This window comes from Bombus vosnesenskii, unplaced genomic scaffold (genome assembly GCF_011952255.1).
Source record: "Bombus vosnesenskii isolate JDL3184/JDL3185 unplaced genomic scaffold, Bvos_JDL3184-5_v1.1 scf7180000013293, whole genome shotgun sequence".
NCBI lineage: Eukaryota > Metazoa > Arthropoda > Insecta > Hymenoptera > Apidae > Bombus > Bombus vosnesenskii.
In genome coordinates this window covers 1143145-2116662 of record NW_022882944.1, presented here as the reverse complement: position 1 = coordinate 2116662, position 973518 = coordinate 1143145, and the positions used below count along the sequence as shown (strand labels likewise).

Genomic DNA, 973518 nt, shown 5'->3' with positions numbered 1-973518 from the left:
TCAAATTACAAAGAAGATTCGATTTATAACAGTGTCAAGGCTCTTATCTAATCTGTATCGTTAAATAAACTCACTGTAGAGCTTTTTACGCAACAAATTACTTTCATCGATCCTCTCGCCTCCAAAAAACGTAACGTTCAACAAGTTCCACTCAGCGCGAGCCAATCAATTAACGAATGACACGAATGGTTGAGTAGCGTTCGAATCGATGAATCAGTAAGAATATTCCTCGAATCCTTTAACATCCAATAATAATTCGTGTGTAACCATAACTATTAGTTTCGCGTCTAAATGTACAAATCAAAGTTAAATAAAATAATATAGCGATGAATGGTAACCGTATTGTCCCGAAGTGATTCAGCTTTGATATCCAAATCTAGCCGCGACCACATTGAAACCCGTTCACGCGCATTGTGAATCGCATGGCCAGTGTAAATAGAGTCCACGGACCGCGATCGATTCGGCTGGCTATCGTGTTTCGAGCCTCGACAGCGTTTATCGTAGCGCGAGCATTATTGTTTACGCCACGATTCTTTCCTCCCTCGAATCTTGAAAATTTTGAAGCCAAAACGGGCATAGAGTTTGTTCGAAGACGACCAAAATTATTTCGATATCACTGGAGATTCTATCGCGGTTTTTATTCCGTGTCGAAAAATTCGCTGGAGATTTTATTCACAAATTTTTATTCAACCCTTTCACGCTACACAACATCGTACTTTAACGAGCTTTTAGCTAATAAAATGGTCAATGTATTTGTTGTATCTTCTTTATAAAAAAAAATTGCGGATATTAATAATCGATAGAACGTAACGTTTCCTTAAAAAAATTCGATCCTCTAAAGTTTAATTAATGCATGCTCGAGTTACTAGAAAACCATAAATATCTTTTTATTTTCTATTTGTATACGAGTTAATCTAATAAAATATGACCGTATATATATACCTAAGTAGCGAATTTTGATGTAATAAATTTACAATTTTCGTGAATCGTTCTTTCGATTTAGCAGACAGTCGTTCACGTTAACTCTTTGCGGTCCTATGTCGGACCCAACTCGAAATTGTATTCCGTTCGATGTTCAATTTCAATATATAAAATGTGAAATACCGCGCTGTTATATAGCTTGTCCAGGTTTCTCGTACTGTACTGTCAAATGCTTAATATACACTGTTAGCTGTCGAGTATCTGTCAAGCAAACAACCAAGAGCCACCTCTGAAGTAGCAAAGAACACACTGCACGGAACAATCCTTAATAAAAATCTCGTTTAATCCCATTGCATAAAGCAATCTGACTCTTAAACATTCTAATGGAACGACTTTTTGCTATCATTTTGTCTTGAAAAAAGTTTAAGATGCTTTCACCCGGACCGCTTCCGATTTTAATATATGCCATTCCACGCAAGAGAGAGAGAGAGAGAGAGAGAGAGAGAGAGACCGGTGAAATGGCCATGGGGAAGGTTTCACTCTGGATAATTGGTTTCTTGCGAAGATCTTGCGAGGGTTACGGCCGCTGCAGGAAAAGTGATTCCGAAAGGAAAAGTAACGCGAAAGAAGTTACCTCGTTTTCCGGGGGAGGCAAAGAAGCGGCAAGTTACGCGCGATACAAAGGCTCTTCCGTCTCGATCGATACTGCTTAACATCGGTTTCGATGGTTTTAAGACGCGCGGCCACCCGAGCACAGCCGTTCGAACAGTTGCAAAGTTCGCCGCGGGAGCAGCAACAAGCTGCACGGAACCGTATGCTGCTGCGTTAAGCCCTGTACACGCTTACGAAATTATTTTATTATACTAGGCATTCGTTTTAAGCCGAGAAAACCAGTTAACTCGTCACTTGGATAATAACCTCTTCATTTAGAGATCCTCTATCTGCTTACATCCTTGTTTAGCTGCTGCATTAAGCCCTGTACACGCTTACGAAATTATTTTATTATACTAGACATTCGTTTTAAGTAGAGAAAATCAGTTAACTCGTCACGCGGATAATAATCTCTTCATTTAGAGATCTTCTATCTGCTTACATTCTTGTTTAGCTGTTGCATTAAGCCTTGTACACACTTACGAAATTATTTTATTATACTACACGTTGGTTTTAAGCGTGACAGATGAGTTGGTTCCTCGTTTTAAGCACCGTTTCTTTTGAAAATATACGACCAATATTATTTGTACGTTGTAATCTGTATGTAAAATAATGAACATCGCAGTAGAATTCCATGTATTTGAACTGCATTTAGATATCCATCGGATGAAATTTTAGTCAGTGTGCAAAATAATGAACATTACAGTAGAATTTCATCTGAATGAACTCCATTTACATGGCTATTGGAATGAAATTTTAATTAGTGTGTGGCGCAATGAATTCTCGTCGATTGAATCCACTTGTTCGATCATCAACTTCTACCGCATGAATGAAAATTCATAGCTAGCGAAGAAAATCAATAAATACTATTACTATCTTAATTCTATTTACGTATATCAACTTGTTTCATTAAAAGTAATGATGAAAAGTGACGTACGAAAATATCTCTTTAAATTTACGTTCAAAAATTCACGTTTGCTTTCTATCCATAGCAGTAAGACATTTGTTTCTTGAAAATTTAATATCAATCACCTCGCCACTTGAATAACAGAATCGACAAATTTGTGGAAAGTGAAATTGTTGATACGTACTGTGGTCATATATTGAAGCTTTTCTCATGATCAATGCTGTTTTTTTCTGAATGAAAATATGAGCATTTAGAAAAGAAGTCTACTATATATAAGATTGCATTAAATATTTAACATGCGATATAGAGAACAATATATTAACGCTCATTGATTTCTAGAATATAGTAAAACGAACTTAGTTTACAAGTAAGTAATATGAACTGTTACCATAAACGTGACTATAACTTTAATTGATTCGTATTACAAGCGTGCGCGTGGTTTTACAATACTTATTTCTCCGAAATAACTTATCTTGTAAGGTCGTATGTACTGTAACTTGTTCTATAACTTCGTACGAACAAATATCTACATGTTTTACAAAGATATTCCGAAATGGTAATTACATGGTAATTACACGTATTTTGTAGCGTGTTCAAGGCTTTACTCATTACCAGACTCGCAGTTTACTACTCGAGGCTGGTTAATAGCTCCATTCACACATGACTCTATAATCCTAGCGCTGTCACGATGCGGATATATCAATACAGAAACACTTTCATTTTCATGCTCCTATTATTTTCTACTTTGCCTCTTTGTCCTCTATCTAACTCGTATACGTCGACTATAATTCGAAGCCCCGAGGCCAATACTTAAGTAGTTCCGACCAGTATTAATGACTCATCAATCGATAACTACGGACTGATTTTCTTACCACCGAATCCCCTAGGACCTTCGTGAAATCCATACTCTTACAATGTGACTACATAGAAGATCTCAAATATATATTCTCATTGACATTATATTCGTTATATATTCATTATAGATGCACACACGATATTGTAAAAATCTGGAAATTACTTACGAACACGCAATGCATACTATAGAGAGTGATATTACTTTGATATTTCACACGTCATAACATTCTGTGTATCTTCATAACTAAACTAAGCATTATATGCAAATTAAATTCTTCAAGTCCCGTATCAGCCACGTTTGTTAAATATCGGCATTTAAAATTTCCCATAAGTCGATGAACATTGCCAATCTACTCGTCAGCTGCTCAACTTCCACCCCTCTCGTTGCACCAAAATGTCCAGATTCTCAAAACCCCCAAGAGCCCCTTATTCACCAAAGGATCCAAGAAACTACACCAATTTATTCCTATCTCTCTAAAACAGTCACCCATCGCCTGATAAGTATCTAGAATTCGACGCTGGTAAGCGTTGGACGAGACAAAAGCTCGGCCAGGCCAGGGAACGCGTCCGACGGGCTGAAGCAAGAGCAAACTTCGCGTCCTGGAAGGAGCCGGAGAGTCCAGTCGGGGCGAGAGGGAGATGGATCCAGCTTCGAGGAGGAAAGCGCTTAAAGATAGGGGGGAAGAGAAAAAAAAGGGAAGGAACAGGGATAAGAGGACAAAGAGCGTGCATGTGACGGGGATGAAGAGAAGCTAACCAGACGAAAGAGAGAGAGGAGAGGAAGGGAGAGGAGAGGTGGTCATAATCGCGCAGACCGCGTCATAATCCGCGACGAAAAACATTTGACGAGCGCGCCTGGCTGGTAAACGGGCAGCGGGACGGGGCGTGGTCTGAACTGGCTCCGCCCGCCGCGAACAACAATCCCCACTATCGCGTTGTAGCGGGTCGCCAAGTGGGGGGTTCCCCGGTGTCGCGGAACGCGCGGAATCGCCGGAACCGAGGGGTGGGGGGTCCGCGAGACGAGGACGGAGACTGGCGCGGCATTCGTCCCGTGACCACGACCCGAGCAGGACGGAGAAACTCGGCCGCGCCGCTTCCTGCCTTTTCTTTCACGCGCTTCTTTTTTTTTACACTGTGCCTCCGAGCACGTACTCGCGTATATACGTAGCGAAGCGCGTCCGCGACCGCGCCACCGGGAATGGACACCTACGGCGGCCAAGTGTATCGATGTTCGAACGCCGTCTTTACGATCGACACTCGCCACGCTCTTGCCGCGTTCCAGATTCTGTCCGCTTCTTCCCCGGATTTTTATTTGTCATTATTTCGAATTAAGCAATGTGTTTCTTAATCAGAGATTTCTATAATTATAGAATTAGAGCTAGCGAAGGTATTATTAGTTCCAGTTAGGTCGACTTCAGTTCTTGCAGGTATAGATATAACGATCATAAGAGAAGAATACGACAGGGATGTTCGTTTTGATCTTGATGTCACTTTACGAGTAAGAAGGAATGTTTCGATGCAACATGGAAAGAAGTTGTTTTCGTTTACTTCCCAAGTAGATTGGACATATGTTTCTTCTAATGTCTCAGATCATTTGGTAATTATATCGAGGATGTTTTTGTCGATTCTCTGATTCCTTATAAGTAGGAAGGAACGTTTTAATGGAATATGCAATGAAGTCATTTTCCATTTACTTGTCGAGTCAGTTAGACATCATTTTGTTTCACACAGTGTCTCAGATTATATTCTTCTATCCTTTTATACGTACAAATGCACAGAATACACCTTCAAAAATATAGAAAATATTCAAAATGGAGTACCAGTCACAGCATTTAAAAATTTCCCACACAAATTTCCGTAATCTAGTTATAAGAAGTAATTTAATACAGTTATCCTGTCTAAGGTTCTTTTACAATAAGAAAATTTTGCAAAGTTAGAAAATCAAATAGAAACATAGTCTTCTCTTATCGACGAGTGATTTCCATCTTGGTTGACGAAGCTTATCAAATATCATCTAACGGACTAATTTCTCCTTTGCATAATCGTCAACCTGCCTCGACCAATCGCCATCAAAAGACGTATCGACTGACCAAAACCACAATTCCAGGATCTCGGTCCTACGACCGGTCCACCAACTGTTGTTATCAATTTTCTCCATCATATTTCCTGTGCATCGATCATCCTAACGCTGAAATTCCACGTACTCACTGTGCAACATCGAAACCGATAACCGATCTCTCGTCTGACTGTTGCACGCAAGAAAATTGACTCGCGGATGCAAAACCGTCGGTGATAGAAGATTATAGCAGACGCCTTTGAGAGGCGGCGAAGCGGATAAGAGATCGGCAGCTACGGCCTGTTCTGCTTTTATTAGGACGCTTAGCCTCGCTGTGAGCTCGGCCAGGAGATAGTCCGCGCCAGATATTCCGTATTTTCTTGTATAATACGGCCCGCTAAATAAGGAGTTTCCAGGCGACCGGATCCCAGCCGGCGGTTCAACCATCGGCCAATCACCGTGTACCGATCCGATCGGGAATTTAATGCCGGTAATGATCGCGAGCCACGGCTGGCCAAGCCTCCGCAAACCGGCCCGAGTAAGATCTAATGCGTAATTGCCGGTGCAACGGAGTTAGCCCCAGTCGTTAACACTTTGTTCGTTGCATCGTGTTTCCAGTGCCGTTTCCACTCATCACGTTGCGCGCGTTCTATGATTCCACCATGTGATAAATTCGTTGCAGAAAACGATTTCGTTATTGCCAGAGGATCGCAGGATGATTTTCCCACCGCGATTTCATCCACACATTTTTCCTCGGATTTTAATTGACTTTGAGAAAGGAAGAATCGATGGATGTTCCTTTGTTGGTTCCTTCTGCTTGGATTAATCTTGGTTGTTTCCGGTGTTGTTGTCCGACACAGTTATTCTGGTAGCCACAGAGATATGTATGTAATTTAATCGAAGATGGTTTATATCTTTACTCGCGAGGTTTTATAAAAGGAATGAAAATTCCTGACGCGAGAATTATATGGTCTCGTATATCGTCGAATTTCGTTGAATTTTTTCGTTGTTTCGTAGACTGTTGGAAAATACCTGTGATAACCTGAAATACGTAGTTTGATTGAAGATGGTTTATATCGTTAGTTGCGAGGCGTTACGTGGAGATTAAAATTATTGATGCGAGTTTCTTGGTTGTTTCATAGATCGTTGGAAAGTCTATGTGATAGCGTGATATATTGCGGATCATGAAAGTATTCGAACACTTAGCATAGGAAAATTTACTTTGTATCATATAAAACATTAGTGCCATATTCATTGATATATTTATATTTATGATCGTGGTATATCTCGTGATTATGGTTTCATTATAGCGCTATTAGAATTTCAAAATGTTTCGTACAACGTAATATACAGAAAATATGATCATAGCAAGACGTCTAGAAGTGTCTACGATACTTTCGTCAGCAACTGTATGTAGTTTAATTCGATACGTTGTTATACATAGTTGTGCGATTTTATAAAATCATATGGCGTTTCTGTATATTTCTGGTTCGTTTCTGGTAATATGATTTCATCAATTCAATCAAATTTGTTAATGAAAACATCATTGAGAAGATTTAATCGTATATTTACATACACTGGACGGGAGTAATTGTTATCTTGAAACTTATACTAATACAATGAAACATGTGTTACGTAGGGCGAGTATAATCATGTGTGTGATTCTTCAAATAGATTTAATCTATGTATTTTTATATATTGTGTAAACAAAGCTAATAATTTATCATTACATTATACCGTAATTGACGAGGGATCAAACTAAATTATACCAATTACATAGAAATACATTACAGCAGTTTTTACATTTTCATTTTATTCTAAATATCATATATTTTTCATATTAACCCTTTATGCCTCGAATAGCATTTTCTTTCTACCGCTACAAATATTTCACGCTGTTATTTGATAATTTGCTATATCTACCGAAATTTGTATATCGTTACAAACATGTATTAAGTAAATTTCACATGGAAGTTAGCCTCGCGTAAGAACATCCTCTTCGTCTTCTTTTTTTGTCGACCGCAACTATTGATTTATGAAGAAGTTTCTATAAGATAAAGAACGTATACTAAGTAATCATGCGATTTATGGAATAGTATCGTCTAATCGTTAATGATTTATTTCTAAAGTAGATCCAAGGAATAGTACATTATATAATTACCAAACAGTGCAATTATAATTACAATTACAGTTTTCTCAAATTCTATCGATTTCTGGCGAATTCCGAGGAACAGGATCTTCAAATAACTTGCTTTCTAACCCTCGGAATTTTCTAAAACGAATTTTAAACCTTCGCATCGCGCCAGGTGCATTTCTAATGCGTTGACAACGCTGTTCGAATAAAACATTGCACTTTGAAATAAAATACCATCGTGAGTACAAGCTTTCTCCAAATCTATCGATTTTTTGACGAAATTTCGTAATTTCGGATTTTCAGATAACTTTCCTCTTGATCCTAGCAATCCCGTGAAACACTTTGCACCACCGAGCGCGTCCGCAACGCGTTAACGATATCATTCGAATAAAAAATTGTACTTGATGGAATATGTCGAAAATATAGGATACGATTGAAGAAGGATTAATGACGAAATGAAAAGACAGGGACGGGGAAGAGTCGGTGAGACGACAGAACGATCTCGCAAGCGACTCGCGAAACGCGCATCGACCGGTCACCGAGCGGATATCGAACGTTTTGTTGGTCTCGCCGGTGCGATAAAAACGGGCCGCTCTATCATCCCCGTAAATCTCTGTCTGCTGGTGTGCATTTCCTTTGAAAGTGTTTCCTCCGTCGCTCGGTTCGCTGGCCTCCTCGGCTTCTTGCGCTCTTGCGACTTTATTTATCGCGATCCACCTGACGATTCGTCCGCCTCCAACCAAATGTTGCGCAACATTGCGTTGAATTTCGCGCGATATCGCGATCACTCGAACGATTACGACGCTTCTACGATTACTCTCGCTCGATTTTTAACTGCGAAAATATAAATCGAGTCGGACGAGCCTCGGTGTGAAATTGATTTTCCATTTAATTTATTTCTCGGCATCGTTGACTCGGTGAAGCTACGAAGCCGGTAGAATTAGAGTTCCTTGACAGTGGTGTTCGTGATCGTAAAATAACCGATACTCTTGCGTTACGTAAGACTTCTTAGCGATGATAGAAAACGAAAGAAAATTATACGAAACCGTTGGTTTCTCACGGCGAATTTTGTGTCGATCGTGGAAAAAGGGAAAACCGATTTAGTATTTAGCATCGACTTTGAAACTGTTCAAGTTGCAAATAAAGAGAGAATGAACATTGTTTTGCGTTATATAAATAAATTTTCGGATTAAATAGAAGAACATTGGGAATTCTTGATCGAGCAGTTACATTACGCAATTCTGGAATCGATGACAGCGTGTTCGTTGGCGAACGCGACAGAAACGTCGTTTACGATTACGTAAAAGAGGAGAAATATCGAAGCTTGCTACGCGAGCTCCTGTTCGCGAAATTAATAATTCCTGCAACCAATAAATATATTCTGCGGTTCTTGAGTTCCACGTTATTAAAGAAGGTAATAAAAGATGGCAGATTCTTGCGATATTAATTAGTCGCAAGGTGTATATGAAACCGTAAGAGAAGGATCGAGACTCGGCAGGGTAAAATTACTTTGATTTCGTGAGTAGTACGGATACGATAGGATAAGGCTTGATGTTGCTTTGAGCTGATCTTTGGAAGCAGTTTGCATTTGTGGTGCGCATTACCTGCGGTGTATTGAGAAACGAAGACAAGCAGCGAGCGAAACTAATTAGTTCCACCGTGAAAATATTTACCTGCTACTAGAAATTGATACAATTCCCTGAAATATTATACCGGTGAAAACACGATATTATATGAAATTCTGTCGCGTAAATAAAATTTTGTGTCGCTTGAAATTTTAGAATAAACTACACACGAGAATTAGTCAAATACACGTTGCTACGTGTACTTCTCAAGAACCAAGCTATCAACGCAATTTGGACACACGAAACTAGGACCACAGTGTGCATGATGGCGAAAGTGAATGGCAAATTCATCGATTGGAAAAAAATCACGTCGAGAATTTCAACTTTTCCTCTTTCGAAACTCGTCTGGCTTTTCTTGCTCGCGCAATCTCAACTTCGTGGACCATCTTGCGGATGCGCGTAGCAGTATGAGCGTCGAACTAAAATCCATGAATTTGTCATTCATCCAAATTGTTAATTAAACTTTCCTCCTTTCGTGGAAATTCATCGTAAATTTTTCCTCGTAAAATCTGAATCCTATCGGCCTACTTTACCAGTAAAAGTATTACACGCAAACGATCGATTTGTCATTCGTCGACTCGAAATGAGAAACAGTCGCGTCAAAAATCCAGACTTCCCTTCGTTTGAAACTCATATGGAATTTTTTCCACGCAAAGTCTGAACCCTGTGGACTACCTGTCGCGATTCCACGCCGCGGTTCAAACCTCCTTCCGCCACGGTCGTATTTCGAGAACCAAGATCTAACAAACCACGACGCATACCGGCCGCGTACATCGTCGCGCGGCCTATAAATCTCCTCGGCCCATAAACAAAGCTTTTGATGCAAAAGGTCGTTGCAGCATATGCGTGACGAGTTGGTCGGCTAGCAGCTCGCGATGCACACACGTACAACATACGGATGTACGCGCGTACACACAAAGACACGTATATGACGCGAGAGGGCGGGTGGATGCGTTGCCGGACGAGCCGAGGGAACAGAGTTGCTGACGCTGTTGCTGAACCCTGCTGAAAGCTCTCTGACGGCTGAATTTAACGCCAGCCCCGTCGACCCGCCGTGTAACTGGCAGCCTTTGCGCTCCAGGAACGTGGCCAGTTTCCACGATCGCCCTTTTGACTCTGCATCGAGAGACAAAGAGGGATGCTTGCCGCGGGTACATGGTGTTTCGTGGCGAACGTTGACGAGCTTAGCACGAACAATCGAACGTACAGCGGAGGTGATTTTTATAGTTTTTCGAGCGATTTTTCGAGGTAAAGCAAAGTGGAATTGGAATCTTCTCCGATGATTTTCGCACTCTATTTTTTTTTTTTTTGTTCTCTTTTGTTCGCGGATTTTTAGCGTTTATCGATCTGAAACGTACGTTTGAAAATTTCGGGATTTGCCGGTAGAAGAGGAAAGTTTCTCGAACGATTCTAGAGCTTTGTGAGTTACTTTTTAAAGGGGATATTGACGAAGTGGCGAGGTCGACGTGATCGACGTGAAACTATCGTTGGGCACGAAGCGGCATGATTTTTATAGTTATCGGTGGTTCGGAGATTTTCCGAGGTGGCGCGAAAGCTCAGTTGGAATTTTCTTCGGTTTAAGAATTTTGGTGTTCGCGAGCAGAGGAGAAAAGTTTCTCGAGTCATTCGTCGACTTTGTGGGCTACTTTTTAAAGGGGATATTGGCGAAGTAGAGAACGTTGACGAGATTGACGCGAAGCTATCGTTGGAGTAGGTTGATTTTTATAGTCTTCGGTGGTTTTTCAAATTTCTTCGGGACTTTCTTCGATGACTTTTTCACTCTTACGGGTTTCAGCGTTTATTGAGAAATATTTTCGAGACGTCGAACACGATTCCTCGAGAATTTTGAAATCTGTAAGAAAAGTGCAGATTGTTACATTATTTATGAGCTTCGAGGATTTTTTTTCATAGGAAATATTTGTGAAATGACGAAGATTGACGAGATAAAGTTGATTTCTATTATATTTTTCAATCCGTTTCAACATTTTTTAAGAAAGAATATCGACATTGAAAAAGTTGGTACAAAACAACTATTAAACACAGTAGGATGGTAATTTCGCAAGTTTCTGAGATCGTTTTGCAAACTTCGAACGCTTCTTCTATTTCTACATTTCAATCTCTTGCCATTCTACGCGGATAACATCAATATCGAGTAATACAAGTTGACAAAAGCTTATTATTAATGTGAAATATTCATCAAACGTAAGACAAAGGTTTGTTAAATTTGTTTCTTCGATTTGTGAATATTAAGAAGAATATTAAAATTGGTATTAATTTATTAATTTAATTCCATTCGTCGATTCTCAGTCGTTTTATCGGAAAACGTTACTACTGAACTGTACTATAAAAGTATAGGATTATCTTGTAACTGAAATGAAAGATGTGGAAGAAACTCAAAGAGATATCAATCGGCTGTACATATCTGTAATGGATGCGATTAGAAGGCGTTGACTGTTAGCAGAATAAGAGACTTGTTTTCGATGTGGAACCGTCCGCGACAGTAATGGGCGTTGCGTGATATAACTCGTCACAGGTGTGTTCACCACGATATCTCCATATGTTGTACGTCTCTTTCCAAAGGCACCTTACTTCCACCCATCCTACGCTGTTAAACATCAAAAAAATTTGTCTTACAAGCAAAACCTGCCATCGATTGGCATCTCTTCGCGGCAAATCTTCTTCGACGAATATGGACGGAAATTTTCTTCATTCCCACGTTACGTTATTTCCACGTCGACAATTTGCACGCTGTTACTCCATTTTATTTCTATTAACAGAGAATAGGGAAAAAGAAGATGGTTAGCGTAGATGAATATATTTATTGATATTTATAACATTCTTCTCTTCCCAAAACACTCAAGTTGAGGTAAGAAAATTCTCGAAATATTAGGTTGTTGGGAAAGTGTCAGACACGCCTTTTACAACGATGCATCTTTATGCAAACATGAAACTTAATCTGTCGAACGTTTTTGATAGAACAAAATGGATCATACGTAATTCGATAAAATAATATAAAACGGGAAATGTGCATTCATTACTTCCTTATAAAACGAAAGAAACTTTTCCGACCACCTAATACAAAGATGCCTTAACACTAAACTGTCAACTTGCAATACGCGTATACCTAAGCGTGTTATGCGTAATTAATCAAAATAAAATTAATATAACGAAATAGGCAAGTATATAAAATTGTTGAGAATTGTGGATCTCTGAAGTCGAAATAATGTTATAAGAACACTAAATTTATGTCGAGGATTAATATTAAAATAGTAATATATTTATTTCATGGACGATTTCTTATATATTCATCGATACACACTTGCACGCGTCTCAACACTTTCCTCTATACCCGACTGTTAACCGACTGACTAGTTCACGTTCATCTGTTTCGAGACACCGCGCTCACACATTCCTCCGCACACTGATATTCACATACAAGTATCTCTACTACGCATTTAACCCAGTTCAGCACACAAAATTATACATATCTCAGCAAAAATGAACGCTAATATCCTCAAAAACGCTTTAAAATTTTTTGGAAAATAAAAAACCTGATCTTCCATGCTTCTTCTACCGTTAACCCTGCTGCAAGCCTCCAGCTTTTACGTTCGAATCTCGCTCTTATTTCGACGATCGGAAAGACCGATGATTTACAAAATCTCTGGCGCGTTTGCTTCGTTTTCCTCTGCAATGGAGGAAGCTCGTCAGTGATAGAAAAATAAGGATCGACGATTGCTCGGTGTTTCCTCTCGAGCTTGAGAAATCTGTTAGTGACAGAGAAATACGATCGAGTGGAAGATAACCGAAATAACGCAACAGAGCTAAACCAATGCTCAGCCATTTGTAACTCGAAAATCGAATCTGAAAATCTTCTGCGCCGTCCTCTTCTTCTTTAACCCGTTCGAAAACCCGCAAGAAAACGAAAGAAAAGGTCGTTAATCACGGCCGCAGACCGGTGGCCGGATTTCGCTGGCGACAAACAGCCGTAATCATACACCAAGCGTATTACTTACCGCGAAACGTGGGTAATATGAACTGAATCACAGCCGTGGTGATTCCCACATTCCCGGAATAGCGTCACGCCGACGAGGCCGAGTTCCAACCCCATCCACAGGCCGCCTCCTTTCTCTCGGCAGTCTGTCGGATCGTCAGCGACCAAACCTAAAACCGCGACATCCACGACGAACCAATTAGCTTCTCGAACACAAAAATTACAATCTCTGGAAAGGATATTTCGTATTATCGTAGCTAGAGCGGCGGATAAACGGAAATTTGTAAAATAAAAAGCAGACACAATGGTGGAGTAAGTCAGAAGGAACAAGCAATGCGAGAAACACTAGAATTTTAGAAAAAAGTGTCGTAATTGACAAGGATAATCGAGATGACCTGTTATCGACAGATGTTTGGCTCGACGATATTAGCTTTTATTTTTTTTTTTTTTTTGTTAATGTTGTTTATACTAAATGTTAATTATTTTAACAGAAGTTATTATACACAAGTATGGATTTTCAACTTCCATTTGTCCGCCAAGGCGTAGAAAGACACCATAGGTTTACAAAATGGATTTACGTTTGATAAGAGCGACGAATAAATATATTGAGTTGGCAACTAAGTGATTGCGGATTTTGTCATTAGGTGGTACTGACATATACAGTGGCACAGTTTCAGTGCAAAAGTTAATAAAATTCACAGTGTATCGATTATAAAAAAAAAACGTCAAAATGTTTCTTACAATACACGCGATACGTGCGTACGTTATTTTTATGACAGCAATGATAGTTGGAAAATAATTTCCGAAATCGTTGTATGCTTATTACGTGTTTTGTGTTTTCTACGAGAAGAAGATTACGGTGGATGGAAAAGCGAAAAAGGGAAGGGCAGTCGAGTAGCTAACCGGCGAAACGGCCGGAACAAACAACCAAACGGCCGAAGAAAAAGCTGGATACGCCGTCTGCGCGGCGCCTCGCGATTTTCGAATTCTCCGCTCGCGCGTGTGCCTCGGTCCTCTTGATAAGCGTTCGTGCTTGATCGATCGCGGACTGTCGTGGCGGATGAGACGCGCGATTAAAGAGAATTCCACGGTCGAGTGTCTGATTCTTGGATGACAGTTTGGGGGGATGAAAGGTCGACGACTCGTCGGGTTTGCTTCCGATTTTCGAAGCAAAAATCCTAAAATTCAGTCACTGCTAGACTGCGAAATTCGAAGCATTTATAGGACGCTTAAAATTACTAAAACGCACGCAATATGAAAAAATATACGAAATATCCAGAGTACGACGCTTGTTATAACGTTCAACGAAGGAAATAAATTACTTAGCTTCCACTTGTTTAATCACGTTTCTAAAAATACGAAATTACATAAAAATCCGCGCTACAGTCATTTCTGACACTGAGACGTCTACCGAGAGACGACTGATGGATTTCCTCCAGCAGAATGGAATTTTCATAAGTTCTCGTAAACACGTGAAAGTCTCGTCTGAGTTTCGGTGTTAACGCAATTTCACGTCCTCGTGATATTTCCTTGAATCTAACGAGATTGCCGTAATTTTTGATTATTTAACATCACCAAGAAGTGTATCTTACGTGAAACCTATTCGATAGTTTATTTTCTAAATATTTTTCCAAAAGTGAAAGACGCCAGAGTTTTAGACAAATAGAACGACATTTCCAAAAAGAATGAAAATTCAATAAAAAATTAGCAAGATAGAAAATAACCAACTAAACTGGAGGAATTTCAAATAAAACAGGATTTTCGTAAAATTTCAAAGATAAAAATACGAAGAAATTGGGAAAGATTTAAACGAAAGAGAAGATAAAGATCAAGTTCGTTCGACGTATATGGATACTCGAGTTAATTCGGAAAAATCATGCGGAGGAATAGTTCGTCGGGGTAGTTTTCAACGCCATAACAACGCGAATCTGATCGACGGATAACGAGGCGAAAGTGGGAACGCCTAATTGTTGAACGATCTCGTGAAGGAACCCTCGACCGCGATATGTACAATTATCCGGCAACTACTCGGCCCGATTCGTAACAGTCTTGCCGTGTACAACGTGCAGGGACCTCGAATTGTATTTCCAGGAGCCGACTACCCGAGGTTAATTGAATTATCTCGTACGTATGCAGCCTGCCACCCATCCGCCACGGAATATCGCATTAGAATTCGAATATCGTCGACCAAGACCGATGCATTCGGTTCCCTCGTGAAATTTCTATGTGGAATGAAATTACTGATCGAAACATTATCATCTCTTTTATCTTGCAGCAGAGTAAAATTTTTCTTTTCGATATTCGATGAATAGCAGAGGGAGAAAAATTCGATAAAAAAGTAATTAACAAGATTTCCGGTTAAAATAATCTGCGTTTCGATTAGTACAACTTTGTTCATTTTCTAGCATCTTCATCCACGAATTTTCTTACAGAATACTTTTGTCAATAGCATCGCTTGCATTTTTTTTTTTTTTTTGAAAGTTCATATATGATAGCAAAATGTACGATAGCGATCTTGTAATGGCAACTGTAATACTTTCACATGGGTAGATATAACCTTGGGCTGAATTTAAGAAGCAACAAGTGAAGAATAATTTTTTAAATGAAGTACTTGCTTCTCAAGAAGGAATAACAAATATATAAAATAACTTGAAATTTCTATACATTCGTAAAAACAAAGATGACCTAAGAATCTTGTCGTAATATCGTAATACAAGAGGGTGGACGATAAAGATAAGACGACCAATATTGTACGATATAACTTGCCGCGAACTAATGCAATTTTCCTTTCTTTCTTCCTCCCTTTTTTTTTTTTATACAATATAAGACTTGCGTCGTACTATGAAACGTAAAAGTACAATAAAAAAGATAGTCGAACCATTGATAGCGCGCGATAAGTAAAAATTCATCGATAGATGTCGACAAGATGGAAATCAAGAGCAAAGTAGAATATTCGCGGCGAAGATCAGACAATTAATCGAACGCGAAATAGCAAATCGAAGAAGAAACCACCGCGGCTCGGCCCTTTTTCCTCTCTGTTTTCCCTTTCTTTCTCCCTCTGCAGCCCGTTTACCCAAACTATCAATTGATGTCGAGGCACAAACAGCGGCGGCACGGTTTACACACACGCAGCTGCACCCCCGAACAGCGTCGATCCAAACAGAGCGGATATATCTGCTCGTCCATCTGTCGTTGTGTAACGGAACACCGGCTAATAGTATTAGAAATATATATATATATATCTCTGACTAAACTACCCCGCTGTCAAACCACTCGATCGACGCACCCCTGCCCCTCCGTTGGATTACGTCTCTGTAAACGCCTCTCCATCCAGTTCTACCCCGAAAATCTGCTAAAACGACTCATTGTGCTCGTGCACGGCACTGTTGAGTCACCGTTACGCTTCATCTCGATGACTCCGTTACGTGTTTCCGGTTGATTCTTAGCGGTGGACACGATGTTCTTTCGAAAACGAAGATCGTTAATACGGTTGAGAATAGGGGTCGGTTTGGGGAATTGTGGCAGCTACAGTTAAATATTGCAAAGATCGTAGGAGATTCTGTGTAGAAATGTTCTTAATTAATTTCTTTTTCATTTGTTCGTAGGAAAGTTGTTGTCGGTTCTTTGAGAATCGAAAATCATCGATACGGGTGAAAGTAGGGGTAGGTTTGGGGAATTGTGGCAGCTACAGTTAAATATCGCAAAGACTGTAGGAGATTCTGTGTTGAACTGTTCTTAATTAATTTCTTTTTCATTTGTTCGTAGGAAAGTTGTTGTCGGTTCTTTGAGAATCGAAAATCATCGATACGGGTGAAAATAGGGGTAGGTTGGAAAAGTCGTGGGCGCGATTAAATACATATTGGAATAATCGTAGAACATTCTGTGTAGGGATTTTATTAATTTCTTCTTTGATTTGTTTGTGTGAAAGTTATCGACGATTTTTTTTAGAATAAAATCGAAGACTATTAATAGAGATAAAAATAGATGTGAGTTTGGAAAATTGTGAGTCTAATTGGATATTGGAATAGGCGTAGATGATTCTGTATGGAAGTATATTTAATCGGTATCTTCTTTGATTTGAGACGATATTAATTGCTTATTCTTTTTTTTTATTTTTTGTCAAACAACCGCACGAGAATTTTTGCAAAGTGTTACGTAAACTGTAGCTCGCCACTTTCTCGAGTCGCTTCGCTGTTTTACAACAGAAAACTGCTTGAGGAACTAAGAAGCTTCTCAAAGACACGTCAAAGAACCCTTCAATTAAAAGAAGCAGACACTCTGCTTGACAATGGCCCAATTAACCTTTCTTGAAACTTTTAGCAAGGAAGCTTCCAATACAATAACGAATCCGCGTGTACCGAAGAAAGTACAAAGATCAGGAAAATTGGAAAATTATTTCTAACTTTCCTTCGTTTCTAAGCAAAATCATTCCTCTCAGAAAGAATCTTCCTTCAAACAAAATTTCTAAATTGTCAAATCTAAACTTTAAACTCTTTAAACTTTTAAACTCCAACGACATTCCCTTGTAATTTTTATTCGCTTTTCCAAACAAACCTTTTTTTTTTTTAATATTCCTTCTAAAACAATTTCTTAATTTCTAAACCAAAAGAACTTCGTCCAGAAAATTTATTCCTACGATCTCTTTCATCTTTCCAAGCAGAGTAATTTATTCCCAGGAAATTTTTGAATGTGGAAGCAGAAAGAATCCCGTGCCTACGAAATCTTGGCAATAAAATTTCCACGCGATTTTCATTCACCCTTTCGACCAGAGTCACCTGTTTACCAGTTGTGGTTTAAACCGGAGGACTTCAGCGACTATAGTATCTTCTCTAGTATAGTATCTTCTCGACAGGCATGCAACGTTCACCTTCCGATTGTAAACGTGAACGCGACAAGGGTTAGCACGGGTCATGCAAAGCCACGTATTTCCGTCTGCCGTCACTCACCGCCGCCCTACATTGTTGCGTTTGCACCGATCTCTTCGAAAAACGCGCAACGAACGTCGTGACAAGTTGAATTTTCTACAAAAGCCCGGCAGTAAACCGGAGTCAAAGCAGATTCCTGCTCTTCGTTGCTCGTGTACTGGACGCGAGCCATTATTAATGTCTTGTGGCAGGAAATTTCAATTTTACTCGACGCGATATAGGGAAATTTTCTACTTGCTATTTACACGTATACTCTTCGATTCATCGGTTGTTTAACGACGACTAATTTACTAATTTAAAAATAATTTTCACGATGATTAATTTTGCGGTTGAATTAATTTTAACGACGAAGAGTTTTACTTATTCGATTTTTCTTCTCGTTGAAAATTTATGTGCACATAGATTTTCTACGAATATACTAGTTACATATAATCTTGCACCATTCTGTGCTTAATTTTTCAGCAAGTTAAATCGAGCTTGCCGTCAATGTTCAATTTTCTAGAAATCTACATTTGTTTTTCCAGCAATGTGAGATTCATCTTGCGGCAACTTGAATTTCATTTTTCAGTAAATCTACATTTAGCTTCTCAGCGTCTTATTTATCAGAAATCTGAGAGTAATTTCTCAGCGATCTAATACAGATATTCTAGGAAAAATAAAAATTCCTCGAGACACGTACTACGTTTTGATAAAAATATGTAACAGGCTCTAATGATCTATCAAAATTTACGTTTTCTATACTCTCAGAGTTACACGATTATTGTTTCAAAATTATCAGAAGGAAGTATTTCAGCTGGAAACAAGGTGAAGCGTTGTCTATTCGTAGTTCGACTTGAAATAGTGACGCGCTTAGGCTGTCAGAGAGTCTAAAAGCGACGTATCGATTAAGCAGCGACGTTCTTCGGGAGAGGGAACACTGTGGGCTGGCAAGTGAAATTGATCGTGAGCATTAACCTAACGCAAAAGACTACGCTGCTCGATGTTCGTCTCAACTTCGTTTTTTTTTTCTCAAAATCTACGAAGGAAAAGCTTCAAACCTATCTTAGTCCATCTACGATCGAACTTATGCTAATTACGTGTAAAACACGACTTACGTATCAAGAGGAAAAATTCAAGACATTTTAAGGAATCCAAAAAGATTTTCGGATTTATTTTTTACACTTTCCCTTCGTCTTCAAACTCGCGGAATGTGGTACACGATTAATTCGAATTCGAATTTTCTACTCTTCGATCCACAAGTATCTACGTTGACTGCCATTCGATGACTTCTGTGCGAAAAGGAAAAATTCAAGAAGCTTCTTTTTTCATTTTTCTTTCGTCTTTGAACTTCTGAAACATGTAATCGATTCGAGTTCGCGTTTCCTTGTCCTTCGAGCGAGATTACGTCGAACAGATCCAAAGATTTGATGACTTCTGTATAAAAAAGGAAAGTTCAAGAGAAGAAACGAACGAACCAGACATTTTAAGGGAAACGACAATTTGAAGGAATTTCTTTCCTAATCTTTAAGCTCGTGGAATGTTGTTGATTCCAGTCACTCTTCAACCGTGATTACGTCAACCATAACTACCACATAAAAGAGAAATATACTAAACTGTATTAAAAATCTGATATTTGATAAATCCTAACGACTACTCGATACAAAGGTATCTGACTCATACACACGTTTATTGCTTTTGCTCAACGTTCAACGCTTATAAAAACATCAATGAACGTCGATAAAGCTGGATGTTGCGTGGACGATAAAGCAAAGGAGAGTTTCGTACTGAAGCGCGATGCACGAAATTAATCTGTAAGCAGAGTGATAAATCGTGAAGCGTAGATGGCCAATGAGAGATACAAAACGCCCAATTACTCGAAGAAGCAGCGGTAATAATCGCGATGCCGAGGATCGAAGCGACGATCGTGCAACGTTTCTCTCCGCGAAACACGCGAACCACGTCATTATTTCATTGAATTATTAATTCTCGCCTCTTCGTTTCTATCTTTATCTATGGATATAAAATTATAATTTTCCGCCCCTTTCGTTGTCCCTTGTCTCTCCATTTATTTTCCCTTTGTTTCTTGTTTCGTTTTTACCCTGCACGTAGAAGCTCCGACGCGTCGACGACGCTCAAGCGACCAAGGGACAAGTTTTCCCTGGCTAAAACTATAGTTTTCTTGCCTTCTAGATAAAAGTCGCGGACATACGACGCGATTTTATTTTCCTTCCACGGTCTATGTCTCTATAAGAGCGCTAACGTCTCACGTTAACAGAGGAGTATGGTTTATCGCATATTGAAACAAGTTTCCGCGGTGACACGTGCCTTTCAACTGTTTAGTCCATCAAACTGACTTTTTAATGCAAATAATCCGACGACAGACTCGCGAATATCTCTGAACAGACAGAATTTCATAAGAGTCTGCTGCAGGTTATTTCCGAAAGCCATCGAAGAAATCTTCATTCGAACGTCCGTTTGCTCCAACGTTTTCGGATAGTTCACCGCGCGCATAAGGCTACATCGATAAAAATTAAGGTACACAACGAAGATACGAAGAGCGCAGTAGCATTTAATTAGACGAACTCAGGAGTTGCGTGCATTGATAATAATCAAAGGTTCGACTGGATCAACTTAAAATCTAATCGAAGCAAGATTATAAAATTGCGGAACCTCGTCAAACCCAACGTCATCCTCGCCTAAGGATACCCGTAATTCAACGAAACGTAAACTCACGCACATGCAGTTAAAACTTGTACGTCAAGTTCGCAGCTAGTACCTTCAACATTAGCAACTTCGCGGTAAATGTTTGAAATGCAATTCAGTTGCTCTCGTCTCGGCTTCGCGTTTACATATCCGTGCGTATCTTCCTTAAAAAAGTTGGTTCGCCAGGCAACTCGGAAACGGTAAGATTCAACGACGTTAAATCCCGAAACCAACAATTTCTCGATATCTCGACCGTATCCATTGGAATATAATTTTCATTTCGGGGTTAGCCTAACCCCAGAACGACAGAGTCGAACCACACTCTATTAATCTTCGAGTCTTATCCAAGTAGAATCACGAGAAGCCCAGGAACCTCGAAAAATCCGAAATTCTAAATGCCGAATGCCAACGTCAACGACGCGGATGATTCAATGGCGCGTGAACCGACATACCCGATGGGGGGGCTCGAATTTTCCAACGGTTAGAGAAGTTGCAGAGAGGGCTACGAGCGAGTCAGACCTCACCGCGGAGGGTAAGAAACGACGATGGTTAATTAATGGATCGGCACGCGAGGAGGGCCCGATGGGCAGGCTGCCGCGTCTCGGTCCCCCTGGTCCCCCGACCGGTGACGTGAAAACGCGCCTAGCTGCATCCTCTTCTTTCCAACGTGGGCCCGTTTCGGTTCTTCGTTCGCCCCTCCACAGCTGGCCACGAATCTCGCGGCGGAGCACCGAAAACCCCCCCTATTGTCGGGCTGTTTTGTCCCGTCAGTCCTGGCCGCGCAATGCGATATCTATGGGTTTCTTTTGGGGGCCTGTGCCGAAGCCGCCATTATACCGGCTCGCCAACCCTCCCCTCCGAGAACCCGGACTCGCCCTCTGCCCCCCTCCTTGTTGTACCCCTATTTAGCGATGGGCATTGAATCCTCTCGCTCTCGTTCTACGTGACACGCGTGCTTTCCAGAAATTTCACGCACCTCATGGCTAAGACTTTGGTTTGGACAAAAGTCAGATTCGAGACGGTCTTACGGCGCGGTACAGCGACTGAGAACAGTATCGGCGAGGTATCGTATTCGTCACAGCATTTACGAGCTTTCGGGCGCAAGCATATCGAGCTTCGTATCTTTTCTACGACTGCACGAATTTGATACGTAGCACTTGGACTGTATGGTATAGACTGCACCTACTGTACGTATTATATTGTACGTACTGTATGTAGTAAATGGAATGGATGGAATGGAAGAACCTGGTAAAAATACGCTTGGGTAGAAAATAAATAGCTAGGTATTTACATGGCAATACCGTTTGTAGCCGCTGTATAGGATTATGCTGTTATTAAGTTTATGATTATGGGCTTTACCGCGAACCTTGTTCTGGCTGAAGAGCAGCGTTTATACGGTGTTTGTGTGTTTTCCAAACTTTTGCTCGAGAATTTTCCTCCGCGACAAAGGTGATAGAGGCCGATAAAAGGACGACAGTCGTTATCGGAGGAAGAAAGGGTTGGATATAAAGATAAACGATCGGAATGGATTCCGAGGGTTCGTTTTTCGGATTTCTGTGGATCCTTAAATATTTAGACAATTAGGACGAAAGTATCCTACATTTTAACATTAAGCACCTATATTGAGTAGCAGAAAAAACGTGAAAATGAAACGTGTTCACGTTAAATAGAAATCTGTGAAATTTACCTGATCCCTTCTGTACTACCGAAACTCACAGAAACCGAAATGCCAAGCTAATCCTCGATCAGGGACCTACATACGTGGCGCAGGAAGAAGCGATTACATGCTCGAGGCCATCGCTAGCGCGAGCGCGGACACGGTTCACAAGGGACGTGACAGGCTGGCGGGACAAGTCGACTCCCTCTCTTTCTACCCTTTCACTGGGAAACGTGTGTGGAAGCCGCGGAGGACCGGTGCCCTCTCGGTACCTCTAGTTTCGCCTATTCACGGCGGCGCGCACGTCGAAAGGGATGAAAGGCCACGGGAACCGACACGACTACCGACCAGTCCGCCTCTGGACCCTTCTTCGAGGCGACAGAAAGAGCCGACGTTGCTGTGCGTCCTCCCTTCTCTTCTGCTCACTCCCCCTGCCTCCTTTGTCCTTCTCTCACGTCCATTTCTCTCACATTTCGTCCCCTTCTTCATCCGCCACTTCTTCTCCTTCTTCTTCTCTTTCTCCTGCTACGCTACGATCGCCTACTTCCACCCTTTCTAGCTCTTTAAGCAGCCTAATTATTGCCCTATCGACATAGATGTCTTGGATCGGATTACGCCGACAGAACCTCGGAACCCCTTGGACAACGATCCGAATTTTCGGAGCCTTTTTAAACCATCCAGCTTCGCCTCGTGATCCCCGTGATTACGTTGGTCGAGGTGAAGAAGGTGAGAGGAAGATGGAGAGAGAGAGAGAGAGGATTTCTTTCGAGGATTTTCCTTTGTCTCGATGAAGATTATAGTGTTTTTATAAGGATGATTTTTAGACCAGTCTGTGAAGAAAGTTTGTGAATATTTGGTCGCTTTTACTGTTCCATTTTATTCTCACCGTTTACTTTTTTCTCGATGAAGATCTTGGTGTTTCCAAATGTCCAAATTGGACAAATTGTGAATGTGAAATACTAAATAAAAAAAAAAAAGAACCCTGAGGAGACAATTCTGGGCACTTCGATCATTTTTGAGATTTCGTTTTATCCTTACGATTTTCGTTTCTGTCGATGGTGTGTTTATAATGTGATCTTTAGGTTACGCTATGAAGAGAGTTTCCGAATTTTTTCCATTTTTTTTTCTTTTTTTTTTTTTTTGGTTTGATTTTTATTCTCACGAAAATTTTTATCGTAATATTTTTGATTCCGTTCGTTACGATTCTACTTCACCTCGAGGGAGATTCTGCTGTTTCTGTAACGCGATATTTGGGTTAGTTTGTAAAGGAAGTTTGGAAATTTTGGTCTGGTTTTATCCTTAAAATTCTTCTTTGCTTCTTCGATTTTTAGGCGAATCCGTAGAGAAGGTGTGGACGTTTCTTACGAAGATTTTTATCGCAACATCTTTTATTTTACTCTTACGACGTTGCTTTGAATTAAGAAAAGAAAACGTAGAATCGTACGGTAACATAACTTTTAATTGATTTAGCTGCGTGGGAAGTTAGAAAGACTATATAGTGGAAATGTTAGAAACTTTCCATCTTCTTTTTTTTGATATTACTATTTTACGTCAACTGCACACGGGAATCTAGTTATAAAACAAGCTGAGTAACGTAACAAACATAGTGTAAGGAGCGAGCTTCGACGCAAGTTATTCTTTTTACCCGTAACCCACTTTACAGGTTGTTCTTCAAGGTAATTATTGTTGTAAGAATGCGTAAGTTGCACGAGTACGTATTGTTTGTTTTGTAGATACTTTCCTGTTACGCTTGGAATCTCCGGTATACGCTTCTTTGTTGTGACAGAATTTTACGACGAATACAACTAAATGAAACTGCAAGTTAAAATTGCAGTTTTTCTATGGCACTGTACCGTAGCACCATATAATCATGCGATAAATTCGTAATAGCATTCAGTCACAAGTTTCGATATTAACTTCCAGCACACACCGTAGACTGATCTAATAAATTATTCGCATCATACCTCTTCCTCCAACCTAATTTCATTTCTTCTCGGATGAATTTTTACTCTTGCTTAATTATAATCGTACATTTATCATTGTTGTACGAAATTTTCTTCGAAACTACGTTAATTTATTAAGAGGGTACCGTCGATTATAGACGAATTTAATCAACGAAACGAAACATCGTATAAGTGAAGCTAAATTGTGAAGTATAATTTTCAACACTCATCCAGCGGAGGTATTGCTACCACAGCCATGAAATATTTCACTTTATGAAACGAGCAGTCCATCAAGTCCACTTCTCACCTTTACGTAATAATTAAATTTACTAAAAAAAAAAAAAAAACAAATAAAATCACCGTTTAATCGAGTAACAGCGTTTAGACACGATCTAGCAAATAATAATTCACGACCGCCTTCGCCTGCAAGTATTAATTAAAATTTCCCTCGCGTAAATTTCCCACTCGTAATACCAATTAAGAGTTAACCTACGCGAACGATCGTTTAATTGCGACTATGCGACTGTGGTGTCTAATTATCCAACGAAAATGAACATTTCGGAGGGTTAAAGGCGCGTGATGGAGGAAGAAATTGTGAAGAAAATCTGCCCTGCCTCGTGCAGGGCGAAAAATATCACTCATCGGAAGTAAGGTTGTCGATGCAGCCAGCACATGAATATCCAAGCACACGGCGGCCATCGATAATTCAATATCGCACGTACAAGTCCCCTTTTGTCGTGGCATGTCACGCCATAATGACGCGTCTCGTTCCTCGTGAAAATTTCATTCCGCTTTGCAAGACCTTTTCCACCCCCTTGGTACCGATGAAATTCTGCTGCTGCCTGTCGTTCTACTCCTTGTCGTTCGCCTCTCCTGTGATCCCAGCACTTCCGTTTCCATCCACAGAAACGATATAATTAATATCGGCGAAGGTTCGCCTTATAGACGATTCGCCGGAGGAAATTGACTTTACGGGATACCGGTGAAAATTGTTTCTCGAATCGATTAGGAAGGGTCGTTCTGACGAAGGTAAATGGCAATTTGGCATCGTAGTATTGTGTTAGAATTTATTATACGTCTCTTTATCGAAGGGCTGTCTCGATAGACGCAAACGATAATTTCGAAGAATTGCGTGTTTCTCGAATTTCAATTTCGTAAAACTGAAATTAATATTCTTCCATCCTATATTCTCTCATTTAGAATTCCACGACTTTTAGTCCTGAATTTTAGTTTACTTTAGACTTTTTTAATTGCAGGGCTCCTATTAATAATAATAATAATATATATTAATAATAAAAGGGCTGTCTCGATAAAGGCATACGATAATTTCGAAGAATTGCGTGTTTTTCGAATTTCAATTTCGCAAAATTAAAATTAATATTCTTCCATCCCATATTCTCCCATTTAGAATTCCACGACTTTTAGTCCTGAATTTTAACTTACTCTAGACTTTCTTAATTACAGGGCTGCTATTAATAATAATCTTTGGTATAATAAAAATCCTCGAATTTTAGTTTCCTATGATTAACATCGATATTCTTTAGTTTATTTCGAATCTTACAAGTTTGATAAATATTAACCTAGTTTACATTTCTTTATCGCACTGTTATCTCCTCTCACGAGATAATTGGCGATCCGAGTTGTTCGAACGTTCGAAAATTTTAGAATCCAGCTGAATCTTTCAGACGATTTAAGTCAAGTTAGCGTACGTATATTTATCGCATCTTCGACTTTCATATCAAATGCATAAAAATCCTATTTCCTTACGAGATGTGAAGGCACGAAATTCCAGAAGAGGAAAGTGTTTCCCCCCCGGCGGTGGCCACAGGCTCGACTTACTCGGGGAATCGGGGAAAACAGAAGGAAACTCTTGTACAAGTCTATCTATAGACGCGTTCCAGTTCGCGTGGCGGAATTCACGGTGGGGGATGTCGAGGGATACGATGTCCAGAACTCCGGTTCCGCTTGCTTAGACCTGGCTGAAACTTGCTAGATAGGATCGATGAAAAGTTTCGGACTCGCCCCGCCTAAGCCGTCTTCCTTCGACCAACACCTGCGATCTATACGACTGCCAGCCTTTTACGTATTCATTTCCGAACGATCGAAAGCGCGCTGATTCGCCGGGGACGCTCGACTTTATCCACGTGGAAACTGGGTCTCTAATTCGTTGCCCCGCCGCTCGAGCTTCCATTCCGCGACTTTCACGTGGTTCTACTTGTTAAACGATCGCATTTCCCCGTGCTAAGACTCTTGTATATTTATTGAACTTGATTACTTTTTATACTTTTTCTCAAATATTCACGGTACGTTAAGATTCCTCGACCTACTATCCTTGGAACAACCACTTCGATGTGCTAACACACCTTCAAAACTCCGCTTCTCCAATTATGCGTCTCAAAATTGAAATAAATCAACGATCTTGTGTTCTTCATCCCGAAATTCTCATCACAGCGTGTTAATATTCCTTAACCTGCCACGTTAACGTTCCTCCAGTTGTCGAATTATGCATTTCAAAATTTAAATAAAATAATTTCTTGCTATACTAAATATATTCTCCACCCCTAAAGTACTTATGGCAGCGTGTCGATATCCCTCAACCTATCAGCCCCAAGATATTTACTTCGGCGTACCAACGATCCCCTATTCTCGAAGTCCATCCCAACGTTTACTCATCCTGCTCCAAATATCTTGATATTTTCTTTACAAAAAAAAAAACCCTATTCTCTAGACTGTCACCCTAACGCACAAAAGTTCACCCCGCCACTGAAAACGTCGCCGCACTGCAGCGTGTCACCGTGCAGCGGTTAAAATCGCTGGCCTAACCCAAAGGCACCCAACTGCCAGCTGGTACGATTCGATTCGCGCGAATAATCGTAGGGATAGCTTCTAATTAATTCAGAGGCGCGGAAGGTTGGCTTCGCGGCCTCGCATAGGCGAGTCGCGTGGGTGGAAAGGGTTGCAGGCAGCAGACCTGGACACCAATCGCGAAGTCCAGAGTAGTTCAGCCTTACACAAAACGTTTGGCTCGCGACACCAGTTACTTCCCGGCCACTTCTATGCGTCTGCGTTGCCTCTGGGTGGCGTGGGGGCGAATGGGATGGGTTTCTAGCCTCCTGGCGAACAAAATGGTGCCACCAGCTATCTACGATTTTAGACACCAACCCTGCGCGATTATCTAGAACCAACCTGAGGTAGTTTTTCTTCCATCAGTTCTGTCGGCCGAGGTTTTCAGCGAGGCGAATTATTTTCGTGTCAGCTCGAGGTTCACCTTGGAAAGCAAGAACAGGGGTGTAAGCTAGTGCGTAAAGAGACTGCGGGGTGTTTTGTGGTATTATTTGTGGTATTATTTGCGGTATTTCTATGGCACGATGAGTCACTATGAATTGCCATTCTCTAATATTATTCATTTATCGTCACCGTGACTGTAAGTGGACATTCTCATTGGTAGATAGGATACTGTTGGTTTAAAAGGGGTTGGAAAGTTCTTCGAAACATTTTTCAACGACAGTGGACGATTATGGTTATTCGCGTCGATACGTAATTTGTATCTGCATATTTAGTCGCTGCATAGGAAATTGAATCGCTCGCAAGCTTTTACTTCGCTGATAAATATCAGCCAAACCGAATCCCTTCGCAGTTTTTCATCGATTGATAAACATTATCCAGTGAATTTTGTTCTATCGTTAATCATACAACATCTCTAGTGGAAATATGAAAACTTCTTTATCGACTATTGTGAACATGCATTCGCGTGATTTTCTTGCATGGGATTCAGTTCGGAAAAGGCATCGTGAAATTGCCAAACGATCTAACTTTTTATATTTAGCCAATTTTATATTCAGCAAAAGTGAAAAACGATGCTTAATCGTCGGTTTTTGAATAGATAGTGTAACTGATAATTATTATCAGGGTTTACAATCTTCTACCAAAACTATCTTGGCGAGTAAACCAGTAGGTCATTGGAAAGGTGCATTGAATCCTGTACAAGTTACATTGAATTAAACACATGATATTTGAAGAAAACTAACGTTAACTGTGGTTGAAGTTTCGTTCGACAAAATGACAATTTCATACGCTTCAATTTCATAAGTTACCCATTGGGTTGTTCAGAAAGTTCGTGGCATTCTTAATCCCTTGCCCTACTATCCGCTGTAGAGGAAGCGAGTCTATTCGCGCTACATACTTAGACGTATCGTATAGCAATTTTATGCGGGTAATTACGATATCAACGTTGTCAACTGGAGGGTTGATAGGATATAATATCAGTAAAGGTACAGTATCCACGATCTTCTGAAAAATTTCGCGACGAATTTTCTAAATAATCTAAAGTGGATACAGTTCAATTATCCAACTACGGGAAAAGATAGCAGCTTGAAAAAAATGTACGACCAGCTTCTTTCTACAACTCTGCAGTTATGAATATTCTGCATTCGAGTTTGGCAAAATTACAGTAAAATGCAATATTCTGCTAAAAAAAGCTCGCTACCATGTTTGCTGCCTTTGAACGAAACGTTGCGCAACGAAACAAGAAAAGCAATAATTCTACTGTAAAATATCGTCGTCCGAAACGATTACTCAAATAAACTTGTACTTTACAAGTTGATGCTCGTAAACTGCGAAAATTCGAATCTTTACGATTGCAATTAATAAAATAGCTACGCGTGGATTTGTTTCGTTTGCTAAATATTTCAAAAATCCCCGTACCTTGCCATTCTGTTAATTTTCCACCAATTGATCCTTCAACGAACCTACTACCTTCGGACAAACGCACTAACCAAATAGAAGCTACGTCTCACTTACCGACTATTATCAGGTTGTCCAAAAAGTTTCTTTCGTTTTATGAGGAAATAATAGACGCGCAACGTTTTATGTTTCATATTATTTTGTTGAATTGCGTACGATCCATTTTGCTCTGTCGAGATAAACACCGTGACGTTTTACAGGCTTTGGTTTCGCGTTTGTACGAAGCTGCACACATTTGTAAAAAACACATTTGCGAAGGAAGACACTTCTCGGACAAGCTAATACAAAGATCCTCGCACTTGTCTATTAACTTGCCACCATTTGATCCGTCGACGAACCTACAAATCAAATACAAAGTCTATCGTCTTCAAATACAAAGCGATATTCGCAAACGAGAGAACCAAAGAGCTAAAAGACGACGAGAAATCGATGTCAATTTTCCAATTCTCCACCGAATACTTGGTCCTTCGACCATTCCGTATCTTTCGACACTACATACGTAATAAAACCGGCATTTTTCACCCCGGTGGAGAGCATCCTCTCTTGAAATCCAACGCGAAGTCGTAAGAACACCTCGTGGAAGGCATCCACGGTGGAGCACGGCTGTTCTCGGAATGCCGGGAAACGGGAATTCTTGGAACGAATTCCGCGTGTCTGTTCGCGAGGACTGCACGAACAGAAAAGAGAGAAACAAGGGCAGAAGGGAAGAACGGAAGGCGGTCAGAGGTTCAGGAAACACGATCCATCGGCGTTTGGCCGTGAAAACCGCTCGAAGATGGAGGAAACCCATGGAAAATTCCGGCCATTCTATACTCCACAATAGGAATGCTCGCGTGTGTTTCGGAAATTCTCGAATGTTACGCGGATTGGAGAGGGCAGGGTTGGGGGAGAGACGTTTCTATTATGGGCGACGCTTTTCTCCTCACTCGAGTCGAGGGTGCACAGGGCGTCGTGCATCAGCGCGAAACATTTTGTGCGCACGAGGGCTCCTTTCTTCGGCGTAGCTCCGGCTGTAAAAACAGACGTAGAGGTGAGCGCCAATAGAGAAACGCCCTTAGGGAACACCCTGGTCCGCCATAGTACCGCGAGAAACCCCCTTGCAAATCGCAATTTGCATAAATATTCGCATAATTAAAGCGTCCTCGGCGAGACTACTTTAAGTTGTACGAACAACGTTCTCAAACTCGATCTTCGATTTTCCAGAGAACGATCAGATTTGTATACTGGCTACAAATGGTATTTTCTGCTGCCCTTGTTTCTTCATTAAACGTATTTACTATTGTTTCACGTTGCGCGAATGATTTCAACCAATTTGATATATTTGGATTGAAATAACTGATATATGTAATTAGCGATTATGTTATAAGTAGAATGATGTGCTGATACTTTCTGCAATCATTTTATACTACAAGGCACCGATGGCTTTAGTATAATATCAAGGGAGCCTGCACTCAGCTAATTGGTAATTATAAATAAATACAATACGATTAAATAAATAAATTAATTAATGAATAAGAAATAAATTAATTAAATACAATTATAAATAGAATGGGAATATTTTTTGTAACCAATGTATGTTAGGATGCATCACTAGCTTTTTAAATAATGATGGAAGAAGAAGATATCGTGTAGTTTAGGTGGAAGAACAAATTCCAGAAATGGGAAAATTATTGGAATAATCTCGTGGTTTGAAGAAAGTTTGAGTTAGCGAGGTATCGGCTAAGAACTAATAAAATAACCAATGAAACAGCTTGACCAAACAATTAGTACTTGCGATATTTTACGTGCTATCGAATTACGATGATTACGATCGAGAATGTTAACATTAGCTGAACAAGCTTCTCGGCTTTCGACGAGTAGAAGTTACACCCTGATAGTTGTAGAAGTTGTGCTTCTCATTTTTATTACGCTTTCGTATTTTTACTGTACTTACTTCTCATGAATTACCCTCCTCGTTTGTCGTGAATTATTCTCAGTAGCTTTTTCCAGCTTTCCTTTTGCTTCGTTCTTCAACGGAATCTTACAAGCTGCGAATTTTCGCACTGGTTTCGACGTTTTTTCTCAGCTCCAAATGCTAAATTTGTGTTTCCCATCGACTGTTTCAACTTTTTTTGCAAGTTTGAAAACCAAACGTAAAATAAATTACAAACGTTAGTCGAATTCTTTTTGTTCCAAACGTAGATGTTCGCTCGTCTCGTTACGATCTCCATTAACGATAAATCGTGGATTTTTATACGTTTACGAGAAATGTAAAAGTGCAGAGATATAGAGAATATCCGAAGGCACGAACGTTACAGGAAAATATTAAGGTGGAGCTGTGAATCTGCTGCTTTCGGCGTAGCTGGCGTCTGTTAGAAACCGTCACTGAGGTGAGCGCCGATTGAAAAACGCCCTTAGGAAACACCCCGACCCGCCATCGTGGCGCGACAAAACCCCTTCGAGGTAAAACCCCGTTCCAGAACTGGAAATACTCGTCTCTTCATTTGACGAGGGGAGGGGAATTTCCTGGAATTTTCGTTTTTGAAAGAAGAGAGGGAGAGAGGGGTGGGTTTTTTTCCTTTGAAGAAGAAGCGAATAAAAGCTTGGAACAGATTGTTAAACAGGTCGTCGTTCCACTTCTTAACTGTTCTATTTCCACTAATTTGTAAACTGGGAAAACTTGAGTTTAAAACGATTATCACGTCTAATAGTATTTTGTGCAGGGGTTTAAAGCAACTGAATATTTGCTGCTTTCTCAGTAGAATCCTCATTGTTCATTTCGTATCATCGTGAATTTGTATTCTTTATATCAATGACGTGAACTGGTTGATTACATCTCTTTGGAAAATTGAGTTGGAAGAGTTACGAATTAGGGCGAGGAAATAACGAATCTTTCTTGTGAAGTTGTGCAGGAATGCAACTGTCGTGGAATATTGTAACACTTTCTCAACATATGTCTATCCTACCTGAAAAGAAATATGGTCAGGTTTTTAGCAAGTACGATGACTCGGGATTAGATCTAGTTTATTGTAATAAATTGACTATTTGCAAGCTTCCATCTGTTCCAAGCTTCGTTCAAGAGTCCACACCATCGAGCAAAAATGTTCCTCTTTAAGTGAATTTGTTATTCATGTTCCTTAAAAAACATTTATGAACATTTTCTCGTTGTCAAGGTTTTGAAAGTGAAGAAAGTCGATATCTTGAAGAGAGAATTCGCGTCGAATAGGTTTAAAAAAACCTCGCTACGACTTCAAACTCATATTTTTCTGACCAACTTTGTCCCAAAATCCAGTAATCGCTCCAAGAGATATTCGATTTCTTTTTGCTAATTAAAATGATTTTTCTGACCAGCTTTGTCCCAAAATCTAGTAATCGCTTCAAGAGATATTCGACTTCTTTTTTTTTTTTTTGCTAATTAAAATGATTTTTCTGGCCAACTTTGTCCCAAAATCTAGTAATAGCTCCAAGAAATATTCGATTTTTTTGCTAATTAAAATGATATAATTATTTGATAAATGTGTTTCGTATTTTCTTGTCCATTCTGCTTTATACGCGTATTTCAAATATTTTTATCTTCTTTTCACTTCTAACTCGCAGTTTCTTAACGGGATACACGCAACATGGTACACGAGAAATAAATAATACTCGCGATAGGTAGAATCGCCGATGGGTGGTAGGTTGGCGCGTTTTCCAGTGGAAACGGTAGGGGGGAGGGGGGGAATGGGGACTGTAGAGGTTGAACGCAGGCCGCAACGTGGAACACAATGCGGCTCGTTTCACGGCCGGCGAATGTCAGCTGACATTGATTGCGCATCAGACATTCAGTGGCTGCGATTCGCGCCGGCCGCGCGTATTATGCGCCTCCGGCTCGCTTCCGCGCCAGCTCTGTAATTTATAATTTCCAACTACGTATCCGCTCCAGCCTCGACAACTCCCCGCTGCGACACGTTATGCGTTTCGTTTTCACCAAGTTTCACCGATCATATTCCAAGTGAACGATGAATTTCGTCAACGCGGAACAATTTCAAAGATCGACGTTTGCCAACTTTAAATAAAGGAAAATAAATGCAGACGTTTTGTCACAGAAACGACGACGAATTTCATCGACGAAGAAGAATTACAAAAATTGATGTTTAGCATTTTTGAACGAAGAAGAACACACGGCTGCGACGATTTCTTGCCGAGGAAACATTTTGTACAAAGATAGAGGAATTTTTGAACCCTCGACTGGTACAATTGTTTCTGTGCAAATTGTAGGAAATGTTTGAAGATGCAAAAATCCATAGAGTGCGCGTAATGCACAAAGACAAAATGAAATATCCAAACGACGATACTCGTTACAATATTCGAGTGAATCAATCGCCCATCGCGTCTCCACTTTTCTAATTATACTCGCAGATACGAATTTGCAGAAATATCTATTGGATTGGCAACTAATTGATTGCGGATTTTGTCAATGCCACCTAATGACAAAATCCGCAATCACTTAGTTGCCGAGTCGACAATAACGCGTGAAACGAGCGAGGAAATCTCTGCTTAAATTCTATTTCTCTAACGAGCTTACGAAAATGAAAATTTCCATGAACATCCGCGGTCTCTGTCGACGACTGAAATTTCCTAACGCGAGACGTTATCAACGACGTATGTACCTTTCGTTACGCATTAAAGTGGAAGAAACGTATAAAAGGAGATGGAGTAGGAGCAAAGGAGAAGGATAGAATAGCTCGTGGGTCGGCATGAAGACATTAATCGCGATGCCGGCGACGAGAAAAAGCTCGAAACAGCCGAGGTGGGATGTTCGGCCAAGGCTTAACGATTGCCAGCAGCTGGACGGCCAGTTCGCAGAATTTATCATTATTCGATCATAACTCGTTAACCGTGCTTTCTTTATCGGTCGACGGATCCACGCGGATCCGGCTCGTTACAATCCTCTGCGCGAAATTTGCATGATTCCTGGCCACGAGTAATTCCGATACCCGGCTGTGATTTATCTTTTATCTCTGCCCCAACCACTCGCCGCTCGCTCTCCTTCTTCTTCCCTTTCATCTTACTTTGCTTTCGTTTTGTTTCGTGATTCGAGGAAAACGAGTTATTAAGCGGCAGTCGCGTTGCGAGGACGACTCGTTTTTCGAGCAGCGTTTGAGAGAAGATTGGAAAAAATGATCTTTCAAACGAAGAATTTTTATTGTATTCTTCGGGCTCGCGTGTCTTTAAATTTCCCAAAAATCCATCGACAGCTTATATTCAGCAACAAGTATAGGCAGCTACGCTGTTTTTATAATTAATCGATGTCGTCCGTTTGAAAATTCTCGAATTTCGAGCATTGGAGGGAAGGTTTGAATAAAATGATCTTTCAAATACGCGAATTTGCAGAAAATTATTTTTCAATTCTTCTCCCGAGTATTCAAACGTGGAAGATTGTGAAACGCAGAATATCGATGGATTTGAAAGGCAACACTTGGAAGTCTCAAATAGTCGTTTTAGTACTTGTACTTTGCTCGGGGCAAAACGATACTATTCTGCGTTTTCGACTTATTTTCTCACGTAGAACAACCTCCTATCTACTTGTCCATTAATCAAATACACGTACGTGTACTTGACCTTCGATCTAGTTTTTCAACTTCGATCTTCTCAAAAACCAAAACCTCCAACGCAATTTCGTTATTCTCTATTTTCGCCTTACTTTAACTCATAAAGTCTCTCTGACTTCGCTCGTACCACGAATTTAGGATCACCGTGTATTTAGTAGATGAAACCTGTTTGCGTTCCATTTCTTTACTTCCATTCGTGAAATTATCAAATTTGCACAAATTATCCACTTACATTATTAGCTATATTAACATGCATTGAGAAAAAGAATTAGTAAAATTTTAAAATATTCCACACGATACATCGGAATACGAACATAAATCTTTTCCATACCAAGAAATCAACCACCTTTCCGAGCCAGCGCGTATCAAGTTCGAAACTTTATCGTATTAAACATCGAATACGAGGAGTTTGGATTCTCAAACAAACTCAAAAAGAAAAAAGGAAAAAGCAAACGATCAATCACGGTGGTAAAAACGAATCCCACGTTCGAATTCGGGTTAAGGTCGCTCGTAGCCGATTTCACTAGCTTCTCTTCTCCCTTCTCTCTCTCTCTCTCTCTCTCTTTCTCTCTCGTGAATCAACCACGTTGATCGTACCGGTGTTCCGCCGGTTCTCTCAGTCCGTCTTCCTATTCTTTTTCCTTCTCTCTTTTCTCCTTTTTTTATTTCCCGCGGCGCGTGCATTCATAATGGAGGCACGTCACCGGGGCCAAAGCGGAATTAATGACAGACGTCGAAGAGCGGTCGTGGAAACGCGGCAGCCGCGGTTTCACAATGGCTGCGAGAGCCGCGGCGAATACCGGGCCGCGTGCGACCTGGTGGGAGTGCCTCGGATAATAAGGGGTTATTTTCAGTAACCGGGCGGGGCACGGGGTGACATGTCACCACGTTACACGACCCGTTCCACGTGAAATCGCGCGGCCAGCAGCTACCACGGTTCATTGTTCCGGTGTCTTCCATTTTCGGGCAGATTCTTCGTCGAGTTCCTTCGGGATCCTCAGCTTCGGCGCCACGTTGTCGGTGTTTATGGCTTGGCGATCCATGGAATATATGTATGTGTAAAAACGATGATAAAGACGTTGTTGAAGAGTGACATAAAACTGGTATGTTTGAGATGACACGCCTTTACCTTTTATCAACATTTCATATGTGTAAGAGAACATAAACGATAGGTCTTTCTAGTTGAGACGAGACAATTTTAGTTTTCATCAACATTTTACACATATGTGTAAGTAAACATCAATGGGAGACGCTACTCGTATGTTTGAGATGAGACGCCTTTAGTTTTCATCAACATTTTACATGTAGAGATGAACAGCAATGATAGATGCTACTCTTACAGTTGAGATAAGACGCCTTTACCTTTTATCAACATTTTATATGTGTAAGAGAATATCAACGATAGGTGATGTCTTTGTAGTTGAGAACAGACAATTTTAATTTTCATCAACATTTTACACATATGTGTAAGTGAACATCGATGGCAGACGCTACTGTAATGTTTGAGATGAGATGCCTTTAGTTTTCATCAACATTTTACATGTTCAGGTGAACATCAATGATAGATTCTACTCTTATAGTTGAGATGAGACGCCTTTAGCTTCCATCAACATTTTGCATGTTCAGGTGAACATCAATGATAGATGCTACTCTTATAGTTGAGATGAGACGCCTTTAGCTTTTATCAACATCTTACATGTTCAGGTGAACATCAATAATAGACGACATCTTGGTAGTTGAAACAAGATGCTTTTATCAACATTTTACGTGCGTAGATAGACATCATTGTCTTTGTATTTGAAATGAAATTTCTTTAGTCCTTGTCAACATTTTACATCTGTAAGTGGACATGAGTGATAGCCGATACCCTCGTAGTTCAGACGAGACACCCTTAGTTTCTATCAACATTTTACAAACTGACATCAATGATATTCGAAAAATCTATTATTTTCAAGTCACGTTAATCACAAATATACAAAATCCAACTAGTATTTTGCTCCAGTTTCTTACACTAAATACATCTTCAACGAATATCTTCTAACTCCTACGTACATTTCCAGGTTGGTTTCTAATCTTATCCATCGTAATCATGACGCTTATGTCTCGTCACAGTGCGAATGAAACTTCAAAATGTTTTCCACAACGTCAACAATATTTCATATATTCATATTCAACAATATTTCAGTCTGTGAATCTACCATCCCAATAAGTTATGCAATGTGCACGATGTTTCGCACGCTGTTACCACAAATCGCATCATCAACCCCGTGTACATCGACGGTAAATTTGATCAACCTTCAACGAACATCCTGTACCCAACGAAAATCCTGAAAAATCGTTCGTAGAAAAACCGACGACAGCAACAATGCCGTACAATTGGTCGATTCGAACAAAGCGTCGGTTGGTCCCGAATCTCGCAACGCCGCGAAACGTGACGCGGCAAAGGGACCATCGGTTTGCGTTTTCCGGTTGCGGCGGAAGGGGGAACGGGCGAGGTTTAAGCAGAAGCTTGCGTGGACAAGGCAGAAAATTAGCGACATCCGCATTCAGCGCTAAACCGTACTGCTGTCTCTCCGTCTCTCTCCTTTTTCTCTTTATCTCGCTCGGCCATTGTCGCCGGCTCCTCGACTGTGAAACTTTTGTTGAGGCCTCCGTTCCACGCTTTCCCTGGAAAGCCTTGGGTCCAGGCGAAATTCAACCACCCCCGAACCAGCGTCGCCAACTTCGAATCGATACCGAAGAGAGGACCGTTTCTCGTGCGGAATCGCGCGATTCAATCGCGCGGACGTTTATTTTCGCTCGCTACGAGCTTCGATCGTGTCTCGAGGACGCGACTCGGACTTTGCTCGCCGGATGCGATATCGTTTACAGCGGAGGTTGGGCCTCGTGCTCGATGGATTCCTGCAGACGAACGTATTTTTACGATTAATCGGTTTATCGGTAGCTGGTATTAATATTTCGAGATATAAAACGCTTTGCGGCCGGCGATCTTCTCCAACTTTCGTTTCGGTCGTAAAACCTACTTCGATATTTGAGTAGAGAACGAAGTCATGAAATATCAAATATGTCGATATCTTAGGTGCAAATTGATACAATAACGTCTCTATTGTATATTGTATTATATCGTAGTGGAACTAATAATTCGCTGACTGTGATTCGAGCTTTTCAGGAAACTATCGACTATCCTCGTGTTTGCTCTGATTGAAAACCATCTTAAACGAAGTAACCCATTCCAAACGGTGTCTTAAATAGAACAAACAATCCTAAAAATTATCTTAATCTATCAACGAGATAAGATAAAGTATCTCGTCGTGCCAAGTAAACGATCCTACAAAATATGACGACATCGTAATTGCTCAGCACGTACGGTCGTACGAAGATAATTACTCACACATTCCAAACATGTTTTAACACAGGAAGGCAAATATTGGCCGACTTAGCGTTTAGGCAAACTATGTTCCTGAAATTACTTGCAAAACCTTAGGCTTCAGAGGATCGAAAAATAGTCCACGTGAAAAATGTTAAAGGAAAAAACCAGTCTCGTGGTTGCTTCGAAACAACATACTCTAGAAAGTGGGCAAGACCGAACACGCTAAAAACATTCTGTTCCGTAGTTGCTAGAGACAACACTGGCTTGGCCTGGTTTGCTCCGGTTCTGTTATTTTTCTATTACTATTGCACCGCGGCGGTTGTCGGCGCGGAAGAAAGGCCACGGCCCTTTTTATTTCAGTATTTTCCCCTTTGTGCTGGACCAAGGCGGCCCCGAAGGGACGATGGAAGCGCAAGGAATCCTCGGCAAAGGGGTCGGAGAGGGGAGATTTGAAGGCAGAATTCGTAAAACCGGCATGAGAACCCGCGGAATGCTTTCGCATAAAGACGCGACCCCATAAGACTTCATCCCCCTTTTATACGGAACGGTTTTCGCCCCCAAAAAGCGCGTCCCAGCGAGCGTGGACCGTCGTACGCGTGTGTTTGTGCGAGCACGCGGGATCGATGTTTCCTCCTTCATCGGGGAGTGTAGCTCGTGCGTAAAAACCAACCCCCGACAGCCCACCCTTGCTACGCCGCTTCGTTTCTTTGCTCGCGAGCAGAGAAAAGCTGCGTGTTGATTATTCGATGGGACTTTCAATCAATGGAAGATACTAAAGGCGATTTGGTCAGGCTGTTAGTCGGAAAGACGAGTTTTGGGGTTGATAAATAATTTTTCTCTATATGCGTTTCATATTTTTTATCGTTGCCGACAGTCACCTGTTCCAGAGGATGTTCGCCGCTTTTATCCCATGCAATTCCGTTTTGAAGAATTACGATATCGTTTGTACGAATTATTCTTAAAACGAGAAAGAGCCTCTAAAATAAAAGAATTACAAGAGAACGAAGCAGAACCTACGTATCGAGCTTTCCACGTACAGAAAATCAAGGGACAACTGTCCCATTTTCTTTCGTTTTCAGTTAACCTTCAACTCTTCGAAACTCCATGATATTCTTTAGAATTATTGTACATGTTCCATGGAAGCATAGTTCTCTTAATCAGACATTCTCTTCAAAATATTTAATCTTGCTCGCTGCTTCTTAAATAAAATTGCTAAATCGCAGAATTCTTTTCCATGAAGAGTTAACAGACGCGTTTTCTAATAATCACTTGGATCTGACATTTCAAAATCACTGCACGGGATAACTCAATCGCACGGAACAGAGGAATTCGAAGGGTCGCGTGACGCTGCGAAAAACGTCCGAGACGACCGCACGCTTTATTAATTTCTATATAACAGTGATTAGGTATTCGGAGCCGATATCATTACGGGGCCACCTAGAGGTAGGCGCGTTTGGCAATCGGCTGACCACAGCCGACGAAGGCCGACTTTTGTTTGGCCGTTTTGCCAGCCCTGGCGCCACAACGGGATCACTTTAGCCTCCATCCCCCCCGGGAGCAAACGTCTCTCCAGCAACCCTGTGGAAAGACGACTGCAAGCTTCGTGGCCTCTGTCCTCTTCGTTATCCTTGGGTTACTGGGTCCAATCGATCGCCTCCTTCATCGACAAGCCGGTGTCTCTCATACTTTTCACGACACGGCATTTTTCCCGTAAGATACGTACGTTAGCGTACTTACACCCATGTCGCATAAAAATAGCGAAATAACTGAAAAGACGTAAATTTTAGAGGTTTTTTCAATTTTACAAAGAAACGTTCGCGAACTTGGGGGATTTTTCAACGACGTTACGAGGCTGACTGTAGGGAAGATTCTCGCGTAACAATAACAAAAGCAAGTGATTTTTATGAATTTCTTTTTTAGAGCAACCAGAATTTATTTTTTTAAGAATAGCTGTTTTTGGCATGTAAATACTTTTTCAACTGTCATCGTTTCGCAACTTTTTGAAGCGGCGTGCAGTAAACTGAAAAACTGTTTGATTAATCGATTTCCAACGAGGCTCAAGTTTTTATTCGTTCGTCTACTTGTAATATTTTTCGAACATCTTTTTTCTTGTAAAAATAATAATTTGGGCTACATTTCTTTTTACAAAAATAGTAATTTAGGCAACATTTCTTTCTACAAAAGTTTCGTTTTATGAGGAAATAATAGACGCGCAACCTCTTTTTGTTTTATATTATTTTGTCGATTTAATTATTTTACGATCGATCTTGTTCTTTTGAGATAAACACCGCGACATTTCACAGATTTGGTTTCACGTTTCTGTGAAGGTGCACTGTTGTAAAAAACACGTTTGCGAAAGAAAGACACTTTTCGGACGATCTAACACGAAAGACCTGGTTATACGAACCGCAGGTTAAACGCAGTTCTGTCGTGATTACAACGTTCTTTGGAAAAATGTACCGTCTAAAAGCAAAGGTACTCCAAACTTTGAAGCAAACTATAACGAAGAAGAATCGATCAAGTTAGACTTACGACCGACCGTGTCAGACTTTCCTGCGATCGAACTAGGAAAATAAATCAATTTGACGGAGAAGTTGGTCTAAAAGCAAACGGTGGAAATGGAGATTCGATGGAAGGAGGATGAAAATAAAAGTGGTAGACAATTCGCTCGATATTTTTCTCAGTTTGGCGTTATCTGCCGGTTATTAGTGTCATTGGTCACGAATCGATCTTAGGAAACTCGCTTTAGTGACAGCGACAACGAGCGTTCCTCCGGCCTTTGTCCGTTTCCCAAGTAGCCGCCCTTAGCCAGAGGGGTGGCTTTTATCTCTGGGCGGGGTGTACAGTGAGTCACGATAATATTCGCACTGTTCCCACTGCTTGCAACGATACGGTGCTTTCCAAGTGGCGTGGTAGAGGCGCCACTGACAGGACTAACTCTCCGCGTCTTTTAAGTGTACTGTCTCGCGTTAGTTTCAACAGAAGCGTGGAATTGCAGCTCGACGAAGAAATCGAGATCGCGATGATACGATGGAATTTGGCTTTGGAAGATGTCTGTGGCAGTCAATGGAGAAATCGAAAGTAAAAGTGCTCGCGTTGGTAAGAAACCGAGATGCTCTGTCGTCGTATCTTTAGAATATCGAAACATATTAAGATTAGAAAATCGAAAGATATTTCGATCTCTTTTTCGAGGTTTTCGATGTGCGTTAAGAAAGGAGAAATTAGGAGATTGAAACCTTCGGGTGTTCTTTAATTTTTAATTCGATCCACTTCTCCAGCGAAAAAGCACTTTTTGAAAAGGAAATATTTGCACCTTTTGGCGCTGTCCTAAAATACATCAGTGAAAAATTCTAATTTCTATTTACAGATTGGATATTATAATATACAGGGTAAACATTTTTCGTTCGAGGCTTTGTTCCCGAGAAAATCGACTTTGAATTTCAGCTCGGTACGTTATAACGGATCTCACTGTAGATCGTTGTCTCGATGGAAAAATTTAAAAGAAAAAAACAATTTTTATTCTACATTTTCGACTTCTTTTTTCGCGTAGAATCACCCCCTTTCCGCTTGTACCACCAGTTACAAACCACCCTATATATCGTCATATAACAATGTTATTCCCAAATTATTCAAACATCTGCCCATCAGTTTCTGCCTGTTATATCACAGATCGATGTTGATATTTAGCCTGTTCAGAAACAGGATCAGTTTTGTCAACAGTTTTACGAATAGTTTCTAACGAGAGTGAAATTTTCTATAAATCGTCGCACCACTACGTATCGAAACGAAAGTTAAACCACACGTTTCCGTGTGATATTTATCAACAATTATGCGAATGCTCTGACCGATCTTATCGTACTGACCCTCGTCCGCCAACAAATTGTTCTTAATCGGTTCGTTGGTCCGTGTTGCGAGTGCCGGGACAATTTCAACCACCCCGAAGAAACAACCACCGAGGAAACAGGACTCTCCCGAACTTCCTCTGCAAGTTTCCTCAAGCTCCAGCGGATGTCAGTCACAGCGTTCGCGTTATCCACTCGAAACCGGAGATCAATACCTTCCCCGACATTGGAGACCAGCGTTAAACAAACCTAACCCTGTTTGATCCTCTGCTTCCATCCAATGGTTAACGAAACGAAAGTTATCGATCGAATTCGATGGAGATCGCATGTTTTTCCAAGTTTTAATCTACGATGTCTCGATGATCTTTCGATTCAAGTGATTTTTAATACGAACGTCTGTCGTGCGCGTATTGTAGAAATATTTTTGGCGATTCCGAGACGCACGCAGCGAACATTTGTCAATTTCGATAGCTTTGTATTATTTTCTTTCGACGTACTGTTTCTCCTAATTGGTCAGATTACGAGACGTAGGCAGAGGAAGAATTGAGCTTCGTAATTAACGAAGGATCGCATCGACTACAGGCAAACGGAAAGTTTCCTTACAGGTTTCCTCGTTTTCTATCGTTTTCCTGCATCCACGCTCTTACGACGTACGAATGTCTGAGAAAAATATATTTGCAAACTCTGCGACACACGCTATGAATGTATTAAACATGAGACCTATCGTTAGAATGTTTGTGCATTCTCTGTGAAGAGAAGCAAAGAGATGGAACCTACATAGTAATTTTGTTTCGTCCGCTAAAGATTCTGACGAGTGCTCCACTTGGCATATTTACATCTTAACTTTCTTTCGTCTGCCAGCCTAACTCAACGACCGAGACTCAACCTGTAAGTAGGCGCACACAAGGCACGCGTTAAGTGACGATCGCGCGTTGACCCGTAAAATCCAGGCAAAATCGATTAAAAAAAAAAAAAAGAAAAAGAAATAAAACCTACGTAGTAAGAAAGAGATCTTTCGTCTACTAAAAATTATAGCGAGTACACTGCACGCTTTAACTTTCTTTTGCCTGCTACGATGACCCAAAAGCTCCGATCCACCACGTCCGCGGCCAACGTGTCAATCGACGATCGCGCGTCCATCCTTAAAAACCACCCCGAACAGCTCGAAAAAATTGGAATTACCCTTGGTTTTTCCGGATCATCGTGTTCCAGGTACTCACACCAGCGGTACAGTACGCGTCTGTTCTTCCTATCGAGGTCCGTCCTTTTTCTTCCAGCCTCATGGCTGTCAGGAGCGCTGTTGGCCATGGCGCCACCATACGCGGCGCGGCAACGCGACCAAAGAAAGAAAGAAAGAAAATGAGAGAGAGAGAGAGAAGGGGAGAAGAGAAAAAGAAGGACGAAGAAAAAGATAGAAAGAGCTGAGAGCCGGCGTTGCGTCGGGAGAACGAACGAACGAACGAACGAACGAACGAAAGTGCGCGCTTGCTGGTCGTTTTCTAAAAATAAAATGGCGGCCGCGCCGGAGCGACGTTCTGCCGAGGGGACGAAAGAAAAGGGTGAAGAAGGGGAACGAAGAGAGGGGTGGCAGACGGGGTGAAGGGGCAGGGGGAGGAGAGAGAGAGGACCACCGGAGAGCCGTTCTGCGATTAGACTTACAAAACAAACGGCCCGCCGGTTCGGACCACGCAGACCAATGGCGTAGCACACTGATCCCGACAAGGGACACGAGATAATTGGATCAAGAGCCGGCGAGAAAGAGAAATGGAAATCGCCCGGAGGAACGAGGAGAGAGGATTTCGCGAACCTGCAGCCACTCGTAATTTTCGATCGGAACCAAGGGCGACGACCTTGACTCACCACCAGCATCCACCTTTCCAACATGCTGAGAGTAGGGTTTGGCAAGAGTATGTTAGAGATAGCGCATTTGCTGGGATAAGACGTCGTCCGGCTGCGTCTCCAGAGTTTTCGGACTTTTGTCTTTCGAAGAGTCGCAGGGGTTGCAACGGTAGTCCGAATGATTTTGGAGGTTTGAAAGCGTTTCGTCATCGTTTGACGGGATGAGATGCTGCGAGGTTGTCCTCGATCGAGATCTAATTTCCTTCGATTCGACTGTTTCTTGGGAGTTCTCGGATTTTCTGGTCGCATTAGTGGTCCGAATGATTTTCAAAGGCTGGAAGCTTTTTGTTATTGTTTGACAGGATGAGATACGTACTATGAGATTGTTCTTCATTGAGATTTAGCTGCACTTTAATTTTCGTCCAACTGTTTTCTGCGAGTTCTCTGACTTTTGTGTTTCGAAGAGGTTCAAGGGCTGCATCGGTGATCCGAGTGATTTTGCAAATCTGCTAGTTTTTCGTTATTGTTCGTTGCAACGAGATGCTGCGAGATTTTCCTCAGTTCAGATCTAATTTCCCTTGATCCGGCTGTTTTCTGCGAGTTGTCGGATTTTGGTGTTCCTGCAGAGGTTTCAGACGTTCCAAGAAGTCTGCTGATACCTGAATCCGTATCGTGAAATCGCTCGTAGCATACATGCGGACAAATAACAAGAAATACTATAATAACATGAACATGAGAAGGGGAATTAGTTTTATTATATCAAACTTCCGAGATTTCACGGACAAAAGAAAGTTTAAAATTGATATTTGTACACATGAGTTTTATATGATGTTACTAGCTTCTCCACCAGACATTTCTACTACATCGACAACAGCCAACTATTGTACCTCGAACCATATGTACACTACGCCTATTCGTTGCTCATGCCAAATTAATTTCCCCTCATAAAGTCACAGTATCTTTACCACACTTCTTACAACATAAGTGACCGCTGTATCCAATTACAAATCTAACGTTTCAAATAACACAATAGTTGTCAAAGATTTCAATAATTTCCCAATGATCTTGCGAGTTCCCTTAATGCTTCACAACCATTTTAATACCTACGAACGAGGCTGTACATACGAAGAGCCTCGATACACGTGGCCCGATCGTATGACCCGGATCGCGGTCTCTCGCGCGATTAATCCCGGCAGAAAGAGGCGCAGGACACACGTTGGTCCGGGAATCGAACAGAAGGTGGCTCTCCACCTAGACGTTTCACATCGTGGTGCACACGCGGGGATGGCGTACAAGACAGAGACAGAGAAAGACAGAGAAGCAAAGAGAAGAAGAGAGAGAGAGAGAGAGCAAGGGTGTCCACCTCCTAGAAACGTGTAGTAGCCTCTAGCCTCTATTGATCGAACTGCCCTGGGCTCCACTGGAGTGGACTGGACACACCAGCAGCAGCAGCAGCAGCAGCAGCAGCAGCAGTAGCAGTAGCAGCAACCCCTAACCATCTCTTCGTAGGGCGGTGGACGTGTGTGGGTGCGCACGAACGCGAAACCCTGCCGGCCAAAAGACGGCGAAAACGGCTCGAGGCTACTGGTCATCCCCTGGGGGTGGCGGGATACTTGTGCTACGTGTGGCCTCCGCTCCTCTCTCAATCTTCTCCTAGTATGCGTGTGTTTGTGTGCGGTCACGTTGGTTGTGTTGGATAGAGTATATCGAACGCGTATGAGTGCGAGCGTGTGCGAGAAAGAGTGCAGGATACGTACGTAGGTGTGGGGTCGCTTTATTGGACACCGGGTATTGAGCGAAGGTGATCGTCTAGAAGGCGAACACACCGGCGAAATATGAAATTCCAGGGCATTCGAGAGGAGAGGCGAAACGAAGATCTTGTTTTTTGGAAGTTGGCAGATGAAGTTTGAAGATGTTTCGTGATAGACGCTTACCAACAAGAGTTTGCGGCAAGTGTGATCATGTACAGGGTTTGATTTAATTGATTCACGTGCTTCTCTACGAGGGTCGATTCCGCGAATTCGATTATGGCGTATATCCTAAAGTATTCGATGGGAAATTCCGAAGCATTGAAACTGAAGCAATGCGGTGAAAACGGCTTCAGGAAGTTTGGAGGGGTTTTAGAAGGAGCTCGAAGGAAGTGTGACTATGTATTCGACTCGTAATTAATTTAGGTGCTTCGCGGTGTGGCTCGATCCTACAAATTTCGTTATAAGGTAAATTTTAAGGTATTCGACGAGGAAATTGCCAAGCATCGAAGTCGAAGCAAAGAGGTGAAAACAAAGGTTTTCGCAAGTTTGAAGAGGTTTTTCGAGTTTGAAGGAAGCTTGGTCACGTATTGGCTTTGTAATTGATTCAAGTGCCTCTTGGCGAGGCTTGATTTTGGGAATTTGCCTCGAGATACTCAAAATGAAATTCCGATGCATTAAAAGTGATACAAAAAGGGGACGATATTGTTTTTTCGAACTCGACAACATTGCAAGATAACGTTCGTGAGAAATTAATTCTTAATTGGTCACTGTGAACGACTCGATTGATTTACAAGCTTCCAATCGAATTCATTTTTCAGACATTAATTATTTAAATCTTTTATACCGAAACGGTACAGTATACGGGGTTTCAGTTATTTTTATCGAATAAATTTGCAATTATTTGAGAATTATTAATGTCTTGCAATCTATTAGGTTGTCCGGAAAGTGTCTTTCTTTTACAGACACGTCTTTTACAACGATGCATCTTTACACAAACACGAAACCTAATCTGTCGAACGTTGTGGTCTTTAGTTTGATAGAACAAAATGGATCATAAGTAATTCGATAAAATAATATAAAACGGAAAATGTGCATCCATTATTTCCTTATAAAACGAAAGAAACATTTCCGACGACCTAATATTTCGAAGATAATTCTTTGAGTTAGTATCTTGTTTTTTAAAAATCTAAAATAACTTTATACGGAACAGAATTTTAAATTCGACAGAAGTTGTAGGTTTTCTGACGTCTATATGTCGTCCCAGAGAAGTTCTAAGTTGGTAGAACCTTCGAATCCCGAATTCAGTCGCTCGTAGGCGTTCTGACTTCTGCACTTGGACGTTAACTTCATCCTCGCCCACCTTGCTCGGAATAGTTTAACCTGCCGCATTAATACAATCACTTAACCATAATATATCTATCCTGTCATCGTCTAAATTCTTTAATCTCGTCACCTACAGTCTATTTCCACCTACAGGCTAACGTGCCTCGCAAATACCGTTCGTTTCATCGGACAAAATTAAACAAATAGCTTCGAATTCTTTCATCAAATTGTTTAAAGATATTTCTCATTCCACGCAGTAGAAAATGAAGAAAAAAACAAATAGCTTCTCCAGTTCTTCTAAATCATTGTACAACGTTCTTTAAAAATAAAACAAGTTAAAAATGTTCTTTCTTGGAGAACGTACTTTTCTATCTTCTCTCCTTTTAAACATTTTATATAATAATTTAACAAAATAATTCGGAAACCTATGTGTTTAATTTCTTCCATCTTTCTTTCTTCCTTTCTTCGTTGCTTGTATATATAATGATACGGAAAAAAGAAAGAAGAAATTGAAAATTCTTTTTTCGCAAATACACTCCTCTATCTTCTCTTTTCATCGAAATTTATCCGACGAGAATAGGCCAACGAAACGAATTTAAAGGACAAATAAATGAGCAGACTGTAGGTCACGCGAGAAGAAACGAATTTTTCTGTTCCATCCGACGATTTAACCGACTAATCGATTTCCCGGGGGTTGAAAATCCGGGCTTCAACGTGGTCGCGTGACAATTCCAGTTATAATGCGATATCGTTGACAGTTCCATTAACTATCGGCCCCGAGCCGCGTTATTACCACCTTGTTTGTCTTTTTCGTGCTCGATCGAGCGGCGCGTGCTATTGAAATTCACCGGGTTAACCAGCGTCGAACCAGCAAATCGTCAGCGATCATAATTTGTCCACGCTTCGACCCGATCCTATCGGTATTTATTATTCCGTACAACATGCCGTACCGTTCGTTTTACCATTTATCGTTACAATAGTTTGCATTACGCGGATTTTTTAAACGGCGAGGCAGATTTCTTGATTTGAAATTGCACACGTCGATACGTTTCTATTAATTTCGATTTTTCATCGCTTTTTACGAATTACGTATTACAAGTCCTTTACCTTTAATATCAAATTTATTTGTTTGTGGCTGCGTTGTTTATAACATAAAATACTATTACTATTGTGTAAAAAATTGTCTTAAAAATCTGTATTCGGATGAAAATTAAATTCGTTCTTTGATAATTTCTAGTAACGCGTAGCAAGATCGAAAGCTTGTAAGAGGTATAACGTTCGCCTTAATATAAATTTAAGGCCAGTCAAAAAATACAGAAGTACGAATTATAAATACAGAATATTCGAATTATACGACACTTACATTATTATTGCTTTATTTAACTTCTTCACGATTATAATGTTTCCGAATTATTCGAACGCACGATTGTCCATAATGTACAACTATAATCAATAGTAAATTTACCAAAAACAAATCGTACCCGATTACCCAATTACTTGACACGACGGATCGGATCCGCAGACTAAAAAGGCAATGTACTTTAGATTTAAGCATTAGATTCAACTAGAATCGAGCATACTATAAACTCTTATAATCCAAGTTACAGTGCCACGCCAAAATAATTTACTTATAACTCTCAATGAGAATTGATTGTAAAAAGTCTACCAAATAAAAAGCAAAAAAAAAAAAATCCAACAAAGTGACGGTTTAAAGTGTTACGACAGACTGGTCTCGAGCGCTTATTTGGGATGATTTTTATACTGACCTTTTAGTCTCTCTGGAGGGGTTGTCGTCCGGTGTATGTCAGAGACGACTATTTCGTTAATACTTGATTTAATAATATAATACTTGGTTAATATTCGGTTGGTAATATTTGTTTCGATAGCTGTGGCATGCAGGACGTTTAGCCTATCCTATTACTGTTTCTGAGCGTGTGACAAAAGCATAAAAATCCGCAGTCTGGAGATCATAGAAAACGAGTTAACGAGCCAGAGGGACGCCGTTATATCTGCCACATATTCGAAAGAAAAAAAAAAAAGAAGAAAAAATGCCGATTAGATTACAAAGGCCTGGTCCGGTTTGTTCGTTCTAACAAGCAGAAATCACGGTGATTTCGCGCGATAAAACTGGCCAGCCTGTTGTTCCAGGCTGCAGGCCTGCTATGAAACAATAACACGAGCAAACGACAGAGAAGGGGCAGAACACTCCGTTAATCTGTACGGACACGGTCGCGATCCCAAACGATTATCCTCGTCGTAAGATATCGCGAGGAAACCGGTATTCGCGGAGCAAACAGATCGCCTCCGGTGCGGCTACCATACAGCTGTCCATAATGAACTATTCTCGCGGTCGTGATTCGCGTGTCGTGACCACGGCCACGCTAATATTTAAATGGAAAGTCACCGGAATTCCTGTTGCTGTGTTCTCTGTACCGAACGTCAGATACACGGCTCGATTTATCGCTTATTATCAGACCGACGTTTATACGCTGATGGGAAATTAAAGCGTGGAAGAATGTTACAGAATACGTTTAACCCTTTGCACTCTTACGCCGAGTGTGACTCGACGTCAGTTTTTATCTCAGCAGCTGCTTTGTCGAGTCCCATTCGACGTTCTTTCATGTCCACCTCTGTTTTGTGAAACGTACGAAAGAAAAGCAGAATTGCATCTTGGACATTGTTTCAAGATATGTCATACAATTAGAAATTAGAAAATACAACAATATTGCGAATAAAAGTGGTATTTAAACGAATTTGTTTCTTCCTTTATTTATTTAAATTGTCTTCCTTTATTTATTTAAATGTCTTATATTTTAGTTGAAATAAATTTCGAATAAAATACTTAAAAGCATTGGGAGATGCTGATAACGAAACTGGTGGTACAAGCGAAAAAAGAAGTCGAAAATATAGAATAAAAATTCACTTTTTAATTTTTTTTTTTAATTTTTCCATCGAGACAAAGATCTACAGTGAAATCCGTTATAACGTACCGCACGCGTACCGAGCTAAAATTCAAAGTCGATTTTCTCGAAAACAGAGCCTCGAACAAAAAATTTTTATTCCATATTTTCGACTTCTTTTTTCACGTAGAATCACCCCCTTTCCGCTTGTACCACCAGTTACCAACCACCCTGTATAATATGCAAATTTCTACAACAGAATGTACGAACATGCATCTACGTAGGTATTTATCATGCGATTTTTCCATTCGGTGTGACTCAGTATTCATCAACGTCCTTATCCTCCTAACTGTATCTTTCGAAAGGAAAGGGTTACAAACCAAACAAGCTTAAAACTATGAATTACACGTGCAAATATTACAAACAAATATTCGTCGATGAATAGTATTCACATTGTTAGAATAATCGAGAACCTCTTTAGAACATCGACGAACGCAACATCAGTATCTGCCTTGGAAAAATTTGTATTTTTCCATTTTGTCAGTTCTGTACAAAAGTAAAACTTTTACCTTCAAGAAATTTTCTCTATCTGTTGTTATCGGAACTTATAATGTGAGAACGCTTTCCAGGAAAGTTCCACGGTCCATGTTTTAAATAGAACCTATTAAGAAGTTCCATAACTCTTACCATTTCTGCTTTTAAAGAGCCTAACTCTTTAAGGCTGTTGAAATCACACAAACGAACAGACAATCGTTTTCTACGTTCGCTCGTATTTCTGTAACGTGGGAAATACGTTGCAATTTCGTGTCATAGGGAACCTAAGGCGCGGAAAGTTCGAATTAAAGAAAAACGTTCGTATAGCAACATCGTAAACAGGCAATTTTTATTCATTCTTTTTGGATTAACTACTGGTTATAGGAAATTAGATCTTCTTTCGGGACACAGATGGTTAGTCTCCTAGTAGAAACGTAATTTTTCACTTCAATTCGTTTTATCGCTTATTGTATTATACGTTGTACGTGTCTCGCGATCATCTTTGACGGTGCAACCATCGTTGGCGTGCAGTGTAGCATTTGTCACAGTCATCAGAACGAGAAAGTTAAGGAATTTCATTAAAGTTAGATAGCGTACGCTGCGATTGAACGTACCTTTTAGGGAAGAACCACGAAAAACTGAGAAATTGTAGCATTTAGAAGAAAGATTTACTTTCTTCCACGGATAAATGCAGTTCGTACTGTTATAAATCGTATTACCGATAAATGACGAAACAAAAGTTTCAGGTTCGTTCCATAGAGAAATTTCCATACAGAAGCGAACGAGCCTCGTCCGAAATTGATCAATTAGTTTCTCTTTAAAAAGCCATTAACCGTGGCAGTTTAGGAAGTTAACGAACGACAAGAAGAACCGAAAGGGAAGAAATTGCGTTTGAACTCGAAGACTACATTTACAGTCCAGTCCCATATAACTAACAATTATAAAAATTAAAAAAAAAAAGTCTCGTAGAAATTGCTTGGTTTTATCGTCGTTACACGAAAGTCCCCACTCTTACAATTTTCGTCTTCGTACAAGGGAAACTCGAAGAAAAATTCGCGATCTCGTCGTCGAATCGTTCTGCTGCACTGCTGAATCAAAGCAACTCCTACTACCGCACCAAAACACTAGCGAAACTATTGCAAACTATTTTTAACAAAATCCTATTTCCGTGAACCGGGTCTGAAATCTGCTGCAACCATCGAACCATGCGAAATAGCAGTCTAACGTAGGATAATGAAGCTAGTATAAACCGTTGCACAATGTACAGATCGTCTGGTGTGGATTTTTTTAGCTCGTCGAAGAATCTCGAGCGTGAGCGAGTCGATGAGAGTCGTGCCGGATAGAGATATTTAGATTACCGATCGGGACCGATCGTAATGGAGCTACTTAGCTTACGACCGATCCCGTGAACTGGATCGACCTAACCGTTTGCCGATTTCCTTCCTACGAGAACATCGTTGGAGAACGTTCCATGCTGCACGATAGTTTCCAGCGCCCAGCGTTTTCGTCTCGCTTCGCTGAGATTCCAGATAAATCGCAGCACTTAGAGGTAGAAAAACACGGTGTTTCTGGGTTCCTAACTAGAGACGATGATTAGGTCTCTTTTCGGAATTAGGTCAGTAGAAGACATTGGAGCAACGTTCGTACACCAGCTTATTTATTATTGCCTCTTGTATCGAGAGATTAGAGCAGGTTAGAATTTCAAAAGAAGCCAGTTCCACGGAGCAACGAATATGTTTTATTTGTGATATTTATTTGTGATATGTTTTATTTGTTAATATCACAAATGACGATTACATTATCCATAAATAATCTTGTACAGGTGACTTTCAGCACGAATTTGATTGAAAAGGTTGATGCAAGATACGGTAAAAGGTAAAGTAAAAAGGTTGGAGTAAAAGGTAAATTTGTGTTGGTAGAAGGCGGCCGCGTCGCGACGCGTTACGTGACGACGCGGCCTCGCAGCCACCATTAAGTCGCACGCTTGATGAAAATACAACTCACGGCCGGCTTGTCGCTGGACTTTAACGTTCGCGTCGAAAATAAACAACGCCGGCCGACACAACGATTCGTGTCCCGGGCAGACGTGCAGTTTCGTAAAATTCCACGGGTCGTTTAATTACGCGCGAAACGACGCGCGACACGCGAACCCCAATCACGTTCACGTCGCGATTCTTCTCTCAAACGTGCTATGATTCATCAGGCATGAGACAGAGATTGTCGACAAATTCTTCGGAAAACCGATCGTACGATTATCGCGTAAATGGTAAAACGTCATCGTAAAAAAAGACGACATATAAACTGTGTAGTAAAGTTTTAGTTCTGCAAGCGCGCGTTGTTTCTCTAATTTTCCTAAATACTACGAAATTTCCTGTCCAGACTACTTGTAGAAAATTTCTACGAGAGATTGCTATCCAGTAGATGATGAAGAGTACGATCGTAAAAGAGATCGTAATACGTCGAAATTCTTCAAAAAAATTCTACGAACCTTTCTGACGACTCATGAAATAAAATGAAATTCTAATTCTTCTCGCGCCGACCCGTATAAAACATGCAGGAAAAATTACATGTACGATAAACGAAAGATTAAAATTTATTTAGAAATTTCCATCATTTTCCACGATCCAGTAATTAAGCGTCAAGTGATGTTTCCAATGTTTCGATCAACTTTGTCAAACCTTGACGAACGTTCTCGCGAACCATCGAATAACACGTTAGTTCGGGGAGGAGGGGGAGGAGTGGGAGGAGGTGGACGATAGAGGGACAGAAAATTGGGGGAATTTGTTCGGAAAAGTTTAGAGGGGGCGCGAATTCGAGCGGTTGGAAGCTTTTCGAAGGCGATCGGCCGAGCCATTATCGAAATCGCTTGGAGAGGATCGATCGGCCGCTAGGCTATTATCGAATTTGCGTGTTCTGGCCATGGTGCACGCGTACAAAGTGCATCGGTGACATGAAATAAACAAGGTTGCAACGCGTACGAAGTTAGCTGGGCGCATCACGGCACAGAGCCTCGGAAATTGAGGCAACTTGCCATTACGCCGGAAACACCATTGTCCCGTGGCCGACGTAGAGCTCGTTCAATCGAATTACGCGAGTACTCGATCCCCGTTTCACGGCAAATCACCGAAGCGACGTGTCGAGTGCTTGTTTTTTACGGAAAATTCATGGGAAATGTGAAACAAAATTGCCTATTTATTAATTCCGCACGAAGGTCCATTTTTCGAAGGATGTTGATTCATTTAGCGATGATTGTCATAGCGTCTATGGACCACGTGGATGAAAAGAGATTGTTCGTGAAATATGCCGAGAGTCGATCGATGCTTTCATAGGGAAAGAACTATATCATTATACGAAAAATTGACCTAATTCGCACGATTTCAAACTATAAGGCGGTTTGTATCAGTGGAAATTGCGAGCCAAGCAATCCAATCTTAAATAACTTTAACCAACAAGTCACCGATGGATACTTAACCACCTTTCGCTCTAAATAGCCCGACTCACCTGAAAGTTAAAATTCTATAAACGATAAATCAAAAAATTGGATTCAAGGAAATTTAATACCATCGATACGATACAACACACTCAGCGTTACCTTCTCGAACCGCTTCAGCTACGTTGTACAGAAAATCAGCATTATCGTAACTTCAACAGGGCGTAAAGGAACGAGGTCCCTAATTCCACGGGCCGATTTTCACGGTCCGCCAATAAAACCGAGTCTCTCTCCTCGTGGCAGCATCTTCAGGGACCGTCTATCCACCACGTGAACTGTCCTCCACGCTCTGATAACTGCCACCCCCGGTTGACTTACGACCCGCTGCCTCGACGATGCCGTCCTCCTTTTCCTCCTTCTACCCTTCCATCCCACCCTTTTCGTCCCTCTGTTGCTCGCGACATTAAAAGGAGGGGGTGATAGATGACGGGAAAGGCGCCTCGAAGGGACGCCTAGCATCTTCCATTCCTTTGCAAGGAACACGAACACCGAGGCCGTGCACCGGATACGCTTTCGCGGGGACGTAGACGCGCGTGCCGCACCCCCTCGCGTATTTCACCCGAGCAACGTCACTCTTCGTGCTAGGAATTGCCCTCGTGGACGTGGCTGGATCGGATGTGTTGGGGACCCGCTGATGCATTTTGTCCGCTGTAATGCGTTGTTCGCTGTAACGTGACTTGTTTCTTCTCTTTTTCCTCGCTTCTCTGCTTTTCTTGTTCTTTCTCTTGTTCGCATTTTCGTTCCAAAGACGGAAGTGATAGGCGAAGTTACGAGGTATCGGTACAGATTTTGGGGTATTCGTGCGACTTCGAGGTAGATGGCAGTTTACGATGGGAACGTAGTTGTTACAACGTAGGTTCAACGATCGCTTAATTATAAATGAAAATCTTGAAAATTGGATGCTTCAACGCACTGTTGTTCTCTCGTCGGGATGGTACGAAGCGCAACAGACGCAGATATCTCGACAGACGTTTTTAAATTATTCGTTTCGATGTTTGGTACAGTAGCAAAATTACAAAGCACGTTATATTATTTTTATGAACAAGGTGTTCCAAATACGCTGCTTTCTTTCGTCATGTTTCGTTTCGATTTTGGCTGGAAAGGCTCGAGACAGAACTGGCTTGATTGGAGTTACGGAAGACATTGACACAGATCTTGGGGCAATTCTAGTGACTTCGAACTGGTGGTGATAATTTTGCTGGAGGATCTTGCTCTAATTTAGATTCAGTGACCACACTTGGCTTAGTCATAGTTGGATATTTTATATAAACAGAAATAGATGTTCTAGTTTAATAAACATTCCTAAAATATTTCTTTGGATATTCAACATAGTTTCCCTATCTTTTACCTACATTTCATGTCCGAAGAGATACAAATGCGAAGAGCTGAGAACAAGAGTGTTATATTATTTTATTGAATTAAGTTTGATACATTTCATTCTATTACCACAAAATGGATCAAACGTAATTCGATAAAATAATATAATATAAAAGATGTTCTGCATCTACTACTTCCTTATAAAACAAAAGGAACTTTTCGGACAACCCAATACCATGGAAATGAAATTCTTAAATTAAGTTACATCGAATTAATCAACTTGACCGATCTAAACGCTACTTTAACGCGATTTATTCCGCCCGATAAATACGACGCACTCGAGTTTCCAGTGTTTCACCGTTGGATTGTAAAGTATGTGATTTGTTCAAGTTGATCTCGACTCGAAATAAAGAGAAAACGATTTGGGTTAGGTTGGCTTGGCGGAAATGAAAATTTCACGGGATGTTCCTCGGTCGTAGTCGACGTACGCGTATCTGGAGCGAAACCACTGGGGGTGACAGAAACATTCACGAGGGCTGTTTCCGCGGGGTTAGAGGCGAAGTCTTTCCCTGGCTAGTTTTGCTGATGACACCGCTCCCGTGGTGCTGGCAAACCGTTTGTAAACTCGAACGATCGCCATTCCAACACCAGCGTCCTGAGATTTTCATCGAATTGGGTACATCTTTGATTACGAAAGAAAGAAAGATACGCATGAATTTTACGTTCATAGTCTTTCAATTTTAAACTCGTGTTCGCTCGTGCGACGGATGCTTTCGAGACCAAATTCTGTTTAGAAGAAACGGTATCCAGACGAAGCTTCCTTCTTCTTCTTCTTCCTCTTCGTCCTCTTCTTCTTCTTCTTCTTCTTCTTCTTCTTCTTCTTCTTCTTCTTCTTTCATCGACTAGTACGAATTCTATTCCATCTTTCATCTTCAAACACGGGACATCGTCCATCAGTTTTGGGGCATTTCGAGCTTGAAATTTATCCAACGTCCAGCTGGACAAATTGTAAAATACAAATTAAATAAAAAGAAAAAACTTTGGGCTTGAAATTTACCCAACGTCCAGCTGGACAAATTGTAAAATACAAATTAAATTAAAAAAAAAACTTCAAACTTAAAATCCTAATTTAAGTTGTATAAAATGTTCCTCTCGAACCAGCCAACTAAACCTTCTATTATCGAACGTATAAGATATTTGCAATTTCATCCATAATTTTGCAAAATATCTTAGACACCTCAAGCACGAAATTCTGAAGGTTTGTATCATGCACAAGCCTCTTTTAATCGTCAAACATTTTTCCAAAGGAAGCTGATCTACACCAGAAGGTTTCCATACTGATAGCTAGACCGTGTGTGTGTGTGTGTGTGTGTATATATATGTTTATAAAGTATACTTATGTTTAAAAAGTTCAAAGATTCAGGAAGATATACAGAGCGATCGTAGCGTGTATCTACGTAAAGTAACGATTTATCAAACATTCGGCAAATGAAACAAATCTGCGCCCTGTTCGCAAAAACACCGTGGAAATTTGCATAAACGTCGTCGATCGTTATTAACAACCATGCATCGCCAGAGAAATCTCGTAGCCCGATAAACCGATACAACTCTCTCCTCTATCAATCGTCCCATCTCCAATAATCCATCAACAACCTCTGCTTCTCTACAAACCAAATCCTCGCTGCGCTCGGAGAATTACCGAAGAATTCCTCGAAGAACGTGCGGCAACCCCTCGGAAGATTGGCAAGATCCCTTTTCAGGGATCGGCTGACATAAAGAGGAACAAGAGCGAACAGAAGCAGCAAGTGAAACGCATGTCCCGGCGCTTTTTACGGGGTTTCGGTCCGACGACATGTTCCAGGGCCCGGAACGAATGGGCCAAAGTCCCGAATAAGAGAAAAAGAGACGATAGACAGGGTTTAGAGAGGAGGAGGGAGGAATAACAGGGAGGTGGGAGTTAACGCGACGAAGAAAAGGGACCGTGGAACACCCCGGAGATCCGAGATCGAGTTAAGATAATTGCTCGTTTGTTTAAACATTTGACCGACCGATGGGGCGGCTTTTTGCTCGCTTTCTCACCGCGTCCATTCTTTTTCATCCTTTTTACCAGCCTCTTCTTATTGCTCTTTACGGCCATTGGCTCGTGGTACAGCACACGTATTTCCCTAATCTTTAAAGGGTGAGTTTTATACGAGCTGAGGTTAAAGAACGCGATCATCAGGCTGCGAGTATTCACGCGATCTTATATCTTTGTGAATGGAACTGAAGAAATGGAATTTGAATAGAAATAAATGGTAAAATTATTAATTTACGAACGAATTATCAAATTATGAAAATTTTCATCCACGAGAATCTTCCTTCGTACTCGTGAAAAATGCGTAGAATTGTTTGAACATAGGTGGCGAAACGAAATGACCAAAGATTGTGGCATGTGAATTTAGTGCAGCGTTTTTTTTAATTATTATTATTTAATTTGTACTTTACAATTTGTCCAGCTGGACATTTGGTAAATTTTTCTAACTTAATTGCTAAATGTGGATGGCTATTCCCAGCGGAATACCATCTTTGAGTTTGACTATTTTATTTCTTCAGTAAGGTCAGTGGGGTGTTTTCTTCTTAGTCCCTTGATGCAGCATTTTTTTTTAAATTATTATTATTTAACTTGTACTTTACAATTTGTCCAGCTGGACATTTGGTAAATTTTTCTAACTTAATTGCTAAATGTGGATGGCTACCCCCAGCGGGATACCATCTTCGAGTTTGACTATTTTATTTCTTCAGTGAGGTCAGCGGGGTGTTTTCTTCTTAGTCTTTTGGTGCAACGTGATTCAAGAAATAGTTTTTCAGAGTTTAAAATGTTTCAAAAATAGTGCACGAAATTACAGATATTTTGCGTGTTCTAAGATGAACTTTCGACCAGGATAAAAGGACAGAGTGCAACAAAATGTTACAGTATCGTGCAATCCTAAAAGGATATGGTCTGTGTCTGCAAGTCTTGATTCTGTTATCTCGTGAGTTTAAGATGCTTAGTTTTTTAACTTGTTCCTTAATTCCAGATTCAGATTCCCAGCTTAGAAATTATTGTAAAAAATTTGAAGTTAAAACCGAGAGGATTGCGGACATCAACACAGAATTTGTAGTCCGCTATTTTTTTATAATTTCCGCACATGACATTGAAAAATTGTTTCCCATATGTTCTGAATTTTTATCTTGTACGACAACAATTCTGACCGATTAATTGGTGTTTCGACAATATTGATAAATTTTATATGACAACTGCAGATGTTTTAATCCTCGTGAACGAAGGCACGTAAATAAAACTGAAATTTATGGTCGATCAGACAACATGTGTTCTGACTCTGTATCTTGTATGAAGACATAAATACGTTCCATTAATTGTTTTCTCGACGATCTTGCTCAATTATTTTATAAGAACTACACGTATTTTAATTCTCATGAACGAAAACGCACAAATAAAACTGAAATTTATGGTTGATCAGACGTGTGTTCTGAATCTGTACTTCGTACGAATACGTAATTTTGATCGATTAATTGTTTTCCCAAATTGATCAATTTTTTATAACAACTGCAGGTATTTTAATTGTCACGAATGAAGGCGGATAAATAAAATTGTAATTTATGATCGATCAGACAACATGTGCTCTGAACCTGTATCTTGTACGAATACGTAATTTTCATGGATTAACGGTTGCCTCGACAATCTCGATCAATTTTGTATAACTGCAGATATTTTATTTCTCACGAATGCAGGTGTACGAATAAAACTGAAATTTCTAGTCGATCGGATAATATCCGCTCACTGCTTCGTCATATTTATAAAACACTTTTCAAAGGACAGCCAGCAGTAGACTATCGACTGATTTCAACGAGATCTCGATCGATACTAGATGATCCAAGTTGTAACAACAAAAATCACACGTACAATTTGTAGCAAAACACGTTCGAAAAATCACCTCTACGGCCACTTGTTCTGCACACAAAGAGGAATCATCTCTATTTACCCAGTACTCCACCCTAACAATAGTTGGGCGTTTATCTACCCCCGTTGACTCGTCACGGATCCATCTCATCCAACAAACAGCTCAATCAAGAACCCGTAAACACGTTCAACCGCCTCAACCCCTCTCCCACTAAAAAAAATCCTTCTCTCTCTCTCTCTCTCTCTCTCTCCCTCTGTTCAACCAAACCAAAAGAAACGTTCTATCGACGAAACCGAACGGTGGCATAAATTCGATAAATCCCTGGTTCCTGTATCTGCTATTCTCCTAAACGGGCCACAGATTCCTTCAATTTTTTGCTCTGATCCCATAGCGGAGACGAGGACACGGAATTAAAGGATAACAGTGACGAACAGATATAAGAATCCTTTTGCACGGATGGGGGATCCGCGGGCACGATGGGTCACGAGGTCTCCGAGGCACGCATGGTTGCACGTAATCAAACACAATGGCCCCAAGGATGCAGAGGCGCATCCAGTGGCAAAGAGACAGTCGTAGAAACCATTTCGCGGCCGGTTGATGACGACACAATGAACGAAAAATCCGGCGGAGCAGGCAGAATGGAAAGAAGCTTGTGGAAGAAGACGCCGCTAGACGAGGATGGATCTGTTTAACAGGATGATGCAGCCTGATGAAAAGGAAAGAAAAGAGCCTGGTGGAGTATTTCTGAGTCGATCGTTTTCCCCGTGGGCATTTCAGGCCTAATTTCCCGCGGACAAAGAACAAGAGCAAGGCCCTTCTCGCCGTCTCTGTTCCTGACCGATGCTTTTTGTCTAGGCCAACCAGTCTCTCGAGTCTTCCTGCTTCGAACCAGACGATCGGCTCCTATTTCTTTGATGTTTCATCAACGTCCTTCCATCGTTCTTTATCTTTCCAGCCGTTCGTCGTTTTGTTGCGAGATTCTTGTTCTTGCTCCTTTTCTTCGTGCTACTCTTGCTTCGCTTTTTTCCCTTTCTTCTTCCTCTTCTCGGCAATGGTCTATCGGTTTGCTGGTTTTTGCCACTAACTACGCGTAGCTTGGATGATTATGGTGATGTCTGTCCCCGGGATCCAGCTTCTTTATGGCTGATTGCCTTCGCTGGAGACGTGTATCGCGCGAAGGCTTAGATCGTGTCGCGATGAAACCCTTCGCAGGCCACCGTAGAGGAATGTGCATCGCAAGAGTTAGCCATCTCTGGCCGATTGGATGCCGCGCATCCACGATCCTTCGCCGTGATATTTTTTGTTCAAGTGGCAGTTAAATTATTACATGTTACATATATATACGTCACTTCGGATAACGACGAATAAACTTGGTAAATAATTCCTTGTTGAAATTCAACATGAACTATTTGGTATTACGTGCTACGTTTCGAATAATGACAAATTTAATTAATCGCCTTCTGCAATCTTTCTTTTTAAGCGTTTTGCAATTAAGCGTAAGTAGGTAGCTTCGTTGGAAAGAAGAAAAGAAAAAAAAAATCAGGCTATTTTAATAAATCTGTATCTCTATCTTAACAGGTGAAGGTTACTCGTAGATACATAAGACTTGCATCTACAATAGCAAGTTCTTCTCGCAACGAACAGCGCCGCCTAACGCATTCGACGAATACAGCCACTCATAAATCACGCGGAATCTCTTTCTTCAATTACGAATCCGCTTGTCACTCGAAATACCAAAACAGATTTGCAAACGCCACAAAGAAAGCGCACGCATCCTTCGATATTTCCAAAATTCGATCAGCTTTTCGTTTTATCTGCTAGGTTTGACCACAAAGAGAGTCCTCGAGTACGCTCGGTTACCGCGACAATGGCGCTCCATAGTTGAAGCAAAACGTTGTCGGTCTAGAAGGCCTAATTTTAAGCAAATTTAGGCCCCGTTCTACCATTTGGGCATCGGTTAAGCGTGTCGCCTGTCTACCTGGCCGAAAAGGAGAGGCCCGGCCCCGTCACGCTTATCCAATATTTCTCGACATTGTCACGCTCCCCGCCTCGAGCACTTGCCTCGTCATTGTCAAAGACCCAGGACTCTGAAGCACCGTGGCAATTGGATTAAACGTATCCATTACCATTGGATCTCGTCCTTTCCCCGGATCTTCTTTCGTTCTTCGAATTTTGCAAATCCGCACGGATACGTCCAAATAGATAAATAGAGAGAGAGAGAGGAATTAGAATTAGGAGGAAGTAAGGAAGAATGGGCTTTTCTTCGAGTTTGTGTTTTCCATCGTTTCCGGCTGGTTAGACAGAACATGGTCCAAGAGTTTGGAATGGTTCCAGGCAAGCGTTCTTTGGGGTTTTAATGTTTCTCGGGATTTTTAGGACTCGAAACGTTGGATTGTTAATTTTGGAGATTCGGCTTTCAGAGGTATTTACGTTTTATTCGTTGCCTCTAATTCCAGCAACTTCCAATTCACGAAACAATGTGAAATTTCTTTGTTTGTATTATATTATATTCGAATAAAAGCAAAGATATTTCGATCGATCTAATTCTGTGAACGAGTCAAACAATATCAGACTTGCAAAACTCGCGAGTCGCACGATACAGTAAGACGATCCAACGATATCAAACTTGTAAAATCCATACTTTCCATGTGGCGTACAAGTAAAGGAATAGGGACAAACTCTCAAAACTGGTGTCTCGCGAAACAGCCAAATAACATCGCCATAAGCGACAGACCAAGTGGATTTCCTATTCGGTTGCGAAATTCTTACTTGCCAAGTCAGAAACAAACGACAGGAGGCAAGCAAATTCCCGAAACTTCTGTCACAAGCAAACAACACACATTGCCACAAGCGACAGACCATGTGAATTTCTCCTATTCGGTTAGAAAATTTCTACTCGACTTATCACAAATAAATAACGAAACGAAAGCAAATTCGCAAAACTCTCGTCTCCCGTATCACAATCGAACGATATCGTCGGTAGCAACGAAACAACTTGAATCGATCAGTTTGTCACGACTCGTGTTTTCCATGGTCGATCGAACAAGCAAAGAACGCGAAACTCGGAAAACTCGGTTGTACCGCAACCAAGCAACATTAACCAGAAGCAAGAAAGCCAATGAGACCGAGTTCGAAAAGCTGGCGGACCAGGAGGAGGGCCGGTTCCCGATTACCGATCGCGACGATTTATTCCGTCAGAGCGACGAGCAGGCTGCCCTTTGTTCTCGGTGACTTACATCGATAATCCCGCTCGGTCCCGACACGGTGGCCCCTCCCGCGTCTCCCCTACGTGTCTCGTGGCGCAATATCTCGACGGCGAGGCTCGCACGCATAAAGGCAAACCAACGGCCCTGCTGGGTCCAGGCTGCGGTGAAACCGGCGCTTCAGCCTCCTCTCTTCTCTCTCCGATCCTCTGCCGTCTCTTTCCTTCTCCATCTTCCCTTTCGCTCCGCTTGTGTGTGTACGCTTGTTCAACGTTCACCGCCCCCTCGGCCTGGCCGTCCTCGTGGCTAACAAGAGGATTCACCATTCACCTGTCACCGGGTCCGAGGGCGGTTAGTTATAGTTTATTTATCGTTTCCACGTAGGCTGGTGTTTGAAATACGTTTACACCGCTCGTATGTTCACCCTTTCTTTCGGTGTGGGTATGGCGCCGGCGTGTGTGGTCCGGCGCATACCAGCGAACGCGGACGGACAACTATTGTCCGCGCGGCGTGCATCCGCGCGGACAGTTGCAAGCCGACCGCCTTGCACCCGGACCAGAGATGTCTTAAGCAGATTGCCCCGGACCGCGCATGCACCGGCCAACGAGCCGCCACGGAACGCCACTGTAACGCGGCAATTTCGACGACTCGCGATATTTTTTCACTTTCCATTTCACTGGCATACGCTGCTTCTTCGTGACAGCGTCGTTCCGCTTTGCTCTTGCAACTTTGTGCCAAGTTTTTCGACGCTCTTCGCTGTTTCCAGGTACGTAGGTACACGTGGTGATGCTGGTTTCTGAAACGTCGCGTGGAAAGGTTCTTTTTTTTCTGATATTTGCATTTTGTAGCGTTCGCGCAGCTCGAACGTGAGATACGCGGCGTGGATTTCCTTTATTTTTAGAATATATCGATTCTTCGGAGGGATTTTTCTAGCTCAATTACGTGGGTACGTGGCGTACTCTGGAGCCTCCGATTTCTGGGACGGAAATCTCCTTCGTTCGATGCGCGAAGCGACTGGAAACCTTCCGAAAACCCTCGAATCTTTCCCTCTGCTATTACATCCTTCAAAATGATAACTTTGTTGAAAGTTTCCCTGCGACGCTACAATCCTTTCCTTACCTTTTCCGTTTATCGCATAGGTTCAATATGAGAAGAGCTTCCTAAAAGTAGCGTTGGATCTGTACATGCGAAGCTTTTAGTAAATTAGGTATTTGTAAATAAAGATAGAAAGAGAATCGGTAACTTGGAACTACCCAGGCTACTACCCTGTCTCCACGACCATAGTCCCATAAATCTCAAAGAAGAAAGAAAAAATAGGAAAATTAATCTAACCAAAGCTAACTTAACGCCGCCTTTCCCCACAAATATACCTCATTTTCCATTTCCCTAAAATTTCATCGAAATATCTTCCGAGACGCGTAAGATTTCCCGATTTTAAAGACATCGCCACGTTGCACGAAACGCTCTCTCCTGGCCGCAAGAGCGGTAACTACTCCGTCATCGTTTACCAAAATAATTAACGTGGAGCAGAAAAAGGACGCAGACCTATGGAAGTGTATCCAAAGTATTAACGGGACGCAAACATTAACCTTATCCGATCGGCAGATCTCTCGACAAGGAAAAAGAGGAAGAACGACAGAGATAAAAAACAGATTCGATACTGCCGGAGACCCAAAACGTAAAGGGTAGTTCCTTGTTGGGTAAAGAAGGGGGGATAAAGAGCCTTCTTTTCTTTACCTGAATATCATAGGCGAACGTTTGACACGTGATGACAGCTCATGGCGCCACCAACCCCCTGGTGTTCCATGGCACAGCGGGGATTCCGCCTCGGGGCCCAGAGATTCTTTTGTTTCAGCCTCATTAACGTGTTGCCAAACCCTCGACGTTCCACCTTGGGGAGCGTCCTGGCTCCGTCAACGACCTACTCGAGAACCATGAGCCACCACTACGCTCCACTGCAACTTTCTAACGGTCGCACGAATCCCGCGGTATACGCGTCATCCTGTCTTCTGGACGTTGTACAACGACTTACAACGACTTCTTATTTCGTCGGAAAGCACGATTCTAATAGCAGGCAGATTCTAATCTTATTTCCGAAAATTGACAGACTACAGAGATCGGTGGATGATGATTTCTGATTAGACGGGGTGCATTGGTTTGTGTATAATATTTTTTGTGGCTATAAGGTTTTATTTATTGCGCCTTATGTAAATCTTAAACGTAGATGGTGTAGAAGGGCCTCCTCCTAGTGAGAATTTTCATAAAATTGCAGTGGAAGGTCAGAGTGTAATTTCCTAGGATTAGGAGATGGGACGAGTCTACAGATGTTGATATCTTGGGTAGTTTGGATGGGTCGATTCGTACAATATTTTTATTTTGTCAACGTAAGGAATGTTTTTATCCATAGTGGGTTGTGTAAATTTTGGATTAAGAATTTTTATAAGACTGTAGGTCTGTGTAAAAGGGCCTTTTAGATTGCATGAGAGAGATAAGAAAGATCGATGATAACATCTAAGCGATACAGCACGAGCTATTTAGTTTGAAGTCAGGGAATCTACGAAATAAGTTTCGACGTTGGAAATTGATGAACTAGAAGTCGTTAAGCGAAGAGATTGCTAGGCTAATGTCGGACAAGGTTTCGTCAAGCGTTGTCCTAGGTTTCAGCAAATCTCAGTCAATTTGTAAAACTCTGACTTTTCCTTTCGGGGACAGATAACTCATAATTTACGAGATTCCTCCAGACCTTGACAGAGATAGCGCAATAACTCTTTCCGACGCCTTTTGGACATCTCTGAGAATTCTCGCGACGTTTTTGGATTTTCAGTTTGGAATTTTTAAAAGCTCCAAAAATGATAGTACGTAGGACAGTACACGATATACGTGTGTGTCTAGAAAATTTTAGTGTGAATACCCATATCTTCGACATTTATGCAGAGGTACACAAATTGCTCTAGAAGAGTTCAGTTTTCTCCAATTAAAAATACTCTTCTCTGTAATGTCTAAATTAAATATTTAATTTTTCTATAATGTCTTTTCCTTATATTTAACTCCGCCACGATCCTTGTATTTTGTATATTTCAAGCTTACTCTTTACCCTTTAGATTTAAGCATTAGATTCAACTAGAATCGAACATACTATAAACTCTTATAATCCAAGTTACAGTATCACGCCAAAATAATTTATTTATAATTCTCAATGAGAATTGATTGTAAAAAGTCTACCAAGTAAAAAAACGTTCGACATAAAATTGTAACGAAAAATCACGTGCACCAACGATTAGACCGCTGACGCTTATGCAATTTTATATCTTTGCACGTGTGATTAAGGAAACGTTTATTAATTTACTCCAAATACTTTGCATTTTTTATATATAATTTGCAAATTACATGCCGTCTGTGGACTCGCGGAATCTCAAATTTCCCAAAACTGCGTTAACACCAGTTTATCGATAACAATTCTTTCGTGTAATATTTCGCTGAAACTCAAGGTGCTTTTGAATATTACGAAAAATACGACCGAGCCGATAATAACCGAAAGAACGCAGCGGGGTTATTTTCACGCTCGCTTATTTCGTGCTCGTTTCTTTGTCCTGGCGGGTTACAAGCGATCACGCGGAATTTTTTCGCGAAATCAGTCGTCAGCGATGCGTGGACGTATTGTTCGCGACCTAGGCACCGTGTTAATTCCTGTTTCGCGATGGTCGAAAGGATATACACGCGAAACTACTAACAAAACTAACAACGCTGGTCCTCTCGTGATGGAAAGACATCAAAAAATAAAAAAAAAGAAAACGAAAAATATATATATCTATACATATATTCAACGGCGTTGGTCGACTGTTTGTAATGCAAACAGTATCGATCGACGAGGGTGGCTGGGGGTTGAAAGTGGCGGAAGGTGTAACGGTTTGTGTTTCCTTGCTGATTAAATTACAGCGAGCGTGAAAATGCTTCGCTGAAACCACTAATTTCTAACGGAAATAAAAATACAGAAGAGCAGGTAGTTTGATAGAAATATTCGCCAGCAATTTTCAGCCCAACTTTCGTGACTGTACAAATAAAAAAAAAAAAAAAAAAAAGGAGAACCAGAAGCTATCGAATGGCGCGTGCGTGCGTGGTGTAAAGAGTAAATCGTTTCGGTTTGCAGATTTAACCGATTGCTTCACCTTCTGTGAACACAATGGCTCGCCAAAGTATTTTTGTAGAAACCTTTCGTAAATCGTACTAATCGCTCTGAAATTTTATTTATAGCAACGTTTACGATTTAGAAGCGTACGAAAAGAACCGTCCATGTTATTGAAGATCTGTGAAAATTTACAACGAATCAGGTAAAGAATCGTTTCTGGCGTGTTTCAGGAGACACGAACGTACGTGTTTAATTCCACGACCGATTAAAAAGACAGTTTGGTTAATACGGTGTTGATCATCGAGTTGACAAATTATTCGTCGTGTTTTGTGCCTGTGATCTTCGATCATGTTAATCATATTAAAGTTTGAAACGGCTAAATGACGGCATTGTCAGACTTTACCAAAATTTCTGTAACTTTCGCATACACATTTTCAAATTTTCGCAAGTTTTACCAATACGATCGCAACAATGGTGTCTCACCGCAGTGCTAATGGACGTTTAAAAGGTTTCATAAAATACGTACGTTAATGTTGTTTCAAACGATTAGGTTGAGAGCATAGTAAATGATCGGAAAGTGAAAGGTTTCGATCCTTTGGCCGATTAGGATCCTAACGTTGTTCGGTTTCGTGTACCTGCGACGAACACTTAACTGGAAGTGGTTAGCTTCCTGTGCAACTAGAATTGTTTTACATACCACAGTGTTTCTCTTGTGGTTCCTTGGACAATGACGTTTTTCGCAACAATTGTGATATTGGAAGTTTTCCATATTAAAGACCATTCATCGTTAACAATTCTAACGTTCAAAATCCAATTCGTCAAGTTGACACAACGAGACTCTTTTCTTTGGATATTTCACACGTGTATTTCTACACCTTAAAATTTGGCAATAAAATAAGCAACAGCTGAGCCTCGAAGAAAATTCTAAGAATCTACACGCTCTTGAAATCCCTTTAACGCTAGAACTACCACACCATTCAAATTGACTGGTTTTACCATTTTATTTTAAAATTCCTACTTCGTGTTATATTTTTTCCTCCACAATGATGTAATGACTGTCGCAACGATAACTAAAAGAATAATATAACGAATTTTATTTTGCTTTTTATGCATTCAAACTGAAAATAAATTTGTATCAAGGCTATCTATACCAATACCAGTCAAAATGACCGATACTTGTCAAGGTGTAAAAGGGTCGTGCAATTTGTTTATCGAACTTCAATTAACCAGTTTCCTCGTTTTGTACAATTTGCCACACGTTTTTCAAATTTTTACCGCGTATCATTCGATATGACGATATCAGTTATCGAGAAAATTCCGGATCGATCGCTGGATCGCTACATGCTAACGCTAAAAATATCACACCATCCGAAATGACTGGTTCTACAAATTTTACCGCGTATCATTCGATATGACGATATCAGTTATCGGGAAAATTCCGGATCGATCGCTGGATCGCTACATGCTAACGCTAAAAATATCACACCATCCGAAATGACTGGTTCTACAATTTTATAAATTTGTCAAGCCTCGTTTAGGGATAATGGTCCCAGATGGATCAATAATTCCGAAAATGTATTACATAACGTGGAATTGCTTCTTTAAGAAAGTAATAAATCAATAAATATAAAAATGTTCTATTATCGCGTATTTTTTAGAGACCAGACATTTTCACTGGTTTTGGTAGACATAGCTTCGTGTTAACTATCGATAGCGTTAAATACCAAAATCCAATGTACCAGTGTAACGTAACAAGCTCCTTCCTTTGGACTCCTCATATATTTCTTTGTATTATGACAGTAGAAAGGAAACGTAAGGTTTCTAATGTTCGTATCAGTGTCTTTCCTATTTGAGCCTTTTCGCCATCTTCTTAGCAGCCGCCTATTTTCTAACGAATATTACATTTATTGACTTGTCAAACGCAATTCTATTTTATAAAATTTATATTTCAACACTCTTTTATCCCCAACCGTACATTTCCGTGTCTATTACTCTTTAAGAATTCCCCATAAAATAAGAAACCATAACCTGTAGCGGCACGCGAGCTACAGGACAATTCGAACCATGTTGTTTTGCCTCGGAGTATGAACATCGTCAAGACATACATAATGTAATAATAAATAAACTCCGGGCCAAACAGTGTCGCCGCTACGTGCAACCGTCGAACAAAGACGGATTGAAATTTTCCGGTACTCCCCCGACACGATCGTAAGGCGACCAATTTTTCAATCTCAGTCTGCAGCGATTTTATTAACTTTATACACAGTGTTTAGCGAATCAGTTTGCACCGAGCGTCTTAGCGAACATTCTCTGTATTTATTAATTATTTTTAAATACATTTGACGCTTTCCATATCGAGTAATCTCGTCATTTAAACCACACGATCAACCATCCTCTACAAACGGAAAGAAAACTCGGGAAAACTGCACAGTCTCTAAAGACAATTTAACCCAGTCAAAGTGCAGCATGCAAACTAAGAGCAACGCCGAGACCGATCAAGACTAGCGAGCGCAAACTCTCGACACACGACCGATCGTGTCTTGAAACGATAGAATTCGGCGGGACGACGATTCCCGGTGGAAATAGCGAGGAGTAGATCGATGGGAGGCGGGTGCTCCGAGTCTGCACGGCACGACCGCAATTCCATCCTTTTCAGCGGCCGCTGGCCGCGACGATTCCCGGATGCCGGAGTCCCGCCGCCGAATACTGCGAATTCCACGGCGTCCCGGCGGCGGATTCGGTGATTTGCCGCCGCGACACGCCGGACACGAAGCGGCGCTTGTAACGCCGGCGTGTTCCGCCAGTGCCGATAAACACTTCAAACCCGCCTCGATGTCCCCGCTTGACAGTCCAAGTTACGCTGATGAGCCGCGAACGAGAATCAGAGAAGAGAACACCAGCACCGACTTTCTTCTTCTTCTTCTTCTTCTTCTTCTTCTTCTTCTTCTTCTTCTTCTTCTTCTTCTTCTTCTCTGTTTGAGAGGGGAAAGAACGAAGGTAGAACGGTGCTGATTTCTGAACGTGGCCTGCAAATTGTTCTCAGTCGACGATTCGATTGTTTTGGAAATACGAAGTAATAGGTTGTCCGGAAAGTTTCTTTTGTTATATAAGGAACTAACAGACGCACAAGGTTTTTTGTTTTATCTTGTTTTGTCGAATTGCGTACGATCCATTTTGTTCCGTTGAGATAAATACAGAGACATTTCACAGACTTGCTTTCGCCTCTGTATGAAGCTACACTGTTTTAAAAAACACGTTTGCGAAAGAAAGATATTTTTCGGACAACCTAACGGAACAGCGTTTGACAGACGCTGTTTTATTTTTAAGTTAAATTTAGGGTTAGGTTAATGGGGGTAGGTTTTATCGTCTTTCTTAAGGGTTTTCTCCGTGGCAAACAACAACTTTGCCGGAATTAAATGTTTAGAGATCTTCGTTCGTGTAACCTTGTTACGTAATCCTATGATTTCGATCCTGCGATAAACTCGTAGAAAATTACGCTGAATTTTTCATTTATCACGCGTTACAGACTATTCCTTCGGGATATCGAAGTAGAACCACGAAGAAGTTTGAAAGAAACGGTAATATCAATTGCACCGAGTATAACGAACACACGAGGATGCTGTTTCTAGACTCTCGGGTAAGTCGAAACAAACTTTAACGAAATAGAGTGGAAATTTCAACTCGCAGCTTGTTCAAACCCATTTTGTAACCTGCGCGATGACGTGGATCGTTAAAATGGCCACGGACAACGCAACCCGTCTCATCGCCTCATTTGTCAAATGCCCTAACGAACCTCGAGAAAGTCGAACAGTATCGACGGCTAAAATTTCAACTTACGATACAACGATTTCAATTGCAAATTCGATAGAGTGCAGATTCCGAGGGAAACGTTCAAGAAATACCAAGATCCTCTGAAACCCTTCCATCAGCTCGTAATATAAACAGAATCCCCTCGTCTAAAAAACGTGGTGAGGCTGCCGGAAGTCGCTCGATCAGCGCCAAGCAACACGAAATACTCGATTCCACCTTGTCTAACCAATCCGGCTTATCACTATGCATAAGACGAGAGAAGAGGTGGGTTGGTTCGATAGAAATCGGACAGGACATAAAGACCCGGATCGGTATACCATTAATACTCCTCTCTCATCTAGCCAATCCTCTTACTCGCAAGAACAGTATCCTCGCGCCTTGAGTCCCCTTTAATTAGTCAGCCTTGAAGAGAGGACAGACTGCGGCGTCTGTGCATAAGAATCGGACAGAGAATCGCGCCGATTCCCTCGCTTACTTAACGAGAAGAGGAATGCCTGGCTCGCCTTCGTTAGACAGAGAAAGATTATTAATTTCTCTGTTGAACCGCGTGCCTGAGAGAATTCGATCGACACGGTTGTAATATCGCAGCGAGACGAGGATGAAGAGATAGATACTTTCTCGGCGATTCGAAGATAACGACACGGCACTGAATTTCAGTGTAAATTATTTTGTCAAATTTCGAAGCAGAGGGGCGAGTTATTATTTCGTATTTTATAGCAACAAAGTATCTCCGGAGATCGGGGAATTTGCATCGAATTCGCCGATGTTTCCAATCGGCGATGTATTTCGATCACGCGACTAACGTTAAGTACGGAATTGGCGAAAACTTGCGAAATTTGAAGATGATCGAGGACTAAGATAGCGTAGTAGGTTGTTCGAAAAGTTTATTTCGCAGGTGCACGACGTTCTTTGTTTTATATTATGTTATCGAATCGCGTACGATGGATTTTGTTCCAATAGAATGAAACAGGGATATTTTCTGTTTTATATTATTTTATTGAATTACGCACGATTCGTTTTTCTTCCTATAGAGAAAAAAATGTGCATCCGTCGTTTACCTGTACAACGAGAGAAACTTCCGGGACAACCTAATAGTAAGAATTCTGGGAAATTGCGAAATTTCAAAGCCTACGTTTCCGGTGCACCGAGCCACGAAGAAGATCCAATAAGAACTGCTATTTGATCTCTGAAAAATTTCCAAATTTCCAGATTTAGGCTTCCCAGCGTAGATAGAGCTCTGGCAAGTTTCGGAATTTCCAACTTCGAGCTCTCTCTCTCTCTCTCTTATAAAGAAAACTCCAATGAATTACACGATGAAGTTCCAGAACTTCGATCTTCTAATGCAAATGAAATTATCACAAATTTCACTGATACACGTGCATACATACGTTCACGTATATGTACGTACCTGTAGCTAATTGTATAAATATAATACAAATAAAATAGCCGAAAAATAGCGAAGAGAAATGTCTGGCTTGCCTCCGTCAGAGGGAAAGATTATTAATTTCCGTTGAACCGCGTGCCCGAGAGAATTGGATCGACACGGTTATGTATGTGTGTGCGTTACGTATGCGAGAAAGAGATGCAGATAGTGGTCCTACGGTTGGAGGATAATGGCCCAGCACCGCGACCAACGCCGGACAAGGGAGCACGAAGGACGAGGAAAGACTTCTGGCGCCACTCCGGGCATACCACTCGCTTTCGTCCGGCATGGCCTCTCTTTTCCTTTGCTTTCTTTCTTCCTCCACTTCGTTCTTTCTTCTCTCTTCTTCGCCCTGTCTTCTGCAGTCTCTTCGCTTCGACTTGGCTCGGCTCGCTCGCGTACACGCTCGCGTCTTTCTCCGTTGTTCCAGCCTCGATCCCACACTGATATCAACCGGCACCGGAGCCTAACTTATTGTCTTATTATTGGACCACCTAGAGAAGCGGCCTGCTTTTCCATTCCCTGGGTTTGAGAAAGGGACGAGGAGATCGAGGAGAATCGTCGAGAGACTCGGCCAGAGTGTTGGATGATCGCACGCGGAGCTTTCGGTGGCTGCGAGCGTTGGGAGAAGAGCGCGGGATGACGAGGGTGGTGACGGAAGCGAGCTTCGGACGATTCCGACAAGCAACCGATCGATAGATCGCGGATTTTCTTCGTGCCAATTCCTATCTTCCTAAACGTAATTAAGCGAACGCAGTGCAAATAGGAATTTACTTTATTCGTCGTGCTCTGTGTATTTTGTACACCGTACACTTTGTACGCTGCTTTCTCATATCGCGGCTTTAGGCATTTTTGCGATCTTAAATTTCCCGTAGACGCGCAGAAATCCGCAGTCTACTAATTGGAAACGAGATTGATGGTAAAAGTTGAAGGAAGTTTGAAGTAGTTTGCTGTTTATTGTATTTCACAAATGGGTATTATGGTTGCCTTGGATTTCTCATATGTAATAATTATGCATATGTTATTGGGGCAGAGAGAATGGCTCCTAACGGCAACTAATAATAATTATTAGATAACTATATCTAGCAGTAATATTTCTTTCTTATGTAATCATCATTTTATGTATTATTACGTACTGCCATTTAATAATTAGACTGGAGATACTCTAAAATCGATACACCACAGACTTTAATAATTTTTCTCTATTAAAAATTATTTACCATATCGGTAACCGTGTTCCATACTGTAGCAGTTGCGATCATTTATTGCTCTTGTTATTATACAAATCCATTCTGCGAAATTATAACGTCTCTTCTACTTCTCCTCTTAGAAACTTTCCATTGCTCGACGTTATGTTCGAACGAGTTACGAATAGCGTGAATACACGCACGTACAAACAATTCAATATTCGCTAGAAATCCTTAAACAGAGATATATTACGGTAAGCGTGGATAATAACGATCGTAAAGGTAAAGCGTTGCGAAACCAACTGACAGTATCTTACATTAATAGATGATCGACGATCCACTCTTTATAACTTTTATATTAAACGATGCTCGATCTGCAACATTACCAATCGAAGCCAATAGATCAATGGCGAATTCTAAACTTTACCAGGCCTGGTCAAACGACCGGTTTCAAAATTTAATTCAAAGATGTACCTTCGCTGATACTTCTTTCGTTCGACTCTAACTTCACGTAAATTTTCCTATTAAATTAAATCGGAAAATTGATCGATCAGACGACCGAGAAATTTACGCGAAGTTAGACGAACGAAAGAAGTAACAACGAAGGTAGAGAATTGAAAATGAAATGTTGGAACCGGTCGTTTGACCGAGCCTGGTAAGGTAAGCGTTAGTGTTAAAAGCACCGTAAGAAATCGCAGCCCTCGTGCATACGCGAGAATGATAATGTTCGTTCTACTATAGTAGACAAGAAAGCGACAATGTCGCCAAATTGTCAATCGTACGTCGTATCGTCGTTCTCTGTGTGCATTAACATAATGGTAGAAGAAGTTCGAGTCGAAGAAGCGCCATTATCCGCAGTTACGAGTGAAATCGTTGCCATTACAGGGAATGCCTTATGAGCTCGGGCGGGTGCGTAAAAGTGCCACTAACTAACAGGTTCTATAGAACGCCATCGGAGGGTATAGTAAGCAATAAATTGCGCACAACAGCCGTCTAAGGACGGAAACCAAAGAGACACTTAAAATCCACTGTCTCTCTCGTGGAACTGCATAATTTAACTCGACTCCATTAAAACTTCGGATAAAACGGTAAAACGGAACCGTGGAATAATTACGATCGAGCAACTGCGTTCCCGCTGGGCTGAAATTCCCAGCTGAAATTTGAAAACCCTACAATCTTTCCGTAATTTTCCTGCTTAATGTACGAATGGCTGCCAGAAGTATTTATACTTCTCTACGTATATTTACTTTGCGATGAAACGTTTCTCTTATCAGTTTCTTTATCTCATCTCGATCATATTCAATTTTTGTCGTCGTACGAAAGCAATTAGTACTTTTACGCTACTTCGACTTCCTCAATTACAACGAATGCAAATACCCTTTACAGTGTGTTTTAACCAAACAAACAAACAGAGATTAGATTTATTTTTCTATTACGTAATTCTTAATTGTCACGTTCATTTCTACATTTAATTCAATTTTTGTCGTCGTACGAAGGCAATTAGTACTTTTACGCTACTTGGGCTTCCTCAATTACAACGAATGCAAATACACTTTACAGTGCGTTTTAACCAAACAAACAAACAGAGATTAGATTTATTTTTCTATTACGTAATTCTTAATTGTCACGTTCATTCCTAGATTTAATTCAATCTGCGTCCCGATCGAAGCAATGTAAATTCTAAAAGCCGCTGGAGCTACAACATTCTTCCACCGATCATTCCACCACTATTCTACCGATTCTAAATCTCGACGTTGGTTCCCTAAATTTCATTCCAATTTCCAAATTTAATTCTGTTTCCCTACTTCTCCCGATAGAAACCACGTAAACATGCCGAAGCTTCTCATCTCTAAAACTGTGGTATTTCTCTCAGATCGATCGTTCCACTATTTATCGCTTCACAAATCCTAGATTTTCGCTTTTTCCAATCTCGTTCCGTTCGAATCGCGAGCCCCGGAAACTTGTCGACGTCTCCCCTCCAAGAAAAACCAAGGATCCGCGTGACGCACCCTCTTGGCCCTGAGTCGTGTCGCGTCGTAAAGCAATTAACAGTTATGGTAATAATCGCTAACGATCCCCTAAACAAGGCAGGCCTAAACAAGGACAGGCCGAACTGAGGGGAAAAAAAACAGAGGAGAGAAGAAAAAAAAAGGGAGGAACGAGAGGCGCAGGGCAGTGGAAGGAGGCCGAAAAAGGAGTGGCCTGAGTGGCTTTGGTAGCAGGAGGCAGAAGAGGCGGCGGCCTAACGCGACGCAGAAGAAAGAAGAAGAGGATGACTATGACGATGAAGAAGAAAGGGAAGGTCGATCGAGCGAGGATTATACGACTGGACATTTCGGGCATTTTTACGAAAGGGACGCGCAGGAACGCGTGTTCTATTAGCTAAGACAAAAGAGCGGCGCCTAGGCGGGGGACGGGACCCCCGAAACTGTCCGACAGCGTTTATTTATGCGGCGAACCGCGGAAAAAGATGTAAGTCCCCAGGGTCCCTTCTACGGTGCATTCCGGCCCCGGCTCTACCACCGACCGACAGGGATATTATCTGCCGCAAGGATATAATCGACGTGTCCTCCGACTCGTGAGGACACATTTTTGCCGGCCACTCGTACGAGAACCAGCGTCGCTCGACACGCGTCCTTCACGCCGCTGTTTTTCGATGTTTCAGGAACCAAGCGGTAAAGAGCATCGTCGTTCTCGATCTGTGCTTCGCGAATGAAAAGCTTTCCGAGGGACGTTTCGTTTTTTGCGCTTTCAACGATGCCGATCCAACGATAATTGCAGGAAACGATTACTCGATACGCGAATCTTGCGTGCCGCTGTATTTTTCCTGTTTAGGAATCAAGCGATAGAAAATTAACATTTTTGAACTGTGTGTTTGCAAATGAGACGTTTGCGAGGGATATGCGATTATTCGAACTGCGACAATTTTTTAACGGTGCGACTGATCGATATGGAATTACGAGAAACGATTACAAGGTTCTTGGTACCCTGGTTCGGGAATGAACAATTTCTTAGCTTCTCACGTCCATCGAAACATATACAAGTTGTAGCTGGCGTTATTTCTCGATATTTTCTAACGTTCGAGTAATCATAAACGTACTCGCAACTCGTATATGAATCACGATAAATATAAAAGAACCTCGCAAATTTTTATTTCGCATAATATTCCCAAATTAAATTCAATTGGATTTAATGAAGGAACTTGCCTCGATCCAAAGCCTCGCCACTTCGCGTAAAATTCCGACTGATACGAAATTCTTAAATAAAACGAGCCAACTCGTGGAAAACATTCATCTAATAGACGATACGTGCACGTGTATGAAATCTATGAAAAATTGTCCAAGTACTTAGGAGTTTCGTTCGTGGACGAAGAACGAGCCATTTTTCACGACAGTCACACCTCGTAGATAGGATCGGACATTGTTGCAGCAACAACAGTCGGTGGACGCCTTTTTCGCTCGAGCAGGCTGGCGTTTCTTGTTGCGTTTTATTTTGCACAATGTCGCAAAGCAGAGAGAGAGTGGAGCCTGGCGCAATAAGCGATGCACTCTCGCGCAACTTTATCGTAATCGATGCAAATTTATTCCGCTCCTCTCAAAGGACTTTGTTCTGGCCTGATCCTCGATATTCCTCCTCCCTTCTGCCACCCCCTTACGACGTTCACTCCCTTGAAAGAAAGTAGATCTTGCAGTCGACTTTTCTTCTTTTTTCTTCCTTCTTCTCTTTAATTTTTTCCTCTCTCTTTTTTTTCCCTCTTTTTTAATGAATAAAACAAACTGCAACTCGTCGGTGCAAATTCGCTATTGCTTTTCGTTTTCCTGTCTTTCTTTTTGGCTCAAGTAGCGCAGTTCCATCGATAATCGTCGTCCGCAGGACGGAATTATCGACGAAGTGGTTGGTAATCGAATTGCGTTTCAGACGGCCAATGCAAGATGTTAGTTTCGGAATTGCAATGTTATATCACGAAGGTGGAAGCGAATAAGCGGAGGAATGGAGGTTCGCGAGCTTCGAGCTAATTTATCTTATTTCGACAAGTTTCGAAGGAATAAAAGAATTTTCCATTTCGTAGCGACAAAATCTTGAAGGCCGAAAGTCCGCGATATTTGCCAAAAAATCACAAATATTTTGAGTCTGAAAATTTTGTATTTCTCGCACGAGCAAAAGTCCGGAAGCTTGCATCACTTAAACACATGGAATTTCGAAATTTCGAACAAATCTGACCGTCGGAGAACAAACGTGAAATTTGTAGACATGCACGCGCTATAAATTTCTGTCACGCGGCACGCAGCAACGTGAAAATATCCTGGTAAATAAATACGCGTACGTTTCGAGATTCTCCACGATATTTCCATATACGAATTTTATTTCCCAGGCCTCGGACAATCTCGTGGAGCGGTTGTTGAGCGATTAATGAAGGCGTGCGCGGCGCACGAACTTCTACTGATATTCGCGTGCCGTTTCGTGAAAAGGACGATAATTATGGCTGGCGCGAAAGCACGTAACGTTCGTGTTACCGTAAATTGCCGGTCGAGCACGGCATTGTGCTCTTGAAATCGGTGATTAAAAAAAGAGAAAGCTGGCAATGGTTTCCTTTCTTCAACCGTTTCCACGAAATAAACAGACGTAGATGGAAGAAACGATGAAAATTCTTACGAATCTAATCTTTCGCAGTTCAGTAGGCTGTGTTCTTAACAACTATAGTCGTATATTTTCAAATCCATAATCTCCAATCGTTTAATTTAATCCAGAGGATCGACGCATTCTAAATAATTCAATTGTTGAGTTATATGCTCCAGCCTCGACAACTCCCCGCTGCGACACGTTATGCGTTTCGTTGTCACCAAGTTTCACCGATCATATTCCAAGTGAACGATGAATTTCGTCAACGCGGAACAATTTCAAAGATCGACGTTTGCCAACTTTGAATAAAGGAAAATAAATGCAGACGTTTTGTCACAGAAACGACGACGAATTTCATCGACGAGGAAGAATTACGAAAATTGATGTTTAGCATTTTTGAACGAAGAAGAACACACGGCTGCGACGATTTCTTGCCGAGGAAACTTTTTGTACAAAGATAGAGGAATTTTTGAACCATCGACTGGTACAATTGTTTCTGTGCAAATTGTAGGAAATGTTTGAAGATGCAAAAATCCATAGAGTGCGCGTAATGCACAAAAACAAAATGAAATATCCAAACGACGATACTCGTTACAATATTCGAGTGAAGCAATCGCTCATCGCGGTTCCACTTTTCTAATTATATTCGCAGATAGGAATTTGCAGAAATATCTATTGGGTTGGCAACTAAGTGATTGCGGATTTTGTCAATACCATCTAATGCCAAAATCCGCAATCACTTAGTTGCCAACACAAAAATTGAATTATTTCACGAAACTGAAAAGTACTTGGAATAAGAAGAAAAGGAGGTTCGTTCAACGAACACGATCATAAAATGCGAATATATTCTTTGAGCGATTCTTGGCAAACAAATTTCTATCAGATGACATCTTGGACGAATTATTCTGATAGATGAAATTCGAATAACTTTGGCCTGCAATTCCCGCTACGAAATAAGACGTAAAGGAAACAAGAAGATATAAGAGAAAAAGGGGCACGATCGGTGATCTTAAAGAAAGGAACACGAAGGAACGACACGATCACAATCAGAATCACCTCGGGCCCCATTTAACAACGACAAGCATAGAACACGACCGCAGATCAGTGGTCACCCCATTTGACCAGGGCCCTATCGTTGATCAGCGCTGGTGCGAATGACAAATGTCTGTAGGGTCATCGTCCACTTGTACATCCAAAATACCAACGACAAAACGTCTTCTTCCCACGAATCAGATCCTCCTACTATATACAGTGGCTACTACAAAAAGTAGTAGCAAATCATTGAATCTATTATATCTACACTTATATACCAATTAATTAGATCCGACTATAATAAATTTCATTATCGCAATAACGTTCCATAATGTGCCACGTAATAATTTTTATTACCATTTAGTAGTATCTTTATATTGGGTTGGCAACTACGAGAATTTGTTGCTACCAAAAAATGCTTCAACGTTGAAAAAGAAGGATTTATAGCAATACTGTCTTGTTAGCTATCGTAATTCGAGTAAGAGTAAGTCATTCGCGAAAGTTACCATATTTTAGGCGTTCAGCATGCGATGTTGGACTATGCAGATGGTGCATTTGGTATCTGAGAAAGATAGCTTATTGTTCCATGACATTTCGTATAGTGGCACTGTAAGTGACAAACGTCAAGTTTCTTGGAAGCGAGAAAGAACTTCTCTGATTGATCTGAAGCGAACAGTAATCGAAATAAGAAAATGTTCTATTGTTCGCACTGATGCGGTGAAAATTCGTCAGAGAAGGAATTATATTTGTAAAAAAGCCTGAACGTGCCATTCATCTAAACTTGCAAATACAGAAAGCACCAATTCTGTTCGTCCTTAAATGAATTGTATAAAAACGAAGAACATGTTCTTTTTACATTTATCACAGACGTATGTGTTTTATAACGTGAGACGATGTTGAACGATGTTGACATCACCTTCTAACGCTATTAATAATTAATTATACCGCGGATGTTTAAGCAATTTTATATTTTTATAAATACAATTCAAGAAATGGAATCCAAATAGAAATTTGTTTGCTCGAAATCGTAGCAAGCGCTTCGTTTTTTAATATTTTATATATTTTTGCATATTATACGCATCCGGTAGATTCTTGAAACGTTAAAATTCCTCAAAATGCATAAACATCCGCGGTCTATTAATTATTTACAAATGAAAATTGCTCTTAAATTCCGTATCACGATATTTCCACTGGCATATTGGACATTATTCGATAAAAAGAAAGATAACATCTTTTAATTTTTCCACTTGCAGTGTCGTCTGGCAGAACTCTTCGATTATTGAGCTGTCTACGGTGAAGCTCGTCGATATAGTTAAATCATTATGATAATCGTGCTGCCTTGTTGACAGCAGACCACTCGATAAACCAGAACCTAATAAAAAAACGCTTCAGCGGAAAGTAAGAGTATAAATACTCTTATTAGTATATATTCGTACTGCTAAAATACGACTCGTCAGTCGAGAATTTTCTATATTATTTTTATTTCGCGTGTCTTCGATAGACATCGTGCGAAGAACAACGAGTTGGGCCGGTTTATCTTGTCCCTGATTGATAAATTAATCGGCATTAGGAGACATAACACCGACACTGTTCGCCAGATCGAAATCGAAACGAACGTGGTTCGGGTTCTGAAGATTCCAGGCCTCAGCTCGTTTCACGACAGATCATCCAACCACCCTGACATCATCAATAACGTATCTGCTGATGTATCTAGACGTGTCTGAGGGTTGACACAAGACTTTCTTGCATCGTCGTTTTGTATAAGATTCTGTGAAAAGCTTCCTGCAAATATAACGAACGTTTTACGAAAGAGTACATCCTCCGAGAAAGGTAACATTCTTTGAAACTAAACTAAAAAAAAGAAAAAAAAAGAACAAAATGGAACGCAACCAAACTAAGGAACCTACCTACAAAACTATCCATAAACGATAAATCCGCTAAAAAGCAAAGGTCCACCACCTCGTAACAAGTATCCAACAAAGAGAGCTAAATAGGAGAGTTAAAAGTCAACTGTCCCATAAACGAAAAGCTGAAGGAGACTAAACAAGAAAGCCTACCTGCGAAACCGTATCCCATAGAAACGAAGAATAAGCCGCAAGCCTCACTGCAAAGCAAACTTCCACCGCCTCGACTAGCGAACTAAGAAAATTGCATACGTATAGAGGAGGGTGAAATTTTAACTGTCCCGTAAACGAAGCAAGGGAAGGTCCCGCGAGAGCCCATCGAAATACCTTTACGTCTCCATAACGCGGCAGTCTTTCTCTCTCCCCCTTCTACTCGACTTTATAACGCAAAATTAATAGAGCTTATCCCTGGCAATTTATCATGGGATTACGGTGCAAATACGTCAACGGAGGGACCAGTCGTCCACCCCTTCTCACCCCCTTTCGACTTCTCGTCTCTTCGTGGCCTCTTCCCGTGGTCCATGGCGCGCCATAGGCGCAGCAATCGCTTCCTGTGTCAATAAACACGGCTCACCCCGGCACCCTAATTCAAACCAGCACCCAGGGGGTGATCAACGAACCGGTGCCATCCCTTCTCCCTAATGTTCCTTCCTGAATTTTACAGTCTTTCCTTTTTCGACTCCGATACCAGAGGACAGAGACTTCGTTACCACGTAATCGAGGGTGAGCTGTCTAGTCGAGGGTGAGCTGGTTCACGATTGGACCGTGTCTGTTGCGTGGGGGAGGGTGGAACAGGTTGGTTAAGTGAAAAAGTAGCTAATGGAATCTTGTTCGTGATTTTTGCCCGCTTCTTTTTTCATGGTGTCGATTGGGTTTGGTTAAGTGGAAGGTATGGTGCGTGTACGTGTACAAGGTGTGCGCAGGGCCAGGGTGGTGGCTGATAACGCTGGGAAGATGCACGTCGAGTGACTTTTAATTAACAAGAGGCACTAGCGCAGGAGGCAGACTTTTTGTCTTTTTATTTGTACGTAAGTTACGTTTAGACCGCGGATCTTTCCGCGTTTATTGGAAGTTTCGAGGCGCGAAAATGCCCGAGTTCTATCTTTTTTCATATTCACGAAAATATGAAGTCGCGTTATCATCCGAATATCCAAAGTCCAGTTACGATCGAACGCTCAGAGGAGAGTCAGATGTAAATACTTGGCTGGTTGCTTGTTTTAGATATTGTGAATTTAAATGAAGATATTTTATGGCAAAGAGTATATCGTATTATCGGTATATTAGTACCATCATAATATTATTTAGTTGAATTTAGAAACAGAATTAAGAAAAATTCGATCATCTTCCGATGGTAAGTAGGAGAACAGTCGATATACTTAAGAAAAGAACGAGTTTGATGATTTTGTATGAACCATCGCCGCGTTTTGCTATTCTAAGAGGAAACTTATAAGACAATAAAATCATCCAGTGGAGAATAAAATATTGTACCATAAACGACAAATTGTGCGCACAACATAGTTACCTAAAGGCATCCAAAAGTTAACGATGTTGTTTCAGATTTGTTATCAAACTACAAGAGATTCTTCTATCATCCTTCTATCTATCAGTGCTAGATAATACAAAACATTTGAACAATTTCAAGCGAGAAACTTTGCAAGCTACTTATAATACTTATCAGAGAAATACAATGAAAAAATTGACACAGAAAAATCACAGTTATTAGTATTAGAAAATTAAAAGAAATTCCAAAGGTATGTACGATAAAACATTCACGTAGAATTCACATAAAAAATCAATAAGAACGTGGAAAATTTACACACGAGATTTCACTTTCACGAATTCGTTTCGTCTTCGAGGGTCACTGATTTTATCGCACTATAAGCAGGCAGGATTTGTAAAAAAATATTCGTTAACATAGTCGTGGCGTTGATCGTCACGAGCAGCCGAGCAATTTTTTGTGACAGTGGTCGAGGAAAGGGTGTCTCACGGGCGATTATGCGCGAAAGGATGAACACCGGCTCGATTTCGAGCATTGGGGTCGCAGACGAAGACACGACACCCCGTCGTATCGCTGTCTGCCCCCCGGTGGCTGCATTATTTGTTAGCAATTTTCCGAGCTGTCGGCCGGCCCCTTCTACCATCCGATCCGGCTCGATCGTTATTGCGGTCATTGTCATTGTAATCCGGCCGGGAATAATGCATAATACGAGAGAGTGTGCCGCGTGTGCGTAGCATCCAGTCACGCCGATGCAGCATCACGTCCGCGAATCGATCGGCTCACGGATCTCGACGTATCGTTGGATTAATCGTCTCTTACGAAAATACTAACGTCGCCTTCTCTGTCGTATTTGTTGAGGTTGACTGATAAAAGAGCGAGTGGATGAATTTGTAATAGGAAAATATATTTAAATAAATAAAGGTATAAATTTATGCTGATCCAGGTCCTCACTCTCATAGTGTTACAATACAATAGAATCGATAGGGAGTACGTTTATATGTTTATAACAAAAGGACATTACCGAAAAAGTTAACTAGCTTTAGCTAAAGGCTACAAGGAACATAAATAGAAATTTGTTTATTAGATCTTGTTCCTAGACCTTGTAACCCAAAACATAATGCACATTCAAATCTCTCCTTATTTAGAATATTTTTGTTTCACTAAATTCCATTTTCCGCGTAATAGAGGTCACGGGTATACATAAATAAAGATGTAGAGTTTTTCTTGAGGTAATTACTTCGACAGTATTGTAAATATATTTTCTAAAATTCTGACGTGTATTCTAAGTATATTTTCAGGTGGTAGGAAATAAGACGCTTTTTATTTTCGTCGTTATCGTTGGATTAATCACTTCTTTGAAGGATACTTAAATGTAAATGGTCTAAATATATTTTCAGGTAGAATAGTGAAAAAATTCTTTCTTATTCTTACTGTTATCGTTGGATCAGTCATTTTCTCTAAGAAAGCAAACATCGCCTTCTCTATTGTGCACTGAATATATTTGCCAGTATACTTTCTAGAGTTCTAAATATATTTTCAAGCGATTGTTAAACAGATACTTCCTTATTTCTGAAGCAAAAATTTTCTATGAATTTCCCGCAGCCGACCGAGCAACGTGGTTTACCACAACGTTATAAATATTAAATATATCAACTGTCTGCGAGATATAGTTGAGCGACTATGAGGATACGAGGGAAATGGAGAAGGAAGAGCTAATTGTGTGTTGCGAATAAGAGAAATGACGGAGAAGAAAGAAGAGAATCGAGCCAAAGTAGGAGAGTGCAGTGTGTGATAAATCGGGTGGTACAATTCAATGCAAACGTAGTTTATAGCTGCTTGGTTTAAGCAGAATTATCTTAAATAATACAATAAATAAATAAATACACCAATTTCTCCAAATTTCATATAATTATTATAAAATTATAAAATATAAACATAAAATACAATACAATATAATACAAGAAGAATACAATATAAATATACGAACTTCTGGAATTCTCCGTCACAGCCACAGTATTAAACCACAGAATTTGATAACATCGATCGATCGGAAAAATTGCGCGAAGGATTAATTGCGTCAACGCAACGTTTTTCCTTCTAATAAATCGAATAACACGAGTGGCAAAACCCGTATGTGCATTATATCGATGTAGAATCATCAGCTCGTAAATAGACGATGATAAAGCCGGCCACCCTTCACAGATGTACGAGGTATTAATAAAGCAAAGGTAAAAGGGGTGGTTACCTGGTTACAGGTTCTTACTGTCTTACTGTCCACGTGAACCGGTCGATGTCGAAATCCGATTACGCAATAAAGATTCGCAAGGGAGTAAATAGAAGACGGCGAGGCTGAGGCGGGTTTTGCGGTCCGTTTATCCCGCCACGAATCGTAATTTGTAATATACCGACGTCCCCGGGATGAAAAATAACGCGCTCGAACGGCGAATAACGCGTCGACGTGGCCGACCTGTCGAACGGTACGCCTCGATGAGCCAGGAAGACGTATACCGGGTGAGACAGCCGATGTTCGTTCATGGAACCAGTCGACTGATTGATGAGACCTCTTAAGTAACCCTGGATTTGCGTAATTTTCAATTTGCGAAACCGAGAGGGCGATGTTCGATGTTTGCAGCGAGGTGTTGCACCCACGTTGTCTATAAGCGAGTTCCACGTGATTTGGATAATTTTCCAATGACATTTTTATAGAAAATTAGTAGCTTTATGAGTACACAGAGATAATGCAATTTGAGTTTCAATAAAAAGACAGCTATCCATTAGTCAACCTATAGATCGACATCTCTGAGTTTGAGAAATTTGAAATCGAGATGGAGAAGACATCAAAGTTCGAATCTATTTACAATCTTTTTCCTCCGTACGGTGTCATCGATTAAATCAGCAACTAATTAAAATTTTATCCGAATAATCGATATAAATGAAGTGATAAGTAGCTGCTTTATTACCAATACGATAGAGTATAAATCTAGATCATTCTTATCTCGTGCACAAATTTCGTTACAAATTCTACTATTTAAAAAAGATTCATTCTTAGAATCTTGTCCGCTTCCAAACCGCATAATCGTTTCATCTTCTATCCTCTTGCCTCGCTATCCGGACTGAAGATATTTTCGTCAACAATTATAGAAAATTTCAGAATGCGAAAATACACAGAACTCGCGTAAACAGTGAAAAATGTAGAAAATATCGTAATAATTAATCAACAGAGTCAATCTCTAGCTGGCTTGTATCGTTTAAGTTAAGTTGACAAAAAATACAAATTTACATAAACATCCGCAGACTACCCGCTATTAATCAATTCTCCGTTGACCGGCAATTAATTTTCCGTTTCTAGTACCGCGTGACAGAATTCTATAACTGTGTCCAATTTACTGGATCATGCAGCTGACAGCGGCCACCCGGTAGATCGCGTGGATCGCAACGTAAAGCAGCGTGAAAAGAAACGAGTGCCGGCTGACACGTAGCCCTTTGAACCAGGACAGGTACATAAAGATATACAAGTGCAGGCGTCGCAATTCGGCCGGTTCCACGACGTGTAATCACGTATGCAAATGGCGACGGTACGCGCGCGCGCCAACGCCAGTGGAACGGGTCGCAAGTAATGCGTAACTGTCGATATCGCGGCCGTTTCGCACGCTGACAGGACAATGTGCACGCGCGACCGCCCGCGAGCTGGTAATTTGTACCAGGGGAACGTCCGGTTGCGCTCGCGCGAACCCGCCGCGGCTGTTTCGTCCCACCAGACGCGTTCTAACCACTCGTCTCTGTCATTCTAACGAAGCTTAGCGATTTAGAACGGTTCGACGATCGTTAACCTCTCGGTCTATGATTTTTAAGACACGATATTTAATTAACAAGTCGATTGGAATATTATACGCAGACTGCAGATTTTTGCGCAGCTCCATATTCTAACGAAAATAATTTGAAGAGTCGTAACGCACGTAGAAAATTGCGAACGCCACATGTTGACATAATTCGTTCGAATTTCTACTCCAACGTCAAAGGTGTCGTACGCGAAGCTGATAAAGTTACTCGGAAAATCGGGGGACTCTCACGTGTGCACGAAGAATCTATTTCCACCCCATAGGATCCATGGATGTTATGACAATGATCGCGATGAAACGACGAACGAGAAGCGATTCGACGCAATCACACGTGGACCTGACACGCGATCGTCGTCACTGGTTGCATCCGTGGAAAAATGCCACGTGAAGGGGAGGAAATGTCACCGAGCGGAACCCAAACTACAGCCGGAAGTCGGTGGTCACGTGGCCAGGGCGACGCGCGACATTGTGTACGGTATAATAAAGCGTAGCCTATGTCTGTCTTCGTGGAAACGTAATAGTTCTCTGTCTCTCTAGCACGCTGATTTATGGTAGGATACGTAGCGATCGCATTGGGACAGCCCCCTTTCTGTCCACGTTGGGGTTGCGTTAAGAGGTCGAGGGCATCGGGATCCGGCCAGAGCAATTGGGTTTACTGGTCCCGGGGATTGGTCGGGATTTGCTTTGGCTAGACTGATAGTATCCGTGGCGATTAGTAGATTACGTTCGTTTATGCAACATTATGTAAGACCTTGGCTCTTGAGAGTTGACTCCTAAACGATAATATAGTTGGACGTCAAATAGGCTATTTTTATGCAATTTCTGTATCTTCGTTGATACGATTAAGGCACATGGAACCTACGTATCGATTTATTTTACCAGTTAAAGATCGTAACAACTACTTGGAATATTCTTTCGGGTTAGGTTATCCCAAAAGCGTCTTTTGCTATCTGCACGCAGCCGCTTTATCCGGCAAGGTTTATATTTACAAACGTGAAACCTAATCTGTTCAAGTGTCGTGGTTTCTATAGCAATGGAACAAAATGGATCGTACATGATTCGGTAAAATAATATAAAAGAAAAAAAAATGTGGTGCATTATTTCTTTAGAAAACGGGACAATCCTTATGGTATATTGTACGCATTTTATACATCTTTGTTCTAACCAGAGTTTCAATAAACGTATGAACATCAGCGGTCCACTCACAGAGGACTATGATAATTTACGTTGAATTATTAAGATCGCGGACATTTAATTTTGTTTCGTATTTTAAACGCGGTTAGATAAAACGCAATCGCTTACATTCTTAACTCTAATAATCGAAATCCTAACAAGAGAAGATACTTTCGTAATACGTTTCGTCCCAACGTGATTTTTCGTAATCTCGCGGAATAGTTGCAGTATCAGTCTACATCCGTAGGTAGAAATTATTTGCAAATAAAATAGTAAAAGTTATTATCGACGATAACGTAATACGGTTTTTCAACGTTTTTACACAATTTCATCGAGCTTGATAACCAAATAGCCAGCCAAACCGAAAAGGAAAACGAGAATGTTCTTCATTTAACGAACGAGAAAATCTTCTACACCGAGACGACCACTAACCCAGCAAATCCACGCAAAACGTCCCTTCACTGACCCGACAAAAATCCATATCTCCCCGGCTGGACAAGCCAAAGAAGGGTTGTTAACGGAACATTAACTCCATCTCCTCGAAGCGTTTCACATAGAAAAGAAGCAATCTCTTAATTCTCCGACTCGGTGGGATCACAAATTTCCTAACTCATTCTCATTTCGAGCACGTACCCTCGGAAAAAAGGAAGAGAAGGGAAAAAAAGAGGAGAAAAAAACGGTCTGGATAGGTCGGCAGGGGCGGGGAAATCAGCGTAATAGAGAGATCGGAAGGGGAGAATGGTGAGTCGAAGCGATCGGTCACGGTGTTCTTATGTTAATACCGCGACGGTTCTGCTCTGCTCGTCTATTCGAGCGCGCCGCACCAGCGTGGCGAATCCTCGAGTTTATCGCGGGGGTGTGTAGCCACTGTAACCACTAAAACCATCGTCGAAGCGCGGGGAAGGTGGCGACCAGGGGGTCGCGACGACGACGACGCCGCAGAAATTCAACGTTACGCCTAGGTGGAAACGGGAAAATCGATAGAATGGGAACGACCGTGGCTTGTCTAAACAGATCGTAGTTGAATAAATATATCTGACGGCAAGATTACCAGATATACTTTCGATTTTATATCTTCTATTAACTTCTGATCGAATTAAAGACAAAGTCACTTTGAAGTAAGGTAAGCGGAGCGACAGATTTTGACCGACGAACAATCTCATAATCAATGAAATGAGAATTAAAGAGTCTTCCGGAAATTTCCTTCCAATTATCCTAATTACCTAAAATCTATAATTTCATGGAAATTGTTAGAAATCAGACCAAAGACCATTACGACTTCAGAGCAGCGAATGAAAAATAAAAGATCTTGTAACGAGCAAAAATTTCCTATCGAACACTTGAATTATCTAAAATCCACAATTTCGTAAAAACTCGCAAGGAGATCGTATCGAAAGTCAATACGATGTCAAAGTGTTCGATGAAAGATAAAGAGTCCTCTGAGAACCAAAAACTTCCTACCAGCTACTTTAATTCTGCCTAGAATCCCTAATTTCGCAACAACATCGTAATCTCAAAGTGTCTCGTCCAAAATGAAAAATCCTCCAAAAACAAATAACGTTTCGCCTACTCGTCAAAAAGTTCTCATCAGAATACTCAACTTCGTAAAATGTGGCCAAAAAGAAGATCACGCGAAACAAGATAGCCGCGTACATCAAACTACTCAATGAAAAGCGAACGATCTTTGTTGAAACGCGCGGTACCAAATTCATCGCGCGATTGATCAGAAGGAGCAGCCATTAACCTCACGTCGAAGAGTCAGTCGTGTTGATCGTGGAGCTCGCTGGCGAATTATTAATCGCGCGTTCAAGTCCGAATCAATCAGGCGAGTGACGCGACCGGCTGATAAGAGGTTCCAGGCGAGTAGATGGAGAGACCACCCTGGACGAAGTCGATCCGCAACAACCGAGAGACCAGGGGCCGATAGTTTCCGCGATTGTGAGAAACCATCGGTCCAGGGAAGCTGTGTGCCAGTGATGTAGAGGGCTCTCCTTGACCCGTAGGTAGAGGGAGGGCCTGGTGTTGTACCCCGCGGAGGTTGACTCCGGCACGGTGGTCCAGGTCAACAAATCATAATCGTGGCCGCGACCGGGTAACGAGAGGAGAGGCTGAATGCATCTTACCCGTGAGAGGTTCTTCTGTATACAGGGTGGCTTTCGTTTCACCGAAGACTCGGTCATGTTCGTATCGTCGAGTGATGGAAATATGGTTGTTGGATGGACGGTATGGCAGTATAACGGTTTTCAGAGTGTTTCGGGGGATTGGACGTGTTGAGAATGATAGTTTTCGTTTCCGACGAAAATTGTTCTGAGTCATCCTGTAGAGACGATCTATCGTTATACGGATCTTTACGAGTAAAGTTGATGTAAGTTCGATATGAATGATTTGCAGTGTTTTGACATTGGATGATACGCGAAGTGGGGATGTTGTAAATGGTGGTTTCTATTTAATTTTGGTAAAAGTTGTTCTGAATCATCCTGTAGACTCAATCGTTATACGGATAATTTATGGGTAAAGTTGATACTGGCTGGTTAATGCAAGTACCAAGATTTCGAGAGTTTTGTAATTACATGATTTGCGAATTGCGGATTCATGAATGGTTGGGTTTGTTTTCGTTATACACAGGATGGCTTTCGCTTCATGGAATTGATTCTGCATTGCTTGTTGATGTTGAATGGACGATGTACTACGAAAATTTTTTAAGCGTTTTCCTTGTTCTTGCTAAAATTTGTTTCCAATCTATGACTGTTCCACTGGTATTTCCATCGGTATTAGTCATCGCTGTATTCCAAATCTTCATCATAAATTCACCAGTAGCCAGAGAACGTTTGACCGAGAGGAATTTAATTTCCACTGCTTGGTCCAGGATGACCTGGCCGCTAAGCCACGGACACGGGCGACTAGGATCATAGTATTTAATTCGTGGTTCATAAATCGGGGGCATTCGTGCGGGCCCCACGTCCGCGAGTCGACCCATTGGGCTCCGGGACCACCTTGTCGCGGCGCGGCCGAGCGTGGGCCCCAGACGCTCCGTGCGCCACGTTACGACCTACCTGCTTCTCTTGTTCTTGCTCTTGTTCTCGCTCATGACCAGCCCCCCTTCCTCCTGCGCCATACTTTCTCCCTACGCTGGTTCCTCCACCTTTTCCGCGTGTACACTGGGTGACTGTTTCTTTTTCACTTCACACGATACCATCTCTATGAGATAGCGAGCATGAGCGAACACGAATTCGAGCTGAGAATCATTGTGATGTAAATCAAGATTTGGAGAATTCGAATCTAGACACGCGTGTTTCGATCCTTACAGATAATATCGCCTCTTTGGTTTCTTTGGTAGAACCTCGAAGAGAAGTTCGAAGAGGTTGGAATGAGTTTGAAGAAACTCGAAGACAGATTGGCGATGTTTAGGAGGTTGGAAAGGGAGGATTGGGGCTAAGGTTAATATGGATGATGATTGTAGAGATCTCGAGGAAGAGTCTGTGGTAAGGACACCTGGGATGCGTCCGTTTTGAGAAGCACTTAGGGGAAATTGGCCTGAAAGTTGCTTGATCGACGTAATTTTGGAGGTCTCTATTGGCCAGATGCTTCTGCTTCAAACAATAACAAATCAGTCTTTGCCTCTGGTAGGTCGGTATACGTAGAATCTTTTATAAGTCTATCGAATTGCCCATTTGTTTCTAAGCTAGTCGCTTCTAATCATCACAGGAAGTCTACCAAAATCGAAGGAATCTGCTATTCGTCGCCATAAGCTTACGTACAACGCTATCAAACCCAGCCAAACTCCCTCAAACATAGAAAAAACCTCGTGAAACCTCAGAAACCAGGGAAGAATCCTCCGTCTTCGGTACAAAACGGGTGCATCCCGAACAATATCAGCGATCAATTAACAAAAACCAAAGCCAATGAGAACGAAGAACATGATGGATGATGGTTGAATCGCGGCATCGAGAGAAACGAAGCTCTCTGGCTGGCTCATTACCGATGCACGCTCCTAAAACCAATTCTATGGATGGGCCGGTGGTGCGCGACGGCTAACGAGACGTCTATATTATTATGCCTTGGGAAGAGTGGCGCGACGTGGGCCCCGAAACGGGCAGGCTTGCGTCGGATATTAGCCGCGGGGCCCCCCTCTCGTCAAAGGGGCCCACGGATAGAGACGAGGAGAGCCATTCGGAGCCGGGGACCACCGTGAAAGAAGGGAGTACACTCTGGACCTCAACAGCTCCTCCTCGTTCCTCCTTCTCCAATTCCGTCTCTCGCTCTATCCCGCTACGCTACTCTCTCTTTCTTCAGCATCTCGCTCGCACTCCCTCAATCAGCATCGTTTCTCTCTCTCCTTCTTTCAAGATCAGTCTTTTTTGCCGCTTTCGCCTCACGGCCGGCCGTCCACTCGATTCTCAGCCGACGAAAGCGAGTTTCCTCGGCTTTACAGCCCAGCCTGCCAATAACCGCGAACACGTAATTTCCTACAGCGCCTACCATACGCATTACCCGTCGATTTTTTGCCCCACGGCCCGCCTAACCAGGTGGAATTTATTGCGGGGAAATGTCAGTTCGGCCGCCACCCCGCGCGAGCCGCGGCGATCGTTAGATCCAGGCCGGAGAAAATGGCCGGTACCGGCCCCCCGCGCTGCCAACAGGAAGCTCGGCGGTTTGAAGACGTTGGAGAACGTTTGGCCGAACAAGGATCATCGACGTTCGAGAACCACTCGTGTTAATGATCGCGATCCTGTTAACAGGTTAGAAGCTTGAAGATGCCGGACTGTAACAGAGGGTTTTTTGCAATAGTTTGTGAAGAGTGGGTGGACAGTGATATCGAATAAACGTGCTGTGCATTTGTTACGAAGATGTCTGGTAATTCTCTATGGAAATTTTAAAAGGTAGCTTCATTTTACAAACGTCGACGAATCAATTTCTGTTGTTGCATCTTCTTATTGAAAACGAACATACTGTTCGAAGCATTTGAAGGAAAATGTTGTATGAAACTCAAGTTTGCACTGTTTTTCTGTCACCTCTATAAGAGGAGAGATCTAAACGATTTAACGAGAAACCTCTCATTAAGCTTCTTGTCCCGAAACTCAAATAATTATATGTATATTCGAATTAATATTCGTGATACACGTCATCTCGAGTTCATTTCAACAAGTCCTGACAATTAAAACACTAATCGCTGATTAGACGTTTAATAATCCTCGCTTTCAGGGGCTGAATCAGTGGCGCACCTGCCAAGCAGGTGCAATCGCTATCCGACGCGTTCTATCAAACCAGTTTCTCTTCTGACAGAATCTTGATCGACCCCGGTTGAATCAAATTCACGGCTTTCAACCCTGGGTGAGCACACGACGTATCAAAGACGTTCATTTTACGTCCACTTTAAGTCTGAACCACCTAATCTCACCACTTAATATGCGTGTCCTAAAGATATCTGGTACAAGACATTTGCATAACACTATAGGTTATTACTTTGCAATTTCTCAGCAGACAATTATTTTCATAATATTGCAGTATAATTATCTCATCAAAAAGCTAGAATAGGTAAGAATTTTTACAGTAAGAGAAAAGTTTGTTGTAGAGAATATTGAAACGACCTGTAGTAGAAGGAAAAAGTGAGGAATCGTAAATTCATTTCCCTTGAGATAGAGAGAATGGCACAAAACCAGTTTAAAATTAATTTTCATAAACTACATGTGACAGTAACACCGACAGCGAAGACTTCCAAGTGTTAATTCTGCTACGCGTGTGTGCCACCTTGTACATGATGCTGTTTCCCTATAGCGTCACACTTTTTAGTGACATTCTCTTCGATCCTCCATTCGGCTTCGATTTTCTGGTGACACTGTCGCGACAGTTATTTCTTCTCGTGCAACCCGTATAGATTATTCGTACAGGTTTATTCAGATTATGCGCTATAGCTTACAAAGAAAGGAAAAGAAAATACATCCCGACATACTTCATTTCTTCAACGAATATCGAAAGCATCGTATCTATGGAATAAGGTAAACCCGCGTGTTAAAAAGTAACTAGATATCGTGGTATTAAATTGCGTGAACATAGCCGCACAAAAATGTGCAACCCTGCGCTGTTATACAGTGTCGCGTGAGAACGTACCTTAAATCCCCAGAATTTCCCCCTGACATTGAAACGTCCTATATGAGGAACAAGAGCTTGGAGATGTCACGCAACGGACTAAGAAGTTTCATACTTCGCCACAGCGACACAAATACTGTGTGAAATTATGTTTCGTAAGTTAGGATCAGAGAGAAGGATCAGCTTCACGAACTCAGGAAGTTCAACGACAGCCCAGATCCTCGAAAATATCTTCTCCGAAAATTGAAATAGCCTGTATGCAGCGCGATAAGCCGAACATCATACGCCTCCTCCGGCGGAGAGTGGGAAGCTCAGCTTCCAGTACGTGATCCCAGGAAACGTTGACGAGCGGTGAATAGGCGGGGGGTGGTAGCAAAAACAGCGAAAGGATCTTTATGTTCCCGTGGAGGGATGTGTCGGACGTGGTGCACAGCGGGCTCTGGGTAATTAAAAGACGCAATTGTCACGTCGCGGAATTAACGTCGGGCCGTGGTGACCGGCGACGTATTTATTAGCTAGCCTCGCGGATCGATGTGCCTCAGATGGCGCCACTGTGCCTTTCATCTGGGTGGTGGGGGAACGGCGGTGATTCGAAATGAAATTCCACAGGGCTCGGCTGTGACAACAGTTCCACCGCCATCGGTGGATCTTCTCTCCCGTGTCTTATGTTTTAATTGTTCTCCGCCGCCGCGTAAATCCTAATTAAGACTGAATTATTTGGCTTGGCCGCACGCGAGCCACCGGCCGAGCGTAAGAAAGCGGAGCCGCTCCGATCGCGAGAATTCCGCTCGGTTCCAAGGACGATCCGTTCGGTCGGCCCCCGTCCCTTCCTCTTAGCGTTCTCGTTCCTCTGTTACGGCCTGTTCCGCTTCCTTCTCGCAAGGAACTCGCGCGCTTTGTCCAACGATCTAACAACTGGGGATCGACGCTCTCGCCGATTTTCTTCCAACTTGACGTGAAATTAATTAAATACTGAGAGTTAGAGGAATAAGGGAATTCGACAGACTGTCTTCGAGAACATCGAATTAGACGAATTGACAATTAAAAACTATTTAACTTCTATTTTACCAATTAATGTTAGCCTGACCTAGATCTACGAAAGTAAAACCTATCGCAGCAAACTCTTGGATTTCCCGATTCTCCGCAAAATGATAAATATCAAGGACAAAATTAATTATCCGCGACTCTACATCTTCGTGACCCCATTCGTTTCGCTTGCCATGAAAAAAGCCAGCAAAAAGCGGTCCTCTAGTTCCGGCGCCAAAATAACCACCCTTACAACACTTGGAGTTTCTTGCGCGAGATGATGTATCATTGGAGGACACGAAGAAGGAGAGGAAAAAAAGAGGAGGGAGAAGTAGAAGGGTTGGTAGACGCGGCGAGGGGGTGAAATTTCACGCTGCGCATACGCAGGACCATTTAACGGCGTCTGCCACTGAAATTTGGTCGCGCGACGCCGAACCCGCCAAGCGGAAATCAAGAAAGGCGGTTTGGGAAGAGTAACGGCCACTAAAAGTTCCGGAGAAATTACCTGCAGCCGCCTAGTACTAATTTGTCAAATGGACTTCTCGTTTTTCTTCTTTTCTTCTACTCTTTTTTCCGGCAGCTCCGGAAGATAAGGCGAATATATTCCAAGTCGGAGAAACTGGGTTGATCTACGAAAATTCCGTCCTTTTCAAAGTCTCTGTGCTCGCCTTTATTCACTTTCGTTGCTGTTGCTTGCTTGCAGCTGTAAATCGATCGATAGTGCAACTGTAGTTGTACATTCATCGATTCTTCCTCGCAGTTGTAGATCTTTGGTTCCAGAGAATCGTTGGATTTGCTATTACGACAGGGCAGGTATATTTTCGTTTAATCTTCTTCCACTTCCTGAGCGCAAATTTCTGGCATTTTGGAGTTTCAGAATGTTCAATGTTTCCAAATAACTTCCCTCCTCAACTCTTCTAACATGATTTTTCCAACATCCACGATTCTCACTATTTTCAGAAGTCACCTGTTTAACACTCTGACATCCCTCAAAATACACCAGTGCAATTCCAAAAGACACTCAACCACCGTCTCCATAATTAAACGTTCAACGAGACGGGCAAACGTTTAACGTTTAGACTACCATAGCAATCGATAATGAAATCGGATCGAACAAGAGAAGAGGAAGCTAGCAGAAAGAGACAGAAAGATAGAGGAGAGGAAGAGGTCTCGGGAGGCGCCTCCGACAAGGACGTCGCTTAAAGCCCGGGATCGGTGGATGACTGTGCATTATCGCTGATTCCTAGGCCAGCCACGGGATTTCCATGTCCGGGGCTGGCAGAGAGAGGAGCCACCGCATCGCCATCAGCATCGCCCGACCCCACGACTCGACTTAGCATAGATTAAAGTCGCGCACACGCCGGCAATCTGCCGGATGTTTGTGCGAGCTCCGCCACGAGAAATCCAGCCGACCTATTCGAGGTGGGGATCCTGGTTTAGATAAAAATCGGCACGATCGTTCCTCCACCTTTACGAGGTAAGCGGCCAACCCGTTGCCGACTTGCAGTCAAATCGAAAATTTTGCTGAGAACGTAGGACAAAATCAGCGGTGCGACTCGATTCAGGTCGGACGAATTCGGCAAGTTCTCGCGACGAGTTATCGCGTCGCGATCGCGTTACGAAGTTTCTCTTTTCGGAGCTTTCAGATATTTCAATTTCATCTTTCATCTTTCGAGTGAACATGTTCCTCTGGTGTTTTGTGCGTTAAAAACAGCAATGTATATCGTGCGGTCGTAGAACAGATCTTCTAGAGTCTTTGGATATTTCAATTCGCTTGGTAATTTGACGATTTGATTCGCCTAATTCCCAACTTTCCCTGTTCGACAACGATATACTGGAAGATTTGTAATATTCTCTATTGAAAATTCCATTCCACGAAAAAGGAAAACGAAAGACACGCAGAAATCGACCTGCAAGAAATATCCGCAACATCATCTACTTGACAAATGTTCCGTTTATAGCCACAACGCTATAAACCGGCTAAGCTAAAAAGTTTCAACGACATCCATAGAAGTTGGTCGAACCTCGAATCGAATGAAATAAATGAATCACCTTGTAGATTTCGCGGAATGAACCGGTAGGTCCTGGTAGGTGGTAAGTTTATTAAGGCGGGTTTGAAGACTGTGTTTGAAAATTCACAGGCAATTCCCGAGCCCCTTCTACATTGTTGGCGGGTGGTGCGGCGTCGGCAATGATGTTACCGGTGAATTTTGGCTATGTGCCAGCGTGCTTCAGAGGATTTACGTCTGTTTAATTTTATGGTATTTCACGGTCCGGCTGGGGATGAAGCTGGACCAGTGTCTCTCAAAGACTCTCCCGCGAATTTCCTGGCAAAACCTAATTTTCGGATCTCACCGATGTTCGACCCATCGACTGCCCTCAACTCGGCAAACGCGCAGCAGCTTGCAAAATGTTCAATTCCACGTACGATGTTTCACATATTTAAAATATCTTCTACGCTATATCCCCTTTTCGACGATAATTTCAAGAGGATTTTAAAGCACAGCGCGCGACTTCACAACCAAAGTAAAGCCCTGTAAATAATATAGCAATATTTAGACTGCGCATGTTTCTACATTTTGTCTGAAAATTTAAGTCTGTGAAATACTGTGTAATATACTGTGATATGCTTAAAACAACCATTGCAGTCTGCTCGTTATAATAGTTAGCGGATGAAACAGATTTCTATTTAAGTTGCTCTGTACAAAATGAACGACTAACTGGTAACGCGTACCGCGAAAAGACACTGGGAACCTGGCGTGGCGATAAGGCTGGTCGGAAGGCAAAAAGGGCAGAACAGAGGCGATCCGGGTGAGCGATGCCGCAATTAGCCAGGATGTCTCCGTGGAAGCGGCGGTGGCTTGGGAGCAGAGCGTTGGCGTAACACCTGGTCGCCGTGTCCGCGTCGTGCTGCGGTTATTGCCGCTGAAAATTTATGGAAAACGACCAGCCAGCGTTGATTAATGCGCGCGTATTACGCGCGAGCTCGCGCTGCCACCGGCATCGGTCCACGGGGTTAATTGCCGCCGGATTATTGCGTCATGGTGTTGCGGGTCCAGCTGAGCTGCGCTCTACACGCGACCAATTTTTAACCGGTCAACATGTTGACGCGTGTTCAACACGAGTGCGACCACTTACGAACGATCTTTATGTTATACAAATCATTTTGCAATTTCATTGCCGCTGGAACGAGACGCGACAACTTATCGCGATTACGTTGATAGAATTTGTAGCGGGTCTGGAAATCTACGTGGAAGCTACAACGTATCGGGTACAGGTACATGCAGTGGCTACAAAATGTATCGATACACCGTTGTATTTATAGAATTTACATGCTTAATTGGATCTATTGGGTTGGCAACTAAGTGATTGCGGGTTTTGTCATTAGGTGGTAATGAGAAAATCCGCAATCACTTAGTTGCCAATCCAGTAGCTATATTAAATTTCGTATCGGTTGCAAGTATCTTCGCGTGGCTACGAATTTTCATGTTACGAAAATGAAGCGTAGAAACTGGTTAAAAGATCTGTTCATTGGCAAATACGTACATTTTGTAGCCACTGTGTTTAAAAAGAAAAGATCAGGAAAGTACTCGAGTGGTCAATAGTTCGTTCCATCAATGAGCTCCAGTATTTTCTCAATGAAGTCGTCCTTAAGGTTTTTCATATATTCCAGATGATTATTCAAATTGCACGCTAATCTTTTACTGGGTGTATGTTTGTAAAAAACGTGTTTCATCTTCTATGATACATTTTCGGAGTCGCTTGAAATTTCATCAACGTAGCTACGACACTCGCGCCTCGTTACGGTGCTAATGTAGTTTCAATACGTTTCGCATAACACACACGATATATGTATTTCAGTTAGTGAAAAGTAAGGGTAGTTTTTCTTACGCTGTAAGAGAGATATGACTTCCTTTAATATCGAAAGTTGTTCATCTTCCAGAATTCTCATCTAAATGTAGAGTGGCTCGAGATTCGTTAACTCGACGTAAAAGCAAAAATAGTGAAATCAAAATAAAAAGCCCTATACAAGTTTGCTAAATTACATTCCCACTTCCTACTTTTATATAACAATAATTTTTCTTAAATTGCTCATCGACTAATTTCGCGTTTCAAGAATCTTTTCTAGTCTCCGGCTCGATCGACGTTTTGAAAAATGTTCTCGCCTAACTCGCTGAACCTTGGCTTCCCGAAAGAAATAATATTCGCTGGAACGAAGAAGACAGACTCGTCGACTAATCCACTCGTAGCCACCCCCTCTAACGTCGGTGTTGCACGAACAAACAAAACAGCGTTCTCAATCAGCCACCCTCTTTCGTCACGAGTTAACCATGCCGGATCCTGGCCCCAGGTTTGACCCGTTAAATCTCCAGTCGAATTACACGGGGTAGGAGGGGGTGAAGAGAGGGCGAGTTTGGGAAAGGGTAAGGAAGTGGAAGAAGAAGGAGGCCACTAAATTTCGCCTGGTTCGTGCACACACCGAGGCATACGAGTAGGACGAAGCCAAGACGGATTTAAAATTTAAATTTTATTTGATTATATTTGAATTTAATTTCGTTACTTGTCCCCGGAGGGGTGGCTCCTCGATCTCGCCACTTTACGCTCGCGCGCACGCGTGTGCACGTCAAGAGTGTCGCTATTTTTGTGTCTGTGCGAGTGAATGTAACAGGGGTGCAGCTGGTATTAGAGAATGTTTAATGGTAATGACATAGGGTGGCTCTGTATGGGGGAGATATCGCGGTATTTCGTTAGCCGAGAAGTAAACAGAGGGAAGCGTAACAGGCTGGATGATTCCCTTGGAAACTTACACCGAATGTTCGTCTAACGATGCTATATTTGTCAAATTTTTCAATTTCATTATCATTACCATCGGCGTTAGATTCTCCAAAAACGGAACAACTACCCCGCTTCCAATTAATTAATTTGTTACAGCGGATAACGATTTTTAACTATCCCTTGGCGTCGTTTAGCTTATCAAAACACGCGTCAGATCTAACAAAATCTACTAAATTAAATCGATCCATTCGTCACGAAGAGCAGTTTAAATAATCTAGCGAAGTATCGTGAGTACTTTCCAATTCCAAAAGAAAGATTCGAGCAAAGCCTGTGATCTTTGCTACTCTACAACCCCGAAGCCTGGCAACTCCCAAAAACGCTTCTTCTCGCCATCTCGTCATAAGAAACCGCCGCTGTTTGCAAATCCCAAATACGATCTATTCGCGCAAGAAGTCTTGAAAAAATTCCAAAACGTCGTTCCAAAAATTCCAAGAATCCAAAAACGAGGGACACGAACGTGATCTGAAACCTCTTGAGTCTCTAAAATCTGAGGATCCATCAGCTTCCAAAAAGCCCCATCCCTTCTCCTCGCTCTCCAAAAAAGAACCGCCCTTAGATCCGATCCAATCGATTTACCCGCAAGAAGCCTTGAAAACACGTGCGACGCAACGTGCCAAAAAGAAGCCACTTTTATCCAAAAAGGAAAGTGCGAGGAGAGTCGGATTACCATCCGGAGGCAATGAAGGTTCGCGGTGGGGGAGTAGATTCCGGTAGGATTTTCCGTACGTGTTCGGCCCTGGCGGTGACGAGTATCTCGGCGGCGGGGTTGTTCGGGGGTGGGTGTCATTCTGTGTCAACCACAGTGCCCTCTGACGATGACATCGTGGAACGCGAAAGGGGATGAAACTGGCTGCGGCGTTCAACTCTGGCCTGGCCTCGCCAACCAAGCTGTCTCTCTCTCTCTCTCTCTCTCTGGCTTTGCTTTCCAACCCCCACACCCTAAAACCTTCCCTCTATTCGTTCCTCTGCACACCCCTTTATGTAAGTACAGGCCGCGCGCACACAGCCAGCGTTTGGCGTGGAGTCGTCGCTTCACACGGACGCGTCCAACGGCCGCGGGGGCGGTTTGCTGGAACGGGGGTTGGGCGGCGGTGGCGACGTAAACGCGAACATAGGTAGAAGCCTCCAGGGCGGCAGTCGTCGGGTTTAAGCGAGGGGGTTGGACTCTGCCTCTTATTTGAAGACAAAGTGGATCGGATTAGAGATACAGATTTCAATTTGTTCGCTTCCACTCCCCCGGACTCTCACATCCAACCCTCTCTCGTTTGCGAGCCGGTGAATATGCCCGAGTTCTTTCCCATTCTTCCATTTACCACGGTACATTCTTTGCGACTCGAACGCAACAACGTATGAATATTTTCCAAAATATGTTTTTTCAATTGCCACGTTTACGCGTCCGCACTTACAACGCTGCAATTATTAGGTTGGCAACTAAGTGATTACGGATTCTGTCATTCGATGATATTGACAAAATCCGCAATCACTTAGTTGCCAACCCAATATATACAGCGAACGTCTATGAAGACTTCCTCTACGTAGAAAAAAGAGGAGGAAGGTTGCGTTAGGTTAGGTCGAGTTGCTTCTTTACGAGGGACATTTAATTCGTAGAATTGCGTTATTCCGGAAAAGTACTTTTTTTTTCTTGTTGGATGCTTTAGTTCGAGAATAAATTTTGACGTTAGGTTCGAATAAAAATTCTTCCGTGGTTTGTGTACTTTGTACGTATTTTTGAGAAAACGTAGCGATTAAAATTATTTTCGGGGTGCCATAATACCAAGCATAGCCGAGCATAGCAGCGACAAAGCGGATTTCGGTTAAAAGTTTACGCGGAAGAATGAAATTTCCTTAGAAAATGTTAGGTTTCAAGAAAACAGAACGATTCGAATTATTTTCGAGAATTCGATAAGCAATGATAATTACACGTTATTATCTAAATGGAATAACAACCGGCCGTTAGTACCATGCACGAACATGTTATTATCACATATTACGATCACTATCTTCGATTAAACGTTACTTGCAAATACTAATAGCACCGCCATAAAAGTGTATACCATGAAATTATGTTCGTAAGAAAGTGGGGCGAAAAAATCCCACCGAACTCTTTCCTCTATGAATAAATGTAATCGTGAAAAGGCCACGTTTGATAAAATAGTTGCAATTCCAGTTTCGAGAGCAGACGACGTGAAAGTGTGAGTTGGAAGGATGGTGGTGGAAAGTAGCTGTAAAGAACACGGAATCGACAATCGCCGCAGGAAACGCAGAAACGTTTGCCGATCGTCGAACGTTTTTGTTATCAGTCGACGTTTAATCGAACGACGAAACACACTTGACCCGATCGCGAATTAGGAGACAGTCGTAGCGTTCTCCTTGCAACGAAAGCATCGGCTCGATCTCGCCATTTTTCTCAAACGATCTTCCAGTCCGTTGAAAACATTTTTAAAAGCTAATTTATTCATCGATATTCGATTTTCGTTCGTTCGAATAATAACAATCGTTGCTGTTATTTGATATCGTGAACGAAAGTAGATATTTGTTGAGTTCTACGTCGACCAATTTGCGATCGTGATAACGATAGAACCAAGTGCATCGTTTTATGTAAATAGTTACGTTTGTTTCGAATAAATATCGCGTTAACAAAATTGCTGGAATTATCGTAATATTTCGTGATAAAATAACGGCTATTCGATACGTGTTCTTGCACCGTTTGTCGTCGATGACTTAATTAGTGCGGTTACGTTTGCGTTCATCGTGGTAATGAATTCGACGCAAGATAAGGTACCTTGCGTTGTAAATTCTTCAGATTCCTAGTAAGTATGACACTAATTGTAAAAATATTTCTCCGCATTCTGTTTAACTTAAACCTTCGCCTGTACCAATTTACGACCTGATCGAAGCATCTGATTCTATGTAACACGCGAGACGTGATAGTATATTTCAACACCTTGCAAGAATCTTATTTTTCTTAGCAGCGAGATTAAAAGTCATTTTAAAAAGTCAATTCAAAACGTCTCTCGAAAATCTTGCAAAGAAAGTGGCATTGTACTAAGAGAACCCGCAATCTTTTCCAAAAACCAACATCAATTTCTCTCCGAACCTATTAAAAGAAACAAGAACAAGAAAAAAGAAAAAAAGCAAATGCAACGGGTTTGCAAAAACCACGAGACCTTCAAAGAAGAAAAAAGAGAAAGTAACGCAGAGAACGAAGAAAATCGAAAACTAGCAAAATCTGCAAAAGAAGACAGAAAACTGATGGAACATTGTACCAAGAAAAATCGCTTCGAAACTCCAATTCCACCATCTCTTCGAAACTTCCGAAAGAAGAAAGAAGCGAACACCGAACTTAGAAAAATCAACGCCTTCAAGAACCAACCTTGATATCTCTTCGACATCTCTCAAACAAAAATAAAAAAAAATAAAATAAAAATAAGAAAAGAAACAAAAACGAAGAAAACCTGAAACCAACAAATCCAAACGCCATCTTCGAAATCCAACCTATCTGTTCGCAACCTCCGGAAAAGAACGAAGAAAGAAAATGAACGTGAACGTCCAAGGGACGCCAGGAAACAGCTCGAAATACTTTCACCGGCGAACAAACGGTGCCCGTACCGTGACGAACAATGACCGAGACGAAGAAGAAGAGGGGGTGAGAGATCGCGTTCCGAGATCGCGTCGAAAGGGTTGAACTCGCGGCCTTACAAAGGAAACGCCGACGTTCTTCTCGCGATCGTGGCCAAGGATCTCGCCCATGGTTTCTCTCAACCGGTCGCACGTATATAGATCGAGTGACAGAGCGAAGAGGCAGAGGGGAGAGAAACAAGGGGGTAGGAACGAGGGGGTGTAGAAGAGATGGAAGGGGATTACACACACCGTCGACAGGTCGGAAGTCGGACCTCGGTAGTCTGCGCCACTTCCTTTGAACCCTCTCACTCTTTTTCTCTCCCGGTTTCTCTGTCCCTTTTTCTTCTTCCTACTCTTCTTTCTTTCTTTTTCTCTTCTTTTTTTTTTTTTTTGGAGGGAACGCAAAAGAGCTAATTAATTTCTCTCCTTCCTTCTATCTCGCCCCCCACCCAGGGACCAACCCTCCGTAGACGCGTCTCCTCCGCCGTTTATTTTCGCTGGCGGCGAGAGCCTCCAACGGAGGGATGGAGATTCGAGAACGAGGGTGAAGAACAGGGGCAGCATACGAAGGAAACGGCCTCGTTTCCACCGAAACTCACAGGATTACGCCGCTGTTCTTACGAAGTTCACGGATTTTTCTCTTTCTTCTTTTTTCTTCTTTTTTTCGGACGTTCTTCTTCGCAGAATTTTACGACTTTGTTGTTCGGTTGGTGTTTAAGGAATCGAGAGATGATCGAAGATTCGCGCACAGGGATTCGCGGTCAGGCTGATTTGTAGTAGTCTTTGGAGGATTAATTTTGAAGCTCGAGAATACTTTGCAAATTTTATACACGTTGTCCTCTATTAGTCGAATACTCTGTTATTGTATTGTGCTTTATCTACGGGTTACGACACTGCGATTCTACGTGATGGAGTAAATACAGCGCTCGAATAGTTAAGCGACAGGAGATGTTAGTTTCTAAAATGTCAGATAATCTCTTCCGCAGTCAGAAGTCGAGTAACTTTCCTCTCACTTACCCTCGGAATATTCGCAATGAGTGAATTTTCTGATTTCGCGATCTGCCATTTATGAAATCGACAAGTATTTAAAAATTCGTAAATACCTAAAATATCAGTTGTTGTCCGTGTAGGCTCTTCTTCGAAGAATATTCGTAAAGATGAATTTTCTTCGAAATCGTCGACAGACCGCCGATATTTATGCAAATTCCTACCTTCGTAAACTGGATTCGAGAAACAGAAATTGAACAGAGATTTGTTTCGGCTGCTGAAAATTACAACGAGTACTCTACTTTGACAATTATCGATCTTGCGCGTTCACGATTTTCGTTATCCGTGAAATCTCCAGATAGAACGAAGTTGGAACGGTAGGTTTGAATTGTACGGCGATGCAAGAAGGGAAAGGGACAAACACTGTCGCGAGAATGGAAAGATCGGCCGAAACGGGGCGAGGCTGGTGTCGGTAAATGGAAAAGCTACGACTCGTCTTTAATTAAGTCGCGAAAGCCGGGGCTAATGAAGTCGCTCTATAATTACTAATTAATGTAGAAAAAATTGCGAGATAACGAGAGGCACGGGGACGAGTTTTTCGAGGAGTTTGAAGCTGTTCGCGGCCCGCCGGCTGACACCGCCGCGTTGCCACGCTCGCATATTCAACGCGCTTTCAGAGCGCGTGCGCGTCGTTTTTCTTCTTACAAAAAAAAAAAAAAAAAAGGCAGAAAATGTGACTCACCGTATCTTTTGCTATAACCTTCGCACGTTATCGTCTTTACAATTAGAAAACCTCGTTCTAATTCTTTATTTGCCACGCGATGAGAATCGTGAAGTTACAATGCAAATTGTATTTGTTGTTTTATATCGTCGCGTGTTGGTCGTCTAAAATGATATTTACGTCCGAATCATTTTCAGGAAAGTCACCATGTTCGTAAACGCGAAGCAACACGGTGAAATTTATTTTTGACAGAGAAAGAAAAGATGCGACTCGTCGTATCTTCTCCTATGATCTTCACGCGTTATCAGCTTCGCTATTGCAATTGCAATTTTTTATCTGCAACACGAACGTAATGAGAATCGTAAAATTGCAACCCAGATTGTTATTCTATCCTGCTTTACGTTGATTGTCTAAAACGTCGTTTTAACTGAATCTCCGAGATGCTCGCGACATACTTCAACACCATCAAACTATACAACTAAAACATGTATAATACAAATAAACGCACAATGTAAAGCAACCACCGGATGATCGTTTTTCCCAAACTTTACTAAAATCGAAGCGTAAACGAACGTTCTTTCTCGGTCTCGATATTATTGGGTTGGCAGCTAAATGACTGCGGATTTTGTCGATACCACCTACTGACAAAATCCGCAATCATTTAGTTGCCAGCCCAATACGTTAGAAATAAAGAAGTATAAAAATTAGATGAAAGAAAGAAGTATATTAAAAATAAAAAATTCCCCTTTCATACCATACTACACAAGCAGCAAACCAAGTATATAGCCATTCATAAGAATAACAAGTAGCAATAGCTGAGAGTCTCAGACGAAAGTAATTATTTTAATTCGAAAGTAGAAATTTTGACCAACGACCCGAACTCGCGTTCCACCGAATTCACGACGACCAAACCGCAACATCTCTACTTGAAGATCAACCACATCGCGACACATTGTCGAATAAATCCACGAACAAGAAGCCCGACACATACAAACATTGCCTTTGGATTTCACGTAAGAAACGCTACCAACAGCCATTTCAACCTGACACACGGTCGTTCGATGGAAACGTAGCTTAACGCGCAGGTAACCGCCTGAAATCGTTGCTGAGAATACGAGAAGCATGTCCAAGTGCACGTCGAAGGAGGTAATCGCAGCTGAGAAGCATTCTACGCGGTAATTCCACGGCGAAGACCAAAGAGGGCTCGTTAACGAGCTGACTGACGACAAAGGCGAGGACGCTAAATAGCCAGCCGCTTATTAGTTTCCCCCCATTGTGCCGGTGCAGGGCGAGAAACGGGCGCGCGTGTTTCATCCGCGCAATCGCGGAGCGGCTCGCAATTATCGGCGCGAAACGCGAGCCGGATAATTGGGACGTTCGCTAATTAGAATATTGCGCGACCACCTGCACGCGTGCCCTTTGACGCGGAACGTCGTTCCGCCGAACAACCGACAAACCGGCTTTTAATCGGCCGACTCTCAGACCTGGAAAATCACATCGCGAGGCTGCAGTTGAGAAACCGAACGATCTTTTACGCTTCTTCGGAGATCTGATGTGTTTTAAGTTACGAGAGTTGCTTTACGCGACAAATTCTGTGGCTTTTCACATATCTGCGCGAGTTTACGATATTTAATCGGTTGAGAAACTACGGAGCTTTAAAAATTTTAAGCGGAAATGCTTCAGGTGGAAGCAACTTTTAAGTATTTTTGCCAACACGCCAGGTTTTTAGCAGATTTCTGGTAGAAACGGAGAGAATGTCGAAGATCGAGGGAAATTTCTACGTTGCAATATGATCAAAATAGACCTGAGAATATTTTCACCAATTTTATAGGTACAAAGGATGCAGATCTTTTTCGAGTACTGTCGGTGTACAACGTAAATATTTTCAAAGCAGTGGCAAGTGTCCTTTTTTCGTTGCGAAACGCGAAACGTATTTCCGACGTGCAGGGCACGTCGTTTCTCAGCAAACGCTTCAAAACTGAATCTACGATAATATTCTTGTTACGAGTTATTTTAGTTTTACGAGGTAGTTTGGTCTCGACGTTTTATATTTCGTGTCGTTTTTTTTTTTACTTCATTTGTCCGATAGTTTATTAGATATTGGATCGAGATTCGTATATGCTTATAGCGATTGCACTATATACAGTTATCATTTTCTCTGGCTCTCTCATAATACCGTTGTTGATAATAATCATGAAGATGATAATTTATGAGAATTTAACTCGGCTATCATAGTTTCGTAATGCAGATACCAGCGGTTAAGATCTCTAGGTTTCTACAATGTGCTTGGAATTAAATCGATCGAACGACTTCGATGAATGATTGCATTTAACGGATCTGTGGAATTACAAATTTCTAAACTGTTCGTAGTTAAGCAGAGCATGAAGAACACGTGCATCTGATTTCCATAAACAACACAGCCCATCGAATACTATTTACAAAGATTTACATATAAAATATAAAAATAAATGAAAGCGTGTGAGAAACATTTCGAAACTTGAAAAATTCCCTTCCAATCAGCACAAATCAACGTCTACTTGTTCAAAATATCAGCTTTTCTACGACTAAGATTAAACAGTTACGTTTCTAGATACTCTTCAGGAAGCTCCAAACCCCAAATGATCGCTTTCAAACCAACACAAATCAAGGTTCATCGGTTCTACACAACAAGCAAAGTCTGGAAGCTTCCCAAAACGCTTCAAACCTGAAAAGTCGTCTTCAAACCTACATAAATCAACCTCCGTCGCATCTTGTTCGCGAGCAACGTGGAGAAGCACCCAGAACAGCTTCAAAATCGTTCTCAAACCTACACGAATCACCGTCTATCGTTTCTGCTCAACAAGCAACGTCGGGAAGCTGGTCAAACGTTTTCAAACGCGCAGAAGTCATCCTCGAACCTGTACAAATCGACGTCTCTCGCCTCTATTTACCAAACAACGTGGAAAAACGTGTGAACGATGTTCGGATCTCGACTAATCGGTCTGGAATGAACACGAAGCAACTTCTATATCGCTTCAGCTCCGCGATCACCGTCGGAAAACTGTCAAACAACTTCAAACGGCGGAAAATCGCGTTCGAATCGACACGAATCAACGTCTGCTTCTGGCAAAACATCAGCTACTGCGTAACCAAGATCTCGAAAAGCGACGTTTCCGGAGCTGAATCGGCGGGAGATCGAGGGAGAGCCAGGGAGAGAGCGGTCGATTGACGACTGGTCGCGCCGCCAGAGGGCTCCAGCTCTCGCCGTCGGGGCACGAAAAAAATGCGAAAGGGGGCCGGGAACAGGACTACACGAGGGGGATGGCGGAGAGAAGGCGAGAGGGAGAGAAGAGGAAGAAACGGAGGCAGCTCGCAGAGGTGTGGCTAGCCGAGTGTTCCAGAGTGGTTCTTCTGGTTTCTGGTTGGCTCTACAGTCGACGGGAGGCTTAACCAGCGAGAACCGGACCCGGGCTTCCCTTCTTTCGCCGGTTTTTGCCCGCGTCCGTGTCTCATGGCCAGTCGTAGGTGTCAGAATGCGCTTCGCTCGGTCTGGCCCAGCCGATGCGATGCGGCGCGCGGCGTCGAGAGGCGAGGGACGGCCGCGCGCCGGAATTACTCGGCTATTGAGATCGGCAGATAGCCCCGAAGAAATCATAGTGGCCACCCACGAGACGGGGCATGCTCGACCGTGCCCCTTCGAAGACCATTCGCTCCGTTTGTCCGCGCGCTGGTCGACTCCGACCCACACAGATCGTACCAGCCTGTCACCCCGGCCAAGCTGACGCTGCGAGACCGCCGATTTTTCTTCCTATTACGATTTTTCTTTCCTCCCACTCTGACCTTCTTTCCTCGCCCCTTCCATTTTTAGAAGCATCGGTATTTTCACGAGTTTCGCAGCTATCGAGCTGCAGTTTCGGTTAAGGTCGATCGATGGGTCGATCGATGATTTTTGGAAATACGCTCAAACGTTCAGAGAGCATACTGGGACCTCGAAGGAAACGATTACTTGCTTATGTAAATAAATATTTTATTTACGATATGGTACATTTACAACTAGGAGCTTCATCGTGTATTTAGTTGTGATATATTTATTTGCGCTATGTACAATATGTTTTGTGGTATCGAAGATGTGGTTAATTATATTTAGATATGACACTTCTAATTATAATATGCTTGCTTCTCGGACAAACATCAGGAAACATCTGTTTCAACCGAGAAGCGAAGATTGTTTCGATCTTTGAAGTTCGTACGTGTGCGTGTTTGGTGATAGAGCCGTTGAATGAGTTACAAGTATACCACTTTATCACGATCTTTCCTCTTTCTTTGGCTTGCAGATCCTTGCAAGTTGAATTTTCAACTGGTCTCAAGTTTTCGCACGAAAATTGAAAGCTTCGTCAGATTCAAGAAGATTGAAACATTGCGGAGATTAGATCAAGATGCAGAACTTTTGCACATTATCACCCCAATTTTTCTCGCAATCTCTTTTTCCTTCGTCTTTCCACTCTAAGTCGCTCGAAGCTTTTCCATAAAACATAAAAAATTAGTATATCTTCGGTCATTAGAAGGCACGAAACATTGAATCTTTCCTTTATATTCATCTTCATCGTCAATTTCGTCGTTATATCACGAGATTCTCGTTCGATTCTCGTTCGACTCAGATTTGAAACGGCTTCTTATCCGACTCGTTGCAATTATATTTTTAAGAACGCGTTTTACGTCAATAAACTGTCAAGACCACCGATCGACGATATATTTCAGCGCGTTGAAGCCGCAACGATTGAAACAAATTTGGCTGTCGAGATAACGTGACCGTGTCGATAATTCCGCGAATCATCGCAAGAATCGCGCAGCGCGTTTAATAAGCGGTTAAAGAGCGGAAGCGTTGCCACGCTTATATTATACTCATCTCGCATCGCCAGGATGTGGAGTGCCCTCAGCACCGTCCCCGTGGAATGAGAGTTATTTATTATCCAACGGTGCCGACAGCGAATAACACCGTACACCTATGTTGTAAAACTGTCAAAACACGTTTGTCCACGCTGTTGGCGATTCGACGATTAAGACGAGCGAATCGTTGCCATGTCGAAACGTTTCGTTTTCTTGGAAACGCTGTCCAAACGATTTGCATTTAAATTACGAGCGTATATCACTGGCACGTTGTTCAGTCGCTTTTAGCGCAGGGGAAAAAAGCAGGAATTATAAGCGGAGCTTCGAAAGGTACGATGCAGTTTAAATAAAGAAATTGGCATGAGAATAGAGGTGTGAATATTCCTTTGGATCTTGAGAAGATCTCGGCTCATCTACGCGGTAATTTGCCTAGTATTACTTGGCACTGTATTTTCTTCTATTGCTACAAAATGAGTTAGACATAATTCGATAAAAAGTGTCGCGCGTCCTATCGTTTCCTTGTGAAACGAAAGAAACTTTTGAAACAACGTGATATTTAGCGAGTAGACTGTGTCGATCCTTGTACGTTTACGGGAAATTTGAAATTGCAAAAATACACAAAATCCACGTAACACGCGGAGGCGTAGAAAATATCGCAAATGTAGCTACTTGTTATATTATTATTTAATTTATACTTATTTTAATAATATATACTTATTATATATTTATTATAAAAGTACGAAATTCCTTAGAAATACGCAGTCTATTTAACGGTGAATGATATTAATAAATTGACAAGTTGCAGGTCGTAGATCGTAGACGTTCCTTTTTCTACAATTTTATAATCGTGCAACAAGATAGGTAATTTGTCAGTTGTATTTACTTGCGAAATTTTATTCCTTTCATTGCCACACCTTTCGATATATTAATTTCGTGGATGTATATTAATACTGGAGTCTTTTACAATTTCACTGATAATATTCGTACAATTGCGCAAGACAGCCTAAAGATGGTTGAGATTTGAGGATACAACGCTGCCATTTTATTAATCCTCGAGTAGTATCGTCGTAGGTAAACATGGTTTAGGCTAGCTTTAAATTATATTAAATAATTTTCAGGAACTTAATATAGCATAACAAAGCAACGCAATTATAGTAAACCAATTGTACAATAATTACGAGTTTGTTCGACAACGTGATATAACGTACAACGTGGCGACTTACAAGGAAACGATCTCTGCACGCACACTCCGACAGCTTCGATGAAACGATACCGCCAACTAAACTCCTTGAAACTTTCTTCAAATACATCTGAGAATTCGAAGAAATCTTTGCGAAAGCAACCACGCAATTGACAAAAAGTAAGTGACTAAGTGACTGCGGATTTTGTCATTAGGTGGCAATCGCTTAGTTGCCAACCCAACAGAAGATAATTAATTTTAACGTATCGTTAAATAAAGTCGTGACGTAAAATCGTAACGTATGGTAAAATAAAGAACCTGAAGAAGGAACGCGACACGAGTGGCGAAAGAAAGTCGATGTTATACGATCGAGAAGGGAACTGTCGGTGGAACATGACGAAAATTTGAAGAGGACGTGAATCGCGTCGCGGGACGAAGGAATTTCGAGAAGGAACGCGACGGAAGGATTCGCGTGGAAATAACAATCTGCCGGAGGTGATTACCTGCTTCGACGGGCTTGGGCTAAATCGTAAATTTCCGTGGGATCACTGTAATCTGGCTTATTGTTACATTCTCTCGACTACGTGGGTGTGCTACCGCCGTCAGGCTACTCCGGCTCGCTTCGTATTTTCCTCCGAGCGATAGTGTTTTCTTTCAATTTATAGAAAAATATCGATGGCACGGTCGATCGTAACGAAAGGAGCGTTCTTGCTTTTATAAAGCTTACTTCGAAGAAATCCTTGGTTTTTTTGTAAATATGTATATATATATGTCGAGTTAGCATTGGAGTTAGGGGCATTTACGAACCTTCATTTGGATTAGCCATTTTTTAGTATACGATATAGATGATAGTTAATGGTAGAAATATGATTATTACAGGATAAAGTTCGTTGGCAATAAGCAATTTCACTGCACAATAATTGTTGAGGTTATTGGATGTATGAACAGAGGAACGCGTGGATAGATTGTAAAGTAGAAAATATATTTTAATACAGAAGTGTAAGTGCAAGTGGGAATATAATTTGAACTGATCCAGATCCGCACGCTAGCAGTGTTACCCCATAACTGAAAGTCCCGAAGCCATCGTCGCCTGTCAACTGTCTATGGTCTGCCTTCGTCTGAATCTATTGTCTATAACGAAGAGGTGCTACCTTTTCGATTAACTCGGGACGCTCCATAGAAAAGTCATGGGCTCTGCTATAGACGAATATCGAAATAGTTGGACAAACTTCCAACGATTCGAGAAGCAAGCAATGTAAAAATCACGGGACGCCATTTATTAATATTCGTAAATATTCCTCGACAATTTAATTCGAATTTTCTTGATAACAGTTGCGTTGAGAGAAGGATTTGACAGACGAATTTTTAGTAAGCAAAAGATAGAATATTTCGCAGGTTCGGTGCATTAATTGAAACGTCCATGGAGCTCCAAGAGAAGCCAAAATACTCGAGATGTGGGCGATTAACGCGCGAGGCAAACAGAGAAACTCGGTCCGAAATATTTCGAGAATTCGGTCGGATCTCGTGTGCGAATAAATATCGACGACCAGACGTAGGTAGAAATATGCTAAATCCACGCATTATGCTAATATTAGTCCGCGTAGACGTTCGCGTGGCCACGCTTTCAGCGAATTCGCTGGCCAACTTGCCGCCTATCTGTCGTAATCGTCGATGAAATAACGCGTACGTGTTCCATCAATTAATTTCTCGCGCTCTTTGCTCACGCCTCTGCAAATAAATTGATCGAACCTATGGGAATCATCGGTGAACCCGATCGTGTGTACGTAGTCGACGTTTTTTCCACGCTCGAGGAATTCTAATCAGAGAAATCGATATTCATCCAGCTGTTATTATCGCCGCTATTTACACGAGTTTGAATTTTTACTGCTCTGGACTTTTGGACCACCTTGTATTTCATTTTATTATTTATATTTTTGTCCGCTTCAGCACAGATCATTCTGAAGAGAAATGTCTTCACAGTGATTCCAAATCATACTAATCGGTAGTTTATGGATTGTAATTTGGAAATCATCTAGTAGTATTATAGCTTCTTTTTTTTTCTCTTTAAACTGTTCATAAATTTCATTGATAAATAACGGCAGAGACTATGAGAGTGACTCGAGTCAAATATTTCTCACGCAAATATTCTTGTATATTATTGTAAGGTAGATTGGTATAGCAGACAATAAATTAGAAATTCAGCTTCTTTAAGTTTTATGCTTTTTTTACTTTTAGACACCATCTTCGCGATCATCGACACGATCAATCTCTAGAATGATGATTCTTCTCTTGAACTTCCATTTATAAATCTGCTTGTATAATCGGGATTTTTAGAGTGAATTTTTGCCCATAAATCAACTTATACAATCGTCCCTATTCTTCGACATTTACTCGTGAGTCACTTTATAGCGATAATTAGACTATGGATATTTATACAACTTCATATATCTATAAACAGTATAATTAAAAAAACAGAAACTAGGTAGACAGTGATTTAGTATATTTACTATAGCGAACACTCTATTCTGGACATTTTATATATTTTTGCACATCACGTCCACGTTTTGTAAATTTCTCAAAATTCTCATAAACGTGACAAAAATCCACGTTCCATATATATAATTTTCCAAATTACTTACTTAATATTCATATCAATTATAATAAAATTCCAATTTCCAGTTCAAATTCCTGCCTGCGAAACTCCCCACAAAACAACGGTTCAGCAAGCAAAAAACGCGCGTTACATCGTAGAATGGCGAACTCGAAAAATCTCGCAGTTTTGCGAGAAGCGGCGAGGAAAATCACAGGCAGAGCGCGAGGACGCGGTGGCCAGTCGCACGGCCGCGCAGCCCCGTGACAAGCGGTCACGCGAGTTCCTTTAGGCGCGCGGGTCTCGCGCTGCTGCCCTCAAATTGCCCGAAATTATTGGCTTCTTTTGTTTTCCCGTCATACGCCGCGTGCTTCGTCGTTCCATGTCATTTCTACCTGTCTCCGTGACGCGCCACTCTCCCACCGCCCTCGCGCCTGCCTTCCACTCCTCCGCCTCCTCTTCCATCGGCCTCAACGCTTGGTTCCCGCGCGGTTTTCCTCGTTCGCGCTTCGAGGATAACCAGAGTTCGATGAACCTGCTCTACTAAAGGTGCGAGCTCTGATAGCAGTGGACAACGAAGATTCGAATATTCGTGTGGGAAAATTGGTACGAAGATGTTTGAAGGAATGGTTTGATCGGGTTTGCAAATGTTTCAGGGTTTAACGATCAACGCCATGTTTCATTTTCGACACTTTTTCGTAGTTGAACAGTGAACGAATGCAACGGATAGTGGGAAATTCCTATTAAATGTTTGCTAATGTGGTTGCATTGGGTTTGAGAATGTTTAAGGACTTAACGATTAACGCCATGTTTCATTTTCGACGTTTTTTCGTAGTTGGACAGTGGACGAATGCAACGGATAATGGGAAATTCCTATTAAATGTTTGCTAGTGTGGCTGCATTGGGTTTGAGAATGTTTAAGGACTTAACGATTAACGCCATGTTTCATTTTCGACGTTTTTTCGTAGTTGGACAGTGGACGAATGCAGCGGATAGTGGGAAATTCCTATTAAATGTTTGCTAGAGTGGTTGCATTGGGTTTGAGAATGTTTAAGGGTTGGACAAACTTCTAACGACTGAAGAAGCAAGCAGTGTAAAAATCACGAGACGCCATCTGTCAATATTCGTAAATATTCTTCGACAGTTTAACGAATTCAAATTTTCTTGTTAACAGTTACATTGAGAGAAGCATTTGGTAGACCAATTTTTAGTAAACAGAAGATAAAATATTTCAGTTTTATCACTTTCCGTAGCTGGACGAACGTTCTTCGCGAGAATAATTGACCGGGTATGAAGATGGTTAGATGAAACGTTCCATGTTCGTAACCTTTCGCTGATCGAACTTCTCCTTCATTCTGATCGCTCTAATAACTAATTAGTAAAATACTGCGACCCTCCAAAAGATAAATTATATTTGATTCCATACACGTTATTGACAGCTATCGTTGTTTCGGTTATTGCCATCGTTTCAGTTAAGAGAAAAGAGGTTAATGCCCCGGACTAAATGATCAGGTGTCGCACGTACAAAAAAATCCTCGCTGCACACAGTGTAACAAGATAAAACTCAGCTTTTTAGATTAAATTCCACGTAAATCCTACTCCAAACTGCGTAAACTCCACGGAAGAGCATCTTCCCATTCATAAACCTGTCTTACTTGGCGTAACTGTTGCCGGTTTTGCAACCTCGTTTCAAAATCGATTGGAAAATTAGGCAAAGCATGCGATACTCTTCATCATCGAGGAATTCGAAGCGAAATGGCCGGAGTTCAAACGATCGGGCGGAAATTTGCGAACAAACATTATATGCTTCCTGATACACAGATTCACGAGTGGTGATCCGCAGGTCTGTAGGAACGAAAGGAACTGCGGAGGCGCAGGTAGGAGTTTCTTGGCCGGAGTCGCTCATTATTGCGTCCATTGTCGTCGTTAACGTGGTGGCATTGTGCCGCAAATGGCCTGTGAATATTACCGCGGTGTCCTTTACGAAACCGGCCCGACTCCATCGCCCCGCTACCAGTCCACCGACTTTACGAGGATCGCCGAAAATTCCGCGCGGCCGTCGCGAGTTTCCCGCGATTTACGCGTTTCCGACTTCCGGCGAGCGCGACGGATTTACGGGCCAGCCGGCTCGCGGCCAATCCAACCGCTTTGCATTCGCCCATTTTATACGCGCCACCGGAAAGATCCCGTGGATAAAGTGTAAATTTCTACGACAGAAGTTCACCACGTTCGTTTCATCTTCTAATGGGAATTTTAAGGATGAGTTAAAGAGTGTCGGAATTGCTTCGCACGTAGGATTTAAGTGAACACTTAATTAGACATCGGTATGCAAGTTTCTGAAAGAGACCTGAATTTTTATTTCTCGCATACTATTACCATTTGAAGGAGAATTTTTAGAAGCTTTTTTAGCGGTAGACTTTAGCATCTACCTATCGTCAATTGTAAGAATCACGTATATGTTTATATTATATCATTTAACGTAATAGTCGTATTGGATTTATGCGCTGTATGTAAGTTAAATCGCGTTAGAAATAATGGGGAATTTTAGAAGCTGCAGCATTTTAGTGCCTAGCTGTGATTAATCGTAAGGTTGTTCCAAAAGTTTCTTTCGTTTTATAAGGAAATAACAAACAACGTTTTTTGTTTTATACTATTTTATTGAATGACGTACGACCGATTTTGTTCTATTACTACAAAATCGATCATATTACTACATAATTCGATGAAACGATACAAAACAAAGAACGTCACAAATACATCAACTTCCTTAAATTTCACAAAATCCTACACTCTGGATAGAAGAGATAACGAGGGGAAGCTTATTAAACATTCATCCACAGCTACCACGTTGGAAAATAAAATTGGATACTGTAAAATGAGCGCAGAAACAACTGTAAACGAGAGGTTGCATTAACGTAACCTGGAAGCATGACAAACCGGCGAGTTTCACTTCTGCGTGACTCGAGTGGATTCGCACAAGCACCAGGTTATCGAGGCGAGGCCCAACGTATATCCACGACGCGGACACCTTTCTCCCGCCATTACACCGGTCGTTCGGAAGCCATTACACGAATAAAATTAGGCGACGGTCCGCGAGCGAGGCGGCCCAGAGAAAAAAGCGACTCTCGGGATAAATCTTAAGCAACGTAAGAAGCGGCCACGGCGAGTACGTTCCTCATTCTACGCGGGCCTCGATCAACAGCTGATTCGAGAACCGACTCGAGACTCTGCGTCCGCCTGGGCAAAAAAATTGATTTCTCGATTCCGAGTACCGGATCCGAGGCATTGCATCCCCGTTTCCGATCGCGTCGGGTTCGCGGAACGTCGAGGCAATCGAGCGAATTTACGATCAACCCTCCAGCCAACGAACAACAAAAGTCCGAGCACCGTGTTACCGTCTCTTTCTCGTTCGAGGATTCGTATTCGTAGCCACCCTTATGCCTAATACATCGCGAGCACTCGCGGCGAGCCGACGTTTTTACAAGAGCCGAGGCCGAGACCGCAGGAGATTTCGTCTCCTGGAAAGGTGATGCGACCGATCGAGGCCCGATATCTCGATCGGCCGGCAATTAATAACGTTGATACGAGAGCCGTGCAGTGACGCAAGTCCTACGGCGATCCTGCGCCGAGAGAACCATCCACCGATCACTCGCAAGATGAGAAGCGTTCGTGTAATACAGGATGACTTATAACCGACGTTGCCGCGGTTCAAAGAGGGTGATTCCGCGGGGAATAAGAAGTCCAGGACATAGAACGGATTCATTCTCAATGGAAGCTTCGTTTCCGAGAGACTCCGCTTTTGATGTTCGGTTTGCAGCGTGTGTGCTTCATTATTCGACTGCTACAAACGATAGATAAGACGATACACCAGCGTGATAGAAATAAAATGACAACTTTGGTAACGTCTTTTATATCGATGTTTAGGTCGGTTGAGATTCATGTCGAGTCCGGTGAAGATCAGGCAAACTTAAACCGGACTAGGTAAATTGTCCATAGTTTGGTACAGAGACGCGTACTCTGTTTGCTACTTGCGTGACGATCAAGAAAGGTAACTGACGTAGAAAGCAGACGAGATTATCACGTGACAGGCAGCGTGACCAATTTTCCGTAACAGCGTGCGCGTTGAAAATTATTTAGGAATCTTAGACAAGCAACGATTGATAGAAAATATATAAAATTTTGAACAAAGGATTAACCTACCCTATTTTGTCCTACCTTGTCCTCAGACCCAAAAATCGTACCATACGTTCCTCACGTGTTTCCCACGTAAAATCATCCCTAGTTACGCTACCAATGGAAACCATCCTAGTTGTAGTACCAATGCCAATTACGGAGCACCCTGAGCACAACGCAGAATCTGACGCGAGCTAAACGGAGAAGAAACGTTGAAAGAGCGGACGAAGGTGAAACAGAGACCACCGTAGGAGAAGTGGAAGAGAGAGCAGTGGATTACGTTGGAGTAGAGGCGGCAAAACGTCCGAACGAAGGAAGATTGACTCGGTGCGTGTGGGCCGCTCTCCCAGCATCAATTAGACGGCGCATGGAGGAGTGTGCACGCGTGCACGGGCACACGGATGGTTGCGTGAGTGTGCTGTATGCACCGGTGCACCGGCGTTGGATCGTCCATTGTGTTCCATCGGACCGGTGGGCTCGCAAAGATGGCCGTCTCCGCGGAGCGGAGCGGCGTGGCGCGGCGCGGCGCGGCGAGCCGAGCCTGGAAAACGGCAAAAACCGAGGCCGGCCGAGACCCGCCAAGTGTTTCGGGGCCGCGACAATTAACGACCGCCGGGCGAAAATCGTTTTATGTTTTCATCTTGGCCAGGCCGCGCGATCCTTTCTTTCGAACCTGCGAGCTGATCGACGCCGAAATACGCCCGCCCATTCGTCGCCTCGTTGCGAGAGGATAAATTGCGATTGATTTGTGCGGCTGGTGGATTCGTTGGATGGACGTCGACGATCTTCGCGGCGTTGCTTGCGTTTCTTACGAAACGCGTATCGAGTTTTTTTTCAGACTGAACGACGAATTTAAGAAGAACAAATATATCGACGATGCGATTGGTTTCAGATGCTGTTAACGGTGTCCGAAGCGAAGATTAAATTTGTTACGGTAGGTTGAGCTTCGAGGGTGAAAAGGCTGCTTGGAAGACACACGCAGGAAGGGGTGAACGATCGTAAAGTGTGAATCGTCGAAGATACGATTGCTTTCACGTGCTGTTAACGTTTCTCGAGGCTGGAGTGAATTTTTTTTATCGAGTTTAAGCTTCGAGGGTGGAGAGGTTGCTGGGAAGAAACACGAAAACGGGTGAATAAATATATCCGAAGATGATTGTTGTTAACAACATGCTTTGCATGCTGGAAGAGTTGGTTGAAAGAAGTCGAAGAAGAGATGCGAACGAGTATACCGAAGATGAGATTGGTTTTAAGAGACATCAGAATTTTTGAAGCGCGGATTAAGTTTCTTGTGGAATGTTAATTTTCGAGGGTGAAAAATTGGCTGCAAGGCATCCAAGAAGGGATGAATGAATATATCGAAGATGTAATTAATTTAGGAGCCACGTGACATTTTTAAAGCGTAGATTAAGTTTCTTACGAAATGATGAGTTTTGATAGCGGGACAGGTGATTAGGAGAAATCTAAAAAGGAATGTGAACAAACATACCGAAGATACGATTGGTTTCGGAGGATATTAACAATTTTAGCGTGTAAATTAAGCTTCTTATGAAGCTTTTATCTTCACTTTAATTAATATTAATTACGAAAAAATACAAAAATTAGTACATCGAAGACGTAAATTCTTTTTAGAAGCTATTAACATTTTTGTTAAATGTAAATCAAGTTTCTTAGGAAACGTTAAGTCCTGAAGGGGAAACGGTTCGTTAAAAGAAATTCCAAAAGGAATGTGAATGGATATATCGAACATATAATCGTTCTTAATTCTTTTTATTTGACACTTTTAGAATGTAAGCTACGTCTCCAACGTAATGTCAGGTTTTGACGAAAGAAGAGTTTGTTGGAAGAAATTCACAGAGGGATGCGAATGTATATATCGAACATTTATAATGTACATTACGTTTCTTATGGAATATTAAATTCCAAGGATAGAAAAATTGATTGAAATACAGTCAGCGTTCATTGGATCGAGACAGTAATCCGATATTACGAGTGTGATTCTACTATTAAAAATAAGTTAAAATACCATCGTAAACGTTACTTAAAGATGATCGAGATAATATTCTCGTGTGGAACGTTGCGAGGAAGATTGCCGAGCGCAAAATGTGATTCCCGATCGTCGAAGAGAAAGAAGACAAGTAATTAACGCCGTGGCGGACGGGCCAAGATGAAAACATAAAGCGACTTCCGTCCGGCAGCCATTAATTGTCGCTCGCATCGCGGCTGATACCCCGCGGAACCGATCAGTTCGCTTTTTATCGATTTCTCGTGCCGGGAATTTTTAATAGTGACACCACGCTTCACGTACTTATGAGACCTGGACCATTCGCTCCTAATTAAGCAGCACGCTCGACCGATCCTTAAAATCAAACTTCTCCATCGTTATTCATGATTCGGGGAATTTATTGCTTTGTATTTTCTGCTTTCGACTCGCTACATTTTAATTACTGCCGGCATTTCCAAGCGATATCAGGTTATCGGTTACAGGCATCGAGAAATCGGAATAGCGCGAGGAAATAATTTGTCCGTAATCTGTCTCGCCTAATGCGTACTGCAAAATAATCTCTTGGACAGAAAAGCAAGTAATCCATTGGCTTTTACATCATTTTAAATTAGATAATTATATTAGATAATTTCTAAACATCTGGAATTCGTGTCTTTTACTTAAGATTCCACATAGGAAAAGACGAAATAAATCCTTCCTTTAGTTGCAAACTAAATTAACATTCGTACAATGGTATCAACGTGTCGCAGTCTTTTAATAAATACAAATATATCTAGGAAATGTTCATTCGCGACAAGCAGATGAAAAGCCATCGAATATCAAAGTTCAAACGCTTCTAATACCTAGGAATCTGATTGCAAAGAAAATTGCAAGGACCAAGTACGCGATTCTATATAGCCTTAACTCTTCCTGCCACGATCGGATGGAAACTTAAAGAAATCCTTCGCAAAATCCTCGGCCACGATGTTACCGTACAAACAAATCTCATAAGACCAAGGATAAGTATGTATATTAAAAAGCAGGATTTACCTGTTTTATCAAGTCGGTCGATTTCCCCGAGAGGGATTCATCGCAGCAACTTACGGAGTGTTGCGTGAAAAGGTCATTACGCGATTAATAATCTCACTCCTTGCTTTTGTCACGTTTCCATCTTAGTTATAAACGAACTCACCGCGCAATGGAATAACGTTTTCATTTAGAGCGAGTTTCTTCAACCCGCCAACCCCTTTCTCGCCACCGCCGCCGCTGCCGCCGCCCTCCTCCATTTTTCCTCTGAAACACCCCCGGTCTTCGTTGAATTTTCATTCGCGGGTAAACCCGGCGCAGCCACCAGCCACGGGCAAAACGAATAAAGTAAAACAAGCGGACGACGTCGCGGAAGGAACTCGAGCAACCCTCTTGATATATGTATTTGCATTCATCTAGTACGAAAACGTGCACAGCCGCGATATGTACGTAGAGCGCGCCGGTGAAACCGCTTTTCTCCTCTTATTTTCATGGATTTACGCTCAACGAGAAGCACCCTGCATTATTATACCACGCTGGACGATATACGAGACACATCGCTAAATATCATTCCTTGTTTTTGTTCCGCTAATTTCGCAACGATTCCTCTGTTTTTCAAAGGAAACGAAATGTTGTTCATATGACTTCTCGTTTGATTTTCTCGTGTCTCGAAATCTCCGTACGATTGGACCTTTGGAGGATGAAACGTGCTCCGAAGGATGCGTATCGTTAAATATCCTTGCGAACTGTTGCTTCGTTAATTTCACCTATCGTCCCTTTTCGATCGTTGTTTGGTTTTTAAATTTACTCCCATTTCCCGAGTCTTCTTCGCCTCGACGAACAAGATACGCTGCAGTACGTAGAGTATCGTTAAATGTTGCTGCCAACTTTGCTCAGTCTTCTTTGTCTATCGTCTACGTAAATCGAAGCATTTGTACGTTAAGAACCGAGGAACGAATGCAGTGATTCCATTTTGGAAAATATCTAAATCGAAGAAAAGCCAAAGCTACGAAATCCGAATATAAATCAAGTTCCAAAATGGAGCATTGTAATTATACAATATACGCATATACTAGAAACTATATATACACGATACTCTATATTTGACTATATAAACAACATATCGTAAGGTTGTACGCTATAAACTGTACATACACCGATACGGTCAGCGTACGCATCCTAGAAACCATAGGATACACCGTACATTAACATTGCAAACTTACCAACGGAACGTCTTTCTACTTGAAACCCCGCGCCAATCCAACCAAGCTATGCAACCCCACCGAACAGCCGAGTAATCCAGCCAAGAAACCGCAAATCCTCCCGCAACGAAACCGAAGCTAACGCCGCGCCGCGCCACGCCGCCAACAAGAACAAAACGACGAGAAAAGAAAAAGAAAAAAGGGAAGTTCTACAAATCTCAGAGGGTTGACATTCGTCGTAGTCCGCGTTCCGTAGAACCGTCAGGCATCGTGGACAAAGAAAGAGCGCCGCGGTTCCCCCTGTCGAAATTATCCATCGCGGATGAATAATCCTTCATCGACGAGCCTTCAAAGGCAACGACAGCCGGCTCTCTGTCGGAAGCAATCAAAAAGATCCAACACTTGGCCTCGGCCGGGGCCCTGTGACTCTTCGTTCCTCTTCGTCGTATCGTCGTCCTCGTCCCCTCTGTCGCCGATAAATCTCGTCGTTTTGGATTTCGCCGTATTAAGAGGAGCAAAGAGGAGAGGCGAAGAGGGTCTTTTCTCTCACGGCCGAAAATAATACCGGGAACGGGGCCTTTGGCGGTGTTGGCCTCCGCATAGCGCCGGCGCCTACGTTTTTGCGACGCGTCCCGTCGCCCAAACGCCTGGCACATGCACCGGGAAGAATAAATCCCCGGGCATACGAGGATTACTTGGTTCGTAGTGGCGAGAGGCCGCAGCCACGCCGAGGGTTGAAGACCCCGTTTCCAGTAAATTCGCGCTCCGCTTCTCTTCGCCTCGCACGAACACGCGGATGCTGCTGGGTTTTCCCGTTTGCGAAAGAGGGCGGACCGCTTCCGACGAGGTTTCTCCAGAGTACGAGCGTATCTCTGCTTTCGGCTCGGTGGCTGATTCGGATACCTTCGAGCATCGTCCATGGTTTTCCAATCCAAGTTCAAGGATGGTAGACAAACGGACGTTAATCGGAGCTTCTGTGACTGCGATAGGATGCCTGTGGGAATTTTTAGAGGCTACAGGCACCAGGTTCTCGAGAGGATGATCGGTGGTTGATCTTGTCGCTTTGGAGTGCTATTAGTAGTTGGCGAAGATACACAGATGTTAGTTGGAAGGTTTCCTCGGAAAGTATACTACTTTTATATTTTCGAAGAATTATTTTCCATATCTTTAAATTATCTTCTTTGAATCATCAATTCTCAACTGGTATCGTCCAGTCGCTAACGAGCACGATAGCTTCGATCAAACTATTAAATCATCCATCTACTTCGTATTTTATACGTCCTATATATCGCATTTTGCATGATAATGACGCTCGATCGATGAAAAATACCAATTAAAATTAATAGGTCCGAAGTTAATAGGCTGCGAATTGAGAGTGTTTGAACGAGAATAAAAGATATCGTTTTTTAATATAATAGACGCACGGATGAGACTTCAAAGGATCATCGACGAAGAGACGCATCTCTCTCGACGAGTGGTGGTTCGATGAAATCCGTGAGAGTCGAAGTCCGCTCGGTCGGAATGGCCACGGAAAGAGAAACGGAATGAAGAATTAATATCCCCGAGCCCCCGTATAATCTGGCCTGTGACGGCTTGGCTTTCCCCGGATGCCGGAAAACGCGAACCTGTGAAATTAAAAATTCATCTGGCTCTGGTACCGGATGGGGGTGGTTGGGGGCGGCGGTAGAAGGCGTGGAGCTGTCTCTGGTGAAAAATTGGCAGGCATTTATTTCCTCGTTAACGGGACACTGCAGCGTGTCCTGCTCGTGTCCCCGTGACCCGATACTATTAATTTCCTTCTGTTTCCCTTTCGAAAATCAGCGGAACCCAGTGAAAAATTCTAGGGGCGGGACGTTTTTCCACAGTCAATTACAGGACCTTTTCTTCCGCAAATTCTTCGGCATCTTTCAGGATACTTTCCTTCTGAAATTTTGTACTTTGGAAATTCTCTTTCCAGTGGAATTCTCCTCTCTCTCTTAAAATCTTTTAATATTCTTCCGCCAAATTTCAGAAAATTTTTCTTTCGGAATTCTTCTCTTAGAGATCAGCATCCTTTCATTCTGAGATTCTTTGACATCCTTTTACCATCCTTTATCTTTATCTTTCTTCCGAAACTATCGAATATTTTTCGCACGATAAAAAGCTTTCTTTCTTAAATCGCAGAAATTTTCTTTGTGTCTGTGATAAACACCACCTGTAATCCGGAAATTATTATTCGTCGCCCAATATAATATCGTCTCGTTGCAGCTACAACTAGCGTTCGACAACAAGTAGATGCGTAGATCGTCTTCCGCCTTCGAACAAGCAGCCGCTTTCACCGAGAATGGGGAACGACAGGGTAGAACGTTAAAATATTTACGAAAGCAGAACGACACGCAGAAGACCCACTTTCACGACCAAGCACTTGCCAAAGACGTTTGTCCGTTCGGAGAACCTGACCTCCGCCTAATGAAACGGCCAAGCTGCACAGGGACACAATGAAACGCTCGAAGGTGTCTTTCAGAGGATGTTTAGCACTTATGATAATCGGCGGTTGGCCAGAGCGAAAAAAAGCAGCCCTCGCGACAGAAGAAGAACCAACGCAAATTACAGGGTAGACCGTCTCTTAAAAATCTACGCGACCCATAACAGGTGCCTGGAGAATCGACTGAAAAGCTAACCTGAACCGACGTCAGTCGAACGTTTCAACTCGGCTGCTGCTGGCCATTAATCGATTAGGCCTCTTTTGGTTAACTGAAACGATCAAACGCACTCCTCTGATTCGCCACGTCCAATTACTTTGACCAACTTCTGTCTAATTAATTTTTATAGGACACCCTGTATAAGGCTAACGAACGATTCCAGCTTCCGCTGGAATATAACCCTCATATATGACACAATGTTTTCACGTACGTGGTCTGGCCATAACGTTTAATTATGTACCCTGCTGTTATAAAGGGTTCGCATCAAAGAAACAGACTAATTAACATTTTGTGTATCGTGGTAAATATATTTTCATTATTATATTATATTTCATTATATGTATTTCAGAGGTAAATTGGGTCGATTCTATTTCAGTCTATTTTTTATACCGTTCCGCGTTCCCACAAAGTTCGACAAAATCCTGGGATGCTCGTCAATGCGTTTACAATTTTCCTTAACTGATAATTCGATGAAGCAAAGATAATAGAAGACAGAAATAGCAAAGAATTTAAAGAAGATTCAGCGATCTAAATTGCCTATCAAATTGCCTATCAAACAAGGCCGACAAACACCAAAAATAGCGTACATCTCGCTGAAAATAATTTCTAATAATTTTGCAAACTATCGCCTACGATAAATTTGAAAGAATAGTCTCTACGATATTTAACAAATCAATTAAAAAGTAGAAAAGTCCTATTTAAAAAACATATACATGTACAACAAGGTAAATAAAAAAACGCAGTCGGAAAACACCAAAGTTAAGTTTCAGTGGAAATAACTTGATAAACGTTCGTCCACGATAAATTCTAAAAACTATACTAGCCAGGATTTCGCTATTCAACGAAATATTCTCGATGAACCTTGACAGAAAATTCTACGAAGAAGTTTATTCGGCGTCGTTGCATCGTAACGTTTCTCGCGTCGATCAATTCGAAGCGAACCGTTCAATTCGAAAACCGCAGAGGCAAGTCAGCTCCTTTGAGGCTCACCTGCTGCCACTTCCTCCGTTCGACCGCAAGTCGTGGGCGAGTTCGCCGTCGAATATCTGCAAATGTTTCGCGACTACACGCGCGGAACGCGCGATACACGTACCGGAAATCCATCTGGGTTCGCAGAAGCGTGCGTGCACGAGTCGTGGATTCTACGCGAGGAAGAAACACACCGCAGTATCCTTCCGGCTCCGGAAGACTGGCTTTCATCGTCCACTGAGAACTCGAGCGGCGGCGTTGAACACCGGAAATACGCGCGCTTCCGAGTATAATGTCTGAATTACATGTTTATTGAAGCATGATCTTTCGTTCGCAGATCAGGGTAAAACTAGTTCTTGAAATTTTGGGAATTTTAGTGCCAAAGTGCTTGACCCGTGCGTGTTCGATATAATTTCATCGACTTCGATCAAAAAACAAAAATTGTATAAAAACGGAATATACGTGGATTTGATGACAAGTTCAGGATTCAAGTTTCTTGATAGCGCGATAAATATTGATAGTTATATTTACTCAGCGTAGGTGCTGGATATTGTATTTAATTGGATGTGATCTACGCGGAAAGCTTGGCGAATACGGTGTGTTCACCTCGCAAAAAGAATTGTTCTATAGAATTTTTCCAGGTTACGGCGAATATGTGTTAATTACATTTTCTCAGTGAATATTACGTTACATTAACGATGTTGTGTTTAATTACATGTAATTTGTATGGAAAAAATACATGTTCATTTTGTGAGAACTGTTTTATGGAATTTTTAGACGAGTTCAGGAAAAATAATGTTCAACTGTGAAATAAATACGCGAGTTTTTTTAATTAACGTCACGAATATTCCATCTAATTGCATATGAACTTACGTGTACGAAAAATGTTTCGATTAGATGTTGACCTGGTGCAAAGAGTTTTTTAAAATACTCTATTTTCTATCTCGGAAAAATATCACAAGCTTGATGTTTCGAACAGTAGAAGAATGCTACTCGAAGTACTCGGATTTATTTACATTTAAATTTCTTAACATCGGTACCAGCTGATAATTAAACGAATTCGCGAAATCTATACGCAGTTACACTTTTCTGGGAAATAAATGGAAACGCTCGTTAATTTCCTGAAAAGCGAACCTGCCGTTCAGGTTCATAAATCCACAGATGGGAATGTTTCGCGAACATTCATCATCGAGTGTCGTTATCTAAACAGCGGCAGTAAATCTGACGGGGGGAGCGCGTAATCGGAGATTCTAATTAAAAAGAGGGCCGATGTTGTTGCTATTGTCGAGCTCTTCCACGTTGAGGAACGCCTCGAACCGTGACTATCTGAAATCGCGGCGGTCGCGTGGTGCCATTTAGAGAATGACGCACGATGTAACCGCGGCATTAGAGCAATGTAAACGTTCAATTAACGCCCGTGCTATATCATTACGCTGTCCCGTTTTAAACAGACTTACTACGCCTCTTTTTTTCAGTCACTCCGTTACACATATTAATTTGTCGCTAAATTGCTCCATTTTCTTATCAAACGAACGCGTCAAGCTTAGACTCGAAGGATTTCGTTCAAATGTAATTTGTAGCTCGTATAACTTCAGATAAAATAAAATAATATACTAGACAACGATGGAATTACAGATTCGTATTTAATTGCCGATCTCTATTGCGATCAAGACTGATATAATCGAGCGATTTATGAGCGCACTAAATCATTTTAAAGAGAAATTCGTTAAGATCGTAAAATGATATATAATTGTTGCTCATTTTTCAAGTCTCACTTGTAGTTCATTGTATTTGTGAAACGTATACGTAGATATACGAGGTGAGTTGAACTGGAACTGAACTCGAGTTAAGGAAATGGTAAACAGTAGCTTGAATTTTTAATTTCCACGTAATTTTAATCGGAGAAGGATGAAGACGATTGTAAAAAATACAAAGATACTGCGTATCTATAGGCAAACACATACACTCCTAAGCGTTGCTTTTAGATGCGACAAATCTTTCTCATTTTTCTTTTTTTCTGACAAGAAAGAATATCATAAGTGCCATATCACTGAATCTAGTTAATCACAGTTTTAACGCTATACTAAATATGTTATATATATACAGTGTTGTATGTGTTACAGTGTTATACGTCATATATGTTAAATAAAAGTCAATTTTCTCGTAAACTGAGCCTTGAAAAAATCTTATCACATATTTTCTCCTTATTCGTTCATAAAGAATCACCTCGTGCCCGCTTGTACATGTCATTCGACCTCACCCTGTATATATAATACACGAATATAACATGGTAAAGTATCATATCATAAATAAAATATTTATTCACCAAAGGAACTCGTCGTTTCTTTCAAAACTCTCGCATGCTCTAAACGTTTGAGCCGCGTATTTTTAACCGTGTAATTAACCGCGAACATTTACCATTTCTTCGACTCGAACGCGCAGATACGCGTCGAGAAGTATCCATGAAAAGATTAAAAACAGAAGCTTCTTACCAGAGCCGAAGCCCCAAAAGCTAAAGTAAAGATCCTCGAGCAATTTAGTAAATGGCACAAGGCAAAAGAGAGAAGTTGACCGGATACGCACGCAATTCGGTACCATCTGCACTTCCTCGTTGATAGGAATGGCCACCGCAGCGCTTTGCTCGCGTGACGTAATATAGTAATAATGGTCCTAGTTTTTTTGTCGGGTAGACGACAGACGTTGGTACGGACAAAGGACCGGCATGACGGTTTCTGCGGTTTTGCGGACGAACGTTTTGCGGGCCCCCGAATTTTCGAACCTCACTGAACCCTTGTTTCCCTCGGGGACCTGGCCTTTCACACCGTTCCCGACTGACGGAAGCGACGGAAGGGACAATTGGACGCGTCCGCGGGGAAACTACTTCCTCCCACTTACGCTAATTGCGAGAGCAACCGATGCCTCGCTCGAGGACAACCGGTTGTCCAAGAATTCTTCGGAAAAAGTATAAAATTGACGTGCCCTTCAGAAAGAAGGAAAAAGGACATTTTTATTTTCTTTTTTCTTTTTTTTTCTTTTAAGGGAAAATTTCTAATAGCGCTTCCTTGAAAACAGATAGTAGAAGAACCGAGGAGTAATCGTTGGAATATACTCTTCGCAAGTTTGAAGGCTGCAGAAATCGCAGAAAGTTACCGAGGACTTGGAATACGTTGGGAATAGGGTCCCGAAGAATTGCGGAATTATTGAGAATTTTAGGGAACTCTGGGAACATTCGCAAGTCCGATGCAAAGGCTGGACGAGGATGAAAATTAACGTGGAATTTTAATGTCACGAGATTTTATAGGACGGAAGTTCGAGAATTGTTTTAAGAAATCTGAGAAAACGTACCAGTCGCTGCAAAGTATGGAAATTAACGGATCGAACTTGAGAAAATCTTTTTCGTGTCAAAGAATCGTAGAACACACGGTACGCGACTAATCGGAAAATTTTGCGAAATAAGAAATGGAATTCAGGGAAATTCGATACAGAACGCAACGGCGAAAATAAAATTCTAAAGTCGTTGATTGTCCGAAACGTATTTCTAACTTTATTCGGAGCAGTGTGTGATCAACGTTGGCTTTATTTTCGTCGAAACGAATGGAACCGATGCTAAAACGTCATAACGCACGGTATAACTGCTACGGCTTGTTTAATCCGATATTCAACGGGGGTGGAGTTGAGGAAAAAAAGGCAGCGCCAACGGTGGAGAACTTTTTTCTCGGTGTCCGCTAATGAATCGACAATTTACGAGAGTTTCACGGGTCGCTGCAGCCCCGTACATTTTGGCATGCTCGTAGCTGCTTCTCATTCATCCCTCTTTTTCTCCTCCAACCGGCCAGCGATTTTTTCTCCACACTGCTCCTAAAGAAAACAGCCGAGGATCTTGGAGGAAGATCGTGAACAGGCTGTGTCAGTGATCGATGACTCCAACATCGGAAGGGGTGGCTCTTCGTATGGAAAACGAGGGGAAAAAGCGGACCTGAGTCAGGGAAAAGCAAATTTCGCAAGCAACTATATACTTCTTCCCCATTTTTCCCTTTTCTTTCTTTTCAGAACGTTAGATTAACCAGAAACTTTACAGTAATTACATATTTCACGTTGAAATTGTTTAAATAAATACAAATTAGCAGATGCTGCGACAGGGACGCAGCAACATTTTTTAGAAATTTATGTTCAACCAAAAAGTCGAACTAAAAATCAAGTATTTTTCTCTTATAATAAATTTAAATACTAGAACTGCCTTGTTACTGCTATCCAAGTGATCGTTCGTAATAATCATTCTCTGACCTGTACCGATAATTTTGTACAGTGCAGCTTCGAACGAACGAATGAAGGAGAACAGTGAACGAACGAAATTTAGGTTCTAAAGCGTTCGTCTTTAGTCTCCGAATTGAATTGGATAGAAATAAGAACTTAACAGAGTGAAACTGCAATTTAAAGTTCTCGTCTATGGTAACCGCAGCAAGAAAAATCTTCCTGTCTATTATAAGCTCGTTTGTGGACACGCTAACGTGACCGTCACGCCTCCGCTTCCTGCGTTCCACTTGTAATCTATTCCATCACGGCACTGTGCCGTCGATAATTTCCAATAATAACAAGAAAACAAGACGAATCGCCTAACCTGACGTTTCTCCTTCAAAGTAGCTGATCCGACTTACGCACGCAGTTTATTCTGTTTAAAGATCCATCGCGTAATACATAGCATAACGTCAAGTGCGATAAATACCTTAGCAGGCTGATCGAAGATTAATTTCAAGTAATCGTCCAGCCAGCTGTTCCCCGGTGACTTCCGATGGCACATCCGGAATGGAAGCGCTCTCTAAGATCCGCTGCGGTCGACGTTCTTCAAGCATTTTAATATCCTTCAACAGTGACATTTCAGTGCTTTGACACCTCGAATATAGATATTTTTAATATTCTAACTTTGTAATTCTTGTTTTAGTAGCGAATATTTTTAACGGTATTTTAATATCTGTAATATCATATATTTGAATATTCTAATTTCAAATATCAGTATGTTTCCACGTTCTAATATTTTTTAATATTTCAATATTCTCGTATGTTCGATATTTTTAATATTTCCAATAATGCGATATACACGTGTACACCAGCTTTCGATCGTGCTACAAAAATACAGAAAAAAAGATTATTTTTGCCGTTAAAAGGCCATAATTACGTCCCGTCATTTCAGATCCGTACGAAACGTTCGAGTCTTAATATCCAGCCGTACGTGTATAATGGAAATGGAAAAACAGAGAGGAACGAGCCTGGACGAAAGAATGAACGAAGGGCGTTCATTAGGAATCGTACGGCCGGAATTTCACGGTGGCTAACTGGCAACGAGAGACTCCGCTCGGATCGGCCGCGCATACTTATTTTCACGACATCCGCGGCAAAAGAAGCGACTATTCGACACGGTCCGCTGCGCTGCCGATGATAGTACTTCGAGTGAAATTGGTCAGTGTGCTGGGCAACGGCTAAGGCCGTCGAATCGACCATAGTTTACGGTCAAGCAACCCCACGTAATTTCCATGGAACACCCTATGGCTACTTCCTTCTTGTATCTTACCGCTTGCTGCCACTTCTTTACGAAAAATTTGTTTTTCCTTTAAATTTCTTTTCAGAGGAAGAAAATAGATTATTTGGTAGATACGGTGGCTCGGGAAATTGTTTCGACACTTCGAGAAACCTTTTATGGTGCGAAGTTTACGTAGCACTTGCAGTGAATTTCGACGTGACCTGCGAGAGTTAAATAATTTTTTAACAACGATTTTTTAGCTTTTTGTAGATAGGTAGGTAAAAGTAATTGACGTATCTTGAGTTCGTGAGTATTGTGTTGGCAACTAAGCGATTGCGGATTTTGTCATTAGGTGATATTGACATAATCCGCAACCACTTAGTTGCCAACCCAATAATAAGGGATCTGTGTCAAGGTACAAATCAGGAGGCAAGTACTTGCGAGTTTGGAAAATGGTACCTGTGAGTTTGAAAGATTAAAAAATCAAATAGATGAGATATATCACGGTAATTTTAAACTGCTTACAATTTCTCGTTCATATAGCATTGTTAATTAAATCGGGTATTTCCTGCACGCGATTATCGTGATTGTATTGGCAAAATTTGTGCATCTAAAGATGTGTATACGACAGTTACGAGATATTTATTGGCAGCATACACTTCCAAAAATCATCAACGTATTGAATCGGTCAGTTATTGACTATGTTAATAAGCCACGATATTTAACGAGACCATAATATTAATTTAATTGTACGTTTAATTAATATTAGTTTAATCGTACATTTAAGACTAATATTCATATTGTATACTGTATTTTATAGTATTCTAAAATACTAATTTTGTACCGTAACTTCTATGTACATACTTTTTCATATGAATTTCATATTTTCCTAATGTAAACGGTGCCAAGGAAATATGAAAAAGCTTCGTATAACGGACATAATAAATTCGTAAAAGAAACTCTGTGCTGAATGTTTGAATATTTCCGCGAGTCGCCGTAGATTAAATACAATGAGCGATACTCGTGTCACGTTATGGTGTAAAGGAAATTTCAAAATGTTTCGTACAATGCAAATAACATATTCGTAAAGCAAATTCCGTGGCAAGCAAACCAATATTCTCGTGAGCCATTGTAGCTTAAAATGGCTTAAACAGGCGGAGTAAAAGAGCGAGAGAGAAAGAAAGGAAGTTGGAAAAAGCGATGCATCAGGTGGAGAGGACAAGGAACAGCGGAATATCGCGCGACCATTCTGATTCAAATTTTTCGACCACCGTCCGTTTCCACCCCCGTTTCACGGGACACCAGAGCGTACAACGTTTCCAACGGCGTTTACAAAACACCGTTTGCCCGGAACACCCGTTAATCGTCCCGGAAACGCGAGTTCCCTCTCGAAATTGTTTGTCGCCCGTTTTCCGGCCCCGAAATCCCAAAATACCTTGCGCAATTATAAACGTGCGCGGCGGACATGTTAAACGGAAACAGAGGCGGACGATGAAATTACTATGAAACTACCGAAAGAATGATACAAGAACGAAATCGTCTCGAACGCTGGATTTTATACGTTTTGCAATTTACGACGAAATTTCCGATTTGCGATATTAAATAAATTACGAAATTAAAGTAAAGATATGGAAAATCGTGTGAAACTTTTATGATCCAAAAAATCACGACGATCGATTAAAAAGATCTCGTGAGAATTGTCAATAAGAAATAATAAATATTTGTGCAACGTTGAACGAGAGAATTTTCTATCGAGATAATGTCAGAGTCAAGGTAATGTAAATTGACAGGTTTTCGCAGAAAGAACAATTAACTACGATTGCCATTTTGCTATACGAAGGAATGTTTACGAATAATTAACCGCTGGTAATTAACAGCGACATAGCGTATCGGTTTAATTAACGCGCGATCTCTTCGAGCGCTAAAAGATTCACCGTTTAATCGATCCTGTTGTTTGCAGGCTCCAGATTCGATTCGACACGAGGGAATGAAACTTCCACGAGCTTATTAGCATCGTACGAATTCGCGATTTGATATCTCGTAAATTAGCGATTGAACGAATTTCTCTTTTTTCCTTGTACGATCAAAGGCACGTTATACATTAAGACCTTTACGTATTTCCTGTAAAAATGACGTATAATAATGTTTTCGGTCTGAAGATTACATTTCCAAAAGTTGGAACTTTATTTCGCTGAATCAAATTTCAATAAATCCTCTGGAATACTCTTATAGTATTATCAGAACGATAACAGTAACAATATAAAAAACTGTATGTTCAAAGGCAGGAAACAAAAATGCAGATTTTATTTCAGCAAAACGAACTTAACCGAGTCTTGCAGGATATTTTTCAGTATTCCGTGTGTAAATTATTGCTGCGAGCAGTGGATCATGAAAAACAATAACAGCAGTATGAAAAGAAATAAATAAAAATTCCAATTTTAGTTTCCTAGACAGAGAGGATGAACTAAACAAGCTGTAGCAAACAAACGAAACTTTTCAAATAATTTCTCCCGTCGAAATTATCGCCAGAGGCAGCGGATCATGAAAACCAACAACAGTAGAAAAATTCCAGATAATAGCACCGTCTAAAGCTTACGCTATTTAATCGGCGGGACGCGCGAAACATCTCAACTCTATTTTACCAACGAAACAAAAATTTCTTAAATACAAAACATACGAACTAAAACGACTGACTAAGTAAAATTTCGCGGAATAATTTTTCCGCGCCAGAATACGTGCCACCAGACGCGATGCATCATCAACTTAAGACCCTTTCAGGCATCGCCGAGCATCTGGAAACCTTCAATTTTCCCCGCGATGCCGGCAAGACATCGATCCAGCCATAAGGCCGCTAAGAAACAAGCGCAACACCCCTCGAAACGGCCGTTAACGCGATGGAAGCTCGTTCCCAGGACAAGGCAACGATAATGGCCCTGTTTTGACAGCGAGACGGCCCCGTTCGTGAAAACAGAAGTACGCCTTCATTGTTGTCGGCGCGTGGAAGCAGAGCGTGCGGGGGTGGCGCGCGACAACCGAAGAAAAGTAAATCATGTCCGGCCGAATCATCCCCCGTCGAGCTGTGTTGACCAACAATGACCATTGTCCGGCCGATACGCAACCACTCGAAATGATCTCCGGTCACAAGTCATTAGCTTTCCATTTTAAACCACCCCCGCGTTGTACGCTCGCTCACTCTGGGGACAAGATCCTCTCTGGGGGTGAGTTCTAGGGATCACGCGAGATTCAAGCTCGTTGCTCGTTCGTTCATTGTTCGACGACCATGTATCTTGTCCAGGGAATTTGACACACTCAGGGGTGAGTTGTTTGAATTGTTCGAAACGAGAGATGGACGTTTAGATGCGAGGTTCGGGTTCGAGTTATTAAAATGTAATCTGGCGAGCAGAAGTAGCTCGACCCATATTAGCCACGTTAGCAGTTTCTTCCTTCGTGAAGTTATTATGATTCTCGTTATAATTTAACCGGGAAATGCGTTTAACGTGCGAGATGTGTATGTTGGTGTAAAAAAAGGATCCTCGATTTGGCTCAGAATTCAGCTTATGGAGTTTGTACGAATTTGTTTGAATGAACAGTCAACGAGTTGAATTATGGTGGACAAGAGAATTTAATTTAGGATTTTCTGTTGACTATCTCTATTATTCTGTGCTTCTTCGCAACAAGTGTAAAGATGATTAAGAGAAATAATTCTTTGCGACAGAATCCACACCGATCATGTACAAATTCTACACAAAATTCGAAAAGGATTCATTTCTAAGCTAAGCCTAACAATCGCGCGACAGATTATGAAAAAGATGAACATGAAAATCATTTGAGGAATATCTTACGAAAGTGTCAGAGAATCGTAAAAATCGCAACGAGACTCTACGATTCTGAAACTTTATCAATGAAACTCTGCTAAGTGGAATTCTAAGGAATTCTTCGACAGTTCCAGATTCCCGTACAAAAATTGGAAAACCACACAAGTGGCTGCGAGAATCTAAGATCGAGGAATCTTAAGAAGAGCAACCTGCGCGATATGAAAAAAGCAAGGACAACCGATCCCAAAACCGAGGAAAAAGGAGCAAAACGAGAGTCTCGGTTGTGGAATGATTTACGAGCGGCAGAGGGTTGGTGGAAAAGGGGCGAGGATGAGAATCCCTGACGTAGCAGAGACAAAAGGACCCCCCGATAACCAAGTACGGACGGACTGTCTGTCGTCGGGCTGTCAGTGATCGTCTACGAGCGTTTGGCCCGTTCGTAAGGTCCACGCGAGGAGGATGGAAAGAGTTTTGTGGAACCCGCGCTGCAGTCGGGCAGACAGAGGCGCCATCTTAGTCTGCATTCCATTGTTTTAGATGATTCATACGCGGCCCCAGACCCGGAGGGCCTCCTAATTTATTAGTTTGAATATCGAGCAGAGAGAGAAAAAGAGTTGGGAAGAAGAAGAGGAAGAGGAGGATGAGAAGGAGGAAGAAGAAGAGGAAGAGGAGAATCGACGAGACGGGCCAAAGAATGGCGAAGGGCGAGAGGAGCCGACTATCTGGGTGGCCGGGGACCGTCTCTTGTTTATACTCTCGTCTCCCGCCCTCTTCGGGCCCTTCTCCGCCACCCTTTCGCCTCGCCACGTCTTCTTTCCTCCTCTTCTCCTTCGTTCCACTTCGTTCTTGTCGCTCTTTGCGTTAGCTTGTCCCTTCTATTTCTTATTTTGCTTGACTATTTCGAATTTTGCTCATTTTTTTGCTAGGACCCAGCAGTTGGTCGTTTTCTGACGAGTATACTCGTCATGAAGAAATGGCAGTATTCTGTGCTACGACGAGTATACTCGTTGTGCGTAAAAGTAGTTAGAATTTGCCGCTTAAATTGCAAATTAGCAATCGCAGTAAATTGCAATAATAAAATTAAGACAGATTAATTCCATGTTGTATCGGTCACACGTACCATGTGTTTTACGAGTACACTCGTCGTCACACGAGTGCAAATTTGGAATATTGTGATGTGGTGAAACTGGGGTAGTTTGATTTAATAATACGTTAGTAACACGGTTTTTCAGAGTAGAAGTTTGAAGTATTTTGACGTGGTGAATTTGGAATAGTCTGATTTGGAGAAATATTGCAATAATATTTGGTTTGATTGTTTTAAAGCTTGGTCAGATTAAGCGGAAATTTGGAATAATTAGACGTGGTAAGTTGGTGAATTTGAGATGGTCCGATTTGGTCGAGTATTTGAACAATATTTGGAGATCATTTTAAATTTCGATTGATTTTGGGAGAATTCAAACTCTCTTAGTGATCTCTTTTCGTAAATGATAACTGTGGATGCCTCAGAGCGATGAGTTACTAGTATTCCCAATGAGAGAATGAGAATTTGATCTGAAGAGAAATTTGACGAGTTTTTATTATATTTAGACAACAATTAAAGAAAAAAAAGTCAAAGTGTTTAGTTCATTTTAGAAGAGTTGAGTTTGATTCTTAAAAAAGGCGAAATCGATGCATTGTCCTGTACGCAAACGAATACAAAGATGAAGATATTTTTTTTGGATGGAGGACACTCTATCGACGATCGTGGAAGCTAATAATAACCGACGAAAGCAGCGGGGCGGATTTTTTAAATGCGCTTCGCCGCGCTATGTAAATTCCGCTTCCCGGCATTTCTTTTCGTTCGCGCGATTCCCTCGCGAAATTCCGGGAATAAAATGCTATTCTACGGATCCGTGTGGCACACCTGCTGTACGTGATTCGCCTGTCTAACGTTGAAATCCTCGGGAAAAAGCTGCCGACTACCGAGAACCCGCACGATCAGGGGAAAAACGTCGCGTATTATTAGGAAGACATTACCATGACATGTTCATTGAGATATATAGACCCTAATTGATCTGTACGCTCCTAAAAATAAAATAGGAACGTACTTCCAAGTCTTCCTTTGGTTAGTTAATCTCTGCCTACCTGGTCAAAAATTTGGAATTAAGAAATACTCAGGTAACTTGTCTTTTCTCCCAGATGGACGTCCGTATGTCTGAGAGTATGAAACTTGCATCAAAAAATTGAAATGAAAAATACGAGGAAAGATACAAAATATGAGAGAGTAACCAGACTTTGGTCGTATAATATTTTACGAAATATTTCAATCGTCAGAGATACACCGTTGCAAATTTATACGATTATCCTTTATATCCACTAAGACGCGATAGTCCCGATAATCCAGAGTTCTCGTTTCAAGACTTCCTTTAATAAATCAATACATTTCTATCTGTTCAAAACCTTAGAATTAGGAAATACCTCCTCTTTTCATCCAGACTGACATCAGAGAGTGACTATCGGCGACTGGAGTATGAAACTTGCGTCAAAGAAACTGAAAGGAAAGGTGCATGACAAAATACACCGTGTTACCCTTGACTGGACACCACTGACCAAGTAGCAACATCTAACAAACACGAAGAAAATGAACAATTGGTCCAATTAGAGACCAAAGGATATCTACGAAATTTATACATTTTATCTGCGTAAATAAGAAAAGAAATTTAATTTTACCATCAGTGACATCCACATACTCTGACACGTATATCAGATACGAGATAACCCAACACTAATAGCATTATGATCAACTATCGCTCGGACCTCAACCGGGTTAAACCCAGTAGCCAGTGTTACCTTTGACTCGCCATCATTGACCACCTTCATTGTCGCTGAATTAGCGTCATCCTCTCGTCCCGTATCTCCGGTGGAGCTTACGCAGCCGTTTACGAGCGGCGGTTCCCATTATCCTGAGCCATGAGGCCCCATTCAGCTCTGCTTCTGCCACTATTCCCATCCCGTGGCTGGCGTGGCGTGGCATGGGCCTAGTTTTCATTCATCTCCAGTCCGCTGATGGCCCCGTTGACCTCGACCAGGACCCGGGATGAATATTACGTCGGTCCGTGCCGCGCTCGTAATACACTTCTCTCTCTTCCCCCTTGCCCCTCTTCTCTCGTCTTCCTGGTCTGTTTTAGCTCGCGTAGTCCGCCTGCTGGCACGTCCTTGTTCCACCTTGGTCAAGCAAGCCACCTTGCTCTTGCTTCGTAGCCTTTTTTTTCTACGTTTGGCCGCGACCCGGCCGAAACGTTCCCATAAGATGCGTATCTGGATACGTGCCGTGAGGCCGAATCGTTTGACGGAACTCGAGCCCTCTCTTTTTCCCATTCGACGCGTTCTCCACGACCAGGTTCTCTAGCACGAAGACGTGACCGCGTCTTGGATAAGTTTATCGCACGAGCAGAGGATGAGCTTCTGGCGGGGGAGGTGGTAATGGGAGGAAGTGGTGATCTTTGGCTTTGCTTCTTTTTGTTAGAGTCTGTCTGTCGGAGACGGTTTGGAGAGGTTTGTTGAGGTTTGCTTCGGTTGATGGGGATTCTAGAGTCGATTTCGGAGATGACGATGGCATAGATTTTTACATAGCCCACTTTGAATTACTATGAATTATTGATCTTTGAATTACGTAAGTGAATTTCTTTGAAGTTCGTCCGTTTTGACAGAGCGGTTTGCCGCGGTTTGCATCGACGGATGAGGATCTCGGGACTGATGATAGCGTAGATTTGCATGGTTTAACGATAGATTATATAGATTTCCCTATAATAGGATAACGTAACGATCTCTGAATTGAGTAAACGAATTCTTCAATTTTCATTCTTTTTCGCAGAGCCTGTTGGACACGGATTGGAACGGTTTGTCACAAGCTGCTTCGACGAATCGTCATTTTAAATGGAGATTTCGGAGATGATGATGGCGTGAATTTCTAGCTAGTTTAATGGTAGGTTACATGAATTACGGTGTAGTGGAACAGCGGAATGATCTCTGGATTTAGTAAGTAAACTCTTTGACTTTCGTTCTTTCTGGCAGAGTCTATTTGTTGGATCGGGAAGATTTGTCGCGGTTTGCTTTGATGGATGAGGATTTTAGAGTTGATTTCGCAGATGTTTATGGCATGGATCTAAATAGTTTAGTGATATAAATGATATAGATTATAATATACATGTCCCTGCATTAGGATAACGATGTTTGAGTGAAGTAAGTGAATTCTTTAACTTTGAATTCTTCTTAGCATGGAGTCTGTTTCTTGGAGGATTTTCAAGCTGATTTCTTGGACATGGAGGTAATAACGAGGTAAACCGATGGTTTCTAAGTTAGGTAACGAGCTAAATGATCTTTTAATTTGATGGTTCCTCAACGTTATTTGATAACGATCGAATAAGATGATTTAAACGTTGTTAATGATGTACTGTGACGTGTACACCAACCTCTGATGAAATGAATCCTGTATTTTCATCGGAGATATTATTCTGGGCAAAAAAAGTTTGTAACTTGAATCCACCGTACGTCGTGCATGACAAGACATTCGAGGTGGACGTTGATCGCGGAGACGAAATCGTAGAGACGCGAAATGATAGCACGGCCAGTCAAGGGGACACGCGAAACCGGTGAATGAAGCACGTCGGCCTCGAAAGTGTGGGAATCCTTCTTTTTCCTAGCGTATTTCAACGCGGTGTGCTCTGAATTCAAATAGACGCCGGACTGTGTACACGTCCGCGAATACGCGTTGCTCTTCCTTCGGCTGCAAAAAGTTCTCGTATCGCGGGACACGTACGATCCTCGTCCTTTCCCGTCCCGCGGGAAGGTGCACGAAACGCAAGAATTTTATAATTCTTGCTTTAAACGCAGAGGTTCTTCGTTTCGAGGCGAAATTTCATCTCACCGAAGCTTCGCCTTCGTTTCGTTAAATATAATCAATTCTAAGCTTCGTCTTCGTTTCTTTAAATATTTATCAAATCATTGCATAATTCGACGTCGTTTTCTCTTCGCTTGTTTCTTGTATCGTTTGAACGTTGAACGAACTCGTTTGTCGTCTTCTTTCAAGTTTTTAACGCTAGTTACGATTTATTTTCCTTCGTATTTTCCTTATGGCTTAGAAGTAACTGCTGAAGAATAATTTACGGTTTCATAATTTACATCCATCTGATATTTCTAGTGTCAAACTAGAATGTGGTTACGATTGAGCCACTCAAGGTTCAAATACTAAACGAAATTTACCCTGATACACTTGGAAGAGAAAAAAGATATATATTAATGACGTTATCCGACATGGTTGATCATTTTTGGTAATTTTTGTACAGTGGTCAACATATTTTCTTACATCCGTAGATATAATTTCTTGCCTTTATAATTGCAGAAAGATGGTTTCGGCTTTCGTTAACGATTCTCGCTTAAGAACGAGTTATATTTCTTTGCTGACGACGTTTTGAAAGATTGAATAATTGACTGTTGAAATTTGATTATATTTAAGAGGTAGTTTGATGGCGGACGAAATTACACAAAAAAGGGAGGGTTAAGGTAAATGAAAAATAACGAAGAACCGCTGCTACAAACGAACAGATGCGACAGTTTTTCTGATGCAAGTGGTATTTTTCGGGATAAACAGCAACCAGGATATTTATCGTCATTACCGCGGTGAATTCAACGAACTGCACAAAAACCACGACCCTCGTCTTTCCGAGAGAAACTTCTTTTCTCACTGCTGCGAGCTTCATGCTTCATGCTTCGAACATGTGCAACGAAGATGATGTGCGTTAAATGTCAACCGTCTTCAAAATTTTCTACACTTTAATATCCATAGCATATTACGGTAATTTAAATTGCTTTTAAATTCGGAAGGATCAAATTATTTTTAAATTATATCAGCCACAAGAGAATGCGTGCAACGTGTTATTAATACGATTATTCTACTAAAACAACTAAAATACATCAGAGATAAAAGAAAAGATCGCGTAATCACGTTATACTGGAACGATTAAATATTACAACGCGGGTTCTTCGTCAACGACACACGAAAAACACGAATTTCTCATAGCCCAAGAAAAAAACGAATTCGCTGTCGAAATAATTAAAAACTAAGAAAAGCTCTGTCATAGCCGAAAGAAGAATCCTTTCTGGAGATAATTAACAGCTAAAAAAAAGAAAAAAAAAAGAAAGGAAAAAAGAAAAAACTTGGAGAAAAGGAAGCGAAGAATCCGGTAAAAAGGCCGCTATACTCAAATTTTCTCGCCCGTCAGAAACACTCGCGCGCCAAAAAGACCTTAACAAAAATTACGAAGAAACACAGGAGAACGAAAAAGAACTACGTAGCCGCTGTTACTTGTCTCGACCATCCGCGAGATGAAAGGGGTGCCGATCGCGTGCTAATTAAAGGGGAATAAAAAAAGAACTATCTCGCGGCCGCGGTGAGAGTTTCGCTTGGCCATGTCAAAATCACAAAGAAAAAAAGGGGTTGCGATGGTTAGAAGACGTTAAAAGAAGAACGAAAGGAAGGAAGAAGGAAAGGAAGGAGAGGGAGGCAAGAGGAGGATTACACTCTTCCTCGGGAGGGTTCTATGAAAAAAAAAAAGGGGCGAAGCTGGTCGAAAGACGAGGCTCTCTGAGAGGGAGGGGAGGGAGAACAACCCCCTTCGTTAGGAAACGAGGCGAGTCCTGAGAGGTTCGCCAAAGAGTGATGCACTCGAGGCCTGCATCCCCTAAGTCGAGCGATGAAAAAACATGGCCGACGACGAGGACGAGGACGAGGACGACGAGTCGAAAGGTTCTGCCATCGAATTCATTATCGACTCTCCGCCTACCGAGTCTCGATCGACTCCATCGGACGTCCGCCAAGGAAATTTCTTCGTCTGTCGTTTTTCTTACCTCTTCATTTTTTCCTCTCCCTTTCTTCTTTTTTTTTTCTTTTTTAGTTTCTCCTCAGCGAGATTTTAATTGCAGATTGAAAATTCCGCGACGACGGTGGACGACGAGCAGTCCATGTGGACAATATGGTTTGCATTGGACAGTAATTCGATCGACTGTTTTTTAGTCGCAGGAATGAGATGGACGGGGTGTTTGACTTACTTGGAACGTAACTAAATAGGGAATGAGAGATTCGTTGTAGAAATTTCAGAGTACGAGATAGAAAGATGGGAAAGTAGAAGTTTTGCAATATAACAATCTTTAAAAATCTCTCGTCCTGAGCTATGGTTAAACGTCAAATCTTCTTGAGAATATTAGAACGTTACGTGTCGTAAGCGATACTTAATGATTTATACGAACGATAGACCTCTACAACTTCTTAAAACCCAAACGAAGCTAAATTTGTTCTAATCTTCCGTAAAATAAAAATTGAGAAATCCAAAATCACAGAATATAAAAATTCGTATTTTACTAAAGTCAAACACAATCAAATAAAAAAGTTATCACGATCTTAAAAGTAAAACTCCATCGAACTCCATTAGAATTATCCCTAAAACTTACAAAAATTCCACATATCGCAATCTCAAGGTAAAAACCTTTTCTACCAACCTATCCAAAACTTTCAAAGTCTTTTTAACTCTTAAAAAATTTTATGTTACGACGATTCGTAAAACTATTTAAAATGTTAAATAACAGAATTCCGATATTAAAGTTGAATTTAACCAAAACTGTTGAGAATTCTGGATCTTAATCGCCGAAATAAAAGTAAAGGAACACTAAGGTTACACTTAGAATTCATATTAAAATAGTTCTAGATTTATTTAATAAACGATTTCCAGGATCTTCGTCGATATACATTTGCACGCGTCTCAGCACCCCCTTTGTCTCGCCATCTTCCATACCACACTGCCAATGGAACAGTTACATTCATCTGTTTTTCGAGACGTCGAGCAACACGTACTTCCAAACTCTCATATTCACATACGTGTGTCACTACTACGCGGACAAACTAGCACACAAAATTATACGTATCTGAATAAAAACTTTCACGATCATTAACAGAATAAGAATTCGCAAGACTGTCGAAAGGGTTAGAAAGGGGAGTGGGGAACGTTCATCGACGTCGTAATCGGCCATTATTTCCACCGGTGCTGATTGAACGGTCCATCCAATCAAGTTGGTCGCATTTTCCTAATAAGTACCGACTATAAATCCATCGAATTATTTTTGCCCGTTCTCCAATGATTCATATTGCTTCTTTCGAGACCTCCTGCGAATCCAGACCGTGGAAACGTGCAACGAATGTTTACTTCCGACGCGACCACAAGGGGCTGACCCGATCAACCTTAATTCCAGCTACCATTCTGGCGAACGTAGATCGTTTACGGTCACTCGAGGTGCAAGTATTACCAGTTACCCTCCTATGCACGCGTCTCATATCGTAGAACGTTTAAGATTCACCGATTGTTTTTGGATTTTTAATTTTTCACGGGGGAACACTACGTAAATCATTCGCATTTTCTATTGTTCGTTCCGTATACGACAATTGTAAAAACATTCGTGAATATTCGAATAATTTGGTAATAGGAGATGAAAATCTTGAAACAGATAGGTTTTGAATATTTTCTGCTGATTTTTTTGATACATTTATCTTTCAGTCTTGTATGAAACAATTATGGAAGAAATAAATGAAGTTACAATGCATTGACTATGGATTCCTATACAGTCCCATAGTTGCATTAATATAATCAAAAAAGTATTACGCAAACATTTATTTCATCCATTCTATTTCATTAAATCTAATAACAAGTATAATTCACTTATAATATTTTTTATATTTTTCCACGTTATTTTTTTGCACATTTTTTGCATAAAAATCTGCAGTCTAATTGTACGACATCGATATTTCTCTCTGCTTAACGATCGATACAAATACGACAGAAGAATGCTACGCTTCAAAATACAAAATTCCACAATACGTGAATATTTGTACATAAAATAAAAAGAATTTCATATTACAACATGAATTGCTTTAGTCAGCAAACCGTCTGAAATATCTATCTGCTCCTTCGATTAACGGGAAGCTTCAAGACAGAAAATAATAGTCTTCGATGCATCGTGACCATTTTTTCCACGATACTCTGAACCGCCATTATCCCCTCAATTACCAATTCAAAATTCGACTCGCGAATGCTTAAACCAAATAAAAGCAACGAGCACTCGATCGAATTTTCATTCGCGACGACCCAGCGTCGTTCTACTCGGTGCACTGATGGCATCCCATGAATGGTACCTCGTCTATTCATGCGATCCGGCAAAGGCCGTCGACAGAAGCGTCTTCGAGCGGTTCGACTTGACTAATTGGCAATACTTGACCGTCGAACACGGCCATAAACGAGCACCGCTCGATCGGCCACGGAGAATTAAGCGCAAAGACGCGTCCCTTTTGCTAAAACGTGTCCTATCATTCCGATTCCAGGATCTAGCTGGTGCATTTATGATCGGCGCTCATCGATAGACCTTTGGGAATTCCGTATCTACACGTGAAACGCAACTGATCGCATCGACCCGCTAGTTATCCTTGTTACACACGGAAATGCTGCCGGCTTCCGGTCCGGTCTATAGCTCGAGTTCATTTAACGACCACTTTCGGCGATAGATCGTTTCAACTGTGTACTTGGATTGCATAATTGGCCTGTGTGTTCGATTTCAAATTCTTTTGATCGTTTTCCACACGATCTTTCTAACGTCAAAACGTATCATCGGTTTGAACAAAACATGAAGTGCCATAAAAAGCACACGGTTGACCGTATTTCTTAAACGACTTCACCTACGAGATAATTGGTACGATCGTACGATGACGCCTCTTATGTTTTATTCGCCTGATCGTGCATATAAAACTGTGCGATTTTGGTTAGTTAGCTGGAAAAAGATCGTACATTGAGGGATTAAAGAAGCAAACATTCGAACGAACATTATGGCACGAGTGACGAAACGGTCTCTTACATGGTATGCCCGGCGGTCACCGATCCTTCGGACCATCCCTGTCCCCAGGTTTCGCAATCAGGCAGCGTAGGCCGGTCAGTTTGTTCTAATCAGTGGTGACCGCGAGTGCCGAGGCTAACTCGATCAGCTAACGAAGCTAATTTTCCGCCGTCGAACCGGCCGCTGGTTCCGTTCACCTAACCAACGATCCCAAACCACCGCAAACACTTAACCCGTTGCTGCTCCCGCGGGAATCCACGGGGGTGCTGGAATCGGTATCGCGATCACGTGGACGAACGCTACGTAAAAGAATATATGCCCCCGGTGTCCGGTAAACTGACCGCGATTCCGCAGATTCGAACAAATATGTACTGAAACTGACGGGGAACGTGAACGAATGGGATTCTCTCTCTCTCTCTCTCTTTCTCTCTCTCTCTCTCTCTCTATCTCTCCCCCTCTGTGTGTGTTTTCGTAGTTGCTTCATGTACCAAGAGATCCCGCAGGGTCGTATGGACAGTGTAAATGCGGTTGATGGTGTTTGTGCAACGAGGAATCGGGTGCTGATGTTAGAGCAGTTTGAAGACAGCGATTTTGGTTTCCGACTTGGCTATTTGCAAACTTTCGAATCAATAAACGCGGCACGTCAGATTGGTTCTCGAGTAGAGAAGGATATATGGCGAATGGAATGGGTTTTATCGGACGATATGATATGGATGTTATCGTTGGTGCGCAAACATTGGTAGATGCGAAGAAAAATAGCTACACCGGGTGTGGTTTACTTATTTACAGAAGAACACGAGGTGATTCTTCTGACGAGGTAGCGGGATATTATTCCCAATTGAAAAAAGTTAGTATAACATGAATTTTGAAGGGTTCGTAAGAAAAACATTCGCTAGCTAAAAATGTCTGCTTCCATTGGAAACAAGAATCTTCAATTTCTATACTATAGCTATAAAAAAGAAGATAACTGATTTGTAAGAATTATTTTCTAATAACACACCGACGTCAAGCGCGATGATGGGCACCATAAAATTTGCAATCCACGTAATCCGTGGAATCGCTCGACTTCCTAAAGGAAGTTAGAAGATTCCATCGAAAATGTCCAATTTCTCTATTATAACTGTGGCAAAAGAGCATACTCGTGTAACGATTGTCGCTGAAAACGTTTTTCCGCCGACACATCTCTCTCGAATCCCTCGTACCCCTGCGCCCTATCGCTGCAGTGGCCCAATCCATGTAGAAAGTCTACCACCATCGTATGAATCGAAAATTTCCAGCTGGATATCAGACTCGAACAGCACGCTATTGCGTAATATCAGCCGATATCCTCCGGTTGTCGGCGTCATAGTAGAGGCGATTTGCATGCGTGGCAAACGAGCGGGGGCCTGGTCCTGCATAAATCCAAATTTGAGTACGCCGGGGGACAACAGTTCTGCCGGTCTGTCGGCGCCCTTTCATGTTGGATCATACTTCTGTTTGTCCCCCGAGGGCTTCTGTTGCTCGCGTCCTTTCGGACTTTGGCCGAGAGGAGAGTCCGCGGGACCCGCCACGACCCGGACGCGAAAAGACCAAGAATAGGAAGAGAAGGAAGGCCAGACACGAAGAGAGGGACGACCGAGGGAACCAAAAGAACCAGAAGGAGCAAAGGGAAAAAAGAAATTCACACACATACGCGCAGCCAGAGAGCGAGAGAGTGAGAAAGAGAGAAAAGAAAGGATTAAAAGGAGCCGCATTGTCCTGGCGGATCCGCAAGAATCGTCGGCCGCCGGATGTGCGGCCAGAGTACAAACGCGAAATCGTCTCTTTCTCTCGGTACCGGCCCCCTTTTCTTCCTTAAGCTACCCCCTTGATCAACCACCACCCCGTCGATCATCCTTCATGAATAGTTATGATACCGTTTCTCGGTGGAACTCGGCGATAACATCAGGACCACACATGGCGGCACCGCGTTGATTGGCGAGTACGGCTGTTGTAATTAGTCGGTGGACGGGTCTGGTAGCGTTTTGCTCCGGCCACGAGGCTCTTCGTCGCTTTTTGTCGTCAAGTCAATCTGGCTACGGATCGTACAATCTCGCTGTTTTTCTTCTTTTGCTGGAGACACTGTTACGCGGTTCGATCTCGTTTGATGGGGCATCGTTTGGCTGATTCTTTGCGCGGTTCACGCATAATCGATCGCACGATTCTTAGGAAATTGAGTGCTAATTGTTGTTTTATTGCTTGAAGCGGTGAAACTACTTTTTAGATTGTTGCAGAAGGTTTCAAGGGAGATTTATTAGAGGAACTTTCGCCTAGATGGAGCAACGTTCCTTCTTCAGGATCATTTGGAAGGATTGTCTGCGTGGCTCTTGCATAATCGATCACACGATTCGTAGAAAATTGGGTGCTAATTGTTGTTTCATTGCTTGAAGCGGTAAGAATATGTTTGTTAGATTGTTTGAAACGGTTTGAAGGAAGATTTATTAGAGAAACTTTAGCGTAGATGGAAGAACGTTCCTTCTTGATGATCATTTGGATGATTCTTTGCGTGACTCTTGCATAATAGATTGCATGATTCTTGGGAAATTGGATGCTAATTGTTGTTTCACTGCTTGAAGTGGTAAGGTTTTTTAGATTGTTCAGGAAGGCTCAGAGGAAGATTCATTAAAAATTTTATATAGTTCGAAAAATGTTCCTTCTTGAGAATCATTTGGATGAATGATTTTTAAGAAATCAAACGATACCCGTTAATTTACTATGGGAATATCGGACACCAAAGTAGTAGGAATTTGTATCGTTTGAATTAGTTTGTTTGAAAGAAGATCTATTCAAGAGAATTTTCTGTAATTAGAGGAATGTTACAAATCAAACGCTGATTATTATCTTGTTAGGGAATTTTGCGTTGAGTTAATATTTCATAATTCAAGATCGCAAGCAACACGATAATTTTGAAAAATTTCGATAATTTTTCGCGCTTACGTTACTATTTATACCAACTTTTTACATTTATCACGAACGAGGATTAAAATATCAATGAAACTGATTTCTAAATAGTCGAAAACGATTGTTGCATAAACGATGGCTTTTAAATTGGATTTAAGAGGCCCGAAGCTAATTCCACGTTGAATACGCACAGAAAAGGGCACTCAATTTGCCGAGTACTTTCACTGGCCAGCAATTTCTCACGCGGCGCTTACTCCAAGACGGTGGATCGACTTTTTCGGGTGGATTTCCAATTTCGTGCAAAATTCCAACGTTTCGCAGGTGCACGCCGCGTTAGCCGCAAGAAACTCCGCAATTCCCGATGCTGTCCGTTGGTTTTTCTCCTCCCGTTCGTTCCTGATCCGTCGTGCCATAAATCAGCCTCGTTTTCGTGATACGTATGTAAGTAACGTATCGTACGTGCGAGCTCCGTGAGAAACTAGAGCAGAACATGACCGTTTTCGCTTCTGAGTATCGATGTTTTCGCTCAATCATTACGATCTTCTCTCGTTTGTATTTTTCCAACGAAGAAATCCCTTTGTTAAATTGTTCCATTCTATCCTGAGATTACGAAACTTTGGAACTCGTAAGTTTGTAAAATAACACATAACCGGAACACATTTTTTCCATTATTACGCAATAATGCCGAATATATCGAGAACGATACAGATAGTAACAAACAAATATAATCCAATATTTCAATTTTGAAAATTTTTCAATGTAGAAATGTCCAATTGCGACCAATCTTCGATAGAGAAGCAAAAGGTATCTGTTGCCATACAGCGACACAAGATCTATCCTCTGATGTAGCAACAACCAATTAAGTCGCCATATTACTAAATACCATTAACTATTAAAAGCACGTAATTCGATACTAAAATGCACGACTAAAGGCATCCACAATTAACTCGATAAATTTTCTCGGTTCGAAAACGACTTCCAATTAAAGACCACCTAGCCTACCAACGTAACACCTTAACCTATCAATTAGCCATCGACAATAGTCCCTGAATCCTAATAGCATCGTCTTGAAAGGTCCATCCACTTGATATGGACACCCGGTCCTAGCGATCACTCATCGATTATAGCCGGCGTACAATTATACACGAGTCCCAAACGGCTCTTAACAACCTAAAATCAGCTCTCCCTTTTTCCCTGCGTTTCACTGCCTCTGGTATCCGCTTCTTCTAGTATTCTACGAGCGTGTTTGGTATCGTTTGGTATCGGTATCGACGCGAACGATCGCATTAGGGGCGGACGACGCACGAGTACACAGTGTGTCTGTTTCGTCATCGTCGCGTTTGGATGACGGTCACGATCGCGCGACATCTAGCATCGAGCTGGTTTCTCGTCACCTGGGCCCTCGTGGTCGATCGTGTTCGGTTAGAGAGGATCGTGGCAGGTATTCCTACAGCGACTCGTGGCGGATAGACGCGAGACCTTTCACCGAATTTCGCCGCGTAAAGGAGAAAACGAGCGTGGTTAATAGCGCGCCGTGGACGCACGTACCTACCCGCCGGCAAAGGATCAAAGGATCACGTCGCTCCTACGCACGTCGCATCGTCCGGCTGCGGCACGCTGATTCGTGATGGGCATCGCACCGATTGCATTATGAACACCGGCTTCCTCGGACGAACAACCGAGAGGAAGTGGAAGAGATCGTGCAACTCCCGAGCAGAATGATTCTGCTTCGTGCCTCTTTGGTATCAACCGGAGCAAGGATTATTCGTGCGATAAGGAAAGCGATGCTTCTATATTGCTCGCAATTGTGAGTTGCTATATGGCCTTATTCGTATATCAGCCTCTTTGTCAAATCGGTTGACTTCGCGAAATAAAAAGAAAAGAAAATTGACGATGTTGTACGAGATACTATTTCAAGTAGAATTTGATCCGTGTGCGGTTCATATGTGACGTTTTTGAAGACAGAACACGCTTGGCTTTAAAGCTGATATTCGTGTACGAACGTTGATAACTCTTCAACTATCTTGCGTATCTTCCTACGTTTCTGGATATCTGTTCGAGACAATACACGCGTCGATTCATTGTTCTTGTTATATACGAGTCCATGTTTAACAATCCAACTGTAATAATTGTTGATAAATTTCCTTTCGTCACTGTGTACGAAATTTCAACATATAATTTAAACCCGTCTTTTATCATCGATTTCTTACGCTTTAAACGTTCTATCTTGTATCTTCTCGAGAAAACACCTTCTACCATTAAAAAAGTCTTCTTGTTCCGTGCTCCATCTTCGAAGAGGTGTTGTACGAGTCTTTTAGCGGAGGATCGATGGCGGAATAGATTAGTGTGGTTGTGTAACCGGCTTGGGTCTCGCGATGCAACCGGTGGAGAGGTATTAGGTCAAGTAAGTAATCTTTTAGCGGTCACGGCAGCCAGTGAATCCCTTGGCCACCACGATGGATGTATATATCCTGATTGGTTTCCGTCCCTTCGATCGTCCCTCGGTTCTTCGTTCCACGGCCCATTTTCGATATTAACGCTAATCGTGCTTGTGCCTCGTTGTCCACCGGCTTCCACCACGCCAGGGACCTTTTGTGCCACGAACAAATTCGCTTCGACAGTTTCCACCATCGGGGGAGTTCTAGTCCCTCTTGGTTATAGTATAGAGCAGCCAGGGTTGCTACATATTCTGATAGACTTTGAATGTCGATCCAAAGTTCGTTTAGCGATGTCCGCGAGGTAAGTTGATTTCTTCGGAGAGGTTTTAGGTTGTTCGAAGATTTTTCAAGGACTCGTGAAATTAGCTTGAAACTATTTCGTTTAAACGACTTAATCCATCGTCGATTCTAATTCCTAACTTTTCTCGAATAATTGTTACGTATTATAATAATCGCTGTGAACGTTGAATTATTTACAATTCTACCAATTCTTTCACAATTTTCGTCAACGTCGATTCTCGTCATCGATCTCGGAAAGAAAGTTGGCGAAATAAATAGCACGATACGCAGCTGTTTTCAATATCATTGAACGTAATTAGCGAAACGAAGAAGTCGATGAAAGTCGAACCTTTCAGGTTCTAACTGAGCAACCAGAAGCATCGCGAGTCAGTGGATGGCTGGCAAAACCGTCGAGCAAGCTGCGCCACGTAGATCATCGTATCTTTCAGAGCGATCGGTAGACGACGGCGTCGTCGACGACGCAGAGAAGCTGCGCCGTGACGCGCTTGTAACTCGATGACTCGATGGACCAGGATAAAATGTCCCAGTAAGGGGATGGAGAAAGGGTGACGCGGTTTTATCTTATCAGATCGAGAGCGGCTCCCGTGGCGAGCTCAAAGTGCTAGGCCAAGCCAGACCGACACGACTACCAACCTCTAAAGATAGCGATGGCTACTGTTTCCAACTTCGTTTTCATGTAATTCTACCTATGACATTTTACATGTAAAATTCAAGAGAAATTACAGCAGCACGCCTTATACTAGCTTGTTACATATCGCTAGACTGCACATGTTTGTGTCAATGTTATTAATTTTATAATATTTTATGTATTTCTTTACATTATGCGCAGTCTTTATATTCCTGCACATCTCTATCCTTAAATTTGATAAAAATTTGTATTTCTCATTCTCAAATTTCTTATAAGTTTCTTCGATATTTTTTAAATTCCCCAAGTTTCTTATAAATTCATTAAGTTTCTTATAAGTATCCTAAATTTCTTATAGAAATCTTCACATTTCTCGTCAGTTCCTACTTCTTCTAAATTTCTTCAATTTCTTATAATCCCCTTGAACATCCTCGCTCTACGTATCGCTGTATTTCTACAAGCAACAAAAAATTGCTATACTCTTCTCTACCAAACACTGGTCAATCTCTACGAAACACTTTGCTCTGGTCTCAAAGCTATCGCTACAATGAAAGAGCTAGTGATTCCCTGCTGCCTCATTACCGTAATTAGAACCTGCAAGATGATCTCGAAGCAGCATCTCGTTTGGACGAACCAATGGCAGCTTACGAACATCCAAAGAGGAAGAGTAACCGTGCCTGTTTCAATCGAAAGTTTTTATAAATCCAATGATCGTCGAATGTAGAAGCTGGTCCCAAGTATGATCGACGCTAAACGATCGTGTTCCACAGAGGCTTACGATCGATCGCGGTTGAAAATGACTGGTCGAACCACGATCCATGATAATATCGTGCATCGTAACGAGAACGCCGCTCGTAATTAATAAATGTCGCGTCGATTCTAACATCGCAATTGCCCAGCGATCAATTGGATTCGCGATGCATCGAGATGGCCAGATGCGCCAATATCTTGATCGCGTCGCGTCCAGTTGTCAATTACATTTGTTTTAACGCGCTATTCGCTATTTTATTCGCCTTCGTAGGTAAACGAAAACGGGAATAGCGAAACAGAAACACGAAGCATTACTTCGATAATTTAATCGACGTACCGTGTGCGTCATTATCTCGATCAATGCGTCGAAGATATAAATCATAGACAACATAATCCTGATGATTACGACTATATATAGAAGTTTGAAGAAAAGTTCTAACTGTATTTTGACTGTATTTTCGCCAAAATTCGATCATCGATGCGACTATTAAGTTCAATCACAGGTCACTGTCGAGTTTCCCTTGCAACCTTTGAATCAAGTCAGAATCGTACCACCACCATCAAACTCGAAAAGATCTCCAACCAGTGTAAGATACCTGCATCCTCGATCATGAATTCAATTATTAAATTCAATCATAGATTGCAATCATCTTTTCCCTTTCGATTTCTCAAACATATTGGATTAACCATCGTCACGTTCTAAAGCATCTGCAACCAGTTTAAACAATTTAAAATCTCAATCATAAATTGAAGCATTAGATTCAATCATAGATTACAACCACCTTTTACCTTTCAACCAAATCAGAATCCAAAATGTTACCATCTTCGCATTCTAAATTAAAGCATCTGCGACTAGTCTAAAACATCTAAGATCTCGACCATGAATCGATCTCTTCAATTTGATCACAGATTGTAATCATCTTTTCTCTTTCGATTCTCCAAACATATTGGACCAACTATCTTCACATTTTAAGGCATCTGCAACCAGTCTAAAACATCTAAAATCTCAATCGTGAATTGAACTGTTAAAATCAATCATAGATCGCAACCATCTATTTCCCTTCGACTTTTCAGCCAAATCAGAATCATCCCACCATCGCCGTGCTCTAAAGCATCATCGACCCGTTTAAAACATCAACAAACATCAAACAGTTACCATTTGACCAAACAGTCAAGCATTTCCTCAAGCCTTCATTTCGTAGATTAATCTTTAAACACCGTCAAACAGAGTTCCTCGTTGTACTAGACGGCACAGGAGGCGTGTAACGCCGATGTCAAGAAGCTTCTTGTCCAACTTTTGCGTTCCGAAAGAAGCAACACAGTCTAAATGGCTCCGAACGAACCTCGTCTCAGCGTGCAAAACCAAACACAGAGGAAATTCTCAGTCGATTGCCTCGCAAGATCGCGAGTCTTACAGCCAGGCAAGAAGAAGCGGATCTCAAAGGATCTACAAGATGATCTGTGACGCGAGGAGGCGACAGCCGTCGACTCCTCGAATAGACGCCGTCCGGTCATCTCTATTTCTGTCATCGGCGAGGTTGCGTAACGTGCACAGAGGCAGTACACGTATTACGTACGTGGACCAAACGCGAGTATCGGCAGATGCAAATAACAAGGATGACGATTAGCGTCCGGCGACCTGACGACCTCTTGGCCGGTGGTCCAATTTGCGGCTGCTTTGTCCAATTACCAGTCATTAGCCATTACCATCGGCTGCCGCAACGACTCCTACGCCGCGCGTTTAGCTTCCTCCAGGCCCGGCCAGGAACCGTCTCGATCGCTTCCAACCAGATCTTAGCTCGGATTGTTTGACGTACGTAGATATGGGATATTTATCGATACGCTGATCATCGCGATGGTCATCGGTGACTTACGTTACTACGTTCTTTAAGACGATTCAAGTACCATAAGATATGTTTCATGGACTAAACAATCTTCGACGATACGTTGAAAATGTAATATTTTGCAAAAATTATACGTCGTGGCGTAGCATATTTCGATCTATCGCGACGTCGTGGGCAAAATTCGCGTGTCAGTCAACGCGTTAAGCTCCAAGAAACTTCTCCTAAAGAGAGTTGTACCATTTTATGCCATTTTATTTTCAAAATTAATTAAAAATAAATCAAATATTCATTGTGTTTCTTAACTCTTTACGAGAAGATATTAAGACTTTTAATACTCTCGATATATGAATCTTGGATCATCAGACGATATAATCCACGGGTTTGCGCTTACGTAGACAAAGTCTGCGAAGATTTAACAAATATTAAAAATTTGTTACACGTTATAAACTTAAAAATCAAGTAGAATGAGCTTCTTCGGAAATTTTTTAGTTCGGAATATAACACGATAGTTTAGAAACACAAATTTTGGCATTGTCTCGTGAACCGTAGGAACTCGAGGAAGCAAGAGGCAAACGGTCGATTTGTCGCGGCCATTCTTACGGCAGCTTCCAAATCGGCGATGGTAGGGAGCGCGAGTTGGCACGATAGCTGGAGCGATTTACATGCGTGAGACGCTGCTCGATCGTCGTAAATTGGGTAAACCAGCTAATCGGGTCGAATACGTGTTTTAACTCTCATTACAAAGAATAAAATAGCCACTTCTAATAAATTCTGACCCTGACAGTCTCTTCGAGATCTCACAATCAGACACAATCGCAAATTTTAGGAATACTCTGTGATCTATTTAACTGATAATCGCCATATTATGGATGAAACACGAGACTTTAGATTAGACAAATTATTTAATTTTAGATTTTATACTCCGATATCAAATAAAGATAAAAATGAAACACTAAATATGTAATGCTAAATGCTAAATCGTGATTGGAAAAAATACGATGGCTTTTTCAAAAATAGCAACGAATTGATTTATGTCACGATTCATGACGTACTATGATTCTCAACCCTCTGTTTAAGGGTGCGTATTATCCTGACACCAGTCACCTAGACATCTCAAGGCTCACGCGACACCATAAGAAGCTCATTTCCATGCCATAGATTTCATTAAACAAGTGCAACTTTAAGGTAGCTCGAGAAGAATATCGCGTATCTAACGCTATAATGAAACAAATACATAAACAGGATAGAGAAACGTGCCAGTGTCCAAACGTCCAATAAAACCACCCTCTACGTCATAACCAATCACAAGCTCGAAATGGCGAGACCCTAATAAATTCCTGCTCCGAGGATACCGTAATCTTTCCATTCACAAACCTCTTCTCAACGAACTACAACCAGAGCCATCCAAAAGGAGCCCCAAAAAGCACCCGAAATAAAACCAACGAAAAGACGAAGAGGAAGAAGAACAACAACATACAGCGAGAAAGAAAGAAAAAAAATAAAGGGAGGCAGGCAGAACCGGTGCCAGGTTAGCGCGGCAAATTATCAATGAACATCACTCGGATCCCTGAACTCCGTTAAAACAACAAGCTGCGCGACTCTAAAACTAGAGAAAAATGGACGCGCGGAGAGGCGTGCGTTGCGCGAGGGATGAACGAAAGTCGAAAACGAGGGACGATCCTCGCGCATACAGCGAGGATTCCCCGAAATTCGGGCAATTTTAACGGCGCAGGCGCCAGCTCTCCTACGAGAAGGGGCGCTGAATGAGCGGCTCAACATGGTCAGCGGGGCCCCAGAGGGCTAACAAGCCGGGCCCGCCTCGCGTAATGACGGGTTTCGCGCGCGCGGGGCCCCGCACTTATTGCCTTTTATTTATTTGGAATCGTCCAGAGCCACACAGACGGACCCAGGACGGACGTGGCACGGTCGAGAGGCCCACATCCGGGCCCCAGGGGCTGGCATGGACCCGTACCTCTCGCGATTCATTAGCTACACTAGGATTAACGGCCAATACCGAGAGACTGCGCACGATTTATGAGTCGTCAGATTCGAGATCTTCGCGACGCTCATAATTCTAACGGACAGATGACGTGGTTCGGGTTAATTGAGCAAGGTCGCGCGTTCATTCGGATTATACTTGGCGAGACACGGGGCCTGGTAGAGATTTTGGAGAACATGGCGTTATCGCAACGTGATCAAATATGAAAGAAAATTATTGTCGGCTGCAGAAAAATTTCCTCCAAAGGAACTCTCTTCTCACGATTCTTCAAATCTGTTAATGGGGTGGTACGTGTATGTAGTCAAAAATATGAAGGGAAATCACACTCTACCGACTGTAATAATTTTCCTTCAAAAGAACTGTCTTTCCAGAGTCGCCCAAGTCCACCAACAGGACAGTATCTTCTAATGTATCTAATGTGTGAATGTTTTTAAAAATGTCAAAGAAGATCGTTATCAACTATACAAATTTTCCTCCAAGAGAACTATGTTATCCGAATTCCTCGAGATCCACAAAAGTACGGAAAAGTTCGTGGCCCGTTCGCCACCTATGGGGCCGAGTCGAAAAGCCGGGATCCCAGCGCGAAGAGGGGCAAACGTCATCGCCGGCGTCGTTATCGTGGCCATAATCGTCATGGTGGCCGGTGACCGGCGTCATCCGGCTAATGGCAGAGCCTCGAACATCTCACCGTTTAACGACTCGCCGGATCAGCAGGTCGTGTGTTTTCTTAACGACACCACGGGCTCGAGGAACCGCGGCAACATATAATCAACACATTTTTATGTCCCGCAGCCAAACTCCACTCTTCTGAATGGCGAAGCGCACGCTCTCCCTCTCTCTCTCTCTCTCTCTCTCTCTGTCTCTTTCGTTTACTTTCTTTTTTTCTCCTCCTCTGGTTCTGGTTCACGTGGATGAAAAGGAAGAAGAAGAGTAAAAGAGATAGAAGAAAGCAAAATTACTCGACCACCTTGGGCGCCACGTCGCGCGCGCGCGCTGCCTTCTCTCGCAATTTGCCAATGGAAGACCTCGCGGATCCACGAGGAGATCGTTCATTTGCATTTTACGATTTTTCGAAGTGCAATTAACGCGGCGCCTTCCGCTCCTCGCGAGCCTTTCTCTTTCTGCTGTGTATCGTGACACCCGACCCAACACGGTCCAGAAAATTAAATCTTTTGTCCACCGTGGAAGCTCAGTCGTTTCGAGAAAAGTCTAAGAACGCGTGAAAGAATATTCAGTGACATAGAGGAATTTGTTTTAAATTATATATTGAAAAACCCAATTGAATAATTGAAAAACCCAATTGAATAATTGAAAAACCCAAATTATCGTCGATCAACCCTATGGATATTATCAAAATTCTTGTATTGCTTAAAATCACTTTTGAAATTAAGAACAGAGTAAGGGATTCTTGAGACAGTGAGATATTTGGGTCATATTACATGGTAAATTTTCTTTGCGGTTTGCTAAATTTAGTTATAAATCACCTTTTTCTGGGAACTATATTTGGAAATAGATTGTTTAATTCGTGTCCTCATTACTCTCTTAAATTCTAAACTAAATTAGATTTAGAATAAACTAAATAGCTTTACTCTAATAATTCTAATTTTAAGATATCTACATCCTTATAGCTACTCGATGAGATTTTACTGGGAAAACCAGCCATGAATGGAATTATCACGTCCTTCGCCTGTGGTCCTCGTGTAAGCAACAAACAAATAATCCATTATTAATTACCAAGATTTGCTTGCTCGTTACGTGTAATCTGATGACTAGACATTTCTGCAATAATAAACTATACGTATAACGTGAAACATCCTGTTGGGTGGTCTAACATATTGGAAAAGAGAATCTTCAACGTGTTCGATACGAATATGTACAAATACAGAGAACTCCAAGAATTTGGTCAGTTTTTAAAAGTATCTGTTCGATTTTATGGAGCACGAGAAACTGTGGGAATGAGACAGAATCAGTCACTCCAGAGGAACGTTTCTTTTTCTTCCTTCCTGTCCTTTTCGTTCTCTTTTTCCTTTTTCTTTTTTTTTTCTTTTTTTTACGGACAACGTTCTGTTGGAGCTGGTAGAATTACATCATCGGTTCAGAACGCGCGGTTGGGTCCGCCATTAAATCAAAATCTACATTCTCGAACGTGCGATCGTGCCTCCTAACCATAATACACCACCAAGCCCGGAATATTCATGAGAAACGAACATTACAATAGCCTTTGAAACATTCTAGTGACTCATAGGAAGGAAAGAAAATTCCAAGAAAAATCAATTGAATTTTTCAAGAAGAATAAGAAAATATGTGCAACAAATTTAGAATAATTGAGAAATAGACCCTCAGGGTTCTTGCACAATTGAACTAACATTATTAACGAAATGTTACAATTCATGAGTCATAAATTTATCGCTGTTAATAGATTTAATAATTGTAGTCGCTTGTGTCTATGAATTTTAATCGACGAATTAAGCTACATCTTCTTTCGAAGTTCTTTTATCAAATGATAATTCACTACCGATTATCTCACAAAACAAGAATCTATAGAAGATTTTATAATATCGTTCCAAAAGCTAGATGCGAAATGATGTAACTGATCATAGATGTAACTAAAAAATTGTCCGATTTTACCTCTCACCTAAGGCGACTCTTAACATTTTAATTAATCATTACCGCACCATTTCTAAGCATAAATTACACGCTCTAGAAATGTGACTCTACCCAAACTGAGAAACACGACATTTGGTATCTTACAGATATCTTAAAACACTTTAAAAAATGTACACAATCTGAGATATCTACGGAACAAAATTAATTACTTTTTATATAACAGCTAAACAACGATTAACATCGTCGTGTAAACTTGTTAGGAACCACGTTTAACAGACGTTTAAATGTCGCGAATTTGTCAAAGTAGAAAAGAGGACGAAGAAATAAAATGGTAGCAGACTGTTGGATGGCTGTTCCGCGAACGGCTCAGGAAGCAGTTTTACGAGGATCGGTCACCGTTCGGTCGTGGCAGCATGGCACTACGATTATCTCGTTTCCACGGAATAGCCGAGAAATGCTACCTTAGAAAACGAGGAGGTGGACCTGGACTCGAGCGAAGCCGCATAAAAATCGCGCGCAATTACCGGTTGCAGCCTGGTCCTCTCAGCCACGAATTCGTCGCTCGTGGTGCCTCGATTTCTCGTTCATTTTTTTCACACTGACCAACCGTGACCCACTTCTTCCACGCTTCATACGATGGAACTATCGGTGTCCTTTTTACGCTCGTATCTGTGAATTTTCCCTCCAGACTTGATGAATCTTGAATACAAATCTTTATATTCACGTCTAAAATATTAAAATTGTTTCTTTGTTATACTATTCGTCATTCGAGAAAATCCGAGAAAATATACTAATGACTGTTTGTAATTGCAAGAGGGAGGTAAACTAAACTGCCACATCTTGTTAATAAAATTATTTCTGGAATTATTTCTAATTTTATTCCAGTTGTATATAATCGAACTTCATGTTTGTTAAAAGACACTTTTATTTCATTTTATTTCTTTTATTTCTTTCAGATCTGTAATTTATCGAATATTGCGTTTTTGAAGTATTCGGAGGTTCAACGTTTGTTTCTATGGCCTTTAGAAAATCGGCAACGAAGAATATTTTTTTTTTTGGACAATTCGTCATTCTGAAGTTCAACACCTTACCACGATTAATTATTTTAACTCTCCAAAAAATTCATCATTCTAAAGTACAATATCACACCGCAATTAATACTTTCATATCGTTACATGTTATGTATTTTATATTGTTATATCAACATCGTTACATTACGCAATTTAATTTAAGACGTTCAACGTAGAAAATATTTTGTAAAATCTTTGAAGAAGGATTCGGCCACATTTTGACCGAAAATATTTCCGTTTACCTTTGGAAATGACCGAGCCAAGATTTAGACCATATTACACTTCGTAGAAATAAGAAGCATCTCCTCGAAATAGTACAAGTTTCAAGAGGCTGATGGAAAAAGCCACAGTCGTACAATTAGCCGCGGTAATTAGCGAAAATCGCGGTTCCTTTCGAGTGCGCGTAATCTTCGAAACGTATTGAGAAAGAGGGGAAACTTGGCCACTAAGAAGGGTAAGTTTGGCCATCATTCAGGGTACTAAAGGAGAGCAAGTTCGTTGCGAATTAATTAGCCAAAAAACGAGCCGTCAAACTTCTTATTCTACTAAAGCTATTCAATTATACTATTCAAGTTATAACACCTGCTGAAGCAATCGAAAATCGATATCTATGAAACTCTTTGAAAAGCCACCCCTAAGATACCCGAACCTGAAGAACATTGTTTACTTCAGAGAATATTGTCTATTATCTTTTAAGAAGAAATATGAGTATTTTAACATAATGAATTATGTTTGCTAAATTATATGGCAAAGATCATTTATAAGAATTTAATTTATTTTATAAATTTCATTTATAAGAATGTGCCTTATAAATTAAAAATAAGGAGAGCTAAACGAAATAGAATATTAAATATAGTTCAATGTAAGGAAGCAGAAGTTTAAGCACAGAATATATTGTACTATGTATAATATGTTTATATGATACATGTATATTGTGATACAATATTCTTATACTTCATAAAAAGATATCATATCGAAAGCAGTAACAAAATGATAAGAAATTCAGAATGGAGAATTTAGAAAATAATTGCCTATTTTTTCATCGTCAAGCTTCCAAGGAAATAATAATTGCGTTCTGCGTGATGACCTAAGATATAAATTTTATAATACCGTGATCCACGATTTTCTCTAAACTCTCTCTACACTATGATAGCGTGAAATTGTGTTTGGTAACAAACATCCCAAACTCATCGATCCCAAAAAAGAAAATTGTATATAATGTACTAAATAAAAAGAAAGATCATATTATATTGTTACACATATAAAATAATAACATTTCATTAATATACGATATTAATAAATTATCTAGAACGTGACGCTGATACGCAACCTCAAAAAACAAAAAGGAAGCAGAGTAAAAGATAGAATTCTCTCAGATTATCACCCCAAAAGGGAACTCTCACCGGAAGCTTGGAGGACAATTAGAAGATTCACCTGCGTTTTTCGCGATGATCCGACGATTATCCTCCCGTCGACACCGCTTCTTCGCCCCGGGGGTGACACGCCTCTTGATCCTTGGACCAAGCCACGAGTCACCGTCGTCATCCGCCATTGCCGCTCTCGCTGTTTCACCCCTTAACCATCCCTCCGTTCCCTCTGTTCCTTTGATTTCCAAGGCTTTTTTGTTCTCGTTCTCCCAACCCCCGGGGCTGGTTCGCGCGATTCCGCGCGCTAGTTAAGCCGTGCCGCCGACCACACCACCTTTTTCCTCTCTCTGCGTTAAAGTCGTTCAAGCGGGCAGAAGCGTACGCGCGCGCTCCACCAAAGATCGCGTGGGTAAAACGAGGCCCGCCGGGGGCGTGGCGGCTCCCTGGTGGTCCATCACTGGCCTGGCCTCCGGTTCCTTTGCGTGGGCAACGAGGAAACCCCCAGGGAACGCGTCTTACACAATACTTTCAGTATATTTCGATATCAGAGTTCATGTAAACAGGGTTGGTTTCATCGACGTTTTGGGGAGGTTTCAGGTTTGTTGAAATCTTAGAATAACATCTTTGATACGATCTTTGAAATATAGATAGTCTCTAGAACCCCGTACACGAGTAGATCGACGGCACACTTAACGATAACCCTAAGGTATATTAAACATTTTACGATTCAAAGTTCAACGTTTCTGACTCAACGATAAGTACTATGAATCTTCGAAAGAGATAAGTATCCCTAAACTTGCGTAAACGTCAAACTTACGTCGCGTGCCGTCTGCAACCGATAAACACTCACTTCAGCGGAAGTTGGAACGTTGAAAACTCAAGACGAAATTATGAGACATATGTCAAACATTCTACGATTGCAAGTTGAAAATTGTTAACCACCGATAATATTACAATCGTTTAAAGAAAAAGACAATGACAATTCGCTTCGCCGAGTCCCGGAAGTTGAAGAGTTCGAGCCATCCGAGACGTCCCGAGGAAGACGTTCCCAAGGCAACGCTTTCTTCGCCTTTCGATTCGCTGGATAACGGCGACTCCTCGCTTCCCTGTTCGCGAGGCCAGAAGCCTGAAACGTTTCTCGAAGACGCGTCGCGTCGGAGATCTCAATCTCGCCGGATCACGATCCGCTATTAATAACCACGAATGCGGCCGAGATGGCTAATTGACCGCGGCGCTGTCCATTAGGCCGTCCTTTCGGCCATTTCCCCGAGGCTTCCCGCGCGACTTCTACTCGATTCATCTGTCCGTCGTCGCTTACTCGTCTATCCTCTCTCGCAGACGTGCTCACAAGCGGATTCCACTGGTAGAACGACAACGAAAACGACGCGAGTCCGCGTCCCAGAAATCGTAAAAGGTAAGTTCTCGATGCCGATCGCGGAACCGAGCGAACAGACGGTTTTTATTTTACGTAATTAGGGGTTGTCGAGGAGAGGAAACGACGGCTACGAAGAAACCAACGACGAACGAAGCAAACGGGTATCGAAACGTCGAATCTGCGTTAAAAGTTTCCCTCGAGGATTACGGTGGAATCGGAATGTCGATTGGGCGACTGGCTAACAATTCGCTGCTTCGGCGTAGGAGTAAGTCTAAGGGTTGTTCATCCATCAAGGGCCAACAGTTACGTTGTTGCATCTTCTCATTTGCAATTTTTTTCATTCAATTTACATTACGCAAGATAGATTAAGGATTTTAGTACTGTCCTCTGTAAAGTGTTTTATGAATATGATTAGCAGACTGCAGGTTTTTATGCAAATTCATATTTTTGAGAAGCACTATACTTTGAATATTTTACATACTTTTCATGTTACGTGCATTCTGTGCAATTTTGCACCTTCGTATTTTTTATAAATTCATAGAAATCGTAGGATTTTTACGTAACATATAAAATCTAACGATAAGAAATGTAAAGTACTCTAGGTCTTTATATGTATAACGTGAAATTATGATAGACTATCGCTTGGCCCTTGATCGATTAAGGTCAGTTTCAAATGATCTGGAACGCCCGACGAGGGATTTAAGAATTAATCCTGTCGCATTTTTTCGGTCATTTGTGCGCAGTTGTATTATACTTTTCTAGTGTTATAATGAATATAGAAAAATCCAAGTGTCTTATTAGAGTTAACTAATTTCCTTGGTTATAGTTACTGACAATATAAGGAACATAAAAATAACATGAAAAGAATTAACGTAATTTCCTTTGGTAGTAGTTTCTAAAATTAATATAAAAAGCAAAAGTTTCTAAGATAAAGTAGAGAATTTTTCCTTGCGAATCCATCCAAAATGGATCTCCCATAAGAACTCGAAGCAATGAAACGCATACATATATGTATTTGTAAGAAACGAAATACAAAATATATTCTACTCACGTATACCGCAATGGTATCATCCAACGATTCATCATGAGACATCGAACGTTAACGATGGCTCTTCAGAGTTTTTCTTTCCCATTGATTCGAATGTTCTGGTGACCGCCACCCGTGTAAACTCGGTATCTCGCAGAAGCATCGCGTGGGCCGATGGCAGGTGGGAAGATCAAGGGGTGTGCACCAGGAAATATTCCTCTCGCGGACCTGCAATTAGAACGGACGCGACGTGGGTGAGTAAAGGTGGACAGTAAATCAGCCCGAGTTTAAACTACGACGGCCTCAGGATGAAAGCGAGCATCTGCAGTAATCGACGAGATAAGGATGCTGCATCAGGTGCCACGTTGCACAAATATGACTTTTCCTCAATTTCATCTTTTCGACAAATGTACGATATACGTAATAATTGAGTGTATTCGTTGAAATTTAGAAGATTTTAACAATTAAAAAGTTATAAAGAATTCAAACAAGATAGAGGCTTGAAGAAAAGTCTTGATCAAGTTATGGGAAAGCAGGTATAGAACGGAGTACTTTCCCTCTTTTCTAACATGTAACAGAAATTTATATAAAGAATATACAATGGATATTCTAATTTTTACTATAATATAATACTTTGAACAATCTTGCAAACTTCACCGTACACACAGAACACGCTTTAACGATTCAAGGCTAAAAACGATTCCCCATGCCGAACATCATAAATCTCTAGGTACCAGATCTAAGAATTTTCTACCATTCTGACCCTACTACAAACCTCGATCACCACCCCAAACCAATCTCCGATTTCCAAAATCCACGAAATCTCACGCATAACTCCGAACCCCAAACGTCAAAAAATTAATCACGCCGGTCCCAGCCCGGCGCCAATAACCACAAGGGCGTGACACTGAAAGGCATCAGGCCACCGGGCATAGATAATAAAACCAAGCAAATAACGACGCACAAATTCGTCACGGCCGCGATAAACGATGGAAGATCGAGACCGTCACCCTTAACAGACGTTCCCTGACAAATAGACGAGGCTTGGCTCGTACAGTTCGAGGGTGAGGAGACTCCTAGGCGAATTCATAGACGGCCAGGAATGCGCAATATTGTCGGCAGTCTGTCACACATTCGATCCGGCCAGCCTTCGAGATAAGGCAAACGCGCGCGCGGTCGTGCTCGTTTTATTACACGCGTCCAGCGGTGGCCCGCAGATGTATCAGACAATAAACTACGGCCTGTTTGGGATTTGTGGGCCGCGTATTAATCTTACTGTATTTATATGCCGGCCCTCCAGAGAAAAAGCGGCCTCTGGATCATCAAGAGACGGGGCAAGAGCGCGAGCGCGCGACGAAAGCATCGATTTCAGATAAAATCGAGGCTTACCCTTGAAAAAAAGGGATTCGTCCCGGTAAACGACAGCACTGGGGATTGTTTCGAGCGTGGGTTAGATCGGACACGCTTGTCCTCCTTAGCTGGACGATTTTTGTTTTCTACCTTCGTTGGTGGCCCTCCTTTGGCGCGGGGGTTGGATCGAAGAATTGGACAGTGTATTTCGTGGACGATTCAGTGGCAGAGGGATGCTATCTGATTATTATATTTTACGGTGATGCTTTTAGCTTCGGAGCAGGTGGTGTTTTTATTCGGTTCTCTGCGGAATAAAGAAGGAAAATTAATTGCAATCTTTTACAATGATTACTGAATCTATAAGAAGTTTGAATTCATCGATTCGCGTTGTTTCTTAACTTCTTCTTTTGGAAAATTGCGATACCCATAGATACTATATAGATTCATTGGATTCACGCGCAGTTCGTTTTATAGTAGGTAGCTATGTAATGTTAAGTATGTTTTACATATCGCTATATGTCTCTTTTTTAATTCTTTTACATATGCTGTCTTTTTCGCATCAATGTGATACAAGTATAGAATGTTAACGCATTTATAGAAAATTTAAGTGCGCGCAATACGCAATAAATTTCCTAAAGTAACGTATTATGATAATGTTACTACTCATAATCTTTAAGGGTAACAAAGCTCTGTTTAGTTTTCATTCTCTTAAGTATGTTAATAAAAAATGTGAATTTCTAGAAATATCCGCAGACTAGCTATAAATAATATTTCTACTTCTACATGTATGTTATAATTTAATAGAAGAATTTCATTACACTAATAATCCACTGTTTAAATATTAAGTTTGCAGAAATAATTATTAATAATTTTGCATTGTTCTCAATGAAAATCAAAGAGAAGAACGCAAAGATATATTCAATAAAAAGAAATAGTAGATTGACGTACTACTCGTCTTTCGATTTGCGTTTTTCGTCGAGCAGGTGCGTATCGACGTTATGTTAATGGGCATTCAGAAGATTTTGGTTAACCATATGCTATCCAACGAGGGTGGAGTGAGGCCAGAAATACTAATAGAAGCCGTTCGCAGAAGCAAGCTTGAATAAACGGTGCCCCGTCCAGCGAGGTCTAATCATTTCTGGGCGCCTAAGAAACGCTGGAACGGAAGCCAATTTGTAAATTGCCTCGATAAACCACCAAACCGATGCTGAATTTGTGGCTGAACGGCTCTCCACTCAGCTTCTAGCTGATGGTTATATCGAGAATCTCTTCTTATTGCATCGTTTTCCTGTAATTATAGGGTTTTTTGTATTCTAATTGCTGGTACTAAGACCTAATGTTGTCTTTTTACATATTTATTTCCTTCTTTTATTTCCTTCTCAATAATTTCAATACAAACAAATTCTTTTTCAACTAAACGTTTTTATAGAAAAAGTTCATTTTTATTAATTTTTTTTCTTCTCACAGTAAATGTAAGTCTTCCAGTTAATTATAGTAATCCTTGATAAGCACAATTCTGCAGTTTATTATGTTAATATTAACTTTTACCAAGTTACAAACTGACATAATGGAGAAAAATGAAACATCACTAGTTTCCAATTTTTATTATCTGTCTTAGACAGTTTCCAGGCTAAACTCAGCTTTTGCTAACTGTTTTCACGCTCAATGTTCAAATTTGATGCATTTCACAACGAATCTCAAGACGTGCTGTTCTGCGAATGCAGGCACGATCGGCCGATAAAAATCAAGTTATCTCGGTGTTCCGCGACGATCAGCCGCGTAACGCATGCGCTGACGCCATTAGAATATCGTGGCCACATACCGGGACCCAAAAACGAATGCCAGCCAAGGGAAAAGGGGTGACAGGGCCGACCGAAATGGAAGGGGTTAGCAGGATCGCCGGCGCCTTTGACCGGGAACCCCGTGGCGCGCGACATGCCTCGTCTGACCGCCATTTAGCGTGAACCTGTCTCCAGTGCAAACCACTCCGCTCTCGAAACTAGCCGTTTCGTTTTCAAAAACAAAATGTTTCATCCGGTGACAAATACTTTTCGTCATGGCAAACAAAATTGAAAATGTTATGTACTGAGAGAAAAAGAAAGGTTGATGTTTACAAGATGTTGTGAGTTTTTCAGATAATGAGTAAAGAAGATACTAGGAGAGACACTGATGATGATAACCTCGCGAAATATACACTTACTTACGTGTAAAATTGGAACATCATATTTTAAAAATTCTATGGAGAGTTAGGACAGCTGCTACAATAAGGAAGCAATTCCATTGTACAGTAATTTAATTAAACCAGCTCAAAATCGATCAAATTCAAATCACTTTTAAATATAATAACGATCTTATTTCTCTAAGATACAATCTAAATATTGGAACTACTTTCTTATGGCTGCAAGTCGTTTAATTGTAATCGATTGTTGTTAAAGAACCTTAGTATGTACTTACTGTTCGTACGAAAGTGCTGAATTATGGATGTTCAAAGGTAAAATAAAAGGATTCATGTTGCTGAGGTGTTATGGGTTCTTTAGATGGTAAACATATGTAGGAGACACTGGAAGAGTGAAAAGAAAAAGGTAATTATTTTTTATATATTTTATTAGCGTATTAAAATTAATTACCATTGAGAAAACTTACTATTTGCATAAGAGTATTAAATTATAGATGTTCAAAGATAAAGTAGAAGGACTGATATTGTTGAGAAATTATGAATTCTTTGGATAATAAACATAAGAAACACTGGGAAACATTGGCGATAATTATCGGAAGAAATACCTGTTTATATAACCATAAAATTAGACAATCGTTTTTTAAATACCCTATTAATTCACGTTGATTACTATTAAAAAAGAACTTACTCTTTGTATGAACGTTGCGTTGCAATTATTTATGATTACGAAAGAAAGTTGACGTTCTCGGAATGCCGTCAATTGTTTGGTTAGAATACGAGTCACTAGTAATAATTGCTCCATACAACATCTAATTACTAATCAATCAAATTACTAATCGATCAAACTATTTTATAATTATTCTATAAAAAATTAAAGTCAATCATTGCTTAAAAAAACGTATTACTTACTATTTTCATGATGTGATTAATTGCGACTGCACATGCTGCAAATATTACTTCATATAACGCTATCACAGATGGCGTTACAATGAACGCGCGAAGAGCATCCATAATTGAATAATTATATTAAATGCAATCGTGTTATTATTCCTTTGATCTTAAAAGATAAAGAAATAATTATGAGTCAGTGTTAGTTCGGGGCTTAAATAAATAAAAAAAGAAAGAAATACACATAACATAACATCATTTAACGTGATTCAATAAAAGATTAATTTTAATTTACTTACTTATAATATTATTTACTTTATCACTTTCATCGCGTCAAATATAAAACTGTGAAGAAAATAGAATAATGTAAAAATTAGTAGATATGCCAACGATACCACTTGAGAGTTAATGGCATTGATATTAAAATATTTATCCAAATAAATTACGCTTACAGAGTCATTTAAAATTTAACATTTATGTACCTAAACAATCTAACGAGTAAAACTATGCGACGTCTTCTTGGTTGGCAAAAGCGGTGCCAGGATGCTACTCCATTCCACCCACGCGAAGTCGTGGTCTGATCCCGTGGTCGAAATTTCTGTGTGTTTGTCGAGCGGCGGTAGTAGGTCCCGGAGTTATGTTACGGCTGGCCATAAACGAAATGAGAAAACTGTCCGGCCGCCGTTGAAAAATCTCCGCGGAATACAAATGCTTGATTTTTTCGGGCGGCGCTCGCTTTTGGTTGGCCGCGCCTACGATGCTTTTTTCGGCCCCCGGCAGAACGTTTCACCTTCGACAAATGGCATGCTGATCGTAATTCCAGAACACGATGATAATAATAATAATCGAAATTTTGTCGGTCATAGCTCAGATTCATGATTAATTCAATCTCATTAACAGATAATATTGTTGTTACCAATATTATCAACTCGATCAATTTGATCAAGTTTATCAATTTTATCAAATAATTCAAATTATACAAACGAAATAATCTACCATTAACACCAGAACTAGCAAAGTCGTTAAAATGACGGATCTCAAATTTTATATTACCAAAAGCGTGTAGAAATTTTTAGAAAAATTATCGAAATAGAAAAATGCTTATAAAGTTCTATATTTCGTTTCTATAGCATCAAATTTTTGTAGTGATACGAAAGTACTACGAAGTATTACGGAATTTAATATATTTAGGCCTAATTAAATTGTGCATGAATGCTATAATAAATACAATGATATGCCAATACCTCCTGTAACCACTGTATAATAGAATCACCGAACCAAATATATTGTATATTTCAATGCTTGTTGTAAATCAGTAGTTCTAGTGTCAAATCAGTACAACACAGAAATTCGCCCACTCAAATCGTCAAGAAACACCAAGTTGTCATCGTATACCTCGAGTGGCTCTCCATCAAATCTCTCCACGAAGTATGTCGAGCATTTCCAAATTAACCAATAAATTAACGAAAGTCGGAGAGACAGTCGGTCTTGACCAGTCGATCGGTGGCTTTTCTTTCGATTCATGGCTCGCAATTAATCTCGATCTTGTTCCCGTAGCATGCTGCCGTGGGCCTGCACGGTCGTTAATTCGGCGCTGACGAAGGCACCCGACGTGGTGGTGGGGCTGGACGGGTAACAGAGGAGGGAAGCTGGGGCCCGCTTTCGGGGCCCCGTTCCGCTTGTAAGAAGCGAACACGATGACATTCGTACCAGGGCCCGAGAAAACGAGTCGGGATACATGGAAGCCTACACGAGCGAACGGACGATTCGGAATCAGATGTTATCTTTGACGAGGGCTGCCGCTGGTGGGGGGAAGTCGGGGCCCTTTCTCGGTGCCCCGCGCCAAGATACGGATCTCCTTGGCGCCACCGTCTCCCGGGCCCTTCGCCACGGGGCCACGCAAGTAGCGATGGCCACCTCTGTTCTTCTATTTTTTGACCTCGCGAACTTTCGTGCGGTTTAATTGCGCCTCGGCTCGGTTACTTGCCTCCTGATTGTCTGCCGGTGCTGGTGATAAAGTAATCTTTCTAATTTTTGTTCCTTTTATCGTTTTTTATAATTTTGATGATATCGTTTGACTCTTGATTCAAATCTAATTTCGTTTTTCAATCCCTTTTCGCTGAAGTAGTATTTTTATGGAGAAAAATTTTAATGTTTGAATTGGTGATTGTTTCTATGATGCATCGAAAACATTGACGAGTATGTTAGAATTCTTTTAAATGTCTTAACAACCTAAAACAATGAAGAAGTGTGGCTTAAACATAAATGGTCCATTTTATTCATGGAACGTGAAAAGGTATGCTCGCCTATATTATGCTTACCTTATGATTAACCCTGCTACATTCTTTAGGTCCCTTTCGATCTAACTATGTTTCTTCATTCCTTAATAGTAATAATTTCTTCCAACGTTTCCTGTCCACCTTCCAACAATAAAGACAGTTTCACAAAGAATCATACATCCACACGATCTTCACCTCTCCGAAAGTTGGCACTTGCGTATTCCTTGTCTCCTTTCTTCACAGTCTCGTAGCATCCATAAACGAGCATTTCCCACATTCCACTAACGAACGGTGGAAAACAAAAAGAGAGTCTGGCCGATCACACCAGGTGATTCGTGGCCTCTTCAGTCCATCACTACGACAACGTGGGCTGCTGTCGGGGCCTCGAAATGCTGGCTTTCGAGGGCCCTAAACGCGGTTTAAACGTAACCGATACCCCAGCGGGGGTCCCAGCACCGGTCCTCTTTGCGTCCGCCATCGAAAATTCGTTTTGACGATTGACAACGGCACCGAACGAACGATGAGGAACGGCCGGTCAAACGAACGAAACCACCGGTTTTCCTTTACCCAGACCCTCGCGTTCATTATCGTGGGCACGCGTGTCTACTGTGCCTTGGATGATCCTCCTCGTATCGAGGGATCGATCGAAGCCGGATATGTCCGGTTGAATTTACCGAGGGGACACCGTGTTCCAACCGTTATCCTGAAGACGTTACTCCGCCTGGACCGTGAATTATCGTACTCCCGTGTCAAAGAAACGCAGTTAATTTATGGTCCACAAATGGTCTCTCTTGCACAATTCAGGTAGTATTAATAATGAAATTTTACAAATCACAAGTCACAAATTACAAATTACCGGTATTAACAAATACCTTTGCATTATAAAAAGAAAGGAAACTTCACAAGTAGATTTTATAAATTATAACTCCATTGATTATTCCATATTTCCCAAAAAATTATAAAATCGTAAAAGAGTAATCTATAAGCTATAACTTATAACTTGTCAGCTTATTGTCATTAATAGTTAGTCAAATATCGCGCAAAAGAGACCGGGGACGTTGTTTTTCGTGATGCTCAGCCAGATGGCGGTTCCTCCTTGACACGAAATCTACGGTGAAATAAAAATGAGAAATTGGTTTATTTGATTTTACAAATAAAGTGATTTTTATACTATCGTCTATTTATATTTATTATTATATTATATATCTTCGCTACATTTTCAACGTTACGATAGAAGAATGTTCCTCTTTTGTCTTGCCTCTTTACCTTACCCTTACCTTTTTTTGTAACTGGGCTGAAATTCTCTGCAATTTAAATTTAAGTTAAAATAAAAAATGTACCTGCGTTAATAAAGTTCCATATTTATCCCTAACGAATAGTTAACATTTTATAGAATCTATACGAACTTTTAGAACGTGACTAGAGACATATATCTCAATCGCTTTAATATCCTCACATTAGACAGACACAGTTAAAAATTGGGAAACATGAGAGAAGTTGAAAAGGCAAAGGACACTTCAGAAATCGAGCCCACAGTTGAAAGCTCGAGCAGACGAGATTTTAATAAACGCATCTAACGCTGCGTCATTTCGAACAATAGAAAATTGCACGTACGGTATGCATCGGCATGGTTGAGCAGATACAGCGTATAATTTAGTAACAGGGGCCGGGGGTTCCATGCAAATATCGAGAACAATGAAACGACGAGGCTCGCATTAATTAAGTCGTAAGCAGAATAGGAGACGTTCTTCGATTCGTTGATCGAGCGTCGTCGTCGCTCGACTACGACTCGCGAGGAGAGCCGAGTTAATTGGCTCTCTAACCAAATAATTGACAGTAAGTAGGAAATGAGAAGTTATTCCTCGTAGGAGTTGTTTGTCGTCTCCCACTTTTCTTTGCCCGTCGCTATCGCGAATCGACTTCGGCGAATTAACGAGCGAACGTCGTAATTAACCACTGTCAGGGAATCAGACCCCCCTCTTCTCCTTCGATGTTGAAACTTCTTAGAATTCATCGAGTTCAACCTCGATCGCAATAGTGTCGTTCAATGAATATTAGACGATTCTTAGATCTCCAACTATACTCAACTATGCTCCACTCTATGCCTTTCTTTACGAAGATTATCTTTCATCGAGATAAACCATTCATTCACACAAGAGAGACTTGACCTCGTGAAAAACGGGATTTACAGGGACCGATAATTGGTAAATAATCTCTTCAAACTTGTCCTATGCCAGAATGATCATCATCTACAACAGAAATTGTCGCAATAAGCTTATCGTTACCACAAAGGATTTTCCTAGTTCCCGGTAAATGGACTCTCTCTAGCATAGCAACATCCTTTAGTGTAATCCTGCTAAACTAGACTTACGATCAACGATCCCAAGTCCCTCAGATTTACTGAATCGCGCTCGATTGTCATAAAGCTGTTGTTCCAATGTGTACCTGAAATATTCTTTCTTTTAAAATGGATCCCACCCCAATACAAATGCAATTATGTATTAAACTAAAGGACATGACATATTTTTAAATAAAATCTTAGTTTGTTTTAAACATGACTCAATACACTTTTTGAATAACTATCTAAAGTTCACTATTTCAAATTTATAAGAATCGTCATTTCTAAATTAAAAAATTCCTATAATGTATCTAAGAACAGTATTGGCCCATCGAATTTAATCCTCGGAGGAGTAACATCTCATATGCACCACCTTAATCTGCGCATTTTTATGTTTTCTTAATAAATTATATATTTACAGGCTCTGAGATATAGAAATGGAAGGGTACCTATAATAATTGAGGAGAGAACAAGCGACGGTCGTAATGGTCATGGAAGGGAGAGGCTGGCGCCGTCGAAGATGACCAGGAAAACGCCCAGTCTAGGCAAGATGACGTTGTAAATATTTTCTGTCATCGGTCGGCTCTGTGTCAGCGCCCGGAGTCTTGTCTTCGCTTTAATAAAGGTACTGGCAGCATGGGTACCTCTTTGGAAAGTGCGTCACCTGAGCCTGGTATCGGACACTGATGGTGCGGATAGCGGCCCTTTGTGTCCTTCGTGTACCCCTCTCAGCCGAAAAGATCACCGCTCTCAAAAGACCTGCCCTCGCCATTCATCACTTCCGCCGCGCTTTCGGTCCCGAGAGCAGCGAAAAAGTCAATCTGCAGATTCTCCGTCTTGAACGTTGCTTGATTGTCAAAGAATGAATAAAAAAAGCTATGGAAATTGTAATCGAGGTCTTCGATGTACAGTGGCTCAAAAAAGTATTTGAACACTTACCTTAGTAAACGTTCATGTATATACTGTATGTCTTATACAAAATGTTTTGAAATTTCATTAGTGCTGTGTACAATCGTCCCGGGAAGTAAGTTAATGCTGCTGCTAAAAGTTTACCTCCCTTTAAAAGTCCGTACTTTATATAACGTGCATAATGTATTCATAAAATATTTCTACAAGTGTTAGGATACCTTTGTGAGTTAGTGCTCAGGAATTTTTCTTATCAACGCTAATAGGCTGCTCGTTGTTAGTGATGAAATCATGGCCATTCTTACAGACGATTCTCTGTAAAGAAGATTCTACTTTACTATGGATTCTATTATAAAAGCTCCGTAACATTCGAAGCTTTCAATTGCAAAACTTTTCCCAGTAACTATAGGGTATGGTTACCTTCGAGAGGAATTTCTTCGCCAATAGAACCTGCAAAGGTCTAGTAGCATACGGTTAACGCTTCTAATTGCAAAACACGGTGCTACTCTTCCTTAACATGCATCGAAAGTGAGAGTCGTAGCTCTTCGGGACGTAAATTCGCTCATTTGTACTTGCAACACTCGGCGCAAGATCGCTGGCGTAAAAGGCGCGCTCGCGCCATTCCGAATGTCCGGCGTCCTTTATATCGAGGCGGCAGAAAAGGTAATTTGCAGATTCCAGCGAACAGGTTTCAACCGAACACACAGTCGGGGTGCTAATTTGTCCCGACGCGGAGATAAGGATCTGGCAAAAAGGTTCAGCACAAAACGAAGCAATTAAAATGATAATGCGACCAGACGGGGACATCTTTTATTAGCGGCCTAGCGCAACTCTATGAAGACCATTCGCCAATTTCATGATGGAATCTAAATCATAAACCAAGTACCTAATCTAACAATTAAATTTATATCGTTGTTTGAACCAACGAGTCGATAAATCATCTTTGCGTTCCATAATCCATACGTCTTCTAAAATTCCTCATCGAATTCCTCACTGTAGTAACAGTGGCATATCTTTTAAAAGACGACTGTTAGTTCTTATCCATGTAAGAATTATCTTCCTCGATTTTTCGTTTCTGAACTTCCTCCAAACAATTCAAAAGCCCATTTACATATACAATCGATTCATTGCCAGGATTCTTCAGCTTTCCAGCGCCGATACGTCACGTCCCAGTTCCAGAAGGTTCGTCAGACATCCCCGGTCCTCGTCGGCCAAAGGAGGTAAGACAGAGAAACGTTTACCTGGCTGACGACGGCGGCGACGCCTTTGTCTCAGGGACCCCGGAGATAATTAAAAACCGAGTAAAGCGGACAGAACGCGCAGCAGTCGGTAAATCCACTTGGAAAGGGACACAGAAGGGAGAAGATCGTATCTTGAATTTACACCCATCAACCGCCACCTTGTTCCAGCCACCTTCATCCATCTACTTGTGTGTAACCAGTCGCCGGATCCTTGGTCCTCGATGATGGCCAACGATACGCCGTTGCTCGACGCTGTAAAACCCGATGTTCGACAGGAGTTCGGCCATCGGGCTACACGTAAATATCCGGCGTGGAACGTGGATCTACCGGTACATCATCCAGCCTCCTTTCTTTCCGCCTGATCGCTGGTATTTGACGGCAAACGCGTTTTTTCCTTCGTCGAGATCTTTCTCAGCGATTCCTTACTGCCGCGTTCCTTCTTGCCTCTGGATACTTTACGGAGTGTCGCGTGAAAATTGAAATTCGAGATATGGAAAGGCTCTCGATCTTAGCCCGTGCACCGGTGTGACGAGTTTATTAAAATGGTTGCTCGTTAAGACACCAGATGGAAGTTGGTACCAGGGACTTGTTCTTTCATCCAAGATCAACGTCTCCCAGGTTTTGTCCGATCAGTTTAACAGGTTGTTCGGGATTCTTCGAACTGGTAAACTGGAACAGGATGAAACAAAAGCAACCGAAGACGTACAATTTAAAATTATGGACCACTGTTACCACTGTACCTCTGAGGTTCTTATATCATTCCTAGTAGTCGTTGTTCAAGAGTCGTTTATATTCTTCGAAGTCATGAAAACGTATCGCGACAAAGAATAAAGTTGCAACTTAATTAATTATGAAACATTGGATGCTTTTAAAAGTTAAGATACATGACTAAATCCAGATTCTCAAAATCTTGACATACACAACTATGATTTTCAACTTATCATAAATAAATTACATTTCTCTAAGATAGCTTTTCGTGTCGTGGGTGACGTATAAACTAGAAGCAGATTGAAGTTACAAGTGAAACAAACGGTAGCAGATTAAAAGGGACGTAACACCGTAGAGTCGAAGGAAACGTCGAGGAAAGCCAACGTAACTTTTCCTCCGGAAGTTTCGACATGATGGTTTCGCTGCAGTGGCTTATGGTTGAGCCGATGTTATTTGTCATTAGAAGAGAACGGCGAGCTTCATTATCCGAATAATTAAAGCTTATTATATGATGTAGCGGCGCTCGTTATCTAACCGGTTTCGTTGATGCGCGTCACAGATAAACTTATCTGTCGTGTAGGAGCGCTTGTAACGAATCAATTATATTACTTATGTAAGCGAGCGCGCGGGTTTCGCGCGCTCCGCCACTTATCGCGGCGAAACTAGCGCTGAAACGTTTTATGCTGTCCTGATAAGCGACCGTTAGCATTATAATGCGCGGAAAAGGCGATCTACGGCGGTCGATCCTTGTCTGTTGGTGGTCTCGTGCCCTCCGTTCTGCTCGGTTGTCAGCACTGCTGGATGGAAATGAAGAATCTCCGTGATAAACCATTATCTGCATACGACATTAATAATACGAAGATAAATTGTATATATCTTGTGAAGAATTGGAATTTATCTTCCATAATTAAATTAAGATCTAAATTTCTCCAAATTAATGGCTAGAACCATTTAGACAGGGCTATTTGACTCGGAAGGATGTTTGAGTCGAACTAAATAATCCGCTATGTAATTCAGTAAAATCGGTTATGAACAATTTTTAAACTTGAAAATAGATTACATATTTAACTTCTAATTAATGGCTTGATAAAACAGTGAAGTATATTATATACATTGACAACTCTATAGCTATATATTTTCAGGATGTTGAAGCCCAGGTGACTCAAATAACTCTATTATGCTATATACTCCTAGATGTATTTACTCTAAAACGGTACATAAAAGGTAGGAAAGGAGAAGACATTCTGTATTCTCCATACACTGCGAACAGCAAAGTTGCTGAAGTAAGGTACACCGTGCTGAATAACAAAATCGTGTATATACAAACGATCTTCCGTCTATTTCGAGAGACACATCAGTCAGCATGCCGAAAGATGGTCTTCCAAGGATTAGCCTCGGTCGCGGGATTCGGCCCGAAAACCGCGAGCTGCAGTCTAGCAAAACTGTTGGACCGGTTTTTTCCTCCTCCGTCCCCGAGATGATCGTCTGGAGGTATTCAGCCAATTCCCATTTCGCGTCGCCATGCATTTATGCCTGAATACAAAGTGCGAGAGGAGGTTCCCTAAAAAAAAAAAAGAAGAAGTGAGACAGCGAAGAAAACGACGAGTCGGAAGAAGGAGGAAAAAGGATAGAAGGAAGGGAAAAGGGAAACCGTTGGATTCTCCGTAAATCTTCCATGCGTGTAACTCTTCTGACGAGGAAGCCACGGCGCTCTCGTTGCGCGGAGCGGCCGGAGTTGTTTATGCTTTCCTGTGCAGCGCTTTCTGAAATATGCAAATCGCGAATTCGCATAATGGCGTTATCGCAGTAGGATGCCGCCGTCGGCGACGACGTCGAGATAGCTGAATCCGAGCGGGTCGAGCTCTTTCTTGACATCAAACGGCCACCGCCGGCTCGCCAGCCCCATTGATTTGTCCCTGAGAAGAAACATCTCAGCGGGCTTTTCGTACAGCCGCGATAAATATATGATCTGCGAATCCGCCGAGTGATCGCTATGACTCACGACGATTCGACCACGAGGAATACCAAGTCGTTCGAACTGTGAGGTCGATCGCTCCAGCTCCGTTACTCGATGAAACGTTCGTGGATGGCTTTCTGTATTAGCCCTGCTACGTCCTTTGAGTCATTTATGATCCAATCACATTCTTTTATCATCAAAAAATTCGTAATTTTATAGATTTATAAATAGTGATGAGACTTAAATTTTTTAATAGATAAAAGTTTGTCTTCGTCTTGCACTCGGTATTTCTCCATAGACATATGTATCTATAATTTTTCGTTTGTCAATATAAATGATATATTCTACTGTTTATCATGCCTCTAATAACCTTTTCAAATGTAGATCCGTTAAAAATAGTTCATAATTGAATTTAGCGAATTAAGAAGGAAATTATTTAACTTAACTCAAGTATTCTTCTGACTTCCAATACATGTCATTTCTTGTTCCAACAGCATGTTAGTGTATTCCTCAACACATTCAGTATTCCCTTGTTGAAACGAGATTAAAATTAGTATGTAAAAAGAAAAGATTCTTCCGGTTTGACGACATCTCTTCTCCGACTATCTTTTAACTGATAAATCGGTATCATTTGTAATCGACTTATACAGAAGTAAACCCTAATGAATTACATTTAAGATAAGCTAGTAAGCTGATTGTATGTGTTTTGAACCTCTCGCAATATCGTCCTTTTTTTTTCATTTGCAAATTGCTCCATGGTGAACATTGCTGTTTCGTGGTGTTGTTAACCTTCTTTTTCCAAGTACCTGGAATCCACCTCTTCTCGCAACGATCTAAACTGCAGAAAATTATATCGATCCGTGTCACGCAAGCCTTAAAATGTCGCGTTTCACTCGCATGTAGTCAGTCTACCGGCGGCAGCCTCGGTGGTCTTGCATTTACAAAACAGCCAGACGAAATGAATGAATTATTCAGTTTCGTATAAATTAACTTAATCATCTTTTTACAAATAAACGATGATGGCGGCATATTAATACAAAGAAGATTTCGATAAGCAACCTAACAAAAACTGACAATTCATAGAAAAATAATCGATCACATTAAATACTCGTGAACTTCTAATGTATCACTATATTAAATAAATGAATGTTCTTTTTGTCCCCAATATTAAACAGAATATAAGGACTCAATTTTAGACGTAATACATCATCGCCATACACCTCTGACGATCCGTCTACAACATAGAGAAGAACCAAATATGTAGATGATGACAAGATGAATACATCGAATTTCCAGGCAAAAAATAATTGTCCAATTCTACCATAGAGAACAACTTTAAAAGCAAACAAGAAGAAAAAGAAAAAGAGACACAAACCTGTACTCATTATGCTCGTTCGATTCAAGTGGTTAGACCCGACTCATTTATTTCAGGCGACGCAGAAACAGGAAAGACCGAGGCAGAAAGAGAGACAGGCGAAGCATCAGGACGGAAGAAGGAGCGACGCGCGCTGAAACGTATCCGCGGTTTATTATTATTTTATTCGGATGTTCTTCGTCGCGTTATACCCCATAACCCACCCTCTTCCCTACACCTTTTCCTGTGGCACCGTCGCAACGCCACCCCCTTCCCTGCCACAGAACCACCACCATACTTCTCTGATTCTCCCCCACCGCGAAGAGAGAGGAGAGACCACCCCTCGGTGTTCCACGCTCGCTTCGTAGCAGTCAAGTCGTAATCCCCCTTCACAAGGTCCTTAACAGGCAGGGCAGGACCCGGCCGAGTACGCGACAGGGACGTTAAAATTTAAGGTTTCCGTCGACACGTTGCGACCCATAAATTTCCTCGCTCGAAGCCGTCGCTCTTTCCTTCGGCCACGCTTGACAAATTACACCAGCGGCATCCCCGCGAAAACTCTGCTGGAAATCACTTTGCCGCTTACTTTTATCGAGATCGATTGAAAAAATAAAACGCACGTGAGTGAATAATCGATTGAATGGATCATACACTACCATTTTACCTAAATTAGCTAAAGAAATTCTGAAGATAACTTCTTTTATATTGTACATGTTATATCATATTTAACATGTTTACAGGGTACAGTGTTATAGTAGTTCGTCTTTTAATCTCCTGACGAGGTTAACTGCAATGTTAGCGGAATGTTAGAAATGTTTTCTTAATAGACATGGCTCTCGTCCAGAAGCTTCAAACTTTGTTAAACGCGGCAGTGTTAAGTATAACACTGCACAGTGTAACAATGTCAAGTGTGATAACCCAGACTATGAAAATGATATGAATCTGGATACATCCTAAAACATAATAAAATCATTTTTACAATGTTACACTAAATGTTATGTCACCATAAAAAATAACTGATACAAGAGTTATATAATTATACATACCACTAAAGATTCTACAACCAACATTTTGCGATTAGTAACATTTTCTTAAAATCCTCAATAGTCCTGAGTAATCATCTTATCCTATTTCACAGGACAGTTAAAGATACATTTACAAAAACGATTCGCTTTATAATATATCTCATCTAATCAACATCTTCTGAGAATGAAAACTTTCAAATGAAGACAAATTCGAAGAAACGACTTTTGGTCAACTTCTGAATGAAAATCGATCACATGGATCGATTGAAATGTAATTGCATCGGTGGCGCTTTCTATGATCGATACAACCTTAATGTCAACTTTGTTAGGTTATGTGGTTCGAATGACAAAAAATGACATAGCAAGTGTTTTAGAATACTAAATGATCGTAATGGTTTAAAGAAGAGATTTAGAGAGATCTTCTTTCTGGTTCTTTCCCTTTTTTGATGTATATCGAGTTCGCGAATGTCTAGACGATGAATTTATATTCAGACAATGTCTCCTCTAGAACACAATCCATTTCAGAAAGTGACTTTAAGAAGATGCTTCATTTTTTTATATTTGAAACGTGTTTTTATGTTTCGTGTGATAGGAATTCGTTTAATACATGATGCATTCTACGATCAGAAAAATAATTCTACTTAAATTCTAAAATAATTCTACTGAACGAAACTTCATAGCCATTATATTTTTAATTTTCTTACAATTTGGACGTCTTTAATGTTTAATACAGAATAAGCCTTACCTGATTAACAGAATTATCATGAAAAACGTTTGAATATTGCTTTCATTTTTATAAAATGTGTCCAATAGTTTACTCGGAAATGTCATATTTCGCTAACAGCGCTACCATTGGTTGATTCAGGACCTGAACTCTATTATGAAAAATGATGAGTTTTGTTATTAAAAATCTTATTATAAGAAAAATTCGTAAAAAGTTTTAAAAACAAAATATGTACATTCCAATCGTCAACTACAATATTACAGTCTCTTTCAAATTCGAAATATTAAATTTTGAATTTTAAATGTCAATAGGTGGCGCCACTAGATGTTCATTTATTAACCGCCAAAATTGTATTTCCGGTTATAACAGTCGAGTCCATCGTCGTAATTTTCGTTAAATTACATTTTAATTGTGTCCATAATTACAACTTAAACGCGAATCAAGTGATAAACAAATTGTTTAATAAAAAAGTATTCATATTTAGAATAGTGTCACGTTTTTAACGATGTTTCGTTGCGTTATAACTAAAATAGAAATGAAGCACTTTGACATGATTTGAAAAGACTTTGTGTAACTCAGCAACATCAGAACATCAAATTAAAGGTATTTTAGATTCTATATTTATTATATATTTTTGTAACTTTCATATAATGATAAGATGTTTTTTATTATGTCACTTTTATATATTTTTATTGCATAAATATGTAACTTTATATATTTTATATATATGTATGAAATTTTGAAAAACTAAAGTAATTTGCAATCCTTTATACATGAAGCTTTTTAAGATTTCATAAAAGTTATATTTAATATAGCTTTATTTTTTATTTAAAAAATGCTAAAGCGGCAGGTGCTGCTACCTACTCCTCTATCGTTAAATAAAAAAGGTCACCTAACCATCTAATTACCGACAGTTGATAACTGACGCTCGTTTCAAAATTTAAAAAATTCTTGGTTTCAAATATTTAAATTTAAATAATCATTATATAAATTTTATATGTATAATTTTTTTATTTTGCAGTTTTGAATAAATAAACATTTATTGAATTACTACAAAGTTTCGTAACAAGAAAAACAACATAGCCATTTATTCTCAACCATTTATTTTTTCTTTTTTCTCTGTATTACTAGAATGTTAAACAAAACAGTCTGTTCCCTAGTTGCATAAATTTCAGCACGGAAAATAGTTCGAAAATGTTGCAACTAACAAATACCAAAGACTTATAAAAAACGGTTCGTTCACGACTTCTGTCGATCAAAGATTTTGAGCAATCATCGGGACGAATTTTTTATCGTGTCAAAATGTGACATATAGTATAATCAATATTGAAATGTGGTTTTACCACATGCAAAAATTATCGTTCGAATTTTAACAAATTGTGCAATATAAAGAACAAAGTGCGCGCTACCCATTCTTCTCTTTCAAATACATCCTTTTTTCGGCATTAATACATACATGTATTGCTCTCTTCATCTGTATGGACACAACTGTCTCCACATTTTGCAATTTTTGGGAAACAGATTCTCGAAAGAAATTCTCAAGTTGCATTGTACATTATGATTATAGATCCATGAAACGAAATATGTTAACACTATGTTGATCAATTACGTCATATAAATTAACATTAAAAATTCCAATTTTTACATAACTTCAAGGTTGTAACTTAAACATATAGTAGCTCGAAGGTATTCGAACATTTATAAAAACATTTTATGTTTTATAAGTGCTCAAATATTTTTGTATGCCACTGTGTATGACAGATATATAATCAACACAGCGTTTCCATTCAAAGATACAGAGAGATCTGACGAATCCAGTTAAAAAAATAGATGAGAGAGAATTTCTATTCCAGAATCTTGTTCCAGAAAACTATTCCCATCTAATGAAATCATTTCGTGCTTAACCTTTAATTTGTCATGAGGCCTCGCGAAGGTTTTGTTTGATTCATTTCTTCTTCCGTAACAAAGTAGTATACGAAATATGCTCTGATCCTATCGTGTACTCCATTACTGGTGTAAAGAAAAATAATTTGCAAGGGGTTAAGATTTGTGAATGCTCCTCGTGTTCCCCAAATATGTCGAACAGAAGGAGCATAACAATTTACAGAGACTATAAAAATAATGTGTCTACCATTCCAAAGTTCGTCTTCTTCTTCTTCTTCTTCCCCCTCTCCTTCTTCTTCTTCCCCCTCTCTATCGTGTTCCTTTTTTTTTTTTACAAAAGTTTACAGAGTCTTTCTTTGTGCCCTTCGCGTGTCTATAAAGTTTCCTACTTGTGTACTACGGTAGTCATAAGTAAGCAACGATAACGAGATTAATACTGTTTGCTGAAAATCATTCTACAACGAGTGTTACTCGCTGTTTTACATAATACACGCGATTACTCATACATGATTACTCGGTTGACCATTATTTGTTACGCTAATGTCTTTAAATATATTCGACATACGCAGATATTATTCGTAACTTTGAAACATTCGTTCTGTAACGACAACCATCTTTGATTCAAGTAGTTCGGAAGCTTGAAAATCTAAAAGATTGCAATTTTAACAATTAGATGGTTTCAAACGTTTTAAATGTCAAACAGAGAATTTAACTAAACAAAAATATCTCTATTTAAAACTTTATTATTTAAAAATTCACTCGAATGTTTCAACGATTTACATCAAATCTTTTGTTTAAACATTGTATACTTGTCTGCTGTTTAAACATTTAAATCGGACATCATTTTCTCTTACTTTTGTTCTAATCGGTTTTCGTACATATTCATTTTTTTGAATGATGATTACTCGTTTTCAAAATGTAAATTTTACAATATGGTATTATTTATTGCTCGTATTGTCCACTGAAATTAATATCTGGAATTAATATCTTTTCATTCTTTTTTTTTTGTCATTTTTATTTTCGTCAATACATTGTTAGTTTAGTACTGCGAGTAATTTTTCTTTCTTCTTATACATTAAAGAGTAAGAATTGGGGTTCCATTATTTTAGTAACGTTTTTTCAGTCTACTCCCACTTGAGATTTTTCAACTATAGACAGCTTCAAAACACCTTTTATCACAGATAATAAACATTTATTTGGTGTAACGAATCGAAGTGCTTTCAATAACAACAGTGTTCAAATAAATCAAAATTTTTCCCAATAGGAAGAAGACAATGTTAATGCATAGTCAATCGTTAATGAAAATCTGAACGAGAAAGAAACGTGGGTAACAAAGTGAACAAATTTTTATATGCAACACAAAGTGCGAAAACTTACTAATTAATTTGTATAAAAACTATTAATTGTATTTTTTATTCTTTTTTTTTTGTTTTAATAAGACTCAAAATTCAATTGTAAGTCATTTAAATCCTGTACTCTACCACTCACTCTATTTTGATTAAATTAGGGAACATTTTGTTTACGATTAGAATGTAATAGAATAGAAATACAACTTTTTTTTAATAGTATCAAAAGAAGTTTTGTCTCTACATTATCAATATAAAGCTTTTTACTGTTAAATATATGTTCTGTAAACAGTGTTTTGAACATGAGAAATGTTGGAATATGTATATACAAAACTATATTACATTCTTTTATATTATACACATCATACTACTTTTATCATCACTTATATCTTTGCTGACATGTGTATGCGTGCGTATGTGTAACGTGTGAATCATTTAAGTTAAATAAAAATATAGGATATATAATTTTGTAATTTTGAAATTAAACGTAGCATCGAGAACATAAGAAGTGGAAAGACGTAATATCAATCAAAGAAAATTATATTTCCTATGCGAATAACAAAGATATAACTGACGAGCTCAAATTTTATACATGTCGATAATAATCTGTACATGCACACCACCATCATATATGTGGATAATATTTTACAGTATGATGTACATATATATCCGGTAAAGAATATCATTTTTTTACACTCTATTCTACAAAACTGACTCTACAGTAATGCTTACAACTTCTTCGATATAATCCCGTATTTCCACAGAGAATAAAGAACTGGAACGATCCAGATTTCCTGTTTAGTGTCCCCGGGAACACGTTTTGAAAATTGTTGATCGCGGAACACGCGATCGGTGCGTTTACGAACACCATTTCTGAAAAGCACACGTTAGTTCTATCGATTCTGAATGCATCAGATAAGAATTCTGGATGGAATGCTTTCGTTAGTCTTATAATTACATAAATTCCCGCTTATGAGAACCACAAGGCAAGATCTTGCAGGAATGCGAACCTTTTAGGGCGAGTTCGTCTAGATGGCATCACTGTGCCGTTCACAATAGATTCCAAACTCATACAAACTGATCATTAGATTCATTAATACTGGACATCAAGTTGTTAATAATATTTTTTCACACGATGTCACGCAATATTACAACACAGTCGACAAAAGGAAAAGATTCTCTTCGTGTTGATCATATATGATTTTTAAGGTTATTGAAGTTAGAAAAATGAGAATGAGAACTACACAACTTAAATTACCAGATCTTCAATTAAGCGTAAGAGAATGAGATTAGTAAAGATTCGTTTCGTTACGAATGATAGATTACTTTGTTAGCGTGGAAACTTCACAAAGCTGTGCTCTCTATCGGCGACGCAGCCCGATTAGGAGTGCAACACCGTTCAGGAGTATGGCACAAATCCGGTGTATGCCTACCGTCTCGTAACTGAACGAAATCTAAATCTGCGAAAAAATTACTTCTCATGGTACCGACTGCGCTGTCGGAACCGAAACTATGCTGCCTGCATAGATCCACGTTTTTATAACATTCGGTGTACTCGGTTAAAGAGTTAGGTAATTTTCCATCATACATCGGCGCCGTTTCAATTACTGTCTTCTTAGAGTTACTCGACTCGAAATTCGTACAATTTTGGGTGGATGCGGTGCAGTCTTTTTTGTTATCTACATTAGTCTCATTTCGAGTATTGTACGAGAGAAAATTATCGTTCTTGGAAAGACTCGAATTCGAATAGAGACTATCTGTATAATGAAGCGCAGTATTATTCCTGAAACTGCTTTCTTTATGGAGATCCTCCTTCTGCAAGGTGTTAAAAGGCAAATAATCTTTATACATCTTATCTTTGTGTTTGGCTGTACAGTCTAATACTGTGAGACTTCCTTGCCTAGACAATATACTACCGATATCCGAAACATTACTTTCCTGCCTGGTTACCCTATCGTTGATAGGCTCATCTTCGGTAACTTCTCCCGCGCTTACACTTACTTTTGATTGTAACGAAGTACCAGCTTCGGATTGACTGTTCTTCTGCGGCGAAAATGCATTCTTTGGCGTCTCTTTTGTGGGAGAAATCTTTGTCCTTCTGAGATAAGAGCCGGCCGATGATTTTGAAGTCTCGCCTACAGTCTTCTTCGTATCGTTATTGTTCTTACCATCAACTTTACTTTCCTTCTCTACCACGTTCATTGATTTTCCAATTTGCCTCAAGTAGGAACTAACAGAATTCGTATCCGGCATTTTGAACTTGCCCTCCAACTTCGTTCTCGAGTGGCCGCCACTCATCGAATTATATTCACTGGATTTCTCCGCCGACTTGGAATTCAAATTATTATTCACTTTGTACGAGTACTTGTTATCGATAATGTATTCAAGAGTATCCGACAAAGAGCTCGGACTCGCTCTGCCCACATACCGTATTTTTTCGATAGTAGGTATCCGTTTCAAATTAGATTCCGTTTCATTTTTCACGTACGAATCCTGATTATCGTTAGAAAAGTGAGCAGGCGATTCGGTCGACTTGATAGTTTGCCTTGGAAAGCAGCCAGTGAATCCACTAGAGTCCGGAGAAATAACAATGTCTGGTTTATCGACGGAAGCTTCCTTAGACCTCGAGTTTTGCCTCGAGTAACGACCAGAGGTTCCAGATGATTCGTTCGTTTTACTATTTTGTCTCGTATACCTTCCTCGAGGAGTTATCACGTCAGGCACTTGAAGAATATTGCTACTAGGCACAGTTTCTTCGCGTTCCAGCGTGCTGTCGTCACAACCGCTGCATCGTTTCTTCTCCTGGTGTACTTGCCCTTCTTTAATAGGCTTCAATTGTGGCGTCAGTGTTTCTGGAGTCGTGGACTCGCTCGTACTCGTACTCGATCCTGTGTAGTTTCTAACATCGAATTCCAAATGCGATGGCAATTCTGCACCCACTGATAAATGCTTTGCTAACGCTTTCAACCATAACTGCATCACTTCGAAAGGTGGCCTCTTGTCGGGATTCAGGTCGCAGCAAAGAAAGGCGATCATATAAAACATTTCTGGGCAATTGGAGCAAAATTTCTCCTTGAATACGTTTTGGTTCAGGCCAAAATCTGAAGAGCGTGGTAAATAATCGGGATCGGCTTGAACCCGGCCAATGATTTCACAAACCACGATACCAAAGCTGAATATATCAACTTTTTCGTCATACTTGTTGCCCTTCATCATCTCAGGCGCCATCCAATATGGATTCCCGACTACTGTGTATCGTTTCTTTCGCTCTTTCTTTGATGTTTTCACCTCTCCGTCGGAATGTCTGCTGTATTTGCGACTGTGGGGGGAATTGCCATTCTGTATTATCCTGGCTAGGCCGAAATCGGCCACGACTACAGTCTTATCCTCGCGTACGAGACAATTGTGCGAGTTCAAATCTCGGTGAATGATATTCATGGAATGTAAGTAAGCCATGCCAGCGGCTATGTCTTTAGCAAACGACGTCCGTTGCTCCCATGGTAAGATTTCGTTCGTATCATGAAGCAGAGCTCTCAGAGTTCCACCCGCTATGTACTCAGTGACCAAATGAAGCTTTTTATCTTTGTACAGAACACCAATGAATCGGAGAACATTGTTATGATGTAACGAACGTAACACAGCAACCTGTTAAGGGCAATAACAAAGAATAAAATAATATACATAAATATAGGGATACATAAAGGATCCGGTGACGGTGAAACGCAAGCTTACCTCTTTTAAAAAATTCTTTTGAGCTTCTTCGTCTACTCTGTATAACTCTTTTAGCACCATCACTTCGTTGGTATCTCTATGTGTGACTTTGAACACTTGCCCGAAAAATCCAGTACCGAGCAGTTCACCCTTTACTAGATCACTGGCGCGAAATATTCTTTGATTCTTTGGTTCGACACGAAACGATCTAGTTCTGCTTAAGTCACATGTAGGATTTGTGGGCGAAGATCTATAAATATATTACAAATATATTACAGAACAAACTTTAAAATAAATATATATTCAGGCATCGATAGACATTATGAAAGCATTTCATTTGAAACTTGATCTGTACCCATCAAGCAGTCGCGACATGGAGCTACTGCGCTCTTTGTGCATAGGATCCCTGGTCCTCCGCAATTGTCTGCTTCGTGTCCCACTGATATATCCTTCATCCCGGCGTTTAAATAGACGTTCTTTATTTTCGGGACTTGTTCTAGGACTTGCAATCGATGTCAACATCGCTGCGGTCGGCGATGAATATGCGGGACGTCGAGACACTGCGTCCGGATCGTGCTCAATGGTTAACTGCAATGTTCAATGCATTTTGTTTTTATCATTAACTATTTCTTGGACAGATAGTAAAGACATAAACTGCCGTTGTAGGATAAAATTTACCTGTAAAACTGTGTCGGAATGTTGTATTAGATTTTCAATGCTCTCTATAGGCTGATCCTTAACCGGAGTGCCATTTATTTCGAGTATGCGGTCACCGATGTGCAAAGATATGAGATCACTGGACATATTCAGTCTGTAACACATTTCACATGACATTTCTAATATTCATAAATATATGATATATGTATATATTTTTTAAACAAAACATGCAAAACTGCGTGCATTTAATTCATATTTAATTTAGATATTAGAAGTGAAATTAAACAGTGGAACTAATTTCCATGTTTATTTGTGACCTAATACATTTTCCCTCTTTTTCTTTTTAATTATGAGATACACATAAAATACAGAGCACAAGAGATATAAAATACGAAAATGTGAAAGAAATGAGATATATTTGAATGTAAAATGTCATTAAAATAAATATAGAAGTATGACATTAGAATTGAAATCATATTAGTGAAATAACATGTAGCAATTGTCTGAAGTGCATGATTTAAACTTTCACGTCATCCTAAATATTACATGCTCACACATCTAAGCAGCACATATTATGCAGTAAACAAATAATATTACACACAAGGAAATTATTTTGCACAAGATATATATTTTGCGTGCAGTTAAATAGCAGATACTAAAAGATACACATTTAACTTATAACAAATACAATATCTAGTGCATATTATTTATTTGTTATGCTGTACCTATGATTAGAGAAGTGGCAGCATAGTCTAAATAGAACCTCCATCACAGAGGCCAGCAGCTTACTGATTTTTCCACGAACATTTCTCATTAACCTGCATTTTAGTTCAAAGTTATTAGAGGCTGCTCATCTATTTTGCTTTATTTATTTATTTTTAAATAACCACATTCATGCATAGTGTTAAATATTTATAAAAAAGCTACAACAATATAACTTTACAATGGCAGTACTAGTTTATTTTAGAAATGAATGCTTTCTATCATCTCTTGTTTTGCACGTTTGTTTTAAAACAATATAAAAAATTGTTGACATTATTTTATAGCCCTGTATCTTGTTTTTAGCTTCTAACCACTGAATGATAACAAATGTATATTCCTGTACATACTCAGATATGCGAAGTAAAGCACCACAATTTCGGGGATTTGGAGTTGGGTCTAATGTCAATTTAATTCCTCTTTGTTTCTCAGGATCAGAAGAATTTGGAGGTATCTCAACCAATCTGATGCTATGTGGTTTTCTTGAGAACGGACAATTAGCTGTCCTATTGATTGGTTGCATCTGTCTCTTGTAACAACTCCCACAATATAACTTGGATCTTTCAACTAGTGCATAACTCTCTCCATCTCCAATGAAGGCTCCACAGGAGTTGCAGGCAAAGCATTCTGGGTGAAATTTGTGATCTCCTGCCAACATGACAGGACCTGTAATGATTTGGCCACAACCTTGACAAGCTTCACCATAGGCAGCCCCATAATCATCCTTACAGAACAGTAAGCCATCTTTCTCAAAGTACCATGTGGATAGACCAACATCACATGCTGAACACCTAGAATATGATAGCTTCATGAATGACTTATTCCTATTCATATTACAACTGAATTTCAATGACAAAAAAAGTGTTAACACAAATTATTTTCCAATGAAATATCTTTAGTAGTATCAAATTTTTATAATCTTATGAAAGTACTACTAAATGATACAAAATTTAATATAATTGGACCTAATTAATTAATAAGTAAATGCTATAAGTGCAATGGTTTAAGAATACTTTTTGTAGCCAATATATCATTTTTTTTACTTATTTTTACCGAAAGCAATCGATATGCCATTCTTGATTTAGTGCCTGTATGAATTCATCTTCATCAATTGCATTGAGACATCCAGCACACGTTAATGTCCCACCACTTTCCCTACTTCCCAGGTCTAAAAAATATTAAAAGCAAATTTAAATAAAGAATTCACTTTTGGTTATAGTTTCAAATCATTTTTTATATTAAGACTATCAAACCCATCAAAATACAGTGATTTTGGGTTTCCTGTTTATGCAATTACTAAATAAGTAAGGCTACTTTTGGTACTTTATTATGTAATTAATATTAGTTTATGAGATAAAATCGTGATTATTTGTATAGTATAATCATTTATATATGATATATTACACATTAAAGATTAAAGACTTGGTAGTTCTAACGTTAAACGTTTCGTCTGTATCGAGTTATTTACATTAACAGCAGTACATACGTTTTTGCATGACTTTCATAGGAACGCGACGCGTACTAGCGATAGAAATTTTCCTAAGTATTAAATTCCGAATAATTGGAAGTTGTTGCAGCTATGAAAACAAACACGGCGCAGTCAAACGGAAAACAGAGCGCGTCAGGGACGTGTAGTAGGAAGGAAACGTGATTCACGGTTGACATTAGGTAAGCGTTGAGAAAGCAGTTATCAACCAGCTGACAATAAATCGACCAGTTCTAAGGCGATCGAAACTTGTCAATAAGAAAGGGACATCAGCGGAATTATGAAATGTTTCGAAGCATTGTTTTCCTTGTCAATACACGATTGAGATGATACAGTTGAAAAGAACGCATAAATAAAGTCTCTGGAAGAGCGTGGGCCAACAGACTTGGAAGACAGGACGCCCACGCGATCCTCGAAGGATCGAGCGTACACAAAATATCATCGATCGATTCATTTGTTGCGTACACTACTTAAAATGTTACGTATATCACACTATGATTTCGGCCGATTCGTCTAGAAATAACACTCTACTTTGCCGAAAAAGACGTACCGTTTGACGAAACTTCATCCATCACAGCATCTAGAACTGACACACTCCCACTCCGCGCTTCAGCCACTGAATATAGAGCGAGCAGATTCGAAATCCATTCTTCACGTTACAGACATTGCGCAGTAGCGCGAAATTTAAACATCACGCAGGAAAAATATACATCGGTTGGAAAGTATTTGAACACTTGCGATTGGGAATAAAAATAGATGAAAATAAATATCAAGTATGTTTCATTAAATACAGCTTATTTACACAAAAATATAAATATTAATTTTAATTAATTACTAAATAATAATCAATGTAGTATAAGGATACTATAGGTACAATAAGAATGTCCACTTATTTTTGTCCTCGACTGTATCATAGAAAACTTTCTAGTATATAATGTATATGTTACATAAAACATTTTGAAATTTCATTATCACCAGGATGAGACAGTCAGGTTACTCTCTTCTTGAATCATTTTATATTAAAATAAGAAGTCAATATAAAACAGCACTGATCAACATTTTCCAGAATTAATGTTTATTTAAAGATAGGAAAATTAGTTGATAAGGAGGTAGTCGTTTATTTTTCACAATACTTTTGGTCTTTGATTTAACAGAAATCAATACAGATGCAGTTTATTACATCTCAGATATATGTATACCTTAAACTAGTCTTTGATAATGTATCAAGATTTTTATCAAATTCCAAAGATAAATGTATGAAGAATCGTGCAAAATTAATACCATTTCTTTATTATAACATGCATATTCTCTGTGAGAATGTCTATTTTAGATTAAAATATATATAAGTAATGTAATATAAGCGACATTATCGCGTGCAAAGATTAAAAATGAGTATATTATGATATTGTACTTATTATAATGGAAAACTTAATTGGATATATGTTAATACATATTACTCCATCTCACATTCATTGATACAGCTTAATCTCGAAGATCCGGTCTATTCATAGATAAATTTCACATTAAAAAAATTTTTTCAATTGTGTTATCTATAGCTAGGCTGTGGATATTTATACAAATTCATGTCTTCATGGAAAAAAGTAAAGTTTCACTTACTAAATATTATAATATCTACACTACTTCGAATATTTTATCTTTTAATTTCGAATAAATGCATAAAAATCTGCAGTCCATCCATCACTTGAATTGTCAATTCCAAGTATGTACTATAAAACTATTAAATATTATGCGTGTTATACGATACACTGCGAATTTTTATGTATTTGTGCAAAATTTAAAGATACAAAAATGCACAGAATTTATGTTAGATACAAAAGTATATAAAATATCCAAAGTAGAGTATTTCTTATAATTTTTAATAGACAGGAGAAATCTCTATTTAAGCTCTATTTTTTTCAATTACGTTCATAAACGTATAAATTTGTATAAAAATCCGCAGTCTAATGATAATCTAAATACTTTCGTGAGCCATTGTACGAGTCTTTGAAACTGGCATAATCCAACTTTTCTTTCAGTTTGTCTCGAATTTGTTGATTTCACTGTACCTTTGGTCAACCGAAGGTCTTCAGGAAATAAAATGTCACTGAGATATTCTCAACATAACATCAATGTGACACGTTCAATCGATTGCACTCTTCCCCGGCTGACCTTCTCGAAATATTTACAAAATCCGGATAATCCTCGTCCAGCGACAACTTCCGGCACTCTCAATGCCTCATCGATTATTTGGGCACGAGTAGCCACAAATAACGGTCGGTTGCTTATAACATACCTCTACACGAGTAAAACTGTACAACATGCTTACGTCTGAATAATTTCGATCACAGTAAAGATTGTGCAGGGCCGTCGTCATTCTGTTCTCTCTGATGTCTTCGTTTTCTTTCTCGACCACTGCTCAAAATAATCAGTATTCTTTTTTTATAGTAAAATATTGTTAAAACAAAGCCAAAAGACGAAAATTTTCTGTTCAGGATGAAAAGGTATAAGAATTCTTTTCAATAGTTCATTGAACAATTTTTAAACCTTTGCTTGTCTTAAACAATTTTTGTTGATGAGATACTAAACAATTGTTTGTTTTCTTTTTTAGCAGAAATAAAGCTAATAAAAGAACGGAGAATCTCCAAATAAAGAAATTATTGTAGGAATGACGAGTTATCTCCTTGGTTAACAAGTTAAAAGAAGATTCGAGAGTTACGTGAAAGATAAAAGCGTCAAGGGCATTTCAGTGTCAACATGTTTTTCAAGTTCTAGGACGTAAGATATACAGCTAGACGAGAATATGAAATATTTAATGAGGCTCAGACATTGAACTCAACTTGTGTAGCATTCACAGCGAAAATAAGGAATAACGAATCTGTTTGATCAAGTGTCTTCCAGACTATTTTGAGCAGTGCGAATAAAACGAATCATAATCTTTTATGATTCTTGAATATTTAATCCGCATTGTTATCTCTGGTGCTAATTTTATCTTGCATCGGGTACACGAGCGGCCTTAAAAATGTCTTAAATGAGATAGAAATTCGTTGAATGCACAAGTTTCAAAGTCTAAGCTATCAAAGAGGATAGAAAAATCGTAAACATAGTGGAATTCATTGGTACGTTGTAAATCCATCAAGTTAATGTAGAACTAACATCGTCTGTTACTTCATAAAAGAATTTAATTCGATGCGTTATTACAGTACTGTTTAGAGATTTGTAATAAATTTTAATAAATTCCTTTCAACTTTCTCCGCATCAACTTGATGGATAATCCTAATCTAAGAAGGATCGTAGCCAATGCCGCGCGTCTTTATGCAATTGCATACATTTGCGTAACGGCAATGGCGACGAATGATATGCAAGAGACGCGAACTTTATTTCGGTACCATAGTTCTGGTAAAACCTTCCTTTATCGCATTCAATCGAGCAACTATTCAAGCAATTATTCAATAATCATACTGTATCTTATTTCTTCCTGTTGCTGAACTTTGCTTCAATTTAAATTTACCAAAAAACAAACTAAGTTCTCACTACTTTGTATGTTTGCGGTGAATAACTTTCTCTTGTTCTTTCTACGAAGGTTGATCGTCTAAACCGTCACTTTTAAAGTTAGGAACACGTTAAAAGAGTAATATTGAGCAGTAAAATTATGAATTATTTTGTCCGTAATATAAATTTGATTCAATTACTTATATGTGACGCCCTTGAAGTTTGCAGTCCTTTTTTTTCAAGTTTTGCTCCAATTTCTTTTCAAGGGCATTCGAAATATTGCACAATACCTTTTCTAGGCTTCATTTCAAGATTATGAAACGAAGGGCAAAATAAATTTTCGTAGCAACACACGACTAACCTCGCACGTGCTGCAACAAAATTGCAAGGACGACAGGTGTTAACATTTGCATAGCCGTTTCTCGCTTTCAGGCCGTTATGAACCTATCTGTTGTTACCCTCTAATTCATCTTGTTCTACTCAAGGATAACAGTAGTTTGTAGATTTTTATAGCTTCTAAATTCTCGAAGACTTTTAAAAGGAATGTTTAATTCTACAAGAGCTAAGAAACACCAAGTTCTTTTTCTTTTTCTTCCATTTGAGATAGAAAAGAAAATAGATATTCCCATATCTTTCTGTCAAGATTTTCCAAGAAATCTTTAATTCTATAAAATCTAAGAAATCTCGTCTTATTTCTCTTTTTCTTTTACTTGGAATAAGCCAGAAAAACGAAGAAAGAAGCTAATACCTTTTACATTCACCAGGAATTAAATCTTTAGATTTCAAGAGCAATCTCAGAGTCAGCGAGAAAAAATGGCATTCCAGGGGAAGCAGTGACCTGTAACAATGTAAATTCATGAATGACCAGGAAAGAAGATTCCCAGACAGGTCGGTTCTGCATGAAAGAAAGAAAAGGGGCTTGCGAGGTACGTGGCTGAGGCGCGTGCAATTATCCCGCTCATTAGAACTCTGTTAACTGGCACCACTTCAAAGGCTATCTGGTCCGTTCTTCTTGCGTTTCCGCAATAGCTAGTTCACGTTCAAGGGCATCAACGGCACGTACTTGTCGCTTGGTCGGAATTTGTACTGGGAGCACAACCGGTTCGACTCCTCTTCCGCGTAACCATTTCTGTAACAGACCAACCACGTAACAATTACATCGATTACGATCGATCATTTCATTGAAATGTTACCATTGACAGTGTTGTGAAATTTTAGATTATTACGATTAATACAATCTACATGATCTGAAAGTTTATCGAAATTAATTCTTTACGACAAGTGTGTTAGAAGCCATAAGAAAAACCCATAAACACCATCACCATGATCATAAATCATCACCAACTGATACCTTGTGGGAATTTTTAATAAAACTACATCTAATCGATGGTCATATGTAGTCATATACAGGTTGTTTCTTCTTGAGAATATCACGCATCACCTGGAGGACTGTTTTGAGGAGGAGGACCTTGTAGGTGTAAAAGTCCCGCGGCGAGTTAGGACACTCGTACCGTGTCGAATTCACCCAGATATGGGGACAACTGAGGAGAGTCGGTGACGTAATTATTAAGAGCGTATTTAGTCGTTGAACACTGCGGGAAGATAGTTTTCGCTTCTACTTTTTATACACATGTTTTATATATATGTGCGTGTTTTGGATTATCCAAACGATACTAAAAATTTCTTTCTTTTTTCAGGGAAGTATTAAACGAAGAAGGGCAGAAAATACCAAAAGCTTTTCTTCGAAGAAATATCAAATAGAACCAAAAAAATATAAAACAATTCTTTACACTGCTAAGAGGGTAAAAAATGTGACACTCTTTGGTATAATTTTCAAACATTTCCTTTTCTTAAAGAATTTTTACTGAAAGAAGACTAAGAAACTTTTTCTTCTTCCAGTAGAATATGCATGAAAAATTTCGAACAACTATTATTTGAACTCAGTATTTTACAATTTCTTTTCTGTATAACTTTTTAAACCATTCAAAGGTTTAAAAGAAAAAAAAGTTTAATTCTACACACGATCGAAAAAAGGAAAAAGATTTAATTGCTTAAACAAGTATTAAATTTAATTATTGATTAAGAAATTCATTAAAATAGTATTCGAATAAAAATCTTCTAAAATAGAATATTTTCACAAATTAAACAAACGAAACTCCCTAAACAAAGAAATTTCACACGAACATAAATTCTTCTAATGTCTTTGAAACCTACCTCTGCCATTGCGAGCACGGACGCCTCTCCTGAAAGCAAGTCACTTGTATCACGTTGAAGAAAAGGGCACCAAGGGTGTTCGCCACTTCGGAATTAATGTTCTGCAGGCATCTACGGAACTTGGCATCGCAGTCACAGTGGGACCGTGTGAACGGTGAATGGTTGCATATGCCATTAATGCACTCTTTAGGCGATATCGTGATCGGACAGTGGTCGTGTTCTCTGCAACAAGCGTCCTCGCTTGCGTGGTGACCAAGGTCGTCGTACGATTTTGCCAAAGTGCCTGGTCCACACCATTTTGTGCCTGGATAGATCAGTCCACTGCCTGGAGGTTGGTTCTGACGCAATACAGAATATATTATTTTTTTTACAATTTCCTAAATTCTGACTCCTCTTGCACAATAATGTATTAGCTAATAATATCAATGAATTTTGACAATTCTGAAAAGTGATAAGTATAAGTTGTACGCTTCTTGTGCATAAACAATTTTTTATAATTTTATTATATGTCTTTTTTTGATATGTTATATTTTTATTATATGTATACTTTCGTAATTATAAGTAATGTAATTTCTGAGATTTCATGAAGTATACACATTGTCTGTGTATAAAGTTCTAATCTATCTTAAATGAAAATTTAATTAACAAATATATGAAATATAAATACTTTGGTGTGTGGAAATTCTTTTAGTACATTATGAAAGTATGAATTTATTCAAAGAATAGTATGTTTAATCAACTGTTATTTAAAGTATTAATTCTTTGGGTAATACATTGTACAAGTGCGATTTTATCTAAACAATAATGATTAATTTTTATCATTAGTAATGTTACTAGAAAAAAAAGAATTCTACTTACTGCTGCGACTGTCTGTATAATCTACTTCTACCAAGCGAATCAAGCGTTCAATCAACTATGATTTTATTCGATTTCGTGATGAATCAACGTCTGAAGAGAACGATCGATACCTTTCCCTTTTCACGAGAAGCTTTACACGTTTCTTCCAAGTCTGCTACGAGGTTCGCCGACATTTGTCGGACCTTTTTCGGGTCAGCTCCAAGGATCATTTTCTGAATAACACCACGGTCGGTGTACAAGGAGCAGAAGGGTGCACTGGCTTGCAATTCAACCATTCTGGACATTGTGGTGTCTGCCACGAGAACATTAGCTTCGGTTTCATCTCCCCAAAGCGTAGGTATTAACAGCAGAAATACTGCAAGCATCTGTTTAAAAAAGCAAAAAGAAGAAAGAATCCAGATTAATTCACCAAATCCAAAATATCAAATAAAAGGAATTTTTCGGTCAATTCAAACTTACTATTATTATTCTCTTACATCAATTTATCTCACAAGGATCCTATATGTATTCATTTGATGTTGATAAATATTTATATTTTCTTATTGAATATCTTTAATAATTCTGGTAAAAGGCATCGCAAAGCTAAAATTGACAATTTATTAAAAGTGTTCTTGTCATCAGTGACATCATTAATCGAAAGCAAAACCTGCTTTCGCTGCTGATATTCTATTATTCTGTAAAACGATCACTATATCTGATTCTTAATGGAAATAAATTTTTGTTCATTAATTCGTTTTTTTAATCTTTGATTAGATGAGATTATACTCGTAGATGAATGTTCTCAACGGGGACAGTGGGTCGACAATCTGTAAACGTTTCTCAACTTTGCCGTGACTACATATGAAGTGTACAAATACTAATATTATTGTGTCTTAGCCGCATTTCGTCCTCAATTTCACTTAAGTACACAATATTAATGCTTGTGCAAAACCTGAATACTTTTTATACTCGTAGAATGTTATGATTAGATTATTTAATGTAGTAGAATAGAGTATCTTTTACATTTCTGTTGAAAAAGCTATATCCGAATTTTATATAATATTTATGTATTGTTTATGGTCCAAAGATTGAATGCTGAATGTTAATTAAGCTCTGTATTACAATTAGCCAATTCATAGAAAATGGATCCATCCAAGGATATATTGAGCAATATTAACAATATTAACAGTATTATCAAAATAGAAAAATTACAAAAATATTATAATACATTTAATACAGAATTAAAACATGCTGATATTGTAATATATATACGTACACACATATTTATAACTTTTTCTTAATAATTTTTTTTCATCACAATAGTAATATGAAACATTCGCACATATCTACAATAATTCTTCTTTTTCTATATATTTTTATTAAAAATATCAATTTCCATAACTGACAATAAATAATATCTTTATTTTCAGATTAACTTTAAAGTCTGCATGAACACTTGGATACCCATACGTTTCACCACAGATATGTTCCCATCGTAACACCTCATAATGATTTGGGGACTGGAGAATCCTCTAATTATGACGACGCGGATCTAATGGAAACTGATTGCGTTACGTGGACAGGACAACGTGACGTTTTTTTTTCTTAATCCAACATTAATCGTTGCTCGTTGAAGTAACCGTTCAAATAAATTGACCCGCAGGAATTCCGGTCGCTTTAACGAGCGAGTTAGGGGGTAGATCAATTAAACGTTATGAAACGATGCCGTTCCTTTGCCAGGCGTGTATCCGTCATGTCCATGACAAGGATTTACCTTGACATGCCAGACGTTCATGACCAACGCATTTTATTTCTTTTCTTCTCCTTGACATATTGATCAAACGTTCTACTTTGTTTGTTGCGTTGTAATTTATCCGGTAAGGATATAAGACTATCAACATTTAAATGTATCATCTTTAAACTGTCACTTAACTCCGATAACGCAAAATTAATTTCCATTCATGATTGCATTTTTATTTATACTAATTAAAACCGATTGTTACATTTATCAATATTTATTAACTGTATACAGTTGCCTGGGATAAGATTAGAAGCAAAAATTGGATTAAAGAACTTCGTTTAAAGTACCAAGACATACCCAAGTACTTACGCATTTATCAGTATGGAAGATTACAGTTCAGTTCAAGATGTTTATTGAGAGATAGAGAAATTATTTTTAGAATAGCAAGATACTACAAGATAAATGACAATTGAAGGTATTAATAAATATGACTACGTGCATTTGCATGTCCATCAACGATCATCTTCTTAAGCTGGCAAGGCAATCAGACCAGAGAAGGTCCATGAATCAATCCTTGTGTACATCAAATTGATCTAGTCCCCTTTGTATTTTTGTGTAATTTACTTTGTAACTTAAATAATGTAATATTCATATATGTCATAGCAAAATACATGAGTTTTTTTGCCACGTACTTCTTTTATATTTCTTTAATATCATCTACAGGCCAATGACGATTCTATCGACACTATCACCATCAAACCATTCACGCAATAGAATAATACTCATTGCAGCGAGACAATGCAAAAGCACTTACTGTCGATTTACAAAAATCGAAACGTCCAAATCAAAAGCGCCCACTAGACACTGTAGCGAAGATCTCAAGTTCTCCGGATCACATCTAGATCTATTCAAACCCCGTAAAAAATCGAAAATTTCTACATTATATAAAAATAAAAATTCAAACTTAACATGTACATAAAATTGCAAATTTCTCTATTAAAAAACGCACAATCTTCTTTTAGCCTCGAGAAGTAGAAGAAAATCTTGAATAGAGGATCGCGAGCAGAGGATCACTCGATATCTAAGGTTTGAAATCGAGGAAAGAACACCCGAAGTAGTGACTTGGAGGATCGCCGATCGACTAATGCTGCTTCACCTTTCTAGAGAATCGCTTTCAAAGATCGTTCCAAGGACGACAATCTTCGTAAGGTCGCTGGTAGATAAGGAACAAAGACCGAATCGTTTTGAAGGCTCCGCATCCACTGCCCTTCTCCCTGACGCGTCGAAATCGCGAAGGAGATCGAAAAATAAAAGCGGAGATGAGACGCTGGAAGACGAGGGCGATAAACGAACTTGCGAATCCCTGTTGCGAGTCATTAGAAACTTAATACTTAAATGATTTTAAATGGCTTTTAAGTAACCTTCGGAGATTGACGTGAATGTAAATTATCGTTTTCTGTGCCTACGTTCTTTATTTGTCTATGCAAAGAAGAATATGAAACGTGGAAAGACCTTTAGATACTTTGTATGTTGTTGTTTACAGAAATTAATTGTCAGATAGGCCAAAGACGATCGAATTAAATACGTGACGAACTTTCCGAACGACTTAATAATTGGATCGAAGTCAGTGATTTTTAGTGAAGTCATTCAATTGTATTCTATTTTATTATTGATTTTAAAAATTGTTCATCCTATCTTGTCAATTATATCGGTATAGGACCATTTTTTGCACTATATATAATATATGATTAAAACGGATCTTTATGTTGTATCATTCTAACTGCTAAATTCATTTCCAGATTAATTTGGAACATGACCAATGTCTCGTTACAATGCTGATGATATTTCAAAATATTTTATACGACACGTACGATATGCACATAAAAATTTTATACTGTAAGTGTGGAAATATCTTCATGAGCCACTGTAAGTAATAACGTCAAATGGATAAATCGACGAGGATTGGTATCATTCAACGACACAGTCCATTCGATCGACAGAAATTTAATCTAATTAGCGCGATTAGACCGTCCCAGTTCAGACAGTCGAGCGAAATCCTACGAGCCTCACGCGAGAATCATCAACCCTATATAGCGAAATTGAGCCGGAATCTGGGTCAGCCGGTCTCGTTGACGAACTTGTCTCTTGAACCTGCGCCAATTCACACCGAATAGCTCTATGATCAACTGGTAAATTAAGCGTGACTCAACTATACTGACCCACCTTCATCTCTTTACAAGGGTCACCCATCATAAGTCATCATTACACCTTGTTTTATCCGACACCATCAACTCCTCATAAAAAAAATGATGTAAATTTCTTTGTTTACTAATCTTATTATGGTTCATGACTTTCTTTTTTATGGAAAGCCTGTCTTGATTTTGGAAAAAATGTATACTATTACTTTAAGTATTAAGACACCCATTTATTGAAAAATTCTAACAAATTTTCCAATGAAATGACAGATTTGTAATATAGTAACTATAAAATATCAAAATACACTGAAAGCCATTGACTTTGTAATAAATATTGACAGGTGTCTTAATATTTGTGACTGCCAGCGTAAAAGAATTATGTTATTAAAAGTAATTTATTCTAAGGCATGAAGGAAAATTGTTTTATAATATCGAGTTACATGTATAACGTGTATAACGTGTATACCAACTGCAATTACTTATATCTGAATTTAATTTTAATCTTATCTTTTGTTTTAGGCTATAAACATTACTAAGGATTACAACAGAAATTGTGCATTTACAAAATTAAATGGAAAAAAAATCGTAACATAATAACCGTTCACTTATTAATTATAACCCAATTAGGTAGGCTAATAACCATTAGCATGGTATGACCATCAGTCACCAAATTACTTTTTAATGATTCCTATTATCCCTTTCCAGAAAGAAGACGTGCAAATAATTCTCCATCCACAAAAGCAAATATCAAGGAATTTACTCTATTGCTCAGAAGTATTTGGAGTGCATATTTTTGTCAAAATTGAAGTATTGCTTTTGTCCTTTAGTTTCTCATTAATTTATACATTTTATTAACATTTATGTACTGTTGCTATAAAAGTATCCAGCTACTTATGAGCAACAGTGTATTTAGGAAAACCTACCCTGCCTCCACTCTTACCTGTTTCATTACAAGCGGACTATCTCCAATGACGAGGAATATTCGTACAAAGCCAACAAGAACCAAAAATCAAATCACGATCCAATAAATTATATCACGCTAAGCTCATTCATAAAAAAAATGAAAAAGCGAGAATACAAAGCACGATGAAGTATCATAACGAAATGTCGCGACGAGTGGCCGAGGAATTAACAAATTAGCCAGGGTTTGACGTCAAGAACAATTTACGAGGAATCGTTGCTCGTTACGCGTACCACGCGCCGCTTAAATCGATCAATTACCCTGTGGAAAAGTGCGCGTGCAGTGGTGAGTATGTTTATCGCAATTTCACCCGGTCAGGATCGCAAAGGATAGGCAAATTCAGTCTCAGATGGGTCAAATCGTCCGTTCTGTCTTGTAGTTTTAGACGTTGCAAGTGGATCGGTTTAGTAGAAACGGATTTTATGAAATTGATTTGAAAGATCGAGTAATAAAAGTAATAGGAGACACGTTCGAGTCGAGGAAATAACGCGAAACTCACTGAAAGAAGAGACAAGGTGCGCAAGGGACTGCCAACCAACTCCCACCTCCGGCTGCGCACCCCGGAAACCGCAACGCGACTCGAGTTACTGCAGTGCGCAACAACCCCTCAACTTACCTTCACTGATTCTGTGAAATTCGTAGAGTTGGATTTTAAAGGTAACCAAGGTGCCATTGGCAAATATTTGGAGATTTAGTATTTGTTAATTTGAATGATTATTGTCGAATGAAACACTGGACATTTTATTTTAGACAAGTTGAAATGTCAATAGTTTAAGGGGTTTACATTCTCTAAATTCTTGGATTTTTAAACCTTCATATTTCTAGATTAAAAATTTTTAGATTTTTTGGCATTTAAATTCCTAAATCCCGAATTGACTATAATAATTGTCCAATTCTCTAAATATTACAAATACAGCTTTAATTTATTACCTTTTTAAATTTGGTATTTAAACGAAAATTTGGTATTAAATGAAAATAGCGCATAATTACAATTTCTGTCTTAATGGTTTAAATATTATTTTATTTTATCGAAATATTGTGGTAAATGAATCGTTATAAACAAATGTTGAACAATGGAACGATCGCTATTTTTATGTAATGAATACATTTCGAACATAGATATCTTAATGAATGTGTAATTTCACTAACAAGAACTACAAATTTCAAAGGTGAATACAATTTCACGCAAAGGTGTCTCCTTTCGCTCAATTTATCTGAAATTCAGTCCTAGTATGTACCGAGTGATTCCGCTTCCTACATAGACGATTATAAAAGATTCCTTTTGCGTAGTACTTAAATATTCACATTGTTTGAAAAGTAAATTTTTCGGGAATATCGTTTATCGATTCTTTGCGCGTATTCTTTTAGGAATTATATTCTGAATAATGTATGCGTCTGAAACGTACGCGTCTTGAATATAATTTTACACTTTTTCAATTTTATATCTTCCGCTGAAATTATAACTTATCGTTTCCAATTAAAGAATTATATAAAAGCAAAAAATGAATGTATCAACAATCAACGCATTTTTCATTTCTGCATTTTGGGACTTTTAGATTTTACAATTCCTATATTCCTAAATACTTAAATTTTGAAAACACTAAAAAAGCAAAAGACGAGAAAGCAAAAGAATAACAAATTAATGTACATACATTGAAGGATAACTCCGGATGGTTTTCACTCTGAATCGGTAATGGTAAACGGCAGTCAATTTATTGTCTCTACAGGATCACGATTCTCGAATGATCTCTTCGGCGGTTGCAGAGAACCGCGGACGTCAAAACAGGGTAGTTAATCGTAGGATGTCCTTCTTTCTGGATAAAGATCCGCTTTATGATCTCTCCAACGGCTGCTATCAAACTGATCGTTGAAACGGGTCGTCAGGATACTAATATTCCGTGGCATACATATACAAACCTACTGGTCCAGATTACACGGGGGAGATTCTGAATCACGTGATACGTCGCATGTTTGCAACCGTACAACATATAACTCTGTCTGTTGTAAATAGATCGGATTAATTTGTCCGCGGCGCAGGATATGCTGGCGACGTTCTTCCTTCCGTCAGAGATTTTGCAATCGTTTTACGCTTTTAATGCCCCTCAATGCAAACCAATTGAGACCAATGCGACTCTCTTTTCTTTAAACATCCGCGACAGGACTGCCTATTGTCGCGGATTGAAATAATTGAGAACGATTGGAAACTTGTTATGGACGCAGTAATTCTAGATTTCTGTACCTCTTTGTTATTCTCTTGTATTACTTGCAACGTTTGAGTTCAATAACGTCTCGCATCTCATAATTGTAAAACCATCCAGAAACCATCAATTTTTATATATTTTTATATTTTATGTCTTTATTATATATTTCTATATCTTTATGTATACAAAGAGTAGTTCTAGATCTTCATACTTTTTCTCGCACCTCATAACTAAGTTGTGGATGTTTATGTAAAATTATATTTTTATCAGAATGATTAAAAAAGATGAAACATGAATATAACGTGTGCTTAAAATCGAAATATTAAGCCAAACACTTAAGTACGAAAAAAGTATGGAAGATTTAAACTATAAAAATATTTCTTAAAGTATATAGTTAATTATACATTAAATATAATAGCTTTTTATGGAATACATACAAGAAAACTTTATTTATTCGCATTAGGACTTCATTTTATTTCAATCACGCTAAAAAAATAAAAATATCGTTTTGTTCGTTACATAGTCTTTCGTTCTCGACTCGCGTCTATTTCTAATTATAGCGTACGCTGTTGTGATCAATTATTCTCTCATAAAATTTCAGCAGAAAAAGTTAAAGCAAAAAATAGAAATATCCCTACGATAAAAGGTCGAGTATAGAAAGAAGGAGGAAAAACATTGATCCTCGTCGAGATTTATACATTTAGAATGAACTTAAATCTAGAATCTAAGGAATCCATTCGACTTCGTTCGTTTCGTAATTCCTCGTAATGGCTGCTCTGGTGTTCGCCTCAGGTTTGCTAGTACTTTTCTCTTCACTTCCGGACAATTTATGGTATACTTTGCTTCCTGCACTGGCCACCCATTGGACACCATCGCCGATTTTTTCTCCAGCTTTACGAACCACGTTTCCAAGGTTCTCAGCTGTAAAAGTATTCGGATCCACGTTGATGTCCAGACTATTGTTGCCGTGAGGACATCCAGATTGAGAGATGATGCTCAAATCAAAAGGATCCACACCGGACTGGGCCAAAAATTGGCGTATCTCGTCCACATAACTCTTGTCTAATTCTCGGTGCCTGGAGAGGATCGTCGCACTTTGACGATGAGCGAAAGTCAGCTTCTGGCATGTAAAGATACCAGCGTAGTTCACGTAATCTGTAGCGAATACTACGTGAGACGCACTTCCGGCTACACCTTTAAGTAAGTTAAATTGCTGGTTAGTGTGAGTAATTGGACAATTCGTTAGGGGGAAGTTGATAGCGGAGCCAAACACTGACGTGTTTGATGAAGTAATACTATAATATTTCATTTCACATATAGTATACAATGTTTTATTTACATATAGCTTTAGTGTAGTACCATGCCGCTATATACAAGGTGTTCCGGCAATTGTAGTACAAGTCTTGCTTTCAAGTAAACAGAATTCGAAGATCTTTTGTTGACAATTAGATTTAGTACACGCGCATGATAAATTTCCAAATTTACTTCCTTCGAGAACAAAGTCTCTTACGAAAAAATTGTATTCTACATTTTTTACTTATTTTCACGTATAGAACAACCTCTTGTCGGTTGTTTACTTTTGTTCAAGCCAGAATTAGTCAAATTCAAGTACTTCTTGAAAACGAAGCGTATGAAACAATTTTATTCTATATTTCTAACTTGTTTTTTCATGCAGAATCAGACTATTGTTGACACGATTGCCGCAATATCCTGTGTATTTAATTGTATATATCTTGTTATTCCACTATTTGTTTAAAAGAATGCTTGATCAACTCACGTAAGAATATATAAGAGAGTTTATCTCACACATTCCAATCCAAAAAAATTCAATAAAAATCTCAAACGATTTCAGACCAGTTAACACCGCATATCAAGTTACCAAAGGCTAAAACCATAAAATTGAACTCAGCCATGGCACTACTTTACCATGACTCAGATTCTCCTTAAATCCTTCTGGAACGACAAAGATATATATATTTCGTGGAACATGATCACGATACTTACTAAGAGGAAAACGAACTAGCATTCGTGCCGGCGTACTCGGCTCCGGAACGCTCAATTCACCGGTGTAATGATACTCGTGCTTCAATGGCGTAAGACCTGTACATAGAGACGTCGTTTCATTACGGATAATTCATCCCACTTGCCAGACAGTTATCCTATTGACATGCTTTTATGGGTCCTGATGGGATCCGGCGTTCACCTTCTTTATTAATTCAAAAGCTTTCAACAATATATACACACCCAACGCGTCATCTATAAGAGAAAATCTTGCCCTTTTCGAAAATTCGTCGTCGATTATTGTTACTATAGTTCATAATGCCAGATGCACCTTTACAATCTCTATTATCCTTTGTGTCTCTACGAATCTTGTTTCAGAATTTTCTCCTTTCATTGTTCCTCTTTGAATTTTAGATTTCTTCAAATTCTGAACACTTTTTCTATCGTTAACCACTTCGTTTTCATTCGACTGCGAATGTATATGCATTTATTGAAAATTTAAAGATGCAAAAGTACATAGAACGCAGGTAATGCCCAAGAATATCATAATATTATACTATTTAAATATGAAAAATATTTAGATTCAATGTCTTTAATTCTTCTTTAGTTCTTTAATTCTATTAATAATATATAATATTTACGTGAGAGGTCCTCAATTTATTGATCACCTGGATTTTCTTTTTCTTACCTAATATTGGGTGATTGGAATCCTGCGTTATGACGTATTCGCCCGGTTCTTCTCCACGAGTATAGTTGTAAGTGATGCAATTGCTAGCAGTCGATGTTTTCTGGATTACGTACCACACACCTAAAAACTAAATTTGCTAAATTATTATAAACATATGACAGAATGAAGTTAAGAAAATTTATTATAGACGAAAATATAATTAACATACTTTGTTCATTTGAAATCCCGGCATGGGTGGCACGATGGGGCAAGCCCCCATGTGATATGTGTGTGGCCTAGCCAGGATAAAGCACCCCAGTAGGAATGTTAAAAAGAATAGGGTCTTCATCTGTGAAAGAAAATTTTTATATTAGAAAAAGCGGAAATGACAATTATAGTAGTGACCTTCTTATTATTAAAAATTTTAATTTTTATCAAATAACACTTCTAATTATCAGCTATATTTCTACATATCAGGAAAATCCCCGAGAAACAAATTATAATCATCCTAATTTACAGAGTCAGTGATTTAGTAAAGATATATCAATTATCAATAAATTTATCTACATAGTTTACAAAGTCAATGATTTCCCTATAGCAATATAGTTCACTTAAATAAAATTATTTTTATCTTTATTTTAAGATAAATGTATACAGATATCTCATTTCGTAGAATAAGTCATAAATGATAGTTGTAACAGTAAACAAAGAAACTTAAGCTTAAATCGATTCATCGTATATAATTTAATAATACGACTCATTATCAGGACTCTTGAACCTGAAACAAAGAGCAAAAACCATAGCACGTCCGGTAACGCTTGAATTTTCTATAGTGACAAAAAAAATATCACTAAGAGCGAAGACTAAGATCAACCTTGATGACCTCAGGGCTCAGTTCCAGAAACTATTTATCACAAGAGAAAAGTCATGTTTCTTTTATTATTCACGGTTGAAAGGAGAACGATATATATACTTCGCGCCACTACAGCACTAATTAGCGTAAGACAAGATAGACAGGCATCAAGTCTTTGTTTGTAGAATTATAGATTTATATAACAAAGTAACAAGCCAAGAACCTCGATTCGCTTAATGCTATTCGTAGCACAAAGATATTTCTCCTTGAATGAAGAAAAGGAACTAAATTAATACCATTTTATCTTAAATACCTTACAAGATATTTAATAAAAATTAGCATTTTTAAAATGTATTTAATAAAATTTATCAATAAAAATTACTATAGCAAATACTATAATAGAGTATTCTGGAGCATATGAAAATATGAATCCTGTTTAAATATATCTACTCAAGTGGCGACTACCATTTATGGCGTATTTAAATTGCAAATGCAAAGATAAATGCAGGTACAACGTACCTACTGATGTAAAACGTAACGCGTTTAATATGTTAAATTAAACGAGCATACTCACTGTTAGGTGACGTTGTCAAGTTCTGAACTGGTACTGTAAACAGTAGCTTCAGTGGAGGATTTTATGAGACATTCCCCACTCTCAATCCAATTATGGGTCACGCATACTTTGAACGGATTAAACACGTTGTTTCTAAAGAATCTGTAGAAGTACATCGATTTCTTTTGTTGCCTTTCGTAAATCTTTCTTTTTTTTCTTTTCCATTATACTACAATGTTGAATTATTAACAGAATTAGTACAGAACACAATATAATTAAGCCATCTTTGAACATTCTGAATCATTATTTTATAACTACACGGTGTCATTTTTATAGAAAAATGAAAACAACAGAATCGATATCTTTTTTTTAAATGTAAAACATCATAAATATGCAATATCCTATGATGTTAAATTTATATTTATTTTAATAATAGGTTATTGTTTGATGATTTATTACATACAAAATATGAGATAAAATTTTCTAGATCTTATACGTATCTTTTCTCACAAAAACCAGTTTGTTTACGTCCATTAAAAAAAGCTGAAGACACGGGTGCCACATAATTTCGCTATACCGCTGCTCGCGATGAGTCATCCTTGTTCGTAACTAAATCACGTTAGTCGTTCTAGGAATTGCAAACATCACGTACAGTTTTATTCTTTTTATTTCTCTGTGTAATAACGTAACTTAATTTACATTATGAAATAAAAGAGAACTGAAAAATCACACTTACAATAAAATATAAATCCTGAAATTTCACGTTTAGATAAAATACATTTAAATAAAATGTAGTCATTTATTTCAGGATAAAAGTACAAATGATATATTTTCTTAATAAGCGTGTGAATTTCTCAGTGATACATATAATATGGCAACAGCGATATATTCTCAACTGAATTCCTAAGACCTAGTGTGCTATCTTCCTTAGAATACTTACAATGCTTACTCCGAATTGAGAAAAATAATTTTCTTATTCAATATATAATGCAATGATATTTAAGAACACTTGTGAAAGCACTTATTTTGGATGAAATGAATAAGTAATAAGTGAAGAAGAAAAATCTAAGGTAAATCCTAAAAATATACAATAATATCACCACACAGCTTCATCAATAACGTTACACAACTTTTATACAGCAAAAATGAATCATTCAAACATTAATCTCATACACAATATTTTTTGCTTGAGTATACAATGATTTATTATAACACCTATTAAAAATTTGTGATATTGTTCGAATATATTATAGCAAAACAAAAGTTCGTTACATAAATCTTCCATAATGTGAAATAATGAGTGAAGTCATAAAAAAAATTGTTAAATGCGTTCATACGTACGAATAAATTAACATTTCAATATACCCTGAGACATATTCTCTATGCAGTCATACAATTAAAACGTTACAGTATCTGTGTAGGATATATTCCATCCATTTGTATCAGTCTTCGGTATTATAGCGATGGTATTTTCGACATATCTAAATCGTTGAAGTAAGAGTGTTTCAGAATAGCACGTGCAGATATTCTATGCACAGGATCATAGATAAGCATCATTTGTAGCAGATCAAGCCCGTCTGCGTCTAATGTTTTAACTTGTGATTCCAAATTGTTTGTTATCCAATTTGGAAATGTAGCTTTATAATCTGACAATTGTGTTACGCCAGGCCATATCTCTTCGGTAGGTGTCCTCAGTATCCTGCAAAATATCTGTTATTAATTTATATTCTATTAAATAGCAAACTAACATACTACTAACATGCATACTCAACATACCGAAATATTCTAAACAACTGATCAATTTCACTATCTCCTTGAAATAATGGTTTTTTTGTTGCCATTTCAGCAAATATACAACCTATACTCCAGATATCAATGGCACATGAATATCTATTAGTACCAAGAAGGATTTCTGGTGCTCTGTACCATAAAGTGACTACTTCATGTGTATATACTCTGACTGGTATGCCAAAGGCTCTCCCAAGACCAAAATCTGCTACCTTAATCAATCCTGATTTGTCAATTAATAAGTTTTGTGGCTTTAAATCACGATGCAATATTCTGCGCTTGTGACAGAAAAGAATAGCACGTGTAATCTATAAAAACAAATTAGAAACTTATTTCAATTTCCACAAAAGTATTATATAACATTAAGTCAAATATGACTTGCCTTAAATCATGATATAGCCTGTGTAATGGAGATTTTATTTTATATATTAGGAATATATTAAATACCTGAAATAAATAGGATTTAACCATTTTTGGCTCCATTAACTTTCCACTACCCAAAGTATCCATATATTTCTTTAAATCCATAGTAAGATATTCGAAAATTAAATATAATCTGGTCTCTTCCATCAGAACATCCATTAGTCTGACAATATTGGGATGTGGCAATTCTTTAAGCAAAGAGATCTCACGAATCGCTGTGGATGGTATTCCTTCATCGTCGCTTTCTAAACGAATCTTTTTCATTGCTACAATCTCTCCAGTTTTCTTATGCTTTCCCTTGTACACTACTCCATATGTACCTAAAAAAATTTTGTTTGCTGTAATACTACTCTTTCATTTTCACATAAAACAACAAAAATCACAACTTACATTACAAAAACAAAATATAAAAAATATACTCATAAGCAATTACTTTACAACTCGATTAGATTTCTTAATAACTACAACTTTTAAAATACTTATCTTTATTAAAAGGTTATTAAACCTCGATATGAAACACGAGTCTAAAATTTGCAAACTCAATAATCAATTACAATATAAATTACATTAAAGACTAGTTGTCTACATTTTTACATAGAGTTAGACGAAATATTTTTGGATAACGAATAAAAAGAATTCTTAAGCAAAAAATTAGTTAAAGAAGCCCAATTTACAAAGTACTATTCAAACCATTTACCTTCACCGATCTTTTCAATTTTCACGAAATTCTCCATGATAGATGCTGGTTATTAAATAGGAAACTGACAGATATATTCTTTTAAACGTTAATATTTAATATGACTTGAATATGTATCAGAAAGTTTCCACGTATACCGTCACGTAACGATTAAATTCAAACGTCGGTACGCCATGATATATACGTTTGAATGTGCAATGTTCGGTGTGGTTCGTGACAAGTCGGCATTGCTCTGGCCAATCCTGGCATAGATACGTCACAAGTTGCAATAGTAACGCGCTCATGGAAGTAGAGCGGTTGCCAGCTGTTGCTTGTAAGCCCGCGTTTTTCCCCTATCCGAATAAAAATCGTAATTATTAGACTGCAGATCTTTAAGCAATTTCATATTTTTATTAACATAACTAAAGGAATGGAGATAATATTTCTTATATATATTTTTGCATATTATGTGCATTTTGTACATCTTTGCACATTTAAATTTCCCCATAAATGCATAAAAATCCACAATCTAGTAATTAGAATCACGAAACAGATTATATTTTAAATGAATGACTTAACAATATTGAGTTTTAATGAATTTACATAGCGACAGATGTTTTTGGATCTAAATATTGAAGCGATTCGAAGTTAAGATCCAATACTTACAATTTTAGAATCCTGAATCTTTCAAATTTGTATGACTCTTGAAAGTTTTGATAGACTAAATAATTTTTTAAATTAATAACTTCGTCACACGAATTTTATATATTTCAGCCTGGAAATCACGATATGTTGAAATATACTACAACATAGAATTTAAATTTTTACGAAATATTATATTATATTTGTGCATTTTCTTCCAAGTCAATCACATTGTCAAAAAGTTGTTACTCACACTACAAAAAATTTAGTAACGTGGGTCACCGACGATCCCCGTGGCGATCAACGTGTTAAAGGAAGATAAGAAGCTCGATTTTTATTCATAGTGTGTAACCTAATCTGCGTTAAATTGACTTCGGATCTAATTTATGACTTCAGTTATTAAAAAGAAAAGATTCTTAAAGTCATTTAAGAATGTTTATTTTAAGAAAAGAGAAAAAAAACATGATTTGTGTCAATATACCTCTCATGTATTTGTACATACAGCATACAATGGGAAATTATATAAATTGGTGTTGCAAGCGCATTCGTAGCATAACAGGACTGCAGTCTTTCCCACTTTTTTTTCATGAACAAAAAATAAAAAATAATCATCATCGTCATCAAGTACAGAGTACTTTTCTCATCCACATCCTTAACAAATTTATTTTTCTTTCTTCAATGTTTACAATATAATTACACAACTACAACAAGATTGCTCGGATGTTTTATCTTATAAGCTTTGCAATTATTTTCTATATTTTCTATTTAGAACGACTTCGAAATAAAAACTGTTTCATAATCAACCTGGTGGGATTGTCAAAATCAATGGGCAAAAAACTCGGTTGCACCTGTGCTGAGTGTTATCAATCCTATACTCAGTTTAAAAACGGTTCTCCATTCTATCGGGGGAATTGATAACCACCGGTTGCATAGCCAAGTCCAACACCACGCTGAGTGTGTGTTGTAGCACGTGCTACCTCATACTGTTGTTCCATATTATTAAACATTTCTTCCTGCTTTTTCAGTATATCTGGTTTAGCACCCGCTGCCGGAGTAGTCGGCAAATCATCTTTAATGCCCATCAATCGTTTAAACTTTGCCGTTACTTTCCCATCTTGGTCATGAGTGAACGTTGTTCCCACCCAGGTGTTTGCAGTAGAAGCTGCTGTAGATGTTTTACCTTCATCTTGTTTTGACTGCAAATAATAATATTTCATTAAATTAAAAAGATTATATTTCAATGTGATTATCACAACGGAAAAATATAAGTATATTGTTTGTTTACAAAACAAACTGTTTATAAAACAAAATAAAAAATATAAGTATATTGTTTATTGTTGTACTTGGTTGTATTAGTGTACTTTGAAAAGTGTACTTTGCTATAACATAGTTACAAACGAAACCTTCTATTCGATCCAAAGATAATATAAGGTTTTTTTAGCAACAGATGACAAATCCGTGAAAATTTATGAGAAAACTAATAACACGCTTAATATTTTCAATATTATCTGAAATCGATTTCAAGAGGACCCAATTTAACAAGAAAACAATTTTGATAATATACGATTGGTTGACAAAATACTGTATTTTAAAGTTGCTCTCATATGAAAACCAAAAAATATGATTTATCCTCCCTTTCCCCTGTGGTCTTCATATAACATCGATTTAAAAAATCATCAATGATTACCTTATTTGCCCATAACAGTTTCCTCTTCTGTATCTGTTCCGCATACTTTCCTTGCGTTGCCGTGGCTAAAGGATTATAATAGTTCTGTTCGTTTTGAACACCGGGCGTAGCAGTATCACCTTCCGGTGCTTTAAGTTCAATTCCTAATTTCTCTAATTGAGCTAATTTGTTTCTGCCTTTTTCTTCCCTATAGCTCATCGTCCTAAAGGGCGGCGGAGCCCGGTCTCTCGATCTAGATCTCGATCTCGTGCGATCTTTTTCCTTATGATAATTCCCGAATCGATCGTCCCGATACCGATCTTTCGATCTGTCGTCTCTAGAATGCCGGCGATCTCGATCTCGATCTCTGTCCCTGTCCCTGCGTCTATCTCTGTCGCTTCTATCCCGGTTTCGATCTCTTCGATCATCGCGATAGTGATGATCTTTATCACTCTTTTCCCTGTCGTCACTCTTCTCGTCCCTACTCGATCCCAAAGAACTCTTTTCCTTCTTTTTATCATCGTCACGAGATTTTCTATCATCGTCCCGACTTTTCTTTATGTCTCTGTCCCTGTGGCTGCTTTCTCGTTGTCTTCTATCATCGTACGACGGCCGACGCCCCTTATCGCTCATATGTCTATTACGGTCAGATTTATCTCCTCGTTTGTGCTCGTCTTTCGAATTTGCTGTGTGATTCTCATGATCAGATCGCCTGTAAAACGATTACGTTCTGCAGGGTATACCACACAGATTCGTATTATTATTCTGTATGTAAGGCAAACATTATGGTGGTAATGTATGTTGCAAGTTTGTTTGTTTTTTGTCTCTTATAAAGTTCAAAGAATTTCATTAATTTAAGTTTAGAGATGAGAATACGCATATAAACAAACCAGCTTACCTCTGGTCTGAGGGGGAAGGTAATGTTCGGGATGAGTCTGTTTTTGATTGTGCAGCTGGACTATGTGCCCTTTCACTACTAGATTCCCTGGACGAATTGTTGTTGTTGCTTTCCTAAAGAAATAAAAATTATCCACGTTACTATACACCTTTCACATATTCTATTAAGCGAAACATAAATCTCAATTTACATTGCAAGAACTATAAGTATAAATCAAACATTCTTTTAGTACCCTCACAGTTTGGCAAAAATCAATTTTTCGCTTACTGCAATTTTGTAGTATAACTTCTCTAGCTTTCTAAACTGTAAGTTTATTCCTTTAAATTGTAAAATTTACAAAAAATAATTCACAAAATTTCAGTGTATGTAAAAATTGAATTTTGCAACAGTTATAATTACCAGGTAAAAATTACTACATCCTAATACTTTTGGTATTTAAAAACAGAGAGCACTCTTAAAACATAACTTTCACGAAAATAACATAGAAATCTTTATTCACTGTAAACTTTTTCCAGTCAAATTTCTGGTAGATGAACAGAATAAAAGGAATATGAGGGCCCTTCATATTTATCTGCTTTAGCAGGTACTTATATTACCCGAATATGTTTGTACATGTGGTTTCTTTGATGGTTGATTTTTTATTAGTGTTACCTTCTTCCAGCTTCCTCTACTCACCTCTGTCTTCTGAATAGGACTTGGGGTAGTCTTGAAAGACCCTCACACAGCATAGACCTTGCCGAGGTGCGTAGATATTGTATCATGTATTACCAACAGAGCTACGTGTTAATATTTTCTCACGAAATGGCACCATTCCCATTTACTTATTATTTAAATTTTAAATATCTCAATCTCTACCCTCATTGTTTCTGCCACACGGTAAATCAGGCTTTAAGGTCATGTCTTAAACTTCTCAGAATTTTGTACATCATGAATTGTGTTTTGGTAATATTATTATAGCATATTAAAAGATGATGTAAAAATAATAAAGGGTAAGAGTACATTGCATCATAGTGATATAATGTAAACCATATTGATATTGATTTCACTATATTGATATTAAGTCCAAAAAAAACGTCATAGTAAAAAGATTATCATTACATTATATATATATATCGTCTTATATCCTTCATTAGTATTTTTATAAGAAATAATTAATCACAATTGTTTCAGTTCATACAAAACCACTATGAAACAATTTTTTTGCTAATTTTAATGCAAGGCTTTTCAATTTCCTTTGAATGTTTAATACAGAATACAGGTGCAATAGGAGTGCTATTGTGATATTGTATTTTATTTACATGGTTTTGACATGACCTCTAGAAACCAAGTATTGAACCATTTTTTTACATATATATCAGGCATGACCCTATACATATGTACAGCCCCCATAAAGATACCACATCTTCCTAGTAATTGTTGTAACATTTTGTACTTATTATCACAAACAAACATTTTCAAACATTCAATTCCACTGTACCTCACTCATGTCCATTTGTACTGGATCGTAGTTAGCGTCACTGGCCCTTTTATTGGTATCACCATGCATCCCATATGGTATCTTTAAAACACAATATTCAAGATAAACTGTCAAATAATTTACAAGGAACAAATATTTCATACATTGCAGACATTAATTAATATTAGACTAGTAATACTCCCATAATGAATATCTATAAGAACATCAACTGAAACTTTCATACTCTTAATTCATAAATTAATAACTCAAAATTAACAATATTCAATAAATTTGCAATTAGTTAGTTTGCAAAATAGTTAGTAAATATTTAAAGAAACATTTTATATAACAGCAATTTTAACAAATAGCTTTAATGATTTTTATAAATTGTCTTGGTGTAATCCACATAACAATATGCTATTTGCATTGATCTTTGAAGAATAGTACAAAACAATCCGTTCATCTCTAGTCGTTAAAGTAATTACTGAACGTTCTACTAATTCATACATTATCAAAATATAATATATTTGAATTACATAAAATATTTAGATCAAATAAGACATGATTAAACAGGGAGCCACTATACATATATTCTTCCCGCGGAAATCGTTTCATTACATCATTCAACATATCAATTAGATTTCTCATTTTACTGACTTGAATTTTTGCTGCAATTCATATTTTCTTACCATACATGTCTATGTTATATACGTATATCAGTGTAAAAATTTCTTAGAACGCAGAGACGGCCTGATAAAATAAATCACTATGCATCTGTTTACGTAGAAAATTTGGCTGAAATGAAAGACACTCGTGTGCCATCGCAGGATTAATGATTAACAAATTATACATTGACTTAAGAACCTATCCTAGAAGCCATGTCGTGTATGTATACGAAAAGTTTCTTAAGCGTCATGGATGCCTAGGTGAAAATACGCCATCAGTGAAATAATCGTAAAATAAACTAATATTTTATTAACAAGTACACACTCACCTTTGGATCTTCCGAATTGTTACTATTGTCTCCGTCACTAGCGTAATTCGCTAACGAATCCATAATGGCGTGAAAACGAGGCACGAACTTTCCGAAATTGTTACGACTATCGCGACGCGTCGATCCTAGGCTGCCTTGCGCAGGAACGCCATTGGTCGAGAGTCGAAAGAGAATGTTTAACAAGCGTGTATTTATGCTTTCATAGCGCCTCCATCGAATAAGGTTACCGAGACGGATATGGAAGAAGAGAGATACAGGAAATGCAAGACGAGCGGGGAAATTAGGCGCGAACCTAAAAATCTTCGCACAATTTTTTACCATTTAGTAGCCAATTGATTCAATATTGCGTCACTACATTTACATATATATATATATATATATAAACAGCAGTAGTTAAATGTAGCGCCATAGATACGGCAATATATATATATATATATATATGTATTGTATTATACATTATATATATATATATATATATATATATATATATATATATATATATGTATCTATGTATTATAATATTACATATGTCATAATGTAATACATTTCCATTGGATCAAAAATACATTCTATTATAACAATTACGAAAGATAAACAAAAATGACAGTTTTTATTTATGGTAAAAAATAAATTAGAATAAATATTTTTAGAATTGAAAATAATATTACAAACCTTTTATTAAAATGATCTTCAATTTCAATGCTGCATGCACCGCCCTATATAATTAAGTTAAACAGGTACGAGCTGTCCGTGAACCAGATGCTAATTAATTCTATAATAGTAATGATTCCTCTGTCACTCAATATAGTCGGTACACCTTAAAACAGTTATGCAGCATGCCAAATATATTCTGAGATTTTACAAACAATTCTTAAATCATTTTTAAAATATACTAGCTTTATACAATGGCTACAAAAAGTATTTCCACATATTTCTATTTTCCAATAAAATGATTTTGTACCAAGTATTATATTTCATTTTCATAACCATATATAGATATAGATTGTGGATTTTTATGCATTTATGGGAAATTTGAAAAATGCACACAATGTATATGATATGCAAAAATATACAAAATACATATTACATTTGGTAAATGAAATAAATTTCTATCTTTTTAGTTATTTTCATAAAAATATAAAAATACATAAAAATTTGCATTTTAATCGTACGTACATATAAAATATTACTATGCTATATTATGTAATACGGAATTTAATATTAATTAATGTGAAATGTAAATACTACAATAAATAAAGTAGTATACAAAACATTTCTTCTAATTTTCACCATATAAAAGCAATCAGATAATTAACCTCTTATAAAATACAAGTTTTTATTTAAATTTATATGTTTTTAAACAACCAATCTACCTTGCACATTAAAATTTTATCCACATGTTTTGTTAAATAAAACAATCTACACAAATCCATAGAAAATCTTCGTCGTACACAACAATACTATATTGACAACAAAGGAACTCTCCCCGCGAGGAACAGCAATAAAAACTTAACTCGCGGTGGTATCTTTATTTACAAACGAATTCCATCGCTTGACAGCATAACCAGGGATATGCCGAAGGTGCACGAAAGGTATTGCAAAGGTGGGCTGATGCTAGAGAGCACTCGCATTGACGTTTACGCGCGGAGAAGCGCGAGCCGGTGTGCAAGGGAGTCGTGGTCGTGGAACAAACCGGGACGCAACAGTCGCTCACCAGACTTCGTACTGGAACCATCGTGGAAGGTATCATTTCGCTCTTTCGTGACATTTCATGATTCAAGCCTGGGATACCTGTTACGAACCTCATCAAACGGAACGATATCTTGATAGAGTTAAGCTGTCCGGGGTGAGTGATTCCATTCACGTTTTCTTTCATTACGATCGCGGAAAACTCGGTAGCCCGGGCAACAACCCTTCGATACACCGATCGAAGTATCTCGGTACACGCGTACGGCGACCGTTGATTCTCTCGTTCCACTCGGATCTATGTGACCCCGTTTTCATCTTAAATCATAGTCAATTGTTTTTAACGGACGACATCCTCCGTGGCGAATTTTTCGCCCACTATCGTGGCCCTTAAACATAGGTTTTCTACGTGTTTTTACACGATCTTCTGCTAGTTATCCAATTGTGAACCCAGAACATGGTTTAACTAATAGAAGTGTGACGAGCGTATGATTTATGTGTACGTATTTCCTCGTTTCACACGTGTGATTGGTTTTAACCAGTTAATGACTGATTTCTGTCAAAAGAATGTGTAATTATGTTATTATCGATTTTGGTACACTTTAGTGATGTGCTTGATGGTATGTCATAACTGGAAGTACAAAAATTTATGCGTACATAGTATATTATAAATATGTATAATAATATTATGCAATTTATAGTGGAGGACAAAAGAATATATGAAAATCACCATAATTTTAGACAACAGAGCTATAATTGACGAGAACAATTAAATTGTGACGTATATCTGTGGAATAAATGACTATTACCAGCATGGTAAAAAATTTAGAACAAAGTTAGTATTAATGTACTGTGATTATTATACACAAGTGTGACTTTTTCTTTTGTCCGTCATTGTATACCATCGTACATACATATATAGTATCATATTTATGTATTTATTGCCCCACCATGATGAATTTTCATTCCTTCAGTAAAGAAGTGCATTGACTGTCTTCTTTTTTCGTTACTTAATCAATTTATCTAAAATACATAATAAAGAGAATATAATAATAATGATTATAAGCTTAAATCCTGGACTCAAGAATTATCTAATTATTTTACATTCAATTATCAACTTATATAATATATTGGGTAAGAAATACGATACATTTTTCTTTAGGTAACTTCAATTGTTTACGATTATGACAATTATCCCGCCTTCGGTTTCGGTACAATAATCATAATTTGTGCAAGTCCATTTCGAATCGACTCGCGATAATTCGATTGAAATTCTACATAGCATTTCATTACGTACTGGTGAAATCGTACGAGTGAGTTTGATTAGGTTACAAGGAGAACTGTACTAGCTTCCACGTACGGCATTCATATTGTTTATAATCACTTTTTTCTGTCACGAGTACACACGAGCATGCCTTTACTCATTTACGTACAAGTCATAGGAGTCACGAGTTGATGATTTCTTATCGATCGAAATTTCCATAATGCTTAATGGCAGAGATTGCTCGATAACCAGACTAAGGATATTTATGCAATTTCATAACAAGAGACAAAAGAATAAAAAATTACGATGATTTTGATTGCGAGTAATTTAATCGAGACTCTCTTGGATAGCTGGATATTTAATAAGAGTATGACTTGCCGAGTTACCAACGATACGAATAACAATGAGCCGACATTATGAATAACGTGTATCAAAATGTCCATGAAAATGATCCTGCAAATACATTTGTTCTGCACGTGTTATTCTTTTTTAAGCTATGATGAAGTCTCGCATTTATTTTCTCCTTTTATATATTCATGTTCTTTCTGAAACAGACATTTTATTGGAATTAATTTAAAAAATCAATAAGAATAAAGAAATTAGTAAGTACAAAGAACAGTAAATACTGAATTAGGTTATAAATACCTTACTTGTAAATAAGGTTAAGTTGGTATCTTTTTTAATTTATTTCTTCTTTTTATCTCATGGGTTATTTACGTCTTTCTGTGATCCTTAAATCGACTGATGCGTCAAAACTATTGTAATTATAGCGTGAAACGTATCAGTTAACAGAATTCGTAGAAACCAGTTCCATTCTTTTTATAAAGATGATATCGTGGTCGATATTTATTCGTTCTAATTGAATCTTTGCGCTATAACGATGCAAATAGCATGTCACATTGAATCACTTGGGATACATCTTTAGAAAATTGTATACATACAGTGTTATCGGCAATATGTAGAAGTAATATGTAGAAGTAATTAGTAACGTTACTATAATTACAGTTTCACATCGATAACAATCGATTCTATTTCTAAAACACGCGGACTTACAAAAGGAAACTTCATTCTACATTTTCAACGTATTTTCTCATGTAGACCAATCCCCTGCCGATTGTCTGCTTCTGCATAGTTAAGAGTAGACAAAGTCCACGTATACATGATACCTATAATTCACGCTCAATCTTTTAAATAATTTGACGTATTTGGTTATTCTTGATTTTCGACATATTTTGAGTCATAGAATCTCGAATATAGGACTACGGGGTTATGTCTCATGTGAAGGAGATTTGTTCGACAGAAGTTGAAATTCGATCGCGTCGTTAATAGTGGCGGAAGTTGAGAATTTCGAAACGAAATTTAAAAAAAGAGCCGCCACTAGTCTCGCTTCTTTGTTCTCTTGAAATTACGTTCTAACCTTTGTGATTTCGTATCGACCGCGGAGGGGAGTATATTCGGTTCCAACAGATGAAAAAGTCGCTTTAGGGACACGCTGGAGGACCATCAAGTTCCTCGTCACGGAAATCGTCAGAAATATCAAGGACAGAAAACACGAGCCGCCGCGACCAGCCGGAAATTAATTTAAAAAATGCGATTATCGTAGAAAAAATTATTCCGTTCCTCGAGACCGACGCCGGCAGCCACGTTCGACGGTTATTAATTAAATCTGGCTTACGCCATTGAACTTTTTGTCAATACCTTTCCCGTTAATTACGGGTCAGTTGTATCGAGCCGACTTTACTCTTACATTACGCCGTAACACCAAGTCGGATATCGTGAAATTTGTAAAAATACCGCTGTGAAACGTTCCAGTCTTGTTAGTAGGAATTATTAAATTCATGGAAATTTTATATCCGAGAACATCGAGTCGAAGAGGGTAACTGTGTTATCGTTACGCACGAATTTACAGTAGCTCGAGAGCAGACAATGGTTTTTGTGGAGAAATGAATAATACAGGGATTTACATTGAAAATCGTTCGATATAGTTAGAATATAATAACGAATTCTTGCAACGAATTTGAATAAAATAATAGCAAAGACTAATTGATTGCATTTAAAAATACGTACTAATAGCATCGATACCCAGAGGACTGTGTTATATTTTATTCATTGTCGAAGTGAGAGACAAAGATATTTGTAGTTGGAATATAGGAGTCAGAGGAGGAGTAAATATTCTCTATATTGTTAAATATATTTAAATATTTATTCTTTTGCATTTCAAATAAGATGTTATTATTTGTTATGAGGTGTACATATATAGTTGTTTAATATTTTATATTTTATTGATTGTTATACGTGTAGTGAATTGGGGGTTTTAAGATAAACCAAACAATTAAAGAATATAATATAATGTAAAACCGAAAATTCGTTCAAATTCCGAGAGAGAAGGACTAAGTAAAATAAATAAAATAAAGAATAACAAACATATTTAAATATATATAATGTGATACATATAATGGTAACATTTCGTCGAGACAGGAATATTTATACAATACCATTAATTAATGATATTAATTATAATAAGTATTATTCCGAACATTCTTCTTCAAATAACTGCATCCAATTTATCGTTAATTAAATTTTTAAGGAAATGTGGTTCTGCATCTTGTCAATCTGTTTCCAAAATTTTCTTAAGATCCTCTTTTAAATATCATATACTATTTGCGGATTAATCTCTGAAAATATTTCTGTTTTATTTCTGCAGTAAACCAATTGTACGAGTAGTATTGTCCCCTACTAATGAGAAATTTGTTTTGCTGTAGACTTAAATGAACATGGTTTCGAGCTTTTTGTATTTTTAATTTTCCCTAAACATGTAAATTTTATCACGCAGTTCGGAAGGTTTTCAACGCAAGAAAATGAAAAACTAAATAATTACGAACTTGCAACCGACACACTTGGATTAAAATCGTTCTCGTTTTATTTGAGCGCGCGTGTATACGATCTCTCGGAGGTAAGGATATAAAAAAAGAATATATTTTATCGAACGAGCGCGTAATAGGGAAACTTTTATTAAACTTTTTCTTTAAAATATTTGTGGAGCAACTTATTAAACTCTCTTTTCAAACTGGTGCAAGTCTGAAGAGTTGTTTATTCGAGACCATCCCGACTTTCAGGGAATTCTTAATTCACGTCTCTTATACTTGCTACTAAAAGTGTAGGTCCTATTGGCTGGACACTTTAAATGTTTCTTCTAGCCGCCTTTGTTCCTTTCTTCCGGTTGTTGCCCGTGCTACCGGAAGAAAAGGAGATCTTGAAGCTTCGTCTTATTTATCAATAACATTTTCTTTCAAGTGTGTAATTCAATTATTATAATTAGTTATTATCGTTCTTCTCGCATCTATACGACCCGAAATAAAAATTATATTTCGATGGAAATATTAAATATTATCAAAGTATAGATAATACTATATTAAATACTTGCTTTTCGTATTTAACACTTCATGGAAATGAAGAAAAATTCTATTCTTGTTTGATTCTTTCATCCCCTTTAAAATTTTCAGGATACCTAATCGTAATACTAAAATATTGAAGGCATTAAAAGTATCGACCGTCGTAAATAATTATACCTTCTGCATGTTTCTAGTCGTTTGCTTATAGATGACTGTAATAATTTACGTTAGATTACCAAAATTCCAGCTATTTAATTTTATTTTATACTTTGCTTCCTCCGTAATAGAAATCGTTAGTAAAGTTCAATTGCATTAAAAGTTCCAAAACTGAGTAGTCTAACCCTAAATTGTCATGATACCCAGTAGCTTAACGACACACCAGTCGAAAGACTTAAAATCACATAATGTAAGTTTAACAAGGTCCAGCCACTACAGGCGTTAATTATCTCTTATATACTCAGTGATAGGTCGAGTTGGCTGAGATCTAATTTCCGCTTAAACGGTCAGAGATATCGAATCCGTCGTAAGACGATGTACGTAATTTCTCAGATAGATGAAGACGAGCGTAGTCGCGTATCGACTACCGTTACCCATCAAAAACGCTCTACAAGAACAGTACGGTAAAATTCATTGTGCTCGAAGGCGTTGAGCGAACGTGATTTTACTTTTACCGTCGCGTGAGGGATGTAATCTTCGATCGAAGAAATTCTCTGTGAGTCCGGATTCGTTCGGATGACGATACACTATACGGGTTTCTTCCTCGTTTCTTTCCATCGTTGGTCGTCTTTCTCCTTATGCCTGTCCCGTTTTCTCGCTCGAACTCGCACGCGCAACGAGGAAGACTCGAGCATCGGCATGGTTCCGTTATCCGTGGTAAATACACGTCGAGCATCCTATACGTTTTGCCTCCGGTGAAAATAAACAATGTACGCGGCAGCGTACGTTACTGATCCGATCCATGCACACTATTGCACACACGGTGTGCGGTAAATCCAAGATTTCACCCGGAAATATAATAAGGTAGGATCGTTCGAGTCACTTAAGCTTCGTCATTTTAACATTTAATATCGAACTTTGCGAACAATGACGAAATTTGTAATTGTTTACGAAGGTATTCGAGCGCTTGTACCTTTCGCGAATACATTGTGCGTCCTATACGAAACATTTTGAAGTTTCATTAGCACTGTAACGAGACTCGACTGTTTTCGATTATATCAACGAAGTTTGAAATAAATGTGAAAATGTGTATATATGTATACTTGTAAAAGTTGCAAGATATTTATACGAAAAATGGTCTTATTAGGTTGTCCTAAAAATTTCTGTCATTTTGTAAGGAAATAACAGGTGCGCGTCATTTTTTGTTTTATATTATTTTATTGAATTACGTATGATCCATTTTGTTTTATTACTACAAAATACTGTGCATCTATTATTTTCTTATAAAACGAAAGAAATTTTTGGGACAATGTAATACATATTAATAAGCCACGATATTTAATAGGATTATCTTTAGCAATAATTGTATGTCTAAGACCATTTTTCGTATAAATATCTTGCAACTTCTACAAGTATACATATATATACATTTTCAGATTTGTTTCAAATTTTACCATAAAAGGAATGCGAATTGCATTCATGGATTCGAGAGTCCTTCTTGCACTAACTTCGAGTACTATTCATCTTCCTATGATTATACAAGAACGTTTTAATATACAAGATCATATGTTAGCAATTGTCAGAGAAGATATTGATTATTCCAACGTACTCTAACTATATTTTTCAACTATTTCTCGATGATAGACACGTAAGTATTTCGTAATGGAATCGATAAAATTCTAATTGAAGTCGTAAATCAGCGGCAACGATAACAGATTTGGGATCTATTCTCTCAAGGTCGTTTATTTATAGAAAAGCATAATAAAGGTGGCTGGAATATTTCAAGTTAGCTTGATTATATCGAGGAACTTGGTAAAATCAATCGAATAGCTAGCTATTGTGGGAAGCGCGTATAAGGAAAAGGACATAGTTTGATGCAGTTCGACAATAAACTTCATTCAAAAGCGGAAGTTCGTTTTCAAGTGGAACAATACCAGTAACCATATGTATCACTTTTATGCCAGCAAGTATCTGTAAACATACAACTTTTTAAATTAAATTACCTCACAGTGGCTGTGCGAAAGTACGACTATTTGAACACTTATCATAGAGAACTTTGACGAATATGCTTATTATACAAAACTTCTTGAAATTTCGTTACCACTGTAATGGAACACGTCTATCATGATCGTATTGATAAAATTTGAAATAGCTTGAAATTTTCACCGAGACATATAATTAAAAAGTTGAAGAGAACGCGAAGATAAAGAATTTGTTAAGCAACAAGATGCTTCTATAAGGTTTGACAATTACAAATTCCAGTTTCATTGTTGTATATCAATCTTAAAAAATCGATTTAATCGGTTTATAATATGCTATTATACGTAGCTGTGCTACAAAGGGTACAATCGTTGCAGTTTGATAGAAACTTCCATTTCAAATATTCTCCTCTACCACCCCAAGCGAATTTCCTGTCAAGCTACGAACGCAATATAATCTCACTGCTCTCGTAACGCACCCTTTACACCATGTATAGACGACTATGCATATACACGAATCCAAATTGCTTTGAGCAACAGTTACGATATTAGACCTCGAACGTAATAGCTTGGATCCTTCTCAGGAGCCACAGGATCCACGTTCATTAGCGGCAAGGAAGATGTAGAACAACGATACCAGACCTTAAAATCCTCGGCACAGACTAACACCATAAACACGATATTCGTCTCTCTATCCGGAATAACTGAACGACTGGTTTATCCTTGAGACCAGCGAAAGCTCTACTGAAACACGTAAACCGAGATCGAGCACGGTGGATCCGTTTGTCGAGCTCGGGAATCTATAGCGAGTGATGACGTTAGACGGAGGCGACGAGAGGTTGCTTTTCTTTTCGCTTCGTACACGGCTAGACGAACAAGAGTGAGAAAGAAGGAGCGAGAGAGAAAGAGAAGCGCTAGTCGAGACAGATTTTACGATCGATTCGAATTACTCATTCGTGCTGTTGCACGACTCAACGCCTAATTCAACCCTATCATCTCGCAACTCCTCACCCCTGGACCAGGGTTCCCTTTCTCTCTTCTCACCCCTCATCGGTGTTTCCCGCAACCCTTCGTCGATGCAAGAAACTACAGCCAGGGCTTTCGAGAGTATATTATGCAGATATGACAAGTACCGCTGCGACGTCTCCCTACATGGCGATTACACGTTTGATGCCCCTAGTTTTCAACGCAGCTGTTGCACGGCTGGCTTCCCGAGCATTGCCATAATCCTTCCGCGGATTTACATAGCAGCTCCAGCGAGTTCCTGATTACTGAGCTTTTAAGCGCGAGATGTGGTATTTGTCGATTGCCTGATTGTGTATGAAGACGATGGGATCGTTTAATTTTGATTATGAGTTCATTTCATTTGGAAAGTGTTTACAGATATTTGGATTCGATGGGGTAATTTAATTCGAAATGTTGAAGTCTTTACCGATATTTGGTGATACATATGTGTAAAGGTGTATAAAACGATTACCGCTGGTTCATTCGAAGGTAATGGAATTATCGGTAGTGTTACCGTATTTCAAAACGATGAATTACAGCTGTTTAGAAAAGTAGTCGAACGTTTAGTATAATCAAAAGGTACACGAATAGAGTTAATCGGATCGATCGTCACGATAAAAGTAAATTACAAAACTCGTTTAACGAATGTCTGACGAAATTATTCGTACACGCGATATAATATCGAAATTAAAAATCAGAGAACTTTAGAATTTCCGGTGGAAGCGAACTGCTTGCATCTCTCGTTATCTGGAAGATTTATGTAACGCTCGAAGTTCCGCCGACGTTGTAAATTCTTAATAGCGGGTTAATGAACAGTGGCGATTGTTTCTCCGGAGGTAACAAGCTTGAACAACATATAATTATCGTGTAACGTCTCGGCATATATTAATTAACACTTTCAATGCCATCAATACTTCAATGCCGGACTATGTTTAATATTTAGCTAAAACAACAACCATTAAACATGTCGTAAGTTTATTAATAAGAATTTCTCACAGTTTGAAGCTTTAAAAGTTCTAGAATAATAAAAATACATTCTCAGGTGTAAATTTTGTTTTATTAAAAAATGGCTTAGAATCGGTTACCTTTATCAGAGATGATAAATTATAAATATGTTACAAACTTATTAAAAATAATTCCTCGGTTTTCTAAACTTGAAAATCTCACGATTACAAGTCCTAAATTTTTAAATGTGAACCCTGTTCCGTTAAAAATAATTTTAACTGAATTGCTTCTGCTACAAACGCTCTGGACTATCATTGCTATTAATTAACCAGCAGTAAATTAAAGATTAGGGAATAAATATATGGTGGGACACACGTGGATAACACCTGCACGCAATGGTGACCCTTCTGTGAGAAATATCATGCGTGTCCTTCCGCCCACGCTTCGCCCTAACACGACAACTTCAAGCTTCGGAATTGGGTTAATGAAATCATGGAAGCGGAAGGCCCGACAGTTCAGCCTCGTGCAGTGCTGTTAACTCTAAAGACTTAACATCGAACAAATTACCGTTGTCAAGGCTCCCTTACAAAAATAGCGTCTGAAATAATTTCGATTTTATTTCATATTTTTGTTCCCAAGCTTGACAGTTACAACACGCATTGCAATCTAATTTACATACAGAGCGTTCCAGGTTGTTGCAGTCAAAACTCCTCGGTATATTTTATGAGTATAGATCAGAAAAGGATATATTGTGTAAATATACTATATTTTGAAATATTTCATTTGACATACGAAATTTAAAGTTTTAAATTAAACTTGCAACTTTGAAAATTTTACTAATAATATTAGTTGAAATGTACGGGAGCATACAAGAGCACAAGCTTTAAAAGATCTATTTTTATGTAACATTTTTTCCCGATATGTACCCGTAAAATATATTGAGAAGGTTTGACAAACCTGGGATCTTCACATTGTGTATGTAAATAAAAAAAAATATTTCCACGTATCGATCCATTAATGTGACTGAAAACGTGTATTTTATAAAAGTACAAATAAACGTGTTTTACGTAACTACAGAAATATGTAAAACATCAAAAAATGTACGTCTGGAATGGAACGTAATGAAAATTCGAAATTACGTTCGCATTGAACGACAGTCTGAACAATAGTCTGAGTGCTGATCTAACAGAGTTCCGGTAGAGCACCAGGAAACCCCGTTGAACGTAGCGATATTCAGATTCCGAGTGAAAAAGTCATTTTCCTGGCTGGTGTTCTTGCACTGGTAAGACGTGCCATTACGAGATTGGACAACCGACAGACAGGGACGAATATGAATATCTATTGCGTGCTCTCTTGCAAAGATAATGGGTCGAACGAAGAGCACGAGTAAACGGCGATTTCCTGTTCGAGACAGGAAGTCGCTTTCTTTTACGATCCTTGAAAATCGTCGATGAGGAATGCGACGACTCTTCGTAAATATTACTGTAATTATTCGATCAACTTCGATGGATGTTTAAAGTCTCCCTTTATAACTCATAACTTCTTCTTTCTCTTTAAATTTTCGAATAAAATATATGCGAAAGTTGGCACGGGAATATTATAAATTTTGTTTTATCGGCTTTGCAGTGATTCTCGGATTTTTATATCTCGGACTTGTCGATTTAAGAAACAAAGAGGATTTACCTTTTTTTTAAAAAAGGATAACGTTTTAAGAAGATTCGACATGAAATTGAAACAGAAAGTCAGGCATAACAATAAGAACTTTCTCACCTTTTATCGAGGTATGTGAGATATTTTTTGCTACTAGGGAAATACAATTAGGTCGTAAACGACCGTAGAGACGCAGCAGGGTTAATATTACAGAAGATTCTTATGCGTAGAATATGATATAATCTTGTTAAAGAGTTAGTGAAGTTTTTTTCCAACATGTATTTTACGAACAATGTTTTTCTTAATTATCCATGGTACGCAAGATTTATGTGAAAAAATTTAATTAATCCTGAATATTTAGTGCCACGGTGTATGCTCCGTACCTTTTTGTGCAAAGAAAATTTTAAGAGAATGCGTGAAACGTGGCGGCGCAATTAGGGAGACAATGTGAGAAATTTATCTGACAATAATGATAGCCCGCTGCGAGATTGTTAAAAAATTCACCCTCTTAAAAGCTCGAAGCTTCTAGCGTCTTGAAAACACGGCTTCTTTCGAAGTGTATAAAATTCTGGAGAAAGGAACGCAGCAAGGAAACATTCCACGACGAAGAATTTAGTTGCATCAATGGTATCCTATAAACAGAAATAAATTTTTTAAAAGCGTGTCTCGTATTTTTGATCGAAGTAAATGGCTCATTGTACATTAATGATATTTATCATACTACTTTTTGTATGACATTGGTAATACTATACTGTTACTATTTTAATCTCCGTGATGTAAAGAGACGAAAGTATTTATTACATTTATGTATTCGTAACGAGGTCCCGAGGGAATGAACGCGATAATTATAGTCGCATCAAACGTAAGGCTAGATTTCAAGGTGCACACAGCGAACGTTGACGTAATCGACAACCTGTTCCCGATGACGTAAGGAACTAGTCGTACGGAGGTCACGCAGATACCGTAACTCAAGAAAAATCTTCGTCTATGTATCCATTTCCGAAAAAAAATTTTATTCTCCCAGTTTCTTCATTTGGAGTGATTTCTAATTAGTTCGTCATTAATCTGTATACTTTGATAAAACTCATATACAGTTACTTCAAAGCAGTCAAAGTCACGATATTATAGAAATTACGAGCAAGAGGTTTTCTCGTAATATTTTATTTTTCATTTTCTTCTTTTTAATTAATCTGAATTACAGGAAGGATAGAAATATTATGATTAATGCCAACAATGTGATATTGTTCGAGCTGGAAATGGATAGTGGAGCTGTAACTGTAAAGTACGATATTCAATCACGCTATATTTGTTGTATACGCATAATCACGACCGTTTCCGTTCTCCGTAATGCGGACCAGCAAAGTATTAAACGAATCCCGACCGCTTAAAAGGCGACGTTCGCACGCAACTATTTATAGCCGGGATGTATATATTTGCATTATTTGCAATGGAAAAGAATGACCGGTGTAAATTACAGTGTGAACAGTTTACGCACGTGACGAGCTTGATGATCTGCGTGAAACTCCTTAAGTATCCTTAAGAAACATCATGCATCGCCAATTAGAATTATTTACACCATATTTGGCACACGTACCTCTCATCACTTGCACTACTTTCTCTTTCTATCCTATTAAGGATATAGACGCGATAGATCAGTACCAATCATTCAAGATATAAGCGTAAATTATAGACGTGACTTGCAAGTATCAGTCTAAACTTGTTGACAAAAAGTTGTCATTTTCTAATTATCTAATTCTTTATTACGCGGTGCTTATTCATGTAGAAACATGAATGCGCATCTCTGAATGCGTTTACTTACTGACATTGATAACTTTTTCACGCTAAAAGTTCCTGTATATACACTCTCGCTTAAAAGTTCAAAACGTGCTATGATTTCAAAAGAAGCAAAGAGGCGGAAGAGTCATCCTTAAACAAATATCTTGTTTACGATATTTTATAATATCGAAGCTGTAATTAATTACATTTAAAAATAATGCTCGTAATTATATTATTTTTATTTTTCAGAAAAATGTACGAAAGAACTTTCTTTCGCTTTAAAAGCAAAGGGTGCTGCAAACTTCGCCAAATGTATATACATACCACCATTCTGTTTCAATGGGAAAATTTTGTCCGATCGAATCATAACTACAAAAAGGAAATTTTCTATAAGTTACATATGTTAAACATTAAGAAGATTTTGATAGAAATGCGATAATTTTATTATTGATTATTTACTTCGGTATAGGTTCTCGTAAAAAGTTTTCCACTAAACTTTTCATTCTGCGGTGTTGTACGTAAGTGCGGCGAGCTTGTTACTCCGAAAAACTACTCCCTCGCAATAGGACGAGTGGAACGATCATTATGATCTTATCAGAAACGGCAAACGAGCCAGCGTACGAGCAATTTATACAGTTATCGCGAATCTGGACTAGACATCGACAGCCAACAAATTTCACGGTGCACTTTCTGCTCGGTGATGTTTCAGCCGCGGCCTTTGAAAACACACGAATATGTGTAGAAGCAGTTTGTAGCTAGAACGAAAACATTCGAAGCTTCCATGACCTGTTGTTAACCCAGTTAGACTTGCCATTCCAGTGCACGCACTCGTTACAGGCTCCGCCGCGTTTATTCCATATTCGAAAGCTGATTGCAAGATAATCGAAATACGGATCTACTGTCATAGAATCGTAATTGACACGAAGTGGAGCACTCGAAGGACAGGCTCTAGCTAGGAAGAGAGACGCTTGTCGTTGCAACTGGCGGAGACACTTCGAGAATGCCAGTCTCCGTCGCCAGTAAGCGTCGCGTCGCGTCGCGTCGGTGGAATTAAAGTCCAAGATTTCTTCGAATCGATTGGATAAACAAGTAAATTTGCTTAGCCGTTTCACTGTTTGCGTGGGTTTGGAAGCTAACAAGGAGATGGCAAAAAGCGCAAAATCTCCAATGATTTGGCTATGTGCATGCTTTTAGGCTGATGGTAAAAGAGCCCCTAAAGTATTTGAATACGTGACTCTTTGTTTTCAAGAAATTAATAAGCATTTTTTATACTTTATTTTGTATATTCCTTTAATATCAATATTATCTTTTTTTAATATTAAAGCCTTACAATCTATTTTGATAAATTTTTGATTATTTTTTTCATTTTAGTACCGATTTAGAGCTAATCTAGTTCTGATATTATTATAGTACTCCCGAGTGTTCTAATGAAAACGTTTAAAACGTAAGAAATTGCCGCGCCAAGAACATAATTTCTCGAAGGCGAAGCGCCATGCACTGAAATCCTGTTGGGGCTGTTTCACCATCAACCTGAAGTATCGAACGCACATACAGCCAACTCGTGCAAGATTTCTTAGTTCTCGCCATCTCCTTGTGGATATGAAACAAAGGGAGATTGGGGTTTAACGACTGTTTCAAGGCTGTAGGAAGAAATAGCTTTCTGTGTTTAAATATTTGTGGTTAACAACGTCGACGGCCACGGTGGTGGTCATCGGTGACGCACGTTACTAAATTTTTTAATATGCTTGAAACGATTAAAACGAGACAAATTTCACGGACCAAAGTGAAGACATTAGATCAGAAATTAGACAAAATTGGGAAAAGTTACCAAATTACATAATTATCAATTGGAAATGTGATTATAGATATTTGAAAGTTGAAATGTGAAAGTCATATTGTGTATTTTCCAGGTATTAGATTATATGCTTTGATGTAGATTTCTGTCGAACGCAACATTTGCGTACTTTATTTCATGAAACAAAAGCTCATTTGCGTGAGAGAAACACAATAGCGTTGTAACGCGCAAGAGGAAAAGGGGTAGAAAATAGCCTTTAGCTTCACACGGCTTAATAATAATCGAGCTGTCAGATGTAAAAGCGAATTCCGTCCGATAAAACTGTACGGCAGTCGCTCTACTTCGTGCAATAATTCACTCATGTCTTCTTTGCGAATTGTCGAATGACTTTCTCGATAATATACAAATGATTCATTTTCTTCGAATACGTGACTTCTCATTCTTCTTTGGAGAAGATATTTTTATGATTTTCTCCTTCTTCGTCGATGAATATTCCTTATTAATCTTCCAAGATTTTGTAATATAAATTTCTCGAATTTTTAAGTCTATTACGATAATACTTGTGAGTATAATTTCTTCTCTTTTATCGATGAATATTCCTCGTTATAGTTGTTTATTTGGATTTCAGCCTCACAGCCTATTACAAAGTAGCTCGTAGATATCCACTACATATATCGTACATTATAATATAAATATTTACATACATCGATACATGTTCAGACGTATACCCGACACACGCAGATACACGCTGTAATGTACTAATTTAATTTTTATTATGACTCGACTAGCATTAATTTTCTTATTTTCATGATCTTCCGTACAAAGTGGAATATGTTTCTTATTTCCTCCACGCTCCTAGTATTTAATAATTCTGAGAATTCTTTTTCCCTAACTGTTCGTGCACAACAAGTACTGACAGTACTGACAGCAATATTCCTCATTAAATTTTCCAAGATTTTACAATATAAATTTCTCTTGTACACGCATCATGGTGATATTTATTAGAATAATTTTAGTATCAATTTTCTATTGATATTTCCAACGTTAAAATAAACTTCACGGTCGTATATTCGTACGAACACAGATTCAGCTAGGTCCCAAAATACACCGGTATTATTGTCGATCGATGACCGCGTTATCTCATCCGCGAACGTTATATCAATTTATTGCTAAATAGTATTTATTTGTCCGATAGAGAAAGCATTGTACAGTGTATTCTAGTATCAATTTCGATCTATCGTTTTGTTAACACAGTCTTGCATTAAATCGCTGTAAAAATTTGTTGTGCCTGTATGAATGATTGTCTGTATGAAATCTACAGGAGGTTGGCATGATAAGCGATATTTCCTATTTTTTACGAGCAGCAACTTCAACATAGTATGCTATTAGTCAATTTTGTATTATCCACGTTATCCATATACAATTTAGTTTCGGACCTAAACATGTATTTGTTCATTCTTTTCAAAATTTCCAAAATACCGTACGTAATAACATTAAAATATTAGATATTAAAATATTGATCGTCTTAATAATTACTATATCCTTTGCTTCTACGAAATGTCGACTTATTAGTTATTTTTCAAAGAATTATATCTTTGAACCTAACAGATCGTTTAATTATAAAATAACATTAATGTCAAAAAGTGAGCAAAAATGTGCTTGATACATGTTTCTCTTGTGACTTTCAATATGTAAGGGTGTTAAACGTTTATCAACGTCCGATGCTGTTTTCATCGATTACTGTAAACTAATACGTTTGCTAATCGGTCTACGACTTCCTGATTTTCTGGGTCACATGAGGTGAGTCAGCTAATCTGCTGTTATGAATCAATATCCTAGAAACTAGACGTGACACCAGACACATTTTTTATGAAGAAAGAATTAGATGTCTTGGAAATCAATTTCTAAACAAGCAAGCTTGTTAAAGTGAAATTGATTGGGGATTTACTGTGTGACACAAGTGGGACGTGAGAAGGTGAATTAAGGTAAATTAGTCGAATTTTAAATTTGACGGAAAGGAGAAATAAATCGGAGAGAAAAGAAATTCGTTAATTTATATTTCTTTCCGTGTTTTGAATTTTTTCTTATAACGTAACGTTTTCTTACATCATTACGGTTATGTTAGTAACATTTAAAATCTATTTGAGTATCTGTATAGAAGCTGCAAGATATTTATTGTGAACATATATTTAGTCAAAGATTCGTATATAGTATAAATAGCCATCTTAAACGTAAATGTTAAAGACAGCCCCTCCACTGACGAGGAAAACATAAATAAACAAATCATAGATTTTTGCCTATCTCTATCAATGATAAAAAATATAACTTAAGGTGCAAAGAAAAATATATAAAAATACCTAGATAAAGAATCAATTGAATTACTTTTAAAATTACCTATTCAAGATGACAAATCTGCCTTGTTACCAAAAAGTAGACGGGCCAGAAATTGAAGGAAAGTGGGGACTGCATAATTGAAGCTATATAACTATCGCGGTAATTCTCGTTTCCTTCTCGAAGGCATTAAGACGGTCACTAACTGGTGGTAACATCCGCGAGGGAGGACAATGATTGAACGAAACGGACGGATGTTTAATTGTGAAGAGCCATGTAAGAGGACGAATGAAAGCGAGCTAGGTGACGAGGTATGCCGTCATCGTCTGATTTCTTCGTGATGATGACGTCTCCCTGTAATCGAAAGATCACTCCGATAATGCTAATTATATACGTGTCTCTTGCTGATCGTTCTTTCTCTCTTTCGCTCGAAAGCGAAAACCTTACTGAACAGGTTCGTGGAACAAGCAAACGGTGAAAGATTATGAATCTCATAGTACAGTGAATTCTACAATTATCAGATCGTTCTGGAATAGCGAAGAAGATACGATACAAGTTCTCATCCAACTTCTTCTCTTTTACGAATGCTTTTAAAAATATGAATTTACATTGAAGTTCGCGGTCTATTCATGAATTAGATTAAATTCGATGAAAATCTGTTGCGACCATATTGTATCTGTTCACCTAAATAATTCCACCCTGTCGTCACAGTATTCAATAGCATATCTCTAATAAATTCACGTACAGTTGCATGAAATATGGGTCTCGAGCGTGTTGCATCGGTCATTGTTGGCTACATGGCATTACATGGAATGGAAGATATGTAACTATTGATTATATATATATATAAAAAACTATCCATAACTATATAAGCGTGTGTGTGTGTGTGTGTGTGTGTGTGTCGCATGATACAATATGATAGTTCTATGCATCTTATCTAACAAGTTTTGAAACATGATATTCGAAACGTTTGAAAACTTTGGTTGTTACATTCGGAACGAATGGAAATCTTCAGGAGATATAGAGTTCTCAAAAGCAAGGAAATGCAATATGGAACGTGTAGTAATGCGATCAGAACGATGAGAACCTCCGTCGCGAGGGTCAGTTCTCGTAAACCCGACGAAAATAAGGAAGTTGCGGATTACGAGACGTTTGTACTGGCGAAAATTGAGAATTACGTGAGAACGTTGGTCTTGAGAAAAGTAGGTTACGCATAGAAATTTGCACCATCCTGCTAAAACTAAGTGTTCGTTTTTACTAGATATTTCACAGATAATCTAGAAGACTAATCTTTTGACAGAATGACAAAATTACGAGCAATTAAGAAATCCCACAAATTATTGAAAAAATTATTACGTTCAATGATAAACGTTATACTTGATGATTTAGAGGCACGCGGTATTTATAATTCCATTCTTGTTCGCAAGCAATAAATTGAATAAATCGTGTCTTCATAATTGTAAAACACAAACTTTTTTCCTTTAGTAAGTAATTAATAGTTTCTATTTATTGCAGATAATACTCTTTGTCTGTTTAATAAAATTACAATATATTCCATCAAACAGATTTCGGGTAATACACCATACAAACTTATAATACACAGATCACGTAATGAACCCTCTCATATACACACGGAAGATACAGATCAAGATAGTATCTCCTTTTATCAATAAAGGAAGCGGTTCCTCGATGAGACCAAAGAATTGATATCCTGGAAGTACAGTCGTCCTTTTCTTTATTTAGTCCTCGTTCATAACTCATAACTTATGAACGACGAGTTTCTATTGCGGCCTCTTTGATCGCCTTCGTGCTTCGTGTAGGAGAAGAGAAGAACTCTTGTGTATGGTCGTACAATCGAGCGGTCGGTTATTTGTATGTGAAACTTGTGTCACGATCGTCTGGCCCATGCCATCTTTGGAATGGAGTGTAATTTGCGAGTCCAGGAACGCATCCGGAAGAGTTCATAAGATCGAAGATGAATAACCGTTGTCGAAGCACTATTTAGGGGAGAGTCTGAATGGAATGGATGAAAACCATAATAAAACCATAAACAAAAATAATAATTACTATTAATTAAAAATAATCACTATTAATAATAATTTACTTATGTCAAATATTTAACTCGATTTATTCATTTATAATTTCTCTGATACTCTGATTCCAGCATCCGAGGTATTTATAAGGTAGAGCACCGGAAGTTGAGCGTTCTAACGGACGGCGTTCCGCCACATCTCGATGTAGTGAGTTCAGTTTGACTACTATCTCGTATACTAGATCCACGATGATCTGTGCGATTGCACATTTTCACTAGAGGAATTGAAAAATCAAAGAAACGAGTCGTAAAGCCGCTATTTCATTTCCGTTTAAAATGAATTGCTTATTGCTTCTTAAAAATAAATTGGTCTGTTCCGTTCAAAATAAATTGATCATTGCCCCATGGAATATTCGTACAATAGCGTATGGTTAAGGTTCTAGGTCTATAACTTTTCAACTTATGAAACAAAATGCGTAATTAAAATTGTATTTGCTAAATACCTTCATAATAAACAAAAGTTTCTCTTTTTGATTTAGACATACGTAAAAGTGGACTAATAAAAATGGAAATTAAAGGAGGGTCATCGGCATAATAGACGACCATAGGTCGTCAATCTTGAATCGTTTGTACCTGCTTTTAAGAGAAACTTTATAATATATATAAAATGTCGATCACGGCGTCCACGGAGAGAATGGACACAACCAAGGACCTGCCCAAGAAGAAGTTTATTAACATCAATCTTCTCTCGTTGAAGCTACTGTTATTCCTCTTTTTTGGAGGTACATATAGAATAAATATCATGATTGGAGAACTTTATGAGAAGCGGACCAAATAGTGCAATTATTATGGAATTTGTATTTATTTTGTAAATATAAAAGAAACAAAATTCTTTAAAAGAATTTAAGTAGAATGTATTAATTAATTTTCTGCATTTTGTTGACAAAAAAAGTAATTTATTATTCCATCTGTCCAAGAAAAATAATAATATAGTAGAGAATAAAAATAAAGTAAAGGAAATAATAAGATAGATATGATCAATGTTATCGAAGATTTCAGAACAGATACATATATTGCGATATTTATTCATATCTAATAAAGAAATATTGAAATATTTGCCACCAATATTGATGTCATAATTATCTTTTTAGGAATGGGATGTCTCTTCCCTTTTCTTCCTTTACACATGACTGAAATGGGATTGAGCATCGACCAGATCCGAATGATCTCAATAATCTCGCCAGCAGTCGCGATCTTAGGGCCTCTGTTTGCCGCTCCAATCGCAGATAAGTTAGCAGGTCATCAAGGAAGAGGCGACAAAACTTCAACTGGTCGTTACCTCAGGGTGATGATTGCCATTGCCTGCTTCCTCTCTGCCATTTTCTATGCTTTTCTTCTATTGATTCCTACAGCTGATCGCATTGAACCTCCAAGAGAAAGAAAACCTGATCTAAAGTTTAGCTGCGATCAAACAGGAGCGGTGGTGTTGCAAGAAAGATGCAAAGATGATATTTCTTGCCACAGATGGTCTGACGAAACCAGAGTTGGCCCATTGCTTCTGGAAGGATGCAATTATGCTTGTTACCCTATAGGATCAAAACGATGGGATTCCGACGATAACGATGGTTCCACTACTTCTGGAACGACCAATTCCGATGTTATTGTTCTAGATGGCAGTGGCGAAACAACGGTGATTCCTCTCGAGAGTGAAATATACGCCCAGCTAAATGTGCAGGTAAAAAGCTGAACCAAGTGCCAAGGAATAAAAGATAATTTTGGTAATATACGATTGATTGAGACGACATATTGAGTTTCAAAATTGCACACTTATAAAGAATAAAGAATGTGATTTATTGTGCCCATCCCCTGTAGTTCTCAACTGTATAAAGATAGAGTAATTTAAATATATGAAATATGTTGCAGGAACAAGAAGAAACGAAAAAAACGCGAAGATTCGCCATGCCTGAAAGCGAACCACCTCATTTATGTTTTAAAGAGGGTGATAGTGTTGTTTGTCATGTTTACACCAAATATTCAGGCAATTTAGCTATAAATGCTACTCTGAAACAAGCCTTGAACAATGAAAGTGATCGAAATTGGTGTGCATATCCTCTGGCTGAGTACTTTGCTTGTCGTATACCTCCTGAACTTGAAACCAGAATGGCAGAAGTTTATCAGAGTTGTTCCATTGAATGTAGCTTAGCTGATCCATATACTCTTCCAGGTAATACTACTATTTATTACACTATTAGTAGACTGAGGATATTTATATTTAAAGAGATGAAAGCTAAATTGAAACTTGTTTGACTCACTAATATTATAACAAGTTTGAATATAAAATATAAGTAATATATATTAATTCCAGATAGCGTCCTCATAGAGAGCCAATGCCAACAGACAGAAGATTGGACCCACCTAGTATTCTGGACATATTTAGCTATTCGATCAGCTGCAGACATTTTCCCAACAACGGCTGTAGCTCTGATCGATGCAGCAGTTGTAATAGCCACCAGAGAAACATCCTGTGGACGCGGAGACGTAGGACGACAGTTGGCCTTCGGTTCGCTTGGCTTTGCCATCTTCGGTCCTCTAACCGGCTATTTATGCACTCTTATAGAAAATTTGAACTCTTTCTATTATTTGCCAATCGGTATACACGTGGTTATGATGCTTTTGGCAGCCTTGGTAGCTCTTTGTGCGAACGGGATGCCTCTCAGTCCACCGGAATGGTGGTGGCATACTAGAAGTGGCATGTTAGCACTTCCCATGAGCGCCATCAAGAGATACGGTAGTGAAACTGTCGCTCTAGTAATTGTACTGATAATTATGGGGACTTTCTGGAGCGCCATGGATAGTTATCTACCTTTGTAAGAGTCATTGCGTAGTCGTTTCATGTTGTTGTTAGAGTACAGTTACAGTAAATGTATGTTCCGACGAACTGTCGTCATGATGAATACGTGAAACAATCAAATATATAGATAGGTTCTTATGAATATAGAAATTCGTGAAAGTATTCAAACAGTTGTAGATATCTTTTAAGGGATAGTTAAAATCATATAAGATGTTTTTAGATCATACTGACAGAATATTCTTTTTAGACATCTACAAAAGTTAGGAGCTGACGAACTTCCCATTAGTGTAGCTATGACAGTCGGAGCTGTTCCAGCGTTTCTATTTCTTTGGAAATCTGAACATTTAGTTGACTACTGTGGTCACAGTAACCTTCTCATCACTGCCTTCACTGTGTATATTATTAGGTAGGTAAGTTTTTTATATAATAAAATTTCTCTTGTAATTCACATATTTTAAAAAATTGAAAATATTAGGTTTACTGGTTTAAGCCTCGTAGCAGAACCTTGGTGGTCTCTAATTTTCGAGGCTCTTGAAGTATTCACGCTAGGTATCATGTGGGTTACTGCCATTCTTTACCTACGACATCTCGTCCCGCGTCACTTGACTGTGACTGCTCAAGCATTACCTGTGATTGCGCATTTCTGCGTTGGTATGCATTCTGAATGCAATTTTAAGATTATACTCGATGAATTCATACACGCAATTTAGTAATTTCAATATTCATCCATGTGTCATTGTATATTGTGGTAATGAACGTTTTTAATAATTCGTTTCAGGTCGATGCATCGGAGCCGTGGTTGGTGCTTACATCAGCGTCAACGAGTCTGACATCGTTGGCTCGTTAAGATTCGTTTACCGTTGTATGGCCGTCGCTGCTGCGGCTGTTGCCGGTTTATACTTCGTCCTATATCACGGCCTATTAAAACCGCGATGTCATGCACATACCATACAAGGCCCACGACAACCCCCCACTATCGTACAGGGTAAGTGGCGTTTTGATGATTTATATGTATAATTAACAATAATATTTAATTAATATTATGACTGATAATTTGAACTAACTATTCAATTTATCATGCAAGCTGCTATTAAGGAATATGAATTAAGTGAGTAGTTTTCCAATATTAATTTATTGATTCTATATTATCGTTACATTATATTACATTCCCAATGTTTGATGATTTTTTTATTAATATGTCTTATTAATATATCTTATTACTCTTTTTTTTATTGCTGTTTTTTTAGCGATGAATGGAAATGGAAATTACACACCACTCAGGGTTTATCACAACGGTATGGGTAGAAAAGGTCAATTCCGCTATTGAAGAGTTAAAGAATGAGGAAAAAGAGTGTTTAACGACACTATAAATGTCATGTTACGGTGCTAGTGATTAGACTGTCGTTGTTGTTGCAATTAAAAACAAAAGATTGTCATTGTTATACGACATATGTATGGAAAGTGCGTTTATCAGTGCTCAGCCTTTAACATTTCTTTACTTTCTATCCAAACTCTTACGACGAAATTGTCAACTCTTTGATACTATCATTAATTTTCTTTTATACAAGCAATTTCTAAGAATTAATTTGCTCAAGTGTACTTCAAAATGTCGAAGCGAGATTTTACATTTGTCAATACCAAAATGAGATTAGAGAATTAGAAGGTAGAAGTACTCAGATTATGAGTGAAGCATTTTGAAATCACTTTTTGCTTTAGTTATCTTCTTAATTTTTATACATTTATAATTGTACGATTACAATTTCTTTTGATAAAAAAAATAGAATTACTTTATATATTTTTTTTTTAATTAAAAGACTCATATTTTCATGCTTATTTTTTTAATGTAAAGAACAAATTTTAAAAAATTACCTACTTAATTTTTGAGTACTTGTATCTAAACTATCAATGAATAGTAATATTGCCGGATCATTACTACTCTAAGTGTAACATCTGTAATGCTTTTTCATCGTCTCAATCTTTGTATCCTTCATAGGTACACAAGTGATATATTAATATCGCGGAAAAGTTACGAATTCGTTTCGTAACTCTGTTGCGTTTCAATTCTTTGTATACTTGACTGCGATCACGTAGGTTTTACGTGTTCATAATGTATTTATAAGAAAAAATTTCTACAGACTTGTTGTATGTATCTACTGAAAAATATTTGCCTCCATGTGTAGGGTATAAGACTTTAACTGAAAGATAAAAGAAAGTAATATATTGATTTTTGGGGTCGAAATGTGTATACACACAGACGACAAAAAATAAATGAAATTAAGCAAAATCTAAGTTTTTAAATTCAAGATGCAATTGAAATCGAACAAAGAAAGAATACCAATTTTCCCAAAATTTTCTTCCTTCTGAATCTCCCCTCCCTCCCAACGAAAAACAACCAGAAGACACTTTGCTACAGAGTCTATGAAAAATAGCTATGCTTAACGGTTTGAAAGAAATTTATTCTTCAGATTCAGCTTTACTTAAAGTTAACAGATGAATTTGCCATTTACTATAGCTTGAATTATTTTAACATGATATTATACATATAATACGTTAGTATATATAAAACATGCTCAACATTTTCGTGGCCTTCTTTTCCGCCATTCTTGCTTATCTATTCGCTTATAATGATTGAACATTTAATATTTATGTAAATGTAACTATATCGTTAGATAACCATATGAAACATATCTATACTGACATTAAAAATATTCATACATCAAGTTCTCCATCTTATTCGATAATTCCGAAAATAATAAGTGTACAAAAATTATTATAAGCTGAATTTGTGCAAGAAATTTCCTGCTCTAACAATTATCAATTATGTAAAAAAAACATTATTAGGACTTTTTACATCATTCATTTTGTATAATATTTGTACAAAACAAAACTATGACAACTTTCTACTTATCTAAAAATAAACAATATTGTTGGTATTCTTATCCTATTAATTGGTATTACCTATAATTTTAATTAGTATATAGCTTAATAAATTAACAAAACAGTTTCCAAAAATTTCGTGAAAAATATATACCTATGTATCTTAAAGATATTGAGTGATCAATTAGGAATTTTTTAGTACAGTCAAATGTACGAGAATTGCTATGACAAATTCAAAATATCGTATCATCATGTAAAGATAAATAGAAATGATAAGGTGTTTTCTGTGATACTGATTTCTATACTTATAATTTTTCAAAGCAATACTCGCACAACTGATTAATCATAAATAATAAATAGAAAATAATTCGATTAAAGTACTAATGAAACTCACGAAAGATGTTAAATAACTATTTTTTAATTAATCATCAATAATAGTACAGTCATCTTCAGATTCTATAGTACTGGTTATGCTCAAATGTTGTCCTTTATTTTTTGTTACATTTACTATATCAACTTCACCTGTAATGGAAAAATGTCCTTTTTGTGTTTTAGCTTCTTTCCTCGAATTATTATCAATAAATTCATTCGCGGCAGTCTTTTTAACTAAATCGTCATTTATATTACTAACCATTTTCGAAACATCATCAACAACTCTGCAAGTAATTGAGTTTCCCTGTCGCGATTCATAGAACTTCAGATCGCTTTCCTTCTTAACAGAAATACTTGAAATATTGCTACTTGAAGCAGTTGACTTATCCATAGTTTCTAGCATTTCAGAAACGTATGGCGAATTAGCCTCTATTAGATCCTTTAATGATGTTTCGTTTGGATCGGGCAACTCTTCAGAATTTTCAGCTTGCTTGCTTTGAGAGTTCACACTCTGTTTTTGTAAGAACTGAATAAAATGATCTTCGTAACTGGCAGATTGCTTATTGCCCTTTTTTACAGACGATATCGAAACATTATCCTTTTTCCCCGATTGTTTATTACTTTTTGTCAACGCAAAATACAATATAGACCTATCATAATTTTCCAATTCCGCAGAATTTATTTGTACAGATTTATCTACCAATAGAACAGAATGGTTGCCTACAGCTCGTTCTATAGTGCTTCTCTTTTTGAAGAAATTTATTCCATCGACCACATTTGTATTACCAACCAGATCAGATGGGCCCATAATACCGTACTCTATTTCATCGTTAATATTGGAATCCTCGTCGGATTCATTTACGCAAATCATATCAAGAGGTATTTCTTCGCGCTTTCCGCGATAAGTCTTGCGAATATTATTCTTATCTATAGACTGAGTAAGTCCCATTTTTGTTGAATATTTTCTCCACCTATTATATTCACGTATTATTCTGTCATTAATGTACGCTAATTGAGTCACAGTATCGCGTATGTCAGAATGAAACTGTTTGATTAAAAGACGAGCGTCGGTCGGTTCATAGTTTTTAAATTCCTCTCGTTTAGCCGTATCGAACAAATCTTGGAATTTCATCTTTAAATGAAGTAGAATACTATTAATCTCTTTGCCATGAGGAAGTAACCTTTGGTTTAATGTTTTCGCGTTATGCCTTTTTTGTACATCTTGTTTCACTGTAATAGTATAATTATTCTTAGAAGATGAACTTAGAAGAGCAACAGGTACTGCTTTGTCATTACTATTGGAACTGCTATTGGAACTACTAGTAGGTCGTGGAACTCCTGACGGACCGACAACCGCTACGTCTTCTGAATCACTTTCGATCTCAATGATATTCAAGTTCGTGTTCGTACGCGGTGCCTGCGGCTTAGGCAAGAAGAAGCGTGGTCGATGTATTAAGTTAATGTTCTGATTAGGTATAGTAACCATTGACGTTGGCGTAGAATGTAGTGTCTGGTATAAATTCACTTGATTCGTCTGGTTTAGCGAAGTAGATACATGACGACGAGGTGCAATAGATGATGAAGATTGCAAAAAATTAGAATTTGCAACAACATTCATAACAGTCGTGTTATATATCGTTGGCTGTTGAGCAATGGGGAGATTCATTCTATGATGACCAGGGCTTACTTGAGATTGCGAGATAATAGTACCATCCGCTCCAATAGTGGTATTTTCGCATTCAACCATCGTTTGCTCGCATGAGAGTAAAGATGGTAATATTCTATTGTTATCCGTGCAAGTGTCGTCTGATATTCCGATATATTTATCAGACATAGATATACTATTACCGTTGGAAAATTTTGTTTTGCCACGACCCTTTTTTTTGCGTTTGGGAATAGCATTTGGTACTATTTGTTTGGGTATGTAAGTTTCATCCTCTTCTTCCGAATTCGAGCCATTTCGTCGACGCTTCCGTTTTCTTCTGCGTGGACAGCATTTCGATTCGTCAGTGTTCATTTTATCGTCTATTTCCTCTTGAGGCAACTTACAATTTTGATATATTCTGCAATCATTTAAAATACATGTAATTAAATTTAAGAGAAATTTTTTATTTTTTTATTTCTATTTTAGTAATTGTTTACCTATTTATCGTTTGAATATGCTGAAGCAAGGCCCAACAAGTTCCTCTAGCATTATACAAATCTGTGGGATCACAGACAAAGCATTTCCATCTCTCAACTGCTTCAATTTTTTTTCTCAATATGGGATCAAAGTTTCTTTTAATACATTTGTAACAGAAAGTGTTACTACAAAAGGAACAGCAGTATAAGTTACCACCATTTGCGCACCATCTACAAAACATATCTGTATCATCATCACCTGTAAAATATAATTAAGAAAACCCATCAAATTTTGTTGAGTTTTTAGATGTAGATACCAATAAAGTATATACCTTGCTCAAAAGTGCCATCGCCATAGAAATCTTTGCATTTTGCACACAGTAATGTATGTAATACAGGATGTTCAAACATGTTATGAGCATCTGCTGGTGCAGAGCCAATGTGTGCATCGCATGCGGTACAATGCAGTCTTTGGAACTGCACTACTGAGATATCTAAAACACATCAATTTAATAATTTTTTAAAAGTTTACTCTCCTATGACTTGTAAGTCTTATTATACATTAAGAACTTAAAAACTTAATTTATGAAATTATATTTGTTGCATTGAATACAACTTAGAAAACATACGTGTATCTCACTAGATCACTATTGTATGTTTTTTTCTATCAAAAATTCTGTAAAATAAAGAATTGTGGTATATGTATCTTAGAACATAACTTCTGTTATCACATTTGTGTTTTTTTTTAAATTCACGTGAACATTTTTACATCGTAAAAATATGCAAAAAAGAGCAGCATGTTTTATCAAATAATGTTAAAAACAAATATGTTGACAAAGAAGAAGTTAACAGACGATGAAAATGAATTGTGAATAAATATTATAAATTTACCATTGCCAAACATAAGCTTGTAATAATTATATTCCTCTTGAGAAATAGGTATTGGAACATTAGTGGTACTCGGAAGTAATTCCTTGGGAGTTACTGCAATATGAAGGTTAGACATTATATTTCACGATAATTCATAGAAAGTCATCTCGCGAGACTTCGCGACCTCACCGTTTTCTTTAATGTCTACCTCCTTCACTTCGTCCACTTGTACTTCAAGCATGTTTGAGATATCCATTCGTGTAAGCGATAACATACAACGTTACGTTTCAAAACACAGGTTATCGCACCGCCATTTTCCTGCAAGCGCACCGGTCTGCAATTTCGCCATGAGATCTTTCGAACGTTCAAAAAGATATGTTGTAAGGAAAATCCTCTATCTGAGCCTGTCTGAGTAATTGTAAAACTCTAAGGAGATAAACTTTTTAAAAGGCATACTTTTCTTAATTGTTAAACAACATTCTGAAGTCATTTAAGTTTGACACAATTTTTATCACATAAAGAATACTAAAAAAATTCATTGAGATATTTTCATACATATAATTAAGGATTGTAAAGTTATATATTCAAAAGAACGGTAAATAGTAATAATAATAATAATAATAATAATAATAATAATAATAATAGTTTCTTTCTTAGCTTCCCAGCCAAAAAAATGATAAAGTAAGTTTTATTACATGCAATTATTCTGTAATACAGTAACGTAAATCAGTATCTCACAAGAAAAATTGTATTTAATGATGTAAAATAAATAAGTTATATATATATATATATGTAAACCAGTACGAAACATTTTGCAGGAACAGGGACGATGATATAATGTAAATTACTATTTATTTATCAATATAAAAAACATTGCTGAGGTCATGACAGACTTAAGTGAGCTATTTCTAAAGTAAGTTTGAATGTTCGATCGCGCGGCCGACAACTCACCCCTTTGTTCATCACTGCGACTGCGGGAATAAATTTATTTACAAATGGCGATCATTTTTCAGATTTGATTATAAAACGATTCAGGCTGATTAAGAATTCTCTAAGTATACAGCTATGACTGAAAATGCGGAGAACTCTAAGAAAACATCATTACAAAGATCTGCGGAAAAATTAACGGAGGAAATTCAAAGTATGGCCAATTATAAAAGTCTTTATGCTGAAATTCAGGTACTCGCAAAGTACATAAATATAATCATTAGCCTCATTAATAACAAAAATTGATAACTTTCTCAAAACAAAGATTTGAATATTTAAGAAAGTTTATCTATTTAAAAAATAAGAAGGGTAATTCTAATTAAAGATAAGATTACAAAGAAATATAGAGCTGCTTTTAATGTGGAACCTGAAATGCAAAGTATTCGAAAAATCAAAAACGCTACAGACAATTTTAACCTCTTTTTAGAAACTTGTTGCTTCTACTGCAGTAAAGAGAGAAGACTTTAAAAATACATTACTGGAGGCGTTAAAAAGTAATGGTTTAGAAACAGAAATTAGAAATACTGTATTTCATTGGGTCAGATCACAGGTAGACATAATTTTTATTAATTTTTATCTATTCAGAATTTATTGTCTAAACGTGAACTTTCCTTTTAACTAAATATTTTTAGGGTTCTTTATCAACTGCAACAGAAATATCCATGGAAGAAGTAGATCTAACTTATTTGAAAAAAGCTCAAATTCAATGGGAACGTAGAATACAAAAGTCATTAAATTCAACCTGTAATGAATTAAATGTGCCGCTAGCACGCATAAGACCGAACGCAGATCGCGAAGAATTTGCTGAAAAATGGAATGAATTAAGCACTTATGATATCGGTGACTTTAATATTGATTCAGTGAATAAAAATTCTAGCAAAAGTACTGAAATGATTATCCTAATAAATTTAAATTTTCTTTTATTTAATATTTAGATCTGTCACAATATAGACCTCTTTATGCCCCAAAAGATTTTTTAGATGTACTGTTTTCTATACGAAATCCAGCTTTCAAAAAACATTCGTAAATATGCATTATTTTTTAAATAAAAATCACATTATTTTTCTCAATATTAATAAAAAATAACAATTTTCCAGGGACGAATTGAATTGGGAGTTCAGTCATATACAAATTCGTGTAAAAACACTCACGCAATTGGTATACCATTTTTTGTTATACTTTTTTTAAATAAATAGATATGTTCGAATTACAGATAATATGAATAGTGAATTATTATTATTATTTTTTTAATAGAGACGCGTGTATTTGGAGTTAGCAAAGGGTATGTCATTACTTGGTGTAAATCCAGACATGCCAAGTTCAGAAAATTTTGGAAATCTAGAAGAGGAGAGGATTTTCATCGGTGAGAAGGTATTGAAAACGAATCACGCTCCGATAGCGCAACAATTCTTAAAGCGTGGGGCTCCTCGAGCACTTCGTGGCAGTCTTTGGTCCCTTGTATTAGGATCCACAGTAAAACAAAATGTAAAAATGTTGTTAAATGTTGTTTCTTTTCTTAAGAAAAAAATTACAGTCTGAATATTTTTTAGGATATAGAATATTATGAAGAATTAAAAAATATGGTGTTACAGTACGATATCGTTATAGATAAATTGATAATCAAGGTAAATCTTAAGTTTTTTAAATAATTTTTAAATTTTTTTTCGTTCATTCTCCCAAATTATATTTCCAATTACTTTTATTTTAGGATGTGCAGTTAACAGCACGAAATGACGATCAGTATTTTGTGTTCGAAGACGTTTTATATAAAACAATGTTATGTTTTTCTCGTGATTCGGAAGTATTAGCACCAGTTACAACTGACAGAAGTGCTGGAGGCCAAGTCATACACGCTGTTTTACAAGGAAAGCCAGCCACTTTGGAAAACACCCTAGTCTTCCCACCAAGCGGTGTGATTCCATTTCATGGATTCACGATGTATGGTATAATATATTAAGCACTGTTTGAAATCAATATGAAGAAATCTATGACCATAAGAAATACTAGTCCATAAGAATATACAAAATTCAATGAAGATGTGATTTAAATATTATTAATATTATTAATATTATATATAATATATATATAATATTTTAGCTACGCCATTTTGTTACCTATACGATGACCCGTGCGCAATGTATTATACGTTTCGAGCTTTTTATTTACGATATTGGTTTCGATTGCACACCGTATCTAGCCACGAACAAGGTATTGTAGCACTGTGTTTGCTTTTTGAGAGGTTACTGCAGTGCCACGAACCATTGCTTTGGATTCACTTTAGAAACATTCACATACAACCGTAAGTTCAATTTATTTTGTACATTCATACCATCATTAAACGATATTTATTTTTAGGGTAAGAATTGTTTTTAAGTGGATCATGAGAGGCTTCAGTGGTCATTTACCGCCAGAACAGTTGCTTTGCCTCTGGGACTTAATTTTAGCATACGATTCGTTAGAAATTATCCCTTTACTCGCGGTCACTATTTTGAGCTTTCGAAAAGAAAATTTAATGCAAGTTAATAATCAACAAAGTGTTGAGGTAGGAATAGATTTTATATTAATTATTCATCTGCCAATTATTTATTTACTACTTCTTATTTATTTAAATTTATTTTGTTAATTACTTATTTCCAGGCTGTTTTGGCAGACTTGTCCTCTTTAAAGGTTGTTCCATTATTGCAATTGGCTTTGTTAAGAGAATAACAGTAAATGAGAAAAAGAAGATACATAAGAACTTGATTTAAATATACATTTCAAATTTAAGTAGGAATAATCTCTCCTCTTGCGTTTGCGCAGATTGATATACGTCTTTATCTCTCATCCATGATTTATGGATTGTTATTACAATAATTCAGATTATTCAGCAATTCGTTGGATGATCAAACATTTTAAACACTCCGATAATTGAATAATTTAAGAAACTCATAAATCCGTCGACATCATCAATTTCGTCAATGATAAAATTATCGCCATTACTTTCACATATGGCTGGAACGACGACCAATATTCTCTATACTAGCAGCTGATTTCCGAACGTAACTGGACATATATAGGGTGCCTTACAAATACAAATGTACGTGTGTTTAATAAAAATATATATTCTAAAAATGTAATAAACATTTTAATAGAATATAAGATTATTAAATTTTTTATTCAATAGTTGAACTTATCTTTTATAATTCAATTCAAATAATTATTAGTACAAGAACAATTTTATATAATAATTTGAAATATCACTTCTCTTCTTTATTTTACTATGAACTTACGTATATTGAGCTCTGGATAAATTATGCTTTTGGTTTTTAATTATTTACTATGTAATACATTTTATTCAGATTTAATAAGATATACAATATATTCCTTTAAGATTAAGTTTTTTAGAATATTTTATGATATTTTCTAAGTACTGAAAACAGTTATAGATAATTTGAATTTTTTACGTTCCTATTGATAAAAGTTTTTCTCGGCCTTCAACCCTTTTATTTCTTGTTTCTATATGACATTTTATTTCTTTGGGACACATTGTATGATGTTACTTGTGATCGACAAAGATAGAAAAGGTTTTTTGGTGGGGGGGACTTTCCTGTTTCCGCCTGTCAGCCGTGGAGATCAGAGACGCCTACCTGCCATCGTCGTTGTGTTTATAGTAGCTGGTTCTTTGTTAAATTGTATTCTGTGCAAATATCTCGTGAAACGCGTGCAAAGCCACGCCAATCAGCAGCTTGTGAGTAGGAGCATTGCTGAATTTCATTTTTCTCCGTTTCAGAAATTATATTTGATTGTCATTGTTATTACTTGCGGAGTTACGACACTTACGACAGATAAGGGTGGGGTGGTTCTCACCCCCAAATTATTAGTCATGCACAGCTTGTACCAGTGTCGAAACCCTCCGTTAGCGTTATCTTTTCTACACATCTAGATAACAACAATAAATCACTTAATCACAAAATTTAACAAAACTTTTATAATAAATAACGATATATTCATCCACATTTTTCTTATATTTTTTTACTAAAAACAGTTATTGAACACCGCTTTAATTAAAATAACTTGTTTACGTGTAACATTATCTTTATCAGATTACATGGTTTAAACAGAAGTTAGTCCAGAAAGTGTAAAGTTGAAAACGTCAAAATGGCTTGGCGTTTCAAAGCATCCAAATATAAAAATGCAGCTCCAATTGTTCCTAAACCGGAGGCCTGCATTAGAGACATCTCAGTTGGCTCATATCAAACTTACGGCAATAATATTGCAGCATCTGCTGCATTTATGGCATTTAATGTAGATCATAATGGTATATTTATATATTTTAATATAAATTATATATTCCATATTTTTTTGTTAAATTATATCTTTTTTTGTTTTTTTCAATCAGGATCTAATCTTGCTGTGTTACCACTGGAGGATTGTGGCAGAAAAAGTAAAACTATGCCTTTACTTCATGCTCATGCAGATACAGTAACAGATATGGATTTTTCTCCATTTCATGATGGTTTATTAGCCACTGGTTCACAAGATTGTCTTGTAAGTCATAATGTTTTTCACATAATTTTTTTATATATTGTTTTATAACTTTGTTTAGTATTTAATTAGATATCTTATAAATTATTATGTTATTTATTGTAGGTCAAGTTGTGGCACATTCCAGAAGCTGGCTTGGAAGAACCTCTATGTAATCCTGAATGTACATTCTCCCACCGTCAAAGAAGAGTAGAGGTGGTGTGTTGGCACCCTTCAGCTGAACACCTTTTAACAACAGTATCATATACGAACCTGTCTTTATGGGATGTGATTTCACAACAAGAACTATTTTGTAATTACAATATCATATTTCTTACTAGGTGAAACGTTTTCCAATAGTTTCCAATTTAGTTAATACTGCTTTATTATATTACAGCCAATAATGAACATACAGATGTAATTCAGTCTTTAAGTTGGAAGCAAGATGGTGTGATCTTAGCTACATCTTGCAAAGACAAACAACTGAGAATAATAGATGCTCGCGCTTCTACTTGCATTGTCAATTCTTGTTCCAGTCATCAAAGTATCAAAGATTCTAGATGTGTTTGGCTGAATAATAGTGACAGAATACTTACTACTGGATTTGATGCAGCTAGATTAAGACAGGTTTATATAAGAGATTTGAGGCATCTAAATGAACCAGTAAAAATGTTAGAATTGGATTGTAGCACAGGGTGAGAATTTATTAATGAATAATCTTATTAAATTGATTTTACCATAAACATAAAGTATATTCCATAGGATTTTAATGCCTCTGTTTGATCCCGATACAAACATGCTTTTCCTGGCTGGAAAAGGAGATACTACTATTATGTACATGGAAGTTATGGATAAAGATCCATTCCTAGTTGAAGGCATTCGTCACAGTGGAGAGCAAACGAAAGGAGTATGTTTGGTACCAAAACGAGCATTAAATGTGATGCAAGCCGAAGTTAATAGATTACTGCAACTTACGTCTAATATGGTGATACCTATTATGTATCAAGTTCCACGAAAAGTAAGTGCATTGTAGTATAAAAATGCAGTTTGTAACATATTTCAGAGAGATAAGAAATACCGAAATTTCTATTCTAGACGTACAGGGATTTCCATGCAGATATATACCCAGATACAGTAGGGTGTATTGCACAAAATAATGCAGCAGCCTGGATTAAAGGACACAATATGCCTGTTCCAAAAATATCCTTAGATCCTGCTAAAAGAAATAAAGGGGAGGAACCTATTGCTGTAAGTAAATATTTCTATAGATTTTTGGGTACTTTTAGGTTTAAAAGATGTATAAAACATAGTAGGATTTTTCATAGAGGACATAGAAAATTATAATAAAGTTTATCATTTTTTATGAATATGATTTTATTAAATTGCACGCTTATCATCATCATTTCATTTCATTTCATTACCCATTTTGCTATCCAGTTTGCTAGTTCTGAAACAAGTTTTTGAAAATGTCTTTTTGTAAACATTTTTTTAAATGTGTTGTGTGACATTCGATTGTATTTACAATTAATTTTTATTATACACTATAGTGCAAAATGAATAGTAGCGCAATGTATCAGATAATGTAATTAAGCAATGTAAAATTAATGAATACATCATGAAGATTAAAATTGCATTTTCTGATATTTTGCTATTTGTGTGATATACATATGCATATGAGAATAATATAGAAGTAGAACATGATCTAAATATTTTCATTATTTGTGCTGTAAGTTCATAATCTTTTATATGCATTTTATTTAAGAAAAAAGTTTTGGCTGATAATGTACGTTTTATTTTGCATCATTTGATTTTATTTTCTCATGTTCTGTGTATATTTTTTCACGTTTCAGATATCCAATGTATGTTTTATAGTTTATACATTAGCACCATTCAAAGTGTTATTCCTGGCACGTGTAATTTAAGTGGCAATTGATGTTCTGTAGCTTATTCTATCAGCGTAAGTAATTCTACGTATGCGCGAGACATAGTTATTCTTGTGTTCTTAGGCGAATGCTTCGATATACTCTTTCTTTTTGTACATACATTCTCAAACTTTTTGCTACGTTTAGGTGTAGAAAAAACAGGTTTCGAGATTGTTGTTTATTTGCATTGTTCCCTTATATTTTCTCCGCAATTACAAATGTGCAGATAATGCGTATGTACATGTGACAAGCTTGTAGAAATTACATATATCATTGACGTAGAAAGAAAATCTTGAAAATGGATGTTGGACTTTGCTAATTTCGTTCAAACAGTTTGCGTTATTAAGGAATTTACTCTCAGGTACATAAGGGAAACTTAGCGACGCTCAAAGAAAATGAACGAGAAATAAAAGTGGAGCAGAAGCAATCGACCAAACCTATCACCGTCACCACGCCGAAAACTTACGCAAAGACACAAGAGGTGATCGAGAAAGAGCCAATGCTCGAGAACGATATCGAAAAGTTAGAAGATATGAAGAAAATCGAGGTTGAAGATGACAAAAATAAAGTGCAGAACGGAGGGCAAGTGATTCCACCGAAGCCTCTGCCAAGGTCGTCAAGAACTAATAGCATTTCCGAGGATGAACCGAAGCCAGTTGCACGTCCTCGTACATCGCCAAGCGTGGGTTCAGTAGTTACATCCGTGAACCCTAATGCGATTGGGGGATATAAGGTTGTAATCTGGCTATAAGAGAAAATAATAGTGTTATGAAAAGAATTTCATTTTACAAAATGTTCTACTTCTGTATGCTTGATGATATCGTGTGCCCTTATATACCGTTTCATTTATTTCATTACAGTCATAATCACTATAAGTAGCTTATTACGAATAGATTTTTATTAGAAGAACAAGAAATAATTCTTATTATTTCTTTGTTTTTAGCCCCGACTTGGACCAAAACCATTTCAAGCAAAGTCTGGCAGTCAAGAATTTTCATTCGACAAGATATTTTCGGTCCCTGTTGCACCGAATAGTGATACTAATGGTTACCAAAATGACCTGAACAATCAAATAGAGAACAATACAGAATCAGAGAAATCGCCATCATTTAATAATGAGCGTATGAAAGAAGCGGAAAATGGAAAAAGCGATTCTAGTTCTTTGGAGGAGGATGCTAATTCAAGTGATTCTGGTTATAAACCGAAAACGCCAAGCACTGCGGAAAGACGTAAAGTATTTGAGATAAAAGTCAAAGATGACTCACCTGAAAGCGAGGATCTTGGAAATTTTGAACGGGGCAATGCAAATAGAAATTCTATAGCTGAGAGAAGAAGGCTTTATGAGAGTCGTTCTGTGTCTGTAACTGATGGAAACTTAGCCGAGAAAGCAATGGGGTCGCCAACGATGTTGAGGCGCAGAGATTCGTTTAAAACTAAAAGTGAAGTAATTAAAGAAGACGAAGTTAAGAAAGTTATCTCGATGTTGCGTCAACAGAGCATGGATCCCCGCTTGGAAAAAGTGGATAATTCTGTGACGCCAACGCCTAAGAGAACATCAACTGTGTTTGGTAAGAAAAGTATAAGAAATAAATACTTCTTTTATACAACAAATACATTATTAATGACTTACGTTTATTGTATATAGGTAGGGTATCGAAATTTCGACATCTGAAAGGTACACCTGGTCATAAATCTACGCATATTGAAAATATAAGAAACATCAGTCGTCAGATATCTGGAGAATGCGATGGTTTTCATGGTACTTTGCATTTTGTATAAAATGCTTCACTTCTTATACAAGAAATTTATCTTCAATAATTACTATATCATTACAGCCAACCCTGATCGTGTTGCGGTGCCACTTAGTGGACCAGGTGGTAAAATAGCAGTCCTTGAATTGAAGAAAACCGGAAGGCTACCAGATGGTGTAATGCCAGCGTTAGTACATGGTGCCACTGTAATGGATTTCCAATGGAATCCATTCGATAATCAGCGATTAGCTGTCGGTAAAGGAATCAATATTTTTTAATTATTGTAATATTTTGTAATGAAAAAATTTGTCAAATGATAGTGATATTATTGTTCCTTAATAGCATGTGATGATGGAATGATCCGATTATGGGAAATACCAGAATCCGGATTAGCAGAGCCAACAAACGAACCAAAACACACCATAAAGGCTCATACCGATAAAATATATTTAATCAAATTTCATCCATTGGCATCAGATATTTTGGCATCGGCATCTTACGATATGACCGTGAAAATTTGGGATCTGACACTTTTATCATCTTGTGAAACGGCTGTTGCGAAGATTACTCTAATGGGACATACAGATCAAATTTTCAGTTTAGCGTGGTCACCATGCGGTCAGTATCTCGCGAGTACGTGCAAAGATGGAAAGTTACGAGTTTACAAACCAAGATCTAGCGATGTGCCAGTTAAAACTGGCAAAGGACCTGTTGGTACCAGAGGCGCACGAGTTGTGTGGGCATTGAAAGGACAATTTCTCGTTGTACTGGGTTTTGACAAGTAAGGATTTATACGATTATTTGAATCATATACTGGGTCTCAAAAAATATGTGAGAGATATTTATAGAATCTATTCTAGACATCAAAACAATGAAGAAAGATTTCTATACAAAAATATTGATTCAAGCTTATTTTTCAGGTTACATAGCTTTATTTTAGTTTTTATATTTAAAATCGACTTTATGAATATTCTCCACATATTTTGTGACACCCTATATAGATTACAATAACTTGTTATTATTTATATTTTTTTCAGAGTTTCAGAAAGACAAATATATGTGTTTAAAACGGACAATCTTAATACTCCATTAACTACAGTTGGATTAGATGTTTCGCCTGCAATTTTGATGCCATATTACGACGAAGACAGTTCAACGCTCTTCTTGACAGGACGTGTAAGTGAATACCAAAAAGTTTAAATACTTTATAAGTGATAATAGAAGATAATAGAAGATAGAGATAATTTAGAAAATATGTTTCATATAAAATATATTTTTAGGGTGATTCTACAATATATGCTTTTGAAGTAACAGAAGAACCACCATATTGTTGTCCACTTAGCCATCATCGATGCAGCAGTTTGCATCAGGGTTTATCGTTTCTTCCTAAGAATAAATGCGATGTTGCTAGTGTAGAATTTGCATCGGCTTTAAGATTAACAAATAACACAATAGAACCTCTAAGTTTCACCGTTCCACGTATAAAGGTAGATTTAATATAACTCGAAAAAATGCAAGGACAATAAGCTAATTTTAATTGTTTCAGAGTGAACTTTTCCAAGATGATTTATTCCCACCAACAAAAGTTACATGGAAGCCAACTATGACTGCTACTGAGTGGTTTAATGGAGCTAACAAACAAGCGTATAGAATAAGTCTAAAACCACCTGGCATGGACAATTGTAAGCAATGACTAATATTTTTATTAAAAGTATTATAATAGTATTTGTATTAAAAATGTTATGAATATTTATGTTTTATATATAGTAACTGAAAATCAAGGCCAAGGTGTAGTTACCGCCCCAGTTGCGGCAAAACAACAATCAGCCACTCCATTTTCTGTATCTGCCCAACCTTTCAACAGACTGGGATGGAATCCCGACGTAAAAGCTAAACAAGAGGAAGTAAGTAAATATTTAAAAACAAATCAGTGAGTATCATCAAATGAGTATAGTATCGTGTCGTGAAATATAAAAATATAAAAATTCCTTATAGAGTGCAATCATTTTTAATTACTTTGGCATGCGTTCTTTTACATGTTTTAATTCTTTTTATAATTATTGCTGCAAATCCTTAAGACATTGCAAGGTATACCATTTCTGTATAAGCTGTATAGAACTTCTTAATATAAACTTAAAGGATTTACGGTTGTATTCCTTACTTGGTCTGAGGGTGTTGTTAATGTATGTGTGCTAGATCCAGAAAACTATGAGCAACTTTGTGGGCGATGTAATACAGTGCTCCTTGGAACAGGATCACATGGAAGGTGTAGAGGAGCACGAATGGGTAGGTATCATTTTTTGTAAGGTTGGAAACAAAATAATTTTTGCATTATAATATTAAAGAATTTCGATCATATTGATATGATCATATCTTTATACATCGAACTTTAATAATACATTTGCAATTTCGTTATTTTAATTACAGGATGAGTAAAGATTGTGCGACATCGGTAGGTCATTAAAATAAAACGGTAAGATAAAATAAATTTATATGTAGCTGTTCGAAACGTAATTTATTTATAAGTTAAAAATCACAGCATGAGGGAAAGTATTTCGATATTAGCATCGTACATGTTGAGAGATATTTATAATTGGAATGATATTTCCAACATAAATTTTTGTTTGGAAAAGTTAACGTGTGCGATTTTCTTCAATTGTGGTAACATTTTAATATAGGTATAATTACCTAGGTTATTGTACGAATTTTATTTAAAAGAAACGGAGGACTGGATATTAAAGTATTTCCAACTTCGCGTTAAAATTCTCGTAACATATTCTATATAGTTCAGTGAAGAAGTCCTTGTAAAAAAATGCCATTGCAGTCCTTGTTATAAATGATTTCTATTAACTGCCATTTGATTCATTTGATATTAAGGATGACTACATAGGATAATTAACAGTAAGAGCTGTACTAGAGATTTAGATTTACAGATATCTACCAGAATTTGACAATAGTTTCGATTATATGTTTATGATTTTGAGATCACGTACTATTTCAAAGTGTGTTTTTAGCACTGAGTGAAAACGAATCTACTGAATAATTTTGTTGTGTTATTTCTAAGATTTGAGAATGCTCTAAATTAAAAATATAGAAGACTTTTTAGTGTATTAATTAGAAATGGGCATTGCTTGAATGGACATCCTTGTAATTGCATTTAAATCGGAAATTAATTAACAATTTCTTTAAAAAATGATTAAATACTTTTTAAAACCAAACTTCGTCTGATCAATATATTATTTTTAAAAAATAATGTTTCTTTTTGTAAACAATTTGTTATTAATCAACAAGCACTGCTCCTTTCTATTGCTAAATAAAACAGTATGTAATGATCCATAAAATAATCAGTCTCAAAAGAATGACATATGATTTATATAATATTGTATACCTATTAGTGCCACGTACCTTTCTTTATTTAACATTATCAATGATACTCTCAGTGTATACATTACTGTAATCATAATCATCATACGTGTGATACTAGCGAACGATACTTTTTTCATGAATGAAGAATAGAAATTTCTACAATACATCACGCACATGAATGAAAAAGTTACATGTACTAAGTTATAAGTCGACAGTTATGTTATACGGCGAAGTATACACACAATAAGTAGTTGTACGTTCAGCGTTTTCCTGGATCTTAAGCGGTTAACAACCATGTCGAATATAATGAATAAACCAAATTTTATACTCTTTCAATTGCGCCAAAGTATTTGTAAAAAATATCGAAGATCCACCAAAATGTATCATAGCGCGAAATTATTCTTTCAATTCATTGTGCATTTATGATTAGAATGTCGAAGCGTGAATTCCATATTTATTGGTAGTCAGGAAATGAGAATGTTTTTAGATTGCAAGTAGTATAAAGATGCCTATTTTGTCTATGCAATATACACTGAATTCGTACTGTTTAATGGTCTAATAGAAATTAAGAATGATAGAATGATTTACCATTTCTATAAACTGTATTCATTTACAATTATATACAAGTGTATCCTATTCCATTTAGATAGACCATTTTTTATACAATATTAGGTTGTAACATAGGTAAATTCGGTTAAAGCCAGTATTTTTCTTTATTTGATTGAACTTACTTATATTACAACCCAATAAAATAGTCGAATCATATGTAACGATAGTTTCTTGTAACTGTTAAGAATGTAATGGCGTTCCTATTCCTGTGATTGAAAGCAGTTTTGTATAAACAAAGATCCCTCCATTTTAGTATATCAATTTTCAAATACGTCTACAAGCAAACATGGAATTTACGCTTCCATGCGAGAATCACGCACATTTTATACTTTTATATTTCAGCATCGGTAACTTAATAATCATATGTAAAAAAGAGATTAATCATGGGTGCTATGCCGTTTCGACAAACCTTAGCTTGTAGTCGCCAGAATAATGAAAGTACGACAAATCATACAATTTGTTTTTTTATGATTGCTTAATTTGCTCAACAATCCAAAATAACACATTCCAGTATTGTATTTTGACATAAAAAAGGCACGGGATCATCAATCGTAAGAAATTAAAAAGGTGCCAAAAGTTTCATGCAACAATTGAAAGAAGAAAAAGTTCATAAATTAAGTTTCTTATACAATGGATTGAACGTCTTAAAGCATTTAAGAAAATTGCATATATTTTTCTCTACATTTCTCACACACATTTTTATACCATTTGTTAGAAACATAAAAGTTCCCTTGATAAATCAAAGATAACAAAACTTTTGTAAGCATCAAAAGCAAGAAAAAAGTAGAACAGAGAGGAACAAAGTAATACTTCGCTATGAAAAGAAAAGAAGTATAACTCCCATTTGCATCGTCCGCGTTGTAGTTCACATTTGTATGTCTAAATAATTATCTGTCAGATATTCTAGAACTGAGAAACATCATTGTTGCATATTCTATTACCCTTACCTTTTTATATTATTGTATTTTTTAGTAGGTTTATATATAAGCAGATCAAAAGCCATATATATAAAAAGTATTATGTAAAAATGATATCTGAAAAAGTTATTATAAGTTGCACAATAATTCCTTTTTACCTCTATTTTTAAATTTTCTCCCATTATGCCCTTGAGTGAAACTATGGATTGTAACAGAATTAAAAGAATATAAATGGAAAAGATGATTATAAAACAGATAAAAATTGTTTCTAACTTATAATGCTTCTCAAGAATACTATCTCATGTGCAACTCTTTCATGCCGTGAATTTTCTTTTGTTATGAACAGTAGATTTATAATCACTCTCAGTAATTAATGCGATCTTTCGTAAGCCGCGATTTGAAAATCTTGTTCCGAAGAAATTATTTCGATTGCAACAAGAAGTTTCTTAGTACTCAATATTGCGCTATGACTGATCGCTAAGTAATTTTATCATGTAGTGACATACCTTTGTATCGACCTTATACCTCTTACATGTATTTCACTTATAAAATCTTTTTATCAAAAATATATATCTAATGTGTTCTCATAATTTTACCCTCATATTACTTATACTTCAACTTCAATAAAAATATGATGGAAAAAATTCGACTGAATAGTACAATTTATAAAACTTCAGGAATGTTTTATTTAAATTTATGTAAACAACAAATTTTATATGAAAAAGTAGTTCCTTTTTTACACTTATTGGTGAGAAGTGCAACAAAGAAATAATTTATATATAGATGTTTATTTTAAGAAGTAATTATCCAACTCTATCTCTTGGAATTAATCTAAGTTCAGATCCATGTTTAAGAAAAATGTTTCCTGAAATTAATCACATTATAAATATATTGCTTAAAAATTTTCTCATAAGCATTATTTTATAATATGACGGACTTACCTGCTGTTTGTTGTGGATTGATACCTATTCCATCATCTGTGATTATGGCAGACGTTGCTGGAGATACTTTAAATTCTTCAGCAGCAAATTTTAATACAGCAGTGAAAGGTGTATTATCTGGCACACTAAGTCTGCAATTATAATTATACAATATTTAATAATCATTAAAAATTTCTATTTAATTCACAAAATAAATTAGATGCTAACTTAAAATGATGAGAGCTTATACAAATCATTATTGAAACAAAGTAAATAATTAAAAAAGAAATAAATTTAATGAATTTTATATAAACCCTCATTTCCATTCAATGATTAAACAAGGATTATGCTATTACCATCCAATATCTTTTTCAATTTTATGCCATATTGTACCATTGGGATGTGTTTTTACTAATTTCATTCTGTTGTACATTATTTCTGAAATTTCTGTAGGACCATTTAATAATACTTCTATTACTTTGATAAGATGCTCATATTTGAATTCACAATTTGATATCCACTGATTTTCAACTTGTTTCATATGACGAGCAAAGTAAAATATGCTATCAAGGAAATTTGTGTAAAACTCTGAATATTTTTGCATCAACTTCCAAAGCAATTTTTGTTTTACCTTTGTAAGAGCTAAACAAACATTTGTATCATTGTGGACAAGTCTGTTTGACAATACCTGAACTATTAACGCCTTACTTTTGCTGTTGTTATGTAAATTAGCAGCAAAGTGAACTAATTTCGAATGAAAACCATCATTAATCATTTTATGAATATATTCCAAAACCTCATACTCATTACCATTACTAATTAAAGATTCCCAAGAAATGATTAAAGCTTCATCCTGCATGTCCAAAGCAGAGACACCTAACTTTTCTAAAGACTCTATAACTATATTTGTACAGATTCCGTTAACTAATATTCGTTTAAGAAAATCATTGAATCTCTCATTGCCACAATATTGAATGTACAATTTTAAAAATTCATCCACAATATCAGTTGATATGTTAGTGTCTTTCAAATAGACCTCTAGTAATTTATCACAAGCATTTTTCAATTCAGAACATTTATACAAATTTGATCTACTTTCCTTTAACCAATGGCTGTGAAGATTATTATCAAGGACATTTTCTTTGCCTATTTCATATGCTTTAGCAATTGTGACTTCAATAAACTGAGCACATTGAAAAGCTTTGATAACATTCTCAATACTTGTTTCTTGGCTAACTCTCGGATTTTCTATGAGTACAAGAAAAGTGTTAAACATTTTCAATACTTCAAGAAAATCAGCCTCTGACATATTTATGTTATTTTTATTTACACATAAAGAACATGAATCTTATGATTCAATAAAATGATGTCTCGCACCAGAGTAACTAAACTTACACTTTAAATGGGAGTTTCGGATCAGAGGTAAGAGTTATTTTAAAAGTAACTTTAGACCTGTAACAAATGAACATTCCTGTTATTAATTATTAAGTTAAATCATAAACATTAAGAAACCATATGTTTAACAGGACATATATTTTGAAGCTATGTGTTAGTTTATGTATGCATACACACGTAGTACTTCTTTCCGTTATTTTTTAAAAAATGTTATCGATCAGAATACGTACGCCATAATTATCTAATATTGTTTTGTGAAAAATGGACTTTTTATATGTACGATTCACTCCGAAAAGTACCTTAACCTCAATCGAATGTTACTCGCTTGATTCCTACGCAAACATCACGAATCATGAATATCGTAAAACCAGAATGGAACACTATCACCACGTAGCGGTGAAAAGATTGAACTAATCGCTATTGCTGTCTTTGTCGCATACTGTTGCACATTTGCCTGATACAATTACATATTCTTATCGCATAACATTGCGGCCTTTGTCGGAGAATAAGCCATGTGCTATCACCTATTGGATGCGAAAGAAAAACAATAACTTAGAAGATATAAGGATAGATGATAGCACACTTTGTCTATAGTCAAAGAAAGTAATAGTGTGCGATAAAGGCATATATATACACAATATGTGTATTACTCATCACAGAAGTGGTAGGAAATAGTAAGGATAGACATATGTACTCATATTAGACAAAGAGGACGATACTGTATGACAAAGACAGCAATAGTAATTAGTTCCGTCTTTCCACCGCTACGTGGTGATAGTGTTTCAGTATTAATCGTAATGAAAAAAAATCGAATAAATTTTCATTAATAAAAAGAAGACTAATTGAAAGAATTAATTTGTGAACTTTAGCGATTGCATCTTCCAAATTAAACTCGAAATCAATTGTTTCCCTGCATCTCTGTAAGCTCTCTAGCTTACAAAAAGCATATTTAAAAATTTACAAATTCTATTCAATAGATCGAAGCATTAACTGGAATAATATTTAATTTCTGACAAACTATGTTCGATAAGAGCAAAGATTTAGTATTTTAGAGATCGTTAAACAGATCGTTAACTAAACTAAACGGTTGATTAATTTCAATTGAACGTTTATTAAAGCCTTTGTATACTTAAGTTACAAAAGTCTTAAGATGTTACAATATATGTACTCCTTTTTCAGCGTTCTTTTATCGGGCTCTACATTTCATTTTCGTAGTATTAAATCTTTAGAGTTACTTGCAAGTACTGAAAAAAGATTAGATATTTAGTAAAATCGAACTTAATTAATCAGTATATAAATACTATAATAAATACAATGATGCGTAAATACTTTTTGTAACAATTCTACGTTACAATAAATTTGATTTTTAACAGTAAACAAATAAATAGAACGCATCTTTTAAAATGTTCACCAATAGCTCTTGTAAACTCAGAAACAAATAAATTTATATGTTACAATTAATTTTTTTTTACATTCTACGTTATTTAAATATACAAAGAAAACGTTGAACTTAAAAGACCAAACTGTGCCATTTAATAATCTACAGAAAACAGTATACCATTGAAGAGCTACAAATATTGTACTTCAGTACCTAATAACACAATATTTATTACAATTCTAATTAAAATATTAAAATATTTTTATAATTAAAAAAGTTCCTGTTTAATGTATTAAAATCATTACATTACCTCCAGCCTATCTAATTAAAAAATAAAATAAGTAGATACTTTTATTTCACTGCACTTGTTATTTTGAGGAAATGCTTATATATTTATATATTTATACATACATAAGAAGAATAGCAAATCATAGTGGTGTAAATTAGTATACTAATAATTTTTTAAAAATAGTGTCCTGCATTTATGGTCATAATATTTTTAAGCCATAAAAACATATTATAGCAGATAATAAAGTTATAACTTAATTAACTATAAAATGAAAGGGATGATACATTTAAGAACTAAAATATATTATTGAATTTATAAATTTTCGAAATCTTGGCTTGCACCATTATGATTTCAATCTGTCAAATATCTGAAAATTTCATGCATTTTAATTACTTTAATGATTATATACCATCTTAATGGTACAAGTTATATCTTTGTAAATTCAATTCAATATTATTAACGATACTAAATCCTTGCCTATGTTCACTATGGTAATATATAACTTTGTAATTAATGACGTGTATCGAATAATTTAATTTACATATGTATACATACATATGTATATAATCTTTTACTAATTACTTTTCGATTTATGTATTCGCTGCCCTTACTTTGCACTTATTAAGTTAATATACATACTATCCCTCCCAACCAACATGCCGCATACGCTATAACGAATATAACTTACATTTTTTTAAAATTCTGCTGTAACAGTTATCTCTAAAAGAAAATACAATTCATCAACCTTCACATTTATTATATTTTATTATTCCTATTGTGCATTTCATCAATTAAATAAAAAGTAACACGCGCGGTTAAAATTTGTGAAATCGCCACGTTACGGGCTTATCGCATCGTAAGAACTGTGATTGTGCCGTTAATGTTGCATTAGTGTGTTGCATACCATAGTTTCGGTGCGTTAATTTCTATATACGACACAATGCAATAGATAGTAGTGCGTAAAACGCATTCAGAGAAGTTGCACTTATCCGGAAAAAACTGGCGAAAGTTAAGCCTTTGTACTATTTCGATAATATTTGGACAATTACAAATACATACTTGTAAAGGTTAGATAGAATTCGGAAAGAACGAACTACACAGATCGCAAGGTTCAATGCAGCTCTGATAAAGTAGATCAGGTTTACACGCAGAGAACCCAGAGACGAAAATGGATAATAGTAAAGTGGATGAAGAAAATCAACGTAATATTAATGATGGGGACTGGATTTGTCCCGATTCTCAGTACGTAGCTTTCCTAGGGGCAACGTTGCTGTATGAAATCAGCTTTATGCTTTAATCGCGAATTTACAGTGGCCACAAAAAATATTTGCATATCACTGTATTTATCACATATTAATTAATCATGTCCATGTACATTAAATTTCGTATCATTTAATAGTGCTTTCATGCGACCATAAAAATGTGGATATCATGAAAATGAAATGTAGAACCTGATGAAAATACTTTTTGTATCCACTGTAGTTTCAACTTCGTTCAATACATATTATTTATACTATCGCTGTGTCCCTTTACAATGTTTATTTCAATTGGTAACACTGATTCTGTAATAAATCATGTGATATGTAATAATGTTATTTGCTTGAGAAAAATGTTAATTATTAAATGAGTAATTTAGTATATTGTTTTTTATACTTAAAGTTAATTACACTATTATGTATACTATGCTGAAGTTTGTTCGTAGTAATTTATTGTACTAAAGAAATTTTGTATTCACTAGAGTAAGTAAAACAATAAGATGTTTAAGACTAACTTAACATAAGTCTTTTGTATTTTAAAATATTAGTATGAACCTGTAAAATGTTGATATTTAAAGATATAAAATTGTCTATTTATACATACCTATTGTGTGAGATAGTGTCTTGATACTGTTTAATATTTCAGATGTGCCAATGTAAATTTTGCAAGAAGAAACTCTTGTAATCGATGTGGAAAAGGTATATAAAAGTCAATATGGTAATGTATAGTTTCTATATAATTTTCCTTATGATAATGTTTTGTTCCTTACAACTTTTTTAATGTGTTGCTTTATTAATATTACAATATATAATATTATATATAACAATTAACAAAAGATATTTTTATGCAGACAGAGGAGAGTGTCCTAAGAAAAAAAAATTGGGACAAGAAATTGGTAAAGCAGCTGCAGAGAAAAGTAGAGGATTATTCAGGTAAATAATAGGAACATATATAACAATATAACGCAGAAAGAAATTATTCTCTATTATATGAAATAAGTTTAGAATAAATATTCTAAAAAGTACAACATTCAGGGACAACATCATAATATAATTTGATCAGATTTATTTAAATGATTGGTATTTTCATTTCAATAATATACAGAGTTGTACAATATATCGTATATCTTTCTTTAACTTTCAATATACTTAGATTTTTTGTAAAATATTTACACAATGAGTAAATATTATACATACATGAATAACAGAGCAAATAAATGATTGTATGTTATGATATCTTTATATTTAGTGCTGATGATTGGCAGTGCAGTAAGTGTGGAAACGTAAATTGGGCCCGGCGACAGCAGTGTAACATGTGTAATGCGCCGAAATTCGGAGAGATTGAAGAACGTACAGGATATGGAGGAGGATATAATGATCGAGGAGTCGTTGAATATAAAGAAAGAAGAGATGATGATGACGAGTACGATGAGTTCGGGCGTCGTAAAAAGAAACGAAAGATTGAAAACCGCTCAGATGACGATTCCAAAGATTCTAGGTATAGCAGCCCGCCACGTAACAAGTCTAAGGACGAGGATGAAAGAGATGAAGTGGAGAATGAAGAAGATCAAAATGTAATGTAAATGTAATTGATGTTATTTTATCGATAATCAGAAATATCAAACACATTTGAAATTTCAGGATGAAGACGAAGAGGAAGAGGAAGATGATGAAGAAGATGGTGATTTATCGAAATACGATCTTAGTGAATGGGATGACTTTGCAATTAAGAAAAAGTAAATTTTCTCATGATTAACGTTTGTATAGTAGATGCAATACATGTTGTTAATTTTCAGTACAAATGGGAGCACTGCATCTTCAGAAGAACAACAATCAAGGTAATAATAACAATAAAAATGGAGGACCTATATAAGCAACTTTCTCTTACTTTCATTTAGCAATTTTCCTTTGTTATAAACAAGATCAATAATAATCTTATCATCATTAGAGAATTTGAGAAAATAATAATTATATCCATAAAAACAGGTAACAAACGTTTTATATATGGACGTAATATTTTTTTTACAGAGATAAAGATGACTGGCGCGATTCAGGGACATCCAGTCAATGAGAAGATGTGCAGAAGGAAAGGTTTGACTTGGGTTTCGGGTATAAAATTGATTGCGACAATGAATCGCGATATTAATGGATGAAATTGCTAAACGGCACATTTGTTTTAAACCTTTTAGAGATAGCATTATCGTATTCCTTATTAGTTAGATTCATAATGACATGGTTAAAAGGAAGATATAGATTTAACAAGCCTGATGGAGATCATAATACAATACTCGTTAAATAAATGATTTTTTACAGGTGAGAGGAAATCCCATGAGCGAAAAATTGCTCGAGTACTAAGAGATATAACACAACGCAACAAATTTAGTGATTTAGTAAGCACCTTTGGATAAAGTGATGGACGATATACAACTTATTGCAAAGGGAATCGATTAACAAATAAGCTTTACATTTCGTGACTGAACTCATAACTTCGTTTGACTCTATGGATGGAGAATAAAATGTAGGTTACTTATTTGCGCAATATTGATCTAAATATTGCATAGTAATGTGGAAATTCGTAAAATGCTTGACGCAGGTAGAATATTTCGCTAGTAAATGAAAACAAGAAAAAAAAAACAGAAAAACAGAATGACCTGTAATTCTGATATAATTTTATGGATGATGTGTTACACGACTCGTTGTAAAAGCTCTGAATTACGAACATAGATGAAATCTTATTTCTAACTCAAAATATAAAATCTTCGAGAAAGCTCTCTATCATGTCACACTTCTAAAAAAGTTTCTCTATGTACGTTATCACAAAATTCATGACATTCTCATAGTCACTTACTTCACTTTGATTCGCTTAAAATATTGCTCAAGCTGCTTCGAAAAAAATTTTTCTTTTATTTTATCTTTTATAATTTATCTGTTTGCCTCGCTCTTTCTCTCACGTTTTCGCTCACTTTTTCTTTTCTCCTTTTTTCATGCATAACATCTAATGATTAAATAAACATAATGTAGTATTAAAAAATCATTCCCTAATGAATATAGATATGTATTGATATCTTCAGAATGAAGAAAAAAAAAAAGATACATTTTCTTGTTTTGACTATCACAGATCCGAGTAAGTTGGAAGCAGCCCGTTTTTTTCAATCGAAAAAATATGATATGAGGTATGTCATCATGACACCTGGAAACCTCTAAAAACCTGTGTTCGGTTCTCGACGGGCAGAAAAAAATACATATAGAGTAGGAGTGTGCGGATACCCGAAATTACGGATCTCGGAGCCTCAGCTCGGGTCAAGATCCCGAAAGTTTATCAGCGCAAACATATTCGAATACCCGTTATTTGAAACGTGGTTTACGATTACGTGGTACTCGATTCCGAATATAATTTTTCACATGTCATATTGTGCAATATATTCCTTGGTTTAAAATTCTTACATATGATTACAACTGCAAAAGTATAAGTTGAAAGTTTAAGTACAATGTAATAGAAAAATTATGTTCTGAATTGAGCGTCGGATCCCGAATCGAAAATCGGGTTCTGAAGTAACGGGTACCCAATTATGTTTATGTGTCGACAAACCGAGATCCCGACACGAACACGAAAAAGATTCCCGACCCGATTCTAGGCCGCAATTTTGAATACCCGCACAACCCTAATAATGTTATCAAAAAATCTTTGTGACGCCCATTTTCTCGAATAGCTACGAAACTCATTATCGATCAATTCTGATACTGACTTCTTGTAAATATCTTTATTTTTCATTTATAATAAAAATCATTCATCAACAACATAATTGTTCTTAGTCAATTATTCTTTTTTCTTATAATTATTACACTACGTAGGGTCATGATTATGCACAGTGTTGGTCACAAGGAGGAATCGGTGAAGGGAATAAAAGGGACGGGCGATACTGTTTTAAGGAGTATGTTGCAACAGGGATACATATCGTATATATGTACAATTATGAATTTGAGCTTGCTTGACTGCGTTTTTTTTTAATTATTTAGTGATAAAAGGAAGGATGAATTGTTCACCGGCGTATCTTCATGTCGTTCCTTCGAATACTTCATTAATTCTCGCACAATTACTTTATCACGAGCAATTGTTCGAATAAAAAGGAAGAAGGGACGCATTCATATCCATCTTTGTTTTTATGTTCTTTCTTTCATTTCTCGTTCCTCCTGATCCACAAAAGTCTCTAGCAACGATCACCGTATATTCCGATCGACGAAATAACGATTACTACGAAGAAAAATCAGATTTTACATTAGTATTTACATAAATCACGTAACGCCACGTGACATTCGTAATATTTCCAATTTACAGAGAGAGAGAGAGAGAGAGAAAGAGAGAATTGTGATACGAAAACGATATCCTCTAAGACGATGGAACAGATTTTGGAGTCGCGAGAGACATTAAAATGGCTTTTTAATGTCGTGATTTAAGAATAAAACGCTTATCGATATAATAACACATACATAAACAACACCGTAAATAAAGAATTGGACGAGAAATCTCGTTACCGCCAGTCACGATAAACCATTCCGCGAAAAATGGTATTACTATTAATTATTCTCCATAATCACATCAACATTAGAACCTTAACAAATTCGACTTCTTTGTCCTTTACAAGATCGCGCGCAATAATTTTTATATAAAGTTTTACATTATCCGAAAAACTCGTGTTCGTTCGTTATGATCGGATTAATTGTCCTCGGATTAATAAACGCAATTGTCGAAAAGGACACAGAAAGGCCACCACAATCATAAATCATCGTCGTCGCGACGTCTATCTTCGATCAGACAGCTTACACGTTAGTTTTATTTCGGCATAAAGAACTGCTGATGCGAATGCGAGTTTGGCGGCGGATGTAAAGTAGGATGTGGTGGACCGCTACCCCTTGTCCCTGTAGCGTAAAGTTGTTGCTGGAAGTTATGGAATTGTTGAGCATAATTTGGATCCGACATGCTAGGTCCACTACCGACGAAAGGGCTGTTCTTGAAATTACTAGTAGCACCACCCATGCTCGGAGGTAATGGCTGTGTCGCATCCGGGGCAGGTCCTAATCCCATTGGGCTGCCTTTGCTGCCGGATACGTACATACCAGGATTCGGTTGACTGGGAACTTGCGATACCATGTCAGGTGGGAAGACTTTATCTGGATCCATTGAACCGCCTGGAAAGACGCCGCCACCAACCATGTGTTGCATTCGCATTAAATTAGGCTGAGGTCTCATATTGCCGACAGGTCTCATCGAAGGATGTACACCAACTGATGTGTTCATCGATTGTCCGTCCATCCTTGGAGAGCCTCCCATGCCAGGAAGTCCACCGCTCATGGTTGATGGCATACCAGTATGCGGGCCCATACTGTTCGGTACACAACCGTTTGGGAAGTACTGAAGATTTACAGACGGTGTGCCCATCTTTGATTCTAAATTAGACAAGGGATTCGTGAATCGTTGAAGGAAGTCCAAACTCGGTGGTCCTCTTGGCGTATGACCAACGTTGGGCCTTGCTGGTAGATATTGTATCGTGTTTGGAGCACTAGGTTTTACTTGAACATTCGCTCCGTTATAAGGACTAGGGCCAGTCACATGACCTGTCATTAATCTTGGCGGCGGTGCATGAGGATCGCCACCAGGATATGCTCCTGTCGCATTACCTGAATGGCTACTCATCATACCATGGCCCATGATAGGATGACCCATTTTACTAGGTACACCGGGACTTCCTGTGTGTGAAGTTGTCGGGCTATAACTCGTTGGTGGTCCTGCCAAACTCATACACATTCCTCCTACTTCGCCCTGTTCACTGGTCGGACCACCCATATGACAACTTCCATTCATTTCGCCACCCATTTGCATCATGTGCATACTGTGCGGATTCCCGAACTGCATCATCCCGGTGTTCCCGGAATGAATAGGTCCTTCGTTACCTAATGAATTGCTAGCTGCCGTATTAGTAAGTTGTTGACTCATCTGAGCTAAGGAAGTTATGGGATCAAAGTGATTTGTACTCATTGCGGTTAAACTGCCGAGTCGCCCTCCGATATTGTTGGGATTAAGAGGCACATTGTCTGAAGGTTGACTCACGTTCACAGATGGTCTACCGCAAGGGAAGGAGGCGCTTGGACCTCCCAGAGAAGGTACCACCGTTGCGTTTCCAGAATTACTTGGATTTGTAAGACTTGGATTTGTAGACTGTTGTTGTTGTTGTTGTTGTTGTTGTTGTTGTTGTGGAGGAGGTTGTTGTGGTTGTTGTTGCGATTGTTGCTGTGGTTGCTGTTGCTGCTGTTGCTGCTGTTGGGGCTGAGTTTGTTGTTGCTGAGTATCTTTTGTTGATGGCGGAGATGTGTCGGGTTTCGTAGTAGGTGACGCTGGTACTGTTCTTGGAGGACCCATACTATCTGGTATATTCGTGTTATGCGGTGCTGGACTACTCTGTGCACTTGCACTAGACTTATTTCCGGGTTTTCCAGGATCAACTGGAGTATGCGGAGCACCATTGCCTGGTGTGTGCGGAGTATGAGGAGTATGTGGACTGTGTAAAGAGCCTGTAAACCCACGATTCATGCTATCCATTTGAACTGGACTTGCACCTTCCGATCTAGCAGGAAACTGATTGCTGTTGTCCAAAGTTCCTGGCAGAATTCTGTTTGGTATCTCTGTATTGCTGGCCGTATTCCTGAAGACATAGAATAAGATAAAATTATAAACCTACGTTAGAAAGGGAATTATACATCTGTAAGGTATTGTTATACAAGTATACTTACGTAGATAAATTGCCATCCTTTAGACTCGTATTTGGCTGTTTCTGTATAGTCAGTTCCTGTCCCTCGAAGGTATTAAGATACTGAATTTGCTGAGGGCTTGGAACCGGCATCAGATTCGCTTCCTTAACACCCGCTGCGTTCACTGCCCCAGTGTGTTGCTGCTTTTGCTGGGCTAAGGATTGCAGCGTGCGGCAAAACATACCATCCACTATGTTGTAACATATAACACGATCAATTCACCGCGTAATGTTTTTAAGTAGTGAACTTTTAAAATATTTTACGTAATAATTATAATAATCGTGGTTACTTAGTTGTTGCATTAAGATCCTTCGAATGCGATTCAATGTCAAATATTATTTAACATATCAAACAATATTTTAAGAGATAATATGATCGACTATTACAATAAAGTAATTATTCTATTATTTGGTCTTACCATTTGGAGGCTGACTGGTGGAGAAATCTAAAGATGAATCTTTTTGAGCAGTTGTTCCACTAGGACTAAGCGTTGAGATGTGCGAATGAGAAACAGGCGTTCCCGGATTACTATGATTAAGTCTCGTTGTTGATACAGCCGTTGCATTTCCAACTGTCGGATTCGGAGAGTCTTGACTCGTCGGACTTTGTCCTGGTAGATGGTTGGTTCTCTGATTACCGATTTGAAATTGTCTATTGCAGTCTGCGGGTGAATTTAGAGCTGAACTTGCGCGAGGTGACGGTAGGGATAAATTGCTGGTTGGATTATTAGGTGAAGAAGGGTTTGGGCTTTGTATCGCAATTGGCACACTCGCAGATCGCGTTGTTTGATGATACGGCGGTGGTGGCCCTTGACTACGCGGGACCCCAACCATATTAGCACCTCGCAATGAGACTCCAGTTCCAGGACTTCCAACACTGGCCTACAATATAAATAAATATTATATTAAAACGTTATACTAACATTTTTTAAGTATACTTTTTGTTTCAATAAATAATGATAGTTACCCAATAGTCATTAATCTTTAATTATTTTTCAAATACAATCTTTAATCTTTTATATTATATTTTACCTTATTTTTTCCATCAAGAAACTGATGTTGCAATTTATGCCAATCCATAGTTGGAGGACATTGAGTTGGTACAACTGAAGGAACGTTCGTTGGAGGACACGTCGATACCGCTGTTCCTTGCGTCGTGTCTAGAGTATTAGCGGTTTCTTCCTTGTGCTCAGGAAATAACATCATTTGCATTTTCCTAATGGTTGCTAATTGAACTTCTCGATGTTGCCTTTGTTGCGGAGTTAAATTTTCGTCTGGAACTTTGACACCTTGCAGTGATGGCTGTAAACTGCCTGGGCCTGGGCTGGTTGTACCTCCTAATAAATTGGGACTATGGCCCATCGTAGTACTATTAGGAGGTTGTGGATTTGCTGTAATAAAAGGTATGCTTCTAATGGCATAAAGTGTACACAAAAAGGTACCCGTAAAAAAATTGGAAACATATTTGACTACAATACAAATATAACTACATATTACCTGAGTTACCAGGTGAATTTGGTACAAGACAAGGCACATCTATATTTGCATCGTCCAATGATGGTTCAGAATTACCAAGGGTATTTCCACCATTTAAGTTCCTAAGGTTAGGTTGTTCATTCCAGAATGGAGGAGCATTAGGATCAAGAGCCGGTAGATCAGGAGGTTGCTCATTTTGGAAAGTATTGTTTGTACCTCCTTGATGACCTTTTTGTTTCATCATTGCAAGGTTGTTTAACCATTGTGCAGGATTTTGACGAAATTGGTTTACTTTATTTGGATGTTTCTAAGGTGATAATAACATCATGTTAGTAAATATAAAAATAATGTAGATTTTTCTTTAGGAAACTTTACTAGATACCTCTAGATACTTCTTAGTGCCAGGTTGTGCACAATGATAAGCAATAATTGATGGATATTGTCCTTGCATCACTGCATCTGCACCTTTATTTGCTAATGTTGTAGAAAATACAAAAATTTGACTTTGCTGTTGCATATACTGAGCTTCACCGCTTCCTGTGCTAGTTCCCATCTGTTTTCCAAGAACATTACTAACTAATGGTTGAATACCATCTGCAGTAATCACATTACCACTACAATCTACAACAATGAATAAAACAAATAAAATAATTGCACACAATAATTAAACATCAAGAATATAAATAATTAACAAAAGCATAAGAATTAAATTTAGTCCTACCAGGTATATCATCTGTGGGATTGTTATGATCACCTTCTTGCTTCACTGAGTTTAGAATTGGTTGATTTGCACTATTATTTTGATTCTCTCCGGACAATGCACCTTCTCCATTGGAAGGATCCAAACAAGGATCCCTAGAGCACTCTGTAGTGTCTTCTCCTGTTGTATCATCATTGTTACCTCCGGTGCCTTCTTCTTTGATTTTAACTGGGTCTGCGTCAGGTTCCTCTTTGACAACAGTGGTTGGTACGCAACTTGGTTCGCTGGGCTTCTTTTCTGTTTTCATGTTTGAAGCTATACTGGATGAATTATCCTGTCAGACCTTGGTCAGGTGAGTAAAGATCAAACACATGGCCACTATCGTCCGCAATGTGCGGAGTAACAACGCATTCGAAACCAGTGGTAGAGGTTAACAACGAAAAATATCGTTGACCGGTACCCGTGCCGAACGTGTCCTTAAAAAACGGTGTGCAACAGCACTCCCGAGGAAGGCATGTCTCTGTGGATCTCTATTAATTTTCCCGATGATAATACTTCTGGTGATCGTCGATTCAGCTTGTTTTCAGTCATTTAAATTAGGTAACCGCGAAATCGGATTCCTACGCATGGAGGAATCACGGTTGTCAGCGGGCGACTGATACAGGAATACGAAAGTTAAGACCAATACCACGAAGGTATCGGGACGAAGAAAATATCCTAAATGTCAGCCTCGTATCCGCAGCGAGTGCATAGCGTACCTCCGGCTTCAATGTCGTATGTAACACCACGTTGTAATCGCGTAAGACGTATTCAAAACATAGAACGGGGGCCAATGCACGCTGCACTCAAATTTCCTTGCCATTCGCGAGCATTGTTCTCCAACTTTATTTGTCACTTCATGGTCGCTTTGATTATTTATTTCTTTTACGCACGGCTGCCAACTGCTCGTCGAAAGTTAGACATCGTTTTAACGCGCCTCGAGAAGGAAGCGTTCATACCTTTTCCCCGATAAATAGAAAAAGATGGAAAGAGGCCTACCACCAGGCGTACTTGACTCGTTCCTTACACTTGATCGCCTGCAGGGTTACTATTTTGGTCTTTCTTTCCTTGTATTTTTCACCATTCTTCCGCAGCTTTTAGACGTAAGTATGTATACATATCAGGATACGTGTACCTTCCTTTATTTCATTTGGTTAAGCGGGCGTTTTATTTCACGATATCTCCCTAGACAGAGGCTGCATTTATTTAACGCAGAATCAAAACTCTGTAAAATTAAATTTGGAATACGAGAGACCAGGGACGAATCGAGTGATACCGGTGCCTGGGTTCTTTAACTTCAGTTACTTTTTTACTTTATGTATATACATATAACGTACGGTCCCCATATATGGATATACTTTCCAGGCGGTATTTTTAAAATGTACAGTAACATTGGAAAAATATGATAAATTCTATTAAAATGCTAGGGTATATCTAAGCTTTTTCTATGAACGTTTAAGTTGAATAGAAACTGTAGATAACTGTGATACCTCATAGGTGTTGTTTGGAAGAAACCACGAGATAGAAATATTAAGTTCTCATGGTTTCTAATTATACGATCGATTTAGTACAAATGGAACACAAATGCTTTTTATGTACATTCAGGCGCGTAATATTTCATATTATTTATAGATTAAGTACATTAAGCACGTATATCACAATCAGCATTTTTAATATTGGTTGATTTATAAGAACTTTTTACAGGTAATAAATTTCGTTTAATCGCGATATATTAAAAAAATCAAACAATTGAATGCAATTGTAGGAATAATCAGTGAAATAAATATAACCTAGGCTTTTTTCTTTTTATATTTTTTCACTTATGTTCCAACTAATTGTGATTTAAATATTATACCATATGAATAAAAAATATTTAATCTGAAACACAAAAGAATTTACTATTTTTATATATTACTAAAATATTTTTTTATACAGTTATCATTTTTTATATTTTTCAGATTAAAATAATTCATATAAAAATGTCACAATTGGAGCTAGATCCTCAATTTACACAGGGTTTGCACCTTCTACATTCTACTAATAAAGATTCTGCGGAACAGCTGCGAGCACTTTTAGATGAAGCAATCAAACAAAAATATGGGCCATCAAAGATGTTATCGAATGTATTACACAAAAAGGTAATTAGATGATAATTAATTTAAGGACATTATGTTGAGGGTTATCCAGAATAGAATACTTCAATTAAGGTGGTTTATATTAATTAAGTTATTATAATTACAGAGTTAGTTCTGATATCAGGGCACTCGTGAAGCATAGGAGATTTCATTCACGTAAAAAGATATCTAGTATTTGATCCCTCTGATCTAATGTTGTCATTTATTTTTTGAACTTCTATCTCTTAGATTCTCTGTTTTTAGTATATGATGGAGGAACCGGTGCTGAGTGATCATAGTAGCAGCAGTAGTAGTAAAAAAAGCAAAAGCTCCTCTTCTTCTTCCTCCAAACATTCAAGTAAATCAAGCAAAAACAGCTCTCCTGTGAATTTACCAACTCGTGACACACCACCTGATATTATCCAGACTGATAATACTCTGGCATTAGAAATATTAGAGGATGATCTGACGTGTGTTATTTGCAAAGGAATGGATGTTGGAGCAAGAAACAGACTTGTTGAGTGTTCAGAGTGCCATTCCTTGTACCATCAGGAGTGTCATATTCCACATATTTTAGATTCTCAAATAGATGTTCCAGGACTGGTGTGGTATTGTTCAAACTGTTCCAAATCTCAGGTGTGTGTATTCACTCACATTATAATTTATTATATTTTTTGTACATGAAATATTTTGATAATTTTTAGCAAAAAATGTTAGAAAACATAAAAGTTATGAAGTAAGAAATCTCCTTTCTTAATTTATAGGTTTCAAAAGAAAGGAGCTCACCAAAAACAGTGATAGAAAATAAATCTAAAGAACAAAAAAAATCTAACTCAGGTAAGTTTCTTATATTTTATAAAAATAGATGTATTTTCTCTTTCAATTAAAAAAGCAGTCATTACCTTGTTTAATAGGTGGTGGAAACAAAGTAACACCAAATATTCATATTATAAGTGCAGATAGAAGATTAAAGGATATGATGAAAAAAGCTAAGCAAGATAAACGAAGCACAAATACTACTCAGAGTTCGAAGAATTCTCGGTCCAGTTCACCAGCAATGTCTTCAACGAAATCTCAGGAAAAATCATTACTGTACAAAATCAAGTCAGGTGTAGAATGAAACTCTCGCTCATACGAATATTGTGATAATATTGTATAATATAAAAAAGACCCAAACAAATTTTATAATTTCAACATTACAAGTTGATTAATTAATTAAAAGATAGTCATGATCGATACGTTAATATGTATATTCTGATAGCAAAATTAATATGTTTTGCCAAAGATAGTATAAATAATCTTTAAGTAGATAATATTAATTTTATATACCACAGCAATTCCCAATTTTATGCTGAGAAAACTAAGGCTTTTACTTTTTATATTATTATGTACTTTCGTTATATGATTTTCTTTGTTTTTAATATAATTCATTACGAGATATAAAGAATAGCAGCGCGATGTAATTTGATATTGTAACGTTTAACTATAAAAATATAATTTTTTGTACAAATGTACATTAATTTAAATATACAAACATAAATGTGTAATTGAATTTCTGTAAAACTTTAAAAACCTCAAATAAAAAATGAAAGAAGCGATTGCGGGTACTCCGAAATAAGCTTTATGAGTGTCGAGTTCATTTATAATATCAATATATTTTTGCAATTTTTCAAATGCTTATTTGTTTGTCCCTACGTCCCATTGAAAATTTGGCAAGAGTCATTTCGTTCTCGAGTGTTACTTAAAATCTACTTATATGCAAGATGGGGGGGTGAATTCTATTTACATTGGGCTTTTGGAGGGTTGCATCTACACGCGTACGTCGATAGATACACGCTCATACACACAGCATACACACAAGTAAAGCAGCATCGCATTCACACATTAATTACATTCATCGTTACATGCGCACATACTTTACGTAGAGGCTATACAACGAGAAAAGATACATTCAAAAATTCATAGGAATGAAAACGAGCCCGTTTTACATAACTTTTTTTTCATACACGGTTCCCGAAGTCGAATATATTTTAAGTTATTCTTGCAGGGAACAATCATCCCCCCATCCTTGTTTTCGAAGCTTAACAAAGAATAATCTTAAACTCGACATGACGTTTGGAATCGTCTATACTACGAAGCATGACATTACTAATCGACTCATAAACCGCTAAACATTTCCTCCGTTAATTACAATACAGTACATACGTTGAATGCGGAATTGACAAGCTTTTCAGATGGATGGAGTCAACTGTCGAGCGTACAAATTATCGAGAAATTCTGCTATACCACAAGCAATTCTGAATATTATACTTAAACGTCCCCATATCTTCGTAAAAATAAACATTCTGCAAAAAATTTGGAATTAGTACCAATGAACCATGTATTCATGGATCCTAAGGTTCTCTTAAAAAAACCGAATCTTTTTACGTTAGGAAATTCTTTAATCAAAAATCTATTGGGACAAAAAGACTTGCTATTGATATCTGCAGCATTAGTTAAAAATAATAAAAATATTAGTGATAGTGAACATCGAGCATTTAAATGTTCCAAATTCCAGAATTAGCATCTTCTTTTAAATAGTAAATAATATTCTTTTTATGTTTTGTTATAAATTTTTTATATTATAAGCTTTTTATATCATACTAATGTAATTATATTGCAAGTATTTAAATCTTGAGTTTTGAACAAATAGACAAATGATTCAAGTAGTAACCAATAGCACTTCTGATATGTTTGAAATTATTTAAATTTGTTTGAAGCTATTTTCTTCGAATATTTTCATTTTTTTCCTCCTACAAATATGCAAGCGCTTTATATATTATTTAGATACTTCTTAATGCTTTACGGAAACAGAATTTCATCGAGATTTTGCATGTGCACAATATACATTAAAAAGTGTAGCATGTTACACGACCTTCCATCGAATTGCGCTCGAACGTATAATGTACTTCACGTACCATATACGATATTTTACATGAACTTCTGAAAATGAGCATTCTAATCGTTCAAGATGTACCACGCACCTGCAGGGATCCTCTAACTTCAGACAATAGAGTCGAGACGTATGTATATACGAATATGTGTGCAAATATATTAGTGTACGTCAATCTGTGCAATGTGAAATAATATAAATTCAAAAGAGTTTCATATATTATAAAAATTATCGATCCTTATATTGTGGACGTTACATAATATTACTCGAATAACGAATAAACCTATATAAATATATAAAAAATGCAAGTCAATTTTACAATTCCAACAGTTTCATTAATATATACTGTTTTTTTTTTTCTATCTCTTCCATGCCTCGATGATATAAAAATATTGATATCGATAATAATAGTAATATAATTAACATTTTATGGAGTATATACAATTGGAACCGTACCATCCACAATTGAAGGATTTGCAATATGTTCGTTCAATTGTATCCATGCATATACGCTTAACAATTTGTAAGCTACAACACAAACTATCGCTCCTCATCACCAGACATCTTCGTTACATGTTTTGTATAACAATATATTAATTTAATGTAGAGCAACTAAAAAATTCCACTAATATTATGGAATAGTACTCATACAAGGAAAAATGTTTTCTTATATTTCTACATTATAACAATTTGTTCTATAATTTTCCATCACTTTATTTTAATCATTAAATTAACAAAATTTAACTAACGAAAGCGGTCTCTTTTTTCAAAAATGTTTAATAGAGAAAGAATTTTCAACTACTTCAGTAAATCTTTAATTAATAAACAGTGATTGTACGTACAATCAGAAAAGTCAATTGTAATTATACAATTCATTACTGTTAATGTATGAATATTTATATTTTTGTTTTCAAAATAACTCATAAAAATATTCAAAAACTAACAAGACTAAAATTCCTATTTAAATAATAAAAATAATAATTTTCTGTCTATCATTTTAATTTATTTCATAATAAATATTTCGTTGAATTAAAAATATTTTATAGACGATAAAGTGTAATAGTAACTTAATCGTAAAATTAATATTATTGAAATTGAGTCGAGCGAGCACGTATCTTTATTATGTATAATCTGTATATTTATAAGCTTAATATAAATACTACTGTCAACAGAATGATTTATAAAAATAAATCCATTACTCCAGTCAAAATTAAATAATTTCTTTCTGGAAGACTACATCTAATAGCTTCATATAAACAAAATAAAATACAAACACCATTCAGAAAAATGTTCTATTTCGCACGTTTATTTAAAAAAAGAAATCATTACCTCCACAAAACAAGTCTTTTCTAATTATTAGAAAGACATATATGTGTTTTGAATTTTTTTGTGTAATTAATTTTGTGTATTAAATTTTACATACAAAGTAGAGGAAGAAGATCTCATCCCCTAAGGTATTTTATAAATGTTACTATCATTTAATTTTGTCATTCCATCGATAGAACCTTCATAGAATCATTTGGACTAAAAATTTTGCTTCGCATTGTCTTTAACTTCAAAACAAAAATAATCATTATATTCACCACTATAAATTCATTGTACAAATAGAATATGTTCAACAAATAAAAATACTTGACAAAATAATCCTCCTAAACTTACAGTACGTGTTCCTCTTTTTAATTCAATATACAAGAAAGCTGACCTTAATTTCACAGGAGATAGTGATTTAAATACATATAAAATAACGCGACTAAAACATTACAAGAGATATGATAACAGAATGAATGTATAAATAATAAAAGCTCATTTAAATCCCATTCTCCATTCTGTTATCATTTGTTCATGTATGTGTGTTACATATTATATGTAAAATATCGTGTGAAATATACATTGAGAAAATATGATATACATGGAATTAAATTATTACAGAATTTCGATTCGCAACTACATCATTTCCAAATGTTGTATCGTCGTTTCACGTACACCAAAAGTTCAGTAAAACGACTTTATGTTTCAGAAAAATTACAGCACGTATGTTGACGTGTATCAAAGAAAAAGTAATACATTAAATCACATAGGACAGATTGACGTATCATTTTCTGTATAGATAATCCGGTCATCAGTATATAAATAAATACAATACATATAATAGAGAGATACACAGGTTGATGGTAATCGACAGGGAAGCTGAGGGCCTGTAGAGCAGATAAAATACACGAAAGTGTTAATTAAGTACAAGAGTGAGCTTGAACCTCAGCTTTCCCAAACCTACCATTCACAAAATTATCAAATAATTGGTTACGCGATTCAATCGAACGTTTAAGTAGGTCTGTTCCGGTGTAACAGTTCCTAAAAAAGCGCATGGAGAAAAATTGGCAGTGCGCAATGGGCAGTGAATCGAACTGTTATTAAATACCTATACACTGGAATAATGAATAGTATCAGGGACACTTAAATGCTTCCTTTAAAAAATGCAATTTTTCAAACTGAGGCAGTCTTAGGTAAAGTAAAATGGCGATGTAATCCCAAGAAAAATACTGTTCATCGTTGTGTCTTGTTAAACCTTCCTTTTTTTCCCGATACGTTTAACTGCGATATTATTGACCAACTGGCGAAAAATCCTGAAACTCTAATAACCGGCGAAAATACAACCAGACATGTATAAAATTTTCCCTTCTACTGTGTTTTCTTTTTTGTCATTTTTTTTCATTTTTTTTTTAATTCGCGTTCATTAAGAGTCTAGAAACTTCCTCGCCGGTATACAATATAAAAGATCTTTCTCGTTTTTTGCATCTATTATGTGCTTTCTTTACGCTTAACAATATACCATAATAACTATTGTTGAATGGGCAATTAGTCGATAATTATATCTATATAGATAATAATACAACTTAATGGTAGTAAGAGCAATAATAGATATAATATAGCTCCTATAGTGGTTGTAAAATCATTATATGATCCACATAGTGGCCTTCCAGATCGTAGCAACAGTCATATATATATAAATGTAATCGTATAAAGTAAATAAAAACAGACTGAAAAATGAACAGAAAATGTAATAGAAAAGAATTCTTTTTTTTACGTACTAAATATACGCAGATAGGCCTAGAGTAGTCTGAACTGCTCTCACAACTTTTAATTGAGAAGCCAATTCTTTTTCCTTTCATTTAACATTACTTTAATTGCCTTAATTTAGTGTCGTTCCTTGCTCTCTCACGCTCTCTTTCTCTCTCCCACTCACGTTTTTTCTCGTTCGTTCTCTCTTTTTTCTGAAAAAGGGTTCTTTACCCTCAACTTATAATACATATATAGACCCTCTCTAACTAGCTCACTACAATCCGTGGAGGTGTATGTTGCGTGACCTTTGCTTTATATATTTTTTATGTATATATATATAATATATAACATATTAATAATATATATATCGTAATGAAGATAGTAGGCATAGCCACTCGTGCTCGGATCACAGACTACTTGCTGCCGTACTCCCTTTGTACAGACAGTCTGGTGGACACTATGGCTTTTTCTCTTATTTAACGTTCCCATACGTTATTTTTCTTCATGTTATATATACTACGTATACACGTATAGACATTCGGCCAACAATGAAATCATTAATTTCCATTTGTTTTTTTTTTTACTTTTTTTTAATAAGTATTTTTTGCACGAATTTTGTATCTCAAATCCTTAAAACGCGTAGGCGGACCAATATTCAGCTACGTCACCGGAGATATAGTTTTTCGATCATAAGATAAATTATATCCCTTACTAACGAAGATTCCACCGATTGCATTGAGATTCCCTTCGTCGTTTTCTTATAATTTGTTACAAATATACTATATATATATATGTATAGTAAAATAAATGAAATATACAATATTAATAAAAACAGATCAGGTTTAAAGGTTAGAGTTCATCATTTTCTCTTTTGTTACCATTTTGCTAACATCTGTACGTGTGTACGAGCGTATTTCGATACGGCCATGACATATAGACGTAAATACTACAGCCAGGATTAATTTATCCTAAGAAAAACTATCGCCTGACTAGCCTTAACGAAATCGCACGTATTTTTTACGGCATTGTTATTCACATGGTGTGTAGATTTGTACATATGTAACGAGGTGTATCTGATGCATGAAATGGAGGCACTAGTCAGTGTTTCTGGAGAGATTGACGGGTCCTGGGATAGCAATGAGGAGGTTGTGTCAGCAGGCACTGGTTTCCTCTCCTTCGAGTGTGCACGCGACATTCTCTAGCCTGTGGGCTAGATGTAATTTACGACAGCCTGCGTCTGTCTCCAAGGCCTCTAGGATCTATGCAATATTCCATTAATTAAATTACCAATCAACAAACTAAACATTTTAATAAAAAAGAGTCAAGCTTTGCTTTCAAGATACTTACTTGTTCATAATACTTGCTGACATAGATGTAAAGTTCTTTTAGTGCTGCGATCACATCAAACTCATTCGCATGTGACGCACTCAGCTGTTGCATGGCACTAGACATTTCTTGATCAGTGATTTGTGGCAGTCTTTGTACATCTGTGTAAAAACGACCCACTTTCTCTCGGTAATGCGGTATGTCCTTGGCAAAGAGTAACTTATTCGACGGTGAATCTTTCCCCAGCCTGTGTTCCGTCATCGAACAAGAGTCCATAAATGTTTGCGCTATCACGGAGAGGCTCGAGTCAACCGTTGTGGACTTATTTATATCGAACATGAAGTCTGGATTCTTAATAAAATTCACCCAAAATCTAAGCGGCAAACTATTCGATTTCCATGCGTGTGGTACCTCCGGGTCAACGATCCCGTGTTGCTTCGCAGCATCGTCCAGGAGATCGAACAGCCATTTTACAGCACTGGGTAATGCTTCATTCGCTGTTAGAATCGTATTCAAAAAATCATCGACGAACTTTTGAACGGTACCCTTCGTCGATAGTAATCTCGTTAAAAATATTTCAGGGATGGCTTTGTGTGTTCGTTCTGGATGATGATGCTTGCTACCGGTGAAACCCATACCTGGCGGATAGTGACTTTCTTCTATAGGCCTTACCAAATGATATAATCGTTGATTACCTCCATGACCGCTTTCTACGTCGCCGTTTGCTGTTATGATCGGCGGTGAATGTTGAGATTCGAAGTATAAACCGCTAACGGGATGATTGTACATTACAGGACTAATTAGATTGTGATTAGGTGTGGATGGAAGATGTGTGGACGAACAGTGATTCGCGTGACGATGTAGGTGATGGTGATGTGCATGGTGGTGAATGGACTGCTGCTGATGATGATAGTGCGATGGTTTACAATTGTGACACGGTGGTTTACAGGCGACGGAAAAACCATCGTTCTGTCTAGGAATCAACGACATCACTGCTGACTCTTTCACACCATAATGCGCCAACGTGTTTATCTTTTTCCATTCGCCGCTGCACTTTGACGTGAGATCCTCATCCTGAAGAGTTAAATGTCCGCCTCTACCGTGTCTCCATTCCAAATCTACGTCATGAACGGACGGCCTCAGTGAGAAAGGAGTATTCTTGTAGAGAGCATCTAGGATCTTGGACTTCACTTGATTTATAGTATCACAATCTAACACCTTGCACTGGATTTTCTCATCGAGATCATCTTGGACGACATGCAGAGTGACCACGCTGTGCTCAATCTGCTCACGGAGTAGCCTTTCTTCAGATAACGAGTATCTAGCGTCGTACGTAATCACGTCCACAGGACCCTTTTCTATCTGGTGCTTTATTGCCTTGAACAATAAAAATAGAGAGGAACCTGCATAGTCTTTAAGGTAATTGTACATACAAAGAGCCATCCAGTTAGTTAGCATCTTTTCTACCACGGATTCGGTCCTTCTAAGCATCAACTGAGGATGCTTTGTGTTCACTGCCTTTTCAATAAGTCTTAGTAAAAGATTCATGAGAATATCAGTCGCATACTCCATCTTACCCATCAGGACGACCATAAGTAATGATGCAACATTCACTTTATCTCTAATATTAAAGTCTTTCTGAGCCTCTAAGGTTTCGATGAACGTTAATACAAAGTATTTATTATTGATCAGTTGCTCGAACTGGATCATGGCAGCATCGTAGTTTGTACGAGACACATTACTACGTGATCTAGGATCATTTAATATAGGATGATGCGTAACACCGGGAAAAAATACTTTCATAATGTAATTCTTGTGGTCTAAAGTCGGAATACCGGACGACTCCAGATCAGCGGTTAAATCAGTCATATCGGTTTGTAGTTCAGCAAATGCTTGCTTACATTCCATCCTAACATTGCTTTCCAGAGTATCCATCTGTATCTGTATCCTTTTATATTCTCTCTCTGCTTGTGTACTCTTCCTTCTATATATTATTAACACTAAAACAAACAGAAACACAAGACCAAAAGTGCCAGCAGCTATTCCAGCAATTGCCTCTGGTGGGATCGGATAAGATTTAATCACTTCGTAGCGCAGATAACCAATGGGGAACCTTAGGCTACGACCCACACGTACTACCACCAAGGGTAAACCATTTTCAGTTTTAATTCCAAGTTCATCTGTATCAGCTGGTTGTTGATCAGGAGGAATACAAACCAATTGAGTTAGAGCAAGCGAAGTCACGTTACATGGCATTGTACCGACAGTAACGTTCACATCAGACTCATCACTGGCAAAAATCAAATTTTCCCCCTCGATAACTAGCGTATCACCTTTATATAATTTAATGTTACGCGGAAAGGCAAGAAATTTCGGGTCTTCCACATAAAGTAAGCGATTTCTAAGACTCTTAAAATGCTTTTCCAAATCTCGTACACTTTCCACATTGTCCATAATAAATGCTATTTTCAAGGATAATTGAGATTCCTTTAACTTTAATGATTGAGGTGGTGTGCTTTGGCTATTAGCAGTAGCACGCCCGTTACGTCGAAGAGTCATGAACCGCTTAGCAACACTAGGACTTGGGCATTCCATCTGCGTCGGGTTTAATACTGTACAAACAGTCCTATTTACTGGCAGTAGTTCATTGTCGAAGTATACCTCCATTTCGGGCTTCTGGATAGTATCTAGATTGGTGCCGTGAACGGTGATCATACGGCCACCGGAAGCAAAACTTGTTAGTGGCTTAATCTCCATAATAGTAGGATCATGAGTGTAGTTATAGGGATTACCAATTAAAGTGCGATTCGCACCATCTATGCTAAGAGTCAGTCTGTCGATTCTTCTTACTCTATCGGATTTACTTGTTACACAAGTTAATCTGGTACTACTCGCTTGCGTGGCGTTAACATGACACGCTAACTCGTCTAGGTAGGCTGATATAGTACTACCAATATTTAAATACATTCCAGTAATGGCAAGTTGCGTACCACCACTTTGTGGACCAACTGATGGGTAAACACCAGACAATCGTATATCCTTGTAATTAAATAACACTGCGCTTTCAGTGTAACCAGCGTCATTACCAACCACTACAGAGGCAGTGTCCGTTGCTTCGTGTCTTCCTGTACGGCAAACGATGCGTACGGACACTTCATAGTCGACTAAAGTACATGGTGTGTTACCAATATGTATTTTTCCATCCACGTCGCTTTCTTTCAGCCCCAAATTACTACCTTCGATAGTGACCAATGTTCCACCTTCGATCGGTCCACTGAGAGGTTTAATCATGTCTATCCTCGGTTTCGGACACTCAGTAAATGGTGAGTGCAAGCAAGAATGCCGGTACACGCAACTATTACCGCACCAAGTACATTCAAAACGCGCATCTCTGGTCACGCAAAGGGAACAATCTGCGTGTTCGCGATGCGAACCCAACACTTCACACTTATAAAGGATGATAGTAGTTTTGTCCACGTGATGATTAATGTTCCAGACAACCGTTACCTCTGCTTCGTATTCACCAGTGACCGCCTCATACGAGTAAACTGTTTTATCACATACTATAAAACGGCTGCTATCGACACGAGCTTGTACTTTTAAATTAGCACCCTCGATCGAGACGATGCATTGAAAACCACTGTGTCCTACTTGAGGATGCGGTAAATTCTCAACCTCGAGCACTATCTCTTTGGGTACACTGTTAGGTAACATCAATGGTTCCTGCCGTTGAACAAACTTTGGACAGTATTGTGCTCCGTGCGCGGCTAAATTTGCTTGATTCTGTGAACAGAAAGTTATCTTTTTTATAACAATACTAAATTTTATCTAAACATTAATACACTTACGTTTTCTCCTGAAATGATACCCTGACAGCTTGTGTTATGTGTACATTTATTATCATAGACACACCAACTACAGGCCCATTGAGATTTTACACACTCTGTACACACGGTATGCCTAGAGCAATCGAAGAAAGCGAAATTTCGTGAGACAAAATCTTTATTTGTTTCACTAGAGCGCACAGATAAAGGTACCAGGACATGATCGGCCCCGTCTGGTATATTCGGTCTTTCAAGTACGGGTGGTGTAGGACAAGATAATCCAAATCCGGTCATTAGTGCATCTATAGGTTCAGCGTTACCAAAAACACATTTGTAATTTGCGCCTGCTGGTAATTCGGGTAAAGTTCTGATTGTTAAGTGAACGGTGGTCATTTGATTGATAGGCATACGATCTGGAAGAACTTGCTCGAAATCAATGCACTGTTGTCCTGTACCTAAAGATAACCATCGTGGACTACTATGACTTGCTTTCTGACAATCTCCTCTAACTGTGCATCTAGAAATATACATTAATATTATTAAACAAAAGAAATAATGAAGAAAAAAATTAGATATTCACCTTTTTTCTAATGAACACCATCCACAATAAGGATCTTTCGCGTCTAGACAACTGCTGCAATTAGTATAACTACTGCAATGTTCAACTTGCACCTTAGAAATTTTAGAAGTCGATAAAACGTAAATATGTTCTCCATCTGGAGAAATCAAAGTATCAGGCATCAATCTGTTTCCTTTATCGATTACAATATTTTCGTAGACGAATGCTTCGTTTCCAGAAAGTAAAACTTTTTTCAGAGAACCGTCGTTAGTACCTAAGAATGCAACGGTATGACTTTCTGTATTAGCTATTGTTACAGAGGTAATGAATTCGTCAGGAAAATGTAAAATTGCTTGTCCCACAATTGGTGACATTCCGGAGATTTTCAAACCCACTTCACAGAAGTGCAAAATGTTGCCCGCTGTCTGGATAGAAAAATAAAGACACAACTCAATAAAAATATGCAATATTTTCAAATGGTAATATTTCAGTTCTTTAAATTTTATACTTACTCCTGCCGCAGGACATTTTCCATCTTGTATAGGACCACTGACATATCCCATGTTTCTATATTTAGTACTACCATTGAGACACATATGGATATTTTCAGTAAATCTTGTTTCAATCTCTTGCAAACTGTACACGCAAAGTGCTGACCGAGACAGCGGTTCGTTCGTGATTCCTCTACTTGGAGAAAATACGGAGACAAAAATGGGATCACCAACGGAAATACCCAATTGCATGGCTATATCACTACCGGCTGGTGCCACTTTCGCGTCTTGCACTAAATTATAAGATTGTGATTTCCCATCTCCTAAATTAACAGTACACTGTAGCGTCACTTCTGTATAACTATCATAATTTGGGTCATTGATACAGCTTCGAGCCAATCTAGAGATGTAACCCTTTTCCTCTTCTTCAGGAAGATGAGACTGTTTTTGTACCAATACAAAATATGCATAGTTGTTGGCATTGAACCCATACACATATTTAACCAGAAAATGGTCTCGATATTTCACGTCGATGTATACGATAGACTGTTTATTGAACGTATACTCCGCGAATTCTAAATTGTGAAGATTTCTGCTAGAAATAGCAGGCACGTCATGCCTGTAATCTCCTCTATTAGTGAATGTAGTACCAACATAGAGTATATTCGTTTGTCCCCAAGCATTGTATTTTTCGGGCCCAATAAAAGCGTATGTAGAAGAGCTTTCATCGTTTGCTGCTACACTATGGGGAATGAATTCCGGCTTAATAGATATGTTTGACATTTTGTACTTTTCACAAGCACCTTGAAGAAGGGAACCGCATGCAATCAGTGTTTGTGATTCAAGATCAGCGATTAATAGTTTGTTTACATTGTCCATTAAAGATGTAGTTATGTCTCTGGAAGGACAGCCTGTTGCATGGCACTGGGGATTATCCAATCTTGGTCCTGAAAACAATAATGGATAACAATAATTTTTTTAGTAATGTTTCCATAGTACAAATATATATATATATATATATCTTTTATAAAATATACAATTCTCATAAAAAGAATGAATAGCTAACCTGTGGAAACATATTCCTCCAGTCTGAGATTAGAATCTAACTGTAAAAGTCTGTTGATGGCACCTGCATATAATCTTCCTGTTGCAGGATCTATAGTAAGGTGATTAAATCGAAGGGCACCTTCCCTCGTTGTATTTGGATCTAGAGGATAAAATCCATATCTTTGACCATCTCCCATAGGAAACTGTGTTACAATGTGTAACGATCTATTTTCTTGCACAGGTGGAGTAGTACTAGCAGGTGTATCTATGGCTGCAGTTACCAGTACCACCAGGAACCAGGTAGCAACAGACATGGATGAAAAGGATAATCGATGAAATGGTAGTAGCAGTTTAGGAGATAACACAGTAGGCGAAATGGGAAATGATACAAATCCCAAGAATCTCATGATGTGTAGGCAATAGTTGACAAAGCACATGCGCACACGCTATGCGTGTGCGTTTGTGCATGTACAAGTCTAGGGTAGGAAGCTTAGAAAATATAATAAGGGTATTTGTCCCACTGGTAGAAGGCCAGTATCAATATAGTACTACCAATTACACATGTATCCAGGCACCGACATGATGCACATTGCCTGGCACCTCTGGAACATTTCAAAACCACAATTACAATTAGTTATTTATTCTTAAAAAAATTTCACACATCACATACATTTTTCACCAATATCTACCAATTAACCAAATAAAAAATTGTTCATAAAATAACATTGACTATATATTAAATTTTAAGAAAAAGTCTAATTTACATGAAAAAAATTAAATAATTTTAGCAAAATAAAACATTATAAGAGACAAAACGAAAATGTCGAAGACACATCAAGATATATCATTAAGACATTTCGAACATTCATATTTTGTCAGGTTTACGTTACGTATCTAAATACACGAACATCCACGATCAAGCCATACAATGATTAAATATAATAATCGAGAAGTGAATTGTCAAAATGTAAATAATGTATCACTGACCGATTTCGATACTAAAACATTTCGACGACGATGTCAGGCTAGGGCAGATGGCTCCTCCACACTTTTTGAGTAACACCGATGCACGCACCGCCCTTCATTAGTACGAGCAGCATAGCTGCACTTGACAGTTAAGGCCAGTGTCTTTGCACAAAGGCAAGGATATTCTACTCCTTGTCAATAATCGTCTAACAAAACACAAACGTACTAAATTACTCAATACTCAACAATAAAATATTCTAGAAACTCATAAACATTCCCAGGAACACTCATAAAACACGAGAATATCCACGGGTAATTACTGAAAAAGAAAAAGGAATTACCTCCAGCATGAAAAAAGCTCGCAGCTTCGATTCGCTCGATCTGATATGATCATCAGTCAGCTCGTGTTAACTTTCCTTCTTTTTCTCTTGATTCACGAAAATTTCATATATACAACGAATTAAAATAAAAGGAAACAAGTTCGATTTATCACGTAGAGTCAACCCTTTTCATGAAAAAGCCAAAGTGTATAACACGACTACACGATGGAATGTTCGTACGCCAGAGTCGCTACGACACATCGCGGATATGCACTCACTATGTCCTTGATACAGGTCTCTGATATAGTATCCGAACGATGAAACAACGAAACGCACGGTTTAGACTTAATGGAACTCCTTATTATCTCTTGTAGTAACGCGTAAAGAGTATAAATACCGTTTCGTTACTTGATAATAACACTAAACAGAGAATCGGAATGAGCCGCCATTAAAATTCGACCGACAGCGACAGGCTGCACGAGTTTAGAGCAAGTTGGGGGCCGTGGCTACGGCATGCGCCGCCGCTTGTTCATTATCTTTCTCTCTCTGTTCCTCTCGTCAAGCTTTTCCCACGGTTCAGTGCCTTTCCTTGGCTAGTTCTATCACTCTCTTCTTCCCAACTTTCCTTTTCTTTCTTACGGTTGTGTGTGGGATACTCTATCGGACTTACAGATGCCGCGTCCTCCCGTGGCTGAAACCCTGTACTGTTTACTTTAATGGTAAAAGCTGGTAAAACTAGTGATATGCTTTCGAACCATCAACCTAGCGATGAACATTCGAATCTCAATCTCGAAACGATTCCAAGCTTTACGAGACTATGGAAATATGAATCATTTTTAACATCATTGGAACTCTTAAGTCTTCCACTACATCCAACTTTTATCTTGAGTCTTTAAAGATTTCGGCACGTCTTGAAAGTCTTGGCAGGTTTAAACACTAATTACTACTATTATATTACACTATACACCACTTATAATTTATAATAATGGTTTGAAAACATGAATTTGCTTAATTCTACCTAGACAGGAATAGACAAGGAGATAATTCTACATGCGAAAATAAGTCGAAAATGTAGAATAAGGTGTTTTTTTAAGGCCTCGTTTTTGAGACAATCAAATTTGAAAATTTGCCAACACTCTCAATATATACAAAAAGATAAATAACGTAAATGAACGTGTTTATGGCTTTCGTTAAAAACTTATGTCCATATACCGTTTAGACAAAAAAATATTTATATATTAAAACTGTTCGTAAAATATTAAATACTTACCAAGCCCTTAAAATTTACCAAAATTCTCAAAACTTTCAAACCTATTTTTCCGAGCATTCAACGTTTTCAAGACTTCTAAGCTCTAAAACGCATTAACAGAGATTCGAAACAATTCGAAGTGTTTCAAATCCCATCACTACATGGACTTGTGAATCAGTTCGAATATGTACATATTTAATAAAATTCAAATTACTTCAAACATGATTCGATATTTGAAGCATTTAGAAGTTTTGGAGAATCCTGAGTCCTTAAAGCTTCGATAATTTTTGGTAGTTTTAATGGATCCTGAAAGTTCTGATAAATTTCAGAATTGATAAGTATTCAATGTCTTATATTTTGTATTATATTTTACCTTCAGTGGCTTGTATGTATAATATATTAACAAGATAGTATCTTATAAAAGATGTATAATTATTATGATTATTATGTAAGATATTAATGGTCTCATTAATATATAATAGCTGTAAAAATAGCTTAAATTTTCAGTCAGTTTTGAAACCTTGAAATCTTCTAAATCATTCAATATTTATCGAAACTTGCAAGATTCAAGATTTATACAATATTTCAAATGTTTTAATTATCAAATCATATTCGAAGCAATTAGTACTGAAAAACTTCGAATCGTTTTGAAATTGAGATTGATTACTACATTCCCATTGTATTAGCTCAAGAAGGCGTCCAATTCAAGACGAACCGATAGTGTTTCCTAGGCGACATACGTAAAGAACGAGAAGAACAAGGTGCTTACAATGGAATTTGACTTATAACTTTATTGGGTGGGTATAGCACTTCTCGTATTTTCTCTCTTTCCTTCCCATAGCTTTTGGTGACACCCAATTTTCCATTATACCTTGTAGCGAAAATCTTCGATGTAAGATGTTTTTACGCATTTTTTTGTTTTTGTTTTTAATCTCCTTTGTACTCACATTCTTTACATACTGCACAAATAAAAACCCTTTGTAGAATATCTCTTCATAAGTCGACTGGTTTAAGTAGTCAAGTCTAAAGTGACTCATGTGTCACAATTTATTATTGTAAATATGTTATTTACACATATAACTAAGCTTCAAACAGCTTAATAACGCTCTTCTTACTTTTCTTTTCGCATTTATGGAGAGGGTTTGGATTTTTTGGCTGTGGTATTTCTTCATTTTACATGTAACAAATACAATAGATGATAACTAATATAGCAGGTCATAATTAAGAACATGATAATCGACGTATAACGTAACTATATAAGACTGGATTCATCCTATCTGTCCCTCTGAATGTATGTATCGACCATTTTCTTAAACTCGTTATACAATATATATGTAAAGCTGTGTATATCTGTATTTTATGTCTGTATGTGTCTCTCTAATATTTACTTAAATGTTAACTTCTTACAGACCGATTACATCTTTGAAAGGAAAAATCTCTATACTTCTATATAAGCCAAACTTAGTATATACCTAAATAGACACTTTTAATATCATAGATGTTTTCTTAGATACAAATACACACTTTTTTTTAAAGTCTCATATGTTTTATGCACGAAGGCTTCCTCAAACACCATATAAAAATTATAAAACAGAAAGAATGTTTAAAATTTACCGCCTAACAAGTTATTATACATGAGTTTATAAGAGTCGGTGCTATGGCCAGCCTCCTTAGGCCTTTTATATACGACAACGTCAAAATTAAAATCTAGGCTAAACTGTCTCACCTCCTGGCATACAGGTGGATTTTATTTTTATTTCTATTCGGAACTGTGTGTTTCACTCAGATTTAAGCAGCGTCGAACTACATTGTGTAAAATGTTTTTGATATTTATACTCCTGCTGGTCCGCTTAGTCTTTCAGCCATATTCTTTATCTAGTATTCAAGTTTTATAATTATTCAACAAGTCCATGAATATCCAGCCTCGTTCTTAATACCGCTCATCCGTAAACTAGAATTTAAGAACTAGTTACGGATGAACTGAGTTATTACAAGTACAAAAAAGGATCGTGATCTACATTGTTTCATATCATGCGACTTCTTATATGTATGTTTAATGTGCCAATATGTAAGAGCGCGTTCAAAGCGCTACGATTTATTTAGGTAAATTACGTATCTGCTTGCAAGGGTGTACTGTATTATGCATTAATAACCTTTTCACTGACGCAAAAATGTTGATAGTAATAGTTTTAGTATTAGTGGTAATTTTATCTGTGGTAGTAGTACTGATGCTGGTGATAATGGTGGGATATTGTATCGTAGACGACAAGTGAAACCACCTATCCCAATGAGGGGAAATCATTTTCATCATCTACTTTGGGTGCATTTTGACGTCCTCGAGGCGACCTCTGTTCGGATTGTGAAGCCTAGAAGTAAGAAATATATATAATTTGCATTACATCTACACACACTAAGTTTCAATCGAAAACGAAAACAAATACTTACAGGACCACGTGAATCTCCATCTCTAGGAGCTCCACGATTACCAAATCCACGACCATTTGCACGTTCTCCACGACCTCGTCCTCGACCACGTCCACCAGAACCACGTCGAGAATCACTGAATTGTATGTCAATGCCCAAAAGACGCTTTTGTCTCCCTACACGTTGTGGATATTCCGCAGCAGCATCATATTCTTCTTCTTCTTCTTCTTCCTCATCTACTCCCTCCTTCTTCCTTTCCAATGCATACATCTTCTTCCAGCGAGTCAAATCTTCACCTTCTCCAGCTTTACGTAAATTGTATTGAGGCTTCACTCTGTTATTACGTAAAGCTTTCCATTCATCCAAAGTTAATTCGCGCGATTCTTCCTCGACAGGCTTTTCTTCCACCGCGTCTGCAGTTATCTCTCCTTCTTTTGTTTCTGTGGTCGTTTGGTTGGCATCTCCATCAGGTTTTTCATTAGCCCAATCTTGATTATCTTGATTTAAACTTTCTCTGAAAATAGAATAAGGAACACAAATTATTAAAACGTGAATTTTTGTTAAATCAATTTTGTTAGAATCAATACTTACTCAATCTCATCATTATGGGTACCCCAGTTATGACTACCAGCACCATCCTTTTTGTCTACTGGTTTAACTCCACTGCTTAAACATGCAAACAATGGATTTATTAATGTTAAATACCTATCGGGATATAATTCAACAAGAATAAATGAAAAATTATGTATACGTTTTATCGGAACCAGATTGACGATCAAATTCACGTTTTCCACGATAATCATATCCTCCACGACCGCGTGGTCCACCACGTCCACGCACCATTCCGCGCATTCCACCACGACCCCTACGCTCCCCGTATTCACCACGTTGATTATCAGTGGAGTTTCGGAACTCTCGAGTTTCACGTCCCTCACTGAAGAATTAAAAAATAAAAGATTACAAAAAGAAATAAAAATATTGTCAATACTTCTTTCTTTTTCTATATTTGTATACTAACCCGGGAGGTCCTCGTCTTAGTTCTCCCTGACCACGAGGCGTTCTTTCACCATCCTCACGATTACGCCTATTGTTCCGTTCTTCTCTACTTTCTCCAGAGAATTTGACATTACGATTTCCACCACCAGTTCTTGATTGCGGTGGCTTTTTATCGCCAACTATATAAAAAAAATCATAATGTTAATAAGTAAAATGGAATTGTTACAAATAGTAAATTTATTAAAAATTAGTAATTTATATATATACTTCATATATCTACATAATAGCTTAATATAAAACAGAAGTACAACAAAATTTATATTTGTAAATAATGCATAATTACAGTTACTAGTGATTTAGAATACATAAAAACTTTTATATTATCAAAGTAATTTCTCATAATATTAATTTTATATTTTGACATATGAGCCTCTTGCTACATGCCAAACCAAACAACTCTTGTCCATCTCTCAATTTCATTATCTAAGTAAATAATTAATGTTTAATTCTTTAAAAAGAATATAGTATAAATAATAAGAAGATAGTATAAATAGTAATAAATTCCAGGGTAAATTTTAAAAAATAATATAGAATATATATATTATTAGTTTTCTCATTTATGGAATTGATCAATGTAGCTTCTGGATAACTTACACAGTCAAAGCAAAAACACATACATATACATATTAATATAATTTTAATATAGTATATCGATTATTTGCAGCAAAAATAATAAGAGCCTTTTATAAATCATCAAACAATAAAATATAATACAATCTCCAATCACCTAACGCAGAAATCATTTTTCATTAAATTATATTAATATCCTGCACATATTTAACGATTGTGTACAAATTTCGAGATAAATCACAGCAGTTTATCGTAATTATTTGTTAAATGACACGTGGGGTCACCATTGGTAAATTCTATTTTTACGATACAAGAACCTCACACTATGCGGTATAAAAAATTCTCAAAAAGTTACAAGAAACATGAACATTGGTACAATAAAATCCATACAAATTGTTCGAACTTAAAGAATAGCATTGATTGAAAGAATTAATAGAAAGAAATGATTAGCAACAGAACGAGAAAATCGTTAAGTGTGCGGCAAAATATCAAAAGCACATGGACCCACGAGGGACTAGGAGCGACGGCCATAATACCGCGCACGAGGCAAGAACGCAATGAAAAATGACTAACCTTGATCTTTCTTCAAATCTTGGACCTTGGAAGGTTGTTGTTGGGAATCCTTGATCACACGATTTTTTTGAGTTTTATTACCGGTTCCTTTCTGTGCGTCCGGCTGCTTACTCTTATTCTCCTTCTCCGAAAGCTTCTCCTTTTTCCTGGCTTCCTTCTTTAGTTCCTCTTCTCGGAGCTTTTCGTGCGGATCTTCGTCATCACCCAACGCTAACGAGAACTTGTTGGTAACGGCAATGCTGTACATATTTTCCATGATGTCTCTTATCCTCTATTCGTCGAGGATCACGCGAAAATTTCACGGCTACTCTTGAGCCCTTGTGTAACAGAGACATCCAATATTTCAATATGGCTGAGTCGGAGAATAGTTCACCACGAGGTCTGTGCTCAGGGAGGGACCGCATAATTGTCTTGCACCCAGCGCGCCACCTCCCCACCAATATTATTTATATCGTCAATTTTATATCGTTTCAGACAGTAAATCACCCTCTAAAATTAAATTTTTAATTTTAATCCTATTGTATTGTCAAAATAACTAATATTCATCGATAAAGCAAGATAGTTTTTCGTACTGCCGTTCTCAAAGAAACCGGCATTATTTCCATGAATTACTTAACGCCAACTGAATAGATTTTCTTATCTTTTATACTACTTTATCTTATTGTCGTACAATAATATTTATACACGCTATTTTTTATTGTATATCATATTTCATAGCGTTTAAATAAAAAATATCAACCAGTTGTATTGTTCGATACCTGATGGCTACGATTTATTTAATAATTGAAAATCTCGTATGACCGCATATTATGCAATGATATTGTTTAAAAGTTTCTCTCGAAGATCGTTTCCCCGGAGTTATTTTTCGTCCGCCGAATTACACCTTTTATGTTACCTGATTAAATTTTGTATTATTTATATACTTAACATATACGTACATATTTACGTTGTATGAGAGTCTATTATCTCTCTGCGATGTAAAAATAAACGTACTTTATTATATCTGAGGATATGTACCTTTTTGCAATTTGCTAATTAGATGAAGTATGTATATAGACATAATTATAAATACATATAGTAAATATAAAGTATATATAATGTTATTATTATTTATGTTTTGTCTTCTTTTTGTTTAAAACATATAGGATATGAATGTAATTGATAGAATTTCAACCTTAATTTAGGTGAAACATTATTATTTTGAGTATAAAATTTATTAAATCTGGAAAAACGTTAAATAAAAGAACACGATATTAAAACTATAGGTAAATCAATAGTAAGATAATTTACGATTTTCTACATGTAAGGTGGAAAATGGTATCAATAGTGTTAAGTATGTATTTCGTTTAACAACATATGACATGTTTTTTTCAATTTGCATTTCATATATAAGTACATCATAAAGTATAAACCATTTATGAAATCCTTATGCCGCATTCTTATGTAAAATAGAAGTTGTGAACATGAAAAAGTTTTAAAATCAAAGTTTCTTCAATTCAAAATACAATATTAATATATAATAATATTTTACAAATAAAAAAATTGTTTTCAATAATATTTTACTATACATAAATATATAATATATACATGTGTTCAACAAATCTTCATATAAGCAATATGTAACTATTATTTTATAACAATAAGTTTCAAATGTACAGGCGTTTAATTACAATAATATTCTTTACACACCGCCTAGAATATTATAATTTTTCTTTCATTTGTTAAATTAGCGTAAAATACTTTGTGAGATACATATTACATATTTTCTACTTCTGAAAACATTTACAATTTATTTATTTATACAAATATTTAGTACCCAAATATGTAATTCAAGTATATGTAAAAAAGAACAACAAATAATTTACCAAAATTAATCAATCCCTTATACAAGTAACAATAATAGGCTAACTTTGTATTACGCGTTTCTTCCTTCGCCACGCCTCTGATTGGTCGGCGCGTTGCTCGGAAAAGAATGCGCGCGCACGAGAATGAAGCCGCGTGTAGAAAACAGTCGGTAAGACGATGCCAACAATACAAGACGTAATAGAAATTGCTATCCTGTTTCCCGAGCTAATCGTCAGTTTAGAAAAAGAAATTTAATTGTCTAATCGATTATAAATTAACTTTATCTTATTATTATAAACCCACTTCATACATATTTACTTATACACATATACACAAGTCGAACCGGGTATATACTACATTTTGGCGGTTCACTAGTTGCACGCGGTATACGAAAGGGTGGCAGAAAGAAAGAGAGAGAAAGAGAGTAGGTGGTTGTACTAACACGAACTTTTTAAGGTGGCGGGCGAGAGTGAGGTGAAAAACGTGAAATGGAATTGCACACGCCGAAGCGTGAGACGCGTCTATTGACAGAAGCGTTGCCGTGCAGTCCGCCAATGTGCGATAGCATGCTTTATCCGTGGAACTGGGGCGACGAGGCGAGAAACGTGAATCTTAGTCCGGGTAGCTCGTGCTCGTCGCCGGAATACAGGGAGCATAGTGTGGTGGCCACGCGAAACGGGCCTCGGTCACGTTCAGGAGGCTCGGAAAGTCATCGTCGTGGTCGACCAAGAGCCGATGCTCTTTCCAATCTTATGATGCAAGGAAGCACCTCACCGAGCAGTATAAAATGTAGTTATTGTAACCGTGTATTCCCTAGAGAAAAAAGCCTCCAAGCACATTTGCGTACTCACACAGGTATCCATTATTTATTATTTTTAGCGTTAATCTGATCGTTTTTCCATGTTTTATAGAGAATAGAAGCGATTTCGATGGAAGTTTCTGTGAAAAAAAGTTATCACACGGCCCGTTAATAGATTGTACAGCCATATGATTTTAACGGTTTGGCCAACTCGGTGCGGTCACGCGTCCCGCCAATCGCCATCATACGTACTTTAAATAATTAAATGACTTATTTGTAGAAACAGCCTGGCGTGAATGAACCGATTTCGTTGAATATGAAATTTTTGTAGTATTTCTTGCATCGAACAATAAAAAATTATTTATAATAGAGGGGAAAAAAATATCTTTTTATAAATTTCGAAATATTCTTTGTTTAAAGGAAAGAAAAATGATTTGTGGCTTTCCTACCTAAATTGCTTTACTGCATGGAAAGTTATTTAAATTCTTTCTTTATTTATTTATTTAATTTATTTATTTTATAAAAATAGTTCGTTAGAGAGCATATGTATTTCTTTTAGGAACTTTAATTTTCACTTTTTTAATCAATCTTTTTATTAATCATTATTTATAAATTGTCATTAAAAAAGACGTTAATATTTTATATATTAAAAATTTAATTTAGTGATTTTTTTTATGTACCAACACATTTGTAGATATTCTTTTATTTTCGAGGATGAATTTTTGTTACAAATGAATAATTATTATTTTAGGGGAACGTCCATATCCATGTGATTATCCTGGATGTACAAAAGCCTTTACGCAATCAGGGCAATTAAAGACCCACCAACGACTGCATACAGGAGAGAAACCTTTTTTATGTACAGAACCTGGCTGTGAAATGAGATTTACGCATGCCAATAGGCATTGTCCAGATCATCCATATGCTACTCTCACACGATCTGATGATTTTGTATTAAAACCAGTATCAGAGAATACTGAATTACCTCATGATGTTACTAGATGGCTAGAACGTTACAAAATGTCCAGGGAAAGGGAGGATAGAACACCTACAGGAAAGAATGAACGTAAGAAAAAGACATGGAAGAGTAGTTCAGAAAATCACAAAAGGGTTAAGTCTAGAAAAGGTCTGATGATGGATGCAACAGGAGAGCAAGAAAATCTAGATTGCAAGCAATCTAATCAAAGATTGTATTGTGGAGAGAGTCAAGACAGTCAAGAAGAAAGTCAAGATGAAGATCCAGCAGTATTACAAACATCTGAAGATGAAGAAATATCAACAAAGTTAGCAATTACTCCCTTAAGAAGACCATTAGATAGACTGCAGCCAAAGAAAAGATGGTTACGTGAAGCTTGTTTGGAACAGCAACTAGCAAAACCTTTAAATTGGGACACTAAACCTATCAATGTACCTATAACTACTTCATTTAAAATTAATGGTAACCAAATGCAGTGGAGCTCACCTGTTGATAATTCATCTGCCTTGTTAGATAATTCATGTTTAAATGCATGTAAGGAAATTGAACTTGCAAAGTCAGAAGTAGATTCTCCTTATACATCTACACAAATATCTTGGGATAGAGCTACTGAAAATGAATCTCTAGAACCATCCGTAAAAGAAGAACCAAAATATGTATTTGAAACATCAAATACATTATCTCAAAACATTTGGAATTCTTCACAGCATCATATGAACAATTTTTCGAATAACACGAACCAAATGAAAACCAATATTAACCACTCTATTTCTAAGTTTGAACCTCCCAAAAGTCCGAATCATACGTATTGGGACAGTAATTTAAGAAACGAAACGACTGAATCTCCAATAAATCAGTCTAACGTGAAAATTCGGGATTTTGCTCAAAAAGATATTTCCAGACAAAATACGTTTATGAACTCTCATATTAGCGAAAATGTGACGAGACCAACTGTGTTAATGTTGGCTGGAAGTTTCAATAATAATAACAACAATAATAACAATAACAATAATAAAGATGCAATTTCAAAAGTACCACCAATTGAATCTGAAACAGGATTAAAAGTAGTTGTTCTTAAACAGGAGGATAATATTATCAAGTTACCAATTCCAGAAGATAGCCAGAAATGGCTAGGAGCTTTAGCTTTGATGGAATTAGCTAAAAATCAAGAAGAGATAGGGAGAGGTGTGAGTTTTAAACAGAACAGAAATGAATTCTCTGAGTTGAATTATACCCATTTATAGACTGTGATTATTGGCTATTGTAGTTTCATATTATTTTTGTATGGCAGAAAAAATAAAAATGCATTTATTGCCATAATGTTGCATTTTTGAACGTGTTAATAAGAAATTCTAATCTGTCTTTCTTGTTACACAATCAAGTAGCATCTTTTACAATTTTCTTTTGATATTTTTCTAATTACGTTATAATGTTACAGTTTATGTTGGCCATTTATTTGCATTTTACTTTAAAACTATATGTTATGACTTTGTCATTATTAATATTCCAAATAGTTAAAATATTTGAGGTTTTTCTCTTTCTGTTTTTCCCGTTTTCTTGAAAAAAATAAATTAATGTGTACAAAAAATATATTATGTTTGTAACTTTGTTAAGATTTAAATGTGTATTCACATGAAATTTAAAAATTTGCAACATATCTTTATTTTGAGGAAATAAAGCCATAACAGTTTTCTTTTATAAAGGTACTCATTATCAGTTTCATGTATCTGTATACACTGTTATAAAAGTAAACACTTTTTGCAAACGATTTTCTCGCAACATATGCAAGCAATGAGAGTATATTACTGTAACATTAAATTATATAAAAGTATTCTTTCTTTTAAAACTTTTGTTGCTCCAGTGAAAGAAAGAAACAAAATTGTTATATTTTGCGAAAAGTTAAACATACTGTGCATATGCAATGTAACTTATAAATTTTATCTGTGCTTTGTGATTATATAGTGATATGAATATATTCTTATATACTTTTGATTTCGAACGTATATGAAACAGAACATAAAAAGATTTGTAAATGAAAAAATTCATTAACTTAATTATTCACTCGATTTGACAAAAATTTTAAGTGTTATTTTCTTTTCATTGATTATACTTGCATATTCATTCCAAAAAATGTATGTAATAACTGTTAACTTTGCCGCTGTTTGATCGTTTTTATTCATACTTTATATCACTTAAAACAGTAATTCATGTGAATAGTTTTCAATGTTTGACTTATTATTTTATAAAATTATAAAATGTTACGTTTTCCTTTTAGGTAATAATGCAACAATTTATTTATTATTATCGGCCATACCATATAACGATACAAAAATTTGTGTGATACTTAGAATATTAAAAAAATTTGCAGAGGAAAATTTTTTGTCGAAAATATTGGATGAAGTTTGTAAAGTATTTAATTGGAATAAATATAATTATTATTTATAAGATGTTATAAAGGAAAAGTAATGGGTAGTGATAAGGTAAACAAATCTTTCATTTGTAATATCATTAAGTAATTTTAACTCCTACTATTTTTTACTAGATGTGTACATATGTGAAATATTTTAATAAATATTTTTAAAAATTTTACGAAATATATTTAATTACTTCATAACACCAGTACATAAAATACATATAATGTGATTAAGAAAAACTTTTTAATTATATCTGGTATTTTTTTCATTATAAATTAACTTTAATACTTAATAAAAAATACATACATAATACCAGTCTCTTAATGATTCAACTTTTTAATATTTAATATGCAATATTGGTAGTGTTGTATCAGATTATTATAATATCATCATTTTTCTTTTGATTTTTTAGTTCTTACATTATGTGATTCTTTATTCAGAACATTGTGTTCCATACATCTTCTTGTAATTTTTAATCTAGTATTTTCACTTCCACGTGTGGGTGTTTTTTTCAAATTATCTAAATTATTTTGGTCCAAGTTTTCTGTATTTTCTTCGTTACTTCTATTCTGTTTTTGATACAATAAAGTATCTCTTTTCATAAAAGATATAGATCCTTCATGAAATTCAGACGTTGCACTCTCTTTGTTCATTGGATTCAAATTATCTTCTGTTTTGTTGATAGAAAAATCCTTAAATAGTGCGATCACTTCATTAATCTTACTACAGTCATTCGAAGTTGCTTTCTTTGAATTTCGTGTTTTTCTAGAATTTTTTTGCAAAATTGTATTCGCTTTAAAGTTTTCAACTGTTTTAATTAATTTCTGAACATTTTCGCTTGTTGCAAGCTCGTCTACATTATCTATTGTTTCATTCAAATGTTCTGATATTTCTGGTGCTAATAGCTCGATCTTGTTAATTACATCTTTTATTGAAACGTTCGAATTGTGTTGCTTTGTGTCAATCAATTTCTGCAACGACAAACTCCTTTTGAATTGATTTGTTTCCTGTTCGGATTGATTAACAGTTTCAGAGTATTCTTCATCGAAAATTTTTCGTCTCGTTAATCTACTATGCGATCTTGTCTTTTTGTATCTGGATGGTGGTGAAGAAGTATCTTCATCGTCACTGAAGTTCATACTAACTTTGGTTAACTTTAAAAGAGGAGGAGTTCGATTACGCCGAAGAGTAATAGGTTTCTTCACTCGAGTATTATTAATAATTGGTGTTATACAAATACTTCCTTCAATGCTCGACTTTTGCACGTATTTACTTATGTCGATATCAGAAGCATCTGGAACTGTGAATTCTGTAAAAAATTAAATATAGTTTTATGTTTCAACTTACATTGTATTTATACATACATAAATACTTACTAGAGTAATCAGAAGGATTAAATATATTTTGAAAACGATAATCAAGCATCAGTTCTTCAACAATCATGTATATTGGATGTCCTTTCAATTTGCACACATTGCATATTCGAATCAGTAAAGAGATGATATTCATTATTTTCTCTTGTTTTGTATTCGAAAAATTTCTCAGGAAATAAGAGAAGTTTATTAATAATAATACATAATCTATACTGTAAAAACGTTCTTGCCAAGGAAGACATTCATTACTACATGATAATATGTATCTTTTTGTTTTTATCAAGTTTTCCTTTATTTTAAATGCACCATGGAAATGTTGTAACGAAGCTGTGGTATTTTTCTGTAATGCATATAATTGTGCTCTAATATGAGTACTTGTAAATACCAAATAATGATATGATGTATTTTGGCAAACATAACAATTACAATCTTTATGACACATAAATTCAGGTAAATCAAACACTTTATTTCGGAGAACTGGTGAGGTACTATTCTCAGGAAGATCTCTAATAGGATCTATAGTTCGAGTTGGCGTTATTAAAACATTTCCTCTATTCATTTTCGCAAGATTACTGTTCATGGATAATTTAAATGTTTCAATATCTAGAATATGTTCCAATCCTTGAAGTTTTACTTCACAATCGTTTAATTGTGTACGTGATAAGTCGATGTAACAGAGGGATTTTAAAATTTCCGCAACTCTTATGGTTGCCCCCAATATTTGTGCTGTTTTTAATCGCCTTACTAAATGAGCGCTAATTTCTTGGAAAGATAATAAACAGTTCATTCGTAAGGACAAATTAACAGTGGCAGAGAATAGTATGTCGAATCCAAACAGATACTTATGTTGAGGTTTCCCTAAAAAAAGTATTGGAATATAATATTACAAGTTACGAAGATAGAAAGTGCGTTTATACACAAAAATTTTACATTTTCTTTCAGAAAGTTCCTCGTTTAAGTTAACCAGAGAATACAAAGTTTCAACAATATATCGAGTGTACTCTTCGTGTTTGATATTTTCTTTGTATAAATAGCAATTGTATAAAATTCTATCGAGGCTGTATAAGTATACAGCTATATTTTTGAAGAAAGAAATCCCTGGTAGTTTTCTGGACTCATCAAGTAATTTTCTAGCTTCATCATGCTAAGAATAAAATATATGAAATAGTTATAATGTTTTTAATAATTCATAGATAATAAACTTACCATGTTACATTCAAAGTAAAAATCTGATAAGCTTATCCAAAAAATAGCGATCGCGTAAATTATATCTTCATCATTATTATCTTTCAATTTGATGACAAGCTCTTTAGCAGTATTAATCCATTCATAATTAATATACCTCAAAGATATGCAACGTCCAATAACTAAGAAGTTAATAATATTCTAATTAATATTATAATTTCCATATGTTTTAAAAAAAGAAAGTTTAATATTTATGTACCATAAATAATTGTAGAATTATCTTGTAATTCAAATGCTAATGCATATGCAAGTTTCCATATATTAATTTCACATTCTTCGTACCTGTATAAATGAGCATATTCACCTGCTATGACTAATGTACGTAAAGTTATCAATGGTTCGTATCCCTTTGCAACTTCCTTCTGTTAATATAAATATACATAAATATTTAAGAATTAATTTTAAGTAAAGATATAATGGAAGATGCAACGATAATCAAACTTACGAGATTTTGTTTTAAACATCTCTCCCACTTTTTTATTGGTACCTGTAAGTATGTCATAAGTCTAGAGTCTTCCTTGATATTTATCAAGCTATAAGCTGGTATTACGTTACGAGATTCATTTTCTCCAATTTCGTTTATTTTTGGAGCATACAATGTGAATTTCGTATTTTCGATTTCGATCTGAGTCCTTTTGCTCACAGCACGCAATTGTGTTACAAAGATGTAAAATTCTAAATTGGCTTGTAAACACAAAACAGAGTAATCCACCTGAATTTCTTTCAAGTTTGAGATAGCTTGCTTAATACATTCTAACATATCTTCATTGTCATCGAAATTTAATGAATGACATACTAACATTTGGACCATGTAAGCGTATTGTATTGGGTTTACTTTTAAAGTTTCCACTTCGCTAAGAACTTTCTGAATTGCAACAGATAGATTAACTTTTGCTTCTTGTAAACCTTTCACCTCCTTTAAACATAACTCTACAAGATCGTATTTTGATAATTCGACAGTTAATCCTAATTCTTCTATCTTTGATTTATCCTTCTTCAAGCAAGCTAGCATGGTCATTTCCATAATTTTCTTGGAAGTTACAGACTTAAGTTTTATATTTGTCCACATGCGAAATGCTTTTGAATCTGGATCATTGTAGTTCAATAGCGCATTTAATGCAGTTGCAGTCATTGCTTCTCTGTACATGCCATGATTGTAATGAAGACTACTTATTTTATGTAATATGAAAGCAATGGGCTTCTGAAGATTGATATGCCGTGATTTCGATTCAATTCCATCAAACCGTATAATAGAAGTAAATAACAAAGAAAATAAAAATATGCTTTCTTCATAAAAGCAACCAGATATTATGCCTAAGTTATAAATCAAGGCGCTAGAGATGGACCATAAATGTGTCCACAATTTGCATTTACATTCTTTCATTTCATAGATAAATGCTATATTTTGCTCCAAAAACCTTCTAGCTATTACACAAATATCTTTTGATAAATCGTTTGTAGAAAATTTGCTAATTAAATTGATACATCTGGTCTTTATAGCTACTGCATTATATATATCTTTTCTGACCATACAATTTTCACTTTGGCAAGATTTACATTTGTCTGATGTCTGTTTGATAAAACATATACTCATAGATCCAACTAGATTCATTATTTCCAATAATAAGTCATTTTTTATATACACTTTCTTCTCACTTTTTATACATGTTTCCCAATATATAAACAATGGTTCTAAAATATGGACAATATTGAATGTAGCCCATTTAATAGATCCTGTATATCCATAGCTTTTTGTAAGTCTTTCATAACTATTGCCCAACTTTTGAATCGTTTTAACATCATTTTCTATTAAATATTCAACTGGCTTTAAAAGTATAAGGCATATAGACTCAAACAATAGGAAACATTGGTAACATTCTTCATCCTCAACTAAAATTTTCTTAAAATAATTGCTCATAGTATTTAAAGTTTTGGTTGGTGACTTAAGGCACTTTTCATTAATATTTTCACATATAATTCTACTTGTTATATGAAGCATATGACGACATATGACATGCTTTTCTTCAATGTTAAATAGTAATTTCGTCTGGATTAAGTAATCAGTGGTAAATGTAGAGAAATCAGATAAACATCTATTTGTTTCTGAATTCATGACTATAATTTTATCCAAATATGAACTAATCTTTGAAAGTAATTGCTTTGTGGAATTTTGATATGCAATCTGTATCATTTCTAATTCATATTTTATAATATCTTTTAATTGTAGATTATCTTTGGAACCTGATGGATCTTTTTGTAGAATAAGAAATTTATTATTAACTGCATTATGCCACAAATAAGCTATTTTTACTAACATATCACTCACATTGTCGTTAGAACAATTAGAACATAACTTCTCTGCTTTTAAATAAACACATACATTGTATGCTTCATCAAACATATACATTGCTAACAAGCAACGAATGATATGAAATAAACTACAAACAAATTTATTATTATTTAATACATTGGTTAAAACTGAACACAGAGCACAAGTTAATTTATAGATCTCTTTTCCCATGGCATAATTTTCTCTATTGCATTTATCTGCAGTGTGCGAAAGATACAATAACAGTTTAAAAATATACCTGTTAATGTCTTCATTTTGTTTGGGTATGATTGTCTAAAAATATAAATATTAAATTTAATACGAAAATAGACGCAGAAAGGTACAATTATTATTTTATTTTATTATTATTTATTATTATTGTATATACTATATATAATTTATTATCATTACAAAAATTACAAACCTGAATATCTTCTATTATACCGTTTAATTCTCCCGTTTGAATTAACTCAATCCATCTTTTCATTTTTCCATCCATGTTATTTATTTTTGTAATAAATATCTGATATTTCAACGAATTGTATACTCTATATTTATAAACCGGTCATGAATTCACAAAGGTTGCAGATCATTTCACATTTACGCGGTGCAAATGTGACATGAAATAAATATGTATCAGTACATATAATCTACATTCAAATAGTGTATCAAGATTTCTAATGCATATTATGATCATGATTGCTATTTGATTTGTTTAGCTTTACATTTTCCCTCTGTCTCTACTAACTCGACTTGTTAGAGGACCATGATACATAGAATAAGTATAGTTCCGTATCTATGTTATGTTTGTTCTCTTATACTCTGCTTCTTCAAGCATAAGAGATACACTTTAACCTAACCTTAATTGATAGGAAAGTGTCTGAAAGCATATTGTTTAAAAGATTACGTTAGTATTAAATTTCAATTAAAAATGAATTCAAGAACTCAAACTAGAAGAATTCCCGAGGTAGAGCCTCGAATAGATTATGTGCAATGCGACGGGTTAGTAGTCATGAAAATGGTAAAGCATTGTCACGAAGAATCGATGAGTAACATGGATGTAGCTCAAGGTGCTCTGCTTGGTTTAGTTGTTCAAAATCGTCTCGAGATTACCAATTGTTTCCCTTTTCCCAAAAACGATGAGATTATGGACGAAGAAGAATATCAACTTGCTATGATGCGTCGTCTTCGATGGTAAATAATATTTATTACTAACGAGTTTATTAGTGTATAACAGTATAAATAAGCAAAAATCTCCTTTTTTTCAGGGTAAATGTTGATCATTTCCATGTTGGATGGTATCAGAGCGCAGACGTTGGCAATTTCTTAAACGTATCTCTATTAGAATCACAATATCATTATCAAACATCCATCGAAGAATCGGTGGTGCTTATATATGATACAGCCAAGTCAGCCAGAGGTTTTTTAACTTTAAAAGCATACAGGCTTACTCCCCAAGCTATACAAATGTACAAGGAAGGTGAATTTACACCAGAAGCATTACGTACTTTGAAGATTGGTTACGAAAATTTATTCATTGAGATCCCAGTTGTGATAAAGAACAGTAATTTGACTAATATAATGATGTCTGAACTAGAGGAAATGATTCCTGAGGAAGAAGGTACTAAGTATTTAGATCTCGGAACAGCCACAGTCTTGGAAAATCAGTTACGTTGTTTGATGGATCGTGTGGATGAATTAAATCAAGAAGCTATGAAGTTCAATAGATATCAGCAGCTAGTTGTTCGTCAACAGCAAGAGAAGAACAGACTTTTGGCTAAGAGAGCTCAAGAGAATGCTGCTAGAGCTGCTAAAGATGAGCCTCCATTACCAGATGATGATATCAACAAATTAATGAGACCTTTACCTGTTCCTCCTAGACTGAATCCAATGATCGTTGCTGGACAGATTAATACATATAGTGAACACATTTCTCAGTTCTGTGCTCAAAGTTTAGCAAAATTATACATTACTCAAAGTCTACAGAATGCCAAGGAATCGAAATCCTCCCATTAAGATAATATTAAATGTAACTACAAAATTTCGAACATTAAACATAAAGAAATAATATTCAAAATAATAAAATTTTCTAAGAAAGTGTATGCATTTATATTTTATTTTTGTTGTTCTATCTTTTTATTAATCATATGTATTTGAAAACTTATTTCAAAGTTCAAGGAAAGCAAAGGAGGAAAAAATTGGAAGAATTCATATTTTTATTCATATAATGATCATTTTAAACATTATTTTCATTGGCCATTTATTAGATATTTAATATATAAAAAACTCATATAAGAAATTGATAATTAAAATTTACGTTGATGTAAAAGAATTTTATTTTCTTTGTGCGTTACATAAGATGCGTAATTTCTCTTTTTAATTCTTCATTCGCAACTGTATAAATGGTTCGTTCAAGTGTACACACCCAGACAAAAGTTCAATAAGCGACATAAGAGTTACTTGTTACTTCATAGAGGCGGATCCGAAATCAGTAGCGGCTCGTAATTTTATACGCCCCGTGTTTCACGGTTTCTAACCTCTAATCACAAAATACTTTCTTCCGTTTTTTTTTCTATTCATCAAATTACATTTCATCGGCCTGTCTATTCCTATCATCTAGAATTTCCTTCCGATTTTCGATATGGATGTGATTTACATATAAGAAATACACCATTCTCCGAAGTCATGAAAGCGTATTATGTTTCGCGGACAGTAGTGGTGTACAGTCGTTTAAATTTTCCATTTATGTGGCACAGAATCGCACACACATTAAAGCACAAATACGTAAATGTCAGTCATACGGGTAAGCAGATCGGTGTAGGTATGTGACCGGGTGCAATCAAACAATTTGAAATAAGGAGACGAAAAGTTGCCGCACCAGTTGTTGCAATTCGAAATTACTATTAGTACATGTACTTACAATGGAGGGCCACCAGGTGTGTAAAACCTGTTAAGAATACAAAAGCGATTGATATATCACTATTTAGTGTTAGATCAGTTTTATGCATTATGACTCATTCTTTTATGCGAACTTTTCAAGATAACTTTCTTCACTTTCGAATGTATTTTCATTGTATTAACGTTAAATGTTTGTTTTTCCAGGTAAGGGCATTATATGACTTCACTGGAGAGCCAGGAACAGCAGAGTTGTCTATCACAGCAGGAGAAATGTTGACTGTTATGAGGGATAATGTGGGTGATGGATGGTGTGAAGGTTTTAATCAGAGTGGAAAGTCTGGATTGTTTCCAGCGGCATATGTTCAAATTGTTGACACTTCAGCATCTGCTCCAAGTATACTTAAATTGTTTCATTACATATGAACAAATTTTTAAAATTGCAGAAGTACTAATTTGAAAGATTGTTATATTCAAATTTTCTTGTGCATTAGATGCAATGACATCATCCCAACAAAGTTCAGGGGATTATTGGGATGATGAATGGGATGACGATTCAGAAGTTGGACAAACGCAAGCGTATGTTCCTCAGCAGCAACAACAACATATGATGCAATTGCAACAGCACAATAGTGTTGATTATGGAGATTCAGTTTCTATGCAAACTATTCATTCTGTGATACCTGAAAGGCCTATACCCAACATACCAAAGAAAAATAATAAATTTTCTACATTAATAAAGTCTGGAGAAGATAGTTATTTATTAGGGATGAGAGTAGCAAATGTTCCTGAAAATGAGAAAATATATATTGAGGAAATTGAAGGTGGACGTTTTAGGTGGAGTTCAAGAGGGGAATCCTACAACTGTGTAGTTACATCTCCTAAGAAAGAATCTAAACTGAAGGGTCTTAAAAGTTTCATAGTTTATCAACTTACACCAACGGTATTTAATTTTTGTATCCTTATATCCTTGTAACAATAAATCACAGAATTATCATTGATTCTTTGTTATAGTTCAACAATATTCAAGTTTCAAGAAGATACAAACACTTTGATTGGCTACACGAACGTTTGGAAGAAAAATATTGTTTTATTCCCATTCCACCATTGCCAGATAAACAAATATCAGGGAGATATGAAGAACAATTTATCGAACATCGACGCACACAATTACAAGAATTCGTTGATTACGTTTGTAGACATCCTGTACTAGCACGTAGTCGCGTATGGGAACATTTTATAACTTGTACAGATGAGAAAAGGTGGAAGGCCGGCAAGAGACAGGCTGAGAAAGATGAATTATTAGGCGTAAATTACTTTAATGCTGTGCAATGTCCTGAAACAACTTTGGATGTTATAAAAGTGGAAATTCAAACGGATGCTTTCAGTAGATTTATAAGCGGATTGGATCCGGTTGTTAAAAATTTTATGGCTATGGCTGTTGATCAAACAAAGAAAAGCCTTCTTTATAAGAGAGAATTTCAAAAAATTGGTCAAAGTTTTAGTGCATTAAGTCATGCTTTAGAAGGCGACGATAGTAGTCGAGGAAGATTGACCTACGCGTTAAAAATAACGGGAGATGCTTATAACGATATCGGCAAATTATACGAAGAACAGCCTAAGTTTGATTGGGAACCTTTGTCTGATAAATTTCATATTTATAGAGGAATCATCAGTAGTTTTCCAGATGTAATTAGCATACACAAGGTAACTGATAAGAAAGATTTTATTCTTTAAGGTATAGTCTTATGAAGAAATTTTGGTATTATTAATTTGCTTTATTCTTTTCCTTTAACTTGTTTAGACTGCTGTACAAAAACGTAAAGATTACGAAAGGTTAGTAAGTGAACATAAAATGGAGCCGCAACAATTGCGAGATTTATCTCATCGAACCGATGTAATAGCACGAGCTCTTCTCGCCGAAGAAACGCATTTTCAAACAGAACAAGAAATACATTTAACTCAAGCAATGAAAACGCATCTCACGGAGCAAATTAAGTTTTATCAAAAGATTGTAGATAAATTACGGGAAGCGTTAAATGCATACGAAGGCTAAAATATGTGTATTTAATATAATGTAAGGTTGCTTCGTTTATAATATCATTTGGTATAATACATAACATTAAAAGTGTTCATTTAGTTCAAAATGTATGAACTATTTGAAATTCCAAACACTTTATGTTGAATTATTGATAAGCGTTGATTACAGAAAAGTTATACAAATTACATATAAGGGGCCAACAGTTTATTTTCAGATGTTACTACCAAAAACTTAACGTATATAGGAATGTGCAAGTATATTTTCTATTTATAGTATTTTTTCACACTTATTTCAGTTGTATAACTAAGTTGATCGAAATAATCAATTAAACAGAAATCATATTAATCTATATTAAAGTAGAAATAAAATGCGATTTCCAGGAAGAAAGAAGCATCAACTAAACGGTATTATTAACGATGCCTAGTAATATATTGAATGTCAATATTAATGTTAATCTCTCGTGGCTGCTACTTCGGAAATTTATAGAATCATTCATTGTGTAATTTATTATTCTTTACGTATTTCAACTATGAATATTAATTTAATTTTCAATTTTTTTACTAAGTACAGTTATATAGCTATATATATATCATTTGTATGTTTCATTACATAGTATTAACAACTACTTGGAATTTAAGCCAAACTTTAAACATATTATATCGAAATCAATGTGTAGTAGGAACATCATAGTAAACTACAGTCTAACACAAAAGTTTACATTACATTTTATAATAAATGTAAAGTTTATTATTTTTTATCACCACAGTTAACAAATATTAATATTATTTGTTAATTATATAATTGTATATTACTGTATAATAAATAAACTTTACAAACACATTGCCATGAATTTAAGGAATAGTAAAGATTTATACTATTATAAATAAAAATTAAGTAAGATGTAAGTAGTTGTAAAAAGATCAATTTATATGGTGTAATGTAAACTTCTTTTGTTAAGTTATTGAATGCATTTATTTATTACACTATTCTTGTACTCGAACTAATTAATTTTTTCATATTCCATAAAAAAAAACATCGTTTTACATGATTCATGGATTATCAGTCCACAACTTTGTATTTCATGAAGGCAGCCACTGTATGTCGATATATCATTAATATAAAATGTAATAATCATGTAAATTTCTTATTTTGTCTATATAATATGCAAACTGAAACTGCTACACATTTATCAGTTAACAAATTATAAAATAAAGCATATCATTGTTAATGTATTTAAAATAATTTGTATAAAAAAATAGCCTAATTTTAAACACAAACACACGCAATTCTGTAAATGTTATTATATGGTTATTATTATTGTTATCATTTGCATCGTCCATATTTTTATTATATTTGCATTCGTTTTCATATCCGAAAGGAAAACTTTTATTAAATGTGCATTAAATTAAAGTGCGATTAATTTACTTATTTTGTAGTTTATAAGCGTTCCGATATTTCTGTTTTATTTTTAATTAACAATCTTACAACTCAGGATGACTATAGAAAAGAATGATTACATTAATGCGATACTCAAACAAACTAAGACAGCTAAATATATATATATATATATATATATATATATATCAGTATGTGTATATATATACATATTTTTTTATTCATCAACATTCCATGAAATAGTAGTATCGAACATCCGTTTTGTAGCACCACAATTAAGATCTTATTAATTTCGAAATACTTGTTATCCGCTTTCTATAGTCCTCGTACTTATAAACCAGTTTTTTCTATTTTTGAACGAAAAAAATTAGTCTGTCTGATGAAGCAATATATTATTAAAAATTTAATCGATCTTATTTTCGAAAATATCGGCTATTCGAATATAATATGTAATTTACAAAAATTTGATATTTTACATGCCTCAAAAAATTAGCGATTTCAACAGCTCTTTTTGTATGTGTGGAATACATTGGCACTGTAAATTAGTTTAATAGATTCTGATTTGCTAAAATTTTCTGCGTAGAGTTGATAAATTTGTATCATTAAATTTTTTTCTAACGGCTCTGATCCTCTGTATCAAGTACAATTAACAATGAAACGTCTGATAATAATCATTCTCACATGCACAAATTGTAAGCATAACAATTGCAAGGCTTGTGCAATGAGAAAAAGTTACAATAGGAAGAAGTTATTCTTGTAATCGGTCGGTACATATAGGAGCTCAATTACGCTTAATTTATAGGCAACAGTTAAAACATTTTAGACAACATTTCTCCCTCCCTCTCGCTCTCTTTCTTTCTTTCACTCTCTTCCTCGTTCGCTCCATACACACTCTTATCAGTCTGACGTTATTTTTTTTCTCATCGAATAAAACTGCAGTAACAAGTTGTTGTTTTCATTGCTATTTAAAATCAGCTTATTTTTATAATCACATTTTGCAATATTCCTGCCGATATGTTTATTCATGTGGCACGGTTTTATCGTTTTCTTCTCTTTTTTTATAATTCGTTTCTAAATACAAGCTAAGCTCCTTTTCTTTTATTTCCTTCTAGAATTTTTAAGTTACAAGCTCATATGCACAATATATTTAGCATAAAAAAATGTTTATTAACGAACCTTTCTTATTAGATGACACGATGCTGGTTATAAAAAAATTACAATAAAATTACGTAATTTTATTAAATATCTGAATTCAAATATTTTTTTGTGAGATATTATAAAGCAAATAAATATTTAGATTAGGATATAGAAATAGAAATCTATTTTCTAAATAAAAGATAAATGATATCTGATTCTAATCATCGAGTAACATATTTTTGAATTTATTTATCTGACATTCCATCATCGTGTCATCCAAGGCACTTTAGAATGGTGCGTTATTTTTTGCGCAATGAAAGACCTGTTTATCAATTGAAATTTTTGATACTACAATGTTTCGACAAGAAACAAAATGATGATCATTGTATGTATCTTAACTTCCATCATATACGTCGTGTTCTAAATCAATTTATATGTAGTTTGTTTAATTTTATTAGAACAATGTCTATCTTATAATTAATATAATTATTATCGATTTCAAAATTATTATGTAGCGTTAACACGAATCCCTTTTTTATATAGTTATGAATTACACGAATAGTGCCCGGTACACGGACGGATGTCTAATATGAGAGTTCAGAGTGATTATTATATTTATTGTTTAAAGATAAAGAGATAGCAATTTATGACAAAAGGAGTGCCCGCTCGATAAACAGCAATAATTTTCTCTATCATAGTATGTATGTAATATATATATGATCCTTCTAGATTTCATTGAGTACAATTTAGATTTATTTCAAAAGGACACTGAAAAAACATAGAATTTTGTCGATACAATTTTCCGCATATTAATACATAATGTATTTTTCCCATCTATATAATAAAACGTGGAATTTGATCATCATCATCGTGAAAAATTAAAATTTGATACATTTCCAATTGAGAGAAATTTTATATCCTATTTCAATGAAAATTTTCAATATTTATTAGTATTAATATCTTTATATCGATATACCATTGAGTAAGAGACCACAGTAACATCATTATCACAAGATTACGATATATACGGTATTGCACTTATCTGCAATTATTTGTAAAAAAATAAAGAAATACCACCAAATACTAAAAGTATTTCCGAACATTTCGTTGAAGTACCTGTTGTAATTCAAATACTGAGTACTGTATATGATTCACTGATTCTTCACATTATAAAAAGATACAAATATAAATAGCTAGATTATATTTCAATTCTTTCTTTTGGAACTTATGCAATGATATATAATCGCTGTAATCTACAACAAAATATTAAATACAAAAATATTTGTATTGAACTATTCATAGCACATTGAAAGTACTTACACATTTACATCAAGGAACGTAACATATAAAAATAATATGTACATTCTTTTATAACACAGCAAAATATATAAATCGTCAGCTCTTATCTAATTAGATTTGTGCTTTCTACTTTCTCCGAAGATGAGCCAATTTGATTCTATGCATTATTTGAAGGACAATAACGATTAATGCTTTTTTAATAGAATAAAAATACAATAAAAACAATTAGATCAGAAGAAATTGCAAAGCGTATAAAAATATAATTGTCTTTAAAAAATATTATAAAAAAGTGAAAAATTCGACATTATATAATATGCTTTTTATATTTGCATCTTGCAAAGAGATAATTGGGGAATCGTGTATGAATTATGTACATTTTCCATTAAATTTCAGTGCAACATATCGATAAAAATATCAGTAGAGCAATATACACGTATGTATATACATATTAAATCTAATTAGTAGATCTCTGTTTTGCAGTTCTTAAAATGTACTAATATCACTATGTAACAGAACAAGTATCTGTGTACACAATGTACATATCTTGCAATACAGTGTACTGTACATGACTCGTATATAAATGTTTGCATTTGTCATAAAATAAAACATGTATAGTAATCATTGAGGGAAATATAAAAACAAATATTGATAAAAATCAGATCTCATACAGTCTCACAACACGATTCCATATGGCAAGAATTCTTTTCTTCTCCTCATTCGGAGTGATCTGTCTTACAAAAAACTTACTTAATTTGTCTTTTGTTTCGTGCTTCTTGAAAAAACGCTGTTTCAAAAGATATATTCGGCCATATCATTCATTCGAATAAGTACCGGGTAAAAAGCTGCGTATCGGTTTTTATGGAATTTAAAACATATTTAGCCAGAATATAGTAAGATGTTCACATAGCAAAAAATCATCTAAACAACTACTATTCATTACACCAAACCTTATAAAAGATAAAAACTTGTCGTTGTACTGTTCACATAGTTTCTTTTTTTTTTCTTTCTTTATACATTTAGCAGATTTGATCGAGCAAGATCTTTCTTGCGTTACAAGATTTCACAATTAGCATTAAGTTTATCTAAATACATTAACTACATCTTTACTTGATCAAATCAATGCCGTTGACATATCGTCATTTAAAATCACTATTGATGGCTACTGGATTTAATTCTACTGTGAAATATATACTAACAAAGTGAGAAGATCTATTTAGAAATTGTCGAAACAAAGCCAACAAAACTGAGAGGGACGATAAAACGAGAAACATTCGGAAAATCGCCTTATATCGCGCGGGCTGTTTATACGTGCATTTAAGTGTGTGTATGTGCGCGCACTCGCGAGCGTGTGTAATTTTGTAATATACACGATCGGTGGCAACCATGTCACAGGAGACCACAATAAAGCGAATTAGCTGGAATCTATACAAACTCTTACCAGTATTTAAATAATAACTCGGTAAGAGAATAAACGGCCACCTGACGGCTTTGATATTTTTCATTAGAAGAATCTTAGCATGACTCAGCTTTTCTTATACTTTCTTTGCTTTCTAAGATACGATACATTCGTTTGAAATAGAGTAGACAGAGCAGTGCGTGTGCTACCCCACAGCTTGAAGCGTTTGTTGCGTAAGTATAATGGTGAATTTGGAGTGATCGGAATGGGAATAGGACTCGAGACCACCAAGCTTGACACCGGCAATGGTGACTCGCGTATTTCCTTCAATTGAGGTTGGTCGGAGGCTCCACTGATCTGGGTTGGTAACTGGGGTTGGATTGCGATTGATCGGGGTATGGCGTGGGGTTGCCGCTGGAGGGGCCTGTTGATCCTGGGCCCTGCTGCTGTTGGCCGCTGTTGAGTGCCAGCCGTTGCATTTGACGTATGACCGTGGCTGCGTGGTAGGCTTGCTGCAACCATGAGAGAAGAGGAAGACATTCCTACGGAGCCTGGCGAGCAAACACATACAATCAGCAACATAATAATCATCTAATTATACTAACCTTCCACCTTGATTTGGCGAAATTCTTTTTAAGTTGTTCAGATACAGTACCATGGATATTTTTATTGCTAGCAGCATTGCCGGATATCCTGAAAAAAATTAATTGCACGATACTGCATTACATATAAAACATGACTGATTAAACAAATATATTTATTAATATAAAATATATTTGTTAAAAATGATATGTTAAGCAAAATATATATTGACTGATTTGTTAAAATATGTTAAGATATTTGTTTATGAGAATTACTGAAAATTTTGATATGTGGGTACATATACATTTCATATTTTAATTTAAAATGAGTTATCAACTATTACACACATTGGGAAGTTTATACACATACTTCAATAATTAATCTTGTAGGATTAATTAATGTATAACGAAATTAATGTAATCCTTCTACTTACTTAATCCATATTTATCTTATTATTAAGAACAATTCAGTTCCTGTAATATTTTTATTGCTTGAATCTTAAAACACGACTCTTCAAAAATTACAAACATCAAATCTAGAAGACGTTCAAAATATTGCGAATTGCGAATTTTTTAATATGACTTCATTACTGAATATAAATTTATGCAAAAATATAATAATTTCAAATAACATAAATTATATACAATATCTAAATGCAATAATGATCTTACCAAGGATGTGCAAGGGCTTGTTTGCAACTAAAGCGCTCCTCGACATTGACGCACATCAATTTGTGAATGAAATCCTTTGCAGACTCACTGATATCGTCCCAGTACGGCGAATCAAATTCAAATTCACCTATAACAGTCTGGTTAGCTTCTTGCTATAGAGTAGACGATTTTATTATGACTTATTTAATTTTTAAATCAATTATTTTATTTGGAAGAAGTACTGTTAGATTCTCACACTGTATGACATAAATTTGTTTCTTATACTTCACTATAAAAAATCCCATTTAATCATCTCTTTTACTCAGACAATACGGATATTGTAATAGAATTTTTAATGTTATTTTTGGACATTAACAACAATAACTTTCATAAAAAACGCGAACACACACAAAAGATCATTTACTTACTACACTAGCATGTATATAGCAGCATACAAAAACTAGAATAATACCTTAAAAATTAAAATTTCAAGTTAATGTGCAGCTGCATGTGTTTGTGAATCCTAAAAGTAGTACCTAAATTGAAGTGATAGTATAGTCCTCCCAAATACTAAAAAAAATTTGTATCCCAAAATAGTTTTATTACCTTTTAAAATTTGTGCAAACAGGTTCGCATCGTTTTCGTCATAAAATGGAGGATAACCACATAATAAGATGTAAGAAATGACTCCTATACTCCACACATCTACAGCTTTTCCATACGGCTTTTGTGCTAAGACTTCTGGAGCTGTAAATAAAAAAAGATGTTAAAATATTGTAAAAAAATAAATCATATATACATATATCCAACTAAATGACAATGAGTCATACCAACATATCCTGGAGTACCACAAGCAGTTGCCATAATACCAGAGTCTTCCATTTTTGACAGTCCAAAGTCACTAATCATGATCTTGCTATCTTCATCTGGATTATAATATAAAAGGTTTTCAGGTTTAAGGTCCCTATGCACAACACCTTGATCATGCATATAATCCACAGCTTCTAAAACTTGTCTTATTAAACCTGATGCATCTTTCTCTGTATAGGAACCTTTTTCGACAATTCTATCAAATAGTTCTCCACCGGTAACCCTAATATAAAAAGAAAAACAGAAATCAAATATAAGCTTATAATATGTATACTAATTTATAGACAAATGAAAACACTCACAATTCCATAACTAAATAAACTTTGTGTTTATCCTCAAATGTTTCCAGTAATTGAACAATATTTGGATGTGTTAACCTGGAAAAATACAATATAAGTTACAATACAATAAGTACAATACAATATAATTAAACACTTAAGAGAAATTCAAATAAATTTATTTACAGAAGCTAAATATTACCTTCGCAACACTCTAATTTCATTTTCTAAAGAATCCTCTTTTCCTTTCAATGCTTTTTTATCAATGATTTTCACAGCAAACATTTGACCAGGCTTTTCTTTACTTTCTGCCAAACGTACTTCAGAGAAAGCACCCCTACACAAATAAATATAAAATAAATAAATATAATAATGGAAATCATAAAAATTGGCATATTACATTACAATACATTAAAAAAGTGCATGAATGTAACATGACTTATGCACTTATATTCAGTTACTAATTATTGCGCCAGAACATTTGATACCCAGACTACTGATATAATAATAGACTGTATGCAATTAACATTGACATATTTAATACAAGTGTTCTAATATGACAATAGAATTTTTAATTATATGCTATAGTACTACATATTGATCATTGTTCTAAACGAAAAAGTACTTGAGGTAATTTGAATAGCAATATAACTACCAAGTGTGTCAAAAAATTATGATAGTTATACAACATTTATTGCTAATGGGAAGTACTTTCTCTTTCCCAATCTGTTACAAAATATCTTGCAACATTACTAATGGAACTTAATATAGTTAAATTAAATATTGTTCACAAATATAAAAACAAAATCTTTTTGTAAATGTAAATAAATTTATAGTATCTATTTTATTTAATAACAATTTATTTTCTTTCTATAAGTTCCATAGTTTATTTGACATAATTTTCATTTGTGTTTAATTGAATAAATAGCAAACATAACCGTCAACTAAAAGATTCGAAAGCGCCACTTTATCATACGTAATACAAATTCTAATTTGAACATTTTAATAAACAGATAAACTAAATGTAAAACTAAAATATCTACATGTAAATAGTTAAATTTGTGCCAATAAGTGGTAGTAATCTTTAAATACTACAAAACGAAAGTAAATTTTATGAAAGATAAGACATTAAAGATGAACCGCTTAGAAATATTTTATATACATACATCGATAATATTAATTTTTTCATAAATCATCACATGATTTGTTAACTTTAAAAATTAATATTTTTAACTTTTCGTTCCTATAAACATTATATGATGAAAAATTTCTTAAAGTATATGATGTCTTTTTGTTTGTTTCAACAAGAACGAAATTAAGACATAAAAATTCAAAGATCGTAACAGGGTTAAGGAAAGTGACTTTGACAATCATTCACGTAAATTTCGATCATAAGTAATAATAATGTTTAGCATCAAATTCATGACTAGAATCAATCATTTTATTAACTCTTTAAGAACATATCCCAAGTTAATACTATTTCGATTATATGCAAATCTTCCTTTTTTTCTTATTTATAGATATTCTTATGAACACTACTAAATATTATGAATATAATACAGTACAATATTTTAAATACTATAAATGTTATACTATATCCTTATAAATATTGTACTATATTCTAAGTATTTTATGTGGATTCTATGCATTTCTGCATCATCAAATTTCCCATAAATGCATTGAAATCCGCAGTCTAGGTAATTCTTAAGTGGTTAATCGAGCAATATCAAATTAATGACAATATGAAAGACACGAATACAAAATTTTTGTACAATTGGTTCTATTACTTTCCGATATATAGTCCGTAGCGATGTATAGTACATACGTTCCAAGCAACTCCTTTAGGATGTATTTGTCCTCGACAGACGGCGATTTATCGTCTTTCCCATCTTTCTTGATCTTTTTATTCGAATCCTTTTTACCGAAGAGCGGCATCTTCGGATCGTGTTATCACTATACAATGATCACTCTCCGATTCACAAAATTCTCTTTTTCAAAGAAATCTTTCTGAACGATGTAACGTAGAAACGTTCGATCTTAACAGGTTATAACACTGGTCAACGAGATATCCACTTAAGAGGCGAGAGAGCAGGGAGAAAAAATTCGTCGTTTTGCCTACTAATAGTTTTTGATCGTTCAGGCAGTGATAAATAAAAAAAAAAAAATGATCGTCGTCAAACGACGAGTCGAATCATCGTTTCGAGTCACTGAATGATCATGAACTCTCGACCTTTTCGCGAGCAAATGATAGCAGATAGCACCGCGTACGCTACGATGCTCCACTTTGCGCTTATCCGTGGACCGATGTTTGACACGTATTCGTTGCGCGCACTATTCCGCTATCGAAACGTCCTATTCCGCGTATCGGGCTCAGGGTCGCGGCCTCGCGCCCTGGCGATACAACTTGTACTATGCAGCAGAGATAGCTCTCAATGTCTATGTACTAGATCGCCTCCACACTCTTTTCTAGTCCCTCTTCCTCACTTTAGCGCACGGCGATATTTCCTGTTGTCGTTTCTTCCGATATTAGAAAATTAATACATATTCGAATGAATCATGATGCTCACTTGAGTCAACACATCTCTCACTCGATGCTTTTCTCTCATGATACTGTAGCGCTCAAACTCAAACTGACCGTATACTCGTTGCACCCATCGATGATAATACAGTAAAGTTGCGGCAGTAACAGTGATTCTCACAATCAAGTATTTTAACGTTACTGGTATGCTTTGCTAGCTGACCGTACATCGAGCCTTATCGTGATTGGTTATCGAGGCAGGTGTATTTCTAGAAAATTCCTAAAGTAGTTCTACTTCATTGAATGTAAGATATAAATATCTGAAACATTTGTTTTTGTATAGCTATATATCTGTATAAATTTATTTAAAATTTCTATGTTAGGAATAATATATTTATGCATCACAATTATAAAGTAAAGCAGTAAGAAACAATATCCATTGATATAGCCGCACTAGGGACTGTATTTGTTTTGGGCTGCAAAATTTATTTGTAGATTGATATCCTGCTTACAATTTTTCATTAGAAGTACATAGTATTAAGCCTCTTCTATTTCTTGTTTAATAATAATTGCCATATTATGAAGAATTAATCTGTATTTGTGAAATATAAGAATAAGAAAAGATTGACTGCGTAGGTACCAATCTGAAAGAAGTTTGAATCATTTCGAATATACATACGTATGCAAGGGCGAATTTGAATGCAAATATGATTCAGTACTTAAAACTTAAAAGTTTTTATAAATTTTTAGTTGTGAATCTTAATCTATCGCTTACGTGAATCTTAATATAGGCTTTACGTATTTAAGGTTTCATATCTACATTCTTTCATATTATACCCTATCTTCAATATCTTATATAAGATATCAAGACTTATTGAAGCTTTAAAAATTCAAGAATTATCAAGATTTTCCAAAGTTGTAGTACTGAATCATATTCGAAGTGATTCGAATTTTCATAGTATGAAAAACTTAGGAATCCCTTCAAAATTGAAATTCAAACACTTTTCATTAGGTTCGACATACTTGTTTTCTCAAAGATGTATCGAATTTCAAGTTATACTAGCCTAAAGCGTTCCTTAATACGTTCACTTAATATAAAAAAGAAGGCTTAGTCTACAAAATCACTTTTAAGATTCGGTAGGGATAATGATGGTCAGTTAATAAAACAGAATCTCGATCAATTAACGTAGCACTTGTGTAGTATAAAACAATGAAATTTATTGTTTCAACTATGTATAATTCTGTTGTCTGATCTTTTATATAATAGAATAGATGTTTGGTAGATGGAAGAAATTTATAAAAATTATTTGTTATGCTTCTTAATTACTTTATCATTGTGTTTCTCCTGAAAGGATTTACGTTTCTTTAATGTAACTTGAGAAACACTGTGAGATATGTTTCAAAACTATTTGTAAATTTTATTGGTTATATTTTATATACATATTTCCTCATTAGTTGCTCAGTTTTTTTAAGGTGTGAAATGTAGTATTTTGGATATTACCAACGAAAAAGGATATTACGAAATTGCATAAATAAAAAACTTCTTTATATAATATCATTATATAAAAATTTATCTTTTCCATTTATATACATAATTGCGGGTTGTGTTGCATAGTTTTGTATATATATGTGTATTTATTTAATTAGTCAAAACATTTTATAGAAGTTACACTCACTAATTCAGAAATAATTTCTGATTCACTTATAAAACTTTAGTATTTTGACATTACAGATTGATAACATTAATAATCTGAAATAAAAACATAATACTTGTGTCTGTTACAGAAATAAAACATGGCTTATAGCAACAAGCACAAAATAGTTCTACAAGCAATTGTACATGAAGGTCTTTTAATTGAAAATAAAATACAGGACTTAATTATTAAATTATTTGGTAAGTAAATTCTTATGTAATGTCAAATCCAATTCATATTTTTATGTACCTATTTTATTGTATCTGTATAAATAAAACTGTATATTTTAGGTGATAATAGAGTATCAGTAATAATAAATCAAATAAATGAACAATTGCAGCCCTTAAACATGTTAATCAAAAAAGCACAGTGTGAAATTACAGGCAAATTATATTGGGTTCTAATAAGTACTACACTTAATGAAGTAACCAGGTATATGTTTTAGTAATTGTTAATATATCAAAATTCAGTTTTGCATAATTATTTTATGAATATTTATAATCATTTAGAATGTTTAACTTATTATTTTTCTTAAATTGGCCTATATACTGTTAAGTCAAATTGAATGGATTTACAAATAAATTATGATGTCTTTATTTTACTTTCATAATTTGTTAAGTAACAGTATCTGTAGAAATTTTGTATGAAGTTTATTGATATTCATGATATCTTCTAGGTACCAAACTGAATTTTCAAAAGAGCAATTGGCCCTGTTAAGGACTATGTTTTCTGAAATTATAACATCACGCAATGGATGCATACAAAGTACAATATGTTTAAATTTATGCTCTTCATTAGATATAAAAATGTCAAAGGCAGGTGCTGAAAAATTTCTGGAGGATATAGTTAATAGAAAATGGTTGATTTATAAGGTATTGATAAAAATTCAAAATACATTACAGTAATATTTGATTAATTTTATATTTTTATGACATTTACAGAATGGTTATTACTATATGGGTGTAAGAAGTATAACAGAATTAATGCCATACTTTAGAGCTACATATGAAAGCAATTTAAATACCTGTTGCCTTTGCAAACAAGTTATTTTTCATGTATGCTATTCCTATCTAATATGCTTTTTTCATGTGAGAAATTTCAACCTAATATTAATAATTTTTATTAATTAGGGCGAAAAGTGTACTAACTGTGACACCTTCTTTCATTTATATTGTTTGAAGAAATTCACCATGGTCCATACTCATGTGAACTGTCCCAATTGCAGCACAGTTGTTTCAGACATTGATCTATCTGGTAATATTATTTTCTTTTTTACCACTTATAAAAATGAAATTAACGAAAATAAAAATGAAATTAATGAATATGTAGGTATACAAGATGACTTAGCAGTACCAGAAGAAGGATATGAGTGAAATAAAAATACAATAGGAAGGTTTAAAAAACAAAAACTAGAAAATGTGAAACGTTATTTTTGTAAATAAATTTTTTATCACAAATATTCTTAGTATTCTATACAATACACGTGTATATACAATACATTATATTTACAAGTATGTATAGTAAAATAGTATAAATCAGTTTGTAAATGCTTTAAGCGTTCTGACTTTTTTCAAATTTTTCTCTCAAGTATTTGAGACCAGCTGCTATACTCGCTTCATCTATACTCCTATTTTGTTTCATCTGATTTTGCACTGTATTACTAGAGTTGTATTGTTTAGAATCAACTGACTGAACACAATTACTCTGATTTATTGTTTCAGTCAAATTATTATGCTCAGTATTGTAATCATTTGTATTTAAGCTAGGGGGGAGTGGTATATCATAAGAATCTATATTTATTTCATTACTGTTTTCTGTATCATTCATTTCATATGAATGAGATTTGTCATTATTATGAATACTTGAAACTGTATCAGCATTTTGAGGATTCAAATAACCAGCACTTCTAAAATTTTCATATACTGGTCCAAATTCAGTGACTCTTATTTTCCTACATTTATGAACCCATTCTTCCTGAGACATCTCATACCAATGAGTTCTCTTGCCTAGAAGTTCTCCTAAAGCTTTTATTTTATTTTCTTTTTCTATTTCTTTATCTCTTTCTATAATCTGGCTTTCACTATTTTCTTTTTCTTCAGTTTCGATTAAATTCTCTTCTGTATTATGTACATTTCCTGATTCATTTTCATTAGATACATTATCATTCTTTTCTCTAAACTCCTCTTCTACTACATCTATAGGTAATCCTGCTCTAATACGTTGTCTAATTTTAGCCGCTTTCAATCTGTTATGTTCCATTTTCTCCCTCAATTCTTTCAATTCTTTTATCTCCCTCTGTTTCTTCTCTGTTTCCTTTCTTAAATTGAACAAATTCTCCTGTTGCTTGATTCTTTCTTCTTCATCTTGTGAAAATGCATAGTAACCAACACCATGAGTTCTAGCTTCATCAAATAAAATATCTTGGTAGTGTATGTTTACTTTATCTGCTAGTTTCTGTGTTTGTTCCTCCCACTTTCTTCTCATAATTTCTATTTCAGGTTCTTTCTCTCCCTCAACATAGTTTTGGTCAATAATATCATTGGTTTTTGGATCAATTCCTTTTTTGGTTATAATTTGTTGTTTGATCAATTGATCCTTTTCCTGCATCAAGGACAAATCTTCGCGTAAACATTTTCTCGTACGTCCAAAACAATCCTCATATTCTACCCAGTCATCCTCATTTTCTAATATTGGGTCAGTTTCATCTTTTGGCAATGGTTCTTCCTCAGATTCATCTGATTTATTTGTAAAGTCAACAAGGAAATTCTCATTAGTAGTTCTGGATTTTTTTAGTCGGTCATATAATCTTGTTTTTGCCTCCAACATTAATTTCGATTTTTTATGAGTATCAACATCCTCAATGTACTCCGGCATTTTTGAATTTTCTTTCCTAGACTCTTTTTCAATTTTCTTGGATTTTTTCTTTTGTAACTTTGATACTGTGTGATCTATTTCTGATTTCAATTTTGCCTCATTTACTTCATGTTGCTTTTTTAAAAGTTCCGCTTTTAAACCCACGAGGGATGAAAAATTTACATTAATCTTTTTCGTGTTATTCATCATGAAATAATTTTGTTGAAATAGTTCGCGATGATTTTAAGTATTTCGGTAACTTGATATAAGTTTTCTCTGATTTGTGACTTTATTTCAGAGCACCTAGTGAAATAAATTAAATATTTTATTATGAATTGTTTTATCAAACGTCAAAGTGAAACAACAATTATAGGTTATGATATTACTAACATTACCTTTGGGGTGTACTTAAATTATAAATTTTAATTTGTATAATTTAAAAAAGATATATATATATAAAATAAGAAAATTTAATCTTATTTTAAAGAATCTCAATTTCAAGTAACATATTCAATAGTTCCTAAATTTTGTTGATATGAAAACTAACACGAATGACTCTTCCGAAGATCTTCATGCCAATATGTGAAATCGGTAACTACTGTTAGGAATACTACATATGTATATCATTGTTAGAATAAAAGAAATCGTAATTTGTATTAAGAATACTATAAAAAATAATTAACATTAAGTAATTATTATTAAAAAGAATATTTACATACAATGTAGGCACATATAAATATTTAATATTATTTTAAGAATTCAAAAAATAAAAACACAAAAATAGAGCAATAAGGATTATTTCTCCTGGTTAAGAAAGTATAAACAAAAATAACTACGTATAACTAATGTTAATGCTTGTAACTTTATATAAACAAAAAAAATAATGTAAATTCTCAAGTTATATATCAATAAATTTTGTATATTTAAAATATGTATTACATGTAATTTTATAATGTAAATTCTTCTGTTCAATATTCTTTTAATCTTCTATTCTCATGAATATTTAATATGGCAAAGTAATAAACATAAAATATATTTTGGAAAATATTCTAATGAAAATTGTTTTTAAAAATTACCAAAATCATCTTTCTCGATGTTTTATCTCATTGAAAATTCCATTAAAATATAATTGCATTTTACAGGCATAAATTTTCATTCTATTAAATTTCATCTTAGTAACATTATTTGTTAAATACGATATGAATATACATACTCGTTATGTTTAGATTAATCTCTTTTACTATTAACAAGAATTTTGATAATTAAATATTTTACTTTACTAAAAAAATGTAAATAACAGAGTAGCATTAAACGAGATTAAGGATGACTCCGCGATATACTCATTCCCTTATATATTACTTAAAATTCGGATCATTTTATGATACAATTTCATAGAATACAATTTTATTAGAATAAACCCTAAACAGTAACAAATTAAATGCTTACGCCATAAATATAAAATTAATGAAAAATTTAAAATAACAGTAAATAAAAAATAAATTGGAAATCCTTTTTTGTAACACTCTAAGACATCAAGTGGTTATCTCAATGTATTAATGAATCATATAAAAACAGTCCTCAAAAGTTACGATATTTATAGGTATAAAGAAAAGCTTAAAATTATTATAATTTAATAAAGGATTAGGTAAATGTTAAATGAATGAATATTAAGATAAAATTATTTGGAGGGGTGCAAAACATTGGGCCTTAGGCTCCATTCTTAAGAGCTGTAAATATTTCATAAAAAAGTTGGTTTACTTGGTTGCAAAGTAAGCGTAGCATGTTGCTGCGTGTATTTAGGGGAATTACGGTTGTTAGAAGGATTTGATCCGTTGATATCTTGTCGCCACTCGTCAATCCGAAAATCGATTGTCGATTATCAAACTCATTCGAAACCTGAAGCTGCCGATCTGCTACTATGTTAGTTTAGTCGTGTAACTTGCAGACTTGCGGACACCAGTTAATGCAACGAACACGTTATTGCACGTTGGGCACCGGTAAGTGGTAAGTAATCACGCGGCGTTCTGTAGTATTTAGTTATTTATGTTTAACGAGTGGTTTGTAGTATTTAGTCATATATATATATCACTTTTTATATGTAAAATATAACAATAATAGTATAAAAATTAGTTTCTAAATATATCTTAGATACTCGTGAGACGAAATGGCACCCCGTAAGCCTGCGAAACATTCGGAGGCAGAGGTTGTAGAGAGAGCTGCAGAAGCCGGCGATGTGTCGCCCCCGAAAAAGAAAAAAACTGTAGCGAAGGCTGCGAGTAAAAGTGACGAGGAAAAGCAAATTAGGTTTCCGAGAGCTGCAAAATCAACTAAAATCGAGCAGACAGAAGGTACAGAAACGGCCACGGCGGTAACTAGGAACGCGAAAATAAAACCCAAGACATCAGCTAAAACCGCCTCAGTGACTGAAAAACCAAACTCTAAAATCAAGTCCGCGCCGAAGAGGAACAAAGAGGCTGCGGAAAAAGCTGATATGAATCCAGTCAACGAGAAGGTGAAAAATGCCGAGGAAACTGAAACGAAAAAGACACGCGCTAAAGCCACAGCGAAAAAGGCGGGAATCAATGTAGACGAAGAATGTACGTATCCGAAATCTTTCTATAAGTTTGTAATATCATTGTTAATATGTGTTCTTTGAATGAGAATTTTCATATACGAAAAACTTGTTTGTTAATTTTTGCTGCTTATTTGATTTATAAGGTAACGTGGTGGTTACGCGGTAATTTTCGGACGCGCATTGGGAATGTGTACAATCACGAGGAAAGATATTAAAGCTTTTTAGTTTAAAATATATACAGTGGCTACGAAAAATATTTATACGCCATATTTATTATAGCATTTATATATTAATTAATTAGATCCAAGTATGTTAAATTTTATGTCTTATAGTAGTGTTTCCACATGACTAAAAAAATTGATATTGTGAAAATGAAATATAGAACCTGTTAAAAAATATTTCATTAGGAAATAAGTGAATCTACAAGTATTTTGTACAGCCACTATAATTTTAGGATAAATATTCTTAGCATGGAATTTTATGAATGTTTTAATAATTCATTGGGAATGTTCATTTAGTGGTTTATACATACGTAAAAACATTAAACATTGTATATGAAGACTGCAGCAGAAAGATGATAAATCAGATTGTTTTGTTTATATGGGATATGTGATACACACATATCACCAAAACTGTCTTTTTATTTAATTTAATTATGTGGTTTTTTCAAAAACATTTACATTAAAAGTAATGGTTATCATATTTTAGGTATTAGCTACATCATTAGTTTTTTTTTATGTAACCTTATGGATTTATCATTTAGAAGGCTTATATCAATTAGTTGTTTCTCTATTTAATTCTTTGTGGAATGGGGTATCTGACTTTTGGGTGTACGAGATGAGAGGTTTTGGAATATTCTATAAGTGAAAGATACATGCCTCAAGGTCACATTTTAAAAGTTATAAACTTTATTTTATGTTCATGAAATTTGTATTTCATTATAAGGAAAGGTTATGTAGGCAACTTAAAGATAAAAATATAACTTAATTTCTTTAGAACACAAATTGTTTGTTTGAGACATACAGCGAAAGTCTAATATTGTGAGACAGAAATGTGATATGGGGAGGACTAAGATCTAACATTTACGGAAGTTAATTCTAACAAGAAATAAGATTTATACAATGAAAATAGTTCAGTTTATTTCGAAAAAGTGCTATAGGAATCATATAGCAAGTCGCTATGTGTCTATAAGTACTAACATACCTCAGAGATTCAGGCGACTGTATGCCTAAACGTGTCTGTAAGGTAAAAGGACTTTGGGTGGCTATTTAACATCAGTCTGCAAAGGATTTACTGTGCTGTACTAAAATACATCCTTTTAATCACTAAATAACATCAAAATCAGGAAATCAACAGGATTGTACTTATTACTGTACATATCTAAAATTTATTATACATGTATTAACATGATGATCATATATTCATTTCAGCTAAGGGAAAGTCAAAGGGAAAAGCCAAAAGAGAACCTGTTAATGAAAATGCTGAAAATTTAGAAGCACCAGCTACAAAAAAGAGAAAGCAAATAAATGCTGAGCCAACATCAAAGGAAAGTAAACCAAAGGCAAAAACAACAAAAAAGAAGGTCGATGTACACGATGATACAAAAAATAAAATTTCTAGTAGAGCTAACAATAAAACTAAAGCAACTAGCAACAATGAGACTGAAAACGATGTTAAAACAGAAGATGATAAATCCAGAAAAGTAACAGCATCAAGGAAAGCAAGGGGTCGTAAAAATGAACCTAATTCAGATGATATTACAAAAGATGATGAGGAAGTGAAAGCAACAGAAAAATTTCCTTCAGACTCGATACCTGTTACCTTCAGAACAGATACTAATAATGAAAGTGAAACTACTGAAAATAATGAGTCAGAATCAGCTCAAACTGCTAAAAAAGGACGGAATGTAAAGAAAAAAGAAACACCACAGAAGAAACCTACGAAAATGCGTGGTAAAGCTGCTTTTAGTGAAGATGATATTGATGCAACGAAAATAGTGAAAGAAACACAAAAGAAAACAAATAAAGAATCAGTAGCTACTACAAAAAGAGGACGGGGGAAGAATGCGGATAATACAACTGCAGAGGAGAAGAAAATATTGAATTCGTCAGAAACTTTAAATAGTAATAATATGCAGAACTCAACAGAGGATAACGGTAAAAAAGAAGATTCAGAAAAAGAAGAGGCAAAATACACCAAAATGTTGGGGTCGCCCAAAAAACTAGATGAAGTACATATAAAGGATGAAATGGGTGAAAATAATGTAATAAGTACATCAGTACACGAAGAAGAAAATTAACAATATATGTTCTATTTTTACTTGATACGTTTCTTCAAAAAAAATATATCATTAATATTTTAATATATTTGATGAAGATACAAATGCTATGAGTATTTCTATGTTTGGAAATTCTAAAGAAATACATACATTGTAAAATTTGAATAATACATTTTGGTTATACATTGTTTCAAAAATGGTTATTTGTACTTTCTATAAAATATTTTACATATTATAGTTCCAGGAACTTCTTGTTAATATAATATTTTACGATTAAGAAAATGTTATTATAAAAAGTACATATAAACACTTCTTAGTATATTTAATAGTTCTACAATATTTAAAGCAGTTAATTTGTTTTTAATAGCAGAATTACTAATGTAGAATGGAGAACAACATTGAACATTCCATCAGTACTTTAATAATTAGTCATTTGTAACACTAGAATGCCAGTGTTATCTAATGATATGTTAAATAACGTTTCTTAATTTTTTTACATTTCATTTAAAGATGAAAAAAGGAAGAAAGCGTGTTTCTTGTTACAAACCATTTACATATAAGAAAATATATTTTGTAATACTTTATAATATTCTATGGTGTATTAAACAAACACACATTGTCATTCTAAAAAATACAATAGTGTTCCTTTTATAGTTTTATTATGTTTTATAATTATTAAGTAAGTACTTTCTGAAATGCATTGAAGAATGACAAACAAAAAAATGTGAGCAACCCATTTTACATTGCATTATTTTGAGTTCAATAAATATTTACATTTAGATTAATATGATTTGATTATATATTGTTTGTAACATTGACTTGTTTATATCTTTGCATTTCCTTCTTTTATGGTAAAGTTATTCTTAATGTTTGACAAAAATATATCATTACTGATACAATATATTTTGTTTATATGCATTTTTTTGCAAATATGAATATAACTTATTAAAAAAATTTTTGAAATTTTCAATCATAAAGATCACGTGTATATGTGTTTATATATGCGGAGATTATGGACAAAGTAATGTGAATATATTCATAAAATAATTATCAATTATCATTATCGAGAAATAATGTGAAATATTTCTACTTTAATAATGAATAGTTAAGAGTTCCTACGATAAATGAGAATTTACCATTTACTATATTTTCACTTTCTATTTTAGTCAAATAAAGATTATTTTGCATTACTTTTAAGACTCAGTAATTATTGTAACTGTAACTGCGTAGATTAACGTAACCTATAATAATGTGTTTCGAATAATAATTTGCACGTGAATACTTCCCCAATTACAATTTTATTTCTTGCTTTTTATTCTTTTTTGTTTTGACAAATGTAAATATGAAAATAGACGTGAATATATACCGAAATATATATGTATGTTTATCTTTATTATTAATATTTGTATTAATAAACTTTTTAATAAGCATAGCAATATGCAAAACTTTGTAATAATGTACATTTCAAAAAATAAAAAGGGTATAAAAGGTTATCAATTTGTCAAATTCGGGCTTAATTCTAAACTAAAAAAGATTGAGCTCTAAAATTATTTCAATGTTCGCGCCGAAGTGTTAATTTCAGTTTTATTCCATGTTCCTAGTAAAGTTACTATAATTTATTTACTGGAAAACTGATCGATTCATTATAAATATGTATTGTTCCTCAATTCCCAGATTTTTTTAAAAAGAGCTTGATTTAGTTTATTGTTTTTCTTTTGATAGCAAACTTTTACAATGATTTTTGTAATGAAAAGCAGAGATTTCAGAAGCCATTTTGCTTCTATTTCGTCATGCAGTTCTTAATGTTTGTCTCGCGCCAAATTCAAATTGTAGATTGCTACATTGCATGTTCTCATTGCATTCTTTTCGCACAACGCCTTCGACACGCTTTTCCTCTTTCTTTTACTTACTACTTTACATACATATCCCAACATAAAAGTATGAAATTACAAAACTCAATTTAATCACAAAAAGAAAATACAATTATAGAAAATTAAAAACTGCCATAATGTCTATCAAGAAGTTAGTGATTTTACCTAATACTTCTTATATTTTTCCACCATCCATGTTCACTGAAACATCATCGATTTTACATAAAAAATAATGTATTTTTTATTAATGAAGAAGAAAAGAATTGGCAATTTTACCTTTAAAAAATAAGTAGCTTTGTGGATGCTCCTTAGTGATAAATTCTCGGAAAGATGGCGCTCGATTAATGGAATGCTCGCGCGTAAAGATGACGTAGTGCTATCTATAAGATTGTAGTAACTTAAAACGCTCTCCGTTGTGGATCAAGGAAGCAGTGAGAAACAACGGCGGAAGTGGGGATCGTGCGCCATTTTCTATTTTTGTATAGCAGTGAACTAGTGTTGTATGTGTACATTTTGTGTGATAAATCGATGGATTATTAAATAATTGACGGAGGACGTGCCGATGTAATGAAATGATATTCAGTAACACGTGCTTCGAATCTCACGCGATCAATTATTATTTTGCGTTCATCTTCTGCATAACCCGTGCGTAAAACCGTAGCCCTCGTTCAGCACGTAAACACTTTTTCTTCATTTCTCTTTTGAACGAAGTGAGAGTGGCCACCGAGAGCCATCGATATTAGAACTGTTACCTGGTTGAGTCTACGTTTAAAACTGTATCGTTTGACCCCCCCCCCCCCAATCGCGGAATCCTTTCCTCGCTTTTAAAGATAAAACTCGAGGCATAGAAGGAAAAACCAGTCTGTGATACTAAACAGTACTAAGGTATATAGCTAGAATATAAACTCAACAATTAGATATATACGTATGTATGGCGTATGAGACGTAGATAGATCTCACATAAAAGATCTAGAAAAAATAAAGTCTGTATAGTGTGTGCTGTGAATTTTACCTTACTCGAAGGATAAACGTGGTAAAAAGCAGAATGTCTCAGGAATCTGTGACAAATGACAAGCAACTGCCAACTCCTAAAGATAAAGGTATGAGATCGTTTAGTTTACATTCTACTACGTTAATTATATGTTTTTATATGTATATGTGTATGTATGTGTATATATTGTAAGTATACATCCATATATATGTATACATGTACATACATATATACATATGTATATTTCATTATTATTGTATCACTTTATATGTATTGCATCCATTTTAGTATTATATTTATGTATATCTATTTATTCATATGTATATATTTTTATTATTATTGTATCATTTTGTGTGCGTGTGCGTGCGTGTGTGCGCGTGTGTGTGTGTGTGTGCGCGCGCGCGCGCGCGCGCGCATTACACACACATACAAATGATCTATAAGAATTATTTCTTTTTTAGGTATATGTTCAAATTATGATTGTAATTTGCTGAATTTTATATATTAAAATAACTTTTGATGTCTATTTTGTTACTACCATTGTAAGATTTGCCATCGTAACATAGATGTTAGTGTGCAATGTTTTTTTGTTTTTAATGAAAAGTGAGATATAATAATGTAATATTTAAGTTATGGTAAAGATAGGTATATTTTAATATTTGTACTTACAAATTTTTATTATCTCCCTTTTAAAATCAATTGTACGTATTTATTTATCACATGATGTAGTTATAAAACATATTCTCTTTTACTGTAATCTTTTATTAAAGCAGAAATTATACCTAAATTTTGATGAAACTTTTAATATGAAAATTTATTTGGGAGGTGAGAATAGTAATACATATTTGATTTTCTTTGAAATATGTTTGAAAGGTTCACTCTTAAAGATATTCATATATATTTATATATATATATAAATTATTGGAATTAATGTTCTCTGTTTTGTGTATAGAAATATCTGTGAATAGCATGCAATGAAAGAAAGAGATTGTTTTCTTATTAGTAATATTATAATTTCAGAAAAGAATATTTAAATTTTGGTTATTTGATTACATATTGCTTGTTCATATGTTTAAGAATAAAAAGTCATATAGTGAAAAATATAGTAAATATAGTAAAATGTGATATTATAATAAGAAATTTAGATAGTTTTATTTATCGCACAGCTTTTTTAAAATTTGTATAGATAAATACTGATGTAGTATCTATAACATGAATGTATAATAATGTATGTATATTATCAAAGAAGACAAAATATTTGTTAAAGATATTAATATTCGTTTCAAGGTATTGAAAATTAAGTTATTTATATATTTTAAATTAGTTAATAAACATGATTTGTGTATCTAACATACAATCATAAATAATATTAAAATGTTATGTAAATGATATAAATAATAACATAATGTGGTAGGTATATATGCAAAAAGTTCATAGTTACAAAATAAACAGGATATTTTATGATGTACAATATTTTTTTTTTAATTCATTCAGTACATTATTATTTTTAAGTATTAACTATATTAGTATTCATTTTCTAACTTTTATTTTAAATATTATTGGTAATGACAAATATGATAATAATTACTGTGCCAAAAAGATCTATTTAAAATTAAATAAATATATGTAGAAATATCTAAATATTTATTTGTCCAGAAAATATCAGTTACAAATTACGTTCAAACGTATCTACAAATAAAACCAGTAAGACATAGGTTGACAATAACGTTCTCAGGGACATACTTGATTGGATTGTAAACTCTGTCCGCCTAAAAACCAGCTGCCGGTTTAGTCAGTTTGTATCGTGCTGTACGACGTGTAGTATCTATGAAAATTTAAGAGTTTCGTTTCTTAGGCGTGTTACATGAACGTAAACGCAATCAGAAAAATTCGACAAATTAGAAGAGATTAAAAACAATAAGCTTCATTCAATAGTGAAAAAATCATATGAATCGATCAAAGTTATACATTACCGACATATAATTTTACATTTCTTTATTTTTCACCGTTTCCGTGTTAAGTTGGTTTGAAACGGTAGTTCTTCGTCCGTCTCGTCCTTCGTTGATAAATATTTGTTCGACTACTTGATACGATTTCAACCAACGAACCAGCAGTATCAATAAAAGTATAAACGAAATAAATTCGAGGAAATTAAAATGAAACTAGACAACATACGCGGTGTTACTGTTATTTCGAATTGGTATCGACGACCAAGAAAACGTCCGCTGGTAGGACCAACAGGATCGCCTCTGTTAGATGTGACTCTAGCTATGCAAACAAGGCCTTTTCGGTGGTCACGCAAAAATAAATCTGCTAACATTACAAAACGGGTTACTTTTCGTAAGTACTTCTGCAGTGAATAGCCAATATCTCATTTTGGAATTAAAGGTTGGAAAGAATTTATCACATCACGCATTCAAATCTTCGCTAAGTCTAACACCAATGGCGGAACTTAAAGTTCGTTATTCTATATCATTTGTACACAAATTCAAGTGGTTCGATAGCTTTTAATGGCTATTAAGTAATTCGAAAGTTATTATATACTATAAATTTTATAAACTTATATTTGAAATATCTTTTTAGCTAATTAAATACAAGTTATATTTATAGATACCTTAATACTTACAATGGTTATCGTAAAAGATATTGGCACATACCGTTATTTTTCAAAGAACCATTTTTTAGTAGATTCTACATTCCATTTTCATAATATCAAATTTTTATAGTTATGTGAAAATACATATTAATTACATGAAATTTAATATATTTAATTAATATGTTAAATGCTATAATAAATACAATGATATGCAAATGTGTAGTCGCTATATATAGTAGTTTAATTTTGTTTTTAATACAGAATGAAAAAACAGATAAATTGACATATATGTAATAAAAATATATAACTCAATTAAAAAAAAATACAGATGACCTTGAAATCTTTGAAACGCCTCTACTTCCGATGCAACCATATGTACCACGTGATGCATCATATATAGAATTCATTTAATTTTGTATAATGAAATTTTCTTCTGCCTCATATAATTTTAACGTTATAACTTATGTATCATATCATGTCAGATTATATTTTAAATAAAGAAAAATTTTAGATTTTTCATAAGATCAACAACTGCTTGTACTTAATAATAATTTTGCCTGTGCATATATATATGATGCAAACTATATACAACAGAATACTATTAATGTTTTATTTTTAACATTCTAAAGGAGGAAATGTGTGTATAAATAGATAATACATAAATTTATATTCCTTATTTTAACCATTTTTCAGGAGATGAAGCAATTATATCTATGTCGGTGGCTGGGGAGGTAACCGACACTTCAATTATGGAAGTAGGCCGTTCAAGACCTCAATTCCAATATTCCCGGGTACGATGTGTACTTTTATTATTAACCTACGAAATATTCTATCGAAATGTCATTTACGATTAACTTCTTAAGCGGATACACCGGATATATCCACCACAGCAAGTCGCTTGGGCCTAGTGGATACACATACATTCTCGTTTATATATTGTATTAGGACACCTGCTAGTTCCATATAAAACGTGTCAATTAATAGGTACCAAGAATTAATCGATTAGAATTTTATATTCATGCGACATTACATATGTAAAAAGCAATGTTTGTATTTGTATAAACTGCGCGTAAAAATAACAATAATATACTAAATTATGATAATTATGTATTGACCTTCATAGTTTTCTAATTTAAATTCTATTGAAAAATTTTAAGACGATCTGTAATCATCTATAACATGCGCGGAGTTAAAGTTCCTAATATTTATGAACGGGGATGTACATCTATCGCAGCAGGATAATTATATGATACGTTAATGTTAAGGAAAGCTATCCGCTTGTGTCAGTCAAATGTAGAAAGTTTAGTGGTTCAATTTAAACATTTATGTTTACATTTTGTATCTTTTTACAGCGTGTGTTATTATTATTCAGAAATATTGGCACCAATGCTTTGTTCAATGACTCGATTACGAAAGCTGATCTCATCTTTTCGTATCATTGATTTTGAAACATCCATATAAAAGATTAATCTATAATATTAAAAATTTAGAATTTAATTTAAAATTATAAATTATTGAATAATTTTCTAATATCTCATATACTACTGTACCATAACATGAACCAGTCAGAAGTCAAACTAATTAACTTTATCAAGGTCAGTCATTTAGTTCCTAAAGAATTAAGTATATATATATATAAAAGTTGTATTGAGTTGCTCATTCAACTGCAAATATCACTGCAAATTGCAAATATTCTTCCCCACTTAAGAGGTTAAACATGTATCTTAGATTAGATTTTTTGATTTGATGAAATAATAATTCATGGACTAATCTACAGGAGGAATTGATGCTGATAAAGAGTTTGCCATTATCTAAGAGGAGGCCTGACTTCTTAGATACTTCATATAATAAGTATGTTTATAATACTACATAAATTCTATTTAATACTGCATAATATCTATTTATATTATTTCTATTGTTTTAACATTTTTGTTTAATTTTATAGTTATTTCTTATGAATTATGTTCGCTTATTATTTCTATCCTTTTTTTATTAAGTTCGCGTGGTGTATGGGATCCTGAACGTTGGCATTCGGATAGGAAGCGAAGTGATACACCACCGAAAGACGAAAGAACTGGACGTGGTGATCAAGTTACTGAAAATCATAATAAACGTCGCAACGGAGATCCAAGAGAACGAATTCGTAAAGAACAAGACGGCATAGTATTGAGTCCTCAGCGTAGAAGTTTTAATTCAGGTTGTTTTGTCAACGTAAATCAACCTTCGAATCGACGTCCTGAGAGTCCAATAGGAAAAACAGAGGTTGTGGTAATTTATTTAAAAAACAACTATTATAGAGAGATATTAAAGTTACTAGAATTATAATAAAATGCATGACAAAATATTACTTACAGGTTAGTCATAGGGAACCTGTTCGTCGAATTGGGAGCGGCAGGATTTTAACTCGCGATATATGGGACTTCAGACCTGAGAATGAGAAACTGGAACCTGCTTTTCGGTCTGGAGCAAGTGGTAGTACTTCTATGCGTGATCGTGACAACAGGGATACTCGCGATGGAAAGGATCGGGAAAATGCAAGGGAAAGAGATCGTGATCGTGATAATTTGCGTGAACGGGACGAGAGGAACGAACGGTTTGAGCGAAGATCATTTGGTCGTGACTATGGTGATAGGGATAGGGAACGCGATCGAGATAGAGCAGCTGAACGGAATGATCGTAATCATCAATCAGAACGTGATAAGGATCGTGGACGCGAACGAAGATTCAGTAATGATCGCAGGCGAACATATAGCGAAAATCGTTGCGATGCAGATGAACCAGAATGGTTTAGTTCTGGACCGACATCCCAGCATGATACCATTGAGTTAAGAGGTTTTGAAGACATACCTGAAGAAAAAGCGGTGAATAATAGCAATAGCAATACTAAGAACAAAAAACAAACTCCGGTACAGAAGAAGCGCGGGAAAAAAAGTTCGTTGGAGAAAGATGGAAAGCAAACTGAAAATTCAGCAGGTCCGAAAGGACGAAGTACACCGACCGCGATGGATCAACCTATAAACGTTGTACCTGCTCCTCATTCGCCAATCTCAGAACAAAACGAGTCGACGTCTCTCGCGCAAAAACCGAATCACGATTCCAACGAAAGCGCTGTGACCGAACAAAGTTGCGAAACGACAGATAATTCTAGCACCGCTAATCAGAATCAAGAAAATAGTCATCCTGATTTTAATCTAGATGAATTCTTGAAATCTGACACATTCCCTGGCGTACCTGGACTTTTAACCGTAAGTCTGTCTCATTTTGTATTTATGTAAAACGATATAGTATTTAATAATTTAAATAAAACGATGGATATTAATAAAATTACATTTTATTTATACAGAATGGAGTTGGCTCAAACGGAGGTTCTTGTTCCCGATTTAGTCAGTGGTTTAAGAGGGAGAGTCCTGTTCAACAAGTAGATAGTCGTAGAACTTCTATACAAGATGATATATTGAACAATCTCCTTAATGATATTACTGAACCAAATATCCAGATTCCATCAGTGACTGAATCTAATACATACTTTGCTCCCATTTCTCCTGCTAATACAACGGCAACAAACAATACTACATCCACTACTGGTGTAAAGCTTCTGGAAATGCTACAACGTGGTAACAAACCAAGTCAAAATGGACAAGGGGATGCAGCTAGCACTGTCATACCGATGATGAAAAGTTCATCTATTAAAGATATGGGTGAGAATTCCTACTATTAATTTTTTTATTATTATAACAAATAGAACACTATATGCTTGACTGAAAATTTTTTGCAGAAGTTGGTGGAAAAGTTGTGCACAGTCTCGAAGAGTTGGAAGCACGCATGCGAGGTGGCGCTCCTCCACCTACGTCTTCGACTGATCAACCTCGTGTAAATAAGACTGAAGAAGATCTTTCTGCGTTTAAAAAATTGGTAATATTATGTGTATTATATATACAATAAATTACGTTACAATTTTATCCTATTTTTTTTATATATAATTTATTTATAATTTAGCTTGCTCAAGTGACTGGGGGACAGGCTATACCAGCGGCGAACGGTCCTATTTCTCAAAAACAACCTGTAACATTAATACAAGTAAGATAATCTTTTTATTTGACATCAAAATTGCACAATGTTCTGTTACATTCGAGATAATGTGTAATTTTCTGTAGTTGCTTAACTCACAACTGAAAACACAAGCAATTGCCCCTCAACAATCGGTCCCAGAACCAATGCATGCTACAACATTTAATCACGCTGGTTCTGTTGGACCAACTCAGCACCCACATCAGGCACAAATGCAGCACGAAAATCTAATGAAAGTATTACAGATTCAACAGGTTAGTAAGAAATGTTATTTCTAATTTAAAGAAAGAAAAAGGAGAAAGGTAACAATATTCTTCAACATTGACTATTTTTATAACAGCAACAAAAACAACAACAGCAACAGCAGCAGCATTCAGACATGTTGTCTATGATGATGGGTGGTCAACGAATGTTAGGTATGAGTCCAGTTCCGCCAGAAATGCAAATGATGTTGAGTAACGCTCCAACAAGTCAGGAACTCCTCCAAAGACCAGAAGCTCAAGCAATTATTCAAGGTCTTCAACAAGGAGAAATAACTAGACAACATCTCATACAGCAACTACAGGTTTGCTTGTTTAACTAGAAAATAAATTTATGTTTGAATTTGTTTTTAATATGTTAATCTACAATAATGATAATAATAATATGTGAAATAGAATCCAGCCATGCAACATCGTCATAGAGAAGTTCTAGTAAACATTTTGAAAATGTATGGTGGTACTACGCCCCGTACAATAAGTCCGCATCCTAGTGCACCCACTCCTCAAGATCATATCTTGCAACAGATGTTGTACCAACAGCAGCAACAAAGGATTCCATCCCCTATGAACAATGGTAAGTTATATCTATTGTTTATTTGAATAGAATTTGTAGTAAAAGGGTTTATGTTGATTACTTTTATACGTTTTTTACACTCGATAGGATTCACTTGTTCATTTTATTTCAAACTAAAATGTTTTTTAAATCAACCTTTTTTTATAATTATTTCTGATACACAAATTTTTCATTACTATACAATTAATATGAAAATTGTGCGATCATTATTTTTATTATTAAATACATTTTTCATAAAGTATATTGTAATATTATAGTATAAATATGTATGTTACTGTTTGGGATGCAGCTTATTGTCCACCTTCAATAATATCTCCAAATTTGACTGCTAGCCCCAGTACATTAACAGTACAGCATCCAGGTAGAACATAAAAAATAATAACTTTTTTTTATTTTGCTCTTCTCTTGCTTTGTGGTAGTAATAATAAGTAAACCGTATACAAGAAGGAAGAAGTGATCAAGTACTTGATATATATTATTTTAAAGAAATTGTAATTTTGTTCTTCACAACAATTCTTTAAACTTATTAGGACAGTGATCTGTCTATCTGTGTAGTGTTGTCCATTTAAAGCATGCTTGATATTTTATTATTTTTAACAGTGATGCAACATAGGGTTCCTTCACCGCGGGAGATTGTCATGCATGCTCAATCTATAATGCAAAGTGCTTTAATTAAGAAAAAGTTGGAGGAACAACGTGAAAACTTCCGGAAGCGACAGGATCAACAGCAACAACAACAACAAGCTCAACAAAGAGCGTCGAGCCCCGTTAATTCGCCAGCAAAGCAGACCATGAGCCCAACGCCACTTGCTTTTACCCCGACGTCAGTGTTACGTAAAATGACTGCCGATAAGGAACCCGAGGGTGCGAATCAGTCTAATCATCAATTAGAATCGAAATGCTTATTTCCATCTACAGCTAATGAGAATCGTAACAACACATTTAATACCAAAAAAAATATTTACACACAACAATCTGCTTCTTATGATAATACAATTGAACTTACTAATCATACAAAGCATGGTAGTATGTCTGGGACTGAAGCTTCGAGAAATTTGCAGGAGATCGATAATGATGGCAACAATAACGTAGACATAGAAGAATCCGCGTTAAAAGACAAATATACTTCTTCTTTGCTACAACAAAAAGATAGGAGTAATAATTCGAACCTAAATAAGACTGAGGAGAATAGGCTTACTTATGAAAGATCATTGAAAGAAAATACCGATAAAGAATCGACCCTAAATGATGCTAATAATAATAGCCCTCTTATTCTTGACAAACTGTTAACAAAGCAATTCGAGATTGAAACGATAATAGTTGATAATAATAATATATTAAGAAACGCAGAGGAAAACAAGATATCAATTTTACAGAATGATGAAGTTGTTACTTAAACCACTCGGTATTTCGCGAATTTCATACATAAAAAGAATTCATAAGTTTGTGACTATTATCCGATGTGTAACATTATTTTTTTTTATTTTTGTATTAAAATGAGGAATGATAATTTTGTTTTCTTTTCTTTCTTTTTGCTTGACACCTTTAATGTGTTTGAGATTTAATTTGTCTGCATTTTGCTGCATGTTATACACGAAAATGAGTCTTTTAATTTCGAATATAAATATTAATCCTACTTTAAAAAAAAATGCAAAAAAAATCAACTAGTAATATAAATTACATTTTCCTTCATAGACTAATATATGAACATATTACAAAAGAAAAATATGTTGAAATAGTTTTATAATAAAACACTTTATAAATATATTTCATGCTTTTAACTTTTTCTTTACATTTTCATTCTTCCTTTAATGGAATGCTTTGAGATAATTTTGTATTTTAATGCATGCACTTGAGATCTTGTAACTTTCATCACTTGATATGGTTAAAAGAATTGCATGTATTTAAAAACGATATTTATGTAAAAGTTAAAACAAATTAGGCAAAGTATAAATATTTCTTTTCATTTTCATACACAATTTGAATGAAATTAAGCATATTAACAATTCGTATTTTTCTTTAATCCTTGTTTATCGTTTTATTTTATTTGTTAATGAATTCAAAAATAAAAAGACTTATGATCTTAGCTTGACAAAATATGTTTTTAATCATATATTTCATTGTGTATTGAAATGTGTCATACATATGCAATACTAATGAAAAACAGTTCTTTTTATCAGGTTTTATATGTAGATTGTACAATATTCGTATATATAGTAAAGAAGTGAGAAATTAAGTTCCTAATTTGTCTAATTTATTTTTTTAATTTTATATAGGAAATAGTAGCGATCCATCAAAATTGACGGCTCAATCACAGACATCACAAATGCAACAAATGCAGTCTGCAGTTCAATTACTAACACAAGGAGTTCTATGTCGACATAATACCTTACGACCACAGTCTGTCCAGTCTACATGGTCAAATCCGACTATTAAGCAACACCCAGGTATGTGAAACGTTATAAAAATGTTTTGTACCTTGTAACATCTATTTTAAACTTGTTAGAGTCAATATTTAATATCTATATTTCTCTTGACTATCATAGGTCGACCAATAGTAAAAGGTGGTAGTGGTGGTAGCAATGGAAGTAATCAATTCCAATACAGTGCAAATTCAGATTTTCAACAGCAGCAACAGCAACAACAACAGCAGCATAGAACGGTTTCAAGCGTGTACGGTAATCCTGCACGCTCCAAACATACCATGACTAGTTCTATCCCACATCATAATGTTCCACAATACAATGTTGCTCAGAATTCAATGATAAATCAGAGGTCAAATAGTATGAATAATCAAATGAAGGTGCAGCAAGCCCCTTCACATTTAGCTAACATGCAACATCAACCGCCGCAACAACAACAGCGGATTCTTAACTCACAAATGCAAATGGTTTTAAATCAAAACTACAACTCCAATCGTGCAGGTAATTATAATTTGTGCACAAATTGATATAAGTAAAAATAGAAATTTTACAATTAATAAATATTTTATAGTTTACTAATAAAAGTTTTTCGTTTTTGCTACACATAGAGTATTTCTTCATTTTGAAACAATCGAATTAATTTTGTTATTCTAAAATATTTTCAGGTGTTTACCTCTTCTCTAATCAAATTGCATGCAATGGTGTTCAGAAATTGGAATAATTAGATCTCACATTTTAGCTGTTCCTCTTATTTAAACCAATCTAGACAGCATTTATCTTTGGATCGAACTTAAAGTAATTAATTAATGCTTATTTTAGGCTGTCTTTTATTTTAACTAAACTACTCTATGCTTTTTCCTGATATTAAATACCAAATTAATATTTCTATTTCAAAAAGAGATACGAAGCAAACTTAGACATTATATTTTTCAACACATAGATTGAATGTGTACCAAAATAAATGGTACAAATAACACTGACATATATCTTTTACAGATGGGCGAGTAATGCGGTCGCAGCAATTAAACATGCCCGTAGGTCGACAAGCGTCACCGGGTTTAGGATATGTGGGTAGCAATGGTGGAGACCTGTCACCGACTTCGAATCAGTTGGCACGATGGTTTAGTCCAGAACTTCTTGCTCAAGCTCGGGCTGGTAAGCTACCAGAGCTTGTCCAGACAAATGTTTTATCGTTGGAAGAATTAGAAAGACTTCAACATGCATCAACTACAGTGCATAATTAGATTTATATTATACCTCCTCATCTGTTTAATTGCAAGCACAGGAACCCATCGGCGCAGTCGTCGCTCTAACAACTTATATCTTTTAAATTAGATGGCTTTTCATATTAAACAGTCAGTATGAAGATTCACTCCGATTAAAAAGAAATCCACTTCAGTAAAATATTAAAAAATGTCCTGCTTGCATATGCAAAGTCATTTAGGTAATAAACCTTAATGGAAATAAGGTTTAGTGAAATAAATACCCACTTTGGAAAGAGACATTTTTGAATATGATACAGATTAGTTGAGCAGTATTTTCTTTCTATGAAAATGTCTTTTTCTTTTCAATTATATCTTATGACTTATTTGTAATAAACTTTACATACAGCATTACTTAGGAAGCTACAAATGTACAGAGGAATATGGAATAATGATATAGAATTGAGGATGATTAAAAGAAGATAAGCCATTTAAAAACAAATCTAATTGAACATCTTTCTATGAAAACAGATTTATTGCTTATAAGACTGAAAAAAAAAATATAAAAATTCTTACTATTGACTATGAGAAAAAAAAATAATATTTCATTATATATAGTTTCTAAATGGCAATAAAGCAAAAGTTATTTGCCTAAGTATGGACAGCAAGTCCTTATTTATAAATTACAGCGTAGCTATGGCTCGATTTCAAGAATTATTTATTATTGTGAAACCCTTATTATATGTATAACTTGTTACCGAGCTGCTGTATTATTAATTTAACCATTTTTTTCGACCATTTATTTCTTACCGTGATGAAGCTTGCAGAGTCCTTTAGGTAAATAATTATGGTCGAAATCTTAAGAAAGTGGTAAATTGCAACACCCACGAATACAGTTATATATACAGAGAAAAGTGTCATATATTATATTCTACTTATATTATTACGAACAGTGTGGTCGTATGAACAGAATGAACATGCGTTAATAAAACAAGAGCAAGTACTCAACAGATCTTGCATATATTAAGGAAATAAATATATAATATATACTTTGTAGAAGCGTGAGGATACAGTGTTATTATCATGTTCGAAAGCGAAAGTTAGAACAAACCAATTTCAAATGCAACAACCTTGGCAGGTAGATAGAAAAAGCGTTTGCAAAATTTATTAAAAGAAAAGGGAATGCGAGAGAAAGGAATAGAAAGGAATAGAAAGAAAGAGAGAGAGAGAGTGAGAGTCAGAGTGAGAGAGTGAGAACATTCCAACGGTTATAAAGGGACAAAATAAACGAAATACATTTACAAATTGAGATGATTTAATGTCGATATTGCTGCCAATATGTGTTTGCTTTATAATTAACTTGTTATTTTTTGTGATTACATTTTTCGTACAATCATATTTATATTTGACCGATAGCATCAATAATAATAATACAGAAACTTGTTCTTTTTTTTAACTTTTTTTAATCTAATTTGTTATTTGGTTGATAATTAATCAATACTATACTCTCATATCAGTTATATGAAATTGCATTTTCCCCTAATTTAATAATGAATGATTCTTTTATACTTCATTTTCGAACCTAGTAAGGACATTAAAAGGATCCGACATGATGTTAATGAATGAAAATATTTTTCTAAATTTCGTTTTGTGTTCACATATATGAACTGACAATTAAATAATTTCATTGAATTACAGAATTCATGAACTTCTGTTACATATACCCCCTGTTTTACAATGCTCTATTTAATAAAAATTGATTTTCCTATTTGAATGTGCTCATTCCGTCTTTTTACTTATTTTTTCGAAATTTTTTAATTAAAATAATATCTTTATCACATGAGTGCAACTTCATAAATCAGGAATGTCTTGCAATAATCATGAGTATATTTATGAAAATATTTATGAAAATTTTTGGTTCAATCACGTAATTGTACACTAAATGTTGATTACAAAAATACTTGGCAAGAAACGGATATTTTCTGAGTTTATTACAAAACATCGTAAATGACAAATTTCGAAGCGTAAAACAAGAATTTCGTAAATTATATTGCAGATGTGCTGCAAATGATTATATAGGCTACGAGAAATGCAACAAATCTTTTCAGCGCCTTGTATACATATAATTTTCATTTCATTAAATCAAAAAATTTGATGAAATATATGTAATATGTTGTTTTATCTAGTATAATTGAAGATCAAATTTTTAATATTCCTATCGTTCGAATGCTTTTCTATGTGACGAAGGTGTGCATAATGTTCAAATTTATTTTTTTCGATCAATCTCTGTTCTTGTTTAGACTTATACGTATAATGCGTCCATAACTCTGCAAAACTATGCTGTATAAAAGATAAAAAAAGCCATTGGAAATTATTTATGGGGAGTGTAATTACAACAAGTACTGCCAACAACAAATGTATTAGTGTTATTAAGTACCAAAAAAAAGGAATAGACGGTGACATTTATCCTTAAATATCACCTACAGACAACAATGTTGCCTTAAGAGAGGCTATTACAATTGAAATCTATAAAAGAACGCGCGTGTGTGTGCGTGCGTGCGCGCGCGTGTGTGTGTGTGCGTGTACACATAGAACGAGAACGATATAAAACGAGATGTCATTCACGAAATTGCATTTACGTTAGATTCATTTATAAGAATAGTAACGCTTGACGAATTTTCGGTAGAAAATCGTTTCTTATAAAATTGTAAAGAGGACTTTTAATTCAACTTTTTTAACGAGTAAAAAAAAGAGTAATAGTGTTTTGCGCTTTATTGATTGAATATCGCAAAATATTTGTCCCGTGAACTCGCGAATTCGAAATATTGTTTCGTAATTCGAAAATTTTTGTAAATAAATCAAATCCTAGACAAAAACTAAAGTTTATTGGCCATGTGTTGGGCTGATAATTTGTAAATAAAGTTACTAAATATTACATTATGTGAAATCTAAGAAAACGTCACAAATAAATACAAACTGTAATTGTAATTTTAGTCATTTCATTTATTTACTGAAATAAATTGAAACTAATATAGTAATAATTAAAATTCAACATTTCTTCTTGGCTTTATTAAGTGAAACCTTAATACTCTAAATATGACCATGTAATATAATCTTTACATCCTTAATTTAAATATCAGATTTATGTATGAGGAGCGAATGGATTTTTTACCACTTCTTTTATTATTTTCTATTTGTTTCAATATCATTTTCATCGTAAAAGATAGATATTTACAATTCTACATAAATACAAATATTTTTTACAATATATTTTTTTAGTGAACTTATATTATATTCTTTTGTGAAAGTAATATTTCCTTGTATTTTTATTTATTAGGATGTTTCCAGTTCTATTAATAGTCATGTATCACTTAATCGAACAAATGGTGAAACCTGGGATAGAAACTTCGGCTATTTCCGGCTAAACTCGTTTCTTGTCACCGAGAGTTCTCGAACTTACTAAGTGGATATAGAAGCTAGAATCGCACGAGTCGTAAATGGCGGACCTCCATAGGCGAAGGTGTGTTTCTCTCGTCCTTCAAAATATACTAATATCGGATACCTAAATCATCAGAACACCCAAAACTTGGATCAAGTAATCGGCAATTAATTTTGGATTATCGAGTTTCGGTGGAAACTTCAACAATTATTAGAGGAATAATTAAAACACATATACCAGATTTTCTATTTGCATTTACTCCACAACTCCTGTTTTAAAGACGATTTTCACGCAATAACTGCATATTTGATTTTTGGTATTTATTTTGTTATTTAGATAATGATAGTTATCAATATATAGAAGTGTACTGTTGAGGAAATGAACAAAATTATATTACATTTTGTGCAACGTATATTTATTTTTAGAATCTTGAAATATATATTTTAGGACTCGAAATTATTGATTATTCGAAAAACATGTATATTGTATTGTGTCGCACACAGAGATTAATTCGAGAAAACAATAAAATTCGTTGTTCGATCGAAACTAATCAGATGTATCGTTCCATTAACGTAAGTAATACCCTTACAAGAAAGAGCAAGATATATCAGGTTTAAATTGTAAGTATGCGGATGTGATAAAAGGTGAGTAACATATGGCAGAAAAAATATTGACGAAGAACCACGTGAAATCGTTTAGCCTAGCTGCCATTAATGGCAGCCATTGTACATTGTGCGCCCTTCAGGGTTGCCATTTTGCTTCTTTCTTCATAGGTAGTGCGATTGTAATTATAAAGGAATGTCTTGCGAAGAGAAATGATCGATTTTCCACTATATTGAAGAGATTATTTTCACGACATATCTCGCAGGAATTTAATTTCCCTCTAACGGTCGCGGCTCGTTCATTTGTGATACGTAGGAAAATAGTTTCGTGTTCATACATGTTTGTCATCTTTACTTATGTGTATGTATATTCAGAAATGAATGATGAACCACCACGACGAATTATTGTGAACCGAAAAGCAGCGCTCGACCCGATGTCTCGTACAGTGAGACCTCGAAGTGCATCAAGACTTTCGGGGAACGTGTACCGGTGCTAGCTGAAAACTGTTCGATATAATAATACATGTAATAAAATGAGTCTCGTATATATCGAATCGTAAACGCGGTTTGATACGGAATTGTTGAATTCGTTTGAAGAACCATAGTCGTGATAGCGAGTTAGACAAAGATATTTGTAGAAATCCGCGAGAGTGTGGACGCTTTAGACTTTTACCTGATATGCAATTCCGAGAGGTGACATCGGGTTACACTTTATCGGGATTTTGTCCGAAAGGTGGTTATATGTACGGAATATTTTGTGTCTTTGTGCGTGCATTCTATAAGAAGTGATGTTCCATCGGATAATTAAACTGGTATGCCAAATTGGTACTTTTGATGCTTAAATATTCATCGCGATAGTCTAGTTCCTCTAGCTCGTGATGCAGAATTATAGAGCGCGCTGCAGAACTTGAAAAAAAGTGTCAGTTCCACCGTAACTGCGACATTGTGAGAGAGTTAAAGCTATTCCATGCAGTGTGTGCACATAGACGTGCATTAACGACTTCGGGATACTCGGGATTTCGCACTTTTGTCTCGGGTCCGGTTCAGCTGTGCTAAGATTTTTTCAATACGCAGGATTCGAAAGGCGAGAGAAGATCAATGCAGAAGGCGGTATTCTGCTGTGTAATGTTTTATCAGGTGTGTCGTCGTAGATAAAATATCTATTCTTTGGTAAGGAGTAGGATACAAATCCGTTAACTACATCTTAAGAAAATGCGTAAATCTTTATCGTTGTGGAATAGAAAAATTACTTATCGGGGAAATACAACATATTTTTTAGAAAGTGATATGGTGATTAAACGTAGTGGGATATTTTCTTTTATATAATGTTATACGAAATATTCAAAGCAATTTGTGAGATTTAATTATTTTGAGGTAAAAAATAGTTATATAAAAAGAAGATCGTAGTCGAAAGTCGTACGTTGAATGGCTCGAATGTCATAATCGACGAAAAGTGAAAGAGAATAAGAAAAATGAAGACAGATTGAGAAGCAATTGAAAAGAGAAAGGTCATGACAACTCGGGAATGCGAATTATAATGCATCTTTTGCATATGACAGGATCGAAATTCGAAGCATATAGATCCTTATAAAAGTATAAAAATATATATAAAATACAATTCTCATACAAATGTATAAAAATATAATTCCATTTTATTTATATTTTTTAATTTTCTCGCTCCATTAATTTTTTACGGGCAATTTTTATGATGTATTTTAGAAGTTTATTATATTTTTCTTATATCCTCCATTGTACTTAATACTATTCAGTTGATAACTATGAAGTATTACATTATTTAAGTTCATCGAATCCAATTGAATATCAAAAGAGTTAACGCATATGTACCTCATTACATATTCTTTTTACTGAGACGTAAATATGCAGTTATAATTATTGTTAGTATTCTGTACTAACAAGAACACTATTAGTGCCCTTCCAAATAGGAGCATTTAGTATCATTCGTAATTCAATACGTGATTTTTATTTATTAACAATGAAATTTAATTTTATATTAATGTTATATAACATTAACCGTGATTAAATACTACAATCTAAGCAGAGAGATTTTTATCCGGAATGTTCTTCTGGAACCCATTTTCAGAAATGCCATCTTAAGATACGTTCCAATAAGTTACCACTGCAATGAAGTACTTTGCAGTATCATCGACCCACGATCATTATATGAAACCTACCTACCAAATATCATTCTGATTACTTGATAGTAATAAAAAATTATGACAGATGTGAATAATTTATGTCGGAAAGTCTTAAGCGAGGCAGAATAATGCCGAACAATGTCGTATAATGTCATTCGGCCACCATATTTGCTACTGCGCTGCTATCTACCGATAATTTCAAATCTTCTTGATCGTGCTTCCATCTACTTCCTCTCTCTTTCAAGATGATGATGAAACTACGCATGTTGGAAAAAATGTAACAAGAGAAATGTCTCTCAGGGATGTTTCTTACCCACTACTTTGAATACGTCACATGTCCAAGTTTACGATAGAGTACGGACACGAAACAGGGTACGTACAGGACAATATTAACAGTTTGAAAATAAGCTCTGTACGGCCGTAGTCGTTAGCTAAAAAGTGATCTATTCAAAGCAAATTGATTAAGTCTTGCAGTTTTAGTGTGCTTTATTGCCCATTGAATGGGATGCACATATCTGCTTTTCTTGGATACCCGGAAAATCCAGTGAAATTCTGACCTGGCACGTAATTGCAATGCATCTAACCATCGGCTATGTTTTCGATTGTGATTCTCGTGTCTAAGTTTTGAAATATTTTTCAATCAGTGTGTACAAGTGCGTTATTCCTTGAATAATTCGACTAAAGTTATTAGTTTGGCATTCCGCGAAAAATTGGTATATAAAGAAATGGTAAAGATCTCGAAGTCCTTCCTTTTTATACCAAACGAATACAATGTGACTAGAGTTATAAATTTGACAACGAATGCTTAGCACGCATGTGCGGTGCAATTACTGAGCATAAACATCGTGGAATTTACAACCAATGCTGCTTAATTATATTTTCCAGTAAATACCGACAAATTGATTTTTGTCTTTTTCTAACGGTTCGAATGAATTTCGATATGAAAAGTGATCACGTGGTTCTTTGTCGTAAATAGTGTTGCGAATTACGTGTGGAGTACTTTCGAGGAAGAATTACAGAAGTGGATTGCATCAATGTGATATTAAATAGTTTCCTGGTCGTATATTGCACGAAGGTATACCATATTTCAAATTACTATGTTCCCAGCATACTTAAATCGTCAATAGAGCGACGTAGTTAATTGAACGTGACAGTTTAAGTTCGGTGATCGATTGATTAATATAAATTGAAATTGTATATTTTATATACTATAATATTTGTATAAGTAAGATTATTCATAGTGTACGAGAATAAACTAGTACATACGGATCGCTATATTTTTTTGTTATACACATGCATTATATGTCGTTCATAATTCCCGTTATTGATTACCTGTGAGAGTGACCATGGATAGTAACAAGCTAAAATAATCTCAGAACAAAATCCTGGAGAAATGAAGATCATAACTCGTTTGTAAAAATGTAAAATGAAATTTCAATTTAAGTCTAAATAGTATGAGATTTAGTAACAGAGCAGTATGATTGGCAGGTGTCATATTCTTACTTAGAACGAAATATTAGTACTTACATAACTAAAAAGGATTATGTTTCATGGTGGATTGTATTACAGTGTTGGAAGAGTGTAGAGAAAATGACAAACTGAAGACAGATGAAGTTACGCAGTCGAAAAATAATGAAAATTTCTTTTTATTAATTGGATGAGTTGTATTTTTATCACGCTATATCTAAAGTGTCATTCCAATAATTTATTAGTTATATAAATTATTAGCATTAATTATTTATTATTAATTAATTACTTTTATTAGTTATTTATTATTTATTTATTTATTATTTGTTTTAATTATTTATTTATTAAACATAAAGAAGTTCGAATTACATAAGCGACTTAGTAGCCGCCAAATTTACAGTTAAATTTGGCGGCTAACTCCAGTGCAGTGTTAAATTATCACATAAATTTTGGAATTATTAGTGAACAAGTAATGCTTCTTATCTTTTTGAAATAGTTAAATTCCAAATTTGAACAATTTTTATTGTTCGTTTAACAATGAAATCGAAATCAAATAAAAAAAAGCAATACAATACGAAGGCAGTGTTACCAATATTAATGAAGAAAATTCACTAACGCGTAATTATAATATAAAGGTACAAGTGATCACAAACAGAATAAATTTCTATTATTTGTGAATATGGTAAAATAAATAAAGAAATAGATTGGATATTTATGCTGGACATATTGTAAGCAGATATTAAGTGATAAATTATAATATGTTAACGAATGAAGTATAGACTTCTGTAAGGCATAAACAAGTTTCATTTGAATAAGTAAATGAATAAAAGTCGGAAAAAAGCGAATGATGTAACTAGTAATAGTCGAGAAATATTTGTAAGCATAAAGATTTTCTTCTCCCGGTACAGGTGAGCGATACACATCAAACAAAATGGACGAGTATGATAAGAAATTTGCTGAGATGCAAAAGTACATTCCGTTTTTGGAAGCGATGATAGAGCGACTGCAAAACGTTAAGGACAAATCGCGAGAAGTACAACTGCAGAAAATGCAAAGTCTACATGGAATCCTATCGAACAGCAAGAGGAAGTATGTTTCGCAGTTACGAAATAAAACATTCGCTTTTAATCAACGCAACGTTTTGGTGACATTCAGTGTCTATGCGCTGAAACTTAAAATTTTAAATACAAAACCGATATCGGACAGAATTCTTTTAATTTACACTTTTAAGCTTTCGAACTTCTTAATTTTGTGGTATCGAATTTTCAAACTTTTAAGTTCTGAATTTTTGAACGTTCAGATTTTTTAATTTTCTTATTTCTACAATTTTTATTTATTTTCATAGAGAACGAAATTTCCATCTGCTTACATCTTTTATTACGCGTATTTTACAACAATATTATTATTGCAAAAACTACGAAGTATACAATATTGTCATAAATCTAGAGTTACATTTTAAACCGGAAAGGCGTAAAATCCAAAATACAATTAATCATACTGTTATCGATAAAATAGGCTGAAGATTGAGACGTTGCAGCGATGCGAAGACGTTCTGCAGAAGTTACACAACAAAGTGGAAAAGGTAGATATATTAATCATCGTATTACAAACTTGTCTTACATTTTTGGTGCACTGAATTATTTATTTAAAAATCTTAATTTCTAAAAGAATTTTAGCTCTATCTTTTAGCTTTAGAATTAAAGAATTTTAGCCAAATCAAATTACTATTCAATTTACAGATTCAGTGAATCAAAAACTAGCACTTGGCTTTATGCTCTGTATGATACTAGTTTGCACTATATTCACAGAAGAAAGATATAAACGAGAATGTTTGTAAGTTCTTCCGTTAGTTCGAATACTATATGTATATGTATAATATATGAATGATAACTATACATATGCGCATTAAGATTTCTATTTATACAATATTTAAATGGACGTATCAATATTTTAAAAACTGAAACAATAATGAAGAAATAATAATATTTCTTTAACAAACGGCTCTTTTATATTATTTCATATGCCGCATTTCAAATGCCGCGGGTATTGTCACCGTGCTTTGATAGAGCAAATTATAACTGTTGCATCGTTCTCCTTATCTTTTATATTTTATCAGTAGAAACTGGGTGTTCACATTTTTACGAAATGTTTTGTATTGCATTCTGTACACCGCTTTTTTGCAATGGCATTTCTATGATTTCATTATGTAAAAAATGTTAAAAATTAGTACTATAAAAAATTTATGGAATTTATTATGAAAATTTATGGAAATTATTTATAACTGTAATATGATGTAAAATATAAAAAATATTATACATTATTAGTTGATGTTTGTAGAAAAATGGTCAATGTACAATCATTACTTTCTCTTTGGTTCCTCCTCTTTGAACAAACGTAGTTGCTTCGGATGATCCCTTTTTATTTTCTGTTCTTTATACTTCTGGATGTTTTCAGGCTTCCGTAGTGCATGTATTTTTTTTTGTTATTTTAATCATTCTAATCTGACACGAGTTTCAGGGAAATACGCCCGGATTGCATTTTCCGCACAAGAAAAATGAATCTAGCTCAGCACAATGTTCAAAGTAAGTATCATATCACTCACACAATTTGTACAAAAATTCATTTAACAACTGTTCATATATAACTTTAAGTTCATCATTATGTATTGTACACAATATATCGATGTATTATTAAAATTAAAAGTAAACCAAAACCTATATTCAATTTTGTAAAACAGTGATGTTCACTGTTCGTAATTTGAACATCATTGTTAAGCAGAAATTTCATTGTACTATTATTATTATATAACAGATAATATATATTGTTGTAAAATGAAATATTACTAAGATAAGATATTGTAAAACGTCGATCGAATCCCTTTCAGTATACTTGAAGATGTAAAGCCTCATACAGAAGATGTTATGGAGGACCGAGAGATCCACGAGACGCCGGCCAGTCCAACTCCTCCGGTTAGCCCAGACTCGGGTTCTCAAGTGGCGCCGATAATAATTCCTACTGAACGCAGTCTAGATTTCGATGACAAATCTGACAGCAAACCAGCCTCTCCCGACCCCATAGAAACTTTACCGACCAAAGCTCCCATCATCATACCTACAGAGAGGACGAGTAACGATGTACCTCCCTCGTCACAGTGTTTGTGTAAAAACGGGGATAATATGTCGTTCGCCGAATGGGATATGCTCGAGGAGAACGAAAATCACATCTCGAGGAACAAAAATTGGCAGACGATCATTACTTCTAGCCACGATGGTGTTACTGTGTCCAAAATGGTTGAAAGTAATCTGTCTCCAAAGGTGAACGATGGCAGATCTCACATGCCTATATCGATTCACCCGTCTCGACAAATACAAACCGTGCCAGTCCCCTCTCTGGGCGGTTCCAGAAGATTGTCGTCGATATTAGAAAAAAATCGAATGATGGGAATAAACACGGATCAGGTTTCGTTAGAATCTAGCCCTAAATCACCTGTTAATATGCCTGATGCACAGTTGAAGTCACCAGATTTGGAGATTTTGTTCCCAAAACTTTGTAAGAACACTCCACTTCGGTCAAAGGAAATTTCGAGGCCTGGTTCCAAACCATCAGCACCATTGTTGCTCTCACCACCTCCCGTTTCTACAGGACCGCCATTGTCCATGGAAGATCTGGCTGAGTTGTTGAACGAAGAAGATGATAGCAAGATGGAAAAGAAGGGTGATAGGTTAAGAGAGGATTCAGGTAAATTCAAGAAGGATAAACAGGAATTAGGTGGGAATGTTAAGGATCCAAAGACATCTAAATCATTTCTGCTAACACAAGAGGATATTGATAGCGAGAGTGAGAGACGTTGGGAAGAGATAGACAAGCATATAGTTAAGTTAACCAGTAGGAAATGTCTACCCAGTGGCTCAAAAGTCGACCCTCTCAAGTCTGGTGAAACTAAGGCATCACCTCAACGTAGTTTAGGTCATGCTTCTAGTTCGTTTATGGCTACTATGTCTGTTGACAACAGAAATGTACCATCTTCACCTAGTTCCAAGACAGAGCCTCGTTTTGCGGATAACTACGAGCGCCATCCTCGCCAGTTGCGTGACAACCAGGGCCATGATATGGACAAATCTAACATGCACAACATACACTGTCGACCCGATGACGATATGTCCAATCAGATACATCATGGCGGTTCGGTCAAGCCGGATGACAGAAACACTGTGTTGTATCAGAGACGTCAGGGGAACATTGGACCTGAGATGGTGCCACCTAGGATAGACACTGAGTTCAGAATAGAAGGACCCGAGTACTTCAATAGACAAGTAACAAACCAAGGCCACTGGCCTTCCATGCACCCGCCCGTGAATACGAATGATTATTGCAACAACCAGTGGCCATCGTCTTCCAATTTTAGCGGTATGCCTAGTTCTCCTGCCCAAACGTATCCACATCCGATAGGTATGCCACACCAAGAGATGTGGAACGTAGGTGCCAATAGAGAGACCATTCATATGGATCCTCATCAAATGAACGAGGGTCAGATAAGGCCTAACCAGTTCCCTCCAAACATGAATGTTGGTATTAGACCTCTAATGAGTCCCAATACGAGATCTCAGGATATGAATCATATTCCACGATCAGACGATATATCCAATATGGACGTACCTAATGTACCTACCATACAGCCTTTAATATCACCTACGAGGTTTCCTGTTGGGTCACAGTACAGGAACTTTCAGGGAGAGAATAGGTCTTATGAGCCGCCTTTTGATAGAGGAATGGAATATCCTCACCAGAGGCAGCCATGGGATTCTCCGATTAACCGACCAAATGATGTACCATATAGACCAGAGAACGAAGTTCCTTGTGGTGTAATGGGGCCCACAGAAGGTCCTTCAGGGCCGTATCCGAGGCCCAGCACTCCCTGTCCATGGAACAGAGACAGGGACCGCAATGGTAGAGGGCGTAACACGTATTACAATGAAAGGAATAGAGGAGAATCTAGGAATAATTTCAATCGTGACACTCGTAGGCCTGGTCCTAGGGACAATCATGGTGAGCGGGACAACTGTAATAGGTTCGGTAGGGATGCTAGAAACATATCTGACCGTGATCCCAGAGTACGCATGGAACACAATGTAAATAATCAAGGCTCCAACCAGTCGAGGGATAATGGTACCTCGGTGAGAGATCCTCGGTTGGCTAAGGATAAACATTTCCCATCTCACAAAGGTAAAGATAGTAGTTTCAATGAGAGAGATCCCAGAAAACGTTCGACGGGACCACCGACTGCAACATCGACGTTCAGGAAGATCAAGGAAAAACCGAAATCTCCTCCAAAGCCAGTTGATAGCCATAAACGTGTGGACACGGAAAATAGTACTAAACATACACAAGAGAAGACAACTAAAGACAAGATGCAGTCACCTTTGGAGAGTTTGTACGGAGTTATCGACACGAAGGCAAAGTCTGCACAAGGCTATTGTTTACAAAATTTTAAGATTCCTAAAATAAAACGTAACGAGTCATCAGAGTCGCCCATGTCGAGTCACATTTCTGAGGAAATAAAAGAGTGTCCTTTGGAAAAGCAGGATAAAGCAAGTAAAGCTGTTAAAAAAGACAAGGAAGACGCAACTGCAGAAGTGAGCAGTAGCAGCGATAAGAATGTTCCGCTTGAAAATTGGAATGAAAGTAATATAGTCACTGATAAAAAAGAGGAATTGAAAGAAGATAACAGTTTTAGGGAGACTCCTGTAGAAGAGAATAGTGATGTTAATATTTCTGAATTAGATTTTATCAGTACTACCTCCTCCAAATTACCTGATAATATTGAGAAATCTAAGAAAGAAGAAATAGAGGGATCCAAGTCAAAAGGCGAAATGACTCAGGAATGGATAGAAGCTCTAATTAGAAAATCGTTTGAATTTGGCGAGGGAAAGAAATTCGTCGAACACGCGAAATTCATGCAGAAGCTGGGAGAAGTATTGCAGGCGAAGAAGTTGAAGAAGATCAAGAGGATCATTGAATCAGAATCAGAGAGTAGCAGTTCGGATAAAGATGATACTCCTGAGACGAAGAAAGTTCAGACGAGGAAGAAGCGACGAGTAATTTTTTCGGATAGTTCCGATGAAGAGTCTCTTGCTGAAAGGCTTGGTATTCTAAAAACAGCGAACAAAGAATTGATTACAGGTACATCAATGGATAACCAGGAAGAAAAGACAAATACAAATATTGTGAAAGTAATTCCTAATATTGAATCTTCAGATCTTTCAAAAAATGGACCAGATCCTGAAAATGCTACCACTAAAGAAGAGATTGCACGTGTAGAAACGCAAAACGTTGCTGAAGAGAAGAAGGAGTCAAATGAAGATGAAATAAATATAAACAAGGAGGAAAGTGTTCCAGAAACACCTAAAGAGATCACCAAGGATGAATTGGCTGAAGATAAAGAGGTTGTTTCAAAGATACCAAAAGCCAAAGCAAAGAGGAGGAACTCCCTGGAGATGTTGCAAGAAGATATTAGGGAAATGTTCATCAGTGATGATGTTGTGGCAGCAACTGGTTATCGATTATGTAGAGCACAAAAAGAAAATCAAAATAATGCAGGTACGAGTACTTCCAATCAAAGTACTACGAGCATAAAGAAGGACGAATCGAATAAACGTGATTTGGATGTAGATTCTGATGTAGAAGACACTGTGGTTTCGTCCAAGCAAAAAAAATTTACAAAATCACGTGTTTCTGACGAATCAAGTAAGTCTAGAGGTAAATCAAAGAAAGAGGTGCAAAGAATCACTAGACAACATTCAAAACAATATAATCAAAGTTCAGATAGTGAAGAGGATCAACCATTGGCTCTGAGAACAGAGCTAATTCAAAATTCTAGTTCATTGTCTAATCAAGAAACATCTAATGAAGATTTTGAGGTACTAAGGCGAAGCAAACGTATTAATAAGGAATCAATAAAAGAACCACGAGTAGTAGTTGAGAAGACAAACATTTCTAAGTTGGAATGTTCTAAAGTGATGTTCGATAGCTCATCTGATGAGAGTTTTGGGATAGATGTGTCTGAACTGGCTGCAGCTGTGGACATCTCAATTCATCCTGATAAGCAGTCTGAATCTGAGGCAGTAGAACAAACAGAGAAGAAGAAGGATGTTCAAACATCTTCTAGAAAGTCTACAAGGAAGAAAGGAAACGAACTGCTGAATGAAAGTAAAGATGATGTTCAATTTACTGATGAAGAAAGTATTACATCTGATATTTCTATGTCGAGTAGCGTAACTTCTAGCAAAAAGACAGGCGTTATTTCAACTACAATGGATACTAGTGGTAATGAGAAGTTATTGAGTAACATATTAGTGGGATTAGTACCAGTAAAGAATGATGCAGATAAGGACTCATCAATAGCGGACAAAGGAAGCGACGCAGACGTCGATGATGATGTTAACGATCAATTACCGGCTGAATCAAGTACGAAGAAGTCTTCAGCGAAGAAGAAGAAGAAAAAGTATAATTGGCAGATGGGTATTTTGTACAAAAAAAGAAGGAAGAAGACTCTTACAGCTTCATCTTCCAAGGGTGACTGTGAGCTTAATGCTAGCTCTGAAATAGATATTTCTAACAAAGGAGATACTATTTCAGAAAATACAACAAGCAAAAACAGTAGTTCACCCAATAATACAAAGCAAAATATTTCCAAGAAGCTTAAGAATGATGTTAAAGATACTAATTCTAGTGAGATTCTTCAAGATAATTCGAAAGACAAAAAAGAAGAGGTATCCATAATAACATCTGATCCTACAGAGAAGAAAAAATCTTCTTTAAGTAAAGTTTGTTCTAATGAACAGTTATTGGAAAAAGATAACGAACAAACCAACCGCAATGCTGAAAAGAACGTCGTTAAAAATAAAATTGATCTGGATAGATCTTTTTCTGAGTTAGATGTAAAAAAATTAATTGATTATGCTTGGACGGGCCAAGAAAAGTACAATTGTCTGCTTTGTTTGTTCATTGGTAAAAATATTGTTCACCATTACAAATTAAACCATCCTGGAAAGGAAATTCTGATTTCCAGATTGAAACAGTCAGATGCTCTATTAGCCATTCAAAATGCGAATGACAATAATGTAGAAAGTCCATCAATGGAACCTCTTGCAGAAAAAATCTGTAAATTTCGTTGCAGATTTTGCTTTTTGTTCAGTGAAGGAGCTGCCAAGATTGCAATGGAAGCATTTTATGAACATTGTACTACTCACACAGGAGAATACAGGTTTCGATGCAATAGTTGTCCTTATCAAACTGTAGCCAAGTCCTCCATGAGAACTCATTATTATAAAGTATGTCGCAAATTTAAAGATACTTTTGTTGAAGCCATAACTGAAGATGAAATACCTGCTGAAAATCGCATTTATGGTTATTTATGCTCATGTTGTAATTTCGTTCAATTAAAGAAGTCCAATGTGGAGGAACATGTTAATCTATGGCATAAGGACGATTTGAGTGTTAAGATTGTTAAGATAAACATGTCCTTAGATGCAGTTGAAGAAGAATTTGATGAACAAGTTGATGTACCAGAGAAAAAGATAAAGCTAGAAGTAACCCAGTCAAATTCAAAGAAAGGATCAGTAAATGAAGTAGTAAAACTGATTGAACAGAATGACGACGATATCACTGAAATAGAAGTGATAAAGAAGGATAAAATGTCTGATGACGAGGATAAGAAAATAAAAGATGTACCTGAAGTTAAACATCAAGAAGAGAATCATTCTGAACCACAAGTTACTACTGATGATGAAAACAAGAAACCACCACAAATGGATATGGATTCCAATTTACCATCAGGAAATCTGAATGTATTCGTTTGTCCACCAGAGTTGGAAAAGAAAGAAGTAGAAATTCAGCTCGAACGTAAGAAAAAAATGCAAGAAATTATTCAAAACATTGGCATTAAATTGCAAAGGGACGCATCTAAAAAAGGTTTGTCCATTATAGATAAATTGAAGGATAAAATGAAGACTGATTTAACAGCAGCAAATAACGAAACTGATTCAAATGTAGTATCAAATTCTTCAGATAAAAGTCCAATTAATATCACGACTTCACCGACTCCATCAATGCCACCTCAAAGTAATACCAATGAATTGCCTTGTAACTCTGAAATTCCTTCATTGGTAGATTCAGAGAAAAATCTATCATTGGCTGAAGGAACTTCAAATGATAAACAACTTGAGGATAGTACTTCGCAAAACCAATCATTTAGCACAAAATGTAATTCAAAGTCTACATCTGAAACAAATCTAACAAATTCAATGACCAAGGTTCCATTGGCAATATTGGATACAAAAAAGAATGAAGAAAGCGATGCAGAAACTAGTGATAATGAGAATATGAGGCATAGTGCTCCTATTTATGACTCTGATTCTAGTAGCGAACAGTCAGATAGTGAACTGCCTACTGATGTTAACATGATCTTGAAGGAAACTTCAAGTATGAATGCATCTTGTAAAGATCCAATGTTTACCACTATACAGAGACTTGCTGCTCAACTTCAAGCTACAAAACAAGATGAAACTTCTTTTAAACCTGAAGACTCTAAAAGATCGTTTCCTTTTGGTTCTATTCCCAAACCACCAGATGTTGTTCCTATATCTAGTATTAAAAAATTTTTCGGGAAAAAGGAAAGTAAATTCCACGAGATATCGCATGGTTCGCACGACGATAGTAATCCACCTAAGAACTTGATCCGTTTGAGACGTCTAAGTGGAGATATGTTGTCGGTACCCATGCAGTTTTTAGACGCCCAAGAAGATCTATCTCTAATAAAGAACGGTATGTATAAATATATAAATACTAAAATGATATGTGAATCATTGTTTGACATTTACGAAAGTATTTCATATATTAGATGCGAGTCAATCCAGTACTTCAGATACAATGGATTCCATGTTAAAATCAGATATTGAAGAAGAGTGTTCATTCTTGAAAATCGAAAATGTAGTTAGTCTTGCACCAAGAGCTGATGGCGCCGAAAGTCCCATTGTAAGTCATTACATACGATATTTACTCGAAATTTTTTCACTTGTTTCAAACTATGCATGTACAACTTTCCTTTTATTATCATTACAGATAAATGATATAAGAAAAGCAGTTGAAATTGTCCCCAAAGATACTCCTATAAAAAGCAAGGGGGTATCTTTACTGAAAAAGTCTAATTCGCCTCTAATTTTAAAGAGATTTAATGCTGTATCTATTACGCAGACATTAACGAGGAATATACAGACAGTGCAATCCACACCAGAAAAAGTAAAACTAATTCCAGTGAAGAGTCTATCCCCTTCTCCAGTTGTAACCACCACACAGCTTACCACCAATTTCATTCCAATTGCTCCAAAATCAACAATTATTCAAATAGATAGTAAATTGCCTTTAGTGACTCCGTCGCAATCGTCGCAGAATTTGAATTACAAAATCGTCAAACTTGTTCGAACGCCAGCTCTAATAAAACCAAAAGAATCTTTAGCCACAGTCTCGGCAGTTAAATTAAAATCCGCGGATGCATACAAAGCGATGTTGAAGGCTACTAAATTGATTCATTTGTACAAGTGCATGGCACGTGATTGTCGCTTCAGCAGTGATGTATTGTCTATATATCATCAGCACTATCTTCAACACGTAAATCAAACTGAAAATACGACAAAGCCACCGCCATTTGATTACCAGAAATGTGCCTATTGTTACATGATATTGGAGGATTGGAATCAAATGAAAACGCATATCGATGAAAAACACGCGCATTGCCGTTACCAGTGCATGTACTGTTTTTATAGAGCTATTGTACCTTCTTACGTGCAAATACATCAGGTATGACGATACATTTTGTAGTATTGTAACTTTTGGGGCAATTAATTTTTATGTTTGACACACATTTGATTTTTATTTACAGATAATGATTCACCCTAGAAATCGTGGTCTTCTACTTGGTAATCCCGTGAAAGAGATACCATCAAAAGAAGAAGTCAATCGACACGACACCATATATCCTTACGTGTGTCAACATGGTACGATTTATATTTACATTATTTGTCTTCTTTGAACGAAGATTACGCTATTTATCATCTCTGAATGAAAAATTAAACTCATGAAAATACATTTACAGATTGCGGAAAGTTTTTCTTTGTTCCCGAATCTTTTATAGCGCACTTGAAAAATAAACATGGAACGCTTCTTTCTGGCTATAAGTGTCACGTGTGTCGTACTACTTGCATGAAAATCGATCAATTAATGACGGTAATATTCTTAAGTTATTTGATTAACGGTTACTAAATTTTTATAATCATTCTTATGAAATTAAATCTTATAGCACTATAGAACGCATGGGTTTTACAAGTTTCAATGTCTGTATTGTTTGAATGGTTCGGACCACTTGAGCGAACTGCATAATCATTTGAGCACGTTTCATTGCAATCGATTACCACAGGTTCTTGAGCGAACTCTTCCTCTTCAGGTAAAATAAATAAATGTCAATGAATTAAATTATAAATAAACCAATATTTTATGAGTGTCATTTTAAATGTTACATTTCAGCCAATACGAAACAAAGACGTAATAGAACAATTAATTATAAGAACATTGGATGACACTTTGAAAATCACAGAAGAAGTGATTGACCTGGAGAACGAAGGCGAGCACAATAAAGAAACTGATACAGACATTGTTAACACGTCTTCGTCTCACGCTATAGTTTTTCCTCAATTATCTAATGATGTAAATTTGTTGAACAAGGACGAAAACGAGGCGTTAAATAAATCCTTTTCGAGACTATTTGGAAATGCCAATAATTCAAATAGCTCTCTCAATGCTAAAACCTCACAACATGAAAAATCATTAAATGAGAGTTCCAACGATAGTGCAGTGAGCAAGATATTCGAAAGTTGTTTAATGAATGACTCGGACGTTTTGGCAACGCAGGTTTCGGATGGAGAATCCGCAGACAAAAGTTTATTAGATAAATCTAAAAAGACCAATATTCTCACTGACAAAAGCTCTGTGGAGCCAACAGAAGCTTCCAAAGGAACTTTTGATTGCAGCGACGAATTTATAAATATCAATTTACTGGACAACCCTGATTTCCTGAAAAAAGTCAATCATTCTATTAATATAACTCGCATGAATACTTCATCAGCTACGGAATGTAAAATGGAAGATAGCGACATTGAAATTGTAGATATTGACGATATGGAAGTTAGTCCAATAAAAAATATAAAATCCGAATCAAACAAAAAGGATAGCATTGACGTAAGTGAGATACAAAATATAAATCTAGAAAAGGATGTAAAAGAACAATCTTCCAGTGATGTCAGAGATTCAATCGCATCTTGCGATGCTAAGGAAGATTCCACCATGAAAACAGATAAACCTTTAACTCTAGATGATATTAAAGACACTGGCTTCTCAGGGACACAGTTATACAAGTGCGGTTATGAAACATGCGATTATAGCTCACAAACTGCTCTTCAGTTAAAGACGCATGTAAAAGAATGTTCTTTGAGGGGTGAGAATAAAAACTTAACCTGTGCTCATTGTAGCAAACGTTTCTTGAAAATTGGATTTTTATTAGAGCATTTAAAATCACATGGATTAAAGCGATTTGGTTGTTCATTGTGCAAAATGAGATGTACAGTGGGTTACCAAGCAATGGCGCATATGAAGATGAAACATAAATGTGCATATAGTAAATTAGTTCCGGCTGATCCAAAAAATCCATCCGTTGATGGGTTGTTCATCGTACAACCTATTGTAAGTACATTTTATACAGTGTGTCGCAAAAGCACAAAATTATATGTTTATAAATATTTTGTTTATTTTTGTACAGCGTTACAATGGAGATCGTAAAGGAAAGAAGCGTAGAAGTAATACAAAGTCAAGTGAAAAAGGCACTGAGAAGGCTACAACAGACTCTGAGAAATTCAGCTTCAGTCCTGATGAAATAGATTCTTTGCCACTTCAAGCGATCTACAACCGTGTAGTGCAATGTGCAGTGTGTCCATACACGACGAAAGTGCGTACGAACATCATCAGACACTTGCGATTGCATGCAAAAGACGAAAGCGTGCCAGAAAGTGGTCCCGTTAATCCTGTGCCGTGCTTGGATAAGAAGGAACGAATGTTTGATAAAATGGTCAACTTAGCAAGTAGTTCTCATCAAAATGGTCGGATGGGAGGGAAATCTAAGGAGACTAACAAAAATAACGAAGATGAGTTCATCCCGAAATTTGTACCGGAGCATAAGAGGTAGGTATACTTTTTAAAACTGGATGTTATAACAATATGGATGTTCTTGCAAGAATGAGAGTAATTCTTGTCACACGCAAAAGTGTTCAATATTTTTTCACTTAATTTGATGAGTTTTGAGTAGAATCGAAGGAAGTGAATCGAAGGATGAAAATTGGCAATGTTTTCCTATAATAGATACGTGTGTGGTGTAGCTGAATGCAATTATTTAACAGTCGATGAGGCGATGTTACGATGTCATTTAAAGGCTTTGCATTCCGAGGAACAATATTTCCGGTGCCCTCATTGTCCACAACCATCACCAGGTCAAGAAGGATTAAATATAGCAATTGATAAAATGGCCGTTCATTTAAAAATGCACGATACCAGACTTTATAAATGTTCTCACTGCAACCATCATCATTATCATAGGTACACAATGATGTTTATGCCTCACATTTGGTTAATAATGCACCGTTTGGGTCACAGATTATAAGCACGATGTATTTAAAAATTAGATGGAATAATATATTTTTGAAACATTTGACAAGAATGCAAAGTGAACGTTAATAAAATATACGTTGCATGTGCCTGTCAAATGTTTAAAAAGGCTTATTCTCTTTGGTTCATTTTCTATGCTTCCTAATAGTAACAAAATATTGCCTAGGCACGTTGTGGAGAGACATCTTTCTGACAAACATCCCGAAAAAAGACCTTTTGTGAAAGTAATTAGAGAGTTGGAAAACACAGAGAGCAGTCAACAATCCATACAAGAAGAAGTCAAAGAGGAAGTACCAGATCCGGATGGAAATCATTGGAAATGTAACTTCTGCGACTATAAGTGTGTGTATAAAGCGGAAATGGCTAATCATACGTCTGTGACACATGATGAGAAGAGCCAATACAAATGTAACTCGTGTTCCTTTAAAACAAATGGGAAAATTATGTTAGAACAACATATTAATAGTAAGCACCCTAACGATTTAAATGTTGACTATATTTTAATGTATCAACGAATAAAAGGGGTGAATAAGAAAAGTACAGATAATGTAGAGCAGACTGGACAAGAAGAACCTTTTGATACTACTCCGCTTTGGAGAAGAGACATGCCTCGAATTAGACATATTCGCGGAATCCTTCTTGAAGAAGAAGACGAAATGTCCACTGAATCTTCTTTAAAGTTAGGAAAACGGAAGAGTGACACAGACTTAGTCACTAAACCGGCTAAAATAAAGCCGGGGAAATCCAATTCATTAGATGACACCAAGCAGACGAAAGAAAAATCTAAACGGTCGTTGTCTTGTGACAAGGTATCGACAGAAGTGGAACCTGCGACTAGTACGTCGAATACGACAGAGAAAGCTAAGGAAACTAGATCTAAATCAATTGAAGACAACGATCTCAGTGAACCGGATATCGGAAGATTTGGTCCTTATGGGAAAGCAGATGGTAATATGTATGTCTGTACTTTGTGCACGCAGTTCAAGACAAAATATAAGCATGATATGAGGGATCATCTTTACAGAGAATTGAATTACGCAAGGTAAATACTTTTATAGTTTCGTTGTTATTTCGAAGTTATATTTTTTCTTTATTTAACCGTTTGAGTATCAACGGCTGTTTAGATTTTGTGTCGAGAAGTCCCAGTACATTTGAACGCTACGGACGATTGGCGGAATTTTGTATTTCATTGTTATCTTCTCAATCATTTTTATTGAACAAAACTTGAAATATTTATAAACTAATAGTGCGCATATATAATAATATAGATGTATTTCATAAAAATAACAAATATGATGAGCGCTATTGCGCCGCTTGTTTCTCTTCGCAATCGATTAAGACAAGCACTATCGCGCTGTTCGGAATTTTTCGACCCTTTTTTTTTTTTCAAAGACCTCTGGGATTCAAATGGTTAATATGAAAATATTTCAGATGGCACTGTAAGGAATGTGGATATTTGTCTGTAAACCGTAATGCCTTGTTGAAGCATTTTAATAAACACCATAATGGGGAACGTCATAATCACGAACCATTATCTCCAGACGATGATATCGAAGAATGGGTAAGTTAGTCGCTTGACAAAAATTATATTATTAAAAATTGATGAAATTATACAATAATTTTAAATATATTTTTTTATTGATTATTTTAATGTGTAGGTTGGCACATTATTGAAGAGACAAACACTGATGATGAAAGGACTATTAGCCAAGGAACATGCAAGTGACGCAGAATGTTCTGCAACTACAAGTATAGCTGGAAATAATTCAAAACCATCTTCTGCTAAAACTACCCAGAATACCGTAACCAAAATTCCTAAAACTGGAAATACTGTTAGCAAGCCTGATAATAAGCAAGGCAACAAAGAACAAACTCCAGAAAACACCATAAAAGTGCAAGCTGAGGATAACAAGGATGATGCAGCTCCCATTACCAATGTAAGGACTGAGAGTGGATCCCCAAAGAAGAAACCTGGGAAAATTACTGATATAGAGAAAGGTAAATGTCTTCAAATAAAAAGAAACTCTTATGTGATCAAATTTTGTTTGCGTTTTACTACCTCGCTTTGTTGGACAGACTATATATAAAATTAATTACAACTTTTTATATAGGCAAGCCAGATGAAGAGGAAGAGAAGCCATTCACCTGCAAACATTGCAATATGACATTCTTCCGACGGCGTGGCTTCAAACTGCATGTACAATTGACACACTTAAAACGACTTGGATTTATCTGTCCTTACTGCGATCGTAGCACGAACTCAGAGAGTTTAATGCGACAACACATTCGTTCAAAGCATCCCGGTTGTCCCGAGAAAATAGTTGAAAATCCGGCAGCTGGCGGACCAGAATTGCCGGAAGAATTTTGGCGACAGGAATACGGAATCGTGTTTCCAAAGAGGAAAAGAAAACGAAAGACACAGATGAGTGGAGGAGAAGTCACGGAAAAAGCTGATGATTTCAATATTGAACCGCAAGAAAAGTGCAACTTGTGCAACTTTACCGCTATGAATACGACTGGCCTCAAAATACACATGAGGATACACATGACTAAACATATACTGAAATGTTTTTATTGTAGTTTCACTGCAGCAACAAAGTCGGAAATTTGGGAACATTGGGAGGTCAATCATCCGTTTTCACCATTTAAAGTCGAAGACATATCACCATCTGAATCGTCTAGTGAATCTACAGAGATGGAGCTTGATAATAAGACTATCACTGAGGATTACAGCAATGATATAGAGGAGGAACAGATTTCTGACGCGAGAGAGGATGATTCGATTTACTATTGCCATTATTGTTCCTTCCGTAGTAAATATTTGAGCACGGTACAGAATCATTGGAACATAATGCATAATGAATCAACATCGCAGACCGATGCTCTTAAAACGAAGTCGAAACCGTTTAAATATAACGAGATAAGAGTTTCAGCAAAATCGTTGGCGAAGGCTCAATGCTCGAAAACACAAGTGGGAAGTCCTTACGAATTATATTTACAACAATCGCATAGTGATGTGCAAGGGGTGGAGAGTTCTGGATCGAAACAAGAGGGTTGGATTTGTCAGTGGTGTAACGAGTTATGTGACTCTGAGGTCAAAATGAAGACGCATCATAGTATGTTCCATTCGCATTTGCCATTAAATTTCAGGAAACAAGAAAAGACTGAAATGTCTCGAGGATACGTTTGTCCTGATTGTCCGTTCACCACAATGTTTCTTAATGTAATGAAGAACCACGTGTCCAAACATATAAACCTATTTAAATGTAAGTACTGTGACAAGTCTTTCAGCTGTCCTTCGGAAGTCTCCACGCACAATAGCGAAGAACATCCTGGAATGGAACTAAAAATAGAAAGTATTCCGAATTATGAGTCTTTGCTAGAGGAAATGATGATTCAAGTGAAATGGCAGAAGTTTGAGCCGATTTCCGACAAAAACGAAAATTCAAACCCGTCAAGATCGGAATTACCGCGGAAAAACAATGCAGTTGCAAAAAAATCTACGACTAAAAGTGCATTTCGTCATAATGCAATACCATGCAGAATAAAGGCGGTAGCTAGAAAATCGACTAATCCACATTCGAGATATCTTATCAGTAACAGAATACAAGACAAGCAACAAGAGGCGAAAAGCAAACAGTTTTCCTATTACGGCGCTCCCAGAAGTCCCGTTAATTTAGCTAAGTTAAACACGTACATGGTAGTTGGGGGGCATCGAATGAAAGTAAACTGTACCACTCTTGCGCAGTTAATCAACATCAATCCGGAGATAATATTAGAAGATGTTAAGAGTGATATCAAAAATATCCCAGCACTTAAAAAATTGAAATAACAAATGGAAATATAGAAGGAAACTTATCGTTTTCCACATTATCGACGTTGTTTAATGTAATATAATGAATGGTATATAAATATTTATTGCGTGACTATTATTGGTACAATGATCAATAGTAACCAAAGTGACTCACGGTATTATACATGCTTTTCTGTGACGTTATACTTAAAAGATACTATAATAATCGATGAATTTTTATAAAATTCATTGATTCTCTCGTCGTATTGTGATGAATAATTGTAGATAATATCCTCACATTTGATCGTTTCATAGTTACATATTTTGTGCTTATATTCGTCATAAGTGTATATTTAAAAATTTTGAGAAATATGAAAAGAATGAATATTTGTACTTCCTGCAAGATTACGTTGCTCTTTTATAAGTTATCTTATTGCAGAATTGGAATTACATAAAAAGAAAAGGTTTTCATATGTACAAGAATTATATTTAATTATATTCAATGTAACAGCAATTTGCCATCTGGACTTTATCGATATTGTATATAGATATACTTTGCACATATATTACTAAGTAAACACAATATAAAAATTTGTGAAATAGGGAGACAAATCATGCCATGCTATAAGCTGGTAAAAATTATTCTGAAAATCAAAACGCAAAATTTTAACATGGAAACTGTAAATAAAAATGTATCAATATTTGTCTAATTGATGAATATTGAATTTATTTATTTTGGAATATGTAAAATCTCTTAGTATAGATATCTTGATTTTTTACAAATAATGATATCGTAATAATGTTATTTTTAAGTACTTACACTTAATGTTGAGCAGTTCTGTCGTGTTTTATTAACTCGAAACGTTTGTTAAACAATTTTCAGGAAATATTACACATGCATATATCAACTCAGGAGTAATTAAACATGGTGAAATTAAATCTGAATCAAGAAGAACAATTTTTAAATGATAAATTAATTTTAAAAAAAATTAATTAAGATTTGACACGTAAGATTTAACGTTTATCGATGCTGAAAAATCGTTATCGGTGGTAATAATAATAATAATAATAAAGTATTTACTTATTAACTTATTTTGATAAAACTTAGTTCTTGCTTTAGAAAAGTATCGGTAAATAAGAATTTTACGTGTTAATAAAATATGTAAGGCTTTTGTTGCACTGAGTTCTGTGCTCGAATTTTAAAATTAATCATTTAACATCGAATGTAAGATGAAAATACAAGACTGAGTGTCCTGTAAGTAGTTTAATTTACAAGAAAAATTGTAAATATCGTGAGATTGTAAATATAGAACTACACATAAATATTTTTGATTTTTATAATAACAGTGGTCATCATTTCTATTTTACATTCTTCACAACGTAGTAATCAAAGTCTAAATATACGTCACCGTGAAAATGATATTTATACAAAGGATTATTTCATTCTTTTTTATTTAAATCATTAATTGTACAAAGTTGTATTCGAAACTACCATTTTGCAATTCGAGATCATATATATCTCTATCAGTGATGGAAATTTCACAAATAATAAACGTTTTTATCATTTCCGAATTTTTTAATTTAAAAGTAGCATTTTTATTTATTACGCTGTGCAATTCTTTTGTTATTTAAAAGCATATAAAAACATAGAAATTATGCAGAAGGTTCAATAGAGATCGTGCAAATACAATATTTAAATTAGATGAAAGAACCATAAAGTTATGAAGCGTTCGATCCGTGTGATTTAACCTTTCAGAGACGATAATCCTGCCCTCATAATTTCATCAACCAGAAGGAGATTACTGGCAATAATTGTGCTATAAATAAAAGTTAATACGTATTTGAAAAAAGATATGATACTGTCAAATTTCAATCTAAACAAGATTTTATAAATATATTTACCATGAATTAATAATTTGTTTCTTCACATTGTAATTATCATAAATACCAGCATCCGTGGGTTTCAATGCTTCACCTGAAGAAATATCTAATCCTACCGCTTCACCTAATGTAGACCTTTCTTCTAATAACTTAACAATTGTATCCTGTGCATCAAATCCACTATTTACAGCTAGATGGATAAAAAAATAAATATTAAGACATATGAAACGAAATAATTTTTGAAAGACAATTACTAGTTTGAAATATCTTATTTACCAAGAGTTTTTGGAATGACGAGTAAAGCTTCTGCATAAGCTTGTACACCCAAGCGTTGTTTTCCTTTCACTTTTTCTTTATACTGATGGAGTACTTGACTAGCAGCTACTTCGAAAGCACCAGCACCAGGAATAACCGCGCGATCATCAATAGCATTTTTAATAGCTCTTAGACCATCTCTTACAGCGTCTTTCAATTGCTCTAAAGTGTATTTATTTGGGCCCTACAAATTATCAAGTTGATTGAAGTTATTGAAAATTAAAAAAGATCATACAAATTTAGGAAATTAAATTTATTATCCTACCTTTAGCAGGATTGTTACGGAATTCGGTTTCTTGCATTCTTCAATAAATGTATATTTTGTCTCTCCCTATAAAAAAGATAAAAGAGTATGTTTTTCATTTTGTGTAAAATGTAATGATCTAGATATTGCATTACTTAAAAATTACTTACCAATACATGTTCGTATACAAGTCCGGCCCATCCTAAGTGTTCTTCTGTTAAGTCATCAAAGGAATTCATAGCTGTTCCACCACAGGCCAGTGCTAAACGTTCCATATTTCTACGTTTTGCTCTGCGCAAAGCCAAAATATTTTCCCGGGCAAGCATATCCAAGGATGGTGGATCAATGCCTTTCTGATTTATGACGACGAACGACTTGTCCGTTCCGTCACATAATTTCTTTTTTAGTTCGATTATTTTTCTTACCCGATTATCGATGAATTCACGTTCTGCAGCTACCAATTTCTCGCGCTCTTCAGCAGTTTTGTAAAAGAACCCACTATTCACCTTCATAATAAATACAATTTCATTATTTAAAGGAGGGAAATATTTATATTTTACAGAAATGATTGATTCTTTTCCTAAATCACTTCATTTACCTCACTCTTTTCATATTCCAGACTAACATTGCAAGTTAGTATGTAAGCATTCTCTACTCTCTTAGGCATATCTGGATGTCTAGATCCATGGTCAGTTACAATACCACGAACTAAGTTAGTATCTGCTGCAGTTCTATGCTGCATTTCCATTAATTCAACCATATGGAGATCGATTTCTTGATCTTTCTGTCTAATAGTCAAAATTGCATCCACACAGACTTCTGTTAGTTTGTCAGCTACAGTAGGGTGGACTTTAGTTCTAAGCGATGTTCTAGCAATGCTCATTAGATTTTCCTTTGTGGGCTCAATCAGAATCTTCAAGGAGTCTAATACTTCCAAAGTTTTTACTCTAGCTAGTTCAAAACCTTCTGTGAGCATTCTAGGATGAAGACCCTCGGATATATAAATATCAGCTTGTTTTAGAAGCTCTCCAATGACTAATACTGTGCTAGTTGTGCCATCCCCAGTAATATCGTCTTGAGCAGTGGATGCTCTAGCAATCAGAGATGCTGTTGGATGTTGGATTTGCATTTCATGCAATAATACATTTCCATCTTTTGTGATTTTAATATCACCTGCTCCAGACACCAACCTTGAAAAATTTTGTATTATTGAATTTCAAAAAATGATTTGGTGATCAATTGTATATACAAAGAATTGAGTTATTAATTTCCATAATTGAGTTTTCAGATTGTTATTTCTCTGGTAAGATAACAAAATAGTATAAGTCAGAATTATTAGTTTTGCAGAAAAGCACATATAATATTCAAAATGCAATGTAAAATTAGGTATTAGATTTTGGATATACTATTAGCAACTTAGTTAGAAGAACGGGAAAGAAGTGAAATTGATTTATGCTATTAGAACCATAAACAAAAACAGTAATATAGAAAATGTAGAAAATATTAGATCATTCTGTCAATTATAGTTTGATTTATACTCCTTTCCTTGTCCACCAGAGATTTCACGGACATATCGATCTTACCTAATAAGGATAATATACTTAACTGCAATGTTTTAATGTAACAAGCAAACAGTAGTGGAAAGTATGAAATACAAAATAATTTTCGTAATTTTATACTCATAATTTTAATACTTCACTTTAATTTATTAGGTAAATGATAAATTGTTAAATTAGCACGTGAGAATAAGTATACATACATCTTCATGGTGCCTTTCGGCCCAAGATTCGTTCTCATCACATCTTGAATTCCTTTTGCGGCCGATATATTGACAGCCAAAGCCTGAGCAGCTCTAGCAAACTCAGCTTTGGGATTTAACAAACTAATCGCTGCCATTTCACTAGATAATAATCAAAATTCGCGAAATAATAAACGTATCGTCTCAGCATGCAAGCTTCTATCAATGGCTTCAACTGTCTGAATAATACAGTATGTCAAGTAGCCGATGTTCAGATTCAATAATATAGGGATTTTCATTTCATAACTTTCGAAAAAAATATAAATTTTTTCCATAAATTTTTTAATTCTCTTTGAAAATTGCAAGTTCATTTAAAAATCAATTAAAAAATGCTCAAAGCTATTAAATTTAAGAATATATCTAATTCATTGATATTTAAATACCGTTCTTTATTTAATGTTAAGTTGGTCTAGAACAATCTAAGAATGACTCAAAAATTTACTTAAATTCATATATTTATATAAGGATTTTCCTTTTTTCCAAGCGATTGTCTTTTTTAAATGTTTAGCTCTATTTTAAAGTTTTATTTCATTGTTGGAATGATATTTTTGACTGATTTTTTGAAGATTGTTTTAGTTATAGCATGTGACGTTTTTGGTAATCATTTTGATATGAAAAGATTACATCACAGGCGAAAATACTATGATGAGATAAAAAAGTAACCTTAAATAAAATTGTACAATATTCTCATATTTTTAACATAACTGTTATAAACATAAAAGATGTTTAAAATAAATGTTATATGTGTAAAGTCATGTAAGACTGTTAATACAATAGGAATATTATTATGTGAGTTTTTTTCTTGTTCCAATATTTGTATTTATTTAGAATGTTATTATTGTATTATATTATTATGATATTTATTTATAGTATTCATTGATTTTTATCAATATATAATATGAATTATTATTATTAAAGATAGATCATATACATCAGATTTTGCATTTGTCCCGAAATGTGGACCTGTGAAAGACAGAGATTTGTTGATGTTAAAGGGTTTTATCAATAGTCACAGTAATATGTGCATATTAACAGGAGCAGGAGTATCCACAGAGAGTGGTATTCCTGATTATAGATCCGAAGGTGTTGGCCTTTATGCAAGAAGCAATCGCAGACCAGTTCTTTACAAAGACTTTTGTAACAGCGCTGAGATTAGAAGGCGATATTGGGCTCGAAATTATATAGGTTGGCCTAGGTTGTAATTTTTCTTGATTAGAACTACAATTATAAAATGATATGCAAAAGTTTGTAATAATTTTAAAACATTCATTTCATAGATTTTCTTCTGTTAAAGCAAATATTGTGCATGAAATACTAAAAAAATTAGAGGATCATAACAAAATAAGATGTATCGTTACACAAAATGTTGACAACTTGCACACAAAAGCAGGCAGCAAAAAAGTGATAGAGTTACATGGGACAGCATTTAAAGTAATGTGTCTCAACTGTAATGAAAGAATATGTAGATATCAATTGCAAGAAATCTTAGATAGAATGAATCCAAACATGGCAGGGACTAGTGAAATGATAAGACCCGATGGAGATGTGGATATATCGCAAGTAAATGTTATAAATAATTTAAGAAGTTCAGGGATAACCTAAGAAATTTTGATTTAAATGATTCATTTTAATTCAGGAGCAAGTAGAAAGATTTAAAATTCCACCATGTGGAAATTGTGGTGGTGTTCTTAAGCCAGACATGATCTTCTTTGGGGACAATGTCCCACGTCAAATTGTAGAAAGTGTCAGATATAATGTTGAGCATTCAGATTCTCTACTAATTTTGGGTACAACACTTACTACGTTTTCTGGCTATCGAATCGCGTTGCAAGCTAGCCATGCTAGAAAGCCAATAGCTATAGTGAATATTGGAAAAACCAGAGCAGACGATCTCGCGGAAATCAAAGTGGAAGGTAGATGTGGCGATATTTTATCGAGAATTTACTCAATGATTGATCAACATGAGGAATATATGGAATGTTAATTAATAGACTGCGGATTTTTATGCATTTTTAAAAAATTTAAAATTACAAAAACGCACATAATGTGCAAAAATATACAAAATAATTAAAGTATAATATGTATTATTTTTATTATTTATAAAAATACCAATTTGCATAAAAATTCGCAATTCATTGATTAAGTAGAAGTAATGTGAATAGTTCTTTTCATATTGTTTTACATCTTGGCTGTGATTACTCTAGATTAATCTATGTATAACGTACAAATAAAACATCTTTTTCCAACAAAAAATTTTTTGTACAATACTTTATATAATATGCTACTTCCTTTATAGAAGGTTTGATTCTAGTATTGTTGAGATTTTAGAAATGAAGATATTTGTCTTCATCGAAAGAATATAATTATTTTTTGTCTTAAGTCTTGTTTGTCTTTACCATCTATCCATAATTTTTTAAATTGTTGTTACTTCCGTATCTAGTAGATAGCAGCACACGACTTGTCCATAAACAAGGATAGCAATAGCGTGCGACAAAAATATAAACATATACTCGATACGGACAAGGGAGCACAATAGATGCGACTAATAGTGTATACATAGATGTGTATACAAGCATAGCAATAACGATTAGTTCCACCTTTTCACCGCTACGTGGTGATAGTGTTTCAGCGTCCACAAGAAAGATAACTAAAAGGATTAATTTGTGAACTTTTGTGATTATGTCTTCCGAATTAGACAACTTTCTTATTAAATTCCTTTTAATCTACGAAATACATGTATAAAGATTTACAGATTTTATTCAACGAATCGAAGCATTAGCTGAAAGAGTATATATTTACATATCGATGTACCTACTAGATTGCAACGCTTTGTGATTAGTATATCAGTTATAGGTGGGATTATTACATTTTGTTATTAACAAAATGTCGTTAGCAAGGTTAGATTTTGATAATTATTCTATAATTATTTTCTTATTACGTGTAGAATACCGAATTATATCATTTTTGTATTATACGGTGCAGTATAATATAGAATTTTCTGAGTCATGTATTTTGATATATTTTGCGTATTTTGATATAACCTGACGCGTACTTGTTAAACAAAGCAAATGACGCAACTGTATCTGAATTTGTGTGATTATTGTAGTTATTCGCTGTTTGCAAATGTTTTTTATATTTTTGCGTGTATTACTTATATTTATTTGTATTTTAATTCATAAGAATATTTATAAAGTGTTTCTGTTATAGCTTATTACCTACACCATCTCAGGTCGTGTGGGATAGAGAAGATGAAGCAAGGGAACAGAAATTACGACAGAGACCTGTATCTGCTCTTGTCAAAGCTGTTGTTACTGCTCCACCATATGGCCAACGTAAAGGATTTGTACCAAGAAATCCAGAAGTAAGTGATTTTATAACTAACTAAGTATAATCCTCTATTTATCTATAATAAATATAGTGTATTTGTATATAATAATATGATATGCAATAATATCCAGTGCTGGATGTGTACAATAAATGAATGTTTTTGTATTTTTCATTTCGAATTGTTTATATAAGTCTCTAAAGATTCATATTAACTGTGCAGGATTTTGGAGATGGTGGAGCATTCCCAGAGATTCATGTAGCCCAATATCCACTTGGGATGGGAATGAAGGGAAAAGAAACCACTAGTAATGCTTTAGCAGTACAGCTTGATGCTCAAGGAAAAGTGAAATATGATGTTGTTGCTAGACAAGGCCACTCTAAGGATAAGGTAATTTAATTTACATCAATAATACTATTTAATTGCGTAAACATTTGCATTTGGTTTATTTTTGCTTATATTATGTTCTCTTATAGATCGTGTACAGCAAACTGAGTGACTTATTACCTTCAGAAATTACAAGTGAGGAAGATCCTAGTTTGCAACGTCCACCCAATGAAGAAATTGATGAACTCACAGAAAAAACTAAGAAGGCTTTAGAGAAGATAACAAGATCAAAGATAGCTGCAGCAATGCCAGTAAGATGCGCGGAGAAACAAGCTCCTGCGCAATACATTCGATATACACCTTCCCAACAAGGACAATCATTTAATTCTGGGGCTAAACAAAGGGTTATTAGAATGGTGGAGGCTCAGATAGATCCTTTAGAACCACCAAAATTCAAGTGAGTTTCAACATTATGAATTTTCTTGGGACTAAGCACCAAATAAATTATATTTTAAATATAAGTTATGTTAACTATGTTGTGAATAATATAGTATCTTTTAATTGTAGAATTAATAAAAAAATACCACGAGGTCCTCCATCACCGCCAGCGCCTGTGATGCACTCGCCTACGCGGAAAGTAACAGTAAAAGAACAGAAGGAGTGGAAAATACCGCCCTGTATTAGTAACTGGAAAAATGCGAAAGTAAATAGGTTTTTTTAGTTCGTAATTGATTGATATTTTACTAATGAAGATTTTTTCAGGGATACACGATCCCGCTCGATAAACGACTAGCTGCAGACGGTCGTGGGTTGCAACAGGTTCACATAAATGAGAACTTTGCTAAGCTGGCTGAGGCTCTTTATATAGCAGATAGGAAAGCTCGAGAGGCGGTAGAAATGCGAGCACAGCTTGAGAAGAAACTTGCCCAGAAGGAAAAAGAGAAAAAAGAGGACCATCTGAGACAACTAGCGCAGAAAGCTAGGGAAGAACGTGCTGGTTTAAAATCAGCAGCAATGGGTTCGTATATGCATTCTGTGCACTTACATAATCATACAAAATCATCTATAATCTTGACTATTTTTAAGTATTTAGAATACATTTAATATCGTGTTATATCGTAATACAGTGTTTAATAGTGTCGTGTTTTTTGATATTACATAGAAAAATCGGAGGAGTCGCGGGAAAGAGATCAACTCAGGCAAGAACGACACAAGGACCGTGCTCGAGAGCGGAATTTGGCGCGTGCTGCACCTGATAAGCGTTCTAGATTGCAACGTGAACGAGAACGCGACATCAGTGAACAGATTGCACTCGGTTTACCAGCAAAGAGTATTCCTAATACTGGAGAAGCACAGTTTGACCAAAGATTGTTCAACACTAGCAAAGGAATGGATAGTGGTTACGGGCATGATGACGAATATAATGTTTATGATAAGCCCTGGAAAGATTCTAACTCTATCGGCTCTCATATATACCGTCCTAGTAAAAATATTGATAAAGATACTTACGGAGATGATTTGGAAAAGCTTGTTAAAACGAACAGGTATTTGTTTGATTATTTTAATACAATTATATCAATGTATTGTGTTTCAATTAATTAACTTGACAAGAATTTTTAAAGATGTTTAAGAAGTTATAGAGAAGAAAAATGTTTTTGGAATAAGTGTTCTTATATCAACATGTTTCTATTGTAATTTTAGATTTGTTCCGGATAAGGAATTCAGCGGAACTGATAGATCAACGACACGCTCAGGACCAGTACAGTTCGAGAAGGATGAGGAAGATCCTTTTGGTTTGGATCAGTTCTTGAAGCAAGCCAAGCGTGCGAGCAGTTCTACTACCACAACAACAAAACGCAAAGACGAGCGGGAACAACGGAGAGACGATCGCGACAAACGAAGGAAACATTAACTTTCTTTGTTGTTTATCTGTTCTTATTATTTTAGAATAATTTTCCTTTTTTTAATGTTATATAAGTTAGCTCTAGATTCAAATAAATGAAGCTTAAAATTAGTCGTTTCGATCACTTTGATAATCTAATCAGTGATTGGTTTTACAAATACGATACAGATACAAAACATCCAAACAAGTATAAAATGCCTTACAATTTTTAAAAACGGTATTCATTTTTAATTATTCACACTGTGCTGAGAAAGAAGTGAACTTTTACAAAAAAAATGAAAGAATGTATACAAACTGATTGAAATTGCTAAATATATCGATTACTTAGTATAATAAACAACAAGAAATGTTATATTCTATTTTCTCCCCGATGGTTATTTATGTTATGTTTCATTTTATAAGAGTGAAGTTGGTTAGAGTTACGTTTCAGACTCATAGTTCTTTATTAACACAATGTGCATACAGCGTTCGTTAGATTAACAAAGGAGGCGATACTTTCGCACGGGGAGCGATTGTTATTTCTAAATTAATAACGTAGTTACTTACTTTCTCATCAAATATTTTTTTTTCATCAAATGCGTTTATCGACACCGTTTTTTTTTGCATGTCGTCATTTTTCGAAGATCGCGTCAAATTTGATTAAATCTAGTCACCGTAAATTCGTGAATAATTCATGGTAATGATGTTACACAATGTTGTATTGCTTTAATGTTGCATGATCATTGTTTACTACTTATTCTCATCATCGCCAAACTGCTTTTTTTCTTTCTTTATTTTCTGTATCTAAGTAAATCATCCTAATGAAACTTTATACTGTCATAGTGTCTACTTTGGTACCCACTAGTTTTATTAAGAGCCAGGCTGAAATTTATATCTTTCGCTTATTATATAAATATAATGTATATGTATGAGATCGTGCAAGAAAACTTCCATATAATCCAGTTAAATTGCTTAATGATGTCGTAAGATGTAGGATGATTGTACATAAGGGACAGAATTTGAAAAACAGTATGACTACAAACAATCAAAAAATCTAATGTTCTCCTCGTCTCCGTCCAAAAAACGGATGTTGATGTCCGTCTTCGTCGTTTCTAAATAAAAATGACTACGCATACGATTTATAGGAATCAATCATTTATAGGATCATTCGTGAGAGCTTTTATGATGCTTATTTCATCTTTCTTTTTTAGTTTTTCATGAATTTTCTTGTAGATACGGCGACTTAGAAGATGGTCTTTCTAATCAGTCTTTTCTTATTTTTTTTTTCATTCGTAAGAAGTTTATCACAGAAGAATTTCCGTATATTGATCATCTTTCTTTTCATTTTTTAAATTTCGGGAATCTGAACGAGCATTTGTTTCATCGTTCACGCAAATTGACGCGATCCTTTGTTATATTAGACTGACCTCACACTTTTTATTGTAAACCACATTCTTAAGAACTACATCAAAGTTTTTCTGACAAAGTTTTATGGAATTATTTTCTCTCTCTCTCTTTCGCTCTCTCCCTCGCAAACATTACAGCGTAACCGGAGAACTCTCCTGATGAGAAAGACTAGAATTAATAACGCTGAAGACTACGGACTTGTTACGGATCCATGGGAGCCTATGTACAATTAGGATGAACACTTTGCCAACTATTCATAGTTACGTTCGAGTTCTCTCGGTTTTTGTTTCCTTCAGCTGTAAACGACGCATATATACTTGGCGGAAGAGATATAGCGAGGTTATAAATTTAATTATCAATTAGCGACATCGATTGATGTAATTGCGTCCAACGTTGTACGCATTTTATAGAAGTACCTCGAATCTCAGGCCGTGAAAGTCATTAATAGATTACGGATTTTTATGTTTTATATTTTTATGAACACAATTATAGAAATGGAATCTAAGCAAAGATTTGTTTCACTCGAGTACTTTACTTTAGATATTTTGTATATTTTTGCATGTTACATCCATTTTGTACATTCCTTCATTTTCAGAATTTCCATAAATACATAAAAATTCGTAGTTTAGTCATTAGTGATGTATAAAATTTTTTTATATATGCATTATGTGAAAAATAGCAAACTGCATATGTTTAGAATTTACCTTTCAAATTTTATGCTATACACAATTTTTCATAAATGTTCTATAAAAGGAGAACAGTTCCATATTATTCTATGATATATTGAATGAGGCTTTTAATTCCTTCTCTTTCTCCATATGTCTCAAATTATTGTTTAGTTTCTTGAAAATTTTTTATCTTATTTATTTTATTTATTTTTTATTTTTTTAGATTTTATAATCTCGCTATATCTTTTCCTATAACAATACACGTCTTTGTAAGACCTATATTCTCATCTCGACAACGTGAATAGCTATTTTCCAGTTTTATAATTAGTTAGAACCTATGCGATCATTACAGCCTCTTTCTCTGTTTACTTTGGAGAACAATAGACATTTAGATTGAGAAACTTGTGATAGCAGTCAGAGTTTATGTATAGTGTAAGAGTATTCAAACACTTGTAGATGCCTTTTATGGTCATATTACATCTGTATATGAAATATTTTGAAATTTTATTGGTGCTGTAATGAGACCAGACTATCACGATTATATTGAGCAAATGTGAAACAAATACATAATACATATATATGTTAAAGTTTTCTATGGTAAATGTTCAAATACTCTCACAAATCACTATAAGAGATAAAATGTAGCAAAACTTTTAGTCCTTAGTAAATCTATTACTTTTAATCTGAAATATGTGAGTGTATCTCCTTATGAAATTGTATGCTCAGAAAAATAAGCTGCTTCTCTAAAGAAGATCTATTTCTGTGACAGCTGAAGGATTCAAATTACACGATTAAGGAAATATAATTTGGAAACAGACGTTAGAGTGCTTATCGATCAGAAGTGCAAAAAGTGTTAGAATCACTTGAATCTCAAGGTTATTATTAAAGAGAACTACGAAAATAAATTTCAATGTTTATACAAAAACTGGTAATGCGTGCGTACATTACATCATGACGTTAATTACAATGAAACTCCCAAAGTTCGAAACGTATTATAATAATGTACAGTGTATCAAATTTCACTGATTAATCACTTCGAATCGAAATTAATCGGACAATCCATTTTTTTAATTGCTATTAATTGGTATTGTGATCGCTGGTAATATATATATGTACAAGTTATTTTACTTTTCCAAATGTAATTCTGCAGCCCTTTAAAAAGGTTGTCTATCTCTTTAATAATTGATAAGATTATTAGTCAGTTTCTCATCTCTTGATGATAAGTTGTGGCAGTTGTTACATAAGGCATACAAGTTGTCCTCTTCCATTCATTGATCCTTATAGCATTCGTTTAAGATGACGCTGAGAGTTAGCTACACGTGCTACGAGACGAGAAACCAACTAATTTGGTTAATTGAATTTTCTCATTAGTACGCTGTTTCGGAGAAAAAAACTGCTCGATTCTGAACACACAAGCAGAACTACGATTTGCAGAAGATTATGAGAATGTACCTCAACAACGAAAAAACGCTTCTCTGTAACTTCTTCTTCTTCTTCCTTTTTTTTAAAATGTTAATACTTACAAAGATTGCTACGATCCAAACGATTTATTACTTTTTTTTTCATTGATGAGATATTAAAAATTTGTTAGACATCGACATGCACCTAATATCAAGAAGGGGATTGCTTATCGGTTTCCTTAGGCTACGGTTCATGTTTTTTGTTACAGAATTATCATCATCATCATTGTAATCATACAATTGCCGTTATATATCTATCATATACCTATTATGTACAACTGTTCAAGTATAGCTACGTCGATACTTGCAAAAAAAAAAAACACGATATTACACTAGAGCCATTCTCTTCCCATAAACCGATCATATCTTTTTCTTTTCGAGGTGATAAGATTTTTTTTGTTGAGTCACGTGACTTTTAGTTGAAAAACCGGTTTATGGGGTCTATGCGATCAACGGAACGATTATCTACATGCGTTGAGAGGATCGCATCGCTCTCCATTGGAAATTATTATAAATATCATAAGAAAAAGTGAATCGACGTGTTATTTTTTTTTTCATTTTTGGATGAATAAATACTATACATGCGCTCCTATAGAGACTACTTCAACGCGCCATCTTGCCAAATTTGTTTCCTTTGTCTCGAGTGATCGCGATTGGATCCTGCCCAATCCAATAAATTTACATCGCCTATTCAATTGTCTCTTCTTATTCTCTTCTTTTTACTTTTTCTTTTTTCATCTTCATTGTGTCACTTCCCAAAGTGCATTTTCAGATCCCAATTAGTTATGGGATAACTTGTCTTCTCACCTTTATCTTCAAGATGCATTGGCCTCTTTAATCACGCATAAAGTTGGCGTCCATTTTGCTTCCTTAAAAGCCAAGGGGAAGTGAAAGAGTTCACGCGCTCCATCTGACAAAGAGACTGCACGATATTTGAATCATCCATTTGATTCACATTTTGGCAATATAAAACATATAGGACATGCTGTTCAAACTTTCACAAGGAAATGAGGCTCGAATATTCGGCATCCTCCATATTGTCAACATAATCCATAAATAATATTATAACTATAATAGCGTTATAATGGAAGCTATAACATTATATACAGGTTTGTGTGTATTATGTATATGAGGGATACATAATTTCGAAGAACATTTTCTCACGGAAGTTTGAATAGTATATACTACGTGTTTAATATATTACTATATAGGACGTGTCCCCTTGTGGAACTTCCACTTTGGCCTGTTATCTCTTAGGTAGCACCGGAAGGATATATTACACTTCCGTGGTGCGACTGTACGGGCCGGATTCCTCCGATTGTGAAAGTTTTCGTTCCCGTTTGGCGAATAGACCCCCTAAAAAAGATGGCTGCTGAGCCAGTCCCTTAGCACCACCAGGGATCGTAGCCCCTGGATGTATAGGATGAACTTGTCCAGGATGTTTAATGCCTTGGCTCATTGAGCTGGCAGATGTAGATTGAAAAGAAATCGACATACCGCTATCGAGTGAGCCCACGCTTCCACGTCGCTGTGGTTTTTCACCAGCAACTGTGAAAAGTAAAGATACAAAAGACATTAAAATTTCAAATATTATTTTTCATCAAAAAATATTGTTTGCCTTTTTAAAATAATAAAAACTAGAATACGACAGATACATTAGCAGAATTACATAAATAATTTAATTAATATAACATGTATGCAAATGTGTTAATACAGAAAATGTAAAATATAGAATAATTCTATTTACATTGTTCATGTATGTCCAGAAGGGAATTACTAAGGGCAGAACGTTTTAATTGGGTATCTATGTCGGTAGTTTCCGATCTTTCGGAGTAGGGCCCCGGGCAAGGACATATCTCGACATCTGCCACTCCAGAGTCTCTATTTTCAGCGCCGCCCCTCGCACTTCTGCTGCTCTTCTGTCGTTCTAGTTCCGTCTCAATCCGTAAGGTTTCCATCTCGTCCATTTCGCTGATGGATTCTCTGAGATCCTCCACAAACTTGCACCTGTCGTGCGCGTTCCTCGCGTTAAACGTAACCAACACCTTTCCATCCACGCGCTGGGAGAGTCTAATTCCATACGGATAATCTGAAAAATAAAAATCTTAGTTAGAATAAAAACTAGTTATGCCTTAATGTTTAGATGATAAAAACTAATAATTCTTAATTACAACAAACGTAAAGAAAGTACATTTCTTCTCACCAATTCAGTCTTTAATTTATAGGTTAATGAAAAGAGATGTTAAAATATTTTCCAACTGTAAAGAGTCAAAACAATTTGAACGTGAAACTCACGAGGAACTTCAAACAGCGTGGCTACCATTCCGCACAGTGGAAAGCTTTGTCTGAACGTATAAGTAACGCTGTTCTTTTTCTTGCTCAGGATCTTTGTTACAACGAGGAGATCGTTGAAGAGAAATACTTCTCGTTGATGTACACCTGGTCTCTCTTTCTTGTGGATGTCTGGGATCTCATACAGTCTACAATAGCAAACTAATCTTCTATGAGGCAAGGCCATGTTAGGTTTCTTGCCTACTATTGTTGCTTGGACCTTCATCACTTGAGAAACATGATCTGAGCCAGGTTTGAATTCGTTTTCCTTTACTCTTTCATAAATTCCAACCAATATATCTCTGTCAATATCTCCACAATCGTCTATGCCTCTGAGGTTTTTGACAAAGTCATCCAGCCTCATTCTGCGTTCTGGTTTCAGGTTTGGTGTGTGCAGATCAGTGTTCAGCATGATTATTGCGAATGCTAATACAAAGACAGTGTCTGCTGAGCGTAGCCTGGATACTACATCGGGATTGCAGTGGCAATAACGTTGGCTGAACACCTCCATTAGTCGTTCTATTTTTTGAGCTTCACCTGGCATCCGGAAGTATGCTTGAAACTTTCTCAAAGCGACGTCTACCTGCATTCCTGATAGGTCCAGCTCGTGGGAGAAGCATCTGGAAGATACAAAAATGTTTTACTTCATTACTTTTTTATACTTTTATTCATGTTCTTCCGGGAATATACGTATAATTATTTATTTGTGGTTCTGACACTATAATAGAGGCTAATCTATTCATATTTTTGTCAGTTTCATTGATGATGATTCCATATACATTATAATGTATCTGGTACATGTTAAACTTGACTTCTGACTGATTTTCGATCTTGCTATTCGGTAATCCACACTCTTAATCATCCTAAACTCAATATTTATTCTAAAGTATTTTGTTCGCTAACACGTGTTCCTTTTTCTGTTCGCCGTGTGGTCCAGTTGCGGTGGCTCATGTTACACGTTTGTCACACTAACTGAGGCTAAAGAGGGTCCATTAGAATTCAAATTTAGTTTTGTTTCATGATGGACCTCCCACTGTATCTTACAACTTTTAAAATAGCACTTTCATAGACTTACAAATCAAGACTTTGAGAATAACATTAGTTAATATCTCTATTCAACATTATTTTAATTGTTTAACTTAGTATTCTAATAAAAGAAATATTTCTCATATTTTTCTTAAGTCTTATATGAATATCTTGAACGTTGATATTTGTACAATAACCGCGAGTAATGTTATATGCTACCAATCCTCCTTGACCTAAATTTTTTTCGAAATCGCGAAACTAACGACTGGCAAATAGATCAATGCCATTTCTAGTATTTCTTTCACAGTGGTTCACAGAATTACCCTTTGCGCCACTGACAAAGAATCAAACGCAACTACTGAAACGAAACAATTGCGTTCTTAAAAAGCGACAAGAGAGAAAACGACTTTCTATAATAAATAACGAGCAACGAACCCAAACTGCGTGTTTCCGCTACGTCGATCACCGATCACTGTGATAAACAAACAGATTAACTTTCTCTGACTGCGCTATTATCCTCCATATTCACTTTTTTCTCTTTACAGTAAAATAAAGAAAAAACATAAAAATGTATAGCAGGATACTTACTCAAGCACAGCCATGTTGAAGGGGTTTTGAAGGTTTCCAAGATATTCTCCTATCATCTGCTTGGACAGTCCTTTTCTACTGATCAAAAATCTTGCTACACCCTGAGGGCTATTCTCCAAGAATCCTCTTCTGATCAAGTAACTGATTCCTCTTTCTGGTTTCTTGTTGAACAGATTTAGGCCCACTCGATACTGACGTTTTCTTACTATTTCAGAAACTTTATAGCTCGTCTGCGGTATACTTTCTGGATGATCCATGAGAGGAAGCTGGTAGCCGGAACTGGCATGAGAGTGGCCAAGATCTTTCACACTGCTTATCATGGTAGTTGAGTCTGTTGTGTGATTGGCGCATTCTTGGTGTTCTGGTGAACTTGACTGTACAACAGAAGATAAAAATTAGATTAAAAGAGTTGTGAAATATGGTCTAGATCTATTATGGTATCACAATTCGTGAAAATTAATAGAAGATGAAAAGAAAATACTTAAAGGTTAACAGGTAAACGGCAGAAAAAGAAATTTAAACTGAAATTGTAAGCAGAAATATATATGTATCTTATAAAACATATATTATACATCTATTTGTACTGTTAGATATATTATACTACAAAAAAGTTTAATCACTTTCATTAATAAATAGAAGAAAAGTGGATTAAGGGACTAAAGATTAAATTCGTCGCAAGAGAGGAATTAGAAACAAACCAAATCAGACTTCTCCTTGAATATCGTCTAGCCCAAAGTGTCTAGAAGCTCGAAGAAACAAAAGAAAGAGTTGATATAAAAGTAAAAACACAAACACAGAGGTAGAATGGAAACTCACGATTCCTTTATGCTTCCACACAGGCGATCCTCTTTGAGCGTCTCCCTCGGAGCTCTCGCAATTAGTGGAATCACTGCCAGAACTCTGAACCGAGCTTAGGCTACCGTTCTCGACACTTTTGCTAAGGCCATTGTGACGTGGTTCCATAGATCTGGACGTAATGGAAGACGTTCTTTTTGGCACTTCCGGTGGCACCTTTTTCGCGGATCCTCTCGTTCTACCGGCGGAACCAAGGTGACCGGCACTACTCCAGTTCTGAACCACCTGTGTCTGAAGATTGTGAGGCGTCGATGGTGACGTGCATGGTGTCCGCAGCAGATCTCTTGGTGGCGTATCTTGTCTGATGCTGCACAACGTGTCCTGGAATAATAACAATGATTTTCTTTACAGTCACTTGTCTAAATTGCTTGAAATAAGAACCATTATGCGAGTCAGAAGGTAGCATGGAATAAGTGTCTTTAGTGAGAATTTTCTTTTGGAAAATAGAAATTTTCTATTAAAAATTGATATAGATGTGTTTGGAAGGTAACTTTGAAGATAGCATAACTAGGTATTTTTAGTAGGAATTTTTATCAGAAGAGAAGATATCTCGTAAATAAAATAATAATAAAATCCTGTTTCCCTCAATTATTTTTCTATTAAAATAGTCTTTCTTTTCACTTTTTATCTATAAACTATATAAACTAAGCACTATATATCAATCAATTTAAAGTATAAATATTGTACAAATCTGAATCAAATTAAACTACATTTTAACTTGCCTTTCTTTTTCTAGTGTTCAACTATTAGAAGTCTGTTAGATCTATTTATTAGATAGTCTTTTTTTTATCTTCTATCTACGCCAATAAATTACACGTGATAATGATCAATTTAAAATGTACAACAGTGAGCATATAAATGGGAAAAATGCTTGCTTGTAAATTCAACTAATTTAATCGTATTATGAAAGGTTCCATTACTATCTTTCTTTGTATAATATAGGATTTAAAAAGATATCTTGTGTACTTTAAAGCACTACACTCAAATTTCTATTTCCATTTTTATTAGTAAATTAAATTGAATTTGGTACTTTCCAAGGACTTTGGAATGCAGTTATCCAGTATGATCTCAAAATTCAATTTTTCTCAGCAAAGTATAATTAACCATTTGTATTAAGTCATAAAAGACTTATACCAAGCTATAGAGCTTTTAGTCACCTGTGGATTGTAATAATGCATGCTAGATCCGCTTTCCTGAGAGCTCGACTCCCAGCACGGACTTGGTGGTAACTGTTGGTGTCTGTTGCAAGGACTCGGCGCCAGAGAGGGCGTATGTCTGCCACTTTGATGTATGTTATGGTTCGCGTGCTGATGACCAGCGACCTGGACCTCGCACCTGCCGCTCTGGCTCCTCGGTATCGGAGACTGTGAGTTCTCCACGTGCCTCCTTTCCCTCAGAGACATGCTCCTGATGGGCATTGGTCTGTTCGCCGTCTGTGGCTGTTGTATGTAAATTTGACTGTGATATACCATCCTCTCATGTTCATTCACGCCCGTGGCTCTCTCTGTAGTTTCCTGAAGCTTTCTGCTGAGACGTTTTTCAGCCTTGGCCATGGCGGTGATGGCTGCGAATTTCTTCAGCAGAGTGTATCTTCTGAATGCTCGTTGAATAGTCAGTGCGGCGTTTCTTGCCTTCACACCGCCGTATTTTCTTTCTAACATCTCTATCTGCTTATCCAATAGGTCTTGGGATAACTCGTACCTGTTTTGGAGGCAGAAAGTGGTGAGTATTGTGATGGGAGGCTTTGGATTTTTGGTTTTTAAGAAAAGTTTGTTAACCCATGAAGAACTTGATCTTTATTTAACTTTTATAGGTCTATAGGATACTATTATAATGATAGAGAAATATGTAAGAACGTGATACAAGAGACTTTAAGAAGAATTAATGAATCCTTCGAAGAATACAAAATTACCATTTTTTCACTGTTACCTTCGCAAACATCTGAGTTTTTAAGTAGAGCTTAGAGTGAAAAATGGGTTAACGTGAAGAATAAAAAGGTGAAGCTCGACTGGATCTGAACTGGCAACGAAGACGTGCGCTCTGGGAAAGCTCGGACTTTTTGTCAGCCGCGAACAACGTAGAGATCACTTGTGCATCGATTCTTTCGAAAACGGCAAAGAAAAATTTAGGCCGTGAAAGCTTGCAGACTGTCCCATAAGAAGCTTCCGTAATTGATGCCCGGAAATTTGGAAATTTTAAAGAACTTTCAAATTCCGTCGGAAACCCGAAATTATAAATCTCTAAGAAACTCCGCAGAAATCCCGACTTCCAAAGAAACCACAAGTTTCGAATTAAAAAAAGATCTCGCAAAAATGCCAAACTCCAAGGAAATTCCAAATTTCGCGTATCTCAAGACAATTTCGAGTCTCAAATTTCAGAAAGGAGCCAATTTAAAAAATCCAAATTTCAGGGAAATCCCAAATTCTGACGTCAATTCCACGCATTTCAGAGGAAATTTCGAATTTTGAAGGCCGAACGAATTCGAGGACCAGCAATTTGACGCCGAACAAAGCGAAAAAAAAAACAATAAAAAAAGATTGAAAGAGCGAGTAAATCAATGTTGATCTTACGCAGTCTGCAGTCGGCATCTCTTCAGCACGTCTCCGTTACGTACAGGTCCTTTTTTAAGATGGTTTTGTTGATACCCTGCGGCCTGTGGCTGACCACCATAGCCCTGCACCATGGTACCATAACTTTGGGGCTGATTGTAGCCGGCGTGAGTGTATACTCTCACGTTCGACGTGGAATTGTATGGGCCGTGTGCGTAGTTCTGGTTCTGAACGTACGACTGGCCCGTGATGTAGGACGTCGTCAGGGAGGGTTGACTGCCTGACGAGTATATGCCGTGCATGCCGCTCCCGTGCACCTGGTTCACGTTCGCCGCATGCTGCGATGGCCTCTCCATCTTCTGCGGGAAACTGTAACAGGAGTTCGATGGTTTAGTTACAGATGAGCGAGTATTGCGGGATCTTTTGATTTTGGTAAGTTTGGTGTATGGCGGATACAGTTGGATGCAAATTTGTGAGCTGTAGAAATCTGTAACTTTGAATTCTACAATTATAGAACTCCAAAATTATACAACTTGTTCAGAACTCAGGAACCTCGGAACTCAGGGGACCTTAGAACCCTGTAACTTCAGAACCCTGGAACTTCAGAATGGTAGAACTGTAAGATTCCAGAAATTTAAGGCTCTAGAGCTCTGGAATTCTAGAACTTTAGAGAACTTAGAGATTTTAGAACCTTGGGACTCCAGAACCCTGGAACACCGGAACACTGGGAACTGTAAAACTTCAGGACCTAAAGGCTGAGTAATTTTGAAAGCGATTCTGGAAATCTGAAAGTTTAGACTCTTAGAACCCTAGAGTTCTAGAACTTTAGGGCCCTGGATCTGTAGAAGCCTTGAGGTTGCGAATTTTAGGAACTTTAGAACTTCACAAGTTGACAAATTTAGAATTTTACAATTATGCAATGTAAATGAACTTTGGGCAATATTCTGATTGCGGATGATTGGTGGACCATTCAGATGGGACGAGAGAATCGTAATAAATGTATAACAGCTCTAGCTGTTTCATTTAAATGCGAATCTTTCGATTGAAATGAATGCGTAAAATTTTTAATCGGAGAAATAAAAGTGGCGTATTCGCGAAAGCGGAACGCTTTCATCGCCGGATTCAGTGTCCCACGGAAAAGAAGGAAACCGGCGTAACTGTGAAATGTCGAACGGAAAGGTGATCATCCAGAAGCGACAACGTTAAACTTTGACTTTCTTTTTCACCAAAGACTCGTTTTCGTAATTATCGTATCTCGTTAATGCGAAGCTCGCATCCCTCGAACAGACGAATCCATGGAACGTGGATGTATAGCTGTCATCGTGTAACATATAATCGAGAGAAATTGATACGAGTCGTGTTTGGTGGAATTTGGCTCGATTCGCAGGTGTTATGGGCAAATTGGATGCAGGTAGAACAGTGTACGATTAGGTGCAACCAGTCGTTACGAGGATTCCAGTGATTTATCGTGCCAGTAAGACGTTTATGGTTGTGTATATCCGTATTTCTACGTGTCAGATGGTTCTATAATGCTATTATAATGCCAAACGTACTACTATCTGGCGCAATATACATTAACAAAATTTAATCGTGCAAAAGTGTATTTCGAATTTAACGTCACATCGTGTAAATTGTAAAAATGTACATAGCGTGAAATTCTCGGCGGAAATTTTCAGTTTAGTAATACACAATTAATTAAGACATCTTTTAATATTCGTATTGATGGAACACGTTCACAAAGAGACAACCTTGCGTTATAATGCGTTAAACAACATTATATCGTTTCATCCACAATGAAAATAATTATCGACGATTCATTATGACGATTCAGATTGATAGTGATCGAAAGTCTCAGAGTACAAACGACATGTAATTTTATCCGAGAAGTCTGTGACTAGTCATTAGTTGTAATAGAAAAATCTACGTAAAAATACACGTAATGGAATAATAAAATTCTCGTTACGCACGTATAATAAAATTCTCTAGATAAACGCGAATCTTAACGCTTTTCAGCATAAAAAACACGTGTATAATATTTGAGGTTTACGGGGAATTCTCCCTGGGTCAACGACAATACCGATAAGAATGTATAATTCGTCATATTTTGATATTACGCAAATTGATAAGCGTGTTAAACTTTGAGTTTCAGAAATATCGTAACAATAAGTAGAAATCGCGAAAGGAAAACACGTGGTCGATGACGATGGAACACCAAGTCGTAACGAGGTTATCGCCAGCAATTTGCAAGTTAATCTAGCAGACTCATCTTGTTCTTAATCGCGTATATGTCAATGTGCGAGCATTGGTTTATTCAATATCCGCTCGCCATGTGATTGCCAAACGTGATTTCCGGAGTTCCCGGTCGTCCGGACAGACAGACCTACGATTTCCACTGAAATGCGTTTCTAACGTTCATGCAGCAATCGTTTATTGCAATATTCGTATAATCCTTTTTAATAAACGGAACTCCTTGCGATTCTACTTTTCGTTAGAAAGTTTTTCCTAATTTATCATTTGATTTCTACGAACGATAACTGTTAAGTTGCATTTGACGATTAACACGCACGACTGCCACGCCGAAATCGCATGTTTCACTCAGGACACACCACGGCGGTATTTGTGTTATTCGAAGCAGATGATGGCAAAATAATAATAAATTGACGATGTAAGACGACATTTTCCTCCAATGGATCGTTTATCTTATCGGTGGTCACCGGTGACCACCGTGGCGCTTTGCTAACAGTTGATAGCGACATATTATAACAAGGGTTCGTTTATTTCGACAAACCATTCGCATTCGTTGTTTCGTCGTAAGCAAAACGTGCAGAATATATCGTTGAAACGTGTACAAGATATTAGTAAACGGTATTTGCTCATTGTATATATAATAGTATGGTATGTGCATACTTGTAACTTCAATTATGTGATTATAAAGCAGCATTTACGATTATTTTCTAAGCTGTGTTTATAATAACACTCGTAGATTACCTCTCAAAGGTATGGATGCAAACACAGTGCACCGTTAGATGCAAGATTTGTTCTCATCTTCCTTTTTTTTTTTTATCGATGTTCTAATAAAAATGTTTAATCGTTCAATGGGGCACTTTTTGTTTCAAAGTATCTTCTATTTATCGGTTATATTCAAAATGCCCTAACTGTCAATCTTCATAGAATTTTTACGATTGTAAGAAGTTGAAGAGCTCCGGTCACCAATGACCACCGTGGCGTCACAGGAGAAACCGTGGTGGGTCATATATGACCTAGGTGGCAGTCAAAGTGTTAAACGAAGAATACGAGCTAAATAACGAGTGCTTTTACAATTTAGAATCGTTAAATGTTCGATTATGGTTCGAAGTAGCGTACATATCGATACAGATCGAGGGAAATGTTCATTTTTATTAATCTTCGATCATTAAAAATGATCGTTCGTCGTCGTTTTCACAGATACTCGATTTTCCTTTCACTTTTCATCTACAACCATTTAACAGGAATATTTGTTATTTTCCCAGCAACGAAGAACCACAGGAATCACATTTTCAAATCGCGTTCTCGACGGTTGCACAGAAAAATTCTTTCCCCTTTTACCGGAGTTTTCCAATTTCTCTTTCCTACAAACGATCCCAACAAACTAAATTACATTTCACTCGACAAATATCCGAAATTCAAAGGCTTCACCGTAGACTGTAAATACAAATTGAAATTTGTCGTTTCTCTCTTTTCTTTTCTCTCCTTTTTCTCCGCCGTTCGAACAACTTGACAAAATAGATGCGAATCCACCGAAGATAACTAGAATTTTTCAGCTGCAAATGAGATCTCTGCGAGTGGAGAATTTACCAGAAATAAGCCTGCCAACCGCAACTCTGACGAAACATCGCTCGGCGAATGCTCGGAAACTCACGACGAAAAACGCCACTTCTGTGCCGACAGCTGCCGGCAATTACCATTCAAGGGACCGTTTCGCGCTCGTGAATCACACGCGGTGAATCATCCCTCGAAATTCACCCCCGTACGATTGTTGGATAACCACCTACCCCGTGAGAAATCCTGCCACGCAGACCACCATCTTGATCCTTCCTTTTACCACGCTGCGTTGGTTCCACGATTTCCCTTAAATTTACCCAGTCAGAACAAGGTGTTTCTTGTACACCGGCACATTTGTAACTTCAACAATTAATTACTCTATTAATTACTGTATCTTTCGATCTTTGATTCTTCTGTATTTTTTTATTTATTTATTTATTTAATCTTTAAACACTTTGCTACAGGAAGAAGATGGAAAATTTAAGCTTTTGGAAGGTTGGTAATATCCTCGAGGGATGAAATTGATGGGACTGTGCGTTTGATCTGTTCTTACTTGATGGAAGAACGAGCGCGTTAGGATTTTCCAGGTTTTCGGTTTATAGAAATGTGGCAATCGTTCGAAGGTAAAAGCGCGACGGTTTGAAAGGTTTTCGTTTGGATCAGATGTATCAGTTTCTTGGAACGTGTCGAGGATCGAGTTTTAGCGGCTGCTGAGTTATAGCTTGGACTGGGTCCGTGAAACTTTTCAAAATTCCTAACGGTCCTACATCTCGACGCAATTTTACATTTCTTGCAAATCTTCCAACCGAGAAGAGCGTGATTTTTCAGCGTGATTCTTCCAATCTAGATTAGATTATGTTGCTTTCCATTGGATGATGTTCGCGTCAAATCTCACATAAATTTCGAATAAATCCATTGAAAAACACTTAAAATTTTTTAAAACATCTATTTTTCGTATTAGCCTTAGCTTTCTTTTTCAGGTTCAACGTTCACTCCACGGAACAAACGATTTTCTTCGAACTTCTTAACACGCAATTTCCACTGGACTACAGGATCACTTCGCCAATTGTTTGAGGCGATTGGATGCGGAAGAAGGAACACGGTTCGACGCAAACTGCACCAAGGATCGTGATAGTCTGACGATCGTAAGGTGGACTGAGGTGATGGAGGATCGCGAGCAGCTGGCAGCCAGGGGCATTCTTCGTCCACGAGAATCGGAAATCAGTGACACTGGAGGGACAAGAGGGTAAAAGAACACGTGCACACCGGCCTCCACAGTGGTGTGCAACCTTCTGTTCCTTAATCGATCTTCCCCTTCTTTTTATTCAACTATCCTTTGAACACAGTGCAGAGATTGCTCGAAGGAATTTTATTTCTCCAAAATATTATTCAGAGAAACAGTTGTTTATAAAAGGGAGAAGATTCTCCGTGGTTAGATAAATTTTCTTGCACTCTTCCTCTTTCTTAAATATCTGTATAATATAATTGGCTCAGCGATATTCGTATTACCTTCGCTTCTTCCTGTCAGAATTTTTCTTTCAATACTCTAAGTACGTACTAATAGGTGTATTATACCGACAACGATTATTTAGATTAATATTATGTATTATACATTTGACACAGATCTATCAGATCTATTTCATGTGTTTGTTTCGTGTATTATTAAGATACCAGGATTTGTTTCATTATATAGATATCAGTATATTTTCCAGGATACACGCACAACGATGAGCAAAGAATATTACAACCATTTACAGTTACAGTAAATAAAATAAATCGATCGAAATAGATCCATGGAGAAACACTTTAAACTTCTTAAAAGATTTTTCGTATTCATTATATAGACATCCAGGATACACAGTTTTTCAGGATACACAAAGAATATTACAATCATTAACAATTACAATAAATAAAATAGATCGATCTGTTCCATCGTATATTAATTTTTTATCCACATTATTTATCAAAGGTTGGATTATTATTATCGAGGATTGGACGAGGTTTGTAAAGTAAAAAATTGACTCGATCTTGTTGGTTCTAAAGTTTCGATTAAAAGGAGGAAAGAAATTCTCGTTTTGCAAATTAATTACTCGAGCAAAGGAATAGAGAGGCACGTAACATCGAGGAATCGAAATTAGTTGGACCGTGAAATGGGTTAAGAGACACTCTGAGATAAATGGCGTGTATACTCTGGTGAAGCTTCGTTATTCCGCGAGAAGTGCAGAGAGGAGTAAAGGGATATATGTTTTCAAGCAGCCCTCGAAAATACGTATCGGCTTTCACATGTGTGTCAGCAGGTACACGAGAGAAAGGAAATCGATAATGATGATGACGATGATGACCGTGACACTCAACCTTCCACACCTTATGCAATGAGCGTTCAATTAAGCGACTTACGTAAGGGTCCAAGATGTGGAAGGATAAGCATGCGTGATTATGGTTTGTACGTTAGGCTACGCGAAGTCTGAGAAGTTTCCTCCTTGATTGGATTTTGCGAGGGACTGGCTGAGTCATCGATAATCGGACGACCTACGTTTTCTTGCTTTTGTTTTATTGGAAAAGAAATTGGAGAACGCGGAATTTTGAATCTGAATATCCCCTAACAGGACGTGTTTATTTTAATTAATTTTAACGTGTAAGAATATTTTTTCAAGAGGAAGAAAATTTAGATAGAGAATGCGTTTAGAAGTGGAAAGATGAGATTTCTTTTGCTATTTCTGCGATCCCTCTTCTTCTCAATTTTTTCTGTTTTTTTCTCTTTTTTTGATGTCCTGCTCCTTTATTTGTCGATTCTGTCATTCATAATTCTCTTATTTTCTAAGCTTTCAATCTGTCCGCTTTCCGATTTTCTTATTTCATTATTCTAAAATCTCTGCATATCGCAATTTCTTATATCTCTATATTTCTACTTCTATGTTTCTTATTTCTCAATCCTTCAACTTTCGAATCTCAAATTTTCCAAAAATTCTACCTTTGGGCTTTACAATTCCCCGATCCTGTATTTTTCGAGATCCCAGCTTTCTAATCTCTTTGTGTATTAAATCTCTAATCTTCCACTTTTCTTATTTCTGCAACCCTTAATCTTCTAATTTCCCTAGCGTCTCCAATTTCCAAATGCCTTGACCTTGAACTTTTCAAATTCGTAAACCTCGTATCTTCTATCTCTTCTATCTGGCTAATTTTCAAGTTTCCTTCAAGTGTCTAGTTTTATCTTCCTTTTCTCTAAACTTCTTCCTATCGTTCGTCAGTTTCTTATTTCGCAATTTTTCCCATTACTCAGTTCCTTGAGTTTCCATTCTTTTCTTATTTTTCCTCGCTATCCACGTTCTTCGGTTTCCCTCTTATTTCTTATCTTTCGATTTTTCCAAACACAACTGTCTACACTATTTCTCGTCAAATTCCAAGGGAGGAGAATTCATTTCCCCGCGAACAAAGAGACGTCACCGCGTCACTTTCACACTATTCTTTCCCGCCAAAGGGAACTACATTTTTCTCTCCTCCCCAGCCGTTCCACTTGTGGTTGTCTTATATGAAACGTAATTGCAGGAAAAGCTGCCCAAGGAATTGTATTTAAAACGTGCACACTCACGATCACGTGTACTTGGAGCGGCACGCACATCCTGAGAATGCAACGTCTTTCAAATTCAACGGTTAATTTATTGTCTGATCGCTGACGTATTTTGAAGTTCAAGAAGAAATTGTATAAAATTCTCAGCATTGCGCGGTTTTAATACAGTAGAGCACAGCGAAGAACAAAGAAAATTTTCTAGTTCATGAAATTAAACAACAGACTCTCTAAGAATACATTTTTGATCGAGCTTGCAAAAATATTCGATACAATTTTACAACCTTCAGTCTTTTTGACCTAAATTTACGAATTTATCAGATTTGACACGGAGACGTTTAGAGAAAACGAATTTCAAAAAACTCTATACAGTTCTTTTTACATCTTAGCTATGGAACTTAATTAATTACAAACTAATCAATTACACGTAGAGAAGTTTCAATGTCCACTGATAACTGTGATTTATCCCAGTGAAAGATCGAACATTCCTAAAAATCCTTAATATAATTTTTCAACTTTTTGTTATGTCAATCTAACAGTGCAGATAGGAAAATTCCAATGTAGATGTCTTAGACAACTTAAAATCTATTCTAATGGAATGGATCTCTATATATGAACGAATTAGATCCAATTTGACATGGTCACATCTCGACATTCCCAAATATCAAAAACCTCAAATGGCTTATCGTAACGTGAACGGTCAACCGGTGCATTTGTCCGCGAATTATAATTTTTTATAATTATAATTTGTCAATCTTCCCTTACCGTATTTCTACATAAAAGAAAAACTCATTTACCTAGTTCTACGAATGAATGAATTAGGTACAATTAGACATATAGAAATCATACAATTAGACGATGAAAGATCTGCAGTGGCTCATCAAAGCGTTTAAAACCGGTAGGATCAGCCGGTGTATCTCCTCGCGAATTATCTGTAATTTCTCAGTCTTCCATTACTCTATCTAATCTAATCCTACAAATGAACGAAGCAGACGCAATTAGACATAGTCGCATCCCTCAACGTCGCCAAACAATCAAAGTTCTGAGATGGATCGTCGTAACCGGAAGGGCCACTCGGTGTATTTCACCGGGAATTAACCGGAGTTACTTAACGCGTTTCGTGGCGCATTCATCGATGATAAAAGGACGAGCAACGGGCCACGTAAACGCTTCGCGTACGTATTCCCATAAAGTGCCCCATTGAAGAGGAGGAACAAGAGCGGCTGAAAACCCGGGGAGAGGATACGTGTTTGACTGGCGCAGCTACTTTGCTTAAAAAACACGAAGCCAGGTGCACGTTTCGTGCCACTTTGTTGTGTACGTGCACACACGTTACACGCGTGCACCGTGTGGCACGAGCTGTGCAACAGCCGACAGGCAGATGTTTCGACTCTTGCGAGGCTTTAATACCATCCTGCCTTCAATTTATTTCTCTACCAGCGAACGATAGACCGCCCTCTAAGGTACGATCGTTTCCAGAGAGGATTCGTTTGTTTCGTACCGGGTCTCGTTGAATTTCTACTTCAGTTACCACTGCTTTGCATTTTTAAGATCCGATACTATGGCGACTAAGCGTGAAATTCGAGTGTCTTTTGAACTTGCAGGCGCTGGAGAATCACAGGTTAGGTTTGCACGTAATAAAATCGCGTGGTTGTTTGGTCTATAGCAATGGCTCTCAACCTGGTATAGGCGGAAAATATCGTTCTCGATGTCGTTGTAGACAAGTTGTTGTTCAGCGAGTTCAGCGAAGTATATCTTACATCCTATGTCTTGTACATAACGTACAATACTCCATTTTCTGCAATTTTTTCTCAATGTTCCATGTCTAATGTCTGAAAAGTTACCGATTAAACCCTCTATTGTACTTTGCACATGATCCCAAGCTCTACAGTACACATTTCCATAGTCTACGTTTCATATTTCATATACCTCATATGCTATATCCCATAACTAGTATTCCTAACCTATATCTTTCGCCTTACTTTCTAGATTTCGTGTCTCCATTGCATATTCCATATTTTAATGTTCTCATATTCGAAATCCCATATCTCTATCCCATATGCAGATCCTATATCTCTAAGAAATATTTGTTATCCTTACTTTTGCAGCACGCATTCGTCCTGCATCTAACATTCCTTACATCCCATATTTCCTATCTTTTCCCCTATATTTCATATCCAGTATATCCCTAGCCCATATCTCGATAGCTGTCTTATAATAATAAGATAAGATAATAATAAGATAGAATAATACATCTTCAAAATCTGAGTCTCTTTGAACATACGCAAACAGCTCCAAACAATCTCTAGTGACAAATTGCAGCAGCTTAATTCCCTAGCAACGGTACACGTATGATCTATTCAGTAATTTCCCAAAAATCATTTCTCCACGTTCCATCGTCGCGTGAAAGGCGAGAATAGCCACGACACAATGGGAAATGTTGCATTCACGAGCGTGAAAATTGTCTCGATGGAAAATGAATACGTCGGGCAAAACAAACGCTCTTTCACCGAGGTTGCTCGCAGTTTGCTCCCTCGATAAATCCTCGGAGGCGACTTCTCTATTGTTTTAGAGCGTCGGTTGACTTCGACGCTGGTCTAGCGTCTAGATAGCGGAGCTGGGGGAGGGGGAGGTGAGAGGTGGACAATGTAGACAAAGAGTAGGGTTGAAGAAGATAGTTTAGCACGGGGCCACTCGTGCGTTTATACGAAGACAAAACCCTCAGACGCGTAGGCTTCAGGTGAAGTGCATCAGCTGCCACTTGGACACGCGCCATAGAAGCCTCTACTGTGTTTTCTCCTGCATTTTTTTCCCCCTTCGTTCGCTTTCTTCCTTCCTTTTTTTCGTTCTAGTCGACGTCTCTTGCTTGGAACAGACACTTCGTCTAGTTCAATTTAGGAGCAGGGTGTAGTGGTTAGTTTCGAAGTTTCAAAGTTTCAGAAACCTCAACCTCAACCCTCTTTCTTCTTTCCTTTGTTTTAGAGACTTGTTGGATTCTTGGAAGATCCTGATCTTAATACGAGTTATGAAGAAAACTTGATTCCGCTCTTTTCTCCAAGTTTTATTTCTCTTATTATTCGTCGTTTATTTGAACATGGAAACACATTACATGCTACAGTGCCTATCTTCGCATGGTTTTTTGATTTCCAAATTTAAGTCACGAATGATGGAAATCCCACATGATGGTCAATAATTAATCGTCGAATGTTATGTCGAGTAGAAATTGCTGAAAATCGTTTAAACAAATAATTTCAAAGGTTTTCGATCGAGTAACTTTTACGAGCAACTTTTATCACAATTTCTAAAGCACAATGCACGACATAAAACGAACAAATCTATTTTCCCATCACTCTAATATTTCTATTTTTTCGTTGTCTAATTTCCGTATCTTTCGAACTTTCTATTTTCCAGTTCTCTAATACTTCCAATCTCTCCCTTTCACAATCTCAAATTTTGTGTATACTATTTGGCCGTGTTCAATATGCCAAGGGACGATTTAAAAGATATTTGAAGAACCGGCGCGCATTGAAAGCTGGTGGAAAAGCCGCTAGAGAAGCCAGCAATTTTTCGCGAAATCGCGCGGCTCGTTACGCGCATCGCGAGATTAACGTCAAGTAATTAAACGGCGCCGTGCAGGTCGTGCAGAGTGCATTCGCGTGTGCGCTCGTCGTGCTCACGAGAATTCTCCTCTCTTTCGTTCCATTCCCTTTGCGTGTTTCTCTGGGAAAATCTAACGCAAAATTAAAAAATGGAAAGAGGAAAAAAAAAAGAGAGGAAGAGGCGCCCGTGAGAGTTTCGAAGAGAAAACAAGCGTTTCAGTTAAGAGAAGCAAGATGTTGAAAAGTAAAGTTGTATTCTTTCTTATGGAATGTTTTGAAATGGTAAAAGTAAAGAAATTACCTTTGTATTTATGTCCAAAGTGTTATTTCATAGTTGTTTGTCAATGGAACTTTGGATGCTTCGTATTTATAGTTTCATAGACGTTGCAGACGCGTAATCAATAATCAGATGTACGCTAATCATGGACGAAGGACGATTTGTTTTCATATGAACACATATTCTCGACTGACTTTTCTATTTGCGGAAGAAATCGATGTTTCATTCATATTTACGAGAGATCGTGTTTTTAGCTGGGATAAATTTGGAATCTCTGGATGTCTCCGGAATTAGATCGAAAAACTCCCTAGTTTTAACAAGTTTTACGAATGCGATAAGATCCAAAATCATTTCGTGACGCAAAGGCTCTATGGAGGTGGGGAAAATATGAAAAAATATCTCAATGAAACTTTTATTTGTTTTATCGTAAAATCCACGTTTTCAGAGCGATGAATTAAAATCGCTGGAATTTCATGGAATTTTATAAACTCCGATGCGATAGAATTCGAAATCAGCTCATAACGAAAAATATGTTGAAAAGTATTCGCATGAAATTTATACGGTAAAAATTGAGAGATTTAGTAGCGCACATCTCCAGTGTGGTAAATTAAAAAATTCCCTAGTCCCACAAAGTTTCCTTAGCTCTAATGAAATTCGAAATATTTACGCTATACAAGCTTTTTAACGATACAGAGAATGTATTTAAAAATATTTTTCTACGAAATATTGAACGAAAGTTTTCCAGGATTTCCCCCGTTTTTCCCTCAGTTTTGCTCGAGAGAGCAGCAGCAGCAGTAGCTCGCGTGCTACGGGAGGAAATTATTTCATGCATACGAGGGATCGTTCGAATCTAACACGCGCTTGCACCGTTAATGGCAATCAACGGTTGTTAATTGCTCGATGATAATTAGTCGAGATGGAGAAGCGGGCTTGCAGTAATGGAGAGCACGCCTTAATAATTCCTTTAATGAATTCGAGACACCGTGCGTGGCTTCTTCCGCGTGATAGAAGCCAACGAACCACCGTTTCTTCCTCCGATATTTAAGCTTTCTCAAATTCATAGATAAACGAGTCTCTTTCGTGCTTCGTCAGATTTTTCATCCGTCGATTTTGATAAGCCGATCTCGTGATTTGTTTGATAAATAATTCTAAACTTCAGAATAAGCAAAAGGAAATTCAGAGATCTATTCTATAAATAGGGAATTCTAGGGAATTTAGATATATGGGGAAACGAACTGAACTCATAACGTGAAACTTAAGACATAGGGGAAAAGAAAGAAATATCCTAGAGAATTTAAGAAATTCGATATTCAAGGAAAGAAAATCTTCGAGATATTAACTTTGAACGTCGAATTTGAAAAATATGTAAAATACATATAGAACTATTTTTATTTAGCTTATTTTTCTGCTTGTCTGGATGGGATTAGAATATCTGGCGAAATTAGGAAGCTGAAAAGTGAAAAATAAAAATATAAATGAACAAAATTTGATTTCTATTCAAAAATGTAGTAAAAGGAAGAAATTCATTTTCTTAATTAGGTATCGCTAAGTAACTGAATGTAACAATAATATACAGGTTTCCCTGTATATGTTGAGCACACGCGATAATCATATAATGGGGTATAACTCGATTGTTGATCTCATATTACTAAAAATAGAAACTTGGTGGCCTCGTTGTGTTAACCTTGAGATGTATCCTCCATTCGGCCAATATCTCTTCTGTCCTCTTCAATGAACTGTTTGGACGGAGAAATTTCTAATGAAGGCAATTTTCTAACGATTACGAGGTAGAAATGGAAGAATACTTGCCTCGGATTATGAATGCGAGATTTATCTGATCAAATAGAGAGTCTTTGAAAGTGTACACGTTTTGAAAACATCGCAACTAATCCAATACGGTCCAGTCAGATTTCTATTTTTGGTAATAGATTGAGCGGCACATTCCCTGTGCATTGTTATTACATTCGATTACTCAATAATGATTCCTGATTGAGAAAATGATTTTTTTCTCTTCGGTGGTACACTTTAAAATAAAGACCATTGTTTAAGGATTGTTTTTCAATCTCTATATTTTACTTTAAATTACAGAATACCAAAATATAGAATTTATAAATGAGGAATATCGAATCTCTTGATAAGTTTATACTTGAAGGAATCATGATGAAACTTAACGTAATTGAATTTATTCGCGATACCGGTGCCTGTCGCTCGAACACACATTCTGCTAACCGCAGAAATAGTCGGCCGACAACGACCTTCCTCTCTCACCAGAGAGTAGACCCTGCTTCATCGTAGGTAGCTCGTAGGAGATAAAATTTCTCGGAATATTTCATCGTGTTTCGAGAGAAGATTTACGCTGGTAGAACGCCGCGTGGGAACACGATCCAAGCTAGACAGATATTCTGTTCCCTTTTATGCATATAATTAACGCGAATAAGTCGTAACGCGGAGCTCGGTCTAGTAAGGGTTCTCCAGATGAAAAATTTCCATAAAATAGCCGGAAACTGTTTGCGTAACGCGAGCGGTGTACGGCGGGCTCGGAACGAGCCATCGTCCGGAAGTGAACCATGAATTAAAATACGCTTCTACCACCCAGGAACAGTAATTAGAAATTATAAAATCTATTTATGGTTGTCCAACATATTGCTCGATTACCAGACTACGTCTTTTTCGATATAATTTCACCGAGAAGAATACACGGGATTCCCTGTTGGATCGTTCTGTTATAGTTACTTCTTAGTTACTTTCTGCTGGGTGGTCTAGTGATTTTTTTAGGGGGCAAGATCAAGCGCGAGAAATGATAGACAATTTACGCGTCCCGTTATCGTAAAATTGTGTTCAGACTTGAGAAAATTTGCCAATCTTTCGCCCGTCGTATTTCATTTTTATCATCCAAAGAATTTAACCCAGAAATAACAACAGCAATAACAATAAAAATAAAAATAGTAATAACGTTACCATTATAATTACAATAGCGATAATAATAGCCTGAAATTATAATAATAGATAGCGACAACAATAATAATAGTCACCATCAATACCTTGTATAATATATTTAAATCAAGATATATGATAAGTACCGGTTGATGAAGTTGGTAGGCGTGGAATAGCCCAACTGTAGCCGCGATCTAATCACCTTCTCCTGAACAGTGACCATTCTCGAGCTTCTGGAACTCTGGTGCACCCTTGTGGTCCTGATCACTTGGTAACAGTGATGTTTTGTCTGGGTGTTGGCCACCCTGTCGCCCCTCGGTTCGATCATCGTAAACATGATTGCTTTCACTGATCACCAATCACTTGAATCACAGGACCACGTGGTCTAGCTATTTTCACTCCCGGTCTCATCTTTCTCCTCTATCCTTCTCAAATATTCCACTGTTTTTTTAATTACTGACTATCACAAAGCTCTTTGGTTTGTCTCGCGAATGTCGGAAGCGTCTTACTTATCCGAGATACATTTCGGTATCCAATAGACCTGCACCCGTTGGAAAAACATAAAGAAATACTTTGAAACTGCGTAGGTAAACAATTCTTCGAAATTTTCGAACTTTCATATAAAAAATTTCGAAATTTCTGCGATAAATGGGTCTTGGAGTCTTTTACATAAAAAATTGTTGAAATTTTGACACTTTGCAAATAGAAAATTTCGAAGCTTTTCTGAGCAGAGAATTTCGAAACTTTTTAAGTAGAATATTCTTGAGATTTTTGTACATAAAAAATTCGTGGAATCTTTAGAACAAACAATTCTCTAAATTCACTGAATTCGAAAGGAATTTGTATTTCGTCTTGAATTCCGAGGAAATTCTTTAAATGGCAATTTCTCAAGTTTATCGTTTCAAAGAATTAAGAAAAATCATTTTCCAAGGAAAGGGAGCATGAAAGCAACGAAATGTCTGGCAACTTTGAAATAAATGCTCAAGAAGGAACGATGAATCCGTCGTGATTAAAGTTGGCAAGGCTTCCAGCCCGATCTAGGGAAGTCCGAAGTTTGACTCAGACTATCTTGAGTAGCAGCGACTAGCTCGAAATTTTAATCGTGGTAAGTATCTTAGTAGTTGGTTCGCAGCTACGAGGTGATTTGATTAATTGCGTGCCTAGGGATTTCCTAGTTGTAGAATTTCGTTAAATCGGAGCTAGATGGATTGACGAAAACCTTAAACCATATGAACCTAGAACTGACTAGCACGAAAATTGTCCTGCTTGTTAGTATTCTGGATATATCATGGCTAATAAGGCTCGAATCTTTTGCTCGTTAATCTATATTTTCCAATTGTTTGCCAATGATAGTGAAATCAGAGAAACCTGATTACAATTTGCCCCAATCGAGAAGATACTCGTGAAGAAATCCTTCAGTATAGTCGAGAAAGAAAATTACGAGAAGTATTTTTACAAACAAGATTATTCATGGATCGAAATTCACCGACAAAAATTCATACGAAAATTATGATACTTGTTATGACAAAATTATGATGGTGATATTAATATATCACCAAAATCTGGAGTAATTTTATGCGCCTAGTTTTCCCTATATAGTAGAATTGTATTTTTCTGGGCTAGTCTAGGGACAAACAGTTTGCATAACAAGAGTTCACTTATTCTTTCTAATATAAATGTAACTATATTTTTATACAATATTCATAGACCAAAGCTTCCATTAATACAAATATAAATAATTATATTTCTATATAATATTCATGGGAAGATGAAACTTTCCATTTCTAAGAATGAAAATCTTCCATTTTTATAAATACAAGTAATTATACCTCTATATAACATTTATAGGCAAAAGACGCCACACTTTTTCCACACCGCCTAATTCACATTAATCATAACGATTCCTAATCAAAGCGTGGACAACGAAAAACTACCAGAATAACAAAATTCCCTATTACCATGATTGATGAGTATCGTCATAGAAGCAACACATTACATTTATAAAAGCATAGTGTTGTTTCTCTATTGAGGGGAACGTGTTTTACTATTTTAATGGAACTACGACACCGATGCGATTCATAATAAAACACGGGGACCATAGAATGATAACCATCTTAGATTTATCCGTTTGTTTAAGGCTTAATCGAGAAAAGTCCATATGAGAGTGTCGAGCAAAAGAAAGTTAATGGAATCAGAGGTATAAAAAGACATCATTTACATTTACGTTTAATAAGAGCGATAAACAAATACAATTAGACCGCGAATTTTATGCAGATTCATATTTTCAGGAATATCATAAGAAAGAAATACGAACTCGGCAGAAAACTGGTTTACCTACCAAGTATTGTAAAAGGCGCATACAATATTTTTGTATTACGTGCACTGTGTGCAATTTTGTATTCTCAAATTCCCTATAAATCCACAAAAACCCGCGGTCTAGTAATGTTATATCTATTACTATAAAATGTACGGTCGAATGCTTGGAATGGGGGAAAAGAGGGAAGTAACAGAATAACAAACGAGCCGAGAAGAGATACAGAAATCATAAATTTTGGTAGCCAAAGTGAATTTAGAAAATATATAGTAGCTTTAAGATCCTCCACGTTAGGGAAACGTTCTTTTCTTATTTCTTATCATTTTATATACTTTTTTATGCACTCGTCTTAGTCGGAGTTATATTGAATTATGTATCCCGAGCAGGGAAGTAAATATTATCATTAAACAGAAAGGAAGAAAAGATAGAAGATATACTAAAACGTACGATGATTATGTGTTATATATGTATTTCTCACGATTCTCCAACTGTTCCATACGACTGGCTATTTCCTTCCTCTTAACTTTGTTTTTTCTTCTCTCTCTCTCTCTCTCTTTCTCAAGAGAACTGGTTAATATGAATAAGCGATGCTCGATCGTTTTCACTGGCCTCTCTTTCCGGTTAATTGATAACCAATAGCGACTTTCTAACGGCGATCGCGATTAATATGTACAGACACGAAACACGGGCCGGATGGCGGAGAAAATGAAATTCTTTCTTTTTTTTTTGTTTCGCAATCGATTTTCGTGATCCTGTTTCGAATATGGTTGAAGACTTTCGAGCGAGCACGGGCTTTAACGATTATTTAATGGCTTCCAGAGAGTGGCTGATATCTTTTTATGAATATCGAGAGTTTTTCTTCGTTTTATCAAGAGACGTCGCTTTAATGCGATTCTCGTATACGAAGATTTATTTATGAAATATCACGCTTCCTTTTGAATCTTATGGTTGAGCATTACTGTTAATGACCCTGAATTACTTTCATAAGTAAATCTCCTATTCTGCATACAATTTACCATTACGATTTTCCTAGGCAACGTGACAAATAATTTTGTAATATATTTCTAACGAATGAGTTGGCGTTTTAATGGGCGTTACCGGTTCTTCTTAATTATTATAGTTGAATATTATTGTCAAATTGTCGGGACTTTTGTCCCGAATAAATTTTACTGTCACGATCATTTTTAAAAAAAGCGCTATTAATATTTTTAGTCTGTTTTCTTGAAATCATTAACCTTCCGATAAATGTCAGGGTTCTTTCCAATTGTTACAATGGAATATCATTGGCAACGATTTCTCTTGCAAGTAAATTTTACTCCCACAATTTCCTACAAAATGTTACAAATATTTGTGATATATCTTCGATGATAAAATGTTATTTGCGTGATGTGTTAAATGTTATTTCGAAAGAAATAGCTCGAAGCTTCTTCGTGATAATTATACTATAATTAAAAAGAATCTCGAACGAACGTTCCGATTTTTACAATCGAAATGCCGGAGAGATGAAAAGGAAAAAAAAACAAATAATTGCACGCGAAACAATGCAAATATTTATCGTTACACGAGGAATTTTACCGTGTAATATAATAACAGTAATAGTTGAAATTTCGATTTCATTATTTTGCCATTGTGCTCGATTCAACGACCGGCTATTAATTTATACGAAAACAATTTTCCGTCACTGCGCCATTCCCTGTAATTAATCGCATTTTGTGAGCCGACGCAACGCTCGAATTAAATCTCTGTAATATCTGGCGAACACGCTTACACGTGGCAGCAACACACTGTGAAAACATCAACTCTTGTAATTAGTGTGCCGGTTATGATACTTAATCGTATTCGATAATTACGATCTCTTTATTGTATTCGTCGTTTTCTGACGCCGTAATTACCCTTTTATATTTTATTTAATCGTTGAACAGTTACACACTCCTCTATTATATTTCCCTCTTTCATCAGGTTCGAAGAAAAACACGATAAAAAGAAGAAACAGGAAACGTTAAGACAGTTCAACATCCTAGAAATCGTCATCGTTAATGAAAAATTGACGAATGTTGTTATTTCGTAATTATTATAATCAAGTATAATCGTTTACGAATTTTCTTCCTTTACAAAATATAACGTTCTTCCATGATCAGCTTTGAAGAAGAGAAGAAAACAAAAAAATCGGCGAGAGAAGAAAAAACAATTTAATTAATATTCTAGAGACGTGAGGAAAAAATCGATGAAAGTTATTATTCCACGTTAATATATTTCAGCATAGTTATTGCTAACAAGTATAATTATCTGCCAACTTTTAATTTCAGGGGAAGATATTTCTCCCTCTGATCAGATTTGAAGAAAAAACAAACGGTGAGAAAAGAAAGAACAATTTTAATATTCTACAAGCATAAGGTTAGTAAAAAATTGGTGAAAGTTATTGTATCGTAATAACTATAATTAAACATAATTATTACTAACCAGCATAATTATTTGAAATTTTTTCCTTTCGAAGGCAAACGTCTTCCTCTTTGATCAGATTTACGAAGAAGGAGGACAAAAAAGAGGGGAAGGCAATTTAACGTTCTAAAAACCTAATGGAAATTTGATAAAAGTTATTATTTAATAATAATATAATTAAGTGTAATTATTTGTAATTTTGTTCCTTTAAAGGAACTTTGGTGTCCTCTTATCTTTCATTTAGAATAATAAATTGATACTCGTTGCTATTTCTAAAATATAACCAGAGAACACACTTAGGAGAGCTACAAGGAAAGTAGAAACTCTAATATTCCTAGCGTTTTAAATATCCTGCGATTTAAGAAACCGAAAGAAGGCTTCGCCGGGTAACAAGCAACTACCTAAATTCTTTTCGCAGAGTGACGAAGTGAAGCAAGAAATTAAGGTTTTGACACGATTCGCTGTTCTTTCATAAAGTCATTATTACACAGAGTGGAAGGCAAGAAGATGAAACGAAATTAAGGCTTCTGAAGTTTCCTCTCTGCAACTTGCAACTGCAACTTGCGTATCGCATAGTATCTTGCTGCCTTTTCTAGTTTCTAAAATTACTTAAAAAATGAATTAATTATCTCCGAATTTTCTAACATTTCATACAACCACCATCGGTGTTTTTGCAAATGGGGAAATTGTGTTTTAATTAGCGGGGAAGCCCGAAGACAACGAACCAAAAGGGGCAGCAGAAAAGAAGAGAAACTGGGTCATACAACCAGCTACGGTGCAAACTACAGCAAATCGGATATGGAAATACCAACTCGTTACAGGAGGAAGCAGAAGACAGCAACGTACAGCGAATTATAATAATAGAAGATATGTGGAAGAAGCTATAGGAAGACGATAAGACCTGCTCGTACCTTGAGAAGTACGAAAGAACTGGCAGAATATAAGGATGTGACAACGATAGAAGCAACAAGAATTACCTGACCTTAAATATACCTCTGTCGATAAAAATAATTATTGCACAGGTAAGATTAGCTGGCTAACTAGGCTGTGGACAACGACGATAGGACAAGGACTGAAATATAAAATAGAAGAGAACTCGTCACGTCAACTATGCAGCGAAAATAGGAAATATAGGCATCTGAATGCGTTTTATTTCTCTATTTGTATTTAGGTAGACAGAGAATCAAGATTTAGTTTTAAGCTTTTCAGCTTAGAAACAAAACGTATCAAGCGATACAACATAATGATGTTAATTAAGAGAAATATTATATACATTTCCTTTTCTTTTTTTTTGTTTTCTTCATATACATAGCTGAGAGTTAAAAGACAGAGGAAGCTTCTTTTACCAATGTTAATACACGGTGGTTCATTGCTATTCCGACGCATTTTTCGTACGTGAGGCCTCGATCTAGTCGCGCTAAAGAGGAACAAACGGTATCCACTGACACGTTCTAGTTACACGAGCATAAACTAATTGCATGCGAATGATTTTTTATAACCGTGTCAACGACGACGTGAAACAGAGGCCCGGTATATTTTTAATTCTTAGAAAGAACTGCTGTTCGTCCCCTGAAACGCACGAATTCCTACTATTGGGTTGACAACTAAGTGATCGCGAATTTTGTCATTACCATCTAGTAGTTAGTTTTCGACGCAATATTTTCATTGTAATTATTTCTAATCTTCTGTCGAATAATTTCGTTTTCGTTCGTGTCGTCGTCGTTCGCGATGATAAGAAAACCGATAGAGGCAACATGACCAATATTTCTAAGTATTTTTAAGCATTTTTAAATATCCACAATTTTATTATCTTATCTTCAATATGATATTATTGAAAATTTGATTAAATATCCATTCCAATATTTAGGCAAGATTTTTGTACCAATTCGAATGGAATTGGAATTCCAATTTCAATCGTTTCCAATTGTTTCGAAACTAATGTCCAATTATTCCAAAATCGTTCATTTCACGTCGCTGTTCCCCTAGAAAATTTGAACGGAACCTGCATTCCAATCTGAATTCACTTTTAATTCTTTCGATATTAGTAGTTGCTCCTTTGACAGCTTTCTTCTCTTACTCGCGCGCTCGTATCAGAGCGTCTTAATAACAATCATCGACTATTTTTCAAAAAGTAGAAACTCGAATAAAAATAGAATTTTCATGATCGTAAAACAAATTGTATTATTCGACAATTTTTCGACTATTCGACAATCTCCATAGATGTTGAAATTAATTATTCTTTTTGAACAGCTTTCGATCGTGCCACGATGAACTTTTTCGCGATGCTTCTACGGTGCACAGTGGTCACAGAATGTGATTGGAGAAATAAAAAAGGGCAACGGAGCAGCAATTTTCGACACCTAATCTTGGAAAAGAGCAGCTGAACTCGTACAAGACCCTGAGTAAATAAGGATTTCGTCGACGTGGCTTTAGAGTTAGCTACAAAGTATTGCGCTACAAATGTCGGGTAATACGGGTAAGAGGAATATACAGGGTGCTCGAAAGTACGTGGAATAAGCCCTGTGGAAGTTATCTGCAGAGTTGTGCAGTCGGAGCAAAATACGCTGACTCTGGCTCCGTGTAAATAAATATTACGAAAAGCACAAATCGAGAATCGCAACAAAACTCTACTTATGCATCAAAGACACTGTATTTGTATCGAAGTGTAAGCGTACGAAATATCGCCACCTCTGTCAAACATCGTGAAAGTTTATGAGATTTTCTTTGCCTACGGAATATTCAATGGCCCATTCATTCACCGGCCTCAAATTGTCGAGCGTTTGGAATCGAACGTTTCAGCGAAAATTCTGCGATATTACGGGCTTCGTTTTCGAGAAAAATAGGTTTACTAATACTTTACGTGTACTAATTCTAAATTTCGAGGTATCCGACTTCTCTTTTTCCTTGTGTTGATAATAATTTAATTGGACGAGCAGAGCTACGTGTTACGCATCCACGTGCTTTACATTTTAAATCCTCGTTGAGTTAGAAAAATGATTTTGAAAAGATAACAGTTTTAGCCTCATTTATGAAACTATTCCAAACGCGGATAGTATGGAAATAAGATAACAGTAATAACCGGAAGCAGATCGTGACATTATATCAACACGAACAGAAAGAGAAATCGAATACTTTGAAAACTTACGATTAGCAGGCGCTTAGCCGACGGTTCCTTAAAACTTATTTTTCTCGAAAACCAACTGCCAAACGAAAAAATCTTATTCTTCTTTTTCGACTTATTTTTGGACGTAGAATCGTCATCCGATCGCTTGTACCATCATTTTGGGGACACCCTATATATATAGTGGATATCTACCGCAAACTCTTTTGTAATAGACTGTGAGCCTGAAATAGGTCTAAACAACCATAATATACTATATTACACCGTACTATTTATATTATAATTAAATCGATTCTTTCTCTTTTCAATGGAAATTTTTAAATTCACGAGAATTTATTTATTCATTACTATTTTTATTTATGTTCTATTTCATTTTCAGTACGCACTTGTATATCGAATTAATATTTCCAATTTACAAAATATTTCATAGCGAGTCAGGGAGCAGCTAATTAATTAATAGAATACGATTAGGTAACTCTCGACTATTCTGTCGCATGATTGTTTTTTTTTTTTTTTTTTTTGGAATTTATTACCCATGTCCCTTACTTTCACCCATTTTAATTTCCAGATGAAAAAACGCGAATAATTTTTAGCGAAACGATCGTGGAATGAAACGTCTCCAATTTCTTCTGTTATCTGCCATTTAAATGTTATCTAAATTCGCTGGGCGTTCAGCAATACGTCCCACCGGAAGTCCATTAGCGGCGACAGCCGACATTTTTTCATTTAAATCTGACGACCTAGACTGAAAAACGATACTTTCGACAGATCCATCGTCGCTATTGATACGTTGTCCGCTTAAAAGAAGAGAGAAAAAAAAAAGTAGAATCTTTCGATTTCTATCAGAAAATAAATATCCCGAAAACCATAGAGCTCTACGTTGCAGGAAAAAATCATACAAAATTCTTACCTATTATTATATCAATATTCCAGGGAATGTACGTGAAATTTTACATTCGATTGTTTAACTTTGAAAATTAGAGTCGGAGAAGGGACGAAAGTTACGAAACTTAAGGAACTACGTATCCAGAGAAACGAAATTAACCTGTATAACCTATAAAAATTAGGAGCTAGGGGAAAACGAGAAATCTAGGGAATTCGTAATTCGAAGAAATTAAACTTTGAAACTTAGAAGTTTGCTAATTTGCTAAACTTCGGCAAACGAAGAGAAGTTGCACAACTTAATATCAGACTTAGTTGCACGGAAAGGAAGGAAATAAAATTGAACGAGAAACTGCAATTTAAAGGATGGAAGACGTGCTTTCGAAAAATCTGTCGTCGCCATTAATACTTTGTTTAAAGGGAACAGAGCAAGACGATTCGATTCTTATCGTGGAATCGCGCGTATTTTTCCCTCAATGAAATCTTTTCCGCGAAACCAGTCAACCAGATTTCCGAGTAGAACGACACAGACGATGATCAAGAAATTAAAATTCATAGAAACTGTACCAGAGATTATTACGTTTATGTTACGAATTAATTAACAGAGTCCTCTGTTCATTGTCGAGCAAGTTTCGAAATGGATCGTTTTAATTGGTCAAACTCTAAATTTTATTAAACCATTAGGGACAGGGTAGTGAAAATGATGGAAAATTAATGGGAAACGCAAATAGACGCGTATTAACTTGCTGTAATTTTAATGTTTCCTCGTGGTATAGAGAATTCATTAAAATAATGGCAAAACCCATTATAAAAAATCAGAGATGCGAAAGAAATTTTCATAATTTAGGCCTTAATTGCTATTGTGTAGTTCTGGTATCCTGAATATTACAAATATTACCATAATTTCATTCTTAAATGAAATATCATGCTAAGTATCTCGGCGCAGAACCCTCAATTAGAACGTGCTTTACATAACACGAGCCACGTAAGTTTGGATTTAAATATTTTTTTAACGGGGGAACATCTATCAAATTTCTGTGAAAAATTACGAATTGCTTACTTTGACTCTGATAATTCTAATGTTAACGATCGCCATTAGTATTAAATGATATTTCATTTGCAATTTTTCTATCCGAATTCATTTACCTTATTAAATTCTTTCTCTTTTTGTCTTTTTTCCCGACTGAGACGAGAAGAGAATTTCCAAGATTTACCCATAGAGAGAAAACTAGAGATTTATATACATTTGAAAGAAAATTTGAAAGTGTAAAATTCCATGTAATATAAAATATCTAAATAATTATAGCGCTTTCAATTGTTTTCCATAATACATGGTAGGTGAAACGATTTTCTACCAAATTTCTACTTTTTTCTTTTTTTTTTTTCTTAAGATATTCTTCGAAATATAAATGTTAAATTGTGATAAAAATTTGCGATATATTTGTGTAATATTTCTTTTTCGTCGCTATTTATTCTTCCATGTAGACATGAACAGATTAATAGAACGATCAAACGATTTTTCCTAGCTACCGATGTCTAAGGAGAGAATCAGGCTGCGTCTAAATTTAGAGGATCAGTTGAATAATTAAAACCCTTTAACGGTGCGCGAGTGGCTCGTTTCTGAATTCCGTAAAAGGCGAGCTGAATATCATGGCGCGTTCTCGTTTCCCGGTCGCGCAAGAATTAATCGGCCTCCAAGCTAAATACAGTTGGAAATTGCCAGCATCTTCTTTATCCTTTACGTATTCCTTGTTCTTTAAATTGTTTCTTCGAGTTTCCACGAGCCGAGGATTAGACTCTACGGGGAAGAAAATTAAATACTATGGAATTGTCGTTAGATCAATCGTTGGCTCGCGTCTAACAGATTTACCGTATCAGCTGATTTAACGTCGAAAGAATCGTCCGTAAAAGCCACGCTTCACGAACATTCTGATCGTAAAATTGCACTTTGACTCTGGCAATTCTAATATTAACGATCGCCATTAGTGTTAAATAATATTTCGTTTGCAATTTTCTTTCAATTCCTTTTCTTTTTGCCTTTTTTTCCTTATATATTCCTATACTTTACACGATGGTATATATTTGATAAAAAAAAGAAAATATTTTTAAGAACACGTTCTTCTTAAAACTGTTACATTTTGGAGGACCGAGAACGAGCAATTTATTGGTTTCATTTTCTTGCCTCGATACGAAAATTAATATGAAAATAACCGCACGGTAATTTGAAGTTTCCAACGAAATATAGGAATCCTGTGCTTCTTTTTTCAAATTACAAGAATGATCGCGGTATTCTTCGCTAAAATCGTCAAAACCACGAGTAATTTTACACTCTGTTCGTTTATTACAAAGACCAACGATCTGTTTAAAAAAAAAAAAAACTCCAATTTCTCTGGAAACTATGTTTAGAATTCTCAAAAGTCCTCTCCATTGTCCGATATTGACATCAGCCCTCGTCCAACGATTACAGCTTTTTATTAAGTTATTAATTTAGAGGAAAGCCGAAGGTGGAAAATTGAGAATAAGCGAAACACGAGAAGGACATAAATTGCTACGAAATATCCAAAGTACTTGGTATCCTAGTGAAACAACAATTTTCTCTTCATTTTATTCGGAAGAATACGAATTTGTATAAAAGTTCACGGCCAGTACCAACGAACTAATAAAACCATCAAACTAACGATGAACTGTCGACGATCGCGACACTCGTCAGCCCTACAGACAACAATCCTAACGAAAATTTCTAGCAAGAGATACAACGGCGAATACAGCGTCGTTTAACTCGTTAGCCGAAGCTCGACACTTTTTAGAAAGAATACATAGCGAGACGACAGGTGAAGCGTATATCGCGAGTACTACACTCGTTAGTTCGATAACGTTTATCGAGGCCGATCCTGATCGCGGTGACAAGGCAACGACGATGGAAATACCTCGACATATCGGCGCGCACGTTGATTCACTAACGTCAAGTACGGTACTGTTTGCCGTTAGCTTCGATACCATAATGGAACTGTCAAAGTCAAATGAAAGGTGGAGCGCGGTGCGCCTCCCACCGGTGATTTCAACGCGTGTATGCCGTCACGGCGAGCAACGTCGTTCCGGAATATGGAGGTCGATTTACGCCGACGAATTCTTGCGTTCGCTGTGGGAAAGAAAGAAAAAAAAAAGAAAAGAAAAATCTCGAAGAAATATTTTCGTATTTTTCTTACTTTTCTTCGTTTCTATAGTCGTTAAATGGAGGATGTTCGTCGAAATTTCTATTCTTCACGGTGGACAAAAATTCGAAGACGTTCTAATGTGCCTGTAATGCGGAAATTTATCAAGTTAGATATACGTGGAATGTCGACACGAAATTGAATATTCGAACTATATGCGTATTTCATTAACGAAACGTTTTAACATGTCTGCGGAAGGAATGGAACCGAGAAATGAAAATTCTTTGTTCTCTTACGTGTCCATTCTGCTACTTTTCTCCTCGTTTCGAAGGATAAATTTATTCGAAAATAAAAAATACTTTGTTGTCGAAACTCCTGGAATACACGAAACGCGGGAATATTTGAATATGTGGAATAATATCGCGAAATTATACAGGGTGGTTGGTAACTGGTGGTACAAGCGGAAAGGGGGTGATTCTAGGCGAAAAAAGAGGTCGGAAATATAGAATAAAAATTTTTTTTTTTAATTTTTCCATCGAGACAACGATCTACAGTGAGATCCGTTATAACGAGACGCGTTAAAGTGCACGCGTACCGAGCGAAAATTCAAAGTCGATTTTCTCGAAAACGAAGCCTCGAACGAAACATTTTTATTCTATATTTTCGACTTCTTTTTTCGCCTAGAATCACCCCCTTTCCGCTTGTACCACCAGTTACCGACCACCCTGTACATCTTCTTTCTTTTTCTGAATCTTTTTACAGCTACGTTCCAAACTAAGAACGCGAATATTTTTCACCGTGGTAAAAATGGTAAAAACTTTCGTATTTTCCTCGTTTCTCTTAATCTCTGCAGTTATCTCTGTGCAATGGATATTTCTGGAAATTCAGAAGTTCAGAGTTTCTCTCGATGTAATTCTATTGGGGTTGGCAACTAAGTGATTGCGGGTTTTGTCATTAGGTGGTAATGACAAAATCCGCAATCACTTAGTTGCCAAGCCAATAATTCTACAAACGAACGAGTATGAAACAATTCGAACGAGTATCCGAAAGATCAGCATGAACATACGCTACGATGAAATCGCTACAAGCTATCGGTACAAACCCTTGAAATCGCTAGCGACGACTGATAAAAATCAGGATGGTTGTAAAAACTGATGAAAGTCAAAATCACTAGGAACTTGTAAAAGTTAAAGTAATTTCTCCGGATTTCCGAGGATTTCAATTTTATGCACTCTCACTCGAATAAACTGCGAATCTCAATCTTTCATTGCACTGTAACAATTTAACTCGCAACACGACCGCCGCAGGGGAACAAATCGCCACTTATATATCTCAACTGGATGTCACATGTGGCCTTGTCGTCACGATAAATCACTAGCTATGTCCTAGTGAATTTATGTATTACACACCAAGTTTATCAAAGCGAGTGCACACTCCCGGGAGACAGCAGTCGTCGTGTCGCCTGGTCGGTCGCGACTCAACTGCAGCTAGAAAAATTATCGTGTTCCAGTAACCGGCGTTGCACTTTCACGCATATTTAATGCGCCCAGATAAGAATATTTTCGCAATTCGCGAGAAATAAATGTTGTTTCTTCAAATAATAAATCAATACGACGAGGAGGATTCGCGCGATCCACTCTGTTATCAACGCGTACGGTTGGCTCGTGAAGATATTCACCGAGCGAATATTTTCAAATAAAATATCGCTTCTAGTGCAAATATCGTGGAGAATTTTGATGAAACTATCGCGTGCATTAGGCGAAACTTTTTCCAATTTTGTTACCGCTGCAATACGACACGGCTATCGCGATTACGATATATCGCGGATTCTAGGATATCCAACTCTCGTTTAACCGTAAAGCTTCGTATTATCCGAATTTTACCATAGCCGCGTTTTTCGAAATTTTAATTTTAACGCGAATAGTACGGAAGTATAGATAATATTAAGCTTTTAACAGGTCAAATAGTTAATTATAGAGAGATATACGTGTACAACGTTACGTTATATTAAAATTATTAGATTTTTGTGATTTTATCGTACGACTTACGAACACTGATAGACCATTTCCTGTTCTGTCCGAGTTTTCCATTCTTCGAAATAAATTTTCGTATTAAATTGCTTCGAAAGTAATTAGAAAATGTACATAGAAGATACAGGACGTTTATCGCAAGCATAGGCTCAGTGCAAAATTCCTATAGAATACGAATAATAGTCTTCAATATAGAGCATGGTCTCGTTAAATATTCTGATTTACTCATACGATTGAATAATTAATTAAGTGTTGAAATATATTAGCGATAAATTACGAAGTGTATTCTTCGAATAAATATCCTATATACATTTTCAGATCCGTTTCAAATTTGACCAACATAATCACGATAGTCTTGTCCCGTTACAGTTAACGAGGTTTCAAAATGTTTCGTATAATACGTACGTAAAAGCTTTCCACGAATGTCCTAATACTAATTGTACTTTTAACATTACCGTTGATCTACAACAATTATATATTAGTATCTACTATATAACAGCATCTACAATGCTCTATACTAACTTTTTGCAAAGTGTATATTCCCAATAAATATCTTGCAACTTTTCTATATATTAGGTTGTCCGAAATGTTTCTTTCGTTTTATAAGCAAATAATAGATGCACGATGTTTTTTGTTTTGTATTAGTTTATCGAATCACGCACGAATACAATAATGAAAATAGAACGAAATACATCACATCTAATTCGATAAAATAATATAAAACAGAAATTGTCGTTTATCTATTATCGCCTTATTAAACGAAAGAAACTTTTCAGACAACCTAATATTTTTAGATTCGTTCTAAATTTGTCCAACGTAATAATAACGACAGAGGTGTCACGTTACGATGCTAACGAAATTGCAAAATGTGTTGCCGCATAATGTGTACATAAAAAGTTTGCAAGAATATTCTAATTCCAATTCTACGTCCAGGATTATTATTCATACTCGATGGCAATTTTTTTACTAAGAGCGTGTCTGCGATAAATATTCTGAGACTTCCATATACATTTCAAGTCTCGTTACAGCGCTAACGAAATTGCAAAATATCTTGCATAATACGCGAGTAAAATGTTTCACACCAAGTTCATACTTTGTGCTAATTTCTTGCTAAGCGTACGTTTGCAATAAATGTCTCGTAATTTCTATATAGAATTTTCAGACGCGTTCCAAATTTTACCGATGCAATTAAGACGATCGTGCCTCGTCACTGTTAATGAGATTTCAAAGTGTTTTGTACGTGTTTTGTACGTCAAATACTTTTATGACACGCTGTTAAATATTTTTGTTAGGAGTTTCTCAATTGCCTGTTTCGTCTCTCGTCACCGTTCAGATTTCGACGAGAAAAGAGACCAGCTGCTGCTCGTTTTCTCGGTTTCCAGCACGCTTTCCGTTATCGAACGAAGAAGATCGAAGATTTCGCCACGAATTTCCGTTTCGTCATCGCCACGACGCGATTTCGCAGCTAAGAAAGACCGGCTAATCCGCAACTCGAGATCCTATCGACCAAAGAAGCGATGATTTTTATTGCTTTCTCGCAACAGCTTCGTTATTACGTCCCGGTTTCCTTCATCGTCAAGATGGTTCGTCGTGTTTTTAATACGTTAATTGCTTTTTCTATTCTCCCCTCGAGCCTTTGTGCGCTGTTCTGCAGAATTTAATTGGCTTCTGATTAATTCAACGAACGTGTCTTTCCAAAATATCAAATCTATATATTGCGTCGGCAACTAAGCGATCGCGAAGTTTGTCATTATCACCTAATGACGAAATCCGCAATCACTTAGTTGTTAACTCAATATATGATATATATATATATAGCGATGACTAAAAAGAAGATGAAGAAATAAACGAGAAAAAAGCATACGATAATTTTGCAAAATAAAATTCCAACATTGTCAAAGTTTCTTATTTTCCCCTAATTTTGGAAAATTTCCAATCCAACGGAAAATGTCCGGATCTTCGCTTTGAAAAATGTTCGTATCTTTCCTGTTTCTCTTCATTTTCGGACGTTAACTTTGTCTCAGTCTGAAATATCTGACCATGTACTTTAAATTTGTCTTCGTTTAAAGAAGGTTTCGTGTCTCTAGAAATTTTCCACTATTTTGAAATAGTTTCCACGCTACGTACTAATTTCCTTCGGTTTTGTTCTCACGCAGAAGATCGTTTCCTTCGATTCTAGCTTCACCTTGATTTCCCGCTTTTCCCTGCCTAACAACAATGATGATACAGCTCGTTGACGATAACTATACGTTACAGAAACGCTAACGCACAGGTCACGTTTACGTTGGTTGCTGATCCACGCGACGATCTTCGATACGCCTGTGGCAAAAGTAAAAGTCAGCCATCACGGAGAAAGCCTCGGTTGTCTCCGAGGTCTAGACAGCCTAGTAGAGAGAAGATGCCACCGGTTCGCCAAAGGTTAACCCATTTCCAGTTACACCTGCGGCGTTCTGGCGCTTCCTCGAAGCGCAATTAGGCCGTGCAAATGTCTAGCTAACTCGAAACGAATTTACCAGAGGCGGAGAAGCTTGGAAGAATTTTTGATTTTATCGTTCGATGATGTCACAGTGGAACTACCTCTCGGTAGTTCTGGTCGATTTTTCGCATTCGCAGACTCACAGGCGACAGTTGATTTGTGTAATTATTAGGTCGTCCGAGAAGTTTCTTTCGTTTTGTAAGGAAATAATAGACGCACAATGTGTTTTCTTTTATATTAGTTTATTGAATTATGCAGGAACATAATAATAGAAATATAACGAAATGAATCATACCTAATTCAATAAAATAATATAAAACAGAAATTGTTGTTCATCCATTATCACCTTACGAAAGGAAAGAAACTTTTCGGACAACCTAATACTTGGGAAGAAATTGTACGGTACATGGTGTTATTTGTATTTGTTAGTCTTATTCGTCGTATTTCTAGCGAAATCACCGCGCTGGCAATTCCAAAGCTTAATCGGAAATTCATATGTAATTATTCGTATGTAATTAAACATTCTGTGTTCGGTAGAACAGAACAGCATCCAAAGCAACTGCACAGACCAAACACCGAACACAAACAAGCTAACAAACCAACAGCTAGAGCTTAGGGTATGATACACGTGTATTAAAGAAACACGTGTACACACGTCCGTAGTCCAATCTGTGTACCTTTCAGCAGGCGAGTGCGTTGTTCCACGTTCACTTAAATGCGTGGGCATCTAACTTTTGCAATTAATTATTTTAGTCATTTATTTGGTAATTGTAAATTTGTAATTTGGCAATGTGGAAACTATAATATAGCAATAAAATAATAATATAATATAATAGGAATATAGAGACAGAAAAGATCAGTCGAATGTATTAACGTGTTCGTATTTTGATTCGTTTTATTTGTTCTCTGTTATTCTAGTAAATATAGTGAAATACACTAGATCGTTCGTTAACTTCGTAATGTTTCGGACTTCTCGGATGTCCGTATATTGACCAGTTGTTAGCTATCGCGGCCTTTTTGAAAACTTTGAAAAGCGTGTGACTAAAATGGGTGGCAAACGGTAAGCAATGACGAGTATACTCGTCAAATACGGAATATGCGTGGTTGTTGTAACATAGAATTAAGTTGCAACAAAACGACCTGTTTCATTTTTTAATTTCTTTACCGATGGTACTCGTCGTAATGCAAAATATCGCCAGTTTTTCGTGACGAGTATACTCGTCGAACACGGAGTATGCGTGGCTGTTGTAACATAGAATTAAATTGTAACGAACCTATTCCATTTTTTAATTTCTTTACCGATGGGACACGTCGTAATGCAAAATGTCGCCAGTTCTTCGTGACGAGTATACTCGTCAAATACGGAATATGCGTGGCTGTTGTAACATAGAATTAAGTTGCAACGAAACAATCTGTTTCGTTTTTTAATTTCTTTACCGACGGGGTTCGCCCTAACGCAAAATATCGCCAGTTTTTCGTGACGAGTATACTCGTCGAACACGGAGTATACGTGGCTGTTGTAACATAGAATTAAATTGTAACGATCCTGTTTCATTTTTTAATTTCTTTACCGACGGTACTCGTCGTAATGCAAAATATCGCCAGTTGTTCGTGACGAGTATACTCGTCGAGAACAGCTAACTGGTTAAAGGTCATACGAATTAAAACACGGATAACACGGTTAGTACACGCGATACGGTGCACGAATAGCCGTGTACTGAAAGATACACAGGTCGACGTACGAATACGTTAAATACACGTGTACACGTGAGCTCCATCCGCAAGTTTATTTTCATTCACATCGCCTGCATGTTAAGTCGTTTAAAACCACGTAGTTCCCCCCCCCCCTCCGATCTTTGCGCTTTAAAAAAATCTCCAAAAACATTTTATGGTTCTTCCAAGTTTCTAAAGTATCGTCCGATGGTTCTAATTGCTGCTACACGTCACATAGGTTTGTTCGAGCAGAGCGATATTTAAACAGAGATATGGGAAAAGCGAAAAGTGACTTTTAAAATTATTAGTCGGAAATGACAAACACACGCGTGAAATAGGAATCTCTACCAACAACCGAGATTCTCCTCGTCATCGACTGATTTCAGCCTCGTCATCAACTGGTTTCTGAACTTCGTCATCGGGTCAACCTACGCTGCCTCCACCTCCCAAAAATTTCCAAAGTTAAAGAATGCTTAGTACGTACAAGAATGACTAAAATTCCTACTGTATCAATTTGAAACTTTCTTTCATCCTGCTTTGAATTGAATGACATTGCAGAGGAACGAAGTCCCTAGACACGATAAACCTAACCTAAAAGAGATCGAGAGCGTTCTAGGTATTTAATAACGCGTTCTGATCTGGTACAATGTTGTCGATCGTCACGGAGGCAAGTAGAGTGGCGATTCCCATCGAGATATTTCGACGGTCATCCCAATTAACCTTCTCGACATGGTTCGATCGCGTTCACCGATTCGCACCGCGGATAATTCATATACTATGCTAGTGGAATCCACATTAATTTGATTGGTATTGCTATTTCCTCATTAGCAGCGGACATATATTAACGCAAATGTAATCTCGTAACCGCTAACAAGCATTTCGCGGCGTAATTCCAGTCCCTTGATGCGCGCGCCACTATGATAATATCGTTTTCCCTAGAATTCCCTAGGCGCGTTATACATTGGCAATCGCATTACTCCTACGGGTTCTACGAATAGTTTTAACGAAAAGCAAGCTTGCAGAGCTTTTAAACAGTTAGCGAGCTCTTTGAAAACTTTGAAAAGCGTGTACATAAAATGCGCGGCGAAAAGTAAGCGTCGACGAGTATGCTCGTCAAACATAGAGTGTTATAGCAAACATGTTATAACATAGAGTTAAGTTGTAACGAAATGACTGTTTCATTTTTCCATTTTATTACCGGCAGAGCTTGTCATAACGCAAAATATTGCCATTTTTTCATGACGAGTATACTCGTCGAAAATAATTAACTGATTAATATGGTTAATTACTACGATTGATGGTGAGAGGGTACAAGGTAGGAACCGAACGTAAAAATCGATATGTAAAAACCAAACGTACAAACAGAAAATAAAAATTATTTCAAATGTTGCAATATTAATTGTTAATTGCACGATGTTGACTTTAAAATATAACGATCAGAAGATCTTCCAAAGGAAGATAATCTTCCTTAGTCTAATAGTATTCAATTAGATTCCATATCGTGTCTAAATTATCGTGGATAGTCTACGAGTAACATTAATCGTAAGATCTTCATTCACAACATTGACATTGATAAAGACACCGAAGGAATCTTCAACGAAGGAAATCTTTCGAAATACCCGCCACTTTGTCAAAATCGAACTCGACTTACATCTAATCTAAGCTGAACTTGGACGAAGAATATAATTTTGGCAATACTAATCGAGGATTAAATTGACAAAACCTACATTAAAAAAATAGTAGAAAATAACAACACCGAAGAGGTCTCTAATATCCGAAGAAAATCTATCAAAGGACTTTCCATCAAATCGATTTTTCGCTTACATCGAACCTTAAGTCGTTACGTATAATTTTGACGAAGAGTGTAATTTATAAACTGCGAATTTCTATTGCAAATTTTTAAGTATGAAAATATATAAAATACCCGAGATACAACGTGTGTCATAATACTTCATAGGTGAAACAGATTTCAACTTAGGTTCTACCTTTTTAATTATTTCCATAAAAATACCAACTAGCATGCAAATCCGCAGTCTATCTAGCAATTTAACGACGCTGATCAAGGATTGAATTTATAAAATGCTCATCAGCAAAAAAAAAAAAAAAACCCCCAGAAAATAGAAATATCAAAGAGAAGCAATTCAAAAAAGAAAATCCATCGAAAGACTTTCCAATCCATCGATATGAAATTAGATCCGTGAAATCGGATTTAAAGCGAACGACTTGTTTTCTTCGTTCACCAGGATGAATCGTCGTCGTTCAAGTTCACTTGGACGATACGTCACACTCTAATAAGAAGTCGAAGCCGCGCCGGTTGCTTCGATGTAGGCTAATAAGAGAGCAGCACGCGATCCAAGAAAGCCCAGAGGCACAACGCCCTCCTCTACCGGGGCTTTTGCTCCTTTTAACCATCGGCTCGATCGTAATGAGCAACGACACCACCCACCGGACAAGCCTTTCCAACCGGAATATGCTGGCGTTAAGCCTGTTTCAAACTGGCGATCACGGTGCGGTCAGATCGCATCAAGCGAAGCACCGTTTCCATGAAAATCGTTTACACGTAATCCGACGAGAGCATTCACATTAGGCGATAAGGTTAAGCGAAACGAAAATCTGATGGCCGTGGAGTTGGTTTGCTAGCGATGAAGAACACGGTCGACGGTGGAGAAGGAACACGGAGGACGAGCGTTTGATTAAATTTGCACGAAATTGCAGCGAACTGGTCGATCTCGGTCGGATAATATAGCGTGACACGTCTGGCGTAACGAGATTGTGGGTCGAAACGGAGAAAAATAACCCGCCAACTACAGCCACGCAGTTACTTCCATTTAGCGCTTACAAAAATCGCGTTCGTCATCTTATGTATGCTGATGCAAAATTAACGTGATTTTTATTACAGTATAGTCGGAGGACGACTGGCTGGGGTAGAGTTCGATTGTCTCTGATCGTCTGGCGCGAATGCCTCGATAAAATCCTAAATTTTCATCGATCGTAATCTGACCGTACCTTTCATCGCTAGTGTGGATCAGGCTTAAGCGATTTCGACCGATGTCTGACTCGATCTAATCGCGATCGTATAAACTGGAGATCTCGACGCTCGTATACCGAAGACCAGGGAAAATCGTTTGAAAGTTGGGCTGTGATTGGTCGTGAAAAATCAACATGGAAGACGAGAAGGTTCTCGTTCTTCGCACGCCTGACACGATAGGAATGCTTTAGACAGAGGCGGAAACATTCTACTCGTATCTGCCTCTCTCGCAAGAACGCGGATTTTGTTGACCTTTCATGTTCGTAGATCGTGGATCGTGGATCTGATCGTATCGTTATCGCTAGTGTGAAACTGGCTTTAGTCTCAGGAACCACACTGCCAACCTAACGAGTCGTGGTAATGCGATCCGGTTGCCAGAGAATTTCGATTATAATCGCGTTGACGTTTCATCGGCGTGGAAATTAATGGTATTGGCCAGAGTGCTTGTTTAAGGGAATTTTAACACCTTCAAATCGAGTATTGATTATCGTTGATGTGTCGTTTGAATTTCTACGGCGTACACGCGTGTTCGATCTATTCTAGGGAATTTTAACACGAGCATAGAGAAGATAGCGATTTGCGTTGATAATATTTTACAATTGTCGAATACCAGAATAGACAGAGTGTATTTTAGAATATTTAGTTTATTTTAGAAATGGGTTTTGTAAAGTTGAGAATTCTACAATTCGAAACTCTAAAATTCGACGCTACGATGCTGAGATTTTTAAAACTTGAAACTTCAAAACTGAGAGAACTCCAGAATTCGGGAGTCTAGAACCGAGAGAACTCTAGAAGTCCGAACTGCAGAACCGAAAGAACTCTAGAACTCGAAACTCTAGAACCGAGAGAATTCCAGAACTCAGGACTCTAGAACCGAGAGAACTCTAGAACTCGGGACTCGAGAACCGAGAGAACTCTAGAACCGAGAGAACTCTAGAACTAGAGACTCGAGAACCGAGAGAACTCTAGAACTCGGGACTCGAAACTCAAGAGAACGCTGAGAGAACTCAGCGCTCTAACATTAGGATTGTAGTTTGATATTCTAAAAAAAGGAAGGTTTCGATACTAAGAACTCTAAAATCAAGAACTCTTCAATTAAGAACTTCATAATCGAGAGTCCTAAGTTTGAGAACTCTGAATTCGAGAACTGTAAAGCTGGGAGTTTCAAAGTCAGGGTTCTTGGAAATCAATACTCCAATAACGAAGGCACTGCCAACTGAGAACTCTAAAATGTAGTACTTGTAAAAGTTAAAACTTTAAAATTCATTATTTTGAAAGTTTGAAATTTATAATTTTTACGTTACCTAGATTAGTTGTATGTAGTAGCTTAAGCTTTCAAATGGAAAATTTCCGAGGAAAAAATGTTGGAAACGCGAATGATCGATGAGTCGTGATTGGCGTTTTCTAAGATGTTATTTTTATATTTCCTTCCTTTGGAAGAAAAATGGAAATCGCCAAGATTAAGATCTCTATTCTCCGTAATACGTGGGTTTCTGATATCCTACGCACTGAAATCTTTGAGCAAACAATTTTTATATTTCCATAACGAAACTTTTTAGGAAATGTCAATCACCGATGACTCACGCTTAGGACTCTTTAATGCAAAATTTCTTCATCTTTGCGAAGATAAAATGAGCAATTTAACACTTGCTAGAACACTGTATATGTGCGTGGTAATACGCGTCTTTCTAAAAACAAATGTAGTGTAATAAAATACATTTAGGGTTTTAAGGTAAAGTCTTTATATTTTCCTTTTTTTTTTTTTTTTTTGTAACAATTGAGTCACCGGTGTCTCGTCCATTAAAATTCTCAAGATTTTATCTTTCTGAAAAATTGTAAAAAGAAGACGAGAAGAAACTACGAAGAACGGTACTTGCAAGGCAAAGCGTTTTTATTCCGAAGGAAAATCTACGAGACACGAGTTATCGATCGAATGAGAAATACGAAAAAGCAACAACCATAAAGAAACTTTACTTCCGTAAAACGAAATGTTCAAAATTAGATATAAGTAGAGAATGAAATAGCAAGTTCGCTATAAGTTATTTGCAACTTTGCAGCAACGAGAAATATCTTTATTAACCGAAGGAGAAATACAGGGAACAATAATTATAAACCGTCTCTTTATTTACGTAACGCGCTATATCCAAACTTAATTTCCATATTCGCTTCTACAACTTCCAACAACGCCCTTCTACTAGAATCCTTAATTCAAACGATCTAACTTTATCGCGATCCTCTGAATATTAAAATATTCTAATTGAAACGTCATCTGGAACGACAGAGCCGGAATACTCTTCGTCGAGACTCACTCTCACGCGTTGCAAGAAGAAAGAAGTTCGTTTTGCGGAAACTGGGTCTTCTGCACGCGTTCAAAAAGATTTGTAACTCTACACGGTTACCTATATCGAAAGAATTACGCCCGACAGAATTGTCTTTCAACAGGCGAAAAGATACAGAAGCCATAAATATTTCAAGAATCTGTCGTAATTACTCGTAATCTGTATTCGAACGAATGAAATTACATATCAGAAAACCGATCCTTCTGTTATTCGGAAATTCCATTATCCCAACAGTTTTGTCTTCGTATCGTTTCGGATAAACCAGGCCCTAACCGTATTTAGTTACATTCGATACGTTCGAAGACGCGGACTTCCGAACGATAAATACGGAGACGCGAACATCATTTTTCATTGTCTTAGCGTCTTAGCGGGATGAAGATGAATTTGGGTCGGAGTAACCTGATCTTTGACCATGATCCTAAGTTATTAACCCTCGTATGCTTCGTTCCTTCGCTCTCCACTCTCGTGTAGCCTAGCAGTTACGCTGGATAGCAAATTGTTTGTATTAAATAAAGCATAGAGATCATAGACAATGTTGTGGTAAGTATATCGCGAGTTGGCGATAGGCTGAAAAGACAAGTTGAAAATATAAACTGAAAATCTTCTCTATGCTTCATCGAGTATTTTCTATATACTTCGTTCGCGAGAAAATCAAGTTTCAAGATTTATTAAATATTATGGCACAATATTAAATATTATGTGAAAGATTGTCGGCGACAAAAAGCCGATTAATCGGCTATCAGTCGGTAAAGTGTTAAACAGAGTTATGCATCGGCCAAAGAATTTCTATCGAAACACATAAAATTCTATTATCCGATTAATCGATTTCTCAATTCTTGTCAATATAAAAATTTGCACAGAGTTAGACGAACGAACGAAACAACAACGAATATACAATTTGAAATAAAATTTTGGAACCGGTCTTGGCTTGGTCTGGTTAGATTAGCGTTGACCTAACAGAGTACAGCGGCCCAGTGTGTGATGGCAACTAAGTGATTGCGGATCTTGTCAATACCATCTAATGGCAAAATCCGCGATCACTTAGTTGCCAAGCCAATAATTTGACAGAAATTTTTCCCTATTTTCTACATCGAAAAATTCCGACGATCCGTATGATTTTAGCCGTACGACGCAGTAGAAGTGTATTCGGGACGAAACTATAGAATTTAAGGAACAGAACCGACGCGTAACAGAGATTCGATGGAAGAAGGCTTTTGTATTCGCACGGTTTAATCACCAAATGCCATTTCTCCGTACGTACAGTTTTCACGTCGCCGTCAGGCTAAACTTGTCTTTTCCATCAGTTTTCCAACAACGATGCCTTGCGAAAGTCTGAGTGAGTCATCGACTCATTTGTTTAAACGCTTCTGCAACTCGGCTCTGAAATGACTGCACGCTTTGAAATACCCACCACCGCTCGTTATTTTTACCTTGCGGTTAGCCTTTTCTATCTCATATCATTCTTTCCTATTTTTTAAGTCTTTTTAAAGTCCAGTCTCGTTTTTATAATAGCAACGTGGCTTTCTTTCAATTTTCCCCTCTACCTTCTATCAAGTCGTTTGACAGGATGCTGCCACGCAACTTCTCTTGTTGAAATGAGATATTTTAATATCGCGCAGGTTCTCTTAACGCTTTACCGACCGCTAGCGGTTCAACAGCATACGCACGTCCGACCGGCAGCTCAGGCGCGGATTTTCCCTGGCGCCGGCTCTGTTTCGGTTTAGACTCTCCAATACCATTCTTTTCGTTCATCGCGAACGCTAAGTTTTTCAAATTGGTATAAAACTGTGGGAGCTTACGAAGCAACGCAACTGACGCAACTGAGCAAAGTACCTTAGTACTAAATAACAAATTACTGCTCGAATAATGAGAAAGATTGTGGGCAACGAAAAGCCGATTAACAGGCCATCGATCGGTAAGCGTCGGCGACGAAAAACCGATTAATCGGCTATCGGTCGGTAAAGTGTAAATTATTCAGTGACGTGGCGAGAGAGAAATTGTAAACTATAGTGCTATAAATTTCATAAAAATATTAGAAGATTCTATACGGGAATATATTTGGTAAGAACAATTATTTACTTTTATAGTAACGATAGCTTACTTTTTGGCCCGCCGCTTATAAAAAGGAACTCGATTATAAAACAATCGTTGATCTTATTTGCTCTTCGCTATCTACCATAGTGCACATCGCTGTGTTCATATTTCGTGTTCGAATTGTAAAGCTTCTTGGTAGAAGAGGAAAGGAAGTGCTTATACTTGTATTTGTTTTAGAATATTTTCATATTTAAAGTATCGCTTCCTCTGTGCAGAAGTTCGAACAATATCGCAACACCTATTTTTTATAAAAAGTTGGAAATATATTTTTCGATCTGTCTGTTTTTCGTGTCTGATAGGAGGAATGCGAGAAATCTCGACGACAAAGGAATAATTATTTCCAACGTGGATTTCTCCCGATCTCTGCGTCGTTTCATCGCAGCACAGAAGAATTAATCTACTTTTTATAATTTAAAATTTTCACTCATTTCTTCGTACCACGTATCTCGAATAATTACATTTTTCATTAAAACGAAGGTGCATCGTTCAAAAATTAATTTCTAAAAAGATGGACTTCTCACTAAAAAAAAAAAAAAAAAAGGCGATTAAAGTTTGGGTTTCGTTAAGATTCCCACGAGAAAATCAGAGCAGCAGGAAGTATAGGGGATAAACGATCGTGAGCAACAACGTTTAAAACGAAAGCAACGGTCCCGATTGTTGCATTGTATCCGAGGCTGTTCTCAAGGAAAACCGAGCAGATCGCGTCATCGATGCTCGCTGCACAGTCGTATGCGTAATTTCTTGGCCATTGTATCGCCTTTTTCACAAATGGTGCGTCATCTTTCTCTGAGATTCACCTTCGTCCTTCCAACGTTTCAATAATTTACATAAAATTTCCATTTGCGGAATTGCAAGCTTTGTACGTTTAAATTGCAATGTAATGTAATGTTTAAATTGCAATGTAATGTAATGTTTAAATTGCAACATACGTGCATCTGATTCAAACCAAACTGCAACTTCCTTCAGTACAATTTATTTAAACCTTGACCTAGGTAACTTGAAACTCGCGTAAGCCTGATATTCGTAATATTTGACTCAGTAACTTTGTGACGTTTAATTTAAGAGAACAATCCGAGAGTTAGCTCGCGGCAAAGCAAAGTCTCAGCTTGATCTTTTAACGTCTGATTCGAAGGTTTGCATCTAACGCAAGTTTAACTTGAATTCGCCAAAGTTTCCCAAAGCCCTAACCGAAACTTAAATCGAGTTTAATCCGCACTTTGTAACATTCAATTGGACGAGTATCGACTTGATAAAATTCGTGCTTCGGATTATAAATTTCGATGACGTAAATAAAATATCGATGACAAGTGGTGCTACGGAATAATTAAAAATAATTCAAGATCAGCAGCTACAAATGCTATTGATTTATATTTAGTTGCTGTTCGAATTCTCCATCTAACGACAAATATTTTACGATTACCTTAAAACGAATTTATTAGGAGTTTAATCGTACGTATCAGTTAATAAACGAGACATTATCACTTAGTATTTTAATCACCGTTATATCGTTTTCGGTTGAATATTTTGCTGTGACAAAGCTAGCTAATTATCTAAAGCAATTGTTCGACGTACCAATAAATAAGCTATCTCGACCGTACTTCGATCCTTATCGGCAATAAATCTACCACGGTTAATCCGGTTGAAACTGCTGCCGCTTAAAATCCTCCTCGGTGGAACCTTCCAGAAAATTAATCAAGATCGTAGCGAATCTCCTTTCATTAATTAGAATATTACTTTACTTCATCGCGTACAAACGTACGTTAATACGTTATCTTATCGCTAATAATACGTTGATTGAAAACGGCAGGCTGTCGTAAAATATTCCATTTCTTCGAAATCATAACGAGTATCCCGATATTAATTCGGTAAGATAAATAATTATTCGTTTCGTTTCGTTTGATCTGAGTGTAGGCAACGAAGATAGGAAAAGCTTCGCAATTCTACTTTCGCGATTAAATTCCGCACATAATACCGCAATTCCGGCACAACTCAATTCTATACGCAGTAAACACAGGCAAATTATAGCGCAATTCCAACTACTTTAAGTTCTAAGCACCGAGACCCTAACGTTGTTGAATTATGTGCCCGGCAATTCCAAAAAGATCCAATTCTTTATGCAGCAATTGCAACGCAATTCTTTATGCAGGAATTTCAACGTAAGCCAATTCCGAACTCCACCGTGGTCGGATCGCGTTTCTCGCATTTCCAACGCGGTATAATTCTGCGCTCGACAATTCCAGCACAGAGCAATTGCATGCCCCGCAATTTCAGTGCAAACCGATCCTATGTATCACAAATACAGTGCAGTACGACTCTTTGTACAATAATTCTAACGCGACTCCATTCTATGTAGCTCAATTCCAATCAACGACCAAAATCCGAATATACGAAATTTCCTATTGCGATTCCACGCAAATGGACATAATATACGTAATACGTAAATTCAAGGTTGCGATATCTGAATTTTTCGCATAAACTTCGACACGGAAATATGCAAAAGGAAAAAGGAGAGTGCCCATATAATCGCAAATGAATGCATAGAAATGATCAGACTGACGTTAGGTTTGTGTAAACGAATTGTCAAGCGAACAGAAATGGAATCGACAGAATGGACAGAATCGACGAAGGATTGTCAACTTTCACTACGTCATCGATCGTTGCGTTGGCTAGCCACTAGTAGCTAGCCTGTCGAGCGAATTTCATCGTGGAAAGACATGGTTGACACGAATCTGGACGCATCGACACCTATCTCATGAACGGAACTGTACCCGGAGTGCGCGTTAACGGTACCACAAATGCTATCTATACTGCTACGCTCGCTTCGTTTACTCGCCACGTGTTCAATGCGTGTGTAGACCGGCTGTTAACATAGTTATCGCATTCGGTTATCGATAACGCTTCCTCGTTGTCGTCGTTGTTATTGTTCATACTGTAGCCTGTTGTTTGTTCTGTATAGATGATAGACAGGCGGTTGGTCAACGATATTGACAAAAATACACGCGTTCGATGTATTACAGGGAATTTGAACACGAGCGTAGAAAAGTCGGTGATCTAGGTGGAACATCTTGAAATTGTAAAAATCGAGGAAAGAGGCACTGAAAGTGCCAGAACAGAAATATGTGGGAACTGAGAAATTTGGAAATGGTAATTCCGAAACTGCGAGTTCTACAACTGGAAACTGTGAAATAGAGAATTTTTTAATTGGTAGCTTCGATGCCGAGAATCCTGCGATTTGCAATTCTGAAATTGAGACTTCCAAATGGAAAGTCTTTGAACTCTGAACTCTGAAATTAGGATGTTTATAATCCCGTACTTTAAAATTGGAAAGTTTTGAACTTTGAGTTTAAACAATCTGAAACTAAGGATTGTAAAGTGAGGATGTTTGAGGATTAAGAATTCTAAAAACTCGAAAATCCTGCAAGTTGAAAACTCCAGATCTGGAACTCGAAAACCGAGATCCAAATAATTCTATAAGCGTCCCTCAATTTGGAATTTAAAAACCGAAAATTTTAGAACCAAGATTTTTCTACGATTAGCGGCGTTACAATTTGAAACTCTGAAATTAAATCATGTTCAGAATTCCAGGATTGCCGAAATTTCCAAGTCAGACAGCTGCTACCTTCGCAAGATCATAATCGCCAGTTTTACGATTTTTTTACCTGATTCATACGACATTGAACGAGTTACATCATCCAGGGAAACTGTTTTGCAATTCGACTCGATGCAATTTGACAACAGTACGGCCAGCTTTGTATCGCAAAGAAACAGGTCAATGAATGTAGAACAGATGGTAGCCTCAAGATTTCAACGAGTCTGCCACGTACGCCATTCATGTTTTACGTGACAATTAATCAAAAGCTTCATTTCTTGAATTTAATAAACAGAGATATTTTTCGTTTCAACCATACGTTTCTCACACCTCCATAAACATAAATTCGCGAGCGCAATTAACGAAACAGAGTTTCACCGAAGATTTATTTCATTCATTAAATATTAATAATATGCGAGCGATAATGAATTAGATTGAATATTTGTAAAATGGCGGAACCGAGAACTCTGAAACAGGAATTGTCGAATCGAGAACTCTACAATTGGGAACTTTGAAATCGAGAATTCTAAAATTGGTACCTTCGATGTTGAGAATTCGAAAGCCCGGAATTCCACTATCGAGAACTCTAGAACTCGGAACTCTAAAACTGAGAACTCTAGAATTTGGAACTAAAAAATCGAGAGAACTCTGAAATTGAGAACTTCCAAGTAGAAAATTTGTTAACCTCGGCACTCTAACATTGCGATTACACAGTTTGGCACTCTAAAACGGCAAGGTTTTAATACTGAAAATTTGAAAATCAAGAACTCACAACTTCATAATCGAGAACCCTGAAACTGGCAATTCTGTGTTCAACAAGCGCAAAACAGGGAACTCTGTAGTTGGGATCTTTGGAAACGAATACTCCTAAGTCGAGAGTTCCGTAGACAATGGGGAACTCCGAAACGGAGAATCGTAAAATTTGAAACTGTAGGATTCATCATCGAAGAATTCTACAACTTTCAAGCTTTAGACCTAATATAATATTATATCATTATGATACAAATATTACACAGATGATGTAATATCAAAGAATGCTGTAGCACTTTGAATATTTTATACGTTCTCGCGCGTCATATATGTTGGCTTTTGCGCTTTCAAATCTCCAATTTGTTAAGTATTTGTAGACTATCAGATTCACAGTATTTACGTAGTAAATCAAGCAATTATCGTCGAGAGATTTATTTCCAATTAAAAAGCGAGCAACGAAGAAGCAGGAGAACAGGAATTCATTCGCGACGATTGATTAAGGTTAATGGAAAAAAATGTCCGGCCGCTTTCTAATCCTAAAATACAACGGTCGGTTGAAAAACAGGAACGAGGAATGGATTATCAAGTGTGAAACGCACGGAACTTCTATTAACCCGACTGGGAAGAACAAGTTCGACACTGTTTCTTGCGTTTCTACGTTTCACAGTCAGTTTTCGCGTGACTAATTCCACATAAACGTTATACATAACTCGAGACCACCGTGAAAAGAAAAATACGTTTCTGCTATTCCTATCTCTTCAGAAAAAAAAAAAGAAAAGAGAAGCGAAAGAAAGAAAGAAAGAAAAATAAATTTCGTACGTGATACGACTATTGGAACGAGATTTCCTAACCTAACGGACCGCCATTTCCATTGATCGCGCAGCCAGCATTTTTATAACTGCATTAAAGTTAATTAGAAAGCGTGATTTTCATATCACGCGAGGATACGTTCTTGTCCACGAATTTTCATTTAAGTACGAGATTCTCTTACGAGGTTAGGTTGCTTCTTGTCGGATCGTAACGTATACATATTAGGTTAGGTACATATGATACTCCTTTTTTCGTAAAATAAAATTCTAACCTCGCGCAATTTCTCTGAAGCATCGTATAAGTTAAGCGAGGCAATTTTCACACGATTCACGCCACTTTCTTATCGATTAACTATATTCCTACTTATTAACTATATACTTTCATTTTTCCCAGATTCGTAAGATTTATTAGTTCTAGAATTCAGAGATCCTTGAAACACGTATGATGTTATAGTTTCTCTTCGAGTGATTTATACTGTAAAAAAAAAAAAAAGAAAAATAATAAAATGACTTATAATACATTCAATAATGATCTTATAAAGAGGGGATAAAGAATCCCTTAACCTCGTTCCCTAACTTTACCCCTACTTTAACTTTAACTTTAACCCTAACTTTCAGATACTACGTTCATATTTCTAGTAACTTCTAGGGTATAATTTTTCGCGGATATTTATGCAAGTCGGTATTTTCATGAAAGTAATTACCAGACGTAGTGAAACGATCGATTTGGAAATTTAATTTCGAATTCTACATTCGTTGTTATTTCGTTCGTCTAACTTTACGTGAATTCTTACATTAAGAAAAATTGAGAAATTGATTATATTCAGATAATAGATGAATTCATACAAAATTAAACGAACGTACAATGTTAAATTAAATTTTGAAAGCGGTCGTTTCACCAGGCCTCGTGAGTTTGATATTAAAGACACGAAACCTGGGTAGGTTTCCATATAACGTTCGTTTTATGCATTTTTTCACCTTCAAATTTCCTATAAATTGTATAACATTATATCAATAATGAAAGATAAATAAATACGATATTAAATTCAAACTTGGAAGAGCCTAATATTTTTTTTTCTTTTTTGTGAACCAGACAAATTCGAGAATTTGTATCTTTCTGGATCTGAATCTTTTACCGAACTCGAATATTTGTATTTTCCAGTGAAACGAATTCGATACGAAAATAGTTTATTTTCTGTCGTGTCGCGATGCAATTAAACGATGACCAAGCGAAATGTCAAACTGACGTTTGCGTAATAACGAAAAAGGCGGTGTGTTCCATTCGTGTCTGTCTGCGAAATCCTCGTGAAACGACACAGGTGAGCAAGAAGAGGCAAGAGAGGTGGAAGACAAAAGAATCATCCAGCTGTGAGACCTTCGAGCGTCGATTCTGATATGCAACTGAATCTCGTTGATCGATCGCGTTCATTTGCGTAAGCTTTATTAATATTTCAATGTAGTATCCGATATTTCCAATCGAGTCTACCCTCCAACTCTTTGTTCTAATACACAAGATATTTCTGACTATATTCTTAATCCAGATATGCTTATCATTCTTCTAGAAAAACAGTCGCAAGATAATCTGATTTTGAAGCTTTCGATAGCTTTATTTACGTTACGTAGAATTATATAATGAAAAATTAACGTTCAAGCAAAAGATACAATTTAATATCGATAAATTAATAGTAATAAGATAATATGTAAATATGAGCAATCCATTCGATTTATGGCTCTAAAAATCTATCTGGTCGAACCAAAGGTTTCAACAATTTTGAAAACGACCGTAAAAGAATTCGGATATATTTGGTCGTGAGTCGATGTGATTGTATTTATAATTCGAGCATGCTGTATTCATCGCTGTATTTAGCATCCGACTGCAATCTGAATTTCTAACGATATTTGCCCAAGTTTTTAATTTGCTCGATCAATTATCGGGCTGCGAGGTGAAGCGGATTAGCCGAGGCACATCAAGGCTACGACAGTTCTATGGTTTCAAGAACAAATGGAGGAGAAAAATAGCCAAATCGTAAGGTTTAAACGAGTTCTGTACATCGTGGAAAATTATGTGAAATTGCAATCGAAATCGATTAAAAGTGTTAGCAGAAATCACGATTAAAATCGACTAAAAGCGTCACCAAAAATCACAGTCTCGTACGTGGAAACTTACGGGACGCATCAGTAGCGTCGTAATTCTCTACGACATTCAATAAATCACGCGATATTTCAATTTCACTCGTCCTGCTCGCCAACGCGTGGTACTTTTACTTTGTACCTTGCAACATTTCCGAAAAAATTAATAAAAAAAAAAAAAAAAGAAAACATGGACCAAGTAGCCCAAAGATCGCCAAAGATTTGGAAAAGTCGCCAGACATTTCCACGCTTTCCTTCCAAGAAACTCTGGATATACCTGGTATCTTCAAACGATGCGTTTGCAAACACAAAGGCAGCATAAAACTGTGAAACACCACGGCGTACTAACGATACACTGCACTAAACTGTCGATAGTCGTGAGAAGAACGAAGGCGAAGAAGAGAAACGACGTTCGTCGCAGCGGTCGCCTTCTTCCACACAATTTCGCGTATGCGCTCGAGGCGCATTACGGCCAGCGGCTTGTTAAATAATTAGATTTAGCCGCGTCGGACAGTCTCTAAATTGATGTCACCGTCGTCGCCGACAGTCGAAACCTTATGACGCACGAATCGCGAATATAATGCGCATCATTATCGCGTAGTTATGGCCGTCAGAACCAATAAACGCGCGCTGCGCCCAATTTTCCTCCATCGACCATCGTATTATCGACTTCTTATCGTATAGCCGTTTATTTTCTGTTTCCACCTTCCTCCATGATCTTCGATATTTTGTCGTCGTTCGAGGTACTTTTTTTTATTCGAATGTAATCGATACGTACGACGATTCCAACATTCTCGCGAAGCTGAATTTCGTACGTCGGAATTTCCTAACAACTGAATCCTGCACGCGCGCAATTCCAACCTCGGGGCGTCGCAATTCTGATCTCGGGGTGTCGCAATTCCAATCTCGGGGAGTCGAAATTCCGACAATTCCTGGCTCGGCGTGTCGCAATTCCCACTCGAGCAATTTCTGCGCGGGGCAACTCCGATACAACGACCGTTTCTATCTATGTTGCGCTATTTCGGCGCGGGTCGATTCTCAGAGTGGCAATTCCGGGCAATTCCGACCAATTCCGACCAATTCCGACCAATTCCGCGTGAGGTGATTTCAGCGCGTCGCGATTCCACCGTAGTCGAACTTGTTGTATTCACAGTTGCAACGCGATTCGATTCTACGCGCGACAATTCCAGCGCACCTCGGTTCTACGTGCAGCGATTCTAACGCGGCACAATTTTATTCGCCGCGTTTCCAGCGAATTCCAATCCGTCATGTGTCGCAATTCCAAGAAATACAGCTCCTATAATTGATTTTTTTGTCGTCTTATTTGGTAGTTCTGAGCAATTAACCAAATTCTCGCAACTTTAAGAAATCTAGTTATTATTTAGTTGCAAACTAAACTGGTTTTTGGGTCTGCGAATTTTGCTCCATCGCAAAATTGATTTTGCCTTTTTATCTTTTTCTTCTCTTCCCCAAGAGAGCTCCGGGTATTAATTGGTAATCGATTTATCCGTCGTTGCTGCGGAAGATTCGATTAAAGGCGGGAGACTGGCGAAGTTCACGAGGAAGCGACGTCGGTTCGAGGACCGATAACTCGACCAACTTCGAACTGTTTAAAACTTGCTACTTAATCTTTCCACTCTCTCTCTCTCTCTCTCTCTCTCTCTCTCTTATTGAGAAGACCGACTTTGGTAGAAGCAGAATATCACCCGACTTTGGCCTAAGCTTTTATCTCTGAAGAATCTTGTCGAATAAAAAACACACTCTTCCGTTCCACGTTCTTTTCGACCAACTTCAACTTTGACTCGTACTTTCTTCCATATTTCACCTCGTACTTCGGTTGATACTTATATCCTTGTTATTTATCGTTATCGCTTGTATATCTCAGCTGTCAACGTTTATATTCCATCAAGTGTCCACTGCAAAGTTCACAACCTTCGTCAACGATCGCTTTCTCGAGATCGGGAGCGCGCAACGGACGATCGCCAAAAACCACGCGACGATTTCACTGAAAAAATGTTCCGCACCCGACCAGCCGTATTTGTTCGCACGAACCGAGCAAATTCTTCGTCAGATACATTACGTTGTTATGTAAAGACGAACGAACGGACGATGCAACCGATCCCAATGTCGTATCCGAGAACCAAATCGTCTCTACTTCTCGCGATTTATTCTCCTTTCGATTCGCATCGTGACACAAGGTTCGCGACACACCGATCTCCGATATAGCTGTGGTCGAGTTTTTCCAGCGATACTCGGGCAACGGATCGCGATTTTCGTAACGCGATCCAGAAGAAACAGAGTCGACGTGAAAGTCTGTCGGCGTACACACCACGTCCTTCCCTTCTCACCTTCTCCTTCCCTCGCTCCTTCCTTTTCTCTCCGTCCGTTTGACTTTCCACGGGCGTAACGCGAGAGCAAAACGCTCGATAGACGCCGCTATACTTTGAACTTCGACCGATCGTGCTTTCGCTGCATCTTCGATTTCACCGACTGGCCGCCATAGTTGCCCCTTTCCCGATCTTACAACGTTTTATCGCAACTCCACTCCGCTCGTTTTCCGTCCGATTCGACGCTCGGCACCTCCGCGCGAACTTGCGACAACCGACCGTTTCGCCTTGAGATTGTCGGTCCTTTTGGCTGGGATTTTAGCGCGGCATTTCGGTCACGATGCGATTTCCTTGACTCGAGCCTTAAGCCGAGCTCGAGTCGCGCATTCGAGAGGCTGCTTCAGTTTGAGGTCGAGCGCAAGGTTGCTGGCAATTCTCTGGATTTTGCTGCGTCGTCGAGATTGATACGTTGGAACACACTTGGCACCGTAATTTCGTGGCACGGAAGAATCAACGAAATGGAATTGTTCGGAAGATGGGTCGGTTGGAACGATGACAGTTGCTTTGTAATTCAATACCTGTTTACTTCAACGGCAGGCAATTCCTTCTAGGTGGAATTGTGGCGCCGCGATTCCAACGAGAGTAATTGCCGTGTCACTCGATTTGCCCGCGATGCAATTGCAACGAGCATTCCGATACAATTGCAGCACCTTTCCAAGGCAATCGCAAAGTCGACAGATTCCATGCGCGGCAATCCCCGTTACACTAACTTCTCGAACGTTTCAACTCTCACTAATCAATATTCCTGTTTTCACAACTCGAAGCACCGTTGTTCCGAGTAAAAATCCTCCTTATCAATCCACCCGGTTAAACCACTTATCCTACATCTAGAGCCGTATAATTAAAAGATATCGTGAACTAGTTACACGCACGCGTGGCCGTATTTCGACCGTGTGACAGATATTCGCGCGGCAAAACCCGATTCAAGATCCGCGCGCCGTAAACTCGCCGACGCCCGCGGCGGAATCGCGATGTTTATTTTAAAGTTGCGGGGCCTGGCGCCATCGAGAGCGCACGGAGCAACGACGAGGCACACGCTGTCGCGGCTGTTCGCGGTTTCAGGTTGACTGGTTGGTTCGCTCGCTCACTCGCCGCGACTCGCTCGGATGTTCGCCGCGAAACCGTCGAACGGCTGCACCCCACCTCGATGGACACGACGCCGCGACGTGACGCGAGTCTCACCGTGCCCCGCTGCTCTACCCGGCTCTAGTCGTGCACCTCTGTCATTTTTTCTTCTTCCTTTTACCGGGCACACATGCGTGCAATGCACGAATCTATGACTAATCGCCGCTATTGGGAGCGTTCGATGTCCACACGAGACGAGAATCCAAGTCGCGGAAGAAGCGTCGATCATCTCGCGAACCGAGTCCGCTACGTTCGAGTCCCGGGCAACGCGATCGCTTCACACGTATTTATAGTTGGATTCTAAACATCGTGATTTCCGCATCTTGGAATTCTGTTCGTCGGAATTTCAACGACTCTTAATCTCGGTATGCTGCGATTTCAAGACGACATTCGCCATACTACTTTCCGATACTGTCGCATCTAGCAATTCCAAGGAATCCTACTTTCTTCGTTGCGATTTCGATAAAGGTTATAATCTCAATTCGCTATAATCGATCTCATTGTTCTCCGTTTCGATGCGTCGCAATTCCTGCACATCCAAATCGAGTTGTAATTTCATACATACGAATTCGGAGTACCGCGATTCCGGTATCTCCAATTCGACGCATAGCAATTCCAATATCGCACCCAACGCTCTTCTCCATCACGGATGCTATTCCAAGACGACGCGATTCCAAAATTTGCCGACTCGTGATTCTAATGATTTTACATCCGGCGTCCGACGATCCCGCAATTCCATCGTTCGAAAATCCAGCGCGTCTCAGTTTCTCGGATTTTATCGCTGATCGATACAAATTTATTTATTTCTTTGTTTATCAACGTCAGACGGGATCTTATCTTTGCCTTGCAAACGTACAGATAGAAGTTGCGCGACGAATAACACGAGCAAGATAGACAGAAGCAAATAATATATCGTAATAAATGATCGTAATTGCAACCATTTCGCGAAATTCTCAATTCCCGTAGTGGAATTCACGTAGTGGAATTCACAGTATCGCGTAGTTTCGCTGTGACGCAGCTCCCGTAAAACCATCGAAAGACCTATGCGTCCCGATTGCATCGTAATCGAATTGCGCTCGGTCGCAGTTGCTCGGTGCGTGCGCCAAGTTCATCAAAGCGGCCAACTAATCGAATAACTCATTTCATTATAATAACGGTACCGCCTTGTACACCGAGACGAGATTCCGGTAAATTCGTAGCCGGTGCTTACCGGCGTGGAAATGATCGATGTACCCTCGGCTCCTCTTGCGAAACGCTCTTTTCCACGCACGATTGTCGGTAACAGCCGTTGAATCGAGATCGAACGAGATGTCCACGCGGTGAATTCGAGCGTGAAGCAGCTTTAACAATGAGTGAAAGTTCCGACCGGCGAAAGCAAATGGGAAACAAGCGACGTGTCGCCGTATACCTGTCCGCGCATGGAAATGCCAAACGTTTTGCTCTTATCCGCGATCGCATTTTCCCCGTATCACGCGCCAACTTCCGTTTAGTGCCTCTGTGACAGCCGTCATTCTCCAGCCACGAAATACCAAGTCTCTTGGTATTTTTTTCCTTACAATCTGTCTATTTGTTTCGTAGCGACCGAAGCATTTTATAAGCGCGATCACGATAACGTCGATGGATGTAGAAGGAATTATTCGCTGTTTTAGTGGCCATGAGATACGCAACGATTTGGAAAGCTTGCTAGGAAATTGATGAAAATCGACTGCAGGAAATTGCTATTTATATTTTGAATTAGATTCGAGATAGATTTTATCAAGATTTCTAGAACACGTCTCGGATACGAGTTCCGATACGAACAACGACAGAGATGTATTTGATAGAAATAGGAAATGTTTTCAAAGTACACGCGTACGATGTGTGGGTAACAAATAGTTTGGACGTTTCCTAGAATGGCAAGCTTTAGGTCAATATATATAGATCATGAAACGTTCGTCAAAATGAACCACCGTAATTTTATAAAATCAAAATTATTTCCATAAAACATTTCTCATAGCTTCGTGTACAGTACGTAAGGAACAGTAATTTGCAGGTGTCCAAGGTTGACAAGCTTCAGGTAAACGCATGTAGATGGTAAAAATTCATCAAAAAGAAAAAAAAAAGCCATTGTAATTTTATCAAATTTCCACAAGATATTTCCGATAGCTTCGTGTACGATACACGAAGAACCCTAATTTGCAGGTTTCCAAGCGTGACGAGTTTTAGCTGAACACGCGTAGATGACAAAAAGCTTGGTGAAAATAAATCGCTGTAATTCTACGAAAACTCTATAGAATATTTCTCGCGGGTCTAATGTCAGCAACGATTGAAATACATTTAATACAATGTGAGAAATGTTTTCAATGTACGTAGAATACATAAGGAACGATAGTTCGTAGCACCTAGAAGGTTCCTCGAGGTTGACAAGTTTTCGCTAAACATATGTAGACCACGTACTGTTAAGGCGAGTTTCCATCAGCGTTGCAGAATGTGCCCAAAGGCCGATTCGTTACAAAGTTTACTCGTGTCGGATCGCGAGTGGAAAATCAAGCATGTCGGCGGCCGTCTCCGCGTGTCTTTACGTAACTAGTTCTGATTAGCTCGTACCAGGCGGAGACGGTCCGCCGTAGCAAAAGAAATGCCAACGAGCGTTTTGCGAACTGCACGAGAGGCTGGCAAGATCGAGGGTCACGCGTGTGAATTACTACGAGGATGCATTATCGTAACTCGCATAATACTGTCGATCGCGAAATTTTTCCTACATTCCATGGAAACACTAATTTTTCGTTTCTTTCTTTTCTTCTTAATTTTTCCTACATTCCATGGAAACACTAATTTTTCGTTTCTTTTTTTTTCTTCTTAATTTTTCCTACATTCCATGGAAATACTAATTTTTCGTTTTTTTCTTGTTTTCTTCTTAATTTTTCCTACATTCCATGGAAACACTAATTTTTCGTTTCTTTTTTTTTCTTCTTAATTTTTCCTACATTCCATGGAAACACTGATTTTTCGTTTCTTCTTTCTTTTTTTCTTCTTCACTTTTCCTACATTCCATGGAAACACTGATTTTTCGTTTCTTCTTCTTTCTTTTCTTCTTAATTTTTTCTACATTCCATGGAAACACTGATTTTTCGTTTCTTCTTCTTTCTTTTCTCTTAATTTTTCCTACATTCCATGGAAACACTAATTTTTCGTTTCTTCTTCTTTCTTTTCTTCTTAATTTTTTTTACATTCCATGGAAACACTAATTTTTCGTTTCTTCTTTCTTTTTTTCTTCTTAATTTTTCCTACATTCCATGGAAACACTAATTTTTCGTTTCTTTTTTCATTTCTTTCTCTTTTTTTCTTCTTAATTTTCTGTATTTCAGAATTGTTCGGAGTTGTTCTCATTTGTAAGACGATTATTCTTTATTTTGTCTCGTCTCGCACATTTCGCAGGTAAATTTTTATTCTTTCGGAAAAAGGTAATCTTTCGTTAATTTTTATTTTCTCGATTTGTTATGACCGCTTTCTCACATGAAACGACTATTTCTAGCTTCGTTTTTATTTCGTACATTTCGCAGCTGAATTTCCTTGCTTTAGCGAGCAGGCTGTTTTTTATTTATTTTTATTTCTTTTATTTAATACGTCTCGCAGCTGGATTTGTTTCTTTCTGTTATACGTTTTTGCTAATTTTCATGTGTTGACGACTTTTTCTATATTGTTGTTTTTTTTCTTTTTACGAGACCGAGGATTCTCGTTGAAATTGGTATTTTTATGATTCTTACAATTAAACAAATTTAACTACAGGTTTTTTTCTTCTATCTACTGTACTTTGTACCGTACTTTGAATATTTTATGTATTTTTGCTACTTTACATTCCCCATAAACGTAGAAAAGTGTGCAGGCTATTATTATCTGTTTTCTATTTTTTTTGGTTACCATCAAAGTCCTTTGTGGATCTTGGCAGACCATCTTCGCTTTCTTCTAGAATATGTACCACACATGTTGCACATTGACGCTTCTTTTTTGTACGAAAACCTCGTGCGCTTTGCTTTAGATCGTATACAATACAACGTATCAGATCGTATACAATAATGACAAAATCAGCAATCACTCAGTTGCCTAATACCAACGGTCAAAATTCTACCAAATGTCCAAACTGGACAAATTGTGAAAGTAAACAACTAAATAAAAAAAAAAACCTAGTTGCCAACCCAATATTACCGTGTTATACACTTTGCTGCGGGCTATTTTTATTCAAATAAAATGATAAAAAATGTCTAGCGTTAAAGAATCGACGTGTTATATTATGTAAATTCCTGCACGATGGCCAAGACTCGTTTTATTACTTCTTTATGCTGTAACGAGCTATAAATACGTAAACGGTAAGTCGTAAATGCGATTCATTATCTTACAGAAAGTTTCCTTTCTATATTTCCTTCTGTAACATAGATTTAACCCGTTAACTGTTACAAATATAACGACATCTTTATCTATGAATTTCCCATGTTACAATGCGTTTCTCCGTTTCTGTTGAAAATAAATTACATCTACGTTCGGAGCAATTAAAATAATTACAATTGTCCAGAACGATTTGTAATCGTTATATTTATACGTTGTCGAGTCCACAAGTAAACATTGTGATTTATTACAACGTAGGAAATAAAAGAAAAAGGAAATATGTGTTGTTTTAAGACGCAATGTACAATGTGCTTTATTCAAATTAATATGTACGACGTCGTTCCTAGAACGCGTACAAAGAGTTTTCTGTGCAATTGTAGAATAGCAAGGACACGTTATAATGCCAAGGTCTAAAGTTTCGAGTATACGAGTACGTACTTATTTTCCATGGATCCTAATTTTGAGTAACTTTAGAAGCACGAAAGTTTCAAAGCAAAACGTTTCCAAGGACTTTCGTTTGAATTTACAGAGTCTTTATTAAGCTCGAGTTATGAAGCTTGGAAGCAGCGCAAGCAAATATTTTACTAGGAATTTATTTTCATTCACTTTGCTACGCAACATCTAAGTACATAATAATTTCACGAAATTACATATATCTTTCTTATCCTTCGTTATTATAGTCGGTTATTATCGACGAATAAAATAAGATTGACGTCCAGATGGAAATTATTGTCTCGCGTGTATTGAACAAGCATTTTCATGAATATTGTTCAATATTTTAATATTATCAATATTCTAATAGGAATTTCCTCTGGCTCAAATTTTTACTTGCGTCTCAAACAATAGTTTTCTCGAATTTCTTTTAATCTTGTCCCGCGTTGATTATTCTTGAGGAATTTTACAATTTCGAATATCTTGATGGGAATTCTTCTTGCTCAATTTTTTAAACTTGCGTCTCAAACAACAATTTTCACGAATTTTTTTTAATCTTGTCCCTCGTTAATTATACTTGATGAATTTTATAATTTCGAATATCTTAATGGGAACTTCTTCTTGCTCAAATTTTTAAACTTGCGTCTCAAACAACAATTTTCACGAATTTTTTTAAATCTTGTCCCTCGTTAATTATACTTGATGAATTTTATAATTTCGAATATCTTAATGGGAACTTCTTCTTGCTCAAATTTTTAAACTTGCGTCTCAAACAACAATTTTCACGAATTTTTTTAAATCTTGTCCCTCGTTAATTATACTTGATGAATTTTATAATTTCGAATATCTTAATGGGAACTTCTTCTTGCTCAAATTTTTAAACTTGCGTCTCAAACAACAATTTTCATGAATTTTTTTTAATCTTGTTCCTCGTTAACTATACTTGATGAATTTTATAATTTCGAATATCTTGATGGGAATTCTTCTTGCTCAATTTTTTAAACTTGCGTCTCAAACAACAATTTTCACGAATTTTTTTTAATCTTGTTCCTCGTTAATTATACTTGATGAATTTTATAATTTCGAATATCTTGATGGGAATTCTTCTTGTTCGATTTTTTAAACTTGCGTCTCAAACAATAATTTTCACGAATTTTTTTAAATCTTGTTCCTCGTTAATTATTCTTGGGGAATTTTATAATTTCGAATATCTTGATGGGAATTTCCTCTTGCTCAAATTTTTACTTGCGAGTCAAACTACAATGTCACGAATTTCTTCCTTTCCTTATGAACTTTGTGCCTTACCGATCATTATCGATAAGTAGAACAAGAGCGACTGCTCATTCTAATTGTTGGAAATTATCTTTTTATTGCGTCGTTATAGGTAATTATACAAATTGAAGGCAGTGACAATTTAAAAAAAAAAAAAAAGAAAAAAAAGAAAAAAGTCACACATGATAAAATCAATCCGTGTCGCAGACCTCAACACAGTCGACTTTCGCCTCGGATTAGAATGTCTGGAATAGCGAGAGAGCTTGGCCTTTGCTCGCCGACCATTTGCATTCGTGGAGGTTAATGGATCGCGGCAGAAAAAGGAACTCGATTCTATCCTTTCGATCCGCACACGAGAACGGCTATAAAACATCGGCACAAGACACTCTCTATTTATCATTCGATGCTTAACGCGACATTTTACTTTCTTCCTTTTCCCTTTTTCTAAATAAAACACCAAATTTTTACTTTTTCATCCATCCTCTGACAACTTTCTTCTTTCTATCATTTTTCTACCATGATATATTTATACGTTAAATAAAATTGTAAATAAATAAATAGTACAATTAAAAATAACGAAGTAAAATGTGTATTTCGAAAATTTTTTTTTTCCTCTACTCTTTTTTTTTTTTTTAATTCGTTTAACCGGTTAGCTGATGCGACCTCTTTGAGAAGACGAAGAAGCTGTTGCGCGCAGGATGTGTGGCAAAGAGTAGACGATGACGAGTATACTCGTCAAACGTAGCTAACTGTGTTAAAATATACATTTGTTTAAAAACGATAACAATCTACTATAAAATTTATGCTATTTCCTTTTTATAATTATCTTCCCTTGTATTTTTATCATTTTCGTTACTACCACAGACCCGATCAAACCACCGGTTTCCAAATTTCATTTCAAATTCGTTGCCTTTTCTTTCTCGTTCGTCGAACTTTACGTGAATTCTTCCATTAGATTGGCAACTAAGTGATTGCGGATTTTGCCAATACTACCTAATGACAAAGTCCGCAATCACTTAGTTGCCAAGCCAATATCATCCGATCGATGGAATTCTCAATTTTTGCTAATATAAGAATTCCATAGGAATTAATGTAAAAACTACGTAAAGTTAGACGAAGGAAAGAAAGAACGACGAATGTTGAATTTTCAATCGAACGTTGAAGCAATTTGCTAAGATCGGTGTTAAGTACGTTTTAATTTACAAATAACATTTTTCTAATCGATCACACGACTATATAACGATTCGAGTTGATGGATTTTCTTACGTCTACGTCGTATACGATCAATGACGATGAGTTGAAAGTAGAGCGATCTCGATCCAACTGGTGGCGCCGCCTCAAAATCAAACACAGTGTCTCTGTAGCAATTTCAGCGAATAAAACAGCCTCTCCTTAATTGATCTCATTGAGCGTGTTCAAGAAACCGAGTTAATTTAATTTCTCGGCCGTATTAGGCCCGCGATACTTCGTTGCGTTTCGACGTTGGAAAAATCTCGCAGTTGAATATTCCCTTAATAAATCCACTTAGGCGATCTTTCCACGAAATCTCAAAATTTCAACTAAGCAAAGGAGAAATTAATATGCCGCTGTAGTAGCAGACTTCGAGCTTTTAAGAATTTTTATGACAAAAATTTTCAACTTTTTTTTTTTTTTTTTTTTGCTTCAAACATTTTACACGCCGAGTACTTTACACGTTTTAACGTGCGTGTCGCTTGTTGCTATTTTTGACGGTTTCGCGAAGTACACGCGTTGGATAGATACGATTGACGCTGTCGCATAATTCTTCGAGTTGTTGGAATTTTTCAATTGCGTTGAGTTTTGTAAAAATGAACGAGGAAAATTCTGTTCAACGTGGGTAACACACGTTAAAAATTATATTTCGAAAGAACGAGATTGTCAAGGTACGTGAATCAATTTTATTTTCTATGTATAATGTTTAATTTTCTGTACGTGATAAAGTATATACGGATCGTAATATCATCTTTTTATTTGTCCACATCGTTCGTTATTCTGACTTTTCATACATCTTTTCCTTATCTCCTGCGTTTACCTCTCACAGTCTTTGTTCGCCTTCCTTTATCTACGCTTTCATTCACACACTATATACTCTACAGTCTATGGTCTATAGACTATTCTAATTTCAAGTATATATTATAATAATAATTGCCAGGAATGTTTGTTATCCTGAAAAATCATTAATCTTCCAAGAGTGTTGTATGTTAAAAACGATCGTTTTTTCATAAATTTTTGTATCTAAAAAATTATTATTCTTCGACACTGTTCGTATAGTGGAAATGATTACTCTTTCAACACTCTTGTGTGCTAGAAATGATTATTTTTCAAAAATTGCTGCATCCTAGAAACGAGTGCTATCTTGAAAATCTTCGTATCTCAAAGTAATGAAATAATTCAAATTATTGCAAAATTCACCATTACTTTGAATCTTCAACGTTAGTATATTCCCAACACTACTTTAGAAATCAACAATTTCTTACATCAAAAATTATTATTTTTCAAAAATTGCTGCATCCTAGAAACGAGTGCTATCTTGAAAATCCCTGTACACCCAAGGTAATGAAATAATTCAAATTATTGCAAAATTCATCATTACTTTGAATCTTCAACCTTATTATATTCCCAACAGTACTTTAGAAATCAACAATTTCTTACGTCAAAAATTATTACTTTTCAAAAATTGCTGCATCCTAGAAACGAGTGCTATCTTGAAAATCCCTGTACACCCAAGGTAATGAAATAATTCAAATTATTGCAAAATTCATCATTACTTTGAATCTTCAACGTTAGTATATTCCCAACACTAATTTAGAAATCAACAATTTCTTACGTCAAAAATGATTATTTTTCAAAAATTGCTGCATCCTAGAAACGATTGCTATTTGGAAAATCCTCGTATCCCAAATTAATGAAATAATTCAAATTATTGCAAAATTCACCATTACTTTGAATCTTCAACGTTACTATATTCCCAACACTACTTTAGAAATCAACAATTTCTTACGTCAAAAATGATTATTTTTCAAAAATTGCTGTATCTTAAAAAATGTCACTTTCGTTTCCAGAAAAAGGCTCTTTTTCCACGTGGAGAAGACAGAAACGAGGAAGTTGGTTCGTTCGGGTGTAATGAAATCGAGGTCGTGATACACGAGCTGTGAAACGAGCTTCAAGGCGCATTCGCAACGACCGTGTCGTCGTCTGTTCGGCCGTGATAATTGAGAAACTGTTGGTATGGAGGGGTATACGAGGGTGTAGCCACTCGTCGAATGAATGCAATATCGCAGACACGCGAGAAGAGGCTGAAGGTATCGAGGGGATAAATCGAACACGGTTTCAGACGATTCCTCGCGACGCGCTTCTGAGAACGTCGGTCTCGTTCAAAAAAAAAGAAAAAAGAAAAAAAAAAGAAAGATGAGAAAAGAAACGAATGAACCGATGAATGAAATCCCCCACGGAGATATTCACGCCAACTTCTTTCCGCAATTAACGCCCCACTGAACGATAGACGCCAGTCTCGTTTCAACAATGCCGATCGAATCACGCGAGATCGATTGTAATTTGTTTGAGCGATTGGATTTTTCCCATGTGCCGTTTGAAATTACTTTATAGCAATATATTTGCAGTTGCAGGCGTTTATTCAATCGTACGAGTAATTAAAGCAGATTCAAATTAATTTTGGCAACGAATGGATCGGTAGAATGGTGCGTAGAATTGCTAACTTTAAATACGCGTGTGGCTCAAAATTGTCTGGACGCAAAATATTTGACATTTCGAATGTTTTCTCAGATTGATCGACAAAGTGTTTGAAATTTGAGAAATCATTCGAGAAGTTTCTCAATTGCGAGAAGGCCGAGCAAGGTGCTGAGAATCGGCTCAAATTAATTTTCAGCCTCCGTGCTTTTTCCTTTCTTAGAAAAACATTTGCGAAACATGATCTAAACCGAGGGCGTAAACTAAGGCGAACAAGCAACGAGGACAAAAGAGCCGCAATCTCCAGCGTACAAATGAAACGTTTCGCAGTTATCGTAGCACGGTAGCTGCAACAGCGGAGAGGCGTTGGCTAATTTTCGAGATTGCACGAACAACACACGAAGAAGATTCGACGAAATGTTGCGTTGAACGGGGCCAATGAAGTTTAGAACGTCGATATTCTTTCCTTTTTTTGGCGTACGCGTGCGTGCTGGGAGAAGAATCTATCGCTAACGAGCAAGTGGCACGCTCGCGTCTCAGTCTCAAGCCTCGTGTTTGTTGCGACGTCACGTGCCCGCGGTGAAAGTTACACAAACGTAGAAATCTTTAATGACAATAATGGTACGCAATTTCCGGGCTTCCTACGATCGCCTGTGTTTTCCCAATGAAACTCTCGCCGGCGAAACGCCCATCACGATTAATAAATCCTCGGTTTCTCAGCGATACAGCGCCATCGACTCTGCCTTTCACCGATTCGCCATTCGTCCACGACGTACTAACGCGCGAAAGTATCTCGGATACTTTTATCTAGCTACTTATTTTCGGCAAGATGTGTCGCGATTATAGAACTACGAATAAGGGGGAATTCCGATGATTTTATTGCGTACGACAGTGTGTCGTTTTCAAAGAGCAGTAGACGGTGGTATTGGGTTGGCAACTAAGCGATTGCGGATTTTGCCATTACCACCTAATACCACCAAAATATAATGAGACTGGTGTTCGCGATTGTCACACTTTTTGGGGTCATTTCGTTGCTTGGCACGTTTTTCATCCTTCAATTACTGGATTAGAACCGGATCAGCAAACGAGAACGTAGATACATGGAAATCACGAGGTATTTGTTGCTAGAGTATTTTAATAATATTAATAATTAGATATTAATAAACGTAGAAATGTATTTAGCAGAAGATTAGTTTAAGATTAGGTTTAGTCTTATTTTTCGTCTGCAATTATCAACTAAAACGCGATAAGCCATTTGCCGTAGAACGAATCGTGAACGCTGAAATAAATTTGATCAAAATTAATAGCAGAATAACTTTAGAATAACGCACACGAAAGCATCAATTATCCCGAAGAAGATCCTAAAAGTACAACTTTGCCTTTTGATTCAAATTTTCCGCTATCTCGGGCTTCCTACTGATTTTTTCACCAACAAAAGTTTAATTAAAAGTTGTCAAACGAAAGAGAAACGAAATAGTCTGAAACCATAGATATGGATGTATATATATATATATGAAAGAAGAGTACCAAATATTGCCGAATTTTATTCAAATTTTCCAATAGCTGGAGCATCGTTCCACGAAGAGGTTTTCCGAGCAACGACCAGATATTCCGTAAAGTTGGCGCGAAGTCAACTTTCGACAATTTTAGCCGTCGCTCCAGCCACGGTTCTCTTCCCTTATTCTCTTTTCATATGAAAATAGAGAGCCAGCCACGCCGCTGGTCAACAATGATCGTTCGATCGTGAATCCGATTCGCATCATGCGAACGATACTAATCGCCGTCTGGCAATTCTCGACTTTCTTTATCCGACAATCTCCTCAGCCGATAAATATGATCGACTCTCGTGTGTGTAAATCCGCGAAAAGGTGAAAGAAAAAGAAGAAGAAAAAAAAAAGAGAGAGAGAAACGGGGATAAAATGAAGGGAAAAAAACATATAGAAAACACGGTTAACGTTGAAAGAAGGAATCGCAACGAAGTAGAGCTTCGTGTTATGCATAATACATTTGTTTACTGGACCCTTTGTAGGCCGCTCTTTCTATCCAGCGGCTATTGGAAAACGAAATTCATGTTACATTAACTTTTTAGAACGAAGCGTAATCCTTTTGTTACTATTAACATTGTTTCTGAGAAGCGATCGAGATTGTTCAGATCAGGCGAGCGTGTTTTCATTTTATTCTTCTCTTTGGTGAAATTAAAGATACACAGCGAAGGATCAAAGAAATGCATAAAATTGATACATTAGGAATTTTAGTAATTTTTGTATTGGTAACTTTTTACTATATTGGTAGAGGTATTTTGCAATTATTTTTTGCACCCACTGTACGAAAGGAAGTTCGGAATTGGTGCGCTATGAATTTTAGTAATTTTCATATTAGTGATATTTTTGCCATATTAGTGGGGAGATTTTTGCAAATATTTTTTGCAGCCACTGTACAAAGGGAAGCTCGGAATTGGTGCATTTTTAATTTTAGTAATTTTTGTATTGGTAGTTTTTTTTCATTCTGGTAGAAGTATTTTACAAATATTTTTTGCAGCCACTGTACAAAAGGAAGTTCAAAATTGATGCGCTATGAATTTTAGTAATTTTTTCCATTTTAGTAGAAGTATTTTGCAATTATTTTTTGCAGCCACTGTACAAAGGGAAGTTCGGAATTGACGCACTATGAATTTTAATAATTTTTCCACTGGTACTTTTTTATCATATTGGTGTGTAAGTATTTACGCAAATATTTTTGTATCCAGTGCACAGTGACGTGTAAAAGTTTCCAGTTAGATACATTTTTCACTTTACAACCCAAATGCGATATTTTAAAAAAAATTTTAAATAACACATTATACAACTCTACAACAATATTTACGTCTTATATTATTTTCTTTTACTTATCTCCTACTCGATATTATTTAAAATTCTCTTATACATCAATCTACGAACATAAAATGACAAATGTACATAGGCAGAAACTTTTTCATGCCACTGTCTATTAAAGTACTATGTAAAAAATATTGCAAAATATCTGTATTAATCATTCGAGTAAACGTTCGAAGGCCAATCAATTGTTTCGTAATGCGAATTAAACATACATGCTCAGGTGCCTTAGTGGATTTAGTGAAACGTAACAGTGTAAAAGCACTTTCACTTCCTGTTCCACATAATGATAAAAGCTGCCATTGGCAACAATTCTTTTTTCTTTTTTTTTTTTCTTCTTTTGTCGTTGGCTCTTTCATATCATACGAGTGTTTAAGGACACGAGTTTTAGTTTCGCGAAGAAGATATTACGAGTTTGAGTTCGCGAAGTTGATATTACGTGTAAATGCGTGACGTAAATCGACGAAGGTAGCGAAGAAGCGTAATGAAAGCGTAATTGATTACACGGCCTTGAATCAATCCGGAAGTGCTATTAACTACGTCAATCTTCGCATGGCGTTAATTTCATTTTTTTTTTTTTTTTTTAACCTATAATAATCACCGCGACGTTGATAGAGGCCAATGATAATTGTAATTTGTTATGTTAATAAATATTCTAAGAGAAAAATATCAGTTCCCGAGTGTTATAATAAAAAATTGTGTATCTTTCTTCTTATCTTTTATGTTAATGTGTCAGCGTGAAAAACGCCAGCGAAAACATAAATCATTTTTAGGTATTCCAATTTTCCTTTCTTTTTAACGTAAACAACAAGAGTAATCAATTGACGAACATTCTAATGAAAATAAAATTCTTAAATATTCCAGTAAGAAAACTATAGAACTATTATTATAGAAATAATGTTAAATAGTAACGATTGAATATTTTACTAAAAAATTAGACGTATAAATATTTTCATTGAAAATTTGTATAAATACAATGCCAGTAAAAAAAAAAGAAGATAAAAATAAGTTTCATTTAAAAAGAATAACGAAATCCTCTACGCTTTACAGCATCGAAATGCAATGAAAATTTACACCTGCCAGTTGCGCATCTTCTCATAATTCTATAGTCGAAGGCTTTTAGCTTCATAACTGAGAGCTCTATAATTGTACAGTCTTTTTACGGCTAACTATTATGCAACGATGACGTCATTATACGAAAGCGGCAAAAGCTTTCAACGACGCTATCTGCGTGAGTATCGGTGATAAAACTTTTCTAAAAATTTAGATTAAATCTCATAAATCGATACCAAGAATAGCCTCGAAGAATAGTTAAACGATAGGAAAATTCAGGTAGACGATACGAATGGAAAAGAAAAGGCAGAAGAAAGAAAATAAAAGGGTTGTTAAGATAAAAGGTTTATCGACGTCGAGTAAAGCTTGAGAAATAACGCTGAAGACGACTATGTATAGAATTTGATGCATTCGAAATACATTTTGTTATTTGAACCAACCTACAGTAAAAAGAAATATAGAAACGGGTGGCAACTAAGTGGTTGCGGATTTTGTCAATATCGCCTAATGACAAAATCCGCGGTCACTTAGTTGCCAAACCAACAGAGTCGAGTAGAATTTTGAAAATTAAAAACATAGGAGAAAATTTGCACAGAATTTTTGTGCGCTCGAAACAATTAAAAGAAACATAAAATGATGGTACAACGGTGTTAGCGTTAAAATTTCAAAGATAAGAAAACTGTATAGAATTTGACACGCTCGAAACTAGTTTGAAAAATAGTTGGCAGCGATATAAAAATCGGTTGCCAGTAGACCGCGCATTTTTATGCAATTTCATATTTCCGAGAATATTATTCAGAGAACAAAACGTCGATAGAAAACTATCGACGTACACTGTACAGTTATAGAGTTTTGCCTATCAAAGATTATAGCAAGCGCTATACCTTGTGCACGTTTTGTATGTCTTTCCGTATCACACGCATTCTGTGCAAGTTTTCTGGCAAACGCGTAAAAATTTGCAGTGTAGCCAATACCAGTGCAGCGACATCTTAAACAAAATTACGCAAAAGCGCGCGAAAATTAAATGAAATTTTGTACTTGTAGAACGAATCGAGAACTAAGCAAACAAACGACGCTAATTCTACTAATTTCACGATGCAGCAACTGTGTTTAATAAAACACTGCCATTGAAGCCATAACTCGATAAGTGCGCGATCGACTATAGTCCCACGAGTATAATGAAACGCTAACGAGCCTCGATTCACTTTGCCCTAGCTTGGCGCAAGTTGCAGACAATCGCAATTCGTGCCACGGGTTTCCGGGATCCAATAAAACGGCCGTACCGACGATTTTCGCAGTAACTCGATCGCAGATGGCAAACTTCGCCAACCAACGTAACAGCAATATCGTTTCAAACTCGATTCCCTGTCGATCTTCCGCTAGGCTGTCCTACCGGAAGAAGCTTGGATAGCTACTTTCTAGCGAAACACGGGCATCGATAATTGTGTATCCTCGATCCGAGCTGACACACGCGTCGAATAAATTTACAAGTAGATCGTAGCGGATATTCGTGCCAATTTATTATACGTTTATGGAGATGTAATTAAAAATGCGTGGAGAGCAACAGATAGGAAATTGTTTCGTGATGTAAATAATTATTTATCGTTATTACATTCGCAGCTATTATTTTATTAGTATTCTAGATTGGTATTTTCGTTTGTTTTTAGAAAGAATCTGAAATTTGTAATCTAAATTGATCGCAGAAATCGGAGAAATTCGATATTTTGGAAACCGAACGATAAGAACTGAAAGGTTCTAGTTACGAGAAACGAGCGCGACTCGAACGCCGTAGTATTATGAGAATTAAAGAAGTGTCAAATTTCAGCGATCAGATAAGATTTCAAGGTCTCGTCGATCGTTACCAACCGAAGAATTCGAACGATTCTAACGTTCTACGAGAATCGAAGGAATTTTCTATTCTAGGAATGCGAAATTGAATAAAACGGAATACGATCTAGCAAACCGAAATTCGACGAAAATATTTCGATATTGCGATAGTCGGAGGAATTGAAAATTGCAGCGATCGAATTTCCTAACCCCATTGTATTTCCTCCGTTTGCTTCATAAAAACGTGAATTTGCACGAACATTCGCAGTATAACCAAGTTAATAAATATTTTCAACGACGCTGTTACCAAAAGATTGCTATTTGGCTAAAGAACCTACAATGATACAATGATACACAATAGCAAACAGTCGTCGGACGGATCGTTGAACGTCCATCTTTGGCCATGGGAACCTGCCATTCCATAAAACTTTCACGTCCCTCCTAAAGCCATCTAACACGAGCGTAATGCGTCACTCCATCTCTGTCACGCTTGTTACAAACTATTACGAACATCACTTTTTTTATCTATTTGTCACATCTTTTCCAACAATCTCGTAAAATATCGCATAAATACCGGCCACCGATCGAATCGCGGACGAACGAACGATACGTTTCAACCGGACGATACGCTACGAGCGATCGTTTCACGAAGATTGCAGGCGTGTTGCTGCCGTTTAAGCAACAGAATTGTCTCGCTTTCTTCTTTATTATCCGCTTCCTAAGCGGCTTGCCGATACAACGACGAACCGCGTGTAAAACAACGATTCTCACAAACGTTTACACGCTACTGGAATTCACCGGCCTCTCGTCCCGTCGTCCTAACTATACGTCGCTTTATACGCCGCCAGATGATCAGATCGCACATGTTACATTTACGAGAAATTAATGTACGCATTAGCCAGGAATTTCACTATTTCCATACGAAGCATTTCCTCGTACTTTGCGTAATATCTTCCGATTCACACGCGCAATTTCTCGTTTAACTTCCATTCTCCCAGAGTCCGTCAGTCTAGTCTCCGTTTTCGTCTTTGAGTTTACTGTTACTTTCTTTATTGTTCTTTCTATCTTTTTCTTTTCTTAATCTTCATTTATTTGTCGTTTTCGTCCCATAGCCTGCTAAGGTATCGATGACTACTATTTATCACAAATACAGTGACCGACCCCGATAATTTCAACATCAAGGAAAAACGTAGTATCTTCGAGTCATAGAGGTTTTCTTTTATTGTTTTAATTAATCGTAGTTAACATTTTTATAGGATACCGCATGAGGTATTATGAAACGCGGATTCGCGTCTGCAGTCCGCAAACGTTAATTAAATATGCACGCGCGCACGCGTTGTGTGTGTGTGTGTGTGATCAATTCTGATTATATATATTTGTAATATTTACAACGCAGCTAGGTATATCTGTTCTGTTGTCGTGAAAGCCACAGTCGAGTTTAATCAGCGTACGTTCCTTCTGCATTCACGTAAGATGGTGTTTTGCCATTTTGCCACGAGTTCTCCCATTCTCGTCTTATCGTTCTTCTTACCAGGCGTTTCTCTTTCAAGTCTTTATTAGTAAGTTAGTTAGTCGTTAGAGTTGCGTAGCGTTGCTCTCATTTAGATAATCGCGTGGTTTTTCGAACTACTTAGTAAAAAAGGAAGAAACAGAGAAACTCGAAGGATGATTAGTTTGCAGATGATGAATTTTGTTTCGCCGTCTTTTTGACGACTTTTGAAATTTCAGATTTACCATGATAACGTCCGATGATAACGTGTCTCTTTCTTTACAATTGTTCCTTGTACTTCTTTCTTTTTTTATATGGATTTTAAAATTTGTTACATCGTTATATTTCTTACTTGGAATGTTTCTTAATAAAAGAAGATGCAGACCGCTGTTGCTTTCGAAATAAGACGGATCGACATCACGAAACGGATTTGTCCGGATCATTTTAAAATCTACCCACGGAGTCTTTTCAATTTTTTCAACGCGGTATTACATCGAGTACGTGGACTGGGACATCTTTTTCTTCCACCAAGATGTTTTCTTAGTTCCGACCCACTCAGATCAACATCTGGTTACCGATAATAGGCTTTGCAACGCTATGTTCTATTAAAAAAAAAAAAAAAAAAAAAAGAGGAAAAGGAAATAAGAAAAAACGAAACTGACCATTATAAGACGAATCGAGAAGTTAAATACAATCTCAGAGTAAACTTTCTTCTCGAAACGTCCCGCCACTTTATCCAAAAATTAACCCATTTCTATTTGATCCTAATAGTTGCAAGCTAACGATAAAAACACATGGTTGAATTACAGATTGCCCAAAGAATGCAGCAGAGTTAAAATAAATCTTCGTTGAATTCCTTCTAACTCCGATCTTCTTGTAATCGAAACGAAAATTCCCTATCTCTTCGCTCTTCTTCCACGGAATCGTCTTAAAAAGCTTCGTAATGGTGCGTTTACATCGAGCGAACAAACCTTCATTTTGATAAAAATATGCCTTGACGACGAGCGAAACGGCCGTTTAAGACGAAACGACGAGCGAAACTGTCGTTTAAAATGACCAAACGCGTGGAAGGCATCCGCATATTCTTTTGCATGGTTGCCAACTTCGTGTCTTTATTTAAGCCAAAAACTATCTTAAAAAGGCCAGACGTATTTAAATATATTTTTCGCAATCAAATTACGAGGAAAGATCGAAATCTAGGTTTTCTTCTCCTCGTTGACATTACATTCGTACATTTTTTTTCATCGCTGAAGTCTTCAAGCGTTCGTTTGCACGGTAAATACACACGTCGATACAGTAGAAACTTTATTCCGCCCTAATTCTTCTAATAGCATCGACAAGCTTCGATCGTATTCCGTTTCTTGCTTTTGATCTAACGCAGGATACGAGAGAAAAGATTTTTCTCAACAGCATCGCTTACCAAGGTTATTAGGCGAGTTTAAGGCAAATGTAGTTAGTTTATACTTGCATCATTGTTGTTTTATATTAAAACGAGTTTGCAGTAACATTGGCTATAGTTCGAGACTATAAGAAGAAAAATATTTAAACTAAGTTGGAAAAAAGTCACATTTTCGGGATTCGGCGTATAAGAAACCACGTTGGTAAGCCTGCCAGTCAGTGGACAAATGCTCGTCTACGTTTCCGCCATATTAATTTTACTAGAACGTTAGGGGGAAGAAGATTGTCACTCGCTCGGTCTGAAGTAGCGAAACGTGGCATGACAATTTGCGCATTTATTAGGAGCAAACTGCTTGAACAAATCCAATCAACTGTTCCCATCGACGTTCAATTCGTCCAACTCGACACTCGTTCGGCCCTTCTTTATTATCGTCGAGGACAGGGAGGCCCGACGAAATTCCCTAGAAAGCCGATCTCACGAATTCTCGAAGCGGCCAGGATTCATGGAAATTCGAGCACGCTCGAGGAATCGAGTTTCGATTGCATCGACGAAATCGTGTTACGTCGGCGGATCGATCGTGGCAACGTGGTCACGTTGTGACACGAATAAACTATCGCTGCCGTTTCCAGGGAATCCACCGCTTTCTAGGACAGCGCCTTTGCGGGCGTTACTCGCGAGCAAAACGCATACTTTTTCCACTTGCTTTCATTTCCTTCTGCTTTAACGTCTTTACGTCGTTTTAGAATAGAAGATGCTTGTGTTTTCGTTTATGCTGTTGTTCGACAATTTGCAGGGCAAAAACAGAAATTTTCAGGAACAATTTTTTCGCAATCGATGTTTATTAATTAATGGGCGTAATTTCGAATCCGCAGCTCCAATATCGAGAACAAGGCAATTCGTAGATGAACAACTAAGAAAGACAACTACGCAACGAAACTGATAGTAAACTTTCTTCCAATTCGATTGAAATACACAGAACGTATATATACGTCGTCTGGATTCTCAATAATAGAAGAAACATTTTTTCCACAATCCAAAGAAGAAAAGAAAAGAAACCATGTGATCGAAATACCCAAAGGAGTTCCAAATTTTGTACGAACGAATTTCTGAACGAGAACGTAAGAAGGTGGAAGAAGGTGAAAAGCCGCGGGCAGCGGACACGAGGCCCAAGCTTCTTGTAATTAAATTTCTCTCTGCTTCACCTCGCCACCCTTAAAGTCTAAACTAAGTCCGTCCGTCTTTTCCCACGGGATTATAACACGTAACGCGACGTGCCAGTGGTTCATTGTGTTCCATCCACGTACGGTGGAATCGTAACGCGGACACGAGAACCTAGTTAAATTGTAATTTTCCCTCTGCTCGTTCCCCCAGCGATTCGCAATTTCGAGCTAAATACGCTCCGCCGTCTAATTTCATTGGTTAAAATAGCTCTGATGTCTTTTATGCGAATTAAAAGAGTAGTATACACTAGCGGGGTTAATGAACCGTCAGATGAACTCCCTCTCTCTCTCTTTCTTTCTCTCTGTCTTGCGAGTAAAGCGTGGATATCTATGCAAGCAAGCTCATTCATATTTTTATGAATATAATTCGAAACTCATAGACAGAAATAGAAATAGGTTTTTACCTGACGCTATAAACTATATTTATAGATCGATTATGGATATTTCGCGATATATGTATCGCTTGGTGTAGATGAGATGAATATGTCGTCGTGTCCGTGGTGATTGTGGCTGGAGGCTGTAGATGTCACTGCTGGGGGTGGTACTGCTATATTTTCTTCCTATTTTAGAATCCTATTTCAGAATGGAAGAAAAATTGGACTTCGGTCGCCGGGATTCGATCCCGCGTTCCGAACGTTCGTAATCTAATGCGCTAACCACTAGCTACCGTCGTCCGTTAGTTGTTTGTATCGAGTGGCGGTATTTGTGCTGTCGAGTGCCGCCACATAGATATTTATTTGTTTCAATGGGGTAACCTAGAAATTGGACTTGTATCTTACGTGAATTAAACACGTAAGTCATAACTAAGACACAAAGAGGTGGAACATAAAATTGCAAATGGCCGCAATAGCGTAGAAATATGCCAACTTTGTCTCGCGATATATTTAAACGTAATAAACTTCGAATCATAAATATCTCATTGTCTAATAGAATATAACGGTAAGAACTATATATAACGATTACTATATTTCAATTCCATAGCAAATACTACGCTTTGGATATTTCACACATTATTATGTGTATGCACGTTCTGTGCATTTCTGTACCTTCGAGTTTCTCACAAACGCGTGAAAATTCGCGAACTAGTTGGAACGTAAAGCTTTTGCGACTACTAATGTGACAAAAATTAATATACAGAATGATTTTCCAAAATTCGTCAAAAATCATTGTGCTATGATAAGATAAATTAATACAATGATTGGTATGCGGTACAATATGTAGGATATATAGTTAGGCGAACGTTTTAGCTAGTTTCGAGTTAGAGAGAAAGAGAGAGAATCGAGATATCGATTGCAAGAGAAGTATTATACTCTTGGAAACTACGGAGAAAATTCGACACCCATAATGCGTGACTTTTGCCATCCCTCGGTCTTGATAGGGTGACTATAGGGTAACTATAGCCACCCCTATTGTATAGTGTAGGTTATACTATATAGAGAAGTTTTAAATTAGAGACACTGCTTAGAGAAGCTTTAAATTAAAAAAAAAAACCTTGTTCAGAGAACTTTTCGATTAAACGCATTGTTACGCTGGTAGCGAATTAAAAATCTAGAAAATTTATCAAAAATCTGCAAGGTCCACAAAAGACACCAACGATATTTTCCTTATCATATTCTTATCCTCGTTACGATACTCGATCGCGTTTTTCGATTGAAATAATGCTATTTCACCGAAAGATAATTCTAAATTAATTTAATATTCTAACTTTTATTTTTTGTAAGCACTATTTTACATTTCGTATTACTCTTGTATCGTCTTCTTATCCGAAATTTCTTTTTCAATAATAATTTCCGAATTTAAAATTATCTCTAATTAAAATACACTTCGGTAAGTTCTGAATTAATTATAAATTAATTCTAAACTCGAAAAATATTGTTCAGCGTTAGGTTAGGATCGATCAAACGTTTCCCAAAGTGTATTTTAACTAAAGATAATTCTAGAAATTATCATTCGAAAAGAAGAAGAAAACGATACGATAACAATGCAAAATCAAAATAATGTTTAAAAAAAAAAAGAAAAAAGAGATAAATCACTACGATCCTTGTATACTGTCAAGTTCTTCTATGTATACGTTAATAAATTATTTGGAATTGAAAATTGCATCATTTTTGTACCACTCTGTAGACCTAAGATATTTGATTACAGAAACTGAACGCTATAGCCTGTACGAAATCAATGTCTCCCTCGAGGTTAGTGGGAAACGACCCCCCACCACTTCGACCAATGTCTTTCATGGGAATACTCACTCTCCATACTAAATCTTCGACAGCCATGACTGAACCTTGAACTGAATCTTTTATCGAACTCGGGCTTACCTGTAACAAAAAAAAAGAAAAACAATTGCTTGAATAATCGTTGCGTAACTAATAATAAGTCAACTAACTGACTATGAAATATCTACGGGATGAGCCACGTTTTATTGGAATTGCAATGATGCATGTGCAATCATTTTGTGGCAATATGTTTCTTAAATGGAAGTACACATTTTTTTTGCATCGAGATACAATGCCGGCAAGAACGATTAGTTAGCCGAGATATTTCGACTTTAATCTTCTAGAATTGGTCACGTGCAGGACACAGAAGACGTAAATACAAGAGTATCGAGTTACGTCTTTCCCTGTTTGTCATGCGATACTCCACCAATGAGATCGAAGTTAAAATATCTCCTAAACTAACCAGTTTCTTTTTTCGTGGAATAACGAGAAGAACCTATCTGTGTAAAAAAGAAAGTAGGCGTTTCTGCATCTATGTAAGTCACGCAATGGTTGATCGCGCATGCGCCATTGCGGTTCTTAAAAACGCACGATGCTACGAACGTAGTACCCTTCGAACAATTCGTCCTTCTCCTTCGACATTTTCTCCAACTACGTTGACAACGGCGCTATGACACCAAGGAATCGCGCGAACCTCTCGGTACACAAGTATATAACATAATATAAATATAGAAATCCGTACGTAATATAAAAATATTCTTCCCAATGTACACGTTACAACGTATCGATATCGGCACAACTGGAAGAATCTTCTGAAAATTTGCTCCTATCGACCAGAAGGTTTGCTCTCCCTCGCGCAAAACGTATTTACAATTGCACGAGTTTCGCGTCACACAACGAAATTATCAGCTGTGCCGCTATCAACCAGGTCTTAGTTTTACAACGGCGTTGACTCAGGCAGCTCGCTATCCTTTGAAACGTACACCTGTCGAGTCGCGTTGCCACTATCGATTCCAAGCGACATCTCGATTCCGAGCTTGGTCGACCGTGCGCTCGATCTTACGACTATGAACGCGTAACGCAACGGTCGATTCTAATCGCCGCGAGGTATTAGCTCGAAGGCGCTATTTTTCTCGCTGTTATCTTCCGCGCGATTTACAATGGTGTTAGATAAACCCATAAAAGCTAATGCCGATTAGTAGGCGAATCGGCCATAGCCCCGCGCCACTATCCGAGTCTGTTGCGACTAAGTGCAACGAGATATCGCGATTTTCGCGAACGTTATCGAAGAAGGAAGAAGAAGCAACAACCGTTGTGGCTCGCTGTACTCGTTACCTGTAGTTGTTGCATTTCCGTTGGAACACGTCCCATTGGAAGCACATGGTAGCGAAAAAGTGACCGACACCCGGAAATCCGTCGATCGAAGGGAAACACGACATGCAAACGACCGAACAGATAAAGGAGAGAGGCGATATCGAAGATGGCGGAGAGAGGGAGAGAGAGAGAGAGAAAAAGAGAAAAGGAGAGGGAGAAGGAGGAAGAGAGAAAGGGAGACGACGAAGCGCGCACCACGACTCTGATCGCGAGAATCTTTCTTAGCTGTTGAGAGCGTGGCGTGCTTCAGAGGAAAAGAAAAAAATAACACGGTGGGGAAAATAAGAAATGCTCCGCCGCATTATCTTATCTGCATTATCATACACACTGCGATATGTTGGCCTCGCGAGAGCAACTTTGCCGAGAAAACCGACACTGGCGTTCAGTTCCGCGTTTGATGTGACCAACGTTTCCATGATCCTGAGAATCGATTACTATTAATAGTATTATTGTTAGTAGTATCGTTATCGTTTTGGTGAGCAGTTCGCAGATTTTTATTTCGTTTCTTCTTCTGCGTATACATGGAAAGTTTAAGAACTCGAAAATACGTGGAATACACGTAACGTGCAAAAATGTATTATATAAAGGTACGTGAAGTATAGTGTTTGGTATAATACTCGGTAGATACATAGCGTTCGGTATGTGTTTAGTGTGCCACTAAATGTGATATCGACGATCGATTATCATCGGCCAGTGGACTACGCTTTTTCGCGGATTTTATGGCGAATGTAAAAATTCAGAGGTTCGTGGAATACGCGCAACGTGAAAATATACGAGCCGCTGCATATGCAAAAGCGGTGTAAGTCAAAGAAAAGTTGATTATTACCGAGTAATGAGAGGTAAAATGAGAATTCTGTAAAGCGTGGAGCGGACGATTCTCAGCGAGAAACTAACCAACATTTACCTACGCTTGCTTTTACTTCTGCGCGAAACAGGATGAAGGTCACGCTCTCGTGATGCGGTGTTAAATCAAATGCGCGAAAAATTGATTTACACCGCGTTTACGTTACGCGGCTCGTATCGTAAGGTGCCTGCCTAAAGTACGGTACTGCAATATTAGGTCATCCCATAAGTTCGTGCCGAGTTTTGTGTATACATTTCATGCGTCGATTTCTAAACATACGGCGATAAGGGACCAATGCACTTGAGCTTAGCTGATCGAGAACAGATTTTCCTGGATATAAGGTCGTAATATAGCGAACACAGTGACTTGTAACAGTAAAAAATGATGAGTGAAATGCGTATCCATTTTCGACATCTCGTGTTATATGAATCTCGGAAAGGATGTTCAGCAACAATTGCCACGAAAAACATATGTGCTGTTTACGGCGAAAATGCGCTTTCATCTCGCACCTGTAGCAAGTGGTTGCAACGTTTTAGAGCTGAGAATTTCTGTTTAGAAGACGAGGAACGCTCCGGGCGTCCTCCTCACACAGACGAACATAAAATTCGCGATCTCGTTGAAAAATCACGAAGTTTCACAGTTCAAGAGATGTGAAATGTTCTGAAAATACCCGAGACAACGATTCATAGGCGTTTAAAAAAAATAACATACATAACCGCTCGAAAAACGGCACGAACTTATGGGATGACCTAATATTTATGGACGTACGAAGGTTTCGGCGACGTCGATGATCCACGATTAGCTGGCAGCAGGAAAATTACAAATTTACTATAACGATGCAGATATTTCGAGCCAGCTGTAAATGCAACGAGACACATTGGTTCGTTTGCGATGGCGAAACGAAAGGAGACAGAAAGAGAGGAAAGATATAATATACGATAGAATTATGGAGGTCAGATTGAAGAAAGAAAAATGAGGGCCAGTGAGCACTTCTGAGAATTCTTCATCTTCTCCTCGCGAAATCGTCTTTTCGATAAATCCAAAGCGTGCGGTGAGTGATTTGTCGTCTTATTGGATTACAATGTTGCGTTTAATACGTTGTGTCGTGATCGATAGGCGCCGAATCACGCCCCTAATTGATCCTCCTCCCACAGCTGATATAAATCATTTAATCAATAAATAACGATTCCTGGAAATTTCGTTGTATTTTTAATTGAGGTTTTTATTCTTAGCCTTCTTCTTATAATATACGTAGCTGCTTTTACTTTTTTCTTTTTTATTATTGTCGGAATTTTATATTTTATAGTAGCTCGATTTTTACGTTAGAAAAAAGAAAACTATGTGTATTGACCTAGTTTATCACCGAGATCTTGAAAAATCTGTCGTTTCCTAACAACAAATTTTCCAATTTACCATTCTCTCTCTCTCTCTCTCTCTCTTATCGTCTAAGAAAAATCATAGTGATCATCCGAAGCCATAAAAAAGCTCAAAGCATCTTTATCGTTCCTCATGTTTCACCATTCCTCTTACTTTCTCCCCAAAAGTATATCATCGAGATTGGATCCGTACGTGCAACGCTTTCGTTAAAACTTGCTATCGTAATCTACAACGATTGGAAAATTTCGAACAATCGATTACTTGAGTTCAGAATTAAAGGCATGGAACAATTGGTATAAATGGAATTGGTAGACGAAAAATTTGTCTATTGTTTCCTACAGAAAATTTGCCAATTACAATTCTCAAGAATCACAGTGATCACCGGAAACCCATGAATAACGCAAAACTATCTATCTTCATATTTCTCTTAGCTTCTCCGCGAAAGTATTATCTTCAAAATTTCACCTATGCATACGACGATTTTATTCAAACTCAGCGTCGTTCGTCACGTACTTTGCGGTATTTCAAAAATTGAGAATAATAAATTTAAAAGGGCGCTTGAGTGTAAAATTAAAAACGTTAAAAAAATTCCTCTGCTAACTTATTCATCATCCTTCCTCCGCTTCCTCCCCCCTCCCCCGAAAAAAAATTTTTTTTGCCAATTACCACTACGAAGAATTACAACGATCGTGCGAAATCGAATAGAAATCGCCAAACCGTGTCCTCCTAGTTTCTTCTCCGAAAGGACTGTCGTCGAAATTATAGCAATAGGATGACGGAACATGAAGGGCTGCCGGTGGATGGAAACAAAACCGTAATGGCGGTGAATAATTGCCGAGCAGGCATGTACGACGCGGACCTCGGATAAGTTTGTGCGTTTGACAGGAAACGCGTTATATGGCAGTCTCATGAAAATTATATGTTGCGCCCCAACGGCGCTAGGGTGGTACGCACGTTATAAAGTCCACCCTCCCTCGTCGATCAATATATACGCCACCCATGGTGTGTTCCTCCGTCTGTCGATTTGTTTCCCATGAGCCTCGTACGGCTGCTGCCAGTTCTCTTTTTTTTTTTTTTTCTTTCGCCCCTCGACCCGTATAAAACGTGAAATCACCGTGTGCGTTTCGTCGTAGCACGCGCCTGAATTATCGTAAAGCGACGTTCACGGGGTATCCTTGATTCGTTTAGCGGGCGATTATTTTCCTGTGAATTTAGAGAAATCGTTGGAGTACATTTTCGGAGAGTTTTCTATGTTCCGCTTCTTCCTAGGGGAATTATTCTTAGTGCCTCTAGGGGAATCACCGGGACCGATCGCCGGTGAATTGTTCCTAGTTACATTGGCCAGTTGCCTAGGGAAATTCGGTGACTCGACTGCACATACTCTTTCTATCGAGTTTTTTGGGCCGATAAGCGCCAGCCGGGCGTTATTATTAGATGCAAATTCGTACTTTCATCGAGATGAGTGTAAAAAAAGGAGAAGGAAGTTCAGATGGAAAATTTGTTTATCCATGAAATATTACAGCAAGTACGATATTTTAAGTATTTTCTATATCTCTGCGCGTTAGCCGCGTCTTGTGCATCTTAGCATCTTCTTGTGCATCTCGAGATTTTACGTAAATATATGGAAAATGGTTGCATTATAAAGGACGAGGCGCCTAAAAACAGGCCAACTAAATTTGCGCCTTTCCATTCGCCGATAACAGCTGAGACGTTCAGGTGGCCTGTTTCAGGCGCCTCGCCCTGTATCTTTCAGAATTATAATATTTACCCAGAGATAGAATGGATATTAACCTTTTCAGATTGTCAAGGTTAATAACGAGCGAAATTTATTGCCGTGATAAGAACGATTCTTTCGTTGGATCGTATCGTACGTAGATCGTGAGTTGTAGAAACGGCAAGAATTTTTGAAACAGGCAATGAGAAAATGGATCCACTCGGTCACTACCAGCAGAACTGGTTTCTTCGTCAATTTAGAAATAATAACGAAAATATCTCAAGAATACAAAACGTCTATCTCGTTTGAATCTTGTTCTTACGTTCCATATTTAAAGATAAGATTGAAACTTGTCGTACAATGATACAAAAAGATCTATTTGAATAATCTACACACACACACACACACACACTATAATCGTTTGAAAATATGTATTAGTATCGTACTGGGTATTTTCTTTCGTCATTTTATACGTTCGCGAAACGTAGAAAATTATCTCGCCAGTTCACCTCCAACGATACAACGAGTACCTCCAGTTTCAACAACGAAATTTATATTTTTTTCGTGTTGGCGTTTGCAATTAAATCAGAGTTGTTCGGACGCGTATCGAAGAGGGACAGACGTAGTTATAAAATAATTTCCGATATTTTCGTTTGGTAGCATCGTAGCTGGCGGCGTTAGCCGGGCCCGAAATTGAAATTTCGTCGGCAACCCTGGCGTCCATTTCGCGTTTCCCTTTTTCCACCGAAACAATCGAATCCTGCGCTAATTGGACCTAGCGGAACTTTGCGTAACGTCTATCTTAATATTACGCTACGAATTTCACCGATCGGAGCTTCCAATCGTACGATACGTCACGTAAAACCTACCTATGTAATTAAATTTCGAAAAGATTCGAGTTACTTAATTCTGTACGTGTGTGTGTGTGTGTGTGTATGTGTGTGTGTGATCGAGATATAGGTCGATTATTATCGGCGATGATTTTAGTTGAATATTCGGTACATCGTAGAAACTGTATTTAAAAAGAAGAAAAAAGAGAGACCAGAATTTACTTAAAATTAATAACTTTCTATAGTTACCATACATGTAATAATTATTAGCATAGAATGTTTAATTTGAGAGGTTCAAAGGAGAAATAGCAAAAAACCGTGGGTAAAATTTCAGACAGGAAAAAGATAATCCGATTTCCAAATTTGCAAGTTTAACATTTATGTTACATAATTATATTATACAGGGTGGTTGGTAATTGGTGGTACAAGCGGAAAGGGGGTGATTCTACGCGAAAAAAGAAGTCGAAAATATAGAATAAAAATTTTTCGTTCGAGGCTTCGTTTTCGAGAAAATCGACTTTGAATTTTCGCTCGGTACGCGTGCACTTTATCGCGTCTCGTTGTAACGGATCTCACCGTAGATCGTTGTCTCGATTGACGTTATTTCTTTAATTTTTTAAATTCTTATTCTATATTTTCGACTTCTTTTTTCGCTTGTACCACCAGTTACCAACCACCCTGTATATATTATATATAAACATATTATATTACGCTAACACGTTGTTGTTTGGTCACAAATACTATTTACGATATTTACCATATTTACATCGTATCAGTAGGCGGATTTGTATCCATTTAGCTGAATGTCCGCTGCTTCTCACGCACAATTATTCCAATTTATGTTTACAACCCTCTGTTTGGACACCCTGTTGGAGTTAAATTTCGAAAAACACTCAAACACGTGTTTGTTTGTTTTCAACGAGAAGTTCACGGTGTCTAAGTTTAACGAACATACAAATACGATTATTTCTTGGAAGAAGAAAAAACGTACTCTTTCTCACCCCCCATAAGGATTGGATTTCGAAAAGCGGTCAAACACGTGTTTGTTTATTTCTAACGAGGCGTGCACGTGCCGAATTTCACGTACCTAATTTCGGTCGGTACAAAGGTATGGTTATCTTCTGAAAGAGAGAAACCTCCCCTTTTTCTCCCCCCCCCCCCCCCTAAGAGTCGAATTTCGAGAAACGTTCGAACACTTGTTTGTTTATTTTTAACGAGCAGTTCATATGCCGAGTCTGCAACTTCAGTGAATATAAAAATACGATTAAACTGTTTTAAAAAAATGTTACCCTCTTCTCGTTATCCGTTTGGGGTCCAAACATCCTTTCTACGTCATAAAACAAGCATATTGTCCACATTTCAAATCTCTGACTGCAGTTAGCAGTTTGGGCTGGGCGTTGACGAGCTGGGCGTCAGTCGCTTTTGCAATATAAAACGCAATTTTTTTTATTCTTGATTTCTATTTTATTTCATCCCTTAAATTTCCTGGTGTATACAAATAGATTCTATTATCCGATTAATTAATTTCTCAATTTTTGTCGATATGAGAATCTACAGAGAATTAGACGATCGAAAGCAATAACCACGAACGAACGATTGATATGAAATTTGGAATTTCTATTTAAATTCAATGAAAATTGACTGAGCTAAAATCGATCGGTAAAAAGAATTTCTTCCTTCTTATTTAGTTTCGAGATTGCTCGCAACGTTGTGTTTTCGCCTTTCGTTTTCAACTTCTTATCCACTCAATTAACTAAACGTTTCACAGTGACTTTCTGCGTTGCGAACGTTGCCGCTTCCTCGGTTCCTCTTTCGTGATTAGGTGAACACGGATGAAGTTTGTGTGACCTACTCCTAGCCTTGCAAGTATCGACCGATGCTTCCTACTCTCTCAATCTCCACAGCTTTTTTCTCCCGAAAATATCATCTCGCACGTTTATCACTGTTATTATAAATTTTGTATCGTTACTATTGACACATGTGTAATTTTGTGTGCTATGCTAGATTAGCCGCGTAGTAGTGACACATATATATGAGTATGAGTGTGTGGAGTATGTGCGTGCACAGCGTCTCGTAAAACAGATTTTTTTATTTATTTATTTAAATTTTACAATTTGTCCAGTAGGACATTTGGTAAAATATTATAGCTTAGTGGTATAATAATATAACATGTGGGTGGCTACCCCCAACGGGGACCATCTTCGTGTTTGTTAGGTTATATCCTTTGTGAAAACAGATGAATGCAACTGTTCCGTTGGTAATGTGGTAAAGAAGATGGCGGGACAAAGAGAGTGCTGAGACGCGTGCGAATGTATATCCACGAATATCTTGTAAATCACGTATTAAATAAATCTGAAACTATTTTGATATCAATTCTAAGTGTAATCTAATTGTTCCTATACGTTTATTTCGGCGATTAAGATCCATAATTCTCGACAGTTACACGGTGAGTTCCACGGTGATAGAATTTTACTTTCAACGATCCAAGTGCCCGTGACTATTGCACGTCAAATCGACTGCAACATAATAGCGTTCTCAGTTACCGTGTCTCTGTAGGTTCTCGTTTCTTATCGCCGTATAATATTTCCACTGAGATGTCCACGTTGTTCTTCGTTTCCGACAGAGTATACAACATTCGATCGCGTTAAGGTCGCTGGTTAGATCGATCCTTGCCACGTGTACAAGCAATTCGTCATTAGCTGATTCGTCCAACGCGAAGTACACGAAACGCGTAGTATCTAAAATGTCTTATTTTCTTCTCGTCGTACAGCTAAGCTTCGAGAATACGAAACGCGCGATACAACAAAATTAGGAAAAACAATCGATGAAATTTACAAGAAAAATACCTTCGATAATGTTAGGTTAGCAACTAAGTGTTTGCGGGTTTTGTCAATACCATCTAATGACAAAATCCGCAATCACTTAGTTGCCAACCCGATAATATTTCCGACGCAGCAAGAGCCTAAGGAGAAAATAATGGCCGGGCAGAACGAAAACCGGGCAGCAACGAATTCGTCTTTTTAACGAAATTTGTCAACGTGCGACGTTACAGCGAGCGCAATTAGAAGGCGGGCGGTTGTTTCTTTCCAAGCCACTTATTTCGCTGGCAGTCGGCAAACGTGACGAGAGAACGCACAGCGGAATAAAATGCACGTATCAAGGGGGTGTGCAGTGGAAGCAATGGCGAATAATTCGAGGGGACAGAATCGCAGACGGATAGGGTCGAAAAAGGAGCAGCCAAAAATCAATAGTACCATTCCTGCGACTTGTCCGCGCGTTTCCTGCCATTCCGATGACGAAACAGCCCGGCGGTTCAGTTCCATTTCGAATAATCGTTCCGCCGGAACGAAATTAGAACGCGATACGAACCGGTAAACGCGGAAAATGGAACGTTTATATTCGACCCGTGATCCCTTTGCATTCGCATTTTCTCAAAGGCTCGTACCCACTGCGATTCTTTCGTTTCGCAGTGCAGACTGAATTTATTATTTCTGTTGATTTGCACAGCGGTAGGAAGATTTTCAAGAAAAAAAGGGCTGATAGATGTTTCGATAAAAAAGGACGCTTTTTTTCCGGCGGTTGAAAATCCAGAGCCTAAAAACGATCGAAAGTGTGAACAAGAGAATTAGCGTGTTAAAAATAAATCGGTGTAATAAGTCAGACGAGTATGTAAATAATTTTTTATTTCTCGCGTAGTAACAGTTTCGTTGGGATTTTGTTGGTTATTTTCTGGCTGGCTGCAGGAGGCAAGGAATATTCGATTTTTTAGCGAAACAGGTGGTTTCGTTAGCGATGTTCGTATAAACGTTTGAAATGAAAGAAACGATCAATTCAGTATGAAATAAAAGAGATTCTCGTCATTCAGATCTTTTACTATTTTAAATCTGCGATCGCTCGCATTTACTTTATTCGTCTGGCTACCATTGTTTCGTTTGCTGTTTTAGCGTGAATTCATTACTTTTTGCCAATTTAAACGTCGATACGATGATTCTTAAGAAAATGTGTGACAAATGTTGCGACCAAGATCATCCAAAAACTATGATAAAAATAACCAAAAGTTTGAACAAAGGAATTATCACGTAAAGGATGAGAAACAAGTGGATATAATAAATCAAATGAATTGTTGTTTGATTAAAAAACAATTTTGTATTCTTCGTATAGTGTGCAATTGTTTAATCGAGATTTTTGTTTATTTTTATGGTATCTTTCGGACGGTCCAACAAAGGTTTGGTTCTTAGCGAACCAATTTCATTAGTAATTTTCTTAAGTATCTTTGCGTAAACTTTGTGTAAATCTTTCAACTAAAAAGATAAAATAAATTCACACTGGAATACCAATGAAAACCTCCAACGTATAATTCTTCTATTATTTCAGCTCTGGCACGGTTCTCCAATTTTGATATCCCCATCTTCTTTCAACGACCAAGAAGACTCGTAAATAATATTAAAAATGGCTTTATCGCTAAACTGCGGATTTTCACGTACGTGTACCACGTATTTATAGAAAATTTGAAGGTGTAACGTTCCACGAAATGCGCACACGATATCCAATAAGGTACAGCGCTTTCTACACTGCTCGGTAGGTAAAACAGTTATCCGCCGAGGTTTTACCTTCTTAGTTTACGCTCTCAAAAATATTACATACACATTGTCGCAATGATTGTCACAAGATCGAACCCCTAAATTCACGCGTGTCAGGAAGAAGAACCGTTCCTTTCTTTCTTTCTTTCTTTCTTTCTTTTTTCTTCTGTTTTAAAGTTAAACATTTCGATAACATGAAACTATTAGAAAAAGACAGCGACTGTTAAGCGTCTGTTATTAATTTTAATTATTCCTTTAATAATTCCAAGCATCTAGAACCACGGCATTCTATTTTCACTGTTTCCACAGGTGAACCGCAACGAGGCACAAAGACAGTTCGATTGTCTCTGAGAGTTTTTATTCGCGTCGAGGGAGTTGCAAAACTCGTGGAACGCGGCTGAATGAGCCCACGCGCATTCCCTGACTGTCGTACGCGGTCCAAGATATTGACATTGGCCCTTTTCCACCAGATCTGATCGTTTTATTATGCAGCCAGCGGAACTCGGTTTCGAGGATTGGCACAGTTTCAAGTGCACCAAGCTACTCAGACGTTTCACGACCCAGTGCTAGCCTCCGTCGGTTTATACACGTCCTAAAACATTTATATCACGGTCGATATTTCACGGTAAATTGGAAGAAACGATCTCGAATAACGTTATATCCAAGCAGACGAAAAATCCAGTGGCCATTCGTTTCAGAAAACAGTCGATATTAGATCGTCGAGATTATGCGAGTATTCGATCAAAATAATGAAATTATCTTTACTTTGGATCGTATTTGAATAATTCCAGTGTTCGATAAAAATAATGGAGAAATTTTTCATGCACGTCCGCGACGAGAAACATCGTTTTACGATATGTTTCTAAGAAGAAAACGTTTCTGTAGGACATTTGCTGCTATACATCGATACACCTTCAGGTTTCTCGTCAAAAAATCGAACTTCAGAAAACGTTCTTTTCGACGTTACACGCGGCTCTTAAAACAATAGAACTGCGTATCGAGAAGATTTTCGTTGAACAATGAACGAGGCAGATACTCGACTAATTTCATTTAGCCGAAGCATCCTGTACATTCTACAGAAATTTGCATACACGCGACCTATAATCTATAATCCATAAGCTAACGTGAATTAAATTACCTACATACAGGGTGTTCGCGTTCAGAAGCGAAGAAAAACGTAACGCGATATTCTCGTATTTGTGTCTCGCTTGTCTTAAACCTAAGAAATTCTACGAAATTAAAGTTGCCATATCTTTGAGTCTTTCACGCTCCGCTACCTTCGTTCGAGAGGAATACAAAGAGATTGCCGTATGGCGATCGTATGGCAGAAAATTGCAAGCTGAAAACATTTTTCGAAAATGTGTATCTCTTTGCAGCTTCGCCCTCGAAATGTAAATCGAAAAAGCAAATAAAAAAAAAAAAAGTGAAAAATACGCAGAAGGTGGAACTGTTCGATTTTCGAGCCCAAGCGTCACCCTAATGCGGCAACTAAGTGATTGCGGATTTTGTCATTACCACCTAATGACAAAATCCGCAATCGCTTAGTTGCCAGCCCAATATGAAAAGGATGCGAAACAAGGCAGTCAGATGCCAATTTGTAGGGCGAGGCGCTGGAGCGTAGCAGAGGCAAATACATTTTGGATGGCGGAGAAACAGAGTAGGTGTATCTTTGTATGCGAAGAACAATCGGAAACGCTGAAACGTTTGTTAGAGGACTGTGGAGGAATAGAGAATAGAAGCACGCGTTAGAGAAAACTGTACGAGATCGAGATGGAAAAAAGACAGAATGATAGAATGGTTGAGGAAATGAGAAAGAAGCGAGTGTGTATGAGGAAGGATAGGGGAAAAGGAAGAGCAGACGTGGGAACGCCAAAGAGAGAATGTGCGACTAACATGTGAGATTCAATTTAAGTAATTAACCGAGAGTAAATAGAATGTAACTGAGAGTAAGTTCAAGCATTAAATTGTACCAAAAGTTTCTTCGTTCTTGTCCCGGTAGGACAAGATGGATCACACGTAATTCGATAAAAAAATATAAAACAAAAAACGTTATGCGTCCATTGTTTCCTTATAAAACGAAGGAAATTTTTGGGACAACTTAATATTATATTAACAATAATCTAGCGTGTATCGAGGTTGAAAGAGCGTGTGAATAAGAAATCTACGTGAATCTGGTTTTGCAGCCAGAAGGCAAAAATAAATAGATAGATATATAAAGGGTGGTTGGTAACTGGTGGTACAAGCGGAAAGGGGGTGATTCTACGCGAAAAAAGAAGTCGAAAATATAGAATAAGAATTTAAAAAATTAAAGAAATAACGTCAATCGAGACAACGATCTACAGTGAGATCCGTTACAACGAGACGCGATAAAGTGCACGCGTACCGACCGAAAATTCAAAGTCGATTTTCTCGAAAACGAAGCCTCGAACGACAAATTTTTATTCTATATTTTCGACTTCTTTTTACGCGTAGAATCGGCCCTTTCCCGCTTGTACCACCAGTTACCAACCACCCTGTATATATATATAGATTTGTATAATAATAATTATTATGTATATACATGTAGGTAATTATTATTATATTATTATATATATAATTAATATTGTATATGGCATCAAAAAACGACGAAAACACACCTTTCTCTCGAGTCACCCGTTACACACACGTCTTAGAAGACCAGCTCGCATAAAACGAAGCTCTGGCGTGTAGGTGTTTATCGATGCCCACGCGAGCGTTTATCAATCGTCTGGTATCCTGATATTTCACCTTCAACTATTATTCTTCATCGCCATTCAAACGATCATGCCTCATCATCGTCGTTATCTTCATCAATCGCAAACTCACGTGTACAGCGGCTCACGAAATTATACAGACACCGGCAAGAAACTTTTTCATCGATACATTACACGCGTCACATAAAACATTTTGATATTTCGTTCACGATATAACAAGATTTCCACGTTATGATTATAACAACACACCGTGAAACGTGAAATTAATTCGAGGATTTACGTACAAGTTATCGTTGCCGTTTATCGCTGGCATACGCTTCGCGGAAATTTCCGACTTAGCAAATTAGTAAATTAGTAAATTATTATTATTATTATTATTATTATTATTATTATTATTATTATTATTATATAGAATCGGTTTTTGTACGTTGAACAAGGTGCACAAAAACGTATACTTAGTTTCACGAATCAATTTAGAAGGCAGTTTTGGCTACGAGCAATTGATTATTGAATTTTTCAGCTGTTTATTATTAGACCGCGGATTTTTACGCGTTTATGGGAAATTTAAAGGTACAAGCACTGTACGTGAAAGTATACGGAATATCAAAAATAGCGTGTTCGTTGTAACGTTTTCTCGATGACACAGATCTGCGTCTAAAAGAGAAAATTTAAAATTCGTATCTATCTCCAACAACATAATTAATTAATTAATTTATCCGATAGCTATAACCACTTCCAATTTTAAATTAACAGCGACTCTAGAACGTGGAACACGTTTTTATATCTAGCCATAATTTAATTATCCTTGTAAAAGTGTAACTCGTCGCTGGGAAATCGTGGCGTCTCGGTAATCTAATTGTTCTTGTCAACTAGCACTCAACCTCCTGAAATTACAGCGTTTCGATAATTTAATTTTATTACGGAATCGTTTTCGAAAATTGCAACGTTGCGATAGTTTAATTGGCCGCGTCAATTATCACACATTTTCGAAAATTACGGCGTTCCAACGATATAATTGTTCTCGTCAGCTACATCTCTCTACCTTCTTCTGTAATTGCAACGTCTCGATAATTTAACCGTTCTTGTCAATTACAACTCATCTTCTAAGATTACAGCGTTTCGGTAATTTAATTCTCGTCCACTACAGCCAGTTCTTCTACAATCGCAGCGTTCCAGCAATCTCGTTATCTCTGTCAATTGCAGCTCGTCTTTCTAAAATTCTACTCTTTTTCCGTCTCGTTATCCTTTCAACTTCCTTCCGTCTTCCACTGTACCTTCGTGAAACTACGAGAGACGTATGGAAACCAACGATCCCAATATTTGTTACCTAACTCGACCTGAAACTGTCGTCCGTGTATCGAAAGATTCGCGATACGCGCACACGCGCAAAGATCCACGCGAGTACGCGTGAGTTGAATGAAAAGCCACGCGAAAGGTGTGTTCCGATTGTATCCGAGGAACGACCTTGAGCAACGATACTACGCGGAGGAGCATTCCTTTTTAACTAAGGGCAACGTGTAGCCTGTCCGTGATCGCACGTGCGACCGCTATCGATTACGCGAGAGGCCGCCCCGAGAGCTTCGGGGGTTGGGTCGGGGGTGAGTTTTATCGGTAGCCCTCGTCAACCCTCTTTTCTCGGACTTGCCACCACGAAAATAGCACGGTGCACGCCATGAAAATAGTAACATGGGAAAATACCGATTCCAGCGTCGTCAGTGACGGAGCACAACCCTTCGGCTTCGTTTCCCTTTCAACCCTTTGCTGGGTGGCGAAAGCACGGAAGAAATATGAAATTTACCAATTGTACGAAATCGGAAAACTTTTCTTCTTTCTATGCCGCGTTTACTTTTTCTCTTGTGGTACAGGAATTTGGTTTGCCTTGGTTCGGTTACATTGAAGTTTTAAGTTCATATTTGTTTGTAACGGCTACGCTATATCGATAGTAGCGAATATTTTTTAATTACATTGATGACAGTATATCTGGCTATTTATTCATTTTTATCAGTTATAACTCATTCTCTAAAATTGTAACAGGTCAATAATTTAAAAGCGCTCTTGTCAATTACAATTTATTTTTTATTAAATTTCAGTGCTTCTTGTTGCATCATCGACTGCTCATCCTTTGAGCATCCTTTTGTCTTCCATTGTACATCTGGTGTATGTAATTGTCCGGTGTATGTGTGTATAAAAGCGCGTATGTCATTTTTGTCCAGAACCATAATTTTTCCAGAACCACCTTCCTTCTTCTAATTTTATTTCTCTTACTGCTTTATGCGAGGTTTCCTTGCAGCGTTCAGGAGTCGCGAATGTCCATTTACAAATTTCTCTCAATTTGATTATTCACAAAAAGGGAGCCACCTCAATTTCGATGATCTATCGATATGTTCTCGATGTCATCAGCCTGAGTAGTATCGCGAAGGCTTTATATACGTGAGTATCTCGTTAACAAAAATAGTTTACGCGAAAGCGCATAATCCGCCGGATATTTACATTTAATAGAGTGTAAGTAACGCGGATCTTTTTTCTTTCTTTTGACGTAACCCAGGTAACCCAGATCTAATCCAATCGCATTTTTGATTAACTTAAAATTAGATCTGGATTAGGTCAGATTAGATCTGAGTTGTCGGGCGATTGCCTGCTCGTACCCCCACTACCACTCTACCCCTCTACGCTGCTTCTGTCACGTGGCATGAATTTCGTTTTACGTCGCGACCACAGCGGCAACGTTATTTGCCCCCTCCACCTCCATTTGTCTACAGCGTAGACGACGCGATGAGGACAGCAGAGTGGTAGTGGGGGTAATGCGACGTCGCGGATTCTCTACACCTGGCAGCGCTAGCTTCAATTTTTCTGGGGATAGAGGCGCAGGAGAGTCGTCGCGCCCACGCTTTTACTTATCGATACCACTGTATCAAAATGAAAAATAATTTTACTGTTTTTACTTAAATTTACTACTTTTTGTAGTAATTTTCAAATAAACGATAACCCTTCTTGTGAATACTTATCTTTCTTTATTTTGCTTTCCGTCCGTGTTCGATTGGTTTCTTTGGCGCGGAAGAATTTTAAGAATTGAAAGAGTTGCGAATGTCTCTTTGGCTAACTGGTCTTTCAAACTGCAGTGTAACTTTAGGGTTTCTATACTTTTCGAGCTTCGGATTTTCTGCGAGCTTCGTAAACTAAATAATTTTACGAAGGTATTTCGCCCAATTATTTAGTTTCTCCGTACGAGATTGCAATTTCTAGATTTCTTTCTTCTACATTTTTATTCTGTGGTTCCTGATCGTAATATTTAGGAAATTCTCATAGCGAAAACGCGAGAGAATGTCACATTTCTGCGGAACAGCAATCTGCACTTTGTCATAGAGAAGATCGGGCGATCGTGTCGACGCAGCTCGACGAAAGACGATGACCATCCTCCGCTTGCCTCTCGACCTTCCAAATTTCGATACTGCTGCGACTAAAATAAATCGAAACATGGCGAGAGATCGTTGTGCCACAACATAGAACAAGTTCGTAAGAATCGATTGAACGAACCCACGTAAATGTCCAAGGATTTCTCGGTTCCTTAACCTATCACATATATCTTGCATCCTACACGTGGTAAATAGAAGCAGCGTGGCATTAAATGACTTTGCTTAAATCGCAATTAACATCTCATTAGAACGAACTTCGTATTATACGATGAGACGAGGAGTTTCGTAATCAAGTTCATTTTATGTAGCCAGATCGTACGTATGCACGTTCCTGCACGCAGAAACGATAAATTTGAAGAAATATCTATACAGTTTCACACTTCGATATGACGAAATTCTCACATTTCCTGTGTACGATATTCTACGACAGATCCTAATTTTCCTAATTTCCTAACGAATTTACGCTGACTACAAAAAGTATCTGTACGCTCGATGTTGCATTTACGTGTTAGTTAAATCGATCCAACTATAATGAATAACGCAGAAAATGCATTTGAGTCCATAACTGAAGACTTTTTGCAGCTAAGTGCTGTAGATGTGAAAATGAAAAAATTTTCTTTTATTTGTCGTCCAATGTCCCACGTGCCAATAACAATACCGTGGCACGGTATTTAAGAACAACTTGCATCTGTAATTACCGATAATGTTTAAAGTTGATATATCACCGATACGTCCAATATGGTCTTTGTACCTAACGACGTACCATAAGCGCCATAACGCGATAGACGTGCTCGAATAGATGGACGCTAAATATCACTAATTTCATAATTTCATAATTATAAAATTATAATTTGGATTGGTTTCATTGATGCGAGAAAATGTTAAGAATTGAAAGAGTTGCGAATGTCTCTTTGGCTAACCGGTCCTTTAAACTGCAGTGTAACTTTAGGGTTTCTATACCTTTCGAGCTTCGGATTTTCTGCGACCTTTGTAATTTTCTAACAATTACTTGTAATATACTTTCGTAACAAAGATAAGAGGAACATCTTGAAAAAAATATATTCTTCGCTTTTATACAAGTTATTTAGGGAGAAACAGGGTTGGTCTTGTAACTTGCAGCGCTCGCAAATTTAAATGTACGGCGCATTCGGTTTTCTCTGTGACTATGAAGTGACACGTACAGACCTTATTTTCTACAAATACGTTCCTTTCTCTGACGAATTTCGACTATACTAATGTAAACAAGTAGAAGACACCGTGATGCATTTGAAGTATTCTAATGAAAGTACAATAATATCAAAAAAAAAAATATATATATATATAAAGGTATAATAATATATACATACGAATAAAAATTCGAAATGAAATTTCCAAAGTAATTTTCAAGCAGAAAAGTTCTTTCTGTCTACCAAGAAAACGTAACGTTCGTCACGTACAGCGTTACACGCGAGAAGTCCCCACTCGTTCGCAGCGCTGTATTTGGAATATGGAAAATTTGCATACGGAATTTGTATACGGAAAATCAGTACACAATTATCGTCCATTGCTACGTCACCCCAAAAATGTGATATTTTTGGCCAATTTATCTACTTTTTCGTTCCCTTGGCAGATCGATACGCCATGACACCGTTGTTTCTGCTTTTCTCTTTGACATAGCGCGTCACCGCTCATCAGATGATACAAAAAAAAAAAAAAAAAAAAAAAAAAAGGAAAGATAGTCGTGGAGCATCGTTCACGTTCGAAGCAGCCACTGCCATTTCTACCATACGATCCCGTTTATTTTTTCCGCCGATTGTACTTGCGCGCGGCAGTGTACACATCGAAAAACAATTTTCCCAATTGCAGGGGCACATCCGCCGACAGGTGCGCGACATTCTAGTTAAATCGAGTCAGAGAAACGTGGAAGGAAAAGTTATTTCGCCGAAGAGGCGGACGTGTTCGTTCGAGCGAAATGGTGGGTGATGTGGGCCAACCCACGTAAAGTCGCCTTGTTCGGTGATTCCGTGGCCGCAAGGCTGCGCCACGCCACACGCGTGTTCTCTAAACACGCGTGTGGTAGCCGACCATGTAAAAACAGGCTCCACTGTTGCCCGTTATTTCTGCCGCTTTGTAAAGCCAGCGCGGTGAGAGCTCTGTCGACCAACTGTGGCTTTTCTATCTTTTATTGTTGTTATTATGTCAGATGACGGTACGAGGATTATGGTTTGCGAGTGTGAAGCTCTTGGATACGGATTCAGCGTGTGAAAAAGACAATAGAAGAGACGATTCTTTATCTATAGGTGGCAAATCGTTGACACACACACACACACACACACACAAAGCATTGCAAATCGATCGGGAACTTTTTAATGCAACATTTTGTATAATATACAGGGTGTCAGAGAATTGTCAAGTTCCGTAAATAATAGCTGATACTATCGCTGGTGCTATATACAGCGAGGAACGTAACTTTTGCCACGTGGGCTTGAGGATAGAAGAAGTTTTTAAAAGTTGGATCAAACGAATTGAATTTTGCTTTTTTTTTTTGTAAGTTAGAAGTATTTAGTTTAGCAGACGACGTATTGGAAACAACGTTGGGAAAATTGCAGTTGGTCGGAGCGGCGAGGAAATATCGACAAAGTTTACTTTTTGCGCATTTTTTGTGTGGATTTTTATAACGAAAATTTAAGAAGTACACTTTGTAGATTTATTCGATGAAATTTTCGATGAAAATCGAGTTTATTTTGGGAATAAATTCAATTATATGCAATAACAGTGAATAACAAATCTACTGCAAATTTGATCTGGAAAATAGAGAATCGATTTTCTGAGTAGTAAATTACCGTTCCACTCTCGTGATCTAATCTACTCAGTAAAATAGCTGCCGGTAAAATAAAGCAAAAGTAAAAGTGTCGATTGGTGGGTAGTTTGAATTCTATAGAATTTACGTGTGTGTGTGTATATATATATATCCCAACAGAACAAATACAACAAATGTAACAAATACAACAAATACAACAGATACAACAGAGACAACAAATACAACAAATACAACAAATACAACAAATACAACAAATACAACAAATACAACAAATACAACAAATACAACAAATACAACAAATACAACAAATACAAAAAACACAACAAATTCAACAAATACAACAGATACAACAGATACAACAAACACAACAAATACAACAAACGCAAGAAATACAACACATACAAAAAACACAACAAATTCAACAAACGAACCATACATGATTAAATAAAATAGCACGAAATAAGAAATGTCGTGCATTTATCGTTTGCTCATAAAACGAACGAAACTTTTGGCACGACCTAATGGAACAAAATTTGTTCATACGACGTTTTCCGAACATTTTTGAGAAGGTCGAGTCCGACAATTTGTCAAATATACTTGAACTTGGCTAGCTTACAGGCTAGCTATGAGTAATGCGATATAACGAGCAATGTTGAGTCCAAATCGTCGTTTTCTCCCATTTTGACGTTCAATAAATTTGTTTATACACACGATTAATTCGAAAGTTATACGACAACTACGTATAATTCTATAACGCGCAATACGTATTCCAAGCTATTAATATTTCGACTGTGAATTTTAGCAAGGCAGGGAAAAAGGAAAGAAAATCCAGCGACGTGATAACTTTTCAGCGACAGAGACTGAATATCGATGAGGTAACGCGATGGACAGTTCACAGCTATGCCTATGGTTCCTATAGCAACCTTTTCAACCCTGTCTGCAAGGCCTTTCAATTTTTCATCGCCGTATAGAAAAAGTATCGATCAATTACCTTCTACCTGGCTTCCATCTCGACTCACGAACCAGAGACTAACCAACCAAGCAACTAATTTACACCCCCAATTTCACTTACCAATCATCGATGAAATTTCAAATCGTCAACTCCTTTCCACGAAGCTGGAAAATATTCTGCGTTTCGACAGGCGACTATTAAAAATATTGGCGTTGGCAACTAAGTGATCGCGGCTTTTGTCATTAGGCGGTATTGACAAAATCCGCAATCACTTAGTTGCCAAGCCAATAAACAATATCCACTTAATTGTAGAAGCAAAATAATTTTTACTAATTTCCATTGCCGTTTCATAGCGACAAATGAGATATTCTTTATTACTTCCATCGAATGATAATAATTTAACTGCACCCTGGTGATGTTGTTCAACGTTTATGTTCCTGCACGTTGCTGTTACGTGCGAGATCGTTGTTACGTGACCGAACTTGCATTAAACGCTGTTACACAGTTGTAGACTATGGTATTACACGTAACATTACATTTTTTACAAACGCTGCTTTTGAAATATAAAGTAGAAAATCTGTGGCCGAAAACATTTGCACGCTACCGTGTACAAAATTCTCATAGAAATCTGACTCGCCCATTAAATATCACAAACAGTACTTTCGCTATTTTACGAGTTTTTCCATGTCGCACGCGGTTTTGTATCTTCGAATTTCTCACGATAACGTAGAGATCTACGGTCTAATTATTGGGCCGGCAACTAAGTGATTGCGGATTTTGTCAATACAACCTAATGACAAAATCCGCAATCACTTAGTTGCCAACTCGATATATTGGAATGTACCGAATGTAGATATAACAGAGCCAAGGTATTTAATACGCGTTTCAACATGGACATTCCGCTTTCGAACGTATGGCAGCGGTGTTTAACGCAAATTGGGCCGCGCCCGTTTATTATTCGCAGAAAAAGCGCGGACAATGGCCGATCGATAGGACTGCTCGGAGACAGGATGCAGGAAATGAAGCAAACAATCATCGAGAACAATCACGGTATTCCACAGTGTCCCGTGGAAGAAAGACATGGATGAAAATACCTTCGACAATGGGATAAAGAAAGAACAGAAGGAAAACAAAAGTCAAAAGGAAAATATCTTTAGTCGATTGATTTAATATCTCCCATATGCGTCTCATTTTCGTACAGTCAAATTGTAATCAGGTCGTACGAAATTTAAATCTACTTGCATTAATAATTAATTTAACACGTACTTTCGCACGCTGATTTTTATTAATATCGAACCACCTGAAGAATAAAAAATTTGCCGAGATTTATTGAAAAATTAATTTTAAATCGCAACAATAGAAATTCCCAGAAAATCTTCGCTCCAGATCACTGCACTTTCCGATTTATGAAGTTTCCTACTGTTTCGACCCGATATTTCCAAATAAACAACAATGGGCGTTCGCGAACTGTTTTATGTCAACTAATTAATTAATATATTATGTATCGTCTAAACGTATGGCGTTTATTATATAAATCTATATCAACTAACGAATAAATAAATAAACGTGCGTGCTTATCGCGTTTGATATTAACACGACCACGTCTATCGGGTTGGCAACTAAGTGATTGCGGATTTTGTCATTTGGTGGTAATGGCAAAATCCGCAATCACTTAGTTGCCAACCCAATAATTCGACTACGTCGAACACTATAATCTATATTCAATATAAAATACCTTTTTACGTCCATGGAATTTTTAAAATAAAAAACACTATACACGTGTGCAACGAAGAAGCAAACAAACAAATATTTCTATCGACCACGTCTAGTTTTTCGAAATTTCGGAAAATGAAAGATAATACGCGCGTCAAGATAACCAGTCGACCGATACGATCTCTTCGAAAAACGTGTACCGAAACTGTGTGGCAAAAAGTAAGCGACGACGAGTATACTCGTCGGACTGAGAGTACGCGTGGCTGTTATGACACAGGATCAAGTTGCAACGAAATAACGGTTTTTGAAGCTCGCCAACTCGGACTTCGAGGGAAGTAGCGAGAGATCTTCGACTTCCAGAGGTTTCGATCCATCGACATTTCCAAGCAGAAGAGATTCGACGAACGAAAATTCGACGTACAGAAGCTTCGTACCAAAGTTCGATTACACTGAGCTTGTCAGAAAGCGTCGAAATCAGTCAACTGACTGAGAAGAATTTATCCGACAAACCTGGACTATCGAATGCCGAGGTAAAACCTGTCTCAAGATTCGTCCTGTCACCATCGTAACGAACGTTTGTTCGACTAACAAATAATACTCGTAATGGCAACGTTTCACGTTGGTCTCGTGTTCTTTGGATTTCCGCGAGTGGAAACACAGCGAGATCCTTTTACTCGGAATAACCACGGCCCACGGCCGGATTAAATGGCAACTCGTGTAATCACACGACTAAACCAGTTCCCCGTGGCGTAGCCTCGTTGTTCCACGCTGTGTGCTGGATAGCGGCTAATGCGTGCGTTATCAGGATCAGAGGATCGTGCGGAACGAAATTTCATTTGCAACAGTGGGTTGCTGCGTTTCAGCGTAGCACGGTTTACCGATGTTAAATCGTCTGACGATCATTGTCGACGCGATGAATTCCTAGCATTGCTGACAAGATTGAGATCGCGTGGATCGTAGATGGCACACTAGAGTGTTAGAGATATAATTAGAGATATACGTAATTAGGTCAGTTCCATAAGCAACGTCGTGTTTATATAGAGACCGGTTCATTGCCATCGATCGGCGCAATTATTTCGGAAATTCTACGCTATTCGAAAAAGTATTGGGTTGACAACTAAGTGATTGCGGATTTTGTCAATACCAACTAATAAAAGTTGCCAACCCAATAAAATACGTATTTTCATGAACTTTGCCAAGTGCATGATAAATTGGTTCCTAAACAGATATTCCTCTCGTCTAGCAAATACTCGACGTATTACGAATCTTTACGTATCTTCGTACGTCTTTGTGTATTGTATGTTCATCTTATCGGTTTGGCAACTAAGGAATGCGGATTTTGTCATTAGTTGGTATTGACAAAATCTGGATACCCTCAGTTGGCAACCCAATAAAATACGTATTTTCGTGAACTTTGCCAAATGGATGATAAATTGGTTCCTAAACAGATATTCCTCCCGTCTAGCAAATACTCGACGTATTACGAATCTTTATGTATCTTCGTACGTCTTTGTGTATTGTATGTTCATTTTATCGGTTTGGCGACTAAGGAATGCGGATTTTGTCATTAGTTGGTATTGACAAAATCTGGATACCCTCAGTTGGCAACCCAATAAAATACGTATTTTCGTGAACTTTGCCAAGTGGATGATAAATTGGTTCCTAAACAGATATTCCTCCCGTCTAGCAAATACTCGACGTATTACGAATCTTTACGTATCTTCGTACGTCTTTAAGTATTTTATATACATTTTATATCTTTACGCATCGCGTGCACGTTTTGTGCATTTCTGCGCCGGTAAATCTCCTAATACAAATGCACGAATATCCGCAGCCCAGTCGCAAATTTCAGACTGCCGCGGTGTTATCGACGTACATAGGACATACATCGCGCTTTAACGATAATCTGCACTTTTCACTGTGTTGGAAAAATATACAGAGCCCGTAAAGCAGCATTAACGAAGACACAATACGAAATGAAAGGTAGAGCGGAAATAACGAGTCGGAAGGATGCAAAGGGAGTTGGTCGATCGATTCGCCGCCTCGGGGAGAGGCGTATAAGCATCGTGAAAGTAGCGGGAAAACGGTGCGTCACGGTTAAGCCGCGTAAAATGGAAAAGACAACGCGGCGTGGACCCTGAGTTTCCACCGATGGACGGCATAATAATTTCATAAGCCACGCCAAGTTTTCCCCTCTGCCGGTAAATACCCGTAATTTCAACACCGCCAATTGTTTCGCTCATCTACATTTCCCTCGACCCTGATTTTCCGCGCTTCGCTCTAAACGACGTTATTTTAAAAATAATCACACGGCAAACTTTCAGCCTTCTTTCAACGTTCGTTGGCGCAACGTTCGTTCGTCTGGAAATTGTTTCGTCCAACGTTTCTTTTATATTGGCCATGTTTTATCCTTCCTTTTCGTATCATTTTTATGAGCATATTGATTTTCTTTCCCCCTTCGTTTCTTTTCCTTTCTTTTCTTTCCTTCGTTCGTTAACGAGAATTTAATGGAACTTTCGGATTATGGAAACTGTCGAGTCCTTGCGTTTCGATGCATCGGATCTGCCGCGTCGGAATATTCTCTCGCAGATTCGGATCATTCGGCAAAAAGTTTCTACGACTCTTTTCCTCAGACATAACTTTCATATACGATTTAGTACTATTTTTAATACGGTAATTTCCACGTTATCGCGACATTCCAGGCTTTGAGAATTATTTCAAGTAAAAAAGCGCCAACGATATTAACGCTTTACCGACCGCTAGCGGTTTAAACAGCATGCGCACGTCCGACCGGCAGCTCAGGCGCGGATTCTCCCTGGCGCCGACTCTGTTTCGGTTTAGACTCTCCAATACCATTCTTTTCGTTCATCGCGAACGCTAAGTTTTTCAAATTGGTATAAAACTGTGGGAGCTTACGAAGCAACGCAACTGACGCAACTGAGCAAAGTACCTTAGTACTAAATAACAAATTACTGCTCGAATAATGAGAAAGATTGTGGGCAACGAAAAGCCGATTAACAGGCCATCGATCGGTAAGCGTCGGCGACGAAAAACCGATTAATCGGCTATCGATCGGTAAAGTGTTAACAACCGCTACGTCAGCTTACCTTCGACTCTGCGAGTCACCGAATCTGCGAATTCAATTATTAAACTAATTACTGGTAAGTAATATGAAATTCCACTGAACGAACGAGTCACTCGGATCTTGTTTGGGTGTGTCGCATCTCGTATAAAAATTGAATAAAACGAGATAGAGAGAGAGAGAGAGAGAGAGGGAGAGAGAAAGAGGGAGCGCTGACAGAATGGCAAGTGATGCAGCAAATTCAGTAAGTGGTAATCCAAGTATATCGGCCTACCATAAAGAGGCCCTAAAGTCACTCGAAAAAGCTCTTGAGCGTCATTGAAATTATTCGTGCGAGTTCGTTTGCGTTCTACGTTATACAAGGTGTCCTCGTTTTAAATGGTCAAACGTTATACGCGAACATGGGTCTACAAACGATTTGTAGAAAGAATTATGGCAAAAATATACCTACAGACGAACGTTATCGTGGCTGATGTATCGATACGTGAAATTCTCGAGTATCGTTCAAGTAATTCGTAGAAATTCGTCGTACGTTATACGGGTTATCTCAATTTTAAACGATCGAACTCGAATTCTCAAGTATCGTTCAAGTAATTCATAGAACTTCATCTACGTTATACGGGTTATCTCAATTTTAAACGATCGAAGTTTATTCTGCGAAAAGAAATTAAAAAAAAAAAAACACGCAAACGCCGGTTTGTAAAGATGCAAACGCTTTATAAAAAAGTTGCGACAAAAATACACGTATAGACGAACGTTACGACGAAACATGTGTATCGATATCGTCGTCACATTGTTCGACCCGCAACATCGCCGCGTCGTACACTTTCGTCCGCGTGCAACGATAAACGCGATAGCGCGTCGCACGATCGAGAAATTCGAGACAAGAACCGGCAAAAAAAGATTCACGTTGAGTTCGATGATTTTGTGAGAAAAACGAGCATGAAATTCGCAGAAACTCGATCTTTCAACCATACGTTCGAAAGCAGGAGACATTTCGAACAAACAAAAAGTTGTTTCGTAAACAAAAAGTCTCAACTCGAATCCACCAGTTTTCATACTTTTTTCGCTAGAATCGCTGCGTTTTATTTTTTTACGTCTACGATAATACTACCATCAGCTAAGCACAAACGCAGAGAATTCTGCAACGTGGAAGATTCGTCGAACACGAAATTGCGAAACTCTTTTCTTTGCGCGAGAAACTCTTTCGATAAACAGAGTGCTTTCTCCGTGTTTATTTTAGAGACGCTCGAAGATGAGCGTTTTTTAAGAAATATTTCCTATAAAACGACTTTAGTATCCGCTGTGCTGGTACAGTGCTGGTGAATTGACGCGAAAGTTTTCGCGCCGCTAGAGAGGCCAAGTATTTTCCGGATAATTTCGACGATTCCAATTTCTCCATCGATTCCGGCCGCGACATATTTTTCAGCGAGGAAAATATCTGCGTTATCGTTATCAGAAAGAAATTACTTTTACGACGGTGTTATCGTTTCTTTTCCAGCTTCCAGCAATTTCAAGCTCTTTCGTATTTACTGCAAATATCCGCTATCACGAATCAATACTCTTCTCCGCCTGTTCTTCCGATAAAAAATCGCAATAAAAATATCCCGCAACTTCTCCCTCCACGCGATTATCGTTCAGCTACGAATACTTATGCAAATTCGTATTTCTAGAGGCACTCGTAAGCAAATACAACTCGAATAAGAATATGACTCTTTATTCGTGCTCGTTCGTCGTCGACGTCTTATTTATCTCTTGCATTTTATTTCCTCGCGTACGTACGCTACCCTCCGCGAATATCTTTCCGTACTTTTTGCGCTTTATTTGCGCTCGTTTGCGCACGCTCTCGTAGCGAATGGAAAAAATCCGCGACCTAATCGAGACGCGGTCCAGCGTAGAGAAACAGCTATGCCACGATAGCAACAAGCGTTCTGGATATTAAGATTTTCAGGATCGTACGTTAACATACGACAAGCATATAGCCAGGAGATGGTCGAAAGGTCGGAAATTTCGTTTCGATTTACATTTCCATACGATACATATTTGTCGAATTATACAGGGTGGTTGATAACTGGTGGCACAAGCGGAAAGGGGGTGATTCTACGCGAAAAAAGAAATCGAAAATATAGAATAAAAATTAAAAACGTTACAAAAATAACGTCAATCGATACAACGATCTACGGTGAGATCCGTTATAACGAGACGCGCTAAAGTGCACGCGTACCGACCGAAAATTCAAAGTCGATTTTCTCGAAAACAAAGCGTCGAACGAAAAATTTTTATTCTATATTTTCCACTTCTTTTTTCGCGTAGAATCCACCAGTTACCAACCAGCCTGTACAGATGCCATTTCGTTCCACAGGCTTTCTCCATCTTTCACGCAACTCCGAGATATTCCATGCTTGCGGAACCTCTCGGATTTTTCGGCCAGAAACTTCGTATGATTTTTTACATCGACCAAGGAGTTAGAAATCGGAACGAACTGTCCGATAGCAGCATCTAACGAGTGCGACATCTTTAATCAAAATCAACGAGCATACTCAAAGATACTCGCAAGTGACGTTGTGTTTGGCGTTGTTTACGCTTGAGAACAATTTCCCCGATGGAGAGGTACCAAGAACATTTATTATTTTGTTAAATTCCTTAAAAATAGAAAGCAACTTTACCAGCGACCAATATCGTATCTAATGTTAGATTGGCAACTGAGTGATTGCGGATTTTGTGATTAGGTGGTATTGATAAAATCAGCAATCACTTAGTTGCCAACCCATATCGACAGTAAAAACCGACAGTCCACCGTAAAAACAGATTCACATTTTGTTGATAGCATCCGTTGCTTTTTCTCCCGTTTTATTGAACGGTAGCTGACTATGATTTTTACGCCAATTGTATCAATAATCATAGCGATAATTGCGTTGATTTTTACATTACGAACGATGGATTAGCCAGCAGAATTTTTTACTCTTCGCAGAGTGAAATTCTAACCGAGAGATAACTAAAATAACAAATAAAATTCCGAGCGACTGATAACAAAGTTCGAATCGGCGATTTAATTTCCAATTAAAGGATCGATTAATCAACCAAGTTAAGACGGTCGATTAATCACCAGCGAATAAGAATGTAATCGATCTTGGCTACGATTTACGATTGCCTGCAGGCGAAAAAAGCCAAAGAAGCATAGAAGAGAGGAGAAAAAGTTGTAAGAAGAGCAGAGTAAAACTCGTCACAGAGAACTGCCCTTGTCCAAGTGAAACTCGTTAGGTATTCTCCATGACGCGTCGTTCGACTTTTCTGCACACCTCGTTAAGCCGGCAATTGGCCAACGACAATCGCATGTTTCTTCTTTATCCCCTAATTTAGCGTTATCTGGCCGACAGAGGTCGTAATTCAGCGAAATCGTTGCTCTCGTTTTGCAAACAGACCGTATTTGTACCGACCAGCGACAAGTGTTTGCAAAGTATCTGCACTCGGAGCGCTGATTTATATTGGGTTGGCAACTAAGTGATTGCAGATTTCGTCACTTGGTGGTATTGACAAAGTCCGCGATCGCTTAGTTGCCAACTCGATATAAACCAATAGCATGGAATCAAGTTCTGACGAAATGGCTGTCTTATTTTTCAATTTTATTAGCGACGGAGTTCGTCGTAACGCAAAATATCGCCGTTTCTTCTTGACGAGTATACTCGTGAGAAACAGCGAACCGGTTAAAGAAGATACCGACAGTCGGAAGAACATTTACTTGCGAAATGTTTGAAAATCGCATAATAATAAAGATAATGACGAATAATCCAGAGCGTTCAACGAAGCGTATCAACGTTCGTTTAATTTGAAATTAATCTACGTTTGCCTAAGTTTAAACATCTCGAACAGTTGCCCGAAACATTCGTCTCTGTCCAAACTTAAACAGAAATCTAATCTCACAATCTGCTTTTACGGCCAATTAATCTCACGCGATAACGTTCCCTTATCGCAGATACTGCTTGCCCAAAAGTACAATTCTCTGCCAAATCGCTTTAGGATCTCCCTTCGCGTTCTCCACCTCTCGACGCCATCTCCAAAATCTCCGATCTTGTCCACACTCGGTCTCGCCATTAGCCTAATCGAGCTCGTTCCACTGCAATTTCTGCGTGTATAACGTATACGCAATAAGTAACGCATTAATCGTGCGTAATAATATCCATTTCCTGTACACATAATCCAATATACAGTGCAACAATAGCAAACAATGACAAACAACATCGATTTAACGGACAATTAACACGTTCACTGCCACGAGAATTTTACATTTATTTTACATGGAAACATATCGCATTACGAGTTCACCGTGGATTTTTTAAGCTAATTTATGTTTTTCAGAATGCAATTAAAAATGCAAAATCTTGGTAGAAAATTATTCTACCTGTTACGTATCATAGAAAGCACTATGCTTTGAACGTTTCGCATACTTTTTCATATTATGTGCAGTTCCTGCAATTTTGCACTTTCAAGCTTCCCACTTGTAAGTAGATCGCGAATTCGTATTTTGCATAATGTAATTAAAAATGCAAGATTTTGACAGAAGATTGTTTTACATATACTTTGAACGTTTCGCATACTTTTTCATATTATATGCAGTTCCTGCAATTTTGCACTTTCGAGCTTCCCACTTGTAAGTAGATCGTGGATTCTTATGCGAATTCATACTTTTCAGAGTATAATTAAAAACGCAAAATCTTGGTAGAAAATTATTCTACCTGTTACGTATCATAGAAAGCACTATGCTTTGAACGTTACGCATACTTTTTCATATTATGTGCAGTTCCTGCAATTTTGCACTTTCAAGCTCCCCACTTGTAAGTAGATCGCGGATTCTGATGCGAATTCATATTTTGCATAATGTAATTAAAAATGCAAGATTTTGACAGAAGATTGTCCTACATATAACGTGTTGTAAAAAGTAGTATACTTTGAACGTTTCTCATACTTTTTCATATTATGTGCAGTTCCTGCAATTCTGTACTTTCAAGCTTCCCACTTGTAAGCAGATCGCGGATTCTGATGCGAATTCATATTTTTCAGAATGTAATTAAAAACATCAAATCTTGACAGATTCTATCCTCGAATCGTTCAAATTTCACCGGAAGTATGTTAGCGATCAAATCTTTCGAGCAAGAAAAGTAACTTCAGCCACAAGCAATTTTCCAGCCAACGAATATCATTGTGTGAGAAATTGTGGCACTCGCGTGACGTGACGTTTGTTCGTCTCGTCTGCGTCGACTTTATCATAAACCGAAATCGTATACACGTAGACACAACAACAGCGACACAAAGTGACGATCTTACCGGGCAGCGATGTAGAGAGGATCGTTGGAAGAGCACGCCTACGCTTGTCCGCACGTGCACGCGCGTGTAAGAGGCACGCAGGTGTGCCTCATGTGTGCACAGGTGTTAGAAGCTGTGTACGAGATGGCGTGCGCGTATGCGTTCAGACGCAAAGAGACAGAGGAGCCAGACCGAAAACCAGACTCTACAGGGTGTCCCACGTAACTAGGACAAACTGTACGTAACTGTGAAACGGTACAAGACGGAAAGAAACGTCACTGATCGATATTATACAGGCTCCGTGCGAATAACGCGTACAGACGAGATCGTGTTTTTTTATTCCTTGCGAGATAACCAGAGGAAAATATTCGGTTGGCGATCAAGTGATTGCGGATTTTCTCAGTGCCACCTAATGACAAATTCCGCGATCACTTGGTCGCCGACCGCGTTATAAAGAACACGCGCTCTTTTCACTCGGTCCTAGAGAGAATGATCGACCTTGAAAATTTACCGAGTATACTTCCGCTGTTCTATCTTTGTAAACGCAAGCGGATACGAATAAATTATCTTTACAAAATAGAAATTATTCTACGTACGAAAACAAGTAGGAGACGTGGAGCGGAAGACGTAAAAGAAAATGACGTTTCGCTTGAGAATTCACTTTCGAGAGAACGAAGTTCGAACGTCGTTTCCGAGTTGGTTAAGTACACGCGTACGACAAATATTCGAATTTGTTTTTCTCGTAGACGAAGCGTGTTGCGAGCAAAATTAGTTACGTTCGCGACGTATCTTCGCGCGTACAAAGGTCCTCTGTCAATTATCGATTCGCGCCCGGTATTTCAGACTTAGCTGTCTTCGCTTCGCGAGAATCTCCATTTAATGATTTTCTCAAAAAGAAGAAGAAAGAAAGAAGAGCATAAAAAGGAAACGTCGTAGGAGAAAATTTGATTCCGTAGCTCTCGCTATCATTCCGTGAGAGATCATTCTCGTTTGTACATGTTACACGATCCGGACCCTGTATACGTCTTAATCAATATCGAAATATACATCGCGCCAATCAGTGAATATCCAGGATTGTCGATATTATGGTTATCAGTCGACTATTTAAATATTTTTTCTCTGTGAAATATAACTTTCTACTTGCGGTAAATATCTTGATCAATATCAAGATATATATATATATGTATATACAGGGTGGTTTGTAACTGGTGGTATAAGCGGAGAGGGGGTGATTTTACGCGAAAAAAGAAGTCGAAAATGTAGAATAAAAAAATTTTTTTTTTCTTAATTTTTCCATCGAGACAACGATCTACAGTGAGATCCGTTATAACGTGCCGCACGCGTACCCAGCGAAAATTCAAAGTCGATTTTCTCGAAAACAAAGCCTCGAACGAAAAATTTTTATTCTACATTTTCCACTTCTTTTTTCGCGTAGAATCACCCCCTTTCCGCTTGTACCACCAGTTACCAACCACCCTGTATAATATATTATACGAAAGAGGTAGAAATTATTATTAAAGAGACGAGATATCCTTTCGTAAGAAAACATCTTCAAGTGCAACGAAATTATTTCGAAACGAGGAATTACGTACACGAGTTACGCCACTTTCATAACAACCGTCACATACGTGTGTACATATATACGTATACTTGTATACGTGTGCGTATCTGAGAGATGGAAACAGAGGAGAGAAAAAAGATCGAGACGAGTATTTCGCGGTGAATGGCGAAAGCACGACTCGTGAATCGTTAGAGCGGCACTGGCGAGGGGACGAGGAAGCGTCGCGACGCCCATACTCCGAGCCTGCGCCGTCCAGACGCGTCCCTTTTGTCCCCCACGAATTTCTCTTTCTCCTTTCTCTCGTGTCCATGGACACGTCCAACACACGCGTACGTATTGCCAACTTCGTGTCACATCGTCTATCGTCGCCTCACCCAAAAATTCACCTAAGAATATCAGACAGTCTGATATTTATTAGCCTGAACCGGTTAACCGCGTTCCACGCGTATACTCGTCGTGTCAAATAAGAAACTATCATTTGCTACCAACACTGAACATTTTTCTTTTATTTTACAGGAAACGGTTTATTCGATTTATTTATATTATATTATATTCGATATTTTCATAAATCGAGCCGATTATTTTCCTCGATGCATCCTCATTTGTATACTTTACGTAATTACATCGCGTATATCGACTATTCCACCGAATTGTCTCGCGTAGCATATTATTTTCTGGTAATATTTAAATTCTTAATAACAGTCGTTGAAAGTTCATGACGAGTATACTCGTCAAAAGCAAAAAGACCGCTGTTTAATCGATTAGTTCTTCGACTATCGTGCGCGTTAGTTTATTGTAAGTTACAAGTAACGTGATAGTTTAAAAAGTTAATAAATCGCAAGAGTCAAAGTCGTAAAAAATATTACACTCGTACCTCAACGTTATATTTACGTGTCAAGGAGATCTAGTCCCGTACGACCGGTAATTAGTCCAGAAGAAATTCATAAAAATCACTTGTTTTTATCGCTGTTACTCGAAGATCCCGATACCGATCATCGAGGAACACGACTGGTGAGTGACGAGGATACAACAACGTATACGTTGAAAGTTGAAACTCGTAACATTGTGCCGATTATGATTGCTGAAACCCTGACCAGATTAGGATCTAGCGTGTACGAGTAGGTGACTGATGAGACGTTAATACACTATGATGAAACACTGAATAGCGTTTAGCGCGGTACTAAGAAATCCAATCTCTATCGTTATTAGTCATCGTCGCGTCTGTAGGAGTCAAAGTCTTCCAGAGAATTGCAATAAGCTTCTTGCGATAATTAACCAGTTAGCTGTTGCGACCTCTTTGGGAAGCGTAAACGTAAAATGTGTGGTAAAAAGTAAAATCGACGACGAGTATACTCGTCAAGCGCGGTGTACACGTGGCTGTTACAATATACACAGAATTAAGTCGTAGCGACATGACTGTTTTATTTTTCAAACTTCTTATGGCGATTTACTGCGATAACTAAATACACGGCAAATTCTAACTATCTTTTACGCGCGACGAGTATACTCGTCCTGATGCGGAATATCGCCATTTCTTCATGACGAGTATACTCGTCAGTACGATCGACTCGTCGCGCGTAAAAAGTTAGAAAAAGTTAGAATTTGTAGATCGTACTGACGAGTATACTCGTCGATCATGCCGACGAATATACTCGTCAAAAACAGCTAACTGGTTGATAAGCGTAAGAATCAGGTACAATGGATGATCGTAAAATTAACGAACAACAGAGAAATTATAATATAAATATAATTCTTAGTATTTAGCCGGGTAAAAAGATTTTGCGATCTGGTCAAAGGCTGAAGAAACGGACCTTCAATTTTCTACAGTGAAAATTACAAGTTCGTATCGGAGAGGCAGGCAAATTTTGCGGGCCATCGGAACAAGATTCTAAAATGAAAATGGCAGTAATTTCTAAAACTAACGTTCTCACGTTCTGCAACAAGAATTCCTGTTCCAAGTAATAGAAATTAATAATACACGTTACTTTCGTAACACTCCAGAAACATGTTCCAAAAGTGATACTTTAACAAATTTCCATCGCAATTATCCAATCAACTATATCAAACTATTTATCCTGTCCTTTCGCTTGCCGCAATTTTTATCCGTTAAAGTTACTTCAAAATATCGGTTAAAATTCTTCTCGATACAGAAAGTGAAAAATCTCTTCGGAACTCGATCTACGCAAACCGTAAAGAGAGAGTTCTAGGCGGAAGCAAAGTTGGCAATAATCTCTAAAACGGACGCCTTTTCGCGACAATAATCCTTGTAACCCAGAGCCAGCGACTGTTGTGCAATTTCATCTAACCCAATAAAATGTCGATTCTATCGCGCTGTATATTCCACGCAAACGATTATCGTAGTGGCATTGTATAACAGATTGTATGGCGTTGTATAGTCAGTTGGCTGCGGAGAACGTGTGTCATCCACATCGCCGTAGGATACACGGAAAAGGAGAAACGAGAGAGTGTGGAAGCGAAGCGATCGTCGAGATACAACGCCGGATGCGAAACGGCTCTTCTCTCTTCGCCGGGCAATTCCCGCGGGAGCAATCGCGCAAATATTTACAACGCCTACTCGTGTACACGTTGGCTTTAACCCTTTTATTCGAGTGCAGCCGAAAGGGTTCGACCTCCACTACCATTGGCCATCCTGCTCGCTTATCTCTCTTTATCTCGAGTGTCAGGCTTGCGCACAAAATCGAAGTTCAGTCGTCTGCCGAGAGGCAGGAAAAGCAAGCTGATCGATGCGTCGAGAAATAGATTTTCGATCAGCAAACGTTGCAATTTTTCCCCTCTTTCTTTTCTTTCGCCAGTTGCACGCTTGACAAATTCCGACTATAGTCGCCATAAGGAAACGTTTCAACGCGTGAACGAAAATATTATAAATAATATCAAACAAAAACTGTTGTTCGTCTATTATTTCCTTCTGAAACGAAAGAAGCTTTTCAGACAAACTTAATTACGTTTAGTAGCCAGTCTATCTATTAATTAAACGCTCGTGTTTTATTCTACGATTATATTCGGTGGCAACTAAGCGAGTGCGGATTTTGTCAATACCACCCAATGACAAAATCCGCGATCACTTAGTTGCCAACCCAATAACCACGATCCTAAGATACAGTTCGAGTTTCAGCGACTACGATAGTTCTGAGAGCATTAAGACGACGATCGAATATAACCGTGATTGACCGTAGCTATGATGTAACTTCGAAACATTCTCTAAAACCGATGGCAGCGAAAGGATTAGGCTCGCAGAAGCAAGCGTAAGAGCTACTGGGAATCCAAGAGGAAAGTTGTTGGTCCGCGAATAGTGGAAAATCGTAGTCGGTTGGTTACTTAGAAAATAGAGTTCGAAGAAGCAGGAAGCTAACGTGCTTCGTCGTTTCCCTGTGGATTTTTCATGGAAAACAGGGAAAGAGAGTTTGGTAAGGCGTTCCTTTCGGAAGTCGTCCCGTAAAGATTCAAAAGCTGGCTAGCACGGGCAAATAGATTAACAGTTGGAAGTTGAAATTGGTTTGAACTTCAGCGTGAATTCTGATCAAACATTTTTGCGAAAGTATGTCAACGTAGTTCTATTTGTCCGATGAATAGGATGGCTCTATTTGCTTGAAAACTTTCTTTACAACTCGACGTTTACGTTGTTTTCGTTCCACGGAAGAACGAGTTTTAAATAGATACGTATCCGAGTATCGTAATTTAATTTTGTAATAGCAGCAATTTTGTAATTAATTGGAATTACAACAACGTGATGCAAATAAATAAGTGATAATGGTGATAGTAGTATTAGTAGTAGTAGTAGTAGTAGTAGTAGTATAGTTTATTTTCAGCCTCCTGTCTATAAAAATTACTCTGTTCACAATTATTTTTTCTATTGCCATACATCCTCGTTTACTCATCTACACACACAGAATCTTGTTTTTCCCTTATTTTTTCTGTACTACATATTCTACTACATATTTACTATTCCACATGTGTATCTACTATCTATCTAACTATTTATTAACTTTTATGTATATCTGTTATCAGTTATCTACTGAATAAATAAGTATAAAAGATAAAGCAAAGGTAAACGTTAATATTCTTAAACGCTTTCACGTTTTTAATAATCACGAAAAAACAAAAATCTGATATCAGTTACATACTTTGATTAGTTTGTAGGCTGCAGCGTTGAACAGCGCTTTGAAACGTTTATACTTTGTTAAACATTTCCTATCTGCTCGATAAAGGGCAACATATTCATTCGTTGAAGTTCTGCCAGATTTTCAATTTCGTTCAAACTTCACCCTTCCTCGGCAATAATTCAGGAACGAATATGATAAAGGTAATGAATATTTGTTGGTCAATTTTGTCATAATATTTTGCTGTGGAATATCTGCAAGTATCTTTGAAGAAAGCCTCAGCGATTCTTCTTAAAGAACAGAATCTAATTTAGTTTGGTCTTCGACTTTGCTGCACGCGTCTTCGAAAGCGCTTAAAAAATCCTGCCGCTACTGAAAAAGAGTTCGTTCACCAACCTGTTGCCCCACGCACAACTCCAACATTCCATTCTCCACTTCGCCCACCCTGCACGAATTAAACTGAAAATCCAGCAACGTCATTCTCGTCCCTTGCACACGATCTTCCACCGTCGCAGCGCGATACGATACAAAATACAAAATACAAAACTCGTAATTACGTACACAGAGTGTTTCGAATAGAAGAAAGAAACGTAACTTCGTATAAACATCCGCTGGCACGGTAAGTGGACTCGTGCAAGTGAACATTTCTGTCTTATGTATATCAAAACGTTATTTGCGTTAGGGTAGACCGAGGCGAATCCAGTCGAATCGACCACTTAAAACGATCGCGATATAACGACAATACGTTTGATTGCGGGTTTTGTCAATACCACCTAATGACAAAACCCGCAATCATTTAGTTGCCAACCCAATATTCTGCTTATTTTGATGCGATTCGTTTCGTCTCGGTGTAACCTGTTTGTAAAACTAATTGAAGAAATCTACGAACGCCAGAGTCGGTCAGTTTGGCTTCCGGAAGGTCTGTGATATTTTGTCTTTAAATTCGAAAGTTACGCTTTACGAAAGAACCGAGTAACGTTAGGTAACAGATAACCTTAGATAACAGTGGAACCTTCGTAACTCGGAAACCCCTGCAAGTGGAAATAAAACTTGCTTTAGCAGAAACCTCACGAGGCTCGGTCAAACGAGCCGTTTCAAAATTTCATTTAAAACTGTACGTTCGTCTAACTCTCTGTAAATTCTTATATCAACAAAAATTGAGAAACTGATTAATCGGGCGATAGAATCAGCGTGCAGATGGAAGGTTAACGTTATGAAAATTGAAAAAGAAGAGAAATGTAGATAAAAGAACCTGATAAAAAAGCACATCATTGCAAATGTCTTTTGCAACTATCGTATATACAGGGTGGTTGGTAACTGGTGGTACAAGCTGAAAGGGGGTGATTCTACGCGAAAAAAGAAGTCGAAAATACAGAATAAAAATTTTTCGTTCGAGGCTTTGTTTTCGAGAAAATCGACTTTGAATGTTCGGTCGGTACGCGTGCACTTCATCGCGTCTCGTTGTAACGGATCTCACTGTAGATCGTTGTCCCGATTGACGTTATTTTTTTCATTTCTTAAATTTGTATTCTATATTTTCGACTTTTTTTCGCGTAGAATCACCCCCTTTCCGCTTGTACCACCAATTACCAACCACCCTGTATATATTTATATGAATTATTTTTCTCATTACGTTTCGACACACAGATGCTCCACGATAAATTTCTATATCTCTGGCCGACGTTTCTGGAACGTCCTGTGCAGCTGAAGGCGACCACCTAATCAGATTAACAGGCAAAACGCTTTTTAATCCAAGTGATTCATTCACCAACTGACCCGAAACGGACGTGTGCGATAGAAGAAGGAACAGAGTTCCGGGGGACAAAGGATCGGTGCTGAGCGTTGTTCGCCATAGCGTTTCAATAAACGAAAGAGAAAAGGAGCGGAAAGCGAAGGAGAAACGGAGAAAAGCCGGCATGGAGAGGGAAAGCATTGGGAAAAAAGGTCGGCGACCTCGTGGACTCGCGTGGCCAAAGGCATTTAAGTGCGCGCGTAATTACGCGCAGCGACAAAGGGTGCGCTTCGCTTTTTCTCACGAACCTCCCCCCGCCCTTTGGCACACCAGGCACCCCTCAACACCCATCGAGTCCAAAAGCTGAGTGCGCCACGTTTTTCGTTCGATTCGATCGCACGTTTACACACAGGGTGACCTGTGCGATTTTATAATGCGAATTTTATAACAGATTCTCCTCGGGGAGAAGATCGTAGCTTCACAGGACGCTTTATAGGACGATTCCTATTATTTTCTGGCGAAGGATTAGGTTTAGAATTGCATTACAATTCTGTAACGCCGTAATACAATAGTTCCTTTAGGAGCTATTCTCGGGAGGAACGTTTTATTGTTGTCGAATAAAGAATTTTTTAGAGGGAAAATTCTGTTTTCTCTTTGGATGCATAAAAAGATTTTTTTTTGTTTTTTAAGGGAAGAATTAAGCTTAGAATTGGATCGCAATTTATTTACGATACTGTACCGTAATAGTTTCTTTACGAGCGAGAGATTTTATTGTCGTAGAATATAGAATATTTTTAGGGAAAATTCTATTTTTTATTTTCAGACGAATTAAATTATTTCTATGTTTCTTCTTCCTTTTTTTCTATTTTTTAACAAACAACTAGGTTTAGGATTAGACTGCAATGTATAATACTGTAATGTAATAGTTTTATGAGAACACGCTAACAAGCGGAATTGTACAGGAAGCGCGTAAAATTAGTAAAAGATATGAAAATCAAATTTTCGCGAAATTAGCATAACGAGGGGCAGAATACTAGCAACGAAGAGGACGTAAATATAAAAAAGGCTTGTATAGGGTTGCTTTTAATTCATATGGACAAAATATATTTAATTGCACTGCTTGTTACGGATCTAGACAAGTTTGTAAAATAAAAATAAATTTTATATAAGGGTGGTTTTATATAACTGATGGTACAAGCGGAAAGGGGGTGATTCTACGCGAAAAAAGAAGTCGAAAATATAGAATAAAAATTTTTCGTTCGAGGCTTTGTTTTCGAGAAAATCGACTTTGAATGTTCGGTCGGTACGCGTGCACTTCATCGCGTCTCGTTGTAACGGATCTCACTGTAGATCGTTGTCTCGATTGACGTTATTTCTTTAACTTTTTAAATTTTTATTCTATATTTTCGACTTCTTTTTTCGCGTGGAATTACCCCCTTTCCGCTTGTACCACCAGTTACCAACCACCCTGTATATTCACAAACACGAGTAGTGGAACCGACGATGAAATAAATACACATATAATAGCGTTCATAGGTGAATAGTTATATTTTCGTGGAATCGACAGGATCGTTTCCTTTTACAGGAAACTTGATCGCAGCTATTCGACTCTACTAAAATACCTCGAATTTCTCTACAACAGTTTTCAAGGAAAAAATTCTATTCTTGTCGTATGTATAATTTCTACCTTTCTAAAGAAAAGCTAGGTTTACAATCAACTTGCAATTTATAATACTGTAATGTAACATTTCTCCCAAGCTGAAGATTCCTTTCTTTCTATTTCTTTGTCGAAACGATAGGATAATTCGTTTTTCAAAAACAGATACACGTCTCGTTAAAAAGTACCTCCAACTTCTTATGCACGAATACGAATACATGAAGAAGCACAACGAAGAAAAAAAAGGACAAAAGAAACGAACGAGATTGTTGAACGAAGCTAAACAGTGAAACTGTTGCATCAAAAAGATAATAGAAAAATAAAGAACAGAAAGAAATTTCTCCAACAGGATAAGCATGGAAATTGTTCTACGAAATTTCAGTACACCCTGTGCATCGCTACGAGCATGAGAAGCGACTTACGTAACTGGTATCGCAACCCTTTGCCAACTTCTTTCTTCCAAAGGTTCCAGAGCTCGACCCTTTCCAGTGTTTCGTACGAGGATAATTCCTCTAACCGAATGTTGAATGGGGTGAGAGATGCTTATTTGCAACGATTCGTTCGTCGAGTGTTGTATCGGGGATGTTGCGGTGGGTTTGGCTCGAGTATACAGCGTTTTCATTTCGAAGATTGTATGGCGTGCTTGAGAAAGTGTGCACGAAGACGTTTAAATATGTATGTAGGAACGTACGTGTAGAAATAAAAGTTGCAGAAGCTGTAGGCCACTGAAGGGAAGAGCGAACTGGTTGTTGCACGTTTGTAACAGATATGCGTATGGTTCTGGTTTCTTTTTGCCTGTTACTCCTTGTTGTTGTTGTATTTTTGAACGATCTGTGCGTGGCTAATGGAATGGTCGTAAAAATTGCTACGATCTGAATAATTTTAATATTAACAGATCGGAACAAATAATCGAAGAAATCGTTAAGGATCGTGGGAATTAATCGAGCAAGTTAAACAAGAATTGAGCGAGATGCTGGCTAACGTTCTGAAACGACGTGTGACTTGAAATCTTCTTTTCTATTTTTATTTTATTTCTAACGAATTTTATCTTCCAATGAAGCGTTTCTTTTCCTCGTCGAATCTCGCATTTTATTTTCTATGAAATTTCAAAGTGCATACTGCTAAATGATGGAATGTCTAATATACTTAATTAATAATAAAAGGAATTTTGTATTAGGAAATTCTTTGGTAGATAGTTTTGTCGAGGTAAAGAATTCGAATTGTAAAATATCAAAATGTGATAAAATTAACAGCTGATTGAATATATCCATGTATATATATATATATAACTTAACTTAATTAATTGGTACGTAAATACGCGCTAAAGTGAAGGATACAATGGTGTGCAGATACTTTTCTCTAGCCACTGTGCGCACATTTTTTAATTCTTCTTTCGCTTGTTTCCCACTGTACTGTTACGCTACGTTCACCAAACTATCTACAGCGGTTATCATTTATACGTAACGTTTATAGCAATTACCAGTTTCCAGTGTTTAAATTAGATACAATGAGCGAATGATAAGTTGAACAACGAATATATATATATATATATGTCGGGTTATCATTAGGATTTTTTAAGTCGCGTAATGTTTCTTCATTTGAATTAGCCATTGTTTTACAAAACAGAGAATATATTTACACGAATAAACAAGATTTTACAAAATTTTATGAATAATGAATTTTATAATTGATATGATTAATTAACATATGATAAGTTAAATTATTAATTTAATTAAAGAATAATAAGTTTATCGAACAATAAGAGGAACGGACAATATATCTTACGAATAATAAATTTAACGAATAATAAAATTAACGATTGATAAACTTTACAAATAATGAATTTAATTTACGCTATTAACAATGATCCGGGGTTCAAACGAATCCACGGTCAACGGAATAACTTTTAATAATTTTATAACACAAAATACGTTTGCTGAATCACTCGATAAATTACTTGATGTATCACTTTCCAAGGCGTTCACATGAATGAATATCTGATTAAAATCTTTTTCGTTATACGACTGCATTTGTTTGTTATATTCTCGCTGGAAACATCGAGAAGGTTCCAATCGTTGTTGCCAGGCAATATCTGTCAAAAGTTTGTTGTATACTCTTTGGAAACATCGAGAAAGATCCAAACGCCGATACTAGGCAATTTCTGTCTTCATCAAGCAAAACGTTTATCCCGTGACCGTGGCTACGTTCAGCGACCAGTTGTCACCTCGAACTCACTTTCGCTTTTCACAAATGTCAAACAATTACAGATGACAATTACTTAATTACAGTTATGATAAAATCTAGGCTAAAGCATTAGAAGGCTTCCTCAAAATTGCATACGGAAGGCTCCGGTTTTCATTTCATCTCCGACATATATATATTATAATATATATATATATATATATATATTCCATCTTAGAAGATGCTCAACCTCTTAAACATCGAACACACTGTTCCAGATGTATCCACTTACAGATTAAACCGAGACTCCCTTCAGCCTATACGTCAGTCAAAAGAAATGGAACGTCTGAAGACACTAGGGAATAAACCAGACCGAAGTTGCGAATGACTCACTCTTTTTTTTTTCCAATTTAATCGGGTCTACTTCGTGGAAATCGGGTCATTTCATACATTTCACAGATCATTAAGAACGCATTAGAGTACATTAACTTGTTGGTAAAAATGGCTCGTCTGAAATGATTATATTAATAAGATTAATCCTAAGATCCAATTTACCTAATTTCACTCATCGTCGTGACTACAATATTCGGTTTTTTGCTGTACCATTAACGTGATTGCATATATAAATATACGCGTATATTCAATCAGCTGTTAATTTTATCACATTTTGACATTTCACAATTCGAATTCTTTACCTCGACAAAACTATCTACCAAAGAATTTCCTAATACAATATTTCTTTTATTATTAATTAGTAGCAACTAGGTATACTACCATAATTTCATTACTGTATTTCACTGAATATTTTTACTGTATTAGAATTTATTGCTATAGATTTATCTATTTATTTATTTTCCTATATTTTGTTACACTGCATTCAGCGATATACGTACGAGTGTATAGAAGCTCGTTCCATTTTCCTACAAGGAAAACAATAAATATATATTTTAAATACGATGAATATTTTAATTTAATTTCATTTAGTTTAATTTAATATTTTTAAATACAATTCCTAATAGTAATATATATTTATTTATTTAGGTTCTATGAGACACTTAACGATTCAAACTTTTGCTGGACAGTGCAGGTGCAGTACAAAATCGTAGGGTTAAGAACCTGTCGCGGTTTAATTTCGCCAAAAACAATATTGTCTTTGTCCCCTGCCAAGCAGAAATAATTCCACCGCGTTCAAAAGACGAAAAAATATTCTTCGACGAACCACAGCTATACTTGGGTCAATAAAAGAACTGGGTGGTATAATGCAGCCCTTAACATCTTCTTTCTCCTCGTCTAATCTTTCGTCTAACTTTAGAAACGGACAAGTGGGCCACCTCCGAACTAAACCTCTTGGTAATCGAACGTTTTCCACGAATTATCCTGCTTGTCCTGTTCGAAGGAACGCAACAGGGTTCGCTCTAATAATTTTGCGCTTTCAAAGGATTCTAGATGACGTCACTGTGATGGTCCGTGTTCGTCTTCTCTTTTCTTTTTTGTTTTCTTTTCTCTTTTTCTTTATTTTTACTTTCTCTTCGTGGAACACGCTGTTGAATAATAATCGATAAGAGCAGCCACGTACGCAGCACCCAATTTCTATCGGACATCTAAAAGCTACTATCAGGTAAAAACACTCTTTATCAGACTGTTATCGACGCTTTCGACAAACTCGAGACTATTTTAGTAGTCAACAGAGTCATAAACGATAGATAGAGAATCTAAGAGAACCTAAGCAAGAATAATAATAAAAAAGAAACCTAATCGAGAACCTTAAGTCAGACGATCTCGCAAGAATATAAAATCTAAAGACACCTAACCTTAAAATCTTAGGAAATTTGAAGATACCTAACCTTAAAATCTCGACAAATCTAAAGATACCTTAGAACAAGCGCGAGACCGTAGCAAATCTAAAAAAAAAAAAAAAACTTAACCACGAGATCTGAAAAGAACGCAAAGAAGCGTAAAAGAAAATGCGGAAAGTGTAAAAACGAAAAACGGGTAAAAACCGTGAAACGATGAGGCACGGAGCATCGCTGAATCCGAAAACAACGCAGCGAGAGCGAAGCCGTCGGTGGCGAGGGTGCGTCTAAAATTAAGCTTGCGCTTCGATGGCTAAGCACTCCACCACTCGGTCGTGCTTTGATCGAATATTTCTCCTTTTCTCTTTTCTCTTTTTCCGCCCCTCTCTGCTTCGTGGCGACGACGAGATTTCCGCGTAAATAGGTCGATAGCTGACGTAATCTACGCGAGACCTGCTTATTCCTGAACGGTTTATCCGATTTCAGGATTAATCGAACGTCTTGGCGACTTTCACAGGTGAAAAAACCAGCGAGAGGCACTCGTGGAACACGAGTCGCGGTGCACTCGTCAAGAAGCTCGGCGTAATCGTTTGAAAAAGCCTGTAGCCGGAGTGAACGAAAGCGTAATGACGCGGCTGAGATCATCGATGATCGATATTCGTCGCTGGAAAATTGCCACTTTGCCGGTCAATGGGTCGCGATTTTCCAGTACTTCTCTACGTGCCTATTCGCATCGATTCCCCATCGTGTAAATTTAATACGATAGCACCAATATCTCCATTATGCTAATATCTTCTATCGCACAGACTGTAACAGAACTGTACGCCTAAAAACAGTAAAAAATGTGTGGTACAAACGTGTCTGCTATCTGTTTTCGTTCGTTCGTGAGATGTAACGAATTTTCCGTTTTCGTTACGCGTTATCCGATCCCCCATTGTCTTTACCGAAGATGCTGGAAATGTGCAGCTTGCGTTTCGACGAAAGCCCGCAACCGTTTCGTCATGGATCCGATTACGCTTCGAATGGTTGCCGGTGTTTCCAGAATTTGTCGAAATGCTCGTTCTATTCTAGACCTTGGTATTTCAACATTTCCCGTAGCTGTTATATATTTTTTTATTATTATTATTATTATTATTTAATTTGTACTTTACAATTTGTCCAGCTGGACATTCGGTAAATTTTTTTAGCTTTATATGCTATGTATATTCAAATGTACAAAACACATACGTAAAACGCTTGAAACAAAGTTCTTTAATCTAATTTCTGTCTCTGATAAATAAGCTTTGGCAACCATATAACGGTCAGTAGGTGTTGATAGCAACAACAGTTTATGTTAATCGACATAAGTAAAAATATAGTAATCGAAGGAGGATATATTTTCAAGCAGGATATATTTGCAAAAGTTTCTGTATAATTTACGTAATGTCAGCTATTTGTCAGAGGCGTCAAAGAGGAAATAGCAAAATATAGCGACAGATATAGCAAAAGAGTGAACAAACACCGAAACCCCCTAATCACTGGAGTACTTGATACGACGGACCAGATTCGCAGGCTGAAGAGGCACTACCCGCTAAACCTAAACGCTAGATTCAATTAGTTATCTAAATTAAGTAATATTTACTTATTTATAATACTTATAAATTATACTTATCTATAATAAGTATTAACTTATTATAAATAATCAGCCGTGTCACTGCGCCACGCCAGAAAAATTACTGAAAATTCTCAACGCGAGAACTGATCGTAATTTTAATAAATAAATAAAAAAAAAATATGTCAGAGACAAATAGGAAACCCTATACGGGTAGGTATATTCCTTGTCTCACTTTCAATTCGGCAATTCGATGCCACTTCGAGTTATTATTAGGCAAAAAGTAAAGAACCAACAGTTGAGAATCAACGTTCTAGCATCGTAATCTTCGGAACGTAACAAAAAAATCCATCTTCGGATTCGGTCGCGCCAAACCTTCTAAACTAATGCACTGTTGTGCACATGTGTGAATCTGTGATATACGTAATACGATACGCGTAGAAATGAGCCAAACTGAACACGCAGCGAGGCGGAAGGTTCGTTCAAGCAGAGGTTTAAAACGATAGTTGTGAAACAGAATAATTTCTTTTTTTTAAATTCGACCAAACGACCTGGTATTTGTTGAGAAGCTGCGAGCATCACCGGACACCAGACGCGTAGAAAAAAGCTCGCACGAAGGAAAAGGTAAGAGCTACTCTTTTACGACTCTTCTATCCGAGGCCGTAGCGACAATTCCAACGACGCGTTTCGAGGATCTGCGTGGGTTACACGAATTCGCAAAATTTTTTACCAATCGGCAATCTAAATTGAAGTTCGACGATGCAGAAATGATCAGAAAATCTGGCTTTTCATTCCCCTTCGTCCTCGTCGTTTTTCCTCGATATCGCGTTTCTATTAAAAACAAACGACGGAAAAAAAGAAAGAAAAAAAGGAATGAAAGAATTAAAAAAGAAAAATACGAACAGCAGTCGGAACAACCCCGTTTGGTGTCCGGGATGGAAGGACGTTGGAAAAATGAAAAATTCATGAAGCGGAGGCTTTTAAAACGCGAGACAGCTAGAGCAGGCAGATGGAGGGGGAATAAAAAACAGCGAAGACGATGGCAGAGAGGAAGAAACGGAAGAAGCACTCCGGGCTTTGAAAAAATCCAAAGTTCCCTTTGCAGTGGTCCACCGGAGAAACCAACTATTTTTATCTTTGCTTCGAAAGCACTGGGTAACCAGGGCCTTTTTCTCCAGCGGCCACAGAGAACGAGCGAGAAGAAAGAAGCAAGGAGAGACGACGGGTTAACCAGCGTCGTTGCCAACGAAAATTACGTCCGACGTCGTTTCTAATTAATTTCGAAACGGTCCGCCGGGCTCGGCCGTGCTTCGAGTCAGCCTGCTACGTACGCTACGAATTGCTCGAGGAAGGATCAAGGTGAAGAAAGAAGAAAATCGCTCGTTGCTGGTTTCGGAAGAATGTTCGGAGTTGAGAACGATTAACAGAGTACACGTGAATTTCTATGCGATTTTCTATTTCTATCAGCGTAATCGAAGAAATTCAATCTGACTAGAAATTTATTTTATCTGATAAATATCAGGATAGTAATATTTACTTAATTAGAATACTTACTTATAAATTATACTTATCTATAATAAGTATTAACTTATTATAAATAATCCAGCCATGTCACTGCGCCACGCCAGAAAAATTACTGAAAATTCTCAATGCGAGAATTGAACGTAATTTTAATAAATAAATAAAAAATAAAAAAATATCAGGATAAGCGGTGTACGTTGAATATTTTATATGCGTAGATTTTTTTAATATTCTTCTTCTTCTATATTTTACGTATCGTATTTGGTCTGAGTTAGATTTTGTTGAACGTTACGTATGATAGATTTGGAAGCTTTAGAATTAAGAGAAGAAATTCCGATTTGAAGGAAAGAAGAAGAGGAGAAAACAGAAAACCAAAGGGGAAAGAGTTCTATCACTAAGATCACGTGAAGTCCAATAGTCAAATTTCCAGAAACGATGCAATGAAAAATTATAAACAGGAACAGGTTCCACTTATCAAAACATAAGATTATCTTCGATTATCTAGCCTTAAAATGCTACTGTTATTACAAAGAAAGATTCCAATGTTATAAGAAGTGTAGCTTTTACAAACGAAGAATCAAGAACCAATAGACGCTACTTATCAAAAAATAATTTAATTATCTTCATCCCTTAGAGCATTACTTTCGTTCCAAATATTCCAAGTCCTATTTCAAGTGGAAAACGAGTTCCAACACACAGATAAACGAAACCTTTCAAATTAAAAAATAAGAAACCTATCGTTTGTCGAAGGTTACTCTAATTATCTTCATCCTCCTGAGCGCTATTTTTATTTCAATAAATTTTATTTTAAATATTCCAAATCCCACATATATGTAAAAAAAGAAGAGCACAAGATATTTCAAAAGAGGAAGGAAAAATGTCACAGGAACAGAGATATTGTATCCGAAAGCCAATGAATCCGAATTCTACTTTGGCCTGGAGGAAACTGTCGGCTCGTTCAGCGTGATAGGGACAAGAACACATCTGTTGGACGCGTGTAGGTTGTCGACCGTGCGAAACGGCAATTACTCTGGCCATTCCGCGGAGACAAATCTTTCGACCCATCGAAGACGCAACGACACGTTCCCTCCAGATGGAAGCTGGGCTACACTTGTGGAAACTTATGTAGGACACCTCGTGTATACGACTCTCTTACGTTTCCAAGAAGCGTAAATCTTTCTTTGGTCACGTGGAACACGAACACACACGTGTCGTAGTCCTTTGTTTCGGACTGCAGTCTCTCGCTTTTCTCGTTTCTGTCTCCTCTTTTCTTTTCAGCATCCATTTTCACTTTTTCAACGGTGGTCTATAGTCTACGGACGATTATATTTCACTGCGCGTGTCGTTTAACCCTCCTGCGTCCTGTGACTCATTTTTTATCGTATTTTTCCATAGTTGGAAAATTTCTGGACACAGTTAGAATAATCATACTTGTCTATAATAAGTATTAACTTATTAGAAATAATTAGCCTTGTCACTGCGCCACGCCAGAAAAATTACTGAGAATTCTCAATGCGAGAATTGATTGTAAATTTTAATAAATATAAAAAAAAACAGTTAGAATAAGCTTTGGCTTATAATTCTAAATAACACGGTAACGTATGAAACCGTAAAAAAATAAAAGATACGCGTAGCACACCCCAATTTCCCATAACCAGGCATCGTAAAACTCGGGGAATTTTTATTCAAATTAATACGACACAGCTAGCGATAAAGCGCACATACGAAAAATCCTTCAACTTCAAAATTCGTCAAAATTGATATTCCCTCTTTCTCCCCTCTACCCTTCGTTTTAGTCCGAGTTGCGAAATTTTACAAGCAGTTCCGCGAGCAAATATTATATGTGTAATAATATTTGTCATAAATTGTGTAATAATTTTATAACAAGCATAGATATATCTTCGGGAGAAAAGATTCAGACGATGGAAGAGCGAACGTTTCGCTTTAGAGAAGAACAGGGGCGGTTTCACGCGTGGCCTTACGCCGTTCACCACCCAACGATCAATGTGGCACAGTTCCAAAAACGTTAGATCGTGTGCAGTTGCGTCTTTATTGGGCAGGGAAGGTCATAAAAGCGAGACCTACTGCAAAACTGGGCTACGCACGCGTCTGATTAGTATTTCTGGTGCAGTTTCCTGTTTCCTGGCAACTTCTTCCTCTTCTTCCTACCGTTTATTTTGCTGCGACACAATTTGGCGAGGAAAAGAAGGTTGCTCCAGATTCCACCCAACTTTTATTCAGTTTCATTCGATTATTCCTTCCAAACGCCTTCTCTCTCCCTTTCTCTTATCTTCAATCATGAAAGATCGTCGAAATCGTAAAACCTAGATTCTTTGATACAGCAAGGCGTACGAGCCATCAAAATTAGGCGAAAAATGAAACGCGACTGTGTTGTTTGAAGATGCAAATTTGTCAGTGTCCTTGATTATTTAGTTAATTTATTTCAATTTATTCCAGTCTACTCGTTTCCACTCCATCACGTTTAACCGGTTAGCTGCTGTGCCTTTGAAAAGCGTACGCCGAAAACGTGTAGCGTAAAGTAAGCGACGACGAGTATACTCGTCGAACATGCAGTCTGTGTAGCTGTTATAATACAGAATTAAGTTACAGTGAAATCCTGAAATACTGTTTTATTTCCTTTTTCTTTTTACGCATGACGAGTATACTCGTCGTAACGCAAAATATTGCCACCTCTTCGTGACGAGTATACTCGTCAAAAACAGCTAACCGGTTAAAACAGCACAAAGCGAGAAATCGACATTCTCTTATGCAATGAAGTATATATATATGTGTGTGTGTGTATATGTACATATATGTAAATGAGGATTTCTAAAGAAGAATTGATATAGAGAGTCAAAATGTTAGAGATCCAAGTATTTTTACATTAACATAGAGGATGTAAGACAACACGTGCAACCCACTTTGGCAGCTGATTATACACCTAAAAACAATGAACAAAGTTCACGTAAACACGTACTCTATCTTGGTTTATGCGATATACAGCGAAATTTTGTAAACAGAGCAAAGTCTATCGAAAATGTTGAAATACCAAGGTTCAGAATAGAACAAGCTTTTCAACAAATTCGGCGCAAGGCAGGAACATTGTTCAGGGTGTAACCGGATCCGCGACAACGCGTCTGCCAGGCTTCCCTTGAAATGTAAGCTTGTCATTTTCAGCGTCTCCCGTAGAGGCAATCGGACACGAGAAAATGAGAACAGAACATTGCCTTTGTTTCTTCTAATTCCAAATTCCATATCTCGCAAACGAAGTGAACGAAGATAGACGGGAACGCTACGTTTACACGAATCGTCTTCCTTGTTTTTAGCTGGACCATCGGTTTCCAAAGTGGATGGCACGCATTACACCCTGTAGAACGTTTCGTTCGTACGATAAATTGTGCAATACAAAATATACAAAGTATACAAAATATACAAATATAGAAAAATATATACAAAAAAAAATATAATCTATCGGGTGAATTCAATTGTTGCGTGAAAATTCGACAGATTACGGTATCGACATCACTCTCGGTGAAAAACAATCTCAATTGTTCAAACAATACAAATTAAATAATAAAAAAAAAATATCTAACACGAAAAACCGTGACACGGAACCGTACGCGAGATGAGAAACGTTGCGCGCTATATTAACAACGATCGTAGTACAATATTCTTTGTTTCTTCGTTCAAAAAATTGTCCTTACCAGAATAAAATATACCAAATAGATTTTCGTCTTTAATTATCTTGAAATATTCTGAACGTTCGACGATACTCGAAACTCTCGTGTCTCTCGTTTTGCTCTTCTCGTCGATAGATGGAAGCATCTACATCCGATTATGTAACGTACGTGTACACATGGAAAGGACACATCAATACGGATGATAAATTGAGACGTCTTGGATATATGAAAAGAGCGTATTTCGTACGCGATTCGATGCATCGAGATTCAACTATATTTGGACGTAGAATAGAGTTACATTGAAATACAAAGAGGGATCAATTTATATCCGATATTTCTTCCATCTCGAAGAACATACGTTTAACAGATAGATCTATCGCTTCGTTTTACCATGAACTATATACATTTGTATTTTTGCCATTACCACAGTATCTTGGTTATGTAATAATTCTATTCGCGCGTTGACAGTGACGTGTCCGAGTTTCCAGACAGATTTTCTTCTTGTTATATTGGCTTGGCAACTAAGTGGTTGCGGATTTTGTCAATACCACCTAATGACAAAATCCGCAATCACTTAGTTGCCAAGGCAATATTAGCTAGAGTGATATTTTCAAGAATTTTTAACAACACTCTACGACTAATATAACGGTATCTGCGTGCCACACTACTTTTTTTGAATTATCATACTGTAGCAGGTCGATATTTCTTAAGGTTCATTTGAATATTTCCAGTATGAAACTAAAAATGTACTGTGACCGAGAATTCTTGCACGTCGCTGTGTCCGGTTAATCTGCTAGGAGAATTAATTTAATGCGATTATTTTGCCGAAAATTTTACTCGGACCGTGAAAATAAAAATTCAAATGAATTATACGGACGAGATAAAAATTCACGCTTTGACAGAAGAAGTCTTTGATTAAATCTATCGCGCTACGTTATACGTTGAACAAATTTCGTCGACCAAAGTGGAATTTAAGTTTCTTTTTAAATGAAAGTTAAATTGAAATTTCTTTTAACTTCCGACCTCTACAGTTTCTATTACAGGCGAATGGCCGAATTAATTCGATATTCCTAACCATGTCTCACTTAATTATTCTTAATATTTTACATATTTTCGAACGATCGATAACGTAGAAGAAATATCTTCCTATACGTAACGCGGCGAAAAATTCCAACTTCAAATTCGAGTATTAAAAAAAGAAAAGAAAGGGAGAGCAGAAAGATGAAAAGAGAGAATATCGAAAGTTTCCTTACAAATACAGTTATTTAGAAGATCGCGTTCCTGTTCTTTATACAACTTTGCGTGTCTTGATACTTGGCTGCTCTTAATTAACTTCCAACTTTCCAAGAATTAATAAACAGCCTGCCACAAGCCAATAACCGTAACAGCTGGTCGATCGTTCTCAACGATGTATCGAACGTTATCGTGATCAAACGCAGTTTGAGCTGAGCTACTTGTTTGCGCAGCTGTGGTTACGTACCGCGAACAAAATCAACGTAAAATTCCGCGTTTTAGAATTTTAGAGATTAGCAAATTGCCGACAATTATTCCACGTAAAATTAATTTCCACGAACAATTATCGTTAGCATTTATCGATGCTTAACATCATGAACATTGCAATTTGTAAACGTAGGAATGGAAACTATACGGCGACAAACTTGTCAACTGTGACAACTTGTAAAAAAAATAGAGAGAGAAGAATTTGTGAGGAAAAGCGAGTTTAAAGGTAAACGCGTGACGTTTGGAAAAACTTTGGTAAATCGATTGCTTAAAAAAGGGCGAATTGAATCGGGACGAAAGTGGGAAACCGTGCAAACAGCGTTCCACAAGAATCTGTTTTTTTTTTTTAATTTAATTTACATTCATAATTTGTCCGATTTGGACATTTGGTAGAATTAACACAAGAATCTGTGAACTGAATTCTCAGAGATCGAATGGAACTAAAGCAAACGCGTCACAATTCTATAATATAATAAATTTACAGTAAATTTTCCTTCGAAAATTCGGGCGACAGTTCCTTTTTTTCATCGATCGAATCTGTCGCGTAAATCCGACTGGACGAAAACTAGAAAAATTGAAAAAACAAGAAAAAAAAAAAGAATTTCTATTCGCGTCGCGATAGTTGTTCAGCGTGCATGGGATTCCCAAACAAAGTCCTAACGCGATCAAAACTGGCGGAAAATCGAGCGGACCAGTTAAATGAATATAAAAACGTAGAAATTCGATGCAAAAAAAAATAGGCAAGTCGAACGAACGTGTCTCGACGAAAGGTAAACAAATTGGGAAAATCCCATTTACAGAAGCGACGCGCGTGGTTTCGCCGCGAACTAAATCTCCGAGCAAAAAAAAAACCTAATCTAATTAACGACCACCGAGATAAATACAGAATATCATGCGAAATGAAGGCCGGGATAGATGAAAGACGGAGCGAGATATCGCGCGAATCCAGAAAAGAAGGATGAACAGACTCGTCGAATAGGGTATCGATTTTAGTGGCGACAGACTCACACGTGGAAAGAATTGCACACGCTTTCGGTTGCAATATTGTGCAAGTACGCCGACCGGTTAACCGGTCACGCCAAATATATCCACACCTGGTAATTGGTCTGCCACGATTGGAAACTCGGAGAAATTTGACACACATTCGCCACACTTGTTTGTACACATTTATTTTTTTTACACTCCAGTTTTCTCACATGTCCAATGTCAGCCAATACCCTCGTACTATCCATTTTATTAGCCCTTCGATTCTACTTTCAATTAGCCCTGAAACGAACACACACAACGACGAGCATACACGCTATGACTGGAAGACAACAGTCCCATGGACACAGTCGAACACCACTTCGATCCATCTTCGTTTGAAAACGTCTCTCATTGTCGCGAAGAATATACGCGAGGTTCGTGGAATTTTCGTTCATTTGTTCGAAAAAGTTTGTTTGTACGCGCGTGCATACGTTCTTCTAAATGGAAATTGTCACGTTCGAAGCAATTTCCATTGGATAGAAAATAGGTTTTCGTCGATGTTTCTCTCGTCATGCTGAAAGCGTCTTTCGCAATGCCACGCATCTATGGCGCGCTCTAGCTCTCGCTCGGTGATTTTCGGTTTCTATCTTCGATAGTTTTCGGAACGTTGTTCTCTCGTCATCTTTTTTCATCCTTCAGGCCGATACAGAACAGTCGCTGGAAGCCATATTGGGTGAATGGCGGTTGCGGTATCGATACCGCGCTATTTTTGCAGACAAAGTTTTTCAAAGCGATCGGTCTAAACGTTGCTTTCCCAACGAAAACCTCTTTCGTCGATTAATCGTTACGATCGACGACGCTGCAAAGCTGTCCACTGCGATCTCGCACCGTGTCCCTCGTTCCACTTAGAACACTCAACGACCCGAGATGCTCGTGCACGCATATAAATTAGTTAGAAACATTTACCAAATATCCAGCTGACAAATTGTAAAGTACGAATTAAATAAAAAAAAAAACAAATTAAGACATGCTCCGTATACGGACAATACCATTTGTTCGATACTCGGAGAAGGAAATTAGTTTAACGACTCGTACAACTCAAACAGCAGCTACTCCTGAATGCGACTGTCTTACTCGCCAAGCTAAACGTACGTTGCACGAACAAACGCGCGCTGTCGTTTCTCCAAGACTGCGCAATGTTGAAGTATAAATTTTCTTTTTTTATATTTTAATTTGTGCTTTAAAATTTGCCCAGTAAAGTAGTCCACATTTGGTAAATTTTTCTAACTTTGTTGAATGGCATAACACGCGAATGGCTACCCCCAGATAGATACCATCTTCGAGTTTGTCTACTTTATTTCTTTGAGTTCTCAAGTTGAGAGATCGATCGTGAATCGTAAGCTGCACGAACACCGCACGCGTTTTCTCTTTTTTTATTTTTTATTTTAATTTTTCCTTTACAATTTGTCCAGTATGACATTTGGTAAATTTTTCAAATTGAACATCGCACGCGTGAACATTTTTTTATCGAGTCTGCCTATCGCGAGAAGACGAACAATTGCAGGAAACTTGCCCTACGAAATTTTCACGTCTCGTACGAATCGATCGCCAACTAACGATGCGTCTGATGCTTCACGCGGTATATAACAGTGCGAGGAAAAAAAAGGATTTTACAAGCACGAGTTTTAACTACGTTTCTTTCGTACTCGAGTTAATTTCAGTTAATTCTATCGATAAATTGTTAGACACCCGCGCGGGGCTCGATACATTGAATTCTCAGCAATTCGAATATTCAAAATCGCTCGGCCACACGAGAAACGTGAATTTAGCCGATGGTGGCCTGCGCTTCCTAAATAAGGCATGTTCACGGTTGTGCGCGTACGAGGGCGCGCACCGAGCGATTTCTCACAAAGGCTCGGGTGTGGATGTGTGAATTCGCAAGGTTAAGCGTGCTTCGAGCCTCGTATCGTCCATCTGAACGAGAAAAATGGCAAGAAGAGAATCGTTCCCACAGGTTGAGTCAGACGGATGCGACTGCGATTCGTGTCCCTAGTTGCGCTTCGCTATTACGAACCTAATTAATCATCGATCTCGACGTGGAATAATCGCTAGACCGCGGTTTTTATGCATTTGCGAGAAATTCGAAGACGCGACGAAAGCGTCAAATTACACGTAACGCAAGAAAATATATCGCACAAATGTTCAAAGTAACGCAATGTAAAAAATGTAGCGAGACAAAAAGTCTTTTCGATCATATTGATAAGAGAAATAAAGCACGTTGCTAACACACGATCTCTTTAGGTGTGAGGTGTATGGTTAGGACAAATACTTAGGTAGTCCGATTATCAATACTTCTTTTTTTAGAAAAATTTTAACATAGTATATTGATATTATCAAATTGATATTATTAAAAATTTTTATTTATTACAGTATATAGTAGGTAATTTTTTTTTTTGTATTAAATTATAGGCAGCAATTTAGAACACGGAATAACCTCTTCTCGGAATAATTATTTCTTTATTTAGTTTATATTCGAGGCACCGTCTGCACTTCAGGCTAAACTTTTAGAAACTAATAAAAACAGAAGAAAAGAACATCGACGTCCATTCGTAGCAAACAAATGGTCGCCTTGTGATTCTTCCAATTTATATTACGGTCCATGTACAAAGATAATTTATTTGCGTACTGGACGCACGCACTTCTTTCTTATAACAATCCAAGGCAAACGATAAAGCAATAGAACAATTGATCGTTTCGAACCAGATATTTTTATCTTTGTACAGAGATACCAACAGATCGAACATCCTCTCAACTACTCAGCTGATGCGCTTCCAGTTAACGATATTTCCAGCTTTTGAAAAAGGAAAGAAAGGCTCACAGCTTATTATTAAGATTATTAAGATTAAGAATATTATTTAAGATTATGGTAATTCCTATTAATTGTACCGCGTACAATGGTTTGTAACTTAGAAATCGACTAAAGTAAATAGCACAGAATATTCCCAGCTATTGAAAATACGCCGGTAAAAATTGCTAAGATAAGGTGTATCTATGTATATCCACGGAGCATGTCAGCCCTGAACGTGTATTCGCAACAGCTGCGAGTATCGTTAGCTCAAAAGCGTACCGGCGTACCTGCTACCTGAAAATATCGATTCGTTGGTATTTCTGTAGGAAAACAAAGATACCCCATTTCAAATAATTAATCGTCGTTTTATTATTTATAAAAAAAAAATTTTTTTTCTATTACCCGAAGCATTATAAACGCGCGAGTGATATGACTATGACTAGAGTACTCAGGTACAACGTACCGAGAGTATCCGGGTACCCGACGTCGACAGGTCGGGTAGTAACAGCTCTAATCTCAACTATCTGGCGTAGCCGAGTATCTGATACATAAGTAACAGCTGTAAGTACTAAGACCTTTGTTGGCGATTATACAAAATTCTAGCTCAGGATTGATCGCGTCGAATGTTCAGAGATTCCAGAATTTCGCAATTTACGATGCATCCAGACAATCGATAACATCGTCGCATAATCGTCAAATTAACCTAAAAGAATGCAAATCTGAAAAGAATTACTTTTACCCTTCTAGAATGTTAAAATTACCCTATTCCATCTATAAAAAAAAAAAAAAAAAAAGAAAAAACACAAATAATTACATGAATTTGTATTATTATATTTTAAACTAACCTAATCTGACCTAACCTAACCTAACTTAACCAACGAGGTATCACGTGCAAGAAGGATGAAACACGATAGTTTCCTAGAACCTGAAGACGATACGTATCAACGTATCTCGCCTGAAAAATCTTCGCACGCATATGAAATCGATCGGCCAGAGAGAATCGCGAAATGTACAGTTAGTTTTTCCGAAGCGTATTACGGGCCATCGATTGTTCGACGAGCAAAAGCACGATTTTAGATAACGCGGAGCGATTTAATGATCGACCCAATTTCACTACGAATAACAATGCAGCATGTGAGAGGTTTCCTGTGTTCTCCTCGTGTCGCAATAATCAATAGGAACAGCCCGGCTGCATCAAGGTTAATTGTCCGTCTATTAGTCACTGTTATCCGTAAAAAAAGAGCCTGCTATTCTATTAGCTTATTCAATTTTATCGCCACTCAGATAATTCTGCTGGTTATCAAGCAACTATCTATAAGAAATAAAAATGTTTTACTAAGAGAATTTCGACATTTTTGTATCTTACTATCGGGCTATCTGTAATTTTGTAATTTCCCGATATTGCGTATATCGCATTTATCGTATTGAATAAATAATGCATACGTCGTGCAAATGTTATTAGCTGGAAAATGTATGAAATTGGGAATATTGAATTTCTACTGCATATAATTGTACTTCTCTCTCTTATTTTCCTCTTGGATATTTTATATTTTTATATTTTTCTTCGTACCGTCTACTCTTATTCCTCCAATTCTTCTAATGTTTCAGCATCTTTCCTTTTAATATTCCTTCATCCGTATCGTAGATCATTAATCGAACAATTTACGATATTTATTTTGATATTATTTGATACAATTACGATTGTAATTTTCTTCGCGCAATTTTTACGCTTTCGTTACTTTCTTTTTCTCGAGAATTACTAATTGAAGGATTTATAACGTGGAGGGTGTGAAACGGAAATTAAGAGTACGAAGAACTTGAAATTTTGAAACAACACCGAAAGCTAATTATTATCGTTGCTTGGCACCGTGCATATTACACGTCGTTAAAGTGTTTATACATATGTATTGTATGTATAACGCATGTATAATGTATAAACTTGGAAAACATACGGACAACGTTGATCTGTTAAATGCTTAATTACATAATCCGCTACGACTGCCACGAAATAACGGAGAAAATCGATGCATAACATTCCACGGGCAGAAATTTTCAATGATGCAACTTTTACTAATTAGATTATGCGATGAAAATCGCACGAAACCGGTGAACCAACGAACGAAATAAATCGCTTCCTCGAAAATTTCTGTTGTCCGAGTTTTAATAAATTAATAGGAAAACACGTGTAACGACTTATATAGAAAAACGTTCCTTCGCGTTATGCTACTTTACGTTCTTTCGTTATCGTAAAATTAAATTGGTTCCTGATATCGTATAATGTTTCGCGAGACACGCAACGTTATTCAAAACCGATGAACAACTTTAGCGATTATGAAATTTCCACTCGATCAGAAGTTTCGCTGGAAAATTCCATACGCCGCGTGTATACTCATCCCCGATCACCAAACCGATCCGCATCGTTTATTTCATCGCGAGAATACCAGACGCAGTTAATTAAAAAGACTATCATAAAAGATTTCGCCGAGAAAGAAGAATAATGTTTTAAATTTACATATTAAGAGATGGAAATTCTTTAGCCTTCTATTATTTATCGTTGAGGTTATCGCGGTATATTCACACACACACATATATATATGTGTGTGTGTGAATAACAAATTAGTAGTATCGATAAATAGACACAATCGTACGAAATTTCGTTTAAAAATACTCGACGACTGTAGTGCCACCGAGTTTGATAATATCGGTTACGATTTACGATATACGATCATAAACGGTTCTGATTGCACTAAGAAATAATCGTAAATCAAAATGCTTGTTCATTTGAAAGAATTAAAAATATGTTACTTCATTTTCAGTTACTAAATATAGTAATAATATATATATATATTATATACATGATTTTTAAACCATATATATATATAAAGTATTTTACTAAATGATTTAAAAATCATGTAATGTTACATTGTGCTATAGAGCAATAAAAATAAAGTTTAGATCTAATCTCCCTCGATAAACTCTTAAGAAGACCTAATATTTCGCTAAACAATAAAAATGATTCGAAAATGTTGTATTACATTAAAATGTAAGTATGAAATAATAATTTAAAGATGATTAAGGAGAAAGAAGTTCTTAATTTACAGTATCTTCTATGTAGCCCGTTTATTAATGATGGTCGGTAATAACAAAATGGCGTATAATTTTATGACGAAACAAACTATGTACTTAGATCAGTTTAATATCTCCGCATCAGTGAGCAACGTTCGCGAAAGGCGTTAATTTAAAGTGTCGATAAGTATCGCGTGAAAGATACCAGAAGCAAAGAGCCGCTGATCCATTATTTATACGCCACTGCATTTCCACGCTGATATACGGACGCTTTGCTGAATTATAACCACGAAACCTTCACCTATGCTTGTGTAACATAATCGCGACAACACAACCGGCGTGACGCGTCAACAATTTCTTCGCTATAAGGACTACGTGTCATTGTACCGATCCGAATTGTAGTAAACACCGTGCTCTTTCCATGAATTCGAATAATATTACATTAGAATTTCACATTTCCAATTACGAATTAATATTTCACACGTATACGTATGTATAATTATAGTATATGTGTGTATAATTTTATAAGAACTTATATAGTAGAATATAATATATAAGGTGACGAATAAAGGAAATAGGTATTGACGAAGTTATGTTAGACAAAGATGTAAATATCAATTTCAGTTATTCACATGGTATACAAATACTATCGCAATTCTTTCGTATTATACGAATCATGCAAGGTTCCACTATATTTCTACTGATAATATAAATAGAAAGAAATCTGTCAGTTAGGAAACGAGTATCTTTTTATTTCCGAAAAAATTTGTCGAAAATAATCTATTAAATATATCTATACATATTTACAACGCGTCGTATCTATTCATTCTACCGGTATTGTATATGTATATAACCTTTTTCGCTTTATACACTGGATAATGGATGGGACACTGCATAAATCGCATACCATATATTCTAACGAACACAATAAATCACGAAAGTATTCAAACACTTACCACAGAATGTTTTTATCAATAAATATATCAAATATGTATCGTATATAAAAGAGGTTAATCCGCAAATGCTATATAATATTAAGAGAATATCTCGAGAAAGTTTTGAAGAAAGATTGCCAAAAAGAAAGAACTAGATTTCGTTAAAAATTTAATTAACGATATGCATGCAATTATTTTATGAAAAAGGAATGGCTACAAAATATGAACTACAACGTGATATTAATTAATAATACCGTATGAATATTTTTGTCTCAACGAGATGTTACCATTGTGTGAATCTCGTTTCATTATAAGTTACCAAAGAGTTTAATTAAAATATGTTTCTGTAAATTTAATATTGCGAGTCCCTGTTCATAACACACAATTACATATAATTTGAATATCTTTAATCATATAAAAAATATTTCTCTCTTTATTTCCACGTTCCAATTGTCTACATGCTTTTGTCTCTCACTGTACATAATATGTTTCTGGGAGTGTTGAAATACTTTCGTCAACCACTGTAAATACAATAAACTTGAAAGAAAATACCTGTCATCCAATAGACGCGTAAGATCAGTCATCTCGCGCTCGAACTTAAATTTTGACACCTCGCACAGAAGGGCGTCACGTTCTCCGATGACTTCTGAAAGTTCACGTTGCAGCCTCTCGATCTCTGCATATTGCCGGCTGATCAGTTGATTCTTCTCCTCGAGGATGCTCTCGACGTCGGGGTCCAGAAGACCGGCCGGGTCACCGACACTTCCCAATACCGCGCTCATACCGTTTGTTTACTTTCACTGAGCCGCACCACACACGTTTTCGTCCCGTACTCGTTCGGCACTGGTACTCCGCCAACGTTTTCCACCGATTAGATAAAAAAAATCAACGACGATCACGAATGGCACGCGCGTCCACTATCAGCACGCGCCACGCGAACGAACGCCCCCGTCCCCATAACCAATACGAATATCACGCAGGATAGACGCTCTGCCCGTGAAAAAATCAACAAAGAATCATCCACGGCGCGGTACACCGTTTCAGCGCGTACTCGCCATCTTACATCTATTGCCACCTCTCGGCCGAATGCCAGTCCTGATTCACGATCGTTCCCGTGTTCCAATTCCGCCGGATCGTTTGTCCAGGGATACTTTCACACATGCGCATGCGCGCACCGCTGGAATGGTCTCGTTCCATTCCTAGCAAGGACCAACGAGAATTTCTAGCACCTGACATCTGGTAGCGGAACCGAGAATTTGAAAATTTAAATTGACTTCAATAGAATTATTGTTGATATTTTTACTTATTTTTAAGAATGATTTTTAGATTTAAGGAAAAGGGTATTGTTATTTGTATTTTCTCGTGTTCTGAATGGTTTAACATCGAAGAGATTTGATGGTATTTTGAAGAGAATTATTTTTATATATATTGAAGAATGAGTTTGTTGTAATTCGTAGAGGTAACGCTTAGGGCTTCGAAGACACACTGACCGATTCTAGAAATTGAAAGTTAAGGAAAGTGGTTGTTGAACTGCGAACGTTTATGCAAATTATATTTTCATGAATAAAGAAATATAAGCTAAACAAAAGTTTCTTTCACTTATTATATAATCCTGCACATTTTTACGCTTAAATGTCGTAGAAATACATAAATATTCTATTAATTATCTTACTAATTATTTTTCAAATTTTCTTTCTACCATAAATATCTATTTGTCAGAAATAAACAGGTGGAAGAGTAATTTATCCAATAAAGAAGTTCTATTGGGTAGAAACGATAAACATGGTTGATATGTTTACCGTTTCAGAGGCTTACATGCCTTAGATTGGTAAAGCACTGTACCATTTCAAACTGAAACTGTTTGTTACTAAATGTTTGTTAATAAACAGAATACTTAAATTCAAATTGTATGATTTTTATTTCATTTTCTTTTAATAATAACAATTTGTCGATTATCTATCATTTATAATAACTATTTGATAAACATTTTTAGAGCGTTGTTTCTTTAAGAAAATGTTACTGTCTAAAAACTTTAATATTAGCAAAAGCGTCAATTAGAAAGAATTTTCGGTTACGTTTTTATGTAGATTTACATATCTTCTCTTGTACGATAAGACACACTATTTACATCTTCGTAATATTACGAACTCATATAGCGATGTCTCAAATTCAAAATTAAAATGATTATAAAATTCTGTTTTATAGATTTAAACACAATTATCAAGGATTTTCTAGAACATTGATGTTTTTTTACATTTTTTAAATCACCAAATGTAAAGACTTAAGAATTTTGTAAAAAAATTTTGCTTTGCAATCTCGCTTTGACAGCAATGTATAAGACTCATTGCTGCTACAGTTTGAATAGATGTAAAACTCGGAGGATTTCTTGGAATTATTTGCATAAATGAATATAAAACTAATGAATTCTTTGTGTAAATCAGCAACTCTTAAAATGTAACGTATCATTTAAATAATTTTAAAAAATATGAATATGTGAAAAATCCATAATGATAATATTCAAATGTATATGATACCGTATAATATGCGAATTTATTAATCCTCAAATATAAATTTTGTAAATTTCAACTAACAACTGTTCTATTTAATAGAAATACAAGTAAAACTATATATATTATAGTACATTTCGTACTATTTTACATTTATGAAATAAAATTTATTAAAAGTATAGAAATTTTACTAGATTTAGAAGATTAATTTTTACATTTTAGGCATTCAATGTATTTTGAAGCTATGGAATTCTTTCTAAATGTAATAACTAGAAATGTATGAGATTTATACTGTAAATTTTGAAACATTGACCCAAACAAATTCCAGGTCGAATATAATATAAACGTAATTAATTAGTCTAATTTATGATCCCATTATCTCTAATATTTAAAGATGATAGCTTTTAAGAACTAGAACTACAGCATCAAGAATATAAAATTGGCTATACCACCGGAGCAAAAGCACGCGTTCTCCACATTGCAAAAATAGGTTATCTTTCTACGCTGCGTTTCACTTCGTACTTTCGTCCTGCCAGACGAGTAGTTTTCTCATCGCTGATGTATCGTACGATAAAAACGAAAGATACGGTTGTTACATACAAATTAAGATCATTTTTCCGTTGTTCATTGTCGCGTGGGTGAAAGAACAAATAATCAAGGTCGACGTACTGTATTGTGATAGCCAGAGATCGACAGGCGAAGAAGAAGAGAGACACGCTCTCTTGTCCTTTTAAATAACTATAATCTTTAAATGCGACACGTGAACGGTGATAAGAAGATAACAGATTTTTCGGTGTACAACCGAGGAAAAGTAACGAACAAGGCGAAAAAGGATGACAGTGTATTCGGGACAGATTCGAATTGATGCGTGTAACGTGAAACAGATTTTCTCGGGTGTGATGTTTAGGTTATCTCGTCGGATCGAGATTGGAACACGATGAGATACCATGGATATTCGCCGTGACGAACTTTTCGTTTTCACGTTCGAACTACCGTTTCATGCGCATTTTTTAATGAATTTCATAAGGCAATATTAATTGTGTGCCCACTACGATGAAAGCAGCGTGCATGACTTGAAGGTTAAGTCTTTCCAACGAAAGCGTTCTTGAACCATTGTTACGATGATTATTGTTGCTCAAATTCCTGCTTAAATACTTTTGTAAACGGAACACAAAGTTCTCCGTTTGACTTCTGTTGTGTCGATAAATAAAAAAAAATTATTTTTGCGGCACGAAGTCCAGTTCGAAATTCAAATTTTATGATTTAATATAAAAGAAAAAATAATAACAAAAGGAAAGGATACTTACGATTTAAATAATAGAGTGAAGCTATTAAGTGTAAATTTGTCGAACTAACGGAAATAAATGAGATATAATACATGATATTCGAACTCCGATGATCAAGACGTTACCGCATTGTTTCATCGCTATAATTTGTACATGAAAGAAGAAGCTTGTTAAACGATAATTTATAAATTTAAGATTACTTTATTTATTATAATACGTCGACGCGTATGAAAGAGAAATATATATATATGTATATTTCCGTTAAATAAGCGATCGAAGAATCGTAGATTTTATTCTTTAAAAGAGTAATAGTGCTATTAATACAATGTGCAACTGTGTAATGTTTGTTTAATAATATTTTACGATGATCGTTTATATTTATTTGAAAATAATTGTACAAACATTAAAACGTTTTTTGAGGTGAAAATTCATGCTTTCTTCTATAACTTTAATTATCAATACTTTTTATTTTTCTGACAATCAGCATGAGTTTATTTTATAAACATTCTGTTAATAAAATCACCATCATATTCTAGAATTAAAGCATTCATGTATTCTCTAACTAATATGATGCTCTCATAGACCTTAGAATCTTATTATGTTTACATTTAAGGCAATGTCCTTTACGCTTAATAAGAAATCATGACAAGTAGAAAAAAAAGCTTTAAATTGTGATGTGGTATATTTTAAATACAGTATTTGTGCCATTTCTCTCATGCACAAGACATTGGCTACAATTAATGATTCATGAGCATCCTTATGAAAATTATAGAAACTTAGGACCACTTTAGAAAAGAAACCAAAAATTGTCCCTTAGTTTGAAAGTTTGGATACCACATACTTGAAAAACCTGCTTCAATCATGACAGAAATTAACATCCAAGATTTACAGGACCTTCTTGTACACTTCTCGAAAAATACCTATAGAGCCAAGGATGCAGACAACAAGGTAACTTTTCTTATTTATAAATTAACAAACTTATGAATTAATCTTTCTGCTTTATGATATCACACAATAATTTTTTTTTTGTTTCTAGAGTCAAGCAATCATGCAAAGATGTCTGCTGCTCACTGATTTAGATTATACTCATTCTATCATAAACAATAATGGAGGTGATCTCAGTGCACACTATCCCAGCCATCTTATCATTTTAGAATATGAGAAGTGTAGGAATCCAAATTTGTGTGATACGCCGCCACCACTGCCACGCACATCAGAAACTATATACGAAAATATGTATGATCCTAATAAATTGAAGGAATTGATAAAAAGTGCTAGATTCGCCAGGTGTCGTTCAAGATTTCCACTGCCGGTAATATTGTATAAAGGTAGACATGTATGCAGATCGGCTACTTTGTCTGGTGGACCAGAAATTTATGGTAGATCTGGGCTAGATTATTTATTTGCTGGTAGTGAAGGAACAGTTTCTATTGAACAACAAGTAGATGAACCTCGCGCGAGTGACTCTGTACTTAGTGACTGGCAATTGTTTGATAAAGTTAGGCACCAAGACATCAAGCTTTTGAAAACTCTTAACGTAGGAATTATTATTGATTTTATGGTCGAGAAGAAGAAAGTCAAGTTTGGAATGAAGTAAGTAATCAATTTTTACGGCAATATTTGTTGCATGCATTAATTGTGAAAATAATGTCTTTCAGATAATACCTTCTCCCATTCTTTGATTTAACATTGTTTGCAATATTAGTAAAATAAAATTAATTGCTTGAAATAGCATAAAATAAATCGTAGAATAATATTCTTAATCTTAATTGTAAATTAGTTTTTTGTTATTAATAGCTAGCTTGTATATTAAAATATTTTTAAATATTGTTTGAATATAGTACAATAGATTTTCATTAATGCTCTTGTGATCAAAGAATTGCTTGGACACAAAGAGATTTAGAAATAAAAAACAAGCAGAGTTATGTAGGAATGCAGTCTTTCAGTTTTTCAGAGTCAACAAAGTTTCATAGTAGTTAATAACACGATCAGTATTTTTTATCTTACGAATCCACTTTTAGAGAAACTTAAACAGAGCTCTTTTGTTCGGTACCCAGCGTGACATCCTCAGAGAAAGTAGACAAAGAGAAGAGGTACTCTGACTTCACCCTAATTTCACTGCCATATCCTGGATGTGAATTCTTCAGGGAGTTTAGAGAAAATGATTACTTGGCCCAAGGCTTGGTATTTGATTGGTCTCAGACCCATGTAGACGCGCAGATTGGTGTGCCAGCAGATTCAATTTCTACTCAGTTACAAATCCATTGGGATCAATATCAAGTCTGGGATCTAGTAAAATTAACTCAAAATTATTTAAAACTGATATTAAGATATTTGAGCGACAGTAGCAGTGGAATATTAATTCATTGTATCTCAGGTATGCATTTCTCCTAACAAATAACGATTTTTTAATTTAATTAATAACGAATAATTACGTAACATAATCAGAATTAAACTCTGTTTATAGGATGGGATCGCACACCTTTATTTACTTCATTATTGAGGATCAGTTTGTGGGCTGATGGTGTAATTCACACATCACTGAACGCGCATCAGATTCTTTACTATACCATAGCATACGATTGGATGCTGTTTGGCCATGATTTAGAGGATCGACTAAGCAAAGGAGAGGAAATATTCTTCTTTTGCTTTTATTTTTTAAAGCACATTCATGAGGAAGAGTTTAGTATTCATCTGCGTCATGGCAGATCTAGGCACTTGGTTTTACGCAACGACAGTGACTCACAGTCAGACAACGCTATGTTCGATAACGAATCGGTAGTGACATTGAGTTCAGTTAGTTCCAACTTAAGTCTGAATAGTTGGTGTAGTTCTGTTAGTCAAAATAGCAGAGATAGCCAAGATAACAATCCACCAGCTGTGTTTCATTGTTCTTCCGGAGAAAGTCAAGACGACTATCCTACTAATGGGTACATACACTTTCTTTCTTATCGTATTTAGTATACATTTCTCTCCAATTAATTTAATTGCTCATTTTATAGGAGCGTGGTACCATGGTCAATTCATACTTCTCCAAATAAAGAAGGAATTGCTCATGGATCACGGTCACCTTTGCCACCTAATCGGACTTCTCCCGTCGCAGTTCCCGTACCTGGACGTCTTCGACAACGAAACGAATCCTCTTCGTCTGGTGGTTCATGGCAGATGATATCCGGAACCGGAAGTTTACGTGGTTCTACAACTGCTAATGCTCCGATTATAGACGCAATGGCATGTAGTTCACTTACGAAACACTTCGGTGAAAATTATACCGTACATACGTCCCAAGAATCAAGCACGACAATTATCGAGGATGAAGTATTTGCGTCGTTGGCACAGTAAGTACCATAAAGATTTTTAATTACCATAAAGTGTTTTTTATTCAATAAAACGAATTACGATTTCTACGTTTAACGTTTCTATTCTAGATCCCGCAAAGAAAAGTTACAGTGTTTAAGAAGAATATTTTACAACGCTTATAGTCAAACTGTTGGGTTCCGAATGAAGGATAATTCCGAATCTGTTGGCTTTGGTCAGCTACTAGGAAACTTTGCTGAGAAAGTTGGAATTCTTTCCGTTCAACGCACATCCTTGTGACTATAACATCATTAACTTCTCATACCCTCTCTTCCCATCAGCGCAATTATAAGTTTACTGTTATCAATTGTTTGACTCAATTTAGAATTTTATAAGAACGCTATACAATGAAAATAAAACAATTGTACATTGTCGTTTATGCGAATAATGCGTTGTTATACAAAAAAGAAAGAATAGCGTGTAATCGCGTGACATGAATAAAAACTTGATATTTTTGTATATATATATAATATTTATATGTATATATATGTATATATCTATATATGTATATATATATATGTAAATGCGTGCGAGTGTCTACTAGTTTTGCTTTATAATTTACTGACGATACATGTATGTGTATTTGCGACTGCCATCTGTATAAAAACGTTATTTGCACAGATGGTAATTAATGTTCAAAACAAAACAAAATTATAAGAATGTTAAAACGTACAAAATAGTGCTAGTGTGGATCATTTATCCCTAACTTAGTAATTAGTGTAAAAAAGAAACATCTGCATGTTGTTTTTTATTAATTTCTCTTTATAAGTAGTTAAAAATATTTACAAATTCATTACATGCACTATTCTAGTAGGTACAACATGTTCTCTACAGAGTGGACACTGTGGTTTAGTATTCAACCAATCAGTAAGGCAAAACCAACAAAACAAATGACCACAGGGTGTGGTAGTTGTTGGCACTTTTTCAAGGCACAACTGGCACATCAGCTTACTATGTTTCTCAGTGACTGTCAAGTATTTATTAAAAGGGCTTTCACTGTCCTTGCTTTGCCAGATCTTTAGTGCACACTGTGCAAGCGTAGCAATTCCTAATAATTTTAATCCCCAACTGATAGTATCAGTAGGCCGATGACCATATACCTTTAAATTTAAAAGAAACTAGTAGAGAATATCTCAACCACCATCATAATAATATTATTGTGTAAAAATTACCTTTGCATAATCTACTCGTGCTATTCTTTTGCCCAAACTGTAATAGTGACCAAACATATAAAATAGTCCCTTGTGCACTAATATGAAAATAGGTATCATAGTATACATTTTTGTTATGAAAGAATTTAAAAATATTGCAGCTGCAGGAGTTAATTTACTATGAGGATGATTGACTGATAATTCTAATCTTTTTAGTAATCTTATCAATGCTTTCTCTCCAAGGCATTCTAAAATTACTGCCAGTACCCTTGCCTGAATAATAAGTTAAATATTGCATGTTAATAGAGCTTAGTGCATTGTGTTTGGAATACTTTTAAAGTATTTTAACATACATATATAGATGGAACTTTTTGAGCATCTAAGTTGGCCTGCACAATTCCAGTGTATTCTTCTCCTAACGTCTGGTTCCCCAATCCCGAGGTAAAAAAGAAATAAATTAACTTGAATGGAATGTCTGAGTGTATCAGGGGTAGCAAGCCAATTCGCCTTTCAAGAATTTGTAGAACATCCGCGATCTTTTCTCGTAGATATTTAACAAAGTCATCGTCCCTCTGATGTGATCGTAGAATTTCGGCTTGACTCGCAATTTTTAACTTTCGAATTCTTTTCTTTACTTCCATTTTTGGTGAACAACTTGTTAAACTTTCTTTGTACGAAAAATTATGAAATACGATCGCTTTGTTGAATTAAACACGAAGAAACCACCAATATTAAAAATAACACTCATTGAATTAATGAATAATGACAAGTAAAATTATTCGAAATAATATACATATATAACCTCAAACATTTAAAAGAATCTTATCACTTTGTTTCTTATTGACCTCTAACGTGACAATTAGAATAAAAATATGTATTTGTTATCTACTAAATGTTAGAGAAAAGTAATAAAAAACCATGTAAATACATGTTTCATAAAAATTAAAGAATATCGTCAAAATTATATCACGCAGTTGCGCGACGAACGTCAATCATAGAGTGCACAATCAACGTGAAACAAATTTTTTGCAAGTTCAAATTATTTTTATCTGACAATTTCCATTTTCAATACAGTATAATACTATCTTAATTTTCAAAAAATTAATTTTTTAAACATTTTATTTATAATAAGAAATACACATACACGTATACAATTTAAGTATATGTGTTCCATATATGTATAGACACACATTTATAATACTAAGAACATAAAATATCTAATATACGTAAACCAAACAAATATATCCTATTTTAATTCATAAATAAAGAATTATAGACTTCTTTGCATATTTGACACACCATATAGTGATAATGAAATTTAAAAAATGGAAAAACTCACCAGTGTTGTAATATTTCGTTATTTCAAGTAATTAAGTGATTGAAAGGAAATGCACTGCTCTTTAAACTATTTAACAACTAATAACACCAATTATTTACTTCTAACGTCATTATAAATTAATAATAAGATAAAAAACGAAGCATAAAAACGATTTGAAAAGCAAGAAACAAATGTCTGCTGTAAAGAATTTGAATACGATTACGTGCATTTCCCTAGACAAGAAACGTAACTAGTTGGTTACTTATAAACGCCCGAAAATTGTTGCAACTTTTTTCATTTTAAAACACTGCTGCCATTTTTAATTAATTCTATAACATAAGCACGTTATATGCATTCTAATAATCAATTTATTACTAATATATAAATTCTAATCCACACAAATGACTAATATTTCAATAACTTAATTCATAATGAATTAATATTGCCGGTAAAATCGTTGATTGTGAGAACTTTAGACTTGCAACTTTATTGCCCCATTTAGTTCTTTTATTGTTAAATTAAATTTTTTTCTTATTCACTAAATGAATAAGAATAATATTTTATGTATACTTCAAACTAAGCTTTGGAAATTTCTTGTTTTATACCAATAACGATAAAATTTAACAAGAGTTTTCATATTACATCATAATTTGAATTTTGGGAATTAAGGGAATTGCATTATAATTTGGATTATGGAAACTCAGAATGGGGTAGCTTAAAGGTAAATATGTCTTATAAATTTTTCTAGGTAACTTTTCTCTTTCAAGGTTCTGGGGCAAATGCTGAACTGTTCGACTCAATTCTCTTGCCAGAAGTTACATCGTCTTCTTCAGTTTGTGACCAAATCCTTCTAAGACATTCTTATCACCCTACATGCACTGTAGGACACCCTGTTATCAGGCCGGAACACATGTGTGCGCATTTCTGAGAATTAATTAGGAAAATATTGGGTTGCCACTCATCACCCAAAACTATAACATAACATACGCGCATCTTAACTACCTGTCATCACCATGCCTATGCTTATGGATATTGGTAGCCCGATCGTTCTTCTGAGACCTTGACACGTGCCGTCGCCTCCATAAAGGACACGATGCTAACATTACAATACCTTCGTGTAAGCTCGACATCTTGTTATATCTATTTGACAGGATTTAAAACGTTCAAACTCGTTTCCCTTAAAATTGTAATTTTCAAGTTGTTGCAGCAAATGAGCGATCTGTATAGAAAATTTCAAACTTCGCTCCCAATTTACATATCGATACCGCCAAATCTAAAAAGAAAGCTAAATTCACACGACAGCGGAAACCGTATTTCAATTGTTATCGACGCAGCACTGACCGCCATAAGTCGGTAAGGCAGACGCGTGCCGCGTATGTGCCACTGAGCACGGCCATCTTCGCAGTCTACGTAGCTGCATAGTCTGAGACGGAGGGCAAAGCGGCGAGCAGCAGAGAGGCATCGCCCTAGATAACGGTAGAATCGTGGGCTGGTGTCGTGCTGCTTTTCGCGAAAGTGCTTTGGAAAACCGAGAGGAACCGTATCGAGGCCGTTCGACCGTATCTAGTAAAATCATTATCCAAACTGAGGTTGTTATCCGGTGGTGTGTGGAAGACCCGCCTCGAGCCAGTGATTATCGGCTCATCGAGGCGATCGTATAGAGGACCGTGCCCTAAGGAGCTTTGGTGCACCCGCGGCGCGCGAGATTTTCGACCGAGTGCGGAATTTTCTCAGCCACCGGTGGAGCACGTTTCGTTTCGTTCGTAGCGACTATATCTGGTTCGTGGCGACCGTATTAGTCGGCACCAGTCCACGGATTCTCCCCGCGGTCGCTTTCGATGTGTTCACTACGCGTACGGGACGACGAACCGACCAGCACAGGAGTAGGAAGCGAGTAATCGCCGGAGAATCTCTGTAGATTGGGATATAGTGGGCCGTGGACAAGGACGGAGAACGTACGATAGAGAGGGAGGGAGACGAAGAGAGTGTAACGAAGGAGTGCGCGAGGAAGAAAGAGAGGGACGAATACGAGAGTGCGATAGAGGGCCATTAGATCCGAGGGGTACACGGGTGTACGAGTCGAGTACGCCAAACAGATTCAACGAATATTTTCGAAGGTGCAAGGTAAGGGAAAAAAACCAATGTGTCTCTATAGGGATAATATAGTTTTCTAAAAAAAGAACAGCGTCCATACCCCCCTGCGAGGTCGTCGTGGCGTGGCACGCCAGGCAAACGCCGCCGGAAATCATGCACGGTGGCCGCCCGCGCGTTTTCTCAGGCGGTGCCCGATTCTTTGCTAGATTTCTAAGATTAGAATCACATCTCTCTATCTATTATCGTATTTATATATATTCTCGTTTGCAACTTGTTCTTACGTGGATTGGTTATTAACACATTGACTGCCATGGTGGTCATGTGGGGTGACTCATATTTTACTAAATTTTTTGGAGCGATTAAAATAAGATCAATTTCGTGGACTACCGAATTTCGAATAATGTGATTTGGATAATATTGTCAGAAAAAAATGTTCAAATACAATATAATATTTGATAAAAATGAAATGTTATGGTGATGTATATTTATTACGACTCTCAAATATATAAAATTCGCATGGCAGTCAATTTGTTAATTGCATATATAGCGATCGTTTTCATGTGACGATATTTCGTTCGCGTACACGCCGGTTTTCCTGTGTCAAATGATGTCGTCTGGGTGGCTGGAAAGGGATCAGGTTTCCTTATAGGTTAGGTTCGTCTATCGGATCGTTTCGTTTCGAGTTTTCGAATTTACGATAAACGTAGTGATTCGTGCGAAAAGTTGCTAGTTTTGAACATATTTTGGCAAAGATGAATAGCGCATGGAGACTCTTTCGAGAATACTTTCGCCTGTTCGTTTTTCTTCTTCTTCTTTTTGACTGTTCGGTGATTCACGTGAGTCACTGGCAGCGCAGGAAGTGACTCGAGAAGAAAGAAACCCGGCAACATGCAACGACGACGCTTTGTGCCTCGGATATTTATTTCTTGTATTTATAAGTATATTTATATAGTTGCACTCGTGTATATGATAGTATAGTGTGAGTGTGTGTACAGTTATTTAGATCGAATTTTATTCGTCTTGCACTCGTGTATCAAACATTCTTATAAAAATCTTTTTTTTTTTTGTATAAGTTTAATATCGCACCAAATGTTCATAGGTATTAGCGACGTTTTTCGTATTTTAGATTTCAGATTTTGTTTACTAAATTTGCTTACTTGAACATTCTATTTTCTTTTTTTATATTGTTTAGAATGGCTCACAGTTCTAATGCCGTTAACAAACTTCATTTCTGTGTTACCTACTAATATTCTTTTTCGATTTCTGTATATAGTTTTTCGAAGTTTACAGTATATGTGATGGAAAACAGTAGCGTTTATTTGTTTACTATGTTTAGAAATTCACTTGTATTTCTTTGTATTGGAGCCGGATTTTTTTATTGCGTATTCTACGCATATATTTAAAGAACTTCTCAAGTTTCTTTGATTCACAGCCATAATATTTTAAAACGTGCGATAGTGTATCATCGTCAATCGATTCGTTATACGTGATTGAACTATTGACTCGAGCGGTGTATGGAATCGTGTATCAATTCTAATGAATTTCCTTCGTGTGAAAATAACGTGTTGTGTTAGTCGCGATAAAAAATTATGGCGTATAATCGACTTTTCTAACCTTACAATGGCACACTTGGTCTTTTATGTTCCCATAAAAATTGTCTATATAAATATATAATATATATATGTATATGGTCGCCTCTACTCTCTAAAATATTTTCGCACTGACACGTATAACTTGAGTAAGTGTGTTAGGAAAAGACGAGCTCGATTTTGAACAATAGAAAGTTTAAGTTAGTACACCCTAGTTTTTGGAAGTGCAAATGTATTTGGCACGACAAAAGAGGTAAGAAAATCATTTTCGTGGACAGTATATTTCTATGTTTAGTGATTCGATTTTTAATTCGAATATTTTGTATAATTTAATGTTTGGCACAATGAACGAATGAATAGGAGACAATTTTTTAAATGTTTGTTAATAGTATTTGGAAATAGTAACACTAAAAATAAATAATTGATTGTTCTGTACGATCTTAAATCGTATCATTAAATATAGTTTTTTTTTATGCAAAATATAAACATCGAGTTTCATAACCTCAAACTGTATGCATAAGATCTGAATCTACATCAATGCATATAAGTAATAATGTACGTATGTATATGGTAGTGTATATAATGTACGTTAATAAAATTATCTAGAATATTTTACATGATTTAAAAGTGTGAAAGTCTCGCCTAACCTAAAAGACTCTAGTGTACAATTTGATAGTCCAAAGTCCACAGACACAGGGTGCCATTACAAGGTTAATTCAACGCACGGAATTTTTGTGATTTTGTGGTTATGTTCCGCGGAGACGTTCTTTGTCGATCAAATCTGGTGCAGATAAGTTGCCATTCGGATTTATTGTTGACACGGATAGACGACAGAGGTGGAAGCTAATTATTAGCGCTGTTTCGACGAAGAATGCAACGCGCTGTCATGTGACCCGTAAATTCTGTTTCTATGGCAGTCGGGAGCGTTCGTTTTCGTGAAAACAGGTTATAACAGCGTATCGTTGCCACGGTTGGAATCACATTTGTGGTAAATAATTATTCTAATAAATGAACTCGTTGCTAGTTATTTGTATTCGTATTATTTAATTTAATTGAACGCGCGTCGAGTTTTATTCTGTTCTTATTAATGGTAGTTTGGTATTAAAAATTCCACGGTTTAATATTTATCAAGTGAATTAATGAATAAACGCGGTAAAATAACGAAACTCGCAGCAACTCGCTGGAAACGAGAATGGTGAAGGTGGCAAGTTATCAGGAGCGAAGTAGATAACGAGTTTGAAAGCCACCGCGTGGCTAATTTAACGCGAGTTATTTTTAGTCATCTTTTTGAAATTCGATACGTCAATTTATTTATCCGCAGAATTCCGTGTTTAACTGGCAGACGAAAGAACGGACCGTGCAAATTGAAGTCGTTTGCTCTTGAATAACATCAACAGTAAGCCTGTTATTTAATTATTTCGTTCTTCCTTACATTCATAAAATCTGATTAATAAAATGAAAGGCCAGAGACAAGTTATAGGATAATTTTTCACCTTTTTTGTTTTAAGTTAAATAGAATTCCGGAGATATATCGATATTTATTTATTTTTCTCTTTAACGGTAAATCATTTGATAGCTCGTTACATGAAATTCATAAAAACAGAAAAATATTTTATAGGAATTTTTTGATATTTCTGACAGGATGTACAATTTTTTACGCTCTTTCGAAGTTAAATGTAATTCCGGAGATTAACCGGTATTTAGCCATTTATTCTTTCGTTACTTAATTTCACAGAGAAAAATATAAAAGTTGAATGCTACCAACGAAATTAAACAAATCGAATATATTTCGGCGACGGAATTTTATTTTTCATAACGAAATAAAAACAGTATGTAAACAGAATTTCCTCTAATTCTTTTTAATGCTATAAATCAATCTCTCGTGGAAAACCGTATACGTATACAAACGAACTCTTTTATTATCTTCAATAGAGGAGATAAATAAAAAAAGACATAGACACATACATATACATACATACATACATACATACATACATACATACATACATACATACATATATATATATATATTTCATCACGTTCAATTTAATTTATAACATGAATAAAGATGATTTGCCGAACGATATTGGGAACCGTTTTTCCCCTACTCCTTTACCCTTTCTCTCTTTTGCTTGCTCTGCTCGCCGATAAAAAACGAATTCCAATCGTCGAACGAACTAACTTACAAAGTCCTGGAAATTTCGCGCATATTTTCAGGCGTGACGCAATATCCGAGATACGAGATAACGAGAAGGTGCCGGATATATACGAGGGAAAAAAATCGGATCGGAAAAGAACACGATATGGTTTCGTTTCTCGAGATAAGTTCTAGGGGAAATGTTGCGTGTATCGAGAAAAAAAGTTCGAACGGTGCAGCAATGACGAACGATAAACAATGGAGCTCAACGTGACGAATGTCAGCCGGACGAACGTTTTCAGTATTTTGTTTGGCTATGTTGGTGATACTGGTGAAGAGAATGGGGAAAAAGTTTTCTGACTGAAATACATATTTAGTAATTTTTGTTCGTGACACTTTGTACGTATGTGATATTGTTACACTTTTTTGTTGGGAATATTCCCCTCGGGATTTTTGTTTGTAACATGTTCATTAGGATGCTTTTTTTGGTTAGACATAGTCTTCTTAGGATATAAATCTTTGATATTTTTAGTGGAATCGTTTTAAAAGAATCGTAATATATTTTTGAATGTTTATATTTAGTTTTAGTTTCGTTTGTTAATGCATTAATTTCTAAGTTCCTAGGGAATTATTGTAAGTAGATAGGTTATTTGCAAATTTCACTAGGAAACTTTGTAAGAGCAAAAGTAAAAATGCGGAGTTAAAGTAACAAAATATTTGGGTAGAAAATTTATATGGGAAACGAGGGCAGCAGAGTTTTGTCAGGTTATTTTTTTTTCTTTTTGTTCAGTATACGTTTCATTATATTGTGCGTTTCAAGCAAGTCAGCAGGTCGGTGAGTAAGTTTCGCAAGGACAATAAAAATGTTTAGCTGTCGTCGAGTTTCACGATGGCGTCGTACGTCACCGAGGAATAGAGCTAGCGATGATTTCATTACCTATTATTTGGATGCACGCTGATTCAGATAAATATCGACCTTAGCCTCCATAAATAAATAGATGATACAATACACAATCTCATAGTTTCACGACTAATTTCCTCTTTTATCTCGTCTCTCGAATTCTTCGTATTCTCATTTTTTTTTTTTTTTCGAATTGGAAGATTCAACAAGCTTCCAAATTCCCAAGCTTGCTTGGATTTTGACAAATCGGGCAATTTTTTCATCCGAAAAATAAAGATTTCTTTTCTCTAGGGAATCTAGCGGATCTAGGGAACTTTGTTTCAAAATCTGGAAACTTGGAGATTTCCCTTCTTAAGATTTAGAAATTTAAGGATCTTTTTCCCTCGGATTGGAACGTTTGGCAATGCTCTTTTGCAATATTCGGACTTTCATATTCCAAATTTTATAATTCACAAAAAATTGTACATCATCTCCCATACGTATCTCCAAAAATTTTACTCCAAATTCCCATAGACACGTAATCGTAAAAATATCGACTTTTATAAAAACGATAAAACACTGTTTGTTTAACGCTTGATATTTAATAACAAATAAAGAGAAATATCTACTTTAATCCAGATAAGTAAAGTATATAGCAATACGTTACTCAGTGCTTAAAATAAAAATTGTACGCATATCGCTAAATATACATGGCAGATCGTATCGTTCTAATTATACGTATCACATTTTAAGGTGGAGCATACTTCGCCAGTGTCTATGGAGCAGAGTTCCGTGCAAAATTACTATTACGTTCGCTTGGCGAGGCGAGAGTGACTCATGAACTAATGCAATCATTTGTAACGCTCGCTACGCGAGAAATGACGTAACGAAAGTGTATCGCGTCATATCCGCGTTATTCTCAACCATACTTTTCCACATTTTATCGCGTCACTGTGTCGCTCGCGTCGATTCGATCTCCTCTGCTCTACATTCTATCGTTCTCTATTTCATAGCTCGTTCTCTCTACGTACCAGTCTCCTACCTATTATATATATCGAACTACTTAGAAAGTTTCCATTTTTTTTTATGGCTATACAGCGGTCAAATTTGAAACCAATCTGAAAACGTATAACATTCTACAAAGATATTATACGCACATATTATACAGAAAAATATTATACAAAGATTATCGAAAGATATTTAACCAGTTAGCTGTTGCGACCTCTTTGAAATGTGTGTAGCTAAAATGTATCGCGTTGTTCACACTGTACACTGTTTCTTCTATGTAATAACTATTTATATCTTTTTAATTATTTTAATATATTTTCATTTTCGTTGAAATCGCAATTTAAACGTCAGCTTGTAACTAGATTTTACGCCTGACGAGTATACTCGTCGCAACACGAAATATTGCCATTCCTTCGCGACGAGTATACTCGTCGAAAGCAGGTAACCTGCTGAAGGAAACGTACGGTCAATTTATACAATACCATCGCCCTTTCCGCTACGATTCAGCCTCAGCGATCCACACCGAAAAATATAATTCCATCCGACCAGTGAATCTTCTTCGATCTCGTTTCCTTTAATTAGAATTTTTCTCGATTTTTGTTATCGAACGTTTTCGAGAAAAGCGTGATAAATGGACTGTACTTTCACGATTTTACAATTCGCATCGGACAGATTAATCGGATATACACTGTCTATAGCGACGATAAAATCGCAATTGTTTGTCGTAGCGAACGTTGCTGCGACGTAGCTAGCACGCGAAATGTTATGGATACGCATAATCTTTCGATGAAAGTATCCAACAAAACGACATCTCATACGCATCGCAGAGAAAGGACATTTTGAGGTGAACCGCGTGCGCGTCCATGTATTACGCGTTCGATTACGTATACTTTGAACTTCGATAATGTTAAAATGCCATAAGATTTCTTCAGTTTTCATTCCAAGTTTCTAACTTGCCATTTATTTTTGCAGAACATACATGTTCACCCTTTCCGTAGAGAGACTTCCCTCGAATTTATCTACCCTTGATAACTGCACGCTTATTTATAAGTTATTGGTTCTTTATTTATAGTGTAAACTTTGCTTAGTAGACTTTGACGAATAAATGCTTATCGATACTTATCGCTTGATCCGGCGGAATGCGGTTTCTCAGTCTGCTCGCACTCTTTTTTTAAGAAACTTCTATTCTACAGGGAGAATTTAACGCTTAACATCTGTTGCTCGTACGTTCTATTGTCTAAGACCTATGATTTACGTTCTGTCGAACGAGACTCGCTATTTTTGCACCTATTTTCTATTTAGAGGCAAACTTTCTTTTTTTCTTCTTTTTTTTTTTTTAAGAAACCAAGAACCTATCTTTCAGATAGGAAATCTAAGATTTACGACCAGCTTTACGAAGAAGGTTTTTGGTATCAAAGAATGAATTTTTCAGTGGCAAACTCCGTCATATTGTAATTTTCTTCTTAAAGAGAGAGAGAGAGAGAGAGAGAGAGAGAGAGAGAGAAAAGAACCTAACTGCGAGACACTTGGAGTGAAACGTATTTGGTTTGATTCTGAAGTCTGATATTTACAAGGATTCATAAAATACATCTAAAATCGCACTTTAAAAAGGGAGTTTCTATTTTTCACGAGTTCATTTTTAACAAATTTGATTAGAAAACATAGGTTTTTGATTCGAAGGAACACTCCTGAACTCAATATTGTTTTGAACATTTTAGGATCTCGAAATAGATAATGACTACCTTAAATAAATAAATAAATATCTTGCTTATGTCGCTATCTTATAGTACCACTACTGTGATCAATTGTAATTAACCGTAATATTTACAACATAACGCTTAAAATTATTATTAAGATCGCGGGTGTTTATGCAAAGTCGTATTTTTGTCAATATAATTTTCAAGCATCAGACGGAAAGATGTTTTATCTATTAAACTCTAAATTTCCCCCCAAAATTCATAAAAATCCGCGATTTAATTGTATAGTTATTTCATTCAAAAAAAAAAAAAAGAAAAAAGTTGTTTCACCTGAAAAGCAAGAAAAAAAAAAGAAAGTAAAATCTAAAATGCTGATTTTTATGAAACGACTTAGAAGCGAATATTCCAATCTTCCATGAGATATTAAAAATCAGACCTTAAGGTAGCGAGGTTAAGAACGAAGAAACAGACTGATTGTAAAACACGTTATCGAGGTAAAAAGAAGGACAGAAAAGTAGAAGGCAGCTCGAAAGAGGATAGTAAATTAGCAATGGTCGTTTAAACGGTTACGGAAGCGGCGATATATCCTCGGTGGCACTTCTGGCTATGTACTATATTTGAAAGGGCGATACATCGCCGCTTGCCACTAAAAGGGTTGATATAGATGCACGCGTTATGCCTCTGTAATCGATAGTTTCGGACTAGCGTCGACTACGTACTCGATTACCATAGCGCGATTATGCTGTTAGCTCGAATTCTGAAGGCAAATCTATTTACTGTTATCAAAGAATTTTCTACATCGTCAAAAAACGAAATTTCCTGCTTTGGTAGAGAACATGTAAATATTTTGGTCAAAATTTCGAAGATTCTGCGATTTTTCCGACTATAAAAATCGTCTAGCGATATTTTTACACGAAAATCTGCTATCTGGGAAATTTCAAAGATTCTACGTACATTACGAAACTATATACAGGGTGGTTGGTAACTGGTGGTACAAGCGGAAAGAGAGGGTGATTCTAGGCGAAAAAAGAAGTCGAAAATATAGAATAAAAATTTTTAAAATGAAAACAATAACGTCAATCGAGACAACGATCTACAGTGAGATCCGTTATAACGAGACGCGATAAAGTGCGAGCGCGCGCGTACCGAGCCAAAATTCAAAGTCGATTTTCTCGAGAACAAAGCCTCGAACGAAAAATGTTTATTCTATATTTTCGACTTCTTTTTTCGCGTAGAATCACCCCCTTTCCGCTTGTACCACCAGTTACCAACCACCCTGTATATTCAATGTTGTACGGAAAAATCTGCTACCCACAACGGTCGCACGATTTTTCTATTTTGAAGCTTGGTACGATCTACGTTTGCGAGATTTTGTTAATTTCGATCGATTAAAATCTGCTACCCGCGACGGATGAGAAATTTGTTTATTTCGAAAGCCGGTACCTATGTGTGCAAGTTTCTTGCAAATTACGAAATTGTACAATTTCGTACGTCGAAATCCGGTACCTACGATGATCGGCAGATTTTTTACCGTAAAGCTTTTGTACGATCTACACTGGGAGGATTTTATAATAAAAGTTTGTACGCTGAAATTGTCGTCTCGCGCGGCATACCGAAGCCGCATATTTCTAACGCACTTTGTGGAATTTTATAATCGAGCTAATCTTTCTTATCAGCCTGTTTCCTGTTACGAGAACACGCGAGTACTGTGTTCGAAGGATGTTGATTACGGGAAAAAAATCTTCCTACTTAAATAGCTAATGTTCGTAGACATTCTAATTCTTTTTAGTTTTACTCGCTGGAAAATTCTATCCAACACACACACACACACAGAGTACGCCCTTAAAGCTTCATTTCCTTTTGCAATGTACGAATTAACTGTGCCACGGTTCGTAAATCATTTCCAACCCAATAGTATTTTTATATTATCAACAAATTCTAGTAAATCTGGCGCGTAAACGTCTTCAACGACGATAGCTATAAAAGGTCGAATGAATTAGGGAAATGAGTAAATAAATGTCGCGTTAAAAAAGCGGTTCTCCTGCGTAAAAACCAACGAATATAATTGACAATGGATTGATACGATGGAACGTTCGGTAACTGGAATAAAAGTCAGGTGAAAGCGGGCGAACAGAATTTAACGCGTTATATGCTATCGTTTTCTTTCTCTCCTCTCCGCTGGAAGGAAAACTCGGCAAAGAGAAATTTACACGAGTCGAAGTCGTATTAAAAAAGAATCGGATCGAGCGGAATTATTCATTCGGCCGGAGACTCGTTTGCAAACCATTTCCATATTCAACGAGCTCGTTCACCAATACCCTTCTTAATAGCTGCAACGAACGAATTAACATGGCGTATTAAACGCGATAATATCGATGGAATTCGACCAATAGATCACAGCTAATAACTAACATCCCCTCCCCGAAATTGTCACGTTTTCGTGTCATAATCGTGACAATCTCAGGGCTAACGGGTGCAACAGAGTCGTCAATTAAAATATCCGATCAACCTGTTCGCCGTTCGAAAGGTCAACGGACGTAGGTTGATGCGTCGAAGAAACTTGTTCGATAGGATTCGTCGTTCGAGAACTTTGGCAGCGGAGTAGAAAAAGCGGAGTATCGCGCGAACGCTTGAATTTGATTTGCAAAGCGTTAGATTTGGAATACAAAACCTGTACGCTAAAATACGAAAAATATTCAAGGTATAACAGTCGTCGTAATATTCGATCGACGAACTAAATTTTTACTCGGATTCCATTTGCTCGATCGAGTTTGTACGAATTTGCGTAAAAATCATCAGCGCTTTAGCGACCACGTCGATTCTCTGTAGTTTCGCGCGTCTACCAACATCGGTAATATTACGATCTAGCACCGGGTTCGGACATGCATTTTCTACTATCGAGGGAACCTTCGACTCCATCGTCACGGGGAAACCTCTAGCAATTAAATTCCATTATCACTTTTCCACCACCAAACCGATTCTCATTTTCTCGTCTCGATCACGACGAGAAAAAAAGCTCGTAGCAATTAAATCGAGCGACGATCGACGAGTACACGACGATATCGGATTTCCTCGGGCGAGACAAATCGATAGTCTGCGACGTATCATCAGCAAGAAATCGTATAGATTTTAAACCTGCAGTCTGTGGTATCGAATTCGAAGTCGTGCGCGGGGTATCGTTTTCAAAATTGAATCACTGTGACCGCTTACAACAGCGTCGCTGGTTCGACATTGCATCCCGTCGCCACTATTATTTTATCTTTTCGGTTTACTTTTACTTTATATCGTACGTTGTTGTATTTATTTATTTATTTCAGTTTGATAGCCCAGGAATTGTATTTGTCTTTGCGATAGTTTATAGACGCGAAACAAAGCGGAAACCAAACTCTACGGATAACAACAACGACGTGAAATTATATATCAATTCTTTGGTCACTTCTTTTCTCTTTTTTCTGTAAATGTTTCATTTCATTTTTATTTTATTTTATTTTCATTTTATGCATAATCCTTGGCTTGCGGCTTCGGATGACTTCCGGTTTGTAATATACTCGTCTCGTTGTTACGATTATACGCTTATATATTCCGTAGCTTTGTATACTAGTATACTATATTTATTGCATAATATCACGTCTTTATTGCCCCTTTGTTCGGTCTAATGGAACCTTAATTACTAATTCTTTCTTATCTCCTCGTAAATTGTTTCTTTCTTTCGCCGGCGTCTTCTAATTTTTCTGAAATTTTTCTCAGAGATCCATTCGCTTCTTTGTGGAAGCAAAGAGGTATCGCGCAGCATCGTGTTTTACAAATTTTCGTTCTTAATATCACGATCGATCACGAAGGTTTCTATCTTTCTGTTGGTCCAAAGATCGGAACTAAAACACGCTAGGTACTTACATCGAAGAGCTATCTTCAAAATCGCTAACATTGTCGTTCCGACAGTCGAGCAAGGGTATCCGCGCAGAATTCGCAAAAAATTTCATCTTTGCTGAAAGATTCATTTTTGAAGATTTGAAGGTCAAGAAAAAGGTCCAATGTGATGAAAGGCGGAAAATAAATATCGTACAATCACAGATTCTATAACGAGCAGTTTTTCTCTTTATCGACTCCAGGTTCTGTAGGCAACTTACGGTACAATTTACAGACGTAGGCAGTGCACAAACTGCGTGTAGGCGTAGAAAAATATGAAATAACCAAGATACGGTAATCGTTGATAATATTTAGTGGACGAAACAGATCGCTATTTGCGTTTCGTTTATTTAATGGCCAGAAAAATATAAAGTCGTACGAATATTCGTGGTCTAAGTACGGCCGATACATTGAATCGAAGCAAGGAATGAAAATTGAAATAAAACGACGCCGAAAGGTTGTACAACGATTGTAAAGAAGCAGATAGGAGATACATTGAAAGGGGGAAATTTAAGGGAACCCATTAACTCGCCATAAGGTCCACGAACCTATGAGTCATTTTGCGTCACGCAATGACACGAAACATGTAAGCCCTACAATTTTCTTGGCTGACCGTGTAACGCATCGCTGGTGCTTCCAAGAACCGTCACGATATCGTTCGGTCTTTGCGGAGCCTCTGTTTTCTCCTCCTTTCTTTCCATATTTTTCCACTCGAAGCTTTTCGACTCGCGATTACGATAACCTCAAGGATCATCTTCGCTGCTCTTTCACGCTTTTTATTAATATTCTTACGATTGTTGTTGTTGTTGTCGTTGTAGTAATATATTAACCGACCATTGATAGATAAGTTCGCTTTCTTCTTTGTAAGGTTAGGTTAGGTTAGGTTAACGATCGAGATTTTTGAGGTTAGAAAAAGTTTTGGAGATAATTTTAAATTTTTAGCTTATGGTATTCGTATTCGTTATCGTGTTTGTTACGTTTGACTGTTATCCTTATATGTCTTATGTTTGATAATGTATTAATACAGCGGTGGAACGATGGTTTTTCTGATGTCTTTTGACGTTAAGGTTGGCGGGAAAAATATTTTCATGTAAAACATAACCGATTAGATGTACAAACATCGGATTAGTTTCTCTATCTAACGTATAATTCTGTTATCATATTCTATATGTTTATTATCAAATATACAGTATGAGAATTTCAACGGATGCTCATTTTTCAAATGAATTTATATTCATTATCGTATTTACATTATATCTCTTATATTTTATATTTCATTAACATGGCTGACGAACGATGCTAGGGAAATTCGGATCATATGGTGTTTTTTAATGTCAAGGTTGGCACACGAAAGCTCTAGGATCAGCGTTTTAATTTCAATCATAGTTACAATCGCTTAAATGTGAAAGCACCGAATTAATTTTTACATCTGACGCATAATTCCGTCATTATGTTCTATATATTTATTATTGAGCGTACAATATAGGAATTTCAATAACGAATGTTCATTTTTCAAATGTCAAAGCGTTACGAGAATTTTTTCTCGGGCATCCGCGCATTCAAAATTCATTTTCAAATTCATTGGATATACGTAGTAGGATATAAGTACGTACAGAGTAACTTTTGCCGGTCATCATTTATTCAGATCATTCATATAGTCGATTTTATCCATTCACAGGAATATCTGATTCGAAGGTGAACGTACCGAAACTCTAGTTTCTACAGCAAAGTATTCGCACAGTATCTTTCATCTATCGTTCGCGGAGGCGAAAATTCCCTGATTACAGTTTTACGAACCATCGTTCATTTTATCAAGCTGCTAAAAATCAAAGAGTAGTTGCTCATAATGGCACCGCTCATCAAAGATAAACGTTATCGTTTAATTATCTTTTTTACTCCGCAGCTCTTCGTCTTCCAAGTCTTTGCAATCTTTTCCCCACCGCGAAAATATTCCGAATAAACGTAATTATCCATTGAGCTTTTGTAATCAGATTCTTCATAATTCCACTACATTAACCTGCGCGATGGCTGTCTATTTTTTCTCGCATATTGTAATATCGAGAAGAAGAAGAAAAATCTTCCATAAAAGCTTCTGCATCTCGGATTACCGATACTTGATCCGTATCTCGAATCGTCAATGTTTACCCTCTTTCAGTAGAGCGAAACTTCTCAAACTCTGCAGCGATCTGTACGAACGTTGCCAAATTTTTATTCATCTCTTGTAACTGACGAAATTTGTCACCAAACTGTATCGGTGTTCAAAGATTTTCGTATTTCTCTTCGATCCATTAAAATAACAGAAACGGAAAAAGAATTCTGCGTAATCGTCTTGTTAAAAAGAAAAAGAGACGAACTTATTTAAAAGTATAGAAGTGGAATCTAAATATTATAACAAGCAGATACTTCGGTTCGTGTATTTTCGCATATTTCCGCACGTTTAAGCTTCCCGCAAATAGATCGGAGATGATCCAAGTCTGATAAAATCATTTTCGAATTCCCAGACAGAATATGCCGACTTTTAGGAGCGCCACGAATGTTGATATCAGTGAAATATGGCCAAGCGAGTTATTTTCGTGAAATGGTAACGAAATCTCGCGAGAACGATGGTCGTTAAGCGGGGAAATCTTATTTGAAAAATTTTATTTGAACATTTACTTTCAAACTGCTTCCGACGAACGTCTCTTTCTAAGTGTTCAATTTTAATCAGAAAAGTTGCAGACACCCGGTATGTTGTCCAGTGATGGCTCGATGACTATGCTGTGACAATATTAAGCGAAGTACAGGGACGGTAATTTTGATAATGCAAAGCTTAATGCGGTTAGTAGTGGGCCTCATCGATTTTGTATCGCAGAAGCTATTCGCTTAGAGTAATCACCTGCCAGGCCACGATTAATTAATCTAATTATCTCATCTCTATTTTTCTCCTTAAGTTCGATTACTTGTAAATATTTCTTTGCCGTCGAAAATATTTGAAATTCCCTGTATTCGATTAGCGCCGTTGCGCTTGTGGCAAATTCCGAGATGCAGAAATATATAGCATGCTCGAAGCATAGTACTCGTTCGAATATCTAACGGGTCAGACAAATTTTTCAATAAATCTCAATTTTGTAATTTTGTTTATAGAAATGTAGATTCGCAGGAATGTTCGCAGCTCAGATATTATTGATAAATACAAAATATCGATATGGGGAAAAATAATATAATACGACATAAAACGAAATCATTTGTCCCATCCATTGAATGTTATAGTACTATAATACGATACTTCGAATACTTGACGTATTTTCGAACACCGTACACGTTCTGCGTATTTTGCCACTTTTAACGACGTTGTTCCCCATTTTTAACTATTTGGTCGTCCCATAATTACGTAACGCCGTTTCTTATCTTACTTTGGACAAACGCGCGTATCATGTTTCGCTGATGTGTTTACAGTACGCGATTCCTCCCTTTGTTTCGTAAAAAGTATCCTCACGGCAGTTTGTAGCGCGCGTTCGAGGCAATTGGATCGGCACTTTTTTCACGTTAAAAAAAGTTGTGAAATGAGCGTCGACGATATAACCGTCTGCGACATTGTACGGCAGAGGAATTCAAAAAAAGCAGTACCGCTAAAGGATGCTGTTGCAAAAAAAACATGCTCCAAGTACGTATACGGTGAGTACGTGTCATAAACGTGGGAGAAACCGCGAAAGAAACGGTTTTTAAGCGGTAAAAAAATCAGCGCCCAGCGACATTTCGTAATTCGAAACCTGCAACGTTTTTTCGGTAATGTGAACGAAAAATAGGCGAAATAGGTGGCGGACAGCGACTATTAAAAAATGGACGCGAGTATTAATTTTCTCTCCGCGAAGCTAAAGTCAAAGGACGATATTACTTACGGGATACGATGCAATATTTTTAACGCGTTTCTTGTCCCAGTTACGCGAAACGTGCCGATTATAAACATAAAGATAGAAATTAATTGGAAAGATAAAAATTACAGAGATGGAAATTATCAAGGCGAAGATCGTAGAGATCAAAATGAATAATTAGAATGTTAAAAATTACGTCGGTGCGAGGTAAACATTTCCAACGAGATGAGGTTATCAATGGTGGTCGTGGTGATATTTCTCGCGGAATTGTTCGACGTATAATCGATGGGAGAGAGTGTCCCTGCTCGTCGTGTGGAAGGAAAACTCGCGCTATTATTGCAGGGCTCGATATAAGTGACGTTTTATGTAACAAAATATTGAGGTTCGTGCGAGATACCTGTTACGTTGTAGCTCATTTGTTACGAAATGAAATGTAAGAGAAGAGAGGAGGAGGTCGCTGCTGGTTGCGTTCCGAGGATGTGGAAAATGGCGGACAGAGGAAGGAGGACGTTGTGCCGGCAATTACCATCGAACGGATCTTTCTTATTCTCTCGAAAATTGTGAAATCACAACGACGAGAATCGAGAGGAAATTTTCGAAATGAATCTTTAAGAGAGTCGTTCTTCCAGCGTCTTTTTACTTCGGCAACTTAAACGAAGGAGAGGAAAAATGGATTATTCGCGACGAAAGTTACAATGAGGAAGACGAGAGAGAACATTTTTGGTAAAATATACAGGTGGACGGTATAGAACGTCGTTAAAAAAATAGAGCAACCGTTACTTGTAGCATCTTCTTTTAATCGATCTGTCTTCTCTTTTCGAATTTCATCGACGTTCGCTTGTACTTAATATTTTATAGTTAGCTTTTGCTTAATATTACAGCGGAATTTTATTACACAGGATATTAACAAGAGAGAGAGAGAGAGAGAGAGAGAATTCTCGTCTGTAATATTCTGTAATTTGTCTTTTCCCCGAGCTTTGTTGATACAAGTTTTCGTTTAATTTCAAGTTGAAGAAACAAAGGAGGGGGGGGGGGGCGAGGCAATGCAAAAGGAGAAGCAAAGAGAAAATGTGATTAATAAAACGGAGGAATTTGGAACGGGAATAGATCAAATTATTCAGAAAATTCTTCCGCATACAGTATTTTAGCTCGTTTAATATTTTCCGTTTCTTTGAATTTTATTTAATATTAATTCCATTTAGTCCGAGGCAAAGAGCGAAGTTACCGGGTCAGAATTGTAATTAACATATTGACTTTTTATTTCGCAGCTGGTTGTTCGAATTTTATAGAAATTTATTACTTTTAACCTGGGAATTTTCAACGGGCCGTTAATTGAGAAATAAATCAAACGAGAAGACCGGAGCGTTGGAACGTTCGCTGCGAATAGTTTAGATCCGCCATGGTGCATCAGCCTTTATTGGCTGAATTAGAAATTATTAGAGGTTAAACTCTGTATCGGTAAAAAAAAACCTCGATGGAACACGATGGAACGTGTCCTCCTATTGCTACGACCCTTTTATAAATAATTCTCGTATCTCTGGACGCTGGAATTCCAACAAAACGCTACCTGAGAATCTTCTCGCTAAAATTCACTTTTCCCTCCCATTAGTTTCCCATACTTTGTTAAATTTCAAGGACTAACTTCTTCATAGATATGCTCTTCACCACGCACAAAGTTCAATTGTCCGAGCATGCAGCTCGCAATTTTTCAGTTTCCAACTTCGACTCGATGTTTCGACCACAGTTTCCATCTATCGAGTTTTTCTCTATCTATCCGTGATAATGATGTCCAAGTTGAGCATCGAGGGAAAATCTAATCGACGAATATCATGGCCGAACGTGTTACAACTCGATTATAATTATCAACAACTCGCCGATTTGTCAGATAAAACGAGATACGAATGGAAATTTGATTTTTCCTATTCGTCGATTCGCGCGAATCGAAAGTTTGATGCGTTAATGCAACCTTAATGGACGAATATTCCGTGCAACTCCCTTTGTTTACTATCCTCGAGCACGATTATTAATTGTTATCGAGTTTCCAGCGAATTACATGTATTACGGTGTTACGTTTCGATGACGTGTACAATACGAGCACAGGGATTTGGAAATCGTAATTAAGGTTACTTGGGGCCGTTTAGCAGCGGCCAATTACGCTGCGATGTTAATTAGTCGTTTGTTCTTGGCCACGAAACGTCGTACGATGCGGAGTTTGAACGAGGATTCGAACAGAGGTCAAATAATTCGTATAACGTGCAGTCTTCGTTAAACTCGCTGTTAGAAAGGTTCGACGCGAGTAAAAGTTCTTTTTCTATTCTTCTTTTTTATCGCATCTCTGTTGATATTTCTCCTACTTTTTGCCTCGGTACAAATATCTCGAATATTCGTTTCTTCGTCTAACCACACACGGCGACGTTTAACACTTCGCGTCTTTCGTCTCGTTTTTCAACCGTTGGCCAGAGGACGCGCGGATTCGCGTCTTACACGCGTCGCTCGGTATCTTATGAAAATGTTAAATGCTGTTAAATAAAACAGGGGAAAAGCAGCGGGTGCTATAGAGAAAATGTTACGACGATATGTTCGATATTGGTCGTTGGGGAAGTTCGTTCGGATTTTTAAGGAATTTAACAACATAATACATTTTCAAGCGTATCACGTTACAAAACGTTACGAATGTTCCACGTTTCAAATATAACGAACGCTATTTGACAAAAATTGGCAAAGAAGAACGTACGACGAACGAGCGAACTAATCTTCAAGTAATCGGATCGTCGCGTGCAGACGATTTTTTATCGACGCTCCATCGATTCTGTCGAGGAATTGGCGTTCGTCTCCGCGTTATGCTGCAGCGTGACGATATTATCGATCGATAAGATGGGAATCGAACGAACGATTGTTTCGATTTCTGCGCGTTTGCACGCAGCGCTGTGCGTGGCGGCGGCCGAAGCAGAAATAACGCGGCACGTCACGCTGAAAAATCTCGTGTATCTTCAATCTACGACAATGAGGCTTCTTGCTAATTAGCCTTGCTTCCCTCCTGTTCTCTGTCTGCTTCTCGTGTTTTACTTTCTTCCTTTTTTTTCTCTTGTCTTTTTCCTTTTTTTTTTCACTCTTCTCCTTCCTGACTTTTTAGCGGATAATTTTGCGTCGGGTTTTGGCCAGACTTAAAATATTAAAAAATACCCACATGCTTTTAGTTTTTCGGGCGGAGAAAATTTTTAGCGTTACTGTTGTGTAAAATTTTTTTTTTTACGAAAAACGTCATTGAGAGAAGGTTGATACGCGTTAAATTTTCTAGGCATTTTCCCGCTCCTTAATCAACACGATTTTTACTTTCTTAAACAACGTGTTCAGAGACTGGTTGCAGTCTTGTAGACTTTCGACGCCGCCATCAGAATTGCGGCAAAGCGAAAGAAACGTAAGAAAATTTTCGAGAAACTGAAACCCGCGGTCGAAGATAATCTTCTAATTAAGGTAACGTTAAATTGTACCGCGAGATGATACGATTTTATAGACACAGCATCGGAATGTAATCCAAGCTTCTCATTTGCAATTACGGAATTAATTCTGATAATCGTGTTCCTTTAATTTTAATTAGCCATGTACAAAGCATTCGTGTATTAAAAGTCGCTAATTGTGGCCTTAGTATCAACGAAAAATCAGTTCGGACGTATCAAATGATTTTTCCACCGGAGACCCTTCAAATATTGGGTTGGCAACTAAGTGGTTGCGGATTTTGTCATTACCACCTAATGGTAAAATCCGCGATCACTTAGTTGCCAACCCAATAATTACGAAATCGATTGAAACGCTGGTGAAAGGTGGTTCCTCGGCCGCTCGATATTTCATGAATATTTCACAAATATTTCATTCTGAATTTCGTGCCTCTTAATTACACACCGCTCTTCGCTCTTTATTCGATTGATCGCACGATAGAAATGGTGGAAAAGTATTCGCATTACGTTGGTCGTTCGATGCGAATGTTTCTCGAAGGATGTGCCGTCACGTCGTTCGATCGACCAGTGTTTGAACGCAGGCGAAGAAAACGTAGCATTCGCAGACAGGCGTTTCCACGCACTTTCGAATCATCGTTCATGAGGATGACGCGTAATGAGCGTGCCCTAGATATAGACAGGCCGGCCATACGGTGGCGCGACTCGCTTCCTGTGCAATCAGGTCCGATCAATTAATGGTCGAGTGCCTTCTTGCTCGACGGTATAATGAACGTCGATCGACGATTAACAAGTCTTTCGAAAGTGTGTTGGAGAATGATCGACTCGTCGATCGAAGAAAGAGAAACGTAGGCGCGGTTCACGCTGACCTTACCAGACCCGGTCAAACGACCGGTTTCAAATTCTACGTGTTCGTCGTTATTTCTTTTGTTCGTCTAATTTTATGTAAATTCTTGCGTTGACAAAAATTGACAAACCGATCAATCAGAGATCGATGTAGGCATTCGGACGAAAGTGAAGTTAAACGAACAAAAGAAATAGAATTTTAAATACAATTTTGAAACAGGTTGTTTGTTTGACCGGGTCTGGCGAAGTTGGCGTTAAAGCAACAGAAATCGAAAGATGTCCGTGTGTCGGTGCACGAAGCGTCGGTGTCGAATTTCCTCTGCAACGCAGAAACAGAGAATCAACAAGCTCATTCCGTTTGTAGTTCTCACGTTGACTTTGCTATTTCTCGCGCGAGGTTTATCTCACGAAAAATCGTTACATTACCATGTGTACAGATACTACGGGAAGTTGCTTCTACATGGAATTTGAAATTTTTTCGTTTTTATCAGAGGAATGTGGTTGTCTTACTAGTTGTGTATTATCGTTTGCAAACTTGTTATCGGGTTTGACTCATTTTTGCAAAAATACCACGTCGGCGCAGTTCTTGCGCGAAGCCACAAATACGCAGCCTTATGGTGTCGAAATATATATAGGGTGCGGCCAAACAACACGTACGAGCGGATATGACGCGGCTGCTGGTGAAAAAGTAAGAACAAAAAAAAAAAAAAAAGAAAAAAAATAGCATCAAACTTTTTGGCGCGACGCTTCGTTTTTGAGAAAATTGAGTCGGAAAATTTATCAAGCGTACTTGAACACACGACTAATTGCCAACTGTGCGTGAATAAACAATAATCCGGAAATTATTCTACGTGCGAATACAAGTAAAAAAATGAGGAATAAAATAAAATCTGAACGTGTTTAGCTGATAGTTGACCCGGTGCACGCGTACGATAAACGTCGAAATTTATTTCTCTCGGAAGCAAATTATCTTGTCGTGACAAAATTTCTTCAACATTTCCAATTTCATTTTTACGTGTAGAATAACGCCCAGTCCGCGATCAGCCACGTTCGAGTGTACTTTAAATTAGAAATTTTCAAACTGGAAATTTTCTCGAGAACCAAGCGTCGTACGAGGAAAATTTAATTCTGCGTTCTCTTATCTTTTGCGCAAGGATTCACTTGGTGCGAGCTTGTACGAGTTGCGTATGTTTGAGAATGTAGTATTACGTACGAAGAAATTAGAATAATGGGCCTGGAATACGAATAAATTTATTGTTATTTTTACGTTATATACAGAGTGAGCCGCGAAATTCTAAATAGAAAATATCTGTTATATTGGGTTGGCAACTAAGTGATTGCGGATTTTGCCAATACCACCTAATGACAAAATCCGCAATCACTTAGTTGCCAACCGTAAAAGTGTTACCTGGACGAATTTCGTCAACAGTGAGACACAAATCGTAAAAGTCCAACGATTTATCTTCACTTTCACCTATGTCGAGAAAAAAGATGTAAAAAGGTAAAAATAGATCGGCGATTTTTAATGGGTTTGTAAGAAATTTGGGAGTGCAAAATTCCAGGGAATAATTACGGAAAGATATATAAAATATCCAAAGTGCAATACTTTTTATAATAATTGGTAGGTAAAAGAATTTTCTACCGAGATGCTGCATTTTTAATTGCATTCTGAGAAATTTGAGTTTGCATAAAAATCCGCTGTCTCGTTATAAAGCGTAACGTTACGAAAATTACATACACCTGTTATATTTACGCGAGACCATAAAAATAGTAGGCTCAACATTATATTAATATCTCGTAGGTCTGCTTGCCCTACGCGAGCGTCCACAACGTTCTGTTATCTCGTTGAAAAGATTCAACATTTTGTTTCCGTTGTAACTTTATCCCCAGATTTTTGCCAGTTCGATTCTTTAATTTTTTCTACTCCTCCTTGAAATACACAAATAATAACCGTATCGTTGTGTACGCGTAAATAATTTTGTTGCAAAGTGCGTTTTTAGTTTCTTTTGCGACTCATTTCTTTCTGTCTTTGCATATGCATTTTTTTTTTACATTACATTCTACGCATTATTGCGTATAAGTATGAATTAGGTTGGTCCATATGAAACGTCGTTTCTCCTTTTTTTTTCTTTTTTTTTCAAATGAAACGTTAAACACACATATACAGTGGATGACGAAAGTACGTGAAAACTCATAGAAAACATCGATATAACTGCACGAAAATCTCACCAATAACACCAATTTGTTAATGTTATCAATTAGCAAATTATCGTGCAAAAGGGCTGGCAAACAATTATCTTAGCTTGTTCGGAAGGTTCGCAGCGAAAATTAGGAAGATTCAATTAGAACGAGACTTTTCGCTATCTGTTACTTGCCGAGTCTTGGCAAATGGTCCGGCCTTTTCAACAGCGAATCGCTCGAAATAGACTCTTACAAGGCAAAAAAATAAAAAAAAAAATAAAAAAAAAGAACAGAATAAAATTAACTCTATTCAGAAAAAATAGTAATTTCCATATTCATCGGCGATCTGTTCACGATTTTTCACAAAATCTCACTCTACTCGATTACAAAGATTCTTCTACTAAAATCGATCTCGAAGAAACACGGTCCTTCCAAAGTAATAAAAATTCAATCCAAGTCTCTTACGAGTTTGATTCATCCGTTCGAAAAGTGACGACCCTTCTATGAAAATATCTTGAAAAATGTGCCACGCAGAATATAAAGCACGAAGCTAGTATAAGAAAACTAGCAGCGCCATAAAGCAGAAAAATAGTGGAATATCGAGGATCTCTGCAACCGCGTCGAAACTGTGACGATGGCCAAAAACGCAAAATTCATTCTGTCGTCGGAAATGGAGTAGAAGCAGCGGCGATAAATTAAACCGGCTGGCTGCCAGCGAAATGTCGAAGAAACGGTATCAGCCAGTGCGTTTCGTTCGGATTTAGATATTCGAGAGAGACAACTGGGTCAATCCGCGTCCTAGAAGCGGTTAGGCGAGCGGCGTGACGCTAGAATACCGGAAACTGGCTGGCTGGGGCCGGAAACCGACGCTGCAACGTAAGATTATCCGCGCTCGCACATAATCGACCGCTTCCATCTGTCTTTGCTTTACCAATGTTTGTTCTAACGAAACAAAAAAAAAAAAAAAAAAAAAAAAAAGAAAGAAAAAAGAAGAAAGAAGAAGAAACATGAGAATTCTTTGTTCTCGCGTGTTTTCTTTCGCCATGTTCTTCCTCGTTCTCGAACATAGAAATATTGGAACAGTTTTTTGTTGCAGTATTTAGAGTGCACGAAAGGTAGCAAAAAGTTAGATATACGTGGAATGTCGACACGAAATTGAATATTCGAACTATATGCGTATTTTATTAACGAAACGTTTTAACATGTCTGCGAAAGGAATGGAACCGAGAAATGACAATTCTTTGTTCCCTTATGTTTCCATTCTGCTACTTTTCTCCTCGTTTCGAAGGATACATTTATTTGAAAATAAAAATACCTTGTTGTCGAAACTCCTGGAATACACGAAGCGCGGGAATATTTGAATATGTCGAATAATATCGCCAAATTATACAGGGTGGTTGGTAATTGGTGGTACAAGCGGAAAGGGGATGATTCTACGCGAAAAAAGCTGTATATCTAAGCTACCCACGCGTATTTTATTAATTAGGAATTTTTATTTTCTTCTTCTTTTTATGGGCGTAAGAGACTGAAAAATAAATATTCTTTGGTTTCTTCGTCGTTTCGTTTCATACTTGCCGTATTCTCTCTCATTTTGAACCACAAGTTTTGAGATACCTCGTTCTTGGAAATTCCAAGATACACAAAAGATGGTGAAATTGAAATGTGCCGTATTATTGCGAGTCTAGATATTCGAACTATTTTTAGTATTTTGTCAATTGGATATTTTCATAGCTTTATGAACATACCTAACGTTGTTGACAAATGGCATGAAGCGTATGACAAATACATTTTTCTCTGTTTTAAATTCTACGACAAATTGAATGCTAATGAAGATGCTTATAGAGTTAGGCTAATGCGAACACGATAATACTGCAAAGCGATGAAAAATGAAGAAATACGAGTATTAACAGCAAAAGTAAAGCGTTTTGATCTTCGAGAAATCCAATATACCGTTGAAAGCGGTCAGTTTGTTATTTATTTTTCTTCTCGCTTCGAATTTTCTGTTTGAAGTTCTTTATGCTCTTTTTATTTCTCAACGTTTTATGATATTTTACTCGATCGCAAACGACCGACTAGAAACAGTCGATGACGATTCGCACTGAAAATAAAAGTGAGCGCACACGTGTGCGACGTGTAGGTCGTCTCGCAACGTGTATTTTTCCCATCTACCCACGTTTCCCACTGTTCTATATATCTGCTTTCGTTCTTCTTATTGATTTCGTGACTTTCTATGAAGATTAAGCTTTCTGTAAGAATCGTCCGATCGTCAGTTGCACGTTCGTTTTCCCGTTTCTTCCTAAACGAAATTCCTGCGTTAGCGTTTTTGGAAAATTTTAACACACCGAATTACAGAACTCGTTGTATCTTTTCTTGCCTATAGTTTCACATTTTCAACTTACAGACTCGCGTTTCAGATGAAATTTATATTGCGCATCGTTCAGCGAGAAGACACTGGTATCTTTGATTTCTTAAAAAGTTCGACGTTTTATCTAAAACGACGAGCCTCCGATGTGAAGATGGAACACCTGCTAATCCTTCGCGCTTCGAATTTTATTTCGATTTCGTTGGCAAGCAGCTCCCAACGCTTTTAAGTGCTCCATTTGAAATTTACTTGAACCAAAAAATAAGACAATTTAAATAAATAAAGGAGGAAATAAACGAACTTAAATACCAATTTTATTCACACTATTGTTGTATTTTCTAATTTTTAAGTGTACCATATATCTTGAAGCAATTTCCAGGATGCAATCACAAAAAAAGCTCGACCTGAAGGAATGTTAAGTGGAACTGAACAAAGGTGCTTGTGAAATAAAAACTGATGTTGAGTCATAGGAGTGGAAAAGGTTAAAGAATGGTAGAAACACGTACGAAATAATAAAAAATAAGTTGATTGCTTAAATTCGAAATGAATAATAATTATAATAATAATAATGAAGAGAAAAAATATTCGCAGGGAATGCGATGGTTGGTATTTGTTTGATCGTTTGGAACATGTCTGACAATCGTTTACCGAATTTGTCAGCGGCAAGATTAATTATGATCTTGGTAATAGCACGTTCCAGCACACGAAATTAATCGTGGAGACAGTTCGTTAGACCCATCTGACGCGATCTAATCCGCCGTTCTCAAAATATCCGGGCAGAATCAGGTCAGAATATACATTTGTTTCTGTAAAATATGATATAAGAATCGTTGCCCGTCAGCAAGATTTAAGCTACGTATTCGAATCGAAGTATGTAAATTGCAACGTGATTTGAAATAAAACTTTGATATATCGTCGCGTACAGTTCTCCGGCGAATATAAAACAAACTCCAATGTACTGTCTTTTACCAGGATTTAGTGTGGCGTATTCAAGTATCATAGATCATTGTATGCCACAGAATCAAAATTCAAAATACAAAGTTTGTATATATACAGGGTGGTTGGTAACTGATGGCACAAGCGGAAAGGGGGTGATTCTAGGCGAAAAAAGAAATGGAAAATATAGAATAAAAATTTTTCGTTCGAGGCTTTGTTTTCGAGAAAATCGACTTTGAATTTTCGCTGGGTACGCGTGCACTTTATCGCGTCTTGTTATAACGGATCTCACTGTAGATCTTTGTCTCGATTGACGTTACTTCTTAATTTTAAAAATTTTTAAATTTTCAAATTTTCAAATTTTCAAATTTTCAAATTTTCAAATTTTCAAATTTTCAAATTTTCAAATATTTTCAAATTTTCAATTTTTCAAATTTTTAAATTTTTAAATTTTTAAATTTTCAAATTTCCAAATTTTCAAATTTTTAAATTTTTATTCTATATTTTCGACTTCTTTTTTCGCGTAGAATCACCCCCTTTCCGTTTGTACCACCAATTACCAACCACCCTGTATATATTTCAAATTACTTAAAGTAGAAGAATTAAATTAGTGATAAATTTAAATTCGATAAATAAATTGTTATATAGGACGGATAACATAAATAATTAAGATCGCCATATCTTTGCACGTATTTCCTTTTTCTTCTTTTTCTTTTTTGGCACCTCGTTTCCTCCGATAATCCACTGTACAGCGTGTAAATGGTCAGAGACAGAGGAGTCGCCGTGTCGTGGTTGTTAAAAGTCTTTCGAGCAGGCTACGAAACTTACCGCTTAAGCATCGTCAAAGAGCTTCATAATGCTTTAATGGATCACTGACAGCGTTCTTAATTGCCGACTGGACGAAAAAGTCAATAATAGTAACTCAACGTAAAAATGATGGACCACGAAAGGTCAGCTTGATCTATCCTGCTTTGTGTCGTATTTTTCAGTCAGAAAGAAAAAACTAAAGCTACGTTACAACACGTTAAAAACGACTGAAAGCAACTCTGAAACATTCGTAGAAGACACGTCCATCGAAGAAGCATAGCCATGAAATTTGCCAGCTTATTTTTATCGATTATTCCATTTTCATGGGAAATTTCGTCTCGAGATTCTCGATGTTCCGTCTACGGACCCGTAAAATTAGGCGTTGCTTTATTTTATCGAATATTTCACCTTTTCAACAGCTATCGTCAAAGGGAAGGTTAACACCATCATGGAGAAAATTTCACTGAAATTCCGTCTTATTTGAAAAATCAATAAAGCCAAACGAATGTAATGAACGCAAACGGAATCTTTATCGGCTGTAGAAATTTCCTGTTACCAGATCGTGTTCCGATATTAATCCATCTTCTACGATCACAGATATCAGCGTTACAATTGCTACAACAGAATTTGCTGAATTGCTAGGACAAACCGATCTACTCGAAAGGTCCGATCGGTTTGCAAGATGAAGGTTGAAATTCGCGACATTCCCGTCAGCTGGTTAATCGAATTTACAACTAGATTTAAAATAAAAAATCAATGTTAGAATGGGAACTTTAAGCTGTTCGAATTTCATCGACGGAATTTCATTTCACTTTGTCGATTTAGTAGTTTTAATCTCACCTTCGCACCATATCGAGCAATTCTTCCTCTTTGCCTCTGTGATGGAAAAACAAAGTAAAAACAGGTGAATTAAATCGACGTTTCGCGCTCGATTAATTCAACGTTCAAAGTTAATTCGTCGTTCGAACGTTCGCGCTTTACCCGTCACGTTGCACTTCAGTTTCTTCGAAGAAACGTAATATTACGCCGGTGTACGGCGAGTTGCAAAGCTTTTGGTAGCAACTGTGCCGTAGCTAATAACCGGAAATCGAGGAGAGAAACGCGTCGCGACAAAGAACGATGACGTGACGCGAGCGAAACCTATTAATCCTTCGAACTCGCACGATCGAAGGATAATTGCTCGCGAGTTGGAATCGAGACGAGCCAACAGGCAGAGCGTGCGCTGACGTGAAAATCCGCTGCTCCTTCTCTTTTTTGTTCTTCCTTTTTCAACCCCTTTGCGCGCTTACAGTGGCGAACAAAACGAGCTTTTAAAGTTGATACGCGCGATTGGATCGATCGTATCGAATATCGTTGTTTAATGGACCAGATTGGGACGAAGAATTTTTATTTACAGTCCAATGTTGACCTCTGTCAGGATCGAGTCGGAAGATCGAGTCGTTTGGTAGGTAGAGTGGAAAAGGTGGAGTAACGAGGATTGATAATTTAACAGTTTAGAAGATTATCAAGAATCACGGTGAATTTCTGCTGAGTTTTACGCCACTAGTGACAATGGAAACTCGAACGATCGGAAGAAAAACCTGCAGATTTCCCGTGAGACTTCTTAAACCTACCTGCTGTTCCTGTTCCAAGGTCACGCCTTTCACATCGTCTACATGTGTCTGACAATGTATTTTCTTCGATAACCTAGGCAATGATAGATAGATCGAGCGTAATTCTTGGCGTTTGAAGCAAAAATTATTGTTTTCGTCGTAGACCGACAATTTGGATCGACTCTATTGGGTTGGAAACTAAGTGATTGCGGATTTTGTCATTGGGTAGTATCGACGAAATCCGCAACTACTTAGTTGCCAACAAAGTAGCAACGAAAGATGACGATATATTGGTATTTCGATTAGCGTGAAATTATCATGCGCTTGGTATCTCTGCAACGACGTTTTTTATACCTAATAGTTTCTAGTTGTGAGCTAATTACCTCGTAGATTGCTTTATCTTCCGTGTAGAGATATCGCGTTTGAAGGAAATAACTGAATGCGTTGTTGAGTTCCGATAGAAGATAGAGGAAAACCAGCTATGGCAAAATCTTAACATGGCATATCTGAGCGTAAAAGGAATCTACAGCTTGTTCAGCAATGATTACACGCCAAGAGAATCAGCTTACTCCTGACATCGCGTCATGCTACGGAGAATATAACGTGTTCCTTAGATATACCGTAATTCTTGAGTAACGTTCAACCTGCCACAAATAGCTTCTATACCTACGTATTAGTTGTTTCCCAATTTTGCGTTTACAAAACGATCGCTCACAAAACAGTCGCTCATCGAAGTATGTTCGCGAAGTATGTTAGGGAACATTTTTTGTTATCAGGTCATTATCGCGTGCTATACGCAACTTTTTGAAATTTTGTCATCGGCGAAAATTTAGACGCGATCGTCGTTATCGCAATGGTAAGATTTGGAATCAACACGAAAATTTATATGGAAGTTGCAAAACATGTTTACTGTGAAAATATACGCTTCGAGCAAAATTAATACACAGCATGAATAGTGGGCTTAAACGTACAATTACAGCTAAAAATAGTCTCTCTAAATAAGCACGTTATCGCATATTATTGCCATTATATGGATTTTTTGAATTGAACTATATTTAACATGAACCAAAAGTCTCCTGTTTGTTCATGGACTTTGATCATCATAAAACTCTGTAGCGCTTGAGCGTTCAGAAAATATACATTTTTGTATATTGTGTTATTGCTACTGTGTGCTTCAATCTTTTAATTTGATCATATTTAACGCGAAATAAAGAACTTTTATATTAACTCATATAAGTAAATCATAATAAAATTTCATAGCGTCTGAGCTTTCCAAAAATGTATGCTGTTATACCATGTTGCATGTTATCATACGTTATTGCTACTATGTATTTGAATCTCTTAGTTAAACCATATTTAGCATTAAATGTAGATCTTCTACTTGCTCACATACGTAAGCATAATAAAATTCCATGAGATTCGAACGTTTGAAAAAATGTATGCTATCATACCGTGTTGCACATTATCATACATTATTGCTACTATGTGTTTGAATCTCTTGGTTAAACCATATTTAGCATTAAATGTAGATCTTCTACTTGCTCACATACGTAAGCATAATAAAATTCCATGAGATTCGAACGTTTGAAAAAATGCATGCTATCATACCGTGTTGCATGTTATCATATATCACTGGTATCGTGTCTGAATGTTTTAGCCGAGACATATTTAACGCGAAAGAAAAATCTTCCATCTACCCACGCAAATGTAGATCACAATGAAATTCCATAGCATTTGAAAATTTCTTATTATTTTTAATAATAAAATTTATTATTAATACCTACACGTATAAGACTAATCTTTATTCGCGAGATTTTATTCTACGATATTGTGTATCTCCCCGTTGATTTCATAAGAGAACCAGATGATAGTAATCGATACCTTTTTTTTTTGTCAGATTTCTTTTTTTCTTCAATGATATATCGAGAGAAGATATTTCTCTTGTCTGGAAGATGTCTCTTTCCACGCAGTGAAATTTAATTCGTCGATCTCGAAGCTGAATCAAGGTTCACTAGGTCGTGCACCGTTTTAAGATACAGCGGCTGTAATTCTTCGTGTTTTTTTCGTGTCGCTGCAATAAAGCGAGAAACGCTCGGATTTCCATGGATGCGATGCACCCGAGCTACTGAACCGTGGTAAATCCGGTTGGCGCATTTGGAATGTCCAATGGAAACACGGAATACGGTGGAAAAATTACTTTCGGTTCGAAGCACGCTCCTTAGGAAAATCTTTCCACGGAAAATGGCGACTGTAATCTACCTGACCATCCGATTCTCCGGTTATTTTCCTGTATTCTCTTCCTGTCGATATTTTACGATTTCATTGGTATTTCCGATTTCCTGCAAACTTGGATATATCGAATGGCGTTATTTGAATAAGCAAAATGCCAGAAAAAGGTATCGCAAACTATTATAAGTACTTTTGATTCTATTTTAAAACTACCTAAACCTAACCTCAACCTAGTACAAAGTATCATATTTCGCCATTTTTATTTCGCCACTCGTCCGTCAGAGGCGAAACCTAATCCTAATCCGAACAGCGTGTAAAATTCTTTAAACGTTGTTCGTCGTATGCCTCGTAATCTTTTTTTGTTGTACGGCCACTCTATCGATACAGGTTAATTTAAATTGCTCTTTTAACTGTTTACTTCTGTCGCTTAATTTGCTTAATTTGCACTTAATTTTTTATTTGTAGAAAATAAAAATATATAATTATACAGTTTGTTTTAGGTTAGTTTTAGTTTCGATATGGCGTTAAGAGTACGTAGAATTGTTTGCGACGCTCCACTTTTTAAACGATATTTTATCTTTTTAGATAACTATTTCCGATATATTCCAAGTTTAAAGAAAAAACCAGAGTGAAATTGTAAAATATTGTCCACGTTCTTCTTTTACAGAAATTTTAGACTTTAATAGATTCTATTCCTGTTTTATAGATCTTATTTTATAGATTTTTACGTAAATACCTTGTGTAAATATATATAAATAAATTTCAGCCGCTGTTTAGTGTCACTTGACTGACGCGAGTAAAAACGATCGTGTAATAATACGTGTTAGGCTATGTGCGTAACAGCGACAATTTGTTGTGCTCGCTTCTATCAATCAAAAGTTCAATTTATTCTTGTTCTAACGAGAAAACTGTTGTCGTGCAGCCGCGTCGTCAAACGCGCGCACGTTCGTATAAAGTAATACGAGCAAACGCCATTTTCGTAAGCGACAAATTGTCGCCGGTGTGCACGAAGCCTTATTGTCGACTTTAGTCCACGCTCGTACGCAAGAGATTAACGCTAGAACTATCACACAAAGGAATAATATAATGAATTTTATTTTTTTTTTTGTTATTTATTCAAAATTAAAACAATTTTGTATCGTGGCTACTTATTCCAATACCAGTCAAAATAACTGGTTCTTATCAAAGCGTAAAAGGTTTAGCGAACTCGAATTAATCAGTTTCCTCGTTTTGTGTAACTTTCCACACGTTTTTAGAATTTTTACCGCCTATCGTTCGATACGATGGTGTCGATTATCAGGAAAATTCCAGATCGATCACGATGCTGACACTAGAACTACCACGCCAGTCGAAACAACTGGTTTTACAACTTTTTATAAACGTGCCAACTCTCGTTCAGGGATCATATTCCCAGATCAGTTAATAATACCAAAAATATACTACGTGACATGAAATTCCTTTTGTAAGAAAGCTACGATGAAAAAAATATTACGTATTTTTTATAGATGAATAATTTTGGCTGATTTTATACCGGTCGATAGTTCTAGCGTTAAAATGCACTTCATTTGAAATATCCTTTGGCTTAGACATCTTTACAATCTTGGTGTCTTTCAACGTGACTATCCATTTTTCAGCTTTATCTCGCTTTTCAGAGCATTTAACAAGGAAAGGGTTCTTAAACGCCAGATTTCCTCATGTGCTTCTATTGTTCTCGTTTCAGAGAAGTGGCGTTGCGTGAATTAGCAAGAAGGGGGTGCAAGGTTGAGCGGCGGTACTCGACTCGAATATTCTTGTAGTGGCTCATCGATTGCGTTTCCCTGGATTTTCTGACGGTGAGTCCTCCAGCGATTTTTTTCCACCCACTTGTCCCACCCCAAAATTAGCAACGTGTATTCCACTCTTGCTCTGTCGTATACAAACATAATCTTTACATAAGATCTTGACTAAATATGAAATATTAGTATATTATATTGTACATATACAGTGTGGTGAATAATTTTATAATTATTCAACCCTGTTTTTAGATCTTTCACGATACTAAAGTAAATGTTGAGAAAATCGTTTCGTATAATTTTATATTATAATCTATAAAAAGAAGGAAACCGAAGATACGATAAACACAAATTTCTTTCTCTCAAAGTCTGGACAAAATTAAATTACTTTTTAAATTATGCACCTCGTTGTTTGTGAAAAACTATAAATCCAGTGTTAATATCGTTACGTCTTTATCCAATATTCAGTGAAATTTGTCTCCATTTCTAATTACCTCTATCAATCTGTTGGCCACGCTATCCACTGAACTTGTTTAAAGTTTCGTTTCGAATATCCGCTCACGTGGATTTTATTCTTTCTCCAAGTTCGACGATATGTTTTACAGGTGGCCTGATCGTAAACTTTCCTTGTTAGAATTCACCCACAGTTCGGCATCCGATACAGGCCACGGTAATAATTCTATTCCGAAATCTTTACTGTGGCAATTGTCTCGTTGAAGAATCGTCCCTTCACCTCAATTCCAGTTATTAAACGTAATATCTCCTAATGTTCTATAGCATTTGTAAAAAGAAAAAAAGAAAAAAAGGTTTCGCTTAGAACATCCAGGCATGATCAATGGTACGTGGGAAATATCGAGGAAATAACGCGGAAAGTATGTTCGAAACTATAATTATTCGTAATGCTGTGTATCGTACAAATTTTTTGAACGAACATTAATTGGTTAGTTATTAGGAAACTCGTAATACAGCAGAACTTGGTTCATGTGAAACCGACGGGAGACAAGTTAGTTCGTATAATAGGAGTCCATCTATTTCTCCCTATGACCTATTTCCACCTGTGATTTTTTGCTGGGTTAATAGGAGTTCGTATTCGTACGAGACATAAGAGGATTCCACGAAACATTTCCTCCCAAATAACGTTTAATAACATTGCAAACTTTTAGCAACTGCGAATTGTGTCATACGACGCGTGGTCAGCTTTTTGTGATAAACGTTCGTACGCATCTGCGACTGTTTTTACAGGGTTGATGTGGTAAAAAGTGTAAAAAAGTCGTGAAACGATTAGTTTGCAACAGAGTACGAAACTCGTGTTAAATCAAAGCAAACAATAGAAGAAGCAATTCAACCAGTTAGCTGTTTTTGACGAGTAGACTCGTCAGTGTGATCGACGGATATACTCGTCAGTATGATCGACGGATATACTCGTCAGTATGATCGACGGATATACTCGTCAGTATGATCGACGAGTATACTCGTCATGAAGAAATGGCAACATTCTGCGTTACGACGAGTATACTCGTCGCGCGTAAAAAGTAATCGCAATTTGCCGTTTAAATTGCAATTTAGTAATGGCAGTAAATTGCAGTAATAAAATTGAAAAACAAAAGAGTCACTCGGTTACGACTTAATTCCATATTATAACAGTCACACATACTCTGTGTTTGACGAGTATACTCGTCGTCGCTTACTTTTTGCCACGCATCTTAGGTACGCGCAACAACCAACTGGTTAAAACATAGAGGCGCGTTCGATGACGAAGTTCTATTCAATAAACGCACGAAGGAGAAGGTAACGCGTTAAGGGAAATGGGAAAAATACTTTTCCCAAAGATCAACATTTTGGTCATCGTCACTTTCCATATTATTATTATTGTACGAGCACGTATTACAAGCTTTCCGATTAGCGGCGAAGAGGTCACTTTCGTCGTTCGAAGTATCGTTTACGTCCGATCTGACCGGTTTGTATCAGTCGCGTCGACGTACGTTCTTTCCTTTGATAATTCTGCGTAACAAGCCATACGAGTTTCTAAATCCCTTTGAAATCGCGTTAAACGTTCGAGATTGGTATCGTTTACGGTGGAACGATGAAACGCGTGAAAAAAGAAAAACAAGCGGGACGTGTAAGAGTTAATAACATAATCAATAACATAAGAGTTAAAAAGAACGTGTAGAAGTGAATAAACCGTTTAAAATAAAAAAGCCGTGTTAAAGTGAATGGCGTAGAGGAAGAAAGGTGCCGTGTAAAAAGAGTCCCACAGGTGTACGTAATATGGTGGATTGACGCTGAGCGGCAGTTCAGGTGATAGAAGCTCGGCTAATGTTCAGGTAATCAGCCGCCGCTAAAATTTCGTTCGTGTAAACCGACTTCCATTATGTATTTTCGAACGTATCGAATGTTAGATAGGGTGAACGAATAATACGTCAAACGGGGTTCTAGATAGATGGAGCAGATAGATGTTCGGAATTAATGGGACGCTATCGTGTTTCTAGGAATAGATAATATTTGAAATTACATAGTTAGCACTTCGACGAATTCTGTACTTTGATATACCAGCCGTAAGATTTCGAATAATGTATTTATGTTTCGTACGATATATACATTGATCTCGGAAGACGATAGTAGCGAATATTAACCTAACCTAACCTTACCAGGCTTCGAACTTTCATTCGAAATTGTATTGTACGTTCGTTGTCGCTTCTTTCGCTCGTCCAACTTTACGTAAATAATTGAGAAACTGATTAATAGGGTAATAGAAGAATTTACGTAAAGTTAGACGAACGAAAGAAATAAGAACGAAGATACAATTTTAAATTAAATTTTAAAACCGGTCATTTGACCGGGTCTGGTAAGGTTAGTGTTAACTAAATGATTAACCATACTTATATTACTAACTATAGCCAATAATTTGGTTAACTGTATTTATTAATTCAATTATACTATTAACTAAATATTACGATCATACCTTCGATATTATACATATTTCTTTGTATCATATTTCGAAGCATCAAACTTGTCACAAATGCAGAAAAATCCGCAGTCCACTGGTCGCCAAGTAAAGCCAACCCCGAGCCAACTAAATCACCCTCTTACTACTCACGCTTTACGATCCCATTTCGAGCAACCATAATCTGTCCATAAAATCCACTGTGCGTCAATATTTGCGAGGAGGCTGGCGGGTGGCCGGCACAATGAACTCGCTGTAAACCGTCGTTGGCCGAGTATTTATGTTAATTAGAAGCGAGGTCGTCCTTAAAGCAGGGTGAAACACGAGCCTCGAGACGCTCGAAGATGCAATTGGTTGCACTGTAGCGCACTTCTCTGCAAAATAGAATTAATTCCAGTGTCTTTCTCTCTCTCTCTCTCTCTCTCTCTCGCTCATTCTACGATTCTCTTCAATCTAGCACGCGTGAAGTATTCTCGAAGCGCTAACGAAGCGGAATTAATGGCAGAACTATCGGTTTTCGCAACTTTCGCGTATCCTTTTACCTAGGGGCAGGAGCTAGTAAACCCTTGCAGCCAAGGTAGTAGCTACGAGTCGATGCCTCGTCCTTCTGATAAGATTAATCGAGTTGCGTCGGTTACACGAGTTTCCACCGCACTTTTTACGTGTTCTGGGGATGTTGCACGCGGTGGAGAATCGGCAGGGTGGATTTTTTGTCGATCGAAGACAGCGGAAGGAACGTGTATACGTCGTACGTCTAGTTAATTTTTGCCTGTTGGATATAAAAAGGAGATTGTTGCTTTACATAAATTTCTCATTCCTCTTCTCGTTCGATCTCGATGTACGCTGGAGGAGGAAGAAATATAGAGATATCTATTAAATGACAGATTTTAAATTATAAATTATTGTTCTTAAATAGGAAATTGTTTAGGTATCTTCGTCGTCCCATAAGTTCGTTCCGTCTCTGTAGCGCGCTACTTGCAGCAAAATTTGAAACGTATCTTGTTAAATGTTAAGGAGGTACGTAATCTCTCGTTCGCAACCTCTTGCCACCATTTTCCACAAAGACGTTACGCCGTCGCTGTGAAACTCGACACGTGAAAAACTATCAAGAACCCAGACGTTTGCACGGCGTGAGTCGGTTTTTCTAGCGGACGTCGATCGCATCCAAAAGACCGGTGCAACGCCAGCGAACGTCGAAGCTGTTCCGGGAACTGACGGAGCACGGTAACAGTCGGCGAAATTTGCTCTAAACTCGATACGTTACTTCGTGGAAGTATGGCTTTTCCTCCGTGGGAGAGAGAGCCAGAGTTCCACAAAATCGCGACCATTTAAAGAGACGTTAGGAAGACGACGTTTCAACAGCGACGAACAAGTGGAACAACTCGCGTGCAATTAGCTTCCGACCTGACCCTCCGCTTTCACCGAAGCTGCGGCGTAAACATTGTGGCAACCCGATGGCGAGGCAACAACAACCGAATTCTACCTTTCTGAAACGTCTTATCGAAATACAAAGTTACGAACCAAAGAAGTTCTACGTCATTTGATCCTCGTACTACGTGTAACGCTACGTGTAATATACGTCTCCTTGTTGATACGGTAGAACCTCGTTTGTACAAAAAATTCAGACCCAACCTCACACATACGAACTCCTAAGCGAGCCTCTATTACCTAACACGAGGATCACCGATGTATCTTGTTCTTACGTATATATATATTGCATTTCACGAAGTCCTGCGTGTGGCTGAGGAGAAGCACCAACGAGCACACTCTGTGGCGTAAACAAAGCGTGAACCGCGAGTTTTTTTCTCACCTCATATCTGCAGCGTTTATATATTTGTATTCGCATATATATATACACACACATACACACAAATTTATCGCACGACATATTGTTGAGTAAACCGATACGTGCCGTTTCCATAGTTACCATCACGAAACCAAAGATCGTGTAATCGTGAAAACGAATTAGACAAACTCGGTCATCCGAACGGCAGTCTCTCGTATCCGAACTTATAATATAACGGGTGGGGATAGCCGGTGAGCCTCTCTTATCCGAACTTTCGGATAAACGAGTTTCTACCTGTTGTAGTTGGCTGTTCTCGCGTCAGTCTCACAGTATTTCAGTCGAGTTTTTCTCTTTTCGTTCTGTTCTCTCTGGTCCTCGGAGCAAAATGCTGTGTCAATTTCGCGTTTGTGTTTGCAAAACTTGCCAGTTGGCATTTTCTTCGTATCTTCGGTTTTTATCGTTATCAGTTTCGTCCATTCCATCATTTCTCGATGTGGTCGACCTTATTAACGCGAATAACCGTAGCTCGGCGTTCTGGAAATGCGAAGAGCAAGCGGATAAGACGAACAGAATGGAATACGTGCGTTGTTTCTCTATACTTTTGTATGTAAGAAGGTTTTCATTTTCATGGCCTCTCTTTGCCTACCCGATGCGAACACGTGCACGCGTACGTCGGATGTATCGGAGGATTCTCGCGTTTCATAACGCGCTTTTCAATGCCGTGGAAATTCACCGAGCAAGACGAACGATAAACGAGAAATCGCTGCTCGAGAAAATCCTTCCTCGTACGGTACTTAGCCCGTGACCTTTTCTAAGATAAATCCGTTTCTGTATACGATTCTACCGTATATCGTCGTTTTATTCAAACTGCGTTCTTCGATATTCCCTATTCACAGATTCGAATAATTTCTTTCACAGTAATTTCCCTGTAAATGGTATTTGAACGAAAATTTTGTCCCACCAGAAGATTCTCTTATCACAACGTTATACGGTATCAACGTGTCGTATCGATTAATTCAAAAAATTCATCTCCAATTCTGAGAAGGTTAAAAATTAAGATCTGTGTAATTTAAATATTCTTTTCTTCTTGAAATAATCTCCGAATAAATAAACTTCGTCCCATAGCGATATTTATTGTTGCTTTACAAAGTTTCTCGGATATTCGTCGGAAATTTAGGGTACTCGAATCAATTTGTTCGTTTTCTTTTTACCATTCTCCATTCGTACGTGTCTCTGGATTTACTTATATAAATCTTATACTTTGGTCGATTTAAATCGATGTGTTTCGCGACCATTCGGTCCATAGGTCAATCGTGCTCGTTCAATTTTACAAATATAAAAATCGACGTGCTTGGAAATTTCGAAATAGAGAGAAAATGACTTTATGTATATGTATACACTATATTTGAAAATGGCTTGTAAAAGGAAATGTAAGAAATAATTCATCTCCGCAACTAATATGTTTTTGAATATGCAAATATTTCGCGATAAAATCGTTGGTACAGGGACGATGAAAAATTGGCATGGACAGGGCAGAGGAAAATCCGGCGAGATCACATAATTCTCGAAGTAATTTCTATTACGCGACGGAAATTGAATTACTATTCGCATTACAGGCGGTTCGACTTATTCGCTTAGCCCCGGCCACCTGACATTTTCTTCTTTCTCGCCTTCTTTTTCTTCTACATTTTTATCCTCTCGTGTCGCGGAAATAAATTGCACTTACTAAGTGCTGCAGGAAGTAATTTTTCCGCTAATATATCGTACAGTTATCGTGATATATTCGCCAGATAAGTTACAACCGTGATAAGAGGAGGTTTAGAGGGGGCGAAAATGTGGAAACGAAATGTTCTTGATTCATAATGAATAAGGATAGGATGTCAGAAATCTCGAATGAAAAATGTTGACTTTATTATCGGGGAATTTTATAATTTGCTTAATGATCGGTTAAACGTAGATTAAGGCATTCTTGATTCACGACGAAGCGCCGGATATAATGGGAGAAATCTCGAATAAAAAAATATTTATTCCACGATTGGGGAGTTTTACAATTTGTTTTAACGATGGGTCAAACTGATTAAGAGATTCTTAATTCATAGCAAATTGCGTACGTGAGATAAGAAGGTTATAATGTGGGAAATTTTGGGTAAAAAAACGCAGTCAATTATTTCTGATAGAATTGAAACGAGATTTTGATAATTTGTTCGACGATGAGTTACGACGTACGCAAGATAAGAAGACTATGAAATAGGAAATTTTGGGTAAAAAAACGCAGTCAATTATTTCTGATAGAATTGAAACGAGATTTTGATAATTCGTTCGACGATGAGTTAGAACGTACGTAAAATAAGAAGACTATGAAATAGGAAATTTTGGGTAAAAAAACGCAGTCAATTATTTCTGATAGAATTGAAACGAGATTTTGATAATTCGTTCGACGATGAGTTAGAACGTACGTAAAATAAGAAGACTATGAAATAGGAAATTTTGGGTAAAAAAACGCAGTCAATTATTTCTGATAGAATTGAAACGAGATTTTGATAATTCGTTCGACGATGAGTTAGGACGTACGCAAGATAAGAAGACTATGAAATAGGAAATTTTGGGTAAAAAAACGCAGTCAATTATTTCTGATAGAATTGAAACGAGATTTTGATAATTCGTTCGACGATGAGTTAGAACGTACGTAAAATAAGAAGACTATGAAATAGGAAATTTTGGGTAAAAAAACGCAGTCAATTATTTCTGATAGAATTGAAACGAGATTTTGATAATTCGTTCGACGATGAGTTAGAACGTACGTAGAATAAGAAGACTATAACGTGGGAAATTTTGGGTAAAAAACGTGCGAAATGTGCGTACGTGTAAGATATCTTGAAAGAGAAATCAGTCATTGCATAATTTCATAATTTGTTTAACGACTTATTAAACAGATCGAGGAATCATGTAGTTCTTGAAGAGTAAACTTCCAGTTTATCAGTTTTTCTTCTTCTTAAAGTCGCAGACAGAAGGTATCGGAACTTTGGCAATTGAAACGTTGATTCAATTATCGAAGAGTTCGATAATTTGCTAATAGTCAATGAAACAAATTAAGAAGTTGCCCGATTTTTCTCCCGATTCTCGGACTTTGAAGTTTGTAAGTTTCTTCGTAAAGTACTTACGATCGTTTAGTACCTTTTTCTTCTTCTTTTCGAATTAGTATGAGTTACTTAGTAGATTTCTTTAGTCTTCAGAAATCTGAAGAAATTACATAGTTGAACCTCCGGTTCCAAGAAACAATTCGATTTCTGTTTTCGTTCTCAGCTTTAAAGTTCTTGATAATCTTTCATTTGCTTGCTTTTCTTTTCTTTTTCTTTTTTTTTCTTACAAGATCATTATGCGTTTTTTTTAACAAAAATTCATCGTAGAAAATCCGAACAGATCTTGCGACAAAAAATTTCTTTGTTTGTTTATAAACATAATATTATATAACATGCACGAATACTTTCTATCTACTTCTCAAAAACTCGTCAAAAATTAAAAAAAAACCCTCGTCCCTCGAGTTTCAAAAAAATCGTCAACTTTCCTCCTTTTTTCCATGTATTTTACTAGGAAATTGTTTTATCGATTAATTGTTCGTCAACAGGCCTCGAATCCATGATATTAATAAAAAAAAAAAGAAAAAATGGAGAAGAATTAGATAATATCGATTTGACCCAGTGTAATCGGAGGTTTATATTAGAATAGGGGTTTGAGGTACCGTTCAAGGTCTCGTTTTCATGAAACTTTAGTGACACAGTTCGATGGTTCGGTGTGGTCTTTATGAGCTCTAATTTCGGATGCAGTGCGATTCGATGCCCATTGTGATTTTTCTCAGCCACTTTGGTAAGTTTATACGACCAAACTTTTTCCTTTCCTGTTAAAATCCAATGACGGAGAACTTTTGACTTAAAAGCAAGCGGAAAATTTAGCATATTATTAGAACGTTTGATTTTACGTACCTGAACGTACATTGATCTTGGATATTTAAATTTATCACATCGTAGAGACATACGAATCGTTCAAATCGAATCAACTATTCGCAACACTATAATATTTAATATCAATATTCTGATCGGTTCATTTTTTTTTTTTTCATTTTTTTTCATATGCTTCTCATTTCGTAGAAACGCAGCTGTTTCGGTTAGTTTCTTGAATTTTCGACTTTGTACGCTTGATATACTTGTATACGTGTGTATGGTTGCGCGCGTGTGTAGGTATCGCATTTCTCCGTATGAATCGCGAGTGTTCGATCCTCGAAAGCTACAGTCAAAATATGCTTTCATCTCCGGTTTCCAATTCATCAGGTTAAAAAACCAAACATCACCGGGGAAAAAACACACGAGAGCGAAAGAGGACAAAATCAGGTTGACAAACCAATAACGAGTATCAGCAGGCCATATATAAAATGAAAAATATAGAGAACCATCGAAAAAGAAAAAAAAAAGATTTTTGCTATTTCTTATAGCAAAATATGTCGTGGCTTCTTTATTAATTAAAATACTTTAGAAAACTTGTGCATAGTTCTACACGTATGTGTACTTTATAGCAAAATACCAACTGAAATAGTCTGAAGCTGGAGTCAGACCTTCATTCTAAATTCGAAAAGCGTTTCTGGCCAAGAAGTGACTTTGATTTTCATTTTTTACTCCCTTTTTCTCTTCAACTAAATATAAAATAATAAATAGTATAGGTAGAGTGAGACGAAGTTGCGAAGAAAACCTACGAATAATATCACAAAAACGAGCGTCTAATGATTTCTTCACAGGCAGAATCTTTTCTCCAGATACTCAAATTTAACCGCCATTGGAAACCCTGTAACGTACGTACACGTGAAAAGTCACATTCTTCCATAGGATACTGTATAGCGTACACCGTATGGCGGACGAAATAGAACTTCTTTGTCCGAGATTTAGGAAACAGGCGGTAAGAATGAAAGACTCCATGGAGAATTCCAAGAAACACCATCGTCTTACGTATGATACACATATACCACGTAGAATAACTATCATCGATAATACATATGTAATAACGTAAATGCTTGGTGTAAATCAGACGATCGATTCTGGAAAATCGAGTTTATTTCGGGAATAAATTAAATGATATACAATAACAATTAATAACAAGTCTACTACAAATTTGACCTCGGCCCAAATTTGTCCCAAAATCAATTCTCGATTTTCCAAAGTCCTAAATCACCGTTCCTCTCTCGTGATCTAACCTATTCGGTAAAATGGCTGCTGGTAAAACAAAGCAAAAATAAAAATATCGTTTGGCGGGTAGTTTGAATTCTATAGAATTCACCACATATATTACAAATCGCTAGATTCGATTAGTTATCTAAATTAAGTAATACCTACTTATTTATAATACTTACATATAAATTATACTTATCTATAATAAGTATTAACTTATTATAAATAATCAGCCATGTCACCGCGCCACGCCAGAAAAATTACTGAAAATTCTCAACGCGAGAATTGATTGTAATTTTAATAAATAAATAAAAAAAAATATATTACAAATAACAAATAACGGTTACCGTTAATGTAAAAATGCGGCGAACCATTGCGAATCCGCGAGACTCTGAGTTTTCACGAGGCCGCGCACATCTCTCCCCCTGGCCGCGCTTCCCCTCTCTCCCCCCTATCCAGAAGCAGAGTTTCGCGCACCAGCGATAACGCCGCAGAAATCATTTGTAGATGGAAAAATGGACGGCGAGAGGCGGCTCTTCACTTTGCGCACTTGCCTTACGGACGCCCGAGCCCAGTCCCTGTGACACAGTTTCGCACAATAGAGCAGTCCGCCGCTTTCACCCCCCGCGATCCACGCCCACCCTCTCGTTCTTTCTCGGCTTCTTAGAGGCCCACGCGGCCCCGGCGTTCATTTTTAATCGTCCTTGCCTCTGCAGCCTAGCGATTTTCGCCGATATTAAACATTGCCACAAGAGAGAAACAACGGGACAATGGAGGGGCAGCGGCAGGAATCGAGACGTCTAATTGGATAACGACGACGTCCCACAAAAGGGATGGATGGGGTAGGTAGGTGGGTGAGGATGACTTCGGGGTTGTTTCGAAGGCCGAGCTTCTCGTCCGTGGATCAGGGACGATGAGGAGGAGTTTTAAAGAGAAGTTTGGTCAACGGTGGATGAAACGGATACCGGCGATTTTTGAACAGTTTTATTACGGCAGCAAGTTTTCGAGGCAGTGAACAAAGAGTTTTTTTTTCTACTGTGGAAGAAGAAGTTGACGGTTTGTTTGGGTGTTCGGTTACGGTGGATGCCGTAGCCGTTTCGCTTCTGTGTACGTAGGAATACGAACGTACGAATTACGCGGATGGTTTTTTGTTGCCGAGTGTCGGTCATCTTTCTCGGAAACAGCGGAGTCGATTACATCGATAAACGAAGTGGCTGTTGGGGTGATTAAAGAAAGAACTTCTCCTCTTTCTTTTTTCCTCTTTTTTTTGTGTAAGAACGATTTTTTGGAGCATTTTGTCGTGCTGGATGATGTAGCTGTTTCACGAAGTACCATGAATTACGGATGGATGGTTTTATTAGAGGGACGTTGTTCGATGTTTGTTTCTCAGGGAGAGGCGGAGTTGATGACATTAGTAAATCGAACTTACTGTCGTAGTAAGTTGTCGGGGTAGTCAAGAAAGAATTTCTCTCCTTTTACTTTCTTCTTTTCTTTTTTTTTCTTTATGGAAAGAGGAGTTGGCAATTCCTTCGAGTATTTTATTCTAGTGGACGATTGTACTAGAGAGTATTGAGTTAGATGTACGAAGATTTTGAGACAGTTTTAGTTTTATAATAAGGAGAGTAGCGGTGATTTTTAGCTAGTCATTCAAAGAATTCCTTTCTTTTTTTATGAAAAAAAATGTTGACGATTTCTCTAGGTATTTTATTATGGCGGATAGCATACTTGTTTCGCTGGTACACGTGGTAAATTACGGTGGATAATTTTGCTACGAGATGCTGAGTTAGGTACAAAGATACGTCGAGATGCCTTTTATCACAGTACAGTGTTCTTTTGACGTAGCAAAGAAAATATCTTTTTCTCCTCGTGGAAATAGAAATTGACAACTCTGTTTCGACCACTCGCGGAGAGACGCGATCGCGAGGATGCACGCCAACGGGAGTCGTAAATTCCCGTCACGATTAGATAATCGACGCCACGAAATGATCGATCCCCTATTTCGATTAGGATAATAGAGGTGGTTAATTGAATATGACACTGATGTAACGAGTTGTAAATGACAGTTTATTCCAACAACTTTGCGAAGAACATAGTTACGCTGGTACGTATGCATAAGATAAGTGAGTGACTGATCTTCGGATGTAAACCCGGTCGAAGGATGTTGAACGTTTGAAGGATGAAGGATCAGTGATGTTCGGTGACGATGCTGTAGCGGAGGAAAGCTAAGGATGGGTGTGTCTAGCGCACGAGACCATCGGATTTGTTGGTGACGATTTTGGCTAGGAGAGTGAGGGAAATAGGATTCGTTGTTAATTGGTTAAACGAAGGTTGGTGAACTAGAAAGGGTCTTAGCTGCCCTCGATAGAAAGTTGCTATTGGGAAGCATCGTACGTGGGAAAACCCAACTTTCCCTTGTCCAGCCGTGGTAGACAATAGTCCTTAGAAAGTGATTTAGAAAAAAATATTTGTTCGGTCTGAAGGACCTTAGCAAGCAAATTATTGGGATTTATGACGGGTCCTTAAGGCTATTGAGGGTACGCCGTAAGGATCAGCGGACATCTGGTGTCCGTCTGGCCCGCGGTGTATGACCTGGTCCAGGTAGAGTGTTGCCCGACGCAACAAACTCCTTTGGCTATTTTATTATGGTGCACGATTTTATTAGGAAACGTCCAGTTAAACGTATCGAGATTATGATTTCCAATTGTTTATAAAAATTTATTTTTTTAAAACATGATTCTTTTGCTTGTTTTATTATGCTGAATGGTATACTTGTTTTGGTAATACGATACCATGCTATAATTATTTTTTTGTTTTTTTTTATTTATTTATTTACATTTTACAATTTGTCCAGTAGGACATTTGGTAAAATATTATAACTTAGTGATATAGTATTATAACATGTGGATGGCTACCCCCAGTGGGATACTATCTTCGAATTTGATTGATAATTTTATTAACTGATGTTGACAGACGTACAAAGAAATTGCGATGGTTTTATTTAGCAGAAAAAAAAGTGCAGTCGATGTTAAGGTAATTCCCTTTCTTTGAATAATTTTTACAAGCATTACATTACATTTTTATCTTCTAGATACACGCACGTCAAGTATAGTCGCTTGGAACGATATAACAACGACCTTGAGCAATTCCATTAGAAAACCACTTTATATAGACTTCTCCTTTTTTTTATTCTCATTCAACAATACCCAACAACTACGGATAATTTCCTCTTTCGCAATCCTCTACACGCATCCCCCGTAACGTTACACAAGCATTTATCCTGCTTTAAACATGACGTTTAATTTACCCAGCAATTTATAATACACTGTTAAGCTGATTTCTATTTCGATGGATTTTTTCAGCCGCGTTTCCCAATACTTGATTCGCCGACCAGTCAATTAACGTTTCAACTATAATTTCGCTGCAGAATCCGTTGCATTCTATTTTTCGTGTTCGTGCACGTTGCCCGTGTCGTTTCCATTAGCCATTCCCTGACTAAAAGTCCAGGAAGAAAAAAGTCCGATGATGTTATGTCAGGTCAGGTCAGGTCAGGTCGCTGTTCTATTACACGTTTAACTGTTAAAAAAAAAGAGAGAGAGAGAGAGAGAGGGATTGCATATTGCTCGATAGAAGAAAAGGAGGGGGAGAGTACATTGAAAGCTGCGATCGCAGAGTAAAGAAAAAATGGGAAAACTCGGGCTTGCAATGTTGATTAAGACGTCGTTAGGAATATTTTCTGTGCCCTTTTTAATTATCGACGTATCGATCTTTCGTAAATTACGTATTTTTGTCTTGTATCGCAGACAAATTTTTCGAGATTAGTATTTTCGATTGGAATTAACATTGTCCGCAATTCCTTTGTTTTTTAATATGATTCGTACTTTGTAAGAAAGTGTTGTGCTCTGCTTTATGAGAACAAGAAAACGTCAGAGTGTTACTAATAACAAGATAATTAATAAAATTCTTCGTGGATTACAATGGAATAGAAAAGAATTGAAAACTGGCAATGTTTTTGATCAAGAAATTAATCCGAATTCTCCTTAACGAAATTTTCTTGAAGCTTTTCGTAAGAAAGTTTTCCTCTGATTTACGAAAATAAGCAACAACGGTAGTTTTATCGATAAAACGAAGATTCTTTGTGGTCACGGGTTACGATAGAAGGAAAAAAGAATTTTCTTCGCAGAGTAATGTTTCTAATTCGAAATTTAATCCGAATTCTTTCTCCTAAGAAAGTTTCGCTTTGCTTCGATAATAAATGGCCGAGCAATGGGACGTTAACGTCTCGTGTTTACAAATTAAAAAGAAGAAACGGAATTGGTCGAGGCGAAAGAAACACGGAGTTTCTACGATTTCACAAAGAGACGGATGTCGCGGAGAAGGGACGTCGAGCAAAAAATAGCGACGAAAGTGTCGAGCGAACGATAAAATTAGCCAAACTTCGGTTCCCTTCGAAAGCACAGCCGCGCAGTTTAACGTTGGCTCCTCTGAACTTCGCATCGTCAATTATTCGAAATAATTACGAATATCTGGAACGATATTTCAATCGTACGAGACCGATATTCGCTCGTGAAAGATAAAATGTACGATTGATTAAAATCCCTTGATGATTGAACGAGAATTTTGTTTTTCCACAGCTGGAAATCGAAAAAGACGAGTTACAGTAATTCCCTTTCATCGTTGTAAATACGAACAACAGTAATTCCCTTTCGTCGTTGTAAATACGAATGTAACGATACATTTGTTAAGTATTATCTATTGATTACATTTGTTGATTAATAACCCCGATGTATCAATGACATATTTTTAAAACGAATTAAATGTCTCTTGCAAATATTACGAATCAATTATGAATATTGTACAGTGGCGGATAGAGGGAAATTAATAAAATAAAAAGCATCGAAGGCACAGCGTAATTTTGCAAAGGGCAACGAATAAAACATACCACAGAATAGACGACTATGATGTAGCTTTTACTTCGAAAGTTACTAAAGTTACAGGTGTATCGATTTGAGGCTACTCGACAGTGTAACTCGACAATAATCATAAACTGTAAACAAATTAAAATATCTATATAATAGGTTAGAGCCTCGTTTAATATAGGCCAGTTCAAGAAGGTCTAAAAATATAAGCGATTCTAAGATTAACGAAGCGTCAAATTCTCCGTGCCGAAGAAAGGAAAAGGAAGAAGAAAAAAAAAATATAAGAAAGCAGCTAAGGAACAGGCGAAATAGAATTTGTTCATAAATCGTAAATAAAATTTCACGTGTGATTTTTATCGTGGGATTTTTTGAAATTCCCGCCAAAGTACGATAGATCGAAACATCGCTTAAAGTTCCAAGAAAAATCTGAAAATGCGAAAGGTTTCGAATTGAACGAAGCGTCAGATGTTCCGTGCAAGATAAAAAAAAAAGTAGCCCAAAAAAAGAAACAAAGCGAAGCAAAATTTGTTCATAAATCATAAATTTCCACCGTAGAATTTTTGACGCGTGTGTCAGAGTATAATAGATTAGAGCCGCGTTCAAAATAAGCCGATCTAAAAAAAAAAAAAAAAAAAAACTAAACATCGTCCGCGTTAAAGAAAGAGGAAAACAGCTAAAAACAGAGGTGAAAACTCGTAAATAAAATTTCACGCGTGATTTTCATCGGCAAACTTTCGACGCGCGTGCCGGTGTCGCGCGATATTTTCCATCGCGCTTCAGCGTCGAAAAACAATAGTTGGCCGCGCAATTAGCGTTGCGTCGCTTTTCCTTCGCGTTATTCTCGAAACCAATTAACGGTCCGTTGATTCGACAACCGCGTATTATGAGCTCGAAAAGGCCGATGAAGCGGCCCCGATACTTTCGACCACGCGAGAATTGCTGGCCAACTCCCACCCCATAGACCGACCATTATCGCAGCAAAAAGTGGAATACTTAGAATGAAAGACGTATTAGGTTACCCCAAAAGTTTGGAATATTTCTTTTACAAACAATGCGTCTCTTCTCGGAATGCGTCTTCTTAGAAAGCTGAAACCTAATCCGTCGAACTTTGCGATCCTTATCTCAATAGGACAAAATGGATCATACGTAATTCAATGGAATAATATTTTTTTTTACTGTCACAAAAGCAATCAAGAATGAGTTTTTTCATCATAATGGGTGGAATAATATAGAAGAAAAATTGTTGCTCATCCATCGCATTTCCTTGTAAAACGAAAGATACTTTTGGGACAACCTGGCGATTGAAAAAATATCGGCCCAACAATATTTCAGCGAGGGAACGCTCGATTATACCGACACGATGTTATTACTGGCGGAAAACAGTGGTTGTCGAGGAATTCAGTTAATTGAATCGATTTCCTAATTTGCACGGGGCACACGAGGTCCCACGATGCGACCGTTCGTCGCGAGTTCAAGAATGAAATTTAATTTTAATATTTGGAATTTTGGCGAGCTGTCGAGGCTTGGACAGTGTATGTATCGCCAGTCGATGTGTGGAAATTGATAATAACGTTTAATTCAGCGGAGGAGATGTTCGAGGGAAATACGAGCGCAGTTGATTTTGCAGCTCGATAATAGAACGTGGAGTTTTGATTTGCCATTTAGTTGGAACATTCGAAGGTCGAGGGGAAAATACCTATTTATCGGGAGTTAAAATTGGAATTTAATAATAAAATTTATTTATGCGTTTCTACGTAAACTGATATGGAAATTTTCCGAGCTCGAACAAAATATCGTAAGTGGCGGTGGTTAGGGTCTTTCTCTAGCGAAGAAGCGAATTTATTTTCAACTCGTAGTCCGGCCAGAGTTTTAGGGCACGAGCGAAATGTTGAAAGTCAAAGTGGCAGTTTAATAACAAGCAACATGTAAATTTAATTTGTAATTTATAATTTATAATATCAAGGATATTTGAGATTCAAAGGGAACGTCACGAGTCAATATTCGTGCTCCGTAACAATATTTAATTCGAATTTTTTATTTAACGAACATTTGGCATTCGAGTAAAACACGTAGTTAACATCAGTGATTAATAATAAAGTCTGGTTTTAATGTACGTAATGTGACGAAAGTTTGAAATTCGCGTATAATATCAGAAGTGAGTGTACATTTGGAAATAAAATCTAATTACAATTTGCAATTTGGTGAGCATCACTCAACCAAGGTATATATTGCAAACTGAAGTGGAGATTCAGTAGGAAAATTGAATTTTACTTTGTAATTTAACAACGATATTTATGAACATATTTATATCAGCCAGTGTATCGTGAACGTCATTAATGAAGTTGAAATAATAAAATTGAATTTTCTTGGCTCGAATGTGGCTTCCATGTTGAGATTTACCACTGCAACGTGGTTATAATTCGAGTGGCCATCGTAGTATTTATAGTATCGAAGCTTCGAAATTGTAAGGTAGCAGAAATTGGTGTTGTGATTCGCTATTGTAATTTAACGTTGTAACATGATATTGTACACTGGTGTATGGTTTCAACGTAGATCAATGTTGTGAGTCAGTGGTGTAATTTGATATTAAGTGACGAGGTTCGAGTTAGGTTAGTCAGAACCTAGTGTTGTAAACTTGACATTGAAATGCTCTTTCGAATTTCGCTCTATTGGGACCTGATGTTGCAATCTCTAGTTTAATTGTAACATAGACTCAACTCAATTGACACATGTTCTTATTAAAAGTCTAACGATGAACTATCCTCGTTAACAGTTATTGCTCAACTTCGCCTCATTGTGTCGTAATCCACACTTCTAACTTAACATTGTGAGCCAAGATCGCGACTCACGTTACAACTCTGTTTCTACGTTGAGCACTCGATTAACTCGATGTTAGGTCTCAACGAGTTAACTCAAGAATCCTCAAGGACCAGTGGCAGAACTTCACGTTGCAACTGGGTGTAATTAAATAAAAAATAAAACAGTGTAACCAACGTTGAAATTTTCTTTTTATTTCTTTGAATTTTCATGTCTCATCTTGGCACTGCAATTTTGGTTTTGAAGTTTCAAAATGTTTTTATTGTATTTATAACCTCAATATGTAATGCAAAGATGTACAAGCGGATTACATCTTTTTATATATGCGTGATTTAACCAACTTATAAACTCGATATTAACAAACATTGTCATTAAAAATTTAGTAATAAAATTCTCGCCTTATTGCTTATTACCAGACTACAAAATCATGTTGTTACGAATATAATGGAAAGAGTGGAGTGTGCGAAACAAAATTATTTTGTGTAACAGATAATGGTAGGAGTATCACATTTAGGACATTTCGTGCAATTTACTCCGCTAACTTAACATTGTGACCCGAGATTGTGACTCAAATTACGACCTTGCCACGATGTTGAACAACAACGACTTAACTGAACGTTACATGTTGACGCGTTGACTCAAGAATCCTCGTATCTTTCTTTTTTCGCCTGACCTTTTTATCTGACTTTCCACACCTTGTTATCGCACGACAACACCACTTTCTCCACTCAATTAGCGTCCATGGGGCATCGTTTCGACCTAACTCACGCGACATCCTGATCACGTTAACTCGTGAAAATTAAACGCCTCTGCGGCGCGATCGATCTTTCAATTTTCACTCGGGGAAAATACCTCGGTTTTCCATTGAACATAGTATGACTCTCCACTCAACCAGAGTTCCATGATATAGCGAGGTCTCGCAAATTGAAAAATCAAGTAACAGGGCATCTATTGACGCAATTGACATCCCGTCTGCAGTATTCCACCTTTTTTAACTCTCAACTGCGGCGGCATTGTCGTGTAATAGATGACCCGAACGGTGTCGGATAAATTCCAACTATTTAGCTTACGTAATTGTATTATTTAACTTTACGTTGTATCGAATTTTTTATTTGACTTTCATTTTAGAATATTTCAAAGTATAGTATCTTTCATAATACTTCGCAATTAAAATAATCTTCCACTACGAGATGCTAGTTTTTTTTTTTAATTATTGGCTTGGCAACTAAGTGATTGCCAATTTTGTCAGTATCATCTAATGACAAAATCCGCAATTACTTAGTTGCCAAGCCAATATATTCTGGAAAATAGAAATTCACGTGAAAATTCGCGATTTATTTTGTTACAGACACAATGCTTGTGTGTGTGTGTGTGTATCATATAATCAATTAGCTGTAGAAAATTACCAATTATCGCGGATATCGAAATTTCCTTTCCTTTTTCGTTCGCCGGAAACGGATGCTCGATCGAACGTTTCTAGAACGTCCAGTCGACAGCGTCATTTTCGTCACTCGACTCTGATGAACCTTGATCAACCTTCATCGCTTTTAATTGAACGCATCAGTGTCAAGATGTGTCCACTGGAGACAATTGCGGCCTTTAAATGCGCTCACACGCGACGTATAGTTCTCTTCTATTTATAAAAATGAGGGAAAAGAGGAAAGAAGAGAATTTCACGTGTCACGTCACGTGCGAAATTTATCACCAACGATAACGTCGTTGTAAATTCGTGTTTTGCACGTTTTATTGGCAACGTTGGCAACTAAGTGATTACGGATTTTCTCATTAGGCGATATTGACAATATCCGCAACCACTTAGTTGCCAACCCAATGCAAGTTCCTGCGCATAGTTCACGCTAACTACGTACAACCTAAGCGCAGATTTGTCCGATTCGACTTAAATATTATACTTCCGATTGTTATATCGTACTTGTCATATTTTACACGTTTTTCTATTAGGTGCAATTCTCGCGGTTTTGCGTCTGTAAATTTAATTTTCAAACACATACAAATCCATAAAATCTGATCATAATGGAGCTGTGTATTTTTATACGTTTGCGATAAAGTTAAAGGCAGACAAATCAACGGATTGCGTGTAGTAATCCGAAAATACAATAAAATATTCGAAATAACAGCGACAAATGGCAATGTTCACGATACAATGTACAATATTTACAATGATACAATATACAGGGTGGTTGGTAACTGGTGGTACAAGCGGAAAGGGGGTGATTCTACGCGAAAAAAGAAGTGGAAAATGTAGAATAAAAATTTTTCGTTCGAGGCTTTGTTTTCGAGAAAATCGACTTTGAATCTTCGGTCGGTACGCGTGTACTTTATCGCGTCTCGTTGTAACGGACCTCACTGTAGATCGTTGTCTCGATTGACGTTATTTTTTTAATTTTTTACATTTTTATTCTATATTTTCGACTTATTTTTTCGCGTAGAATCACCCCCTTTTCCGCTTGTACCACCAGTTACCAGCCACCCTGTATATACGATAGTAGTAATACGATATACGAGATACAACAATAACAGTAATATTCATGGCAACGTAAAATATTCATCTGTTCGCAGATGAAATTTTTTACCTAGGTTTCTCATTAATTTCATTCCGTTGGTAAAACTATGAAATTGCTTGGAAATCCTCGATCTAATAACCAGTTACGAGATATAATTCGTAGCAACAAATACAACTCGGTGACAATAAGTCCGACAATGATACAAAAACGAAATATTTTACGTTTAAAAAGCTACAAATTCTATAAATGTCGTATATTTTGTTATAAATTTCATCGAGAATGATTGTCGTTGGATCGAAACGAAATATTGAAAAATATATCGAGTTGGATGAATTTATCACGTGCGGTTGTATATGAATTGTGGTGTATCGTTGTTGAAGACGATGATGGCAAGGGGATGGTATTGTATAAATTGATTATCTGCCATCTTTTAATTAACTTTTCTCTTCAGGCTGCGCGTTAAATTTTAATAGGCCGGGTATTAGTTTAATTAATTCCTTTGTTTCCCGTTTATCGAGCAAATTTTCTGCAACCCTTTCATTAGCCAGGTTTGTTTATCGCAAGGCAGCAGCTTCTCGATGCGATTTTATGAATTTTCCTATCTGCAGCTTCCATCGAGGCGAATCAAAGTGGACATGTAATTAATTACTAATTTGCAACGTTATTAACGATCATCTTGTTAACGAGAGATATTGCATCATACGTTATATTCGTTCTCTGTTCGTATTTTAATTGCTTTATGATGCTCCTCGATAGCTAAAAACCTGTGAAACATTGCGGAGAATTTTTTTATCTTTCCTCTTTGGTCTCGCCGATTAATCTTTGAGATTCACATTTAAAAACCAGCTCTCATCATCTGGTATTTCAGATGCCACACACGCTTTTCCGCGGTCTATCGAACTTTCGTGTTTCTAAATTTTTAATTAACGTCAAACTTGCCTCGAGTTTTCCTTTTAATATGATGCAGTTTGCTGCGAAATAGGAGGAGTCAATTCTCCCTCCTTAGTATGAAATCAGTTTCCGAGAAACCTTAAATGGCAAATACGATTCGCCAACTTGGATTTATACTGAATAGAATTTAAAGTATCGAAAATTTGTGAATCGATCTTTCACTCTATTCTATTCTATTTCCCTTTGTTTTGAAAATTCCGCCAGCAATTTTCTCCTATATCGAATCTCAAGTAAATTTCAAGTTTTACCTCAACGTACCACCCACTCCTCTCAAAATACGCTGTAAATAAATTTTGTACAATATACAGTAATAATAATAATAATAATAATACTAAAATATCTAGAATATCTGTAATAAATATAATATTTAGCAAAATAAATAGTACGGATAAATATAATAATATAAATAAAAAATATTCACATATAAATATTAATAAAAATAAAATATTTGTATGTAATACAAATAGAAAATAAATGTAGCCTACGACTCAGATCACAAACTCGGGATGCAACGAATTTTTCACATTTATTTTCCGGCAGATTGGTTTCGCGTTGGCGAAAATTTATTCGTCGAAAAGGAGCGCAAAGGACGCGACGGATGAAAAATCAGAGAAAAAGAGCGGATTGAAAATCAGAAATAGCGTGATCAAAGCGATCGGTTCGCTAATTGGATGAGAGTGGCGTATCAGCAACAAGTCGACGAGGATCGAGCCACCCCTTTGGCCAACGTCCAAAAAACTCTCCCCCTGCCTGCCCTCTTTACCGGGAAAAATATATCGGTAGCCGCATACACGTCCGCAGAGGACGTTCGACCTGCGACCTAATTTACAATCCACCCCCGCGACCGAATTTCCAACCGAGACAATTAAAACGTCAACTTTGACGTTTCAACCTTCTTTGTTATTGGTCGAACCGTTTCGAGGATTAGATTTTCCGAGATTCATTTCGCAGCCTATGCGAGTGGAAATTGATTCCTTCCAATGGATGTTGCAGAAATTAGGGTGTTTTAGGGCGAGTTAGAGCGAAGTTTGATGCGAGAATTATTGAGGGAAATAAAACATTCATCGAGGATAAACGCACGAGCGAATTTTGGAAACTGGGAATGAAGGAAGATTGTTGGTGTAATTTTAGCGATAACGTGACTTAAGAGAGTAATTACACTTTGAGCGTTTAATGGATTTTATAGAAACTGGAGGCGCTGTACGACAAGTTAAAACAAAGTTGGATAAAAGAATTTGGGAAAATAGAAAGTCTCAGAATGAAGGAAGGTTGTTGGTGTAATTTCAGCGATAAATGTGACTTAAGAGGACAATTACGCTTTGAGTGTTTAATGGATTTTATAGAAACTGGGAAGTGTTCTAGGACAAGTTAGAGCAAAGTTGGATAGAAGAATTTGGGAAAGTAGAAAGTCTCAGACACACCAGTCAAGTTTCGAAACTGGGAATGAAGGAAGGTTGTTGGTGTAATTTTAGCGACAATGTGACTTAAAAGAGTAATTACACTTTGAACGTTTAATGGATTTTATAGAAACTAACGTGCTCTACGACAAGTTAGAGCGAGGTTTGATGAAAAAATTTAAGAAAATAGAAGATAGAAGAGTGAATTTTGGAAATTTAAGGTGACAGTAGACCTACCAAGGACATTTTTCTACAATCGAAGAATGTTTTAGTTTTGATTTTGGCGAGATTTCTGATTCTCAGTTTGTTTAGATCCTTTTTGCGAAGAAACAAACTATAGGATGTCCTTTCTTGTAACTAAAAGGATTTTCATTTATGGTATTAGAGATTTTTCGCTTGGGAAAATGTAATGCATCTTTGCTGTGATATACAAAGTTTTAAGTTACATTGGATTAATTTTCTTTTAGGGAGATTTAAGGTATATTTGTGATAGAGGATCATTTATTATAGTTTCTATTTCAGCTAAGTATAAAATTGAATTTTGTTGGTCTTTCGTTTTAGGAAAATTCAAGGTGTCCTTGTTGTGATAAGGAAACTTTCAGCTTAGACTTGGATCAGGTTAGGTTGTATTTCTTTTGGAAAACTCTAAAGTGTGTTCTTGTTGTGATAAGGAAACTTTCAGTCGGGATTTCCTTAATATAGGATGTTCTCTTTGTCATATAGGAAAGCAGACTACATTTGTAATTTAGATTTTGTATAATGATACAAATTTACAAATCCTCTAATTATTCGGCAAATCCCATTTTCCACCACTCGAAACTTTCACTATTCCTAAATATATATATATATATATATATATATATATATATATATATATATATATATATATATATTTTCTTTTCTAAAACATAGAAAATTCACAAATTCTTCAGTGTCTCTACAATTTCAGCTTTATACCTCTTGAAACCCTAATTATTAATTTTTCCAAAAGAAAATCTCTAAAATTCACCCCAGCAAACAAAACCTTCTCAAATTGTTCAGTTTGATCAACGCGTAGCACCAACTTTCTATAAATATCAACTTAAACTCTAGAATCCACATTTTTCCCAACAAACAGAAGCTTCTCAGATCGTTCAGTTTCCCTGTGTATGAGCCCAACCTCCTATTTATAACTTAAAACCAAAAAGTTACCTAAAATTTCAACAGAATCAACAAAATTTATATTTTTGCAAAAAAGTACGAACTTTTTCAATTTCTCTGTATAAATTCGGCTTTCTATCTCGTTTTGAATTAAAAAAAAAAAAAAAAAAAGGCGGAGCTCTCGCGTCCAAGCAACTTTGTCATTCATGAGATAGAAAAGGGACCATTGCTTGGACGACACCTTCCTTTTTTCAGTAGAAACACGTGTCTTTATATCGCGCATCCTGTGCATTAATTCCGAACCGAAACAGGGTTAATTGCAGTCCACGAGCCATCAAGTATACAGTCATGAAATTCTTGACCTGCATGCATAAAATCGCTTTGATCAGGAATTCGAAGAAGCTGGACATCCCAGTCACTGTGCTACGAGTCTCCGGTTGCTTGCGTCTCTTGCTTCCCTTGCTTCCTCCGTTTCTCTTTCTCCGAAATTCAGAATTATTCATTGAATATCTGGATCGTTCAGCTATCGCTCGAGTATCCTTGCTATCTCACGGATGAACATGGAATCTTTAGACAACATTGCGTAGTTTCTAATTTCATTGTCAGTCTTGTGCATGATCTTATCGAAAATTGAATTATTCAAATTGTGGTTCTTGCATTGTATCGTGATTCGAGTATCTCTTTTTTGAATTGATAATTTCAGTATTATTTTCAGTAATATTTAAGGAATTTCAGGAACGTCTGCAGAGTATTTAAATATCATGGTGTGCTGCAAATTTCATTGTCAGTCTGGTACATGATCTTATCGAAAATTGAATTATTCAAGTTGTGGTTCTTGCATTGTGTCGTAACTCTAGTATCTCTTTTTTGAATTGATCGTTTCAGAATATTTTTCAGTAATATTCAAGGAATTCCAGGAACGTCTGTAGAGTATTTAAATACCATGGTGTGTTTTTAAAGTTTATTGTCATTCTTGTATATAATTTTATTTCAAATTGAACTATACAAATTGTGGTTCTTGCATTGTATCGTGATTCGAGTATCTTTGTTTTTTGAATTGATCGTCTCAAAATATTTTTCAGTAATATGTAAGGAATTTCAAGAACGAGCACGGAATTTTCAAGATTCATCGCTTGATCTCTAGTTCTGTTCGAATGATTTTATCGTATTGAGATTATTCGAGGATTTCCATTCAGTTGGTCATCATCGATTACGTTAGAATTTCTACTGCAATGTATTTCGATTTTTTTTTTTTTTTACTATCGTCTTAACTAACTTACTAAAGCTCAAGTACTTAAATATTTAGAATCTATTAAATACGAATATTTCACAAATTTCACTGTCTCTGTATTTCGAGTTATTATTTTCTGTATTCAGCCATCCATCCTCTTATTATTATTTCGACTCTATATCGCCATACGAATATCAAATATTCCACTTCCATTGGATCCGCAATATTTTACTACTCCGCCACAACCACATTCCAACTGTATTTCAATTCTATATCAATTCCAATATTTCATTCCAGCCAACCCCATTCCTACACACTTCACTTGCACAACAACCGAAATCCCCCATTAGTAGCCTAACTTTCCCCCTATTTCCTCGTACATCCTCGTGTCCCTGCACACCTTCACACGCCATCATTCTCAATACAACCACCTAAAATTACCTAGGAAACCGTTTCGAATATTAAATTACTCTACCAGTCTCCTCCCGTTTCCATCATTTCCATCGCCCTTCCATTTCGCTTTAAAACCATCGAACTAAAGCAGAAGAATCGAAAATATTCAAGCGAACGCTCTATACATCGGCTGGCAAAAAGCGAGCTTTATTCTACGCTAATCATCGAACATTTTTATTTTCATATCGCGCGCGTTACACGTACACGGTGGACTTCTGTGCGTTCGCGGGAAATTTAAAAATTCAGAGATGCGTATAGAGCACGCGTAATACACAAGAACATAGAGAATACGTAAAGAGCAGCGTTTGGTACAAGTAAACGGTATTATAAGTATTTGTTGTTATTTCTGTATTTAGAGGTTAGGATCATAATAGCTATTATTTTATTCTTTGGATAAATCTATCACATAGTTCTGAGCCGAAAAACCTTTATTGCACTTTCTTACATGGACTAGGGATAAAAACAAAAGAACATCTTAAACCTATCGATCAAATCTATCGATTGTATCTGGAATTATCTTCTAGTTATTATTTATCGTAACTAGCGTATCTGCATACAGATGGCGAGCGCGAACTCACGTTGTCATTTTCAACAGTATTTAAATATATAATGGTATAATGGTATATAGCGAGTAGATAGCAAGTAGAAGCTTGGATTGCTTTTCTTCCAGTTCTATTGATAAGATTATGAATTTGCGTGAACTGTGGCTAAGTTACGCGAAACACACTTTGCTAAGTTGCATTATAGTTGCATATTTAGTCGAAATGTAATTTCTTTTTTTTTTTTTATCGAAGTACTTCGATGGATGTGAAAAAACGAATAAATATGTGAGCATATTTCAGCTGTTTTAGTCTCCGAGGAAGAAAATGATGAAAGAAAACAGCTTTGTTACTCTTTTTAAAAAATAACAAAAAATAATTGCTTCTATCATTTTTTAAAAATGTTTCGAAATTTTTATTCGTTCTTAATATATATACATCATATACTATACCGATAGTATAATACGTGATTCTAATTGTGAATTGTGAATTAGCCTCACCACGAACAGAAATTTTGCCTGTAAAAAAAGCATAAAAAATAGCACGGGAAGCACCTTCTCGCAGCTCAACCCCCTTTTTTTTTTAGTAAACTACGTTACATATGTCACGAAATAAATTACTCTTACCGATATGGCAACAAACTTCTGGTATTATAATAACAATGATAACGATAGTAATAATAATAAGAAGAAGAAGAACAACAATAATAATATTTTATTACTTAATCCATACATAAAATATGTGTTTGGAAACAATATCACTAATCGCAAACTTTCCTTAACCTCTACATGGCCGATTGGCTATCGCGTTCAAGTTAACCTAAGCCATACTCTTCGCCTAACCTTTAAAACGAACAATCTCAACTTGTAACCTATAACTTAAAACTGGAAATCGTATTAACAAACTTTCGGCATAAAATTCATAGTGTGTCAATTTAATAGAAAAGTTATGCTAAAATTCATACCGTACCGATCCCATACGAAGGTTATCGAGGTTTACAGTCTATCAATTTTAAATCTTCTCTCATCCGCCTCTGTATGTATCGAAGCAAATATTTGAAAACTTAGCGTACCACGCTACGGCTTGTATCATCTTAGATTACAACTTTTACAAATAAAATCGTTCACCTCGTGGAGGCTCCCTGCTTCGATGGAAACGGCGCAACTGCCGACACTTGGCGCCCAAACCCCCTAGATTCTAGTGTCTGGAAGTAACCAAGCAAACGCTTAATCCCACTGCTGGGGTCGTCGGCGTTTTCGTGGAGGGTCGGATTTAACTGGAAACACGGTTGCATTTTCTCATAGGCACTCGAGTCTCGTTATACCCGGTGAAAATATATATATTAGCGCTCGTTAGCGCGCAAACACGGGGTGAAATGCAGTTGGAGGGGAAATTATGGATCGTACGGGGGGTTAGTTTAATGACGACTGGTGCTTCGATGTGTGACGAATTTATTCGACCGAACTTTCTGCCATTCTGACCGATGCGGATGGGTAATGTTTGCGGAACTTGTTCTTTCTCTCTCTTTTGTTTTTCCTTTTTTGTTTATCTAATTTGATGATGTGTATCGTACGTTCTGAAGCGTGGAACGTCGTTAGTTGCTTGTACAGAGTCTGGATAGCTTGGAGGATTTTAAAAACGAACATCGATGAATTTGTTGGCTATTCTATCGGGGGAAGTCGTACGGCGCGTTTTTTAATTGGACGGCCTTTGCTTGATTGCGAGTCTGTTGAAATGTATCCGACGAAGTTATTATTTACTGTTTTCACTGCTCGTTTGCTTTCATCGGTCTATCGTTTAGCCCCCTTCGATTTCTATATTCTAACCTCACTTTTGTCTCGACCAAGAGATAGCCTGCTAGGGACTTTTGCGGAAGTAACTCCTTCAATGTATCTAGCAAGATTTTTATTGTTTAAGAAAACTTCAAATTAGTAGACTGTAGTTTACAAATGTACATTACAGAACTGGTTTAATTCCATTTTTCTAGAGATCTGAATGATACTTTGCTAGATTATACCAACGTGAGAGCAAATGTTTCTTCTCGTTGCATCGTAAATCTTGTGCCATTCCTTTTTGCGCTTTAATTATTCTTCGATACAAGAATTTGTTCCTTTTATACGTAGCTTGCTACAATAATATAGTTTGCTACATTGTACACTTTGCAGTGTCTGTTGAGTAGAACGTGAGAATCGATGGAACGTCTGACGTAAGATTCTGTGGAAGCCGAGATGTTGCTGGCAAATCTCGTAGTATGTACATATCTTGAAAGAAACGCGGGTAGCGTAAGCGTGTCCCATTCATAAACCTAAAATCAATGACGGATTGGTAGAAAGAAATTCGTGGCCTGTGATTGGACGCGTACAGTCGCCATGATGGCATCGTTGGCCAATCCTCGCGCTCACCTCGTTTTCCACAGCTCGTGCACTCGTGGCCGACTCACTTTTTCTCTCTTTATTTCCCTTTTTCCCGGCTTCTTTGTCTCTCTTCTCTGCCTTTGTTCTCCTATCTCCTTGACTCCCTTCTCTCGCTGCCGTTTAGTTTTTTACGAGTTCTTTTTTCACCCCGAAGCGTGTATTTTCCTTAATTCCTTCTCTTTACGATTTCCCCTACATTCTATCCAATATCCCTCCAGATTTGTCCTCGATTCCTCCGCCTTATCTTTGACCTTCCTTTTGCTCCATTTTCATTTACTTCGGTTGGCTTTCATAGCATCGTCTGTTTTGGATTCTTTCTGCGGTTCCGTTTGCTTTGAAAAGCTCGTACGGTCTCCATTTAATTCCGGTTACATTTTGGCATCTTTGGTAACTGCTATCGTTGCCATCGACTTTATCCTATGACCGTTTTGCACTGAAATATAACCGTTTATAGTCTTATCTACTAGGAAGAAAAAGTTAATGGAAATTGGTCCAAGCCTGGCTTAAGCTCCGCTCAAATCTAACGTGAAAGTAATTTAAAAAGTATTCGATGTCTGATGCAAAGTTGATCTCAAGCCTGATTCAAACCTAACCTAAGCCTATCCAATCCCATTCTAAAACTAATTAAGAATTAATTAGTATTCGATCTAAACTTAATCCAGTTTTAATACAGATTAATCCACGCCTGATCGAAATCTAATCGAGCCTTAATCCAAATTAATTTAAGGCGTCCGATCCAAAGCTAACCTAAGTCGGTTCAGAGCTAAGCTAAAACTACTTTCAACTTAACCTATTCTTAGTCGAAATTAATGTAAGCCTAATATTTAACCTGACTCGATGGAAAATTATCCCAACTTTATCTGATCGCAATGTAAATTAATAAAAGTCTGATCCTAAGCTGAGCGAATCCAAAGCTACCTTATAGCAGCGACTATAATTCACGAGTTGCGCGAGAAATTCGTTCAGCGAAAAAAATTCTCGTTTCTGAGACAGCGTATGAAACGCGTTCCAATTCTCATTACGACGAGCCCTTAATGCTGCAATCCGGCGAGTTTGTCTAGTTTTTAAGACAAATGGCGCATTGCGTGCATCAGGCAGGCGCAGTGCGCTAGTTAAACAACCAGCCGACGAAACTTTCAAAGCCTACAGCCTCGACACGTGAATTCCACCCGCGAATCTCTTCGATCGAATCGCGTTAAACGCTTCAAACCACGTGATTCGCCAACTGCGCTCCGTAATCCCTACCAGCTGTTCTTTTTTTAGGTTGACGCATCATTCTTTGGTCATTTTAAAACGATCGACCGACTGATTCAAGACGGCTCGACGATTACTTGATTGCGAGTGAAATTAATCGCCATTTGAAACGTTCACAGGCGAAAGTAGTTAACTCCACTTTGCGCGATCTTCTCATATTTAGTATATCTACTTTTTATGTCTACCATATATTACTATATTTAGTAACGAAACACTCTTGATCGATCGATTTATCTTATATGATTTTTTACAGTTTGGTATAGGGCGGATTTCACTTGGATAAGATCGCCTGGAAGGGTCGAGAAGCAGAGAGTTCAATTTCCAAAATGATTTTTGTCTCATCGATCTTGCATGAATTTTAGCAACGGTACGGGCATTTGAAGATCCAGCAAACGTTAAGATAGTTTAGTCCAGCTTTTCAAAGCAAGTGTTCCACTGTGCGTTGAAGGGAATTTAAGGTCGGAGACCAAGTTAACGTTGGGAATGGTAAATGTTGGGGGATGGTTAACGCTGGACGAGATAAACGGAGGGTGGTGATGAACGTTGGGGGTGGTTAAGGTTTGAGAGAGATAAACGTTGCGAGTGATGAACATTGGGGGACGTTAACGTTGCAGGAGATAAATGTGGGGTGTTGCTAGTAAACGTAGGCATACGATGAACGTTGGCGATGGTCAAGGTTTGCAAGAGGTAAATGTTGACAGTGATAAAAAATTAGGAGAAATTAACGTTGCAGGAGGTAAATGTAGGTTTACGGTAAACGTTGGCAGTGGTAAATATTGGGCGAGGTTAACGTAGGGTGCTGGTAAACGCTGGAAATGATTAAGGTTTGCAGGTTTGGAAGAGACAAATGTTGAGAGTAATAAACACTAGGCGATGTTAACGTTGCTGGAGGTAAATGTAGGTTACGGTAAACGTTGGCAGTGGTAAATATTGGGCGAGATTAGCGTAGGATGCTGATAAACGCTGGAAATGCAGTTTTGGAAGAGGTAGACGTTGAGAATGATAAACATTAGAAAATGTTAACGTTGCAGGAGGTAAATGTAGGTTACGGTAAACGTTGGCAGTGGTAAATATTGGGCGAGGTTAACGTAGGATGCTGATAAACCTTGGAAATGGTTAAGGTTTGCAGGTTTGGAAGAGACAAATGTTGAGAGTAATAAACACTAGGCGATGTTAACGTTGCTGGAGGTAAATGTAGGTTACGGTAAACGTTGGCAGTGGTAAATATTGGGCGAGATTAGCGTAGGATGCTGATAAACGCTGGAAATGCAGTTTTGGAAGAGGTAGACGTTGAGAATGATAAACATTAGAAAATGTTAACGTTGCAGGAGGTAAATGTAGGTTACGGTAAACGTTGGCAGTGGTAAATATTGGGCGAGGTTAACGTAGGATGCTGATAAACCTTGGAAATGGTTAAGGTTTGCAGGTTTGGAAGAGACAAATGTTGAGAGTAATAAACACTAGGCGATGTTAACGTTGCTGGAGGTAAATGCAGGTTACGGTAAACGTTGGCAGTGGTAAATATTGGGCGAGGTTAACGTAGGATGCTGGTAAACGCTGGAAATGGTTAAGGTTTGCAAGTTTGGAAAAGACAAACGTTGAGAGTAATAAACACTAGGCGATGTTAACGTTGCTGGAGGTAAATGCAGGTTACGGTAAACATTGGCAGTGGTATATTGGGCGAGGTTAACGTAGGATGCTGATAAACGCTGGAAATGCAGGTTTGGAAGAGGTAGACGTTGAGAATGATAAACATTAGAAAATGTTAACGTTGCAGAAGGTAAATGTAGGTTTATGGTAAACTCAGTTAACGCAAGTTAACGCAGGGTGAGGTATACGTTGAGAATGCTTAAGATTTAGTACAGGTAAACGTCGAGGCTGATAAAAATTGAAACCAGTTAACGGTCGAGGAGCCAAACGTCGCTGGTGGTAAATATGAGCAGAGGTTAACGTACGGCGCGGTAAACGTTGAGAATGATTAGGATTTGGGAGGGGTTATCGAAAGAGATAATCGCAAAAGTGGTGGTAAATTTTTGAGCTGCCGGGCATTGGTGAGAGATTTACGTTGTAGGAAAGTAACGTTGTGAGAACGTTAACGTTGCAGAAGGTACAGTTAAGGAGATGTAAGTAATAGCAATTACACGCCTAATTAATTAACACCTTCTCAAATGGTCAACCGTGAAAAAATTGCTCTGTATGTGTTTACGCAGTTTTTATAAATCACAGAGTTAGGAGAAGAGCACAGTCGAAGACCAAAAACCAGAAGAATTAAAACCCAAAGGTTTGCGCGATATTTCTCACGTTTGTGTTCCACGTTTGAACAAACATGTGCCGTTTCCAAACAACGAAAAGGGAGGGACAATCGTAACTCGTGTTAATGTCGCGAAAGGGAGGAGAAAGCGAGAGAGGGAAAAAAGAAAGGGCGAGAATTAATTCAGCAGTGATTTACAACAACTATTACCATGCAGTGTAGAAAGGGGAAAGCGGACATTCGACGTTATATTGTTCCGTGGCTCTAGGAGAAAAGTGGGTAAACCCTGCGGCCAGGCCATCCTTCATTTACAAACAAAAGTGTAGGAAAAAGTTTTCCGAAGCGAAAACAATGGGATCACGGAAAAAGCACGCGAGATTCTCCATCCTTCTTTGCACCCCTTTTCCTCTTTTCCTTCCCTGCTCGTGATCCGTCTCTGTCCCTCTCTTTTTTCCATCATCCGTCACGAACGAAATTTCCTAACTGCATCCCTGCAAAACCTTACGTTTCGTGCAGAAATTCAAAAAGTTTCACGGATCTAGTCGACCGTTTTTTGATGTTAGAAATTGAATGTCACATTGCGTTCAGATTTTGAAGGAAGTTTTCAGAAAGAGAGAGAGAGAGGTTTTTCAACAGCTGACAGTTTAGGATAGATTTATGAATTGTTTAGGTTACTTGATCCTTATTTTAGGTATTTTGTATGTTGCATTCTTAAATTCGTATTGTCGGCTCCGTGGCTGACCTGAATGGAACGTAGATCAGAGTTTCGCAGTTTTGTAAGTTTCACGAGCTCGACAATGCTCGAGTAAACTTTCAAGTATCTAAGAAACTAAGAAGATTATAAACAATTTTTAATTCCGCGTTAAAGGAACAATGAACGAAGCAAATCTCGGTTTCAGGCAGAAATATTAGAAATTTTCTTCTTTCTGAAAGGCACGGTGTTGTGTAACGAAATTTAATGCCCGTGGTATTGCCAGTCCTCGGTGTCTACATCGTCGTCGTCATTTAATAACGCACGTGCAGTTGACGCGATGTTAAAACCTTAGGAAAAAAGAAAAAAAAACTTTTTCACATTCGAAAATTTATATCTTTAAAAAGATATTAAACTTAAAAAGTGTAAGGAAAAAAGCAAATTTTAATAGAGAATTTATATTCTCTAGATATTATATTATAGATTACATTAGATTAGAATTAGATATTATATTATATAGATATTATATAGAGAATTATATATATTTATATATAATTTATATATATATTATATTTTAAAAACGGAAGAAAGAGCGAAACTTTATCGAAGAATTCGTGTTTCAGAAAGATATTACAATTTTTTTTTTTTTTTAAGAGAACGGAGAAATTTTATTGAAAAATTGCTATGAAAAAAAATACCAAGTTTAAGAAATAAAAGAAAAAAGATGCTAAGAAATAAAAGTGTGCTTTTGTCACCAGCAGGTCTGATCTAACTGAAAGCAAAGAGGAGCAAAACGTGGCGGATTCGGTGACCCCTCGGCTGTGACCAGAGGCGCACAGAGAATTAGGGCAAGGAAATGCGTGAATATAAAATAGTGGTGTTGGGCAGTGGAGGTGTAGGCAAGTCCGCCCTCACTGTCCAGTTCGTACAAGGAATCTTCGTGGAGAAGTACGATCCGACGATCGAGGACAGCTACCGCAAACAGGTCGAGGTCGACGGTCAACAATGTATGTTAGAAATCCTAGACACAGCTGGAACGGTGAGTTTTTCTTTTTTCCCTTTGATATACGCATTATATCTTTTCTTCTTTGCTTTATTATTTCAACTCTTTATTCTATTCACTGTTCTAGCAGTAAAATGTAGAACAGACGTTACGTTATTTAGGATGATTTTTTATTAACTTTTTTATATTTGATGTTGTGTATATTCTGGTCATAAAGAAACGCACAAAAGAATAGCGTTTTTAAAGATCATTTTTAAGGTTTTTTTTTTTTTTTTTTTTAGTAATTCTTTTATATTTGATATTAAGTTTCGTATACACAACATTGTACTGTGGCAAATTATTATATTACACTTAATTACAATTATATTACATTTAATTAATCATTACATTTATATTACATTGAATTCATAGACTTGAAGTAAATGTTTATTGATAATAATAAGAACAATGATAGAAAAATATGTTTGCCATAGTCTGAGAAGAGTTGTAAACGAAATTTAAGTTTCATAATTTGTCTATCATTATAATAATGTCATAAGTAGGTATAATAAATAGTAATATCATAATATAATACACAGAATCAAAGCAAGTAAAATGTGTATCTCTCTCAAAAGGAATGTTGCAATGGTACCATATGTATCGTATAACTTGCTACTAGGCCCATAAGAAATGCTAACGCCAAGTGAATTTCCCTGGAAAATTTTATGTTTCAATATTTGTCGATTTTATTATTCAATATATATTATACAATATATATATATGTTTTTTATATCTCTGTTTTCGTCGTTGAAATTTTTCCCATCTGTAAAACCGTTTCCGAGTTACCTTTTAAGGTAACCAATTTCTGAAGGGTGACTTTTACCCCTAAACTCGAGTCACCGCAACTAAAAAGAGATACTCCAACCAAATCGAAGCCAGACGTTTCCTCGTGGGACAAAGGAGCCATAAATTGACAGAGTTCTCTTCTTTCGACAGGAACAATTCACAGCCATGAGGGACCTTTACATGAAAAACGGCCAAGGATTCGTGTTAGTGTACTCGATAACGGCACAGTCGACGTTCAACGACCTGCAGGACCTCAGGGAGCAAATCCTGCGGGTGAAGGACACAGATGACGTGCCGATGGTGCTGGTGGGCAACAAGTGTGACTTGGAGGACGAAAGGGTAGTGGGCAAAGACCAGGGCGTCAACCTTGCCCGACAATTTAACTGCGCGTTCATGGAGACCTCTGCCAAAGCCAAAATTAATGTTAACGATGTGAGTAGTAGGTTTTGCAGAGGCCATCCTCTGCACACCAGCCTCTTTTCCCAGCCTCTTGTAAGCCATAGATAGGTGTTATCTATCTGTGGATTTTTATCCATTTTTATGAGAAATGTAGAGGTCGAGAAATGCACACAATGCGTATGATATGTATAAATATGAATTTGCATAGATATCCGCCTTTTTAGTTGTTAGCTTTGGTTCTCCCAGTGTCCATTGGTTCTTGAGAGAAAGAGGATTGGATGAGAGTAGCATGAAGATTATGTAGGAGGAATAATCGCTTGTAATTTCCTGAGGTACTTTGCCCAGAGAAGTGCAACTATCAGTAGTCTAATGAGTCTTTGATATCTGTTTCTGTTATTGCCATGGATATTTAGAAGCTTCCAATTTCAACACTATTCCAATTTTGCTTGCCCAGCCTTGTAACAAGAGAGAGACTATGGTTGCAGGTAAAATTGGACTTCGATGCAAATGTGAACTGGCTTTCCTTTTTATTTTTATATCTTCCCTTAATCCATGCTGTAAATATGAAATTGGATATTGTAAGGCAAGGGATTAGATCCGATTTCTAGTAAACAAAATTAGACTAAAAATATTCAGTTAGAGAAGAATTTATGAGAAACTTGAAAGATTCAGTCCTTATTCATATCAAATATATTTCACCCATATGGCATGAAACTTGATAGTAGATGAAACTTGCAGATTCGAATGAACTATAGCTAAGAGGATCACGATATGGAATGATCTATAGAGAGTGCGTGTGCAAGCTGTGCAAAGTTGTAGCTGGAGGAAAGCGAATAAGGAACGTTGTTACGAAATAACAGTAGCGTTGCCATCGAGAACAGGCTATTGTTGGTTTTTAATTAATACCACCAGTGTGGGAGTTCAAGACCGTTACGAAGGCTGAGATATTCTAATTGAACGTGGGAACGTAATCTCCTAGGTGTGGGAGTATGATTCGCACGTCGCTGTTCACCACAATTTGTATGGTGTGACTTGCAGTTCACGATCATCCTTCGAATAGACCAGAAGAAGAATAAAGATAGCAGGAATCGTTCGAACATCTTGATGTTTCCATCATCCTAATTCATCCCATTATAGACCAAGCAGTGAAATAATAGGCAAATGGTGCTTTAACGATATTCTGAGGAGCGTGAACGATAGAGCGAAGCCATAAGATTAATCAAGTCTGAAATACTGATAAGGCATTGGAGACTTGCCAAAACTGTCGTCAGTTCAGAGCTGTTCTTCCTTTGCAGCTGTAGATTAATTTTTTAAGTAATTAATTGAATGCAATAATTATTATGGGATGGTAAATAAAATATATATAATTAGATATTATAATGTAATTTTAACGAATGGAAATTTAAGAAGTTCCCGTTTTAAGTCTTCCTCAGACTGGTAATCCTAATTGTGATTGTATAAATTAATCGATATGATCAACGTCTTAATTTATGATTTCACCGAATCGCTTCTAACAGTAGGAGAATATATCAGAATAGTAATAGCCTCTTATATTTATTAATATAAAAGTCACGCACAGATCAGAAAGAAAAATGATTTTCACAACTTGAAAAGAATAAATGAAAGAAGAAGTAGCGGTAAAACGGATACTAAACAAATCCCCTTGGAATATCCTTTCACAGCCACAACGCCAAACAGATGGAATTTATTAATATAAACTATAGGAAGAAAATTGCAAACTTGCGTTAACGCGATATTGGATCCTCAATTGTAGTTTCATCTTCAAGAAATATAATCTAATTTCATCTTTAAGAAATCACACTTTCCCTCTGTGTGAAAACTCTTAAAAGCGTTTTACTGAAATTTTACTCTACTGCATCCTGTGCGCTTGTTTGAAAATTATTTTACAATGTGAAACGCAGATATTTAGCGATAACAATGATTATTTTTCTCGACCGATATGTCTCTCCATTCGTCTCCCCTTGAAAACACTGTTGAGACAGATTTCTAAAGATTTCACGATGAACTGTACTTCAGTTCACTTCTGAATAACTTCTCCTCCCCTGAGAATTCATCTCTTTTGCTGCGTTTGATTACTTTCGTTATTTCGTTGGTCGGGAACTGCAATTCACTTGTATAATTGAAGGTACGGCGCTTTTAATTCTTTTCCGAATACAGACTGTATTATGCGTGTAGTGTGTATGGTTCTATTTATTATCTAAAAGCGTAAAAGCGTGATCAGATGATAAGGAGAAAATGAAACTGAAGATGCGAAAGATCGTAGACAAGGGATTAATTAAATTTTTATAGATTAGTTTAAATAAATTTTTATTTACATCTATCTGTATCAACTTGGATAGAGAATTCCATTTTTCGCCAAACTTCCACACGTAGACACGCCTGAAGTATTTTCATTTTACACTTCTGTCAGCAATATTAGGCTTACTAATTTTGGCTCGATAGGAATAAAATTGTTTTTTCGTCGAAACAGCTAATTGTTTGTACTATCACAGCTAAAGTGGAGATAAGTTCTATCTCATTAGTAGATAGCAACTTTGCGAACTGTAAAGCAGCAATACAAATACTTTCTGTGAAATAATTGCTTTGGAGAAATCTCATTCATACATGCCCACATGCCAGTTCCTATTCTTTTCCTCTGAGACTTATGAAACCTAACTTTATCGAGTTGTTGCAAGGATATTTTTTGTTCCTTCAAATTGCCTCCTTTCCTACAATAAATTAAATAGAAATATTTCAATTTCGATTTGTAATTAGGAGCTCTTCTCCTTTTAGCAGAACGAGCAAACAGATTTCAATCTTAACTTGTAGCATTGAATTATTCTTAATTTTAGAATTTTACCGTTATTGTTGGAAATTTTGAAATTCCATTCCTGTGGTGACTCAAAATCTCTCACAATGAGACTCATCGACTAACTGAATCCTATTTTTGTTGCAGATCTTCTATGACTTGGTGCGACAAATCAATAAAAAGTCACCAGAGAAGAAGATGAAGCAAAAAAAGAAATCGCTGTGCCTACTTCTGTAAGGTAGATCTAGCAGAAGCCCATACTCTCCTGCATGAAACAAATTCACAGAAAAACTAAAGGGACAAAAAATCAACCAGCAACAACCAGCAACAAATCCGGACACAACCAGCGGATGATACAGGGGTTCAGGCGATCACTGAATAAAACTAAAGCTAGTTGACAAGGAGTGGGCTGACGGAATCACAATAAATAGAAGAAAAAAGGGACAAGAAACGGGGAACACACAAGAAGGAGACGTAGAACACCAAGAGGAAGAGGAAGAAAAAAATAAATGAAGGAGGTGACAATGAGAGACAGGGGCAGGAAAGAAAGTGCGGAAGATGAAGAGCGTGGAGAAGGAAGTTGAAGAGAATAAAACAGAAATAGCGGGGAAATATAAGCAGGGAGGAAAAATAACAAAAAAAGAAACTAATAATGTTGTACATACGTTGGTCCCGGGGTGGTTCGTGTGCACGCGCAAACAAAGAGGCGCACAAAGAGTTTTTTAGTGTTAACGAGACCCCGTGACGTCGGTTATCATTATAGTAGGAGTTTTGCATTAATGAATAAACAAGAAGAAAAAGTAAGGAAGAGAGAAGACAGAAAAACACAAGTGGGGATGAATAAAAGAAATATGATTAATTAATGATAGTATATAAATATATATATATATATATATATATATTTAGGAGAAAAGGATGAAAAGAAAAAGAAAAATGTTTGGATGTGCGCGAGCGCAGGCCATTGGCCCTCATGCATCGCTCGCTGCGCACTTCTCTTATATATATATGTATATATATATAATATAATAATTATACATAGACAGTACACATACACACAATAAAGAGAAAAAGAACACAGACAGACAGAGACACACACACGAATGATTATTATTACTATTATTATTATTATTAATTATTATCGAAGCATCAAAATATTCATAAGTTATATCAACCGTTTGTTTCTCGAACAATATATGTTTTTTCTATATCTCTCCGTATTAAAGCAAATAATAAAAAATCTCTCAGTGAATGTTAAGAAAAAGATAAAAAACGAAAACAAAGAAAATAAGCCCAGGCTCTCTGGTTCTCCTCCTCATTGCTACAACCTAGACACCTGATCTGTTTTTCCCTTCTTTTTTATATATATATATATTTAATTATATTTTATATATATATATTTAATCCGTTTAAAATTTGATTTTGTTTCGTAATAAATATTGTTCGAAGCGTACAAATCGTTAGACTGGACAACTTTCTGCGAACATGCACCACTTTGCCTTCTCAACCTTTCTTTAATGTCCTAAGCGTTTTCGTTATCCTTACGACCAAACTAAATTTATTACGCCTTTACGTAAAATGCTAAACGATGCTCGTGATGCATCGGCGTTTCGCATTTAGGTCTGTTTTTATGCAGCCATCGCGTGCGTTATGAAAACACAAGCCATAATGCGGCCGATCGAGCGCAAAATGGAATTAATTGAACGAAGAACAGACTATATTACACGATTCATCTATCAAGAAGATAACACAAACCAGGACGCCCTAAACTCATCAACGTTTGTATAGAAGAGGCTCCATCGTACGCATGCAAAGGAAACCTAAATAATTCATCGACTACAATTCCAAGCACCAGAACATCGTGACAACAGCGAATCCACTTAGAACAACCCCATAAGAAGCTTTCCTCCACGCGGTGGAGTGACTGGTCATGTTGCAACAATTATTCATCGTCTCTTTAAGAATCATCGGATAATATTCGTTCCAGAAAGCCAGCGCTTTGTAATCAATAACATTGGAATCGCTCATATCGAGGTTCCTATCGATGATTAAGATTCCAGGATCTTCTTCGGTGTACGATTCCCATTTAACAATTCCTGGATTGCCATTCTTGGCGAAATTACCCAGCATCCCCATTACTACCTCGGCCATTTTCTTGTCGGCGAAATTCCATTGAACAGGGCTGTTAGTCATTTGGGGAAGTCCCCAGAAAAATGGAAGCTCAAACATGTGTGGAACCCCGGCCCATTCAGGCACATCCTTGATGACAGACTGAGTCTTGGACCTGTAGTCAAACCTGTAAACATACGCCAGCTTTTCCTTGGACACCTTACCAGCCAACAGAGTGAGCCCAGCTGCGTATTTCTTCTCCGTTTGCAGATCCAAGTACCTGTCCCGAAGGTTACCTTGATCCTTGCTCGGCGGATGAGGCTTGTAAAAGAACAGCACCGCCTCGGCGACCATTTCTGGTTTCAGTTCGCAGGTACTGTTATCTTCCTGGACCAATGATACAAACTCGTCAGTGATCATCATCTCGAAATTTCTATAAGAAAGCTTTCCATCCAAGTCCCCCTTGTCTAGGGACTCTATATACGCCAACGCCTGTTCATTATTGGTGTAACCGACGATTAAAGGAACGGAGTTCAAAGTGCCACTGTCTAATATGTCTTTTGGATGCATAGGTAGAAACGGTTCCGTGGAGTTGTTTGTCTCGTAGTCAACGATGGGACCCCAGGTTTCGATAGAGGAAGTTAGATCGACCAAGGCGGTCACGTTTACTCGACGAAGACACTCCATCAGCGCTGACGTTGGTCGTCGATAACAACCAAACGTATCGGTGACGATGTCGACCACTGGTAATTCATTTTGAGGCGAGCCAACCGAGCTCACCGCGTCTCCGCTCATGGCGATGGCTTTGGAGAATTTACCTCTGCTCAGAGGACTCACCAGGTGTAAGCCCACACTTATAGCACCGGAGCTGTGGCCGTAGATCACCACGTTGTATGGAGAACCTCCGAAATGCTGGATCTTCTTCTGGATCCAATCCAGAGACGCTATCTGATCGAACATCCCGTAATTCCCTGGAGCCTCCGAATCCATGGTCGTGAAGAAGCCCAGGATATTGAGACGATACGCCACAGTGACCACCATAATCTGAGGAGAAGATGATCGATTAAATCAGTTAGCGTGTTAGAACTAGAGATTCTAAAGAGTTTTTTCTTTGAGAAATTGAGAGCGAGAGGCAATATTGTTAAACGGATAGGCTAAGAGTTTTCGAAGTTACATGTTCCTTCTTAGAGGGGTTAGGATCGTTTAACTGCGAGAGATTGCAGTCTGTATTTTCTGAACCAGTGTTTTCCCCGTTTTTTTTTCTGTTTGTTCAACTTTCTGTAGATCAGATTTTCGAAGAAAAGAAAAGGAGCTTCGAAAGAGAGAGAAAGAGAGAGTGAGAGTGAGAGAAAGAGAGAGAGAGGTTAGGAATGTGTGGACGTTACGTTACGAATTAACCTATACGATTCATTCTGCTTTGAACAGTATGTTAGATAGGGAAATGTTTATAAGGTAGACTATTAATATTGTCTATATAAGATTTTCTATTATAACGTCGTTTTTACATTGCTTTGTAAGACTATAAATGAATTAGTAGTGGTTAGAAGTTCTTAACGATATAGTTAGATCACACGAGGTCCCTTGTATTACTGTATAATACATCGTTGTACGTTTCTATAACAATTTTTAAGAATCGTTAAACGTGTTCCCTCGATAACGAATTCCCGCGTTAAAATAACATTTTCTGTGGCCGTTGTTTCTGGATTAGCATTTACAGCGTAACCTAACATATGCATCATGGATGAACCCGTTGGCCGGTGCGATTCCAAAGGTCGAATTTACCTTTGTATATCTAAAGCGCACGAAGAAACACCCCTAATTTCCTTCGATTTTCTGTCGACTTTTAACATTCACTCGGATTAATTCGCAATCTGCGATTCTTTTCTACAATATGTACAGGATATAAGGTCAGAGCATCGCTTGCCAATCACAAAACGTCCTTCCAATGTAAAAATAATAAAACCTAGGCTTGTTAAAAAATAATATCTGAAAAAAAATTGTAAAAAAGAACACACACACACACATTTAAATTTTCGTCCCATTTACAACTTAGTTTTCTATCCTTTATTGTTAGATAATTGAAACACCCTGTACATGTAATTTCATAATAATTGTTACATATGTTTATATGGTCATTTTTGAAATCCAGGTTATGTAGTGGATGAAATATTGTAATTTTGGAATTTTTAGAATCTAATATATTTGTTGAGTAACTCACTTTCTGTCTGCTGACGAAAATTGAGGCATTCCATATGGCTGGGGTGCCAGTGTTGAAATCACCACCATGAAACCACACCATCACTGGCCATCCATCGCTTGGTTTGTTCCCTACGAAAATTTAATTCCATATACATAGTATAGCATATTTACACCGTGATATGATTTAATTATTTAAATGATAACGATCAACGATAATGATTCGTATTTTGAAACTTCTGTATAATTTCAAATTAAAAGAACTTAATACGTTTCCCATTCAATTATTTTTTTATCATAGACCATAGTTATTTTTATTGTTTGCTATTTTTTAAGGCAGAATTAAAGTAGGGAGTAGAGGAAGCAACAAATGTTAAAAATTTGATTAGTCATTTTTTGGCTGGAATTCGAGGAGTTACTGAGGCTGCATTCGTAAATTCTCGCAAGTATGCATCCGGTCAAACCGGTGAATCGATCGCGACAAAATTTGCATACCATCATTCTTCGCCGCTGATGAGTACTGAACGCCTCGGAATAACCAAATTCCCAAAAATGAAAAACACTGATATTATTATTACTATTATCGTCATCAGCACCATCATTGTAAATTCAAAACTTAAAAAAATCTTAGTAAAAGTATAAATGTTTGGAGATGCAAGGAATTCAATGATTAGACAATAAATTGAACAATAAATTTACGTAAAATACATATGTATACGGTAATAATGTTAGGGGTATGATTGAACATATTAAAAGTCTCCTTACTGAATTAATTAATAAAGATTTGATGGATATTGAAATACCCTACGTAATGCTTAAAGAACAAATCATTGAACAAATTTATATCTTATAGATAATTTTGCTCTTCTAATTGAGAATTATGATAAATTTCCTAAATCAATACACCTTAGACTCTAAACAAACGATCCAGAAATTCCAGAAGAGTTCCTGTATTATTTAATACCAATATCCATAATGCATTCAATAATTATAAAATTAAATTATATTGCTTAAATTAATTAAAGGTATATAAAAAGATTAACTATAATAACTATAAAAATAAATTATAATAGATCTCCTATATCAATATATTCCATATCAAAGAATTATCTGTCTATATATCGATAACTTCCAAATATCCAGGGAAAATAGCCACAATTCACGAATAACTACGAAGTCCATTTAAATGTTATTCAGCGGAAAAGTTACAAAAACCTGCATGAAAAGGTTGGATCAAAAGCACGAAGACCATCTGGTCTGGGTTACCGTTTGAATAATTAATTTCGGTGATTTCTTTCGAGGAGCTATGTAACGTGTAGCGTGTGGCCGGTTTTTGAAGCGTGCCAAGGTCGAGGAAAATTCAGGCCATTGCTCGGCAGGATGCTTTAGATGGCGCGATAAGCGTAAGCAGACGATAGAAGCATATAGGTTCGGTAACCGGAAGTTCGGCCTGGTCTTCGTTATCGGTACCTTCTGTCATGGCGTCTGAACCATCCAAAAATAACCATTCACGGGGATACGGAAGTGCCACAACGATTCATTAAACGACTATCGTGATTGCACACGGCACGAATCTTTTCCAAGTTCGTATGTGGTTGATTAGTTCAAATAGAAGAATTGATTTCTGGTTTTTGACGCGTTTGAAACAGGTCAGGATAAGAGGGATGCTTCGTAAAGCTGCATCTGGAACCAGTTTAGTTGATCATCAAATTTTCACGTATGAAATGTTAGAGATGAGGTGAGTATAATAAAGTTTGAAGATACTAAAAACACTTGTGTACTTTCATTAAGTTTGGGATATTTTATGAATCTACATCTGAAACTAGTTTGTTTACTAGAGGTTAGGTGCACTAATAGTAAGATTTGTAAATATTGTTAGACTGTAAACATTGTAAGACTGTATTGTAAAACATTTGCATACATTAAGTTTGGATTTGATTAAAAATGTATTAGTTGATTTAAGAAAATTTGTTCATTAAACTTTGATGTACTAAATGTCAGAGACTATGTGAAGTAATAAAAAATGCAGCAAGGTTTGAAGATATGATATTACAAATATTTTTATAAGTACATCAAATTTGTTAAAAGGTTAAGCATAAAGGGTGACAAATGGGGTGAAAGAAGAAATAAAATCTATGATCAAACTAGAGGTATTGAACTGTGAACTGTCTTTATTGAATGAAAAAATGCAATATAAGAAATTAAAATGTTCAATTTATCGAATTACGACTATATAGTTGTCTTTAAGCTTAAGGAGAACCTAGGAGATTCAATAAGTTCATTATATAAGTCAGGTTTAAAAATAAAGACAAGTTATATCATAGATACTTGTTACAAACCTTTTTATCTATGAAGTTTAATCAAGTAGTTAAACATACTAGGGACCTTCAAGTGCTATCTAATCATACATAAAACCAAACCTACCCTTAATATAATGTTTCATCTAAAAAGTTCGTTAAAAGGTCTCAGTAGAGAGGAACTAATAAATAAAATTTAACCAACGTTATACTTAAAAAGTTGGCTACAGTTCTTTAATGTATAAAAAGCTTTATTTTCCTAAGATACCTGAGACAAACTTTCTTCAAGAAAATGCTTAAAAATCTTAATGAAAATCAAGCAAAGAATGACAATTGGGGAGATTCGAGGATGGTGGTGGGGCAAGGGGTAGCCAGGACGGAGGTGGTTTCGTGACCGGCCTCAGCAGTATCTTAACATCTCGACTAACCCTAAAAGATCGCGTGCCACGACGTGCACCAGTTACTGTTACTCTTGCTCCTTGCTGTTTCTATATCGACCGGGGTTGACTTTGCGGGATCGACACGATTTCCCGATTCGCCGGCTGTCCCCTATCCTATTTTTTCCCTTTCCGAGTCGACCACCGTGACACGCGTACCTTGCACGCGTTCATTTCTTTTTAAACTTTCTACAAGGTGATTCGAAACTTTTACGATATCCCTGCTATTTCCGGTCTATATGATAGTCGAAGTGGATGTTATATTTCAATAGAGATTTTTTCTTCGCGGGATTTTTTATGCAAATTGATACGTTTATAAATCTAATAAAACAAATGGAATCTAAAAGGGAGATCTATTTCGTCCTACTTTGGATATTTTCTATATTTCTCCATACTATGTGTATTTTGCGCATTTTTAAATTTTCTATAAATGCATGAAAATCCAAATATAATATTATTACCTCTTGTGTATAAAATATTTGAAAAGAAATATACCTAAAAAGAAATAAATGCTCTATTCGACTGCATTCCTTGAAATTAAGGATGAAGGGTTGTATCATCCCGTTGCTTAAAACCATTTTTGTCCATGTGGTCCCAATTTATTTTTGGTTAGGAGATGCAATCGTTTTAGGTTATAATCACGTGGTTCCATAATGTTTTCTTGAGACGATCGCCATATTGAATACTACAATCACCTCTGAATCCACAAGTTAATATTTAATTATTTAGATATATATACTATGCGATTGTAGATTTTAGTATTTTATAAAAGCTCCCAGGAGAACGAAATATTTTAGGAAATTTCAGAACTTAATAAGCAAATATTCATTGAGATCGTTCGACTCGTCCTGTATAGTATCATGTAACCCGGAACTGACTCTAAGACAGATCTTCAGATAGATGGCAATTTCTTCTGTTGCAAGAAAACGGTTGTGAATTTCATTCTATTAATCTGAATTCACCTTTTCATGGAGCCATGAATTTTCCACGTTTTTCACAATAATTCACACTGCTACGAACCTGAAATTGTTTTCTAACATTATCTTTGCCCATCTCAGAATTTTCAAAGTAATCAGCCCTAGAGATCTAGACAGGATTTAATACGTTTCTAACCTCTCCATCTCGTCCATAGAAAGAATGAAATATTTTGCAAATTGGCAATAATTGCTATCATAAACCTGTCCTGTATGATTGATCGGTTTCATTTATCGTTTCACATACGTGTTTCTCTTCCATTAACTATCTTGCATACCAATCTCCGAATCCTTGTTTCCTCTACTACGTTATATAATCTTGTCCTTATCTTTTCGATATTGTGACTATTTTCATTTTTTTATTTTTTTTAATGCTTCATGAAAATTTCATGGCGCAACTATGTAAGCTAGAAAGAGGCCACAAGCAACGTCCTCGACCTATATCGAACATTTATAAAATTGGCGACATGGTAATCAATCTCATGACTAGAGGTTTATCAAGGGTTTTCCTCAACTAAAATTATAGCGTTCACGTTTTCCATCCTAATAGCCGCTTGTTCTACCAGTGTATTAGGCTAATCTCGATAATCGTTGCGCAAGAAGTGTGTAATTTGTCATCTAGACTGTAATCTATACCAAGTAGGTATCATTGAAATCAGAAACATAACCTCCATCTGTATCGCGCTTAATCCTCTATACTTGTTGAAATCTTAAGTCTTGAAAAAGAAATTACACAAGTTTTCCAACTGGTTAAACGGAGAAGTCTGGCAATTCGCGACTTTTCTCAATTTTCAGTATTCTGGACTCTAACCTCTTTTTACGGAACAAGGAAAAAATTTAAAAAATTTCATTTCCTTTCACTTTAGTCCGCTTAACGTTCGAAATTTATCAAAAGGGTTAGATTAGATCTTGTTCAAGTTTAAGGTTAGTTCGGTGTGCTTCTTTTCAGGGTTACATTGGGCTTAGGTCTGGTAACCTTTCTAACGATGAAAGTAATTTAACGTTCGATCGTTCGGACAGAAATTGACTTATTTCCAATTTTTATTTATAATTGATTAATTTTCTATCTCACGTGACAAAGATGACTGACAATTTTTACAATACTACTACTAATACTAGTTTAAAGGAAAAATCCCTTCCTATGCGTATTGGCATAGCGTCTCTTGATCGACGCTAAAAGGAGAGGTTAGGTTACAGGATAAACCTTGGGAAATCTTTTCTTCCTTTCGCGATTTACGAGCGCTATGATGCACGAGACATCCGAAATTAGCTGAAAATGATGCTCGTAATGCCGCTATTATCCTAGTCCTTAACCGACATCCTGAAACTACCAAATTTACGTACCATTGACACGCAGCTGCCCGCATTTATTGTCAATCGAGAAATTGCTCGATAAGTCAGAGCCTATGTTCTACGTAAAAATATATAGACTGTTTTACATAAAATATATAAGCAAAAATTGCAGCAATTATTCGATCAATATATTGTGAATTATGAGTAGACACGTATATATTTTCTGAACGAGTAGTAGACCTATATTGGTGAATAGATAGAGTTAGGAATGGGGGTAATGGTGACCTTGAATATTGACAAGCTGATTTTCAGCAGGTCATACATGAACTATAAAACATTTATAAAGACTCCACACGAAGTTTTCGATATCTTCGCTCTGCTTTCTTTAATTAAAAACATTCGCACTTTAAAACTTGGAAACTCTTCCTGGTAATCGTAAACTGATTTTTTCAACATTTTATAAATTAAATAGAAAGTAAATATTAGATTTTTTAGTCTCCAAATAACGTTCGACGGTTTTCGTAATTTGTGAACAAATATTTCTTCAGCTTGCTAATAGAGAAATTACTCTTTGCAGAGAGTCTATACACTATAGTATACGCGGTGGAGGAAAATTAAGTCGTCAAAGTGCAACTCCGCAATTGAAGCATTTTGAAAAACATCGCAGAAAGCTATTTGCCAATCAGCATCTAACTTCAAAGCACATAAGCTCGAACAAGTAGGTAGTTTACACGAGTCTAATTTCCTTACTGTACAACTGAAACTGTAGAACGGCTCTTTAAACGAAACTATCGGCGTGCATACAGCGTTATTAATCGTTCACGCGTTGCTTAAAGAAGAAACAAAACGAGGAAAAAGAAGCTAAACCTCGTCGATACACGACGACGTTCTAATCGTGGGTTTTTTTTTTTCATGACGAGATAACCATCGAGTCACACCACCTCGTTACACGATATGTCGTCAAAGACGAAGAAACGAGCCACTGATCATCGTCGTTCGCGTGTTAGCAAAAAAGTTCACCTTTTGTTCATACGAGAGGAAACGATTCACGTGTCGAGTATCGAAAGTTTCATCAGTTCCAACTGGAATTACCGATTACGTTATTTGTGTTTAGTAACGGGATCTCAGATATTTCGAATCTGCGTCGCTTTTGAACAGCTTTTGCTTTTTTTCTCGAGAGAAACAGAAATATCGTAATTAAAAATGCCACTGCTGGATATAATTCGTTACAGTTTCGATATGATGAATAGAATATTCATTTATCGAGTCGTTGCTACTTTCGAGCGGGCGCGTATGTATGACAAAAAATTTGGAGCTTAAAACTCTCGATAGATCTTGAGAGAGTCTCGTACGAGTGTTCCTAAATTTAGACGTTTTCCCATTTTAATTCGTTTTTGTCTCGCTTTCTAATTTTAACTTTCCATGTCCTTGGAAGAAAAGGAACTGGAAAGCAGGAAAAAGATTCAATTTATTTTTATATCTTACTCACTAACATCTTTAAAATTGTCTTCACACGTTTTAATTCATTTTTATGCTGCCTTTTTGTTAATTTTCCTGTCATTAAAAAATGTAATTACAAAGTGCAGAAAACGTGTCTTCCACGTTTCATATGTTTTTATATATCTGTCTTCTCTCGTATTAACTTTTCTCTACCTTTAAAGGAATTAATTGCGAACTGCAGACAAATCTGTCTCCCACGTTTCGTTTCATTTTCTAGCTGTTCGTCTCGTATTCATTTTTCTATCCTCGAGAAGATTAAAAAAAAAAAAAACGGATAAATGAAAAACAAATTGTCGCATTACCGATCCGGTCATAATTTTACTTACCGTCTGGGGAAAAGATGTTCAAGTACAAACAATCCTCGCTAACTCCAGGATCGGGTTGCTCAACCGGTAGCAATCTTTTGTAGTGTTGTTCGTGAAGTTTCGGCTTGTCGGTCATTTGTTGACAGGACGGTGCAAATTTTGTTGCGTTTCGCACGCCGCTCCACGATGGTAGGGGGTCGGTAACAGGCGCAGCAAAACGTAATTTTCCCAACGGTGGCTGGGCATAAGGAATTCCCAGATATTCTACCACCTTTATCGAATTTACAGTGACCTGTAAAGAAGAAAGACGATCGTCCTATAATTGTTTGCTCACAGATAAAAGTGAATACTCGAAAGGTCTTAAGAATTATCTAGCTCATTGTTATTTTATGTTTGCAGGTTAAATATTGGAAAATTCGCAAAGTAAATTTGCAAAGCTAGAAAGATCATGGAGACCAGGGAAATAAAAACGAAATTATGAAAATTGAAAACTTAAGATACTACTATGTCTCGTTGCTGGAGCTGGAATGGTGAAATTTGTCGAAGATTAAAAGAAGATTAAAAAAAAGGTGGAAGGATCGCAAAAATGTAGACATCAGGAAAATTAGGAAAATTATGGTATCATAGTGTTGAACGCTTCTGCCTTAAATTTCATCTTGTTACGCATATTACAAAATTTAATACAAAATTTAAGCGCAACGTAGAAATTGAAAAAATAAAAAAAGAAAAAAGAATAGAAAGATACGAGAATTGGAAACTGGACAAATTAAAATGTACCGCTACGTAGAATCCTCGCTTCGATCGATATTTTCTGACAAAAGGAATATTCCAGATATTACACTCTCAATGTCAAATAATTTTATCGTAAATGTGGACGGAATTTCGTGTTATTCACTGGCATTACGATTTCTGAGGAAAACGTCTAATCGACGGCGTCATTTCTCGATGAAACACGAATTTACGTGTGACAAATTACTCTTCCACGTACAGCCAGGCATAATAATCAAAAATTGGCTGGGCCCGAATCATAGTTTCGAAACTCATGAGGTTTCATTATTAGCATTAGGTTCCAGTACAACGTAACGCTGGTACATTTTTTTTTCATGGACAATTAAAGTTACATTACTCATATTTCACCTAACTTCTCGTGATTTTCATCTAACTACGCTGCCACATTTTATCGCGTGAAGAAAAATGGCAGGGAACGGAACTTTTTAAAGAGAATCCTTTCCTCGCTTTAATCTCGATGTTTCGCTTGTAAAAATACCAACGTAATTCCACTTACTATGCCATAGCTTCTCCTATTATAACTTTTTCTACGCAAAATACTTTCTTTTGCATATAGAAATTGTTTTACGTTTCAAATTAATAAATGGCGAGTTTAGAAATTGAAATTGAGCGTTGCCAGAATGTCGGACATAGTCAAAGATAAATGAAAGATATTCGAAAAGCGATGCTTTTTACGCTACTCGATGGATAAAACAGTTTTCCACGTTTTTAAATCAAAATTCATAAAAATGTAAACTCGCGTAAATATCCGCGGTCTAATAATAATTTTTACATTTAGTTCGATCGAATACAACAAACAATTTCGCCTGATCTTTCGCAATTGTAAATTTGATGGTAAATTTCGCTTTTAGATTAACAAAGAAAAATGTGGGACACTAATTGGAATATCCGATTACCGGAAACAACTACCAGTTTCCAAGAAGAACATGAAAAAACATGATTATGCATGAGAGCCAGGTACGTGCGGTAAGTTCTTTGAACTTTTTGTTAAAATTCCGTGGTTGCAAGAATTTCGCGAGAACGAAGAGAAAAAGGAGAGAGAAAAAAAGAGAAAAAATGCTAGCGGTATAGTATTAAAATTCATAAATGTTGGCCCAGTTTATACATTCATCGCGCATATTATCTGCATATACTTAACTGTAACAATTGAAAGTTACAGTGCTTGCATGTTATTGTTCGTCACACGTTTAAAATGTCAAATATTTATTCAGAGGCAGCTTTGAGGTTAGTTTCAACGTTTACATACGGGACAGTGATATATTCGTTTCTGCCACTGTATTTCTTCCCGCTTATGCAAGAAAACGATATTACTAGAGAAAAATGTAACGATAGTACGAGAACAAGCAAACGAGGATCATCCGAACGTGTACCCAGATAACGTTGCACCACTTTGCCATTCTGTAATTTTATGTAACAAAAGAAGTACGAACACAGAGTGAAGATCTCGCTTGAAGTTGCCTCTAAAGATCTTGATCATTTGTCAAATACTCGTAGGCGAAAAAAAAAGTTAAATTTACTATTTTTTAGGCCTAATTTTTCCAGGATTCCAGGATTGTTCTTCTTGTATCAATTCTACGTTTTCTTCAATTCTATGTGTATAATTTTACATGTATTCTACACTTGTCTATATGTACAATTCCGTGTCACTGTTTTATAAAATTATAAAATGAAAGAGAAAGTGAAAGGAAGATGAGAAATCAAAATAGCATTAAAATTAATAACAGCAAAGACAAATAAATTTCAATCAGGACATTTTCAATGTTTGAAAATACCAGCAATGACGTAACTTACTTGTTACGAAACTGAGACTAAAAAGCAAAAGGATAGGAGATCTGGAAATAAAAGAATTATTTTGTTCGAACGACGAGTTGAGAAATTCGAATGTGAAAGGGCCAAAGGGGCGACAAATCGCCTCTATGCGATCTAACAGGTTAAACTTCCGCATCGCAAAGAGCGAATGCCCGAAAACCGCCTCACAATAAAACTTTCCGTTTGATTGCCTAGCAACCTGCGAAACACGTCGACTCGATTCATTCGCATTATATATATTTTTCGTCTAAATTGTGTGTCTATGTGTAGAACTAAGTTAAGAAACGACGATAAAAATGTTGAATTTTCTCTTACAATTAATTTAAAGCTACCACTTTATACGTTGATACCGAGAAGATTTTGAAGAAAATAGCCCAAGGTATTTTTAAAGCGTACAAATATTTGGTACATTTATAATGTATCAAATATGTTGTAATAATAAATTGTAATAATAAAATTCCATCAAACATACTTCTCTATTATATATTATATATATTTGTCTTCTTTATTCTATTGGATAAACGACACATTCTAGACACACTTTTGCTACCATTTTACAAAATTGATCAACTCACCTACCTGTCTCTACCTTCTCCATTTTCTTAGATCAAAAACCCTAGACGTACAATGGCTCACGAAAATATTCGAATATTCCTAGAAACTTCTTAGGTATACGTTATACGAAGCATTTTGTATATATATAGCTATATTTTGTATATATAATAGTATATATATATATCTATAACTACGAGCAACGACTATTGTGATTATATCGGTGAAACTTGAGACGGATCTGAAAACGTATCTAGAAGTCACGAGACGTTCGTTGCAAACATACACCTCGCAAAGGTCGCCAAAGGATCTGAACGGTCAATTATTCGCTATACTAATAGCCGTGATATTTAGCGAGCCCACTCGTGCCTCTAATTGCTTGCTTAAGACGAGGTATTATCTCGTACCAATGTTTCATTAAACGTATCTTTCCAATAAATAACTTGCTGTAACTTGTCTGAGTGAAAGACATTTTAAGAAACGCATTAAGAAAGACATTTTAAGATCCATTTCCAATTTCCAATTTCAAAAATGCCCCGGTAACGCGCGTAATACGCCTTAAAGTCGCCCCTTAAGATGTCGTAACGTTCGTCGAAATTTTCCATGGTTAACGTTCGAATTATCGGGTTGGCAACTAAATGATTGCGGACTTTGTCATTAGGTGGTATTGACAAAAGCCGCAACCACTTAATTACCAATCCAATACCTTGAAGAGCCGGTGTACGGTAACGTTGCTAGCGAGTACGTTAAATTATCTGTATGAGCGTACATCGATGGCCAGAAGAAAATTGAAAGAGCGATAAAACGAGGCTGAAACGCTGTAATTTTGCAAAGGTTGAATTACGATTGACAAGAAAATTTCAAACGCGCAACATGATCCCGTGCCTGGGAACAGACGAGTGTTTGGTATACGCGAAAAACGTCTCGCGCGGATTTTTCTATTTTCCATGCCAGAAATATACAAAAAACGTAAGAAACAAGTATCAACTTGAAACTTTCTTTCGACCATCGCTACTATGTCTAAATGACGATAAAATCGTGTCGCACCTCCTTGCCAGCCACCGATCCTTGGCCTGAGATCCTGACGATTGGCTGCTCTCGACCTAGACCCTGTCTAACCGGGATCCTCTGGCCCACGATTTGGCAATTGGCGACCGGTAAGACGGCGAAGAGTCGCGGCAACAACGCGAAAAGCAACCACGCGGAACACTTCATTCTGCAGACTGATTTGCCACGGAAAGAATCAGTGGCTCGACTCTGGGGTCTCGGTTCAACCCTCGCGTGACTTCAATCGGCCACCCTCGACCAGTTTCTCCTCCTAAGGCTGTTTCGAGACCTGCGCGCTTTCACCTGCGGCTTTCTTGCGTCGTTCAAAGTCTCCTGGTAGCCATGGTGTGCGACCTTTATGGTCAACGTGTTTGGTGTTTCACGTTCGAGTCGTCGAAGGACAACGTCGCTTCGATTTTGCTTATAGGAATTTTTCTCTATCTCTCGCCTCTGTTGTCTGTTGCTGGATGTCCTATCTCTATGTGACGGACATGTGACGACCACGTAACGGCGTCAAAATTTACAGATAGAATTGGTGTTTTAATTCTACGAAATATCGCTTAGCTTTCGTTGTATAATTGAACGATTTACGAGGTTTATTATTCTATGTAGCGACAGGTTTCACGATTGGGGGCAAAATGTAATAAAGTCTGTGTAACGATAAACGCAGACATTCGACGAGCAACAGCAGTAAACTGACTGCCACCGCTCTCATTCTCCGTCGTCTATATTTTTCTATTTCTATTTCCGTCCAGTTTCTGTTATAGTTCGTGTTCGGAAAAAATCGAGAAGAAAAAGGGAACCTGCTTTTGTCGGTTTGTCCTTAGCATCGTGGAGAAGATCCTCTACGATGGGACCGGGGATTTTGTCAAATTTATGGGAAATGCGAAGCCACGAAAATAAATAAAATATTCGAAGCAGGCTGCTCGTAATAATTGTCAACGAACCTCTGTCTAAATTTTATTTCTTCACTCGCGTCCACCGAGGCATACATTTGCATAAAAATCCGCGGTATACTCGTTATAACGGTCGCAAGACTTCGATTCGTATCGCGTAATTTCTTATCGTTCCTCTCGTATTGATCGTTTATCGTTCGATATCGTTCATTTGATTTCAATCCGTTTTATCGCACGTACGAACGGACATTTCCAATATCCTTCAATCTCCTTAAGTGAAACCTCAACCGGTTGCGATCGAACGTTATTTACAGAACGAGGATTCACCGGCGATAAAAAGGGGCGAACAGAGACAGAGAATGTGGAAAGAAACGGCGGTTGGAGGAGCGATGGAAAAGGGCGGCGGTTAGCGTGACCGCAAAAATCGCAGAAACGAAGAGATAACGAGCGGGGCATTAGACAATATGCGCGTCCGACGTAGGTGAAAGGTGATATTGTAGTTTACGGGCTGATGACGGCCAATTCGACCGACGAATTCAGGCTTGAAACGAGTCAAAGCCACGGGAAGAACAGACAGACCGTCGTACGTGACCCAAAATTTTGTCGTTAACCTTTTATAACGTCGTGTGATTTTTCTTTCTCTCTCTTTTTTTTTTTTATTTTTTTTTTATTGAGCTTTCGTTCAGACTGTTACTGCAGCAGGCTCTGTGCAGAGTTAGCTGAACGTAGTATTGCATTACGTAGCTCGTACAAGTACGTTCGTTTGAAACTTGGATATTAGATTTTTCATAAAAATTCACGTACGTGCTCTGAGACTCTTATATCGGGAGAATAATAATATATTGAGCGAGAAAAGGTTTTACGTTGAACGAGGGAAAACCTTGCTATATGATTTTGCTCGTTACGCGTATTATCGTGCATTCTGGCGTCTGTGTCCGTGACTCGATGCAAGAAGTAGCATTGTCGGTACTTACGAAGCTGTGATAGTAGCTCGCTTGAAGATACGTTGGAAAATTCATGTGCAAATAATTCCTGACACCGAAGTTTCTGCTGTCTCGAATTTCTTTTCTGGTACAGTACGACGGAGATTCACAGCTTACGCTATTTGTTTCTTTTATGTTTTGGCTTTGGTATCTTTTCCAAAAAAGTTATTTTATGCAAAATTTTGACACTCGCACGTGCAAATGCCATTATAATCGTTTCTAGATAGAGTTTCTAGTTAGAAGCTCAGTACCGGATTTAACTTATTTTGGCATAAATATGACGTTGGCACAGTTGTTGCACCACAGACTTTTCTTAGGGTCTCCTTTTGTTCCTTTAGAACTGTGTTATAGTATTATGTGTATTTTAGTAGCGTGTTATCCTGACGGCAACAGATAATTCATCCGTAATGCGATTATTGGGTTTGATATTCAAATGAAGGTGGAATAACGTAATTGGAATTTTGTGCAGTATAGGTAGGTAATAATGAGAGTACATGCATAAAGAACATGTACAATTAGGTGTTAGTCTAAGGAAAATATTATACATTACTAATATACAGGTAGTGTTTTGTTGTTGTTACTGATTATTGCTATATTTCCTCAAAATAAAATAATATTTAAATCGGTTATATAGGAAGATTAATAATAAAATTACATGTATGTAGAATATTTTATTATCATATATTATAGTATCATATACCTCGTTAATTACTGAATTTCCTCAATCTCAGTGATTTTTATGTATAGAATAATTGTTCTCATTATTTCCTATGTTATTCGTTGTTGGTAACAGAATGATAATAACCTTCTTGCTGTTGATTTTTACGATATTTACTAGAATATATCGTAGATAAAATAGTTGCACATATAGGTGCGTGTAAAAGGTAAGCAGGTCTTTCAATCTCTTTCGAAGCACATTGCGTACGAAAGAAAGAAAAAATTGCAAAATTAATTAGGAAAATATTCAAAATTTGCTGTGTGCCGCAAGCAATTGTTCTACATTATGTAAATGCGATCTAATTATGCGGTTATTTCTGAATTATTCAATGCCTCGTTATCTGAAAATGCAGAAACAAATCAGAAATTTGAAATGTTACGCATTATACATATATTACGCAGAAAAAAAAGTTACTTCGTCAACTTAGGCGAAATAAATCGACCAATATACATGCGCGGATAGTAATTTCGTGGATATACTGGACAAGTGTCCTTGAAAATCGATATCGAGGGTCTTTCGCCCCTGTGGCATGGCAGCACGCTTTCATTAGAATACGATCTTCGTGCTAACGTCCTCAGCTATCGTGACCTTGAACTTCAAATCCATTAAAAAAATCTTCATGAGTATTAAAAAAGTTCTTTCTTTGATTTGCAGTTTAAAACTTGTAAAAAGTTTACGATATCTTTTTCTAATAAATCCATGGATATGACACTTGAAGATCTATGGGCGATTATCGCGTCGATTCTGAGTCATAAAAAGCTTTTACACCTGTACTTTTAATACTATGATATCGATAATGTTGGAGGAATTCAGGTATTTTAAGTTTAGACACAGTATTAGTCCATTGTTAAAGACTTTAAATTAGCTTCTTGTCTTTTCGCTGCATTTAGTAAAGTTGGAGTTTTCATTTTGACTTTGAGACTTCGACGTTGTCGTGCGTTGACCTTGGAATATAAAGGACACGAACCTCTGATCTTGGAAGGTTAAAATTTGTGACCTGAGTTAAAAAATTCAAGATCGATACTGCTTGTATTCGAAAACTACCCGTGGAAACTGAAAGTCAATATCCTTCGAAGTATTTTTGGAAGTTCAAGATTCGAGAATTTCGACGATTGTCTAATTTGAATATAGAACGGCTCCTTTACTTGGAAGTAAATAGCTTACGCTTTATATATAATTTATTTTATTTAAAAAAATTAAATAGAGGAAATTATCTTCCTCTAGCTTCAAATCAAATTTCACGCGAGAAAGGGGAAGAAATGTTCTATTTAAAAAGGTGTGATTTAATTCGGTGCTTGAGATCGTTGCGCCACATGTTGTCTCGCGGAAGTTTTTGTAAAGTCCCTTATGGTAAAAGGATTTCTGTACAATCGGTAACGAAGGTACACTTGTGCAAAAGTAAATACGCGCATGCATATGTATATATACATATATACATATAATCATATATATATACATACATATATATATATATACATATATAGTATATAGAGTATACATACATATATACATGTAATCACGCAACATATTAAAATGAAAACACTAAAAAGGTTACCATTCACATACATTCGTATAATAATACTATACCGCAGAATTTTATGCATTCGTGGGAAATTTAAAGGTGCAGAAATGCATAGAACGAATGTAATATGCAAAAATATGTAAAATCTCCAAAGTAGAACACTCGGCATAATTTTTAATAGGTTAAACGAATCTCTATTTAAATTTTACTTCTGTACATGTATTCATAAAAATAGAAATTTGCATAAAAATCCGCAGCCTAATCATAACATACGATGGAATTTTTATATCCTAAAAATAGTACCCAATATGTTAATTGATGTTCTAATTCATTAATAAAGAAAGTATTTAGTCAATATCATGAGATATAGAATTATATGTGGACATATATTTATAATATTTTTAAATTACGAGCGTCGCGTTAACATTTTATAATTATTCCTCGCGCGCATGCGTATTTGACGAAAACAGAGAGTAGGGGAATAGAATTTAAGGTAAGTGGGGGGAATGCCCATATACTGTTAGTCCATATACGTCTGTTATTCGAATGTTTCGTACCGCGGTCGAGTTTATTCGCGATCCAGCATAACTACTTACTTAACCGAAAATAATGCAGATTACAGGTAACAGTTCTTAAGCAATTATATATGTATACTATATGGATGTTTGCAGTATGTTTGATAGCTTCTATGTTTATAAATTAATTCATTTTATATAATCAAGAAAAGTCTTCGAAGACTCCATAAGGATATTAGATGAAAGATATTTATTACCAATGAAACTTTTCAAAATACTAATCACATAGCTACATTATGCAACGATTAAACATTTAGACGTTAGATTATCTCTATAATTTCGTTTGTTTTAATAAATTATTCAAAAAATCATTGGTAACCAAAATTTAAGCGATTAGGCCGCCATATTGTTCATAGGATTTGGCGGTTTTTCTTCCATTTCCAACACTGCGATGAAAGATATCCTAATTTGATATAGGTTATGACAAAAATTCATAAAACATAACGAATAAATATAATCGTTTTATTCAAATGTTTAGTTAAATTTGATAGTATACAGATTTGAATTTACAACGGATAACAAAAACGATATTTGGATAAAATCATAATTGTTATAAAAGTAATTCAGCTACAGGGAAGCCAAATTTCATTGAAATTAATTGTTCAGTTATTGAGAAATTAAATATAAAATTCTATACAACCTAACTTATACTAATTTTATTAGTTTTATAGTTAATAATAATTCTACAAGTCAAATTACACGTTATTGGTATTAATAGATTCTGATGCTTACTGGTAACAAGTCTGTTAATAACATTTGTTATTTCTAGATTATAAGATTCACTTGTACGATTTCACAGTTTTTTATCAAGTAGAATAATCAGATGATTCACACTATGTAAACACAAGAAACCCCTAGTGACCAAAATTCAGAAATTAAGAGGTTAAGAAAATAGAGTTGGCCAATTCGTCTTCAACGATAGCTCAATCGAGTCATCGTTGAAGGCTTTACTTCCCGTTCGAACCACACAATTCCAAATAAACATGAAACTGTTTCCCAATATTTCCAGTTACGTACCATCCTAAAAGTCACACACAAACGGCGCGGGAACGCCGGAAAAAGGCGCAACAAGAAGCAGCACCAGCGATGCCAAGGCAGGCGGACGGCGGCGCAGCGTGAAGGGTTAAAAATACATATTCGATGCTCCTAATTCAATGACCGGCCGACGTACGGCGATTTACAGCAGTGCCTCGTTAACTGACCACGAGTTACCACTTTATCTGGCCAGTAATCGAGGGAGGTATGTGTATTTCTTAGAAATCTCAAGTATCTATTATTTCTCTTCTTCAATGAATGCAAGTCAGATATGCATATTTATCACGCATTACTGGTCTATTGAAACAAAAAACAGTTATTTATTAGGATGTACACTACACAAATATTAAAGTGGGAGTATATTATAAAAAATTAAAGCAATCTCGGTTTCCAAGAAAACAAATTTTCTATAAAACTCTACTAAAAAGGAAAAAAAGATTCCTGTAGCTAGGTTGTAGATCCTTATGTATTTATGGGAGATCTGAAGGTGCAAAAGTGCACAAAATTCATATAATTACAAAATACCTTATATTATATTATATCCAATACCAGAAGCTAATTCTATGAATTCATTTGCAGCATCCAGCGGGGATAACAGCGGCCAGGAACGGAGACGAAATCGTGGCCAGTAAACTCGGCACTAGCGTATACATGAACGGCGTTCGCCTCCGTCGAGAGGACAGTCGTTGCATTGAGCGACTCGCTGGCGAGCAGAGCGGAGGAACGCTTGAGCAGAGAGCGAACGAACGGTTTAGTGTATGGGTTGGTGGCGGCTGTTTGCCGATTCGTTGACTTGCCGGCACGGTCGGTCGGCTCGGGTCGAAGGCTGCCGCTCTCTCAGTCCGTCTCGCGACCGCGTGCTAAAGGGATGTCGTTTTACTTCTTCTTTCCGTCATTTCAATTAACTCGTCTCAAATAATCGATCCATGTACTTGCCCTTCCTCGCCGTTGCATTGCCCTTTTGATGAATTTCCAACGCGCCAAATAAATCGGTGGCGCGCACATGAGATATGTGACGTGTGTTAGACGATTCGATATTAAGAGCAACGTCGGTGACGGCAGTAAAGACCATTCTGTGGTTGTGCAAAATTTCATGGACCAGTGACAACGAGAAAGAATCGTCGGTTGTGCGACTGTTTGCGGGAAAAATCGTAGGATTTGATGCGACGAGATGGACAGCGAGGCGGACGCGGAGACCACGGCTGCCAACGCCGTGGATTCGGATGGATCCGTTAGCTGGGAGGACTTTTTCGGTGAGTTTATTTTCTTTGATGTGTCTATTCCTTTGTATGTTCTCTGGTGATCATGAAACTCGTCTAAGTTAGAAGTTTGAAAGAATTGAATTTATCTTTTAGATCGTTTCATGTGGTCCTATAGTAATAGGACAGTATTTTTGCAGAATAGATATAGCGCAGTTTATACTAATTTTGATAAGGATCCAGGTTATCTTTCCCTGGTAAATTTATGATTTGTTAAATAGGAAGTAATTATTATTCTGGTATGTGTTATCAGGTAATAGTTCAGAGAAAGAAGAATATTAAAATGATTCACGAAGATTTGTTGCATTCAACTGCAATTATAAAATGAATAATGAATATGGTTCTTCCCAATTCATTTTCGTAAATAAAATTCTTTTGATTCTGTTTTTGTAAGTCACGTGTAAGATACATCATTGATTTTGAAAATAGTCTGAGATATTTGAGATTTCTTACAAGTTACTTACAAAATTTATATTCACGGGAAAGATTCAAAATACAAAGATCAGTATTTTATAAAATATTTTGTTCCATAACAAAAAGATACATTTTATATTTAAACGTAAAAGTTAAACATTTCCAACAATATATAGACTAGACTACATTCATAATCACCAGCGCACATGTTTCAGAGCTATATATATTATACAAATGTATATATAGGTACATAATCTGTGTATACGCGTGTGTACTGTGTTTTATCTGTGTTTGATGTGTGATGATGTCTGATATCTGACTATAGTGACGCCAATATATGTACTTTGATAGATTGTAGAGATATATACGTTTTAAGTTGACATAAAACAATAGAGAATATGGATGATCGTGTTCTTTTAATTCTATGGCTTCGATATCGTTCCTTAAGTTTGTCGATGAGTAACAGTTTTCAGGTTTCTACAATGTAGTTTGAAGTTTGACGTTAGCTGCGCGCCGGTTCTTTATCGCTGGCATGTGCGTGGTTATTTGCTTGTACGTGGACGTTGTTACGAAACGATAAACAATGCAAGTAAAACGTGGGCTTTACTAAGAGGAAAATAGCATTTTAACCCTCCGTGTGCAAGCTTTTCTTTTTGCTAACACCATGTGCAACATGGAACGTTTAGGATTCAGATCGTGTTTCTAACCTATCTCAGGCTTTAAAAAAAATCCAAGAAAATTCACAGCTACTTATTAATATTTCTATTACAATATCTAATAGGTTTCCACGTGAAATATTTGAAATATTTGTTTACGAAAGACTGAAATTTAAATAAAATTATTTGTCCTACATTGGATATAGAGGGTTTAGGTTAAATTTGGTATAAAGTAAGGCGCGAAATGATATTGCGTTTCGTGTCAGTAATAATTCACGAACGGTAGCAAAAAGAAACCGCCAATCATGACCGCTTGTAAACGATCGTCGCGTGTTTATTGTCTCTAATGCAATCGCGCGTCCTCTTTCGAGTGGATAATTCGCCTCGTTGGTTGTCTTGACGAGGGTAACGCGATACCAGACGAACTGTTGAAAACAGAAAAAAGAAATGATGGTTTAAATCGTTATGTTCGACGAATCGAATTTAAGAACATTAAAATATGAGGAATCATAGATAAGACGGTGCTTATTTCATATATCAACATAAAAATAAACAACAAGTCAAAAACTGTGGATATAAAAATGGAGATAGAAATAATTTTTAACTAACTTCTGACCTAACCTAGACAAGTTTAAAGTAAATTTAACGTGATTTATTGATGTAAGAAAGAGAGTAACCTACGTTGATATATCAAACTAACTTATGTCCATATATCAAACTAACCTATTGATATATCAAACTAACCTGTTGACATATCAAATACTAGTCGGTAGAACTTTATGACTTTAATTACTAAATCAACTTTGCAATGTTGAGGTCGGAATATTTTTTTTATTTTTATGTGAGATTTTTATATAAGATTTCAGGAATATTAAATACGAAGAACAGCAATCGAAATTGAGTCTATGCTTTTATTTGGACCAAATGGATTTGTGTAATCAGTCAGTTTGACAATATAGAGGTTAGGTTAGAATATTTTTATTATTGTCAGATAGGGATTATAGCAGGCTCTTTATTTCATTTTAAGTCCTTCTCCCTCCGCCATTTTTCTAGTTTCAGATTATTTTCTCCTTTGTTAGGTCGATAGTCCCAAGCCTCAAAGACTTTAATCAGTCAATGATTACAGCATAAAAATTTCGAACAGGATAATTAAAAAGATTATCTTTGTAATTGAGGTTTAAGAGCAGTAGAGTAACAGATAACATGAGATATGAAATAATTTTTCAGGAAAAAGTAACAATATGGTAGATACACAAGTATTCTACGTTATCATTTATTGGAATCATAGCATACGCGTGTATTTAATTATATGCTTTTCAAATTATTTTTTATCTTAGCATACGTTGTTGGTGAGGCAAAAATTGCTTACTTCTCGGAATTTCGAACTCTTTCGTTGCAGTTTTCAGTACTGTGGACAGATTGGAATTTGCTTCTCTATTTTCTGTGTCAGCATAATGCTTCAAATTAGCGATACCTATGGATGAATTAATTCGCACGATTAGTATACAATTAGTGCAAACTACGTTTTTTCCAACGTGTATCAAATTTAATATTTCATTTTTTCTCGCACCAATTGAAAAGTGCAATCCATCCTTGTCTACGGTCTTTGTAAATTTGTATAAAAAATCGCGAAGAAAAATGTAAACAGAGAATTGTATTCCTGGAACTGTAAAATCAAAGAAGTGTACGCGAGATTGATAACAGCTATTGCGAACATCGATACTATCAATCACAACGAGTACATTGGCAAGTATTGGTTCGATAAAATTATCAATGGTTCTCAACCGCGCGTGTGCTCTCAAGATGACGGCGTTCTCATTAACACGAACAAGATAAAAATTACAATATCACATCCATTTTATTGCGCAAGAGAACTAGTTCAGCGAGAAAATATCATTTTCAATGTTGATCGATTTAAACATCAATTTCTAATGAAATTATGGTTTCCGTAAGTTAAAAATAAAAGAAGGTATACCTTTGAATTGAAAACCCAGAGACATCAAGGCACATATTTCTCATCGCACACATTATGAAATATTTTAGTTTGCATTCTGAAATTTCCTAAGAAATATTACAATGGTCATCGATATCGTATCGCAAAGATAACAGGTTTCTGTTGTAATTTTTTTCTCGGTTGGATCGAAGGAAGCGTCGAAATAGAAAGTTTTTAAAATAGAAAATGATTCACATCTTATTTTCATGTAAGATTTCGAAACACTAGGAATAGCAAATGTGAAAAATCACGGTTAAAATTATCTAAAATCTATAATTTTATTTAGCGTAGTCGATTGACGTGACAATGTTGGGACTACGTTAAAGTAATTCTATGTAGTCAATTAGACCAGGAAATTCTTACAATCGATTCTTTTGTAATCTTCGCAAGATTATAAATTATACGTATATCGTTAAAATAATCAGGGAACGCTAAGAAATAGAAGTTGGTGCGAGACGTTGGAACGAAGATGGTAAACGATATTGTGCACTTTTTATGATTGTATTGGAAAATACAATATCCCATAAATGGAAATTTAGATTCAAATTACATTTTTGTAAATTTAACTTCTGTTCCGATTCTGCTTCTGTTTCGTCTTCTTCGTTTCGCCTGTTTTTCACTGTGTTGATAAAATCGCGTGCCAATAGCGTGTATGTTATTGCGCGAGTTACATCGCTAGCCGGATAAGAGAGAAACTATTGGGAAAAAGGTATATCGATACCAATTAAGGATTTCCCTAAAAGAAACAGAGCGATAATCAACTTTGCTTACTTTCTACTTGTAAAAACCGACAATAAATATCGCTTTGCTCCTTCTCTTTCCCTCCTTCATTTTCTTCCACACTGCTCAACTAACATTTCATTTTATTTAATATTCCAGTTTCCGCAAAAGTAACAAAAGTCTTCAAGGTAAAAAACACATAGGAAAAGGATAGACAGATCTCTTCAAACCTTGTTGGGCTAACAACATCGAATTAAATCAAATAAACGAAATTATCGAATCCAGTTGCAATTAACATTTACGATTTTGCATAAACAGACCGAATTTCACGCAATTTTATTCCTACCTATGATATTTCCATTATCAATTCGCTTATTTCTTCTTCCAAATTGTACGTCATCTAATAGCCATACCGAGAGTTTAAAATCCAAGAGGTTGCTCAGACGTTCACTGTATATTGACGGTATTTCCAGATCTTCAACGTTCATCGTGAAAATCTTCCGCAGCGAATTTCGTAGGCGAAAATGTATCTCTTCTTATAAGCCACTGCCTTCACTTTATTCTGTCCTCCCTTGGTTTCTTCATTCACAATGCTGAAATAACAGTAACACGAGTTTTCTGTTCGAGCGAACGCTAACTCGAAACCGAACGTATCGTCAACGAACGTTAAACTATTAACGTTAAATTATGAGAAACATGCGGTTCGTTGATGTGTTTCCATATTATTTATTCGTTAATATTTATCGACAAGCCGCAGTGACGCTGAAAACTTTCAGACGTTGACAGTATCTGCTGCTTCTTTCGACTATTCCGTAAATCGTAGACGATCTCACGATCACTGGTAGAGGGGCGGCGCAAGATGAGAGTAGCTCGTCGACTCTGTGATCTATCAGCGCGCGGAAATTTCTGATTTTCAGTTGCACGCTACGGCGAAGCGCGCCTCGTTGTTGCGCTGACCTGCGCGCGCGCGCGCGCGCTTCCACGTTCGCCGCGCGCCATAGTCACGAAGAGGACGCTGCTACTAGCGAAACAAGTGTGGCGAACTTAAGGATGCGACGCGGTGCACAAAAAACTGCTGCTCTGCCGGATGTAGCTTAGAGAGCGTCGTCGCTTTCCTCGATTCGCTTACGTGTACACTGACGCTCATAAGTAGATTGCGGATTTTTCTGCAAATTCCTATTTTTCGGCATATAACGAGAAAAAGTAGAACGTCTGGAGGAAACTGTATTATCTGGCAGGTATCGCAGAGAGACCGCTGTAGTTTGGATATTCCGCGAACGTCTCGTACTACGCGGATTCTGTGCAGCTTGCGAATTTCCTATAAATCCAAATTATCCAAATCCGCGTTACTTGTTCGCGAATATAGCGCGTGTAATTTCATCGATTTTTATTAACAACATAACGAAGCTTTTAACTTTCTTACTAAGCGCGTATGAATGAGCCGTTTGAAAAGCCCTACGTCGAGTCACGCCCGATTGTTTTAAATTGTCGGGTTTAAACGTGTATTATGTTTCGCGATACTTCTTTTCACTTTTTGCTTTTCTAGATGAGCGATATTATTCATTTGATATAATTGGCGCAAAAATTGTTTAATTTAATTGGGATCCATTGACTGTCTTTTGTAGTACGTTTCAAGTGAAATAATGGGGGTTATTTAAAAAAAATAGTCAAGGAAGAATTAGGAGTTTACCGATCAAATGCGATATGTATTTACTTGTTACATGTACTGAGATTAGTATCTTCTCGTTCTATGAAATTTTTCTTTTTTTTTTTTGTTGGTTCGTTTATCTTTTTTTTCTAAATCGTTTATTTGCATTAAATATATGTTCCGTCGACGTATGAAACGGTTTTAAATATCGTCGCTATTATCGATCAGGATGGTTTCTCAGTCAATTTGGAATATCCTTCCTTATCTTATCTGAAGCTTGACAATCAGGCGAGCCGCGTATAATGAGCTCCTTAAAGCAAAAAGAACAGCTCCGTAGTGTTTGACGCTTATAAATGTCTCGAGCATTTTATTGCATATTAACTTTCAAAAACAAATTTTATCACGTCGTAATATTCTACGATAGCCTTAATAAAGGATAAAACCGTGCCGAGTCTTCCTGCCTGTAATTTTCCAACTATATTACCTTATATTATATAACTATCGTAATTATATACCTTTATATTTGGATGAAAGTTAGTAAGTGGCTGTATATTTTTGAGCGGCAGTGTATACTAGCGTCTGTATCCGCGCTCGTACACAAAATGTGTGCGCCTGTGTCACATGTATTCCCGTTCTTGTGCACGCCCAAAAATCGAGCAACCGACTCTCTGGTTCCGTCTGGATTTTTATAGGACCAGACTAGCTCCGGAACTGCTTAAAATTCGACCGAATAAACGAAGCATCGTCGCTTGGCATCGTTAAAGCGGTTTCCATAATATTTATTTTACTTGTTTCTGTCGTATTAACGGATAGAGTAAATTTGTCCTATTTCTTTTCTTTTTTTATTTTTATTTTTTAAAGGGTACAATAGTTGATTTTTCATCCTACGTGTAAATGTTATACTGTTTTCTGAGTTTCGCGTTTTCAGTAAATCTGCTTCCTTTATTTTGATTTCTCTTCTCTATCTTCTGTCCGAGCCAGCTATTTTCACGTAATCTGCAGTTTCCACTACGTTTTACCTACTTTTCATTTTCTTAATATGTAAATATACATTTGACAATACTATTCACGCGGTATATTAATTTTTCATTAAGGCAATGTTTCCAACGAATGTCTCCTAACCTCTACGTATGTGTATACATTTCTTGGAAATTTTACTACATCGTGTACATACTACAAATATCCCTACTACTACTATTACTACTACTACTACTACTACTATTACTATTACTACTACTACTACTACTACTATTACTACTACTACTACTACTACTACTTACACCACAATCGTATCTCGATCCAATTTTGTTATTAAATCACGAAACTCGTGTATCGTGTTCTTTTCTACTTCTTTTCTTCTTCACCGTTACTTTTGACATGGTTTTGTTAGCGTTTTACGGAATTGGCGAACTCAGGCTTATTCTTTCCTTCATTTTCTTACGTTCGAATGCCACGGGTATGTACGTTGCGTTGTATTAATCGCGTACGTGTTCATAATAACAATAATAACAATAAGCGTAAATAAAACTATCCTTTTAACACAGATCATGATCCACTATGAAAATAGGCATTTTCTCGATCCGTTAACATTCCTGGTGGATCGTCCCGTTGACAAATAACATTCCACCATGTGACACCTGGGTCACAATACCTACGGCCCTGTCCTCGTGTGGGCTTAGTAAAGCGTGGGCGTGTCATGCTCCTCCGGCTGCATTTGTAACGCAAAGTGCCTGCGCCGCGAATATATAGACTCATAGGTGCATCTACAGGCTGATTCACATCGCCTCCATTAATCCTGCGTTTCGAAGCAGATGAAGATAAGAGGGAATATTATCTCTAATGCTTATTGCGGGCTCATTTGTAACCGCGGCTTAAGCAATACGATTTATCCTTCCTTTATTGTATACAGGCTGATTCACATTGTATTTCAGATAATGCGTGTATTGCGTATCTTTTATGCTGCACAAATTTTAACTAAGATTCTGTTATTGTTGAATTTAGTGATTTCGTTAATCGTACGTCGACTACAGCGGGCTCAATTTTGATGGTCCATCTTTGGGTTATCGTTAACGTTGCAATAATTTTGAATAACGTTTGGCTGCTTTTGTCGATTGTATTAATTTTTTTTATCAACTACGGTGTATTCAACGGTGATTTTCCCAATCGTTCGTCGACTATAGCGAGCTGAATCTTGATGATTCTGGTTCACTTCTGGATGATCGTTAACGCTAAAACAATTTAGAGTAACATCTTGTTACTTTCATTAATCTTATTAATCTTGTATAAGCTGGTATATGCTAGTGGTGATATTATTAATCGTCTGTTGACTACAACGAGTTTAATTTTCATCGTTAACGTTGATATATTTTTAGAACTATATCTTGTTGCTTTTCTACATCCTATTGATTTTTTATAAATTACAGTATACTCAGTGGTGATTTTGTTAATTATATATCGACAATAGCGAGTTCAATTTCATTGATTCTACGTTATTGCATTACGATTAACGTTAGAAAAATTCTCCACGATATTTTATCACTTTTACATTGCTGCGGTGCATTCAATTTTGGTGACCCACAATATTTCAAGGACGAAACTAAACATATAACTTTGCGGCATATTTTCAACCATTACAGTCACACTATCTCTGCATCTTAAAAATTTCTATCTTTCTGCTCTATTATCTCCGCGTAAAAATTCGAATTTAATCTCGCTTTTACGTACATAGGTTTCATCCATACTTGTAAAATGAGTCACCTGGATACGCAGCTTAGGAATTACGCCTTTACTGCATCGTGTTTAGAAAGAGCTCTTTCATAGATCTTGTCACACGCGCGGGATTAAGTGTACCTATTTCTCGTCATAGTTTGTATAGCACCGTGTGTACAGTTTCGTTGGACAAATTCGGTTAGCCTTGCTGCGCTCCTCTTAATCTAAATTCCCTATGTTTTAATCTCGTCTCTGTATCCATTCAACAACGGGGTTATACAACCGGAGAACATTTTTAGAATAAAGCTGAAACGAGAAACCAATAACGATCGTTTCTTAGGTCTTCGAGTCTCGCGACTAGATTGTGGATTCTTGGACAAAAATGATGTATTTTCATGAATAGTATTTTTTATTATTTCTAATATTCATATTTTCCACATTTCTCGATATTAATTTTTAATTAAATGCTGCAGATTTTTTATGAACGCATAAAAATTCACTTCTGTTTATTACGGGACTAACAAAATTTCGATGTCCTTGCTACAGTACGTATAGTGCATTTTCATAATTTTATAGTTGTGAAAATTGGCTATAGGATTCTCCTGAAAAATATTCGCAACAAGGTTAAACAGAGAGATCTGCTGGATAGAGCTCACACGGAACAGACAACCTGTATCGCGCGATGTGGGAACAAGTGGGCGACACATAGAGCGGAGGACGATGGGTATTTGTGTGGCAATAAGGTTATGGTGGAAGGAAGCTGACGTGACAGTCTCGTTTGTCCGTCTTCCTGACGGATATCTACATAAAACGAATGTTACAGCAGCAGTTTGGACATAGGGAATTTTTCTTGATTGATCGATATCGAGTTGGTCACTTGATAGATTTTTCAGATTTGTGACTAGACTGGGGATGTTTATGATGGTTGGTAGAATGGTTATGCACTTACATAGGGAATTTAAAATTGTACAAACGCACATAGAACGAACATAATATTTGAAAGTATATATAACATTCGAAATATCTAAAGTATCGTACTCTCTATGGTGTTGGTAATAGTATTATATTTATCATAATTGTTACACCTTTTAATAATTTCTATAATAGCGTCTGAGATAAATGCCTCGTTAGTTTCATTACTTTAATTGGTCTCGTAGAAATATAAATTTGCACAAGTCTATCTGACGTTCGATCGTAACACGTATAGAAAAATTTTCTAGTAACTTTATCGTCTTCAACGTGGACAACACGATGTTCGTTGTACCACTGTTTCAGTAAGCCTCTATATTTTCAATTTTTCCTAATGGTCTACAATTTAGTAATCTTTGTAGTAACATGCTTCTCTCCAATTTAGTCATTTTTGTAATAACATGCTTCTCTCCAATTTAGTTACTTTTGTAACAACATTCCCCTGTTCAATTCTGTAACTTTTTGCAGTAACGTTCCTCTCTTCGATTTTCCAATTTCTATAGTAATCTTCTTTCTGCGATGTGCGACCAGCGATGAGGTTTTCCCACCGCGTCTTGTTAGGGAATTGAGAATTAAGTTCGGTATGCTGATAATTGGATCTCGTTACGCGCGGCGTACTACAACACAAGCACGTGTTAAAGTTCGGAAGCCTTACATATGAATATTCCATGGAAGGAGACGCGAGGTTTACCCTCTATCAGCAAAGGGTTATTCGAACCCTTAATGAGGCACCTGTATTGCGTTTCTATGGGATGCTTCTATATACAGGGTGTCTCGCCTAACACTCGCTGCTCAAATTTAGAATATCTCTTTGGTAAATAATCAATCAACGTTTCAAATCGATCAAACATCGTTATTGAACAGTAACGATCGACACGACAATAATCGATTATTGATCCTTCAATACAAGACCAGTTTTCATTATGCCTAGCTACAAATATACAAGACCAGTTTTCATTGCGCCTAGTCATAAATATAAAACCAGTTTCCATTGCTCGAACTAACCTTAAAATAAAGGACGGTTAAGCGGAAATAACTATTTTTCGCGATACTGCTTGTGCATTCGACAGTTGGTCCTTGAACTTAAGGCTACCTTTTATGAGATATACGCTAAAACCATTAAAATAGTAAGAAACTTGAGGATAATTTGCTTTAAGAGTGTGCGTTGTTACAGATACAAGAGATTTGATCAAATTAACCTCCAGTGGAACAGTGGCAGAAAACTGTCATTTCTGCGATATTATTACAAATTCTATAATTGTATACTTTACAAAATACCAAGTGTCAGTGTTTCCATGGAAAGTGTGCTTCAAAGTTGTGGACATGAGATGAAACAGGGAGAAAGTGAAAACTCATTTTCTCCAATGCTATCGCATTTGAAAAGGATTCTACGAATCTAAAGCCTAGTTTTTCTTATATTCCCGTAGCGTTTCAAAGTATAGAAAAAAACTCTTCGATGATGAGGGATTCGAACTCGTGACAGAGTAATTCCAGTGAACCTACCACTCTACCACCTTCGCTATCGTAACGTTATTCGTAATAACGTTCAATCGAACGTACATCTTTCGAAATAGCAGCTACGAACTTTGCATTCGCAGTGTCTCAATGTACAAGAAACGTGGCTCTGAATTTCATATTACGAAACAACAAAAAGGTAAAACTTTTCATAGTACAATTACCATCTTATGTCGAACTTGCAAATAAAATATATGAAATAAAACAAACATCTCTTTATCTATACTGCTATTTATATCATACTATATCATATTCTCTCGGTTGCGTTTAATTTTCGATCCGCTACTCGATTAAACAGTAAGAAACGGACCGAGTCCTGTTGAACTTTGAGTCCCTCGGAATAGATGCGTCGCCGCGTTCACGAAAACGTGCTCGTATGCGGACTGGGGATCGGTGCGCGTCCGAGACGCCATTGAACTTGATTTCCCGACACCAGGTCTCCGTGGTTGCACGTGCAGAAACTGCAAAGGAGAACGGCGTTGCCCTCGACGCTGTCTCACGTATCGCCAGGCCTGGGATTGCATATGGATCTTGAGAACGGGTCGACTGTCTTAGGGCGGCTACAGGCGGGTCGACCGGCGAGAAATTTTAGTGAGCTGCTTCGCGCAGGGAAAGTCGCGCAGTACCGACCGCTGCTAGTATTTTTCTCATATCTCGTGCTACAGTCGGTAAAAATCAGAATTGAGAAACATGAATTTTCGTTTTCTGAAATTTGATAATAAGAATCTATAAGAATGTCATAGTTTGTAATGGAAAGGGAAAATTATCCGGTACCGACTGATTATCCGATTAGTAGATTTTCTGGTTTAAGTGATCGATAACGTTAGAAAAAAAGATATTTCAATATTTCGACGCTGGAATTCACGTTTTCCTTCAAATTGTATTTCTATTTCTGTTATTTCAGCGGTAACGTAGTCGATATTCTCTCAGTCTGTGCGTTGGTCTCGATCGTGCGGCCAGCCTTCACGTTCGTCGTTTTCGGAATATTGGGAACCTCGGACCGGCCTGTCTCTGAATCATTTTATTTTACAGTAGCAGTTTCAAAGCTGCATTCTTCTCCTGTTTCCGAATTTCAGACATCGTACCGCGGGAAAGGATAGCAGAAAGATCAGACGATCGTCTAAATCCAATTTCCAATCCACTGTAGTTGCCAACAAATCGAACTTACAGATAGAAAATATTTGGTCTGTACTGGGCGAGAGTTGGACAGTCGATACTGGACGACAAAAAAAAAGAACGTTTTACGTTATAAAGTATGCAATGTAGAAAGAAAAAAATTGCATAGGCGCCCTTACGGATTTTCAAACGTTCGTTCTCTCGAGTTTCGTTGTTGTTGAAGTGGTTACCACTTCTAAGAAAACTCTACATGTGGTCTTTTTAGTTTTCTCAAACACTGAAGCCATCGACAGCGCATAGACAAAAGACTGCGACGAAGTCTGACCATAAACAGTAGACAGGCGACGTTGGCTTCGGTTTTCAGTTATTGGGTAACACAGCTAGGATTTGGACCAGCTCACATTGTATTCTTACTTGTAATTACGCTTCTATTTAAATATATTTTCTGGCTTACAATTTATCCACGAGTTTTCTCTATTTACACATCGAATAACCTCAACAGTTGTGTTTTTCCTGTTTTTTTTTTCTTTTTTTTCTGCTTTTCTTCTTACGCGAACCCGCCATTAATCGTCGAATCTTGGAATAGCAAACTTTCACTGCGATCAGCCAATTCACTCGTGGAAATGTTGCGTGGGTATATACCTGTTTGAGATTGGCATCGATTGAGTTGTAATTGTTTCTTGGCAGACAGACGTTTAATTGGTAATTTAATTGGCGATTTTCGAGACGGGTAATCCATAGATTTTCGTTTTTCCAGTAATTCGTGATTTACTGGTTTGGTCGTTATTTATTTAGCTATTGTCATTTATTAGTAAATTGTGTGTTAGAAATTGGATTAAATCAGCTTAGTATCTAATTAGATGTTTTTTTAATTCAAATCGGATTGAATTCTTGAAGCATTTTGATTAGCTGGTATAATAATAATTTGGATAATTAGTAATTCTATGCTCGTAGTAGTTGATAATTGTGATTTTCTTAAAAGTAATTTCGCAAATTTTGTCTCATTACCCAAGTTGGGAGATAGAGATTGTTAAATAATTCTGAAACATTTGTATTATAATTATCATCAAAATAATTATTGCAGCCCTATTTTGTTACAAGTTATCTTAAGAGATAATTATTAAAATATTTGTTATTGGCTGACGATTAGCAATTGGGACTTTTCTTAAATAAATCCACAAATTCTGTTCTCCCTTACAACTTTGTTACTTGGATTAGTTGCAGCGATATTTATACCACGAGCATTACGATATTTACCGACAATTGAAATTTTCTTTTAATTATTCTGAAACTCTGCTTCGCTTTCATTATCATTGTCCATGTTAATAAACGTAATAAAAAAAAAGGAACGCGAGTTCTAAACTACGATACAAATTGCTACAGCTTCGTGTAGATTATACCAACTATAATTATCAAATAGAGAAAAATGTGAATTGTGAATTTAATGGAAGCTTGCCAAGTATTACGAATAAATTTCTTCCAAAGCAGAGAAACAAATTTTTAAGTGATCCGAAGATTATTCTAATTTTTTCCAAATACAGTCGCTCGATTAAATTACAGAAAGGGATAACTGCTTTTGGATCACATTATAGCGCCGACAGTTCCACACAGTCTATTTATTATAATCAACGTATTGGATTTCAGTATAGAAATCTTGGTTACATAAAATAATGCACACGCGAGAGCTATAAGCGAGCGCGGAACAACACAAGCAACGAAGAACAAAGTTCCCGTGCGATCGATAAGACCCCCTTAAACCCTTTAACACTTTGATTGCCACGTTGGTCATATATGACCCACCACGGTTCTCCTGTGACGCCACGGTGGTCATTGGTGACGGGAGCGCTTCAACTTTTTACAATTGTAAAAATTGTATGAAAATTGATAGTTAGGGCATTGAATATAACCGATAAATAGAAGATACTTTGAAATAAAAAATGGCTCATTGAACAATTGAACATTTTTATTAGAATATGAATAAAAAAAAAATGACAACAAATCTTGCATCTGTGGCGGTACTCGACGACAGAACCTTCAGACGGCTTCGTTGATTGTTGACTGTTGATTGTTGATTGTTGATTGCTGACTGTTGACTGTTGACTGTTGACTGTTGACTGTTGACTGTTGACTGTTAACTGTTAACTGTTAACTGTTGATTGTTGATTGTTGACCGTTGACCGTTGACCGTTGACCGTTGACCGTTGACCGTTGACCGTTGACCGTTGACCGTTGACCATTGACCGTTGACCGTTGTCCGCTGACCGCTGACCGTTGACCGTTGTTGACCGTTGACCGTTGTTGACCGTTGACCGTTGTTGACCGTTGACCGTTGTTGACCGCTGACCGTTGTTGACCGTTGACCGTTGACCGTTGACCGTTGACCATTGACCGTTGACCATTGACCGTTGATCGTTGACTGTTGTTGACCGCTGACCGTTGTTGACCGCTGACCGTTGTTGACCGCTGACCGTTGTTGACCGTTGACCGTTGACCGTTGACCGTTGACCGTTGTTGACCGTTGACCGTTGTTGACCGTTGACCGTTGTTGACCGTTGACCGTTGTTGACCGTTGACCGTTGTTGACCGTTGACCGTTGTTGACCGCTGACCGTTGTTGACCGCTGACCGTTGTTGACCGTTGACCGTTGTTGACCGCTGACCGTTGTTGACCGTTGACCGTTGTTGACCGCTGACCGTTGTTGACCGCTGACCGTTGTTGACCGCTGACCGTTGTTGACCGTTGACCGTTGACCGTTGACCGTTGACCGTTGTTGACCGTTGACCGTTGTTGACCGTTGACCGTTGACCGTTGACCGTTGTTGACCGTTGACCGTTGTTGACCGTTGACCGTTGTTGACCGCTGACCGTTGTTGACCGCTGACCGTTGTTGACCGTTGACCGTTGTTGACCGCTGACCGTTGTTGACCGTTGACCGTTGTTGACCGCTGACCGTTGTTGACCGCTGACCGTTGTTGACCGCTGACCGTTGTTGACCGTTGACCGTTGACCGTTGACCGTTGACCGTTGTTGACCGCTGACCGTTGTTGACCGTTGACCGTTGACCGTTGACCGTTGACCGTTGTTGACCGCTGACCGTTGTTGACCGCTGACCGTTGTTGACCGCTGACCGTTGTTGACCGCTGACCGTTGTTGACCGCTGACCGTTGTTGACCGCTGACCGTTGTTGACCGTTGACCGTTGACCGTTGACCGTTGACCGCTGACCGTTGACCGTTGACCGTTGACCGTTGACCGTTGACCGTTGTTGACCGTTGACCATTGACCGTTGACCGTTGACCGTTGACCGTTGACCGTTGACCGTTGACCGTTGACCGTTGTTGACCGTTGACCATTGACCGTTGTTGACCACTGACCGTTGACCGTTGACCGTTGTTGACCGTTATTGACCGTTGACCGTTGACCGTTGACCGTTGACCGTTGACCGTTGACCGTTGACCGTTGACCGTTGACCATTGACCGTTGACCGTTGACCGTTGTTGACCGCTGACCGTTGTTGACCACTGACCGTTGACCGTTGACCGTTGTTGACCGTTGACCGTTGTTGACCGTTGACCGTTGTTGACCGTTATTGACCGTTGACCGTTGACCGTTGACCGTTGACCGTTGATCGTTGTTGACCGTTGACCGTTGACCATTGTTATAAAACCTTGTTATAATATGTCGCTATCAACTGTTAGCACGGCGTCACGGAGGTCAGCCGTGACCACCAATAAGATAAACATTGCATTGGGGAAGAACATTGTCTTATATCGTCAATTTATTATTATTTTGCCATTATATGCTTTGAATAATGAAAATACTCCCGTGACGTTCTGAACGAAACATGTGATTTCGGTGTGGCAGTCAATGTTAAACGATCAACAACTGCCGCGTAAAGTGATTTCTCTGCACTATAATTACGAAGTTGATCGTTTTCCATCCCTCGCCGCGTTTTTAATTGAATTCGATAGGAATCTCGATTGGATATCACGCGGAATATCCTAGCATCCTGTTTGTTTCAAAATTAACTTTATTTAGCGCATGAAAAACCCGTGCTTATTTCACGATACTCGGCGATAACGATTTTAAATGAATACTTTGTAACAAAGAAGAGAAAAAGAGTGGTTATGTATATATAATATATATATTACAACAGAAAATTTGTATAAATGGTCAGTGTTATCTAAACTGTAAGATGAGTAATTATAGGTAAGCAAAGGCGAGTAATATATTTGAACATCCTCTTATTTATAAGTAATTTTTATAAAAGTTACACGAAAGTTACATGAAATGATAAAACAGAAAAAAAATTCTTTAGAATTTCTATTTTTTTTAATTCTTCGCTGTTTCTATCCTTTTCATTTTGGATACAATTTTTCAATTCTTCCAATTTACATCAAATTTCTGTTTCTTTCTTTTCTGTGTATTTTAAATTAAACCTTCCTGTCTTTCCATTTTCCATTTTCCTATTTTTCTCCACTCGCCTCAAATCCTCCTCTTCACCCACCCGATTTATATAAATAATTGCTATCACGATTAAATTAATTACACGTGCTCGTGCTGAATAATCTACTTTTTCATCCTCGTCTGCCAAATAGTCACGGGCGAACGATTTTGCAAAATAGAGAACGCTAGAAATGATAATTAACGATAATTACTATCTAAACGGAATCAGGACACATCCTTTTCCTCGTCTGTAATAAACAGCAGCGAGAGAGCACGTTGCTCGCAGGATGTTTACGAGTTTAATGCGTTCACGCGACTGCCTATCTAAACGTATCTTACCGGCTTTTTTAATCCCATTCGCCCACGTGTTGAATCATACGCCACAGCGATATTGTTTTCGCGCGAAAATTCCTCCATTCCGCTGTGCACGAAACGTCGCTTTATAGACGCGTATTGGGCGCGTTGACGACGACGACGACGATAAGTACGCTGCCACGCAGCGATCGTCGTACGGTAATACGCACCTGTCCACGAAACACCTTGATATCGAGTCTCGGGAAAACTGCGCGTTAAACGCGTTTGTCGATGTTCGTCGCGAAACCTCGTGCCGCACCGTTTAACGCGTTACAAAGCTGCGAATCTGGTGTGCGAACGTAGCCAGCGAATTCTCACCTTTTTCGTGGCAAATTTCCCCGGTCCCATGTCCTCTCTGAGATACGCCGTGTCAGGTGTCGAAACTCGAGCCTCGATATTAATGGGAAGCTGCGCGCCAAGACACGCACGAGACAGCAATCAGCGGAAAGGTGAGCGACCTCGCGAATCAGCCTAATTGCACATCGCGATCGACCACGTTGGATGATTTTTCCTTCGTTAACGGCATCGTCGAGCGGATCGTTGGAAGAAACGCAACGCGGTTAAACGGGTCTTCTCGTGGTGGCTCGACCACCACTTTAGTGTAAACGAAGTTTTATCTCAATCCCTGGCGCGTTACATATAAGGGAATCGTAACGAGTAACGACATTAGGCATCGAGTTTGCCGCGTACATGGCAGCAGTCAGCTTAACCCCTCGCGCGGAGATCCGGTTTTATCAGCCATATTGGATGCACGCGCAGTCAATTGTGGACTTAAGAAGCGTGGGTCGACCGACCCTGCCGGGATCGCCACAGACGACACCGGCCCGCTTTTTCTTCTACCTTACCTTGTCCATCTTCTCTCCCTTCGTTGCACCGTGATTCGGTCTAACTGTTGTACGGAATGCCGATCCACGCGGCATCGTCCGAGAAACCGGGCAATTGGACGGGTAGCGCGTTCGCGTCAACGGAAAACGCGCAGGAAGATGCACCTGGGGGGAGGTTGAAGGAAGATTTCTTTGGCAGTACGGCCACGAGTCGTAGCTGTTGAAGCATCCGTCGGTTACGTTTACCGAAGAACTCTAACAGGTCTTATTTTAGATCTGAAACTTTCACGACGGTAGCGTGTCACGATGTCGGTCCGCTTGGTTCCCTGCGTGTCCCAAGGGAGCGGACTGCCTAGCAAGTAGAACGTCTGGCGCATTGTTTCAGGGAGCGCGAATCGCGCGCCTCTAGTCGCCAAATGGAAAAATAGGATTCACTCGTTCGTAAGTTTATTAACGCAGAGTAGAGTAGTTGGATGATGAGTTGCAGCGTTCGAAGAGCTGGGATTTTCGACTCGCCTGTCCACCTCAAACGCACGCTACGGTGGCGATGTTACAAATGTAAATGTATAAAGACAAATACGAATGTTTAAAAATTTGACACGACTTATGGCAAGGTATGTAGGAAGCTAGGCGATGTTGTATTGTATCAGGTTGTCCGAAATGTTTCTTTCCTTTTATAAGGTAATGATAGACGCGCAATGTTTTTTCTTTTATATTAGTTTATATATAATAGAATATAATAATAGAAATAGAACGAAATGCATCACACCTAATTCGATAAAATAACATAAAACAGAAATTGTCGTTCATCTATTATCACCTTATGAAACGAAATAGATGCACATTTTTTATTTTATATTATTTTATGGATTTATGTACGTTCCATTTTGTAGTAATAGAATAAAATGCATCAAACGTGATTCGATAAAACAATATAGAACAACAAATGTTGTGCATCTACCACTTCCTTATAAAACGAAAGGAACTTTTCGGACAACCTAATACGAGTATTAGTCAATCGTTTCTTATGGCTTGCATAGGTAAGCGGGTAACAGTTTCTGGACGAGCCTCGTATATCGAGAGAAATATTTCTAGAAGGCATTCGAACAGGATTTGTCGTTCCTCATCGGTTTCGTTATCTTTGTAGCTGCGCTCGTACAACTCGACAGTACAAATGCATGACTAACGCGTGGAATATGTAGAACAGTGCTCGTTATACAATGTACGCGTCGCCTTTAACTGGCTCTGTTCCTTTTGCAATTTGTTAGCGCCCCGCGTGCAAGCGTCACGTCGGGCCGCGCGCATTTTTCGCCGTCACCGCAAACTTTGCGTGACGCTATTCAAAATACCACGTTACCGCACCGACTGCAATCGTGCGTTGCATCATCCGCTTGATTTTTCGACGATGACGTTGTATTTTTTCTTTTTTTTTTTATTTTTACTTGAAACGGTAATAAAGCTTCCCAAGTTGACACGTCGTATAAATAATCCAGGTTCGCTCGTGTTACGTCGAAATTATTTCTTTCTTATTACGACGTATATTCGTTTCTTCACCAACGAGCGTATTGAAGCTGCGGATAAATAATTGCTTCTTCTTCTTCGCTGATGAACGATGTATTACGGTTTTACTGTTCAGGAAGATTGCTTGTATTTTCTATAACAACGATTCCTTGTATTTTTAGTTCTTTCGAATCGTATTCGAATTGAACAGCGATTAAACGTGCAGTCGTTTACGTATCTTGCGATAGATTAAACAAGAACCGTAGGATTTTCTTCTTCGTAAGCGTAGGACGTTCTTTCATCCGGTAATTTTCGTTTCAACTTATCTTCTTTCGATAATTTTTCAAAATCATCTTTATCAACCGAGCAAAGTTGATGCAAGACGAGTGGTGCTTGTACATATGTACCTATCTGTCGCATCGAGTCAATTGTATAGTAGGTTGAGCAAATGTATCAGGTTTTACGATACAGTTTAAACCTTTCTGTTTACGTTCTATATCTTTTCGCATCGTACGTTATCGTATTTCAAGCAATAAGCGAACCAACGTTTTCAAAACAATATACAAGTAGAGGAGATACGCGATACCGAGAACAGTTGCATTTATATGTGCAGAGTGCGGTCTCTTGGCTTTCACCAATACCACGTGAAAGAAGATTACGCTAAAGACGGTCAAAGAATATAAAAATGATACGTTTCGTTAATATTCTTCGTTTTTTTTCCAGCAAATTTTAGATAAGAATAAATAGTAATGCCAATTAAAAAAAATATGCTTAATTAAAAGAAATATGTTTAAAAAATCATCGTCAGCCGCGATCTTGCAATTAAACGACAACTTCACTGTAGTTCGACTACCGCAAATACGGGCAAGTCGTTAGGTACATCTTGGCAACCGCGTGTCTATGGTTGGCAACTAAGTGATTGCGGATTTGGACATTAGGTGGTAATGGTACAAGCCGCAATTACTTAGTTGCCAAGGCAATATTTTCGTAAAACGTATATTTCTCTAAAATTTGTAGTCGAACGTGAATCGTACATCGGCACGTGCGATGATATTTCATGTGTGAAACAATGCTTGAAATCAGACTCATGGAAATACGAATTCGTATAAAAATCCACCATCTAACGACAATGTACGAACCGTTTGAAACCGGGTTTCTCAGTCAGATGAAAAAGTGGCATTACTTTTGCAGCGAAGCCAGATGGCGGTGGTGGCGTACCTAATATGCAAGCAGAGTGTGAACGAACTCGTAAATCGCCAGCGTCGAGACACTTTTGTCTGGTGGCGCATTAGACGCGCACGCGTCGACGCGTCGCGACTACGCGTTTTAATCAGCCACCGAGCGCGGCAACGTCCCGACGAATTTTATTAACGTTTTTCACCGAGAAGAATGGCTCGTAACTCAGTCGGAATGAGAAAACAAGGCTGAGAAAAGGGAAGAAAGCAAATGAAACGAACGTGTCCGTGGTGTGTTTGATATACACTACCGTGTACGTAAATTTCGATATTTCGAAATTATTGCCAACACGTACACGTTGCGTATATTACGAACGAAACTTTTCAATTTTATTTTCTGATCGTTTGCTTCCGATCTTCTCTCAGGCAACTATTTGCAGTTTGTAGATAATTGTATTACGTTATGTATCGTATTGGAAGAGAAGAAACGTGGAATTAATTAATACACATTAGCACGTATAAGCACTTGGGCGTTTCTAAATTATTGCAAATACGTAAAGTATAGCCGGAACGAAACTTTTTCACTCGATTTTAGTTTCTCTTTTTATCTAGGGCAACTATGTGCAGATATTACCGTATTACCATATACGGAATCATTTACCATTAGCATATCATTTGCGGATAATTATATCACATTATGTTAGAAGGAAGTAAGTGAAATTAAATATACGCGTTGCACGTCTTTGTATACACCATCGTGTGTAAGCAATTAAACGTCTCTAAATTGTTGCAAACGCGTAAGGTATGCTTCGAATGAAACTCTAATTTAATTTTAGTTTCTGATTTTATCTCGTGCAACCATATATAGTTAGTAGATAATTAAGGAAAAAAAGGTATTTAATATTAATTAGTACAAATAGCAGAGCGATAATTGAAAACGGATGAAAGTTGCTTCTGTAGATGTACGTGTGCTTCAGTTAAGCGACTTTAAAGCTTTCATTTCATTTCAAATTGGTAATCGTCCTAATAGACGAGAGGAATCTTCCTATTTGATATTCGAATTGGCAATGGTCTTAATAAACTAAAGGGATATTCTAATTCAATATTCTAATCATTAATCGTTGTAGTATATTAAAGAAATTTTTCAACACAATATTCAAATTATTGATCGTCCTAACAGACTAGAGGAATCTTCCAATTTGATATTCGAATTGGCAATGGTCTTAATAAACTAAAGATATTTCCTACTTCAATATTCAAATTATCCATCGTCCTAATAGACGAGAGGAATCTTCCTATTTGATATTCGAATTGGCAATGGTCTTAATAAACTAAAGGGATATTCTAATTCAATATTCTAATAATTAATCGTTGTAGTATATTAAAGAAATTTTTCAACACAATATTCAAATTATTGATCCTCCTAATAGACGAGAGGAATCTTCCAATTTGATATTCGAATTGGTAATCGTCTTAATAAGCTAAAGGGGTATTCCAATTCAATATTCTAATTATTAATCGTCCTAATAAATCAAAGAAACGTTCCAATTCGATATTCGAATTAGTAATAGCTTTAATGAACTGGTAGACCTCTCCAATATAATATTCGTATTAGAAATTGTGTCTTAATAAACTAAAGAATTTTTCCACTTCAATATTTAAATTATTAATCGTCCTAATAGACAAAAGGAATCTTCCAATTTGATATTCGAATTGGCAATGGTCTTATTAAACTAAAGGGATATTCTAATTCAATATTCTAATTATTAATCGTTGTAGTATATTAAAGAAATTTTTCAACACAATATTCAAATTATTGATCGTCCTAATAGACGAGAGGAATCTTCCAATTTGATATTCGAATTGGCAATGGTCTTAATAAGCTAAGGGGATATTCCAATTCAATATTCTAATTATTAATCGTCCTAATAAATCAAAGAAACGTTCCAATTCGATATTCCGATTAGCGGTAGTTTTAATAAACTGAAAGACTTTTCCAATATAATATTCGTATTATAAATCGTGTCTTAATGAACTAAAGAATTTTTTCACTTCAGTATTTAAATTATTAATCGTCGTAATAAATCATGTATCGGTATAAAATCTATAAAACATCGAACGCCAGAGCGTGTCTCGTGGAAAGGCTGTGGATCGGAGCAAAAAGCGTGCACGTTGTCGAGTAATTGTGTTACGTGCAGAAATCTGCAATGAATCGCGAACAATTAACTGTCGAGGGTCTCGGTAATAATTCGAAGCGTCCATTTTCTCCGTTAATTGTACGGCATCGCGATAATTGAATACCATGGCCCGTGGTAAATAAATTGAACAATCGGCAGAAACCGAGCAGCCGGATCAAGTATGCGATTATACCCGCGCCAATGATTTAGAACGCAATCGTATTACGACCCCGGGCGAATTTACCTGTCGATAGGATCGATGCGTCGAGTTAATAAATGCGACCGTGTAAACGCGCGGAGACCACTCGATAATTAATCGATCGCGTCTTTAAAAGTTAATACAGTCATTGGAATGGAAATTAGATCGCTTCATCGATGGATATCGATGATGACTGGCTAAAATGTATTTTACGTTAATTTTATTAGTATCATTGTGCTATCAGATCGTGGATACTGATATCAAGCTTACGACGATCCTTGAATCTTTACGTACCGTACGTTATTTGAATCTTGATCGTATTTTTCTCATGTTGATCGTTCTAATTGATTCTTTAATCTTGGATCTAAAATATGGATCTAGAAGAGTAAAATATTAAATGTGTTTCGGTGTTAGAAAAATACAAATCGAATGGAAACGAGCGAAAGAATCCAACAAGAATTAATAAATAAAATTAATGTAAAATAATGTCAAGTTTCGTGTTCGTCTTGAATAATACATTTCATAAATCAACGTAGGTTTTTCGAATGTAGCTGAAAACACGTATTTCAATCGCTCTGAGATACCAACGTCGAACAGACAAAATTTGATATTTCTTCCTTTTTCTTTCTTTCTCTCTCTCTTTTTTTTTGTACAAAAAAATGAACGGGATTCCCTAACTTTCTAAATCGTACACGTTTTCTGGGATAGTATGTTAACGACATGAGTCAGAGAGCGGAATAAGTTGCATTTTCAAGCTTGTAATCCAAATAATGTATAGCTGTACTGAATGTGAGGTGCGCGTGCGGTCGATATTTAAAATGCAAATCAACCCGTTTTACTGTTTCATGGTGTCGTAGAGAAACATAAGCAGCTTACGCTTACACGCATTAGTTACCACGCTTCCCACGCGTTCTACTACATTGAATAATGATAATTAGCGATCATCATGATAGCAAACGGTGCTTGTGGACAGCCGAACAAAGAAATGCTCATTGAAACTTGTCATACGAGTGATGCACATTTTTTCACCAGCTCAATGACAGCTGGTACTTTTTACATTCCATTGTGAAACATAGTGATCGAGATTGTTTCTTTAGGACGAATGAATTTTGTAAAATGAATCAAATGAAAGCGCATGAAAAATTCTCCTTGCTTCGAAAATTCCAATTATTATTATTCTTGTTGGATCCAAATGTATACGCTTCACCGTGTACCTTCAGTGTAGGAAAAAGAAAAGTTGAAAAAGCAAGCGACACAGAAAACACCATAGTTTCAGAAAAAATCGTTATAACTGATCAAGAATAATTACATCGTAGATAAAAAAAAATGTTCAGTATAATAAAGTTACTATTGAGGTAATACAGTTATTGTTATTGCACAGAAGTATGGACTTAAGATTTCTTTTTTGTTTGCCAATGTATATACACCTAAGGACACGTTTACATCGAAATAGCGATAAACGATAAGAGCTGAGAACGATGAGAGCGAAGCGAAGAAAGCAACAGATACGTGAAATTATTTTACAATTGTGTTATACAACACATACTCCTACTATAAAACAATTACACGTATTTGCTTCTACGTTTCGCTCTCCACATTTCCCTCGTCACGAAAGAAAATAAGAAATCCATACTTGCTTATAATAACAATAACAATACCTACTATATCGATAATAACAAATATCAAATATAAATATATAGTACGTAGTAAAATAATAATAACAACAATGTTACACAACACATACTGCTATTATAAAACAATTACACGTATCTTCATCTATGCTTCGCTTTCATCGCTGCGCTCTTATCGTTTATCTCAGCTCTGCAATGTAAACGTTGGCCTTAGGTGTAGATACACCGGCGAACAAGAGAAAATTTCAAATCCATACTTCTGTATAATAACAATGACTAAATATACTATATCGATACTAACTTTGTCGTACCGAACATTTAACTGAAATCCTTTTATAATTCTGTTATATAACACTATGAAACGATTACACTCCTGCCACGTTTGCTCTCATCGTTTCTCTCGTGACAAAAGAAAATTTCTGTATAATAAGAATAACTTTTGTATAATACTATATCGATAGAAAGATTATCGTAGCTTCTAACGTTTTACATTTTACAAAGTAAAATAATTAATAACATTAATAACATTTTTAATCGAAACCGTTTTGTAATTCTGTTATACAACACATACTTCTATTATAAAACAATCGCACGAATGATTATCCACGCGTCGCTCTCATCGCCGCGCTCTTATCGTTTATCGCAGCTCCATTGTAAACGCGCCCAAAGCACGTGTCACGCGCCGAATTCGTAATTCCGCGAAAGCGCGCTGACTCGGTCAAAGCTTGGTCTGGCAGCAGACCACGCCACACCGTGCCTTGCCGCGCCACGCCGCGTATGTGCATCGAAACGATTTCGCGCCAGACTCTTTTGTCCCGTTCCGCGCGGTCTGTCTTTTGTGGCCGGCCTGAAATCGTTTCGAATGCGTTCGCGTGGGCGTACACGGGTGCGTTGTCCCGCGTGAAACGTTTCTAGTTTGTCACCAGTGCTACGAACCATTTTTCCCTTACATACTTTCCATATACTCTACACACACACACATATATATATATCTACATATGAACTTTGTTCCGGAACGTTGCACTACCTTGGAATGCTTTAAACCAGCGGTTCTTAATCTCTTTCGTTTGTCACGGACTTGTTTTAAATAATTTTTCGTTCTTCCAATTTTTCGGTAGCCCAAAATACAAATAAAAATTGAAATCTAATCGAAAATTTGATCGCACCAAATTATTAAATTATTTAGTATAATTTTAAAACCACTTGTCAGCTACTTGCGAACACAATCTTTTCTGAGGGCACAGCTAAATATTTATATATTTTTTATTCGAATAATATCGTTATACAATGCGATAATAATTTGCGTGTGTGAGGAGTTTGTGGCGTCTTGGAGGACCTCGGATTAAGGTCTGCTGCTTTTGAACTTCAAAGCTTCGAGTTTTCATCGTTTCAGTTCGTTAGTAGAAATATCTTATCTTTATCGATCTATGTTCCCGCAAGCTTTAACGCGTCTTTATATTTCGCAACTTTTAATGCTAAGGTGTTTCCGTATGCTGGTTGGAAGATTACTCGTTCTTATCAATGTTTGCTTTTTCACGTGGAACATTTTTATTTACTTGTACGGGTGCTTGCGCTTTGTTACTTGCAACTAATTCCTCTTTACGGCAAATGAAAGATCGTATTTTCTCTCATGAAATAGGATACGTAGCGAAAAATCTGCAAAAAGGTTGGAACTGCCTTCTTCTTCCTACGAACCCTTCCATTATGAGAACGAGCCTAAACGTTTCGACTTTTGTACAGGTACACTGATGCAAGGCGCAACGAAAAAAAATTTCATTGAAAAAGTGCAACGTCGAACAGCGAAGCTTACAACAGGCGTCGTTATCGCAATTTCATTTTATCGTTTCCTGGCTTAAATTCTAAATTACGGTGGTTCCATGATCGCGAAACAAACATAAACTAATCTTCCGCCGTTTATCTTCTTGTCTGATATAGATCGTTTGATGTTGTTTGGGATCGTTTGGCTCGATTATTTGAGACCGTTTGAGACTGTTTGAGATCGTTTGGCTCGATTATTTGAGATCGTTTGAGACTGAGATCGTTTGAGACTGAGATCGTTTGAGACTGTTTCAGACCGTTTGACTCGATTGTTTGAGATCGTTTGAGATCGTTTGAGACTGTTTGAGATCGTTTGAGACTGTTTGAGATTGTCTGATTCGATTGTTTGAGATTGTTTGACACGATTTAGTGCGCGTATAATTTATCTCTGTTTAGACGTTGAAAAGGATTAACTAGTCCTGCAATGTTGCGTGACGTTACGGTGATTCTGACGCGATGTTTCCAGGTTTGTCATTGTAGAAGGTGGTTTAGGCCGGCTATTTATAATTTTCGGAACATACTAAATAATAGGATGGCGTATAATTTTGACGATGAGATCATAATGACGGTGATGAGGAAGTCGGTTGTTGTATGTAAAATAAGGGTGTGTTTCGAGTAAGCTTGTTCTGGCGTGGAGTTTGAATTCTGATTAGAGGGGGTTTCCGGTTCTTCAATGTCTAGCGTTAGGTGTTGCCTACGTTTAGTATATTTGACACGTAAAATTCCTCTTCTCTTTTCTTTTTTTTCTTTTCCTTGATTTTTACAGGATGTGTCAAAGCGCGCGGAAGTAATAATTCAGAGATTCGATTCTGGTAAAATTTTCGCGATATTGTCTTAAAAATAATTCAAACAAACATCTGTTACGTTTCCCCAAACGGATACGTATTTATTCTAATTTTCTCAGCCTTTTGTTATATCCCAGAAACCAAAAGAGCGATCCAAAAAGTAGCCTGTTTTTGTCGCACGATTTTCCAACCGACGATTTTGCGAGACGAAATCCTCGTAAATCGCGGCCAATTTCGTAACATTGCCGCGGGACGAAGCAATCGAAAAGCGGATGCCGGATTCGGTTTTGGGAAAAAATGTTATTTAATAGCGCGTGGGCAACGATATGGTGCGCCGTATAGCGCGTTGCGTTTATCTCGAGGATTATATGGCTGGAAAGTGGGCACAACGAGAAAAACTGTCATTTGACGGCTGGTCAATGGGCTTGGCAAAGCAATACACGATGTGTTATATTCGCAAAGTTGACGAAGTAAGCTCAAATAGAACTGCTTTCTTGGTGTCTCTAATTCCGACACGCTTGTAAATAACGTTTCTCGTTTGAAAATTGCTCGCATTTCGTTTAATGCTCGATTATGCAAAGTGAAAATGAAACTTATTTGCCACGTCAAGCATAAAATTTCCAATGTTATATTAAGAGTAGGGATTTTTTTTTTAATTCAGATATGAGTACAGGAATTGTGACGATTAATAGTAATTGAGATAATTGAACCACGTATGCTTATGGAAATTCATAAAGTAACGAAATGGATTTTCAATAGAAACTTTCATCCTCCGAGTATCACTACTTCGTCTTATCACAGATATTTCGTAGAGGAAAGTAGGGAAATACGGCGTATCCCATCTATTTTTCGAACGTCATTCTTAGAAAATCAATCGCGATAAGAAAAGATTCTTACGAGTATGCCATCATAAATTTACGCGTTATTTAAGACTTTTAGTCTTTTGACATTAAAAAAGAGAAAAAATACACAAGTCGTAACTAATATGCAACAGATACTGAAACGTGAAACACTGAACTGGGTACTATGTTTTCGTAGAAAACAAACAGAAAATAGTACTTCCTATTTGGCAATGAAAACACATTTAAAAAGAATTATATTTTAAAAACTAATAGCTTACTACATTTTAAGGCATCGTGGAAAATTTCCGACCAACAGGAAAATAAAACGATCCTATCATGACGTTAACGTTTGCTCGACTAACGAACCGCGCAACGTGTACTGTACCAAAGTGAACGACACAGTCCGTAGCTGTGTTTGAGCGACGTTAATTTCTCAGATTTCTAAAAATTCCATATCGCTTATAATGTAATATAATATTCCGTATTCGGTTGCTTTCCTCTGTATCCTCACGTATTACGATACATCTTGTACGTTTCTGCATACATTATGTTGTTCGTAATATTGTTCATAATATCACCGGAGTTGCATCGATCGATCCTCTCAACATCTCCAACGAAATCTTAGCTAACGTAGACGGTTCATACTATTAATAGTTGTGGAATATATGTCGGAGCTTGTAGCGGCCTAGTTAATCCGCGAATGGCGCCCCGTGCAAAGCGCAACAATAGAATATTACATTTTATTAGGGGTTCGCGTGTCTCTCTGTATCCTTCCCGCTCTTTGTTCCCTTTGTTTCGGCCGGTGCTGTGCACGGACGGAGAATAGAGTCGACGTCACGCTGCGACGGTGCAATTAGCGTCGTATTAGCGATAGCGATGGGATCAACACCGATACGTACTTTACAGTGTCTCGTAAAAAGTATTTCGATGCTTTCAAACTATAGAAAAATTCTGTGTACGGTGGTTGGAAAAAGTATTGGCACGTTGTATTAATTAATTGGATTTAAATGTATTAAAAGTTTTATAAACAAATATCTTTCAGGGAAATGTCTTTAGGAATGATATCAATTTCTTGTATTCTTTCTAATAACTGTTTTAACCTAACAGTAATACCAGCAAGAAAAGAAGGAAATTACAAAATTTAATATAATCTAATAATTCCCCCAATCTAACGGTATGCAATACCAACAAGAAAAATGTTGAAATTACAAACTTAATATAATCTGATTAATCTAACTTGATACAATCCATTAACTGTTTTGAGCTGATAGTAATACCAACAAGAATAAACAAAGTTACAAAATCTAATATAATCTAGTAACAGCCTCAATCTAGTAGTACGTAATACCAATAGAAAGAAGAAAACAAAATTACAAAATTTAATATAATCTATATAATCTAACTTGATATAATGCAGTAACTGCTTTAACCAAACAGTAATACCAACAAGAACAAACAAAGTTACAAAACCTAATATAATCCAATAATTCCCTCAATCTAACAGTATGCAATATCAACAAGAAAAATGTTGAAATTAGAAATTCAATATATTCTATCTAATCTAATTCGATATAATCCAATAACTGCTTTAACCAAACAGTAATACCAACAAGAACAAACAAAGTTACAAAATCTAATATAATCTAGTAAATCCCTCAATCTAGTAAACAAAAAGAAAAAGACAAAATTACAAAATTTAATATAATCTATCTAATCTAACTTGATATAATCCACTAACTGCTTTGACCTAACAGTAACACTAACAACAACAATGAGAAAATAAATTGCAGAATTCGCAATAACCTGTCTAGGTAAAGAAAAAAAAAAAAAGAAAAAAAAGTTCCATAAACAGGACGTTTTACGTAACGCTGGTTTCCTAGGCGAGCAAAGTGGCACAGCATGTAAGGGTTGAACAGCGTTTCCTGTGCGCCGGAGAAATCAATCCGCGAACACGATGTACGTCCGGGTGAATTATTTTTTTCCCGTGGCCTGCACGGTTTTTCCAGGAAACCGCATACGAGCCGCACGATTTCCCTTCGCGACGATGAGCATAAGAAGCATGAGAAGTTGCGTTCCACGTGATCTTGGTAGCACTCACGTACTCCGAGAGCAACCGAGCAGCAGATTTAGTAGCCGTCTAACGGTTTCGCGAGGTTCTCGTCGTGTTCTTCGGTTTACCAGCAAACACACACGATGCAATACAATCGGCCAAAGTGGCAGTCCCACACTGCTGCCTTTTCCTGTTTGTTCCTAGGGTTCTTCGATACCCGGTACCCGATTCTCTCTTTGTTCTTCTTTGTTCAGCCGAGTCGATAGTCTCGTAAGGATGCGAGTGCACTGACCTATGGAGGATGCTTGGCTTTTTAAAAGAGGCGTTCGATTTTCTGAAGGACGTGGCAGCAGATCCACCATCTTAAGCTCGATGCGATCTTTTCTCTCGGTATCGAACCTGATGTGCTGAAAATTATCTGCAATTTGAAAAAGTAGGCACGATCCTCCATCAATTTACTCGAATAAACTCGGCGAATAGCCGATGCATTGGGAAAAATAATCAGCTCAATTTATGAAAAGCAGTACATTGTACAGAGCATAATCGATCAAGCTTCTTTTTTTATAAAATACACGATAAAGCAAACGTACCGCTAAATGTCATCTATGACACTTTTTACTAAAATTTTGAGCTTTTATAGTAAATGGCAATTTTTTATTTCACACGTCGAACGCAGCTAACTGGCGAGAAGAGACATTCGATTTTTCGAAGGAAATTGGTAGGTTTTAAGCTTGCTGTCTTCTTTTGTTCCTTATCGATCCCATTACAGAATTTCTCTGATGTTAAAAAAACTAGTTTAAGTTTGATGAAAAATATGAAAGAACCGTCGTTCGAATGCGTATAAAAGCCATGATCCTTCAAGGATCGTAGCTGGGCCGAGAGGTTCCTCAGAGGCTAACTTCTCGGCAGATTTTGATTTTTTCCGTAAAACGATAGTCGAAGTATTTCGACCGTGATTATCACCGAGAATATGTTGATACTTTAGCGGAAACTCTCGAAAGAATTTTTCTTCCAATGGAAGTGCAACGATATACGAAGGACGATTGGATCTTTTAAAAGACGAAAGACTCTTCAGAGAGTAAAGCTTTGGATCTGGTTTGCTCGGTGTATTGATCACTTTCGCGCCAATATCGATACTATCAACTGTATTTTTTATTTTCTACGAATTGTACAAATATATATTATTTGATAAATATTTAAATTAAAAAAAGCTTACGATACCAATAAAATCTCACTTCCACCCAATATCTTAATTCCTATTTTAAGTCTGAAAGAATCTAATTTCCATCTAATAATCCACGGAAGACACGCGCGTATTTCTAATTTTCTCTTAGAATTCCTCCGACTGGCCAAATCTTCCCAATTTCACTGAATCGTATGCGCAACACGTAAATCATCCATAATGCATGCACGGCCGATAATCACGGAGAGAATGCGAGCAATTTCCTGTAAATTGCGCACGATCGTTATCGGTACAAACGGCACTAATAAAATCGTTAGCAAATGCGAGATTAGTCGATCGAGCTTCTACCGGAAATAGGTCAACGGTATTCCACCGCTAACTACACCGTCCGGAAGGGATTTGCGGCTTCTCGTGTCGCTTGCTTTAGCCATAAACGTATTTCCTGCGTACCTGCTCACGAACATGTTTCGTTCTTGCGCATAATATTCGCTTGGCAACTAAGTGGTTGCGGGTTTTGTCATTAGGTGGTAATGACAAAATCCGCAGTCACTTAGTTGCCAAGCCAATAAAATAAAAAGTTCTCATTTTCGGCTTGGTCTTCGAGCAAATCGAGCTTGAAAATTTATTTCACTTTGAAAATTAAACTTAAGTATGCTCGAACATGGTCGATGCACATATGGGGGCTTTTATGTACAGCTCAGCGATATCGTCGAACAGTAAGATCGAAATGGAGCAACGATTATTTCGATTTTCGTCGTTCGATACACGAAGCGCGCGATGTGATGTACATTTTGTCCCATCGTTAAAACATCGAGTTAAAATGCGAGACGATTTCATCCCGTTGGGTTGGCAACTAAGCGATTGCTGGTTTTGTCATTAGGTGGTAACGAGAAAGTCCGCAATCACTTAGTTGCCCCTATAGCAATAATGGTTTACAATCGATAAGCAACAAACTGTGCGTGTATTCATTGAAACAAGAAATCGTACAAACTACGTCGAAGCGTTTGTCAAGACATCGGTGTTATCATTATTATTCGTTGAAATAATGTCTTCGTATAATACGAACGAGCTAAACATGTATTGATTACTAGCCTTCAGAGAAGAAGGTAAGGAAGAAACCGATAGAAACTACGTTTATTCATAATTGTACACTCGAAATATCTGCAAGATAGAATCGTTACTTTCCTACTGATATATTTTTAACTCAAGCTTGTTAACTAAGCTCGTAACGAGCGAAATCCTGGCGCTTGTAATAATAATAATTACAATAATAAATAATATCTTCGAATCGGGGTTACGCAGGAATAAAATACACCAGACCTAAGGCAATGGATTTTATATCCTAATTTTGCGATTTTATCTCTTTTCTAGCTCTTGCGCGAAGTTTTATCGTCGGTAGAAAACTGTTGTACCAAATATCGTGGAAACCATTATGTTTTCTGTTTTTTTAAATTTACGTATCTTCTCGTATCACGCGTGTCCCCTTTGTACTTCCAAATTTCCTGTCCATCGAAAAACGCATACTGCTCGAGACTACATGAAAATCCGCGGTATAGTAGCTACATTTTTTTTTTTTTTTTTACTATTTTTCTTGTTGAGATATGTATAATTTTCTGGACTGGGTTAAATGCGTAGTAGAGATACTTGTATGCGAATATCAATGTGTGGAAGTACGTGTGTGTGCGCAGCATTCTCGAAAACAAAGGAACGTAAACTGTTCAGTCGGTTAACAGTCGGGTATAGAAGAAAGTGGTGAGACGCGTGCAAGTGTGTATCGATGAATATATAAGAAATCGTCGATGAAATAAATATATTATTATTTTAATATCAATCCTCGGTATAAATTTAGCGTTCCTATAACATTATTTCGGTTTCAAAGATCCACAATTTTCTATTTTTCGTAACATTTCTATTTTTCTTTTTCTTGTAAAATAGAGTCAGCAGACAAACACGTGGCAAATATAAAGGAAAAATAAAGGAATGATCTCTCGATCGCGTTGCGTCTGCAAATTCTAAATTCGCAATCAATGCGCCTTCGCGTAATTTCGCGAACACGAGGGAAACGAATCGGATCGATTTGTCACGGAATCCGCACGCGCATCGTGACTTACAGCGCGGCTCGACGATTTCTCCGCTCAAGATCGGCATTTCGAGCGGTTCGCGCGGCACGTGGGAGGCGAAACGGTCTACTCGATGCTAAGCGAACGCAGTGGCGTAACCGGTAAACAAACTCGGAAAAGAAGGACACCCTGGGACGAGATCGAATAAACCTGTTCGGTTAACTCGTTATCGGGGAAACGCGAAACGGGTTATTAAAAGCGATCGGTTTTATGGTCGGGGATGCGCGGGGCAACTTAATGTATTGACTTGGACGTGTTTCAGTTCTTACAAGAAGCTTGTATGGTTACTCTGTTCCGTTTCTTTCTGAATTTCCTGCATACTATAGATTATAGTATCGCGGCAGAATCTTGATAATCGCGATGGAGGTTCAGATGAAAATAGACGAGGCCATTAAAATTCCGCGATGAACCGTAGCGTCGAAAATCGGAGTAACGCGAGGCAAAGAGAAATTGCTGCGCGAAATTCCAATCGAAACCGAATTAAACACCACGTCACAGAGTTTCTTCGTTGCATCGTATATTACGATACGTGTTACATCGTATCGAGTTTATCGTAACTTTCAGGGTTGGGTGGAGCTACCCAAGCTGAAGCAGAAAACTCGTATCGGAAAAATTAAAATGCGAGATACGGGGCAGAGTTCGTAATTGCAATAAAAAACACGTGTCAGAGTTTGCTCGTATCTTACGAAAAATCATTCGAATCTGTAAAAATGCAGCAAAAATTGCAAAGATACACTGGGTATGCGTGAGATTTCTATGAAAAATTAGGCGTCGATCGTTTCGTGCATTATAGTAGTTTTGGTGTGAAAGCAACGAGAGATCTCGTCTAGCAAAAAATATTTAAAAAATTGCTAATAATTCCAACCAAAATTGAACGTAATCCCAAATACGAGAAAATCTTCAAGGAAACCATCAAAAGATCTCAATCGACAAAAGTACTAAGAAAAATGGTGAAAAAATCCCAACCGATCGTAAACTACGAAATCCTTAAACGAAAGGATAAAATCATTTCGATAAAATATATTCTCTTTATCACGGTAATACCAAAATCGAAGAAAGCCTCGAAAGAAACGAATAAAAGATCTGCGTCAAGAAGGATACTATTGGGTCGTCCGGAAAGTGTCTTTCTTTCGCAAACGCGTTATTTACAACCTCCGTACGAAACCAAGTCTGTGAAATATCGCGGTGTTTATCTGAACGAAACAAAATGGATCGTGCGTAATTTCGACAAAATAATATAAAACGAGAAACGTTGTGCGTCTATTATATTCTCACAGAACGAAAGAAACTTTTCGGACAACCTGGTACAATATAGCGGCACATGAGCTAGAGGACAATTCGAATCATGTTGCTGTAATGTAATAAATTGTTATAACGTAACAATACAATAATAAATAAACTCTGGGCAAAACAAAGTCTCCGCTACGTGCAACCGTAAAACAAAGTCAAATTTCAATTTTCCGCCACTCCCCCGACCAATATAAATAAACGAACGCGATCGTAAGGTGATCAGTTTTTCAGTCTCAGTCTCGAGCGATTTTAATAGCGATCAATACACAATGTTTAGCGAATCAGTTAGTACCTAGCGTCTTAGCGAACATCCCCTGTACTTATAAATTATTTCAAAATATATTTGACGATTTCAACATCGAGTTATCTCGTCATTTGAACCAACTATTCTCTGCAACGATAAAAGACGCGCAGAAATTGCAAGCAAAACCGAACGAAAGTGAAAAATCGGCTCGATCTTGATCGCTCGTTAACGCAAGAGTAGATCACGTAGCTGCCACCGACGAAGCAGCTGATCCTTCGGAGTCGCCAGTCGTGTTATCCGACCGAGCATAGAAAGAGGAAGAAGGACTTGTTGGTTCGATCGACGGCGACGACGCGTGGACTCTCGTCCGCTCGTTCGTTTCGTTCGTGAGACCGGTTTTCTGGTCTATGCTTGAGACAGAAAAGTGCCGTGGCGAAACGAGACCGCACCCCGTGGCTCCGCGGTGGTATTCCTGTCCCACGTGAACCTTATGCGATACAGAAACGGTGTGCACTGGCAACCAGAAGTCTCCCGCACTGGTGGCATCCTCAGTGTTTACCGTGCTGTCTCGACGACAACGACGACGACGGCTACGACGACGACGACAACGACGACGACGCGACGTCTTGTGTCTCGACGCGTCGTCTCCTTTGCCCTGCGCGCTCTTCCAGTCGGACGTTGTTAATCGCGAGCTCGTACGCAAGTGGAAGACGAAGAGAATCGATGTTCGATAGAAAATAAGAAATTGTGGGTGTTTTTTTCTTGCTTTTTTCGTATTTTTATTTTTATCGTCGTTCGGTTTGGTTATATAATAAAAGTGGATCGAAAGTGGAAAGTCTGGGCATTTTCATCGATCGAGATGATTTAAAGTATCGCCAACACCGATCATATCAATCGATAGGATCGAAGGTTGAACCGTACGAACGCTTTATTTAGCGATAGAAAATCCTGTCTGTTTTTCGTGTTCTTATTGCAATCGCAAATATGCACGTTCCATCAGATATAATTTACAGACATTACGGTTTGCAGATTTGCTTCGTACAGACGTTTTTAAAATATCGAAAGTCATAATGAATGCTAACGACATGCAGTATTCGTCTAATTACCGAGAATAGGAAATCGTGGGTGTGTGTTTCCTTAGCTTCGTCGTTTATTCGGTTTGATCGGAGTAAGAGCGCATGGAAAGTTGGAGATTTCGTTAATAGGGACGATTTGAAACATTGTGAATATCGATAGAAACTGATAACGATACGAAGATTCTCTTTAGCGATAGAGTTTGTGATTTGTAATTGGAAATCCGGAGATTCAGTGCGATATAAATTAAAAGATTTGCAGTTTCATAGAAACTTGATAGGAGGGACATTGATAAAATCTAAATATATAAAATTATCTACGGTGAATATAATCGTTTGAAGGTACAAGATTACGAAATACAGTTCTACGTGAAAATGAAAATCTTCCTTTACAGAATAAGAATCATTTTGATGTGTACATACTCGCGAATCTTCGTATTAATTCATCCGTTGGTATTTTTTCTTATTTCAGCGACACTTTGAACGACTTCATATTCACAAAAAAAAGAAAAAAAAAAGAAAAATGCAAAATACTATTTCTCAAGAATATTATCAGCATAATTATCGACGATGAAATCATGTTCTCGAAATAACCGCGACGAGACCTCGTTTGGAAACAAAGATCGTTATACAACAATCTAATGCACATGTTGAGATTAGTAAAGTTGATCGGAAAGGACAATTCGATTTTTAAAAGTCCATTTCCTCGGCAACTTCGTCAGAATCCTGTGCAACGCTGCTAACATCCAACATAGAAGACCCAACATACCTAGAAGAAGATGGTATCGCGAGGATGACGCAGAGAATCGATTCGGTAAGTGTATCCTTGCCGAACGACAAATTTTCAAGAACAAACTTCCACATTATCCTCCAGGCATTGTGCAAATTAGTCAATAGGTCGGTTCGTTTGAAAAACACAAGATGGAATCGTGTGAATCGCTTGGATCGATGTATTGGGTTGGCAACTAAGTGATCGCGGATTTGTCCATATCGGTTAATGAGAAAATCCGCGATCACTTAGTTGCCAAGCCAATAATTCGCGGATGAATCGGACAAAGATCGTCCGAAGGATCGTGGGCGATCCGCCAAGGTATCGTCGACTGCCAGGACTTATTTCCCCCTTGTTTACGATCCTTATTTCACTGTCACGTTATTATTATTATCATGATCGCGTCCTCGATGAATATTCATAGCTAGCGGGGTTTAACTGAAGCCGATGATGATAAACATCGGGCCTAATGTTTCATTCATAGCGGTCCCGCGTTGCCGGACATAATGAGCCGGTGGAATGAGAAATTAGCTGCGTGCATACGATTTTAATATCCCGTTCATTGTTAAGCGCGCGATCCGATCCTCGGTAAGCAATTTTCCTGGTATTAATTGTTTTTCGTTCGTCGTTGCGCAGGATATTATTGGGTATTTTGTTATTAAAATTGTGGCTACAGGATTCTGCGGTTCTTTGTTGGTTCAACGTAGCGTATAGCTGGCACAGTATTTTAACAGTGGAAGATACTCTTTGCTTTTGCGTATATTTTAGATATATTGGATTGGCAACTAAGTGATCAATACAATCTAATGACAAAATCCGCGATCACTTAGTTTTATATCTTCCTAGTTCTATATTTTTCTAGTTCTAATATCTTCCACCTCCACAAGCATATAAATCACTTGGTTCTATATCTTCCTAGTTCTATATCTTCCTAGTTCTATATGTTCCTAGTTCTATATGTTCCTAGTTCTATATCTTCCTAGTTCTATATCTTCCTAGTTCTATATGTTCCTAGTTCTATATGTTCCTAGTTCTATATCTTCCTAGTTCTATATCTTCCTAGTTCTATATGTTTCTAGTTCTATATCTTCCTAGTTCTATATCTTCCTAGTTCTATATTTTCCTAGTTCTATATCTTCCTAATTCTATATCTTCCTAGTTCTAATATCTTCCACCTCCACGAGCATATAAATCACTTAGTTCTATATCTTCCTAGTTGTAATATCTTCCACCTTCACGAACATATAAATTAAAATACAAGATATTGGGTTGGCAACTATGTGATTGCGGATTTTGTCATTAGGTGGTACTGACAAAATCCGCAGTCACTTAGTTACCAACCTAATATTTAGATATATGTCGAATTTTAATTTATATGCTCGTGGAGGTCGAAGATATTAAAACTAGGAAGATATATTTTATCATAGTAGAAATTCAATGTTCGTAGTGCGATGTGATTGATAGCGTAGGCTAAATTATTTAATATAGCAAAATTCGCTATTTAATATATTAAAACTTCACCACTCGATGTAACAGAATTTCACCATTCAATATGATACAAAATTCGCTAGATTGGAAAATAGGGAAAATCATATCTTTGATTTACGAGTAGAGTAATCAATTTAGATTTCGATTTTCGCTTTATAAGTATAGCGTAGCAGGGTTTCTGAAGACGCGAACGTTCCTCCATTAGAAGTCAATGTTACGTTAGATTTCAAAGATTTTGTCGTTCGCAGCAATAGCAAATGGTTGGAACAACGCAGAAGAAACGTAAAATGGAAGATTCGATTTAAAAGTGTCGACATTCAATTAATAAGATGAAAGTGGCTGACATCAAACGCGATGGCACTTTCACAAAAAAGGCTGAAAAACTTTAATGACGAATTTGGTGGAACGAATTCGTTGGAAAAATGAAAAAGTCGAGCGGCCTTAGAGAATAGCGACGGCAGAAATGGAGAAAGTGGTTTTGACGCGGTGAAAATTCGCGCGATTGTTTGCAAATTAATACAATCCGTTCCGCGATACACTCGGCGTCGATATCGATCGCAGCCGACTTTCGATGAAAAATCGTCATTCTAAAGACGAATAGCTTTTACTCTTTCCAACAGTGAATGTTAACTTTTACGACTGTCGAGTTCGATAAACTTTAAGCTTTCTATGAAATTCTTTTTATATTTCGTTCGCAAAGAAGATCGCCAAGAATGTAGCGCGAATATTCTACGTAGAGGTCGTCGCAATTATAGTCTGCGTCGAATATTTCGGCTCCTCAAGGCAACGCTCCACTGTTTTCCCCTCTTGGGAGCCCAAGTTCCCCCACCATGAAAAAGATACTACTCTATATGAGGAAATCGTAGTTTCAAATTGTGAAAATTCGAAATCATACAAATTAGTAAATAAAAATTATTCTATTTCGTAATCCTCTTCCACTGAAAATTCCATTAATATTTGATAATTGTTATCTTTTGAAATGCATTGACGAGGGAGGGTTTGAAACTGAATATCGTGTGACTAACATCAACAACAAGTAAACAACAAGGCATTTGATTTTCTCTTCCATTGAAATACAACATTTACACGTACGAATGGTGAATCAACGTACGTATGTTAATTGTCCAATACATTTGCGTAATGTTCCATTTAAAATTTTGATCGGCGCGTTTATCCTTGAAATTCGATATATTATTTATTATTGAACATAAAGTTCCATCCACGATATATTTCACGATACGAAAGAGAAAGTAAATTAGACCGATAATATTTCTCGTTATAACTAAGTTTCCCAAAAATATTCTCAGTTTTGATAAAGATATTGATTTCGTAAATAACATGCATCGATAGGGGATGAAACATTAAAAACCGAAGATCGAGGGGCTAATTCGAGGACTGAGGCTTCGTGTTAACGTAAAATGTAACAATTTAAGTTAACGACAAGGGAAATATACAACAGCTAAAAATCACTACGAAACGAACAGCGTTGATACTTAGGCATCGACGTGAGATTTCACGAAACATTTCAAGCCAGATTTAGTAACGAAAATAATCCTGACTAAGAGGAAAGTTCAGCATGGGGTGTACCCTGGTGGCTACGTACGTACGCGGAAGGCAACGTGTTAAAGTCTTGTTCTAGACTCTGCTTTTTAAACATCCCGTATAGTAAAAGTCAAAAGTTCTGTCTGAAGATGACAAAAATAAATATCCTCTGGAGCTTTGTTAGCTCCGATTGCAGTCTCCGTTGGAAAAGCTTGGAAAAGCGTGGAACTAATATTTCCCATTTTCCATGGTAACTTGCAACGATCTACGGCACGCAGCTTCAATTTTCTGCCACTCTATCGTTTATTTTTCTCAATTTTATTTATGTATTATCGATAGAATTATTTATAAAGTCGGAATTAATTATTTTACAAAATTGATATGTTGGCTTGGCAACTAAGCGATTGCGGTTTTTGTCATTAGATGATATTCACAAAATCCGCAATCACTTAGTTGCCAAGCAAATATTGCGATAAGAGTGTTGCACGTTATTCGCAAATGTTAAATGGAAAAAACAAATGGTGGAAGATGCAGCAAACGAAGAATATAAATCGATGGTAACTCGAAACAAGTATCGGCAACATACTTCTGCTTTCACGTTATTCTAATAATCTGGGCAAACAATATTTCGTAAGTTTACGAGTCCGAGTTCGGTGAGCAACACGTACGGTCGACCAGTTTTCCCTTAGCCTTTGCTCGTTTCGAAAAAACGTTTCTCCTTTTTCTGTTACAACTTGAAGAAGCTTCGAACTTTTCATTTGACCGAAATAAATTGGTTTGGTTGATCCTCTTAGGAAAATTGATCTTCGGTGAATGGAAAAATTAAGCTTCTCCATCAAAAGTTTCTAATAATCAGATTATCAATAAAATTAGTTCGTCTTCGATAAAAAAAAGTCAGCTCTGTTAAATTACCTGGTTAATTTACGTAATTTTTATCAGTTTGACTACCCTGAAATTAATCTATTTCAATATGGCTGTATGATAAATTAAAATCAGCTTCAGTTCAGTAGAAAAATTAGTTTCCTTAGAATTAGCTAGTCTTCATAATTGTATTACATTTATTAAAATTAGCTTAAACATCGCAAAATTGAACTTAAAATTTAATTTCATTAAAACTGTACTAAGATTAAAATCAACGTAACTTTTGTATTAAAATCTTCTGTATTCATTTTTTCTATCAATTTTTCTACGTCAAAATTAAAATTAGTCCAATTTCGATACAAACGTTAGTTTTGTTAGAATCGGCTAGTTTTCATAATTTGCCTAATTTTATTTGAATTAGCTCAATTATCCTACGGCTAACCCACCGTAACAAATCTAACACACGATCAAAATTAATTCGACTTCAACAAAACTGATGTTTTCCGATCGCTTAGCTAGTTTTACGTCTCTTTCAATTTTTCCACGCACAGATCGCGCGTATTTAGTTACTGTGTTACTATTCGAACGCAAGAATCCTCGCCATTGCCAACTGGCTGGTGTATCGAATGGCCGTACACGGTGTTCGATGTCGTTCGACGGATCTCTCGTTCAAATTTAATGCCGACCTAGTATTAGGTCATTATTAAACGCGTCTGACTTTTTTCCCTTCGTGACACCGCGTCGATGTCGGACTTGGACTCTACGACGACCACTTTCACGCGCGCATATATTACAGCAGTCGGAAAGCGTCGTAAACAGAACGTAGTTTCGCAATGGACGCGCTGCAATTGGATATAAAATAGCGTGTGCCCTGTCACGGACAGGTTATTCAGAATTTTCGACGGCGATCCGCAGGAATTTGTCTCACTTCATCGAGTTTCCCAGAGAAATTTCTAGTTTGTAGAACGTTACGCGAGAGGCACGGCGATGAGGAAATATGTTAAGCGTGGGCGGCAATGGACACGTGAAAGTATTTTTTGTTTTCTTTTTTTTTTTTACATTCGTGAAGAATGTAAAATACATAGAAATACGTATTGTTCGATTTCATTTTATTTGGAATTTTTCTGATTTTACCAGTGATGAGAAAATATGTTAAGCGTGGGCAATGGACACGTGAAGTATTTTTTTTTTTACATTCGTGGAGCAAAAATGGTACACGATCGTTTATAGTAGCATAGAAATACGTATTGTTCGATTTAATTTTATTTGGAATTTTTCTGATTTTACCAATGACGAGAAAACATGTTAAGCGTGGGCAATGGACACGTGAAGTATTTTTTTTTTACATTCGTGGAGCAAAAATGGTACACGATCGTTTATAGTAGCATAGAAATACGTATTGTTCGATTTAATTTTATTTGGAATTTTTCTGATTTTACCAGTGATGAGAAAATATGTTAAGCGCGGCCAATGGACACGTGAAAGTATTTTTCTGTTCTTTTTTTATATTCGTGGGGCAAAAATGGTACACGATCGTTTATAATAGCATAGAAATACGTATTGTTCGATTTAATTTTATTTGGAATTTTTCTAACTTTATCAAACATTCGTATTTGATCAGAGTTTTATCTTCTCATCAAAGTTTAAAAATAACATGGAACTCGATCGATTTTTATTCGTCTAGATTTCATCAAGATCGAAAAACTACAGTTCCGATACACTTTCCTATGAGGATTCAGGAATAGCGTTTGCTATGTTGCTGGATATTTTGGCCAGCTACAAAATTTCAGAGAAACCGAAAAAACATTATTCAAGTTTTCTATCCATCCGCCTAGAGAATTTGATTAAAATTCATTAAAATTTAGAAGCGACGATATTGCAATATTTTTCGATATTCCGTCGATTTGCGATACCTTCAGAATTTCCCCCAAAATTCGAACAATTACACTTCCTTTAAAATGATTTCTAATAAAAATAATGAATTTCTAATAAAAATGTTTCAAAATAAAATTTCTCTTTCGCTTCCGTGAAATTTCACCTTCCGTATGGCAGCTCTGAATATCAAAGCCGAGGGCACACGCTATTTCAACCTTCCGACTGTGGCATCGAAGAGGTAGGTAGCCACGGTGGTTCAAAGCTAATGCAGCCAGCGTAAGATGGAATGGAATGTCCTTTGTGAACCGGCTGTTTCACCTCCATATATGTACGTAGCCGTTCGCTTAGCTAATATCTCTGTGGAAGCCGACGAAAAGCCACTGGTACCGCGTTCGAGGCCACAAACACCACGACCTTCGTTACACCGATCGGTTTCTACGTTACAAAAGAACACAGTTCACTGTACCTACGTTTCGTCGATAAAGAAGAAAAAGAAGAAGAAAAGAAAAGTACTGAAATAAATTCTAAATAGCAAACAGAAGACTCGAATCATTCATTGTCTCTGCAAACGCTATTTGTATGTCTTTGCAAATTTATTATTGCATCCATATATCAGTTAATATACGAATGGTATATGGTCTTTATTCAGACAGAAGAATTTTGTGAAAATCGAAAAATTACCATGTCAGTGTAATTCTGTTTTCTATGCTACTCAGCAAGTGTGGAATAATAATAATAAATGCTAATACATAAGAATATAGAAAATATAGCGCCACTCGTGCTAGTTAGTAAATAAAACGATGGTCTTTAGTTTTTTAACCCTTTGCACTCTGAATTTTATTTCAATTTCGTTGGGAAGTAGCTCCCAACTCTTTTAAGTCTTTTATTTGAAATTTACTTTAAGTAAAAGATAAGACAATTTAAATAAATAAAGGAAGAAACAAATTCACTTAAATACCACTTTTATTCACATTATTATTGTATTTTCTAATTTTTAAGTGTACGATATATCTTGAAACAATTTCCAATCCTCGTTTTCTTTCGCACGTTTCACAAAAAAAGGCGGGGCTGAAACAAAGGAGCTCCTGAGATAAAAACTGATGTCGCGTCACATTCGACATAGCAGTGTAAAGGGTTAAGTCATATTCGTAAACCTACGACTGTGCAATCTACTGATAAAAAAAGAACGCAGCCTGCTAATAAAAAAGAGCAGCGCTGATAAAAAAGACGCCGCCTACTAATAAAAAAATCCGCTCCATCGTGTACAAACGCTGTCTGCAACCTTCGGCTTGCCAGATCGGACGAATCGAATCATCGAATCGTGGATTGCCGTATAATATGGTAATTTACCATGTTCATTGTGGTTGGAATTACTCAGTGGAGATTAGACGAAGCAATTCGATGCTCTAATTCAGTCAATACACACTCGATGCTCGTTTAGCCGAGACATATTCGACGCTCGTTTAGCCAATGAATATCCAACAGCTTCCAACAGCCTCCAACAGCTTCCAACAGCCTCCAACAGCCTCCAACAGCCTCCAACAACCTCCAACAGCCTCCGACAACCTCCAACAGCTTCCAACAGTCTCCAACAGCTTTAAACAGCTTTCAACAGCTTCCAACAACTTCCAACAGTCTCCAACAGTCTCCAACACCTTCTAACAGCTCCCAACAGCTTTCAACAGCTTTCAACAGCTTTCAACAGCTTCCAACAACTTCCAACAACTTCCAATAGTCTCCAACACCTTCCAACAGCTTTCAACAACCTCCAATAGCTTCCAACAACTTCCAACAGCCTCCAGTAGCTTCCAACAGCTTCCAACAGCCTCCAGCAGCCCCAAACAGCTCCCAACAGCCTCCAACAGCTTTCAACAGCTTCTAACAACTTCCAACATGTTCAAGGGCTGGAAAAATTGAGGAAGGAATGAGAAATTACGGACAAGGCTATGAGATGGTTCGCTGTAGGAAGAGCTAGCCACTCTTTATGAGAATTTTGAGGACGAAACGCGGCGAATTGTATTATGCGTGCAGTAATATGCACGGGCGAACAGCTGCGTTTGATTCGTACTGTAAACCCGCCGTTCTAATTACGTCAATTGGCCGTCATTGTTCTTAGGCACGTACGTAAGACTGGGAGAACGATTAACGCGATGGCGACCAGTGACTACTTGGAAACTGTGGCCCTACGGTGACTGCCGAGGCAAATGTTTTCGAACCGCACGTGAAATTAAGGTCGATCGTTAATAATAGAAACGAGACGAGGATATCGGGCTGGTTATTATTCGCGTGTGTCTTCGTGAAATCTGCATCGCGCTCGAGATATCGTATAATACGATGTGACTGTTTGAAAAACGAAAACGGTTCGTCGTTTGGGATATTCCGTGTGCAATGGTTCAGGGGAGTACTCGAACGCCTTTACGCACTTTTTATGCGATGTTTGAGAACCTGTAATAACGTTGGTTACTTATTGTCTTTATGGAAAAAGAAGGAAACATTTGGAATAGAATTTATCGTATTCGATGGGTCATTTACCGTGTTACTGTTTCGTATTAATTACATAAGGTTAATTTGGAAACTAATTGCATTTAGACATTTATGGTAGGAACTTCTTTATTTCTTGGTAAAATGTAAGAGAAAATTTGATTCCTTATACGAAAGATTCTGAAATCTCATTAGTAGCATTATTTATTCCAATTTATCTGCAAATATTCGGAACATCTTCAAATTTAAGAAATATACTTTATTTTTCACTGAAATTCCTGTTTAAACGACGAACTCTAACTACATTTCACGCCCGACGAGTATACTCGTCGTAGCACGAAATATCGTCATTTCTTCGTAACGAGTATACTCGTCAGAAATCGGCAACCGGTTAAGCTTACCTATTCATGGCTGTACACTAACTTTTATACGCCATGTAACTTTCAAGCTAACTTACAAACACGGTAAACATTTTTAAACTTCCACGTTGGTTCTCAAATCACTTTTATACATTTTACTACTATAATATCATGCGAGGTGTCTCGTACATAAATACACGATATATTTCTAAAGATAATTCCATGGTATATAGATATTTTTAGTAACATGGCCCGCAACTGTAGCTATTGGTTTGGCAACTAAGTGATCGCGGATCTTGTCATTACCACCTAATGAGAAGATCCGCAATCACTTAGTTGCCAACCTAATATCTTTGCTCAAAACGAAAAAGGTAAAGGGGATTAGGCGCCATGTTGTGTGTTCATTCACGTTAAATACGAGGATTAAGCTCATAACCGCAGTTGCATCGGTGATACTCGACGGATTAATGCGGTGGAACGACGGGCTGTGGTGCACGTAATTAGAAAGCACACGCGCGCATTTACGCGGAATCGCCGCGTTTGTTTTGTAATTAGCGAGTTGCCTCAGCCTCGAACAATTGAATTGCAACGTTCGCCCATCCCTGGCTTTTTCTTCTAGTTCAACGGGATAACTAGCTACGATAACGAAGGATAATCGTCGGGCTCTCAGAGTCAACTTTATTCGCAGCCATTGTCGTCACGATTTATCGTCGTTGTTTAGAAACCACTTTGGAGAAACAATGATCATTATCACCGGTATATACGATCAATGCAATAATTTTATATTAGAGTTTGAATCGTCGTCCTAGATGGAATATGCGGGTGGTTTCTCTTTTTTTTTTTGTTGATAGAGTGGGATATTTCGAGGTTCGTTACGAATTAGAAACATTTTTCACAGTTTCAACGTTCGTTGTTTCGATGTTTGACGAAGTTTGAGAGTTACGCGTTTGGGTTATCGGCTGTTGGAAAGTTGTGTAACGTTTGGCTTGGGATATTTTCGCGTTTGCGATGTTACGACGTAAATATTTGCAAGTTTCAAGTATTCCGACTATTTTAGCTTAGAATATTTCCATACTTGCGACGACAGAAACATTAAAATTTGCAAGCGTTCAAAGTTAACATTGCAATATTTTGAAAATGGATATATTGTAATCAGAATGTTTGGACATTTGAATGTTTCACTTTCCAAAGTTATTGCCCTGATATCCTCGAACTTAAACCGTTGCAATTTTTCGATATCTTAGTCACCAATTTTTTAAATGCACACTTACGTAAACGAAGATTGTACTAGACTTGTAGTCTCGCTAATAATAATAGAAATAGAACGAATTGACTCATACCTAATTCAATAAAATAATACAAAACAGAAATTGTTGTTCATCTATTATCATCTTATGAAACGAAAGAAACTTTTCGGACAACCTAATATTTTCGTATCCGGAACGCTACAATCCAAGTATTTGGGAAACGTATTAGTTGAACATTTGCCAACGTTTATAAACACAAAATTTTGAATATCTTCGAAGATACGAAACGCTTAAAGCTCCTCGAGTGCGCCAAAATTCCAACACCTAGAATCAAATATTTAGCAAAGTGTACACGTTACTACTACGAAATGACTGTTTGAATATTCATTAAAATTCGAACATACTACGCAATAGTAATTAACAATACTTCAAACAATTAACCTCCTCGACTTCAACCGTGAAACTAACGATGTAAATGCCGCTGCATTACGTAATTTTCGTTGAAATAAAATCACCGAAGAAAGTGTTTCAGCGATCGGTTGCTTCTTTTAATTAACAAAGCCGATCGTGTGCATAGCGATCGATCTTTCCCACAGAGCGGCGATATGCAAAATTCGACATTAGCCGAAGCGTGATCTATCGACGTTCTTAATTAGCGGCTTGCCACATTTATCTCTCGGGTATTAGCAATCCTAATCGTCGCTCTTCCGGTGGCCACGGTATCTTTAACGATAGTTTGATTCTATCCGCGAAAAAAGCTCACCTTCTACGAGTAAATTCACACATGCTACAGCTACGTAAACTATTATGTAATTTATACTGTGTTTTTATACTTTTTCTTCCCTACCGATTGAAAGTTAAATGATAATAAGACGATTTGTTAAATAACAAATTGTAAATTATAAATATTTCTCGTTTGAGGTTAGGATTTCGCGTTTAACATTTCACGTGTTTAGTATCCCGTGATTTCCTATTTACAAATTTGTCAGATCTCTTAAAAATTGCTTAAAAATGTTTTTTACACAAATTGCCAATTACAAGCATCCTTTTTTAGAGGTTAGGATCTCGTATTTAACATTTCACGTGTTTAGTATTTCATGATTTCCTATTTACAAATTTGCCAGATCTCTTAAAAATTGCCTAAAAATATTATTTACACAAATTGCCAATTACAAGCATCTTTTTTTAGAGGTTAGGATCTCGTATTTAACATTTCACGTGTTTAGTATTTCATGATTTCCTGTTTCAAAGTTTCCAGAGATTTTTTTGCAAAATATTTCTCCTCTAATGTAAGATATTGTACCACTTGAGGATTTCAAGGATTTTTCTAAATATCTTTTTACAGTTGAAGATTTTCCGACATGTTGGATCTAATAATTTCTCTCTTCTCCTTTTGAATTGAATTTATATTTTAACTATCTGTGTACAAATACATTTCCATATATGTACATTATCGAAGAGACTATACAAATATGCATAAGCCCCGATACAACGAAAGAATATAACCACGATAATATTTACGTATGTAGATTATTTGACGATGTTAGTAAGAATTTCAAATTTCCCGCCAATTTACCAACAACTTGTTTCGACCCTCTGTTTCTCTGATTTTTTCCGAAAGAATACGATGGAGCAGGCGCTAGTGTTTGAAGAAGGTAATAGCACGGGTATTTTTAGTGTTTATGGGGTAACGGAGGGGTCTGGCGCGATATCGTGTTCGGTGTGAGGAAATCGCGAATAGTCTGGCTGAACTCTGCTGAATGGCCCTTTCAGCGCCTTCGACGGGAGGTTCAATAAATACGACAATTAGAAACGTCGCGTTCGTTCGAATGTAATTTTTATTACTTACCAGCCAGCCGGCTCGTAGCAGGAATATTTAATAAATACTCGGAACGTGCCCCTAATAAATCCCCTCGTTTCCCTTTCGAGCTATTGCCCTTCCTGCCAGCTGCTTTCTAAGAATTGTTATAACATAATATATATGTATATTTTTATTATTACACTGTGTCGCGTTTAATTTCTATTTCATTTTCGATACATTAAAAAATATCTATATTTTTATGTACCATATTTAATTTTACTCTTAATTTATATTCATCTTATTTATCGTATTCCTAATCGACTTGTATCAAAACATGTGACAAATTATTTTCTCATCACTTTAATCCAATACTTTTTCTGTATATTCTTGTATCTATATATATATATATATATATATATATATATATGCGATATAATGTGTACGATTATTATTATGCTATAACATATTCGTCTAATATGTCAACCTTTTAAAAATATTTCAACACGTTAGAAAGTTAGAGTCGTTGATTTCTATAAATTCTCTCGGATCGGATCTAATTTGCTTGGAGCGAGAGATTTTCTATTTTTGGAATAGAAAATACTGGCTCGACGTGCGGAGCCGTGGGAAATAGAAAATCGATCGCCGATAAAATTGGCCGAAGCACAGCTTCCGACTCTGAGTAACTCGATCGCCTCGTTACGTGAAGGTTCACGTCCTCCCGGAGACACTCTCACTTCTTTCTTTCTCTACTTTTTTATTTCCTTCTTCTAATTCCTTGCGAGGGAGGTAGCGATGAAAGTGATCTCCTCTTGCTCGATGTCGGATATTTGACCTTAAACAAATTTGTTATTCTGAATCTTGTTCGTGATCAACGAACCGAGACCTCCAAATTCGATCACCGCCTACAAAATTGGCGCGAAATTTGAAGTTTGAAGAATTCTAATTGAATCCGAAGAACAGGTCTTTTTCCTGAATCTTGCGCATAATTAACAAACCGAGGAAACTAGTTTTAATTACTCCCTTCGAGATTGGCGCGAAATTCAAAGTCCAGAGAACGTCCATCTACCCCAGAGAAACACGTTTTTCCCCTAAAAAGTCGTATCGTCCGCAAGCAACGAATCGACGCGCCCGGTTCTAATCGGCCCTTTTAAAATTGGCGCGAAATTCAAAAGCGGTAGGATTCTCTGCGCATCTTGTACAGAGACCTCATTTAGAAAGCACGTTTTCATAATCAGCGAGTTGACGTAACCGATTCTAATGATATATTTCCTTCAAAATTGACGCGAAATTTAAAGTTCAGAAAACGTCCATCTACCCCAGAGAAACACGTTTTTCCCCCCTAAAAAGTCGTATCGTTCTCAAACAACGAATCGACGCGCCCGGTTCTAATCGGCCCTTTTAAAATTGGCGCGAAATTCAAAAGCGGTAAGATACTCCAGGCGTCCTGTACACAGATTTCATTTGAAAGAACGTCAAGCCTTTTCGATCCGGGTGCACCTGCGGGCAGGACGATCCACTTGCTGGACGAGTATTCAGGTGGAAAGAGTTGACCGGCTTTTAAAATTGTAGGTTAACGACGTGTGCGCGCACAAGAGCACCTTTGTGTCCTTTTTTGGAAACCCGCTGAGCCTCCGCTGAAAAATCGATCTGAGTTATTTTCGTGACCAGCCACTGCCGATGTTCCTCCCCTTTTTTTGGGAGGAAGAGAGGGCCGTCGCGTTGCTGGCTCCTCGCGTTCGTGGTTGAATTACTCCCGACAGCGGAGAAAGTGACGCGCCCTTTCCCTTGACAAATGTCGCCCGGCCGATTGGTTCCATTTAATGGTAAAACGCTCCCGTGATCGCCTGGGCCCAGCCCCTGATCGTTCCGCGCGATTCGCTCGATGATTTTCTGCAAATTTTCTATCCAAAGCAAATTCCTTGTTGATCTATGAATGGACAGATTTTCATGTGTGACGTTTGGGGTTAGGTTGGGGTTAGGTTTCTCTCTCCCTCTTTTTCTTCTATTTTTCTTTTTGGTTCTTTTTTTCCTAATAGATGGATTTTAGGGATTAGGGGATACTGTCTTTATAAGTGGACATTTCTATTGGAGATAAATTGAGATCAGGTTATTGGTGAGTAGATTAAAGATACATAGTAGATTGTTAAGATGTAATATGTATATGGTTATTAGTAGCGTTACAGGTGCCGTAAATTTCAAAAATTGTTACATATTAATAGCGTTTCCATGTTAATATAATTATTTAGGTAACTTGGTATTATACAATATGTATCTTCAAGGTCTGGTCGTGAATGTTATTTTTACGAGCCATTCGCAGGCTGAAATGGTTAGCTACGCTTTTTGAAATTTGTGGTGCCCAACCAATTCGTCGATGCTTGTCTTGGGTACATAATTTCATCGATTTTCCCTACTTTTACTTGCGTGACTTTCTCCTGGATTTATGCAATAGCAAGATGTAACAGATTCCAAATAGTGATTCTCAAATTTGGAAGTGTACACATACTGAGAAGAATACACATACATGTACACAATTAATGGTGAAATTTCGTTATTAATTTCTTCAAAAAAGAAAAAGAAATAATTCTCATTTCTGTTGCAACATTGTTTAATATACTTTGAGATTTTTCCGAAATTCTGAAACGGTAAAAAGTATTGGCTTATCTATGACGATTCAAATTTAGAAAATTATTGAAAGCAAGAAACTTTAAACGTTGTTATTTCTCCTAAAGCTGAAGTTGAACGGTGATTAGGTTATTTTTTTAGAAGAGCAGCCATTAAATTTCGAAACCATCTGAAGGATGGCACCACGACGACGCGACGGTCCGGCAAGAATTAAATTGGGTTCAATGAAGATAAGATAAATTCGTGGGACTTCCTTCGTGGCCAAAGATATTTACGAAAATTGTTCCAAGAATAGCCTTCCCTAATCAAAGTCAAGTTCAGTCGATGGAAAGATAGCGAGAAATTGAGACAATCGTTACACGACTCACCAAACCGTGATGTAATTTCCCAACGAGAAATTTGCCTCCCTTTGCGTAAGCCTAATAATCATTAAACCTCTCCTCACTTTCGATACTTTGCCCGTTGCCAGGTGAAAACAGCATCGGTCGACCGTAAAACGTAATAAATTTTTCATAAAAAGTCACAATCAAATTCCGTCTATTAATTTCTAATTAAATGGAAAAATACTTAAATTGGTAACAGACTGTCCAATAAAGAAAAGAACATCGTGTAACACCTTTTTTTTTTTTAGACTTAATATTTATAGTTTGCCTTACTAGGCATAATACAATTGGCATAGTAATCACAAAATAACGATAAAAGTATCAACTTTCATGTACAAAACAGCATTTGAATTTTCGAATTTCATCGAAATCGTTTGTTACGAAGTTATGATTAGTCGAAGTTAACGATTTCCAATGTTTCGCTCTGTTGGCTTTATATTTCGATTGTTCTCTTTTGGAACTTTCCGGTAAAAAATTATGTTTTATAATTCCTTGGAATCTATAAAACGACACAGAAATTGGCTATTTTTTACCATCCTCCTTTGGGCTGAACTTCGCTTTGGGGGACCAAAGTTATTCGCTTTTTTATTCGCAACCTCGTAGATTTCGACGTGTAGAATCTGAAAATGTAAGTTTTAAGACGCGGAACACACTGGTTCGAAAGTTACATGTCTATATAAAGCTGAGGTACATTTTCAGATTACTTTAGGTTAGGTTCCAGGTTAGATTTTAGGTTAGACCTTGCACCGACGCCATATTGGTTTTTATCCATGATTATCCAATGGGCAGAGCCGCTGTAAAGAAATCCCCGTGGATGACTGCCATTTTGTGGCGGCATTTTGAATCGTGAATACCGAATTCGGTTTGAACTATTCTTTATCCTTCGATTAGGCTAGTCAAACTAATTTCCGACAAAGTTCAGTTTAATGCTTATTCCTGTGGATCAATCGGATGATGGATAAAAGGCAATCAGGCGTACCGTGTAAGTACCGTGTAAAATATCCGAAAAATGCTGAGTTTCACACAATCGCAACCTCCGTACCGGTGAATTGCGCGCCTTAAAATTTGAATTTACAGATTCTACGATCCAAGAACCATAAGAAGGCGAATAAAAAGATGGACAATTTTTCGACCCGTAAAGTAAAATTTAACCTAAATTTCTAATCTACTATACGGATATGATAGAAAAATGTTCAGCACATCGATTACTAAAATTCAAAGCGTATCAATTTCAACTTTTTCTTTACACGCCATTACATCTATCACAGAAGATCGAGAAAATAGAAAGACGCAAGGACTATATAGAAGAAGCTACTTAACCAGGATGAAAAAGCCGAAGAATAGAATGCAAATGAGAATGGGGAAGGGTTAACTGGGAAAAACGGAGAAAAATGGGGGGAGTAGCAAAAAAGGCGACAAACGGATCAAGACGAAAAAGAGTGAAAAATGAAAAGTGGAGAGACGGAGTGAAACAGGGTGGACGACAGCGGTTGTTGGAAAGGCGGGAGAGGGAAGGGCAGGAAAAAGAAAGCAAGTTGTCTCGGATGTCTGCTCGCCAGATCGTTTTTCTCGGAGTGGCGGCGCCTCCGCATGGGATTGCTCGTTCTGATCATTCTCCGCGGTGTTGTCGGCCTCGAAAAAACGCCGACGAGCTGTTTTCATCGAATCCTCTCCGTACGGTAGCTGTCGAACGAATCGACGAGAAATCACTCGAATCGTTCTGAACACCAGATACGAATTATAGTAGTAATAATAATAATAATAATAATGATAATCATGCCACACATATATATGTGATATATATATATATATATATATGTGATATAAATTACAAGATAATTTAGTGCATAATAACATACAGTGGTGGGCAAGAGAAAGTTCATAAAATAAGGAGCGTAAAAAAAGGACATAGTAATTTAACAAAATGGATTTACATTTAATAAGAGCAACGGATATAATATATGGCACGAAACAGATTGCTATAGCAGACAATATGGTAGAAAATTGCTAGCAGAAAAATTACTATTCTTAGTGTATCAATTTTGAATTTTTTGTTTTGTTTTTTATTCTCTTTTACACGCGGAGAAAATATATAAAATGATTTAGTATAGCTACATATCAACTTACATCAGGCATTTTTTAGAAGATAAATCTCTAGACCTAACAAGGTATTCCATCATCAGATTGCAGATTTCTATGGATTTACAGGAAACTCGAAAGCGACAAATCGCACAGAACGTGCATAATAGGAAAATGTTCAGAAAATGTGCAAAAGTACACGGTGCTTTTCTACGTAACTTGGCATTGATAATGGCACAACTCGAACAATTTCAAGTTTGCTCTAAATCGAGCGGATTTTGTCCATACCACCTAATGACAAAATCCGCAATCACTTAGTTGCCAACCCAACACTACTTCGCGTCAGTTCCTCGTTTCGTATAATACATTTTTCCGGAACCTAATTACCGCGTTATACCTAACTATCGTCGGATACCCGTATTTAAAAATGATCGATATTTTAATAATATTCATCGAAATGTGACATCAGTTCCGGGTCATCGTAGAGCCGACGAGGACAGCGGAATGAATTATATGATGGGGAAAAAAAATATGAAATTTGCATAAAAATGTATTTAAACGATCTTTTATTGATGATAAAGTAACATTGAAACTATAAGATGAAGAAAAATCACAAGTGTTGGAATACTTTCGTGCGCAACTCTATTGCTCTTTCATGATACATGCCTCTCTCTTAACCCTTCCTTTGGAGCCTTAGTCCCCACTTCTTCGTTCACAGTCGTCTGTGCGAGACGCGCGGCGTCGTTCAAGGAGGAAGAGGAGCGAGGGGCAACGCGTACTGGCGCCGTCCTGCTGCACGCATTATTCCACGCGCATTTTTCCGCGTCGATCTGTGCCGCGGCACGAGGCATAGCCCGCTTTCTGGGAGAGGATACCCGGCCCGGCACGTGACCGCTACGTAGACACGTTACACCGCGTACCGTACACCGGAGATGCTCGTGCGAACCTCGACAGGTTCGGCTAACAGGTTAGAAAGACAAAGATTCTAGCGTTATTGTCGGAGTTTGTGCTACATAGAAATTTTGTAGCGGTAGAGCTACGTATTAGCTTGTTTGTTGTACGTAGATGGCGGGTTGGAATTGAGAGAGGCAGGGCAAATGGTCCGTTACGCGTGGAAATTATAAAATTTACAGATGTTGCGGGTTTGAGAAGTTGAGAGGAACGTTGGAAATTTGGGAATTATCAGATATTTGAAGATTTATGGTATCGGAGGCTTGAAGGTTTGTGGAGGTTTGTAAAGGTTTGTAAAGGTTTGTGAAGGTTTGTAAAGGTTTGAACGTTCGAAGACTTGGAGGTTTGACAATTTGCACATTTCAAAATTTCAAGTCTTGAAGGATTGATGTATGAAGGTATACAGGTTTGAAGGTTTGAAGGTTTATAAATGTTTGAACATTCCAAGATTTGGAGGTTTGAGAAATTGTACATTTCAAGATTTGAAGGTTTGAAGGTTTGTAAAGGTTTGAATATTCGAAGACTTGGAGGTTTGACAATTTGCACATTTCAAAATTTCAAGTCTTGAAGGATTGATGTATGAAGGTATACAGGTTTGAAGGTTTGAAGGTTTATAAATGTTTGAGCATTCCAAGATTTGGAGGTTTAAGAATCTGTACATTTCAAGATTCGAAGGTTTGAAGGTTTGTAAAGGTTTGAATATTCGAAGACTTGGAGGTTTGACAATTTGCACATTTCGAAATTTCAAATCTTGAAGGATTGATATATAAAGTATACAAGTTTGAAGGTTTGAAGGTTTATAAATGTTTGAGCATTCCAAGATTTGGAGGTTTGAGAATTTGTACATTTCAAGATTTGAAGACTCGAAGGTTTGAAAATTTGTACATTTGAAAACTGGGTTCAAGTTATGAAATTTAAAGGTTCGGAGGCTTCAAAATTGATATGTTGTTCGAAGATCTGAACGTTTAAATTTTTGATAATATCGAACATGTGAGGCAAGTTTTGAACTTTTTCAAGAAATTTGTAATACCTGAAAATTTCAGATCAGGTTTTAAGGTTGCAAAATTTCCGAAATCCTAAAGTTAAGATCCGAAATTTGAGAATCTTGAAGTTCTCGAGGATCTGAAAATTCGAAGATCCCTTTTCCTGAAATTCTACGAATCTCGACAATCTGAAGATTCAAAGTTTCGTAGACTTCTATTTTCATCTGACGACACAAACAGCCAAAGTTTTATCCATTCGAAAGTTAAAAAGTACAAAAATCCTATTCTCTACAAAAACCATCGCAGCACAAATACACTGAAAAACGGATTTACTTTACAACGATGCTTTCCAACCGCGCGAGTTCTTTCGCCGCTAGCAAGTTTCCGTTCTAGCAGCTAACCTACTAGCTACTAGTTCAACAACTGTCCCAATCAATCTGTACAAATCTACTCGCGTAGCTGTCAATTACCAATTACTGCAAAAACACTCAGTTTCTCACACAGTATTTTACTTTCGTGCAATTCCATGATTTACCTCGACGATCTTCCCAATTGCTTCTCATCGACGAGTAATCCTCTCAAATAACATTACTTTTTTAATTAAGAAAGTCCGATCTCTACGTAAATACCGATATGTTGAAAAATAAATTTCATCTGTGTAACTTGTTGGAACCTTAAAAATTCGAACACATTGTACATTTTGTCGTCTTTCTGATGGCCGTCTGTTCAGCGTTTGCGATTAATTACGATCGATGTAAGAATTAATAATTACGACGAAATATATTCTCCGCGACCTTCTTTTGCCGGTTTGGTTGCCACTTTGAAGCCTCTGAATCGGAAAACTGCGATTATCTAACATCGATTCGACCCGATTGCCTTCCACACCGTACGCTCGCCACGAGTCAGTGATCGAGCAGTTTGATGGAAGAAGAAACACGACGATAGAAAGATGGTTCAGCTGTTGGGAGTTTCCATACGGTTATCTTTACGGGCGTAGCCGAAGAAATGGAAATTTTTATTTCTACCAAATATCCCTAATGGACGCTTATACAGGGTGGTTGGTAACTGATGGTATAAGCGGAAAGGGGGTGATTCTACGCGAAAAAAGAAGTCGAAAATATGGAATAAAAATTTTTCGTTCGAGGCTTTGTTTTCGAAAAAATCGATTTTGAATTTTCGGTCGGTACGCGTGCACTTTATCGCGTCTCGTTAGAACGGATCTCACTGCAGATCGTTGTCTCGATTGACGTTATTTCTTTAATTTTTTAAATTTTTATTCCATATTTTCGACTTCTTTTTTCGCGTAGAATCACCCCCTTTCCGCTTGTACCAGCAGTTACCAATCACCCTATATAATTCGTAATATAAATACACAACGATGAAAAAATGAATCGAGTTTAATTATTCCGTGGATTATTAAATGTTGTTATTTCTGTATTTAGAGGTTAGGATCGCAATAGCTATTATTTTATCCGTTGGATAAATCTATTACACCGTTCTGAGCCGAAAAACCTTTATTGCATTTTCTTACATGGGCTAGGGATAAAAACAAAGGAATATCTTAAACCTATCGATTATATCTAGAACTATCTTCTAGTTACTTTTTATCGTAACTAGCGCATCTGCGTATGGTTAGCGAGCGCGAACTCGCGTTGTCATTTTCAACATTGAAATTTGAAATTACAGAAAGTAAAACACTCTATGTTGGATATTTTGCAGATTTGCGCGCCTTTGAATTTCCCACGAATGAAAATAAAAATTTGCCATCACCAAAGATCAACGTTGAATCGAGATTTCCATATCGAAACGTAGGAAACTGTTAATGGAAATATGGCAATAAGGAAACAGAGTCGAACGTTTCACCTGAAACAGAGCTCGACGATCGTTTGATCGAGTCGATCGTACATTGCACAGCTAAGAATCGTACGATTCTTTTCCCGTTTTACGCTTGGCGCCAGGCCGAAGTAGGCCGTCGTGCCAGAGCGCGCCCAATGACTGTCGATGTTCATTAAATTCGTTGCATGGAAATTTCGCCTGTTCCATGAGAACCGTACAACTTCATTTTCATTCGATAATATCGCGATAAATTCCCCATTATACGGAATTAATTCGAACAGTATGACAGCATAGACTATAAGTATGTAAATAAAATGTCGAATCTTCAAATTTTTTGATCCTCCAACTGTGCATGCGTATTCAACGACATGATGAGTACTTATTGGGTTGCCAACTATCTAATGACAAAACTGCCTAATGTCAATACTACCTAATGACAAAATTCGCAATCACTTAGTCGCCAACCCAAATTAGTATTTTAAAGATTATCGCGATACAATGTCGTCGATGACTATCGAGATGTTCGTTGCGACGAACAGAGATGCGAAGATCTGAAAGTTACAAATTTTGGAGATACGAAGCTATTAAAGTTTCGAAGATCCCTGTCAAATTTCAATTTTTATCCCACCCATGCAAATAAATATCTGTTTGTTTATCTCCAAGATATATTGCAAGTCAAACTTCTAACTGTTGCAACTCGTATCGTACCTATGTAGCTTTTCTATTGGGTTGGCAACTAAGTGATTGCGGATTTTGTCAATACCACCAATTGACATGGAACAACTGGCCTCTCACGTCTCACGACGCATAGAAAAGCTAAAAGGTTAGCAACTAAGTGATTGCGGATTTTGTCAATACCACCTATTTTGTCAATACCATCTATTGACAAAATTCGTAATCGCTTAGTTGCCAACCTTTTAGCTTCTCTATGCGTCGCGAGACGTGAGAGGGGCCAGTCGTTCCATGTCGCCGCCTTTCTTCCAGCTTTCGTTAGGACTGGCCACGAGGAACACGAAAGGACAAGTGGAAACCTCTGTGACTCGAAAGCTCTTAGCTTCTTCTATTCTACTTTGTACTACGTTGTTTTTATTTCCGAAAGAAATAGTATCTTGAGCTGCTTAAAGCGCTGTAGATGTCACTGCTGAGTAGGCCGCTCTTCCAATTTTTTGTATCGTGGAAGAAAAATCGGACTCCGGTCGTCGGGATTCGAACCCGGGTTCCGAACGTTCGCAACCTAAGGCGCTAACCACTGCGCTACCGTCGTCCGACGCTAGTTAGTGTCGAGCGGTGGTATTTGCTATCGAGTACCACCACAGGCCTTTTTCCACCGATACTACATAAATAATATTGGATTGGCAACTAAGTGACTGCGAATTTTGTCAATACCACCTAATGACAAAATTTGCAGTCACATAGTTGCCAATCCAATATTTGTATCATTTTTATGCCATGGGCATCTATGCGAACAAATGAAGCTTTATACTATTTATACATAAAACAAATGAAGCTTCTCAAGTTCCTTGTGCGAAATGAAGTCTCCTTTATATTATCGTTCAATCTTACAAGTCAATTTTAGAAACCATAAATCACGCTTGAAAATGGACTTACCATTTAACTGCCTGTTAACTCTTTCAGGCACAGGATCTGCAACCACTTAGTTGCCAACCCAATAATAAAGCAATCGATCGTATATTTTCATTTTTATACGCGATATAAGGGAGGGACGATAGTCCAACTGATCATCCTCATTTTCAATTCCTTCGTTTTCAAACTTGGAATTTCGTTCGTCTCAACACTCCTCGCTTGTATTCTCTGTATATTTCCCGCTAATCTTCTCACTGAATATTTGACATATTCGGCGTTAAAACAAACTACAAGTCCGATATACCGAATATTATGAGATTCGTTCGCTCTCTGTCGTATTTGGTTTCTCGTAGGCTTCCGTCTGCACTCTGTGGCCCTCGAGACGATACTCCATTTAAATACCCTCAATTTATAAAAAATATCATTGCGAAGGAAATTTATTCTTGAAAAGTATTCCTTCAAAGTATCCGATAAGACTGCGTTGTGTTTATGCGTTACCTGACACGGGCTCTGTCGGATTGTTCGAGTGCTTACGACGAAGCAAACGCATACCACATTCAGATGCATGCAACTATAGTTCGTCACATCTTAGCCGAGTTCAGAAGAGTCAACGTGCCAGTCGGAGAACCTTAGAAAAAGATGCAAATTTATCGACCGGTTAAACGACCTGTCGCGTTAAAAAACAAGCAAAAAATAAGAAAAGGGAAGGAAGAAATGGATCGGTCAGACAATATATAAGAATTTACATAAAGTTGGACGAACAAAAGAAATAACGATGAACGTGTACGATCTCAGATTGAATTTCAAATTCGGTCGTTCGACCGGGCCTAGTAAAGTTAGCGTTAAGCTTCGTTGCTACCCAGGTTCGGTATCATCCTACGTATTATCGCTATCGTGCGTTAAGCCTGTGTTAATTCCATACGTTCATCTGCACTCTGCCCTTCGAAAGCACACGCGCGTCGTCCGCTTTCAAGATTCGACGAGTGTCGAGGGTCGGCTACGATCTCCAGCGTGCAACAGTGTCCAGAGCGTTGATAAATATAGAGATTGTTCGGTGATTTTTTCGACGCGCAGCGGAATCGAGGCGCGGAACACGCCTCCGCGTCGCGTAATTACAGCTTCGCGGCCCATTCTGCCGCTGAATAATGCTCGTAAATAACTGGAAATCCGCGACGACCAGATACTTGGTTGGTTCGCGGCGGCGTGAAAACTACCGTGCGAGCGTTACAACGTGTAATGTCAGGCAATTTTTCAGCGATCTGACTGCTATCAGAGGCGAAGTTGAACCTTTAGGAGGCCACTCGGTTATCGAATAAATTATGCGCCTAACGGAGTTGCTTTTATGGTTTATCTGTATTGAGATACGTGTAATTTTGTGTGCTAGACTAGATTAGCCGCGTAGTGGTGACACGTATATATGAGTACGAGTGTGTGGAAGTATGTGCGCGCACAGCGTCTCGTAAAACAGATAAATCCAACTGTTCGTCGAGTAGTGTGGTATAGGAAATGGTGAGACAAAGAGAGAGTGCTGAGGCGCGTGCAAATTTATATCCGCGAATATCTTGTCAATCACATATTAGATAAATCTGAAACTATTTTGATATCAATTCTAAGTATAATCTAAGTGTTCCCTTACATTTATTTTGGCGATTAAGATCCACGATTCTCAACAATCTGGTTACGATTGTTGATTATAGTTTAATCCTTTGTACGATAGGAAATAAAATAATACGAATATGAAAAGTACACGAGAGAAATCCGACTGGTTGGTTTTCGTTGACCCGCCGATTTCTACGTGGCGCCAGTTGATAACAGAATTTGAAGTTACAAGTTCTGAACAAGCGTTTCTGTTGCTCGTTTCAGCGATGATAGAAATTGGAAGAACAATCGTCGTAACGATAATTTGAGAAACAACGTAGATTCGTTCGTCAATCGAGACAACTTGTCTTTAACAAAGCATACAAAGTGCAGATGCTTCGTTAGAGTGGGAAACTTTAACGTTTCGTGCGAAGCATTGTCATCAACTATAGCAATGACTAATTCCATACGACTGTAACAATGTCCACGCGTAATAGCGATTAAAATTGAACCATTAGAATAGACAAGACCGTAGTAAATTATAATTAGATTATTTGTCTAATGTCTTATCAATGTCTTGTCAATGTGTCTTATCAGCAAAGAATTATTTCATCTGCCACGTATTACAAGTATACTTTGCGTATTTTATATATTGGGTTGGCAACTAAGTGGTTGCGGGTTTTATCATTAGGTGGTAATGACGAAACCCGCAACCACTTAGTTGCCAACCCAATATATTTGATATTTCGCATATTTCATAAATTTTCCAACGTTACGAGCGCTATGCTGGTTATTATCTTTCGAGCGATAAAAAATATGGTTGCAAAATATGGTTAACACGGCAAGATGTTGTTAAGCGTGCGAGACGAGCTGGCGGGTTGTCTTTGTTCTAGCGTTGACCGCAGGATCGCTAACCTTGACAGTGCCTCATCTTTGATTTGTGACGTCGTGACTGTTCTGCGAGGATTTTAGTGCATCGACGTCACATAGTTGGCGCTGTTCGACCAGCAATCGAGTCATATGCGTTTCGTAATTGGACGAAATGATTCACTAGAACTAGTCCCTTGTTACGGGCTAACTATCGACTGCGCGTTATGGTTGTACGTCCATTTCGAACGTGAATTTCATTTCACTGTCGTAATTTATACGCTGAATTTCCACAAGTTTTCAAAATCTCGCCTGTCTCGATAAAAAGGAGAATGCAATCGGTCAGTCGATCTCAAGGATTTTTGAGATAAAGAAGAAAGTGTTGGATAAACGAAAGGAGAATTATCGTCGTTAGCTGACTAGGAATTTATAGTAGAAATTTATAGTTTCAATAGGCGATTTGATTTCGATTAATTTTTGTTGTTTCGTTCAAATTATTGGAAAGTAATCTGCTTAAGAGAACACAGTCTCTTCTCAGAACAGTCGATTCTCAAAAATGTTGGGTATTTCGATTTCGAAAAAAATAAAAGGGACGATAAGAAAAAACTGTTAAAGTTGTGAAGGAACGAAGAATATTGACACGTATAGTAAAAAGAAAGAAGTTAATCGAAAATCTTGATCACTGGCTACGTCGAATTAATTTGAATTAAAATTCCCTGAGTTGTACAGTAGCTAGAAATTGAGCTGTACTTTTACAACTTTCTACAATGTACTTTTCATTCTTTTACAGTTAAATTTGTTAGCGATATATTACGTAACGTTATAGTAAAAGTTGAATACAATGCGGAATAAGACGAAGAAGAAAATGTTTCATTTTGATATGTAATATTTAAATTATTTACAAGTTTCGATATCATATGTTGAAAAATGTATTTTCATCTTACGAAACATGCTAATACTTGACACTATTTCCCGTGGATCCATCAAATGTTTCTGTGTACTGTGCCTTAGGTTAATGGAACGTGCTTTCGAGAGCAATTCGTAGAAGCCTTTCATAGACGTAATAACCAGCAAGTCTTTTGTTCAATCACCTAATTACTTCGTTGAACATTGCATAGGTTGCATAGGACGCGTCTTACGTGTGTTCTCACGAGCGCCGATCATCCGACCGTTCCATGATGAGAAAGTCCTACGCCAACTATAATATGGAGCAAAGTTTCTATCTGTGAATTTGAAAATGTTTAGAGAAAGAAGGCAGGGGAAATTCAATTAGAAAATTATCATGCATTTAACGGATCACGTCTATTTAATTTATTCGACTCAATTTAACCTGACCATAGTAGACCTAATTTATGTGAACGTGACTTATAACTCGTATTAATTCAATTCCAATTAATTTAACATAATTATATTACATTAAATATTCCACTGTGCAATGTACTACATACAGTGGACCAAAGGAAGTTTAATATTCGTGTTTATATACACATTTGTGAACAATAGTAGCTTAAATAAAATATTCTGAACCGTCTCCCATCCGTCATAGTTATAATTGCGTAATTTGCTCCGCATGTACGATCAAAGTAACAAAATTACAGAAACCGAAGTTCCAAACTCAGATCATCGTAGCTTCGATCCCAAATAAAATAGAAAAGAGGCGTGACTTTCGAGAAAGACGAGGATCGGATTGATTTTCTCCTTTCCCGCGACATTACTCGGCCGCGTTCGGCTTTAAATATAATTTTCTTATCGAACCCGGTGAAAGGTATGAATAAAACATAAGCGCCGAGTGCATCGACTCTCGCATCAATCTCTCACGCCAGGCCGTGGAACTTCCGTGCGGAGAATAATTGGCACGGTATGCGCGGCTCGAGAGAGCGACCGGTTCGAAAAAATAAAAAAAGATACCGAGAGATACTTAAGGAGCTGGCTCACGTGGATTCCGATTTTTCACGGTTCTCTCGCCGATATGAATTCTGGCGATGCGCCGCGAAACGAACGTCTGGTAGCCCTGATACATAGAAATTGGTCACTGATGCGAGGTTAGGTTGACTCTTTGAAGGTTAGATGTATACATATGTATCGTAGATTTGATGTTATGTCAGAATTGCGAATTTCATCGGGTATGGAGTGTTTTTTTAAGTAGATCTAGAATGTTTTATAATAACCTAGCTAAAGGTTAAGAGACGAGAGTGGAATCATAATTTCAGTTCTAGGTTAGGTTTCGCTTTGGTAGACTAGAATTTTAGTTTTAGGTTAGATTTACGTTTGCTAGAGTAGAATTCTAATTTTAGGCTAGGTTTGGCTTCGGCAGAATAAGATTTTAATTTTAGATTCTTCAGGTTAGGTTTGGATTCGGTCGGTGCCGAAAAATACTCTGTACCCAGATCGGGGAAGTCCTAGTCGGTGGTGGCTAAGATAAAAAGAAGCTTTGAATTTAGTATAGAATTTTAGTTTTAGGTTCGATTCGGAAACAGTGCAATAGAAGATTAATCTTAGTTCTAGATTAGGTTGCAAATACATTGTAAATAGGTCGAGAAACGTCCACTTAGCGATGGGTACGGCTAAACAAAAAGAAGCATTTTAATTCTAGGTTAGGTTTGGATTTAATAAGATAGAATTTTAATTCGTGATTGGGTTTGGAAAGACACGCGTAGTAAATTGCCAAGAGTGGGCATTACTGATAACATTCCTGGTGGGGGAATCATTGTTGCATAACCAATAACCAATGTTTCGACTCTGCCGATAGCCTCCTACCTGTAAAATTTTTTAACCACGTAATTTCAAATTTCCCGAACTAAACAGATGCTGTAATGTCTTCACGTCGTAGAAACAATTATTTTATGAAACTTATTCATTAACATCATAGAAAATAAAAATGAGCTTCGCTAAGCAATTAAACAACTACTGTACTATAACAAGGCAATTACTACGCACGCTTTACGACTACTACAGCACAGCTTGTTAAACAAGTAAAATAAGAAATTGTCCTTACCGAAAGCGAAAATCCTCAATTAGTACTAATTTCCCATTTCCATTTCGAAATTCAGTTATACAACCCCAGGAACAAAGAGTTAGCAGGGAGCCATTAAGAGCACTAGAAATCCCGTTAGGTTGGCAGTCGCGACGAACGAAAGTCCTCTTGTTCTCCGACTGTACTGTGTGTCCCCTCGCCGAAGCATTTTGCCCGCGTACACAGATGATTCATAAGCGGCCGCTTCTGTTAGCGTTCCTTGAGCGCCTCTCTTTCTGCTCCCCGGGGCTCTCTCGAATTCCTCCGGCACGAGGAGGGCAAAGAAAAAGACTTTTATCGAGCTGCAGCGGCTAGAGCAGCGTAGTGAGTCACTCTCGGTGACTGGCTCGTTGTAATTCATTGCGATGATTGAACCCCCACCACCAGTTCTTTGCGTCGAGTACGGGTCCATTCACAACGGACGAACCCAGTGACCCTGGGACCAGCTGTTTTTCTCGCCTGCACTTTCGATTGATCGAATCACTCCCTGGTAATGCAGGAATTCTCGTTTTTTTTTTGCTTAGTATGGCTGCAGTTAGGGTGGCGAATACGTACTCTACGCGTTATGTGTATTCACACTCGAGTTTTATCTTTCTTCTCCTTAGCGTAGATGCAATTAAGGTGACGGATATGCATTTTATACATTATATGCTTTAATCCTGAAATTTTCTTTTTTCTTTTTATATATAGGCACATTTATAAATATTTGTCAATTAGATGTTTACGAGTAGTGAAATATGATTGGAACGAGGAGGTGTTCTGCAACAAATTTGTATATTACAATGCAGATGTTGCACAAATGTATAAAACGCAACAATATTGGCATGGTCGATAAGAAATTTAGTTGTTCGGTATTCTAATGCGATAATCGATAGAGATCTATTATGGAAAATTGTCATTGTACGTTATGGAATATTTATTCCACTAGTATTTTTGTGATTAGTATATTTATTGATGCAGTATGGAAATAGACGTGCGTATGATTGTGATTGGGTCGATTGAGATGTTCAGTATGTTTTATGCATTATAACATGTAGCATTGTAACATATGGAGATATCTGCGGAATGATATATGGAGAACTGTGTTTGTATAATACATATTATCTAGTATTGCGGGTTATGAGGGAATGCCACGATTATATTTGCTGATATACACGAGATACAAAGGTAATACACAATTTATAGCGCATCCAGTATCATGATACATCGTGATATATGTAGAAATGATATCGACGTTTATTATAATAATATACAAAGTATTCTATTAGATGCGTATTTATTAAAAGGAGTGAGATAATGTTTCTTTGCTTTTCTATGTTATCTCTATTATTGTAGTATATGGCACATAGCACAGAAATATTAACATGCATATAGTCTACATATTTATCGTACCATATTAGTGTTTGGAAATCTGATCAATGTGATAACATACAAAACAATGTTCTCCTTAGTATATTGACTAATTTAATACATTGTGCATTGTATTTACGTGTAACATAAATATTATTACAGCATGTGAAAACATATTCTGCAATACTATCTTATATTTACTCATTACTATGTATGAAGAAGTATAATGTTCTAACAATGGTGCGTTGCCTACAATATGTCTAGCATTCTAAAGTGTGAAGATGCATCCCATACACCGTATCTTCCTTTTTAATGTATGCAAATAAGGTCTGTACAGTGAGTCTGCTATTATGCAGCCCCTCCACTATTACAGTATAATGAAGTCCGAAGGTGGTTTGATGAATTCTAATGAAAATTCAACCAGAGTTCCTCATGGTAGAGCCAGCACCTCCTGTGTAGGAGTCAGCTGAAGGATCTTGTGCAAATCTTCCACTGTTTTGCGACATTTCCCTCATTCTCTGTGTCGAATCTTTAATTCAGCGAAACTTATCTGATAGATAAATTAAAGTGCTGTGAATCTGCAATTTGAAGACGATGGACGGACATGATAATGAACAGAATTTCACATCCATCTTATAATCTAAATTCTAATAAACCTAGCTTTCGGCAACCGTCTGTCTGAAACAGACGAAGAGACTGATGAAGCTTCCTTCGATTAACTCTGAGATAATGCCGCGCTAGATTTTGAGATGCTCGAGTTCAATGGAAAGTAAATCCTACGAAACCAGTCACGTATGCGAGCTCTTTAATCGAATCTCTGGCTGACCTGCTATGTTTCTACTACCTGTACGAATAAATCTACTTTTTATCGCGATTATGAAATCCTCGTGAAATCTGGGGAACGATTATTATACTCTGCTTGCATGACGCTGTTGATGAAACTGCATAAGAAATAAAAGGTATCTAAAATTTTCTATTCTAAAAACTTTTGCTCTTGCAATGTTCGAATAGCAAAAGATTCCATAGTAAATTGGCTTTGGTATTAGGCATCTTTCTCAAAATAAAATATGATGGATTAAACGTGAAATTAGAGCGAGTTTAATTTTGCTAGTTTCTGATTTGTTTAAGAGATACGGAATCTTGAATTTTCTAATTTCTGTCTATTATGAGAACGCGCTGTACTTGTAGATTTTTATTTCGCAAGTTATTCGTCGCATCCGCATATTTTTCTATTTTTACTTTAATTTAGGATGTTCAAAGTATTCTAATAATATTTGTTCACATTGAAAAATTGATTTCTTAGTCTGGAGAGTTACAAGCATATTCTTTGCAAATTTTTCTCCGAAAATTGAGTGTTTTTAAATTACAAAATATTTATCATTCGCTATAGGTTAATTTCTATATATTCAAAATCATTTTGAGGCTTAGTTCATAACCTCATTTGAATTTTCCTTGTCAAAGGAATACCCTCCAAAACAAAAAAAATTCGCTTTTAAAAAAAATGTAAAATACAGATTAAATTCTATATATCACAAATAAAGGAATATCACGTCGAGAGAAAATTTACATATATCTATATATATATATATTCAATAATTCACTTTGAAACGGTACCTACAATGATGTATGCGAGTTGCATTATTGCTGAAAGAGACGTAAAGAACGTCAGACACGAGTCTCGAGACAGATTGTGTGATAATCGTAACACGAGTCGATCTGATAGATGACATCCTTAGCCGTACAATTTGTTAACCTTCTCGTTACGTACAATTGCGCGATACGTTCTTTCTATTTCATGCAACCATGTTACACTCGTTGAATGATTAATAAGGCCGATAAGAGAGGCTGCATTACAGTGTACTTATGGCGGTGTGACTGGGTAGATAACTTCCAGTCTTCTCTTCCCCATAATCGTTTTGTAAATGCATATGGCTTTTTCATGAAACAATTCTCGTGGAAGGTTTCGTTTCCTTCACGCATATAGTTTCGTTTCGATGAATTTGAATAATAACGCTATGAAAGACTCGTACATCTGGACACCGTCACCTGCGAAAACAAACTTCTATTAGTTATGTGAAAATGTTTCAAGCTCACAGTTCAAAATCAAATGATACGCGTTGCAGCTTCCTCTGGATGACACGATCGAATCTCTGAACGCTATTTCAATTCGTAAATTTCATCTGCAAAAATAAGCTTCTACCAATCATAGAAAACTGTAGGAAACTCATAGGTTATAATAAACGATGCACCACAAATAACGCTATAAGAAATGCATAAATCCCGACACCATCATCTGCAAAAACAAGCTTCAATTAATTATACAAGAACGTTTCAAGCTCATAATTTACAAACGAACAGTACACACCCTCTTTGGATGACAAAGGACTAAATTCCATAATGCCATCCAAATAGCGCTATCTGCGATCTAAACAGCACAGAACCATTCGTCACCGCATTGTGAGTGTTCCTTTACGTCCAGTCCCGCTCGTCGTCGGCATTCGGATCCGTCTATCCGAGTGGCACACTCGCTCCATTCCCATCTTCGCCTCTCTCCACAGTATCTACCTGTTGCTCGAGCAGCGAAGGCTGCGCAGTACCTGCTCGTTTGTGCTCTATTCACACGATCTGCGCACCTGATTCCTAACCGCAACTTTATATTTCAAAGTATTCATTGGTGTTTGTGAAAATATTATTCTATAACTTGAGAAAAGGATTCGAAGAAAGGATCATTGTGTCTTTTATTGCTTGTTGCATCAGTTTCTCCTGGACGAAACAGTGAATCGTTTAACTCGTGATCGATATCGTTCTTCGGCGAACAGTGCGTGATTCTTTTCCTTGAAACGACGATCAGTCGCAGTGACACGCATGCGCGTGCACGCGTGTTTCTTCTTGCCGCTGGAATCAATTACTTCCTGAGCCATTGCGAGGGCTTCGATTAGGATGCCATCGACTGTACTACTTCGTGCCTGATTTTATTCCAAGACTATTTTGGTGAGTGAAAAAGTATCCATATAATGTTATAGGAATAACAAGTTACTAAGCTTTTTAGAATAAGACAAATTTCAGTTGCAATTTTTCAAATATACATGAATTTCATAGACTAAGAAACTGCTCGACTATGCGATTGATTTAGATGATATTGTCAGAGGAAAAGTGTGCAACTACAATATGCACAAGTTAAATGTTATGGCGGAGTATATTTCTTTTAATCTTTCGAGGATTCCAGGGTAAAGTATGTACGAGACAGCCCACGTGTCAATCCTGTTACGTTCTTCCGGTCAATTTCGAGCCGTTCGTACTTTTCGTAACGTTAGAAAATATCTTGAATCTGAAGAAAATATGAAACAATCCTTATTGGCGTGTATGATTCGTCGATTAAATTTTGTATTAAATTTGTTTAAAATACCAAAAATTCTTTTTATTTAACGAGAGCAAGCTTGAAAAACGTAGAAGTTTGAGGGCTGCAGTAGGGTTATATCGTAATGTGGAAATTGCGCGGCAATTTTGAATTGATGCAAGCTGTTGCACAAACCGATATCAACACTCAGAAACATCTTTCTTTTACAGAATAATTTATTGCATAAGCGTTAATAAATAATTTATTGAATTGAACCGATCATTCACGTTTATGTCTAGAGTATAATTATAATTATAATATTCGGCACGCATTTTAACATTATTATTGTTCAATTATAGTAGCAATATAAGATTCCAATAAACTCGTCGATATTAGAATGTGATTTTTAAGAATTTTTATCGTACGTTACATTAAAGAGGAAATTTAAAGTGTATAATCTTCGAAATTACACGAATTAACCGCTATAATCGATATTTAAAAATATTTCTAAAAGTGACGGTAGTCCGGTTATTGACACTGATAATCTAAACGATGGTAAAGATAGCGTTTTCATGAAAATATTAATAGAAATTGTTATTCCAACCCGACGAATGGAACTTTGTACCCGTTTGGAGTTCTGTTATGAGATAAAGTGATTCATGGAACACTCACAGTCTAATGGTTGTCTCGTGGGAAGTCTGTCAGCGACATATCTATTTCCGGTTTATGAAATTACTAACGTTCAAGGATATACGAGCTTCTCTAAATAATTGCGCAATATAAAATATCAAGCTAATTAGAAGAACGAATAAATTAGTGGAAGAAGCTTGTTTAGGGAAATTTTATTCTAATTTGTCAATACAACAGTCCATCATTTTTTCTTTCTTCTTACAAGTTGAAATTGTCCGAACAAAAGTAAAAAAGGTTCTAATACTTTATTAATAAATTAATAATAATATTATTGTAAAATTTGTTTCGGAGTAATACGATATTTCATTTGCAAAATAAAAGAAAGATTATTTGTTTTAACAAGAATTCACGGAAATCGTTTGAACGAGACTTAAGAATACACAGTAATGGAAAAAGCAAATTTAAAACAATAATTCTATTAGAAAGAAAAAATAATAAATTCATTCATCATAAAATTTCATTGCAAACATATATATATTCATTCTCTAACAATTTTCAAATAAGAATAGAGAAAACGTTCGGTTTAAACGTAAATAGTCCTAGATAAAGCGCATAGGAGTCACAATTCCACGACGATTATCTTCATAGAAGATAACAGTTATCGCACGGTCGATCAATTATTTGATCTTCCAAGCGGCAATGGGAATCGGGTTATCGTCGTTCAAACACAGTGTTCCGATAGCGTTTGCGTGCAATTTCCTTTATCGATCCTAGATGTACTCGATTACGCAAGAATGGGAGAGTAGAACATTAACATGCATACAAATCTGATAAAAATATCGTAGACTATTAGTATTATCGTATCTCTGTGATTCATTTTTAAAAGGATTAATGTATTTACAGAAGACTTATTATTATGTGTAATTATGTAGATTGTAAAGGAAAGAACAATTTGTTTCTTCTTACTTAATACAAATAGAGATAGAGATAACTGTGTGTAGAAGAAATGAATCAATTTAGAATTGTCTATCTTGTGTACTTCCATCAGCATGATTGTAAAGCAATTTTATTTCATAATTTTTAAACAAATTTACAATGAGAATTAATAACATTTTTTAGAATATGTGCTATAATCGTTATTTGTATCTTTTAGTTTGCAAAGTACTTTGAATTTAATCCCAAAGTCTTCTACTTCGATTTTTGTATCTGGACGTTTTGCGTTTATATTTGCGTTGCGATTTCCTTTGCTCCATATTACGTCGAGGGTTAAAAGTGCAAGACATCGTTCGAGGGTTAAAAAGCGAGCAAACATTCCCAAAGTATTCAAAGAATCTCTTAAGCGATTTCCCAGCCTGCATAAACCTATTATTATTTAGGCGAACCTGTTATTATCTTCCACGAATATTCTCCAACCTTTTGGGATCCTCCCCCTTCGAACACCTCATTCCCATTATTTTTCCTTTCTTTTTTCTTTTCTCTTCTTTTTTTTTTTTTTTCTTTTCGCCAAACAAAAAGAATTATCCTTATCCCATTGGCCAACGTCCAAAATTCACGTGCCTTCGAGTTCGAAGGTGCACACAGAAGCTAATGGCTGCGCGGATCCTCCGGTCACGTAGAACACGATCAGGCTCTCTGTTCAGGGTGCAGGGAATGCTGGAAAAGACAGAAAAGTCGCGAGGACGATGCAGGGCAGAGAAAAGGAGGAGAGAGATCGTATTCGCGTCACGTAGAGAACCGCGCGAGGATCACGTTTAAACCAACGTGGGACTCCTTTGCTCCGGAATTCCAGGCCTGCCTTTTGTAACCCCTTATCTGTTCCCGGAGATGCACCCGGAAGCCGTGCATTCCGCAGGATAATGCAACGTGACCGCGTCAAAACTGTCCGCTTTTAGTCGGCTCTTACAGTCGGTCAAGATGTTTCAGAGAGTTTGAATAATTTTTGTTTTTCTTTATCCTTCATATCCATCCGATGCTGTTCGATATTAATTTACAATAATAGTAATTAGAGTTCAGTGTACGTGAATTTAAAAAAAAATATTGTAAAAGCAAGTCCATTTCCTGTGAAGCTAAAATTAAATAGAATAAATAACAACAGTTTATTTTTCAGCCTTCTGGCCACGTAAAGGGACGCGTATTTACAATTGTTTTTTCCATTTACCGTACACTCTCCACTATAAATCTGTTTGTTTATCCGATACATTTATTTACACACGCCTGAAATCTGGCTATTTAATCATTTATCTAGCCGTTGCCTATTTGTCCAATTATAATATTCCTATATAGTCTATATAGTCATATATAGTCTATTAAAAAAAAGAAAAAAAATACCATAACCTATTTCCAGAAAATGTTGCAAAAATTATTTAAAATAATCTATTTGGAAAGGATTGTCCAGTTCAATTCTGTAACTTAAAGCCATCTAGTAGACGAATTCCATGGCGAAAAAATGTTGTGCCTTTAGACGAGATCCAATCGTTAGAACAAAGTATACCTGGGAGTTTTGACGATTCGGAAGTATTCGTTACATTGTGTTGGCAACTAAGTGATTGCGGGTTTTGTCAATACCACCTAATGACAAAATCCGCAATCACTTAGTTGCCAACCCAATATTTGTATCACTTTTATACCATGGGCATCTATGCAACAAATGAAGCTTTATACTATTTATACATAAAACAAATGAAGCTGCCCAGGGCCCTTGCGTGAAATGAAGTTTCCTTTACATTATTGTTCAATCTTACAAGTCAATTTTTAGTTGGCAACTAAGTGATTGCGGATTTTGTCATTAGATGGTATTGACAAAACCCGCAACCACTTAGTTGCCAACGCAATATTTGTATCACTTTTATGCCATGAGCATCTATGCAAACAAATGAAGCTTCCCAAGTTGCTTGTGTGAAACGAAGTTTTCTTTATATTATTGTGCAATCTTACAACTCAATTTTAGTAACCATAAATCACGCTTGAAAATGGACTTGCCATTTAACTGCCTGTTAACTCTTTCAGGCACAGGATCTTAAGAGAGAAAAGGACTCTAATTGCACAGGAATTTTATTGGAGATTAAATTATGAACTTCAATACGAGTCAATTACGAACATGTTCCGGTTAAATTAGTACACGTTCTTCGTGACATAGTTCTAATTAATCGCGATGATTAATCATCGATTTCTGTTACGTAACAGGTTAAAATTCGTCTGTCTGCAAATATCTATGAGAACTTTGCTCAACTTTGAAACTTAGCCGAATAAAATTGCAATCTCTTGAATACGGAAATGCAGCTGCGATAAACTACAATTTGATAAACTGTGAAGTCTACGCAACTCGGAATTTTGTCAAATTGAAGCTCAATATCGTTTCAATATTAATACAAATATTACCATTATATTAACGAATATTTACTCGAATACATACGTTCGATGAAATATTTGTGATAAATTATATGCGACTCAGGAGCCAATGATTTCTTAGAATCTACGAAAAAGAAGAAGAAGAAGAAGAAGATATTAAACGATAGGTGTAACGTTGGGTTCAAGGTAAATTCGACGAGTTTCCGTCACGGTTCTTTGACAGAGATTAATAAACACGTGGATGATGGAATGCGCGGGACGACCGCGAAAGAAGAATGCGCTGGAATGCGAATGACTCATGGAAAAGGACCGAACGCCGAAGAAAAAGCTACATCGTGAAGATCGGCTGCTGCCGAACGAAGATTGTTCGATAAAGAAAAGTAAACAGCTTATTTAGGGAAATAAAATCTGTATGACGATGCTGAATTAAAAAACAAATTTGGAAAGATACATAATAAAAAGGAATTATGATCTATCTGTGTAGCCATTTGAAACGATATCAGATTCAAATTCAATTCGAAGTTCGTGAACGAAAAGTTGACAACTATTGATTGTCTTTTGTTACTTTTTTTTATTATTTATTAAAATATGGAAATATTTTATTAGAAGTATTTTTATTTATTAAAATATATAGTATTTTATATATAGGGTAAAGTTAAAGAAATTGCAATGACAATTCAGTAGGTTTTTTTTTATGATTGGAAAGATGGCTTAAAACGTTAGTTAGTTTATTTTTTATTCGTTATCTTGGGAAAAAAGTATTTTAATAAAATAAGAGTACGTTTTAAAGGAGAATCTTTCTATTTCGATATTTCACGTGGTCGTATTATTAGAAAGATTGTAATAACAATTAAGTTTGTTATCCCTGTTTGAGTTACTCAATTGGATCGATTCCAAGCAAATAGAAACCGCAACGTCATCTAAAACGTGATTTATGAAAGTAACGAGCGAAAGTGGCAGCTGAAAGCGTTTAACGTTTATACTGCGAATTATATCGCCGACAGTAAACGCCGCCTTTTAATCGGCTTGCAATTCAACAGTACAAAACGTTCTACTATCTTTATTCAGTTCCTAGATTACCAGGAAAAAAAACTTACATAATATCTTCGAAAGTTACACTATTTATTCCATTCAAATTTCTCAGGAATAGATAATACTTAAATATTATTATATCTAACTCATACTCATGGTTAAAAACATAGACGTATAAAAATTTAATGAACAGATAAAATAGATAAAAGATTATATAAGTATACTTACTGTGATGTACTGTAAACAGCCTTCCTTGAAACATTTTTCATTATTATCTGCACAAGAATGTCAGATGATATCGTATCGTGCGATTCTTCCTTTCATTTAATTTCATTTTTTATGACTTCATGCCTCATACGCTTTCTTTTTGGTAACTGTATGAACATAATTTTTATCTCTGACGAATTCTAGTACCAGAGTGGTCAGGATGATCAATTTTTGAGTTTTCATAGTAACGTTGTAGATTCACAGTGGTGGATTTGCAGAATTTTGAATTATACAGGGTGGTTGGTAACTGGTGGTACAAGCGGAAAGGGGGTGATTCTACGCGAAAAAAGAAGTCGAAAATATAGAATAAAAATTTTTCGTTCGAGGCTTTGTTTTCGAGAAAATCGACTTTGAATTTTCGCTGGGTACGCGCGCGGTACGTTATAACGGTTTCGCTGGGTACGCGTGCGGTACGTTATAACGGATCTCACTGTAGATCGTTGTCTCGATGGAAAAATTAAAAAAAAAATATTTTTCGACTTCTTTTTTCGCGTAGAATCACCCCCTTTCCGCTTGTACCACTAGTTACCAGCCACCCTGTATATTATGAAATATTGTATAATATTTCTTCTTTATATTGGGTTGGCAACTAAGTGATTGCGGATTTTGTCAATATCACCTAATGGCAAAACCCGCAATCACTTAGTTGCCAACCCAATATAATAATAGGTTTGTCCATTTGCTTTGAATTATCTGTCTTTTCGTATATCTGCAATTTTTACTTCAAATCAACATTTCTTTGCCATTATATGGTAATATTTATATAAATTTGATACAAGTATAGAGAGGATACACAGTCCATAGATAAGTAACTGAGTCTCCTAGAATCTCATTGTGAAGACAAATGTTTGCCTTCAATTTGTCAAGATTATACTAAGTACACCAGTATCTTCTTAAATGGAACTGTAGAATTCTACACAAAAGAGTAGCAAGGTACTTGAAAAGTGATTAGTTTCGAAAGATTTAACTTCAATCGTAATTTCTAAAGATTATCCATAATCTCGTAAAGCTTATCGTATGAAAAACAAGAAAAACATAAAGAGTGCTTGTTGTTGTCTTTCCTCAACTTCCATGCGACGAGCGTTACAACGTCCGAGTTAAAATATCTTTTAGACTAATCGTTTCTCCAGCAAAATATCTTAAAAGAAAAACAGTACAGTATCATCGAAACAGTTGGCGGTTTTTGACGAGTATATTCGTCACGAACAGATAGCAGTATCTCGCGTTACGACGAGTATCGTCATCTACGGTCGAGATATATCGGAAATAAACAAACCCAACAGCGTGATATTTGCAAAGAAATCGGAACCAGAATATTTATAAATTTCTCAATTAGACAGAATTTCTCAATGATCGTTTATTATCGTCTACAGTCGACTGCATCGAAATATATCGCGTTGAAATAATAATCAAAGTGAAAGAAGATGGCGGCGCAGCGTGTGGCGTCGGGGTGAGGCGATAAAAATAGCGAGTGGGTGGTGAAGAAAGGGGGAAACGTCGGTTCATTGACGAAAAGCAATAGAAACGAGAGGCTCGTCTCGAGTGGCCGACGTTTCTGTATGCCCACCACGTTGCTCTGACTCACGAGAACGCCACAGCTACGTGGTAGATCGTCGCCGTAGTCGCAACTTAAAGCTGCGTTTACATTGGTCCGCTAGACACCGTTCCAGTCCAGCGATTTCGGTCCAGCACTGGATCGAAACTAAAATAACGTAAACAGTGTTTTCATTGCTACTGCGTGCCGTCGTTCCAGTCCGAAAATCAAGCTTTCGTTCCAGTGTTTGCTTACATCTCATCATACATACATTACATCAACGTTTGTTACTGGAATCGCGTAGACGGCTCAATGTCCAGCACTGGCTGAAGCGTGCACGTTGCTATTGTTTTATTCGTCTTTCTTTCTCTTTTTTTTTTTTTTTTTTTTTTTTTGTTGAATTCATCGCCGTTGTAGTCTACTACTTTCAAAGGATCAAAAACGGATGGAACAATGTAGGACATGGTTTGCTTTCCAAGCCAAACCGCTGGAATGTAGTAGTTGGTTATCGCTTCTTAGAGGAGGTAGTCTAAATATAGGCTGACGCTTTTGCTTCACCACTTATTGCCAAACCTGTTGAAGATTTTCAGGATGTAATACTTCGATGTACTTGTGTATATTATTAATATACATAATTATATATATAATTATAGAAATATATAGAAATATACGTAAAACATGTTTGTTTTATGATATGCAGTTCTACTGTTCCATGTTATAGATCGTAACCTGTATTTGAATGTCCTTTACCGACGAAGTTTATTAAAGTTATGGAGTTAAAATAAGCCGAAGAGAAGTCACGCCTCTTTCAAATTGTACATTCAAAGTGAAAGGAAAAATATGCATTTTTAAAAATTCAACCGTTCCATATTATAAACTCTAGCGTGTATTTGAATGTCCTTTGCCAACGAAGTTTCAAAAAGCTTCGTATAATGCACGTGATATAGTGGTAAAAATTCTGTGGCAAGCGTACCGATACTTGTTGAAAGCGAGGTAATATGTAGCGCTGTAGAAATCGCTGGGTTTCACGAGGTAATACCCGCTACTGTCGAATCATTTCCATGTCAGTCCCTTCGCTGGTTAAATCGTCCGACACAGTCCAACGGTGGAATTCGACAATTCCACGCCTAGTCTATGATCAATAGCACGCCTCGTCTGCGATCAATCCCTTTGTCAAACGTCGAACGTAAATCGTGCCGCAATCGTGGATTACACGTCGCGCGATTGCGGGTCCGCCTTAATGGCCACGTTGCATGCCGCACAGTCCGGCATTTGAGCGAGGATTCGGGACAAAAATCAAAATTCGCTGGCCACGTTCGCACGTTCACGGAATAGTTTCGCGCGTTTGCAGGCCACGTTTTAGCGTTTAGATTTCACGTTTAGATTTCACGTTTAGATTTCACGTTCTACGTTGCGGCAGTTGAACGAGGGTTCGGGACAAAGGTAAACAAAAAAGTAGCCTGTGACGTGCAGTTTTTTGACTGAAACTTGACACCAGGCGATCCGACGCGATATCGAATCTTTGTTGGTGATTCGTCTGCCACTTGGCTCGCTCGAAATATCTCGAATATTTATTTCTTTGTCTAACTACACACGGTTTAATACAACCTTAGCAGGCCCGGTCAACCGACCGATTTCAAAATTTAATTTAAAACTGTGCATTGGTCGTTGCTTCTTTTCTTCGTCTAACTTTATATACATTTTTATATGATCCGATTAATATAAACGAGTTTCTCGATTTTTCTTAATCGAATAAAAAGTTCGTCGATTTTTTGGCCAATTGTCGCTTACGTTTCTAACGCTTACACGCTGATAATATCATCGAATAATAAGATCAAAAAATCGAGCGATGATCATTTCAATTTTTTGTCCACCATGTGCCGCACTGCGCCGGAACGATCCATTTTCCTGACAAAAGTTCGCCAGGTAACCGGATTCCACGTTAATCCGGGGCCAGGTTTCGTTGGCATATGAAAATGGTCGCGCGTCGGAGGGTCACAAGCAGAGAGGCTACAAAAGGCAATTAAGTAACCGTCGCAACGTCGTTTATCACCAGCAATTTATGGCGTTACACGGTAGTTACGAAACGATTATCCGCACGCTGTGGCACGAGCTACGAAAGTAAAAGAAAAATAAAAAAAAAGGAAGAGATTTTACGAGCAATCTTATTATACCAAATTGAAAGAGCATTTCTGTAGAAACAAACGCCTGCGGCCGGCTATTTTCTATGTGTACTAGCGCTGAAAAATCTTACAACTTAGGACAATCGTTATATATAAAATAGATTCATGATAAAATATCACAGTTTTATTTATTTATTTTATTTAATAGAATAGACTCTTATATAAACTTTTATATCTTAAATAAACTCTTAAGAGTTTTCAGTGGTAGAGCTAAACAGTTGCTTTTACATTTGTTGCTTCGTGTAAGAGGAGACGATTTACGTCTCTTACGTGTTGTTTGCTCTAGCAGCGTGTTAACCATTTATCGTAGCTCGAAAACACGTAAACAACTGCTTCCTAATACTAAGGTTTAATCGTGGCAGGGATTTTTATCAAAAAATGATGTCATCTTTGTTTCTTGAACTAGATAGTCTTACTTATGTCTTCTAACAATATCTGCTGTAATTAGTAGTAATTATTGTGCAATTTCCCGATAACTTTGACCCTTTTTTCTATGATAAATTACAAGTTTTTTTCTTTTTAATCAAAACCAGTATTTTGCTCTTTTTCCGGTATGTTAGATAAATAGTTATCTAGAAAAGGGTACTCTTATCCTCGTTAGGAGCCTTTCTTTTCTTTTTTTTTTTTCATTTTTTCATTTTTCTGACAAATAAATCTCCGATTAATTGATTTTGTCTGCGATGTTAAATTGGAATTTGATGTTCGACAATATGCTCACAATTGGAATTCCTGTTCTTCCGATGAAGAAGACAAGTTTCTCGAGGAAAAAGGAACTTGTATGTCCTTCAAAGTACAACATCTCGCTTCTTCATCGGGTTTCTTGAATCGTCTCGTCTACCCTTAGCGTCGAGTCGTCGGTTTATTCGCCGTTTCGTAAAGGAAGCAAAATTAATCTGTAAGCAAAGACGAGAAACAGGGTCGTTCTGGACAGATCTCGAGGTGAATAACCGAGAGGAAAGCGTCTGACTGAGCAAGATGGAGCATAAAAGTGGATCGCAGTAAATCTAAACCTTGCGAGGAGAGTATCATCGACTTTATACACCCATCAAACGTCAAACTAATCTTTTTCCCGGCTTTCGGTTTATTTTAATCCAACAATAAATTGTCCGTGAAACCGCATTGAGAAACCGAGCAATGTTTCAGTTCCTTCCAAAGGAATCGAAGCAGAGATCCGAATGAAAAATGGAAAAAATGTTTCAGTTCCTTCCAAAGGAATCGAAACAATAAAAAATGGAAAAAATATTGATTTATATTACGTTTTTTAATTATTCCGATTAGGAGGACTATGAAATTGAAATTTTTCAAACAAATTGACATACAAAGCAAAGAAAACGATGGATCAGGAAATTGTTTCTAATTATTTTTAGAAACTATTAGAAATACTATTGGTTGGTTGTCATTGGAAAAATGTTTAAACAGCAGTTGGAATAAAAAGTATAATGAATAGTGTGGCCTAAGGAATTATTTCTAATTGCCATGATTAGGAAAATTCTGAAATAGAAACTAAAATAAACGATACGAGGAAACAGTGGCCACGGGAAATATAATTTTTAATTATAACGATTAGACAAATTCTTGAATGTTGAAATTGAAACGAAAGATTGGAAGAATAGCGGTACGCGGGTTTATCTTTAGAAAAAGTATTGTGGCTGTGGATTTTTAGGTCACCCAGTAGAGCGGAGTACAGTGGGCCCCGTTCACGATAAAAAGCATATAAATGTCAACGTGTGGCCGTTCTTCACGATGCCAGTGAAGTTCAATGTACTTGAACTGGCTGGTGATTTCCAAGTTTTCCCACGATGCCTCATTGAAGACCGGCCAACCGGTATACTTTTCGAAGATGCATAAATGCGTCATCATACATGGGTAAATCATATGGTTGAGCTTGGAGAGAGATGTTGCTCCGGTCGAGAAAGTATAATGAAGATGTTCTTAAAGTTTCACTCGCCAATTCGCGCTTTAAAATTTCTCTAAACGAGAATTACGCCAGACTGCAAGTATTTGAAGGTACAATGAAAGAGAAGAAAATTTGTTTCGTAATAATTACAGTCTTTGATATCAGAGTCAAATGCTTTTGAAAAAGAATTATTCTATGTAGCTTGAAGATTTATACGACTACGAACATCGTATTCTAACATAATTAATATAATGTTATTATTATTAATGTAATAATATATTTAATGTAATATATATATATATATACATAATTACACAATTATCATACAAAGATTTACTAAATCCTCTAGCTATGATTAAAATAAGATCTCCATAGTATAGTACAAATCTTCAAACTACGTATAATAATACATACATATAATTCTTTCAAAAATAATTTTTCTCACGCGCATTTGATTCTAACATGTATTCTATATATATGTACATAATTGGAATACAATTAAACACCTATTGTCTATTTTAATTTGTGAAATTATCCTCTAGTGATTTCTGGTAATTTTCTTGAACACTGCAACAAGCAATCCCTGATGTGTATTTGAATATACTATATACATAAATATAAATAACTAAGTAATCGTGCAGTCATCTTATCCTAACCTAATCAACATCGGGTTAGTTTCAAACGAATGAGATGAATTTAAAGTTGTAATGAAATATGTGTACAACGTTCATTTTTATCGACATTTAAACATGATTAACGTGTGCTTATTTATTTATACCATTTTAAGCGCAATTATCTTTATATATAGTATATTAAAATACTCACTAGGGATTGGTTATTCCAGTGTTCAAAAAAATTACCAGAAATCATTAGAGAATAAAGAAGATATACAGATATGGTATATCAAACGTGGTTCTATTTCTAAGAAAAAATCAGTTCCAACACTCTATTCCCAATATATACCTCGAAAGCACTCGATCCCAGACAAAATTCCACAAAGTCCATCCGAAACATTCTGCTGCGTCTATCATCCGATTCGGATTACTTCATCGGCCCGCTGGATCGCTTCTCACGAATCGGAGAACGGGGTCACGCCACGGAGCATCTTTAAATCCCAACAAATCCACCCTTCGCCATTTGTCTTCTCGCACCGGAAGTCAGTAATTTCTACTCACCTGTCGCGATAAACCAGTATTTTAATCCTGAAAGAATGCCAACTACAGAGAGAAGCTAAACTCTTTAACGCTAGGCTTACCAGGCCTGGTGAAACGACCGGTTTCAAAATTTAATCTGAAATTGCACCTTCCTTCTTACAATATTTCTTTCGTTCGTCTAATTTCACGCAACTCCTTGTATCGTCCAATTAATCAGTTTCTCAATTTTCGTTAACGCAAGAATTTACATGAAGTTGAACGAACAAAAGAAACGACTGTCCACGGTGGTCATCGACAGACCCGCGTTACTAAATCCTCTAGAAGGATTAAAATAAGATCTTCGTGGTCGTATAAATTTGCGAAATACGTGTAATAGACCTTCAGAAATGTCCAATCTTAAAAAGCAACCTTTGCAAGAGCCTAACCTTCACCTTTGTCTTTGCCAATCCGACCAATTTGCGACTTTTTCGCAACTCTCTTTTTGTACGTCATTTGGGACGACTAATTCCTCCGACTTGTCGAAAGCACTCGAGTCGTTCGGCTCGATTTTGAAAGAGTTACTCGGCTCTAAGTCGTCCGTATGTTAATGCCAGTAATTGTACAACTATAACGCTGCAGTAACGAATAATAGAAGCGTTAATTCGGGTGCGAGGTGAGACGGCGAAGCGTGTCATCGGTCTCGAGCGTGACAGCCGCGAGGAAGCTGGTGCACGCGAGGCCGAGACGAAAGTTGGTCCCGTTCTATTATTAGCCGAGTTCCAGCCAAGTGCAACATCGCGATCGGCGCAGGCAACGCATATGGCCAGCAACGAGCGAAGCGGAGCAAAGCGGAAAGAAGCGGAGCGAGGGAGATACCGTGTCGGCCTGATCTGCCTCTCCACGTTACTAGATTCTCTGTTTAGTTATTTTTTGTTTGTTCCTCCCCCTCTTCCTCATCTCCTCATCTCTTCCTCTTGCTCCTCTTGCTCTGGACCTCGATACGCTGCTGGAGATGGATGAACTGATTGTGTCGAGATTTCAGGATTTATCGACCAGCGTTCTCAGGATGGAATATTTAGATTAGCGAAGAAAGTTTGAGAATCGGACAAATGTCTTTGCGAATGAAACATTCTAACATATTCCGATGGTTTTGGATCGTAATTGAGTAACTTTTGCGAATTCGGGGAATCCTGGAAATTAATAAGGTCGTAGGGCAAGCGTTAAAGCAATTGGTCGAGACGTAGTTTAAAAATGGAACGTGTTCCATATGAAATATTAAAAAATACAATGTTTCAAGATCGACTAAATCACTTTGAAGATACGATACTGGGGATTTCCAGGATTTTGGCATTTGTTAGCGCAGTGAGAAAACACTGCAAGCGTTAATAAGATCAACTGATCGAGATAGGTATATTTTTAGGGTCGAGTATTTCAGATTCAAGCATCGACTATGTATATTCGAGATTGCTATACGAGTGTCTTGGATTATAGTTTAGGGACTTTTGCTGATATTGGCAATTGTTAGTGTCGTTAGAAGTATCAATAAATTGATCGACAAGTATCTTCACGGTGGAATATTTACATCAGCGAAGAAATTTTTAAAGATCGACTAAACGTCTCTGAGGATGAGATATCTTAAACGTTTTGCATTATGGCATGGGAATTTTGGTAATTATCAGTGTTATAGGGAATATTGGAAATATTAATAATTGAGATCGAGCGATATCTTCAGGACGGAGTAATTAGATCGGCGAGCAAAGTTTGAAGAAATTCGAAATCTCAAACTTCCGTTCGAAGAAAGCGTAGAGATGAAAGGATTTCGAGTTTTCATGAAGACGAAGTAAATGTATCTGACAATAATTTAAAAGTTCTTAGATATTTTAGGAATTTTATGTCTTATAGAGAACATTGAATAAAAATATCGATGATCGGTGGTGAAATATCTTCAGGCTGGAATATTGTACGAATAGAAAATAATTGAGAATTTTTATTAAAGTTATAATCGAGGAAAAGGAATGTCCCGCTGCAATAAGTTAGCGAAAGATTTTACGAGAGAAAAGGTAAGTTGGGAATATTTGCAACAAATGTTTTACTTTCTTGTTTGGACGCAAATGTCCGGCAAGCAAATTGGCCCATCGATAAATCCCACGGTGGAAAAATACGGTTTGCTTTCTTTGCACGTTCTTTACGAGCCGTGTTTGCATTTATGCTCGACACAGCTGCAAATTCTGAAAGAATAACTTCCTCTGCACCGGCTCTTGCACCGAGGGCTCCGTATATCTTGCTCGGATCATTACCGTTGCAACTTTTTCCTACATAAACGTGGAAACTGAGTTAATTATCCCCAAGCTGAGAAAGCTGAGCTAAGCTAATTAAAATAAAAATATTCGCTAATAGCGGTGGCATAAAAAGAAGCACATTAATTGTTACGTTACAAGAGATGTTTGCCAATCATCGTGTCGTAAAGAAACGTTCGTTAAACGACGAATCGCAGGAAAAAAACTATTTAGTGAATTATAGAAAAAGAAGAAATTTGTCGAAATAGTGCTTCGATGAAGAAACCATAAAAGAAGTATAAGAACGATGTTTACTAATTATGAAATTTAAAAAAGAAGAAAAACAGGAAAGAGATTAATAATCTCTAAATTGTAAAAAATATATTCAGTGATGTAAACATTTTCCTCAATTTATTAAGCTAGCAATCAATGAAACAATCTCAAATCTTAATTAAATAAAAAATAGATAAAAATAAACATTAGATACACTCGTGTGCGCGCAATTATCTTTTTAATTTGCCTCAGTTTCCTGTATGAAAGAGGAAAAAGAATCCGAGATTGTTTTCAATTCGTTAAACCAGCGATCGATGAAAAAATCTCGAATCTCTGTTAAATAATAATAATTTAAAAAAAAGAAACAGAATTTTTTTAAATTGTAACTCAGTTTTTTGCGCGGAAGAAGAAGGAAAGATCCGATATTACTGTTAAAGAAAACTTAAAAAATCGGCTGCGACTTTCGCCTAAGAACTTTCTCCTTGGATCACCCTATAGAATTTCAGCGCGCGCGAAATGCAAAAACCGCGCGCGATACAAGTTCATCGGACCACGTTGATTCACGTCAGACTCGTGGGGAATTGGAAACCATCAGGGCTGCACGTTTGTTTATGCGATATTGTTATGCTTCGCTCGAAGTAAAAGCACGATCTTTCTGCCTTGCCAGACACACCATATTCGCAATAAACGAAATTCCCCGTTACACGTGCGAAATCGGACCGTCTGGATGCGATAAAGCGCCTAGCTAAAGTCGATTCTCTAGCTTTCTTCCGATCTTATCGCGCCTCAAGTGGAAGATAGCCGAAACGAAACTGTTTTCTAACCTGAATGATCGAGTGCAGATATTGGTAACAAGATTTCGATGCCTTAGGTGGAGGTTAGGATAGTATATCTAGGGATTTTCTAGGGTAAATCATATTTTGAAATGATAATAACAATATTTAGTTGGTAATAATATTTGGCAATATCGATAAACATCGAAGTATCTTCTGAAACTCTCTCTATATTTTGGGCGGGAATGTATGTCGAAATTAGGTGTAATTCTTCAATTTAAATTTTATGCGAGTGTAAGAACAAAAATTGATGAAATATTAATAGGAAAATCAAAAATTGTATTGGCAAAGATTTTTTAAGGAAAGAGCGTTCGATGTTTCTTTTCGATCCTCTTGCGGTGTTACACTCTCTGTAATCTTAGCGAGTACTGATTTTAATGAAACTCTAGGGCATCCTATTCATCTAGGGAACCCTAGAAAATTAAATACACATATTTCTACGAATAAACATTGGAGTCACGCAGAAGCTAAGTTGATCAATTCCGCCAAGTTTAATTGCACAATTTATGAAGAATTAAGTAATAAATAACGCATTCTGATGGCAAAATTAAACAATTAATAACTAAACTTCAAATTCTCGTAAAACAGAGTCGATCAATTTACCTACCGAGTGTTTGCTTTTATCCTTTGAGCAGAAATTTGTAATCTTCGCGTAATCGTGCACCATTGAGACGAAAATTAAAGAGCGAATGGATCGTCGAATGAAAAGATTAAAAAATGCCATACCATCGAAGATACGCGAACACGATGATTGAGAATCGCTGCTTCGGAGAATTAAGTAATCTTCCAATCTCGGACAGAATCTTACAGAACTGTTACCTACTTTCGACTTTCTGCTTACTCAATTCCACAAGTTACCTAAAATTACATTCGTATCATATATCACATATAAGAAATATTCCACGATTTCTACGATGATCAGCTTGCCTAACTTACATCTCTTCATGTTCCAGGAACAAGTACGGATCTGGTGCCCCAGCTGTTGGGGATGTTTGACGAGTTAGCTCGCCGGGGCAATGGCTACACCGACCACGTGGTACTTCCGCCTGCCTGCAACATACCAGCGGCACTACAGAAACGTTTGAGCCTGGTATCCCATCGAGGCTCCATATTCGGCCAGTTCCATCCTGAATTATCCAAACCCCAACCGGATGACGCTATGGCCGAGCATCCAACGTCAGAGAACACCGTGGTGGACATAGTCGCTGATGACGTTACGCCTGAGAAAGAGAACGACGCGTTACAAACCCTGGAGAACAGCCAACAAGAGAATAGAAGCGAGTGTACGATAGAGAAGAAATCATATAGACGCGAAAGCAACGGTCTCACGCCACTTAGGTACAACAGACGATGCAGAAACGCTGCAAGACCGCTTTCTGGAAGCTCCGTTGCGTCCTCTGGAAGCTCGAGTACCTCCTCCAGTGGGTGCAGTAACCAGGGCAACCAGTGCACCATCAATCCTTATTTGGCGTCAGTCGAATCGCTGGCAGACACTTGCGCCAGTTCTCAAGGTGAGGGTTCAGAGGGCTTTCGCGAAGTTGGTGAAAGTAGAAGAAGGTTTGAAAAGGATTGCTGGTGTTGAATGATCCGTTTGGAGAGTTCTAGCGAGTTTCTTTGAGGAGATAGAAGAAGTATTTCCTTTACGTTTAGACCTAAAAACAACAGTTGATGATTAGAAGGACAGTCATAATTCTTGTACCAGACAACCAATTTGAGATTATTTGAAGCACTAAAACCAGTTGATAACATTTAATGTTCCTCGTCAGTCAGGGATATTCTTATCTTCACCGATGACACCTTTTCCATCATAAAATAATTTCCAATATAATCCTAGATCATATACCTTCTTTTTACCTCCTTCTTACACCTTTCCTCCAAGTATACAATGTCAACAGTATTGCTGTAATTCTTCCTGAGAAAGATACCAAAAGCCAAACAAAATTATCATCATCAAGCAACAGCGCGTCAATCGATGTATCTCTATAGATCATTTTAGATTTTCTTTCGACACTCCTTTCTTTGCGCCTTGATTTATTAGAAGAGAATGGCTTTGTAAAGTTGTACAACGCACGATAATAAATTAACGTATAGCGTCGAGGTTTAAAAAGTTTGAAAAATACCTTAGAAATCCGTTTCTAGATGTATTGGTCGAAAGAGATTTCAAGGCCTTCGACTTTCTCCACGGCTGTAGCGTAATCAACGGCAATGACAGTAATGATAGCGGCAGTGGCAATAAACTTCTCTCTCGGCATTCCGTGGTCATCGTTAAGGGAAACCGTTGCCACGGCCTGGAATCGCAAGGAAGCGTGTGCGTTTCGACGATCAAACAACCATCTGATAACATGTTACGCGTTAAAAAATGTTCTTTCGAGCACACGGTTTTTTCACTTTCGTTTTAATGGAAGTCGTTTGACACTTAGAACCAGTTTGGAAGAAAGGAATGTTTCTGTCGTAGCGAGGATAAGCACTTGCATTAGCTTTGATCTTGATAGAGAACTTAATGAAGTCTGATGAAGTAGTTTCTTGGTTATTTAGATCAAAATTAATCTGGAGAATTTAGGATCCTTTAGATAGATAGCAATCTTTATAGATCTGTTAGTGTGTAAGACGATTCAATTAAACTGCAATCTATATAGAATTTGTTAGGAGTTTCAATAAATCTATTTAATGAATGATAAAATCTTGGGAACAGGCTCTGGGGATAGTGGAGTGGTGACAGTTTCGGAGGCCAACTGTCGAATAGGAGATGATGGAAGTGATCAAAGAAGAAATAGCGGAGAGGAGGATCCTTTCAATCCCCTGTGCCACAGGCCGCGTTATTGCGACCCCCATCGGAATCCTATGGAAAGGGTACTTCTTGAGATAGTCGACACCGAGGCGATATACGTGGAACATCTGCGACAGGTCATTCAGGTAAATATTTAGATGCAGCTGTATTATCTCTCATCGATATCATCTATCAAATTATGAAACTTATTTCGTTATTTTTTGTTATTTTAAGGGTTACCTTATATTTTGGAGAAACGATTCGGCATCGTTTGTGGATCAAATGCAGCTGAGTAACTTATTTAGTAATATTGAGGATATCTTCGAGTTCAACAGGTAAAGTAATTTCTTATGTATATCATAAAAAGATTGGAATTATCTATAACATAATTTGATTTCAGAGAGTTCCTGAAAGAGATAGAGGAATGTGGTCTGGATCCAGTCTGTGTGGCAAACACATTCATAAAGCACAAGTCAGGATTTAAAGTGTATACAGAATATTGTACCAATTATCCAAGGTAAGAGATATAGCAAGATAATCTGGTGGAAATAAATGCTACTTGATACTTGCTATATTCTTATATCTCTTAATTGTAGTTTGGTATTAATACAGTTCATTTTAGCACAGTTTCCGTTCTGACCGACCTCATGAGTCAAGAAAAGACTGCACACGCGTTCCGAGAAAGACAAGCAGCCCTAGGTCATGCATTACCTCTTGGATCCTTTCTTTTGAAACCTGTTCAAAGGATCCTCAAGTACCACTTACTTCTGGAGGTAAATTGTATCTTCAATTTTATCACTATATAAAAGAAAAACAATAGTCTTATGATCTATTATTTACAGAATTTGTCAAAAGAGTATGCAGCAGACTGCGAGGTAAGAGAAAATGAGACTGAAGGTAGCAAGGCAATCGAGGCGGCATTGGCTGCTATGACTGACATTGCAAAGCACATAAATGCAATGAAACGAAGGCACGAGCACGCAGTGCGTGTTCAAGAGATCCAGTCCCTTTTATACGGCTGGCCTGGTCCAGATTTAACGACTAGTGGGGAACTGGTAGCAGAAGGAAGATTCAGAATGTGGAGGGCCAAAGCTCCTAGGCATGCTTTCTTATTTGACCGCATGCTTTTACTCACTAAGAAAAAGGAGGATGGGCTTCTAGTCTACAAAGCTCACATTATGGTATCTATTCTGCTATTTCCCTTTCTGTACAATGAAACTTATTTACTAATGCCTTACTATTTTGTATTGGCAGTGTTCGAATTTAATGCTCATTGAGAGTATACCAGGCGAACCACTTAGTTTCCACGTGATTCCTTTCGATAATCCCAGATTACAGTATACTCTTCAGGTAATATAACCATTTGTATATTGATAACTATAATCTTTACATTAAATTCAATATTAATTTAATATTACACTGGTATATTTCATATATAATATTTATTATAATTAGGCACGAAACTTGGAACAGAAAAGAGAATGGACTTTACAGATAAAAAGGGTAATTTTGGAGAATTATAACGCGGTTATACCTTCGCATGCGAGACAATTGGTTTTGCAACTTGGCCAGATGCAACCAGAGGGTAGGACTATACATTAAATTGCGAATACTTTTCTCATACTGAACTGAACGATAATTGTATAACAATAATAAAACTGTTATGCAGACGACGCTTTGGCAGATAGAGGATCGGCGAAGAAGCAGCATTCTGCACCTCCAGAGTATCTAGAGAAACGAAAACAGGAGAAAGAAAGACGGAGATCTGAGACAGGACTTAGACAGAAATTCAAGAAAGGTGGCAGAAGGTCTGAGACTACAACTGAGGTACATACGGCTTCAGATGTTCTCTGTACAATATTCTCCAACTTTATCTCTTCCAATTATACTTAACTTAATTAGTTTTCTAATATTCTAATAGGATTCTCCAGCATCGCCACGGAAAAATCAAAACGAGGATTCTAGTGAACAAGGATTTAAAACTTCAGACGGACGCGGATCAAAAGTTAAGGTACTTAAAAATATAAATAATTTTCTTTAATTTAGGGGTTATATTCAGAACTTTAAAAAATCATCATTGTGCTTTTGTATCAAATTATGACTGATTATATGGCACGTGAAAAATATTTACTATTGCGTTTAGGATCGCTTTACCGGTTGGAGGAGGAAATCAGAGCCAGGTTTTCAATCTTATGTGTGCCTTAACCAGTCTGACGAAGAACAAAAAGAAGATACGGGTGATACGGGGTCTGCCACCGTTGAGACCGAGTGCGCGATTATCGAGAACGACAAGCATACGAACTCTCCACCACCTGAAACCAAAGAGAACAATGAACAGCAGACTCAAGCGCAAACAGTCGAAGAAATAGTTGGTCATATTCTCATGCAAAACCAGGAATTCCAGAAGCTCCTAGAGAAGCAGCGGACGAACAGCATAATCAACGTCAGACAGCAGCAACGTTTCAATAAACGTATATCTGCTGACACGTCTGATGACAGTGACTCAGAAAATACGAACTATATTGCAGACAATTCGGTTAACAACAGGATATCGCGTATTAGGTCAGGTCATCGAGAGCGGTTCGTTAAAACGAATAATACTTGGAACTCGTTATCTTCTCCCCGTGACCATCAACCTACGCTACAATTGCTGTATGATAATTTAAACAAAACTGAAAATAATAAATCGGTGGACAGTAATTCGAAAAACAAGATTAACCTTGTACAAGAGAAGAAAGCGTTGTTTGAAGCGTTCAAGAAACAGAGTATTGTGACAGAGAGTAAGGTTATCAAGACTGCGCTTAGGATAAGAGAAAATTCAGCATCGAGAAACGAAGAAGCAACTCAACCACAAGCTGCGAAGGAAAATGAAATTCAAATTGTAGAAAGCGACAAAGGAACGACTGAAAATGGCGAATGTACAACTGAAGTTAACCAAGAGGTTACCGAGTCTAACAAAGGTTTTGGAAACTATGATAACCTACAACACGTGTGGGAAGGTCTGCAAGAAGAGAAAAGCTTGGATGGAAATGACAGTCCGACTCGTCCGGCAGTCTGGTTAACCAAACTATGCGAAGGATTGCCAACATCGCCCCAAAAGTGTGGTTCTCTTCCACGTAGCTTCCAAATTCACCCTAATTCTAATCAGAACGTAACAAAGTCACGGTTCTTGCAGAGGGATGGCAAACCTATGAGCGAGAGACCATTTACCATAGCTTCAGACAAGCCAGCAGAGATTAACTTGGAGGACATGGAAAGGTACGCCTCTACATGTCAGCCAGAAGGAAGAATTGCCAAATTTCCGACTTCCGTTTCAACATCCACATCAACATTCTTTTGTTCATTGGACGATACATTGACAGACGCTTATTCAGAGATTCATATATCATCCACCACCACGAACATACATCCTGATCATAAAATCTATAGGGCAAACACAAGTGGGAGCACCATATTCAAGAACGTCCTTTCTAAAGCTGGCAATCGTCTTCAAGGTCTGAGGAACACCATGAGCACAGAGACTCTAGAGTGTAGCGAAGAATTGGAGAGGACCAAGTACTTCCGTTCTTTGAGTACAGGTAAGTTAAAGAAGAAGAGCAAAATGAAGCATTCGAGGGAATCCTCTTCGGATGTGGAAGAGCTCGTAGGATGCACAGCGAGGGGGGTTTCGGATCTGAGAATCCCTTCGGTTTATTACAAACAGGGAAGCTCAAGTTTAGGTGCTCGGATCGCTCAGTCTGACTATGCGGATCCAAGTGTACTATTTTTCGAAAGCAAACGATTTCAGCAGGCAAATAATCAGTCACAGACCAAGGAAGAGAAGAAAGATGATGAAGAAAGTATAGAGAACCGAGAAAGTGAAACGGATAGTTTCTATGAAAGATCATTCGAGACGATTGAGAACTACGTAGATGCGGATGTTGACGACGCGTTCCGGGATAGTGCAATATTTAGCGATATCGAAGAGGTTCTGGTGGCCAGGCCACAATCGAGTCAGCCTCCCGAAGATTGCCCGCCATTTAAGAGCAAAGTGGCGCCACCGGTACCAGCGAAGAAGAAAACAGAGTCTATCACAGCGGTAAATCCCTCAGGACACAACGTTGCGACGACGAAATGCAAACCTAACGTGGCTCAGAAACCCGATTATTTGAAGGTTAAGTCGGTTTTCTTAAAGGGACAGCAAGAATTGGACTGTAAAATTCCGGTGAGAGCTCCTGTGTCTGAAAGTGGAACGTATCATTGTTCTAAGAACAGTTTGCAAAGCAATTGCTCGTCAAACAGTGGTGAAGAGAACGACGATGTGTCGGCGGGACAGAGCCAAGCAGGTTGGGTAAGGAAGATAGTGGGTCAGTTGCAGGGTCACATTGAAACGTAATTTATGCCAATGAAAGTGTACAAATCTCGTAGCCTTAAACACAGGAATTTCACGTTTGCCGATATTCTTAATCCTTTTGAGATTAGCTCATTTTAATTTATATATTGGAATATTCTTTTTTTTGTCTTCGCATACTTGATAAAAAAAATGTAATAATTATACTGTGGATGCTTATGCGTTTATGAAAAATTTCTATTTTTAACATAGTACGCAAACTGATACAAAATGTCCAAAATATAGTCCATTTTCTAAATTATATTCATAAAAATATGAATTTGCATGAATATCCGCAGTCTAATTTAAATATTTCAAGAAGTATTATATATCTTGAAAGGATTAAGTAGTTATTATCTAGAAATCAATAATACTCGTTTGGATGATGAAGAGTCAGTTTATTTTTCAGTGATCTATTAAGTACAATTATCTTTGAGATTATATTTTATTAGTACAATAGAAGGGAGGAAGAAAGATTGAAAATAAAGTGGAAGTAGAATAAATAAAGAGTAATATTGGTCTAGATAAAACTCAGATACTTCAATGAAAGACATAGTATGTACATAATGAATTACTGTGGACACATTTTGTTTCATTAGTTTTTACTATTAACATTTATGTCCGATCAAGATTTTAAAAAAATATTATTATTATGTACATGTTACGTTTATGTTTATTCTATTCGTGCTTTATGTAAACTATTTCCCGCGCAAACATGAAGTTCTAGTGTTGAAGTGTATTGTACAACATTGAAACAAATACTGCCGAACAAGTTGTCGTATCGTGTAAACTAGCGGTAAAAAGAACAAAACGTAATTAAGTGATACTTTTTCAAAATATCGTATGTCATATTTAATCCGTGTCATATATAAATTTAAATGTTATGTTAATAATACAGGGTAATCAGAGAAAATTATTTTTGAAAAGCCTTTTCATGGAGGAAGCTGTTATATCCTTTGGTAATTTAAATATTTTAATAAAATGTATTTTCTAGTGAAACATCGATCACCATGTAAGTAAATTGATACGATAAAGAGTTGAATATTGACAATTGTATAGTCACCCTGTATTGTTATATAAATTTTTACAAGGACAAATTTTTTCATATTTTAATGTCGTTAGTCAGACTATTGTAAATCGTTATACATGTCGACTGAATGTTTTAAGCGTCGATGTACTTGCAAATTAACTCGTTAGGATTCAGAAATGATTATTTTATTTTTCAACAATAAAAGTGTTCGTTTGAACAAAGAGGGAAGTCGCTTCTTATTTTTTATTTATTCGCAGAACCTAACGGGTTAAGTTTAATTACAATTAAAAGAAGAAAATTGGAGAAACCCGAAATATATTTCTCTGATGGATAGATAAAAGAGTATAAGTCAAAATTTGGGCAAAACAAGATATTCTAATATATTCTCTATTGCTATTTTTTTGCTTATAGTCCCAATAACACCTATTATTCTTTCATATTACGAGTATTTTGTGTAATTTTGCACTTTCAAATTTTCTATAAATGCATAAAAATTCGCAGTCTAATTATAAATGCTTCTCTGCAAAACCAATAATTTTGGATTTATACCCATTTGCCCGCCCATCAGAGATTTAAGATTAGACAATAATGAACTCACGATGCAAATGAGATTATGATTTATTTGCAATCGCATTATGCGAATGATCTAGTATCTTTGCAATAAATCAACTTGATTATTGTCAGTTTTCGTTTCCATTATTCAAGATCATTGTCATACTTTCACATTGAAATACTTCGTAAGAAGGATCCGAAGGTGAATTCGAAGATCAGGTCCTGATTACTTCAGGTAGGTTTTATTACGAGAAATGTCTATTTACAAGAAGTTTCGGCTAGTCATGTTTACAGATACGAGAGTAAATAATACATAATGTTCATAAATTAGCTTTGCAATACTGCACGTGTATAAAAAATACAGGAAGAAGAAAAAGAAGAAAGAAAAATTACTAAAAGATAGAAAGCTCAATGAACTAAAAGAGAAAAACAAACGATCGTTCATTATACACATTATATACAACTGTAGTAACTATATAATACATTTAATTGTTTAGTATTATCTCGAATGAGAGTTCTCTCTATTTAGAAGAATTTTCTTCTTTCAAATCTCCGTTAGTGTTGAGGTTACGAATATAAATATAAAGAATAAATTAAGATTCGTTATTTCGTTTACCTAACAAGAAAGCATCTTGTATAACGATACAAGGGAAAGTAGTGCGTTAAATACGATCTTTTCGACATAAAAATCGTCTCGAGTCATCCATTTCCGTTTAATTACAGGATTATCGTATGCTAATTACTGAAATCAATGTTGTCCAATGTTAAGCTTCACAGATTAAGGGACTTTCCCCATCTTGTCTCTATTATGCTACTGGAGTGCCATCTACTGACGTCTACTTTGAATATTCCCGCGCAATTTTTGTTCGTTAATCTCTTTATTTCTTTCAAGCGATACTCCAGCAAAGACAAAACAATACAAGAAGCTTTGTTCGAGGACAACACTGATTTGGATAATGGAGACCGATCGTGCAACTTTCTGCTGCATCAAAAGGGTGAAGACATCAGTGTTTTCCAATTAGAACTTTTTAGGAACTCCTTTAATGTATAATTTATTTATATAATATAAAAAATAATAAAAACACCAATCATAGGTTTTATATAAAATTTAGGAGTTCCGTGAAACACGAATACGACGTCATTATTAGGCTGAGGATGTTTACGCAAATTCAAATTTTTGTGGTCACAACTGAAAAAATGGAACCTAAAAAGATATTTATTATGTGTGTTCTGAGCATTTTTACATTATCGAATATCCTATAATTGCATAAAAATCCGCAGTCTAATTGTTATGAAAAGTCTTCTTCGTAAGAAGCATTGGAAAACGCTGTTGCAAACGAACGAAAGAAATTTAACGAGATCGTTATCTCTTTTTCTTTTGCTTTTTTATACAGCACCTCATGGAGATGCTACTTAAATCTACAAAAATTCATTTATGCGACAACGACACATTCTCTTCCTACGATTTCGTTTGCAAGAATATTCTCATTAAATCATCGTCTCTATTCGCAGCTAAAGCTTTGGTTAATAATGCGCTATTGACAGTATTGACAATTCTTATAGTTTCCCCCATTCCTTTTCTCCCACGAAACAGCGCAAACTAACGAAATCCCGATGACATCGTTATTCACGCTAATCCTTATACTTCTTTGAACTTACATTTCTTCTCCGAAGAGCATTTTTATTAAATATATATATTCATATATTTATATTTATATATATCTCTCTTTTTCTTTTGTCTCATTCTCCCTAAGTCGTATCGTCATTCTTACAACACCAACTTGCCTCTTAAAATATTCTTTTTTTATGCTTACACTCATTGTTAATAGAAAACATAATACATAGCTGAACAAAGAACCAAATCAATTTTGATAGCATAACTTAATGATATCGTGGGAGAGCACCTGTAAAAATCCATGATCTATGAATCCCAAGAGTGATTTTGCAATTTCTCCTAATTAATCCAGCATTATTTATATATAAAGGGTAATAAAGACAATAGAAATAATTTTTCAAGCTCAAGAACATTCCTTTGTTACATTAAGAAATAAATTATAAAATAACTAAATGATTGCAATTTTATTCATGTCACTCTCAGGATTAATTGTAATATTATTGTTATTAGAAAATAATAGAAATTGTATAGAATATAAGATCTGAGAGATTACAAGACATACAACAAATGTTTGCTTTTTGTACAGTTGTAAATATAATCTTGTAATTTTTTCAGATAATTTTATATTCCTCATTCGTAAATAGAGGCAAAGCCATTCTGGTCAATATGGACAGGTACATGTTATCGCTGTACTATTTGTCCTACTGCTATAGAAATCTACATTGTGTGTGAATTGAACAGCAGAAATATTGGTGATTCCATAAAAAATATTAATATAGAAGATACAAATCTTTTTCATGAAATCAAATGTTGCAATTTCATAATGCTCAATTTACACACAGCATACATATACACGAAGATTCAATAAAAATTAAATATTTTCAGCTATGCACTACATTCAACAGAAACACTCCTGAAGAATCTAAAATTTTGTGGTCATAAGGAGAACATGGATATGTAAAATCTGCATGTGTAACATGTTTCTGAATTCTTATGTTTTCTTCTTGATCCTAAATTTTTGTTTCCTAATAGTTGGTCTGCCATGAAGTATTTATAATTATTTTTCTCTTTTTTTCCTAATACTCTTTTTCACTGTTTAGTTAGTGTAAATGTTGTTGCATTTAGTCAGTGTTCTTGTATATGCGTTTCGCGCTACATATTTGATGCCATGAATGAAATTATTGTCTTTACAATAATATAAAAGTTTGCCAGGTAACATTGCAGTGTCATTATTTACGACATTATTGAAATAAAAATTCAATCTTTTCCTTATGTGGAATCTGTACGCAATAATGTTTACACATCAATGAAATCAAAAGAACATACGTGTATAAAAAATTAGTAGTGTATTGGGTTAGCAACTAAGTGATTGCGCATTTTATCATTAGGTGGTAATAACAAAATTTGCTATCACTTAGTTGCCAACCCAATATCTTTATACATGTAATGTACATACATTCTTGAATGCCTAGAAAGCATATAGATTTTTTATCTTTCATTGGTTCTAGTAATCTATATCACACCATTATACATTTGCCCCAAAATTATCTTTAAAACGTGAGAAAATACTAATTACATGAACAGAATATGTACTGTACAATTTAAAAGATATACTGAAACAATTTTTTTAACAAGAAGCATTCGAACGCTTACAAATCTATATAAAAGAATGTTATGAACATTTAGCTATTGAATAACAAAGATGAAAAATGATTAATAATTTGAATGAAACAACGAGCATAATTGAAATGTTAGATAATGTACAAAAATTTCATTTAAATGCCAACATTGCAAGCACTCAATATCTCCTAATGGTACATGCTTAATAGCAAATACAAGGAAGACATTGCTTTATATACCTTTCCTTTACAAGTCCTACCAATTTACATGAATAACACCCTACTAGACTTTTCCATCATGTTGTTATACGATTTGATTAAACAATTTCACATTTGATTGCTCAAGCACTGATTGTAATTGCATACTAAACTGCTGACACAAATGTGTAAATATACTGACGCATTTACCTGCTTAATCTTATTCCCTGAAAAAACATCTCTCTTGTCTTTAAAGCTATGTCTATATATATTCTCTTAAAAAACTTATTAATATTGCAGATATTTTAAGAATCATCTTCAATTCAGCATTCAAATGTGACACTATATTTAACAATAAGACTTAAAAAGTAATTAATTATCACTTTGTGCACTATGTGCATGCATACAAGAGCTTTATGATGAACGAATAAATTCTATCTCATAGACTTTATTATATTTGGAATGGAACATTTGAATAAATATGTAGAAATTGATATCTAAAGGTAATATGCAAGACAAGAGTGATATTTAAAATGGTAAAGTTTACTATCCTGGACATACTTTGAACACATGATCGTTTCAATTCTTTCCATTTAATAGACTGTCAGCATAAAATGTTTCAAGCACAATTTTGCTGCATCTTGGGATAAATCAGTATTAAATCAGTGTTCAATCTTGTCTTAACATAAGTGGTACAAATGTTGGTACTTTACAACCATATGATCTACATGTTTTGTCTTTTTTAAATTATAATAAAACACTGTAAGAAGAAATTTAATAGCTGAAAGAATATTTCTCAAATAAGAAAATTAAATTTCTGATAAAAATTTAATTACACCACTTATGCTGTTAGTAATAGATACAACATTCATATAACATAATTATTTACCACAAACAATAAGCAGTCACATATTATTTACTATAATGACACTATTATAGTAAATTTTTCATAGCATAATACTTTCTTTAGTAATCCTACTTTCTATTTACACAGTGAATCTTCATATAAAATACCAAAATATTTCAACATTTCCAAGATAATTTTACTCTGTCAATCCTTCCTAGCTCAATTTACATTTCATTCTTGCCACTGCAAATCAATTACTTTGGTTTGCAAGCTATCGACATGGATGGAAAAGTGCCAGATACTCGCAAAATCTACTAAATGGCATTTAAAAGACATTGTTGAATTTAAGTATTTTTAAAATATTTCATCGATCAATCGATTCTTAATGGCCTCATTACATTATTTTATTAGCATACCTGGCCAAATTATATGCAATATAAATAGTATTATATTCTGTGATAATAATACTAAAATACTAAAATATAAATCACTATCCTAATAAAATTTAAACTATGTAAAAAATATTCATAATTTTTTTCAATACTTTAATTTTATTTAACTACTTAAATTTGCAATAAGCAATAGTAATTACTAAAATCTTTATTATGAAATATTTTATTTGTTTAAATATTACTAATAACTGACCATCTTTTTTTATGAGCTTTTTCATAAAAACTATAAGTTTTAAAATAACGCTGAAGTGAGATCTATTATTCTCTGCAACATGCAAATTGCAGTTTTTAAATTGATTTTCTTTTCTGTTTTCTTATTTAATATTTAACGTGCAATACTAAGAAACTTAAATTTTGGAAAGAACAAGAATAAATTTTTTAATTCTAATTTGTCTTTTATTTAATATTATTTATTACGTGCAAAGATGTAAAATTTTCTACTCGTAAAAAGATGCATTTAAATTGGTCGTTTAAACATTTATTTTATACTACCATATGCCGAAAAAAGAACTAATTGAATATCATTAAAAATAATCTCGAATGCAAATAAAATGTCTACTAATCTATAAATAAATAATAATTATATTGTTCTGAATATTTTAAGTAATTGATCATTACAAATACAAACTACGTTATTCATCTCTGTATTTATTGTACAAAGACACCATAGAAATATCACATGGTATCAACTGATACTAATATTAATTAAATCACTGATGCAAATCAAATTTTACATATTTGTAAAATATTATGTTGTATATATCAGATGATATAAAAAAACCTCAAATGTTAAACGAAAATTAATTTTAAGAAGCGGAAATAAATACTCAGCGTTTAACATTTGCATTGATCCTTAAGCTCTATTTCATCCAGCACTCTTCCTCCTGGATACACAGTTCACGTGTTAAGAAAGTCTTTCGCAAATGAGAAATCGCGTTTCTCCCAGTCTTAATACCCATCACACAAAATGCACTTAATGTCCATTATCTTGAAGAAGTAAGACGTTAATTGAAATTTATATATAATATATATAGACACACCGTGCTCCTAAACTTTGAATTCATGTACAATACGAAGAAATTGTTTCGAATATTTATAATATATATCCACTAAAGTCATATTTCAGAAGAAAATTATGGAGCAGGAATTTCGACCTTAATTCCTTTTTTAAACCGCTAATTATCAATATTAGAGCTTGACAATTAATTATACAACATAAAGCATTCCATGATGCATACATTTTAAATCGTTTATGATACCTACTAAAAATGATTGTTTCAGATGAATTAATCATTAAGACCATTTTCATATATACTTCTTAAAATAAATAATTTATGATTGCCCCATCATAAACTATTTGCAATTTCTACTGTATATTCATAGTACAATCATCCAAAATTAGAGACACTGATGAACGCAATGTCTTATTAAAATAACTTTGATGCAAAGGCCCGATGCCTACCAAAGTAAAACTTATACAAAAGAACAGGACATTATATTGTATTGAATATATGGGTTTCAATTTTATATTTTGTCCTTTTTTTCTTTTTTCCTCTATTCATGCAAGAAAAATATATATTTGGGACTGACGTTTAATAGATATACTTTTATACACGATAATTAATTTGTATTTAAATCGTTGTCTTTGTTGCTTTCTGTTTTACTTGATCGAATATATTAATCTACTTAAACTACCTTTGGCAAATATCTTCTATGGCTCGTACAAAGTTTAGACGAGATGTTTACAATTATACAATTAATTTATTTCCAATATTGTGAAGATCTTTTATATTATCTAAAAATTATTCTAAAAATATAAGTATCCGTGTATCTACAAGTAAATATCGTTATATATGCGCGGTTCGCATTGTTCAAGATCCATGAATGTAAGAAGATGAATTAAAAAAATGGAAAAAATTGCTTAAAATCAAGTTTCGCGTCTATCATTTACTAGACATTTACTATAATAACGAATGTCGAGAAAAGTCGATCGCGAATATTCAACTTCGCGATCGCACACATGTTTCTTGGGAGAAGTTCCGATTGGTATAAGCTTTATTTTGCCAGGCATAAGGGCAAATTTACATATTACTTTAAATATATCGTGCTTCTTTCTAATAATCTGTTCCACCGTGATCTTCATTCAGACCTCGAAGACCACTAATTCTAAATACGTCTTCGTTAAAAAGTTTCTTTTTTTCTCTCGGCAAATAACCAGTCTATGCAGCAATGACTATATGGACAACAGTGACGAATGACGTGTTTGCATGTGTGTACATTAATGTACATTGATCTTATCCATATGCACTTTAAAACAGGATAATTAACAATTCTCTTACCAACATCGACCACTGCCTCTGAGTCACATTTTACTTTACACGCAGTCAGTGGGAATCACAAGTCACTTGCGATACATTATATGTCTGCACATTTATAGTTGGAAGATAATTTAGTAACTGGCTTCGTGTCCAGCAAGTATATACAAATCCGCGCCTTCGGATTCAGTCAGTGTACCTGATTGAACCAAATGGCTCTCCAGCATCACAACTCTATCGAAAAAAAAAAATTAAAATTTATTACTTCATTCCAAACGTTTAAATCTTACATTTTTAAACCTTCATATTTTTAAAATTTTAAAACATTTAAGTTTAAAATGTATAAAAATTTATTACTGTACAACAAGCACATACTTATCCGACCCAAGTAGTCTGTACGTCCTACTCGGATCACTGATTTCTTGAGTAACTTCGCCATTCTTGAAACTTCTACCTTGCATGCCATGTTTGTGGAATGCTAATACACTATCAGGTAAGCAAACTGAAAGCAACAAAATGATTATGAAAAAACTTATTATAAATATAGCAAAGTAAAAACGTTACTAATAAAAGACATAGAAACTTACTAATGGATTCAATTTGAAAGTTAAAGTGTAACTCTGACATATGCTTCCTGCTCGACCTAGGTTTTCCTTGTAGCGTTACCACTTTCACTACATCTATAAAACGGAAGTGTAAATAAATTATAGATCTTCAAACAATATTATACAAGGATCCATTTTTACTTACTATCATAACAGACTAATATTGCGTTTTTCTCTAACTGTGTAACATTAATAACATGAAGGTTTTCCCTTCTTGGTATCACAGTGGCTGTAAAAATGGAAGAAAATAATAACAAGTATACTTTTTAAACTTAATTAGTACGGAATAACAAAGAGAAATATACCAGAACCATCCATATCTTCCAATTCATCACTGTGAAACCAACTTGCCCCCGAGTTCATATTAATTAAATCCAACTTCAATTTATTTTGCTGATATGGTTGTTTCACAGACACGCACACCATCGGGTATTCCATTTCGGGTGTAATTATAATTTCAAATACGTTTAACGGTGTCGGTAGTGTACACTCGAAATGTTTTAACAGCATAAACTTATTAAGAGGATCGTACCATTGCATTAAAAATATTCCGGTCGGCATTGCACCACATAAATATTTATACCTGTGTTAAATATTTTATTGATTAATGCATTACATAAAAGAAAAAATATAATATTTATTTACTTACCCGTTATATGGATTTCTTCCTACACAACACTTGGTACAGCCTTTTGTGTCTGGTACCTTAGTAGTTAGGGCAAACTTCCTAGGTACTAATCTCTCAGATATTTTGTTCATATGCAATGAAAACCTGTGAGTCTGCTTGCTTTGCATCGCTAATAAATCGTGTCTATACAATTGTGGAGTTTTTCCTACAATTTAAGATCAGTACTGTGTATATAATAATTACAAAATGATACCTTATATTATTAATATCTTACCCGATAAAGACATGAGAACATCTTTAATGACATACATCCAAATCGTACGTCTGGGATACAATTGATCTATTGCAGTTTCATGAAGTTCATTTAAATTTAAATTATAAATCCCTTCCTCTGCCGCGATTAATAAATGCTGATCTCTCGTATCCGGATGAATCCAGCTTGCGGTACAATGTATTCTTAACGGACATCCATTAAATACCTATACAAAGATTCCAATATTTTTCCAGATACAAATTAGATTATTACTTTTTATGATTAATTGGAATGAGATAAAGATAGATAGACTAAACTAACTTTCGAGAAACATGCACCCATATGAACCTTGGGTGTTGGTGGCAGTCCATTGCTGATCGGTCTAGGAGGTGTATGGCGTTTTCTGTCCCTTCTTCTTGGAGGAACAGGAGGAGTATCAGATAATAAATCTGGGCTCATACTTTCTCTGTCTCCTTCATCTGGCATCTCATTTTGACCTACAAAAAATTGGTTTAGTGATTAAACGAACTATTTTTAATGTACTGAAATTGATAATATAATTATTTTAGAAAAAGAAAAACGAATTTTAGAAGCATGCTAGTAGTGGGGGTAGAATTATAGAAATTCACATTAAGGAGTCCTCTTAGGAAAAAAATTGTAACCTATAGTTTTAAATTAAGAATTAGGGTGCTTTTCTACCATTTGATTGGAGAGATTCTTCTCTAGGACCACTGTCAGAAAGGGATCGTTGACGTTGCCCATTGACAGCAGCTAAGGACTGAGCACTGTTCACCAGACCATACAACTCATCCACAGAGCTGTGGCGCCTGGGACTTGCTTGCGATCCTAAGCAACGAATCTACTTTTTATACTATTGTCTTGATACTTTTCAACTTTCAGTATTTCCAGATCACTTAATACTACCAAACTACTTTGATGTGTAACTTGAAACTAATATACTTTTGCCATTTTAATTCAATTGGTCTTGAGTTTTACAGATTTATAAGAAATAATTAGCAAAGATTAATATGCATCTCTCATGCAGTATTTTATATTAATAAAATGGCTGCATAATTTAGTAGAAAATAGTTATAAGAATATGTGCTTACCTGACATATTATAATATGGACAATGTACTTCACAATCATTTGATGACTCTCCAAGAGGAAGGGTAGCTCTGGAAAATAAATAGACCAGCAATTGTTAAGAAATATTATATATCAATGAAGACAAGTGTATTAGAAATTTTCTTTTTTAAAAACTAATGCTACTTTGTTGTTAGTAAATTATAAATTATAAAATATAAATAATCTTTAAATAATAATTGAGAAATATGTATTAATAATAATAATTAGTCAAGAATTTAAAAGAAACATAGCATTGTTTATGAAATCGAGAAAATGCAATGAAAAAATGTTAGAAGGTAAAATCAACATATACAAAATCATGGAGTATTAAAGCATTTGTTATCATATTTAGTGATTGTTAGTAATTATTTAATAAGCACTGGTAGGTGTTTTTGGAAGAATATAGTGTGTCTTATAAGAATTGGTGCTTAGAAAAAATGATATGTTTAAGCAAATGTACAACTGAATTTATTAATACAATGATTATCAATGAATAAATCAATCATTAGGGAAAAGACTTTAAAATAATACTATTTCAAAATTATATATGGGTTCTCTTTAAAATATCTGACTTCCCATGAATTTTATGTACATTTAATTTTGTAGCATCCTATGTAATTGCTACAAATAAAATGTATCAATGAATTATTTAAAACTAAACTTAAACAATTATCATAAACAATTTGTACTAAGTAAAAGGCAATTATTACTTTCAGCTAAAACTAACAAAAACAACCGAACTGTATGTACAACAAATAGATGAAACAGCCTACTATTACATTTTATCGTTTACTTACTGCAGGGAATATAGCTGGTCGCAATGCCCACCAACCATCGACATTGCATTCCCCCTGCACACATGAAACTATAATCATATACTATAAAACGATTACACATTCTTTTTGTTATTAATCCTGTAGAACTCTTTGTCTATGTATTCATATAATTACTTTTTTATACATAAAGTGATTCACTTATATTTTATGGGGAATATATGGGTAATGGTTCTCAGACAAAATAATATACATGACTATGTTTAATCATAAATAAGGCATATCATGTAGTAACACTTATTAGCACAACCAATTAATTAGATACCATTTCATTTGCTTTTATCACAGCTGATTCCTTATCATCACTAAATTACAAAAATATAGTTGAAACATATGTTCAAAATCTTAATCTCTCTGTAACAGATATATAAACTTCCACCACCAATATGGTTAACAGTTGTAAAAATTAATTCTAAAAAAAAAAAAAAGGAAAGAAAGAAGTTGCATGCAATAAACAACATTAAAAACATCTATTGCTAAAGAGCCTTTCAAAGTATAGACTAGTATACTTTCAAAGTATAGACTCCAAAGTTACCATATTTACATACATGTATTGAGTTATATTTATATCTATAGGAAGTTGTACAGGGAATATAAATAAAAGGTGACTAATAGGAAGAATCAAAGAAATGCATAATGCAAAATAGCTTTAATCAATTTTGATGCATTAAATAAAATGCAAAAGAAAAGATATTAAACAAAAAATCGTTAAGTAAATCTTAATAAGTTAGTAAGAAGCTGCTGAAAAACTAGATGATTTTAATACAAGGCATTAGGAAATATATGTGCCAGGTGCAAGGTGCAAGGGAAAAGGGTTACCTGCCAATACCTTAGCAACAACTCCTCATCAATGTACTGCAATAGACTCCTGTTGGGAGAAATTATTAAAATTACAAACTGATCAGAGAAATTAAAGCTATGAGAATTAAAATGAGCCGAGAAATTCGGATAAGGATCAGACGTAATATAAGGATAATGTAACAATAATTTCAAGATACTATACTAATTCAAGATTAGGATTTATAATAATAACAATTAGATTATAAATTTCAAATTTGAATAAAATATATGTATATAAACATGCCAAATTTTATTGTGTCTCATTAAATCATATTATTTTCTATTCATCATTCATCAATTATTGAATGCATAGAATATTATGGAAACATATACAAAATATCAGTCTTTAAAATGATGTTTTTTATGAAAGATATGGAAATAAATTTAACAAGACAAAAAGATCTTTATATAAAAATAAAATACACAAGTGTGATAATAATACTTACGTAACAGTACTAGTGAATACATCAAGACTCTTTTGAACTTTCATTTCAATCATGCACTACTTAAACTAATTTATACACCAGTCATCACATGCATACTTTGTATGTAGTATGTACTATTTAAAAAAATCAATCATTTGTAGAATATAAATAAACAAAAATATTAATTATTTATAAACTATAGTATCTACGAAAAAAAATATATATATAAAGAAAAAATCTATAATCACTAGCTCCATGCCTTAGATTTTTAGTCACTTTCTATATCAATAATTAAAATGGCATGCAAGTCTACTTTAAAAATCATAATATATATACTTTAAATTAAATAAAAAAATGTCATTCCATCTTGCTTGTAGTTTTAACATATTTATATATCTGGAATAATATTAATGTCAAATTTTCTTAGGTAGCAATTCAAAACTGTATCATATCTTCACACCAAACTACCTGTATTTCATTACCTTAAACTCATATGAAATATCTCTGTGTCTGTATTGCCTTGATGCGATTCTTTACTATCTGTTGTATCTGTTGTAACGTTAGCGGCAACAGTACTGATACAAAGATAAACTATATCATGTCTAGGAAGACTACAGAATCATTAATATAAGGCAATCAAAACATCATAAATTGTTTCCATTAATTTTTTACATGACACAAGGAATAAGAATTATGCAAATAATTGCAATAAGCTAAAAAAAAGATCTGAAGTATCTTTCAAAAATAATATTGGGTTGTTAGATCTTTGGAAGCGTTAAATTTACAAATTTACTTTTCGCTCGTCACCATTAATGGTCGATGCGCTGTATACAAAGCGGAAGCAAACGTGCCATATGCATCTCGACCTTTGTTAGATCAAAATTGCTGTTTTGCTTTAAACAGTTCTTAACTATGTAACGAGATTAAAATTTATATAAAATCTTAATTAATTAGATAGTAATCGTTAATTATTATCCTGTTTAAAAGACAGGAAATCAAAACAGCAATTACCATATTAGTGGAAGGATCTTAAAGCATCCCCTCCCTGAATTTTCCAGGACCACATATCGATTTACATAATTAAATAGATTTATTTTAAATATGCTTACTTTTCCTGTACGTCTTCAAACGCTGACCCAATACCACAATCTGGATGAACATCACAGTTATGAACAGACTAAATAGTTAAACATAGAAATATTATTTTAAATATCTTATTATATAATATAGGAAATAATATAAAAAATATTTTTTATAAAGTGTGAAATCACCTTGACGTTATTCATAATATCCATGATATCCCAAGATGGGGTAGCATCCACAGAAGGAGAAATCGCGTCTCTTTGTAACGTTCCATCAAGATTAATTTGGTCTATAACACGTATGTAATTTGTATTTGCAAAAAAAGGTAGAATATATACTTGAATATACTTGTGTTTACCATCAGTGTCTAATTGTGGTATAGGACTTTTTGGTCTAGGTCTCGCGGTGTGACGCGATGCTATCCTCTGCGGAACATTAGGTACAGCTCCATCTTCATCTGCTTCTAAATCAGTGAACATATGACTAGGATTCGATACTTTCTGCAACAATTCTAGAGCTAAACGTTTACTCATTTCTCCTTGAAAAAATGCGTGCTGAAACGAAAGTTTCTATTCAAAATATTTTCTATAAAATTTGGGGACGATTTCAATGTATATTATACATATTCTAAAGAAGAAAATAACCTGCAGTAATTTTTCGGCGGTCGGTCGTTTTTTGGGATTTTTAGTTAGAGCAACTTTCACGAAATTATGGAATGTTGGACTCCATTTGTCACGATCCTTTAACGTAGGTGGTTTAAAGCCAGATTTGGACATGAGAAAAAGAGCTCTCATTGGATGTAAATCAAACATAGGTGGTTGCAATTCAGCTAATTCTATTGCAGTAATACCACAAGCCCAAATATCACAAAGTTGATTATAACCACCCTTCCTTTCTACAGCTGCAACCTACAGAAGTTTAAAGTGTAAACTTCTAAAAGGTCTCTATAAAAGTATTTGAGAGCATCAAGGTACCTCAGGTGCCATCCAGTAGGGAGTGCCAATAAAGCTTTTTCTTTTGTTAATAGTTGCGGTAATCTGTGCTGACACACCAAAGTCAGCTAGTTTGACATCACCAGCTTCAGTCAGTAATATATTTGCACCTTTAATATCACGATGCATTTTTCCCATGCTATGCAAATAAGCCAATCCCAAAAGGGTTTCTCGACACATGTATGCTATTTGTATTTCTGATAATGGTCCAGTAACTATAATATTAAAATACCTTTTAATACTTCAACATATCCCAGGAATGTGCTTTCAACATAAATACTTCCTTTTTACATGTTAATTAGAAATTAAAACATTACAGAAGGATAATAATAAAATACCTACTGTGATATATATCCTGCAAGGAACCACCTCCACAATATTCCATACAAATCCATAATTTATCCCTTCTCAAGTAACTTCCATAATAGGCAATAATGTTAGGATGTCTGCAATCTTTCATCATTAAAATTTCTTGTTGAATTATTGCAAAATCATCCCCTAAAACATTTAAATAATATGTATATTATATCACATAAATTTTTATTCATTCTTTGCAGTCTTGTTATATTTATCAATAAAAACATTCAATACACTACTGTGTGTATAAAATTAGATACCTTAAAAATATGATACGAAGTTTAAATGGTACATTAAAGGAACATCACATTAATAACATTAAATTAAATATTAACGTTAAATTAAAATCATCGAACATTAAATTAAAATGTATTTTATTTGTGTATAGATATAAAATAAATAATCATGAATAAATTAACAAATACAATTTACAAATACAATCAATGAGAAAAGATATGTTAATATATATTCATGAGCTTTTTATATATTGTTATAAAAAAAATAAAGATATAAGCTTGCAAGCTTTTACTCAAATATATATTTTTTACTGAAAAGTTAAAAATACACAAAAAGGAAAGTTGAAAAGAATGGTGCAAGATGTAGATCAATCATTGTTTGACTAATAGTAACTTGATTACAAAAAGCAATATAAAGAAGCAGTCTGAAATCTCAGTTAATCAACTTTTACTTAATCATAGAAATAGATCAAGAATGCAATTGATCACTCATATCAATGTTAATTCTGGAAAATCTTTAGTGAATTAAAACTTAAGTGGTTAGAAAAAACAGTTTAAAAAACTGGAAGGACATACCTGGTTCCAACTTGATAACCTTAATTGCAGCTAGGTCATTCATGGAAAGTCTTTTGGCCTGCGATAAAAAATTGAATAGTATGTAAACATAACGTGTACAATGGCGAATATAAAAAATGTATGAGCGTATGAACCTTGTAAACATCTCCGTACGTTCCGCTGCCTATCCTCTGAATGAGCTCGTACTCATCCTGTGGATTTCTTCGGCTTATGTCACTGGACAACGCGTTTGCGTTCAAAGCCATTCTAAAACACGTATCCCCGCCGGTTTACCAGCTAACGAGCGTAATTAATATCTACAAAAGAAGATTAACGTTAAAGTGTAAAAACACATTTGTTCGTCAGAATGTCACTTTCGTCGAAACGTCGCCATTGTTCACAACAGCTCTGAGGTTAGTCACGACTGGGTAAGCGGTTTCTGCGATACATCGATCAATCGATCTTGTATCTCGTAATGAAACACGTTGTACTCCTTTTTTCTGATTCATAGTTTTGCATTTTTTCTTTCTCGAAATCCTTAGTATAGTACAATTTTTAGAGTTTTTGAAAATTTTATGAGTTTACTAATAATTATAATTTAAAATTCTCCACGTATAGATATTTTTATATACCTGAAAATGAAATATATTAGAACTCGTTTCCTTCTTATTCATATTTTTATGTCCTTTTCTTTTTCAAAATATTTATTATAATATATAATTTTTAGAGTCTTTGGGAATTTTATGAATGTATTGATAATTATAATTTATAAAACTATATACAGGTGAGTTAATATACCTCAACTTGATTTGCATTTCTCAAAATTACACAGATCGTTCGAAAATTGCATGAATATTTCACTTCTAATTAAACTAAGTAATGTTGTAATCGTTGAATTATATAAGTTTCCAGAAAATGATAAGTGACTCCAGAGATATTATTCAGACCAAGATTGGTGATATAATATTGGGAACATAGGTCAGAGATAAACGTTATCATGAATAGTTTTAGATAGCGATAGATAGCAGCTACCTAAAGAATGCTTTCTTTTCTAATATAAGGTTTAAAGATTACTAAATGGATTAATATATCATTTAAAGCAAGATTGGAAATATGCTATTGGGATATTCATCAGAGACAAATGTTATCACAAGTAGATAATCAACATTCTTTAAGCGTGCGTATGATGACTATATACGTATATATAGGAGCGTCCGACATCAACTTTACTTTTGAATAAGTCTAACAAAGGATAAATTGAATTATTCTTTTTTAAAATATCAATAAATAGCTCAATTATAACTCAAACATACTCTAGACTAATAAATAATGCAGAACTACGTCAAACGTAGGGTGTACTTTGTTGTAAGGATACGTGCACGTAGTTCCATTCATAGCCATGAAAAGCACTTCCTTCAGAAACGCAGGGAGTGTATTTTCCCATAGGGGAAATCTCATTTTCCCAAGAATACAAAAACAACCTTGAATAGTCACGATTAATGCAACAGCTCAGACTAATTCTTACGATATTTCTAAATTCTACTTATTGCCATAAGCTCGTTATATCGATAAAATGGATAAGCAATTGATTAGATCTATTAACAGCTCATTAACGCAGTTATTAATTCGTGCGTCTATGAACAGGCGATTCATCGGTTTCCCGCAAAACTGCTTTTACTCTGTATTAAACTATCGATTTATCAGTCACGGTATTTATTGCTACATAGTTTACCTTGTTAGTAGTAATTATAAATTATCTCGCGAGCGAAAATCCCGCGCAATATGATTCCCTTTACTGAGTTTCGACGGTCGCATTGGGAATAGAAACGCGCGTCTCCGTCGGTAATTTATCATAATTCATAGAACACATTAATAGGAACATAGCTATTTTTTTCCATCTTAATTTAGGATATATGAACTTAAAATGTAATAATGCATTAAAATACGTGCATTTCCTCTTCCTTAAAACTTATCAAATTGTTTGCCAGCCCTCCTTGCATAATCAAATTAATGTTATTAATAAAGGTTTACAAGTTACAAATTAATAGGCTCTCTTGTAGTAACAAGTTTGGTAATAAAGCTAATGAAATAAACAAATATCAATATCTAATTATCCTATTTGATGTAAAATTGTAAAATTTCGAAAAAGAAGTCTATAACCCACAACTTACAACTTTCCAACGTACTAATATTATTGATTGATAAATTATTGTGCAAAAGGGTCTCGGTAGTTAAATTACGTTTAGTATAGACTTGTAATGATCTGTAAGGAGCTTTCTCTTGAAACTTCGTGGAGACAAGTTTGGGGGTTGGGTTGGAAATTGGAGGGGGCTCGGTAATGGTGTTTCTCCCTGGCTAAGCACAAAAATAAAAAGTATATAGAACAAATGGGCGGCTAAACTCGCCGTAGCATGGCATAATGATAACACGCTCGAATAATAAGGATAGCCAACAGAGGAGACAGGGTTGGATACGCACGCGTGGGCCTGCGTTTGGGGCCCGTCTTCCGCTTCCACTCCGATGAACGTTCTGGCTTTAACTCCGGCTCAGTTCCACTACGTGCTTCCAGCATTGTACTCCAACGTCCTAGATACACTCGATTTTACGTCCAGCGGGCTGTTTTCTTTTCTTCCTTCTCAACCATCGCTGCTTCCTGTATGTAATACGTCTATTCTCCTCAAATTATAATACTTAACAACTAATACCTAGCTTCAATAACATTTGGAAAAAAATTGCGTGTTGTGAAAGTTTAATCGTGTCTAGCGAAGAACTTTGTTATGTGAAGTTGTTGGTTCAAAATTTCGATGGTGGTTTATACAATAATCCCTATTTAAAAAAAAACAAAACATTTAAAATAATGATATACAAATCTAAAATATGAAAAAAGATTATATCGACAGTAAAATCCTTAAGTTTGTAAAACTTACTTACGATGATATGCAGCTGATTGTTATTGTTGAGCATAAGATGCAGTGGAATTCAATTTTCCGCTACAAATGATAACGAAAGTGATCAAATTATTATAACGTATCAAAGTTTTAATTAGATAAAACATGACTTTGTTTGATCGAGACTACTGTATCTAGGAGAGATCAAAGAAGATTAATTTACTTGAATAAGTTTTGAATTGATACTTATATTGGTGTTTTGTGGTAGTAAAAAACAGTGTAAAAAATTTAAATTTCATAAGGGATGTGAAAATGTTTTGGTCAACTACCGACGATGGCGCTGCAGGATCTTCGCTGTCACGGAGTTTCCTTCGAATTTCACAACAGCTCACTTCGTCTTATGTTCTTCGATAGAAAGAATCTCGATGTTGATTGTAGACCATTGGATTAACTACGAACATCAACGCCACCTCTAAAACTATAATTTCAAATCTATTTGTTAATTTAAATTAAATGTGACAAGGTTTTAATTTTTTGCAAGCGTCGAATATTTGTGTTTTAAATTCCATCGAACTGAAACGTACAGTGTTTGTAGTGAAACTATTTTATTAAAGAAAGGAAAAGATATCCTAATTTTTTGTTATAAATAATTTTTTTTAATTCAATATGTACAGCTAATTGTGAATACGGAAGAAATAACAAAGTGACGTGATTTTACGAACTTTCGAAACAGCTCTCTCATTGTGATTCATTTGCCGCTAATTTCCTATAACTATCAATAATCGATCTAACAATCGATTATTTCGAAATAACATCGATTACATCAACGAACTAAAAACTGTAGTTATTTTGTGATACAATTAACAACGAACTTATGTCCACAAAATAAAACAATACAAGTGAACAATTAAAAGAACAATTAATAATTCATCTGAAATTAAAATCGCTAACAGGAACAAGACTAAAGCGTTGTTGATAATAAATATCCAAATAATCAATGCAACTTTATAGAATGAAATACACTTTATAAAAAATACACAAGTAAAATAAATAATTTTAATAAACATAATAAATACACAAGAAGTATCTCAACGAAGAAGAATTTTCAAGAAATATTCATTTAATTACAAATTAAATTACTACCTTCCAAGATGAAATTCACTTATCTCCAAAGCATCATTGTGATCATATTTCTGATAGCTGTTCGAATTACTGGCGAGCAAAGATTCGCGGAAACTCCAGCCCTGTATCAAGAAGTTTCCTCCGGTGACGATGTACAATTAAGGTGCAGGGTACAGGACAAACGGGGTCAATGTATATGGCAGAAGGACCGGAAACCAGTAGGTATGCATCCGGATAAGTACGAATGGGCCAGCGGACGCGGCAGCGATTGCACCCTTCTTATCAGGAGAGCCTCCCTCGACTTCGATGACGGCTACTGGGAGTGTCAAGTCACCTCTGGTGACTTCACGCGACAGGACGCCTTAACTTCTTTACCATCTCGTCTTTTAGTTAGGGGTAAGATTTGGTTGAAAAATTTTTAATAATTTTTCTATATAAATTGGCGGGGTTTGATAGTTTGATTAATCGTCGCTAGAGGGATAATACTTCATTCTTATTCTCGCAAGCTTTTAATGATTGAATTTTCTATACAGGGTACCCTGAATGAACCTATTATAAGATATTTTCTCAGAAATTAATGAAGTTTGAAGCGAGTTTTAGGGGGTAAAAAAGAGAGGTTAGAATTGTATTTCAATGGAGAATTTCTTCTAAATTGTATTTCAGTGGAAGGTGATATCAATCTCTTTATTATTTGGATAGGTCTTAGCAAACTGAGTAACATCTACCATTTTTCATTACATATAGTTATATCAATTGTTTTTTCTAGTCATTTCTACGGGAGAACTTCTTTTGTATGGTTTATAAGCTTCATTATATTTTATAATAATTCTTATTTTGTTTTCTTGGATTTTATTATTTACTGTAGTTTTTTACTATTACTTTCTTGTAACTTTAAAATTTTTTTTAACCTTTTGTATCTATTTCATATATATTTCTAGATACAGTTTTTACGCTTTGTTTAAATAAAACATTCCATAAATTGAAGTCTGTATTAAGTTGAACATACTGTTTTTGTTTATTTGTTTTTATTATAACTTTCCATTTATCTTTTTTTGTCTATTTCTTGTGTGAAGCGCCATTTGTTACTTAAGAAAATTGATCTCTAAAATCTCACTGAACATTCTTTTTTTTCTATATTCACTGAACTCTAATCCCACATAAATAGCGGCACGTTTTACGCTTCCAAAAACCTTCCACTTCACTCTACCGCCATCGTCAACCAAATTTCCATGACCTGCACCAGACCAAGAATTTTTTCATCCACTCGAGAGCCGATCTTCGATACCAGCCTGCATCTGTACTATATCACCATCTTAAGATATCTAGAAAAAAAATATGGAAACAGGTTGCTCAGTTTTTCTAACGAAAATTCATCTCTAAGAAAACACTTAAAAATCTTGAAATTTATCAACCCAGTAATCCAATTTCCACTGAAACACGGTCAGGATTACAGCTTTAGATGGATTGCATATTAATGTACATATGTAATATGTTTAAATTAAGAAATCAACAGAGGCTACTTAACGATCTGCACACAACATTCCACGAAACGTTAAATCGTTAAATAAGTGTGTACACTTAGTTTTAACGGAACGTTGGCTTTTTACGTCACCCTGACAGGTATCGCTTTCCACAAGCGTGAATGATCCTCGACGAATCGTACAAGTGGCTAATCAGATTCTGACGCCTCCTCGAATGGAACGATGCAGATTTGGCGGTGCAATTTAAAATTCGCTAAACGCGGGCAACGGTGTGATGCAACGTGAACCAGTCGTTCCGTTCTACTTTCCTCTTAGCAGCTTGGATTTTTGCAACAACCGCTTTAACGAAAATTTTCTGTATAATAGAATAACTCGACTTGCATAGGATATTTTGATAATCATAGTATAGTCGACAAGGGGGTGAATCTATGTGAAAGAATAAATATATAATAAATGTATAATAAATTGTTTTCATATGAGGGTTTGTGACTTTTCAAATTTGCCTAGCATATGTGAAGCAGGAATTAAAATAAGTCAAAAGTGCAGAATAAAATCTTTCCGTTTAAGGGTTGGTATTCAAGAAAGTAATGTTTGGAATATGTTCAAATTTTCTTGGGAAATTTCGCTTACTCGCACAACAGTAGAATATTTAATAGATAACATAAATTTCTATTCAAGTTCTATTTCTTTAGTTATATTAATAAAACTATAAATTTGCATAAACATGTATAGTGTACTTACTGTGAGTCATAAAGAATATTCTTTCATTTGATATAAATGTGCTAGGGAAAGTAAAATGAAAGTGGATAATTTGGTTTAATTGCAATTATGAATGAAAATAAAAAAATTGAAAGTTTCTCTCTTATTTCCGTTATTATTAAATGTCAATGTATTTCAGTAAAACCCCGCAAACCACGGTTGGAATATGGAGGGACGATTTTGAACTCCGCCCTAACTCTAAGGGAAGGCCAGGAAGTTACCATTTCCTGCGTATCAAGATATGGAAACCCACCGGCGCTTATCAAATGGTGAGTTCAGTTAATTACTCCACTATAAGGGTAAACTTAGCCCAAACCTGCATAATCGTTAGTAGAGTATACATGTTTCCTACATTCGCATTTTATATCTCTTATTTCATTTGACAAATCTTAAATTCTCTATCCCATATCTAATATAGGTACACAATCCTGTCTTTCTGCAAACAACATTTTGCTATCCTACAAGATGAGATTCGTCTGCCACAAATTTTCCATAAAAAAATCCATCATTATATATTACAGTAAAAAGATTCTTGTGATATCACTAAAAAAATCGCCTTTTAATTACTAAGTAAAATTACTAAAATTAATAATTTGATTAAAAAATGGTACAAGACTGTATTCTTTTCAATTCACTTCTGGTTCTCTGGTTACATTCATTCCAATTGTACACAGCAACAAAACACTTGTGCAACGGTACTGGCTATATTCCTATCGTTTTTGCAACGACTTTCGTTTCAAGGTATGCTAACTGTAGGCGAAATTACGTTGTTACTTTTTAAATCTAAATGAAATGTTAAGCACAAATCTAATAACAGAAATCAATACTTCATAAAAAGCAAAAATGAGGTCATGCCGCGTCAAATTGGTCAGTTTTTTTTGTCAGTGTCATGGACCTTACTTAAAATGAAATATGATGTAATTTATATAAAATTAGGAAGAGTTTATGTCATCACTCTGCTGATGTCGAATTTTTTAAAGAAATACACTTAGGAATTTTTATCTCAAAAATTATTTGTCGAACCGAGTTGCTTCTTTTTTAGTTTCAATGTAAAAAGTCCGACATATTCAAATCAATTATCTTTTACAATGAAATATTAATTTTACAATATTGAAAATTATAAAAAATATCTTAGTTCATAAATTTCTTCTTGAGAATCAGGGGTCTAAAACTTAAAAAGAAATGCAACCACGTTCCTGGAAGATTCAGCTATAAAACAAATCCCTTTTTAAAATGGAATTATCTAATGTAATTCTATGTTATTTATTGGGAATACTCCAATTGGCATTGACGAAAAGAATTCCCTAAAAAGTTTCCTCGTTTATACAACTAGACACTGACGTATACTTTGTATTTGCAGATTTTCTGGTTTCATGAAAACAGTGTTTCGCTAAGAGATAAAAAGTGCGGTTCACAAAGGCTATAGACGAGGCAAGAACCCATAACGCGGTGTTTACGCAGCGGAGAGGTTTGCTAGCAGCTTCTTTTTTCGTGTCATGGTCTAGTGATCAGCTAGCCACACCTCATCTAAATTCTTATAACATAAAACTCACTTCTGTACCGATCATCATGTTCGCATGAGCGGCGTTACAATTTCCACGATCGCCTGGCAGCCGTGAATGCACGTGTTACGCCATGTAAACACATCCACGGAACGTTTTAATCTGATCTTCAAGCGATATATAATCCTAATTGCGAATTTAAGTCGCTACTTTCATTTTGTGCCTTTGGTATAGCCGTTAAAGTTATAAATGAGATTAATATGTATTGTTCAATTTAGTCCACATTTGATAAATTTACGACTTAATTTACTAGGTTATGTCAAAAGTTCCTTTCGTTTCATAAGGAAATAATAGATACACAATGAATTTTTTGTTATATATTATTTTACTGAATTATGTACGATTCTTTTTTTCTATTGGAACAATGAATCATACATAATAATATTTGTAATTTACAGTGGCGGACAAAAGAGTGGTTATAAAAAGTTTGTTAAATATAGCATGTTTTTAGATTTTTGTTTCAGATCTTTTAAATTTATTTTTTGGTCATTTATAATGAAAGAATTCATAACGAACAATGAATAAATATACTGTATACTATGGAATTAGATGACTATCGATAATGTGGTAAAAATATTTAGTACGAAAGTAAGATACTAAAATTTATAGCGTATCAATTTTAAACTTTCTTCCATCCGTAACTACATATTACTTCCGGTGCACTGAATTTTATAGCATGATTATTTCCTGCGTGAAATTAGAAATCTGTTGGCTCTTTCGAATTGAGAAACAGATTAATTAATTGTATTTAGGTATTTGAGAAGTTTATTCTTTTTTGTCTATAAAAATAAAAAGGATATTTTGTGGCCGAAAATTTCATCGCTATAGATCGTTAATCGCTTAGTTAGAAAGCGCAAACGATTTAAGTTAGACGAGGAAGTGGTACGAGTGGGGGACAAGTTTCACTGGTAATTGTCCGTGAATCGGATTCGATCCGTTTCATTTTTCACGGAATTCTATCTCTCAAACGATTAACGTTTATTTCAAGAATTGAAAAGAATGATTTCTCTCTTCGCTGGAAGTCATTCCATAAAATAAAAAAAGCAAGTAAAAAGAATTCTGCTTCTAAGCTAGCGGCAAATTAAATTACTAATAAATTATACTAAAATAGAACATTCACTGTACAGATTTTTTGTTCAAGTAGAAGGATTTAAGAACAAAAATTAAGTAGAAGATTTCTATCACATTTCAAGATGTAATACTTCATGGGACAATAATATGAAAAAATATATAAATATATCTAAACTAAAAGTAAAGTATTGTAATATTTAATAGATAAAACAAATCTCTATTTAGGTTTCACTTCCTCCATTCGTTTAATCATTTTGGTAAAAATATGAATTTCCATATACATCCGCAGTATGAATAGTAAGTTTTCACTCGAATCGATTCATAGTCTGCGCATTTCACTATTCTATGTATTTTTTATGTCTTCGGTGTCATCAGTGCTTGTAAAAGAGCAACTCACAGGAAAGAGACTCGGAACAGTGAATTTCACTTACGTATACCGGTGTATTCTTTTCCCATTCGTTGGAAACGAATCGAATGTGGAACGAAGAGAGCCAGAACAGTTCCTAATTTCACACTTGGTCTTGCGTTCGTAGAAATGATGCCGGCCGTTGCAACGGGGCGAGGTAGCAGCGACTCTTTTTACAGCCTTTAATAGGCACGCTGTCTAAATAATTCGTTGTTTCTCATATTTTTTCCTTTTACTCTTTGTCTCTTCCTCTTTGCTCCATTTCGCTGAAGATGCAGCGGCAAGCGTAATTATGCAGATTGTAGCCATAGAAGCGGAGAAACTGGCCGCGGGCATAGTCTCCCCGTGAATCACTCTAGAAAGGGTATAAACCTTGAATATCGGTATTCGTGGGAAATTGCTAAACCGCTTTCCGGAAACTTGGGCGTAACGGCTGTTGCGATTAGGATGGAGCAGTGACGACATTTTCTGCCTGCAATTGTAGAAATTTTGTTAGAATATATCAAAAGTTTTGTGGATAATTGGGTTCGAAAATGTTTAGTCGATTGGTAAGATTATAAATTATTTTTTTTTTGTTTATGGTTGCGGAAGTTCTTCCAAGTATTTTGTATGGAAGAATAAGTATATTGAAGAATTAATTTGAAGTTATTCAGAAGAGTATTATTTGTTTGTTTAGCATTCAATTAGGAGCTTGGGTCAATGAAATAGTTTTGATGTTACTCTTAGAGTTTCATGTTAATAATTGATCATCATATTAAAATATTGTAAATCTTTAATGATGAACTCTAGTTAATGTTTGTTTGTAACACCAATTACTCTGTGATACATTTTCATTCATGCCAAATATAAAGTAGCTAAATCCAACGTAAGAACAAACTTCAAATATATTAAAAATATTTAAATAATAAGATATTAAACATACTTATGGAACCAACAATAAGCTGATAGATAGGCATTAAACATACGACTGGAACCAAGCATTAGCTTGATAGTTAGCTCTAGTAAACAGCAGAAGGATTAAAAAAACAAGCTAATGAACAATATTGGAGTTCTAGTTATACTACGGTAGATATGCAGTATGAATACATCATTCATTCTCCATAAGTATATGAGAACATCCTTGACTTACTTTCAGTACATGTGAATCTTAGCAAATATAACAATTCACCCTATCTATTTTAGAATTAACATGTATAAAACATGTATGTATACTATCGAAAAGTTTAAAATCACTACATACTTCACATAATTTAAGAATTTAAGAAAAAAAGGTCGACTTAGAATTGGAATTCTGTTACCATAGGAAATCCTCTAGCCAAAAATTTATCAAGATGAAGAATAATTTTCAATTAATAGTAAAATTAAATTTGACTATTTCCTAACATAAAAAGTAAACCTTGATTTACATTAATTTTAATATTAATAAAAATGTAATGTTAGAATTGTCAGAAAATTGAGAAATATGTAGCTGCGTCTAAAAAAATGGTTTCAAACTTTTTACCCTTAGTGTATATTTATTATAAAAAAAAACTTTCCAATATCAATTGTTTGTTCTTTACACAGGTACATAGGAGGGGATGAAGTAGAGCCATTAAGGGAGCAGACAAACGCGACAGAAGTAGATAGTCCAAAAACCTGGGCAGCCCACAGCCTCCTCCGTGTCCGTGGACAAAGGGAAAACCATGGTCTACCGATTCGGTGCATCACGATGCATCCATCCAGCGTCGTTCCAACATCTGCGGAAACACGACTGGATGTGCATTGTATGTATATTCCACGTACTTTTGTACAACTGATATTAGACAAGTTTCTATCGATGCAGAATAGAAACAATCGTAGTATTTGCAATTCACGCTACACTTCACTTTTGACCACTCCAGTGAATACACATCAGAACCCTATGGCAAATGATAATCTTTCCTTTCATAAAGTAGAAATCTAATATTAGATCTGAATTTCTAATGATTGGAGTTAGGTAGATGATTTGACCAGTTTCTATTTGTAAGAGCACCCTGTTTAGAAAGTAGCAATGTTTTGGCGTAAGATATTAGAAAAATGGTCATTTGTGTAACTTATGAGTTGGGATTTTTCCTCTAATTTTTTTATCCAAAAGTCCTTAAACATTGATTATATTAATTGTGCTCCATTAAAGGAAAAACAATGTTCAACCATTACTAAATTATATGTATATCAAATTTCAGACTCCCCAGATGTAAGAATAGAAACGAAGCCCCGACTCCTGGTGGCGGCACTGGAGGATTCGGCCAGCTTTATGAGCCTGAAATGCTTCGCGGATGGCAATCCCAGCGGAACGATCAAGTGGTTCAAGGATTCAACTCCCATCGCGGTAACAAGCAACGTGGTGGCGTTGATGCTAAACAGAACGCAGCAGAACGGCACGATGACCGGCTCCGAGTTGAGATTCGAGCCGGTCAAGAGAAACGATGCCGGTCTCTATTCTTGCAAGGCGGTCAACGTTATCGGTGAAAGCACCGCGGCTAACTATAGACTGGACGTACAATGTTAGTCCGACTTTTACCATGATACCTATTTCTTTTTCCTTCTTTTTCTTTTACGAACAACCACCATCGTGATCAACAACGAGAACACGTCAATTTGGCCACTTTCCTCGTCTAACTATGCTGCACTTTTGTTCTAAGCGCTTTTCAGACAGAGGAACAGTTGGATAAAATAACGGCAATTGTGTGCTCATTGACATGAACGTCCATTTGTCATTTATTAGTGGTAGCGTTACGGTTTGCTTTAAATAATAGTTATTGGGTTTTTCCCTGTGATGAAACGTGGCTTCTTTTTTAGACCACTGTAGTCTCCTTTCATTCAGAATAATTATTTCTTTAATCCTTCCGACACTAGTTCGACGATATTATCTGTTGCTGGATATTTTTCTGATACCACTGAGATCTATGACATACAATATCATGACAAATGGAAGTACATTTTCTATTTAAAAAAAAAAATTATGAGTAATATTTGAGTTTTGCAAATTTGAGGAATCTTATTATATTACTGTAATTATTCTTGATTGATAGTGATCACCATCAATCATCTTCACATCTTATTTAAGTCTTCTATTTTCAGATAGTCCCAGATTAAAATCAGAAGATCCTACTTACAACGACACCGCGCAAAAATTCGAAGAAACAACTCTGCTTGGTACAAGCTTGGAACCCTTCGAGTGTATAGATTTTGAAGCAAATCCTCCACCTCAATATCGATGGGTGCATCTTCGTGGTGGCATGACGGAGACCATTGAGAATCCGCTGCAAACCAAAGACGGTGGTAAACGTTTACATTTGAAGAACGTGATGTGGTCCGACGAAGGGGAATATCGATGCGTGGCATTCAATGTGATCAACGGAGTGAGGAGAGAAATGCCCAGCGAGGCTCGTTACGTGCTCCACGTAACCGGACCGCCTGAGATACAGGCGAGGCCGTCTTCCGGTGGAAAGGGCATTTACGAGTCACTAGGATGGGCCGGAGAACCGGAACACACTTTAAAGTCTCGCTTTTGTTCGAGACCTCCGCCTAGACTCGTTGCTTGGCAATGGGGAAGCTCGCATATCAGAGCTGGCGAGTATCAAAATATGTTTGTTAATGGTGGAGCTTTCTAAAAAAAAAGGTTTATAGCTGCAGCATATGTTTTTTAGCCAAATAGACAATTTCTTCTTTTTCTAGGCGAGAGTATTCATCCAAAATACGAAGCACTATCATTAGAGCATATCAAGGAAAACGATATGCCAACTAATTGCTACTGGGCCAAGCTAATGATCAAGGATCTCCAAATAGAGGACGCTAGAATATACACCCTCTTAGTAGAAAGCGAAAAGGGTAGAGATTCCACTAATATCAAACTAACTATTCGTGACCCAACGGAGATGAGAGTAATTGCAGCAGCAGCTGCAGTAGGGCTATTGTTTTTTCTTCTTCTAGTATTCATTGCTGTATATTCAGTGTTAAGGTTGAAGAATAGAAGATATCGTCGAGAAGAAGATGGTAGCATTGCTGCAGATGCATTATATAGCAATACACCTACAGCAGATAGACAGAAGAATGTGAACTCATCTCAAAATAAAGCGTATGTGAGAAAGACGAACACGGAGGGTGGATTGGCTGTTACGTATGATTATGACCAGATCACGAAGCAGGTGCGCGCCATGAGCCCAGAAGCACTGAAAGTCAGGCGAGCACCAGCTGTTCTTCAACCACCAACCATTGTATAACTGTTGATATGCTCATTGCCATGACAATCGTCGATGACTGACGGTGAACTGTTCTATTGTGACTTATCTGTTACTGACCATATTGTGTAGATCCGTCTTCACTAAAAACAGGTCATATTTTGTATTACTTGTGATTGAAAATTGAAATAGTAGAATTCATAGACCCTCTATGGTAATGCTACAGAATCAACATTTATTTTTTCCTTAAAGATGAAGTTTATGTAAAATTTGGCAATATTATTGGTATATTGCCACAAATAAAATTCAATAGATGTGATAATTTCATTACAAATGATATTGACTGTGAGTACTTGACTGATTGATTTGGAGGAATTTTCTATTTTATTAATTGGAAATTGAATTATTTGTTGTTGCTACTATTGTTACATTTTAAACTGATTTTAAGCTTTATTAATGTAATTTTGTAGTAAGTAGATACTAGATTTGTAATATTGTTTAAGCAACATAAATGCATTTTTATATCAATGTACTGGAATTGTATTTTTAGTATTTGCGTGACTGATCTCGTTGTTGAACATCGTTTCCCTTGTTACATACTCAGAGTCTTACATCGATACTTATTTTTGCGCCGATATATTTGTGTAAAAAAAGAATGCCAAATAATAAATATATGTACATATTAGATAATTACGTAAAGAAAATGCTACTTAGTGCTATAGGAAATACTTAGCTAATTTTAATAGTACTGTATATGATGAATCTTGCACTATAAAGTAACATTGTGTTCAGTGCAATAATGCAGCATTGCATCACATTAATTTAGTATAATGTATTGTTAATTCCAAAGCGTAATATTAAAAGATATTACAGTAAATTTTATAGAAATAGATTTTGGGATTTTAAATATATCATCTATTAATTTAAATTTCTCCTTTATTTATTTAATATCTTTTAAACTTTCGATCATTGACATCTTGACGCAAAATAAGATGTCCTACGTAACTATGAAATAGCATTAATGAACCTACATAATACATAATCAATCTTTATGTAGTATTAAATACATTTTACACATTGTAATATTTCATCATAAAAAAGAAAAGATATTTATAATCGGTAATCTTCGAGAACGCATAATTTTTCCGCTTTTCTAAAAAAAAATATGATATGTATACATATCTCTGGTATTTTAATTACATTATAAATTCATTGGTCCCGAACAGGCGTTTCGAAATATATAAGTATTTGCAATGCATATATTACTGACATCTATAAAACTTAAACCTTACATTATTCGCGCAACTGCATATTCCTCTTCCATACACTTCAACTTTCCTCTTAAAGTCAGGTACACTTTAAATAAATTCAGTAACATTCATTGCGTGTAAGGTGTAATTCTAACATATTTCTTTTCTTTGTAGCTTTACGGTGCATCTAAAGAAATCAACGAAACAATTGAACGATCGTAATAACTATAATAAATTTCCATAAAGTCCACATGGTGCATAGTAGATTTTTCAAAAATGAAGGATCAATCTTTGTATAACAATGATTCTTTAAAAATTATTTGTCTAACAGTCGCTTTTCCTTCTCTTTTTAATATCTTTTTTAATCCCTGACATATCAGACATATTTGCACATTTCAACGCAAGTAAAAAAGAAAAATAATAGAAAAATGCAAGTTCTCCATATATATATATATATTTCATACATTCTATATTGACTTTAACATTTGAGTTGAACATGCCACAGAACTTCTTAGAAGTTATCGTTGTAATGTATACTTCTTTAATATCAGGGACTCATTCAGATATATTGCTCTCAAAATTAGGTCAAATTGTATACTATTAGAGTCAAATATTCTCTTCATTCGTGTTATGGTTTCTATATAGCTTTCTTTTTATACATGATCAACTCAATGTATTATTAAATAACGTGAACGATAAAGTTTAATTTGTATAGTACACAAAAATATATATAATTTACAGGAATCCTCTCATGTATCATGCTACAAAAATAGCACGTACACGTGTCTTTTCTGACTCGAAGGAGCTTAATCTCGGTTTTGTTCCATGAAAACTTGTACGCTCGTTACGGAGATGTTCTGTATGCGTAAATATTGTCATCAATAAGATTACGATTGAGGTTTCTTGCGTCTGCCAAATAGATTACTTAAAACAGAGCTTCGTTTGTAATCGCGGTCCTTGCGATTATTACCCACGCTATGTTCACTTTCTGATCCACTTTCGCTAGTTCTTCTACTTTCCACGTTCGTGAGGGGTTGAGAATTTTGTGGAACTGCTGGAGGAGGTACATATGATGGCGGTAGAGAAACTGGTCTACCTGTGAAGGTTGAGTTATTCTGTTGCACACCCTATAACAGATAAAAATATGTTTTAAGATCTAAATTCTGAATTTGGTATTTTAAATTTTTCTTTATTCCTAACTTTATCTCCTTTTCTTCTTTTATTCTTATAGTCCTATCAACTGAATAAAGAAGGTAAATGAACAGTAATGGACCAATAGCTGCTTTGTAAGGATCTAATTAATTTTAATTGGTAAACACGTTTGAGTTTTGTATAAGATACTTTATGAATGTTCTTATCAAGAAACCAATAATTTAGTTATAAAAGAATTTATAATACTGGTTTCATGTTGGTTTCATGTTGGCTTTTCAATCTATTTAAATATATAATTACCTCTCTGGATCTTGTGATTCCATAAGAAACATTTCCATAAGCTGTAATAGAAAATAATATTTATTATTTTTTCCGTTAAGATGACTCTGTTAATCTTATGCAATTATTAACGCAGAAAACTTTTATCTTAAATAGATATTATTAGGAAGACAATTTAGGATAGATAAAAACACACAAAATTGGAAGGTTGAACAAAACATGCAAGAATGATTCACTGACAAACAATTAACAACGACTAACCAGGATCATGAGGAACACTCCACTGAGCTATTCTGGTTGGTGGAGGGGCACTTGATGGCAAGGGAGGTGCTAATTCTACAAAATAACGACATACAATGAAAACAAGGGATCTCCTACGCATACGTAAATGTAATTATGAGGATTTCCTAAGTACCTTGTGAAGTATTAAGATCCGCACTACTTTGTCTATGCCAGGTTGTAGTCGATGAATACTGACTGGAACCGTTATGATTCAAGGTTGCGCTACGTTGTTGATAAAAACTGGATCTTCCTTGTTCTATGTCTGCAAAATCACAAGAATATCATATCCCAATTACTATTTCATATTTTTCTAATCAACTCATTCAAAGAAAGTGTATTAAATTAATATACCATCGCGTCTGTATTGAGGAATAGCTTCTGAACTAGGCGATCGCATTGGAATAGGAGGTGGTGCTCCTCTTGGAGGAATAGGTGGTTTATCTCCAGAATTTGATTGATACTGGTCCCTCTGACTTGCTAGTTGCTCTTGTTGTATCATTTGTTGCTGCTGTGCAAGCAATTGTAGTTGTCTGTGCATTTGCAAGAACTGTGTTTGGGTCTGAGGTGATTCGTTTCTTTGCGAAGCTATGAACTCAGCACTACTCTGTGATTCACGTTTCTGTTGATTTTGCCTATGCATCTGGAGAAATTCAATCTGCACGTTGCTTGCAGAGTGTTGATTCGGTACATCGCGTCTAATTACAGAATTCTTTCGTTCCAGTTCAGGAGTCGAAGCGTGACTGCTACTAGTTGAGACATTATCGTCAGTATGTTCTATAGACACATTCTGCAACCTCTCTAAACTTTCCTTTTGTGATTCGTCGTAACTTAACAATTGCATACTGGGAGGTAACTTGGCGTGGAATGATATCTTGTTCACCCAGTCCTCCATTTCTTGTTGACTTGGTGCCAAGAACAAAAATTCTGATCCATCTGTACATTTCAACCTGAATACGTTTTTCTTCTTGGTATAGTCATCCGCTTTCTCGCATATGGCATTGAAGATGGTGATAGGAGCAGTGGCTGCCTTGCTCAGTGAGAAATCTTCCATATCTTTGAAGAAACACAGAAGTTGTCCACATAATACAGTATAGTATTGTTTCCAGGAACGCACTGCTGCCTTCTTGCCAGCACTTTGAAGCTCATGTTTCCTCTCTAACAAACCTTGAATCTCTACTGGTGGAAGGGCGTCCATATTCTCCATCCTTTGAAGTTTCCTGAAGCTCTGAGTCCTTCTTCTGGTCGTGAAACTGGGCGTTCTCTTCGGTTTTTTTGTATCTACCTTCATGCTCTCTGCTCTTTTAATGTCAGGAGTCGTTCTTCTCAATTTTTCACCAAATACATGTGATAGCCCATGTGATTTTTGAGGCGTTGTGTCTAGGCCTTCAGTTGCAGTAGAAGTTTTCAATGGCGATAACTTGTTAATAGACTCGTGTTCATCGGTCGTTCCATTGATTTCATCGTGCACAGTACGGTGTGGACTATCTAGTAGTCTTCTTCGTTCTTCCTCACGTTTCCTTTCTTCCGTTATTCTTTGTACCTCCTTCCGTTTTCGTTCTTCTAGACGAGCACGTTCTATTCTTTCTTTCTCTGCCTGTCTGGCTGCCATCTCTGCTTCTTGTTGCTTCTGGAACGCCTCTTCCAACATAGTTATGCGTCTAAGTGCATTAAACCTCTCTTCTTGAGCTTCGATAGTTTTCTCAAAGTCTTCATGCTTTCTTATGAATTCCTCCACTTGTGAAATACTTTCTCCCAGTTTCCCATCATTCAACATTGGTTCCCTACTCACTATCCAGTTCTCCAGTGTCTCTGCATCTCGTTTGAACATCTGGGTATCTAGATTTTGTTCATAGATGTGTCTTCTTTGCTCCCAAGTGTCTTTCAAGAGCTGTTGTCTGTGTTGTAGGACAGATATCTTGTCTTCTATTTCCTTTGCCAAGAAATGACCTTCTTCTATCAATTCCTGACCCGTTTTGTAAAATTTCTCAAAGGCTTCATTGCGTGTTTCAATTTCTGCTTTGTACTCGTTGTGCCTCAATATCAGTGCTTCTGCACCTGGCACGTCACGAGCCAATTCAGGGGCGGTTACTTTGGCTACCATTTCATTTATCCAGGATATCAGGTCTCTGTATTCACCCAAGTATGTCTGCAGTTGTTCCGCTTGGGATAACTTGCTCCTCCTTTGAGCTGCTTTCTCTAGTAATTCATTCCAGGTTGCTTCAGCTTCTTGGTGCTTCACTTCTATGTGCGAACGAGCATCTGGGAATAATTCAATTAATCTCGAAGCCTCGTCCATTAGCAGTTCGACCTAAAAACAACATTGTTTCAATTAATATATGATAAATTATAATTTATTTCATAAAGAACATATATTTATAATATACCTGTTCTTTAACAGCACCCAAATCCGTTTCGAATCCTTGATGTTTCCTTACCAAAGCTTGAATTGTTTCTAAATCATGACCATAACCATCGGAACTGAGAGTAGTCTCTTTTTCTTGAATCCACGAAATAGTTTCATCCGCAGTTCTGTCGAACATGTGCACCTGTTTTGCTCCAGCTAGTGCATCTTGTCGTGCATGCGCTAATTCCTTCAGATCTTCCCATTGTTGTTTAGTCTCGTCTATTTTCATCAATATTTTAGATTTCTCTGGATTATTTTCCTGTATTAATTTTTGTCCTTCATCCAGTACTGCTGATACTCGACCTTCGCTCGTTGTTAAACCGGCTAAAAAGTTATCAAATATCTGAATAAGAAGCTCAACGTGTTCTACGTCACAACCGTAATCTTCTGAGGCTGCAACCTATAGAATAAATTAATTTTATTTACTTTAATATCAATAGAATTAATCCTAGCTTAAGTTAGACTATCCTAGATGCATAATATGTGCAGGTTTTTCGATAAGAAACTTACAGTTGTCTGATCTCCAATCCATTCAATTACTTCATCTGCTTGCCTAATGAACTTAAAGAACTTCTCGCTCTCACGCAATCTCTGAGATCGATACTCTTTCAATTTCTGCAATTCTTTGAACTTCTGTTCGATCTCTGATTGTTTTTGTGTAATGTTCTTGCTATCAAAATGATGTCTATCTATCAATCCGTGTGAAAGTTTCTTTAAGTTCCCAATAGTGTTTTCAAAGCCAATTAAGTCTCGTTCTATCTCTTCTAGTTTCTTCAACAGAGACTGAACAGAATCTTCGTCTTTTCCATAGTCTGTGGCAGTTAGTTGTGGATGTTTCTCTTTTATCCATTGCTCTGCTTCTGCTGCTTCAGCATAGAACTAAAAGGACAAAAACACTATAAACTTCTGTATAGTAAATTTAATTAATTCAAGTTATTCAAATAATTCTTACCATCTGTGACTCAACAGCATCAAGTAGACGCAGTTTTCTAACGCTAGCTAAATCTTTGAGATGCGATAATTTATCTTGCAATTCTTGTGACAATTTTTCAATCTTTTCTGAAGCAAAATGGCCACTTCTCACCATAATCGTAGCTCTGCTTACCAAAGATGCAACTACAGGTTCTCTGGAAATTAATTCCGCCTCTAAAGCATGATGTTTCTTCTGTAACCGCTGCACGGTGGTTAGAGAACTTCCTAGATCACTGCTTGCAGCCAGAGGTTCTTTTTCAGACAACCAATGCATCTCATCTTCAACATCCCTTGAAAATTGATGTAGTAATTTAGCGTCTTCCAAATTGTCCCTTCTTATCTGTATTGGTTCTTGCAAACTATGGTATCTATTTATTATAACCATCGCCCTTTCTTGTATCTCGTCACACATGAAATGATTTGACTTCTGAAAACTCGTTGCTGTCTCTTTAATTGATTCACAAGCTTCATTGTGACCCAGAACATCATTTTCCAAATTCGTATGTCTCTTTAATAAGTTGGCTACACTGGATAAGTCTTTCCCATGGTCTTCTGACTGCAATTGAGTTTCCACTTCATCCATCCATGCTTCAAATTCGTCCAAACTTCGCCTGAAGAGCAAAGCTTGGTAAGCATCGTTTAATCTGTTCTTCTTTAGTTCACTGGTTTCTTGGAGTAAACGCCATTCTGCTTCTAACTCATCTAAACGTTCTTGAATGCTCTTCGATGCGTAATGCTTCTCCTCAATTAGTGATTCACCTGATAGAAAAATTAGTAAAAATTATTAAACAAGATAGTTGTAGCTGCAATTTTAAAAATACAGTGTGACCTAAAAAATAAATTCAATTTACCTTCATTGACCACTGCAGCTACTCTTCCTTTATTTGCCATGAGTTCACTTTCAAAAGCAGCATGCTTTTGTATCTTGCTTTGCAAATTGGATGAGTCTCTGTAGTTTTCATCACTAGCCACCTGTTGTTTCTGATGAAGCCAACCCTCAACTTCATATATATTTCTAAGGAACTGATGCAAGTGATGGCTTTCCAATAATTTCTTCCTTCTTGCCCTTGCACTATTTTGCAATTTATCTCTTCTAGCACAGACAGATGCTAATCGATGCTTAATAACGTTAGCATCTGCATGTTCCTCAGACAAAATCTCATTCGCAAATTTCTCCAATTCGTCAATACGACCCAATTGAGAGACAAGCATTTTCTCGAACTCCTCATGTTTACGTAACAGTGTTTCTACACCAGATAAAGATTCACCAAGATCGTCATTGTTCAGGAACGCTTCTTTCGTCGCTAGCCAACTGTCTGCTTGATCAGCCTGTTCCTTGAACAATTGCAATTGATGTGCCTGTGTTAATTTTTGCCTCCTAGTTTCCCACGCATTGACCAATCCTTGTCGGAGCTCTTCCAAATGTTCCAAGTTATCTTTGATATCTTCATTAATAGCTAGAAGTTTCTGTCCATGTTCTTTCAAAGCTTTAAACGTATCTTGTCTGCCATCAATCTCTGCTTTCCTCTCTTGATGAAGTTCTAATAAAGCTTCCGCTTCAGATATTGTTGTTGGTGGCTCAGACTCATCCATACGTTTAATTGTATCAGCTACCCAAAGTTCTAACTCGAGTAAATCGGCCTGGAATTTGTGCAGAGTATAAGCTTGATTTAAGGCTTCACGACGATGTTGAGTAAATCGTTGCAAATCGTCCCAATTGGACTGTAATTCTGATAGTATTCCCATTATCTGTGGAGCCTTGTCTGGGTACTTTGATGACAAATCTCTGGCCTCTGCTTTGTGTTCTTTTAATTTTCCTTCTATGGCAGTCATATCTCGCTCCATTGCTTCTTGCTTTCTCTGCAGTTGTTCAACAGCAGGTAGATCCTTACCGACATCAGTGGTGTTCATAGCGACTGCTTTTTCAATGACTCTTTGACTAGTATCATCTATGTCTCTGTTAAACAAATGAATCTCCAAAGCTCCAGCTAGCATTTCCCTGTAAGCACTCAGTGCTCCTTGTAAGCCTTTCCATTTGCTGTTGAAGTTATCACGACGTTGTTGAATAGCTTTCGATTCATTGTCCCTGCCCTGTTTGATCAACTTATCAGCCAGAGCATTGATAGCCTTTATTCTAGAGTCGTCTACTCTCATGTCACTGTCTACATCATCAAGTTTCCTCTGCAGACTTAAACAATGTTCGTAATCCTTTCCGGTGTCTCCAGCCTGGACCATCATCTCTTTGTCTCTTATCCAAGCCTCAATTTTTTCCACTTGGTTGTTGAATTCCAGAATATCCTGAGCTTCTTCCAAACCTCTACCACGGTTTCCAGACTCGAATAACAGTTTTCTCCAAGAAGCATTAAGATGTTCCAGTTGTTGTCGAATTTCAGCACTTGCTGGATGCTTCTGTTGAAGCAGTCTCTCTCCTTTAGCCTTGATCTCTTCGATTCTGCTCTGATTCGCCGCCAATTCAGCTTGGAACGCTTGGTGTTTCTTCAATTTCTTAATTTTGTCCTCCAAACTGGACACTTCGCCTTTCGATGCCTCGGCTTCCAGTTTCTTCTGCTTTTCGCCGATCCAGGATTCAGCTTCTGCAACATCTCTAACAAACTGAGCGTGTAACAAACCAGCTTCTAACTTCCTCCGTCGCGTCTCACAAAGATTTCGAATTTTTGCACGTCTCTGTACAACTTCACTTAATCGTTTGGCAATTGTAGGTGAGTCAAAGTGATTCTGAGCTAGAAGTTTGTCTCCGTGCTCTTGCAGAGCAGTTAGTTTTTCTTCTTGTGTAACTAATAGCTTTTCAAATTCGTTCTGTTTCTTTACTTGAGCATCTACTTCTTCAACGGAATCACCAAAATTATCACCACTTAATGCAGCTTCTTGGGTAGTTGACAAGTTGTCTAGTTGTTTAGCGTCTCGTAAGAAGAAGTGTAAGTCTATCAATTGGTCCAAATGTACCTTTTTCTGTTGCCAGGCAGTATGTAACTTTTGCCTCTCATCTAACAACTGATTGCATTTTTCCTCGACCTCTAAGGCAGCATAATGGCCAGTTTGAACCATAGCCTCACCCAAATCAAGAACTGAGCTAAAGCTATCTTCTCTTGCTTCGATTTCTCCTTTCAAAGCTTCATGTTCTGCCTTTAAGATCTGTGCACTCGCCGCATCCCTAACTTTGTCTTCAGTTGACATTGCAGCACGAAGTCCAGCTGCCCAGTTCATCAAATCTCTAACTTGAGTCAAAAATCGTTGCAGGTCACAACTTGCTTGCAACTGATCTCTTCTGTGAGCAGATCTATCTTTCAACTCTTCCCACTGAGCAAGAACAATCTGTTGCTGTTGATCAATATGTACTGCATTATTTCCTGGATAATGTGCTTGCAATCTGGATGCATCTTCAACCAGAACTTGGAGTTGTGCTTCCAAGGCGACTAGATCGTTTTCGAAACCTTCATGGCGTCTAATTAACGCAAGCACAGAATTTAAATCGCGTCCTAGGTCTTCTGGTAAAGCTGCTTCTTTCTCCTGTATACGAGATAATGCTTCAGCTACATCCCGATGGAATCTGTGAATTTCTCCAGCTGCTTGTAACCTCTGTTCACGGTTTCGAATGAGACCAAGAAGATGTTGCCAAGATTCCCTAATAAGTTACGGAGAATATTCTAATTTTATCATTCAGGTGATTTTTGCTGTTTAATCTTCTTTCATAAAGACTACAAAACATGCTATAATATTTACACTTTATGCTACAAAATCCACCAACTTACATCATAAGAGCATGCTGCCTCTGCACTTGCGTTACAGGGTCATCATCGTCTTGTCTGCATTAAATATATGTACAAAAACAGTTAGTAACCCAACACCGATATAATCATATCCTTTATTCTATATTACCCTTTTGCAATCATATTAAAAACTATATTAACTATACATTACCAGAAATAGTGCATTATTAATTTCGAAAGAGTAAACATGCATTTGGTGAAATAAAAGATTCCATGTAACTTACACCAAAATTCTAAGTCCATATTATATACATCATTGAAATTACGAGGTCGAATCTTACCCTAATTGTTCTTGTCGTTTCTCGATATCTTGAATATAAGGACTCTCATTAGCGATTAACTTTCTGGCTAATTCTTCACATTGGTTAAATCTTTCAGAACCAGCCTCTATCCTATGTTTAAAGTCGTTGAATTTGGCTTGCAGTATTAGTAAATGTTCATAGTCTTGACCATAGTCTTCAGAAGCTGCTGCCTGTTCCTGTTCCTTGATCCACTGTTCTAATTCTCTGCTTTCTAGGAAATATTCATGTCGATACATGCTCTCCATCAAGCGTTGTTGTCTTACTGTAGCCAATCTCTGTAATGCTCGCATTTGTTGGACGATTGCTTGTTGCTTATTTGCTATTGCTTTGCTGTCAGGATGTTTCGCATTGATCATAGTAGCTGCAGTGTGTCCCATCTCTGTTACAATGCCATTGTAAGTGTCTAACTCTAGTTCAACCGCCTGAAAAATTATATAACATTGTATAAAATATAGAATTTTCTTATATTAATAAATTATATTTTATAAATATTATTTTTTTATAAATTAAAGACGTGGAGGTCAACCTTGTGTTTTGTTAATAATTTTGTAGCAGCATCACGATCTCTGCCATAATCAGTTGAACTGAGAACATCGTTCTTTTCATTCAACCAACTTTCAACTTCCCCTGCTTCGAAGAAGAATTCCTGTGCTTTTAAAGATAAATCTAGAGCTTTGCTTCGTTCTCCGGCCTTCTCTTGCAGGTCTTTCCATGCTTCATCAAGCACATCGCATAATTCTCGTATCTATAAAGGAATTAAATATGTTAGTATAATTTTAACATGATTGTATAAGCAATAACATAAAAGTATAGATCAGGAAACATATTTTACACATAATTTTTTTATCAACATATAAAACTAAATAAAACAAAATTTTGTTAACATTTAAAAATATAAAATAGCTTAAAGCACAATGTAATAAAAAATAATATATTGTGTAACAAAATATATTTCAACGTTAAAATAAATCACGTAAGACAAGCACATGCATGCAATAAAAACTTCCCTATTTCTTATTTATGATATATATCTAAAATTTTTAACTTTTTTCACCGGAAAATTTTTTTAAAAAATCCTGATTAATTAGATTAATTTTTTTTATTTTTACAGCTATTTATCAAATGATATTGTTACTTTTCAAACAAAACAATGATATTCATGCATCTGTGCCGACCTTACCTCTGCAGACCCAATATTCTTGTAACAGTCCCAACTGTACAAAAATTATAAACTTTTATTTCAAATTAATCAAGTATCTATCAAAGAACAATAACAGAGAAAATATACGCATCTGGTTTTCCCTAGAAACCTTTCAAACAATATTTTTACTATATATATTATTACCTTCTTTTTCTCTGGATGTGCCTGATCGATCAAAGCCTGTCCAGAAGCGGCAGTTTTGTCTATCATTGGTTGATGGCCAGCAATTTCTGCTTCTAGTTTCTTGTGTTTCTTATGCAATGTCTGAGCTTGATGCAAATTTTGTCCCAATGTCGTCGAGGATGCCTGAGGAAGATGATCTTTTATCCATTGTAATTCAGCATCCAGTTCAAAGCCAAATTTGTGGAATCGTAAGCTTTCTTCTAACGCGTCTCGTCTTCTCTTGGCTGGTTCTTTCAAGCTATGAAACCTATCAAACAATAAAAATTAAATTTTAAGTATTTAATCATTTTTATCATTACTTTTATGTTATACAGAGTATTTACGCACTTTCTTTGCGTGGCTTGACTGGTTTTCAATATATTCGCAGCATCAAAGTGACCTTCATGAGCCATCTCTTCGCCCATGGCAACTAGATCATCCACTTTCTGTTCCCATTGGCACATATCACTCTCAAGTGTCTGATGTTTCTTCAACAGCTCCTTACAGCTCCTAAGATCCATTCCCACTTGTTTACTTTGCAAAGAATTCTCTATTTCTTCCAGTTTCAACCTGGCATCTTCCATCGTTCTATTGTAACCATGTTGAGAAGCAGCTTGCCTCAACCTGCGACCTTTTTCCAAAGATAAGGCCACCAATTGTTCCCATTGATCATTTAATTCTTTCAGTGTTTTTCCTACATCATCTGATCTATAGTTCTCCTCAGATATCAAAGCTTTCCCAGCTTTGTTCACCGCTCTTAATTGTCCCTCATTAGCTCTTAATTCTCTTTCAAACGCTTCGTGCTTTTGAAGCTTTCGTTCAAGATTATTTAAATCTCTATAACTTTCATCAGATGCCGTCTTCATTTTATCACCCAACCAGTCTCGTAGGTCATCTACTTCTGCAGAAAATTGTTGATAGTGCTCTGAGGCTTTTAAGGCTGCATGACGACGCTGAGCAGCATCCTTGACTTGATTTCTTCGAGCTAAGACTTGATTTCTTCTGTCATTAATATAGTCTTTCTCATAATGATTTTGAGCGATCAATTTGTCCGCAGTATCACTAAACGCTTTCAATCTATCATCCTGAGCGTGGAGAGTGTTTTCAAACTTTTCATGCTGCTTCAATAAGGCTTCAACGTCATCGAGGGATTCCCCTAAGTCAGTAAATTCTAAGAACGCTTCATGAGAACTAGTAGTAGCTTCGATCTGATCAGCCTCGCGATTAAACTGCTGTAGCTCTAAGCACTGTTGCAACCAGGCTTCTTTTGCCATCCAATCTGATGTTACAGCCTGATATAAGCCATGCAATTTATCTAAGCGTTCGCTGACATCCAACAGGGCTGGATTACGATGTAGTAATTGGTTTCCAAGTTCTTCAACCTCCCGAAATCTGAACAAATAAAAAATTATTTATATCATTGTTTCAATTAATTAAAGAAATACGAAATATTTAAATACTTACTCGTCTTCTCGGGTTCGTATGTCTTCTCCAAGTTCCATGTGATGTTTCCTAAGTTGCTCAGCTGTAGCAACATCCCTAACAGGTTCCTCAACCTTCATTGTCTCTTGCATATCGGCAGCCCAATTAATTAAATTCTTTGAGCTGTTCATGAAAATCTGTTGACCTACTGCATCTTCCAATCTGGATCTGCGTTCCTTAGCCTTTGTTTGAACTTGATTCCAAAGTTCTTTGATTTCATTTTGTCTGGCATTCACATTGTTCAATTCGTGTGGATAGGAGCTCTTCACGCTATTTGCTAATAAGTTCACTTTTCGTACTTTTTCCTCGACTGGTGCCAACTCCCTCTCCAAGTGTTGATGTCTTCTTTGCAGAGCCTGTACTGTCTTTAAGTCTGGTCCAAGTTCTGCAGTGTCCAACTGAGTAATTTTTTCTAACATCCAATCATGAGCTTCGTCACAAGTTCTGTTAAATAATTCCACACTGGAAGCTCCTTCTAGGCTCTTTTCTTTCTGTGCCTTTAACCTGTTCAAATGGTCCCAAAGTTGATGGATATGCCTCTGCCTAGCCTTGACCTTATCCAACTGACTATGTCCTTGTCTAACGAACTCATCGACTGCAGCATCTATAGCTTCTACTCGTTTGCCTGATGCTGAAAGATCTGTTAGGAACTTTTCGTACTTTCTTCTGGCAGTTTCAACATTATCTCGTGTGTCATCAGCTCTCAACATCTTTTCTTTATCCTTGATCCATTTCTCAAAGTCATCACATTCGCGATAGAAACCATAAAGTCTTATAGCATCCTCTAACAAAGCATGTCGTTTCAATGCCAATTCTTGAAGTTCGCTATAGGTATCATTGATCTTCTTCAGTCGTTTCTCCACGCTATCTCCATCAGATGCCGTTTTTCTTTTAATTGGTTTCACCGTTGACTTTATGGACTTCACTCTTCTGACTGGAACTAATTGCTTAACCATTTTCGTTTTTTTCACTCTCTGTGTAACTCTAACCTTCTCTGGTCTTCTAACCTGAACTTGTATCACTTTAGGTTCCAGTTCACGAACATAATTCGCTGGTACGAATCCATCGGTGCCATCTGCTTTTCGTACGCTCCACCAGTCAGGATTTGTTTTATTTAATAAAAACATTACTTCACCCTTTATCATTTGCATACCTTGGCCACTGAATGGATACAAACTCTTTACTTGGGGTACCAATCTATCTTCAAAAACCGTTCTAGGTTCTAGTCTTTCTACAACTTCATCCACCCATTCATCTTGAGGAACTAGTCTAATTTCTTTACCTAAAAAAAGAAAGAAACATTTTTGAAATCTATTTCATGGAAGAAGTATTAAAGGAATTTTTACTAAAAACCAAAACTTACTCCATTCTTCTTGTTCCAGTTCTGCAACGGGTTCTGGGTCAGCGGATAATTCAAGAGTAGAAATTCCAGACTTGACAAGCTTCTCAGCCTGCATGTTTAGTGATTGTACATCACCTTTGTATGCATTCAGTTCTCCTTCCAAGTCCTTGTGTCTTTGTAGAAGCGCTTGAGCGCTAGGTTCGTCAACGCCATAGTCTTCGGAGGCCACAAGGGCCATCTTCTCATTCATCCAGGAATCCGCCTCATTTGCATCCGCGTAAAATTGAAAAGCTTCCGCTGCATCATCTAACTGTTTCTTCCTCAGAGCAGCTAACTCTTCTAAGACCTTCCAATGCTCTTGCAACGAATCAATGCGATTTTGAATTTCCAAAGCTGAAGGATGACTGTCAGCTATCAGTTTTCTACCAGCATCACATAATTGTTCAGATTTAGGTCTTCGTACTTTCATTTCATCCTGAAGGGCTTTATGCTTCTGTTGCAACGAAATTACAGCACGCAAATCCTTGGCTGATATTCCAGCTTTGCAAATACGTTGCTTTTCAATCAACCAGGATTCCTCATCCTCATGATCTTGGAGGAAGTGGAAGAAATTCCTAGCGTCTTCCAAACGAGCCTTGCGTTCCTTACTGTATTCTACTAGATCATCATAAGCTCGGTTCAACATTTCTAACTTTTGTTGTAACAAAGGTACCTCTTTGCTCTGAGGTTGTGCCAAATGCTGAGCTGCTTGCCTACCAAGTCTTCTCTGAGTCTCTCCAAGAGCAGTTACTTGCAACTCTTGCAAGCTATGCTTCTGTAACAAATTTTCGACTCCTAAAAGATGTGGACCAACATCTGTACTTTGAAAGTTCAATTGCAGTTCTTGTATGGAGGCCAAAGTTGTATCAATCTCTCGCATGAGACTCATGAGAGAACTCAGGGCAACTAGATTAGATTTGTGATGATCTAGGAGTGCTAGAAGCTCCTTCCATCTCTGGAGGACTTCCTGTTCCCTGACTTGCACTCTTTCTAACCCATGGTAATTTTCTCTCACTAGTTCCTCTGACATATTAGTCAAATCATGAAAGCGTTCTTCGCGAGCTAAAATATCTGCACTAATAGCTTCGTGTTTCTTCACTGTGGCGTCTACTTGAGCCAAATTGCTACCATATCGTGGATCGGTCAAAACTTGAATCATTTCTTTCAAGTAACCTTCTCTTAGAACGCTTTTCCTTTCAAATTTGTAATTTAATTGCTCTAGTCTTTCTTGTCTAAGGAGTTCAATCCTGAGGGCAACTTCTCGGCGATGCTCAGCTCGCTCTAGTTCCACCCAATTTCTTTCAATATCGTGTATTAACTGACCTTCTTGAGGCGTAAAAGCAGGCTGGTTCAAGGATTTCAATTGGGTATTAATGTGAAAATACAGAACTTCTATTTCAGATCGTTCCTTGTACTTTGGTGGTTTCTCTACTGTTCTGTATTGCTTGAAAGCTAACAATTCTTTCTGAATGCCTTCCAAGGAATTAGGGAAGTTTCTGTTTTCTAATACTTCTATCTTCATCTTGATCCATTCCAACAAGTCTGTTGTAAGCTTTTCATAGTGAATCTTCATTTTGTCAGCGTCCATCATTTGTCCCACAATCTAAGGAGAATAATATTGATTTTTAAGATTATTTAATAATTAAATCAATGAACTTTAAAAAGCAGATGTATAATATAAAAATTCACTTACATTGGCAATTCTTTTGCCGCTCTTGATCTCGTTTTTCATCCTGGCGAAGGTGTGATAGTAAGAAGCAACGTACGTGATGATGGATTTTTCATCAGGCCGAGCAGTGTCAACATCCTCCGCGTCCAACAATCGCGGAATTCCAAGTTCCGAGTTGGCCACATCGAAAGCATAATTAAGATTGTCGATATTTTTATTTTGCTGTAATTCTGACCAATTAACTAGGTCTGGTCTGTGAGCATGGATAAGCGCATTGAACCCAAGACCGCTTCTCCATGAACCTATAATCAACCATACATTTATGTATACATATGTACAAATTGTAAGTTAATTTCGTAATTAATACAAAATGCAAAATAATTGAAGCTGCTGCATTTACCAGTGAAATCTTGAATATTAACACCAGGATATCCATTAGTCTTCCTCTGACACCAGAGTAGTAGAGCATCTTTGGCCGATTTCTTTTCACTACTGTCATTTTCTTCGTCTACGTCAATCTCAATTTCTTGAATTTGGAATCTCAAGATAATAGTCCAGATTAAACCCAGTATCAACCTTGGATTTCCATCCACTATATCTTCTGCTCCTATACTCTCCAGACGAACCTATAAACCACAAAAAGTTAAGGTAGACTATGGGTTTTATGATAAATTTAAAGACACAAGAACATACAGAATGTATAATATGTAAAAATATCTAAAATATCCGAAGCATAATCGCGTTACAATATTTACTAAATGAGACAAATCTTCATTTTGATTTCATTCCTTCATTTGACAAAAAGCTCATACAATAAAAAAAATCCCAACTATTTTGTATTAAAATCTCCAAAGATTAGGAGATTAAAGTACCCAGAGGCTTTTCCAGAAATTAATTCATCAGCTTCCATTAAGTAGTCCATCAAAATTAAGTCTAATACAAGAGTTAAATATGTATAATCTAATAATCATTCCCCCAATCCTTTCTATAATTTTATTTAGGCTTCCCCTTTTCTAAACTTTATTAAAGCTTCCAATTCTCTGTTCAGGTGAATGCAAACGTATAATATACTCATAGAGAATTTATGAGGAGGGATCGGTAGACTGCTAGCACAATGATAATTCGCATTCCAATGTGCACGTGTGCATAAACTATGTGTACTCTTGCGCGCGCGTACACGAGTAAGTAAAAGAGCGGAATGCACGCTGGCTATTGGCATCGTGCGTATTGCGTAAACAGTGGGTCTTAATAGACGCCTGTGCACGAGCATCTTGCTATGATAAAACGGGCATGCATTCACATTGCGTCATGTGAAAAGTAACAACTGCTGGACGGCCTTGGATACAGCACATTGTGATAATGCACTTATTGAAAATAAAGGAGCTAGATATACAAGGTAGTGGGTCATCCACTTCTGGTTGTCATAAACGTTCGAAAGTAGACATGAATAGACGTTAGATTGAATAATCACTGTCACTTTTAGCTTTGACAGTTGAAGAATATTTCTCCTGAAAGCTAACGAGGAAATCGAGTGACATATGCGCCACTTTCCTGGTAAGATAAATATGGAAGAATGTTTAATCTACGTGGCGTTATTTTTACAGATTGAAGTATCCGCAGGCTTATTGGAGTGCAGAGCACATCGATAATATCGACAGAAGTGTCATGGATACTAATAACCTAACCTAGACAAACTTGTCTAGCTATCTAACATCGAAAATCGATCTCGTTGTATCAGGTTATAGATACAATTATATTTGACACCTATTATTTACTTAAAGGAGGCTATGGATTTGTAGGAAAGTACAAAGATCTATAGAATGCACTTAATAAGCAACAGCATATGGAATATTCAAAGAATTGTACTCGTTATAATTAGACTCTGGATGTTTATGCAAAGAATGCATATAATATAAAGAAATATATGAAATATTAAAAACATAGTACTTGTGAAACGAATTTGTACATAGGTTCCATTTTCCTACTTGTGCTGATAAAAATATAAATTTGCACAAGCATTCGCAGTCCAATTATAAACATATATAGGATCTTAGTCGCATTCATAACAATATGGGTTTGCGCAAACATCCGCGGTTTACTAATCGTTATTATAAAATAGGTAGGTAGCCATTATAAAATGGTATAATTTATTTTATAATATAATTTCTAATTTATTTTATAGGTTTAATAATCACGTAGATAGTGCACCGTATACAACGTTCGTTTATTTGAATTGTAATCATACAAGTGCATAACAAATATATTGTGCTACCAGGTTGATCTTGTAGAATGAAGTTGTATCGGTGTTTCAACATCGACTTATGACTTCATTGATTCCTCCGATACGTTCGACGGAACGTTATGAACGACGATCCCGAAGAAACGCTCGTGGGCCAACAAACAGCTCGACTACGTTATTATACTTAATCGCGGTGTGCGCCCGAAGCGCGACGTTCTCGCGATTGCTGGAATGCCGTCCGATCACTTGTACCGGGTCTATCAAGGCCGTTGGGAAATGAAAATCGTTTCTTTCTGGTCGACTTATGGAATCCAAAACATGTGGGACATTAAGAATTTACGTGGACAGGAGAAAAGGCATCGATGGTAGGTAAAGACGGGTCGGTATAAAAATAGAGTGCATCCTGAAGATGCAACCTGGTTCCACTACGATATAACAGTTAGCGATAAAATCAAATTGTACAAACGTGCACTAAATCGTACTTGTCGGTGAATTGGGTCGTTCACTTATAGATCGGTCGGTAATTTACCTACGTTCCATAACTGCATAAGCAGTTATTAAATATTTTATTAAATATTGGAAAATTCGCTACTATGCTATTGAATTCCGGATTGTAGAGAACGAGTACAACATGTTATAATCGTTTGAAAACTTTTTTCAATAAAATGCGATAAAGTCGCATCTTCGTACCTTGAGAGTTTCGGACAAAAATAATCATATTCTACTGTTTTCGCAAATATATAGAGGGTGATCCGTAATTCATGGGAAGAGAGATTCTATGACTTAAAATAAGAGGAAAATCAAGAATAACACAATTACGCTGGTTTTGTTTCTGAGAAAATCGATGACTTCATTTGTACCATGAATACAATACCTGAAGCAGAGTGACTATCCTGTATATGGTTGAAAAATAGTTGGGACAATGGTGTGAAAAATACCGTAAGTGGGAGGAACTAGGACAAAGGTACAGACTTTGAGTGATTAAATTTATGGTTTTGATAATTCGTCGTAGTGAATTACCGTTTATATAAATATAGAAATGAATGTCGCTGTTGATGGCATGCTGATGATATCATTGCAGATTGTCTCAACAAGCTGGCAATACTTTTTAGTACTTATACTTTATACTGTTTACAGTATACTACTCCAACAATACTCTTTGGTATTTTTCTTATTAATACTTACTATGATTATTTCCATATTTCCCATTGCATCTCATTTCAAAGGAAGTTACCAAATGAGAATTTCGATATAAAGGATAAAATATCACGACTGTCTTTGCTAATGCGAAGGTCTTTAAAGGAGAGATTAAGTAAAAGAGCTAAATGGTACCAGAAGACGATTTACCTTCATGACCACTCTCATTTACATACGGAAGTAATCTATTTCTCTAAGCGCGAGCACCGAACCATTACGTTCCATTTAATTAACAATGTGGCAGACAAGCTTCCACCTCGAAGCGCCTCGTAGATCGATGTTAACCACACGTTAGAATCAATCATCGCGCGTTCACCGGTGAAACGATTAGCTTACGATGAGTAAACAAATGTTTGAACGATGCGCATTACACGGCAGAGCAAATACGCTGCTTCCTGTCGCGTAATTTGTAGTCGTGACGCTCGCTTCGTATATGTAACGATCGACGCGATCACTCGATAATAACAGATTCAAGAATATTTGCATAATACCTACCGGTATACACAGTATACGTTAACCACTTCGTTGTACCTTCTATCAATTTTGCCATCTAATATATTATGAGAACGTCATTGCTACAAACTGGTGCGAATGTTCTACAGGATAGATCAGTTTGATAGAAGAGTAACTATTGTAGATGATGTACCATTATCAGTCATGGTAACGATCTCGTCACGTGAAGCGCACAACGTAACAACAACACAACAATTTTGTAATTTTGTATATTTTCTTTTAGATCTACGATCAAAACTTGCATGATGCTTATTTACCACAGATTTGTGGCAAACTGAAAAAGAGGAAGGCTAAATCTAAAGGTTTGAGTTCTCAAGAAATCAAGATAGCTGTGATTCACTCTTTTAAAAGTAACTAACTTAGAAGTTATTAATAATTCATTTTCAAATAACGCTCTGCTTTCAGGCTTTTTATATTTTTCTACGTTAAACATGGCCAACTCCAGCCACCGTTTCACGTCACGACGTTAGGATACAGTTACCCTTGCTGGCGATACAGATCATTTCACTTAACGCATTTCAACCACTCCTCGAGCGTGCCGCAGCTAGCGATGGGATCTGAAACACTTCAAATCGTATCGCGTCTGTATATTCAAATCACTTCAAACATGATTCGAGGCTTGAAACTCTTGATCGTGTAGAAGGTCTTGAATCTTTAAAATCTTGGCAGTCTTAGAAGTCTTGATCATCATGGAAACCTGAATCGTCTAGGAAGTGTTGAAAATTGTGATCATTTTAAAAGCCTCGATCGTATTAGAAGTCTCGATCATCTTGTGAAATAAATGTATGTATGATAATTTGATCTTTCCAGGCGTTTTATAAACACTTGTTGCAGCATTGAAAAACTGAATCTAACAGTTTCAAAACGATCAAGACTTTCGAGACTTTTAAGACTCAAACTTATCAAGATTTACAAAAGAACTGTAAACTTCGAATCATGTTCGAAGCGATCCGAATTTGTCGCCTCATACACAATACAAATTCGAAGCGATTCGAAGTGTTTCCAAGTCCCATCACTAGCCGCAATTCGTGCCTAATAACTAGGCGAACACGACAACAAATTGAAGGAGCCAACATCCAAACGCACAGCATGATTTTTCGACGACTATTATCTTCGTGCCTGTATTTCGCTACAATTTCATCGACACGTCCGTTAACCCAGGTACACACATTGACTGTCGAATTTCCAACCAGCCAAATTGCATACGATCACGTTATAAGCGTCCAGAGTATCAGCGTATGGTGTATGAATAATGAATGAGCCTCGGACTGCATAGTAAGACTGAGAATACGGTCTTATACGGTACTGTTACATCCAGCGAAAAGGTGGGGTTGCACAGTTAAAACTCGTGCAACGAGACAGCCGGCCAATAAGCAGGCATAAAGACGACGGCGTTAAATAACCGGTACTCGTCCTATCGGCCGATTGCTTTTTGTTGTACGCCATGGCACGTCAGCTCGAGGCTCGAGCACCACTCTGTCGACCAGTGAAACGGCTAATGTTCTTGTTTTTTTTTTCTTGCCTTCTTTCTGTTTTCATTCTTCTTCTCCTTCGCGTTCTTCTTCTTCTCCTTGTTCCTTTTTGCCTGATTCTTTTATTCTTTGCCGAGTTCGATCGAATCGAGAAAGATCGAAAGGACGCGTTCGATGAAAACAATTTTTTAACAAAGGACTCGATCGTGTCGCGTTCGTCTTATGCAGCATAAACGTGAAATATATTTAGGGAATCGTAAGAAAAGTATGTTTTGTAATAAGATGAAATTGTGATGTCTAATTTAGACATACTGTATATTGTACAATATCTATGTTTTAGGTCAGCTTTCTGTATAAGAAGAAAATAGAGTTACCAGTCATTAAGGAGAATGTACCACATACCTGCCTCACCAAGTAGCTACATATTCTGAGATAACACAAGCAATTTGTATCATACTGAAGCTAAGAATTTTTGGTGCCATCTTGTAACCAAATGACGAAGAACATACACATTACCAACTTCAATAGTCTATAGAATTATTTAATTTAATCCGAACAGATGCATTTATTAATCTATACACAGCATAAAATAGAGTTCCCGGTAAGTGCCTGTATGTTCAGGGCTAATTTCGAGGACGATTTGAAAAATTTCGATGCGGTGTTCTCGAGGAGGATTTAGATGTATGAAACGTTAACCTACGACAAAAGGGAGCACGCATAGAACATTAAGAATATGAACCAGAGACAGTACACGAATATTCGCAACAAAACAGCGATCTTCTTCAACGCGAGCATGTTTAGAATCATGTTTAGTATCGCTGCCACAATATAGCGAGACGATATGATCCCCCCTTCGAGCAATGTCTTTCTCTTCTTGGTGCGCGGCATGTCAGAAGCTTCACGACTTCGTTGTGTGACAACGGGTGTTGTTTCACGGACTGCGGAACACTTACCGAGCCAATAAAGATTCACGAGATTGTCAGCCATATTATTAAAAAAGATTATATACGCATAATACATATTATAGTATATCATAATTAGAAATATTCAACTTGCAAATAGGAGAACATTTATTACAATTCTATTCGCACTGAAATTTTTTCATCGGCGTATACAGCTAACACAACGTCATTTAAAAGGACATAAACGCCTCCACGGAGTACGTTTAACCCAAGTCAATAAATTCATGCTCAAGATCGATATCGTGTGCATTTAACATCTCCCATAAACTATCTTACACGGTGAACTAGTTCCGTTGGCCAGGTAACGAGCATTGATCGATTAATTTCATCAGCATTGCTTCGCAGCAACTTTACGCATCATTTTCTTGTTAGACAGGTTGCCTCGGATATACGTAAAGTCGACGTCCTTAAATGCATCATGCGTCTCGTAATACTCATCCGATTATCCGTTCATTCATTTCGCTTAATTGCCCACACCGTTATCAGGCGGGCTGAACGTCTGAGGAACGCTGTATCCTCGGTTGTTTTATAAAAAGACAAGTTTATTCATATACGGATCACGTTATGATAATGTGCGATTAAATTCATATATAGGTAACTATGCTTGCAGAGGCAAGTGAGACTAGTTATGGAATGTATGAGAGAGGATGTTGAATCACAGGCTGAAGCTATAATTACGTACAAGGATTATGGAGAAAATAGTAAAAAGAATAAATTATAGTAAATACACCATACTAGATCTTTGGAATTAATAAACTGTGTTATCTACACTTCATTTTCCTGAAAACATACAGTGTAATACGCGTATGTATATTCCATTGATCTCATATTTTTTTAATTTCGTTAACCGTAGTACATTAACATCAATTACTAAAAAGAAGTTTCCATGTAGAAATTAATGAACAATGTTATTTTCCTCTCAATTTCCTGAAACGATACAAAGCAAAGAAACGAAATTAATCACACCAGTGTGATAAACATACTACAGTAAACAACAGGGTTCAGGCAGACTGTGCGAAGCCAATGGAATGGTACTAGGCATTCTTAATGCATTTAACGTGGAATGCAACTCCTACGTTCCCTGCATCGACCGACACCGTGCTACAACCCGCCTGTGAACTCGCTCGTTTCGTCCGACGTTTACTGGCTAAAATGTGACCGCTACAATATAGCGTGCAAAAACATGCACCGTAACCAGCGATACGATCGTTATTCAATAATTTACAGCTGGGTGGTCTACGTATAAGTCGCGCAAGTCAAGATGAAAATCGATTACCGCTTTTGTAAGAAGCTCATGTCCGATGAAAAGGGTAGTAGGTAGATTGGGGCAGCAAGAATCACTGACTGCTTATGAAGAAACAAATTGGAATCTCATTGTGTATGCTTGTTCGCGTGTTGACTTTGACGGAAGTGATCGCAACATGCTTTGAAAGCGTTGCATTATAATCTGACTTTAATCAAGATGATCAGAAATCTATTGTGACTACTAGATCACAATGTAAGATTATGGGCCTGATTACGATGGCTTGCTAATGGCACTCTTCAAAAGCGTGCTTTTGGATAGATTAATCATTCGTGTCACAATAAAATGCAACGAAACCTCGGAGCAACTTGTTATCGAAGATATTGAACAGCGATGATAATTTGAGGCCTCGACTCCACCGAAGCAAACGACAAGCAACCTTCTTCTGTTCTCTTCTTTTGTTGCTGCGTATTCCAAAGCATTTCCAACATGCAGCAACTTACAGAAACATTTTGCCCACATCGAAGTAATTGTGATTTTTTCAAGAAACATGGAACAACAACAAAAAGATTCACAATGTTGGTTTAACGATATCGATCTATGATTCTAAATCTACAGTATGACAAAAGACGTATGTAAATAATTACATCCATTCTAAAAACACTATAACTAGTTGAATTCCAAATTCTCGTGCGACATTAAAAAGTTGCAAAGAAGATTTAAAGGTGATGTAAAATATTAAAGGAGGATACACGTATCAGGACTTACTATTCTCAAAAACACTCGAAAGTTACGAAGAAGACCTAAGAAGTATGTAAAATGATGCTAGGATATCTAGAGTACAAGTAGAAAAAGACATAAAGAAGAAGATAGGAAAAATGGTCCAGGAAGCCTAATGGCGACAACCGGAGCTCGAATTACGCGGAACGTCCAGTGGTACAGGTTTAACGGTAAAAGCGGATAAGCGACTCATCCGTGGTGCTTGTACGATTCCTTAAACGATGACGAAACATCGAGAATCATTCGTGTTGCACCGCGTGCGCTGCACGGTCACGATCAGGAATGTCCTTTCGCGAGCTGACGTTCGCGTGCCTTCGATCCACATTCCGCAGCCCTGCCAAGAATGCGCATCGCCAGTTGTAAACGATGCCGTAGAAAAACCGCTACATGGCCCGACTTAAACAAGGGGGGAAAGAGAGAGGATAGGGAAAAGTCTAGTGGATGAAAATTACTAGCGAATTTGAAACATGTTTGCCCCTTTGATCTCTACACTCTCTACACTAGCGTTGCCCGATCATGATTATTTTCACTTGATTGACGCTAATTCAGTAAGTTTATTTGATTTCTCTTGGAATGTGAAGTTAGGATTCATGATTATAGAGAGATAGTAGAGAGAGAGTTCTTATGCATGTAATTTTGAGAATAATTCATCCATTTCTGTGGGAAAGGATTTCAGACGAAATATTATTTAGTATTCTTATATTTTTTCTACGTAGTAGCAATTACCTCGAAGAAGTTAGAATTATAATTTGGCGAATTGAAGAAGTAAGAAGAGAAGATTGAGGTACTTCGTTAAAAAAGATTTACAGAGATTCACCTAGAAATCGTTGTCGTTCGTGAAGATACGAGATCCCGTGTAAATAAAGATATTCGTATTATGCTTGATAAAATACGTTCCAAGAAACGTGCGTTTCTTCCTTATCAATTTTAACGACACATACCGCTATAATACTTGAATATGTAGTAAGACCCATGTCACTTTTATATCACAGCATCGAAGCGTCAGTAAATGGATTTTATTACACGAGGCAGCGCGTGAATACGAAAAATTCGCAATTCCTCCGAGTCGTCAACCCATTAAACGTGAAACTTATCTCCCGAGGAACATAATTAACTCACTTCTTTTCCCCCTTTCTTTGCGGTAAAGATGCAATTTTTGCCATAAAAATATTATATAGATATATATCGTCTGCTTATTTTCATGCAAATGGCTTCATTTTCTAAAGATTTAATTTATCGCTTGATCTTTCTTAAGTAATTGGTATGGCAAAATTAATTATCAATCTTTGGTAACTTAACTGACTGAGTAATAGAGATATGAATTATAAAGTACACAAGTAATTATTGAGTTAATTTCCACAATTTCTTCCTTTTGCGTCGCTTATACAATTAACTCAACAATTATCTACAGTGATCTTTTTGTCCTTCACTTTTTGCACATTCCAATTAACATAAAAAAATAACAAACCACAGGTGCAAACCACGAATGTTATGCGATGTTTTAACCAGAAGTACCTTGTACGGTTATAGAGCACAAGGTTGATCGAGAAACCTTCAACAATACCCAGAGAATACATCACTACGAAACAAATAAATCAGCTTTCGTAATGATGAACCGACCGAGGAACGCTGTTCCAGTCTCTGACCAGCAATTCCGCAATATTTCGTTCCTGGCCAATGGCAATGCAACCAACTGCAGACGATGCTATCATGGCAAACCTAAGACGATGAAGTTCTTTCTTCCTGAAGAATTCAATACTCTGTTCACGTTAACCACAAGTTTGCAGATTATCATTAAATCACAAACTATACAATATTAAATCTTTTTCTAATCTATGTTCTATTCCTTCGATAAATCTCACGCACATAAAATAAAATTGTAACAAAAAGGAAAGATAGTAACTGAAAAAAAAATGTACAACGCTCTTTAGAATAGTTTAAGATCGTTTAGCGTTATGTACCTTGCAATAAGCTGAAATTTATCAAGTTACAGAACAGTTCAAAAAATTCAAATTGCCGGAGTGTTTTAGAGGTTATGTGCAAGAAACGTAATTCCATTTGCAACGGGATATGAAACAGTATCGAACAACGCGTTGAACAGCTGGCCAACGAGAACCAACCGCGAAGATCAGCAAAGAGGTGGATATCTGTTAGAAGGAGGTTGGGGCCGCGTCCTTTCGGTTTTACGACCGTTTCGCGATGTTGATGGCCCACTGGTCGTTTCTACGAGGCAACTATTCCGACAGAATCGTAAATACAGGGAAACTGCCATATCGAGGGCGAAATGGGAGTGTACAGTTCGTACAGGTCGTTCTAGAACAGTGACAGTTTATATAAATATTTTGTGATCTCATATATTATGTATTATTGGTTCTTTGTATCGTTTAATTGAAACACCCTGTACAATTGTTTATATAGATACGTACTCTCTAATCAATTTCCAAGATAATCTGTATATCCCGATCATTTATATCAATGTCTCTTTAATTTTGACCATTCCATTTAAATTTATAGTATACTATATGAAACGCTCTATAGAAATTAAAATTGAATTATCTCCTATATAGACAACCAAAATGCAGAGGTTATCTAACAAGAGTATAAATAAGAATCTGTAGTTTTGATATTTAAAATTTTTATATAAATTCAAACGTGAAAGTATCCAAAGAATGAAAAACGGTTATCTAATGTTTGCATTAGAAAATAAAAAATTGTTCAAGAAAACATAGGAATGATTGCCCATACTATGACCACACATTCAGTTTCAGGCTTTTCTATAAATTTCTATAGCTAAATAAGATAATCTGTGAAACACCAAAACAGTTTGTAAATCACTTCACACATGACATTCGAAAGACTGTATAACTCTAACCAAATCTAATCTAAACTTAATTCCAACAGCAGCCAAACCAGTCTAACTATTTACGTGTTATGTATATGACATCACGTATGATACTCGGAATGTCCTATATAACTGGAAGCATCTCAAGAAACTATCATTTCAAAGCATTTATACAAAATCTGAGCACTTCAATTAATTCTATATATCTACATTTCTGTATCACCTTATATATAAGTTTTCATTCGAACACGCGTGGCCAAAATTTTGAAGCGTCCTGTACTGCTTTCTCTGACGGGTGCTAAAAAGAGAAACTTGGGAAATGCATACGAGGTCACCGGCATAAAATCATGGTTAACTTAAAAACCGAATATTTATGAACCTCGTCGGCCATTAATATCGATTGTTTATAGGGCAATACGTACACACGGAAGAACCGTAAGCCATCCACAATTTATCGAACTGTTGATCAACCTAACCTCTATCTTAATTTTTAACGACCACTTAAACACATTTTATTATACATCTTACATTTGCAAGTCAATTTCCATTGTTAAAGGAAATAAATCGTGCAATATTTCAGAAGTGTAGTGTGCACCGGATATAGGACAGAATACCGGAAGAGGACGAGTTCCGATGATAATTGTTCCACCACAAAATCGATCGTGACTCACGACGACATTAAGTCAGGCATCCTACGTAAATCCTGCGTTTCATTATACAATTGTCGGTGACATCACTAATTTATCTTTAAAAAGCACGAATCTTTCTTTCAAGACCATGCTGTAAATCAGCATTTGACGTAATCGTAAATCATCATTATATATAAAAGACAAGATATTCACACTAATAGTATCATGTCATTCCATAAATAATGTACTTTACATTTTGAATTTCTATGAAAAAACATTAACTGGCGAAGTAATTTAAAAATTCACAATTATTATAGAAATATGACAAATGATTTTTCCCTGGTAACCATGTTGTCCTCGTGTACCACAAACGATTCTGGTTGTCTCGACGGCTATTTCTCTACGGTGAAAATATTGAAGCACACAACGGCGAACTTGTGCCTTGTCAGCGTTCATTATTAAGTTTGCGAAATATGAATTTATTTATCCAACCATAAACTGTTGTATTTCTCTTGATATATAGAATTACTAATCTCACTAACGAAAAAGAAATTTGGACAAATTTCCAAGATCACCACTCAATTTTTAGCGTTATCTGGACCTGACAACGAGAACTTTAGAGAATAGGCGAATGTGTAACGGAGTAACGAATAAAAATCCTCAAAAAGATAAAAGCCGATTATCCTTTGTAACATAATGTCACAGCAGATTGTGATTTTTACAAAATGCAATTCAAGTTGATGAACAACTCTTTTCAATGCCGCAAAATCCGATATTCTGTTTATTAACTGTATTTTAACACATTCAGAAGTAATCGCAAAAATTCTCTTGATCTTCGCACTATGTGCCTGTTCCAATTACTGCCGCAGCATTAAATCAGCTAATAACTGATAACACCAGATCGTTCCAATTAATTGTTTACCGAATTCCTACGTCTATCGTGGTCTCAAAACAAGGTTTATCACACGGTTATTCCATATCTTTACGCTGTTAAATATACAAGGTGTTCAAAAAAAAAAAACATTCAACATTTGTACAGTACATAAGACACGCCATACTGAGCCAAAAAGATTGTTAGTAAACACAGGTCAAAAGCTCGACCGTTTTCGAGATATATACATTTTTTTATGTTTGCATCATGATTGACTTACTGGCTTCTACGTGTCGCATACGACGTTTACCTCAGTGTTTATGAACCACGTTCTCAATATCCTTCATTGGACCTTTTATTATGGACGTAACTATTTGAAAAGCAAAGTGCATTCTTCGCTGATAAGTGACCAAAGAATTACGTAACCGAATCTGGCATGCTTGTTGAATAATTCGTCAGAGATCTGGAATTTTCAAGAGAAATCGCGACTTTGTAAGATAAAGATGCCAAGCGTGCATGGAAATGGAAGGAGGACGTGTGGAACAGCTTCTGTAAATATCGAGAACTCAATAAGTAGCGAAACAATCATGATACTAATATATAAGAATATTTATATGTCAGAAATGGTTGAGCTTCCGACCTATATGTACTAAGGTTTCTTTACTCAGTACCGTGTATCCTATGTACTACATAAATAATGGATGGTCTCTTTTTAACACTTTGTATAATCTGCGACAAGTCACTCTGATTCCTTGCTCCTTTCACGATAATTGCTAAGAAATGCAAGTCACACGTTCCCCTGGCTGCACTTTCACCGAAACTTTTTACTCGGTCCTTTCAATGAGTCCGCTTTTAATCACGCGTACATGGAAAAATATAAATAAATTCCTCCACTCATCGGTTTCTTGTTGGTTAAATGATGTAACACGTGTGAATCTTGGTAGTTCTTTTGCAAGATGGCGCAACTAATGCGAAATTATGAATAGGCTATGTTACAATATGAAGTAAGGTTAGGAACTTAATTGTACAGGGTGATTCAGTTAAGATTTATACCGTACATTCGTATGTTTCCAGACTTGTGATTCTGATTCGATGAATCAATTAGATGTTTATGTACTTACGCATTTATAGAAAAGATATGTGGAAAAATCTATAAAATATCCATGTTTTATATGTTTGCTTGTTTTTAGATTCGAAAGTCTCGGGCGCCAGGAAAATAATAATTTATTTAAATAGCTTACGATTACGATATGAATTTATTTTTATTCGACCAATACCAATCCAATCCAGTTGCTGCATAATCTTTAGGCTGATTTAAATTGGTACGATTTCACCGATCCTAATCATTCATATTGAAAGAAAATAATTTAATTTTCTGAAAAGATATTTTTACCTCCTCACAAGATGGACATTCCTCATTAAAAAAAAAAAACTAAAACAAAAATAATCATTTCGAATCTCACGAGTTCCCAGTTTCAAGAGTTCCGAAACACAAAGCTTGGGTTTGAGTTTCGCGAATATTCCAAAATCTAAAAATCACATCTCGATCTATCTGTGGTTAAAACGCTATTCCTGATCGACATCATTGAATTACACTTTCTGTGAGTGAAACATCAGGGAAGAAGTGTCATTGAGTGTCCACAGACAGCCAGAAGCGTCGGCTGAATGTGTGGACAGGCTCGTAAGAGCGGTTCTTCGTGGCGGAACAGCGTCTAACGCGAAATGATCAGCACACGAGCAACGTATGTGCCGTCTGGTTTCATTTCACATCTGCGGGACTCACGGTCTAGCAAGTTTCGCCTCGGTCGCTGACCCTTACTTCTCTCTTTCTCTCCGTGTCTCCCTGTTTCGCTCCTTTGATCCTGCCTCCAGTTCTGTCCTCCTTCCAGAGATCTCCTCCTCTCTCTGTCTTTAATTGTACCCTTCGATTTCGATCCCTTTCGTTTATCCGTCGCGAGATCCTTCTATTCGGATCTCGAATCAATCCTTAACTCTCTAATTTAAAGGGTCTGTTGCAATCAAGATACAGACTCACCTTCGAGTAATTTGAGTAAGCCAACAAAAACCAACTGAACATCGATCAAAATGAAATCACTTTTCGTACGTGTTATTGATTCGTAATGAACTAATGCTCGTAGTAAACTCCTAATTGGAGAAGATACGAGACGAAGCGCAAACAAAAATTACACCAACGCTCCATTTATCCGAACTCGAGGAGCTCGTCGATTCTCCTCGCTACCAATTATTTTTCGTTTACATAATAGGAGCTCGCATTTATTAGATAAGAGAATTCAACCAACAAAAGTTCTGTTAATCGCTCATTAATTAAAATTACCAACAAATGAAGTTCCTACTGTATTCCTAACTGAATACTAAACTGCAGATAAAGACTAATTAAAAGAGAAACGTCTAGAATTGGCTTACGTTTTTCAACAATATAATTAGGCCTCATACGTGTATCAACGACGAGCATGCAAGCGTAATATCTCTAAAATACCAATGCTTGAATATTCCAAAATACATTCTAGTGCTTCAAAAACTTAATACTCCTAGACGAAAAGGCTTTGGTACTCTAACATTACAATATTCTAATACTCGAATGCCTTAATAATTCAAAATTCAAGTCAGAAGCTCAAGTATTTCAGCTAGAACCAAACATACGATAATCATTTATTATTCACGTTATAGTACCACGTCAGAATAATTTACTTATAATTCTCAATGATAATTGATGATAGACTACTTGCAAATAAATAAAAAAGTAGAACCTCAAGTATCCCAAAAACCAAAAGAATCCAACACTCTGATATCTCGATATTCCAATAATCCACTAAATCAATATTCCAGCATTGTAAACTCAGCCTAAGTAATCTATCTGTAACGCGTTGCACAATAGATTTTACAACCATTTTAAAAGAAAAATTATTAGCACTAAAAATCCTAAAATTCCTCCTTTTTCTCAGACCGTACCTACGTTACTCCTCCCTTATCCTTGAGATTAGACATTGAGAAATATTACCCTTGTACGTATGGTTATTTCAAGCTGCAAGGGGACTATGGTTTCTCCGAATGGCCCGAGGCTACCTCCCTAATTACTGTCGGCTCCGATTCTTTCGGTCATGGGAACAGCCCCTAGAGCGAGAGCCATCCACGTTTTAGACGCAGTTATCTTGTCAGAGCCTTGGATACATAGTTACAGAATGCTCCACGAACACTATCCTGCAATCCTGCAGCATAATGTTCTCTACATCCTCCTTATCATCATTTGCATTCTTTCGAAGTTCCAAATTCCGTGTCTTTGTTTCTCTTTCTACGATACAATGAAAATGTGTTTTCACAGTATGACTCTTCTACATTGTTCAGCTTCTATATTTCCTCTGAGTTTTCCTCAACTATTCGGTACAAACTACATATCGTTGAAAGGCTCTTGAATTTTCATTTCATTTTTGTATCTTTAAAAAATTGTTCGAGTTTAAGAGAAGCATATAAAAATCATCGTTCAAAAAAAAAAAAAAAAAAAAGAAAAGAATGACGCTCCTCTGGCTTATTGAGCAAGATGTTAAAATCCAAGAATTCGAAAACTATAGTAGTCAAAACAAATTCATCATAGTTAAAAATAATAATCACGACGTGTTCATGAATTAGCAATAAATAACGCTTGTACTTTGTATTCCAAAGGAGAATCTTACAGATTTACGTAGGTGATATGCTGTTGCAGGAATTATATATTTGTGGAAATATTTATTATTAGATAAAGAGTTACAAACAATTTTCATATATATTTCTATTCGCTTATCTTATCACAATACTATTACTGGAGCTACGATAATACAGAGTTTTTAAGGAACAAAGCAACAGTATGGAAAATAAGAGAATTTAACCATAAGGTAGATGTATTCTATGCAGCAATGTACAGCATGTAAACCGAAAGCTCCAACGTTGATTACGAACAGGTACATAAATTTAATGCTCGCCTAAGATCACGTCCGCATATTTTACACTTTTTATACGCGATTAGCAAGATGCTTTACGTAACGAGGTTGCCGCGAATCGCGTAACATGAGCGGTAATAAACACGCGCGAAACATGTCCTTTCTACGAATAACTTTCCATCCGCGAATTACCCGCTTGATAGATTCGTCATTTGATAATAAGAACAAAAGAGATTATCAACATTTCTGGATTAACGATTCAGATGAAATTTTTCTTTTATGATATTTCTTCTTTCGGAGGATTAAGAATTTTTCCTAATTAATACAATTTTTCATATTTTTTAAATTCCTTCTGATTCTGGGCAATTATTTTTTAAATATCACAAAAATGTCATTTCTTTGTAAGAAGATGCGTTCCCTAACAGAAATATTCTTCTTTGCTGAATCCAACTTCTCCTTTGATGTATAATAATCTTATCCAGCTAAACCGCTTACCATAATTCTATTTAACTAAGCTAATTACAAATTTATTAATCTACACCTAATTATTATTTATTAATAAACCCAAACACTAAAACTGAAAATCTGTAATCACTAGTTTAAATTAATTTTAATTTAAAAATGTCCCTAACATTTCTCCAAGGGACTAAAAAACCACTAGTGTTTCCTATTTCTCCTTCTAGATTTAATATACAATATTTTCATCTCGTAAAAAATAGCTATAATGTGTCAACTTATCAATCAGACGCCCTAAAGTGTATTCGATAAACGATCACGATTGGTTCAACAATGACATATTCGAGTAACAAGAATGATAATTTGAAACGATATGTGCAGGGGAATGACAAATGTCGAAATCTGGGGACAACCACACCCAATCGAATTTGGTACGCGAATCAATCACCATAGTCTGTATATATAGTCGCTTGGTTCACCGAGTGATGACGGGCGATATCTCCCACCAGGATCATTGGAAAGGACACGGCTATTTCTGGAAGGTGATCCTCGGCTAATGCAAACACATTCCATAAACGTCCCAACGATTTTTCATCCGGTTTAGAAAGCGAGGGAAAATCGGCTAACGCGACGAATTTCAAACCTGCAAATCGCGAAAGTATTTGACGAAAGTTCCGCATTTGGCAAAACTGACACGTGCAATGTATGCGGAAATGCGGATTTTCTTTTCTTCCAATCGATTCTCTGCTTTTATAAGAAACCATTTCTGATTGAATTTCATTTCAATCTAAATGTAATATTGCCAGCAAATTAGATTACGTTTCCATTAATGACTAGAAAAATTATGAGTATTAAAAAATAATAACTGTTACCTCTTATAGATGACGATAGAGAATGACAATCTTTCTTAAATTTTCTTCTTACATTTGGACTATAGGGATCCCTAGAATCCTAGGGAGAATCTAGATTCCCTAGATATAATATTACCTTAATCCTAAAGTATGTGAGAAAACAATTAATTTAAAGAACGCTTAAAATATTATATGATTCTTTATGAATCGTTTAAGCATCTAAAATGTTATATTTAATGTTGTTTTTATGATATTTTTCATAAAGATAAAGTGATAACAGATTTCCATTAACTAAAAAGTTCTGTTTAAAAAGTACAAAATATATTGCATAACAATTTTAACATGGTAATTAATTATTATTCTTATCATCGAAATTGCATAATAATGTTAGTCATGTATAATGTATAGTGTTTGGGTGTACTTCTCATAGTCGATAGACCATACGCCATAGAAGTTTGAAAAGACATCCTACGTGAACGCGGAACTTGCGACGAAGCCCTACAAGTGCAAAGTCCTCGCGAATGGCCTCTATGCTTCGTAGCTTATGACATAATAGTTTTATGTATGCTGCATATGGCGCGACGTAATGTAGTTACGGGATCGTGGGCGCAAGATGCGTCTGAAAGACGTTGCTTCTAAGTATTGTGACTTTTATAATTTATTCTTGTCGTATGACTTGGTAAACCAAAGGAAACCGTTGCAAACTGTTTTGTCTCTCCAGAATTATACATAGAATATTCTACACTTTCGTGATCTCCGTGCTACTTTTAAAGATTCAAAGCCCTAGGTTGTAAATTTCCCTAGATCTTACACTGCTCAAGGAAATCTTATTTATTAAGGAAACCTAAAATCATATTATACTTCGAAGTTTTCTAGTTCTTAATCTTCGATCTTCAAAGATGTTGGATTTTTCCAACAGGTACAAATTTCTATATTCCCAAGATCTCGAATTATTCTTTCGAAGGAAGAAACTCGAAGGTTTTTATACTTTATATTATAAACTAAAATCCTATATTTTACGTTCTTCACTTCTCTAGAGACATCGAACGCTACACGTGTGCATAGCATTTATGATTTTGCCCAAGAAAGATGATCACGATCAGAGTCTCCCATTACCGGAAGTAGCAGCCACGCGTCGCTTATCTCATCTTTTCTCTTACGGTTTCACGTGTTCATTCTTCTGATTTTGTAGCGCTCTTAAAATTCGCGAAACTAAATCACTTTTAATTTTCATGTCTGGCATCATTTACACTTAACCGTAATTAGTCAGTTACTTGAATAAAACGGCTGATAGCTCAAGTGTAACGAAACGATCGAGCAAACACGAGTCGGATGCCAGATAATACATATAGCCATTTATTAATGTTCACGGCGAGGAAAAGCCTCGCCGGTAGAAAATTTCAATTTTCACTTACGTAACAGCGCCGCCCCTTACATAATCTCATAATCGAATGTAACGCTGTCGCGAAATAGAGAAGACAATCGTGAAAGCGTGAGAATTATTTCCTACGTCCTCTCTAACGAACAATTAGATACATCGATGTAGTGAACAAAGCTACTAGGATCTATACCTCCGGGAGAAATTTTCTAATCTTACCTAGGAAGATGTCGAATATGATAATTTGTTCATTTATGAAGATATCTTAAGATTTCAAGAAAAATTAACTGTCAAGTCGTTTTTGCTTGATTATGCCAGGAACTGTAAACTTTTAGTGTAAATATAACCGTTGCAAATATTGAAAGGTTGATGCAAAAGCTATCAAAGATTAGTAGTGATGACTGTCATTGAAAACGCTCGATTCTATAACGTTAATTTTAAAGTATAATTTTATGTTCTTCTAGAAAATATGAAACTTTGTATTTCGAGTTTCCCTAGATACTATTTTTTAGATTTACCTAAATTCTTCTAGAATCATTTCCTGAAATTAGAAATATATAGGGATCCCTAGAATCATAGGTATCCCTAGAATCATAGATTTCCCTAGATATAATATTTTTTAAATTCTCATGTGACTATTTGTGGAATAGAAACAAAACGTATATGTATTTGAAATACACCTTTGAAATCCATAGAAAGATGAAGTTCATTTGAATAATATGTGGGAAAACGATTAATTAATTCTACCTTTGTATGAAGAAACGCCAGAGATTTGTTCACGTTCTCGATTTTGTGCACCCGCATACGACCATTGTTAGGTTTAGCCAATCGTTCACCGGAGATGATCTCTAGCAGTTTTAATAATTTCTTGCCGTCCGCTAGATCCGTGAATAAATCCTCCACTTCCATACGTGCCTGCGAAGTGAAAGTAATCGATTCAACAAGTCTCCGGATTCCTTCCTATATAGATATTCTAGCGACTCTAATATGACGTGTGTCATTCTTATAAATATCTTAGGTATTTGTATAAATATCGTATCATCTACATTTTCTAATTACTTTTTTACCATTTTTTTTCAAATTATTTTAATGTCTTTTACAAGCAATTGAAAAACGTTGTATTCGCAGAAAAGTAGGCCATTTTTACAAATATCTTTAGTATTGTTATATTTTAATTTTAATTATTTTAATTATTTTTAATTACTTTTCATAATTTTTAAAAAATTATTTACAATTTTTTCCAGGCGGTAGAAAGACAACGTATTCGAGAAATTAAAAGATATACTCTCTTAAGAATTACTGTCTCTTTTATAATATCGGAAGTTGTATAAAAAACAAAATGTACCTTCAACAGAAACGAGTTGATCCATTTGGTGAATGTCTTCTTCTGTATATGCAGACGTTCCTCCTGCAGGGCCTTAATACGGCCCTGCTCAAACCTCAGTGTATCTTCCCTCTGAGTCATTCTCTTCTGTATATCAGTACCACCCCTGAATTTGTCGACTCTGGACGGTGGATAGTTTGGCGTGTAGTCGAAGATGTAACTCCTTGTTTGGGGTGCGGCGCCAAGCCCAACACCGGGCACATACTGCGCCCCTGAAACCAAACATTTCACCAAAATTAGACACGCTTTGAACACAGCACCTTATTTGGAAAGGAAACACTACTAACGGAAATGGAAATTTCTGTTTTCTTTCAAATGCGATATTTCGTAGGAAAGCTAGGAGAATTTCTAAACAGTTCTATTTTAGTTGTAATATTGGTAAAATATAAAGCTTTTCTATAAGTAGAGCACTGAAAATCATAACGGTGTAAAGAGTAAGTCATAAAAGTAATATATTTATTATTATACAAATTTCGCTAAATTTTTCAAATCATAAAACTAGAAATAGAATATTCACAAACATGAGGTTGTAATTTAGTTAGTTATGGAACTTGTATAATACTCGATAGAATGGTTCTATCAAGAATTGAAATATGTGACTAAATTCAAGTTCTCATAATTTCGCTTATATTACGCTATAATTCTCAGTGCACAAGAAAGTACGATACTATTTCTTTCATAAGTAAATGAGAATTTCAATTTTTAATATCACGCATTATAATAATATTTAACTTAAAAATAGGAAATTATCTTTTTAATTCAAATGTTACACATAAAATATTTGTGTTCCAGATGCTTAACTTCGCACTAACTCTAGAATTAAGGATCAAGAAGAACAACGAGTTCCCTTCCTTCACCTCATTGCACAGTAGAAAGGAAGCAGAGCCCTATTAAATCCCAGTTTTCCATATACACACTAAATAAGCAATTCAAGTTCGCGTACACATTTATTCGGTTGTTGTTCGGTCCTTATAAGGCGAGAAAAAATTTATGACACATGCCGACGATAGCAACGATAAACCGGGGACAATAATCTCGTCGAGTCACGAACACTGGTAAAAAACAAAACGGTTCTCTCAGGTAAACGTCGTTCGCGCTTACTCTTTATTTACCTTGCACACGTTTCGCCACAATGCTGCCCCCTTTTTTCCCCTAGTAACCACGCTCGTCCGCCATTGTCCGTGAACGACGCATTAATTTTACCGGTAGTTTAATTCATGAAAGTCAGTGAACAAGATTTCTTTTGCAAAGGTAAGATTTAAACCAGAAAATTGAGCGTAAAATCAATCATGACTTTTAATTAACGATTCTGACAAGATTTTCAAAGATGTTTGAGATTAGTTTGATTAAAAAAATATTATATGCTAAATAAAATCGGAAATTTATGTTGAATAGGTGTCAACACTTGTTTTAGGGATCACAAATTCGTTTTTATACTTTTCGATAAAGTTGGGTGGAATTCTTTATTTCGATCGTTAATTTATACGAAAACATGATCGCAAGACGCAAGGATTATTTCAAGTTTTTAAATTCTTTAGTAGTTTTATGATCTTTTGATCTTTTGATCTTTTGATCTCTTTAGACAATTACGTATCATATAATCCTCGATAACGATTCATACGATAATTTATCAAAGATAAAAGATCATCACACAATAAAACATCGTAAAAATTTAGTAGCAAAATTACCTTAGTAAATATGTTATACAAGATAATCCAAAAATAGATGATATAGTTCAAGGATTTTTTCTAAAAACAGGTATAAGAAGAGTTCTAGAATTCTCCTTTAATTTCGTCATATTTACATTTTTTATCTTCGTTATTCTTTACCCTTAAGCATTTTTCTCTACACTGCTCGTTATATCATTTGTACTTTTCTCTTTATTTCTCATATGTATGTGCATGTGTTACAGATTATTAAAGAGAGATAGAACTATAAGTTAGCAAAAGATCCGCACATTTTCAAAAACAGATACTGTTAACTTGCCAATGTAATCAGTAAGTACATTAAAAAACTGACGATAGTTGTCTGAATGGTACGAAATGGGGCGAATAATAAACTCGTAACTCGCCAAAAAGGATGGATAAAACGAAAGTTTTTTAAAACACACGAATTATACTTATTAGAGTTTAAGGTGTTCAAACTCCAACAGTGTGTTTTATCGTATTGATGTATATCCAATAATCAACTCGTATCGCAGAATTATCGTTTAAGAGATCTTTTTAATCTTTTTAAGTATTTTATATTTTTTCCAAGACGACAAAAAGCATTATTACACAGAAGAATTCAATAAAATAACCCCGATGACTTTCATTAATAATGGATAATTTTCTATTTCTACGACGATGGAAATGATTCTTTCACTCTCAGGGAAGATACCTTATCGGAACCTGGCGATAGCTCGTGATTGAAATAGTCGAGCACACTGTGGCACAATTCTCCTTTTACTTCGTGTAATTTTATGTCGAATGAATTTTATATAATTTTAATGTAACCCTTGATATTGTTACGAGCTTATACAGCTATATATTTTGATATTTAATAAGATTGTTCAAACACTTTTTTAACGAACTTTTTAAATATTTTTTCTAATCTTTCTGTAGTATATTTTTAACACTAAAGTAAGGTACGTAAAAACATTCTTTTTAAGTGAGTTAGAGATAAAGCAATGGAAATTTATGGATAATAAAACGACGGAATCCAATTTAAAGACGTAGTTCTCCGGCTACTAAAACTTCCATTTATTACTCTATGTGCTACTTCAATTAATAAGTATACTGATCTTCTGTTCTAGATACATATTTATTTGGGCTTTACAATTATCATCTAAAAATTATATAAACTTCCACTACAGCTTATTATCGATAATACTCTAATTTAAAATTATCTCCAATTCGAAAACACAAATTATTCAACCGACAACTTATACGAACAAAATTCTAATTTTATTAATTCATTAAATAAATTTTTCTATCTAAACGATTGGGGGAAATAAGAATTGCAAAAGGATGACAAATCGTTACCACGAACAATTTATTCCGATTAGTTCACCGAACGACGCTTATTTGAATAGTATTTATATCCTTCATTATTGACGCTATGTATCTAAGCAGTGACTGGAGGCATTACAATTAATTGAGCTCATAACTAAATACGTTCGTGCTGTGATCGTTAATGTCTACATACACAACGCGTGTTGTCGTTGAAAAACATATTCGATAAGAGTGTTCATTATGTTAATGCAATGCTATCTTGGAATTGATGTCTGACAAAAGAAGTTAGTTTTCATTGCAAAACGACTCCGCTAATTAACACGAATTCGTCGGTGAAGATATGTTGTTTGTAGACATGTCGCACCTGAGAATTCTTGCACTCCTTTTAGATAACGACAATCGAGAAGTTTAAAGTTAAATATTGGGAAAACGATATTTACACGATACATCATCGGAATATATTGTTTTAAAGATAGCAAGGGCAATATAAAATATAAATGATACACATTATGTTTATCATATGATATACAGTATATATTCATCATAACTTCACTAGTATGAGTCACTAATAAAATTTAACCTCTTAACTTCCATACATCCTGTTAAACAAGCATACACATAATCCTTGAAATGTAAACCAAATTTAATCTACTTTGCAACACTTGCAACCTAACCTAAAATATCTATGAAATTAATTAACATCAATGTTATCATTGAAAAATATTTTTGTTTCACAGGATATATAGTTAAAGAAACTTTTTATCTCTCTCTCTAAATAAAATCTCTACTTAATTATAGTTGAACAACGTCGATATGAAAGATATTCTTCCTTCAAAAAAATCTATTAAAGACGAACTTTTTGTTTAGATGTAAATCAAGTTTAACTTGCTTTCTTTCGTTGAAACTTAACCTAAAGTATCTACTAATTTAAACTTAAATAATATCTATGTTTGTTTTGAAAAAGTATTTTTCCCGCAAGAACCTAATTGTAAGGAACTTTTTACTATTCTAAACAACAAGAGAAAACAACAAAAGGTGTAGATATTCAAGAGAAGAAAAATGCGAATTATATACGCCAATGAGGAGAAACGGCAACCTCAGTGGTTAGCTCGCGTTCGCACTGAAAAGCGTGCCAATAGATGGCTACGTGCAAACCAAGAGGGCAATGACAAGCAGGTAACATCGTAGATTTGATTAAAATGCTTAAACTCTGTCTCTGTCTGAAGCTGTTCGTCGCTGTTCTAAGCCGTTGGAAACCATGTAACGCGATTGTAACGCACGCGCGTGTATACGCTTGCGGATTCTTCGAGCGTAACGTCTGCAAACACAACTACTTGCACACGTTCGTGTAGTTTTCAGCAAACCTTACTTCTGAACTTGTCCGAACTAAAATACGTATAATGCATGATGTTATGATTTTTCTAGGAAATTAGATTGTTCAGTACTTATACAATAAGAACTTCAGTAACGATGAGAGACTAAACTAGAATGACTATGGAAGAACTTAAAGTAGTTTGTATAGAATCTAGGGATAGACTATAGAATTTTATGTGTTCCGTAATGTAAGGTTAAAAAGCAGCCATGATGGATTTCACTGTAATAGAATTGTACAGAACAAATGTATGTATTTAGAGTTGAAATAGAATGTAACTGGTACATTTGAATACATTAAGGCTACTTTTTTAAAAAAAAACTTTTAATTTCTAATTATAATTTTAAAAATATTTAACCTTTTCCAGCATGATTTACCTCTAATTCAAACTATAACCAGATCAATTATTAAACCCTATAAATACCCTCAAATTATATCAAAAAAATCAAACTTCTCTATTTAAAAATAAGCTTAAAAGTTGTTTAAACACAAAAAGACAGTAAATCCCGATAGAAAACACGGATCGATTAAATCGTACGAGCTTAGCCGACGAACATCTAAATAGTAAACGACACTCATGGAGCTCTAATTACATGGAATGCGCGGCAGGATTTCGATAGATAATCTATCTGTTAAGATAAACTTGCGTAGATACGGCAGTTTCCAAATCGCTCTTCTACCATGAAAAGACTACCACACCCATAATCCCTTTCGATAAAAAGATACAGAGATCTTAACCTATCAACGCCTAATCCTATTCAATGGCCTCTAATCAAAAACTTCGTTAGAAACTCAACTCAAATGCGATCCTTTATCCACGTTTTACGATCTATTGATTCGCAAATTAAATTACAACTGGCTTAATTCAACGTACCATGATAATAATTGCCTGACACGGTTGTCCCTTTCATTTTTCAATGGCCGTTGATCCACTGGTCTGCTTTCATGACTTCTTTCACCAAAGTCAATATCATGAAAAATTGACGAAAATCACGACTCGATATCGAAACGAGGAGACGACGAACGAAGAACGATTGGACGTCTACGAATGGCGACACCGAACTGATTCAGCTGTTAACTCAAGACCACTTTAACTGCCAGGACTCTTATCGCGTATCGCGAACATTTTGTGTCCGTTCTTTTATATAATAACGTTAACAATAAGTATATGAGTATAGAGCACAATTCTTTTTCACGAATGTATACGACATGACCGACTGCCAATAACAATACATAAATTTTTATCGTTACTTGTTTCGCAATTGTAAAGTTTCGTGATATATTATCTGTCAAAAGCAAGTGGCCAGATATTATACGTACATATGTTCTTCCGAGCGGGAATGTACCTACCAATGGCGTAGCAATTAAGTTATTGATTGTAATCGGGTATATGTAAATTTACATATAAACTAAAGTTTATGTTAATAATAATAGCACCTTTTTTAAATTTGGAAATTGTTAAGTAAAGGTAATTTAGAATTCGGCTGATTGAATGGTAATGATGGGTGAAATACGAGGACAGAAGACGAGGACAGAAAAATTGTATCATTATGGTAACTTCCGTAGAAAATAAGATTAAAATAGCAAGTAAACTAGAAATAATGTCGATAATAATAGAGCAATACAATAATAAAATATGAATAAAATATGTTTACAAATTCAAATAAATCATAATTTACTCGTAGCATGATTAAGCATGCATCGTTTTCAAGTTGATTAGATGATCGTTTGTACATAAACTGCGATGCAATTATGCAGTGGAGCACGAACCGTGACGTTTTCATAGGGACGCGGGCTATGTAATGTGTACGTTAGAATGAATTTACATAAATTAAACGTGCGTTGTATGACCGTGATAGAAGAGACGATAATTTTTTAAGAAAGTATTAGCGGCTGTAATTCATAACTTTTTAATTCAAACTTTCGTGTGTGAGTTACTCTTTGGTTTCGGCCGCGAAACAAATTTTTAATAGTTTAAAAATGATTTAAGATTTTAATTTTCCCCCAAATTTAAACAAATGGTTATTCTCTGTGCGATAGAAAAGTATGATTCGATCGAAAACGAGTTACAAAATTGTTTAAAAAATGTGTAGCTTTTATAGAGCAAACATCTGCCAAATTAAACTTAATGCTTGCTGTACAGCCATTTAAGTCTAGTCGAAGGTCTGATGTCACGAGGTAGAAACACGTACGATAATGAATTTTTATGGCATTAGCATATCGTCATCTAGTGATGTAACGTCTTCAAACATAAAGAATTATTGAAATGTTCTTCACTGTGACAAGAAATGAGAGATCGTTTCTAAAACTAGATAAATACACTGAACAGAACGAATTGTTTGATTGTCCAGTTTCAATCGTGTGGAATAGCAGTGACTTTGAAATATTATCATGAATTTGGTGCTTTTACTTGTTAAATTTTTAATATTATTAGGGAATCTGTCAACGTCTACCAACAATGTCAACATACATTTACGTCTTCGATATCTGTCAACAGCTTTAACGTTGGTCAACATTTAGGCTTGTTAACATCTTTCAACATCATCAGCTTTTAAACATTTGTCCACACGTATTACTAGTAAGTCAACATTTATAGATATCCTCAACTTTTGTCGAGTCCAATCAATATATAATACATACTTTACGGCTATCGACATTTAATAGTATTTTCAACATTCATTCTATGGAATAAATAATATAAAATATAGCTTGTATGAAGTAAAATTCATACGTTGAAATAAGTCATTTCATAAAATAACTTTTCAAACATCCAATATCATTATTACATGGCAAACGCCTTGCCTTGTGTGACTTGTTCTGGCGATTATCTGATAGAAGTGACGATGACGTTATGACTTATAAATCCATGTCACTACTACGCCTTTCTTTTTTTGATAACGCCGATACTCAACATATTTGATAGAGAAAAAAAGAAATACACAGGCATACAAAAATATTTGCAACTTCGTTGATACTATGAAGACTGATGACGCGACACTAGCGCCATATGGCCGTTAACTATTTATTGGCGCGCGCCATTTATTCATCCAATCTTGAATTTCATTAATTATTCATTGATTCTATCTTTTTATGTTTCAAATATTCAAACTTATTGAATTTTTCCATAAACATAACAAAAATCGTTATTTCGTGACGTGAACGTTACGCCCGATGCTAGTACATATGATATTTATAGTATATTATTTCATGGAATCATTTATTCGCTTAGTTTCCATTTACTTTCGATTAACCTTCCACACGAGGCGTAATAGAAAGTAAAACGAAATCCAAGACGAACCACCCACTAATTTCCCATACATCGCCAGGATTAATTGTACTTACAAATTCTAGAAGGAAATCTATAAAAAGCTACTAGATTGATCTAGGAGCTTAATTACTTCCTTCTTGATGTTTACAACGTCAATTTTCATTTGCTTTAGATTTCATCGTTCAGTTTCGACTGAAATAGCCAGCGTATAAGCTCGTTTATTCGGACAGCAAATAGGAAGTTCGAGATTCGCCCGGAAGCACGCTACATGCACCTCGACACAGCTACAGAAACACCTCAATGATTTGCAGCAACGTCTATAGATAAGAATCAATGATTTTTCGACATTGGTTCCAGATATAAGATGTATCAAAAAGCAATTTTTTTATCTCAAAACTGAAAAAGATAATCGGTTACATATTTTTTATATTACGAGGATTATTTGTACTTCTTCATACGCAATAATTCATTCATTCTTATAATTTTTACATTATACCGATCTTGTCTATTTGTCAGTTAAGGAAACATAGACTATCTAGACCAAGAATAATCGAAAACTTTTAAAAGGGCTTTTTAAATAAGTAATTAAACTTTGAATTATTGACATAACCTTTCAAGCTTCCTTTGATATTTTTATTTATACAAATTTCCCAATTTAACGACTAAAGATAGATCATCGAAGATGAAACGTTCGACGAACTTGGAAGATGGTCGATCGTTGCCAGGAAGTACGAAATTGCCCCGGAAATGCGTCGTACGCAACGACGGGGCAGGGAAGACCGTGGCAAAGAAGACCAGGTGAAATCTGAACCGTATTATTATCGAAACTCGTCCTGACTCACCTCGAAAACAGATACCAACACACTATTGACACTGATAACTTAAACCTAGACAAATATTCATCTGCTGTATTACACACGCGCTCGCAACCAAAGGAGACGAAATATAGAATGTGGCAAGCTGTACCAAGTTCAAACGATATGACGACATGTCTATATTTGGCCACCCACTGACATTACCAACGACAACGATCCGCTCCTGCAACCCTATACTTTTCAATGGCATTTGTTGCTAGCCGTCTACCATTTTGACCGTGAATTTAGTAGTTGAGGATCAGTTATGTAGGTTATCTGATGGAATATTCCAGCATTCAATCTTTTTCTAACCTATTTGTAGTGGTATGAATAGAACATGTAAGTTGTTTCCACATTTGAGGTTAGTTGTTTTGAAAAATAAAATCCCTAGACATTGTATATCTACATCATGTTAGATTGAGAAGTTGTAGGATAATTTTTGTTAACTTATTCGTAGTAGTATGAGTGCCATCTATATGTTGTTTTCACTTGAAATCAGTTGTTTCAAATAATATCTCTGGGTGATCGAATCAGTGTATGTTTATCTTATGCTAGATTGAAGAGTTGTGTGATAAAATGAGTAATACGAGTATTATTGGAGTTTATAGCCAACTCAATGTCATTTCCAGGGATTTAAATACAGTATGAAGCTAGTAATAGCTAGGAATGCAGCATTTTTTCTTCCTTGTGGAGGCATACGATTACAAATATAATTTTTCAAATATTCTATGCTAAATTAAGTATAAGTATAAGAATTATATGTATGTAATTCTTCTTTTACTATACAGTAATATCTTCTGAAAGAATCGGAGTTCCGTAGAGAAAAAATTTAACGAGCAGGAAGTAATATAATCTTTACGATATACCATAAGCAAGCCCTTCATTCACTTGTTCCGTATAACAGTTCCTTACCGGAAGTGTTTCTTCATTAAAGGAAGTAGAACAATGACGTTACTATGTGAATGAACGTAAGACACCAAATACACAATACGTACGAAAACTACAGAGTATTGCTAAAAAATTGCTGTTCTCAGAAGAAACGAATCTCATAATCTCTAACTAAATTCAATGTTTTATCTAATAGGTTAATAATTTTTTGAACTGAATGTTGACAGTGTTTTGTAAGTTTCTTTCCGCTCACGTAAGAGACAAACGCGTTGTTTGACGTAATTCGATTTTAATTTAAATATGATATCACTTCTTGAAATAACTTTTATGGTCCCAATCTCGTTATATGTTACTACAACTGAGTCATATTTACTGATAAACCAACAGTTGGGATAAAATGCAATTTGATTACTCTAGTTTGCATAACTGTTTTGAAATTATGTGGCTGGAACTTATTTTCATCGTTTACATCATGGCTAATTAGCGAGATCACTAATCTTGATTATAAGACGATTAGTTCTATCCCTATCATTTTTATTTCAGCCAGTTAAAATACAATTATTTCCCAGCTTGCGTTCGAAATACTGACAATTTTCCGCGTAGATTAGAGCAAGCAATAAGACTGCAGCTAATATTTACATAATTGCGAAATGTTCCATCGCGAACGAGCTGTAATTTATTTAGCCGCTTGGCAGTTCGTTAATCCAGATGACATCACTGGTTTCTCAGAAGTTTACACATGTTGCCGACATTTAATTTCAATTTCACGGCGTCATTACACGCCGCAAGCTCAATAGGAATGCCATCACGATGTCTGACCAAGTGCAATGGAAGATTCTTTCCGGTTTAATTCGTCCCTCTTGCTTGAATCATCGCCAATTGTAATACGTTCACCGTACACAATTTTGAAAATCCTTGGGAATCCAAAAATTAGAAAATTTAAGTAGCCAAATATTTGATTATTCAGGGATCTGAAAATTCTAAAATTTCAATATTTGAAAATTTGAAAATTCCAACATTTGAATATGTAGAAACTCGAGAATCTCAAAATTTGGATTCCAAAATTCGGATAATCAAAAATTTGGAAATTTAACAATTTTTTAGTTTAAAAATGTCAGTAGTTAAAATTTGAAAATTCTATAACTCGAGTACGTAAAAATTATAAAATTCGTCGATTCGAAGCTGAAATGAACCGCGCTGTATTTTTGAAACATTTGAGGCCCTTTTCATGAAAAATTGCACCTCACAGTACAGAGTCATAACGTTTACACAATGACCCATTTGTAACAAACTGTTCGAGTCCCTGCTCGGTTAAGAAACAACTACCTCGCTGTTAGCCACAGGAAAATACTTATTACGATAATTATGGAAAGAGAATAATAATTTTACATGATCTTCCACACAATGTCATTGACATTTACAATCAAATAAAAGAAAGAGCCATATTATATTTTCAATTCCATAGGTTGAATCAATAACATCTTATCTTTCGAAAAGTTTGTTCATGGAGCACCCTTAATTGCAAGACGTTAGTGAGTCATTCGGCTTCCTGCGGACGTTAATTGTTAAATTATAACTTTCACGGAACAGATTGGGCAACTTGTTACATTACGTAATTATCTGTGTTCTCGATCTCGAGAGATGAGGAAGGAGATAAATCAATGTTTCACAAATGTTTGTTCGCGCGAATTCTTCACTGACTGTCTTTAGGATCAAAAGATTGACGAACTCTATCACGAAACTCCATATCCATTAACTAAGACGATTGAATATGTTACTTTAACTCGTTTCAGTTTAACGGGCCATATTATTTCACCTAACCTAACCTAAATTTCAAAGAAACATTTTAGACAATGTATAACAATTTTCGCTTCACCCGCTATACTAAAATACATATTTTAGCATCTCTGGAGATTTTCCACTTATCCGCTATGTTTCCTACATCCCACGCTGTATACGGTATATTACAACTTGCAGATCGGTCTACCTGTGTATTATCGAGAATGTGGCCGAACGGAACGTGTTATTTCATAGAAAATGGGCATACGTGTATCATTTAGTCGAGAACATCACTGTGACTCGCGTTTCTGATCTACGCAACAACGTGGCTTGCGGTCCCTTTTGTAACTATCGCGTAAACTCCCACGTGCCACATTAGGCCACCTTTCATTCTCCAGTTAGAGGCACGAATTCACCGAAGAATTTACGTCGCCGGTATACGAATACAATGGACTGGAATTATCCAGACGCGTTTTGATATGAATATCGATGAGCCGCCTTATCGAACAGAAGCTGTCGACGCTCAGATATAGCGGATATATATATATATATAATGTCTTCCTATCTTATTGATGAAAAGCGACTTAAAGTAGAGTTACCATTTATGTGCGAAGTCTTTTATGTGCGAAGTCTTTTATGTGCAATATCTTTAATATTTTTATTGAGGAATAAAAGACGTTGCGAATGAAATGTTTGTAAGTAAATCATGGTATCTTGAATAAAGAGAGATAGAAGGATAGAAGGAGAGATAGAAGAAAGAGGAGAAAAGTGTATTTCATAAGAATCTGCTAAGGCCAGAGGACTCATCAGTTACGCTAACTTAGAAAGCATGTACTCGTGCCATAGACACCCTGATAAGAAAGTTGAGAAGTGATACGTATTTACAATTACTGATAAATAGAAGAGAAAGTACTAGCATGAAAGTGTTGTACGTCGGCGTAGTACGAAAGTGTAGGTAGCCATCTGGTGGTAGAGTTGAGAGTGTCTCTACATGTTCTTTCCCTTCCAGTTGGTTAAATAACGTTTAGAGTGGGAATTCAAATATAACAGTGTTGTAAAAATAATTAAATTTCGTTAAAGTGAAAGTTGTTCAAGTATTAGAAAAGAAAGAGAGAACAGAAAGTGAGTTAAAGTTTTAAAATAACTACTTCATTTGCTTTGATTTTCATTGACACATTCAAGTAGTTGGAACGAGGTTAGATGACATAACCTATATGTTAGCGGTTTATTAATTAATAAAATAATACAGTCAACATTTATAGACAATTGTAAGAATTTATATATAGAAAAATATATCGTCCAATTGTTTAAATATTTGGAACGAATTTATTCCATTTTTTGTTACTCATATAATTTGTTTACTTTTTCATTAATTATTTTAAAACCACGAATACTCTTTAGTGGAAATCACTTGCTAACAAAAATTGTTAGATTTACTAATTTCAATTATAAATCCTTCTTGAAATATAAATTAAAAGCTCATTTCTTCTAATTAATTGTATTCATAGTTGATCCAACAGAGTGATTCTTCAATATATCATAAATATCACACTGCTAGTGTGATTAATCAATATGCTGCAAATAGGAATGCTACAAGTAGGTCAATGGTATTTAAACTTAACAACTGTTTTTATCTTAATTGTGTTGTGTTTCTTTGATATTTGACATTTACAGACATGTCAGGTAAAAGGAAAAAAGTGACTGTAACCATAGCAAAGAAGTTGAAAGCTTTGTACAGGATTGATAAAGGTGAGTCATTGAGAAGTATTGCTATTGATTTAGGAGTAGGAATATCTACTGTTTCTGATTGGAAAAAAAACAGAAAGGAGATTGAAGATTTTTGTGCCAAGATGGTTTCTAGAGATAGCTTAGGCAACAGAGGAACGATTAAAAAAGCAAAGAATGTAACACTAGATGATGCACTGTATATGTGGTATATTCAAGAACTTGAAAATGGTATTCCTATGTCAGGACCTATCCTTAGAAAAAAAGCTCTGAGTCTTAATAAAAAGTTAGGTGGTGATCCTACTTTCACAGCAAGTGTAGGATGGTTAGGAAGATGGAAAGCCCGACATGGTATAAAACTGACCCTCTGTAGTCAAAGTTTACTGGAGGATGCTGTCACTAATAACAACTCAGATCGATTATTATTAGAAGATGATATTGTGAGTGCGCGTTTATCCACTCAAGATGGAGATGACATCCAAGACTCTTTTATTGATAGATATCATCAAGGAGAAACAGATGTCAACCACCTAGAAGCAACAACAATGCTAGAAAAGTTGATAACTTATTTTGAACAGCAAAATGACACTTTAGAGAATGATTTAATGATTCTAAAACATTTACACAATCGTGTATCAAAAAAATATTTGCTGACTCTAAAACAGGAAACTACTGTTTTGTAAAATAATACTCCCAGTGTATAATTATTGTATATGTCTTTCTATTATACAATTTTTTAGTGTAAATAAATTTTGCAAATATATATTTTTTTACTCTTGACCTACTGAGAATTATACATTGAATATTAGTTCTCATGAATGTATTTAGTTCACTCTTCTCTGACAAGTTTATAGATGTTTACTATAAAAGTAATCACTACCTTATCGAATTTTATATTTATTTTAAAATATGTAGAAAGGATATTTTTATAGCAGGTGTCATAATATATATAGTAAGTATAGTAAGCGTATGGTAAGTGTCATTTCTTAAACCTTCAATTTAAGGAATTCAGACGCTATCATGTCAATTTTTATGAAAAAATATAAAGAGATTGTATTAAATGATAAAAAGTAAAATAATTTAAATGGAAGCTAAGTAACAAAGATTTATATTTTTCCCTAAACCAGTAGCGCTCTCTCAATCATAAAATGGCACGTCAATTAACCCACTTTTTCTCTACTACATTCTTCGTCTGTACTAATAATAAGTAATTGAAAAGAAAGCATAATTAAATAGTTATTAACTATATCCTGTGCTCAGCGAACTTAATCACTTTTCGGATAATCCAGCCATTTTCAATCAACCAATTGATTTACCTCACCTAGTCCAATTACTTTTTCAATGACTATCTAATCGGCACGATAACTTAAAACAAGACGTTAGGGGTGAATATCCTCCTGAATATTTTTTTATCACGCATTCCATCGTATCGTCCAGACTCTAGATCGAACGTTGAAACCCGAGAATCTCGATGGAATCGCGGCGATTCCAGTTTCTGCTCCGTCGCTCTGATTCGCTCGGCGAATTTCCAAGAAGTCTGCCTATGCCTCTCTAACGGGCCATTGAATTTCAGCAAAATTGCGTTGCGCATACTTCGCGCTGGTGGAAAAGCCCACGATCGACAGAATTCACCGTTAGATTATGAAGATGTTGCAGATTTTTTTACCCTCTTGAGCGGAAACCGAAACGGACCATTACATCACTGCTATGCGAGAAAAATTTCCGTTGTATAAATTGCTTCCTGTAAGAATTTGTGTACCTTTTCCTGTCAATATTCTTTGATACTTCTTCTTTGATCTTCTTCTTTTTCTTTTTTTAATGGAGGTGTCCTATAATATGTACTGAATCAAGTGCCTACTCAAGGTCATTGGAAAATGACCTTTACTTTTTCCCTTGCACTGCATACTTTAATAATGAAACTACTGAAACCTTAATATAGGTATTGTGACTATTGATATATCTATATAAATGAATATATTAATAATCTAATAATAATCTAGGCAATTTTGCAGATTACCGAGTTTTCCCGTCGTAAAAAGAAGCTACAGTCAAAATAGGGAAAAATGATGAGATTGTGTAATTATCATAATCTATTGTATAATCTATTCAGTTGATAATTTAAAAGATAGAAGATTCATAAAAAATGGTTGCCCTGAGAGACCCTGCAGATGTTGGAATGTTCTCACCATGCGACACTTGTACTTAAAAGAGGGCTATATACATGCTTATATATTGATAGCATGAAGTGGAGTTTTTTCAGTACACTGTGAACGAGCTGTTAAATACAGCGTGAAGACACCATTAAATGGGAGCAGGAATGAAATGCTCGTAAAGTGAAATGATCGGTGAAAAGTGAAATGAGACCGTATCAGTGTAATTTTTCTGTTCGATCATAGGAGAAGACGCATCGAATGATAATGAACCGTTTCACCGAGTTGAGTGGTGAAATTCGAATGAGGTCGATGACCAAAATGATACGCTTTTTACCTTGTCTAATGAAAGATAACGAGACTCAATTCAAATCCAAGATAGACATTTTAGAAAATAGAAAATGAAATGCAACGATATGAAAATGTGATAGGAAAGTCGGAAAAATTTATGGCTGTATCATATAATAGTATTTTCATCGTTCCTTTTGCATTCTTTCGAATTTACGGTCGAGAATAGGCATTGAATAATGATTTCACGCTACCAGGTCAGAGATAGCGTTGCAGCAAGCCAATTGAAAACAATTTATTCCTTTATCTTATCGTCATTCCTGCATTAATTACACGGGATGTTAAACGGTACAGATTTCTATTCACAGACGCCTATTCACTTGTTCATATTTCCCTTTCAATCTCCTTTTATTATTATTTTCATATTTATTTCCATAGTAATGATATTGCACTATTTGCTTGATAACTCTTCATTAATCTTCTTCACATACCAATACAGTAATGTTTGATTCGATTGAAATAAAAATTTTGCCAAAGATGAAGAGCCAGTGTTTCTTAAAGTGGCTATAACTCGAATTACGTACATCTCTAGTCAGCTGATTTTAAATGTTAATGTATTCGGTCGTTTGTTTATAGGAACACAGTCTTAGTAGTGGAATTCGTTTTACCATCAGAATTATGACCAATGACTAGGATATAAAGTTTCTAAAGATATACAATGCAAAGAGAAAAACAACTCATTACCTATAGAGAACAACTATTATCCATATACATATATATTTTGCAAAATAGACATCCAAATCCCTCAAAATACACGGCTATAATTTATAAAATTTTTACAGAAAACTACAAATTGATCATTTTAATTATTCTGGTAATTTTTATGCAAAACTTTGCTATACACGTGTTTTCTTTTTTTCTTTTTTTTTTTTTTTTTTGGTAAATGTGATAATCTGCAAAAATTTGGTCGTTAATTTTTTAAACGCTCTCTATTGCATTCGACAATGATTCCCGTAGTGACGTCAGAGGCGTGTAGAAAGTTGACAAGAAAAATCTACATTCCTGCATGCGTTCTGGCAGTTTTACATTCACCGTCGCGACGTGGCCGTCTACTAGAAGAATCCGACCGCGTGTACGCGCCAGATAAAACTCCGTTCCTTCATATCGTATTCTGTCGACGCGTCTCGACGGGTCACGTATGGGGGACTTACAACTAATTACGCCAATGAGAGATGTCGTTCAAGATGTACGGCCAAAATCTGCCTTTTGTCACTCGTGTCTCCGTTATCCGTATTTTGTAGCAGTCAAAACAACTGAGTGAGAAATGGCAACTTGAAGAAAACTATATGAATTGTACACCAAATTTGAAAGAAACTGTATATACATATGTTCACTGTCAACTGTACATACATGTATATACATTTATTTCATGCATTTTCGTCACGAGCAATTTCTGTTTAAAAATGTACGAAAAATGTACGATACTTGATAATTAATTAATTTCTATGTATAAGAAGCTTCAAGAGTTATCTAAAATACAACTTATCCTTTCATCCTGGGACAAAAATCGTAACACTGTATTTATTCTACGTTTGTATCAAAAAATTTAGCTGAAAAATTCAGAAATTAATTGAATTCCATTTGTAAGAAGATTCAAAAGCAAGTCAACGTATAATTTATGTTTTCGTTTTAGAGCAAGAAGCAGGAGCCATCACTGTCCTACATTTCTCCATTCATGCATCCTAAATTCCTAGTTTCCCCTAGTTGCGTGGTAAAGCATAAAGACGCCCCCACCATCGCGTAGTTTGAAACAGGTTGACGGTAATGGCGATACTCGAGTCGGCACAATAACATTGCACGCGGGAATTTTTTTCCCGTGGTCGTTCGTAAATCCACGATTGACGGAACGCGGGAGTACGCGTTAAGCCTTGAAGTCTGTAACCGGAGTCTTGGTCTGTTCGCTTGCGTCTTGAGTTCCAGGACTCGCCAAGGATCTTTCTCTTCGTCTCTTTCTTTCTTCCTTCTTCTATCCTCCTCGTTTGCTACGAGCGGGCTCAACGAAGAAATGGAGGGAGAAAAGGGGGACTTTGAGAGCGGTCCAGCAACTCCCCCAGAAAACGTGTATGTGCGCGCGCGCACGCATGAGAGACGTATATACGTTTCGTTGTTAATACTCTAACTAACGTTGGATAGCGATGGGAATGATTATCGTATTTTACTCATTGCTTGGCATTCACAGATTCGTTATATGTATATAAATTTGAAAATTAATTATATAATCTACATTATTAGTACTGCATGAAAATGATGAAGTGTCAATATATAATTTATTATGTATTTGACTTGGAAACTTGTAAGCAAATTCTGCATAACACTGTGTATAGATATATATATATATGGGATTTATATGCGATGGTCATATTTTATGGCCTTTCGAATATTCTCCATATTGATAGCTTTTATGGTAAATGTTTACAAGTTATGTTTGACGAAACGTAAGTATTTAACAGGGACGACCTTGAAACGACTTTGAACGGAAGAATCCTTGACAAGTGTGCTCACCGGACGATACTGAATCTGTAACGCGTGTTTACATTTGCATATTAATGAGCTTCGAAACCGGATATTTTTAGGTTCTACTTTAATTATATCGGCTGGTGTCACGCGAACATCATGTTTTGGAAGCAATGTTTCTTTCAATCTGATAATTCCTCTCGGCGTTATCTTATGAATTACGCATCTCTATTTAAAAATTTACATCACTCCATAATCTCTATTATACAGCGTTTTTTTCTCATCAAACATGTCACAACATTTCTATTATAATTATAACAAACAATATTTATGTATTAATATCTTATCGAGCCAGTAAGATCCCCACGGTTACATAATCTAACATAATACATTTTGTCAGTCGGCAAGTCTATCAGTTCTACAGCGTGTGACATAGTTTGCATATTTGTAAAAAGTTAACGTCGAATAAACTCAACAAATTACCAGGCTTCGATTAAAATAAACAATCCTGAATAAACCAATTTTCGCGTTACATTTTAAACACAACCGAAGAACGGTTACACCCATCGCTGGTTTCACGCACACGACTTTCGCCCATCGGACGAGCATCGAAAGGGACCGCTGGTGGAGGGAACGCGAAAAGTACGATTGGTGGGGGGAAGAAAAACGACTCCCAAGAAAAGGACGCAACGATAGGGAGGAAGTGAGAAAGACAGAAAAAAACGACATCCATTGAGAATTACGGTATTCGTCGAGTAGTGAGTAGAGGAACGGACAGAGTGTTGGAGGGGCTCATTAGAAACTCAAGGCACTACGGCGTGGCGGCGCGCGCGTAATATTATTTCCTCGTGGAACGCAGGGGCTAAGGCTGATCAAATGCCGGGTACCGTTCGGGAAAGGATCGAAGTCCGCTCCAATTTCACGTGCAACGACGCCAGCGCCCCGTTATGATCGCTTCGCTCAACAGAGAGAAACTTGTTCCGACCGCGGGGGGAAAAGGAAAATCTCCACCGGTCTTTACGCTCCCTTATGCATACATACGTACGCAAGCGCGCGCGCGCGCGGTTTTCCAGCTGTCCGTCGAGCGACCTTTGCAAACGACCAGTTCTCCTCCGCGAGGAATTCTGACCTCGTAACGGAATGACTCTACGCACAAGCTATTAGACACGGGAATACGGGGACGTAAGATATCGTCACAAGGGGAAAGCTATTGCGGAACGGGTATCAAAGTGGACTCTACTGTGGGATGCAAGAATGGAGTTAGGGCAATCAGATCTTTTTTATATAAAATGCACGAATTGTTTATTATTTTATATTATATCATAGTGGAGGATAACAGAAAGTTTAAAGAATACAAAAGACAGAACAATTTTAGAAAAAAGATTTATAATTGATCGAAACAATAAAATTATGGACAGATATAGATAATATAGATGACTGTTATGAAATATTTAGTACAGAAAAGTTATTATACACAAATATGAACTTTTAAACTTTCTTTTATTTGACACTAATGTATTTGTTTCAGATTGTATTACTATACTTCTAAAGTTGATCACGCTGTGGTAAATTTTGTGAATCGTAGCCATTAACGCATAATTTAATATTTGTCAAACACTTGGCTAGGTGTGATGTCAACAAGATTAACTGTGAACAATAAAGGTATCAAATGATACAGTATATTCATATCAAAATATCTCCTTACTAATTCACTTTATAAATCTTAACTCTACTAGTATTTTAGACATCGATATTAATTTGTTAATGATATGGAGCATGTGTAGAAATGCTATTAACCAAAATATGCAATTGATATCATCCTAACCTCTGAATTCATTCCCATCTATAATCTGTAGGTTCTTAAGACGCAGATGCAGATGTGATAACGTCTTCCAGTGGTTGGAATAGCGATGGTGATAGTTGAAATTTGATATTTGTGAAACGAAAGTGCGCGAGATTTGAAAATACCGCCATTATTTTCTATTGCAGAATTCATGTTTAAAGTAACAAAATGGAACAGAAAGATATTTGATGTAGTCGTAGTTGTCAATAAATCAATATCTGATATTGTTAAGCTGATAATACTTATACCAATAGAGTAATAAATGAAGTAATATAGAAGAAAATTATGTACTTTTAAAATTATTAATCAGTTACTAATCAAACAAAATGATATACACGTATAATGCGTCATCACTTAGGGATTACAAAAAAAAAATTCTTAAGAAATGAGGCTCAATGCGAATGGAATGATGATGATGAATGGTAAAAAATTTAAATTTCTTTCGCACGATTTCCTGGTATCGAATAAGGCCCTTTGTTCCGTTTTTAAGCAGTCCTCACGCGATCCTCCTAGTTTCCTTAACCTTGCGTTCTTCGAATTTCTATGTACATATAGTTATATTCAACATATATTAAAATCTCGCTCTCGTTTCAAAAAAGAAGAAGAGTTTAGATATTGGTAGAGATATTCTAACATAAAATTGAAATAACATAAATAATAAAATAATAAATAATAAAAAACAAATAATAAAAAATGGCAATACAGAGAGAAAGCACATATTCGAAAAAAAAAGAAAACGAATTCAAATTAATGCGAGACTCGAAAAGGCTAATCTCGAAAAGATCAAGGATATCCTTTCGATCAATGCGACGAGTTCGCAAAGATCTCGGTGTTATGACGAAAGAAAGTCTTAAAAGAGCAAGAACTTTCGTACACGACTTTTTGCTACTGTTGAAGCGGATCACTGGATCCTCTATATTTTACACGAAATGTCCCACGTGACCCGTCGACCTTTGCGCGCGTAAATTTTCTGTTTGCCGACCAAGCAGTTCGAGGATGATAAACAAACTCGAAATCCTAATCTAACCAGACAGTATGCAGACTGTTTAGTATTTTTCTTCTCTTTCATTCGTACGAAATCTGGAAAATTTCGTTCTAATATACATACAGTAGTTACAAAAAGTACGTGCACATACCATTATTTTGCAAAGAACCATCTTTTTATCAAGTTAAAGGTTCCACATTTCATTTCCGTAGTATTAAATTTTTGTAGTCATACTATTGGATGATATGACACTTAATATACTTGAATTTAGTTAATTAGTATACAAATGCTATAATAAATACAGTGGTGTATAAGCACTTTTCGTAGTTACTATATGTACCAATGTAAATCGAATGTACATCGGACTAGATCGTTCGATAAGACACACGGTACGATCGATCGTTTCGTGGAAAGGTGACAGGTCCCTTAACTGTAGACATACCTTTTCAACGTGTGTACGAAGCTTATCCAAAACGCAAAAGCACCTGTGTGCTGAATCCGTGAGAACACTCTGTTAAATACACTTCCTAAGCACACTGTATTCACTAAAATGTGCACACTTAGGTCCGTGAAGTTGTTACAAGAGATCTGATAAACACACGCGCACACGATACAAACTGAGAAACGCACGCTTCAACTTTGTACTAGCGGTAGCGTGTCGCGCGAACCGTACCGACGTCTGCGCCAATGCGTTTGCGGCTTCGAACTCCAAGCGGTTCTTCGACAATTCCCGCCGCCCTTCCCCTGAAGTTAGTTTCCACTGGAGTTTCTTTTGGAACGCCTCACCTCCCGTTTCGGTGGGTCCAGCAGTGTTTCAAGAAGATTGTCGAGTAAACCTCGCCATCTATGAACTCACAATGACGCTAGATTTATTCTCTGATGATAAGGTTGGGCTCGCGCGGAAATTTGACCGATGCAAAGTACACTTTTGCACTTGTAATTAAAAAATAATTCGCATACGTACAACGAAAGTCAAAGAAATTGACATTTTTGAATTTTTTAAAATTCCAATTCCTTCGTTTTCAATTTCACCAATGTTATAGCAGAAGTATACTTTCCGCCAGTCCATTTAAAATGTCATCATTCTTGATACATTCAATTCTGACAGAATCTGAATTATATTTTTGAGAATATCTTTAAATTTCTTACTTACTTAAAAAATTGCTTGAAATTATGTGTTAATATTGACCCGGTGGTCAATGCATGAACTGAAAACACGATAGATGTGATATTAAATATGTATGTACTAAATAGGATTAGGATTGAGACTTTGCGTGTCACGTTCTGAAATACCGATCTCAAAAAAGACCAAAGTGTTTCTTACGCCCTCTATAATTTATAATATCGCGTTAATTGCAAGCACAAGTGATTGTAATTAGTTCGTTCAAAAGCCGTTCGTTTATCTAGACAAAACTTTAGCTATTTCTCGATTAAATAAACTTCTGGTCAATGAATTCATCTATCCGAACGTCAACTATTATTATATGAACGAAAAATCATAAATGGCAAAGAGAATCAGAATAATCTTCATTTATAAAAGCATAATCGCGAATGCAGCCAATTAGCTCACATTACTTGCTGTATAACTCATAATTGTATCATATAATATGATACAATTAGTAATTATATGTCAAATAATAATGAGTTCCAGGTCTCACCGCGAGGAGGTTGCTGCATGTGGAGACCCACCCTGAAAACAAATTTCAATTAAATCTTGAATTAATCATACAACGCGATATGAGACGCTACTTTGTATTTGCATAAATATTTAACAATCTTCTAACTAATCTAATAACTAATTAACTAATCTTGAATTGATGACGTAACATGTAGCACAAAAAATGGTGCCCTATGGTGCCCTTTAAAATATGAGGCACGATAAAGGATTACATGTCAGGTCTATTTTGTTCAAATCTGGCATGAATATTTAAAATTGTATTATTTTAGACATTAAATCCACTATTTTCTATAGAAGTTAGTATTGATTTGTATCATGTTATAAATTGAATTCGTCCGGAAATAACAAGATTCTATATAAAGTGAAAAACGTTATAGGTATCAATTTAAAAATATTAATTCTTAATCTTATCATTTTTGTGGAAATACTAACATTTTAAAAATCTGTTCATGTTATCATATAACGTACAAGAAATGATTCATCTTTGTTCCTTCTCTATTTATCTCACAAATCTGATATTTATAAAAAAAGCTTTGCGTATATCGAGAACATCCAATACATATACTACTATAATATAGACGAGAATTACTACTATATAGTACCGCGTAGTTTTCCCTATTAATCAATTCATTGTGAAATTTGTTATATAACCCACCTATATAAAAAAAAACTTATAAAAAACAGTAAAAAATGTTAAACTCCCATTTTTAATCGATACAACAATAATACAGTATCATTTCATACATATTTAATAAAATACGTCATAGACAATAATAATTGAGCAATAACATAGTAATTTTAATCAACTCATCAGAAGCGGTCGTTCGCATCGGTAACACAATCTATCCTCTATTATCAAACGTCTAAATCAATGGTTAGAAAAAGACGAGACGCTATCAATATAATAACACGAAAGTCCCTACATTTGCTAACGTTATAACCAGCAAGCAGTTACGCTGGTCGGTGGTGGAAATTACGGTATTTGGTTGTATGTTAAGTTAAGTACAACGATGAATCGCAAAAGATAGTCGGTATTGGCGAAAAAAAATACGCGACGTATGTGTTGCGAATGATACCGCGTTCCGTCCTATGATATAATCTTCGCCAGAAACTCGAGAAAAATCTTGTGGCGCTGTATTTCAACAGCTGATCTAACTGGTACAATTCTCCAGACAAAATTCTCGTTTCTAGTCAGCTAGGTGATCCGCGATAAATGATGGCCGGATATGTATTGAAAGTTAAAACGAAATCGGGTCAAAAGGTCGTGAATGGATTGCTCCCGCAGGATAAGTTAGGCAAATTACGATCAAAATTAGTTGAGATAACAGGAATACCGGCTGAAGCGCTTCACGTTCTTTGTGGTTTTCCACCGAGGCCAATTAATCTGAACGACGAGACGGGCTCTCTCGAAGCTTGTGGCATCATTTCTGGGGACACCTTGATCGTCGAAGAGAAACCACCACTTTACAATGGGAAACAGAACTCTGAAGATATCGGTCGATCTCATATCGTCGATGAAAAGGGTTTCGCGAATACGCCTGGTGTACTAATGAAAAAGGTCGTACCAGCAGATAATTCCTGCTTATTTACCAGCGTTGGTTATGTTCTCAATGGTACACAATATAAATTGTATTAATATATTTGTGCTATATATAAATATATATATACTGAAAGTATATTTTCAGGCAAAGTTGATCCTAGCTGCGCAGGCTTTATGAGGGAGATCATAGCGAATGCTGTAGCATCAGATCCTGTGGAGTATTCGGAAGCTTTCTTGGGCAGACCAAATCCTGAATATTGTAAATGGATCTTAAAACCAGAATCATGGGGTGGAGCCATTGAATTGTCAATATTATCCAAATTTTATGGATTAGAAATAGCAGTAATAGATAGTATTAATGCTATAATTAATAGATTTGGAGAAGATCAACATTATGCTCAAAGAGTTTTTTTGATATTCGATGGAATCCATTATGATCCTTTATATTTGGAACCACTCGATGTAAGCGTAAACAATTATATACATATACATGTTATTATTAGTTTTGTTCCTCTGGTTTTGACTTTTTAATTTCTATCTGCACGTACAGGGAGGCAGCATTCAAACAATCTTTCCCACAGAGGATGAAAAGATATTATTCGAAGCAGCTGAACTCGCGAAAGAAGTAAAATCTAGTCGTCAATTCACAGACATTCAAAAGTTTATGTTAATATGTAATGATTGTAAGGTCAAACTAAATGGTCAAACGGAGGCTCGGCAACACGCCAAGGAGACAGGTCACATGAATTTCGGCGAGGTAGCCGTGTAGCGAATTAAATTGATCCCTTTACAATTGACGATCACTTTTAAGCGGACTGCCGTTTGAAAATCCTACTAAATTCAAGTCTCAAGCAGAATTTTCTACTTAGGCGAGGCTTGTAAGCGGACTAGCAATTTAATATTGATACTTTGTTAATTTAAGATATATGCAGTGCACTATGAGGATTGTTTAGACATGTAATATACACAGATTTTTAATTTTGACTAAAGATCCAAATGTCTAATTAAACGCCAAAATTTATGTAATTACCTTTATTGCAGTTCAAAGAACTGTCATTGAACATAGCCAAGTATATTCTATCTACATTGAGTACATTTTTATTTGTAGTTTATTTATTAGATTGAAATTTATTTATACATTTGAATTTCAAATTGATACAAAATTCTGTTTATTTTATTTCAACTAGTATATACTTGAGATAATTGTGATTATACAAGAAAAAATTAATAATTATTTAGTTATCTAATACTAATAATCATCTAATTATATAATTTTAATAATTACTTAATTATCTAATTTTACGTTATTTTTATTTAAGATAAATTTGTTGATAGTAATAATATGTTAAAGACTATATTCTTTGGCGAGATTAAGAATCTGTGATACTTGGTTAAATTTGCCTAAACGGAATTCATAGCCTTACTGGCAGTAAATGTGTTCCACATATATATATATATATAAATAAATATATAAAAGGAAGTAATAATATTAAATAAATCATAAAGTTGATTATAAAGCGAAATGGAGTTTCACTTAGTTTCGCTTCTAATGGCAGATCAATTTAGCACCGTTAATAGCGAATTTTATAAGAATAAATTGCAGCTCCTAAGAGGGAAAAACGAAAAAATCTAATGGATCACTGTTAAACACTAAATAACATCACACCTCTATTAATAAAGAAATGTTGCTTGATAAAAAACCACAAAATGTTATCTTAACAAATTTGATCTCTATTGCGATAGTTTAATTTACAGTCTAAATATGCATATAATATAACAAAAAGATAAAAATGTATAGTTGTATAACAATCCACCAAGCTTATATACATACATGATATATATAATTATATATGTAACATGTATATAAGTATATATAATTATGTATATAACATATATGTATTTATATAATTAGGATATTATAATTATTTTTGTTATTGCGATTTTTAAATGATTAAGCATGTACTGCAAAAAATACAAGTTCCAATCGTAAAAGAAAAAAATGAAATTTAATTTTTGTAATAACTATGTACGGTATTTATTAGTCAGCTCCAGCACAGAATTTTTCTTTTTTATATTAATAATATAGTTTACTATGTTAATGTTATATCATTAAATAATACACATATATTATGAATGAATTTAATTCAAATTAAAAAATAAGGAAATTCATAACTATTCATCACTCAGGAAAAATATTCATGATAGATTTACAGGTTTATATTTATACAGTACATATTTTGTAAGTCCTACCGTTTTGGAGAAGTAAAATAAATCAGCTATTTACATTTCACAACATTTCCAATGATTTTTTCTGCATTTCAAATAACGAAAAGGCATGTTCAAAATGGCCGTCATTTAAAGCTTCCTTACGCTTCCTTACGCCCGAAATAAAGTCACTCATAATTTTTCACGAACGATTTGCTACTTTCAAATAACAAGAACAGTAATAGTCGTTTAAAATGACTGTTAATTAAAACCGTTATTGACAAGCAATTTGAATAAGTATCTTCTAGTTACAAATAAAATTACTCACCAAATTTTACAGTCTAAAGATGAATTAACGTAAAATTATCACAATCAACGTTGAATTTATAATTAAAGATGTAATTAATCTTGTAATAATAAGTTTTGAAGCAAACTTGGTAAAAGAACATCCGAAATCTTACGCGCGGCATGTTAATACTAGAACTATTACGCTAGTCAAATTCAATATCTTCCGAAGTTCATAATAAATTTACAACAGTACAATTTTTACAAATTTGAATGATTTCTTATAAAGTAAATTTTTATAAGTATGTTGTAATAAAAATTGTATTACTTTAATACAAGCTTGCTTTAATATAAGTTTATATTTACTACTTTAAGGACCATGCATAATATTGCACACAAAATGCAATGTTTAAAGTTGCACAAACACAACATTATTACAAAACGTAAATAAAGTAAGTTATCGTTTTGTCAAGCTATAGAAAATGTACTAAAATAGAAATCTACGAAAAAGATAATTTGAGAAAATTAAAGTACTTTATATCTCCACCATAAAAAATAGTTTTTGATAGAAACATAAAATATTCTAATTTCTACAAATAATTTTGTTTTATAATTATAGAAATTTTGTGTGTCTTTGATTCGTACAGTAATTCTGTAGATTATCTATAGGTATCTATTATTCAAATACATCTTTTGTATCTTAATAAAGTAATCTATAAGAATACACGTTTTTCATTGTATGTAATTAGTTAACTTTTATATAATATTTCACTGTTCCGTTTTTAATAACAGACTTGTCAATAGGTTAATGTCAATCGTCGGTAAAAAATTTGAATCTGATCTGCAAAATAAAACTAGGAACGGTGGAACTAGAAAACGGTCGGTAAGTATCATTGTTGCGTATAACACGCGAGGACGGCTGAAGCACATGTATATATAGATGTCAGGTTACGATTGAAGCAGAAACGACGCATCGTATTTAGTAGGCTGCCAGCCATAGGCCAGGATTGGTGTTGTGCCTTTTGATACCAGATAGGAAATGTGATCTATTTCATAAAGAGATGGCAACGATAGCTTTCTGCCTTTAATTCGTGAAAGAGCAGAAGCTTTTGCCTTAAGACAGGAGTACGTTCTATGTCAGTCGTGAAAATCTGGGCATGGTGTGTTACACGAGAAGATTATCGATATAAGAAAATGTCGCTGCTGCTGCTGACAACAGTACGTCCAGCCAAAAGAAATTCACTGACAAATAGGTGAAAATGGAAGATGAAGCGGATATTAGAGAACAGCTATTTCATAATACAGTACGGGAGAATATTGTAAGTAAAAATCATAGATGTTTTTAGCCATATTAAGCCCCTTGTTTATTGACCTCCCATCAAAATGGAGGGTTCTTGAAGTTTCTTGGGACGTTCCTGCAAATAGGAAATCGCCACGTTCCCCGCGATTAAATTCAATATTTCTTTCGATAACCAATATTTTAACGTACGAAAGTAAAATTAGAAGTGATATAATAAATCCTAACCTTTCGTCTTCCCATCTGAATAAAACTCTCTTTTTATATTTTATAATTGTACATCCTGTAAAGCATAAAAAGAGAAAAAGAAAGTCAGGATAAATACAATGTAATATTAATATTAAAATTCATTTTTTGTTTAGTTTGAGAAAAGAAATAGAAATTGAATATATATATATATTGGTATTAATGTGATTTTATCAAATAATTCTAAGAATAAAGTAATGAATTGATGTGATACGTTGATGTTGTAACTTGTTTTTTTATATCGAAATTTAAAGCAATTTGCTTAGATACACGAAAGTATAAAGGAAGAAACAAAATCAAAGAAATTAGTCACGTATACACACGGTACACATACATCACCTATATTTTAGCTGATAGAAGACTTCTGTTGTAAGAAAGAAAAATAACTGTAAGACCTCACTATTTAATTAATATCTCTAATATCCAAAAATTTTTTTAAAAATATTACTACATACGCATGTTTATTGTGTTGGTATTAAGATTACTAATAGCTTTCTAATAGCTTCTTTTACTAACACTCGTTAATCGCGCAAGTATCATTTTTCTAATGCGTTTTGCGCATCAGTTTGCATTTTACAAGGACTTTGGCATGTTTATTTATCAATTTTTCCATGAAAAATGAAAGTTGTACAGCTGCCAAGATGATTCCGTAAATCCGTTAATACAGTGCAGTCGTAGGTTTTTCTAACGGATTAAGATAAACATCTAAAGACATTACGTGCTCATTGTCACGACAAGAATCGCAAAATACAGTTGCTGACGAAAATACTAGAGGAAATTTTTGATGAGTATATCATGTGTTTTATATGAAATATACATATTTATACTACAAATTTTATTAGCGTTGTAACGAGATTCTATTATCACGATTACATTCGTAAAACATAAAACATATGTTTATATTTCGTAGAAATTACAAATGTATTTAAACGTATTATATTATGATAATAAGCCTCAACACTTAACACTTATTTTAACATTTATTGCATATACTTAAGTGCAGTAACTTCTATATTTTCAGGTTGGTTTCAAATTTGATTAATATAATAAAATTATGGCAGTTGTGTCTCATTAGAACGCTAATAAAATTGTAAAATGTTTTATATAACGCACACAATATATACATGAAAGTTTTCTATGTACATATGTACTTTCTAAATACTTTCGTCAATCATTATATGTACATACATTGTACCGAAAGGTTTCGTCTATGGCTATGTATAGATGTTGCACGGACTATCCCTAGTATGTCTGCCGTCTGCCCTTGACTCTATACTCATTGTTTAATACACATAATTGGATGATCATCTCTAGTCAATGCACGAAGGAATGTTGTGGAAATACATTCTTCGCGATAAATTCTTTCTCTATACTTTCCCGCCGAGTCGTTGACCACGCATTATTTCTGATCTCTGACCGGTTTTTCCTTCCACCTTGGCTGATAAAAAAAAGCAGTTTCCAACCGACTGTGCAGCTTCTTCAACTGCTTCAACGATCACGTTTGTCCCATTTGAACATAGTTGCACGATCTACTCGCAAACCATTCGATACTTTCTAGGATACTAGGATAACCTCCATTAATGTGCCATTGATTGACTCACTTGCTCACTTCAGTTAAATATATAAGCATCCTTGGCGTTCTTGATAAGATATTCGAAAAACTCCATTAAAAGTCTAATATAGACCCTTTTTTCTATTTTAACACTTGGAAAATATACAATATGTTCTAATATAAAAATTACAATTTTAATATTATTTATGGTTGCAAGCGTTTTTACTGATACTTGAAAAGATATTAATGTATATTCTCTATTTAATCCGAATGTATAATCTATCTATTCTAATCTATATTTTAATAAACGATATAATTTAATTTAAACAAATACTTTGCTCCATTTATCTTTAACTTGAAATGAAAATAATAACGAAATATTTATTAAATAAAATCTTTTATTTAGTAAATTTTAACAAGTAAGAAATTTGATACTTTCGTTCATATATTTTATAATATAATTTCATTTAAGAAGAATCTTTCCTTTCTATTTATCCTTTCATATTTCTTTTTATTTGTTATAAGTACATAGTGCACAGCAATAGAGGGCCCACTAATGGAGGTCAATATCTTATTTGCTAACTGTACAAGTTGTAAATTTGGGACATTCTTGAAAGTATTAGGTTTTGCCATTTCTACATTTGTCGTTTCTGCCAAAGGGTAAATAACCGTGGTGACAAAAAGGATCGCCATAATGGCTAGCATACCATACATAGAAACTCCTTTTCTGTTAAAAATGTCGACTATGTTTTTGGTCTATAAGAAGCTAAAAATACGTTGCATCTACGTTGCAAATACACGTATATTACCGTTCTAAAACGATATAATTTTATCTTTCTTTGTTATGTTTTATTTCAAGCTGATATATTATCATATTTGTTTGACGTACTTACGCTACGTTTGATGTCGAAGGAATAAAATCTTTAGATCTGTTTCATTTATCAGTGAGCACTTAATTTCGAACTAATGCAATAGCATTAGCAATAGCGAATGCAATAGCGAGAAATTGAACTGCCAAACTCTATTTGAACTGTTAGGTAATTGAAACGTATCAAGCTAATTTATATCAGCTACTATATTTCCCCTTTGATTATATTATTATTATTATGTAGTGTCGTGTTTATTTTGTAAGGGCAAGTTCTCAAAAATGTACATCCTCATCGTGCATTCCGTTTTTACGCTCCCTCTCCCTCTCCCCCTTTCTCTCTCTCTCTCCATCTCTTTTTCTCTTTCTCTTTCATGGATATTGAACTTAAGATGCCGTTAGCTGCGACGTCGTTAATAAATATTGATAACTCAAGAAAACTATCAATCGCAAAAGTTATCGTTATTACCGAGTGCTGACCGATAATATTTATGAAAATTACTTCTCGAGTACATTGGTGTTTCTAAATTAAGTTCAAATAAGATTTCACAAATATTTAAATGTTTCTTGTTTGAACTATTACTATTCTCAGCTTTCGAATAAACTCTGCCAACTGAGAAGCTTAGGTACAGCATTAATCAAAATAATTATAATCATGCATCTCCATTTTCTCATTTCTTAAATTAAATATGTTGTGCAGTTTTCTTTTCATCTTTTTATGTTCCGTTAAATGCTGTTTGGCTTAAATGTGAAATGTGAATACGGAGTTATATCATTCTTTTTTCACTGTGTAAATAACTTTTAGATGAAAACATCAAACTATATTTGTTTGTTGCGCGCATAACTGTAATTTTGAACTAATTTTGCTCAATTTTGTTTACTGTCGTATATTCTAGCGGACACGCATGTATATAATGCTGACAGTATATCAAAACGAAACATAAAATACAAAAATAAGAGCTGGTACATAAATGTAAAAATAAATACATAGACGTAAATGAGAAAGCGGTTTTATTCTTAGAAAAGGTCAATGTACCATAGGTATATACATACTATGTATTAGCGATTATTTTCTGGCCCGTTTGACTTTCAACGTAATCCTCGCTTGATCATGAGCATCGTGATACTTGATAACCTAAAACAATATATCGGTAAATCAGTCAACAGTACCTAACCTAACATTACACTTGATAGGTTAGTATAAAAATAGTTTGAAATTTATTTTTATTTATGCAATCTTCGTTGAAATAATTGATATTTGTTTCTGTTCACGGATAACTTATGTTTTCGAAAATAGGGCAAATTTTCAATAAAATAACATAGTCAACGTAAAATATATTAATTTACTTATAATATTGTGGTTAAGTAATAAATAGTAATATACAGGGTGGTTGGTAACTGATTTTTTTTTATTTATGTATTTAAATTTTTACAATTTGTCCAGTAGGACATTTGGTAAAATATAGCGGTATACTAATATAAAATGGGTGGCTACCCCCAGCGGGGTACCATCATCGTGTTTGTTAGGTTATGTCCTTTGGTAACTGGTGGTACAAACGGAAAGGGGGTGATTCTACACGAAACAAGCAGTCGAAAATATAGAATAAAAATTTCTTTTTAATTCTTCCATCGAGACAACGATCTACAGTAAGATCCGTTATAACGTGCCGCGCGCGTACCCAGCGAAAGTTCAAAGTCGATTTTCTCGAAAACAAAGCCTCGAACGAAAAATTTTTATTCTATATTTTCGACTTCTTTTTTCGCGTAGAATCACCCCCTTTCCGCTTGTACCACCAGTTACCAACCACCCTGTATATTACTATTTATTACTTAACCATAATATTATAAGTAAATTAAATATTTATACAAATTTATATTTTCATAAACCGAATTAAAAATTTGTTTAATTTTCTAAGTATAACGAGAACTTTGAACATTTCCTATATTTTCTGTACATTTAAACTTCCCATAGATACATAAATATCAGTTCAAGCGATCAAGGGTATCCTCTCTAATACCTTCATTAATTCAAGCGGAGTAGTTCAACATTTTTATCGATAAATTTATGATCGATAACTTATCGATGTACAATCGACGTTGGTTAATAACAACCCTGATATCGATTCGGCATTACTCCTATAACAGCGTGTGCACTGTTCACGTATTGTTTAAAAGGAAACGTTATCCACTTATTACGTAACACACCAGGGGGGAAAGGAGAGAATGGAAAATTAATGCTAGCGTGCTCAATAACCAAGAGGGACACGTGGAAGTGTATTATACCGGAAGTTCCGGCTAATGTAATGGTCTGTCCCTTAAAATTCGCGAAACAACCAGTTTATATCTCTGCTACTATTTGTATTGCAATAAAATTACTGCGATCTTAGGCGGTAGCAATTTGCGAAATATTTGTATGTAGAACGGCGACAGCTGGTATGTTGCGTATATCATTTGGATAATTCGAATGGTAGAACAGTTTTAGGCGAATAACGTTCAAATTCAGTTCTTGATTGAAACTTTTATCGATCCATGATCCTTCTTACAAAATTCTATCGACTTATGGATTATTTCTTCCTACGACCTATAAATTCCTATTTGTACGTAAGTATTACGTAACTGTGAAGGGTAATAGATCTTTCGACGTTCGCAAAATACAACCTAACATTGACGTCATCGAATGTGTCCAGCTCGTCGTTTCGTCACGGTTACACTTGTAAAGCTACAGCTGATCTCGGTATTTATTTTTAACTTCGAACGTTCCATAGCTGATTTTCACGTCATTCTATCATGTCAGGAGACAATAATTTTTCCTTATGTAAATGTAATTCTCACTCTATCATATCGTGCATCGAGTATTATCTCGTCTGTAAATGATCGATTTTGTAATCAATGTTTAAGATCAAAAGACCCATTGTCTCTGTCGAATACAATGTGAAACCTAACGCGTGATAAAACACCGTCGAAGCGCATGAATGTCTATTAGAATATGAAGAAAAGTACGATGAAACAGGTGTAACATTGTAACGTGGTCGAAGGTCATTTTTTCTTTATAATGTTTATGCTTGCACTTGTGTATTAATTTACTTGATCAATTTCCTCTTTCTGGCACACCAGTATGGCGTTTATCACAACAGTGGCTATTATTTACTACATATTGTGCATTATTCTATGCGCTATATGTCTGTATACGCCGTTTTCTATTTTGCACTTTGTAGGGACTAAATCCGACATTCTAAAAGCGTAATTTCACATATGTATACATAATTATCAATCTTATCCACTGTTACATCGGTGATTCTCTACACAAACCAGGCCCCACGCCGCGGGCAAGATTTTCTTTTTTTTTATTTGGAAGAATTTTACAATCAATTCTCATTGAGAATTATAAGCAAATTATTCTGGCGTGCTACTATAACGCGTATAACAAGTGATTATTGTATGTTTGATTCTAGCTGAATCTAATGTTTAAATCTAGAGGGTAGTGTCTTTTTAGCCTGCGGATCTGGTCCGTCGTGTCAAGTAATTGAATAACTAGTGGGTTTTGGTGGTTGTTAATTCTTATGTTATATCTGTTACTGAATTTGGATATTTCTTCTTTAACTGTAGGTGTCTTAAGGTCGCGATGTATTATTTCGTTGGTAATATACCAAGGTGCATCTATTAAGGATCTTGGAGAGCCAGATTTCTATACACCCTTATTGCATACCCTCAATAGTCTTGAGGTGATATGTCGCGATAGGGTCGGAAGGAAAACTCAGATTTATTGAACGATAAATGTTTATTCACTGTAATGTCAATGAGTACACTTGACGCAGGACTCGCGATTATATTCGGCTCGCGAATGCGCGGTTATAAGTTACAGCTTGGATGGCTACGATTCGAGATGCGCTGCGAGTGCGGACAATGATTGCGCGAGATGTCGAGAGCTTAGATAATTATTCGACTCGAACCGTGTAAGTATAACGATCGTGGTATGTTGACTCGGGGTAATAGACCGACTTTTTTGTCGCGATGCTGCTGCGGAGGAAGACTGCGTTGAGAAAGCGATTCGTTGAGAAAAGCTTTGGTTCGGAAAGTGAGAGAGTACGTTAATGTTTATTGGCTAATTCGTGTTGGTCGTTGGAAAAGGATGCTAGCTGCCCTTGAGAGGGTATTGCTAGCGGGAAGCATCGTACGTGAGAGAGGTCTCTTTGGAGGACCTTAGCTAAAATAAATCCTAAGATTTATAGCGGTCCTTAGGCTAGCTGGAAATATTCGGTACGAATGTATCGACATCTGACAATCATCTTGTCCGCAGGTATAGGGTCTTTGTGTCGTACGTCACGCGACGTAAACTGTTGGAAAGTTTACTGTCAAGTGCCGTCACAGTCTTAAGGACCCACCATAAATCTTGGCATTTTCATCAGAAGATTAAGATTCTTAATTAAAGAAATATTTTTTATTACAAGTGTTCCTTAAATGTATTGGTTATTACCAAATTTGGTTATTACCACGTTCGGTATCTCCTGCTAGCAACTTTCTCTCGAGGACGGCTAGGACCCCTCCTTGCTCACCAACCTTCTTCCTATCCAATTAGAGACAATAACCGTTACCCTCATTTTCCAAAAAATATACAAAACGATCATAAAACCAATCTGGACGTACGGAATTCCACTATGGGGAACAGCAGCAATGAGCCATATAACCAAAATAGAGGCAACGCAATCTAAAATACAATAGTAAACGCGCCATGGTACGTTAGAAACGAGGATATTCGGAAAGACCTGGGATTACCAACGGTCAAAGAGGAGATTAACAAAAGTACAAGAAGGTACGGAGAAAGCTACGGCTTACAACGGAAACGGTCGACACATCAAGCATAAAAAAAAGATTAAAAAGGAAACACCCAACAGATCTCACAAAGGACATAACCTAACAAACACGATGATGGTACCCCGCTGGGGGTAGCCACCCACGTGTTATATTAGTATACAGCTACAACATTTTACCAAATGTCCTACTGGACAAATTGTAAAATTCAAATAAAAAAAAAAAAACTCTTAGATCGGTCAACATCTTTTTACCAGTTGCCAAGTCGCTAAATCGCTGAACACATCTCTCGGTTCTCATCTTGCTTGCGATTTATACCTCTCGCGATACTGTAACTCACTACTTGCAAGTCACTCCTATTACGATTAACATCGTGGTCTTGCTAGTAACTATTCGAGTCGAACGCTTCTAAACTTATTATAAACGACATTAAAATTCGACATCGTAACTTACCATGCGAGTCTCTCCGAACATTTATATTCTTGGCAAGACCAGTTGTTGGAATAAAGCATATATTATAACCTGTTAAACTCAGTGTTATAGTTATTCAATCGCCTCTATTATCCTAACTGAAACAGGAGATCGATCAGTTCGTGGCGTCGATTATCTAGTCGTAACATTTACAATTTTTTTTTAACGTAATCATTTAATCCCTAATTGGCACGATTTCTTGATTTTACAGTAGTGGTACCTTAATGAAATTTTGGTATTAATGAACACCATGGGCACCTTAATGAAATTTTAATTACTTTAGATTACGCTTTATTGTAATTATTTTTTAAAAGTAGAAACGGGAAGATTTAATTAATGGAACATTACGCCATACAAATAAAACTGATTTTGAAATATTGTCTTTAATCTTCCCCGCGTATTATTCCCGTATATTTTCGTCATAGTACCAATTACGTGTTAATTATTCACACACACACAATTATTTACACCTTATCTAACACCGTGACAAATGTAAAATATCGGGATATTATACATATTTACTGATCCTGAAGAGTTAAAACTAAAGTTGGAATAGAAATGAAATTTTCATATAGAACTATGCTGGAATTGAAATGAAATATTCATACGGAAGTATAATTTATCCTTATCGAATCGAAACTAGAATTTATGTCACGACGTGATAACAATGTCTAAATATCAAAGGTTTAAACTTTGTAGAAACTTGAACAATAGTTGAGAAGAGTTTAGTGAAGTGGAATGTCGTTATTAATATTTCACAGTTCGATCGACCGCGATTCTTAAATAATACGTAGCGCCGGTTTCCATGGTCGTTACCAAAGTGATTCCGTGTACACTAGAAAATTGATTCACGTCGTTACGCCACATGAGTTGCACACAAATGCAATGTTCATTCAAAGACACGCATCGAAGAATTTTTGAATTAGTATACTACTTTTCTTTTTTGAGATAATTCAGTTCAATGTAAACCGTGTATTTTGTATACGGTCAATAAATACACTGAATAACGTGTTATAATAATTATTATCATAATGATGTAATGTCGAGTGTTTTTATATCGTTTAATCTGTTAAGATGTGGCCATCTTGTCATGATAATCATACAGAAGATAATTCTACAGAATTTATCAAATTAATTGCTCTTTTATATTTGAACATTTTCTGTATCAAAGACAGAGTCACGTGATATACATACCGTTTACTAAGGACGACTTTCTATGTGTATGTACATATATTGATAAATCGATGAAATCATTTTTATTATTTAGAAATAATAAGTATTAACTTATTATAAATAATCAGCCATGTCACAGCGCCACGCCAGAAAAATTACTGAAAATTCTCAACGCGAAAATTGATTGTAATTTTAATAAGTAAATTAAAAAAAAATTATTCAGAAAATAGAAGAATACAATGAATTCAATACAATGTGAATATAGTTAAGAATATAATATGTTCAAAGAAATCATACTCGTACGTTAATTAATTTTTCTTAATGTATAAAAATGTAAAGAGAAGACATTCTATGGCTGTTTCAGATATTCTTCCTTCTGTTCTTAGTCCTCTACGTCTCAAGTTACGCGTTAATCGCGAAATTTCGACGAAGAGACCGCGAAGATTATTTTTCCGTGGATGAAGATGAAGCGACGGTCTACAAGATCAGTCTTTGGTTATGTACCGTTGCCCTGGCGGTTTCCGTTGGAGCAACCTTGCTGCTTCCGGTTTCAATTGCAAGCAACGAAGTGCTGATTTTGTATCCGAACAGCTATTATGTCAAGTGGCTCAATAGTTCACTTATTCAAGGTATACGAGTCAGTTATAAAAATTAAACTTCTTGTTTCGTTTAATTAATTTTTCAAACTTTTGGAAAACATAGAGGGAATTTCTTTTTTTTAATATTTCAACATTGCATAATATTACAAATTAATGTTTTACAGAAATACAGGATATTCGTCTAATGTTAATGAGCAATATTTATAATATCAATATATTTATTTATATTTATTTTTTATTGACTGTACATGTATATTATTATTATTATCATTGATTATGTTCATATCGTATGATTGTTTTATACTTTTTCTTAAATGTTACGTGTATTTTGTTTTTTTAATATTTAAATATCTAAAAAAAAAAGAAACACTCATCGTTTTTTATGTAAAATAATTGTAATTGGGTTTTATTTAACAATCAGGTCTATGGAATCTTGTGTTTCTCTTTTCAAATTTATCTCTCTTCGTATTTTTACCGTTCGCATACTTGTTCACGGAGTCAGAAGGATTTGTTGGCTACAAAAAGGTAAGATAAAAAAATTAATCCTGATATATCGAATACTTTAAAAAAAAAATAATTTTTCCATTGCAGGGCGTAATGGCTAGAGTTTATGAAACTGTGACAGTCCTTTGTCTATTAGGAACACTTGTGTTAGGAATGACATATGTTCTATCAGCACTCATAGATCGTAAAAAATCAAGTCTTCATACGTTGCTCAGTAAGTACAAAATTTGTTAAGACATAGATATACAAAAATTATCATCAACTTAACTTTCCAGATTTATCGAGTTACTATTTACCTTTTCTTTATTCTTGCGTTTCTTTTGTTGGAGTTGTTATGTTATTGCGTAAGTATGACCAAATAATTACGTATATATATATATATATATATATATATCATTATTACCTATATCAAAGTAATACAATAGTAAAAGTATAATTTGCAGTATGTACACCAATGGGATTTGTACGATTATTCGGAGTAGTTGGTTCGTTTCTCGTAAAACCGCAGTTCCTAAAGAATTTAGATGAAGAATTCTTCGCGTACAGGTTAGAGGAAGATTGTATTCGTAGAAGGTGAGGTATCGGTTTCTACTCCCATCATCCGCAAATTCATGAACACGTCTATAATCATTTCATAAAAACCTTATTATATACACAGACTGCAACACGCGAAAGCAACCGGAAAATCATACGTTTCGCCAGTGCCTATGTCAATACCAACTTGTGGTTTAGTGCTCGAAGATGACGAGTTTCTTAATGTAAATCCGAGCTTGATGTGCCTAAGGAACGGTGCTCTCCAGCGAGGATTGGCTCAGCGTTTGGAAGATATTCAGAAACATAGAAGTATTTTGGATCAGCAAAGGCGAACCTGGTGGGTTCGAAGAACTTTGTTATACCCTTTGGCAATGCTGGCATTACTTATACTTTCCACTGCTACAGCTTTGCTAGCAGTTCAAAATACCTTAGAACTGCTTATTGGTATTAAAGCACTGCCTTTGAGTACAAGGGTTAGTATATAAATTAGATATAAATTAAAATAAGCGAACTTCGTTTATTGAATTGCTTTTTGAGAAAAATTGATACATTTAATAAATGTTTAGCAATTCACTCTGGGGATCAGCTCGTTGTCGAAACTAGGTCCCATTGGAGCAACAATTGAAGTAGCAGTAATTTTGTATCTAGCTGCTACGAGCGCAATAGGTTTATATACACTTCCTGGTGTAAAGAGCTTTCGACCACGACTTCATTCCATGCCACTTACTCACCTTATCGCAAATTGCGGTCTTCTTCTTGTACTGAGTTCAGCGTTGCCACTGTTATCTCGAATATTAGGTAAATATACCCCCATTTAATAAGTGAAAACCACACCGGAAAAATATGATAACTCAGTTAATTAGTTTACATATAATTAATCTCATTAACACTTTTTTAATATTTAAGAAAGTGACAAAAGTATATATTTAATCCTAAAAATTATTTTCTTTTAAAAGATGAGAAATGTGACTCATTGTGTTTTTCACCTCCGGCCTTCAAATAGGAACGAACCCAAATAAATAAGCTTATTATTAATTTTGTATTGGTTTTCTACTGTTCGTGTATCTTTTATTTCAGGTATGACAAACTTTGATCTGCTCGGCGATTTCGGTCGTATCGAATGGCTTGGTAACTTTGAACTAGTACTGTTCTATAATTTAATCTTCGCTACGGCGGCGATTGGTTGTCTAGTGACAAAGTTTACAGCGACCGTTCGCAAAGAGATTTATGCCAGATTAAGGAGTAGTTTGATAGGAATCTTTAAGAGTGAAGGTAAGAAAAGTTCTTTAGGGACGTTTTCTACGAAAGAAGATTAGACTGACTTACGTTGTAAGCAGAAAAAAGCAAATATTATACGTTAAAAAAAAAAAGCAAGCGAAATAGAACTTAACGATGAATAATTATATTCACATAATATTAATCATATAAATGTGTAAAGTGATTGAACCGTGTGTATGTGTGCGTAAGTATATTTAGAATTGCGTAATCGTGGAACACTGTCTTAATTTTGATGGCACGTGATGCTCTGTAGGATATGTTTAGAAAATTTAATTGGATGATATTAGAGCGGCGGGCCAATTACACACGTCGAGTATGTTCGTCACATGTATGTATATGTGTATGTGTACGTATAGTTACTTTAATTATTTATATGATCACTATTTTAATAATTATTTACCGAAAGTACATATACATACCAATCTTATACATAAGTGGGTTTACCTAGAATGTAAACTCAATGTAAAGACAACGCAGTATTGTGATAAAGACACGCATGTGCGGGTGTTCGGCGAATAAAAAAATTCTCAATATAGAATTTTTTACTATTTTACTATTTCTGCGAATAAAAGAAAAGCGTTAAGATTCGTTTTCCTAAATAATGGTTATTGTTTGAATGTGTATCTACTTCAAGACACGAGTGCGTTAGTTAAGCATAAGTGAACGTTATGAATACATTTTTAGAAATTTAAATGATAAGTTCTCATTCTTCAAATAGAAAAATGCCGTATATACAGGCCATTAAACGTGCCTAATCGATCGATATAACCGGATAATACGTATAAGAAATACAATCACGCGTATATTGTACTGTGTTGTGGTAGTCCTGATTTCATAATCGCGTTTGAATGCATTTTATCGATTTATATTTGTCAAGTGACTTGTATAGTCACGAGTTTGTTAAAAATTTACGAATTTAAATACATTTGTAACGAATGTAATAATATGCATTTTAAGATACACACGAACTGCATGGATGATAATATGCAGAATATCTTAAAATGTTATCATCTTGACTGATTTGTCCATTAGTTCATTACTGAAATCTAGTGCTTTAAAAAGGAAGTAAATTATTTATTTAATTTAAAATGAAAATGAACCCATTTTTATCTCTTGATTGCGTTTAACATTTAATATGCGAAAGAAACAATACCTTACAACAATATTATGTGATATATATCTTGTCAAAGAGACAATACAATATTATTAAGAAACAGAAAACAGTTAGGATATACTCGCTGACGAATTATTAACACGTTTAATCAGAACAGTATCTCAGGATATAAAATACTGCTTAATACTTGTTAATATATTGCCACATATATTGTGGATTTGTTTATAAGATTGGAATTCTCGATTTGAGGATTCTTTGTATACATTAATAGCTACGTAAATAAAAAAAAAACGAAGGAGGAAACTTTAACATACTTCAGATACAAGAGAATATTTCTTTTATTTTTTTGAATATGAAGGATAAAAAACTGAAGTTTGAATTCCTAGTACATCATTATTCTTAAGAAGCATGCACATAACACTCATTGAATATAATACTACATGATTAGATTTTACAAGAAATAAAGTATAACATCTATATTATCCATTATTTTATTTTTCACTTAATACTTATCTTAATCTTATATTTATACCTATAGGTAACATTAACCGTTTGTCACAGAGGTCTTTGAAAAAACAGGGTCGAAAAATCCCGAACAGCGCGATAGCGCTTGTCTTAATCGATTGCGAAGAAAAACCAATAGCTCTCGTCATATTTGTTATTTTTATGAAATACATTTATATTATAATATACACATACTATTAGTTTATAAATATTTCAAGTTTGAAATTCAAATGGTTAAGATCACACAATGATAGATTTAATTGGAAATATATTGCATTTTTTTTAAGATATTTACAGCGTAGTTTGCCCCAATTCCATGACGAATAATTCTGTAACGTCCCGGTTCGGTTAAATCAATAATTGTTGATCCATGTCTCAAATAGTTATGCTTTTTACCAGGTTTTCTAGATTGATGAAATATTCCACCTAATTTGTTCCATAAGTTTTCAAATTCCGAAGCATATACACAACTGGGTTCATTACTTATATTAGCACTTGTTAACGCTAAAGGTCCTGCTACTTCAGCTACATGCCTTATAAATTTATGATGTGGAACTCTGATGCCTACCGTGTCATGATTAGGATTCAGAGCAGGATTTAAAGCAGGAGTTCGTTTGAGAATGATGGTATATGGTCCTGGTAATAACCAAGATAACAAACTAATTGGTACATGATCTACAATGCCCCATGTTTGTATATCTTTCAAGTTACCAACACAAATAGATAATGGTTTATCTACATCGCGTTCTTTAATTTCATAGAGTTTTTCAATGGCACTGGTGCTTGATACAAGACAAGCAAGACCATATATTGTATCCGTTGGAACTGCTATAATTTCATTTTTCTGTAATAATGCGACAGCTACTGCTATGGTTCGTTTTCCTTTGCACATCCAATGATTACCATGCCATTTTAGTGCTTCCACTTCTTTATGAGCTGAATTTACTAAAGTACTCATTGGACCCATTTCTTTTGCATACGAAATCATTCTCTTTCCGCCCAGTAAGAAATAGCACTGTATGTTCAAAATGGAAAATTTATTAATTAGTGATAGCAGTGTCTGTTCTAGAGCTAATGATACACAAATACAATGGATTACAAAAATATTTGGACACTGTAGAAAACTTTTATGTATATGATTATGTGTATGTAGAGGTTATAAAATACCTTTACTCGCGCCAGTTGTGACCACATTGAGGATTACAACATTTGTAAAATGTTGTCATAGGCTCGTCGGCAGATCTGGTTTGAATTTGCATGAAATATGCTCTAGGATTAGAGCACTTTGGACATCTTTCTTCAGTAGAGTCGACGTTTTCCCAAGCTGCGCTTCCACCTAATACATCATCAACCTCCTTTAATTTTGGATACGTACGACTGCTTACTCTTCTCACGATATTGAATATGTATGGACACGTGTTACACGCGAAACGCAATCCTGCCACAGCTTCTTCTACTCGGAGCACATTGCCACACGTTGGGCAAAACATTAACATCGTGCAAATACAGATCCAGTTGAATCATTAGAAGAGCAAACTATATTTTTCGTTGATTATTTATCTATAAATTTATGGGAATAAAACATATAACATGAAATAATGAATTCACTAAAATATATTTTCATAATACTACTTAGAAAATAAATTGTTTTACTGTTCTTTATAGGCTCTTCTCTGGACTAAATCATACTTACGCCATTACCAAACACATTCTGTATAGATTCACAAAGGATATAACCTAACAAACACGAAGATGGTATCCCGCTGAGGGTAGCCACCCACATGATAATCAAACAGCCAAAAAATTCTACCAAATGTCCAAATCGGAAAAATTGTGAATGTAAACAATTAAATAAAAAAAAAAAAAATAAAAAAAACTCTGTATAGATATTAGAACAACTATCTATGTATAATGATCAATTGCTTAATTACTATAGATAGTTGTATTTATTTTGCATAGTGGTTTCCCATATGACAGGAACGATAATTAATACTTAATTTATAATTTAAAAATATATTTTACATACATACAGATTGTACTATGGTAGTGTTGGAATTCACATGTAATCACATGTGTATACGCCTTGTGCGTCGCGACGATGAAGTATGGGTCGTTTTTGCAAATCTTTTCTTAAAGTAGTTGATTATTAATAAATTATAAAGAAATTATTACAGATTTTAAGTAACTTTATATACTTGTTTATGTGAGTGATGATTTTAATATATGTTAAATATTATTAACAAAATATTTAATATACATAAATAACTTGTGAAAAGGTAACAGAACAGAAAGAAGTGTTTTATTTACAGCTACATTCGATAAATTAGGATAATTTACACAAAAGGGCATGAAATTATTCTCTGCTCTATGTTAATTATTTTTTGTGTATACGAATAAATCTCAAAATTGTTTTGGTAAACAAATATATAAGATAATTAGGTTATAAAATATATAATCTCTCTTTACTATTTCTGTATTTTCAGTCATGAATGATTGATTCATTGTTTAAATGATTAACTATTAAAACGAATAAAATAAAGTCACGACCTTAATAATATATGTGGCACCGTCTTGAGAAGAATAAACTAGTTGTGTGAAATTTTTATCACATATATATTTCAACATGTTTCAACGGTATGCACGTAACCTATTTTAGCCGGTATTATTAAAAAATGTTGGTTTTCATGGATTAATTTAATTACGATTTTCTTTTGCCATTATAATTTTTAATATAATTTCTTTTATGTGTATTTCAGTTATAAAAATCTATGCTTAACATCAAACATACAATCAAGATATAAAAGCATACTATCAAAAGCTGAAGCAAAAGATAGAAGAAATTTGTTATTTGAAGAGGAGAAGAAAAGACAAAGAAGCACTGTGGGACGAATTGAAAAGATAGAAGTTAAATATGTATCTCCTATAGAAGACATAACACTTATTATGAACAAAAGTATATCAACCCCCACAGATTGTGCAAAACATATCTCCGAAGGTGTATCTAAAGTGTCTGCTCTCGCTATGGTTGATGGGTTACCGTGGGATATGAACAGACCTTTATTACAAAATTGTGAATTAAAGCTTTTAAATTTGCTTAGCCCAGAAAACAAAATAGTAAACGCAGCCTTTTGGCGAACTTGTTCTTTTATTTTGGGTGCTGTTATAGATATGGCCTTTAAACCAGAGATAACAGTTCACTTACACAGCTTCCCAATACCAGTCATAAAATCAGGTAGTTTTATATATGATGTGTATGTTAATTTGGTTGATTGGAAGCCTACAAATGAAGAAATGCGTGCATTATCTGCTCAATATTTAAAGCTGATAAACAAGGAATTGCCTATAGATAGGATAGAGATTTCAGAAAGTTTAGCACTTGACATGTTCCAAGATAACCCTATTAAAATGTCACAAATACCAGAAATTGCAAACAGTAACAATAATAAAATTACTTTGTATAGAATCGGTGATCATATAGATATTAGTAAAGGACCTATGATAGGAAACAGTTCATTGATAGGACGTTGTACAATTGCTGCTGTCCACCAAGTTACAGATCAGGAAAATCTGTATAGATTTCAAGGTGTAGCACTTCCTAAAGGAATTCTTTTAAACCAATATGCGTATGGCATGTTGCAGAATCGCGCTAAAAAACTGAACACTACAAAATGGTCGTTCTTATCGGAGGAAAATAACGAGGAGGCGGATACCAAAATGGTTCATAGGAACTAACCTTCTTAGTATACCAAATATATAGTGTAAATAAAAATGCATACTTTCGGTACGAATCTTCGTAATTACAATAAAACACATTTATACAAATATTAATTATTCACATATATGTAAAGTACTTTATTATACCTCTTATCAATACCTACTATTAAATGTTGTAGTTGTATATATATACGAGTATATAGCTAGTGCGTTAAAAATTAGTATAAGACGTATAATTGTATAGTATTAATGTATATATATGTATATATATACACGTTTGTGTGTGTATACAGTTGTACGTGTTTATGCGTATGTATGTTTACAGTACTTCATAGTACTAATAATACTTTAATGTACAAATTGTGATAATTCACCAATTTTAACATACCCTTGGTAGAAGAAGTGTACATACATAAGTAGTGAGGTCATAAAAATAGTCAAGCTTGAACATACATTAATTTTGAATATCAAAATAGAAATTTCTAAGGAATAAAAAATCTAAGAGAGTTAATAGAATAGTATAATATAAATAGTTAATATAAGGGAATTAATAGAATAATAGAAAATCTAAAGGGGGGATATGAAACTTAAATTAGCAACATAAGCTTATTAGGAGTATAAAATATCAAATTAGACATATGTAGCTTTTTCTTTACAGCTATAAGTTAATGTTGACTAATATAATTATTATTATGAAGTAGAAATAATTACGGATCATTAATACAATGTAATTTTAATGCAAGGTTGTAGACAAAAATTTTAAATCAATCTATAAGTAATGTTTGTAATCTGAAATTTGGGAATTTCTATTTTAAGACTTTCTCAGACTAATTATGTATCTACATTCAGCCTAAACGTATACGGTCCTATATATCTTCTATTAGATCAATCGATATGCTTATTTAATTAGTGACCTCAACTTATGTTTTAATTTATGATTTCACTATACATCTTCCACCATAAGTACACGTCGTGGACTATGCAATTCCCACACAAAATTACCAGGTAATCTATTAGCTATCGATGCTGGACACGTGACGTTCATTTGCAAGTAAAGTTGCTGATTCCTGCACACTTTCATCTCGTAAGTTTCGAACTCGTCCGATCTTAATATCGATCTAACAGCAAGTGGAGCCAGGTCTGGCGTGCATTTCAGTTCGACTTCGATTATTAAATCGAAAGACGGTGGCCTCTGGACTTGTTGTTCCGTTTCAACTGTCAAATTCGTCGTGCTTACTGTCTGCATGAATTTGCTCTCATAAGCGTATTTGTTCATATTTCCATAGTAAAAGAAACGTCCACCATATTCTCCGTATCCTGAGTAAGTGGAAGCTGGCGGAGGTCTCAACGGGAGTGTCAAAGGAATCTATAAAGAAAGAAACATGGTTAGAGTTATTTATTGATAGTTACAATGTGAATAGTATAATCAATAATGAATATTAGTAATCTATACGTTACTACTTGATACTACAAATTTGGTATTGACCGGTAAAAGGAGTGCCATTTTTCAATACGAAAGACAAACCTTATTTTATTGATGGAAAATAGGTAAAAATTATTCAATATTTACCAAGAATTTATCTTATCTTATTTACATTCGAATTTTTGGAAAACTTTTTTTCATAACAATAAAGTGAATACTCCAATAATTCGTAAAAACTACTTCAATTTATTGCTAAGAAAGATAATTTTTTAAGAGATTGACCATGAATCTATCAATATAATGTTATAATGTACAAATATTGTTGCTAAAGGAAATTGTTTGTATATATATTGTTTTATTTTTTTTTGTATATGTAAACGTCACCTGTAAGAGTAATTCGTGTTCGTAATGTGAGTTCTCGAAGAGGTGTTCGTTCACACTGCCTACTAGACGTCGTAATCGAAGATACATGAAACGTTGTTCGTCTCTCCAAGAATTCTCTTCAGCCTTTTTGGAAACATCTAGACTGGTGAACCAAGCGCGTTTCATTGTGTATTTCAATTTCATGCTGACAATTCTCCCGGTATCTCGTTTGTTACTTAATACTTTGAAAAAGAGTACTTGTCGACCTTCTACGAGACAGTCCAGAACGTCTACGATCTTGCATCCGGAAATCAGGGCCGATCTACTAATATTATTTTATCACGTGACATTTTAACACGTAAATATATATTTATTCTAAAAGATAATGTACATTAAAAAAATTGTTATATTTAAAAAAAATCTAGACATATATTAAAAGAAATAGAGAGAAGCTTTCACTGAAATTAATAACAAAGATGACAAATTTTTCAAGAAATCACTCGTATAGTTATAGATGATAAAGGTCAAATTTTAGTTAAATTTTTCTTAACTTTCCCTACAAATTTTTTCCATAACTTAATATATTACAAATGGACTGCCGAATTTAATGCATTTACGGGTGAATTTAAAGTTGCAAATATATACAAAATGCATGTAATATGCAAAAATATATAAAATGTCTAGAGTACAGTACTCTCTATGATATTTAGTATTAATACTAGATTCAATTTTCCTAATTATCTTCATAAAAATATTGCACAAATATCCTCAGTCTAATCGTCATTTTTATAATAGGTACTCTTTTACAAAGTGATTCACCTGTTCACCCTGCGTTCAGAGACTTTTTCAAAGAAGTTCATGAACCGTTTGCAGATGGCTATAAAAGAAGAGATAGTCGATTCTGCTGTACGAGGACCGATGATGGACGAATGATACTTTGAAATTTGACTAAGTAGCTCGTTCAGGTTGTCGAGCAGACTACCAGCGTAGAAACAAAGCCTTGGAAATTTTTGTTGCTTCGTTGGAGGATGTGTATACCTCCAAGTGACTGCTCGTAGCATTTTGTACTGTGCTTTAATCAGCTCTAGAGCGTCTAAAGCTTTGCTACAGGCAAATAATTCGGCGTCCGTTTTTGTAGTTTTCATGACGTTCTCGTTGCGCTTTATTATACCATCCACCTTCGCGCAAGCCATCAGAAAGGCGCCATTTAAAACTGCTGCTGCAACCGTTGAGCAGTGTCTAATACAGATAAAAGTGAGTTTGAGTTATTTTGTTTTAATAAAATAATGGATACAATTATCTTTTTTCTTTTGAGAATTTTAGAAGTTAGATTTTTTATTCTTCACGTTCATATCTCCTTAGATATCTTCTTTTTTTTGGAATATTTTATTCATAAAAAGCATGGAATATACAAAAGGTGAGAGTCGTAATTATTATTTTTAACATTATATGTTATTAATCTTAAAAATATGAGATGACATATTTTATAAAAATTTTTCTTCTGGATAATGATGCAGATAATAAAAATCTAAAATTAAAGGAGACATCGATACAAACAGTGGTATTTAAAAAATTACCTAGAAACTAAACGAACGGAAGTAGCAACATCATGAAGAGGCAGTAACCGAAGAATCATCTCCAAAACTTCCGGCGGAAGCGTGTCCAATGCATAGCCATGACAACTTTGTTCTGCTAACGGGGATATTTCTGATTCTTTCCGCGATCCCTGATATTGATCGCATCTTATAATTGGTATTTTCGGTCGCTTGTTCGCGTTCATTTAAAATTAGAACATTAAAAAAAAATATAGAGTTAAAACAAATTTTCCCTTTGATGTCGATGCTACTTTGCGCTTCTTTGTGTTCCTTCTTTTTTCTTTTACGTCGTCAGTGATCTGTTAAACAGTTAATTATATATTTTCTCGTTGCAACATTACTCTTTTTCGTTAATTAAATGTTGCCTCTGGGTAAAAATTTTATAAAACTAGGAATGTCGGACAAAACAAAACAAACGATACGTGGCTATCGTTTGTAATCGAGTTCTTCTTTCGATAATTGTATTACAATTTTCTACACAGGGTGTTTCAATCTTCGTATCCTCTAACATAGATTCCGCTTGTACAATGAAGAGGATAGCTTGGTAGTTGTGCTTATTGAAAACAACAGATGTTTCTTTTGCGATCAGTTTATTAGATTATGTACAAGTTGTACGTCATTTTAAAGTCGAGATTGTCTTTGGTTTGTGTGTCGTTCCGATAAATGAAAATTGAAAATAATATACAGATCTGTCGATCATTAGACACCGACATATAGGATAGGAACTTAAAATTACTTAAATTATATGTAATCAATTATGTACTTTATAATTAAGCGTAGCAATTTTTTTCGAGTATACAATAGTTGCAATTGTAGTTGCAGTTGTCACATTGATTGTACATCTTCGAATTTTTACAATTACATTGTAAAATAAATTGAAGAGACTAAATGAGGATTAATAAGATGTTTTCAATCTAAAGATGCCTTAAAATCTTATCTCACAATGGGCATCACTTCAAAATAATTTAACAATCTCCTTATTATAAACAAACAGCGTCAGTTCTTCATTGGTTTCGCCACTAGAAACTTTCGTAAGACTTAATTTAATTTTTCAAACCCTGTTTTCATTATTAATCCTCCAATTCATTCCATTCCATCCCGTTAATAAAATCTGGAATCTTCTAATTTGTCTTATAGCCAAACCTCATATCAGCAAGATTTTCAAGCCAAATTAAACAAAATTTCTTAAGATCCTCTATTTAAGATTTAAAATTAGAAAAATTAAAAAGTCGGCTTAAAAATTAGAAAATTACAAAACTAAAAATTATACATTTATTTATAATCATCTTCCATTATTTCAGGGCAGAACTACATTGGGGATCTTAGACAGAGAAATTAACAGGCATCAGGAGTGTGAACTTGGCCTGATCCACCGGTAATTCATCGGATGCACACGGACTGATGCTGTCCAAAAGCGTTTGAATCGCGTTCTGGTTAGTGGGGTGCTTCCTCTTAGTATGTTCCCTCCTGTGCTTCAATTCTTTAAACGTTTTCCCGCATTGTTCGCAGACATAAGGTCGTGCTGCTTCGTGAGATCTCATGTGACCTTCGTAGTGACTCTTTCTGACAAATTTCTTGCCACACTGACCGCAGTCGAATTGAAAACGGCCTTCGTGAGCCGCCACGTGGGAGCTCAATGTCCATTTGGTCTTGAAAGTCTTGGAACAGTAGTCACATCTTATCTTGGATGCTGTATTCGAATTATTTTTCACTGGTTGCGCAATTCTTCGAGGATTCTTATTCAGAAGCAACATCTCTTCAAGCAAGAAGTCGTCTTCTTTTTCTGGTTGTTGTCCCCTTTCACTCTTTTCTAACACTGTTTGAGCTTCCAACATGTTTGCTGTGTGTTGCTTCATATGCTCTTGTAATTCCTCCTCATCCCGGGAACATGTTCCACACAGAGCACACACATTCTTACCCAGAACCTGTTAGATATTGATGATATAAATGTCAAAGATGGATCTGGTGTAATATACATACATATATTAAAAGATAAGGTTGTCTAGGTAATGAGCTAATTGATCTATTAGTCGATAAAGCTAGATGGATAAGCAGTATTAGGGAAGTAGACAAATATGAACTAGACTTGTTCTGAGATCTGGAAGCTATTTGGTTCCGTTGGGATATTGCTAATTGTATTATGTAAAGGAATCTAAGTGATTACTAAAAACTGTTGTATTCATTATTTTATTGAAAATATTTCTAAACGAGAACTCTTCCATAAACCTGTATGTTGGCATCTACCTTGTCAGAATAGCAAATGACGTTATCCAAAAGGAGAGTCTGATTAATTTGTAGAAATTGTCATTTATTATTATTTCATTATTATTAGGAATATTCGTAATTACAAAATTAGGAATGAACCTGTATGCTGCAGTCTATTTCGTTGGAGTAACAAATTTAAGAAGTAGAGAATCTAATTAATTATTAGAAATTACTAACATACCTTTTCATGGGAGCTCATGTGAGCTCTGAGCTTAATCTCACTAGTGTACTTCTTCTTGCAATGCAAACAAGAATAAGATTTACTCTCGCGTGATTCATCATTCCAAACCATATGTTGTCTATCAATTATTCCATTTGCTATATTCTCGTTACTTTCCTTCCCATTTTGTTTGCCGACCATAGTGTAATTTTCATAATCGTGCAGCTTTTCTTTTCTCATTTCGTGACGAGCAATGTGTCGTTTCAGGTCGTGTGCCCTCGAGAAGGCTCTCCCATACCTGGTGCAGCCAGGATAAGGACATCCTTTGGTTTTATCGTTTCTTAGCCGAGAGTGAACATTATTGGACGACTGTTTGCCATCCTTGGTGTAATCTTTGCAAGATTTTTCAATTTTCTGACTGGTAACTGTGGCCAACTGAGCTGATAATGGAATTACAATAGAGATGGTTTCATTGGTTCCTGGATTCACTATGGGACCAACATGTATGGCTGGAGGCGTCGCCAGGGATATACCATTTTCATTAGTTTTACTCATCATGATCCTCAGTAAAATTTCCCAGTTCTTGAATACTAAGAAAGACAAGAGAAAAAAAGGGAACATTAATAGCTTGTTTTGTGTCATAGGAATTTCAATTGTAGGTCATTGGAGAAAACATGATAACATGGGATTGATCGATAACTTAATAAATTTGGAAGTATTCCCTTATAAAAAATAGCAGATGCGATATATTATGCTCTTCTCTTGTAATCTTTAATTATTACGAGAATCGTTTTTTGAGAGAGGAATGAAATGGAGTGAATAGAGAATTTAATCCTATGTTCATATTCAATATTCAACGAATCAATATCGTAAAAACCTAGTCCTATGGAAACTCGAGAAAGCGTGAAACCGATAGTAAAAGACAAGTACTTGTGTTCTTCTGTTTTTAATTTGTATATGCAACTCAATGTAATTTAGATGTAGTATTTATATCATCGAATCATGCATGTACAGGGAGTTCCAATAATGATTACATTTTAACATCTTCGCTATAAAATAAGGAGCAAAAAGAAGAAAAATATTCTGATATTTTACAATGTAGATGACTTCTTGAACAACTTTAGGAAATTTATATCTATGGAGATCGTTTATAGCTTCCATAAACAGGTAAATGAAGCCTTGTGAAAAAGTATTCTAAATTCCCAGTAAATAATTTTGTTTTAGAATTTTCAGTTTATCAAGAAATTTTGACGTATGGCCATAAACTAATTTTATTAAATAACTAAACAATTTTGCTTGAATGTTTCCAGTTTGCCAAGAAATTTTGACGAATAGCCATAATTATTGAACCACCCTGTAGATGCATTATTCGCCATGGAAAGGTCTACTTCTCCAAATGAACTTTCCCTCGAACAATAGTATCGAACAAAGGTAGCATAACAAAATCAGTAGCCATCTTGAATCGAGCAAATTCACCCTCTGTATTCCGAATGAAAGAAATTCGCAGTTACAAGTGACATTACATTACATTCATTTGCATTTCAGGGGACTACGAAACAGTTCTGGAAACGGGTTTTTACTTGGTTTGCAACCTTGCTCCGCTTTGATTCTTCGATCGCCTCCCTCTTTTATTCGACACGTCAGAGGCTGCCTCAATGATTCATCCACCTCACGCCTCTTCTACCCTCCCCTTGGAAAGGGCGAGTCGACACGCGACATCACGTATCATTTCCTTATCCACAAGTATTCAACGATAATTTCATTCACTGTTAAATAATTTTTATTATTTATACATGTACCTATATGTAGAAGTTCATATACAGTGGTTGTAAGAAGTATTTATACGTCATTAATATATATTATAGTATATAATAAATAAATACTATTATACTATATATTATAATATTTATTATGGTATTAAATATTTAGTATTTATCGCAGCATTCACATGCTAATTAATTAGGCCCAAGTACGTTAAATCTCGTATTATTCAGTATTCTTTTCACATGACTATAAAAATTTGATACCATGAAAACGAAACGCATAGAATGTGGTAAAAAGACGCTTCGTTAGAAAATAAGGGTATGTTCAAATAATTTTTGCAGCCACTATATATATTCATGTATATATCTATTTCACGTTATCACATATTTTTGTGTACGACGAATAAGCCGCGCAATTAATGATTCTTTCCTTTCCAGACTTTCTCGAGCAATTCGTTTTCTTAACAAGCACCCCACCCGGGTTTGCACCGGGTAAAAACGAACGACAATTTTTCGCGGATCGAAAGGAATTCTGACGAGAGACGAGGTTTCTCCCTTTCTCTCCTTATCCACCTCTCTTCACTACCACGAGAGCCTCTCTATACCTTGTGTACAACTCACACGATCTTTGTGAACACGCGCGCGGTCGTGTGTTGCCGTGCGTTACAACGTGGATGACTCCTCCACGGCGTGGATGAAACGACTCACTCGACTTGCTCACTTTCCTCGCCGCGATGAAAGTGTGCTACTACTGATCAGGAACGCGCACTCTCCCTGTTCGTTTCACGGACGCGGTACCTCGCGCATGTCAACGTCTGTCTTGTTGATATATTATAGCTCGATGAGAGTATTGTCGTGATGTTATGCTGTTCTGTAGATTTTCTTCCTTTTTTTCTTTTTCGTTCTGTTTTATTGGTAATTTCTTGTTAATATTTGTTTTAGGGAAAAGGGGTGAATGATTAGGGAGGAAGAGGGTTTCAGTTTCATTAGATTTAAATTGAGTTAAATGTAAATTAGATTTAATTTAGATTGGAATTGTTTTGTAGACAGATAGAGGACGTTCGTATATTTATGGGAAATTTGTAGATGCTGGAATATACAGAATGTACATAATATATGAAAATCCACATGTTGGACGAAAGTATTGTCATAACGTTACGCTGCAAGTTCTATAGATCTTCTTTCTTTTTTAGTTGTTTCTTTATTGGCGATTTGCCGTTAACTTTTATTTTAGGAAGGAATAGCGTTTGGATCAGATTTGAATTAAATTAAGTCAGGTATAAATTTGGTTTAATTTAGATTTCAATTGAATTATAACTAGATTATGGATACCTTGGTATTTATGGAAAATTTGAGGATGTTAGAAAATACGGAATATATTGATACATACATAACAGGCAAAAATGTTTTGAGGAGGGTGGCTGAATGACTAAAAGAGAAGCTAATTTTTTAAAAGGATGCATTAGTCTTTATTCCGAATACCATGATTTTTATTGATTCTTTATACTCTATCTTTTTATATAGTCATAATTAAAAATTTTATACGAATGTAAATTCATTTTTAATTATGAATTTATAGAGATAAATTTTACATCTATGAATACAACTTCTAGAAGAACTCTTAGATTTGCAAAATCCATCGAGTCATATAATACAATGGGAACGTTACTAAACTGCTTCATATCAAATGACACACCTTCTCAACTTCCCCTGAGATCACATATACCGAGCTTAATCAGCTAATGGCGCGGTTGAAAATAATTACTCTCGAATGGGTAATTTGGATCAAAAAATGATATTACATTACGTATGTGAAACGACTCGTCATCTTTAAACATTTTTAAAAGTCAAAAATATTATAAAGGGGAAAAATCAGCTTTATTATGTTCGTAATAGTAACGTGTGCAAATGATATACCTACATTAACGAGAAAATTTCATGAAATGAAATGTACGATTTAATTAAACGCCTGTTAAACACGGACACGTGCACTGACAACAACATCTGCGCTATCACATTATATTAGGCACCTAATGTAATTATGTAGTAGCTACTAATCAACGCAAGTGTGACGGACACGAAAGGTCTAATCTATTAGGTAAACTGAATTTCATCCACGCTTAGTGATCATTGCATTCTTCTTACTTTTTTAAACATATTTTATCATAACTTTACTTTAAAGATCTGCTGTTCTAATCACTGGATATTAATACAGGGTGATCTAGAGTTTAATAGCCGAATTTTACATAGGTCATTTAAAGTTCCATTGACATATTATAATAAAAGTACGAAATACACAGAGAATGCGATTTTTGCCACCAATTTTACGTGATTGCTTATAACAAAATTTGACTGTTAAATACCGGAATATACTGTATATTTTCTTATATTTTGCAATATGCATTTTTGCATATGCATATGTTGCATATGTTATATGCATTTTTAAATGAATGCATTTCACATTAATGCGTGAAGAGTTGCAGTCTAGTAATTTTATTTTGTAGTAAGTTAGAAGATAGCACATGCATAGAATAATAGTGTTTACAGAACTTGTTCTAAATTATTTATTGTTGCTGATGGAGAAGTTTGTTTCTTGCAGTTTCCTTCAATCTGGAGTATGGCGAGGCTTTTATACTTGATGCTAAAATGCTCGTATACGTCTAAGTAGATTTATTGAATATGGAAATTTTTATATTGACAAGATCTCTTTTTCAATCTGTTAACCATATCCTTTAAATAGAAACTTTCACAATCGTCGAATTTGAAATAAAAAATGAATAAATTTCTATCGAGTCGGTTTCAGTTCTTGCAAATGTAAATATAATATGAGTCATTTTTAAATAATCTGATTGACGAACTAACTCATGTTTCTTGGTTGGTAACTCGTGATTTTATACAGGATATTTTGTAGCCTATTAGTACTGTTCTTCCTTTCTAAAGATCATCTGATTTACCATAGATCTACTGTAATAAAAATTATTATTCTTGCGCGGAAAATATTTTGAATTATATTTAGTAACATATTTCGATAAACGTGATAGGGTGAGATAGTATGAAATATAGGTACATATAGGATAATATATGTATACATATATGCATAAAATGCATACAGTGCGAGGTGGTTGTAACGTGTAGGTTTATTTAATAAAATAACGAGTGGATGAATTTGTAATAGTCAGATATATTAAAATAAGTACAACTACTAGTACAAAGTAACCGTCTGTTGTCCAATGCTGCTATACCAATCGAAGAAATGATAATAATACTATTGTCGTAGGTAGCACGTTCATACATCTATATTAACGGATGTTACCACGAAAAGTCAAGTCAAGTTAAAAAGTTAAGTTGTAACTTAAAACAACGTTGATATTCAAAGGTACGATAATATGAGTCTCTCCTTTGAAACTTTTTCTACGGCCATGTGCCACTACAAGTATAATATAGATAATATAGATAATACAATATCAGAGATATAATATGTATAGATAGCATGCATGCAGAATACTATAGATAACATACAAAACAGAATATTATAAATAATATAGATAATGGAGCATAGCATAAATAGAACAGACGTAGAAACGCTGACTATAAAATTGCTAAATCCTCAATGTTTCAGGGTTTAACGTTTTAACATTTTAGCATTAATAGATTTAACATTGAGAAATATTGTGTCGTTGACTTGTCATTACAATCCATTTATTTGTAAAACGTTACATAGCATTGCACGTTTTTATTGTCAAGCATTTTTTATTTAAATAATATTCTTCGAAAACCGAAAAATTATAATATACAAGCCATACGTATGGCTCCAAATAAATCGATAAACACTCGACACTAGAACACACAGTGCATAATAACGACAGAAACATAGTGGATAGACGGTGTAAACGAAACTTGATCAGAGCATGCTTTGGTATGCTAAGTGGTACGTATTAAGCTAATTAATGGATGCATCTCGGCATAATTTGTGTGTTCAGAGTCTCTTAGTTACCACGGTGTACGCGGTTCCTGTGACTGATCGATACTTCTAATTTCATCGGTTGAAGAGGGGCAGAGAGGAAATGGGTGGAAAGGGAGAGGAGAGACTAGGAGGTGGAGATGCAATCGCTTTGGTTGTCATACGCACAATCACGAGGTTGCGTAACATTGAATCTACGATGTTCGAAAAGAGTGAAGCAACTTCGGATTTTCTCCCCTTATGAGAGTCATATAAATGCAGATGTGGTCGTATTTCCGGTATAGAAACATCGGTATCATTTCGAAGTATACATACAGCAGCTCACAAAAGTATCTGAACACTTGCAGAAACCTTTTAGCAAAATATAGAGGGTGTCTCGGTAATAATGGTACAATTGACAAGGAACCGACCCTCTATTTGTTTTTAAATTAATAACAATCAACTGTTTTATTAAAAATTGTACTTCGCCCCATAAAATATTCAACACTAACATGTTGCATATACACGATCTAACATACAGGACATATGTGTAATCTGTAAAATCTGTACATATCTGTAAAAATATAAATTAAAGATTATTTATATTTTCTGTCATATATGAAATTATTGCGCAAAGTGAAAATGGTCGTTGCACGAGAATCAGATAATTGATCGTTGCATATAGATATTTATTCCTTGCCGATTGTACCATAACTACTAGGCTCATTGCATCGCTAAGGAGATTTCAAAGAGTTTCACACAACACACGTCATACATTTATACTTATATAGAATATATCATAAAATAATAAAAAAATAGATAATACGTTATAATATACTTGTAAAAGTTTTCTACAAATGCTAAAATACTTTCATGAGCCACTGTATATTATAATGTACGTTGGCGGGCATAGGAAGATACCTTAGCCCCTGGCGAATGGCTTTTCTTTGGAACTTACCAGCGCAGTGGGTGCGCTTTCATTTCCATAACACGTGAATGTATATGTATATGCTTGGTCTTATTTCCTATTGAAATCGAGGTTTTATGGTTTTCAGATGCAGCGTGTTCTATTCGTATATAGATTTTGCGATTGTTTCCAAATTATGGTAAATTTGTGTGGATAAGATACGTATAATAAGTAGAGCAATACATTGTACCTTTTTTTTTATTAAAAATTATTTGTACTAAAAACTACACAGGAGAGCGTATATGCATATGTACAATGGTCTATTCGAATAATATTTACATAAATATTATCTACATTTCAAGGTACACGTGAATTAATATACTGATCAAAATTATAAAAATTGCGTATCATCGTCATTGTTCATAGTATTTCTTATCCATTTTACGTAATACTGTATCCTAGTATACACATCAGGATATCCTGGTCTAGCACATCCTGATCCAAAAGAAGTGACGCCTGCCAATTGCCATACTCCGTCTGCGCGACGGCATTGTAATGGTCCTCCAGAATCACCCTAAGAGATGTTACTATTTTATCATTTAAAACATTACTTATAAATGTATATATGTATATTTATATTGCTAAAAACATTTACGACACTAATTACTGAAAATATTGTTAAAATATTCGAATCAAATTTTAATAATCTTGAAACGTAGAAATGTGTACCACAATATTTTTATCTTGTAACTCAAAATATTGCTTAATATCATATATATATGTATATTCAAAAATTTTTAAAAAGATTTATAACTAATTGTCGAAAATATTTTTTAGGTGTGCGAATGTAATACCGAATATCCTTAAAAGGGAAAAATATTTATTATAAAGCATAGTAAATGCTTCAGAAGGCGTATTAAAATCGAATTATGATGAGTATGGAGAGATTTTAATGTTAATTTCACATTGGTATAAATAGCAATTTTATAAGTAAAGGAATTGACGTGATTCATCTGGATAGAGCGTTGTCATAGAAAGCCAGATTGCATTATCCAGAAAATGCAAGGATTCCAATCTACTTAAGTGTATTTTGATGATCGGTGGTGGATATCTTATGTAACGACGAAAGTAATAACTCTAAATTTCATGAAACGAAACGATGAAAATGTTTTAGAATTTGGATAAAAAGAATTGCTTTTGAAATGATAAGATTAGAACAATGTTACTCGTATGCAGCATAATATGATATAATAATATCAAGCATTCCAGCTTACATTTTTACTCGGCAGGAATTTAGTTAATATAATATAGAAATTGATTATTTACCACGCAGCTTCCGGTCGAGCCATCAGTGTGACCAGCACAGAGATGACCGCTTCGAAGCGATACCGATTTCCCATAAGCTTTCATGCATTTTTCAAGATCTAGCAATGGCACTGAGGCTTCTAATAATGCAGTGGAAAGTGACTGAGAAGGTCCGTATCGACCCCAGCCAGAAGCGACGCATTGTCTATTCGCAAGCTCCTCTTCCGGCTCCGGTAAACATATCGTTCGTACTACTTTGGACAAAGGAGCTGGTCTAGCTAACTTCATCAGCGCTAAGAGAAAATTGAATATCCTAAATTTTAGTAATTTTAACACAAACTATCGTAGTTACCTAGCTTCTTATCAAGCCAACGATACCACTTTAGGGTTAAAATCGTTTATTTACCAATATCGTGTAAGTAATTGTTGAATCTCTCATGGAGGATCACTCGTTCAACAGGTAGTCTTGCCGAGCCTCGTCCACCGGAGTCTAATTCCCATTCCCCGACCACCGCCGTCCACAGTGCACCAATCGGTAAATTGAAAACCTCGCTGTAAGTAAATATCCAGTCAGCTTATAAATCGATGGTGATCAAAATATGTATATTTATATTTAATTAATCTTTACACGTACGGATAAATTTCATTGGCTAACAATATTGTATATTTGTCTAATAATGTAATAAATCTTTTTTTTTTTTAGACACTCTATATAGTGATAAGCTGGAAGCTCGTCGCTAAGTTCGTATAGATTCAATGAAAAGTGAAACCCACTTATGAATGCAATGAGCAGCTGTGACGACCCAAGTGGGTTCAATGAGAACGCCGCCGCACCAGTGACCGATAAATCCCAATTTTGGGTGGAGAAGCTGTAGAGACACCTGCCAGGGCCAAGAGCCTCGTTTACTCGGTTTCCCGTTAAATATTCGACCCGTTGTACTCCCGACGTTCTTTTGCTTGTCCACAGTAGAAGAAGTGACGTTTTTCACCGACAGAATCGCACGTGGCTGCCTATGCGATGCTGAAGGACATCCGCAAGCTGTTATTCAAAAACTCAAGTTTCCCACCTCGTTGACTTTCACTGGTAGTCAACTAATATCAATTAAACACGTAATATATTCAATGGTTTGACGAAACGGTTATTTGTAGATTGCAAATTTTTACGAAATCACGCGAAATTTAAAGATTTAAAAGTATACAAAATGCATATAATAGTTCTATGATATATGTATAACAGTCCCCCTATAAATTCTATTTCTAATTCTAATTCAGTTTAGTTACAGAAATAAGACCTAGATGGAGATCTGTGTCACTCACTAAATATTATTAGTGCTTTTATTTTAGCATATTAAATGCATCCTGCAGACTTTTCCATTTCTCCATTTCTCATAAAGGTACAAACAATCTATTTATTATATGAATAGAAATTGCATTGAAATGTTTAATGGCTATCAAACTTGAAAAATAAAAATGATCTTCCTTAAAAAGTTAAAAGACATACAATATTTTAAAAATATCTAAAAATACATTATAAACAATATTGAAAAAATACAGGATAAGTGTTATAGAAACGGTAGCTTAACATTATGTTATACTTACAGAAATGATCTTCCTGAACGATCCTCAGGATCGTGCAGTCGATCTCCGCAAGAATGAAAAGAAGTATCGCCAGCCCACCGCGAAGATTCATTTCCAGTAAGGGAAGCACACCATGTATACAACTATCTTCTTCAACCCCGTACACTTTATTGTCTCATACTCTTCATATTGAATTATAACCATATACACTTTGAACTTTACTATTTTATCGATAATGAATTTTCTTGATATACCTTTCAATGTTTTAAGTCTCACAATGTACACAAATCAATTTTTTTACTATCAGTTAATTAATTTCTATCATCTTTCAGATAACATCACAATGATATTAAAAAGACACACATAATCGAAGAAAATAAAGTAAACGAATAAAAGATACTTTAACAAAGATATGCAGAAAAGTTTACAACTTTTAACAAAGACGATAGAGGCAAGTGACGAGAGTACGACTAGGTAATCCTTGTTGCGGATCGTTCACTAGAACGAGTAAATCCTTCGAAGGAACTTACTTAGAAGAAAGTGATCGTTGACGATTCCCATCGAAGAAGGGGAATATGCATACTTGCGATCACGACGAACCAGTGGAAACTGGCAGCTCTTAAACAGACGAATATCGCTCTCACTAACGAAAGTTACCTCTTTGCCATCACTGTCTTTCTTCCTCGCTCTTTTCATACCAATTAGAAACGTTCATTTTTCTTAGATACGATTATGAATCACGTGTCTTCGCAAACGCGTGCAGTAAGATCCTTCTATCAATGAATCCTTTTTTTATTATTGGCTATTTAACTCCCAATTAACTCGCATGTTACACACTTCCTTTAGAATAGAATCAAATCTTCTTCGTTGATTTTCAGATAGGAATTTTAAAGACTATTTCTTTGAGAAAGAAAAATCTTCATGGGAAAAAGAAAGTTGATCACTACGTTGAGTTTAAAGAGACTTAAGATATTGTTTCAGCTCTGCTAATGAGATAGTGAATGTAATTCATACTTAATTTTATGTAGATTATATTTCATCCAATGTTGGATTAGATCTAATTATTCAAATTTAATGTTAATTCGGTGTTTAATTTAATACTTAATTTTGGTTCATCTCAATTGAGCTAAATCTAATAAACTTGGCACAGATATAATTTAATGTTTAAGAGGAGCTAAGGACTGAAGATTGTAATTAAAAAATGTGTTATTTAAAATAATCTTTGTCTAATTTGAATCCAACTTAGTGTTTAAAAGGACTTGAGGATAAAATTGTAGGATTTAAAAAATGTATACGTCATTCAATCTTCAAACTATCAAATTTAGAAATGGAGATATTTTCATGGTGATGTCTAGATCTAGAAACCCAATTCGCCTACTAAATACATCCTGCGTTACAGATCTTCCTTTCAGTCTGTAACGTATAATCCGTTATGAATCATTTAGTTGTAGTTTCTCGTAATTACGCATTATCGAGGCATCGGAGGAACGATCGCTTTTTTTGCTTGACGTCGAATTACCCGATGCAGTAGCGTGTTTACCAACAAACCTGTTAATCATTACTCTCGAGAAACGGATTCTCGCTGAGAAACATAAACGCACGTATAGCTTGTCATTTCACTACAACGAGAATGTCAGTGATGCAGAGCAGTGAACCTAGAGGACGATTCAAAAATTCAGTCACAAAATTCTTGGAAAAGGATCATTATATTACATTGATTATCAAATTAATTCATAGAAGCAGACGAGCAATACTTACAATACTCGATTTTGAAATTAATTCTTTCGTAAAAGGCAAAAATAATAAAAACTTGAAGATGACATTAGTATCTTTGGAATTTACTTTGTTAACATATAATTAAATAATATAGGTATCACAAATAAAAAGATTTATCTAATATTGTTCCATGAGAAAAGGAAGAATGTTCAAATTTGAAAACTGGAAGACATGTTTTGAAAGGACCTGTATAACTTTTGCATAAAAACGTGTTAATTATAAATTGAGGATATTGAGAACTAAAAATAATAGTTTGTTTCCTTTTTTGAAGCAGCTTGTAGAGTTCCTGTTATCGAGGCCATTTCCATGAGACAAGGAAAGTGAGGAGGAATGCAATGTGACGTCGAGATAAGTAACGAGTTGAGCGTGTTTAATTACTCTCTCTGTTCACGAGAACATTTTTAGCATTGCTAATTCGTTCGAAGAGAACTTTATAGCGTTATAAATTATGAAACTCGATCGAAATTACAAAAATTCCACGACGTAAATTATATAGTTGAAACAAGGCAGGAAGCGTGTAAACGAGATTTCCTTTTTTCTCCCTTTATAGTTCAGAAGAAAGCGATGTAAAGTAAAATTGTTTTCTACGAATCTTCCGTCGTTATTTGAATTTTCTATGGTTCAATTTTGTCACTATTTCAGCTAACATCGAATAATTTCGTATTATTTCCACTAGAAACGGTCCAAGTGTAATACTTGTATAGAATCAGCTCTAATTGTGAAAGCGAAGACAGTAAAGTCGATGAAAGCGATCCTTTTGTTTTTCCAAAGCGATTTAACATGACCGTAATTCCGTGTGTTTCACGTTCAATTGAAAATTCCTACATGCAGAAAATGAAAATATTCCGTTTCGACTATACATTGCTTACAGGATGTACAAAATGTTCATATTTCCCCCTTGTAATAATTTTTTCATCCAATTGTAAAAAAGTGCATCTAATATTTATGAAAAAACGATACACATTTTCACTCATTAATTACAATAGAGAAAGTTGTAAAAAAACTGCTTTCTGATATCCTTAAAGAACATAGTGCATGCACCATTTACTACACCTGCATACTTAGGTAGTTTTCAAATCTTATGGAATTATTTATCATAATTGAAATTTAAAAACTGAGATATAAAACTGAGATATCTTTTGATACAAATTCATATAAATTTTTTATTGTCATATCATTAATAATAATATGTAAGGTACATATAATATATATTATAATTTATTATAATTTGTAATAAATTATAATAAAATATGTAAAAGGTTATATGTAGACCGGAAGTGTTATATTGCCCGGATATAAAAATGCAATATGGCGGCTGAGGAAAGGTGGGCACATGCCACAAAGCAAGAAAACACATCGAGATCAGTTATATATATTTTAATCAATTTGTTTTTATACCGGACTACAAGGGTATATATATTTGTTTATTTGTGTACTTTTTTTTATTATTACAGTCGATTGCTTTCTCTTAACCATTCCAATCAATACAGATTGAGATTCGAATTTACAGCAATATATCGCGAGTAAGCAAATTAGCCTAATTTGATACGGCGTTTCCTTTTAGATCAACCAGACTCGAGAATCGTTATAATATACATGTACAATAATAAGCGTGCTGAATGTGTAAAAAGACGGAATAGATTGAATCCATTTAGGAGATAAAAATTGCTACAAAGTATCTTATAAACTGTAATTGACAATACAATGATATATAGTCAATCAGAACATTTTTTGGTAAGCAATACAAAAATTTTATTCATTAATGTTGAACGATTGCAAATACACAATTATATATTTCGAAAGAAAGAAATTACAATACCCAAAGGTCAATTGTCCCATTATCTTAATTAAAAAAGAATTTCAACGTTGAAAATGTTTAAAAAAATATCCCAAAAGACATAGATGTCTTTTATAAAAAATTTAATGTAATACAAATAAATAAGAAAGAGAAGATATTCAATTTCTTCTTGAATCTAACAATATTTATGTTAAAAAATATTAGATTGTTCCTTACCGAACAAAATTTTGAAATGTCCACTGCAATCATTCAGCATTTCTGTGATCAAAAGATCGAGCAAAAAAAGATCAATGTACGCGTGTTCAGCTGTGTCGTGGAACAACGAACAGTTCAAGACCTCTTCTGTTAATTACATTGCATCAGTATATGTATACAATTGATTGTGTAGGTGAACAAACGAGTGTATTTACAATATCGGTACAGACAATATATACAGGTCGAAAAGTGTAACAGACAGTTTCTCGTGTTTGTGATTTTAATCCTTGTCGAATACGATTACTCTTGACGACTAGTGATTGTAACAGCATTACAGGAAAACGATCGCGTTAAAGTGCGTCTCCACCAGCGTTCGCGAACAATATGGGACTCTTTGCATATCAAGAGAAAATACAAACTCGAACTTGAAGTCGAAAAATGTGGAAATAGAAATCCTGTGTTCGCGGTGAGAAGTTGAAAGTGACATCCACACCGGCTAACATCTCACGAATATCGTTCCCAGATATTTCATAACCATTACGCAATCTTCTTGTAAACACTTCGTTGTCCTAGTTCTTAACTGTCCTAACCCCATTTTTCTAAAGAACGTAATTAGCTAATGCACATATGTCTCATCGGTATAAAGAATACAAATTCATGAGAATATGATGAAAATTCTACTTAGCAAATAACAAATATTCAGTTCTCTTAAATTCTAACTCTATACGATTATATAAAACTACATGAAATATAAAGTCTAAATAAAACTTTTAGCTGTAAATAAGAACTAGAGCAACGACTTAACAAATTCACGCCTTATTCATAACATTTGTCTAATTAAAATAAGATCAAATATGATATAGTTTGAATCATTTATAATTTTGTAATTACAAGTGATTGACAGTGTTCGTGTAGTGTTCGTCGGTGAGAATCCGTCTTTATGAACATTGACCGAATTAACAAGATAACTTCAAAGGGACGACATATCGCAAGAAGACGCAAGAAGTTTGAAGGTTTCTTTTTGTTTTTTATTTTTTTGATTCAGATCAATGAAGATGAGCAAAATCTTCAAATTTGTAACACGACGTTTCCCTTCACAGGTGATTGTTTTTTATTGTCTGATTATTGTTTCGCTTTACACAACATTCCAATAATCCATTCATTTGCCTCTCTCAAGGATTAAAAACACAAAATGATACAGTTCTCGATTGAACATAAAACGCAGTAGGGCATTTCCGATCGTCTGTCTCTGTGTGGTATTTTATTTTGCGTGTTCATTACCTTTAATCGTCTTTGTCTGTACATATTTATACGAAATCGTTATCATTAATATCGTACAAAGGTAACGAAGCGGAGGAACATCGTTGAACGATATATCAACTATCCTAAAAATATTATATTCTTTACATCAAACGTTTTTCCATTTTTCAAATCTCGTTTTCGAGTTTTGTGTTCGTGCACGAAACATGTTAATCCTTTTATAGGCGGTGAGACTTATTCTTCTTTTTAATGAAATAGACACACTACTCAAAACAATTACGTAAGGTTAGAACTTTGTAAATGAGGAAATTATTGCATTCAAATTTCATAAAGGTACATATAATGCATCCAAGAAAAAATAAGTATATATTGATTACATACATATAGTTATATCTTTTATATTTTACAATAAATGTGTATGTATATATATTCTTTCGTTGATTAATAATATACTACATATATTCTACTTATTGATCACTTTCTCGATAGGATATTTTGACTAATATTTTGATTTTATTGCTTATATGGGTTAACCAGTTAAAGAGATTTTGAGCATGCGTATGTATCAACGACATAATGAGTTTATTGAATGATTTGTAATTGTTTTGAGTAGTGCACAAAAGAATAATATATACTGTGACAATGAAATATCACGCATTTACTTACGAACACGATATAATGTGCTTTCTGCGTTAATCACGTAATTTTGACGGACATGTGTGAGCAATTTGTATTTTCATAACATGAAATAAAAATACAAAGGCAGCTTTATTAAAATTTTCATCAAACTACAAATCGAATTTAGGATGTTAAAGGAAATGAAACAAATAAGATTAAAATAATTCCCATGCTTCCATGTATTCTTTATTTTATCTCTAGCATGAAAGGAAAAAAATTGATTTAAAGCACAAGTCAACTTGCACATGTCCTACGTATGATGCATAAGATATGTTGAGCAAACTTGATTTTGTACCATATGAACTTACAGGTAAAACCTAATGGATATCACAATCTAAAGCACGGCGATTTAGATGCTGGATAAACTATTAATTAAAGGAAATATAGCGAGGTGTCCAAAATTTATTCGATAACGGTGCGTAAGGAAAAGCCATTCAACTTTTACTTTTTTTCACACTCGTCACAAACTTACATTTACTTTCGTTAATTTTGTACTATTCAAAATTACAACTCATTTCAGGTCTTCCATTAACGCGTTAAACGCGTCATTTTTGTCATTTTGTTCCTGGGAACCGACACTAAACTTTTTATTTGTACACGGACTGCCACGGACGCGTTTTTTGTATTAACACACAGCACCGCTTAAAGGCGAGAATTCCTTTGTGCGTCCAATGTACGTACGTGTCCTGTGTCAAAAGCAGTCTTAAACCCAAGTCACACAAGCAACGCTATCTCGCTGCGATATCGCAGCCGGCATCCGTCGGGCACATTTGTACCTTTACAATGAAAAAGTATGCTTTTGTTTTCGCAGTATCTGATTTATCATGTGATTCGAATTTGACTGCTCTTGGCGCAGATGCGCGCATTAAGCACACCTAGAACATCCCGTCTTAAATGGGGAGCAAAACAAAATGAACTTCGTGTTTAAGATATTTAGATAATGACTGTATAAATTATGCAGTTTAGAAACTTTAAACTGCATAATTAACAAAGCACCAATCCATCCTCACTTTATTTCTTCCGCTATTCGATTCATTGATCGTATCGATTTCTTATTGATAAAATCTTAAAAGCTGTCGAGAAACAATTTGATAGCAGAACTAATGTTAGCTTGAAATAGTCTACTACGGAAGATAGAATGGAAGGGAAGAGATGTCTTCGAAAGCATTTTTTGAGCGATTCGGTATTTATCGAATGATTATACCTGTAACGAAGCTTCTTATGGAAATACTATACAATACGTTTATCGACGATAAATCGCAAGCGTGTTCGTTGCTTAATTCCAATTACGTAAGGCTCGATTTACACGATAGCACCTTCTCGTTTTATTTCACAAATCTTTCCTTTTCGCGGATGTCACTTTGATTCTTTGGGCAATGTCGAAAAACTCAATTGGTTAATTCTTGTCTGAATCAATAATTTAACATATACAACAATAATAATACTATCAATAACGAAAAATGTTATTATTATGCGGAAATAGATAGTTTTTATGGAGGTTAATCTTTTAATTCTAAGGTTAAGCTCCATCGTTCTACCAGTATAATAAAAGTAACATGAATTCGAGGTATAAATAGATACAAATCTATTACTTTTAATTAAAATTAGTTAGCGTGATCGTATCGTTAAATTCGATTTTTCAATCAAAGATCATATTTTTCCAAAAAATACCTCGAATTTAACAATACATCTAACATTTCTGAATACAGACATTGCATCGCTACTTATGTCGGATTTGTATTAACAATTCATCGCACGCTCGTCTATTTACTGATTCTAGAATAAAATAAGTAAACATACTATTTCCTTGTGATACAGTCTTAAATTTGCCTCGTACTCTCGCTCTGTTCTCATCTTAAAATGTTTACGAACTATACACAATTTTTATACAATTAGGCATATTCGTTTGTTTATCGTTTATGTCTTTTTTTTTTTTTTTTGTTACTTTTACGTTAGATGATAAATATCAAACGAATTTTCGCTTATCATCTGCATACCGTACATACTAACACGGATTGGCTTTCGTTCTTGGGAACGTAATTATCCGCGTGATATGGTTCGCTTTGTTTATTCATATTACTTTTTTTTTACTTTTGTTGTTTCTTTTTCTTGGTTTTAAATGGTCCGTAAATTTTGTGTTCGACGCAGCAGGTAGTGCGTGATAAGGCCCTAAATGTACATTCAAAAAATTCATAAAAACTTTTCGGCAGTAATGATGATAGACACGTGCGAATCATTTCATAACATCTCGCGTTTATAGTACATTTATCATACGCAGCTATGCGAAAATTGTGAACGTATATAGATCGGTACGAGCCGCCCATTTAGGCAGACGAGCGATTTGCGATAGCGTAACCGCCGTGGTAATTTCCTACTACGTTTATGCGTCCAATTTTTGCGTTAATTTGCCGCCACGTTTTGCGTTCCCGTGTAAACTACTTCATATAAATCTATGCTATTCTAAAACGCAGCAACAGAGTGTCACGCCGCTGACGTTCTCGCAAACCGTTCATCTATACCGAACCTTAGAGTTTCCTCTTCTGCAATGAAAATAATTTATATGTAAAATATTTTCATATGGCGTAAAATAATTAACACATTATCATCGGTTCACGCTTCTTTAATACGCCGAGCAAGAATCTATATGCGGTACGAAGTGCGACGCTTCTAGAAATTCGTAAACAATTAAAATAGACAAGTCAATAGACTAGTCAAAGATACTAATTACATTGTTTATAATTATATCAGACCTCGACTAATACTATTTATAAACATAAATAAAAGTAGCGGTAGTTAGCTAGATCTGATAAACTAAGGAGATTGGGGCTAGTTAAGTGCACGCGTACTTAACGAATATTCAACCTCGATTTTCTCGAGAACGGAGCAACAGAGCTCCATACGAACAAACTTTGTTTTTACGAAAAGATCATTTCTCGTAGTACGGTAATTAAGGAAAAAACACCTCCACAATAATAGGCTATATGTAACTGTAATATTTTTGTTAAGCACTACAGTTAAACGATTCGACTTGCTTTAGTTTCGCAATTCGCACGTGTCTAAAAGATAATAAAGCTGAATATTACACATTTACATGTGATTGGGGAAATTTTGGGGAAATTATTTACATTAAAAGTCGATCTCGTTATCGGATCCGAAATAATATCTCGGATAGTGGTTTATCGAAACGAAATCGCATCTAAAGCCAGTACAGTTTTTTCTATAGATCTGTAACTTACAGTACTGCCATTTTAACCGGTCAAAGTGGTACGTCTTGGTAACTGACTGTCGTTATCACTTTTATATAAACTATCTACAAACTCTGAAATCAATCTAAATATTGAATGTTATTATATCATTCTATCCATTTCTCTTAGCCAAAGAATAAAATTCCTGGAATAAACTCTCCTTTGCTAACTGGCCAGATTTAATTTCAACTAACTCGTTATAAGGCAGTACTGTATAGGATTTATTTTTATACTAATTGTAAGTATCTAATATTTGATTAAGCACACGCCGGTTTTCGATCCCTTTCGGTGTATGTTCTAGTTGTACATTCTGGTCTTACAAACACGACCTTGAAAAATGTTGATTCTGGTGTTCATTAAATAATGTATCAGCACCACTATACATGTGTGTATGTATGTACTTCGAAAATGTCGATAATCGAGTTTCACCTAATTTTTTCACTGAATCCCTGAACACAAATTGGCATCGAATTTTTTTCTCTCCCAATATATTTACAACAGATAATTCTTTTCTTTCATTCTTTATTCTAACGATATTCTCGTCGATACTAATGATATTCTAAAGTAATGTTAGTAAAAAAATGCAAAATGTTTTCTCTTAAAGAAAAAAAGAAAAAAAAAAGATTAATTGTGAAAACTAGGTGAAACTGCATTATTGATTTTTTTACAGTTTATCATTGTTAAAATAACGTTTGATTTCGTTATGTCGACATATGTATAATATTTACGTGTATATACAGAGTGTATCAAAATAAGTGTCGTCTAAAATAATTATTTTTTATCACTTTTTCTCTTACGTTGTCCAAATAGAATAATATACTTTTATCTCAGAATACCATGAAATGTAAAAGAAGAAATCTATTTGATTTAATTTCTCAAGGTCACTTTATATATTCGTTGCCAATGATACCGCATGAAACAAGTCCACGCGCAATGATTTTTGATCGATTGGTCGTATAAATTACAAACATGGTTTATAAATAATTAGTTACAAATATATCGATCTTCAACTTTAATCTTTTCTAGACATTAAATTGTTCAAAGGTCACTGCATAGTTATACATAAGTTCATCAGATATTTTTTTTATATCTTCATGGTATTAAAAATAAAAATATAATATTCTTCACTCGAAAATTCTTTCGTTCTTTAATGAAAATTCTATTTCGCTCTTCTACGTTATTTTGGTAATTTGTAATTATTAGACTCCGGATACTTATGCATTTTTTAGAAATGTAAAAATGCAAAATCTATAGAACGCATAAAATGTACAAAGTAGAGTATTTATTATAATATTTAGTACATGAAACAAATTTCTATTTATATTCCACTTTCTTTAGTTATGTTTACAAAAATCTAAAATCGCATAAGCATCCTCAGTCTAGTAAGTATTTTATACGACACTTTTTTCAGAACATCGTGTATACGGGTTTCTCGTATTTACTTAGAAGTAGAATTCTTTCGGGAGAACGAGAAAACCGAAGAAATCGAAATTAATTGCATCGACTAAGATAAAGGACGGGAGGAGATTAATGTTTTCGATAACGACTCCTTTCGTATTACTATAATATGCGATAACAAACGAATTGTGTGTATGTGCGCATAAAAAATTGAAAAATACATGACATAGAAAATGGAAGGAACTTGAATAACATTTGTATAGTACATTATACCTGATTTACAGAAATGGCGGCAACGCAACCTTCCACGGAACATATTCTTGTTTAAAAAAGTCGTTAGAAGTCCCATTGAAGTAGGCACGTATATATATATTGAACCGTTTTATACGTCAAGAAGAAATTAATTTAATGAATTTTAACCCTCAACCAACTATGATTGTACCATCTAAGACTCATCAACGAAACGAAGAAACGTATTTTCAATGACAAGATTTGATTTTCTAATTTTCATTATCAGGTACTTCTTGCACAATCCAACTGATATTATTAGTGAAGTCTTACAAGTTACAATTTACTAATATCAATAAATTCCCTAATATAGAATTAGACAATTTTTTTACATAAATTAAAAACTATTTGATCGCTCTATTTGTTGAGAAATTGTTGTAACTTGTTAATTCACTAATATCAGTAACTGGTAAATTATTGTGCAACAGGATCCTAATTTAATTTTAATAGTTTTATATGCAATAACCATAATTTTTTGTTATGGAAAAAAGGTATAATTTTCATCACCTTTTGATACTTTTATGATTTTACAGCTTCGAACAAAATTAAAAAACAAAAATATAATTATAAATGCTCATATTAATATAAGAATGTGTGTATAATAATGCCACAAATAGACACTAAAAAAAATATATGTGACCCAGTCATCCGTTGTTCGAGGGTTATAAATGTTAATACTATTGCAATTGGAATATTCAAAGAAGTGTACAACGAATAGTACAATTACGAACGTGTGTCGTATTTGAAAGTTAATATTTAAAAAATATTCTGACATCTAAATATTCAAACTACATGATTATTTAATTATCTAGTTTGAATATTTCAATTATTATTAATATTAAAGAAGTTCAAGTACCTAAATCGTCGTTATTAAAGTACACTAATTATCTGAAGGAATTATCTTTCTCGAATACTCGAAGTAACTGCCGTGTGTTATGATAAATTGATTCAATTACTGTATATATTCTGACGTTAAGTATGTCTTAAATTATTATGCACATAAATATCGTAATTAATATTATTAACAGTAGCAACTGCATATATGCATTTAGCACTTTCTACAAAATCAAAAATATTATTCCAAAAAAAAGTTAATTCAGCATTAACTGTTGAATAATTTAATTATAGTAATTGATTAAATTTTGCTAGTTGTATATTTGCAAGAAACATGTCAACAACTATTTAGATTAAATGTACATACAAATCGTAATTTCTATTGTTTATTAGCATTGAAAGCCTTATAAAATTGATTGTTAAATAAATTACCATAAACATATATATCAAATACGTGGATTTCTTAGCATTTCGAGCATACAAATGTGTTATACGAATAAATGATCAAAAAATTGTATATAATATATTTAATGATTACTTAAAAAGCAAATGGATTAAAGTAGATTAAAAATTGCTAGTTCTAATATGTAGCACTTGAATACTCGAATTAATTTTAATATGAGCAAGCATAAATACGAGCTAAAAACTTCAATATTTATATGTACGTATTCATGTGCATATTTATTATGTATATATAATATACTAAGTACTTTACGGCTAAAAATGATTAAACTATGAAAAGAAATTACGCAAAAAAAATTACAAAAATTGCAGCTAAAATATTATAAGAAAAGATCTTCAGATCTGAGCTCAACAATACATTGCACTATAAGTAAACAATTAGAAAAATGCATTCCATTTAGTTATAATTATTTGCTACGATAAAATATCAAGTATACAATTTTAAAACATTCTTTGTTTAAAAATACTGTTTCATTTGATTCTCTATATCTTAATGTAAAAACAGTTAGAAAAATAATACCAACTGAAAATACATATTTCACAGTAACCTTGACTTGCATTGTCTCATTGAGTCAGATCAATTTGGAAAGTGTATTGAGGATAAATTACCTCAATTCCTAAATGATTCATAAAATATATTGAGGTTAGTTTACCTCGAGGCGAGTGCACTGATATTTAGCACATGGTCTCTGACGCTGGAGCAGGTACCGTACTCAGATTCTTGTCATTAGGATCTGAGCTTTCTGAGTCCCGGATCGGTGGCCTTGAAAGCGTTTGCTCGATCTCCCTGGTCACGCAAATTGTAGGTGGAGGCCTTCGAGACTCTTCATCGATGGCAGAAGCTCTTCGAAGTTGATGCCTGTGTTCGTTCGATATGAAGAAGGTAGCTTCATCAGTATGCAAAGGCTCCTCGTCATCTGCGATGTACCTCCTCTGTATTAAATCTTCCATCTGTTGGTAATCGCACTCCTCAGCATCACGTAGATGTTCATTCTCAATTTGCCAAGCCATCTCAGGGTTAGACATTTCTGATAAGTTTCTAGCTCTCGAAGGTGGTGGAGAAATTGGCGGTGTTCGAGGTGGACTTAGAAGGCCACAGTAGCTCTCCAGCTCATCCGTTATGCTTGTATATTCGGCATGCATGGCTAATAGGATAGACCTCTGCGTACTACTTGTTGAAGACGATGGAATGACTGCAACACGTGGCTCAGCCCACGTTACTCCTCTTGATATGTTCGATGGTGGAAAAATCGTTACATCATCTGACTCTGAACGTGTTCTACTATTTTGTCTAATAGGTCGTTCTGTAGAATCTTGCCTAGGAATAGGTTCCGAAGCTGGCGCTTCGCTGCTGGCTTCTCTGCTCGGTTCTTTGCTTGTAGCTTCTCTGCTTGTTTCCCTACTTAATTCTCTACTCGTTTGCCTACTTGGTTCCGTACTTGGTTCTTTGCTACTTGGCTCTCCACTTGGTTCTCTGCTTGGCTCTCTGCTTAGCTCTCTGCTGTCAGAATGCGAATCCTTCTTTAGGATCTCTCCTTCACCATCTACTTTGCTCGCTTCAGTTTCCTGGCTTGTGATTGTCTTTATGTCATCTTGAACAGTGTGTCCATCTCCACTTATAGAAGACTCGTTCCTACTGAGGTTCTCACGGGATATAGCAGTTTCTGAATGTTTCAGCACATCATCATCTATTGATGGGCCTAGGTTAAGGAAAGTGCCATCAGTCATCGATCGGACCAATCTCTTACGTTTAATCGCAATGGCTGGTAGTTGGGTATGAGAATCTGTTTCTGACAGAACTTCTGAGCGTTCTGATACCCTACGCTGGCGACCGTCTATATCAAAACTAGATAAGCCCTCCATGTTGGGCATGTGAATAGCCATGAATCGGTGGATAACTCCTAGGTGTGCCAAAATCTGTTCATTTAATTCTTCCAATTTGCGCATACGAAACTCCACTGCCTATAATAATATCGAAAGTTCTATTATAATATCTGACAGTAAATTTATTAATATCAGTAAAACATTAATGGTACAGTATAATTACTTGAAGAGATGCATTTTGAGTATTTTCTTTCTTGTCAATATCTTCGATCTTCGAATGCATATTCTCCACCCTTTCTGTGGTAATTTTAACACGTTCCTCTGTAGACATTTGCAGTTTCAACTCTTGCTCGCGGAAGTATCCTTCAACGCAATCCTCTTCAAAATCGTAGAGGCGCTCCATGTCGTCTGCCTCTAAGAACAACTTCAGTCCATTGTCGTAGGTTTCACCAGTGTTTGCTTTCCCTTGTGTTACATATCGCAGCAAATATTTCACCACCAGATATATATGACAAACTACAATGAGCGGAGGAGGTAAAACAGGTTTCTGTTCATACTCCATAACAACAGTAAAACGTTGGAACATCCAAACTTGGTGCGCCACCGCGTTTACTTCATTGAAAATATTATTGAATACGGCAATCAAAAGATTTATTAACAATATGTTTGCAATTAAAAGATAAATGGACATTACAGTAGGTGTGATCCACCGGCCTGGTAAACATGGAATCATTCCTGGTTCGTCTCCGCAATCTGGATCTATGTTGTCGGCATACACCTCTCCATATAACATAAAATATGGTTCCATAAAAATCTATAAAATAAAAATATATATTCTTTATAGAACAGAATAGAATAGAATATAGAATATGAAATAATAATAACAAACTAATATGTAATAATAATAAACTGAAATAGAAAGTAAATATTTGTAGAAAGTACATACATCACGAATAATCCTCAATTTCGGTTCAGCATTAGGGTTCAAAATTGCCTGTCGAGTGACTCCAAAACTCATTAATACCACTATTAAAAGTACCACAAAGTATGTCATATTTTTTACCATTTTTCCCATCATTGTAACTAAAGGACCTAAGAACAATAATATAAAATTTATTTATTATCTATGCATTCATACTTCATATTTTTGCTAACTTTCCATTTAACTTGCGTGACATACCAAAGTACTTATTTACACCAAGAATGTTCAATATCCTTAAGTACCAATAAATGGAATCAACGCAATAGATGACACGACCAATATCGAGAGTTGAGTGTCTTAAGCGTAAAGCTAAACCAATTTGAAAAAAAATAATAGCAGCTGCATCACAAGGATTCCACATATTCCATGCCCAAACACTAAATTTATGTGAAAGAGTAGCTGGTTCGGATGTTGCTATTTCTCGTACTTTTTCACATCCTAATGTACAAATATATGCAATGGCATAAATCTCTGCTAATGATGGACGATCATCCATATGTATGAGAATGGAGTATGAGAAGAGAACCAAGAAAATAATGTATGCTATCTATAAAATAAAAAGAATAAGTTTAGCATGTAATATATTAGAAACTTAATTATTTCATGTATAAAACTTACAGCATTAGCCCAAAATTTTGTGATGGGAGCTGTATAAAATTCATACAATTTTTTCCTCAATCTCAATGGCCTGCTGTTCTTGATGTCATAGTAGTCAGAGTTTATACCATATGTACGATGAATTCCATCATCGTTATCTGTCAGTACTTTACCATTCTCTTGTACAATTGTCTCCTTGATGACAGTAGTGTGTTCGTTGCTGATTAAAGCCTACATGAAGAAACCGGAATTTCAGAACAATGTATACAAGCATTAAGATAGATTGTACAGGACATTAACACATAGATAAGAATCTGTTGTCTTTATTAATTCTTGATCATTCTCAGAAACCATTTACAGTCTGGATGTTGCTAACAAAATAATCAAAGAAATCAATTGGATAGAATGGTACATAGCATGTAAAAAGCACATACTAAACGAAAAAGTTCTTTCTGGCATTCTAGAATATTATGAAAGGTAGGAGTATATAGATGACATACATTCATTTCTGTACAAATACGTAATTATTTACTATTATATAATTAAACTATATGATCATGTGGAATTATGAATGAAATGTACATTTCAAGCGTACAAGCATGGTGAACTTGTAATATATTTTGTGAAAGGGAGCAATTACTTGCGGTATTGTATTTCAATATAGAGATTCATAGCAAGTATTGTAATAAAGAACTAATCCAGTACAAAAATATTTTAATAAACAGAGAAAATAAAAATAAAAATAAATAAGAAAGGTGTAAAAAACAGTGAACTTATTTAATAGCTACAATAGAAGATAAAGAACGATAGAATAGAGTGCAAATAGTGTTAAAAATTATGGTTGTATAGAACATAAATTGTTAGTGCATATGGGTAACACGAGGGAAGTGAAAATTTAAAGTAGTTACATCACCAAACAATATTTTTGTTTCTCCATGACTCAATTAGAAATAACTTCATAAATAGAATGTTTGAAATACAAGGTTGTATTTTGGTACATTAAACAATAAATTAGTAAGAATAAATTATCAAAAACATACGACTGGTAATGGTTAGAGATTTTTTAACCGCTAAATGAAAAACATCGGTATGTCGTGATGACACATTTCAGAAATCTAAAGCTGACATACATATATAAACATATATCAAGTAGCTTGTGTTATTATTGTTAATTTTTTATGAAAACTATACCGATATTTTAGCGGTATTGTTTTTATATTCGACATCAAGATGGACGATTTTTTTGTTAAGTATTTATAACAGTACAACACGATTTGCTTTAGAATAGAAGCGTTAGTTATCATCCTCACCGGTACGGATTCCGATACTGAATAAATAGAAGTTTTCCTTGATGATAACTAATAACATAAGAAAGATAGTTGAAAAGTGCACCGGAAAGTGTAAACTTATTGGTCATAGAATCATTGCATTTCAGGTCATTATAGATATACCTTAGCGCCTTGTTGGCTGCTGGATTTGTTGCGTACGCTCAGGCTCCTGCGCTGACGTTTCTAAAAAACAATTCATACGCATACCCACATAGTCTATGAGTCACAAAAACATTTCAATACCTCTAATAGCGATCGATACACTATACCATACAATACTGAGCAATTACTAGACATACAATACCTTTCCAAACAATATATACTTAAGTATACATATCTCAATAATAAATGAAATAAAATTATATACTATAATTATATTTCATACATCTTATCTGCCTACATGTACAGAGAAATAAGAATTAAGAATATAAAAGGCACAGTTTAAATATAATTATGATCTGTTAATAGTATTTTATGCTTTGTGTGAAATATTTAAATATAGATTTAATATAGATATAAAAGAGTTGTAAAACGTTTCTTTTTTCATTATATATAACGTAAATAGACATATGCGTATACGCTTCTATATAATGGTTCAAATAACTGTTCAAAGCCAGCAACCACATGTACCAACTGTGTTACTGAAAGTTATCTCGAAAATAAACTATGTTCTAAATAATTATTAAAAGTGACTACATTTTGCATTGAATTTATTATCGTGAAAATTTGTTATTTACAAATGACAATACTTTCGATAACTTGTATAATGAATGGACGAAATTTGAAAACGTTATCCAAAATAATAAAGCAGTGATTGCCACTATGTTCAGAAATAATAATTGCAGCGTGAAATGTGTAATGATGAACTCTTATAAATGCAATGATAAGCTGTATTAATTATTACCAAATATTCTACATTTTTATAATAATTTATTTTATTCATAAAATAGGTTCATAATGACCATAAAAATTAATCAACATTAAATTTTCATAAACCTTAGTCTTTTTTAGCTGCCAATAACTATTACATAATTAGTTAATACTTTTATATCAAAATATTATTAAAAAAGAACATTTATTACCTCAACATCTGGACCTGTTGATATACCATGCTCTGAATCACTATCTTCTTTCTCATCTTCGAGAGAGATCAAATGTTCTTCCTGAGTTTGTGGCATCAGTTGCAATTCCTCGCGACTTTTAAATTCCAAACACATTATATAAAATGGACAAACTAACCCAAGTACAACCTAACAACAAATTAAAACAATATTATAAAATATGAAAAATATATTCTTTACATTACATCCAATTCAATCACCTTTAAATTCGTATTCTTTCTCGTACGAAGACCTCCCATCCATAAATCAGCTAAAATAATTTGGCTACAAGGGTGTGCTAAAAGTGGTCGATGATTAGCCGTGACAGCCAATGAAAGACATGTTTGACCAGACCAATTTTGAAGTTCAGAAGTTAATAGCTGTTTCGTTTGATCGTCATCTTGACGATAACAATAATCTAACAATTCCAAAGCTATACAAAAAATTATATTGTACAAAAATAATAAAAAAAGAAAATATTATGATAAATATTGTATTGCAAATATATTATATTATTAGTACCAATATTTTCAAATTCTTTTCCATAACTCCGCAATTCGTCATAAACTTCCGTTTCAAGATCATCCTCAGCAGCTTCGTGCGCCATAGCTTTATACAATTTAAGAGCAACGAGTGCTTTTGCTAAAGCTTCTTCCCCGTGTTGCCACATTAATAGTGCCATTTGCTGTCGTTTAGTTAACACAGCCCATATAAGCAACTCATTGAAAGGATAATCAAAAAGCGGCGTGTCTCGATTAGCTGGTAAAGTTTCAGCGAGCAAACTCATTGTTAAGCTATCTTGTTTACTACCAGATCCCGAATAGTAGCGACTAGTGCTACCCAGGACGCAGCTATTTCGATGCATATGTTGAGGATGTGCCCCAGATCTCTTCATCACTTTGGTATAGATCATACGGAATCTTCTGCGTGTGTACTGCGACCGATACGCGCCACCCATTAATTTATTTATTACGAGGCCGATATCGTGCAGTGTGTACATGTAGCCCCGTGGAATATTTGGTCGAACGTCGCGGAGAATGTAGCCCAGTGTGTTCGAAGGGCCTTCTTTCTAGATAATCGATATAAATAAAAAGAGCATGCTCATTATGTAATAATTTTAAATGCAGGATGTCCTATGAAACAGCCAAACTTTGTCATTGTATTCTATAGTTATAGCCAAGGAAAAAATTTTATATAAATGCTATATTAAAATATAAATGTAGGTCATTTAAAGCTTAACTTTAACATCTTTTGCTTGATTATACTTATAGAAAATATTGATACACACACACATACACAGAATTTGGCTGATAGATCCTGAGATATGTTATATAATAAAAGCAAAGAACTTACGGTATTGTACAATTCCTCAAGGCGAGGTATAGACAAGAATTTACGCATAGAGACTCCATTTTCTAAGAGAAGTTTCACGAAGTCAATTCGATCGTGTTGCAAAGCTTGCATCATTGCCTGTTCTAGAGCACCTGATGGCCAATTTTGACCATACACAAATATTTCACAACGCGCTATGTCCACTCTATTCCAAATTAAAGATAATGATAGCTGCTCAGCAGGGGATAATTGCTTGGACTTGAACAGAGCTGTCAGAATCGTTTGGTCAAGTTCCTGTGGCCGCTCTTGACTTATTCTAAATACTGTTATCTGTAGAAATTTAATTTTAATGATTATATAATGCACAAATAATTAACCCATTTATTTATATGAATAATTTATCTATATAAAATGACTAGTGTACCAACCAAATGTTTCTTACGGGTACATTGCAAAAGTTCAGAGTACAGTTGTGATGCCTGTTCAGAGGATACTTTGAAAGTGCGTTTGATAGTATCTAAAAGATGTCCTCTCATACTTTCTAATGGTCCCTCATTCTCTCCATTCTCTCCATCTCCTTCAGACGCGTATCTAAATTTTTTATTTACTATCATTGTCAAAATATAATTATATTAAGAAATATGTATAGCTAGTTGGTCATGACGTTCTTACTTATGCATAAAAGCGATGAGATCAGCTGCACGACCTGATCCATCGCAAACTACTACAGGAACAGGAGGAACGTCTGTAACATACTCTAAAACTGATCGAATCGTATTTGTTCCTCCTTCAATTACCAATGCCACAACAGGAATACTGCTGTGTGTGTCTGCAATAAATTTTTCATTTCATGTTACAAAGATTATTTAAACGATATACATCTAAATGTCAATACTTACATGGCTGTAATTTTAGATTAGAAATATATTTTTCCAATCTTCTACGCAGCACAATTTCTGCACCATATCGACCACCGGTACCGTTATCCACCAATAAAAAATATGCATGACGATTGTTTAAAACTGCATATTTAGACCTAAACAGTTGTAATAAGTATGAAAATAGATATTTATAACAAATAGTACATTAACCATAGAAATTATATCTTACCACGGAGAGGAAAGACATTCATAAGGTACTTCACCTCCACGGCCTACAAGTTCATGACTTTTGTCTAAAATTCCCCATGGTGCTATGCCAATACTTACAACCCGACCTTGTCTTTGAGATCGTTCTAATAGCAGGGCATCTCCTACTTGTCTTGTTACACCTACGAAATTGAAATGTAATGTTTATAATCAGGGATCATAATAGCTAGAATCAAAATTTAAAAAGTTGCAGTCTAAAAATTAATATTGGTTTGACAACTAAGTGATTGCGGATTTGTCATCAGGTGGTATTGATAAAATCTGCAATCACTTAGTTGCCAACCCAATAGCTTAGTTTAGATGATTTTAGTTATGAATAATCATTGTAAATGAAAGAATTTTAAAATTTCTGTAACATTTAATGATTACTGCCTTCTATTTAAATCTTCTTTTCAATGACATTTTTCAAAAACTTTAGACGTAACTGTTATTTTTGGTCTCCATTTATAATAGAATTTATACAGTTATTCCAATAAAGATAATTAGCCTAATTACATTTATTTCAATCTACCTGTATTAGTTCCACCTGTGAATATCCATGCACCAGTTGTCTTTGCAGCCTTCAGCAAACCTTTCCTTAGAACTTTTTTCAAAGTTGGCTGCAGTTCGAAATTAGATCGACCACCATGCACAGTTATTAGTAACTTAGGTAATCCCAGATTCCATTCTCGACACAACAATTGTACTATTGGTTCTGGCCTTGTGTCATAAGCAAGTCTCACATACTTAAAATTCAATATTAATATAAAAAAAGAAATATATTATATATTTTAATATGTACATATTTTTCATTTATTTACTTGAGCTTTAGTTGGATGAGGTCCACCTTGAAATTCAATGGTACCATATGCATCAGTAGGAAATGGACGTGTATTTTTTCCAGGAGACCATTGTTCTCGATCTTCTTCTTTGGTATTACTAGGAGTGTAACTTTGAACATCTATACCAGCTCTGCAGTGATGAGTATAAGAATATCCACAACAACATCTATAATAATCAATCATTTATTAATATTTTTACTGAGAGGAAGAGGCTAGATGTAACTGGGTACAAATACTCTTTAAATAGAATAGAAGCATGTGATAATTTTCTTCATAATATAAAGCAGAATGCTATAGAAAACTATTGCATATAATTGTACCATTTTACAACTAATCGTTTTTTTTTTTTTTTTGTCAATATAAAAGGATTGCTTATGACTGTACAAAATATATTTCTATATCTCACGAACATAGTTTGCTCATTAAGGAAACTTATAAATGTACATGGTATCAGAATAACTATTAGCTACTGACAATACTGATTTTACAGACAATAGATTTTATGACGATTATTTTCATAACAGGTTTCCTTAATGTAATTATTGTCCAAATACTATGAATTATAATATTACCATAATAATATTTGTATAAATATACGATTTGATTACTTGGCTGCATGATGTAATGGATATGAACTCTAAGAGAAAATGAGATGTTTTATGAAAAGCAGTAAACAAAAAGAAAATTTAAAATAAAATTTTATCAGTGAGGTTTCTCAAAAAGAAGCAATTCAATGATTATATAATGCAATTTTGGTGCAGATTTTATGTATGCTACAAAAACTTAGAGTCTAACAGCTCTTTTAGTACAAACCATTATTGCTGAGAACTGTATAGAATGCATGTAATGTAACAGTACTTTATTAATGACTACTCAAAGATGTGGAAAATAGTATATAAATTATTATTTTCTCTTTAAAGGAGAAATATTATTTAGCTTACATATTAGGGAAATACATATAATACTATTTTGGAATATAATTTTGATATATATTTGCAGAAGCAATATTAAATATCTTTGTTAAGTCACCTATCCTTCTTTTTTTCTTTTTTTGATAAAGAACACAAAGTTCTCAATCTTGACAAAACCCACAATGAACTCTCACCTGGAAGTGGTGATCACATCATACTCTGCATTCTTATCTCCCTTTACTTGCATAAACCTATAAATGGAATGAAAGAAAAAAAAGTAAATGAAAGGAAAATGAACATAAACAATTATGTTAGTAGTGACCTAGAAAATTCAGAAATAAGTTTTTTATAATAAATATTTGTAAATGTATATAAATAATGTATGTATATAAACAATTGTAAAAAAATACTAATAATTGTAAGGATCATAAAAATGGAAGGCATATTTAAAAATCAGCATTGAAAAGCAATATTTTATAATATAACGTTAAAATTAATAATTATAGCATACAATCATCATTGTTAATGTAATTATGCTGTTTATATTGCCTCTGCAAAAATATTGTCCTTTTAAAGAAATATGTATTCAAAATATGTATATATAGCCATTTATCAATGCTCAATAAGTATGTTTAACAAAAGAATAAGTAAATAAATAAACATAGAAGTTCAATAAATGCATGATGATGATGTCAAGAATGATATATATTGAAAAAAAATTTATTTGATGTATTCCATAAAAATATGTTTAAAGTTAAAATAATTTTTAATAAATATTTTTGCACGTTTTTAACGTTATAAACACTCATTGATCATAATGTGGGATATGCAAATGTATTCTGTAAGAATATCTAAGTAAAAAATAAAAAAGTAATGAACATTACATACTTGTGTTCATCGTCAGCACTTGGAATAAATTTTGAGCATTCTCTTTTTTGAAAAGTTGCCTCTATCCAACTGCGTTCAGTTACCTAAAATATATTTGAATTATTCATTTATCATTACAAAATGATATACACATATATATATATTTACAAAATTTATAATGTAATATTTACAGTGTTAAATGGTAAAATAAAATGTGATGTTTGACTAAAATATCTTTTCTTAAATAAAGTAGAGTAAATGAAAACATGAGATACCTTTGCCTTTTTTCTCTTCATTTTAGGAGTGTTGGCTCCACAAATAATACTTCCCATTGCCATCTTGATACGTATATGCATTCACCTTAATATTAAGCAATACACTAACTAAAAAAAAAAAAAATCAAACAAAACTAAGTACAGAACAAGAAAAATAATGATAAACTAACACATAATAAACTTATTACACATTTCTGACTCTTGTATTTAAAATAATTATTCTTTACAGGAATTTCAAATATTACACTGTTATAAATTAAATCATTAGTAATTATAAATAATACAAATAGAAATTATATATAACAATGAATAATATAATATTTCTGCGTTTTTTCCTTAGGAAAATATAGAGTAGTTAATAAAACAAGTTTGACTTAAAGGAAACCAATAAAACTTGCATGCAATAGAGATAAGATAAATGATATAGATAAGAAAAAGAAATCTTAAATTTCTCTTTGAATATGTACTTTCAATACAAAACCTGAATTACACATAATGCAACATATTTTCGTGGCAATTGAAGTTCATTTATTTCACTCATTATAAACAAATAAATTATATACTCTTAAAATTTTATTATATGATAAAATAATTCTATAAATAATATATACCTATACAATTTTGTTTAACCCAATTCAATTCATTGCATTTTAATATTCATTATTTGATATTTATATCAATAATAAAGCTATGAATCATTAGGTAATTAATGGTAAGAGAAAAGGCAATAAGTACATTTTCTGAAATGATATTTTGGCTATAAAAATGAGTAATATTGTTGAGGTAATGTTATAGAGATATAATGCATTTTATGTTAAAAGTATTGTATTATACTCACCATACGACAACTTTTGGTTTTGTCTATCATATCTACATAGAACTGCATCAACAATATCAATGTATATTTGAAGCTTAGTAAAACAAACTTGCAGTTCAAAAGTAGTGATTATGATTAGTAGCTAGCAGTAGATACTTAACTGATACAATTAAATTAGATTTATCTGAAAAAAATTAAGAAATCATTTAAATGTAAATGTATGTTGATAACAATGTTAATTATGATATTATAACACACACAATTTATTAGATTCATTCAGGATATGAAATATCCTTTTCTTCAAATAAAACTTTAACGATACAGTTAAGATTACTTTAAAACATCATATTACTTAATCAAAACAATTTCATATGATTCAATGCATTTTGCTAACAACTACCTAGTTTCATTAGTCCTAATTTATAAAAATTAACTTGTCCTAAAATTAAAAAATTCCTGGAGTAGTTCTTTTTAAAATAATTTATAGAATTTTTTAATAAATTATACATTATAGAAATTATTTAAATGAAATAGAAAATCTCTTTAACCTTCACCAAATGCTAAATTTGTTTCCAGTAACTTTCATTTAACTTTTTGTAAATCTAACTCATACCAGAAAATTACACAAATATTTTCATTATTTGTAAGAATTAATAATAATAAAATAAATAAAGGTTTTTAATATTGAATATACATAATTTCTAACAAATTTGTTCTTTAACGTGCTAGATAATTAACAATAGAACAAGATTACTACTAAATCGATTTTAATTCGTTGTATAACATTATATATTTTCTACCATTATTCACACTTGAAATAATCAATTAAATAGAAATCATCAACCAATTAATTGGAATCAATTAAATAATATTCAGATGAGTATTGTAATCATGACAGTTTAAAATCGGCGGGAAAATTCACAATTTGTCATGTGCTTATAACTTAACCTCATATACTTCTAAGCATGACCATAATATCAAATACTTTTATGAGTATTTCAAATTTTAATGAAAAATAATACAACTATTAAAACATAATCTACATCGTATGGAAAATGTCATAATTATTTAATATTAAATAGAAGATAATAACATTGATTTATACGCACCTTAAATGTATACGAATGAAATTTTTTCAAGTAATCGTATTCATCGTGTGTAAAACATCGCACATGTAGGGAAATCAGGGTTGAATGTATTTTTTAATAAATTTATTTTACAGCACTTCTTGCAATTCATAAACTTCTTTTGCACTGTTTTTTTATCTTACGTCACACAAACTAACTGCACTATTTCGATATTTACGCACGGTGTTTGCATCTTTCTTTTTACGTTACGGGACGTTTCATTATTTAATCTTGTACGTTATATGTTTTGGAATTTAAAGAGAAGCGTTAATAGAATATAATGGAGAGCAACGTGATAAAACGTTTTGTGGAGAGAATTCGTTCTATAATTCGCGTATCATCCCTTGGAAATATCGAGCTTGCTCCCCTGCATCGTTACTGACAAAGTAGGCCAAGAACAAGGTTAACACTCGCATGGCCGTCGCGGTCTGGGTTTGCTCAGAGCCAGTAATGCATTTTCTTCCTGAATTTTTTAATATGTTTATAATATTATATTTATATAATTATATATTTATAATATTATAATTATAATTCGAAGCTTAATTTTAAAAATATTATGAAAATTGGAATCATAGCGAATTTAATTTGATAATTAAAATTATTGACTTTTAATACTTTTTTTTTCTTGATTTCTTGTACAACGCTATTATTTCTACAAAGAATTTGAATTATCTCAAATTTGATTACATTTTCCATAACTAAAAGTCTTGAAAATTAAAAGAAAAATTACTGTGGCATAACAATTTAAAAATTGTAACAATGTTAATCAAAACATATTCCATTCGCGTAAATCAAACTTTTCTAATTGAAAGCACCAGAATATCACACAAAACTAAAAGTGATGATACATGAAACTGTAGCAATTGTCACGATTGAATTTCATCAAATATGCAAATTTTTCGTTTCACTATTCGAATATTGTTGATACATGTATACTACTGTCGATATTTTACTGTGCGATTATTTATTTGTGATAATGTTACTATTTTCGATAAGTATTTTAAAACTCCAATTTTGCGATTACAATACTTATGTAATATTTAACTAACTACGCATTTACAGAAAGGTTCAATATTTGAAAAAAATAACTGACGTAAAATTGAAACTGGATAGATGCATGTTACAAACGATAAAGATTAGATCAAAACTAGCTTGAAAAATGTAGCATTAAAATTAGACTCAAAAACAAGTGATCATTTTTTCTGTTTAAGAAATGTGTAAATTATTGACATCGTAAATTATACGTTAAATGAACGTCGATCATTTTTTTTCGTACATATTACTTTGTCTGTTATTGGCTTTCAAATTAAATTTGAGATTATCATAAGTAGAGATCTGCACGTCCAAAGAAACAGTTCTCTAAAACGCACTTTTTAAAAAGTTTTTACAATAAGATACAACACTATACGTTCAATAACAATAATAATAATCTTTAAATCATAGTTAATATTTTTTATTTAATTAGTCAGTCATTTATATATAGAGATAATATAATAATAAGATTACTGACAAATTCCGTAAGTTACACTATATTTACATTAGACATGTATAATAAATTGCATAATAGACTAAATAGTATAAAAGAGAAATTTATTCTGGTTTTTCGGGACATGATACTTTAGGTTTGTTAGACGATTCTGAATCTGTTTTGTTAGCTCTATTTGATCGCAAAACCGCGCCTGGACTAGGATATGGCCTCATTTGATAAAGTGGTCCTGAAGCAGTTGTGTCTGCTCCTGTTTTAGCTTCATTGTGTCGTGCTAAACCATCAGACCATTTTCCCCTATAAAAATCAAATAATTTGAACGTGTTGTTTATATATGAAAATTAATTTTATCATAATTACTTTATTAATATAAATTAATAAATAAAATGAAATTTACCGTGGAATATCACTGTAAGATGCTGGATCCATAGGATCTAAAGTTCTGTCTTTCTTCTCTTTGCTCTCAGATTTTTCTAATCTTTGATTTCTTTTACTATCTCCTGGTTTGTGTCTTGATCTAGTCTCTAATTTTTTATCTTTCTTTGTGTCTGGTTCATCCACCTAGATAATTAAACAATTATTTGTGATAGTGCTGAAATATACTGGACATTACATTTTTATTAAATTGAAGAAACTGATTACTAACTTCCATTGGCTCTTGTTCACTACCACTGTCATCACTAGACATATTGTCATCCTGATCTGCTGCTTTTAGATGTAATTCTTCTCTTAACTGAGAAGCTGGTTGAGATATTTGACATTTTGGGTGGCCCGGTGGTAACCAAGATACCAAATCAGATGACCAGTCCCAATAATAATGTTGACCACTATTAATGAATTAAATAATTATATGAAATTTGATATAAACATATTTTCCCTAGAAATTATAAGTAGAAAAAATTGATACTAACGATCCAGGGTCATAAACAGCTTTCCAGGTTTCTGGTAAGGGGTACTTCTGTATTAATTTTAATTGCTTTTTCAAGTATTTGTCAGAAGGTTGTACATGTCCAAGACCCCATAACTCTTTGCACTTTTTTGTACATTCATGATAAATATTATACTTATTGGGACAACCACTATATCCCTAAAATAAAACGTTTATTATTTAATATTTTTATATTATGGATATTTGCATTATTATTTATCGTTACTGTATTTAATATTTTATAATAGTTTTTGATATAATATTTACCATAAATTTTTGTGATATGTCAATTTGGTTAATATCATCTTTTGTACTATCATAATCTTCAGCTATTACTTCTTCATGGATTTTTTTTCTTGATTCTTTTTTTGTAGATTCTAAAAATATTATTTGATTTATACATGATGTTGTATCCTCAGCATTTTTTAAATTTGATTACGTATGAAAACACTAAGGTTATGTTCATTCTGAATTACATATTAATAATTTGATCTTTATAGTATTTATGAAGCATAAAGTAGTAAGATAAAAAACTATTATTAATTAAATTATCAATTCGATATAAAATAATATTGTTGGTTATACTGTGTTTTATGCACAAATGAATAAAATTATTATACCGTGTTTTTCTGATCCAGTAATAAGCCCTCTTTTAGCAAGCCGTGCAGCTAATGCAGCTGGAAGTGGCATTTTAGAATTTTAGTACTTCTTCACTTCCTTTCTTTCAAGTATGCTCTTAATATGAAAATATTCACACAATTTACCAACAGAAAATTTCCTTATTCGAATTTCGAATACACGTAAATTTCAGTCGGTCGGAACTTACATAACCTCATAACATTTAACGACGAAAGCGCCAAACAAATTCCAGATAGATGTAGATATATGATATATGTATAATTTTCTAAATCTTTTTTATCATTGTGAAATAATTTTTTAAATTTCAAAATTAAGCTACTTCCTATGAAATTATTCAGAAATTTTTATTTTTTATTTTTAGTAACTAAAAGTAGTCGTTGCCTACTGTTGGTAAGTGTAACAATTTAAATGCCTTTACTCCTTGTAAAGTTTAGAAACAAAAAAATGTATTCATAACAAGATTTGATTTTGTAACTTTCATTACTATAGTTTTGATAATTTTATATTGCATATAATTTTTACTATATACGTATGTAGCTTTCATGACTTCTGTTTTATAGTTTTATAGTTTTTATTACACATTATTTTACATACTTCAAACACCCTGAAGACACTGAGTATATTTTTAAATCTATAAAGAAGAAAATTTAATTGTAATTTCTAGAACTTGTCCTTAATTGTTAAAAAAATGGTTTAAATATGTACAAGAATACATGCGAAACAATTATTATAAAGCTGAAAAAATATGATAAGATGTGGACTATGGATTTTACACACATTGATTCAAGCGTCTTGAATAGATGAAAGGATAGAATAAGGAGAAATGGGGTAAAAAAATAATTTCGAAAAAATGCTCCACTTCATAGACGACACATGGTGACAGTAATCGTTCAGAATATATTTACAAGAGCAGTACAAAGAATAACGCGATATTACACGTACATATTTGTTGATACGTATACTAACAAGTAATTGGTAAGCAGGTGAACAGTTTAATTGTTAATTGAGGCACGTGACAATAAGGCATTTCTACAGAGGACAAAATACGATCGTGCATATGTAAGATTTCATTTTTCCACGCTTCTTCAATGTTTGTTCATTATTTAAAGCATCTTGAACTTGTTAATTATATTTGAGAACGATTTGCGACTTCTGTATATCATGTGTTCCTCTTAAAAAGCTGTTAGAGTCATATGTGCCACGTGTTGTATTAATCATGATTATTTAAAAATTTTAAACACACGTATATCTTCTTTAAAATATGCCTTTTACTTTTTATTAAAAAATATCTTAGGAAGAATTTTATTTCCTTTTTTAAATTGACTTAATTTTTTTTTTAGGTCATACATCTCTAAATTTCAAGCTCAATAAAAAGACATTTTATGCCATGACCTGTAACAACATAATCTTGGAGTAATATTAACTAAATTTAAAATATATTAGCAATATACACTTTATTACTAAAAGATGAAAACATATATAGCGAAAATGTTTAACGAGATCACTGTAAGTGAAACACCTATACATACTAATATAAATCAACGAAAATATTTTACCGATACCTCAGATCTTTTTAAGATCATGTTGCAACAGGATATTGAACTCGCTCTATAATTATGATAATTAACAGACTGCAGATATTTATGCATTTATGAGGAATTTAAAGTGGAAAAACCCTCAGAATGGATATAATGCATAAAAATGTATACAATACCCAAAATACATGATATTTAAAGAATGAAACAAATTTTTGTTTAGATTCTATTTCATTAATCATATTTATAAAAATATGAATATTGTATGGATATTTGCAGTCCAGTAATTTACAATAACCTTGAATGCACACATTGTTTTTTGCTAATTCTTAGTAAATTTTAGACTAATTTCTTTTCAAGATTTTTGTTTATATGTTTTAGAATATCGAAGGCATTAAAAATATAATGGCAAACAAGAAACCTCTGAACGTCTGTAACGTCTGAAAATTTAGTTAACGTAACCGAGCGAAGTAGAGTCGTAGAGCGGCGCTGATCTTACATGTACACGATCGTATGAATTACATTAGTGGACGTCACAATGAAAGTTGTGTTAGTACGTCGGTGCAAAAAATGCGTATCTGTGTGTTATTTATCGCTTCTCTGCGTCTCATTACACCGATTACTGATTACACAATAGTATACCACATTATGTATTCGTTTAGAATGTGTTCATGTATACTTGTGTATGTACGTGTTATGTGTGTGTATGCATGTGCACAGATTGTACAAACGTGGTAGAAAGATTTATCGATAGAAAATTAATTACAAGTTTGAAAGTAAAGAGTCTTGAGATCAAGAAGTGTCGAAGTTTAGATAGATTATGATGATCGAGCGACATCCAATGGGTACGGATTGTACACATGTAATATGGTGTTTCAACATTTGCGGTGCGACACTTTACACAAGGAAAATACGTGTTTTCGTTCCTATCGAGAAAACAGAAAGAGAAAGAGACAATGAGATAATGAAGCAGAAACGCGCTTCTCACTGATAGAGAACAAAATTATTAAAAAATTATCTAAGAATTTCGACACACAAAACAATTTGAAAAAATGAAATACCCGAAAAATATTAAAATTATAATTTTATAATTTTAACAATTTTCTAGTAATATTTTGCTTCAAAAATTCTTTTGTAATTCGTTAATTTTAGCCACAAAAAAATTGAAGTATAGGAATAGTATTTTGTATAGACAATATGCACGTGTTCGTTTTTTGCATATGATCAGGAATATTGAACAACGAAGATGTATATATTAAGGGGAAAGAGATGTTTACGAAGTGGACAGTCATGAGATCAATGAATGAAACATGATTATGAATTAAAGAGAAGAATTTACAATGACCACAGAAACACATCACAGTGTTAGTAGTTTTGTTTATTGGAACGTGTGCGAATCTTATTCTTGGTCTTTCATTTTAAAACATGATATATAAGTGTTTTAGTAGATGAGTTTCATATAAGTTTTAAAAAATTTCAAATGTAGAAATTTTTAATAGAAAATTCATATTTCATTCGTACACGTCCAATGGCTCAACAAAGACGCACAGTTTACACAACAATATGTGTATACACATTTTTTCTAGCCACATAATTTATGCGAATGGATTGTAATAGATGAAATATATATTTTCTACTGTGTTTTAATATATATTGTCTTCTTGAAACGAAGATACTATCTTTCTATTAACCAATTCTTTAATTTAAAAAGACTCTGAATTCTCTTAAATTTTTATGATTTTAATTTTAAGTGTTCATTAAATCTGGAAAAATTCACAAATTAACAAAATATAACAAATGCATATATCACATATTTTACAATCCACTAACATTGAAGAGAAGACCATGGAACAGGCAATATTTTGTAAATACATCAATTATTTTGTACATAGGAAACTAATGATTTTTTAGTCTCACACATACCTCTCGACATCATATCCGGTATCGAAGAAACTCAGATTCGAGCTTAAATTTGAATTCATTTTCTATAAAATTTCCTTTCTCCTTATAACACTGAACCGTTAGAAAAATATTTAACTATGAATTATATTATATCTGTGCTTCGGTAAAAATGGCACCTTTTCTAACATAATTCTTGTGCGAAAAGATAAATCAATTGATCAAAACAATCGATTTATTTAAAAAAGATTTCACTAGAAAAAAATACAATTATTGTGTACCTATTTTATGCAAGTTCTTTGAAGGTTAGTCGAATGTTAAATACATTAATTGTATAAGATATCTAACCTTCAAAAAAAGATATTCGTAACAAAATTTGACTGTACAAATTATATCACAATTGGTGAAAAATTGTTCATTTGCTTCGAACAAACCATGTATAGATGTTGGTACACACTTTCCAAGCACGTGCGAATCCGATATTTTTCTCTGCGTAGCACGCTATAATTTATGAATGACCTTGGTGGTCCAACGTTCAAATTTTTCTATAACTTCCTAACACTTTACTTCTTTTCTTATTCTCCTGCATTCTATATTTTCAAAATTTATCTACATTTAATCAAAAAAAAAAAAAAAAAAAAAAGAAAAATAATTAATATATATAAATATAAAGAATCATAAAAATATCATTAAGCCTTAAAGAATATTAAGGGACGTTAGTACTATAATAAATCAATTTTAAACAATATTGTTCGCAAAATATATCGATATCGATATTATTATTATTATTTCCCTATTCTGAAATTTCGGAATTCATTTTTTTTTTTTTCAAAATTCGACTAACCTATCTTTCGATCGATCGATCGACTCGATTCGCACATGCTCGAGTGGCACTTAAATAAAATACTGCCAAATATAAAAACCAAGTAAAATGTATTCTATGAGAAACATCATATCATTATGCTGATACACTGAAATATAACCACAATGCGTGTTTACAATGTTTCGCGCGCGCACGTGTTCATGTCATATGTGTGTTTATACGTCTGTAAAATGTTTATGCGTATATGTGTATTTTAGTGTATTGTTATGTACGAGGAGAAATAGTTTTTGTGATGTGCACAGAGACCGTACGAAATAATCATCGATATTAATTTTCCCTAATTTCTCAAACCTAATTCGCTAATAATTATACTGACCGAGCAATGGATGATGCGGCGCGTATGGTAGTTTGTGATCAGTAATAATAATAATAATAATAATAATTAATAATAATAATAATTAATAATAATTAATAATAATAATAATAATTAATAATAATACAGATATAACGATAATAATAATAGTTAATAATAATAATAATAGTAATAGTAATAATAGTGGTGATCGTGGTAGTACTAGTAATAGTTATAGTAATAGCAAATAGTAATAATCGCGATGACCGATGATCGATGAAAGATGGGCCTTGACAAGGATTCACGATGATTATTATTATTCGTATAGGATATTGACAATAACATGTAACAACGACCGGATATGTCGAGCACCAAAGAAATACGTGTAATCTAGTTATGTTTAAATCGGGCAATTGCGAGCACTTTAAAATAAGTTATCTTTTTTAGGTTGGTTCTACCGTCATCTTTATATTTTAACAATGAAAAGGGTCGAAGTATTACGTCAATCGATAACAATAGATAAGAGAATCGTAATAGAGAATATTTTTATATATAATCGTAATAGAGAGTATCCTCAGAATGATACTGGATTTTTAATAGTTTTATTATTGAACAAGTGTCTAATTGGCAATCTCAATTAAAAAAAATATAACGTTATTAAAGAAATACATCGGTCGTTTGGAAAAGGCAAAGTGAGCAATTCCACAAATTAAAATGCAGAGAAAGGTGATGGTGTTATCACTTTTCAAATTTTAGGATTCGCTGTTACTTATATCACTCTATTAGAATAAATAAATTTGTGGGAATAAATCTTGTAACTTGTGTAATTATGAATATGAAAATTAATTACGAAATTGACAAAGAGTGGAGTTAATGGGCTTAGTTCGTAAGAGGCTCATATGTTATTAAATTAACGCTTATATAATATTAGGTATGTCTTTATCGATTTAAATTTTAGTTTTGCATATTACAAAAATGTTTAATTTTAAATGTATTCATTCAACGTAATTTAATTGTGATCGACATTTTTGTGAATGATTATCGAAACGGGGAAAAGTAAGAAGAAAGAAAGTGACTCGCATGTGCTCGATTTTCGCGCGACAATTGCCGGTACCATTTCTATTCTGGTGTGTCCATTATTGTACCATCATCAGCGTGTGACATCTTTTTCGACGTGCATTATCAATGAACAAACAAGACGAATAAGCGTGTCCTTCGTAAAATCGTCTCGCAAATTTCACGGATATACAACGATCTTGACAACCACGTGACAGAGGTGATGAATTACAATTACGATTTTTCAATAGTTCAAGAATATTACCAGAAAAAAGAGCACAGAGAACGAAAAAAGGTCGAAAAAGAAAGAAACAAATAAGGAGGATATGCAAAGGAAAAAAAGATGATCGAATTGTCTCGGTTTGAAAAATGGTGAGAAATGTTCACGATAAATGACACTATTATGAATTACGGGAGGGGAAAAAAAAAAGAAAAATAAAAAAAAGATTACTTTCCTTTCTGTTTTCGCAGATTTATCACTGGCTACTTAAACGCACAACTCTATAATACGCCATAATATATTTTTTCTGCTTTTTCTTGTGTTTGTGTTTGTCTGTTTAATAATAATATCTATATAGCACGTTACGCGGTTACTTTTTTTAACTTCGGTATAATTACATATACAGAGTGGTTGTTATTTCTTTCTATTGTTAAACTCCTTTATACACTTTTTTCCTTTTCCTCTTTTTCTCGCTCTTTCTTCATTGTACTCTGCACTCGACGTTCAAGTGGGCCGCTCTTTCTTTTTGTTTGTCAACAGTGCAACGTAAACAGATTTTTCATTCTTCACCATTTGCTTCTTTATGTATATATATATATATATCGTACAAATAACAATATATCGCTACGCAATAATATTTAAAAAGTATGTTAATAATAACCATACACGCGGATTCCGTGCGTCTCGAAACTATAGATCGATCAATCGATCGATACAAACACGAAAAACAAGAATCCCCTTCGAATCGAGGATTATTTTATATATTTATATATATTTTTCTATTTTTTTTCAGCTTTTTTCCCTTTTTATTATTTATCAGACAGACAACGTTGAAAAAAAAGGGAGATCGTTATCGATTGATCGATCGGAGGGTAAGTTTCGACAATAAACACACGATCGATGGTTAACAATAAAATGGCGGTATATTCTTGAGTTTTACCTTTAAAAATGTGATGCTACGTGGCTTTACAGATATGTTCAGTATTTTTAAATTTACTTTTACATACGTATATATATATACATATATATTTTATGTATATTAGATTCACTTTTACTCTGCAGTGACAACAGTTGTGGCTAGTACATTTATACATCCTCGTATAGTAATTATAGTTCAACTTTCCATCTCTTCCAACATCATTTTCTTTCTTTTTTCTGCAAATATTCGCTTCGCTATATCATCCTTTCAAAAGTGATACTTGTGCCGTGCTTTGAGTTTTCGACCATGTTTATACATACACACATGTCGCTTTTATATTTTTTTCTATTCAGTTCAAATCGAAGTTACAACATCGATTTCTCGGATACTCGATTCGATTTTTCGCAATCGATCCGTGACAACGAACAGCGATAACGGTCGAAAAATATAGGGAGATACTTCGAGATCGCATAAAGATAGAATAGAGATCTTGAATTTTCAAAATTCTTTAATTTTTTCATTATCATATCATTATTTTATCATTAAGAATCTTGATTTATAGTTAAGCTCGGTTGCATTACAAAATATCAACTACTTTTTTCTATGTAGTATTTTACAAGAAACGCTACGAGAATTTTCTGTTCAATTTCTTTTCTATTTTTTTTTTGTCTCCTTCCCTTTATAAGTAACAAATAAATAAAATTTACTTAGGAAAAATCTTATTTCCTATTCGTTAAAGAGACGTATTTTCCAGTTTCGTAATGTTTTACGAATAGATCGATCGTTCCGCGACATCTTAAACGAAAATGATCGCTTGTTAAAAATCGGTTGGTTCCCAACAGTTCACAACGATTCGCTTTCAAAGGCACGAAAGGTTAATAAATCGATTCGTTAACTAAACTCTTTTTATATATTTACAACATCTTTTTTATTATATATATTTGTTTTCTATTCTAAAAAATATCCGAGTTTTGGAGTCATTCGAATGCGTCAAATAATTCCGAATACTTCGGTTGGAGAAATTATCCAATCTCTTCAATGTTTAAACGGTCCTCCGCGACGTAACGATGGCGCCACAGTGACGAAACATTTTGAAACGAGAACTTCGAATATTTAGACATCCTCGGATATATATATTAAAAAGGAATTGTTTTTCTATTCAAAATGATTAATTAATTTTTTAGAAAGCCGTCCAACATCCGACTATTCGAAATTGCACGAAATCCTCGAGTAACGAATGTTTCTTCGAAAAGACGAAGAAGAATGAGGAGTAATGGGAAATTTGTTAAAAAAAAAAAAAATCGAAGCGAGCATCCATTTGAGTTCTGCACGTGGCCAATAAAAACACGGTTTTCGATAACGGTCTTGTCCAACAACTTTGCTCCCGTACAAAAGGCTCTAATTCTGTTTCTCTACGTTTTTTTTATCTTCTTTTTATGCTTTTTCTTGTTAACTCCTGTATGTCCTATAGTTTAATGCATACGACAACATTTTCTAAATGATGGTCCATTTCGTTTCACAGCGTTCCAACAACTTCGATAATAGTCTCTGAGTTCTCAACTACTATATAATCGCCGACGCTTTACGTATTTGCAATCGAATATTTTTCGTTCAACCCTTGTTGTAGGTACAACCGTTTGACCAATATAGGAGAGTATAAAATTCTTCTATTTAAATTAATTTAATTGATCCAACTTAGAGGATGGTGAAATTCTCTCCAAGAATAAATTGGATAATGGTACCATTTTGTCTCTCTCTATTTATCATAAGAGATTGGCAAATATTAATTATATAACGTCATATATAATATATAACACTTAGTAAATAAGTAAATAATCTTTCAACAGGGTTAGAACCGACGTAATAGTTTAACAAGAGGACCAAACAGATACACCATTTAAAATGGTACAAAACTCCATATTGATTTCTCGGTTGTGCCCCGAACAAGATGTAGATACAGATCGAATTTGCTCGCGCGTATTTGTGTGTATGTGAGTGTAACTTATGCAACTTACTTCATCATCATATTAAAAATATACATTAAAATGGTACGCACAATCGCGTCGTTAACGTACACCATTTAACAAGTTCCCTACCTTAAGTGGTACCACTACGTATTTCTTAATTTTTCACGTGGGTATCTTACAATAAAATAGATCGGTAAGCAAATCGTAATCCTTGCCTTGTTACGAGACCATGAGTACCGGTGGATCAAATTAGAACGATTTCTCTCAGGCAGTCTAGCATTAGAAGTACGCCTAATAATCGGCTAGACGAGACATTAACTACGTATGCATTGTAAAAGAATATATTACATGCTTCATAACTCTGTATAAATTGCATGAGGTCACAACTGAAGATTGAATTTTGAATTTTGTGCATTAAGCGAGAAAAAATTGAACTAGTTCACATTATTGATTTCCATAAGTTTGAGATAATGTGTACTTGGGACATCATAGATTAGCTTCTTTAGTGTATCTTGTACTTATCTGCTATATTAAGATATGAAATGAAGAACGATTTTTACTTCAATCAAACTCTTACATTCATCTTTCTGAAATATGAAAACATACTATATAATATGTCAGTCAAAGTATTCGACATTATCTTGCAGCGTTCTCAAACTTATGATCAGTAGTTATGTCTTGTGCCAAATTTATTTGTTGAATCTTTTTGAACTCTCGAGTATCATTATTTCTATTGATTACATGTAGATATGAAAAGTTTGTGCAAATCGCTTTGTCTTATACATACAAATGAAGCACAATAATAACACTGGTTGTTTACAACACTGCCGAGAAATAATCGTAAAATATCAAGTAACGGATAATATAATTCAATAATTATATTATTCAATGCGATCCACCTGTAGCGATTTAAAAATTGAAAACAATGCAATCGTATCGTAGATTATCTTTCAAGGATTTACTTCAGGCATGTACACTTAAGTTCAGAGATATATATAATATATATCGATATATATATATACATACATACATATATATTATATATACATATATATATATATATATATAATACCAATTCAAATACAATAAATTTTGCATCAATAGGAAAATGTTTAATAACTAGTGGAGACATATATATATATACTTTTTTTTAATACATTAAATCTTACTTTTTTCGTTATGAAAAATAACAATTTCTTTATACTTTTTTTTCTTTGATAAAAAAGTGTGTTGGCTAAGAGATTGCACTTTGTGATCATCTTAAAAATTTGTGATTAATCATTAGTGACTATACATTATATATCTTATGTTTCGCACACCGATTGTTCGTACAGTCATTAGATAGTTTCTAACTGCAACGTTAGTAAAGAAACAAATTAATATCGAAGATTCATACGACTCTTCTTTCTTTACCTTCTTTAACGTACGTATAATATAATCTTCGGTTACAGTATAACCAAGACTGACTTGCCAGGTTGTCGATTCGTCGACAGAACGTTGTAAAACAAAGTCTATGATTCCACTAATTTGTGTAGTACGGATAAACCTTTCTACCACTCTTTCTCTCTATTTTCTTCTTTCTTTCTCACTCTATTCAACATCTCTTTATTTTACTATTTTTAATCCACTTTTTTGTATCTTTCAGTATGATACACACTTTTCTTTACACGTAGCTTGTCGACGAGTCACCTTATGCGAGTCACAACGTGAACAAGTCAACCTGAAGGAGGGCCACAAATGGTGCCAGGCACTATTTATTCATATACCGTTTGTGTATTCCATTAATTACGTTAATTAATTACAGTAATGTACCAAATACGACTCTTGAGAGCAGCTCGCACCAGGATACATCCTGAGATTGAGTAAAGCATAGGCTGAGACCATCCCGAAAGCGGTTTAACTTAGGAAGAAGACTTTCTGCATTTTACAATTGCAACCCTATCTTGCCAACTAATTATGGATTTGACTAACAAAGCATTTTACAAGGATGTACTATATATAATAAATATTCTCTTTCCCTATATTTCATATTTAATTTAACTGTGTTCCACTGTTATAGAAAAATCGTGTGCCATGAATATTGGATTTAAATACTGATTCAAATAAATTTGCTAATTCTCATAGATTATTATTTGGAGATAAATGCTTACAGAGGTGCAAGCTCTCGTTGTGTATGACTTAGGCGTTAAGGGTTGCAAAGTTTCTTCCTTCCGTGTCACCTTTCATTTTTTTTCTTCATATCAAATGTGCAAAATACTTGTGGAAAATGTATATAACGTATGTATATATGTATACATCTGCAAGTTCGTGTGTATATACCTTTCTTTTCTGTTTGAATAATCAACACTATATTAGATGCTTATTTCACATGTAATATGCATATATCTCCTCTATTATCTCATAATAATCAATATATTAATTTTCGATCATATTTTTTTTTCTACTGAATATCGTAATTATTTTGAGTACAGCAGCCGATTAATTATTCAACATCTTTTTGTTTATTAGCGGACATAGACCGTTAATTAGTACGCTAAGAAAAAAGAAAAAAGAAAAAGAAGAGGGAGAAACTCCGTTACTTTAAAAACAAACCCAACGATTTGTTAAAAAGAAAATTAAACGATCTAAGACTCATGAATGTATACATTTTCTAATAAAATGTACTCCATTGATCGTTTATAAAGTAAGAGTATGATTCTTTTCTCTGGAATAAAGGAAAGAGATATTGCAATTACAAAAAAAAAAAAGAAAAATTGTAAAATTAAAATTTATATACTAATCGAATATCATTATTCTCTGACTAGGCATTCAATTAAGAGAGAAATTATGTTCATTGCTCTCGGCATTCATTATGTAAAAACATTAATTAACGGATTATGCCGCGGTCTTGCCTACCTACCATCATAACGCACAAAAAAAAAGAAACAAGTAACAAAGTACAATTATTTGTAAATCTCTAAACCGTAAATCCATTAAACGTTTTCGAAAGCTCTTAGAAATTCGGTTGTCGATGCACTTATCTTCCGAAATGCTGTGCTCCCGATTCGTTTCTTAACATCAATTCTAAACGTACCGCCATTACCTTTCTTCACTCGGAATAGAATATATCTTCGCCATTAGCGACAAGTATCAAAGACACAATATGCCATGTCACGAAGAAAATGACAATGAATAAATGACATATATACAAACAACTTTTGTATTATATACATGAAAATATACATATATATATATCTTTTATATATAATGGATATTATATATATATATATGTATCCATCATATATTGTATAATATAATATATATATATATACGTGTAACGCTTCAACATTATGGCACCGTTATTTAATCGTCAAACAAACGTATTCTTTTATGTGTATGCGTATGTATGTGTATGTGTCGTGTTACGTGTGTTTCTGGACTTTTAAAATATAAACAAATTTGTGTCCTCTCTTGTCCAGCCAAAGTCGGACTCTTCGTAAGGATTCTTCGTCTTACGCGCGCATCCAACTACAAGAAGAGAAAAAAAAGAACCATGGCCGAACATTGCGTATAATAATTAACGAGTCTTTGACTTCAAGTCCCGGAACTTTTCACAAAAGCACTATACGCCGTTGTACGTAGAGGTATGAAACGATCGAGCGATTAACCGTTACGATTGATATTAAGTCGCCCAGCCCTCAGTGATCCTGGAACGCTTCATCAGCGGTCCATTCTCATAGTCTGAGTTATTCCCACCGTTTCCCCCGGCGTTCGAGTGACTCGTTCGAATATCTGCCACTGTGCCGCTTCCAGGTGACGGAAGGTTCGTCGGCGTTATACTACCGGAGTGAGATGGCGGTGGATTACTGCTCGGTCTGCTCGACACAAGATTCAACGATTGTGGCCCCGGATGAGGTACATGATGTGGAGGTGGTGCACCGGTACTGGACGAAGGTCCCACGTTCAGAGTCGTGTGATGAAGATTGCTGGTATTACTCGGCCCGCTGTTCGAGCCACTGTTGCCACCGTGAGGATCTCTAGGTGGACTAATCGGTTCACTTTTTATCTTCACTGGTAATGGCGACGTGGCCGGTGGCGGTGTACTGCTCGACACTGCCAGATGGGGAAGACCACTGTAATCAAATAAATTTGAAGATATTAGATTCGATTATGAGGATTCCAGCAAGATTGATTCGCACTCTAAAGTATAACATCTCTGAGGAGAATATGCTGACTGAAGATATAAGACCAGGTCTTGACTGAAGAAATTGTATATAATAATTAAATTGAAAAGAAACTATGGCTTGGATTAGGTTTATCTTATGTATCTTTCTAGAATATCATTTAACAGATTTACTAACACATATTGATTATTATAAACCTTACACTAGCATCAGAAGCAAGATAAAATATGCAAAAAGCCGTCAATGTATTAAATATGAGTACATAAGCATAATATGTTTTAAAATAAGTATATATCGTTAAAGCTCATTGTCACTTCATAGATGAACTGTTATGTGGGTTTAGCATTTAATAAGTTTGAGTAGCCAAAGTAATTAATTGACAAAATATTTTTGTTCAAGATCCATGTTTCTTTTAGATCCAAAGGATTTGAGATAAACTGATATGAAGATAGTTTTAAAACTTTGAAAATTTGACTGCAGAAAAAGAATTTTAATTTTCAGTGAAAAATGATACGACTCACTAGCATGCTACAAACAACTATCCAAATAAGAAAAAAAACTATAAACCTCCAGTGGACGTTGTTTGATATTTTTATCATCAACTTGGATAAATATAGAAGATCCGTTGTTAGAACGAGTACCGTCGTTGCAAGCACGATTAAACTTTACAAATAATCTTTAATCTTTTCTTGAATAAGCGTTTATACAATATTTTGCGTTGTAAGCTTGTTTCTAAATATATTTTCGTTTGTAGGAAAGATGACGTACACGTGAATGAACAAAATGTAATTAGAGACTCTTAAAAAGTTTTGAATGATAGATTATACCAACTGGACATATAGTTTCCTTTCACAAGAATAATTATGAAATATGATTTACCTGATGCTGGACATGGTGGCTGCCGAATACATTGATAAGTCATCAACGTACCTCTGATGAGACCATGCTAAGCTTCCTAAGTCTGAGGAATAATCCGTTGGTCCAAAACTAGAATATCCAGCTGGAACTGATGGTGTTTGTAGTGCTACTACTGGTGTGTTCAATGTGGATTGTGCATGGCCACTCTGTATATCGGAAACACAAAACAAAAGACCAATTAGAATGAAGTATTGTGTAATTATATAAGGGTACTTTTCATGTATCTATATATTACTATCCATAGTGTGTGAAATTGCACACAATTACACACAGTTAGACTATTAGATCACTAGGAAATTGCTATAAAATATCTTACATTATATTTAAATACTAAAATATAGTGATTTTAAATTTGCGAATTACACACCATAAAATTAACAAAAATTTAGAATTTGAATTTTCATGATTCCTTTTAAATGAGAATTGAAATCCAAGATTAAAAAAAATAAAGATTTCTAAAATTTCATTTCGAAAATTTCATTTCAAACAAAAAATATCCAATGTAATGATAAAAAACATAAAGTATATAGATATATCATTAAAGTATAACTCAATTCCAAACTCAAAAAATATGAAATAAAATTTTTAACTGAATGCACTGAATAAAATGCATTAAAATCAAGCACAGTGCGTACTAACATCGTAACTAGTGTCTTCGGAGAGAGGTTGCGTAAGGGGTGTTGGAATAACTACTCGAAGATTAGTCCTGTGAGGATGAGGCGGCGGTGGAGGAGGCGGAGGTTGTGGTGAATGCCTAGACGGATTACTGCCTTTGTTTGCACTGCCTCCTCCGACTCCTAGTGCCGGCGAAGGTCCTGGACTAGGTGAACCTCCTAGTGGTGATGCCGATGGTGGGTAACCATTACTCATTTCCAACATCCCTCCTGGTGGATATACTATAGAAAAACAACAAAATTAAGATTTATCGTTTTAGTAACTAATATAGGAATTAACTTATCACAATTATTATTAATATGTCGCACTAATAAAAATTGCAAAAGTTAAAATCTTTATTTGCTGAATAACTGAATTACTAATTATTTAGATACTATTCTTAAAAAATTCTTTTCTTTCCATCACGAATCTATTAATATTCTTGCAGATCAATATGTAAAGTTTAAGAATCGATTACATACCTGAATCTGTTTCAGAAGACGACGGTCTTGGAGAAATGCTGGTATGCGCCATTTGGGGACTAGATCCAAGTAGAGATTCGCCATAACTATTTACTGGTACGGATACAGGTAGAGTGTAATTAGATTGTCCCATTGCCTGAAATCGCAGTAAATCACGACGACATTATTAATACAATGTTCACCAATGATAGACTTCAAGAGAATTGGCAAATTCTGATAAGGTCTTCGTTTCGAGATTACGTCTTCATTATCCCCTTGCCCATTTCTGCTAGATAAAATTCAATAGTCAAAATAAAAAAAAAATATATATATATATATACATATAAAACACCCGATCAAACAAAATAAATGCAAAAGCAAATTTATATCCATTCTGTGCATAAATAAAATAAATTGCAAGGAATTCCTACAAAAAAATAAAACATAGAGTCATACCTTTATATTTATATAAATGGTGATATTGAAATTTTCAGGAATATATATTTTTCCAAATTGTACAAAAATAATTCCTATAAAAAGATTGAAAAAAGAAAATATAAAAAAGAAAGGATAATACTTCGTATTTATATATTTAATGTTATACATGTGATTAAAAATTTTGTGATTATAAATTTTGGGATATACATTGTCCAAATTATAAACAGATAGTACATATAAAAAATGTTTAAAAAAAGAAGTAGGAAAGAAGGAACACCTCAACCATATTTTTACATTTAAGTTAAACGCTATAAATGAGACTCAAACTTTTCAGTTATACGATATTCAAGGTTTCTCAAATTCTGAAGAAGACAACTAGCCTCTATTGCTTATTCTGCTTGCCAAAATAATTATGAATGCCGCATTAATCGCTACCAGATGAAGCTTGATACAATGTACACAGTAAGTCCGACAAACGAAACGAAAAACAGATTAACAACTAACCAGAGATTATAATACCCTGGTTTTAAATGTCTGCCAATATCATGGTTTAGAGGTACAAGCTTGGCTGTTTTGTAAACTTACAGGCTCACGTTGCGATAATAAATTAAACGGTGCGAATTAAATCGAACCGTCACTGATAAATTGCTTGATGGCGGATTGTTAAAACCTAATAAATGTAACCAGGAGGACTAACGAATTGCTTCGAGTCATGTGAAAACTCGGAGCCAGAGGTTCCCAAAGTGAAACACCAGAAGGAACAGCCGGCCATTGTAAACTTTCAGCTACTATACGTTTTCAAACTGATAACGAAGAACAGCACGCTATTAGATGTCGATAGTAAATTTATTATGGGAAGTTTGGTGATTACTTGAAGAATTTTTCTTCCTTAAAGTCATCGCTAAGATTGATCAGATTTCAGAAAGACGAAGTTATATAGGTAAAAATTATATTTATAACGATGTAAAGATGATTGTTTTTTTTTTATCGTAAACTATAATATTTAGACATATCGATTATATCTTTGAAATATATGTACTGTCATTTTACTAGTTTGAAACAATTTTTTAATAAAGAATTTCTCAGGTTACAAATAAGAATCTATAGAATTTCAAGTTATAGTCTAATATTTAATATAGTTTTTGAAAATATACAGAAGAAAGGAAAATCCTTGGAATCTGAAATTCAGAAACAACAGAAATGTCAATAATCCCATTCCAGTTTCAATCACTCGTGATACTCAGCAACACAATCTCTCACCTTCAGCACTATCCGTTTCTACAAAGATCAAACCCATTAAGAACAGTGTACACCTAAAAATGCCAACTTGATATATGATACGATTTAGAAAAATAACAATTTCTCTCAATATACATACGTATATAAAATTTCTTGCAATATATAAGGATTGAAGAATTTCACCATATACAAAAGAGAAGAGATGCCGGAGTTTCAAATATCCCAAAGACATCGATTACCGATCCCAATAACCTCAAATCACCAAAAATACCAAACCCCAAGTTCTACACAATCAAATTACAAAAACACTAAAAACTCTGAGCAATTTCGTACGCCTAAAATACCTAAGATCGACAATACCTATCACCGAGGGACCGTCGTTGCGGGACATCCACGCAATTTTTCCAGCCGTCCCAGGTATTCTCCTGGCCCGGGACTTTTTCTCTTTCTCCCTGTCTGTCCTCTCGACGTCAGTCGGCCGTCGAACAACACCGAACGACGACCTCCACTTACCCGAGTGCCGTTATGTTGGTGCCTCTGCATCATCAGTTGGAACTCCTCGTCGATCTTCGTGTATTTGGCTTCGGTGCGCGGAGTGAGATTGTACTCGATCGCGTCAGGCTCCGGACTTTCCGGGGACATGGCGCCCTTATGTTCCTTCTTGTTGAGTGCCTGCAAGTGTCAGCAGACAGGTTCACGTGACCACACCGCCCGAGGGCACTCAACCTTCGCATGCACGTTAATTTAAACGCCTAGCGTCACACACATACACATACGTATACACACAGTCGACTAATCTCTCTAGTTATTTTTCCTTCTCTCTGCTCTTATGTACGTAGCTTTGGTGTATTGGTTATTCGTGTGTGTACTTTTACTATTTGCATGGTAAGTGAGGTTACGTATGCGTTTATGGGTGTGTACGGGAGAGAAAAGGAGAGAAGATATCGCGTGTCACGCGACACGATGGTCGACGATGGATTCGTGTGAAGGATCCATGAACGACCCTGACCATTATTATGCTCGAAACAATTGGGGGACTGGGTTATGGGGCCGATGTGGGGATTGGGCTAGTCGATATTTAAGGGTTGCTATTCTTTTCAAACGTTGGTATTGTATCGAATAATATCGAGCATTATGTTAATTATTCTATGGCGTTTATTAACTTTTATTAGTTTTATTTCTGAAACTTTCCTTTTTTTCAATAAAGAAGTTCAAACGATAGCTTTGGTTCCAAATTCAAATTGCACACTCTTTTGTAAAATACTTTTCTTTCGCTACATATTACGGATTTCAAGTATATATTAACCTTTTTTAAGAAATGGAATGTTTCAATTCTTTATAGGGGTTAATAAATTGACGGTTAGCAGAACTAGAAAAATCGGTTCTCTCCCAACTGTTTCAAGCATAACGCATTGTAAAATTCCTATAAAAGAATGTTGAACATGTATAACCTGTCTGGTATTCTTTTCGACTCACCATACCGATTTAAATATTGCAACAAGATTTAATGCACTATTTATATTGGCACGATTATTCCCTATCGATCGATTGGATATATCTTTTCTAGTAACTTCCATCGCTGATATACCTGAAAGTCTAACAATAAGAGAAATATGTCTTCATGCGTATACAGAGTGGTCCATAAAAATTCACTAATTATGCTACATTTTACATAATTCAAATACATTTTTTAATCCTTGTAAACCAAATACTCGTTATTATATCAAGATTATAACACTATGCACATGGACTATAAAATACTACAAAAAAAAAATATAACTTTTTATATCACAAACAAATATATTCCAATTACTTCAAGTAATAAAATAAACCTGGGGAAGCACTAAAAAAAGAGTACATAAGAAATATCAATATACTCTTTGTACCACCACCGGAGAAATAACCTTAATATCCGTAATCATACGAAAGCCAAAGACAGGCAAAAGAAGTGTCCTCAAAATGAAAGTTTCTTGTACGTTGCTTATTCCATCCAGTCATCTGTCTTTCGTTGATGCACGTTTTTTTTTTTTTTTTTCAAGCAACATCAAGCGAGACACGCAACGGAACCAGGGGTGGCCAGTCGCCTCTACTAATGGACCACCCTGTATAACACCGGTGAAAAAGAAGGCGCGCAGGAAGCGGGGCCTGTAGCAGCGCCGCGCATGTAGATTTGCCGCATGCCCATGTTGTAATTTCGATGATCGACAAACTTGAAAAAGTTAATAACCAATGATGATACGCGAGAGTATCGAGCGTCGTGCAATTTTTCCCTGTGAAATCTCTCATTTACTGGTATATCAGCGATACCTCGAGTTACAAGATATGCTCGCCTTCCGGCTGATCCAGACACGACGACTTGTCGCGTCGGTAGGGCGGGGTTATTTGAAAAATATCACCGGTTCAGTGCCGTACGAAATTCATGGTTCTTGAAAACTTCAATAATAATTATTTTTTTTTACGAACGACGAAGCGTATTCAGAATTCTGGCAATTTTGAAACCGATGAAAAGTTACGTTGCAACATTTATTTAACACTTTGAACTATTTGCAAGTTTCAATTTAACCGAATATATTTTTGTTATTGGCAAGTTTGAAAACTTGACAGTGAAATTCTGAATTGCCTCTAGAATCTCAGAATTAATATTTGCTAGAGAATTTTAAATCTACTGAAAGTGCTACGTAACATACAATATTGTAAATTTTTTAATACCGTCTCTAATAATTGTCTAACGTTATTAAACGTTCTGTGAAATATACATCTTCTCATAAGAAATATATAAGAAATAATTCTGAATAGTAATTTTACTATAATGGAAAAAGCGTGGTATCTTAAATATTAATCCTTGAAAAATAAAGAGTTTATATCGATTGAAGAACTCATTTTTAAATTATCCTACGTCCAATTTGCATAAATACGACGTAATCTACTTGTTTCCTTCTGCATATTTAGAACATACACATTCCTCCTAAACTATGCTTTCTGTATCAACATACTAATGAAAGAAATCATATACTGTAGATAGCTGTAAGAAAAAGACCCGTTGATAAGATGTTTTGGCTATTATAAGAAAAGATAAAAGAGCAAATAATATTTACAGAGCATAGAATCCCCAAGATAATTATTATTACGGCCACATAATTATGCTGTATGTAAATAATGATTTTTATTGGCCAAGGGTAGCTTTCAGATCTTTTTCTTGCAAAACGTCTTCCAGTTTGTTCAACAGGATTGGTTAAGCGATTTGAACGCTGCACAGTATCTTCTGGAACAGTCTAATCGGCCTTGGAGATGCAGAGACGCGCTTCAAACATACTCCGACGTTATTTACATGAATGTGAGGCAAGTCTTTCGGAAACAATACTCATTCAGATTTGAAACACGTTCATCTTAATCTCGAAGAAACGTTTCCATTATTTAAAATAAAGAATCATACTACAGGGCAACTTTAAAGAATAATCGTGAGACATATAACCTCCGTTTTTGAACAGAACTAGGCTATAACGGGTTTATATTCATTGCAAATATAGTAAACATGAGTTCTTCAATATTTTAGAGTACTAGACTATAGTTACTATGGAAATTATAATTTCATACTGGGCATACTGTATTCTAAAATTCTTTTGCACAATAATTCATCAACTAATTATATTAGTTAATTGATATGTGACTATTTATAGGTTGTAGACTTCCTTTTTACAAGAATTTTGTACAAGAAATAGGATAATAGTTTTTAGTTAATAAAATTTACTTCTATAGTTTCATTTTATTATCAATTCTTCTAGTTTTATGTAAACTAATTCGTTAACACTAGAACTATCAACCTGTAATTTGTACTTAAATATATTGTATACAGAAGATTATAGGTAGAGAGATATTATGAAAATAAATAATACCAACAATACTACCAACGATAAACTTTCTAATTCTCTAGTAAATTAACATTTTAAAATGTTGTTATGAAAATTTAATTTACAGAATTTAGCCCAGAGTATGGAAATCCCATTACCTTAAACAACTCTATTCACCAAACAAAATTCTCTAGATAATAGCTATCCTTTTTTCTATCATTCCATCATCTACTCATTCCCTAGATGGTGGACATTCGGAAATGTTGTTGGGTAGCTTGAAAATTACCAAGGAGAAATCGGCTCACCTCGATGATATTCTTGTTGGTGAGGGACTCATGGGGTTCGTTGTACTCGGTGTACTTGAGAAGAACCTTGTCCATGTCGGTGCTCGCATACTGATACAGCTTGTTACTCGAACTGAAGATAATCAGAGCGATCTCGCAGTCGCATAGTACCGACAGCTCATATGCCTTCTTCATTACCCCAAACTTCCTTTTGTTGAATGTCACCTGTTGGACAATCATCAGGAATCAATCACCTTCACCATTTGCCTCTACCATCCTAAATTATTCGTTAATCAGTAATACAAATTAATGAAAGCGATACGATTGTTATCTGCCATACATTAGCGTTTTTCATTGCTTCTATTTACTTTTACGTTGATGATAAACGTTAAATATCGTGATAACAGTATCGTAACAAGATTATTATTTATATGATATTGTGAATAATATATTTTATCTTTAATATTTTTTGAATATAATATTCACGTTACGTTCTATCCAATCTTACATTATATTTATTTAATAAAATACAAATAGTATTTTCGTATTTAAGAGTTATTCTCTATATTTTAAGTTTTAAATTTAATGTATTCGTAATATCACTATGTAAATATTAATATTGCCATAACATTATTGATGATACAATAATAACTAGTAACTTGTGTGAATGGAATTCTGTTTTGAGTAGTTGGCAACACATGATAATACAATGAATGAATGTAACGCAATAGCGGATATTTTCTATGAAGTACTTGTGGCTTCTAGTACTCGTACAGTTAGCGTAGATAACACTATTTAGAGTACACAACAATGCTTTGTGTAGATCGGCATCGTGTTATTCATTTGGTATTTATGTTTATAGAGGTTACAAATACAAACGTTGTATTAGAAAAAGAAATTGTGCTAGAAAAATTTATAAAAAACACGTACGTAATTTACTACGTAATTTATTTAACTTTCTTTTTCTTTTTATGAAGTTAGGGTTTTCTTTTAATGTAAACTTGTAGTACCTGACGATTCCGTTCGTCCGTGATGCGCGAAATTTGAATCTTCTTCCGACCCATTTTTGAACGGCGTTGTGGAGATGGGACAGACCTTCGGAACCAGTGGATGGAATATTAAAAACACTGAAACAGAAAGAATCCCCTTGTTTCATTTATATTCCTTACAAAAAATTGAAACATTAATCATATTAATAACTGCTAATATTATTACATTAACCTATAACTAAATGAATATTTTATTGGCGTTTAAAATATCATTGAAATTGATGTTAGAATTATTTAAATAATTTAAGTGTAACTATAATACATAAATGTAAATATAATACATTCCTTATGAATATAGGTTATATTCATAAGACAGAAAAGAATCATTTTCCTATTATATCGTATATTTTGAAATAAAAAGAAGATCTATATAATCTTTTGATTAAACATACTTCTTAAAATAATCTTTATTTCTGTAACTCCTGCTATATGATATTTTTTAGTTAATTTGCTATTATCCCGCTATAATCTTCAAGTTAACTGCTCATTCAACTTGATGAGTATGAGTATTACTTCTTTTAACAAAATATTTTAATTCTGAAGAGAATTCACTTTCAATATAAAATAGAAATTCGATATGAAATATTAATAACAATTTCTTTATATTCATCAGCAAGTTAGGAAATTATGATCGAGTCAAAAATAACTCAGAGGAAATAGCAGGGCTAATAAATCAAATTTAAAAAAAAATATATAATTCACTAGTAGTAGACCATTACTAGTAGACTATTGTAATTTCCAAACAACCTATGAAGCCATTCAATAAAATTAATCGCATCTTTATAAACGAGAGAGGATGATAAAACATAACAAGAAATAAAAATTCAGGAGGTAAACTTAAGTTTTGACGTTTTAACCATCGCCATGATGAAATTCAAGTTTGAAACGGCGGCAACTTTTGAACGATGAACAAAAGGGACGTGATTTAACTGACGGTTTGAAAACAAAAAGCGCGCGCGTACCCATAGAAAACTAGAATGTAAAAGGCTTATATATCGCATACAGTTCGAAACGTGCGCGACAGAACTGGACCATGCGTTTCAAGTCTAATGGTGAAACGTGTATAAAGCACGTGTCGCGTTCGTGTATCGATTAATGTCGTCCGAAGAACCAGTCAACTAACTTCGATGACACATTAAATTCGACGGAAAATAACGGACATGTCTCGTTCGTGCTTCCTCTATTGAAGCTCACTGAAGTTACATTATCTTTCGACTAACCTCACTTTCGATTATCGTTCTGTTACTTAGAAACATTGCGCGGGAATTTTGAATGATTTTATCGACAAGAGTTGTAAATATTTGTGTTCTAGGCTTTTTTTTTTTTTAATTAAAACAGACTTTGTCAGATGTTGGTTATTAGTAACATAAATGGAATCAAAATGGAAGAAAACAACTAGATTGTGAAGAATTTGGTATTTTTTTTTCTTATGAACATGAATTCTCTCCCACAAATTCTATATTAGGTTAGTTTGGAGTGTATAATAATTTTTGTTTCGAGGTAAACAGTATCGATAAATATAACTTATTTTAAACCAAAAATGTTTCATAAAAGCAAGTTATCACTTGAATTAATACACTTTCTTATAATTGTGCAAGAGACAATTATCGAGTGGTTTATAATCTTATTACGTAAAACATGATCTAATATTTATACAATTAAAAAATACTTCGACTTTCATTATTTCACTTAACCAATAAATTCTTATTAATTAATAGAATTACAAATTTATAACAAAATTTTAAAACTGACTGGAAATAATTTCGATTTCATCTCGTCATGAAAATTACTGTCCGATTTTATGTAAATATCGCTGTTGGGTCATCGATGATACACGTGACGATGAACGTGTTGAAAACATCGAAACTCTGTATTACGTTAAACCGCATTGTTTGTGAATGTCTCTTCGCGGATGGGACGCAGAATTCTATTGAAATGTGGATATCTCTATCGCTTGAATACATTACAAATCCAGGGATGAGCTGATTCATTTGTCCATTAGTAATCGTGACTAAATCCAGATTCTCGTTAATTCATTATTATCCAACATATTGATCGATGGTGAATTACTTGTTTCATGTCTATAGTTCAATTAAAATTTCTTCAATATATATATATATATGACTAAATAAATAAGCATAAATATTTATGGAGTTCTTTTCCCGTATTAAGTAAAACTATTCGCTCGAGTTATGTAAATCAAGCAACAAATATATAAAAGTAGGATTATTTGTTCTATTCTTATATAATTATTATATTAATTACTCTACTTTTAGATAATTACATATTTTTACGACATGTCGATAATGTAGTTAATAGTTCTGTCACTCTGATGATAAGAATAAAAAAAAAGAAAGTCAAACGAAATATTACAAAACAATGTCATCGTATTTCAATTACGTATGAATAACATATCCGAAAATGTTAAACAAATTATAAGGAAGTTACAGTTTTATAATTATATCATCTTTTTACCATATTTTCCACAAGATTTCATTCCTCCATTTTATATAAAATATTTTTCTAATTCGTAGAAAATAATAACTAATCGTTTAAAGAAGCAACAAGTAATATTTCGAAATGACATTTGTATATGAATACGTAATTAGAATTCCGAGCGAAAACAGAGGCAAGATCAATCAATTGATTTAACGCAATGTTTTATCGATCGTAGAACAACAAAGTTGTAATTAACTCGTGGTTCTGATATTACAAGGATGGCGCTGATAAGGAATGATGCAAGATAAAACGAAACATTTCTCTCTCGTTTTCCTGTTACCGATGCGAAGATGGTAGTTAGCAGTAATGAATCAATTTTCGCTTAATCCGATCGAGTTAGTACATTCGATACTCGCTTCAAAAGGCTACTGTATAGGATCTTTTAATGTGTTTTTACGTAAAACATACTAAAAACGATAAATCAAATACGAATGACGTATGAGATCCTGTTAAAAATATTATAATAACTTTTTGAAATAGTAAATTATAACTTAATTTCAATGTTTTTTTTTAGGTAATAGCGAAGCTCTAAATTCGATTTAAAAAAATGTATAAAACGGTTATATGAAATTAGAACAATAGAACTATATAAAAAAAGAGACAGAGAGAAAAATTGAAATAAGATATATTTGGCTTTCTAATTATTATTTATGTATTATAGGTTAGTATTTCTTTTAATATTTTGTTCGTTTCAATTTTTAGGGATCGCGTTATAAAAATAAGAAAATTATATTTGTAAAAATAAAATGGAATTTTTCATCCTTTTCATATTAATTTATCTAACCTAAAACTAACAATAAGCTAACCTAATTTCGTCGTTTCGAAAAAGATCCAGATGGAACTAGGTATAACGTAATTAATTACGACGTTATTGCCATTACTATGGAGTAAACGCGTAATAAACGATCGATCGCTTTCCATTTTATCGTCGATAATTAATGTACATAATAATCGACTTTATCACTTGAGTTTCCCTCAAAGTGTATGCGGAGTACAGATACATCGAATTACGTGCCAATTAATGATGGTTAACAAAGGAAAACGCATAGACTTATTAAAGCTGCTATACTTCTTATTTCAAATGTAAAAAAATATCTACACAAATTTTTATTACTATTGATATTCTCAGGATTATCTATCTTAATCTCTGTAATATTACCATCGTCAGTATCTTGGAAAAATTTCTATCGATGAATTAGAATATATTTTTTTTAATCTTTAGATGATATCGTTGAGCAGTAGATAACCTAAACTATAATAGTTTGGAAGTTAAATTTTTTACAAAAAAAAACTTTATCATATTTACTTATTCATTCGTTTAATGAATAACAATACAAAATTGAATAAAAAATTGAATACTACCGAATATAAATTTTAATTTGTATTGATAAAATTAACAATGCTATTTATCGCATATTATAAGATAATAGAACAGATATTAAATTACATAACTTAACTCAATTTTTATACCAAAGTATCGCAGTCACTTATAATTTAACTGATATCACTTAAATACCGAATTAAAAGATATGTTACATAGTTTGACCGAATCCATTGAAAAGTAATCAAGTGAAAGTTTCAAGAACCAAGAAAATTTCGTCAATTAACATAATAGGCAAAAACGAAATTTCGTTTGAATTTTAAACGCCATTCGGTAAATGTTATCAGACGATAATTAACCAAGATCGATCGACGAAGAAATAAAATGAACTGTGTGTTTACGTATTTATGTAAATGAATCTGTGGGAGCAATTTACAATGTTCTCAGACTAAGGTAATTGCAGACTAGTTTAATAGTGTGTACTTCTTTCTTCTCTTTGTCAGCTTTTTCTGTTTTCAATGCTCTTCCATCTTCCATTTAAATTACGGTCCCTTGCTATAATCGGCAATTGCTAGGTACGTCAAGTGTAATCAACGATAATATTGCGCTACTGTAATGTCAGCAACAGACGAGTAGAAAAATCAAATTACCTTTGCACCAGTCGTGATTAGATAATGCATTATGTATTTCGAAGGGGCCTTCGAGATGCTTCTAGTGTCTCTACTTCACTTTATCGAAAAACATCGTACATATGTGTGGTGTAATACTAATAAATATTTAACTTTCATGCTTATGCAGATAAGTTCATTGATTATTCTAAATTCTTGAAAAATTCCAATTTTATTTTCAAATTTCAAATGTTTGATACGATTTGGTTGGATAAATCGATAATGTTCAACTTCAATAATCAAATTTCAGATTCGGTGAAATTACTAACTATTTCTACGCTTAAATTTTGAACTATTGCGATAGATTCGATTTGAGAAATCGGTCAATTTCATTAATCGAATTTGGAACAATCGATGTAGTTTCGATTCGATACGATACGATTTTCATCGGGTTTAACCGTCTATAACCTATTCGAATATTCGATTGCCAACGTTTATTCGATAAATCGAATTATACCCACTTCGATTAACTGGAAACCTGTGTTCGATTGTAGTAATAAAATTGTATCGTATAATAATAAAAATTATTTGGAAATTAAGAAAAATTGCATTTAACTTGATCAATTAATCGCTTGCATTCGATAGCTTTCTCTCGACTGATGAATTCCAATGGTCGGATACACCGAGTCCGGTAAAAACATAGGCTTTAATGTTGTTCTAATTCTAAACTCCATCAACTATATTTACCGAACCCCCTTTCATTCATTCCGAGCACGCGATCTCTCGCTATATGAATTAACACGCGTTTCACGGGCAAACGTTATTTTTGTCGTGCCTATCTTGTGCATCGCGAAATTATGTTGCACCGTCACCGATCGTAATTATATCACACTCGTGAATCCGTCGACTCTCGCGATCAAATCAAAGGCGATTCCAATACCGACTATTGCCGGTCAAACACGCGATTCGCCTTTACAAGGACGTTAAACGCTAACCACAATTAAGCATTCGACAACGACTAAGCACAATTACTTCCAATGCTTTTTATACATCTATTACTTTCTTTAAGTATAAGACGATTTTAAATACTCGTCTTACTATCTTCAATTCGTAAAAAGTAAAAAAAGCTTGCATACGTAAGCAATTTCAAGGTTAGCTTTAGGTTAAACTGGATTATCAAATATTAGATTCAAGATTCAAATGAGACATTGCATATTTACGCAAGTGCGTTCGTTGAAAAGCATAAGAAGAACACGGTACACAATACTGCAGAGGTTAGGTTCCGTTATTTCATATATCGGACAAAATAACTGAATTATTAAATGTTAGGTACACGTAGAAATGATATTAATTGAAAATCAGAAGGAAAATACAGTACGGAGTAACTCAGAGAACAGGTTTCTTTACTCGATATTACACTTAAATAACCAAATATTAGATACGAGCGAAATACGCCATGTTACTAATTGTAGATTTCACGTGAAAAATATAAAGTCCATTTTCGTTGATTTTGAGGTTATCTAACAGCCAAAATAGAATGTTACGTTATGGTATAATTGAAAACGGGGATAATCTATATAAATTTTTTCAAAGTAGGCGATGAATTTTTCAAAGCTGCAAAAGGAAAAGTAAAATATAAGTGCATAAGCGACATTACGATAATAAAAACGCGTATTTAATTCAGGACTTATATAGAGACACGGCTTCTTCAGTAACTAGACTTCAAATACGTAGTACATTTACCAGAGAAGTATAAAAGATATGTCTTGTCATATTCTTTCCCTATGATCTTCCATTATTAATATTAAATATATATGAAAATATATAATATTTTTAATATAAAATATATAATATACCAGTTCGTTATGGTACTGGAAATGTTGCGATATTATTTAGAGCGCGATAAAGTCCCTTAAAAAAGATGATTTAATTCCAACCGATGTACATTTATCATTATCTATTACAGTGTGATTACACGATAAGCGTCAAGTTACAATCGAGACGAATTCCGCCGCGAATTTTCCATTTATTTCAAAATAGAAGATAATGGAATGAATCGTTCATTCAGCAAGCCGATCGCACGTTTCTCGTATTGTGAAATTCCGCGAATGATTATTATTGGCTATCGGGGGTACGCGATGAAAAAAGAAAGCTCGAGCAAAAAGCAATAGACGGTCCACCCGCTCGATGCTTCTCTTTGCTAGTGACTAGTGACAATAAAGAGAACACTCGTGGAGAGGCTAGAGAGAGAAGAGGTTGCCGCTCGAGCTGTCGTCCGATCGAATTCGGTTTATTATACAAGAGCGTAGAACGCGAACCGAGGGTCAGCGACCACCGCGTATTTCTCTATACACGTCGCATTTTGCACTCGCGTCCAGAAGCTATCCCTATCGAATCGAGTAATGTCTCGCTATATTATGAACCACCGGCTTTTTATTCTTTGCTCCCAGCTGGAAATAACAATCTGTGTTCAACGGACTTTATAAATTGATGTGCGATTCGATTCCATCTAAAGATATTTAAATGTTACTTCTATGATTTTTATTCAATTACTAGGCTGCGGATTTTCACGCATTTATAGAAAATTTGGAGATTCGAAAATGCATAGAACCACGCAAAAGTATATCTGGTGTTTGTTATGATATTTAGTAGGTAAAATTTCCGTCAAAGTTGCGTTTTTTAAATTCGTAAAAATATGAATTGCGATATTTTTTTGGAATATTTCCGCTGATTCTCTTAATTTACATATCTAGTCGTAAATATTTGACGTTTATTAAATAGACGCTCAGTCGAAATTTGTTAGTTTCTTGTAATTACAATTTTTCTAAAAATTTTGCTTTATTCCATGTAATCTTGTGTGTTTTATTCTATACGTTTTGTGGTGTCTACTAAGTAGATATTGTGATGCAATATTTTATTTTCTCCTAATTATAGTTTCTTGGCGATTTTCTATTTGTTTCATGTAACATTGTGTATTGATTTATTGAATAAATTTTGTATTGTGTAACGAAAGAAATCTAAATTTGATGAAATTGCCTTTAACTTTAACGGACATTAACACAGCATTCATATTCTACATGCGACATATAGATGAAATTATTACACTAACAGTCAGCATAACCCATCTAGTAATCTTTAATAGTAATATTTAACAGCTTAAAAAAATGTCTAAAATTTTGCAACAACTTTAAAGCTAACAATTACTAAGTACCATTAGTAGTCATTAAATAGAAAATCAGCATTCCCAGATATTCGTGACTCTTAGTGATACTGTTTATCTTAATTCCTAACATAATATAATTACTAGAAAAATATTATTTTCCATGGGTGGTCATGCTATATCAAACTTCGATATATGGTATCAAACATTGATAACTAGAGAAGATTTAATACTTCATTGGTCCCGATATGCAAACCATACTAATACTGCTTTTAATTCTGTTACGAAACAGTAATATCATATAATAATATTCATAATTGTCTAACAACAACTTGATGCTAACACCAATGCAATATTTAAATGGCAACGTACTAGTTAGGTTAAGTTGCAGATGGGCTACTTTAATTTGCTATACTAATTTCGATAGGAGGGCTCATACGAGTTGCGATAACATATACTTTATCACATTGGAAGCGTAGCTCGACACGTGTACTTAGTACATAGTACGATATGTTGAACTTTGCCAAATCGTTTCCTTCGAATAGTTTGCAACCGGATAAACGTTATCTCGATATCGTGGAGAGTTTGATTCGCCCGTTGATACATCATGTGATTGTGTCGTCGTTCGCAAAAAACGTGTTAGCAGAAAAACAGAGACGAACCCTATATATAAGCGGGGCAATCAAAATTGCTTTCCTTTTTGTTAAATACTTATAACATTTAACGGTGAGTGTTTATGAAATAAACTTATAAATATTTATAATATGTATAATTTAAATTTTGACAATGATCGCATAAATTGCAGACTTCAAATGTTTAAGAACCTGCTAACTGATACTTTTCTGTAACTACATTACAGAATCGCGCAAGAAACATAAAAAAGACATTATACTATTTATACATCGTATACAGTAAATCACCCAACTTGTAGAAATTTCTATCATAGATAAAATTCGTTCAAAAATTTACCAATTATATGTTAATCCGTTTATACCACTAAGTAAAACCTTTCCTGTATGATATTGATTTTACGTTATTATGGCACAAAAATAATTAGAAATATGAAAATCTATTACAACTCTAAATTAAATATCTGAAAGCATTTTAACGAATTTTTATAGAATATTTTATAGGATTTAAACGTGCGAAATTCGCGCCGAACCTAAAACATCCTAGTGCCATTGCTAATGATAAATAACTGTAGCCAACTATCAACAAGAAAAGAACTGTTTCACAATTGAATACTGCGTTTGATAAACTCACCGACTCGAAGTGAGCTCGATCAGTCGAACATTTCGACGGCTCGTTCGCCAATCGATCGATCTTCTTGCGCACACTGAATCGATATCAAAACAAAGATGGCGAGAGATCGCGCACTCTTCACAGATGTTATTATCACAATGTAATTGGAGAATCTCCGTTCAGGCACTCGGTCATGCGAAGTTTCAAAAACCCTCACGTTTATTGTCTGTATCAAAATTCCATCTGTGTCTCAATAAAAATCTGGACTCGTAAAAGTGACTTCTTGATCGCTCTACGACCATAAAGAGAAAGAAAGAGGGAGGAGAAAGAGCGAAAGAGAGAGAGAGAGAGAGAGAGAGAGAAAGAAACGTATTATCCGAATGATATAATATTTGTCTTCAGATCCACTTCCGTTGTCGACAAATGTTAAACTAGAGATTCACGGAATAGCCTCCATTGGTCACAATACAGTTTACTTCGTTACAGGCACGTTTTTCAAACTTTTATTGAAAACTAGTCAGCATCTAATTTTCATTCGCACACGCAAACACACATGTAGGAAATATAGATATATATATATGTACATATGTATATATCTATAATATACGTATACACGTATATACGAAGCTATAAGTGAGAAAATACAATTATCGAGAGGTTAGTCTAGTCAAAGGTGCGAGGAGAAAAGCTCGTTCTCCAGAACGGACGTCAATGGTCCCGCGATCGATATCTCCCCACTAACACCCTCGCGAAAGGTACAACTTTAAGATCAAAACAAAACTTCTCGTCGAAGCCGATTACGTAGAAATAACACACGAGCTTTTTGGCACGTACATCAAAACTTGCACTCGTTTTTTTTTCCTGGTGATTCGATCAACCACGCGTCACTTGGTTCGCACGCTGGATTTCATCTGGGGTTCGTCAAACATCGACAAACAAGCCAATCAACGTATTCCATTCGATAACGACAACGTATATAATACGGCGACAACAAGAAACTTCCTTTATTGTTTCGCGATTGAACGTCTTCTTCGTCTTCTTGCACTTTTGTCGTTTCTTTGTCCCCTTCTGGTATGTATCACGATATATTCGTGATATATCGATACTTTCTCCTTCTGTGTTCTTTTTCTCACCTTTACGACTTTATTAAACGTGTAAAGATGAACGCCAAGCGAAAAAACGATTCTTCAGGATCCAGCTAACCAGGAAGCTAGGTTAGCTAGGTTAGAATTATCCTGGCTGACTAGAAGCGATGACTAGAAACGCGCGTCCGTTTCTTAAAATATATTTTTTTCACGTGCGGCGGAGCCGTCGATTCGCACTGTGCTCCACGTAGAAGATTCAAATTTAGAAGCGTCGTATCGGACGGTAAAAAAGCGGGCCGCGCGCGCCTCGACCAGTTCGCGGTCGAGCCTGAAATAAAGATTTGAGGAAGTCGCGTGGAGAGCACGGGAACGAAAGAAAGAGAGAGGAAGAGAAATAGAGAAAGAGGGTAAATGAGAGAGGAGGAGGGGGGCGCCTGGCCGTGTTGCACATACCAGTCGGTCCACCTCGCCTCTGAAGTTCGCCTCGGCACGCCGAACTAACGTCGACGAGGTTCAACCGTTGATTGGCTCTCGCCGAGATCGACGTCAGACGCCGACTCGCCAATTGCGCGCCGCCGTATGTGCCGCGCATGCGCACCGCTTTCAGCCTCGACAGTCGCGCTGGCATTTCAGCTTCGACCGCGCGTTGAACGACGTTATTACAGTTTCGTGTTATAATCTTCCACTGTCAATTAGTCCTTTTTTATGTCCATATATGGATGATCGAGTCTTTTAATTATTTTAACACGTTGATTGCCACGCAAATTTTATATATTATGCCCTGGAAGTAATAAATTGAAATATATTATATTATAGCATTTAATTTTTGCAAAATATATTGTATTTGCGCACTTTCTTCTGACGATGTTATCTAAATCATTCACATTGTTGAAAATTGTTTAGTCCATGAAATTTATCTTATTTGAACTGTTCGGAACAATTTAGTTCTAAATTTAGTTCTACACAATTTAGTAACGTGGGTCACCGGTGGTCACCGTGGTAGTCAACGTGTTATGGTCACATTTTGCGCTTAGAAAATTCAATTACATGATCTAAAGAGAAAAGGAAATTTTTTATTTGAAGTGATTAACCCAGCTGCGCTTTTTATATCATTTCTAACCTAGTCCTGTTTTTCTAACGCTAAGAAATGTTTTACTTTAATTTCCTTTTGATTTTCACTTTCAATTTTATGCTGCAGTTTTGCTTAAAATATTATAAGTCTCCTTGCTTGTTGAAGTAAGAATAAAATTGGCATATAAAAATTCGAGAATCACAGCAAGGTTAAAAATTAGATAAAGTATCGTAGATAATAAAAATAAAAGTAAATAATAGTAAGTAATAGAAAATATTTGAAATCTGCAAAATATGAGATACTTAAAAAAATGTTTAGATAACAAGTGAATATTATTAAAAAATGTCAACTTTTATAGATATTGTCAACATATTATATAAATAAAAATGAAGAAATTATTCTAACAAAAATATACCAGATGAGACTTTTGAAGCACCAACATATGACTATTCTTTTTATTTCAAATGTAAAGGATTTCAAAATAAAGCATAACATTCAGAATAATATACATTCTTTTAAGAATATAGGAAAGTAACCGAAATATTGCTGGTCATTCATAAACGTTTCGCCCATAAGTTGTAAGTCGGTTCATGTCGGAGTCAATGTAAATTATAACCACAAAAGTTCAGATAGCTATGCGTAAAAGTGGCATCTTTACACTTTATTAATATTTCGCCAGCCAGAAATAACGACGCGGTTAAAGAATTTAACCGACTACACTGTGTCACCTGTGGTACTCAAAGTGTACGTTGGAGGATGAAAATAACGAATGCATTATAAACGGTACCCCATTCGAACTACGATTATCGATCGATACATGTACATTATTATACATGTGTTCTATCGATCGTTCGAGTAATAAATCAAAGTCAAATATGTGCCGTTTCTAACATAACAACGTAAGATAAAATTCTACCGAGTAAACTGTCAGACGTAAATATATTCGATATTTGATTTTGATTATCTGCGATTAGAGTTCGAATTTGATTCGATTAATCAGATTTTCATACATAGCACAATCGATTTCTTAAATATCGAAAGATTTCGATGTCGATACAAAAGATTTTGATTACATAGTTGTATCATCGAATTTTGATTTATCCAAGTTCCGAGCTTAAGATCCTTAAGTCATTGAGTATGAGATTACATAGACATGATACCACGCATAATGGAAACGTCACTTTTACGTGTCAATAGCTTGACGCGAGTACAGTTCTCCTACCAGTATAATGTCACAGCTGAACTATCAATCCGTACATGTATATATATTAGTCTCATTTATCCCTGCCTAATCCGTTATATACACATACAATGCCAGATTTTTAATCCCATACGTTTTGTTTTATTATGTCTATCCAACATATGTTACATGCATAATATACAAACATTAAACATTCATTGAGTACATCAGTCTACAAAAACATGAACATTATTTATATTTATCCAAAAAAACTTCCACAAATGCCGTTATGCGGATCATTTCTTATTAATCAAAGTTTGTCAACCGTATTAGTTAATTTGAGGTTATGTTATGTTAAATTCTCGTCATTGCGGTTATGACAGTGAATCGTTCGATTGAAAAGGAATTAACTGATGAAAATCAGGGAGAGATCATGCTTTTATAGTGACAAATGGAATGCTAGGAGAAAATTGTTGACGCTACCAGGCAATATTCTAACTTGTATGGGATCGGTATTTGAAATTGACAAGACGATTGATCGAATATTGCGGCGAATACGTCGAATTACGGGGGCAGACAAATACAGAGGCCATATCACGGCGGATGCCATCGGTAAACTCGAAAATCCAACTCGATAAATATTAAACGAGCCGAGACGCTTGATGGCTGCTAGCGACTAGCTTCCATCAGTTATTCGCCAGCCATCCGACAGCCGTGCGAAATGAAATTGAATCGAGGAGCCACATTCGAGTCGCTTGAACACTTCGAACCTGATTACGTAATATTTCAAATCAATTTCGATAGACTGGGGTGATGTTTTTCCAAAATGGAAACTGAATTCAAGTAACACTTGTCTTTGGTTACTTTAAATATATTCGGCACTTTATCTATGTATTAGATGAAATATTATGATAACTGCATAATTCTACTAATTAAGTAATTTAGGAGTTTAATGTGAAAAATTTGTAACAAGATATAAGATTTTAATTGAAGAATAAAGATAGATAATTTCATACAGATTTGGATAAGACATATTCGAGATAAATTTGAATAACCTGCTTGAAAATACCATTAAAAAAACAGTGCAGTAATTATGGAAGTATAATGTTTGAACTTAACACGTTCTCAAAATCCGAAAATTATTTAACAAATCAAATGGAAAAATTAGTAGATTCTACCGTGAGATTTAAATGATGAATATTACTTCGATCGAGAGAATTACTTCTTCGAAAAGATGAAGTCACCCAAGAGGGCACACACGATCGTCACAGTGACCTGAATTTCGGGCAAGATGAGGGAAAAGGGAGAAAATCAATTGACTGAACATTTTATCAAATCCTAATTTTATCAAATTACGCTCTCTACGATGAAATATTCAAATTGAACACTATTGTAAATCACTAAAAGTGACTAACGAGTGTCACATTCCCACTATAAGAAAAAGACTTTTAAAATCAATTATGAACCTAATTATAACCTCCTAAGAACCACCTTTACCACAGTTTTCCAATTACATGAACTTTCGAAAGGAATTTTTAATTTCTAAGTTACAGGAACAACTAATTAAAAAGATTGTCAATTTTCTTCTAATAAAATCATTACAACATAACCTAATTTATCCTTACCAAATGACATTAGCCACCGATAAAGAACGCTCACAGTTCAAATTCCTCTTTCAAACTAATACAGTAATAGCAAATGGAAATAGAGATTCATCCTTACAAGAGAGAGAGAGAGAGAGAAAGAGAGAGAGAGAGAGAAAAAGAGAGATAAGAAGGAAAAACAAAGAGCATCTAGAATCTAGACTGGCAGAGTAAAAACGTCCTGTCGAATCATCTTCGTACGCGAAAAAAGCTCAGCAGCAAGAGCTGGCAATGCCTGTCGATATTTAACGAATTATCCCAGGTGCGGGTAAATATAAATCTACTCCAGGTCGGATCGTATGTATTATGCATGAGCTGCAATGTAGCTGTCCCCCTACAGAGGCCGGATAACCTAACCCGTCGAGAGAGCCGGCGAGTGTTCAATATATCCTAGCCTATCGATCTCGTCGACCGAGCGCGAAAAGACGCGAGAAACGGGATAGTGGATAAGTAATTAATATTCTCCGGATAGAGATAACGAGCGATACCGTAGAGAAGGCCAACACTGGCCAATTCCGATACACGCGTGCCTGCACTCGAGTTGTAGCCTAAAGAGGACCAACGGGTGGACTAGTGACACAATGAGAGATAGAAATACAATATGTTTAGGGAATTTTCTGGGAACTTTTGTTTGATATTATCTTGTCTCTCACGTAATTGGTTTTGTGGCCATTATTTATAAGAAATTGAATACTAGGAATTTAAGAAATTTATTATTTATTATTAGACACTATTATTTTAGGAAATATATAAATTATCCAATGTGTATATATGAAATTTCCAGTGTTACATAGACTACCTTAGATCTAATTTAGTTTAATAGATATTAATATAGTAAGTGGTCCAAAATTGCTATTTACATTCATTTACATAAAAATATGAATTTGAATAAAAATCCGCAGTCCAGTTATAATATCATTATACAATACGAAGAAGATAGAATAAATTTGCTAGATTTCATTTACGTTTCGATTTATTAATTTCGATATTAGATTTTAGTTTCGTTACATTTTAATTATATACCTGGATTAGATACCTGGGTTGGTTTTGAGTTGCGATTACTGAGTAAAATCTTTATCAAAATTTAATTTTTCCAACGAATGAAAGATCCCTCTGACTACAGTCAATGAACAAAATCAGGATAAATGTAATAATAACTTTATATCAAACGTAGACGCAAATAAATGTAGAAAACCAGGATAAATATACCAATAATAATTTCATAATAATCTTATACGTTATTTAGTCGAACAGAATTAGTAGATTCAAAACATTAATTTGAACGTATAAAATCATATAATTATTGGAAATCTCATTTTTCCCATTTATGAAATAGCTAATCCAGAACCTGCTAATCAAACAATTAATTTTTTCCAAAACGGACGGTGTAATTGCGTTTGATGACGTCTAAGGTTGCTTAACAGTTACAACACAATGTATCGCAGTGAGTAGACCGATCGGTGGCAATTGTGTCTGCAACAATGGCAGATGTCAAATTGTCGGATGATCTTCGTTGAACGCGGAACGTAAGCTACTTTTGTGAAGACACGCCGATACATTATGCATTCTTGAGCGTGCAAGTTTACGCGAGATGCTTCCGAGAGGTTTGCATTACAAAAATACCTTGGACGAATGCTTGGAACTATCGATAACTCGCTACGAAAGTCTAAACTGTCCACACTGTTTGTAATGCGGCTTTTTTCTTTGATCAGAAAATGAATCAGAATTCTCCATATTTGACTTATACAATTTTCAAATGTTACTTTTTACTATTATGCTTGTAACTTTTAAGTTAAAGACTCTCGTTGTAAAGAATAAATAAAATAGAAATTTTCCAGCATGATTTTACTTCAACTATAATAAACCGTCTTTTATCGTAAACATTTTTCTATCCTCTTATTTGAAGCTCATTTAGTTTCTATACGAAATTATTTCATATACGTAAATTACTATCGCTGTTATGAGACCTGTCTGTTACGATTATATTGGTAACGTTTGAAACCAGTCTGAAAATACATAGAGGAATTACAAGATATTCAGTACAAGCACATATGTATTTCGCGGAGAAAAATTGATCCCGCTCAATATTCAACGGGACCATATTTAACACTTATCGTGTACTTAAGATGGCTATTCATATGTGTTATAATTCTCTACTAAATAAACGATTGCAGTCAGGATCTTGTATCTCCTGATCTATCCATAGATATTTTCAGGTTGGTTTCAAATTTTATCCAATGTAACCATAGCAATTCTGTCTAATTACAGTTCTAATGTGATTTTAAAATACTTTATATAACACTCACAACATGAAGATAAAAGCTTCTCATGGTAATGATACAAATTCTTTCGTGGGTCAGTGTACATATTATATGAGCCGTCCATAAGCCGAAATGACAAAGTTCAATTTTTGAAACTTTTAAAATTGTAGTGCCAAGCCACTTGATTGATGCTTATCTTATATAGTCTCGCCAATTTTCTCTACTTTTTGTTTTGTATAAATAAACGGCTTATAATATTATAATACACCAGCCGATAGTGCTAAATTGTACAGTTTCCACTGCTTTTATTTTCGAAGTATGTATTTTATTACAAATCTGTTATTTCATTCATATTCACTTTCATTCATACGTGTCTTATAATGTAAAATGCTAAATAAAGTCAAATATTTTAGAATTTTTCAATAGGTGTAACGAGTACTCGTACTCGGTGTCCTAATATTTATGGCCAGTATGTACAGTGAATATAAATTCAAATACATATTTAAATCGAAAATCGTGCGATAGCAGCGCCATATGTTTAGTGTTCATTTTTTCAAATTATTCCTCCTAACCTCCTTCCTATTCCTAACAAGAGAAGAATATGTAATGCATATGAATAGTTGAAGAGAGAGATAATTTTGTGGAGGAAACCACACATGCACACGTAACACAAAGACAGGGCATGGAGAGCGTTTCCATTTCATTGATTGCTCGCGTCGCGACTCGATGGGACGGAACGTGTATCGGGTAAACGTCAGCGTGGCAAGTTGCGCGGCCGGAATAATCGGCCCGCTGAAACGTAGTTAATCATAATGCCGATTATTTCGCGGATAGTTGCAGGAACCGGCGTCTATTTCCGTTTCACCGTCCGTCTCGTTTCTGTCATTCCCGATACGATTCTATTTGCGAGTGATCGACCGGGTCACACGGTTAAGCGTCGTTCATCCGATAATGAAGATGGACTTCTCGAGATTTTCCTGTAGAATTTAATATCAGATTGAACGCGGTGCACGTACCGCGCAAGATCGAATCGAATCGAGTTCTCCGAAACATTGGAACGGTCCCTTTATTATCGATCGAGGCGCCTCTCATCAAATATGAAATTTGGAAGATGATAAATAGCATGTTCTCAGTTATAAAATAATATACTGAGGTCACGACACTTTAGTTTTCTAATTTGTCTTCTGGAATAATATTAGTAAATTGATAAGTTATAAGCAGAGGGCGGATTTTTATGCACTTTTATATTTTTATAAATATAACTAAGGAAATGGAACTTAAATAGAGATTCGTTTCATCTGTTAAATATTATAATAAATATTCTACTTGGAATGTTTTTTGCACCTGAAAATTTCCTATAAATGCGTAAATTCCCCATATTAGACAATGTTTAATTATAAGATATAGGTTATAGTTTTTCTCTTACGATTTTATAACTTCCCATCAAACAGAATAGTCAAATAACCTATAATCTCAAAAATAATTAATTTTATTTGTTATTAATTAAACTCGTATAAACTTTATTATCATAATAAACTTTACTAATTAAACTTATTACTGCTATTTAAGGGTGTTTATTAATATCCTTCTTGGAAAAGTTCAGCAATGATATTAGTTGAATTGTACATGAAGATTTTGGCATACAAAATGAGGGGATAAAATAAAATATATCTGGATAGAAGAAACATTTGATATTATTAAAGATCCTATCATGTAATTAAAACATTTTCTTGGCATAAGCTAAATTAGGATAAGCCCTGACTGCACATTCCTCGCTGATGTTTATTTATAGGTTATGTAAGTGGGCAGTAAGTCGTTTTAACAGTGTACTGAGTCGTGCATGGTCCAGCATAGCGGCTGTTCGTGCACAGGGATAAATTCACGGATGGTTACTATTGGGGTTCTTAATAATGAAAGGGTTAACACGTTCCCTGTCGCGTGTGTCGCGTACGTTGAATTTACCATTGAGATCGGATGTTTCCTCCGCTAAATACGGTACGCCATATTTTACGAAATTTCAGATGAGTATTCCAAATACCTATAATCATTGTTTCATAGCAAATAGTATATGGTGTATAATTTTATTCACTGATAAATTTCATTCTTACAGATTATATAAATATTATTAGAATTTCGCGTCATGGAGCAAGTTGATGGTTTTAATAATAAATTATTGGATCGTGAATCCCTATGCAACTATAGAAAATTGAAAGATGATATGGACAAATATATAAAATTATAAAATATTCAAAATATAATTATCGTAATATTTAGCGGATATAACAAACTTCTGCTTAGGTTCTGTTCTTTTTAATTATGTCTACGGAAATGTGAGTTTACATAAATACCGGTGAATGGATTATTATTTTTACAATATATTAGGAAAACTGTTATTTTAATAATGATAGGATTTAAGAATCTTCGACGATCACAGGTATTGATATATTTTTTTAGTAAGAAAATCACGCGATTGAAATTCAAGGTGGGTGCTGGAAAGATTCGTTCGCTTTGTTTTTCGTTTCTTCAACTATTTCCATCTGCATGTTAAACGTGCAACAGAAAAACACATTTAATCGAACCCATTATGTAAATCAGCTTTATTCGTTTGACTTCATTTCGCTTTAGATGACATGCTATTTATTTATCTATTTATTCCTTTACGTACAGAAAGGATTTTCTATATATGTATGTGTGTGTGCGCGCGAACAGGATATCATAATAATAATAATAATAATAATAATGATTGCCAAGGAGGAGAAAGCTTTTACATAAAAGTTCATCAATTCTGAAACAGCTATAGTTTACGTTAACGAGATTCGAGATTATTATAATTATAAAGTGGTGCTTTTTATAGATAATTATTTAATACTTTGAGAAATAATTTGTATTTTACTCGTGAGAATACTAAGTACGGAATTAAATAATTCGCTACTGAGAAAACAATAATGCTCATTTCCATACTAATATTTTCCACTTCCTAGAAGTTCTTATAAAATAATTCTACAATTAAGCGTCTACGATAATTAAGTATGGCTTGTCAGAGTAGATAATTTTATTACACGCGCTGTTATACATGGTATTTCAAAATTGTACAATTCTACTAATTATTTCCTGATTCTACTGATTCTACTAATTCGCGAACTAACTCTACCACAGCTTTCAGTAAGAATTACTTTAATAAAGATCGACCATATCTCTCGATAAAGATTACGAACAACGGAACTCGTCATTTTCCTGCGAATTGCAAATATGAAAGAAAATAGCGCGATAACGCGAACTAAGTCCGCTATAAACTACAACTTTCGATAAAAATAACTTTAATAAAGATTGAATCGCTCTCGAAGAACGATTAGTGAACCGCGGATTTCTATTGTCTGAAATTTAAAAATCCGTTATGAATATAAAAATCTAAAAATTGTTAAATCATCGAAAATGTATAGGATACAAATGATACGCAAACATATATAAAATAACCGCGACATAGTATTTTTTATAATATTTAACCAGCAAAATAATTTTGCCACCTAGTTATCGTTCTTTAAATTCTATTGAAGAATTTATATTATTATATTTCTATTAAAGTAAAGATACGAATTAGCAGAAATATCAGCAACCTAATGGTTAGAATTGTCATCGAGAGATACGAAGGAAAAATCGCACGATCCCATAGGATGCAACGGGGTTCGATCGAGTCGCATAGCCGTTGAAAAAGCGTGCTCCGGAGAAAGCGGGGAAAAAGCGAGGAAAAAGGGAACGGTTAACTAGACGCGGATACCTTAGAGCACTGTGTAAAAGGGATGTCGGCCCTCGTGATCTCCTTTTGCTCGACGGTGCGAAGGAAAAACAATACCTACACGTAACAAATACCTTTGGAGAGCCCCGATCAATAGCAATATCGGGACACACTGTGCCGTGGTACCCTATGCTCTTGGATATGTACGAATATCGCATTATGACTTTCCACCGTCTATACTTTTCTCAACAATCGTAATATTCTGTTGAAATTTTTGCAGCGTCGTTGAGTCGATTAAATTTGCCGAGTTTCAGATTCGTCGTAAGTTGCTTCGTGTTTAACGAAGATTAGAAATTATGTCGAGCCTAGTCCTATCTAGGTAAGTTGTAGGGGAGTTAGCACTTTATGTTGCTTTAGATAAGTGCGTCATACGAGAGGAATTTCTTAGTTGGTTCCGTGTGAGGAATTTTTTCTGGTGGAATCGGTGCATCACGTCGATCGTTAAAATTTCTCGTTAAATACCAACCAAATAATAAAGCTTGGAAAGAAGAAAAATATGGAAAAGAAGAGAGTTGGGAAATATTTTGAACTTTTCTAAATTTTACCTAGTCGGAGTTTCATACTTTCAGGGAACCGGGCATTAACTAAACGATAAAACTTGGCAAGGAAACGCGAACGAAAATTCCAAAATATTCTCCATCGATATTCTTTTCAATATTCAGCCAGTCTAAATTGTACAGCAGAAAATTCATATTTTTAGAAAAGAACCACATGCTACAACTACAAACGGAGAATACAGCTTTAAAAATGTTAGAAAATTTAAAGAAATCCCTTTACGGATTTCTGTAACCTTCGCTCTTCCGACATTCGAACAATCAGAATTTCACATCGCGAAGAGATCATCGACCCTTCCAAGATTCAGCCGAGTTTCCTACAATCGAAATTTCGTATTACCGAAAGACCTGAATACTAAATTAAAATTTCAACTTCGAATAGCAAAGCTTCGACAGCGTTAAAAATTGCCAAAAAGGCTTCCAGTCTAACCTACGAAACCATCATATTTCGTTTTAACAAGCGGACAATAGTTGCCACTCCAGCTATTTCGGAAACAACCCATCGCCCGAACTCGTGAGATCTCGTTAATCGTCACGAGACGTCAGCAGACGTCCGACGAACAGCTAGCTTCCCGTATAAGGAGGAAAGGCTGGTTTTAAAGGATGGAGAATGAAAATACCAGGTGGCCACCAAACCATCTCTCGGCTCTAGAGCGAAACTAGCGAGTCGAAAAGGCGATCGTAACGGCTGTCCTGTCCCTCAGACGCACGGCATTCGTGGTCCAGGCGGCGTCTGTTGCCGTACCGGATATCCGCTCATCCTGCCACCACCGTAGAAACATCTTGGCTTCCGACGACGCTGGAAAATCTCTCTGCAGCCCGTTCGCTTATAAAATACGAACACGTGTCCTGCTGTGTTCGAATATATAGGCCTTTCGATAAGTGTTCTCGACTCGGTTTCTATTACGCCTCGATAAATCAATTTAGGCTGGGTTTCAGTGTTTTCGATTCGAGGAGCATGATATAACTTGAAATATTGCCGATTGCATCTCTAATCGTTTAACGCGCGTGTATAAGGGCATAGATTTAGCGATGTTTAGTTTAGCTGATTATTTTCAGTCGTTGATTTTTATGGATCAGACAGTTAGGATGTTTATACGTGCTTTAATAAATTGTTATCGTGCGAATAGTTTATTTAGTATCTGTCAACGGAGCTCGGTGACATAGGCGACGATTCTGAATTTTAATGAATAGAAAAAAATCTATAATAGGACGTAAATTGAATGTATAATAGAAACAAGATGAAAATGTTATATCTTTCCATCTTAGATATAAATAATTCGTTAAAATTCCGCCTGGAATCGCTTATTCCTCGAGCTTCTTCCTATTTTAGAATACGTAAATGAATTTCTCTCTGGCATCGACCACAAGAAGTTAGTCAATCACAATTATAAAATGAGAATCGAAGCTTTACCAACATGATAGAAACGTCGTCACTCTTATTTGTCTACGAAATATCTATATATAATGGTAGGAAAAGGTAATATTTTTCAGAAAACTCGAGGGAATAATAATTATTCCGTTGAAAAGATAAAGAACGATAGTAATAATTATACCCCTAAGGAGGTCAAGAATAATAACAATTATTCCTCTAAGATTATATAAAATAACATCGAGTAGAAATCCATTCGCTATCTTTTACGTTTCATTAATTACCAATTCGCTTTAAATTTATATACTTTCTTCTCACTCGTCAATTTTAAATTAAAATAAGAACGTGGAAGTTTAGAAAGTAATTTCCTATCGTTTGAATAAATTACAATCGATGAAAAAGTAAAGTCGAAGAATAGATGATAAAATCTAAAAAAAAAAAAAAAAGAAAAAAAAAAGAAAAAGAAAAAGAAAAAAGCAAACCAACTTGATTTCTATGTTATTATTATTTATTTATTTATCGCAGCGAGGCTCAAAGTCCAGTGGAATCGTTCTGAATTAATTTCTATGTCTAATAGCAGGAAAAGACAAACGTGAAAAGATAAAGAAAAACCACAACGAAGTAAAAAGCAAATATAACAAAAAAAAAAAATAACGAAAACAAATATTCAACCAAGCAACGACAAGTTGCCTGCGTCGATTAAAAGGACGAAAGGAACTACATTCCCAACATACTTCTACGAATGGCAAAAAAGCTCCGTAGAACGAGTTTCGGCGCGTTCATCTTTTGAAACGGGACGAAATCCGTGGCAGAGGCACCAAGAGCTGCCATTTAACCGTGGCACGTGTGATCTGCGCACTTGGCACGCGACCAAAAGCGAGAGAATAAGACCAAACTCCGGAGATGACGTCACCAGGTGACTAGTATCACGAAGACCGGACGAAATCTCCGAGAGCGAAGCCATCCGATCATTCCCGTTTTGCAGTGTGTTCACAGTGTGAACTATCGCCAGGCACACGCTTTCATCGACGACGAGGGGGAGCAACAGGTTCCACTCTCTCTCTGTTTTTACGGTTCCACCGAGAAAACCAAGCCCTTTCGACTCGCGACGAAAGCTTTGTCTCTTAGCGATTTGCTCGATCGAAACGATTAGAGTGCGCTTGCTTCCCCGGGGATCGAAGAGTGTTTTCGATGCTTAATAACGATTGCACGATGCTTTTCTCTGCTACGAATTGTTATTGTTTGCAGATTTACTATTTGGAGCTCGTTGTTTCTAGAGAATTTTTTTTGGTCACTCTTTAAAAGTTTGGTATCGCTTTTACGTTGCTGTCTGAAAAGCTCTAACAGTCCTGATGGTTCGAGGTGGTTTTCATCGGATACATTCTACATTTATCTCGATGCACCTCGACCATCGTTTGGAATCGATAGAACAAATAAGTGGATAAGTGGAAGCGCCCCTCTTTTATGGTGATTTTAGCGAAGAATCGAATAAATCAAAATGTGTTTTGTCCTTACACGTATTAGAATTCTTGCGTGCTCATAATTCGCCGATAGTTGAGCTTCAACGTTCTCAGGCTCTTCTCGTACATGTCGGTTTGGAAGTTATACTACAGAAATATTTTGTCTATCGATCTGAGGCCGCCATACCGTAGATTTGATTTTTTGGTATATAAATAACAATTGGTTCGAACGTTTTACTATTTATACGTTTTAGTAATCGAACGTTTCGGTACACGAATATCCTACTATTGGGATGTTTCGCTATCTAAACATTCCACTATTTCTATATTTTATGTGCCATATGTGCACGATGAGTAAAATTCTCCATTTCAACTTTACTTAAAACCTTGTTAAAACATTGCAAACAGTTCTTTCTGTTTGCAAAATATCGTCTGATCAGACAAAGAAATTAGCTAAATAGTAGGATCCTTGAAGAAGGTTCCCTACTTATAAATCCGACTATCCGACTTCTATCATGCTAAAGTATACATTTTGTCCACTTGTTACCGGATTGGCTGACGAGGCTATTTTTCTATTCGAAATCTCAAATGAATTTGTCGACTGTCCACAGCTCCTTAGCCTTATCAACCTCCACGCATCATCCTATCCTCCAGTCTAAGTCTCATTCCTTCTATCCTTTGTTCTTCTCCTCCAGATTTCACCATACAGACGCCCTATATGCCAATTCTTGACGCAATTATTCCAACTTTTTTTCCACCTCAACCAGCAACCTCAGAAACAAGGTTTCTGTAACTTTAGCTAACCCGAGCGATGCACTAACGCAGTTTTAACACTTTGAGCACCGAGTATGCTCAGACAAGAATATAGCCTGAATTCCCGCGTATCTTTGGAGCGATTGGAAAGATACGAAAAGGTCGCTCAGCAAGTTCATTCTGATTTACATTTCGATCCGATATACATCTATTGAATTATACAAGGTGGTTGATAACTGGTGGTGCAAGCAGAAAGGGGGTGATTCTACGCGAAAAAAGAAGTCGGAAATATAGAATAAAAATTTTTCGTTCGAGGCTTTGTTTTCGAGAAAATCGACTTTGAATCGTCGTTCGGTACGCGTATCTTTGGAGCGATTGAAAAGATACGAAAAGGTCGCTCAGCAAGTTCATTCTGATTTACACTTCGATCCGATATACATCTATCGAATTATACAAGGTGGTTGGTAACTGGTGGTGCAAGCAGAAAGGGGGTGATTCTACGCGAAAAAATAAGTCGAAAATATAGAATAAAAATTTTTCGTTCGAGGCTTTGTTTTCGAGAAAATCGACTTTGAATTGTCGCTCGGTACGCGTATCTTTGGAGCGATTGGAAAGATACGAAAAGGTCGCTCAGCAAGTTCATTCTGATTTACATTTCGATCCGATATACATCTATTGAATTATACAAGGTGGTTGATAACTGGTGGTGCAAGCAGAAAGGGGGTGATTCTACGCGAAAAAAGAAGTCGGAAATATAGAATAAAAATTTTTCGTTCGAGGCTTTGTTTTCGAGAAAATCGACTTTGAATCGTCGTTCGGTACGCGTATCTTTGGAGCGATTGAAAAGATACGAAAAGGTCGCTCAGCAAGTTCATTCTGATTTACACTTCGATCCGATATACATCTATCGAATTATACAAGGTGGTTGGTAACTGGTGGTGCAAGCAGAAAGGGGGTGATTCTACGCGAAAAAATAAGTCGAAAATATAGAATAAAAATTTTTCGTTCGAGGCTTTGTTTTCGAGAAAATCGACTTTGAATTGTCGCTCGGTACGCGTATCTTTGGAGCGATTGGAAAGATACGAAAAGTCGCTCAGCAAGGTCATTCTGATTTACATTTCGATCCGATATAGATCTATTGAATCATAAGGGTGGTTGGTACCTGTGGTGCAAGCAGAAAGGGGGTGATTCTACGCGAAAAAATAAGTCGAAAATATAGAATAAAAATTTGTCGTTCGAGGCTTTGTTTTCGAGAAAATCGACTTTGAATCGTCGTTCGGTACGCGTCCACTTTATCGCGTCTCGTTATAACGGATCTCACTGTAGATCGTTGTCTCGATGGAAAAATTAAAAAAAATTTTTATTTTATATTTTCGACTTCTTTTTTCACGTAGGATCACCCCCTTTCCGCTTGTACCACCAATTACCAACCACCCTGTATAAATTTATATAAAATAAATTCAATTATATAGATGGCATTTTGCTCCACAACTTTTCTCCATCTTTCACGCAACTCGAATATTCCATGCTTGTGAACCTCTCAGGTTTCTCGGCGAGAAACTTTTCGCCGTGATTTTTTATGACGACCAGATTCCTTAGAAATCGGAACGAACTTTCCGAGCGACCAATATCATATCTAATACTTTTTTTTTTTTACTGTTTTAACAGTAGTTAACATTTGTACGGGATATGAAGTACGTAAGATGCGAATTCGCGTCTGCAGTCTGCAAAGTAAATTAATTCAACGTACTCGTACGCTTGTTCGTCTTATTGTCTCGCAGAGACTACGTGATACTTATCTTCCCCTTACTTTGTAACCACCTTCTCGCAGAAACAGATCTTATCCCGTTTAATTAATAAATTAAATGAAATTACATGAAAACGCGAGCAAGATCGCAATAGAAGAACTTTAGAATCAAGAATTAAAGAAGTTCTACCTTATTTCATTCTAAAATTAAAGATACCTTCTCGTTTCTCCGTTCCTTCCCAAGAAAAAAAAAAAAAAAAAAAAAGAAAAAAAAGACAAGAGAAGATATGAAAACGGCGAGGTTTCTACTATTTTGAAAATCTCTGTCGAATCGAAACAGAGACACAGACACCTAGTGTTCCTTTCCCCGAAGAAAGTTTCTCTGTGCCAAGTGCGTCTTTAAAAAGGGGTGAAACCCGTCGATCATTATAACACAGTTTCAAGGTGGTCGAGTGACGAGCTACAAATTGATCCTCATTCACCCTTCTCTGCTCGTGTATGCGAGGGAAAAAGCGCGCGAGCACACCAAGCAAAGTTACCCTGAAATAACTCTTGCAGATTATGCGAGGTGAAAGAAGATAAAACGCGTATAAAGAGGCTAGTGAAAGTGCGAACTAATTTAACGTGTAAACTACTCTTGGCCTTTACAACGTTAATCTTCGCCAAAGAAATCCAATCGATCTTTTATTCTTCTCTCTCCTATTTTCTTTCTTTTTTTTCTTTTTTAATTCCTTTACGATTCCCGATAAAGAATGGTCATCCGGAGATATATTACTCAGAATTTCTTACGTTTAGCTTCTACAATTCTTTGGTTCAATTATTTATTCGATTATTTAATCACACAGAGGACGAAACAATTAGAATACGTGCATTTACAAAGACAGGCAGTTACCGAGCATAGACACTTGCAGAGAGAAAGGAAAATTAAAGCAAAGTATAAATGACGGAGCATAATTATACGGTAAATTAAAGATAAAGATAACGTGTCTCGTAGATCGCTCGCTCGAATGATGCATCACTGGTGAAGAAGAGATCTATGGGGACTGAAGAACTATTAGCTATAAAGCAAATATGATTTAGAATAATTTAGAATATAAACGAGACATTGAAACAGTAACGGGCTCCTTTAATGATTCGAGTGGCGCAATAATTTTTTAACGTTATTTTTTATTCGAAAATTTATCGCGAAATTAATAATTGGTACGTACTTTTTATCATATTCGCAACGTGTAGAACTTACGATTTAAAATGTAAAATAAAATAATAACTTTTAAAGGTGATTTAACGATTCTCTAATCGATATTCGTGCATACTGATTCCTAATTTTCCATAGGTGTCCTAATAATATTTATATATAGGGGTGCATGTGTGTGGAATTTCGAGGATCGAAAAATGAATTAGCTAAGACGACGAGAACGATGGATCCATGGTATAGCTTGGTTAGATATAGCGAGCCGATCACAATGATGCGAACGTGAACGAGGAGTAGGTATTCGTCGTTGTTACGTTCGATTTGGACGATGATCAAGGTGACGAGCAAAGGGCAGAAGAACGAATGTGACGTTCCATCTGCGTGTTATTCGCCGATCTACATTTACATACTAGGTGTTTCGTAGCAAATAAATCATCCAATTCGAAGAAAAAATTTCCCCTGCCTCAGCCTGTATATCTTAATTTTAAGTATTTATATTCTGTGGGAATTTATTCCTTCGTTATCCTATAATTTATTATTACGTAATACATTTATTATCCCGTCTGTATGCTTTCATATTCTTCGAAGAGATATTTTGACGAATTTTACACAGTACGTTCGAATAGAGTCTAAGGAATATTTCGATATTTCGATAAAGCACAATACACGTCGTGGATCTTTTCGATAGGATCTGCAGGAAACAAAGAACCAAGACTCTTTAGGTCGGATATTATTTGGTACGTTATTTTAATGAAAATTTCTACTCTGCCCCTTAAATATATCGAATACGTGAAACGTAGCTTCGAAAATAATCGAACAATTCGGAATGAAATTTTACCATCTTAAAAGTAACTTCGACCTTTCCAAATTTCTCTTCTTCCAAATATCGCAGATGTACATTTATACGCAATTATCCTATGCAGAAAGACTTTTAAGAATAGAAGCTGGTATTTACCAATTAATCTGAATTCATTGAAAAATTTCAAATATAACTTGAAACGCGATTTTTTAGCATTTTTTAAAGATAGGAATGCTCGAAGTTGCAGAAATATTAACCGCTCGAAATTAATCGACGTTCTTCTAAATATTCCAGCTGTAATTTTCAAGTCGACTATCCCGTGTCCAAAAAACGCCAAAAATTCCAAATATAACTTTAAACGCGATTATTCCATGCAAAAGCATTTTTTAAAGATAGGAATCCTCCAAGTTGCAGAAATATTAGCCGCTCGAAATTAATCCACGTTCTTCTAAATATTCCAGTTGCAATTTTCAAGTCGACTATCCAAAAACGCTTTCGATGATAGAAATACGAAAAGTTGGTCTGAAATTTTTACCAACACACCCTGTATATAAAACGTTTGGCGAGTCGAATCGAATATTTCTCAATGGAAAATCTTCTCGGATAGCGTTGCGAGAAGAGAATTTGATTGCTTAACATCGGAGAAAAAGAAATTCGTTCTTCGAATCGAACAACTCACATGTTTCAGAGTGTTTATTTAAATTGTTCGAGAAAATGTTCGTAAAAACACGCAGACCGGCGTCCGGCAGACGCCACGAAACTTTTGCCAAGGGTTAATGAACAAGATATGTTGGCCGACGATTTCAAAATGTTATATTACGACTACGGCCAGATGCGATTGTCAAAATTGTGCTGGCAACGCGTCACAACCGAAGACTACAGAGTTTGTCTGACTAATATGCGCCTTGGTGACACATTAACTTTTAATATGGCCGACTAGTATAAGGGTCTTCTACTGTAATCTATTTTCTGCATGAAATTCACTCTATTACGTTTGCAATATTTATTTGAAATTAATTGATCGATATTTAAACGTCACTGTAGAATATATCAGCCCATTGTCGTATTCTGTCGGAGTATCAACAAAGATCAACTAGGATTGCAGACGATATACTCTTCTGTATAATTTTCTGCAATTTTCTGCATGAAATTCACTCTATTACGTTTGCAATATTTATTTGAAATTAATTGATCGATATTTAAACGTCACTGTAGAATATATCAGCCCATTGTCGTATTCTGTCGGAGTATTAACAAAGATCAACTAGGATTGCAGACGATATACTCTTCTGTATAATTTTCTGCAATTTTCTGCATGAAATTGACTATATTACGTTTGCAATATTTATTTGAAATTAATTGATCGATATTTAAACGTCACTGTAGAATATATCAGCCCATTGTCGTATTCTGTCGGAGTATCAACAAAGATCAACTAGGATTGCAGACGATATACTCTTTAAATGAAAAATAATATTTCTTAATAATATTATTTATATTTCGTATCTATATTTATAATACCTAACAACAATTTCTTATACCGATATATTTTATGTAATAGCTTCTCTTATTTCGGATACCGTAGAATACTATATATATATATATATATATATATCGTGGAACAATAATTTTTTGATAATTTACAGTGGCGATAAATAATTTAGAACGAGCGAATATTACGTCGAGAACTTTACGTAGCACGATCGAAGGAAATTGTTACGATGTTCTGGATTGGAAATTTCATTGAACTGAATAAAATGCTGACGAAGAAAAGGGATAAGAATGATCGAGGTGAGTGCGGAATATTTTCTTGGCTTGGAAGGACCAGATCAACATCCAAGCTTCAAAGCAGTGGAATGTAATATTGTTGCATTAAACGAGAAGACGTAGTAGATACGATATAATCGATCGTATCGCGTTATTGTGTGACAGCGTAAAAGAATAAGATGTATAGCGTGGCACGAATATCCTTTTCCATAAGATATTCGCTCGAGTATTTTGACTACGATACGTTCTAGTTGCTTTACGAGTTTTATAAAAATGTTGTAAATACCTTCGAGCTTTTACGACTGAGAGATAATTGTTGAAATTTATTCGGCGTAGAACCGAGACACTCCTCTTTATTTATTCGTGCTTCTTCATAAAACATGAACGTTATTTGTTAAAAACCTAATGTCACTTACGTCCATAGATAAAGCAAAGAATTTACGATACGATAAATTTTCTTCGTCCACGCTTTCACGAGAATCGCCTCTTACTTTGCCAGTACCTACAGCCAAAAATGTATTACGCGCTTCGTTCAATTAAATTTTCTATCGCTCGTTCCAAACGTTCGTTCGACTTTCTATTAACTTTGAATTACAAAATTCGAGAATTTCAAAAGTAATTATTCGAATAATATGTCGAATAAGAAATCTACAATTCCACCCGCGCAATCTCCAAAGCCATTCAGTTTCACTTTTTATCGTTCATTAATCGAAAATTCGCTGTCGTACTAAGAATTCATCGTTCCTTCAACCACCTTACGAGGTCATAAACATAAACGTACGTGTACTCGCCAAATCCCTGGCGAGCGATTGCAATTCGATAATAATTTCAATTCAACGCTGAATCCGAAACCTAGAAAACCTTCGATGTCGACCAACGAAACAAAATTCTGTTACAAATAGAATTTTAGATCCCGCGAGGATCTTAGAAAATGGTGGGAACTTACGTCGAAACCTCTGCGACAACCATGACGAACCATGATCTCGCAACCACCGATGATCGTTCCACCCTTTAATCCACGTGGATTCTCCGCACGAATTTGTCCGTAATCACCATAATCGCGCCGGAACGTTCGAATATTTCACGATGTCGATAAAATTCACGAAGCAATCGAAACAACGTGGAGCGAACGTCCGTACGACGAAGCAAAACAGAGATGTAGAATCGAACGATACACGCACACACAATGGTGGATGGCACACACACAATGATGACAATGGTGGAATGGAAGAAAATCGGCAAGCAACGTTGACGATGGTTCGACGGACGTCGTTTGAGAACGACTTATACAGGAAAGTAAGGAAAATGTCGTTGACGAATGATACGCGTCTGCCTGAGACCTGCACGTGAGAGCAGAACAGCTTTGAGGACTGTACGATACACGCACGATCACTGGCAGAGATGTATACCACTGGACCCAAGGAAGTGGCGAAACAACGTGGAAGATCGACGTCGGCGAACGCCACTGGAAAAGAAAGGGGAATAGGTCGACGTGTACAGACGACGAAGAGAACACGTTTCCTTGATCCTGCTCGGCGTGCAACTGGTCCCGCGTGTACGGCGGAAGATCGGGCATTTAGTGGTGAACCGAGACCAGCAACGGGAAGAGAAAGAACCGAACGAAAACGTAGGTCCGACAAGCGTGAAGAGACAGAGAGAGAAGAGGAATAGAAGATGCCGGTGTGGCGTGGTGTATTAACAAACCGCGTGAAAAGATCCCAAAAATAATTTCGGCGTGAAGAAATAAATCCGGGTGAGGCGGTCGCGAGGGTGCCTAAAAGAAGGTTCGCCACCGGGTGCCTTCTGGGAATGAAACCGGCATACTATGCTCGAGTTATAAGAAGAGCGGTGTAGCGATCGCATCGGCTAGTCGCTAAAGAGTTTTGCCGCCGCGAAGAACGGGAACCAACTCGACAGAACAGAAATATATTACTCTAGAAACCTATCAGACGTTTTTGGAACACTTACGAGTTGCTATGGATACGCAGCAGCTTGATGGCGAAAAGCGGAGGAGAGAGGTTAGAAGACTGTCAGACATAATTCGGACACTTAGCAATCGCTGCAGTCGCATGGGAACGTGATGGGGAAGAATGGAGAAAGATTGGATAACCTAGAGAGGCTGCTAACGAGTATTCTGAAACACCTACGGAAGCGACGATGAAGAAAGACAGAGTGGACCGAAGGATGAGTAACGTTCGATGTAGAGACCTGTAGGAAATGTTTGCAGCGCTGACGAATCTCTATAGCTGCAGAGAATCGTGATAAAGAATGGAAGAACGTATAAGAGAACTATAAGACATATTTGGAATAGCTATGGATACGTAAGAGTTTGATGACGAATAACGGAGAAATAGACCAAAGGAAGAGTAACGTATAGTTTAGAGTTGCAACAGAAACATTCGTAACACCTACGAATCTTTATGATTGCACAAGATCGTATCGAAGAATGAAAGAACGAATCGAGGGAAGAAGAGTGGATAACCTAGAAAATAATCAGAGACGTTTGCAACATCTAAATTGTATCTATGGATACGCAGACGTTTGATGACAAAGAACGAACCGAGAGAACAGTTTAGGGATCGGCTACACATATTCGATACATCTACAAATCTCCATGAGTGCAGAGGAAAAATCTACCTCAAACGTTTGAAAAACGGATACGCAGAAGCTCAAGGACGAAGAACTAAAATGTGAACGAAGGGGATGCTGCAATCGGGCATCTACCAATCTCCATACTTAGAAAGAATCGCAATGACAAAAGATAGGAAACCAAGTGGAGAACGTATAACCTGAAAACCTACGAAAAATATCTGAAACACCTACGTAGGAATCTCTACGAATGCACGGAATCCTGACAAAGAACGGACAGAAGAAATGAAAGGAAGAATGGCGTATAACGTAGAAAAGAGGCAAAAATATTTGAAAGACCTACGAGTACCCACGGAAGCACAGAAGCTGGATGACGAAGTACAAACAAAGGGAATAGAGACCAATCGGACATATTTGGAACACCTAGGAACCTCTAAGAGTGCGCAGGATCGCGAAGACGAAGAATGGAAGAAAGAACGGCGAGAAGAAGGAGAAAGGATGGTGTCTAGAGACCCATCGGACATATTTGGAACACCTACGAATGTTTCTATGAACGCACAGGGTGGATTCTCAAACACTGGATACTGGTTTGCAGTAGTCGTTGTTGTTGTTGTTGTTGTTCTAGTTTGTTGTTTGTATAGAGAATAGTCGACGTGAGAGAGAAGAGATAGTGATGAAGAGACCGAATATGCCGATGTGGCAAGGCTCGAGACGCAACGGCCACAAGGCAAAGGCAAGGCAAGCAAGCAAGGCACAAGCAGGCAGGACTTACCTCTGCTGTTTTTAGAACTCCACTCCCAGAACTGCGCGGGTCGAGCCGAGCCAAAACCAAAATACCACCGATATAGCTTTTCTGCGATGGTCTTTGTGTGCGCGACCAACCAGCTCTTTCCTTAGGACGTCCAACCGGCTTGCACCGGAGTCGAACGAACCAACCTTACCCTGACACGAGTCTACGACCACGAACATGGATGATGATGACGATGATCGAGACGACCAAGACGAGAGTTCAGACATTTCGATGGTGCATATAATAGTTTGAAGAATTGAATAATTCTGTTATTCGGTTGTTCGATGAAGGAAACGTTATCGAACCAAGTATCGGAATGTTGGAGGATGTCGAGGGTGGTTCTGTTCAAAACGACGACCAAGAATAGAAAAGTTTCGAAGGTGCATCGAGAGAAACTGTAGTCGTATTGGAATAATTTTTGTTGCTTTGGAATGTTGGAGGATGTTCAAGAATGTCGAAGGTGATTTTAGAACAAATAAAAAAAAAAAAAGAAAAAGAAAAAATAATAAGAGAAAAAAAGAAGGAGAAACGAATGGACTTTCGTATTACGGGATTCTTGTAGGTGATATTGGTATGAGACAGTGATTTGTGAAAGGGTTATCATAACCGTAATTGATGGAGAAATTGGCAAATTGGTTTCTTATATTGAAAGATGTTGTTGAAGGTGGTTTTGCCAAAATGGATTCTCCTTTTATGAAATATCTATAGGGGTAGTTAAACCTGGTACGAGATAGTGATTTGTGAAGGGTTATTATGATTGTAATTGAGGCAGGAATTGGCAAGTTGAGTTTAAATAATGGAATAATTTGGGTATTTAATTTTTGGTTTGAAGAGGTTTCATGAAATATTCTTGGCGTGTATTGACAGTGATTAACGTCGTGAATGACGAATTCTGGTTTTTGAAAGAATTTCCAAGTAGCTTGTCGTTAAAGTTTCATTGAATACTAATTTTGGAAAATTCTGAGATTTTTAGAAAATTGTTTTGAAAGGTTGTGTGTGAATAGTGCGCTACGAAGTCTTTATCGAAGCTGCAAGGGACTTTCTGCTTCGAAGAAGTATCTCTTTTTCTTTTGATAACCCAGTGACACCAGATAAACTAATTTCTTTGATTCACCATTTATTATATATTTGTACATAGAATATTATTTTTAAATATGAAATACTATCATTGTTTATGTCTGTTAGCGTACTCGCTTCGTTTATATTGCCGATTGTATTACGATTTACGAGCGAAATTTTCATATACTTTCACGTATTTTTCTTCGATATTATTTAAGTTCAATTTTTTCTCTTATTATGAAAAAATAAGCCACGAGTTACCTTTCTATTGCATGTAGGAGCCAAGATCCAGGGTCGGTGTTGCATTCACGACGGCGGTCCTGAAACACAGAAAAGAAGACATTCTTGATTTTTGAAAATTATAAAATTCAATCAAAAGTATCCAAGTTGATATTTATTTTATCTTTTATAAAAAAAAAAAAAAAGAAAGAGATCATAGCAATGGCAATATTAAAGATATAGTTTATCACGAGCCACGTGAAAATGTTCATCCGTCGGAAAGAAACACTCTTGAGGACTCAAGTTTCTAAATCTTCAATTTTCTGAACACTCCGACTAATACAACTCATTACGCATGTACATAACACGTATCACCTTATATATCACTTTCGATTATCAGTATATAATTATCATTTTATACTACTGCAGTTATTTGTTTACAGAAAAGAGACAAGAAATTGTACATGATTCGCCGAATAAGTAAATTAAATTTAATTAAAAGTATTTATTATCTACTCTTTCACGAACTGCCAGGGATCTACAATTACGAATAATGAAATAACAATATAGAAAGACACACATGTGAAATAAGTTCTAATATTGACTTCTATTGATCGAACTTTTGACACTCCTCGCGCGAGATAATTCGAATTGGAAAACGCAATAAAACATTACTCCAAACCAGCCCAAACCTAAATCAAACTTAATCTAAACTGAACTCCTGTTGAAAAAAGGCCGATTAAGATCATCGAATAATTGGAATCCAAGAATTACAAACGAAAACCAAAAGATTGCAGATCAAACAATAGCAAACCAACCGAAACCAGTTGAAACCAAACCCAATCTCACCTCGATTAAACCTGGAAAACATTATTATTCTCAAAATAAAAAAAAAACTAATCCTAACCAGCCAAATAATTGAAATTCGAAAATGAACCAAGATAGGAATATCCTTATGGACTTATTTTATTCAAACCAGCTCGATATAAATCGAGCAGAGAGATGGCAAACGAACGACATGACGTAATGTAATTCCTATCCATGCCTGTTCCTTCCAACTAAAAACCGATTTTCTTCCATCGGTTTGGCTCGAAGCATAGGTTTGTGAAATTCTCGACGATCGAAATCCGCGGCAGCTTGTCGTAACGTCCAAGTTTCCATAATTACTCGAGGGCAATTGGATCAGCGAAGCACCAGTCACGCTGGAAGATTCGAATGAATTCTTTATGCCATCTTCTCCGTTCACCGTATTCACCTTTAATCGGGTTAACGGAGCATGGAAGCTTCTCCAAAATAGCGGTCGTTATTAATTTAAGCCACTCTTAATACGGTTCCATACTGCCTGCCACCACGAAAATCGTTATCGTTCGTTCTGTCTTGCTTCGATCGGAATGGATCGCCATTTGAAAGATGGCAGAGTTCGAAAGTTCACACTATTGTTCATTTATTTTTTAACAGGTTATTGGATACAGTATTTGGCTTGTCATATCGAAGTTATATGAATGTCGTTTAGGAGATGGCACTGTTTGAGCGTTTATAGAGAATTTACTTTCGAGTATATGAATATCTATCAAGAGACTTTTGAATGGAATAGAATAATTTTTGTGCAGGCATACACGAAGGGGAGAAACTTGGAATTTCCATTCTTCGGGGGATTATCGAGTATAGCGTTTGAGCTAAAATGTCCTTCTAGAAATATCTTAATGGATAAAGTGATTATTGCGCAGAAAGAAAAAGAGAGGTAGGAAATTTCCATTTTTTAGAGAATTATTGTACAGAATATTTGGGATCAAATATCTTTCTAGAAATTTCTTTACAGAAGATAATGATTTTTATGTAGCAACATAAGGATAGTTTTTTTTTTTTACGATATATTAAAAAATAGGAAAGGGTATCAGGAAAATTATATAATTTCGAAGGTTATGTAACAAATTGCCCAATTTTCAGTTACCAATCGTACCACTACCGATCGCTCAATATTTTTTTAAACCGTCTTCCACTTCCTCTTCAACGTCCACCATTATTACAGCAGAACACATACGTCAGAGAAGTGTCAGCTCAAAAAGCGAGCCAAATCTTGAAGACCAACTGATTCATTGATGAGATCATGCAACTAAAACCAGCACGGTCGTGCCAAAATACCCGGAAATTTTCTCTTTTCTTACTTGCAAAAATCATATATAATATATTATTATATTACTTATGTGGTGATCGAATCGTCGGAATATATCTCCGTTCTACTGTAACAGTTAAGGGTTACTTCTGTCTTCTTAGAAGAATTGCAAAGCTTTAGATGATGAAAGTTTCAGGTCGTCGGATGAAAACTTCGTTTTCGAGGGATTCTGATGTTTTTGGTTCCCGAATTCATAAGTACAAATTTTACATCGCCAGATCTAAGGAAATTAATTTGTATATTTAGAAATCCGAAATTCGGAGTTTGAAGTTTTACAGAAAACCGAAGTTCTAAAACAATTAACATTAAATTCACGATAAATGTTTGGAATAAAAATAATATCGGCGATAACTGGCGTCTGTAACAGAATTTTACATCCGCAGTTAATCAACTTCAGAAAAGCTAACATCGTAATTCATTAATTCCAAATATGAAATTTACATATTCAAAACCTATTAGAATAATTAATCCTGGTAAAACCTATAAAAAAACTAAAATTTCATAATTGAAGACAGCGTTAACGTTAATTTAAAGGAATTTGAAATTGTTAAATCAGAAGAATTGAACAAACAGTGGACACAGTTGGCGATGAAACGAAGTTTCCAGGGTGAAACAAAGGCGACAATAATTTTTGCCTTCGCCGAAGCCGCCGACTAGGAAAGAGGAAGGCATAAAACGACATTGCTCCGGATCGGCACGTGCCACTCGATAAATCTGTCGGCAGCTGACGGCACAGCCGGCTGCAGCCTCCCGCCTGCACTTGCGCTTTCTCCCTTCTTTCTCCCCTGTGTCTTAACGTTTCTTCCGCCCCCTCCTCAACCTTCTTGCAATCCCTTCGCTCTTACGTGAACTCCTCGCGACCCTTCTTCGCGGCCACGCCAAGCGTTACATGTATCTTCGTGACTGAATGCTAGGATCACATCTTCGAAGCATTACATTATAATTGGATGCGTATTTTTATTTACGCAGAAGTGCAAGAACGCACAGAATTCGCATAATATAGAAAAGTATATAAAATACGCGAAGTTTATCAGCTATTATAATATGAAATTTCTGCCACTCTAATTATAATAGATTTGTCCATATATTAAATGAATATTTGAATTAAAATATTCGCTGTTAATTAGAATATAGCGAATCGCCATTGAAATTGCATCTTTGTCCGTGAAAAACGTCTTTATTTTAAGTAACAATGTTTCCTCTTCGATACTATTTTGTTTGCCTTTCACAAATGCACATAACCTATACTGTAAAAATTGCGTCAGCGTTGGTTAGCGTTATTACTTGGACAATGGAATTGACGCATAGAATGCGTCAATAGCAGCGAATGTTAATTAGTGCTCCTGGAACCGAATTTTGTTGTGCTATGTTCTCTTTTCGTTAATTATTTATTACAGAAACATGCTTCCTCTAAAGTTTTCACGAGAAAGTATAATGTACTAAATGAATTTATTTTATTAGAAGTCATAGAATTTGCAAATTAGAACCTTCATAAATATAATGTAATACGTATCGATAATTAAAGAAAAATACATCGATAATGTGTTACTAAATTTTAAATTGTACGTAGCCGTATTAGAATAAATGATCCTAACCTTCACCCACAGTATTATTCGTATGATGAACCTCTTTTGCTATTAATTTTTTCCAAATGCGACTGCGATTGTCTTTATGTTAACAAGGTTTCCACAATAAAAAGGATAAAATATATGATAGAATACATAACAAAGATCTCAAAATATATTGAGATAATGGCAAATTCAATATACACAATGTGATTCGCGGGAGTACCAACATGCGACTACCGAAGTTCCACTTCCCTCTCCAATTAGATCTATTCACCTTAAGGTGGTGTCGCTACAAGCGACCGCAACACTCAAAGCAAACTTTTCCTGAATTACTAAATTCCTAGAACTTATAAATTACACGTACGTGTCTAACAAGAATAAGAGGAAATATATTTCGATCTTTTCAAATTACTTTCTTTACGATTCTTAAACCTTCCATAGTACCTTGAAATATTTCTAGAATTAATAAATTATTATCTTCGTACTAATTAATATTTTCTAGCAATTTTTATACAAAATATAGTTAATAATACAGGAAAGGCTTAAGATTTACTTCATCAAATTCTATACTCTCTTTCGTCTATTTTTTCTAGTTATTAATTATCTTATATTAAAGTGGTTTATATAAAAATTATTATATGAAAAACTTAAATATTCATTCTGAATCACTTTAAAGCAATTCTGTGTATTTTGCAGCAAGTATAATAAAGGAAAACTACGTGTCTAGAACTTCATTGACGTGTAAGAAACAAACATATCAAATTTCAAGATACGTTTCAGGATTACGTAAGAGAAGATTCACGAGGAAAACAGGAAACGAATTTTCTAACTGAACCATTACGTTTTACTTTACGACAAATAATTGTAGATTCGTTTCTAGGCCCACGTTCTAAACGATCCAGGAGGGCCTGCATCCCCAAGAGAACGTGTGCACACGTGTATAATCCACGCTACAGCTTAGCACGTACGACGATGCTTCAGTGAAGGGCTTCTATGCTTCTACACGCGCATTCATTCGTGCCTAGATTACTCCGCTTGAAGCTAAACATGGTAACATAGTGGAATTTGGACGAATTTCAAACAAAGATACGAATTTTGCTTATTACATCATCAAATTACTAATTACAACTTGTTTCTTTCTTCAATTTTTACATTCTTTTCGAGAGAATTTATCTAAATTTCAAATTCGATCGAATGTAAGTTTAAGAGGTTGCAAATTCCCATTTGTTCTAATTTACTATCGTTATGCTATCTGTTCCAATTCGAAATCGTTTCCTACTTTTCATACTTTTTACCGGAATTTATCTAGATTCTGATTTAGATAATTAAAATGGAACATAAAAAATGTATATGGTTACCTTTTTTTTTGAAGATGTTACGTATAATTGATGTCCCGAAGAGGTTATGTTTAATTAAAGGTATAATTATGATTTTACGATTCAGAATATTTAATATCTCGTATATGAGGTCGTCTCTCGATTTTACCAGTCGGTATAAAGAATTTAAACATATTAACTTTTCTCTATATTCCTCATTGTACTGTTACACTTTAACCCTTGACATTTTCTTAACCCTAACAATTTCTTTGCACAACGAAAGACTTACGTTTAAGATCCCACGCGCTCCACATAACCTCAACCCTATCTTACAATAACCGCCTATGAAAACTTTCTACCGGCAAATACCAAAAGTTAAAAGTCGAACTATATGAAATATATTTTCTAATCTTTTTTCTTACTCAAAGAAAGTGATTTACGTCGAAGTTCAAAGTATAACGATTGGTAGTTCAAAATACTAGTTAAAGATTATTTTATATGAACCGTGATTATCTAATTTAAATTGCCCGAACTTTATCGAATATAGCTGACATCAGTAGAAACGTAATAATCAGCACAAGACGTAAAAGCTATAGAGATCTTTCGGTACGCAAAGTTCACAATGAATCTTCGAAACTTAAACTTTATCAAAATGTTATCTTTGGACGCCAAACTGATCAACTCTACTTGTTACCAATTTCACAATTTCATTACATAAATATACGATTAATATTGAATTTTCCAAAAACAAATTACTTACTTGCGTGCTTTCATTTATTACAATGAAAATGACGTAAATAATAAGAAATTTCAAGATTTTCAAAATAATGTTTTCAACATTGTCACCTTTTTCTGCTTCTCGATTTATGCAGTTAATGAATATGTGACTTCTGAAATATTGCCTCGTATGATCATTACTTAGCTACTAATGACTAGCACCAATACAAATCTAACAATCGATACTAAGTGTAATAATTATGCAAATTTGTTCATACGTAAAGGTCGGAATAAGTCTTGGAAACGTTTAAAAAAGTCATCCTCGGGAATCATCCCCGTGAGCGAGGCCGCAACTGCGCGTTAGCAACAGATGGAAAGAGCCGTGGTGCCGCGTGTCGCATATTACGTATCGCTCATAAAACGGCCAGTTATACGCGTACACACGGTACACGCTTCATCGATCAGCGTTACTTGCGTCATTGCAAGCCTGTCGTATACCTATAGCCAACGCAGTTTCTTTCTTCCCTTCGATCCACCGCGAAATTAATACGAAAACTAATTAATTAAAAAGAAAAGAAAGAATAAAAACCTAAAAGAAGAAAAAGACTTTATCATTTATTCTTATTCTTTTCTTTCTTATTATTATTATTAGTAGTATTATTATTATTGCGTTAGGTTTTCGTTCGTTACGAGCTTAGGTAACAAGCGGATTACAAATATAAGCAAAAGAATGGAAAAAGAAGCTTTCTTACAATTTTACCCCCATTAACGATAGAATAACGATTTTCTTTGTTGCGCCGATACGCATATCGATTATGACTCCTACAATTTCCAGTTTCAACTGGAAACGAAGACTTTTAAGCCACCCAGTAGTACAAATCGAGGGGAGGATCGTCGACTAGGAATCGTTCGCGGGCTAGAACGAACCCACGAGCCACGAGAGATGTTGGCGCGAGTGCAACGCGCCATATTCTTTGTCCTATGACACGACGATGTTAAAGCTCCGTGGCTAAAATTAAACGCAGCCGCCAGGGCTGAGTCTAAGACCGAGGCTGAGCAGGAGCAGCCGCCAGAAACCAGAGCACGTGCTTCAACTAAGTGACGTGTGCCTTCCTCCCCCTCCCCGCCGCGCCACGTTTTCCGTTCACGTTCCCTTTACCCCCTTCACTCGTTCCCTCCCATTCTCACCCCCTCTCTATCTCTCTCTCTCGCTCACTCTCTTTCGTTTTCGAGAAAAATCGAGTTTGAAACTTGTGAAGCGTACTTGAACTTGGCTAATTATCGACTGGGTTTGAGTAAATATAATCAGCAGCAGGCTTTTCTACGTGCGAAAATAAGAGAAAAATGTGGAATCAAATTGTCTCGTACGACGCTTTGTCTGCGAGGCAAATACATTAGGAAATTTATTACACGCTTGTACTAGGCCAACTCTTCATTGAACTCTGTTTTCTTCGAAACAGAGCTTCACGCGTAAACGTTTTATTCCACGTATATTCCTCCTGTATCGTGTATGAAGATTCGCAAGCACAGGTGAATAAAAACACGTAGATAGGTTCGAAGACGTTGGAGCTGCGATTGGCCAAGCAGAGAAGCGAATAAAAGCAGGCAATTATTTATATGACGTTTGGTATGCAAGATATAACGAAGAGGAATTTTTGGTGGAACGTGTACGCGAGTTAGTGATACGGTTGGCTTCAGGGGCAGATGGGTTGCAATCTGACCAGCTTCGAGATTGTTAAAGCTTAATCTGTTGGGCGCTTAGGACTATATTGCTTTGGCTGAGGTTTGGAAATTTGTGGCCATTGTAGCGCATCTCGAGAGTAACCTCTTTGCGAGGATCGATAACGAAATTTCCGTGGATAATAGCAATAATGAGGAAATTATGGAAACTAGTTGAAGTTAGAGTAAATGATAGAATCGATATATACGTGAACATTAGAATTATGGCCGATTTCGAAGGCGATACTAAAATCAATAATTGCATCTATGCAAATAATTAAACTAGTATTATACTATAATTGATAATTAATATCGATATCAAAATCGATAATTGAGCTGGTAAGTGAATCAATGCTATTTTATAATCAATGCTCGAATCGATATCAATTTGAATGTCGGTATCAGTGTCGATAATCGAAACGATTTTCATTAAAATCGAAATATATGTAATGGAAGTTGGTCTAATTGCTGTTATATCGACCAAACGATCGATCAATATCTCGCGTGCGAGTAAACCGAACTGAGGGAGCTGATACAAACATCCTGCACCTCACACGTGGCCTCAACCGACTGTAGGACACGTGTTCCTCTCTCCTACAGAGACATTTCCCCATAAAATCAGCCTTTCGATAACCTATGAACGTCCTAATAGAAATTTGATCTCACTCCGTTTAAGATTCTCTATTCCATCAACAGCACGACCAACATTCCATTTCTTTACATAGGAATTAATAGTTTCAATTTCATTCACCAAACATTTCTTTTAGAATATCTTCGCCTATTAAATTGAAACTCAACCTAGAAAATTGGACGAAGATTTACATCATAAGAAATTTCAACCATTGATTCTCTTATAATTTCCATTATGTTCGTACCAATTACTTGTTTCAGATACCCTTTTACTTTATTATCCAATCCCTTAACTTGCTAATCCTCAGCTCTAGAAAGTACAATTCTGAAAATCTCAGTGACAGTACACGAGATTAAAACGTTTCCTCTTCTCTGAAAGACATAATGTTCTATGAGAGAATCTAATCCTCCTAAATACTACCACTTTTCGTCATTTAGTCATTTAGTAATTTATCAAGAGTGTCATGCGAGTTTATCGAGAAGAGAAAAGAAAAGCAAACAAAAGATCGAATTGAAATGAAAATCAGACGATCTTGATACAAATAATCAGGAAAAAATTTTTTATTTTAATGAGAATGGTAGCGGATAACGTGGCGGGAGGGCAGTGCAAGGAGTCGTAGCCTGCACGTAGGGCCACACGTCGTCGGTTATAGGACCCCATGGTTCGCCATGGCCAACGCGACGCGACCAGACACATATTAGAACGATCTGAGTCTCGGTATGTTCTCTGGTGTGTACAGAAACGAAACTAAAATGTTCACACGTGTGAAAAATAACGAAAAAGAATCAACCGTTATGTAGCGAAATTCTTAAAATTCGTCAAATTTTATGCAGTAAAATATATACCATGCTTTTGTTTATTTGATTTTCTTGAGCTATCGCCACAAGTTTTATTAGCTCTTTCGCACTTTCTTCGCCAGATACGCAATTGGTGTTTAACGAAGCCATGCCGGCTAGCAAGGTCACATCTATCTAACGAGGTACGTCTAATAATTGATACAACGATTGCTAACAAGTACGGAACTGTGAAACCGGTCGAGTAAACAACAGAGAATGTCGAAGGAAACGTATCCAGATAGGTGGATAAATTGTTTTGTATTGAGTATTGAGAGTATTGAGATAATCAATTACGATTCAACTGTAGCGTGAAATGTTTGTCTTAGTCGTTTCAATAAAACGATCAGATTGTTAAGGAATGATTTATTATAGTATTAGTATAATATAGTATTCTAATTCTAATAAAAAAGACACTTATCCCATATCCTAATATAGAACTGATTTTAATAAAAACAAATCTCTATTCTATTTTATTCTAAATAATAAACCTAATTTTGGAGGAAGGTAACCCAGGATCTTTACAAACCCAACTTTCAAATTTGTATCCCTCAATTCTTCTAAAAATTATAAACCTAACTCTAATATAAATTAGAAAACTCAGATTCTCCATTCCATATTCTCCGAAAAACCTAACGATCTTTTGACCAAACGTAAGTCCAAGTCCAAGGACCGAAGCTACGATCACGGAAGAAGAAGAACAGAAAGAAATGACTAAAACGGGAGGGAATCTTCCAAAAGCTTCTATAACTGATCCAATCTCATTTCATTCTCAATCCCAGCCAGCTAAGCTAGTCGATATGATTCGAGCAAAAAATGTGGCAGATCGAAGGAACTATAAAGCTATCGTGAAAGTACAGAGCCATCCGCAGAGATTCTTCTGCAACTCTGTGTGTCCCTGTTTGAGGCGCGCGCAAACTGGAGCTTGAAACGCGATACTCGACGCGCGAGACGATACGCGGGCCGATTCTACTCGAAGCGAAGCAGAATGAACGCCGAGGGCCGGCGAAAAGAGAGGGAAAACGAGGTGGCGTGAAGGAAGAGGGTCGGGAAAAGAGGAAAACAAGAAGAGGGAGGCTCGTGAGTTGAGTGAACGCACACTCGAGCCGCGTGTACGCGGGAAGGGAGAGGAAAACCAACATACACGTACATACATAAACACATATAAAGAGAGCGAGGAGAATCTCGCATGAACTACGTTTATTCCAAACGTAGACTCTCTCAGTATTCTTCTTCTTTTTCTTCTTCTTCTTCTTCTTCTTCATTTTACTCTTATTCATATTTTTCTTCTTTTAAAGGCCTCGTTCAGGGAAATGGTTTCGTACGAAAGAATTTTCTTAAGAAGCTTCTGTCTGAACCCTTTGTGTTTCACTTTACTGCTATTCGGTATTTTTATTTTAATCGACTTATATTTCATATTCTATAAAATAGCTTCAAAGGCTTTGGCTGCAATTTTATACTTTTATAAAACTTTGTTACATATCGACGCACATTTTATAATTAATTGATATCTCGTATTTTTCTATTTTTTGAAGTTTTTATAGTAACTGGATTGCACGTGTTTATGCAATTCGTATTTTCATGCGAACAATGAAAAACATAGGACGTAGGCAGGCAGATAGTTTTACTTACTGAATGGAATAACAACAGAGTATTGTGTTTACTTTTATTAAATTTTGCTATATTATACCAGAAATTTCTGTATAATTACTAGACTGAGGATGTTTACGCATTTATGGAAAATTCAAATGTACAAAAATATCTAAAATAATATATAAAAAGAACATTAGCTACAACATTTTCATCTGGAAATAATTATTTATATTATGGTATTTAATTTGGATTGAATTAATTTCTGTTTAAGTTTCATTTATTTCATTATATCTTAAAAACTATGAATTTGTAAATGTATGAGATGTACTTGTAGATGAATGATTATAATATAATAATTATGTTTGCATGTACAGCTTCATTATTTTATATATATAAATAAATATATATATATACATATATGTAATTTTTATTCGCTTACTAATTTTAAAAGCAAAGAATAGGTTTAATATGCTAAAAGTGAAAAGAAATGGAACAAAATACAGCGTCGAGTCAAGCAAAGAAGTAAGAAATGTTTAAGCTTTTCGCGATTCGATACGGATTTCATTTTGCCAGGCAGGTGAGAACTAATTAATTTGCAGAGAATAAAGGATAATTTAGCTGCGAAAGATTCGAGATAATTATGAGAACTACTTTTCACGTATAATGTGATGTAATAAATAGTATTATGGAAATTAGATAATTAACTCATAATAAGTAGTATAAATTGGAAAGAATCTAAAGGTTGATGAATAGAAGGAGGAAGTTTTTTCTAATGTTTGATGTCAATGGTTTTTTTATGTAAAAAGTGCATATCCTTTTTTTAACGATATTATATCACTTTTTGTAGAAATGATTCATGGAAATCGTTGGAACTTAATCGATGGTTAAATTAATTATATACCGTTTAATGTCAGTTTATATTATTTTATAAAATTTAAAGATTTGTTTTACTTTTTCATTTAGAATAATATTAATTTTTCTTTCATCGAAGGGTGCAAAGAAAATGAAAAGAAGTCTGATAAAAATGGTATTTCTTTTCTAAAACCACTACCTACGTTCGAATATTTATCATACCACTTAAACGACATATCGTGACTCTTCTACAAATATTCGTATCAATATGAACAGTGAATGGAATAGACGAAAAGCTGTCGCACCACCTACACTTCTTTGAAATATTCTATTCGAGAACTCAAAATGATCATCTACACAAAATACCTTTTATCCATGCCACGATAATAAAATTTGGAGAAAGAACGAAGATCCTACTTATGTATATAAAACAAGGCTCCTCTTCTGTCCTGATATCCTTCCCATATTTAATAATACGATTATTTATCCATGGAATCTATTAGTCAAATATATTCAATAATTGATCAGCCACACTATATTATTGATCTATGGAGAAAGGCAGTATTACCTATTTATTGATAACTCTTTTGCCCTTTGGAGTTTGAAGGACTTACATTCTTATATCTAGATTTCTCTGTTCGATTGATGAATATTCGATTGATTAATATTACCAACATTACATATAAAGATATAGTAAATGAAAGAAAGCCATTGTGCAGTTGTTAATATTTTGGGTCTTGGTTTAATGTGAAAAGATAATGCAATAGGATATATTGCATTGAAAATATTAAGAGCATATTTATTATCTAGTAAGTTATGGAAGTTTATGCTAATATAAATTTGCTTTTTAACATTAAAACTACCAGAGTACTTGAAATGGCCAATCTGCAGTTCTTCATAGAAATTCTACAAGTTTACAGCCTAGCAAACTATGAACGTACGTACGAATTATCAGAGTAGTTAATAAAACAACACATTTGTAATTTGTCATAGAAATTTTGTAGATTCGTAAAGGCGCGTTTCCAAGATTTCAGCGAGCTTTTACAAACTTTAACAATTACTGTCTTCTTCTCTAGTCAGCTCATTTCCTTTCAATTTTTCCACGTCCAATAACCAAGAAAATGAAGAAGAAGAGGAAGAAGAAGTATAAGTAGGAAAAGAGATAGAAGAAGAGACAGAAGAAGGAGGAGGTGGAGGAGAAGGAGAAGAAGAAGAAGAAGAAGAAGCAAGAGAGGAACCAGAAGAACAAGAAGGAGGAAGACGCTCCTGAAGCAAGATGTCCCCGTGGAACTCTCCCCTGGTTCTTTCCTCGAACTTACCATGGATTCTCTCTTCCTCTCCCTTTCTACGCGTGTGCACGCGTCAAACGCACACAGTAACCGGCACGCAACACATACATGCGAAACGTGTGTAGAGAGGGGGACAGCGGCGCGCGTGTATTACTCGAACTAGCAGAGGAAGAGAAGAGAGGAGAAACGAGCTGGCAGATGTTGGGCGCGTGCGGCGTCGAACCTTTTAAGGCGCGATCACTGGACGCCCGGCGTCGCAACGGCCCTCCCCGCGTCGCTTTCGCCCCCACCAAAGTCCACGGCTCTCCTCATTCCGTCTCTCTTCCTCCTTCGCTACACTCTCCACTTCGGACACCTTGAGAACAGACAAACCACGCGCGCCACACCAGCCTCCACGAAACTTCATCTACCTCTTCTACTTGCCTTCCTACCGCCTTCCTCGACGCTACAATCCTCTCCTTTCGTCGCGTACCACACCGCACGGATAGAGGCAGTTGAGCCTTTCCACTGTAATTTGCTTCGAGCCTCTTCTGCTCGTTTTTCTGCCTCCGCTTTGCGCTCGGATCGGTGGATTCGTGGTTAGGCTGTTGGTCCGATTGTGAGAGCGTTTGGAGAGGTGGAACAGGGTCTGGGGATGGGAGAGGTTTCACGAGGATTAAGGTGAGATTATGTATATGGGTGATGGATTTTAGGGGAAACGGGGGATTTAGTTTTCGCTGTGGAAGTTTCCTAGAGAAATTTTTCTAAGGGTAAAGATCTGGTACAGTTTGTTGGAGATAGATAAATTTTTTAACGAACGGAAGAAGATATTTTGTCAATTTTATACGTTAGTGTCTTTAGACATAACGTTGGGTTTAAGGGAAATAGAAAATTTGGATTTCGTTGTGGCAACTCTTCAGGAAAATTTTTGAACGAGGCTTCGGAATTATTGTTAGAGTTGAAACTAGTTCTTGGAAAGAAAGAAGAAAGATCAGAAAACTGTTTTGGGAAAAGGGAAGAAAGAGTGAGAGCTGTATTGTGGAATATGTTGCAATATAGTTACCAAATTTCGTATACTCGTTTGGTTCAATCTGAATTTACAGATAAAACATAGTCTTTAGAAGAAATTTAAGGTACAATTTTAAGTATGGCTAGAACTGACTTAAAACTCAAGTTTCGCTAAATAGAAGATTTTTGGTTGAACACAAGTAGCTAACATACTGCAAGAAAAATGAGGATAACATTTAATGAACACGTCTCTTCGAAACCACATTCCAAACAACCTAATGACGCCCGAATACCTTAGATAACATTAGCACCAGTGTTACAAGCTACTGGTTCCTAGTCATTCAAAACGCTCAAACCCTTTATACACAGCTATGTTAAGTCTATACACCCACGAAAGCAACATTTCAAGTATAATACAGTCTGCCCACGAAAATCACATTCCACGTATAATAGTTCGCGCACAAAAGAAACATTCGAAATATAATAGCTCGCTAACGAACAAACATTCCAAACATGTACACTACACTGACAATTGTTAAAGAATCTCTATTGTGGACATTTCTATTTCATCTCAACGAAATTATCATTGGCGAAAAAAGTCTTGTAGGCTTAATAGATATTGTAGCGAAATAATCTTACAGACTTTATATCTGTCGATTATCTGTCTTTATATCTAACGATATCGTGACGAAAATCAATTTCGACGCAATCATTAAAAAAGAAATTTACAGACATAAAGATACAAAAATCAAAATGCCACCGAAAACGCGTAAATGCGAACTTTCTTTAGCTTGGGAATTTGTACGTTCTCTATTCGTAAATATCTCTCTAGATGTTAGTTCCTTAAGGAGCATCTCACTTGCACAGTCGTTCCTTGCCAAGTCGCGTTATACGAGGACGATAACAATTATTTAATCACAGGGACTTTGTCGGTATTGCCTGGTAAACAAGTAAAAAGAAAAAGAAGATAAAAAAATATAGGTAATCAGGGATGGAAAGAAAGAAGGACGGAGGCGTTGCACGTGGCCGATAGGACCACGTGGGCTTTCAGCCGACGTCACCGGCCGAACCGACATCCCATCGCGTATTGATTGAGAGTGGCCATGGTCGTTTCCATGACGACGTTTCTTTTACCTGTACAGTTCATACACATACCTACATCTACACAGCTATACATACACAAATATACACATATGTATATGATACACCTTGCCAGGTACGCAGAAGCAGCTACCTATCTATCTACTACGTAGGTAGCAATCTTAGGGGAACGTAGGTGTACGTAGGTGCGCATGGTACCTGCGCCAGGGACTGTAAGTTCTCTTTCCCAACCCTCCTCTATCTGCCTACGTTCTGCTCTCTCCCCTTTGCTCCACACCCTCCCCTTGTCATCTTTCTTTTCGAACCCTATCAAGCTGTCCTATCTGCACGGTGTATCGAGTGAATCGGATCGGATCCTCGATAGAAATCTCTGGAGCGTGCACGTTACCGTACCACGCGTGCAAAATTTATAATCGACCCCTCCGATACCGCGCCGTGACGCGTACGTACCCTCGCCCCGAACCACCCCCAGAGGCGACACACCCCCTCTGGTACCCTAGATCGGATACACTACAGCGTACCGACGATTATAGCGGATTCGTTTTGTGGGGCACCTTGCCGGTGCTCCTTCGTGGATATTGAGAATCCATTGTTGTTTTAACGTTAATTATAATTAGAAACGCAATAAAAATATTGTATATACAGCGAGAGGCAAAAGCGAGTATACACTTTGCGAAAGTGAGGTTCGTAAATTATCGACATACGAAGATGCTCGTAAATTATTCTCTTATCTATGTTTTTTATTATTAATTTGTATCGGTACATGCTATATATCTTTCCGATCAATTTTTAATTTGTACGACATATGTGTAAGAGCTGTTCGAGTAAACATCCCTTCGATGTATACTATGCTCGTTTTTGCTTCTCACTGTATACATACAGCAAATTCGTACAATCGTTGAAAGTTGCGTTAAAATTGTTATTATTGAATATTCTTAGCGCATACGGTTATATACGTATTGGTCAGAAACGATAGTATACAAATTGCAAAAATAATGTTTGTAATATCATCCCCCTTCTCTATCGTTCAATTTATGGAATTGATCAATGTGGCTTGAACGGCGTAAATGTAACTTAATAACGTGAAATATCTGCATGAGTCAGAACTGACCCAGCCTTCGCCGCCCGGTGATTAAGACGTATAGAAGCTTAAGCATCGTTTAGATTAACCAATTTACTTAAATTCAAGTTGTACGATTATGTTCATACAAACTATTTGAGTTTAGACGGCTTGAATTTGTGTTGAAATAATCAGATTTCAAATACATAGAAAATGGAAAACGAGTACTCGATCTTTCGTGAATCTACAGAACAAAAGTATTTTAACAGGATAATTTAAAAATATAAAAGTATAAAAATGTAAAATATAAATCGAAAAGAAAATGCTATTGATAAATTAAATAAGAAATGTCTTGTGCACGTAAAAATATAAAGAATGTACATAATTTAAAGCTTATTTAAGCTTAATTGATCTGAATTAGATATTACAGTCATGTTAGTTTAAGAGTCTATTTCTGGGCGATAAAGCAAGGTAGTAGAAATATCGATACGATTGACGTTGTCTATCACTTAGGAAATTTGTATTATAGGTGTTAGAGAGTTAGGCTAGATTTTTCTGCTATACGGCAAGGGATAAATGTTGATAGGTAGGAATGGTATAAATGTTAGTAGGTTTGGTGTTGTAGAAGTTCGGAAGAAGAAGAAGATTGGAATTTATAAACAATAGAAAATCACAGGGTGGAATTCGTGATTTATGGATGTGTCGGCAAGATATGATGCTTACTGAATATTAGAAAAAGAAATTTCGTATACCATAAAGTATCCACGACTTGCTATACAAAATATAATGCATAATATATAGCGATATAATTCATAGAATCCAATATGGGCAAAGAACATTTCTTAAAACGTCACTTAACATTTAATATGACAAATATCAAACCCAACGATACTAACAACGATATCTCCCCAATTTTCCAAATATAACTCTAATCGAAACACTCTCAACGCCAACTCTACATACATAAACGCTGCTCTGAAACTATTTCTCCGATCTAAACAGCGAATATTTATACAAATTCATATGTTCGTGTATATATGAAACGGAAATGGTACTTAGATAAAGAATTGTGTTATCAACTAAATATTACAATGAATACTACACTTTGGATAATATGCGCATTGTAGGCATTCTAGCATCTTCAAAAATCCGCAATTTACTCCAAACCAAACTTAACCTCTCTCTTATTTACGTACATAAGTGTACATATACTTCAGCAAAATCTCCCTCTCTCCGCTCCTTTCAGCCAGAGAATCACCATAACGACGTACACAATCCTATATATATATATATATATATATATGTGGTACATACGTATCATGAAAGGTAGTACGCCAATTACAGAAATTTCACTGGCACGCCCGTCGACGCTTCATTAACGGCCGAGTCATAACAAAGCTGTTTTATTTATCGACGGAGAATAATGACAAAATCGATCGGATATTCGTGTACGTTACAAACCGCGGAAAATGGACGGAGCAGCACGTGCTGCTAACACGTGGTGATCGGGTCCGCGTTCAGGTATGGGGGAGGGGAACGAGTATAGGTTAGAGGAGCGTGGGGTGGGGGGAGGCGGCGCGCGTCTCAGCAAAGTGGAAGGGAGAGCGGACCAGTTCCCGCGTAAACACTTGCTTTTTGTAACTGTACACACAGCCACCAATCACGATCCTAGATACCACACGATTATTCAGCATCTTCCAAGAAACGACAGATTGTAATCTGGCGATATTATGGTGAATGCTAATCTGGTGAGAAACTGACAGGATATCGTTATTGCACGATATCGGAAATAAAATGAAATGAATCGTGCATTTTCAGGTTAAGTGGAGATGATCGTCAGTGACACGCGCTGGATGAAAATTTAACAGTCTTCGACAGGATATCGAAATTAAAATATATAAGCGTTATCGCGTCTATTATTGTAACGTGATTAAATATTGCTACACAACGTTTCAATCCAAGTTAAAATAATTCTATGTATATTATTTCGACGACTATGTATATCAGACGATTGCCGAACTAGCGTTCTTTCGCTTTATTCGTTATCAGCTTCTTTCTACGAAATATTTTACGTAATTCGAATTACCTCCACTTAAATTCACGGAAAACTAGTTGAAAAACATACGCATAATAATATCAAATAATAACTTTAAACAGCAAAACCTGACAAGTATCGCCATTCAAAAATCCCCAAAGCTACCGACAGAAACTACGAATGGTTTTCAGTTTATGAATGAAATACTCCGAAAAATCTTCGTATAATACGACCGAATAACAAACCTAACAAGACCTAACCTAATCCTACAAACCCCTCAAACTATCGCCACTAAAAGATCCCGAAACTATTGTATCAGACGAATCCATCAGAAATTATGAATAAGATAAGATAAGAAAGTAAATAATTAAAGTTAAGAAACCTGCGCATAATCGGACGACAAATCGAGTAGCATAACCCATTGAAATGTGATGGAAAAACGACTATTCAGAGGCACGTGTCATTGGCACGTGATAAAAGGGCTTAGGAAATGGAACAAAGGAAGACAGAGAGAGATGGAACCGTAAAATAGAACGAGTTAGACGATGGATTTCCCGTATGTTGCATGAGAAACAACCATAACAACGACAACATTTGCGTCAACATTGTAGCCGTCTACTGTCGTCGAAATTTTCTTCCTCCTAACAGCTAGCATTTTGTACGTGATACACGCACGTGTATCTGTATGTGTGTATACCTGCAGGACGATCGACTTTTGACCACAATGACACGTGTACATCGCACGTGAGAGTAGGCGGAAGGAATCATCGGAGTTGCGTTCAGATTTACGTCAATCGTGACCTGACGCGAGAACGCAAGGCTCAAAGACAGCCCCAGCTTTAACCAGGGGGAAAAAATGACGGTTAAAAGGAAAACGAGCTGGGACGCTTTTTCCGATATTACGGAGAGAAAGAGGAAGAGCGAGAGAGACGGGCAGAGACAGAAAGGGGGAGAAGAGAGTTTCTGGGGAACTGACATCCGGTTCTTCTTCAGCCGTGATGCGCGGGAACATGGCTACCGCGGGAAACGGAAGATAGGCAGTGTAACAAGAAAGGGAAACTCCTTCTCTCTTTCTTTTCAAGGAATATTGGAATATAAGAAAGACTGTAGAGTAGAAATTTTTTTTTTTCAGTACAAAATTCTTCTTCCTATGTACTTTCTATATTCGATATTCATATGTTTATTTTATATATCATAAATTAACTGTAATATTATAAATTATATTCTAGCGAAAGATACGAAGTGAGAGAGAAGATTCTTCCTCCTTTTTTTTTTTTCAAGGAATATCGAAGAACTGGAAAAGTTACGTAATGGGAATCTTCTTCGAACACAATATCTGCCGTTTTCATCTTTTTCCTTTTTGAATATTTTTATAGGCACGTGTATGCTGTATCCTTATTTCGTAATATTATAAATCATATACCCGGAAGCAAAAGCTAGTGGAACAAAAAAGAAAAGCTGCTCTTTCTTTTCAAGGAATATTCGAGTATAAAAGTATAAGAAAGCTTAGAAAATAAATTTATATATAATAAATAATTTATATATAATATGCCTATTTATATATAATATGCTTAAATACAAATATACTACAGGCTGGTTATTCTAGTGTTAAGAAACTTTTTTTTAATGTATTCAATTGAATATTGATTTTCTTTAGAATGAAAATAATAGCGAGAGGCAAATTTTAGCATCACTGAAGAAGTTTTATATTGCGTTTGTACTAAACGTTAATTTTTCTTCAAGTACAGATACGTATTAGGAGAAAGAAAATTTCTTGTTTCCGGTAAAAAAAAAAGAACCCCAACGCTAAAAATGTCCAATACTAACTGGATTTATCCAATATATGCAATATTACGTATGTACATAATTTAATTCTCTAGAAAGTAATTTCTGATATATGATGAATACTGATTACCTTCAGACAACTAAGGAATTTGAAAGTAAAGAATTTCCAGAAATAGATATGAACAATAATTTACCTATACGAAGAAAATAAGAAAATGAAGTTTGTAGATAAAAAAAATTTCTCTTACCTTCTCCTTAACGTAACAAAAATCTACAACCCCATTGAATAATAAAAATATAAATAGTTGAAATATGAAAATAGTACGTAACAAATTAAATATCTTGAATCAAAATCAGAATATCCTAAACTCGTATTTATAGATAAAACTCGAAAGTACCATAATACCCCGTTACGATCGATTGATTTGAACCAAATCAATCGATCTTCTCATTATCTCATCCGTAAATCGAAAAATACATAAGAATACATAGAGCGTTCTAAATATTTCCAGTCAAACTTTGTCAATATATTTTATGAAATTTTCCAATTTTCCAACGATGCGTCTCCTTAACACATGCTACGTTTCAATTTTGCAATACGTATCAATTCTTTGCACACGCATAAAAGTACTACCAAATGATGCGAAAATTAATACAATAAACCTAATCGATTAGTATATAAATGCCATAATAATTACAATGGTATACAATTTTTCGTAGCCTCTATATATCCCCCAACAAAGTTCAAGTTCGAATATCCTATTAGCGAATAGATCACTCGAAAAATCATGCTTCGTCAGAACAGAAAATTGATACGCGTGCGACACACGTACCGTTCGAATTATATTTTATCATGGATAACCCATCTATTCCGGTTCCAAGAATACGACGTATGCCCGGTGAATTATTAAAGCGAGCGTCAGAATTGCAGAGTGGCCGAATCAAATTAGTCGGCGCCCGGTCCCATTAAAAGATCCCGACAAATCGCTTTAAACGTTATTTCTAAATTCACCATCGATTGCAAAGCAGCCACCGATGGTGGTCCCGGCGATCTGCAATCGGCTCACCTGGTCTCTCGGCTATTCGCAACCAAGGTAAATCTTCCAACTGTGCCAATTTCACCGAGACGAAATTCACGATGTGTAAAAAGGAGAAGGAGATACATTGGCGCCACAGTGTTCCAAAGATTCGCTTTTTTGTGGCCAAAATTCCACTTTTCGAGTTCAATATTTCCGTAGAATTTCTTTTGCTATAAAGTGACTATAAACAGTATCGTCGAAAGAGTACTATTCATTTTATGAATTTTCTAGACAATTGCGTGGTCGAGAGGCGATACGAAACGAAGCTGCAATCGTTCTTTCTAGATTTTATAGAATATTCTTTTAATCCATACATATGGATGGTACAAAGTTTGTAATAATTTAAACCTTGTAGCACGTAGCAACGTCGATCGATCTTAACAAATAATAGTTTCTTTTCGAAACAAAGTAGAGTCTATACTTTTTGAAAGGCTTGTTGGTATAAAGTTTATTGCTGTAAATATTCGTATTACGTTATATAAAATAAATTTCTGTTGGAAAGCATCGGTGCAAGGTTGTTTTTAATTTCGCTCGCGAAACATCACTGTCCAGACGACCGTGTTACGTTGAACAGAAAATCTTCAACTTGTTAATCAGATGGTCGTTTAGTCAGAAAGTCAGAAAGAAATCAATCAACAGAAATTACGATATAATTTGTATAATTTATAATTTACAATAGAAATACAATTTCTCAAGCATTATATACTATAGGTACTGTAACACTGTGTCATACGTAATAAATTTAATAGAATTCTATACGGATATAAAATTCTAGCGCTTTGAATATGAATTCTGTGAAAAATTCAAATAAAATTTTAATCTATCGTGAAAAGACTTTGCGAGACCTTTTTGTACGCATTGGTATTATTAAAATTTCAATTTCACTTAAACGAGTATTAATCTTCACCGGTGCAGATATATGATATAATTTATTTGTAACAAATATGAGACCGATATAATAAATCAATAAAGGAATTCGAACGAAGAGTTAACTTATATTTTCCAGGTTAACAGGTTAATTCCAGGATAATATTGTTTCAATGATGAAACAGTAGGATTTCAATAAAATTAACATCCTCCTTAGTTGCTAATTAAATCAAATTTGTAGAAAGCTCGGATAAGATACGCGCTATTTATGGTTTAAAGTCTTGAATGATTTACGACAAATCGAATAGATTTTCGTAACGCTATAAAAATCCTATATTAAACAGACGCTAAGTAATTTCTACCGGAACCATGCCATCGCATAAAACCAGATACAAGTACTTAATAATTCCCCTTCAATCCTCTTCGTCTCTATTTTTTCTTCCTTCTTTTCTCCCCTGCTCTTTCCACTTTTGCTTCCTTCCCTTAACCCTTTCATTTTTCCCCCCGTCTCTCTTTCATTCCTTCCCCATTTTTACACCTTTTCTCTCCACTTTCCCTCATTTTCTCTTCCTTTCTCCATACTTCCCTCCTTCGTTATCCTTAATAAGATCAACGAAGAGGCGGAACACGCTGAAACGACTTCGAACGAACACGCTTGGATTCAGCTTGATTCGGAAAAGCAAAAAAAAAAAAAAAAAGGGAAAAAAAACATCGGTTCATCTTAAGGAATCGAAAGTTCACGTTTCACGCTTCTTCGCGGAAGATAATATGCAATTTACAAAGCTTGCATAATGTTTCGAAAATGAATGACGTCAGTGTTTAGGGTTGTTCTCGGGAAGGTTATCGATGAAACTGTTCTTTCTCTTTAGCGAGTGGGTGGGATCGATGACGAGGGCGACGTGCACAATTTCTTCGTGGAATTTTTATGAACTTGGGTCTTTTTTCGGGTGCAACGAAATTACCGGAAACCAATGCCGTTCGAATAAGAGTAATCATGACACGATACGAAATGGAAAATTTATATAGCCGAACTGACCCAAAAAAAGTTCTATCTACTTTCCTTTCTATCGACCGTGCAGTCTCTCACCGGTATGATTAAATGGTATGTATTCTATCATAGACGAAGCTTTCGTCGAAATAGAATTTTGAAAAAGAATTTCAATCGCCTGTAAGATACAAATTGTTCGAATAATCGAAAATACCTAATTTTTCTAGAGAAGGATGGAGTATAGAAGAAACTTTTCGCAAAAAGATTTTGAGATCGAAATAAAGAAGAAGTTCGATATCTTAGATCGAGATTTTCACGTCATTCGCGACGAAGAAGAAGTTTGAATAACGTATGAGATTAATTGTTAATGAATATATGAAATATAAAAATTCAAGGAACCCAGCAGAGTTATGTTAAATTATCACAAGCTTGAATCATTCAACTGGTCCGCAGAATCGAATGAATTTTTCGATAAATCGAATTTTCAATCATTCGTCTAATAGCTCCTAATTCGACAAATCCGTTCGACTAATTACGGCTTTCAAATTATTCGATCCGATATTTTTGTTAGTCCAACGAAGAGATATTAAATTTCACCTGATTTAATAAAACGAATTACAAAAAGGTAAGGTAGGTAAGGTAGGTAAGATAATTCTATTCAGGTATGTTTCAAAATAATGGACAAACGTTTAGGTCATACGAGTTCCATCCATCTGCATAGACTCGAGGACCCACATTGTAACGCGCTTTGTACCACGAGGTCGTGTAATTCTTTGTAACCAAGCGGTCGCGCATTATTAGACGGGTTCAAGTTATGCGAGATTCCACGATAATACAATACAATACACGATAATACACGATAATACACGATAATACACGATAATACACGATACAATTGATATAACCGTCGAAATGCGCGTAACGGACCAACGCATTGGTTCCCATGTTAACTTCCTTTCGCTGAGAGAAGGATCGCGTTCCCCCTACACCAAATTATTCGAATACTTGTAGGCATCTTTACGTGTATTATATAAAACGCTTTAAAATTACATTAGCACCGCTATGAGATCCAAGTATCACGGTTGTATCGGTGAAGTTTGTAACAAATTTGAAAATGTATCTAGAAATTACAAGATATTTAGTACAAGCATATATTTCGCAGAAATCATAAAAGTATTTAAATAGTTTATTAATCATTATATTAACAAGTCACAATATTATTCAATGGGATCATATTTAACGCTTACTAATATATTTAAGATGATAAATATCTTGTAACTTCTGTGCACATTTTCAGATTGGTTTCAAATTAGATCAATATAATCATGGAGGTGGTATCTTATTTAAAAATTATTCGTATAACAGATATATTTATAAATATAACAATTTTCTGTGATAAGTATTCTAATACTATTTTCGTGAATAGCTATATATTTCGCCAGGTATGTTCTTCTCTTAATAATCCTGTGAGAACTCAAAAACTAAACTAACTTCAGACTATGAATCAAAAAACAACAATAATTACTTCCATTTTTCCCTAGATATATTATACACTAGAACTATTAAACCAGTTAAAACGACTGTTATTACATTTTCTGTTTTTGCAATTATTAACAGTATTTACACAAGTATCTTTGGTAATATTAATGCTTAATTTTATTATTTACAGACACAAGTATAATTACATATACTTTATTCACTTTCATCATATTGCTTTAATACCAATTAGTTATTTCTAACACACTTAGATACATATTACAGACTGGCAGATCTAGTATTAAGTTCTGCAACATATTGTAGAAAAATAAATTCCATAAAAATGTATTAGACGTCAAGATAATAAAAATATTCTGATAATATTATTTCACTAAAGTATTATTTATGTTTAAAATTTTATGTTATACAAAGGATCGACTATAAAGGAATTAATAGACGCGTAAAACTTCCGAGAAAAAGGATTTAAAGCAGATCATTCACGATGCAGAAGAGTGACGTAAAATTATAAAGTTAACTAGGGTCTTTTTTATGACAAATGAGGTACCACTGTTAGCACCCTAGGGAGTGGCAGTGCGAAATATACTTTTTTCTTCTCTTGTATTCCTGAGTAGAATATTGAATTCTGTTTCTTCTTGGTATCTTTTATGAAAGAACGTTTCAAATGAATGTTACTTTAAAAAGATAAGAAGATTTATAGAAAAACATCATTCGCAACAACTCTGTAATTGTAAGATGACTTAATGATGTATCATCTTCATTATAAAAGAAAGTATGTACAACAAAAAGTATTTAGAAAGAATGTTACATATTATTAACGAAACTATAAATATATTTTTTATCTATTCTTCTTTTTCTTTTGCGTATTTTATTAAAAAAATTAGCATAAAAAACCCGATCTCTACTTTACCGATGAAGCTAAATGCAATTAAGATTCAAGTCTGTAGGTGGCAGCATCTCACAGCTATTTACAAAACTTCCAATAAAAAATATTTTTTGAAAATAATCTATATTTGAAACAAATAAATTACTAAATTTATTCTATGTATTTATCTCTATAATCTTTATTTGCTCTTATCATGCATCGTATGATTTTTATTATATGAGAAAATGTTGAATGCACGATGAGAAGTTCATTTTATTTATATAAACTGTCAAAAAATATCACTATATATGAAGAATAATCAAAACAAATTCTATGTATAAAACTGCTGCCTTTTTTTTCATTAGTATCATTTTATGAAATTTTTATTTTCTACGTGTGTGTGAAATATGTCTAGAAATTGTTACATAGTGACTAAAACATTTCTTCATTTCAAGATGTGTTACAAGAATGTTTTCATAAAGTTATAAAACTACGTGCTAGATATTAATCGTTTATGGAAAATCATTTGTAATGCAAAACATGTAAATAAAGAATACAAACTCTTTACGTTATTAGAATCCTCTACACAAATACAAAAAAGTCTATCTAACTTACGTTATTTGAACATAAAAACTTAATTGTTATGACCTAGTAAAAGAAATGTTTAATTCTTTACTATCAAAATATTAATTCTATTTAACACTCAATCAAAAATTAAATTTTGTTCATTAATTATTATATTATGAAAGAGGTAAAAGACGCGTACTAATATTTATATATTCCTAATATTTTTCATGTAGTGTGATAATAGGAAATAGTCTTTTTTAATATATCCCAATATTTTACAAATTATCTTTGTCATTTATTAAAGTTGTAATAAATATTAAATAATCAGTTTAATAAGATATTCACACTTTACAGAAAAATATAATTATGTTAATATTGTATATTTGTTATAAAAAAAGTCTTTGAATATTTATTGATCATGGAAGACTGTTTTCCATATTCATATACATTGAACGAACTTGTTATTAAACATTCTAACATGAAGCTACGGACACCTTGAAAAATTATTTTTCGTTAAACCAAAAACGATGATTTTCTTCAAAAATCATTATTTTTTTCACCGATACACACAGACACGAGGTAAACTTCCGAAAATCAGTGTGCATCGTGAGATGAAATTAATAAAAAAAAAGAACCATATGATACGTTGAAGAACTACCTAACAAAGAATACAAAAGAATAAAACGAAATTAACAGAGAAAATAATAATATCCAAATGAAAATAGGACCTGTCATTTTCAATAGTTCCTTTGGAACAAGATCAATATATCTCGTGTAAGGAAAAAGGCCCTTCATACTCGTCCAATTTATTCAACTTCATCACATAAGTTCATGAATTTACTCGTAAGTGCTTAAAAACACGCGACGATTAAAACATCGCTAAAGCAACGAGCTTTTTTTCCTGAAAATCGTGAACGCTTACGACGTGTATGTGTGTGTATGCAAGTGTGCATGTGTATACATACATACCTACATGTGTATCCGTGTTTGCGCGCATGTGTATCCGTGTTTGCGCGCATGTGTGCGCACATTTATGTGAAGGCCATGTTAACAGACTGTAAGTCAACGGATGACTTCTGTTAATGATAAAAAGGATAGTGAAATTTACTTACGATTTTCACCGGCTTCTCCGCGGCTCCTACAGAGCTTTTCCGTACAGTTATTTCACTTTCCACATTATTACGTCCACGGGTGTGAAAAAAAAAAGGAACGGCGAGAGAGTGAGTTTGATCAAAAGCACAATTTTCGTGACGTCATCAGTGGCCGGGCATGCGCAGACCGATTTCGGTGTTTTTCCATTTACCGCGGAAACACGTGTGGCGAGATGTGTCGCTTTTGCCTTCTTCTTGTCGTCGTTTTTTTTCTTACTTCTTCAACGTTTTTCTGTTTCTTTTCTTCTACGCTTGTTTTCTTCACCACGAAAAACTACATCGCTAAGAAGCACACAACATTATCGTGACGACGCGGGCTATCGTCCGTTGCGAATTTCGTGTGCGATTATTCGCGAGAGGCACCACGGCTGCCGACATCTATCCATCCACTCCCACTTGTTAAGTGACGTACACTGACGTCATCGATAGTTTACCTTGAAGCATGACATTGAGTTACACGCTTGCCAATTTTGTTGAGAAACTTCCCTATACGGTAACATAGTATAGGGAATTTATGAGTATACACTTTATAAATTAACAACTGGAATTACATTTCCTCTTTGCTACTAGTATTTAAATCATCGTAAACCCTAGAAAATTGTAAAATTTTATATTTATTAATGACAATAACAGGAAAAGCAGTTTATGAAAATTTATGGAACAGTTTTTGAACACCTATAAATGTGCTCCCAATTATTTGAAATATGTATTACATATATTATTTGAAATATGCATTACTTATTTGTAACTTTAATAGAAGTATTTATTACATAATAAAATTATTACTAATTCGTTTCTTGCAATATCGATTTCAATTTTTGTATGCTCTGGTACCTTTAATATATGAATTTGATGAAAAATTAAGGGGGGAGGGTGTAAAAAATAATATTAAACTAAAAGAGAGAAACATCGGCGTAACAAACGAACGTAATGAAACATATGTGATCTGTGATAGGAGTAATGAGATTTCAGGCCAATGTTCACATGATTTCTGTACAAATTCGTTGTAACGCGGAGGATTATATATATTATTTTAAATAAAAGGCTATCTTTTTTTCATTCGTCACTGACAAAAATTTCCATTTCGAAGATGCCGGTCGTCGAATATTGCAAAACGTTGGAAAAATTTGATATTTTTTAAGAGTATTTTAAACTCATTATAAAGGTAAACATTTCACGCTTTACTTGTCATTTATTTTTCAATTTAAAGAAATAAGAAATATTTGGTGACTAACTATTATGTATGTATTTAATTGTAATGTAAAACATAACATAAATTAAAAGAGAATTTCTCATTATTTATGTATAAATGTATATATTAACCCTCAAAAGTTATCGCTAAAGGAAATCACGTTAACACTATCATGAAAATTTCACCCTATTTACATTTTTTATTTTAGAAATTATTAAATACAAATAAATGCAATTAAATATTTTATTAATATTCAATATTATATTGAATATAGAAGAGCTATTATACAATATAATAAATAACATTGCAATGGTATTATTACAAAACGCTAATATTAAAACAAAATTTGCATGGGATAGAATTTTAGCCATAATAGTTAAAATACTCCTTTGATCCTATACCAGTTATTTATTTTTTTTTTTTTTTAATATTGCGTTTTATTTGTACAATTAATACAAAAATAAAAACGTAACATTTTTTAATAATCAATTATTTTAAAAAGTTATAATTGTTCATTGAACATCTACAGTATATATAAAATTCAAATAAATTTGAACAAAAGTGTGCAAACATTAGGAAACTCTTAAGATGCAAATATTCCTACCAAGATGTTCAATTTTTCGCATTGATCTACATTTCGTTTTGTGAAAGTTGTATTACTGCCAAGAATTACATTGTTTCAAAGGAAGTAGTTATTTGTGCATATAGTTTATAATACTTGAATGATAGCGGACTTTACGTTGATTTGCTGTTTTATAAAAACTTTTTACTCTTTTTTACCTTTTTTGTTCTTTGTTTCTTTGTTTTGTACGGAATAATGGCAAATTACTAAATGATTAGTAACTGTGATCAAAAAAATGAAAAAACACCGGCGATATGTTTGAAATTTAAAATTTTATAAGTATGAAATAAACTAACTTTCTTTATCCAAGGAAATTGCAATCATATATATGAGTAAAATATTTCTTTAAGAGATTAATGTTTTATATAACTATATTTGTCCGTTATTTGGACAAAATCATAACTATTGTGATTACTATGTGATACAATTTGATACTTGTTACATATACAATATTAATTTACAAATTACCATCGTAGTTTGTTAACGCTTTATCAACTAAGATTTTGTAATATTGAAAACATACAATATAGCGCAAAATAATTATATAAACTTGTAACTATTGGGTAGGTAGATTCTTGATTGGAATTATAACACAGAGTCGAAAAATGATAATTTGTTTGTTAAAAATTTTAATTTAGATTTGATTAATCTCAATAATGGATAGCGCAAGCAAGAAACAAACCTTTCACAATGATAAAGAGAAGAAAAAATCTAACCCCAATCAAAGGAAAAGTTTGGATCAAGGGATTTGTAAAGAATCTGAGTTAGATATATCATATACAATTCGATTGGATTCCACAAATCAGGAAGATATTGAAAAAAAAGTTCAGTGTCTAAAACATGTATTGGAGAAAGACCTAAGAGCAGCTGATTTAAAATGGTCCCTATTTGTAGCAGCTTGTAATACATATCGCTATGATACTTGTTTAAAACCATTTCCACCAATGTATATAAAAAATGAATGCAAAGACATTGAAGCTTTGGTAAAGTTCTTAAAATATCAATCTTATTGTTTTTATAATTTGCACATTAATGATTTTAATGAGTAATAATCATTGAATATATTGATCTTAATTATAGAGAAGAGCTATAGAAGTAATTCCCCCATTGGCTGTAATATTGAAAGCATTATCAGAATCAGATGTATATGAAAAATATGGAATGGCTATAGATCTATTACAGTGGGTTCTAGTGCGCTTGAGAGATCCTTATATAAAAAGCATTAAAAAAGAAAATGTAAGTTTCATTATATTTATATTTATGATAATATAAATTTTGTTGCAATTTCTATTTTCATTCCAAATCATATTTTACAATTAAATTTTGTGAATATTGGAAAAATGTTTGCGATATAGTATGACTTGATATTGAGAAAAGTACCCTCAGAAATGCCAGTAGTTGCACCAAATTTAATATTCCAAGTCACAAGTACAAAACAATCTACTTCAGAAGACAGATGGAAAACAATCGCTCAAGGTCACACAACATTTTATGCTTATCATGGTAGTCGACTAGAAAACTTCCATTCCATTATACATTATGGTCTACAACAGAGTATGTGTAAGGTAAAATAATCTACTTGACATATGATATAATTTTTTACTATTTTCTAACATGATTAAATGCAATATATCTTTTAGAACTCATTATTTGGTAAAGGAATATATCTTTCGAGTGAATTAGGTGTAAGTTTACCATATAGTCCGGTTGGCTATGGGTGGGGAGGTAGTGTATTAGGAAGTGAAATGAGCTGCATAGCTTTATGTGAACTTATTAATCATATAGATGTAAAAACTGGAGATTCAGGTAAATAGATATTAAAAGAAATACATATTAAGAAAGTTTCATCATTTCTTATGTAAAGTATGTTGTACAGAAGATGATGCTAGAAGTTTAGTATCAGATTCCATGGGTGGAAGAGTTCCAAATAAATATTATTTGGTAACAAATAGTGAATTGGTAAGGGTACGATACCTCCTTATTTACAGTCAACAAGTTCAAGCAGCAAGGTATGTGTATAATATTCATTACTTTTATGTATTTTTTAAATACATGAATATAGGAATGTATAAACTTCTAATATTTTAGATGTATTAACAATAAAGGATTATTAGCATGGTTTAAACAACATAAATTATTAACATTTGTGCTTGGTTATGTGGTGCTGCTGGCTTCAGTTGGACTTACTCATAATAAACAAGTTGAAAAATATTATAAATTATTTGCTCAAAAAGTTGGACTGGAGTAAAAAGAAACTTTTTAATACAATAAGTTATCCATCCATTAATATGTACATTAGGATAAAAAATTATTTCTTTTTACATTTTTTTCAATGAAATTACATAAATTTGCATTTATTATAAGAAATATATACAATATGTAAATAATACATATAATTTATATAAAATACTATATTTCTATACAAGATTTAGTATCTTGATAATATTATGGGGAAATTTTCCGTAACTAAATAATCATCTTCAAATATTACGATCAAATTCACTTCAAATTCTGTAATGAAATATGACCTTTTTATCACCAAATTTATTATAAAAAAATCCAGAATGAAAGTCATATAATGACCTTACCGACTTTAAAATTACTCGTACTTAATGTAGGACATGTAAATAACCGTGGGAATATCATATATATTGGTATAGGTAAATTTGTACAAACATTTCCTTCGCCAATTTGTATATTTTGTATTTCAGTAGCTGAAATAAATATAGCATTATAAGATCACAAATGAAATGTTAATATATTCTCATCCTACCATCTCTGGAATATCCTTCAGCACAACCACATGTCTCTACTCTTACCAACTGCAGTTCGATTGACTTTATTACAGCTTCACAATGTTCGATTACCACCTTCAAAAATATTGTTTTTTCATACTACTTTACCAAACAAACGATGCATATTATAGTATTATTACCTCTCCTGTTAAGGGTTCAGAAATCTTGCAATACAATGAATCTAGTTTCCCAGAAATGCAAAATCTGGGTACATTGATTCTATCTCTTGTGTTTTGCAATGATTCTGGCATAATATTAAAACACACTGGTTTACTGGCCTCTTTTTGTATCTTAGGAGGCACCTTATCTTCAACTATGAACTCCAACGATTTGCTTACATCTTTTGCTAAGAAACTTCTTTTTATATCACAGCGTATAAAATATTGGATATTCACAAAGACTCCATGATAAGTTTCATACAAAGACTTAGTCCCTCTAGGTTTTAGTGGTAATTCGAATGGTATTTCTGTTCTACCACTCGGTATTTTGCCACTCGGAGCAACATCTAAAGTATATTGAACTAATTGTATTGGCTGAAAATACAAACGATAAAATTAGTTGATCCACTTGGTTCTTATTTTATGACAGAACCATAATTTGTAGAAATATTTCTGAAAATTTCTAGATAAAACTAACCTTTACAGAATTGTAAAATGCTTCAAAAATGCCAAAATTCTTCGAACTAAGCTGTAAATTGACCGAACCTTCCATACTTAAGAATATTCCATCGTGTTTAACGTCAGAATTAGTTTGTAGCAATATAAAACCGGCAACTATTTCCTAAAACATAACCTCAACATTTTCTGTTTCATAATGTTTCTATCGTAAATTATAGTACAGACCCCTTCATGATATATTTTACTAGCTCGCTTTAATTTGATATCGATGTTTATTGTCATTTTCAATTTATGATTGTTAATTAGATAATAATCATTTATGAGTTTATGCATTCACTAATAATGATATTTGTCGATTGTTATTATATGTATGATCTATAGTATTTATGTCAAGTTTAATTAATTATAAGCTCTACGCTGAACATTTGCATGCAAAAAGCAAATAAACACAATATAAAATTAATTGCAACAGAATGCAAATAAATATATTTAAGTATAAATTTTAGGACAACACGTCAATAGAAACTGAATCAGCTGTTTTAATATAATGTATATATTGACACAAGGAATTCTGATATCTTTGATTTAACATTTCTTTAGCATGAAATAAAAACAATTATGAAATAGAAAATATGTATCAAGGCATTATTTACATAAGACATACATTGTCGGCTTGTTAGAACACCCATACAATTAAAAAAAGTACGTTTTTGGGAAGTCAGTTTGAAATAGAAAGTTTAAACTAGAAAATTATTAATTATTCAACTATTTAACAATGAAAGAATTTATTTTTGTTTACAATACAATTAATAGTCGGTAAGTTTGGGGAGTCTTCGATATAATACTGCTTGTAATATGTATTGCTTATTGCCTCATTGCCAGAAAAAATATTGGTAACCTATTCTGAATTTTAACATTTTTGTGAAATAATATGATTGTATTAGATAACTGTAAAATTTCTAATTCCCAAATAGCACATTTTAGAGCTAATGTTGTGCAAATATTTTAAAAAATGACGATTTTTTTAAATACATTACTCTTCTAACTAATTTAGCAAGTAAAACTAACATCAGTAAAAAAGGTATAGTCATTTTCTGAAAAACGATTTGAAATAGTTAATTAAATTTACTTTCATACTATTAATTCATTCATATAATAAATAAGAAAGCCGCCTGAAATTTATCAATTTATAAAAAAAGTGAAACATAATTGTGACACGTTTGAAATACGTTACCATTCGATCGACCAATCAGGTCTCGTTACTTTCGCGGCATTTCTTCTTCTGTATACTAACATCCGCAGAAGGTGAACTTCCGTTCGATCGACTAAACAAATTCAAACCGACAGAGTCGTTACTGCGAGTTAAACGTTGTTTGGGAGACGGTGGAAGTAGACTAATCGGAAGACTAGCTTTTGGTGTTGCGTGTAATTATTTCCTGACTTTGTTAACGATGGCTTTAAGAAATAGGACCGCGCTCACGGTAAGTTTTAAATATTTTAAAAACATCGATGTGTATCAAATTAACCATTGATAACAAGGGGAGGTCAATAGAACAGGGTAACCGTCTGTTCCTGACATCTTTAAATGCCCTTCATTTATTTCAAAAGTCATCGAAATAACAATCATTATGATTTATCCAGATTGCTGTATGTATTTTAATATTCATAATACGAATTTTAATATCACTCGTTTGATTGTTTAGTAACGAAAAATTTTGATTTTTGAAATTTAATATTAACGTACATTTTGATCTTTAAAGCCCCGTGCATCTTTTAATATTTTATATAAATTGCATAAATTTCAGCTTTTCCTTCGTTATGTAATATTATCCTAAGGTAGAAATTGTTATAAAAATATTAAAGATATAATTAGTTGTAAGTTGCATCATGTATCTTAAACGGAAATGCGTTCGTAAACATTTAGGGCCGATTTAGGCGGAATTTTGTGCTACCTAGGTAATTACATCACGAAAAGCACACATTTTATTTTCTATTTATTGTATGAATTATATTATATTTATTTTATTTACATCATATTATAATGTTATATTTCTATACTCGGATATATTAAAAATTAAAAATTGTTTAAATGATAAGGTCTCTTTTTAATATTTAATTATTATTTTGCTAGGAAGATCAGTACTTAAATATCTAATTCATATTTGTTATATATCCTTTTATTTTATTAATATTTTACTTTTAACTCTTCATACTTTCCATGTATTGTAACATAAAATAAGTAATACAATAGTTAGTAGATTAAATTAGTTGGATTTATCGAAAAATATTGTTATATATATATATAGAATATTTGTAAAAAATAGTTTTGATAGTAGTCAAAAAAGTTATTGTTACAATAACTATTGTAACAATATATGTAAACAATATATAACTATATATGTAACAATATTATCTATTTTTATATATATGGAAAGAGTAAGAGTATTTCTTTTTTTAACAAGTAAGATCTGTACAAGAAAGTCAAAATATGTATCATGAAATAAATTTTCAGAATATTGTAAATCAAGAAAATACAAAGAATTTTAAGTCTTCTGTGACCACAATACCTGGGAAGACAAAAAGAGCTGCTTTGGGTGAAATAGGAAACAAAGTGAACACATTAAGAGGCATAGAACCCATTGATAGAACTAGCTTGCTAATAAAAGACAAGAAACCGATTATAGCCCCAAAACAAGCTATCAAACCACCAGAAAAAGCAACTGAGAAACTACCTGTACAAATAGTTAAACCTGTAATAAAGGTTGCAGTTTCTCAAGAGAGTGTGATATCACTGCCTGCTAAAAAGGAGGTTCAATCATTCTCCTCAGATCTATTAGCAGTTGAAGATATTGATGAAGAAGATAAAGGAAATCCTAGTCTAGTTTCTATTTATAGTAATGACATTTATGAATACTTAAGAACTCTAGAAAGTATGTACCCTATTTCAAAAGGATATCTATGTGGACAAGAAGTTACGCCAAAAATGAGGAGTGTACTTATAGATTGGTTAGTGGATGTACACCAACAATTTCATTTAATGCAAGAAACATTATACCTAACTGTTGCTATCATTGATAGATTTTTACAGGTTTGTTGTTACATATAAAAACTTAAAATTTATCTTCGAAGAAAACTACATAAATATTAAAAGTTTTCTTTCAACAGGCTTTTCGCTCAATAGATAGGAAAAGGTTACAATTGGTTGGTGTGACTGCTATGTTTATTGCTAGCAAGTATGAAGAAATGTATTCTCCAGATATAAATGATTTTGTATATATCACAGATAATGCATACTCGAAGGTAGAAATATTACAAATGGAAATGCTTATTGTAAAAACATTAGATTATTCTTTTGGTAGACCATTACCCTTACATTTCCTAAGGAGGTACAGCAAAGCTGGAAAGGTGATTTATAAATTTGTATCACATTTGATTAATTTTCATATCACATAATTTTATATCTTTAACTCAATAAATTGTTTTTAGGCACTCCCAATACATCATACAATGGCTAAATATTTTCTAGAACAAAGCTTAGTTCACTATGAAGTGTGCCACTATCCCCCAAGCCTTATTGCAGCTGCAGCAATATATTTAGCTTTCCTGTAAGTTATCTATTAAAATATTATCTTAAAGGATTAAAGTCATTGTGCTTTCTCCTTTCCTAATATAGAAAAATTAATCAAAACAAGCAAATTGGATCAATATGAAATAATAGTTGATACTATTATTTACTAATAATTCATCATTATTGTTTTTTTTGATTATGCAGAATTATTGATAATGATGACGAAGACCAGCAAAAGGTTGTCTGGACAAATACCTTGGCACATTACAGTACCTATTCCAAGGACGACGTATTCCCTGTAGTACGGGAAACAGCAAGTATTATAGTTAATGCGGATAAAATTAAGTATCAAGCTGTGAGAAAGAAATATGCCCAAGCAAAGTGCATGAAGATTAGTACTCGACCCGAACTTAGATCAGCAACAATAGATTTATTAGCTACTGCAGATAAAAGGGCAGTATAATATTCATTTTAAAAGATAATTGTAGTGAGACATTTGTTTGTTCAATATTTCATTGGACAAAATAAATTGCATCGTACATAGGATGATACATTTTCGGAGGTAGAAACATATGAGATGAGCAGACTAAATAAAAAAAGAGAGAAAGACGAGACTATCTTCATTTATCTTTTTTTCCTATCATATTGTTTTCATATAAAAAATGTCATAATTAAAATGTCATAATTTATTTTGATGGTTGCCATGATGAATATTAAAATTATTTCTAAATAATGACTTTCGCTCCAAAATTTATTGGAGTAAATAATTTGGTATGAAAAATATTTCTACAAACAAAATTCAGTAAGGTAACTAATGATTCCTTACCTATAAAAAGATGCAGGGAAAAAATACTTCAGACAGAAAATACAGTTGTTTATCTATTAAATTAAAAGTTTGTGAATGGTAGTCTCGTTTTAATTACAGATATTAGCCTCAAGTATACAAGTTCTATTAAAAATGGGACATTTTAATTCTAAATATTACGGGGTTGCTGTACGAAGTTCGTAAGAAAGAAAGAAAAACTTTAGTAAGTATTTCCGTATGATATAATGTAACTCGAATATTCTTTATTCTTGAGTAAGGGTAGTTTGCATTTTGTTGAATAATGTCTGATTTATTAAAAACCAGATACTTAGTATGGAAATTACTTATTAAAGATTTTTTCTATCTATGCACGTAATTACACAATTTAGGGTAATTATAGAGAAAGTTTTATAGTAGAGGAGAGAAAAAGAAAGAAGCATGAGTATAGTCAATTGATATGGAAATGTGTATATTTTTGGATCACTATAGAAAACTATCGAACAACGTTTGTCAAAGGATCTCTGTTTAAATTCAGTAAAATTTCGGCAAAATGATTAAGATGTAAAAGTAATGAAAGCTGAGAAATTTGGAATAGATTTGATTTCAGTCTGAAGTCATTTTAGAAATTAATACTGCAATTGACTATAAAATTTAATTAAGTACTAAAGACACGATAATAAGATAGTTATTTTAGATTATATTTAATATAGATTATAATATAGTTCAATTATTTAATATAAAATATTCCTAATATATATCATAAACTATAGATTAGCAAAGCCTATAAATTAGAAATACAATAATTTTTAAACTTTGTAGTCATTGAACATTTTGCCGAATTTTTATCTAATTGAAAACAAGATTTTTAGGTATTTAAATTGTGAATCATATCTTTTATACTGAAATATTGAAGAAATTTTAACTTTTATTCATGATTATAAAAACATTTTTATTTTGATATTAGTTCTATAAATAGTTTTAAATGTTAATGTATGAAAATACCCGAGTATTCCAGACGATATTAATAATCTATACTTTGATATCAATATTTCCACAAATATTATATCAATGAACATGACTGTTCATATCTGACATTTTGTCAGTGTGCGTTTGGAACGTAAATATTGTATAAAATTTATGTAAAGAAAATTTCAATAGAAAATAAATTGTAATAATGTTTCTTCCGGGTATCATATAATTCATACAAATTTAAATATTATATTATAATATATATATATTTGAATTTATATCGAAATGTTTGTTTTATAATAGAAATCAATAGATTTACTATAAAGCTGCGAGTTTGCCTCGCAAAACTTTGTTATAAACTATGATAATTATTGTAACATATTTTATTTCATATATACCTAGAGAGAAATTATCTTTAATGATAAATAACTTAGAGATTTATTAAATAAATGGAAAAATAAGCAGAAATAAATGTATCCTTTTTTTAATGGGAAGATTGTAATTGTAAAATATAATTCAAAATTAGATTTCTAAAAATATTTACTGTTATTAATTAGTAAAATATGTTCAATTTCCAAGGTGAAGAATTAGCTACCGGTGGATGTGTAATATAAGATTCTGAAAATTCGAGTAAGAATTAAGATAAGTTTCCTCAATAGTTTAACAATAACTTACCAACTAATTTGTAACAGGTAGAGAATCCTTGTGAATCTGTCATCGTCGTAAGTTCTGTATTTTCCTAAAATTTTTTACAAACATAAAAATTAGCGCAATTAATTAACTCAATTATAATTATGGTGTAATGTATACCATGTCTGCTAAGCTTGAAGGTGCAGATTTATCCCAGATTTCAGATTTATTTTTTTCTATTATTAAAAGTAACTCTTCCATGGAATTTTGTATTTTTTCCGCATATTCATCGTCATCGAAATACAAAAGCATTTGTATCAATATGTGCAAATCATCTGAAATTAGAAATATTATATAATATTTATATGATAATTAATTTCTATAAATAAGTACACAAACCTCGTTCTTTGTACGTATTGCTGATAATTTGATACAAAGTTTGTATTAATGCCAGATCCTCGAAGACACTGCCTTCTTTTAAACTTAAAAATTTCCTTTCCTGCTTTCTTCGATTTTTGCTGGATCTATAACTTTTTCTAAAAGTAATACACACGTAAACATATTTAATTTTTAACACAAATTCATTAAAAAAACTTTATTCATTATTCTCAAACGTCCTTACCCAGACATAGTGGACAATCTCGATCTTTGACTCAAAGTTGAACTAACAACGCTACTTGTATCACTAAGAATATCTGAAATGCCTTTATTACATATCGACTCATTGTCACAAAGTATTTCATTGTATGATTTTATGTTTCTCTGAGAAATATTGTGCCTGACTGTTGCAAGACGCAATTTATATTGCTCAAAATCTTGTCTATTTTTTTTTATTTGTGATAGAGCGTGATCCGCATATTCGTATACATTAGGTTTTATATGACATTCTAAAATATAACAATTTTAATTAATAATGTAGTAAATTGATATTTAACTTATGTGCTATTTTTGAAAGTGTAAACCTACCGATCAAATCTAGATTTTTGGTATCATGCGCAATTCTTACAGCATCTTTCCATTGTTTACCATTACATAAAGAAATTATAGCTTCCTTCGCATCTCTGAAATAATTCATTAAAATATGTGCAGCTTCCTCATACTTTTTATTAGTTTTTAGACGTTCTACAAGATCCTGGTAAATCACGTGTTTTTCTGTTTCACTGAAATATAATTTGATATAATTTAATTTTATAAATTTATAAATCTATAATAATGACTTCAATCTGTTTTATATCTATTGTTTATATCAACCTTAGTTCCATTTGAGTAGATAATATAATAACATCTTGCCAACAACTAGCTAATTTATAAGCATTTAAAGCTTCTTTGATATCACCAGATCTATGAAACATAATTCCAGCTTCATGATAGTGTCGTTTATTCAATAAATATTCACCATAACTTCTGGCTACCTCCTTATACATTTTGCTTTTCTTCTCAAATAATTTTAAAGCTTTTGTGTACAGATTATAATTGCGTATCAAATTTATACATTCGTTAAATCTGTTTGATTCTTTTGCAATATGTTCAAGAGCAGACTCATAACGTTTCAAATGTAAATCAATAGAATATTTCATATAATTCTCATCAAGCTTTTTCAAGCCATTAAGGAATGGAATATATTCTTTGGGATCTTTTTGTGACTTAGAAGCAATGAACATAGTCAAATCAAAATCGTACATTCCTAAAGCTATATCAAATAGTACATTTACATCCATTATATATAATAGATATTTTAGTGCTTCATCAGACATTATGTGTTTCTCATATCCCGTACTTTTTTCCTCTAACTTCTGAATTTCCTTTATTTTCGTTAACGCAGCTTCTATTCCTCGCTTTTTTTTATCTTTTACCAAACTGATTAATATTGGTTGAATTAAATGATCAGAATTATTCCTTTCTTCCATAATGTTTCGCAGTAAACTGCAAATCGATTCAATTTTATTTATTTCAAGGTTTCTTGATTCTGACTGATGTCTTCGATAGTAATTTGCATATATTGTCATGGTAACGTCTTCATCTGCTAACTCAGACAAGAATAAACTCAACCAACTCGCTTTGGAAACTTGTTCCACGAATTTATTTGCATTCTCGATAAATTTTTTTGGATTATAGTCATAGATCAAGTTCAAGTTTATTCGTTGTCTCCGCATTAAATCGAAGGCAGATAAATAATTGCAATTGTCTAAGTAAAATCCGATAATATATAAAGACAATGCCCTTGGTTGAATGCATTCTAGGTTTCCACGAGGCATTTGCAAAACAACTTTGGAATCTTTAGGAATAGCTGCAATCAATTGAGATCCCCTTTCCACTCTTCTAATATTCATATCTAAAAATATTGATTAATCATCTTAATTATAATATTAAAAATAACTTAACAATTAGAAATTAATGATTGGTATACCTGAAAATGATTTATCATTGAGTCGATTTTCCCATGGCTTTACAGTCAAATCTTGCTTTATTAATTCTTCAAAATCATTCTCGTTCAAGTTAACGCATATTAAAGTGTTTTGTGCAGTTGTAAGAAGTAAAAATTCCGAGTGAACGAAAAAACTTGTGATATTGTTAGCAATTTGCTTTCCATTAATTGCAAAACAGTTCCTATGATATAATGACAGTACCATGTGCTTTGTACCAATTTTCACAACTTCTACTTTATACGTATATCCTTGCAATTGTGTATCAACTGGAACTAGTTCTGTTTCTTTTGTATATTTTATAATGGAATTGTCTACAATTATATATGCTTCATCTGAATCTGGAGAACGAACTATGTGTTGAATTAAACCATCCATAATGTGTATTCGCCTTTAAACATTAAAGAATTATTAATTTTCGAAACTAAAGTATAATTTATACTACATTTAAATCAAACAAATTTTTCAAATAAATATACCTCAATATAACTTGTCCCTGTGTTTGATCTTCTATTGCACTTAACATCAAAACACAAAGGAAGCTCTGATCATTTATTGACAATGAACATAAAACGTTGTTTTCATTAAGCCATAAAAAGTGATGCATATTGTAAAAGAAATTTTTATGTTCTAGTAGAATATCCCATTTAATATCATATGTTCCAACATGTTCATAGTCTAAGAGGAATGAGTCCTAATTTTTTTAATGCATTAGTAATTATCCTTTAATCTTTGTAAAATTTTAAATAATTTATAATTCATTTATATTTACCACTAAATACTTGTAAAATATTAATTTTTTACTGGCAGAAACACAGAAGAATGCATTGCTGTCTATCCAGGTAGCTTTGCCTTTTATATCAGGTGCAAAAACAATAGCATTTATGGACTCAGAAGTTTCTAAAGTTTTATGTGCCATTGGTGGTGGTACAATTCCTACTCTAAGACCAGTCATTAATGACTTATTTCCATCAATGATGCCAATAACAGATTTATCATGTACAGTTATGCCTCTACTATGATCAACAGACCAATTATAGTCAAACGTGATAAGTTCTTTGTATGTTAAAACAATCAGTTTTTTGAAACAAGATGTTGTACTCCATGTGGCACATATCAGTAAGTTATCTGTGGGAAATTTAATAGTTTGTTTCAAATACCAATGATAATTATTTTCTGTCCATAGTTGTAGAACTGAAGAAGAATCTGCCTGAATTTGACACCAAATAGTCAAAATTTCTGAATCTGGAGACCAAAATAAATCTTTCACCTAAAATAAGTTTTAAAATATTAAACTTATACTCTTTATTCTAATTTATTCAGAATAATAATAAATGCAAATATTCACACATACCCTAATTTCTTTTGGTTTAAAAGGAAGTGAAAATTCTCTGTGTTTTAAACCATTTTTCTCAAAGAATACAACAAGGTGCTTGTTTTGTGAAATCTGTGTTGCTGCAATTAAACTACCAGATGGTCTCCATGACAATGATTCTTCCAAACCATTAGCGATCTCACTGGTGTATTGTAAAATACCTTCTCTATTAAATACCTTAAACTGTCTAACTTTATTTTCGGGATGCAATAAACCAACAGCAAATAACAAACCATCATCACGCCAAGTTATTTTATATAATCCATCATCTAGATCGTTTTCACATATTTCTGTCGGTTTAGATATTGCTGCTTTTTTCCCTTCTGAACCATGAAACTGAGTTTCCTTCTTACCCCAACCAACAGTTACAAATTGCTTTTGACCAAAATATTGTGCATGCAGATCTACCTCTGAGATTATTTCAAAAGTAGATACCATTGTAATCACAATACCACTAATTGTAACTAATATGATTATTTCATGATCTGGGCTTAGTTTCATGCATTGTAAATCTATGTTTAAATCAGTAATCAATTCGTATCTAAATTCAGGTTCTAGATTTATTCTTATAATACTGCCAGATTTACAGACACCATATAGTTCTTGTGTTACACTACAATATTCCAAACCGATGAATTCTAAATTTTCATCGATTTCGAAGAAGCTTATGTCTTTCACATAACTCGATGGAATTTTACATAACTTATTTTTTAAAAGCATATAAAAATCATCATTAGTTGAGTCAACAGTATACAATATTTTTAAATCTTTTACATTTAACATTTGGTTTTCTAGGATATTTAAAAGACGACTAGCGCGTTGTTTTACTACCAAATTCTTCATTATTTAATAATAACGTGATAAAAGCATATAAAAAATAATCGAGGAATTTTTGTTTGCGGTTCACTGGAGGTACAGAAGCGAGAACTTTAAAAACTAACCTCTACACAATTCAAAGTATATAGGTTAATGTGAGAGATACATATATAGGACGATGATGAAAACAGTTCTGTAATTTTTTCTATTTTATATAAATGGAATAAATTAAATAAGTTTAAAACAGGAATTGTATAGAATAAGGAAAGATGAAGCTGTTCAAATTATATATTATACAACAACAAAAAAATAAAGTGACATGTGAAATATCTTTACCTAACCTAAAATATATCAATAAAATATTCTGACAAGTATATTTTATGAATGTAAAAGAAACTTAAATTCTTGAAATAATATTATATAATTCATTGTTTGTTTCAAACATAAATACACCATGAATTCTACTGATATCACTGATGAAGACGAAGATGTTGTCATAAAAGTATTTTAAATTTTTCTACATTTGATAAATAATCAATAATATATTATTGTTTAATATTTTATTGTTTAATATTTTATTATATTTTACTTTTTATTTTTTAGGGTTCGTCATTATACGAACATTTATGCAAATTAGGTTATACTGACTTTGAAAGTGTAGCAATAGAAAAACAAATACCTAAAAATGAAAAGAAGTATCTTAAACTATTTGTGAGTACTTTTTCAAATGAACCAATGAAAATCATACGATATGCATTTTATAAATGAGTTTTGTATTTTTAGGATTGTATATTTAACGTAAAAAATATTTTTAAAAAATTATATTCTATGTACTTGGGAATAATTCAGGTAAATATTATACTCAACATGCTCAAGTAATACTATAAAATATTTGTAATGAAGAATTTTATTTATGTTAGGATGATAGTATATCCTACAAACAGGTGGAAACTATTTTAAATGCGAAAATTCTTTTAAATGATCATGGTTGTGCAATACATAGTTTTCTTGATAAATATGAATATAAACCATGGAGGTAAACTTTTAAATTTATCAAATGGTACTGAAATTAACTATAATTATCTCAACTATAAAAAGCAAAAATTGGTGCAAGAGTTAAATCAAATAAAACGATACCCATATTATCTTTTTTGCAGGACTATAACATCAAAATTTATTTTATTTGGCACTATTTTATCATCCTCAGCCTATATATCTTATAATACCCAATATAAAAGTTCAGCTAGTTTATTTGCATTAGCTGTATTATATTGTATTAGTTATATAGAATTTTTGAGAATAAGGGCACACAGGGATCTAAAATCTATTGTGTCTTTACAGAATGATTTCTTTGATCTTTGTAAGAAGGGACTGAAAATTTTGAAATATGGGTATAAAATAAAATTGCACCAAGGGAAAAGTTCCCAACAATTTTCGTAAGCTTTTAAATTTTACAATTTATTAGACTATTATGTAATATTATATTATTTCTAATATATCTAATTCAACAGTGATCTCACAGCAGGTAGACTGAAATATTTGCAACCCATAATGGAAAATTTAGTAAAATATTTGGGAGTTATTGCTTGCATCTATTATCATGCTTCTTTAACTCTTATGAAACTGCTACCAGTAGATATTTGTAATGAAGATTTATTAACGAGATTTGATAGTAAATCATTTGAAATACATGGTGAAATAAATTATCAAAAATTGAAGGTTGAAATGAAATATCTTCTAGTACTTATTTTGTAATTAATATTTGTATATTTTTATACATTATGTTATTTTTTTAATAGACTCTATATCATACTTATATCCTCACTCAGTCTGAGATGTTGTATTTATTAACTATAGCATACGATAATTATACTTGGCAGCAATCATACAAGAAAATTCCTGAATTACAATTGGCCTATATCATACGCTTTTTAATTATGTATTTAAGCATATATAAAAACAAGTTATCAGAACACATTGATGCTTATTATAGTTTTAAACTAGAACCCATACCATATAAATATAAGTAAGAATGCTTTTTTAAAATGTCTTTATAAATGTTAAAAATTACGGATTGTTTATGTGTTTCTATTATTTTAGAGGTCCAGATTCATCTAAATGGCAAGATTTATATATGCACCTTTATTTAGCTTCTAATAAATTACAGTTGGCTTACAGCCACATATTATCAATACTCCAAGATATTGATAACAATGTAATTGAAAGTGTAACAAACGAAGGTTGTATGGAGAACACAATGCAGAAGTTAACTGCAGCTCAAAAAAGTATTGACACTGCAAAAGATTTTATTGAGTTTAGTAGTCTATTTCTTGTAAAATCGCAAAATAGTGGTTCTACAATTAACTGTTTGGAAACGAATATTTCAATGTTAAATGCAAATTCGAATATCCATATTTTACCTGATTCAGAACCGGAAATTATGGATGAGGTATTCGAAGAATATATTAGGGAAGAATATTTGAAACCTTTGAATGAAGAAGCCGACGAAATATCACTGTACAGTTCTAAACGAGATAAAACGTTGTTTAAAAATTTTATGGTTGAATTAAAGGATGCTTTAGCCGATAAGAAAAAATCTATGTCTGAAAGAGAATCAAAGGCACTTGAGCGAATGTATAAAGCTATAACAAAAACAAGTACTTCAGATGATCAGCTTCAGCAAATTTCCACATCTCCACCTATGCCTTCCTTTAATACTTCTTCCTTAATAAACAGTAATAATAAAATTTCTAATTATAGAAAACCGCAATTACATGTATTGCTTGAAAAATCTAATGTTGCTCAATCGATTATTAAAAGTGAAGAAGATTTAAAGGACAAGAATATGGATGACACATTAATAG

General features: G+C 36.0%; 55 protein-coding genes and 14 long non-coding RNA genes across 173 annotated transcripts in view; 32 read left to right on the top strand and 37 right to left on the bottom strand.

Annotated features, from left to right (window-relative positions):
- Positions 1-166098: 166098 nt before the first annotated feature.
- LOC117232807 lies at positions 166099-166857 on the bottom strand. Of its 2 annotated transcripts, none has more exons than XR_004493190.1 (3): positions 166724-166857; positions 166282-166646; positions 166099-166198 (listed from the first exon to the last, which is right to left on the bottom strand). It is a non-coding gene; the product is annotated as an uncharacterized LOC117232807 (long non-coding RNA). The 2 variants fall into 2 exon arrangements; XR_004493189.1 differs by having other exon boundaries at positions 166282-166630.
- A 15255-nt stretch (positions 166858-182112) lies between these two features.
- LOC117232808 (LIM domain kinase 1) lies at positions 182113-189756 on the bottom strand. Of its 4 annotated transcripts, none has more exons than XM_033492471.1 (8): positions 189628-189756; positions 188645-188759; positions 187942-188382; positions 187558-187650; positions 186854-186986; positions 186531-186763; positions 186197-186425; positions 182113-186109 (listed from the first exon to the last, which is right to left on the bottom strand). In XM_033492471.1, exons 1-8 carry the CDS (start codon positions 189647-189649, stop codon positions 183809-183811), a joined length of 3567 nt encoding a protein of 1188 aa, XP_033348362.1. In that variant the 5' UTR covers positions 189650-189756; the 3' UTR covers positions 182113-183808. The 4 variants fall into 4 exon arrangements, with proteins under 4 accessions (XP_033348362.1, XP_033348363.1, XP_033348364.1 ...); XM_033492472.1 differs by lacking the exon at positions 189628-189756 and adding an exon at positions 189078-189580; XM_033492473.1 differs by lacking the exon at positions 189628-189756 and adding an exon at positions 188996-189014.
- Positions 189757-193255: 3499 nt separating this feature from the next.
- On the bottom strand, positions 193256-202660 carry LOC117232812 (acidic phospholipase A2 PA4-like). 2 transcript variants are annotated; one of them, XM_033492481.1, is made up of 4 exons: positions 202167-202660; positions 195749-196003; positions 194781-195118; positions 193256-193695 (listed from the first exon to the last, which is right to left on the bottom strand). In XM_033492481.1, the coding sequence occupies exons 2-4, from the start codon at positions 196001-196003 to the stop codon at positions 193596-193598; spliced, it is 693 nt and encodes a 230-aa protein (XP_033348372.1). In that variant the 5' UTR covers positions 202167-202660; the 3' UTR covers positions 193256-193595. The 2 variants fall into 2 exon arrangements, with proteins under 2 accessions (XP_033348372.1, XP_033348371.1); XM_033492480.1 differs by lacking the exon at positions 202167-202660 and adding an exon at positions 200494-200517.
- Positions 202661-203164: 504 nt separating this feature from the next.
- Positions 203165-206958, bottom strand: LOC117232811 (apolipoprotein D-like). The gene is made up of 5 exons (XM_033492479.1): positions 206811-206958; positions 205613-205732; positions 205405-205531; positions 204720-204815; positions 203165-203909 (listed from the first exon to the last, which is right to left on the bottom strand). Exons 2-5 carry the CDS (start codon positions 205730-205732, stop codon positions 203440-203442), a joined length of 813 nt encoding a protein of 270 aa, XP_033348370.1. The 5' UTR covers positions 206811-206958; the 3' UTR covers positions 203165-203439.
- Positions 206959-207438: 480 nt separating this feature from the next.
- LOC117232810 (cyclin-dependent kinase 1) lies at positions 207439-209878 on the bottom strand. Its single transcript, XM_033492478.1, has 4 exons — positions 209698-209878; positions 209025-209320; positions 208566-208885; positions 207439-208488 (listed from the first exon to the last, which is right to left on the bottom strand). Exons 1-4 carry the CDS (start codon positions 209732-209734, stop codon positions 208245-208247), a joined length of 897 nt encoding a protein of 298 aa, XP_033348369.1. The 5' UTR covers positions 209735-209878; the 3' UTR covers positions 207439-208244.
- Positions 209879-210013: 135 nt separating this feature from the next.
- LOC117232809 (arginine/serine-rich coiled-coil protein 2) lies at positions 210014-215568 on the bottom strand. 2 transcript variants are annotated; one of them, XM_033492477.1, is made up of 6 exons: positions 215333-215568; positions 214360-214440; positions 212883-212995; positions 212006-212696; positions 211196-211514; positions 210014-210029 (listed from the first exon to the last, which is right to left on the bottom strand). In XM_033492477.1, the coding sequence occupies exons 1-5, from the start codon at positions 215393-215395 to the stop codon at positions 211218-211220; spliced, it is 1245 nt and encodes a 414-aa protein (XP_033348368.1). In that variant the 5' UTR covers positions 215396-215568; the 3' UTR covers positions 210014-210029; positions 211196-211217. The 2 variants fall into 2 exon arrangements, with proteins under 2 accessions (XP_033348368.1, XP_033348366.1); XM_033492475.1 differs by lacking the exon at positions 210014-210029 and having other exon boundaries at positions 210951-211514.
- A 1419-nt stretch (positions 215569-216987) lies between these two features.
- LOC117232789 lies at positions 216988-239961 on the top strand. Of its 3 annotated transcripts, XM_033492432.1 has the most exons (11): positions 216989-217178; positions 235476-235551; positions 235883-236125; positions 236495-237078; positions 237267-237567; positions 237709-238210; positions 238442-238600; positions 238670-238845; positions 238973-239179; positions 239279-239302; positions 239442-239961. In XM_033492432.1, exons 3-11 carry the CDS (start codon positions 236011-236013, stop codon positions 239519-239521), a joined length of 2148 nt encoding a protein of 715 aa, XP_033348323.1. In that variant the 5' UTR covers positions 216989-217178; positions 235476-235551; positions 235883-236010; the 3' UTR covers positions 239522-239961. The 3 variants fall into 3 exon arrangements, with proteins under 3 accessions (XP_033348324.1, XP_033348323.1, XP_033348325.1); XM_033492433.1 differs by lacking the exon at positions 235476-235551 and having other exon boundaries at positions 216988-217178; positions 239442-239521; XM_033492434.1 differs by lacking the exon at positions 239279-239302 and having other exon boundaries at positions 216990-217178; positions 239442-239824.
- A 668-nt stretch (positions 239962-240629) lies between these two features.
- Positions 240630-244811, bottom strand: LOC117232788. Its single transcript, XM_033492431.1, has 5 exons — positions 244624-244811; positions 244456-244548; positions 243897-244058; positions 243586-243823; positions 240630-243506 (listed from the first exon to the last, which is right to left on the bottom strand). Exons 1-5 carry the CDS (start codon positions 244706-244708, stop codon positions 241493-241495), a joined length of 2592 nt encoding a protein of 863 aa, XP_033348322.1. The 5' UTR covers positions 244709-244811; the 3' UTR covers positions 240630-241492.
- Positions 244812-245252: 441 nt separating this feature from the next.
- On the top strand, positions 245253-248137 carry LOC117232792 (TBC1 domain family member 19). Its single transcript, XM_033492438.1, has 12 exons — positions 245253-245347; positions 245448-245613; positions 245849-245971; positions 246054-246261; positions 246357-246444; positions 246519-246579; positions 246676-246906; positions 246972-247046; positions 247130-247364; positions 247519-247720; positions 247777-247963; positions 248059-248137. The coding sequence occupies exons 2-12, from the start codon at positions 245500-245502 to the stop codon at positions 248125-248127; spliced, it is 1593 nt and encodes a 530-aa protein (XP_033348329.1). The 5' UTR covers positions 245253-245347; positions 245448-245499; the 3' UTR covers positions 248128-248137.
- An 850-nt stretch (positions 248138-248987) lies between these two features.
- LOC117232787 (coronin-7) lies at positions 248988-257299 on the top strand. 2 transcript variants are annotated; one of them, XM_033492429.1, is made up of 18 exons: positions 248988-249148; positions 249504-249718; positions 249800-249948; positions 250051-250237; positions 250322-250619; positions 250687-250942; positions 251020-251172; positions 252208-252579; positions 252790-253414; positions 253492-253605; positions 253682-253852; positions 253940-254378; positions 254635-254773; positions 254878-255084; positions 255144-255279; positions 255365-255501; positions 255794-255883; positions 256025-257299. In XM_033492429.1, exons 2-18 carry the CDS (start codon positions 249559-249561, stop codon positions 256031-256033), a joined length of 3642 nt encoding a protein of 1213 aa, XP_033348320.1. In that variant the 5' UTR covers positions 248988-249148; positions 249504-249558; the 3' UTR covers positions 256034-257299. The 2 variants fall into 2 exon arrangements, with proteins under 2 accessions (XP_033348320.1, XP_033348321.1); XM_033492430.1 differs by lacking the exon at positions 252208-252579.
- Positions 257300-259146: 1847 nt separating this feature from the next.
- LOC117232799 (ubiquitin-fold modifier 1) lies at positions 259147-261194 on the bottom strand. Of its 3 annotated transcripts, XM_033492450.1 has the most exons (4): positions 261035-261194; positions 260805-260861; positions 259431-259561; positions 259147-259354 (listed from the first exon to the last, which is right to left on the bottom strand). In XM_033492450.1, exons 1-4 carry the CDS (start codon positions 261037-261039, stop codon positions 259293-259295), a joined length of 255 nt encoding a protein of 84 aa, XP_033348341.1. In that variant the 5' UTR covers positions 261040-261194; the 3' UTR covers positions 259147-259292. The 3 variants fall into 3 exon arrangements, 2 of the variants coding, with proteins under 2 accessions (XP_033348341.1, XP_033348340.1); XR_004493188.1 differs by lacking the exons at positions 260805-260861; positions 261035-261194 and adding an exon at positions 259766-260798; XM_033492449.1 differs by lacking the exon at positions 261035-261194 and having other exon boundaries at positions 260805-260893.
- A 2001-nt stretch (positions 261195-263195) lies between these two features.
- LOC117232803 (zinc finger Ran-binding domain-containing protein 2) lies at positions 263196-266510 on the top strand. Of its 3 annotated transcripts, none has more exons than XM_033492464.1 (8): positions 263196-263713; positions 264374-264426; positions 264579-264660; positions 264977-265301; positions 265369-265463; positions 265524-265565; positions 265756-265813; positions 266041-266510. In XM_033492464.1, exons 1-7 carry the CDS (start codon positions 263640-263642, stop codon positions 265796-265798), a joined length of 714 nt encoding a protein of 237 aa, XP_033348355.1. In that variant the 5' UTR covers positions 263196-263639; the 3' UTR covers positions 265799-265813; positions 266041-266510. The 3 variants fall into 3 exon arrangements, with proteins under 3 accessions (XP_033348355.1, XP_033348354.1, XP_033348353.1); XM_033492463.1 differs by having other exon boundaries at positions 263197-263713; positions 265756-265818; XM_033492462.1 differs by having other exon boundaries at positions 263197-263713; positions 265756-266510.
- Positions 266511-267473: 963 nt separating this feature from the next.
- On the bottom strand, positions 267474-273080 carry LOC117232786 (protein BCL9 homolog). Of its 2 annotated transcripts, none has more exons than XM_033492427.1 (7): positions 272728-273080; positions 272389-272627; positions 272028-272313; positions 271563-271921; positions 270950-271412; positions 270514-270721; positions 267474-270425 (listed from the first exon to the last, which is right to left on the bottom strand). In XM_033492427.1, exons 1-7 carry the CDS (start codon positions 273011-273013, stop codon positions 268559-268561), a joined length of 3708 nt encoding a protein of 1235 aa, XP_033348318.1. In that variant the 5' UTR covers positions 273014-273080; the 3' UTR covers positions 267474-268558. The 2 variants fall into 2 exon arrangements, with proteins under 2 accessions (XP_033348318.1, XP_033348319.1); XM_033492428.1 differs by having other exon boundaries at positions 270514-270685.
- A 580-nt stretch (positions 273081-273660) lies between these two features.
- LOC117232800 (integrator complex subunit 12-like) lies at positions 273661-276477 on the top strand. 4 transcript variants are annotated; one of them, XM_033492451.1, is made up of 5 exons: positions 273661-273848; positions 274704-274883; positions 275124-275495; positions 275624-275696; positions 275774-276477. In XM_033492451.1, exons 1-5 carry the CDS (start codon positions 273729-273731, stop codon positions 275977-275979), a joined length of 951 nt encoding a protein of 316 aa, XP_033348342.1. In that variant the 5' UTR covers positions 273661-273728; the 3' UTR covers positions 275980-276477. The 4 variants fall into 4 exon arrangements, with proteins under 4 accessions (XP_033348342.1, XP_033348343.1, XP_033348345.1 ...); XM_033492452.1 differs by having other exon boundaries at positions 275755-275914; XM_033492454.1 differs by having other exon boundaries at positions 273722-273852.
- A 4942-nt stretch (positions 276478-281419) lies between these two features.
- On the bottom strand, positions 281420-289867 carry LOC117232784 (plexin-B). The gene is made up of 8 exons (XM_033492424.1): positions 289403-289867; positions 289083-289267; positions 288115-288697; positions 287070-287995; positions 286579-286982; positions 286023-286515; positions 282196-285957; positions 281420-282107 (listed from the first exon to the last, which is right to left on the bottom strand). Exons 3-8 carry the CDS (start codon positions 288530-288532, stop codon positions 282000-282002), a joined length of 6111 nt encoding a protein of 2036 aa, XP_033348315.1. The 5' UTR covers positions 288533-288697; positions 289083-289267; positions 289403-289867; the 3' UTR covers positions 281420-281999.
- A 1771-nt stretch (positions 289868-291638) lies between these two features.
- On the bottom strand, positions 291639-295650 carry LOC117232797 (plasminogen activator inhibitor 1 RNA-binding protein-like). Its single transcript, XM_033492446.1, has 6 exons — positions 295254-295650; positions 294073-294229; positions 293806-293988; positions 293646-293717; positions 293076-293568; positions 291639-292996 (listed from the first exon to the last, which is right to left on the bottom strand). Exons 1-6 carry the CDS (start codon positions 295507-295509, stop codon positions 292910-292912), a joined length of 1248 nt encoding a protein of 415 aa, XP_033348337.1. The 5' UTR covers positions 295510-295650; the 3' UTR covers positions 291639-292909.
- Positions 295651-297586: 1936 nt separating this feature from the next.
- On the top strand, positions 297587-301446 carry LOC117232790 (RE1-silencing transcription factor-like). Its single transcript, XM_033492436.1, has 3 exons — positions 297587-297953; positions 298649-300060; positions 301149-301446. The coding sequence occupies exons 1-3, from the start codon at positions 297587-297589 to the stop codon at positions 301212-301214; spliced, it is 1845 nt and encodes a 614-aa protein (XP_033348327.1). The 3' UTR covers positions 301215-301446.
- A 109-nt stretch (positions 301447-301555) lies between these two features.
- Positions 301556-306733, bottom strand: LOC117232785. Its single transcript, XM_033492425.1, has 7 exons — positions 306659-306733; positions 304351-306528; positions 304105-304267; positions 303867-304027; positions 303591-303804; positions 302664-303518; positions 301556-302596 (listed from the first exon to the last, which is right to left on the bottom strand). The coding sequence occupies exons 1-7, from the start codon at positions 306731-306733 to the stop codon at positions 301677-301679; spliced, it is 4566 nt and encodes a 1521-aa protein (XP_033348316.1). The 3' UTR covers positions 301556-301676.
- A 160-nt stretch (positions 306734-306893) lies between these two features.
- Positions 306894-308327, top strand: LOC117232798 (eukaryotic translation initiation factor 3 subunit H). The gene is made up of 2 exons (XM_033492448.1): positions 306894-307428; positions 307503-308327. The coding sequence occupies exons 1-2, from the start codon at positions 307166-307168 to the stop codon at positions 308248-308250; spliced, it is 1011 nt and encodes a 336-aa protein (XP_033348339.1). The 5' UTR covers positions 306894-307165; the 3' UTR covers positions 308251-308327.
- A 204-nt stretch (positions 308328-308531) lies between these two features.
- On the top strand, positions 308532-312846 carry LOC117232791 (sorting nexin lst-4). The gene is made up of 5 exons (XM_033492437.1): positions 308532-309170; positions 309337-309526; positions 309624-310072; positions 310144-310836; positions 310934-312846. Exons 1-5 carry the CDS (start codon positions 309156-309158, stop codon positions 311183-311185), a joined length of 1599 nt encoding a protein of 532 aa, XP_033348328.1. The 5' UTR covers positions 308532-309155; the 3' UTR covers positions 311186-312846.
- A 795-nt stretch (positions 312847-313641) lies between these two features.
- LOC117232794 (calcium/calmodulin-dependent protein kinase type 1) lies at positions 313642-320712 on the bottom strand. 3 transcript variants are annotated; one of them, XM_033492442.1, is made up of 8 exons: positions 320603-320712; positions 318980-319114; positions 318802-318876; positions 318460-318722; positions 318236-318376; positions 317651-317777; positions 317003-317090; positions 313642-316909 (listed from the first exon to the last, which is right to left on the bottom strand). In XM_033492442.1, exons 1-8 carry the CDS (start codon positions 320710-320712, stop codon positions 316724-316726), a joined length of 1125 nt encoding a protein of 374 aa, XP_033348333.1. In that variant the 3' UTR covers positions 313642-316723. The 3 variants fall into 3 exon arrangements, with proteins under 3 accessions (XP_033348333.1, XP_033348331.1, XP_033348332.1); XM_033492440.1 differs by having other exon boundaries at positions 313642-316948; positions 317053-317090; XM_033492441.1 differs by lacking the exon at positions 320603-320712 and adding an exon at positions 319178-319227 and having other exon boundaries at positions 313642-316948; positions 317053-317090.
- Positions 320713-322341: 1629 nt separating this feature from the next.
- On the top strand, positions 322342-324364 carry LOC117232801 (non-structural maintenance of chromosomes element 1 homolog). 6 transcript variants are annotated; one of them, XM_033492460.1, is made up of 7 exons: positions 322342-322432; positions 323081-323189; positions 323280-323421; positions 323666-323861; positions 323931-324044; positions 324120-324243; positions 324319-324364. In XM_033492460.1, exons 2-7 carry the CDS (start codon positions 323090-323092, stop codon positions 324360-324362), a joined length of 720 nt encoding a protein of 239 aa, XP_033348351.1. In that variant the 5' UTR covers positions 322342-322432; positions 323081-323089; the 3' UTR covers positions 324363-324364. The 6 variants fall into 6 exon arrangements, with proteins under 6 accessions (XP_033348351.1, XP_033348350.1, XP_033348347.1 ...); XM_033492459.1 differs by having other exon boundaries at positions 322342-322447; XM_033492456.1 differs by lacking the exon at positions 322342-322432 and adding an exon at positions 322548-322682.
- Positions 324365-324454: 90 nt separating this feature from the next.
- LOC117232793 (coiled-coil domain-containing protein 174) lies at positions 324455-326433 on the bottom strand. The gene is made up of 2 exons (XM_033492439.1): positions 326238-326433; positions 324455-326145 (listed from the first exon to the last, which is right to left on the bottom strand). The coding sequence occupies exon 2, from the start codon at positions 326050-326052 to the stop codon at positions 324541-324543; it is 1512 nt and encodes a 503-aa protein (XP_033348330.1). The 5' UTR covers positions 326053-326145; positions 326238-326433; the 3' UTR covers positions 324455-324540.
- Positions 326434-327585: 1152 nt separating this feature from the next.
- Positions 327586-331480, top strand: LOC117232796 (serine-aspartate repeat-containing protein I-like). 3 transcript variants are annotated; one of them, XM_033492443.1, is made up of 3 exons: positions 327586-327846; positions 327991-328439; positions 329848-331480. In XM_033492443.1, the coding sequence occupies exons 2-3, from the start codon at positions 328007-328009 to the stop codon at positions 330714-330716; spliced, it is 1302 nt and encodes a 433-aa protein (XP_033348334.1). In that variant the 5' UTR covers positions 327586-327846; positions 327991-328006; the 3' UTR covers positions 330717-331480. The 3 variants fall into 3 exon arrangements, with proteins under 3 accessions (XP_033348334.1, XP_033348335.1, XP_033348336.1); XM_033492444.1 differs by having other exon boundaries at positions 327609-327839; XM_033492445.1 differs by lacking the exon at positions 327586-327846 and adding an exon at positions 327863-327899.
- Positions 331481-332971: 1491 nt separating this feature from the next.
- On the top strand, positions 332972-347668 carry LOC117232699 (putative uncharacterized protein DDB_G0271606). 11 transcript variants are annotated; one of them, XM_033492255.1, is made up of 16 exons: positions 332972-333666; positions 336847-336944; positions 337931-338004; positions 338151-338415; positions 338508-339398; positions 339497-339851; positions 339929-340065; positions 340150-340230; positions 340308-340475; positions 340562-340786; positions 340878-341055; positions 341345-341416; positions 341656-341919; positions 343332-343502; positions 343602-343979; positions 344475-347668. In XM_033492255.1, exons 1-16 carry the CDS (start codon positions 333612-333614, stop codon positions 344720-344722), a joined length of 3660 nt encoding a protein of 1219 aa, XP_033348146.1. In that variant the 5' UTR covers positions 332972-333611; the 3' UTR covers positions 344723-347668. The 11 variants fall into 11 exon arrangements, with proteins under 11 accessions (XP_033348146.1, XP_033348145.1, XP_033348149.1 ...); XM_033492254.1 differs by having other exon boundaries at positions 340559-340786; XM_033492249.1 differs by lacking the exon at positions 332972-333666 and adding an exon at positions 335335-335897 and having other exon boundaries at positions 339932-340065; positions 340559-340786.
- Positions 347669-348517: 849 nt separating this feature from the next.
- Positions 348518-349536, bottom strand: LOC117232719. The gene is made up of 2 exons (XR_004493174.1): positions 349395-349536; positions 348518-349225 (listed from the first exon to the last, which is right to left on the bottom strand). It is a non-coding gene; the product is annotated as an uncharacterized LOC117232719 (long non-coding RNA).
- Positions 349251-370663, top strand: LOC117232713. 11 transcript variants are annotated; one of them, XM_033492281.1, is made up of 18 exons: positions 351123-351249; positions 351854-351952; positions 353253-353433; positions 353860-353926; positions 354856-354926; positions 355229-362166; positions 362243-362376; positions 362464-363198; positions 363281-363395; positions 363494-363624; positions 363698-363841; positions 363922-365133; positions 365210-365628; positions 365806-366039; positions 366275-367150; positions 367540-367669; positions 367767-368106; positions 368220-369940. In XM_033492281.1, exons 3-18 carry the CDS (start codon positions 353276-353278, stop codon positions 369938-369940), a joined length of 13425 nt encoding a protein of 4474 aa, XP_033348172.1. In that variant the 5' UTR covers positions 351123-351249; positions 351854-351952; positions 353253-353275. The 11 variants fall into 11 exon arrangements, with proteins under 11 accessions (XP_033348178.1, XP_033348171.1, XP_033348175.1 ...); XM_033492283.1 differs by lacking the exon at positions 351123-351249 and adding an exon at positions 351451-351761; XM_033492287.1 differs by lacking the exons at positions 351123-351249; positions 351854-351952 and adding an exon at positions 349251-349858 and having other exon boundaries at positions 354862-354926.
- A 559-nt stretch (positions 370664-371222) lies between these two features.
- Positions 371223-374346, bottom strand: LOC117232717 (T-complex protein 1 subunit zeta). The gene is made up of 7 exons (XM_033492298.1): positions 374101-374346; positions 372940-373531; positions 372512-372847; positions 372363-372428; positions 372059-372281; positions 371804-371972; positions 371223-371718 (listed from the first exon to the last, which is right to left on the bottom strand). The coding sequence occupies exons 1-7, from the start codon at positions 374235-374237 to the stop codon at positions 371646-371648; spliced, it is 1596 nt and encodes a 531-aa protein (XP_033348189.1). The 5' UTR covers positions 374238-374346; the 3' UTR covers positions 371223-371645.
- A 335-nt stretch (positions 374347-374681) lies between these two features.
- On the top strand, positions 374682-376181 carry LOC117232718 (NAD-dependent protein deacylase Sirt4). Of its 2 annotated transcripts, none has more exons than XM_033492299.1 (4): positions 374682-374928; positions 375058-375334; positions 375417-375699; positions 375776-376181. In XM_033492299.1, the coding sequence occupies exons 1-4, from the start codon at positions 374862-374864 to the stop codon at positions 376121-376123; spliced, it is 975 nt and encodes a 324-aa protein (XP_033348190.1). In that variant the 5' UTR covers positions 374682-374861; the 3' UTR covers positions 376124-376181. The 2 variants fall into 2 exon arrangements, with proteins under 2 accessions (XP_033348190.1, XP_033348191.1); XM_033492300.1 differs by having other exon boundaries at positions 374683-374928; positions 375062-375334.
- A 564-nt stretch (positions 376182-376745) lies between these two features.
- Positions 376746-380037, top strand: LOC117232716 (puff-specific protein Bx42). Its single transcript, XM_033492297.1, has 8 exons — positions 376746-377036; positions 377347-377500; positions 377687-377854; positions 377941-378248; positions 378359-378494; positions 378554-378809; positions 378954-379335; positions 379493-380037. The coding sequence occupies exons 1-8, from the start codon at positions 377023-377025 to the stop codon at positions 379701-379703; spliced, it is 1629 nt and encodes a 542-aa protein (XP_033348188.1). The 5' UTR covers positions 376746-377022; the 3' UTR covers positions 379704-380037.
- Positions 380038-380884: 847 nt separating this feature from the next.
- On the bottom strand, positions 380885-523931 carry LOC117232715 (IQ motif and SEC7 domain-containing protein 2). 5 transcript variants are annotated; one of them, XM_033492294.1, is made up of 9 exons: positions 523367-523931; positions 390579-390926; positions 389166-389709; positions 387970-388329; positions 387154-387527; positions 385504-386159; positions 384956-385297; positions 384706-384756; positions 380885-384564 (listed from the first exon to the last, which is right to left on the bottom strand). In XM_033492294.1, the coding sequence occupies exons 1-9, from the start codon at positions 523594-523596 to the stop codon at positions 384485-384487; spliced, it is 2985 nt and encodes a 994-aa protein (XP_033348185.1). In that variant the 5' UTR covers positions 523597-523931; the 3' UTR covers positions 380885-384484. The 5 variants fall into 5 exon arrangements, with proteins under 5 accessions (XP_033348185.1, XP_033348183.1, XP_033348182.1 ...); XM_033492292.1 differs by lacking the exon at positions 523367-523931 and adding exons at positions 404880-405274; positions 437877-438425 and having other exon boundaries at positions 380885-384756; XM_033492291.1 differs by having other exon boundaries at positions 380885-384756; positions 523367-523930.
- On the top strand, positions 464484-475152 carry LOC117232720. Of its 2 annotated transcripts, XR_004493175.1 has the most exons (4): positions 464484-464914; positions 466014-466222; positions 473467-473670; positions 473982-475152. It is a non-coding gene; the product is annotated as an uncharacterized LOC117232720 (long non-coding RNA). The 2 variants fall into 2 exon arrangements; XR_004493176.1 differs by lacking the exons at positions 464484-464914; positions 466014-466222 and adding an exon at positions 471328-471538.
- A 1831-nt stretch (positions 523932-525762) lies between the features above and the next one.
- On the top strand, positions 525763-530427 carry LOC117232731 (myotubularin-related protein 14). Its single transcript, XM_033492324.1, has 6 exons — positions 525763-527555; positions 527644-528200; positions 528665-528984; positions 529075-529537; positions 529610-529945; positions 530036-530427. The coding sequence occupies exons 1-6, from the start codon at positions 527469-527471 to the stop codon at positions 530202-530204; spliced, it is 1932 nt and encodes a 643-aa protein (XP_033348215.1). The 5' UTR covers positions 525763-527468; the 3' UTR covers positions 530205-530427.
- Positions 530428-530678: 251 nt separating this feature from the next.
- LOC117232732 (peroxisome biogenesis factor 10) lies at positions 530679-532090 on the bottom strand. The gene is made up of 3 exons (XM_033492325.1): positions 531469-532090; positions 531137-531388; positions 530679-531064 (listed from the first exon to the last, which is right to left on the bottom strand). The coding sequence occupies exons 1-3, from the start codon at positions 531754-531756 to the stop codon at positions 530747-530749; spliced, it is 858 nt and encodes a 285-aa protein (XP_033348216.1). The 5' UTR covers positions 531757-532090; the 3' UTR covers positions 530679-530746.
- A 1751-nt stretch (positions 532091-533841) lies between these two features.
- LOC117232864 (ras-related protein Rap1) lies at positions 533842-604118 on the top strand. Of its 4 annotated transcripts, none has more exons than XM_033492572.1 (5): positions 533843-534557; positions 565721-565832; positions 599050-599330; positions 600270-600551; positions 603475-604118. In XM_033492572.1, the coding sequence occupies exons 3-5, from the start codon at positions 599148-599150 to the stop codon at positions 603562-603564; spliced, it is 555 nt and encodes a 184-aa protein (XP_033348463.1). In that variant the 5' UTR covers positions 533843-534557; positions 565721-565832; positions 599050-599147; the 3' UTR covers positions 603565-604118. The 4 variants fall into 4 exon arrangements, with proteins under 4 accessions (XP_033348464.1, XP_033348463.1, XP_033348465.1 ...); XM_033492571.1 differs by having other exon boundaries at positions 533844-534557; positions 599053-599330; positions 603475-604103; XM_033492573.1 differs by lacking the exon at positions 565721-565832 and having other exon boundaries at positions 533842-534557.
- An 860-nt stretch (positions 604119-604978) lies between these two features.
- LOC117232858 (carboxylesterase 1C-like) lies at positions 604979-618905 on the bottom strand. Its single transcript, XM_033492570.1, has 4 exons — positions 618633-618905; positions 614457-614727; positions 607652-607761; positions 604979-606477 (listed from the first exon to the last, which is right to left on the bottom strand). Exons 1-4 carry the CDS (start codon positions 618798-618800, stop codon positions 605161-605163), a joined length of 1866 nt encoding a protein of 621 aa, XP_033348461.1. The 5' UTR covers positions 618801-618905; the 3' UTR covers positions 604979-605160.
- On the top strand, positions 608691-615872 carry LOC117232857. Its single transcript, XM_033492568.1, has 3 exons — positions 608691-609367; positions 613208-613348; positions 614835-615872. Exons 1-3 carry the CDS (start codon positions 609219-609221, stop codon positions 614860-614862), a joined length of 318 nt encoding a protein of 105 aa, XP_033348459.1. The 5' UTR covers positions 608691-609218; the 3' UTR covers positions 614863-615872.
- Positions 618906-621217: 2312 nt separating the features above from the next.
- On the bottom strand, positions 621218-624450 carry LOC117232861. The gene is made up of 3 exons (XR_004493209.1): positions 624344-624450; positions 621644-621823; positions 621218-621569 (listed from the first exon to the last, which is right to left on the bottom strand). It is a non-coding gene; the product is annotated as an uncharacterized LOC117232861 (long non-coding RNA).
- LOC117232852 (pleckstrin homology domain-containing family G member 3) lies at positions 624434-718617 on the top strand. 6 transcript variants are annotated; one of them, XR_004493204.1, is made up of 15 exons: positions 624434-624566; positions 624941-625614; positions 710435-710992; positions 712174-712394; positions 712483-712583; positions 712649-712765; positions 712871-713021; positions 713091-713429; positions 713503-713598; positions 713704-713833; positions 713918-714075; positions 714170-714259; positions 714392-715347; positions 715424-715506; positions 715678-715819. XR_004493204.1 is itself a non-coding variant. In XM_033492557.1 (14 exons), exons 2-14 carry the CDS (start codon positions 625533-625535, stop codon positions 716621-716623), a joined length of 4104 nt encoding a protein of 1367 aa, XP_033348448.1. In that variant the 5' UTR covers positions 624434-624566; positions 624941-625532; the 3' UTR covers positions 716624-718617. The 6 variants fall into 6 exon arrangements, 5 of the variants coding, with proteins under 5 accessions (XP_033348448.1, XP_033348449.1, XP_033348450.1 ...); XM_033492557.1 differs by having other exon boundaries at positions 714392-715506; positions 715678-718617; XM_033492558.1 differs by adding an exon at positions 715952-716124 and having other exon boundaries at positions 714392-715826.
- On the bottom strand, positions 688966-690022 carry LOC117232860. The gene is made up of 2 exons (XR_004493208.1): positions 689371-690022; positions 688966-689132 (listed from the first exon to the last, which is right to left on the bottom strand). It is a non-coding gene; the product is annotated as an uncharacterized LOC117232860 (long non-coding RNA).
- Positions 692071-693245, bottom strand: LOC117232859. 2 transcript variants are annotated; one of them, XR_004493206.1, is made up of 3 exons: positions 693104-693245; positions 692353-693031; positions 692071-692206 (listed from the first exon to the last, which is right to left on the bottom strand). It is a non-coding gene; the product is annotated as an uncharacterized LOC117232859 (long non-coding RNA). The 2 variants fall into 2 exon arrangements; XR_004493207.1 differs by having other exon boundaries at positions 692091-692206; positions 692357-693031.
- On the bottom strand, positions 701282-702478 carry LOC117232863. Its single transcript, XR_004493211.1, has 2 exons — positions 701860-702478; positions 701282-701459 (listed from the first exon to the last, which is right to left on the bottom strand). It is a non-coding gene; the product is annotated as an uncharacterized LOC117232863 (long non-coding RNA).
- On the bottom strand, positions 709553-710507 carry LOC117232862. The gene is made up of 2 exons (XR_004493210.1): positions 710418-710507; positions 709553-710339 (listed from the first exon to the last, which is right to left on the bottom strand). It is a non-coding gene; the product is annotated as an uncharacterized LOC117232862 (long non-coding RNA).
- Positions 711003-712178, bottom strand: LOC117232856. The gene is made up of 2 exons (XM_033492567.1): positions 711602-712178; positions 711003-711506 (listed from the first exon to the last, which is right to left on the bottom strand). The coding sequence occupies exons 1-2, from the start codon at positions 711823-711825 to the stop codon at positions 711332-711334; spliced, it is 399 nt and encodes a 132-aa protein (XP_033348458.1). The 5' UTR covers positions 711826-712178; the 3' UTR covers positions 711003-711331.
- Positions 718618-724168: 5551 nt separating the features above from the next.
- LOC117232853 (mitogen-activated protein kinase kinase kinase kinase 5) lies at positions 724169-733606 on the bottom strand. 8 transcript variants are annotated; one of them, XR_004493205.1, is made up of 22 exons: positions 733335-733606; positions 733201-733258; positions 732374-732529; positions 732014-732246; positions 731684-731947; positions 731398-731593; positions 731228-731328; positions 731066-731133; positions 730439-730531; positions 729521-729559; positions 728656-728709; positions 727841-727908; positions 727431-727577; positions 727053-727228; positions 726753-726957; positions 726500-726683; positions 726156-726433; positions 725996-726079; positions 725833-725925; positions 725621-725747; positions 725270-725479; positions 724169-725163 (listed from the first exon to the last, which is right to left on the bottom strand). XR_004493205.1 is itself a non-coding variant. In XM_033492560.1 (21 exons), exons 1-21 carry the CDS (start codon positions 733443-733445, stop codon positions 725380-725382), a joined length of 2835 nt encoding a protein of 944 aa, XP_033348451.1. In that variant the 5' UTR covers positions 733446-733606; the 3' UTR covers positions 724169-725379. The 8 variants fall into 8 exon arrangements, 7 of the variants coding, with proteins under 7 accessions (XP_033348451.1, XP_033348453.1, XP_033348452.1 ...); XM_033492560.1 differs by having other exon boundaries at positions 724169-725479; XM_033492562.1 differs by lacking the exon at positions 728656-728709 and having other exon boundaries at positions 724169-725479.
- A 3479-nt stretch (positions 733607-737085) lies between these two features.
- LOC117232848 (hemicentin-2-like) lies at positions 737086-747802 on the top strand. The gene is made up of 6 exons (XM_033492550.1): positions 737086-737585; positions 739569-739698; positions 744032-744231; positions 744670-744990; positions 745568-746059; positions 746165-747802. The coding sequence occupies exons 1-6, from the start codon at positions 737219-737221 to the stop codon at positions 746707-746709; spliced, it is 2055 nt and encodes a 684-aa protein (XP_033348441.1). The 5' UTR covers positions 737086-737218; the 3' UTR covers positions 746710-747802.
- Positions 747586-805144, bottom strand: LOC117232847 (spectrin beta chain, non-erythrocytic 5). 5 transcript variants are annotated; one of them, XM_033492548.1, is made up of 21 exons: positions 804842-805144; positions 783702-783952; positions 783104-783271; positions 763392-763617; positions 763016-763293; positions 761305-762925; positions 759924-761223; positions 758808-759851; positions 758442-758727; positions 757623-757841; positions 757076-757518; positions 756777-756830; positions 753858-756649; positions 752987-753765; positions 752545-752913; positions 752015-752434; positions 749982-751938; positions 749764-749892; positions 749610-749684; positions 749370-749410; positions 747586-749044 (listed from the first exon to the last, which is right to left on the bottom strand). In XM_033492548.1, the coding sequence occupies exons 2-21, from the start codon at positions 783819-783821 to the stop codon at positions 748805-748807; spliced, it is 12561 nt and encodes a 4186-aa protein (XP_033348439.1). In that variant the 5' UTR covers positions 783822-783952; positions 804842-805144; the 3' UTR covers positions 747586-748804. The 5 variants fall into 5 exon arrangements, with proteins under 5 accessions (XP_033348439.1, XP_033348436.1, XP_033348440.1 ...); XM_033492545.1 differs by lacking the exon at positions 804842-805144 and adding an exon at positions 788980-789188; XM_033492549.1 differs by lacking the exon at positions 804842-805144 and adding an exon at positions 784598-784809.
- Positions 764107-770103, top strand: LOC117232850. 8 transcript variants are annotated; one of them, XR_004493202.1, is made up of 5 exons: positions 764107-764387; positions 764475-767087; positions 767164-768101; positions 768753-769675; positions 769751-770103. It is a non-coding gene; the product is annotated as an uncharacterized LOC117232850 (long non-coding RNA). The 8 variants fall into 8 exon arrangements; XR_004493198.1 differs by lacking the exons at positions 768753-769675; positions 769751-770103 and having other exon boundaries at positions 764108-764387; positions 767164-767242; positions 767346-768628; XR_004493199.1 differs by lacking the exons at positions 768753-769675; positions 769751-770103 and having other exon boundaries at positions 764108-764387; positions 767164-767290; positions 767346-768628.
- On the top strand, positions 795819-797384 carry LOC117232849 (jerky protein homolog-like). Of its 2 annotated transcripts, none has more exons than XM_033492552.1 (3): positions 795819-796016; positions 796403-796490; positions 796569-797384. In XM_033492552.1, the coding sequence occupies exon 3, from the start codon at positions 796571-796573 to the stop codon at positions 797300-797302; it is 732 nt and encodes a 243-aa protein (XP_033348443.1). In that variant the 5' UTR covers positions 795819-796016; positions 796403-796490; positions 796569-796570; the 3' UTR covers positions 797303-797384. The 2 variants fall into 2 exon arrangements, with proteins under 2 accessions (XP_033348443.1, XP_033348444.1); XM_033492553.1 differs by having other exon boundaries at positions 796326-796490.
- On the top strand, positions 801476-804047 carry LOC117232851. The gene is made up of 3 exons (XR_004493203.1): positions 801476-802830; positions 803100-803233; positions 803428-804047. It is a non-coding gene; the product is annotated as an uncharacterized LOC117232851 (long non-coding RNA).
- A 1875-nt stretch (positions 805145-807019) lies between the features above and the next one.
- On the top strand, positions 807020-809912 carry LOC117232755 (ubiquitin thioesterase OTU1). The gene is made up of 3 exons (XM_033492364.1): positions 807020-807690; positions 807763-808079; positions 808168-809912. The coding sequence occupies exons 1-3, from the start codon at positions 807291-807293 to the stop codon at positions 808384-808386; spliced, it is 936 nt and encodes a 311-aa protein (XP_033348255.1). The 5' UTR covers positions 807020-807290; the 3' UTR covers positions 808387-809912.
- A 1176-nt stretch (positions 809913-811088) lies between these two features.
- On the top strand, positions 811089-824552 carry LOC117232687 (protein Lilipod). Its single transcript, XM_033492219.1, has 9 exons — positions 811089-811426; positions 820885-821149; positions 821541-821644; positions 821711-821837; positions 821899-821967; positions 822067-822196; positions 822282-822630; positions 822724-822955; positions 823235-824552. The coding sequence occupies exons 1-9, from the start codon at positions 811367-811369 to the stop codon at positions 823471-823473; spliced, it is 1575 nt and encodes a 524-aa protein (XP_033348110.1). The 5' UTR covers positions 811089-811366; the 3' UTR covers positions 823474-824552.
- Positions 824553-824679: 127 nt separating this feature from the next.
- On the bottom strand, positions 824680-826306 carry LOC117232692 (yrdC domain-containing protein, mitochondrial). Its single transcript, XM_033492228.1, has 2 exons — positions 826221-826306; positions 824680-826068 (listed from the first exon to the last, which is right to left on the bottom strand). The coding sequence occupies exons 1-2, from the start codon at positions 826245-826247 to the stop codon at positions 825310-825312; spliced, it is 786 nt and encodes a 261-aa protein (XP_033348119.1). The 5' UTR covers positions 826248-826306; the 3' UTR covers positions 824680-825309.
- LOC117232693 (DNA-directed RNA polymerase III subunit RPC10) lies at positions 825907-826784 on the bottom strand. 4 transcript variants are annotated; one of them, XM_033492232.1, is made up of 3 exons: positions 826747-826784; positions 826221-826613; positions 825907-826068 (listed from the first exon to the last, which is right to left on the bottom strand). In XM_033492232.1, the coding sequence occupies exon 2, from the start codon at positions 826547-826549 to the stop codon at positions 826223-826225; it is 327 nt and encodes a 108-aa protein (XP_033348123.1). In that variant the 5' UTR covers positions 826550-826613; positions 826747-826784; the 3' UTR covers positions 825907-826068; positions 826221-826222. The 4 variants fall into 4 exon arrangements, with proteins under 4 accessions (XP_033348123.1, XP_033348121.1, XP_033348122.1 ...); XM_033492230.1 differs by lacking the exon at positions 826747-826784 and adding an exon at positions 826688-826740 and having other exon boundaries at positions 826221-826570; XM_033492231.1 differs by lacking the exon at positions 826747-826784 and adding an exon at positions 826707-826727.
- A 381-nt stretch (positions 826785-827165) lies between these two features.
- Positions 827166-828892, top strand: LOC117232691 (39S ribosomal protein L39, mitochondrial). Of its 2 annotated transcripts, none has more exons than XM_033492227.1 (3): positions 827166-827256; positions 827537-827687; positions 827810-828892. In XM_033492227.1, the coding sequence occupies exons 2-3, from the start codon at positions 827677-827679 to the stop codon at positions 828783-828785; spliced, it is 987 nt and encodes a 328-aa protein (XP_033348118.1). In that variant the 5' UTR covers positions 827166-827256; positions 827537-827676; the 3' UTR covers positions 828786-828892. The 2 variants fall into 2 exon arrangements, with proteins under 2 accessions (XP_033348118.1, XP_033348117.1); XM_033492226.1 differs by lacking the exon at positions 827166-827256 and adding an exon at positions 827288-827329.
- Positions 828893-829331: 439 nt separating this feature from the next.
- Positions 829332-832620, bottom strand: LOC117232688. The gene is made up of 4 exons (XM_033492220.1): positions 832131-832620; positions 831373-831792; positions 830575-830875; positions 829332-830133 (listed from the first exon to the last, which is right to left on the bottom strand). The coding sequence occupies exons 1-4, from the start codon at positions 832331-832333 to the stop codon at positions 829711-829713; spliced, it is 1347 nt and encodes a 448-aa protein (XP_033348111.1). The 5' UTR covers positions 832334-832620; the 3' UTR covers positions 829332-829710.
- Positions 832621-833455: 835 nt separating this feature from the next.
- Positions 833456-837100, bottom strand: LOC117232689 (zinc finger protein 431-like). 5 transcript variants are annotated; one of them, XM_033492223.1, is made up of 4 exons: positions 836942-837100; positions 836166-836339; positions 834595-835163; positions 833456-834073 (listed from the first exon to the last, which is right to left on the bottom strand). In XM_033492223.1, exons 3-4 carry the CDS (start codon positions 835129-835131, stop codon positions 833471-833473), a joined length of 1140 nt encoding a protein of 379 aa, XP_033348114.1. In that variant the 5' UTR covers positions 835132-835163; positions 836166-836339; positions 836942-837100; the 3' UTR covers positions 833456-833470. The 5 variants fall into 5 exon arrangements, with proteins under 5 accessions (XP_033348114.1, XP_033348112.1, XP_033348116.1 ...); XM_033492221.1 differs by having other exon boundaries at positions 836154-836339; positions 836942-837099; XM_033492225.1 differs by lacking the exon at positions 836166-836339.
- On the top strand, positions 835822-836468 carry LOC117232694. Its single transcript, XR_004493171.1, has 2 exons — positions 835822-836004; positions 836119-836468. It is a non-coding gene; the product is annotated as an uncharacterized LOC117232694 (long non-coding RNA).
- A 4374-nt stretch (positions 837101-841474) lies between the features above and the next one.
- Positions 841475-844436, bottom strand: LOC117232829 (chymotrypsin-like elastase family member 2A). Its single transcript, XM_033492516.1, has 5 exons — positions 844088-844436; positions 843263-843527; positions 842895-843040; positions 842510-842781; positions 841475-841757 (listed from the first exon to the last, which is right to left on the bottom strand). The coding sequence occupies exons 1-5, from the start codon at positions 844176-844178 to the stop codon at positions 841575-841577; spliced, it is 957 nt and encodes a 318-aa protein (XP_033348407.1). The 5' UTR covers positions 844179-844436; the 3' UTR covers positions 841475-841574.
- On the top strand, positions 843833-844441 carry LOC117232830. Its single transcript, XR_004493194.1, has 3 exons — positions 843833-843882; positions 844090-844183; positions 844399-844441. It is a non-coding gene; the product is annotated as an uncharacterized LOC117232830 (long non-coding RNA).
- A 5548-nt stretch (positions 844442-849989) lies between these two features.
- On the top strand, positions 849990-851207 carry LOC117232697. The gene is made up of 2 exons (XR_004493172.1): positions 849990-850188; positions 850294-851207. It is a non-coding gene; the product is annotated as an uncharacterized LOC117232697 (long non-coding RNA).
- A 5029-nt stretch (positions 851208-856236) lies between these two features.
- LOC117232696 (transient receptor potential cation channel trpm) lies at positions 856237-869523 on the bottom strand. Of its 9 annotated transcripts, XM_033492234.1 has the most exons (22): positions 869112-869523; positions 868024-868186; positions 867186-867293; positions 866932-867014; positions 866238-866294; positions 865112-865298; positions 864823-865036; positions 864274-864433; positions 864063-864199; positions 863836-863992; positions 863592-863754; positions 863185-863493; positions 862354-862900; positions 862053-862264; positions 861814-861981; positions 860855-860914; positions 860714-860761; positions 859425-859634; positions 859005-859353; positions 858771-858916; positions 858048-858638; positions 856238-857962 (listed from the first exon to the last, which is right to left on the bottom strand). In XM_033492234.1, the coding sequence occupies exons 3-22, from the start codon at positions 867264-867266 to the stop codon at positions 856676-856678; spliced, it is 5166 nt and encodes a 1721-aa protein (XP_033348125.1). In that variant the 5' UTR covers positions 867267-867293; positions 868024-868186; positions 869112-869523; the 3' UTR covers positions 856238-856675. The 9 variants fall into 9 exon arrangements, with proteins under 9 accessions (XP_033348133.1, XP_033348125.1, XP_033348128.1 ...); XM_033492237.1 differs by lacking the exon at positions 866238-866294; XM_033492235.1 differs by lacking the exon at positions 867186-867293.
- Positions 869524-870582: 1059 nt separating this feature from the next.
- On the bottom strand, positions 870583-872390 carry LOC117232742 (polyglutamine-binding protein 1). The gene is made up of 6 exons (XM_033492347.1): positions 872164-872390; positions 871811-871920; positions 871527-871702; positions 871262-871442; positions 871013-871176; positions 870583-870912 (listed from the first exon to the last, which is right to left on the bottom strand). The coding sequence occupies exons 1-6, from the start codon at positions 872231-872233 to the stop codon at positions 870720-870722; spliced, it is 894 nt and encodes a 297-aa protein (XP_033348238.1). The 5' UTR covers positions 872234-872390; the 3' UTR covers positions 870583-870719.
- An 11982-nt stretch (positions 872391-884372) lies between these two features.
- Positions 884373-955239, bottom strand: LOC117232766 (myocyte-specific enhancer factor 2). Of its 9 annotated transcripts, none has more exons than XM_033492379.1 (9): positions 954804-955239; positions 928215-928273; positions 893969-894085; positions 892980-893183; positions 889340-889498; positions 887171-887306; positions 886674-886930; positions 885996-886180; positions 884373-885065 (listed from the first exon to the last, which is right to left on the bottom strand). In XM_033492379.1, the coding sequence occupies exons 3-9, from the start codon at positions 894020-894022 to the stop codon at positions 884615-884617; spliced, it is 1446 nt and encodes a 481-aa protein (XP_033348270.1). In that variant the 5' UTR covers positions 894023-894085; positions 928215-928273; positions 954804-955239; the 3' UTR covers positions 884373-884614. The 9 variants fall into 9 exon arrangements, with proteins under 9 accessions (XP_033348270.1, XP_033348278.1, XP_033348277.1 ...); XM_033492387.1 differs by having other exon boundaries at positions 886047-886180; XM_033492386.1 differs by having other exon boundaries at positions 889340-889486.
- LOC117232770 lies at positions 935200-937485 on the top strand. The gene is made up of 3 exons (XR_004493187.1): positions 935200-936004; positions 936870-937013; positions 937216-937485. It is a non-coding gene; the product is annotated as an uncharacterized LOC117232770 (long non-coding RNA).
- A 2055-nt stretch (positions 955240-957294) lies between the features above and the next one.
- LOC117232769 lies at positions 957295-965008 on the top strand. The gene is made up of 10 exons (XM_033492393.1): positions 957295-957639; positions 957737-957892; positions 958012-958221; positions 958297-958462; positions 958533-958665; positions 958745-958802; positions 962581-963156; positions 963234-963473; positions 963555-963673; positions 963841-965008. The coding sequence occupies exons 1-10, from the start codon at positions 957313-957315 to the stop codon at positions 964097-964099; spliced, it is 2244 nt and encodes a 747-aa protein (XP_033348284.1). The 5' UTR covers positions 957295-957312; the 3' UTR covers positions 964100-965008.
- On the bottom strand, positions 959015-960617 carry LOC117232768 (vacuolar protein sorting-associated protein 26C). Its single transcript, XM_033492392.1, has 6 exons — positions 960294-960617; positions 960088-960231; positions 959592-959984; positions 959430-959526; positions 959245-959370; positions 959015-959167 (listed from the first exon to the last, which is right to left on the bottom strand). Exons 1-6 carry the CDS (start codon positions 960399-960401, stop codon positions 959085-959087), a joined length of 951 nt encoding a protein of 316 aa, XP_033348283.1. The 5' UTR covers positions 960402-960617; the 3' UTR covers positions 959015-959084.
- Positions 965009-965801: 793 nt separating the features above from the next.
- On the bottom strand, positions 965802-970841 carry LOC117232764 (putative elongator complex protein 1). Its single transcript, XM_033492377.1, has 11 exons — positions 969818-970841; positions 969236-969733; positions 968943-969157; positions 968448-968854; positions 967292-968372; positions 967007-967200; positions 966663-966927; positions 966440-966576; positions 966221-966375; positions 966086-966149; positions 965802-966028 (listed from the first exon to the last, which is right to left on the bottom strand). The coding sequence occupies exons 1-11, from the start codon at positions 970679-970681 to the stop codon at positions 965964-965966; spliced, it is 3945 nt and encodes a 1314-aa protein (XP_033348268.1). The 5' UTR covers positions 970682-970841; the 3' UTR covers positions 965802-965963.
- Positions 970842-970859: 18 nt separating this feature from the next.
- The window catches only part of LOC117232765, a 3177-nt gene continuing 518 nt past the window's right edge, over positions 970860-973518 (top strand). Inside the window, exons 1-8 of the mRNA XM_033492378.1 lie at positions 970860-971156; positions 971258-971365; positions 971438-971503; positions 971575-971690; positions 971812-972090; positions 972166-972373; positions 972454-972680; positions 972755-973518. The exon at positions 972755-973518 is cut by the window's right edge and continues 518 nt beyond it. Coding sequence (XP_033348269.1) covers positions 971109-971156; positions 971258-971365; positions 971438-971503; positions 971575-971690; positions 971812-972090; positions 972166-972373; positions 972454-972680; positions 972755-973518 — 1816 coding nt within the window. The 5' untranslated portion in view covers positions 970860-971108. The remainder of the gene's footprint in view (positions 971157-971257; positions 971366-971437; positions 971504-971574; positions 971691-971811; positions 972091-972165; positions 972374-972453; positions 972681-972754) is intronic.

Bases quoted from the DNA above. Each gene is read 5' to 3' on its own strand.
- LOC117232808 (XM_033492471.1), bottom strand. From the start codon at position 189,649: ATGGATGAAGTTTCGTCAAACG. The intron at 186,764-186,853 runs GTAAATTTTATC...TGAACATTGCAG, and splicing joins ATTCCGACACAGTTTTACAG to TTAACCATTGAGCACGATCC. The intron at 186,426-186,530 runs GTACAGATCAAG...ATATATTTATAG, and splicing joins ATGTCGCGACTGCTTGATGG to ATCTTCGCCCACAAATCCTA.
- LOC117232812 (XM_033492480.1), bottom strand. The intron at 195,119-195,748 runs GTATCGATCGTT...GTATTGCGTCAG, and splicing joins CTTCTCGTGAAAAGGGAAAG to AACCAACCTCCAGGCAGTGG. The intron at 193,696-194,780 runs GTAGGTTTCAAA...GGTCTGTTACAG, and splicing joins CCGTGCTCGCAATGGCAGAG to AAATGGTTACGCGGAAGAGG.
- LOC117232811 (XM_033492479.1), bottom strand. From the start codon at position 205,732: ATGAAGACCCTATTCTTTTTAACATTCCTACTGGGGTGCTTTATCCTG. The intron at 205,532-205,612 runs GTATGTTAATTA...TAGCAAATTTAG, and splicing joins CGGGATTTCAAATGAACAAA to TTTTTAGGTGTGTGGTACGT. The intron at 204,816-205,404 runs GTAAGAAAAAGA...CTCTATGTACAG, and splicing joins TTCCAATCACCCAATATTAG to GTCTTACGCCATTGAAGCAC.
- LOC117232810 (XM_033492478.1), bottom strand. From the start codon at position 209,734: ATGGAGAATTTCGTGAAAATTGAAAAGATCGGTGAAG. The intron at 209,321-209,697 runs GTAAATGGTTTG...AAATTTTTTTAG, and splicing joins AATTGAAAAGATCGGTGAAG to GTACATATGGAGTAGTGTAC. The intron at 208,886-209,024 runs GTATTTAATATA...TTGTTTTTATAG, and splicing joins TTAAATCCTATTTATTTCAG to ATTACACGTGCTATTCTTTT.
- LOC117232809 (XM_033492477.1), bottom strand. From the start codon at position 215,395: ATGGATTCGTTAGCGAATTACGCTAGTGACGGAGACAATAGTAACAAT. The intron at 212,996-214,359 runs GTACAGTGGAAT...TTATTTCTTTAG, and splicing joins TACAAATGGACATGAGTGAG to GAAAGCAACAACAACAATTC. The intron at 212,697-212,882 runs GTAAGCTGGTTT...ATCGTTTTACAG, and splicing joins CCTTCCCCCTCAGACCAGAG to GCGATCTGATCATGAGAATC.
- LOC117232789 (XM_033492432.1), top strand. From the start codon at position 236,011: ATGTCGATCACGGCGTCCACGGAGAGAATGGACACAACCAAGGACCTG. The intron at 238,211-238,441 runs GTAAGAGTCATT...TATTCTTTTTAG, and splicing joins ATGGATAGTTATCTACCTTT to ACATCTACAAAAGTTAGGAG. The intron at 238,601-238,669 runs GTAGGTAAGTTT...TGAAAATATTAG, and splicing joins TTCACTGTGTATATTATTAG to GTTTACTGGTTTAAGCCTCG.
- LOC117232788 (XM_033492431.1), bottom strand. From the start codon at position 244,708: ATGTTATCGCTTACACGAATGGATATCTCAAACATGCTTGAAGTACAA. The intron at 244,549-244,623 runs GTGAGGTCGCGA...TTCATATTGCAG, and splicing joins GGTAGACATTAAAGAAAACG to TAACTCCCAAGGAATTACTT. The intron at 243,507-243,585 runs GTAAACAATTAC...AAATGATTGCAG, and splicing joins CATATTCAAACGATAAATAG to AATATATCAAAATTGTAAGT.
- LOC117232792 (XM_033492438.1), top strand. From the start codon at position 245,500: ATGACTGAAAATGCGGAGAACTCTAAGAAAACATCATTACAAAGATCT. The intron at 245,972-246,053 runs GTAGACATAATT...AAATATTTTTAG, and splicing joins TTCATTGGGTCAGATCACAG to GGTTCTTTATCAACTGCAAC. The intron at 246,580-246,675 runs GTATACCATTTT...TTTTTTTAATAG, and splicing joins TAAAAACACTCACGCAATTG to AGACGCGTGTATTTGGAGTT.
- LOC117232787 (XM_033492429.1), top strand. From the start codon at position 249,559: ATGGCTTGGCGTTTCAAAGCATCCAAATATAAAAATGCAGCTCCAATT. The intron at 250,943-251,019 runs GTAAGTGCATTG...TTTCTATTCTAG, and splicing joins TGTATCAAGTTCCACGAAAA to ACGTACAGGGATTTCCATGC. The intron at 253,853-253,939 runs GTAAAGGAATCA...GTTCCTTAATAG, and splicing joins TAATCAGCGATTAGCTGTCG to CATGTGATGATGGAATGATC.
- LOC117232799 (XM_033492449.1), bottom strand. From the start codon at position 260,878: ATGTTCATTTGTTACAGGTCTAAAGTTACTTTTAAAATAACTCTTACC. The intron at 259,562-260,804 runs GTAAGTTTAGTT...TTATAATTGCAG, and splicing joins CCGAAACTCCCATTTAAAGT to ACTTAGTGTGCCAGATAATA. The intron at 259,355-259,430 runs GTAAGTCCGTCA...GATTAATTTCAG, and splicing joins CAATCCACAACAAACAGCAG to GAAACATTTTTCTTAAACAT.
- LOC117232803 (XM_033492464.1), top strand. From the start codon at position 263,640: ATGGATAATAGTAAAGTGGATGAAGAAAATCAACGTAATATTAATGAT. The intron at 265,464-265,523 runs GTAAATTTTCTC...GTTAATTTTCAG, and splicing joins GACTTTGCAATTAAGAAAAA to TACAAATGGGAGCACTGCAT. The intron at 265,566-265,755 runs GTAATAATAACA...TTTTTTTTACAG, and splicing joins TCAGAAGAACAACAATCAAG to AGATAAAGATGACTGGCGCG.
- LOC117232786 (XM_033492427.1), bottom strand. From the start codon at position 273,013: ATGAAAACAGAAAAGAAGCCCAGCGAACCAAGTTGCGTACCAACCACT. The intron at 271,413-271,562 runs GTAAAATATAAT...TTTATATTGTAG, and splicing joins TTCTTGATGGAAAAAATAAG to GCCAGTGTTGGAAGTCCTGG. The intron at 270,722-270,949 runs GTAAGACCAAAT...GTTACAACATAG, and splicing joins CACCAGTCAGCCTCCAAATG to TGGATGGTATGTTTTGCCGC.
- LOC117232800 (XM_033492451.1), top strand. From the start codon at position 273,729: ATGGAAAGAGGCCTACCACCAGGCGTACTTGACTCGTTCCTTACACTT. The intron at 274,884-275,123 runs GTAATTAGATGA...CTCTGTTTTTAG, and splicing joins CGAATGTATTACACAAAAAG to TATATGATGGAGGAACCGGT. The intron at 275,496-275,623 runs GTGTGTGTATTC...CTTAATTTATAG, and splicing joins CAAACTGTTCCAAATCTCAG to GTTTCAAAAGAAAGGAGCTC.
- LOC117232784 (XM_033492424.1), bottom strand. From the start codon at position 288,532: ATGTGCTTTGTCAACTATTGCCTACACATCATGAGATTCTTGGGATTT. The intron at 286,983-287,069 runs GTAAGTATAAAA...TTTTCTATCCAG, and splicing joins GAAAATGTCCTGCGGCAGGA to ACAGCGGGCAACATTTTGCA. The intron at 282,108-282,195 runs GTAAGTATCTTG...AATATTGCATAG, and splicing joins TCAGCAAGTATTATGAACAA to ATCCTAGAGGCCTTGGAGAC.
- LOC117232797 (XM_033492446.1), bottom strand. From the start codon at position 295,509: ATGGAAAATATGTACAGCATTGCCGTTACCAACAAGTTCTCGTTAGCG. The intron at 294,230-295,253 runs GTTAGTCATTTT...TTTTTTATATAG, and splicing joins AGATTTGAAGAAAGATCAAG to TTGGCGATAAAAAGCCACCG. The intron at 293,569-293,645 runs GTAAGTATTGAT...TTCTATTTTCAG, and splicing joins ACCCATAATGATGAGATTGA to AGAAAGTTTAAATCAAGATA.
- LOC117232790 (XM_033492436.1), top strand. From the start codon at position 297,587: ATGGAATTGCACACGCCGAAGCGTGAGACGCGTCTATTGACAGAAGCG. The intron at 297,954-298,648 runs GTATCCATTATT...TTATTATTTTAG, and splicing joins ACATTTGCGTACTCACACAG to GGGAACGTCCATATCCATGT. The intron at 300,061-301,148 runs GTGAGTTTTAAA...TTTTCCTTTTAG, and splicing joins AAGAAGAGATAGGGAGAGGT to GTAATAATGCAACAATTTAT.
- LOC117232785 (XM_033492425.1), bottom strand. From the start codon at position 306,733: ATGGATGGAAAAATGAAAAGATGGATTGAGTTAATTCAAACGGGAGAA. The intron at 304,268-304,350 runs GTAAGTTTGATT...TTATATTAACAG, and splicing joins GATGTTTAAAACAAAATCTC to AAGGAAGTTGCAAAGGGATA. The intron at 304,028-304,104 runs GTACATAAATAT...TTAACTTCTTAG, and splicing joins TAATTCTACAATTATTTATG to TTATTGGACGTTGCATATCT.
- LOC117232798 (XM_033492448.1), top strand. From the start codon at position 307,166: ATGAATTCAAGAACTCAAACTAGAAGAATTCCCGAGGTAGAGCCTCGA. The intron at 307,429-307,502 runs GTAAATAATATT...CCTTTTTTTCAG, and splicing joins ATGATGCGTCGTCTTCGATG to GGTAAATGTTGATCATTTCC.
- LOC117232791 (XM_033492437.1), top strand. The intron at 309,527-309,623 runs GTATACTTAAAT...CTTGTGCATTAG, and splicing joins CACTTCAGCATCTGCTCCAA to ATGCAATGACATCATCCCAA. The intron at 310,837-310,933 runs GTAACTGATAAG...TAACTTGTTTAG, and splicing joins ATGTAATTAGCATACACAAG to ACTGCTGTACAAAAACGTAA.
- LOC117232794 (XM_033492440.1), bottom strand. From the start codon at position 320,712: ATGCCGCTCTTCGGTAAAAAGGATTCGAATAAAAAGATCAAGAAAGAT. The intron at 319,115-320,602 runs GTATGTACTATA...TTATTTGTGTAG, and splicing joins CTAAAGGAGTTGCTTGGAAC to GGGTGCTTTCTCTGAAGTAC. The intron at 316,949-317,052 runs GTACTGTATCTG...TTTGCTCGCCAG, and splicing joins TAGCAATAAAAATATCCATG to GCTCCGTAGGAATGTCTTCC.
- LOC117232801 (XM_033492460.1), top strand. From the start codon at position 323,090: ATGGCTTATAGCAACAAGCACAAAATAGTTCTACAAGCAATTGTACAT. The intron at 323,422-323,665 runs GTATATGTTTTA...GATATCTTCTAG, and splicing joins ACACTTAATGAAGTAACCAG to GTACCAAACTGAATTTTCAA. The intron at 324,045-324,119 runs GTATGCTATTCC...TTTATTAATTAG, and splicing joins GCAAACAAGTTATTTTTCAT to GGCGAAAAGTGTACTAACTG.
- LOC117232793 (XM_033492439.1), bottom strand. From the start codon at position 326,052: ATGATGAATAACACGAAAAAGATTAATGTAAATTTTTCATCCCTCGTG.
- LOC117232796 (XM_033492443.1), top strand. From the start codon at position 328,007: ATGGCACCCCGTAAGCCTGCGAAACATTCGGAGGCAGAGGTTGTAGAG. The intron at 328,440-329,847 runs GTACGTATCCGA...TATTCATTTCAG, and splicing joins AATCAATGTAGACGAAGAAT to CTAAGGGAAAGTCAAAGGGA.
- LOC117232699 (XM_033492247.1), top strand. From the start codon at position 335,714: ATGAAACTAGACAACATACGCGGTGTTACTGTTATTTCGAATTGGTAT. The intron at 338,416-338,507 runs GTTGTGGTAATT...TATTACTTACAG, and splicing joins GTCCAATAGGAAAAACAGAG to GTTAGTCATAGGGAACCTGT. The intron at 340,231-340,307 runs GTAAGATAATCT...AATTTTCTGTAG, and splicing joins AACCTGTAACATTAATACAA to TTGCTTAACTCACAACTGAA.
- LOC117232713 (XM_033492286.1), top strand. From the start codon at position 353,276: ATGGACGAGTATGATAAGAAATTTGCTGAGATGCAAAAGTACATTCCG. The intron at 353,927-354,855 runs GTAGATATATTA...ATCTGACACGAG, and splicing joins TACACAACAAAGTGGAAAAG to TTTCAGGGAAATACGCCCGG. The intron at 363,842-363,921 runs GTAAAATAAATA...GTTACATTTCAG, and splicing joins AGCGAACTCTTCCTCTTCAG to CCAATACGAAACAAAGACGT.
- LOC117232717 (XM_033492298.1), bottom strand. From the start codon at position 374,237: ATGGCAGCGATTAGTTTGTTAAATCCCAAAGCTGAGTTTGCTAGAGCT. The intron at 372,282-372,362 runs GTAGGATAATAA...GATAATTTGTAG, and splicing joins CCGTAACAATCCTGCTAAAG to GGCCCAAATAAATACACTTT. The intron at 371,719-371,803 runs GTAAATATATTT...TTTTATTTATAG, and splicing joins AAACAAATTATTAATTCATG to CACAATTATTGCCAGTAATC.
- LOC117232718 (XM_033492299.1), top strand. From the start codon at position 374,862: ATGTTTAAAATAAATGTTATATGTGTAAAGTCATGTAAGACTGTTAAT. The intron at 375,335-375,416 runs GTTGTAATTTTT...TTCATTTCATAG, and splicing joins AATTATATAGGTTGGCCTAG to ATTTTCTTCTGTTAAAGCAA. The intron at 375,700-375,775 runs GTAAATGTTATA...ATTTTAATTCAG, and splicing joins GAGATGTGGATATATCGCAA to GAGCAAGTAGAAAGATTTAA.
- LOC117232716 (XM_033492297.1), top strand. The intron at 377,501-377,686 runs GTAAGTGATTTT...TTAACTGTGCAG, and splicing joins TTGTACCAAGAAATCCAGAA to GATTTTGGAGATGGTGGAGC. The intron at 378,810-378,953 runs GTTCGTATATGC...GATATTACATAG, and splicing joins TTTAAAATCAGCAGCAATGG to AAAAATCGGAGGAGTCGCGG.
- LOC117232715 (XM_033492291.1), bottom strand. From the start codon at position 523,596: ATGAGCGCGGTATTGGGAAGTGTCGGTGACCCGGCCGGTCTTCTGGAC. The intron at 390,927-523,366 runs GTATTTTCTTTC...CTCCTGTTACAG, and splicing joins ACGCGTCTATTGGATGACAG to TTTCCCGCAGAAGATGGAGA. The intron at 384,757-384,955 runs GTAAATAGAATT...TACTTTTCACAG, and splicing joins TCTGGACATACATGAACAAT to TTGCTGGTGAAAAACCACAG.
- LOC117232731 (XM_033492324.1), top strand. From the start codon at position 527,469: ATGACAGAAATTAACATCCAAGATTTACAGGACCTTCTTGTACACTTC. The intron at 528,201-528,664 runs GTAAGTAATCAA...TTCGGTACCCAG, and splicing joins AAAGTCAAGTTTGGAATGAA to CGTGACATCCTCAGAGAAAG. The intron at 529,538-529,609 runs GTACATACACTT...CTCATTTTATAG, and splicing joins GACGACTATCCTACTAATGG to GAGCGTGGTACCATGGTCAA.
- LOC117232732 (XM_033492325.1), bottom strand. From the start codon at position 531,756: ATGGAAGTAAAGAAAAGAATTCGAAAGTTAAAAATTGCGAGTCAAGCC. The intron at 531,389-531,468 runs GTATGTTAAAAT...CTTATTATTCAG, and splicing joins AAAAAGTTCCATCTATATAT to GCAAGGGTACTGGCAGTAAT. The intron at 531,065-531,136 runs GTAATTTTTACA...TTAAATTTAAAG, and splicing joins CACGAGTAGATTATGCAAAG to GTATATGGTCATCGGCCTAC.
- LOC117232864 (XM_033492573.1), top strand. From the start codon at position 599,148: ATGCGTGAATATAAAATAGTGGTGTTGGGCAGTGGAGGTGTAGGCAAG. The intron at 599,331-600,269 runs GTGAGTTTTTCT...TTCTTTCGACAG, and splicing joins TCCTAGACACAGCTGGAACG to GAACAATTCACAGCCATGAG. The intron at 600,552-603,474 runs GTGAGTAGTAGG...TTTTTGTTGCAG, and splicing joins CCAAAATTAATGTTAACGAT to ATCTTCTATGACTTGGTGCG.
- LOC117232857 (XM_033492568.1), top strand. From the start codon at position 609,219: ATGTGGTTGATTAGTTCAAATAGAAGAATTGATTTCTGGTTTTTGACG. The intron at 609,368-613,207 runs GTGAGTATAATA...TACTCTTTGCAG, and splicing joins TATGAAATGTTAGAGATGAG to AGAGTCTATACACTATAGTA. The intron at 613,349-614,834 runs GTAGGTAGTTTA...TTATGTTTGCAG, and splicing joins AAGCACATAAGCTCGAACAA to GTTAAATATTGGAAAATTCG.
- LOC117232858 (XM_033492570.1), bottom strand. From the start codon at position 618,800: ATGAAGTGTTCCGCGTGGTTGCTTTTCGCGTTGTTGCCGCGACTCTTC. The intron at 614,728-618,632 runs GTGCGACACGAT...TCTTCTTTACAG, and splicing joins GATCGGTGGCTGGCAAGGAG to GTCACTGTAAATTCGATAAA. The intron at 607,762-614,456 runs GTAAGTAAAATT...AAATTTTCGTAG, and splicing joins GAACATCTTTTCCCCAGACG to GGAACAAACCAAGCGATGGA.
- LOC117232852 (XM_033492554.1), top strand. From the start codon at position 625,533: ATGGACAGCGAGGCGGACGCGGAGACCACGGCTGCCAACGCCGTGGAT. The intron at 712,395-712,482 runs GTAAATATTTAG...TGTTATTTTAAG, and splicing joins ATCTGCGACAGGTCATTCAG to GGTTACCTTATATTTTGGAG. The intron at 714,076-714,169 runs GTACATACGGCT...ATATTCTAATAG, and splicing joins GGTCTGAGACTACAACTGAG to GATTCTCCAGCATCGCCACG.
- LOC117232856 (XM_033492567.1), bottom strand. From the start codon at position 711,825: ATGTTATCAGATGGTTGTTTGATCGTCGAAACGCACACGCTTCCTTGC. The intron at 711,507-711,601 runs GTATTTTTCAAA...TAATAAATCAAG, and splicing joins TCTAGAAACGGATTTCTAAG to GCGCAAAGAAAGGAGTGTCG.
- LOC117232853 (XM_033492560.1), bottom strand. From the start codon at position 733,445: ATGGCTTTGAACGCAAACGCGTTGTCCAGTGACATAAGCCGAAGAAAT. The intron at 732,530-733,200 runs GTATGTCCTTCC...TAAATGTTTTAG, and splicing joins GGTTATCAAGTTGGAACCAG to GGGATGATTTTGCAATAATT. The intron at 731,948-732,013 runs GTACCTTGATGC...AAACTTCTGTAG, and splicing joins CCTACTGGATGGCACCTGAG to GTTGCAGCTGTAGAAAGGAA.
- LOC117232848 (XM_033492550.1), top strand. From the start codon at position 737,219: ATGAAATTCACTTATCTCCAAAGCATCATTGTGATCATATTTCTGATA. The intron at 737,586-739,568 runs GTAAGATTTGGT...AATGTATTTCAG, and splicing joins ATCTCGTCTTTTAGTTAGGG to TAAAACCCCGCAAACCACGG. The intron at 744,232-744,669 runs GTATGTATATTC...ATCAAATTTCAG, and splicing joins AACACGACTGGATGTGCATT to ACTCCCCAGATGTAAGAATA.
- LOC117232847 (XM_033492545.1), bottom strand. From the start codon at position 789,016: ATGAAAGGGACAACCGTGTCAGGCAATTATTATCATG. The intron at 763,294-763,391 runs GTAAATGCAGCA...GGTTGATTATAG, and splicing joins TAATATTCAAGATTTCACTG to GTTCATGGAGAAGCGGTCTT. The intron at 757,842-758,441 runs GTAATAATATAT...ATTCCTTTATAG, and splicing joins CACATCCAGAGAAAAAGAAG to ATACGAGAATTATGCGATGT.
- LOC117232849 (XM_033492552.1), top strand. From the start codon at position 796,571: ATGTCAGGTAAAAGGAAAAAAGTGACTGTAACCATAGCAAAGAAGTTG.
- LOC117232755 (XM_033492364.1), top strand. From the start codon at position 807,291: ATGATGGCCGGATATGTATTGAAAGTTAAAACGAAATCGGGTCAAAAG. The intron at 807,691-807,762 runs GTACACAATATA...GTATATTTTCAG, and splicing joins CGTTGGTTATGTTCTCAATG to GCAAAGTTGATCCTAGCTGC. The intron at 808,080-808,167 runs GTAAGCGTAAAC...CTGCACGTACAG, and splicing joins TATATTTGGAACCACTCGAT to GGAGGCAGCATTCAAACAAT.
- LOC117232687 (XM_033492219.1), top strand. From the start codon at position 811,367: ATGGAAGATGAAGCGGATATTAGAGAACAGCTATTTCATAATACAGTA. The intron at 821,150-821,540 runs GTATACGAGTCA...TTTAACAATCAG, and splicing joins CAATAGTTCACTTATTCAAG to GTCTATGGAATCTTGTGTTT. The intron at 821,968-822,066 runs GTAAGTATGACC...TATAATTTGCAG, and splicing joins TGGAGTTGTTATGTTATTGC to TATGTACACCAATGGGATTT.
- LOC117232692 (XM_033492228.1), bottom strand. From the start codon at position 826,247: ATGTGGTCACAACTGGCGCGAGTAAAG. The intron at 826,069-826,220 runs GTATTTTATAAC...TTGAACATACAG, and splicing joins CACAACTGGCGCGAGTAAAG to TGCTATTTCTTACTGGGCGG.
- LOC117232693 (XM_033492232.1), bottom strand. From the start codon at position 826,549: ATGTTAATGTTTTGCCCAACGTGTGGCAATGTGCTCCGAGTAGAAGAA.
- LOC117232688 (XM_033492220.1), bottom strand. From the start codon at position 832,333: ATGAACGCGAACAAGCGACCGAAAATACCAATTATAAGATGCGATCAA. The intron at 830,876-831,372 runs GTGAATCACTTT...TAATATTAGTAG, and splicing joins TCTGAACGCAGGGTGAACAG to ATCGGCCCTGATTTCCGGAT. The intron at 830,134-830,574 runs GTGACGTTTACA...CTTTCTTTATAG, and splicing joins AACACGAATTACTCTTACAG to ATTCCTTTGACACTCCCGTT.
- LOC117232689 (XM_033492223.1), bottom strand. From the start codon at position 835,131: ATGATGAGTAAAACTAATGAAAATGGTATATCCCTGGCGACGCCTCCA. The intron at 834,074-834,594 runs GTATGTTAGTAA...AATATCTAACAG, and splicing joins ACATGAGCTCCCATGAAAAG to GTTCTGGGTAAGAATGTGTG.
- LOC117232829 (XM_033492516.1), bottom strand. From the start codon at position 844,178: ATGAATCTTCGCGGTGGGCTGGCGATACTTCTTTTCATTCTTGCGGAG. The intron at 843,041-843,262 runs GTGGGTTTCACT...ATTTACTTACAG, and splicing joins GCTGCTCATTGCATTCATAA to CGAGGTTTTCAATTTACCGA. The intron at 841,758-842,509 runs GTAAATAATCAA...AACATCTCTTAG, and splicing joins GCTCGACCGGAAGCTGCGTG to GGTGATTCTGGAGGACCATT.
- LOC117232696 (XM_033492234.1), bottom strand. From the start codon at position 867,266: ATGCATATACGTATCAAGATGGCAATGGGAAGTATTATTTGTGGAGCC. The intron at 865,037-865,111 runs GTAAATAAATGA...TTGAATTTTAAG, and splicing joins CTCATCCAACTAAAGCTCAA to TATGTGAGACTTGCTTATGA. The intron at 859,635-860,713 runs GTGAGGATGATA...TTCTTCATGTAG, and splicing joins CAGTATCGGAATCCGTACCG to GCTTTAATCAGCAACGAACA.
- LOC117232742 (XM_033492347.1), bottom strand. From the start codon at position 872,233: ATGCCACTTCCAGCTGCATTAGCTGCACGGCTTGCTAAAAGAGGGCTT. The intron at 871,703-871,810 runs GTAAATATTATA...GTTTTATTTTAG, and splicing joins ACATATCACAAAAATTTATG to GGATATAGTGGTTGTCCCAA. The intron at 871,443-871,526 runs GTTAGTATCAAT...ATTCATTAATAG, and splicing joins GCTGTTTATGACCCTGGATC to TGGTCAACATTATTATTGGG.
- LOC117232766 (XM_033492379.1), bottom strand. From the start codon at position 894,022: ATGGGTCGGAAGAAGATTCAAATTTCGCGCATCACGGACGAACGGAAT. The intron at 886,931-887,170 runs GTATGTAATCGA...GTTTTTCTATAG, and splicing joins GTCTTCTGAAACAGATTCAG to TATATCCACCAGGAGGGATG. The intron at 885,066-885,995 runs GTAAATCATATT...ATTTGATTACAG, and splicing joins GCCACCATGTCCAGCATCAG to TGGTCTTCCCCATCTGGCAG.
- LOC117232769 (XM_033492393.1), top strand. From the start codon at position 957,313: ATGGATAGCGCAAGCAAGAAACAAACCTTTCACAATGATAAAGAGAAG. The intron at 957,640-957,736 runs GTAAAGTTCTTA...TCTTAATTATAG, and splicing joins GCAAAGACATTGAAGCTTTG to AGAAGAGCTATAGAAGTAAT. The intron at 963,157-963,233 runs GTTTGTTGTTAC...TTCTTTCAACAG, and splicing joins TCATTGATAGATTTTTACAG to GCTTTTCGCTCAATAGATAG.
- LOC117232768 (XM_033492392.1), bottom strand. From the start codon at position 960,401: ATGCATAAACTCATAAATGATTATTATCTAATTAACAATCATAAATTG. The intron at 959,527-959,591 runs GTAATAATACTA...ATATTTTTGAAG, and splicing joins CTGAACCCTTAACAGGAGAG to GTGGTAATCGAACATTGTGA. The intron at 959,371-959,429 runs GTAGGATGAGAA...TATTTATTTCAG, and splicing joins TGAAGGATATTCCAGAGATG to CTACTGAAATACAAAATATA.
- LOC117232764 (XM_033492377.1), bottom strand. From the start codon at position 970,681: ATGAAGAATTTGGTAGTAAAACAACGCGCTAGTCGTCTTTTAAATATC. The intron at 966,376-966,439 runs GTTTGTGTACTT...TTCTAATTTCAG, and splicing joins CAATACGTACAAAGAACGAG to ATGATTTGCACATATTGATA. The intron at 966,150-966,220 runs GTATACATTACA...AAAAAATTTTAG, and splicing joins CTTCAAGCTTAGCAGACATG to GAAAATACAGAACTTACGAC.